Source organism: Giraffa tippelskirchi, chromosome 13 (assembly GCF_054371585.1).
Source record: "Giraffa tippelskirchi isolate mGirTip1 chromosome 13, T2T-mGirTip1v1.2.pri, whole genome shotgun sequence".
Taxonomy (NCBI): Eukaryota; Metazoa; Chordata; class Mammalia; order Artiodactyla; family Giraffidae; genus Giraffa; species Giraffa tippelskirchi.
The window spans coordinates 79,611,115-80,764,547 of record NC_137287.1 but is presented as its reverse complement, the minus strand read 5'-3'; the positions used below and the strand labels follow the sequence as shown (position 1 = coordinate 80,764,547).

The 1,153,433-nt window shown below is 41.3% G+C and overlaps 7 protein-coding genes, 4 long non-coding RNA genes and 1 other non-coding gene across 62 annotated transcripts; 4 read left to right on the top strand and 8 right to left on the bottom strand.

Annotated features, from left to right (window-relative positions):
- Positions 1–83,363: 83,363 nt before the first annotated feature.
- On the bottom strand, positions 83,364–224,751 carry LOC145533469 (uncharacterized). Of its 2 annotated transcripts, XR_014074103.1 has the most exons (18): positions 224,585–224,751; positions 193,642–193,751; positions 166,057–166,244; positions 146,251–146,290; positions 142,562–142,743; positions 139,867–140,017; positions 114,331–114,374; positions 112,556–112,675; positions 105,907–105,987; positions 104,007–104,161; positions 97,893–98,009; positions 97,504–97,754; positions 97,173–97,378; positions 93,765–93,841; positions 89,359–89,418; positions 87,749–87,910; positions 87,404–87,554; positions 83,364–86,624 (listed from the first exon to the last, which is right to left on the bottom strand). It is a non-coding gene; the product is annotated as an uncharacterized LOC145533469 (long non-coding RNA). The 2 variants fall into 2 exon arrangements; XR_014074104.1 differs by lacking the exons at positions 83,364–86,624; positions 87,404–87,554; positions 87,749–87,910; ... (9 more) ...; positions 139,867–140,017; positions 142,562–142,743 and adding exons at positions 143,414–144,381; positions 166,621–167,241.
- Positions 224,752–250,396: 25,645 nt separating this feature from the next.
- Positions 250,397–257,203, bottom strand: BAMBI (BMP and activin membrane bound inhibitor). Its single transcript, XM_081560940.1, has 3 exons — positions 256,830–257,203; positions 253,106–253,393; positions 250,397–252,358 (listed from the first exon to the last, which is right to left on the bottom strand). Exons 1-3 carry the CDS (start codon positions 256,903–256,905, stop codon positions 251,940–251,942), a joined length of 783 nt encoding a protein of 260 aa, XP_081417066.1. The 5' UTR covers positions 256,906–257,203; the 3' UTR covers positions 250,397–251,939.
- A 35,997-nt stretch (positions 257,204–293,200) lies between these two features.
- WAC (WW domain containing adaptor with coiled-coil) lies at positions 293,201–373,535 on the bottom strand. 27 transcript variants are annotated; one of them, XM_081560913.1, is made up of 14 exons: positions 373,257–373,535; positions 372,286–372,322; positions 370,527–370,722; positions 327,492–327,598; positions 323,085–323,200; positions 322,405–322,517; positions 317,690–317,998; positions 306,083–306,328; positions 304,561–304,683; positions 303,577–303,725; positions 298,566–298,684; positions 297,178–297,364; positions 295,892–296,019; positions 293,201–294,652 (listed from the first exon to the last, which is right to left on the bottom strand). In XM_081560913.1, exons 3-14 carry the CDS (start codon positions 370,663–370,665, stop codon positions 294,583–294,585), a joined length of 1,806 nt encoding a protein of 601 aa, XP_081417039.1. In that variant the 5' UTR covers positions 370,666–370,722; positions 372,286–372,322; positions 373,257–373,535; the 3' UTR covers positions 293,201–294,582. The 27 variants fall into 27 exon arrangements, with proteins under 27 accessions (XP_081417039.1, XP_081417050.1, XP_081417046.1 ...); XM_081560924.1 differs by having other exon boundaries at positions 304,561–304,674; XM_081560920.1 differs by having other exon boundaries at positions 370,530–370,722.
- LOC145533466 (uncharacterized) lies at positions 353,620–357,399 on the bottom strand. The gene is made up of 2 exons (XR_014074101.1): positions 354,269–357,399; positions 353,620–353,831 (listed from the first exon to the last, which is right to left on the bottom strand). It is a non-coding gene; the product is annotated as an uncharacterized LOC145533466 (long non-coding RNA).
- LOC145530961 (uncharacterized) lies at positions 372,739–428,652 on the top strand. The gene is made up of 6 exons (XM_081552289.1): positions 372,739–372,745; positions 373,197–373,413; positions 373,503–373,771; positions 395,524–395,628; positions 426,184–426,452; positions 428,048–428,652. Exons 1-5 carry the CDS (start codon positions 372,739–372,741, stop codon positions 426,447–426,449), a joined length of 864 nt encoding a protein of 287 aa, XP_081408415.1. The 3' UTR covers positions 426,450–426,452; positions 428,048–428,652.
- LOC145533465 (uncharacterized) lies at positions 373,922–390,877 on the bottom strand. The gene is made up of 2 exons (XR_014074100.1): positions 388,761–390,877; positions 373,922–374,979 (listed from the first exon to the last, which is right to left on the bottom strand). It is a non-coding gene; the product is annotated as an uncharacterized LOC145533465 (long non-coding RNA).
- On the bottom strand, positions 377,178–380,888 carry LOC145533467 (uncharacterized). Its single transcript, XR_014074102.1, has 3 exons — positions 380,588–380,888; positions 378,941–378,982; positions 377,178–378,816 (listed from the first exon to the last, which is right to left on the bottom strand). It is a non-coding gene; the product is annotated as an uncharacterized LOC145533467 (long non-coding RNA).
- A 40,713-nt stretch (positions 428,653–469,365) lies between the features above and the next one.
- Positions 469,366–758,457, top strand: MPP7 (MAGUK p55 scaffold protein 7). Of its 9 annotated transcripts, XR_014074097.1 has the most exons (19): positions 532,550–532,753; positions 591,239–591,394; positions 626,686–626,804; positions 676,120–676,197; positions 678,521–678,601; positions 690,722–690,853; positions 693,899–693,980; positions 694,881–694,966; positions 699,557–699,631; positions 699,821–700,017; positions 700,489–700,553; positions 727,582–727,752; positions 744,513–744,593; positions 744,738–744,808; positions 745,547–745,604; positions 751,062–751,155; positions 752,745–752,853; positions 753,907–754,050; positions 755,572–758,457. XR_014074097.1 is itself a non-coding variant. In XM_081560894.1 (18 exons), exons 2-18 carry the CDS (start codon positions 591,358–591,360, stop codon positions 755,749–755,751), a joined length of 1,770 nt encoding a protein of 589 aa, XP_081417020.1. In that variant the 5' UTR covers positions 532,550–532,753; positions 591,239–591,357; the 3' UTR covers positions 755,752–758,457. The 9 variants fall into 9 exon arrangements, 8 of the variants coding, with proteins under 8 accessions (XP_081417025.1, XP_081417024.1, XP_081417026.1 ...); XM_081560894.1 differs by lacking the exons at positions 744,738–744,808; positions 745,547–745,604 and adding an exon at positions 708,759–708,797; XM_081560899.1 differs by lacking the exons at positions 532,550–532,753; positions 744,738–744,808; positions 745,547–745,604 and adding an exon at positions 469,366–469,551.
- Positions 630,982–631,053, bottom strand: TRNAR-CCG (transfer RNA arginine (anticodon CCG)). The gene has a single exon. It is a non-coding gene; the product is annotated as a tRNA-Arg (tRNA).
- Positions 735,878–814,466, bottom strand: LOC145530960 (uncharacterized). The gene is made up of 5 exons (XM_081552288.1): positions 813,829–814,466; positions 811,998–812,112; positions 793,412–793,517; positions 759,956–760,103; positions 735,878–736,084 (listed from the first exon to the last, which is right to left on the bottom strand). Exons 1-2 carry the CDS (start codon positions 814,464–814,466, stop codon positions 812,061–812,063), a joined length of 690 nt encoding a protein of 229 aa, XP_081408414.1. The 3' UTR covers positions 735,878–736,084; positions 759,956–760,103; positions 793,412–793,517; positions 811,998–812,060.
- On the top strand, positions 813,693–1,019,511 carry ODAD2 (outer dynein arm docking complex subunit 2). Of its 9 annotated transcripts, XM_081560887.1 has the most exons (21): positions 814,108–814,317; positions 818,210–818,470; positions 825,623–825,780; positions 828,115–828,316; positions 828,963–829,069; positions 829,237–829,373; positions 832,217–832,333; positions 845,136–845,332; positions 854,437–854,535; positions 865,260–865,407; positions 882,004–882,150; positions 882,560–882,769; positions 886,875–887,117; positions 887,684–887,794; positions 890,098–890,252; positions 891,280–891,522; positions 917,578–917,692; positions 932,619–932,807; positions 934,703–934,924; positions 1,009,865–1,009,978; positions 1,019,314–1,019,511. In XM_081560887.1, the coding sequence occupies exons 2-20, from the start codon at positions 818,247–818,249 to the stop codon at positions 1,009,976–1,009,978; spliced, it is 3,138 nt and encodes a 1,045-aa protein (XP_081417013.1). In that variant the 5' UTR covers positions 814,108–814,317; positions 818,210–818,246; the 3' UTR covers positions 1,019,314–1,019,511. The 9 variants fall into 9 exon arrangements, with proteins under 9 accessions (XP_081417014.1, XP_081417011.1, XP_081417016.1 ...); XM_081560888.1 differs by lacking the exons at positions 1,009,865–1,009,978; positions 1,019,314–1,019,511 and adding an exon at positions 1,006,978–1,007,973 and having other exon boundaries at positions 813,693–814,742; XM_081560885.1 differs by lacking the exons at positions 1,009,865–1,009,978; positions 1,019,314–1,019,511 and adding an exon at positions 977,052–977,331 and having other exon boundaries at positions 813,693–814,742.
- A 21,484-nt stretch (positions 1,019,512–1,040,995) lies between these two features.
- MKX (mohawk homeobox) lies at positions 1,040,996–1,111,764 on the top strand. 8 transcript variants are annotated; one of them, XR_014074098.1, is made up of 8 exons: positions 1,040,999–1,041,108; positions 1,043,308–1,043,574; positions 1,045,361–1,045,520; positions 1,054,357–1,054,510; positions 1,054,942–1,055,277; positions 1,055,823–1,055,955; positions 1,110,784–1,110,817; positions 1,110,923–1,111,279. XR_014074098.1 is itself a non-coding variant. In XM_081560903.1 (7 exons), exons 2-7 carry the CDS (start codon positions 1,043,387–1,043,389, stop codon positions 1,111,107–1,111,109), a joined length of 1,059 nt encoding a protein of 352 aa, XP_081417029.1. In that variant the 5' UTR covers positions 1,040,996–1,041,108; positions 1,043,308–1,043,386; the 3' UTR covers positions 1,111,110–1,111,764. The 8 variants fall into 8 exon arrangements, 6 of the variants coding, with proteins under 6 accessions (XP_081417029.1, XP_081417034.1, XP_081417031.1 ...); XR_014074099.1 differs by lacking the exon at positions 1,040,999–1,041,108 and adding an exon at positions 1,041,144–1,041,413; XM_081560903.1 differs by lacking the exon at positions 1,055,823–1,055,955 and having other exon boundaries at positions 1,040,996–1,041,108; positions 1,110,923–1,111,764.
- Positions 1,111,765–1,153,433: the final 41,669 nt, after the last annotated feature.

Here is a 1,153,433-nt window from a genome sequence, read left to right as displayed (position 1 = left end):
GGAAAAGCCAGTAAGAACAAGTTTTCAATTACTCCATGCATTAAAAAATTAATAATGGTTCTCTATGTCCCAAGTGAAAGTTTTGTTATGTCAACTTCGAAAAAAAGGAAAGGCTTGACCACCTGGAATGTTTCACTCCATTAACACCTGGACTACAGATACCTCGGGAGCAATTAAAGCAGAGAAAGCTCTCTTTTAAATGAAATTTTTTGCCAGTTCATTTGGAAAACACTTTGTGTCCCTTGGGAGACAGCAAAGATAAAAATCTACTCAGGAAATTCTTCCTGCTAGGCACATTTTAGGCCTTTCTTTCCAGGGTCAGGGAAAGGCGTGGTCTGTCTACAGTCATCAGCCAGGTCACTGGGTCAGAAATGGGACAGGAGTCGGTCTGTGGCTGCTTGCACTGTTTCTCTGCACACACGAGGTCAAGAGATCTTCCCAGTAGACAATGGGCCCCTTGCAGGTATGCTTGGGGTTGGGGTAAGGGAAGGATGGCTAAAGAGGGTCAAGCAATTTGACTAAATCTCCTAACCCAGAATTCTCCTTGAAGCCAAATCGACAAAACAGATGTGGTTTTCCCATTAGCCTTTATCTGGTGTAATTACCCACTAATGTGCCTTTCAGGGATTTAGAGGCACATTAGTCCCAAGTCTTGCAACGAACCCAACAAGTCCCAGGTTGCTGTGCTCCCAAGACACTAAGACTCAAATTTCCAAACTGCATGTGTTTTAAAGATGGGCTGAATAGACTTCAACTGGAGAGAGCCTTCTGGTAGATTTGTACTCTATGAGTTTAAACAGATATCCTTCATTTCCAGAATCCAATCTGTTTTCATCTTGAGACCTTCACCAAATGGTGAGGATATAATGGAAAGAAAGATACAAATTTCAGAGACCCTCTTCCTAGGACTTATTAGCGAAGGAACTTTCAGAAATCGCCAAGCCTCTTGAAACCTCAGTTTCCTCATCCGTGCAATGGACTGATGAGGAAGCAGCTGAGCCAGAGGGTTGTTTAGAGAACTGAGAAAACAACTTGCAGTAGCTGCACCTCCTAGGTGCTTAGAAAATGTTCATTTCTCCTCATCCACCCCTTTTCCTATCTCTGACAAATGCTCTTTTTCTTATTTATATTTTTAAAAAATTTTTTGAAGTATAGTTGATTAACAATGTTGCACCTGAATTAACTTCAGGTGTGCAGCAAAGTTATTCTGTCATATATATGACATACATATTATTTTTCAGATTCTTTCCCCATATAGGTTATTACACAATATTGATTATAGTCTCCTGTGCTATGGAGTAGGTCCTTGATGGTTATCCATCTATGTATAGTAGTGTGTGTATGTTCATCTCAAGACAAATGAACTCTTAATTATTGTCTATGCTTACCTGGAGTTGGTTCTCACTTTCTTCCACAATCTGGGGGATTGACTCTGGAATATCAAACATCTGACTGAGAGGTGAAAATTTCATCAATCATAGCTCCAGCTCTCAGAGTTGAATTGTGGCTAAACTGTCTGATTCTTATTAACACATGCTCATGTGTAGAAAAATTTTATTTCTCTCTTGATTTGGGTACATCCACCTCACACAGATTTTAATTGGTTGACATATTCATTTGTTCAGATTCTATGCCTGAAGCAATGTACCAGAGATTCCCCAAAGTAGATACTTTGGGGTAAGTTAAGAAAATTATCATGGTGAGGTCCCTGTGGGACCCTGGATATACATGACCAGAAGAGTTAATGATGCAGGAAATGGAGGATTCTACAGCCTCATAGGGACTCAAGCAGCTGTGACTAATACACTCCTATACAGTGGACACCAAACAAATACTATTGTTAAGAAGTCTTCAATTTACTAGAATATTTAGGAATGGAATTCTCTGATTAATTTCATCTCTGTTTAACTGTGAGTCAACTAGAAAAAAATCTTAACTTTTGTTTAACATTTCTTGTTAAAAGTCTTCCTAAAATGTAAGCAGAAATCATTTCTAGACAGTGTTACAGGCTGACTCTCCCGGGAATACATTTTTCTCGGAGGAGAAAGGCAGCACAGTGCAGTGGCCAGATCCAGAAGCTACTCACGTGCCTTTAGATACATCACTTTGTCTTGATGATCTTTGTTTCCACTAAGATATAGTCAATTGTCTATAATGTGAGTCAGGCATAAGAATTCAACAAAAATAGAGCAAAATACATGAATGTCTTTGATAGCTGTGGCTCTAGAGGTAGAAGACCCACCTGCCAGTGCAGGAGACATAAGGGACATGGGTTAGATCTCTAGGTGGGGAAGATCTCCTGGATGGGGAAATGGCAACCCACTCCAGTATTCTTGCCTGGAGAATCCCCATGGACAGAGAAGCCTGGTGGGCTACAGTCCATAGGGTCGCATAGAGTCAGACACAACTGAAGTGACTTAGCACGCATGCACACATTGAGTGTCTATGAAAGTCGCTCAGTCGTGTCCGATTCTTTGGGACCCCATGGACTATACAGTCCAGGGAATTCTCCAGGCCAGAATACTGGAGTGGGTAGCCGTTCCTTTCTCCAGAGGATCTTTCCAACCCAGGTCTCCCGCTTTGCTACTTGTTGCAATATAAGTCATAAGTGAAATAAGAGTTATCAATATAAACACACAGTTTTTAATACATGTTTGTTAGTATTCATGTATATATATTTGTTATACACACATATGCACTTGTATACACAGTATTTATGTCAATCATATCTCAATAAAACTGGAAGAAAAAACAAAACTTATGATTGTGGGAAACAAACAAAGTTAATGACTTGCAAAAAAAATTGAAATCAATCCAAATGCTTCAAGTTTTTTTGAAATATACAAGTCTGTCTTTCTCTGTATCTTCTTTCCTCAACTTCTTTATGGGAAAGTTGACCACAGGTAGCTCTTTTTTATATTAAGTGTCATGAACACTGTGCTCTGGTCATAATATGTTGGACTTGGGGCTGAGCCATGAGAGATCAAGGTGAACTTATATAAGACTGTCACTTTGGAGGCTAGCTTTCTATCATGTGGTTTGACTCCAGATGGTCCAGTATGCATGCTCCATATTAACTGATGTAAAAACTGATCCAAACAGATTCCTTCTCTTAGGAACTGTAAGATAGGGTAGCAGGGAACAATGGATTTCTGCAGCAAGGGGGAGAAAATGGCCCAGTTGCTAGAGGTGGAGGTCCTTTGAGTTGGTCTTAGATAATGAAGATGAGCCGCTATTCCAACTTTTCTTGAAGCCTGGTCCCCAGAATCTGTGAATATCCTCAGAGGCAGTTTTCTTGATTCCTCCAATCTTAGCTTTTATCACTTAAGTAAAACAGCTGTGGATCTTCTTTGCCAACAAAAATGCTTAGTATAAATAAAGGATTATATATTGACTTACAAATATATTTAATGCATACAAGCATAAAAGTAAGTATAAAACTTGATAATTTTTCAGAAACTTCATATGCACAGAAGGGGATCAGAAAGGGCATACATCAAAGTGTTAACAACATTTGCATTTCTGAGAATATTGACCTTTACCTTTATCTTCTCCCTTTTGCTTGTCTTTACTTTCTGATTTTTTCAACAAATGAAATAAGTTGCTCTTATTAAAGGGAAGATAGTTTTTCCCCCTTCATTCTGTCTAGCTCAGGGACAAGATGTCATAGATTCACTTTTCCCTGCTCCTCCCCTGTAGCTGTAACTAAATGTCCTGGAACTAATTCATCAGACAATTATAAAACAACTCCGAGAGGTGGGATAAAAAGGTGCACTGCCTGGAGACCTCAAGCTGTGAGGAACAACACCAGAGTGCGTCTCTCCTGGTGTCTTTCCATGACCCATAAAGACCGGGCAGCAAAGAGGACTGCAACCTGGAATCACCCCCAGGCATAGACAAACAGAAGAGCCTGCTCTCTCAGGCCAAAGAACCATAAGAGGAGCAGTCCAGCAGAGATCTACTGGGGAGATCCACCCCAACATATACCCAAGGCTATGGCAGTCTACATGAGCTGCAGCAGCATTCATAACCCAGTGCTTCCAGAACCACCCATCCATTTACCTTGAGCAGCTCGACAGGAATTGGGTAAAAGTGAAGCAGAACCAGAAGGATGAACTCAACCAGAATAACATGCACAGGCCCCCAAAACTAAATTTTCACTGAAACTACAGCTCACAAAAATAGGCCAGGACCTAAATGTAAATAGGGTAACTGCTTCTTTGAAACTGAAATAAGATCAAGTGTTTCCAAACATAATATTCAAGAAGCCCAGGACATAAGCATCACTGATATGAAGAAGCATGAAAAATACAACCTGAGTGAGAAAAGGCAGTTGGCTGACACAACATGGAGATGAATCGGGTGATAGGATTACCTGACAGGGATTTCAAAGTAACCCTTGTAAAAATGACTCTACAGACAACTACAAATTTTCTTGAAATTTTTGAAAAATAGAAAAGCCTAGCAGAGAAACATGTTTAAAAAGAACCAAATGGAAATTATAGAACTGAGCAATACAAAACTTGAAACAAAAAATTCACCAGGTGGACGCAATGGTTAAGTGGAGATAACAGGATAGAATTGATGAAGGTGAAGACAGATCCATAGCATTTATTCTAAAAGGAGATAGATAAGCTGAAAAAAATTATTAGATCCCTAGATCTTACAAGACAAAAACAAAAGTTAAGAAATTTGCATCATGGAAGTGCCAGAACAAGAGAAAAGAGTGTGGGACTGAAAAGGTATTTTAAGAAATGATGGTTGAAAACTTCCCAAATGTGGTAAAAGACTTAAACCAATAGATCCAAGAAGCTGAGCAAACCCAAACAGCATAACCTCAAAGAAATTGCCACCCAAACATATCACAATTAAACTTCTGAAAACAAAAGACAAAATATCTAAATAACATTCAGAGAGGAGTGATGACTTACCTCTAGAGGAACACCCATGTGAACTAAAATAGATTTATCATCTGAAAGCATGGATTTCAAAGGGAACAATAGTGTTCAAGTGCTAAAATATCAGAACTGTTCCTTGTGATTCCTTCATCTGGCAAAACCATAGTTTAGAAATAAAGGGGAAATTAGGACCTTCTCAAATGAAAGGGAAGCTAATAAAGCTTGTCACTAGCAGACCTACAGTTAAAGAATGGTGAAGAAGAGCACTCAGAATAGAAACAAATGATAACGGAAGAAGGCCGTGATCTTCATAAGGGAAAAAAAACACCCAAATGCATAAAATTCAAGAGTAAACATAATGGACCATTCTTCACCTCACGATACTCTTAAATTACATTTTATGTTAAATCAAATATTGTAACACATCTCCATCTTATATGGTGTTTAATGTATGTAGAGCAAATGCTGAAGATAATTATATTTTAAGATATATTTTAGAAAATGTAGAGAGTTAAGGGAGCTAAATGGAAGCAAGGCTTCAACGCTTCACTCTAAGTGGTATATCATCAATACTAGAAGAAGGTAACTTATGTAAATATATTGTAATATTAATAAGAAAATTATACAAATGGGACATTCAAAACATTATAAATAAATAAAAATAAAACTCTAAAAAATGTTCAAGTAGTCCAAAAACAAGACAAGATAAAAAGGATTAAGAAACAAAGAGAACAGGCAGAAAATAAAAAAGTAAAATGGCAGACTGAAGTCCTAATATCAATAATCACTTTAAATGAAAATTGTCAAAATACACCAATGAAGAGGTAGTGATTGGCAGAGAGTATTCTAAAGAATACAAACAACAAACAACAACATACTATATATAGGAAATTCACTTCTAATATAATAGCATGGGTATGTTGGAAGTAAAAGGATGGAGATATATATATATCAAACAAACATTAATCAAAAAACAGCAGTAGCTATTTTAATATCAAATAGACTTCAGAACAAAAAAATTACTAGGGACACAAAGGGATATTATATAATGATGAGAGAATCAATCCACCAAGAATACACAGCAATCCTAAATTTGCACCAAACAACAGAGCTTCAAAATACACGAAAGAAAAACTAATAGACTTGAAAGGAAAAATTAACAAATACTCAATTTTAGTCAGAGACTTCAACAACTCACTCACACCAGTTGATAGACCCGCTAAACAGCACACCAGTAACAATAGAGACCTCAATAATATCATCAACCAGCCAGGCCTAATTGACGTTTATAAAACATGCCACCCAACAACAGGAGTATACAAATTAGTTTTTAAAGTCCACAAAACATTCACCAATATGGAGGTTCATTAAATAACTAAAAATAGAATTACCATATGAGCCAGCAGTTCCACTGCAGGACATATACCTTGAGAAAAACCATAATTCAAAAAGACACATGTACCCCAGTGTTCACTGCAGCACCAGCTACAAAACCCAGGACATAGAAGCAACCTAAATGTCCATTGACAGATGAATGGATAAAAAAGATGTGGTACACATACACAATGGACTATATTAGTCATAAAAAGGAACAAAACTGAATCATTTGTAGTGATGTGGATGGACCTAGAGTCTGTCATACAGAGTGAAGTAAGTCAGGAAGAGAAAAACAAATATTGTATATTAACATATATATCGGAGAAGGCAATGGCACCCCCACTCCAGTACTCTTGCCTGGAAAATCCCATGGATGGAGGAGCCTGGTGGGCTACAGTCCATGGGGTTGCTAAGAGTCAGACACGACTGAGCGACTTCACTTTCACTTTTCCCTTTCATGCACTGGAGAAGGAAATGGCAACCCACTCCAGTGTTCTTGCCTGGAGAATCCTAGGGATGGCGGAGCCTGGTGGGCTGCTGTTTATGGGGTTGCACAGAGTCGGACACGACTGAAGCGACTTAGCAGCAGCAGCAGCAGCAGCAGCAACATATATATATATACATATGAAATCTAGAAAAACGGTACAGATGAACCTATTTTCAGGGCAGGAATAGAGATGCAGACATAGAAAATGGACATGTGGACGTTGGGGGGTGGGGGGAAGGAAAGGATGGGATGATTTGGGCGAGTAACATTGACATGCAGCAGTAGGAATAGCTATACTAGATAGCCAGTATTAGCACAGGGAGCTCAGTTCAGTGCTCTGTGATGACCTAGAGGGGTGGGATGTGGGGGCAGGAGGGAAGTTCAAGAGGGAGGGTATGTATGTATACATATACCTGATTCACTTTGTTGTACAGCAGAAACTAACACAACATTGCAAAGTAATTATACTCCACTAAAAATAATAAATGACAAAAATAAAAGTTATAAAAGAAAAAAAGAGAAACATTCACCAAGATAGACTATTATGATTTACAAAACAAAATTTTAAAAGTGAAAGAATTGAAATCATACAGAGTATATACCTTGACCATAGCGGGATTAAACTAGAAATCAATAACAGAAAGACAGCAGTAAAATTTTCAAACACATGTACATTACATAGCACATCTAAATAATCTGTGACTCAAAGAAAAATTCTCATAGGAAAATTTGAAAGTACATAGAATTATGGAGAAGGAAATGGCAGCCCACTCCAGTATTCTTGCCTGGAAAAGCCCATGGACAGAGGAGCCTGGCAGGCTACAGTCCACGGGGTCGCAAAGAGTCGGACACGACTGAGCAATTTCACTTTCACTTATTGGGTAAAGAATATCTTCTGCTACAACAAACAGCATATTGAATAGTGAAATATTGGAACTTTTCTCCCAAGATAAAAAAAAGACAGTGGTATCTGCTGTCCCTAGTTTTATTCAGTATTGTGCAGAAGGACCTAACCAGGGAAGCAAGGGAAGCGAAAGAATGAAAAGGCTTAAGGATTACAAGTAAAACTTTTGTTTGCAGATGACATGCTTTTGTACATGAAAAGCCCTAGGGAATATTCAGATAATTAAAATTGAGTAAATTGAGCAGAAAAAAAAAAAAGAAAGTACATAGAATTAAATGAAAGTTAAAATACAACATATAAAAAATTTGGAAATGCATCTAAAACAGTGCTGAAAGGGAAATTTACAATCCTAAAATCTCATATGAGAAAAGAAAAAAGGTCTCAAATCGAGATTATAAATTCCTTTCTCAAAAAACTAGAAAGAAAGAAAAAAGCAAAATAAACCCAAAGCAAGTAGAAGAAAGGAAAGAGTAAAAATCAGAGCAGAAATAAATGAAATTTATAACAAGAAAACAATAGAGAAAATTAAGGAAATAAAAAGCTAGACCTTTGGGAAAAAACTAATTTATAGCAAGACACTCAAAGATAAAAAGAGAGAAGAAACAAATCACCAATATCAGTAATGAAACAGAGGAAACCACAACCAGTAAGGGAATAATAAAGGAATACCATGGACAACTTTATGAGCATAAATTCTCCAATTTAGAAGAAATACACCAATTCTTCTAAACCACAAACAATCATAACTCAGTCCAGATGAAGTAGACAATTTGAGTAGTCCTATAACAATAAAGGACTTCAGGACTTCCCCGTAGCTCAAATGGTAAAGAATCTGTCTGCAATGCAGGAGACCAGGATTTGATCCCTGGGTCAGGAAGATCCTCTGGAGAAGAGAATGGCAATCCACTCCAGTATTCTTGCCTGGAGAAGTCCATGGACAGAGAAGCCTCGTGGGCTACAGTTCATGGGGTCCAGTTCGTGGGGTCGCAAAGAGTTGGACACAACTGAGCGACTAACACACACACACACAACAATAAAAGGAACTGAATTTGTAATTCAAACCTCCTAAAAAATAGTTTCACTGGAGACTTTGAATTTACAAAACTTTTTTACAAGACTTTTATTTACAAAACTAAAGAAGAATTCACACCAATTTTACAGTGTCTCTTCCAGAACACTGAAGAGGAGCTAGCACTTCCCAGTTCCTTTTATGAAGTCAGTATTACTCCGATATCAAAAGCAGACAAGTGCAGGAAGGACCAAAGAGAAAACTACAGATTAATATATCTCATAAGTTTAAACAGAAAACCTTTAGCAAATGAAATCCAGCAATGTCTGAAAAGAACGGTATATTACAGCCAAGTGGGGTTTCTTTGAGGTGTGCAAGACTGGTTCAGTATTTGAAAAGTGATCAATGTAATTCAACATATCAACAAATCAAAGAAGAAAAATCACATGATCATATCAATCGATACAAGAAGAGCATTTGAAAAAATTTGACACCCAGTTATGATTTTAAAAACCTCAACAAACTAGGAATAGAAGGGAACTTTGTCAACTTCATAAAGACTATAAAAATCCTACAACTAACATTATGTTTAATGGTGAAAGACAGTATTTTCCCTCTAAGATAAGGAACAAGGCAAAATGTCTATCTTCACCACTCTTAATCAAAATAGAAATGGAAGATCCAGCCAGTGCAATAAGGCAAAAAAAAAAAAAGGAAAAATTGTATGTATTAGAAAATTTAAAACTATCTCTATTTGCAAATGAGATGATTGTCTAAATAGAAAACCCCAAGAAATCTATCAAAAATTTCTAGAACACACAAGTGAGTCCATTAAGGTCACAGGATATAAGATCAACAAAGAAAAGTCAATTTTATTTCTATATACCAACAATGAACAAATTCAGACTGAAATAAAAAAGCACAATATCATTTGCATTACTCCAAAGAAAATTACTTAGGTATAAATCTAACAAAATACGTAAAGAATTTACATGCTAAAAATGACAAAATGTTTATTTTTTGAAAGTCATATAAGACCTGAATAATTGGAGAAATATATGGTGTAAACAGACTGGTGGAAGATTCAACATTATAAAGTTTTTAATTCTTCTGAAATTGATCTATAAGTAAAATGCAGTTCCTGTCAAAATCTTACAGGAAAAATGTTTTATAAACAGACGAGTTTATTCCTAAACTTATATGGAAAGGGAAAAGTCCTAAAATAGCCAAAACAATTTTGAAAACAAAGAATAAAGGAGGAGGAACCACTCTTCCTCATATTAGAGCTTACTGTACTGTACATCATGAACTCCTTATTGCCAAATTCAGACTTAAATTGAAGAAAGTAGGGAAAACCACTAGTCCATTCAGGTATGACCTAGATCAAATCCCTTATGAGTATACAGTAGAAGTGACAAATAAATTTAAGTGACTAGATCTGATAGACAGAGTGCCTGATGAACTATGGACAGAGGTTCGTGACATTGTATAGGAGACAGAGATCAAGACCATCCCCATGGAAAAGAAATGCAAAAAATGCAAACAAGCAAAATGGCTGTCTGAGGAGGCCTTACAGATAGCTGGGAAGAGAAGAGAAGCGAAAAGCAAAGAAGAAAGGGAAAGATATTCCCATCTGAATGCAGAGTTCCAAAGAATAGCAAGGAGAGATAAGAAAACCTTCCTCAGTGATCAATGCAAAGAAATAGAGGAAAACAACAGATTGGGAAAGACTAGAGATCTTTTCAAGAAAATTAGAGATACCAAGGAACATTTCATGAAAAGATGGGCTCGATAAAGGACAGAAATGGTATGGACCTAACAGAAGCAGAAGATATTAAGGAGAGGTGGCAAGAATACACAGAAGAACTGTACCAAAAAGATCTTTGTAACCCAGATAATCATGATGGTGTGATCACTCACCTAGAGCCAGACATCCTGGAATGTGAAGTCAAGTGGGCCTTAGAAACCACCACTATGAACAAAGCTAGTGGAGGTGATGGAATTCCAGTTGAGCTATTTCAAATCCTCAAAGATGATGCTGTGAAAGTGCTGCACTCGATATGCCAGCAAATTAGGAAAACTCAGCAGTGGACACAGGACTGGAAAAGGTCAGTTTTCGTCCCAATCCCAAAGAAAGGCAATGCCAAAGAATGCTCAAACTACTGCACAATTGCACTCATCTCACACGCTAGTAAAGTAATGCTCAAAATTCTCCAAGCCAGGCTTCAGCAATACGTGAACTGTGAACTTCCAGATGTTCAAGCTGGTTTTAGAAAAGGCAGAGGAACCAGAGATCAAATTGCCAATATCCGCTGGATCATCGAAAAAGCAAGAGAGTTCCAGAAAAACATCTATTTCTGCTGTATTGACTATGCCAATGCCTTTGACTGTGTGGATCACAATAAACTGTGGAAAATTCTGAAAGAGATGGGAATCCCAGACCATCTGACCTGTCTCTTGAGAAACCTGTATGCAGGTCAGGAAGCAATAGTTAGAACTGGACATGGAACAACAGACTGGTTCCAAATAGGAAAAGGAGTACATCAAGGCTGTATATTGTCACCCTGCTTATTTAACTTATATGCAGAGTACATCATGAGAAATGCTGGGCTGGAAGAAGCACAACCTGGAATCAAGATTGCTGGGAGAAATATCAATAACCTCAGATATGCAGATGACACCACCCTTATGGCAGAAAGTGAACAAGAACTAAAGAGCCTCTTGATGAAAGTGAAAGAAGAGAGTGAAAAAGTTGGCTTAAAGCTTAACATTCAGAAAACTAAGATCATGGCATCCGGTCCCATCATGCCATGGGAAATATATGGGGAAACAGTGGAAACAGTGTCAGACTTTATTTTTTTGGGCTCCAAAATCACTGCTGATGGTGATTGCAGCCATGAAATTAAAAGACACTTACTTCTTGGAAGGAAGGTTATGGCCAACCTAGATAGCATTTTTAAAAGCAGAGACATTACTTTGCCAACAAAAGTCCATCTAGTCAAGGCTATGGTTTTTCCAGTGGTCATGTATGGATGTGACAGTTGGATGGTGAAGAAAGCTGAGCGCCACAGAATTGATGCTTTTGAACTGTGGTGTTGGAGAAGACTCTTGAGAATCCCTTGGACTGTAAGGAGATCCAATCAATCCATCCTAAAGGAGATCAGTCCTGGGTGTTCATTGGAAGGACTGATGTTGAAGCTGAAACTCCAATACTTTGGCCACCTCATGCAAAGAGTTGACTCATTGGAAAAGGCCCTAATGCTGGGAAGGATTGGGGGCAGGAGGAGAAGGGGACGACAGGGGATGAGATGGTTGGATGGCATCACCGACTCGATGGACATGGGTTTGGGTAAACTCCGAGAGTTGGTGATAGACAGGTAGGCCTGGCGTGCTGCAATTCATGGGGTCGCAAAGAGTTGGACACGACTGAGCGACTGAACTGAACTGAACTGTACAGCTATAATAATCAAGACAGTGCAGTATTGGTGGAGTGACAGTTGCATAGATCAGAAAAGAGAACCCAGAACTATACCCATACAAATATGCCCATTTCATTTTTGACAAAGGAGCAAAACCAAATTAAAGAAATGCAAGCTTTCTTTTTAAAAATGTTACTGGAAAATTGGCATCCACAGAGGAAAAAGCTCTCAACCTAAATCTTATTCCTTACACACACAAAAAATTAATTCAAAATATATAATGGACTTAAATATAAATCATAAAAATATAAAACTTTTAGGAAAAAATAGAAGAACAGTAAAGACTTAGAAGTAGGCAAAAATTTCTTAGATTTGACACCAAAATCACAATCCATTAAAGGAAGAATTTATATATTGAACCTCATCAAAATTTAAAAATTTTACTCTGTGGATGACCCTGTTAATATGATGAAAAGACAATTACAGATCTGGAGAAAATATCTGAAAATCACACATCCAACAAAGGACTCATGTCTATTTAACTATATAAAGAACTCTCAAAACTCAACATTAAAAAAATCCAATCAGTAAATGGGCAAAAGACACACACAGATTTTTCACTGAAGAGGATATATAGTTAAAGATATATAGATCACCAGGCATATAAAGAGATGTTCAATATCATTAGCTATGAAATTAAAATCACTAAAATCACTATATGCTTATTAAAATTGCTAAAATAAAAAATAGTTACAACACCAAATGCTGGCAAGGATGTGTGAAAACTGGGTTACCTATAAACTGGTATGTGAATCTAAATGGCACAACTACTCTGGAAAACAGTTTGCAGTTTATTTTAAAACTAAAAATGGACTTACCATACAACCCAGCAATTGCACTCTTAGGCATTTTTCCCAGAGAAATAAAAACTTATTTTCATGTAGAAGTGTGTGCAAGATTTATAGGAGCTTTATTCATAACAGCCAAAATGTAGAAATAACCTAAATTTCTTTCAATGGATGAATGACTGAACAAATTGAACAATCTCAAAAGGATACATACTATATGAGTCCATTCATATATTAGTGAAATAATGTAATTATAGAGATGGAGAACAGATTAGTACTTGTCCAGGGCTGGAGAGGGAACAGTAGTGCCTATGAGAAGGCACCATAATGGAACCTTGTGGTGATGTGACAGCTATGTATCCTGTTTGTGGTAGTAGTTACATAAAGCTACACATGTGACAAAATTACACACAGCTACACACACACACACACACACACACACACAGAGTACACATATAATTGGTAAAATTTGCATAAACTCTGGACTGTACCAATGTCAGTTTCCCAGTTTTGCTGTTTTACTCTAGTCATGTAAGATGTTAACTTTGAGGGAGATGGGGTGAAGGGGTACCAAACCTACATGTACATTTCTTTTGAATTTCCTGTGAATGTATAATTATTGCAAAATAAAAAGCAAAAAATAATAGTAAGTGCAATTTAAAACCTATGCTTTAGGGAATTCCCTGGTAGTCCAGTGGTTAAGACTCCATGCTTCCAATGCAGGGGGGGTGGTGGTGGTTTAGTCAATCAGTCATGTCCGACTCTTTGCGACCCCATGCACTGTAGCCCACCAGGCTTCTCTGTCCATGGGGTTCTCCAGGCAAGAATACTGGAGTGGGTTGCCATTTCCTCCTCCAGGGGAATCTTCCTGACCCAGGAATTGAAACTTGGTCTCCTGCATTGTAGGCAGATTCTTTACCATCTGAGCTACAAGGGAAGCCCCTAATGCAGGGGGCGCAGGTTCAATTCCTGGTTGTGGAACTAAGATCCCACATGCCTTGTGGCACAGCCAACAACAACATACATACATACATATATACATACATATATATATATGTATATATATATATACACACACACATATGTGCATAAATATATATGTGCACATATGTGCATAAATATAAATATATACGCGCATATGTGCATAAATATAAATATATATGTGCATAAATATAAATATATATATATACTTTAGGTAAAATACATCTTCTTTTACACTTATGCTCATCATTTTTCTTCAGAACTTTCCAGGTGGGGAGAAAAAAACAGACTGCATCTAGGATAAAAACAAAAATAATAACACACTTTAAAGGAAGAACATCTTGAAATTATCTGGTTACTAATGACCTTGATACCCCTAACAATCGCTCAGTCTAAAACAGCTTATTGGGTCTGTGAGCAAGAAAAAGCGAAATCAAAATCAAAGCAGTTATCAAGGTATTTCACTGTTTCCCCTCTCCCAGGTGGATGTGAAAGACAAAACAAAGTGATTGCTATGGAGGAAGGTACCACCTGAGTTTTAAAGAAATGGGCCCAGTGTCATTGGAGATGTCACCTGGGCCTTGGGAGCACACAGAAGAAAAGGAAGACCTTACCTCCGGCATCTGACCTGAGCTGCTTAAGAAGAGAACACCCAGCTCTTAGTACCTGCCTCGTGTAAAACACCAGATCAGACTCAACTGGGGAAAAAGGAAAAGTGAGAGGAGGAAGTTGAAAAAAAAATCCCTAGGAGTCAGCACTCAGAGAGGATGAGAAATTCACCAATGGGGACAACAGAGAGAACGATCCGATCGAAAACCATGTCCACCAGTCAGGTATGCACAAGTCACGACTACTGTACGCGCTTACCCTGTGACATATTTTTCTTCACATCAGAGACAGAAATAAACATAAACTACTCTGGAAACCTGGATTATATTACCATGCAATTGTTTGCACAGAATTCAATGGTTTGAGGAATTAGGAGAGCCTGGAATCTTGATCCTTTGTACTCACTGTCTCAAATAAATTGTCCTGTTTGCCAATTTGCTTTTCCACAAAGAGAGGCTCCGGCCTGTCTCGGAAATCGTTTTTTGCAAAAGCTTATTTCTGAGTTTTAAAATTCATTTTCAAGACTCTCTTTAGCTGAGAAGAGAGTAAAACCATTTAATGGCTGAAGTTTGGAATCTAAGTAGGTGAAATTATTTATGGGGATCATTAGAAATACATGAGCAGCCTCTCTGGCTTCCTGTCTAGGGAAAGCTTATCGTTAAATATACTTTCTAGCCGTTACCCAAACAGATGCAACACCCAGTTCAAATCTTCTACAGACCTGAATATATATTTCCAAAAGCAACAGCTCTTTTCTGCAAACAATAGGAATACTTGCTATGGGTTGAAATTAGAAATATTCATTTGGAATTTGTGAATATGGGGCTATTCTGGGAAATGTCCAGAAAAAAAAAAAAAAAAACCTGCCAAAGCTTCAGCAAACAGTTGCATAACATCCTCATTTTATCTGGGGTGTTGACCCAGCCATGCACGGTGTGTTTGCTATGGAGAGCTCAGCAAAGCTGGTCACCAAGGCAACCGTAATCCCGACCGGAGCCAGCGCCACTGGTGGTCAGTTACAACACTCTTTGTCCTGCTGGTGTCCTGTAACTGACTGAATGGAGAGACAGAAAACAAGCACCTTCAGTAAACATGACCTAATGAGGGTGGTGGCCTCCAACTAACCAGGACAAATGGCCTGGAAGGCACCGGAAGATTCTTCCAGGAGCCAAGATTCTCACATGGGCCCTGGCATCACCTCCCCAAATAGGCTCCTCTCATAGAGAGCTTCTTCCTTGTTGCGTTTAATGACATAAAATTACCCTAGTCATCTCTGGGGGCCAAGAAATTATCTTTCGATTGACTGAATTTATCTAATGGACGTCGATGAATTTGGGGCTCTGAAAGGGGGCCAGTGTACACTACAGATTTGCTTTTTACTGAAGTCCATGAGGTTGGGGTGGGAAGGAGGGTGGAGGGAAGCAGGTGATTGAGGGGTCGAGGGCAGCTGGGCTGGACCGAGGGCTCCAGAGGGGACCAGGAGCACATGATTCTGGGAGGGGGTCCCTGCAGGGCCAGCACTACCCTCCACTGGGGCAGCCCCCACCCTACTCTGTACAAAGGGCTCCTGCCACAGTGCAAGGGAAGGCCCCCAGCACCTTGTGGGAAGGTGTTCTTGGAGGCCCATGACTATATGTTGACTATTGTGTTTTGCTGAGACACTTTTACACTAGAGTTAGTTAGTTGCTCAGTTGTGTCTGACTGTCTGCAACCCCATGGACTGCAGCCCGCCAGGCTCCTCTGTCCATGGGATTCTCCAGGCAAGAATACTAGAGTGGGTTGCCATTTCCTTCTCCAGAGGATCTTCCTGACCCAGGAATCAAACACGGGTCTCCTGCACTGCAGGCATATTCTTTACCATCTGAGCCACCAGGGAAGCCCCAGTAAATGATACTTTTTTCAGGAAGAGTATAAGGGCCAAATACAGATCTATCTACATTAGAATTAACTCCAGTCAATAGGGATGAAAGGGAAGTACACTTATTTGAAGTTCTGAATTAAGAAGGAATAATAATAGATTATCTTATTTGCAAAAGGAACTTCTCTGGTGGCTTGGATGGTAAAGAACCCACCTGCAATGCAGGAGACCTGGGTTCTATCTCTGGGTTGGGAAGATCCCAGGAGGAGGAGGGCATGGCAACTCACTCCAATAGTCTTGCCTGAAGAATCCCTGTGGACAGAGGAGCCTGGTGGGCTATAGTCCATGGGGTCGCAAAGAGTCAGACTCAACTGAGTGACTAAGCACAACACACATTTGCAAAACAGAAATAGACACAGATGTAGAGAACAAACATACGGGACACCAAGAAGAGGAAAGGATGTGGAATGAATTGGGAGACTGGGACTGACACATATACCCTATTGATACTATGTATGCTGCTAAGTCACTTCAGTCGTGTCCGACTCTGTGCGACCCCATAGACAGCAGCCCACCAAGCTCCGCCGTCCCTAGGATTCTCCAGGCAAGAATACTGGAGTGGGTTGCCATTTCCTTCTCCAGTGCATGAAAGGGAAAAGCGAAAGTGAAGTCGCTCAGTCGTGTCCGACTCTTAGCGACCCCATGGACTGTAGCCTACCAGGCTCCTCCGTCCATGGGATTTTCCAGGCAAGAGTACTGGAGTGGGGTGCCATTGCCTTCTCCTGATACTGTGTATAGAACCTACTATATAGCACAGGGAGCTCTACTCAATGCTACATGATGACCTAAATGGGAAGGAAAACTCAAAAAAGAAGGGATATGTGTATATGTAGAATTGATTCACTTTGTTGTACAGCAGAAACTAACAGAACATTGTACAGCAACTATACTCCAACAAAAATTAATTTTTTTCTAAAAGGAATAACAGTAGCATTTATCAGGAATTTACACATGCCAGGTACCGTGCCAGCATTTTTCATATGTAATGCTCATTTAATCCTTTCAATCACTAAACCTTCATCACAATCTATGGTAATTCTAACATTGTGCCCATTCCACAGATGCAGAAACAGAGGCATGAAGAAGTCCAGCACATTGTTTAAGGTCACCCACTTAGTAAATGGCAGAGCTGGGACTGGAACCCAGGTGAACAGTTCTAGCACCATCTCTCAGTCATTAAACCATACTGCACCTGATGATACCATGTTTGCCACGAAGACTTGGCCCTTTCCGATTCTACAAACAACTTTCTCATTCAGCAGTCTTGTCTTCCATGTGTCACAGGTGGCTCATGAACTTGCCACACAAGATTGCTATAGAAGGATCCACAGAGTTAGAACTAATTATTCCCCAGAAAAATAGAGAAGGAAAATCATTCTTCTTCTTCCGCTTTACTGGAATCTTGGAGGACAATCTCAGTGCATATTTTTAGGCATAAAAATGAGTGAGTGGATGGAGGCTGAAGAAAGAGAGAAGGTTAAGTTGTCCTGATTCCCTAGGCTACATCTAATTTTGTGCCCAGTGAAGTCAGAGAAAACACCAGCCTCTAGGGTCTATGGTAGCCAGGGAAGAGTTGGGTTGTCTGCGCCACTGCCAAGCCAGCTGGAGAGCGATTTCAGGAGGTGATGGGCAGTTCCCACCCCTCCCCAGCACACACCGGCCACCTCTGCTGTCACACCCACAAGTCAGAACTCATTGCCACCTTCTCCAAGGGGCCACACTAATTATTGTGCAGTCACACCGTCGTCTGCTTTATAGACTTACTTATAGTATAGCACTGGCTAAACCTTGGAATATCTTTTTGTCACTATGGGCTTGTCTTTAAAATAAACAGGATGTAGGAACTTACAGCTCACACATCCACAACCATGGGAATGGCCACTGTCAACCGGGGGGTGACACCACCACAGCGTGACCATTACCACGCCTTCCCCAAAGTGTTTGGGTGTTGGCCGCAGCCAGTCATCTCCCACTGAAAGTCAAACACCCACTCTCAAAAGAACCCTAAACAGGGATGTCTGGTGACACTTTCTTTCCAACCCTGACACACTGAAAGCAAAAAGAACAACGAAACCAGCTCGCCACCTTTGAGGCCTTGCCAGCCTCTAACGCTATAGAAATCGTCACGGCTGTGGTCTCTGAGACATACTGTGTGGACCCTTCTGGCCTCACGCAGAGTGGCTCGACCCATCCAGACTAGGGATCCCTGTCCTTTACCCCCACAGCCCTGGATCGGGCTGCCGTCTCCCTTAGGGTGCGGCCTCCCCGTGGAGCTTCACGGGAGCACCACTGCTGTTGTGAATCACAGACTAGGAGCAGCTGGAAGGTTGTCTACTTCCCCATCTCTCCATGTGGTTGGCCCTGCTCAGCCCTAGCGCCTTCGCCAGAGCCCAAGGCCCACCCTAACTGGCTGTGCAAATTTACATGTGATATTAATCAAAACATAGGTGCCCTCCACCTGGCTCCGGGTCTGGGCTTGCTTTGCACAGCACCCAGCACAGTGTCTTCCCATGTGGGCCCTTAATAAGCCCTGGGTGATGGTCATTTTCCTCGTCAAGCTTAAGAGCTGCCACCATCTCCTTCCACTATGAAAACCCTTGACTGTGGAGTTCCTTCTCACTCCCAAGTACAGACCCGGTTGAGAACCACACTCCAGAACTTTGTGTGTGTCCTGGCCCCTCAGTCCTCACATTCAGGGCCCTCAGTGTATTTCCAGGCTCAGATTTGACTTCCTCAGAAAACGTTTCTCAAGTAAGAGAAATTTAAGCAGTGTCTAGATTCATCCTGAAAATAGTCCTTCGTCCCCACCCCCAACCTGTTTTCATCCTGTGCAGGGGGTTGGGGGGCGGTAAGGGAGGGGCCCCATGGTGCAGAGGGAGCTACCAGCACTTCACCCATATTCCTTGCAAAGGGCTTGATCCAATCACATGCCAAGGAAGAACTCCCGGGGAGATGAATGCCATTACAAATCTTACCCTCAACATGAAACGCCAGTGATTGTTTATTAAATTGCTCTTCAAAGAGGAAACACTGGCAGGCAAATATCATTAAAATGGAAGCAGAGGAAATGCTATAACCTTCAACAGGGCGCTTTTCTCCATTAACCCCAGACCAAAAAGACGGGGACGGCCAGTAGGAACCTCTGGCCTTGAGCCCCATCAATTACCTTCATCTCAAATAGGGGAGGGGTAACACAAACCATCCAATTTAAGTGCTTCCAAACGTTGTCATCAGGAAAAAGACCCCCAGAGCCCTTAACCGAACTCCACTGTCTCAACTGCAGTTAAGGACAAATTGCATTATACACAAGTCACATTAAAACATAAAAGACATACCCTCCAGTGAAAACCTTGCACAACTTGCCCAAGTAAGCAGAATTAATCACAGGGAACAATTACCATCCCCAGTCTGAATATTTATGACATAACAGAAAGCCCATTTGAAATACTCAGTGGCTCATAAGTTTAAAAAGAAATCACAAAGAGAGGGAAAGGCACGCGAGGTTTGTGATGGAAACCAAAAAAAAAAAAGCTTTTTTCTTAATCCCCTTCTCTCTTTGGTACCCGCCCCCCATCTAGTCTTTCCCTCCCATCCAAATCCCTATGCCCTCCCTCACCACCTGCAAGAATGGGCAGTTGGGCAGCCATGGGCAGAAGGGACGGGCTCAAGGTACTGGCGGCTTCTCTTCCCAACATTGTCCTCAACCATCCCAGCTGTTTCCACCTTCCTCCCTCCTGCCCACCCTCTGGGGGCTGCATGCTAGGCGTTTGCACCTTGAGACAGAAACAACCCTGGGCTGTGAGTCATGGTCCTGGCTCCACCACAGACCTGGGTGCCATCCTAGGCATGACCCTTGGGGTGCTGCTCTACACAGTTTTGGACTGGACAACTCTAGGGTTCCTTCCACTTCTATCAGTCTAGGAATTCTGTGGTTCAATCAACTCACCCATGCATGCATGCTAAGTCACTTTAGTCATGTCCAACTCCCTGTGACCCCATGGACTATAGCCCACCAGGCTCCTCTGTCCATGAGATTCTCCAGGCAAGAATTCTGCAGTGTGTTGCCGGCCCTCCTCCAGGGGATCTTCCTGACCCAAGGATCGAACCCTCGTCTCTTAAGTCTCCTGCATTGGCAGGTGGGTTCTTTACCACTAGTGACACCTAGGAAGCCCCAGTTCACCAACAGATAGATTCATTTGCTCGTTCATTTGTTCCTTCAATGAGCAAGCAGGTGTTGAGTGGTGAGTACATGGCAGGCACAGTTCCAGGTACCAAAGTGAAATCAGTGAACAGGAGACATGACCCTCTTACTCTATGCAGCTTACACTCTAGTGGGGAAAACCAGACAATAGCCAAGTAAACAAGTAAAATAAATGGCACAATGTCAGGTCATTAGTTCTGTAAGAATAAAGGAGGCCTATCCCGGGCATGAGGTTGTGTCAGAGAAGCCAACAAAACCACATTCTGCCTACAGAAGTTACCTAAACTGACTTGGTTTGGGGCTAGAAATAGAGTCATTAGATATGGTATTGCTGATTCTCACTCTTCTCATCAAATTTGTGGTCCTCATAAATTCAATCTGATTGAAATATGGAAAAAAGGATTATAACAATTAAGTTATTGACTGTGAGTGTTGAAAAATTGAGATTAAATAGTGGAGTCACCATCCATAAGATGGGATCATATGTCTCCAGAGTGGATCTTGGAAGCTTTTCTATTGTCTAAGGAAGACGATAGGAACATCTTTTTTTTGAACATAACTACTTCTCAACTTTGCAGTAACCAGTTCCTCTCTCTCTCTCTCCTGAGCAAAGATTATTTTTCTAATTTTTATTATGATTTCACCAGAGACTATGCAGGGTATGCATTTGGTGAAATTTTAGCCTTGAAAGCTGTCCTTTTGAGGGCAATGGAAAGAGAAGTGGAAAACTGTTGGTTTAAATAACATTTAGGGGAAACTTTGGATTTTGGTTACCGATTTTCTTCATGTTTCCTCTCTCTTCGGGTATTCAGGGAGTCATACAATAACTTTCATTAAGAAACAGCATCAACCTCTGCTAGGTACCAGCAATATAAAATGAGCACCATGCCCTGTCTGCCTTCAAGGTACTTATAGCTCAGTAGCCCTAAGAGTATATTAAATAATACAGGTGTAATATATCCTCAAAAGATAGACTAGGTTTTTTATAGTATTAGTCAGGATTCTACTACAGGAAAACAATTCTAAATTGCCGGTAGCTTAAAGGTACCAAAGTTTGTTTCTCATTGATATCACATGTCAATTGAGACTTAGCAAGAAGTTTGGGAAGTCAGGCTGGGAGGCTGTTCTTCATTAATATTCAAGGATCCAGGTGGATGAAGGAGCCACCATCTTGAATATCACTGGCGGCCACACCAGAGGAAAACTCTGGAGGATCTTAAACAAGAGACTAAATCTTTCAGCACAGAGGTGACACATGTAGTTTTGTACCATAACTCATTGACCAGACTAGTCTCAGGACCCCACCCACCCACCCACCAGGGAGTAGGAAGTGAAATCAGATCACACACCTGCTATGGGGCAGGGTGGAGGGGATCTTGGGAAATACTTCATCAACAACAATAATGATTGTTATGGTCACAAAAGAGCCCAAAGACCTGATCTCTGGCCTCCAGAAGCTTGCCTGCTGAAACAAAATTTATTTCATCAACAAAAGAAACTCAAAGTTCTGCCTTCTCCTGGCAGGACCAGTTTAACAGTGCCTGGGGAAGTGTAATTATTTAGGTATTTACATCACTGTGTTGAAACTTTCTGTTTAATTGGAAACTATGCCCTCTGTGTGCCCTCCAATTCTTCATGGAGAGTTTCCAGATTAGGGAGAAGGAGGGGTCAGAGAGGAAGTACAAAGGTTCCTACTTCCAGTAGCTCTCGTTCCAGAGACTAATGGAAATCAGATCATCAGATTCAATCAACGCTCAGCAAACAAGCCGTCATAATAACTCAGTCTCCAATCTCTGTCATTCATCTCATCCTAAGAAAGTGGGAAAGTGACTAGCCCTCCCCCTTTTCCCCTTACCAACTGGACAGTCTCCCAAGGGCCAGGGGCAGAGTTGGAAGGACCAAGAGGACTTGAAGTTTGCAGAAGCACCAGAAGAGAGCTGGTATTTACACCAGAGCAGGTCACCAGCAGTTTTGGCATTGGTGATGGGCTCCACAGGGCCAACCAGTCAGTCAGCCAGAATGCTTTTCTAATAAACACTGAGTGGGGGTCAATGAGAAAGTGTTGCCAAAAACAGTGCATTCACAACAACCTCACATGTAAGTCATCACGGGGCTTGTGTTAGAGGGACCCTCAGATTGAATCAGATATTGTCAAGCTGAGTAGACATCTGTTTGGTTTACCAGAGGCTGGTCCCTCAACGTGTGAAGGAGGTGGAAGTGATCCTTCCAAGATCTATGGACCTGTCCTGACCTTCCCAGCCTAATAAGACTTAGAATTGCTGGATCTCTTATGACAACTCAGTATGAAACGCAAGAAAAAATTGGCTTTGGGGGTTCAAAATGTTTTGATTTCTAAGTGACATCAGGGTACATTCTTTCTACATGTGTTTCCCAAACCACCATAATTATGATTAATAGGTACCATAGCCCTTCTCATGACACCTACTGGAAAAAAATGTCATTCTGTGGCCTCATCTGCCCTCCAGGTTATCTCCCTCCAGTTCCAAGCCTGAGCTTCTTCAAAGACTGGTCCTTTTCCCGACCGTCCTCTCTCACTTTCCTTTCACACTTCAGCACAACCTTTACCTGAAACTTCTCTGACCAATGACTTCCTGACTTTCAACACCAACAGCTTTCTCTCCAGCTGGATGCTCTGCATCACTGCCTCTCAGATTACCCTGTGGCTGAACAAATGGGCTTCAGGAGCATCAGACCCTGAATCCTGGGTCCATTCTTACAAGCAGTGGGAACACTCGTAAACTCTAACATCTAGTCTTCCTTATCAGCAAGTGAGGGCAATACGTGGGCTTCTCGTGAGGATTGCATAGAGTACTATATGTAAGCTGTCCTGCAGTGCCAGGAGCAAGGCCAATTCTCACTGTTGGGTCCCTGATTTTATTACTGGCCATGGTGATGGTGTAACCACTATTTCCCATTAGGCACTCTCCTCTCCTATGGTTTCTATGACACTTTATTTCCTACTATTCATTTTAAACTTTGATGACATCTCGTGCAAAGCACCAAACCTTCCAATCTCCTTCTCCTGTATCCCACTGGCAGAAAGGAGTTCAAACCCACATCAGTTCTGACTGGCTTATGGCAACAGAATTGGGGTAAATGTCTCAGACAGGAATCACCCTTCACTTTAGACAGTTCGGGGGCAAAACACTAAAAACTTCCAAACATGGCACTCTCCTGATCCAAACCTTTTAAGGGCTTCTTGAAGCAAATGTGAAGACAGCTGCCTTTGTAGTCCCTCCCCTTGGAAGGGCATCCTTTGAGCTCTCCCTTCAATTGTTATTTCCTAAATGTAACCTAGTATGTACCCACGCATCCTCCCTGGGTTTGGTCCAAATTACTATATTTAGCAAACATTTTCTACATAGTTTGTGGTTGTGGTTGGAGAAAGGTTTTAGGTTTCATTTAAGATGCAGTCATTCTATCTTTGGTTGTATTAGTTAAGAAGCCTTTTGCTGCAAGTAACCCTGATACAGTTGGCTACCTCAAGATGTCTGAGAGTTGAGGGCTTCAAGTTTGGTGAATTGAACAATGTCACCAGGAATCTGAGTTCTCAGCTCATTTCTATACCCAAGTATTCAGAGGGTCAGTTTGATTCCTGGGGCTGTAGGAAACACAGCCAGACATGGCACTCTTCAGTGGACAGGATCCAGCAGCAGACATCCACCAGCTAAGCATTATAATCTCATTTCATAGATAAGGAAACTTAGGTTCAGACAGTCCAGTGACTTGCCCCAGGTCACACAGTTATTAGCAGTAGTAGAAACAAAATTTGAACTCAGGTTTATCTGACTCCAAAGTCCATGCTCACAAATGCAGGTTGTACTTCCTCCAAGCTTGAGAGCAATGACTTTGCCCTGAAGTTCAAATGTGGGCTTGCCTGGTGGCTCAAACAATAAAGAATCTGCCTGCAATGCAGGAGACCCCGGTTTGATCCCTGGATTGAGAAGATCCCCTGGAGAAGGGAATGACAATCCACTCCAGTATTCTTGCCTGGAGAATCCCATGGACAGATGAGGCTGGTGGGCTACAGTCCATGAGGTCACAAAGAGTTGGATATGACTGAGCGACTAACACTTTCACTTTTCAAGATTAGGACTTAAAACGCTAATGTTTTACTCACATCCTATATGAGTTTACTGGCCACTGACTAAAGTCCTGAAAGAAAAGAACATTTAGAAATGCTGATGGTTAGAGACTTGGACTCCTATCACTAATCATGGTCAGCCCTAGTCACAGTTTCCAACAAACACTGACAATGCTGCTTATGTTGTGCTCAGTCGCTCAGTCAAGTCCAACTCGTTGCATCTCCACAGACTGTAGTCCATCAGGCTCCTATGTCTATGGAGTTTTCCAGGCAAGAATACTGGAGTGGGTTGCCATTTCTTACTCCAGGGGATCTTCCCCACTCAGGGATCAAACCCGTGTCTCTTGCATTGCTGGCAGATGTATTCCTTACCACTGCCACCTGGGAAGCCTACTTACATTACACAAGTGTATATAAATCTCTTGATTTTTAATTTCTACTCAGTCAGTGATTTCAGATAATAATATTTACAATTGGCATTTATGTGTGTGTGATATGAATATTTGCATATATACGTATACATTAGTTTGTATGTGTGTCTGTGTATGTTGGGTTGACCAAAAATTTCATTTGGGCTTTCATAATGTTACAGAAAAACCCAAAGGAACTTTTTGGCCAACTCAGTTTTACACACACACACACACACACACACACACACACTGACTAAGGCCCAGAAAGAGTAGGAATCCTGCTTATACATCCAAGAAGACACCGCAGGACAATTTCCTAATACAGTGTACTTTCCTTAAAAACTGAAAACTAGCAAAGTGCATGTGTGCATGCTCAGTAGCTTCAGTAGTGTCCAACTCTCTGCAACACTATGGTCTGTAACCCACCAGGCTCCTCTGTCCATGGGATTCTCTGGTAAGAATATTGAAGTGGGCCTCCATGCTCTCTTCCAGGGGATCTTCCCAACCCAGAGATAGAACCCACATCTCCTGAGTCTCCTACATTGCAAGTGGATTCTTTACCTGCTGAGCCACTAGGGAAGCCCAAACTAGCAAACTACTTTCATTCAAAGTAAAGGGAGTCAGGGCCAAGTCTCACAGTTCAGTTTAGTTCAGTCGCTCAGTCATGTCTCTTTGCCACCCCAGGGACTGCAGCACGGCAGGCCTCCCTGTTCATCACCAACTCCTGGAGTTTACTCAAACTCATGTCCGTTGAGTCAGTGATGCCATCCAACCACCTCATCCTCTGTCGTCCCCTTCTCCTCCCGCCTTCAATCTTTCCCAGCATTAGGGTCTTCTCAAATGAGTCAGTTCTTCGCATCAGGTGGCCAAAGTATTGGAGTTTCAGCTTCAACATCAGTCCTTCCAATGAATATTCAGGACTGATTTCCTTTAGGATGGACTGGCTGGAACTCCTTGCAGTCCAAGGGACTCTCAAAAGTATTCTCCAACACCACAGTTCAAAAGCATCAATTCTTCAGTGCTCAGCTTTCTTTATAGTCCAACTCTCACATCCATACATACGTAAGTCTTACAGAGGTAATCCTGAATCCGATGGGGGCAGGGTCCCACCAGGCACAGCACCTCAGAGCAGGAAGTGTGTTTCACATGGGCCTCCCCACTGAGCCCTGCACATCAGTCCCCTCCCCTCTCAGCCTCCCCCAGGTCTCTGTGGATCACACCCACCCTTTGGATTACTCTCCAGGTGGACATGAGATGCATGTGAGGATAGGCAAGCAAACCCCTTCTTGAGCACTGGAAGCAGGGAATTCGAGGTAAATATTTATTTACAATATATCTGGCCCCAAGAGAATTGAAGTATGAAAGGAGTCACTGAACAGCCCTTCCCACACAGACACACACCTCCTGCCCCTGCATTTGCACCCAGCCAGCCTGAACCACCTGCACAAGATTTGCAAATCCAACCCAGGACTGTGTATCACAGGATTCTCATCGTGAAGGTGGGAGACAGAGTTCATCAGGCTCTTTCTGCATGGTCCTGACCCCTGACTCCCTCTGAGGGCAGGAGCCCCCAGGGCCCTGGCTTCTGAATCCCCAGCCTGAGTCTCTGCACTCCTTTGGCTCTGAGAAACTGCACAGCCCATCTTTGGTATCTCCACGCACCCTACACCTCCAAACTAAAGGGGGCTGGCCCACCTGCATCAGCCAGCAGATCAGGACCCAAGCACAGGTGAGCATCGTTGCTAAGTGGTTTATAGGTGTTGGCACCGGGGGCAGCTCTGCTGTGCTAACCTGGGAAAAGTGAAAAAGTGAAAGTCGCTCAGTCGTGTCTGACTCTTCTCAACCCCATGGACTGTCCATGGAATTCTCCAGGCCAGAATACTGGAGTGGGTAGCCTTTCCCTTCTCCAGGGGATCTTCTCAACCCAGGGATCAAACCCAGGTCTCCCGCATTGCAGGCAGATTCTTTACCAGCTAAGCCACAAGGCTAACCTGGGTGTCCACAGCATTTCCTGACATGAAACTGTGGTTGGGCCAAGGTGGTCCAGTGACCTCCTGGTGACACGAGCACATGAATGCACGCATCTGTTGCTACTTCTCGCTTAATTCTCTGCAGCAGTCTCGGAGGATGGGCCACTGTTCCCACTGGGGGCATAGCCCAGCCCAGAGTGGTACTCCCCAGCTCAGCCCCCCACTCTGGGGCCCCACGCTCTGCTTTGTGCTTTCTGTGCAGACAGTAAGGCGGGGAGGTGGGCACACCGGTGTCCACAGGCCTGAAAGATGCAAACTCCGGGGATCCTCAGAGTGCTCCCCCAGGACTCTCACAATTTCCTCCTAGAAGCCCACCCCAGGCTAGCACATGGTGGCAACGGGGTGGGGGGAGGGGGATGTCTGACTTTCAGTGGCTGGAGCAGCTCCCCTGGCCCCAGACCAGCATCAGGTTTCACTGTCGGAAGCTGGGCCGCTGGAGCCAGGGAGCTGAAGACAGCATGACTGGCTTTGAGAGCCGGAGGGAGTATGCTGCCTGAAGAGCCAGAGAGGTGCTCCTTTGCAGTCCCCCTGGCACCCTTCCCACCTCCCCCTCCCCAGAACATCAGAACAAGCCTGAAATCCCACCTGAAAGAACACATGCCTTAAAATATGGAAGAAAAAGCACAGAACTACAGCAGCCTTTGCCTCCTGGCTCATCAAATGCCACGGAGCCCTTCCTCTCCATCCAAAACAGGACAGCTTACACCGCAGGATGAGTTTCATCTCATGTGCCAACTGCGTGTGATTGGTACCTTCTGAGGCACTGTGTTAAGAAGGCTTCTAAGGCTGAATTCAGTCTGCAGGAAGAAGTTCCATCATCTTTCACTGACTCCATTCTTGGACAAGAGACTGGGAAAAAGAGGAGATGGTAACATCAGCTTCATGGACTCGAGCCTTCATCATAGGAGACACAGCATTCATTCTGGGGTCAGCATCCGAAGCTTGACTTCACCACCTTCAGGCTGTGTGATCTTGTGCAAATTATTTAACCTCTCTGAGTAACAGGAAACCTTATGACTAAGTGGAAAGCATAGTTGCAATTAGTGTGAAGGTGGCAAATTTCACATCCATAAAAGGTCAAGACCCTGAGAGGCAGAGAGGTAGGTTCACAGGCCTGAAGTGTCCGACTCTTTGCGACCCCATGCACTATACAGCCCATGGAATTCTCCAGGCCAGAATACTGGAGTGGGTAGCCTTTCCCTTCTCTGGGGGATCATCCCAACCCAGGAATCAAACCTAGGTCTCCCGCATTGCAGTTGGATTTTTTACCAGCTGAGCCACAAGGGAAGCCCAAGAATACTGGAATGGGTAGCCTACCCCTTCTCCAGCGGATCTTCCCAACCCAGGAATCGAACCAGGGCCTCCTGCATTACAGGCAGATTCTTTGCCAACTGACCTACCAGGGAAGCCCCACAGGCCTGAAACCAGGTGCATATGAGCCTGTTCTTCAGTCATAACTGTGATGCAGCGTGGGTGGCAGGGCACAGTCCTTACAAGGGAAGGTTTGCAGTGAAGTGGGCTGGAGTCAGGGAGCATGTCAAAAGAGCAGGCAGAGGAACTGAGGTCAAGGGCAACCAACACAGTTCCATGTGGGTGGTGAGGAAGCTGAAGACAGGTATTTCCCAGCTATAGTGGAAATGGCTCTGGTGGGTGGTGAGCCTCACACAGACCTGAGGCTTCATCATGGTGGGCAGAGGAGGGACCCTCAATACATCCTCCTCCCTCCATTCCCCCACCCCTTCACCTAGCCTGCTCCTCCACTGTCCCGTGCCAGGGAAGCACCACAGGCACCAAAGGGGATGAAAAATGGGACTGCATTTGAACTACAGCCATGACTGCGGCAATCTGGTCCCCTCCCTTTGAAACTTCGATTCTTCCAGGCAGTCTCTGCCTGATAAGGCGCTCAGTTCAAAGATGTCGTCTTCCCTCCCACAGGGCAGAGACAAGCCTGACATAGGAGCCCCCCTTGGCTTTCAGAAGGGCCAGGTATTGGGTAGCTGGGGGGCCACAGAGGTAGCAGGAGCCATGTAGTCATGTAGTTGAGGGAGAGATGCAAGAAGGACTGATGAGAGGAGCTCTGTGGGGCAGATCCTGGGCAGAGCTTCTGACCACACAGGAGGCAGGAAAACAGAGCCCATCTGCTCATGGGGAAAAGGCACAGAGGAGGTGCCAGGGCCCAGCCAAGCACAGGAAGGATTTGCTGTACCTCTAGGGTGCTAGCCTCTTGATTCAGAAACTTGCCATTTGTCAGTTGAAGACCAAGGGGGAAAATACATCACACACAGTGACAAATATCACCACTTTGTGCTCTTCTGAAATACTGTAAAACCTATTTAATCACTGTGAACTAGGAGAGATGCTTGACTGATTAGCAAAGAAAGAAAAGGTAGAAATTTTGGAATATTTTTTAAAGAAATGTGGTTCTGTCACTTGCAAGAACGGTGAAGGTGTGTTAGTCCCTCATTCATGTCCGATTCTTTGTGACCCCATGGACTGTAGCCCACCAGGTTCCTCTGTCCATGGGATTTCCCAGGCAAATACTGGAGTGGGTTGCCATTTCCTTCTCCAGGGGATCTTCCCGACCCAGGGATTGAACCCGGGTCTTCTGCATTGCAGCCGGATTCTTTACCTTCTGAGCCACCTGGGTGCCTGCTCTATTCACAAAGGATTTACATTAGCTAAGGAGCTGGGACATCAGTCATACACAATTAATCAATTAAATTCACCCTTTATATATTGGTATAATAAAGGGACAAAGTGCGTGATACAGAGCAGAGTCAGAATAGATATGAGTAGCTGGTGGTTAGGGCTGGCTCAGTGGATGAAGGGACTTTTCCTGGTGATTCTGCAGGGAGAAAGACCAAAGGGAGACCCTAATTTGAAAACGATGAGCCCTCAGAGGATCCATGGCAAGGATCTGCCAGGTGTCATTGGGCAGAATTACATGCAAATTTAGTGTCTGTATGTCTGTTTTGGGGAAGAAGTCTTGTATCTTTTATTCAATTCCTGGATTAATTAAAGAATGAATGAATACCAAAAATAAAGGAAAGTTTGGGGCTGGGAAGAAGAAGAAGGAATCTTCAGAAGGAGCAAAGAATTCTTATTACAAAGTATATTATGAGAAGAGGAACGGGATTCAAAGTGGAACAGGATGGGAGGGTGGGGGCAGAGAGTAGAAAGTATGGAGGAAGAGTGGATTATACAGTAGACTGTAGAATTAAGACCTGAGTGTTGTACATCCTGGGCAGTGACGTGGTGAAATCAGTGTTTATGGAAGCTACATAGAATCACAGTGAGTAAGACGAGCAGTCAGGAGAGAAGGGACTTATTATATGTAACCAAATGGAGCAGCAATATTGTAAAAGTTTCTTTCTGTATATCAGTGCCGTAGTTTTTAATTATTTTGTTATTTTTAACCACAACTGCATGCTAGCAAAAATATCCCTAACCCTAACCCTGTGATTTGGGCTGAGCATCTGAACGCTTTTGCATCTGTGCACCAGTTATTAAGCCGTTGTGTCTCTCAGCTCCACATCCTCCTTCTATGCTCTGCTCCAGGACATTGGGGCAGATGCTGCCAAACTCCTTTATGCCAAGCAATCTGCTCTGTGTTAGCTTCCACCCAGAGGGGACTCAAGAGGGAGACTGTAGGGCTAGGGGAGAGAAGGAACTAATCCCTTTCTGTCTGCTTCCTACTTCTGTGGGCATCCCCCTAGTATTGCTACCTTCCTGCAGCCCTGGTAGTGCCTTCCTGGAGCAGCAGCTGAAGCCAGTGGATGGTTTTCCAGCACTGGTGGAGCCAGCTTTATCCCATCTCACCCCCAGAGACACCAACTCCCCAAGGCTCACCTTCAAGCTTCTATGTTTTTGTAATTTCAAATCCCTCCCTTTGTTCTCCCAGTCCTAGAAGTGGTAGCTGACCCCTGCAACTGCTGTCTCTGGGATGGCTTAATGTACTCTCTGTCATTTCAGCTAATTCATTCATAAACTTATTCAAACTAGCAATTCTTTGTAATTAAATTCTTTTCCTTAGAATCACAGGTGTGCCTCATGCCTGAAGTCTACGTCAAACCTGAGCTTTCTGGTTAGAAGCGTATGGAACCGCTCTGCATCATACAGGGAGCAGAGAGTGAAGCTCCCAGGGCAGCCAGGAGACAGAGTGCAAGAAGCAGCCATGGAAGGAAAGAGGAGGGGACAAAGTAGACAGGCAGCCTCAAGAGGGCCTGGAAGAGAAGACCTTGGAAGAGCGGGTTAGAACTGCCCTGCCTGCATCTTGCCTTCCAAACCTCAGTGAAATCTACCACACTCCCACATGACAGTGTGAGGAGGGTTCTAAACATTGTTAGTCTTAAAGATCTTCTGTGAAACATGTTCATACTTCCAGAAACTGGTAGGAATCCTTGTCACAACTGTGGAGGAAAAGCTAAGTGAGTCTTTCATGTGTGAAATAAGTTTTTAGTCCTCCAAGCCTTCAAGGCAACAGCTACCCAAGAATTCCTAGAAATTGTATGACTCTTCTACTAATGAAAAAAAAGTTTTTTTTCTCTCTCTGTTTACTTCGAGGCAGAAAATGATGACGTCACTAGTGATTTGCCCATCGGCATGGGTCACTCTGAAGAAAAGTTTTTATTTCTTTTTGTCAGAGATGAAAGATTGCTTTTAAAGTTTTAATTTGATTCCTCCTAAGGATATTATGGCTCACAACTTCTCTTATAACTTCTTATACCATCTATTTTACTATCTGAGGAGACTGTTTATTGGGTGTATTTCTTCTTAGGTTATGTCTCAACTCCAATAAGTGATGTCTTTGAGTTGGTTTATACTCTCCAGACCTTATTATCATCTAGCTCTGTGTCAGGAAGTCTAGGATGTGGGCTTTTTTGATGAAATGTGTGCTCCAAGGCAAAAACTGTGGAGGAGGAGGAGATAGGCCGTGGGTGATTTGGGGCTTCGTAGGGGCACAGCTTACTGGGAGAAGCTTATTAGACTGTTAGCTCCTGCTCCCCATCCTAACAATTGTCTTTAGGGAGTCATTAATGGCCTCCTAGACCAGGCAGAAGAAATTTATAGAAATAGAAGCTCAGAGTAACAGCAACAACGATTTTAAAGGGCAATTTGTTAAAACAAATTTAAAATAAAGCTTTTTTTCCCCTTTCTTCATTCCTCATTCCTGGAAATGTGTTTCCATTTCCACTGAGTTAATAAAGCAGTTTGCTGCACAGAATCTTCTAAGTTGTCTGTCACGCTCATTATTATTAGCATCTGTTGCCATTATTCTGATGTGCTGGGCATTGTGCTAAGCACTTTATATACACGATCTCTCATTTCATCCTTCCAAGAACACCTAGAGTGAGCTATTATTGTCCACACTACACAAAATGAGGAGATTACAATAGCCAAGTTTCCTTACTTCCCAAATAGTAGAGCCTGCAAGTAACCCATCTCTGATAGATTCTGCTTCCTATGGTCCTTACTCACAATGGTATAAAGACAGTGTGTTCCCGATTGTACAATTTTATAACCGGTTCCATGCTGGGCACAGTTTGGTCTTACATTCCTCTTAGGAAGTGGAAAAGCCGTGAAGACAAATACTGTTTGGCTTGGTGTATGGGAAACGACTTCAGAAATTCAGTTCACTGAGCTGTGTGCTGGACAATGCGGGGGCAAGGTGGGGAAGACTGAAGGGAAGGCTTGGTAGACGCTCCAGAGTCGTCTCACACCCTGGGCTCTGCTCCATGACACAGTTACCAGACTAGGGATGCTGCCTTTAGAAATTCACAAAGTGGATTTTTTTTTAAAGTGATAAAAGCTAGCTGGGGCTTCCCAAGTGCCAAGTGATACAGTGGTAAAGAACCCACCTGTCAATGCAAGAGATGCAAGAGACATGAGTTATTTATGGATTAGGAAGATTCCCTGGAGTAGGAAATGGCAACCCACTCCAGTATTATTGCCTGGAAAATTCCATGGACAGAAGAACGTGGCAGACTTAAAGTCCATGGGGTCTCAAAGAGTCAGACATGACTGAGTGACTAAACACACACACACACATACAAAAGCTAGCTGATATTAAAAAAAAAATGAGAAACACAGTCATCCATTCAACAAAGCCTTATTGAGCATCTACTGTGTGCCAGGGACTGTGTTGAGGAGATAGCAATGAACACGGTGGACCCCTTACCCATGAAGTTGCCCTCAGTTCACCCTGGGAAATCTGCAAGAGGTGAGGGAACTATCCACATGCTGGGGATCAAACAGAGCCCAAGTGATGTAAGAAGACAGAGGGCAGCAGGGTGAGGAACGGTCCTTAACATGAGGAGAAAGTAATAAAAACAAAACGTCTTTACTTTCGCACATTCAAAATCGTATCCAGAAATTTATTTTAAGGAAGTGCACAGCAGAGATGTGCTGAATATGGACATGCAGAATTGTCATTCACACAATCATGTATAATAGCAAACATTTGAAAAACACCCCGAATGATGAGCCAGATGACAAATGACCAGAGACCCTAAGAGGGTTTACACACCTGGATATTTGTTTAAAATGACAGATGTGACCAGTGGGGAAAGGAAAAGCAATTTAGAGATCACTAGTTACCCATATGAAAAAAGGAAATGGGATCCCAACCTCACATTATTCACAATAAAACACTTCCTGGTGGCCTATAGGCACAAATATGAAAGATAAAACTTCAAAATATTAAAAGAAAATAAAGAGAGATGTCTTTATGGTTTCAAAGTGAGGGAAAGACACAAAATCCTCAACCTTAAAGTACTGAGTTTTGCTGAATTAAAATTATGGACTTCTTTTCATCAACAGATACCATAAAGAGAGTTGAAAACACAAGCCACACACTCAAGAAAATGTTTGCAGTTTATGTAACTGACAGAGAATTCCTCCAAAAAGTTAAGGATAAAACAGACAACCCAACCAGCAAGCAGACAGAAGATATTAACAGCTATTTTACAAAGGAGAAAATAAATGAGGAATATAAATTTGGGAAATACAAATTAAGCCATACTAATGTACCACTTGACAAACAGTAGGTTGGCAAAATTTTTTAACACTGATGGTCACAGGAGCTCTGACACACGGCTTGTGGGAGTGTAATTTGGCACAACTAACCAGCAAGGCAATCCTGTGAAAGTAGAGGATGCACAGATGTTAGGATCCAGCGATCTCATTGGAAGAACGTCTGTATGGAAGGGAGGCTCACAGGGACCAGGCATAGGAACCCCAAGAGGCAGGCTACAAGAATACTCACAGCCATGTGCACTGGGTCCAGTGGTGTCCCGTCTAAAATCCATGTCCTTCCCCAAAGCCTCAGGGTGTAACCTTATTTGGGAATACAGTAGTCACAGATGTAATTATTCAAGTGATGATGAGGTCCTACTGGATTGGAATGGCCCTTGGTCTAACTGGTGTCCTTATAAGCAGAGGAGAAGAGACACCCACACACAAGGAGAATTCCATGTGAAAACAGAGGCAGAGACAAGCCAAGGCTGAGGATGGCCAGCAATACCAAAAGCTGAGAGAAAGGCAGAGAATCAACTCTCCCGTAAGAGTCTTCAGAGCGAGCAAGCCCCTGCCAACACCTTCATTTTTGACTGGCCTCTAGAATGGTGAGAGAATACATTTCTGTCATCCAAAGCCATCCGATTTGTGTTGTTTGTTATGACTGCCCTAGGAAACTAACATAGCATGTCCTTCATGGTAGCTGGAAGATGGAAATAACCAAAGGAACGTAAATAAACTGGGTGTATTATAAATACTCATGTAATGGAAAAGCTACACAGCCGTTTAAGTAAATGAATGAGAGCTGGACACAGCGATATGGAGGGTGGGTTTCCCTTCCTCACCTCTCCCTGAAATTCTAATCACTCTCTGAGCTCTGTTTCACATCCTGCCTCCTCCATGGGGACCATAATGGCTGCCACGTGCTGACCCCCACAGTGTGCCAGGCATCCAACATGGCCTGCTTACGTCATGGCTAACCTCTACAATAGTCCTACAAGGTGGATACTCTTAGCCTTATTGTGAAGAGGAGGAGAGCATATGCTGAGTCACTGAATGAGTCACTTGAGGCCCTTCAGCCCCTGACGTCCACATTGTTTCTACTCTTCAGCTCAGATCCTTGAAACATGTCCCCTCGATAGTTTAGCGGCTGGACAAAATGGTGAACGTCTGGACGCCATTTTGGAGTCTGTAGTAATTAAATTGGCTCTCATTTATCTTCAGTTTACTCTATTTAACCTTTCTAGTTTTGCTTTCTAAATGCCTCAGATCTGGGGAAGTCTCTGGTGGTCCAGTGGTTAGGACTTGGCATCTGCACTGCCAACAGTTGTCAGGGCTTGGGTTCAATCCCTTGTCAGGGACTAAGATCCTGCATGTTGAATGGCACAACCAAAAAATAAATAAAAACAAATGCCTCAGGTCGAATTATTTCATTGCTGTCCATCACTTCCATAAAAACAATGTAAGTAACATCTTCTCTGACTAATGTAGGTGAGATAAACCCCAGCAAGTGTTTATCATTCAAATGTTTATTGAACTCCTGCTATTCCCAGCCCTGCACTCAGTGACTGCATTGAATGAAATCTGTGACAGCTAGACATTCAGTGAGCAAATGACCAACAATGTAGAGTGAATGCTCCTTTATATGTGTTTCTTTTCCTTTCCTGAGGAAATTCTGTGTACACAGCTGACTCAAGCACAAATAGAGTGAGAGGGTTACCAAACACAAATTCATGTGTCCAATGCACAGTGAAGCCAAACAAACCAAAACGTCAGGGTCTGGAGCACAAAAAGTTTTATTGCAGGGCCAAGCAAGGAGAGTGGGTGGCTCATGCTCCAGAAACCTGAACTCCTGGATAGTTTTTAGGGAGAAGATTTTATAGGCAACATTTGAGATAAGGGTTGCAGGATGCATATCTTTCTTCTGATGGGTTGGGTGGTAAGGTAGCTGACGGTACTCCAGAAATCTTGTGTTCAGCCTGAAGTTGCCATCCTCCACCTAGATGGAGTCCACAGTTCAAGCAGAAGAACTAAAGATATTGCTATGTATGTTCCTTGAGAGGGAACCAGGACCCTTCTTTAATCGGTGCACTGTTGTTACTGTTCCTTTGTTTCTTCATTCCCTCCCTCCCCAATTTGCAACTGTTTGAATCTATACTTCGGTACTCAAAGAAGGTCTAGGAGGCAGAGTGATGTCTATATTCTGGAAACAAGAAACAGGGGACAGAGATAGGTTTTGTACCTAGAAGGGCCCCACAGAGTCCCATTTGGCTTCCAGGGGACATTCCACTGTGATCAGTAATGGATCCACTTTCCATCAGAGGACCAGCTCAGGTTCCATGCTTTCTCTTGGGCACTTGTCTATGTTGCATGTCCTGCAACAGGGTAGAATTAACAGTTATTAGGTTGCTGGGTTTATAGGCTGTGACAGATGCAGAATAAACAAAACAGATTATTCTGTATTAAATTACTGCTCTAGTCCCCATTACTTCCAAGTTCAAGACATGTGTGTACATGTGAAAGTGGCATTTTGCCATGACCCTTACCATGGGAGGTGATTAAAGCAGAATCACTTTGAGGATCAACACAGCAGTAAAAACCAGCCTCAAAAGTATTTATCCCCTCTCCCGGCTTCCCTCTCAAGTACCTGGCATAATTGTTCCTTGATTTAATGGCTCATCAACCTACAGCAGTCATGTGACTCCAAAAGAATCTGGTGGTTTAAGCTTCAAACACGGTCCCATTTTGTCTTGCACAAAGGTGATTTAGAAATCCTTTTCATCCTGTATTTCTGATAATGCAGCTAACAAGGGCAACAGAGGCACTACTAAAAGAATATGCTTCATTGACTGTGGCATTCCAAGCCCTCCTGGGAGTAGCAAGGACCCCAGGAGCAGTGATACCTAGAGGCAAATGTTAGTGCAGCCCGAGTGCAGTGTTTTACCAGGGGAGACGGGCTCAGTCATCCATAGAGTGGACCAGCAAGATGGGAAAGTCCCAGCCATGTGCACAGCCCCATACCAGGACACTTCTGAAGATGGCACCACCAAAGGTATACCCCAGACCATCTCAAGAACAGGTCCTCTAGTCTTCTTAAGTGTAAGGGAATGACAAGGCTTTGACTAAGGTGGGCCTGGGTGTAAATTCTGACTCTGCCAATGTCTAGCAATTGGGACCTTAACACTTTAAGACTCAGAGCATCTGTCACCTACAATGATAATAATGCCTGTCCCAGTGGATTTTTTTAATGAGGATGGAAAGTTAAGATACTTGTAAAGACGTGTCCCATGGAAGGTAAGCAGTGCTAGTTCTTTCTTTCTCCTTTCACTTGTCCATCACTCAACACCTGGGACATGCAGTGACTTCTGCTATTTCCAAGTACACCTGCTATTAATTCCGACAAGACTTCCTGACCGCAGTCAACCTTTCATTATTCACAGTTTCCACCTGACCTTCAAGACTACAATCATTCCTTTTGTAAATACAACCTTCTCATCCTTCATAACTTAATGAGCATACCAAGAAAACATTCTCAGGCACTATAATGACATGAAACTTTATGAACTAATTACCTTGAAAGTCTCAACACAAGTAAAAACAGTTCAGAAACTCACATGCATATAGTACAACCAGGGCAGTTTAGAATTGAAAATGTGTTACCCTTAAATTTGATGTTTCTCTCACTTCAATTTATTCTTTTTGCTTGTTACCTTCAACTTGTGTCTGGCATCACTGCTGTAGAATTGAGAATAAAACATATGGGTTCAACCTTATAAAATTGCTGCTATTTGGCCAATTTTGGGCCCATGAGATGACAATCTCATACAAATACAATCTGATAGAAACACGCCAAGGATAAAGGAAATCAAAACAGACCTTACTGCTAGGAGATCAAACCAGTCAATCCTAAAGGAAATCAACCCTGAATATTTATTCAAGGGACTGATGCTGAAGCTGAAGCTCCAGTACTTTGACCACTCTGATGCAAAGAGTCAACTCATTGGAAAAGACCCTGATGCTGGGAAAGATTGAAGGCAGGAGCAGAAGGGGGCAGCAGAGAATGATATGGTTAAATAGCATCACCAACGCAAAGGACATGAATTTGAGCAAACTCCAGGAGATAGTGAAGGGTGGGGGAGCCTGGTGTGCTACAGTCCATGGGGTTGCAAAGAGTCAGACATGATTTAGTGACTGAACAACAACAGCAACAACAGACCTTAAGAAACTGCTGTTGGACTGTTTCCTGGCCCCAGGAGATCTTGGTTTCCAGACACAAGATTGCCCAGTCACTGGTGACATCCACATCATGGGATCTGGTAAACTTAACACTGAGATTTGGATCCTCTCTCCCCAACAGTAGGGCATATACTGACCGAACAGAGACGTAATTATGACTGCAATAAAAGGTAGGGATGGAGCAGGTAACAGCATTACCAAGTGGCTCAGTTAGTAAAGAATCTTCCTGCAGTGCAAGAGACTATGGTTCGATCCCTGGGTTGGGAAGATCTCCTGGAGAAGGGAATGGCAACTCACTCCAGTATTCTTGCCTGGAGAATCTGCAGGGAGAGAGGAGCCTGGTGGGCTACAGCCCATGGGGTCTCAAGAGTCAGGCACGACTGAGGGAATAAACTACCACCTACACCTGGACAGACTGAGGACAGCAGGCTAGGTTTGCAGAATCCTTACAGCCTACCTTCTTGTGGGCACGGTCCCAACCTGAAGCTAATGACATTAATCATTAACCAACTTAGAAAGGTTAATGGACAGTTTCAGTCAGAGGAATATTTTTATGAAGTTGGTATTCCTGGGAATCAGGACATAAGAACATAAGCAGGCCAGGACTATGACATCATCAGGAACAAGGCCTGCCTCATTACAGATGTGGGACAGGCTGGCATCGTGAGGTGCTACATCCAGGACTTCAGGGACCAGCTGGCCAAGAGGAGCTCAGCATCCTTCCAGACCTGCTTCCTCATCCCTTCCAAGGACACAGTTTTCTCCAAAACTGTCTTGCAAATTTCAAAACTGTTAGAATATTCTATTATTGTTAAATAATCAGTGTGAGTAGGTAGACAATTTTCTGATTTGGTGATGAAGTCAAACTAGTAAAATGACTACAAACTGCTTCCTATTGGGATATCTCTTCACTATGAAATCGTTGACAATACCTCCCACTCTGTTCTACCAAACACACAACTTAATTGTGGCAAGGTCAGTTTTCCTGGAATTCAGGAGAGGGGAGATGCCCCCCCCAAACTCGCTCAGCCATGCCAGGCTCCTGGAGATGTGGAGAAGCTGAATGTGTCAGGGAATATTTACACAGCACTTTGTGAGTGGTCCACATGTATGCAGATTTTTTAAAGTGAGGGAGCATTTACCATCTATGAGAGACTTCAGTGGTTATGTCAGTGAGGGGGCCGGGGGGGGTTGCATTTTTCCCTTGGGACAGTCAACCTAGGGGGTCTTTGGCAATACAACTTCAAGAGGACAGTGGAGGAAAGAGACCTTGAATACTGTCACACTCAAGAGTGTTTCTAGGAGGCAGATGCCATCAGCAGTTGGAAAAGCCCAAAGACCGTGTGGACAGAGGCTGAGCTTGGGCTGGAGAGTGGCTTTCTTCACCCTCATCCTTCCAGCCAGTCGTGGGGCCGAACCCTCCTCCACCCAGGGGAGCCGGTGGGAAGGAAAGTGGAATGGAGTGGTGAGAGAAGACAGAACAGTGAGTCAGGGGGTGGGGGCTCTGAGCATGGACCACGGGGATCCTGGAGTGGCTCCCTGACCATCCTGAGAAGCAGAGCTGCAGAGGAGAGGAGCCCAGGGGAGGACCCACGCTGTCCATGGACATGCTGACTAAACCAGAGAAGCCGCTCCCAGTACCACCAAAGGGCCTCTGAGTGGACTGCAGGGGACAAGCTGAGCCTGGAGTGAAGACCTGGTGTGTGTGTGTGTGTGTGCATATGTGTGTGTGCGCGTGTCCTTCTAGGCTCTATGCTTTGCTCACCTTCCTCCTAGGTAGACACTTAACACGGGAAGACTAGTGCTCTCTGGTGTTAGGACACACAGTCATTGTTCAGTTTCTTTAGATGGATGTGATGACCCCACCACGCTAGGTGTTAGGGACTCGCAGGGAGCAGGACAAACACACTCTTGGCACAGACAGAACTTAGAAAGAGGAGACAGACAAACAAACAAAAAAGGAATGAGTGAGTTGAGGTTCTGTCAAGTTCCCTGCTCAAGCAGATGATGGAGGTGGAAGGGGGACGCTGCTAAGGGTGTCCAGGGAGGACCCCTCTGAGGAGGTGACACTGGGTGACAGCTGACTGAAGAAGTGGAGCCACTCGCACCGCACCAAACGCCAAGAAAGAAGGATGCCCACAAGCGGAGAGTATGGAGGCAAGTGCCTGACAGGAAAACACAGCAGCTCTAGAGGCCTGTGGGGTCGTCAGGCAGGAACCAAAGGTCCCAGAGGAAGGGGGAGGAGGTCCCAGAGAATCTTCTGGATGTAGAAGCATATGGGTTGTTTGGGGAATTCTCGGCAGGAAATAGCATGATCTGCCTCACTTTTTTTTTTTTTATGCACCAGTCTTAAAATAATTTTTCTTTTTTTAAAAGTTTTAATGAAGAATAGTTGACTTAACAAGGTTTTGGTAATTTCTGCTGTACAGCAAATTGACTCGGTGATACACATACATATATTCTTTTTCATATTCTTTTCCATTATGGTTTATCCCAGGATATTGAATATAGTTGCTGTGCTATACACTAGGACCTTGCTGTTTATCCATCCTGTATATAAGAGCTTGTCTCCGCTAATCTCAAACTCACATTCCATCCCTCCCCAACCATTCCCACTTGGCAACCACAAGTCCATTCTCTATGTCTGTGAGTCTGTTTTTGTGTCATAGATGTGTTCATTTGTGTCATATTTTAGATTCCATGTATAAGTGATATCATACGGTATTTGTCTTTCTCTTTCTGACTTACTTCACTTATTAATATATGATCATCTCTAGGCCCATCCATGTTGCTACAAGTGGCATTATTTCATTTTCTTTAATGGTTGAGTAATATTCCAGTGTATACACATATCACACCTTTTAAAATTATTATTATTTTTTAAAAAGATCTCCCTGCTGCCTTAAGGGACAGTGCTCTCAGGATACACTTAGTGAGGCCAAGGAGATGACTGTGACCTGGGCTGGAGAAATGGTGGCAGAGGTGGGGAAAGTAACAGCTCTGAGATGTCTTTGCAAGGACTGACTGGGGGATTGGATGAGGGGAAATGAGAAATGCTAAGGACAGAGGAGGAGGGTTAGAGCAGAGAGCATCCAACCATCACTGAAAACTGAGCATTTCAGTTAAACTGGGACTATTTCACCAATATAGTAAGAATCTCTAAATACATGAAAGATATGGAATTTCATTGTTTCTGTGTACATTTTTATTAGATAGCAGGTGTCTTACAGATGCAGTAATGCTGTCTGCTTCAAAGCCAAACCCCTTGTATGGCTCTACACTTCTTCCAAAGGGAATCAGTATGTCCCAGACCTCACCCACCTGTAATTACCAAAACTAACATGTTTCCTTAATTACTCAAATAGCTGTGACTTTGAGCCCAATCCCATGACTCAAGAGTTACCTTCTCCCTGATTCTCCTCCATGGCCATTTTGGAAGATTGCTGATCGTGGCTGGCTGGTCCAAACATCCCCCCCAGGAACCACTGGTCATTCCTCCAGTCACCCCACCACTACCCCACTCCACAAGCTGCAGGTCACCTGGGGACTGGAAACTGGCTTCTCCCTAGGCTGCTATGCCCTCCTTGCAAGGACCTTGAGTTCAGACCCAGCCCTGCCTTTAATTCCTCAAAGCACAGCAAGAAACAGTCAGATGGTTTAATAAAATTTTACTAAAGGCTTGAACTGACACAATTACAACTCAGAGGAACATTTATGTGCTCATTAAAGTAGTTCCTCTAGAGATGCACAACTCCAAGAGCCAACCTCGGGCCTTCTCCATTGCTCTCGGCCAACTTGAATGTGACCCAACCAGGTCGGCCTCCTCTTAATCTGTCTCCTAGCTCCTTTCACCCCAGAATCCAGCTCTAGGGCCACAGCCCCAGATATAAAGATCAGCATGCTTACTTCCCCCTAGGGTTGAATGGAAAAGGGGTCTTCCTACGGAAGAAAGTTTCAAATCACCTACCAGTGGCCATGCAGCCTCCATGACCCCAAACCCCATCCCAATGATCAGTGATTCCTTTCCATCCACTGGTCTTCATCACATTCTACCTGGTGTTCTGACTCAGCTGGTGCTGAGCCAAATCTGGTCCATTTTTATTCCCAATCTGTCCCCTAATGTGAAGTGAAGAGAAGGTCAGGCTATATTCTGGGACTTGCAATGTCCTTACATGAATAATTTGATGATGTGTACACACATCCAAACACTCCCATACATCTACACACACACACAGATACAAATGGCATTACTGACTCAATGGACATAAGTTTGAGCAAACTCAGGGAGATAGTGAAGGACATAGAAGCCTGGCATGCTGCAATTCATGGGTTCACAGAGTCAGACACGACTTAGGGACTGAACAACAGTCCCTAAGACTGTTTCAGAAACAACTGTTTCAGAGACAACTGTTTCAGGGACAACTGCTAAAATTTAAATCCATATTCAAAGAGGCTGTGAGGACAATATTGGGCTTCCCCCATGACTCAGCAGGTAAAGAAGCCACCTGCAGTACAGGAGACATAGGAAGCATTGATCCTCAGTCAGGAAATGGCAACCCACTGGAGGAGGTAATGGCAACCCATTCCAGTATTCTTGCCTGAAAAATCCCATGCACAGGCCGCAAAGAGTTGGACACAATAAGTAACTAAAGAGAACAGAACAGAAGGACAATGTCCTCCTAAAACTAGGTTTGATTTATATTAAATAGAGCATATCACATCTCAGCCTACAATGTCTAGAGTCAGATGCATGATGACTTTGATTACACAAATGAACTTTCATGGACAAACTGAAATTCCACTGACTTTTCCCAAAGCAAATGAAGTTTGCCACAGTAGTGAGCTGATCTCTCTGCCTCCAGTAACTCTTAGTCATTTTAAAAGAATGGTTCTACTGCTTTAAAAAATATTTTTCCACCAGGCATCACTATTATGATGCAGTCACGGCTCAAAATATTTTGGAAATTTCTCCTTTGGAATTGCCTTCAGAGCCAAGAATGCATTCTTTCAAAAAATAGACTCAATGTTTATAAATCTTGATACCAAGAGGCTTCGTTGATTCTTGAAAATCAACCCTAAATCATTTGAAGACAGAGCTGGTGAATATAGATGATCAAATCAGGTGACACTGCTTTGGTGTAAAACAAAATGTTTAATCTGAAATATTAGGCAAAAAAGGCCATTATTCCATGCACTTTTTTTTTTTTACCTTTTTACTTGTACTCTATATAAGAACACATTCCTATAAGGGGCACAAACCCAGATAATAACTAATTACAGTGTTAAATGGGAATATTTACACTAGCAATATATACAAAACCCCAAGAGGTTCAGAAGAGTAGTATATATAATAATCTAGGGGAAAATTCTTTTAATTAAAAAAAATAAACATTGTAGGGGATAAGAAGGGCTGAGTAAAGAATTTCAAAAAAGATTTAAGGGGAAAAAGTGGTTTAAGCAAACATATGTCATAGTAGAGTTTTCACCATGGCTAATTTGAAGACCACATTTATTTAGATGTATTTATTCACATGTATTCTTTGAGGCACCCACCCCATACCTATATCATCATACTTTTGCGTAAAGGGACATGAACTTCATTTCACCCCAGAGTTATGGTCACAGGACCAGAAGGATATGACTTTTGCCTGTAGTTCTTGACCTTTTCTTGCCTTCTAAACACTCTTTCAGTTACGATCTTAGGCTTCCTTTGAGCAAAATACTCTTGGCTGCTTGCACCATAGTCATTTAGGAAATCCCTTATGACTTCCAAAACAGTCATATGTTTTCCCTGGAATAATACTGCTCACATTTATATGCGATAGAATTTTCCTGCTCCATGCATGTTTATGGACCCCATGTCTGACATTTGCAGAACACTAGTGCCCACCGGCCAATGGCAGAGCCACAGCTGAGGGACAGCACCCTGTCATTAAAGGTGCCAGGCCCCAGCCAGGGAGGGAAGGACTCTAACTATTGGCTGGGGAAGTGAAGACACAAAGGCACAACATGACTGTTGCAGACGAAGCTACACCAGGCCCTGATGACAGCTTCACTAAAAGGTATCTGAGGACTTTGGATGTCAGATCTTATAAGTCAGTCCTCCATTTCATGTGTGCATGCTAAGTTACTTCAGCTGTGTCCAACTCTTTGCAACCCTATGGACTATAGTCTGCCAGGCTCCTCTGTCCATGGGATTCTCCAAGCAAGAATACTGGAGTGGGTTGCCATGCCCTCCGCCAGGGGATCTTCCTGACCCAGGGATCAAACCCAAATCTCTTATGTCTCCTGCATTGACAAGAGGGTTCTTAACAACTAACTAGTACCAACTGGGGAGCCCCTCCATTTCATATCTGCCCTAGAAACCGGAAACACCAATGACTACTCTAGATTTTCTCGTGCACAGGGGAAAAGTGGGTCCAAAGCCCTTTCTTTGGAAAAATCAGAAGGGTAACGACCTGAGAGATTTCACCTGTGGCAGCATTTCTCATCAAAATCGTCTCTTGGATTTCTGAAGTAAACACGAGGAAGAAAAGAAATGAAATGATATAGCAGCTATGGAAATCACATCAGTCCAGCCTACGGAGTGAAATGGGTTGATATTTCACCAAGCTGGATATTTAGAACCTCATGAATCAAAAAACAAGAGAGGTAAAAAGGAATTCTAGTCATGTCAGAATTTCACCTCGACTACTGTTTTATGCTTTTCTTTGACTTGCTCTATAAATATTTTACTACAACTCTCAAAGTTTATAAGATCCTTAAGACTTGTAAAAAGCTTGAGTAACTGGAAACCAATGACCAATACCTACCACAGGGGTCTTGATTTTTTTCAGATTCCACTGAACGGAATGCACTCTACCCAGAATCCCTTGGAAGGACAGACTTCCCTCTGTTGCAGTTGTGAGTCTGCAGGGAGCAGATAACAATGCCTTCCACTTATGGACTACACCTGGTCAGCACTCGGGGGTCTTGGCCCCAGACCTGGAGCTTCCATGGCTCTCACACTTGGGAAGCTCAGCTTGGTGGGGCGGGGTACGGGGGGCGGTGGTGGTGGTGTGCTTCATCCCAGAGACCCCAGGGTCCTGGATCCTTGGCACTTGCATCAGATTCTCCAAAGTGGAGAAGGTCCTGTTTTCTGTTCTCCTCACGTCATCCCAGTGCATCTGAGGAAAGACAGTCCACTGGCTATGGCTGATTTACAGTGTTGTGTTAAATGTTTCCAAGAGCCCCTCACCAAGCTGCAAGTTTTAATCATACACTTGACAAACATGCACGAGTGTCTCCTGGTTCCCAGGGATCCGAGATTCACTGGCTTTGGAACTAATTATCCTGATTTCCAAATCCTATCAAAGTAGCACTAGGTTTATCAGTCTAAACATCATGAATTCATCCGGACACATTTGTTCTGATGATTGAATAGTGTGTCTGTCTCTTTTCTCCCATAGTAGTTTCTGGATTAAACTTTAGTCCCTAAGGGGATGTGAATCTATCTCAGACAGAAAGAAACCTATATGTGAAGAGAGCAGGTGTGTCCTGAAGGCTGTAGATCCTTTGATTTGTAAATTTCTTCAAGACACAGACTCCACCTCCACCATCTCATCTCCACAGTATAGATGTGCCTTAAACATACTAAAAACTGAATCCAGCATTAAATTAAATGAAAGGAATTAACAGAAAATAACTACCACATGTCAGAGAGACAGTTACCTATGTATAAAGCTTTGGAACAGAGAAGCCTACTTTTAAACAAAAAAACCCCCAGTTCTCGCATACTTAAAGGTAGATTTCCATATTATAAAGTACTTATTCTCTGCAGGAAGGACTCATCACAGAATTTCTATTTTTTGTTGTTGCTGTTGTTGCACTGGCTGTTTGTTGTAGCACACGGGCTCAATCGTTGTGGCAGAAGTGCTTATTTGCCCCGCGACATGCGGGATCTTAGTTCCCTGACCCGGGATGGAACCTGTGTCCTCAGCACTGAAAGGTGGATTCTTAACCACCTCATTCTCCTTTTTTAAGATTTTTTGGACTGTGGACCCATTTTTTTAAAGTCTTTATCAGATTTGTTATAATATTACCTCTGTCCTTCCATGTTTTGGTTTTCCAGCCGCGAGTCATGTGGAATCCCAGTTCCTAGACCAGGGATCAAACCTGTGCCCCCTGCATTAGAAGGTGAATTCTTAACTACTAGACCATCAGGAAACTCCCCCCACTTTTCTTAAATTGAAGTAGAGTTGATTTACAATGTTGTGTTAGTTTTTGCTGTACAGCACAGTGATTCAGTTGTACACATACATAAATGCTTTTCTAGATTCTTTTCCATTATAGATTATTAAAAGATATTAAACATAGTTCCCTGTACTATCAGTATTCTTTTTAAAGGCAAAGACATTTAAAATTTAACTGCAATTACAAACACTTTATCTACAAACAACATTTTGCAAATTTTTCTGTTACATTAGGAAAAGTACTTCTGTATGGGGGGAAAAAAACACCTTTCATAGGGAAATTTGATTGCCCATGTAGATATATTGAGCATGATAGTTATCTGACTTTTAAAAATGTTTCTCTTCTCCTGCCTCTCTGTTATTTTAGGATCTGGGCTTCCTGTAGCTTTGAAATCAAAGCCCATATAATATATTTACTTAGTCTTTGTTATATTAATAACTTTCAGCATTAAATGGAAGACATGTGGTGGTTGGGGTGGGAGTGGGAATCCAATGCTACTCTTGCCAAATCCAGGATGACTTCCTGGAGGAAATGGTCTTTTCATTTTCAATCCATTATTCTTATTATGACATGCCTTCCTTTGCATATTTTATCAAAGGAACCTTTCTATATTTTGAAAATTCTGTGTCTATGTTAGACTTCCTCATTTCACATTGGGGGTTATGGGGAACGGGGAGGTGGGGGAACACATTTCTTGAAGAAAGCCATGACTGATCAGAGATGTTCCATTGCTCAGTGGTACATGATTAATAGTCTGGTCTTTCTGAACTGAGTTTTTCCCCTCTAAAGATAGGCAACTATTTTTGGCTTAATATGCATTTTTGACTCTGTGTCTGAGTATTTTCACGCTTTCCTATTTCAAGAACAAAATTGTTCACTATGTTCCGAGGACAGGCCCAGCTTGACACCAAACTAGTCTTGAGGTAGAAGATCTGGGGTGTGTCAGAGACGCACCATCATACCTCAGAGCCTGCTGGTCCTTGGGAAAATAATCACAGCTCATCCGCTGTCCTCTGCCTTCGCCTGAGCTCCTTTTGATAACTGCTTTCCTTCCAGGTCTGACTAAATCCCAGCTATGGATTTAGTGCCTCGAGATCTCATAGGGTTCAGTCTTGAAAATGAGATCTGGCCTTGGGGAAAACTGTTTCCAGCCCAGAGAGGAGCCCAAGCACGGTCAGTAACCAGACCTGCTTAGGGCCGGTTAACAAAGTGACTTTGCCATTTTTCAAAGGACAAGACCAATATGGCCAAAAACAGAGCAGAAGAATGGGTCTTTCTTCTGAAATTTTGATGTAAGATATTTTCCAGGTTTCCAAAAAAAAAAATATTCCTCAACTTCTCTCCATGCCATAGTTGCATGGGAACTTTCCTGGTTAGAAATATGGATGGGGACGGCTTATGTCTTTTCATAGAAAATCAGACCCCTAGAATATATACCTCTCACAATTTCAATACACACACACAAAAATCATCTAGTATTAGGTGATTATATCTTTATCATAAAAGGAGGCCTTGGATGAAACATTCCTTTATTATTTTTAGTTGCTTCTCAATAATCACATATCTGGCCTAATGACACAGCAAGCTTTATAAAAATGAATTTTCAAAGGAAAGCAAACATTCCCTTTGAGGAGATTGTCTCCAATGAATTTGGCGTGCCCTAGTTTGAAAACTTTCATCTCCAAATAGGCCAGGATTTTTCTTTTATCTAGCCTAGCTGCCTGCCTTGTTGAAACTTTCTCTGACACACAAAGGAAAGCCTACAAAATGTCCAGTCTTACTCAAGACTTGAAAGTTTTCAGTGAGCCAGATGAAAACTGTCCCAGGGTTTCCTCTCTTTCCCATACAAATATTTAGGAAAACTTCACTTCTGAGTCCAGGGCAACTTGATTAGAACTGAAAATATTCATGAGAAATTGTTCCACTTAGGAGCCTCAAATGAATCAGAATTAGAGGGCGCTTTACTCAAAGACTTACACTTTTATTACACAAGGCTATAAGGGCTTCCCACATAGCATAGGGGTAAAGAATCTGCCTGCCAATGCAGGAGACTCAGAAAACACGGGTTCCATCTCTTGGTCTGGAAGATCCCCTGAAGGAGGGAATAGCAACCCACTCCAGTATTCTTGCCTGGAAAATCCCATGGATAGAGGCGCCTGGCGGGCTACAGTTGATGGGGTCACAAAGAGTCGGACATGGCTGAGCACGCATACACACATACACTCACCAGGACCAATAAAGCCATTCAAATATGTTGAGACAGAACATAAGGAGGTTTCGATGGACTTGGTGGCCTGTGACTTCTTCTAACTCAGTGGAGTGGAATGAAAGTGAAAGTCACTCAGTTGTGCCTGACTCTTTGCGATCCCATGGACTATACTGTCCATGGAATTCTCCAGGCCAGAATACTGGAGTGGGTAGCCATTCCCTTCTCCAGGGGATCGTCCCAACTCAGGGATCAAACCCAGGTCTCACACGTTGCAGGCCAATTCTTTACCAGCTGAGCCACCAGGGAAGCCCAAGATACATGAATTGAGCCAGGGTCTCCTGCATTGCAGGCAGATTCTTTACTGACTGAGATATCAAGGAAGCCCTCTCCTAACTCAAATCTCTTCTAAAAACTCCTATAGAAGGTGAGTATAAGGCCTGTAAGGCCTCAAGGGAGAACAGTTGTAGAGAAGGAGCCTACAATCAAAGGTCACCAGAAATGCTCTCTACAGGTGAATGCGATTCTCACAGTTGTCATTCTAATGGAATTGATCATGGGTTGGTGCCCTCTTCCCCATGGCATGATTACTGTTGAAGCAGATGATTAGATATCTGGGCTGTGAAGCTGGGCAATGAGATTCTAGCCCATTAGGACCTCACTGGTGGCCCATGATCTAAATTCAACCTCCTCCCAGTCTGGAGGTTACTCATCTTCATTTATTGGCTTAGAATACACCTGTTGGAAGGAAAAACCAGGTCACCTTTCAAGCTCTCTTCCAACACTACTTCTCTTTTTAGTAAGAAAATATATTCTGACACCACGAGTTATACAAGGTATGAATGTGAGCCTACATAAGAAAGTCTCCGTATGAATTAGTCCAGGATCAGAAAAGTGAATCAACCAATTAACAAAATGTACTAAGCTTCAGTTAACCTTCAAAAGAGAAAGGTCGGGTTAAATATTTTTTGGGGCAAAAGAGAATAATAATAATTAGTATCATGCTCTGAGATATACTTTTTATTGAAAGCCATGTTTTTATTTTTTATTGGTTCAATAAATGGTGATATTTAGTTAACTCTCCAGGATGTAGAATCATCACAGGCAATAAGCTCCATTTCAATCTTTGATCCTTTAAAACTGGGTCTGCAACTTTGCTGGGCTTGTGTCAATCATTTGTAAGATCTGAGAGAAGGAAAATCCTTAAAAATGGAAAAATTCACAATTTTTTTCAGGAGAGCAGAGTCTTGTTTACATTAAGCAAAGAACAAAATTGTTCATTACCCATAAAAGGTATTTACACTAACTTTCCCCCAGCGAAAAAGATAAAAAAGGTCAGACTGATTTTCTAGGGATATATTTGAATTAGGTATCTTTGTACCTAATAATTCTTATTTATTTGAAGACACTTCGTCTCTTCCTAACTTTTTTCTAAGCATATATCCCAAGCTGTCTGAGCTGCCTCATTAAAAATGTAATATCGCAATGTAAAAAGTTTTCACAATAAAAATGTTTCCAGTTCCAAGCAATAAATTCTTTTAAGCTATGCAACAAGAAGATGTTTTCTTAGAGTTTGTTTTACTGTCTCTTGGTTTGTAGTTTCCATTTTGCGACCCTTTACTTATAGCAAACTTTCTCCTGAATTATGTACTTGGCAAGGTAAAATCATATTCTAATGAGTTTTTTTAAATGCCACCCCATCCTTAATTCTTGTTTTTAGTGGCCTTTCACTGTTTTGCTTAAAAAGTAGATCCCTTGTTTCACTTTGAATTTCTTTTCTATGAGAAGATTCTTTTAAATATATTTTTAAAATATTAATATCCTTTTTAATATGCTTACCCTGCTGCTGCTGCTAAGTCGCTTCAGTTGTGTCCAACTCTGTGCGACTCCATAGATGGTAGCCCACCAGGCTCCACCGTCGCTGGGATTCTCCAGGCAAGAACACTGGAGTGGGTTGCCATTTCCTTCTCCAGTGCATGAAAGTGAAAAGTGAAAGTGAAGTCGCTCAGTCGTGTCCGACTCTTCGCGAAACCATGGACTGCCACCTACCAGGCTCCTCCGTCCATGGGATTTTCCAGGCAAGAGTACTGGAGTGGGGTGCCATTGCCTTTTCCAATATGCTTATAAATATATGTTTTAATAGTGTTTAACCTGCTAGCTTTGTTCAGAGGGTGCTAACCCAAATTTGAGAATGGCCTCATGTCCCCAAATGTTATATCCCTTCCTGCAGCTACAATGGTTTGCTAAACATTTGCTCTACATTAAAGATTTATGATCTACTTTTGTTCCTCTGTGTCCCCTAGTTTTCAGCCATGTTTCTCCATAATCACACTCACTTCCCTGCCTATGTTCAAAGTTTCATTTTCCCAGAATTCTTCTCAAGACTCAGAAAGCATATCATATTTCCACTTCAGCTTGGTGGGACTATCTTGTCCAATCTGTAACTCCCAATCTCATATACGATGATATTTTAATTGTGTGTCTTATTTGCAAGATATCTGATCATGTGGTATTAACCAAGTTCCTATATTTACTTTGGAGCAGTATTTCTTTCCTGGGGCTCATTTGGCTGGCTTCACATTCTGGTGTAATAATATATCATATACAAACTGAGGGCAGAAATTAGAAAAACAGTCTATTCATAAGAACATTTTAAGAAACCTTCTGGGTTGCAAGCCTTTTCTACCCCAGTTGAGATCATTTTATTTATTTTTAAAAATAGATTAATCTATAAATTATATCCTAGGGGAAAACCTCATACTGGTTCTAGTGAGCACCGTCTCTGGGGATTCTTTTATTTTTGTAGCAGGGTATCTGGATGCCTTGTGAGAACCAGGCTGTATCTCGGGATGGGTCTTCTGGAGCAGCGTCCCTGGCTCTCAATGGCTGAGCCCCGCTCTGGGTCAGGACCATGGCCCTCTCTACTGACTGTGATCCCATCACTTGGCCTGACCAGAGCACCCTGATTTTATTTCACCTGTGCTTTTCCTCTCCATCATCAGGCACTCAAGAGCATAACCATTCCCATAGTCCATATAGAAATATTCTGTCTGCGAAATCTTGACTAGGAAACTGGTGCATATCTCTGAGCTTGCAAAAACAGAATCGCCATCCTCCAAACTCTGGTTCTCATAAAGGATCTTTTGTAGAAGTACCCACTGATGTGTTTACACTGGACCAGGTTCGTTTGCCTGAAAATGGCTGCCTGGAGCTGTTGGCCACAAGAACTTCCTCTCTATCTCTTTCTCTTTTCCCTTGAAACTGATGCTAAGGTCTCTTCTGGACCCACATGCCCAGTCTGCTTTGCCCCAGGGTTTGTTCAGGGCAAACCATCGGTGGCAGAACACATGGTGCCAAAGGAAAAGGGAGGGTAACGTTGTCCCGTCCTCCCTGCCTTATCCTTTCCCCGTGCCCCAGTTACCTCTTCTGCTTGACAAATTACCCCAAAACTTGACAGCTCAAGACCACCATTTTTTTATGCTCACAAACTGTATCAGTCAAGAATTTGGTCAGAGTACAAGGAAAGTCGCTTACATCCATTCAGCTACATCTAGAACTTCAGCTGGAAAAACTGAGGGTGATGCAACAGCTGGAAACTGGAATCTTCTCAGGGCGCCTTCACTCACTGGTCTGGTGGTTGATGCTGGCAGTCAGCTGGGACCTTAACCGGAGCACTTCCGTGTGCTGTCTTCCATGACCTGGGCTTCTTCACAGCGCAGCCACTCAGGGCCCCAGTAGCAAGTGTCCCAGTCAACAGAGGAAAAGCTGTATCATCTTTTCCATCCGGACTGTGAAACTATCATGCAGGATTCCACCGGCTACAAGCAAGTCGCAAGCCCACCCAGATTCAAGGAGAGGACATAGACCCCAATTCTCAAGGGAGTCATGTCAAGAAATTTGCCGTCTTCTATTTTTGACTACCACACTTACTGACCTCATTCCTTAAAGGCAATATTCTTAGTGCTTTCAAGCCCATCTCTTCATAAGTCCTACATGCACGCACACATATGCATGCGTGCATGCACGCACGCACACACACACACACACACACACCCTACAGTCCTCTTCACCCAGGGGATTCATTTCATGTCTTCTTTTTCTCTGAAATACACCTGGTATTTTCTCTTTTGAACAAAGTAACCCCCACAACTATGGTTTAACAAAATTAAATCTTTGACATGGAAAAGACCAAGCTAAGACCAACCTAAGAACATGAAAGGAAGTCTGGTCTTACTTCCAACTTTTAAGTACTTACATGTGCACAGAAGCCCTCCTGTTTTCAGCAATTACAGAAAAGAATCTTGGAAATTTCCAATGAGCTGTAAATTTGCTTCAGGTACAGAAGGTTATGAAAGTAATACCAAGATTGTGTTCTGTTTTCACAGTGGAATGAGAAAGAGAGAAGCCCAGTGTAAAATGACAAGAAGTAGCAATTCATAAATGAACACACAGCCTGGAATCCTTGGGACAGAGGAGACAATGGGAGCCAGTCTACGTTGAGAAGGGACTCAAACATTATAGACCCATCTCAATCCACATGAAACAGCCCCACCCAATTAGGGGACAAACAAAAGTGAAGAAATAATAGAAGGGCTTATTGCCTAACTATCTGTATTATCTTATTCTCACCTCTGGCATTAAGGCTCTTAATGATCTAGATTATAAAGTGTACAATAATTAAAAAATAAAATTTTATTCCTTTAACCTGAAAATTGCGTCATACTGTAAGATAAATAACATGTTTTCCTTCACTATATTATCTCAGAGGCTATGTAGCAGCCGCTCTTTTGTGCTATTGGATAATCTGAAATTGAACAAAATTCCCAAATACATATTCACATTCAATTTATTTCCCAGGTAACCATGTCCTCTTGATGCCAACATTTGAATTTCATTTCACCTGGTTACAATTTAAAGCCCACCAAGAGATGGCATGATTTGGAAAATATAATAAGCAACATACAATTATGCACTGTATATTTTTCCCCAGTTCTGTAATGACACAATTGGCTGAAGTCTTTTTAAAAATTAAATCTACAGTGAGAGTTACAGCAAATGGGAATGTTTCCATTTTATAAGATTTCCCGTCATGGTTCTTTCAGTGAACAGAAATTGTCGAGAGAATTTCTGCTTTTTATCTCATTCATAGTGCTATTGTCATCATCACAATTAGAAGTATGATGATATTAACAACAGTACATCAATTTCAATAGAGAGAAAATGCTAAGGAAGTATGTGTTTCCATTCTCATTCAACTCAAGAACATGAGAGCCACATTTTGAACTTCTATGTATTTCTAACTAGTATGAATATAAGGGGAAAATAGCTAATGCGTCAGAGTGTCTGTAAAACTTCATTATATCACATGTGAATATATATATAAATATATAAATATTAATATATGTGTATTAAGAGAAAGAGGTTTTTGCCTACAACCATTTTAAGAACAACCCTTTAAGAACATTATGTTATTACAATACTTGGTAAGCAATGCCATGCAACTATCCATACATATTTGAAGTTGAATAAGATTCTAAAGATTACTGAATGAATGTTCCCAATTTGCAGGCAAGGCTGCTGAGGCTCACAGAAGTTAAACAACTTCTCCCTGGTTTCTCCTCCTCTGCTGCTCTTCCAACCACTCACAGTGTCTCTCTACAGCTGTATGTTTTCACTCAATGCAGATAGAAGATAAAATGAAATTCCTATTTACTTTAATCACAGGTCTGCAGGGAATGACTGTCCTCTAGCACTGAGTAACCTTGGTCTCATCCTAGTTCATTGCAAATTTCCTCAAATATAAAAAAAAAACCAATGTCAAGGTTCAAACTATCACATATTGAACTTCTTTTCCATGTTGAAGGAGCACAGAAGAGTCTCTGTTTTGAGAATTCTCCAAGGTTAGTCAGGGCTGTTCAGGCACAGAGCAGATGGGGCTCACAACCCTGTCTTTATTCCCTTCCTTGAGCTCCACCAAGACTTTGCCGCCCCATCAACCAGGTATCAGGGGACCAGGCTCAAGAGATGAGCCTAATAGATTCGATATCAGTCTGGAAAGCACGAGTGTGAAATGGAAGCCAAATTCACTTAGTTTCCTTTACAGAAGTGTCAGTTCCATTCAAAAACCCACTGTCATCCCTGCCAGAGAAGGAGAAGAAACTGCTCAGTCTCATTCACTTCATCACATAAAACCATTTGATGAGCTTGACAGCTGCTGCTTGCTAATTACAGGGCAAACTTCTCAGCATGAGCATTGTTGCATCAACAGGTCCCTGGAACAATCCAGCAATTGTTTGGGGGGAAGCAGGGGCACTTGGGGTTGAGCATTTCCATGTCAGTGACCCCCGAGTGGCTGTCAGGACTCAGAGCTGCTCTAGTGAAATGAAGGGAACACAGTAATGAGGTACGCTGGGACTGGCACACAGCTGATTGGCCCTGAAGAACATTCTGGTGGTAGCTCTGCTTCCGGCTATTGAAGATATGATGAGAGGGCCTGGCTTCCCACACCACCCCTGCTCCAGGAAAATGCTCAATAGCTCCTGTTCTGGGGAGTTCAGTGTTTATATAGAAAGAGGTCATTCCCTATGAAAGGTAACATATTTTCAACCCAGTGAATGGGTTTCGGAGATTTGACATTTTTGAAACAAAAATATAAAGATTGCAAAAGCTACTTCTCTTTGTTTCTTTTTTTATTTTTTTAATTTTTTACTTTGTATTGAAATATAGCTGGTTAACAAAGAATACTGTGACAATTTCAAGTGAACAGCAAAGGGACTCAGCCATACATACGTATACATGTATCCATTCTTCCCCAAACTTCCCTCCCATCCAGTCTGTCGCATATTGAGCTGAGTTCCACATGCTATATGGTAGGTCCCTGTTGGTTATCCATTTTAACTATAGCCGTGTGTACATGTCCATCCCAAACTCCTTAACTGTCCCTTCCCCTCATCCTCTCCCCTACAACCATAAATTTGTTCCCTAAGTTTATCCCTTTTTGTTTTGTAAGTAAGTTCATTCATATCATTTCTTTTTAGATTCCACATATAAAGAATGTCATACAATGTTTCTCCTTCTCTGTCTGACTTACTCCACTCAGTATGCAATGTCTAGGTCCATCCAAGTTGCTGCAAATGGCATTATTTCATTCTTCTCTTGGAAGGTAGAAAGGGAGCTAAAAAGGGAAAAGAAGAAGAGATACAAGCGCACACATTTTCTTGGTGGAGTCTTGCTGTTTGAAAGGAAAAAAACATTAAGAACTGAGTAGAGGAAAGGTTAGTGGAAAGTGCCAGCAGTCTACCAAAATCTGAATTCTTCCCAAGCACTAGTCCAGACTTCACTTCCAGCCACCCTCCTGTTAGGTGTCATGACTGTCCAGGGGCCCCTGAGCAGAGTCACGAGTTACACCACAGGGGGCAGTCTTCAGGAGCAGGCATGACCCCCCCCCCATGCCCGCATACTTGTTGTCTTCCTCCCAAGTGGACACTTGGACATGCCTATAACCAGCTTCAACAGTGCAGATGACAGTTCTTCCAGGGAGTACAGAGCAGGGATGTGAAAGGAACCTATATCCTTAAACAGCTGTGGAGCCACAGTCTGTGTCTGGAAACTTGGACTGTCGTATGAAAGAAACTTCTCTGTCTTTTAAGTCACTGCATGGTTGGATCTCTCTGAACAGCAACTTAGCCTTTTGTCCCAATACAGAAATGATTCTCAGATCAGATCAGAAGAGCATTCCCCAGGTCCTGCCCGCTCTCCATCAGGTCTCAAGATATCACATGCATCTGGCACAAAGCCAAACCTCTTCCAAGACCAAGGGCAATGATTCCCCCAGGCTTCAAAATCTTTCTTCAGGGAAGCATTTCAGGTCCCTGGAAGCCACAGTGGTATCTCTAGCACTTTCTTTGGAAGAGTTTGCTGCCTTATCTCGTGGCTGCAGACAAGAGTTCTCAGGCTGTGGCACAGTTGGAGTTCCTTCCAACTCCATGGTCCTGGGAGCCCATATCTCCAACCCAGAGGCCAGCAAGGAATCGTGAATGCCCAGGTCATGAAACATGTGGACGCTGCCAGCATGCCTTTAGCTTTTAGATTCAACTATGAGAAGAAAACAGTCACTTTAACTGATCAGATCATGAATGTACTGGAGGCAATTCTATACAGAAGATTATTCACAGAACAGTGTATACTATACTTCCCAGAGACAGGCAACGAGTTTAACAATCATTCCTTGAGATAGTTTTGATTAAAACAAAAGTGATAGAGATGGAAGCACTTGATCTGTTTGGGTCGTGAATGGATTCTTATATGTGAATATATAACTTATCAATTAATATATGTTTCAAAAGAACTTTCTGCCACAATGGAAATCATCTGTATCTGCACTGTCAATATGGTGGCCATTAATAGCCAAGGGTGGCTGGTGCCAATAGGAAACTGGATTTTTAATTATATTTAGTTTTTAAGACATTGACATTTGAATAGTCACATGTGATTAGTGGCTACTGTATTAGACATCACAACTTTGGGCCAAAGGTCAGCATAGTTTTCTATAAAGGACCAGATAATGAATATTTTAGGCTTTGGGAGTCATGTGGCCTCTGAGAAGCTACTCAGCCCTACTCTTGCAAAGCAACAGCAGTCATGGCACTATATTAACTAACAGGCATGGCTGTGATCCCATAAGACTTGATTTGCAAAACTAGGGGTTCTTCTTTAGACTCCTCGACAAATTCGTTAAAACTTCCCATGATGTTTTCAGCTACTGAGGGTGAGAAATAAATTCACATTGAAGTGTTACTGACAAGACATTTTAAGATCTGGAATTTCCCCCTTTTGCTAAGAACCCGGGGGAAGAAGTGCTTAACCTAGAAGATCTCGTCTCACATTTCAGACCCTGTGGGACTTGGTAGGAGAAAACTTGAGGGCAGACGGCTCTCCTTCCTTGAGCCCACAAACCACACTCAGGACTGAAGAGCCCGTCTCTCCCAACCCTCCAGGCCCTGCACTCAGCTCCAGGCGTCATCACAAGACTCAGAAGGCATCTGTTTTCCTCAGACCTTGACCCTCACACAGCCCAAAAGTGGATGGAAAAATGCCCTGGATATTTGATTAAAAAACCCGAACTATCCTTTCAAAGCTCATTTCTCTTGTCACTTTTATTTGGGGCCAAGACTTGCAGGTTAAAAAGGTAAATAAATCAAAGCCTTTTCACTACATGGTAAAGGCAAATCAATACAGTGAATCTCCCAGAGTCTCAAAGAAGCCATGTTTCACTTTTAAATTTTACCTCAAAAGCAGTAACTGGTGAATACAGCATACACTATTTCCTGCACATTAGGGCTCAATGGGAAGGATAAATTTAAAAAAAGAGAGAGAGGGGGTTTGGGGGCTAACAAGCCACAGGAAACAGACTCAGTAGTGAAGAATTCAGAGCAGTCTCAGAGGTGATGCTTTGCATAATACGACTATTGGGGTGTGTGCGTGTGTGTCTTAGTCGCTCAATCATGTCTGACTTTTCATGACCCCATGGACTATAGCCCACCAGGGTCCTCTCCATGGAATTCTCCAGGCTATTGGTTTAATATTAAAGAAACATTGAATTTTAGCCCATGTTGGAACCTTCAGACATTGCTATGTGCTTAGTGAAAGGTTGCTTCCCCTGCCCAGGAGTAGTAATTGTCTAATTACAGCCTGGAGAATAAATACTAGTCCTAGGACAGACAGTACACTGAGGATGCCCCATCAAATTCATGCCAGTAATAGTTTCCTTTTGCAGTCATGCTGGAGAAAAAAATGCAATCGGAAGGTGCAGTTATAATATTGTCTGTTATTAAAAAAAGCTGTCAGTATTGCCATTATAAAAATGTAGTTATAATATTGTCAATATTGAATAGAAATGCTCACATGCAGATGACTCCCATGACAGATTGGATAAAAGTTATTGGACTACATATACATGTTTTTTTCCCTTTTCTCTAGAGTGCCGAATTTCCTCCTAAACTTAGCATGAACAGTTGAAAGCAAGGCGTTGCCTAGTGGCAATCCTTCTCGGAACCCATGCAGAAGCAGGGTCCCAAGGATGCCAAAGTTCCAGTGGGAAGCTGCAGGAGTGCCAGGTTCTTCTGATCATTTCCTGGTTCCTTGCCTCCTTTTCTCAGTACGTCTTCCTTTCAAGACTCCCCACTATTAGAAGCAGAAGTGCCTGCTGGGCAGGGCAACTGCAGGGATCTACCTGGCAAGAGCTAGCCAGGGTCAGCGAGGCTCAATAATGGACATGTCCCATTAGAATGGCCAACCTCAGAGTGCTGGGCTGGCCAGGCTGCCCTGGAAGCCACTGATACATCATTATTTCTCCAGGATGAATCAACATGTACAGGTAGAATGGAGGAAGGAGGCACAAGAAGGGCCCCAAAGACACCAGCCCTTCTAACATCTCGGCAAAGAGAAAGGAGAGGAAGAGAACAGGGGAAAGACACGGCAGGCCCAGAAGGAGGGCTCCATGCCCACAGAGTCTGATTGCGTCTTCTGGCTCCGCTCCACAGACGCCACCTCTCGGGGCTCCGCCCTGAGCCCCACATCACAAACCTGCCCTAGGGGTCATGTCAGTGTGGTCACCAATGAAGGTCCCATCAGGGGATTTATTTCCAGGTATGTTCACAAAGATGTTAAACTCACAGTTACAGTGGTGAGGCCGCCCTCCACGGGTCAGAAAGGCTGGGATCTGTCTGCTCAGGTCACGACAGCTGGAAGAGTGTCTCTGCCCCCAGAGAACCCCCAATACACACACACCAGAAGAAGCACCTTCCCCACCTCATGCCCTACAAAAGCCAGTTGGAGCTCTGTATTCCTCCTGGGTGGTCTTGGGCAGAAGAGCCTCATAGTACCTGATTCCAAAGGGTATGAGGAGTGAGAAAGAAGCACATGTAATGGGCTACATAAGGATGCTTCTTGTAGTACTTCTGTTTCACACACACACAAAAAAAATCTAATCACCAAATGTCACCATGGAAATGATAGAATATTCTAGAGTTTATCCATAACAAAGGAGACTACACTACCATTAAGAAATAATAAAGCCCAACCTTTGATTGAACTGGAAAAAAATCTTTGAAACATGCATTGATCTTAAGATAAACAAGCTGTCCATTAAAACATACAGTGTGATATGGTTTATATTTTTAAATCCCACAATAAAAAAGCACATTATGTATATATCTATTCCAAATGCATAAAAATAGAGATCTGGGAAATAGAGCAGTTGTTTCTGTGAGGCAAGGGTCAAGGGAATGTCACCTGTGTTATGAAAATGTTTTCAGCTAGAATATATTGTGTGTTACATATGACAAATGTTTGAGATCAAAGATTTTGAGGCAAGATTCACTTTTTTTAAATTTCAGCTTCAAGATTTAGTAATTGAGGCAAATCATCTAACCTCTTTGAGCCTCAGTTTTCTCACCTATAGTAAGGGGGGAAAATCATAGTTCCTAACTTACAGATTTGTTGTAAGAATAAAACATATATATATATATATATATATATATATATATATACAGGAGCTAAGTCACTTAAGTTGTGTCTGACTCTGTGCCACTCCATGGACTGTAGCCCGCCAGGATCCTCTGTCCATGGGATTCTCCAGGCAAGAACATTGGAGTGGGTTGCCATGCTCTCCTCCAGGGGATCTTCCCCACCCAGGGACTGAACCCACATTTCTTATGTCTCTTGCTTTGACAGGTGGGTTCTTTACCACTAGCGCCACCTGTGCTGTGTATGGGCTTTCGTGGTGGCTTAGATGGTAAAAAATCTGCCTGCAAGGCTGGAGACTTGGGATCACTCCCTGGGTTGGGAAGATCCCTTGAAGAAGGAAATGGCAACCCACTCCAGTATTCTTGCCTGGAGAACCCATGGACAGACAAGCCTGGTGGGCTACAGTCCACGGTATTGCAAAGAGTCAGACACAACTGAGCCACTAAAACAGCAAATATATATATATATCCATATATCTTAACTCTGAATCTTTTTCTTATAAGACCAGACAAAGGCTTAAAAACCATGGATGCTCCTGAGCATGCTCCACTCTGGAAAAGAACTCTTAGGTCATTAGAGCAGGGAGGGACGGCAGGTGGGAGAAAGCCAGGCTTTTTCTTTCTTTTATCTTATAAAAACCCTCTTTTAAACCCAGAAACCTGGAGTTAAGCATGCTTAATTGGACTGCATAAATTAATCCTTAATATCTCAAGCTAGTCCAGAAGCTACTAGGAAACAAAATCATATACTTTAATATGTGGTACACGCATATGTGCACACACAAAGAACCAGAATCTAGTGAAGCTATCCACTATAGCTATTAGAAACCGAAGTATTTAGAATTACTCCTTGACACAAGTGGAGTGATTTAAAGGCCATATGGAGATGTAATACACAGTTTGATTATTTACCAAACTTATAGAGACATTCTTTTAAAAAGAAAGGGGGGAAAAGCTCATGCACAACAGCACTCTCCTAGACGTTCCTTAACTTGAAGGCTTTGTTGAAAGTCTCCAGATCTATTCTTGAGACTACCAGGGGCCACGGATGTACTGAGGTCAAGTGTTAAGTGCTAGAAGGGGTTTAAACTAACTACTTATTAACTAAATTGTTAACCAGGATAAGATCTCATTTAAAGAGGTAGTACATTTACTACTTGAGTACAAACAAGGAAACCCTGTAATACCTTTGTCATATTTGCTGTCTTGGAGAACAAGTGAATATGTGTTTACTGAGAGAATTCAGTCTCTGAGCAATGGCACAGAGTGTCATCTTTTAAATATTCAACTTGTCCAGTATCAGGGAGAATTTCCAGTAACAAAAGGCTGGCTGTTTGCTTTGCATTTAGTATATACTATAATGAGCTTTCAAAGAGTAGGAGGCTTGAGGACCATTTGATTAAACTTTTTCTGAAGAGTTCAATGTACACAAACTCTTCATTAACGAGAGCAGAAATCTCCCTTGAGGTAAAATTTGGATTTCTAAAATGTGATTCTTTTCATATTTGGAGCCAAAGCACAGTAGGAACACGTATCAGATTATAACAGAGAGATAAGATTTGGAATTCAATTATGGCAAGTACTTGAATTTCAACATCTCATGAGTAAACTCTTCAAGAATATATCAAATGAAAAAAATGACGACAACTCGGAAACATGTTATTATCAGGAAAGGATATCTAAAGAAAACTTCATACTAACTGAAGTTTTAGTATGAAAGTTCTATGGAAGTCCCTATGGAAGATTAATTATTGTGAATATAAGCAAATCACTGCAGACAAGTGAATGCAGCCATGAAATTAAAAGGCGCTTGCTCCTTGGAAGAAAAGCTATGACAAATCTAGACAGCATATTAAAAAGCAGAGACATCACTTTGCTGGCAAAAGTCTGCATTGTCAAAGCTATGGTTTTTCCAGTAGTCATTTATGGATGTGAGAGCTGGACTATAAAGAAGGCTGAGTGCCGAAGAACTGATGCTTTCAAACTGTGATGCTGAAGAAGACTCTTAAGAGTCCCTTGGACTGCAGGGAGATCAAATCAGTCAATCCTAAAGGAAATCAACCCTGAATATTCACTGAAAGGACTGACGCTGAAGCTCCAATATTTTGGTCACCTAATGCGAAGGGCTGACTCATTGGTAAATATCCTGAGGCTGGGAAAGATTGAGGGCAGGAGAAGTGGGCAACAGAGTATGAGATGGTTGGATGGCAACCATCTTAAACTCAATGGACATGAGTTTAAGCAAACTCCTGGAGACGTTGAAGGACAGGGAAGCCTGGCGTGCTGCAGTTCATCAGGTTGCAGAGGCGGACACGACTAAGCGACTGAACAACAACAAAGCAATTCCAGAGATAATGTTTAAAGAAAGTATGAACCTGCAATGGAGGATAACCTGTAATCCTCATCCATTCTTGATATTTATCAGTCACCTCTTTGTACAGCAGTGTACCATGCTGAAGGGATAGAGTCAGAAAGTTTTCTCAAGGAGTCTGTGTTTTTTTAATGGAAAACAAGACAAACAGACATGATAGGTATAGAGAGACACATAGATGAATGATATTGACTGCATACACAGAAAACCCACCACTTCCTAGAGCCCAAAATTATAACAACTCTCAAGAAACTTACAATATTGCTCAAAAAATAAAACAGATATATGAGATAACTATCTTTGCAATTACTATCAGTATATCAGAATCTCAGCATCTTAGAGGCAGGCAAAAAATTAGAAATGATAGATAGACTAACTCCTTAATAGATGAAGAAATAAAGATATGGAGAAAAAAAGGGAGGAAACTGATAGTCTTCTCTGAAGCAGATAACAATACAATATCTTATATACATTGTGTGTGTCCTCAGTCATGTCTGACTCTTTGCAACTCCATGGACTGTAGCCTGCCAGGCTCCTCTGTGCATGGAATTCTCCAGGCAAGCATACTGGAGTGGGTTGCCATTTCCTCCTCCAGGCCATCTTCCCAACCCAGAGATCAAACCCATGTCTCTTGCGTCAGTGGTAAAGAACCTGTGCCACCTGGGAAGTTATCGTCCAGACACTCATGACAGTTCTGTGAGGTTCATGTATTCCTCACCTTTGGCTACCCATTCCAGTAACCTTGCCTGGAGAGTTCCATGGACAGAGGAGCCCAGCGGGCTACAGTCCATGGAGTCACAAAGAGTCGGACACAACTGAGTGACTAACATTTTCACTCTTCACTTCAGTGCAGATTCCAGCTTCCTTGGGAAGACTTCCTAGATTTACCTTCCCTGGGCTCAAACATGAAGGTCGCTCATGTCATTACTGGGCACTTGGACCTGGCTCTTAATTAATCTGTCCTGCATGGTTTGGGGGGAGCTCAGCAACAGGCAAGGGAACTTGGGTCTGCTCCCTGACCCCACATCTTGGCTCTGTGACCTCACTTCAACCCTAATCCTATCTCTTTCACAGTAAAAGGTGGGGAATACGTGAACCTCATGGAACTGTCGTGAGTAACCAGATGATAGCTTCCCAGGTGGCACAGGTTCTTTACCACTGACACAAGAGACATGGGTTTGATCCCTGGGTCAGAAAGATTTCTGGACTAAGATGTAAGAAAAATACAAACCAGAAAACGTATTAAGAATCAAGTTAGTAATAGCCGAGATGGCCTCTACCTTCATGCTTGTCTGACTCCCCAGTAAAAACATGAACTTCTCAAGGGCCAGGCCCGGTTTTATCTCCTTGGCAGCTTCAGAGCCTAGCACAGTATCTGGATCACAGTACACTCAAGAAATGTGTGCTGAACCCAAAAATGCAGAGAAATCTGGCTATGATTCAGAGAACCTGATGTGAATTAGCTGAGAAAAAGAAGGGCAGATTTTATCTAAATGAAAAGTTAGGAAATTGGAAATGTGAAAATTTGACAGATTTATCCAATTACAGTGTCCTTTCTCCTGCTGCCTTTTATCCCACATGGGCAGCCAACCTCTGACCTTGGCTAGAGGAGTGTCCTCTGTCTTCTGTGACCTCTGGTGAGCAAAGGTCACACCATCAGCTTCCTCCTTCCAACATCCAAGAAACTAGAGTAGAGGAGGACCCAGGACTTCAAGCTCCACCAGAAAAGATACCACTGACCCACTAATGACCAACAAACTTGTCAACAGCAAATTTTTGGCCGGTGACATTCTTGAGGGAGGGGTGGGCAGATAAAAAAATGCTTGGTGACATTCTCGAGGGAGGGGTACAGATAGAAAGAGGCTTATAATCAATTTTAATTTGGGCAAATGTTGGATGCCGTCACATTAATAAGTGTGGGACAGAAAGTTAGTTAAGGAACATTTTTAAGAACACTGAGAAACAATCTGTTGCAAGCAGGAGCTGTCTAGATATCAGCACTAGGAATTAGGAAAACACAAAAGGCTCTTTTACGAGAGCCCTCACTCAAGTAAAAAGAGAGACATGAAAGAAAGCTGTCCCTCCAACACTCCTGAAATGGTGGGCATTTGTGTTGCAGTCTGATCCCGCCCAGTGGATTCTTTTTCTGAAGTTGGGAGAGGAGAAGAGGTCTGGACAAGAGAAGACAGTGTGTGAGGAGTGTCAGACAGTGACAAATCCAGGGATGGAGCTGTCTTTTTGTGATCTCCAAAGCTATATCTGAGAAGTTTCAGAAAAGCAGGTTTGGGCTCAACAGAAGGAATTATTTACCCTAAGTAATAAGTGTCAGTTGCTCAGTCGTGTCTGACTCTTTGCCACCCCCTGGTCTGTAGCCCTCCAGGCTCCTCTGTCCATGGGAATCTCCAGACAAGAATACTAGAGTGGGTAGCCATTCTCTTCTCTAGGGGATCTTCCAGACACAGGGATCGAACCTGGATCTCCTGCATTGCAGGCAGATTCTTTACTGTCTGAGCCACCAGGGAAGCCCTATTTATTAAACTAAAGACAGAGATAAAATGGGCTTCCTGGGAGGAGACTGAGATTTCCTGGTTGAAGAGATTAGAACCAAACTATTTACAGCATCTTGAGCTTCTGCTTTGTTTTCTGGTCTCAACTCTTCTTATTTCCACTGTTGACTCCCACAGGCAAAGTTCCTCCAGGCCATTTGCCTGCCCTACTTCATTCATTCTTCAGTCCAAATGCCTCTTCCTTCATATCATCTTCCTTCACCTCTTCAGCAGAAAGAAGAGTGCTCCCCACTCTATAAATGTATCCCCTCAGTCTATAAATGTATCCCCTTTACACCATCCTATCACTTCCCTTGTGGCTCAGCAGGTCAGCTGCCTGCGATGCAGGAGACGTAGGTTCGATCCCTGGGTTGGGAAGATCCCCTTGGAGAAGAGAAAGGCTACCCACTCCAGTATTCTGGCCTGGAGAATTCCATGGACTGTATAGTCCAATGGGTTGGCAAAAAACACACCTGAGAAACTTTCACTCACTCACAATCACTTGCCACGTCCCCAGCTGCTCGTTTTTCTTTTCATATAATACCCATAGATGTGCAAATACTACTCTGTGCAAATATACTTCCCAGAACTTTCACTTCGACAACTAGGTAATATATTCTAATATATGTGACAGGTCAATCCCTCTTGCTGAGATAGTTAGGAAAGGAGACACTTGGTGTGGGGAATGATGAAAAGACCAAGCAGATGAAATCTGAGCAGGAATCAGAAAGCAGACAGAAGTGAACTCCAACTCAGAAGCACTTTGATGACCCCGGGGTTGGGGGGGGGTTGAAGGAAGTAAAAATGCACCGAGTAGGACTATCTGTATCTAGAACAGAATTATGGTGGTTATTGATGAGTGGGTTAATCTTTTTTCTGTTCAAACATCTATCACTTTGTTTTGTTCATAAGTGGTAAACAAGAAATCTAAAGTATTAACCACAGAAACTGTTAAACATTTTATGGAAGGAAAATCAGGAAGACCTGCCCGTTTAACAAGCAAAATCTGCTGTAAACTGAACATTATCTAGTAGGAGAGTGAATAAAAATGGAAAATATCAATGGAACAGTGCAAGTTCTAATTTATTTAGTTTTAAATTTTGCAGTTTTTCTTTATGTCTTAAATTTTGAACGTTTAGCAGTGTAATATTTTTAAAATTCAGGAAAAAACATGAACTCTTCCACTGGTTCTAAGAAACATTCTCCTTAACTGAATTTTGGCTTCAGTTACCTTTTTCTTTTTTAAGAAATAAAACATCTAGTGACAGCTGAAGCACCCACTTCACTTCTCAACCTCCATCACCAGAGATGAAAAATAACTTGACTATGTCTTATATTTTACTTAGACACGAAAATTTAAGCAATGTATAGTAATGTTTGTGTGCACTCAGTAGCTCAGTCATATCCAACTCTTTTGTGACTCCACAGATTGCAGCTGCCAAGCTCCTCTGTCCATGGAATTTTCCAGGCAAGAATACTAGAGTGGGTTGCCATTTCCTCCTCCAGGGGATGTTCCTGACCCAGGGATCGAACCTGAGTCTCCTGCATCTCCTGCACTGGCAAGCGGATTCCTTACCACTGAGCCACTTGAGAAGTCCCATAGTAATGTCTGCATATCTTTAAATGTTCAAATGTGGTAAATTACATTAAAAGACTTCCTAATGCAAGTCATCCTGCAACACTGAGATAAACACTCGTTGGGCAAAAAGTCTTTGTAAAGTATTTAAATGGATTTAGTTTGCTAATATTTTATTTCCTATCACTGCCTTCGTATTCATAACTGTCAGTGCCTTACAGTTTTGCTTTGTTTTACCTTACTCGTTCAGTTTTATTATCAAGATTATACATATGAAATGATGTGGAGAGTTGTCCTTTTTTTATTCTCTGAAAAAACTTATTCAAAGACGTGCCTTTCTGTTCTTTGAAGATTTTGTAATCTTGGCTGAGTCTGGTTTGTTTTCTGGGGAGAGGATGGAGCTGGGGGAAAGCTGTAGATTATTAACTTGATTCACTCCTTTTGTGGTTTATAGGTAGGTTCCATTTTTTTGTGTCATCAGTTTTTTTGTAATTGACATTTTTCTAGGAAACTGTCCAATTTCTTGAAGTTTCCAACATGTTCTCAGGAAGATATTCATAGTATTTATTTTCTGATAAGCTTGGAAATCTCCTTCTATAGTTAAGTCCTGTTTCTCTTGCATGCCTTTCCTCCTCCTGTTTTTGGTCATTCTCACCAGAGACTGCTTTATCACTCTTTTCAAGGCACTAGCTTTGAGTTTGGTGGATTTTCTGTATTACTGCCTGTTTCTAGCCCATTAATTGCTACCCTTATCTTTATGATTTCCTTCCTTCTGCTTTCTTTCTGCTGGCTCTGCAGTTCTGTTTTTACTGTACTGCAGACAGTACTAGCTCATGAGTTTATAGTTTTTCTCATTTTCTAATGTATGCAATTAAGATGATAAATATTCATTTAAAGTAACATTCAACTGACACTCCACAGGGGTTTCTCCTGTTTAATGATTTCAAAATATATATTATTCTTTCTTTTTCTCTTATAACTTTTAATTTTTATTGTGGAGAATTTCAAATATATACAGAACCAAATTTTGAATCCTTCTGAAATGTTCCTAGCTCAACATCCAATGGCCTTTCTAATACAGGCTTTGGGGTTATAATGGATGTGGGTGTATTAATCGCCCAATGGTGTTCTACTCTTTGCGACCCCATGGACTGCAGCCCCCACAAGGCTCCTCTGTCCATGGGATTTCCCAGACAAGAATAGTGGAGTGGTTAGCCATTCCCTTCTCCAGGGGATCTTCCTGACCCAGGGATGGAACCTGGATCTTCTGCACTGCAGACAGATACCATCTGAGTCACCAGGGAAGCCCTGGAGTAATAATGTTCCCTGGTTATTCTCATAATAGAAGTCCAAGTGCATGTCTAATTTCTTTTCCATGAAGACAAAAGCTATACCTTTCTTAGCCTCCTGTCATGCATAGTAAGTGTTAGTTGCTCAGTCATGCCCGACTCTTCGCGACCCCATGGACTGCAGCCCCTACCAGGCTCCTCTGTCCAAGGAACTCTCCAGGCAAGATTACTGGAGTGGGTAGCCAGTCCCTTCTCCAAGGGATCTTCCTGACCCAGAGATCGAGCCCAGGTCTCCTGCATTGCAGGCAGATTCTTTACCGTCTGAGCCACCAGGGAAGCCCGTCATGCACAGTTTAAGTGCTCAACAAAATCTAGCGGTATTAATTCCTTTAATTCCATAGGTCCATATTCAAAGCAATTTATTTTGTCAACCCCAGCCTTAGCGTCACAGATGGTTAAAAATACTTTGAAAATATATAATTAGCATTTTTATGAGCACAGTTCCCATATTTGAACTTCCACAAAAGTTCAGGAGAGTTGAACAAACACCATTTCAGGAGCTATAAATAAAGCACCGCCCACGGAAAGCCGGCCCTGCTTTTTCCTCTGCTGCTGCCCCATGCCTGTCCTCCCGCACCGTTTCCAAAGGCTTCAGTGTGTGCGCTCCCGGGGAAGAAGTGAATCCAAGCCGCATCGGCCGCACTGCTGAGCCCAAGAAAAGCACCACTGAGCCTCCGCAGGAAAGAGAAGTGGTTGCCACACGGAGGAAAAGATTCCAGAGCTTTCAGCCTCCACCACCACTGGCTCAACTGTTTCTAAGAATAGCGTGAACTGTGGAAAAAAAAAAAGAAAAGAAAAAATACTGGCACCAGATACTGGTCTTTCATTGTCTCCAGGCTTTAAAATAGAAACAAGCTGAAACGGAACTGCCCCTGGAAACCGTCTCCAGGCCTCTCTCCGTGAGGACCAGGATGCTGGCTCCTGGGGATGCTGGCTGCCAGGCAACCTCTGCCTGGGTCTGTCACCAGCCTAGGTTTCCAGGACCGGATGGGTACCCCCACTGCCTGGACTCCAGCCCGGGCCGGTCTCCCAGGGCCCAGCCTGTCCTCGGGGGTTCTCAGAGGTTCTCTCTGAGCCTCACCTAGGGAGGGCCACGGAGATATGAGGGGGGGCTTCCCCATCCAAAAGTTCAAGCTGTCTATGGAATGCTTTTCTTTCCATTTCATTTTCAGAACCCTAAATGCAGTGTATTGATTCATAAAAAGAGATATTACAAATAGTTTCCCCTCCTCAAAACACAGCAGACCTCTTAGCCTAGAGGAGCATGTCCATGTGGGCCGCCATTCAGAGGTTGGCTGGCCTCACACAGGTGTAGGTGATTGGTTCCAGGACCCCCGCAGACACGGAAATCCAGGGATGCTCAAGTTCCTTATATATAATGAAATAATATTTGACATAGGCACCCTGTATACCTTAAGTAGTCTCTACATTACTTATAATACCTAGAAACAGAGTATAAACTGTATAAATAGTTACAAATGCAGTGGCTCAGTGGGTAAAGAATACCCCTGCAATGCAGGAGACATGGATCCGGTCCCTGGATCAGGAAGAATCCCTGGAGAAGGAAATGGCCAGGAGATCTTCCCCACCCAGGGATCAAACCCGGGTCTCCTGCATTGTAAACAGACGCTTTACCATCTGAGCCACCAAGGAAGTCTATCCATTCCAGTATTCTGGAAATTCCCACTGACAGAGGAGCCTAGCAGGCTACAGTCCATGGGGTTGCAAAGAGTTAGACAGGACTGAACACATAAACTTATTACTTACAATGTAAACGCTATGTAACTAGTTGCTGGCCTGTGCCTAATTCAATTTTTGCTTTCTGGAACTTTCTAGAATTTTTTTTTCGGAATATTTTTTATTTCAGGTGGATTGAATCCATGAATGCGGATACAGAGGGCTGACTATACAAGGCTGAAAAACATTACTCTTTACATGCAGCAGGCACTCACTTGTGGGGTTTTCCATAAGGAGAATGTGACATTAGCTTGAATACTAGATTTGTTACCAGAAAAAAACTCCTACACTTTGGGGATGGCTCCTAAAAAAATCAGTTCTCTAGGCAAATAGTCCAAAATATTCAATTCTAATCTCTACACATCTACCTATCTCTTCTATTACATTGATCATTTAGTGAAAATAAAGGATTTTTTGCCCTTTCAAAATTTCTAGTATTTATACAATTGCACTTAGCTGGAAACATAAAATAAACCAACACTCAAGCTTCATTTTTCCCACTTCCTAGATAAACACACTAGTGATGAAGTTTGTTGGAGTTGGGGGCTCCCAGAACGCAGTGTCAATTTCTGATGGATTACTTCAGCTCCACTCCTTCCAAAGTGGTTAATTGTTGACCCAGTAAGAAAAAGAAGGAAAAAAATGCGCCTCTTTCTTTCATGGGCTTAATATTCTATAATGTCTTAAATTCAATGCCTGCTTCACAGGTAAGTGATTGAGGGGGAGGGTGCACAATCAAGTTAATGGAACTTCACTGTCATGTCAAGAACTTGCTTGTCAAGTCCAACACGGCCCCAAAGTATAGCAGCATCTCCCCTCCATCCAGACTCTGGGTTAAGACCTCTGTTGAGTAAAGTCAAAAGGAAAGAATTCTGCTTTGGAAACAACAGCAAAAAGGAAAGCTAGCACCAGGGGCAGACAGACATGAATGAGCCCACCCACACGGAGCATTTGAATTGTGGTTCTCCCAGAGGCCCTGCCTTTGCTTACAATCATCAGCACAGGTAGAAATTGATCACCCCCCTTCCTATCTCCTCATCACAGTTCTCACTCTGAGTCATCTGCCCAAATTAGGTTACTAAAACCAGAGCAGAGTTTGATTGTCCCTGTTGCCGCATGTTAGACTGTTCTCAACTCAGAGCACACTTAGTTGCAATCTCAGGGACTCTACAAATGTTTGTTGACTTGAATGACATCCTTGTCTTTGGCTGGTGTCCACTGCTCACCTGTTTCCTGATAGCCAATTGATCTCTAATATCAACAACCACCCATTACTCAAACTGCTCTTGCCGGTGTTTGTCAACAAGGTTTATGTCTCAGGATCCCAGCTCAATTCTCCTCCCAGACCTTGAACTTGCCTGTTCTCCACTCCAACATCCCAGAGAGACCTGAGCTTTGACTCTAGGCTCGGCGGTCATCACCATCTGATACCTCCTGATATCGTCTCAGTCACAAATACTCAGCTGTGACATTTAGAAGTGGGATCAAGGAGGGAAGAATGATGAAGCAAGAGGCAGAAACTAACATTTGTTTTCCCCAAGGTTGTGCCTGGCTCTGTGCGCAGCCCTGACACATGTGAGATCTTCCTGTTCTGTTTCTAAAGAACACCAGGGAGGAAGGAGGTGACACTTCCACTGCCTGATAACCAAGAAAACTTAGCCATTCCCTAAAATGACTGATTTTCAACCTAAGAATGGATGAATATCCATAATGAAATGTTTACCCATCCACAACAAAATGAGAAAAACAAGAGCTATGAAATGTATTTTCCATAGGCTAAAATATTCTCTGTAAAGGATTATCCTTTGTTCCTGAGACCATAGTGGAACCATATCTTATGACATATAGTTAATTCACAATATTGTGCTAATTTCTGCTATACAGCAAAATGATTCATTTATATATATATATACTTTCTTTTTAAGATTATTTTTATTTTTAAATACTAACAACAAACAGTTGAAAAATAAAATGTTAAAATATCATTTACATCCTCAGAAAATTAAACACAGAAGTACCATATGATCCAGAAATTCCACCTCTGGTATATAAACAAAAGAATTGGAAACAGGGACTCAAACAGATATTTGTACATCAATCTTCAAGGCAGCTTTATTCATAATAGACCAAAGCTGAAAACAATCTGAATGTCCATTGACAGAGGATTGGATAAATAATATGTGATACTATATACCACAGAATATGATTCAGCCTGAAAGGGAATGGCATCATGACACATGCCAGAATATGGATGGACATTAAAGACACTGCGCTAAGTGAAATAAGACTCAAAAGGACAAATATTGTATGATTCCACATATAAGAGTTGCTTGGAATAGTCAAATTCACCCAGACAGGAGGCAGAGATGTACCTGCCAGGGTCTGGGGGAGGCAATGGACTGCTATTATTTGGTGGGTACAGAGCTTCCAAATAAGATGGTGAAAAGTTCTGAAGTCGAATAGCAGTGATGGTTGCACAACGGTGTGAATGAACTTAATGCCACTGAACTGGACATTCAGAAATGGTTAAAATGGTGCATTTCCTATTATGTATATTGGATCACAATAAAAAAATATATATATATATCATTTACAGAATCATCAACTGAGCTTCCCTGGTGACTCAGTTGGTAAAGAGTCTGCCTGCAATGTGGGAGACCTGGTTTCAATCCCTGGGTTGGGAAGATCCCCTGGAGAAGGAAATGGCAACCCACTTCAGTATTCTTGCCTGGAGAATTCCATGGACAGAGGAGCCTGGTGGGCTATACAATCCACGGGGTTGCAAAGAGTCAGACACGACTGAGTGACTAACACACACACACGCACATGCACACACACACAAAATCATTAAATACCTAGGAATAAAATCAATGAAAGATGGGGACTCCCTCAGTGGTCCAGTGGTTAAGAGTTCACCTTGCAATGCAGGGCACACAAGTTCAATCCCAAGGGGCAACTAAGCCCTCATACTGCAGTACTGAGCCCCTGTGCCACAACTAGAGAGTCCTGTCGCTGCAATGAAAGATTCCATAAGACACAGCAATGACCCTGAGTGCCACAACTAAGACCCAAGGTAGCTAAATAAATACCTTTTTAAAAATTAATGAAAGATGTGCAAATTCTCCACTATGAATACTACAAGCATTCCTAAGTGAATTGTACAAAGACATGAAGAAATGGAAAGAAGTACCATGCTTATGAATAGAAAGGCAATGTTATTAAAATGTCAAATCTGCCCATGTTGAGCTATTGATTCAATGCTAATCTTTGTCAAAACCCCTTGGTTTTTGTCTTTGACTTTCGCATTTGCTTGGAGCTATTTTTTGTAACAACCTGATTATAAAATTTATACAAAATGCAAAAGATCCAAATAGCCAAAACAATAGTGAAGAAGAAGAAGGAAGAAGAGGAGGAAAAGGAATAAGAAGATGAATAAAAAAAGAGGAAAAGGATTTACACTGCCATATTTCAAAACATACTGCAAAGCTATAGTAATTAAGTGCGTGATTGGCATAAGAATAGACAAGTAGGTCAATAGAACAGAATAAAAAGTCCAAAACCCACTCAATATAATCACTTGATTTTTAACAAAGACACCAATAAAATTCAGCAGGAGAAAAAAAAAACAACCTTTTCAATATAGTATGAGAACAATTGGATATCTTTATTATCCCACACTGACACACACCCTACTCTCAAAATTAGTTCTCAATAGACATGGATCTAATACTTAAATGTGAGAGCTAAAAGCATTTTGGAGGAAATCACAGAATGATGTGTTTGAGAACTGTGACAAAGATTTCTTAACTAGGATGCAAAAAGCACTAATTATAGAGTGAAAAAAACATAATAAAATAGACTACATCAAAATGTAAAACTTTTGCTCATCAAAATCATCAAGGGAGTGAAAAGGCAATCCACATCCACAGACTTGGAGAAAACATTCACAGTACATATATTTAACAAAGAATTTGTATGAAAAATACATAAAGAATTCCTACAAATCAACAATGAAAAGATAGGCATAGGGAATTCCCTAGTGGCCCAGTTGTTAGGACTCTGCACTTCCACTGTAGGGGCTTCCAACCCTGGTCAGGAAACTAAAATTGCACATGCCTCATGGCTCAGCCAAAAATTAAAAAATTTTTTAAAAAATGATAGTCACTAAAAATTTAAGGATGGCTAATAAGTACATAAAAAATATTCAACATCAATCATCATCAGGGAAAGAAAGTTAAATCACAGTGAGATATTAGAAAATTCCCACCAGAATAGCAAAATTTTTAAAGACTGGTGATACCAAGTGTTGGAGAGGGCATAGAGAAGCTGAAACTTTTATACACAGTGAGTGTGTAAAATGGTATAATGAATTTTGAAAATTATTTTGCAGTTGCTAATAAAGTTGAACTTACACTCAAGTTATGATTTAAACAATTCCATTCCCATGTGGCAAAGAGAAATTAGTCTATATGTCCACAAAAAAAATGCAGAAATGTTTGCATCAGCTTTATTCATAAACAAAAAAATGGTAAGCTCACAAATGATCAACAGCAAAACAAATAATTATGATACAAGGGAACACACAGGAAGAAACCATTAGAACACATGGAAGAATCTCAAATACTTTCTAGTAAGTGACAGAAGTCAGTGTCAGAGGTTACATATGTGTGATTTACAGGACATTTGGTGAAAAACAGCTCTCTAGGGACAGAGGACAGATTGCTGATCTCCATGGATTAGGAAGGGGGCGTTTGAGTCTGATGGGAGGTATGGGAGCTGCATTCTGACACTGGTGGTGGTCATGGGAACCCATGTATATGTTAAAACCCATAGGAAAAAAAAATGATTTCAACTGTATGTATGTAGATTTAAAACCATTTACATCTAGAAAAAGTCAGACACACTTTTGCAAGAAAGCATAGTATACAATTCCTTTTATCGAAAGCTGAAAAACAGACTACACATCACTGGTGTAAAAACTCAAAATAGTGGTTAAACAAAATGAGAAAGGGAACTTTTCAGAGAGACAGAAGAGGTTCTCAGTCTTGATCTGTGTGGTGGTCACATGGCCGTCTACGTATATATGACGTTATTGAGTTCCATACTTAGACTTGTCCACTTTACCTCAGTAAGTGAAAGTGTGTTAGTCGCTCAGTCATGTTCGACTCTGTGACTCCATAGACTGTAGCCTGCCAGGCTCCTCTGTCCATGGGATTCTCCAGGCAAGAATACTAGAGGTGTTGCCATGCCCTTCTCTAGGGGATATTCCAGACCCAGGAATCAAACCCAGGTCTCTCACATTGCGGGCAGATTCTTTACCTCAGTAAAGAACTGTGAAAAAGAAAATGTTTCTCAGGGTGGGCACATATTATGAAGGAAGAGAAGCCTCAAATATTCCTCCTTGTTTTCCCACAACTGAATTTTAATCAATACTTTTATATCCTTAAGTTTCTGAGTTTTAAGCTTTCTCCTTGGCAGGAAATTAGGTACCTAAAGGAGCTTCTTAATTCTGTCAAATATTAAGTACAGAAGTCAAAACTGGCTACATATTTCTAACCTCTGATTACTAAAAACAGCCTTAGGGGCCCAGGAACCTGGGCTTCCCTGCTCTTTTATGAGGCTTTCCTTCATCTTAGCTGAAATAACTCAAAATCAGTATGTGACTCATTCAAAATGTTACTAATCCAAGAGGCAGATGTTTGCTTTCTGGGTTAAAGGCTCAAGAAAAATGCTGTAATAGTTAAGGTTAAAAAGAAAAAAAACCTCACATCTCCCATGAAAGGTGTATGAATTCCTTTTTTAGTTTTACAAAGCAAAAAATGTCTTAAACCTTGATTTTAAAAGAATTCAAAGCAACACTTCACTGTTGGTGGGCAAAACCTAGAAACAATATAGTAGGAAAGCATTAGCCATCAAATTAGCTATTAAATAGACGACTTCCTCCCCCCCCCCAATTCACAGCCCCCATGGGAGAGTTTATTAACTTCAGGGACTGAGTTCACATTAATTAAGCTTAACTACCCTTGACCACTTAAACAGCTAATCTGGGGGTGGGGGTGGCAGGGGAAAGCAGCTGCTTTTGGAGGTATAGAAATATGTATCTATCTGAGATCCATCTATTTACAGATATATGTGTATGGATACAAGTGTATACATAGATATGTAATTGTCGACAATTTTTTAATTTCTGTTGCTTCAACCAAACTGGATTACAAGCATGTATCATTTGTGGATAAACTCCTAACAATAAAGCATTATCATTCACATGCACAGTCTTTCTCATATGGAAGAAAATTGAAATAAAACTGCTGCATCAGCCCTGTGAGTTTAAAACTCCCCTTGAGCAGTGGAATCCCGAGCCTTCAAATGCTAAGTAGGGTCAAGTGGAGTGTCCAATGCTGACCATGAATGAGATGGCCGGACACAAAGAAACATCAGTGTCCATCACTGTCTCGTGCCCACCTGGACCTCCCACTTTATTATTTTCCCCGCAGCCACCTCAAGCCCAACACTCCAACCGCATCACTGTGGTAACCTTCCCCCAACTCAATGAGATGACTGCCTCCCCTCTGGGCTTTCTTTCTTCTGATGTTTAACCAACAACAGGGCAGGGCGGCGGGGAGTAAGCCTGGGACCAGCTGTGCTGTGCACCGCCTCCAACCCACCCCCTGACCCTCCCCTACGCTGGCCCCCACAGGGGCTTCACTCATCTTGCCCGCCCCCTACTCTCTCTCCCCACGGAGCCCGTGATAGGAATGCTGCAGCCATGAGGGAGCTCTGCACAGCAACCACTCACTCTAAGGTGGCAGCACCAGGCCAGATCCTCCAGCAAAGGATGTCCTAGCAGTCTGAGTCACAGTGAGGACAGGGCTCCTTATTTTAATAACCTCAGAGCGTTCCATCTGCCTTCACCTCCCACAGCCCTGTGGTCCCCAAGATGCAAAGGGAAGTCACCTTCAGAACACGTTTCCTTGGATGGACATGAGGCTTTTCCGCTCTTCGTTCATGACAGCTGGCCTTTCAGATCCTTAAACAAGGGAGTGAGAGATGGTTTTTTAAGCCCAAGAGAAGGAATTGACATCGGTGTCTGTGACCTGAAACAGCATCCCTGGGGAGGCCATGGGCGGGCCCCCCAGGCAACACAACTGGGAGGAGAGGGGACTGAAAGGTTTCATAGCATCCCATCCTCACTATGCTACCTGTAGTCAGTGATCAAGGGACATTCCTCTCTGGGGTCCCTAACTGGACACAGATGCTGCCACAGACACTGCGGGGACAGTCATCATCCCAGGCAGGGGAACACTGGGGTCCAAGTCTGCATCCATTTCATTTCCATTTTCCTCAGAACACAGAGCATTAAAGAAACAAAGGGGCTTTTACAATATTTATCCACACTGATCATATTTTCCTTTTCCTATAAGTCAGCTGACACAGAGCATCACCGATCCTTCTCTCCTTTCTGCTAAGGGATGAACCAGTGCTGGACAGAGAAAAAATGTGGGAGCAGTGTCATCACATCTCCTCACTCGTGTAGAAGCACACAGATTTTCCTGGAGTTGGTGATGAGGGTGCTGAGTCCAGAGGGTAGAGGGGATGCCCTGCACCAAGGCCTGTCCAGTCTCAGCAAGGATGATTGCTTACATGACAGCAACAGACACACAAGTGCCAATCCTCCAGGGCGGGCCATCTCTCCCCCATGTCTGCTCAGCCATGGGACAGGCCTTACTGAGCAGCGTTGGTTTGAATCACAACTCGTCACCCTCCCCAGTCTCAGGACCTTTGTCCTGCCCTCTCCCGAAGGCTCACCAGTCACCTCCCCAGGGAGTAGAAAAAAAGACATCTGGGAGCTTGGTCTAGAGAAGCAGACCCCACAGTCAGAAATAGTTTCTTCAAAATGTCCAGGGGCACATCTGTTCTCAATTAGAAACATATCTGGAAGACAGAGATTTCAATTTCCAACAGATAGAGTGGTACAAAAAGAACTTTTAGCACTGAAGATCTAGTACATAATAAGGGATATAAGGTTTTTTTTAGAACAAATGACTGTTAAGAATATATATATAATGTACTAGGTATGAAGAGAAGTGAAAATCAGTCAGTTGTGTCCGACTCTTTGCGACCCCGTGGACTATACAGTTCGTGGAATTCTCCAGGCAAGAATACTGGAGTGGGTAGCCTTTCCCTTCTCCAGCAGATCTTCCGAACCCAGGAATCAAACTGGGGTCTCCTGCATTGCAGGTAGATTCTTTACCAGATGAGCTATATGGGAAGCCCTATTTATTTTAGATATCCTCAAAAAAATACAAATTTCTATTACACATTCATTTTCTTAAAAGAGCTTTAAAACCATCACAATAAAATGTGATGGTAGGAAATCAAAATTTCTGCTGACCCTTAGTAGCAGTACAGCAAAATCATGCAGGGGCATTTGTAATACCATCTAACAAAAAGTGAGGGAGAAGCAATGGGACCACAATTTGGAATGATCCTGGTCTTTCGACAGGTTTTCTCTCAAATTCTTTCAAATTCTCTTCAAGCTTGTACGTCTGGACTGTCTTCTGCTAAATAGTAAATAAGCATTGTTTTGTAACATTTATGTGATATTCACAAGAAATGGGGACTTTTGGATCCATTTTTCCTGTCCATTTTCCTGAATGTGGGTTCGTTTCCGTGACAATACCAGCTGCTCAGTCCCGTCTTCACCCCACCCCCTCCCCAGCTGCTTCTAATGGTCCTAACCCATGAGAAGCCATCATCCAATTTTTAAATAGATGACCATTTAAAAAGAAATCTTTGGGGGGATGATTCTGCTGTCTAGATGTGTCTAGTATTTAAATAACTGGAGAATGGGATTTCTTTTACATTTTGTAGTTTAATGGCAGAGGGTGAGGAAGTCATTCTGAACCTTGGGAGTCATTCCTGGTATCTTGGCATCATTGATTTGGTAGAGCTGGCTTCCTGGGGGTGGTTCCAACCCATGTGACCTCCCAGCCCCCAGCGTCCTCAAGGACAGACAGACTTAGACACATTCACCACAGGAGAACATTCTTGAGGCTGTGTGGCAGCTAAAGCTTCATTTATTAAAGGTTAATCCAAGGCTACAGCAAAAATACTCCATAAGGGGGTTATTAAATTTTCTTATGAAATGTTGTCAGGGAGCTTTGTTGTCTGGATGTCAGGTTAAAGCCACAACTGGGAAAAATTCTTCTGAAGACAAAAAAGCATGGTGTTAAGACTGTCGTCATACATCAGCCTACTCTGTCACTTGACCTTGGGAGTCCTTTCATCTTCATGAAAAGTATCGAGTGTTGAGAGTGCATTTTACAGCTCAGAGTCATCAGCCAAGGGTTTCAGAAATGCCCTTTACAGTAAAGCCATTGATGGGGTGCAGGGGTTTGACAAGAGGGTACCAGGCCATGATCCCCACATCTGACAAGACTAGGGTCCACTCCCCATTGGTTCTGGATCCTACAGCCAGAAGGCCAGCACACACAGAGGTTTCAAACTAAATTCACAGTGATCACGGGCAGTTGAGAATCACACAGATCATTTGTCCAGACCATTTATTTTATGAATAGGGACTTTGACACCCAGAAGAGGGAGACGGATTCTCACAATAAGGCTGAGCCCAAATCAGAAACCACATTCTCAAAGGCTGTTCTGCTGTAGGAAACAAAGAGGCACCTGGGCAGCAAAGGGGGTGATGCAGCCTTGGGGCAGAGAGGGCCTCCAGCACCCAACACAGGGACTTGAGGGTGAACACTTTGGAGCAGAGCCCTGGGAGTGCTTCTGGGGCTGAACACGCCCAGCAAGTGACAAAGGCGGCCAGGAAAGGAGACCAGTGGCATCCACCAAGAGGGGGAGGCCTAGGAGAGGGGGGACAGGTGCCCAACTGGCTCTGAGCCTTAGGAACGAGCCCAGTGATGCCACGATGCAAACTGGGTGGCTTAAAGAACCAACGTCTATTTCTCACAGTTCTAGAAGTTGGCAAGTCCACAATCAAAGTGCCAGGAGATTCAAGGTTTGGTGAGGGCCCCTTTTCTTGCTCATAGATGGCTGTTTTCTCAGTATGTCCTCAAGTGGCAGAAAGAGGTGAGAAAGCTCTCTGGGGCCTCTTTTATCAGGGCACTAATCCCATCATGGGAGCACCACCCTCATGGCCTATGTTGTCGTTCAGTCCCTAAGTTGTGTCTGACTCTTTGTGACCCCTTGGACTGTAGCACACCAGGCTCCTCTGTCCTTCATGTCCGTCTCCTGGAGTTTGCTCACATTCTCCTGGAGTTTGCTCAAATTCTCATCCTTTGATGCTATCTGACCTTCTAATCATCCCCCAAAGCCCCCACCTCCTAATATCACCTTGGCGTTAGGATTTCAGCACATGAATTGTGAGGAATACAAATATTCAGGCCATAACAATTCCAACCATTGATTAGACTAATTTTCACATAAAGTGAAAGTCGCTCAGTCGTGTCCGACTCTTTGTGACCCCATGGACTATACAGTCCATGGAATTCTCCAGGCCAGAATACTGGAGTGGGTAGCCTTTCCCTTCCAGGAGATCTTCCCAACCCAGGGATTGAACCCAGGTTTCCCACATTGCAGGTGGATTCTTTACCAGCTGATCCACAAGGAATCCCAAGAATGCTGGAGTGGGTAGCCTATCGCTTCTCTAGCAGATCTTCCCGACCCAGGAATCGAACTGGGGTCTCCTGCATTGCAGGTGGATTCTTTACCAACTGAGTTATCAGGGAGCCCACTAATTTTCACATAAAGTCTCATTCAAATATACACTCCCCTCCAGTATTCTTGCCTGGACAGAGGAGCCTGGTGGGCTGCAGTCCATAGGGTTACATGACTGAGCATATTATGCATGAGGGTGGAGGGAGATGGGTTGGTAGCAGTAAACTGGTAGAACTAAACAAAAACAAAAACAAATACACACTCCCACCGGAGTGTGTATTTAGATTTATCTTAACATGGTATTGTTAAGGGGTGGGTGTAGAGGTTACATAGCTTTCTGAAGGGCCATCTTTCAGTACTTCTTGGTATCAGTAGTATGTTTTCAGCTGCAAATCACAGGAAATCACAGCTAAAAGTAGTTTTAGCAATAAGCAAATTTGTTATCTCACATAGCAAGAAGTCCCAAGATAGGGCAGGTCCTGGGGTGATGTCAGAGCTCCCGTCCAGGTCTATGTAGTTCTCTCCACCAGGTCCCTCTCTGTGTCTCGGCACTGACCTCAGCTGGAGACAAGATGACTGAGATGGTGCCAGGGCTCATAGTAATTCCTATAATCCTAAAGTCTTGTTAAATATACAGAGTTCACGTACAACAAAAAGCATCTTAAAAAGATAAATTATCTATTTCTTAAATGGTTTTAGGGGATTTGGACTTTTTCCCTGAAATCTCTCACCTCCTCGCCCTCCTCCAGTCAATAGCTCTTCTTACCTGTTCACTTGATGCCAGCCCCTGGATGCCAGCTGTTGTACTGTACTAGTGTACTTTTCAAGGTACTGTACTGTAATATTAAAAATATTTTCTTTATTTTTGTGTGTGTTTCTTATGCATGTATTATTTGTAGGAAAAGTATTATATACCTATGACAGGACAGTACTATGTAGCCGACTGTGTTAGTTGGGCACCAAGGCTAACTTTGTGTGTCTTATGAACAAATCGGATTTATGAACGTGCTCTCTGAGCAGAACTCATTCATATGCAGGGGACTTGCTGTATAAGTAGCTGCACTTCTTCCATAATCTTAATTTCAAGCATTTCACTTGTTAAACACCACTTCCTATGTTGCCAAATCACCTCCCTTTTTGCCTCCCTCTCAGAACCCTTCTGCCCATGGGGGCCACAAGCCCACTGACCCGCTCTCTCCTATCCTCATGTGCCTCCTTCTACAGCTTAAACTCCAAGGCCGATCATTGCACATATTCCCCTGCAAATGTACTCAGCGTATCTCCCCCTTCATCACACCCAACTGGAATAAAAACCAAATAAAGACTCACAGCTTAAATTTAACTCTCAGCCTTGTCTACACCTCTGCCCACAGAAGTGGGACATATGGAGAAAAACCAGTCCACCGTGGTCACTGGTCTCACTTCATTTCAGGATCGCACATTTCAAATGAGCCCTTAAAGCTGCCCATCCATCCCACCCCTGTTCCAGTCTCTCAGGGCATCTGTTTCCAAGGTTCCCTCTTTTCAGCCCTCCAGTTGCTCCCACCCTCGACTCACATCAACCAATGTCTCCGCTGCAGAGCACAGCAGGGCCTCAGCATCAGCTCAGCTGCTCTGGCTCTTACGTGTGCTGCCTTCCTCCTTGTTTCCACTCATCTCTGAAGCCCCTCCTCTTGGACTCAAGATCTCCTTCAACTGTCCTCAGGTTCTTCTTCATTCATTACCCGCCTTGCAACTGGATCATCCCCATTAGCATACGAACGTGCTGCGATTTTTTTTTGTCATCTTGAAAAAACAAGGAAGTCCCTTAACTTCAAACTCTTTCCAAGTACATCCTCATTTCTGTTCTCCTTTAAAACAAAACTGCTCTGAAACATTGTCTATATTCTCCTTTCTCAAGCTCTCAGGAATCTACTCCATTTCGACTTGCATGCCTTCCTGTCCCCAGGAACTGCCATCATCGGGATCGGTGGTGGCCTCCATGCTGACCTTCTCATAATATGTGTTGTATCAGCAGCATTTGGCACAGTTGACCCACCTGCCTTCCCTGAGCACTTCCTGCATTTGGCTTCCAAGACTTCATTAGTCTTCATTTCTCCTCCTGTCTCCTCGTCTCCTTTGAGGGTTTCCTTCCTCCTCCTCACTTCTGAAACAGGAGTTCTCAATCCCCACCTGTACCTTAGAATCACCTGAGAAGTGCCTCTAACATGCTAATGCCCAGGTTCTGTACCAGGTAACTGAGTCGTGAGCCCCGGGGAGGAGGCCCAGATACCACTGTGTTTGTCAGTCTTGAGGGTGATTCTACAGCGCAGCTGGGGAGAGGAACACTGCTCAGACTCCTCTGTCTTCTCCATCTAGACTCACCACTACATGGCTGATCCCCTGCTGAAGGTTCCCAAGTTAGCACCTCCACCTTACCTGTCTCCCAAGTCCCATGCTCCCATATACCGCACAGCCTATTAGACAAAGCCTCCTTAAATGAAAAAATAATTCCCTCAAAGCCTTTTCCAAGTAAGAATTCCCATTATTCTAAATGCTTTTTAAATGCATGAAGTTCACACTCAATTCTTTGCCAGCTTCATCTGTTTTCAGTATATGCTCAATAAGTGAAGTAACTTTTCTCATAGAAGCAACATAGGAATTCCCTCAGCTTGAAACACAAGACAAAAAGAATCAGATAGTTCCACAGACAGAACACGAAATCGTGCATAGACTTTATAGAGTAAAATGAATAATAGAATAAAATGAAGAATTATATTGCATTCATTTACCAGGAAATGCCAAAAAATAATGATGTGTTGTTTTGTAACCTGGAGCTGAGCTAAGAATACATGTACACCCATGGTGGATTCATGTCAATGTATGGCAAAACCAATACAATATTGTAAAGTTAAAAAAATAGATAAATCAACCAATTTTTTAAAAAAAAGAAAACTAAAAAAAAAAAAGAATACTTTTAATGATCTAAGTCTTCTTCAAGAGCAACCTAAATAAAGCACAAGCATCTTCTTCAGTCATCAAAACACAGTGAGCACCGATCCAGGGCTCAGAAGAACTGCTCCTGGTCCCAGCAGTTCCCAAATTTAGGCAAGTTAAGAGCTTGAATTTCTTTCATCTCCTGTGAAAAAGGAGCTTTGGTAATAGTCCTCTGAAGATTATTAAAAATGATATTATATTTTTTATTATCATACAATCTAGGGCTATATTTAAGAACCAGTTATTTAAAATAGTCCTATGTTAACAATTCATCACAGAAACCTATAAAAAGAAACCGTACATTTTAAAATGTCTGATACTTGAGGGTTCAATTTTCCCCATAATAATCACAACCATTTTATAATAAACCCATGTCCAAAATCATAAGACTACCAAGAAATTTCTTAAAGTTGGTCAAACTCATTCTAAAGTATCTTCCTTCTGCTAACATGTTATTAATACATTATCATTATTATTACTATTTATTAGCATTTTCATTCTATGGATTCTTTTACAGTCCGATTAGGCAAAGTTTCCTACTTTACACCCACCAAATCATTACAAAAACTGTCCACTTACCAGTTTTTTTAGTTTTTCAAGTAATCTTTAAGAAACACTTTTAATTCAAGATATATGAAGACTTCACGACACTCGTTTGGGGACCACCTCTAGGTCACATATTACCTGACTCCAGTGAGATTCCATGATATCAATAGTTCCCACTTTTAGATTACACACCCTGTAGTTAACTTTATGCTCTGTTTCTGGGCCATAGCATTTATTCTTAAAATGAATTATTTGACATAGCTCTGTATTCATCAGTTGTTTCTATGGGAAACACAAATTTGAGATTGACCATCTTTAAGAACTATCCAAATTTTTCAGCAGTCATATATATTTTAACAAATTTAAAAGGTGAAAAAAGTTATTCTGTTTACTTAGCTACTATCATTTCTGTTGCTCTTCCTTCTCTTCTGGCATTCCAGGATCTCCTCTGCTATCATTTAAGAAATATCTGAATTTTTTAATAGGGAAAATAAAACATGTCCCTGACAATTTCTTGGAAACTCAATGTTTCAAGGTGAGAATGAGGTGTTCATTCATACCTCCAAATAATCCTAAATTTTAACCTTGCACATTAGTCAGAATAATGAACCTTTCCTTCAACTATGTTCCACGTCCTCATCGACTCAAGGTCTGATTTTACAATAGAGATACTGAATACTTCTGTCTGTATCGTGGTCCACAGGAGTCCCCACATTTCAAACATGTATGACTTAGGGAAATTTTATTCTGGCTGCAATCTATTCTGGTGTCAGATTCACTCCAGCTTCAAGAGCTTTGTTGTTCTTGTCTCAGACATCAGACCCTTTCAGTTTCTGGAGTGTGGGCTCAGGTTCCAAAATGCCTGGACAGAGCTGATCCATATCATCTCAGTGTCATAATCCAGATTACACATTAGAAACTACTCCTTTCCCCTTTTCATCCATGAAGCAATGGCCGCCTAATATTCTAAAATATTTTCATTATCTCTAAGTCAACTGGAGAACAGATCTCCCCAGAACTTCCAAGGTCCAGGGCAGCCGGGGCCTCATTATTTTGTTTTACTGTGGAGGTCATTGCTTGGTGTCGTGTTTTCATAATTTATCAAGAAATTCATCAGCAGGGAAAGAGCCTCACCAGGAAAGATCTCAACAATCTTCTCAGAGTCTGCAAATCTCAATAAGCCTTCAAGGTAACATCATCCATATCATTTTGTCACAAGAAAAGGGTAAACTGACTTTTAGGTAACAAAAGAGTCACATACATACAGCAATTTAATTTCTCTGTTTCTGGATTTCTACTTTAAAAATCAACAGTCAGAGTTCTAGAGACTAGCAAAGGGTTGTACTGCCTGCTGCACAGCACCTCCTCCTTTGACAGGGGTGCACCTTTTGCACAGTGACTAGGATGACTCTATCGGAGTGTGACGTTCATCCTATCAAGGATGCAGAGTATGAGCTCAGGGTATAGCAAGCTTTTCCCTAAAGAGGACAGATGCTCCAGGACCATGTTTTGGCTATTGTAAATACTGCTGCTATGAACACAGGGGTGCATATATCTTTTTGAATTATAGTTTTCTCCAGATACAGGCTCAAAGGTTGGATCATTGGATCATATGGTAGCTCTATTTTCAGTTTTTTAAGGCACCTCCATACTGTTCTCCATAGTGGCTGTACCAATGTACATTCTCACCAATCGAAGGTTCCCTTTTCTCCACTCTCTCTCTAACAATTTACTGTTTGTAGACTTTTTAACGATGGTCATTCTGAATGGTGTGAGATGAAACCTCATGGTGATTTTGGTTTGCATTTCTGCAACAACTAACTATGTTGAGCATCTTTTCATGTGCCTGTTAGCCATCTGTATATCTTCTTTGGGAAAGTGTCTATTTAGGTCTTCTGCCCAGTTTTTGATTGGGGTGTTCTTTGACATAAATTGAAATTTGGGGGTTTACTGTTAGGAACAGGGTACAAAATGCAGTGGACACACAAAGAAAATGTATCTCAGTTCAGTTCAGTTCAGTCGCTCAGTCGTGTCCGACTCTTTGCGACCCCATGAATTGCAGCACTCCAGGCCTCTCTGTCTATCACCAACTCCCAGAGTCTACCCAAACCCATGTCCATCGAGTCGGTGATGCCATCCAACCATCTCATCCTCTGTCGTCCTCTTTTCCTCCTGCCCCCAATCCTACCCAGCATTAGGGTCTTTTCCAATGAGTCAACTCTTCGCATGAGGTGGTCAAAGTATTGGAGTTTCAGCGTCAACATCAGTCCTTCCAATGAACACCCAGGACTGATCTCCTTTAGGATGGATTGATTGGATCTCCTTGCAGTCCAAGGGACTCTCAAAAGTCTTCTCCAACACCACAGTTCAAAAGCATCAATTCTGCGGCACTCAGCTTTCTTCACCGTCCAACTCTCACATCCATACATGACCACTGGAAAAACAAATTCAGGAATATTCTCTACACTGAGCCTCATTCTCCATCCCATTATTTTGGGGGCAGAGGTTGCTTTCTTTAGCTTAGGCCCGGTATCTGTGACTATCACATATCCTACTGGTTATCCAGATCTGGCTTCTATTAAAACCTAGCTGCCTTGACTACACAGAGTTTCATTGCAAAGAAATGTTTCATCCCCACTCCCTTTCTCTACGTCTTTTGTCCTGCCTCCACCTTGATGCCCATTAGTGTGAGTGGAGCAGGCTCCACCTCACACACAAAGGAAATTAAAGCTACATATCAAGCGTGTCTCCTGCTTGTCTCGTTTTGATTCATTTGAACTTTCATTTCCAGTAGGTGACCAACCACCTTGATTTTCTCAGGACTGAGGGGTTTCTAAGACTCTAGACTTTCAGTTGTAAAACTGAGGCAGTCCCAGGCAAAGGAAGACCACTGGTGTCACTAAGTCAGTTGGGCAGGTGTGGGTTCTGACTGTCTTGAGGCTTATGCCAGCTTTCTATAAGGAAGTTCCCCTGAATTCATGATTTTAAAAGCAGTCATCTCAAATCACTACTTTCTGAAGCCAGGCTCTTAGCAACAAGAAGACAAAACCGCAATCTTGTCTACTTTTCCTTGACCCCCATGTACTATTTTTAATTACACCCAAAGTGAAGAAAAAAAAACCATCCAAGCCAAATTCCAACTTAATCTTACATCTAATCAGACCTAACCAAACCTCTCAAAAGATAAGAATTAAAACAAAAGAACAGACATACCTTGGGCTGGGGTTGAAGGCAAAGGGAGCAAATATTGCCAGTTATCCCCAGGACAATCTCCACCAAAAAGGGGCTTTGGGATAAATACAGCAGGTGCCTAAGACCAGACCAGAGATCACCTCCTTCATGTTTAGTCCCTTGGGATTATCTCCTGTTTAAAATTAAGTATGAAATCATTCCCATGAATTTTATTGTTTTAGCACCCTAAAAGCCAACCATTAGAATGAACTGATTGCCTAGTGAGAGTGAGAAGTCCTTTCACAGGAAGAAAAATACCTCAGTGCTAAAGATTGCCAAGCTCTGAGTATGGGATGACCAGTTACCCTTGTTGGAGCTATTGGTTACCCTTGTTGGAGCAGGATTGTATCATCCAATGAGCCAGTCCCTGGAAAGAAGTCACAGGTCCCCAGATTTTTTTGAGGTTATTGAGGAGGTCCAAATATAGAGCCTCAGGAAATCTTCGGGTTAGTCCATCATGTCATTTCAGATTCTCTGACTCTGAAGCCCCTACAGGGAAAGTAGACACGTGAGCAAAAGGGAGAGGAGGAAGCTCCAAGACCAGGTACCGAGTAGTTTATCTCATCACAGCATCAGTTCCCTTTCAGCTTCTCACAGCACCATGGTTACCAGAGACTGCAAGTCAGGGCAACTGGAAACACTGAAGCTTGCCATGAGGAGCATGGAAAACTCTGAACTTCAGAAGGGCACTAAACTGGGACCGTTTCAGCCTAGAGAAAAAGCAAGAGGAGGAGACCCAAACTTAGTGAATCATTACAGAAGAGTCGACCAGGGTAGAAAAAGTAGCCGAGTTGGAAAGAGATCAAAGATTGAAAGCCCCCAAACACACACACACACAACAGTGCCTGCATTCTGAATGCTCCATTCAGAAATATCTACATATATATTATAGAAAAATACACTTGTATTGTTGAATCAGAGGTAAAAGAAGGTCAGAGCTTGGTGGTCTTGGTTTTTTATATTTTCCAAACCTTCTGCTACCCCCCCCAAAATCATAGCCACTCTCAAGCATGCAGTACAAACAAATGCTCCCCCCAGGCTACCCGCCACAATGGGAGGGGCATTTGCAAAGAGAGGCCCCTGCTTGGTGCAGGGGCTAATTAGGACACATGGTCCTCAACGCTTCTGTGGTGCGGGTTGGCCTGTGGATGAATTTTCCATTTGATCTTTCTTTTTTTTCTCTTCACATTTTCCACCCTGCACTAAAATTACTCTCCAGAAAAGCATTTATCTTTCCTGCTGCTGCTTCACAGCCTGTCCCCATTAGAGGATTTTCAGGAAGGACTATCTGGTACCTGTAAAAAATATCCACTGGCTTTTACAAGTGGAACATGACAAGAAAATCCTATTTTCTTTTCTTCTCCTATTCCTTGCCGGCTACCTACTCAACTCATAAACTGAGGAAGAGGATTTCATCTTTCTTCTCATTTTTTTTCTTCTACCTTTTTTTTTCTTGTTTGGGGAAAATTTATTTCAAGAAGTTTTACTTCCAGTACCTGTAGCAACTTCCAGAAACAGGTGAGAAAACTCATAGCAAGACACCCATCCTGTGTTGTTACATTACCAGTACCTGCGTGTGTGTCAAGGAACTATTTCCCACCAGGTTTTTTTAACTTTTACTATTAAAAAAATAACAAATTCATGATGGAATATTTGGAAATATCAAAACAGAAAAAAAAAAACCTTTTACTAAGCCAAAAGCTAGAGATTACCAATATTAATATTTCAGCGTATTTTTCCACTGTCTTACATTCTGAAGCTATTGTTTTTACAAACTGCTTTAGATTTCTGTAGAGGTCCACCAACTCACTTCAAATACTTCCTCCCTGAGAAACCTTTCCTAAGCTTCTCCTAGCCCCAGAATTGGCTTCCCCTCAGGGTCGCACCTATCACATCAAATGGTAAACATTCTCTGTGTACATATGTGTGTCACTCACCAGACTGAGCGCTCCTGTCTGGCAGGGACTTTCTCTGGTTCATCTTAGTTCCTCCAGGATCTGGCACACAGCAATAGATATTTAGCAATCAAGGCAAACATTTGTTCTCACGATCTTTGTGTCAGGGTCAGTAACCAGAGACTGAGTATCCATCATGGAACCAACGGAGCAGTAAGGAGGGGAGCAGCCACAGGTTGTGTGAGGAACAAGGGCAGGGACCAGACATTAGAAAGAGGGCTGGAAGAAAGGCCAAAGCTGGACCACGTAGGTCCGTGTGAGCTGTGCAACGGGGACCATTGAGGGTTTTATGCAGGCGTCACACTTTTCCTAGATGCCATTAGAGCTGCCTTTTGCAAGTAGAAGCAGGGGACCATTCCCAGAGCTTGACTATGGTGAGAGGAGAAAGGGTAGAGCTAAGTGGACTGGCTCAAGATAGGTTTTGGAGATGGTTAGACAGGAAGGTCTGACAAACCGACTCCGAGGTTGAGTGCAAAGAAGAGACAAGTACGTCATTTAGGTTTCTGGATGGAGTAACTGGCAGGTGAAGGCGTGATTTATTGAGATGGGTAAGACCGGAGTGCCATAGACTGAAGAGGCGGAATGAAGAGTTCATTCTGGGACATAGTAAATTAGAGATGCTTGTGAAACAGTTTCGTGGGAATGTGGAGCAGGCAGCGGAATACAAGAGTCTGGAGTTCAGAGAATTGGTCTGAGATCAGGGCTATGAATCCAAGAATCACCCACAAATAAATGTTATTTAAAGCTCTGGGTCAAGTTGAGACCACCCACAGAATGGGTAGCATGAAAACCAAGGGTACCAGAACCGGAACTGGCCAGAGATGGGTTGGTAGATGGGGAGGAGCCGGAAGGCAGCCCAGACAAGGCGGTGAGTGGTGCAGAGGGAGGGGCCTGACACGGGTGGGAGGAAACTGAGCCCTGAGTGTGCAAAGCAGAAGTCACTGCCCACTTCCGGGCAGGGCTACTGCAGCCGAACAGTAGAGAGGGAAGCCTGGCTGATGTAGAGAAGAGTTGAGACAGCATGTCCAGACATTTCTGGACCTTAGGCATAGAAAACGGAGATGTGGGATGGCAGCTAGAGATCCCTGAAAGAACCAAAAAGAACATGGGGAATGCTTGTAGGCTGATGGGAGTGACCCAGTAGGAAAGGAGGGCTTGATGTGGTTGAAGATGAAGCGGGTGATAAAGACAGGAATCCTTGAGTGGGGGAAGGGTGATGTCCGGAGCAGGAGCAGAGGAGACCACCTTGGATGGGGAAGGGGACACTTTGGAATGGCATCTGGAGGAAAGCGAGAAGGGCAAGAACATTGGACCACAGATCTGGCAGGAAAGTGCGAGAGTTCCTGGTCCTTGGAGAAGTGTGAAGTGAGGCATCAATTGAGAGTGAGGGGAGGGGAACGTAGGGTGAGCCTGGCCCAGGAGTACAAAGGAGCAGCCTAGCCTGGGTCCTTGGGGACCCAGGACATCTGAACACACCAGGCAAGGAAGAGTGAAATCTCGCAAAGACTAGCAGAGATGAGAAAGAGGCCTGTGAGAGATGAGCCAGGCATGGAAGGGCTGGGGCTGAGAGGGTTCAGGCTGCTCCAGGGTGGAGGGGGCTGTGGGGTGAGAGAGTTAAGTTGGGGCTTTGCAGCACACGGTAAGAAACTTGACTTTATCCAGAAGGTGATAAGGGGGATTCTGAAGGATGTTAAGCAGGGAGGTGATGTAATCAGAGAGGAGTCCTAGAGAAGATTCTGGGTGAGCATGGGCAGCAATTTGCAGGGGATGAAAAATACTGGAGTGAAAGAGACCAAGCCCAAGGGTGACGTGATGATCAAGGCAGGAGGGGTTGCAGGCTTGGCATGAACCGTGGTGACGCTGGACAGACGTGGACGGATTGAAGAAATACTTCAAAGGAGGCACCAACAGACTTTGAATCAAAAACATGCCTACTTAAAATTTCCTTATATAACCAGTATTTGAATTTTAAGACACCACATATTATCAAATATATAAAATGCAGTGTCTTCTCTGAAGCAGGCGTCTCTGAAAATGGTCTGGCTAAGCTGTCTTGGTGCTCCCCACCCTCTTTTCCTGCACACTGCTTGGTGTCTAGCTTTGGTTAAGTGATTCCTTCCAGCCAAGTTAAGCTCCCCAGCAACAGGAACCTACCAGCTCCATCCCAGCCCTGCAGGAGGCGCTGATGGGCAGAGTTCACAAACCCTGGTGGCCGTGCAACTGGGTCACACGTCATAGTAAAACCTCAGTGCCCTGTGTGTGTGTGTGTGTGTGTGTGTGTGTGTGTGTGCACGTGCGCGCGCGCGCAGAGTGCTACATGTCATCACTGGCTGTCATTGTTGTTCAGTCACTCAGTCGTGTCTGACTCTGCGACACTATGGACTGCAGCATGCCAGGCTTCCCTGTCCTTCACCATCTCCCGGAGTTTGCTCACACTCATGTCCATTGAATTGGTGGTGCCATCCAACCATCTCATCCTCTTTCATCCCCTTCTCCTCCTGCCCTCAAATCTTTCCCAGCATCAGGGTCTTTTCCAGTGCATACTTGATCCTGTTCTGCCCAGAGTGATAGGCAGAACAGGACTGATTAGTTCATGACGTAAAGACACTGAAAGCTTAGAGATGCTAAGGGAACTTCCTAACTTCCCAAAGCAGAGCTCAGGATGTTTTCTGGGGGCCTCAGTGCCATCCATTGTTTTGCCTCAGACGTTGCAAGGAGCGAGTCTTTTCATTTTAGGGCCATAGCCTTTAACATCTTCCCTCACAGTGAAAATGTCTGACTCTGTGGATTCTCAGCACATGTGTTCTCGCTTAAGAGCCCTCCAACTGTACAGCTGGAAGGGCCTCCAGACCTCAGTGGCTCCTGGCCGGCACCCACACCATCAGAAAGCATTTATTCAGTATCTTCCTGTGCCTTTTACTATCTTCCAACGGAAAGAATTTATTTTCGAGGGATGAACTGATCATTTTCCCTGACTTAGCCACTAGGTTGGATCCACCAGGGGATTATTCTATAATTTTCATAGAATAATTTTCAGCCATGGCCTCCAAATCCAGCGTCACTCATGCACACAGCTCACCCACGAAGAAACGACAAGCGCCCCCTCCAATCTAACAGTAGATTAATGGGATCATGAAAACACCAGGCCTCACAGACCTTCCGTCTCATCTCCAGTCCCTCTCGCTTTCATTGGAAAGCAAGCCTTTGGGCATCTCCCTATTTTCTTGTTTCTCCTTCCCACTTTCCCTCTAAGAGTTGGTAGGGAAAGTCTAAAGGGAATCAAAATGGAGAAGGGAAAAAGTCAAAGAAGTGAGACGCAATCAGGAGGGACCAGAAGACAGAGGCCTGGAATAAGGGGGACTCAGCCATGACAGCATTCACAACAAAGGACAGATGACTCCAAAGACAAGAGCTTTTGAAATTAAAATTGCCTTAAGATAGATTGGAGTAGATTGGTTTTTAAAATTTATGATCATTTTCTAAAACAATGGCTTTAACAAGATGAAAGTGATGGCAGTGGAGTTTCAAGGATGATGGGAGCATCCATTCTAGAGAATCTTAAGGGGTAAAACCAGGTAGAAGGATAGGGATAAAGGTGGGGGTGGGAGGTTCACAGCCCAAGGTCATGGATCAGAGTGCATGGAGCCAGCCAGCCTGGAGGGTAGAGCACGAGAGACCACAATAGAGGGACTGAGAGCAGAGGAGGCAGAGAGCAGAGTCCTCCTGAATATTGTTCATCCTCTCCTTTCCTTTCATTCTTCAAATCATTTTAAATGTATCTCTGTTCATTTTACTTAAGCAGATTCTCCCACACCCAATAGCATTCTTATCTGCTTTGGGCTTCCCAGATGGCAGTAGTGGTAGAGAACCCACCTGCCAATGCAGGAGACGTAAAGAGATGCCAGTTCAATTCCTGGGTCAGGAAGATCCCTTGGAGGAGAGCATGGCAACCCACTCCAGTATTCTTGGCTAGAGAATCCCATGGACAGAGGAGCCTGATGGGCTACAGTCCATGGGTTGCAAAGAGTCGGACATGACTGAGGGACTGAGCATGCATGCATGCAATAGATATTTCTTTTTTATTTTTTTATTTTTTTATTTATTTTATTTTATTTTTTTAATAAATTTATTTATTTTAGTTGGGGGCTAATTACTTTACAATATTGTAATAGTTTTTGCCATACATTGACATGAATCAGCCATGGGTTTACATGTGTTCCCCTTCCTGGATCCCCCACCCACCTCCCTCCCCATCCCATCCCTCTGGGTCATCCCATTGCCCCGGCCCTGAGCCCTTGTCTCATGCATCGAACATGGAATGGTGTTCTGTTTCACATATGATAATATACATGTTTCAATGCTATTCTCCCAGAACGTCCCACCCTCACCTTCTCCCTCAGAGTCCATAAAATTGTTCTATGCATCTGTGTCTCTTATTCTGTCTCGCATCATGCAATAGATATTTCTAGAAGAAAAAAAAAAAAATATATATATATAGGTTTGATGATTTTAACTTTTCTAAGCTGAAAAATAAGACAGTTACAGCAAGTAGTCAAAATATTTTTTGGAAATTTACTGGTCCATGAAGTCTAAATGTTTGGAACAGCTTCTATATACTTGTAAAAATAAAAGACTATTTAGTCCCATTAGGATTTGGGGATTGAGGGTTAAAAGGGGTCTGGAGCCTAAAGGCTGCAAAATACAGATCCACTTAATACTCTGGACAGACCTCTATGGAATGTTCCCCGGCACTTTGTCTGCTAAAGTTTTAAGTGGCTCACAGAGTGGTGATTCCTGGGAAGGTTGAAACATTTCCTCTCTTGCTCTGAACTAGGTCACAACATACAAATCCAATTTAATCCTCACCCAATGCAACGATCATAATAATAGCTGAAAGGCAAAAGTGAACAGTTTAGCCCAGAGCTAAAAACTCTCTGATAGTGACCTCTTTATTGAAAGAAGAACAAACCCAGAAAGGAAACAGTGTGCATTGTAGTCATCCAGAAACTGCCTTAGAAAGAGTATCACTGAGTCACCTTATGAATGACTGATCCGTCCATCCAGTTGCAGTTCACAGAACATTGAAAACTTCTGCCTTCTCTTCCTGAGACGCAGATTTTATGATTATGAGCAAAAATTCTGAGTACGTTACTGTGAAACTTAAAGCTGACTTTTCAGACAATTCTGGTGTGAAGGATGAGAGAAGGTCACAAAGAACGAAAGCCAAATAACTTAGAAATATTTATTGAACTTTGACAATGTCTTTAAGCTGCCATAACAAAAATATCATAGCCCAGGGGGCTTGTAAACAACATAAATTTATTTTTCACAGTTCTGAAGTCTGGGAAGTCCAAGATCAAGGTGCCGGCAGATTCAGAGTCTAGTGAGAACCATCTTCCTGGTTCATAGATGATGGATCTTCTTGCTGTGTTGTCACGTGGTGTTAATGGAGAGGGAGCTTTCTGGGGCCTCTTTCATGAGGACACTAATCCCATTCCTGAAGGCTTGCCCTCATGATCTAATTACCTCCCCTAGGTCCCACCTCCACATACCATCACTTTGGGGATTAGAGTTTGACACTAATTTTTTTTTTTTTGGTGGGGGTGCAAATATTCAGTCCATGGCAGACAATACCAGGAACTAGGAACAAAAAGGCAGAAAAGGATGCTAGAGGTGTAGGTTAGTGGGAAGATAAGTAAGCGGGCACATACAACAGCTTGGTTATATAAATTCTCATAGCTATGTTCTAACTACAGGACAAACAGCAGCTAACACTTCAGCACAGGAGAAGTATTAGCTAGACTTTGACTCAGCACTCTGACTACTTACAGTATAATTATTTGTCAGCACTCTGACTACTTACAGGATAATTATTTGTTAACTTAAATAAATCCCTTAGTTCTGACAGCACACAAATGTCTACTGCTCACAAAGAAGCCAAATTATTTCCCTCAATCTACAAATGAAAGGTGGTGATTTTCAAGCATACTTTTCATCCCTCATTCACACAGGTGGGAAGGTGAGGGAGATGGAGTGGTCTGACTGTATTTATGTGAAATAGTAGAAACTGACCAACCTTTCCAGTTGCTTCTCTCAAGTACAAATATTATGCTCCTACCAAGTACAGGTCTCATGACACCTGTACAAACAAGCTCAGGATAAGGAAGCATTCTGGTAATGACCAAAGAAGAAGAAATCATTTGGAGACAGTTAGAATAGACCTTTAGGAGGGAATGAGTCTTAAGAAGGAATCTGAAGATTGAAAAAAAAAAGTTGGTAAATTAAGGAGGACTGGCAAGCAGGCTGGTCACCCTCAGCATTAGAGAAGACAGGGCAAAGATGTTGAAATTGTTAGCTTGGCTGGAATGTAAGGTCTGAGGAAACATGTTAATAAAGGAAAAAGGAGGGGGACTTCCCTGACAGTCCAGTGGTTAAGACTTCTCCTTCCAGTGCAGGGGTTGTGGGTTCAATCCCTAGTGAGCGAGCTAAGATCCCACATGCCTCATGGCCAAAAAGCCAAAACACGAAACAGAAAAAATATTGTAACAAATTCAATAAAGACTTTTTAAATAGTCCACGATAAAAAAAGAAAGAAAAAAGGAGGAGAGTGACAGACAAAGATGCAATAAATTTCAAAGTCCATGCACTGTGGTCTGAATGTCTGTGTCCCCCACAAAAAAATTCACATGTTGAAATCCTAGTGCCCAGTGTGATGGTTTTCAAAGGTGAGGCCTTAGGGAGATGACTGGGTCATGAGGGTGGAGCCCTCATGAATGGGATTAGCGTCCCGATTAAAGCCCCAGAGAGCTCTCTCACCCCTCCCACCATCTGAGGACACAACCAGGAGTCTGCCACCCTGAAGAGGGTCCTCACTCCATCCTGCTGGCACCCTAAACTCAGACCTCCAGTCACCACACTATGAGAAATAAATTTCTATTATTTATGAGCCACTCAGTCTGTGGCATTTTGTAATAGCAGCCTGAACAGATTAAGACACCATAGCTTAAAGACTGAAAAAGAAAAAGAAAATGGGTAACCGGAAGTCAACAAAAGGATCTCAGATAACATATTACGTACTTCGTATAAAATTAACTTGGGAAAACGATTTCATCTAGTAAGTGTCTGAGTGAAGAAAGAGAAAGAAGGGCTTCCCTCTCCCACCGTTGTCTGGAGCATCATGAGGAGCCATGTGATGCCTTCTGGGAGCTATTGTCAAGGACCTTGCATATAGAAAAGAGTGACAGCCACTTTCAATGCCATTGTCTGAACCCACTGAATGTTTAAGACCGCAGTGTCACAAATAGTACTAGGCAGTCAGAAAAGCAAGAGACAGTTGAAATGGAAAGCAAAGAGTTTATCCACTATCATCTTTAATTTTGGGTGACGATCAGTCCTCCGAGAGGAAGTAACTCAGCCACAGGAGGTGCTTCTTCTAAAGGTGAAACCAGTTTAGTTTTGTTGCCTCTAAATTTAGCTGCTTCAAAAATATATAAAGCACATTCCATAACAAGCAAGGAAAGTGTGTGTGCAATGCACAGAACACTGATCTAACTCTGGGTAAAGGAAGTGGGGCAGTGCTTACATTTCAAACAAAAATTTTACATCTGTAATTAACTTAGATTTATCTTCAATTTAGTTTTCCTGTTCAACTTCCAGAATATTTTAACTGTAAAAGCCCCTGAATAAAAAAAAAAAACAAAAAAAAAAAACTTGTAATAAGAAAATCTGGTACTACTTTGTGAATCAGTTTTTTTAATGGGCATAAATATTTCCATGTGTACGCATGCTTCTCTCACCATTGACTGCATCACACTGCCTTTATTTGTGGCTAAACAGACCAGAACTGGCTGAGTAGAGCTTTGTATTGATGGGTCCCCAGGAAACCAGACAGTGAGGTTGAGTGAGAAGCTCAAGAGATTGGGGGTGGGGGTGATGGTTGTGAAGAACATCCAAGGAGGAATGAAGACGATCCGTGGTTCAGACCATGGTTCATATGTGGCACCTGTAAAAGGTGAGAGAGTAAGAAACAAGATGGAGAAAGGATGGACTTAGATCTCAGCAGGGAGGGTGGGGGGTGGCTGATAAATTTTGGCCAACCAGCTGGAACACCCTGGAGCAAGGACCTACTGGATGGATGATGCTCGATCATTGGCTGGATGCTGCCCAGGAAGTGTAGTCTTGGCTCAAAAGCTGAGGCAGATCCGAAAGACACTGTGCTGGAGGCTGTCAGCTGACTGCATCCCTGCAGCGTGTTCTTTCTTGAATGGGTGTCTGATTGGCACACCCCAATGACTGCTAAAGCGCATCTCTACATCGCATGGATTTGCTTTTCCAAACATCTGTTAGGAGTGTCTCCTCCACAAGTCCAGTGGGGCTCTCTGTGAGTGGAAGCATAGAAGTGGGAGCTTGTGGGTCCAACTACAGCCCCAGTCACTGCTGTTGGCCTCAGGATGGTCACTGCTATTCTTCCCTGACTTTCATCATCCACCCTGAATCCCTTCACTCTCAGCTCTTACCTCCACTGATCCTGGTGGCTTTCCTCGGGCACACTCTCATTTCCTGAGGGATCTTTGGTGAACCCAGGATTCTCAGGCTGGCATCACTGCTCTTGTCCATTCACGGTCATGAGTGGTCTAAGAAGCATCAAGAGGCACTCAAGTCATTCTCCTGAGTTCCACACCTGTTTCTCTCTACCACTGGTGGGGATCTGCTTTTTGATCAGACTCGGTTATCTCTGCCAAGATGGCGACTCCTTTTATCATCCAGGGAGAAACCAGAGCTCACAGTTTGTGAGAACACTATCGTGTCCCTAGTAAGAGACCTCTACCTCTGAAAGGCCCAGATTTCTGTGGATAAAAAGCACAAAGGAGCCCAGTGGGTCACTGTGAAGGACGACAAGGAGGGGGCACTCCATCTACCCATCCCTCAGTTCCAGATCCCATGTATCCTTCCTGCTGGGGACACAATGCCAGAGAGAAGTCTCTGGTCCAGTAGGTCTTGGCATTCTCAGCGAGGAAGGCACCTCTCTTCCCAGAGCATGGTCTCCAGGCTCGAGCTCCAGGCAGCAGCTCTGGACAGAGTGATGTGTACGGAGACCAGTGAATGGTGTGTCGTGGGCCACTCCTGATCTCCTTTGCCATGAAGGTGTTCCCTGTTGGATGTTGAGTTGGTGGGATTCCGTACCTGCAGGTCAGCCATCTCATAACAGTGCTGCCTAAACCTTTATGAACAGGAAAAGCAAACTCACACTTGAATATGTGACTATTTTTGTAATAACAAATCATTGGCTCTTCTAAGAAGGAAGGAAGTTAAGGTAGTCAACTTGTCACCAAGTGGTTGGCAGGTCTTCTCCAGGAATTGTGCCATACTGCGGGCTCAGCAATGGTCTCTGCTGCTAGCAGAGACAGGAGTCACTAGGTCAGGTGTGGTGAGTGGAAGGCCATGGAGGTAGACCTATGTACATCTCTGTCTCAGTCACCATACCCACCCCATCCACGTGCCAATTGTACCATTCTAGGCTGGCTGGTTACAAAGACAAGCTAATGTCAACTGGCAACATCATTTTGTCGGCTTAGTTGTTCCATGTCCCTTCCAGGGTGAATGCTTTCTGGTGCCCATTAATATGTGGTACACAGCTCTTCAGACTTTATGCCCCTCTCCAATGTCCATCTACATGCTTTACCCCCAAGGCTTCCTTGTCTGACTTTCCAGTCTTTGTCCTTTACTCATGAAATTGGATATAGTCTCACCTTAGGACACTTCTCCTTCTGCACAAAGTGGATAAATAAATACAGTGCTCAAAGCTCTGCCCATGAGAAGAGTAAAGATTGTCTCTTGCCACTGTCTGTTTTCAGCTTGAACCCAACTGCCAACCCAACCCATCCAGAAACCAAGCTTGCACTTTTTCCTTCAGTTGGTCATACAGGCTGTGTATTTTTCAGGGTTCTCCAAAGACACAGAACCACTAGGATTCTGATGGTTAAGAGATGATAGATGGACGGATAGATACATAGATAAATGATAGATAGATAGATAGACAGATAGAGACAGACAGATAAACAAACAGACACATACAGAGAGAAAGAGCATGAGTCTGACCACTGGAAGGTTAAAAACATCGCTGCAGTTGCAGGTCTCTAAATCTTGAAGGGTTTATCTCTTAGCCTCTGGAGCACATGTTTCTCACCAATCCTGGCATTCTAGTCCCCTCTTGTTCTCCTGCCAGTCAGCTTGATGTGTATATATATACAATTTTATGTATTTATTTATGGCTGTGCTCCAGAGGCCAAGAGAGAGTTTCAGCAGCTCTGCATGTCAAGGCCATGCCTGGTTGTGTGGTGCCCACTCTGGGGAGATCACAGTAGGTGGACACTGGCCTGGAATGTGAGCACCTGAAAGGAGATGGTTGGGCTCTGGATTGGTTGGTTTGTATTTGAGAATCGTTCTCACAAACACATTGTTTATTGTCTTAGGAACTAGCAAACCCTTGGGAAGGGCTGTCCCTCCAGGCTCCAAGAGTCAAAGCATCAGAATACAGAAAACAAAATCCATAATTAATATAATCCTGTGCGTGTGTGCTAAGTCGCTTCAATCATGTCAGATTCTGTGTGACTCTATGGACTGTAGCCCACTAGACTCCTCTGTCCATGGGATTCTCCAGGCAAGAATACTGTAGTGGATTACCATTTTCTTCTCCAGGGGATCTTCCCAACCCAGGGATCAAACCCACGTTTCATGTCTCCTGCATTGGCAGGCAGGTTTTTTACCACTAGTCCCCCCTGGGAAGCCCTCAATATAATCCTAGGATACAATATTGTTTTCTTTTTACTATTTTGGCCCCAAAGAGTAATCTTGGCAACTTCCACTTGGCCTTCCCTACTATAACTAAAGATTAACCCAATGCCCGGGTTATTCCAGTGACCAAATGTGTCGAGACTAATTGTACATTCAGAACCTGGAGAAATGATCACTAGGGACAGGAGGGGCATGAGCAACTATAAGTTGGACTTTGACCAAAACTCCATTTATTACCTGAGTCCCCTATGCCATCCTTCTAACTGTGGGGTCATAATAAAGCTTCAGGCCTCCAACATACCAATGCCTGTTCAGAATCTGTATCCAGTGATCATCCACATGTTTGAGGGTTTCCTCCCCAGAGTAGAGTCATTTGAATAAACAGTCTTTGGAGAAGGGCTAAGGGGTTACTCCACTGCAGATCTGCTGTGGTTGCTGAGTCCTTTCTCCTGGGAATCTGGCCTCCTTTCTGATCAATGGGTCCCATGTTTAAACTGCCTGGAGTTCCAAAATTAGACAAGGGATTGCAAATGTGTGACAGGGTCACCACCCTGGGCGACCATTCTTGCTCTTTTTTAATTAGACACATTAAGAAGTGTTCTCACCAGATTCCCATCATCACTGCTGCCCACAGATTCAGTTCAGTGACCACCCTTCCCATCCCTCATAGTCAGCAGAGGGGAGCCACTATTGAATTTCTCGATGCCTGGTCTGCCCCACAATGTAACCTTGGGTGGGTCTTCCGCTCAGGTGTATCCCCTCCAGAATATCCACTCCCCTGAGCCTTCCACCCCTCCCTGCACTCTCTGCCACGACATTTTAGACTTTTCAGTTCTGCTTAGCATGGGCCTCTCTCCGGTCTTTTAAGAACCAGCCAACAGCAAGTTTCCACCATTGTCTGAGGTCTTTGCCAACATCCTGAGAAAGTGCTCCCAAACCCATAAATTTTCCTTTACTCAATCTAGTGTTCCAGTCCCCTTGATCAACACACTCAGAATCCAGTCCCAGTCCCTGCCAGTGTATGCTGGCTAATTTTTGCAATTCAAAGGGGTGGTGGTGTCATCTCTTTCTAACTTATTGGGCTCACCAGACCATTCCTGGCTTGGTTACAGTGTGACTTAGCTCCTGGTAACCAGAAAAGGATGTGGAGGTTCTACAGGGGCTTTCTTACCTTGTGAGGACAGGAGTCTAGACCATAATAAGCAAAGGTGAGCCACCTCCATAAGCCTTGAGAGTTCAGAGAGCCCTGGGGAGCCACAATATTTGGAGGTGTCTACCCAGGTATCCCATATTTTCCCAACCAGGGCCCTGACCTTGGCAGAAATGTTCAGTTATCTTTGAAGCTGGGCAAGTCCTTTAATACTGAATTTGGTCTTCTACTTTTTCTACCCTGACTGCAGTAACAGGCCTCTGCAAGAGGCCCTCTGGCCTTCATATCTAGTTTTCAACTGTTCCCCTAATTGCCCACAGCTTCCCCTCAGCCCACCATTGGGCTTCAATGCCACTCAGTAACAATCAGCTGACTCCATGGTCCTTGTGTGCCCTGCATCTCCTCACCTTCCCAAACAGCTGAATCCTCTCTCCAGACAGGAATACTCCCTCTGCTGGAACCTTCTCCCAACTCACCATCAGTGAGAGTTCTAGCGGTTGGGTTACCACCTTGTGCCAGATATCATACATGCCCTGAGTAAAACTGGGATGGGGATCCACTTCCAAAGGCCATCTTACTACTTCCTCCCTGGACCTCACTGAGTACCACCTGGATCCTTCAGGAAGCAGACACCATAAAGTTTAGAGTACAGGAAGTTTATGGCGGGGGAGGCGTGAGGCAGGGGAACACTTGTGAAAGATTGCTGTTGTTGTTCAGTCGCTGTCATGTCTGACTCTTTGCAACCCCATGGACTGCAGCACGCCAGCTTCCCTGTCTTTCACTGTCTCCCAGAGTTTGCTCAAACTCATATCCATTGAGTCGGTGATGCCATCCAGCCATCTCATCCTCTGTCAACCCCTTCTCCAGCTGCCTTCAGTCTTTCCCAGCATCAGGTTCTTTTCCAATGAGTTGGCTCTTCACATCAGGTAGCCAAATTATTGGAGCTACAGCATCAGTCCTTCCAATAATATTCAGGGTTGATTTCCTTTAGGATTGATTGGTTTGATCTCCTTGCTTCCAGGGGACTCTCAAGAGTCTTCTCCAGCACCACAACTCGAAAGCACCAATTCTTTGGCACTCAAGCCTTCTTTATGGTCCAAGTCTCACATCCATACATGACTACTGGAAAAACTATAGCTTTGACTATATGGAGATTTGATATAGTGAAAATGATGTCTGCTTTTTAATACACTGTCTAGGTTTGTTATAGCTTTTCTTCCAAGGAGCAAACATCTTTTAATTTTGTGGTTGCAGTCACCATCTGTAGTGATTTTGTGAAAGATAAAGGGTCTGAACAGATTTGGGCAGCAAAAACCTTAGATCATACGCAGACCTGATGTCTGTGAGAGCAGAGGGGACCAGGATGGGGCAGGAGGCATCCAGCCCACGATGCAGAGCTGATGAAGTCTCAGTCAAACACGGCCCATTAGAGGCCTTGATGTGGTACCCAGGGCTGGACCCTAGAATCCCTATAAGCTCAGCCATCACCTGCCTGCTATCCAGGAAGTGCGTGGCCACAACTGGAAAGTTGAAGATGCTGAAGGCTCTAACAGCTCTTTTCAGTTTACGTCCACAAGGCTCTCAGATCTTTGCAGGTGGAGCTCCATAGGCATGTTTCCCCCTCCAGAAATGGGATCCGGGTCATCTAGTCACCAAATCCACAGACCTGCATCCAGCCCCTTGCACATGCCAGTCGTGCCCTGGGAGTTTGCGGTGCCTCCACTGAACAAAACAGGCCAAGATCCCTGCAGTGGTGTCTTGCGGAGTCTATTCTCAGACAGTGGTGGGGAAGGATTCAGAATAAACCCATAAAATACAAAGCACTTAGACTGTAAGAGCCCCCAGGAGGAAGAAAAGAAAATCACTGGAGAAGGAGGTCAGGAGGGGGAGCAGGGCCAGTGGGCAGAGGTCAGGTCATCAAATGAAAGTGGGCGGTCAGGATGGACCTCATCAAGAAGGTGACATGTGAGCAAAGACTTCAAGAACTGAGGGAGTACATCAGATACATGTGGGAGGAAGGTGAGAGAACTCCAGGCAGAAGAAGCAGCTGAAAGACCCATAGGCAGGAGTGGACCTGGTGTATTAGAGTCAGCACAGAGTTGGGGGTTGGGGGGCTCCAGGAGGGGTTGGCAGAGGAGGGGAATCACAGCTTCCAGTATCAGCAAAAGAAGCCACTGTGGGGCTGTCAATAAAGGGGCAACCTGACTGTACTTGAATTTGCAAGTCCCCAGGTGGCCGTGCAGAGGACACAGGGAGGACACTAAGGATGGTGACCAGTGAGAAGGCTGCAGTGGTCCAGGCAGGAGGCACCGGGGCCCCTGGCAGGGTGACAACTGGGAAAGGGGAGAAGTGGTCATGATCGGGTGTAGTTTTCCACCATGTGAGCCAAGCTGATTTCCTGACTGCCTGATCAAGATGGACTAGGAATGGAAAAACAGGGTACCTCCAGAGCTTATTAAGCAGTGGAAGGGTGGACCTCCAGGCACAGAACTCTGAACTAAGCGCCCCTCTCCTCACACATCTGTGACCTCCCAGGAGATGACACCTTTATTTCATCAATGAGACTTGTCTTGTGGATCTTTTCATCAGGGCCTTAAAATATATATCAAATGAACGACTGTTTTCGTTTGCTAGAGCCGTCCTCATGAAGTACCGCAGACAAAGGGCTTAGACAATAGGGACTTACTTTCACACAGATGTGCAGGTTGAAAGTCTGTCATCAAGGTGTTGGTGGGCTTCATTTCTTCTGAGGCCTCTCTTCTTGGCTGGTAGACGTCATCTTCTCTCTGTGTCCTCACACAGTCTTCCCTCTGCCTGTATCTGCGTCCTCACCTCCTTTTCCTGTAAGGACACCCCTAATGCCTTCATTTCAACTTGACTGCCCTCCTTAAAGACCCATCTCCAAATCCAGTCACATTTGAGGTCACTGGGGGTTAGGACTTTTCCAGGTATGAAATTGATGGGGGACAAAATCAGCCCATAGTCACAACTAAATGGGTTAATTAAGAAATTTCAGAGATACAAAGAAAAAGCCCAGTGAAGGAAACTATGATGGAAAATTAAGAAGAGTAGAATTGAGAGATCAATGTCACAAAAGCCAAGAAGGAAGAAGTGGTGTCCCATGGCCAGTGCTGCAGAGAATTCAGGCGAAAGGAAGTGTCAGATGCTTCTCCAGGTGAAGATGCTACTCCTGTAATGAGGTCAGTACCCTTCGTATCCCTAAACTGTATAACTGAGAAGAAATACCCTTTCCTGTGAAATACTAGCCAGGATCTTTGTGGGCAATCTAAAATCATAACTGGGGAAAGAGAATACTTCAGTGTCAGAGAGGTTTGAAAATGTCAGAAATTGTCCTAAATAGAGACAGGGTAAATCCCCTCCAGAATATGTTTCAATCTATTTTTTGAATCTAACAAATTTCACTCAATTATTCTGAGGTTACAGGTTTACTCAAGTAGTAAAATACATCAGATCAGATTCCCAGCCCAGGAGCGCTGAGTCTCGGATCTGAAAAGATTTCTGGAGAGATATTCTACTCCTCAAAATATTAACTACAGTAAGACATAGCTCGCTATACAAAAGGAAGATGCTGTAAGAAGCCAAGAATTATACCTGTGTCATGTTCCCTTGGTATTGCTCAAAAAGTTTGTAAAGTTGCAAGTTTATAAAACAAATAAATAAATCACATTCACTCAAGGGGAAATGCAAAAATAAAACCATTTTTCTTTACCTTGATGGGAAATGTATTTTAAATGTTCTAATGCTGACTTTGCAAGTCAGTATATAAGCATTATTGGAAAGTCCCGTATTGCCTGAGTTTTATAGCTCCTGGCTCTTTCAGGAGCTCTCTCCATTTATATCAGAAGACAGTTTTATCTAATCCTTTGAACTAACAGATTTTGGTAACATTGATTGAAAGTCTGGATTGCAAAAGCATTGCTATTGATCCTTATCTGATAACAACATTTTCCTCAATAATTCATCGATCCCTGACAAAATGATTAAAAGCCAACATTTATTGAGACCTCATGACATTGCCAGACACCAGGCTAAGTGCTTTGCATCCCTGCCCTTTCTGTCTGTCTCTCAGGATACTCTACCCCCCACCCCATAGTCCAGTGACCATAAGACTTTCCCATCTAGTCCCGACTCCTGAAACCCTTCCACTGCATCTCCTGGAATTCACAGACCATTCACAGCAAAATTCCCTATATCCCCAATCAAATCCCCAGATACTCCTTGCTTCTTTTTGTTCTGACAAAAACTGGTGCTTCCCTGAGAATGCTGCACCATCTCCCTCTTCACATAATGGCCGTTTGTCATTCAAAGTCATCACACACTAGACCTGGAGGTGGTGGAGACACCCTCCTCCTCCCCTTTCCAGATCCTTCTCCTTCCCTTCTGCCTTAAATCATGTCATCGTACATTACCCCTGCTGCTCATGGTTACCCACCTTTCTCAGCAACAGCAACCCCTAGCTCTTGAGCACCCTCTCTAACACATCTCCTGTCTCTCCCTAGCATTTTCATACAAGGGTAATAATCTCTCCAAGGCCCCACCTTCTCACCCCATTCAGTCACACTCACTCAGTTACTTCGACCTCTTTCCTCATGTGAAGAGCCGCCCAATTCCTTGGTAAAAGGAGATTCCCACTGCTGGGAATAGATCTGAAAAAAAAATAAAAACATTAATTCGAAAAGTTATATGCACCCCGAATAGTTCATAGCAGCACTATTTACGATAGCCAAGACACGGAAGCAATCTAAATGTCCATCCATAAATGGATAAAGAAGATGTGGCTTATATATACAATGGACTATTACTCAGCCTTAGAAAAGAATAAAATTTTGCTATTTGCAGCAATGTGGATAGACTTGGAAGGCATTATGCTAAGTGAAATAAGTCAGACGAGACAAACACCATATGATATCACTTATGTGTGTGTGTGTTAGTCGTTCAGTCATATTCAACTCTTTGCGAGTCTATGGACTATAGTCCACCAGGCTCCTCTGTCCATGGGATTCTCCAGGCAAGAATACTGGAGTGGGTTTCTATCCTCTTCTCCAGAGGATCTTCCCGACCCAGGGATCGATCCCAGGTCTCTCACATTGCAGGCAGATTTTTCATCATTTGAGCTACCCGGGAAGCCAAATATCACTTATACGTGGAACCTAAAAAGTACAACAGACTAATGAATACAACAAAAAAGAAGCAGATTCACAGATATAGAGAACAAACTAGTGGTTACCAGGTGGAGGGGAGGAGGGGCAATATGGGGGTAGGGGATTAAGAGGTACAAACTATTATGTATTAAATAAACTATGAGGATATATTGTACAATACATGACACCTTCCTCCTCCCCTTTCCAGATCCTTCTCCTTCCCTTCTGTCTTAAATGTGGCAGGAGTTCATAATAATTAAAAATGGAATATCACCTTTAAAAATTGTGAATCACTATATTGCACAACTCCATTTCAATTTAAAAAATTTAAATAAAATATAAAAACTGAAGCCAACCATTAGCAACAATCTGTTTTTATGATTTCTAGATGAGTTGGTAGTTGGCTTGTCTTTTAATGTGGATCAAATCTTTCCCTAAATTGGGAGGTTGGGGTTAGCAGATGCTGACTATTATACATGGGATGGATAAACAAGGTCCTACTGTGTAGCAGAGGGAACTATATAGAATATGAAAAAGAATATGTATGTATAACTGAGTTACTTTACTGTATAGCAGATATTAATACAACATTTTACTGATATACATCATAAAATTTTAAAAAGAGAAGAAAAAAATCTCTCTCTAAAATATGAACAACATATTCTGGAAATATAGGAGACATCCATTCCAGAAATACATTTTCAAGCCTTAAGTGTTTTTTCGTTGTTTTCTTCTTTACTTAGGAAAACAATACTAGTGTGATTTTTTAAAGTTTTTGTCTAATACTTTCCCAATAATGATGAACACTCTATAACTTGGCCTGATAATTTGATTCATATGCATATAGAAAATTTTGCGCATACAATTCATTTTAAATCAAATATTTCTATTTCCTGATGCCAGATGTAATACCTAATGGGCTAATGAAGCAAGTGCTTATTTTAGAATATTTCAATGTTAACAAACACAAAGCACAGTCATTTTTTCATTCATCGGTGCCTCTTCACACCAAATGACACCACCATGCACTTAAGCTGGAATAGGGAAGGACTCCTCCCCCAACAGGTTACAGAATAAGAGGTAAATGGAAGTAGTACAAAAGTTTAATAATTCCCCTTAAGCTTTTCAGATATCCCCTCCATTAATATCAGTGTCTAGTTTTCTTTGAGGCTTTCATCTGAAGGAATGTATTATCAGCAATTGTGAGCAAAAATGTTTCAGTTTATACACAGCCATCTCCAGACTGTACATATATCTGCTTTGACTCACCTCAGAAATTCAAGCAAAACCAAGTTATGATCAGTATATAACAAGCAGGTCACAGGGTTAACGTCTGATTCTAACACTGACATCTTATTTTAACTGCTCAAACAGTGTGCAAAGGTGGCAGAAGGTACCACCCAGAAACAACAAAAGATAAACACCTACCTACCTACCCACAACAGATGTGGAGCTTCCAAGAGATGAAAAATATTTAATATTAAAGCAAAAAATACAAAGTAAAGCCAGTAAATGATCCCGATTTTAACCCAATGAACTATCCAAGGCCCAGTGTAGGGTGCTAGAGACATTGAATTCAATTTTTGAATGAAAGAGTGTAAGTATCACTTTAAAACTCGTTTTATGGAACAAATTTCATCTCTTGACAGATTCATATTAAAATATTTTTTTTAATGTATTAAGAATCTGTCAGGGCTTCCCTGATGGTCCCGTGGTTAAGAATTTACCTTGCAATGCAAAGTACACAGGTTCAATTCGTGGTCCAGGAGGATCCCACATCCCGCAGGCCAACTAGACCTGTGTGTCACAACTACTGAGCCTGCGCATTGCAACTACTGAAGCCCGAGTGCCTAGAGCCCCTGCCCTGCAACACAAGAAGCCAACACAGTGAGAAGCCCATGCACCACAACTAGAGAGAGACTGCACACAGCAACAAAGACTCAGCGCAGCTAAAAAATTTTTAGCTAATAAATACATTAAAAAAAAAAAAGAATCTATCAAAAGATGGTAGTTCTCAAATCCATTCACCTTTAGGAATAAATCTCACATGAATTCATCATGCATGTTATGGCAGAATTTTTTTAAAAAATATTGATATTTGAGGGGAGGGAACAATGGTCAGGACCTACGATCTGTCCGACCTCTTCCGTCTCAAGGGGGGGCTTCCTGGGGGGCCAGGTGCCCTCCCTGGAGCCCACAGCACATGGCGGGTTGGACAGCTCAGAGAAAGGGCTCAGAGAGTCTTGCATGGACTCTGAATTAAACAGGCAAGTAAAGGTCGAAACTTCAACTCTTAATGATAATTGGGAGTGCCTTCTCTAGGCTTTGCCTTTTTTTTAAAACTAATTTATTTTTTATCGAAGGATAATTGCTTTACAGAACTTTGCTGTTTTCTGTCAAACCCTTCAAGTCAAAACTCCCCCATCACTCCCCCGTCAGAGGACCGGGAAAGTCATTTTACACAGCAGGGCCGTGGTTACAGCATTCCACAGACACCAAGGGTGGTACAAATCCATCTAAGCCCAGAATTATTTGCGAAACTTTGATTCTAGGATGAAAGAGAACAGCTCCCCATCTCTTCATTCGGGAAGAGAAACAGAGAAGAATTTGCACCATGAAAGAGGCTCACAGGGACGTAGCCCAGCAGACCACGCTGGAGCCGCCCCTGATTGAGCGCACGTGGCTCCCAAGGCCCCAGGTGCCAGCACTGAGCCATCAGGGACTCCACGTTTCCCCAAGAAGCTCTGCTCTCAGATAAGGGCGGCTCTTATCAGGAAACGCGTGTGTGCCCAGTGCTGTTTACTTTGGCAGCGGCTCCCTTTCTCCTCTCTAATTAACTGAGGCTGATGAGTCCCCAGCAGCCCGGAGATCAGAGGAGACTGTGTGATCTCAGGCCCTTTCCCTCCTCTGCTCCCCCTACTCAGCCTCCCTTGGCATTTTTTTCATTAACGTGGAAAGCAAATTTCACCCACATCCTGGCCCAGCATCAAATTCCAAATCAGTGTTTTACTCTCAGAGCCCCTCTGTCAGCAAAAGTATCTTCACTTCTCATCAGACACAAGCAACGGTTTCCCCGTGGCCTCCACACGGATGAGAGACCCTTGTCCCAGCTCTCCTGCTGCCTCTAGAAGAGCCTCCACCCCATATTCTAACCTGGCCTCCAGAACATACGGCTAAACACTCCATAATGCATATGTGTGGGCACCGTCACTCAAGTCATTTCTGACTCCCTGTGACACCATGGACTGTAGCCCACCAGGCTTCTCTGTCCGTGAGATTTACCAGCAAAAATACTAGCATGGGTTGCCATTCCCTTCTCCAGGGGATCTTCCCGACCCAGGGATAGAACCCAAATTTTCTGCGTCTCCTGGATTGCAGGTGGATTCTGCTGAGCCATGGGGGAAGCCCCCCATAATAATCAACCTCAATTCCATCAGAGGAAATGGTCTCAGTGAGTCCCTGGTAAGAGCAAAGGCAATCAACAAGCCCACAGCTGATCACGTGTCTTCTACACTGACATGAGGTAAGTGGCAGAGGACAGAGGCCACCACCCACGCACGTGATTCACTTAGTACTTAGGTAGTCAGTTATCTCAAAATTACTTTTCACCCTGATTTTTTTTAATTTTTATTTTTATTGTGTGTGTGTATACCTATCAACCAGGTCTTGCTTCAGATCTTCTAATTCAAAACACAACCTTCATATTATTAATTTTTTCACTTTAGCACTAGGCTCAACTAAAGGGCACACTGCCAGAAACTCAAATGCTGTACCACATTTCATTTAAAAGGGTAGATTTCCCCAAAACTTCCTTAAGACTAGTTCATAGGTTAAAAACAGCTAGGGTCAGCTTCTGGTCTAAAATAACCAGAGAGTGGGGTTACCCATGACATGTTTCCTCATAAATACCTATAGATAGAGATTTCCCTCATAGATTCCTCATAAATACGTATCAGAAAACTAGCATCATCCCAGCTGGGAATTTCCCAGCTTCTTCCTGACGATGAGAATCATTTCTATTACTGTAAAATAATCTGATGGTACCAACATGCATTGGCAGCTGCCCACATTCATAGTATTTCCTATCTCGTTCTGTAAAGCATATTCAAACACACGGTCTCCCTCAGATAGAATCCATCATTTCCTCCTTATGCTCTTCACCTGGGGCTTAAATCCTTTCTTTCAAGTGTCTGCCTCTTCCGAGAAACTTAGACTCAAGAGTGCTTCACTCCTACAGCGCACCTGAGTTTCAACAAAACTCTTTATCAAAATGGAATAAATCTTCTCCTTTGATCCTTGCAACAGCCCTGGCTGGTGGGCAGAGGAGGAGGTTGGAGCTGGGAGGAGTTGTAACTGCTAAGACTGGGACACAAGGTAAGTGACAGAGGACAGAGGCCACCACCCATGCACCTGATTTGCTTAGTACTTCACTAGTCAATAGTTCTGATATCTCAAAATTGATTTGCACCCTGCTATTTTTTTAATATTTATATTTAGTACTTTAATTTACTCATAAAAATTCTAAAAATGTACACTTTTTTCCTTTTTAACTAAGTGTAATAAAACATAAAACCTCCCCAAATAGAGTACTTGACATGCACAATTCAAAATCAAACTAGCAGAATATTAAATATTTATAAAACTATATCTTTTAAAAATAAAAAGTTACATCCAGTTTTGTAGAACTGACATAAAAGGATGGCTCAAAAATGGGAGAATTTTTCTTCATCCCTAAAAAGAAGAATGTTCACACCCTGATATGTTTTATGTCTCCAAGTATGTTGTCATTTCTCTGAGGGCAGAAGATGTTACATTAATAGCACACATTGTCAACTTAAGTTGATCTTGACACAGTTTGGATTCCTTACTCATTACAAGGAGTATGAAAAATCATACTTAATAACATTAACATAAACCATAATTTGTAATTTATGGAAATTGTCCAGAGGCCACTAAGAGAAATGACCATTGGGATCCACAGGGAGTGAAACCTGGACCTCCCATTCCTTCTGGCCACCAACTCCCTGGCTTTTCTCCCTCATTCTGTCTTTCTAAGATTATTGGCTTCCAAGCTTGAGACAAATACAAGCCTAAATCAGGCTGGTAGTTCAATATTCCAATTTCCTCTTTGGAAATCCTTGGTGGTGGTGGTTTAGTTGCTAAGTTGTGTCTGACTCTTGCAACCCCATGCACTGTAGCCCACAAGGCTCCTCTGTCCATGAGATCTTCCAGGCAAGAATACTAGAGTGGTTTGCCATTTCCTTCCTCAGGGAATCTTTCTGACCCAGGGATCAGTTTCATCCTAAAACCCAAGACTAGACTCAATCTCCCCATGATTCCCAGTCCTAGGAAAAGAAGTTCCAAGCTGAGATGGATCCACCCCAGCATGAGATTCATGTCACCATGGCAACCAGGCACCTGTTACTTTCACTACTGAACTTAGAACTTCTAAGGGGAGATTATGTAAAATTCAATCCATAATTCCAATTGTCAGAATGAAACTTTATTTCTATGATTGATGTCTTCCAAGGTCAATAGCAGAACTTCTAGGCATCATTCATTATCACCCTTGTAGTGTTTTTATTTTGATCCACCAGCTATGTGCTTTGCTTCTATCAAATTCCTATCATAATCCACTTGATTGACAGATTATCCTTCACTTAAATGGTTTAGCCAGTAGCAAGTGTTTCTTATGTCTTTCCCATAGGCCCCTTCTGCCTTTTCCCTCTAAGTGGTAAATAACTTGAAGGCGAGGGGGCTGCACCCTTATCTTGTATCTCCTTTACAACATCCAACTTGGAACTTTGTGTGAAATGGGTGTTCAAGAAAGGCTGCTTAACTAGATTATTTTCTAGAATATGGCAGAACTTAAACAGAAATTTTAAAAAAGTGCCTTACACGTTCTATGGAACAAAAGAGAGATATTCCATTTTGAGAGACTGAGGTCTGGATGAGTAAGGGCTAAGTCGCTTCAGCCATGTCCAACTCTTTGTGACACTATGGACTTGTAGCTCACCAGGCTCCTCTGTTCACGGGATTCTCCAGGTGAGCATACTGGAGTGGGTTGCCATACCTTTCTCTAGGGGGTCTTCCTGACAAATTCCATCACTCTTCTAAGTCTTCATTTCTTTAAAAGTGTGGAGATAAAGTATACACAGAACAGCTCTCTTGTCAATAGCCACCAGACTGGACCCTTAAAATGTCAACAAAAGAAATCAAGACACCAGCCATTACATTCTAAATTACACCAGGATTTAGGCATGCTAAGTCGCTTCAGTCTTGTCCAACACTTTGCAACCCTGTGAACCCTAGCCCACCAGGCTTTTCTGTCCATGGGATTCTCCAGGCAAGAGTACCGGAGTGGGTAGCCACTCCCTTCTCCAGGGGACCTTCCCTACCAAGAGATTGAACCCAGGTCTCCTGCATTGTGGGCAGATTCTTCACCGTCTGAATCACCAGGGAAGCCCAGGATTTAGGATGGGCAGGTAAAAATGCATCACTGGACTTTATAATTAAAAACAAATCACGCTCAAACGTGTTTGAGAACTAACCTGATGGCCACTGAAACTTAAGTTCTTGTTTGCACAGTGCAGTCCTTTCCAGGTACATATCCTCTTTAATAAAACTGACACTGGAGCCTGCATCTGTCCAGTGTCACGTATCCAAACATTCCGTCCCGGAAGTGCCCGCCATCGAGAAAGCAATGAAACCAAAAGTCTGCACTTGAAACATTATTATATGTCTGAGATTAAAAATATGTCATCTGTTTTGCCAACTCTGTTTCCATACTGAAATGACTTGTGTAGTTTTTTCCCTGTGTGATCACCATCATCCTGTCATGCCACATCTCAAAACTGGAAATGTCAGAAACTTATCATCAAAATTTTCGATCTAATTTTCTATCATTCACTCAGTTTTCTATGTGGGCTACAGGCAGAAGCTCATGGCTTTGCAGAATTATTCACTAGATTAAATATACTATATGGTAAATAAACACTCAACACCTTTAGCAGGAGGAACAAGAAATTCATTTTAACTTTATTTTGGCCAATAGCTTCCTAACGGTCCTTTATTTGTCTTCAAGTGGTGCACAAGGACCAGGCAGACTTGCATAACTTACAGCAGGTCAGCAGTAGAGAACAGAACCTGAGTTTGGCCCCCTTCCCAGTGCGCATCTACACCACATGAGGACATTAAATCAGGCAAAAAGTCCTTGGCACTAGCCTGGTCCTGTGCTTGATGACTGCAGAAGTCCAGCTTTCCTTCCCATTCATCAGCCATTTTTTAATTTGATCCTAGCCCATCTATTAGCAAACAATCGATTTGGGAAAGTTTCACGCTCGTGGTTGTGAAAACTCTGGAGTGTTAAGGAGCTGCTGGTGTTTTGATAATTGTTTGTATGGCATGTTTGGGCATACCGCATAATTTCCTTCATAAACATCCCAATGTGAACTTAATTAAGTTCTGGTGAGAAGCAACAACACTCTCAAGAAATAGATTAGTAAGAAAACTGCAACCAACTTGGTTCTTGGCTCTGGCAAAACTGAAATTTAGATGACTATAAATATACTCAATTACGCATACTGCCAAATACTATATTTCAGTGTTTGTTCATAAAACATAATGTGAAATGCATGTAGGATGATGCAGCCTTTTTTTTTGTAAAAGGAAGTTATTATCTGTGATAAAAGCAGTTGTTGACATTAGAAATGCAGACGCAGGGATCCAGACGGGAAATTTAATAAAAAGAAAACAACTGTAGCAGGGAAAAGGGGGGTTAACAATACGGCAAAGCAAAGCCAGATGTGACTGCAAATATCCACCCACAGGCAAAACCCAGACTCCTACCTTTCAGATGTGCCATCAGCAGCCACGAGAAGCAAAACACAGCCCTGGATTTAGAAAAGAAAAATGGACCATTCAATGCATCACCGCTCACTGTGCGGGACTCCTGTGAGTAGACAGATGCATTTGTTAATTCCTCAGCACCGCTGCCTTTGGGGTCTAATGTTAATTGCCTGTGGAGTTCCATCTTGCCGGAGCCCCTCATCCAGCATCCTCCACCGGCCCCACCCAGTAGTCTCATGAACTGGCTTTAATTATATTCCCCAAAGAGTTGCAAAGATCTGAGACCATGCCGTAGGAACTGTATTTCAACATGTTTTACTAGGCTCAGATAATCTGTTAAATGTTAGCTTATTTAAATAAAACCCACTGGAAAGTTCTCCTCTCTCCACATCCCTGCAGTTTTCATCCTGGAAATTATTATCATGGATCTCCAGGATCCTGGGAGACTCCAAGCGTGTCTTCCTATGCTCACCAAAGCAAGTTACCACAGTGGACGCAGTCCCTGATGTGGGTTCCATTTGGGGGCTAATATTTTTTGTATTTCCTATCAGACAAATGTGTTTTTCAGCTAGTGTTTCACCCCAGGATGTCTATGGTGCTGCTTTTTCCTTAACGTCCAAAATAATTCCATGCTTCTGTAAATAACTGAAAATTCATAGATCTTCCAAAAGGGGTTTGGGAGGCACCAATTAGATTTATCACTGACTCCAAGCATTGCTTGAGTTTGGCTTTTAGGTTAGGGATTCGTTCTAAGATCCAGAAAGGATATAGTAAAAGCATCAAAGGAAAGTCAAGTTTTCTGAGATATTATAGTACAAATGCAACCCTTTCAAGATGGAAGTTTTAGATAGTATTCCAACATTGAGCATAAGTTAGCAACTACCCAGCAAGAACACCCTGTCCAGTTTGGGAATTCCTACTGCTCAAGACAGCCATAATTTTGAATATTGCAGAGCCCCTGTCTTTTCCTCTTCTCTTCCCAAGTAAATTGCTGGAAGACTCCAATTAATAGAACTAATGAGCATGAAACCTGTGGGTGGTGTGGAAACACTTGGTCCTGCCTCAAACCCACAAAAATTCCAGGAAGAAGGCAGCACCCAAGGGTGTGCACAGGACATCTTCAAAAAGGACAGACCTTGAGATCCACAATGATTTGCTAAATTTCCTGAATCTATGTGTCTAACAGCCCAGAAAAGTTTCTAATAACACATTCTCAGTAAGAATTGAACATTTCACAAGTCTTACCATGAATGTATTTGAAAACAATAGCCACATTCATAGACATCAGATCTGGAAAGACCTACCCAGGATGTTGTAAGAGTATCCAGGTTAGGGAGTTTGAGAGAGTTTAGTAGACCTTTAAACAAAGCCTTCTAAGCAATGTTTGACAGCACCCAATTGCTAATTGAGGGACTTGCCTGCCGGTCCAGTGATTAAGACTCTGTACTTCCAATTCACAGAGGGGGATGTGGGTATTGAGACCAGTAGCACTGGGGGGAGTCAGTCCTGGTTGAAATTTTCAGTCCTACAGGCCATTTTCACCCTCTGGGTAGAAATCCAGAGCTGGATCTTTGGGTTTGTAACTGGCTCCCAGTCCTCTCTCTGCTGACATAGCGTGGCAGTTCCACAAGAGCAAGCATTTGTGGGGTCAGCTAGTTAAATTTTGGCCAAATAGTAACCTTAAAGTGGGTGCTTTTGGAAGCTGGGTCTGAACACATAATCATTTTAAGTTTTCTAACCTGTAGGGTATTGATAAAAAGGTATTTAAGAACTGCCACAATTTTAATAAAGCAAATGTACATATGAAAAATCAATAAATAAATGAAAAATTAAAAATCAGATCTGAATATGAACCTCAATTTCAAAAACAGTCAATAACCCCATTTGTGATCATGCTGTGCTGGTTATGATACAAAACAAGATGGTTATGTAGATATACTTGTCTTTCATTTTTTTTTTCCATGTACTGATCTTTTATAACAGGCTTATTGAACACTGTATATGTATAAACTGTTATCAGGAGATAAAAATACCAGTGCTAGACTACTACTACATGGGAGTAGTCTTTCATTTTAATTCTAATTATTTGTAGATTTTCTTATTGCAACAAGAATGCATGAACATGATATAAAATTTTAGGAAATACATGTATGCAAAAAGGAAAACACTATTGTCACCCCTAACCTTAGCACAGAGAAGTAACCAGTATTAGGTTCCTGGTCAGGTCACTCATTCCTTTATTTCTTTATAACTCATTTATTTATTTAGTACTAATTTAGGGCCAGGGACTATATATATCCTTTCTGTTCTTTATAAATATGCATATCTTTAAAACATGAAATTATATTCCACATAGGACTTTAACCTTATTTGTACTAAATAATATATCAAGAATGTTTTACTTCATCTTCTATTTTACATAATATTAATAGTGATGTACTTTTCCACTAAATGTATAGCTGGGCCATAGCTTATTTAAACAAACCATGATTGTCAAGCATATGCCTTTTATGTAATTATACAAAGTACTGCACTAAATGGAAATTTGTACACACATCTATGATGGTTTTTTTTATGATCATAAGTTCTCACAGTAGACTTACTACATTAAAGAACACCCCACCTTTTCAGGACTTTTCAAACTTATGATAGAACTAGCCATCACTTACATTTTACATTCCCACCAACAACATGTGATTCCTCATATTCTTTCAATGATCCTTTTTCAAATGTTGTCAATTTTCTTGGTAAAAAGCAAGAAAAAATGTAATAGGTTTATAATACTTTTCACGCAAATAATACATAGAAATCAACATAAAAAATAAAGAAAATATTTTCAATCTGCCAGTACAGTACCTTGAAAAGTACAGTAGTACAGTACAACAGCTGGCATCCAGGGGCTGGAATTGAGTGAACAGACAAGAAGAGTTACTGACTGGAGGAGGGAGATGGTAGAGCTGAAGTATCATCAGCAATAGGAGATGGAGGGCAAGATGCCATTTCACTCACACCTGATATTGATGGAATGCACTTTTGCATCTTTGAAAGTTTGTAACTTGGAGGTTCAAATATAGAGGATTTACTCTATGTACATGTTAAAGAACTATACTTTAAAAAATAATGAATCAAGGACTTCGCTGTGGTTCAGTGGTTAAGAATCCGCCTGCCAATGCAGGGGACATGGGTCCGATCCCTGGCCCAGGAAGATGCCACATGCCATGGACAACTAAGCCCACCTGCCACAACTACTGAGCCCGCACACCCTAAAACACATGCTCTGCAACAAGAGAAGCCATCACAAAGAGAAGCCTGTGCACCGGAACTAGAGAGCAGCCCCTGCTCACTGCAAATAGAGTGCAACCATAAATAAGTAAATTTTTAAATTAAATAAATGAATGAATCAAATGCCCATGTACCCATTACCCAGCTTAAGAAACAAATATGCCTGATTACCCAGAGGCCCTGGGAATGCCTCCACCTTCCCCTTCTGAGTTTTGTATAAATCACTCCTTGATTTTCCTTCTAAATTTTCCAGATGTGAGGGCATCCTTAAACAGCACACTGTTGAGTTTTCCTGGTTTTGATTTGTGTATAAGTTCTTCCACACTTTACTGTTTTGTTTGTTTTGTCCTATTTTGGCTTTTGCATACACTGTGTATCTGACCTGGTCTGTGTTTAGTATTCGTTGTTTCCACATATCTAAAGTCTTCCATTACTCAACATATCCCGTATGCTCATCCCCCATGCTGCCATTGGACGTGGAGGTTCAGGACGTTTTATTTCAGAGCTGCCACAAGCAATGTTGCTATGAATCATCCTATACGTGTCTCCCATTCAAAAAGTGCAAGCGTTCCTTGAGATGACTTAGATTTAGCCACATGAAATGGTCATTTTTGAAAATCAAAAGTGGATAAGTGATTGGCTTGCAGGATATTCATGTGTTTGACCTAATTCCTAATAAATTGTTTTCTAAAATAGTTTCACTGGCTTGCACAGGCACAGCAGTGTTTGAAAGTCCCTTTGGATCCACCCTCCCACCAACATTCTCTGTCCTTTGTGTTAGTTGCTCACTCGTGTCTGACCGGATGGGCTGTAGACTGCCAGGCTCCTCTGTCCATGGGGTTCTCCAGGCAATGATACTGGAGTAGGTTGCCATTTCCTCCTCCAGGGGATCTTCCCATCCCAGGGACTAAACCCAGGTCTCCTGCATTGCAGGCAGATTCTTTACCATCTGAGCCACCAGGGAAGCCCTTTGCTGTCCTGAGATATTTTAATTTGGACCATTCTGGAGGGTGTGTGGTAACATCTCATTGCCAACTGTCCTGGTAACTAACAAGGCTGAGCACTTTCCATATGTTCATTAGTTACTCAGACCTCTTCTGTGTCTCACCCATTCATATTTTCTGCCTCTTTTATCATTGGTTTATCATTTCCTTATTAATTTGTAAACAATTGTGCATACCTTCAGAATACTAATCCTTGTCATTTATGTGTTGAAATATTCCAAATTATGACTTGCTTTCTCATTCTCTCATTGATGTCTTCTGAAGGACAGAGGATCTTCATTTTATCATGGTTGAATTTATCTATTTTTCTTTTATGGTTTATGCCCTTTGTACTTGTTCAGGAATCCTGCTCTAGTCCTAGAGTCATAAAGATATTCTTTGATATTCTCTTCTAAGTCTGTTAAAATTTTACCTTTTACATCTTAGATTTTAATCCACTTTGCCCTCTGGCTTCAGAATTGCCATTTGAATGTAGACTATAAGACAGCTTTTATGGTTTTCCCACATGCATAACCAACTCCAGCACACTTGTTGAATCAACTCCACACTGACCTGCAGTTGTGAGCTTAGCTATATATGAGATTTCTGCTTGATGGGCCTCTTTCTGGGCTATTTTATTCCTTTGATCTCACTGTGCCAATAGACAGTATCTTGATTGCTAAAACCTTATAAGAAGACTTGATATGTTATAGAGTTACATATCCTGGTTCTTCTTAAGACCGTCTTGCTTATTCTCATCAATTACTATCCCATTAAAATTTAGAATCTGCGACTCAAGTCCTGCAGAAATATCCTGTTGGAATTTTTATTAAAATTGTTTTCAATCTCTCATCATGTGAGGGAGAACTGACATTTTTATAAGTCTTTCTGTCATGAATATGGTTCTTTCTCCATTTTAGCTTCCCTTATTACAGTTGAATACAGGCATATGTGTCTACATAAAGGAACCTTACAGCCCTTGTTAGATGTTTGCTAGGCATCCTCTCTTTGCCCTCAAGTGTGCCCTCCACTGTTCTCACCATGCCCTGTGCCCAGGGGACAAACTCTGTAGACTCTACATCAGGGACTCCCTGTGTCCTGGCTCCCAGGAAAGTCAGAAATAGGAAGCTATGGTGAGGAGAGCAGAGGACAGGAAGAAAGTAAGATGGGGTGTTGTACCCCACTCCCTGTCTTTCATGCAGCCAATCAGCAGGGCTGTGCTCTTCTCCTGAAACAAACACTCACCTCCCACTTTCAGAAGTTGCCTACAGCTGTCCACTCCCTCTCCAGGTTCAGCTAACCACGCCCTCCTGTCACTCCTCCCCTCTGACTGCACAAACCTGAGTGTCCTCAGTGTTACTTACCACAGGGGTTGACCATCTTTACTGGCTCCCCTTCACCATGCCTACATCTGTCTAGTCATCGAAGGCTACGTCAAGGATGCTACCTGATTCCTGTAGAGACCCCAGCTGGATACAGCTGTGTGTGTGATATTTCCCATAATTTGTAGATTTGCTTTTCCTATATGGAAAATCATAGCCCACCAGAACCCTCTGTCCATGGGATTATCCAGGCAAGAATATTGGAGTGGGTTGCCATTCCCTTCTCCAGGGAATCTTCCCAACCCATGGATCGAACCCAGGTCTCTGAATTGCAGGCAGATTATCGTCTCAGCCACCAGGGAAGCTGATGTATATGGAAAATTATATCATCTACAAACAGTGATAGTTTGTTTTTTTCTTTCTGACCCTTGCAGTTTGACTGCTGGTTTGACTGTGCTGGCTTGCACTCCAGAGCAACGTTGATTAGCAGAGGTAAGAGCAGTCACCATCCTTGTTTCATCCTTGATGTTAAAGGCATGGCTTTTCATGATTTTCCACTAAAAAGATATTTAGTGTAAATAAAGGAAGTTCCCTGTCCTGGTGGCTCAGTTGGTAAAGAGTCTGCCTGCAAGATGACTAGACAGATGTAGGCATGGTGAAGGGGAGCCAGTAAAGATGGTCAACCCCTGTGGTAAGTAACACTGAGGACACTCAGGTTTGTGCAGTCAGAGGGGAGGAGTGACAGGAGGGCGTGGTTAGCTGAACCTGGAGAGGGAGTGGACAGCTGTAGGCAACTTCTGAAAGTGGGAGGTGAGTGTTTGTTTCAGAGTCTACCCAGATTCAATCCCTGGGTCAGGAAGATCCCCTGGAGAAGGAAATGGCAACCCACCCCAGTATTCATGCCTGGAGAATCCCATGGACAGAGGAGCCTGGCAGTCTACAGTCCATGGGGTCATAGAGTCAGATATGACTTAGCAACTAAACCACCACCACCACACCATTCTAAACTTAGCTTGCTAAAGTTTTATTATGAATGCTTGATGAATTTCATCAAATGTTTATCTGAATCTATTATGATCACAAGTTTCCTCCTTTAAACTATAAATATGATGATTTACATGACACAGTTCATAATATTAAATGAATCATTTCAGAAATAAATGCTACTTCATTATTGCTAGCTCTAGTCTGCGAATAGTTTACATAGGGTTCTTGTGTCTAGGTTCATGGCCAGATTGGTCTGTGATTTCCCTTCCCACTAAATATCCTCGTCAACTTTTGGAATTAAGGTTGTACTAGTCTAGTGGGTGAGAAGTGCTTTCTCTTTTTCTATTCTTTGCAAAGAGTTTGTCTAAGCCTGAAACTATCTGTTCCTTGAATATATCATAGAAACAACCCATAAAAACATCTGGAACTGGTGTTTATTTTGTGGAAGGATTTTTAACTACTGACTCGAATTCTTTCAAAATGACAGGAGCCTTCAGGTATTTATTACTTCTTAAGTCAACTTTAATAATTTGTATTTTTCTAGGAATTTTTCAGCTCCATAGGCGTTTATAAGTATTTGACATCAGCTTGATCATAATATTCCTTTAAAATCTAATCTCTGCTACTTCAGTACTTATGAGCTTTATTCATCCTGAAACTGGGACTTCTCTTTTTTCTTGCTCTGTCAGAAGTTTGTCATTCTAAGCAAATTTGCCCTTGATAATTTTGTGGTTTTATTTCTCATTTCATTTATTTCTCTTCTTCTTCATTTTTATTTTTTTTTTTTACTATTTTTTGGACCTATTCAATTACTTTTTTTCTATATTCTAAAGCTGGACACATAGCTAATTTCTTGTCAGCCTTTCATCTTTTTCTAACATAAGCAATTAAAGCCACAAATGTCACTTAGATATGCTTTAGCCATGCTTGCTAAGTTTCTATAGCTAGTATTCCTGATCCATTATTATTTAACTTAAACTACTTTCAATTTCCATAATGATTTCTTCTTTGAGTCGTAGGCCCTTTTTTGTTGTTAATTTCCAAGAATATGAGTTTTTTTTTAAGTTTATCTTTCGGTTGTTAATTTCTAATTGAGTTTTTTTTTTTGTATTGTGGCTAGGGACTCTTGAAATTTGTAAGCTTGGTTTATGACTATAAAGTAATAAATTTTTTAATTAGTCCACATGTGCTTAAAAAGATTGTGTAATTTCCAGTAGCCAGGTACAGAGGACACATACATGCAGAGTACATTCGTATATACACATGTATGAGTGTATGTTTATGTCTCAGTAAGTAAACATAATTGTGCTGTTCAAATCATCTACGTTCTTGATGATGCTTTTACTGAATCTATCAATTCAGTAAATTGAGAGGCATATTTTAAACCATTATCAAACATCTCCTGAAAGCAATTTTTGCTTTATGTATGGCTGTGTTGTTGTTGTTGTTGAGTCGCTCAGTCGTGCCCCACTCTTTTGCGACCCCACAGACTAGCCCACCGGACTCCTCTGTCCATGGGATTTCCTAGGCATGAATACTAGAGTGGGTTGCCATTTCCTTCTCCAGGGAATCTTCCCAACCCAGGGCTCGAACCCACATCTCCTGCATTGGCAAGTGGATTCTTTACCACTGAGACACCAGGGAAAACTTAGGTCCCTACAAATTTAAAATCAGAACTTCCTGTTTGATTGAAACTTCTACCAATACACTGAAACACTTATAAATTATTTTTGCACTTAAGGATAGTTTGTCCTGATCTGGCCCCATGCACATGATCACTAAGGACTCCAACGTATTGACCAAGTTAAGTAATAAAATTAACTCAAAGCCACCTATCAGGCAGACAGCATCTAAAGCTTGATTACAATCTCCACCAACTTTGAAGGGTGAAATGCCACTTTTTTTTTCAGCTTCCCCCTTATCTCCATGCTCTGTAATTTGCTTTTATTTTTTATTCACTCTCCATTACTTAAGTGCCTCTTAGATTAAGTTGTTGGGCACAGGCTAATCATTGGCCAGCTTGAGACCCAATATAAACTTCTTGGAGTCACATGTAGTTCTCTGATCTTGGTTAAAACACTATTGAAAGGGCTTCTTCACTCAACATATTTTCAGGCTAATCAAAGACAGAAATGTAAAAAAATTCTCCAAGATGTCAACAAGACAGCTGATGTGGGGTTCTTTCCATTCTGTAATCTTGAAAATCACATCCCCCTGATGTTGGGGGAAAACTTATTCCAGGGGACAAATGAACCCACTGCAGTCTCTTCCTCAAGGTATGAATTGTGATGCTGTTGGGCCTCTGGGAAGAAACCAAAAGACAGAAAGATAACTGATCTCTGTGCAGAAACTGACTTTCTGGCCACAAGTGGTAAAAGAGAAACTGGCCTTTTGCGGTCGGTGTTGAGGATGACCATTAGCTTGTGTCAGCCCCTCATCAGAGGGAGGAGGGAGAAGAGGAAGATAAGAAGGACATTTGCTAAAGCCAAGAAATTTAAGTCAAATTCATTTCAACTCCTTTTAAAACTTTTATTCAAGGATGACTAGTTTTCTCCACAGTCCATCTCTCACCCACATAGATGTATGTTAGCTCCTTCTCACCTGAAGCTTTTAGGATGTGCTTTTTCTTCTGCGAAGAGGCCTCCTGCCCTGCCCTCTAAATTAACGTTCCACTCCCCACTCAGGGTCACATCAACTTCTTTTATTGTCTTCATCACACATCTAAAACCATCCTGTTCATTCATTTTTTTGTGTGATTATTTTATTTGTCTCACTGATAAGGAGCCACTCCATGTGATTGGGAACCTCTCTTCATCACAGAGCTTACCTTTCATAGTAGCTAAATAAATTATTGTTTAAACAGCCTGTGAATGGGTGGAATAATCCAGCCAGCCAGCCAAGCTGACTGCCCAAATGGACAGACACCCAGTCATAATAGCTTTTAGTGAGGAAAGAAAGCTATAGAGTCCCACTGTGGCTTTATAGTTTTCTTTTTCATCCTGGAACAAAACCATGAGATTATAACCTAGAAAAACAGAACCAAGAGAATCTATCTCATTCGTCTATTCCATTGAAGAAGCATCTTGTCCCGCCTTTGAAAAAAATGGTGATTTTAAGGAGACACATTAGCACTCTTGCTTAAGGAAGGCGTATGGATGAGATGATATTTGGATGAAGCCATCAGGGACTCATCAGAGAAGAAAAAAGTTATATAGGCTGCCTGTGGTTGAAAATCAAAACAAACAGAATCAAATGTTTTATTACTTACAATACATGTTTGAGAAGACACAGCAGAAGATAGAAATTGAAATGACATGAAAATTTTTCATTTCTCTTTCATCAGATTAGTTTGCTGTCTGCAAATTTCAGAGATAAAATAATCTGGGTGTTCAGATTTTGTGATTTATAGGAAAGAGGGGTAGAATGAAAATCGAAGACTAAAGGAGGAAAGGAAAAAATAGAAGGAACTAGAGACAGAGAGGGAAAGGAGAGAGAGAGGGGAGGTTAGGAAATACAGACAGGCTGGGATGGAACGATTGTTAAGAAATGTGCTTCTGCAACAGACAAAGAATTAATCTCAAAAATATACAAGCAACTCCTGCAGCTCAATTCCAGAAAAATAAACGACCCAATCAAAAAGTGGGCCAAAGAACTAAACAGACATTTCTCCAAAGAAGACATACAGATGGCTAACAAACACATGAAAAGATGCTCAACATCACTCGTTATCAGAGAAATGCAAATCAAAACCACAATGAGGTATCATTTCATGCCAGTCAGAATGGCTACTATCCAAAAGTCTACAAGCAATAAATGCTGGAGAGGGTGTGAAGAAAAGGGAATCCTCTTACACTGTTAGTGGGAATGCAAACTAGTACAGCCACTATGGAGAAGAGTGTGGAGATTCCTCAAAAAACCGGAAATAGAACTGCCATATGATCCAGCAATCCCACTGCTGGGCATACACACCGAGGAAACCAGAACTGAAAGAGACACATGTATCCCAATGTTCATCGCAGCACTGTTTATAATAGCCAGGACATGGAAGCAACCTAGATGTCCATCAGCAGATGAATGGATAAGGAAGCTGTGGTACATATACACAATGGAATATTACTCAGCCATTAAAAAGAATATATTTGAATCAGTTCTAATGAGGTGGATGAAACTGGAGCCTATTATACAGAGTGAAGTAAGCCAGAAAGAAAAACACCAATACAGTATACAAATGCATATATATGGAATTTAGAAAGTTGGTAAAGATAACCCTGTATGCAAGACAGCAAAAGAGACACAGATATATAGAACAGTCTTTTGGACTCTATGGGAGAGGACGAGGGCGGGATGATATGGGAGAATGGCACTGAAGCATGTAAATTATCATATGTGAAATGAATTGCCAGTCCAGGTTCGATGCATGATACAGAGTGCTCGGGGCTGGTGCACTGGGATGACCCAGAGGGATAGGATGGGGAGGGAGGTGGGAGGGGGGTTCTGGAAAGGGAACACATGTACACCCATGGTGGATTCATGTCAATGTACGGCAAACCCAAGAAAATATTGTAAAGTAAAAAAATAAAATAAAACAGAAAAAAAAAAAGAAATGTGCTTCTGGCCAGCATGAGGAGGAAAGGGTAGGAAACCCCATAACTTTGAGGTCTGTTTGTCTCTTTTAAAGTCCTGGAAAGAATAGATAAGGAGGTAAGAGGGGAACCAGAAGAGGACAGAGCAGAGGAAAGTCATACCACATTTTAAATACATTGAGTGGAGGGAGGATCCCGTTCTCTGCTGAGAGCTTTTCCCTTGATTGAGACCAGCTCCCTCTCAAAGGGGCACAGCACTGCCCACGTCCCTCCTCTCCCTGCGAGAATTCTCCGTATATCATTCACAGGAAGCAGATGGAAATAACCCTTGCTTCAAGCAGAGAAAAGCAAAAGCTGCCAATTTGCCGGGAGCTGGAGGCACCCTTCCAGACCCACCAGTAATCACAGGCATCCAGCAGCACTTAATTTACCCTAAACACGCATGCATCTCAGGCCACTCTCCCTGAGGCAGACTTCTCTCAGGCTTATCTCTGAAGGCCCAGCCTCTCCACCCCACCAGGCTCAGGAGAGAAGAGCCATGCCTGACTCCTCCAGAGCCTGATGAAACAGGGTCCTGTCCACAAAAGGACTCCATAAACCGAGACTTGAATTGAAGCTGGGGCCAAGGAGGTCACACAGCTCATGAAGGGGAAAACTGGTGCTCGTTCCATCTGCCCCCAGCCCTCACTCAAAACCTAGCTGACTTTCCTTCGCCCAGGTGGCAGAGTGTTCACTAGTGTTTCTTCACATTCAAATGACTCCCTATTTTGCAATGCGCCCAGCTATTCCTCTCTGATCTCTCTCTCCCAAATCCATAATTTGCAGTGTCTCCAAACTATCGCTAAGCTTATAAAACATTAAAAAAGTCACCTCCTGAATTAGACTCTTTGATGTTGCAAGGGTAAGACACATGGATTGTCTTTAGTGATGGGACTTGACTTTAAGAATGGATGCACTGGGAACTCAGCCAACTTGTAAGCAGTCTCAGCAGCTACAGAAGCGTGGGAACTACAGTGCCTCCAAGTCTGAGATGCTTCAAGGACAGCTGAGGCAGGGCTCACTCAATGCTGCTCAGAATGCCCTGAGCTCTGGACCTACATCACTGATTTTCCCCACCCAAGAGAAGTCCATTGAGGCCAGTTTGTCTCCATCCAGTAAGGAGCCATCTTGTTGGGCAGAATTCCTTACATGACAGGTCTCCCTCATTTCGATCCTTTGGTTCAGTCCCTGAATCCTGGACAATCACTTGGTACCTGGAAAGCAGGTGTGACATTGTATTTATCTTTCTATTCATCCATCCCTCCATCCATTCATCTACCCACTCATCCATCCACTCAAGCATCTGTCATCCATCCATCTTATTCATCCATCTATCCTTCCTTTCTTCCACCCCCCCACCTGTCTATCCATCATCTACCCATCCATCTACCCACCCATCCATCCATCATCCATCCATCATCTATCCATCCATCTTTCCTTCCCTCATCTGTCCACTCACCCATCCATCATTTATCCTTCCATTTATCCAGCTCCCCATCCATTCATCTTCCATCTGTCCATCCTTCCTTCCTTCCCTCCAGCCACCTATGCATCTCCTGCCTCTGTTCTCTTCTGTAGTGACGTCATTCTCAGGCAGATTCTACCCACATGGCCAGAAAACTGGCCCCAAGCAGCTCTGAAAATTTTCTCCCCTGCAGAGACCATTCACTCTCAGCATCCATATGAGTCTCTGAAAAAACTACTGTCTGGCCTGACTGGTCACATGTCACCCTGTGGTGGGGGAGGTGTCGCAAGCACTAAATTGACTGAACCACCAAAATGGGGCTTCCCGGGTATTGCTGTGGTAAAGAATCTGCCTGCCAATGCAGGAGACTCAGGGGAGGCGGGTTTGATCCCCGGGTGGGGAAGATCCTCTGGAGTAGGAAATGGCAACCCACTCCAGTATTCTTGCCTGGAAAACTCCATGGACAGAGGAGCCTGGTGGCTACGTCCATGGGGTTGCAGAGTCAAACACAACTGAGCACACAAGCACACATGCACCAAAACAGTACAGAGTGCAAGAGTAAGTCTGAAAAGGGAGGGACAATCGGACAAAAGAGCAAGAGAGAATCTGCTGACAGATCTTCACTCTAACATAATGAAAATGGTTTTCTCTGTGATATGCAATTGGCATCATAATGTATCTGTACACAAATTGCCTCAAACTATGACAGCTATTTCAATGCGTTTAAAGGAAGTTTCCCATTACACAGAGAGAGAGAGAGAGACTCCAGAAAAAGTGTTAACTTAAAATTTTATTTGAAGGGATGTTGGAAAAACATTTTCCCAGGGATGTAAATCAAGGGTGACTTTATTAGATCTCAGAGCAGATCATTCTGATTTTTAACGACTGCATATAAATTGTAAGAGAAATACTCCTCAGGCTGGCAGAAGGGATGGGCATTGGTTTCCATGCTGTCCTGCCCAAGGGCTATTTTTCAGACACTATATTCTTTTACTGCTTAGAACAGAAAAGTAAGGTTTGCATGGCAGGAATGAAACCCAAATGAATTTCCCAAAGAGGGGGGGAAATAAAAGAGTCTCTGGATTTTGATATACAGTGTGGAGAGTACAGGTCAGGAGGAAAAAAGAAGAGGGTCATTCAAACAGAGATACCCAAGAGGCCTACAAATGTGTCTCGTTTTTTGAGCATTACACATTGTAAGGAGGGGGAGCTTTGTCGGATATTGATTTATGCACCAGACCACCAAGTGTAACTTTTCGTGACTTTTTTTTTTTTTAAGGAGAATTAAATCCAACTAGCCCGCTTTCAATCATACAAGAACTAACTGTCCTGGTGTGAGTTGCCCAAACTCTTTTCCCCGTTGACCACTTTGTACAATGACATCAACCCGAAAAGAGCACAGTAGAGGAAAGAATGTGAGACTTTAAAATAACAGCTTGGATAGTGAGGAAGTAACTCCACCAGCTAAGTGGGAGCCACAGGCAGAGGGTTTGAAACTGTGCTCAGGCCCTTGATCTTCTATTACTTCAGAGACTGTGCATAGCACCTCCTGGGAAGAGCCTTCCTGCTTAGAAAGGAGAATGGCCCTGGGATGGCGAGGGAGGGGGACCAGAGGTTGTGACATTGAAAGGAAATAAATCTTTCCAGAAAAGAGGGTAAAAATGACTCCATTTACCCTGATAACTAAGAACTCCTGAGGCCCTTTCCATTGCTTAAGTAAGTTTGGATAAAATGTCTCCTTTCTGAAAAGCACACCAACTAAAAATATTTTTAAATTTTTAAAACAATGTTTAACAACTAAGAATGAATATATTCCTTTAAATGTTCATACAGTACAGAATTACAGGCAAACCTCCCTTTATTGCACTTTGACGGCATTTTGCAAATGTTATGTTTTTTACTAATTGAATGTTGATGGCAACCCTGTGTCAACCAAGTCTAAAGGCGCCATTTTTCCAGCAGCCTTTGCTCAGTTCATGACTCTGTGTCACATTTTTGTAATTCTTTCAATCTTTTGAACTTTTTCATTATCATTACCCTTGGTATGGTGACTGACTCACTGAGGTTCAGGTGATGGTTAGCTCTTTTCCCAGCACCAGGGTCTTTTCTAATCAGTCAGTTCTTCATATCAGGTGGCCAAAATATTGGAGCTTCAGCTTCAACTCAGTCTTTCCAATGAATACTCAGGATTGATTTCCTTTAGGATTGACTGGTTTGATCTCCTTGCTGTCCAAGGGACTCTCAAGAGTCTTCTCCAACACCACAGTTCAAAAGCATCAACTATTTGGTGTTCAGCTTTCTTTACAGTCCAACTCTCATAACCACACATGACTACTGGAAAAACCATAGCTTTGACTAAATGGACCTTTGTTGGCAAAGTAATGTTTCTCCTTTTTAATATGCTGTCTAAGTTGGTCATAGCTTTTCTTTCATAGCTTTTTCCTTCCAAGGTCATAGCTTTTCTTCCAAGCGTCTTTTAATTTCATGGCTGCAGTCACCATCTGCAGTGCTTTTGGAAGCCAAGAAAATAAAGTCTCTCACTGTTTCCATTGTTTCCCATCAATTTGCCATGAAGTGATGGGGCCAGATGCCACGATCTTCGTTTTTTGAGTGTTGGGTTTTAAGCCAGCTTTTTCACTCTCCTCTTTCACTTTCATCAAGAAGCTCTTTAGTTTCTCTTCGCTTTCTGCCATAAGGGTGGTGTCACTGCATATGTGAGGTTATTGATATTCTCCCGGCAATCTTGATTCCAGCTTGTGCTTCATCCAGTCGGGCATTTCAATGATGTACTCTGTGAAATGTACTCTTACAAGTTAAATAAGCAGGGGGACAATATACAGCCTTGACGTACTCCTTTCCCAATTTGGAACCAGTCCATTGTTCCACGTCCAGTTCTAACTGTTGCTTCTTGACCTGCATACAGATTTCTCAGGAGGCAGGTCAGGTGGTCTGGTATTCCCATCTCTTGAAGAATTTTCCACAGTTTGTTGTGATCCACATAGTCAAGGCTTTGGTGTAGTCAATAAAGCAGAAGTAGATATTTTTCTGGAACTCTCTTGCTTTTTTGATGATCCAATGGATGTTGGCAATTTGATCTCTGGTTCCTCTGCCTTTTCTAAATCCAGCTTGAACATCTGGAATTTCACGGTTCATGTACTGTTGAAGCCTGGCTTGGAGAATTTTGAGCATTACTTTGCTAGCGTGTGAGATGAGTACAATTGTGCAGTAGTTGGAACATTCTTTGGCATTGCCTTTCTTTGGGATTGGAATGAACTGACCTTTTCCAGTCCTGTGGCCACTGCTGAGTTTTCCAAATTTCCCTGATGCTGGGAAAGGTTGAAGGCAGGAGGAGAAGGGGACGACAGAGGATGAGATGATTGGATGGCATCACCGACTCAATGGACACAAGTTTGAGCTAGCTCCGGGAGTTGGTGATGGACAGGGAAGCCTGACATGCTGCAGTCCATGGGGTCACAAAGAGTCAGACACGACTGAGTGACTGAACTGAACTAGTGTTTTTCCACAATAAATTATTTTTACTTAAGGTATGTGGGCTTCCGTGGTGGTTTAGTGGTGAAGAATCTTTCTGCCTGGGTCGGGAAGATCTCTTGGAGAAGAAAATGGCAACCCACTCCAGTATTCTTGCCTGGGAAATCCCATGGACAGAAGATCTTGGTGGGCTACAGTCCATGGGGTCACAAGAGTCAGACACAACTTAGAAACTAAACAACAATTAAAATATATACCTTGCTTTTTTAGACATAATGTATTACACACTTAACAAACTACAGTATAGTCTAAACATAAATTTTCTATGCAGTGGGAAATTAAAAGTTTTGTGACTCACTTTATTGTGATATCCGTTCTATTGAAACTGAATCCACAGCATCTCCAAGGTCTATCTGAACACAGGAGTGAACTGTATGAATTGTTCCATCTGTACTTTTTCACATAGACATATATCTTATAACTCTTCCCATGTGAGCACTGTATGTCTACCCTATTCTCTTTTACTTCATCACTTTATTCTGTAATATTGGGTGGATGTTTAAATGGTTTCTAATTTTTTGCCATTATAAGCAGTGCTACACTGAAAATCCTAATCGATGCTTCTCTGTACACATGTAGAAAGAACCACTTGGACAGAAACAGGGAAATAAAAGTGATAGTTCAAAGAATATGGACACTTTTACTTTTTATATATACTTTCAAATTGACCTCCAAAAGACTATACCATTTTATACTCCCTCAACATTAAAAGCAATAGAGTTTTTAAAAATTTTCAGTCTCATAGGTAAAGCATGATCTACCATCATTACTTTGATCTTTGTTCATTATTTACTCATTAAGCATCTTTCCATATGTAAATTGGTCATTTTTATTTAGATCCGTGACTGGACTGTTTATAATTTTGCCTATCTTCCCACTTTTTTTCTTATTTATTTGTATGAACTCTTTATATATTATGAATTCTAATCTTTATTATGTAGCTTGAAAATATTTTACCCTAGACTGTTGCTCATGTTTTTATACCTCACTATATTAAAGCTTAAGATGTTTAATGTGGCCTTAAAAAAACTGTATCCTATATGGTTTCTGGGTTTTACATCTTGCTTAACAAAGACATTACTCATCTAAAAATTACAAAATTTCTGCTATTTTAGTTTTAGTACTTTTATAGTTTTTCTCTAGATTTAGCTCTTTATACAAATTATGTTTTTGTATTTATGGTGAGATTGAGATTTCCTTTTCTTCTTATCCTGTTTTTTTTTTCTTCTTACACTGTTTTTTGAATAGGTCCTTGCTTAGTCATAATTCAAAGTGTTACTTTTGTCTTAAGTCTTTAAGACTTAAGACTTTTGTCTTAATACTTAATTCCAATGCAAACATACATAGATGTATTTACAGACTCTGTTCCATTGATCTGTTTCTTCATTCTTATGTTAAGAACACACTGTTTTAACTACTACCATTTTAAAGTATGTTTTGATATAAAGTAGGATAAATCTCCTGTCAGTGTTCACCCTTTTTCAATAACCTTTCATTAATCTGTGCATTTTCTCATCTATATAAAGTTGCAGATCAGCTTGTCAAGTTTCATAAAATAACCCTTTGCAATTTTTCTTAGGATCACACTGAATTAGTGGGTTATCTGGGGGAAGAACCTTCATAATTCTGAATCTACCGTTCAATGCAGTATGTGTCGGCTTATTCCAAGTTTCCTTTGGTCCTTCAATAAAATGTTACAGTTTTCTTCATATTAGGTTTATTTCTAGATTTTTTTTTTTACTATTTTAATTAAAATATTTTCATGACATCCTCTGATTGTTCATTGACAGCACATTGGATTACTAATTTCTCATCCATTCATCCAGCAAGTATTTGTTAAATGCTCACTAAGGGAGCACCCTGCAATCCTAACTCTACTGTAGGTATACAAATTGTTGATTTTTGTATTGTTAAAAGATAAACTGCCCTGGAGAAGAAAATGGCAACCCATGTCAGCATTCTTGCCTGGGAAATCCCATGGGCAGAGGGGCCTGGAGGGCTACAGTCCATGGGGTCGCAAAGCATCCGATACAACTGAGCGACTAACGCACGAGATATATAATACGTATTTAAACCCCAGTTTTCGAACTAATGTTGTGAAATACATACAGCTTTTAAAAATGAAACAATTAAATCAGATATAGTAGAATAGGAAATATCAGACTGCATCTACTATAGAAAAGGTGAAAGTGAAAGTGAAGTTGTGTCTGACTCTTTGTGACCCCATGGACTGTAACCCGCTGGGCTCCTCCATCCATGGGATTCTCTAGGCAAGAATACTGGAGTGGGTTGCCATTTCCACTGTTTTCTAAGACCTTTTATTTACATATAGTGAGATATAGGTATGCATATCTCCATGTCAGTGCATGTGCTTTCAATATGTGCGCATGTGTGTTAATTGCAGTAAAATGTTTGAATTATACACTATGAAATAAACTAGAAAAGACAATAAATAAATAAACTGGAGCATATCAAAACTCTTTAGAGATTATTCAAGCAAAAATCAATTATAATGGGGTGGCCAAACCAGCAGGGGTTTGGAGCACTCCACCAACCACGAGCCAGAAGACTTACACAAAGATGCTGCGGCAAAGGGAACACGAGTATGTGATTGGCCAGAGCAGTGCGCTTGCCTCATTCAGAAAAGCCTATTGGCTGCGGGCGGTTGGTAGCCCTTGGGCAACAGTTTCTCAGCCTCAAGGCATCCCTGGCTTAAGGCCTCTGTTTACCCACCACCTGAGTCTCCTGGCCTCCCTGTTGAATTAATTTATCAGCATTGTTCACCTCTGTAGGAAAAGCTCCATAATGAAATATCAATGGATAAATTTTAATAGCCAAAGCAAGTGGATACATAGGCCAGAAAGTTTAAAGGAAAAGCAAAATGGTTAGAAAGCCTCCTTGACAGCATTTTCAACCACAGTTCCAGAGGCTTCTATACACAGTCACACAGGAGAAGCTTCTTCACTCCTGGGGATAGGAAAGGCCCTGCTGGCCCATGTGGCCCTGTGTTTCTTCCTCATAAGGAACCAGAATTATGCCCCGCACCTTCTTCCCACCAGCCTTTTTTCTGCATTTCTTGCCAGAAAGTTCAGAGTTAATTTGCTCAGTCAGCCACAGTGACTTCCTTACTCTGATTCTTCTCTCCCCAGGTACCTGAGGCAGAGTTTGCTCTTTATGTTTCTAATTTGTATTTGCTATAAATGACTTGATCTCCTGAGAAGCAGGCACAGATAGAAGAGGAGGAAGTGTTTGTAAAGCATCTAGGACACCAGCTGGTGGAAAACAGATTTGAAAAGGACTTTTCCTTTGAACTCCTGAGACTCCCAAGGGCAAGGTCACTCAGCTCAGTTCTGCCCCTTCCCCCCACCCCCATCCGGGGTTCAGGGAGACGGAGCAGGCTCTGTGCTGATGACCAGCCTGTCTGTTCTGAGTTGTTGTTCCTTGTCCCTTTCTCTGCCAGCAGCTAGATTGTTATCAAGCCACAAAGGGCAGATGGGGTCCTGAAATCTTTCATCACAAAGACAGCATCTCCTGGAGTTTATTTTTCTGAATGTTTGTAAGGAGAAAAGAAGGGAGGAACCCTGTCTTAAAGACTCAAAACAGTTTTAAAGTTGCGTGCTCCGGGCAAACGGCTTCTCTTGTTCTGTTTATATGTTTTGGCCCCACAATTGTGAGTGACTCAGACGTCGAGCGACGTCTCAGTTGTGGAGGAGGGTTCCCCGTACGGGGTTGTTGCTCTAATTTAGGGGCTCTTCAAGTTGTGAGGCTCCAATGATACAAAATGCCAAAAGCAGCTGGGAACCCATTTGAACTTAAACTACAGGTTTGCATTTTTTCCATTTCTCTGCCTTCCCTACCCAGCCACCAGCCCCACCATCCACACCCAATACCCTCCAACTAGGCTTTTCTATTGCAAATGATCAGACACAGGATTTGAATAAGAAGCCCAGCTATTTGCTCTGCTCCCAGACCTGCAGACAGCAGCATCCTACTTTGAGACACTCTGCACACTTATTACCACCAACGGTGAAATAAATAAGCTTACCTGATGTGTGTAACTTGAGTAAAAGAAAATTGCAAAATAATAGATAAAAATAAAGAGGTTCATTGTTGTGCGTTTGTGAAGGGCGTCACTAGATGAATAACTGGTTTTTAGATTTTTATATCATTGGGCTTGAACAAGAGAACAATAACAAAGGATTTACCTGCCTCCCAGAAAAAGTGATCAGGCCAGCCTCTGCAAGGGAGTTTTGACTCTTGAGTAATTCAGAACCTGGAGTCTACTAGATCTAAATTCCATAGGAAAGAGACAGAAGTGGTTCTTTCACTACAAAAATTTCTGAAAGAATTAACTCTCAAATTTTCAACTCCAGTAGGTAAAGGAGAATGTTTCCATGGGGTTTATTGAATGCTGTGCATTATTACTTAAAACCTCCTGTGTTTGGTTCTGATTGTTCCATGGGTATGCTTTTCCCTTTTTTTTTTTTTACAGCTGATGACATGACCAAAGTGGCTTGAGAAGGGAAAATGACCTCCTAGTCGTGTTCATACTCTCACCTTAATAAAGTCCTTTTTCCCCTTAGCATCTTCATTCTTCAAGAGCATTTCACTTGACTACAAAAGTAATGTACATACACCATTTTGGAAAACACTGAAAATTACAGGGATGAGAAATTTAAATCATTTCTCATTTTCAGCAGCCATCAGTAACCACTACTGGGCTTCTCTAGTGGCTCAGTGGTAAAGACTCCGCCTGCCAGTGCAGGGGACATGAGTTCGATCCCTGGTCCAGGAAAATCACACACACTGCAGAGCAACTAACCCCATGTGCCACAACTACTGAGCCTGCACTCTATAGAGTCTGCGAGCTGCAACGACAGAACCCACACGCTGCAACTGCTGAAGTCCACATGCCCTAGAGCCTGTGCTCCATAACAAGAGGAGCCACTGCAATGAGAAGCCCTCACACCACAACTAGAGAAAAGCTGATGCAGCAATGAAGACCCAGCACAGCCAAAAATACATTAATTAATTTAAATAAATAAATAAAGTGCTACTAAAAACATAAACACTGGTAAGATTTCAGTGTTGAGTCTTCTAGCCCATACTTCTCAACATATATGTTTATTCATGTTCTTCACAACGATGAGAACATGCCACTTTTACTTCTCCATAAACCATTAAAAACCTTCACCTCATAGTTGCAATTAGATCCCATCCCTTGATGCCCCATAATTTTTCAGCACATCCCCCTTTTCAGAGTATTTGAATTTTGTTTGGTGGCTCTTTTAAGCATGGAATGCATGGTGAAAGATGTGAACAACATATGTAAAGTATATCTTAACTCATCTCCGAGCTTAACACATCCAGCTCTGTGACCTAGAATCCTCCTGGAGCACAGATCTGATGGAGAAAAATGACAGGAATATATTTAACACACTTTGGGGGCACTTGACTAAATTAGGAGTGGTGCCGTTATTAAAAAGTCAACAGCTGATTGGCTACAAAGACTGGGAAACAATCCACCTAAAGAGGGAAAAATTCTCTCTTGAGCCCTCAACTTGTATATTCAGTATGAAAGTGCTCTTTTCCCTTCTTTCTAAAAAAAAAAACTGCAAGGCAAGATCACCCTTTTTAAATACAGTGACCTCCAACATTGGCACGTTCCCTTCCAATGTCACTTCCCCCAGAACATTCCCGCCTGGCTCATGTCGAAGCCAGGGTCCCCCTCCTCACTGGGTCTGCTCTCGTTTGTGACAATTCCAGCATCTGCTGTGATTTTTAAACAATCCTTTATCCCTGCCCGCTGTCTCCTTCCCACAAGAGTCCCTGTCTGATTCAGCTTGGTAGCTCCACGCAGTGGGCACCCAATAAATATTTGTGGAGTGATTCTTTCAAGGCACCTCGGTCAGGGCCCCCCCGTGTGCTTTTTCTGCGTTTAGGTCTCTCACAGGCTGGAGGCCACAGTTTAACAAAGCCAGGGCGAGGTCAGGGGGGCCGGGGAAGGCAGCTTTCAAGTTGAGTAATGAAAGGCGATGTTAATTACTGACATGGGCCATTTAGAAGGAAGAAAAATGCTATCTCTTATTAATTTTGCTGAAATGGACACACTCTTGTCAGTGGCTAATGGTTAACAAAGCCGTTCTTTTCTGAAGACAGAGCAGGAAAATCTCAGCAGAGGACCTGGGGGCCACAGGGCAGAAACCCCGACTTCCTGCCCCCACGTCCCCGTCCGCCTGAGATAACATGTCCTGCTTTTGTTTGGGCTTTTTGTTCCTGTACAGAGTTAGACAGAAAGCTGTCCACAAGAGGTTAAAAGGTTCACTCGTACCAAGATGGTTAGGACGGGCTCCTGCTAAGGACACAGGCATCAAGTTTACATTTTAGTGTGGGGAGGGGAGAGGTAGGAAGAGAAAAGGAATCAGCTTGTGGACTGGCAGGCCTTGTCCTCTTAGTGGGGAAATGCTTATTTAATCAAGAGGAAAGGGTTTGAGGGCCCAGCACTTTCCCTGGGATTACAGTCTCCTGGATAATCTCGGGTGGACGTGCCTAACTGCTCCTATGGTGCCCCTTGCTTTCCATTTGAACGCCCGCTTTGGCAGTTGTGAACTTCAAGTGGACCTATTTAAGCTGATCAGAGGAAACAGGCTGACAGTGAGCTGATTAGAAACCTCTTAGAGACCCTCCTGTAAAGAGAGAAGGAGGCGTTCTTAGCTTTTTTTCCATCAGCTTTGCAGAGGGCCAGGAGGCGGCCATAAAAGAGAGGACGGGATGGGGGCGGGGAAAGGAAAGGCTCCATTTTCCTCCGCGAAGAAAAACAACCTCCCTGCCAGACCTTTGCCAACCTTCCTGTTCTTGTCAAGCTCAGCTCTGAGCGAATGTTTGAAGATAACAAGAAAGGAAATCATGAAACGATACGGCGAGGCCGAGCTAGACTTGAAGAGACAAGTGCAAGCTGTTTCCTTGACCCGGGCTTATCTCCAGGCGGCCAAAAAGGAACCATCTATCAGACCCAGAAATAGGCTAGGAACCTCAGAGTAAAATGCTGCTCTTAACAAGAAAATGATGATATCTGAATTTGCTTAGAAAGCAATGTTTCAGCCATCACCGGGCGGCGTTTTCCATGCTCCGCACAGACGTGTTCTTTTGTCTCCAAGGGTAGAAAAGGTGCGGTGAACCCTTTCAAAAAGCTGAATGTTTGTTAGGAGTGTGGAGTTCCATTTGAGAAATGTTATAAACACATTAACGATCAGAGGGAACATTTCAAAACCTCTCTGGGAAAATAGGAGTTGCTGACAACAACTCCAAGCAAGAAAAGATTCCACTGCAAATTCTAAAGAAATGAGTAAGCTGCCTCTTTGCCATCCACACAGCCCTTATCAGCAGCAAAAAGTCTAGGTTAAGGATTTGCTTTCCAAGCTGATAGACCCTGGGTTGACCTAAAATCGAGCAGACAGTTAGGGGCTGAGGGAGACCGGGATGCGTGGGAAGAAGCCTGCAAAGCCGACCCCCCTTTGAAATGCTCAGTCTGTGTTACCGCCTGGAAAAACAGAATAACCGTTTAGGTTCCAGACCTTAAAGTGAAAATGAAGTTTACGAATTAGCTCTAAATAAATATTATCCTTCCCGTGAAGAGCTGCAGTCCCAAGGGAAACCGAATTCGTAAAAGACACAATTCGGCTCCTACACACACAGAACCAAACTAAGCTGACCTAAAACTGGCCTATTTCTCTCACTCTTTCAAAATAGCATGGTGATGTCATGCTTTTCATCTTCCCCACCCCCATGCCAAAGCAACCACTTCTTCCTGAAAATAGCATGATACAGTTCTAAGAGAGAAAGGGGGGAGTCAAAATATAAAGAAGAACAAATTCAAGTTTAAACCAGCAAGTGATAAAAGTCAATCTTTTCTTTCCTGTTTACTCACTTCCCTGACTGTGTGTGTGTATGTGTGTTACTCCCAAGATCCTTCTGAAAATCGTTATGGAGAAGGGAAAACTGTCTCCAAAATAATTTATGTCGTCTTATTTCTGAACCTTTCTCATTTTTTGTGAATTTCCCCTTTCTTCTTCACTAGTGAATACCCTAGAGTTGGGATGAACCAGATGCTTGTCTTAGAGCCCTGGGGTGGGGGATATAAATATATTTGAAGGAAAGAAGAATGAATTAGGAACTTGTAATAAATATTCTTGGGCCTGGGTCAATGGTCATCGGTGCTGTTTGAGCCTCCAGACACCTGCTTAAACTACAGATGTATAGAACTCACTGGGGACTTGTTAAATCGTCTGAGTAAGGGCCCAGGTGTCTGCAACCTTCCAAAGGAGCCCAGGTGAGACACAGTCAGCTCTGAGGACCGCTGATGAGGCTGGATGAAGAGACCTTGTACCACAGAGCAGGTCTCATGTCCCTCCCCCCGACACATAGGAGCTGGGTCCTGCCTCAGTTCTTACAGCAGAGACCAGGTCTTCCCACATATTTACCTCTTCAGGCCCCCACTTCCCTTAAAATGACTTAGCATCCTCTCCTACTTCCTTTATTTCCCATAAATTGCTAGACATTGTCTTTGATCTCAGAGGAGAGTTCCCTATAAAAAAAGAGGCACAGTAATCAAGATGGAGAAAACTCCAGTAAGATGAGTTAGGAGGACCCCTGCCAGAGATGGAGAACTTTGGTCAATGAGTCTTGACTGGGGACAAGCAGAGGAAAAGGAGGGGGACACACTGTGAAATGACACTCGAAACCCAGCTCACCCTTCAGTTACAAGACTGCCACGTGCCTGGGAGTTGAGCCAGAGAAAAACGCAAATCAAAAAAAAAGTGATTTCCAATAATAAAAAGGATCTCTCTTTTGGCCAGACTGCTTAACTTTGTCAAGTATTGATAGTTCTCCTTCTCTGTTTTTACAACAAATTCCATAAATAGCTATACAGTCACACAGATCTGTTAAGCAAGCAAATGTTAAGATTACTTTCATTTCCAGGCTTGATTAAGAGAAACATAGGAAAGTTTTCATGGGATTATAAAATTGATTTCTAAATACAAGTATGTTTTTAATTTACTTTGTAAGTTTTCACTCTCTTAAGTCAAATATCTGTCTGACATTTTAAAACCTTTAAGTCTTTGGGCTACAATGAACCAGCAGAGTGGGGCGTGTTTTGTGATTTCTGCCTTTGGTCCAGCCTCAGGTTGCAGCATTCTCACCAGCCTGAAAGGCACCCACCATGGAGGAAATTTCCCTGCCTCCACGGGCATACCGTGTCTATCTACCCTCACCCGTGGACATGCAGATGGATACTTCATCATAAACTTAGATTCTTGTGAAGTTACCTTCTATTTTTCTTCCTTCAAATGAAGCGTCTCTGCTTCTTCTAAGCCAGCCCCTTCACCCGGGTCTCCAGCTTCGCATCATCCTCTTGGGCTCCTCTGACACCGTCCAAGTTCTCTCTGGCTCCTCCAGGAGGGCTGTGAACTGCCCAGGCTAGAAAGAACAAGGGCAGACAGTGTCATGCAGACTAAGGATGATTTGAAAAGTCAGAGGAAGGTGCATTCCCTAGCCACAAACCCACCAGGGAGCCCTCAGTGAGGGAGGCAGTTCCTGATCTGGGGCTCAAAAGGTAGATTAGGATGGGGGAAGAGAAGACAACGGCTTTGTATAAGAAGTCTTCCAGGTTTGCCACACAAAAACCTAACACAGAGCAAACGTGGGATGGCGGTGGGTGGTGGGGTGGTGGGGTGTCACAGCGTGGAACAGAACAATTATAAGACTCTCTCTCTGCAAAGATGGATCTGTAGGAGACTCCTAGAGATAAAGCTGGAAGGAAAGGATGGCTGAAAACCCAGTGAAGCTGAATGCTAAGCTGAGGGCTTTCAAAACCATCAGAATGGCAATGGAGGGGCCACTCTTGGATTTTACAGAAGAGAGTGACATTTAAGACATCTGAGCTGGCAGCCATGTCCCTGAAGGTGCTGATGGTGAGCTGGGGTGAGTGCCACAGCAATCTGGGAGTGAGGCAAAGGGCCCTCCACTGAGGCTTATTGATAAGTGTGTTGCCCAAGACAGAGTCCAACGTCTCGTTAAAGCCAAGTTGGATGAAGTCTGTCCATGGCCTGGAACCCAGCAAGCCAGACTAGGTCTCCAGGAAGACAGGCAGCTCACCTGGCTAGGTCTTGTTTATGCAGCCAGGTGAGTCCTGTCTCCTCTCTCAGAACCTGAAAGCATGCGGATTCTTCTCCCAACAGAACCACTTAACACTATGAGAATCGTGGGATGTTAGAGCTCAACCTCAGGAACTGAGTGGCTCCTATGACACCCCAGCATGTCGCTTCCTGCCTGGATCTGTATGGATCAAAGGGAAGCACTGAGGCAGGAGGTAGATGGGCCCCCCAGGGATTAGCAATTTGAGTTCATTTCGTGTAGACTGAAACTCTAAAATATCAGTAACAGGACAATCAAGAGAGGAGACCGGACCCTGCTCAGATAAGAGATCAGAGACCACATACTTCTGATTCTCAAAGTCAAGGAAACCTTCCCAACAAGAAAGCTCCTTGGAGGTCAAAGAGGGAGGGGGCGCCACCCCAAAGTAAGTGATGTCATTCTACCCATAGCCCTCTTCACCGGGAACCATCTTGGCTGAGCGATGCAGGTACACATGGAAGGACCCTGAGATATACCAAACACGGACTCAGAACCAGGCAGGTCAAAATGATTGGCTGAAGGAAACCAGGAAGAAATGTCCCTTATAAGTGATTTAAACCACCACTAGAGCGCAACTCTCTAAGTCCAGCCATGTGTCTAGCCACAATGCTTTATCCTCCTAACAAACACTTTGTTTCACTACTTCCCATCTTTGTGGGGATTCTTTTCTGCAAAGCTGAAGGGTCAAGGCCTTGTCATTCATCACCAGTTGAGTGGCTAGTATTTGGCTCTCTCACTGCTGCAACCTCACCTCAATCGCTGGCCAGGAACCAAAACCCTGCTTCACGTCACTGCAGGCTGAGACCTCCCAAGATCAGCACCTCCCCACCAAACACACCAGCTAGTTCAACTCTCTTACTTTACAGACAGACAAACCAGATGCAGAGACATTACCTGACATGTCCACCACCATACAGATGTTACAGAGCCAGGTTAAAGATGCTGGCAGATGACATATGCAAGGACATTTCATTTTTATATATACAAAATGGAGAGACTGTACACGTATAATCTCCCTGTCTACTTGTTCTGTGCATGTATATCAATGCTAAGTTATTTCAGTCGTATCCAACTCTTTTCCACCCCATGGACTATAGTCCACCAGGGTCCTCTGTCCATGGAGTTCTCCAGGCAAGAATACTGGAATGGTTGCCATTTCCTCCTCCAGGGGATCTTCCCAACCCAGGGATTGAACCCTCATCTCTTCTGTCTCCTGCATTGGCAGGCGGGTTCTTTACTGCTAGTGACACCCAGTAAGCCCGTGTACATAATATACATATGTATACAGGCAAAAGACTCTGTGGTAGCTGAGATGATCAGGGTTCATAAATATATTTAAATACAACCTAATTAGGCATCCAGACAACACAGATAAGAAAGCTTCCCTTTGATTCAGTGACTTACAGAAAAAATATGAATGATCTTATCTCTGGGCTTCCCAAGGAGAGACAGCCTGGGAGCAGAAGTTGGGGGGGTGGCACTTTGAAGCAGCCCCCTCATTTGTTAACACTCTGTGCTGTCCCCCCGCCCCCGCCCCCGCCCAGCACAACTCTCTACAAAGCATCCACTCTCAGGATTCACATTCTCATCCTGGAGTGTTTGCCCTTCAAACAGGCAGAAACTGGTTGCGTTTGGCAGCCCTGCTGAGTTAGGCCTGGTGGTCCGTGTCCGCAGCACAGCCTCCAAGCCTCCGCGTTCACAGGAGGCCCATCTGGCTTTATCTGTCTGCGAGGACTCGGGCCCTGCCAATTGAACTCCCTGCCCCCAGAATAATGAGAAGATTTGAAAAGCCATTTAGTCATAACTCGATCAACCAATTTTCCTCACCAGTGGGCCTCAGTGAAATCGCCTTAATTTCTCCCCTGGGTGGGGGGGATGTGGCCGACGGGGACGCCAGTGATGTCTGAGTGGCAGGACATGCTGGGCAGGGCCTGCAGCGGGTGGGGCTCAGCCAGGGACCCCGGAGGCCGAGGGAAACAGCTTTGTTTTAGCTGTGAGTCAGACCAAACCTAGAGGTGAAAAGACAATCACATCACAGCCACAATGTTGAGAATCCTGAAATGGAAACCAGCTGTCTCTTGAAGGAAATTCCGGCTGCCCCTGGGTACCACGGGCGGCCAAGGATTAGCGCCAGGCAAGAGACAGAGAGAGACACACGGGCAGACAGGGAGACACAGGGTGGTTAACCAGGCTCCCTGGGAGGAGAGCAAAGGTGGACTGAGAAAGAGAAAAGTAAAGAAACAAAGAAAGAAGTAAGCAATTCTGGAGAAGAAACATTCAAATTTGCTTACAAGGGAACCTCTCTAGCTCTGTGAGAGAATGGTCTGGAACCTGGTGGTGGTGATCCCTGAATGATTCTGGGTGGGATCAGTGTAATTCCAGCCAGATGCTAAAGAAATTTGGTCAGGTACAAGAAAAAGTGGAGCGGGGGGCAGGGGTGACTTTGGCAGCGTGAGGCCAGCTGGATGTGTGCTCAACTGAAAGGCATATGGTTTGGATGATTTTCAGCTGAAATGAAAATTTTAGGCTTTCAAGGTCTACTTAAGAGAATTTTTTTAACCATCCCAAAATATAGCTTAAAGAATAGAAAAACAATTGCACCAGAGGGGGAAACAAAAATAGAGGGTTAAGAGAGAGATGGGGAGAGAGAATACGAAGGTAACCTTGAGTGAGACTATAACATTTTCCCCAGGGAAGCCCTGGTTTTCAATTTTAATATTTGATAAATCTTTCTATATCAGAGAAGCTCTGATAAATTAGAAGTTGGGGATTAACATATATACACTCAGTTCAGTTCAGTCGCTCAATCGTGTCCGACTCTTTGCTATCCCATGAATCGCAGCATGCCAGGCCTCCCTATCCATCACCAACTCCCGGAGTCTACCCAAATCCATGTCCATTGAGTCGGTGATGCCGTCCAGCCATCTCGTCCTCTGTCGTCCCCTTCTCCTGCCCCCAATCCTTCCCAGCACCTTTCAGGGTCTTTTCCAATGAGTCAGCTCTTCGCATGAGGTGGCCAAAGTATTGGAGTTTCAGCTTCAACATCAGTCCTTCCAATGAACACCCAGGACTGATCTCCTTTAGGATGGACTGGTTGGATCTCCTTGCAGTCCAAGGGACTCTCAAGAGTCTTCTCCAGCACCACAGTTCAAAAGCATCAATTCTTCGGCACTCAGCTTTTTTCACCGTCCAATTCTCACATCCATACATGACCACTGGAAAAACAATAGCCTTGACTAGATGGACTTTTGTTGGCAAAGTAATGTCTCTGCTTTTTAATATGCTATCTAGGTTGGTCATAACTTTCCTTCCAAGGAGTAAGCGTCTTTTAATTTTATGGCTGCAATCATCATCTGCAGTGATTTTGGAGCCCAGAAAAATAAAGTCTGACACTGTTTCCACTGTTTCCCCATCAATTTCCCATGAAGTGATGGGACCGGATGCCATGATCTTAGTTTTCTGAATGTTGAGCTTTAAGCCAACTGTGTCACTCTCCTCTCTCACTTTCATCAAGAGGCTCTTTAGTTCTTCTTCACTTTCTGCCATAAGGGTGGTGTCATCTGCATATCTGAGGTTATTGATACTTCTCTCAGCAATCTTGATTCCAGCTTGTGTTTCTTCCAGCCCAGCATTTCTCATGATGTACTCTGTATATAAGTTAAATAAGCAGGATAAGAATATGCAGCCTTGACGTACTCCTTTTCCTATTTGGAACCAGTCTGTTGTTCCATGTCCAGTTCTAACTGTTGCTTCCTGACCTGCATATACACACTACTATACATAAAACAGGTTAACAACAAGGACCTACTGTATAGCACAGGGAACTATATTCAAGATCTTGGAATAATCTACAATGGAAAAGAATCTGAAAAAGAAAATATATATGTGGGTATATAACCGAATCACTTTGCTGTACACTTGAAACTAATACAACATTGTCAATTAACTATACTTCAATTTTTTTAGTTAAATTTAATTTTTTTAAAAATGAAAGCTTACACACAGAGGAAAAAAGAGCTCTGAGTACAAAAAATTTACAGAAGCAGAGCTCAAGAGTTGGAGAAAGTCATCTCCAGAGTGGTTCTAGTCTTAGACAAGAGGCATCACAGGACACATAGGATAAGGCCCCACGTTCACCTCCAATCCCAGGGGCAAACCTGGGAGCCTGACCTGGTGACACACTCACCAAGCAGCGTCCAGGTCCAGAATGAGATGTGTGCACACACAGCCGAGACTGCTGCCCACAATCTCCGAAGATGAGGGGGAACAGGAAGCCTTTGTCCTTTTGTGACAGAGGGTCACAGAAACAAGGAGCCAGGGGTAAGGAAGGAATGGAGGAAAATTATATGTTTGAAGGCAGAAGATGGAGAGACAGCAAAGATGAACAGTAAAGACAGACAGGGGGAAGAATACAGATCTCAAATTTCTAAATTATCCTTGGCTCAAAGGTCTGGTTTACCACCGAAACAGTATAATTATAAAGTTGGCTTAAAACAGACCCAGGATCTAGTTACTAATTTCTTACTAGCAATAGCATCAAAACCCTTTCTGTTGGTAGCTGGTCTCTTGACAAAAACCGTGTGTCTCATACACGATGTGACCTATAGAGAGAACTGGTTTTAATCAGGCGGATCTATAAAATGGTATGCAATTGTGGTCTCCCTTCTCAGATGTCAACCCGAGCAGAGGAGAAAGTGAGGCTTGGAATTGTCAGAGTAAGTTGTGTGTGTGTGTAGAGGTGGGGGTGGGGTGGGTAGACATTTTACATAAACGCTCCCTTGTCCTGCAGTATATAGGCTAAGTGTGTCAGAAAACTCAGTGGGAACCCTCTGGTGGATTTGAGAAAAATGACCAGAAACATTCCTGTTGTGTTCATGTTTTTGGAGTGGATTCTGCTTGGCCTTAGAAAGGAAATTCTGGCCTGGTTACAGCCTTAAATGGGTGCTCATTCCCTTGAACATTCACTGCAGCAATGCTTTCATTCTTACCCCCATTTAGTTAATAAGAACACAGGCATCAAAGGCACCTAGACCTTGACTCCTGTTTACCTTGGCAACTACAGAGCCAGTGTTCAAAGGAAGAATTGTTTATTTCTAAGACACAAAATTCCCATTGGTAAAAAAATCTGTCTAGAATTTATACATGGTAGGCACCTTTCTCCCTTTAACTATTACTTTTGTTTCCTTGGAAAAATGTCAAATTGCAAATGTGGATTGAAAAAAACAACATGGTAGGCCTTTCAGAATCAAGATCCCAAACTCTTTCCCAATATAAGTAACGAATCAGTCAATGATTCCTCAAGATTAACAATCTCTGCTGGGAGGATTGTCACTGAACCCCCAAAATTGGGGGGTAGGTAGGGGGGTTGGGGGAAAGCCAGCGGAAATGTGATCTGTGGACAGCACAGGGATGCTGAGGCAGACTGGAGACGAGGCCCTAGAAGAGAAAGAAGACCTTCCTCCCATCTTTCTGAGACCTCAGATGAGGCTGAGAAATTGTAATTAACCTTGTCTCACCTTTGTATTAGTGATACGATTGTCCTAGTATTCCAGGTTCCTAGAATAGAGATCAGAAAATAGACAAAAAACCCTCAGTGAGTCAGTCAGCCATTCCCATGAAATAATATGTAATTCAGTTCAGTTCAGCCGCTCAGTCGTGTCCGACTCTTTGCGACCCCATGAACTGCAGCACACCAGGCCTCCCTGTCCATCACTAACTCCCTAAGTCCACCCAAACCCATGTCCATTGAGTCAGTGATGCCATCCAGCCATCTCATCCTCTGTCGTCCCCTTCTCCTCCTGCCCTCAATCTTTCCCAGCATCAGGGTCTTTTCCAATGAGTCAGCTCTTCGCATCAGGTGGCCAAATATTGGAGTTTCAGCTTCAACATCAGTCCTTCCAATGAACACCCAGGACTGATCTCCTTTAGGATGGACTGGTTGGATCTCCTTCCAGTCCAAGGGACTCTCAAGAGTCCTCTCCAACACCACAGTTCAAAAGCATTAATTCTTCGGCGCTCAGCTTTCTTTATAGTCCAACTCTCACATCCATACATGACTACTGGAAAAACCATAGCCTTGACTAGACAGACCTTTGTTGGCAAAGTAATGTCTCTGCTTTTTAATATGCTGTCCAGGTTGGTCATAACTTTTCTTCCAAGGAGTAAGCGTCTTTTAATTTCATGGCTAATTAAATATTATCTATTCATTTTTACAACAGATACATGCCCACCATATATGAGGAGCCATCCTAGATATTAATGAGAAAAAAATTATTCTTATGCCATACCAATCATACTATTAGGACACTAGTATAAACAGCGTGTATAAAAGAGGTCATAATGGAGAGACCAGAATTCATAATTCTAGGAGTGACGGTTGAGCTAGGACTTCAAAGTGTTAGTCGCTCATTCATGTCTGACTCTTTGAGACCCCATCGACTGTAGCCTGCCCAGCTCCTCTGTCCATGGGATTCTCCAGGCAAGAATACTGGAGTGGGTTGCCATGCCCTCCTCCAGGGGATCTTCCCAACCCAGGGATGGAACCTGCATCTTCTGCATTGCAGGCAGATTCTTTACCATCTGGACCACAGGGAAGCCTTCAAGGATAACCACAGTTTTGCTGAACTGAAGAGCTGATCCTAGCAGCGTGCTGGCTGATCTGAAAATCCACCATCTGCTTCATCCTCAGACACAGCTGGACTACATTTCCCAGTCTCTGTTGCAAATGAAGTGTGGCCATGTAACTGGGTTCTCGCCAATAGGATGAGAATGGGAGGGACCTGGGTCACTTTCAATCTTATTCATAAACATCTTCACTTCCTCCCCAAGGCTCTTTTCCACCAGGTAGATTGGAGATGATCCCCAGCCCATCCTGGAAGTTGTCTATCAAGGATGGCAGAGTGAATTCAAATTATGAGCGAGTCCATAGTTAGCCTAGAATCTGAAGGACTGACAGGTGGAAGGCTGCTTCAGCAGCATGTTCAACCCCACAGTGGGTTACATGAGCAGAAGTAAATTTCTTATGTCTGAGTCGATATGCCCTGTCTCTGTTGTGGCAGTCAGGCTTCCTTGCTGCTAAGATGCTGAAGACACATGTCCAAGGATGCTCAGGCGAGGCAGTAAGTGCAGCAAGAGAGGAAGCAGAGCACATCAGATCACACACGCACTCAGGTTTGACTTTTCCCCCAGGCTGGTGGTTCTCTACCAGGGGCAGTTTTGCACATGACCCCTGACTCCTAGGGAACATAAAATAATGTCTGGAGACACTTTTGGTTGCTACACCAAGGTCGAAGGAGGAGGTGCCACTGACATATGTAGGTAGAGGCCAGGGATGCTGCCAACATCCTACAATGCACAGGACAGTGTCCTACAATAAAGAATTATCTGGGTCAAAGGGGCTGAGATGGAGAAACCCAGCTATGTCAACAGGGCATCAGCAAAATTTCTTAAGAAGAGAGGACCATGATTGTATTCGTATTTCAGAGAGAGATTTCTGGCAACAACCTAGGAGAGTCATCAGAGATAAGAAAAGTAGTTCCATCCTTTGTTTCAGTTCAGCTCAGTTCAGATGCTCAGTTGTGTCTGACTTTTTGCTTCCTCATGGACTGAAATATGCCAGGCTTCCCTGTCCATCACCAACTCCTGGAGCTTGCTCAAATTCATGTCCATCGAGTCAGTGATGCCATCCAACCACCTTGTTCTCTGTCGTCCCCTTCTCTTCCTTTGTTTATCACATACCTACCATACATCATTTCATGCAAAGATGGGCTCAATAAAGGACAGAAATGGTCGGGACCTAACAGAAGCAGAAGATATTAAGAAGAGGTGGCAAGAATACACAGAAGAACTGTACAAAAAAGACCTTAACGACCCAGATAATCACGATGGTGTGATCACTCACCTAGAGCCAGACATCCTAGAATGTAAAGTCAAATGGGCCTTAAGAAGCATCACTACAGACAAAGCTGGTGGAGGTGATAGAATTCCAGTTGAGCTATTTCAAATCCTGAAAGATGATGCTGTGAAAGTGCTGCACTCAATATGCCAGCAAATCTGGAAAACTCAGCAGTGGCCACAGGACTGGAAAAGGTCAGTTTTCATTCCAATCCCAAAGAAAGGCAATGCCAAAGAATGCTCAAACTACCGCACAATTGCACTCATCTCACATGCTAGTAAAGTAATGCTTAAAATTCTCCAAGCCAGACTTCAACAATACATGAACCGTGAACTTCCAGATGTTCAAGCTGGTTTTAGAAAAGGCAGAGGAACCAGAGATCAAATTGCCAACATCCACTGGATCATCGAAAAAGCAAGAGAGTTCCACAAAAACATCTATTTCTGCTTTATTGACTATGCCAAAGCCTTTGACTGTGTGGATCACAACAAACTGTGGAAAATTCTGAAAGATATGGGCATACCAGACCACCTGACCTGCCTCTTGAGAAACCTGTATGAAGGTCAGGAAGCAACACTTAGAACTGGACATGGAACAACAGACTGGTTCCAAATAGGAAAAGGAGTATGTCAAGGCTGTATATTGTCACCCTGCTTTTTTAACTTATATACAGAGTACATCATGAGAAACGCTGGGCTGGAAGAAGCACAAGCTGGAATCAAGATTGCCAGGAGAAATATCAATAACCTCAGATATGCAGATGACACCACCCTTATGGCAGAAAGTGAAGAAGAACTAAAGGGCCTCTTGATGAAAGTGAGAGAGGAGAGTGACAAAGTTGGCTTAAAGCTCAACATTCAGAAAACTAAGATCATGGCATCCGGTCCCATCACTTCATGGGAAATAGATGGGGAAACAGTGGAAACAGTGTCAGACTTTATTTCGGGGGGCTCCAAAATCACTGCAGATGGTGATTGCAGCCATGAAATTAAAAGATGCTTACTCCTTGGAAGGAAAGTTATGACCAACCTAGATAGCATATCAAAAAGCAGAAACATTACTTTGCCAACAAAGGTCCATCTAGTCAAGGCTATGGTTTTTCCAGTAGTCATGTATAGATGTGAGAGCTGGACAGTGAAGAAAGCTGAGTGCCAAAGAATTGATGCTTTTGAACTGTGGTGTTGGAGAAGATTCTTGAGAGGCCCTTGGATTGCAAGGAGGTCCAGCCAGTCCATCCTAAAGGAAATCAGTCCTGAATATTCCTTGGAAGGACTGATGCTGAAGCTGAAACTCCAATACTTTAGCCACCTGATACAAAGAGCTGACTCATTTGAAAAGACCCTGATTCTGGGAAAGATTGAACGCAGGAGGAGAAGGGGACGACAAAGGATGAGATGGTTGGATGGCATCACCGACTCAATGGGCATGGGTTTGGGTGGACTCCGGGAGTTGGTGATGGACAGGGAGGCCTGGTGTGCTGCAGTTCATGGGGTCGCAAAGAGTTGGACACGACTGAGCAACTAAACTGAACCATATGTCAGACACAAGATATACAAAGATCAATAAGTAATAGTCCAGTTAGTCTCATAATAATGATTTTTACGAGACTTAGGGAAATTTGACCTCTAGCCTCAGGGCTCTGCCTCACATAGCAGCAGTATCTGTGGCCATTTGTTATCAGTGAAGAGCCAACTAAAGTAAAACAAGAGAGGGTCCTGAGCTAGATCTGTGGTTGAGGAAATGGAAAAGAGGAATGTATTAGAGAAATGTTTCAGAAATGAAATAAACCAGACTGGGTGTCAGAGTAGATGGAAAAGTTGACAGAAGTGGAAGCCAGTTCTGAGTAGATGGTGATGCTGAACAGAACATGAGCAGAAGAACTGACATAGAGGCTGTGATGTGCACTCTTTCGGAGAGCTGCAAAAATCAGAGATTCCTATAGGACAGGTAAAGCGACTTACATAAGAAATTCCTATGTCCAATAAGCATTTTAAAAGATGTTTAACTTCACTAATAAGCACAGAAAAGAAAGTGGAAGTCATTCAGTTGTGTCCGACTCTTTGTGACCCCATGGACTATACAGTCCATGAAATTCTCCAGGCCAGAATATTGGAGTGGGTAGCCTTTCCCTTCTCCAGGGGATCTTCCCCACCCAGGGATCGAACCCAGGTCTCCCGCATTGCAGGTGGATTCTTTACCAGCTGAGCCAAAAGGGAAGTTCAATAAGCACAGAAATGGATAGTAAATCAAAATGCTCTTTTGAATCTTTCAGATTGGCAAAATATTTTAATCATTAATATCCCATGTTAGCCCTGATACGATGAAACAGGAATTCTCACACTCTTTCTGGTGACTGCATGAATCTATTAAACCTTACAAATGGAAAATTGACTGTTACTTGAAAAAAATATACATATTTCACTTCTAGGAATAAATTCTAAGGAAATAGTCAAATGAGTATAAAAAATGTATACATGCACCAAATTTTAACATAGTACTATTTATAGTGCACTGGAAACAAATGTCCATAAACAGGGGACCAGATAAATAAATCCTAGTACTTTTTGAACTAATGAAAAATTATGCAGCTACTAAAAATAGCATTTATTGAATGGAAAGATATTCACACCTTTAATTATATTAACAAATTAGTAAAATTAATGTGACTAAAATTCAGCTTACTAAACAGCTGGTATAGTAGGTTCCCTTTTATGTTAAAAGTTAGATCATCTAATAATTTATATCGGTAGATTTTAAAAGGTAAAAATGGTTGCCTGTGGGCAATGAGGTTTTATGTGATTTTTCACTTTTTGGTGAATACACACAAGGTTTTCACTTTTTGGTTATACATTTTATTGTCTGATCGTTTTATGAAAATTTTTTCTTCAATGCAGCAGAAATAGCACAAGTCCTTTAAAAGAACCTCCAGCCTCCCCAAAGAAACAAAACCAAAAGACAATGGCCTATTTAATTGTTTGTGTTCAAACTGTCAGCCATGAAGACAAGTTCAAAGGAAGGGTAACTGTATATGCTGGTCCTGGGTTATGCCTGCCATCCTGGCATAGTAATGAAACTGTCCACTTTCTACCTCAAAGTTTCCTGGGTTGGAGGATAAACTATATGATCATTCTAATCAAAGGAGAAATCTACAACTGTATCACCACCTGATTTTTATCCTAAGAAATAGTTTCGCCAGTCTCCCAAAAGTTCCGTTTGCATCCCCAGACCTCTCAACCTTGCTACTCCAACCATTTCATATATTATTTACAGAGAAAGAGACCCAGCTAACATATTCTGCCCTTTGATTTCCTCTAGTCAGCAGCTGAAGGAATTTATCTTAGCCTTTACCAAAGACTAAATTGTATCATTAAGGCTTTCATCTAAATCCTGTTATTTTGACTTTTTGACTCACTTGGCACCCTCTGATATATAAAGTAGCAACAATTTCTACAATGAGCAACTGTATTTGTTCACCAGAAATTCTTTATATCCCTCAGACTTCTTCCCAGTTTCTTAATGGTCATATATTTGAAAATTTTAAAAATTGCCTGGCATGGTTTGAGCTTAATGGGAGCATTTAAACAGACCTTCCCTACAAAGCTTATCAGTTAGTTACTTAACCTCTACGAATAGGTTAAATATTTTCCACAGTATTTATATAAGTATGATACCTGGTTTCAAGTTAAACCTAATAAAAAGGAAGTTATTCTTTACTTGAATTACCCCCACTTCTTTTGGTTTTTATCTTCCCCTTTTTTACGACCACTTGTCTAAGAAAGAAATTCACAAGGCAGACGTGGAAGTGTCGCTTTATAAATACAAGATGCCGCCAGCACACTGCTGTTGTCCTTGTTTCAGGGAAAGAACAGGTGACTATTCCTTCAGGATGTATACTTTGGCCGTGAAATTGAGGTCTCATATCAAATCAAAGGACGATGTCCAGGTTGTTAAAAACAACCTGGAAATAAAACAATCTATGTGCTGAATTCAGAGTGATGATGCGGAGGCTTGTGTGATACACAGAAAGCATCTCAGCGTGTTCTCAGCTCTCAACAAAGCCTGCCTTGTTCCCCTCATCTCCCAAAGGCTCCAAGCACACATACACTACAAACTCTTTGCCAATTGAGAATCGCTCTGCTAAGTGCTACATTCATTCCCACAGGCTATATTTATTCATTTTTCAACAAAAAGTGGCATATTGAATATGTATTCCTGGAAATTCCTGAAATCCATTCATTAGGTTTTCAGTCAGTTTCTCAGACACCTCCACATCCCGGGAGCCAACCCCAGCCAAGTCGAGCCCCAGATGCTCCACAATCAAATGCCTTTAGATCCAGCAGCCCGGCAAGAAAAAGGCCTTTAGGCCAAGACTGTGTGATGGTCCGTCATCCCCTAGCCCTGCATGTCACCTTGTAGCTCACAATAAACCCAGTCCCCTAACTATGACACCACCCAAATTGTTGCCTTCGTCCACACGTCCCACGTCTTCTGCCTTCTATTTGTTTTCCTAAACCCAGAATAGGTGCCAATTAGCCCAGGTTATCGGGAGAAGGCAATGGCACCCCACTCCAGTACTCTTGCCTGGAAAATCCCATGGACGGAGGAGCCTGGTAGGCTGCAGTCCATGGGGTCGCTAAGAGTCGGACATGACTGAGCGACTTCACTTTTACTTTTCCCTTTCATGCACTGGAGAAGGAAAAGGCAACCCACTCCAGTGTTCTTGCCTGGAGAATCCCAGGGACGGCGGAGCCTGGTGGGCTGCTGTCTCTGGGGTCGCACAGAGTCGGACACGACTGAAGCGACTTAGCAGCAGCAGCCCAGGTTATGGCTGACTCACTCCTGTGATCTGGGTCAGCCCTTGAAAGTAGGCAGGTGGGAGGGAGAAGACTTAGGTCACCCACTGGTGACAGCTCACCCTTGACCGTCTCCTCCAGCACACAGAACAGTATGTTATTTAGAGGATATTCAGCAAAGACCTTGACAGCTCAAAGGCCATTGTACACCCAGCACATTTTCCATATCTCAGTAAACAGGAAAATAAACTCCCCTTGAAATGCATCTAAAATTGGGCAGTTTCTCAGAACCATGGACGTAGTGAACAGACTGATGGTTGCCAGGGGGATTGAGGGAGGGTTGAAGTGGGAGGCTGGGATTACCAGATGCCAACTATTGTATCTTGGGTGGATAAACAACAAGGTCCTACTGTATAGCGCAGGGAGCTATATTCAGTATCCTATGATAAACCATGATGGAAAAGAATTTTTTTAAAAAAAAAAGAATGACTATATATATACTGAATCACTTTGCTGTACAGCAGTAATACAACATTGTAAATCAATTATACTTCAATAAGTAAATAAATAAATAAGTCGGGCAGTTTCTAATAGAACAAAAAAAAATAAATGATTCTTTTTTAAATCACATATCCTCATTGTAAAAAGTTCTATTCAGGGAAGACTACAGTTCCAGTACTTTAACTTACCTATAAAACCAGAAACACCACTAAATATAGAAAATAACATGTGACATTTCAAAGATCTCAGAGCTGATGTCTGGAAAAGCAATAGACAAGTAGAGAATATTCCTTAAAAAAAAAAAAATTAAAGATAAATGAATTATCCAACGAACAAAAATAATAGGGGGCAATCAAAATGTCATTATATGGCTGATCCACAGGGAAAGCACTGGGTTGGGAGTTAGGGGTCCTAGGTTTCAAGTCCTGCTCTGGGACCTGTATATGACCTTGAACAAGTAATTTAATTCCTCTGGGTTTTATGTCCAATTAGACATTAGATTTGATTATTTCTAAAATCTCCCTTCTGCTTGAAATTTACATTGTTCTATAAAAGACTGGATTTTACACCGAAACCCCTGTAGCATGGCAAAGAACTGTGAAGGATACTTTTTCCCTTCCTTCTAACCTGAAGCCCACAGGCTGTTTCTTAGATTAGCAAAGTGCCCAGGTGTTTGGCTGTTCTGGAAAATGCCTGAAACTTGGAGGCAGGGGCTGCTCTAAAACTGAAGAAACAAGAGTACGAATACTAACATGAAATGCTGCAACTCTCACTGAAAACTGCCATCTGCCAACAAAAGGAGAATTCACGCTTTCTCCTTAGCTTAGAGATCTTTCCTGGAAAAGAAAAATCGCCAGCAAAACAACAGCTGCTAATCAGTAAGCTCTAAACCAAATCTTTTCACAGCAGTGAGGGAGGTCCAGAGAAGCCTGAGCTGCACTCCGGTGGCCCCCAACCCTCCAGCATCCAGCACTTGCTCTAGGGGCTGTGAGGGACAGAGGCCAGCCCCCCACAGCCTCCCCACTCCCCAGTCTGTCTTCACATCATGGAGAAAGAGAAGGATTCTCCCCCTGCTCAAACCACAGCTCCTCTGACTCTAGCTCTTAAATCCAGTCTCATTCAGAAGCAACTAGAAAATGTAGTTGATACAGAGACTGATTCCAGACAAGAGACCAGGGTGAGGGCAGTGACCTTCTGTGAACCCAGAGCAAGGCAACGTCTTAAGCTATAACAGAAAGCACGTCCAATGCTCAGTCGCTAAGTCATGTCTGACTCTTTGCAACCCCATGAACCATAGCCCACCAGGCTCCTCTGTCCGTGGCATTTCCCAGGCAAGAACACTGGATTGGGTTGCCATTTCCTTCTCCACCAGAGGATCTTCCCAATCCTGGGATCGAACCTGAGTCTTCTCCTTGGCAGGTGGATTCTTTACCACTGAGCCACCTGGGAAGCCCTCAACAGAAAGCATTTGGGTTCAATAAAATGGCTATGCTTTGTAAGAATGGACATTATGGAACCATGGATTGGGCGAGTCTCAAAAGGTCTTGTGGATTTGGGTCGATCTGCCTGGGTCAGGAGGGATTTGAGAGCTCCTTATCACCAAATCCCAGCCCATGAATGGGGAAGCAGCCAACAGCTAGAAGACAGCCCTCAGCCCCACAGAGACAAGGAGAAGTCCACGCCTCTTTCTGCATCTCAGCTCAGTCAGGTGAGGTCCTTCCCATAGACAGGAGGGACCCTGCATCTTTGGGGACCTGAGCATCCATTCTCCTTCTCAAGGGCAGCAGACTTCAGGTAGGTGAGCCAGGAATGGGGTCTCACACTTCAGAGTCAGAAGCTGCTGAGAACAGATATTCACTTTCCCTTCCACACCTGGTAGATGCAGAAAATGGCCATGACCCAAGCCCAGCCAACCTGCTCTTGAGCCAGAACCCTGGGCAAGAGGTGGAGGGATGCTGCTGGGTCATTGCACCAGGGACAGCTGAGACACAGGGGGCAACCAGGCTGTTCTGGTTATAAAATACTTACATGTCTTCCTGCTTCTTGGGTCTTTGAAGCATCTGTGAGTTTATTTCTAAGGATCGCTCTCATGGACTCTGTGATCTTTGTTCCCTGCTGTTTCCTGCTCCCCTACCCTCCACGACCACATCTTCCATGAAGTCCCCTATGGCTTATGTCAATTAGAATCTTACTCTGTGGCTGAAGCTCAGAGCTTGGTAGGGGGATGCCCGTGGGTATCTCATTGGTGTTCTGCTGGGTAAGGCATACATCATTAGACTCAAGCTCTCCTAAGGGAGTCACTGAAAAATAAACTACCAAAGAAAGTGGCGTCTCCATGTGATGGGTAAACAACCAGATGTAGAAAGCAAAGAATCCATTCATAAATAAATAGCTGGAAAGGTCTGAGAGCCTAACCTCAGAATTCAGCTCTTTTCTTGGTTAACTAACAATAGCAACAATACAACTAATATTTACTGAGCTCTTGCCACATGCTAGGCTCTATTCTAAGGTCCCCTTGCTTTAGTTCATTCAATCCTTTAATTCATTTAGCTTGTAAGGGCAGTTACTGTGAATACCCCCACTGCACAGATGAGACAGTTGAAGCCCAGAGAGCTCCACCTACCTCCCAAGATCCCACAGCTGGTAAATGATTGACTCAAAATCCAAACCCAGGCAACTTGACTCTAATCCCATTTACTTAGTCTTAAACTCCTACCCTACACAGCTCTAAAGCTGAAAGCTTGTAGACAGTCAGGGCCATGAGTTCAATGCTATCTGAAAATAAAGCATATTTTAATTTAAGCAGCTCTGATAATAGTTGACAATTGCATTGACATAAGGACAAATCCAGGTGGCACAGTAGTAAAGAATCCACCTGTCAATGCAGGAGACACAAGAGATGTGAGTTTGATCCTTGGGTTGGGAAAATCCCCTGGATTAGAAAATGGTAACCCACTTCAGTTTTCTTGCCTGAAAAATTCCATGAACAGAGAAGCCTGGTGGGTTGCCGTCCACAGGGTCACAAAGAGTTGGCCACAACTGAGCATGCACATTCTTCATTCCAAGGACAAATATATCACTATATATTTGTTAAATACATATATAATATAATATGTATATATATATGTATATATATATATATATATACTAAAACATTTTCTTTGGCCTAAAAGTTCTTTTTTTTTTTCCTTCTGACTTTAAAAGAAATGCAAACATTGTCACAGGCCCCTAAAAGTACAGTGGACTTTGGACACTCTGCCTACCAGTGAAGAAGTCAGCCTTGGTGCCTGGTTGAACATGGGGTCAATTTGCAGAGGGGAGGGGGTTACATCGTTTCCTTACCTTAAGGGAAACTTAATTACAGAAACAGTGGAAATCCTGACCTTGTTTTATTATGCTTCACTTTATGGCGCTTAGAATATACTGAATTTTCTACAAATTGAAGGATGGTGGCAACTCTGCCTCAAACAAGTCAGTTGGCACCATTTTTCCAACAGCATTTGCTCACTCGTGTCTCTGTCTCACATTTTGATAATTCTTCATTATTTTTAAATGTTATGGGGATTATGATCAGTGAGCTTATGTTATTACTGCAAAACAGATTATGACTGCCTGAAGGTTCAGGAGATGGTCAAATTTTCTTAACAATAAAATATTTGTAATTAAGGCATACCCATTAGTTTTTTGGACATACTGCTAATGCACACTTAACAGACTACATAGTCCAAACCTAACTTTTACGTACACTGAGAAACCAAAAAATTCAAGTGACTCACTTTATTGCAGTATCCGCTTTATTCTGGTGGCCCAGAACCAAAGCAGAAACACCTCCAAGATCTGGCTGGATACTCCTGGGGAGCGGTGGGTGGCAAGGAGACAGAACAAGCCCAAGCACTGTAACTATTAATAATATTCACACGCCTTGACACGTCCTTTAACGATGCCTTAAGAAAATACTTCTGTACCTGTGACGACCCAAATGGTGACAAATGGCCTGATGAGTTCTGTTGAATTCTGGTGCCGTCATCCTACCTTGGGTAAAATTCACTCATCTCTCTTGATAGCTCAGTTGGTAAAGAATCCATCTGCAATGCAGGAGACCCTGGTTCAATTCCTGGATCGGGAAGATCCACTGGAAAAGGGATAGGCTATCCACGCCAGTATTCGTGGGCTTCCCTTGTGGCTTAGCTGGCAAAGAATCTGCCTGCAATGCAGGAGACCTGGGTTTGATCCCTGGGTTGGGATGATTCCCTGGGGAAGGGAAAGGCTACCCATTGCAGTATTCTGGCCTAGAGAATTCACAGAGTCCGACACAACTGAGTGACTTTCACTTTTCTTTCTCTGGTTCCTCAGTTGTCAAATGACATGATCAGTTCAGTCAGTTCAGTTCAGCCACTCAGTCGTGTCCGACTCTTTGAGACCCCATGGACTGCAGCATGCCAGGCCTCCCTGTCCATCACCAACTCCCGGAGTTTACTCAAACTCATGTCCATTGAGTTGGTGATGCCATCCAACCATCTCATCCTCTGTCGTCCCCTTCTCCTCTCACCTTCAATCTTTCCCAGCATCAGGGTCTTTTCAAATGAGTCAGTTCTTTGCATCAAGTGGCCAAAGTATTGGAGTGACATGATAAAAGTCTATAATTCAGAAAACTGCCATGGGGACCAAATGAAGTAACGCAAGTGGAGCTTCACATGTCCTCTGCACAGTAAACACTGGACAAACGTCAGCTAAAACGGTCAGGGCCGCCATATTATTGTCACTACTTCTCCACAGCCATTGTCACCACTGCCACCCATTGGAGGCCACAGAGGAAACTATTCTGATTTGGAACTTACCTGGCTGGCTAAGAGGTCTGTGACCACACCTGTATACATCTCAGGTGAAAAGTTTAAGGCCAATTCTAAACATCTGACTCCTATATATCATAATTCATAAAACAACCAACAGATGATAGAAGTGATAAGAACACACAAAAACAATTTTAAAAAATAATAAAGGAAGAAAGGACTTCCCTGGTGGTCCAGTGGTAAGACTCCATGCTCCTAATGCAGGGGACCTGGGTTCGATCCCTGGGTAGGGAGCTAGATCCCACATGCCACAACTACGACCCAGCACAGCCAAATAAGGAATAAAAAAAATCAAATAAATATTTTTTAAAAAATAAAGAGAAGCCCCTAAAATAGAGCCATGTACTAAAGCAGCCATGGCCTAAGGAGGAAACAACCTCTGGGGAAAACATATATCAATGAGGGTACTCACGTGCTCAAAACTAAGTTACACAAACCAGGTTGTATCTACAACCCAATGAGGCTGCAATCCCACCAAGTACAGCTGAACAGGAGCCACTTACAGCTCCAGAGGCAACGACAAATTTTTATCAAGTAAAATCACAGGGGAAGAAAGGGAAAAGTAGAAAATTTAGTCTGTTGTCACAGGATTTGAAGTATTAGAAAACATATCCTAACCCTAAGGAGTAACTCGCTAGTCAAGAGGTAATTCAAGAAACTGCCAGAGAGTGTTTGAGAAAGAAGTAAAGTAAAAGGGCAGGAATTCTACCCTGGGAACAGCCAGGAAATCTTGAACCAACGTATTCATGTCCTGAGGGGAGAAACTACCCCTGCATTTGAAAGAGGCGCTTGCAGAGAAAGGAGAGCTAACAGATAAGGGCGGGGGTGAGGCTGGGATGAAAGGGTCCGAGTCAGTGAGAGCACTGAAACAATTGTCTGTTGGGAGGCAGGCCTGTTCCCACAAGAAGGGACGTTGTCATGGCACCAGCGCAGGATAAGACATGATTCTATGCTGCCCAGGTCCCTCTGCTCCTGCCCTCTGTTACACCTGAAACGGGAGCCGTGTTCTGTAGGAAACAACAGAAATGGGGTGAAAAGTGTGATGCTTGAGCTGCCTGGCACTCTGGGCAATTGGAAGAAAGTGGAGCTGGCAGATATGGTAAGATAATCTGGGGGAAATGCTTGTTTTTTATTTAATTTTTATTTTATATTAGAATATAATTGACTTACAATGTTGTGTCAGTTTCAGGTGTACAGCAAAGTGATTCAGTTATATAATACATGTATGTGTATATTATATATGCATTCTTTTCCAGATTCTTTTCCCACAAAGGTTATTATAGAATATTAAGTAGAGTTCCCTATGCTAAACAATGAGTCCTTGTTGGTTATTTATTTTATGTATAGTATGTAGTGTGTGTATATTAATCCCAAACTCCTAATTTCTCCCTCCCCCCGACCTTTCCCCTTTGGTAACCATAAATTTGTTTTCTATGTCTGTGAGTCTGTTTCTGTTTTGTAAAATAAGTTCATTTGTATCATTTTTTTTTTTAGATTCCACATATAAGTGATATCATATGATATTTGTCAATGTTTATTTTAAAAAGAAAAGGAGATTCTTTGATCGCAGCGTATCCCAGTGTGAAGCCCAAGCTGGGGTGGGAGGGCTGGGAGTTGCCCCTGGGGGCCCCCACCAGCTGGAGGGAGAACCTGTCCGGCCCATAGGAAAGGGATTTGCAGTGTCCCCAGGCCAGACGGAGGGGGTTGAAACCTAATGGCACCTTTCCTCCCTGGTAACTCGCACCCCAAGGGGATGAGAAGATGTCCTGTGGGGCTGGTGGGAGGAAAAGACAGAAAGGGAGCACCAGCCCTTCATCCAGCCCAGCTGTCAAGACACAACTGACATCGCTGCCACCACCCTGGTCCTGCCCTCACCATCTCTCCCCGGACCATGATGGTGATGGTCTTCTTCAACACATCCTCCCCACCACGACTTAACCCTCCTCCCACTTGCAGTCTCTCTGCCACCCTGCCTGCCACCAGGCACTCCTGCCAAGGCTCCCATCTGAACTCCCAGCTTTCCTGCTTCGGAGTCTCCAATGACTCCTGTGGTCTATGCGGTCAGCAAACTATGTGGACCCAACCGGCCTGTAAGTTATGAATGGTTTCTAACTTTTATGTTTAAAGATCTGTAAAAAGATAAAAATAATAACATGTGACAGAGATGTCTGTAGCCTGCCAAGCCTGAAATATTTACTGTCTGGCCCTTTTCAAGATTTGCCACCCCTTATAACTCTGGTGATGAACAAAAAAGTCTGCATGTGCACGAGATCGTCCACGATCAGATGCTAACTCATCGGTCAAGCTTCACTCACAGGCCGAAAGCCCTCTGAGGCCAGCCATTGACTTGCTCAGGGATACACTCTCTAGAACCAGGTTGCTTCATCCAACCTCTTGCCAGCGCTGTGTAGCTGCATCTCTGAGGGCCAGCTCCCCTGGACAGTAGACTGTGGCTACCATCTCTGCAGCTCAGCCCTAGGCCTGACATGTTGTCCACATACCATAGGTACTTACTGTATTTCCCTTGTTGTACAGCAAGTCCCCTTGGGTTCAATCCCAGGTTTGGGAAGATCCCTGGAGGAGGGCATGGCAACCTACTCCAGTATTCTTGCCTGGAGAATCCCCATAGACAGAGGAGCCTGGTGGGCTACAGTCCATGGGGTCGCAAAGAGTCAGACACAACTGAGTGAATAAGCATAGCACAGCAAGTCCCCTACATACAAACAAGTTCCTTTCCAAGGGAGTGTTGTAAGTCCAGTTTGTCTGTAAGTCCAGCAAAATTAGCCTGGGTACCCAACTAACAATCAGCTATACAGTACTGTACTGTTATAGTTTATAATACTTTTCACACAAATAATATGTAAAAAAAAACAAACAGAAAAGAATAAAACAGTTTTAATCCTATAGTACAGTACCTCGAAAAGTATAATACAGCAGTTGGCACATTCGCATCTTTGAAAGTTCACAGCTTGTAGGGGAGTGTCTGTATTTGTTACCAAAGAGAAATTCACCTCATGCATATCAATCTCTATTTTCTCATCTTTAAAAGAATTTTGAACTCAATGATTTTTAAGCCCTCGTGGCTCTGAAGTGACATGATTCTATAAGAAATAGATTTTAAGCTAAAATGTGAACTAGGAAAAAATGTCTTGCCTGTGTCTCCTCAGAGAATTTCAGAAACTAGTGTTACTATTTACAATAGCCAACACATGGAAGCAACCTAAATATATATCAACAGCTGAATGGATAAAGATATGGTACATATATACAATGGAGAAGAAACACAAGCTGGAATCAAGATTGCCGGGAGAAGTATCAATAACCTCAGATATGCAGATGACACCACCCTTATGGCAGAAAGTGTAGAAGAACTAAAGAGCCTCTTGATGAAAGTGAAAGAGGAGAGTGACAAAGTTGGCTTAAAGCTCAACATTCAGAAAACTAATATCATGGCATCTGGTCCCTCACTTCATGGGAAATAGATGGGGAAACAGTGGAAACAGTGTCAGACTTTATTTTGGGGGGCTCCAAAATCACTGCAGATGGTGATTGCAGCCATGAAATTAAAAGACACTTACTCCTTGGAAGGAAGGTTATGGCCAACCTAGATAGCATATTTAAAAGCAGAGACGTTACTTTGCCAACAAAAGTCCATCTACTCAAGGCTATGGTTTTTCCAGTGGTCATGTATGGATGTGAGAGTTGGACAGTGAAGAAAGCTGAGCGCCAAAGAATTGATGCTTTTGAACTGTGGTGTTGGAGAAGACTCTTCAGAGTCCCTTGGACTGCAAGGAGATCCAATCAATCCATCCTAAAGGAGATCAATCCTGGGTGTTCATTGGAAGGACTGATGTTGAAGCTGAAACTCCAATACTTTGGCCACCTCATGCGAAGGGTTGACTCACTGGAAAAGACCCTAATGCTGGGTAGGATTAGGGGCAGGAGGAGAAGGGGATGACAGAGGATGAGATGGCTGGATGGCATCACTGACTCGATGGACATGGGTTTGGGTAGACTCCGGGAGTTGGTGATGGACAGAGAGGCCTGGCGTGCTGCAGTTCATGGTGTCGCAAAGAGTCGGACACGACTGAGCGACTGAACTGAACTGAACTACTCAGCCATAAGAAATGAAATAATGCCATTTGTAGCAACACGGATTGACCTAGAGATGAGTTAAGTAAGTGAAGCTGGACAAAGATAGATATTATATAATATCAGTTATGCATGCATGCTAAGTCACTTCAGTCGTGTCTGACTCTTTGAGACACTAATGAGTGTAGCCCACTAGGCTCCTCTGTCCATGGGAATCTCCAGGCAAGAATACTGGAGTGAGTTGCCATGCCCTCCTCCAGTGGATCTTCCCAACCCAGGGATCGAAACTTCTTTATGTCTCCTGCACTGGCAGACAGGTTCTTTACAGGAGTGCCACCCGGGAAGCCCCATAATACCTGTTATATGTAGAATCTAAAAAAAAAAAAAAGATTATACAAATGAACTTATTTGCAAAACAAAAACAGACTCTCAGACTGTGCGCTTTTTCTCAATCCTGCCCACTGCCACCCTCACACTCACCGTGCTGGGGGTGCCCACAGAGTGCCAGCCATGAGGTGAGGGTGTGTGGGGTGAGATGAGCGCAGTGTTTGGGGTGCCCATGGGCCAGTTGTGGGGATCTGCAGTGAAGGTGTCCCTGATGGTTCTGGGGTGGGCTTCCTGATGGGAGTCCAAAGAGAAGTTCATGAGGTCCTCCTACCCCAAGCCAGCCTGCTGTCCTCTCATATCCCCTGCAGTGGTACACACTCATCAGCATTGGCGATGGTGGGAGAGAGAAGTAGGTGGTGTTCCTTGGAGCTGGAGAAGCCTGGTGCTCACTGACAAGGTCCTCTGGGCCCTGGGCTGTACCATGTCATAAGGGAGGGATCACAGGTGAAGTGGGGCTTCCTCCTGAGACAGGCTGTGACCTGGGACCCTTTGCTACTGTGCTTGCGCCTGGACAAAGGAGATGTTTGTCTCCTCCAGCAACAAAATACAAAGAAACTTAAAAGGGACTAAAAATCACTACCTGCATGTGCAATGAATGAAAAGATACACAAAGACCAGAAAGAGCCCAACTGCCACTTCGGAGGAGTCGGGAGCAACAGCAGGGTGTTGGGAGCTAAAGCAGGGTACTGCACACTTGCCCCTTGCACGCAACACCACCAAAGGGGTGGGCAAAACACCTAAGCCACCTCTCCAGGCTGACCCCTGAACCCACCCCACCCTCACCCCACATAAGGAGCACACTTGCCCCACCTAAGGGAGTAAGGAAGGGCACCTGTTACTTGCTCTCACCGCCCTCCACCCGACCCGCTGCAGCAGGGGCCCAATAAAACCTTGCCTTAATTCCTTATCTGACCTTTCATCAATTTCTATTGATGAAGGAGGCCCAACACTTTGGTCAATAACACTCTTAGTCTCTTCAGTGCATCCAATCTCATGCAGAAAATTCTCCATTACCCTTGTCAGACCCCCACAAAGGCCCTCTTGTCTATGGGTGATGGTCAACATCAGTATTCTTTGAGGGGAAGATGGGAGAAAACTCCTATTCTGTCGTTTTGATGATGCCCTTGTCTGTAAGTGACAATTCCATGTCATCTGGGACTTTCCTTCACCTGACACTTGCCTGACCTAATGCCACCAAAGGCTCGGAGTACCAACCCTAGGTTTTCTTCCATCCTCTTTTTACTTCCATCATAAAGACTCATCTTTGGGGCTTATTGGCAACATGCCAAAGAAAGTCACTTCAGTGTTTTAGCCTGTCACCGCACCTCTACACAAGGTTCCCTCCTTGAACTAGAGATCGTGGCCCAGGGGAACCAGGGCCGCAGCAGCGCCTGCCACTGGCAGCCTCTGCCTTCTTCTAGAAACAGTCCTAGGCATGTCTTCCTGGAGGCAGCCACTCCTGTCCAGGTCAAAGCCCTGGAAGATCAGCCAAAGTCCCTCAGTCATCACCCCCTGCCAGAGAGGACACTGAGCTTGTGCTCTGCACTGGCCTAGCACCCGCTCTCCATGGTATTCCCCAAGGGCTTCCCCAAAGCAAGGAAATAATTCCCCAAATTTAAAAGAGAGAAGGACCAGCTTTTTAAAAAATCTTGACTCTTGCTGACCTAGATATTAGCGTGAGCTGCGAAAGAAATAGAAATTTAAAGTTGTGATTTAAAAAAAAACAAAAAACGTTTCTGGAAAACACAAAAATAATGTGGTACATATGAGGGTGTCTAAGAAAAAACAACTAATTCACATCTATTTCATGATCAGGAAACTAAGCTTACAGAGGAAGGTTAGGGACTTGTTAAAGGGGATATACTTACTCCAGGATGGAAATTATATTTTTATATAATGTAAATATATACACATAATGATATATATTTATTCACATATAAATATAGTATATTTTATATATACATACATAATTATATATTTATATATAAATATAGAACTATGTTTACACATGCAAAATATACATATAATTACATATTGTATATAGAGATAATAAATATATATTTTATATATTACATATATAATTACCAAGCTAGTGTTTATATAATGTGAAAGTCACTCAGTCATGTCCAACTCTTTGCGACCCCATGGACTATATAGTCCATGGAATTCTCCAGGCCAGAATACTGGAGTGGGTAGCTTTTCCCTTCTCCAGGGGATCTTCCCAACCCAGGGATTGAACCCAGGTCTCCCATATTGCAGGTGGATTCTTTACCATCTGAGCCGCAAGGGAAGCCCCTGTTTATACAATACTAGGCTATCTTTAGGTTTTCCCAGATGGCACTAGTGGTAAAGAACCTGCCTGCTTATGCAGGAAATGTAAGAGATGTGGGTTCAGTCCCTGGTGTGGGAAGATCCCCTGGAGAAGGAAGTAGCAACCCACTCCAGTATTCTTGCCTGGAAAAGTGCATGGGCATGGGAGCCTGGCAAGCTACAGTCCATTGGGGTTGCAAAGAGTCAGACAGGACTGAGCATAGCACAACAGCAGGCTATCTTTACAGAGAGAGTCATGGATTGGTTTTCCCTAGTTGGTCTGTTGGTAAAACTTGACGAAGACACTGCACATTCTGTCTCTGAGAAGCTTAACTTGAATGAGACAAGGACAATTTAAACAAGGTCCCATGGTGGGTGATGGATGATCTTTGATAAACACATGAATATATAGACATCTCTCATTATCCATTCCATGGGCAAAGATGTCAGTCAGAAAAATTAAGAGCAACAAATGATGGAAAAGACGGGCCATACCTTTGGCTGAGTGGCAGGAAAGTCATCCAACCCCAGCATCAGGGAGGGATGATCGGAATCCAGCTAGACACTGGGGAGGCTCCCTGTGGCCAGCGCTCAGGATAGTTACCTCGAGCTGAGGACTCGACAGTGAAGTACTTCTGTGGTTTGTATTCCAAATCATCCTAGTCCTCCACCTACAAAAATGTCTGGAAAAAAAAAAGTCAGAAATCAAAGTTAATTTACACAACACAGAGAAAACCAAAATGCACCGAAACTGTATAACATTTTCTTTTATGAAGACAGCTTCAAGAGACAGATTCTGCAGTAATCCATTCTGACTGCTAAGACGATTAAACAGGCGGGGTTGCCGCGGAGGAAGGGCTGTGGACCGGATCCTCTCCCAGGGAGAGGGAGAAATCACAGAGATTTTCCATAAATCTCTTCTCGTAATTTGAAAACCAGAAGGAGATAACTGAGTGACAGCCCCAACCATGCCTGTCTAGGCGGTGACTAAGCCACAGCCACCATCTCTCCCTTCTCTTTCCATGAGGTCACAGTCATTCATCCCTCGAGTATTATCACCTGAACCGGTAGCATCAGATGATTCTGTTCCTGGCTAAGACGAGGAGCGATGGGTCTTGCTCTGCCCCAGAAAGACACCCCCACTGCTTCCGTGGTGAACTAAATAGAACAGGCCTGGACGCCACTCCAGACACCAGCTTTCAGCCAGGGATGCTCCGCCAGCCCTTGCAACCAAGAGCAGTTTTCTTCACTGTGCACTGATGTTTGCAAGCAGATCCAGGCACAAGGAGGCAGATGGTGCTTTCAGATGCTCTTCTCAGGGGTCCACCTGTCTACTCTCAGAGAATGTCCTCTGTAACTGCAGCCCAAGTGATGAACAATAACCTTCTCTAAGACCCAAGCCTCAAAGCCAAGTTTCTCTGATTATTTGGCTCTCTGGTCACTAACGTGTTCTGTCTCAGCCTTTCTGCCTCAATACGAAAAGATGAGGACTGTCCCTGTCCTGTTCCAGCTCATCCCGTCAGAGTCTTCCAGGGTCAGAAGGATTTTCCACTTTCAGAGAGCCAACTCAACCTGTTGACAGTTTTCAAAGATAGCAGAAATTTTTTTCTTTTTTTGAGCCAGAGCCACTATCAGTCATAATTGTTGAACTTGAGATTACTTTAGAGTTTTCAGTGCCACCTGAAAAAAAAAAAAAATCACAGTACAAGTACCCACGCTTGAAAAAATGGAATTTGCTCTTCCAAGAGTTATTTGCCTACATAGTTTTCAACCATGACTGATTTTCTCAACTCTTAGCTAGATTTCAAGCATTCTGTGCTCATTTCCTCATCTTCATGCCTTTTCAGCACCATTTCTCCTGCTAAATGGGGGAGATTCCTTCATACAATCCCACCTGATCTTCAAGAGACCCCTGACTCTTCCAGCATGTTGTCGATACCCTGGTGTACACTTCACCTGCATCTCTCATCTTTCCTCAAATTCCACCTAGACTGTGCCCAGCTTTTCATGTGACATGAGGGTCTATCTTACCTAAAATTAGGTTATAAATTCCTTGAGGACAAAAATGTTCGTTTGTCACCTCTTTCATATGCATGTCCCTGCCTCCTACTGATGACTACATACCCTCACATGTGAAAAATTATACGTTTAATTTTTTTTGGACTGCACCACACAGTATTTGGGAACCCTCATACCCTGCATTGGAAGTGTGGAGTTCTAACCACTGGATCACCAGGGAAGTCCCTAGTTTCTTTTTAAACTTGAAATTACTCCGAACAAGAAAGCAGTAAAAACACAAGAGTGCTGGTGATCCTTTTCAGTTTGTACTTCATTCCAAGGAAATTGATTTAAAGCCACTCTTTTATTTTTTTTCTTCTGGTCCAGCATTTAGGAAAATTTTTATGCAAAGCATGAGATCTAGAGACTGGGGAAAATGATTCACTGCCCAAGCAGCTGACATTCTAACCTCATCTCTCTCATACCTGATCAGTACTCAGAAAGGTGTGTGCTTTTATTATCAGAATAGTAAATGTTTCATTGACTCATCACTATGTACCTAGTACTAGGTACCATGCTAAAGAACTTTACGTGCATGAATTCACTGAATCCTCACCACAATCCTAGATAGGAAATGTCGTCACTCTCATGTTACAAATGAATCAACCCAGAGATATGAAAATTGAGTACCTGTCCAAGCTCATGCAGACCTGCACTGGATACAGCAAAAATGCAAACCCAAGATTTGTCTACATCATTGCTACTCACCACGGTCCCTTGACTGGCAGCCTATTGGACACGTTAGGATGCAAATTCTCGCTCCCGCCCTAGACTCACTGAATCAGAAGCCTTAGGGTGGGGCCCTGCAATCTGGGCTTTAGCAAAGTCTCAGGTCATTTGGATAGGGAGTTAGCAAACTTTTTCCCATAGGTCTAGATGGTAAATATTTTGGAACTGCATTCATATACAAGAGCCATAGAGGAGACATAAACAAAGGGATGTGACTGGGTTCCAATAAAAATTTATTCACAAAATCAGATGGCCAGCCATGGGGCTGCAGTCTGACTACCCCAGTAATTCTTGTATAAGAAGTGTTCTGAGGGTAGTTGAGCAAAACGTTACCTTATTAAAGATGGGTCATATTAGAATTGATCTACAATATCATGTAAGTTTCAGGTACACAGCACAGTGATTCAGTAATACGTGGACATGTACATCTATTATTTTTTGGATTCTTTTCTCTTATAGATTATTACAAAATATTCAGTATAGTTCCCTATACTATACAGTAGGTCCTTGTTCATTATCTTATATGTATATATATATATGAAAGTGAAAGCCGCTCAGTCATCTCCCAACTCTTTGCAACCCTGTGGACTATACAGACCATGGAATTCTCCAGACCAGAATACTGGAATGGGTAGTCTTTCCCTTCTCCAGGGGATCTTCCCAACCCAGGGATCGAACCCAGGTCTCCTGCATTGCAGGTGGATTCTTTACCAGCTGAGCCACAAGGGAAGCCCAGGAATACCAGAGTGGGTAAGATTTTCCCTTCTCCAGAGGATCTTCCCGACCTAGGAATCAAACTGGGGTCTCCTGCATTGCAGACGGATTCTTTACCAACTGAGCTATATATACATACATACATATATATATATATATATATATATATATATATATACATATTAGTGTATCTGTGTTAATACCAACCTTCTAGCTTATCCCCTGCCCCCTTACCCTGTTGGTAACAGTAAGTTCTTTCTTCTAAATCTGAGAGTATGTTTCTGTTTTGTAAATAAGTTAATTTGTGTCTTTTTTTTTTTCAGATTCCACATATAGGTGATATTATATGATATTTGTCTTTGTCTGGCTCTCTTTACCTCTAATCTCTAGGTCCATCCATGTTGTTGCAAATGGCATTTTTATGGCTGAATAATATTCCACTGTATATATGTACTGCATCTTTTTTATCTATTAATCTGTCAGTGGATACTTAGGCTGTTTCCATGTCTTGGTTAATTGTCAATAGGGTGCGTGCATCTTTTTGAATTGCAGTTTTCTCTGGGTAATATGCTCAAGGTCCTTCGGCAGCTGTATTTTTAGTTTTTTAAGGAACCCTACAGTGGCTGCACAAATTTACATTCCTACCAACATTGTAAAAGTTTTAATTAACAAAGTTTAGAGTCATTCAGGAAAACATTTTATAAAATTTTGCCAATTTTCTTTTCAATTAACTTGCCCAGTGAAAAAGTATAAGAATGTTTTTGGCAAATTGAATTTACTACAGATGACAGATTAAAGCTTTTTTTTGTTTTGTTTAATAGACTTTGAGCTTCAAGTTCATTTAATAAAGTCTCTAGCCCTAAATGCATTTTCAATAGAAGTTTTTATAGAGCCATTTTGTAAATGAAGGGAATACTTGTATGTGATAAAAAAAAATTCAAGCTATAAAGAAAGAAATTAAAGTTCAATTAACTCACCTTCCTTATGTCTATCCTCATATCCATTCACCAGAGGTGACAGCTGTGACACAATGTCTATGAAGCACAATAAAACAAAGGCTCTGTGTATGTGTGTGTGTGTGTGTGTGTGTGTGTGTGTGTGTGTGCGCGCATGCTCTGTCATGTCCAACTCTTTTTGACCCCATGGACTGTAGCCCTCCAGGCTCCTTTGTTCATAGGATTTTCCAGGCAAGAATACTAAAGTGAGTTGCCATTTCCTTCTCCAGGGGATTTTCTCAACCCAGGAATCATCTGCCTGCATTTAAATATTATTCCAGGAATACTTAAATAATATGACTGAACCCATAGAGAAGGAAAAGTAAGTGATCCTATGTCATAAACTATGGCCACTTTAAGAAGAATGTTCCAAACCCCCAGGTCATGCTCAGCTTCTGCTGTTTCTTCTACTTCATCTCACTCTCATTTACTCCTTTTTCGTTGTTCTCAAACAAAATTTCTTCAGTATTTTTTTTTTTTTTTTGCCATTTGGGTGCTTAGTTACGAAATTTTCTGAGATTTTGCTTGCCTGAGAATGTCTTTATTTTGCTCTCCTCTTTGGTTGATAGTTTAGCTAGGTATAGAATTCTGTGTTCAAAATCAAGTGTTGGCAAACTATGGCCCACTGTCAAACCCAGCCCTTCACTTGTGTTGGTAAATGAAGGTTTGCGGAAACACAGCCATGCTCATTTCTTTATGGACATTATGGCTGCTTTTGTGCTACACTGGCAGAGCTGAATAGTTACAAAAAAACCCACCTGACCCACAAAATGTGAAATATTTACCATCTTTCCCCTTAAAGGAAAAGTGTGTCTACCTTTATTTAGAATCATTATAACTCAGAATGTTGAGATTCTGCTTCATTGTTTCTTGCTGATGAGAACTCTGAGGGCTCTGAGTTATTGTCCTATGTTGTTGATGTCAGTTTGATTATTAGGCAGCTTGCTTTTTTCTCTTTGGAGGCTCCTTAGGCTTTTTCTTTATATTTGTATATACCTCAAGTATCACCAGGTTTTATTTTTAACTTATCCTTTTTAGTACTTAGTGGAAGTTTTTCAATTAAATATTCATGTCTTCCTTTACATAAGATGATTTTCCTCTACTTTTTTTTTATTTATCCCCTTCATTTTCTCTGTTAGCTATTCTTTTCCTATGAGAGGGATATTGAACATCTGGTCCTATGCTCATACTTGTTAATTCTTTTATTTATCATTTTTGCCTTTTATGCTCTCCATGCTGGAAAGTTTCCTTTATTTTTCTTCCAAGATATTTCTTTAGTCATGTCTAACATATTTTTCAATCCAGTTGTTGATTTATAATTTTAGCAATCTTATTTTATTTTTTTTTAATTTGCAATCTTTTATTTTAGAGTATAGCCAGTTAACAATGTTGTAACAGTTTTGGGTGCACAGCAGAGCTACTTAGCCATACATTTACATGTATCTATTCTCCTCAAAACTCCTCTCCCATCCAGGCTGCCATATAACATTGAGGAGAGTTCCCTGTGCTATACAGTAGGTTTTTGTTGGTTATCCACTTTAAATATAGTCATGTGTACATGTTGATCTCAAATGCCCTAATATCCCTTCCCTCCTGGTAACCACTAGTTCATTCTCTAAGTCTGTGAGTCTGTTTCTGTTTCGTAAACACACTTATTTTAATTATCAGAAGCCCTTCTGATTTTCTGATCCCTCTTGTGTCAACAATTCATTCTTATTTTAAGGTTATAGGATCATCCTGATCTACTCTAAGAATGCTGAAAAGAATTTTTAAAGTTCTTTTTAGCTTTCTGAGTTCTGTTTTCTTCTACTGGTTACTCTATGTATTCATATTAATCCTTCTCTTTCATGAACTCAGTATTGTCTAATATCTAGTGTTATACCTATGACTGAAGGACGAAACTGACCAGCACAAAAATATTGTTCCTCAGAACTCTGTCAAATGAGGGAGTTTGTGGTGTGAAGTTTCACAGTAATGCTTCACAGTTTGTCTGTGAAGACACTGGGTGAATAGAAGTATTGATGGGCAGGATTCCCCATTGTATGAAGCAAGCAATCAGAGACCTCCCACCCAGAATTGCTCAGGGCATGAAAAACTTAAGCAGAGATGTCTAGGCAAAGTGTTCTTATCCCAGTAATTGCTACTGAAGCCCAGCTTTTTGCTTTTTGCTTTTTTCTCCAGCTTTTTTCTTTAGGCCAAGTACCCACACACCTCTACTCTTCAGTCTTTAGAAGTTATATGATTTTTTCCAAGCGACACAATTTGCCCATGTTTGTTCTGAAACTGAGGAGTGGAAGAAGAAGGAAGAGCAGGGAGGAAGTTCTAGTTGAAGAAGGGTATCCCAAAGATCTGATTCAGACTGTTAAATAAACACTCTAACAAGCATCCTCCCCCACTCCCCACGCATTCTTGTCCTTCGCCTGATAGCTCCAAGCTTGGAGCTTCTCCAGCCCACTCTTATCTCTGGAATCCCCCTCTCTGTTTTTTTCTTTTGTTTGCTTTTCATATAAGTCTATCTGCTTTCTATCTACTAGCATTTATTCACACCCTGTGGTTCCTTTATTGATGTCCAGATTGTTGTGGTTTCATTAGATAGAATTATGGATGGACAAACAGACAATGGACAGTTAATCATTTAGTCTGTCAATGGGACCTTGAGAAAGGGTGAGGTCTGATTCATACGCTCTTAAACAAGACATTCAGCAAAGTTTAAAGCATATAAAGTTGTTTTGGGGGGACCATCTTTACCTTTCCCTCCTTCTACCCTGTCCAAGCATATTTTCAGGAAATTATAGGATAAATACACATATGATGAATATATTATCTAAGAAATACTTCTTTTAGACATTAAACAACACATGCACACAGAAAGATAATGGGAAATTTCAGAAGCTAAATTTTTTTTCCATTTTTTAAATTTTTAATTGGAGGATAATTGCTTTACAATATTGTGTTGGTTTCTGCCATACAGCAACGTGAATCAGCCATAGGTATACATATATCCCCTCCCTCTTATGTTGAAGCTGAAACTCCAATACTTTGGCCACCTGATGCGAAGAGCTGACTCATTTGAAAAGACCCTGATGCTGGGAAAGATTGAGGGCAGGAGGAGAAGGGGACGACAGAGGATGAGATGGGTGGATGGCATCTCACCGGGAGTTGGTGATGGACAGGGAGGCCTGGCATGCTGTAGTCATGGAGTCGCAAAGAGTCGGACACGACTGAGCAACTGAACTGAACTGAACCTCCCTCGTAAGCCTCTCTCCTACCCACCCCCAATCCAACCACTCTATGTCATCACAGAGCACTGGGCTGCACTCCCTGTGTTATACAGCAGTAGAAGCTAAAATTTAATAGAAACAAAAGCCTTAAAAAAGTGAGTTATCATTTGAGAAATTTAGGCATCAAGAAAGTACAAACTTTCAAACATTTTAGGGAAATTTTCCTTTTATGGTGACTTATTGACTTAGATCAATGAGATTTCATTCTGAACATCCCTGAATCCTGATACGTCTATCAATCAGATGTACTAAGGACTTTTGGTGATATTTATGATCAACTGAGGAAGCAAGGTAGTATTTTAAGAAAGTCCATAGACCAGACCAAACTAACCACATCAAGGTAATTCTAGACATTCTTCAAAATGTCTGATACTACAGGAATCTTAAAAGTACACAGAAAAGAAATAGTGATAAATCTACATATATTTCCAACAAACTTCGAAACCAAATATTTTGTGTCATCATAAATAATACCTTATCCAGATGTGAAAAAACCAGACCCAGAATACAGAGTTAGAATTGGAAAAGATAAAGATGGTTAACAGATGTAAACAAGCAACTCTAGGGTAACGACAGGAAAAAAAAAATCAAGTTTGAATTTTGTGCTCTTTTGTTCTGAATAGAAAAGAAAACACCTAAGTTAACAGTAGCAGTTGAATCTTGGTCATTTCATCCATTATTCAAAATATCCTTGATTTTATTGTAACAGATGTATATTATAATGCATCCGTGTAAGTCACTCTAAATGGTAACTGTAGACTGATTAAGGTATAGTAACCTTTTTTTTAAAGTTGGCAGTTGACAACATTCTTTGGTCGCTTTGCTTTGCAAAGAAATAGAAAAGTAATTTTTTAGCTCTCAAACCCTCTTAAATGCTGAATCTTTTTGACGTTGACGCTGTTCTCATCTCGTTTTTCTGCCTGTGGAGGCACACACACACACACCCCTTTTCATATCAATGGCTGGGTGGACAAAGCCTATGGCCAGATTCAGCCACATTTGCAGTTATCAAGCATGACAGAGATGGAAGGAAAACATCTGGTCGAAGGCTTTTGCTTGCCTTTGTAGCGGAGAGTTTCCTTTGATCTCCAGCTCGAGTTCTCTATCGAGTCTAGCAGATCAATTAGTTAATAGACCTTTCCCACTAGTAGACCCACTAGCTGACTACCAGGGATGGAAGCAAGTTCTATTTACCAGTCCTTCGTTTCCCCTTTTACTTGAGGCAAAGCCTTTTTTCCCCTTGAAATGACATAATTATTAAACCACTTCAGTCACTGCTGTGATTAATGAGTCCCTGCTTTCCTTGGTTCTGCTCTCATGCTCAAACCAGTGCTAGGGCTTGATGGCTACAGTCTCATTCTGCAATACAATTAAGGATAGGAACAGCTTGAAACACTATTATTAAAACCAACCTCTTGTCCAGGTTTCCCTTGTTCTCTTGGGGAATTGGAATTATCATCTTAGTATCTATTTCTCCAAAAATTCAGGGAAGCAGTATTACATTTTCACCTGGATTTCATTCTAACAAACTTGGTTCATTTTCCTTACATTACAAAGATTGGTTCTAAGAATTTAAACATATATTATCTTTCCCTAAGAAATTTTCTATCCTGTTTACAACATAACTATTCGTGCTATTCAGGAAAGAATAATTACCTTCAGGAAACCAAAATAAATTATTTTGAGGTCTCACATATAGAATTTCAACCAGCTTTAATGATTTTAGGAGGGTCAAAACATTATATCTGAACTGTATTTTTCACCTGAACACAAAACCATTATCATGTACTATATTTTGTGTGTGGGTGTGTGGGGGTGTGTGTGTGTGTGTGGGGGTGTGTTCAGTCACTCAGTCGTGTCTGACTCTTTGCAACCCCATGGACTGCAGCACATCAGGCTTCCGTGTCCTTTACTATCTCCCAGAGTTTGCTCAAATTCATGTCCATTGAGTCGGTGATACTATCTAACCATCTCATCCTCTGCCACCTCCTTCGATAAAAACAACGAAAGTGAAAGTCGCTCAGTCGTGTCCAACTCTTTTCAACCCCATGGACTATAGAGTCCATGGAATTCTCCAGGCCAGAATACTGGAGTGGGTAGTCTTTCTCTTCTCCAGGGGATCTTCCCACTTAGGGATTGAACCCAGGTCTCCCACATTGCCGGCAGATTCTTTGAGTCATCAGGGAAGCCAAAGAATACTGGGAATGCGTCGCCTATCCCTTCGCCAGTGGATCTTCCCATCCCAAGAATCGAACCAGTACCTTTTCTTAAAAAACAAGATTAGACAATTGGCTGTTACTTTTCAGACACAATTATGCCAGTCTTGCCCTGTAGATAGTCAGAAACAAGATGTCGCAGTGAGCTGGTGTTTGCTACTGCACTCAATGCATTTTACTGTAAGAGACCCCAGTCTGAGACTCTAGTCTGATCTCTATGCTGGGACCAAAATAAAGCCATGTGGTGCTCACACTGGCCACAATAATACCAACCTAGGAATAAAACACAGCTCCCCAGCGCACAGTAACACGCAGGCAGTACAGAGCGCTGCCCCCAGATGAAATTGCAAAGGGAATTTCAGGAGGCAGAATGTAATTATCCCCTTTGGAGTTTGGCATGGACGGGAGGATTGAACAGTGCTGTCCTTTGTCCCCAAAAGAAAGCGTGCCAACAGATATATGACAGATGCAGCCAGAAACACGAGGAAGGAGACTAGAGTCTTGTTTGTTTTCAGTGCCCCATTTTTCACCTCCTTAGATAACCATTCCTCTGTCCTCAGAAAATTGAAACAGTTCTCGACGTGGCCCCTTTTATGTCACGTTACCACCACTTTGAATACCCTTTAGAAGAGGCTTATTAAATGCTCAGTAAAGTCCTGTGAGCCGCCAGCTCTGAGCACCCGCCTCCCAGCTCTGCCTCACAGAGAGCTCTATGCCAGGCGTTAATTCGAAGCCTTCCGAGAGCCATCTTAGATGGTGACTACCAATGCCATAATTCTCAAAAATAGAAATAAAGCAAATGCAGACTCCAAAGGCTATCTGATAGCTCATTCCCATAATCTTTATAACAATTAATACTTGTGCTTAAGGTTGTAGGAAATGAACTGCTGAGCGTGGGTCCTGTTGGGACCACCACTAGATAGCTTCAGAAAATTATTAAATGTCAGTTAGTGCTGTACAAAAAAGGTCTTCACGACCCAGATAATCACGATGGCGTGATCACTCACCTAGAGCCAGACATCCTGGAATGTGAAGTCAAGTGGGCCTTGGAAAGCATCACTATGAACAAAGCTAGTGGAGGTGATGGAATTCCAGTTGAGCTATTTCAAATCCTCAAAGGTGATGCTGTGAAAGTGCTGCACTCAATATGCCAGCAAATTTGGAAAACTCAGCAGTGGCCACAGGACTGGAAAAGGTCAGTTTTCGTTCCAATCCCAAAGAAAGGCAATGCCAAAGAATGCTCAAACTACCGCACAATTGCACTCATCTCACATGCTAGCAAAGTAATGCTCAAAATTCTCCAAGCCAGGCTTCAGCAATACGTGAACCATGAACTTCCAGATGTTCAAGCTGGTTTTCGAAAAGGCAGAGGAACCAGAGATCAAATTGCCAATATCCGCTGGATCATCGAAAAAGCAAGAGAGTTCCAGAAAAACATCTATTTCTGCTTTATTGACTATGCCAAAGCCTTTGACTGTGTGGATCACAATAAACTGTGGAAAATTCTGAAAGAGATGGGAATCCCAGACCATCTGACCTGTCTCTTGAGAAACCTGTATGCAGGTCAGGAAGCAACAGTTAGAACTGGACATGGAACAACAGACTGGTTCCAAATAGGAAAAGGAGTACGTCAAGGCTGTATATTGTCACCCTGCTTATTTAACTTATATGCAGAGTACATCATGAGAAACGCTGGGCTGGAAGAAGCACAAGCTGGAATCAATATTGCCGGGAGAAATATCAATAACCTCAGATATGCGGATGACACCACCCTTACGGCAGAGAGTGAAGAAGAACTAAAGAGCCTCTTGATGAAGGTGAAGGAGGAGAGTGAAAAAGTTGGCTTTAAGCTCAACGTTCAGAAAACTAAGATCATGGTATCTGGTCCCATCACTCCATGGGAAATAGATGGGGAAACAGTGGAAACAGTGTCAGACTTTATTTTTTTGGGCTCCAGAATCACTGCTGATGGTGACTGCAGCCATGAAATTAAAAGACGCTTACTCCTTGGAAGGAAGGTTATGGCCAACCTAGATAGCATATTTAAAAGCAGAGACATTACTTTGCCAACAAAAGTCCGTCTAGTCAAGGCTGTGGTTTTTCCAGTGGTCACGTATGGATGTGAGAGTTGGACGATGAAGAAAGCTGAGCGCCGCAGAATTGATGCTTTTGAGCTGTGGTGTTGGAGAAGACTCTTGAGAGTCCCTTGGACTGCAAGGAGATCCAATCAATCCATCCTAAAAGAGATCAATCCTGGGTGTTCATTGGAAGGACTGATATTGAAGCTGAAACTCCAATACTTTGGCCACCTCATGCGAAGGATTGACTCATTGGAAAAGACCCTAATGCTGGGTAGGATTGGGGGCGGGAGGAGAAGGGGACGACAGAGGATGAGATGGTTGGATGGCATCACTGACTCGATGAACATGGGTTTGGGTAGACTCCGGGAGTTGGTGATGGACAGAGAGGCCTGGCGTGCTGCAATTCATGGGGTCGCAAAGAGTCGGACACGACTGAGCGACTGAACTGAACTGAACTGAGTTGCCTGTTGGCTTAAAGCTCAACGTTCAGAAAACTAAGATCATGGCATCTGGTCCCATCACTTCATGGGAAATTGATGGGGAAACAGTGGAAACAGTGTCAGACTTAATTTTTTTGGGCTCCAAAATCACTGCTGATGGTGATTGCAGCCATGAAATTACTTACTCCGGGAGTTGGTGATGGACAGAGAGGCCTGGCGTGCTGCAATTCATGGGGTCGCAAAGAGTCGGACACGACTGAGAGACTGAACTGAAGTTGCTTGTTTATACCAAAGTGCACCCTCCAGGGTAGCAAGACCAGGACAACACAGAAGCTGCCTTGGACTCTTACACACTCTGCCCTCCCTCCGTGTTTATTAACGTTCTCACTCTTGTTCAAGGCAGCCTTGACATGACTCCCGTCCCGCTCTCTCCTTCCAGTTGGCTGTTTCAAGAAGGTCATCAACCTAAATGCTTTCACACCAGGATCTGACACTCACTCCTTCTGATGTCTTTTGACCTTGGTCCCACTAGTACCCCATAACAACATACCCAAAGTCCATGGCCCTTACCCCAGGCACAACTTGCAGACGAAAGCTAAGAAACAGAATTCTAGAAATTGCCAACTTAACTCCAACCAATGCCTAATATCTGACGTTCAAATCCATCCGTTTCCAAAACGAAAAGTCTTCCTAAAAGAAAAGGTTTCTCAATCATAGTTTGTCCTGAACCACCTAAGACATTATAGCTGATTGGGTGAAAGAGACATCAAACCTAGACTCAGGTCTCTATGGTGATATACCTTTCTTTAGAGTTTGTTCTAGATAACAAAGATCCTCCCGAGGATGGAGGTCGTGAATTCCTCTTTCCCAAGACCCACACTTCATCAAGTGGCCTGGGTCAAATTTTATGATGTGCAAACTCGGTGGGGAATAAACATCATTAGGAGTCAGCACTTTTCTTATTCAAGCAATTTTGTCACCTCCGGTAAAAATGTTTCAAGTTACTTTCCTACAAGAAGAGTAGAATTGTGACTCTGAGTTAGTCCTGAATAAGTAAGGTCTCACTTTCTGGTCTTGTAGGTCAGCATTTTGCTGCTCGATTTTGAACCCATTTTTTTTTTTTAGCAAAAATCTTTGATTTTTCATTCAAAAAATAATATGCTCAAAACAGGCAATAGGTAGAATGTCTTCTATGTGATGGTCCCAAATCTGTGTGATTCCAAAACCGGACATCTTCCCTCTCCACCTCCCAATCAGCTGCTGTAGGAAATGCTTCTGAATTTGGAAGGTGATGAGGAAGATTTTACTACTTCCTATAAACAAGAAAAGAGCGAGGTACCAGAAGTTTTAAATGACTCGCTGGACTCACAAAGTGAATAAGAAACAGCTGTGCCCCTGTCCTCTGTGTCTGTAAGGTCATGATCAGATGGAGCTCTCTGGGGAGGCTGAGGGTAAGCCAGGCAGGTGCCCAGAACATTCCACCCTGATGGAACTAAGGAAGCCCCAGCCCAGACACTTTATGCCCCTAAATTGTTTCCTGAAGTCCCATCTCCCCTGGTTCCATTGTCTCTGGGAGTTTGTCTCTAGTCGGTCTGCATTTCTGAACTTTCTCATTTCCTGTGTCTTGGGACCATTCTGTGTGATGCTCACCCAGTCTCTGTGAGATACTCTCCAAGCGCTGGGTTTCATTACACATGCAGCAGCTGAGATGCCTGCTTAGCAAACTCCTCTGGCTTATGCCTCTGGGAAGCTCTCTGTGAAACCAGCTAGGCTCGAATAGGGCTCCTGCTTCCTGCTCTGGCCAAAACCAGGTTCCCTGTTTTCTACTTCCAGTTCACAATGGGTTAATCTCCTTTTTCAGACTTGCTCAGCTTGTCTGATGTTTAAGGAGGACCTGTGAGTTGATGACATGTAATCTAAGTAAACACACTCAACTCTAATTAGGGGAGACTCTGAATTTAAAACAAGCTTTAAAGGAAGACTAGATGGTCCCCCACATCCTTAGGGTTTGGCTCAGAGACTCTGTGACCCACAGTTCTAGAGTCCAGCCTCTGAGAGGCCCCAAATGGACCTCCCAGGGACCAGGGCTATCAGGACATTACATTAACCCAGGATGAACATGCAACTCTACTCTGCCTGGACAGAAGGACTTCCTCCAGCAGCGCTTTCTGAAATCGGATAAGTATTCCCTGAAAAACAACATCCAAACAAGGTTCAAAGGTCAAATAGCTTTCCTTCAAGGCCTCTCCCCCAATGGTCTCAATTTTAATGGAAATGTACAACTTAATTTCTATCTGTTACTTTATTTTATACCCATCAACCATTGACAACTTTTCAGTCTGGGGTCATACACTGTGGGAATGCCTGGGGTACCCAGGAAACCCCGACTTCTAGACTCGACCATGATGCTGACTACACATCCTTGGGAAGTGACACAACCAACTGGGACTTAAGTTTACCTGTAAAAGAAGCCCTTCATCAGGCTGATCTCCTCAGTCCCATAGGGAAATTGAATGGCTCTGAGCCAGCCTTGGCATCTGCTGCCCCAAGCTCCATGCAAAGTTTTGCGAAAGGAGCCACTGAAAAGTTAGGGGCACTGCCTGGGAGTGAGTCTTTATGTAGCCTCTTCATTTCTCTCTCCATCAAGAGATGGTGACAATCCCTTTGTAACAACGCTACCAAGCCCAGAAATGAGGGAATCTGAAAGGCTGCTCCGCAAACAAAAACATCCACATGTAAAAAGCCTGCCTTGGAAAAATTAAGGTAAACATCTTTTGGAATTGCTGCTGTTGACAACATGTTTTCAATTTGCATCGCAAATTCATCGGAAGCCTTTCTGCCAGGGAACCGGATGGCCCAGGGAACTGGTAATTGGTAATGAGTCCTGCAGCCTTTCAGGTCTCTGATACCATTCTGAACAGAGCCAAGCTAATAGTGAATTACCTGATGCTGCTGGAAACCTTTGCAACACAAGCCAGACCCCTGGATTCAATCCCCGGCTTACAATCTGAGTTCAGACACGGTCTGGTGGGCACTTATAAGGAGAGTCAGGAGAGACCACGGCACAGGGACAAAAGGGGACAATGAAGGAATGAACTAGGTGTTTCTGCCTTCAACTATGATGTTTTTCCCCCAAGATATTCCAAAGGAAATTTCCAAGGAATGCCAGGCCTAGAGAAATGGAATGAACATTCACCTCCCATTCTTAAATGGTCAAAAATTCCAGTCTTGCAATTTTCATTTCTTCCTAATCACTGTCCCAGTCCAGAGGGTCAAATTATTTATGTAGCAGTTTTTGAGGTGAAATAGATTTTACTCCTTCTTATTTGGTCTATGAGCTCAACATTTCTTTAAAAAAACAAAAGAAATGTATCACTAGGGCTTTACAAATCAGCCAAAACCATGAATCTTCTTTTCCAAGACTTACCAAAACGAATTTCCACCTTATGATCTGGGGTACAGAATTTTATTTTCAGTGTTTTGCAGTCATCCTAGAGGAACTATCTAGAAGAAAAACACAACTTTTTTTTTCTTTTTAAGGCCATGCTATACAGCATGTGGGAACTTAGAATCCCTTCCCCCTGAATTGGGAGCACCGAGTCTTAACCACTGGACCACTGGAAGTTCCTTTAAAAAAAAAACAGAACTTTTGCGTCACTAGCTTCCCCTGGCTATTCTAGCTCCATGTTTATATCACTACTTTTCCTTTACACTCTTTGGTTTATAGTAGCAATAATTTCCCCTCCTATATAGTCCAACGAACAACCAATTAGCAAATGCCCAGAGCAGTAAGCATTCTTGGCTGTCCTAAATGGTCAGTCATTAACTTGATGAAGGAAGGACTAACAAACTCATAAAGAGGAACTTGAATTTTAGAAGTTCGTTCAATTTTACATTATTAAAAAGGAAAATGTAGTAAAAATAATAAGAGCTTTGCCAAAACTCTACAGCAAAGTCAATTAGCCTCACAAAGAGTCTGGGAGTCTACGATCTGAACTTGCATTTGGAACCACTTAGCCTATTAAAACAACGCCAAGCTTCATCTCTCACAAATCATATTTCAATGCTCACGGCTGGATCCTAATGAGTAAAATTCTTTCTCCCTCCTTGATGCAACACAATTAACAGTATTCCTTGTGTCTGCATATTTCAAATATACACGTGACTTCATATGCACGTACTTCCATATCTATATATGCACATACTTCCATATCTATATATGCACGTATCTATGATAAAAATTTCATATGCCAAGTATAGTCTTATACAACATATAGTAAAATACATTCTGCATTATAAATTGCTATACTATATACTTTTAAGAGGCTTTTAAAAGAAAATTAATTTCAAACAGAAAAATAGCAACACTGACATTACAAGTCTACAGCAAAAATAAAATGCATTTTATTCAGAAGAGAAATCACTTTTACAATTTTACCATAGTTCAAGCATGAGAGATTGTTGTTTCTTTAATTAAGACAACTTAGTAATCAACCAAAGACATGTCATTTGATTTTCAGTATGCCGCTACTATGGGCAATAAATATTTTGTTTTGCTCTGGCTGATCAATGAGGACAAGTTAAAATACTAAGTGAGATAATTTTCATAGATAATTCTTGCAAAGTAATGTTTTCCAACCAATTATATTAACTAAGTGGTAAACATTTTAAATATATATATTCTATTTCATTAAAATCAAACTAAAATCTTCCATATTTCTTAAATGAAAATTAAGTTGTATCTTTTCAAACTGATACCTCCCAACTCTTAGCCACTATAAAAATTCCAAGCAATTTCTATAGGTTTTCCAAGGAAGACTAGACTCTAATTAACTACAGTTTTGTCCATATTTTGTTTTTCTCCTACATTGAAAGAATAGCAGGGGGTTAGCCCTGCAGAAAAGAAGATTATTAAAACTTTAATAACCTGAGCCTTTGAACCTTTCCAAATTCTTTACAATTTTCCCACATTTCCAGCCCAGATGTCTACATAGAGTTATAGTGAGCCAACATGAGCTTCTTGTTTATAATTTCATTCACCTTATTTATCACCTCCTTAAAAAAAAAAAAACAGAAGAACACACAGTAATTTTACAGCTCTTCCAAGCAAAAGAATTTATTTATTCTGAAAAACAAATTTGCAAGAATGATATTTTAAATCCATTTTTAAGTTAGATAGTTCCAACAACACAACTATTTCTTCCCTGCTGCTAGAGGTAAATTGTTAGGCAGCCTAGCAACGGTGGCAGGCTGGATCACAACATTCTTTTCAATCAAGCTACAAAGCTTCGAGCTACTGAAAAGAGAGTTCAATTCTGAAACTTGAACTCTTGATAATGTTACAAAAGAAAGACCAAAAAGGAGGCATCCTTTAAGATAATTAACGACTTGCTGTTTCACCAAAGATAGGGATATTTGCATACCACAAAAGCCCTCATAGAATTGCCTTTCATAGACTTCAATATGGCAGTTGTGTTATTCCTAGTTGAGAGACTTGTAGTCCCCAGTATCCACTTATGACTTTTCTTTTAATAAGAGAACCCAGATTATTCTAATGAACCCATTGCCACCTAACTAAATGATTACATTTCACAAGCATCTTTCCTTTGTAATCAAATGCTAGCATGTGAAACATGAAGTAGATGTGTTGAAGGGTACTTCCAAGAAGTTTCCTAAAAGGGAGCCAGTGGACCATCTTCTTCCCTTCCTCTTTCTGCTTAATGGAATGTTAGTGTGATGGCTGGAACTTGAGCAGCCATCTTGGACAATAAGTCCAAGGGGAAAAAAACTACAAAATACAGAACACTGAGACAGCCAAAGCTCAGGTCCCTGGTAATCACAGAGCTATATTTCCAGCTATGCAAGACCTACTTCCAGAGCTATTTTATATATGAGAGAGAGAAAAACATCTTTATTGTTTAAGCCACTGTTATTTGGGGATGTTGGTTTTGTTTCATGTGACAAAACCTAGCCCTAACTCATATATCGCCTGATTGAAAGTTAAGCTCTACATGTAGCTGTAATACATTCTGCAAGTTGAGAAAAGGAAAAGCAGTTTCTGATATCTAGGAGCTGGCCTGGTACTGTCAGCCAGGACTTGATATTGCTAGAAGATCCCCCGGGATTCACAAATAGGTCTATTTTTTGAATTATTTATTTATTCATTTTTCATTTATTTTTGGCTGTCCTTGGTCTTCACTGCTGCACACGGGCTTCATTGCTGCACATGGGCTTTCTCTAGTTGTGGTGAGCAAAGGCTGCTCTTCATTGCAGTGCATAGGGCTGCTCATTGCAGTGGCTGCTCTCGCAGAACATGAGCTCTAGGCACTTGAGCATTAGTAGCTGTGGCGTACAGGCTTAGCTGTCCTGCAGCATGTGAGATCTTGCCAGACCAGAGACTGAACCTGTGTCCCCAGCATTGGCAGGTGGATTCTTAACCTCTGGACCACTAGGGAAGCCCCACAGTTTGGCCTTGGTGCTGAAATTAACATAAGCAATTTCACAAAAGTTCAACCTCAGCCTAGGCCATCTGTGACCATGAAGGATGAAGACAGAGTAAGACCACTCTACATAATGTCAGAGTACAGACCTTAGGTGTCATATCTAAGAATCCATTACCAAATTAAAGTCAAAAAGACTTACCTCTATGTTTTCTCCTGACAGTTATAGTTTTGACTCATATTTAGGTCCTGAACCCATTTTGAGTTAATTTTTATATATGATGTGAGCTAGGGCTCCAAAAGGTGTCTCAGATGGTAAAGAGCCTGCCTGCAATGAAGGAGACTGGGATTCAATCCTCGGGTCAGGAAGATCAGGAGGATCCCCTGGAGAAGGGAATGGCAACCACTTCAGTATTCTTGCCTGGAGAATTCCATGTACTGAGGAGCCTGGTGGGCTACAGTCCATAAGGCCACATAGAGTTGGACATGACAAAGCAAATAACACTATAACTTTTTCACGAGCACTACTTGTAGGAGATTAATCTTTCTTTCTCCATTGAATGCTCTTGGCACCCTTGTTGGAAATCAATAAGCCATATACTTTTAGGGTCTATGTCTAGACTCTTCAGTTCTATTCCATTGGTCTCAATGTCTATTTTTATGCCAAAACTACACTATTTTGATTACAGTAGTCCCTCCCTCTTTTGGACTTCCCAGGTGGCACTAGTGATCAGAAACCCACCTGCCAATGCAGGTAGACATAAGAGATTCATGTTCGATCCCTGGGTTGGGAAGATCCCCTGGAGAAAGAAATGGCAACCCTCTCCAGTATTCTTGCCTGGAGAATCCCATGGACAGAGGATTCTGGTGGGCTACAGTCCATGGGATGGCAAAGAGTTGGACATGACTGAGTGACTAACATTACATTACTATTACAAAGAAATTAACAAAAATAACTAATAATAAAATAGAACAATTAAATAATATAATATAATGAAAATTATGTGAATGTGTTCTCTCTCAGTATCTTATTGTACACATTTAATGCTTTTTCCATCTTAACTAAACATCACACACTAAAGTTATAACTTTTGCAGCTTGAGATGTGATAGCAAAACTAGCCCAAATTTCTTTGTCCTTCTTCACTATTTCATGGATAGAAGATTTGCTCTTACTGTAGATCTTAGCAACCTTAGCAGACAGTTTTTTCTCCTTTTCTTACTAAATCGAGAACTTTCACCTTTTCACCTAGGAGAAGCATTTTACAGCTTCCCTTTGGCACATCCAAATGGCGGCATTACTACTCTTGTACTATGGATCATTATTAAGTAAAACTAGAATTACTTGAACACAAGCTCTATGGCTGGGACAGTTGATTGATAACCAAGAAGATTACTAATGGGAGGATGAGCTGGACAAAGGAATGATTCATGTCCTGGACAGGATGGAGCTGGACTTTGCAAGATTTCATCACGCTACTCAGAACAACGAGCAATTTAAAACTTATGAATTGCTTATTTCTGGAATTTTCCATTTAATGTTTTCAGACCTTAGTTGGCCATGGGTAACTGAAACCATGGAAGGCAAAACTGTGGATAAGAGGGGACTACTGTACTATAACTTTGCAGCAAGATTTGAAACAGGCAAGTGTGAGTCTTCCAAATCTGTTCTTCTGTTTCAAGACTCTTTGGGCTATTCAAGGTCTCTCACAATTCCATATGAATTTGAGAATTGGCTTTTCCATTTCTGGAAGAAAAAAAAAGCCATTAGAATTTTGGTAGGTATTTATTACATTGGATATCCAGATTGCTTTGAATGGTATTGCCCTCTTAAAATATTGTCTTCCAACCCATGAATCTAGGGTGACTTTCCATTTATTTATATCTTCTTAAACTTTTTTGAGGAACATTTTATACTTTTCCAGTGTACAAGTCACTCTCTTCCTTAGATTCTTAAGCATTTCTTTACCACTACGCCACCTGGAAAACCCTTATTCATTTGTATACTATTGTAATGAAATTACATTTTTTTTACTTTCCTTTTTGGATTGTTCATTGCTGAATTTAGAAACAACTCATCTTTGTGTATAAATCTTGGACTATGTGACTTTGTTGAACTTATTTATAAGCTCTTGTAGGTTATTGTTGTTGCATCTTTGGGATTTTCTGTACTTAAGATTTTTTATGTTTGTCATTGGCAAATAAAGATAATTTTACTTCTTCCTTTCTGATATGGATGTCTTCCTTTTTCTTGCCAAACTTCTCTGGCTAGAATTTTTAATGCAATGTTGAATTACAAAGGTGAAAGCAGGCAATCTTCTCTTGTTTCTGATTTTAGAGGTAAAACTTTCAATCTTTCACCATGAGTATGATGTTAACTGCTGGCTTTTTATTAACACTCTTTATCAAGTTGAGGAAGTTCCCTTCTGTAACTAGGGTTTTGAGTGTTTTTATCATGCAAGTGTGTTGTATTTTGACAAATGCTTTTTGCATTGATTGAAATGATCATGTGGGGTCTTCCTTCAATCTCTTCATGTGGTATATTACATAGATTGATTTTTCTGTGTTGAATGGGACTTGAATTCCTAGGATAAATTCCATCTGGTCATGGTAAATTTTTTTTTTTTAATATGCTACTGAATTTGGTTTGCTAGTATTTTCTTGAGTGTTTTTTTAATCTATATTCATAGAGGATGTTGGTCTATAGTTTTCTTGTGATGTCTTTGCTTGGATTTTGTATCAGTTGGCTATAGAATGAGCTAGGAAGTATTTCCTCTTCTTCAATCATTTTTTTTGAAAGAGCTTGAAAAAGATTGTTAATTATTCTTCAAATGTCTAGTATAATTCATCAGTGAAGCCATGTATCCTGAACTTTTTTTTGTTGACAAGTTTATGGTCACTGGTTCAATCTCTCCTTATTACTGCTCAGTTCAGATTATCTCTTTCTTCTTGAGTTTTGATAGTTTTTATGTTTCTAGAAATGTGTCTATTTCATCTAGGTTATTTCACTTTTTGGCAAACAATTATTCATAGTATTCTCTCTTCTTTTTTTAAATTTCTATAAAGTCAGTAAGAAAGCTCCTTTTCTGCTTCTTATATCAGCTATTTGCATCTTCTCTGTTCTACTTTAGACTAAGTAAAGGCTTGTCAATTTCATTGATCTTTTCAAAGAATCCAACTTTTAGATACATTGATTCTTCATTTTTCTGTTCTCTGTTTTGTTTATCTCTAATCTTTATTATTTCATTCATTTTGGTAGCTTTGGGTTAGTTTGTTTCTTTTCTAGTTTTGAGAACTAGAAGTAAATACTGTCCCTTTATTTACCTGTACATTTACTTACCAGAGAACTTATTTATCTACATGGGTTCAAGTCGGTGTTCAGCATCCTCTCATTTCAACCTGAAAGGCTCTCTAAAGCATTTCTTGTAAGACAGGGCTGGTAGCAGTAAAATCCCTCAGCTTTAATCTGGGAATGCATTAATTCCCCTTTCATTCTTTAAGGACAATGGTATAAAATTCTTTTTTAAAAAATATTTATTTTTTATTTTTATGTATTTATTTATTTATTTTGCCTGGGCCAGTCTTTGTTGCTGTATAGGGGGTGCTTTTTCTAGTTGCAGAGAAAGGAGCTACTCTCTAACTGTGGTGTGCAGGCTTCTCATTGCACTGACTTCTCTTGTTGTGGAACACGGGCTCTGTGGTGTTCGGGCTTCAGTAGTTGCAGCTTGAGGGCTCCAGAGCACAGGCTCAGTTCTTGTGGCACTCAGGCTTAGTTGCCTCACAGCATGTGTGATCTTTTCAGACCAGGGATCAAGCCTGTGTCCCTTGCATTGCAAAGCAGATTGTTAACTACTAGACCACCAGGGAAGCCCTGGTATAAAATTCTTGACTGGCATTCTTTTTCTCTGAATATTTTCACTGTGTCATCTTGCTGTCTTCCGGTCTTGTGGGCTCTGATGAGAAATTGGGCATTAATCTTATAGAGAACCCCCTGCATGTTATGAGTTGCTTCGCTCTTATTGCTTTTAAGAGTCTCTCTTTACTTGGAATTGACAGTTTGATTACAATCTTGCTGTGGATCTCTTTCAGTTTATCCTATCTGGAGTTCACTAATCTTCTTGGATGTGTAGGTTCATTTCTTTCTCCAAACTTGTGAAGTTTTTGGCCATTATGACTTCATATATTCATCTTGCTCCTATTTTTTCTCCTTCTGGGAATACCGTAATGTGCATGATGGTGTCCCAGAGGCTGTTGATCGTTTTCATTTTTCTTCATTCTTTTCCCTTCTCTTCTGACTGTATAATTCTGATTATCTTATCTTCAGATTTTCTAATTATTTATTCTGCCAATTAAATCTCCTGTTAAACTCTTCTAGTGAATTTTCATTCCAGCTATTGTACTTTTCAGCTTCAGAATCTCTACTTAGTTCTGTTTTATAATTTTCATCTCTTTATTGATATTCTCTATTTGTTCATATATTCTCCTGTTCTCTTCAGATTTTTGGTCTATTTAAGAGAGTTTGGTTAGAATCATCTAGTAAGTCTGATATTTGGGCTTTCTCAATGAACGCGTCTGTCAATTTTTTTTTCCTGTGAATGGGCCATACTTTATTGTTTCTTTGTACAATTTGTAATTTTTTTGAAAACTGGACATTTTAAATAATATAATGTGATAACTCTGGAAATAATGATTCTCTCTCTCCCTGAGATTTGCTGTTATTAATTGCTGATAGCTGCAATTATCCATTTGTTTGGTGACTTTTCCAAACTAGTATTAAAAAGGTTGTATTCCTTGTCATATGTTGTCACTGAAGTCTCTATTTCATTATCTCAAAGATCAAACAGTAACATGACAGAGATTTCCTTAAATACTTGGAGCCAAAAAGAAAAAGCATACTTCTCTAGTCTTTGCAGTGTGGCTCTGGGGCATTCCTTCAACACTAAGTCAGGCCATCTATACTTCTTCCTTAACCTTCACCTCTTGATTGCTTGTACCCCACAGATCCACCTCAGGTGCAAGAATAGGGTCCTCTCAGATCTTTTCTGAGCACTACCCATCCCTACGCATACACATTTCACCCCAGCTTCCCCAGGTGTATATGAGACTCTTTCCAAGCCCTTATTCTCCCAAGAAATTTCCTTCCCAGCCTCCTCTTTTCTAGGCTTTTGTGTCTATCTGGTGCTTGCTCCATCCACCCTCCCTTAATTCAGGTGACTGTAGGTAGCATATGTCATTTAAACTTTTTTTTAACTAAACACTGCAAAATTCACTCATGCTGCTGCATGTAGCCAGAGTTGAACTTTTCAACAAATTCTGCTTGCTGTCCAGAAAACCACTCCAGCCCAACTTGGACAAAACAAAGGCCAGCCTCTGTGCCAGTCCATCAGAGAACTACCAGATAGGTTTTTCACACAACCACATTATTGTAAGAACAAAATGTACATTAGGTCCCTGGCACCAGCAAGTCACACCAAGAACAATAGACACTGTCTACATGGCTGCCACCATGCTGGGAAATAGAGGATGTTAGGCAGATGAGCAAAAACGGGACAGTGCTTTCTTACCAAAATCCAGCTGCTTTGTTCTTCATTAAACAGTCCCTTGGTTGCTATAAATCTTTATTAGATTCCTCAGCTCTGAAAAATGTTTTCATGTGCATAAATATCATACTTTTCTTAAAATAATAGCTTGCTAAAGTAATAAACAAAACAATGACATCTCTCTTGGAGCCTCTTTATGCTAATACAGATCACTTGGCTTTACTGAGCACATGTCTATAGAAATTTTTTAAGTGTAATTTCTTGAATCTCCACCACCCACATCATTTCATGCAATTATCTCAAACATATGACTTTCTTCTTCAGGCAAAATAAGGATCTTCCAAAGATATGGAGCATTCTGGACATTCCAGGCTTTCCAGTCATGGAAAAAAATAAGATATTGTTATCAGACTTGGGGGTAAACAATCATAATGAAAGATGACTCCTTAATCACTTTGGAGCACAGGAGTCGCTATAAACAAGTAGATTCACCTATATCTATGTACAAACATGGCTGATTTTGGAACCAAGTTGCAGGTTCTTATACTACAAAATTCCAATCAACAAGCTTAACCCAAATAAAGATGACAGTTCAGACAGTGGGGTGATACTTATCATTATAACTTCTAGCCAAGCACGCATCAACTGTGTATTCATTTGAATGAAAACCATATTGCACTTAGGAAGATGTCAGCCTCCTGGGTGTAGGCATCATAGCCTAAAAATTATCACAAGAACGGCTCAGGACCTGTCCTGCTGTAAAGTGTGATGACAGAACCATCACAGGGATACAGAAAGTTACTTAGGGATAAAGCATCTGCTTCTGCCCATTGTTTCCAGAATGCTGAGCTATGGGAGGATACGGGGGAGGAAGCAGCAGGACCAGATGGCTTTCAAAGATGAGCCACCAGGCACAAGCTCATCCTGCCCTTGTCTGACCCTCTTCATGCCTTCATGTTTGCTCTCACCCATCTGAACTCTATGACTCAGCTGGAAGTAGAATGAGTGAAGACCACTGGGGAGGGTTTGTTTAACTCTTGCTTCTCTAGGTCTCAATTTCTAAAGTGATTCACCCAAGGATTTTCTCACCTAGAGTCAGCTCTTCCGATGAGAGTCTAAAAGAGACATAGAGAAAACTTCCATTCCCAAATCAGGCCAATTCAAGCTTCACTTAGGCTTTTGGCACATAGTCATTCTCTGTCAGATTTCAAGGTGACTGAACCCCTGCTTTTTCTTAGCTGAAGCCAGACCTCAGCCACACCCTGACTCCCTGATTAATGATAATCCACAAAGACCCCCTTCCTGTTGGGCAAAGTCCGCTGCAGTGAAAGGCCCATGATAGACAAAAGCTGTCTATAGTAGATGGTAGATATTACCAATAGACCAATTCCATCAACAACACAGTAGTGTCTCCAGGAAACGAGGTTTCCTGAAGTCATTACTTGTATCAAGCCCCTTGCGATGGTCAAGGTGCCCCTGGGAACCACCCCACATTCTCTTAGCCTCATCTGTTTCTTTTGCAACGACTGCTACTGGGACCAGTTCTATGTAGAATCTGACCAGCAGGTGCAATCAGCCAGAACCCAGGCTAAGGATCCCACTGCCAGCCCCGGCATGGTGGGTGTCATGTGAGAACCAGCTTGGCATTTGCACATGTACAAATGGGAGTGGGGAGACTATCACTAATGCCCTATGGGGTAAACCTTTGACCATGGAGGGGACAGAACTGATGGATGAATGTGTCCCCTCCTTTCTTCCCGTAGGCTGATGGTCCTAAGAGATACATCCCAGGCAGCCTGGTCACAGGGGCTGTGCCCAGATCAACAGCACGCCTTTGTAACTGACTCTCCTCTTTGCATCACATCCTTAACCTTCACTTCTGCTCCTGGATCACACTCCCCCAGCAAAGCATGTGCCCCTGAGCCTTGACTATGCTGCCATATCTGCTTTTTGGAAAACCTGGGCTAAGACTCTAGTCTATTAGCCATCTCTTTGTATTGCTGCCTGAGTTTTCATTTAGTCACATTCTGGAAGAGAGAGGCCTGGTCAAAGGTTCTTCTATGTTCTCAAGATTCTGAAAAATAGCGACCCTCATTTTCTGGATGGAAAGAAAGAAGGAAGAATGCAAAGGAATAAGTGAGTGGGAGAGGAAGAGAAGGAAGAAGAAAAGAGAGAAAGAGGGGCCAGGGGATGGGAGGAGAAGGCTGAAGGAGGAAGGGAGGGAGGGAAGGGGGAGGGCAGAGGAAGTAAGGACAGGAGAATCTAGATCTCTTCTTTTTACTCTGGAGACAGCAGCCTGGCTCCCCTGATGGGCGGGCTGCTTCTTTAGGCACATCCTGCCCAGCCAGTATAGTTTCACCTCATCTACATCTTTATACAGAGTGTTTGGCCCTGTTTTATCCTGTAAATTCACTTTCTTCCTTTTAGGACCTTGCAGGGTGCACGACACCCTCAAGTTCTTGCCAATAACAAGAATAGCCACGCACATTTAATAAATTCTGGCTTATTCCTAATGAGATGCTGAGCAAATATCACATTGATTTCTCAATCTTTGCAGATTTTAAATGATGGAAACAGAAACTCGACTAATTTTCTCAAATACCAATGTCATCACGTCATTTGCCTGCACAGCAGTGTGCACCTCCCCCACCATCATTTCAAATCCTAAGCCTTTCCATCTCTAAATTCATTAGCCTCTGCGAGTCCCCTGGTGTTACACTCAGGGCTTCCCATTTCTCTTCCTTCCCGTCTTTCTCCAACTCTGCCCCTCCCCTGGATCCAAGCTACTGGGTCATCACAGCACAAATAGCGGCGCCAATTCTGACCTCAGACCTTCCTTCACTCACTGCACCTACAGTGGAGCCATCTGATCAGCCCTTACTCCACCTCCTGTCAACAACTACACACTAACCTCGTTACAGAGAAAGGAAGAAACCACCTAACTCTTAATTCACTCTACTACTGGACAATTATAAAAAGAAAAAGGATATCCTTTGGGACTTCGAATTTTTCATGTAATACATACTTGGAATGTTATTTACCATCGTGGTAGATTACCTGTATAACCATTTGTATGGGATAGTCCGACACTGCAACTCCATGGACTGTAGCCTGCCAGGCTCCTCTGACAAGGGATTCTCCAGGCAAGAATACTGGACTGGGTTGCCATTCCCCTCTCCAGGAGTTCCTCCTGACCCTGGGATTGAACCCAGGTCTCTTGCATTGCAGGCAGATTCTTTAAAGAATGCAAAGCAAGAGACCTGGTTCAATCCCTGGGTCGGGAGGAGCCCCTGGAGAAAGTAAAGACTACCCACTCCAGTATTCCGGCCTGGAGAATTCCATGGACTGTATAGTCCATGGGGTTTCAAAGAGTCGGACACGACTGAGTGACTTTCACTTCACTTCATTTCTTTACCATCTAAGCCACCAGGGAATTTAACAATTGGGAAAGCTGTTTTTGTTTTCTGTGTATCTTGTATCCCTATCTACAATCTAAATAGAACTTTCTTTTTCCTGCTCTTTTGCACCCACATTCTCAGTTCATCCCCCCACATCTAGGTCACACACCACACGGAGTAAATGCTCACCCAGTATGTCAGAAGGTGCAAGGGGTCCATTCACATCCCAGACCAGACAGGATGAACTCTGGTCCCTCTTCCAACCATTTTTCTAGAATTCAGCGATCATCTTGTGTCACCTGTGAAGACAAATACTTGTTATTAGGAAGAAGCTACACCTCTGACTTTTAAAGCAGAGAAAACTGTCAACTTTAAAAAAAATGCACATGTGAGATTTGCAAGTTAAGTTTTATTTGGGGCAAAATGAGGCCTGCAGCCTGGGAGACAGCATTTCAGATTGCTCTGAGAAATTGCTCCAACGAGATGGTGGGGAAGGACAGTAACTATGTGATTTTGGTGAAGGGGGAGTACATGCAATCAAGCACATATTTTTTTGCTAAAGGTTTCTGCTGGTCAAGAGGAGCAGTTTTCACCATAAAGGATTTTAGTGCTTTTCTAGATATGAGGAGATACAAGAATTGGGCTTATAACATTGCCTCCTGAAAATAAACTATCTGAAGACCTGTCTTGTCAGTGTCCTTCATACCCTTCCCCCAGCACAGAGTGCCTCAGTTCTGCCCTCCATCCTAAACTCCTTTCAGCAGGTGTTGAAGGTCAGTAGTTGCAGCAGCACGTGATTTAATCCTTGTAGAGGCAGATGCTTCCCTGGTGGCTCATATGGTAAAGAATCCACCTGCAACGCAGGAGACCTGGGTTCAATCCCTGGGTTGGGAAGATCTCCTGGAGAAGGGAAAGGCTACCCACTCCAATATTCTTGCCTGAAGAATTCCATGAACAGAGGAGCCAGGCAGGTTACAGTCCACGGGGTCGCAAAGAGTTAGACATGACTGAGCAACTAAGCACAGAGCTAGATGGCAAGTGCCAATTTGTAGCTCACAAAATGTTTTCTAGATACAAATGTATGCTTGTATGTACACATGGATGCATCTGTGTATGTATCTTTCCCCCACTTTGCTAAGGGTAAGGCTAGTGCTTAGGGATTAAGTACCCCCTGCAGCCATTGAACTTTAACTGGGAATTTCATAAAAACACCTAATCGATGTCATCACATCTGTCTCATTCCACTCGTCTGCTTCCTGCTAGGTGGAAGTTGCCTGCTCTCCTCCAGTTGCTCAAACCCAAACCTGGAGTCAAAGCAGGAGACGTGGGTTCGATCCCTGGGTCAGGAAAATCCCCTGGAGAAGGGCAGGGTAACCCACTCCAGTATTTTTGCCTGGGAAATCCCATGGACATAGAAACCTGGTAGGCCGCCTTGAGGTCCATGGGGCCGCAAAGAGTGGGACACGACTGAGCAACTAAACAACAAAAACCTGAAGATACCCTCAGCTCTTCTTTCTTTCACACGCCTGTTCCTTCAACAAATCCTGTTAGCTCCACCTTCCAACCATGACACATCTTGCCACCGTGGTCCACACCACCATTGTCATTCCCCTGAACTCTATTTTGAAAGTGAAAGTCATTGAGTCGTATCCGACTCTTTGCAACCCCATGGACTATAGAGTCCATGAGATTCTCCATGTCAGAATACTGGAGTGGGTAGCCTTTCCCTTCTCCAGGGGATCTTCCCAACCTAAGGATTGAGCCCAGGTCTCCCACATTGCAGGCGGATTCTTTTTTTTTTTTTTAATTTATTTATTTATTTTAACTGGAGGCTAATTACTCTACAATATTGTAGTGGTTTTTGCCATACATTGACATGAATCAGACATGTGTTCCCCATCCTGAACCCCCCTCCCCCCTCCCTCCCTATCCCATCCCTCTGGGTCATCCCAGCGCATCAGCCCTGAGCACCCTGTCTCGTGCATCGAACTTGGACTGGCAATCTATTTCACATATGATAATATACATGTTTCAATGCTATTCTCTCAAATCATCCCACCCTTGCCTTCTCCCACAGAGTCCAAAAGTCTCTTCTTTACATCTGTGTCTCTTTTGCTGTCTCGTATATAGGGTCATCGTTACCATCTTTCTAAATTCCATATATATGCATTAATATACTATATTGGTGTTTTTCTTTTTGACTTACTTCACTGTGTACAATAGGCTCTAGTTTCATCCACATCATTAGAACTGATTCAAATGCATTCTTTTTAATAGCTGAGTAATATTCCATTGTGTATATGTACCTCAACTTTCTTATCCATTCATCTGCTGATGGACATCTAGGTTGCTTCCATGTCCTGGCTATTGTAAACAGTGTTGTAATGAACATTGGAGTACACGTATCTCTTTCAATTCTGGTTTCCTTGGGGTATATGCCCAGCAGTGGGATTGCTGGATCGTATGGCAGTTCTATTCCCAGTTTTTTAAGGAATCTCCACACTGTTCTCCATAGTAGCTGTACTAGTTTGCATTCCCACCAATAGGGTAAGAGGGTTCCCTTTTCTCCGCACTCTCTCCAGCATTTATTGTTTGTAGACATTTTGATAACAGCCATTCTGACCAGCATGAGATGGTACTTCATTGTGGTTTTGATTTGCATTTCTCTGATAATAATGAGTGATGTTGAGCATCTTTTCATGTGTTTGTTAGACATCTGTATGTCTTCTTTGGAGAAATGTCTGTTTAGTCCTTTGGCCTATTTTTTGATTGAGTCGTTTATTTTTCTGGAATTGAGCTGCATGAGCTGCTTGTATATTTTTGAGATTAGTTCTTTGTCCATTGTTTCATTTGCGATTATTTTCTCCCATTCTGAAGGCTGTCTTTTCACCTTGCTTATAGTTTCCTTCATTGTGCAAAAGCTTTTAAGTTTAATTAGGTCCCATTTGTTTATTTTTGCTTTTATTTCCATTACTCTGGGAGGTGGGTCATAGAGGATCCTGCTGAGATTTATGTCAGAGAGTATTTTGCTTATGTTTTCCTCTAGGGGTTTTATAGTTTCTGGTCTTACATTTAGATCTTTAACCCATTTTGAGTTTATTTTTGTGTATGGTGTTAGAAAGTGTTCTAGTTTCATTCTTTTACAAGGGGTTGACCAGTTTTCCCAGCACCACTTGTTAAAGAGATTGTCTTTTCTCCATTGTATATTCTTGCCTCCTTTGTCAAAGATAAGGTGCCCATAGGTGTGTGGATTTATATCTGGGCTTTCTATTTCACTCCATTGATCTATATTTCTGTCTTTGAGCCAGTACCATACTGTCTTGATGACTGTAGTTTTGTAGTATAGTCTGAAGTCAGGCACGTTGATTCCCCCAGTTCCATTCTTCTTTCTCAAGATTGCTTTGGCTGTTTGAGGTTTTCTGTATTTCCATACAAATTGTGAAATTATTTGTTCTAGTTCTCTGAAAAATGTCGTTGGTAGCTTGATAGGGATCGCATTGAATCTATAGATTGCTTTGGGTAGTAAACTCATTTTCACTATATTGATTCTTCTGATCCATGAACATGGTATATTTCTCCATCTATTTGTGTCATCTTTGATTTCTTTCATCAGTGTTTTATAGTTTTCTATATATAGGTCTTTTGTTTCTTTAGGTAGATTTATTCCTAAGTATTTTATTTTCATTGCAATGGTGAATGGAGTTGTTTCCTTAATTTCTCTTTCTGTTTTTTCATTGTTAGTATATAGGAATGCAAGGGATTTCTGTGTGTTAATTTTATACCCTGCAGGCGGATTCTTTACCAGCTGAGCTATCAGGGAAGCCCTAAGTCTATTTTGACAGCCTGCAAAACATTCTCATCACCTTTACCCTACCCTCCCCCTTAGCCTATCCTCCACAGAGCACCCTGTATTGTAATCTCATTAAAACATAATTCAGGTCATGTCACTCCTCTGCTCAAAAGCCTTCCATGGGCCCCAACTCACATGGAGCAAAAGCCAAAATGCACCAAAATGACCCTATAGGTCTGTCTAGTTATGGGGGCACACTCCAGACCACCCCCAGGTTGGGTGATATGTTAGAAGGACTCACGGAACCCACTGACAGCTGTTATGTTCACCTTTACAATTTATGACAGCGATTTTATCAGCTTCAGTTCAGTTCCGTTCAGTCGCTCAGTCGTGTCCGACCCTTTACGATGCCATGAATCGCAGCATGCCAGGCCTCCCTGCCCAACACCAACTTCCAGAGTCTACCCAAACCCATGTCCATTGAGTCGGTGATGCCATCCAGCCATCTCATCCTCTGTCGTCCCCTTCTCCTCCTGCCCCCAATCCTTCCCAGTATTAGGGTCTTTTCCAATGACTCAACTCTTCGCATGAGGTGGCCAAAGTATTGGAGTTTCAGCTTCAACATCAGTCCTTCTAATGAACACCCAAGACTGATCTCCTTTAGGATGGACTGGTTGGATCTTCTTGCAGTCCAAGGGACTCTCAAGAGTCTTCTCCAACACCACAGTTCAAAAGCAGCAATTCTTCGGCACTCAGCTTTCTTCACTGTCCAACTCTCACATCCATACATGACTACTGGAAAAACCATAGCCTTGACTAAATGGACCTTTGTTGGCAAACTAATGTCTCTGCTTTTAAATATGCTATCTAGGTTGAACACAGATTAAATCAGCCAAGAGAAGAGGGGAGGGGAGAGAGGCAAAGACAATTAAACACACAAAGCTGCCACTCATCCCTCCCAGTGGAGTCACAGACAGTGTGACCTCGCAGATCAAGTACTGTCACCCAGGGAAGTTCACTCAAAGCTTGGGGTCCTGAGTTTTTATTGGGGCTCAATCACATAGACATGATTGACTGCCCACATGGCTGGGCTTAGTCACCACCCCCTCAGGAAATGAAGCTGCCATCCTAAGTTACATTATTGGACCATTGATGTGACCAAGCCCAAGGTCTGAAAACACATTCAACCTAGATCATCAGCTCCCAGGATTCAAGGGCAAAGCCAGACCCCTCTTTGTGTAAGGTTAATACAGGGGCTTTGATGTCAGGCTCTCTACAGCCACAAAGACCTTCCCTGCCACCGATCTCCCCTTCCTCCTGTGTCTCCAGCCACATGTGGTGAATGTCCAACAGGCTCAGGGCTGTTCACCTGCTGTTGCCTCTGCTACTCCCTCTCCCTGAACTGCTCTCGGACTTGTTCTCTCCCTCCCTCAGGTCTCCGCTCAGAATGCCTCCCTACTAGTCAGCCCCTGCCCCATCTTATTTAAAGAGCAGCCCCACCCATTCTCTGTGCACACCACCCTCCCCAGCCACCTCCAACATCACTTTCTCCAGCACCACTGTTGGGGCCAACAGAGGATGAGATTGTTGGGTGGCATCACCAATTCAATGGACATGAGTTTGTGCAAACTCCAGGAGATAGTGAAGGACAGGGAAGCCTGGCGTGCTGTAGTCCATGGAGTCACAAAGAGTCGGACACAACTGAGTGACTGAACAATACTGTTGGAGAAGCGTTCGCTGCTGTCTCACCCTGTAGACTCCACATTCCCTGCTGACCAGGATCCTCGCTGCTTTGCACCCCACTGTGACAGTATCTAGACTGGAGCCTGGTGTGGAGCAGGTGCTCAGTTCAGTGACTGAATGGTTCTATACAGCCCCGAAGCCCAAATGCAGAACCCGCCAGCCACGTGGAGTAAGGAATGACCTCCAAGAGCTGATGTTGCCTCTTTCAGACTTTAATCAGATATAATCTTTTAAAAATGTATTTATTTTTAATTGACAGATAATTGCTTTACAATATTGTGATGGTTTCTGCCATCACATCATCAACATGAATAGCCATAGGTACACATGTCCCCTTCCTCTTGAACCTCCCTCCTGCTTCCTACCCTGTACCATCTCTCTTTTCTAAGTGGTGAAGAAAGGACTACTGTCAAAACCTGATTTTACACTGAACTTACCACCTGTCACAGAGTCTGCCCACCCTCGTAGCCTGGGAATCTCTGGTTTGTTTTATTTCATTCTTTTTTGTTTTTCCTCTTTCATTTACCTGCTGGTGATTTTCCAGGGAATTACCAATGACGCCAATGTTTGACAGATGGGAGAGGTGGGCGGGATGATCTGTCAGGTCCTGACCAGCTCTTATAGTCCAGGCTCAAATTCATGACCTATTCCTCTTGTCTTTCCTTTCGGCCACGGTTACTCTGTTGTCTTCCCTCCCTTCCTGTCCTGGCAGCCAAGGTCCCCAGTGACGCCGTGGCCCTGTCTAAGAGGCGGGAGGAGGGGAACTGTGCCTGACCTCTGCATCAAGTGTCAGCTTTCCCTTCCTGGGCCCTGGGCATCTCTGAGTTGGATGCACAGTTTGATAACTGTGGCCCCACAAGAAACTTATAAAGTCTCAGAGCTGTTCTACAAGGCCCCCCTGCCTGCTGTGTCTCCTCCACACACCCTGGTGCCACCTACCTGTTCCTACAGCGGCCCATCCACCTCCATCCTAACAAGAAATCGCCCCCCTCCAACTCCCCTAAACTGTCTATCAGAGCAGCTCATCTTGACCAGTCATCAGGCCACGAAGCATGAATCAAACACACCCACACACAGCCGGGGTCACAGTGCCCAGAGGTTTCTGCTTGTTAAGAGCCCAGAGGAACCATCTGGAACTCAGTGATTTTCCACTCCCACTGCACATCAGAGTCACTGGGGTAGGTTTTCTAAAATGCTGATGCCTAGGCCTGTCCCAGACCACAGACTCACAGTTCAGGGACAGGAGGGATGTGGTGGGGCAGGGGCTGGGGGGGGGACGCAGGGTGGCCGGGGTTCCTGGGGAGCCAGTGTGCAGCCAGCAAGGATTCCCCCAACTACATTGACCACAGGCTCTCAGGGGCTTCCTGCAGACATGACCTCAACCCACCAAGTCATGACCCCGGAGTGAACCCTTCACCCATCAGATGGGCTCAACTCTGCATCCTGGCAGCTCTGCTAGTGGACCAAGGAATGATTTGGAGGGAAAGGGGCTCCTTTCAGACAGTGGCCGTGACTCAAGGCCAAGAGACTCTGCTTGCTGCTCTGTTCCTTTCCTGGCCCCTCAGAAACCCCCCAGCTGCCACCACAACCTGCCTCACCCAGGAGAATGTGAGCCCACAATGTTGGCTGTCAAACAACCCGGAAAACCATCTCCCAGCAGTGACACCAGCGACCAGTGATGTGTCTGCCTGGACATTGGGAGCATCTTCTCGGGTGTACCAGGAGGTGCTGTCAGCTGGGCAGGTCCACGTCCAGCCAGGCTGCCATAGGACATTGAAAATTAAAGTCAAGATGACGCTCAGAACTGGTACAGACAGGGTTGAAGCCCCCAAATTAGCAAAGAGCCCTGTAGCAGAAAGGGAGAGCATGTTTTGTAGCCAAACAGTTTTGGGTCCATCCATTAGGACTTGTAGAGTCCTCTGCAGCCTGGGTCTGACTCCCGGGGTCTTCTGATGGGCCCCGGGGCTGAGTATGCAGGAGAGAGGAGCAGAGAGCAAAAAGACAGCCCAAGACTGACTCTCTTTTTTCCATTAGACCAGTCATGTGATGTGTAATAGACGCTGACTGTCATGTGCATCTGTTGAACCATCAGGCACAGACTTAATCTCCAGCCCCCACATCTGCCACGTACCTGCATCTGTGCTCATCCTCCCGTTCCACTGACTGATCCCACTTGACCTCTGCATGGCATTTGGCAGCAGTGACTGTTTCCTTCTTGGAATTTGCTCCCCTCTTGGTTTCTATGAGATATACTCTTCCCTGATTCTTCCCTGAGCTCTCTGGTGGCTCAGCCTCAGTCCTCTGCCTCCCCTTGCCATGCTGATGCTCTTCGTATTCTGCCTTGAGCCCTTTTCTGGAGGAGATGATCCCTGCTAGAGGTGCCACCTGGAGTAGAGGAAAACAGAAAATATCCTGGCTTTTCTCAGCTCCTTCCTTCCAAGCCCATGCCAGTGCCTCCTATTGGCCACACCGGCTGGAAGTCATGCAGTTCCCTGTGATACAGAGCACAGCAAGGGGAGAGTAGAAAATAGACTCTTTTTTAAATAATTTTATTTATTCATTTTTGGCTGTGTTTGTCTTAATTGCTATGTGGGCTTTTCTCTAGTTGTGGCGAGAGGGGTTACTCTCTAGTTGCAGAGTGCAGGCTTCTTGTTGCAATGGATTCTCTTGTTGCAGAGCACGGGCTCTAGGGCACATGGGCTTCAGTAGTGGCAGCTCCCAGGCTCTGGAGCACAGGCTCAATAGTTGTGGTGCACGGGTTTAGTTCCTCCACAGAATGTGGAATCTTCCCAGACCAGGGATCAAACCCATGTCTCCTGCATTGGCAGAAGAATTCTTTACCACTGAGCTACCAGGAAAAGCCCAGGTGTGACTCTCTAAACAAGTAGATGACCCACGTAGACACGTAGTGCATTTATACATCTGTGGGTTTTTGGGTTTTTTTTTTTTTCTGGAAAGAAAGCTCAATTCTAAGACTGATTCCACACAGGACCTTGGGAAACCTGCCTCTTCAGCAGCCATACAAACATACAAACATACCTTTCTAAAACCTCTTCAAACCAGTCAGCTCACATGTTTGTCCCTTAGATATGGAATGACTATGTTCCAGCTCACATCCTTTCCTCCTGCCTGGAATAACATGCTTGCTTTCTCTTCTTGGGGTTTCCCTGGTGGCTCTGATGGTAAAGAATCCACCTGCAATGCAGGAGACCCAGGTTTGATCTCTGGGTAGGGGAGATCCCCTGGAGGAAGGAATGGCTACCCACTCCAGTATTCCTGCCTGGAGAATTCCATGGACAGAGGAGGCTGGTGGGCTATACTCCATGGAGTCGAAAAGAGTCAGACACAACTGAGCAACTAATGCTTTCACTTTCTCTCTTCTTACTTAAATCCATCTTTGAAATCCACATTTACTTCCTATCTCTTCTGCCAGTATTACCGGACCACCACCATCAGGATAGGGTAGACACATATTATCAATTCTAGCTGAACATGATACGGCTGAAAAGTTGAAGGATACACGATTAAAGTACATTAAAATCTACTTGCTGTAGCCTTCGAGGGACTCTTGCTGTTTCCTCCCACGCAAAAAGACTTTCCTGTGATTTCTGGCCTCTCTCCACCTCTTACCCTCTCTGTCCAAGAGAAGGTGTAGCGACTTCTGAGAGGAACAATGCTAGGTGTGCTTGGCTCAGCATTACCCTTTTCTCCCCCAGAAGTGACCTGGACTGCAGGTACCAGGAGCTCCCTGCTCCTCCACACTCTCACCTGGTCCTTGCCCACATGACTGTGGGGTAAGAAAGTGGAATTTGGGGGATTACTTTTCAGGGCCATTTACTTCTCTTGATGATCCATGGCTTCTAACTTAGCATTTAATATACGTCTAGTGAGGCCCCATCTGCTACTCCAAGTGTCTCAGTGGTTTCAGGTTAGAGGAGTGCTTGAGCAGGTTAGAGGGGTGCTTTTTCTCAGTCCTCCTGTGAAACACTTACATATGACTTGATCACAGGCTCCTAGCCATAGATTCCTTGATATCCACGCTGTGTTTTTTAATAAAATAAATCTCAAATTCTGCCCTACTTCTTTCTGTACTTGGGCTATGACCTGGCATTTTTCTGGTTTGAAACGTCAGCAAAGTAGACCTTCGTCTCTCCCTCTGCTCTGATGACTCTCTGCCAGAATTCAGGTCTTGCTTCCTTTCTCTTTATGGGAGCAACCAACCCCACTGGGACAAGTCGCATCCAGTCCACAGTGATGTCTGGCTCTTCTGAGTCCTCGGTGAGGCATCACAGCGTGGTTGCTAAGAACACGGGCTCTGGAGCCAGACTGCCTGGGTCTGAATGGCTTCCCAACATAACAGCTGTCTAGCCCAGGGCAAGATACTGAAACTCCCTATATTATGACATTACATAATAATTGTTCTTCATAAAGATGATGTGAATCACCAAGCAAAATCCAAAATCTGTTCAGTGTGCTTTATTTAAGAAGGTAGAAAACACAATCTAGAGATATTTATATCTACAATGATTTTCAAATTGTTGGTGCTTAAATGGCTAAACTTTGACTATCTTCAAAAACAATTTAGAAAGGATTCAACATTTCCTGGCACAATTATATAAATAAAGTGCAAAAACGGAAACTTTTGAACAGGTAACTTAGTACAGTGTAAGAGGTCTAGATTCAAAGGCAGACCTGAAATTGAATCCTGTCTCTGTGAAAAGTCAGGTAAGGTATTTTACCTTGCCGAGCGTCTGAGTTTGCATGTAAAATGGGGATAGAAATCACGTGTTTAGTAGGTCAGTCAAGTCTGACTCTTTGCAATCCCATGGACTGTAGCCCACCAGGCTCCAGGAAATCTATGAGATTTCCCAGCAAGGATACTGGAATGGGCTGCCATTTCCTTCTCCAGAGAATTTTTCTCACCCAGAGATCAAACCAGAGTCTCCTGTATTGCAGAATTCATTACCATTGAGACATCTGGGAAGCCCTGAGGATAGAAATCACTACCTTGCAAAATTGTCTTGAAGCTTAAATGAAATAATGTAGGTGCAAGATGTACGGGCACTGCCTATGGGTGGGGGCGAGTGGGAGCCACACCCCCAATTCACTGGGACTTGGGTTGTGAGTGTCCTGTGAGTGTTGGGTGGTGTCAGACAGAATTCTTCTGTCCATCTACCTATTTGCCCCATAGAAATAGGGAGACTCCTTGAAGGAAAATAGATTTCTTCCCTTTATACTTCAAAACCATTCAAGTGTGCCGGATGGCCTTTAAAGCACCAACCAATGCCTGATAACACAGAGTACAGGATAACAGTGTCCCAGAGGATGCTTGAGGAGGGTCAGAGGAAATGAATCACAAATGTGAGCCTCCGTTTTATCAAGGGCCAAGATTCACCGTGGGTCCGTGAGGCTTCAGCACTATCCTGACCCAGCACCATGGTGACAGGCTGATGTCTAGATGAGAGGCCATGGAATGAATCTAAAGACCTTTCATGAAGCCATCGCAAACCCACAGAGCACATGCAAAGCAGGGCTCAGAGAGAAATGTATAGCCTTAAATACAAGGGGAAAAAAATGATTAAAGCATCAAACTCAGGGAAAAGCAGACAAAAGGAATTAGTAAAGATAAAGTAAGAAATAAATTTAAAAGGAAAAAAATCATAGAACTGGTAAATACATAAAGAGCTGGTCCTATGACCAGCTATGGAAAAAATTCTCTTTTTTCTATGCCTGTTGGGTATGAATGGATTGCATATTCAAAACTTAAATTATTATGATATCAAGAGAGATAGGTAGGTAGATGATAGTGAGTGAAAGTTGCTCAGTCATGTCTGACTTTTTGCGACTCTATGGACTATAGAGTCCATGGAATTCTCCAGACCAGGATACTGGAGTGGGTAGCCATTCCCATCTCCAGGGGATCTTCCCAACCCAAGGATTGAACCCAGGTCTCCTGCATTGCAGGTGGATTCTTTACCAGCTGACCTACCAGGGAAGCCCTAGATAGAGACAGATAAGATAGGTAGATAGATAGATAGACAGATAGATAGTTGATAGATAATAGGATAGGATAGGATAGTTGTAGAACTGGGATCCCAGCCTGTCTTAGCTCTCTTGAAGTAGGCCCATAATAAGAGAAGAGACAGTCCTATTTTATTCTTAAACACCATGCTGTTATCACTTCGGCTTGCCAGCAGAAACCCGTCACGGTGATAGTCTCTTGAGGCCCCATTGCATGGGGTGGCCAGCCCAGCTTACACCCACTTCTTTCTTTCTCTCACACCGATATCCAATCCATCAGGAAATCACTTCTTCTCCGCCTTCAGAATACATGAGAATCCGACCCCTTCCCACCACCTCCATCACAGCCCTGCTGGGCCACCATCTTCATCTCTTAACCTGGATGATTGTCATCCTAACCAGTCTCTCTATTTGCAACATCCACCTCCTGTTAACTGAGTATATTATATATATCAGGGTCCTCCAGTGAAACAAATAGGATATAAATAGGTTCATAGAAAGAGATTTACTATGAGGGATTTGGTCAGGCCCATAGGGAACTTGGGAAGCCTCAGGATCTTCCGTCTACACTCTGGAGGCCCAGGAAAGCAGCTAGAGTAGTTTCAGTCCAAACCCAGAGAGCTTCTGAGAGCCAAGGAGATGGGTGTCTCAGCTCAAGTAGGGAGTCAGTTCGCCCTTCCTCTGTCCTTCTGTTCTATTCAGGCCCTCCAAGGATTGGGTGAGGCCCACCCACATTGGTGAGAACAATCTTATTTACTCAGTCTTCAGATTAAAATGCTAATCTCTTCTGCAAACACCCTCAAAGACACGCCCAGCTCTCTGGGCGTCCCTCAGCCCAGTCAAACTGACATATAAAATTTACACCAACCCCAAGGGAGTAGTAATCATAATGTATGTTTCCCATAGTAGTAGATGCAAGGGAAAAATCATCTCTAGTATAACAGGACAACATGACCAAAGGGCAAATGTCTTTTGGCCTGGTTACATTTGGTTATTCACCTTGAATTGTCTTTATAAGCTGATGTCAGATATGGCCTTTGTGGCCAGTAGAGGCAGAATCACCTGTCCTGTCTCTGCAACCAGATTCTGAACAGCTTGGAAAAAGGCATCAAATCTCAAAGTGAAGTGAAGTGAAGTCGCCCAGTCGTGTCCGACTCTTTGCGACCCCATGGACTGTAGCCTACCAGGCTTCTCCGTCCGTGGGATTTTTCAGGCAAGAGTACTGGAGTGGGTTGCCATTTCCTTCTCCAGGGGATCTTCCCAACCCAGGGATCAAACCCAGGTCTCCCGCATTGTAGGCAGATGCTTTACCCTCTGAGCCACCAGGGAAGCCCCCATCAAATCTCAGAGCTTGTGCAAAACTCAAGGATTCGACGTGAAGGTTAAAGTGTCAGTCACTCAATTGTGTCTGACTCTTTGTGACCCCATGGACTGTAGCCCGCCAGGCTCCCCTGTCCATGGGATTCTCCAGGCAAGAATACTAGAGAGGGTTGCCATCCCCTTCTTTAGTGGATCTTCCTGATCCAGGGATCAAACCTGGGTCTCCTGCATTGCAGGCAGATTCTTTACCGTCTGAGCCACCAGGGAAGTCCAAGATTCGGCATGGGGCCCAGCAAATCACAGGAGACTCATTCACAGTCTCCAGCATTTCTCTGGATTTAAAGTTGGATTGGCTTTTCTCTGAAATCTGTTCACAGATTTCTTGCTGTATGAGATCCCACAAGCAATACAAGAGTTATAGCCACACAGTGTTTATACAAACTTCTGGGGTTTTCTGATGTTAAAAGTCACTCAAGAAATACGGGTTCCCGCCTCCAGAATTTTGAGCAATAAATTTTGCTGTTTAAACTGAAAAAAAGAAAGGAAGGAAGGAAAGGAATACAGGTGCCACTGGCTCCTTCATGCTAATAATCTATCTGCTCTCTCCACCCAGGTTAAATACAACAGAACAATCCAGATCCCATGCAAAGTTCTCATCCTTTAAGAAGAGTCTTTAAAAGCAATAAAAGACTTGTTGTTGTTGTTCAGTCACTAAGTCATGTCCAACTCTTTGCAATCCCATGAACTGCAGCACACCAGGCTTCCCTGTCCTTCACTATCTCCCAGAGTTTGCTCAATCTCATGTCCACTGAGTGGGGGATGCCATCCAACCATCTCATCCTCTGTCGCCCCCTTCTCCTCTTGCCCTCAGTCTTTCCCAGCATTAGGGTCTTTTCCAAAGAGTTGGCTCTTCGCATCAGGTGGCCAAAGTACTGGAGCTTCAGCTTCAGTATCAGTGCTTCCAATGAATATTCAGGGTTGATTTCTTTAGGATGGACTGGTTGGATCTCCTTGCAGTCCAAGGGACTTTCAAGAGTCTTCTCCATCACCACAGTTCAAAATAAGAGGCTAGAAGATTTTGAATCAACTTTCAAGTCTACAGAGTAACAATCAGTTTAACCATTTGGTTTTATTCTGTCTGATTCAGCTGCATAATTGAACTCTGACCCCAGGAACAGGCAGCCGGAGTCCCTCCTTACCGCTCCCAGCCCCCCACCCCCCAACCCTTCCCAGTATCCTAGCACCTCCCCCAGACCCAGACAATAATCAGGCACAGCCCAGCTGGGAGGCCCTGCACTAGCCCAGCTCACACCCCAGGACAACATCCATTGTTCTCTTTAGAGGAGAAAGTCATGCAAACTGGAGGGAACCTGGCTTTAGGCAGGCAGCGCTTCAGAAACAATTATCTCCCGGACTGTGGAGGCACCTTTTTCTTCCTGCTCTTTGGCAAGACAGTCTTTAAGAAAAGTGATTTACTGTTGCCTAACAGGATTAAACTCTTAACTGAAGCATTTTTGCCTAATCCATCCACCACGTTCTAATCCCTTGTGAGTCAGAATGTAAGGAAAAGTTTCTATTTTGACTCAAAACCCACATTCTTAGAAGTCCCCTACAATCTGGCATGCTTCAGACCCTCCTTAGTGAACAGGGCGACCCCCGCAGGCTCTCCAGCTGGCAGCCTGGGGACCACTCACAAAGGGCCAGGCTCCCAAACCACCACCAGCCTTGCCTTGGGCCTCTCTTTTCTTTTCTTGGGCTATTCTCTTTCCTTTTCTTCTTCTTTTGTTTTTCATACGCACATACATTAGAGATGTTTTTTCTTGAGGCAGATAACATTCTGGAGGTTCTTTAAAGGAACACCCCCCCGCCCCCTACCCCCGGGAGGAGCCTCCTTGTACACTGACTCCATGTTTCATTCTATGATACAGATTTTTTTTTTTTTTAATTTGGCTGCAGTGGGTCTTAGTTGCAGCATGCAGGATCTTAGTAGCGTGTGATCCAGATTTTATTTTTAAAGGTCTTTTATTGTTGTTCTTGCTGTTCTTATTGTTCAGCTACCAAGTTAAGACCAACTCTTTGTGACTTCATGGACTGCAGCATGCCAGGCTCCCCTGTCCTCCACTGTCTCCCAGAGTTTGCTCAAACCGGTCTTAACCGGAAACAGAGCAAAACCAATTCATCCAAAATTTTCCCTATTGTTAGAAATGTAGTCAAAATTGTGTTGAAGTCAGAATTAAGATACCTAGATTTGTGAGCTCAGTTCTCCTACCTACCAGCTGAGTCACTTAATATTTCTGAACCTCGGTTTTCTCAGCCATCAGAAGAGGTTAATTATACCCACCCAGAAATCATCACAGATGGGGAAGATGGTCACACAAGTTTTTGTATATAAAAACATCTCATAGGCTGCAGTGCTCTTTGCAAATACAAGGTATTCGCATGATCCGTTCTGAATTTTGCTCTTGTTTAAATTGTGTAGCGTCCCCTTTGTTGTAAACACAGACTGTTGTTCTAATGTGATCTTCTGCAGAGTCTGTCTGCCCACCCACCAAATCCCTGTTATCATGGGTCCTCTGGACTATCCCGCTGGGCTCCAAAAACAATAATGTTATGTTATTTAATCCTGGATTATCAGGAGTTTTCTGTTTGGCAGGTGTAACTGCTATGTTGGCATAAGGTTAGACTATTGGGCAAGGTAAATTTTTAAAGAAGTATTTATTTCTCTAGTGGAGCAGAAATTTGCACAATTAATTCACTGAAAAGATTCACATGGGTTTACACTATGACAAGATTCTTCTCCTTGAAATGCTGCCATGGCTAGCAAAAAATGTAAAATCGAGGACTTCCCTGGTGGTCCACTGGTTAAGAAACCAGCTGCCAGTGCAGAGGACACAGGTTTGATACCTAACCCAAGAAGATTCCACATGAAAAGGAGCAACTCAGCCTGAGCACCGGCCAATTAGCCAGAATTCTAGAGCCCGTGTGCCCTAGAACCTGTGCTCCACCACAAGACAAGCCACCACAATGAGAAGCCCACGCACTGCAACTAGAGAGTACCCCTGCTTGCCACAATTAGAGAAAGCCTGAGCATAGCAGTGAAGACCCAGCACAGCCAAAAATACATAAATTAATAAATTCAAATTTTTTTTTAAAGTAAAATGGATCGTTATTAATTGAGAAGCATTTTGGAGTCCCATTGAGGCAAGGGGAAGGAAGAGAGGTTTGTTCGGAGATTCACAATTGTTGCTAGAAATAGAGTTCCCAGCCTTCTGTGTGCTTTGTTGAGAGCTTATATTTCACAGGCAGTGGCCTTGTGGTCCCCAGCCTCAAACTGAAAGCACATAAACCTGTGTGTGTTTCTGTAACAACTTTCCACCAAGGCACTTACATTGCTTGAGAATAAGAACAAGCAAAATGACAAATGGCTAAGATGGGCCGCCAGGCCAGCAGGTGATGTGTCCTGAGATGTCAAGGCCTAGGCACTCCTTCCCTCCTCTCTCTGACTGGGTCATAGAACACGCCTGGCTGACTTCTGGATACATTTATCAAAGGACAAGATCCAGAACATCCCAGCCACATTCATCATCCTCGTCCTCCTCAATAGTGGAAAGAAAGGCTGGCAAACTGTCCCCCTAACAGGTGGAGATCTTGGCTGGCACGTGTCTGGCTGAAGCGACTGATCTGCCTGTGGAAAGAAAGTCCTTCCCCTTCTCTCCTGAACCAGAGAGCAGAGCCAGTTTCCTTGGTCACCTTTATGAAAATATCTCTTCAAATAGTTTTATCCCACTTGTGACCTTTATAAAAGATGAATGAGTAGGGAAAAAAAATGTTTGATAATGTAGACGCTCTGGAGAACAGTTATTCAATATGAAAGGCAGAGCTCTCAAGTCCTTTCTAGAATCTCCTGTAGGTTAATAAAAAGTTGCTCCATCGACGTCTGCGGGAAACCTGTTCTGATGTCAAGGTGACATATATCACACGTAGTCTCGCCATCCTGTATCTGTGTTTGGTGTTTCTCAAAACCTGTGTGTGTCCTCTTTGATCACCCTCCCCTCCATGACGGGCAACTCTCCGCTTTCTTAGCAAAGGCTGTCAAATATGCAAACGTCAGCTTCAGCCCTACGTCTTTTCAACCTGATTCATCCCCAAATCTGGCTTTGGGAGGTTTAAATTAATGAGGCATTATCATCTTCCAACAAGTGAGTGCCAGGAACCAGACCCATGTGCAGAGTATTTACGGATGGACGGTAAAATGCCACATGAGTCACTGATCTATATGTCCTGAGGCCTGTTCTACTCTGTAGGCTACATGAAATTACTAATCCTTACATCTTCTAATGGCATAAAATTTAAAACCCACAGATTATTAATACCAGATTTTTGCTTATTGTTTCACTATTTCTAAAACTGTGCTCTGCAGTCAAGGTTTCCACACATCTTCTTCGTAAGATTGTGCTGCCCTGGGAAGAAAAAACAAGTGAACTGGTCCCCTCACGACAATATGGGGCACCAGAAGAGTCATTTCCTGTTGAATCAGCCCCTGTAAAGATTATCCCCCGGTGCCTGACTGCAGACCTGGTAACCAGCTAACCATCCTTGCTGGCATTTTCTTTGCTCGGGTGCTAAAATCCTGCAAGCGGTTACAATCTACAGACCTTCCTTCTGAACTACTTTCTGTGACTGTTTTACCTGAGCCCGTTTTTACCACAATATATTCTGTTTCCTTATGCAAAAAAGATGCCCAAGTCTTGTGGGTCTTTCTGCTGGGGTAGGGGGATGTGGGGGGAGAGGGAGCGGTCAGTCTTGTCCCCTCTAAAATATGCAGATGAGGATAAAAGCCAGTCCCAGAAAGCAGGGGCAAGAACTTTGATTCTTGATTCAAAGTCTACCATAAAACATAAGGAACATGCTTCTTCATATAGGACCAGAACAGGTGACACAGCATCTTTGGGTCTGTTTTGTAGAATTCTAAAATGTCCAAATTCCCAAACTCCCAACCTAATGTCTTAATCTATCTTTTTCTTGAAAGTGTGACTCACTCAGTTGTGTCCAACTCTTTGTGACCCCATGGACTGTAGCCCACCAGTCTCCTCTGTCCATGGAATTCTCCAGGCAAGAATACTGGAGTGGGTTGCCATTTCCTTCTCCAGGGAATCTTCCCAACCAAGGGATTGAACTCGGGTCTCCCACATTACAGCCAGACCCTTTATCAACTGAGTCACTAGGGAAGATGCCCTTTTTCTATCATTTAAAAGGAATTTTGTTGTTCATTTTGTTTCGGGACAAGGAGAAGAAGGGAAAAAGAGTTAAACTCTATTGGTCTTAAAATCAGACATAGACATCAAATTCAGTTTGAAATTTTCTACTGTCTAGTAATCTAGAAAAATTCCTTTGTTTACATTTCTGCCTCAGGATCTCCCTGGTAGTGCAGTGGTTAAGACTCCACACTTCCAATGCAGGGGGTGTGGGATTGGTCCCACGCAGCTACACAGCCAAAAAATAAAAATAAATAAGAATAATAAAATAACTTTTAAAAAATAAAATAAATTTCTGCCTCGTCACAGGAGATAAAGCTACCATCTTCCAAGCTTAACTTTCTCTTACGCCAAGTATTTAATGATCTAGTACACGGCACTGCAAATTCTTTCTTGGCTAAAACCTGCACCCAGCATTACATCTGTCTTTGACAGACTGTCAGTGTCCATCGACAAGAACTGTATGAATAGCTGCTACAGGTCTCAGAAATTATTCAGGTTCTGGCTTGTGTTGAGACTGGCAACACAGGCCGGTGGAGATAAATACCAAATTAGATTTGATCAACAGGTAGTTTTGAACCTCACTTCCAACACCCAAACAATCTCTCCCATCTCTTGCATAAACTGGACAAAACAACTTTTTAAGAAGATTAATGACGAAGATAGAAGGTTAAAATATTAAATATGACTTCTTCTTGAAACTCATGATACCACTTAACTACCAAAAGCATTATTCCTTATGGAGAAAATTGGAAGGATTCACATATTGTGTCATCTATGTTGAGAATAAAAATTAATATTGCATGGAGTTCATTGTACCTTATAAAGAAAGCATATCGCTCATGTGGGTTTTAAGTTTGCTAGGTCAAAATATACCCTTTAAGAGCTTCCCTGGTGGTCCAGTGGTTAAGACTCCAGCTGCCAATGAAGGGGACATGGGTTCGATCCCTGGTCGGGGAGGATCCCACATGCTGTGGAGCAACTGAGCCCATGTGCCACAACAACTGACCCAGCACTGCAACAAGAGAAACCATGGCAATAAGAAGCCCATGCACTGCAACTAGAGAGTAGCCCCCATTGCGGCAACTAGAGAAAGCCCGCATGCAGTAATGAAGACCCAGCACAGCCATAAATAAATAAATAAATCTCAAAAAAAACTATTCCCCTTAAGAGAGAAGGTTAGGAGAGAATGGATACATGTATATGTATGGCTGATGTCCACCTGAAACAATCACAACATTGTTAATCGGCTATACACCAATATAAAATAAAAAGTTTAAAAAATATTCCCCTTGATAATTAATTAATAACATACGAAGTTGCTTTACGTGGGAAGAAATTAATTTTCCAAGCATCAAAGGGAAATCTATAGATTTAGTTGAAACGTGGCCAAGTGTATCAACTTGAAAAATGAATTCTCTGGCCAGATTGTACTGACTTCATCTGTACCCCTCCAGGAGGAGTTAGAGACATTAAAGATTTTGCAACTAAGGAACCAGTCTGGCCTTTTAGTCATCAAGAAGTGGGGGGCCTTTCAAGCTACCAGAGTAAAGTGATTTCAACGCCCTGAAAAATCCCCCAGCATTTAGAGGGAGAATTGGAAGGTCATTTTGGCCTGAGCCAAAGGAAAAGAAAGATATTTTTTAATTAAGAAGTCAAAGTAAGGACGAAATGCCTTTGGTCTAATTTCTCTTCTAGTCGCTAAGAGACGCCAGGAAATGTGTGAGGACTAAGCTATCTTTAATAATAACCCAGATTCTTCGGGAAGCCCCTCCTGGGTGGGCTTGTCTATAGACCCACCCCCCAGGAGAGGCTCCTCTGCAGGGGTGAACGTTGACCCCAAGCGGGGTAGCCTAGGGCAATCATTACAGCCAGGGATGGAGCGGGAGCTCGGAGCATCCACACCTGACGCTAGAGTGGGCGGCGTGGAGGAGGGGCTTGGAGGTACGCACCCGGGGGAGGGATGCGCTTGGGAGTGCTGTAGGGCAGAAGCCTGGCGTTGTTTCCTTTGTCACATTTCAGAGGGATCGCGCCCTCCCCCGCCCCCGCACCGCCTTCCTGCTACAGTGGGTGGAGGACGCCTCCATCCAGCCAGGATGGGGGCGGGGCGAGGCGGGACGTCACCCCAGGGCGGGGGGATGCAGGGGTTGCGCCCTGAAAGGGGCGGCCCCGCTGTGCCTTCCAGACGCCGGGCCAGTTCTATTTGGAGACCGTCTGCTCAGAGCCTGGGTTTGCCACATCAGTGACGACCAGTCCCAGCCCGGGAAGTTGCGCTCTAAAATAGCCTTCCCCGGTGCTCAGAATGAAGCTGAACCCATTAATTCCAAACACAGCTCGGTCAGGGCAGAAGCAGCCTGGCCTTGGAAGCCCGGACGGCTTCGAGCGCTGACCCCCTGTTAGGAGTTTGTCTAAACAGCTCCCAGGAGCGGCTCTCATTACAGGGAGGGCCCCACGCAAACAGACAACCCTTTCCTCTACACACAGCAATTTGGGATCCTCTGTTGCTCTCTGCTCCTTTTTTTTAATCATTTGGACTGTAAAGTAATTAGAGGGATAGACATTCCAAAAATAAAAAAGATCTCCAGCCGAGCTTTCTAATTCTAACGTAAGCACATGTATCATTTCAGGCTATCCAGGGAACCCTAGGCAGGTACGATTTCAATAAAGCGTTTTGCAGACGTTTTCTGAGGCTCACTCGGGCCCCTGAAGTTTTTCGAACTTCAGAGCGCCCTGGTGCCACAAAAGGTGGGCTCCATCCCCCACCCCACCTCCTGGCAGCTTCTCTCCTCACTTCCCCAGCCTTCCCCACCCTCGACGCAACCATAGTGTGTTCTGTGCCGCCCTCCCCCGCCCCCCACCAAAGTACTGCCTGAGCAAAGAAGAATAGTGTTTTGGGGGGAAGAGTAAGGAATGGTAATTATATTCCTAATCACATGTAATTTAAGAGAAAATGAGTAGCTGTGAGAGGCCATTGAGCTCCTGACTCAGTGTAATTTCACAGTCTGGGACCACAGGCACCCACTGTCACCTGGGTCTTCCAAAGTCACCCGCAGCTCAGCAGCCAAACGGTTAATTACAAGACAGACACTGCTTCCAGCATCAGCAGCCCTGACTTGGGAAACTGTCATCAGACAACAATGGAGATCTTTCCCCAGACCCTAGCTTCCTCCTCCCCCTGGGACAGCACCAATGAAAGCACAGCAAACAAGGATGCAGACCTCACTCTAAGCTCAATGCTCATTCTAGGTACTTTAGTTGTGGAACTCGATTAATTCACACAGTTCACTCAATGAGCACATGAATGATGCACCAAGCACCTCCTTACCTGGGTAGCACCCTGCAAGGCAGTCACTTGTGTCAGTTCACCTGGGAAACAAGCGTGTCCCTGGGCAGGGCTGCTGGAAGACCAGATGGGAGGATGCCTGGAAAGCTGGACCACTGCCCACAACACAGAGCCCCAGTAACATTCAGTGTTAACACGTTAAGCAACAGCGACTGGAAGCTATGTGTCCAGTGCCTTCTGCTTAGTATCTTATTTAGTATTTGCAACAATATTATGAAGAAGATTCTATTCTTGTTCACATTTTACAGAAAAGAAAACTGAGACTTAGAGAGATTTGAAAATGTGCCAACATCCACTTGGAAATGGAAATAGAACTCAGGAAATTCGGTTCAGTGATCTGCTATTAAATCACAACATTATTGCAAGCTGGTATATATAGGATGGATACACAACAAGGTCCTACTGTATAGCACAGGGAACTTTATTCAATATCCTGGGATAAGCCATAATGGAAAAGAATATGAAAAAGTATATATATGTATAACTGAATCACTTTGCTGTACAGCAGCATTGTAGATCAACTATACTTGAATCGAATAAAATAATTTTTAAAAAAAATCTTACTCTTTCTCTGCCTCCCTGATCCTGCCTCTTTGTTATCTTCTACATATAAATATATGTATAATGTTATGCATCTTTAAATGAGAAGTCTCATACAAACAACACTGCTGTTATTAGACCTAGGAACTATTTCTTTCCCTCAAAGAAACTTCCTTCTCTGAACTCATGGAGTTTTTAAGTCTTTGTAAAAAAACCTTTTTTTAATAAAGAGAGCTTCCCAGCATTTTTAATAATTGGAACCAGTGCTAGAAACCCTCAAATAAATGTCCTAATTTTTTAACTTACATGATGATAATCCTTTAGATCTGGGGGGGCTAAGATATGGAGGGAGTCCAATAACTTCAGCCACAAATATTTACCAAAATTTGCACTCAAGGCTGTGCACACTAAGTGAAATGCTAATAGTCCATTGACTTCCATGGAGGAAAAAGCAGAAAGAGGTGAAAGGGGGGAGCATTGGGCACTTGGTACTGCTCTTGTATATACTGGTGGCTGAAAATAAAGGTCAACTGGAGAAGGAAATGGCAAGCCACCCCAGTATTCTTGCCTGGGAAATCCCATGGACAGAGGAGACTGGTGGACTATAGTCCACGGGGTCCATAAAGAGTTGGACAAAACTTAGTGACTAAACAACAACACACCAATAATGGTAAAAGGAAGGACCTAGGTATTTAATGCATGTGTATCTATCATTAACTGTGTGTTTCGCATAGAAGGGGGTGCAGAGACTTTTAAGACATGATTCTCATGTTTACAAAGCCCTTTCATACTATCTGACTTCCGTACACGAGTCAGCTGACCTCTCCAGTGTGAACATGGCGGTGTGAACATGGTGGCTTCCAAGGAATATCTGAATCTGACACTGATGGTGATTTACTCCTTGGCCATCTTCTGGCACGGAAGTCAAAGCAGGCTGTGTGTTATTACTAGAGTCCGGTGGTCTAGAATCCTTCACTCAAGATACAGATTGAAGGAAGCCCACACAATGTCCTCTATGCATTAATTACACAAACTTTTTCAAGCATCCACTAAGGCAGCTATGACATCTGAAGGTGGGGACACAGCACCTTCATCTGCTCCAGGAGCTCAGAGTCCTACGGCAGAGATGAACGCAAAACAGACAACAACAACGCTACGTGGTTGGTTGACAGAGAGGGAACAGAGTGCCCTGAAAGTCCAGGACAGGATCCCCTGTGCAGTAAGAAGCTTGGCAGTGGAGGGGAAATTTTAACAGGGTCTTTTTTTTTTTTTTCTTTTTTTTTTTTCCTTTCCTTTTTTTTTTTTTTAATAAATTTATTTATTTTAGTTGGGGGCTAATTACTTTACAATATTGTAATAGTTTTTGCCATACATTGACATGAATCAGCCATGGGTTTACATGTGTTCCCCTTCCTGGACCCCCCACCCACCTCCCTCCCCATCCCATCCCTCTGGGTCATCCCATTGCCCCAGCCCTGAGCCCTTGTCTCATGCATCGAACATGGAATGGTGTTCTGTTTCACATACGATAATATACATGTTTCAATGCTATTCTCCCTGAACGTCCCACCCTCACCTTCTCCCTCAGAGTCCATAAAATTGTTCCATGCATCTGTGTCTCTTATTCTGACTCGCATATAGGGTTATCGTTACCATCTTTCAAATTCCATATATGTGCATTAGTATACTGTATTGTTGTTTTTCTTTCTGGCTTACTTCACTCTGTATAATGGGCTCCAGTTTCATCCATCTCAGTAGAACCGATTCAAATGTATTTTTTTTAATGGCTGAGTAATATTCCATTGTGTATATGTACCACAGCTTCCTTATCCATTCGTCTGCTGATGGACATCTAGGTTGCTTCCATGTCCTGGCTATTGTAAACAGTGCTGCGATGAACATTGGGGTACACGTGTCTCTTTCAATTCTGGTTTCCTCGGTGTATATGCCCAGCAGTGGGATTGCTGGGTCATATGGCAGTTCTATTCCCAGTTTTTTAAGGAATCTCCACACTGTTCTCCATAGTGGCTGTACTAGTTTGCATTCCCACCAACAGTGTAAGAGGGTTCCCTTTTCTCCACACCCTCTCCAGCATTTATTGCTTGTAGACTTTTGGATAGCAGCCATTCTGACTGGTGTGAAATGATACCTCATTGAGGTTTTGATTTGCATTTCTCTAATAATGAGTGATGTTGAGCATCTTTTCATGTGTTTGTTAGCCATCTGTATGTCTTCTTTGGAGAAATGTTTGTTTAGTTCTTTGGCCCATTTTTTGATTGGGTCGTTTATTTTTCTGGAATTCAGCTGCAGAAGTTGCTTGTATATTTTTGAGATTAATTGTTTGTCTGTTGCTTCATTTGCTATTATTTTCTCCCATTCTGAAGGCTGTCTTTTCACCTTGCTTATAGTTTCCTTTGTTGTGCAAAAGCTTTTAATTTTAATTAGGTCCCATTTGTTTATTTTTGCTTTTATTTCCAATATTCTGGGAGGTGGGTCATGGAGGATCCTGCTGTGATTTATGTCGGAGAGTGTTTTGCCTATGTTTTCCTCTAGGAGTTTTATAGTTTCTGGTCTTACGTTTAGATCTTTAATCCATTTTGAGTTTATTTTTGTGTACGGTGTTAGGAAGTGTTCTAGTTTCAATCTTTTACAAGTGGTTGACCAGTTTTCCCAGCACCACTTGTTAAAGAGATTGTCTTTTCTCCATTGTATATTCTTGCCTCCTTTGTCGAAGATAAGGTGTCCATATGTGCGTGGGTTTATCTCTGGGCTTTCTATTTTGTTCCATTGATCTATATTTCTATCTTTGTGCCAGTACCATACTGTCTTGATGACTGTGGCTTTGTAGTAGAGCCTGAAGTCAGGCAGGTTGATTCCTCCAGTTCCATTCTTCTTCCTCAAGATTGCTTTGGCTATTCGAGGTTTCTTATATTTCCATACAAATTGTGAGATGATTTGTTCTAGTTCTGTGAAAAATACCATTGGTAGCTTGATAGGGATTGCATTGAATCTATAGATTGCTTTGGGTAGTATACTCATTTTCACTATATTAATTCTTCCAATCCATGAACACGGTATATTTCTCCATCTGTTTGTGTCCTCTTTGATTTCTTTCAACAGTGTTTTATAGTTTTCTATATATAAGTCTTTTGTTTCTTTAGGTAGATATATTCCTAAGTATTTTATTCTTTTTGTTGCAATGGTGAATGGTATTGTTTCCTTAATTTCTCTTTCTGTTTTCTCATTATTGGAGTATAGGAATGCAAGGGATTTCTGTGTGTTAATTTTACATCCTGCAACTTTACTATATTCATTGATCAACTCTAGTAATTTTCTAGTAGAGTCTTTAGGGTTTTCTATGTAGAGGATCATGTCATCTGCAAACAGTGAGAGTTTTACTTCTTCTTTTCCTATCTGTATTCCTTTTATTTCTTTTTCAGCTCTGATTGCTGTGGCCAAAACTTCCAAAACTATGTTGAATAGTAGTGGTGAGAGTGGGCATCCTTGCCTTGTTCCTGACTTTAGGGGAAATGCTTTCAATTTTTCACCATTGAGGATAATGTTTGCTGTGGGTTTGTCATATATAGCTTTTATTATGTTGAGATATGTTCCTTCTATTCCTGCTTTCTGGAGGGTTTTTATCATAAATGGATGCTGAATTTTGTCAAAGGCTTTTTCTGCATCTATTGAGATAACCATATGGTTTTTTTCTTTCAATTTGTTAATGTGGTGTATTACATTGATTGATTTGCGGATGTTAAAAAAACCTTGCATTCCTGGGATAAAGCCCACTTGGTCATGATGTATGATCTTTTTAATATGATGTTGGATTCTGTTTGCTAGAATTTTATTAAGGATTTTTGCATCTATGTTCATCAGTGATATTGGCCTGTAGTTTTCCTTTTTTGTGACATCTTTGTCTGGTTTTGGAATTAGGGTGATGGTGGCCTCATAGAATGAGTTTGGAAGTTTACCATCTTCTGCAATTTTCTGGAAGAGTTTGAGTAGGATAGGTGTTAGCTCTTCTCTAAATTTTTGGTAGAATTCCGCTGTGAAGCCGTCTGGTCCTGGGCTTTTGTTTGCTGGAAGATTTCTGATTACAGTTTCGGTTTCCGTGCTTGTGATGGGTCTGTTAAGATCTTCTATTTCTTCCTGGTTCAGTTTTGGAAAGTTATACTTTTCTAAGAATTTGTCCATTTCTTCCAAGTTGTCCATTTTATTGGCATATAGCTGTTGGTAGTAGTCTCTTATGATCCTTTGTATTTCTGTGGAGTCTGTTGTGATCTCTCCATTTTCATCTCTAATTTTGTTGATCTGATTCTTCTCCCTTTGTTTCTTGATGAGTCTGGCTAATGGCTTGTCAATTTTGTTTATCTTCTCGAAAAACCAGCTTTTAGTTTTGTTGATTTTTGCTATGGTCTCTTTTGTTTCTTTTGCATTTATTTCTGCCCTAATTTTTAAGATTTCTTTCCTTCTACTGACCCTGGGGTTTTTCATTTCTTCCTTCTCTAGTTGCTTTAGGTGTAGAGTTAGTTGATTTATTTGATTTTTTTCTTGTTTCTTGAGGTACGCCTGTATTGCTATGAACCTTCCCCTTAGTATTGCTTTTACAGTGTCCCATAGGTTTTGGGTTGTTGTGTTTTCATTTTCATTCGTTTCTATGCATAATTTGATTTCTTTTTTGATTTCTTCTGTGATTTGTTGGTTATTCAGAAGCGTGTTGTTTAGCCTCCATATGTTGGAATTTTTAATAGTTTTTTTCCTGTAATTGAGGTCTAATCTTACTGCATTGTGGTCAGAGAAGATGGCTGGGATGATTTCAATTTTTTTGAATTTACCAAGGCTAGATTTATGGCCCAGGATGTGATCTATCCTGGAGAAAGTTCCATGTGCACTTGAGAAAAAGGTAAAATTGATTGTTTTGGGGTGGAAAGTCCTGTAAATATCAATTAAATCTAATTTGTCTATTGTATCATTTAAAGTTTGTGTTTCCTTGTTAATTTTCTGTTTAGCTGATCTATCCATATGCGTGAGTGGAGTATTAAAGTCTCCCACTATTATTGTGTTATTGTTAATTTCCCCTTTCATACTTGTTAGTATTTGCCTTATATATTGTGGTGCTCCTATGTTGGGTGCATATATATTTATGATTGTTATGTCTTCTTCTTGGATTGAACCTTTGATCTTTATGTAGTGTCCTTCTTTGTCCCTTTTCACATCCTTTATTTTAAAGTCTATTTTATCTGAAATGAGTATTGCGACTCCTGCTTTCTTTTGGTCTCCGTTTGCATGAAATATGTTTTTCCATCCCTTCACTTTCAGCCTGTGTGTGTCCCTAGTTTTGAGGTGGGTCTCTTGTAGACAGCATATATAGGGGTCTTGTTTTTGAATCCATTCAGCAAGCCTTTGTCTTTTGGTTGGGGCATTCAACCCATTTACATTTAAGGTAATTATTGATAAGTATGATCCCGTTGCCATTTACTTTGTTGTTTTGAGTTCGTGTTGAAACATCCTTTCTGTGTTTCCTGTTTAGAGAAGATCCTTTAGCATTTGTTGGAGAGCTGGTTTGGTGGTGCTGAATTCCCTCAGCTCTTGCTTGTCTGTAAAGCTTTCGAATTCTCCTTCATATCTGAATGAGATCCTTGCTGGGTACAGTAATCTGGGTTGTAGATTATTCTCCTTCATTACTTTAAGTATGTCCTGCCATTCCCTTCTAGCCTGAAGGGTTTCTATTGAAAGATCAGCTGTTATCCTTATGGGGATCCCCTTGTGTGTTATTTGTTGTTTTTCCCTTGCTGCTTTTAATATTTGTTCTTTGTGTTTAATCTTTGTTAATTTGATTAATATGTGTCTTGGGGTGTTTCGCCTTGGGTTTATCCTGTTTGGAACTCTCTGGGTTTCTTGGACTTCTGTGACTATTTCTTTCCTCATTTTAGGGAAATTTTCAACTATTATCTCCTCGAGTATTTTTTCATGGCCTTTCCTTTTATCTTCTTCTTCTGGGACTCCTATGATTCGAATGTTGGGGCGTTTCATATTGTCCCAGAGGTCCCGGAGGTTTTCCTCATTTCTTTTGATTCTTTTTTCTTTTTTCCTCTCTGCTTCGTTTATTTCCATCATTCTATCTTCTACCTCACTTATCCTATCTTCTGCCTCCGTTATTCTACTGTTGGTTCCCTCCAGAGTGTCTTTTATCTCCTTTATTTCATTATTCATTCTATATTGACTCCTTTTTATTTCTTCTAAGTCCTTGATAAACATTTCTTGCATCTTCTCAATCTTTGTCTCCAGGCTATTTATCTGTAACTCCATTTTGCTTTCAAGATTTTGGATCATTTTTATTATCATTATTCTAAATTCTTTTTCAGATAGATTCCCTATCTCCTCCTCTTTTGTTTGGCTTTGTGGGCATTTCTCATTTTCCTTTACTTGCTGAGTATATCTCTGCCTTTTCATCTTGTTTAGATTGCTGTGTTAGGCGTGGCCCTTCTGTATTCTGGTAGTATGAAGTTCCTCTTTATTGTGGAGGTTTCTCACTGCGGTTGGGGTTGGACAGGTGGCTTGTCAAGGCTTCCTGGTTGGGGGAGCTTGTGTCGGTGTTCTGGTGGGTGGAGCTGGATTTCTGCTCTTTAGAGTGCAATGGAGTGACCAGTATTAATTTTTGAGATGTCTATGGATTTGATGTGCCTCTGGGCAGCCTGTATATTGATGCTCAGGTCTATGTTCCTGCGTTGCTGGAGAATTTGCGTGGTATGTCTTGCTCTGGAACTTATTGGCTCTTGGGTGGAGCTTGGTTTCAGTGTATATATGGAGGCTATTGGATGGTCTCTTATTAATTAATGTTTCCCCTGGCTTTCAGTCTTATTCTTGTAGTAGCCTCTAGACTTCTCCTTCCATACAGCCTCAATAATAAAACTTTTAGGTTAATGGTGAAAAGATTCTCCACAGTGAGGGATACCCAGAAAGGTTCACTGAGTTACATGGAGAGATGAGGTGGGGGGTGGGGTTTGGGGTGACCAGGAGGGGAAGAGGGGAATTCAAATGTGGAGAGAGCAATCTAGCCAGTAAACACTTCCCTCTGTGCTTTCCACAGTTTGGAACCCTCAGAGTAGTTCACAGAGATACATAGAGAGGGGGGAGGAAGGTAATAGAGGTGAGCATGAGTAGAAAGGGAGGAATCAAGAGGGGAGAGAGAGATCTGGGCAGTATCCTGTTCCTGAAGTGTTCTCCGGTACCCAGAACACCCTCAGAGATTCACAGAATTGGGTTGAGAAGAGAAGGAGGAGGGTGGGAGATAGAGGTTCCCTGGGGGAGAAGAAAGAGCATCAATAGGGGGAGAGAGTGATCAGGCCAGTGATCACACTCCTGAGTAAAAATGGGTCCTAAAGATTGGGTTCTTAAATGTACAAAATTGATATCAAATATGTAAAACAAAGATTAAAAATCTAGAGTAGAGGTTAGACTCTTATAAAACTTACAATATAAAAAAAAAAGAAAAAAGGAAACTGTAAAAAGAAAAAAACAGTAAAACAGTAAAAAAAGAAACAGTAAAAAAAAAGTAAAACAGGAAAAAAAACATTAAAAAAAGAAAACACAAAAGGTATAAGATATATGTATGTAGTTTGCTTCAAAAATAGGGTGTTTTTTTTTTTTGCAAGTTAATAGTGGGTTATGAAAATGAAATTTAAAGGTGTAATAGAGGAGTTGAAGAAAAAGGAAAGAAGAGAAAAAAAAATTTTTTTTTAATTAAAAAAAAAAATTAAAAAAAAAAAATAATAATAATAGTAAAAAAATATATATATCCCGGACTTTCTCTGGAGCTGTTGTGAGCAGTGTGGGATCTGCTCAGTTTCAGATAGATCCTTATTCCTGCTTATACTTTTCAAGATCTATAGGTCCTTTTCAATGCAGTCGGTATTAACTACAGGGATTTTAATCTGTTTGCCTGTCCCTTCCAAAGCGCTTCTCTCTGTTTATTTGGCTTCTGTTTGGAGATCTCTTCAGTATCTAATTTCCGCCCTGCAACAAAGCGGTGGAGGTGATCTCTTTAGGTTCGCTTGTTCAATCGTGCTGTGGGGAGGAAGGAACACTGCAAATCTGGCGTGTGTGTGGTAAACTCGCAGTGTCTCGGCCGCACTGGGTTCGCCCCCGCTCACGGCGTGTGTGCTTTCCCCGTCTACCCTGCTCAGGCTTCAGGTTACTCGGCCGGGGAGCGGGCCCTGAGCTGCGTGCACTTCCCAGGTCTAAGCCGCTCATGTTCAGGCTCCCGGTTACACCACAAAGGCGCAGACTCGGTTTCGCCCGCGGCTTGTGCCAGTTCCCGGTCGGAGCTGCCCCGGCGGCCAGGAGTTTGGCGAGCACGCTCTCCCCTGTTGGGGCGATGCGGCTTATCACCTCCCTGGTCCCCGCCTCGGTTTACGGGCGCGCCCGGCTCCGGTGTGCTTTGTGTCGGTTCTGGGGAGCTGGTCTCTGGCTGCGACCCTCCCGGCGGCTGTCGACCCTCCGGGATCTCAGGCAGTCTTTGCTTAGAAACTGGGAGCCTGTTTGCAGTTTGGTAGGGGGTGCCCTCTCTGGAGCCGAGTTTGCCCCTTTCCGGCTCTGGCGGGCCCCGCCTGCCCGCTGTGTCCGGCGGGGGATGGGGCGGTCCGCAGCCGGCTAGCTCTCCTCTGGTATCGCTCAGTCCTTTGTTCTGTGAGCGGGCCGGCAGTGCCTTAGAGTTGGGCTTTTCGCGGGATAATTCTCTCTCTCTGGCTGTCCCACAGTTTAGGTTACTATCTCACGTTAGCTCCCTCAGATTGCCCTCGGGGCACTCGGGCCCGGTCCTTACCCTAGGCAGTGCCGCCCGCTCCTCTCCGTTCAGCCCCCACTTGCTGGTGGCAGATGATGCGAGCGTCTGGGGTTCTTTGCTGGGAGTTGCTTTAGGCACGTAATCTGTGGATTTTATTTATTTTTTCCTCCCAGTTACGTTGCCCTCCGAGATAAGAAATCTTCCCCCACACCCGCCGGTGGGAGGGTTTCCTGGTGCTTGGAAATTCCTCCTCTTTTACGACTCCCTCCCCAGGACGGGTCTCCGTCCCTAGCTCTTTTGTCTCTCTTTTTATCTTTTATAATTTCTCCTACCTGCTTTTGAAGATAATGCGCTGTCTTTGTGGAAGCCTGACGTCCTCTGCCAGCCTTCAGAAGTAGTTTTGTGAAGTTTGGTCAGCGTTCAGATGTTCTTTCGATAAATTTGTGGAGGAGAGAGTGGTCTCCCCGTCCTATTCCTCCGCCATCTTAGCCCCGCCTCTGGTCTTTTTTAATACTTAGTAATTTGTTTGGCTGTGTTGGGTCTTAGCTGTGGCACTTGGGATCTTGCTTGCATCACGTGGGATCTTCCACTGCAGCGCATGGATTCTGTAGTTCCCACACACTGGCTTAGTTGCTCAGTAGTGTATGTGGGACCTTAGTTCCCCAGCCAGGGATCAAACCTGAATCCCCTGCATTGCAAGGTCGATTCTTAACCACTGGACCACCAGGGAAATCCCTTAATAGGGTCTTAAGGGCTCAATAGCAGCTGGCCTGGTAGAGCAGGAGAGAAGAGCATTCCAGACAGAGACAACAGCATAAACACAAAGTGAGAATAATGCTGACAAAGCACTCTCATGTTGATCATATTCTTGAGCAACTGGGAAGGTAGGAAGGACAAACATTTCTATCCGCATTTTACAAAGTCAGAAGTTGAGGGCCAGAGCACTTTCCTTTCCTAAAAATCAGTAGCAGCAGGCCAATAACAGTAAGTGTATGAGCCTCTCTTTTTTTTTTTTTTTTAACTTTCTTTTGACCCCTCGCTGTGACAGGCTTTGACAAAAGGGGAAACAATAAAGATAAACCATTTTAAAAAGACAGATGTGAGCCTCTGAGAAAAAGGAGGAAACATTCCAGAGAGGGCCACCTTAAATGTTTTAAAGTTGGAACCTGTCCATGGTGGAGGGACAGAGAGTGTTCATAATTTAATGGCATTTAATCATGTTATGGCTACAGGTGGGGGAAAGAGTCTCAGGGAAGACAGCTGCCTGACCTTGAAAGCCAGGTGTCATAAACGAAAGGAGGACTACTTCATCAGCCAGGTTTTTGGAGTCCCCAGAAAAGGCTTCACTTTGAAACATAAGGTAGTTTTTTAAATCAATGCCTTTCTTGGTTTTGGCCCAGCCAATAACCAGCTGACTTGACGTTACCCACCCCTCATTTACTCCTCAGCACCTACAGGCGCTTCTTCATTTCATCAGTCTTCCTCCTTCAAGAGCTGGACAGATAGACACAGGGCACATTTTTGTATCAATCAATGCAAACATGAATTAAGCCCTTTATCAGCTGTGACGTGAACAATTTTTAAAACAAATGTAGCCCATGCCAGTGACTCTGGAGTGGGTTTGATTTGGATCCCATTAAATCAAAAGTAACTTGTTAAAATGATCCTTCGGCTGCCTAACAGTGATTCATCATTACAAAAACAGCTAGATCCAAAAAAAAAAAGTTCTTCTCAGTTGATACCTTTGAAGGAAAAGTCCATTATTCTTTCTCAAATTCCTATTAGCTAAAATTTTACTTTCTGGGCATCCGAATATGATAGTGAGGGTTTCTTTCATTTTAGCTTTACTGAACTGTGACACTTGCTCCAGGGCTAAGTTTTGCCATTAAAATATGCCATTGTGAGAACTGGACCATAAAGAAAGCTGAGCACTGAAGAATTGATGCTTTTGAATTTGGTGCTGGAGAAGTCTCTCGAGAGTCCCTTGGACAGTGAGGAGATCAAACCAGTCAATCCTAAAGGAAATCAACCCTGAATATTCATTGGAAGGACTGATGCTGAAACTGAAGCTCCAATACTTTGGCCCCTAATGTGAAGAGCTGACTCATTGGAAAAGACCCTGATGCTGGGAAAGATCGAGGTCAGGAGAAGGGGGTGACAGAGGATGAGATCGTTGAATGGCATGACTGACTGAACGGACATGAGTTTGAGCAAACTCCAGGAGACAGTGAAGGACAGGGAAGCCTGGCATGCTGCAGTCAGTCCATGGGGTTGCAAAGAGTTGCACACAACTTAGTGACTGAACAACATTTTTGGGAGGGAAACTGTCACACAGACTTCTATCTGTGATCCAACCAAACATCATCAGACAGAATCTAAGAGCTTGCGACTAAGATTAGAGAATGAGTTGAAATAAAAATTTTAAGTTGTTCATCAACTAGTGAACCCATTGTCTTGCAATAGGCAAAACAATCCATTTATTTCAGACGTGGAAAACCACTACTGTGGTCCACATGCTTCCAAGCTGTATTTCCTGCCTGGGAATTTAAAAAGAGCAACTCTTGCATTCTTCTAAAGAAGGGTAACATCAAGTTCATACAGCAGCTAGAAACGTGATAAATCCGCCAGGGCCACAGCGATTCCTGCCTAAACTAACAATTCATTTCATTGCTACAGTTCACTGCTGTTGTCATCACTTTCATGCCTCTAATTACCTTCCATCTGTTTTATGTTTGAAGTTTACGACACTTGCCCACTTTGGCTGTGCTAGTTTACATCTAACACCAAACACATGTTTATGTTTACCACATACCAGTTCTGCATTCTTGGACTTAAAATTATATCAATTTATAATCCCATTAATGGAAAACTTATGAGAAGGATCCGGCTCCTTTAATAAAACTAGAAAGAACAACCATTTGGATGCTGTTAAGTGCAAGCCCATACCACAGGCTAAATGCTTCAGTTAGGTGCTCCCCACTCAGATAAGTGGGCTTCGAGTAACACTGTCTTGGCTGCTGTGTCCAGAGTCTTGGACTGGAGAATTCTGACAGTCTTTCATTTTCCGGGAGTCCACACTCAAGCTCCCATTTTCAGTGGCAAGGTAAAAAATGATCAAAGTAAATCTGGGTGTGCTTTGTTGAAAAATAGATACCATTTGAATTGGCATCCTTGAACTTGGCATTTTCAAGGTCAAGTCTGTGAACCAAAAAAGTTTTCAACTTGGAGAATGAAAGAGGAGCCAGAGGAGAGGTGGGTGTTACCAGCTGGCAGCAGCTTCCCCATATATAGCTCCCTAAGACGGGGCTGAATGCATGTTTGGACATCTATATCTACTGCTGAATGGTTTCCAAAGAAAACTACAGATAAGAATATTATTTGGATTTTGGACCATTTCTGAAGGGCTTCAGTGCTAATAAAAAATAAAAAAAAAAAGACTTCGGGAACTGTAAGGGATTAAATTCTGCTTCATTCCACTTAAAGGAGAAACTACCCTTTCCCTTCAAGTTACTCGGTGAATTTCAATCCTTTTTGTGGCGGACTGGGAGTCCTGCTCTGTTTTAGACCCCACATCTAGGAACAGGAAACTCGATCTCCAAAACCAGTAAATAAACAAGAGGTCCGATGACCTTTTGATGATCTTTCTGAACAGCATTCCTTTGAAACAAAAAATAGCCTTCTGTCTGGAATAAACTACTGGGCAATTGCTGGTCTGGAAGTCTGAGCGATAAGAGCAGTGGAAACTTGAGCGAAATGCACTTTGCAGGCTGAAGATGAATAAGAATTGAATCTTCTGTCACCTCCTTGTCTGAAAGGGCACTAGGCTTGAGAGAGCTTTCCCCGGGGGCATAAGGATTTTACATTGAAAATCACAGACATCAAATGAGATCGGAGTTTGTCCACTCTTGTTATTCTAGAAACTGTTGACCGAAAAGCCACTCTGGGTCTGTCTGAAGCTTATGATCAGAGGCCTCTTCCTTTCACCTGGTGGTCCATTTCGCCAACACAGAATCTGAGCAGCATCCTCACCCCTGGGGATTGATGATGGTCCTGCCCATCTCCCTGCTTGGTGTGGACTCTGCAATTCCTCTTGCATGGGGAAGCAGGCTTGCTGGGTCCTGTTCACCTGCCGACCCAAGTAGAACCAGCTCCCAATCACTCCAGAATGAAGACGCCCTGGGCAGCACAGGACAGGATGAGCCTGGCGGTTCCTTCTTCATTGCAGTCAGCAGCCTGAGCCCTGGAAGGCACATCAAGGCTCTTACTTCACGCTTGCAAAGCAACATCAGTTAATTCCATCTGGGATCCTTGCCTGATCCCTCGGGTTTTTAACTGGGAACCAAAAGTTCCTTCAGGAACCTCTAGCCCTCTCAAAAATTCTGCTTCGACCTGAGAGACTCTCCTAATTGATCTGAGATGGCATCACGCTGTCTTGGGCTGTGGACTGCTCAGCGGAATTCCAGTTCAGTTCAGGTTCGAGACTCACAATACTTTATGAGAGGTGGTGGGAACCCCTGCTAAGCACTTCAAAAGCAATTTTTTTTTTCTAATTTTCTTCTTTAATGTATCTGTAATGTCTAATTTTGCTCAAATGCTCTTGTAATACCTTTGTAATAAGAAAAAAAATTCTCTTACCTATTGAGAAATGTCCCTAGCATGGAATTTTGAGCCAGCTAAATGCTTCAGGTTGGAGCTGTTTACAGGCACCTTGAGATTTTTAGAGTTTGCAAAAATTTCACTGTTGATGCCAGCTAAAGTGTTATCTCATGACACTTAAAGGAAAGTGGAACACGGCACCCACTAGGTAGCCTTAAAAATTCTCATTTGAGACTCCCAAAAGATCTACTTCTGGAAACCGATTTTTTAACGGAGGGGGCTCCCTCATTTCTCATACAGAAACTTTGCTGGAGGCATCTTCGTGCTCACATCAAGCAGAAAGTCTCCCCAGGATGCCAGGGCCCTTCCCTTCCAGGTCCCAAATGACAAAAATAGCCACTTGAGTCAGGGACCTAGGTATGGAGCTTGGCTTCTTCCATAAGGATTCACTCACCGTGGGCTCTGCAATTACCTTCAGGATGTCTTTCAATAAAAAGAATGAGTGATAGTGTTAGTAAAGAGGTGTTCTGAGCCCCCGGGAGCCCCCATGGAAGCTGATGAGCTTGCGGTCTCTTTAGGGATAGAACCAAGCTCTTTGATGGTCTCCAGCTCAAGATCAAGCTCAGAAATTCCCATCATTAGGGTCATCCTTCCTGCTGGGTAAAGGACTCCACTTTGCTCACCCATTTGTCCAAGGAGCCTCCTCCTGTCTAGACACCTTCTATCACTAGCACCAGAGCTTTGACACCATCTCTGCCCTCCCCTCCCACTCTGTACATCCCAGATCTAGAGCTGCTACTATTGCTCTGTCTGAATTCCCCTGGGTCTGTCTCTTTCCCCTTCTCAGAATTCCAGGTCTCAGGTAACTTCCAAAGAAAACAATAAACTTGTTCATCCTGAAATTGCTAATGACAATGCGGGTTTTTGGGTACATGCTCTAGGGAACTTGCTCTGGGAGGGAGAAGAAAAATGGGGAACTAGAAAGGGCCAGTGGCTTCCCTGGGAGCTCAGCTGGTAAAGGGTCCACCTGCAATGCAGGAGACCCCAGTTTGATTCCTGGGTTGGGCAGACCCCCTGGAGAAGGGATAGGCTACCCATTCCAGTATTCTTGGGCTTCTCTGGTGGCTCAGACAGTAAAGAATCTGCCTGCAAGGTGGGAGACCTGGGTTCAATCCCTGGGTTGGGAAGATCCTCTGGAGGAGGGCATGGCAACCCACTCCAGTATTCTTGCCTGGAGAACCCCCATGGACAGAGAAGCTTGGTGGGCTACAATCCATGGGGTCACAAAGAGTTGGACAGGACTGAGTGAGTAAGCACAGCACAGCACACAGGAGGGCCAGGCCTAACCCTAAGGAAGGAGTGGCTGAGGTTGTGCTTGTGGGCATCTCGGGTGGGTAGAGGAAACACTTGGCATGCCTATGTGGTCCAGGACCCTTGAAAGCAAACCATAGCGGGACCCTAACCTGTAGGTGTCCTGCCCTGGACATGGTCACTTCAGACACTTGCTGCAAAGCCAGATGCCTAGGAGGATGTTGATGGCCCTTCCCACAGCCAGGAGCTATGGCACACTTAGCCAGTCTTTCTCCGTCCACTTCAGGGGGATTGCACGGTGAAGGGAAAACACCAGGTTGGAGGCAGATGCCAGCTGCCCACCCACCCCTGCACCAACTAGGGAGCAACCAAGGAAAGCGCGATGGCCTTGACCTTAGACCCTTGACCCCAAAAATGGAGGGCTGATGCTAAACTCCTGACCCCCAGACTCTTGGCTTTTACAGCAAAATTTTAAAAAGGAAGCTTTTTTGGAAAATGTTTTATCTCAAAAAAGATACTTTTAAAATATCATCTAAGAAAAGAAGTATTTTATATCAGTAAAGGAAAAAAGAAAAAAATCTCCGAGTCCAGAGTTGAATAAACGTAGTTGCTTGGGAAAACCCACTGCAGCCTGAATTTTTCTCCTTCTTATAGTTGGGAGCCATAGACACTCTGGCCTGGAATGACCCCCGGGGGCCCTTCCGGCTTTGTGTCCTAGAGAAAGGAAAATGACAAAGAGAAAAGTGAACCTTTAGGGCAGCGTCAGAGCAGTACCTTCAAAGCCCAGGAGGATGCCTTAGAACTTGAGAAAATTTCAGGCTCTCCATCTCAGCAAACGCTCTGCGATCCAGTAAGACTTTAAGAGGAAGGATTTAAGCATCCATCTGTTTGCCTTCAGGGGCTCGGAGCCAGAGTGCAGTTTCAGGCTGATGGGCCTGTGATATTATAACATATTCATTAGGCAATAAAGGATAAACTGGATGACTGTATGTTTGAGGGTTGCTCCAGCCTCTCATTTATACAGCTTTTAGGAAACTCACTTAATGTGCCCTCGGCTGGCACGGCTCCTCCAAAGCCATCCCCCAGATTGAATAATTGTTCATTAAATGTCTTCAGGGAGGTTTCCATCTGTAGTCACGAACCCCACGAACATTTGTGGGAAAATACCCCTGCTCTTTCATTATGTCTAAAATGTGATCAGCTGATATGAAAACACAAAGAACGGTTACATTTAAAAGGTGAACTACAAACCTAAATTGAGAATTGACTTAATCCCACTTTTATGGGCTGATTAATGTCCCGAGTAACCAGGCTGGGGAAGAAAGTTAATGCCTGTTTCCTTTCATGGAGTGTACCGTGCTTCTCGGCTTTTATCATGACAGCGCATCACTGCCACAGTGAGTTTGACACAAACAAGATCCAAGGCCATTGTCGGAACTTTCCTTGTGCCAAATGGACCCCGAATGATTCACTCACCTAAATTCCTAGCAGTCAGAGCTTCAATCCTAAAGGGGAAATAAAAAGCAGACTCCATCAGAGGTTGTGATATCTTTGAGAGAGGCTAAAGAAGCAAGTTGGCTAATGGCGTCTATTTGTGAGAGCTTGAAATCTGAATTATGGTGAAAAGACGTACAAATCCTGCCTCCATAGTAATAATAATAACTGCTTTCCAGTAGCTACTCTGTCCCAGGAACTGTGCCAAGTGCTGTGTGTGTGTGTGTGTTTTCATGTAACTTTCTGAGATGGCAGGTATGAGCCCTGAGGAGGGTAAGCAATGAGTCCTCTGAGCAGAACCAGGCCTGCTGGATGCAGGAGGCCACCCAGATCCCCTCCTGTTGCCCCTGTCCCACGCTGTGCTGGCTCCACCCACCTGGGTCAGCTTAGCTCACCTGCCCTTGAGCAACGGGCTTCCCTGGTAGCTCAGCTCGTAAAGAATCCACCTGCAATGCAGCAGACCCCAGTTCAATTCCTGGGTTGGGAAGATCCCCTGGAGAAGGGAATGGCTACCCACTCCAGTATTCTTGCCTGGAGAATTCCATGGACTATGTACAGTCCATGGGGTCTCAAAGAGTCGGACACGACTTTCACTTTTTCACTTTTCCAAGAGACATCCTTTCACTCCTTCATTGATTCATCAGCGAAGAAGTAGAATTCTTCAGAGCTCCTTCCAGAAGCAACATGGCCAAAAGCAACTTTCCTCCCCACCCTCACCCCACGCCCCCAAAGCCTGAAGCACGGGGCTATTTTATTCCTCATGCCTTGAGGAGGTAGATCTGTAACCAGCAGGCCACACTCAGGCCCGCTATGAAAAGTTATCAACAGAGTATCACCAAAATGCTTTTAGCGTGCTTTACATGTCCAAGAACTCTCTCTCGGGACTTCCCTGGTGGTCCAGTGGCTAAGATTTCGTGCTTCCAATGCAGGAAGCCTGGGTCAATCCCTGGTCAGGGAACTAGATCCCACATGCCACAACTAAGACCTAGTGCAACCAAATGAATACATTAAAAAAAAAACTCTTTCCCATAAATTATTTCATTTGACAAATTACCTTGAGCAGAAGTAGAAGGAAATGAATTTTTAACTGAGGGTTAAGGTTTGTGTGAGGGGCACTTACAGAGAGTATCTGAGCCCACAAGGTGTAGGAATGGCTCAACCAGTTGTTAAGGAATTCAGCTTGGTGACAGGTTACTGCCACTTGATTGTACAGTATGTTGGTTTCCAGAAGCTCCTACATTAGGCTAAACCAGGGAGGAAGCACCATCTTCCAACACATCTGCCCTTGAACTCTGACCTTTCTCCTCCCCATTTCAGTATCTCCAATATCCATCCCACCCTGGCTCCTTCCTCTACCCCCCGCTCCGCTTAAAACTCACTTTCAAGAAAGAAGAGAACCTGGACCTACCTGGTGGCCGATTGGTTAAGAATCTGCCTGCCAATTCAGGGGACATGGGTTTAACCCTTGGTCCAGGAAGATTCCACATGCCACAGGACAACTAACCTGGTGTACCACAACCACTGAGCCTATGTGCCACAACTACTGAAGCCCCCTCACCTACAGCCCGTGCTCCACAACAAGAGAAGCCACCGCAATGAGAAGCGCACACACCACAACTAGAGACTAGCCTCCACTTGGCACAACTAGAGAAAGCCCACACACCACAATGAAGGCCGAGCACAGCCAAAGTGAAAACAGGAGAGAACTTATTGGTACTAAAGTTAAATAACTGGCAACAGACCAAAATGTTTTCTCTGGCCCCAGTTTGTTTATTAATAGAAATGCAATGTCTTATCTAAAGGAGTGGTTTCCAAAGACCCACAGCCAGGAGGGTAGGGGGAATGGAGGGAAGAGGGCAGCAGAGCTTCAGCAGTTACCAAACACACAGCTGCTGATGGCATGTTCCAGCACCACCCTGGGCTCTGCCTCCAATCCTGGGAAGCACACTTCCCCCCAGATTCAACCTGGCTGCCACGCGGGACCTCCAGTGGAGACCTGGCCAGGAGCCAGTCCGTAGACTCTGTCCATGTCTCTACTGCCCTGTAGTTGAAGGGGCCCAGAGAACCAGGGCTGCTTCAGGCTCACAGTGATCCAGCATCCCTGTTGTCCAGGATTTGGGGCAAAAGAGGACTCAGACCCCTGGTGCTACCTGCCATTTCCAACCCCATTGATTCTTTTACATCACTAGCACTCAAAAGAGGTTACATCAGCCTTTTTTTTTTTTTTAAATGAATGGTACCCTTAAAAGGAAGAATCGTCCATAATATCTAGCATGAATTTAACACTTACTGTATGCTGAGCATTGTTCTAGGGCTTCCCTGGTGGCTCAGTCGGTAAAAGAATCTGCCTGCAATGCAGGAGACTGCCTGACAAAGCAGGAGACTTAAGAGACTTGTGTTCCATCCGTTGGTCAGGAAGATTCCCCTGGAAAAGGAAATGGCAACCCACTCCGGTATTCTTGCCTGGAATATCCCATGAACAGAGGTGCCTGGTGGGCTACAGTCCATGGAGTCACAAGGGTAGGACACCACTTAGGGACTAAATGACCACCACTGCCCAGGCATTGTTCTAAGCATGTGCTAATTCATTTAGTCCTCTCAAGAGCCCTTTGGTGTAGGTGTTATCATTATCCACATTTTACAGATGATGAAACAGAGGCTCAGAGTTAGATGACTTCTCCAAAGACACACAGAAAGTGACAGCTGAGGTTCAAAGGAAACGGAACTGAATTCCAGTCCCAGCAATCCCACTAAGTAGCTATGTGACCTTGGGCCAGTCATTTAACCTCTTTGGGCCTATGAGAAAAAAGTATCGGACTAGTCTACCTCTCACCATACTTGGCTCTACAATTTGATGAATCTAAGATCCTTGGAGATGTCCTTCACACCACTCCTGAGAGCTGGAAGGTAATTCATTCTCCTGGTAAGAGGTGTGAACCAGATCCTCCTGTTTTAAAGCTCTGTGGAATCCCAGAGCTATAGATGAAATGCCATCTATAAACATCCAGTTGTTGTTGCCATGACTACTGCTTTAATGAGAAACATCAGCACTAATTTTCCTGCCCCCTGCAGCATCTTGTCATTTCCCTGGTTCCTTTCTCATTCACCATGTAGATGGCATCAAAGGCAAAGATGTTACTATTTACACTGAGAATCTGACTTTGTGCTTTCTTCCCACCTCAGACGACCTCCACCTGTCAGCTCCAGTAATGGACGGTTTATCTCCACACTGACAGCTTTTTCCATTCCAGGCTTGTCAAGAAGGAAGACAGCACCATTCCCTCCCAGCACACACTCAACCAGCTGATTCATTTTCTCTTTTTGAGTTTTTCTTCTTTTTCAAGCAGTTTCTCTACTTGAAGAGTTGTACCCTTTGGCCATCTGTGAAGATCCCATGCCCCAGTGTTCCTTTTGTGATTTTTATATAATCCAGATGATTTGGGGTACACCGAAACCGAATGTCACAAGTTCTGGATTTGTCCCCCTGAGTTCTCTCTGCTGACCTCCTGCCATTTCTGCACCAGGTCTGACGAGAATGAGGCCCCTTCAGGAGCCCCGTCCAGCAGCAGTTACAATCTGGAATTTATTTTGCCCTCAGTTCAGTCAGTTCAGTCACTCAGTTGTGTCCGACTCTTTGTGACCCCATGGACTGCAGCACGCCAGGCCTTCCTGTCCATCAACTCCCAGAGCTTGCTCACACTCATGTCCATCGAATTGGTGATGCCATCCAACCATCTCATCCTCTGTCATCCCCTTCTCCTCCTGCCTTCAATCTTTCCCAGCATTAGGGTCTTTTCCAAGGAGTCAGGTCTTCACATCAGGTGGCCAAAATATTGGAGCTTCAGCTTTGGCATCAGTCCTTCCAATGAATAATCAGGACTGATTTCCTTTAGGATTAACTGGTTGGATCTCCTTGCAGTCTAAGGGACGCTCAAGAGTCTTTTCCAACACCACAGTTCAAAAGCATCAATTCTTCAGCCCTCAGCTTTCTTTATGGTCCAACTCTCACATCCATACATGACTACTGGAAAAACCATAGCTTTGACTATATGGACCTTTGTCGGCAAAGTAATGTCTGTCCTTTTTAATATGCTGTCTAGGTTGGTCATAGCTTTTCTTCCAAGGAGCAAGCGTCTTTTAATTTCATGGCTACAGTCACCATCTGCAGTGATTTTGGAGCCCAAGAAAATAAAGTCAGCTACTGTTTCCATTGTTTCCCCATCTATTCTCCATGAAGTGATGGGACTGGATGCCATGATCTTAGTTTTTTGAATGTTGAGTTTTAAGTCAGCTTAGTCCCTCTCCTCTTTCACTTTCATCAAGAGGCTCTTTATTTCCTCTTCACTTTCTGCCAAAAGGGTGGTGTCATCTGCATATCTGAAGTTATTGATCTTTGTTCCAGCAATCTTGATACCAGCTTGTATTTCATTCACCCCGGCATTTCGCGTGGTGTACTCTGCATATGAGTTAAATAAGCAGGGTGACAGTATACAGCCTCGACATACTCCTTTCCCAATTTGGAACCAGTGTGTTGCTCCATGTCCAGTTCTAACTGTTGCTTCTTGATCTGCATACAGATTTCTCAGGGGGCAGGTAAGGTGGTCTGGTATTCTCCTCTCTTTAAGAATTTTCCACAGTTTGTTGTGATCTACACAGTCAAAGGCTTTAGCATAGTCAGTGAAGAAGACATGGATGTTTTTCTGGAATTCTCTTGCTTTTTCTATGATCCAACAGATGTTTACAGTTTGATCTCTGGTTCCTCTGCCTTTTCTAAATCCAGTTTGAACATCTGAAAGTTCTCGGTTCCCGTACTACTGAAGCCTAGTACTTATTTTGCCCTTGCGATGGTTAATTGTATGTGTCAGTTTCATTGTGTCACAGGATGTCCAGATTAGCATTTGAACTGGTAGACTGAGTAAAGTTGATCACCTTCTTCAATGAGCGTGGGTGGGCATCATCCAATCCACCAAGGGTCTGAGTTGAACAAAAAGGTATAAAGAAGGTGAATTTGCTCTCTCTCCGCCTGCCTGCTGAGCGGGGATGTTGGTCCTCTCCTGTCTTTGGACTGGGGCTTACACCTTCAGTGATTCTGGTTCTCCGCCTGATAGATGCCTGATAGCAGGAGTACGACATCTAAAAAGTTATTAAAAAATTTAAAAACTGAGTTCATTGGCATAAAGTTATGGCCATCATCACGAATGGGGTTTGGAAGAATCTTTGCCCACAGTTTGTTCTTGATTTTCATGGATTTGAGAAGATGGATGAGAAGTCCAAAGAGATCACTAGCAACTTAGTGACCCTCAGCGAGAAGCTGGAGCTAGGTCTACAAGAGGACAACTTCACTGAACTCCTTGCTGGGCAAACAGGAGGAGATAACTAATGAAGACATGATGGAACTGGGGGCCCAGAGAAAGGACAAAGAGAGACAAGAGGAAGAAGAAGTAACTGAAGAACCGAAGAAATTCATGAGCAGGAAATGGCAAGGGAATTTTCCTTACTTGAGGAGGCACTGTTAGTTTTTGAGGCTTAGGGTCCGAATGTAGACCTATACACAAAGGTTGCAGCAGCCGTTCAGAATGCAATTCTGTGCTACTGTGTCATCTTTGATGAAAAAAGAAGAGCTACTATCCAGACATCACTGGATCAGTTTTTCAAGAAGCTAGATAGAATTGAATTCAGCAAGGAACCAGAACCTGTGCCGTCAGCATCACGTGTGAGTGAAATAGCAGCTTGCCCTCTGTCTCCTACTGCTGACGATCCTTGTGCTAGTGCTAAATTGCTTCCCACTCTTTGCAACCTACGTACGGACTGTAGCCTATCTGGCTCCTCTGTCCATGGGATTTCCCACGCAAGAATACTGGAGTGGGTTGCCTTATCCTTCTCCAGGGGATCTTCCCCACCCAGGGATCGAACCTGTGTCTCTTATGTCTCCTGCATTGGCAAGCGGGTTCTGACGACCCTTCAGCTCTACCATCTCCCACCTCCTCTCCCTCCTCTAGTCGATAACTCTTCTTGCCTGTTCACTGGATGCCAGTCCCTGTGTGCCAGCTGTTGTACTGTACTACTGTACTTTTCAAGGTGCTGTACTATAATATTTTAAATGTTTTCTTTATATTTTGTGCTTGTTTTTTATGTATCATTTGTGTAAAAAGTATCATAAACCTATTACTATATTGTAATATACAGCTGATTGTGTTAGTTGGGTACCAAGGCTAACTTTGTTGGACTTATGAACAAATTGGACTTATGAATATGCTCTCAGAACAGACCTCGTTGGTATGTAGAGGACTTGCTGTACAAACCCTGGGGAGAGAACCTTTGTTGGCACTCCTGTGTCTCTTTACACCAAGGTCTGATCTCTCAAAGTCGTAGATACCAGATTTAATTGCTGCCTGGGAGCCCACGTGTGACCCTGGGGCTTATTTTATTAAATGTTAATCTGTTCCTTTTGTTTCCCTTTTCCACACCCAAGAAAAAAATTTAATTTCCTCCTCATCTTCTAATATTCCTGTATATTTTCTTTCTTCCCCCTCACTTTTTTTGTTTGTTTGTTTACATTTCATCTCTCTCTCTCTGGATGTATTTGCAACAGTGTAAGATAGAAAACCAATACAAGGCATCTCTACGTCCTTCTTATTCTCTGTCCAGGGCACCTTTGAAAGCTTTGATATAACTAACCAAGAATTTTCTCCCTCTCTCTCTTAGACATTTAATTTAAACAAAACTAGGAAAAGTTAAACATTGACCTTTTATATGCTAGTCATGCTACTGACCCTTTGGCTGCTAGACTCCCTGTAACCTAATGTCTTAACTTTCTGATTCTAGCATGTTACCAGCACCTGACAATTCCTATCGTACTGCCCAACTTAAGTTCTGAAATATAAAATATTCATCTTTCTCTGAGAGGCTAAGTGTTGCTCAACATTTTGATTATTCTGGAACAGAAGGCTACTCTTCCATGAGTTCAGTGGTGTAAAAAGTTACCTATGCTGTGATCACTGACTGTAATCTGAAAGGAAATTCTTATCAGATAGTGTCATAAGTAAAATGAATGAAGATGTCAAAGCATGAAGGTGAAGAAAGCTGTTTGTGACTCTTTTGCTGAAAAAGAAACGGTCCAGATATAATTACAGTGTCCAAGTGGTATTGAGGCTTTAGAAATACAATTTTCATGAAGCTTGACATTTTACAACTTTGCAAAATATATTCAGATACTTTTTACTGAAATCGTACCAGGAACTCCGGTTCTTAACAAGGAATTAAAAATCAAGACTAGTAAGAGAGTCAATTCAACACATTATTTTTTTCTACATCTATGCTTCCAAGGGAAAATTACTCTCTCTCTCAAACAAAAAGAGATCTTTCAGAAAGGTTCACTCACAGAAACCACAAAAGGTCACACAAATCAATTGATTTCTGCTCCTTTTGGCTAGAAGGGTGGTTTGCAAGAAGGTAAGAGGCAACCAGAAGTAAGAGAGCGGATGAGACTGTATTTTCACTCCCTCTCTCTGCCTCACCCAAAGGCCAGAAAAACGCAAGTGAGGAATGGCCTCTCCTTCTTTCCATCGTCAGGCGGTCATCAGAGAAAAGAATGAAAATTTTTCCCCACTGCTGCCAGAACAGCATATAAAACATGGGCTTTTCCCTTGAGGAAATAAACCTGGAAAGAAGAGAAGAAATTTCTTCTCAACCTCCACCCACCCCGCCCCCTACAAGCACCAGAAATCAGCTAGGCAGACAATTCCTTCCTGGCCCCCTTGGGAGGAATGAGGTGAGACTTGGCAGAAAGAGTGTGGTTTGGGTTTAGTGTGGTTTCGCCCTCCTGAAAGGTAGAGACCCGATTTCAGACAAAGTGCCATTGTCCAGGTTCCATTCAGAAATAAAACATTGTGAACTTGATTTTATTTTTCTCACAAGCTTTCAGGCTCTATTAGGAGAATGTGGCCCAGGAATGTAGTCTGAGGCAGAAATCCCTGTTCACAGCGTTGCCTCGGGCGAGTCACTTAGCCAGTTTCTTCCCACTGTGGGGTAGACAGAAAAAGGCCCTTGTTTGCAATATTTAAATATTAAACACAAGGCGCAGGTGAACAAGAAACATAAATATTTCTTCTTGATGCTCTAACCATGACACAGTCTACCAATCTTAACATTTCAGCTAATGCAGAAATTTTTCAAAAACAAAAAACTATTTCATCATTATATAATATTTGTCTTAAGTAGTGAAAAAGTACAAAGGTTAAGGTCATTTTAAAGCAGAATTCTAAGGTCTTTAATTTTGCTGTGTCATTTTCTTTATCTTTCCTTCCTTCTTTTTTTTGTTGTTGTTATTGTTGAACTTGATGTTTTCTTTTGCTTCATTTTCATTCAGGACATTAAGAAAACTCAGCATGCTTATTTTCAACAATATTCAACAGTGTTCCTGCCAATTTTCTTTTAGAAGTCAATTCATTTTTTAAAAAATATTTATTTATTTGGCTGTGCCAGGTATTAGTCAAGGCACTTGGGACCTTTAGTTGAGGAATTTAGGATCTAATTACCAGCCCAGGAGTTGAACCCTGGCCCTCTGCATTGGGAGCGCAAAGTCCTTGACACCAGACCACCAGGGAAGTCCATGCTATTTTTGATAATCATACAATTTGGACTTTTCTCTCTTCTCTCTCTACCCACTCTGGCCCAAATTCTAAGCCTGAGATTTTTTTGTGAATGTAAGTTCAATGTTAAACAATATTCCAAACAGATAATGCTTATATTGGTAGAAAAAAAGGAAGGATGGTCTTAACTTTGTAACTGCTGTGTAAACCATGTTGTGTCTTCATAAAGCAAGCTTTATAGTTTCATTATAAACAATTGGACTTCCAAGGTGGCTCAGTGCTAAAAACTCTGCCTGCCAAGCAGGAGACTCAGGAGATGCAGGTTCTATTCCGGGGTCAGGAAGATCCCCTGGGGGAGGAAATGGCAACCCACTCCAGTATTCTTGCCTGGAGAATCCCATGGACAAAGGATCCTGGTGAGCTACAGTCTACAGGGTTGCAAAGAGAGAACTTAGTGACTAAACCACTATAAACATTAGGGAGAGGAGAAATGAATCAAAACCAAGACTGAAAGAGTAACAGAATGAAAAGTACAAAGGAAATAAAAATACAGAAACACAAGAAACAGCTTATCCTTATTTCAAAATAGTATCTTCTCCATAACTTTTATTTTTCACTGCCTTTCCAGGGAGCTCAGAGGACCTTGCTAGCAGCACAGATTTCCCATAGTTCACTTTTGAGCTGAGAGGAAAACAGTGTTACTGGGACTCTCATTTTACAAACAAAAAACATGAAGGTGAAAGATGGCATGATTAACTCAGTCTCACTCGTCAGTATGGAATCTTTGAACAAATGGCTTCTTTTTCAAACACTGAAAACTGACTTTGGACTTGCCTGGTGGTCCAGTGGTTAAGTATCTGCCGGACAATGCAGGGGATTCGGGAACTGGCCAGAACGTGCAGGAAAGCTCTGCAACTCTTCTCCATGTGCAACCAAGGCTGTGACGCACAATCAACCAGAGACCAACACTGCCCTCCCCACCTCCACCGTGACCCGCCTTGGCTCAGGCCATCAGGACGTCTGCCTTGGAAGCCCACTGGGCTTTCTAGGGGTTGCACATCCCCACTCGGCCTGGCCAGGGAGGCGATGACCCTGTCTGACAGCCTGGGTTGAGTCCCCCACTCACCCTCTGCCAGGTAAGCAAGTGGCTGTCAGCCCTGACCAGCTGCTTTCATGGGCCAACTGTTTGGTCAGAAAACCTGTAACATCTCATCCCACCAGACCCAGCTAGTCATTTGTGGGCCCATGAATTCAGAGTAGCCTTGAAGTTGCCAAGATTCAGACACAACTGAAGCAACTGAACACTCCTGTCATCAAAACTGCAAATCTGTTGCAGATTTGGACCAACAGATTTCGTAGAAATGGATTCCTCATGTTGATGTATGGCAGAAGCCAACACAATACTGTAAAGCAATTATCCTCCAATTAAAAATAAATTAATTAAAAAAAAAAACATGGATTCTCATGAGAACAGTCCTTACTTAAGTTACAGAATCCAGGAATGTTCCAGTACAACATTTTAATTCGTCTCTTGCCTTCTGATGGGGGTGACCCTCACCAACCCGGCACATGGACTCCCAAGTGGCAAGACAGGGGGTTGGGCCACGTGTTTGAGCTACCTGGGCTTGAAGCCGTGAACTGTGGCTGATCACCCGTCAACAGGTCAGCCGGGCAAAGTCGCACAGTCGACAGGTGTGTATTCATTAACAGAATGCAAATGCAAAAACAGGCATTTGTTGTCCAAGGGAGCAGATAACATGCCCTTCCTGACTGTGGGGAGTGTTCCCACAATCTGCTCTGGGCTAATGCGGACATCACAGTGGTTCCTAATAAGTCACCTTTTCCTACCAGGGATATTGTAGTTTCAATATTTTTACATCAAAATAAGGTTGCTTTCCTACTCTCTTTTTTTAATTATTTAGTTTTTTATTTTTATGTTTTTGGTGCACTGGGACTTCATTGCTACGTTCGGGCTTTCTCTCGTTGTGGTGAGCAAGGGCTACTCCCCAGACAAAGTGCATGGGCTTCTCACTGCTGTGGCTGGAGCACCACTGGACCACCAGGAAAAGGGAAGTCCTTTTCCTACTGTCTCGAGCAAACTATAAACACAAAAGGCTAACTTGGATAAATTAAAGACACTCAGTAATAAAAATGATTAAACATCAGTAGATCAAACTACCGCGCAGTTGCACTCATCTCACATGCTAGTAAAGTAATGCTCAAAATTCTCCAAGCCAGGCTTCAGCAATACGTGAACCATGAACTTCCAGATGTTCAAGCTGGTTTTAGAAAAGGCAGAGGAACCAGAGATCAAATTGCCAATATCCGCTGGATCATCGAAAAAGCAAGAGAGTTCCAGAAAAATATCTATTTCTGCTTTATTGACTATACCAAAGCCTTTGACTGTGTGGATCACAATAAACTGTGGAAAATTCTGAAAGAGATGGGAATCCCAGACCATCTGACCTGTCTCTTGAGAAATCTGTATGCAGGTCAGGAAGCAACAGTTAGAACTGGACATGGAACAACAGACTGGTTCCAAATAGGAAAAGGAATACGTCAAGGCTGTATATTGTCACCCTGCTTATTTAACTTATATGCAGAGTACATCATGAGAAACGCTGGGCTGGAAGAAACACAAGCTGGAATCAAGATTGCCGGGAGAAATATCAATAACCTCAGATATGCGGATGATACCACCCTAATGGCAGAGAGTGAAGAAGAACTAAAGAGCCTCTTGATGAAGGTGAAAGAGGAGAGTGAAAAAGTTGGTTTAAAGCTCAACGTTCAGAAAACTAAGATCATGGCATCTGGTCCCACCAGTTCATGGGAAATAGATGGGGAAACAGTGGAAACAGTGTCAGACTTTATTTTTTGGGGCTCCAGAATCACTGCAGATGGTGACTGCAGTCATGAAATTAAAAGACGCTTACTCCTTGGAAGGAAGGTTATGGCCAACCTAGATAGCATATTTAAAAGCAGAGACATTACTTTGCCAACAAAAGTCCGTCTAGTCAAGGCTATGGTTTTTCCAGTGGTCATGTATGGATGTGAGAGTTGGACGGTGAAGAAAGCTGAGCACCGAAGAATTGATGCTTTTGAACTGTGGTGTTGGAGAAGACTCTTGAGAGTCCCTTGGACTGCAAGGAGATCCAATCAATCCATCCTAAAAGAGATCAATCCTGGGTGTTCATTGGAAGGTCTGATGTTGAAGCTGAAACTCCAATATTTTGGGCACCTCATGCGAAGGGTTGACTCATTGGAAAAGACCCTAATGCTGGGTAGGATTGGGGGCGGGAGAAGGGGATGACAGAGGATGAGATGGTTGGATGGCATCACCGACTCGATGGACATGGGTTTGGGTAGACTCTGGGAGTTGGTGATGGACAGAGAGGCCTGGCGTGCTGCAATTCATGGGGTCGCCAAGAGTCTGACACGACTGAGCGACTGACCTGAACTGAACTGAGATCTGTGAATTCATCCAGTCTGGCTTCTGGTCTGTAGAGTAGGCGTGGGGTTCCCCTGGCACTCTAATCTTTGAGACGGTTTGTGAAGGAAGAATACCTTGCAGTAATGGCTAACATTTACAACTCTGCAAGGAATAGAGCTAAATCTTTCTTTATCTTAGTTAATCCTCCCAACAACCCAATCTCAATCTATGTAAGATAACATTATCATCCTCATTGTGTCAGTGAGGAAACAGAGCTCACAGCTAGGCTGAGGCCACACCACAGGTGACAAGCCAGGTCCCTTCAGCCAAAACCCGTGGCCCCTGTGTGTGTGTACGCTCAGTCACTTCAGTCGTGTCCGACTCTTTGTGACACTATGGACTGTAGCCCGCCAGGCTCCTAGATCCACAAGGACTGTTAACACATGACGATGAGCACTTTGAACCTCTGACTAAAACACGTTCCTACAGAGACCCTCCTAGAGAGAGACTTCTGGCAGACCTTCTTCAAGCCCAGGAAGGATGGACTTTTTCCCAGAACAGGTGTGGAAAGGAGGCCAAGGGAAATGGCCAATTCATTTTTTTTCCAGATGAGATATTTGTGTGGTAGATATTCTGAAGACAGGAGTTGTTTCCCTTTCCATTGCCTGGTGTCCCCACCTGAGAGCCAGTGCCTTCCCAGGGGCCCCTCTGTCCAGGTCAGTCCCCAGGGCCGCAGAGCTTCCGCTCCTGATGGCCAGCTTGAGTGAATGAAGACACCAAGGGCCCTGCTGGACTTAATTCACTGCTGAGAGCCAGGAAAAACAGCCCCATAAATCTTCCCCCACCGAGAAAAGGCCGGGCTTCCCATGATGAGATAAACAAATGGAACATTTCAAAGCCACCTGTTAAGTACTCACCCCAATTTGCATACAAATGCCAACAGACAGCCTCCTGTGGTTAAACAAGATGGGTAAGGATGAGGGGGTTTATGGTCCAACCCTAGTGCTTGTCACAAGCGAGCGCCAGGAAAGACTGACCTCCGAACCTGCTTCACAATCTAGTGTCAGGCCTGGGAAATGACCCTTGACATTAGCATCCCAGAGGGCCGGACTATCTGCCTTCAGGCAGCCTCTGACAGCAGAGCCCCCTCCGCGCTTCCACCTCCCTCCCTGACATCCTAGCCGTACAGGAAGAGTCCCGGGGGAGTCCAGCGGGGTGGCGGCCACACCAGGTTTGCAGAGAAGTTTGCCTTTGAAAATGTTGACGGACAACAGTGCTGCTTTTGGAGAAATGGGGTTTCTCCTTTCCACACTTTATCTGTATTTTTAGCAAACACTCCTGGAAGCAGGTTGACTTTGGTGTGAGCCAGGTCTCATGGAAAATGTAAATACGTGTACATACAAAACATTGCTGAATAAATAAAGGGACTATGGGAAACTAGAAATAATACGAGGATTGGAAAGGCACAAATGATCACCCTCTACCCATACATTTTTTAAAAATTTACCTTTGGTTATTTAAGTTATCTATACCTAACTTAGTTTCTTAAGAAAAATGATATATATAATAATATAATAAATGATAAATAATAAAAGAATAATATAACATAGAATTGTTTTTTACAGATTTCCTGGTGGCTAAGACAGTAAAGAATCTGTCTGCAATTCAGGAGATCCAGGTTAAATCCCTGGGTCAGGAAGATTCCCTGGAGAGGGGAATGGCAAGCGACTCCAGTATTCCTGCCTGGAGAATCCCATGGACAGAGGAGCCTGGTGGGCTACAGTCCATGGGGTCACAAAGAGTCAGACACAACTGAGCGACTAACACACACACATAGAATATTTTTGGCTACACTCGGTATATATAAATTAATTATATTATATATTAGGTATATTAATATGATTAATAAATTATTGGTATATTTATATATACATTATAAATATAAATAAGTTATTGATATATGTAGAAATACATAGACAATATCAATAAATTAATGCTATTGATGTTCTATCAATTTTATCAATTTTATCCCTGGGTCAGGAAGATCCCCTGGAGAGGAAATGGCAACCCATTCCAGTAATCTTGCCTGGGAAATCTCATGGACAGAGGAGCATAGTGGGCTATAGTCCATGGGGTCACAAAAGAGTCAGACACAACTTAAGTGACTGAACACGCACATTATGATATTATATTAATTATATCATAATAGTGATATAATATATAATTATATTAAAATAATATAAATATATAATAATACAATAAAAGAAAGCCCTGCAAAAGTCTAAATTATAAAACTGTAAATGGATGCACCAGAACCACTTGAGTTTTGAAGTAGAAGCATTTTCAAAGGAAAATGCTAAATGTTTGAGGAGGGCAGGGGATTTATTTATAACTTTTGGTGTGCCCTTGAATGAAAGACTCAGCAAACTATACACTGCTTTCATTACAGCCTCTGGTCAGAGGCTCATTTCCAAGAGAAGAAAAAAGCACTTGCTAAAGTTGCCCCAGTGGGGCTGAGACGAACCATTAAAGATGAAATGGTGTGTCTGCCCGCACATTCCGGATCCTTGAGCTTTGTGACGACCACAGCTCTCCGGGGCTTGTTCTTAACTCTTTAGAGAAACCATGTTTGACAAAACTTTTAATATATTAAAATAATAAGATGAAAATACAACTCTTGGATTAATGGGCAGTGAGGACGTACTTCTTGGTGAGTCCGTTTCCTTCAATGAGCTTGGAGGCTGCGCTAACTTTACAAGCTGGCCACACCTCAAACCCTTCATAAGTAATTCGTTTTCCTTTAGGTAGAAACAATAGTTTGGGGTAAAGAAACAAACAGAAAGACAATGTTTATTTACTGACAATCTAAACTCAGGCACCTGTTGACAAGAAGCCTTGATCTTTCCTTCATCTCATTCTCCCCTTGGATTTTGGAAACCTACGAGGGTGACTAATCCTAGATCCTCCCCGCTGGGAGTTCACAGTTTAAGCCTTAAGTCCAGGTGAGAAATACCCCATTCACCAAGGCAACAGTAAGTTAAAATCTGTGGTATCAAAGCAAGGATCCTTCAATTAAAAATAAATAATTTTTTTTTTAAATCACATCCACCACATTTAGTAAAACATGTTTCCACCTGAACGTCTTAACACTTGAAAAAAGAGAAACTGCTTGAAGTGTGGTGTTTCTCCACTGTTCTCATCAGACCCAGGGAAGTTCCAAGAGGCAGAGACCCAGGATAAGGAGCTTCATGCATTTCTCTTGGTTTTCACTGCTTAAAGAATTTTTGTTCCATTAGGTTTGTAACGTGAGATCTTTCACAGTAAATCCACATAACAGCCTCCAACTTTATTAATTCATTACAACTAACCTAGTCTTCACATGTCTAAAAACAAACTGCTGACAAATTCCAACATCAACTTACACACTGTCTTGAAATTTGTTAAACATAAAATCATTTCAGGATTACTAAGACCCTTTGGCTGGCATGGACTTTGTTTATGCATACAGTGTGCAATAAATACTAACAGTTATCAACTCATCTTCTCAGGCTTCTGCTCAGGCTTAGTCCAATATCAATCTAATGTGCAAGATATAGGCAGCTAAATACAAATTTGAAATAGCCCCCGAGAGGCTATGGCCACCGGCTATCAGGAAGAATGAATCTCCTTAAAGTCTTGACGAATCTCCTTAAATGCCTTGAGACATTATCTAACTGCTTATCCAAAGAATCTTCCAAGATTGCTCATCAATGCCTATCTGGTTACCACTGTTCATACTCATATAAAGGAGAAAGTGTGCAGCCGAATGGTTGGTAGCCCTTCCTTAGTAACAAATACTAGTAAACTCTACAAAGCTGAACCATTGGAAAATTGCTGCCTTGTTGAAAGTAAACCCCTATCTGGTTAAACTCAGTCCTTCCCCCTTCTCAGTTCCATCTCCAAACTTCTGGAAGGGCAGACCAGGGAACGATACCACCACACCACAGAACTGTTAGCAGTGTTAGCAAATTAACAAGGGTGTGTTTAAAGTCTAAAACTGTACTTCCAATAAAGAGATGTCAAAACTTGAAAGTGTTTAATTTCATTATTTCACTGGATCTCAAATTCTCAGATCAATGATCTGATTTTTTTAAGTCTGCACAGTGAGGGCAACGTATACTGAATGAGTTGCAGAGGGTGGGAGGGGAGGGAGCACGTGGGTGTTGGAGCAACTTATTTTTTCATGATGACTGTGACCCACAGAGTAACTAAATTAACTTCATCCAGGGAAATTAGGTTGCTCACTAAGTAGGGTGCCCCCCAAAATTCACAAAGTCCCCCAAACCAGTGGAACCATTGGATTTTGTTGGGACTACCTATGAGGCCAATTGTAATTGAATGCATCAATCAGACACACACCGTTCAAGCAGTTCTGACACCTTCTCTCACCTAACCTGGCTTCCGTGATCTTCTCAATGGATTAACCACCTGGAGCAGCTGAAACTCTAAGAAAACTTCTTCTGTCAAATATGGAAAAACAGAATAGGTACACACAAATGGAAAGGTTCTTATCAGCGGCCATTTAGATTATTCCAAAAGGAAATAGTTATAAACCAACATAATTTGTACCTAGGAGAGACTTTGTTGTTCAGTCGCTCAGTCTAGTCCGACCCTTTATGACCAACCGCGTGAACTGCAGCACACCAGGCGTCCCTGTCCTTCACTATCTCCCAGAGTTTGCTCAGACTCATGCCCACTGAGTCCGTGATACCATTCAATAAAAGCGGTCAACTGAAAGCAAATTTTTAAAAAGTTAAATCCAGTCTGCAGGTGACTGAAGGGCTTGCAAACCTCAAATGTTATCTGAAATACTAAAAAATCAAATAAAAATATTCACTGTATAAATAGTAGGGACAAATAAAAACTTGTAGGGACAATTTTGAGGATTTGGGGGCCATTTGAGTTCATCCAAGACTCTTGTATTGGTAGGAATACCTTCTCCTATACCTCCCCACAATGGTCATATCAAGTGTGATTACTGCCCCCATGGTTTGGGGAACCAAACTTGAGTAGCCAAAGAGCCTGTGTAAAGTGCCCAAGTTCACACAGCTGATGGGAATGGAGCCTATATAGGAATCCAGGCTGTGAGACCCCCAAGCACACTTGATTGCTCCCTTGGCTAAGTTCAACCTCATCACACCATGTAGCTTTTGAAGGTTTAAAGCTATGTGGGCGAAGAGACACAGAAGAGGACCAATTAAAGGCTTTAAAGAAAAAAGCTGTCCTGGCCCCAAAAAGGCTACTTCCAGACTCAATACTAGATGCCACCGCTTTCAAGCTTTTAGTCTATAATCAAGCCATATTGAAACCAGATTTACAAGCTCTTCAGAAGAGACCTTTGTGATTTTCTAAAGCAGACATGTTTGGTATTTTAGGAGGGAGGTCAAACCCCCTATGGTGCAGTGTTTTTAATAAAATCAGTTCAGCAGAAATTAGAGACACACCAGTCAATTTCTAGGAAGCCTTGGAGCCATTCAAAATAAGGGACGGGGCGGGGGTGAGGGGGGGAATAACATATAAGATGTAACCACGGACAGAGCAGTTTTTTCAAAAGGGGCAGAATGTTTAAGGGGTGCAGATACAGAAACATCATGGCAACCATTTGTCTCTGCTTTGGGCAAATTTCCGCTTAAAAAGGGAAAATCACTTTTGGGGGGAGTTCTATGTCCACATTAAACAAGGACTGTTCCTGATCAGCCCAGCTGTGCACTGACACCTCAAAGGAACGGCAAACATCTCTACGAGGGAAAAACAAACAAACCCGTCATCATCCTTACATCACCGAATCAGGTAGGTCGCTATTTCATGAAGGGTCCTTTATCTCCACTCTTGGCAACCTCTACACTCTCATAGGGAACCAAAAGTAGACTCTATATTTAGCTCTTAGAAAAATCAAAGTGGAGAAACCTACAATATTTTTGCTGAAAGGCCAAGTTATGTGCAGATCTGACTTTAAAACTGGTGGCAGGAATACACAAATATTGAATAAGGTGACAGCAAAGGGAGAGGATTTGTTAGGAAGAGATGGGGCCCACCTATTACGTGGCTACAACTGGAGCCCCACTGTGGGCACAAAGCCAGCATCCTACCCAACAGGGAAGTGTGAACAGCCTTGCAGATTTAAGGTCAGCCCAAAAGAACCAGGTGGAGGCTTTTCTATTCATCTATTAAAGGTCTGTGATCTTAGCACCCACACACACCCAGGCCTTCCCTGGGTCTTCTCTGGAGGAAGTTCCTGGAACTTCCCTGGAGTTCACTGCTGTCAAATTGTTTCAAAGAGGATGAATTTTAATCCTTCATGGTTTTATTTCCTAATGAATTCCTGAGCTCCTAGTTAACTGGTATTGGGAAGAAATGGGATGAATAAGCAACAGCAGGGTGAGCAAGGAGAGGCCACTTTAGAATCCCTGCTAGTTGCACGATGCACTCATGACATGAGAACACAGAAAAGACCAGAAGCCTTTTCATCTTCAAGCCCCAAAACTACTGTAATTTGACCTAAAGCTTGAAAGAGGTGGTGAGGGCAAAAATTTCACCAACTGGCCATTTTGATTCCTTCTCTTCTCTTAGGTTTGGAGAGTTAGGCCCCAAAATTCTTTAACTCTCTCAAAAATGGATGCATATAAAATGTAACACTTTACAAACTATAAGTCACGCATGCAAGAATTCTCAGTCTCAAAAAGCACAGTATGAATGCCGTCATTTATTAAAACACGTATTTATTCCATAGCCTAATTTATTTGGGGCTGTGGCTTATTAGTTATTAAATAACCTAGGTATTCATTTTTAGACTACTCATTTCAACTCAGATTCTTCCATCAACTGGTTGATGGCACCTGTCTTAAGGGACCCAAATTATGATGATCATAAAATATCCCCGAATATATGCAAAAAATCCTTTTCAACATTCATAAAAGGAAACCCCACAGCTACTCAAATATGCAGGCTATAGGTTAATTTTTAAGCAAAAGTTTCAAATATACAAAAGAATCAAGAAAAGAACCTACAAATTATTCTCATATTTAAGATAATAAAGACCCATTTTAGACGGAAAGTACACATGTGGCATAGCTTTAAGTTCAGGCTGGGCTTTGTTGCCAAAGTCCTCCAGGAGTGGAAACACTATTATTTAGTGTGTTAGTGGCTAAAATCAACAGTCTATTTGATTACATTAATAAAAGAATCATTTGGGGAAGAAATTATTATTTAAATCTTAATGTTCACTACTGAAAATCCAAGATTGAGAAGTAAAAAAAATTATCACTATAACACTGTGTTGAAGGAAGGTTTAAAAACTACGAGCATGAGACAATAATGTTTGGCTAATTTGGGGTCCAAAATATTTAATTAAGTCCAGAATAAACTGATGAATTAATTAACAGTAAAAATAGACAGTGATTAACTTTGAAAAAAAAGATTCATTTAGTAGGTTTTTTTCCTTTTCTGATTGGAGGTAGAGACACATTTAAAAACATATTCCAGAGCACCTGGACCAAGCTGATAAAGATCACCTTTTGCTAAGGCAACTTCGGAAATTGATCAGTGATATCTGACTCTGGTATAAATAAGTTTCCAATTTCTCTTAGATGAAAGCTAAAACCAGCATTATCCTAACAAAAAACTGTGGGTAAGACACTGAATGATGGGCAGTACACATTTAGGAATTCTCCACACTGTAAGAAAACGACACATGGGCCATGTAAGAACAAACAAGATCTTAGTCTTATTAAAAAAAAAAAGTCAAGCCAAAATCTATAGTTGAGATCCTACACTGAGCAATCATAGGTCTTCACTTGCATAATTAACATGTAGTTCCTTGCCCTTCTGGCTTAGTTTTTAATTTATGACAAGACACCACTAAATTTCAGACAAAAGAAAAAATATATATATATTTTAAATCTTTACAATAAATCAAGATGTAGGAGCTTACAGAGAACACATTTGTTTATTTAGGTGCTCAATTCCAGCTCCCTCTGAATGCAAATAACCCTGGAAACAGTGTACAGAGTCCTCTCTTTGCTTTTAATAACTTTAAAGGAAATAATACATTTTGACTGTATTTAAGTCTGTGCAAATAATCCTTCAGAAGAAATAGCCAAGATCCCATTTGCAGAGGTCATTCCGTCTCTCGCAGATGATGACACGAGTTAGTTTTTTCTTCAGATAAAGTGCTCTCGCCCAGCAGAACTCAAGAGGGTCCCAGACGTCCAGCTCCGTGAGGCCCCGTCATACGAACTCCAGCTTCCCGTGCCCGCTGTACATGCCCCAGTGCACGAGCGACAGGATGCGGTCGTGGCTGAGGTCAGCTTGTCTCATCTTATCGCAGGTCAGACAGCAGTTCTCGTGGCCGCTCACGGGCACCATGCACTCCAAGTCCAACTTCGCCACCTGCCCCTTTTTGGAGTGATGTCCATGGAAGCTGTAGTGCAAACGTGAGAGCATCTGCTGCCGCTGCTCCTGCAGCCTCCTGTTCTCGCTCCGCAGCATCCTCAGGGCCAGCATAATTAGCAACACCAGGATCAGCCCCCCAGCGATGGGAACTGCGATCACTGCCGCCCGGAACCACAGCTCTTTGGAGGACGTCAGCTCCTGCACCTTGGTGATGAGGTTTCTGCTACCATCGTGCTGATACCTGTTCCCTTGTCCTAGAGGGGGCACAAGCAAAACCATCAAACATGGTCACCCCTTCCTGCAGCTTTGCAAGAGCATCTCTCTCCTTTTAAACGTGGTAACCCCCTTAAAGGAGATCAAACCAGTCGATCCTAAAGGAAATCAACCCTGAATATTCATTGGAAGCTCTAATACTTTGGCCACCTGATGCAAACAGCCAACTCAATGGAAAAGACCCTGATGCTGGGAAGGATTGAGGGCAGGAGAAGAAGGGGACGACAGAGGAGATGGTTGGATAGCATCCCCAACTCCATGGACATGAGTTTGAGCAAACTCCAGGAGATGGTGAAGGACAGGGAAGCCTGGTGTGCTGCAGTCCATGGAGTCGCAAACAGTCAGACCCAACTGAGTGACTGAACAACAGCAATCCCCTTAAACAGAGGCTTCCGATTCAATCAACATTTAGAACAGAAATGCTGCCCAACAAGGCACAGGAGCTTCCAAAAACATTTGTTTACAGACTGTCATTACTGATTAGTAATGGCCTTTTAATGGCTTCAAAATGTTGGAAAGAAACAGGCAAAACCTATTATGCAGACAGATATCTAGAGCTCAGGCAGACATGAAAGTCACTCAATAGAGATGCATCTTTGCACCCAGCCTGGCTTCTCCCTCAGCCGTCTCTAATTACATCAACAACAAAATCAATAGCAGACAAAGCCGTGGCTGCCACAAGCCTAGAGGCCAAGCAAGGGTTTGGTCAGAGGGGGTGCCACTCCTACCTGAGGCCTCCCCCTTGGGCGGGGTGAGGACATCCTGTAGCCCCCTATAGTTGCACATGTCTTCGTGACAGCACTCCAAGGAGGGTGAGGGGCTGCTGGAGTGGTTGCGAGCCTGTCTGGCTTGGCAGATGTCCGCTGTGCTTGCCAGGGAGTCCAGGCAGCCATGGGTGAGCGGGGAATTGGTGTTCTGAGGATCCAAAAGTCTGGAGAAGCAGGCGCTCAACTCAGATTTACACATGTAACCAGTAGCCACACAGTGGGCTGCATCACAGTAGCATCTGATTTCACCTGGAAATGATGGGCAATTGCATCAAACGGCTTCAGAGACCAGATAAAGCATCAGCTTCAACAACTGTGCTGTGCTAAGTCACTTAGTCGTGTCCGACTCTTTGAGACCCCATGGACTGTAGCCCACCAGGCTCCTCTGTCCATTGGATTCTCCAGGCAAGAATACTGGAGTGGGTTGCCATGCCCTCCCCCAGGGGATCTTCCCAACCCAGGGACTGAACCTGTATCTCTAAAGTCTCCTGCATTGACAGGTGGGTTCTTTACTGCTAGCACCACTAGACGCCAAATTTCAAAGACATTCACTTTAGGGAATATTCAGCTGAGGGCTTATAAGGGCTGACCACATGGATCCCTGGAGTCCCTTGTGCAAGTCAGTGCTCGAATCCCAAGTCAGGTAAATATCATTTTAGAAATGTATTAATACACATAGCAGAGGATGCAAGTTCAGTGTAGGATAAGCTAGCAAGTAATTAAAAATAACACTTTTGTCTTTGAAGCAAAATAATCATCACCAGGATTTCTCCTACCGCAAGGTAAATTACATTATTGACTTGTTTTAATCCTACATGACCATGCAACGTAAAATGCTAGGCTTTTTGATTTTGTCAGTATAAATATTTGATCGGAACTGCTGAATTGTTTACTACCTCGAAGGGCTGTGCCAAGGTTTAAGAGCTTTCGCTAACACCTTATAAAGTTATTAACTAGAAACACAACAATCTAGAAATTGCTCCGGTCAGGAGGTTTTAAAACTCTGAAACTGGGCAGCTATTTGCAACCTCTCTAGAAAAGGCAAACTTTGCCTATAAAGATCTGTTCATGCAGGGGAGCTTTTAGTCAGATATTGTAAAACAGGAACTAGGCAGTTTACAATTAGTGGTTTGCTTGCCAAAGTCAATTTCTTTCAGCCCAAATGGAAAGTCATAAAACTGGGGGCAGGGGGGAGGGGGTGAAACTGCAAGGCTCTCTCCTCCTCCCACCCCTCAACTCCCCCGTTTTATGTGTAATTCAACATGGGATCTAAAACGGGAAACATTGAAACTGAAAATCCTCTGCTGGTTGAATGAAAAATCCTTAAGGAAACCTCAAATTTTTCTACAGGAAGTGATTAAAAGTTTCCTTTATAAAACTTAGTTTGTGAGTTGCAAGCGGGTTAACATTCTGCCACAAGATCTGAGACTTCCATGTCAATTTCTGGTTGAAACAATCTGGGGCTGGGAGTGATCACTCACATGATACCTGACCCGGTGGACCTCGGCCACTGTCACAGGCCAGGGCTGTAGCCCGCTGTGAACTGGACTCAGGTACACGCCTCTCCCCAGCTTCTCCATCTGAAGTGCTGTCTTAGTGACAGAAACCAACGCTCTGAAATTAAACACCAACACTGGGCACTGCTGCTCTACAAATCTCCTCCCAGCCTCACCTTTCTTTCTCCTCCTCTCATGAATGCCCGAGTAAGATGTCTCATTTAATTATCTGTCCAAATTCCAGGCCACCGTAAGGCTGCTGGTGCTTCAGTTCTTTTTAAAAAAAAACAAAACAAAAAACCCAGCCAACTAAACACAGACCTTTGGGAACCTGAGTTTCACCGTGCAAAGCGAGAGGTCCTCCTCCTGTCCTGGGTCTGGGCCTGGGTCCCTTCCCTTCTCCAGTAAATAAGACCTTCCAGTTAGAATCCTGCTTTGCACAAGTTCTTGACTCCTCTCTCCAAGCTTACTCGCTTTTTCGCAGAAAGCTCACTGATCTTAAGTGGGTGATGACTGAATATCCCTAAGTCTGACAAATTCCACATATAGATTGAAAGAAGAAATAAGAGAGATTAAAAATCCATGTTGATTCCATGCACTTCAGACCTCATGCAGAAAAAGAGAAAGCTGAATACAAGCAAAATGCTGCTTAAATGTTTATGAGAGCCTATTTTAAAGACTGTATTTTCAATGACCTAAAACAGTCTAATAAAAATTTGACAGGTAACTAGGAAAGTTCTAACAACTTTTTTTTTAATTGGAGCCACATTGGAGCAAGTTGAATAGACTTTTGTGTTACTGTATTAAAACTATATTTCTGCCGTTTCATAAAGTTTCTTCCTGTGGCATGCGAAAAGGCCAGGAGGGGACTGGTATTTTGAAGCAGGGAACAATGCTCTTCTGTCTGCCCCCCTTTCTGGTTACTGTACGTGGTGATTAAACAAAAATGTCTGCTTCAGTCAGGACGGCTACAGGAGAGGCTGCTGGCTTCTTTTAAAGCTTTTGAAGTCCGCAGCAGTCAGAAACCTCTGATCCCCTAATTATATCATTATCAGGCGCATAGTTTCGGTATCTGTGACTTATGTCAGCCGCGGTCCGGCCCCGTTCGGCCGGTCTTTGATAGACCGGGAGGCTTCCCTCTGCAGGCTGCTACGAGGGCTGTTATTTAGGGTTAATTACAGCCTTTCTTCCAAAATAAATAAATACTGTAGCACATCATCTCTGCTGGCCCGGCTGATCCTTCAACCTCATGCCTGCTACATGGCAATTAGAGAAGGGGGGTGGTGGTGCAAAAGCTAAAAATGCCTCCTATTTTTAAGAAAAATTATCTGTTCACAGGACAAACAGTAGGCAGAGTTCGTGGCAGGGGAGGTGCGGGGCCTTTGAAACTCAAGAGAGTTGTCTGGGTTATTTCCATCTAAAAGGTGAAGAAGGAAAAAAAAAAACTGACCGCTGCAATTCTTTTTTTTTTTGAGTAGTGTTTATAAAATATGAGGTGAGTGGGTAAAGGGACCGCTGACGGAGTCCACAGCTCCCAGCCCCCGAGCAGCAGCGCTGCCCACACCGCTGCACACGGGCACACACCTGGGACACCTACACGCGGGGAGGCACCACTCGCGGGCTCACAAAGACACACACGGACACTCACGGACAGAGACATTTAAACACAGAGACACTCACAAGTGGAGATGCTCCAATACAGAGACACACAACAGACACACAAGTGCACTCACGGACAAAAACACTTAAATACAGACACACGTTCACAGCAGAGACACATTCCAATAGAGAGTCGCGCACACAAACCGAGACACTCGGACTCAAACTGGAACACACACACGAAACACGCGGGCACGGTGCAACGGGGGGCGGAAGAGTGCAGTCCCTCCCGGCCGCTCCCGCCCCACGCCGCGGCTGCAAACGCTCAGAAGTTCACGACCGACAGACTCGCACAAACATTTTGACAACCACTCGCCCCGAGATCTCACTTCACCTCCACGCGCCCGGCCCCGGGATACCGGGGTGGGCGGCGGTGGCCCCGAAGCCACCACTGCGACTTCTAAGAACAGCCAACTTGTCGCGACCTGCTGGCTCCGCGCGGGAGGCCGCCTCTCCCGCCGCTAACAAAGCCCCGGGACCCCGCTGCCCTTCCCGGGGAGCGCGCGCCCAGCCGGCCGGCGGACACCCACCTTTGGTGAGCAGGACCGCCATGGCGCAGAGTTCAAGCTGCAGCCAGATGAAGATGTAGCTGGAGTGGCGATCCATGGACGCGCCCCTCCACGGCCCCGGCGCCCCCGCCGGCTCCCGGAGCCGCGGCGCAGCTGCAGCCTACGGCTCCCGGCGCGCGCAGTGCATGGGTAATGCCCGGGGCGCGGGACCGGGCCGCGGCCGGAGCATGGAGAGCGGCTGGAGGGGCGTGGTCCGGTTCCGCAGTCCCGGCTCCCTCCGCTCGGCCCGGCAGCTGGGTGGGCTTCAGGCTCTGCTCTCTTCGGTCGACCACTAAGCAAAAGGAACCAGTAACCGAGGCGCAGACACTGCCCACCGCGAGCTCCCGCCTGCGCCCGCCTGGGTCCGACCGGCTCCGCGCCGTAAATAGAGCCCCGCGCGGGGAGCCGGCAGGCCCCGCCCCGCTCCGGCCCCGCCCGGGCCCCGCCCCCGGCGCCCTGCGATTGGCCGCGGGGCTCCAGCGGCTCCGCCGAGGGGCGAGCCGGGCGCGGACAGAGAACTCTGCCCCGCGGCTCCGAGCGGCGCCGGCGTCTGGGCTGCGGGCGGCGCCGGCCGTCTCCCGCGCTCCCCCTCGCGGAGGCCGGGCGTCCGTGACCTTAGGGAGCCGCGGGTCGAGCTCGGCCTCGGGCCCTCCCTCTAGCCCCCGCCTCCGCGATTCTCCCTACCCGGCCTCGGGCCGGCGCTCCCCAGCGTGTGGCTTCCTCTTCGTTTCCCCGAAACTCGCGAGGGACCTGCGTGGTCGCCTTCGGACCCGTCCCGCCGCGCGGCTGCCTCGGGAGCCCGGGGAAAGCCGTGGCGGACCCTAGAGTGAGCCCTGCCGGCCCGCGTGCGCCCGGGGATGGCGGCCGGGCTCGGGGCGCTTTCTGCCTTTCTCCCCCACCCCTCTGCGCATCCGCTTCTCTCGCCCGCCCTGTGATCAATAAAGCCCAGACAGACAGACTGTTGATCAGCAGGAGCCGCCGAGTTCTCCTGGGTAGACGGGACGAGTAGCCGGCTACAGACACTTAACGAAAATTAGCAAATCCAAAAGCACCCGGCGCCAGCGAGACGACACAGGCCGAGACTGACACTCAATTAACCACCCCCCAAACAGTCGCAGGCAAACACAGCGGCTGACCCTGATCAATATCAGCCCGGCGGTGATCTCCTTTCTGAGATGCTAATTCATTTATTAGGACTTGGGGTCTGCCTGCCCCAACGTACTCAAAGGCGGTTGTGGGGAGTAGTGGGATGCTGTTTTTTATTTTTGTGGAAGTGAAATTCAGTTTAAAACTCTTATCTGAGGGAAGCTCTTTTCTCCTCTCTCCCCAAAACCTGGGATTAACAAAAGTCAACCATTTGCAAAATTTCCTTTTAGGATCAGCCAACATTTTGCGACCTGATAACAATGTCAAGGAGTGGGGTGGGGAAGAAAGGCGCATTTAAAGCTAAGGCAGGAAGAGCAAGTCAAACCTTGAGGACTAGAGTGCAGAAATGAGCTTTAAGACTAAGAAGAAAAACTATATATATTTATGTATATATGTCTCTAGGACTGAAAATCCAGGCGAACCTTGAAAAGTTGCTGGAAGTCCGCAGAGCTTCAGGATGTAGTTAATGAAATTGCCTTTGAAAAATAATGTCTATATGTAGAAAAATAAAATAATTTCATAAACTGATGTTCTGCCCATTACTTCACTAGATCAAAATTGCATCTAAAAGAGGAGAGGGCTGGCCCAGAGGAAATAAAACTGGTTAGGGCACCAGGTAAACAGCAGGCGTTTCTTTAGTTGGGGGGGTTGTCGAGGGGGGAGCTGCCCAGCAGTCCTGAGGAGGGGTTTGATTAGCACTTCCTGACATCTAATTCCTTGACAAGTTAACAGTTCTAAGGGGTTTATGCAGACAATACTGTTCTTGTAATGACACACTCCCTTTTAACTCTAGAGTCAATTATTAGCTAACAGGAAACTTAGAGTATATTCATTCAACTTTTGGACCACCCATTGTAGTTCAGGCTCACAGTTTGTGCATTAAAAGTCAGAAACTAAAAAGTAAATCACAAACAATGGAGCTGGCAGATAATAGAGATTATAAGCACAGTGGTGATGCATAAAGAAAGCGGAGGGAACCAGCCCAGGAAAAGAAACAAGTCCAGAAGGTCTACTGGAAGCAGTGACACACACCGTGACTCCTAAAGACTGAAAGAATTGGGAGGGGACCATTACAAGCATAGGGGACTCCAGGAACTTGGGCATGATATTCATTGATAGCACTGGAGTGTGTGGGTGGTAAGCAGGCGGTGGGTGGATGGGAGGACAAGCAATTCTTTATTGCTGGAGCATGAAACGTGGAGCAAGGAGTGGACAGAGATGCACCAGGAAATAACCATATTTACCTGTGATACAGATAAAAATACCTTTTTAATGGAAGAGGGTGTAGGGGGATGTGTTGATGAAAGTCATATTGTAGTAAACACTTTCTAAGTGCCTTTCCAGCCCTGTTCAGAGACTGTCCATTTTCTCTGGAGTGGGCATTGGCTGCCAGCCTAGGGCCCTCTGCCCCTCTGACAATAGCTTGTCACATGACCCCAGTTGGACAAATTAGGTTCTCTCTGCTGGGTCTTTAGACTGAGATGCTAGTCAATCTCTAGAGGTCACTTCATGGAAGACAAATTCAGAGTCCATCTGTGTGCAAAGCAAGGGAAAAAAAAATGACAAGAGATATGTAAGGTGGCACAGATGTTAACTCCAAATGGATTCCCAGTCCTTGGCTTAACTTCCAGTCCTAAAGTTCCATCTCAGGGTTAAGTCAGGCTCTTAGATAATGTCCTCTTGTTACTTAAGCTCGTTTACTTTCAACCTAAAGGGTTCAAATACTGACGTTTATATTTTGCTGAATTAATATCAATTGTTGTTATTCCAGGATGTATAATTTTTTTGTTCCAAGTACAATTCAGAATGAGAACGTCATGATCAGGCAATGATTCTACTTCTTTTCCTTTCATTATTTGCTTAATGGGCAAGCTTTTTAAATGGCTAAAAATTAGTTTTAAGAGAAACAAGTCTGCACTTTAATGGTTTTGGAGCAGACATGGACTTTTCAACTAAATGAACTAGTGTTTGAATCAATATGGAAAATCAAAATCAGTTTAGGGATAATATGTCAATTATGAGGCCATATCAATAGTTGAGAGGATAAACAATTTTAATTCAATTTAAGGCTCAAGAAAAATTGTTTCTCTACAGAATTTTACTTGTTTTGTATATAATTTGGTTATTACTTTCCCACATGTAGGTTGATAAGGAGAAAATAGTAAACTCTAATGGACTTTTTCTTTTATTTAAATCAATAAATGAAGTCAGTGACCAAAATTCTTTTAACCCTTATGAAGGGAATTCTGAAAATATAAGCTGGGAACCAGCTATCTATACCCAAGAACAGAAAGCTGATTTGAGATGTAAAACTTGCACTAATTAAACATTATATTAGTTTTGTACTTTCTAACAGTGTTCTAAATGTGATATATATAAACTATATACTATATAATCACAATATACCACTATGATACACTTTCATGTTTGTCCTGTACCACAGAAAAACACTAAAAAAATTTTTTCTTACATTAAATAGGAAAAAAAAAAAAAACCCTCAAGGGTTTTTATGTCCTAACTCATTTTAACAGAGATGCAAATACCCTTGCAATCTCTGCTTACACAAATAACGCCATTGTTTCCCAAAATTATACGAGATCCCCCATTTCAGCAATGCCTCTCTCCAAGATGCAGATGAAAAATAACTTGGTACATTTTGTCCAGAAGCAGTTGTGTTCAAGTTCCTGGCTAGCATGCAAACTATTGCAGTCTAGAGATAGAATCTAACACTTCTGCCTGTTATACAAATCTCCTACCAACCAACAATCCACAGAGGTTAGATAACACTTTGAATTCCCAGTAGCAGGGTTTTTTTTGAAGTCATTTGTTCTCAGAAGTTAGGAGGGCAGAGCTAAAATTTACTTTCTTTAGAATATGGTCAAAGGTGAGAGATTAGCCCAGCTCAAAGGAATGACTGTCTAGTGTAAAGTTTTTTCTTTCAAAATGGAAAAGGAGATAAAGAACTGAGTGCAGAGCCCAGGAGGTAGTGTGATAGGGCCTAGACAAAAAAGAGAAGATTCCCAAATGTCCATTCTCCCACAAACTAGCAAAAATGGTATGGAGTCTTACAAACACCATAGATCTTACAGATACTATAGAGCATTAGTCCCCAGCCTTTTTGGCACCAGAAACTGGTTTCGTGGAAGACAGTTTTTCCACCAGCTGGGGCAGGGATGGTTTCCGGAAGAAACAAGTGCATTACATTTACTGTGTACTTTATTTCTATAAAGTATCCATGGAATATCTGTTGAGTTGAGGTTTTCTTAAAAAATTTTAAGGCAACTAAGTTTAGAATATAGTAAGTAACAGGGACTTTCTTGGTCACACAGTGGTTGAGACTTCTCCTTCCAGTGCAGGGGGTGAGGGTTCAATGCCTGGTTGGGGAGCTGAGATTCCATGTGCCTCAAGGCCAAACCATCAAAACATAAAACAGAAGCAGTATTGAAACAAATTCAATAAAGACTTACAAGAAAGAATACAGTGAGAAACAGATTAAAAGAACATTATGAATTTAACAGTGGACATCGTTTATTATCAAATAGTATCTGGGTGTTCATTGGGAGGACTGATGTTGAAGCTGAAACTCCAATACTTTGGCCACCTCATGGGAAGAGTTGACTCATTAGAAAAGACCCTAAAGCTGGGAAGGATTGGGGGCAGGAGGAGAAGGGGATGACAGAGGATGAGATGGCTGGATGGCATCACTGACTCAATGGGCATGGGTTTGGGTAGACTCCGGAAGTTGGTGATGGACAGGGAAGCCTGGCGTGCTGCGATTCATGGGGTCACAAAGAGTCGGACACGACTGAGCAACTGAACTGACTGATCAAATATATTCTGTGTGATCCTTGATACAGTCTTTGTTCTATTGACTTATATTAATATAGTCTCTAATTCAGCCAGTAGAGATTCTGGAAATTATTCAATAATTTCTACTAGTTTTGCCTACCTGAAGTCAAATAACCAGATTGATTCCTTTTGTTCTTTTAACTGAAATGGTAAATTAATCTTTTAAAGCAGAGAAATTACCTTAAATTCCTGCTTAAAGGAACATCCTTGACCCATAACGCTGTTCAAATTCATTCAATGAGTAGTATTTGGGGTTCTACCTCCTCAACTGGCAATACTTCATTTGCCTTTTTTGGGGTTTTTCTTTTTTCTTTTTACTGTTCATGTACAAAACATTGAGGGCTTATCCGTTGGCTCAGTCAATAAAGAATCCTCCTGCAATGTAGGAGACGCAGGTTCAATCCCTGGGTCGGGAAGATCCCCTGGAGAAGGAAATGGCAACCCACTCCAGTATTCTCACCCAGGAAATCCTATGGACAGAAGAGCCTGGCTGGCTACAGTCCATGGGGTCACAAAAGAGTCAGACATGACTGAGCAACTAAAGAACAACAGCAAAACACTGAAATTCAAAGCTTTGATATTTTCATTAGACAATCCAACATTTAGACTCTTGCTTGACATTTGGCTTCCTTGCCTACTCTCCAAAACCCACCTGTATTTCCACGGTTCTACATTTATTCAAGCTTATACATGGGGTATAGCTTCCAAGACTTTCAGTGAATGCCCGAAACCTTAGATAGTACCAAACTCGATATAGACTATGGGGATTTTTTCCTCTTCATACATATCTAGAAAAGAGTTTAATGTATAATTTAGGGACAGTAAGAGAATATCTGAATTGCCAGCATCACTCTCATTGCACTTTGGGGCCATTATTAAGTAAAGTAAGATCACTTGAACACAGTGATGTGTGTGTGTGCTCAGTCACTGAACTGTGTACAACTTTTTACAACCCCATGGACTGCAGACTGCCAGACTCCTCTGTTCATGGAAATTTCCAGGCAAGAATACTGGAATGGGTTGCCATTTTCTACTCCGAGGGATCTTCCTGACCCAGGAATCAAACCCACGTCTCCTGCATTGGCAGGCAGATTCTTTACCACTGTGCCACTTGGGAAGCCCTACCTGAGAGGGCTACTAAGTAACTAAGGGACAGGACACCCTGAACTAGAGGATAATTCACAGGAATGATCCCAGGGTGAGATGGACAGCAGGAGACTTCATTACACTGCTCAGAATGGCATGCAAGGTAAAACTTTTGAGTTGTTTATTTCTGGAATTTTCCATTTAATATTTTTGGACAATTCAGCAGGTAACTAAAACCTTGGGTGGATATCAGAATTGCAGACAAGGGGGGACTGCTGTAATGACTTCTCTCCTCCAGTTATTCTCCTCTAATGCTGGATCTTCCAAACTGAAATCTCATTGCCAGAACAGAATGATGTCTTTTGCCGGGGAACTTTGAAATGACTAATATTTGCCATCATGTTTCTGTCCCTGCCACTGTTCTTATTTCATAACAATTTCCAAGGAAATAATGAGCTATACAGCATTTGTTTTGCCATTTACAAAGTATTAAGATACACATTAAATGTGATGTATGTCTTCAACCCGTGAAATGAAATGCCATCCAGATGAACATATCTTCTAATATTTAATGCGTTTCAGGGAAATGTACCCTATGGGAAGAGGTTGTGAAGAGAGCCCTGAGCTGCCCTGAGAACATCACTGAACAATTCTTGCTCACATCCTTGATATCAGGAGAACTTACAATGCGTTTTCCCCCATATTCAATAATCTTCCTTTGTTCCCCTTGGTCACCTAACACATCAGCTCCTATTCTGCTGTTCATTTGTTTAAACACAAGTAACTCCCCCCAGCACTGGCCCATTCATAGTTTGGTGTCACTTGCCTAGATTTTTAGCCTGATTTCAAAGATATCATTTAAAATGTGCACATTTATAATTCAGTCAAATTTGTTTAGTTAGAAAAATAAGAGATGCACTTAAAGATGTGTTCTTTTAGGAGAGGTTTCTTGGGAAGACACAATAGGCTTATTGTAAGTATATGGCTAGCCGGTCATTTATAAGCATTACTTATCTTCCCTGGAAGCCAGTAACACTGAAACCGGAAACTAGAACACTTTGGGTCTCTTTTTCCCAGGGTTCTCCTTGCTTCTCGCCTCTCTAACAAACAGCTGGCATCCCTCCCCTATTCTAGTTTTTGCTCTTCATGACTTCGGCTTGCTTTTATACAATCAGAAGCCCCCATTAGAGAGGTTGCTGTTCAGTTTATGGAGAGACAATTTCAAAATGCTCAGTTTATGGTACGATCAGCTAGGATAGGGTCCTGGCTAATATCAAATGTGGCTGGAAAAAAAAAAAAAACATAGCTGCTGCCCCTCATCAAGGTCATGGACCAGGAAGACTATAGGGTATATCACATACGTATGCCATATTATGCCTTATGGTGCTGGCCTGCCATATCGCATATGTATATATGATGCACAGATACAAATGAGGTTATCATTTAACTCTCCTTTTTATTTTTATTTTGTTGCTGTTAGAATTAGGCTTGAAAAAAGATTCATACATTGTAATTGATCGATATGTCCTTAAAACTCTTTACAGTAATCAGTTGCACCTCCCCTCTTCTTTTCTTTGCGGGTTACTTATTGAAACAATCAAAACACATGTCCTACAGAGTTTTCTGTGGTCTGGAATCTGCTTCTCCATGAGATTGCATCTCCATGGTGTCACTTAACATGTTCCCCTTTCCTGCTGTTATTTCCTGTGAATAGGTTGTTAGATCAAAAGGCTTAATCAGAGTTAGACTCAATTGGCAAGACTATCTCCTAGGTGATGATATGTATGTCTCTCAGAAGTTCACTCTGTCTGTTTCTATTGTGTGATATGAAGTTATTGATAATCATTGCCTAGATTCACTGCTTCATTAGGAGATGCAAAACAATGATATTCTATTGTTTTTGCTTCATTTATTGGCTGGAACACTTCTGTAAAGAGAAACTTTTCCTTCACATTTAACTCACCTTTTAAATAAGAACAGTATGAGTGAGTGGAATTAAGATTATTCCTTTAAATCATTAATTTGTGAATTTATCACTTTAGTGTTTGCTGCCATCAGGATCTTAGTTCCCTGACTAGAAAATGAAACCCCAGCCCCAGCAGTGAAAGAGCTAAGCCCTAACCACTGAACTGCCAAGGAACTTCTTCATCAAAAATAAACTTAAGGGACTTCCTTGGCAGTCCAGTGGTTAAAACTGCTCACTTCTATTGCAAGGGGCACGGTTTCAATCCCTGGTCAGAGCACCAAGATCCCACATGCTGCACAGCACAGCCAAAAAAAAAAGAACAAAGCCTCAGTGCCCCTGTGGTTACTGTCAAGCAGTCTAACATACATGTAGCCAAAATTCCAGGAGAGGAGCTCAGGAAAAGTAATTAAAGAAATAAAAGTTGAAAAATGTCCAAATTTCAAAAATTAAAAAAAAAAAAACTTAATGTAACCAAATAAAGGTGGCCCATCTTATGTGAACTAAACATGCAGAACATTTCCAGAATCCAAGACTGCAAAAAACACTTTGAACTTGGGTTATTTTTAATAGACAGCAATTCGGACTCTACCGTCTTTTCAGTTGACTATGGCAACTAATGGAGAAAGAAATGGCAGCCCACTCCAGTATTCTTACCTGGAGAATCTCATGGACAGAGGAGCCTGGCAGACTACGGTCCATAAGGTTGCAGAGAGTCAGACATGACTGAAGTGACTTAGCACGCACACACATGGCTGCTGAAAGAGCTTTTCTATCCAGTAGCCTGAAAAAGATGAGTATTCGGGGTGAATAGTCATCTGGCTTTTTCCACACATGTAGTTTGAATACTGGAGACCAAGGTGCCTGCCAGTCTGTATGTAACACACAAGCCAAAAACATCAACTTTACAACCCAGAAGCCAAAGGAGTCACTGGCTTCCTCACAGTTCCACCCTCTCTGCCCCACCCCATACCACTTAGCTGTTCCTCATAAAATCACAGGAGTATGAAGAGACTTCTCTGAAGAAGCAGCATTGTTTGCATCATTCTAAATTTTCCTTTTCTATCAGGCTCCCCAAGGAGATTGTAAACCCTGAAGGACCAGAAATCCTTTCTATCACTTGTTTATTCCCTTGGACACCTGCACAGTGTGGTCCTGAATACGTCTTATTTTAATAAGTGAACGTGAACAAGGGTGTTTCCAGTGGAAACGAGGTAACCTTGCAGATGAGGAAACTGCACTAACCAGGAGATGGAAGACCTGAATTGTAACCCACCCTCCACCACTCAGCATGTGACCAAAAGAGATGATTTGTCCCCTTTGTATCTCACCATCCCCTCGCAGCAAACGACAGCTGTGGTAGGTGACCAGTCTGCCTCTGATATTCCTATGAGAGGAACATGAGACCATCTTATAAAGTTTTAGGTGTGTCACTCTATAGAAGTGTTACATGATTTTCCTTAAAATCACAGTCTTTATGCAAATCAAATCCATTTTTTGATCATCTAGATGCACTGATGATAGCTTCAAGGCTGTCCAGGTTTTAGGATTTTCTTCTCCTGGGAGCTGAGGATCTGGGGCACAAACGAGGCCACAGCCAAGCCAGGCTGGCAGGGTGATGCTGTCTCCCTGAAAACGGCAAGAATCTTGCCACAAAGCTTACCTCCCATGACTGGTGATAGTCCAAGAATCAGCCGAGACAAGTTGGTCAGCTAACTTATCATTACACAAGAGATTTAGCTGCTCCCAGGAGCCATAATTCATGCCTCTGGTCTTCTGGGAAAAACAAGAAGAATCTTCCACCATGGAATAGGATTCCTTTGGAGTGTGTGTGTGTGTGTGTGTGTGTGTGTGTGTGTGTGCGCACGCGCGCGCTCAGTCAAAAAAGTTTCTTTAATGTATGGGGGACATTGGGTGGGCTTCCTTCAATCTATGTCTTGAGTGGAGGTTTCTAGACCCCTGAACTCGAGTCATAATATTCAGCCTGCTTTGCCTCCTGAGCCAGAAGATGGCCAGGGAGCAAATCACCATCAGGGTCAAGATTCAAGGCTTCCTTGGAAGCCACCATGTTCATGCTGCTCATGAAGAGATCAGTTTATTCTTGTATGGAAGTCAGATAATAAATGTGAAAGGGCTTTGTAAACATGAGATTCATGTCTTAAACATCTTTGCACCTCCTTCGATGTGGAAGACAGAGTTGATGATTGATACACATGAGTTGAATATGTAGGTCCTTCCTTTTACCATTATTGGTGTGTTGGTGTTAAGTTGCTCAGTCATGTCTGATTCTTGGCAACCCCATGGACTGTAGCCCCGCCTGGCCCCTCTGTCCATGGGATTTCCCAGGCAAGAATACTGGAGTGGGGTGCCAGTTCCTACTCCAGGGGCTCTTCCCAACCCAGGGATTGAACCTGTGTCTCCTGCATTGGCAGGCAGATTCTTTACCGCTGAGCCACCAGGGAACCCCCTCCTTTGGATTAGCCATCTCCAATTCAACAGCATTTTTCAAAAAAGTCTGATGCCGCTTATCTGCTGTTAGAAGGAAGCGTTTCCTAATAAAACTCTGATTGATTATGGATACACTTGCCATGAACTACTCATGAGCCACACTCTCTTACATGGATGATCAATAAATTTCCTGAAGAGCCTCCTGCCCTTAAAATGCTTACAACCCTGCCATTCTTCTTTTTGGTGACTAACTTTTTATTTTACTTGAAGTATAGTTGCTTTACAATGTTCTGTTGGTTTCTGCTATACGGCAAAGTGAATCAGCTGTACATATACATTTATCCCCTCTTTTTTGAATTTCTTTCCCATTTAGATCACCGCAGAGCATTAAGTAGAGTTCCTTCCTCATGCTACAGTGTCTGTTCTCATTAGTTATCTATTTCATGGACACGACTGAAGCAACTTAGCAGCAACAGCAGCAGCAGCAGCATGTATACATAGGGGCTTCCCTGGTGGCTTGGATGGTAAAGAATCTGCCTGCAATGTGGGAGACCTGGGTTCGATCCCTGGGTTGGGAAGCTCCCCTGGAGAAGGAAACGGCTACCCACTCCAGTATTCTTGCCAGGCGAGTTCTACAGACAGAGGAGCCTGGCGGGCTACAGTTAATGGGGTTGCAAAGAGTCAGACATGACTGAGCGACTAACACACACACACAAGGTATACATAGGTGACTGTCTAATTGTAACAAAAGCTTGTAGAAACTGGGAGCGGGGAGGGGGCTGACGTTATTTTTCCCTAATCTTTCAAGTCATCCCCCTGGGAAGCCCTGCAATCTTTCTGGAAATAGGTGAATTCGGCCCCTGACAGATGTAGATAAGGCAGAGAAAAAGAGCCTAGGTTTCCATATTTTTGCCTGGAGGTGTAATCAAAGCCTTTTCAGATCTAAAATCTTTTTGTTTCCATTACACTCAAGAGTTCAGCAAGAGAAGGGAGATAAAGAGATGGGGCGGGGCCGGGAGGAGCATCTTTCATCCCGACAGATCCAGGAAGTCTGGGAAAGTTAACCCCAGGCTCCACATAGGCCTGCGGTTCCCGGTTTACTGAGAGCAGAGAAGTGTACCTGGAGATATGCGTTTAGGTATAAAATAAATGCTAATGCAGGTTTCTCTGAGTTTCCGTTGCAAATAGAAAAAAAAAATAGCAGCAGCAGCAGCGTCATTTGGGCCCTTCGATGGGAGACCAGAGAGGCCTCGGGCCGGAGAGGGTCAGGCAAGCAAAGATCAAAGGAAGAGTGGGGGGCGATGCCAGAGAGGATGGGCCGGCCCAGAAAAGGGAGAGGTGGGGAGGAAGGCTGGGAGGCGGGAGTGAGCGAGGTCCCGGGAACCGAGCGCGGAGAGACGCCCAGTTAGTCTAGCTGCAGGTAACGGTGCCCCGGCACGGAGCATTGCAGCGCATCGCACCCGCCAGGGTCCTCCGGCGTCCTGCCGCGCAGCCTCCAGGTCAGGACCCTTGCGCCCCCGCTGCCCACTCAACTGCCCCGCTCACCTGCTCACCTGCCTGCTCCTCCCCGCTGTTCTCTGCCACCCTGCCTTCTCCCTGACTTTGTCTAAAATAAACGAGGGTGCAAACCCGTCCGGTCTGCTTAGAGTCACCCCTCGAGGCTAGAGGCTGCAGGGAGTGGAGATGCGACCCGTTTGTCGTCGCGTCCCCATCGGACTGGAGACCTCAGTCTTACATCCCCCCAGAACCTCCTTCCCTTTTCCCTTTTGCACGCTGGGGTCTTCAAAACAAGCCGTGGAGCTTGTGGAGCAGGGGAGTGAGGGAAGGTGGTGAATGGGATGAGAAAGGGCTTTATTGTTGTCTAACTTCCGATCAAAATGGGGATCCGGAATTATATATTATAATATTCATGATAAGCAATCAGGGGTGATGGAATAGATGGTCCCGACTGGCCCCCTGCAGGTGTAGAGACGAAGCCAGGGGAGTTTAGGGGTGGAGAGTGAGGTGTGTTTGGAAAAACCACAGTCACATTTATATAAAAATAATATAAATGTAAAATATATACATATTTCCTGATTGCAAAAGTTGTGCATCCTTGTAGAAAACTTGGAACACACCGCAAAGCAGTGTGAAGTGTCTGTGGCTGGGACAGGCGGCAGGGGGCACTGCTCCTGGGGCTCCAGGTGGGACTCAGCCCAGCAGGGTGCCATGTTGGCCAAACATGGAGACCCCTCCCCACACCGGTTTATATATATAAACAGGTAGGACCTACCTTATATATACAGGTAGGACCAATAGAGTGATCTCTAAGATCATCTCCAGATTCTGTGGAAGAGCCTCAAAAGCGAAATCTAGATCCAGTGCGAGGGCTACCTTCTCTACCTAGTCGTAGAGTGGAGTTACTACTTTTCAAGAAATGCTTTAAGAAGGCCTCCAAAAAGTAGCCATCTAACCTTGTCCTTTAGGAGCGTTGTCCCTTACAAACAGATGCAAGACTTCCCTAGTGGTCTAGTGAATAAGAATTTGCCTGTGAATGCAGGGGACATGGGTTTGATCCCTGGTTCTGGAAGATTCCACATGCTGTGGAGCAACTTAGCCCATGTACCACAACTATTGAGCCCAATCTCTACAGCCCTTGAGCTGCAACTACTGAAGCTCATGTGCCTAGAACCTGTGCTCTGCAACAAGAAAAGCCACTGCAATAAGAAGCCTGGCAACCAAAAATTAAAAAAAAAAAAAAAAAAAGATGCAAAGGGACTTGCCTGGTGGTCTAGTGGTTAAGACTTCTTCCAAAGCAGGAGGTGAGGGTTCAGTCCCTGATTAGGAAGCTAAGATCCCACAGGCCTCATGGCCCAAACAAATCAAAACATAAAACAGAAACAATATTCTAACAAATGCAATAAAGACTTTAAAAATGGTCCACATCAAAAAATAAAAAAGATCTTTAAGAAACAAACAAAACCGGTGCAGATAATAACAGACATATTTGACAAGGCAACTTGATGCCAATGCAAGTTAAAAAAATGTCCTGCACCAAACGATGCCTGTCCTACTGGAAACTGATCAGACCTTTCAAGAATATGACCCTAATGCAGGTGGAGCACCTTAAAAGGTTTCTAATGAAAGAGTGATCAAGTTAGTAAAGGCACTCAATGTTAGGCTTAACAATAAAAGTGAAGGGAAAACTTTCAATGGTAAAAAAGGAGACTTGCTTGCATAACGGCAGGGGTGCACCAAGGACCAGTAGAAGCCAGCTGCAAGCTGTCAGGAAAGCTTAAAAATAAGGAAGACCTTCCTAGCATGATTGCTGTCAGGAGCCTGGAAGGGCTGTGATTCCTGGGCACTTAAAGGGAAGACCAGTGGAGGACGAGTGAACTAATAGTTGGTGCAGGTGACCTTTTAAAGTCTCTTTCAACACAAAGATGCTGTAGTTTCAGCTACAGGTTCTAGTTATGGATGAGTCATTTTCCAAAAGTAGGGGAAATGCTGGGCCCTGGAACTCATCTGAAAGGACTCAGGACCTAAGAATCAACTGAAACTGTCCCAAGCTGTCTCCAGACCAAGGATACCCCGCTGAAGGGCTGAGTGAGGGCTGAAGTTCAGCTCCCATTCTCAGAACCGCCGTGCACCCGGGGCTGGCCCTGACTGCTTGAGAGTTTTTCTAATTCACACACAAAAGCAGAGTACGGCCCAACCCTCACTAACCTGGCAGGTCTGGTTCATTGGCAGAGAATTACAGTGTGGACTGCAAACAGCAGATGGCCCACAGGAAGACAGCTGATAACTGGGCTCTCAAGTCAAGTTTGCAATCCACACAAGACCAAGGAGAAAATCTCAGAACCATTTTAAACTGATAGAAATTCTCCCAAACCTGAATCTCTTTCTGTCCTGACAGAGTCCATCTTCTTTCACTCACCACCTGGACAGATTTAACTTTCTTTGAGAATAAAGACTCAGCAGACTCTAAAAAGCTTCCTCAGAAATCATTTCACATCCGTATCATAATTCCAGACCAAAAAAAAAGTCATTCTAGTTTATTTTCCCAACTTCTGCTAACATGTTATTTTATTTTCTCCATTTTAAAAAAATTGACTTACAATGTTGTGTTAGATTCTGTTATACAGTAAAGGGATTCAGTTATACATATATAAACATTCTTTTTAATATTCTTTCCCTTATGGTTTATCACAGGATATTGAATGTAATTCCCCATACGAAACAGTAGGACCTTGCTGTTTAATCCATGCTATATGTAACAGTTTGCATTTGTTTAATCCCAAACTCCCAGTCCATCTCCCCTCCTCCCATCCCATCTCCCCTCCCCCCATCCCTCTACCCCACTCCCGCATCCACAATCTCTGTTCACTATGTCTGTGAGTCTGTTTCTGTTTCATAGAAAAGTTCATTTGTAACATGTTATTTTAAATTCTTGAAAAGTCCCCCTTGAGATGTTTCTGGGACCAGACCCTCCAGAAACGGGAATGAAACCAGCTTGCATCTTGGGACCCTGGGGCCAGAGTATCAGAGCTGAGAATAGGGCCTTTGCCCCAAGTCACCAGGCACTCTTTTATCACACGTTTGATTCCTACATGTGCATCATACAAGTTATTTAAAATAATGTCTTCACTCTTTAGAGAATGAAAAAAAAAATGTTTTTTAAAAAAAGTAAAAAAAAAAAACCCACACCAGGGTGACCCTTTTTCCCTAACCCAACACTGGAACTTGCACAACCATTGTCACGTTTGTTTTTCAGAGAATTAAATGGCACTGTTGTGCAGCTTTCCCCTGTCGGAGGGCTGCCCTCTCTGGCCGGAGAGAACGGGCCTGGGCCTGGGTCTCTCTCGCCCTCTAGTGGTGAGAGGGAAGCAGCGCGCCCACCTGAGAAGATGGGCTGCGCTTTGCTACGACACAGGAATCGAGATCATTCTAGGGGAAGTTGGAGCCCTGTTCCAAAAGCTTCATAGGGCTTCAGACAATAACGAACAAGCTCCTTGGTGCATGAGACCCGCGAAGGCGATGATAGCAGCAGGTCCAGATGCAATGAAGACCATTTCCATAACCTGGTTATCAAATTCCTCCAAGAGCCTGTGTTGCCCACCAGCAAGCCAGGGCGCTTCCTGAGGAGGAATTCATATTCTGGGTGACCCTGGTTCATTTCTTGCTTTTTCATATTTTTGATGGAAATATGTTTACCAAACAGAATCCAGAAGAGGCATTGCCCCAAACCTCTACGTTCTAAATGAGTGCATTGTTCCTACAAACCCACAAGCTGTTTGGGCCAGCTTCAGCTTTCAAAAGCAAACAGAAAATCTCCAAGCAGATGAATTAAACAAAGCCATCCTCCATTCCTGATTCATGTAACACCAAAGAAAAGTGACTGACCATTCTGATTCTGTACTGAGGGTGGCAAAGTTGGAGGAAGCGGCTGGGGACTACACCCACCCCCCACGTGACCTGACAATCTGACCCTCATTTGGGTTGAGATCAAAGCCAAGAAACTAACAAGGTAATTCGGCCTCCAACTCCACATGAGTCGCCAGTCTAGACTGATTGAATTAATCAAACAGTTCCTCTGTGTCCTAAGAGATATATGAGGCCTCGTCAGCCACCTTTAAAATTGATCATGAAAATGATCACTCCAGTTTCTGACTTTAGAGCTGAGGAAACCGAGAGGAGGTTCGATGCCCACCCACCACCCACCCCAGGGCCACAGCAGCTGCACAGAGACTTGTGGTACCAATCAGAACTCATGCTCCTGCCCCACCCCACACCAGCCTCACCGTGTTTGCTAATAAGGGATGCAGGGCCCTGTGACAGGTGAGAACCCCGGGATGAAGGGGCAAGGATTTTTTACGGTACGATCAAGTATTTTCAATTTATTGTTTTTTTTTTTAATTTTTATTGGAGTGTAGTTGATGTACAATGTTGTGTTAGTTTCGGGTGTACAGAAAAATCAATCAGTTATACACAGACATATGTGCGTGCTAAGGTGCTTAAGTTGTCTTTTGCGACCCTATGGACTGTAGCCCACCAGGTTCCTCTGCCCACGGGATTCTCCAGGCAAGAATATGGCAGTGGGTTGCCAGGCCCTCCTCCAGGGGATCTTCCCAACCCAGGGATTAAACCTGCGTCTCTTTATGTCTCGTGCATTGGCAAGGAGATTCTTTACCACTAGTCCCTGGGGTGGGTCATGAGTCCCTGCTCCACTGCCTTTCAGCTTTTTGATATGATCAAAGATGGGATCACTAGGAACCACAAGAGTTGAGCAATCAGTCTAACCATCAAACTCCTGTCCCAACAAGCCTGAGGCCCTGTGACAAGATTCTAAGGGCAAAGGGAAGGACAGATATCAATGGCTTTCTGGCCAACCTGAAAGTTGGATCACCAGCCTCCCAGTCCCAGTAGGCAAGAGACAGGCTGGGCCTAGAAGGACGGCAGTGGCCGAGCAGAGAAGGGCAAAGGCTGGTCAGTGTGTGGACGGGGGTGCGAACAGCCATAGGAAAAGGAGAAAAAATATATATAAAATAAGTGTTTAACAAAAATGTACTAAGGTTTCGGGAAAATGATTTCTAGCAAACTGTCTGAGAGCCATCCAGAGTTGCCAGCGAGTCTCTGCCTTGATGTCTCCTTGGCTTGGGTTTCATGTGCCCAACCAGTGACCTTCTCACCTAAATCTGGCAACACCTACACCTCTTCTTCAACTACTGCATTGGTTTGATGCTTTTCAAACTGGTGCTGAAGAAGACTTCTGAGAGTCCCTTGGACTGCAAGGAGATCAAACCAGTCAATCTTAGAGGAAATCAACCCTGAATACTCAATGGAAGAATTGATGCTGAAGTTGAAGCTCCATTACTTTGTCCACCTGATGTGAAGTGCTGACTCACTGGAAAAGACCCTGATGCTGGGAAAGATTGAAGGCAGGAGGAGAAGGGGGCAACAGAGGATGAGATGGTTGGATGGCATCATCAACTCAATGGACATGCTGCTACCGCTGCTGCTAAGTCGCTCCAGTTGTGTCTGACTCTGTGCGACCCCATAGACAGCAGCCCACCAGGCTCTCCCGTCCCTGGGATTCTCCAGGCAAGAACACTGGAGTGGGTTGCCATTTCCTTCTCCAATGCATGAAAGTGAAAAGTGAAACTGAAGTCGCTCAGTCATGTCCGACTCTTCACGACCCCATGGACTGCAGCCTACCAGGCTCTTCTGTCCATGGGATTTTCCAGGAAAGAGTACTGGAGTAGGGTGCCATTGCCTTCTCCGCAATGGACATGAGTTGAAGCAAATTCCTGAGATAGTGATGGACAGGGAAGCTGGGCGCGCTGCAGTCCATGGGATCACAAATAGTCGGACATGACTGGGCAACTGAACAACAAGGGGCTGACATTTGAGGAGGAACCATGACCAGGAGGATGAGGATGAAGGAAGAAGAACCAGGAAGATGCTGTCACAGACTTCTCCCACCCTTAATTATGCCCAAAGACTACCTGCTATCTTTGGAAAGTCCAGCTCCCCAAACACAGTGGTGTTACTGGGATGGTTCATTCCACAGGCACTAGTTTACTGTCAGTCTTTGATCTGAGATGTTGCAGACTCACCGTGCGTATTTCTGGGTCAACAGTATGCAGGGATAATGCCAGATGCTACAGTCTCTGGGATGCGTGTCCTCTAGGCTACAGGACCACCCATCCCACCCCAAGTCAGCCAGCACTGCAGAGATGGTCTGGCTAGGGCAGGGGCCAGGGGGACTGCAGTTTTCCCCTGAGTCACTTCTGCTCCCCCAGCTGAGGCCCACCGAGCAAATGGCAAAGTATATGGACACTTGCTGTCCAGCCCAGACTGACCTTCGAACAGGTGAGAAAATAAACAAACACAGAAGAGTTAGGTTATCACAAGGTTCATTTTCTTCTAAAGTAACAAAAGTCACGACTAGTGTGTTGAAGTCTGATACCCCCTCTCTCCCTCCCCCTTCTACGGGGTCCTCAGTAATAACATTATGAGCTCAGGCTGGAATGTCAACTTGAACTTTAACATTTGTGGCACAATCAACCATAACTCCATTTAAGGTCTTTTTTTTTTTTTTAATTTGATTGAGTGTTCCAATTTACCCTGCACTTCCTGAGGCCCTTGGGTTAAAACAACATGATCTAATGCAGTGAAAACCAGCAAGAAAATATATTCCCTACTTCCAGTAGCACCAGGCCAATTGAATCCACCCAAAGCACACTTCAATGGTGTTAATCAGCCTAAAGACCAAATGGTTTTGTCTCCTTTCTTTATGTCCACACAGTCAACTCAGAAGCCGACCCTGCCTCACCCCAGCTTAGCCTTTTGTTGGCATATAAACATTCATAGTTTCAGGAACAACCAAGCATCTCTTGGAGCTAAAAGTGTCACTGAGTAGTTGTGAGGCTGATTAGACCAGGTGGCGCTAGTGGTAAAAAACCCGCCTGCCAGTGCAGGAGACATAAGAGGTGTGGGTTCGATCCCTGGGTTGGGAAGATCCTCTGGAGGAGGGCATGGCAACCCATTCCAGTATTCTTGCCTGGAGAATCCCATGGACAGAGGAGCCTGGCGGGTTACAGTGAGGGTGCAAAGAGTCAGACACGACTGAAGCAACTAAGCACATATGCAGAGACCAAGAAGAAAGAAAGAAAGTTCAGGTTTCCGTATTTGATTCTAATTCTGTAACTCCTGCCAGGAGTGCTGGTGGTGGTGCGGGGGTGGCGTAAGAACTCTATAGTCCTCTTGAGAACGTAAAACCAGGAAAAGGACCAGGGAGAAATTGGTACTGACTTGGGCTTTAAAGCAAAGACGGGACTTGGCAGATGAAAAAGAGGACAAGCTAGCGAATGGAGTCACACAATGAAGGTGGGCACACACAGGTGAGCAAGGCACACGTGCATTCAACAAGTGTTAAGAGGGCAGGTGCCATATGCCAGGAACTGGACCAGATCATGGAGACACGGATAACTCAAATATCTCTTGCAACTTGCTCTCTCATGAAGGCAGACTGACAGCAAAACATAGCTGACTAACATAAGGAGATGCCAGGTGGTAACAAGTACTCAGGTGGAAGAATAGAGTGGGCAGGGAGCCATAAGCCATTGTCAGGAGTAACCAAGGGATACTGTGCTGTGCTTAGTCGCTCAGTCACGTCTGACTTTGCGACCCCTTGGACTGTAGCTGCACCCCACCCCAACCCCTAGGCTTCTCTGTCCATGGAATTCTCCAGGCAAAAATACTGGAGTGGGTTGCCATGCCCTCCTCCAGGGGCCCAGGGATTGAACCCAGGTCTCTGGCATTGCAGGCAGATTCTTTACCATCTGAGCCACCAGGGAAGCCCAAGAATACTGGAGTGGGTAGCCTCTCTCTTCTCCAGGGGATCTTCCCAACCCAGGAATCAAACCGGGGTCTCCTTGCAGGTGGATTCTTTACCAGCTAAGCCACCAGGGAAGCCCGACCAAGGGATGCCTCTCTATAAATGACCGTCTTAGTAAGGTCTGGGGGAGGTGAGGGAGTGAGTTGGGTAGCTCAATGGGGAAGAGCCAGAGAGGACACCTATTGTATATTCTGAGTGCTTCTGAGCAGTAAATCCTTCCTCAACAAGGGAGAAGCTCTCACCAAATGACTGGAGGTCTGGAAGGGTCCTACCCTCAACTCTCCCAAACCCAAATTTCTCCAGGCAAGCTGCTCGGACTACGGGAGAACTCGAAGCAGACGGCAACCCTGCAATGCTGTAAATGCAGGCTGGCTTTGATACAAATTTCTGGAAGTTTGGTGCATGAAGGCCACAAAATACAGGAGGTTTCTGCAAAGTCCCAGAACTTGCAGCATCACCACTCCAAATAAACTCTGAGGGAGGAGATGCCACAAGAAGGCTCAGGACACTGGGGAGGTTTTCCCCGCTCCAGTCTAGATACGCCACTGTCTTCTGGTTATATGCCCAACCCTGATTCAGTTTTCTACAAAAATAAACCCTCCCAGGCCTGATCCTGCAACGTTGCCGAGTGCAGACCTCATCTGGCATCAGCAGAAGGCTTCCAGAGCTCATGTTGAATCAGCTACGTATGAGTCCCTGGAAGAAATATCAGGTCTCATCCACCGGTCCGCTCAGGTGGCACTGGTGACAGTGACTGTTCAAGGCTCAGAGAGTATCTAATTACACCATCATCACCGAACTCGGATTTCTCACTCCTCCTTTGAGTCAGAAAGTGTCAGCGTTGAATCTCAAGCAGCTGCCTTGCACACTTTGCACAGGCCCGTGTCTCAGCTGCCTGCTGAGGGTTCTCCCTCCCCTGAACCCAGTTCTTTGTGAACTCAGATCCCAGACCCTCCCCAGGCTGGAAGAGAGCTCCACACTCCCACCACGTCTTCTCCACCCCCGCCCAGGAATTCCCATGCCCTTTGGCAGCCCTCCTAGGGCTCAGAGACCCTCCTAGCTGGGACGTCTTCCTTTGCCAAACCTACACACGCGACAGGAATGTCCAGTCTTGTTTCCCCTTGGAGCATCCTTAGCTGAGTCACGGTTCAGCACCATCCCTCTGGTGATGTCCCTCCACCTGCCTGGGGACCACAGGAAGTCACGGCCTGAACCTCTCCTTACCTGAATCATTCTAGGTCCCCTCCAGTAATCTGTCCTGCCTGGCACAGCCCGGGCTTGCGGAGCCCAGGGCTGGACACCACGCGGCCTGATGAGGGTCTGGCAGGGACAGAACAGCTGTCCCCAAGCTGGACTGCAGCCCCACCCAACCCCTGCCCTGGTCACAGAGCTGGTGGCAGAGGTGGGAGGTGGGCATCCTGGAACAGGGAAGTCTCTGTGTGGTGAGACACACGAGTCCATCGCTGTCACATCTAGGGGCCCCGGGGGCATGCGAAGGCCTCAGTGCGAGCACACAAGAGCAGACGCCCAGCCCTGGGCTTCCGGTGTGGAACCCCAGCACCGTGTCCACCTAGAAGCTGCCCTTCTCCCCACAGGACAGGCGCTCAGGCAGCTCCCCGAGGCAGAGGCCCCAGCCTCATGGTCCCCATTGACACTTCAGGACCTTAGTGCCCCCTGAGCAGGAGGCAAAGAGCTGGTGACCACACCTACTTCTGCCAGCCTTCTCCCACAGCCACTCGGCCCTGGACAAGGAGAACCCTCCTGTTTGGCACCCCCAGCCCTTGGCGAAGGGCCTTCACCCCCGAGGTAGGGGCCCAGGCAGCAGCCTCCCCCCACACCACAACCCCACACATCAGGGAGCACCCAGGACCAAGAAAGGGGCCCCCTTCCGCAGAAGGAAAATTGTCCCTCCCAAATATTTATTTGGCACCTGGCAGGGCAGCTGGGGGGCGAAGGTTCAACATAGTTTCCAGCACCTTCTATAAACCTGGGTTATGACAGTGTGGTCAGACTTCACACCTTAGCACTGCTGGCTGGCCCAGCCCCCTCCCCACGGAGAGGAGGTTAGAGGAGCTTATTAACCAGAGGAGGAGGAAAAGGAGGAGGGGTCCCTTGGGTCTAGGGGTGGGAGGAAGGGGGAGAAGGAAAGGGAGGGGGCAGAACAAGGGCCCTGACTTCTATGTGCTCCCTGACTTCCCTTCTACCTGCCTATCTTTTGGGTGGGCCTCTAGAGGCTTCCATACATAGAAGTTGCATGTGACTCCCCCCTCCTCCACGACTCCCGCAGAAGAGGCCTTTCTTTCCTGGAGTCCCCATCTCCTTACCGCCCCACCCCCAATCCCTGAGGCCCCCCCGACCATCTGACAAGGCGTGCTTGGTTCCTCCTGAGAAACAGTCAGCTGGTTGGACTCCAGTGGTTGGAGTAGAAGCAAAGAAAAACACAGACTTGGTCTCTTCACCTAAACAGTGAAATCGGGTTTCGTTTAGCCCTTCTTCCAGCCATTGGTGGGCCAGGGAACGCCTGTCTGGTGGCCTTACGATTGGCTCCCCACACCGGAGGGGCTTCGAGAGTGAGGGTCAGGGTCACCAGAGGCACCAAGACAGTGGACGTGAGCTGCATGGCCCCAGGCCTGTGGTCCAAGCGCTGGCCGAGCCTCCGATGGGCCGGGGGAGCTTCGGTCCAGGGCACAGAGAGGAGCGGTCAGCGTTGGAGGAGGCACAGCACCGTCTGCCTTGCCTCCTCTGACCACACGGCTGCCATCCCACCTGGTGTTGGGGTCTGACCACCAGGGGTCCATAAAGGGCTCACGAAACAAAGTGAAGTCGCTCTGTCGTGTCCGACTCTGCGACCCCATGGACTGTAGCCTACCAGGCTCCTCTGTCCACGGGATTTTCCAGGCAAGAATACTGGAGTGGGTTGCCATTTCCTTCTGCAGGAGATCTTCCCAATCCAGGGAGTGAACCCAGGTCTCCCACATTGTAGGCAGGTGCTTTACCGTCTGAGCCACCAGGGAAACCCATGAAACAAAGGTGGGCTTTTCTGGTGTGTGACCTCGTTTGACGTGTTCAGCAGGTCCATGGGGCTTCTTTGTGTCCTTACCCCACTGGGGTCCCTCCACCCCCAGAGGACCTAGGCCCTAATGAGGCCACACCCATGGTTACACCCCTGCCCTCGCCTGCCCAAGACAGAACCCCCTCCCTGGCACCTCCCCTGGCCTTTCCTAGAGGACCCACCCAAGAGGGTGGTCTTTGCTGCTCCCCTGAGCCGCCTGAGGGCCACGAGGACTGAGTAGGGGAAAAGGGGTCTTTCCACCAGATCACAGTGGCCAGTGCTGCAAGCGCCCACAGTGACCCTGGCATTGTCCGCAGCCAGAAACCTCCCTATCGCACTCCTTGATTCTTCCCAGAACTCTGGGGTCACCCTGACCCCTCCCCTCTCACACTGTCACCCGGTCCATCAGGCATCGCAGTTGGCCGCCTTCCTAGTCCTCCCAGAACCCTGTGTCCTGTTTCTGCCAAGCCCTTAGCATCTCAAGCCTGGACCACTGCAGTAGCTCCCAAGAGCCATGCTTCTCCCGCTATACCACCTCCATTCAGCCTGTTCTCAACACACAGCCCTTGAAGATGCCAGCATGATCTGCTCTGACCAAAACCCTCCTGTGGACCTGTTTCACTCGGAGTCAAAGCCAAAGTCCTCACGAGGCCTCCTGGGCCCTCTGTGGTCTGGACCTGGCCACCCACCCAACCTCGTCTCCTGCCAGTCTCCCCTGCTGATCACTCCAGCCACCGCACCCAGGCCTGCTCTACCAGCGGGCCTTCACCACAGCCATTATTCTTCCCGATGTCCCCCCAGATGTGGCCAGCTCATTCGTCCTCCAAACCTCGACTCTGTCACCTGCCAACCATGCTGACCTCCACCACACTATTCAAAATGGCAATAACAGGGGACTTACCTGGCAGTCCAGTGGTTAAGACTCGGGGCTTCCACTGCAGGAGCCATGGGCTCAAACTCATGTCCATCGAGTTGGTGATGCAAGCCAACTATCTCAGCCTCTGTTGCCGCCTTCTTCTGCTGCCCTCAATCTTTCCCAGCATCAGGGTCTTTTCCAGTGAGTCAGCTCTTTGCATCAGGTGGCCAAACTTGAGTTTGAGTTTCCCTGGATGGGAAACTAAGACCTCACATGCCTCTTGGCCCCTCAAAAGTTTTTTAATTAAACAAATCTTTTTAATGGCACTATGTCGCTGCACCAACCATCCATCTGGATGTTCTTACGCTGCTCTGCTTTTGCTTTATTCCTACCACTTATCACCTTCTAACTCACTGTGTAATTTGCTTAAGTATCATTGGGAGGACTGATCCTGAAGCTGAAGCTCCAATACTTTGGCCACCTGATGCGAAGAGCTGACTCATTGGAAGACCCTGATGCTGGGAAAAATCAAAGGCAGCAGAAGAAGGGGGCAACAGAGCATAAGATGGTTGGGTGGCATCACCAACTTGATGGACATGAGTTTGGGCAAACTCTGGGAGATAGTGAAGGACCGGGAAGTCTGGTGTGCTGTAGTCCACCAGGTCACAAAGAGTCGGACACAATTTTAGCAACGGAACAACAATGATGTTTACCATTTAGTGTCTGTTTCCCAGTGGAAGTGCTTATGTTCCACAGGTCAGGGAATTTTGAGTTCAGTGATGTGTCCCAAATACCTGGGACATTTTCTGGCATATGAGAAGCAGCTCAATATTTCCTCATGAATGGGCAAGAAGAATGTCACCCTTTACCAACAGATGTCACAGCTTGTATGTGGGCCCTGAAGCCACCCTGCTGGTGTTGCCGAACCTTCCAGAGCCCACCGTGAGAACACTCCTTTCTGCTAACTCGTGGGTGTGTCTGACTCTCAGCAGTGCTTCACAACTGGGGTTAAACTGGTATCACCGATTTAAGCCAAAGATGGAAGAAAATATGAAAAAGGGCAGGAGGGCTGCTGGAGGTAGCCTCTTTGATGTAGTTCCATGTCAGAGCAAGTGATGAGTAGGAGGCATTCTGGTCTCATTCACAGACCTGGTCTAACCCCCAACCACACATCAATCACTACCTGGGCAGGTGAATGACAAGAGACATGCAATGCCCAGAGCAGTCACTTACGCAAAAATAACTAACTAGCTCAGTTTGCCAATCCCCATCATGCTTTCTCATTACAGGATGGTAAAAATGAAGACCTGATTGAGGATGAAACAAATGCACACATTCCTGGTTTGAATGGAACCTCCAAGCTGAGTCTCAGCTTGTCCACAATATCCTCTCGAAACGCAGCCACCTTAGTTTCTTCATCTTCCAATCCAGACCCTCTTGAGAACAGAAAACCTAGCCCTAAACCACACTGTGAGTTTCTTGCAAGCCAGGACCCTCGTGCCCCTGGTCTAAGGCATTAAGTGTTCCTGGTTGTTGAGCTAGACTCTGGTGTCCTTGCCTGTGATCTAGCCATTATTCCTAGTTCATCTGGGCTCCCAACCCCAAGGACCGGTCCTGCCATCAGCCCCTGGCTGGCATCTTTCTGTATAAAGAGATCACTCTCCACTTTGGGCTGCTGTCCCCCTGGACTCCCGACCTGCCCCACCCACCTGCTGGCACTCTCATCAAATGACCCCCTTTTCCCTCCCTCTCCTCCTGTTTCCAGTTAGCGCAGTTTCTTTCTCCTCCAAACCAGTCTCCAGCCCAGGGGTACTGGCACATTTGACAGTCAAGCTCACTTTTGTGATTAGAGTGGGTGGTAGGTGAATAGAACCTGAACCCACCAGCCACAGCCTTTGGATTTATCGGGGTAGATAGAGAGGGTAGGCAGCCGGCTTCTGGCAATACCACATCCTTTCTGCAGGTTCCATGTTGCTCAGATAAATTTTCTCCTTTGTTCCCAGGCTCTACCCCAATCTGTTCATCTCCAAGTGAACAGCTAAGTGGTTTGTCCATCAGGGCACCAGAATAGTGCCCTCAAGGGTGTTTTCCAGCTCTGAAAACTCCAATCCTATGATTTAAACACCAAACAGTAAACTTACAGTCAAAGAAATAGCCAAAAAACAACAAAGAAACTGCTGCATATAAGGCAAGCATCTCAATGGAGGCAAATTTGAGCTATTGTGGGCATTGTTTACCATTCCAACAGGTCCAGAACCATCAGATCCAATGGGAGGAGGAGAGCTCAGATAAGGGCGAGAGAATTTACCACAGCTGTGATTGCTTCCAGCTAAGAGGTAGAGGGTTCACCCATTCAATCAACCTTTATTAAGCACGTACATGCCAGGTCCTATTCTAGGGGCTGGGGACCCTGCAGGAAACAGACACACACAAGCCCTGCCTCTGTGGAGTTTATTCCTCAAGCGGAGGGAATGAAGCCACAAATACACAAAAACTCAATCTCTCTGAGGTTGCACAGTCCTGCGCTGAACACGTGGTTTTGGATCACAGACTTCTCATTTCAAGGGCTTCTCTCATTGTGGAGCACAGGCTCTAGAATGCAGGCTCAGGAGTTGACGCCCACGGACTTTGTTGCCCTGCGGCATGTGGGATCTTCCCCGGCCAGGAATCAAATCTGTGTCCCCTGCACTGACAGGCAAGTCTTAACCACTGGACCACCAGGGAAGTCCGAGAGCCTGGATTTGAATTCAGTGAGTCAGACTCCCAGGGAGTGTTCACCCAATATCCTCCCAGAAGAAGTGTGTTCATTAAGATAAATTCCTGTCTCTTCAGTGTCTGCTCACAGTTCTAGCAGCTATTTGAAAGCATAGTGACCTTCTCTCTCACCCCAGCCCTCAAGTCCAGGGAGCTTCTTGCCTGCTTGGCCAACATGCCTGAATGTAGCCCAACGCTGCCACCTAGTGTCACCAGCAGGGCAGCCCAGCCCGCAGCAAACTGAAATCTACTAGCACTGCTGTGGGCTTTCCTGGTGGCTCAGGTGGTAAAGAATCTGCCTTGCAATGCGGAAACCTAGGTTCGATCCTGGGTTGGGAAGATCCCCTGGAGGAGGGCATGGCAACCCTCTTCAGTATTCTTGCCTGGAGAATCCCCGTGGAATGGACAGAGGAGTCTGGCGGGCTGCAGTCTATGGGGTCCCAAAGTGTCGGACACGACTGAGTGTCTAAGAAAATCCTAAGTTCTGCTGCAGTTTCCCTCCCTTAACCATTTCCTTGGGTGGCTCAGATGGTCAAGAATCTACCTGCAGTGCAAGAGACCCGGGTTCGATCCCTGGGTCAGGAAGATCCGCTGGAGAAGGGATGGCAATCTGCTCCAGTATTCTTGCCTGGAGAATTTCATAGACTGAGGAGCCTGGTTGGCTACAGTCCTGTCCATGGGGTCCCAAAGAGTCTGACATGGCTGAGCGACTGACACTATCACTATCACTGCAAAAGAAGATGCTTGCTGTAAAACTTTCAAGTGTGCTTGTAGAGAACGATTCTGAAAACCGATTTCTACAGGGCAAAGCCAAAGGGGCCCTGATTTGACCCCGGTATGGATATTTCTCTAATTTTCCTTTGCTTCCAAACTCCACTACATTGTATCTGTTCTTATGATACAGTGTTATCCTGATATGTAAGGTAATATCCTTATTTGTGGAAGAGTGTGTAAAGGAAAGTGCTGCAATGTCTACTACTGACTGTCAGATGGTTTAGGGGGAAGGGAGGAGACAGGGTGGTGACGTTGTGTGTGATTAACTCCGGAAGGCAGCACACAGGTGTTCAGTGAACAGTTCTCTTCATGTTTCATAGTTTGCTATTCTTCAAAATAAAAAGTCACAAGCATTACTGGGATGTGTGAGAAGAGGGGCCAAGCACGGTCCCAGTGTCAATATCCAGACTCAGCCCTTCACTGCTCACCTGAAACTATCACAATACTGTTCATCGGCTATACCCCAATAGAAAATAGTTTACTACAACAACAAAAAAGCCTGGTGGTCAGCCCTCTTGTACTACCTGAATGAGAGACAGTCCATAGAGATCATGAAGTCACACACAGAGGGAGCTGGACTTCAGATGACTTTATGAAGCTGACTATCTTATTGCATGCTGCATGCTAAGTTGCTTCCGTCGTGTCTGACTCTTTGTGACCCCATGGACTGTAGCCCAACCAGGCTCCACCGTCCATCCGATACTACCAGGCAAGAATACTGGAGTGGGTTGCCATGTCCTTCTCCAGGGATCTTCCTGACCCAGGGATTGAACCTGTGTCTTATGTCTCCTGCATTGGCAGGTGGGTTCTTTACCACTAGTGCCACCTGGGAAGTCCCGACAGTCTTATTAAAGATCACACTTTTATGTGTCAGATACTTTATTTTCCTTTTTAAAAATTTTTCTTATGATTGATCTCTGTCACAGTTAGTTGATGTCATATCCTAATTTATCCATTTCCAATGATGACATTTGTAATTCAATAATAAAAATATAGGTATATGCTGTATTAAAAAAAAATCCAGACTCAGGAATGTGGACCATGTGTGTCCTTGTGTGGGTCTCCTTGGGGCCTGCGTGCTGCTTATGGACAAATCAGATCCTGGGGGGCTGGATTCCAGCCAATGAAAATGAGTGACTTTCCCTGCTGGATAAGCTTGGTGGCTCCAACCAAACAGAATACGGTAAACCTTACCTGGCGTTACAGACAGAGGTGAGGGACATGAGTGAGGGTTAGGAAGCAGAGAGGATGCAGGGGGAGGACCCCACTGGGAAGCACCAGCCTGGCTTGAGTCCAGGTTCCCTCTTTCTTGGTTGTTACCTGTGTGTTGCTGCATGCCCTCCAAACGCTCACTTTCCCTTCTCCATCCAGATGACATTCCTCTTCTGTTTCACCCGAGAGCAGGAGAGGAGTCAGAAACAACACGGAAAGTAACAACGGAGACTCTGGGAAGGGCTCCACAGTGGAGGCTGAGCCCTTCTCCCGGGGGGCTGGGGGCACAGGGGACATGGGCATGGAGGGAGGAGAATTCTCCCAGAGCCTGATGGGAGCACGCGAGCTGGAGGCTGTATCACCCCTGAAGTTTATCACTCGCATCACCCAAACATTCTTGCTGTGGACAAACACTGAGCTAAAGTAAATGGATAAAAAAAAAAAAAAGTGCAACTCTGCATAATTGGAAGCAGCATCGAAGGGGGGACACAAAGGCAGTGAAAGCATGGAGGCCTAACCCTTGGGCTGCCAGGGAATAGTTCTAGAGGGCTTTATAAGCAAGCCTCTATGTCCCAATCCACATCCCTTTTCCTTTTCCCGAGGCCTGCTGTTGTTGTTGTTGTTATTGTTGTTGAATTGCTCGGTTGTGTCTGACTCATGGCGAACTATAGCCTGCCAGGCTCCTCTGCCCATGGGATTTCCCAGGCAAGAACCCTGCAGTGGATTGCCATTCCTTCTCCAGGGGATTTTCCAGACCTAGGGATCGAACCCTTATCTCCTGCACTGGCAGGCAGATTCTTCACCACTGAGCCACCAGGGTCCGCGGTGCGCTTTACCTAAGGTCACTGATGGAGACTGTGAAAGCCCTCGCTGATCGAGTCCAGCCTCTCTCTTCCTCACGTGGCTGGTCCTGGTTGAGAGAGGGTCTGGTGGGGCTGCCTGCCCACTGCCCTCCCTCTGGTTGTGTCCAGGGCAGAGGTGACTGGCCAGGGGACTTGTCCATGTATTTGTTAACTGGACATCGTCTATGGCAATAATGCTAGTCAATCAGTGCACTAATGACTGCTTACAATAGGTCTGGGGGAGTGAAGCCTGGTTTGAGGGTTAGCCCATTTTCATGTGTCAATATTATCACTGTGGCCAATTTCGAGTGGCTGATAGAAAGTCATTAAACATGGAGTTGGGAATAAATGGGCATCATTGCACAGTCAGCACCCTTGAGCTTGGCTTCAGCATGTCACAACAAGCACAGCAGTATTTCCCAAACAGGACTGAAAGTGACAGAGGTGATAAAAAGTCTTTCTTTGTGAATGAGATTGTATGGGACTGCTTCCGGTGTGGTGTCACTGAGCCCTGATGTAACATGGAGCCTGACATGCTATCCTATTCTCCTTCTTCACATCTCAGCTCTAAGAGCTCATCGTAAGGGAGGCATTTCCAGGCTCCGTGATGTAAAGCCCCTCACCTCTCTCCCTCGTGGGTCTCTAATCTATTACCTTGTTTTGGTTCCTTCATAGCAACTATTTCTGTAGGTATTAAGCATTTTGTCACTGCAGATGGTGACTGCAGCCATGAAATTAAAAGACGCTTACTCCTTGGAAGGAAAGTTATGACCAACCTAGACAGCATATTAAAAAGCAGAGACATTATTTTGCCAACAAAGGTCTGTCTAGTGAAGGCTATGGTTTTTCCAGTAGTCATGTATGGATGTGAGCGTTGGACTATAAAGAAAGCTGAGTGCCGAAGAATTGATGCTTTTGAACTGTGGTGTTGGAGAAGACTCTTGAGAGTCCCTTGGACTGCAAAGAGATCCAACCAGTCCATCCTAAAGGAGATCAGTCCTGGGTGTTCATTGGAAGGACTGATGTTAAAGCTGAAACTCCAGTATTTTGGCCACCTGATGTAAAGAGCTGACTCATTTGAAAAGACCCTGATGCTGGGAAAGATTGAGGGCAGGAGGAGAAGGGGACGACAGAGGATGAGATGGCTGGATGGCATTGCCGACTCGATGGACATGGGTTTGGGTGGACTCTGGGAGTTGGTGATGGACAGGGAGGCCTGGCGTGCTGTGGTTCATGGGATCGCAAAGAATCAGACACGACTGAGCGACTGAAATGAACTGAAGCATTTTGTATTGAATTCTAAATTTTCTGTGCGTTTCTATTTGCAATCTGCTTATGCCTTCTTCATTGCCTTCCCTGGAGCAAGCACTTGACCCGCCCAGTATAGAGCACATTTCTACAGATGGGTCTCCAAGTTGTCTCCCTGCTAAGAAAACTTGTCTTTCCTCCCATTTTCTTATTCCGACATCACCTGACCATCATCTGGGGCCCAGCCCCTCAATTGCTCCCACCATCTTCTCCCTTCACTTTTTGGTTAGATCTGGTCAGTTATTGCTTTCTTTGAGGTCTCTGACCCTGGTTTGTTTGGGAGTGTCTGGTGTTCTTATATTTGAACAACTCACTAACTGTTAACACTTGGGTCACTTTTTCTCAAACACTGTTTAGAACGTCATAAACGAGTGCTCCATGACTTCCTGTCAGGAAACCGTACTGGAATTGGCACCCTTTCTCTCCATTCTGCTAGTGAGGTCAGAGGCAAGTTGGTTATTTGCTTCTTTGCGCTCAAGCCCGTTTCTCCCATGTCTTCCTGTCTCAGGGCTGCAGAGCGTTGTGTGTGCCAGACTCTCTTGCTTCTGTGAAAACTCTGCTCTGAAGCAGGGCAGGTGGGGAAGTGGGGTTTCTCCCACCCTGTTCGGTTGGCATCTTAGTCAGGGGACTCAGGTTTTCCTGGGCAGGAGCTGCCCCTCTGAGTATCCTCCTGGGTCTCTGCCTTGCTGGTTCCCCTAGTCAGGCCTGCCTTGGTTTATCCTCCACCAGTTCCACATTCCCGCCTTTGGAAACACCCAGGGTGACTTCTTTATGACTGGACCCTAAGTAAGGGGTGACTAGATGTGCTGACCTCCACCCACATTTTCTACCTTCATTTCTCTCCAGCCATCACCTTTCAAAGATTATAGAACAGGTTTGTGCTTTGTTCATTGTTTTGATGTTTGTGGAGGCATATTTTGGCTCTTCAGATACTTCGGTTAAGCACTGGGGGATACTTTATCAGCTATTTTATCCTATAATTCCATTGTCATGTGTTTTACGTAGTATCTTTGGCACACTTGTGCTTGTGAAACAGGTAAAGAGACATGGATGGAGCCGGAGATTCTGTATTCCCATTTTACAACTTAGAACTTCTCCAACCACAGAAGTGCCTTCTGCTTATCACTTTAACAATTTTAGCTCATAAACATGATAAATGTCAAGGTATCAAAGTGGAAAAACAAAAAAGTGAAATCTAAGGAAGTGGCTTGTTGACTTGATATTTCAGAATGACTGCTCAAGCTCTCCTCTTTAATCACGAATTTTTAAAAAATAAAAAAGGAATGCATTATGCTTAAATATTAAATACAAATTTGAGCAACCCTAGAAAGCAAATATGTAAGTTGTATATTTCATTCATTCATGTAAAAACACTTGAGCACCTTCTAGATGCCGATTTTTCTAGGTGATGGGAATACACAATACAAGAAAACTTGTTCCTGCATCCTGCCTTTTTCACTAAGGTAAAAACCCTAAACTACCTAAATAGGATGAGAAAACTTACTATCTTCACACACCCACATATGCTGGTCAAACTGGGCAGTTAAACAGTAGGCACATTAAAACAGGAAAAAGATGCCCACTTATGAAGTTCAGTTGAGTCCCTCAGTCATGTCTGACTCTTTGCAACCCCATAGCCTGCAGCACGCCAGGCTTCCCTGTCCATCACCAATTCCTGGAGTTGGAGTTATGAAGTACGTGCATACTAAGTCACTTCAGTCGTGTCTGACTCTGCAACCCTATGGACTGTAGCCTGCCAGGCTCCTCTGTCCATGGGATTCTCCAGGCAAGAATACTGGAGTGGGTTGCCATGCCCTCCTCCAGGGGATCTTCCCAACCCAGGGATTGAACCCGTGTCTCTTACGTCTCCTGCACTGGCAGGTGTGCTCTTTAATACTATCACCACCTGGGAAGCCCTTATGAAGTACACCCAGTCACAAAAGCAGGGAATTCTCATATCCCAGTTGTTTCCCTCTAGGATTCTTGTTCAGTTGCTAAGTCGTGTCTGACTCTTTACGACCTACGGACTGCAGCATGCCAGGCTTCCCCGTCCTTCACAATCTCCTGAAGTTTGCTCAGACTCCTATTTTTGAATAGGTGATGCTATCCAACCATCTCATCCTGTTGCCTCCTTCTCCTCTTACCCTCAATCTTTCCCAGCATCAGTGCCTTCTAGGATAGGTAAGTAAGTGAAGTCGCTTAGTCGTGTCCGACTCTTTGCGACCCCATGGACTGTAGCCTACCAGGCTCCTCCGTCCATGGGATTTTCCAGGAAAGAGTACTGGAATGGATTGCCATTTCCTTCTCCAGGGGATCTTCCCAACCCAGGGATCGAACCCGGGTCTCCCACATTGCAGGCAGACACTTTGCAGTCTGAGCTACCGTGGCGCATATACCTGTACCTTCTAGGATAGGTATATGTAATAAGGACATTTTTCTACCAGCGACACATCTTAGAACATAGTAGGTCTACACCCATCCTAAAAGTTATAAGCATCCGGTTGGAAGTCAAGGCATCATCTAAACCAAACAAATGGGCCCATCAAGGCTTCCTACACCTTGTGAAACCTGGACCCAGTCCCCAACCACATCAGTCATGCAGTCATGCCCTGCAGCAAAAACAGTTCCTGTCGGTCCATCTCCCTGTGCTTATCACATCAGAAAGAGCAGCTTGCTTCTCAGGGGGTTCTTTACTCCTCGAATGTATTTACAGGAGGCTCTGATTATTACTGATTCAGTTGACTGATCATTTGAGAGACATTTCATAACACTAGCAATTAAGATGGGTTTGGAGTTAGGTTTTGATAACCAAGTCAATAGTGATTTCTTAGAAAAGAAGAAAAAAAGCTAGTTGCTGTTCTTGTCTCTCAAAGTGAGGATCAAAATCACAACTTGAAGAAAAAAAACTCAGTAATCTTTGTCTTCTTAAATTGACTCTGTCCATAGCCCTTTAACACTCATAATTCATTCAACTAATATTTATGGAGTGCTTACTCTGTACAAGACATTTTCGAACAAAACTACATGCAGGCTTAGGGATACTGATTTGGATGGCGGGGTGGCGGGCAGTCAGGGCAGGCCTCTGAGATGAGACTGACTGGGCAGCCAGCTATACTGGCCTCTCTGGGATCAGAGCTTCCTGGACAGAGGAAGAGAAAACCACGAGGTTGGGGGAAAAGGGGCACTGCAGCCAACAAGGGAGAAACAGCACAGAAACCTGACATGAGATCATGGTGATATTCTGCGGTTTGAACATGTAAGCCAAAGGAGTTTTGGATTTTGTTCTGAGTATGACAGCCTGTGCACATTTGTGTGTGTGTGTGGCAGGCATTAGAAGCAAGATGAAAAGGCAGGAGGGTGAGGTTGCCTCTGGCTTAGGGGATTGAGGACTGGGCTGGAGTGGGAAACCTCAGGGCAGGGAGTTCTCAGGTGTCAAGCACACTATGAAGGCAGACCTTGTGGTTCCTGGTGATGGGTAAGCACATGCTATTGGAGAAAAAATATTTGGGTCTTGAGCAAGTGGGGAAACCATGCTGTCAGCTACTGAGAATGGGAAGAGTGGAGGATGAAAGATACCCCCCGTTCCTGCCCTTTCTTTTAAGAAAACTTGCCATGTTAAGGCAAGAATTAAACTAACTTACTGGGAGCTCAAGAAGAGCCGAGGGCTGGAGATAACCTGGGTGAAATCGACCGAACAGTGTGATTCTCTAGGTGGACTGCATTTTGAGGGCACTACCCAAGTTCAGAATCAGGGAAAAAGAGTACAGCAAATCAGAACAGGATCTAAAGAATCTCCACTTTAAGCCAAATTTTTCATTAAAATAATTTGATTAAGAAATTATATGAAACATGACTGGAACACAACCACTATTAAGAATTTTGTAGTAACCTGGTATTTTAAGTATTTTTCCTCAAGTGCATAATTTATGCACTTTGACTTTCAAAACAGACTGTTCTGAAATAACTCCACAATATAGTCAAAACATATTTATTACTTTTCAGTGTCATTTTGTACACTCCAGTACAAATACAAGAATATAGCCATATTTACAGTTATTGAAAAGAAATCCGTATATTCAAACCCCACATCTAAATACAGTAGCTTTAAGTCCTGAACTACAATAGTTCTGGTTTGCAGTGAATGACTTTGCCCCTTGCCCCCTCCCCTTTGAAATAATCCCTTAAAGGTTGGGTTTAAAGAGAACAGATTGTTTCTGACATGGGTTAACAATTAATTCTTTGCAAAGTGTTAAGCACCTCCTTTCCAAGATTTTACAATTATGAAGCAGATATATAAAATCTGGAAGATAAAAATCACTCATTTGGGCTACTAAACGCAGCATAATGTCTTAAAAAAAAGGCTGACACAGAGTTTTCAGTGTGCTTGAAGTCTGGCGGTACAGCCCAAGTTATCAAATTAAAGGTTAGTCAAATTAGTTAAGCAGAAAACAAAGGGAAAAATAGGAGGCTGGCTCTTCAAGGCTAAGACTTTCAAACAGACCCACCTTCACAGAATATTTTTACATCACTTTTTAAGGTTTGAATGTAATACTACTAATGTCCCTTTTAAAATAAAACCCTGAGGTTTCCTAGGGGCAATTTGTATCTCTATTCTCAAATTCTCTGAACCAGGTGTCCACAAAATGAGATACATGCTCACAGCCATGGCAACAGGACAACTAAAGAATATTCTGGGGGGTATAATATCTATTTTAATAAATATCCCCTGGTTACCTCAAGGTTAGTAGCTGGACACCAAGTCTGTATTAGTATTAAAGTGCAGTATTTAAAATAATTCACTACAGAACAAGTGAATCAAATATTGTAAAAATATTTCCACAAAATTTTTAACTGTTTAAAAATTCATGGGGAAATTTCAAATTAGGCATCCTCATATATATATATACACATATATAGATATATGTATATATATGTAAGCAATTCTTAATTTAGGGATAAAAACACTTTTTAAAAGTCCAAAGAATAAGGTGATACAGATTAATAAACAGTTAGCAAATTAAACTCAAAGTTACCTTAAACCACAAGTCAAGCTGCCATCTGATGGGGAAATACCTGCCTACCCCATCATCTTTCCAGAAAAGACGCAGGACTACATCATTAAGGGTTCTAACTTAACAGAGCTCTTCCGAGTTTCATGTACATGCACTAATCAAGCCCAGCAAATATTAACAATCTCACAAGTATTAACATTTCATGACGATATAATTTATGACATTTGTCTTTTCTTACATTTTATCCTCAAGTTACAATAAAAAAAATTCAGTTTCCAGTATGATCTTAATTTTTAATTACACTGGAATATTTTTGTATTTAGAAAATATCAACCATACTATCACAGTTTACCTTTTTAAATGTATTGAGAAGTCTGAGCATTATCTTCTATACTTTAAATATGCTTAAAGCACAAGAGCATTTTGAATTTTTGCATTCCAGAATGTAGCAACAATGTCTAACATCACAAAATAAGCCCTTGGTGCTGGCAGTTCTGAAAGCACATGAATGCATCTGCCTCAACAGGAGAAAAAGTCTCTAAATCGGATAAGATTTTGAATTAGGAGATTTTTCTGCATAAAGAAACCCTCGTGATCTGATTTAATACTGGCAGTGTCATGCTAAGGCCACGTGACCAATATTTTAGCAAAGAAAAAAAAAAGCCAAGGTAATTTTATAGTAGCAATAGTTTCTTTTTTTATTTTAATATACTTTAGGAAACAATATACAAAGCTGAGCTTTCCCACCGTCTCCAGGTAACAGCAGGAAGCTCCAATTACACAAATTTAGCGTTTTGTGATGGCTAAGAACAGCAGTCAGCACCAGACTTGAACAGTTAGCTACAACACAAACATCCTTCAAAATGAAATGTCATAATAGCAAGACAGGTAAACCAGGGTTTTAACAAATGACAACCACTTGGGAAGTGACTTAATTGTTCTTGTTGAATTTCTTATTTCATTAAATAGTCTTATACACATTTTCCTGTTAATATGCTTTAAACAAAACCTCCCTTAAGGAATTATTTCAATGAAGTATAAATGTTCAACAAGAATAGTTCTGATAAAGAATCCCCAGGTAGTTCAAATTCTAATATGCATTGACCGAAGGTAAAGAAAAATAACAATTTTTGTTTCTTTTAACATGTTTATTACAACAGATACAATTCACATCTGACTAGCTTTGTTTCCTTCTCCCCTCCCACAACCATGTTCATTGGGCCATTTCCTCATATTTGAGCAATCAATGTACTTTCAGCACACATGCCCAGCAGTACTTTAAGTCCATTCTTACAGGGTGCAAATGGATTTCAATAATTTATACAAACAAGTGGGTTATGCTCAATCACTGCAATTTTAAGCTACTGTACACAGGAATGAAAAGGTTATAGAAAAGTGCCATAGCAACAGTGCCTTAAGAAAGGAGAAAAAGAGGAGCCTTAAAAAATGGATAAAATCAGATCAAGGATTTCAGAGGGAAATGGAACACACGGGAAATGAAAAACATTTCTCTGCAAAACAAATGGAGAAGCACTGCTCTTGATCAGGTGCAAGTGTGGAAACAGTTGTTTCATGATATTTAGTACACTGCCCATGTGGTTCAAAATCGCATCCTTAGACACAGATCGCCTGGCGCTTGCACTGAATTTTTGAAAATGCAAGATTTCTGAATGATAAATTAACCCCCCAAATTTTTCTTTAAAAAAGCTAATTTTGCAGACAGGTTTACATGTAAAAGGCTAGGTATTTAGCCACCTCAGCATTGATTAGTTTTGGATGTCTAAGCTCTGTTACACATGGCTTCCCATGGCTTCACTCTACAAAACATATTTACAACGTGAAGAATACATCTACAAGAAATCTACATTTCAAGGGTTTTACAAATCAATCTTGTATCTTTCCCCTGAATTGAATCTCACAGACCCCGACCCCTTGTCATTTCCTTTGCCCAGCTTAACGGTCCAAAGTCTACTTAAATGCAGCTCAAAAATGTTAAGACTGGGCGACAGATTTACAGTTCCTGTTCTCAACACCATGTGCAATTATTCACATCTTCACACCATGAAGGAATTCTGATTTTTTAGCTTTTCGAGTTCCTTAATTTGTTGTCTCAAAAATAGTATCCTGAAAAATAAAAGACGGCATTAGAGCCCATGCAGTCATTATAAATTTTATAGAAAAAACAAACTTTTAACTATAAAAATAGCTTTACAAAGAAAATGAGTAACTACTAGCTATGATGAAGTAATTTAAAATTGTTCAGTCTAGTTAGGACAAAATAACCATTTGAAAATATGACAAATATTAAAGTACTGGGATGACACAATATTTTCTAGTTTTCTAACCCTTTCTCAATAATCACGAAGAAAAATTCTCAATATAAATGTAGGTTCATAAAAATGGAGCAAAGTCCAGCTGACACACATATTTAAAACAAAATATAAAAACACAAATTCCACAGGCTAACTAGATTTTCATGAACTTTGTTAACGCTATTCCTCTTCTGACCCCTCTTCTGTGAACTGTGACAATTACTGCTTGATATATGGTCAAACGTGGTTTGTGATATGTGACTGCGTTTCAGTAGCTGCAGTAAAGAGTATCATCTATCGAACAATCCAAAGTAAGGTTTTACATATGTAAAACCTTTACTTTTGGAGCAATCCTCGAGTAAAAAAATCCCAACTGATATTCAAGAAGTGTTTCCAGACTTTTTAGTCGTTGAAAGGTTAGGTAAAAACTCACTTTCCCAAGTTTACCGTAAACCATGACTTGGTATTTGTGGTTTCACGACAAGATTACGTCTGACCCAGTGACTCAACACAGACAGGATATGAAGCCACTGAAACTGTGTCCTCAATTTTGTAACAGGCATTGAAAAAAGGAAAAAAAACAACAACCCTATACTATTTAACACAATATAGAAATCCTACTTGAATAAAATACTACATCCTAAGAAACACAAGACAGAGAGTTAAGGTGAAAACAATTAAAGAAAGCACATATACATCATTAAACTTCCTTGACAACTAAACTCTTCAAGGACAAAGTAATCAGTAGTTTGAATGTCAACTGAAATATCTACCCTCAGTAAGGGAGCACTGCTCTCAACCAGAGGACTCCTGGTAACTAGTCGCTGTCAACATCTCACTTTTTAAATAAAACATTACAAGTACCTTATGTAGTCATTATCCGAGAAAAAAAGTTTAATAATAAAAGCATTTATACCACAGGTTAAGAGAAATAAAATCTAGATGCCACTACCATTCGTCAGGAATATTACTAAATTATGAAACAGTTCACAGTATTATGGAATGTGGTATATCAAAGAGAACTTTAAATTTACTTCAGTGAAAAGCTTACCTCTGCTCTCGCAAAGTTGCTTGAATTTCACATACTCGGACTAAGGATCTTAAATTTTTTAATTCAGTACAAATTTCTGACATATGAACGCTTCCCATGTTATGGGCTTCTTCTCGCAATCTTGATGCCTATAAAAGAAATGAAAATCTCATGAAATGTATGTCACATTCACATACAAAAATAAAGAGTGTAACTTTATATCAAGATTATAGAATAAATCCTTTCTTTTAAATCCACAAAAATGCTCATGAATCTGGGGGTGGTGCTGCGGGGAATGATTTTTTTAAAAAAATTAATGGTGAAATGTATTCCTTTAAGATTTCCCCCCTCAGGCTTCTTGAGAAGAAAGTATTTTCAGTCTCATGGTAGTACAGCACTAACATAGAAGGACTCATGATTTGTGGTTAATAAAAAATGCTGGATCAGCCAAAGTGAAGTTCAGGTATAACACTGATAAAAGAGCCTTACTGTATCCCCGTATCAAGAGATATACAACGCATGAGCATGAGCTTACAGAACATTTCAGATGGTCAGTCACTGATAAAACAAAACAGCCAGTGGCAATAACTGGAATGTGCTAGAGTTGGTCCTTCATCCCGAAGTACAAGTGTTTTCTAACTTTGAGTAGTTAGTTGAATCTTGAACAACAGAGGTTTGCACTGTGCAGGCAGGCCCACTTACACATGGATTTTTTCCAATAATAAACACCCCTGTCCTACACGATCCACAGTTGGCTGATCTGAGGGTGAGGGACTGTGGATATGGAGGGCTGACTATAAACCACACTTGAATTTTTGACTGTGGGGAGAGTCAGTCCCCCTACTCAAGTTGTTCAAGGGTCAACTGTACTAAAAGGATCCGAGTGGCTGCCTGAGTAGGAAAAGCATTTGAGTCGTATCACTCTAGTAATTGAGTGACCTTGGTACAGGATCATTTGGTCTTAAGAGCCTCGTTAGTAAAATGAAAAACTCATGATCTGCACTGGTCAGTAGTTTAAGAAAATGGAAAAAATAAACATATAGCACTTAGCACAGAGCTAAACACTGATCACTTGATAATAGGAGCTATAATGATAATTAAAGTATGTGAAACCACAAAAAGCTACCTCACAAATATCCTGTAAGTACATATCAAATGTTTTACAAACTGACCGCAGACAATATAATGAGAAATTAGTTGTTTTAAAGACTGCTCAAATCCACAGGGTCCGGGTTAGATTTTCTCAAAGTGGAATTGAGCTGCCAGCAAACCACAGGCAGAACACCTGCTGTAACTGTGTGACATACCTGCTTCTCTGCATGATCTGCAGGCCATCCTTGAACATGCTTGATGAGATTTTCATTGAAGTGTGCTGCGAGCGTCGGTGTTAGTGAACATGGAGGTCGGGCAGAGGAGTTCTGTGGTACAACTGCTGTATTTGATGCGTTACTACTAGACGTGTGATTTGGACCAGGTGACGGACTTCTCTGGCTGCTACGGGAAAAGATAACCGAACGTGGAGCATGGTTAAAAGTGGTTTCTAGGTATCCTAAACATTGCCTGTCAATACTTTTCATTAACAGATACCCAAATTCCTAATAACAACTTATTATTTTAATATTAAATAAGTATAATTTAAAATCCAAAGAATACTTATATCATATTCCTAATACACGTATGGAGGTTAAAAGAGCCCTTTGAACAGGAATATCAGGGCTGAATTTAAAATATCTGTACTTGCCCAAACTTGACTGTGACTTTGTATACTATAAACACTACTAAGGATGTGACTAAGCAATGGTCACATTCGAACAGTTGTAGATGTAAGGCACATCAATATAGCTTAAATACATGAAGACACGGAGGGTGAAAAGTACAGAGGTTTTGACTGTTTAAAATCAGAGTAAAGTGCTTAATCAGAGGGTGAAATACTGTGAAGCAAAACAGACATTGTAACTGCCTCACAATGAAGCAGTGGCAATGACGATGAAGTTCAGTGGCAAATAAGACCAAAAATGGGGAACACTCTGAGGTTGCTTATCTTCTTTTCACCTGTATCGTTTGGGCCAGGATTTGGGGATGTGGTGGTGAGAATCAAGAATGTAATACCCCAAGCTGACTTCCTAGCTGCCTCACACCAGACTTTGCTCTGAATGAATTTCAGTTATTTCCAAAAATGAAGTCTCCCAAAAGATGAAGTTTTCATCACTGAGGATATTTAAAATTATACTGCAGCCACTAAAGACTAAAGGATCAGAGTTGAGGCTATCGAGAAAGCCTGACACACACACACACACATCAGCTGGAAAATACTGACCCAAGTTTCAGACGTCAGGTTTTTGGCTTTATCAATAAACTCAAATCTTAAACTGCTATTGGGAAGTTATCGTTTCCAGTGAATGAGGTAGTGTAAAATCACGTGCCTCTAACAAATGAAGTGTCACATATAGTTACTCCCACTATTCCATCAAGCAAAATTCTAAAGAGAGAGCCACTTTCTTCAAAATAACTCAGGATTCACTACTAGAGACAATCTAGTTAAGATTTGCCTTTGTAAATTTTATAATACACAAAACTATGTTAGGCTATCCATGGATTCTTCCAAGATCAAGTTCTAGTATACATATATAATATCCAAATAATATGGTAATATAAGGAAAAAACAGTGCTGTCTCAACATACAACATCAACTTACTTTGAGCGCTGAAGACTTCGAGGAGAGGCAGGTTCATGACCTTGCTGCTTGTCAGCAGTTACAGGCTGCTGTGTGGCCGACTGTGAAACTGGTCCTTGCTTAACTACTGGAGTACTAACCTGGAATGTCAAAATCTGGTGAGACAGGCTTCCACCACATAGACAAACAACAGTGGGAACTAGGTAAGAGCAAAAGTTCTGCCAATGAAAACTTCCCAATTATTTCTGTTCAGTGATTTTTTTAAAGGTAAGAATTATCTTAAATGTTCACAATAAGATTAGTATTGGCGATATAGCCACACTTAATTATGTAAGCTCTTGTCATTTAGGGCCCAAATCCTCAGATCCCTCCAAGTCTAGTTAGTAATCTTGAACAATATAAAATATGGAGATTTAAAGAAGAGGAATCTAATGAGTTTCCAGAGGTCATGTAGTTAGAGAACGTTTTGAGACTTAGATGTCATTTCTTCAAAAAATGGCCCAGGGCCAAACAATTACGTAAGCCAATCAGCTTAAGAAACTAGTTCTCCTGATTTTAAGCCCCATTTTCTTTCCAATATACTGTAACATCTTTTCTGATTTACTATTACTTTTGTATCAATAAATATATTACAACTTATCATACAAAAAAAGCTGCTTAAAATTCAATCATAAATGCAGAGACTGTAGAGACTTGTTTATCAGAGAATGAGCTATGGCCCATATGCAATTTAACTGGAATGGGCTTCAGAGAGATGGCACCCTACAGAGGTAGACCAAGAGGTCCATGGTTGCCACTGTGGACACATATTTTCATACACACGTGACAGAAAACAAGCAGTTTTCAGTGTAAGTCCAAAATATGTACAAAAGCATATTCTTTTATAAAGAACATTTTAATAAGATCTATATAAGATCAAATGTCCACTTACTTTTAAAGACAATTTTAAAGGTTTATAATGCAAAAAACTACAAGCCATCTGCTCACAGGATTTGAAGTGACAATGTTACGATCAACTGTAAATCCAACACTCATGCCACGTGCAGCCATCTTTCACTGTGCTCTTAGAATACCACAAGGTAAGTTATAAGCTCTAAGAATAGGTCTCTTGTGCTAAAACTCACATTTTAACTCTTCTCTCATCAAAATACAAGTAAACAATAAGGAACTACACAGAAAACCAACAACTGTAACTCAAAATTTTAAAACATCAATCTACAACACACACAGAAACATGACTCAAGCAGGGAAGGGATGAGCCAACAGGAAGACCTAAGAGCTGGCCTACCATCCACTTCAAGGCATGTTTCAATACATTTTTATTTTTAGGCTTCTGCTGATGATTTTATTTGAGTAAGGCATTCTTTGCCACGAAAGTGTCAAATAGCCCACTTTTACAGCTTTTAAAACAAATTTCCCTGTATAGTTACCAGTAAGAGTTCAAAAAGAGCTAAAATTCGTACATTTCAACTTCCAAACAGCTCAAGTTTTTCTGGTGGTATGCTACAAAAGCACAGAATGAGGATGACTGGGAACTGCTTATGAATTTGTGAGCAAGAATCAAAGAATGCAGCGTAAAATCCAACAGCATCATCATAAGGTTCTGTTCACAGCCCAGTAAGAACAGAGTCTAGCAACTAACTGTGCTGTGAGAAGCCAACAATGTAAGGTTTTACTTGGACAAACAAGCAATATAGCTTCCTAAAATGGGTTCTATATTCAGAAAGACCTGGCTCTAAAAATGTGACTCGACCATTAAAATCAGACTTAAGAAAGAGTTAACTTTCTGTCAAATGAAGCAAACAGTAGCTGATGTGAAAATTATAAACAAAGCTCTTGCCACGGAAACTGACTCATTTCTATAAAAAAGTATGGGGAAATCACTGGAAAACATGTTCTCTCACACCCTAGAGTCTAAAAATTCTACAAAAATAAGACTCTATCAGTAAACCTTCTTTATCCATGAAGTCAATGAAGAGAGAACACCATCAGTGCAGAGAAGGGGCACCAGTGCAACTCCCTCCTCCAAGCCCTCCATTAGCTGAGATTAACCTGTATCTATTCTCACTCAACTGCCATGCATCCCACCACCACCTCACTCCCAAAACAGGGCTCTTCCTCCATACACAGTCTAGAATACTATGAAACTTGTTTTAACCAAAAGTGTGTTCTTTCCCAATTCCCCTCAGAGGCGATGTACCTTCCAACCAGTTCAGTTCAGCGAACTCTCTGCAACCCCACGCCAGGCTTCCCTGTTCATCACCAACTCCCGGAGCTTGCTCAAACTCATGTCCACCGAGTCAGTAATGCCATCCAACCATCTCATCCTCTGTCGACCCATTCTCTTGCCTTCAATCTTTCCAGCATCAGGTCTTTTCCAAGGAGTCAGTTCTTCGCATCAGGTGGCCAAAGTATTGGAGCTTCAGCATCAGTCCTTCCAATGAGTATTCTGGACTGATTTCCTTTAGGATTAACTGGTTTGATCTCCTTGCAGTCTAAGGGACTCAAGAGTCTTCTCCAACACCACAGTTCAAAGGCATCAATTCTTCAACGCTCAGGTTTCTTTACAGTCCAACTCTCACATCCATACATGACTACCGGAAAAACCACAGTTTTGACTAGACAGACCTTTGACAGCAAAGTAAAATCTCTGCTTTTTAATATGCTGTCTAGGTTAGTCATAGCTTTTCTTCCAAGGAGCAAGCGTCTTTTAATTTCATGGCTGCAATCACCATCTGCAGTGATTCTGGAGCCCAAGAAAATGAAGTCAGCCACTGTTTCCATTGTTTCCCCATCTATTTGCTACGAAGTGACAGGACTAGATGCCATGATCTTAGTATTTTCAATGTTGAGTTTTAAGCCAGCTTATTCACTCTCCTCTCTTACTTTCATCAAGAGGCTCTTTAATTCCTCTTCACTTTCTGCCAGAAAGGTGGTGCCATCTGCATATCTGAGGTTATTGATATTTCTTCTGGCAATCTTGATTCCAGCTTGTGCTTCATCCAGTCCAGCATTTCGCATGATGTACTCTGTGAAATGTACTTATATAAGTTAAACAAGTAGGGTGACAATATACAGCCTTGACGTACTCCTTTCCCAATTTGGAACCAGTCTGTTGTCCCATGTCTGGTTCTAACTGTTGCTTCTTGAACCTGCATACAGATTTCTCAAGAGGCAGGTAAGGTGGTCTGGTAGTCCCATCTCTTGGAAGACTTCCAGTTTGTTGTGATCCACACAGTCAACGGCTTTGGCATAGTCAATAAAGCAGAAGTAGATGTTTTCTGGAATTCTCCTGCTTTTTCTATGATCCAATGGATGTTGGCAATTTGATCTCTGGTTCCTCTGCCTTTTCTAAATCCAGCTTGAACATCTGGAAGTTCTCAGCTCACGAACTGTTGAAGCCTAGTTTGGAGAATTTTGAGCATTACTTTGCTAGCATGTGAGATGAGTGCACCTGTGTGGTAGTTTGAACATTCTTTGGCATTGCCTTTCTTTGGAATTGGAATGGAAATTGACCTTTTCCAGTCCTGTGGCCACTGGTTGAGTTTTCCAAATTTGCTGGCATATTGAATGCAGCACTTTCATAGCATACCGTTTCTGTGCTTTATTGTGCCATCTTTGCATGAAATGTTCTCTTGGTATCTCTTAATTTTTTTGAAGAGATCTCTAGTCTTTACCATTCCATTGCTTCCTTCTATTTCTTTGCATTGATCAATGAGGAAGGCTTTCTTATATCTCCTTGCTGTTCAACTCTACATTCAGATGGATATAGCTTTCCTTTTTCTCCTTCTCCTTTCACTTCTTTTCTCAGCTATTTGTAAGAAGTCCTCAGATAACCATTTTGCCTTTTTGCATTTCTTTTTTCTTTGGGATGTTTTGATCACCACCTTCTGTACAATGTCACAAACCTCTGCCCATAGATCTTAGGCACTCTATCAGATCTAATACCTTGAATCTATTTTGTCACTTCCACTGTATAATCCTAAGGGATTTGATTTAGGTCATACCTGAATGGTCCAGTGGTTTTCCCTACTTCTTCAATTTCAGTCTGAATTTGGTAATAAGGAACTCATGATCTGAGCCACAGTCAGTTCCTGGTCTTGTTTTTGCTGACTGTATAGAGCTTCTCTATCTTTCACTGCAAAGAATATAATCAATCTGATTTCAATATTGACCATCTGGTGATATTCATGTGTAGAGTCATCTCTTGTGTTGTTGGAAGAGAGTGTTTACTAACACCAGTGCGTTTTCTTGGAAAACTCTGCCAGCCTTTGCCCTGCTTCATTCTGCACTCCAAAGTCAAACTTGCCTGTTACTCCAGATATCTCTTGACTTCCTACTTTTGCATTCCAGTCCCCTATAATGAAAAGGACATCATTTTGGTGTCGGTTCTAGAAGGTCTTGTACATCCTCACAGAACCGTTCAACTTCAGCTTCTTTGGCATTAGTGATTGGGCACAGACTTGCATTACTGTGATACTGAATGGTTTGCCTTGGAAACGAGCAGAAATCATTCTGTCATTTATGAGATTGTACCCAAGTACTGTATTTTGGACTCTTGTTGACTATGAGGGCTACTCCATTTCTTCTAAGGGATTCTTGCCCACAGAAGTAGATATAATGGTCATTTGAATTAAATTCATCCATTCCAGTCCATTTTAGTTCACTGATTCTTAAAATGTTGATGTTCAGTCTTGCCATCTCCTGTCTGACCACTTCCAATGTACCTTGATTCATGGACCTAACATTCCAGGTTCCTATGCAATTTCTTTACAGCATCAGATTTTACTTCCATCACCAGTCACATCCACAACCGGGCACTGTTTTTGCTTTGGCTCTGTCTCTTCACTCTTTCTGGAGCTATTTCTCTACTCTTCTCCAATAGTATATTGGGCACCTACCAATCTGGGGAGTTCATTTTTCAGTGTCATATCTTTTTGCCTTTTCATACTGTTCATGGGGTTCTCAAGGCAAGAATACTGAAGTGGTTTGCCATTCCCTTCTCCAGTGGATCATATTTGTCAGAACTTACCTTTGGCTGTGATGAAACAGGAGGAGTACTGATCAAAGGTTTGATGGGGACTGTGTTTGTCTGGGGTGTGCTTATCCTCGGAGACACATACGATCGTGGGGATGATGCGTCAGACGTTAAAGACATTGGAGACTGATTGGATGGTTGGGCTATAAAGAGTAAAATAAATCAGAAACCTCTGTAATTGATGTGGGGCAGATCTTTACAACTCTGCACATGCCCCATAATCCCAAAGAGAACACCTATCTGAAAAAGTCAGCATTTCTCCCCACTGGGGCCACACTGAGCACAGAACCCGTCAGAGGCCAGCCACCCAGTGCAGTCCCCCCTCCAAGTCTGAACACAGTCTCGCCTGGAAAGCTTCCTGATCTCAGTCTTACTTCTTGTCCCCCTCAGATTCCCACCCCATGAGACTACCCAAAGGGTCTCTCAAATCTTTTCACTGCATTGGTTAATCAGCAGTCCTGCTCACTTGAGTAGCTTTCTGCCCTGGGGCTCAGGGATAAATCAAATGACCCTTTTATTTCCCATCTACTCCTTGGTGTCACCTCCACTAGATACTTGCATGGAGAAGACGGTTGGCTAACTCAAGGCAGGACTAAAGTATTTCCATATCCTCTGCTCAAAAATCATCTAACACCAACTAGAACCAAAGTTCAACTCTGAAAACAGATTCAATGATTCACAAAGATTGAGAGCATACCATAGTTTATTTTAGCTTTGGAGTAGGATACCTCATTAATGATTTACATGCTGAATTAAATATATATTACAGATTTGATGGTAACAGCATAAGATAAATGTGAAAAGCCTGTTTCATCTAAAAAGGTAAAGAAAAATACTACTTGTATAAAACAGTGTTAAAAAATCAAAATAAAATTATCATAGCTACTTTTTCTTCAAAGATTAAAAGAAATCTGTTATTAATCCCACCTGCCTGCCTTAAAGACACAACTCTAGAGGTATCTAAAAATACATAAATACCTTGTGTGGAGAGCTGAGCAGCTTGAGAAATCAGAGAAGTTATGTTGAAAGCAGATGGTCCAGCAGTAAGAAACTTGTGAATTATAGACTGCAATGAGGCTTGTGTCACAGCTGCTGTAAGAACTAGAAACACAGTACATCTTAAATTCAAATAAAACACAGCAGCATATGTAGTATTAGTAAAAACTTGAAAATTCAAATAAGAACCCAGAAAAAAAACTGTTTCATACTAGAATTCCCAAATTGAGTCTAGAAGACAGGAATAATACAACAGGTCTAGACATGGGAAATAATCTGAGGCAGAGGCAAAGAAACTGAATGGGCTTATACAATAAAACAGAGTTTCCTTTCCAGTGAAACTTAGGTGTTCAGTTAAAAGAAAACTCCTTGAGACGTTTAAAACAGCAGAGTATTTACTGGAACTTCTGACCATATCAAAAACCTATCCATACATAGGCAAGGTGCTTAGTGCATTACTTGGAATTAACTGGATAAACAGCAGCTGTTTCATGCAACTGCTTTATTAGATAAGCTGAGCACTCAAATCCTACATTAACACCTACCCTCAACAATCTTTCAAAAATGGATATTAAAAAGCTGGGTACTCTGGAATACCATGTATTTTTGAAGCATAAGATCTTTTATTATCAACATTTTCTTAGGCTACGGTTTCTTCAAACTGTTTAACAGTCCTACTTTGCCTAGTAAAATCTTTACCTATCAAACAAGAGAATACAGAAATGTTGAGAAGACTGGAATATTAATGACCAACTAGCCTGAGACAGCTCCATTTTTTATGATAAAGGAAGAACTTAACCACTTAACAGTACTGTTAAATATATTATATGAAAATTTATGCAAACAAAATTTTGCTATGTTCGTAAGATTTAATACTTCAATCTGAATGGTTTACAAACTATACCCATTTTTACTCAGACTTCTTTGAGGTGGCTGTCTAAATACTTTAGTAGTACACTGAAAAAGCAAAATTGGAGTTAACAATGAAATTTAACTAGGAAAAACAGCATAACATGATCCATTACTTCCCTTCTCATAGATGTTTAAGTAGTTCAAGAACTACCTGAATTCCTACTCTTAGCTTAGTCCCAGTAATTAGCATATTTAAAATACTTCAAATAATTATTTACCAATATACAGGAGGCTTTTTGAAATATGTTAGAGACTAAGTGTTTTCAATCAATTTTAGCAAATACTTTTTCTGTTTTCATTTGGAAAAAAAAAAAAAAATTCACCATGAACGTTAAGTTAACAGAACAATTATCTCTGGTAACTACCAGGTACACAGACAAGTCTTGGAGAATATACAGAAAATTAAAGTATTTCTAATTCAATCACAATATCAAAGGCCTTAAGCTATGGGGGATATATATTTTAAAGCATGCAGTTCAAGTGTAAATTTCAAAATGAAACAAAGACCATTCCTATACTGGGAATTTTACTAATTAGGTAATTTTGCACACTACAAATGAACTTTTGAGAAACTGTTACCATGAAAATTTACCTTCATTTATTTTGGATATGTCCACATTAGAATTGTTAAGTTGCAGCGTGGCTTGCAAAGCAGGAAGCAACTGTCTAAGCAGATTTGGGTCCTGAAGTAATGGAGGTATTGGCGACTGTGGAACAGGAGAGACAGGAATTGCTGAAGCAGATGCTGGAGGTGCAGACGTGGGGTTCAGTCCAGAGGCTGAAGATGTGGAAGGAGTTGTGCAAGAGTGTGATACAGACTTGTCTCCTGATGTAGATTCTAAAGACAAAGGAGACAATAAGGCTGAAAAACATGACTTGAATACTAGAAACTGGAACCAACATCAAACAAGCAGGACCCATGCATGTGCCAGGCACCTAACTCAAGTAATTTCATTCCCAAGGTAGCAAGCACAAAGGGGGCTCAGCAAACAGTTGGCTGACTAGATATGAGGTAGATACTTCACACCCTAATTTCACAGATGACAAAACTGTACAAAAAAGACTATGTAACTTGCTTAAGTCACCAGGGAAGGCAGTGACGCTACCAAACCTGTATCTGAGCTTCAAAGCACCACTCTGCTTATTAGTAATGCTGTCTCAAATACATATACAAGCACATCTCATTTTATTGCATTTCACAGTTACTGCCTTTTTCATCCCCCCAAATAATCGAAGGTTTCTACAGCAACTCTGTATTGCCAAGTCTACCCACAACATTTTCCCAACAGCGTTCTTTTTAAACTAAGGTACTTATTTTTAAAAACTGGAATATAATCGCTTTACAATAGTGTTGTTTCTGCTGTACACCACTGTGAATCAACCATATATATGAACTATATACATATATCCCCTCCCTCTTGACCTTCACTCCCACCCACCCTCATCCCACCCCTCTAGAGGTTATCACAGATTTTAGTCATAATGCTATTATTGCACACTTAACAGACTACAGTATAATGCAAAAGTAACTTTTATATACAATGGGAAGTCAAAATATTCATTTGACTTGTTTTATTGTGGTATTTGTTTCACTACTGTAGTCTGGAACTGAACTCTCAATACCTCCATGGTACTGTTCTGTATTGACTACACTACCAACTAAGGTTCCATTAAGATATAAAGGGACAATACAATTCTCCAAGAATTAATTAAGATATAAAGGGACAATACAATTCTCCAAGAATTAATTTATATGCATCATAAAGTAAGGTGAAAATGTTCATCACCACAAAACAGTCTACTTAAATATGAAAATCAGAATAGGCATGATGGTGAGCAACCCCAGAATGGACTAAGGATTAGAGGAGACTCCTACTCTGAACTTTTATACTTAACAACTGAATTTTAGAATTACATATTCCTCTTCTGGAATTCAATATATAAGGCAATGAACTATCTCTATTTGTATACTTTAAAGGTTATCAGCACTAAAAAACATTCTTTTAATAGCAAAAAAAAAAAAAAGGTTCCCACAAAATCCAACCCCAGTGTTTCAAGGTACACAAAAAAATGTATAAAACATGCATGAAAAATTATCACAATCTGAAAGCTGTCACTGCAAATTATTTACATAGATTTAAGGTAACTGAAATTAAAATCCCAACAGCATTTTTGGTAGCATTTGAAGAGGTATGGATTAGTAAAAGCCACAAAATTCTTTAAAGAAAAAGAACATAGCTAATGACGTGCCATGTCAGACATAAAAACTTAAAATTTAAAACAAAACCAATTTAAGGCAGATTCAACTTTTGTATATACATTTAAGTCTTAAGAAATAGTAGAGGAAAACACAGAAAAATAACTTTGATGTGAAGATGCAGAAAATGACAAAGAGCAAAATAATTACACCCAAGGGACTGGTAACCAAAATACTTTAAGGAATTTCTACAAATCAAAGAAACACAAACAATAAGAAAAGGAATGAAAGACACGAAGAGACAATTCACAGAAAAACCTGAATGGCTTAAAAAACAAAAGATCCTCAACTTCAGTGATAATCAGGAAAATATATATTAAAAAGCAACAGAATATTCTTTTACATTCATATTGAGAAAAATGTCCAAAAGCTAAAAATACCAAATACTGATAAGGAGTAATAGAAATAGCATCTCAGGTGGAAGCTAAACTCATATAACTACACTGGAAGATAATTTGGCATTCTCTAGAAAAACTGGAGGTATATGCACTTCATAACCCAGTTAATTCACCTTAGGTATACACCCTTAGAGAAACTCTAATGTATGTAAATTAGGAGAAAATATTCAATAATTCTTGAAATGGTATTGTGTGGTGTTTTTTTTTTTTTTTAATTTAGCCCCAAACTAGAAACAAACCGTATGTCTACCAACAGGAAAAGGAACACAAACTGGTATTTTTATATCGTCAAATTTTATTAATACAGTCACTTTAATGAAGCAAAGAATTAAAAGCAGAAGGTAATGACGTTTAGATTATTCAAGATATCCATACACTCTTACAATCCTGGCAGAAAGGCTGTTTTAATTCCCCCTATAAACCCATTTCCTTAAGATTTTCAAGCTCATATACATTATACAACTGAACTAAGACTGCTACTATGGTATATAGAAGTTTCAAGAACACTGTATTTGAATATCACATTGCTACCTAGTAACTATAAATCTTTAATTCCAATTCTAGGAACTAAACATTTGTTAATCTTCATGGCCCCAAAGAAGCTGGGAATTACTAGCAAGCTTATTGCAAAATAAGAAAAAAACAAACCTCCTTTACCAACCTTTTAACAACACTGCTGTAATGGTCAAAAGAACTAGGGACAATAACTCTCTAAAATACATACTCAGAGCTGCTTTCAGTACATTTCATGTATGTGCTGATCTGTTATGATCCATTTTGGTCTCCACATCTTCATTTTTGTAAGACAGATATTTTCATTTTACAAAGCACACATTTTAAAGGAGAGTCTGTAAGTCTTAGCAGACTGCTTACCATGTTCAGCTTTGCTTTCAAACATTTGTTTGGAATCATAAACAAGTACAAAGAAACTTGAAGGAAATAAAATCTTTCTTGTGAAAAGTTACTACATTTCATGAGGCAATTCTAGACAACAGCAGCAGTTTTCTCCAGATCATTACACCTTAAGTTCAGCTTCAGAAAAATCAGTTTAAATATCTTAATGATGTTTAGAATGAAACAAGTTCTATTTTTACTTCCTTTATGAACAATTAAGTCAGTACTTATATCGATCTGAAATGACCCTTTTGTTGCTTTTACTTAGGTTTTCTTCTGCTTTCAAGGACAGTTGGAGAAGGTGTTGTTTCCCAATTTGTTTCAGTGCTGCTAAATCCAGGCTGGAAAAATTAACAGGGGCTCGAAAATTCTTCAGTGTTATTCCTCATTCCAGGAAAAGAAGAACACTTCAAAACAGAAAACTAATACATATCACTCCCACAGAGATAATGTAATAATGTAAATAAATGTTTATTTATCCTATGGATACATGTCTTTCACAGTTTTGTGAGAGATTATTGATGAACAGTATGGAAACCAGTTGACACCACTCAATACTTATAGGAACCTTCAGCAAGTAACATCTCTAAAGGCCAGAAATTCTCTTTTTAAAAGGATTGATTTTAAGAATGACTTTAGCAGAATTACTCATGAAGTTTAAAAACAAAAAAAAAAAGATACAAGAGCTCCACCCCAGTTCTAAAGAACAGAATGGGGGTGGGGAAGTCCAAGAATATGGTGAACCTGCAAGAGTTCTATGGGTGATTCTGGCACACCTTGCTGGTTATGAAAAAAAAAAGATATTTAACTTTAAAACAAAAGGAAACAAAATCAAAACAAAATTTAGCACAAAAATGAAGAAATAATGAAGAAAGGGGATGATCAAAGACAGGAAAGCTAAAATGCTTTTTCCAGGTAGGTCTTCAGAATGCTATTTTTCAGCATGCTATATGCTCACACTTTTTTAAACAGCTCCACTCAGCCTCCTCTTCCTAAAAGACTCACCTATACAAATGCCCTCCCAAAGTATATTACATCTTTAACATTTTTAGTATTACTTGCCTCAATCTAGAAGTATAATTGAGAACAAAAGATCGTATGTGATAATGAAAACATAAAATGCTACTCTGAAAGGTAGTCTTATCACTAAAATAAAGAAAGCTATTGGTTGGGTGCCGCTCCTCTACGTTCAGAATGCCCTAGCACAGGTATTACTCAGCATCTTCTATTAGGTAGCTTATTATCTCACCCTTTTATCAGAAAATGAACTCTTTCAGGAAAAGAAGTTTGTTGTATTTATCTCTGCAGCTCTGGTAGCAAAACAGGATCCAGCACCAAAATGCCTCACTCGGCAAGAAAGGCACAGGTGCACGTGTATGTGGTCCTCTTCCCTAACCTCTAGGTTCAAACCTGAAAGTGGGGGAGAAAAGCCCAAGATCTCCAAAAACAACTGATAAAGCAGACAGTGAACAGCTCGCTTTATGCTATTTTTCATAAAGCCAAGTAATACTGTATAATCTTAGAAACAAATATAACTTTAGACTTAATTAGAAAAATCTGAATCTTAGACAATAAAGACAAATAGTGAATTTAAGAAAATCAACGCAGCGTTTTACATTACAAAGCCACTTCAAAAAGTTGTTCTGCTTTTTAACATCAGCCTCTAGTCACATTCTTTAAATGAGACTTTTCAACTTTTCCAAGCATTAATTTCGTAGGTTGCTTTAAGCCTATTTTTTTCAGTTGTTGGCAAAGAAATGGTATCTAATTTTAGCTCCAGCATTTTTATTCTGTGTGTCTGACTTTTTTAAGGAAATGTAGCAATGTCGTCCTATCATATTTTAAATTTAAAATGAACTAAGTTACTTTCCTAACTGATATTTCAATCATTTGTAATTCTCTAACCAAGTCTTTAATATAAGCCATGAAATAAGTATGTTACCCTTGGACTTTAAATTGGGTATATCAGCTTTGATAAAACTTTTTTGTCTCTTTATGAATTAATCATTTATATTCATTTATATTTCCAATTTTTACCAGCAGAGGGAGTAACCTACCAAAGACTAGACCGTTCACACAGAAATGTTATCATAACCTAACTTTTCAAGGCTTAAGTAATACCCACTCACCTGTTCTAATTATAGATACCCTTTCAAAATACTCAAGACAGCATATACTAAAGTCAAAATTTTCTGACCCATATTTTTCTGGTATGCCAAGTAACTCCTTCTCAATCTGCAAAAAGATCTGAAGATCTAAAGAGATACTGCACTTAAAGAATAAAAGGTACTGACTACATTGCTAAACAATTTTTGACAATGTTCTGACAGTTGCTGCAATAATACTGAACAGGACACAGGAACAAAGCTCAAACAACTGATGCAGCGAGGGCAGCTTGTATGCTCCACTGTGTAGGAGTGGTTACGCAGGAGGGTACAACATGCAGACATAAGGGAAAACAAAGTGTACAAGTGTAATAAAAAAAAAAACATGAAACAGCTAGGTGACAACACCTGGTATATAATCTATGACTTTTCTTTTTTATTTTATAATTCATATAATTTTAAATCTTATATCTGTCCATAGCTTTTCTAGGTATTTAAAATGTACATAAAAATAAGTATGGCATTGATATTTTATAACAATTATGCTTTTGCAACTTGGCTTTTTAATTTAATCAAGAAAATCATTGATAATACATACAAAGGATAAGCCTACCTTAAAGCTTAACAGATTTTACTTAAGTGACCTCCATAATAACCATCTTACACACTTTTACCAACTGTCATTAATCTTAAGAGTGAAAAAAAATCTCAATTTCCAATACTGAATCGGTAATCTTTCTCTTGAACTTTCATGCTGATAAAATATACAACATACAGTTAACTACTCTAACCATTTCTGGGTTTACAATCCAGTAGCATTAAGTGTATTCACACTGACACACAACCATCATAATTCACCTGCAGAACTTTTTCATCTTTCCAAACAAACGCTCTACCCAATTAAATAATAGCTCCCCATCTCACAAACCCTAAGGAGGCACAGCTCTAGTCTATGTTCATGAATTTGCCTATTTGGGGTACCTCATAGAACTGGATCACAATAGTTGTCCTTTTGTGTCACTGAGCATAAGGTTTTTAAAGTTCATCTGTGTTGCAGTGTGTATCTGTGCTGCAGTGTGTATCACAATCTTGCTACTTTCTAAGGCTGAGTAATACTGCATGTATATATATCACATGTTTACCCTAGGATTGTTTACACCATTTGGCTGTTGTGAATAGCGCTATTGCAATCCTTGGTGTATAAATATCCATTTGATTCCATGGCTTTCAATTCTTCTGATTACACTTAAGCAAGAATCACTGGAGGATCCTATGGTAATTCTATGTTTCACCCATTGAGGAACTGGCAAACTATTCCACAGCGGCTGTGTTTCAATGTGTATAAAGTGACATTTCACTGTGGTCTGATTTGCTTTCCCTGTTGACTAATGATGCTGAACACCTTTTTATGTGCTTACTGGCCATTAGATTATGTTCTCTGGAAAAATGTCTTTTGAACTCCTTTGCCCATTTCTGAACTGGGCTGTTCACACTTCCTCGCTGACTGTATATTCAGGATATTAACCCCTTGATCAGATGTGACTTAACAAATGTTTCCTCCCACTCCATGGGTGGTCTTTTTCACTCTAGAGTGTCCTTTGAGGCACAGTTTTTAATTTTGATGAAGTCCAATTTATCTATTTTTTCTTCTGTTACCAGTGTTTTCAGTGTCATATCCAAGATATCAGTGCCAAGTCCAGTGTCATAAAGATTTTACCTTGTTTTCTTCTAAAAGTTTTATAGTTTTTATCTCCTAAGTTATAAGGCCTTTGTCCCATTTTGAGTAAATTTCTGTAACTATTCTAAAGCAAGACGGGCAATTTAAAATTCCTCTTCTGTAATTGCTGGTTCATATCCTTTGCTCATTTTTCTACTGGATTTTTTCATATTGCTTTGATGAATTCTTAATGTATCCTTAACGTACTGTGTTTTAAATATGTTCCAAATATTTTCTCCTAATTCGGTATTTGCTTTTCAACTTTTGTTTCTTGTATCTCTGTCATAGAGAAGTTTTATGAACTTTTTAAAGCAAATGTGTTTTGAGTCTGAATTAAAAAATCTTCCTTGACTCTCAAGTTATAAACAAATATTTTCTAATATTCTTTCACCACCAGTACTCCCTCTGCCCCACTATTCAAAATGCCATCTTTATTAACATAATTTTAGTAAACTCACTGACTAAGTCAGACATATACTCCCCCCCCGTTAATGTCCCCAGTTATTCAAATATCTGAGTACCTCTATGGCCAACTGGTCTAATTTTACATGAATATTTAGTAATCCTAAAAGTAGTTTAAAGCAAAGCAAGGAAGGGCTGAATGGTGGCCCACTTAAAACCAGTTATGACCTCCTCTGTGTGCTTACTGCCTTAACATACACTGCAAAGTCTTTGAGTTCATTTTAATTTCACCCAGTCTACAAACATTATCGAACACAAAAAGGAAGTTTAGGTGACTAACTTATACCTCATATTAAGAATGACTAATCCCTTTCTCATTAGATTGACTATAGAAAGTGAAAGTCGCTCAGTCATGTCCGACACTTCGCGACCCCATGGACTATACAATCCATGGAATTTTCTAGGCCAGAATACGGGAGTGGGTAGCCTCTCCCTTCTCCAGGGGATCTTCTCAACCCTGGGATCGAACCCAGGTCTCTCACATTGCAGGGGGATTCTTTACCAGCTGAGCCACAAGACTATAGAACCAACATGTAACTGACTGACTCTTTAGACATGCTCAATTTTCTGAGAAATTACTTAAGGCCACTGAATAGGTCTGCTTCTGCAGCTATTGTTTACTTTTCAAACTTATTTACATTAATAAACTATAACTCAAAATTATTAAATAAGAAATTTTAATCTCTTCTGACTTTGGCACTTGTTTGGCCAAATCAAAAAACAAGGACCCATATCTCCTGCCTATTTTGTCATTTCACAAATCTGGAAAGGAGGGTGGAATCAGGACCAGTTTAGAATGGTCAACGGGCTACCAATCTGTAAAAATTCAATTTCATCATTTTTTAGCACAGAGTTTCTCTGTACTTTGTTGTCCAATAAAGCAATCTTGCCAACAGATGTTCAAATGTTACTATAACAAAGATATAAATCTGTAAGGAGGTAACCTGACACCCTTGTTTCACCCTACCTAACACTAGAATTATTATTCTCTGCAAAACCAAACAGCTTCACAGCTCCTCCACACTTCCGTCCCTCAAGGAAGCACAGACTGATCTGCCTTACGTTCTTTTTAATGGAAGATACACTGGCATTACACAGAGCTAAATCTATTTCTGGTTTCTTTAATTAGATCACAACATATGTAACACTTCTTCTCCAAATACATTTTTAAACCATGACCAAGGCAGGTGCTTCCCCAGCCCTCAACAGCACATTACCATTCTTTCAGTTATTTATTCACATATCACAAATGCCGACTGCCTATTCTAGGGATAAAGAAGTGGTCAGGACAGAGATCCTGCTCTTGTAGTCTTTATTAGAGCATTCTATTGCTGACACCCTTAAAATACAGCTTAGCTACACTATCAGCACTTAAGACTAAGACCCATCTTACATGAACCATCAACCTCTTAATTGTTAAGGAAAACCCAAACAAGGAAATCACTACGTTGATGAGAAGAGTCAACAGGAAGCTTAACTGAAATAAACACAGATGTCTCCATTGAGGGATAAAAATGTATTTCAAATTAATGGACCTTTTTACAAATTTAGACTAACTGGAAAACAATCTGAAAAGACCCAAATTGTAACATAATTTATTTAAGGGAATAATATTGTTTCAATTCACATGCAAGGGGAAATACTTGGCAGTTAGTACTATTTTCCTTATACACACAGGCAATTCCAAGGTAATCAGGTTGCTTCCTAGAAACTTAAAATTATATGTAAAATTCTCACATAAAGTTTGTGACCAGCAAAGACACTGTAGAATTTAAACATGAATTGCTTTGTGATCTCTTTCATGATGTACAATTTTATGGAAAGAACATGGATTTTGGAGAAACCGCATCTTACACCGTATGTTTAGACTTTAGCAATGTTCAGGCTTTTCATATCTAACAGACAATTCTTTTCCTCACAATGTTGTTTTAAAGAATAAAATGTATATAAACTATTTAGCACCAAACTAGGTATACAGTTTACTTTTTATTATGTTAAGTTTCTCAGGAATGGTGCTTGAAGCTTTGAAGGAGGGCAAGGGGTGAAAAAAAGTACAAAAAGCAATAAATCATAATGTCTAACCCTACACAGGACAGTCTAATTGAAGGAACTAAAATAATAAAGTGGTAAGTGCAATAACAGACCAAAAGAAAAGTGTTTGAGAGGTTAACTGACACTGAGAACAGAAGGACATCATAGCTGGCTCTGAAAAAAAGAGTACTGAGTTCAACAGAATGGGAATGGAGGAAAGAATATATCCTTTTCAGCAAAGGATCAAACCATGAAAGAGCATAACATGATCTAAAAAAAAGTACAAGTTTTTAGCAGATGAATTATATAGAGAATGTAAGAGTAAAATACTGGAGATCAAGCTAGTTAAGACAGACTGAAATCAGACTGTCAAGGACTTGCTATTGTCTTATTGAGAAGTATGAACTTTGATCCTTTGGATAAAACCACTAGAAAATTTTAGGCCAAGAAAGAACACAACCCAGTATAATGATGTCACTGGTAAGTGCACAGACTGGGTAGAAGGAAGCACAGCAGTTATTAGGGGTTATTTCAAGAGCCATGATCTGAGTCTCATGGCAGTGGCAGTAGCAAGAGGAAGGACATACACGAATAAAATCTGGAACAATCCAAGAGCTGTGGATGGATGGGTAGGGGTAGAAGGACAAGAATGTTAAACAAGATGGAGTAGCTGGGAGGACAGTGTTATCGCTGAGAACCTACAAATTAGGGGAAAGGGAGGCATTTGGTACACATTAACCTCTGGATACTAACTACTTAGATAAGGAAGCAGACATGTGTGTGAGTTAGAAATAAAGATTTGGGAGTCACTTGTGTAGACAAAGTAGTCATAAGAACTGCCATCCAGCAAAAGAGGACATGTTAGGGGGAAGAAAAAAGAAAAATAACACAGTAAGAGACTAAACTCTACTGACATTTAAGAAGCAAGAAGAGAAGAGTGGGGAAATTAAAGAGTAGCAGTACTCTAGAAGTCAGGGAAGAAAAGAATTCCAAGATGAAGGTAAGAGCTTAAAAAAAAAAAAAAAGGCTGTTAAATGAACAAGAGGTAAAATGAGATAAATACCAAAGATCTTTTTTAAGACCAAAGGATTTTTTTTTCCAAACTGAGAAAGGCTTTTAAAAATAAAATGTTCTGTAACCAAAATAAAACGGACAAAACTGGAAAATCAAACTTCCTTTAGAGAGTACTACTAACTAACAATTAATGCATTAAATCAGATTTTCTAAGAAATTCTCTTTTGGAAATTTAGTTCTGCATCAGGGCAAATACAACTTCTACAATGAATTCTGATACACCATCTTTGGGGAATTTGACAACATTGGGAATACTATGTTTATGTACTGTGCACTATATGATAAAGCATGGTTAATAATGTGTAAAAACTGCTACAGGGGAAATTCAAACAACATACAGAGAGAAAACTAGAAGCTAAAGAAACCCAATACTTAAATCCTTTGTCAACAAATTATGTCAGTGTGAAATAGTGGGCCAGACATTACAGTAAAAGCTTAAACACTCAATAGGTCCATGTCACATCTCCTAAACGCAAAAGAAAGAAAAATTCCTCAACAGTTAACTGATGCTAATCTGCTAATGAGTCTACTCATTAGAGTGATTTGTTTACTTAATGCCTTTAAATTTCCTTAGTTTCATAAAACAGTGTTAAGTCTGGGACTGGGACTGGTCTATGCAAATATGCTTATCCCATCACCATGCTTCCCATTATTCATCATCTCCCACAATTTTTTTCTAACTTTTTTGAACATTCTATGGTTATTAGCACAGAACTGGAATTTGGGTTGCAAATTTTAACCTCTACGCTTTCAACTAAGTCCTAATTCAGACATAATACTCCTTATCTTATGGCCCATAACTCAGCTTTCTAATTCACAAACTGAAACGAATAGTTGCATGTTACGTGGAAATGACAAGTTTTTAAATGTCTCTATTCATATTAAATTTTAAGTGAAAATCGAGACAATTTCTAGACTAAATCATGAAGACAATTATCACAAAACACCCAAAATTACTTATATACAAGTGTGATGGGACACTCATTTAGCTTTAATAAGTTGTTCTATCCATTACTGTTATAAATTAAGCACTTGACTTCAAAGTGTTAAACGCATAAACCACTTCTGAGGCTCCATAATTAAAAATGAAAAGAAAAAAACTAATTACGGCTAACTCAAGATCTAATCTATGCAGTAACATTCTAAAAGACTTTTTAAACGAATTTATAATTCAGTCTCACTGAAGCTGATGGAAATCATGTCATATAATCAGAAACTCACACTACAGTTCAACGTGCAGCATCTAGTAATAACGGCATACCTTTTCTTTCTGTTCTCTGAGCAGGGACAGAAGATGTGGGTGTAGGCAGTTTTGATAAAGTAGATGCTCCATTAGCATCAAATGATTTCTTTGGCTGGTGATCAGACTGTAGCGTAAATGGACTAGAAGGAACAGTGCTTGGGGTAGCAGTTGGATGAACCACTGGTTTGATGGGGTGCTGTACTGGCGTAGAACTACTGTGAGTCTCTGCTCTTGGCAGTCTGTAGTCTCTGTCATTGTGTCTGCTTGTCTGAGACAAAATATTCTGTGGGAGCAAACTACTGGCATCACTGGAATGCTTGTCTTCCACTTTAGTTCAGAGTTCGGAAAAAGAGATGTCGGAATGATGGAAGGGGGAAGAAAAAAGATTACGTTAGAATCCTGTCTTTAACATCAGCTAACTTAGCAACATAGTTGTACTTACATCTTTTCTATAAAACTGCAAGCCCAGTTAGTGTCTGCAGTTTTACCACTAGCATATAAACATCCAAATACTGGAAGAGGAATTTCATATCAGCTATAAATATTAATTCTATACTCAGATTTCAAGTGGGCTACTAGTTTTGGGGGATTCTTTAGAACCACACCATAGTTCAAACAGAATATTTTTGAAAAAGATCAATATATGGATTTATAACATTTACTCAAATTAAAAAAAAAAATTTTAAAAACAGAAAAAGCAAATGATCCATTCTTTTAAAATATGGACCTTGGCTCTAATAATTGACTGTATTATCCACAGTGGTTCAATTACGAAGGACTATTACTTTGTTAGCCTGAGTTTTCTGAATACTGAAGCAGCTAACTAGTGGGCTCTAAAGTTGTTGGTACTAAAGCTTAAACAACCTCATTTGGGGATGGCTGAATTTATGAAAAACTCTGCATTCAGTAAGTAAATCAACTCATATTTTAAAAATGCTAACAAATACCATAGTTAGTTATAAAATCAAGTTATAGATAATGCTATCTGAAAATAGAAGCCCTACATGTACAGCAAAGTCAGAAAAATATACATGGGTATGTTAAAAACAGATCATCTTCAAACTTAAAGCCACAAAAATAAATTTTAAACTCAAAAGTACTTTTGCTTCCACAAAATAAGTACAAAAGAAGGAAAATCTGAACAATCAGTTAAAGAAAATTTATATTTATCAAAAATTCTCCAGCCTAAATTACAATAATCTCCCCAGTAACTAAGGGATTAAAGCAACTTCCATGTAGAAAAACATCTTAAGATTCAAGCAAGTGATTGCCCTCCCTGTTGAATGCAGTGTCATTTTTTTTCCAATTCATGGTTCCTCCAAGTCTAGAGATCACAAGAGCACAAAGAAGGAAGTATGCTTAAACCATAAGTCAGTTTTCAAGTTGGCAATGTACAACTTCTAACATTATAGCCAAACAAAAGGTACTGGGTACTGTCAAAAAAAACTTTAGTCATTATCAAAACAAGGTCTTCTGACTTGAAGACTTAATTAATGAAAATCACGGTTACAAAAGATGCATTTATTATTGTACCAGAAAAATAAATAGACTGAGCTGCCACAGCAGATTACAAACATCTGCTCCATGATATTAACTTATCAGTAAACTATCAACTTGAATGCACATACAACTTAAAAGTTTATTCTAGAGTTTCTTCCTGAAAAGACTACTACCACAAGCTTTTAGAGACAGATTTAGCAGTTCAGAAAAAAAAAAATGCCCAATTCCCATCAACCTTGTCACTTTCCTCATGAAGGAAATGCCCTTTAATGTTCTGTATGACTACAGCCAAAATGTATCAAGTATTCAGATGAGAATTAAAGATACTTCTCACATGTGTAAACTTTGGGGGGGGGGGAAGTACAGCAGCAGCATCACAGCAAATGAGAATGCTATGGCCCCAACAGCTTTCTATTACTCACAACTCAAGACAAAACACAGTTAAAGTGACTTGATCTGCACATCCCCACAACAAGAACACTAAGCAAGTGTCTAGAGACACTTCTGGTTGTCACGACTGGGGCGCGGAGAGGAGTGCCACTGGGATCTTACGGGTGGAGGCGGGAACGAGCTCTACGTTCTGCAGCAGAGGACAGAATCCACCAAGAATGACCTGACCCAGAAGGCCAGTAGAGTCGCTGTTGAAGAACACCAAGTTCAAGTTTTCTCTAACCACAGAGCAATCACTCTACGAGGCACAGATTAAAGATTAAAAATCAAACAAACACCACACAATACAACCACATCAGTGCAATTACAGTAGCAGTGATAGCAAATTTAAAATTTCACTCATACAACTTCAGTGTCAAATAGTGGATTATTTTGCAACACTGCCAAAAAACCCCAACCCCCCAAAATGCTCTTAAAAATCCTTTCTTCTACCTTTCTCTCTTTACAAGTAAAGTGTTACCAATCCTTCCTGCTCCCTGCTCCTCCCTGCTCCACACACCTCTTCAGTGGGCTGTTCGGAAGAACAAAGCTTTAAGTGCTACCTTACATACACACCAATGTACCAGACACTGGGAAACTCTCCCAGTAGTTTTTGCTGGACAAAGTTAAGTACTTCAAAGGCTTAGTAACTATTACTCTCACACCAGGTATAGTCAGTTGACCAATTAAAAAAAAAAAAAGTAGTAGCAGCAATACAGCTGAAACCCTTTCTCAAACATTACTTAAAACTCAAAAAGTGTAATATATGACTACATTTCAACACAAACACAGAACCACTCTCCTCTTCTACACTTCTAGGAATTTAAGTAAGGAAGTAATCAGGTAAGTGGGCAAACATAGGAATAGCAGCACTGTTTACTATAGGAAAAAGCTAAAAACCATGCCAGTCTCCACAGATAGAGGATTATCTACCGGACATGAGAGCATGTCCAAAAAAGGAACAGCATGAAGTCAACGTAATATATGTTAAGTTATAAAATGACAAGTAAACATATGTTTGGAAAAAAAAATTTTTTTTGGCAGTGCCTTAAGTCATGCAGAATCTTAATTCCTCAACCAGTGATCAAACTCCTGCTCCCTGCAATAGAAGCATGAGTCTTAACCACTGGATCGCCTGGGAAAAGTCCTATATCCTTGAAACATTATTGAACACAAGAAAAGGTTAAGAACAGTAACATAATCTGATTTTGATATAAAATACATATACATGTAGTTTTTATATACTATTATATGCAGCTAGAAAAAAGTTTATATCCCCAAGTGTTCCTGAATCATGAGATTAAAATTTTTTCCCTCTTTCATTTTTAGTAACAAACGTGTCTAACTTCTGAAATCATAAAAAAGAAAAACTGACTTCACTTCCGAAAGTAAAAGCTACACAGAGATAATTTAAAAATACAACTATGGTTTTATTTTCTTAAAGATATTTTTTTAAGCAGACAAAACTTGTATTTTCACTTCTGTCAACATTTCTATCAGATCTCTAATTACCCGCAAGAGAGGACAAGTGCCTAGGTTATTTTGGAAGGAACAGACACACTAGATGGTAATCTTTTCCTCTCTGGGAACCACCAGCCGCTTATGTGGAGAGGCCTGCCCTAATAACTAAAATATGTTATCTTTACACCCAACTAGCCACTCTTCCTGGATACCCACAATTTGTTCACGAGGACCACAAGCTGGGCACTATGTATTTTTTTAATCTGGAAGGAAAAGCCACTCATTTTTAGTTATTCACCAAAAGTCAGTTACTTAAGTAAAATGAGACTATGACCAAAGTCTTCTGTCTCAAAATGCAATATTCTTAACTTCTTAACTAGAGCACCTTAAATCATTTTTATTTTCTAAAAATCAAGTACAATTTAATATAACAAACTTAATGTTTTCAGAAACATATTTTAAACATTCAGCCCTACAGAACTATATTATCTGTTTCACCTTAAATAATTTTTCCCATCAAAAGTTCAATATCCTCTATTGGGACCAAATATATCCCTACTTTCTTGAGTTACAGAATGAGAACTCAAATATGCTTAAGTCTAAGAATTTCCAAAACACATCTTAAAATTCTCAAAACTTGATAAAGAGCCTAAGAATTCTATGTGGTATTTAAATTTTATTCTGGGCAAGACAAGTCACTGGGAATAGAACATATGTGGTAAAATCTTTAAATTCAAACTTTATTTGAATTAAAAAAAATAAATTTATGTTACCCATATTGTCCAACTTGGACAAAATCTGACCTTAAGAGAACATGAAGGTATGCCCACAGTACCGAGATAGCACACAGATCTATGATCATTATGAAACCATTTCCAAATACAAGGATAAACAAGTTTCTCACTGTCAACACAAAAACAGATACTTCATGTCACTATCTGTGTACCTTTAATTATTAGATTGAAATCCAGGAAGGTTTGCAGTGTCCAGTTTAAATGGGGGAAGGGGGAGGGATGTTGCGGCGGCTCCTGTTTTAAGTTTTAAGAAGTCAATCCACAACATGAAATTTTACTTTTTAACCAACTCAGTGGCATCACAGCCATCATGAGTAGTGATGAATACACAGGTGTATTCATTCTACTATGTACTATTCTATTCTATGCTCTTTTCCTTTTCAAGAAACAAAATAATGTAGGTTACAAGGACAGATCCAGCATAAAAGAAAAAACCTGTTATGTTTTTAACTATTTTACATTATAAGTGGCTCTGCACATATATCTGTAAACAAACTACAGGAATGAATCAAACACTACATTAGTTCAAAGAAAAAAATTAATACTTACTTCCACTGGCAAACCCACTAGTGGCTGTTGCTTGCATCACCTCTCTTCTGTAATCTCTATCTTTTGGGAAGCTATTAACTGCCATCTTGTTTGCTTCTTTTTGTCTCTGTTCTCTAAAAATAAAAGTTAAACCCATAAAAATTACTACAGATACAATGAATCTACACTTAACACTTCTGGTCAAATGCTTAAGGAAACAGTACACTGAACATCAAAGAACAAGGCAGTGATGTCATGTAACTGGTGTGGGACCTGGGACACAGCAACAATAGTAATGCTTCTCACTGACGGCAACGTTACACTGATTATTTACATGCCATGAACCATACAACTAAACACAGTAACAATAATTCTACATTCTACATGAAGGAAACACTGTCCTATAAGATGAAGATTTCTAATACAAATTACAGAAAAGATGAATAAATGTAGATCAATATGTTTTAAAATTAAATATACTGTTTACAAGGACCTTGTGGACATCTGCTCATCTGTCCTAGTTTTTTTGGTTTGTTTTTTAAAAGAAATTATGGAAAACACAGACAATGGGTCAACACTTCAATTAAGAAGAGACGCGATGAACAGCACACTAAGAAACCTAAATTTAGAATGTTTAGCGCCCTAAGATGTTAGCCTGTAGAATCAAGAATGAGAAATACTGTTCAATTAAGCACAAATACCTTTCAAGCCACTCTTTTGGTTTTTCCCATTGTGAAACTTCTGTTCGACAATTGTAGTAGTATTTTTTCCCAGAAGAGCTAATATGCTCAGACCAGTCATCTGCAGAATCATAAGGCTTAAAAAAAATTAGAAAATGTTAATGTAATTTAATCACTTGACGTTATCAAGAATGTAAATGGTTTTATAAGCACATATAGGGGAAAAGACTTGAGACAAAGGTGCCCTCATCTGAGATGGAATCATCTGCATGTACATTTTAAGAAAACCTTCAATTGTAACAATGGGACACTCTATAAAGTATCAAATTAATCAGTTCAGTATCTTTACTAGGTACAAGAAAAAAGACATGAAATTAACACCATACTGACCTTAGAAAAGCATTACAAAACCCCCATTACCACAATTTTAACTGCTGAAGTCTAGTCACAGGGAGAATCCACTCTCAACTGACTGACTCGATGGCATGAGAGCACATCCGTTCTGAACACTTTAAGGCCCAACACTAATCAGTTTAACAGAGAACAACCTGCTTGTATTCACTGTTACTTAGTGGGGGAAAAAAGCACACACAAAAAAGCTTCAGTATAAACACAGGATATTAAAAGCTATGAATTTGCTCCAGCTTCACAATCCACGAGACATGTCAAGTATTAACTGAACTTGTCTCACACAACATACAGGATCAGCAGCATCACTCATTTTCCCAGAACTAAAATTGGTCTGTCTTAGTTCTCAGATACAGTCTCTTGCTAGTCATTTCATAGACACTGTTAAGATTATCATGAAATTAAAAATCACCTGAAAGGCCCAGTTCTCATGGAACTAATCTCAACAGTGTAATGTTTAACTGCCTGCACTGGCTCCAGGAAATCTGGTAGAAATCCTAGTATTACATGAATTTATCGATAACTATTTACCAAGGAGTTTTGAGATTAAAATGAAGCAAGGGTTATACTTTGGGAGTTCATCCTTCTTCCTTGCTCACCACTGTGCAATTTGAACGCTTCAGGAAAGGAATTCTTATGCACTGCCTACTCAGCTTGAATTTAGCACACAGGAACAAGCTGAGAGAACATGTCCATTCATCACAAAACTAATGAGTGATAGAAGAAAAGATCAAAACTCAAGTTTCCAGGTATCCATTATTTACACTAAATCAACACCAATTTTGGAAATGTCATATCAATTTTGAGCATAGCTGAAGAAACACTGCAGATTCTGCTCTCAGGCTATTTCAAAATTGTGAAGCTGCTGGAAATCAGCCCAGCGCTTCCAAACCTCTAGAGGTCAGGGGAGAGTTAATTCTCAACACCCCACCTGACTAGCCAGAAGGCTTCACCAGGGTGCAGGAACCCATCCAGAAGGCAAAATTCAAGAGTTCTTCTCTACCATCTACCACCCCCTAGATCTAAATTATTATGCCAACAAAGCCCCTCTATGGATATATTTGCAAGATTTGGTTTGCTGGGCAGGTGATTACATGGGATTACGTTTGGTCTAAAGAGGTTGAAGGAGATTTGGTCTAAAGGTGGACAGAGGACACCAGAGTAGAACAGAGAGGTCTAAGCCAGTGCTCTTCAAAAGTGATGGTTATGCAAACTTGATCTGTCCTGGAGGAGACAAGGTGCTTGCATCAGAATATATATCAACACACTACTTCCGGAGCCAAAGGTCTTGCTTTAAAAAACAAACACAAACCATAGCTCAACTAAAGAGTATATTTAATGACAACTAATTTCCATTGTGGCACAACCTGCAGGACAGTGAGTTAAAAGTTCACAGACCAGAAGCTTGAAAAGCATGGGTCTATCAAACCCTAGGTTAGTACAAGTTAGTATCTTACTTAACAAAATGTGCTCCAGGGTACAGCATTACAATCACATACCAGTAATTTAAGTTCATCTTCTCCACCCTATTTCTATCCCCCAAAACAGGTTAAGGAAGAAACCTTTTAAAGAAACAGGGAAATTACTTAAATGTTGATATGCAAAAGCAGGTGTTAAATGTTTTTCCCATTGTTTTATTTTCCGCTTTACTGAGGTATAATTGACAAATATAATTGTAAAATATTTTATTGAATCTGGGTTAAAATAATGTGTTTTTTTAACCTGGACTACTTAATTATTTAACCTGGGCTACCTAATATTCATCTGTTCATCTCTTTCATTACAAAAGTATTAATGAACAGTGATTTTATATTTTACTTTACTACTCAAAAAAAACATCCATTAGAAGTGATGTTAAGACATAGTTTGCAAGTAACCTTCAGATTACTTCAGATTACTAATGTTCAAAAGCCAGCTTCTCAGGTAACATTAAACTCAATTTGTAAAAAAATGCCACACCCACTGGGTACATTATGATGAAAAAGACCACCACCTGAAGGTTAATTATATACCTAGAGTTGAAATTTACAGAAAGGGGAACCTTGATTCTAAAGACACATGACATTTAATCCGTCTTCTGTTGCCACTCACATAGTGAAATCCCCTGATACCCTTTAGAATCTGGATGTTGCAAACTTTCTGATGCCCCTTATTTATTCTCTCTGATTTCGTTATTCCAATCTATTTCTTGAAAATCAAGATAATCAGAAACCATTTTTCCTGAATAAAGAATTTTTTTTCACCAAAACAATGTCCATATGGCCTGCCTCTGTCCTAACAGCAGATGAATACGAAATCTAAATCGTCAGTGATGAAGGGAACATTAGGTTAGCGCTAGACTGTTAAATTAACGGGGCTATTTTTCACAAAAAAGGATACTCATTGTAAAATATTGAGTATATTTTTTAGTGAAAATGATTCAGCAGAAAGCAGTGTGATGATAACACCTGTGAAAGTTTATCAAGCTGCTGTCTGGATCTCAATACCATCCTTCTATGTTCTGTGATGCTAAGGCTGCGACAATGCAAATTACATTCTTTTTAGCCAGCTGGCTTTCTGTTAAGAGTCTGCCAATACCAGACACTACAGGAGGACTGAAGGGCAGGAGAAAGCAGCCACAGTGGGTCCCGGTTTCCAGCTCTCAATCCAGTATCCGAAACAGCTTCATTATACCCCTCAGAGAACTGTGCAGGGCTCCTCCTCTGAGCAATTAGGTTCTGATAACCCCCAACCTCTTCCTTTTGTTCCCAGTCCTCAGGGGTAATCACTATCTATGCTACTTTTTGTTTTCTGTGTTTGAAATTCTCTATGCTAAAATAACCAGTATGATTTGTTTTCCTGAATAGACCCTAATACTTAAAACTAATCAAAAAAATTTTTTTATGGAAATCGTTGATGTCCCAATTTTCTATGGAAATCTACTCATCACACTGATTCAGCAAGAGACAAAAAATAATAAACCCCAAGAGCTTTCAATACCACTTATGGTACGATGACCATCTGAATAACCAAGGCAATGCCTGCTGGATTCAACCAAAACTTCCATGGCCTTCCAGTTAGTTGTCCTTTTGTCCTTCCTGTAATAGATTTTCCACACTGCTATCTAATGGTTTTTAAATTGCAAACGCAGCACTTCCCTGACTAGGCCCTTGAGGAGCTCTCCACTGCCTTCATGTACAGTTCATGATCCCTGGGAAGCAGAGAACGCTGTGTGATCTGGCCCCATTCTCGCTGTAACCTGAGCTCCTACCATTTCTCCACACCAGCAAAACCTGTGTTCTCTATACAAAGCGTTTTTTCACACTTCTATGTCTTTGTAGGTGCTGTTTCTTTCCATGCTACACAAATTCCAGACCTCTTCCACTACATGGGTTACAGTCAGCCTGCTGGCCAGCAAAGCCTCTTCATCCAGGCTCAGTCCTCTCCTGAGGGCTCCCCCAGGACCTTAACATGCACTGATCTGATGGTCTACTGACCTATAGTCAGTCTCCATATTTTCTTTACTTCTATACATCAAAAATCAAGCATCTGCTTGGAAAATTGAAATTTTATTTTTGCATGAATGTATTAGAACTTTCATTTGAATCCTAACTTTAAAAAGTTCAAACTACTTCATTAACAATTACTTCATTTTTAGAAAAACCTACAATCCCTCACTGGGTTTCATGCCTTTCAGGACCAAGACCTCTATTATCACTAATGTCTTGTAGGGTATATAATATATAGTAGATACTCAACTTACAGGTATTTAAAACAGAAGTTTATAGATTATGAAAAAAAAAAAAAAGCTCAAGACACAAGTTTCACAATCTGAAGTTCTTTGTATCTCAAGTATCACAACAGTAAATTCTGCTCCACAAAAGAATATTAATGAAACAATATCAAGATGGCATATTCAGACTATCCTCAGTTTTAATATTAAAGCTAGCTCATTAGTTCAAGTGCATTAAGATCAACTTTGATTTTTAAAAATTTTGCAATATATTCAAAAAACAAAACTGCAAATGTTTATATACTTACTGCATCTGAAGTTTTGCTTGGATTATTGCTTGGATTAGAAGAATGTGAATTTGAACTATGAAGAGCACTGTGGTTGTGTGAATTTTCTTGGGGAGAGTAACTGGTCCCTTAAAAAAATAAAAAGCAAAGAGAGTTTTAAGTAAGTCATAGCTAGTGTTTATACTGGGCTTCTGTCATACTATAAATCACTATATATCACTAATTCATCATTGCAAAATTGAAATTTTACCATTTCTAGCAAACTGTAGGGTTTTTTTAAAAAAATTAAAAGTTGTATTAAAGACACAATATACATAGAAAAAAGGCCAAAAGATCCACCAATGAGAGAACAAAAGTGACAATTACCCAATTATCCACTGTCCATGGAATTCTCCAGGCAAGAATACTGGACTGGGTCGCCATTCCGTTCCCCAGGGGATCTACCCAACCCAGGGTCAAACCCGAGTTTCCTCTATTGCAGGCAGATTCTTTACCGTCTGAGCTACCAGGGATGCCTCAATTATCCAGTAAGTTTTTGCAATTACTTTTCAACTTCTTAAACAGTTTCCACACTCGCTCTTTTAAGTTTTGGCAAATTTTAACTAGAACAGTATAAACTTTTCAAAAAGTTAAGTTTCAGGGAAGGTGTTTGCTTTTAAGATGATGAAAATGACATCGTATCTCCTCACAACAGGACCAGTTGCTTTAAAGTAACTCATGAATTTTATGAACCATGACCATCAGGGATGTCAGTTTTATCTTAACAAAAAGCCAAGATCTAAAAATCCAGACTTGATTAGTAATACAAAAAGCTCCACTATGAAAGTCTAATTGTTAGTATTTCAGTTTCATTACATGTATTTTTCATCATAAAGGTAATATAATTCAACTTCCCACCTACTCCTTGTCCCAAAAACTGAACTGGCAAGTGGTATGGAGGCTACAAGATAATGAACAAAAGCTGGAAGCAGGAAGAGCAATTTAGATGGTCCAGTGGTCCTGGAAATTAATTAGCAGTCAGAATCAGGGTTGTTATGAGAAGAATTTAGTAAGAATTAACTATTTCAATCAACAAGAACTACAGGCCTCTGTTTCACTGGGCTTTGCTTTACTGCACTTCACAGATACTGAGTTTCATACAAATTGAAGGTTTGTGTCAACCTTACATCTATCAGTGCTATTTTTCTAACAGCATTGGTTCACTTCTTGTCTCTGTGTCACATTTTGGTAACTCTCATAACATCTCAAACTTGTTCAGTGTGATTATCTTTGTTACAGCAATCAGTGGAGAATGATCTTTGATTTACTATTCAATTTGTTTTGAAACACCACAAACCACACCCACACAAGATGGCAGGCCTAAATGATAAATGTGTGTGTTCTGACTGCTCCCCCATGTCTTCCCTTCTCCATGGGCTGTCATCTTCCCTGAGACACACAGTATTGAAATTAGGCCAATTAATAACCCTACAATGGCCTCTAAGTGCTCAAGTGAAAGAAGAGTCACATCTCTCACTTTAAATGAAAAGGTAGACACGGTTAAGCTTACTGGGGAAGGCAGGTTGAAAGCCAAGACAGAAAACAAATTAGGCCTCTCGCACCAAACAGTTAGCCAATGTGAATGCAGGAGGAAAGCTCCAGCAGAAAAATTAAAAGTGCTAGTCCAGTGAACACACGAAGAAAGCACAACAGCATTACTATTGATGTTGATCAAGTTTGAGTTTAGATGGAGAGAAGATCATACATACCAGCCAACATTCCCCTAAGCCAAAGCCTAGTGCAGAGCCCACACTCTCTTCAATTCTATGAAGGCTGAGAGAGGTGAGGAAACTCAAGAGAAAAGTCCGAAGCCAAGAGGATGAAGGAAAGAAGTTGCCTCTGTAACATCAAAGTGTAAGCTGAAGCCACAAGTGCTGATGTAGAAATTGCAGCAAGTTACCCAGGAGATCAAGCCAAGATCTTACACTCATGAAGGTGGCTATACTAAACAATAAAATTTTCAACATAGATTGAAACAGCCTTCTATTACTTTCACAGAGAGAAGATGTCAATGCCTGGCATCAAAGCTTAAAAGGACAGGCTGACTCTCTCAGGAACTAAGGCAGCTGGTGACTTGAAGTTGAAGCCAATGCTCATTTACCACCTGAAGATCCCAGGGCCCTTAAGAACTATGCTAAATCTTATCTGCCTGTAAATGGAACAAAGCCTGGATGACAGTACATCTGTTTACAACATGTTTTCAGTCCACTGTTAAGATGTACTGTTAAGAAAAAGACTCCTCTCAAAGTACTAGGGCTCACTGACAATGTGCCTGGTCACCCAAGAGCTTGATGGAAGCATACAAGATTCATGTTGTTTTCATGCCTGCTAACATCTATTGTGCGAGCCCATGGATCAAGGAGTCATTTCAACTTTCTGTTCTTTTTCAGAAATACATTTCATAAAGTTGTAACTGCCATAGACATGAGTCTGACTGACCTAGGTAAAGTAAATTAAATACTCTCTGGAAAGAATTCATCATTCTAGATGCCATCAAGAACATTCATGATTCATGCATGGTAAGAGGTCAAAATATCAGCATTAACAGGAGTATGGAAGTAGTGGATTCCAACCCTCACAGGTGACTCTGAGACTTGTCAAGACTTCAGTGGAGGAAGGAACTGCAGATGTGGTGGAAATAGCAAGACAATTAGAAGTGGAGCTGAAGATGGGGCTGAACTGCTCCATCTCATGATAAAACCTGAATGGATGAGGAGCTGCTTCCCATGGATGAACAAAGAGGTTTCTTAAGAGCGAAGCTACTCCTGGTAAAGATGCTGTGAAGACTGTTCGAAATGACAAAGGATTTAGAATATTAAAAAATTTTGATTGATAAAAGCAACAGCAGGCTTGGAAATCACTGACTCCAATACTGAAAGTCATAAAATGCTATCAGCCAGCACTGCATGCTAGAAGAACATTTGTGGAAAAAAGAGCCAAACCGGCAAACTGCATTGTCTTAAAGAAATTGCCACAGCCAGCCCAGCCTTCAGCAATCACCACCCCAATTTGTCAGCGGCCATCAACACAGAGGGAAGACCTTAAGATTAGGATTCCTGAAGGATCCCAAAATAGCTTTTTTTTCTTTTTAGTAATAAAGTATTTTATAATTAAGGTGGTTGTTCAGTCGCTTAGGTGTGTCTGACTCTTTGCAACTCCATGGGCTGTAGCATGCCAGGCTCCCCCTTCCCTACTATCTTCTGGAGTTTATGCAAATTCTTGTCCACTAAAGTTGGTGATGCTCTCTAACCATCTCATCCTCTGCTGTCCCCTTCTCCTCTTCCTTTCAATCTTTCCCAGCATCAGGGTGTTTTCCAGTGAGTCGGGTCTTTCCATCAGGTGGCCAAAGTACTGGAGCTTAAATTAAGGTATGTACATTTTTTTAGACATAATGCTATTACACACTTAACAGACTATAGTATAAACTTTTACATGCACTGGGAAATAAAAAAACTTGTGTCTCACTTTATTGCAATATTCACTTGACTGAAATGGTCTGGAACCAAAATGGCAATCTCCCCAAGGTGGATTAGGACAGAAGACAACCTAAGGTTTCACATACTCAACTGGAATGGTCAGCAGATCTAGCAATTCAGAAGTGGAGCAAGTCTGTTCCATTAGAAAGGTGACAAGTAGGGGACTTACATATAGTAACGTAAAAAGCAAGCATTATGAGCTCAGAATGAGTAACATCAAGGCAAGAGGAAAGGGAATAACCAAGATTTAACGTTGCCTAGAACATAGCTTATTGGGGAAGCTAGAAGCAGACTCAGAGACGCAATAAAGGTAATGATATGACAAAAGATATGTACCCAGGAAAATTAAGAGGTATAAGAGAGGAAAATTTCCCAACAAGACTGCTACTTAAGATGTCTAGTGGTTTCTTCATCTACTTGTTTACATGTACCTTGTTGGATAGTATGTATTTATGTAAACATCCTAAACTTTAAAAAAAAATACAGTAGTCAATAAATTCTTCAATAAACATTTTAAGACTGAACACAATCGAAAGAAGCAATCAGTCAAGGATAAGCTCCATGTACAGGGACGTTAACACGCCAGCCTGAGATTGCTATTCTTAGAAAAGTCTGCTTGCACAGTTGGTCCTTGGCTAGCACAATGACTGTTCAGGAGGGTTCCCACAACAGTAGCTGTTAAGAGTGGTTCACTGTGTCTAAGCCTTTCTGCAGACAATATAGTTTATGCTGAATATCTGCTTTCCTACTGGGAATCCAGACTTTTAGTTCAAATCAAGCAGAGATGCCTACATAAGAATCCAAATCCAATAAAAACCTTGGGTACCAAATCTCTAATAAGCTTCCACAATCCACAACATTTCACCAGTGTTGTCACAATCCACCACTGGAGGAATGAAGGGTGTGCTATGTTTCTCTGCTGGGCCAAGATTCTCAGAAGCCTGCACCAGGTGTCCTCCAGACTTTGCACCACATGCCTTTTCCCTTTGCCGACGTCACTTCGTGTTCTTGCAGCACAGTTATTAAGACAAAGCCGTGGTAATGAATGTCAGATCCTGTGACTCCTCTTAAGACAATCACCAAGCCTGGGGGTGGTCTCAGGACCCCAACTCATTCAGTTACAAAGAAAAAAAAAAATCCAAATTAAAACTTTTAAAAAGAAAATCTCAGATCTACACCAAAATTTGTACTTTTCAGGTGTAACTTAAAAACTATTTTTAAAACTCAGCTTTATAGTTGCATGCAAGTAAAAAAGAACTAGTAATATGGACTAGAGAACACCATATTTATACCCCATGAGTTGAGAATCCCATGGAAATTTCCATAAATATGTTGCAATAATGAAGGAAAGAATGGCCAGTCTTACCAACTGAAATGATCCCCAGAGTCGTTCTGTAAGAAGCCTGGGTTAGATGCCCTGACATTTATTTGCATACGTTCTTGAGCAAGATGTACATCTATGAAACAATAGTGCCACACTAAAGATGTGGTAAAAGACATGATAGGGAGAGTCCTCTATAAGCCTAAGATATATCAGAAATGAGATCTACTGATCTCTCCTGAGTTTAAGACAGGAATTCACTTTAGTGTTATTCTTCATATCAATGAAAATTCAAAATGTGATAATTAGTACTGAAGCGCTTAACCTCTGAACAAATGACATGCTAGATAGCTTTTAGGTCCATTGTTAAGTGTTTTCAGAGGGCACAACACAACAATTAAAAACCATAAGCATCAAGACACACTAGTCTAAGACTTTAATAGAATCAAGAGAAAAAACTGAATCAGCTGTTAAGAGGAAAGCTATTTTCAGAAACAGGAGCTTTTTGATAGGGACTAGATTCCACATTCTATGAGACAGATTCATCTAGAACACTTAGCAAAACTACCAACTTAAAAAAAGAAGTGAGGAGGAATTTCCTGGTGGTCCAGTGGTTAGGACTCTTGCATTTTCACTGCTGAAGGCATGGTTCCATCCCTTGATTGGGGAACTAAGATCCCATAAGCAGAGAGATGTGGCTCCCCAAAAAATGAGGAGCAAGATTAAGACACAGATATTTTACTGAAAGACTAAGAATAAACTGATATTCTTAAATGGAACCCAAAATAAGTAAAAGAGGTTGTACAGGAAGCATGGTAAAGTAGGCAACAGGCTCTCTAGATTAGGGTCAGAGGGATGCACTTAAGAACTCAAGGCAGGGAAGATCTGCCTCTGAATAACATAACTGGCTGAACCAAAGGTAACTATTACAAAAGCTACAGTTTATATTATCTTCCAAAGTATTTGGGGTTGGCGGGGGGTGAGTATCCCATTGAGACTTTTAATTTCTCCATGTAGTTCTTTCCAAACTGAAGTATCAAGCAGGCAGAAAAGCAAGGTCAGAGCAATGATTATGGTTATGATTTTCCACAGCCATACCTATGGAGTGCTACAAACAGTATTTCTTTGAAAACTCCTACTTCATCTTAAAAACTCCCATAAATTTTTATATCCCACTCCATGATGGATTTATATGTTTCAGGATAAAGAAAAGAAGTGTTTTTTATTTTGGTAATAGTAGTATAATGTAGAGTCTAAAGCTGAGAGAAAGAATAAATGACCTGTGGATGGTAACATATCCAAAGAAAAATACAGCCACACATAAAACTTGCACTCAGACTTGCAGTGCTAAATTCAGAGACATATATATATATATATATGCTGGTGAGAGACTGTCTCATAGACGCTGCTTGGCTCAACAAAGCAATGGAAGCAAAAGCTGTTTACATGTCTGATGACCTTTATGCTTTCTTTACATTACCAAGAAAAAGGCTCTCCACTTCATTATCTCCTTGAGAAAAGCAGAATTTGTGACTAAGTGGGATGAAACTGTTTTACGTAACACAAATGTAAACCAACCTTAAGAAATTAAAGTCTGATGAAGCAAGTATTCAAGACTTTCAGAACACAGGTGCAGCCAGCCATTTAAGTATTACCTACAGTTACTTTTGTTCTCTTAATGTGGCAATGACTGTGTGGGCTCTGAGACTATAATTTTTACTACCCAGCCCTTTAAGAAAAAGTCTGCCAACTCCTGGACCAGGCAAATGATAGACAGTTCATATTAATAGTGCAAGATGCTGCCCTCCTCCCTCACAGAAAAGGCAGAATAACCCCTCCTACTTGTCAACCTCTAAACTTCAGAAGCTAGATCTTAAGAGTAAGAAGGCTATAACCTACAGTCTGAGAAAGATGAAGTCCTAAGAGAGTACCATGGGAAATGGGACCAAAAAATGTAGCGAAACTCACCTGACTCAGCAAATGGGCAATAAGCAATTAAGACTGCACTCCCATTTAGAAAAGGGAACTTGGATATTAAATGCAAAGTGGGAAGTACATACAATTCTATATAAACAAACAAGGCTAGGAAATGCAACTAGCTTTTCTAAAGATGAAATAAGTTTCCAGTCTATTCAGGGGCAAAATATGGCATTGTGTCCTTATTCAGAACATGATAACTACTAGAGTTCCCTACGACATCCTCAGACTTAGAAATTAAGTCTTAATGCTTTCTCCAAGAAACTGGGAAGAATGTGTAAGGTACACCTATAACAAATGAAGGTCTCAAGTACATCCACCACCCTAAACTGCTATTCAAACTAATACAAGCAGATAATGTGCATGACTGAATAAGGTTCAGCAATGGACCTCAAATATCAATCTAGTAAAAAATGTAGAATTCAAAGTTAATTTCACAGAGATTGTGATTCACACTCTATGAGATGGGATCTCAAGATTTGGATTTTTTACAGGCACTTTTTCTGTCAAGATGGTTTTGGTGGTCAGGATCCAGATCAGGGCTTCCCAGGTGGCACTAGTGGTAAAGAACCCGCCTGCCAATGCCGGAGACATAAGAAACACAGGTTTGATCCCTGGGTTGGGAAGATCCTCTGGAGGAGAACTAGCAATCCACTCCAGTATTCCCTCCCTCAGAAATTCCATGGACAGAGCAGCCGAGCGGGCTACAGTCCATGGGGTCACAGAACAGTCAGGCACATTGAGCACGCACACATATATTAAGTATCCAGACCACACTTTATTCCAAGTGTCCTCCTCTCATCAATTAGAATCAGAGACCACAGATACTTAAACATAAGGGGATTTCAGATTTCCCTAGTGGTCCAGGTCTTCAATGCAGAAGACAAGGGTTCCATCCCTGGTCAGGCAACGAAGCCCCTGCACTGCAACTACTGAGTCCGCACATCACAACTAGAAAGCTCACATGCCACAACAAAAATCTCATGTGCCACAATTCAGATCCAATGCAGCCATAAATATTTTGAGAGACCGAGACTGACGCTTAAAGGTCAGTGGGAGTTCACAAAAAAAGTCATCTACCTGTAATGGGCATTTCTGCATAACAATCAATGTTTTCCTCAAACACCTTAAATTCTGCAAAATTGCACACTAAAAGTAGAAGTTTTATGGGGAAAATGAGTGAGTGAGTGAGTGAAGTCGCTCAGTCGTGTCCGACTCTTTGCGACCCCATGGTCGAAAATAGGGTAGGAGCAAATCACTCAAAACTACACTTTATCATAACTGGAGCACTAACAAAAACTTGAACAGTGACAAGCACCTCAGTATGTTTGCAGATTGCTTCAAGGGATATTAAATTACTTGGGTTGCTGCTGCTGCTGCTAAGTCGCTTCAGTCGTGTCCGACTCTGTGCGACCCCACAGACGGCAGCCCACCAGGCTCCACCGTCCCTGGGATTCTCCAGGCAAAAGAGTACTGGAGTGGGGTGCCAGTGCCTTCTCCATTACTTGGGCTGAGAACATGGAAATGAAATTCTGGGTAACAAGGCTACCATCAAAACAATGGACAGAAAAGAAAAGTACAAATTGCCAAAGAGAGGAAGCCACACAAAGCGAGGAAAGCAGACATGAATTTTCTTTAGGGGTCTTGCCTGTACAGCTAGATAAGGGCTTTCCCTTTCTATTTGAAAGTTATATCCTACTCCTGCTATTCTGATTTGCATTTCCTAGAAAAAAATTTTTCATGTACAAATCAACACAACTTCATTATATTGATGCCATTCTCCAATTTACCAACTGCATTATATAAGCTACCCGGTGATGAAAATCAAAACTTGTAGCTAACCGGACTTAACTACTCTGCACAGGACATTTTTCAAAGAACCATTTCATATCTGAAAAAAATCAGCTTCTAATTAACTGAACCTAGAACCTAATTCTGCTTTATACAATCTGCTGAATTTTCTAGAAACGTAACTGTTGCACACATTGTACTGTATTGAGTTTTGAATTTTTACCAAAATGTTCAACACTTACAAAAATGTCATCACCAACAATAATGCCATATAATACACCTGCTGGTATCAAGGAGACATGCTGCTACTGCTGCTGCTAAGTCGCTTCAGTCGTGTCTGACTCTGTGCGACCCCACAGATGGCAGCCCACCAGGCTCCGCCGTCCCTAGGATTCTCCAGGCAAGAATACTGGAGTGGGTTGCCATTTCCTTCTCCAGTGCATGAAAGGGAAAGTGACAGTGAAGTCGCTCAGTCGTGTCAGACTCTTAGCGACCCCATGGACTATAGCGTACCAGGCTCCTCTGTCCATGGGATTTTCCAGGCAAGAGTACTGGAGTGGGGTGCCATTGCCTTCTCTACAAGGAGACATGAGTTAGGACCAAAAATAATTAAACTTGTAGAGATACTGATTAATAAAGCTCGCACATTTATTAATATAGACTATTTAAAAAAGAGTACTGCTATCCTGTATGTTTATCCCAAATGAATATGCTAAATATTTTCAGCGCACTGATACCAACTACTCTGTGCAAATTACATTTAACATCATTTCCTTTGAAGCTGCCCTTTTATTTCCTACTCTTAACATGTGCAGGTGGTATGTATTATTCACACTTGTCTACAGGCTAGAAATGGAGAGTTTACAAAACATTTGAGAAGGTGTACATGCAACAAGGAAAACTGAGTTGTATCCCTTCCTTACATCATACAAAATAAATCACAGAAATTAATGTAAGAGCAAAAACTATAAAACTCTTAAAGGCATAATCATTGCCAAAAATACAAGCAAAAAAGAAAAAACATATAAATTAGACTTGGTCAAATTAAGTAACTTCATGCTTCAAGGTATACCATCAAGAAACGAGAAGACAATCCACAGAATGGGAGAACATATCTGCAAATCATATGCAAAGGACTTTTACTTTGGTTCTGCTAATAGGAACTCTCTGGCCAAAAGGTACATGAAAAGATGCTCAACATTAGCCACTGAGGAAATACAAATTAAACCTGAATGATATACAACTTCACATCCATCAGGATGGCTACAGTCAGAGAAACAGACTTAACAAGTGTTGGTGAGGATGTAGAGAACTGGCACTCTCCCACACAATTCCTGCTATAGAAGTAAACACTCAGCTGCTTTGGAAAACAGGCTAGCAGGTCCTGAAAAGGTTATATATAGACTTATCATATAACCCAGCAATTACACCTCTAGGTATGTGTGCAAGAAAAATGAAAGCATGGGTCCCAAATGTTTACTGCACACTACTTGGAACTGCCAAGAGACAGAAACACACCAAATGCCCCGCAAATGATTAACAAATGAATAAAACATCCTATGTCAATACTATGGAATATTATTCAACAAAAAGGAACAAGTATTGCTACATGTTAAAACATGATGAACCTTGAAAATATTATGCTAAGTGAACAAGCCAGTCACAAGATGATACACTGTAGGGTCTCACTTACATAAAACGTCCCTATACGCCAATTCCTTTCTACAGAGACAGAAAGGAGGTGAACAATTGCTGGCATACGGTAGCACAGGGGAGTGGGGCTGCAGGTACAGCTACAGTCTCTTTCTGAATGATAAAAACGTTCTAAAATTGGTTTGGTGATGGTTGCACAGCTGTAAATGGAGGAACTGTATGGCAGGTGAATTACACATCAAAAAAAGGATACCAAAGTCTACCATATCTTATATTTGACTTTTACTTGTCTAGCTTAGAAGTCTGCCATCATTTCTCAAATCCTACTCCATGAAATGCTTTGAATAAACAATGTTGTGTGGTCATGTGAATCTGGAAAAAGTTGCACATGATACCATCTTACAGAAAACTTGAATGAACTTTAAAAGCACTGAGAATTGTTGGTGAATAAACTTTAACCTGGTGCAGGGGGAGGAATTTTTAACTTATATGCAGAGTACATCATGAGAAACACTGGGCTGGAGGAAGCACAGCTGGAATCAAGATTGCCAGGAGAAATATCAATAACCTCAGATATGCAGATGACACCACCCTTATGGCAGAAAGTGAAGAAGAACTAAAGAGCCTCTTGATGAAAGTGAAAGAGGAGAGTGAAAAAGTTGGCTTAAAGCTCAACATTCAGAAAACTAAGATCATGGCACCTGGTCCCATCACTTCATGGCAGACAGATGTGGAAACAGTGGTTGACTTTATTTTTCTGGGCTCCAAAATCACTGCAGATGGTGACTGCAGCCATGAAATTAAAAGACGCTTACTCCTTGGAAGGAAAGTTATGACCAACCTAGACAGCATATTAAAAAGCAGACATTACTCTGCCAACCAAGGTCCGTCTAGTCAAAGCTATGGTTTTTCCAGTGGTCATGCATGGATGTGAGAGCTGGACTATAAAGAAAACTGAGCGCCGAAGAATTGATGCTTTTGAACTGTGGTGTTGGAGAAGACTCTTGAGAGTCCCTTGGACTGCAAGGAGATCCAACCAGTCCATCCTAAAGGAGATCAGACCTGGGTGTCCATTGGAAAGACTGATGTTGAAGCTGAAACTCCAATATTTTGGCCACCTCAGGCAAAGAGTTGACTCATTGGAAAAGACCCTGATGCTGGGAAGGATTGGGGACAGGAGGAGAAGGGGACAACAGAGAATGAGATGGCTGGATGGCATCACCGACTCGATGGACATGGGTTTGGGTGGACTTAGGAAGTTAGTGATGGACAGGGAGGCCTGGCGTGCTGCGGTTCATGGGGTGGCAAAGAATTGGACACGACTGAGCTACTGAAGTGAACTGATCTGACACAATATGAACCGAACCTCAAAATCACCCTGCTAAGTGAAAGAAGCCAGTCACAAAGATCACATGCAACCCATTTATATGGAATGTCCACAACAAGACAATCTATTAAAACACCATGCTAAGTGAAAGAAGCCAGTCACAAAGACCACATGCAATCCATTTATATGGAATGTCCACAACAGGACAATCTATTAAGACAGCAGATCAGCAATCTGGAGTGGGCAGGGAGAAAAACAGTAACGATGCTAATAGGTATGGGAACCTCCCCCCCCAGGAGGTGGGGTGATAACTGCGTGAAATGTGAGTTGTATCTTAATGTTTTTTAAAATAAAAAATTCTTGCAGGGTGGGGAGGTTGGGTCTAACTAAGTTGAGAATCACTCATTTAGTGAAGAGTACTCAGTCAGGCCTCCTTCAGGCAATCTGGGCTTCAGTCAAGATTTTGCCTCTACACTTCACTAAACAAAAATGAAGAGGTCACCCAACTTCTGTAGTAACCTCCACTTGTCAAATAAGGCAATGGTGTGCAAGACTGCAAAAAATGACAACTAAATATGAAATGCCATATTATGAATATTAATAACTTCTTTTGACCTCTGCCATCTGACTTTTTACTAGGGGACTGATGCAGATTTTAGAGTAAGATTTTTATCCTCCCCGTTAGCTCTTGGTGAGGGCTGTATTAACAAAGCAACAACAAAAAGTCCAGGGCCTTCAAACAGCCTATGCCCTCAAGATTCGGTGCCTCATACTTCTATTTCTAAAAAAATTATCAACACAGGACTCTCAACTCTTCAGCGATCTCAGGCACTGGCCTTAATACCACGCAGAGTAAACAGGCAGTGAGCACTACAGGGCCATGCAGACTGAATCCTGGACTAAAAGCTCCTCCTCTTCTTGACTCCAGTAGAAATTCACTGGGTTCACCGTAACAGCTAACTGCCCTCCCACTTTCATTCTTATCTCCAGTTCAAAATACTCACCACAGAACAATCAAAATAATCTTTTCAACATGTATCTCAGATCATGACATGTGTTTTTGAATTTCAATGAGTATAGAGGGAAGCCATTCAAACTCCTCATTGCTCACTACACTTTGACTACACTGGGCTCTTTTATTTCTCTGAAAATATGCCCAGTTCTTTCCTACCCTAGACCCTTCATACACTCTACCTGCTCACCACTATCTCCCACTGCTGTCTATGTACTTCCTGGTCATCCTTCAGCTTCAGCTTAAATGCCAAGTTGTTAGAAAAGCCCTCCCTGATCCCTCAATCTAAAAACAAGCCCCCACTGAGAATGGATACATGTATATGTATGGCTGAGTCCCTTCTCTGTTTACCTGAAGCCATCACAACACTGTTAACTGGCTATATCTCAATACAAAATAAAAAGTTAAAAAAAAATTTTTTTAAAAGCCCCCATCACAGCACATCTGTCCTTTACAGTTCTTTTTATGCAGTGTAATTAGACTACATCTCACATTGCTCCCTATGCTTTCTTATTTTTAAATTAGCTGACTGGCTAATCTAAGACAGAATGCATTCCTTTGAAAGAAAACTATAGGTTAGTATGAAAAATAACAAGCACTTTTAATTAAATTTATAAAAATTATCATGAGACTCTAAAAGGATGAGTAGGAGACAATGCAGTTGAAAAACTTAAAATCTCCTTCTCCCAAGCTGCTGCCTTTAGAGAGACAGTACAGCAAACAAGGAGAAAGAGAGGCAGGTGCTGGCACGCCTTTAGGTCTCCAAGTATTTTCACCTCCTGACTCTAATCAACTGGGCAAGAAGTGGCCGAGTTCAACTTTGGAAGCCTCATGGCACCCCCTCAATCTATGAACAGACGAACAAAGGAATCTTCAAGTGCCATGTGCTCTATGAAATGGAGAATAAAATTCTGTCAAAGCAAACAATATGAGCAAACGGCATAAAAGGATGTGAGCACAGAATAAAAGGGTTCAGAGGGCAATGAGCAGAACTAGTTTGACAGAAACATGTGGTTCCCCAATGAGATAAAAGTATATTAAGCTAAATTAAGCTAAAGACATCAAGGACCTTGGAAATCAAACAAAGAGGGTGTGTGTGGAGATTTTTATCTTCGCTTTTGGGGGGGTTTTGGTGGTGCTTTTGAACAGTACTGGGTGCATCATGAAAAAGCAGATTAAAAATACGTCTTTAAGGAAAATATAAAAGACTAAAGAAGTAGATTAAGAAGATTCTTTCTAGAGAAATGGTTATCTAGTATTTTCTCCCAACTTCAAGCCACAGAATTTCTTCCCTACGTGGCTGCATGCTCATCCTTCAGGTGTCAATTCACGTTACTCCCTAAAAAGGCCTCTACCTGACCACCTCCTACACCTGCCTCCCTTCCTCCCTGCCATTAGAATTTATTTTCTTTATAGCACAAATCACAACATGAAGTTACCCTCCTTGTCTACTTTATATTATGTCTCTTCCACCAGGAGAGAAACTCCCTGTGCATAGGAACCTTGCTGCCATGCCATGCTACAATCCCTGATGTAACTACAACAATGCTTGAGTTTCTCAATAGACACATGAATGGAAACCCAATACCTCAAACAGGAGTGCCTCTTGCTATAATGGTGATAGTGGGGGATTAAGGGTAAATAGCTCAGTCACATTCTTGGAACCTCTAGGCTCTATACAGTGTCACTTAGAAAGAAATGACACAGATAATCCCTAGAGTTTAGCTCTCAAAAAGGCTGGATAGTAGTTAAGGTCTATGGGTCACAAGCAGGTATACAAAGTCCACCTATTAAATATGACACAGCAAATAGGTTTGCAGACACTCATGACCTGAAACAATCACTGAAAATGTCTGACTTAAACTTACTTTAAAACTGACACCCTCTGTTCTATTACCTAGGAAAAGTGCTTTCCCCAAACCTATAAGTTATATGAAAGAAAAAAGACAGCATATTCCAGCAGTTACCTCAAGGAAAACACTATAGATGAGAAGTTTTAATACTGCTCTACTGTGTCTCTTAATACAGACATACACACACATAGCATTTACTCTAAAAACCCCATCTGGTTTTGCTGTGTACTCATCCTGCTTTGTATTTAGGTCTGCAGTTTAGGGTGGGGTATTGGTGATCTAAGATTAGACACGTGTACCTTGGTCTTCTCCAACTGTGACATGGTTGTATATTAAAGGGAAAAGTAAACACTGCTGTATCACCTAAACCAATTTTATCAACATTTAAATGGTGCATGCAAAATACTATGAGGTATCTTAAAAACAGAAGCTCAGAATGATTAGTGATAAGACAAGGTGCAACAGATAATGTTGCTGATAATGTTTAACCCGCATACCAATTTTACCACAACATGCTTTCTACAGAGATTATTACTATGCTATCTCTTCACTCTCCCTTGAGTTCCCCTCCCTGTTTCTCACCACCCACCCTGTCCAATCACAGCTCCAGGCAGACTCATATTAGTTTTACTGAGGAACTGTTTCAAACTTTCAAGGAAAAAGTACATCAACTGTTCCAGAATCAGATTCAATCATTAAAGTAACTAGCCAGGAAATCCTGGCAAAAATAACAATAATCAAAGAAAAATAGCAGAAGAGGATTCACATCTATATACACACCTCAGTCCAGGAATGCACAACAGCTTAATATTAAAAGTCCTGCATGAATATGCATCTTAAATTTTAATTTTTTAAATACTATGTCAACAGATACTGAGAACATTTGATAAACTTCAAAGACTTCTAATAAAATAAAATTGTTTTTAAAATTAAAACAATTTTAAATTTAAAATAAAATTAACAACTAACTGTAGCAAATAGATGGAAAAGCTTCAAATAAGGAACGGTCTTTACATAATGATCATCCCGTCACCAAGCAATACCCTTTTAATACCCCAAGAACCGTATTTCCGATTGTGTCTTTTACTATTTTTTAACTGCAATAGCTACTGACTTTCTAAAATCAAGAACAGGTATTAATACTATAATCAGAAGCTACAGAAAAGCATGAAGAAGGATAACTGTATCCTCTTAGGTTTTTCTCACATGTAGACCTAATACTCATAGAATCACCCTACTTTACATGTGGATTTTTCTACTCAATATCCAAGAACATCTTCACTAAATGTGGTTCTACATCATTTTTAACAGCAACATTATATTCTACATTGCACTGCATAATGTAAGTAATCCTAAGAACACTTATGTTCTCTATTTCCCATCTAGGTGTTGGAATTTCCATCCATGCTAAAATGAAATGAGCAGTATCTAAAAAGAACCAAGTAAAACTCATCTTAAGAGATTGTTTCAAAATTTATTTTAAAAATCATTAATTCAATGAGTGGAATAAGATATTTTATTAACTAAATGATTCAGACATCATCAAAATTTGACAATGAAAATTACACTAAAAGCAGATTTTCAGATGAGTAGTGTAAGGACGGGCAGTCCAGTGGTTAGGACTCTGTGCTTTCACTGCCAAGGGCCCAGGTTCCATCCCTGGTTGGGGAACGAAGAATCCAGAAGCAAGGCAGCAAAAGTTTTCTACGTGTGCCCTCCATAAAAACCTATCAAAATTAACTAACGAAAAAAATTAACAAAATCCAACAAGTAATCCAACAAACTGGTCCTGACAAATGATTTCAAGGAGAATTAAATTCATGTTCAAGTGCAAAAAAATACTAAAAAGCCAACATCCAATTCCTCTAAAGTCAGTTAGGATACATATCTTAGAACTATGGCAGACAAGAGGAAGAGGGAGAATTCTTAAATCATCCAGGCAGAAGCCTGTCACTTACAAAACAAATCTCAGAAATCTACACAGAAACACTAAATGCCAAAAGACAATGAAGTAATTTCTAGTGTTGAGAAAAAAAACAGACATGACCCAGAGAATTATTTTTCCAAGTAGGATGTTACAGTTGAAAGAGGACACTCTCAAATATTTTCAGAATTTAAAAATTAAGGTACTCTTAATTTGGGAGGTGATGGTGTTAGTAGCCTAACACAGACAATCCTAAGAAAATTCAAAATAACCAATGCACAAATGGAGAAGCTAGAAGCTGTACTTTAGAGACAGGCAGTGCACAATGAATGAAGCTAAACTCATCTCCTTAATATCTGGGATCAACAACACTTATTTCAAAGTGTTTATTTTGATACCTTTTTTTTTTCTGGAGCCAAATGACATACAGCAAATCATTTACTCAAAACACACTCTTTAAACTTTCCCTTTGTTGTTAAAAGCAGTCAATAACATTACACACACACACACAGCATTCATTTAACAAATGTTTGATTTACTGAACATTTACTATATGCTAAAGGCAGTGCAAGACCTAACAGTACAGAAATCATTCTTCTCTGAACCTTAGTACAGTTTTACAAACTTTATGTATCAAAAAAAAAAAAAAAAATCGACATGCTTTTTAAACAGTGAAAATACCTATTCACATTCACCCCTTTTAATAATTTGAAGATTTTTAGGTTTGTTTCAACTTCTTAGGTGATTCTGACAGATAGCCAGGTTGAGGAACAACAGGTCTGCCAGTTACAGCTGACCCTTGAACAAGGCGGGTTTGAACTCTTGGATATTTTTCAACAGTAAATGCTACAGTCTTACAGGGTCTGTGATTGGTTGAATCTGATGACTTGGAGGACCTGAGGAGATGAAGGGCCACCTATAAATCACACCACACCTGGATATAGCCTTGCATTGTTCAAGGATTAAATGCACTGCAACCTCTCCTGGTCGCCTGAATCTTCAAAGGCAGATTAAATAACAAGAGTAATTATACTGTTAACTGTACTGTAAGTTTTTTGACAAAGGTAGCACAGGTCATCTAGAAGAAATGTCTGTTATTATCTGAGCAAAATGAAAACCAAATCTGGTACATTTACCAGCACTTCACGCTGGATACAAATACTAAACATTAAATTAGCATACAGTAATTAAACATCTTTCCTTTAAAAAATTCAGATATTTGTGTAATGACTTACAGAAAAATGTGATTAAAGAGAGGGTAATAAATGAAGATTAAGTTCTAACAACAGCAATAACTTGATAATTGGTGACAAGATTTTCCTACTCGCAACGATCATTAAGCAGCAATTCATTTACTCTGGCATTTGTAATAGAGAAATGAAGTTATTTCACACAAAAACCTGTACATGAATGTACAGCAATGCTGGTAATAGCCCAGAACTGGAAAGAAGCCAAATGTCCTTCAACACTGAATGGTTAAACAAACTGAGTACGTTATACCATGGAATACTACTAAGCAACAAAACAGAAACACACCATGGACACGCAGTCCCTTGGTTCTCAAGGGAATAATGCTGAGTAAAAAAAAAAGTCAATCTCACAGTTACATATCGTGATTCCATTTATATAACATTTTTGAAATGACAAAATTACAGACTGAGAAGCCATCAGTGGTTGCCAGGGCTTAGGAAAGAGTGGAAGGAGGGAAGTGGCTGTGCCTATAAAAAGAGTAGCACAAGAAACTGCTGAACTGCTCTATATCCAGACTATGGCGGTCATCACATTCATCTACTCATATGCTACAACTGCACGAAACACACACATATGAAAAAGTGCATGTACTCAATAAAATCGGTGACATCTGAGCGATTAGGGATTGTATCAATGTCAATTTCCTGGTTGTGACAGTATACTAAGCATACTAATAGTTATGCAAAAAGGTGTTTTTTTTTTTTTTTTTTAAAAGTAACTAGCCAAAACCCAACAGCTTGGGATTTGAACCCAAGTATGACCGTTCCTATTCTGCCTGTACGGCAGACAAGTATGGGTGGTGTGGTTTTGTTCTCTCACTGCCCTAATCAAAGTCATTCTAGCTGAAGGTGCTCTTTCAACATCACTGCCCTTCACTCTCCCCACTGAACTTCCTAATCTCCACCAATGTATGTTTAATCATTCCTGATTACTTGCTGAACTTCCATGGCTTCTCTCTCATTTCCTGGAATCAGTCACTATCAAAACTTTTTCCAAATAGATCATTTTGCCTCCTAGAGACAACCCCAATATCAGCCAATTCTGTCAATGAACTCCACACAACACTTTTCTTTCCCCCTGTTCTTGTTCCTTAATGTTGCTCGTTTTTTTTTAAAACACTTCCAGATTTGATGCCATTTCAGAGAGAAAATCCTGTTCAAATGTTCTTAAAAATACGTCTTGTGTTACTATCATTAAATTGCATTGGTGTGAAAAATTCCCAGACTTATTTAAAACTTCCCTCCTTTCTTTCAACTCCAAAATCTCTCGAATATAACCACTATGGTTTGACTATAAGCCAAAATTAAGAAAAGGCAGAAATTATTAGACATTACTAAATACCCTAAGTATAGGAGAAGACTGATTACGTGGGAAGAGTAATGCTGAAAGAACATGGTTCTTTGTGCCTAAATCCGTATACATGGAGATCTTCCTGACCCAGGGATGGAACCTGAGTCTCATACAGTGCAGGTAGATTCTTTACTATCTGAGCCACCAGGAAAGCCCAAAGTGTTAGTTGCTCAGTCACTGTCCATCTCTTTACCACAGCACAGACTGCATCCCACCAGGCTCCTCTGCCCATGAAGTTTTTCAGACAAGAATATTGGAGTGGGTAGCCATTCCTTTTATCCAGAGGATCTTCCCAACCCAGGTATCAAACCCCAGACTTCTGCATTGCAGGCAAATTCCTTACTGTCTCAGCCACCAGGGAAGCTCCCTTTTTACTTACATAGTATCAAAAGACTTCCCAGGTGGCTCAGCATAAAGAATCTGTCTGCCAATGCAGGAGATGTAGGAGTCTCGAGTTCGAATAGTGGGTTGGGAAGATCCACTGGAGGAGAAAATGGCAACCTCCAGTATTCTTGCCTGGAAAATCTCATGGACAGAGGAATGTGGCGGGCTATTGTCTATGGGATCACTAAGAGTCAGACACGACTGAGCGTGCACACATACGAATCAAACACTATCATAAAACAGAAAAAACAAGAACATTTTTTGACTATCCTGCACATGGCAGGAATTGTTACAGATTTCAAGCATGCTGTTCAGTCGCTAAGTCATGTCCAACTCTTTGCGGCCCCATGGACTGCAGCACACCAGGCCTCCCTGTCCTTCACTATCTTCCAGGAGTTTGCTCAAATTCATGTTCACTGTGTCAGTGACACTATCTAACCATTGCATCCTTGTTGCCCCCTTCTCCTTTGCCTTCAATTTCAAGCATATCACTCCACTTAATTCTCAAGCAAATCTTTGAGGGAACAGTAACTATGTTATAGTTCAAAATGGAAAAGTTTTAAATAATGAGCCCAAGGCTACAGAGTCACTGTATGGAAGACAGGGGTTAGAGCCCTGGCCCCAACACTTGAATTTTACATTATTTTCTTTGTACCACAACAGCCACTGCTAAAGCAGTGCAATCTACACAAGTGCATCTGGTACAGGAGAGCCAATACTGAATCAGTTTAACCTCTTCAAATAAAGGACAGAGTGAAATGCCCAAATACTGTCAATTTTATTAATTTTTCTACCTTTCTGATCTCCTAAAAGTATATTCTTAAATTATATTCAAATTCAGAAACAACTATCAACCAAAACTATTTGCTCATTAAATCATCATATTATTCACCATCTACTATGTTCAAGAACAAGATGTACCAGACCAAAACGCACACTGGAAATGATCGGATTACTCTATTTCTATCAGTTTTTAAATTAACATCACTGCCCTTAAGGAACTGAGGGAAAAGAATATTTAGAAAAATCTATCAGAAAACAGAACTCATTACAAATGTCTGCAGCATAACACAGATCACAATTAGCTCCCAGTTCCTGGCTCCCTGCCCTCATATACTCTCTCATCCTTACTGAAGCCGTAATTATTCCACCTACCATCCCACCTAATGAAAAAACTACATGTTCTGTAATCCAGTCCACCCGCCCCCTACCATTAAAACACACCCATCCACATATCCTAAAGTAAATTGTTTTAAACTATTTTTATTACAAGCACCTGTTAAAAGTTAACTTTACTTTTCAGGTAGTTTTTGTCAAAAGAACATCTATACAGGTGTCTTTAAGAAACAAAATCAAACCAAAACAGTCAAATTCATGACAAACATCAAAATAAGGACAGTTATTTAAAACTAATCCTTCTCCTGTTTAACCTAAAAAATGGTACTACAATGATCTCTCCAGCTATAGTTAGTAAATGGTAAATAATAATCTGTATAGATACTATAATAGCACGTGTGTGTATGTGTATATACATTCCTACTTATTATCAATGAACTGTTGTTGATGCACCAATTCACTGCCAATCTTTAATTTATACACTAAATGATCTTGCTTCTCTTATTCAGAGATTAAGTGACTCCATAATCCTCCAATGGCTCTTCATCTTATTCAGAGTTAAAGTCTAAATCCTTTTCAAAGCCTCCGTGATCCGGCCTTTGATACCTCTCTGAGATCATCTATTACTTGCCCAGTCTGAAAACAGGTTAGCCATCTTGTTTTTCCAACACATCTAACATGCTCTCATCAGAAGGCCCTGACACTCTTCTGGAATATACTCCCTGTATGCATAGGGCTTCCCTCATAGCTCAGTTGGTAAAGAATCCACTTGCAATGCAGGAGACCCTGGTTCAATTCCTGGGTAGGGAAGATCCGCTGGAGAAGGGACAGGCTACCCACTGAGTATTCTTGGGCTTCCCTGGTGGCTCAGCTGCCAACAGATCCACATGCAATGTGGGAGACCTGGGTTGGCAAGAGGGAAAGGCTACCCACTCCAGTATTCTGGCCTGGGGAATTCCATGGACTGTATAGTCCACAGGGTCGCAAAGAGTCAGACACAACTGAGCAAACTTCACTTTCATTCCATATTCATACGCTCACCTTTCTCATTTCTATACAGCAATCATTACCTTCCCTACTTCCAACATTTCCATATAGCAACCCCTATTTCCCAAGATTATCTTATTTCCTCTTATTCAGCTCTACTTTTCTACAAGGAGCACTTTCCTCTGACTCATATATTACCACTTTATTATCTCTCTCAAGAGAGTGTCAGTTTTGTCCGGGCACAGTCAACTATCTGCAATATCCAGAGAGCTTGACACACAGGAAGTGCTCAATGTATTTATGCGTTCTCTATCAATGTCTCAGGGAAAGTACCATGCTCCCGCAATGGTTTTTTACCTTACACATTTCATCTGTTTTATCAACAAATTCACCTTGGTTGATTTGTACAACTACACATTCTTAATTATACAGTTTTCTGTTATCTTCTAACCTTTCACTTCTAATCAACTTTTGACTTTCAGGTGCCTGCTAATTGTATCAACTAAAAAGCCTACACTGCATAAAAATCAAGTCTTACTCTTTGAAGAGCGTCTTTATTCCCCAGGACAGCCCCACCTTGGGAGTCCCTGAACTTCTTGAGTGCACCATATCTAACCGATTCTGAAGCAAACTCTTTATCTTACTTGTTTTCACTAATACCAGTAACTGTCGTCTCAAACACTGTAAAGTGCAACAGTGAAAGCCAGAAATGTAAAACTGTGAACTTACCTAGGTTGGTTCGCTTACATAAAACTTCTTACAATTTGTATTTATAAAGGTAGACTGTTGCACATAACATTAGAGAACAAAGCAGGTGGCAGCAGGAAAAAAAATGAAGAAAAATAATTTCACAGAAATAAAGTTCTAAAGACCAAATTTGCTAAATCTCATATTCTCTATATAGGTAACGTTAATGTATATAACATTCATACAGTTTTATAATACTGCTGCTATGCTGCATCAATATGTGATTTTAACTGGCACTAAAAATGCTATAAATTATGCCTAAGAGTATACTCAAATTTCTACTTGTTTGTAGAAAAACACTGTTTCAAGTTAAATAACCTTGACGAAAAATAAGCAATTACCAGTCTCAAATGTTTAGGACAATCTCCATCTTAAAACTGTTATACATTTCATATAATGACAAAAGTACTAAGTTTTCATTTAACAAAACAACTGCTAGCAGACAGGAAACAGTCTTCTACAACCCAAAATAACCCAATCACATCCAGGCCAAAAGCTGAGTGCTAATGTAAAACAGTTCACAATCACTGTAACAAATACCTGAAATTGTCTGATACAACAAAGCACTAACATAAGAGACATTTCCCTAGAAAGCAAGTGAAGTTAAAGTCACTCAGTCGTGTCTGATTCTTTGCAACCCCATGGACTATACAGTTCATGGAATTCTCCAGGCCGGAATACTAGAGTGGTTAGCCTTTCCCTTCTCCAGGGGATCTTGCCAACCCAGAGACCAAACTCAGGTCTCCCGCACTGCAAGTGGATTCTTTACCAGCTGAGCCACAAGGGAAGCCCAGAAAGCCAGGGTTTGCAGAAATCTTTACACACTGAATGTATGTTTCTGTGGTTTGAATCAAAGATTATCCCAAAGTTCTCAGTGTGACACACTACAGATAAAATGTTACTAAGGATTAGAAGGAATGCAAGTGTTGACAACTCCAACTGGATCCTATTCAGTCCCAAAGTTGGCCACACTTGCTTCCAGAAAAAAATGAAGGATATTTCTGCAGACTTAAAGGGCTCATGTTCGCTTAGTATCAAAGTTTTGAGTTATAGTTCTTTATAAAGTTTTAAATATATTTAAATATTTTTTAAAAATTTAATTAAAGCTTAATCCAGACCTTTCTGCCACTAACATGATATGGGAGTCACTGTAACTCCATTATTCATACAGCACAGAGCAGTGGCTGTCAAACTTTTATGCACACCAACCTGCAGGTTTGCTGACATTCAAGTCTCAGCACCCAGAGTTTCTGACTCAGGTGGAACCGAGTGGCATTCCTAAACACCTCAAGTGATTCTGGGGCAAGTGGTCCATGAACACCACCGCGAAAAACAATGCTACACGTTTCTGACTTTAAAAAAAAAAACAAAAACCCAGAATGCTTCTCTAAAAATATAATATAGATTTCTCTGAGACATTCTGAAGTATGTTCTGAAGAACACTGAAAAACTGACAAGACTTAGAATTACTGGCAGTATATTTTATAGTATATGGTCACTTTTTATTCAAAAAAACCCTTTGTAGACCCTAAATAATGCACTAGCTTTAGACAACTAGCTAAGTGATAGAAGATATCCAGATTGTGAGGCAGGAATGTACCTGAAATGCTTGAGGAGACAAGGAAGCCAGTGTGGTAAATCTCTGCAAGTGAAGAGTAAGATCTAGAGACAAGTCAGAGAGGTGACAATGCTGGAGTTACAAATCGCACGGGCCTGTGGGCCACTGTTGAGGACATTTGAGAGGGTTCTGAGCAAAGGAGTAACTTGATAGGGTTGCTGCACTGCTAATAAACTGTAGAGTCATAAGGTAGGAAAGCAGAAAGACTGGTTAGGAGGCTCTCGATTATTGGTCTGAGCAATTGAAAGGCTATAGTTTCTACTTAACAAAATGTAGATGACTAGGAAAAGCAGGCTTGAGGGGGAAAATGAGCAGCTCAGTTTGGGCACTACAATATAACCACCATAAGTAAAGTGCTTTATGGGATATCTGATTTGTTAACTAACCCAGACTGGGGATTGGGAGGTTAGAGAAGCAACCTCTAATTTGAAGATTGAAAACAGGGAGGAATGAACTTGGCAAACTGAGCAGAGAGAGAGTATTCTAAAAAGACACAGCATGTACGACAGAACTCCAGTTATTATCTTCAAACAACTAGAAGAGGGCTAGAAAAACAGAGATGCAACAAGCTGTTCAGTGCAACACTTGTACTTTTATCTTAGGGGCACTGGGAAGACACTGAAAGATTTTTACATAAAAAACGAGCAAATGTGCTTTTCTTAGAAGGCGACTCTGGCAGTAGGGAGGATGAACTGGGGAGAGAAGGGGTCGTAGACCACTGCTTTCATTTAGGCAAGAGGGAATCATGATCCCAGTTAGAAAAAAAACGTGTGGCTTCAAGAGCTACTTCAGAGGTAAAATCTAAGACTCAGTAAGTGGACACTGGGGAAAAGGAAGGATAACAACAATAAGGAAGTCAAGAGCAAAGGAAAGGAAACCAACATGCAAAGAGAACTTAAGTCCATACAACCAGTGAATGGACAATCAGGATACTTCACTCACACCTCAATGTTCACTGAATCACACAGCTACCTACACAGCATTATAAATACTTCCTCAAGCTAAATTATGTGCATTTTGAAATACTCATTTTCACCAAAAACAAACTGTCAAATTTAGGTATAAACATTTACACTCTACTTATATACTTTAAACTTAAGACTCTTCCCTCAACCTTAAATGGCACTCTACAATTGCATGACACTTTTGTTTTATAATTTTGTAAAGTAAAAATGAGAAAAGGCTGTATGTTCAAAATACAAAGAATACACAAGAATTTCTGGAATATGAAATCAGTGTTTCTTCCCTTTTTAAAAAGTAAACCCACCAGAAAATGGTACTTGGCCAACAGATTAAATTAAAAATATTTAATACTCAACATTTTGAGAGTCAAAGTGATTTTATCCTAACAATGCAAAAGAATGAATATTGTTATTTGGTGGGCATGTTAAGACTTAAATTGGAAGCTGTATGACAGGGCTACAAATTAAACCACTTTTGTATAAACAAAAATGACTTTTAAAGAATATACCATACAGTGAAAACTTCAGGGTTTGTGTTTGTAGTAGTCTTGAAAACACTCAACCTTGTTTCTCAAACTATCATGCTGTTCAATCCTTCTCTAAACAGTGATGTGTGTGTGTGCGTGCTAAGTCACTTCAGTTGTGTCTGGCTCTCTGCAACCCTATGAACTGTAGCCTGCCAGGCTCCTCTGTCCACAGGGATTCTCCAGGCAAGAACCCTGGAATGGACTGCCATGCCCTCCCCTCCAGGGTATCTTCCCGACCCAGGGATCAAACCCGTGTCTCTTTCATCTCCTGCATTGGCAGGCAGGTTCTTTACCACTAGCGCCACCTAGGAAACCCTAAACAGTAATGAAAATATTAAATGAACATCAGACAGAAATATTCCAAAGGTCCCCACACAAACAAAAGTAGTCTATACTTCTGGCAGGGAGAGAGTTTTGGTAACCATGGAATAGCAGAACACACAGCAAATATTTAAAAGCATAAATTAAAGCACAAAAACTCAGAAGGTTCTCCTGCACACATTTCAAGCCATTTATTTGGAAAGTACCTTGTACATTATTAATTCAATCTTGTTTTAAAAAAGGGAAGGAAAGAGAAAGCATTCATAAAGTTATAAGGTTTCCCCATAATCAAAAAGCTAAGAATCAGCAAACAAAAACTACAAATCCAGACCTCAAGACTGGTGCTCTTTCACTTTACATTTTCTCACCTTAACCCTTGTACCAAGCTAACAAGGCTCTACTTCTACCAGCCATTCTAAAAGATACATACACCCAAGTACAAAAAAGGAACTTTCTTGCAATTTGAATCCAGTTAATACTCAATCCACAGGGTTCTGGCTCTATGATTCAACGTTTTCTTTTTTTTAGGTTTCAAATTTTATTAGATACTAGTCTCATGGGGTCGCTAGGAGTCGGACACGACTGAGCGACTTCACTTTCACTTTTCACTTTCATGCATTGGAGAAGGAAATGGCAACCTACTCCAGTATTCTTGCCTGGAGAATCCCAGGGACGGTGGAGCCTGGTGGGCTGCCGTCTATGGGGTCGCACAGAGTCGGACACGACTGAAGCGACTTAGCAGCAGCAGCAGCAGCAGTTCTCTAACATGATGCTTTGACATGTGTATTAAAAACCCAAATGCCAATCAACAAGGATCTTCTGATATAACACTGCAGAACGCAAAACAGAAGCTCCCCACGTGTCCCTGGCTTCCTCCACTAACACCAATCTTAATGATACTGAAAGGTTTACAGAGAGATAGTATATAGTATGTCCAAGAATAGATAGTCAACAAACCAAAACTTAAGCACCCCTCTGACCAACAACTCTGACTTTCTCCACATGATTTGATCAATCCTGAGTCAGGTGGTGCTAATGGTAAAGAACCCTTCTGCCAATGCAAGAGACCTAAGAGACATGGGTTTGATCCCTGGGTCAGGAAGATCCCCTGGAGGAGGAAATGGCAACCCAGTCCATATACTCATGAAGAGTCGGACATGACTGAAGCAAGTTAGCACACACCCAAGCAAGAGTCTAGATATGGGAGAAAGCATACTGATACAGTGTTCCAACATAAATAAATTAGTGCTTTTAAGCCAGAAGACAGCTTTTCAAAAACCACACATAACCTTTAAGAATAAACACTGAGAGAAAAAATTAAGGTGACAAATGTGGTAATTTTTAAAAAATAAACATTAGAATACACATATACCAAAAAAAAAAAGCCAGATAGAAACCTTTAAAGCATTCACCTTAAGGCATCTCCAATGATGAAAACTAACACTTAAAACTTCTCCTTTGAAAGCTTGGAGTACATTCACTGAAGTATTTTAGGCTAATTCTTTAATCATTAAAGATGTGTTTCCCTATTAAAAACAACTAACAATTCAATGAAAATACTGGGAGAAAAGGTAGAAGTACAGTTGGCTAATATTGTTTGGTCAGTATTGTTTCAGATCAAAAACAAAATAGAATTTAAGAGAAATGAAGATCAATCTGTTACTATGTCTCTTGATTTTCAGTAAGATGAGAATTCAACCCCAGAAGACTTCAACTGATCTTCAATCCATTGCTAGATTCAAATAGTTTAGTTTACATTCTTTAAATGAGCTTTAAAAGTCATAATTCTCTCAAAATTTTACTGTCAAGAGCTAAAGTATGCCATGTTATAGCTGTATTCTATTTTTTGCTGATACAAAATGATCTTCAGTTAACGTTTTAGTCACTTTAAGGAATAAAATCACAACACAATGAATCACTAATTAAAAATAATTAGAGCACTAATTCTCAAGGGTGAAAAATGTAGAGCACCACATGTGAGAATTTCTAGGGAAATTCTTAATTTCAATAAGCTTCAAAAACATTATTGAATATTCAAATACAGTAAAATTTGGAAAAAAGACCAACCAAAAAGGGGGGAAGTAAAGCAGTAAAGCCCCTCAAAAACAAAACCAAATTATTATTCTGCCTAATATATCACAGAAAATAAAACTGTAAGTTCAGTTCAGTCGCTCAGTTGTTGTCTGACTCTTTGTGACCCCAAGAACCGCAGCATGCCAGGCCTCCCTGCCCATCACCAACTCCCGGAGTCCACCCAAACCCATGTCCATCGAATCGGTGATGCCATCTAACCATCTCATCCTCTGTCGTCCCCGTCTCCTCCCGTCCTCAATCTTTCCGAGCATCAAGGTCTTTTCCAATGAGTCAGCTCTTCGCATCAGGTGGCCAAAGTATTGGAGTTTCAGCTTCAACATCAGTCCTTCCAATGAACACCCAGGACTGATCGGATCTCCTTGCAGTCCAAGGGACTCTCAAGAGTCTTCTCCAACACCACAGTTCAAAAGCATCAATTCTTTGGTGCTCAGCTTTCTTTATAGTCCAAATTTCACATCCATACATGACTACTGGAAAAACCAGAGCCTTGACTAGACGGACTTTTGTTGACAAAGTAACGTCTCTCCTTTTTAATATGCTGTCCAGATTGGTCATAACTTTCCTTCCAAGGAGTAAGTGTCTTTTAATTTCCTGGCTGCAGTCACCATCTGCAGTGATTCTGGAGCCCAGAAAAATAAAGTCAACCACTGTTTCCCCATCTATTTGCCATGAAGTGATGGGACCAGATGCCATGATCTTAGTTTTCTCAATATTGGGCTTTAAGCCAACTTTTCACTCTCCTCTCTCACTTTCATCAAGAGGCTCTTTAGTTCTTCTTCACTTTCTGCCATAAGGGTGGTGTCATCTGCATCTGAGGTTATTGATATTTCTCCTGGCAATCTTGATTCCAGCTTGTGCTTCCTCCAGCCCAGCGTTTCTCATGATGTACTCTGCATGTAAGTTAAATAAGCAGGGTGACAATATACAGCCTTGACGTATTCCTTTTCCTATTTGGAACCAGTCTGTTGTTCTGTGTCCAGTTCTAACTGTTGCTTCCTGACCTGCATACAGGTTTCTCAAGAGGCAGGTCAGGTGGTCTGGTATTCCCATCTCTTTCAGAATTTTCCACAGTTTATTGTGATCCACACAGTCAAAGGCTTTGGCATAGTCAATAAAGGAGAAATAGATGTTTTTCTGGAACTCTCTTGCTTTTCGATGATCCAGTGGATGTTCGCAATTTGATCTCTGGTTCCTCTGCCTTTTCTAAAGCCAGCTTGAACATCTGGAAGTTCATGGTTCACGTATTGCTGAAGCCTGGCTTGGAGAATTTTGAGCATTACTTTTCTAGCGTGTGAGATGAGTGCAATTGTGTGGGTAGTTTAAGCATTTTTTGGCATTGCCTTTCTTTGGGATTGGAATGCAAGTTGTTAAGAGATCTTCTTAAATAATGGGGCATGAATTTAAAAGGATTTGAGAAACAATGATTTATAAGATGAACAGTAAAAAAAAAAAAATTGGTAAAAAGTCTGTAAAAATGTAAATGTCATTATTTAAATCAAATATAATATATTAAAGAGAATACGGCAACTGATACCAGTCTAACTATTAAGGTAACTTAAAGAACAGGTAATAATGTGTTGGAATTAACATACCAATTACTGTACACAATTTTTTAAAGTTAATATAGTTTCCTGAAAACGTGAATGAATTATTTGCTTCCTTCATAAACAGTACAAAAGCAACTTCAATCCAATCACTTTAAGAATTCTGGAATAGTAAATTCTTATTATTTTACTCTTAAATGCACCTGAAAACAAAACTCTGCAGTTTACCATCATTCATTTGTTTCTCACATGTACTAGATGTTTCAAATGGCATGTAAGTGTAACATTACTAAGCACCTACATTCATATGTCAGGCCCTGAATAAAAATAAAACATAGTCTCTGCCTTCTAGGAGCTTAAGAGTAGGCAAACCATGTATGTATGTAAACAATTACAATTCACTGGACAGGAACTGTAGGAGAAACAGGTTCAAGAAAGGCTCATACAATAAAGAACTGGGATCCTGAAGGATTAAGAGGTTTGCCAAGTGGAATGACTAGAGGACAGTTTTGTTGTGAAAAACAAAGACAAGGGGGACAACAGTATTTGATGTTCTAGGACTGGACATGTAGTTCTACAGGACTGTACTAGAGAGAGGCGAGGGTGGCTGAGAAAAGTTTGGACTCTTGGCCAAGCTGTCTCAGAATATTTTTTTCCCAGAAGGTTTTTAATTCAAGTTTTCTAGCTACCATTACAAGCAGAAAATCTATTCTGAATTGCCAGTTTTCCAGCATGAACGTAAAAGCATTTTCTTTTCATTTCAGTGTCTTCTATGTATACTACATAGGAAGATTATCCAGGTAAGTGTATGAAGAATTAGGAAGGAAAAAAAAAAAGAATTAGGAAGGAAAACTCACAGATTTGGACAATCATGTTGTTAACACATATTATATTTATGTATATTATTATAATATTATTTCATAAACTTAAATATGTATACTTGTAGTCTCAAGTTTTTACTCAGAGAGCAATGCATAAGGAAAGAGACAACAGACAGATCTGTAAAAATGACAGGAAAAAAGTAATGCAGTCTAGAATTCCTCCTAAACACATGAGGAAAGGAAAGGAAAAGGAATCAAAGATAACTTCTCAAGTAGTAACCAGGTCAAGGAATACTCAAGTTAGGAATAGACTTCAGGAATCCATGGAACATGACATGAAATATGCCTAATAGCAAGAAGCTCTGTGAGCCTGGAAATCCAAGGATAGGGTGCAGCAAGGACAGAACAATGCAGAGAACACTAACATGTCAGTGCAGGTACATGAGACTCAGAGTTCAGGAAGAGCTGATATCAGCTGCAATGAAAGGAAAGCCAAGATCATTAAACATCAAGAAGCTATCAATAAGAAAGGCAAAATCACTTCAAAGGACTTAAGAACATCTGGAAGGTTTTCAGTGGACTTGGCAGCCAAAAGATTATTAGCAATTGCAAAAGGAGAAATCTCAATACTGCAGAGAGAAAACCCCATAACAGCAATGAGCTAAATTTAAATTTGAAAGCATTAAAACTTCTTAGCTGCATTAACCACATTTCAAATACTCAACAGGCACATGTGGTTAGTGGCAACCACACTGGACAGTTCAGATAGTCAACACTTTCAACTACATATTTTTTTGGACAGTGACTAACTAACCTAAACTCTCCTTCCAAACATGAACAGACAACTTCAAACAGCAAATGCCTGAGGAAATTAGTAACATACAAAAGAGGCAGCAAACCCAGACAGAAAACTTTCTGAGGACATATATTTGACACAGAAAAAAACTAAAATATTATATAAAATCTCAAGAGTTTCTATTGAATCAATTTATAAGAAGGCATTTAAAAATTAAAAGTAAATCATCCAAAAAGTAAAACTTTTAACAGGTGAACAAAATGAACACAGCTTTCAGTATAATTATGGCACTAGAAGAACCTGCCATGGGAGTCTTCTCCCCAGAGTATAATGTACTCTGTTCTCACTCAAAAAGTTATCCCAACACCTACTTTTTTACCAAGCAAGAGATAAGAATGAAACCAAAACACATCTAACACCAATTCTAAAGGGAGAAGATTCAGAAATAACTTTAAAGAGTGGGGGAGGGTGGCAGGAAGAGGAGGAAGGAAGCAAAGACTCTTTCTAAGGACTATCCTCAGGCTAAAACAGCCCTTAGCAGAAGTACCCAAATACACACAGGGAGAGACTGGTGAAGGTGAAATCCCAAGATTCTGAAGCTGGACAGGAGAGCAGGGGAAAGACACAGGCATCCCAAAGGATAAGCCACTTATAAACAAGAACTAGGTTTGATGTGGACTTCTCATTTGCCACTATGATCAGTTATCAATTTAGAAGTAGCTTCAAAAAATGTTTAAAGATTCAAGGAAAAATTATTTTAATCTAGCAAAAAGATCATTCTCCATAAATAGAAACAAAATGAAGACATGTTTGAGCATGCAAAGGCTCAGATTACCACCCATCAAAAAATAAGTGATGAATCTTTATGTATACAGAAAGGTAGAACACATAGAGCAAAAAATGCTTTTAAAAAATAAGTAAAATCAACTATCATGTACTGGAAAACTTTCTCACCTGTCAAAAACAGATCAAGTAAAAATTAAAAATACAAAGGGTTTCTATTGCATAGTATAATAGAATCTATATAGTATAGCAATAGTAGTAATCTACTGCATCCATTTCTTTAGAACTTGATTTAAAGAGTTCTAAACTAGATCTAAAGAGAAAAATACATTATTTTCAAACATTTCAAAAATATCTGCTAGAATTAAAGTATTATGAGATAACAGGAAAAAAAATCTTAATTTCAAAAGGCCAGTAGAATCAGAATAGCAAAAAGTCAAACAAATTTTAAAACACAGATTTATAAAATTCATTCATAAATTTGAAAGCATACTTCTAAACACACTTTGGCTTTTAAAAAAAGGAAAATCAAAACTGAAATCACATTTAGGCTTGAATTAAAATGAAATTATTCTATAACTCTGCATTAAAATCAATGCAATATGAATAAAGCAGCAAAGTTTAGAAAATTTACAGGTCAATCCATTTTACATTACAAAGTAGGACTCAGAAGTTTCCCTACTAGAGAAATTGGATAAGAGTTCACAAACAAGACTGCAATGGGTCACCCAATGACAAATACACGTCCAGATTTGACACCAGAATGTTTTTCCCTCAAAATACAATCAACTGCAATCCCTCTTAAATTCTACTTCTACCACCTTAGGCCAAAACCTAACCACCCCAAATCTACAGTACAACAAGCAGTGCTAACAATACAAGGCTTTATATAACCAAAGACTGGCAAATGTGCCCCAAATCAGCACACAGAAGGACAACCTCAAAGCCTAATTGTAAGGCTTCCCTGGTGGTCCAGTTGTTAAGTATCTGCTTTGCAATGCAGGGGACACCAATTCCATTTCTAGTCTGGGAAGATCCCACATGCAGTGGAGCAACAAAGCCCATGTGCTGCAGCTACTGAACTCACATGCAGCAACCACTGAAGCCCACGTACCCTAGAGCCTGAGACAATGTAAGACAAGTCACCACAACAAGAAGCCCAAGCACTCCAACCAGAGAGTAGCCCCTGCTTTCCGCAACTAGAGAAAGCCCACATGCAACAAAGATAAGACCCAGCAGAGCCAAATATAGATTTTTTAAAAAAGCGTAACTGTACACTGTGCCCATGAACAAGGACATAATGGGGAAAACCCATGAACAAGCATGTGATTCCTGAGCTAACAAAGTCCAACTGAACAACTAGCAAATAAGGGCCCCCAGTAGTTCTCCTGCTTTAAAGAGGCCACTTAAGTCTTCCATACACTATGTAATGAAAATGAAAATCAACTTATATACAAATTAAACAGTAATTATCAATGTCTGCACCAAAAATAATAGTTTAACATTTAAATACTAAAACGAGTGCTACAGTTTAAAACCTGGTCTTCCCAAGAATCAAGAACACCCCTGAATTCTAAAGTCCGTATCACGGACTCACCAAACTGCTTCTCCAGGAAATAGTAAATAAAATTGGCCGAAATCAAAGAGGAGATTTTGAGGGACCAAGTAATTTGGTCTACTTTTGCAAAATAAGGAACATTGACATTTAAGTTATATTAAAAAGGAACTACCATAATTACACAAAAATACAAAGTTAAGGTTAGTCTTCAGCTTTAGAAAGAACAGTCTTGTGACTTAACCTTTAACAATATTCCTTCTAACTTAAACGTCTCATGATAAACAAGACTTAATCTCTACACATACAATATTAAATAAGAAGGCTTTAAAACCCGAATAAGGAGCTAACAATCAGCAGGGACAAATCATCACAGAAAAGGCTGTAGGACAGCAAAAAAACACCACTTCTAACTGCCCATCTTACTGTGTCACAGACTCCATGTGTCCCTCAGGGCTTCAGTGAAAGTTTGCGTAATCAACCAGCGCACACTATAAAGTTTGAAAAGTCAGAAAACTTTTTCTTCATAAGTGTATTATTAAATGCAGAAATATTTACCATGATCTCATCTGAGCCAAATATTCCAAAATAACATTTTACTAGTGTTGCTTTTTGGCTACCAGAAAGGACCAGTTCTGAATATAATACAGTTTAGTCAAAACCCTTCAGAAGGTGCCAACACAATGCCATGCTCTTTGGGCATACTGTCATGTAACTCAGAAGGAATCAAGAGATTAAACCAAAAGACCAGCATTATCTAAATCCATCAGCCATGCTCACCCTAAGTTTTGTTTAAAATGAAATGACAGTTGACCCTTGACCAACAGAGGTTTGAACTGCACGGGTCAACTTACACATAGATGTCTTTTCAATAAATGCATTGATAGTACTACACAACCAGAAGTTAGTTCAATCTGAAATTTGGAACCATGGGTAAGGATGATGGACTGTAAAGTTACACACAGAATTGCAATGAGGAGTGGGGGAGGTCTGTTGCCATCCCAACCCAAAATACTGTTCAAGGGTCAACCCTACTCCTAAGGGTCAATTTCAAGAAAATTGTTTGCTAACACCTGAGGTCAGCCTGAGTATACCAACTTGGGTGAAGGCTTTACTTTCCAAATAGACAAAAACTAAATCAAGTTTAGCACTGAACTGTCTCAGGAAAGCCTGATGGCATGGGAATGTGAGGGGTGGGGGGAGACATGACATGCCAAAGACATTTCATCTGAAGAAATAGCAGTGGCTTCAGATACTACCCAAATAGATCCTACTGGTCTGTCGAGCTCCTAATACTGGTAAGAAACTCTAGTGGCCACACCAGTTCTACTCTAGGGCATTAACTACATTAGATGCCACAGGATGCTAACTTTGCTATTTAATGTGTAACTGCATACAAATTATACTATTATCTGTGACTCAGACAGAAGATGACAGGAGAAAATTCTTTGAAACTCAAGAAAGCAGAGTATGATTTGGCAAACAACCACGCTACTTCTAGAGTCCTAATGATAAAATTCACATTCCTTAATATCTCCTTTTCTCCGAGGATCCTCCTCTTGTGTGTACTCTTCCTACATCTGCAGTTGGCAAATACCGAAATTAAACCAGTGTTTGTTTTAAAAAACTCAGTTTTCTATGCTCCATCCTCCTCCATTGCTCTGATTCACAGTAATTCAGATGGACTCAGGAACTTGCAGCTTTAAAAGCTTCCTAGGTGATTTGAGCAGACAGCCCAATTTGGGGTAATTATAATAAACATGTGTTTAGGTTTCCCCTTCCATCGATCCCGAAAATCTGTCAACTGCAGAGTTCTGGTATGAGCAGGGAGCAAGTCAGCACAGCCCTGCAGGCCCCTTCATGCAGCTCTCACTGACCAGGTTCCTCAACTGGCAAGTGAAGTATCTAGGATGCTCCTTCCTAAGGAAGAAGGAAGAATGAAAGAGCAGCTTGAGGCCTGGGGCTGCTGATCTGACACCAACTCCTAATTAGTCACAGGAATAAGAATAAACCTAATAATTCACTATGTCAGTCTAAACACTCAGCTAAACGCTTTACAAGTATTTCAGATACCATAATTTTCATTCAAACCCACAACAATGCTCGGTGAATGGACACAAAAACACACATTAAGTAATAGGCCTAAAGTCACCACCCCACTACAAGCATCAGCACCTGGCCTTAAACAACTGTAACTGAAAAATGGCTTCACCCACTGGTTAAGGATGAAAAGTAAATATGTACATTCTCTGAGCACCAACTAAAAGTTCACCTAGTCAGGCCTCAGACTGATACTGCCAACACCAAGTATTGAATCCACTGAGAAAATATACTAAAGACAAGTCAAATAAAACCATAAAATGTAACCATTTTTAATACAAACTCTAACAAAGGCTCTGTATAGAATTCTTCTGGTATTTTATAGCACAAGAAGGAGTCCTATAAAAACTGATAGGATTTGAGGCAATGTCATTTTCCCTCCTCTGCATTTCCTGGTTTTACTATAATAAATTTGTACTAACAGAAAAATTTTAGTACAAGCAGCACTATACAGTCCAAGGGCCCATTAACTCCCAACCTTGCCTTGCATAAACGCCCTATTTCAGAAATCAAGCGGATAAAAAATTTTAGAAAAACAGGAATATGTGTAAAGCTAAATATGTCAACAGAGTGATCATATTCTCCAGAGCTCAGCTGTCCGATTCAGTAGTCACTAACCATATGTGGCAAGTAGGCACAGGAAATGTAGCTGGTCTCAATTGAAATATGCTGTAAGCACAAAACAACAGATTTCAAAGATTTTGCAAAAAAATAGGATTATAAAAAAACTTTTAGTTTTTAAAATATCAAGTATGCGCTGAAATGAATATTTTATATACATTACGTTATATAATATACTAAAACTCACTTCACTTTTACTTCAACGTGGCTACCAGAAATCTCCACAGGTGACGTGCCTTTGTGGCTTGCATTTTATTTCCATGGGGCAGTGTGCTCTAGCACCCTGTTACTCATGTGCAGCCAGCAACACGGGCAACATCTGGGATCTTGTTAAAAAGGCAGAGCCTTGGGTCCCACCCTAGACTGACAAACTAAAACATGCATTTCAGCAAGATCCCCAGATGTTTCGTATACACATACAAGTTTGAGAAACACTGTTCCAGAAAACCGCAATTTCATTTCCTTAAATCATAATGACAAACCCAGTATTCTTTCATCTACCCATTTACTAAAATGCTCCATAGTATGGAGCACTGTTCTAGGCAACCGGGATATTACGGGATAAAATCACTAAGAAACTCACTCCCTATTCTGGTGGAGTGTGTTCCAGAGGACAAGCAACTGTCAGTTCTGCTATAACATTGCTTTTTTTTTTTTTGAAAATGCAAGTTTGTTTGAGTCCTATTGATTTATCAGGAAACTATGTGAGCATAACACAAATTTCCCACTTACCTACAAACAATTTCATGTGCTGAAAAACACCATCTGCACCCAGCTGACCAAGCTACATACGCATTCACAGAATAGACACACACCTCAAATACCTGCCAGCTACCCCAGTTCTTCCAGTTAGGCGTCATATCCACCCACAGTTGGTTACAATTTTCAGAGGGTTACTTCAGATAACCTTCCTTCCATCATTTCACAATAACTCACAAACTGCAACCTTTCCACAAGCTAATTTCAGGTCATTAGCAAACTAAAATGCTGTTATTAACTATATTGTTAGTTTACTCCTTAACCATTTAACAAAGTTACATCAAGATATTTGTAAAGTTCCTCTTTTAATGTGTCACTGACAATGTTTTTGAATACTGTGCCCCTATCACATTTTCCCTATAAATCCCAGGGTGCAATTTTGCACGGCATGGTAACTTTCAGTAACATGTGCTATAACAGAATGACTAGAAGTAAATAACATCACGTCACTTTAAGTACAAGGAAGGAACAAGACAGCAGACAGGACAGAGGATGAAAGGGAGCTGTTTGAGTCATCAAAAGGCTAAGTAAGGCCTCTGGGAGAGTGGGTGCTGAAGCTGACACCCTACTGGAATGAGACAGCACCAGGTGGACATACAGAAAGATGAGCGTCCCATAAACAAGGAGTGGAACTCTCAAGACCAGGAAAAACTTCCTGAGGGCCAATGTGGACAGAGCAGCACAAACACCCAGACACCAAATTTTACAAAGAGCCTATTACAGGCGTTGGTAAGTAACAGGGTCAACGGAGGGTCTTGAGCATGAGTGATGTAAGCTGACTGGCATTTTATCTGGACCACTCTGACTATATGTTGTGAGTAACAGTGTGAAGCAAAAAGGATGTGGGACACCACTCAAGAGGCTCTTGAAGAGTCCAGGTAAGAGAAGGAGAGAATAGCAATTTTAAGTATACACCACAGATCGACTTAGGATCTGTTGGCCATACGATGGTGTGGAAGCAACAGGCATGCAGTGGAAAGCACACTTCTAATTGTGAATTCTGCTCTCTTCCCAGGCTAGCGATATGCAGTAATGATATGCCCCTGAGGATGGGGCGGCAGCAGCAGGGAGACAGACTTCGCAGTCATCCACGTGATTAGAAGGGGAAACAACTCCTACACTTACAGCCAATTCTGCTTTTCACTCTCAGTACAGAAGTTACATGAGATATTCAACACTTTATTATAAAGCAGGCTTCGTGTTAGGTAATTTTATCCAACTGCAGGCTCATGTAAGTGTTCTCAGAACATTTAAGGTAGGTTAGGTGTATTAAATGCATTTCCAACTTAACGGTATTTTTAACTTTTGATGGGTTTATTGAGATGTAACCAAGTGGTTATAGTTGGAGTACAACTGTAAGGTAGAGATAAAGTTTTATATATAGCAAAAACACTTGCTTTCTAATTTCAATAGCTAATAGTAGGCTACATAATTGGATTATATGTTCATCATAAAACAGGAATAATCCTGATCAGCCTAATTCAAAGGGTTGTGGGACCGGATATATAAAAGGGCTTTCAAAATTATGATGCATCAAATATATCATAAAATTGACAAACAACAACTCCAGTACTTAGTATAAGGTCCCAGAAGCAGAGTTCAGGTACATATGTGGTCCCAGGTACAGATCCCTATGAAGACCCCAGCTCACTGCTAGCTCCACTCTTTTCAGCACCATAACAAAACGACTCACAACTTAACACAAACCATCCTGCACAAAAGAATAAGACAAAAAGAGGCTTAACAGAAAGACCATATAGAAAACATATTTTCTGTGAATTATGAACCCCAAATCCTAAGTACGTTCACCAAGAACTTTAAATACATCTTGCATAACTCAATCAGTTCAATTAATACTGCCTTAGGCAATCCACTCCAGTCTTCTTGCCTGGAAAATCCCAAGGACGGAGGAGCCTGGCAGGCTACAGTCCATGGGGTGGCAAAGAGGTGGACACAACTGAGCAACTTCACTTTCTTTCTTGCTTAAAAGATCTTAAAGTAAACCATACCAAAATAGTTTTGACTGTGAATTGAAATCCACTATAATCATAATAACCACCTCTTTAAGAATACCAAAAATGGGGTGCCATGCCCTCCTCCAGGGGATCTTCCCAACCCAGGGATTGAACCCATGTCTCTCATGTCTCCTGCATTGGCAGGTGGGTCTTTACCACTAGTGCCATCTGGGAAGCCCGTTTCTAGATGAATCTTACTACTGGTTCCTTCCACACAAGTACATCTTCCCTCATCCATAAACTATAAAACAGGGATACCATCTGTTCTACCTACCTTCCAAGGTCAATGGAAGGATCAAATGAGACTGTTCATTTTTATAGTACTTTCTAACTTTACAAATGCAAAGCATATTTCATTCTATCCCATTGTAAAGTTATTCGAAGAACAACAAAAGTCATACTATGCAATTATCAGTCTATTTAACGTGAGAATAGTAAAATATTACTAAGTTATATTTTAAAAACTATAAAAACAAGTATCCCCAAATAGTTCCTGCTGCTGCTGCTGCTGCTGCTAAGTCGCTTCAGTCGTGTCCAACTCTGTGCGACCCCATAGACGGTAGCCCACCAGGCTCCATCGTCCCTGGGATTCTCCAGGCAAGAACACTGGAGTGGGTTGCCATTTCCTTCCCCAATGCATGAAAGTAAAAGTGAAAGGGAAGTCGCTCAGTCTTAGCGACCCCATGGACTGCAGCCTACCAGGCTCCTCTGTCCATGGGATTTTCCAGGCTAGAGTACTGGAGTGGGTTGCCATTGCCTTCTCCACAAATACTTTCTACTGAATAACAATTCCTTCAAATGTTACAATAATTGTTGTTTGAAAATTGGATTAAATTTCCCAATTTCTCCAAATATGGGTAAATGACCAAAAAAAATTTTAAAAAACGGTACTTTCATTATGCAGTGAAAAACTTTTTAAAAATTTAGAAATGTTAGCACTAAGGCAATTTTTCCTTTGTACTCAAAAATATTTGAATACTAACTTAAAAAGCTATAGAAAATCACTTAATTCCCACAATTCAGGGAACCAATAAATAATTTTTTCGATTAACCAACTGATCTAAGCTATCTCCCCCCAAAAGATGTATCTCCCCCCAAAAGATGTTTCTAACAGTTAATTCTTAGAGGGAAGATAAGAAAAATGGGACAATGCCCAAGAGGTTGAACTTTTGTGGCACAGCTTTACGTAATTCCTATAAAGCTACCCTTCATTCCTAAACTCACTGGTACTAGCATCATCCTGAAAGTTACTTGGTAAAATTATGGTTAGAATTAGTCAAGAAATACATACTTTAATGAAATGGAAAGAGCTTAAAAATTCCATTAAGTACAAATTCAACCTAAGCTATAAAAAATCAAATGACTGTACCTTAGATTCTTGCTTTTGGTTATTTTTAAACAAAAGATTGTATTTTGCAGGTTGATCACAATATATATAAAAATACTTTTTCACCAAATTAAAGAACCTTTTAGGTAATGTTATGTCACAAAATTTCCCTTAGTTACAACAGATAATCTAAACTCCCTTTCATAAATCCTACGGGATAAAAATCTCTAATTCCTTTAACTGTACAAACTTAGTTGGAATAAACCTTTTAAACTGCAGACTTCAATTTTCTGCAGAGTGACAATCCTTCTCAATCCCTACTTTGATTTCTTACAGTATTATTATGTCTTAAAGTCTTTTTATATATTATTGTAAATTGGCACTTTAAGGAATTCTAAGGTGCCATGAAGAACTAAAAAAAACTGATGTGGACAGATGCCAGTAAAGCCCAACGGGGCAGTGTGGCGTAGGGTAGGGGGTATATAGACACTTGAGTTAGGCATTTATTAAAATCATTCGATTTTTTAAAATCCTAAAATAAAAATCAATTTTATATTAGTTCAATAATATAGTAACCTGTTCTTATATTGTTACTCACACATGCTGAGTGCACAGAGAATCCAGCTCACTTGCATTTGGCTTTGAATAGTGGTTTTGATCTTTACGTGAAAATTTATTTACATATACAATAAAGATAAAAATATCAGGGAATACAAACATCTATAATGAAATTACGCATATTCACTTTAAAATGTTAGTTTCAAACACTCATTGTTAAGAAAAAACACCTGGAGTCAAAGTATAATGACTTAAATGTCTTAAGAATTAATTGAGGGAAGAATCACCACTTCACATCTTCAAAACACAGAATTAACATCAAAGATGCTCTCTGCACTCAAGAATACAGATCTCATTTTATAGTTATTTGTTATTATTCCTCCGTGGTGTAAAGTAATATGGCAGCCAAGTATATGAGAGATAATACAGGCCAGGGATGAAGTTAGTATTTGTTACAAGGCTCCAGTGGAATACAAGTAAATAGCTAAAAAGCAAATCAGAGAAGGGGCTTAACTTAGCAAATGACTAGATCAAAAAGATAAGTTTCTTACAAATGGAACTAAAGAAACGTCGGCAAGCAAATGCAAATAACAAGGAAACTAAAAGCCAACAAGAGATACATGAACTACACACAGGAAGGAAAATGAAAATCAAAACGAAGGAAAAATAAAAAAAAGAGTACAGAAAAAGCAAGCAGCTAAAACATGAGTAGCTCTCCAGAATAAGAGCTTTTAGCAACAGCTTCAAGGACAGGACCACATCTCAGCATTACTTCCAGGCACACCACACAACTGCTGACACACAGTGGACGCCCAATGTTTGCTCAATAATTAAGCAACAGAATGTTCTTGTGAATATTTCACCTGTAAAAGAACTTAATCAGACACAGTTCACTGTAAATGCATGAAAGCATTTATAGAAGTCAAGTTTCCTAGAGTACCCAAAATGACCCTTTTCTGGATTTGGGGGTAGATGACAGATTAACCAGATCATAATCACTAAAAGAGAACCTGGGATACTTATTATCTTTAAGGAGATGAGGTGCCACATCCTATTTAGTCACAATCACCAAAATTTTAAAGACAAAGCACAATATAGTACAAACAGTACTGCCTTCTAAGATCTAACATTTGAAATGAAATCCACTATAACAGTGACTGGTAATAAATCTCAGGCTAAACATAACACTACACAAAACTTACCCCCAAGATTAAAAATATTAATTTTGCCTCCCAAATTCTAATACTTATTAACCAAATCCATCTGCTGTTATTTACAAATATAAGTTTATATGTGTAAATAGCATACAGCTATGCTGTATTTAACAGAGAACTATACTCCCCTCCCATTCAATAACCATCCAAATATTCCATCTCCACGCAATCTTTTTTTTTCCATGCAATCTTCTGACCACTATTAACTTCCTCAACCCAGCAATTATAAACAGAGGAGGCCAATGTTTTCCAGTATCTCGTCACACTGAATATAGCTGATTTCTATCCTAGGAGGCAAAAAGAGAACCAGGAGAAGCAGGATTTGAAGATAGTTGAAAATCAGAGACAGAAAGCCATGAGGGACTCTGAGTTTCCTTATAAGCTTATAAAAGCACAATCAAAATGGTGTATTTATTTCAAATACATTATTATGCAATTTAAGATCTTATAGCATGAATAATAGAGATGATTAATTGACTTAGCAAAATTGGTTTGTCCCTCAACGAATGCCATATGTAGAAATGTAGGAATGCCGTATGTAGGAAATCTGATTATTTTGGTAAATTTTGGATACATTAAATCTGAAAACAATTTACTTTTTTATTTATCTTCAGCCTCCTACTACAAAGAACTTGAGGCAAAGTAATAGCTGAGGGGTAAAACCACTGAAGGGAGCTTTTAAAAAGGTGAATATCTGAGTAGATACAGAAGTTACATTAATAAGACCCTGGAAAACTGAAAAATAGTATTTTTCTTAAAAAAACCTAAGAAAAATTCCCTGTATCACAAATGACTTTCTTAACCCATGAACTGTCTCAAAAAACCTTCTAAATTTTTAAATTCATATTTTACCACAAGAACACACATCTGAACTCCTTAAAAATTCAAGTAGAAACAAGGATCTCAAAATTAACCAAGCCAAACTGCAATCTTGGAAAGTTGAAAAGGTGAAAGTTCTTTTCTTGGAGAAATGTCCTGCGTGTCACTCACCATTAATAAAGCATTGGTAGGCTACATTCATAAATGCATCCCCTAATTATCACCCACTGGGGTCCAGCTGTGGATGCTCGGGTCAGCATCTTATTTCTACATAATTTGTTTAGAAATCAAATAAAATATTATGATGACATAACCATTTAGTAACATTTGCAAGCTGGAAATATGACTAAAACTTTCTGTCTTACGTAGAATTATTATTAATAAATTTAAGTTTCAATCAAAAAAGCTACTCACCACCATCCCTCTCTCTAACTCTGTGAATATGCACATTTTTGGCCTTACTGTGACCTGTGCTGTCACTGTATTTGTTTTCAGGACTATCAGATCTCCGCAACATTTTGTTTGGTGGTGAAGGATCTGCGGCGTCTCGCATTTTTTCATGTCTGTGATCACCACTACTGGGGTGACTCTTCGATGAATACTTAAGTGCCTGTAAAACATCACCCCCCCAAAATAAAAAAGAAATCAAACTTTTAATTTCGTAAGTTAGTTCTATCATGAGATTTGCTATATTAACTACATTCAGTTTTATGAATTTATATCTGTAAAATTAAAATTTCCTTTTTTAATTCTGCCTTTAAGTTATTCACACAAGACCTAAACTCGAGTTATTGTAGGGCTCCTCACACATACCAAAATTTTTTTTTTTTAAAAAAAACTTTCATTAATCATCTTTTAACACAAGAAATCAAAACACTTTGGCAAATTAACTCAAGCTTTTCTGGAAGTTAAGTTTAATCTAAAGTATTCACAGAGTACTAATGTAATGTTTTTGCTCTGCAACTATGCTAGACACAAATACAAATAAACATAAACACGTTTCTTCAATGTGACCCCAAAAAAGCATCAGAATTCAGAGAATTCTCATCAGAATTTCTCCAATTCGTGGATTCAAATAAGTAAGGAATTTCAGATCTAGCTTAACTACTCGTGCAGGCATGGGAAACAATTTTAAGGTATAGAAATGTTGACTCTTATTTCTGACCTATCCTAATGGAACTTAATGGAACTCCCTCAAAAAACATTTAACATATTTAAGACAACCATGATATAGCTGTCTTTTTAAATACATAATTAACCATGTTTTAGAGAGTGTGATTCAACAGTTTAATCGTTGACTTATCCAAATGTAATGCACAATGTTTTACCCGTCAAGGAACCTAGATTTTTAACTGGAACTTTAACTCATGCTACCCAGAAACACAACTGTTAGCTTGGAAACCGGCTCTCCTATCCTTTAAGTGGTCAGATGCAAAAAGTATTTACTTCTAGTGTCACCTCAGAGTTACAAATTAATGAATTTCCCTCCCCCGGAAAACAGGAGCCAACTCTTTCAAAAAATTTTTTAGAATGTTACATGAAGCTGTCACAAAAAGAAAAACTATGTACCTAAAACTCCTTTCATGAGAATGAATTACCCAAGTACTCAAAGATCTCAATTCCTACAGAAACAAAAGCGCCATCTTTCACTAGTTAAGACAATTATGTGCACCGAAAACAAACTGGGAAGGGGTAATGGTTTACAGCACACTTAAAGAGTTGCAAACCCATTAGTGGCTTCTTCCCTATCCTTCCGTCTAATTCTGATACCTCTGCGTTAACTTTTAGTTCCCCCAAAACAACAAATGAAGGTGATTCCGGAGTTACCGAACATCTCGCCCCACCGAGTCCCGCACACCCGACTAACCGAGTCAGGTCCTTCCTGGCCGAGAATCAATTTTTATTCCCTTCCCCCCACCCCACCCCACCCCACCCCCCGCAAAAAGAACTTGAACTTCCTCCCGTCACCTGTCAAAATAAGCCCCCACCCCTTGTCGGCGAGCGCCCCGGGAGCCGAGCGCAGGGTTTCCGGCCCCGCCAAGCGGGTTTCGCCTCTGTGGCCCCGAAGGGCCTGCAGCGACCTGTGAAGCCTGCGCTCGAGTAGCGGCTCCTCCCTCCCCCGCCGGCCCCGCCGGCCCCGCCAGCCCTGCAGCCCGCGCCCGCCCCGTGGTACCTGGTAAGGCTGCGCGTCCCCCCGCCGGTCGTGACAGCTGGAAAACAGGAGAAAAGGCCACCTGAGGCCGGGAAACGAGCCCCCCGCGCGGAACACGCAGAAACCCCCCCGCCCCGAACCCCAGCGGCGCTCCGGCCCCCGGCAGCCCGCCCTCCCGCCGCGCGCACACGCTCTCGCGCTCACACCCGCTCACACGCACTCACACGGGCTCCCGCCGGCGAGGGGCCGCCACCGCCCGCGGCCCTCCACCCCCGACTTCCCCCCTGCTCGCCGCCGCCCGCGCGGCCGCTCCCCCTCCCGGCCGCTCCGGATCAGGGTTAACAACAAAAATGGCGGCGCGGCCGGCCCAGATGAGGAGGAGCGCCCCCCCGCCACCCGCCCCGCCGCCTCGAAACGAAAAGACGATTTACCCATCACTGAGCCTCTGCTGTTTCCTCGCATACATTACCATCAATGCCCGGCCTGTGAGCGTGTGTCGGGGAGGGGGGAGCGGCCGCGGGAGACGGCGGCGGCGGGCGGGCGCGCAGGCGGCGGGCGGCGCAGGCCCGGCGCGCCCTCGGCGACGCTCAGCACCTCCCCGTCACTGGCGCCGGCGCTCCCGGGCCATCTCCTCCGTCCGCACCACGCTCACGCTCAGCTCAGGCCGGGCAGCGGCGAACCGGGGGTTGAGGGGGAGGGGGCAACACGACGCGTCCTGCTCGCCCCGCGGACAGCGCGACTGCCTCCTCCGCCTTCTCCTCCTCCCGCTCCGCCGCCTCCTCCCCTCCTCCCCCCGCCGCCGCCGCCGCCGCTGCCGCTGGGTCCTTCGCCGCCTCCTCCTCCTGCCGCCGCCGCCGCTGGTGCCGCCGCTGCCGCTCCACCAACTACATCCGGGCAACTCGGCCGCTGCGGCCTTCGGAAACCCTCGGCAGTTTCCGCCGCGCCCCTCCTCTCCCACCCTCGCGCGCGCCGGAACGCCGCCTTCGGCAAACCTCGGCTCGTCCCGGCCCTCCTCTTCCTCCGAGGCCTGGCTCGCCTCCTCGCGACCCGTCCGCTCTTTCCGGTCGCCGCTACCGGTCCGCACGCGCTTGTTCGGCCGCCGCCGTTCCGGATTAGGGGTAGTCGGGCTCGAGGAGCCGCCCAAGGCTGGTCCCGGGGGTCCCGGGGCGCGCGGGGCGGGCGGCGTCTATGGGAGGAGGCCGGTGGGGCGCGCGAGGAGCCATCGCGGACTAAATAAGGGCGGCTGCGCTGCTGCGCGTGCGCCCGGCGGCGCGGGGGGCGGGGGGCGCGCGGGGGAGCGCTCCGGCCGCCGCCCCCGCCCCCGCCCCTGCGGTCTCCGGCCGGGAAGCCCGTGGTTGGGCGGCCGGCGGACGGTGGGCCCAGGTACTCGCTCCGTGTGCGGCGGCGCGAGCTCCCGCGAGGCCCGCTTCTTGGAACCGGAACCGGGGCTTCGCGCCCGCCTCACACCGGCAGGCAGACCCGGAGCTAGGCCTTCGGCCTCACAGAAGTAAGTCACCCCCGGAAGCGCGGGGAAAGGGCCGGTGGCGTTCAGGGTCACCGTGCTTTGTGCCCGAAGCCCGTGCGCCTTCGAAGCCCAAGGTGAGGACCCGCGGAGGAAGGGCGAGCGCCGCTGCTTTAAAACATTCGATGAGCCTGCTGATGTAGGAGGACACTCGGAAAAAGTGTCGTTTTTAATATTTTCCACCCCAGCCGCGCCCTCCCCACCGTCTCCTTTATTTCCCGTTTTTCTCTCTTTGAGCTCCTCCGCGCTGAGATCCAGTCATCTGGAGTTTTTCGCAGGTGAACTAAGGCCTGGTGGTGGTGGTGGTGGTTTAGTCGCAAAGTCGTGGCCGACTCTTTGCGACCCCTTAGACTGTATAGCCCACCAGGCTCCTCTCTGTCAATGGGATTTTCCAGGCAAGAATACAGAAGTGAGTTGCCATTTCCTTCTCTAGGGGATGTTCCCAACTCAGGGATTGAATTTGGGTCTCCTGCATTGCAGGCGGATTCTTTACGAACTGAGTCACCAGAGAAGCTCCAATAAGACCTGGGAAGTGCTAATGAGTTGCTGCAAATTGAATTTTATAGACTGCTACAGGCACAGTGGCATATTGAGAGGGGAAAAATCCAAGTATACTCCCCAATTAAGCTTTACGTCTGTGTGTGTGTGTGTTGGTGATGGTTTAGTCCCTAAGTCGTGTGTGTGTGTGTGTTGGTGATGGTTTAGTCCCTAAATCGTGTCCAGCTCTTTGTGACTTCATGGACTGTAGCTCAGCAGGCTCCTCTGTCCATGGGATTTCCCAGGCGCACAAGTACGGGAGTGGGTTGTCATTTCCTTCTCCAGGGGATCTTCCTAACCGAGGGATGGAACTCAGGTCTCCTGCTTGGCAGGTGGATTCTTTACCAACTGAGCCACCAGGAAAACTCCAATAAAGGCCTCCGTGCGTGGCGGGGTGGGAGGGCGCTAAATGATTTGCTGCAATTTGAGTTTTATAGACTGCTACAGACACAGTGGCAATATAGGCATATTTGAAGAAGGAAAATGCAAGTATACCCCCCAATTAAGGAGTGTATCTGTGCGTGTGTGTGTCTGTATGTGTATTGGTTGCTCAGGCGTGTCAGGCTCTTTGCCACTTCACTTCAGACGCTCAGTTGTGTCCGCCTCTTTGGGACCCCATGAACCGCAGCATGCCAGGCCTCCCTGCCTATCACCAACTGCCAGGAGTTTACCCAAACCCGTGTCCATTGAGTCGGTGATGCCATCCAACCATCTCATCCTCTGTCGTCCCCTTCTCCTCCTTCCTTCAATCTTTCCCACCATCAGGGTCTTTTCCAATGAGTCAGCTCTTCGCATCAGGTGGCCAAAGTATTGGAGTTTCAGCTTCAGCATCAGTCCTTCCAATGTACACCCAGAGCTGATCTCCTTTAGGATGGACTGGTTGGATCTCCTTGCAGTCCAAGGGACTCTCAAGAGTCTTCTCCAACACCACAGATCAAAAGCATCAATTCTTCAGCACTCAGCTTTCTTTATAGTCCAAATCTCACATCCATACATGACTACTGGAAAAACCGTAGCCTTGACTAGGCGGACCTTTGTTGACAAAGTAATATCTTTGCTGTTTAATATGCTGTCCAAGTTGGTCATAACTTTCCTTCCAAGGAATAAGCGTCTTTTAATTTCATGGCTGCAGTCACCATCTGCACTGATTTTGGAGCCCAGAAAAATAAAGTCAGCCACTGTTTCCACTGTTTTCCCCATCTATCTGCCATGAAGTGATGGGACCGGATGCCATGATCTTAGTTTTCTGAATGTTGAACTTTAAGCCAACTTTTTCACTCTCTTCTTTCACTTTCATTAAGAGGCTCTTTAGTTCTTCTTCACTTTCTGCCATAAGGGTGGTGTCATCTGCATATCTGAGGTTATTGATATTTCTCCCGGCAATCTTGATTCCAGCTTGTGCTTCATCCAGCCCAGTGTTTCTCATGATGTACTCTGCATGTAAGTTAAATAAGCAGGGTGACAATATACAGCCTTGATGTACTCCTTTTCCTACTTGGAACCAGTCTGTTGTTCCATGTCCAGTTCTAAAAACTGTTGCTTCCTGACCTGCATACAGATTTCTCAGGAGGCAGGTCAGGTCGTCTGGTATGCCCATCTCTTTAAGAATTTTCCACAGTTTATTGTGAGCCACACAAAGGCTTTGGCATAGTCAATAAAGCAGAAATAGATGTTTTTCTGGAACTCTCTTGCTTTTTCGTGATCCATTGGATGTTGGCAATTTGATCTCTGGTTCCTATGCCTTTTCTAAAACCAGCTTGAACATCTGGAAGTTCACGGTTCACGTATCGCTGAAGCCTGGCTTGGAGAATTTTGAGCATTACTTTACTTACTAACATGTGAGATGAGTGCAATTGTGCGGTAGTTTGAGCATTCTTTGGCATTGCCTTTCTTTGGGATTGGAATGAAAACTGACCTTTTCTAGTCCTGTGGCCACTGCTGAGTTTTCCAAATTTGCTGACATATTGAGTGCAGCACTTTCACAGCATCGTCTTTCAGGATTTGAAATAGCTCAACTGGAATTCCATCTACACAGTGGCAAATAGGCGTATTGGAAGAGTGAAAAAAATCCAAGCTTACCTCCCAGTTAAGGGGGGAGGGGGTGTCTGTGTGCGTATTGGTCGCTCAGTTGTGTCAGACTCTTTGCCACCCCATGGACTGCAGCCCGCTAGGTTCTTCGTCCATGAGACTCTCCAGGCAAGAATACTGGAGTGGCTTGCCATGCCCTTCTCCAGGGGATCTTTCTGACCCACGGATGGAAGCATAAGTTTTTTCTGTCTCCTGCATTGGCAGGCAGGTTCTTTACCACTATCACCACCATGAGAAGCCCAACCTTTACCTGAGGGTGATGGTAGTCAGGTGGTTTTATTTCTTCTCTAAACTTCTTATAAGGCAGCATTAACTACAAAGGATAGTAATAAACGTAAACTAAATATACAGCCATTTACATGGAAGAACAAGACAAGGTCGGAAACAAATCAGAAGAAACAAGATCCCGTCAAAAAGCAGTAACAAAAAACTGATTTAAATGGTATCTAACTAGTTACATTATTGTTGACCTAATCAAGAGATAGGACGATGGAAAGGGCCAGAAATCACAACCGATGGGAAAAAAATTTTTAAAATCAGGTAGCCTTATTTGTCAAAAGGTCAGATTATTGCTGTTTGGGAGGACCAGTAGAGGCCTACTTAGTGCCCTCCAATGCTGTCAGTAACTAAGGAGAAAACTGCCAGTGACTGAAATGCAAGAAAAAAGAAACACTGGAGTCTTTTAAGTGCAATTTCTAACACTTTTGTAACAAGACATCACATTGGAACAGCACAGAAAATAGTACAGAAGTCTCATGCACAAACATTTTGAAAGCTGGCCACAAAATTTATTACTAATTTCTTGTTTAATGATTGGATGTCTTCTGAACCTGTTACATGCTCTTTGATCAAAACAGCAAACTGGGCTGAGCTACAGAGAGAAACAGCTCTAGCAGTGTACAGTTGTACTAGTTATTCACAGATACTGCATTGGCAAGTTCACTTTCTCACTAAAATTTATTTGTAATCCCCAGATCAACATGCACAGTATTTCTGGACATGCATGGTAGAGAATGTGACTTGCCTGATAGGCACTGATGAGGAAAGGCAACAATTGGTCTTCTTATTTCAGCTCTCATACTGTAAACAAATGTGCTTTTCATGATACACACAGTCGTGTTTTTAGCATTTTTTGCTTTTTACTGGTGATTTTCCTGTTTTAAGTGCCCCTCCACCCCCACCCCAAACACAGTGCTGAACTGTTATCTAGTACTCCTAAGCACAAGACAGCTGTGATGTTCTTTGTGGAGAAAATGTGTCCTACATCAGATTGATTTAGGTATATCATTAGTGCTCTTGCCCATGATGAGGTCAATGCTCATGAATCAACAATATATTAGATACAGTGTCTAAACAGAGGCTTCCCTGGTGGCTCAGCAGTAAAGAATCCGCCTGCAGTGCGGGAGATGCGGGTTCGATCCCTGGGTCGCGAAGATCCCCTGGAGGAGGAAATGGCCATCCACTCCAGTATTCTTGCCTGGAAAGTTCCGTGGACAGAGGAGCCTGGTGGGCTACAGTCCATGGGGAAGCAAAAGAGTCAGATACCAAAGTGACTACACCACCACCACCACGTATCTAAACAGAAACACACATAAAGTTATCAGTTGAATCAGTTGACGAAAATGTGGTCAGAGTATCTCAAGACCCCATCCATGTGTTTATTTCCCCAGGAGCAGTTCAGCGTTCCCAGTGACTAGAACACAGCTGCCTCAGATAATGAGAATCGACTATTTACTAAAGTACATATCTAAACATTACACCCATTTTTTTTTTTTTAATTTCACCTCTGTAAGGGAATCTGATTCCATTATCTGTTATGGCTCCTCTCTTCCTCTACTTTACCTACCTGACCCATATACCCTGCTCAATTCACTGCATGCTTGAGGAAAATGAGCTGCCAGTGTTCCTCACTCCCTCTGTTACTGAAAGCTCAGCCTCTGCACAGGTGCCAAATCAAATCCCGGAGACAGAGTTTAGGGTGAAGAAGAAAATAATACTTCACCAGGCAAAAGGAGACACAACAGGTTTCTGCCTAGAAAAACTGTGTGTCCCAACCCCAGAAGACTTGATGGGGTTTTGTATCAGTCGTTTAAAGGTAGGGTCTAACAAGATTAGGATGTGAGTGTAACAAGTTGAGGGTGTGAGCCCACCAGGCTCCTCTGTCCATGAGACTTGCCAGGCAAGAGTACTGGATAATCTTCCCAACCCAGGGATAGAACCCACGTCTCTTATATCTCCTTGTATTGGCAGGCGGGTTCTTTACCACCTGGGAAGCCCTTCATCTCAGGTGGACGGTCTCCTAATCTTGATGGTCCCTTTAATCTTGCCTCAGATTGTTTCTTGTATGCTCCTCCCTTTATCTGCCCTTTGGAGCTCAGGGAAGGTCGTGGAGGCTGGAGTCTCTCCTACAAGAAATAGGGAACAGAAAGTCCTCTATGCCCAGGATCCTCACTGGGCCCTGCTCAATTTCACCTCTCACTAATTTCTCTTAGCCATGTCCCCTACCCAGCTGTTAAACATCTTCCAAACCTGACATTATATCCCGAGTCTTTGCTGTGTTGCTTCTTGTTTCTGTAAGAAAACAGAAAGAATCAGAAATCTGTAACAGCTCTGACCCACTCCCACCCTTGCATCTAGCAACATTCCTTCATCTGAATACACTGCTAGCCTCCATAACTGGATGGACAGTCCAAATTCCTATCCAAGACCAAAATGGCCACTTTTACATCAAGTTCCATTTTACTCTTGGAATTTTTCTCTTGTAAAAGTTTCCCCTCTCAACTTGATCATTTTTGTCTACTTATACACATTTTAATAACTGCCCTCCGGGGGAAAAAATCTTGATTGTATCTCCCTCCAAATACTACCCCATTGCTCTGATCCACTCCTGTACAGAAAAACTTCATCTCTCATGTCTGCTACTCATTCTTAAACCTGAAAGTCAGACTTGATCCCCAAACTCCACTTAAACTTATGCTCTGGATCCTCAGGAGCCTCCATGTTCTCAAATCCACTTTTTATTTCTCAGTCTTCATCTCACTTCACCTGCGAGCAGCATTTGATAACTTAGAGCTGATGACTTACTCTCTTCCCCCTGAAGCTCCTTTTCTTGCCTGCTGGAATTCCACTCTTACGTTTCTCTCTTGTTTCCTAAATGATTCCTTAGTCTCCTTGCTGGCTCCTCTCCTATCTTAAAACCCACTAATGGCTTCCCATCTCAGAATGAAAGCTGTGGACTTTGAATCTTACTTACCATGGTGTACAAGGCCCTGCGTAAACCACTCCCACCCACGTTATCCCCAGTTTCTCATTCAGGACTTTTTTGCTTGTTCAGTCTTCTCCCACCACTCGACCCTCCACTTTTCTCCACTACACCAAGCACGTCTGGGTCTCAAGACCTCTACTCTAGTATCCTGCCTGAGTGCCCTTCCCCTTGGCACCTACTTTGCTTACGCTATCTATGTCTCTCCTCAGATCTCTTTCAGAAAGGTCTGTACTCTGAGAACTATGTAAACAGCACCCCATTTACTCTCTCTCACTCTCCCTTTGCTCAATTTCCCTGTATACTACTTGCCGAATTATGTCTCGTGTATTTCATTTAATGGTTGGCTCTCACTAGAGTGAAGGCTCTATGTGATAGAATGAGATAAATATTTGTCGAGTGAAAGGAGATTTAACCACAAAAATATGTGCAAAGAAAGTAGCAAAATATTGTTAAGTCTCAAGAGAAAAAAGGTACATGGTTTTATTTCTGCTTGCTCTAGAACAAACAGGATTATTAATTCAGTCCTGCTGTCACAAATTAAATGGGGAAAAGCTAGATTATCCCTAATATAAAATACTATAAAAGGTAACATTTGAAAATGTATCTAAATTTGCATTATGTAGCTAATCTTATGCAGATTACTTGCATGCCTTTGTAATGAGAGATCTCAAATTTGTAAATGAGCAGGAGATCCGTATTTCAACCAATAAATTAATACATGTCAGCCACTATAGGGGAGAACTATCAGTGAAAGGCATCGGTGACCCTGATTTTAACACCATCCTCTTGGTAGAGGAAGAATAAAAAACTCACGCCTTCAAGCCTCTAGTTGTAAAAGAGACTTTTAAAAGGTCTTGCTAGAATTTTTAAAGGGTCACAAAGTAAATATATTCCCTGAAATTATTACTCACCTCTTTTCATTTCTTTTTTTCTCTCCTTGCCTTTCTGTCCTGTGCCTTAACACAGTGTAGTGGTTGAGAGCATGGTTTTTGGAATTAGAATGACATAATCTAGAGCTCTGGCTACATGGTTGACTGATTAGCAGTGTAACATTGGGCAGATTACCACAGTCTCTGAGATTATGCTTCCTCATCTCCAAAATTGGCTTGATAGGGTATAGAGCTGTCTGTAAAAAGTGAATGAGAGTCGATAAATAATTTAGCACCACATGGCATATACATGCTGCACTACAATCTTTAAAAAAACTGTGAGGAATTACCCACAGAATTTGGAATACAACCTGAGTCATAATACTGTGCTTGTCATGTGAAATGGATACTCAGACGTACTGCATGGGTGACCCCAAGGTATGGACCAGTCCCTGCTCACAAAACCACAGTCAGTATTCAGTGTAATCTGCATGGCACTGTCTGCTCATATGTAAGCATATGTAGTCACTGATGAAAATTGTAGTCTGACAAAAACATTGTTTAAAGTTTCCCATGTTAGGTTTTGGGAGGTTTTCTTGTGGCTTCATCCAGGCATGTGGGATCTTAACTACCCAACCAGGGATCAAACTCACACCCCATGCAGTAGAAGCACAGAGTCTTAACCACTATTCCGCCAGGGAAGTCCCAGGCTTTACTTCAGATTACAGTAAAGCAGGCTGGATCCAAAAAGGAAGCTCTCCATTTTACCAGGAAGTTACCCCAAAACAGCCAGTCATCCAACCAGTAAGGGAGACAGCACCTCTTGGGGAGGAAGTGGAAGAGCTGCAGTGATGGTACACAGGCCTTACTGCTCCAGTCAATCGATCCCTGGTTTATCCAGGTCGTTCCTCAGTGTAAAGTTTCCTCTGCTGACTTCTTTTTTGCAGAACAATATCAAACCTTAGGAAAATGGTAAGCAACTTTTTAAATAGGAAAACTGATTCTTTGTTTTGAAAAATGTTCATTGTATCTACTTTTTACCAATTTTACACTTTTTGTGAATAAATGGTTTTTAATTTTTTTTTTTTTGTTAATGTTAGGAACTATATAAACCAGCAAAATTTCTCCCCCCAAAAAGCTTATCACTGCCCGTAAGGCTTCTCTTTCACCCTTCAGCTATTTGTCTTTGAATCAAAGCAGAGGGGAAAGCCTAAAAGTGGTTTCTTGGAACCCTTTTAGTCCGTTAAGTTTTGGAGAAATTACACCATTTCAGTATGTTTGGTAAAGCACAATTTGCCTATAAGACTGGTGAATTCTAGGACTTGCCCAGTGGTCCATTAGTGAAAAAGCCACCTGCCAATGCAGGGGACACGGGTTTGATCCCTGATCCAGGTAGATCCCACATGCCTCAAAAGCACCACAGCTGGGCTCTAGAGCCCAAAACAAGAGAAGCCACTGCAATGAGAAGCCCACGTACCACAACTAAGACTAGCTTTCCACAGCTAGAGAAAGCCTGCTCAAAGCAACAGAGACCTAGCTCAGCCAAAAATAATAAATAAATTTTTAAAATTAAAAAAAAAAAAGACTGGTGGAGTCTAGAGGCTCTAATGCAGTTTGCAATGATTTCTTATTAAAGTAGGGTTTCTCCAGGTCCTGCAGATAGCAATCACTACCCCTGTCAACACTCTCCCTACAGGATATCATTTCTGCAAAACCTTGCAAACACTCACATACAGATATTTTGTTCCATGAATTCCTGGGATATTGTGGGATTGAGGAAATCATAAGAGGTATAGTGGGCTTCCCTGGTAGCTCAGCTGGTAAAGAATCTGCCTGCAATGCAGGAGACCCCAGTTCGATTCCTGGGTCAGGAAGATCTGCTGGAGAAGGGATAGGCTACCCACTTCAGTATTCTTGGGCTTCCCTGGTGGCTCAGCTGGTAAAGAATCCACCTGCAATGCGGGAGACCTGGGTTTGATCCCTGGGTTAGGAAGATACCCTGGAGAAGGGAATGGCTACCCAGTCCAGTATTCTGGCCTGGAGAATTTGTGAAGAGTTGGACACAACTCAGCGACTTTCATGTCACTTCAAGAGGTATAGTGTAAGCCAGCTTAGGATAGAATTTAACATGGTACCCAGTTTTTCATGCAGAATTTAAAGAAATACTATGATATCACTCATGTCAATGTCCAGTACTTCCTAATTAAGCTTCATTTCAAGATGGGATAACTTCGGTAGGGATATTCTTCTAAGCTCACTGTCGGCCTGTATTATGTACATTTCGGCCACTGCATTAAACCCATGGCGGGAGGGAGCACACTTGGAACTTATGAGCAGGTGTCTGTACTTGCAGCCCAGCCCGGCACAGCAGGGACATATGACTCCATCGGCACAGCTCCAAACTTGTATTAGTGTTGACTGCTTGATACAGGTAGTGTGCAACTGTGTGGTACCAAATTTCCTCCTTTTAAAATGTTTTCCATCTGACTTTTCATCCTTTCTTGCATCATGAAGTATACTTAAAAAAAAAACGGATATTCATCATCTATATACTTAAAAAGCCATCTTACATCAACATCTAAAAAATTTAATCTGCAAAATTCTAAAATCGATTTTTGATGTTTTCCTACATGAAAGTTACTTTCCTGTCTGAAGGAATATTAAATGTATATTTTTACTTATTATTTATTTGGCTTCACCAGGATTTAGCTGGGGCACCTGGGATCTTCCTTGCAGAATGTCATCACTTAGTTGTGGCAAATGGGATCTAGTTCCCTGACCAGGGATGGAACCCAAGCCCCCTGCGTTGGGAGCACAGAGTCAGCCATAGGACCACCAGGGAAATACCCTATTCAACGGAATATTGACCTGTTTATATAGTGAATAGATTTACCTACAGAACACCACAAATATGAAAGCTCTCTGTGGCAAAAAGACTTCCTGCCAGTATCTTTTCGTTCTTAGTAGAACGCTTGGTTTTTAGTGGGACTATCTCTGTCCAGAAGACTATTTCCTCACTTCCCTGTATCTTGAGATGCCATGTGATTGACTTCTGTCTAGCAGGATATAAGCAGAAGTGCATAGAACTTCTAGGGAATCCTTGAAGAGAAAGGGCTATTCCACCTCTCCTTCCTCTGGCACAACGTGATGTGATGGCTGGAGCTTGACTAGCCATCTTGAGCTGTGAAGTGGAAGCCGTGTGCTAAGGATGGTTTCCTGGCACAGTGGGCAGGCGTATCAGCCCAAGAGAGACTATTGACAGCCGGATTTTTTTTTCTGTGAGAGAATATAATCTGCTATTGGTAAGCCACTGTAACACTGGATTTCTTGTTGCTCGTAGCTAAGTCTAAATCTGCTCTCAAATACAGAAAGAAATGATCTGAAAATACGTTGTACTGTGCTCTGAGTTGTTTAATTTAGGGTGGGTGATCATGGCATCTCCATTTGATGAAGAAATGCAAATCTGAATAATGTCCTCACAGTAAAAAAAAAAAAAAGAAAGATAACAATACAGCTCACTTCAGTTTTTCTTCCTGAAGATGTCAGTACCTTTACTGTGATGTTCACTTCCTTTGAAAGAATAACATGTCTTGACAAGTGAAATAGGTTATCTAAAGCAAAATACCTTGCTACTTTAAATGTGCTAACAAACAGACTCTGTTGTATTTATTTTCAATTCTTGTGCCTGTTGCATTTGTGGAAAATTCATGTTCCAATGAATTCAGGAAATGAATGTTGAATTAATAGTAAGTGAAGTTTGTATTGAAGGTGATTGCTTCTAAAGGGCTGGTACCTTGTTTCTTGATCTAGATGGTGGTTGCATGTATTTTTACTTTATTTTTAATCCATTAAACTGTACATATGTTTATGTGCTTTTCTGAATTAATGTATTTCATAAAAATAAAAGATTAAAGATGAATTTTGTGGTTTCTTTAAAAATACACCTTTCACTTGTTTTGAAGCAAATATTTTGTTTTTGACAAAGTGTAAAATATAAAATTCATATTATTGTTAAAAAATTCCTCAATAATATATTGCTTTGATTAACAATTTTTATCAAGTATATGTGGTTTTTTTGTTGTCGTTGAAACCTTTCAGTAATTGAACTAACTACATAATTCCAGAAAGTTAGCAGACTTTCTCTATATAACATCCACTTTAACCAAACCCTTTAATAAGTAGAATCTAGTTGAAATAGAACCACCTCACGTCTTGTAGAACAAGCCTAGGATGAATGAATTGCTAGACTAGATTTTATTACAGGTGCAGTAACATTCTAAGACATATTTCTGTAAAAGTACAGCATTGTAAAAGAGTGTTAGTCTCCACTAGTGTGTTTGGACAAGGCACTGTAGATTTTGAGTTTTAGTTTGCTGTATCCATAGAAGATACATACTAATCCCTGCCCTCTACAGTTGTAAAAATACAGTGAGATACGTGCACGTCCATTGAACAAGCACTTCTTAAACCTGTTATTAATATACAGATTTAATCTAACGTTTTTTTCCTGTGCCCCTTCTAAACCCAGCTTGTACATCTGGAAGTTTTCATTTCACATACTGCTGAAGCCTAGCTTGAAGGATAGCCTTACTAGCACACGAAATGAGTGTAGTTGGTTGGTAATTTGAACATTCTTTGGCACTGCCTTTCTTTGAGATTGGAATGAACACACCATTTCCAGTCCTATGGCCACTGCTCCAAATTTGCTGACTTATTGAGTGCAACACTTTAACAGCAGCATCTTTTAGGGGTTTAAATAGCTCAGCTGGAATTCTGTCACCTCCACTAGCTTTGTTGTAATGCTTCCTAAGGCTCACTTGACTTCACACTCCAGGATGCCTAGGTGAGTGACCCACCATTGTGGTTATCCCAGTCATTAAGACCATTTTTGTATAGTTCTCTGTATCCTTCCCACCTCTTAATCTCTTCTGCTTCTGTTAAGTCCTTACCATTTCTGTCCTTTATCATGCCCATCCTTGCTTGAAATGTTCTCTTGATATCTCACATTTTCTTGAAGAGATTGCTAGTCTTTCCCATTCTGTTGTTTTCCTCTGTTTCTTTGCACTGTTCATTGAATAAGGCCTTCTTATCTCTCCTTGCTGTTCTCTGGAACTCTGCTAAAGATGAAGCTCCAATACTTTGACCACTTGATGTGAAGAGCTGACTCATTGCAAAAGACCCTGGTGCTGGGAAAGACTGAAGGCAAAAGGAGAAGAAGGCAACAGAGCATGAGATAGATAGCATCTCCATCTCAGTGGATATGAATTTGAGCAAACTCCTGGAGATAGTGAAGGACAGGGAAGCCTGGCGTGCTGCAGTTGCAGAGAGACACAACTTAGTGACTGAACAACAATTTAACATGGACATGGTCCAGGTTGATCCAAGTTCTCTGAGGCCTTATGTGTCAGCAGAGGGGGTGTATCAGTTGGGTTAAGCAGTACTAGCTGCCTTTCCAGGCACTCTGACTTCTCAGGAATTTGCACAACAAACATTTATCCCTCCATCTCCTCCTAATCCAGTGTAGGTCAGGTGGGTCTCCTCAGTGGCTCTCCTACTGAGAGGAGAGACATAGGAATGGGGATGTGGGATGCCTACATTTTACGACTCTGCCACCTTAAGTTCCTTTATTAATACTTCCAGCTCCCCTGATGGGAAAGAGAAAACAGAGAACTCACACCTGCCCATTACAGTCTTATGTTCTTCCCCTCAAAGCCCTCGGGCCATAACTGTTTCTACAGCCCCATCCCACCTTCGGGGAAACACGGGTATTTGTAACACTACCTGGCACAACAGGCAGCTTAAAAGAGCTACTTGATTTAAAGCAGGAATTCTTAATATTGAGTCCATGAAATGGCTTTAAGATAGTGTGAGAATCCCACTTGATTTTATACAAAACTCTGGGCTTGTGTTGTGATGTTTATTTTTTCAGAAGGAGAATCCATCGCTTTCTTTGGTCTCAAGGGGTCCTCAAAAAAAAAAGTTAAGAATTATGATTTAAGGTGAGATTTTCCTGGTGGTCCAGTAGCTAAAACTCCGAGCTCCCAATACAGGGGGCCTGGGTTCAATCCCTGGTCAGAACTAGACCCCACATGTTGCAATTAAAACCTAGTTACCCAAATAAATGTATTAGTTAATTTTTAAAAAAAAGAATTACTGATTTAAGGCAATAGGTAAGAGGAGAAAAACTATGGAAGTGGCTGCTCTCCTTTTACATTTAACACTACCTATAGTTTACAGCCTACTTTCTATAGGTGACACATGGACCACAGGGGTTCCACACACAGTGAATGACCAGGCATTTTTCATATGTTACCTTTAATATTCACATTCACCTTGAAGGCAGATATTCTCATCCCCTTTTTGCAAATAGGGAAACTAAGAAGCATAAAGATCACATAATATGCCTCAGATTACACAGCAAGTAAATGCAAGGATTCCTATGAACCCAAGACTTCAAAATCAAGCTTCAAAATCCTCATCTCACACTGGGCAATTTAAGTGTTTACCATCCACTATAAATGAGATGTAAAAGACAATATGGCCTGAACACATTCCTGACTTTTATTTTCCTGCAAACCGAACATACTGGTCTTTAGCAGAAATGTCCTAGAAATTTCTGTGGTTGAATTGACAGACTCCAACATTGATGAAGATTTGTTGTATACATAACTGGCTACAGATAGAAAAAAAGACCAAGTAACAAAGATGAAAAGAGAAAAGAATTTCTACCTTATTCATGCTTAAATAGATGAATCAGTTCAGTTCAGTTCAGTTGCTCAGTCGTGTCCGACTCTTTGTGACCCCATGAACCACAGCCAGACATCTTGGAATGTGAAGTCAAGTGGGCCTTAGAAAGCATCACTACGAACAAAGCTAGTGGAGGTGATGGAATTCCAGTTGAGCTATTTCAAATCCTCAAAGGTGATGCTGTGAAAGTGCTGCACTCGATATGCCAGCAAATTTGGAAAACTCAGCAGTGGCCACAGGACTGGAAGAGGTCAGTCTTCGTTCCAATCCCAAAGAAAGGCAATGCCAAAGAATGCTCAAACTACCGCACAATTGCACTCATCTCACATGCTAGTAAAGTAATGCTCAAAATTCTCCAAGCCAGGCTTCAGCAATACGTGAACCGTGAACTTCCAGATGTTCAAGCTGGTTTTAGAAAAGGCAGAGGAACCAGAGATCAAATTGCCAATATCTGCTGGATCATCGAAAAAGCAAGAGAGTTCCAGAAAAACATCTATTTCTGCTTTATTGACTATGCCAAAGCCTTTGACTGTGTGGATCACAATAAACTGTGGAAAATTCTGAAAGAGATGGGAATCCCAGACCATCTGACCTGTCTCTTGAGAAACCTGTATGCAGGTCAGGAAGCAACAGTCAGAACTGGACACGGAACAACAGACTGGTTCCAAATAGGAAAAGGAGTCCGTCAAGGCTGTATTTTGTCACCCTGCTTATTTAACTTATATGCAGAGTACATCATGAGAAACGCTGGCCTGGAAGAAACACAAGCTGGAATCAAGATTGCCGGGAGAAATATCAATAACCTCAGATATGCGGATGACACCACCCTTATGGCAGAAAGTGAAGAAGAACTAAAGAGCCTCTTGATGAAGGTGAAGGAGGAGAGTGAAAAAGTTGGCTTAAAGCTCAACGTTCAGAAAACTAAGATCATGGCATCTGGTCCCATCACTCCATGGGAAATAGATGGGGAAACAGTGGAAACAGTGTCAGACTTTACTTTTTGGGGCTCCAGAATCACTGCTGATGGTGACTGCAGCCATGAAATTAAAAGACGCTTACTACTTGGAAGGAAGGTTATGGCCAACCTAGATAGCATGTTTAAAAGCAGAGACATTACTTTGCCAACGAAAGTCCGTCTAGTCAAGACTATGGTTTTTCCAGTGGTCATGTATGGATGTGAGAGTTGGACGGTGAAGAAAGCTGAGCGCCGCAGAATTGATGCTTTTGAACTGTGGTGTTGGAGAAGACTCTTGAGAGTTTCTTGGACTGCAAGGAGATCCAATCAATCCATCCTAAAAGAGATCAATCCTGGGTGTTCATTGGAAGGTCTGATGTTGAAGCTGAAGCTCCAATACTTTGGCCACCTCATGCGAAGGGTTGACTCATTGGAAAAGATCCTAATGCTGGGTAGGATTGGGGGCGGGAGGAGGAGGGGACGACAGAGGATGAGATGGTTGGATGGCATCACCGACTCGATGAACATGGGTTTGGGTAGAATCCGGGAGTTGGTGATGGACAGAGAGGCCTGGCGTGCTGCAATTCATGGGGTCGCAGAGAGTCGGACACGACTGAGCGACTGAACTGAACTGAACTGAACCACAGCACTCCAGGCCTCCCTGTCCATCACCAACTCCCTGAGTCCACCCAGACCCATGTCCATCGAGTCAGTGATGCCATCCAGCCATCTCATCCTCTGTTGTCCCCTTCTCCTCCTGCCCTTAATCTTTCCCAGCATCAGGGTCTTTTCAAATGAGTCAGCTCTTCACATCAGGTGGCCAAAGTATTGGAGTTTCAGCTTCAACATCAGTCCTTCCAATGAACACCCAGGACTGATCTGCTTTAGGATGGACTGGTTGGATCTCCTTGCAGTCCAAGGGACTCTCAAGCGTCTTCTCAAACACCACAGTTCAAAAGCATCAATTCTGTGGCGCTCAGCTTTCTTCACCGTCCAACTCTCACATCCCTACATGACCACTGGAAAAACCATAGCCTTGACTAGACGGACCTTTGTTGACAAAATAACGTCTCTGCTTTTTAATATGTTGTCTAGGTTGGTCATAACTTTCCTTCCAAGAAGTAAGCGTCTTTTAATTTCATGGCTGCAGTCACCATCTGCAGTGATCTTGGAGCCCAGAAAAATAAAGTCAGCCACTGTTTCCACTGTTTCCCCATCTATCTGCCATGAAGTGATGGGACTAGATGCCATGATCTTAGATATGTAGAAATATGTGCTTTTTTGATTTTGAGATAACTACAAATAATTTTAAGTAGCTGCATTGCACTGGTGAGAACATTTTTTTTCTATTTTTTTTTTTTTTGCTGAATTTTCTAAATTTTCACTTTAAATATCAAAATTCATTTAGAAATGGTAAATATGTCCCTGAAGTATCCAGAGTGACTCATGATCTTCAGAGAGCACTGTTGAGTTGGTATCCTGGAGCATTTTTGGCAATAGAATCTGTATTTTTTTTTTTTTTTCTTGAGAACATCAAGAGCCAACTCTGGCTATAATAAGCAAAATGGAATTTATTAGAAGAGCTTAGAGAATTCCTGGAAAGTTGGGTCCCCCAACTTGGACAAAGAACAGGAACCAAGTTGCTCTCAAGGGTCAGGAAGCAAGTTGTCAGCAAAGTTCTTGCAGCAGTAAGAAGGTCTTCTCAGCTGGTAACTGTTTTCATCCCAGCTTCAGTGTTTCAACTTTCAGTCTCAGAGTGTCTAAATGTCCAGTCCTCGATAACAGGCTCAGTACTCCTCTCCCTGCTATTTGCCTGGTCCTACAGCCTTTTGTTTCCATTAAGGAAAGAAGCCACTTCTTCCAAAAATGACTCACAGTAAAGGGTTCTCAAAACAGAAGCTGAGAGACCAAATCGGGCAGCCAAACTAACTAACTGCCCCACCACAAGCAGCCATTCCACAGGTCACTGACAGGAGGCTCTTAGTGTATAACTTTTAGGAAAGGAAATTAAAATGTGAAATGTCTTAGTCAAATTTCTTAGTTTAGTTACCTATGCTGAGCAAAAATATAATAAATGTATTCTATAAAATGGGCTTCCCAGGTGGCACAGTGGTGAAGAATCTACCTGCCAATGCAGGAGACACAAGAAGCCTGGGTTCAATCTCTGGGCTGGGAAGATCCCCTGGAGTAGGAAAAAGAAACCCACTCCAGTATTCTTGCCTGGAAAATTCCATCGACAGAGGAGCCTGGTGGGCTACAGTCCATGGGGATGCAAAACAGCCAGACATGACTGAGTGACTGAGCATACAGCACATTCTATAAAATAATATATTAATTTGGAAATACCATTCATCTCAATTACGGCTCTTTCTACCCCAATACTTATCAGAGGAGCAAAAACCAAGTAGAGAGAGGTCTTTTAATAGAATAGGGGCGACTTCTCTGCCGGTCCAGTGGTTAAGACTTTGCCTTCCAATGAAGGTGGAACAGGTTCAATCCATGGTCAGGTAGCTAAAATCCCACATCAGAAAAAAAAAACAAACAAAAAACAGAAGCAATATTGTAACAAATTCAATAAAGACTTTAAAAATGGTACACATCAGAAAAATATTTAAAAAAATAAAAGAATAGGGTTGGAATTCCCAGGCGATCCAGTGGTTAGGACTCAGCACCTCCACTGCTGTGCCTAGGTTCAGTCCCTAGCTGGGGAACTAAGATCCTGCAAGCCATGTGGTGTGGTCAGACATAAAAATAAAAAAAGAATATGATTGACTGTATCAAAGGAGGCTTTCCAGGTGGCACAAGTGGTAACAAATCCCCCTGCCAATGCAGAAGATGCAAGAGACGCAGGTTTGATCCCTGAGTCAGAAAGATCCCCTGGAGAAGGAAATGGCAACCCACTGCAGTAGTCTTGCCTGGAAGATTCCACGGACAGAGGAACCTGACAGGCTACAGTCCATGGAGTCACAAAGAGCTGGACGTGACTAAGCATGCACACAAGCAATACCAAAAGAAGTAACAATAAGGAAAAGAAATTGTGAATAGTCAATAACGAAAGTAAGAAGAAATAGGAAAAAAGAAAAAGGGATGAAGAGACAGACCCTGCAAAGGAAAAGAAAGGGAGACTGTCAGGAGAAACATGGGTGCAAGCCTTTGGCAAGCTCCTCCTTCAGGCTTGCTCCATCTGATACCGTGAATTCCTCATCACCCTCCCTTCCTGACACCGTTACTTCCATCAGTTCCAGTGAGCTCCCTGCACCAACAGACAAACCTACACTCTACAGAGATTTCGAGCTCACTGAGATCTCAGGAAGTCAGGAGAACCAGTCCCTACCACGTGCAGCTTCCTTACACCATCAACACAGGAGCTCCAGAAAGCCACAGGTGCTGGGCGCAGCAGCCCTGGAGGGGCTCCCGCAGAAATCTGATGGACAGAGATAACCTTCAGAACCTGTTCTTCCCTTTTTTTTCTTCAGATCCCTTCCAAACAAAGCTCTTCCAAAGGAGGACAGAACCCTTCACTAGGGGAACCCAATGCAGCAAACCAGGGCTCACTGGCATCTGTGTCTGGCCTAAGTTTCACCAGGAAATTCACCCAAGCATGCTTTGTTGAGAAGTACTTTGTGACGAGCCTTCACATTTCCCCTCAAATCAGCTAAAACAACATCTTAGGTTTACCTGTTTGGTTTTCACATTTTTCTCTGTTGAGCTTAAGTAAAAGGGACTGTTACAGAACCAAACTTGGGTCCACTCACCTACAGGCCATAAAAACAATCTAGTGACACCAGGTTGTGGTGAAGGAAAAGTGCAGCATTTTGAAACTGTGCAACTCAGATTGAAACCTGAACTCAAGTGACTAGGACTTGAATCCAGGCAAAACCCAGATTGGGACTTGAACCAAGTCTTTTAACTGAGATCACATACCTGCTCTCAGGACTTAGTGGAGCTCAGGTTCTTGATATTGCAAAAAGAGGTCAATGTGAGACAAAATGATAGGTAAAAGGTGGATTTATTTAGAGAGAAACACACTCCACAAAGTATAGGCCACCTCAGAAGGCGAGAGCTGCAGCCCGGTAGGAGGGTGTCAGTTTTTATAGGGGTGGGTCATTTCTTAGGCTGGTGAGTGGGAGGGGTATTCCAGCTATCTTGGGGAAGGCTATGTGCTAGGTCACTTCAGTCATGTCCAACTGTGCGACCCGACGGACTGTAGCCCGCCAGGCTCCTCTGTCCATCAGATTCTCCAGGCAAGAATACTGGAGGGAGTTGCCATGCCCTTCTCCAGGGGACCTTCCCAACCCAGGGATTGAACCCCCAGCTCTTAAGTCTCGTGCATTGGCAGGTGGGTTCTTTACCACTAGCATCACCTAGGGAAAGGGTGGGGGTTTTCAGAAATTGGGTCACCACCCACCTTTATGACATTTATGGACTTGCAACTATCATGGTGTCTGTAGGGTTATCACTTAGCTTGCTGATATGTTACAGTGAGTGCACACTGACACTCAAGGTCTAGTGAAAGTCGATTTGTCTGCCATCTTATATCTATTTGATGCTAATCAGTCTATATTATGTCCTCAGGCTATGTCATCCCTTTCAAGATTGTTCCCTAAATTCCCAGCTTCCTGTTTCAGCTTGGTCCCAATGTGGGGCCAAGCAAGGAATATGGGCAATTAATTCTCAGAAGGCCCAAATTCCCCAAAGGCTTTCAGGGAAAGGTTTTTAAGGACAGAGTGAAGAAGAGGGCTTCAGGGTGTATGATCAGCTCATGAACATTCTTCTGATTGGTTGGTGATGAGGTAATCAGGAGTGAAAATCAGAAACCTTCTAGTTCCAGCTGGTCTGGGGTTTACAAGCTGGTGATCAGTATGCATTTAACTTCTACCTGGTGGGGGTTTCAGTACCTGCAAAATAGCTCAAGGATATGGCTCAGAATATTATCTGTAGCCCTTGAAGAGGAGCTAAATGTCCTTGACTTTAATGGCTAAACTATCATTATCATGTCTTGCTGGACTGTTTTCCTTTGTTTCTGCATGTTCTTACTTCTCTGATTAAATGTGTTCTTTGGAACTCAAGAAGACCTCAGAGACTCAAGTTTTTTCCATAAACAAGAGGCAGACAGAGGACATAGCAGGGGATCTGTCCCTGGAATGCCCCATAGGATCCTGCTCAGGTACTGGACTGCTCTTAACCAAAAACTTCCAGCAGCATGATCACTGGTTACGGAAATCCTGAAAAGTCCAAACAGCCCCCAAATTATAGTCTACTTTGAAAATGAATACTGTATTAGACAAATACAAAAAGTCTCGAGAGTGGGATACTCCTCAATGTTTGTCTGCAACTCTAAGACTGTGATTAAAAGTCCAAAGTAGAAAGAGGTAGACAGAAAAAAATAGATTGTGATAAAATCTTTCTACTCTGTTTTCTCAGAAGAGCATTTTTCTTGTCCCCTTCTTTGGGAGTTACCCTGTTAACTCCCTTTCCATATTAACATTGTGTCTCAACTTTGGCCAAGTTCTGCTATATTTTGTAAATCAACTTTGTTTTTCTATCAGCGATAGCAAGCACAGAAACTTTTAAAGAGGAATAGCTGTATCAAGACTAAGACGAGGAAGAATAAAAAATAGGTCAATTTAGGCTTCATTTTATAGTATATGCTTTTTATAACACGTATTTTTCTCAAATTTAGCATATATTTTTGTTACAGAGCAGCAAATATGTAGAAGAGGTTTTTTATTTGGAGACTTGTTTAATAAACACGTTGGGACTTATTAGGAAAAGCCAAAACCTTAAAAAAGAGAGTTGTGGACTTCACAACTTCTGTTTGAAAATAAATATAGATTTGGCAGTCTGTCTATCCTGATAATTGGGTGATAGGCATATGACAATATTTAATGCAAAAGACAATGATTTCAAAGAAAATCAGAATACAAGCCTTGTGTCACTGAGATGGGCTGGTAAACACTGAGAGAAATCAAAATACTTTAAGTTTTTAGAGCAACCATACTTTCTGCAAGGATGTAAGAGCCTGAGAGCTACCATTTAAGAGAGAGAAGCCTGACACTGAATTCTCAGAAAAATGGAACTGGAGTTAAGAACATTTTAGTGTTAAACTGGGTAGGGGTATATTTGGCCATCAAGAGTGCATCTTTTACTTAGACTGGAGGCCAGGCTTTGGGCTCAGATGGAGAGGAATGTGTTTCTCTAATACGCAAGAGAACAGAGAACAAGAAATTGAGTGGCTGCTTTAAATCCTCTTAGTAGCAGTCAGGGTCTGTATGTATCTAAACTAACTTAACTATATGGCTCTGGTCTTGGCCTGGTCGTGGAAAGACGTGGACAAGAATGAAAACTGAAAACAGTCTAAATGACAACTCTGTGCAGGGACATCAGTTAAATGGCTTTAAGCAACACATATGCTTATTCACCCCTGTTGTACAAAATCCATGCCTAACGATGAGCCAGTTCTGGAGTCAACACGGCTGATAGCAAAGCAGATCTGGAGTAAGCGAGCACATGTGACACAACTCCAAGGACACCAGTCCGTCCTGTGGACTCTCAGTTCTCTCGGGCGTACCTGTGTGTCTCTTTGCATCGTGCCTTTGCAGTGCCTTCCTCAGGAGACCGTCTATTTCCAGTCCTTAAATCTGGACTTGACCATGGGACTTGCCCTGCAAATGCAGTGCAAGTGGAGGCTTGACAAGCACCTGTGCACACAGCCTCTCCCTCTCTTGCTGTTGAAGACTCTTGTCTGTTACCAAGTCTAAGCTCATACTGCTCAATGCGTGACAAGCCAATCAATTGAGAAATAAGCTGCTGGGGCTAGGAATAGTGATTTTATTCAGAAAGTCAGCAGGCAGAGAATATGGTGGACTAGTGTCCCAAAGACAATTTTGCTGGGGTTTGAATGCTAGTTTCTTTTATAGAACAAAGAGGGGAAGGTGAGGAAGTAAAGTGAAAAAGATGATAAGTTGTAGCAAATATTTCCTGGTTCCAGCCAGACTCCAGAGGGGGTGTGTTAATTTCTTCTTTCCTGCATCCATTCACAGGTGGGCTTCATCTGGATGTTTCCCATAAGCTAAACAAAGGTATTTTCAACCTTAACACTCAGGCATGGGAGGCAGGATTCCTGGAGATAGACCATTATGTACATTTTAAGCTATAGACAACATCCCTTTAATGATGAACTTGTAACAAAAGCATAGAGTACAAAGGTTAATGGAAAAGAAACAGATCCAATATGAATTCACATTTGTTCTTCCTTCACATACCCACTTTTCAGAAAAAGCTCAGGCTAGTCTTGTAAAGGATGAAAGAGTACATGGAGAGAGGACCCAGAGTACATGGAAAGAGGACCCAGCCATGCCAGCCAATCCAGCTTCTCCAGGTGAGAGCTACACATTGACAGGGAACTGAGACTGCTGACCCTACATGGAGCAAAGACAGACCCAAAGGACTGACCTACAGAACTGTGAGCAAATACTGGTACTCTGTTTTTTAAGTCATTACGTTTGAGGGATGATTGGTTATACAGTGAAAATTAACACCATTACTAAAAAGTAGATGCTAATTATTATTGTTTAAACAGAAAATGTTGCTTTAAATCTTTAGCAAACATGCATGATATGGGGATAATTTTTTAAGGCTAAAATAAATCTAATGTATCTTTATTTATATACTAAAAGTGTTAGTTGCTCAATCATGTCCGACTCTTGGCAACCCCCTGGACTGTAGCCCACCAGGCTCTTCTGTCCATGAATTCTCTAGGCAAGAATACTGGAATGAATTGCTATTCTCTTCTCCAGGGGATCTTCCCAACCCAGGGATCAAACCCAGGTGTCCTGCATTGCAGGCAGATTCTTCACTGTCTGAGCCAGCATATATTTTAAAGAATAATGGAATTTAACGCAGAGGTTAAAGAAATACAACACTTAGCTACAATAAAGTAATTCACTGGAATTCAAATATCCTCAATTATTTAATCCAGGGACCAGCAAATTACAGCCCTCAAGCCAAATCTGAACCCTGACCTATAAAGTTTTGACTGACCTATAAAGTAAATAAAGTTTTATTGGAACACACCTATGCTCATTTAATTACATATTGTCCAAAGTGCTTTCAAAATATGGTGCTGGAGAAGACTCTTGAGAGTCCCTTGGACAGCAAGGAGATCCAACCAGTCCATCCTAAAGGAAATCAGTCCTGAATATTCATTGGAAGAACTGATGCTGAAGTTGAAACTCCAGTACTTTGACCATCTGATGGGAACAGCTGACCCAGTGAAATGGGATGGTGGGGAAAGATTCCTGATGCCGGGAAAGATTGAGGGCAGGAAGAGAATGGGGTGGCAGAGAATAAGATGGTTGGGTGGTATCACCAACTCAATGGACATGAATTTGAGCAAACCCCAGGAGATAGTGAAGGACAGGGAAGCCTGGAGTGCTGCAGTCTATGGGGTTGAAAAGAGTTGGATACAACTTAGTGACTGAACAACAATAGCTTCTTTAATACTATGATACCAGAGCTGAGTAATTGAGACTAAGACTGTGGCTTGCAAAGTCTAAATTATTTCCTATCTGCCCCTTTACAGAAAAATTTGCTGACTCCTGTTTTAGCGATTATATTTCAATAAATGTTAACTATTGTCATCGTCATTATCATGCATTGTCATCATCACTATTATTGTAGCCAGTGGGGTGCATGTGGAAAATAATCTTCCCTTGATCAAAGAGCAGCCACCTAATCCTACAAAATTAGTATTCCTAATCTTTACATGAACACTGTAGTCAGCAATGAAGGGAAACACATACCCTTCTCCTTATCTGAGTAAGTACTAATAGAGAAACTTGCCTTCTATTAGAATGTATTTATTTGCCATCTAAGTCTACACATATAATTTTTACTTAATTGCAAAGATATGATACACTTAAAAATCTCTTTAGATAACCATTAACCAAAATTGGTTTAAAATATAATATGGACAAAAAGCAAAAATTAGATTCAATTTATTATGTGAAACTAGTTATTAGTGGTGTTCAGGGACCATAAGAGCTGTTACTAAAAATCTTAAATCTGTATTTCTACAGAAGAGTACAGTAGTCTATGTTTAAAGAATGTTCTTGACCAGAAAGTTAATAAGCTTAAAAGTCATTTCCAGTTTTCCAGTTGAGACAATATACAATATGTATGAGAAAAAACAGGAGTTTGATCAGTGACAAGATTTGAAAAGATAGACCCAAGAACTAAAATGTGTATGACAATGAATACAATAAAGATGGAAGCATGGGTCCTGTGCCTTATTATTTAACTTTTAAAAACATTTATGTATTTATTTGGCTGTGTCTTAGTTGTGGCATGCAGGCTCAGTGGTTGCAGCATGTGGGCTGTTGCCCTGCAGCACGTGGGATCTTAGTTCAGCAACCAGATCTGCATCTGAACCTGCATCTCCTGCATTAGAAGGTAGATTCTTAACTACTGGACAATGAGGGATATCCCTGGGTCCTTTGCCTTATAACTCATTGTTTATTTTGTTTTCTTTATGTCATAAAGCTTCTAAGAGTTTTTTGTCATTCTTGTAAAATTTTAGGAGGATGTGACTAAATATCAATCTCTTAAAATGTATTCTGCTTGGCACATGATGGCTGCATCAAACTTACATTTTCCTCTGTTGTTCCTTTGGTTACTATCTATATTCTCTTTCTGAAATTGTGTCTGTTCTCCTTGATAGATCCTACATCTCTCTCAGTCATATTTTCTTTCATTTTTTTTTTTATCTGTCTGGAAATTTATGTTGACTTAGCTTCTTAATTCATGAACGTGATCTAAATAAAAAGAAGTCAGCTTCAGATATATCTAAATTCTCAATATTTTATATTTCTCTTGTCACAGTTAAGATATATTAGTGAAATAGAGCCTTAAGCATTAATAAATGCTTAATAATTTTCCTAAATTTTATAAAAGTTTTCTTATCAGAAACATACCCAGTGATCTAAAGAGGTTGGCTAATAATGAATATTCATTTCATAAATGACTCATAAATAACAAAAGTAACTAGTGGCAGCGTAGGAGTAAAATATATGGACTCTGAATTGCGTCTGAATGAGCCCACAATGGGTTAGTACTCTTATCAGCCTACTCCAAAATGAAAATATCCACTTCTAACAAATATGTTTTACTTCTCTTTACAGTAGTGGCAATTAATGAATCTTTTAATTACACTTACACATTATTCTCATCAGCCCAGCTCCCAGTGGAAATATCAACCTTGAACAAATACCTGTAAAGGGTAACTGTTAAATATATAGTGCCGTGCTAAGTCGCTTCAGTCAGGTTTGACCTGTGTGACCCTATGAACTGTAGCCGGCCAGGCTCCTCTGTCCATAGGGATTCTCCAAGCAAGAATACTGAAGTGGATTGCCATTCCCTTCTCCAGGGTTAAATATATAGGCAAACACTTAAAGCTGAAAGATGCCTAGTCCAACCTCTTCATTTCAACAACGAGGAATCCAAATCAAAAGGATTAAATGGTTTGTCTAAGGTAACGCAGCTAGAAACACAGTTTCTTGATTCCTACCTCGTTAATAAACAATCCATTGTCTTAACAATCAGCGTGGCAGAGAGATGTGCCTTGGGAACAAGTCAGATTTATTAGAGAAGAACATGCTGTGCACAGAGCCACTTTTGGGTAAAGCACACCAAAACGGTCATCGGAGAGCCCAGGCATTAGAGACGCCCGGCACCAAACTCAAGAAGGCAGTGAATTAGAGAAAAGGATGTATCACAGTAAGCTGATGGGCTTCCCTAATAGCTCAGTTGGTAAAGAGTTCGCCTGTGATGCAGGAGACCCCAGTTCAATTCCTGGGTCGGAAAGATCCGCTGGAGAGAGGATAGGTTACGCACTCCAGTATTGTTGGGCTTCTTGAGCTTCCCTTGTGGCTCAGCTAGTAAAGAATCCGCCTGCATGTGGAAATGTGGGAGACCTGGGTTCGATCCCTGGGTTGGGAAAATCCCCTGGAGAAGGGAAAGGCTAACCACCCCAATATTCTTTCACTTTCACTTTCATAATAAGCTGATACTAAACAAGGACCCTGGGCACTACCAGACACATAAATAAAATGAGTCTATAAGGTGGCCTCCCAGTCTCTGGGCCAAACCCACACCTACTTTTCTCTTACTTGTTTCTCTCTCAAAGCCTCTGCTTTCCTCTGTCTCTTTTCCCCATCTCTATTCCCCTCAAAATCTAATTTTAACTACATTATATTCCATCAGTATTTTTTTATAGGCAGGAAAGAAGGCAAAAAGTACAAAGCACAGTGTAATTTCCTCTAAGTCCCAAATTCCTTAAACTTGATCTTAGCTATGTGATTTAGTGATTTTCCCTATGTATTTAAGAGTAAGTTAAATATAAAGCTTTATTTTCTTCCTTTAAAAACCCTGTAAGGTTGCTGCATTATGCACTTCCTGATCCATATTTTGGGGAGAAAAAAAAAAAGCTTAAAGAAAAATAAAGATTGTTAAACTTACCACGCATTCCTAAGACTGGAAGTATCTCTGTTAATCTTGCTAATTAGAGGATTAAGTACCTTTAAAGAAATAATATTTAAAGAAGTGCCTCGACTGTGAAATTTATCAGATAGAGGTTAAGTTCCTATAAAGGAACAGGAATATAGCAGAAGCCTACTCTCTTCTGAATGTCGCAGAAGCCTACATTCAGCCTTGATGAAGCATTAACTTAGTGCTTGTACTGTGCCTGGAGGTGGCAGCCAACACATCAATGATATGAAAAGACTGTTTACTCTCCTCACATTATCAAAAGGTAATGAAAACTTGAGAATTTCTCAGTGGTTTTGATGATACATGAGTATAGGCCAATTTACAGTTATTCTATGATCCTATTTTAGTGTCCTGTTGATAATGGAGTCCCTACTGGGTGAGTGTGTGTGTGTTTTTAATCTCTTACTTTTTAGTAAATTGATGTTCAATGTGTGAAATGTCTATTTCTATCATGTAGTGTTATTAGGGAAATTTTCATCTGAAATTGTGAGTACATAGAGTTATACTTCTAGCTTCTTGAGGTTGTGATGTTCTGAACCCTAGGAGTTCGCTTCCAGGCCTGCTTAGCAACCCTGTCTGCAAAGCAGGAAAGTTCCAGACTCTGGAATAAGTCAGATGCACTGTAAATTAGACAAAGAACCCCAAGTCCACAGACCACCAGCCCAACATTAAGTCAGACTCTAACTACTATAGTCTCTGACTCTTTACCCCAGTATTTCTGGGAGATTGGCTCTCCATTTACCGTCTGCACCTGACTGCTCACATTTTCCTTCAGAAGGTGGGGAACTTGTTGCTGCTTTTCTCCCTGTGGTTCTCTACCCCTAGCCCACACAAACTGGGCATTTCTCCCTCTCCAGCCCATCCACGCGAGTGCATGGCTTGTGCCTTTGAATGTCACTGATCAGTAACCATGTATCCAGTACCTACTCCTAAGCCCTCCTGAGAATACTGGCTTCCTAAACCATCACCTTATGGGCAAAAGTCAGCTCTACTTGTCCAACTGGTGGCAGAGATCCTGAGAATCGTGGATCATGGAGACAAAGCTGGCCCTTCAGAAGGTGACATTCTCTTACATCTTGTGTACTAAATCACTTCAGTCATCTCTGACTCTTTGGGACCCCATGGACTGTAGCCCACCAGGTTCCTCTGTCCATGGGTCTCTCCAGGCAAGAATACTGGAGTGGGTTGCCATTGCCTCCTCCAGGGGATCTTCCCAACCCAGGGATCAAACTGGCCTCTCCTGCATTGCAGGTGGATTCTTTACCATTGAGCCACCGGGAAAGCCCCTTCTCATATGGCAGCAAAGGCAAATTTGAAGCTCTCTTGGTCTATACATCAGTCTATAAAAATAATTAAGTAAGCCTTCAATGTGACAGCCACTAGTTTTGGAGAGTCAAACGGGCATCCAACACCCAACATCCAGAATTGCTGTCTTTCTGAGACTGGAGGGAAGTGATGAACCTACCACACTTTGAAATGAAAGCAGAAGTCACTCTGTGGCAGGGCTATATAGCTTAACGTTTTCACCAAGATGTGGATCCTTTATTTGCTCTCCACTTACAATGCTCTAACTGCAAGACTTGTTCACAGTCAAGTGGAACTGAGACCAGGGTCCAGGAAGATTAAGGCCTAAGTCCCAAACTTGCCTTGGATCAAACCACCATTTCAGGTGAAATCTGAGGGTTTCGAAGCCTAAATAGTGCAAATTACTGGGGCTTCCCTGGTGGTTCAATGGTTAAGAATCTGCCTTGCCATGCAGAGGGGACACTGGTTCCGTCCCTGGTGTGGGAAGATCTTACATGCTGCAGAGCAACTAAGCCCATACGCCACATCAACTGAAGCCCCTGCCGTTGAAACTCCTGAAGCCCGCATGCCTGCATGCACCACGAGATAAGCCACCGCAACGAGAAGCCCGTGCACCACAAGGAAGAGTAGCCCACACTCGCTGCAACTAGAGAAAGTCTGTGTGCAGCAACAAAGACCCAGTGCAGCCAAGAAATAAATAAATAAAAATTTAAAAAATAAATCTTTTTTTTTTTTTTAAGTCATGCAAATTACTGTCTGTTGTGGCCAGAAGAATGTGCCTCTCAGATTTTCTAGGGCAGGAGGTATAATTGGCCTCCAGTCATGGCTGCTGACATGCTGGCAACCAGGTCAATCTTCCCACAGGCTCCACTGGCCAGAGATATCCTGGCCAGGCAGGGGGGAGGCAGGGGCTCCTCTGATGGATGACTTTGGCTCAAAAGACCTTTCCAAACTGGTTGAAATTTTCTTAGAACTACAGAGCAGTCCACGGCGTTCCTCAGCACTTTTATTCCTCCTCCCACTCCATCTCCCTTCCTTCTCTCCTTCATGGGCGCCAGACCTGCCTCAGGGTCTGCTGGCCCTCCTGCTTCTTCCTGCTCCTTCCCCATTGTCCCTCACCGGTGTTTCCACACTACGACTCTTATCCATCGCATCCCTGCTTGGCATCCACTTCTCAGAGGACCTGCACGAAATCACTATTTAACTATTCTGTTTTGCCTGTGAAATTTAGGACCAAACGTACTTCCTGAATTCAGGTCCAAATATCATTCATTAGAAGAAGGAAGACTTAGTCAGGAAAGAATATGCATGTGAACTACCCATATTGACTAATGAACTCTGTTGACTTAAACATGCAGCAAAGCATTTCAGTTCCGAGTAACTTAAGATCTCTAGACCAAGGCCCTGTAGTTTGGAAGAGCTATTGGAGGAGCCACAAGGAAAGAGGTGAGGCCAGGAGGTCTCCTCCTCCTATGTGCAATGGATGAACTTGGAGACGAGGTGATGGAACAATAGAGAAACTATAGCATTGCCTGGAAGCTTGTCTGGGGGTGGACAAGGCTCTGAGGGACAAGCTGTGCCCTCATTACCCAGTCACTCATCCACACAACAAAGTCCACAGAGCACCTGCTCCATGGCGAGCTCGCCCACAAGGATGACAGAGGCAGTCCTTTCCAAGTCATCACTTTGCAAGCTCCCTTTTGTTAATGTAAAAAAAAAAAAATCAATAATCAGATTATTGGAGGTGGCCACCTTATGACAGAAAGCCACAAAATTCTGTAAAGCAATTATCCTTCAATTAAAACATTTTTTAAAAATATAAAGTTTAGTGAAATAAAAAAAATCAATAATCAGAAACACCAATTAAATAGAATTGAGACCAGCAGGGGGCGCTCTCACGCCCTGTGATGACAGCAGAGCCCCACAGGAAGAAGACAGACTCCCTCTCTTTCCTGCTGGGGACTCAGCCAATGACAAGCCCTGAACTCCTTGTTCACTATGGCCCGCCCTCCCGACTTCCCTTCCCCTCTATAAAATCGGGCTCCTCCCCTTTTGTGCAGGGGCTTGCATGTAGTCCCCCATGGTTGCAGACCTCAAATTGAAATTCTCTGCTGATCTCAAATAAACTCCTCTTTGCAGGAGAAATATTTGGCTATCTGTTTCTGGTCAATATTAGGAACACAGACACCCATCGATGTTTCTACCTTCTGAGTTCCTAAGTTTTCAGACTGTATCCAAGAATCAGCTTGACCTTTATCTCTTGTTAAATTTTCTTAGTAAAAAGTACATATATGGGATTTGGTTAGCGTTTCCTTTATGTTTTTCTATGTGTTTGAAATCTGTAATATTAAAATAGGGTAAAGTGAAAGATGATTTCATAGACTAGAAGTTTTCCCTTTTTTTAATGTGGTAATAATTTCATACGTACAGAAAAGTTTTGTTTTGAAAGACTTTCCTTAGTGAGTTGTCTTGAAATTTTTATTGACGATCACCTGACTGTACACTTATGAGTCTAGACCCTACATTTTGTTTCACTGATGTGTTTATGCTGTGTCTTAATTACTTCATCTTTTTAAATTTTTATTTATTTATTTTTGGCTGCACTGGGTCTTCATTGCTGTGTGTGGGCTTTCTCTAGTTGCATCAAGTAGGAGCTACTCTTCATTGCAGTGGCTTCTCTTGTTGCACAGTTGGCGCTTAGTTACCAAGGCATGTGGAATCTTCCTGGATCAGAGATCAAACCCAGGTCCTCTGCATTAGCAGGCAGATTCTTAACCACTGGACCACCACAGAAGTTCCACACTTACGGAAAAGTTGAAAGAACAAGAATAGTACTAAGAACATCCACATTGTTCCCCTATTATTAGTATTTTTCCCTCTTCAGTTTATCATTTGCTCTAATGTTTTTTTTTTTTTCCTGAATTGTTTGGGGTAAGTTACATACAGTAAAGCTCTTTATTTCCATATACATCACCATTTCCTAACAGTTGCACAGTTATTAACTTCAGTAAATTTAACACTATGCTAAGCTTTTATCTGGGCTTCCAGATGGAGCTAGTGGTAAAGAACCCACCTGCCAATGAAGGAGACATAAGACATGTGGGTTGAATCCCTGAATTGGGAAGATCCCCTACAGGAGGGCATAGTAACCCACTCCAGTATTCTTACCTTGGAGAATCCCATGGATAGAGAAGCCTGACGGGCTGCAGTCCCTAGGGTTACAAAGAGTCCGACACAACTGAAGTGACTTAGCATGCACGTATGCTTTTATCTAATTTAATCTATCATTGGGCTTCCCTGGTGGTTCAGTGGTAAAGAACCTGCCTGCCAATGCAGGAGACATAAGAGACTTAGGTTCGATCCCTGGGTCAGTAAGATCCCCTGGAGAAGGAAATGGCAACCCACTCCAGTATTCTTGCCTGGAGAATCCCATGGACAGAGGAGCCTGGCGGGCTACAGTTCATGGGTTTGAAAAAAGTTGGGCACGACTTAGCAACTGAGCATGCATGCATGCCATCTGTCATCGATATCAGTGTTCCAGTCTTGTCTTCTTAAGTTAATAATGTCCTTTATAGAAAATTTATTCCCTCCAGCACACAACTGTATCTGGGGTCTGTTGTTGCATCTAGTTGTCATGTCTCTTTCTTTCAGTCACCTTTTAATCTAGAACGTTTTTGTAGCTTTTCTTTAAGTGTTTGAAGAATGCAGCTCTTCACCCCTTTTTAAAATAGAACATTCCTCGCTCTGTATTTGCCTAGTTTCCTCATGATGAGATGCAGGTGTACCTTCTTGACTGAAACACTACACAGATAATATACCCTTCTTGGGATCACTCCTGGAGGCACGTGGCAGTCCTCTGTTCCTCACTGGTGGTGTCGATCTAGAGCATATAATTTGCTGTTTTTTTCTCCCTTTCAACCAACAAGTAGTCTGACGGGGGAGGGGGGGAGAGACACCAAGCAGCTCACTCAATTGCCTGGATTGAGCATCTTGATGATTCTTCTCTGAACCAGGCTTTACTGTGAACTTCCAGCTCCAGCACATGCTTCACCTTGATCAGTGAGCCCCCAGTTATTTATCGCTTATTCGTGGTTATTACCTATTAATATGGACTTATGGATTACTACTTTCCCAATGGCTTACAGTGTATTAACACAGTTATTGGGGGTGCTCACATTGTCCTGGACCTGGCCTGTGGAAGCCCCATCAAGTTGGCTCCTGAGTCTTTGTGACGGGCCATAGGTGCTTTTTGTTTAAACCTGCATTGTAATAATAAATTCTATGATTGCTGAAAAAAATTTAAAAATAAAAGTGAATTGAAAAAAATGCAAATCCCCCCTATAAGAATTTCAGGCTGCTCTGTTGTGCCTTGAGTTGTATTGCTTATAGTCCTTTTGGTTATAAAGGGGTTTTTTTCCAATAAATTAAACATTTCTTGAGCATTCATAGTATTAATACATTATGTTTGCAATAATCTATTGAGGCACAAAGGGCAGATAAAATAAGTGTAATCTATGGTCTTATATTAAGGAATTGATAATAGATATAAACAGAAGCTCTCTTAGGGCTCCTTTAATATTTGAATAAGAAATGTAGGCAAAGCATACATAACCGTCATCAGACATTAAGTAAAACCTCCAACTTCTAATCTTCTGTAAGGGAAGCCCAATTAATTTGACCTTGGTGCCAGTCCTGCCATCCTGAGCTCTCCCAGGGGGCTGTGGACAGTCTGAAACCCACACCCTCCACGTTCCCTTGCAGACAGAAGCATCGAGAGATGCTAGTGGATGGAAGGTAAACACATGTCTATTCCAAGAAGCTGGTGCACACCTGCAGACACAGACAGCTGTGGGTGTTGCCTGTGGTTATCAGCTGTGCACTGAGCACCCCCCACTTCAGGGAGGAAGGATCGGTGGGGACTTTTCTCTGATCCCTGTCTTCTGTCATTCCCATCTTCCTTATCTTCAGAGCTAAATTCCTGATTCCCAGTAATAATCTCACTAAAACTACTTAGGTGGCTACCATTTTCCTGACTGATATTATGTGACTTAGTCTCTTATTAATTTTTTTAAACTTTTATTTATTTATTTATTATTTATTTCGGCTGCATTGGATCTTCATTGCTGTGCATGGGCTTTGTCTCGTTTCAGGCAGTGGGAGCTACTCTCCAGTTGCGGTGCATGGATTTCTCATTGCAGTGGCTTCTCTTGTTGTGGAACACAGGCTCTAAGCATGCAGGCTTAGTAGTTGCAGTGCACAGGTTTAGTTGCTTGTTGGCATATGGGATCTTCCTGGACCAGGGATCAAACCCGTGTCGGCTATATTGGCAAGTGGATTCTTAACCACTGGCCCATCAGGGAAGTCCAATTTCTTATTAATTTGTCACATACTTATGTAGCATTTACCGTGAGCTAGGTTTTACTAATATTCATTCATTTCATCCTCTTAATAACCCTACAAAGTAGGTAAATATTATTGACAGGCACAAAGGTAACTTGCCTAAGGTCACAAAGCCAGGAAGCAGCAGAGCTGGGAGTCAAACCCAAAATGTTAGGCTCTGCAGTTCATGCTTTTACTCTTATAACCTTTGCAAATAATACCTATGAGACTGTATTTGTCTGCTTGAGATGTCATAACATGATACCATCAACTGGGCAGTTTAAACAACGGATGTTCGTTTTCTCGCAGTTCTGGAGGCTGGAAGTTCAAGACCAATGTCTGGCCGTTCGTTTGCGGTGAGAGCTCTCTTGTTGACTTATAGAGAACTGCCTTCTCACCAAATCCTCACAGGGCCATTTCCTGGGGTGGGGGTGAGAAAGAGAGAGTCCTGGTGTCTCTTCTTACAAGAAATACCCCATCAGATTCGAGTCTCAACCGTATAACCTTATGAAAGTGCTGCACTCAATATGCCAGCAAATTTGGAAAACTCAGCAGTGGCCACAGGACTGGAAAAGGTCAGTTTTCATTCCAATCCCGAAGAAAGACAATGACAAAGAATGCTCAAACTACCACACAATTGCACTCATCTCACATGCTAGTAAAGTAATGCTCAAAATTCTCCAAGCCAGGCTTCAGCAATACGTGAACCGTGAACTTCCAGATGTTCAAGCTGGTTTTAGAAAAGGCATAGGAACCAGAGATCAAATTGCCAACATCCGATAGATCACTGAAAAAGCAAGAGAGTTCCAGAAAAACATCTATTTCTGCTTTATTGACTATGCCAAAGCCTTTGACTGTGTGGATCAAAATAAACTGTGGAAAATTCTGAAAGATATGGGAATACCAGACCACCTGACCTGCCTCTTGAGAAACCTGTATGCAGGTCAGGAAGCAACAGTTAGAACTGGACGTGGAACAACAGACTGGTTCCAAATAGGAAAAGGAGTCCGTCAAGGCTGTATTTTGTCACCCTGCTTATTTAACTTATATGCAGAGTACATCATGAGAAACGCTGGGCTGGATGAGACACAAGCTGGAATCAAGATTGCCGGGAGAAATATCAATAACCTCAGATATGCAGATGACACCACCCTTATGGCAAATAGTGAAGAAGAACTAAAGAGCCTCTTGATGAAAGTGAAAGAGGAGAGTGAAAAAGTTGCTTAAAGCTCAACATTCAGAAAACTAAGATCATGGCATCTGGTCCCATCACTTCATGGCAAATAGATGGGGAAACAGTGGAAACAGTGGCTGACTTTATTTTTCTGGGCCCCAAAATCAGTGCAGATGGTGACTGCAGCCATGAAATTAAAAGATGCTTACTCCTTGGAAGGAAAGTTATGACCAACCTAGACAGCATATTAAAAAGCAGAGACATTACTTTGCCAACAAAAGTCCGTCTAGTCAAGGCTATGGTTTTTCCAGTGGTCATGTATGGACGTGAGAGTTGGACTATAAAGAAAGCTGAGTGCTGAAGAATTGATGCTTTTGAACTGTGGTGTTGGAGAAGGCTCTTGAGAGTCCCTTGGACTGCAAGGAGATCCAACCAGTCCATCCTAAAGGAGATCAGTCTTGGGTGTTCATTGGAAGGACTGATGTTGAAGCTGAAACTCCAATACTTTGGCTACCTGATGCGAAGAGTGGAGTCATTTGAAAAGACCCTGATGCTGGGAAAGATTGAGGGCAGGAGGAGAAAGGGACGACAGAGGATGAGATGGCTGGATGGCATCACCGACTCGATGGACATGGGTTTGGGTGGGCTCAGGGAGTTGGTGATGGACAGGGAGGCCTGGCGTGCTGCAGTTCATGGGGTTGCAAAGAGTCAGATACTACTGAGTGACTGAACTGAACTGAACTGAACTCCCATAACGGCCCTACCTCCAAATAGAGTCACATTGAAGTTAGGGCCTCAACATGTGAATTTTGAGGGATTCAAACAGAGACCAAAATAACAGCAACAAATAGCCTTGCCCACTGTTGATGGAAATCATCAGTAAAGGGTCTATAATAGAAATGAAAAGGAGTCTTATTCGTGTCAAACTGAAGACTACAGCCAGAGAGATATAGATTCAAAAATCCCTTGAATTGTGTTCTCCTGGGCTAAAAAATAGGGGAGGTTCTAAAGGAAAAAACTGCAAAATCACAGCAGTTGTTCATCAAGAATTAAGATTGGAGCTGCAAGAAGTAAGGAGGCTTGCTAAGCAAAGGTTGGTTATGATCTGAAATGGTTGTGTAGTTTCAAGAGGAGACCCTGAGACCTAAGGTTGCAGCTGGCATCTGCCAGCAGACACTGTTATGAGAACAGCTGGTGACATCCTTGGGTCTGATATAGTTCAGAAAATTCAAGTTCCCACAGATGCAGGAAAGTGTCTGAAATCACATCCACAATTGTCACCGGCTCCAGCTGGGTGCCTGAACCACAGTGACTCCATTCTGATTTTCAAATGCATTCTTTCCTTTAAAGGTTAAAGCAGATGTACAGTGCATGTTTAATGGGCCACAAAACAAGCTGTTTTAGTTACCATGAAGTTTAGATTCAATCATGTATAAGCCAAAATGACTTCCCCACATCTCAATAGGTGAAAACTTCTCTCATCACTACATCATTATGTCTCGTAGCCCTAAGAACGCAGCATCCTGTTCCCTGGGCTCCAAAGGAAATGCCTGGTTCAATTTTTTTTTTTAACCTCCCTCTATCATGGGACTGTGCCCAAGTTATTCAATCTTGCTGAGTCTTGCTTTCTCCACCTGAAAGCGGGGGTAATAATACTTATCCTGTAAGGTTGTTGTGAGTATTAAATAAAACAACAACACAAATTTCATAATCTAGTCCCAGCCACATAGCATCTACTTCATATACCTGTGCACCCTATTTTCAGTTCTCTTCAAATGATGCTTATCAACACAGCATGTCCACCCTAGTCCTACTTTTTCAGCAGCATCCGTGGACATTTGTCCACCCATAGGTTATGTTAGAGAACAGATCCTAGCCTGGCTCACTCTGCCCCACTCTGCCTCTCTGAGCGAGCTTTACTCTGCAGATATGCCAGGTGGAGACCATATACCCCACTGTGTGTACAGCTAGGGTCCCCCATATACACACCCAACTTCCACCCAACAGCCGCACCCATGCCACTTGTAGAAGGTGCAGGGAGACAGAGGTTGCACTTCCAGTGCTTCTGGAAGCATTTGACTTTACTGAGGTGGGGGGAGCCGAGACATGGGCTGATAGCCCCCGCTCCGAGGTGGGGATCAGTGAAAGGGATCCCCTGCAACAGCGAAAGCCCTGCGCTCTCAGGACCTACATGGGGCAGCAGGTCCCTGGCTCTCGGATTCACACAGTGACCAAGGAGGCAGTTCACTCACGGGGCCAGTTCTGCGATGTTGGTCTTGAAGTTAGCTCTGAAAGTTCCACCAGAGTCTTCCTTTCCAGACTTTTTGAAGATTTTGCCGACCCAATCCCCCGTAGAGTCCCTTTGTGCTCAAATGTCCTGGAGTCATCACCACCTAAAGCGGACACTGTCTCAGACAAGTGTGCAGAGATCAGAGTTACGCGATACCTGAGGATATAATCACTGCAGATGGTGACTGCAGCCATGAAATCAAAAGAGGCTTACTCCTTGGGAGGAAAGTTATGACCAAACTAGATAGCATATTAAAAAGCAGAGACATTACTTTGCCAACAAAGGTCCATCTAGTCAAGGCTATGGTTTTTCCAGTGGTCATGTATGGATGTGAGAGTTGGACGGTGAAGAAAGCTGAGCACCGAAGAATTGATGCTTTTGAACTGTGGTGTTGGAGAAGACTCTTGAGAGTCCCTTGGACTGCAAGGAGATCCAACCAGTCCATCCTAAAGGAGATCAGTCCTGAGTGTTCATTGGAAGGACTGATGTTGAAGCTGAAACTCCAATACTTTGGCCACCTCATGCGAAGAGCAGACTCATTTGAAAAGACCCTGATGCTGGGAAGAATTGGGGGCAGGAGGAGAAGGGGACGACAGAGGATGAGATGACTGGATGGCATCACCAACTCGATGGACATGGGTTTGGCTAGACTCCCGATGTTGGTGATGGACAGGGAAGCCTGGCGTGCTGCGATTCATGGGGTCGCAAAGAGTCGGACATGACAGTGACTGAACTGAACTGAGAATATAAGGTCCATGGAACTCACACCATGAAGTTTCCTCTGTGCTTGCTGTGGTCACTCCAGTGCCCAGAACTGCCCAGCAGAACTTCTCAGTAGACACTTGTGAAACTGTTGACCCAACATTGCCCCTTTATTAGTTATTGATCCCTTTTTAGTTATCTGCCACTGCCTAACATTACCTCACATTTAATGGCTTTAAACAGTACACATTTGTTACCTTGCAGTTTCTATGGTTCAGGACTCTGGGATCGATGTGGCTGGATGATTCTAGGCTGTGGTCATCTCAAAGCTACCTGAAGGAGGCTCCCTTGCCACGCCCCCGACCCTCACCCCAGGCTGTTGCAGGAGTCCCCGTTCTTCACCGTGTGGACCATTTCCAGCTGCCAGAATAAACTCACAACCCTGCAGCGTGATTCTCTCCCCACATTGTCCCTACCAGAGGGCAGGTGACTTTCCTGTGTGAGTGACTCAAGGGTGAGGCAGACGGAGAAACACACACATCTTATACCCAAGCTCCAATCTCTGAATAACCTACGTCTTAGAGATGACATCTCATCTCATACCTATTAAGGTGGCTATGATCAAAAAACAAGAACAAGTGTTGGTGAAGATGTAGAGAAATTGGAACCCTTGTGTACTGCTGGTGGAAATGTTAAATGGTGCCACTGCCATGTAAGTCCATTTGACAGTTCATCCAGAAAGTTAAGCTTTGAATTATCATATGATCAAGCAATTCTGCTCACAAGTATATACCCAGAAGAATTGAAAGCAGGGACTTGTGTTCACAGCTGTGTTATTCACAATAGCCAAAGGGGGAAGCCACCTAAGTGCTCCTTGATAAACAAGATATGGAATATACACACAATGGAATATTATTCAGCCTTAAAAAGGAGGGAAATTCCAAAACATGCCACAACATGGATGAACCTTGAGGGTATTATGCTAAATGAACTTAGCTAATCACGAGAGGCCAAATATGATTCCTCTTGTAGGAAGTACCTAGGATAACGAAACTCACAGAGAAAGAAGAATGATGGCTGCCAGAGGGTGGGGGCAGGGGGAAATGGGGAGCTGTTTAGTGGGTGCCGTGTGTCAGTCTGGGATGAAGAAAATGTTCTGGAGGTAAATGGTGGTGATGGTTGCCCAACAATATGAATGTCACTGGACTGAACCTTACCCTGAAAGATGCCCACTCACAGCTCCTGTGGGTCAGGAATCTGGGAACAGCTCTGCTGGGTGATTCTGGGTTAGGGCCTCTCACAGGATAAGTGTACACTGAACTGTTGTACTGAAAATGGTTAAAAGGATCAATATTATGTATATTTTACTACAATTTTAAAGAATAAATTAAAAATAAAAAGTGACAGCTCATCATTTCTACCAAATTCTATTGGCTAGAAGTGAATGACTAGATCCTGCTGACACTCAAGGAGAGGGAACTAAGCTCCACCCCCTGAGGGGAGGAGTGACACAGGATTTGTGGGGGGGGTGTTTATACACCTCCATACCTGTTCAAGGCTTCCGTTCCAAAATAGGCACAACTGGTAGAAAAGTAGAAAAATATACCAGCTACTGAAGTATGAATCACAAACTACTTCAGGGTGGACTTCATGCAAAGGATGATCCAAAAGGCAAGGATAAGTGTTTCTCCTTGTGTTGCACTTTGATTTATCTCTTTATACCCGTGGGCCCTGACACCTAAATTGGTTTACCTCAGAGACTAAAATACTGATAAGGAGATTAGCCTATGTATAAAATAGATGATCCAAACTCAGTGAATTATTCTTTCAGAAAGAAAATTCTATAAATCATTTTCACCTCTATCTACACGCTACTCGTACCTCCCAAGACTATCAGGCAATCAGGCTAAAGGCGTACTCTAGCTGAAATAACTAAGAAAAGAAGTGTTCAGTCATGAACTGACTCTTTACGACTCCGTGGACCGTAGCCCACAGGTTCCTCTGGCCACGGGGTTCTCCAGACTAGACTGCTGGAGGGGTTTGCCATTCCCTTCTCTGGAAGATGTTCCTGACCCAGGGATTGAACCTGGGTTTCCTGCATTCCAGGCAGATTCTTTACCATCTGAGCCACCAGGGAAGCCCAAGAAGAGAAACCTCTAACACAGGGAAGTGTACTCAATATCTTGTAGGAATCTATAATGGAACATATATATTTATGAATCACTTTGCTTTACACCTGAAATTAACACAACATTGTAAATCAACTATATTTTAATACATTTTATTTAGAAAAAAACTTTAAAAATAAAAAAGGAGAAAGAAAATTCTACCTTTTATGATTTCAAATCAAATGTAATTACCTGAAGGACTGCATTTGAAGTGGCACAGTATTTGCAAGGACAACTTCAAAATTTGCAATCTGTGATTTTGTTGAATTGTGAGGGTAAGTATATAAAACCATATTCTAGAGGCTTCTTGATATATTCCCCTGTGATCACCCTGGGCCTCTCAGTCACAGAAAGGAATAAGGGTGATCATAGGCTTGGGGGTGGTCATAGGAGAGGGCGTGGCCGGAGAGAAACCCCTGCACCTGTAATTCCTTTACTAACGTCTTTAAAGTCCTGTGCAGGGTAAAAATCAGACGGAGATCACTCTCAGGGCAGCATTTCCACTTCTTCCCAAAGGAATATACTAACAAACATGTTTTAAGTAAGTTCTCTCAAGTAGTTTAATTTTTCCTCTGTATAATGAGGATTATTTTGTTTTTCTCTCTGATTTGTTCGTCTATTTGTTTCTGCGTTGCTTTTTCCTTTCTGATGAAAGGCCAAACCATTTCCAATTTAAGCCAGCACCTTGAGGCTTTTTGTAGTCTTGTAGCTGCTCTCCTTCCTCTTCTTTTTTCCTTGCCCAGAGTGTATTACAGAAGGGTTGCAGCTATTTCTTAATTTTAAACAGTTACTTTCTGGGGCAAAAAAAAAAAAATCAAGAACAGAATAAACTTTAAAAAATCGGCACCTCTCTGTCGCTTTTTATCTTTTTAATTTGTCATTTGACTTGCCTGTGGTTTCATCTCTTTCAGGAGACAACAGATCTTTATCAGAAGAGTTAACTTACACTACGGCAATTTTTAACACGAACTGGGATTTTGATGTATTAGGGACTTCCTGTTATTGCCTTTCCCCAGATCTTTTTTTTATCCCCCCACATATCTCACCTCCTTTTCTCCCCGTTTCTTCCCCTCTCTTTCTTTCTCTCCTGGGGGTAAAGGAGTTGATCGTGCTATTTCTATTTCTGGCACTCACTGACAGTCCTGCCCTTAGAGGTTACCCCATTGCTCAGTAATTACCCAATTTCTATATAAGCACAGGTGCCTTGGGTTCAGAAGCCTTTTCCTTCTGTCTTTGTTGGGGGAATGGAGACAGCTGAGGGTGTTTCATTTGGGGAGATTTGCTAGTGTAGATTTTCCCACTCCCCTGCTAGTGGAGGTGGAGACAGGAGTTCAACTGAGTGACAACTAAAATTTTTAAAAACTGCTGGCTGTGAACTGGAGCTCATTTGACCCGGGCTCATATGACTCCCTGACATCACATCAGTCAATTGAACCCCTCAGACTCCAAGTTCATGTCCCTGGATTGCAAAGCCTTCAGTTCTTAAAGGTTGTCATTTTCAAAACAAAACTAAACAATAATTACCAGTTTAATCATTTATCTTCTGACATTAGCTCAATATTTTAACCATCAATAATCCAAAGTCCCTCAAGAAGTTTGTTCCACACTAAGACCAAATTTTGTACAAAATTCTGAAAGTGTGGGCTGTTGTTTTCTGGACAGTGAAGCAAATATCAGTGTTGAGACTTGGGTCCCCAGGAGGCTAACTCTGAGCTGGAGATGAGCAGGCAGGATGTTTGTGAAAGGGAGGCCCCGGCACCAGAGGAAGGAAGAGTGAGGAAAGAAATAGGACTGGGCAACGGGTGATGGTGGGCTCTAGGCCATGTTTGATGTCCCCGAGGTATCTCATTGAGAGAGAGGCTTGGTCAACTGGTCGCTGGACGTGGGCCATGTCTCCAGTGTTCTAACATCTTTCATGGCAACTCCCATGACCCTAGGCTGTTTACCCACCTAGGGCAGGGGAAGACTGGCTTTCCCCGGGTTTGTGCCTGGATTATACACCTGCCCTCAAGTTCTGGCTAAACACATCCTTTACCTTTCCAGGACATTGTTGTTGTTCAGTCGCTCAGATGTTTCTGACTCTTTGTGACCCCATGGACTGCAGCACTCCAGGCTTCCCTGTCCTTCACTGTCTTCCAGAGTTTGCTCAAACTCATGTCCATTGAGTCCATGATGCCATCCAACCATCTCATCCTCTGCCTCCCACTTCTCCTCCTGCTCTCTATCTTTCCCAGCATCAGGGTCTTTTCCAATGAGTCTGCTTTTTGCATCAGGTGGCCGAAGTATTGGAGCTTCCTGGACATAAGCCCCATTTTTTGTCCTTTTAATGAAAACACGGCCCAAGGTGAGAAAGGGCTGATCTTTCAGGAACCACGCTTTCCTTGCCCTCTGTTCCCTTCCTTGCTCCATCCAGTGAACCCTGTGCTTAATGCCCTCACAAGGGTGCAGCACTCAAGTCTTCCCCTCCGGGCTCTGCCGGGCCCCATGCAGTCTTCCAACGCTGCTGTCAGAGTACATACCACCCTCTGACATTCGTGAATGACCTGTCTTAAACCCACAAATGTAAGTAGAAGAATAAGGCGGAACCACCTCAAAACCATGAAAAATCACTCTTTTGTAGAAAGAGACAATGTGCTTAGCCCCTCAGTCGTGGCCAACTCTTTGCGACTCCACGGACTGTGGCCCACCAGCTCCTCTGTCCAAGGGGATTCTCTGGGTGAGAATTTTGTTAGAGTTGAGCTTCATAAAGAAGTATATTGGAAAACATTATAGGTTCTGTGACTTGTTTATATTTACAGAATAACGTTTTGTTTTATATCTTGTTTGAAATAAGAATAATAAATCCCTGCCATTTTAGTCTGGCTAGAATCAAATAGTGCAAAAATAGTGTGAGTGCATAAGGAGGATGTGGATGTGAGTTTGGATTCTCTTGTATCTTGTTTTCTATTGGAAAAATAATATTAAAGTCATGAAGGAGCAGAAAGCATGGTGAGCAAGTACTACATGGTGTAAAGAAGAAAGAGAAAAAACCCAGTAAGTTATGCAAAGGGGTGTCTCAAAGGAAAAGAGGGAAAAGAAGAAGTGATCCTTTGGAGGCATCAGATTAATCTCAACTCTAATTCATGATGTGCATGATATGAATTTCTGTCTTGCTTATGAGAGAAAAATATTACTTAAAAATTTTTGTTCTTGTTGTATTAGAGTTTCCACTGAGTTTCATGTTGGTACCAGTGAGTGCTTAGAGCCCATTCTTTCTCAGGAGAGTGCTAGAAACAGCCATGGGCCAGAATTAGTTTTATATTCCTTACCCCATTTCTTTTTTCCTTTTAATTAATTAATTTTTTAATTGAAAGATAACTGCTTTACAGAATTTTGTTGTTTTCTGCCAAATATCAACATGAATCAGCCATAGGTATACATATGTCCCGTCCCTCTTGAACCTCCCTCCCATCTCCCTCCCCAGTTGTTACAGAGCCCCTGTTTGAGTTCCCTGAGTCATACAGCAAATTCCCATTGGCTTTATCTATTTTACATCTGCCTTACCCCATTTCTTACCTTACCTGTAGAAGAGAAGCAAAGGGGAGATGAGGGGAGATTCATATTCTTTCTACTGTCACATGGCTAATAAGCATTGAAGCCACAATTTAATACAGGCACAGGTTACCCCAAAATATATGCTCTCTACACCACCCACCCTGACTCCTCAATCAATTGACTTCTGGGTCAACCTCAAGAACTTATTACTGAGAAAATGGAATTGACAAATTCTAAGAGAATACCAGGGCCAGGTTCTTAGGATTTCAGAGAAATAATTTGGAAGCCAAGAACTAGAGCCTTTTAGTTGAGGACAGCTATCTAGCTCTTATAAGGCTGACTTAATTTGAGGTTCTAAATGTAGTATATGTGTGAATTTTCCACATTTTTGTAGATTCATCAGATTCTGAAAGTCCTACGTCACTCATTTAAATAATTTACATGCTAGAAGGAGTACGTCAAGGCTGTATATTGTCACCCTGCTTATTTAACTTATATGCAGAGTACATCATGAGAAATGCTGGGCTGGAAGAAACACAAGCTGGAATCAAGATTGCTGGGAGAAATATCAACAACCTCAGATATGCAGATGACACCACTCTTATGGCAGAAAGCAAAGAAGAACTAAAGAGCCTCTTGATGAAAGTGAAAGAAGAGAGTGAAAAAGTTGGCTTAAAACTCAACATTCAGAAAACTAAGATCATGGCATCTGGTCCCATCACTTCATGGGAAATAGATGGGGAAACAGTGGAAACAGTGTCAGACTTTATTTTTTTGGGCTCCAAAATCACTGCAGATGGTGATTGCAGCCATGAAATAAAAGACGCTTACTCCTTGGAAGGAAGGTTATGACCAACCTAGATAGCATATTTAAAAGCAGAGACATTACTTTGCCAACAAAGACCCGTCTAGTCAAGGCTATGGTTTTTCCAGTGGTCATGTATGGATGTGAGAGTTGGACGGTGAAGAAAGCTGAGCGCCGAAGAATTGATGCTTTTGAACTGTGGTGTTGGAGAAGACTCTTGAGAGTCCTTTGGACTGCAAGAAGATCCAACCAGTCCATCCTAAAGGAGATCAGTCCTGGGTATTCATTGGAAGGACTGATGTTGAAGCTGAAACTCCAATAGTTTGGCCACCTCATGCGAAAGGTTGACTCATTGGAAAAGACCCTAATGCTGGGAAGAATTGGGGGCAGGAGGAGAAGGAGACAACAGAGGATGAGATGGCTGGATGGCATCACCAACTCGATGGACATGGGTTTGGGTAGACTCCGGTAGTTGGTGATGGACGGGGAGGCCTGGCATGCTGCGATTCATGGGGTTGCAAAGAGTCGGACACGACTGAGCGACTGAACTGAACTGAAATGATCTGACATGGAAGGCAAAAACAGATAGCAATAGAGACCAGAGACTATGCTGATGGAAAACAAGGAAGGCAAGTATCAGTAATAGAGAAAAAAGGAAAAAAAGGAAAAGAATAAAGCAAAACGATTCTTGGCACCAATCTCTTTTTTCTACTTTTCTTCGCCTAATAGCTCAACTGGTAAAGAATCTGCCTGAAATGCCGAAGACCCCAATTCAATTCCTGGGCCAGGAAGATCCCCTGGAGAAGGGATAGGCTACCCACTCCCGTATTCTGGCCTGGAGAATTCCATGGACTGTATAGTCCCTGGGGTCACAAAGAGTCAGACAAGACTGAGTGACTTTCATATATATATATACATATATATATATATATATAATACTTTTGTCACTTGTAGAGAAAAAAAGCCAGCCTTGAGACTCAAATAACTAACATCAAGTGGTGTGAAAGGATGCAGGGTCTGTGTTTCCTCTTTCCTCCACAGCAGGGGTATGGTTAGGGGATTAGGAAGAGTTGGCACTGTTTTTAAGGCTGGACCTAAGTTTAAACAGCAGATATGGCTGAACTGAGCCACAACCAGTGTTGAGTAAGATAATCAGAAGTTAACAAGGGATTCCAGGGACTTCCCAGGTGACCCAGTTAAGAGTCTGCCTTCCAAGGCAGGGGACATGGGTTCCATCCCTGCTCGGGGAACTAAGATCCCACATGTCATGGAACATGTAAGTCTAGGAGTTAGTTACAGCTAGAGTGGAGCCCTCGGGCCATAATGAAGACCCAGGCAGACAAAAGAAGAAAGAAAAAAAAACAATAACTAGGGATTCTGACTCAGAAATGATGTGGCAAGTTAAATACAGTCATCCCTCAATATCTGTGAGGTGTTTGGTTTCAGGACACCCATAGAAGCCTGAATCCTGTGGAGCTCAAATCTCTCACCTAGAAGGCGTAGTTCAGTCTCTCCTCTGTGCCTGAGGTCCGCATCTGCGCTTCAGGCAACCTTGGGTCCAATTTGATTTGAATCTGCAGATGCTGAACTTGAGGGTAGGGAGGGCCAACTGTATTTATTGTTTATAGGACATGTGCATTTGGGATTAAAGAGAAATTTGGTTTGCTGTCACAGGTAGAGGTAGAGATTTGAATTTTTAAAATGTGAATTTTTTGTCAATCATGAAGCAAAGCAAGTTCTGGGTTCTTTCTCACTGACTCACTGTATCTCATTTACTTTTCCTAAGACATTTACTGTCGTTTTTTCACCCACAGAAAAAAATTTTCTCTCGTTCACATGGATGAAATGTGGTAAAATCAGCTGTGAAGACAGGAGTTGATGTTAAGAGGTCAATATTCTAATAAAGCTGGAGACTTCTTTTTATAACTTAAAATGACCAGACAACACTCATATACATTGGTGCATGAACACGAAATCAGGGTTTTAGTTTTAGATGCAGAACAACACTAGGTCTCGCTGCCATGACAAGTGACCTTAAAATCTCCCTGACTTAGCCCTGTCTACGTGGCACATCCCTTGAAGGGTTACAGGAGTTATGTTCCATCTGACCATCGGAGACTCAGGCAGCCATTGGCTCCACTGTCTCGTGACATTGCATCTCAGCACATGACTTCAGGGGCTCCATGGGAAAGGCACAGTGTGAAAGACTCAACTAAACCCTACTCACAGCCCTGTGGCCAGAACTGGTCATGCAGCCCCAGCCTAACAACAGGCAACTAGGAAGGCGAGGAGGACCAGATATAGTGGTTCTTGTCATTTCTACCACACTGCAGCCTCTGGATGTATGTAGATTTTGTCTGTGTTACCATCTGTCCAAGACACAACTAATAGTGTTTTTATTTTAAAGGCATGATAGAAAAGGTGTTACTGTGTCAGTTTGTGTGAGTTGAGCTTTGATATATCATTTAAAATGATCATACATTTTAATAAGTGCCAGAATCATTAGACAGTTAAATAAAACACAAATTCCTTGTCCCTATCCCTAGAGTTTTTTTTTAATTGGAGAATAATTGCTTTATAATATTGTGATGGTTTCTGCCATATATCAGTATGAATCAACCACAGGTATACATATGTCCCCTCTCTCCTGGACACCCCTTCCCATATCCTTCCCCATCCCACCCCTCTAGGTTGTCACAGAGCACTGGGTTGAGCTCCCTGTGTCCCTAGAGACTTTTAATCCAGCAAACCTGAGGTGCAGTCCAGTAATCTGGGTTTTAACAAGCACCTCTGAGGGTTTTCCTGCCTATCACCTTCATAGTTTGGTGCACACGAGGTGACTGGGTTCTGCTCTCCAGCAGTGATACTTCAGGGTTTCAGCATGCATGAGAGAGAGAGACAGAGACAGAGAGATATGTTAATTAGTGGAACACTAGAAGGCAGATGGCTGTTCCTTCTCGTTGATCTCTATGAAACAAAAGCCTTGGGAGAAGTGGATCCCCAAACCTCAGAAGGGTGTGAAGAGAAACAGCTGAAAATGAAAGAGAATAAGTAGAAAGTGCACTGTGGGATGCTGTGCAGGATGCAAGGACTGTGAGCAGATGTAAAGGAAGAGAGGGACTGGGGATGAGGTACATCCCTGGTGGACCAGTCACGTGGCTAGAGGGATGGTGGACTAATCATGTGGCTAGAGTGATGATGGACCAATTACGTGGCTAGATGGACGGATTAGTGTATCTGGGTCAGCATATGGTCCGGCGGAAAGAGAAGGTACTGAGGCTGTTCCACAATACGGCAGAGGATTTTCATGATGGTTTTATTTAGAACCATCAAACTGCAGAACTAAGACAGTGCTGAGAACCGGGCAAAGTAAAGTTGAACTTCTTATCATTATTGAAAATGTGATCGTTTACTAAAGAAATCATCAGAGATGTGTGTACACAGTACATACAAAGTTTTTGCAGCATTTTTATAATGATAAAAAATTGGAAATCACCTAAAGTTGCCAGTTGAAAGTTTATTAAGAACATTTGGTCTCATCCATGGGTTTGGTATACTGTGTAACCGTTAAGGTACTTCTGGGGCAACCAGGAAAGACAGGGATGTGTTAGCAGATTTACAAAAATCTCCGTCCAATATTGAAATGAAGAAAACAAGATTCACCAAAGAAAACATCATCCAACAACGAATCCAGGAAAATTTCCCAACTTCATACCACAGACTTCAGGAAATACAGATCTAAATACAAAACGTCTGATATATCCAAAACACAAAACAATTAAGCCTAAAGGGATGTAAAATTGTGAGAATCAACCCTCAACTCCCTTTATGGAGTGAGCTGCACAATATGGAGAGAAGAGGCAGAATTTCTGAAAAATCCAACTAAAAATTCTTCTCACTTTGGAGGGACAGGAAATGGGGCCTGAGTTGGCAAGAGAAAAGATCTGAAATGTTCCACCCGGGGCCCTTTTCCTTAGTGAAAGCCAAACATCAGTCGAAGGTCAGAGTGGTGGGAGAGAGGCCAGAAGTGCGCTTCTAGCAGCAATTCTCTCTGAGGGGCCAGCAGCGGCTAGCAGAGCAAGCTGGGTCGGGACAGTGCCCAAGGCCACACCAGGCAAGGCGTTCACACCACCCAGCTGGGCTCTGACTCCAGCTTCCAGCGCCAGGGAGGGGAGACAAATCCCAACCTCCAGACCCACCGCCATCCACGGGCCGGGGCAGCCTCTCTATTCCCTGGACTGGGCCTCTAGAAAAGGGTTTCAACAGAATCAAAATCAAGATGAATGTGAAAACTGTTCCTAGCTTTGAGGGCTCATAGAACCACTCCCCTCCCCACTCTTCTCAGGCAACTTCGGGGCCAACAGATACAAGTGATGCTGATCTAAGTCCCAGCTTGCTCATCTCTACAGGGAAGATGCAGATTGTGCTCATATAAACAGGGAGTAAAAAGACCACGTGGATACTTTTGGGTTGGCCAAAAAGATCCTTCAGACCTGAATGCACTTTTGGGACAACCCAATATTTCTGGGTGAAGAGCAGCCCTTGTAGAATAGGCTGCTATGACTAAGTAAGAAGAAACCCAGCTTGGGATCCATGCAATAATTCTGCCCCTCACTCTCAAAAAAAAAGGAAGAGGAGGAAAGAAGTGTTAGAAGTCCAAGCTCACACTGCTCGCCTCAAGACGATCAATAAGTCAAGAGACAAGTTGTTAGGGCAAGGAATAGCAGCTTTATTTGGAAAGCCAGAAGACCAAGAAGATTGTGGACTCATATCCCCAAAATCGTCTTACCTGAGTTAGAATTCAGGCTTCTTTTACACTAAAAGAGGAGAGGTTGTGGCTGGTTTTTGCAAACTTCCTGGTGCTTGAATCCTTTGTTCTTGCACAAAGGTCTGGTCACAATGTTCCATTAAACCTTCAACAATACAATTGTTATTTTCTGTTCCGCAACTTTCTATCTCTGTATGAATGGGAAAGTGCTATATCTTTAGCAGTCAGAGCCTTGAGAATGGGCTATCCTGTATATTTCAGGCTCTAGGCAACATTGTTTTAAAAAGGTGCAGAGCCAATATGACTGAGTTCAGGCAACAGAGCGCGGTTAGAGCTAAAGGAATAGACCCAATATGGAGCCACATTTGCTCTTCTCTGTTTTGGAAGGTCAAAATACATAAGAAAAAGCTCACTTTGGAAGAAAGTTGAGTCTACGCTTAAGTAAGTTAAAAAGAAACATTCAATCAAAATAACAGAATGGAAAAGACTTCATGCCTCACAGAGTTGAGGAACTTATACAGTACATGCAGTGGCCGAAAGTCTTATCATTGCCTTCCTTTGGAGGGAGGCTGAGTGCATTTCATGAAGCTGTGAATATTGTTTGAAATCAACAGATGGGAACAAGTATAGGTACATTGGATCACCAGAGAAGTGTGAACCCTGCCAACTGTTTATGTAACCACACACCCTCCTCCGCTCTTTTCTGATGGAATTCCTACTGGTTTAGGTATCCGTGTTCTTCCACATAGCCATGCATTCAGAACAAGCTGACCCCACTTTCTGGCTCTGTGTACCACTAGTTTTGTTTCATCAGTGAATAGGATTGCCCTGGTCATTGTTATGGGTTGTGGAAAGTATGTGACACAGGTTGGTGCAATTAGACTAAAAGAACGAGCTTATAGTTCATGGCAGGGTGACATAAAGAAGGGACTACACAGCCTTGTTTGCCCTGGCAGCCATCTTGTTACCATGAGGAGAACAAACTTGTAGATGAGGTCAGTAGATGGCAGCGGAGATGAACAGAAACACTCTGGGATCTTGATGACACCTTTGAGTTCATCCCATCTCTGAACTTTCTGTTTAGGTGTTTATGACAATTAAAGTTATGGTTTCCTAACTCAAACACTTTGGGGTTTTTTCCTCTTTTTTTTTTCTATATGCTTCCATATTGCTCACATTTCTTTTACATTTAGTGTCTATTCTTTTTGTAATTACGGGAAAAGCTGTTTATATTTTGACAAGTTAATGTAGAAGGAAACAAAGCTCCTGAAAACTCTTTAAAGATGTATTATTTAAAGATGGAAATTTAAAAAGTAGGTCACAAAGTTTTTGATTGAGATGATCCAATTTTATTTTTAGAGGTACACATAATGTTATATATGCATAGAAAAAATCTAAATGAATGCATGCTGAAAAAAACTGCAATTATTTTTGAGTAGCTGGATTATATGTGACTTTTTTCTTTTTGTCTGGTTTCTTTATTTTTTCCTTTCTCTTTCTTTCGGAAACCAATGAACATGGAATGACTTACATAAAGGTACCTAAAGGTTTAAAAGATAAGTTTTATTATATTTACTATTTGTCGTGCTTTGTGGCACATGGGATTTTAGTTCCTTGATCAGGGATCAAACCTGTGTCCCCTGAATTGGGAGCCCAGAGTCTTAAGCACTGGACCACCAGGGAAGTCTTTTTTTTTTTTGACCATGCCTCATGGCATGAATACAATTTTAAATAAAAATTGAAGCACTTTGATTTGGCCAGCAAATAATCTTAGTTTGTTATCCTCTCAGATTTGAGTTTTTAATATTTTCCAGGTATTAAAATGAAAGAAAAAACAAACAAACAACTGGAGGCACCTCCCCTTCTCCCAACCCAGACATTAAATACAAAGACTCCACCATCTTGTTGGATTCAAGTAGAACTGGCTCCCCCAACACCCACAACTCTTCCATGTAAAACACTGAAGATGTTTTATCTTTCTTCTCATGAGCTTGAACCTTCCCAACACTGGCAGATTTAGGATCTTAGCTGATATCAGTTTGCCCTGGAGGGTTTAACTTCAGATCTATGGCAAACCCAGTGTCTGGTCATATGATGAGCAAGTAAAGCAAAAGAGGGCTCTCCATGCCCTGCAAACAAATGTTTGATCCAAAATTGCAATAAGAAATTTGTCTTTAGCATTTTCCTCTCTTCATTTTAGTATTACTGCTCATTCTTTCCCTTATTGGAGTCCTTGCCTCAGAGATAACCACTGTTTTCAATTGGGTGACTATTTTTCCAGATCTTTATTTCATTTACTTACACGTAGGAATATATTGACAAACACAGGTTCCAGTGTCTAGATATGGGGCGTGTGAGTACACGTGTGTTGTTTACATAAATGATGTCATGCTGTGTACATTGTTCCACATTTTGCTTTTAAAAATTGACATATGAGGATTTTTCTGCTTCAGAACAATATAAACCATAGCACCTTTTTTAAAACTTGCTGCCTGGGGACTTCCCTGGTGGTCTAATGGTTAAGAATGCAGGGGGACATGGGTTCAATCCCTGGTCAGGGAAGATTCCACATGCCTCCGAGCAACTAGGCCCATGCACTACAACCACTGAAGCCCACGTGCCTAGAGTCTGTGCTCCAAAACAAGAATCCACTGCAATGAGAAGCCCGCGCACCATGACTAGAAAGGAACTCCCACCACAACTAGAGAAAACCTGTATGCAGCGACAAAGGCTGAGTGCAGCCAAAAATAAAACAAAATAAAAAGATAGGGCTTTTAAAAAACCCCAAAACTTGTTGCCAAGTATTTCCTAGTGTGCAAATGCAGCTGTTTACTTGACCCTGTCCCTATTGACTGACATTCAGGGTATTTCCAAATTTCCACTCTCAGAAACAAGAGTACTGAAAATCTGTGTATACCCATGGGCCATTAGTTTCCTAAGACAGGAGCTGAAATCAAACCCTGGGCTGAAGCTTCCATGCATTTCGGGGTTTTGTTCTAATATATTAATAAATATACCATCTGAGTGCCTCTGTCTGGTCCTGTGTGTATATACACATGTATATATGAGGCGATGCCCTGGAAGACTAGCCACAAGAAGTCTTTAAAAATGGGGTACTGTCAGTGAAATAATTTCCTGAGAAATCTGTATGCAGGTCAAGAAGCAGAGTTAGAACTGGACATGGAACAACAGACTGGTTCCAAATTGGGAAAAGAGTGCGTCAAGGCTGTATATTGTCACCCTGTGTATTTAACATATGCAGAGTACATCTTGAGAAATGCCGGGCTGGATGAAGCACAAGCTGGAATCAAGATTGCTGGGAGAAATATCAATAACCTTAGATATGCAGATGACACCACCCCTATGGCAGAAAGTGAAGAAGAACTAAAGAGCCTCTTGATGAAAGTGAAAGAGGAGAGTGGAAAAGCTGGCTTAAAACTCAACATTCAGAAAACTAAGATCAGGGCATCCGGTCCCATCACTTCATGGCAAATAGATGGGGGAACAATGGAAACAGTGAGAGACTTAATTTTTTTAGGTTCTAAAATCACTGCAGATGGTGACTGCAGCCATGAAATTAAAAGACGCTTGCTCCTTGGAAGAAAAGCTTTGCCCAACCTAGACAGCATATTAAAAAAGTAGAGACATTACTTTGCCGACAAAAGTCCATCTAGTCAAAGCTATGGTTTTTCCAGTAGTTATATATGGATGTGAGAGTTGGACTATAAAGAAACGTGAGCACCGAAGAATTGATGCTTTTGAACTATGGTGCTGGAGAAGACTCTTGAGAGTCCCTTGGACTGCAAGAAGATCCAACCAGTTAATCCTAAAGGAAATCAGCCCTGAATATTCATTGGAAGGAATGATGCTGAAACTGAAACTCCAAGACTTTGGCCACCTGATGCGAAGAACTGACTCATTTGAAAAGACCCTGATGCTGGGAAAGATTGAAGGCAGGAGGAGAAGGGGACAACAGAGGATGAGATGATTGGACAGCATCACCACCAACTCGATGGACATGACTTTGAGTAAGCTTCCAGAGCTGGTGATGGACAGGGAAGCCTGGCGTGCTGCAGTCCATGGGGTCACAAAGAGTTGGACATGACTGAGTGACTGAACTGAACTGTCAGTGAAAAGTTGCAAGACCTTGGACTTCTGACTCGGGTGCTTTGACTTACTGTAAGGTGGGTGTGCATCTCAGCTCACCATCTCCATGATGCACAGGACACTCATGTCTTCACAATCATTTCACTTCTATGTCAAGCTCCACTCTGCCTGGTACCAGAGGCAAAGTGTCAGTCAGACAAGCAGATCCCCGTCCAGTCCCTGTGTGGCTTTGTCTGGAGTCCCGGTTCCCATGGCAGGGCTGCCTGTGGTGGAGGACCAAGATGGGACTGGACCCCCATGGACCCCGCTGCAGGGATGCTCCTGTATCTCTCTTCCCCAGCTGAGATACCAGATACCATGCCTGGCTCTTCCTCAGCTCCTACCAACCCCCCGGGGCAGAAAAAACACTTGGCAGTTCTTTGACAGGTGGGTGTGTGGGGAATGGCATCCGGCTTCCCCACCCGTCTGTAAGCTGTAGCTTGGAGCCAGGCTGCTGTCTCATACCAGCTGGGGGCCTGGGCACTGTCTCCTAAGTAAGGAGGAACTCGGGGTGGGGGTGGGCTCTCTGTGTCCCCCAGCATGTCTGTGGTTTCTCCGCTCGGTCCTGGGCTGGGGGGCGGGGGCGTGGTGAAGCTGGCCCCTACTGAGGGTGAGCACAGGTCCATCTGTGCCCCTTCGCCTAGGATAGTCCTGGTTGGCGAGCATCACTCCTATAGAGCTCTCTTTCGCTTTCCGCAGTGTCCCAGTTTGACTGTTAACCTCTAAGATTACTAACCCCCTCCTCCCATTCTTATTTCCCTGTTTCCTTTCTGATGTTCCTCTCTCCCCTCCCCCAACTCAGAAAATGTGCATCTCATTGCAGTTTAGAAACCCGGACTTTCACCATCACCTCATATTCTTTCCAATCTAGTGTTTTTGGCATAAAACTGATGCTGTGGCTCTTTCAGGCTTTTGATACTGAAAAGTCCAGATGTATGAACCTCCAAAAAGCATTTCCTCTGCTTCTCTGATGTAATAAACCTTCCCTGAGATGTACAAGGGTGGCCTCACAGAGGACTCTGACCAGTAAAGGGCATGGGGTAAAAATAAACTACCAGCAATGAGAAACACATGGTCTAGGAATCTGAAAAGTACCCACCACAGCCCCTCCCTGGTGTCATTCCTCCTGAACTCCTGGGGGAAGCTGTCTGCCCTTCGAGGGGGTCTCTGCCACCCCCTCCCCAGGCAGAAAACTTGCATGGAAGCTGGGTTCCCTGAAGAGTCAGCTGGCCCAGAACCATCTAGGGTGACTTCAGCCAGCTACTGGCCAGATGCCAGATTGTTGTTGTTGTTGAGTCACTAAATCGTGTCCGACTCTTTTGGGACCCCGTGGACTGTAGCCCACCAGACTCCTCTGTACACGGGATTCTCCAGGCAAGAATACTTCAGTGGGTCGCCATTTCCTTCTCCATGCCAGATCATTAGCACCCTGCAAAGGCCCTGAGGTGGATACCCCTGGAAAGAGGGAGATACTATATGTAGCTTGGGGCTTCCCTGGTGGCTCAGATGGTAAAGAATCTGTCTGCAATGAAAAAGACCTGGGTTCGATCCCTGGGTTGGGAAGAGCCCCTGGAGAAGGGAACAGCAACCCACTGCAGTATTCTTGCCTGGAGAATCCCATGGACAGAGGAACCTGGCAGGCTACAGTCCATAGGGTGGCAGAGAGTTGGACACGACTGAGTGACTTTCACTTTTCATAGGGAACAGCTTCTTTCTCCCCATGGATGCTCTTTAGGGGGTGCCCTCCCTTATTCTCCTTTTCTGTACCTACTCCCCCCAACACTCAACATTCCAATGCCACCTTTTCCACAAAATTTACCCTGATTCTGTCGATAGAAACTATCCCTCTCGCTTGTAAATCATCTCTGATCTCATTACCTTTTTTTCTTTTTTAAGAACACTCAGAACTTCCTATCTCGAATCATATCTACTACTAGCCAGTAAGAGTCATGAAGGCAATTTTTTTTTTTTAATTTTCTTAGGAATCCCACCAGGATGACCTCTGGAGCCCAAGAGTCCGGCAAATGTAGGTCTGGAATGGGAACAAAGACTGCTGAATTGTTAAAAGTTTCTTTAATTAAAAGTAATTAAATTGAATGAGATCACCCTGAATCAATTGGAAGGAAGTTCCTGCCACCCAGTGCAATGGGCACACAACCTAGGGGGAAATGAAGAAAGTTACATTTTCTGCATTTGTCAGCTGTGGCCTGAGACCTACCCCACTGCATTTGGGATTCGTGTGGGATTGAAAATAGTTGTAATAACAGTGTTCAATAGTGTTTATTGATGGCTTATTATATACCAAGTCCTAAGGGCTTTCCATGTGATGTTAGAGACAACATTGCCCCATTTTACAGAAGAAAACTGAGTCACAGAGAACGTGAAGGAATAACCCAAGGTCAAAGTATACATTGGTCCTACAGACTGATGACAAACCCTGGACTGGAATTTGGAACAGGTCATCCCAGGACATGAGAAAACTAGTATGTGGAGATGAGGTGAACTTTTGAGAAAGTTGTGGACTTAGAAGTACAAGTGGGTTGGGTGAGCATGCGTTTTAAATAAAGAGCTATGGTTTCTGAGTCTATGCAACAGAAGTAAATTTAGGGGTAGAAAAGGAGTGTTTAAAAAGCTTTTCTGAGAATTCCTACATGAGCTGAACTTTGTCCTGGAAAGAAATGAGTTTTGTCTCTTGTAGCTCATAGTTCCACATCAAGGACCCCAACTCTGACCACCCAGGTAGAGGGCCCTGGGCTGCAGGCAAACTGACCCCCTTTAACCTGCCATGAAGCCACTGCAGACAAGCCATGCTTTGAAGGATGATCCCAGTTTCCAGCACCAGAAGGACAAAGCATTCCCCATCCCCAAGGGGATGAGGTTTTTTTTTGTTTTGAGACAACCTCTGAAAGTTTCCAGAAGAACAGATGCCTTCTCTGCTCCTCCTGATTTTGTCAGTGGCAAACAAAACACTGGGCAGTGGACTGTCACACGGAAATGAAGGTGGGCATGGGGACTTCTGCGAACTGGAAGGAACTCTGACGACTGCAGAGGTCAAGGCTCAGCCCCCTTCTTCTATCCTGTGACAGCCAAGACCCAGAGGGCAGGTGGGGAGCGGAGGAGGCAGAACTGGGCATCAGGGTGAGGAGTCCACCGGCATCAATGTTCCCTTTTAAGGAAAGGCAGTCACTGGCAGCGCCACACACCAGACTCACCAGTGATAACCCCCAGGTAAGGGAGGAGATCTGGGAGGGGAGCCGTGGTATATGGGAGCTGGCAGCCTTGAGAACTCCCATGCAGTGTGGCTTGGGAGCAGAGAAGGACAGAGTCCCGAAGGATGCCTGGGCATGCCTGGGGCCTGGGGCCACAGAGCGTTTCCCTGTGTGGTAAGGGCAGTGGTCCTGCAGCCAGGAGAGGGCGCTGTGAGGACCGCCTGGGAGGACAGGGGATGCTCAGAGGAGAAGGGCAGGGGGTGAGAGCAGGAGGGGGAGTTCAGGTTTCTCCTACACAGATTGTAAGTCCCACCCCTGTCCCCCAGTTCCCAGAACTGAGATGCACCCCTAGGAAGGAGTGGGTACCTGAATGGTTGAGAAGTCATGATCTGAATTGATTAAGACCTCATTTCTGCCACCCTACAGAATGAGGAGTGGTGGTCAGTAGTGCAATTGTCTGAGACAAAAACATAGTTATAAAAGTTTACATTTCTTGTACACCTGAGCTTAAGGCCTGAGTGACTGATACCCACTCTGTTTTAGGAAGCTTATTAGACCCTTTCTTACTCCAAAAGGAGCGCCTGTTAACTCTTGAAGAAGCAGGGACATCCCCACTCCCTGGAAGGCAGTGAAAAGTGCTGTGGTTTGCTGATGTCTGTGCATTTAGGCGAGTGGCATTTGGATTTGGGATGTGGGGTGGAGAGGTTTGGCTCTATGGGAATGAAGTTGGTGCAAGTTCCTGTGGAAAAAGGGTTTTTGTTAGCATTTTTGTTGCTGTTTGTAGGCAAGAAACAAAGAATAAAACAGAAGTGTCTGCTTCTGAGGGAGACTCGGGGAGACCCTCGGGGACGTGTGATGTTGCAGTGGTCCTGGGCGACAGTGCGAATGTGGACTCTAGCCCCGCCCTGGTCCCTGGGGCATTGTATGAAAGGGCAGTCAGCAGGGACACGGGTCCCCTCATGTGAGGGCCACAGACAGGCTCCTTCCGGCAGCCTGGTAGACAGTAGACATGAAACTGGAGTGGGGAGTTGGGAGGGAGGAACACGGCAGCAGGAAGACTTGGCCGTGGAGGTCATGGAGGATGATGAGGCAAGGACTCTGGATCCCCATGGAAGATGCTGGGACCTGGAAACGTAGGTTCCATGTGAGTGTGAAGAGCTCCATATGTATAATGAAAATCCCGTCTTTACTTTTCTACATGAAATCAAATTTAGCTAAAGGTTCATTGGCTTGGCTAACAGGATGGCCCCAGTCAGTCACTTTTAGGAGACTGTCTCCAGGTGAAAGCATTGCCCCTCCAGGTACCAAAATGTCCCACACGGAATCTGTGAGTAAAGGAGGCAGATGGTTTTGGGTAACTTGGTAGGTGTAATTTTAACCATCACCACTACCACCCCTTGGGTCCCTGGCCAAGTGTATTCTGGGAGTATCCCTAAGGGAGAAACAGCAATGCTGGGGAGAGCATATGCTGCATCCTTGCACGGTGTTTCTCCAGCTGGCGTAGGATTGTCTGCCAATAGATCATCCCTCCCTTCTACTGAGCTGCCTGCTTCTGGTGTTGGGATACCTAATAAGGTTAGGGAGTCTCATGGGCATAAGCCCACAGCCTGCATTTTCTCTGTAAAATGAGTTCTGTGGTCAGAAGGTATGTCGTGGGGGAGAACACAACAGAGTATAAGCCGTCCAGCAAGTCCGTAGAGAAAGTGCTGGCAGCAGCATGACGACAGCAGGGGAGCCAAATCCAAATCCGGAGCAAGTGCATGTTACAAAGGGAACAGTCACCCTTTCCCTGATGGAGAATGTCCAGGGCCATCAGCCCGCCACCTGGCAGCTGGCTCCACCCCCAGGGTTCCTCACTGCACTAAACATCCCTGCCAGTCACTCTGTCCATCAGGTTAAAATCCTAGGAGTTCTCATTTTATGTAGTCCTTACCACAATCCCACGAGGACGTACTGTTCATATGTCCTATTTTAAGGATAAAAAAATGGAGGAACAGAGAGATTGAGTAACTTGCTTGAGGTCACACAGCTAAGAAGGGGTGAAGCCAACGTTGGAAGCAGGCACTCTGGGTCCAGAGTACAGTTCTAAATGACTGCCTTTGGTCTCATGGTACATCAGGTATGTTTGGGGCTGGCTCCCACCCCCACTCCCCTTGTGTGTGTGGAGGGAGGGGGCATTTGGCACTCACCCCCCAGGGCCACAGCTAATTATCCAGGGGAGGATTCCTGAAAGGACAGGCCTGAAACCTGCAATCTGGTGACCTGGTGGGAAAAGTGAACTGCACTGACCTAGTTTCTCTCCTGGGAATTTGAAACAGGGAATGGGGCGTTGATTTTGGAAGCTGAGGCGGCCCTCCTCCTTGCCCCTCCTGAGACTGTCCCTGAGCCCCCATGGTCTGGGGCCTGTCCTTAATCTCCCTTTCCTGAGGTAACTTAGACTCTGTCCTTGGTATCCAAATGATTCAGCTCAGTAATTTGCTTTCTTTTAAGAATTTATCCAGATCTGTTGAAAAGTGAATAAAATACCTCAGTAATGCTAGATGAGCATCGACCCTCTAGTTTTCCCCTTTTTCAGTTAAAAAATATCCAGAGGGGCTTCCCTAGTGGTCCAGTGGCTAAGAATCTGCCTTGCAATGCAGGGAACACCAGCTAGATCCCTGGTCCGGGAAGATCCCACATGCCACAGAGCAAATAAGCCCATGGACCACAACTACCGAGCCTGCACTCACAACAAAGAATAGCTCCCACTTACTGCAACTAGAGAAAGCCTGCTCTGCGCAAGAGACCAGCACAGCCAAAAATAAATAATTTTTTTTTAATGCAAAAATACGTGGGGTGATGTGTAATGGCAACATTCACAGGTGAAAGCTCAGGAGTCAGACCTCAGCCAGCACTAGCAGGAGGGGGAAACACTGAGAGGGTCCTTAACTTGCAGGGTCCTTCTCACGGCCACAACAGGGTGGGGACACAGATGTGGGCACGAGGTCTTCTGGTGGCTAACTCAGCATGAGACGTGACTTCCTAGGCAGCAGGCATTTTGCAGAATGTTCTAGAAGACATACCTCCTCAACTTTTGTGCCATGATGAGTGCAGACAGCTAGAGCCAGAGAGGGGAGCTGGATGGAACGTCAATGTGGTCTCAGCATCTATCTCTGCTGACGGTCAGGGCTGGTTCTACTGACGGGTGTGGGCATGCTTTCTGTGTCCCCACAGTGTTACAACAGAAATGGAAAACGGGTATTTTTCTGCTAACGAGCAAGAGAAACAAAAGAAAGAGAAAATGGCTATACCCCCCCCACCCCCCGCCCAAGAATAGACCTGTAAGAGTGAAGCAATCCTGGTTTTACTTTAGCTGTTTCTCGTCTATGGCACACATAACTAGACTTGTCCTTCACAAAATTGATTTGTAAATCTGATTCTGTGTGAATTCTATCCTGCACCTGGCATTCTTCCCCCCCTGCCCCACTCCCTTGTAGCGTTCTTCAGTTCAGAAAGAAGGCCACAGGCAGATAACTTTGGAAAAGACCAGCCCCAGTTACCGAGTTGCCTGATGCCAGCTGTGGCCATTTTGAAATTTTGCAGAAGAAAGAAGAATGCAAGCCATCCCTCCTCTGAGCCTTGTCACCTACCCCAGAACTATGAGCCCTGACTATAAGACCTGTCCCTATTCTCCAGGGATAGGGGAACTGTCCTTGAGGCGCTAACCTGCTGTGTTCCCTCTTTGCCTGGCAAAGAGTAAAATTACTCTTTCTCTTTATTCCCAAACTCTGTCTCGGTATTTCTTTTCAGCATCAGTGCACAGAGAGTCAAGATTTTGGTGACAACAACACACGCCTCCTTCCTCACACAGCCTGCCTGATGGAGCAGGTGGACCTTCCTGGACAGAGGAAGACATTTCTCTATCAAAGGTGCAAACGTGTCTGTGCTCCCTGCCAGAACCTTTAAGTACACTCCATGATGCCTGCAACAGAGGATGAGGTGGTTGGATGGCATCACCGACTCAATGGACATGAGTGTCAGTAAACTTCAGGAGTTGGCGATGGACAGGGAAGCCTGGCGTGCTGCAGTCCATGGGATCGCAAAGAGTCAGACACGACTGAACGACTGAGCTGAACTGAACTGATGATGCCTGCCCAAAAGAACGTGGGTCAAGAAAGCTTCCACAGTATTAGACACGACCGATCTTCTTTGGTGGCTCAGTGGTAAAGAATCCACCTGCCAATGCTGGAGACACAGGCTCAATCCCTGGGTCAGGAAGATATCCCAGAGAAGGAAATGACAACCTACTCCAGTATTCTTGCCTGGAGAATCCCATGGACAGAGGAGCCTGGCGAGCTACAGTCCATGAGTTTGCAAAGAGTCAGATGCAATTGAGCATGTGTGCAATCTGAATTCCAGTAGTCTGTCTGTCAAAGGATAATTTATAGATAGTCAGTACTTAAAATCTGAGCTTTAAGCAATTGCCTAGAGAGAGAAAAGCTGTCTGTAATAAGCTGAAGCTACCTTGTATGGGGGCTTCCCAGATGGCTCAACGGTAAAGAATCTGCCTGCAATGCTGGAGATGCAGCAGACATGGGTTTGATCCCTGGGTCAAGAAGATGCCCTGGAGGAGGGCATGGCAACCCACTCCAGTAGTCTCGCCTGGAAAATCCCGTGGACAGAGGAGCCTGGAGGATTACAGTCCATGGGGTCGCAAAAAGTTTGGGCATGACTGAAGCAACTGAGCATGCATGCACGCTCTTTGTACTCACTGTTCATTTCGTCTGAAAAATCCTTTGCCTCTGTGAACCTCTGGAAAACCTTGACTCAGTCTTCAACTTAACTTCAACATTGTATCCTCCAGGAAGCCTTCCCTGGCCTTCCCTGACCTTCGCTATGTTCCCTTGCCTGGGCTCTCACTCAGTCCTTTTAGGACAACCGTGTGTTCTTAGGTCTCCCAGAATCAGCTACTGCACTGTGTTTATCTTTGTGTCCAGTACTTGGCACAGGGTGTTTACCTGAAGTATTTTGGCCAAAATAATGAAAATTGTACTGATCTACATGACGTAAGAATGAAGAAGACACTATAGTCAAGGGAGTTTGAACATTGAGGGGTGAAGGTCAATAAAGCTTTGATGACAACAAAAGGAAGATATCAATTGAAAAGCCAGCTGCTTGTGGACTCCAACAGCAGAAAATAAGACGGGAAAGGATTTGGAGAGGCAAAGGCCCTGAGATTCTGTGACTGAACAGAGGGACTAAACCTTGCTCTGAAGATTCAGCTATTATTTCATAGTATCAAGGTAAACCCTGTTAGGCAGGGGCAGGATTGGAGATGACATGGACACAGGAAGCATGAAGAATCTTGAGAATTGAGTCTTGAGCAAGAACTAGACCAGAGGTCTGCTGTGTTTTCTGAGGAAATTATGTATTCAAAGACACTAAGACCCTCACCTGAAAAGAGCCTTGTTCTTTCAAAACAACCCTTGGCTGGCCAGGAGTGAAAAAGCAGTCACTGCTGCAAGCTCTGAAGGAGGCGCATGCCCCTGTGCCCACTCCAGGTGGAGAACAAGGGGCAAGGTAGCTCCTCCTGGCTGGCAGGCCTGGGTCTCCCCAGGGAGCTTCCTTCTCCACCACGGCAAGTGTCTTGTCCCCTGCAGGTCATCATGGCTGTGAATCTGTAACTGGCAGGTGTCTGTCATCCTGCCCATTTCCAAAGGGGAGCTTTTATGGTGGCTGACATGACCCTGCTCTATCACCATATGCTGAGTGTGTATTTGGGGGTGATGGAAGTGGGATTATTTAATTTTAGTTCATGCCTCCCCCCTACCCCATATCACAATGAGCCCCACCCAAATCTGAGGGAGAAAACCGTGCATCAGAGAAGGCTCTGGAGTGTGGACTTATCAAGGAGCCGGATGGCAATTTCCACTGAGGGAGGCGGGAGGGTGTATTCTATGGTGTAGGAACGAGGCTGCCAGTGAGCATTTGGTGCCAAGAGGAGCAGGTGGCAAAGACCAATAGTGCTCACCAAATCCTGTTCTCCTCCCTCTAGAGGACAGTCCGCCCGCAGCTCCCAGCCTCCTCGGCAGTGAGGGGGAACATGTCATGACTTCTGACCAGCGGAATGCTGGGGAGGACCCATGAGGGTCTCCCTGGAGAGCATTTCCCCTTCTGATGGCTGGATGTCAAGGTCATCTTGAGAGGTGACCAAAGACAGCTGCTCCGCATCAGCTGACCCCCAACAAGGAAGACACCTTTGAACCCCCAAGTGAATAAGAAATAAGCTTGTGTTGGGTTCAGCAGCTGAAATGTTGGGTTTATTACCACAGGTGCCAATCCTTGTCCAATGCACAGCTTTCCACTTATCATTACCTGAGGCAGTGGTAGTTAAGATCACCTGCCTGAAGCTATTCTTGGCATTCTTTGCATTATTGTGGGAGAGAAGACCCCTAAAGAGGAGAAAAAAATTTCACCTGCGGAGATGTGCTTTCAGAGAAATATGATTAGACCATTGAGAGAGATTCACCCTACTCTTGGACTTGAGGCTGCTGACATAGGACACAGCTCAGTTACCTTCAGGCTTGCGGGTAAGATCATGGTGCTCAGGATGGTTGGGTCTGGAGATAGTGCCTAGAAAAGATTCGTGTCTGTATGAGTGATGTTTGCATCATAAAATGAAACATTTTGTGTTATTTCTCCATTTTTATTGATCAGATATTTTAGTATTTGAAGAGAGTACTTAATAACATTAAAAACCTTTCAAAACAAATTAGGTGAAAAAGGCTACTAATAAAATAGTAGGCTTGGCATAACCCAGATTTTAAAAAGCAAGCCTCAAGTCTATGAGTATATTTATATAGACATTGACTTTGGAAGATGACACCAAAATGCTGATTGGTCACTTGTGGGTAGATGCGCTGTAATTTTTTTTATTTGCCTTCATTCTCTTTGATAGTTTTCAAACTCTTCTCAACAGACATGCATCATCTCCAGATTAAGAACAACAATGAAGACACTAGAAGTTATTTTTAAGGAAAAGAAAAAAATGTTGTCTTGCAATAAAGAAATATCTAGTTTCTTCACTCGTTACTGTGAGTTCTTGGTCAAGGTTACATCCCAGCAGAAAACTGGGGATCCTTGAACTCATCGATAAAACCAAAGCTGCAAACAACAGTCTGGTATGTGTGGTTGAATGAAGTCATGTTTAATCCAGATCTTGAAAAGCAAGGCAATTTTACTGAGAGTTGATATTTTAAAGAGGTCTGTTTGCTTTCCATTAAGCATGTCTGTACACTCCTGGTATACTTAGTCTTTTCTTGGACTTCAGGGCTGATCTCCAGCAAATCTAGCCATGTGAGTGTCACAGTGTCACCAGCCTCAAAACACTGCATCCTTCGTGCTTACACGATCACACGAGAATGTGTTGATGGGTCTTCCTTTCCCGAGAAAGAGTTCCACCACCAGGTTGAAAATCTTTCACATTCCAAAAAAGTGGAAGATTGACCAAAGCTAGAGTTTCTGGAAGGTTAGCTACCACACTAAACTTCCAGAGGAAGGCTGAGATGTCAGTGACCTGCCCCCTCCTCTTCAGCCACCACGGCACCTCCACTCTTCTCTAACATGCTTGCATTAGAATTCATCCTGTGACACAAATGCTCTTTTAGTGGACAGAACAGACCTGTGTTCTTTGTATTGGAAAGTCCTCCAGTTCAGAAAAGTTTTCAGCTTTCTGTTTGGATGGAAGCTGGGGAAAAGGCAGTGGGGTTGGATTAACATTCACAGGATTTCATGACTCTGTAAATGCTAAGCATTTGCTACGGAAAGATCTGACAGCAAGTGATATAAACACAAGAAATATAAATACATATTTGAGTGAAGTATGGATTATTGTAAGGGTGTCAACTTTGGAGGTCAGCAGACCCAGGGCCAAACCCCAGCTGGGTCAGTAACAAGTTGCATGACCCGAGGCTAGCTTTCAGCTTCCCTGAATCTATTCTTTCACTGGGAGAGGGGGTGTCCTACAACTTAGCTTTTTTTTAAAATTATATTTATCTATTTGGCTATGCTGGGTCATAGTTGCAGCATGTGGGATCTAGTTCCTTAACCAGGAATCAAACCCTGGCCCCCTGAATTGAGACTGTGGAGTCTTAGCCACAGGACCACCAGGGAAGTCCCCTAGGGCCTGTCTTCAAGTGTTGTTAGAACTAAGTGACAAACATATGACAAGCACCTCGCCTAGTATTTGGCACACAGCACAGGCCCAGTAATCTTAGTTTTTTTGCCCCACCTCTATGGCTTGTTACGAGATTTGATTTGGGGAGAGGCCGAGGCAAAATAAAGCCAGATTGGAGGAATGTGTCAATTGAAAGCCAGGGTGAGGATGCAAGGCAGAAGGTGAGTATATAGACAGAGAAACAATTTTATGGGTCCCAGGTAAGCAGAAATAAGAGCTATCCTGAGGCCTGCCTGCCAGGAGAGCCAACCAGACCTTCCCCTGAGAATGATCCCTTTCATGGGCCAAGGATGGATCACAACTGGTCAGCTTACAAAAGCCACCATCTTTCATGCTTAGCAAAGAGAATCTTTCTTCTTTTTTTCCATTTTAAATAATCTTTTCCCATCAATTTTTAAAAGTTGAAGTATAGTTGATTTACAATGTTGTGTTAGTTACTGCTGTATACCAAAGTGACCCAGTTATACACATATATTCATTTTTTTTTTTAATATTCTTTTCCATTATGGTTTATCATAGGATACTGAATATAGTTCCTGTGTCATACAGTAGGACCTTGTTGTTTATCCACTCTCTATGTCTGTGAGTCTGTTTTTGTTTTGTAGATAGGTTCATTTGCATCATATTCAGATTACACATATAAGTGATATCATACGGTATTTGTCTTTCAAAGAGAATTTTTCAAATGGCATTTGTCATCATCACAATGGCCACATTAATTATGAATGTATAATATTTCTTTCACTTTTATATTAATTAAGAAATTCCAATGCTACTTAGAAATCAAACGTCATGGGTTGCATGGTTTAGTCAATTAGGTTGAGATTATACTGCTTGCATTTTTCAGCAATTACATGTGGATCCACCCTTCTCAGCTTATCTGGTTTAGAATCAGCATCTGATATGGAATCCCTTAGAAGAAATGGAGTAGCCATCATGGTCACCAAAAGAGTCCTAAATGAAGTACTTGGATGCAATCTCAAAAACGACAGAATGATCTCTGTTCATTTCCAAAGCAAACCATTCAATATCACGATAATCCAAGCCTATGCCCCAACCAGTAATGCTGAAGAAGCTGAAGTTGAATGGTTCTATGAAGACCTACAAGACCTTTTAGAACTAACACCCCCAAAAGATGTCCTTTTCATTATAGGGGACTGGAATGCAAAAGTAGGAAGTCAAGAAACACCTGGAGTAACAGGCAAATTTGACCTTGGAGTACAGAATGAAGCAGGGCAAAGGCTAATAGAGTTTTGCCAAGAGAACACACCTGTCATAGCAAACACCCTCTTCCAACAACACAAGAGAAGACTCTACACATGGACATCACCAGATGGTCAACACCAAAATCAGACTGATCATAGTCTTTGCAGTCAAAGATGGAGAAGCTCTATACAGTCAGCAAAAACAAGACTGGGGGCTGACTGTGGCTCAGATCATGAACTCCTTATTGCCAAATTCAGACTTAAATTGAAGAAAGTAGGGAAAACCACTAGACCATTCAGGTATGACCTAAATCAAATCCCTTATGATTATACAGTGGAAGTGAGAAATAGATTTAAGGGACTAGATCTGATAGACAGAGTGCCTGATGAACTATGGACGGAGGTTCATGACATTGTACAGGAGATAGGGAGCAAGACCATCCCCATGGAAAAGAAAAAGCAAAATGGCTGTCTGAGGAGGCCTTACAAATAGCTGTGAAAAGAAGAGAAGCGAAAAGCAAAGGAGAAAAGGAAAGATATTCCCATTTGAATGCAGAGTTCCAAAGAATGGCAAGGAGAGATAAGAAAGCTTTCCTCAGAGATCAATGAAAAGAAATAGAGGAAAACAACAGAATGGGAAAGACTAGAGATCTCTTCAAGAAAATTAGAGATACCAAGGGGACATTTCATGCAAAGATGGGCTCGATAAAGGACAGAAATGGTATGGACCTAAAAGAAGCAGAAGATATTAAGAAGAGGTGGCAAGAATACACAGAAGAACTATACAGAAAAGATCTTCACGACCCAGATAATCACGATGGTGTGATCACTCATCTAGAGCCAGACATCCTGGAATGTGAAGTCAAGTGGGCCTTAGAAAGCATCACTATGAACAAAGCTAGTGGAGGTGATGGAATTCCAGTTGAGCTATTTCAAATCCTCAAAAATGATGCTGTGAAAGTGCTCCACTCAATATGCCAGCAAATCTGGAAAACTCAGCAGTGGCCACAGGACTGGAAAAGGTCAGTTTTCATTCCAATCCCAAAGAAAGGCAATGCCAAAGAATGCTCAAACTACCGCACAATCACACTCATCTCACACGCTAGTAAAGTAATGCTCAAAATTCTCCAAGCCAGGCTTCAGCGATACGTGAACTGTGAACTTCCAGATGTTCAAGCTGGATTTAGAAAAGCCAGAGGAACCAGAGATCAAATTGCCAACATCCGTTGGATCATCGAAAAAGCAAAAGAGTTCCAGAAAAACATCTATTTCTGCTTTATTGACTGTGCTAAAGCCTTTGACTCTGTGGATCGCAATAAACTGTGGAAAATTCTGAAAGACATGGGAATACCAGACCACCTGACCTGCCTCTTGAGAAACCTGTATTCAGGTCAGGAAGCAACAGTTAGAACTGGCCATGGAACAACAGACTGGTTCCAAATAGGAAAAGGAGTACGTCAAGGCTGTATATTGTCATCCTGCTTATTTAACTTATATGCAGAGTAATCATGGGAAACGCTGGGCTGGAGAAAGCACAAGCTGGAATCAAGATTGCCGGGAGAAATATCAATAACCTCAGATATGCAGATGACACCACCCTTACGGCAGAAAGTGAAGAAGAACTAAAGAGCCTCTTGATGAAAGTGAAAGAGGAGAGTGAAAAAGTTGGCTTAAAGCTCAACATTCAGAAAACTAAGATCATGGCATCTGGTCCCATCACTTCATGGGAAATAGATGGGGAAACAGTGTTAGACTTTATTTTTTTGGGCTCCAAAATCACTGCAGATGGTGATTGCAGCCATGAAATAAAAGACGCTTACTCCTTGGAAGGAAAGTTATGACCAACCTAGATAGCATATTAAAAAGCAGAAACATTACCTTGCCAACAAATGTCCATCTAGTCAAGGCTATGGTTTTTCTAGTGGTCATGTATGGATGTGAAAGTTGGACAGTGAAGAAAGCTGAGGGCCGAAGAATTGATGCTTTTGAACTGTGGTGTTGGAGAAGACTCTTGAGAGTCCCTTGGAGTGCAAGGAGATCCAACCAGTCTATCCTAGAGGAGATCAGTCCTGGGTATTCATTGGAAGGACTGATGTTGAAGCTGAAACTCCAATACTTTGGCCACTTCATGTGAAGAATTGACTCATTGGAAAAGACCCTAATGCTGGGAAGGATTGGGGGCAGGAGGAGAAGGGGACGACAGAGGATGAGATGGCTGGATGGCACCACTGACTCAATGCACATGAGTTTGGGTGGACTCCGGGAGTTGGTGATGGACAGGGAGGCCTGGCGTGCTGCGATTCATGGGGTTGCAAAGAGTCACACACAACTGAGCGACTAAACTGAACTGAGCTGATATAAAATTAGTTGAGTCCAAGGATTGTCAGGTCAGTCAGTTAATCTATATTGCTGGTTCAAATCCAGGTCTGAAGAGTCACTAAAAAATTTCAATTGATCCACTGCAGTTCCATGGCTTTGGTTTCTTTGATCTTTCAGACCTAACCTTCTATGTGACTTCTTTATGTCTCCCTCACGACAGAGCTGGCTTAGATGTCCCAGGTGGAAGAGCTAGATAAGTAAGCTTTTGCTTCGATATTTAAAAATCTCTATAGCAGAAATTTGTGTTTGTGTACATAAAAAGCACACACCTGCATGCGGCAAAAGGCAAACCTGCTTATCTTTCACTTTCATCCTTCAGTCCCCTCCCCAGAGGAAACCATGTCTAACACATTCTTTCAATAGATTGTCACATGGTTTTTATGCGATTATACTATTCATACATATTCAACAGCTGTCTTTTAAAAATCTTAACAGTGTGTTGTAGATATTTTTTCACATCAGTAAATACACATTTTCCTTATTATTTTTCCAACAGCAGAGCAAGAAGAGCAGTAGACTGCAGGGAATAAGAACATGAACTAATGCAAAGTGTGTTGTAATAAAATATTTCAGTGAGGATTAAAGGAAACATGAAGAACCACACAGCACGTGCCCCATATCCGTCATCTCCTCCATGGATTCATTAATGGAGCCGTAAGCGCTTTCTAAAGTGTAGCTGGTACAAGGAGTGCTATGATCAACGTTCTTGTATGTATATTTTTGAACACTTACTAGTGTTCAAAGGGTTATGTAGGCTGTTCACACAGAGGGAGGTGTGCCTAACTGCTTTCCAAAAGTTGTGCCAGTTTACACTCCAGCCAACAGTGTATACATGGTGGTCTATTTCCCCTTGCTTTTGCCCAAACTGGGTTTTATTTATTTATTTATTTATTTATTTTTTAAACTATATTTTTGGCATTTAGCAATTCTTAGACATGTGTTTGATCCCTGGGTCGGGAAGATTCCCTGGAGAAGGAAATGGCAACCCGCTCCAGTAATCTTGCCTGGGAAATCCCATGGACAGAAGAGCCTGGCAGGCTACAGTCCATGGGGTCACAAAGAGTCAAGTTAGGCTGGTCTTAGCAATGGTGCATGCACACTCGCGTTTATTGACTTAGTTTTGGCTGCACTGGGTTGTTGCTGAGCGGGCTTTCTCTAGCTGAGGGAAGTGGAGATTACTCTCTGTTGCTTTGCTCAGACTTCTCACTGTGGTGGCTTCTTTTTTTGCGGTGAATGGGCTCTAAGAGGAAGAAATTCAGTAATTGTGGCGCTTGGGCTTGGTTCCTCCACAGCATGTGCGATTTTCCTGGACCAGGGATCAAACCTGTGATCCCTGCCTTGGCAAGTGGATTCTTAACCACTGGACCACGAGGGAAGCCCCCAAACTGGATTTTATAATAAAATTTCTCATCTAGTGGGTGACTATAACTGATCTTTGACACATTGAATTACAGTATAACAAATATTTTACCCAAAAAACCTACAAGGCAACCAAACAGAGCAGAGACCATACATTACATATTCAAATTTTTAATAGAATATTCTCGCCTTTATCTAGCATCAAGATTTATGAAATCTTGTCTTTTCTTCCCATAATGCTTCTGTATAACTTCAGTTGGAAACTTAGGGTATATGAAAATCAGTTCCTTCCCCTTCAAACCTAAGGACCTTGTGATTACTTAAGCATTCAGAGGAGGTTAGGTTCTAGTTGCTACAAGCCTGCAAAGTCCTATCATTAGAATAAAAATATGTTGGTTTTCTGCACGTGGCACATCTTCCCCAAAGTTGTCTCTAGGAGACTGTGATTTGAGTGGTCCTGGCTGCAAGGATTTCATCTTTATCACAGATTAAGATCTTCTAGAAACAACTTGAAAATGCCAAGGTTAAGTCAAATTACTGTTCAACACAGTATTCGCTCTTTTTTCACTCCCTGAGTTAGGGATCATGTTTGCAAGTTGGTTCTGTGTGAACTTGAAGAAAAGCCCCTCCTCAGCCTTCGCCAAGCCTCTGGTTTTATTTGTCATCTTGTTCGCCCTCTGCTGGTCATTCAGTAGAAGAACATGCATGATTAGAATTGTTCTCTCTGACCCTGGGAGGCTTCTCTTAACTGGTTTCTGTTTTGGGAAATCAAAATTCCAGTTGCACTTCCTAATTCTAAAAATGTTCAACTCATGCATTTTAGTGGATTAGATTAACCTGAATTACTGAGGGTGTTTGGAGGTGGGCTTGAGGTGGAAGAAAACTCGTTTGACCTCTTTTTATATAGATCTTACTGTTTAGCTCTACGAGTGTGGGTTTTCTCATGTGTATAATTGTAGTTACATCACAGTTCAGAGAGTAGAATGGAAATTAATGTATTCTGCCAATCTGGGGAACTCAACTGAAAGTATCTTAAGAGACTGAAAAAGAACTCAGAAGTAGACAGCTTCCACTTATTACCTGACCCATTCACTCAACAGAACCTCGTAGAGTGTTTTCAAAGTCCCAAAGGCTCCATCTGACTTATAAGCACTACACAACACCATTCCAGGAAATCCGCAAAGCTCATCGGCATTACGATGACGCCAAGTCATTTAGGAGTCAAGTACACCCAGTGTTCTGGTCCTTCTGGGGCGTGTACACAGGACAGCAAAGCACTAAAAGACAGGTGGAGGTCGAGACTACACGCCCCAACTCTTCACAGTGTCATCTTCATCTTCTTCTGATAACAGCACCACCATCCTTTTGGGAAATGGCTGTTTCTCCTCCACGTGTTTCCAGGGATTCTAATCACATTCCTTGGATCCCCAGCCACAGGGTTAGACACAGAAGCAAGGCCTGAAAAACCACAGCATCACACCTCCCTGGTCAAAATGATCGGCAAATGACCCAAACCTGGCCCTTTGTCTGGGGTTTCATATGTTCATCCTGGGAGAGAGAAGCTTTCTCCCTCTTCTAGGGTCACAAGCCTGAGATTGAGAAACCTGATCCCTTCCATGGGTCTTCTCTCTCACCTGCATCACGGTGGTCACCGAGGACAGCAGATACAGAGGAAGGAGATCTCGGAGCTGAAGTATATCTGGACGTAGAATTTCTGAAGGATTGATCTGGAGGCAAGAGGTGAGCAAGAGGAGAGCCAAGGATAACTTCTAGATTTCTGATTCCGGTTCCTGGATGAATGTGTTACCATTTGTTGTTATAGGGGGAGAGCCAGGAGTGGGATTGGAGAAGAACCCAGGAGCTGTGAGGTGACAATCAGGAGTCCTGTCTTGGATGCATGGACCTGCAGGTATCTGTGAAGATACCAGGAGGAGGTGCCACATGTGTGGTTGGATGTGTGACTTTGAGGCTGGGGAGAGAGATGTAACTGAAGATACGAATTTAGGAATTGTGATGTGTATAATGCAAGTGAAGGTATTGCGGTGGATAAAAATATTTAGGTATAGAAGACATTGAAGAGAAGAAAACCCCGAACCAAGTTTAGAGGAGGGTCTAATTTTAATAATTGAGTCGAGAAGAACTTAGGGACTTCCCGATAGCTCAGATGGTAAAGAATCTGCCTGCAGTTCAGGAGACCTGGTTTCAATCCCAGGGTCAGGAAGATCCCCTGGAGAAGGAAACGGCAACCCACTCCAGTATTCTTGCCTGGAGAATTCCATGGACAGGGGAGCCTGGCAGGCTACAGTCCATGGGGTTGCAAAGAATCCAGTAGGACAAATTGACTAATACACACACCCACAGAGAACTTAGCAAATGAGACCTAAAAGGAAAAAAAAGGCAGAGTGAGACAAAGTATCATAGAATCAAGAGAAGTTTCAAAAGAGGATAGCGGTCAACTGAGTTAAAAGTTACTGAGAATTAGAGAACTTTAAAGTCAGAGACTCATTGGGTTTGGCAATAAGGAGGTCACTGCTGAAGTTGACAAGCATTTTCAGTGGAGTAACAGGCATGAAAACTAGTTCAGAGGAGGTTGGAGGGAAACCAACTAACTACAGTGACCAGCAGTACAGATGACTTGTGAATTTATGGGAGCCTCCTTACCCTGACCCCTCACACACACACACACACACACAAACACACACACACACACACATACACACCACAGCACAAACACATAGCAGTGACTGCTAAAGCTTTTAAAAATATTTGAGAGACTCTCATTGTATCCCCTGACAGAAAAATTCATTCCTTGGATATTTGACTCCTAAACCGTCAGAACCTAGAACCATGAAGATGGTAGCAAAAATATTGAGGGAATTCTTAGGTATAAAAGTGAAGATGCTGGAGTTCCCTGGCAGCTCAGCGGTAAAGAATCCGCCTGCCAGTGAAGGAGACACGGGTTCGATCCCTGAACCAAGAAGATCCCATAGGCAGAGAAGCAACTAAGCCCACGTGCCACAACTACTGGGTCTGTGCTCTAGAGCCCAGGAACCGTGACTACTGACGCCTACTTGCTTCCACGCCTGTGCTCCCCCAAGAGAAACTACTGCAATGAGAAGCCCACACACGGCAACAAAGAGTAGCTCCCACACTCCGCCACTAGCAGTCCCCACAGCAACGAAGACCAGAACAGCCAAAATAAACAAATAAATAAAATTATTTTTGGAAAAAACCCTAAAGAGGAGGTGCTACTCTCCCTTCTCCCCCATCCATACAGGCTCCATTATTCATGGTAATAATGTTCTACAGAGTCACCACCAACGTTGAATCCGGTAATACTGAGCTACAGCTCCAAGGTGAAACAGAGGCTGACATTCCCACGAGCTTCTGGCCTTTGTTGTCATCGACCAAAACACCACTTGTGTTCTGTATTTGCCAACATCCTTGTGAAACAAGCCCATCTCATCGGTCCTGAAGACCTGCTCACCCACATAACACTTAGCAGACATTAAAAAAAATTCTTCCCCAGCTTCCTGCCCTGCAGAGCCTGCCGTATCTGAAAGTTTCACGTTTTTCATGCTGTACTGGCTTTTGAAATGTGTGAGCCACCACTGGCCCACAAGAGTTTAATGTTTTCCTGATGCTGGGGATGTGATAGTAAATGTCTTTGGCTTTCATGGCCTCACAGCAATGATGTCCACTATGTATTTCTTTTTTAATTTGTCCTTATTTCTGAATCTGTTATTGCTTGTACCACTTTCCACAAAACAGGCCAGTAAGTGAAGGGACAAAATGTTGGGGCAAGAAATAGTGACTTTATTCAGAAAGCCAGCAAACCAAGAAGATGGTGGACTAATGTTCTAAAGAACCATCTTAGCTCGGAAGAGCATCCAGGCTTCTTTTATGCTAAAGGAAAAGGGGAAGTCAAAGAAATCAAGACTGAAAGGGTAAATGTGGAGTGAGGACTTCTTGGGGACACCTGGCCTTCAGGGAAGCATAACGTGTCTCTGTTCTTCTATTTGCTCATATAGGCTGTGTTACAAATCTCCTGCAAAAATTTCAAGTTGTTAGCAGTTATTTTTACTTCAGCATTCTTATCTCTTATCTCAGCAAGGCTTCTAGGCTGAAAGCAAGCTTATCTACAAGTAGCAGCCATAACTAAGCCTGGCCAGTGTTATGGGAACTTTCTTCATGTACCTTAAAGAGATAGTTGGGCACAAGCAACAGTTCTCTAATATTTAACTCTTTATGTGCAGAGCTAAAGTGATGGAATATGTAGGCTGAAGAATGATGCAGGCAGTTCCAACATGGTGTTAGTTCTGTTCTTCTCTGTTTCAAATCCACAAGGTGAAACTCTTCCATCTCTCCCATAGGTTCGTCACACACAACAGATGTTACCTTAGTACTTCCTGGAGTGGCCTGATGCACAGGCCAGCGAATTTCTTCTTCCTTTTTTCTGGATGCCCCATATGATTTATTCCTTAACATTAAACTTACACACATAGCACTGCAACTCATGCCTGAACAGAGTTTATTAAACACACATATTTTGTTCCAAAGGCACATCACAACCTTCTTGTGCTCAGGAACATCAGACTGCACTGTGCTTGGGGGCTATTTCAAACAGAACAGTCACCAAGAAAAAGCACAGAAATGTGGAAGACGTGGCACTGAATAGACTGCAGAAAGGATCCTTGTTCAGTGGGAGCTGAAACAAGAAAGGGGTGTCATCTTGTTCAGCCTTAGCTGGAAACCTGTGCAGGAGGAGACAGTTCAGTTCAGTTCAGTCGCTCAGTCGTGTATGACTCTTTGGAACCCCATGAATTGCAGCACGCCAGGCCTCCCTGTCCATCACCAACTCCCAGAGTTTACCCAAACCCATGTCCATCAAGTCGGTGATGCCATCCAGCCATCTCATCCTCTGTTGTCCCCTTCTCCTCCTGCCCCCAATCCTTCCCAGCATTAGGGTTTTTCCAATGAGTCAACTCTTTGCATGAGGTGGCCAAACTATTAGAGTTTCAGCTTCAACATCAGTCCTTCCAGTGAACACCCAGGACTGATCTCCTTTAGGATGGACTGGTTGGATCTCCTTGCAGTCCAAGGGACTCTCAATAGTCTTCTCCAACACCACAGTTCAAAAGCATCAATTCTTCAGTGCTCAGCTTTCTTCACAGTCCAACTCTCACATCCATACATGACTACTGGAAAAAGCATAGCCTTGACTAGATGGACCTTTGTTGGCAAAGTAATGTCTCTGCTTTTTAATATGCTATCCAGGTTGGTCATAATTTTCCTTCCAAGGAGTAAGTGTCTTTTAATTTCATGGATGCTGTCACCATCTGCAGTGATTTTGGAGCCCAAAAAAATAAAGTCTGACACTGTTTCCCCATCTATTTCCCATGAAGTGATGGGACCAGATGCCATGATCTTAGTTTTCTGAATGTTGAGCTTTAAGCCAACTTTTTCACTCTCCTCTTTCACTTTCATCAAGAGGCTTTTAGTTCCTCTTCACTTTCTGCCGTAAGGGTGGTGTCATCTGCATATCTGAGGTTATTGATATTTCTCCCGGCAATCTTGATTCCAGCTTGTGCTTCTTCCAGCCCAGCATTTCCCATGATGTACTCTGCATATAAGTTAAATAAGCAGGGTGACAATATACAGCCTTGATGTACTCCTTTTCCTATTTGGAACCAGTCTGTTGTTCTAGGTCCAGCTCTAACTGTTGCTTCCTGACCTGCATACAGGTTTCTCAAGAGGCAGGTCAGGTGGTCTGGTATTCCCATGTCTTTCAGAATTTTCCACAGTTTATTGTGATCCACACAGTCAAAGGCTTTGGCATAGTCAATAAAGCAGTATGTATCTTTAAATGATGGCTAAAGTGCCATCAGTATCAATATCATGGTTACAAATACATTTTAGCAAGTAGGCAAACTTGCAAATGGCAATTAACTTTTGGAAGGATTGACTCTGGCTTTGGGCAGACCAGTGTTTTAGTCCTTCCACAGTCTGAATGATCCCCACCACCTGCCCACTACTCCGTTCTCTTCTTGCTCTTTCTCTCTTTTGTTCATTCAGCTCCTTTCAGTCCTTGATCCCACTAAATTCCCTGCTGCTTTGCAGATTTCACACAAGCTGTTTCCTGTGCCTGATGAGCTCTCCACTCGGTTGTTGTATAGAAAATTTCTATTCATCCTTTGGAGCTTTATTTATTTATTTATTCAGTTTTGGCTGTACTGAGTCTTTGTTGCCGCACGGGCTTTTCTCTAGTTGCGGTATGCGGGCTTCTCATTGCAGTGGCTTCTCTTGTGGCTCCCGGGCTCTAGAGTACAGGCTCAATAATTGCAGCACATTAGCTTAGTTCCTGGACCAGGGATTGAACCTGTGTCTCCTGCATTGGCAGGGGGATTCTTTACCACTGAGCTCCAGGGAAGCTCACTTTAGAAGTCCCTTTCTTAGGGAAACCCACCACGACTCTCTCAGCCAGGTTAGATCTCACTAACACATGGTCTCCTGGCACCAGTGAACATTTCCTTCATCATGCTTGTCACAACTATAACGAACTGTTATATTTATCACAACTTTCATTGTGAAAGTAGGTAATTTAAGAAAATTGGTGGCAAAGGGGTGAGATTGCCATTTTGGACGTATTGTACTGGGTATGCCTGTGGGGTATTGAAGTGGAAATTTCCAGATGAGTCAGATACAAAAAACTGTAAATGGAGCGACATGTCTTGAATGCGAAAAATATGTTTGGTTTGTAACAATGTTTAAGAGGTTGTTGAAACCTGAGGTTAGGTGAAAGCACCAAAGAAGACTGTGGGAAACAACAACAAAAGATAGAAACACAGACAGAACATCGAGACTTCCCTGCTAGTCCAGTGGTTAAGACTTCACCTTGCAATGTAGGGGGCGTGGGTTCAATCCCTGGTTGGGGAGCTAAGATCCCACATGCCGTGCAGCGCCTTCCTGCCCCATAAAAAGAATCTAGAAGACTGCAAACATTTAAGGGAAGTCAAAGGAGGCGAAGCCTAAAAGACTGATGCACAGTTGTTGGAGACTTGGGAAGAGAATGGCTACACACTCCAGGATTCTCTCCTGGAGAATTCTGTAGACAGAGGAGCCTGGCAGGCTACGGGCTACAGTCCATGGGGTTGCAAAGAGTCAGACACAAATGACTAATACCTCCGCTTTTGTGTGTGTGGAGTGAAGAGAACGAGAAGAGCAGGCACTAGAGTTTAAGAGAGGAGAGTTTGAGAATGCGTGTAAGGCTGCGTGGAGAAGGCAACGGCAGCCCACTCCAGTGCTCTTGCCTGGAGAATCCCAGGGACGGCGGAGCCTGGTGGGCTGCTGTCTTTGGCGTCGCACAGAGTCGGACACGACTGAAGTGACTTAGCAGTAGCAGTAAGGCTGCGTACAAGCCAGATCAAGATCAACAATAAATCTTTGGATTTGACTCTGAAGACCACTGAAGACTTTAATGAAAGGAATTTCTGTAGGGTGTTAGGGTCAGAAGTCAAATCATAAGAGGTTTACTGAGAAGTTAGGTAAATAAAAGCAACGAACATGGACTTCCTTTGTAATCCAACATTCACTTCTATTGAAGAAGCTTGGCAACATATTCAACAGAAAGTCATAAATATTCATGACACTAGTATATTAATGATATATCAATATAATTTTAATTAAAATAACATTAATATGTATTATTATAGTAAATAAAATAATTGTATTAATATCAACTGATATTTTTGTAAAGATTAATACAGTTAATATTATCATAATATTATATGTAATCATCATTAAATATTCCACACATTGTCATTAACGCCATATACATTAGTTATACATTGTATCACTTTATTACTTGGATTACATCATATATATATCAACATATTATTGATAAAAATCAATATACTAGCTAATATATGTTAGTTATATTACTTTAATGAAAGTGAAAGTGCTGGTCGCTTTGAGACCCCATGGACTGGAGCCCTCCAGGCTAGCCCATCCATGGGATTCTCCAGGCAAGAATACAGGAGTGGGTTGCCATTTCCTTCTCCAGAGGATCTTCCCAACCCAGGGATTGAACCAGGGTCTCCCACATTGCAAGCAGATACTTTACCATCTGAGCCAACAGGAAAGCCCATTATTTTAATAATTAACATTAATATTACTAGATAAAAATAAATATTACTTACAAGAGAATGGGCAAGGATGTGTTTATGCAATTCACAAAAAAAGAAGTACAGGAGGGTAATAATCATGTGAAAATATAATTAGCTATGCAGACAAAGCAGAAAGAGACACCATTTTTCTTCCATCAGACTGACAAAAATTTGAGTTTAATACTATCAAGTGTGATGAGACCCACAAAGAAAATATAGAGCGTGCGACCTATAGGGGGAGCAGTGGAGAGCGTCAGTTGATATTTATTACCAAAGTCTGACTTCCTCCGCAGTGTTGTCCATCTTCTCCATGCTTACTGCTTGCACTTGCCCTCTAAGGTTTGAGGGGATCTAATTCCAGTTATGGGTCTGGATGTTACAAGAGGTGGAAGGGTGGGCTTTGAGGATAACGTGGTATCTCCTTGTAAGAAAACTCTCTCTGATGAGGACCCTGCAGGGTCTTCAAGCAAGAGGAAGTTTCTCTCCAGACAGAGGAAGGGGCTGCTTCCTTGTCAAGGGTTGTCCAGTTCAGATTCTCTGTACTCACGAGTGTTCCATTCTTTCCGGACCAGTTCCCTAACATTAGCATAAAGAGGACCCAGAGAAGCTGTGAATTCTGCGGAGGTTGTAATTTGAGAATCACTAGTCTCAGACATTGGGTCTGCTCTTCATTTGCCCACAGCTGTGAGAGACCAGAGACCCCTGTCTCTGAAGTGCTTGGGTCCTCTGACCAGACGTTAGTGGACAGTTCTGGGCACCGAGCCTGCCTTTGCCTTTCTTCTCCTCTGCCGGGCAATCCAAGGGACCAGCCCACTGTCAATGCCTTTAGTCTTCACTTCTACCATCATCACCGTACCACAGCAGCTGCTTGGTCCCTCAAAGCCTCCCTTTCACTCCCTTGTCTTCGCTCCAGACAACTCCAGGTGATAATTTTAAAATGTGCTTGTTACTCCAAGCCATGGACTATCGGGATTCCCTCTTCCACAACTTTCTCATCCACCAGATCAGATACCTAACCCTGAAGTCCCATCCTCATGGATTTCTTTCCCAAGGCCATTTCTGAATGGTTATACATTACATCACATTATTACTTGAATTATATCATATGCATATAAGCACATTATTGATACAATCAATATAATATTCACCAGTTATATTCTTTTAATAATTAACATTAATATTACTAAATGAATAAGAAAAAGGAATACTACACTCTACCGTCAGGGTTCAGTCAGGAAAACCCATCACTCAGGTGATTTAACTCAGGGATTCGGGGCTCACACAAACACATCATTCAGGTGATTTAACTCGGGGACTTGGAACTCAATGCAACTGCTGACAGGACTATAGGAGCAAAAGTCAGGAGAGGCAGCGCTAACGCCTGGGGAATCAGGAAGTTCAGGAATCACAGGACAATGGTGGCAGTGAGCCCAGCTCCCTGAGCACCCAGGTGATTTCCAGGAACAACCAAATCGTGTCTAGAAATTATGCTTGCATCACTAGAAGCCCACTGTTTCAGCCCTGTTCCTAAACCAGGGCTCTGCTTCTCCTCCACCTTCCAAATCTCAAGCAAGGACCGGAAATTAATGGAAGCTAAACTGGAAACTCGGAGCGAGGGAGTCTGGGAGCAGGCTTTCAGGCCCTGTAACACTCGGAAGGACATAGGAAGGAACAGGGATGGTGCCGAGGTAACAGTCTACCTACAGAAAAGAGAAGAAAAACAGCCATCCAACCTGCACAAAATAATGCCATTTAGGGGAGAATAAAAACTTCACAAAATAAATCTGATTATGTAGCAGAAGGAATACACAGACAGAGGTCTAGAGAGAAACATCAAACCAATTACTGATATGGGTTAATGAGTTTTATTCAAATTTTTGGTAATTTTTTACAATGACAGTATGTATTCAGATTAATGAAATAAATTAGGCAGAAAAAGGATGGAGGGACATAAGGTAAAAACTTGAGAGAGTTGGATTAAGACAACTTCAGTTTTTTTAAAGGATGCAGAATCTCGTGTTATATTTACAGACTCAGGGAAGGAGCCAGGATTCTGAAGAGGTTGGACATACAGCGGGGAGGTGGAGGCAGTGGTGGAAGGTCTTGGCAGGGGCTGGAGAGGCTGAGTTCCAGGTCCAGGTGGGGACATTAGCCGTGGAGGTACAGGACACACCAGACAGAGCAGGCGCTCTTTCAGGTAAAGCCAGAGGAAGAAAGAGATGAGGAACTGGGCTCTAGGGCAGGGGACAGAAAATTAGACCAGGTGCCCACGTGAGAGTGATGAGCAGTGAGGTCACTATGACTCCGCCTGATCCAGAATCTCAGGAAGATGCTGACGTGTTTCTGGACATGTCTACCCAGAGTGGCCAAGTGGAGCGTCAGGCTTGATGTTTCTGAGAATGACTGACCTCTCCCATAACATCATGATGGACAGCAGGCTTCTTCGACCTCAGTGTGATTAACATCAGGGGTCAGATAAGTCTTCGCTGGGGAGCTGTCCTGTGCACTGTGCTGCTGTTTACCAGCATTCCTGGCCTCCACTGACTGGAGGCCAGTAACACCCCTGTGCTAAGTCACTTCAGTCTTGTCTGACTCTTTGCAACCCTATGGACTGTAGCCTACCAGGTTCCTCTGTTCCTCTGGGATTCTCCAGGCAAGAATACCGGAGTGCGTTGCCATGCCCTCCTCCAGGGGATCGTCCCGTTCCAGGGATGGAACCAGCATCTCTTACGTCTTTTGCCTTCGCAGACAGGTTCTTTACCACTAGTACCACCTAGGAAGCCCCTAATCATCCCAGTTCAGTTCAGTTCAGTTCAGTCGCTCAGTCGTGTCCGACTCTTTGCAACCCCACAGACTGCAGCATACCAGGCTTCCCTGTCCATCACCAACTCCAGGAGCCTTCTCAAACTTATGTCCATCATGTCAGTGATGTCATCCAATCATCTCATCCTCTGTTGTCCCCTTCTCCTCCTGCCTTCAATCTTTCCCAGCATCAGGGTCTTTTCAAATGAGTCAGCTCTTCGCATCAGGTGGCCAAAATATCGGAGTTTCAGCATCGACATCAGTCCTTCCAATGAATATTCAGGACTGATTTTCTTTAGGATGAACTGGTTGTATCTCCTCGCAGTCCAAGGGACTCTCAAGAGTCTTCTCCAACACCACAGTTCAAAAGCATCAATTCTTCAGCGCTCAGCTTTCTTTATAGTCCAACTCTCACATCCATACACGACTACTGGAAAAACCATAAATTTGACAAGACAGACCTTTGATGGTAAAGTAACATCTCTCCTTTTTAATATGCTGTTTAGGTTGGGCATAGCTTTTCTTCCAAGGAGCCAGCATCTTTTAATTTCATGGCTGAAGTCACCATCTGCAGTGATTTTGGAGCCCCCCAAAATAAATTCTCTCACTGTTTCTATTGTTTCCCCATCTATTTGCCATGAAGTGATGGGACCGGATGCCCTGATCTTAGTTTTCTGAATGTTGAGTTTTAAGCCAACTTTTTCACTCTCCTCTTTCACTTCCATCAAGAGGCTCTTTAGTTCTTCTTCACTTTCTGCCATAAGGGTGGTGTCATCTGCGTAAACGAGGTTATAGATATTTCTCCCAGCAATCTTGATTCCAGCTTGTGCTTCTTCCAGCCCCACATTTCTCATGATGTATTCTGCATAGAAGTTAAATAAGCAGGGTTATATAGAACTTAAATAACTTCACTCCATAGTATATAGAACTTAAATAACACACACTCCAGTACTCTTGCCTGGAAAATCCCATGGACAGAGGAGCCTGGTAGACTACAGTCCATGGGGTCGCTAAGAGTCGGACACGACTGAGCGACTTCACTTTCACTTTTCCCTTTCATGCACTGGAGAAGGAAATGGCAACCCACTCCAGTGTTCTTGCCTGGAGAATCCCAGGGACGGCAGAGCCTGACGGGCTGTCGTCTATGGGGTCGCACAGAGTCAGACACGACTGAAGCGACTTAGCAGCAGCATATAGAAATTAAATAACCATCCTAAGCCACTAGTTATTTCAACCAAAAATAGCTCCAGACATTTTCACACATCGCTTGGCAGACGGAGCAAAATCTTTTCTGGGTGAGAACCACCGATATGGAGCTGGACTTGGTGCCTACAAGCCAGGCATGTCTCAGGACGGTGCAGGCTGCTTTGCCCCCATGGGTGCCCTGCCTGCTTCTGCAGAGGTGGGAAGGGACACGGGAAGCCACGCCCACTGCCCCCTCACTGCCCCTGCCACAGGTGTTGGCACACACCTTGTCCCCTTCAATGCCAGGTCACCCATCGGGCAATCCTGCCCTTAAGTCACTTCTCACTGTCACCACCTTGAAGAAGAGAAAAAGAAAATTAAGTCAAAGGTATGTTTCATAATCTTCATCAAATCATGTCTCAAAATATCCCCTTCGTCTTCTGGAAACTTCCTGTAACCCTCACCCACCCCCATTTATCTCAAATGTGTTAATTCCTACTGCTTTTCAGGCATTGTATCAGGGCTAGACTCTCAGATAAAGCAGGGTGCTCCTTGCCCCTGAGGAGATCCTATAAAATGAGTGTGATAAAGAGTGGTAAATATTAATAGATGCACACAACCAATGTTTCACAGCTCAGGGCGAATACCTGCAGGGAGATGCAGTCAGGGAGGCTCCTCGGCGGTGGTGATGTTTTGGTTACTTCCTGAAGGATGCCAGGACTCTGCTGCCAGCCTACACAGGAAGAGCCTTCCAGGCAGAAGAATGGGTTATGCAGACAATGAGGCTCCACCACACACTGTGTTTAGAAATGTTTGAAAAGGTAGATGCAACTGAAGTATTGTGAGCAAGGAGGAAATCAACCAGGGGCCAAACTATGATGCCTGCCAGCTGTGTTAACAAATGTGGGCTTCTCCTGTAAGTGAAGCCTTTTAGAACTGGGAGCCTTAGCTATGCTCTGACTTTTTTTTTCTTTAACTTTATTGAAGTATAATTGATTTACAGTGTTGTGTTAATTTCTGCTGCAAAGTGATTCAGTTATACATATATATGTATATTCTTCTACATATTATTTTCTATTATGGTTTATCACAGGAGATTGAATGTAGTTCTCTGTGCTATACAGTAGGACCTTGTTGTTCATGCATCCTGTATATAACAGTTTGCATCTGCTAACCCCACAGCTTCCCTCCCCCACCCCTCTCCCCCTTGGGCCCTGCTCTGATCTTAACTTCTCTGGGTGGATCACCCTTTCATCCTCTCTTTTAATCCAAGATCCAACCTTTTGGCTTCAGTTAAAAGTAATCCAGCCATTCACTTGAAACCCTACAGAGAAATTTCTCCATAATCTTTTTTGTTTTTTCTGTTTTTACCTCTGCAGAACAGATCCCATAATATCTATGAATCCACCTCCTGGGGTCTTCACAACTCTGTTATCATCTACTTTCTGTGTAGAAAATCCACAAGCCCTCCCCACAAACACCTACTTTTTGCCCAGATTCACTTCCCTCTCCTCATCAGCATAACCGGGAAACCTTCCTTACTTCTACTGGGATATCATATTCACAAGATGTTAAATATCCAAGCCCCAATTTCTGGGCATGATCCTTTCAGCAAAGATTAATTCTCCTTGCACCAGTCATGCTGGACATACTTCATACAGCGATTTTTCCGGCTATTTTTCCCCTGGAGAAAGTGGCTGTCAAGGTGAGTGATGTTAGGACACAGAGCAGTCTGCACTGCTGTGTCTCTCACCAGTGGGTCCTCATATGTATTTTTAATTCTGAAAGTATCTCGAAAGAGAGAATACATACTCAAGCTGATACCAGAGACGTTCTCAGGGGTCGTTTCATAGCAGCTGTTCATTTCATAGAGCGAGATGCTGCGGGAAGGGGACAGGCTGAGAGGTGAGATGAGACAGACAGAGTGAGGCTGTGAAGGCCAGCTTTCTCCACATCACAATCTGCTCCTACTGGCCCGTCTCTCCCAAGAACACTGATGTAGGATCAGCCACAGACCTCACTCAACCCTGAACCCTGACCTTGGTGCTCTCTTCCTAGTGTTCAGTATCACAATACACACCCAGCTTAACAGGAGGGCTGGGGCCTGGAGGGGGCAGGGGTAGGGAGGCCAGAGGAGAAAAATGGCTTGTCTTCTTCCTTATTTTTTAAAAATAATTTTATTTATTTAGTGATTTTTGGCTGTTTGGGGTCTTTGTTGCTGCACAGGCCTTTCTCTAGTTGGGGTGAGCAGGGCCATTTAGTGCTGGACCCAGAGTAAATGCCCAATAAATGGTAGTAATATTGATTAATGATAATTTGTGGGTAAAAAACAAGCTAATCATCTTTATACGTGAAAAAATTTCAGAGATTGTATGTAAAACATGAAAACATAAAACTTAAGCAAAAAGCATGGAATTGAGGTTGAAAGCATCATATGACATCCTGAAGCCCAAGAAAAGTGATACATTTGTTTGCATAACATCTTTAATATGGAAAAAACCCACAAAGTTAAAAAATAATGAAATGGGAAAAAAAAACCCTGCAGTAGTAGGAGAAGTGACTTCTGGTGGTCTAGTGGTAAAGAATCTGCCTGCTATGCCGGGGACGCAGGTTCGATCCCTGATTGGGGAACTAAGGTCCCATGTGCCACAAAGCAACTAAGCCTGTGAGCCAGAACTCCTGAGCCCCCAAGCCACAACTAAAGAGTCTGTGCTCCGGAACGAAAGATCCCACGTGCCCACAACTAGGACCCAAGGCAGCCAAATAAGCAAATAAATATAGAATAACTTTACAAAAGTAGTAAGAGCTCACTTTGTTTAAGCGATAACACTATGCACACATACACACAACACATAGACACCCTATTTGTGTGTATGTATATATATTCATATATGTATGTAGTTATGTGTATGTATTCCTATATATCCGTTGATATGCATGCTTGTATATGGAGAAGGAAGAATATTCACAAAAATTTTGGCTTATAGAGTTTCGTGTGATTTTAATTTTCCTTATGTTTTATATATTCTATTCCTTAAAAAAATGTATTTAATTTTAAAAAGAAGTTATTTTAAAAATTTTTTAATTAAAAAAAAAAGGCTTGAAACATTTACTGGATAAGACCAGCTTTTGGAGAACTGGTGCATCCTCCAGAAACCAGAGAGTTGAGCTAATTTCCAAGTTGAGATTCCCGGTGGGTGGCTAGGGGGTCATCCCACTAAGCACAAAGCCTCAGCTCAATCAATTGTATTAGTAGTAAGTCAATGGGAAATTGGCTAAAGTATAAAATGATTGAATTGCTTTTTACTTTGTCTGGAAAAAAGAGCACAGCCATAAAATGGAAATTGCTGGCACAGTCTTCACAGAGGACCCCCCAAAAGTAAGTGCTTGTTGTAGCTTATTGGATAGTTTCTCTATGAGTCAAGAGAGGTTAAGTGTTATAACAAACGGCCTTGAAATAGTATCTGAACACAATAAAGATGGATTTTCTGTCCTGCTGGGAGTCCACTGGGACTAGTATGGGTCCCCACGTGGTTACTGAGAGAACTAGACTTCCCCAAAGTGGTTCTAGCACAGAGTCTCTACAGAGTCTTCCTGGAGGAAGGTTAGCTGGTTTAGGGAACCCATTGCACCGTTTCTGCCAAGGGTCCAGGAAAGGGAGTTCCCAAGTCTACCAGACACCAGACTTCTACTCTCCACATAGTTTGAAGGCAGATCTTAGTTTCACCGTGCCCTGGAGGATAAACTATCCCTTAGGAAAATCCATCTCCTATTGCTCTAAATAACTTTCTAATAAGTTATTTAGTGTCCCACATACTTTGATATCCTAAAGGAGCCAGACGCTGCCAGCACTCCTATCTCTAGAAAGAAACTGGTTACTTCCCTTGTTCACCCCTACTGTTTAAATAAATTTCTCTTTCTGGTTTATGCATCTGTATATTTTGAGATGGAGTTTCCTTTCTATTTCCAGAAAGAATTTCTGGACCTTGAAAGCAGCAAGACCTGAGACACAGTAATTGGGTGCCTGCTCTGCAGTCCTGTGGGTCTCTGTCTGACTTCTCAGTGTTACTGATTCAAAACAGAAAGTGAAGCTTACAGTGTGGGGTGACCCCAAGCTCTTCAGAAGGCAAAGGATAAAGTCCAAATAACCAGAGAAGGCAGGATCAGAGCTAAAACCATGACACCAAGATCTGGTAGCTGGAAAAAAGCAGCCCACATGATTTTACCATCTAGGTAAAGCAAAGATGGGCTTCCCTTGTGGCTCATATGGTAAAAATCTGCCTGCAGTACAGGAGACCACCTGCAGTGCACAAGACTGCAGGTTTGATCCCTGGGTGGGGAATATCCCTGGAGGAGGAAATGACAACCCACTCCAGTTTTCTTGCCTGGAAAATCCCATGGACAGAGGAACCTGGTGGGCTGCAGTCCATGGGGTCACAAGGAGTCGGACATGACCTGAATGACTAACACTTTCACACTTTCAAAGAGAAGATCTTTAGGCAGTTGTCTTTTAGAGCAGGGGCTTCTCCCATGCTGGGACTTGTTCTGAGCCTGTGGGAGCCTACCTTTGCAAGGGAAAATGAGCTGGCTCCACCATCCAGAGGGTGGGGGGTTTGGGGAGTAGCGGGGGTGGGAAGGAGGGTGCAGGAGGCAGAGATGGGGTTGGGGAGGGGCAGTCCCCTTCCGCTAATTCTGGAGCATTCCAGAGCACACCAAAATTAATCCTCTGAATGTTCATTTCTGCTCTGCTGTCACTGAGGAGTGTCACAAGTGCTTCCTCAGTCAAGAAGAATTAACACGCTCCATGGGTTGTCTCTTCTGTTCACCAAATTTACTCACATGAAAACCTCTAGGCTCTCATATTTAATTCCCTGGGCATCTGAACTGAGGCTGGTGGAGAAGAGTGAGCCCACATCAGGGCCTTTTTTATTCACTGAGCTTTGCTTCAAGAGCCCTTTTTTGGGGGGAGTGAGTACATGGCTTTCTCCATGGGTACGTACTGTTGGGGTGGAAGTGGGTAATTGGGAATGAGAAGGTGGGGCTGTTCTCCTGGCAAAGATACTGAACCCAAGGAAACCATTGTTCAGATCTTTCTCTGCTCTAGCACTGAGTTCTCAACCCGGAAGAAGAACTGGCTAAATAATTTGTGGGGCCCAGTGCACAATAAAAATATGGTGCCCTTTGTTTAAAAGCGATTAAGACTTTCAAGATGGCTACAGCTGGACATTAAACCAGGCGAGAGGCTCCTCTACATGTGGAACTCTGAGTGACTGCACAGGTCACAAGCCCCCGAAACTGGTCCTGCTCACAGATTATCTTCAAATTATACACAGTCAAACTAAATACCAATTATTTTCTTCCTTGAATGTATTTTTTTCTCTGTGTACTTACTTATATTTAATGTGCCACTGTGCACCTGGGCAAAAAATTGAGGCTCACCCCAGATTTCTCTCTTTCCCTCATCCCCACCTTCCAGTTAGAGACTGTTTCTATTGATTGGGAGAACTTTCTTTTTCAGTACATCTTCTCATCCTAATCCCTGTTGTGTTTCAGACTCATGCTCTCTGACTGGATCTGTTCGCCTGAATGATCTCTCTAAATGGCTAATCTGACCACATCATTGCCCTACGGAAAAACCTTCATAGACTCCTTAGAACAGGGGTCCCCAAACTGTGGGATCTCATGCCTGATGATCTGAGGTGGAGCTGATGTAATAATATAGAAATAGAGTGCACAATAAATATAATGTGCTTGAGTCATTCTGAAACCAACTCCCACCCTGCCGTGGGAAAATTATCTTCCATGAAACAGGTGCCTGGTGCCAAAAAGGTTGGAGACCACTGCCTAGAACCTACAAAATAAAACCCAAGTGACTTTGCTTGGTACGTGTCATCCTCTCCAAGCCGGTTCCTCCCTCCTGGCTCACATCTTATGCTCCAATAACACTAAACTACGAATGGTTCCCACAGCTCCTCACAGAGCCAGGCTACATGCTCTCTGAGGTCATTCCTTCTGTTGGAATACTTATTCCAGCTTCCTGAGAAAGAAGACTTTCCCACCCTCAGGGCTGCAGGATGCCCACCCCCCCCCCCAAAGACACCAGGTTCTAAGACTTTGTAGGTGTGATTAAGTCATGGGTCTTGAGATGGAGACATTATCCTGGATTATTTGGGTGGTCACTAAGTGCAACTGGTAAGAAATGAAGTATAGAAGGCTTTGCTACACAAAAAGGGAGGGGAGGTGAAGATGAAGCAGACAGAGACTTATGGATGCTATGATGCTGTCCTTGGAGATGGAAAAAAGGGCCACCAGCCAAAGACTACAGCCCTAGAAGCTGGTGAAGGCAAGGACAGGGTTCTCCCCTAGGGCAGCCTGCTCAACGCCTGGATTTCAACCTAGTGAACCCCGTCTCAGACTTCTGATCTTGGAACTATAAGGGAATAAATGTGCATCATTTTAAGCTATCCAGCTTCTGGGTATTTGTTACAGCAACCACAGAGAACCAACACACGTCTCTCTAGAGAACTGCCCCCTTCCCTGCCCACCTCCTCAGGCTGGGCATCCTTCTCTGCACCCACCACTGTGCTGTGCTTAGCTGCTCAGTCGTGTCCGACTCTTTGCAACCCTATAGACTGGAGCCCACCAGACTCCTCTGTCCATGGGGATTCTCTAGGCAAGAATACCAGAATGGGTTGCCATGCCCTCCTCCAGGGGATCTTCCCAACCCAGGGATCGAACCCAGGTCTCACGCATTGCAGATGGATTCTTTACCGTCTGAGCCACTAGGGAAGCCCAAGAATACTGGAGTGGGTTGCCTATCCCTTCTCCAGGGGATTTTCCTGACCCACCACACAGATTTCTCATTTCCCCAGTAGGTCGTGTGCTCTAGGAAGGCAGAGACTGTGTCCTATCCCTCTTTATACCCCTGGCACCTAGGCCAGTGTTGGCAACATAGCAGCCACCTCATAAATATTCACTGAGTTGAACTCCTCCACAGGGTGAAAAGAGGGTGAGGTGGGGACAATCTACTTTCAGCTGGAGAAGTTATTCTTCTGTGCTCACAGTTCTCATTGCTCTCCCGAAATTGAGTGTAATCATCCCTTAGATCCATCACACCTGCAAACTATCTTCACTGATGAAGTGCCTTTAATGTCACTACAGAAAACTTGCATGAACTCCAAGTGGCACGTAGCCTAAATAGACTTTTGCCCGAGTTGTTTCTCAAGGACTTAGAGTCAGCTGTGTCCAGTTCAGCTGCAGCCCATTAAGGCTGGTTAGGACCACTGACCCTCCAACTGGACATGGCTGGTGTTTGCTCAGTGATATTTGACATCAGAGGGCCCCAAACTCCATCCGAAAACTGTGCTGTTGCACGTTGCTCAGTTGTGTCCGACTCTGTGTGACCTATGGACTGTAGCCTGCCAGGCTTCTCTGTCCATGGGATGTCCCAGGCAGGAATACTGGAATGATTTGCCATTTCCTTCTCCTGGAGATCTTCCTGACTCAGAGATCGAACTCGCATCTCTTGCGTCTCCTGCATTAGCAGGCAGATTCCTTACCACTGCACCACCAATGCTAACAGCACTATTTTCTGAGCCTGTGTCACGAGAGGAAGCTCACAGCTTAGATGCGTCTGTACAGATAGCGATGACCTCACCTTTTTCTGATTTCCAATCTGTGTTCCCCACACTCTGCACGCCTCAGAGTCGCCCCGTAAATACCCCAGCCTCTGCCCTTGGGAGAGGCGGGTTTGAGATTTGTTCTCTGGCTTCCTTGCTTGGCTGCCTTGAGGATAAACCCATTCACCACTGCACCGTTTGGCTGGCAGCACAAGGATGGTAGAGCCCAACAGAACTGAAGAGGTTGTACGGAAAACAGAATGCAGGTCATACCAGCTGAGTGTAGGACCTCCCCGATGGAAAGAGAAACTCTCCCAGAGGAAGACGGTCACCTAAACAATTCCGGAGGATCACTTACTAGAAAGCAGAATTCTCAGGTCAGTATTTGACCATTGCCAATTAAAGTCTATGTCATTGCCATTTTTGAGAAATTATACAGGCAGAGGCTGATGCTTTCGTGCCAGTAGTAGTAAGGACCAGGTAGTAACATCCTACACAGATTCACTCAGGAACATGCAGTCAAACATCAGCAGAATTTGTAAAAAAAAGCAGACAAAGGATTTCAGTCTAGAGAGACTGTTCTCTTAGCCACACTGATCACGTTTCCAGAGGATTTCTGGGGAGGTGAGGCAGGAAATTCATATCCAGTCTCCCTGTCTGCTAGATCTAGTTAGATACATGAGCTTCTCATTTCTTTCCTTTCTTTCTTTTTTTAAAATTTTGACTGCGCCAGGTCTTCATTGCGGCACTCGGGCTCTTTGTCGTAGCTCCATTGTTTCTCTAGATGCAGAGCACAGGCTCTCTGGTTATGGTGAGTGGGCTTAGTTGCCCCAATGAGGGTGGGATCTTAGTTCCCTGACCAGCGATGGAGCCTGAGTCCCTTGCTTTGGAAGGTGGATTCTTAACCACTGTACCACCAGGGAAGTCTCAATTCCTCGACTCTTGCATAGTAAAAATGATTTCTATTGTATGACATAATAATGTAAGTGAAGTGAAAGCCTCTCAGTCATGTCTGACTGTGACCCCATGGACTGTAGCCTGCTAGGCTCCTCTGTCCATGGGATTTTCCAGGACAGAATACTGGAGTGGGTAGCTGTTTCTTCAGGGGATCTTCCCAACCCAGGGATCAGACCCAGGTCTCTCGTGTTGCAGGCAGATTCTTTATGTTCTGAGCCACCAGGGAAGCCTGACATAATATAACATGATCATCAATTGTGATCAACCTATCTTTTGTTGCCTTTGTAAACCCTGGAGTAATGAACACCCTGAGATACTATAATTGAAACTTATCTGGCCTGGACAGATCCTGATGACTGTTTGTTGTAAGGAATCTGGTGGCCACAGGGAGTGAAATAAGCAGCCCTCTTCCAGAAAACAGCTTTGATAGGCTAACCTCTGCCTGGTGGGCTGTGTGTTACCCAGGGTAGAACTCAGGAGTGCTAGAGAGTTTTCATGTGTGATATGACCTGAATTCTAATTCACTGTGTTGAAAGACAAACGTGAAAATAATGGGAAAATTTGAAACCTCATAAAATTGCCTGGACTCAGTGAGAAAACTCTAGTCTTAGAAGAAGAGAAGAAGTCAACACGTGTAAACGAAGCTCTGATCACTGCTACAGCAGTAAACAGCCGGCAAACTCGGTGTCTGTAGAATTGGTGTTGGCCATTCCTACGGCCCTGGGGGCCTCTTGCCAGCCAGCACTTACTCCAGTAAACACCAAATCAGAGTTCACCCTCTCCAAGAAGTTTACTCCTGTTAAGTGGGTCAGAGCCATAAAGTTCTACTGCAGACACAGGACTGTCGGGGACGCCCATTACTGCACAGACGTAAACAATTATTCAAAATAGATGTGGAAAAGCAGGAAGAGGAGTGCACTGATCATTTCATGAAGAGTCCGGGTTTCCAAATAGGAAGCCCTTCCTGCAGACGTGGTGAGCTTTCTAGGGTATTTGATGTGCTGTAGGCACTCAACAAAAATTAAATTAACACATCAAGACATCCAAGGGAAAATGCATTTTTTCAGACATAAGAGAACACAGCTGTGTTTGGGGTCTGTTGACGATCTTGAGTTATTTTGAAAGCGTTTTGTTTTGGTAACCCATCTGGCAAGTTCTCTTCCCCTTCGTATTTATACCCGTGTGTATTTACAGGAGAATTTAATCCATATGTTCCTGATTCAATTACACTTGACTCATCCCGGTATTGCTTTGTAAAAGCGATTTGAATGCCAAGAATCTTGCAAGTTTTCCTAACAAACTCTGAAGCTTTTGTTCTTTTTTCCCCCAAGGACTAAAAGATTTACTTTTTTTTCATCCAAAATTCTGAGTTTTTTTTTTTTTTAAGAAAACACATGGACTTTCACTTATCACTGTGTTAGTATTTAGTTACAATTTGGGATGGTGAGTGGCAAAATGATGACCTAAATAAAATTGCACTGAAAGTTAGTTATTGGTATTCCTATTACATAACTGTCCAAAAAGACATTTATCCCCAAATTAGATCATTGCAGGAATTACTAAACTCTTGAAAGCTCTCTTCTTGGTCCAGTTCAATAAAAAAAATAATATATTGAGCCGCAAGGAAATCAGGTCACTCTGCTCTTATAGCAGACAACTTCTGGAGTGTCTGCCTCTTTCCCAAATTAACCCTGTCCCCACCGCCCCCCCCACCTCTCCCCTCACAATTCCCCAGGGGAGTTTCTGGCATCGTGGAAGTCACTGGACTGAGTGGGTCCTTCCTTAACTCAAATGGGGCTGCCAGAGGGTCTCTTTTGTTTACAGTTTAAATTGGTGGGTTGGGGATAGAGCTGTTAAGTCGCTTCAGTCATATCCAACTCTTTGTGACCACATGGGCTGTAGCCCACCAGGCTTCTCTGTCCAAGGAGTTCTCCAGGCAAGAATACTGGAGAGGGTTGCCATGCCCTTCTCCAGGGGATCTTCCCCACCCAGGGATTGAACCCACATCTCTAATGTCTCCTGCATTGGCAGGCAAGTTCTTTACCCCTACTGCCACCTGAGAAGCCCTTGAGGGTAGAGAGGAAGAAGAAAAGGGAGGAGGAAGGAAAAAGGAAGAGAGAGCTCAGTTTAGTCTTGGTGTGACTTGTATCTGTATCATATAAACTCAGGACCTGAGAGCGAGCATTTTCTATCACAGGACCTGTGGTACAGAGTCAATAAGCCAGCACAGAAAGACAGGATGAACCAGAAAATCAACATACACATTTAATGTGTAATTTTCCTCTAAAATCTGTTACTATCAATGCACTTTAGGATCTAAGCAATTCAGCATGCTTGATTATCCTCTAATTGATTAAATCAACAGAGATATACTAGTTTTAAGGGAATGAATGCAAAGTAGAGTCTACATTATTTTCAATGTATAGAATAAAATTTGTACAAAGCAATGCTGAGAATGTATTTAAAGATGAGATTAAGGGAACAAGATGTATTACAAAAATTATAATCCATGCAATTCGAATGTAGAGTGGCACATTTCTAGAAGCTAAAATGATAAAAGCACTAAAGACTAAACTGAGACCACTAAATCCATTTTCTGCAAAATAGGTTCATTATTCAAAAGACAAAAAGTTTTATGTTTAAATTCCTATTGCTAGAAATAGCAAAAGGAAGAACCGGATAGAGCGCTAGAGGAAACAAACCCGGCAGGTAACCTGATGCAATTTAATATTTATATTAAATGTTATGTTGAATATTTCTCATTAATTCCTCATCATTGCTGTCATTGTCTCTGTGACATGTTTTTAAGCTATCTCTGAAGCAAATCAACAGAAAGTTTTAGCAACATAACAGTATGATGCAGAAAATGGCATGCTGCTGCTGCTGCTTAGTCGCTCAGTCGTGTCTGACTCTGTGCCACCCTATGGGCTGTAGCCCACCAGGCTCCTCTGTCCAGGGGATGCTCCAGGCAAGAATATGGGAGTGGGTTGCCATGCCCTCCTCCAGGGGATCTTCCTGACCCAGGGATTCAACCCAGGTCTCCTGCATTGCAGGCAGATTCTTTATAGCTGAACCACCAGGGAAGCCCCGTAAAATGGCATGCTGCTGCTGCTGCTGCTGCTGCTAATGCTGCTAAGTCGCTTCAGTCGTGTCCGACTCTGTGCGACCCCATAGACGGCAGCCCACCAGGCTCCGCCGTCCCTGGGATTCTCTAGGCAAGAATACTGGAGTGGGTTGCCATTTCCTTCTCCAGTGCATGAAAGGGAAAAGTGAAAGTGAAGTCGCTCAGTCGTGTCCGACTCTTAGCGACCCCATGGACTGCAGCCTACCAGGCTCCTCCATCCATGGGATTTTCCAGGCAAGAGTACTGGAGTGGGGTGCCATTGCCTTCTCCGAGAGTAAAATGGCATACTCCCACCTAAATATAAATATGAGCATACAAGGAAACTTTGGAAGAAATATATTGAATATATTTTGTCTCATGTCATTATCCTGGAGAAGGCAAATAGATTCACTGATAGAAATGGAAGCCAGGCAGATGACTTTCCAAGTCAGGAAACCACCCATGAAGAAAGTTTTAATCAATAACACCTCAGAGTTCTAAGAGAATTTACTGCAGTGTTACCAAACAGATAATGATGATCTCTGGATAATCATGTTTGAGAAGTACCTGATGGAGGCAAATGCTCTAGTTTTTTTTTTTTTTAAAGAGGAGAAAGATTCCAGAAATTTAAAGCCAGTGAGCTTGTCCTCAAACCCTGGAAAAATGATAGAACAGGTTGTTGAACAGTCCATTTGCGAAACTAAGAAAAGGAAGGCGTGGTCACAAGGTGTAGACAATGCAGAGTGAGGAAGAGTTTTCACCTCATCCTCTGACAGAATCACATTCCAAAAGAAGAGTGGATTACAAAGTCTAATAGTGAAAAGGAGTAGAGACAGATGTATAGAGTTGCATATAATTTCAAAAACAATGACAAAGGCTGGGACCAGGGTCTAGGAAAAAGATCAGGACGAGTCTATGGTGAGAAATGGTGCCAGTGACCAGCCATGGCAGTGCCCTGCAGCACGAAGCCCCCCTGTCTGGAGTCCTGTGTCCCCCCTCCAGGGGCCACCCTTTCATAGCACTGACACAGTCACAGACGTCCCATGGAGACAGCAGGAGGGAAACTTCACAGGCTAGAGGCTCTCACATGGGAGAGGGATTGAATTTCTCTTGTAGAAATCCAGGAGGCAGACAAACCGCCCCTGCTCCCAGAGTCGGTCAAGAGAGGTGTGATAAAAAGCCAACATTTATTGGGAGCTTATTGTGTGTTGGACACAGCGCTAATTATTTATTGTCTTATGAAATGCTCCCCAAACTGATACTGCTGCTACTGCTGCTAAGTCGCTTCAGTCTTGTCCGACTCTGTGCGACCCCATAGACGGCAGCCCACCAGGCTCCGCCGTCCCTGGGAAGAACACTGGAGTGGGTTGCCATTTCCTTCCCCAATGCATGAAAGTGAAAAGTGAAAATGAAGTCACTCAGTCGTGTCCGACTCTTAGCGACCCCATGGACTGCAGCCTACCAGGCTCCTCCGTCCATGGGATTTTCCAGGCAAGAGTACTGGAGTGGGGTGCCATTGCCTTCTCCGCCCAAACTGATAAGGTATCTGTTATTACCCCCATTTTACAGATGAGGAAACTGAGCGATACAGAAGTTAAATAGCTCACCGGGGTCAAGTGGTGACCTCCGAGCTATATTTGAACAAAGAGACTGAGTCCAAAGTCTCCCTGCCAGTGGGAGAGGAGCCACAGATAATGGACCTACAGCCTCAGGTCGCATTCAGCCAGAGGCTGCCGAGAGCGCCCCCTCCAGGACCCTTCAGGCACTGCTTTCCTGCACGGAAACTAGCGGGATTTCTCCCTAAGCTGTGTTTCCCCAAATCTGAGCATTATGAATCTGGAAGTCTGAAAAAACAAACTTTCCAACAAACATCCCCAAACGTTACTGGTATTTAACTCTGATTGTTAGGACTAGAGGCTATTTTCACTTTTTGTTTAAACTTCTCTGTACTTGGTGATTTTTGTTTGTTTGTTTTTTTTATTATTTTTTAGCAGTGAGCATCTATTATTGCTGTAATTAGAAAGAACACTTGAGCTGTTTCCCACTAAGCAGGGAAGAGGATCCAGGAATGCATGTACAAAACTGTGAGCAGATGGTTTCTACATGGTTCAAAGGGTACTAAATAGCTTTATATTCTTATAGAAATGTTTGCATTTCCCAGAATACAATTTTTTTTCCTGAAAATTCATAATGCTCTTATATAGTTTTCCCTTTACACTGAATATGTTTTAAAAAATCATTGTATGAAAGAGGCAGGACTCATGGGATGTGAAATGAAAATAATTGTAGTCCCCTCCCTGATACCACCTGCTGGTGTCCCTTCTGTGAGGTTATTTATTGAAAAGTAGTTGATGGAGGCAAATATTCTATTTTTTTTAAGAGGAGAAAGATTGCAGAAATTTAAAGCCAGTGAGCTTGTCCTCAAACCCTGGAATAATGATAGAAGGGGTTGTTGAATAGTCCATTTGTGAAACTAAGAAAAGGAAGGCGTGGGGGTCCTTTGGTGCCCTCCCCATGTCACTGGACATCTCATGAGCTGTTCACTTAGATTCAAGCAGAACTCCCGAGTTTCTGATTCCGGGGGAACAGCTCCACCCTCTCCCCTTCTGGTGAGATCTCCTGAGATCTCCAAGCCCCTCCAGCCACACCTGGCCCCTCGGACAGGCACCGCACCCCTTCGATCGGCCACCAGAGGGCGCTCGGACACTTTCCTAAAACGCAGCTCACTGCAAGTTATTTTTTCAACAGCAGACACCCCTGAGTGAAAGTGATTACCACGCTTTCTTTTGGCAGAGAAACGTTCCAGCACATCAATCATATTATAGTCTCCAGGGAAATCTTGTCTGATCTCCAGCTGCAAATATCGTATACCCACAAGATGGGATCTGAGTTAAGGATAAAGAACTGGATTTGAATATCTGAATTGTGAGTGTGGCCAGGTGGCCCAGCCTCACTTTGGGCGGGTGGGGGTCAGTGGTCAGCACCTGTGGGCTGGGGTCTCCGTGGAAACAAAGAAGGAACATGAGCTGCGTCGTGTAGACTGACACACACGGAATCTTACCAGTGTTTTGTCATTAAATTTGGGAAAGAGGATGGAGAAACATGGAAAACAGAAAGGACTTTGCTTTCCTGGGCATCTGTTATGAGCCGCTGCTTATGCCAGGCCCTTTGAGGTATACATGTTTGGGGTGTTACTATCCTAGAGTTTACAACGAAAGCTCGCAGAGGTGAAGAAACCTGTGCAGGATCACATACCTCAGAAGTGGGGGCACCTCGGTGCAGTCAACTGTAAGTGCCGCACTTTTACTTCTGTAATTGTGCTTCTTTCATGACTAAGTCATGATCAATTACTCATACACATGGGAAGTCAATGACCTATATTTTTAAAAGAAAAGACCAGAATATTGTTTTAAATTTTGAAAAGGGGGCAGGGGGTAGGCGGGGGTGTTGTCCTTTTAAAAAGGAAAAGCTGGATAAACTTATTCTTGTCTCTCCTGTTGCCAGAGCCTGCATCTAGGCTTTTGCTCTAAGGCAGAGTTCTTCAGAGAACATCTATGAAAGAATCACTCAGAATGTGTTACGAATGCAGATTCCTGGGCTAACCCTTGTCCAGGTTTTCCTTGACTTATGAATGGGTGATTGAGGAGTCCCACATGGCGCTAGTAGTAAAGAACCCACCTGCCGGTGCAGGAGACTTAAGAGAGGCAGACTCAACCCCTGAGTTGGGAAGATCCCCTGGAGGAGGGCACAGCAACCCACTCCCGTATTCTTGCCTGGAGAATCCCATGGACAGAGGAGTCTGGTGGGCTGCAGTCCATGGGATCGACAGAGTCAGACATGACTGAAACGACTCAGCACGCACACGATGGGGTAGCCTCTCAATAAACCCATTGTAATTTGAGAATATTGTTAAGTCGAGAATGCATTTAAACACCTAACCTATATCATGGATTAGCCTAGCCTCCCCTTAATGTACTGAGAATGTTTATATGAGCCTATAATTGGGCCAAATCATCCAAGCCAAAGCCTGCTTTATAATAAAGTATCAGGTAGCTCATGTAATTTACTGACTGTTGTCCTGAGAGTGGAAAGCAGGCTGGCTCTAAGTGTAGGGTTGTTTCCTCTTCTAATTACGTGGCTGACCAGGGAATCGCTCTCAGTTGCTGCCCAGTCCTCCAGGGCATATCACACTGCATATTGCTAGCCTGGGAGGAGAACAAATTCACAATTAGAGATAGTACAGTTTCTAGGTAATGTGTATCGCTCGTACACCATCGTAAGTTGGGAACTGTCTGTATGAGTTTCCTGTTGCTGCTGTAACCCATGGCTGCAAACCTCCAGACTTTAAGAAACACAAACGTATCATCTTTTAGGTCTGAAGATCAGGAGTCAAGGATGGGTCAGAAAGGTGTGTGACTTTGGACAGTCTAGGGGAGAAGCTATCTCCTGGTCTTTTCCAACTTCTAGAGTCCACAGCGTCCCTTGGTTCCATCCTCTTCTTCTGTTGTCACATCTCCTCTGCCTCCTCCTTTCACGTATAAAGACCCTTGAAAGTTTGTTGGGTTCCCTAGACAATGCAAGATAATCGTCTCATCTCAAGATCCTTAGTCTAGTGACATCTGCAAAGTCTCCTTTGCCATGTAAGGAAACATATTCACAAGTTTTGGGGGATTCGGATGTGGACACCTTTGGTAAGCTATCATTCTGCTTACGAAGATGCCTCAGGATTTCCTGTTCAGAAGTTTGATGTGGGGCCCCAGTGTCTTCATCTCTGACAGGTGCCTCTGCCACATCCTCCCCACCACCGCTGATTTTGGTTACACTATAGTTGGAGAATCATTACTATAAAATGAATCACATCCCTTTTTAAAAAGCAAACATTTGAGGGGATCTAATTATCTTCCTCAACAACCTATTTTAAATCTAAGTTTGTTCTATCAGAGAGAACAAATAAAAGAACTTAATGTATAGACCTTTGCTTTAACCACTGTTCTAATGTCAGACTGAAAGTGAAAGTGAAAGTGTCTCGGTGGTGTCCGACTCCTTGCAACCTCATGGACTGTAGCCCACCAGGCTCCTCTGTCCTTTCGATTCTCCAGGCAAGAATACTGGGGTGGGTTGCCATGCCCTCCTCCAAGGGATCTTCCTGAGCCAGGGATCCAACCCAGGTTTCCCACATTGCAGTCAAATTCTTTACCATCTAAGTCACCAGGAAAGCCCCAATGTCAGATTATCTGACAATATTTTTAAATCTCTTATTTTGTTTCAACACCTTAAGTAGTCTCTCTTTTCTTCTTATATAGGGCTTTTTATTTTATTTTCTCTTACCAGCATTTTAATAATAAGGGATATCAAGTTGAAAGGTTGCTGCTGCAAGCCGTGTGTTATGCCAGGATTCATGACCTCCAGAGGAGAGGATTTCCATCCGGGGTCAGAGACCAGACAGAAAGAGTGCCCACTTGCTAGTTTTTAGCAAGGCATTTTATGTCAGTTAGCCAGCTTCTAATCAGATAAAAGAAATACCTCAAGGCTAAGGGAGTTTCACCAGGCCCCTCTCCCACAATATGCATTTTTTGAGATAGGATGGCACAAGATGTGTCATCCCCGGCCATAAAACAATTGACATGAGTACTGGTTTGTTGAGTCATTATCAGCCCAAGGTTTGTGAAAAGGAAAAAAAAAAGGCTAGTCTTAGGCAGAACTGGTTTTGTCAACAGAGAAGGGGGAAAAAAAAGTCTACCACTTGCAGTTTATTTCCTCCTGCTGCTTGGGGACCTCTGGCCTTCCTCCCTGTTACCCTCTCAAAGACAAGCCAACTTTAAGCATGGAACTCAGGATCCCCTCCTAAGATTTCACAATGGACTTTAATTATTTACAATATTGTGGTTCAGAGCATCAGTTTTATAAGTCAGCCAGCCCTGGTTTGATTTCCAGATCAGTCACTCAAAAACTGTATACCCTTGGGTAAATTATATAACCTCTCTGTGTCTGGATTTTCTCCCCTGTAAATGAGGAGGACAATAGTCTGTCTCTTAAGACCGTTGTGAGGATTACAAGAGTTAATACACGAACAGTACTCAGACCAGCACCTGCTGATCGTGTGCACGTGTGCTCAGTCGTGTCCGACTCTCCGCATCCCCATGGACTGTAGCCCACCAGGCTCCTTTGTCCATGGGACTGTCCCAGGCAAGAATACTGGAGTGGGCTGCCATGCCCTCCTCCAGGGGGTCTTCCCGACCCAGTGACTGAGCCTGCACCTCCTGCATCTCCTGCATTGGCAGGTGGATTCTTTACCACTGAGCCACCATTGTCAGTATTATCCTTGAATAGTAGTGTGTTCACCGAATTTGCATCTCTTTGTATGATATTGCTGTGCTTTTAGGGGCTAATATACACACACCCCGAGTTTGGTCTTTGCTGAGAGTGAAGGAGGGTGAACAGCACGTTAGGCCGTGGTTGCTGGTGGGGCTGTTTAGTTTCTCTGCGGCACTGCTGCTCAGTGGGGGTGACCTCAGGGTCTCACAGCCCTGGGAGAGCAGGGTGCGGTCCTGTCGGGAAGGGTTGTCCTGCTGAAAGGAGAACGGGATGGGGCGAGATGTTGGTCACTCTCTCAAAGGTCAGAGGTCAGTCATTACATCCTGGCATGGGAAGGCAAGAGGGACCCTCAAGGAGAATTATGTATCTATAAGGAAAGAGACAGCACCTTCCACCTGGGATAATTGTAGGAGCATTTAATAAAGAGACAAGGGGAGGAGCAGGGGTTCCTGAGACATAAACCAGCAGGGCGACATGACTGTCCTTCAGCCTCAGGGGCATCAGGAGGGAACACAAACCAGGTGGGCCACATGGAAAGGGGTGGGCAGGGTGGTGGGTCTGCCCTGGGCCCCCTTCTGGTCTGCCCTGGACCCCTCTCCTTTCCTGTGTGGTCCTCGCTGGCCAAACCCAGATGGAAGCCAGAGGACCCCTGGGTGGTGCCTGCAGGATGACCCCCCGGGGCTCAGGGCAGGGCTTGAGACAGACAAGTGGAATATCTCCAGGGAAGGAAGTATTTCCAGTCCTTGAGAAAGAGGTCACCGCCATCCACCCTGTGAACCAGCACGGTAAGGAGGTGGCGGAGGAGTGACCGTCGTGGAGGGATGACCAGTGGGGAGCACGGGACCATGAGACCCAGGCAGCACACTGATGCCCAAGTGCAGGAAGCGCCAAGGCAGCCCCCGTGGGACACGTGACAGGAGTTGGACGAGCCCATCCACTCCAGGGAAGGCCCCCCAAGGGCAGAACCTGTGCCGGAGGCAGGGGGTGTCCTCCAAAGCTTCTATCAGAATCACAGGCCTTGTTTCATTATCGCCATGAAAAGACCTTTGCCGACAAGCTCCAGTGCTTGGCAGTAAGGCCCTGAAGTGCTGCAGGGAGAGTCTCCAAGCTGAGGCTGGGCCTGCACCAGGCACACCTGGGCACACCTGGGCACACCTGGGACCAGGGCTGCATTCTCCATCACATCACACCCAGATGTTTCATGGGCCCCAGGAAAGAAACAGTGTTCTTTTAGGAGTTTAAAGATTCTAGATGTACAGACGGAAAACAAATAAAAACAGCAAGAAAGAAAATGTAAAGGTTTTAACCTGGGAAAAAGGTGGAGCCATTTGGGAATTTGGTGGAACATAATTGTTACCAGTGCAAACCTGGGGAAGAGGGATGTAGGGAGAAAAAGGATGCCCCAGGTCAGGAGACACCCCTGTCCTGCCTCGTCTGTCTAGTTTCTGCCACTGGTTTGTTTGTTTTTTTTATTAAACTTTTTCTTTTGTATTGGGGTATAACCTGAAACTTCAGGTGGATAGTAAAGGGACTCATCCCCCGAAGCCCCCTCCCATCCAGGCTGCTGAATAACATTGAGCAGAGTTCATTGTGCTGTACAGTAGATCCTTGTTGTTCATCCATTTTAAATATAGCACCGTGTACATATCCAGCCCAAACTCCCTTACTATCTCTTCCCTACATCCTTCCCACCCCCTCTGCAATCGTAAGTTCATATTTAAGTCTGTGAGTCTCTGTTTCGTACGTAAGTTCATTTGCATCGTTTCTTTTTAGATTCCACATATAAGGGATGTCATACAGTATTTCTCCTTCTCTGTCTTACTTCACTGTGACAATCTCTAGTTTCATTCGTATTGCCACAAGTGACATTATTTCATTCTTTTTAATGGCTGAGTAATATTCCACTGTATGTACGTACCACATCTTCTTTATCCATTTCTCTGTCCTTGGACATTTAGATTGCTTCCATGTCTTGGCTATTGTAAACAGTGCTGTAATGAACAATGGGGTGTACGTATCCTTTCAGGCCATGTTTTTCTCTGGATATATGCCCATGAGAGGAATTGCAGGGTCATATAGTAGCTCTATTTTTAGTTTTTTAAGGAACCTCCACACTGTTCTCCATAGTGGCTGCACCAATTTACATTCCCGCCTACACTGTAAAGGGGTCCCTTCTCTCCACTTCCTCTCTAGCATTTATTGCTTGTTCCACCACTATTTTAAAAGAGTACTCTTTAAAAAATGCAAATCTGAGTGTGTCCCTCATATACTTAGAAACTCTCAGTAGCTTCCCACGGAACTTTGAACAAAACCCAGCCTCCTTGCTCTCTCTGGAACCCCCGGGTGAGCTCTCCCATACCTGCTGTTTCTACCTTAGCTCCTGCGTGCTGGCCTTCGCTCACTATGCCATCAGTATTCACATCCCTTTCCTAAAACTGGACATTCTTGACAGCACTTGGACTTCCTTCTGCCTGGATGCTACACTGTTTCCTCCACCAGCCCCTACAGAGCAGGGGCTTTCCTTGACCAGGTTGCCCTCTGTCTCTGCTTCCTCCACAGGACTGGTTTCAATTTGTAGTTTTCACTTGCTTGTTTCCTTGTTTATGATCTGCCTTTCCCATAAGAAACTCTATGAAGTTGAGGTTGAGTTCTGTTTTGTTTATTGTTGAATCTCTATTCTCCTCCATGCCTGGCATGTGTCGGTAGTGGATGGGTGAATGGATGAGTGGATAAGTGAGTGGATGAAGATGGGTAGATGGGTGGATGGATGGATGGTGGAAGGCTGAATGGATGGGTAGATGGGTGGATGGATGGGTAAGTCTTACAAAATCTAATCTTTGCTTTCTTTGCTTGCACTTGAAAACTATGTTACTTAACAAAAGACTTGTTTGGATTTTGCTGTTAGACACTGCTAAAAAGTTCTTGGCACTTCACAACCAGAAAGAATCAAGACAATCAGAGACAGTGCAGAAAGTATTTGGACATGTGGAAGAGGTTACATTTATCCAACCCTAAACAATTACTCCAGAAATAACAGCTCTTACTTATTTCAGAAATTTCAGATTTGCTTGACAAAAACAAAAAAGCTAAAGCCGTATTTCCATGTAGGAGAGATTATAAATGACTTCAGCAGGTATGTGTGCATGCATGTGTGTGTGTGTGTAGCCTTCATGTACACATGTAACAGAAGGATTTGAGGTTTACAGAAATTCTGTCTAGTGCTTTGTTATAAACAGAATTTTCTTTCTTTGCAAAAAGCTAAAAAATATTCCAGGCAAATCTGGAAAATCTCTTTGCATCTCAAACCCCTTACAGCACTTTCTCAAGGATTTATAATGTCTGAGAAATTTTATACCTCAAGACATGGGAAGCCAAGATGGTCAAAAATTTGGAGTCGTTGGAAAGAATTTACCTTTATATACCATTCCACCTCTAAGTTTGTTATTTAATATGGTCTAGGAAAATATATTAAGGAGGGAAACCTCTTTTTACCTGACTATAGAATTTACAGTAAGGTGGACGGATGGAGGAGGAAAAAGCCACTGGACAGACCAGGGAATGTGATCAAGGAATCGACTTCCTCAGAGGCAAGACCCAGGCGAGCCCAGCTGCAGGGTCTGCACCTTGTGGGTGGAGCCTGGATTCAGCTTCTTAATCATCCAGCCTGAAGTCCAGGGACAGTCACACCAACTACGTAGCCTGGTTCCTAACTGTCTCTGAGTTTCCTAACCTGTAAACCTGGAATGGTAATAATACATCTTTCTAATACTATTATGATAGAGAAGGAAATGGCAACCCACTCCAGTATTCTTGCCTTGGAGAATCCCATGGTCAGAGAAGCCTGGCAGGCTACAGTCCATGGGGTCGCAGGAGTCAGACACGACTTAGTCACTAAACCACCACCAATACTATTTTGAAGATTAGATGAAAAACCAACGTCCATAAAACCCTTCATAGTTATACATGTGAGGTAACCCTTAGGACCCAATAAGCTTTCCAGAAAACATTGGCTGTAATTATCGGTCAAGCTCAGTGCTGTCCAGTGGAAAAATAACATGAGCCATGTGTGTAATTTAAATTTTTGTAGAAGCCACATTGAAAAAATTAAACAGATAAATTCATTGTCATATTTAATTCAATATATCCAAAATGCTATTACTTTAATATAATCAATATAGATAATTAGCAAGACATTTTATATCCATTTATTTTTTTTACCCATCCTAAGTCTCTGAAATTCAGTGAGTACTTTATACTTAAAAGTATAGCACCAGAACTGGCCACATTTCAAGAGCATGGTCTCCATCCGTGGCTGGTAGCTAATACGCTGCCCAGTGCAAGGCCAGTTTCTGGGCCTGAATCCCAGAAAATGATCGAGAGGGAATAGCACACATTCCAGATTTCAGCCGGAAAAATCTCTCCACGTCCTGCTGCCAATCCCATTTCACAGAAAAGCAGCAGATGAAACACTGTTGAATTCAAGGCTGAAGTACTTTTCTCTGGTTTGACTCCCACGTCCCATGCTTCACAGCCACCTCCCTGGAAGCTTGTCAGGATTGTGAAACCAGAATAGAATTTGTTTGTTTTCTGAATTCTCTAGGCCTTAGAGGACTTGGTTACCACTCAGTAGTATTAGAGGCTTCCCTGGGAGCTAAGATGGTACAGAGTCTGTCTGCAATGCAGGAGACCTGGGTTCAATCCCCAGGTCAGGAAGATCTCCTGGAGAAGGGAATGGCTTACCCACTCCAGTATCCCTGCCTGGAAAATCGCATGAGCAGAGGAGCCTGGTGGGCTACAGTCCATGGGGTCGCAAAGAATTGGACATGACTGAGCAACTAACACTTACACACGTTCAGTAGAATTGGAGAGTCCTGTTTATTTACTCAAGAGTGTTTCCAGAATTCAGAGGCTGAAATCCACAGCTGGGCACCGAGACAAAAGGGCTCTGCACTTCCTTCTTCAGGTTTTCTGTGGTTTCTTCTGGAGGATGATTCCCCGCCAAAGAGAAGGAGGTGAAAAGAAAAAAAGAGAAGAGGTCTTCTATGAATTTCACCCTTTTTCCCAGCGGTATTGGTGGGGAGCCAGCAGATGGCAGCCTAGTACCTTCTACAGTGACCCAGGGAAGAGGCTCAGGAAACCTCAGTTCCCTGTGTTTGTGGAGACAGGTGGTGGCCCAAGCTTGGTCTTTGCCTGGAGTTCCTGAGATAATTACAGGGTTGTGATGTTACAGTTAAGGCAGAGGTGGACATCCGAACACAATTTTCTCTTCCCTGTCTTCACTTGCTTAAGATTTTTTTCTTAAGATCTTTTAAACCACTTTTCTTGCAAGGAAAAGCCAATTCTGACTCCCTGTTGGAACTGATTCTTTGACTTGTTTTTCCTTGCTTTTGTTATTATAATCATAGATAATGGCCTGCCTCAGAGAAAACCTTCCCCTCTGCCTGACTGTTAAGTGCCTTTGTTCAGAACCCTGTCCACCTATGGATGTCAGGAAGGAAGAAATGAACACATCCCCTGCCTGAGGCTTGCCATTCTAGGAGATATTTGCAAGATTAATGGCCTTCTTACTTTGTTTCCTCACCTTCTCTGCGCCCCCCCTGCCCCGCCCCATATCTCTGTTCTACAAAAGAATTCGGCATCCTGACACCAATAAGATGGTTATCTTGAGACATTGGGCTGCCTTCTTCTCTGTTGACTGGCTTTCTAAATTAAATATTCCTTACTTCAACTTACTGGCCTGTCGTGAAGCAAATAGAGTAAGCGTGGAGTCGGTAACACTTTGGGGAATCTTTTTCACATTTACTTTTTCATCTCAAAAGATGATTTACATAATTTGAATCCTGGGTGGCTCAGTGGTAAAGAATCCACCTGACAATGCAGGAGATGTGAGTTTGATCCCTGGATCATAAAGATCCCCTGGAGGAGGAAATGGCAACCAACTCCAGTATTTTTGCCTGGGAATTCCCATGGACAGAGGAGCCTGGCAGGCTGCAGTCCATGGAGTCTCAAAGAGTAGGACACAACTGAGCAACTGATACATAAATATTATATATATATATATATTCAAATGTTGCACAGGGAATGGTGTCTATTTCCAGTTATTTAGGGTCACTAGTTTTTTCTCCTTTCTTCTACATCATTCACTTGCTGATAAACTTGTAAAAATTGTTTAACGTGTGGTTGGGTGTTTCTGAGAATACTTGTTCTGTGAAATCTGAAACTTTGTAGATCAGCATTCACATTAGGCAAGGTTTTGAATTCCATACAGGAAACCCATGGCTGCTTCTTTCTCCATAATTAAATAACTTTTCTGAGAGTGTGACTTCTCAGAAGGCTGTCTGAGAATTAAAACCACCCCTTATCAAAGATCAGGCATCTGATCACACAGTCAAGTAACACTCTGGAAATAAACACTCACAGGGGTCAGTTTTCTCTCCTGGAAAAATTAGTTGGCTTATTTCAACTGAAGAGAGCATTTAGATAATAGATAACTAGATGATTACAATGGATCATTATTTTTGCCAAGATGATATACAAATAATATTTGTGTGCGTCCTTGAAGAGTTTTCTTTAAATAATAAAACTGTGAAAATAAGTAAACACTGGTTGTTTTTACTAGAAAGGTAGAAAAAATGGAGGATTCTTAGTTGTGTTTATTATGTGTGTGCGTGCTAAGTCATTTCAGTCGTGTCTGACTCTTTGCGACCCTATGGACTGTAATGTGCTAATCCCCTCTGTCCACGGGATTCTCCAGGCAAGAATACTGGAGTGGGTTGCCATGCCCTCCTCCAGGGGATCTTCCCAACCCAGGGGTTGAACCCTCATCTCCTGTGTCTCCTGCATTGGCACTCGTGTTGTTTATCACTTGTGCCACCTGGGAAGCCTGTGTTTACTTATTCACTCACTAACTTCTCATTCTAAGTATTTGCTGGGTGTCTATTAGGGGAAAGGCACTGTGCCAGGTGTCATGGGGAAAGGAAGGTGATCCTTTCTCAGATTCTTCCTGTAAAGAGGGGTCCACTGGAGGATGTGGCATTTAGAATGGATATTTACAGAAAGGGATTTCCCTCGTGGCTCAGCTGGTAAAGAATCCACCTGCCATGTGGGAGACCTGGGTTCAATCCCTGGGCTGGGAATCTCCAGGTTCAATCCCTGGAGAAGGGAACGGCTACCCACTCCAGTATTCTGGTCTGGAGAATTCCATGGACTGTATAGTCCATGGAGTCTCAAAGGGTCAGACACAACTGAGTGACTTTCAGTTCACTTCACTTTATAAAAAACAAACTTGTGGTCACCCAAGGGGAAAGAGATTGGGGAAGAGACACATTAGGGGTATGGGATTAATAGCTACAAGCTATTTTATATAAAATAGGTAAGCAGCAAGGATATAACAGGCTTCCCAGGTGGCACTAGAGGTAAAGAACCCACCTACTAATGCAGGAGACATAAGAGATGCGGGTTCAATCCCTGGGTTGGGAAGATCCCTTGGAGAAGGGCATGGCAACCCATTCCAGTATTCTTACCTGGAGAATCCCATGGACAGAGGAGCCTGCTGGGCTATAGTCCATGGAGTAGCAAAAGAGCTGGGCACAACTGAAATGACTTAGCACACATAAGGATATAACAAGTACAGAGAATTATACCCATTATCTTGTAGTAACTATAATGGAATATAATCTGCAAAAATACTGAATCACTATTCTGTACACCTGAAACTAACACAATATTGTAAATCAACTATACCTCTGAAATAACAGTTTTAAAAATGGATCTTAAAAGATAGGTAAATCCATTAACAGACATATGGTTAAACAAAATATGGTAGATCCATTTAAAGGAGTGTTATTCAGCAATAAAAAGGAAGGAGAGTCTGCTATGACATGGATTAACCTTGAGAATATTATGCTAAGTGAAAGAAGCAAGACACAAAAGGACAAATATTATATGATTCTGAAACCACACTCTTGCTCAGATGAGATTCGAACCCACTGTCTTTTAATTGAAACTGCTTACCTTGTCACCCTGCTTATTTAACTTATATGCAGAGTACATCATGAGAAACACTGGGCTGGAAGAAGCACAAGCTGGAATCAAGATTGCCGGGAGAAATATCAATAACCTCAGATATGCAGATGACACCACCCTTATGGCAGAAACTAAAGAAGAACTAAAAAGCCTCTTGATGAAAGTGAGAGAGGAGAGTGAAAAAGTTGGCTTAAAGCTCAACATTCAGAAAACTAAGATCATGGCATCTGGTCCCATCACTTCATGGGAAATAGATGGGGAAACAGTGGAAACAGTGTCAGACTTTATTTTTGGGGGCTCCAAAATCACTGCAGATGGTGATTGCAGCCATGAAATTAAAAGACGCTTACTCCTTGGAAGGAAAGTTATGACCAACCTAGATAGCATATTAAAAAGCAGAGACATTACTTTGCCAACAAAGGTCCATCTAGTCAAGGCTATGGTTTTTCCAGTATTCATGTATGGATGTGAGAGTTGGATGGTGAAGAAAGCTGAGTGCCGAAGAATTGATGCTTTTGAACTGTGGTGTTGGAGAAGACTCTTGAGAGTCCCTTGGACTGCAAGGAGATCCAACCAGTCCATCCTAAAGGAGATCAGTCCTGGGTGTTCATTGGAAGGACTGATGTTGAAGCTGAAACTCCAATACTTTGGCCACCTCATGCGAAGAGTTGACTCATTGGAAAAGACCCTGATGCTGGGAAGGATTGGGGGCAGGAGGAGAAGGGGACGACAGAGGATGAGATGGTTGGATGGCATCACCGACTCGATGGACATGGGTTTGGGTGGACTCCGGTAGTTGGTGATGGACAGGGAGGCCTGGCAAGCTGCGGTTCATGGGGTCGCAAAGAGCTGGACATGACTAAGTGACTGAACTGACTGACTGATCTTGTCTCAGGACTTACTGAAGCTCAGGTTCTCTTGTCTCAATGTACAAAGAATTCAGTGTGAAGCAAAGCAATAGGTAGAGAGTGAGTTTATTAGCATAGGAGGCTCGTGAGAAATGCTAGAGGGCAGGCGAGGGCGTGCAGCCCTGAGAACAAGGAGGGCTATGTTTTTATAACCACAGAAAAAGCAGAGAGGGGAGAAGACCACCTTCTTCCTCATTCTTGGGCACACACAAAGCCTACATCATCAGTTCCTCCTTTGACCCTCCATGGTTTAACTGGAACTGTCACAGCGCTATTTAAATCATATGTATTTTAGCAGAAGGGTGATGTTTAGTTGCTCAGTCGTGTGCTACTCTTCTGAGACCCCATAGTTTGTAGCCCCCTCGACTCCTCTGTCCATGGGATTTCCCAGGGAAGAATACTGGCGTGGGTTGCCTTTCCTTCTCCAGGGAACCCTCCTGACTCAAGGATAGAACCTGTGTCTCCTGAATTGGCAGGTGGATTCTTGACCACTGAACCACCAGGGAAACCAGAAAGGTGGTAACACATATTAAAATATGGCAATTCATCTCAGGTTTTGATATAACGCCGCATTTCACCTAGTTTCTTTCCCCTTTCACCTATATTCCTATCTTGGCTATATGCAGAAATGCTACTTTTTACGGACTATTAACTCCTTGAATTCATGTAACAAGATTCAGACCTCATAGCTATTGTCTTATGTTTTAGCTGTCAGGGTTTGTGGCCTGACTGTGCCTGGCACTTGGATGTACCTGTTCTTCCTTCAAGGTAGAGTAGGTTGTTGCTAGGTTACTGCATTCTTTTCTTGAGTGGTCATTAGCCTACAAGAGTCTCCTAAACTCCCTTAAAATTCCCTTTCTATCTTTAACCCATGGTGGAATTTCTAAAGTAATTGTCCTACTCTGTGCCTATCAATTCCACTTATATGAGGAGCCTGAAAGTGAAAGTGAAAAGTGAAAGATAGGATAGTGGAATTTCTAAACTAACTAATTATCCTACTCTGTGCCTATCAATTCCACTTGTATGAGGAGCCTAGAAAAGGCAAAGTCATAGACAGAAAGTAGACTGTTCATTGTCAGGGCTGGAGGAAGGAGGAACATGGAGGCAGTGTTTCATGGGGGCAGTTTGGGGTGATAAAACTCCTGGAGATGGATGAAGTGATGGTTGTCCCACACTGTAAATGTACCAAATGTCACTGAATTGAACATTTTAAATGGTTAAAATGGTAAAAATGTATGTTATATATATTTTGTGCTGTGCTTAGTTGCTCAGTTGTGCCTAACTCTTTGCAACACCATGGACTATTGTCTGCCAGGCATCTGGAAAATGGGGATTCTCCAGGCAAGAATACTGGAGTGGGTTATTATGCCCTCCTCTAGGGGATCTTCCTAACCCAGGGATCAAGCCCAGGTCTCCTGCTGTGCAGGCAGATTTTTTACCATCTGAGCCACTAGGGAAGCCTGACCACAATTAAAAAAAAAAAGTTTGAGTAGGAACTTGGTGTTCACTGGATGTTCTGGGCAAAAGGAATAATATAACCAAAGGCTCAAGAGACAGAAAAGATTGAGGGGGATTTTTTTTTTTTTTTTTTGAGCAGAAACTGTCAAATCTCAAAAACTCTCAGGTACCTTGGGTGATGCTTTGGTGACGCAAGGCTGCCAGGTGATGGCAGAGCAGGTATGGAAGAGAGGGTGAGGCAGCACAGTCTGGGGTCAGTGTGACTAGCTCAGGAGGTGGTCCCTCCAGCACCCAGGGTCCTGGGGCGGGGGGTGTCAGGTGATACACAGAGGTCTAATTCAGTGAGCAGAAGACTGTGCTGGGAAATTAGCTGTTTGTCCAATAAGAAGTAAGGCGCTCTGGGTGGGGCTCAGCTTAAATCCTGCCGGAGTTGTGCAGAACACTGGGTCATCAGACAGCAGAGTGGAATGCAGGGCAGAAGAGCCCACCCCATAGGCAGAGAGCTCAACTGGAAGGAGGGTTGGTGATGCCGAGACCCCTGGGGCCCCTAGCTTCCAGCACTGCAGGATCCCAGGTGGGGCAGGGCAATGCTCAGTAGCCAGGGGCATCTGACTAGGCCAGCGGACATTAGCCACGGGAGGCAGGTTGTTGTTCAGTTGCTCTGTCGTGTCCAACTCTTTGTGACCCCAAGAACTGTGGCACGCCAGGCTTCCCTATCCTTCATCATCTCCTGGAGTTTGCTCAAACTCATGTCCATCGAGTTAGTGATGCCATCCAACCATCTCATCCTCTGTCACCCCCATTCTCCTCCTGCTTTCAATCTTTTCCAGCATCAGAGTCTTTTCCAATGAACTGGCTCTTTGCAGTGGCCAAAATATTGGAGCTTCAGCATCAGTTCTTGCAGTGAATATTCAGGGTTGATCTCCTGTAAGATTGACTGGTTTGATCTCCTTGCAGTCCAAGGGACTCGAGAGGCAGGAGCTAATTGCAAACCACTCCAGAAGCTGGGCTCAGTCTGCTGGTCCACTCTGTCCAGGTTACCTTGCAGCTGCCTAGAGGGAGGAAAGAACCAGGCAGAGGGTTGACATCGGGCTGAATGAGTCCTAGGAAACATACAGGGAAAAAAGCAGAAGAAAAGCCTCCGAAGATGGTTAGGACTGGATTGTGGACAAATTTAAGGCCAGGCTAAAAAGTTTAGTTGAATTTCATGAGTATTAGGAAGACAGAAACCTCTTGAGTAGGGAAGTGATATAAAGAAAATATTGTCTTAAGAAGATTAATCTGGTATGTAGGATGTTATACCAACAAGAATTTATATGTAGATGAAAGATAATGATAGCCAGGGCCAGGGTGGGGAAATGGAAAGGAGGAGTTAGCTGTGTAATTTATTTTTCTGTTGGGGAGAATTTTATTTTCCATGTTACAATGTATTGCAGCCATTTAAAAATGAAATGTGTAATGTCTTAGTTCTCATTATAAACATTGTAAGAGGAAATGTAGAAAATCAAAACAGTAGAGAATAGAAAATAAAATTGCTCAGTCCTTTCTGCACCCAGGATAGTCACTAGTGATATCTGGGTGTATTTCCTTCCAGTCTTTTTTTTCTATCTAGTTCCTTAGACTGTTTGTTTGCTTGTTTGTTTGATATAGTTGTGATTGTGTAATGCATACAGCTTCATACCAGTTTTTTATTGATTATCTAGTGAGAAGTAGTTTAGTGTGATAGTTAAGAATACAGACTCTAGACCTGGCTGCCTGGGTTCAAACCCCAACGTCTGCTGTTTACTAACTGTGTGATCTTGACCTCTCTGCCTCAGTTTCCAAAACTATAAAATGTAGTGATAATAGTAGTTATTTCATAGGGTTGCTGTGAGGTTTAAATGAGTTAACACACGGACAGCCCTTAGTACCTGTCACACAATCACCATTACATACGTCAGGTCCTAGACCGAGTTACTGCACACATACGTGAGATGTTTTGAAGGTTTTCCCTCAAAATGGAAACTAGGGAAATTCACAAAGAATGGTGATGTCATTAACATTTATAGGAAAGCAGAAAGAATGACCATAAGGAATGTTTGTAATTTTAATTGTATTGAGTTGGCGTTACAGACAAGACCAGGTGGAAATAAGAGCATTTGGAGATAAAACACAGAAATGCAAAAGCAAAGTTTTGACCAAGTGTATGTATTTGGGAGAAACCTTCTTGGAGGTGACTGCTAATATCGTAAGAAAAGAGTGAGACCATTAGAGGAAGGAGAAAATGCTGAGGACAAAACTTTGGAGAACAGACGGAAGGCAGAAAGTGAACTGGGACAGGTGAAAGAAAAGGTAAAATGTTACAAGAGGAAATCAGACAGGCAGGAGGACTAGGTGGTGAGGGATGGTGTTTGTCGTGGACAAGGACGCCCCTTGCTGTGGGTGAGGCCCACGGTGGAGCGGTATGATGGACAGTCTCTTGGGTCCCGGATGGGCAGCTGGCAGGAGTCAATTCTCTGCCCTCTTCCCGGATGGAGCCTGGAAAGGCAGTGAAAGGACCCAGGTCTCCCAGCTCTATTTTTCTCACAGTCCCTGAAATCTTTTCTCCCCTGACTCTGCTTGTCTGGAGCCCTGCTAAGCCTTCTCTGACTGGGGTTCCCTCACACAAGAGGAGGACCTGAAGACCTGACCCTGTGGAGCCCCGTTGGTTAAATGCAGTGAGAGGGTAGGCAGGAATCAAGGCAGAATCCTGTTTTGAAAGTCAGAAGACGGTCATGCCTCCCCTTTAGGAACTTGTTGCCATCCCTTTGATAGCAATCCTAATCTCCTTCCCGGTTCACAGACGCCTCCAGACAACGCAGTGAAGCTCTGCGTCCCGAGCAGGACAGAAAGAAAGCGCGTTCACTCACACTCGGGCTCCATTTCTTATTTTACAAAGGTCACAGAGGGGTGTATTGTTGGGGGTGTGAAGCTGCAGAGGTGAGGCTTGGCAAGAGGAGTGATGAATTTTGAGCAAATATAGAGAAGACTGAAAATACACGGAAATTTTGAAGTGACGGGGAGGATCGTGGAAGGGGTTCTTGTGAGATGACTGGTCTGAAGTGTAGACAGACCCGCAGCAGTAAAGTGCACAAGCTCCAGAGACAGACAGTCTGATTCAAATACCAGCTCAGCCCCTTTGGAGCTGGGAGACAGTTCCTGGCTCTCAGCTTCTGCATCTTAAAAAAAAAAGTGGTAACAACATTGTGATATTACCTGCTAGACTTGCTATGAGGATTAAATGCACGGTTATGCCTATAACTATTTTTAGTTTAGATAATTAGACCAAAGTGTGTCAGATAATCTTGGGAAAATCCAGTGATGGACAGAGGCAGAAGAAAATCCACTTCGCAGTTTATGGTAGTGATTCAGGCAGACTTTTTGTACCGTGAGGCCCAGGGTCTGCTTCACTTTTCTTGATTCCCCTTATCACCCCTGGGGGTGTTACAACCAGGAACCTTCCTCCGCTGAAAATGTAAGTTCTCAGAGAACAGCGATTCTGGTCTATTTTGTCCACAACCAGGTAATTGCATAAGTAAGTGGCTAATTAAAAATACATGAACTTGCAGGGGACCTTGTTCAGAATTGAGCCTGTGTCCCATAGGCACAAGAGTGGCTGGGGAGGGGCGGATGGAATGGGGTGGTGATGCAGGAAGGGGTCTGGGTGGGGGGAGCAGGGTGGATAAAAGGAAGGAGGAAGCAGAGGGTAGGAGTTCAGAGTGCAGAGATGCAAACAGCATTCTGAACATTCCTGGGAAGATTTAACAGGATCCAGGCTAGGGAAGTCCTTTCCTATTTGGTCTGTTCCCACTTTGCATCTCTTCTGTTGTCAGTTTTTGGAAAAGAACATTTGTCTAAATGAAAATATACATTCAAGTGTTTATAGTGATCTCATTTATTCCATCTATTCCATGGCTTTTTTTAATTCTTTCTTTTTCTTTCCTTTTATTTGTGCTTTTCTCAAAGAATGTTTCAGGATTTGTCTATTTTGGTGGGCAGTTTTCTTATGAAAGGAGCCTCGTTGGAATGGAATTATTAATCTAAATGATATCTTGGTTTCTAACTTGTTCACTCATGAATCACCTTACTTTTTTCCTTCTCATGTTGTTAGGATTGTATGATTTTTCTTTTCTTCTTTTCTAAAGTCTTGAGGCGATAATTTAAGAACAAGGTGCGTGCCTGCCAAGTCGCTTCAGTCATGTTTGACTCTTTGCGACCCTGTAGACTGTAGCCCACCAGGCTCCTCTGTCCATGGGATTCTCCAGGCAAGAATACTGGAGTGGGTGGCCGTGCCCTCCTCCAGGGGGTCTTCCTGACCCAGGGATTGAACCCACAAGAGTAAGGTAGCTGTGTGGTTTCTGAACTTTTGTTTGCATCTCCCCAATTTGGAGGCTGGGCAGGGAAGCCCAGAACGAAGGGCTGGCCTTTGCTGGTTTGCATCCCAGTTGCCTGAATTTTAAAGTGGCTCCTAATGTCAAGCCTGAAACCATGATCATTTTCTTCCCATTATCTCACTTGCCTTGCAATGACTGCCTTCTGTAATTTTCAAGGCAACCTGGCTTTATTTTCTCTGCCTCCTTTCTACAGCTTCGTGCTGATACCAATCCCATGCCTGACCCTGGGCTGGCTTGCAGTTTTCCCTCTGATGTTCTACAGGCAGGATAGTCTGTAGTGATGAAGGGCAGAGACCTTGGACTTAAGTGACCAGAGTTCAAATCCCAACCATGCTGCAGCTTCACTGTGTCACCTTGGTCAGGGTATTTGACCCAAGCCTCAGTCTCCTCATCTGTTAACTGGGGGTAATCAAAGCACCCCTTCATAGAGCAGTTGTGAGCATTAAAGGAGGTGATGAATGTCAAAGATTAATCACTGGAGGAACATTAGCCTACTTAGTTTGTTTCACTTGTCAAAGGTTTTAAATGTCATCCACACACTACCTCCATATCATGAGGAAAAGGAGACACAAACATATTAAAGGCAGTTTCTGTGGTTTATAGCTGATTAAGGACTAGGATTTCAGATTGCCAGTCATGTGCTCTTTCTAAACAGTAAATTAGCTCTTAGCAAAAACTGGGAAGTTTTTTTTTTTTTTAAATTTAGTTTTGGCTGCCCTGGGTCTTTGTTGTGGTGCACCGGCTCTTTGTTGCTATGCACGGGCTTTCTCTAGTTGAGGTGCTTGGGCCTCTCATTGCAGTGGCTTCTCTTATTGCAGATCATGGGCACTAGCACACAGGCTCAGTAGTTCCAGCACAGGAGCTTAGTTGCCCCATGGCATGTGGGATCTTAGATTATAGACCAGGGATTAAACCCGTGCCGCCTGCATTGGCAGGTAGATTCTTTTTATTATTTTTTAAAATTTATTTATTTATTTTAATTGGAGGCTAATTACTTTACAGTATTATGGTGTTTTTTGCCATACATTGACATGAATCAACCACGGGTATAGATGTGTGCCCCTGTCCTGAACCCCCCTCCCACCTCCCTCCCCACCGCATCCCTCTGGGTTGTCCCAGTGCACTGGCTTTGTGCCCTGTTTCATGCATTGAACTTGGACTGGTCTTCTATTTCACATATGGTAATATCAGTTCAGTTCAGTCACTCAGTCATGTCTGACTCATTGCGACCCCATGAATCGCAGCACGCCAGGCCTCCCTGTCCATCACCAGCTCCCGGAGTTTACCCAAACTCATGTCCATCGAGTCGGTGGTGCCATCCAGCCATCTCATCCTCTGTCATCCCCTTCTCCTCCTGCCCCCAATCCTTCCAAGCATCAGGGTCTTTTCCAATGAGTCAACTCTTCGCATCAGGTGGCCAAAGTATTGGAGTTTCAGCTTCAACATCAGTCCTTCCAATGAACACCCAGGACTGATCTCCTTTAGGATGGACTGGTTGGATCTCCTTGCAGTCCAAGGGACTCTCAAGAGTCTTCTCCAACACCACAGTTCAAAAGCATCAATTCTTCGGCGCTCAGCTTTCTTCACCGTCCAACTCTCACATCCATACATGACTACTGAAAAAACCATAGCCTTGACTAGACAGACCTTTGTTGGCAAAGTAATGTCTCTGCTTTTTAATATGCTATCTAGGTTGGTCATAACTTTCCTTCCAAAGAGCAAGCGTCTTTTAATTTCATGGCTGCAATCACCATCTGCAGTGATTTTGGAGCCCCCCAAAATAAAGTCTGACACTGTTTCCACTGTTTCCCCAATCTATTTCCCATGAAATGATGGGACCAGATGCCATGATCTTAGTTTTCTGAATGTTGAGCTTTAAGCCAACTTTTTCACTCTCCTCTCTCACTTTCATCAAGAGGCTTTTTAGTTCTTCTTTAGTTTCTGCCATAAGGGTGGTGTCATCTGCATATCTGAGGTTATTGGTAATATACATGTTTCAATACCATTCTCTCAAATCATCCCACCCTCGCCTTCTCCCACAGAGTCCAAAAGTCTGTTCTTTACATCTGTGTCTCTTTTGCTGTCTTGCAGATAGGGTTGTCATTACCATCTTTCTAAACTCTATATATGTGCATTAATATACTGTACTAGGATTTTTCTTTCTGACTTACTTCACTCTGTATAATAGGCTCCAGTTTCATCCACCTTATTAGAACTGATTCAAATGTATTCTTTTTAATAGCCGAGTAATATTCCATTGTGTATATGTACCACAATTTTCTTATCCATTCATCTGCTGATGGACATCTAGGTTGCTTCCATGTCCTAGCTATTGTAAACAGTGGCAGGTGGATTCTGCTTATACTGCACAAACACCCCTAATTATTTCCCAGGGTCTTTATTCTCCCACTAAAATCTCTTCAGATAAGGTATCTCCCACAGGGCCTTTAAATTGTTATCAGTGACTTTTTGAAACATCAGAAAGTCTTCAAGGGGTAAAGAATGAATCTCTGAAAGAACATGAAAGGCCAGGAGCAGTGCTAATTAAGAGCCTTTACCATGAGTGCACATTCTTATCACAGATGGGTAGATGGAGTTGTTGTTGTTTAGTTGCTAAGTCATGTCCAGCTCTTTGGGACCCCCTGGACTGTAGACCCCAAAGCTCCTCTGTCCATGGAATTTTCCAGGCAAGAATACTGGAGTGGATTGCCATTTCCTTCTCCAGGGGATCTTCCCGACCCAGGGATCAAACCTGTGTCTCCTGCATTGGCAGGTGGGTTCTTTACTGCTGAGCCATCAGGGAAGCCGGATAGATGGTGAAGCTCCCAAACAAATCTATGGCTGTAGCCCCGGAATCTGCCGTGTCACTTAACATGGCAAAAGGAATTTTGCAAATGTGGTTAAATTTAGGATCTTGAGATGCGGAGATTATGCTGGATCATCCAGGCAGACTCAGTGCAATCGCGAGGGCCTGTATAAGATGGAGACAGGAGGGTTAGAGTCAGAGGAGAAGTGGTGACAACAGAGGCAGAGGTAAGGGGACAGAGAGAGAGACTTGAAGATCCCATCCTACTGCCTTTGAAGGGAGGAAGGAGCTGCAAGCTGAGGAGTACAGGTGGCCCCTGAAAGCTGGAGAAGATGGGAAGTGGGTTCTGTCCTGGAGCCTCCAGAAAGGATAAGATGCTGCTGACACCTCAAGTTTAGGACTCTGGCCTCCAGAATTGTATGGCAGTGAATCTACACTGTTTTGAGCCACCAGATTTGCAGTAATGTTACAGCAGCAACAAGAAACCCATACCCATCTCACACTCCATATGTGGCCAAGCTTCCTTGCCAGCCCACCAGTCCACCATCTCCAGCACAGACCCCGGGGTTCAAAGAGCTTCGTGCTGCACAACTGCTGCAGAATGAGCTATGTGATCAGAAGGAACTTGAGTTCAGACACGGAACCAATGACTTGGGACCTGTAGGGACATTGGTAGGGGAGGTACGGTGGGACAGGAAAGAGAGTGTTAACACCAGGCCGACATGTATCCTCACGCACAGGAGGCCCAGTTATGCAGCACTCAAGGAGGCACGTGGGAGCTGAAATTCTGGCCAGGCCCCACCTGCTGGGAAACTTACCCTTGCCCAGGTGCCATTGCCGAAAGGAAGAGACACCTTTTCCTAATTTGTCCAAAGGTCCCAGAAGGACCAGCAGCAGTCCTAGAACGCAGATCCTGACTCTGCCAGAAACCAAGGAGATGACCTCAGGTAAGTCACTTCCTTCTCCAGGTTTGTTACCTTTTGGATAAAAGTGACAATTAGGGACTTCTCTGATGGTCCAGCGGCTAAGACTCCACACTGCTAATGCAGGGGGCCCGGGTTTGATCCCTTGTCATGGAACTAGATCCCATATGCCGTAACTAAGACCTGTTGCAGCCAAATTAACTGATTTTTCTAAAAAGAAGTGACATTAGTGAACTAATTAGGGACTAATTAGGGAACTAATCTTTGCCATTCAATTCCTTCACCAAGAAGGGGGACTTCGGAGGAAGGAATTCACCTCACCAGCTCCTCTCCAGCCCTGCCTGAAGCATCCTGCATGCTGTGTTTGCTTCTCCCCAGGTCTCCCAGCCACCTCAGGGCCTTTGCACACGTGGTTTCCTTCACCCAGCACAAGATCCCCTTCTCCCTTCCTACAGATCTCTGCTGAAAAGGTATTTATTCCGGGAGGGCTTTGTTCACTGACCATCCCCATATAAGAGCATCACCCTTACACTTTCACTCCCACTCTGCTTAGTTTTATTCCTGTTACTTCTCACTAACACTGTATTGTTTATTTGTATACATTCTGTCTCCCTGACTAGAACAAAGGCCCAGCAGTACACAAACATTGTGTCGTTAGCTGTGCACCCTCAGTACCCAGTGGCTAGAATGTATAGTAGATGTTTGAGAAATATTTGTCAAATGAATGAACTTTTCTCCTCATGTGAAATCTGCTTTCCACACTAAGGTGCTTATATGTTTTGTGGGTTTTTTTGTTTTTGTTTTTTTTGTAATTTTACTCCCTGGCCCTGCATGGAGGTGAAGGTAAAAGTGACTAGTGATTACTTCACAATTTGTCCTGCTTCCCTTCTCTCTGGTGTCATCATCTTTTAGGACGTGATCAGGGTATAGAGAGGCATACAACAAAATGAAACCTTTTGTTGAAAAGGCAGGAGACAGGGGTTCGATCCCTGGGTCAGGAAGATCCCTTGGAGGAAGAAATGGCAACCCACTCCAGTACTGTTGCCTGGAGAATCCCATGGACAGAGTCTGGCGGGCTACAGTGCAGAGGGTTGCAAAGAGTCGTACATGACTGAATGACTGAGCACACACACAGATACTGAAAATTCATCGGTGTAAAAATGTCTACTTTCTGCCCTGTTCATCTTCACCTGCAAAACAACAGATTCTTCAGATTAAAACTCACGCTTAGCGATGAAAAATGCTGACATTTTACATGCATTCAGTCATCTGAAAATTACTCTCTAAGTTTTGTTCCAAGAGCCCAAGTCAATAGGTAGGAAAGAGCCACTCTCGCCCCCGAGCTTGACCTGCCACGATTTTTCCTCCACTGGCCCTGTTCGCATCTCTCTGAACCCTCTCCTACAACCCCCTGCCCTTTGGCCCAGGTGCGGAGAGCCCTGCAGGTGGTGGGCAGGATACAGACACTCACCATCTCCCTTCTTTTCTCAGGAAGCTAAAGCTGTTCTAATCGCTATGACTTGGGTACTTTCATTAAATGTGAGCCTGAGTGGACAAATAGCCACATTTTCTTTCTTTTTTATTATTAATTATTAATTAATTTGTCTTTGGTTGTGCTGGGTCTTCGTTGCCATGTGCCGACTTTCTCTAGTTGCGGCGAGCGGGGGCTATTCTTCACTGGGGTGCGCAGGCTTCTCCTTGCGGTGATCTTGTTGCCAAGCACCAGCTCCAGGGGCACGGGCTTCAGGATTTGCAGCTCTCAGGCTCTAGAGCATGGGCTCAATAGTTGTGGTACACGGGGCATGTCGAATTGCTCCAGACCAGGGACTGAACCCGTGTCCTGGACGTTGGCAGGCATATTCTTATCCACTCTGTCACCAGGAAAGTCCTAGCCACATTTTCCGATTCTTCTAACTGAAGGTAATTTCTAATTTGTGCCCAGGAATAGCTTCTAGCTCTGCCTTTTAATTCTCCCGGCTTTAAGGGCATCCAGATGGTGGGAGATGTAGAGAAGAATTTATGCCAAGGAGACTCTCGCTGTATATTTTTTCTGTCAGTTGCTCCTTGTGAGAAGGCGTGAGTCTCTAGTGACCCCTAGGTGTGTGGGCTCCTTGATGTCGACTCACAGGAAGGTGGGCTTTTCCTGCGAGATGAGCCTTCTGTGTGGTATAGGATGGTGACGTATACCTGGTCCAGGATCATCACTCTTTCCTCTACTGTCCTCAGTGTATATTCTAAAATACTGGCCAGCCCGGAAGACACTTAAATTGAACATCCACATGTGAAATGTCCTGACTGTACATTAACCTTTCGCTGGAAATTCCCCTGTTAACAATGGGCAGATAAATTTGGAGAGAAACTCGAGTCTAACTTCAGTCTCCATCAAACAGTGGCCTTCCTTCTTTTTAGCCATGGGAAGGACTCTGTCCCTAAATGGCTGAGATCCACAAGCAGAAGTCCAGCTTCGTTATCTGAGCAGAGCAACTTGGCCTCTCTGCGGGAAGCTCATTAATTCCAAATGGAAAATAATCAGCTGAGAAAAGGATGGGTGGGATTCTGTCTTCCTCTTTTTCCTGTAAATTAGAGGAACAGGAGTTCTGGCTGAAAGATGGCTTGGCAAGAGAGTTTGACTCTGCAAAGGAAACCCTTGTCAGGAGCAGAAAGGTGACGACGCCCAGAAAGTGAGCACGGAGGAGGTCGTCTCACACTTTGGAAGCTGGCAGGGGTCTCAGCTGCGTCCACCACAAGAGGGTTTCCATCAGGCTCACCTTTTCCAGCAAGCGTTCTCTGTAACGGCCACAGGCCATACGTGACTAGACGCCCTTCCGCTTCTTTCTTTCCTTCCCCTTTTTCTGTGTGAACATTGTGGGTGGGTGAGGAGAGGCTGGGAAGAAAGTAAAAGAAAATTATAAGAATATCTAGCTTTTAAAAAAGCAGTAATAATAAAAGCAAAACCTAAAAGCCACTGGGTCACGTGCCCCAATCTGTAAAGATAGAAGCGAATTATATGTAACACTATCTGCATAAGCAGCTCGTTTTTCAGTTTCCTTTTATTAACACTTTTTTTTTTATTACTCTCTTTCTCCTTTATCTATTTTTTTCCCTTCTATTTTTCTCAACCTGTTTTGTTTTGTTCTCCTCCAACTCCTTCCCTGTATATTTGTTCTCCTAATTCTCGTTTCTTATTTTCTCCTTTAACCTCCCTTTCTTCTAAAATTCCACCCTCCACACCAACCCCCGTCTGCAGACTGTAGGAGAAAGTTCTGGATTTCATGTCATACAACCTGATGCTGGAAGGAGATGTGAAACCACTGGCTCATGTGGTAGTAATAACTGAGTCTTTCTAAACATTTATAGGGACCCAAGGAAATGCTTAGGATGAAACCTCTTTCAATGTCTCCATATGGTCCTCTGGCATTAGAATGTTTTTAAAAAAATTACACTGTCATAATAGTTATTAAAAATAATTTAAGAATTTTTGACTTATAAATATTTCAGTATTATTTTAAAATCAAGGCTAAGATTATAAGTATGCATGGTTGCTTCATACTTGTGGGTAGATTGAGGTTTTTTTACCTGCTTCCCTGGTGTTCAGTTGGTGAAGAATCTATCTGCAATGCAGGAGACCCGGGTTTGATCCCTGTGTCGGGAAGACCCCCTGGAGAAGGAAATGGCAACCCCTTGCCTGGAGAATTCCATGAACAGATGAGTCAGACAGGCTACAGTCCATGGGATCGCAAAGGGATGGACATGACTGTGTGACTAACTTTCACTTTTTACCTTTTAAATTTTTTCATTAGTATTTTTTTTTAATTGAAATATAATTGGTTTACAATATCGTGTCAGTTTCATATTTCAGCAAAGTGATTCAGTTATACACACACATATATATTCTTTTCCAGATTCTCTTCCCTTACAGGTTATCAATAGTTTTTTAAAAGGTTTTTTCAAAATAATTGGTATGATGGATCATCACAGCAGCCTCTGTTTTAGAAAAAGTTTCTTGATTCTAGGTATTAAATTGACTCTGTTTGTGTACAGTTACTTAGTCATGTTCCACTCTTTGCAGCCCTATGGACTGTAGCCTGCCAGGCTCCTCTGTCCGTGGGATTTTCCAGGCAAGAATACTAGAGTGCATTGCCATTTCCTCCTCCAGGGGATCTTCCCAACCCAGGGATCAAACCTGCGTCTCCTGCATTGGCAGGCAAAGTCTGTACCACTGAGCCACCTGAGAAGCCTTAAGTTGACTTGTTGTTCAGTCACTCAGTTGTGTCCAACTCTTTGCGACCCAATGAATTCCACCACACCAGGCTTCACTGCTTCACTATTTCCCAGAGTTTGCTCAAACTCATGTACATTGAGTTGATGATGCCATCCACCCATCTCATCCTCTGTCGTCCCCTTCTTCTCCTGCCCTCAATCTTTCCCAGCATTTAGTTAGTCACAATTTAAATTATCTGATGGAGATTTCCCTGGTGGTCCAGTGGTTAAGAATCCACCTGCCAATGCAAGGGACTTGGGTTCCATCCCTGGTCTGGAAAGATCCCATATGCTGTGAAGCAACTAAACCCGTGCACCACAACTATTGAGCCCTTGCACCCTAGAGCCTATGCTCTGCAACAAGAGAAGCTACCACAAAGAGAAACTTGTGCACTGAAAGCAAGAACAGGCTTCGCTCACCACAACTAGAGAAAATCCAGCAACTATGACCCAGGGCAGCATCGATAAATCAATAAAAACAGTAGATGAAAAAAATTACTTGATGATGTTACTAGTTGAATGACAACACATTTTATTCTATTATTGTTTTTCTAATATGCTATTACTCTTGTTGCAGTGTCCTCTTACACAAATTCTAGGATATCCCCTCCTTCACCTGTAGGAAATACTGATCCTAAGAACAATGCCCCCCATATTTTTACCAAAAAAACCCTCTGAGTACCTCTTTGCCCATGTCTCACTTACAATCCTTCGTACTCCTGCCAAGGATGCTATATGGTTCATTTCACATGTCAGTGTGACTGGGCTAAGGGATGCCTAGGGAGCTAATAAAGCATAACTTCGGGTGTGTCTGTGATGGTGTTTCCAGAAGAGATAAGCCTTTGAATTGGTGAGTAAAGCAGGTGGCCCGTCCCAGCGTGGATGGGCATCAGCCAGTCCCTTGAGGGACTATACAGAACACAAAAGTAGAGGAAGGGCAAACTTGCTCTCTGTTGGACTTGGGACATCATCTTCTTCTGCCCTTGGACATGGGTGCTCTTGGTTCTCAGGCCTTTGGACTCAGACTGAATTATGCACTAGCTTTCCTGGTTCTCTGGTTTGCAGATAGCAGATGGTGAGACTTCTTGACCTCCATAAGTACAGGAGGATTCCTATAATAATTGAATAATTCAATTCCTATAATTGAAGTCCTCCAATTCCTATAATAAATCTCTTTACACACATATATGATATGTAATATCATAATATATTATACTCTGTCTGGTCTATATCTAAATCTATATCTCTATCAATATCTCTACCTGTTGCTTCTCTGAGAACCCTAACGGACACAGGCGGTGGCCACCACTCTCGGTCACTCACTCGTGGGGCTGTCTACACAGGACCCAAACAGTGTGGGATCTAGTGAGACCACAGGCTCTTCGTGCATCCTGGAGCCCATTGGCAATCTGTTGGCCCAGGTAAAGCTTCCTAATTCCCTTTTCATAATTGCTCTTTTGCCTGCAGTGGAGAGTCTAAGACATTCCTCATCTTCACAGGAATGTCTCTAGACTGAGAAAAGTATAAAAATAAAATAATATATGGTATCACCTTCCAGGAAAATACCTAAATAAAACAGTTTGAAATTAGCAGATAATTGCACAACATAATGCTGGCAATAAATCCTTAGAATCATCGTTGGATTCACTAATCTTTGTATCCTCGGGCCTTGCCAGAAGCCAGCACATAACAAGCTCTTCATAAATTTTGAATGAATATATGAAACAAAGATTTACTTTATTCAAAAATACAAGAGAAAGAGCTTCAAAGGTACAGGGAAAACAGTAATGTTTAAGTATCAGTTAATTATTTATATTTATTAAAGACATCACTTACTACACATGAATAAAAATAAAGTCAAATAAATCATGAATATACAAACCTTCACTAAAGACTATTAAATAAATGCAAATTACAGTTCAAGGGCACATACTTTTGTCAGATGAATTAAACAGCACGATACTAAAAAGCACTCCATTTTGCCAATGACATGATTCAAATGTCTTTCACGTATTTGTTTCCCATTTGTATATCTTTGATAATGTGTCTGTTCAACTCTTTGGCCCATTTGAAAAATTTGCTTATTTTCTTATTGAGTTTTGAGAGTTCTTTATGTTTTCTGAATCTAAAACCTTTATCAGACATGTTATTTGCAAATGTTTTCTCCCATTTTGAGGTTTTTTTTTTTTTTTTTGTAACAGTGTCTTACAAAAAGCAGAATTTCCTAATTTTAATCAAGTCCACCTTTTTCTCTTGTGGATCATATCTTAGAAATGTTGCCACAAGTCACAAGTAGTTTTTCATGGATTTGATAGAAAAGACATCTGGATGTGAACTTTCATGTATGATACGGAAAATGTACTGTTTTAAATAACTTTCTATAACCAAATAAATGCTACAGAGTCAACTGAAAAAAATCCTTTAGAAATGTTATGGTTTTATTATTTACATTTAGGCCAATGATCTGTTTAGAAATTTTATGGTGTGGTGGTTTAGTCGCTAAGTCATGTCTGAGACCCCACAGACTACAGCCTGCCAGGCTCCTCTGTCTATGAGATTTCCCAGGCGAGAATACTGGAGTGAGTTGCCATTTCCTTCTCCGGGGATCTTCCTGATCGAGAGATAGAGCGCTGGCCTCTTGTATTGCAGGCAGATTCTATACAAGCTGAGCCACTGGGGAGAAATTTTATAGTTTAGAAATTTTAGTTCTTTTAGAAATTTTATAGTTTTATGATTTACATTTAGGCCAATGATCTGTTTAAGAGAATTTTTTTTATATGGCATGAGGTGTGAATCAAAGTTTTTTGGGGTTTTTTTTGCACATGGTTATCCAATTATTCCTGCACCTTTTGTTGAAAAAAATCATTTTTGCACTAATTTACCCTTGTGCTTTATTGAATATCACTTGACCCTGGATATGTAGCTTACTTTCTGGACTTCCTACTCAGTTCTACTGATCTATTTGTAAGACTGTGCTCTCTTTTTATTCTGGAACTTAATGGGTTTTTTAAAAAAATATTTATTTATTTATTTGACTGCACTGGATCTTAGTTGCAGCGTATGGGATCTTGTTCCCTGACCAGGGATAGAATCCAGGACCCCTGCATTGGGAGCTCTGAGTCTTAGCCACTGGACCACCATGGAAGTCCTGGAACCTATTGGTTTTTGTTGTTTAGTTCAACAAGAAAATAGAAGACTTTTTAAAAGAGATCAGCACTCAAACTATTGGACAAATCATTATTGGAGATCAATTGATCATTACTGGAGAAATTTTTCTTAATATAGATTGGTGTTTGGTTTTATTGGGGGTTGCTTTAAAGTAATATAATCAATATTTGATCATGTATCTACAAAATGTTTCAAAATGATTAATGGGGCTTTTTTCAAAGGGGAGGGTAAAGAAACCTTTGCAATTCTAAAAAGAGAAATATTTCATAAAACAAAAAATTATGAACAGTGACTGTTGTTTTTAACTAGAGGAAATGGTTTTCTTCTGTTGGCTCACTGAAACATAAATGATTGAATTTATCAGTAAAGCAGGTTTTAGTCTGGGGTTCAAAGATTTATTAAAATTTCCTTAATTTACCTTATGGAAAATTTTAATTTGTGTTCAGAGAAGCACATCATTCCACAAATTAGCAAATAAATGCTCAAATGTATCATATTAGTGGATAGTAATATTTCAGTAAGTATTAAATATTAATACTTGTAGTGGCACAAACATGGCTATTCAGAATAAAGAAATTGATTTGGGTCCTGGCAACCTGGTGGCTCAGATGGTAAAGAGTCTGCCTGCAATGCAGGAGACACAGGTTCAATCCCTGGTTGGAGAAAATCCCCTGGAGAAGGAACAGCAACCCACTCCAGTATTCTTGCCTGGGAAATTCCAGGGACAGAGGAGCCTGGTGGGCTATAGTCCATGGGGTTGCAAAAGAGTTGGACATGACTTAGCAACTCAACAGCAAGGACAGCAACCAATAATCATAGGATGTACAGCAAAATCACCCTTGTATTTGGTTAGTGCTTTCTATCACTTAATTTGCACATACATAGTAATTAATATTTTATCCAGCTGCAGAGAGTTTAAAAGGTAACACTGTGACACTTATGCTACACTAAAAGAAGTTGATTTGAAAAAATTAGATCACATGCATTTTCCATGTATAATTTTGCTATGGCTCCATGTTCAAAATAGGAAGTTTATAAAACAGGAAGGACTAGAAATAGGCGGTCTTTTTCCAGTTATAATATTCGTCTGACTTTTGATCGTGGATAATCATTGCTTGTTTTCTCGGGTATAAAGTGGGAATGATTCCATCGGTAACACAGAGATATTGTGAGACTCCCAAGGTCTGTCATGTGACAGGTAGGGGAAATTATAGAGTCATGTATCGCCTGTCTGTGGAGCGTGCCTGCAGGGTTTTCACAATCACTTTGACAGTTTGAATCTCCTCATTAGCAGCGAGATAGGCAGGTGGGAATCAAGAACTGCATTTCATGACTTCTGAAGGTGATTGAAAGATTAGAATAATACAAGCTGACAATTGAAAAATAAGTGTCCGTTATAATTTATTACAATAATGGAAGGCATATGTCTCTGTATTTTCCTCTGTTGATTCTGTAGACTTACCAATAATAGTAGAAAATGATTTAGACTGTTTGTGTCAAAGGTAATGTGATATCATGTTACAAACATCATGACCATACTATTTTATATTCTATTTCTCTAAAAGTAAAAAGGTGTTGCCTATCCGGGGAAGAAAGGGGTGGTCTGAAAGAGCCCACATCTGCTCTGAGAGGACTGAAGGTGATGTAGGAGTTGGGGGTGAGGCTGGGGAGAAAGATTTGAAGCTTGGGGAGGGCAGTGGGGATGAAGTGTGGGAAGCAGGCACAGACTCCGGTGCAGAGGGAAGGTGCCAAGAATGAGGCCATCGTGGAGGAAATGATGCATAGGTGACTGGGGGAGAAAAAGGGAGCAGGAAAGCTTAGAGGAAGAAGTGTGGTCTGGAGTCTGCTGCTTGCATTATGGTTCCAAGTGGATAAAAAGAATTTAACGGATGTTGAGAAGAAGGAGAGGAGGAGGAGGAGAAAGGTGGGGAAAGGAGCAGGAAGGAGGAAAAGCAGACACTTTGAGGGACCACTCAAAGGACAATTCATCATCTCTGATGAGCTCCCAAGAGGTCGCTTGTAGGATCTTAATCATAAGATCTATGGGATGATTCCAAGAGCAGTTTCACCAGGCCTGCAACGCCAAGTAGGAAAGAGGAAGAATTTAGGGAGTTGGTCAATTCACAATCTATTACTCAAGGAATTTCTAAGAGAAAAGAGGAAGATTGTTGGTGGAATTCTGTCACCATGCCAACGGGCCAGCCAAGGACAAAGTCCGCCTCTTCCTATTACTGAGATGTGACAATGTTTCCTGGAGATTTCATAGTTAAGTATCTAAAATGGTATTGCAGAATTTACTCAGCTGAGTGAGAGAATGAACAGAAACAGGGTAAAGAAAGGTAAAGTATTTTTGTAGAAGAAGCGTGATGAATAGAAGTGGGATTCTTCTGGGATGCATTACCTGGGGTAGAGAGATGGTGTGCAGATGAAAAATAACATGTCTCCATTAGTATCCATCCTGAGAGCATCAAGTGTCAAGTGGCTTCACGTGAAACTGCTGGTTTGAGGACAAAAGTTGGGTTTGGAAATAAAGTTGCTCAGTGTTTGCTGACCACCCCACAGCGCAAGGGTTGTAGGAATTGCTCGCTGAAACTGCTCATGTGTTTGAGAATCCTCACGTGTAGCAAAACGCACTAGCTTAGATCAGCAACACTCTATGTTAGAAATCAGGTTGGTCGGCCTCCTTCATATCTGTCCTTTCTTCCACTTCCCTAGTGTCCTCAGGGTTTCATCTGTGATGTGAGATAGTAACCGAGTCCCCTCATACACACACATGGGCTTCCCTAATAGCTCAGTTGATAAAGAGTCTGCCTGCAATGCAGGAGACCCTGGTTCGATTCCTGGGTTGGGAAGATCTGCTAGAGAAGGGATAGGCTACCCGCTCCAGTCTTCTTGCGCTTCCCTGGTGGCTCAGATGGTAAAGAAGCTGCATGCGATGTGGGAGACCTGAGTTCGATCCCTGGGTTGGGAAGATCCCCTAGAGAAGGGAATGGCTACCCACTCCAGTATTTTGGCCTAGAGAATTCCATGGACTATATAGCCCATGGGGTCACAAAGAGTCAGACATGACTGAACCACTTTCACTTTCATACACACACATACACACACGCACACAGTAATACAATATTTTTGAAGAGTGGATGAGATCATGAACATAAAGCTTTTGGCACATGGAAGACCCTTAACATGGGTTAGTTAGATTGTAAGCCCAAAACGACTGTTTTGGTTTTTTACCTAGCACAGTGCCTGGCAAGTAGTGAATATGTGTGTGGGAATAAAGGAATAACTCCTCACACCCACCATCACAGCTCAGATTCTTAATCTTTGTTTTGGTATGTAACTGCAGCCTCCCCATAAATCTTCTTGGCTCCAATCTTGCCTCTCTCTAATTTGGTTGCCAAAACACCACTGGAACTTTCTAGAACACAAATCTGATAACATTTTTTTGCCTAATTTTTTTTTTTTTAACATTCAAGAATTTTATTGGATTCACAAAAGAAAATTTGGGGTATAAACTTTCTTGATGTTTCTTAATCTGTTGAGACACTGGTCCATGAAGAGGTCAATTCTTTCAGGTTGGTTAGTGCCAAGTTTCTTTACAAAACTACGTGAACATCAATCCATCAATATTGAGGGAAACAAAGCAATTTATTCTAATTAAATTTGTATTACTCTTAAGGAGAAAATAAAGACAGTTGATCTCTCAGATCAGTCCTGTTTTGAATCAAAATGAGGATAAACAGCCTGATTAGGAATCAATTTTTCTTGCTTAATTTTTAAGAGACTCCCCGTGACACCACAGATAAAAGCCACTCTGCTTAGCGCAGCTTAAAAGGACCTTCATCCTTTGCCCACACTTACTTCTCTTTTCAGAAAATCCCTTAAGAGCATGGGGCTGCTTAACACAAGGTAATTCTTCTTACTCAGGGTACATTGATTAGGAATTGAATTTTGCTGCCTATAATGCAAACCTAATTACATTGGCTTAAGTGTAAGCCACATAATAAGAAACCTGGAAGTGGGCAGAGCCTGCTGTGCTGTCAAGTTATAATGGACTCAGGTTCCTTCTAGACTCCACTTACCATTCAGAACTGCATCCACCTGCTTCAGCAGTACAGCGAGGGGCTTCTCTGGTGGCTCAGACAGCAAAGAATCTCCCTGTAATGCGGGAGACCTGGGTTTGATCCCTGGGTCAGGAAGATCCCCTGGAGGAGAGCATGGCAACCCACTCCAGTATTCTTGCCTGAAGAATCCCCACGGACAGAGGAGCCTGGCAGGCTACAGACCATGGGGTCGAAAAAGAATTGGACACAACTGAGTGATTTACTAGACACAAACTTAATGGAGAAAAGAAAAATTCTGTTCTTAACAGTACAACGAGTAGGACTCAGAACTTGGACTACCCGTGTCGACTGCCAGGTTAAAAAAAATGAGAGTTTGAGAACAAAGACTAGATGTGGAAATGCTCAACCAAGCACGGCTGCGTTGTTGGTTCTAGAAAACTCTGCCCAAGGAAATAACTAACCAATATGTTATATCCCTGTTGCTTCAGGGAATTTCTGCCCATCTTTGTATCTGAGGCCACAGTCTGCTCACCTGGGCAAACATATCACTCTCAACAGCACTTTCCTTATCAAGACTCCCTGCCAAGACTGTTCAGGAGGCATGCTCCCTTCCTGCAACGAGTTCTAATCAACTGAATGTTGCTTTATTAACAGGGTGCCTGGTGATATTTAGAGGATTTCAATACCTTCCTTAGCTTGTGGTTTCTGTCCTCTCTTCAGAGATGACATATTTTTATTCTAGGCTCAAAGAAATGGGGAAGGGTAAAGGGTAAAAACATAGGCTAACAAATTCTTACCTATCATTAACAGCTTGGGTTGTTGAAAAATGAGGACCACACTGTTAGGAAAACCAAAATGGTTCCCTTTTCTGCTCCATAAAATGATCCTCTGAGTGGGATGAGTCTCCCAAGGCAGACTCCTGTCTTCTTATCCTGATATTCTCTCAATGCCTAATATGAGGACTTGCACTCCAGTGTATGTTCAGGGAAAAGATGGTTGGATACACAGAAAATTTGCGTAGAGTGAAATACCTTCAATGTTGAGCTGTTTGGATTGGAACTGTCAAAAGTTAACTACTGGCCCCTAGATACTTGCAACAACTATAAACATATATATCCTAAGCTAACCCTCCCTGGAATGGCCTCTGAGTATTTGTAAGGACTACAGTAGTTGAGAGAACCAGCTCCATGGAATCTGGATCTTGAGAACTTTGAATTCTCAGTGGTGGTTTAGGGAGCCTCCAGTGTTTAAAAAGAAACCTTTTGCCAATTTCAAATCTAACTTGTGCTTAGTGCAGAAAGCTACATATTGTACAATGAGAGGTCTCCCTTCCCACCGTCAACAAGCATCTCCCCCCACCCCCACCAGAGGGCACGTTGTTAATACTTCCATTCACATCCTTTCCGATAGTTTTCAGTGCACTTAGAAACATGTGTATACGTGCAAACCAACCTAAAAAATGACTTATATTATATAAATCTTATCACATAATAATTTCCACAAGTTTGTTTCTTTCTGTTATCATTTTTTATGAGAGAATGTTCCATGCCAGTACTTACAGTTCAAATAATTCCTTTTGGTCACTACAGTCTCTACTGCATAAAGCCATCTAACATGCCTAGCTCAGTCTGCTTCGGGAGCAGCTTTTTCCCCTTCCTTCCTATTTTTCCCTTTCCTTCTTTTCCTTTTGCTGTTACTTTTTTTTTTGGCTATGCTGGGTCTTCCTCGTGGGGTGTGGGCTTCTCTAGTTGCAGCAAGCATGGCGATGATCGGGCCTAGTTTCCTCTGGGCATGTGGGATCTTTAGTTCTCTGACCAGGGATTCAACCCAAGTCCCCTGTGTTGGAAGGTGGACTCTTAAACACTGGATCCCACGAACAGGGAAGTCCCACAAACAGGGAAGTCCCACAAACAGTTCTATCATAAACTTCCTTGTACCCAAGTTTCTTTCATAACAATTTTCCTTCTTTCAAGGATCGTCAGTGTGATGGGTGAAACTTGCAATCTCCTTGTTTCTCTCCCTTGCATTTCATATGAATTAAGTGAAGCATTATTTTAATCTGTTGGCCATTTACACTTCTTTTGTGAACTGTTCAGATCTGTGCCATCCTATACGACAGCCATGAGCCACATGTAGCTATTGAACACTTGGGATGTGCCAGCCTGAACAGAGATGTGCAGTCTGCATAAAATGCACTAGAGATTTCAAAGAGGGTATCATATACTGCATTAATGTTTTCTGTTGACTGCATGTTCAAATAATAATATTATGCACATGCTGCTTTAGATAATTTTAATGTGGTTACTGAAAAATTTTAAATTACCTGTATAGCTCACATGATATTCCTGTTGGACAGAGATGTTAGGATTTTTGTTTAGGTGTGTTGTTATCTTTTTCTTATTGATTTAAAGGGGCTCTTGATATATTGCTAGCACCTATCTATTGACCACCATGAAAGTGAAAGTGACAGTCCCTCAGTTGTGTCCAACTCTTTGCAGACCCCATGGATAGTCTCCTGCCAGGCTCCTCTGTCCATGGAATTCTCCAGCCAAGTATACTGGAGTGGGTTGCCGTGCTCTCCTCCAGGGGATCTTCCCAACCCAGGGATCCAACTGGGGTCTCTTAAATCTCCTGCACTGGCAGTCATGTTCTTTACCACTAGCATCACCTGGGAAGCCCATTGACCACTATATTTGTAGCAAATATTTCTTCTCAGTCTGTAACTTAATTTTTATTGAATTCCAGAGTTTCTTGAAATGGAAAGATTGTTCTTAGGAATCTGTCTCTTGTGCTGCATTTCCTTTATCACGTTCAGGTTTCTGGTTTTGTGTCTTGCTAAGGAAATCTTTTACCATGTCCAAATTACAAAAAATAATCCAAGATCTGGTGAATCTTCTGGTCCTCTGGTCACCCAGCATCACTACTTCTACAGGAGGAAGGCATCGGCTCATCCTCCTGGGTGCTCTGGGGCACCTGGGCATCCTGCTTGGGGCCATCCTGGGCTGGAAGTCCCTCCCTGTTCCCCTCTCCTAGCCTCTGCGTAACTTTCTCTAAGCTCCCCAGCCCCTACCCCAGGCTTTGGCCAGCCCTCCTCATCGTGTTCCCTCCAACAGCTAGGGAACAACTTCAGGGGATACCCACCCTAGCAGCAGCTCCACTACAGTGCCCGCTGCCTCCTTTTGGGGGTCCCCAGCAGCAGCAGCAGAAGACCTAGTCCCTTCTTGGAGCTTTGCTGGGCAGCCACAGGGATTCTGGGGAGACGGATGCCTGACATTGGACCTCAGAGCTCTGTGGTTGCAGATTGTCTTTGCTCCTGGTGTCCCTCAGCTGTAAGGAAACCTTAGCATCATGTCCCTGTGGTCCCTTTTGGGAGGTGGGCAGAGCCAGGCATGTTTGCCTCCATCATCTCAGTGAAGACTCCATGTCCAAGTTTTCTTCTGAAGGGCCCGAGGGGCCCAGGTCCTCAGGACCTCGAGCACAAGAGAAAGCTGAGGGTCCAAGCCTCTGGGGTCAGCCTTGAGAAGACACTTTAGGGCAAAGGCTGGGAGGGGTGTTGCCCTCCCAGTCCCTCCAGCCCATGCTCCCCCATCTTCTGCTCTGTTGGGCACCACCAGTGACTTATCCCATGGGGTACAGCTCTCACCCACCCCTTACCTATGCTCTGAAAGTTATTTTTTTAATGTCTTAAAATTAAAATTTTATTTTATATTGTAGTGTAGTTGATTTACAATGTTGTGTTACCTTCAGGTGTACAGCAAAGTGATTCAGTTATTCATATATCCACTCCCTTTTAGATTATTTTCCCATATAGGTGATTACAGGATACTGAGTATAGCCCACTGTGCTATACGGTAGGTCCTTGTTGGTTATCTATTTTATATATCAGTTCAGTCGCTTATTCGTCCACGACTCTTTGCGACCCCATGGACTGCAGCACGCCAAGCTTCCCTGTCCATCACCAACTCCCAGAGCTTGCTCAGACTCATGTCTATCGAGTCTGTGACGCCATCCAACCATCTCATTCTCTGTCGTCCCCTTCTCCTCCTGCCTTCAATCTTTCCCAGCATCAGAGTTTTTCTAATGAGTCAGTTCTTCGCATCAGGTGGCCAAAGTATTGGACCTTCAGCTTCAGCATCAGTCCTTCCAATGAATATTGAGGACTGATTTCCTTTAGGTTGACTGGTTTGATCTCTTTATAGTCCAAGGGACTCTCAAGAGTTTTCTCCAACCCCACAATTCAAAGGCATCAATTCTTCAGTGCTCAGCCTTCTTTATGGTTCAACTCTCACATCCATACATGACTACTGGAAAAACCATAGCTTTGACTAGATGGACCTTTGTTGGCAAAGTAATGTCTCTGCTTTTTAATATGATGTCTAGGCTGGTCATAGCTTTTCTTCCAAGGAGAAAGCATGTTTTAATTTCATGGCTGCAGTCACCATCTACAGTGATTTTGGAGCCCAAGAAAATAAAGTCTGTCACTGTTTCCATTGTTTCCCCGTCTATTTCCCATGAAGGGACCAGATGCCATGATCTTAGTTTTTTGAACGTTGAGTTTTAAGCCAACTTTTTCACTCTTCTCTTTCACTTTCATCAAGAGGCTCTTTAGTTCTTCCTCACTTCCTTTTTCTATATAGTAGTGTGTATATGTTAATCCTAGCCTCCTGATTTTTTCTAGTATTTCTGTACAGAGGAAACTCTTTGTAAGTGTGTGCTACAGTGGATCACTCCCAACCTCATGTTCAGTGTGTTTAATTTGTAGCTTGAAAGCAACGATGATGAGAGACTGACAGCACAAAAATCAGCAAACTCTACAAAACAGGTCTTCAGGAATCATTTTGTTAATTCTCCAGATTTTTCTGGGTAACAAACATGGAGAAAATGTTAATAATGGAAATTAAATTTTAAAATATGTCACATCTTTTGTCATTACGTTTGTCAATAGTACCAAAAAATTGAGGAAATACTCTTGCAGTATTTAAAAACAATTTTTCAATTTAATCAAGAAGAAGTTCACATAGTAGACCAACAAAGTATAGTTAAGGCAAATTTCCTTACTCCTTAATGGAAATGAAAACATCCGGGAACTACACTCAAGCGAATCCATTTCACAGGTATTGCCACACTTTTGATTTTAAAGCATGTAAATAATGAAAGTCTCTCTTCCTTTCAAAAACTACATCTCACTCATTTCTTTTTTTTTTCTTTTGCACCTATCTGTGTGGGTTAGGACTCCAGAACAATGTGAAACAATGGTAGTGTTATCTGGCATTCTTGATTTGATCCTTATATTAATATTTCTATTAATATTATAGTAATTTTATCACTGAGAATGCTGTTTTACTCTGGTTTTGGTAGATACTAGTTAGGAGTCTGGAATTTAATTTGAATATTTTCCTGCTCACTAATAGGAAACTTCTACAGCCTGTTCTTAGTAAAATTTCCTATTTGAAAAAAATTCTTCCATTTTCTACAAATCTCTATTTTTCTTTCCAAAATTTTATGACCATATGGATTCCAGAGTCCTTGCAGCATCTGGCACAGTCCCACCATTAAACACAACACCTCTTTATGGCTCCTTGAAAACCTCGCCTAGACTCGTATTTCTGCCTGCTTGACTGCCACATCTCTCTTGCCCACTGCACACGTGGCTTTATCCTCACCCCAAACCCAGCATCACTGGAGCCACTCCTGCCAAAATCACAGAGGCTCCGTTTTGCCAGATCTAATGGGCAATGACTGGTCCTCACCTCAGCAGTGTTATTATTGTGCCCTTGACCTTCTCTCCTTGAATCCCTTTCTCTTCTTGGCATCTGGACACTGTGCTCTTCTGGACTTTTTTTCTAACTATTTATTTATCTATCTGACTGTGTTGGGTCTTAGTTGTGGCACTCAGGATCTTTGGTTGTGGAGCACGAGCTTCCCTCTAGTTGTGGCATGTGGTTTCCAGAGCGGAGGGCTCAGTTGCTGCCCTGCAGCATGTGAGATCTTGGTTCTTCCCACATGGATGATCCCTGAATCCCTGCATCCTCTGCATTGGAAGGTGGATTCTTAACCTCTGGACCCCACCAGGGAAGTCTGTGTTCTTGGCTTATCCTCACTTCATTATCCTCTACTTTTCAGTTTTGTTTGCTTGTTCCTCTTCCTCAGCTTGGCCTCTAAATGCAGACGGTCCTGCTATGCTGAGGGCTCAGTCCTTAGCCCTCTCTTCCATCTATTTCCATGACTTTGAGAGCACAATATTTGCTGATGATTCCTATGTTTACATTTTCAGTGGACTCCTGTCTAGAGTATTCAAATACGTAACTCCTATATCCATGTGTATGTTTCATCAGCATTTCAACCTTCACTAAGCCCAAACCGTACACTCAGTCCTCAGCCCCTTCCCCACATCCACTTTGGAATCATTCTTTTCTCAGTTAGGAGTGCTACTAGTTGTTTATACCACAACCTAAGACCTCACAACACAACCTGTCAGTAAGTACTCTGTCCTTCTCTTTTAAAAATACACCCTAAATCCAGCTGGGCTTCTCTCATAGCTCAGTTGGTAAAGAATCTGCCTGCAGTGCAGGAGACCCTGGTTCAATTCCTGGGTCTGGAAGATCTGCTGGAGAAGGGATAGGCTATCCACTCCAGTATTCTTGGGCCTCCCTTGTGGCTCAGCTGGTAAAGAATCCACCTGCAATGTGGGAGACCTGGGTTCGATCCCTGGGTTGGGAAGATCCCCTGGAGAAGGGAAAGGCTACCCACTTCAGTATTCTGGCCTGGAGAATTCCATGGACTGTATAGTCCATAGGGTTACAAAGAGTCGGACACGACTGAGCGACTTTCCCTTCACTTCACTAAATCTAGCCACTGTTCACCATCAATATGACTTCCCATTTGGCCAAGACCCCACTCTTGCCTCTTGTCTGGGGGCCACAGGAGCCTCTGAATCATCTCTGCTTTCATTCTTCTTCCATCCATAGCAACTACAGAATCAATATATATCTGAGGTTTAATTGACATAGAACATTCCATTAGTTAATGATTTGCTATTTATGTATATTGCAAAATGATCACCACACTACATCTAATTAACATCCATCACCACACATAGTTAAATTTTTTCTGCTTGTGATGAGAACTTTTAAGATCTATTCTCTTAGCAACTTAATATACAAATAATTCATGTTGTTCTTTGTGCAAAAAGGAAAAAAAGGAGACAATATTTTGTGGCATTTTGTTATACTTAGGAAAAAGAAATTCCAAGCTCTTCGGAGTCTCCCATCTGGCCCTCTACTCTCATCCTGTATCCCTCTCTGCCTTGCCCATCCCTTGTTCTCTGCACTAGGCTTCCTACAGTTCCTGAAACAGACTAAGCTTACTAATGGCTCCATGCTTTACAGTCGCTGGTTTCTCTGCCTGGAGTACTCTTCCTACAGAGTTTTCATGTGTCTGGTTCCTTCTCATCACTCTGGCCTCTCCTCAGGTTTCTTCTAACCACCTAGATCCAAACGACTGTCCCTCATTCCTGGCTTATTTCATCACCTCATTGATCAGTATCTGAAATTACAGTATTTATCTATTTGGCTGTGCCAGATCTTAGTTGAGGCCTGCATACCTTTGATCTTTGTTGTGGCATGCAAGATGCAGCCACACATGGGATCTAGTTCCCTGAGCAGGAATTGAACTCAGTATTGGCGGGACAGAGTCATAGCCACTGGACCACCAGGGAAGCCATTACTGTATTTATTTATTCATTTAATATGTTTATTGCCTGACTTTTTCCTTTGGAATATAAGCTCCAAAAAAGTAGGGAACTCATTTGCCTCATGCCATGTTATATTCCCAGATTCTAGAAGAGCACTTTATATACAGGAGAACACAATCCATATTTGTTCAATGAAGGAAGGAATAAAGAAATAAATGACTCATTTGGTTATAAATGATAGATAACCCAACTGAAATAGGCTTAAATAAATAAAAGAATATATAGGTTCAAGAACTTGAAAAGTCCAAAGGTAAATGTAGTTTCAGGCTCACCTGGATCCAAGAGTTTAAATATTGTCACTAGGTCCCCTTCTTTCCACCTCTTGGACATGTATTCCTTAGTGTTAGACAGTGGTTCCCTCACAGCAGCAAGACACCAGCAGCATCTTCAAGCTTCCCTTTTCTAGTTGACAATCACAGGAGAAAAGCGTGATTTTTCTCTTTCCAACAGAGTCACAAGGTCCTAGAATTGAGTCTCAGTGGATCTGACTGCACCATGTACCCTTCCCTGGACCAAACCCCAAGAAAAGTGATGCTCTAATCTTCGGATTGGCAATGGCAACCCATGGGCCAAATCCAGTCTGCTTTCTGTTTTTGTAAATAAAGTTTTATTGAAAAACACCTCACAATTCAATATATTTTGTCTATAACAGTTTTTATGCCACAGTGACAGAGCTGAATATTTGAACAGAGATCATTTGGCCCATAAAGGGGCCAAATATTTGAAACACCTGAAATATTTACTATCAGGTGCCCACAAAAGAAAATGTGTGTCAGTGGTTCTAACTGGCCAGAATGTCATTGACCCAACCTTAACCCTGGCTGGACAAGGTTTACGTGCTGTGAGTCTTCAATGTCCACTGCTGTGTATCAAACCACCACAACACTTTATGTCTTAAAACAGTGATTTACTATTTCTCATAATTTGTGGATTGGTTTATTTTAGTTCTTATATAAATCTGTTCCCTTTTGTTCTTGATCAGACTCTCAAAAAGCTTTGCTACTTTTGAGCACTTTTAAAGAAACTTATTTTGTTTTTTGTTCAAAAGTACTTAAAAAAAAAAACTATGTCAGACACAAGCTGAAATTAACGAGTTTTTATAATTATTTGAGTTAAAAGTTTAGATAATATATTTTCCATTTTCTGGGTTTTATAATAATGAATTACAGCTCTGCCTTTTCCTCTGAGTAGTAATTTGACAACATTCATAGGTTTTATATCCAGAATTCTTGTTTTTATTTGTCTGTCAATATTCTGTAGTTCCATCTGCTTTCTATCATTCCCAGAGTCCTCTTATTTTCTGGTCTTTGGATGGCTGTCATGTCCCTTTTACTTTGCTGTTTTGGATTTTTCTTTTTGTGGTATCCAGTCTCCAAGAAGAGCTCCCGGTGATCTCCTTGTTCTCATAGTCACATTCCTGTGGATTCCTCCCTACTTTGTATGAAAGTTAGTCCGTGTGACTAATAGAAGCTGGGCTTCTGATGCTAGGTCATGAAAGACATGGTGACTTCCACCTTGACCTTTGTTACTTGGGTCACTGGAGTTGAGGGAGGCCAGGTGCCTAACAAGGTCACTCAAGCAGCCTCATAGAGAGGCCCTCATGGTGAGAAACTGAGGCTTCCTGTCCTCAGCCATGGGAGTGAGCTTGGCAATCAGTCCTTAAGGTCCAGTCAAGTCTTCAGACAAGCTGTAGCCCTGCCTGCCCGACATCTTGATTACAGCCTCCTAAGAGACCCTAGGCTGGACACTGCTCCCTAACCCCCACCAAACTGTGGAATTAAAAAAAAAAAACATTCGTTATTTTAAGCCCTCAAGTTTGCTACTGAACAGTAAATAACTAATATAATTTTGAAATACATCTAAACTCACAGATAGATTTTGAAAAGGAGCAAAAAAATGTATGCATTCTGTCTTGAACCCTAATCCCACTTTCTGTTTCACTTAAAATATTCCATAGCTATTTGGACAAAATATGTATTTCATAGGACTTCCCAAGTGGCACTAGTTGTAAAGAATCTACCTGCCAATGCAGGAGAAGCAAGAGACACAGGTTTGATCCCTGGGTCAGGAAGATCCCCTGGAGAAGGAAATTGCAACCCACTCCAGTATTCTTGCCTGAGAAATCCCATCAATAGAGGAGCCTGGCAGGCTACAGTCCATAGGGCCACAAAGAGTTGGTCATGGCTGAGCGACTGTGCACACACACGCGTATATTTATAAAGAAAAAACTGTTGAGAGAAATAGAGGTCCTTAAAGAGAAAATATCAGTATTAGAACTGCAAAAGATATTTTAACCCCGTAAGTTTGTACATGGTTTGTATCACAGAAAATAAACACCAGCATATGAACATAAACATAATAGGAAAGAACTTCTAAGTGAACATGTTGCTTGGCAACTAAAGAAAAAGAAACAAAACCTCAGTTTCAGTAAGACACCTCCCCATCATCTCATAGTGGATTTGGTTGTTGTGGTGAACAGTCAAGGGTTTAGAGGGAAAGTCCCAAGTGTGTTTTCTTCTGTTCTATTTGGACCAAGTTTCTCTTATGTTTAATATTTTGAACTGGAACTTCCACTCACTTCTTCCTAAGTTGTTCTAAAACTTTGTTTTGAGAATTTTTCCTCTTTCACTGTTTCCTGGTGATGCCTGTGACAACCTTCACCCAGGCTCTCATCTCCCCCACCCCTCAACACTCCCAAAGGCTTCTCCTAGCCCCAATTTATTTTATTTATATATTTGAGTTCAGATATTTGAGAGGAACCCTCTGCCTTTCCTTTGTTTCTTAACAAAAATCAATTCCAGGTGCTTTCCAAGTATCTCTTGAAAAAAAATGTGTCTGCATCGGTCTCTCTTCAAATGGAAACTGTTTTCTTTGAAAATGCTTGAAAAAAATCACATTCTAAGAAATGAGATTAAAGTTGTTTGTGCTGCCAAATTTTTAGCAGACTTTAGTTACATTATTTCCTGTGTTGTTGTAGTTTCAAAAATGTATCAAGTTGCAAAACAGAGCATCATAGAACTGCATGTAACTGTTTCCTGTTACTTCTGAGTGACAGATTTACTCCAGCTGAAAATTTATGATGTGTGTGCTAAACAGCACCATATAACTGCATAACTCAGGCATTAGAGTAACACATTCCAGAATACTGGAATTTTAACACGTTGTGTTAAATTAGTAGAATTCTCACAGTGCGGTAAGCACAATCTTTGTAGCCAGCCACTCTTTGAATGAGTTCAAATCCTAGATGTGTGTGTCAGCTGTTGGACATTTGGTGTCATACTTTCTCTCTGCCCCAGTTTCTGCCTCTGTAAAATCGAATGATAATATGTACTTGCAGAGAAATATGAGAGTTAAACATGGTAACATATTATAAAATATACGCTACAGTTTAAGTGCTCAGTAATGCTGATTTTATACACACACATGACATACTATGATAAAGTTTTCTAGCTATAATAATTCTAACAGGCTTATACTATTCATATTCTAATTACTATTTAGGTTATAAAATGTGTCTAAACTGCCAAGGAAAACAAAACTGTAAAACAGTATCTTTAAAACGCCTATGCTTCAAAAAAAATTTTAATGATATCTTTTCAGTTTTAATTTACATCATAAATCACTTAAATGGAGTGAGGCTGGGATAGGGTTAGGACATTCCTGTGGGAATAGATGGGAAATAGAAATACTGTGTCAAGATAAGCCACCTGTAATTTATTAATCACACACAGACACACACACCCAGACACACTTTTGACAAACTGGCAATACATGTGTCTCAGATATTACCTAAGTTGCTTAAAACATGGTGCTAATGAAACCAAGATTTGCAGGTCACTTAATTTCTGTAAAAATAAAAAGTCCCCAGTGTCTTAGGGTAGCTGGAGAGAGAACTTGAGGAAATGATAGATAGGGTAACCCAAGCCAGGACCACAGCTGAATAAACAAAGCCAATGGCTGCTCAATTAACAGTGAGTCAGTAGCACCATACTCCTGTATCAAGGGTAGAACATATAATTTCTAAATGTCTAAAGCCTGGAATTAATGTCTGTGACCTCAGTAATACCAAGAGATGAATTGTGAGAATGAAGATTGTTCTAATTTTCTTGGTAAAGATAATATTTTAAAAACTACAAACTGAAAATCACTTTTTGGGACAGCATGTTTAGCTTGTATAGTCATTTTCATTGCAGGCGGATTTGCTAAAATATGAGTGAACAAGTCCAGTTTAGGGAGATGAACAGTGCACTATGGTATTGAGTGTGTAGTTTTCTTGCCTTACAATTCCTATTATGATTTTTAAAGTTACTTAAAATTGTTTCTAAAGACCTCCCCTGAACTTGACATCAGGAACTTCAGTTACACTTGGTTGAGGCCCCTGTTCTCAGTGGGATTAGTGTGGGGAAGAGAAGACGGAAGTTGATCAAAGGCGGGGTTCCCTCAGTGAGAATCTGGGAAGTGGGAGGGGTTTACATGAACTCTGAAGATGTTGCCCTTCATTCGGTCATTTATCAAACATTTGTTGAGCACCTACTATATGCTGGGTCCTGAGCTGAACAAAATTGCTGTGACACTGCCCACACTGAATTTGTATTCTTGCAGGAAGATGGTAGATAAACAAGTAAAAGAATGCATAATTCCAAATTGGCATAAGTACCACAAAATGAATAGGGGGCTGTGCAGGAGAAGAAACACAGAACAACTTCAGATAAGGAAGCAAGGGATAGCATTTCTAAGGAAGCGGCCTTCTTAGTGGAGGCCCAGAGGGAAAGGAGTCAGATATTTGATGAGTCTAGGAGATCATGTCACAAGAGAGAACATCTCCTCTGAAGGTGTCCACGGAGGAAAGGGTTTGCCATGCTAGTGATGGTATATACACTGTTGGCATGGGTAGAATATAATAATCTAGGTGAAGAGTTGTGAGTGATGAGATTGGGGAAGTGAGGTTTTGATTGTACAGTAAAAAAATGTAAATTTGGTGGTAGGTGTGATAGAAGCTATTGATTTAAGTAAGGAGGTAATGATTGAATTTATTATATTCTTACATGGTCACTGTGGTTGATGTGTAGAGAAAAGATGAAGGTGGACAAGAGTGGGAAGCAGAGAAATCAAATAAACATCTATGTTTTCAGTAGCTTAGGACAAAGACGATGACAGCCTGAAACACGATGATGGCAGTGGAGACGGAAGAACCAATAGTTCTTGATAGGTTGAATATGGAAGCGAAGAGAAGGAAGAATTAAAAATTACTCCCAGGTTTCTGATAGGATATAATTAGGTAGTTGGGGGTGGCTAAGATGGGGGAGAAACAGGTTTGAGGAGGAAATCAAGAGCTCAGTTCTGGAGAAGAAGAAGAACCCACGCTTTTGCTAATGTGGTGAGCTCCCCTGCTGGGTCTGCATGGATGTGCTATTTTCATCTGAAGTGTCTGGGACAGGGTGGATAGTTCTACATCTTGTCACCCCCAGAAACAGATTGCCTCTCCAATTGCCTCTCCAATCTTATGCTCACTCTTTGAGCAGAGCTTTTCCCTCTCCAGTTCTTTATTCCAACTACATCTATTCTTCGATCTCCTTGAAGCCTCCACTTAAAAAAACCTTTGACTTCTCAGCTCAGTTCATCTGTTTTCTTCTGGTCATGCTTGTCTCCTACCGAGTCAGTAGGTTAACAACGTGACCCACTTTCTCAGTAACCCTCTTGGTCCCCCATGTTCTTTTTCTTTCAGGTTGTGCAATCATTCATTCAATACATTTTTGTAGAGTACCTTACCTTAGTGGGAAAGTCAAGGGTCGTTTTATTTATAAAATCAAAGACTGCCTCTGAAAAACTGACTGATGCTTCCAAGCACGTTTTCCTTCAGTTTGAAAGGGGAAAATTTCAGGATAGTTTCCATTAGATCAACAAGGATAATGCTGGGATCATGGGTCTGGGAAGAAGTGGAGAGATGGCCTAAGTTAACCTGTTCTTCATGAAATGAGGTCTTTTGGAACCTGTTCTAAGAGAGCTCACTGGAGCCATGAATGATAGTTTGCCAGCCGTGTGGAATCTAGAGATCCAATTGAACTGATCAAATCCTGCATTTGGATGAGGTCCTCAGGAGATACCCAGTTACACCTTTTTCCACGACCTGTCTTTGGATCCTTTTTCTCTTTGTTCTTCAGGTGTGTCCTTTCTGTCTAAGACTGGTTAATTTCTAGTGATTTGTGTTCAAATTCACAGACCTTTTCTTCTTCTTCATTGGCAGTGAAGCCTACCCAGGAAGCTTTCTTCATTCCAGATAGTATACTTGTCAGCTCTAGAGTTTCATTTGGGCTCTTCTTCCCCTTTTCCCTCCCTCCCCCTTCTTCTGTTTGAATTATAGTTTCCACTTCTTTTCTGAGATTCTCCTTCTGCGTCTCCATTCTCACCCATTATGACCATCTTACCCTTTATATTTTGGAACTTATAATATCATCTTTAAAATTCAAACCTGCTAATTCCAACATCTTAGTCATTCAGAATATATTTCTACTGACTGATTTTTCTTTTAAGTATGGATTACATTCCCCTGGTTCTTTACATATATAGTAATTTTTATGGTATACAGGGCATTATAGATGACACATTGCAGACACTTCAGAATCTCTTATATTCCTCGAAGAGTGTTGACTTTTATAATTGCAGGCAGTTATATTAATGAGTGATCTATTTTAACTTGTGGAGTCTTGATTATTTAGGGCATGTCTGTTTGTGTTTTGCTCTTACTCCTGACATGAATCCCTTAGTCTTGGGACATCGCATCTACTTGTCAGGGAGAGCCCTTCTATGGTTTTAAAAAAGCTCTGAGATGTCTACCAAACTCCTCTAATTCAGTAGGTTTCAAAATTCTGGACTTTGTTTGCTTTTTGGTTGGGAATGGCCAGAATCTCTGTTCAACTTTCTGTCTTGTGTCTTTTGTTTTCTGAAGACATTTTGCAGTCCACCCAGTGTATGCACAGTTTGAGTCATTAGAGGGTTTGAGAGGGTTTATATTCAGACTCTGGGGCTTCCTCCTTCGTGGCTCCCTTTGTTCCAGGATTTCCACCATCAATATCCAACCACTCAGCCATACCACTCTCTTTCTATCCCTCGGTCCACTAAGTCCACGGCTTTCTTCTTGACTCCCAGCCACCTTTATACTGCCTGAAGCTTTCACCTGACTTCTCCCCAGTGCCTTCAAATGATTAAAAAATTACTTCAGAGTTTATAATTGCTATATCAAAAGGAAGGCCAGTACAGTACAAGCTACTCCACTCTTATCAACACTAAAACCCACAGATAGTATTCTCATTGGTGAGTACTAGCAGATGTGTTTGGTGGATGCATTGTGGTATCTGTTGGGAAGCTATTCACAGCACCTGGCTTCTTGTCTCATTCCTCCTCATATCACCTTAAAGTAGGGAGAAAAGAGGAGTTATCACTCTTCCCATTGTATAAAAGCAAAACCCCTAAAAAAGGGAAGGGGAGAAGTGCTTATGATCAGAGTATTTTAGCCAGTGGATTGAGAGTGGGCTGTAAACCTTCATATTCATTTTGTTCTTGTTGGTCAAGGTTCAAATCAGTACAGTTATGAAAGCAAAAAAGTTGTATAGATGTGTGCATGCCCTCAGTTACAGCAAAACTTCATTATTTCAGATGCTACATTTTGGTGATTTAAAGTACAAATGTAATTCAATTTTGCATTATCTATTAAAGAGTTGTTGCAACTGAAAAACAATTAGAAATAGTAAAAGAATATAGCAAACTGGTTGGTTTTAAAAGTAATACACAAAATAAAAAACTTTCCTAAACTCAGAAAAGAAGATGAAAATATCAAGTAAGAGAGACAGTCACAACAAACCAAAAATATGAAGCACTTAGGAATAAACTTAAGGAGGAAGTATTCAAGGGATACTGAATTGATTTATGATTGAGCTCAAGGCAGTATTCAAGGCTGAGTACTATCTAAATTGATAGATATCCTAATCAATTGGAGGAGATTTTGCAGACTTAGATTAGGCTACAGATTATTAAGAGGCTCAAGGAGTAGCCAGGGTCATTTTGGAAAAGAACAGAAAAACTGAACAGTATCCCTCTATAATACATTTTAACATATGGTATAATAAATATAAAATATGATACACTACAGTGGTTAAAATGGTGTGGTAAAAACTGGTTAAAACTGTGGTAATTAAAATAAATACAGTAATGGAAAAGAACACAGAGTCCAGTATACATAAAAGTTTAGTATAAAAAAATATTTCAAATCAGTGCTACATTGTATTTGGACAAATGGAAAGCCATTATACAGAACTGAGTTTATACTTTATTCTTTGTACCAAAATAAATTCCAGCTCTATAGAATATGTAAAAGCTAAAAATAGAACTATGAGGTATTAAAAAAAATGGGTCAAAATGTTTATAATTATGGAAGTCTTCCAATGGAGGAGAAAAGCATATAAACCTTACTTCTTTTCAGTAGAAAGATAAGATCAGAACTATGAATTTCTCTATTTGGAATAGAAATCAACTTTTAATCAAAATGTAGTTAAGGAAAAATCTCAAGGTAGAAGCATTTTAATTTTTTTCAGGAATGACTGTGAGTAAACTTCTGACACTCAAAGAGAAAAACCTGAGAATCCTACCAGGACTTTATAAGCTTATAGACTTCATCCTTGTCACATTAAAATTCTGCCTGACTGGAAAAAAGGAACACTAGGAATAATGTTCAGTTTCAAGGAGTTTAGACTTTTAAAAACTATAAAATAGGCCTTCAAGAACAATTATTCTATACTTCTGAAGATGTGAATTTGAACACTGAACCTCTTTATTGCATGTAAGTGAAAGTTCTAATCAGTTTTACTTATTTTTATCTCTTATTTAAAAATTCAAAAGTAGATCCAACAGAGATGACATTTTTTATTAAGCAGTCATCAAGAGCCTATTCTATTAATGAGGCCCTAGAAGTTTAAGCCAAATAAGAAAAGCATTCATGGTTCCCGGGACAGAACAACAGTGTGTGAGGACAAGCACGTCTTTACTGTCATTGGATGTGGACAGAGACCACATCAATGTCAACAACTGAAAGATACAAAGGCATTTTCTTGTTCACCAGGTCAGGGGGATGGAGGGAACCCCAAGCCAAGTGCCATTTATTTCCTCTTATCTTATAAGGAGTTATTATCTGAGCTATTTTTGGTCCATGGAGCTCTTCCAATCACCTCTATTCTGTGCAACACAATCAGCCAACTCCAGGCCAGGGCACAATGGCTGCCCTGTGCTGAGCTTCTAGGCTCTGGTCTGGGAATCAAAGTTTCACTTGGGTCTTGACTTGAAAAACCATGTTCTAAACGTGTCCCTAAATAGTCAAGTGTGATTCACCCCCACTGGTAAAAATAGAAACCTCACTGGAACAGTGGGAAATGGGTTAAACTGCTTCTGTCAAATAAATAACGAGATAAACAAATTAGGGCTCCAATGAATCTGTAAATCTGAGTCTTTAAAAATCATGAAATATAAAACACAAGTTTTTAATTCTCTTTATCCCACCCTTCTCATACTATTAAAGAAATTTTTTACTGAGTTACTACGCTGATCTGCCAGATTTCCTTATTATGGTCAAACAAGAAAGACAAATATTTTTTTTTCTAGCTGCAGATATTTTTCATTCTTCTGCTGATGACAGTCAAATGAATATGAAATAAGCCAGGTAAAATGTAGAACACTTGTATTTTTAAGGTGTCTTTCCAAGGCATTTTCTCCCAGATGAATTAAAACATTTTTTAACCTTTTTGGCAAGTTGAAATCAAAACCTGAGTGGCCCTAAGGCGCTGCCTTGCTCCTAGTTTGGGCTGTGCTGCACGATGAGCTATTTTTACTGCCGGCTTGGAGCCATCTGGTTTTCTCTGTGAAGGTTCACGATGGTATTTTTCAGAGCGGCCAGTCACATGTACTCTTTCCCCAAGTCCAGGCTGGTGACCTGGAGAGGAATGTGTGAGACACTCTAGCATCTCCAACCTCGTTGGTCCTCTGCTGTTAGTTGATACTCATGGTCCTCAGGGCTGAACGCTGGGCTTAGTGGCTACCAACCAGCACTTAACTCCCTTTTGTACAGTTAGTGCTGAAGTTTGTAGGTAGAGCTGGAAGTGGGGTTTACAAAGCGCCTGGTAAATCGCATGGCAGTTGCCATCATGGTGGGATAAGGCACCCCCCGCCCCATCCCGCCCCATCACATTTTCTGCCTTGTTTCTAGGATCAGTGCACCAGATGAATGTTAAGGAACCGAGTGCCTTGTCACAGTAAAAATATGCTGTGGACAGACATTAGAAAAACATCTAGAGCAGACTTACGGGGAAGAAGAAATTGTCTCACTCTTCTGACAGCCTCAGGCAGAGCGCTCTCACGCTTCTGTAGGAGCAAGCATTCCTGGGAGCTGCGGTGGCTGTCACCCCACACCCCAGGAAAGCCTTGCTAATGATCTGGACTCTTTTGTTGGTCTTTTTCGTTTAAAAAATTGCAACTGTAGTGTGGCCTGTCACCATTTGGAGAAGTGTAAGTTTCTTTACCTTTCAACACCTTTCAATTCAATGACTATTTATAAGGTGCCTGGAGGACCTTCCCTGTCTCTGCACCTCTGACCTCTCAAGTTTCCAGACAACAGCAGGGAAGAAAGTCACCCCCACTTCCCTGCAAGATAAACAGAGTTCTTTTTATTCTGCCAGACTGCTTTAAGTCCTAGGGTCTTTTGGTGACAGTACCTACTAGAAGTGCAGAAAAAAAATCCCAGTAATTAATATGGGATTATACAAATGAAAATAATAGATTTTCATCGACCCAAGAACATTTTTCTCCATCATCACACCCCCCAAAGTCTTTGGTGTCCAGCTCTAGAATGGATGCTCACAGCCAGACAGCACTGAGTTACGACAAGCCTCCGAGACTTAGAGGGTCAAGGTCGGCTGTGTCCTATGTCGCCTTCATTGCTACACAGCGGATTTTTCCCTTTAAGGATTTTCTTAATATTGGTCCGAACTATTCCTCACCCCCTGGTCATATTCTCTTACTAATTGCTGCTACCACTTATTCAATGACTCCTTTCAACTACCAGCCAATGGTATTGACCCTGTCCATGAGGCAAACCTTCACCTAAAATCACTCTATGTGGTTGTTAAGGACACAGGCTGTGGAGCCAGATGTCAGCTCCATCACTTAGGAGCCATGGACAAGTCATGTAACCTCCCTGAGCCTCAGCTCTCTCATCTATAAGAAGGAATAAAAATGATAATACCTACTTCATAGGGTTATGATGAGGATTAAATTAATCCTGGGGTCTATAAACCAGTGAATGCCTGTGAACTTGAATGGGGGAATTAGTTACATCTGGCCCATTAGTTTTTCAAAATTTTGGTATCATTAAGCATGTCACTGGATCTTATTATTTAATGTGTTAATAAAGGAAAAAACACTTTGATTATCATATAATTTTTATTGTGTCAGCAACAGTCTCAGCATATTTTGTTTCTCTCTTTTAAAAAATTATTTATTTATTTTTGGCTGTGCTGGGTTTTCATTGCTGCTCAGGCTTTTCCCTAGTTGTGGGGGGCAGGAGGCTACCCTTTAGTTGTGGGGCATGGGCTTCTGATTACGGTGGCTTCTCTTGTTGTGGAGCACGGGCTATAGGACAGTCAGGCTTCACATGGGCTTAGCTGCTGCGAGGCATGTGGGATCTTCCCAGATCAGGGATCAAACCTGTGTCCCCTGCATTGGCAGGCAGATTCTGTTTCTCTTGGGTCCCATCCCTGGTAGGCTCCACTAGACGGCCAAGAAAAAGCAAAGACTCCTCGAATTAATACATGTGCTGAGTACTTACAGTCATTCCTGGCACAGAATAATCATGATATATTTGTTCAATATTATTATCTCATTTAATTCTCACAATAACCGCTAAGAGGTAAATATGGCAATTATCATCTGCTGGAACATATGCTTATGAAGGCAGGGATTGTCTTTCTGTTTTGCTCACTGTGTATCCCCAGAACCTAACATGTATCTGGCCATAGTAGACAGTTGACAGGTATCTGTTTAACAAATGTCCAGATCCCAGTTTTGCTAGTCATGGCTTGCAGACATACTGCAGTCTAAACAAATTCTTTAAAAAACAATTTTATAGAGAAAACTTAATCTGAAGGTTAAGAGTGACAGTTGAGCGTTTTGACTTTGACACATGGCAGACAGGTTTAATTGCCAGTTGTGCTAATTATCAATTATCTAAATTTGGGCAATTGAGAATTTCCAGACAGTCCGGTGGTTAGGACTCTGAGCTTTCACTGCTGAGGGTGTGGGTTCTCGTTGGTCAGGGAACTAAGATTCCACAAACTATATGGTGTGGCCAAAATAATAATAATAATGGGGGTAATTAACATAATCAAAATAGCCTCTGTTTTCTCATCTAAAAAATAGAAATAATAATATATATCCCATGTGTTTACTGTGAGGACTGAATGCCAGAATCCAGGTAAGGTATTTAAAAGGTATTCACTATTACTTTCATTTAACATGAAGCAATTTAGATATATAGAGCACTAGCATGAAAAGATCTTTTTCATTTGGTATCTATTTTCAGACCTGTAATTAACCTTTTACTGGTTTTCCAAAACAGTCTGCCCCAAAGATATATTCTGGTCTCTCTCTTTTGTGGGATAGAAAATTGCTTACATATTTGAAACATCAGCTCTTTCTTCTGACTTTGATCAGCATCATTACGGTTTGAAACCTTCCAGATCCAAGTTCAGAATGGGTATAGGTCTGGGAGTGGTGAACTTCCTGGGTCCTCCATGGGAAGGAAGCTTCTCTGAGCAGAGTGTTTCAGCATGGGCACTGGATCTGAGGGGATCCCAGAGCCAGCCTCTTCTTTCTGGGATGCAGGATGCTCAAGGAGCTCTCTGTTCTCAGGATCATATCTGGTTATAGTGAAGGGGATGAGCTGTACCTAGGACCATTCCCAGGTCCTTCCTTTGCAACGAACCACTGTAGAACACACACACACACACACACACACACACACACACGCACACCCCCCCCAAAAGACACATTAGAAATTGAACATGTGGAAACAGATGATCTGAAATAGAAATTAATGGAAATTAAATAATTATTTTAAATTACTGAATAAAATACAACTATATATCCACAACTGTGAAGCAAAGACTTGGACCCCACCCTGAATACTAAGAGCACGTAAGGCAAAAAGGGTATGAAAAGAATTTGCAATAATTTCAACATGACCAGCTCCTCTATCTGTAAGCAATTGGTAACTTCAATAGTTATATTCATTTTTTTAAGTAGGCTTATTGTAAGGTTCCTCTTTCTTACTAGTCTTGTAAAAAATAAAAGTAATTTCAACGATTTTACTTTGAAATAGTCTTTTTTCCTCTACCGTATGAATTTTCCTAAAATACCATTTTCCTCACATGTGAAAAAGCTTTAGCAATTTCTTTGGGCTTTCAAAACTGATCCAAATTTCTCAGCCTGGAAATCTGGGTTAGTCCATGGTTGTCCAACTCTTCCAGACCAAAATTTTCTGCTCCAGCTGGAATCCTCATTTTTCTCCAAACTTACATTCATACTCCTGCCTTGAACACCTTAACCATAAGGAATTCCAAAGGAAGTCCCTTCTCCAAGCCCCTCCACACCCCTCTCAACTCAATTAATTTCTTTTCCTCCAATTTGTGCTGATCTCTCACACTTTCCTCCTCCAGAAACACCAAGTGACTCCTTAGTAGACTTATCCCAGGTGTGACTGGAAGAAGTAAACACAGGATCCCCACAGAACCTTCAACAGAGCATTTTCCCTTCCTGAGGCAAAGAAGGGCACCATAAGGTTAATTTGGGTGGATAAATGTGAAGTTTTATGAATGGCGTCTTCAATTTTCAAATATTTAAATACCGTCTCTGAATTCAGGCCCTTAATTACTTCCATGTGAGTGAAGTGAGTGCAAGTCGCTCAGTCGTGTCCGACTCTTTGCCACCCCATGGTCTATACAGTCCATGGAATTCGCCAGGCCAGAATCCTGGAGTGGGTAGCCTTTCCCTTCTCCGGGGGATCTTCCCAACCCATGGATTGAACCCAGGTCTTCTGTATTGCAGGTGGATTCTTTACCAACTGAGCCACCAGGTTACTTCCGTGTAACCAAATGTGATTCATAATGCAGCTAATTGAGAACACACAATCTCATTCTGAGTAAATAAAGCCAGCAAAACTTTTTCAAGAAAAAAAATGTCTTCTAAAGGGATTTCTAAAGCTTCATCATATTATATTTAGAAACTGGTTCTTTAATTAATAAGTTTATAACTTTTAAATTTGTAAGCAAATTTATTTTAATTAATTAATTTTTATAAATAAATTTATCTATTTATTTATAAATTTATAAGTCATAACCTGCTTCATGAAATACAGTTTTAAAAACACATTGTCTACAGATGGTGTTTATCTGGATTTGGTGTCACTTAAGCAGGGAAGTGAAAAAAAGACACTTGAGAAAAAGACACTGTTTCATGTCCCTGCACACAGAGATGGAGGACTGTGTATCTTTAAAAAATTTTATTTATTTATTATTTCATTTTTATTGTGGCTGTGTTGGGTCTTTGTTGCTGTGTGCAATGCGTCTAGCAGGGGCTACTCCCTAGTTGCGATACACAGACTTCTCACTGTGGGGGCTTCTCTCATTGCAGAGCATGGGCTCTAGGGCATGCGTGCTCAGCAGCTGCAGCTCACGGGCCTAGTTACTGTGGGGCATGTGGAATCTTCCTGCTGAACCCATATCCTGTACTGGAAGGCAGATTCCCAACCCCTGGACCAGCAGAGAAGTCCGAGGACTTTGTATCTGAAACCACCTTCACGTGAACATCCTGTGACTTTTCAACAGAGAATCCCAACTTGGTAGGTGAGCCATGTAGGGAAGAAGGAACTGGGTATCCCAGGAGAGACCCAAGATCAGTGAGGTCCCACACACAGTGCTTTGATGTGTTTTCCCACTTAAAGATCCTAACACCTCGGCACCACGAATGTTGTTATCCCCATTGTTATGGTTAAAGGCATTGCAATTATAGGCTCAGTGCAAGAGTTAGATTCTTTATTTCAATCCAAGGTAAACAAAATGATGATTACCTGTGACAGAATGCCCACTCTGTTGGGAGAATTATATACAAGGAGGCATGAAGGTGAATGCAAGCTTGCCACGGCTCTAAATAGATGACACATTGTCACAACAGAGGCACTCAGAGTGACAGCATATGGTCGTGTGGCTTGGGCAGCACACAGGCAAACGTGGGTATCACACATTTGCAATTTTTGTTATTCTTGGCAGGTGGCACTGAAGTGTCTTGTCCTACCAGAAGCAGCATATTGCAGCAAATTTCCAGCAAATGGAAATGAAGCATCTCAAGGAGGGATGTCTTTTCCTAATCTCTGCCAAGGCGCCAATGGGTTGGCAGAGGCTGGCGTGACAGCCCTTCCTTCCTTCAACCATTGACGATCCCAAGCCTCTCCTTGGGGGTCTCCATCACTCTGGTCTCCCTGCCTCTGTATCAATGTGGCAACACTCCTATGGTTTCCATCACCACTAGCCCTTGTAGACTTTCTTAAAAATAGTTTTTTAAAAAGTTAAGGAATTGTATTTAGAAGTCTTGAGTGCTGGGGGGATGACATCGTATTTTTTTTCCCAGAAGTCAGTTTTTATGAATCTTGGTTTCATAAAGTTTTGTAATCAACCGAAGAGTTTTGCTAGCCTGTAAAATGGCAAATGCAAATAGCAAGGATGTGGCTGCTTTGTTTTGGAATGTCTACCCTTGAAGTTTTAGGGTATTGACTTTATCAGCTAATATACAACATACATATACATGTATCGGTTTCTCAGGTGGGTCAGGTAAAGAATCCTCCTGCCAATGCAGGAGACTCAGGAAACACAGGTTTGATCTCTGGGATCCCCTGGAGGAGGAAATGGCAACCAACTTCATTATTCTTGACTGGAGAACTCCATGGATGGAGGAGGAACTGGGTGGGCTACAGTCCATGGGGTCGCAGAGTCAGACACAACTGAGCATGCACATATACATAAATATAATCTCTTAAAAATAAACTTTGCTTCTTAAAATTAATTTTTATTGGAGTATAGTTGTTTTACAATGGTTGTATTAGTTTCTGCTGTACAGCAAAGAGAATCAACTGTATCTCCTCTTTTTAGGATTTCCTTCCCATTTTAGGTCACAACAGAGTAATGAGTAGAGTTCCCTCTGCTCTATAGTAGGTTCTCATCAGTAAACATTTTTAAAGCAGTTTAACGTTATTGAAAAATTCCACAGAAGGTACAGAGAGTTCCCATATATACCCTGCACCTAGTTTTCCCTTTTAGGAATATGGCACATTTATCACAATTAATGAACTAATATTGATACATTGTGATTAACCAAAATCTGTATTTTATTCAGATCTTCTTAGTTTTACATGGTGTCCTTTTTCTCTTCCAGGATTCCATTTGAGCTACCGTATGACATCTACTTGTTATGTCTCATTAACCTTCTCTTGGCTGTGACTGTCTCAGACTTGTCTTGTTTTTGATGATCTTGACAGTTGTGAGGAGTACACTGGTTAACTATTTTGTGGAATGTCCCATGTTGCGATTTGTCTGATATTTTCCCCATGATCAGACTGGGATTCAGTGTTCTGGGAAGAAAGACCACACACACTGTCAACATGACTTATCACTGTTGATGTTGGCCTTGATCACCTGGCTAAGATGGTATCAGTCAGGTCTATAATCTCAAATTTATTATTACTTAGGGTGTCTTTATAAACTCTTTTGCTTACATGCTTTCTTTTTTTAACCTTAGAATTTAAGCTTACACATCAGAGACTTATCTATTAAGTTCCTTTGTGGCCTGCTCTTTACCAGGGAGAGGGAATTCAGGGATAAAGGAATAGTCATTAGAAAAATGCGTGAGTTAAGAAAACAGAGGCAGTGAAGCAAGAATCCTAAATTTAGGAGAATCTCCTAAAGCACCGTCTTTGTGGGCGGTGCACTGGAGTCCTGGGCGAACCCTCTGTACGTGTGTGCACAGTCATGACTTGTTTCTTTTCCTGTAGCTTTCATGGCTTTCTATTCTGCTACGGGGGCTTCCCTGGCGGCTCAGTGGGAAAGAATGTGCCTGCCAATGCAGGAGACACAGGTTCAATCCCTGGGTCGGGAAGATGCCCTGGGGAAGGAAGTGGCAACCCACTCCAGTATTCTTGCTTGAGAAACCATGGACAGAGGAGCCTGTTGGGCTACAGTCCATGGGGTCCCAAAGAGTTAATGACTAAATAACAACAATTCTTCTATGGCTTCTCCTTACACATTTCTTAATCTTCTATATATAAGAAGGAGTCAGTTTCCAAGTGACTTGATAAGGAAGCATCTGCTTTCCAGGTCAGCACGAGTTAATGAAGGATGGTGGATTGTAGTCTCCAGGGGATGTTAAGTAGAGCAACAGTGATTCAGCAGGCGATTCTCCCTTGTGAACTCAGCGAGGTAAGTACAAAGATGACTGATAATTAAATATAACTTCTGAGTAACTCACTTCACTCTCTACTTTTCTCAACTTTTCTATCAGTGGCTTCCTTTCCTAATGTAAACGCTTACTCCAGTCATAAGCACATATTACAAAATGAAGGTAATCACTGTTCCTTGGGGTTGTTCTTGCACAGTGACTATGGCTAAATAGTAAGAAGACTCATTTTATCATTGTTCTCTCTTTATAATCATGGCAGAAAGAACTTTGGTCTTTCTCAAAAATGCCAAATGCAATTAAAGAATGATTTTCTTATCCTAACTTCAAATGCCATGGATTGAAGAGTAAACTTGGGAGGACAGAGGCATATTTGATTGGGTATGAGAAATGTTAAGTGTGTGTGTCAGTCAGACAGATGTGTATTACAGGCACATCTGAGACCACATAAAGCCTGAGACTTCTTAAGTGAGCACACCAGCATTTAAGCAATTAACAGGTCTCATGATCCCAGAGGTCCTTAACTGTAACAATGGTGACATGCCATGCTGAGGCCCACATATAGGTTTGTACAGAGGTGTTCACGGGGTCATTGGTAATCAAGGTTCCTTCACCCACATATCATGATGACATTTTTCACCCCCTTCCTAAAGAGATATTACCAGCAGACCCCAGCCTTTTTGGCACCGCGGACTGGTTTTGTGGAAAACAGTTTTTCCAGAACAGAGCAGAAACGTAGAGAGAGGCAGGTCTGAAGACAGAGAAAACCTCAGGTGACTTCCTCATGACTTTTTAGTTTCTGGCTCCCAGGCTCTTGGCGTGCTTGTGTGCTAAGTTCCTTCAGTCACGTCTGACTCTTGTGACCCCATGGACTGTAGCCCTCCAGGCTCCTCTGTCCATGGGATTCTCCAGGCAAGAATACTGGAGAGGGTTTCCATGCCCTCTTTTAGGGGATATTCCCAACCCAGGGATCAAACCTGTGTCTCTTATGTCTCCTGCATTGGTAGGCATGTTCTTTATCACTAGTGCCATCTGGGAAGCCCTCAGGCTCTTGGAGGCTGGCTTATTTTTGCTTATATTTGGATTGTATAAGGCACCCCTCCTATCTTTATAATTAATTTTGAACCCTATTATTAGGGTACAGGAATTACTTTTTCAGTGACTTTGAAGCACTAGGTCAGACATTGTAAAGACTGCATTTTTTATTTCTTAGTTACTTCATCTTTTGTCACGCCATCAACCAGCCATACTTAGAGCCTATGCCATTCCCCAAGCTTTCCTCTCACTGGCTCCCTGTGGCATGGACTGGGTCTCTTCCTTTATGGATATCTGCTAATTATAACTTGAGCTGATAAAAAAAAGCATGCCAACCAGCACAGGGAACGGCTGCAACTAGAAGCACAGATCTCTACCCCAAGGGCTTCAGCTCCGTCCTAATTCTGGTCAAATAGGATTAGCACTCTTAACCCATTACTATCCCAAAAAGAACATCATAGTGACAAGTGGGTGTCCACTATCTTTAATGACTTTTGTTGAAGAAATGAAGGAGATGATGTGAAGCAGTGATCAGTCTATTAATTTTCATACCCTGTCAGGTCCCTTGCCTTCTGAAGCTTTTTACTCACTGGATTTTTCTTTCCACCTCTGGGGCCATCCATGCAAGGCCAGCCTGTGATGTGCAGAGAGCTGATTTTTTACGCAACGGTCTCTAAGACTTCACATTAGAGTCCCTTCTTCCTGCCTGTTGTTCCCTGGATCTAGAACCTCATCCCTCTTCACTGGGATGACTCCTGATTCAGTGACTCCTCATTTCCTTCACGACCATGTCCTCAGAACCTTCAGGATTCTGTTCCCACAGCTCTGTTGGTCTCCTTATCACCGGTACAGAACTTGTTTGCTGGTGGATCCACCAGGGTCTTTGTCTTATGCCCAGCCTGTCTTGGCAAACAGTATGTTCTTCATAGATCTGTCTGATAGAGTGACTTAGTGAATGAATGCCCATTTAGATACTTAATGATTTTATTCCAACATCAGCAACTAAGTAGAAAGAAGTCTCCTTTGCCCCTCTCTGAAAGAACATGGCCCATCTGGAGGAGTGGAGAGAAGGCCTACTTTCAATGAATACTTGAAGTATTGACCCAAATATCAGGAATCCAAAAAAACAAAAATAAAAACGACGACAAAAAAAAAAAAAAAACAAGAAAGAAAAAAATATCAGGAATCCATGCAACCGAATAAAGACTTCTAATCATTGCCTCCCAGACCATGCTGCCCTCTCTACCCTGCCAGGTACCCCCACCCCTTCCTGCACCAGCCTAGCCACCTGGCCTTCTTTCTGTTCCTCCAGCACGTTGCTTCTCTCCCTTGCTTAGGGCCTCTGCCCTGCTGTTTCCCCCACCAGGAAGGCCATAGTCTTAGAACTTTGCAGAGATGGGGTTTCTTATTTAGGTGGCAACACAAATGTTAGCATTTCTTGTAGAGCATTTCTCCTTAGAGTATTTCTCTCTCCTTTCCCAAATTAAAGTCACTCCTTCATCTCTCAAGTCTCTGTTTTCTTCTTTGCTCTGATCCCTTTCTGTAACTTCATCTGTTCAGTGGTTCATTGTCTGTCTTCCCTGGCTGATGAATAGCTTCCATACTGTCTTGTTCAAGACTATACTTAGCAGAGTGCCAGTCCATGGCAGGAACTAATACTTGGTAATTTATACTGATTACATGTTTGGTGAGTTAGTGAATAAAAGAATAATCTTTGATATAAATTATTTAATCCCAAAGAAAGAATTTCAGTGACGGAATCTTAGGTGTTATTGTGGAATACAATTTTTGGAAAGTTTTCCTCCCAATTTGTTCATACCACGCAATGCTAAGCCCTTCTTCTCTGCCCACCCTCCTTATTCTTTTAAACATAACTAGATCTCAACAGTAAGTTAGTTTCTCAGAATACTCTGGGACACATTTTCAGACTATCATTTAGAATTCCTTTTATTACAAGAGTTTTGTAAAGAAACATCTTTGTAGGTAATGAGGTTACTGTGTCCTCCAAAGAACTTTATTCTCTAGAAATGACAGAAAAAAAGGTTGGTCTCATTCTTTGTATTAGGACTCCTGTCCTAATGTCTCTTTCAGTTCATGTTTATCCTAACATTCCTTCCTTATGTTTGATTTTTGTCGAACTCCATTTCTTCTCAACACTATAAAATTTACAGAGTTGGGTAAGTGTGGGTGTGTGCTCAGTTGTGTCCCACTCTTTACGACCCTATGCACTGTAACTGGCCATGCTCCTCTGTCCATGGAATTTCCCAGGCAAGAATAATGGAGTGGCTTGCCATTACCTACCCATCTTGTGTCTCCTGCATCGGCAGGCAGATTCTTTACCACTGAGCCACCTGGGAAGCCCTTTGGATGAAGTGCTTCACTTCAAATAGCCTATTTCAGAACCTCGTGGGCATGACAAAAAGAACAAACAGAAGAGGAAAGCAGCTAAAGTGTTAAGCAAGTGTGGTCTCCAGGCCTTTCTACAGGGGCTGATGCGTCTGAGAGCTCAGATGACTCTAATTTCAGGTCACTGGTCATCTCCACTTCCTCCACCTCCCTCTGCCTTCAATCTTCAAAGTTCCCTCATCTCTGAGGGCTGTCATTCCTCTCTTTCTTGAATTCCATTAGCTGACTTTTCCAATTTATCTTCTAAATTTCTTTCTGTAGCCTACTTTTTTTGATTAAAGCTTTATTTCGTACTTTGGTTCTTGTACTTTTATCTTGTACTTTGTACTTTTGTTCAAGAACTCTCAGTTCTTGCTATAAATCTGTTTACAGTGGACTTCACTGTACACTGTGTGTTGGGTAAATAGTAGTTATATGGAAAGGGTATTTATAAAGTTCTATAAGACATCTGAAGGGGGCCGATACCATATCGTATTATACATTTTTGATGGCCATCAGGTGTTGCGTTTATTTTCTTCTGTTGTGGAAGTATTAGCCCCCTAGATACCGTCAAAGTTTGCCTTTACCATTCTCTGCACCTTATTAATTTTCTATTAATTTTTTTCTAATTATAAAAGTAATTACACGTTAATATGGAACAGGGGAAGGTAATTAAAAAACACTCCAGCATAATCTTGCCAAGGGTGAAAACACTGCACGCCTTTTCTTTGCATGTCAATTTCCTTCTAAATCTTAGGCAGCATTAAAAAAAAAATACCCAAGAGATCGCTCTAAATCCAGGCGATGCTGAAGATTAGCTGTTATTCACCAAGTTCATACGGAAATCAAAGACTCTCGGTGAAACAAGGAAGCTCGCTTCCAGCAAAGGAACCTGGGTACCCCGGGCTCCCTTCAAGGAGGAACCTCTTCCAGAAGACGGCAAGTTCCGCAGCCACCTGGGAGCGGAGCGGAGCGGAGCGGGAGGAGGCGGAGCTTCCATGATTGGCATAGAGGGAGAGGAGTTACAGGGCTGCCACCAATCAGGACTCGGCTTTGTTTTCTTGTACTGACCAATGAGAGAAGCGCTGCTGGTGAGCCTGTCTCCAAATAGGAGCTACCCACTCCTCTCGCAACCAATCACCAGGCGCCTCTTATACGGCACCCGCCGTGCTCTCGCCCCGTGGGCGGAGCTTTTACGCCCCGCCCCTCAGACCGCGGTTCCGCCCCTCCGCGGGCGGGGGCCGAGGCGGTGACTCGCGGCTGGGGGGCGAGGGGGACCGGGTTCCCGGCTCTTGAGTCCTGCGCCAGCCGCCGCGGTGCCGAAACCCGCAGCCTGCTGATTGTCCTTAGCGGCGGCCACGGTCGCAGGCTCCTACTTCGGCCCCGGGCTGCCGACGCCTGAGAGAGCGCTCCTCCCGCGGCCACGGCCGCCCGGAGCAGGTAAGGGGCGCCAGGGCTGCAGCGCGTGTCCGAGCCCGAGCGCGGGGCGGGCGGCGGGCCAGCTCCTTGCTCTCCCGCCGCAGCCACCGGCCCATCGGGCCGCGTCTCCCGGAGCCTCCCGCTCGCCTCGGGCGCCTCCGTAGGGATCCGTGGCCGCTGCACCTGGCAGGCGGTGGGGGCGGGACCCCCGGAGTCCCGGACGCGGCGGGACTCCGGGCGGCGGCCGGGCCGGCGGGGCGGGGGATGTGCAGGTGGAGGGAAGCGCGGAGTTGAGTCAGCCGGGCTCCGGGGAGAAGGACCTGCTGATAAGCGGTGAGCAGCCTGGCAGCTTTTTATTTTTTTAAGCGAGAAAGGTATCTGCACTTAGGTGGTGTGAGTTACACATTCCTGGAAACGGCGCTTTGCACTGCGTTTACCCAGGCACACGATTTACTTTTTATTTATTATTTTGAAATTCAAAGCAGCCTCTAACGTGAACTGACTTGGGGCTTTTTCTTCCGTGACAAGCAGACCCAGCAGTGTGACTCACCTTTGTCTGGGCTGCAGTGGGGGCCGGGGGGTTGGGGTGAGGCGAGGATGCCGAGCTGGTGTGGAAGATGGTGGGGGTGGGATCTTGTTTCTGCCTCTCTCCATGGGTGGGTGTAGAATTGCGATTCTTGTTTGTTTAAACGTTAGCATTCGAATAATAATAATAATGAAAAGCCTTTCTAAACATAGTCTCTGGGCTTTAGGTTTTAGGGGGCTGCACCTGCTACCCAGGCAGTAGTACTCTGCAGACAAATCCTAGGCAGTTGACTGTAATGATGTGATTCACCTCTAATGAAGCACCTTGATTGATGTTACCTTTCCTCTGACGTGCTTAAAAGCCTTTTCTCACTTTCCATTTGTTCACGAGTGAAATGAAGGTCACGAGTTTGAGTAGAAATGGCACAGTGAGGACTCTCGCAGCGGTCCTTCCTTCCAGGTGCACTGCATTTAGGTCTTTTAATTGAGCCGCTCGCCACACTCCATCAATATTAGCATCCCCTTAACTCTCCAGAGGAAACAGTGTCAGACTTTACTTTTTTGGGCTCCAGAATCACTGCTGATGGTGACTGCAGCCATGAAATTAAAAGACGCTTACTCCTTGGAAGGAAGGTTATGGCCAACCTAGATAGCATATTTAAAAGCAGAGACATTACTTTGCCAACAAAAGTCCGTCTAGTCAAGGCTATGGTTTTTCCAGTGGTCATGTATGGATGTGAGAGTTGGACGGTGAAGAAAGCTGAGCGCCGCAGAATTGATGCTTTTGAACTGTGGTGTTGGAGAAGACTCTTGAGAGTCCCTTTTGATTGCAAGGAGATCCAATCAATCCATCCTAAAAGAGATCAGTCCTGGGTGTTCATTGGAAGGACTGATGTTGAAGCTGAAACTCCAATACTTTGGCCACCTGATGCGAAGAGTTGACTCATTGGAAAAGACCCTGATGCTGGGTAGGATTGGGGGCGGGAGGAGAAGGGGATGACAGAGGATGAGATGGTTGGATGGCATCACCGACTCGATGAACATGGGTTTGTGTAGACTCCGGGAGTTGGTGATGGACAGGGAGGCCTGGCGTGCTGCAATTCATGGGGTCGCAGAGAGTCGGACATGACTGAGCGACTGAACTGAACTGAACTAACTCTCCAGAAGCAGGTAGTGCGCGCCACGCCCATTTTGCAGGTACATAAACTCGAGGCCCTAGAGATGAAGGGAATTCTGCCCCAGGTCACTTGACTTCCGCTGTTATACACTTGTTAAGGGGTTTAATGCAGGATCCAGGAAGATTCCTGCTGTCAGTCAAGCTACTGCCTGCCGATTTGATTCACATGCACAGCAGTCAGAGGTGGAGATGGTTGTTCCAAGTGAAATATTCTCTTAGGCTTTGTTCTCTCCTAGGTTGCTAAGATAGTTTGAATTTCACCAGAAAGGTCATTTGTCACACAGGCAAGAAAACCTAGTGGTGCCATCTCTATTTTAACCTGGTGAAAAATCTCTATTTTAAGTTTTGGGAGGTTTTCCACATTAGAAAATCTTTTCTTTGTTTGCATCTCTGGCTTAGCATTGGGCTTGAATAGAGTTTTCTGAATTCAGTTGGAATTAGTTAATATTCATAAGGCAAATAAGAATGAAGGGTAATACATAACCTTTTGGCTATGGTTTTTTTATTTTCAGGAAGTTTTTGCTATAAATTTAGTAGAAGTGTCAAACATGCAAAATCCTCCATCCTTTGATGAGAGTAACACAAGGGAGTTCTAGGATTAATGGCAAGTAGGGTTAGTTGGATGGATGGGAGGGACTCCTTGAATAATGCCAAGGCGTGGGGAATCCTAGGGAGTTGTTAGGTTATGTTAAATTTATTAGTCATCAGGAACATGGAAATGCTTTATTTATTACTGAAAGGAACTGTTTCGTCATGAGCTAACCTCTTGTTTTCATGGCAGGTGCTCTGCTGGGTGGAACATGTACATTTTGAAATAACTTATTTGTGAAGTAAGGCATCCTTCACACAGGCCTTGTCAGTCCAGTTCTGATTGTTTACTCATTTGTTTTGTTTTTGCACTAAATGTCTTTACTTAATTTTTACTCTTCTGGTCAAATTAAAATTTCTAGCACCCAAGCAGAACATTTCATAAACAAACCTTTATCATCTGCTGATTTGTACAGAAAGTGAGCTTTCTTTTGATGAGCATCTCTTGCATTGTGATATGGGAAGTTGGAAAGAGATTTATTCTGTTTGCAGAGTGGTGGTGGTTTAGTCGCTAAGTCGTGTCCGACTCTGTGACCCCATGGACTGTAGCCTGCCAGGTTCCTCTGTCCATGGGATTTTCCATTCAAGAATACTGACTTGGGTTGCCATTTCCTTCTCCAGGGAATCTTCCCAACCCAAGGATTGAACCCAACTGTCCTGCATTGCAGGCGGATTCTTTACCGCCGAGCCACCAGGGAAGCCTTGTAGAGTATTTACCTATATTAGCCACCCCCGTGATGTTAAGGGTTTCTACTCTTCAAGAAAGATTTAATTACAACATTACAGTACTTCCACTAGATGGTGCACCGGGTGCTGTTTACTGCAGATTTCAGGTTTTTTTTTTTTTTAATAAGCATTTCACTGACAAAGATACAAACGTACTGCAGCTGTCATCACTGAAGTTCAGACAATTGCAATGAGTGATTTAAGTCAGCTTTATTAAATGAGATTAATTGGAAGGACATGGCAGCTGAATTTAAAGTAAAGGAAGCTGTTAGTAATTTTAGAAATAACCTGTGAGAAAACTGGTTCTTGCTGTAGACAGGTACCTGGAACAGTGTCAATTTATTGGTCTTGATTTCTGTACACTTGAACCTGTTTGTTTTTAATGGTGTGTGTTTTGTTTAAATCTTATGTGAACTATGATGAGCTACTTGAGTGTGGTTTTATGCCTCCTGTGAACAAACACGTAAACAGTTTTTTTCCAGGCATGTAAAACTGTTTTTTTGCTTTTTCCTTGAATGCTCACTTAATAAATCTTTCTATTCTTTTAGAAAAGCATGATTATCAGCTTCAAGTAGGAAAGAGAGAGGAGCTTTCTCCCCTGGAAGGCAGGAGCTGTTGGCTTGCTAGTTATTGGTTAATTGCTGCTCACTTAATTGTTACAGGAGGGAGATGAGAAAACAGCTGCTGCTTTGATAATGCTGCACCATTTTAGGTATAGAAATGGCAGTGGGGAAGAAGGACTAGTTAGGATGACTGCATTTTGTGAGGTGTTTTGTGGAAAACACTGGACTTTTAAAATGCAAGATGAGCACTCAAGTGGGAAGGTCTTTGGTGGGTGGTGTGTGTCTACATAATACAGTTCCACTGACTTTGCGTGGGCAGGAGAGCTTTGGTAATTTGGTATAATTTCTTGGAAGTAGTTCTGGTCCTCAGGGGATTTGATGGTGCTTTGGGAAGGGGAAATAAGTCAGTGACTCTCTTTCTAGGAGGGGAGCTCCTGGCAGAGCTGCCAGCTCTTGGGAGAGTGTGGGCTAGGGCACGGAGGGTGGGTGGTTGTAAGCAACCGGGGAGATGAGAAAGCTGCCCGAGTGTGGGCTTCCTGGAGTTCTCTGCACCTGAGCCCACAGAATCAAGTCAGTGAGCATTCTCAGTCATGTTTATAGCAGTCCCAGGGCCAGGCTTGGGCCACTTAATGCTTCCATCTTCAAATTTATGTAAAATAAGCAGAATCCTGAAGTTGGTAAAATGAATGCCTTTTGTATGCAAGTGAACAGCTTAAAAGAGTTATTTGGCGTATGGTAGGTTCTAAAATTATGGTTCAGTTCAGTCGCTTAGTTGTGTCTGACTCTTTGTGACCCCATGGACTGCAGCAATGCCATGCTTCCCTGTCCATCACCAACTCCCGGAGTTTACTCAAACTTGTGTCCATTGCGTCGGTGATGCCATCCAACCATCTCATCCTCTGTCATCCTCTTCTCCTCCCTCCTTCAATGTACTTACTTTTCATACTGTTCTTCTACTCCCTCTGGAAACAGGCTTTATTAGAAATAGGTAGCCTTGAATATGCATGGAGCTGGGTTGCTCAGATTGGGCATTTGACGTGGGGACAAAAAGGCACCTGGTCTAAATATTGCTTTGAAAAGAGAAGGGCCAGGTAGGATGCCCTAGGGCTGGTCTGGCTGAGGGCCAGGGATGAGTATAGCGATTTTGCTGTAGTTTGTATGTGTATACGGGGAAAGGGGCTTCCCAGGTGACTCAGTGGTAAAAAATTTCCTGCCAATGAAGGAGACACAGGAGACGCAGGTTCAATCCCTGGGTCAGGAAGAGCCCCTGGAGGAGGAAATGGCAACCTGCTCCAGTATTCTTGCCTGGAAAGTTCCGTGGAGAAAGGAGCTTGGTGGGCTGCAGTCCATGGGGGTCAGGAAGAGTCGAATACTACTGAGCACACACACGTGTATGTGTACATATGGCAAAAGCCTCTGATCAGCTTTACTCAGGATTAAAAACTTGCTGTTTGTAAGACAATGCCTCTGTATGTGTACTTAAAGCAGTTTGAATCTTTAGAATCAAATACTTCTGAGGGTTGTAACTTCTTTTTCTGGCACTTGGAAGTTTGTGGAAATGATGTAAAAATTTGGAGTTGAGCCAAAGATAAAATCGTTTATGGAGCCACGGACCAAGACTTAGGAAGTTTCTACAGCTGATACAGAAACCATTTTTTCTCCTCTTCCTAATATGGCTTGTGATTTGACTTGAGAAGATTCTTTTTCGACCTCTGTGCTCTTTCCATGTTTTGAATTTAGTTCCCAGTAAGGCCCCTCAGAGTTGACTGTTAGACGATTTCATCAGGGTACAGTGTTTAGGGGGAGGAGATGCTGGGCTGTGGGCAGTGAGGAGAGGAATTAATATCCTTTTGATCTGTTTAGAGTCTTTTTAAATAGGATCAAAATTTCTTATTTTGGGTTTTTTCAAAATGATATCATTTCATCTTTAACATACGCAAAGTTAAGTATAAAAACTTTAAGCTGAGGTTCTCAAACTTTACCATGTCTCAGAATCACTGGGGGTGGGGGGGGATTGTTAAAATTCTAGCAGCTACTTCATTCTCACAGTTTCTAAGTTCTCAGGTCTGGGAATAGGCCCTGCGAATACGCATTGCTACTAAGCTCCAGGGTGATGACTGGCGATGCTTCTGGTCCAGGACCACACTTCGAAATCCACTGACATGATTCCAGGGGGAATGTAAATGTAGTGGTGAAGAACCCAGGCTTTGACGTTTGAAAGATCTGGCTTTGAATCCCTGCTCTGGTACTTAGTACTTTCTTTGACAACAGGCAAATTTCTTACCTCTGGTTTTCATTTCTAAAATGGAAATAATGTAGTATTATGATGTTGGGAGTATCACATCACCTTGAACGTATGTAAAAACTCATAGGACAGTGCCTGGAGGGTTATAAACATGCTGTAAATGCTGGCTTTTAGTCATACAAATCAATTAGTGAATGAAATACATAGGATCTTGAATCTTGTAAAGTTGAAATATGTTCCTCAAGGACAGAAACTTTTATATTTATCCTCATTTCCCTGCAGTGTGCTATGGGAGAGAGAGATGAGTGCTTGACTTCTGTTTAATGAATGAAGGAGATGTTTGTGGATCCGAGTAAATTTCAAGAAACCTTTTTTAGGGACATAGAATATTCACATTAGTAGTATGTTTTTTTCCCCTGCTTTAAAAGATTGAACTCGGATCAAAATATACTGGAGTCTAGCTATAATCATTGTAGTCTACACTTTATAGAGTACGAGTCTTAAAGGTGGCTCTTGGGCATTCATTGCAGGAGGGAAGTCATCTTCTGAATCCCTGCAGGCTCCCTTGGGGAGGGGTGACTGCCCCCGATGCCCTGGAGGCATTCCTGGAGCTCCCGCCCCAGCTGCTGGACAGCTGGCTCTACCCCGCTCCTCACCTTCCTTGCCCCCCCCCCCCATCCCATCACTTCCTGTCACAGTCACCCATTTATTTCCGTTGTAGCAGTTGTCACATGCTTACCATAAGTTTATCTGTTTCCTCTTTACTGTTTCCTTCATTGGATGTCAGCTCTGAGGGCAGGGGCCTGGTCTTCACTGCTGTGTCCCCAGTGCAGGGCGCAGTGTCTAGTGTGTAGGGACTTGCTACAAACTGCGATGGGGTGTGTGAAGTGGTCGGGACCAGGACCCTCCCCAGCTCAGGTGTGCAGACTGGAGTTACTGGCCCTTTATCAATACTGGTCCAGGCAGAGCCACTCATGTTATTTTATTGTGTTTTCCCCACTCCCAACATCAGCACCCTCTCCTGGGCATAAATGTAATTTCATTGAGTTCTGCCATGTTATTATCTGGGCTGGCTGTGGCTTGCTCCTACTCCCCGCGTTCTTGCTATCATTTGATCATTTCTGACCTTATAATTTTTTCCAATCTGATGCCACAGATGGAGCGATCTTGGGCACATATGTTACTGTTCTTACTGGCAATTCTCTGTTTACTAGTACAGTTAAGTATCCTGTCAGATGCTTCTTAGGTGTGTGGGTTTCGCCTTCTGCGAATTGGCATTGACATGTTCTTTGCCTCTTGTTCTGTTGGGTTTCTTTATCTTCGCACGTTTCAGCCCTAATTTACAGAACTTTTTTTTTTTTTTAAATATTCTCGATGTTAATCTCTTATTAGATTTTAAATGGTGCAAATATGTTCTTAGTTTTTTTGGGTGTCAAGTTTTTTTCTTTGAAATCTTTTATTGAACAGAATCTTAATTTCTGTTATAATCTGATTCATCCATTTATTCCACCTTCCGGGTCTTGTTTAGGCAATATTTCTCTGTTCTTAGTTAACAAAGGTGGGCTTCTAGTTTGTTCCAGTTCCACACTGGTTTTTGTTTTTATTTTCATTACTACAACTTGTTTACATATTTTGCTATGTGGAACCGAGTCCCATCTGTGCGTCTTCAAAATTATTTAAGCCGGTGGTTTTCAACTCTGGCTTTATGTTAGAATTAACTGGATAGTTAAAACAAACAAAAAAAAAGACATGCCTGTTTGCCCCAGATCTACTGAATTTCTAGGGAGTGGAGCTCGGCAGTTGAATTTTTAAAAAGGGCCTCTGGTGATACTGACATAGAGCCATGATTGAAACCATGTATCAAGGATACCTATTTGCAGTGCAGTAATAGAGACGCACAGATAGAGACGGGAATTGAGAGAGTAGCATTGACATATGTACACTACATATAAATTAGATGTACTACATGTACACTACATGTGTAAATTAGATGGCTAGTGGGAACCTGCTGTGTAACACAGGGAGCTCAGCCTGGTGCTCTGTGACAACCTAGAGGGGTGGGAAGGGGTTGAAGGAGGCTCAGCAAGGAGGGTACACATGTGTACTATGGCTGATTCACATTGTACAGCAGAAACCAGCACAACATTGTAAAGCACCTGAAAAAAGGAAAAGATATTTATGGTTTTTCAATACAGTTTTAGTTTCTCCATGGTTCTATGTCTTCTTTGTTGGATTAATTCCTAGGTATTTCAGTTTTTGTTTCTGTGTGAATGACACTTTTTACTCCTCCCTGTTTTTCTCCCTTGTGGAGGGAATCCTATTGATCCAGGTATGTCTATATATATTGATGTAAGTCAGTTAGCTAACCTGTCTATATTTAACCTTTTTTGTGGGGGTAGCGATTGTGTTGAGTCTGTTGTGTTTTAATGGCTACTTTTGCTTTTGGGTGTTCTATGAAGGTGATTATTTCATCTTTACATAATGGCCGTGTGTCTTTTCCTTCCACTTCTCACCACCTTGCTCTCCGTGTTTGGTCTCCTCACTGCATTTGTCTCGACTTGTGGTGATGAGTGAAGATTAGCAGAGATAGAGGCCGCTTGATCGCTTTAATACCCTAGAGGGAATCTGACCTTAGTTTTGCCTTTAATTGGGAGATTTGGTTTTTTACAGTTGTATTTGAGTTCATTAAGAAATTGTGACTTCATTGTTGTGGTTTAAAAAACGCAAGAGGTAAGCACAGAATTCTCTTCCTGATCTTGGCAAGGAAGCCGATAAAGATGGTATATAGCTCTTAACCCAGAAAAGTTATGGTTGTCTGTATTGAGGCTTTTAAATTAAAATTAAATTTTTTAAGATAAATATTTGATTATTTTCATCAGGCTCTTCCAAAGTAAGTTGTATGTAATGACTCCCCTTAGAACAAACAGGAAGTTGTTCTGCACCTTAAACTGTGAATTTTTAAAAATTTATTCAAGTATAAGATATACCTAGAGAAATGCATACACCAGATACCTAGAAATACATAATGCAACTGTCCTAAGTGTGCAGCTCACTGAATTTTCACAAAGCAGACACACTGTGTAACCAGCACTTGGGTGAAGACACAGAACATTACCAGGATCCTGGATGCCAGTGTGCTGCTCATTTTCATTATCTTGACTTGTAACCACGTGGAGTTAAAAATGCTCTGTCCCCTTGCTCCTGCTGGGCTGCCAACTTTTGGTGCTTCCTTTGAAGGAGAAATCAAAGTCACCTCTGATAGCTCCTTTGAAGATGCATGGCTCTGACTTCAGCTTCAGTACTCACAGCTGCGGTTTTCAGACCTTTGGTCATAGTACACTTCACACTCTTAAAAATTAAGGATGTTTTTGTTTGCATGGGTTATATCTGTTAGTATTTACTGGCTTGGAATTTCAAGCAGGAAATTTTATTTATTGTATTTAAAGGCACAGCCTCTTAACGTTGTCACATATTTTTAATGTCATGGATGTCCTGAAAGGTTCTTGAGGAGCCCCAGAGTTCCTGGATCCTGAGAGCAAAGAGCTGGCTCTTGACACCTCCAGCATAGCTGAGCACCAGCCCCTCATTCTCCTCTGTCTCCTTGGGGTGCTGAACCAGATCCAGCCTCTTCTCTTCCTCCCAAAATGATCTTCTTAGAAGCAGGGACTTGGTACGTCTTGGCTCAGCAGGGCTGTATTTTTTCCCAGCTAAAGAAAGCTTAGTAACTCTAGGAAAGTGAATATTTCTGAGACTGGCAATTCCAGACCTGTATGAAGGGCCCCATTTTGCTCTCTTAACACTGTAAGCGCATCTGTAAGGATGCTATTACTTGGATGATTTTCCTCATCTTTTAAGATGGAGATAATCACAAAGAGACATGCAAGAAGTGTCCTGTGTGTATCAAAAAATATTCGCTTGGTGACATCATCATAATTAAGAAGAGTTATAACAGGTAGTAACCTGTTGTGATGCTTTCAATTTAATGTGTGGTTTAACCTGTTTTTCTGTTCATTTCCTGTAAATGGTAACCTGATCTTGATTTGATTCAGTGTCTATTTTTTGGGACAATATTGCTTCACAGTGGTGTGGTGTAATTGTAGCTGGATTCAGACAATGTTGGTTGTCTCTTTGTAATGTTCTTGGTCATTGATAATCATTCTCTAGATCCATTATTTTATTTCTCAGTCGCTCAGTTGTGTCCAATTCTTTGTGACCCCACAGACTGTAGCCCACCAGGCTCCTCTGTCCATGGAATTTTCCAGGCAAGAGTACTGGAGCGGATTGCCATTTCTTTCTCAGGGGATCTTCCTGACCCAGGGATTGAACCCGTGTCTCTTGTGTCCCCTGCATTCTTTATCACTGTGCTGCCTGGTAAACCCCTTTATTTTATTAGGAGTTTGCAAAATGGTGATATTTAAATTCTGTCTCCCTTTCTAATTTATTAGGATATCTTTATAAAAAGGAATTATATTATTTGAGATATAGTTAGTATAGGAAGGCACGTTAAATATTTGGTTTAAAAAAATTAGTTTTCAACATTATAAGATTATAAGACAGGCATGTTCAGGATGAAGAAATGGGTTCATCATTTTTCTTTGAAACAGCAAGCTAAACTGTGTCGGTTTGCAGAAGTAAATCCAAAGGAAACTAGGAATAGAAAAGTCCTTTTGTTGTATTCTTAAAGTAGCTTAACTTATTTGAAATAAAAAAAATAATGATAGACACATCTTGGTGCTGTTAAGGGAATTGGACTTTTTTTGAGTTAAACCAAGGCTTTTCTTGCCTCCACAGTGAAGTATTTATTACGTGTGACTATCCGTTCATCTATCTTACACTGTGCTCTGAGACCAGATTTGAAAGTGTAAAAGGCATCCTGCCTTGAAAGTGTTGATAGTGCAATAAAATAGGTGAAAAGTTGACCTTTGAAAAATTATTTATTTATTTGTTATTATTTTTGGCTGCACCAGATCTTCGTTGCTGCTCCGGCTTTTCTATAGATGTGGTGAGTCGGGGCTACTCTTTAGTTGCAGTGCTTGGGCTCTGTAGGTTTTATTTATTACAGTATTTACCCCTCTTAAAAATTTATAATATTGAGAAACAGATGATAGAAAATAGTTTCATAGGAGAAACCAAAAGCAGTAGGTGACACATTATCTGGGCTACAAGTCAGATGGAACTAGACAGTCTGTTGGAATTCGGGTGAGAGAAAAAGGAGGGCGGGTGCTTCCAGTCTCACGGCAGACTTGCACCCTGCTTCCTGCTGGTGCCAGCTGTGAGTGGAGCAGGTCCTTCAGCTTCAGGGCAGGCTGGTTTTCAGCTACTCCTCCCTGCCCACATTCCATCTCATCACTTGAGCGATACTTAGTACCTAGATGACAAAAGATGATATCAGTATTTGTGTAAGTTTGTGAAACCCCTCGTGGGAACTGATTAATAAGAGCTGTCAGCAGTGGGATTCTTCAGACCTTCCTCTTCTGTGTATCTCAGGTTGGTGTCCTTGGAAAAGCGCACATAGTTCAAGCACTGAGATTGGTTAACTTGTTTTCGGTTCAGTGTCTTGAACTTTGTCAGTGACAAAGAGTGATGTTGGATTGGCTTCTGGTGTTCTCCATGTTTCTGATCTCCAGAGGACTCTTGAGCTGGGTAATTACAGGTACTCTTTTGTGTATGGAGCCTAAAATATCCCTCAGGGACAGACTGACTGGTATGGCAGGACTGCTTATCAGAATAGACATTTTCTTGTCTGAGCCTAATTGTGGACTTACAAAAGCCTTTGAACACTTTAACAGACTGGGGCAGACTTGGAATTTACAAATAATAGCCAGTCTCATGCTGTCAACCAAGCACTGTGCTAAGCTAGCTGTCTTTAGATATTTATGCTTAATTCTTACAGCAGCCCTTTGTGTTATTGTCATTTTTATTTTACAAATGGAAAAAAAAAAAAAAAACAAGTCATGGAAAAGTTAAATAGTTTGCCCTGAGTCATATAACTAGGAAGTGATAAAGCTTGGACTCAAAGCCAGGTCACCTGTTCTAAAACATCAGAGTCCAGAAAGTAAGAGACTACCATATGATTTAAATTCATATTGGACTTTTTCTCTTTTATACGTCTTCAGTCTTTTTTTCTTTGGCTTCTTATCTTAATCTGGAGAAACACAAGACTGACTGACTTTGGCCAGTGTACTAAAATTTTTCACCACAGTGCACCCCTCAATAACAGAAATTTGCCTAGAAGGCTGAGGCTCTTCAAAGAGTACCCACCGCGAGCATAAAGTTCTGAAGGTTTTGTTTGATTCGACAGATTCAACATCATTTGCCCTTGTGTAACATTGACATTCCAGAAAAGTGAAAAAGTGTTAGTCACTCGGTCCTGTCCGACTCTTTGTGACCCCATGGACTGTAACCTGCCAGGCTGCCCTGTCCATGGAATTCTCCAGGCAAGAATACCGAAGTGGGTTGCCATTCCCTTCTCCAGGGGATCTTCCCAACCCAGGGATCGAACCCAGGTCTCCAGCATTGCAGGCAGATTCTTTACCTACTGAGCCAGCAGGGAAGCCCCAACATTCCAGAATGATGTGTCGTTTTCACGCCCACCCTTCATCCTCCACAAGAGACCTCAGTTGGAGAAACAAGTTTGTCGGACTTTGCGGTGATGTCCTGGTCACAGGTGGGGTTTAGATAATTCACCCTGTTGAGGTAGTGGGGGTCGGACAGGGAAGGAGGGCAGAGGGACACTGGCGAGGGGGTGACTTGGTGGGGGTGCTGTGGCAGGGGTGGATCAGATGCGGATTTGGGCTGAATGATGGAATGGATTTCATGCCAGATTAGGGAGCTTCGTTCTCCTACTTCTCAGACAGTGTAGCTTCTGCTCGGCTCAGTTTCTGCCCCTGGCTTTTCTCCTTGCTCCTGTGCCTCAGTTGTGGGAGTGGCTCCATGGATGTGTGTATGGATGTCCTTGGCCCATCTTCAGGTGTGCTCCCCACCGCGTGCCACTGCCTGTTATCTCAGTTCTGGCCGTCCTTTCTGTGTGAGTGACTCGGAACTGCCTCAGTGCCAGCGAACTCCGGTCCGCTGAGTCCACCTGAGCCTCACTTGTGGAAGCAGGTGTGCAGTTGCTTTGTGGCATTGCCTGGATGTTTGAGTGTCTCAGAGTTAGCATTGACTTCAACTGCTCTTTCCTCTAAAACCGACAGTGACATCTTTAGGCTGTCTGTGGTTGGGCCAGGAGAGAACATCTGGAAGTCCACCGTGTATCCCACTCAGATCCCTGTCTAATCAGCCGAAGGGACAGGACTCCTGGAGGGTGGATCTGAGGCAGCACCAGGTGGATCCCTTTCTCTGGCCTGTGGTTCCCTGGGCACCTACCTGCGAGAAGGTCAGGGCTCGTGTCGTGTTCCCAGGAGGTCTGCAGGAATGGTCCACGTGCTTCCTTTAAGGCAGTGTGTATGAACAGCAGGTCCTCCGAGTTTTTCAGCTAAACCTGTCTTCCTCCCACCTTGTGGGGCGCCTGGGCTGAGTTCTGAACAGTGACTCCACCTCCAGTCTCCTGTGTTCTGGAGACTATTTCTCCAACTCGCTTCCTAGTTTAATTGATGTTTATTGCCCTGGTCACTGAAAATCTTAAGGCCTTATATCTTATCAGTTAAGAATGTAAACTGTAAGACAAAATATATTTTTGCAAACCCCTTGACAGAGGTATGATTGACATACAAAAAGCTGAATATACTTGATGTCTGCGATTTATTTGGTTTCGAGATTCACATATGTCTGAAAACCATCACTACGCTCTGTGCCAGGAGCCTATTCATCACCTCCAAGAGTTTCTTCCTGCCCTGGCTCAGGTGATAAAAGAATCTGCCTACAGTGCAGAAGACCTGGGTTCGATCCCTGAGTCGGGAAGATCCCCTGGAGAAGGGAATGGCAACCCACTCCAGTATCCTTGCCCGGAGAATCCCATGGACAGAGGAGCCTGGCAGGCTACAGTCCATGGGGTCCCAAAGAGTTGGACACGACTGAACGCCTCAGCACAGCACAGAGGCCCTGGAGGCTGATGGTCTCGTCTTTATGGTTGTCAGTGAGCAGGTGCTCTTTTGTCGTCTTTTGTGCTGTTTCGTGGCTGCTGCTCCTCAGACACCATGTCTGCTTGTCTCTTGTCCAGGCGGCTTGGCCAGCATGTCGCTGCCCTTTACCTTCCCTTCTCGACCATGTGGCTGTGCAGATGGGATCGTCCTTTTTGGAAGCGGCCATACATGCTTTGGCCCTCCCACTCTAACCCTGTGACTTTCAAAGCCTGTCCTGTTTAGGCCCGCTTGTGGTTATTTTCCATTACTCTTTCTTACCGACCTTCTACTCCGGTCACAAGTTGGGTGTATTCTGGTACATGCATCGCCTTCCATGTGGTCTGAGCCAACATCCTCAGCCGAGTGACAGGCACGTGCCCACCTTCTGACCCCGGACAGGTGAGATCTTGTTGTATGGAGGTTCCCGGGTTAGAGATGCTCAAGCCTCGGTCCTCATACCCCCTCTTGGCTGGGCCCTGGCCTTATGTCAGAAGTCTAGAGTCTAAGAAGTTTCAGTGCTCTATTATTAAACTGGAGTCTAAAGCACTAGAAATTGCACTGTCTTTTTTATGCCGAAACCCTGTTAAAAGGTATTTTGTTCCTGGCGCTGTGAACTGCAGCATCTTTGTGTTGCTTCTTTATATCTTACTCTTCCTAAACCTTGAAAGTGCTGAGCGTGTGCGCAGTGGTGTTGCCTTTTATGTGCTTTTGTCCTCTTAGTTTAAAGGATTTTGGCAGTTGCTAAAATGAATCCCTTGTTGATTAAAAAAAAACAAAAAGTGAGGAGGATACAAGATGCAAGAGCTCATGTGTTCCTTGTCCTCTGGAAGCCCTGGGTGCAGCCGTGTCGGGTCCCCTGTTGTGCTCTGGGTACATTGGGGAAGCCCCAGGTGCCCAGGCCTTTGTCCCATTCAAAGGGCCTGATCTCCGTCGAATGTTCTTCTTTCCTGAGCACCCATGGTCATCCTGTGTCATAATAATCCTATGGGACCATTTAGCTAGAGTTAAGATTTGATTTCCTTGGGTTTGGTGTTAGGGGCGCTTTAAGAAACAGAGGAGGCAGCGTGAATAGATGAACAGACGTGTCCTTGGAGGGGGTATTGCTCTTATGCTTATGTCCTCCTACCCATCTGGTTTCAGGGATGGTTAAGAGAGTAACTGGCTTCTTGTAGAAGCTGTTGTGCGTCTCCATGGTGAGCCAAGGAGGAGCCCAGGAGACTGGTGCCGGGTTTCTCCTGGAGGAGAGGAGCCTTTGGGCTTCCCCATGGAGGATTGGCCCTGGGAGATGCGGGGGGCAGGACAGGGAACTGGGAGGGGATGGAGGTGGGAGAGAGATGATGGGTTTATGTAGCAGCTTCTTCCTTCTGGAATCTTTCTCTCAGCTCCCCTGAGAGACATGGATGCTTTCCTAGTTGTTGCCACTGAGGACTGGCCCATAATTAAGGCCCACCCCGTAGGGGAATATCAGTTCAGATCTGCTAATTAGGCTCTTCTGGCATACATCCAGGATAGAAGTTGGCTGCGTGGCAAAGATGTGAGCTTCACCCAGTGGAGCTGGGGTTGTTCAGGCAGCAAGATGGATCAGATTTATTCTGGGTGGTATTTTCATTAGGTTGAGAGCCTTGGATCCTTTTTTCCTTTTGAATAATTGGAGTAAAATTTCAGAAGCATTTGAATGACAGAGAGACCAGAGTAAACATTGCATGACCTTCACCCCAGATTAACAGATGTTAACATTTTGGCCTATTTATTTCAGATTTTTTTTTTTTTTAATGAAAGAAAGGAAATGTGGTAGATAAAGTTGAAGCATAATTTGTTGCTCCTCCCAGTTCTCTTGCCTTTTCTTCCCCATGAGCAATTGTGGATAGGAATTTGCAGCCTTCCATCTTTTCTAAATGTGGTTTAACATATGGATGTTTCTGTAATCATAAGGGCATATACAGTGTTAAAATGATCATCAGCAGAAAAGATATATTGCATGCTTTATTCTGTTACTTGCTTTTGAAAAATTGTTTTGATAGTAGCTAGTCATGGAGATAAGGAGATCAGATGACATTTTCAATTCTAATTTTTTATATTGTCTGCAGATGTCTTTTTGTACCTCGTTGCTAATGGAAATCCATCATTGGTTCCCTAACATTTAATAGAAATCTTTTTGTTTGTAATGCCTTAAACTCATTAGAAGTTTAAAAATTGCTACTGTAAGTTGAAAGCCTAATTTGTGGCTGAGATTTCTACATGTACTTCGGCAGGCTAATCTCAATATTTTCTGCTCCAAAAAGATGCTGCAAAGATACTGCAATGGGCGTGGAATCGTTTGCAGAGGACGAGTGGGTGGGTGGCTGGGAGTTTCTGTCTTAAGCTGACATATGCAGAAGCGCTGTTGCTAGGACTGCTTAGGGAAGATGGGATTGTGGGGGAGTGTGTTATTAGATGTTTTTCCTCCTTTTCTTGGCTAACAGTTATTAGGTTTTTTTTTTTATTATTATTAAAACAATGTCTCCTTTGGTTTAAGAAGTATGCCTTTCTTAAGCATAACATTAGTACTGATAATATTAATCTCACCTGTTCTTCTCAGCAAGCTTCCATTATCATTGTCTACACCGTCTGGTGGACATTGCAACTGGATTGTTCATGTTGACCTCATGCAAAGACCTAACACAGAAAAACAGGTCCACTTTTAAATGTACCCAATTCCTGTTTATGGCATGACTATCTTGTTTCCTATCTGAGATTAGCAGCTGCAGAGTCATCTTTGAATTCCAACATCTGTTTTTCATTTTTAGATCTGCTTTCGCCCCTTGACATCCTATTGCACTGATTTCTTGGTAACAGCATTTCTGTCTTGGTCTCAGTTTGCTCACCTCTGACCTCGCTGCTGCTGCTTTAGCTGCTGCTTCACTGAATATACTGCTTTTGAGTCCTCTGAGCCCTGTTGTTGTTCAGTCGCTCAGAAGTGTCCACCTCTTTGCGACCCCATGGACTGCAGCACGCCAGGCTTCCCTGTCCTCCACCATCTCCCAGAGTTTGCTCAAACTCATGTGCATTGAGTCAGTGATGCCATCCAACCATCTCATCCTCTGTCGTCCCCTTCTCCTCCTGCCTTCATTCCTTCCCAGCATCAGGGTCTTTTCCAATGAGTCGGCTCTTCGCTGTTAGGTTTAAAAACACTGCTTGCTTTGCACTATTTTCAAAGAGGACTTCTCCCCTGTGGGCCCTTTAAGGGCTCCGAAGTTGCTGTAATCAAGCCCTAGTTCTAGCACTTACCAACTATATTAACCTTGAGTATGCTGTAAATAGCTGAAGCTCCAAGACTCATTGGAAAAGACCCTGATGCTGGGAAAGATTGAAGGCAGGAGAAGGGGAAAACACAGGATGAGATGGTTGGATGGCATCACAAACTCGATGGACATGAGTTTGAGCAAGCTCCGGGAGATGGTGAAGGACAGGGAAGCTGGTGTGCTGCAGTCCATGGGGTCGCAAAGAGTCAGACACAGCTGAGTGACTGAACAACAACAACAACATGTTGTAAATATTCTGAGACTTGGTTTTCTCATGTGTTAACTGAGCACTAGTAATAGCATTCAGGTTATAGGGGTGTCAAGGGTTTGAAGTCAGAGAACACCCTTGAAGTACACTCGCTGGCACTGTTCAGGCTGTTAGTCCTAATCAGATCAAGTCTTTCTCCCTTCACCCAGCTTCCATTGTTTTTCATATTGTGCTACTCTCTAAGTATTCAGCTTTAACCTTTAAAAACTATAAACTTGATCTATAATCAATTCAGTCTCATTGACCTTTTATCCCCTTCCCTTCCAATCAGACCTTTGCATGTATGTAAACCTGGACTCCTGGAAATATGTACACCTGCACGACTGGATGCTTCAGCATTTTCTACCTGCGGTGTCTTCCTTTTTACTTACATGCTGTCCATCCTTTAATAATCCCACTCAAAGATCCTCTTTTCTGTTGTTTTTTCAACACTATACAGCCATGGATTATTTTGTTTACCTTTAAATAATACCTTGTTGCTTAGTACTTTTAATTTTTTAAACATTTTGGGTCATACCTCGAGGCATATGGGACCTTAGTTCCCTGATCAGGCCTCACACTTGTGCCCCCTGCATTGTAAGGCAGAGTCTTTCTTTAAAATATTTTTATTTTATATTGCAGTATAGCCAGTAAACAATATTGTGGAGTATAGCCAATTAACAATGTTGTGATCGTTTCAGGTGGTCAGCACAGTGACTCAGTCATACATGTAAGCATGTCCGTCTTCCTCCAACTCCCCTCCCATCCAGACTGTCACATAACATTGAGCAGAGTTCCCTGTGTGTACAGTAGGTCCTTGTTGGTTATCTGTTTTAATTACAGCATGTGTACCTGTCCATCCCAAATTCCCTAACTACCCTTTGCCCCTGTCGTTCTGCACTGGTAACCATAAGTTGTTCTGAGTCTGTTTCTGTTTTGTAGATAAGTTCATATGTATCATTTATTTTTAGATTCTGCATATGAGGGCTGTCATGCTGAAGGCAGACTCTTAACCACTGGACCACCAGGGAAGTCCCAATTTAGTACCTTTATGTGGAAGCTCTTTCCTTATCTCAGTTGTAAGTCTTTCCTGGACTGGACTCCTCTTTTCAACTACTGTTCTAGCCTGGCCAATGCCAGGTACTTAATAACATCTTGATAGAAGCTTGCTACTTGGTAACATTCATGCTCTGGGGTTAAAGCCTTTTTGGCCAGGACTACTTTACACGTGAATGAATATTGGTATTTGTGGACTCCGCAAGAGCTGGTACTGCAGGAGTATGATGGTGGGGTGTAAGGTGGACAGGATTTCCGCTTGTGTTTGAAGGGCAGGCTGCTGTCAGAGCTGGGAGGAGAGTGAGCTCAGTACGGTGTGGGAGGCACAGGTCGTACCTGGAGCCGAGGGAGCCCATCTAGTCCAGGCTCACCCTGAGGAAGTGATGGTTAAACAGAACCGGAGCAGGGCTGACAGCATGGGGCCTGGAACAGTGTTTCAGGCTGAGGGAACAGGGTCCATGGAAACTGGGAGCTTGTTGTGGTGTAGACCTCAAGTATTTAAGACTGGAGCTCTCTAGTTTTCTTGCTTTATAAATTTTTAATTGAAGTATAATTGATTTGCAGTGTTGTGTTAATTTCTGCTGTACAGCCAAGTGATATATTAAATATTATTTTCCCCTGTGGTTTTCACAGTATTGAATGTAATTCCCCGAGTTGTACAATGAGACCTTGTCATTTATCCGAGACTGGGGCTTTGAATGTAAAGGGGAATGTGATCCTAGATGAACTGCTGAGGAGAGGAGGGGTTATATTGTCCAAGGTGGTCTTAAGCCATATTCTAGATTTTTAGATTAGATTCTAAGAGCAAGTTTTCAGGTTGGAAGTGAGCTAATATATTAGGTCAGCTAATACATTAGGAAGTGAGCTAATACAAGATAGACATGCGAGAATGTATACACACACACACACAGACACACAACTTTTTTTTTAACAATTGTTCTTTAGTCATGTGGAGGCAGACAGTTGTAAGTCCATAGTAAGGATGACTGGGAGGCTGGTGAGGTGGGATGTGGCGTGCAGTAGGGGGAAGTGGGCTAATTTCAGGAACATGAGGAGGATGACAGGACATGGTGAATGGTTAAATGTAGGCGGGAAGGAGGGATCAGCCTCCATAGGGACCCTGAGAGTTCTGATGTGGGCGTCTGGGGGCCGGTCTGGGAAGTAGCAGGAAGACGTTCATTTTTAAACATGTTGCATCTGAGGGGTGTCTGCACATGGAGTGAGGATGCTCTTGGTCACAGGCTGGATCTTGGGCGGGAAGGGGGAGAACTACAGCTTCTGCTTACGGGTGACGTTTGTAGCTACATTTGCTATTCTTTTTTTTTTTTTTTTTAAATATTTATTATTTATTTGACTGCATCAGGTCTTAGTTGAGGCATGTGGGATCTACTTCCCTGACCAGGCATTGAACTCAGGCCCCCTGCATTGGGAGTGAGGAGCCTTAGCCACTGGACCACCTGGGAAGCCCCCATTTGCTATTCTTTAGTGGCAACATTTTCAGGTTCAACAGTACCTTTCAGGTATGGAACCTAACATTTCCCAAAAGTCTGTCCAGTACTGTTATTTAAAAGGCACAATGCTAGGCTCTGGGCAGACACAAAGAGGGATATTATCTAGTTTTCCTCTTGGGACCTTAGCATTTAAAGATAAACTACCTAAACATTGAACAAAGCAGAGTGAAACATGATTCAGTTCAATTCAGTTCAGTCGCTCAGTCGTGTCTGACTCTTTGCAACCCCATGAATCGCAGCACGCCAGGCCTCCCTGTCCATCACCAACTCCTGGAGTTTACCTAAACCCATGTCCATCGAGTCGGTAATGCCATCCAACCATCTCATCCTCTGTCGTCCCCTTCTCCTCCTGCCCCCAACCCTTCGCAGCATTAGGGTCTTTTCCAATGAGTCAACTCTTCGCCTGAGGTGGCCAAAGTATTGGAGTTTCAGCTTCAACATCAGTCTTTCCAATGAACACCCAGGACTGATCTCCTTTAGGATGGACTGGTTGGATCTCCTTGCAGTCCAAGGGCCTCTCAAGAGTCTTCTCCAACACCACAGTTCAAAAGCATCAATTCTTCGGCGCTCAGCTTTCTTCACCATGATTAGAAAGGCAAATAACGAGGGTCGCTGTTTACTGATTATTTATGGTGCAGACTTTGTAGGCATGCAGAAACCCAGGAGGGCATGGGGAGGGAGGGAGTTGATTTTTACCGGAAGTTAGGTTTCTTTCCCTTTTAGTAGCAGGAAGCAGGGAGGAGGTTGTCCAGGCAGCCTCCAAGATCTGTGGTCTGAGCAGGGCGACACTCGAGTCTGTGTGGTGTGGGCCCATCGTGAGCATTGGGTGCATGGCTGTGATTGTTCTGTAGATGAGTTTTACTACTGGTTATAGGGAGTCAGAGTTCTAGTCTATTAAAAAGCTATGAGAAAATAAGCATATTTTATGAACCTGTGTTGTTTCCATGGTGTTAATGTTTAGAGAGCCTTAGTGACTCTGAATGTAGTACTTTCTAGTCAACATTCTGAGATCTGTATCTCTATGCATGCATGCATACTAAGTTGTTTCAGTAGTGTCTGACTCTTTGTGACCCTATGGACTGTAGCCTACGAGGCCTCCTCCAGGGGATCTTCCCTACCCAGGGATTGAACCCAGGTCTCCAGCATTGGCAGCGGTTTCTTTACCACTAGCACCACCCAGGCTTCACTTTGACTGTCTAGGGATGGGAAGTCTAACAAATGCAGAGCTTTGAGCTGTTAATGTAAAGAGTGACTCTACTGAGAGAGAGGCACTTGCATCTTGTGATGGCCTTCTTGATGCCATTTGCCTTAAAGTAGACAGAAGACTTTTAGACTCTTTGCTTTCATAAGTTCTTAATGATGATCCCTTAGGTGTTAAGGTGGGTGTGGGTAGGTTTTCATATTTAACTCAGTTTACTCTTCCTACTGTGCTGAATAACTGCTTATGGATGTTTCCAGTTACCTGGTAACTGTACCAGTAAAGAGGTCACCTAAGAAATCTGTACAAATACATTGATCCAAGTGCTTTTACTCTTTTTTAGGCTGGTCTTTCTCTTGATAGAAGTCTTTTGTGATTGTGCCAAATGATACAGAAAAGGCTTCTGGTTAATTTAGATGGCACTGACATACCAGTCTCTTTCAGTCTGCTCCAGGTAACGTTTGAACCTTTACACCAGGTAGTTATGATTATAAAATGATATTGTGGGTTGTTTCACTTGGTTGGTGATGAAGTCATTATTTTTCATGGGAGGTAGTAAGAGGTCGGAGAAGGCAATGGCACCCCACTCCAGTACTCTTGCCTGGAAAATCCCATGGACGGAGGAGCCTGGTAGGCTACAGTCCATGGGGTCGCTAAGAGTCGGACACGACTGAGCGACTTCACTTTCACTTTTCCCTTTCATGCACTGGAGAAGGAAATGGCAACCCACTCCAGTATTCTTGCCTAGAGAATCCTAGGGACGGCGGAGCCTGGTGAGCTGCCGTCTATGGGGTCGCACAGAGTTGGACACGACTGAAGCGACTTAGCATAGCATAGCATAGCATAGTAAGAGGTAGTAAGGTTTAATAACTAGTGTATGAGACACCTGAAACTGCTCCAGCATCTCCAGCCATCAGTTTCTGGATAGGCTTACACCTTCCAGTTCTTTTTCTTCCTTCCTTTCTATGTGTTTTTTAAAAGTGAAAGTATGTACGACATTAAAATCCAAGCAAATTTTCATGAGTATTCAGTTAATGAATCTAGTTGAGGGAGGCCTTTAGCTGTATTTGATGATTCATCAGCAGTTGCTACTGGAACAAAATTATTTTGTAGAACTGTTTTCAGCTGTTAGGTGGTTACAAATAGCGATTCCACAAAATGTCACCACTTTTCATTATTTGAGTCTCTATCAATACCTGACATTACCTCTGTTAATTATTTTATATGTATATACACATTGATGTATATGAATTTATATCATATGTATTTAATATATGTACAGATATAAATAAAACTTTTACAAGTACATAAAGTACCCATGTCACAGTATAACATGATGGATTTTTTACAAGTTGGACACACCTGTACAAACAGCAGATGTATTTGCATATATTTCAGTATACTTTACGAGTAATTACCGTAGGTTCATGTAACAGGAAGAAACGTTGATTTAAGGCATGAATCTAGAGGTGCATTGTAGTTTGGCTGAAGGTGTCTGATTGTTCACATCTTGGGTATCTTTCTGATCTAAATGCTAAAGGTCAAGCTACGTAGGCTAGAGTCTTGATCATCCGCTAGTCTCAGTGTCAGAGGTGATTCTTAGCCTTGCCTCCTTCAGCTGCCCAAGTGCATCATTGTTGCTCCCAAGCTCTGGGAGGATCTCAGCCCTGCCCTTAGACTTCTGTCAAGGAAGATGGATTTGTGTGTGTCTCACAAGTCTTGTTAAACACTTGTTTGAATGAAGCAGTATTTAAACTCATGTATGTATACACATATTTGTGTGTGTATATATATATATGTATATATATATATACGCATGTATGTGTGTATGTGTATACACACACACATTATACTAGCTATTTTAAAATACACTCTTGGATCAAGCCAATAGCATGTGCACAGCATTATTATATCATGTTTTATGGATGGACTGAATTTTACTGAACTGTTAGTTGGTGTGATGTTGACAAGTGTTGTCAGGAAATTAGTTTATGCTGTGCTTAGTTGCTCAGTCATGTCTGACTCTTTGTGACCCCATGGACTGTAGCCCACTAGGCTCCTCTGTCTTTGGGGATTCTCCAGGCAAGTATACTGGAGTGGGTTGCCATGCCCTCCTCCAGCAGTTCTTCCCAACCCAGGGATTGAACCCAGTTTTACAGTAAAACTGAGGGGAAGTACAGAACCCAGGTCTCCTGCATTTCAGGTGGATTCTTTACTGTCTGAGCCACCAGGTAAGCCCAGGAATACTGGAGTGGGTAACATATCCCTTCTCCAGGGAATCTTTCCAACTATGGAATAGAACTGGGGTCTCCTGCATTGCAGGTGGGTTTTTTTTTTTTTTTTTTTTTTTTTTTTTTTACCAGCTGAGATACCAGGAAAGCCTGAAATTAGTTTCCCTTCTCAGACAAAGCAGATGGGTTTCAGAGTCTGTGACCACTGTCTGTCCACAGATGTCTCTGCTCCTCCCAACAGGACAGGCTGCAGGTGTGCAGAGAGCACCTGGCAGCTCTGCCTGAATCTTCCCTGCTTAGAAATCGTGAGCACTTTTGTGCCTTTCTGAATTGTTGTTTAGTCGCTAAGTTGCATCTGCCTCTTCTGCAACACTGTGGACTGTGGACTGTAGCCCACCAGGCTCCTCTGTCCAGTGGATTTCCCAGGCAAGAATACTGGAGTGGGTTGCCATTTCTTTTTCCCGGGGATCTTCTGACACAGGGATTGAACTCACATCTCTTGCGTGGGCAGGTGGATTCTTTACTGCTGAGCTACCAGGGAAGCCCACCTTTCTGAACTAGGTATATGAAAAAAAAAATTAATTTTGTTCCTCAAACTGAATTTTTTAAGATCACTTTTACTTTTACAGTAAAACTGAGGGGAAGTATAGAAATTTCCACTGTACCTCCTGCCCCTCCAGGTTTTGGACCTTCTGAGGGGTATGTCGTGGTGGCTCATTGTTAATAGTATCTCCTTGATGACACATGATGTGGCTCTTTGGCTTGCCTGCAGCTTGTCTTCTCATTCTCTTGATGTGGTCTTTTGTACAACAGAAGTTTTTAAAGAAGTGCAGCTTGTCCATTATTTCTTTCTTGAACTGTGCCTTTGGTGTTGTATCTAAAAGCTGTTGCTATGCCCAAGATCGTCTCAGTTTTCTTCTCTGTTATCTTTTAGGGGTTTTCAAATTTTTCATTTTACATTGAGATCTGTGATCCATTTTGTGAAACATTTTGATTAATACAGTTTTTTTAGTGTGCTCAGTCATGTCCCATTCTTGGCAACCCCATGGACTGTAGCCTGCCAGGCTCCTCTGTTCATGGGATTTTCCAGGCAAGAATACTGGAGTGGATTGCCATTTCCTTCTCTGAAATTTTTTTTTAGTGTTTCATGTTTTTATTTGTGCATTAATGGCATCCTACTTTAATTTTTGAAACATTGTTATTTTTTTATATTTATTTTTATATATTTATTGACTGCACCGGGTCTTAGTTGCAGCACATGGGATCTTCGATCTTCATTGTGGCATGTGGCATCTTTTAGGCTAACTCTTAGTTGCTGCACATGAGATCTGGTTCCCTGACCAGGGATCAAATCAGGGCCCCCTGTGTTGAGAACACAGTCTTAGCCCCTGGACAACCAGGGAAGCCCAGTAGCATCCTGTATTTAGGATGATGTTATTTTTCTCCTTTTGTACTTTTCCTTATTGTTTACATTGTTTATAATGAGTGTTCATCACTTCCCCCTGCAACAGGAGCTTTTTTCCTAAATCAACTTCATTGAGATACTATTTTTTATTTCTGTTATTTATCTATCATAAAATGCAGATTTCAAGTGAATCTCTCTGAATTTTGACAAATTTATACCACCAGTCAAGACGTAGGACATTTCATCACCCTACAAAGTCCTTTCCCAGTGAGTCTCCCTCACCCCAGCTCTGGCAACTACTCAGTGGCTTTCTGTCTCTTTATACTAGGTGTATCTTTTCTAGTTTCATGTAGATAATACAATACAATATATAGTCTTTTTGTGACTGGCTGCTTCTGCTCAACATAATGTTTTTAAAAATAAAAAGAAATCTTATACAATGCTTAAAGGTTGCTTTTCATTTACAGTTATTACAAATTATTGTCTATTGATTAATATTTTAATTAAAGCACCCAGTTGCTATCCGTGACAAAGCAGAGCAATTCTGCCTTTAATTATTGTGAATCTGGTTCTCCGAGCCTGCCAGCTGTTTCGCTTACTGTTGTACTAAAACCTCCAAAAGCAGATGGTTGGGGGCAGTCCCATCCTTGCTGTTTGTTTGTGTCATTCAAGGAAAAGTAACACCTGCTTATTTCAGAGAACTTTCATCTTCAAAACAGCTCTCTCCTACTCAAAACCAGCAGCCCAAGCAGTACAGTTGCTCGTATCTGATAAATTCCAGTCCAGCTGCTTCCTCAGAGCCGTGCTTAACTTGTGATCATTTGGTATTTTCATACATCTTTTACAATAAACTTTCATTTCCTACTGAACAGATAAGAAAATAGGATGGGGGGAGGTGGTGGTGGAATGAATTGGAAGATTGGGTTTGACATATATACCCCATTGATACTAGATATAAAATAGATAACCTATGGTACAGGAAATGCTACTCAGTGCTCTGTGGTAACTTAAATGGGAAGGAAGTCCAAAAAAGAGGGGATATATGAATATGTATAGCTGATTCACTTTGCTGTACAGTAGAAACTAATACAACATTGTAAAGCAGCTGTCAGTTTAGTTCAGTTGCTCAGTCATGTCCGACTCTTCGCAACCCCATGAACTGTAGCATGCCAGGCCTCCCTGTCCATCACCAACTCCTGGAGTTTACCCAAACTCATGTCCATTGAGTCGGTGATGCCATCCAGCCATCTCATCCTCTGTCGTCCCCTTCTCCTCCTGCCCCCAATCCTTCCCAGCATCAGGGTCTTTTCCAGTGAGTCAACTCTTCGCATGAGGTGGCCAAAGTATTGTAGTTTCAGCTTCAACATCAGTCCTTCCAATGAACACCCAGGGCTGATCTCCTTTAGGATGGACTGGTTGGATCTCCTTGCAGTCCAGGGGACTCTCAAGATTCTTCTCCAACACCACAGTTCAAAAGCATCAATTCTTCGGCACTCAGCTTTCTTCACCATCCAACTCTCACATCCATACGTGACTACTGGAAAAACCATACCCTTGACTAGATGGACCTTTGTTGGCAAAGTAATCTCTACTTTTTAATATGCTGTCTAGGTTGGCCACAACTTTGCTTCCAAAGAGTAAGCGTCTTTTAATTTCATGGCTGCAATCACCATCTGCAGTGATTTTGGAGCCCAAAAAAATAAAGTCTGACACTGTTTCCACTGTTTCCCCATCTATTTCCCATGGAGTGCTGGGACCAGATGCCATGATCTTAGTTTTCTGAATGTTGAGCTTTAAGCCAACTTTTTCACTCTCCTCTCTCAATTTCATCAAGAGGCTTTTTAGTTCTTCTTCACTTTCTGCCATAAGGTGGTATCATCTGCATATCTGAGGTTATTGATACCTCTCCCGGCAATCTTGATTCCAGCTTGTGCTTCCTCCCTCCCAGCATTTCTCATGATGTTCTCTGCATATAAGTTAAATAAGCAGGGTGACAATATACAGCCTTGATGTACTTCTTTTCCTATTTGGAACCAGTCTGTTGTTCCATGTCCAGTTCTAACTGTTGCTTCCTGACCTGCATACAGGTTTCTCAAGAGGCAGGTCAGGTGGTCTGGTATGCTCATCTCTTTCAGAATTTTCCAGTTTATTGTGATCCACACAGTCAAAGGCTTTGGCATAGTCAATAAAGCAGAAATAGATGTTTTTCTGGAACTCTCTTGCTTTTTCAATGATCCAGTGGATGTTGGCAACTTGATGTCTGGTTTCTCTGCCTTTTCTAAATTCAGCTTGAACATCTGGAAGTTCACAGTTCATGTATTGGTGAAGCCTGGCTTGGAGAATTTTGAGCATTACTTTACTAGCGTGTGAGATGAGTGCAATTGTGCGGTAGTTTGAGCATTCTTTGGCATTGCCTTTCTTTGGGATTGGAATGAAAACTGACCTTTTCCAGTCCTGTGGCCACTGCTGAGTTTTCCAGATTTGCTGACATATCGAGTGCAGCACTTTCACAGCATCATCTTTCAGGATTTGAAATAGCTCAACTGGAATTCCATCACCTCCACTAGCTTTGTTTGTAGTGATGCTTTCTAAGGCGCACTTGACTTCACTTTCCAGGATGTCTGGCTCTAGGTGAGTGATCACACCATCGTGATTATCTGGGTCGTGAAGATCTTTTTTGTACAGTTCTTCTGTGTACTCTTGCCACCTCTTCTTAATATCTTCTGCTTCTGTTAGGTCCATACCATTTCTGTCCTTTATTGAGCCTATCTTTGCATGAAATATTCCCTTGGTATCTCTAATTTTCTTGAAGAGATCTCTAGTCTTTCCCATTCTGTTGTTTTCCTCTATTTCTTTGCATTGATCACTGAGGAAGGCTTTCTTATCTCTCCTTGCTATTCTTTGGAATTCTGCATTCAAATGGGAATATCTTTCCTTTTCTCCCTTGCTTTTCGCTTCTCTTCTTTTCACAGCTATTTGTAAGGCCTCCTCAGACAGCCATTTTGCTTTTTTGCATTTCTTTTCCATGGGGATGGTCTTGCTCCCTGTCTCCTGTACAATGTCATGAACCTCTGTCCATAGTTCATCAGGCACTCTGTCTATCAGATCTAGTCCCTTAAATCTATTTCTCACTTCCACTGTATAGTCATCAGGGATTTGATTTAGGTCATACCTGAGTGGTCTAGTGGTTTTCCCTGCTTTCTTCATTTTCAGTCTGAATTTGGCAATAAGGAGTTCATGATCTGAGCCACAGTCAGCTCCCGGTCTTGTTTTTGCTGACTGTATAGAGCTTCTCCATCTTTGGCTGCAAAGAATATAATCAATTTGATTTTGGTGTTGACCATCTGGTGATGTCCATGTGTAGAGTCTTCTCCTGTACTCCCCCCAAAATTAAGAAAAAATTGAGTGAATCTAAAAAGAAAATAGGCTAGAGGATATTCATGTTGTGCAGAGCCCTGGAAAGTGAATTTTGACCTTCACTGAGTAATTTATTTATTGCTCATGTATATATTTGGCTCCTTTTGTGTGGTTTGTCTTTTTTGCTTACTAGACTTGACTTTGGATGCACACAGCAGTAAGTGGCAACTTGCAGTCAACAGTAGCGGGGAGCAAGACCTTAGTTCCCAGACCAGAAGTCTTAGCCACTAGACCTCAAAGGCCATTGGCTGGGTCCTGGGCCCCTAGTCCTTGCCTGCTTTTACAGAAAGAATTCCGGTGAGCAGGCAGAAGGTAAAGAGAATAGTAAAAAAAAGTTTATTGAAAAGTACAGCGGAACTCAGAGTTGTATCTTTGGGAGTTTAAATCCTTTATAAGGTGGCTGATTTCTGGGTCTTTGTCATCTCTTAGGCTGGTCATATTGCTTTGCCCTCCCCCTCCCCGGCTAATTTGTCTTAGGACCCTCCTCTGGGTGCTTATGCACTCCTCAGCCAAGATGGATGTCGAAGTGAAGGCTTCTGGGAGGAGCAAGACTCCTATGGTCTGGTGTTGCCCCTGGATTTTTGATCCCCAAGGAGCCTTTCTGTGTGTGTAGTGTCTCTGTTGTCCCAAGAAGGGGGGCGGGCAGAGATCCCTTAATCCTTTGCTCAGATAGGGTTTTGCCCCTCTTTGTTCCTGCCATGACTATTGTACAAAGGTGTTTACAAGAGACAAGGCCTGGCTCTTTACCCTGTTTCTGTTGTACTTCCGTTTCTGGAGGACACACAGGAGGCTGATTGTAAATCCCTTCCCTGGAGCCTACCTATCTGTTGTCTCAGGAAATGGAAACGGGAGGCCAGTTGTACATGTCTAACCCAGAGCCCATCTGTCTCCTGCCTCAGACTAGCAGCTCCATGAATACACGGGCCATGTCTTCCATTCCCCACTATATACTTGGCACTGAAAGGCGGGAACTGCCTTGTAGGAAATCTTCTCACATTAGTTGACTCGCTGAGTGATTGAGCCCATGCAGAGCTCAGCAAAGATTTCCTGAAGGGCCAGCTAGTAATTGTTTGATGCTTCACAGGCTCTGTGACTCTGTTGGCAACTACTCAGCTCTGCCATCTTAACCCCTGCATGGTGAGGATACTGGGTGAATGAGGGGGACTGTGCACCAGGGAACCTTGATGTATAGAAATGGCCAGCTTGCTGTAGTCTGCTGGCTCCTACGGACAGTGTATCGTGATAACATATCTGGCTAGGTTCCCTCTGATGCAGATTTTACCCAGAAGGCAGCCTGAGTGCAGGGAGCACTTGGGTTGCATGTTGGTCAGAATTAACTGAAACAAGAACCATTTCTTGAGCTCTGACTACATGCAGGACACCCTAGAAACTAGGACACAGAGACTGGCTTCCTGACTAGGAGAGGCAGACATATGAGACACAGTGACGCAGGCAGTCCTCAGGGCTGTGAGGGGGGCACGTGTGGGTTTCAGGGATGTCGAAGCTGTGGGATGATGGGCTGGGTGCGTGTGCTGAGTGCTGTCCATGGGACACCTGCTTTACTTCACAGCAAAGCTTTGGAGAAGATACTACAAGGACGTGAAGCTCAGGGAATCAGGGGACGGAGACAGGCTTTGTGGTTTTGGTCAATGAAGGGTTATCTTAAGAGTCAGACTCAGACTTCAGTTCAGTTCAGTTGCTCAGTCGTGTCTGACTCTCTGCGACCCCATGAATTGCAGCACGCCAGGCCTCCCTGTCTATCACCAACTCCCGGAGTCTACCCAAACCCATGTTCATCGAGTCGGTGATGCCATCCAACCATCTCATCCTCTGTCATCCCCTTCTCCTCCCGCCCCCAATCCTACCCAGCATTAGGGTCTTTTCCAATGAGTCAACCCTTCGCATGAGGTGGCCAAAGTATTGGAGCTTCAGCTTCAACATCAGACCTTCCAATGAACACCCAGGATTGATCTCTTTTAGGATGGATTGATTGGATCTCCTTGCAGTCCAAGGGACTCTCAAGAGTCTTCTCCAACACCACAGTTCAAAAGCATCAATTCTTCGGCGCTCAGCTTTCTTCACCGTCCAACTCTCACATCCATACATGACCACTGGAAAAATCATAGCCTTGACTAGACGGACTTTTGTTGGCAAAGTAATGTCTCTGCTTTTAAACATGCTATCTAGGTTGGCCATAACCTTCCTTCCGAGGAGCAAGCGTCTTTTAATTTCATGGCTGCAGTTACCATCAGCAGTGATTCTGGAGCCCAAAAAAGTAAAGTCTGACACTGTTTCCACTGTTTCCCCATCTATTTCCCATGGAGTGATGGGACCAGATGCCATAATCTTAGTTTTCTGAACGTTGAGCTTTAAGCCAACTTTTTCACTCTCCTCCTTCACCTTCATCAAGAGGCTCTTTAGTTCTTCTTCATTTTCTGCCATAAGGGTGGTGTCATCTGCATATCTGAGGTTATTGATATTTCTCCCGGCAGTCTTGATTCCAGCTTGTGTTTCTTCCAGCCCAGCGTTTCTCATGATGTACTCTGCATATAAGTTAAATAAGCAGGGTGACAATATACAGCCTTGACGTACTCCTTTTCCTATTTGGAACCAATCTGTTGTTCCATGTCCAGTTCTAACTGTTGCTTCCTGACCTGCATACCGGTTTCTCAAGAGACAGGTCAGATGGTCTGGTACTCCCATCTCTTTCAGAATTTTCCACAGTTTATTGTGATCCACACAGTCAAAGGCTTTGGCATAGTCAATAAAGCAGAAATAGATGTTTTTCTGGAACTCTCGTGCTTTTTCGATGATCCAGCGGATATTGGCAATTTGATCTCTGGTTCCTCTGCCTTTTCTAAAACCAGCTTGAACATCTGGAAGTTCACGGTTCACATATTGCTGAAGCCTGGCTTGGAGAATTTTGAGCATTACTTTACTAGCATGTGAGATGAGTGCAATTGTGCGGTAGTTTGAGCACAGACTTAGGTCCTGCCCAACCTCTTCCTTTCAACCTGGGCCAGTTGTTGACCCTGAAAACTCAGAGGCTTGTTGTGAAGATCAGATGTGTCTTGCAAATCAGTTAACACAGAAGCACTCATACTTGGAAATTTTCAGGCCACGAGGTACTTGTGTTGAAGGCTAAAAATACATTGGAAACGTAGGTCTGGAAAATTTGAAAACCCATCTCTCCTTCCTACTCCACTTACTAAGCTCATAACCTTTCACTAAAAAAAAAAAAAAAGCACAATTTGTGTTAAAATGTATTAATTGACTCGATCAAGTTAAAGCTATGGAATCTATTTCTTGGTGGTTGAACAATGGAACAGATTGAGGAACAAGTTTCTCAACACACTGAGAAACTTAGAGGAATTTTACACTGTGAAACTATAAGAAAAAGATTCGGAGTAGAGTTAATCTCTTTAGGTGTAAAGGCATCTTGACGTGAATTGGGCTCGCAGTCCTGTCCCTTTCAGCTCTCCTGTGTTTTATCCCTTACCCAGGGTTACTTTTTGCATCTTGAATCTCTTGGCTCAGGTCTGCCTGTGTAGAAACCCACTGCCTCTATGGGAACTTGGGGAACTCTCCTCTTTTCACACCTGACTTCTCAAAGGGCTGTGTGTGTTGACCACTGCTGTTTCCTCAGGGCGTGTTCATGGTGCACGAACGGTATTCATTTCTTCCTTTCTGACCATCACTATTTGCAGATGTATCTTTGCCGGGTTCTGCCATTGAAACCGGCCTTCCTACCTCCACCCTCCATCTAATAAAACTGGGATGATGGCGGGTGTCTTCTAAGCAGTGTTTTTCTTTCTCTGAGTATCGACAGCCTTTGGAGATGATTGATGCCTTCTTCCTGTAACTCCTTCCCCTCCGCATCTGCGATGGTGCCAGTGAATTCACCCTTTTGACTTGGCTCTGAGCACGTCCTTGCCATCCTTCACCCTCTCCCCCCATAAACTACCCCCCATAAACTCCTTGGGCTGGCATTCAGGATCCTTCTTCGCTGATCGTAGCTCCCACTTCCATTCCAACACTTACCTTGTATTTTCTCCCAACTGTAATAAACAGTTTCTTTAGCGTGTCTCCTGCTTCCCACTCCCATATGTTTGCTCAAGCTGTCGGAGCCTGCGGGGGATTCGTGCTGCGGCTCCGCAGACTGTCCTGGCATTTCTGTAATACTCAGAAATTCTCTGAGGCCAGGATTGGTGTCTGTCTCGCTTGTCTCCATTCTAACTCGGTGGTCCAGGCAGACACCGGAAAGGTGGAATTAAATGCTGAGCCACTCGTCTGCCCTCGGGGCCGTCCTTAGGCTCTGGTGGTTGGGTTCAGGGCTGAGCGGAGGTTTCCTGCATGGATGTACTTTGTTACTGACCAGACTGGGATCAGGGTCCTCCGGCTCAGTTGCTGCTCTGAGTCCTGGTCTCTGTTAGGCTGGGGCTTCTTCACTCAATCCTCCTTTTCTGGGGATGGACGCCTCTGGAGTGGAGGGAGTCTGGGGCTTGGGGCTCCATGGAACTGCCTTCCTGGAGGGCAAACCACACCCCTCCCCACCTGACGCCCAGGTGTGTTAGAACACCTGCGTGACTGGGGACGGTTACCTGGCAGAGGAAGAGCCGCTACCTGTTGTCTGTCCTCTCCTCTCAGTGTCTCACTGCAACACCACTTCTCCACCCGATATGTGGTCTGTTCTGTAGCACCAGCTGGGTGTCTGGTGTTTTAATTAACTTTTGACACTGTCTTCCTGGAGGCGGTGCCAGGTCAATCTTGCAAGACTGGCGCCCTTTTCCCCTTTAGGCTAATCACAAATCCAGGCTGAACCTGCGCTTCTGACTCCCCAGCAATACATTGGAGGGTCCCATGACCCCCTTCTTGGGTTCAGTTACTTTGCTAGAGTGGCTCACTAGATCACCTGTTTATTAGAAAAATATGCAGCCTGGGAATAGCCAGATGGGAGAGATGCAGGGGGAGGGCATAGGGGAATGGGCAGAGCTTGCATTCCTTCTCCAGGTGCCATGTGCCCTGCACCAACACCCATTCACCAGCCCCCTAGTTCTCTGAACTCAGCGTGTGTGTGTGAGTCGTTAGTCATGTCTGACTCTGTGACCCCGTGGACTGTAGCCTGCTAGGCTCCTCCATCCATGGAGTTCTCCAGGCAAGAATACTGAAGTGGGGTGCCATTTCCTTCTCCAGGGGATCTCAGGGATCGAACCCAAGTCTCTTGCATTGCAAGCAGAGTCTTTATTATTTGAGCTACCAGAGAAGCCCTCTGAACTCAGTCCTTCTGGGGTTTTATAGAGGCCTCGTTACACAGACATTGTTGATTAATTTCGCTGGCCATTGGTGATTGAACTCAGTCTCCAGCCCTTCTCCCCTTCCCTGGAGGTCAAAGGAAGAAAGTGAAAGTCGCTCATTTGTGTCTGATCTTTGTGACCGCATGGACTATACAGTCCATGGAATTCTCCAGGCCAGAATACTGGAGAGGGTAGCTGTTCCCTTCTCCAGGGGGCCTTTCCAACCCAGGGATCGAATCCAGGTCTCCCACATTTGCAGGTGAATTCTTTACCAGTTGAGCCACCAGGGAAGCCTGGAGGTCAAGGTGGGACCCAATGTTCCAACCCTCCAATCGAGGTTGGTTGCTTGGCCACCACCCCATCCTTATGTGTGTATGTGTTAATCGCTTTGTTGTGTCACTCTTTGTGACCCATAGACTGTAGCCCACCAGGCTCCTCTGTCCATGGCTTCCCCAAACTCACCTTATTCACACAAGCTCAGGTGTGGTTGAAAAGAGCTTGATATCAGTAACAAAAAACACTATTATTGCTCTTATCAGTTAAGAAATATCAGAGGTTTTAGGAGCTCTGTGCCAGGTAGGGGAGGAAGATCAAATATATGTTAATTATAAGTGACATACCTAGGTAGGTAAGTGTCACATACCTACACTCTCCTGAAAATTCCAGCCCCTGAGTCATGATGAAGCTTCGCACATTCATTAGATGTTTTGCCTTGCTCCTGTTTGAACTGTTAAAAAATTACTTATGACACCTGTGAAAGTAAGGATGGCTTTATTCAATAGAGGCCATTGCGATGAGTGGAGGGACAACTGTGGTGGGGTGTTGGGGTCAGGGGCGCGGTGGGGTGGGGAGATTGGACTCAAGTACACAGACAGCTTGAGCGAGTAGGAGTTTATAGCCAAAGTCAAGGGTCAGGGTGGACATCCTTGTGTGGAGATATACTGAAAGGGGAGAGCAGGGGAGGGACTACCTGAGGATGCTGTCCAAACCAACCTAAGAGGACTCCTGCTGAAGGCAGGCCAGGGTGCTGGGCCATACCTGGGGGGTGGAGGGAGCTGGGCCTGACCAGATACTGAGGGTGGGAAGTTCTGGTTAAACTGGCTGAGAAGGATTCTTGCTGAAATTGGGCGATGCGGGAAGCCCTGGAGTCAGGCCTGGATTGTGAAGGATTTCAGGGGATCCTGAGGGTACTTAGTCAATGACAGGAGCTTCCTTAATGCTCTCAGCTGCAGCTCCTGGAAGTCTAAGCCGGTGGTCTTCTCATCTCTCCCTTCTCTCCCCGTTGCCCCCTCCCCTCCTGCCTGCAGCAAAGTCAGCTCCAGGATCCCTCCCCTGCTCTCCTGACTACCTGGGTCCTGCTTCAGAAATACTGCAGTGTTGGTTTTAAAGGCCTTCCATGTATGTCTCATGAGCTAATCCAGTTTTTCATAGTCATAAACATCGATGGAAAAACATAGCATCGGAGTACTTCAAGATCCCGCTGACAGTGGTGAAGTGTGCTGTCATCCTCCCGCCCCCATTGTTTGATATGAACAGTTGCTGTTTTCTTAATATTTATTTGGAGAGCTATGCAAAGCACAGCGTCAGTACCTGTAACCCCCGTCCTCCCACCACATTAAATCTCTAATTCCTTAAATTTCAAGAGCTCCTGGTGGCCTTTTCAGTGTGTTTAGGTACAAAGCGATTTGATTACGCTGCCACCAAGGAATTTCAGTTTTCCTTAACAGTGTTTTATAATTGCATCCGGCTGAAATGTGATCAGTTACTTAGACACACAGATGAGCAGCAGCCTGAAGGCATCTCTTCTCACGTGTGAGACTGGGGTGTGTTAGGCTTGTCAAGCTTCTAGAGCAGGAGTTCTTGACCTGGGTACGTGGACAGAGTCTTCTGGCTCCACGATCTGCCTGGATTAGGTGCAGCTTTCTGTGAAGGTCGGTGGTTTTCACTGGATCCAAAAATATCATTGGATTCTGAAATGCCAAAGGCCATTGTACTCAGTATTATTTATGGAACTGAAATGGTAACATAAAACATGGGTGGCAGTTTTTAAATGTGCCCAATTTAGGACTTGTGGCAGTGGACACCTAGTGTATTGCATTGTGCATTTTCTTGAGCTGTGCTGTTTCACCCTAATTCATTAGTTCAGTCAAAAATTATAAATATGTATATATGTATATATATAGAGAGAACTAGTCTGTAGGAATCTGGCAGCTTGTGGTTATCACATGAGCGGACGTTGCCACCTTGCCAGTTGGAAGATGTTCCATGTCAGTCACTGGAGGCTTCTTATGCCCATGGCTCACACTCAAGGGTCACCTGATGGGGAAAGCTGTGCTGTAGAGGAGAAGTAGACTTGAAGGTCAGAGGAAGAATGGAGGTGGTGTTGACCTTGAATAAGGACTGTGACTTTTTACTGGTTCCTGGTGTTAAAGAACAGAGTTCAGTGGAATTGAGCCCTTTGAGTTGACATGTTTTAAAGAGTAAGAATAAACTGGAGACTAGGACAGGGTATTGGAGAAGGCAATGGCACCCCACTCCAGTACTCTTGCCTGGAAAATCCCATGGATGGAGGAGCCTGGTAGGCTACAGTCCATGGGGTCGCTAAGAGTCGGACACGACTGAGCGACTTCACTTTCACTTTTCCCTTTCATGCACTGGAGAAGGCAATGGCAACCCACTCCAGTATTCTTGCCTGGAGAATCCCAGGGACGGCGGAGCCTGGTGGGCTGCTGTCTATGGGGTCGCACAGAGTCGGACACGACTGAAGTGACTTAGCAGCAGGACAGGGTGTTCCATTTGAGGAGCAGTTTCCCTTGCAAGGTTGAGCCCTGAGCGTTTTTCTTGTCTGATATAGGCCCTTTTTTTCCCCCCTTAGCTGTTCATTGCAGCAGTAACCTGATATTTCCACACCCTCTGTTTTACTTTTCTGCTTCACATAGAACTCACTCCCCTAATACACAGCCTGCCCTCAGAGTGGGGACTGCACCATCTCTATCTCTGGCTCTGCTTGCGTGATGGAGTGGAAGGAACATGAAGTTCTAGACTGGGGTCAGTCCACATCCTGTTGTGTGGATCTGGGACAGGAAGGGTGAAGTGAGGTGTAACCTGCCTCAGAGGGTCATGGGTCACATGAAATCACAGCTGTGTATTCAGCATTGCTAGGATCTGCAGGAGTGTGTTTTTATTTCCTACTCTAAGTGTCAGCCTAAGTCTAAGTGTGTGCTCAGTCGTGTCCAGTTCAGTTCAGTCGTGTCTGACTCTTTGCGACCCCATGGACTGCAGCACGCCAGGCCTCCCTGTCCATCACCAACTCCCAGAGCTTGCTCAAACTCATGTCCATCAAGTTGGTGATGCCATCCAACCATCTCATCCTCTGTCATCCCCTCCTTCTCCTGCCTTCAATCTTTCCCAGCATCAGGGTCTTTTCCAGTGAGTCAGTTCTTCCCATCAGGTGGCCAAAGTATAGAAGTTTCAGCTTCAGCATCAGTCCTTCCAGTGAATATTCAGGAACTGGAATGAACGCTATGAACTGTAGCCCACCAGGCTCCTTTGTCCATGGGATTCTTCCAGGCAAGGATACTGGAGTGGGTTGGGGATCTTGCCAACCCAGGGATTGAACCTGTATCTCCTGCATTGGCAGGTGGATTCTTTACCACTGAGCCACCTGAGCCCGGCTCCGTAAGTGTCAGCACATGATTATAAATGCCTTACCTGGAAACTTTTGTATCCACTCCTCCCCCCAACATAACCTGTCTGCCCTTTTCTCATTGAAAAACAAAGCCTCCATCTGCAAACAAAAGCCTGCCTCCTTGTTTATTGCATCTCTGTAAGGTACCTCGGATCTTTGGGGGAAAGGAGTCAGTATGAATTCATAAATACTTCTTTTAACTGTTTATATAATTTTTTTTTTCTGAAGAACATTGGTAGTTCTGGCATATCTTATTGGTGATTTAAAACAAAACAAAAATAAAACATAATTCTTTTCATCTTTGAAAGATACTTTTGTTAGGAGTTGATAGTGGTGTCATATTTTCTGCGACATTGAGAGGCAAGTGTGGAAGAAGCTTACTTGGAGCTTACAGGTAATTCTGATGCACCATTTATTGACCATGATACATGACTTAATGTTTGCTGACTATGATATGTCAGGTACTGTGAATGACATTTAGTTACATTTCACACTTTGAGAAAGACATTGTTATTTCTGTTTAGGAGGAAAAGAATGCTGGTAGGTGGCAGAGCTTGGATTTGAGTCCAGGTTTGAATGATTCAAAGGTCCAGTGATTGTTTGCCCCGGCTGTACAGCTGATTCACTGGGGAGCCTTGTTGGTGCTGGTGAAATTCTGTTTCACGGCTTACATTTTCTTCAGTATAAACTAACTGATTATAATGTTCATGTCTGTGATTAATAATGTTCTCCAGTGTCTGAATTACCAGTTAATTTATTTCTGTTGTCTTTTTGTGTTGGCTCTGTCTCTTGATATGTCTGGTAATTTTTGGTTTAATATTGAACATCGCAGAAAATTGGAGTGTTGTGGTCTTTTGGGGTCCCAGCTGAAAGCTGGGGGGATTTAGTAATTCTCCTCTGCCTGGCTGGGCCCCACACTCCAGTTTTTATCTTTCCAGCCGGATGAGATAGACTGTCTCTGCTCAGTTTTTCAGTCCCTCAGTTGCTGAATTCTGTTAACTTCTCATCCCTGTGGCTTGGCTTGCTAATGAACCAGTGAGTGCTTTGAGAAGAAAGGCTGCTCAGACTGCTGGATTCATTTCTTGGTGCTTTTCTTCTCACTGGAATTCTGGCCCCTCAAGTTCTAGTTGCCCTACTAGTTCTTGAAGTTCAGTTTTTGTCTTCCCAGCCCAGTCACACTGACTGAGGCTCTTTTTAACTCTGTTTTTATTTTTTAATATTTTTAACTTATTTTTTAAGCCCCCACTGTGCGGCCTGTGGGATCTTAGTCCTGACCAGGGATCAAACCTGCATCCTCTGCATTAAAAGTGCAGTCTTAACCACTGGACCGCCAAGGAAGTCCTAATTCTTTTTTTTTTCTTTTTAACAATTGTCTTCTCCTTATCTTCTTAACTTCTTTATCTCCACTTCTTATGAATTGGGAGAAAGCAGTGCTGGGTACATCTCAATTTATGTCCTCTTAAGGGTACATCTCAAGATCCTTTTTCTCCAGGATCTTGGCCAAAGTGGGACTTCCCACTTTGCAAGGTGTGTTTGTTTTCTTTTTAGCTTTCAGATAGATTAAAAAATGTTTATCCATGTTTTCTAGTTTTTTTTTCTTATTGTTTGTAGTTAGTTGTTAGGTAGAGCATAAACTGGTTTTTGTTAGTTTTTATAATTGTTACGTTTATTTGTGCTTGACTTTTGAAGTTGACAATTAGCCAAAGACTGATTTTGATGGAATTTTATGACATGTTTTTTTAAAGAAATAAAAATGTTTATTTCTCAAAACAGATAATTGAACCTAATTGAATTTCATTAAAGTGACCTTTAGCTCTCAAGCTTTATGAAAGTAATTTTCTTAGTCTTGATTACATATGAATGTAATTTTATAATTTACTACTTTCTGAGAATTTTAATAAATGAAAATTTTATCTCTTTGTATTTTGCTTACTGTGAGACTATTTTAAAATTCTTAGTCTGAAGATAAGCTAAAAATATTTTGAAAAATTGACATTTGGAAACCGTAAATACTGAAAATCCCTTTAAGTCCTCATATTGTAAATGATTTATATTTAGGAATTTGTTTTCCCATCCTCATGAAAAACTTTTGAATTAATGCCTGAAATAATAAACAAGATAAATATAGAAGGCTAAAATTAAGACTTTGGCATTAATTAAATAATGTAATAAAAGTTCATCTCACATTTGACCTTGCATATGTACCTTGGTAATCCTTCTCTTTCTCAACCTAAATACCTCTTTGCATGGAAGGTTATTGCATGAAGCAATGGTACTAAGCAGACTGCTCTGGTACCTTAAAACACAGCGTCCATCCTATGCTTCCTAGATTAGTAATTTTTCAAATGTTTGGAAAGGCAAAATAAGCAGAACTCTTTTTTGAGCTCAGTATAACCCTTAGGTTGAATTATGAAGCTAGTTACACAATTCATTGCTAAGACTGAAGTCCATTATTATTATTATAGAACTCTGAATTGCTTAATTTGCCAGCATGTCAAGGAAATTTTGAACACTGTGTCAGGAACTAGTGAAAAGAAAATTTAAAACATTTTACTTCTGGGTTATATTTTCTAGTAGACTTATGGAGACAACATTTATATAGAAAAGTATGAAGTCACAAGACATTTCAAGATGAATCAACACAAGTTATGAATGAAGATTTACTAGTAGAACTCCATAAAACTCTTGTAGATACACAGTTGGAAGAACATTATTTGTACATAGTACCAGCACACTGCAGGACTTGAAATATTCTTAATGATCAGTGAACAAGTCAAAGCATATAAGATGCTGTAGAAACATTCACAACTTTGTTCACTGATAGTATAGTGGCATTGATCAAAAGTATAAAGTTGTTTTGAAAAAAACTTTGATTCAAGTTATTTTTTTTATCCACAGAGAAGCTTTTATATAAAAGTTTGCTATAAATCTGAATTCTTTATTAAGTGTTATTGTTAAAAATAGTGAATCTAACAACATCCTAGCTCTCTTAAAGTTTAATTCTGGCCCTCCATCTTTCCCCATCCCCTTTTCTTGTCTTTATACAAAGAAATGGAATCAGTATGCCAATTTCACTGTTTCATTACTTCACTGTCAGTAGACCCAAAGAAAGTTTTTGTCAAGAGCTTGAGTATAAGAAGAATTAATTTTTCTGTGTGTAAATGGTTCTCACTTTGTGGATTTGATTTTAAATATTGTATTACCTTGTGTGAATAAAGTTTATTGTTGTTGGGGCTGTATCCGAAATATGAAGAGCTCATCTGTGCTTCATCAACAAGCTCAGAACCCAGTATACGAAAGTTTGTTTACAGAAACAAGCTTATTAAAAAATCTGAGCAGATTTTCTTTGGGTGTTTTGTATAAATTCTTTATGTAATATCTTCCCTAATACTTTGTATTTCAGTTTCCTGATCATAATTATAGGATATAAGGAAAGCATAGTCGATTTGTTTCCCCAAAAGCAGACATCTGGGCCCCAGAAAAATATTTCCGATCTGTGCCATGACATGAAACATTGAACTGCGTTTGCTGCTTTTTTAACACTATGGAGGTGACTTCCAGGGGAGTCACATAGTTCTTAATCTACTGTGGGTGTTCTTGGGCTAGAGTCCATCTATGGAGCCTAGAACCTTCTACGGGATTGTGGAGCATTTTGAAATGTATACAGTTTCTTGAGAACCATCTGTATCCTTGCAGTTGGTCAGGCTGACATGCCTCAGAAAACCTCCAGTCCTCTCCTTAACCAGGTGTGGTCGCCCGGTAACCTTTGGGCATGTGTGTACTTGCTCATTTATTCACTCAGCATATATTAAAAACAATTTATTTATTTGGCTGTACCAGGTCTTAGTTACAGCACTCAGGATCTTTGACCTTTGTTGTGGCATGCGGGATCTTTAGTTGCGCCATGAGGGATCTAGTTCCCTGACCAGGGATTAAACCTGGGTCCCCTACATTGGAAGCGTGGAGTCTTAGCCATCAGCATACATTTAATGAGCTTCTCTGTGCCAGGCATTATGGAATAGAATTTATATCTCTTAAGAAATCTTTAATTTCTTGGAGAGGAAAATCAGATACCTACATAAATGTATTAAATAAAATGATCAATTAAATAGGCCTTGAAACTGACGATGGAATTGTGAAGTTTTGAAAGATGGCCATAGTGTTAAACCTTTTGTTTTTAATTATATAAGAATTGAATAAGTACTTCAGTTCAGTCGCTCAGTTATGTCCGACTCTTTGCGACCCCATGGACTGCAGCACGCTAGGCCTCCTTGTCCATTGCCAACTCTCAGAATTTACTCAAACACATCTCCATTGAGTCGGTGATGCCATCCAACCATCTTGTCCTCTGTTGTCCCCTTCTCCTGTCTTCAATCTTTCCCAACATCAAGGTCTTTTCAGATGAGTCAGTTCTTCGCATCGGGTAGCCAAAGTATTGGAGTTTCAGCTTCAGCATCAGTCCTTCCAATGAATATTCAGGACTGATTTCCTTTAGGATGGACTGGTTGGTTGAATAAGTACTTAGAATCCTTAGAATTAGTAGGCTTTTCTTTAAAAGGTAACTAAGAAATCAGAACTCTGTGGCCGTGTTAGTTGTAGACATCATCTGGAGGACCATAGTACTGTGGTTTGGCTGCAGCATCTGCAGAGGTCTGTAGGAGTTGCGGGTTGTCCTTGGGTTGTCCGTGTCTGTCCCCGGTTCATCTTCAGCTGCCCCCTCGGGCCCTTGCCACCTCCTCCTGCCCCGGGAGCCACCCCTGCCCTCCTGTCCCTTGTCTAGATGTTGTCGTTCAGTCGCTCACTCTTCCGCACATTGTTCCCAGTCCTCATACCCCATGGACCTTGATCAGGCTCAGTTCTGATGGCTGGGGTATTCCATCAGTGCCAGATTAAGTACAGAGTGACGTTTCACTCATCCTAAAAGAAGTGACATTCCTGGGCAGAAATGTCCTGTTTACTGTCTGTTCCCTCTCCTCTCCTCCTCCCTGTGCTTCTCTACAAACTTACTGGGAAACATCTTAGTTATGCCCAGAAATGTTTCTGGTTGTTTAACTCACAGATATGACAGCATGCTGGTATTATCTCTCTGGGTTGGGATGCTCTGGGGTCAGAATTTTGTTAGCTGGTTAAAATCCACCAGGAACAAGCATTTCAACGATACATTTGTAGAATTAAGAAAAAATGAGTTCCTACCTCTTTCCTACACATTTTTTCCCTCAAAATCTCTCTCTTTGCACTGAGTTTGAATGAGCCCCATAATTTGCAGATAAAAGGGGGGAGTGCTAAAAATTCAGGATTCTTCGATTTCCATGTTGCAACAAGTTCATGTGTGTTGTTTGGTTGCAGATCCCTGCTGGAATCCACCCCTCTCCCCCCGACCCCACCCCAGGTCTCCCACCCTTATTCAGTGGTTTTCAAACCTGTGGTACATAGCAATTTGTGGAGGCTTTGAGTGTGGACCCCTGACTTTTGTACAGGCTCCCCTGTGTACACACTCCATGGGCTGGCTCCCTGAGGTCTCCCTGGGCTGAGTATGCGCTGGGGTGGGACATGGGTCCCCAGCCTAAATGATACGGTCGATGAGTAAGACAGCAAGGTTGACCTTGTTTTTCCTTGGCCATTCCTGTGCTTGTGGCTGGAGACCCAGTGAAAGAAGAGGCAGCAGAATGACTCAGTCAGGTGCATTCCGTCCCAGATTTCATTCTGAGATAAATCTTTTTTGTGGTTCTTTGCGTAATACACATTATCTCCACCCAGGATAATTTCATTGAGTAGGTTTCAAGTAATTATCTCTAGTCTCATTTTTTATTTGCTAGTTCAGATATAATCTAGGAATCCTTAATACTTAAAAGGATAAGATCAGATATTCACTCAGGATAATTCAGCACTGATGTATTTATTAGTTGTGTTCGCTGTGCATGAGTGCTAAGTCACTTCAGTCATGACTGACTCTGTGCCACCGTATGGACTGTAGCCTGCAAGGCTCCTCTGTCCATGGGATTCTCCAGGCAAGGATACTGGAGTGGGTTGCCCTGCCCTCCTCCAGGGGATCTTCCCGACCCAGGGATTGAACCCACATCTCTTATATCTCCTGCGTTGGCAGTCAGGTTCTTTACCACTAGCGCCACCTGGGGATAGCTTTGCAAAATTAGTACTTAAGGACATATGCCCAATGCTTTTAGGTAATCCCTCCCTCCCTGAGACATCTGTTACAACAGTGTCATTGCTTTCCAGAGCAGTTCAGTCGCTCAGTTGTGTCCCGACTCTTTGCGACCCCGTAGACTGCAGCACACCAGGCTTCCCTGTCCATCACCAACTCCCAGAGCTTGCTCAAACTCATGTCCATTGAGTTGGTGATGCCATCCAACCATCTCATCCTCTGTCGTCCCTTTCTCCTCCTTTCCAGATGGTTACTTTTTATTTTATTGGGCCTGTTCTTTCCCTCTTTCCTGTCTGTAGCAATTTAATCCTTAGAGATTAAGGCAAAGAAACACAGCCCTTGAACCACAAGACAAGCAAGAAAGACAGCCCTTGAACCGCCAGACATCTTTAGCAAGATTTTCAGAATCTGTACACCTCTGATTTTTCTGTTAGAAATCTTGACTCCTTTGTGAAATTAATGGTTTTAGAAATGTTCTCAAGTGGTTGAGGGCAGAGTAAAAAGAATCTTTCAGAGACATTTTCACAGTTTCTTCATCCAAAGAGATCACAGTGCAGTTGAAGACAACCCAGACACAGGATTGGACATAGCACAGTCTCTCTTTTTAGCAACTGGGAAGTGACGTCTCAAACAGTTGAGTGGACACAATTGCTTGGTCTGCTTTGTGTAACTGTTGGAAAAGTTCTGGAATTGCAAAACCAGAACTGAGAATGGATTAGGAACTAACTGATTTAGGAATCTACAGACCAGAAGACTCAAAGCGAAACAAACTGCCAAGGTTTGAATGAAGAAGTAGAGGGGAGCAGGGGCCCCCTGTGTTGGTGCAAATACACTGGAGTCAGGACACTGTGTTAAGAGTCTGGTCCACGGTGATGCTGTGAGTGGAGTAGTAACTGCAGTGAAGATACTGTCCTTGAAAACTTGGACCTTTTCCCTAGTGCACTTCAGTGTAAATTGATTGATCCATTGTTGCCTACTTGTTTATTTCCTCAGATAAATTCCTACAAATAAGTCAAGTTGTTGGTTCAGAGGTTATAGACACATTTAGAATTTTGGTGTATTACCATGTGGTTTCTTTCTTAAATGGGGGAAAAAAGACATTTGTTCACCTTACATAAATATTGGATGTTTATTTTCATTTTCAAATTTCTAATTTATTAGAAATATAATTTTTAGGGCTTGCTACAGAGCTGAAGTTGTGAAAGCTGCTTTTGTTAATATGACTTAAATTCTCCTTTTAAAAAGTGAAATTATGGCACCCTCTGCTGAATTTGAAAGGAATTGCTGAATGGTAATGTGCAGGTTTGATTAAGAAAATGAATAAATGTGCACTTTAGACTTTCTTGTCCCTTGTACGGTGATTTTTGTTACTGGCCATTATTAGGCAGTGTGATGACAGATATTTGATTAGAGCCATATTTTTTTGACTGTGAGGAGCATTTTTTAAAATTTATTGTTTAAACTTTTTGTTTTGTATTGGAGCATAGCCAATTAACAATTTTGTGATAGTTTCAGGTGAACTGAAAAGGGACTCAGCTATATGTACACATGTATCCACTCTCCCCCAAACTCCCCTCCCCTCCAGGCTGCCACATAACATTGAGCAGAGTTCCCTGTGATGTACAGTAGGTCCTTGTTGGTTATCCATTTTAAATATAGCAGTGTATACATGTCCCTCTCAAACTCCCTACCTGTCCCTTCCCACCGTTCTTCCCCAGTGGCAGCCGTAAGTTTGTGCTCTAAGTCTGTGAGCCTGTTTCTGTTTTGTAAATAAATACATTTGTATCATTTCTTTTTAGATTCCACATAGAAGGGGTGTCACGATATTTCTCTCTCTCTCTGACTTCATTCAGTATGACAGTCTCTATATCTGTGTTGCTACAAATGGCATTATTTCATTCTTTTTAATGGCCGAGTAATATTCCATTGTATATATTAAACCCATAGTTTGAAGTGGTTAGAATATCTGGAGTGAGCAAGTCTACAGAGGCAGGAAATAATGGGGAGTGCAAAAAATTAGAGTGCGTCCGTGTGGTGCTTTGCAATGAAAGAAGCTGATAAGAACAGAGGGCTGGTATCCTTTTTGTAAAGAAACTTCATCACAAAACTTCAAGCATACAGGAAGGTAGAAAGAACAGTACAGTGAATACCCACATGTCTACCTTATGTGACCTTCATTCTTCTCTCTCTCCTCTCACTTCCCCTCTTTCTCTCTTCCTGGAGTATTTGAGAATAAGTTGCAGATGTCTTTACTGGACATTCTCGGTACATCAGCAAGCATCTCTCCAGAATGACTTCAGGGGAGAGATGTCCGGGGAGATAAAATCTGGAAAGTTTAGGATTTGGGGGTAAACATGACAGGCTCTGTTATATCGTGTAAGAGGTGGCATGAGGGCACAAAGGCTTGGTTTAATGGTTAATTTGTGGTTCCCTGGCATTTTCCACTGTTCCTTTTAAGACACTAGGAGATGGATATATGGTGAACAATTAACATTTTAAATAGAAACTTTCAAAAGTTTTTTTTTCTTATCAGAAAAAATGTCAAGCGTGCTCAGTGGTTGAAGAGGCCAGTGTTCTTGGCTGAGGCCGTGGCCCAGGCCGCTTCTCCTAGGGAGGAGAGAGAGGTCATTGCAGAGGAGGGGGCCAGCCTTCCCCTGGAGGAGGAAGAAAGGCCAGGCCCTTGGATGGTGCTGAAGGTCCAGATTGGTGGAAGTTTGTCTGAGAAGGCAGGTGTGCAGCTAGTACAAGCATGATCTGACCCACCCATGAGGGAGCCAGCGCACACACACCAGGCAGGCCCCTGGCACCTGCACAGTCTGCTTGCCTCGGGGTGGTGTAGAGTGGGGAGCCGGAAGTGCCAGTGGGCACTGGGAGTAAATGCTGACCTTTGAAGATAGGAAATTTGCCTACTCTGGTCTAGTAACTTTCACATCATGATCAGTGGGACTAGCAACTCTCCCTCCTTTGGGCAGGAAAACTAGGAAGGGGGTGGGCAGAGGCCTATGATACCCACCCTGCTATCTATCAAATAGGTTACTAATAAGGACCTGCTGTACAGCACAGAGAACTCTACTGAATATTCTGTAATGGCCCAGAGGGAAAAGAATATAAAAAAAGAGTGAATATTTATCTATGTATAACTGAATCACTTTGCTGTACCTGAAACTAACACAACATTGTAAATCAGCTATACTCCAATAAAAAATAAAATAAAAATAAAAAGCAAAACAAACAAAATATCGTCATAGCAGGAATTGATAGTGGATCCACTGTTGACTCATTCATTCATTCATTCAACAAACATTAGGGAGCCACCTATTATTGTATACTGGCAAACACTATTCTGAGACCCTGGGAAGTTTTTTTTTTTTAGGAAAGACATAGAACTTTATTTGGGTTCAAGTTCTACCTCTGTCTCTTACTGTTGTTGTTTCGTTGCTAAGTTGTGTCCAACTCTTTTGCAACCCCATGGACTATAGCCTGCCAGGCTCCTCTGTCCATGGTATTTCCCAGGCAAGAATACTAGAGTGGGTTGCCATTTCCTTCTCCAACTGGGAATTCTTGTAGCTGGTATGCTAGTGGGAAAGACAGTAGACTAGATAAATACAGTGATTAGATGGTGATGAGCACAGAGAAGAAACATTAAGTGAGGGTAGGTGTATGTGTGGAGATTCAGGGAAGGGTGGCCGAGGGAGTCTACTGAGATGCCACCTGGGGAGTGACCCACGCACCACAATAGCTGTGCCCATGTGCTCAGAGTCTGTGCCATTTGCTGTTCCCACCTGAACCTGTCTCTCCTGAGAAACGCACTTGTAGGACATGTCTTACAGCCGGTCTCCCTGTGGTCTTTAAATTTTTTTTTCTATCTCTGCATGGCCTGTTTTTTCAGTCATATTCACCCTCTAACCCTAAGATTTCTTGACATAAATGAATCATAAAGTGAGTGTCTCCTTATCACATTGTATCTTCCAGAGTGTGTTAGTATAAGACAGTGTGTCTGCAAGTCCACTGAAAGGCTTTGCAGAGCTCTGTGGAATGTTCTTTTGTGTAAACCATGGTTTTTGAGCAATGACTGGCAAGTTACTTCCCTTAGCAACTTAATTTTTGTTCCATCCTCACATGAAACTTTGGAAATGTTAGCTTTTTCCCCCTTTTCTATTCATTCATTTCACTCTGGAAGTGAAAATAATTCTTTTCAGAGTTGTGATATGCAGACTAAAAATTTACAAAATATAGTCAGTAGATTCCTGCAACTAATATTAATGGTTTAAATGTTGAAGTAGTTGAAGAAAATAGCATTAAAAGGTATGTGAACAAAGAAATGTTCAAAGTTAATTACCCTTGGGTATCACTGACTCCAGGTGTGAGATTCTCTGCTATTTAATACTTGAAGGGCCAGTCCAGAACAGGTACTCTTCATCAATAGTAGGTTTCACTTTTTCTGTACAATATAACATTAGGGTTTTGAATTATTCTTAAGGGGGTTGTTCTCTTTGTTTTCAGCTTTTTGTATATCATTAAAGTAGATGAGGTCCGTATAGTCAAGGCTGTGGTCTTCCCAGTGGTCATGTATGGTTGTGAGAGCTGGACCATAAAGAAGGCAAGAGTGCCAAAGAATTGATGCCTTTGAACTGTGGTGCTGGAGAGGGCTCCAGAAAGCCCCTTGAACTGCAAGGAGATCAAACCAGTCAATCCCATGAGGGAGATCAACCCTAATACTCCTTGGAAGGACTGATGCTGAAGCTCTAGTAATTTGGTCATCTGATGCGAACAGCTGACTCATTGGAAAAGTCACTGATGCTGGGAAAGATTGAGGGCAGAAGGAGACGAGGGCATCAGAGCATAAGATGGCTGGATGGCATTACCAATGCAATGGACATGAACATAGGCAAACTTCAGGTGATGGTGAGGGACAGGGAGGCCTGATGTGCTGCAGTCCATGGGGTCACAAAGAGTTGGACATGATTGAGTGACTGAACAACAGCAAAGTAGAATGTTAAAAGATAGGAACTTGAACAAAATCTCATGTGCAATAACGTGAGGGTTTCCTCTAAGAGTATGGAGGAAAATTTAGTACAAAGTTGTTTGTGTTCTAAATGAAAAGGGCTTTTGAGTTAGAAGTTTTATTTTATCACTATTGTGGCTTTAAAAATGCACATATAAATGTGCATTAACCCTTGTGTGTTTAGTTTAACTCTTTGGTCCTGTCCTTACTTAGAAAATACAGTTAACATTGGTGTTATGACATAATTAATATTTTGCACATAAGGATTGATTTTTGGAAAGTTAATTTTTTTGATGTCTCTGTTGCAGGCCTGAGAAACTGACAGCAGTATACAATCTGCATAATTTCTGTTATCAGTGAACCTATGAAATCATGTTTATAAATGTCCAGATTCATTTCAGATGTTCTTAGGCTACATTTTAAGGCACTATTGTTTTGAACCACACAATATTAATTAGTACCTAGTAAATAGCAGTGTAAATACTTACATGATTTATGTTATTTAGAAATTATGCCATTGATTTCTGCACATGATCGGTTTATCCATCAGGAGTGGCTCGCTTGTGCTTCAGTAGCAAACAGTCCAGTAGCACGTTCATCTCTTGCTTCTGCTATCTGTCCATCATGTGTTGGTGGGGGTGCTGTTCCATGCTGTCCTCTATTAGGCAAGTGGGCTGATGGAGATGCTGGTGTCTGGAATGTTGGAAGCTTGTGAAAGACGAGGTGTCAAATCTCATGGAGCTTCTTAATTGTATTTTCCTGGAAGTAACCAGCCTGTTGCCTCCATGTTACTACAGGTCAAGGCGTCAGGGTCCATCAGAGAAGTCATGTCGTCAGGTGACTCAAGAGCAAGTGAGGGTGTGGGTCTGAGAAGGACAGCTTTCTTGTAAATAAAGAGGATAAAATAAAAGGATATCAAGGGGAAGACTGAGGGAGTGGAGAAGCTAATATTTGAGCATCTGCTATGTTCCTAGTGCTTCAGATATTTTTATTTAGTCATCACAAGACATAATGAGTCCTAGAAATGATTTCTCTCTGACACTTGAGGGGATTGAATGGGTGGGAGTAACTAAGAGTGAAGAGATGGCTTGTGTAGTGTGGTTACCAACCTGCCCCTTGGAGTCTCACACCCTGACGTTAGAATCCCCTCAGGCTGTGGCTTAGGGCAAGTGGCTTAGAATTATTTCCTCATCTGTAAGACACCAATAACAGTGCATGTTATGAAATTATTGTGAAAATTAAATGAGACATGTTGAGTGTTTAACCTAATGTCTGAGAAATTGAGTGCATTCAACAGTGTCTGTCACTCACATTTATAGATGTGTGTGTGTATTTTTTCCTTTGGTTTTATTTGATTTCCCAAGATCTCATACCTTGTAAGTTGTGCATGTAGGAATGGGTAGAATCAGGGGACTGGACTGTCTCCCACAAAAGCCTGTCTTCTTTTCACTATAGGCCCTTAAATATTTGCTAGATTAGAGGGAATGAGAAGTAGAGAGTGATGAAAGTGTGATTGAAAAGTGTACATAAAAGCTGTCATGTGTTGATTGGCTCCTATGGGTTAGGTGTTTTACTTATGTCATTGCGTGTAATCTCATTCGTTAAATAGCCTGGCCAAGATTTTGGAGTCCACCTGGAAGGCGGGGCTGGGCTCTGATCTGAGGTCTGTCTCCTGTCTAATCTACCCTCTCATCTTTAGTCTGTGCTGTCTCCCTGTACATAAAATCATGAAGTTACACTGACCTTGAAGGATCAGGTCAGAGTTTTGGAAGCTCTTGAGCCCTTAGCAGGTTGGAGCTGGTCACACAGAGAAGCACTTCTGACTGGGGGCTCTTTGCAGTTCTGAGGGAGGTATGGTGATACAGGCTCCAGCCTCAAAGAAGTCTAGTGGGGAACATAAGCCCAACTGATGTGTCTTAATGGTCCAGAATGGCTGGTTTCTCCAGTAGAGAGGAGCTCAAGGAATGCTGGTGGAATTTTGGGAAGGGTCTGGAATTGAGAATTGGTCGAGGAAAATGGTCGCAAAGAGTTGGACACGATTAAGTGACTAAGCACGCATGTACACACATGCAAGGAAAATGTAACTCAGAAATTATCAATTCTTTCCTGCCCCCACCAGTTAGAGGAAAGAGTCAAATGCAACAAAAAAGTGGTTTGTTCATGGTTGATGGTGCAATCTTGAAGACTGCCCGAGACTTTTTAGTAGTGTGTGTATGTGTGTCTGTGTGTGTGTTAGTTGCTCAGTCATGTCCAACCCTTTTGTGACCCCATGGACTGTAGCCTGCCAGGGTTCTCTGTCTATGGAATGCTCCAGGCAAGAATACTATAGTGGGTAGCCATTCCCTCCAGGGGATCTTCCCGACCCAGGGCTCGAACCCAGGTCTCCTGTCTTGCAGGCAGATTCTTTACCATCTGAGCCAGGGTGGTAGAAGATAAATAGAATGAAAAAAGGTCATCATCAAAAGAGAGGTTTTACTGTGGGGGTGGGACCATGCACAGCTGGAAAGGCTGCTGGTTTTCCTTGAGGACCATCTGAGAATAAACACGGGTTATGGGGGCACTGGTTATGGTGGATGGTTTGGGTCATCTGGAGTGGGGTCACAGCTGGTGAGCGCAGGTCATTCCTTATGCCTGGGGCAGATGGGTGAGTGATAGGCAGTGCCTCCCATGAGAGCCCTGATGCCCCTTCCAGTAGGTGACCTGGGGCTTCTGTGATTTTCCTGATAGCCTTGAAACCTGGGTGTCCTCACCTGGGGGTTAGAAAGCAATGTTTCTTACATTTCCTCTTCTGAGTCTTCAAAGGTTTATGTTGTTGTTCAGTTGCTCAGTCGTGTCCGACTCTTTGTGACCCCGTGGACTGCAGCACGCCAGGCTTCCCTGTCTTTGACAATCTCCTGGAGTTTGCCCAGACTCATGTCCATTGAGTCAGTGATGCCATCCAACCATCTCATCCTCTGTCATCCCCTTCTCCTGCCTTCAGTCTTTCCCAATACCACAGTTTGAAGGCATCAATTCTTCAGTGCTCAGCCTTTTTTATTGTCCGGCTCTCACATCCGTACATGACTACTGGAAAAACCATAGCTTTGAAAGGTCCGTATAGTCAAACAAACCTTTGCCTACAAAGGTTTATGGGATGCTTTCAATGGGAGCCCTCTTTTCTGTGGCTTTTGTATTTTCCTTTCCATTTGTGATCTGTTAAGTTTTGTATTGCATACCAATTGAACCCTGGTGACTTGGTAAAATGTGAGGATGTTTTAATTTTTCTAAGTGTTGCCCCTATTTTTTGCTTTCTGCTTTTGGTTATATAAAGCATAGTTTCATACATATGGCACCAAATGCATTGTCAGTGGTAAGCATATTTTTTTATTTTCTATGTGTATTGACAAAATCTAAGATTCTTGGAATAGACAAAGATGAAATGTGATTTGGGTTTTTGATTAGGAACTGTGTAGTCTAAAATTTCATATCTTTTATTTTGGATACATTTCTGCATAATAAAAAATTGACAAAAATTTGAACTGACTTTCTTTGAATACTTAAAGAATAACCAATAAAATTGTTGCCAGAAATCATGCTACTCTTGGCCCCTAAAGTCACTGACACGTAGGGTGTAATGTGTAGGATACTGCCAGCAAATCTGACCCTCTGCTCTCTTGGAAATAAATTTATACTTGGGAGCAGGGTCACACCCATTATTTGCATATTGTCTGTGTTGAGCCCGAGACCACAGAGTCTAAAGTGTTTACTGTCTGCCTTTTGTGGAACGTTTTTGCCTGCCTGGGCCATGTGGAGCAGTTCTCTTAACTTTGGGGTCTCTGGACCCTCTTTTTACACTCTTAAAAATTATTGAAGACCTCAAAGAATTTTGTTTATGTATATTATATTGATATTTACCATATTGGAAATTAAAACAAATTAAAAAACATGGTTTCAATTTACTTAAAAAGAAGAGTATTAAACCTGCTGCATGTTAACATAAGTTATGTTTTTATGAAAAGTAATTATTTTCCAAAAACGAAAACATGAGTGAATTAAAGATTTCTCTAATGCCTGGCCTAATTGGAGACAGTTACGTTCTTAGATCTGCGTCTACTTTCCATTTTTACTCTTTGTTTTGGTTGAAGGATGAAGACAAACCAACCTTTCTCCTCCCTTTCCCAGCCATAGGTTTGTGTATTTTAATAAGCTGTTCAGTTAATTGTAGCTATTCTGTTACTACAGTTGGTCCTTGAGCAGTGTGAGGTTTAGGGATGATAGCCATCCATGAAGTTGAAAATCTACTTATAACTTGTAGTTGGGCTTCTGTTTCCATGGATTCAATCAACTGTAGATCCCGTGGTCCTTTTAAATCTGTGCCAGTGGCGCCGCGCAGATCAAACCCCTTATTGTTCAAGGTCAGCTGTATATCACAGCTTGACATGTGGTAGTTTCAGTGTTGCAATATGGAATCTGAAAGTATATAAACAGATGTATCATACTGGGACTTTCCAATCTGATGGTATATCCTGCATTTTGAATGGATCTTTTTTTTAACAATATAATTATTTTAAAAAATTTATTTATTTGGCTGTGTCGGGTGTAAGTTGCGGCATGTCAGATCTTTCACTGTGATTCACAGACTCTATTTGTGCTCTGAGGGCTCAGTAGTTGCAGTGCGAAGGTTTAGTTGTCCTCTGGCATGTGGAATCTAAGTTCCTGGACCAGGAACTGAACCTGCATCCCCTGCCTTGCAAGGTGGATTTTTTTTTTAATACTTCATCTTGCTTTTATCAAAATGTCTTAGAATAGTTTGAGTATCTTTTTAGAGAAACAGATTAACTTTTTAAAATTCAAGTTTAATTACTTCATTTCCTTCACAAGGTGTATTCTTAACCACTTTACCATCCGGAAAGTCCCTGAATGGATCTTTTATTCACACATTTAAAAAATATGCTTTGAAAATTTAAAAAATATACCGGTTCACTATCCAAAGTTTGAAACAATACAAAAAAAAAAAATCACTTTCGCTCATATCTCCACTGATCTTGGAAGAGCCTGGAGGTTTGCGGATGCTGATGTACCTGTACAGAGTAGGAACAAATTCCAGGATTTTGGTTAACACAGTGCCTTGCAAGGCGATGACAACCTATAGTGGACACAAGTTTTATGAAGTTCTACTGAGTTGGCCAAATTGTTCATTTGGGTTTTTCTGTAACATCTTATGGAAAAACTTGAGTGAACTTTTTGGCCAACCCAGTATTTTTATGCTTGAATGTTTATACTTACTTTATCATTAGCAATGCCTCAAGGGTCAGTTATTACTTTTACTACTTCATGAAGGGCATTCTAAAGTCAGCCTTTTTGTTTGCTTCTGTGTTTTTTTTTTTTTTTTTTAATGAAAGTGCTTGGCAGGGAAGAATACGCTTAATAACTAGGATGAATAGTTTCTGTTTGGTACTGTTATGTTGGTTTGTGCTGAGGTACCAGTGGTTTTATCCAGCAGTGCTTTTCATCATTCGTGCAAATGTCCACACAGTGCAAAAGGCAAATAACATCTTGATATTTTTTTGAGCGTAGTTTGATTTCAAAGAATGCCTGTGAAAGGATCTGAGAGTCCACTGGGGTCTACAGACCACACTGTGAGAACTGATGGCATAAATGGTTTAAATGCCATTTTCTGTAAGCAGATTAATGCCACTTGTCTACATTGCTTCCTTTATTTTCTAACAATTATAATTTATGAAAGTTTGAGTAATGTAACAGATACCAGTGTGCTGTTTGCATTGGTTAATGCAACTCATACATCTTTCAGGTAAAAAATTTTTTTTAATGTCAGATTTGTTAAAGAAAAAAAAAAGAAAGTTTACTCTTTTTTCACTGTATTAGGTTTTGAAAGTGTAACTTGAAAGTATTTGTGATCATGAAGTAATTTACAGATGGATTACCAGGCACAATTATTGTCTCTTGAAATTATGAGATGTTATTATGATTATTAGTTTATTTATGATGATGGTTAATTACACATTTTCATGTTTTTGAATACTCCTCCAAATAGAGAGGACATGAGTTTGGAAAATTAGGTCTGGCACTTGATTTCCTGTTCATCTGTGTTAATAACTCTGTGTGTGTGTGAAATATTGTGATTTATAATAAACATGTGTCTGTGTAACCCTTTCTGCTTCTGAAACCCTTGAGATTTCCTAAGTGATAAGAGTGATAAAAGTGCCTTTTGTTTCTCCTAACTACTTTCAGTCATACCTTTGTGTTAATGGGGTGACTTTTGGGAAGCCCTTGTGGATGGAGCTGGTTGCTGGGGAACCAGCCTTGATTGGAGAGTTGCAACTTTCAGTCCCACCAGACGACCTCCTGGGAAGAGAGAGGGGCTGGAGAGTGAGTTCAGTCACCAAAGGCCAGGGATTTAATCAACCATGCCTGTGTAATGAAGCCTCCATAACACCCCGGAAGTGTAGGGTCTGGAGAGCTTCCAGGTTGGAGGACACGTGGAGATCTGGGAAGGACGTTTCTCCTGGGGAGGGCATGGGAACTCCACTCCCAGCCCCACACACCTTACCCTGTAGGTCTCTTCTCTCTGACTGTTCCTTACTCTTTGCTTTTATAACTAACCAGTAATGTAATAAGTGGTCTTCCCAGGTGGTGTTAAGTGGTGAAGAATCCGCCTGCTAATGCAGGAGACACAAGAGACTAGGGCTCGAACCTTGGGTTGGGAAGATTGCCTGGAGGAGGGCATGGCAACCCGCTTCAGTATTCTTGCCTGGAGAATCTCATGGACAGAGGAGCCTGGCGGGCTACAATTCATGGGGCTACAAAGAGTCGGACATGACTGAGCACCCACCCTCGATCTCATAAGCAAATGTTCCCCTGAGTTCTGAGGGCTGAACCTGAGGGAGTTGTGGGAACCTCTGATTTGTCAGAAGCACAGGCAACAGGTAACAACCTGGATTTGATATTGATGTCAGAAGGGGGCTCATCTTATAGGACTGAGCTCTCACCCTGTGGGGTCTGATGCTGTCTCCAGGATAGATGGTGTTAGATTGAAGGACACCCAGCTGAGTCATAGGATTGCTTGATGTGTAGAAAACCACACCGGTATCGGAAGTGAAGTAGTGTTGTAGTGAAGTATTGAGAGCAGAGGAGACACACAGGAGGAGTGTGTGTGCACATTAATAAAAATTTTTCAGATGATTGTTTCACTGGATGCAATTAGGACAATTTTTTAAAAGAATGGAAATCTCAGAAAGCTTTCTGCTACAGATACTTGCACTTCTGTGGTTGACCACTAGATGTCACAAGAGCCCCGGGAGCCCCTAAAGGGTTGCCCAGGGCGGATAGAAATTGAACATTGTAGGCTCTAGACCTTCACATATTTCACTGTTTCCACATGATCGATGCCAGCAGAACCTGATACAGTGTGATATATAGAAGCAAGGTATGACTGGAATAATGAAATTTCAAAAATAAGCCCTTTTAAAGGAGGATTGTGATAGTTCTGTTGGGGATTGTAAATGTTTCAGGTGCACGTGACACCGCAGTTTCGTTCCTGGCGTTCAGGTCTCTCTCTTTTTTTTTTATGGAAAGATGGATTGAACTTCAATTTAAGAATATTCGGTAATCCCTCTCAGGACATACTGTAACAGCTGGTATTTTTGTGTTGTAGTAAATCGATTCCATACAACAGTCAGTAATAATCACAACTGGGTTCTGACAGATTCCAAAGCATTTTCAGTAAGTTTAGCCAAAGAAAATATCATGATTACTACAGAAATTTAACTCAGTTTGAAAGTTAAACCCAGAAACTCCGCTTCGTTCCACAGAATATTAACCATTTTCCCTGTTGAGATTTTATCAAGCCACTTTTTTTTTTATTGATATACTTGTATATGTCCGGAGGAGATAATTACCTTGTAGCGTATATTTCTTAAATGATACGTTTTTGGAAAAAATTACCTTGAGTGTTTACTGTGAAATAAACGGTGAGAAATGCTACGATAAAATCTTCTATCTATGGCACACGTGGAAGGCTGCAGCATCAACTCAGAAGGATGTTTTGATGTGAAATGTAAGGTGGTTTTTAGTTTTAATAGGATGTTTGTTATAAGCATAAATCGATTTATTATATGCTGTATGTGGCTTATGAAATTGAAACATTGTAAATTCTTTAAGGCTTGAAGAAAGTTGTAGTTTGCATGGTATAGATTATGTACTATGTGTATTTCTGTAGTTAGGTAATCTGTACCATACAAATTGTGATTTATGGCATAAAGAACTTAAATTACATACATACACACTATAATAAATACCTGCATACATATGTTTTGTCCTAATGGTAGAAATATGTGTGCATACACTTTACAAATTATAACCGTTTTTCCTTTTTTTCTCGGCAGCAGAACAAAAGTTTACTAATTGAATACATTTTTTAAATTATGTATGGTCTGTTTTTTATTTTCTTTGTGTTTGAATCGAGGAAAACTTTTATGTAGTTGAATCTGAATCCGGATTGTTAGGATAGCTTATGAAAACAAAGCAGTGTTACCTTTTAAAATTATTAGGGAAAATAGCTTCAGAGATGTGTGTTAATGAAACCTTGCTTTTCCCTTTTTGTCTTATTTTTAGCTTAGTGATTTGTATTTTCACTTGGTATTTAAAATAACTGCCATCCCATTTTTAATTAACACAGAGAGGATCCCTGTATGGATTTGTATGCATATTTTCACCACGTCAACCTTTGTAACGTAAAACAGAACTAAAGACACCGCACCCGGTTACTTGGTCCAAGATAGTCTTTTTGATGGTGAATATTTTTATACTAATATTTACTTTGATAATTAAAAAGCTAATTTAGAAAGCTTTAATAGCATTTTATAGTCTGAGTTTCTTCACAAAGAATTTGGCAAGCTCATTATTCTTTATTCTGTAATGTGAATCAGCAATTTAAACGCTTTTAAGAATTGAAGTGAGCCAGTTTTTCAAATGTTTACAGTATCTGTTTTTCTTGTTAATATATGTTAAAATATGCTTTTAAATCACTGATCTTGCTTTATAGAGAATGGGGTGGAGGGGGGAAATGCACTAAAAAGTGAGTTTAAACACATTGTGTGGTTCTTCTGATTTCTGAAAAATGTAAATGCGGTGTATTTTCCGTTATTAGGCAGCTGTGGTCCAAATTTAAACCACATGGCCTCCTTCTAGGTGTCAGGCCAATGTAAATTTTAATCTTGCTACTTTTATGTTTTCATTTTATAATCTCATTACCTGAATTTAAAAAATCCAGTGATCATATTCATTGTTTGCAGGATGCTGTTTTGTATCCTCTGGCTCATTGGAAGGTCAAGCAATTCTCAATTGCTGTTATCTTCGTTTGCACATAAGGAAATTAAGGCTTAATGAGGTTAAACAACTAGATCCCAGGGCTAGCAGGATTAGAGACTGAGCCAAATGCTAGAGCCCTTGCTTTTAGTTATTATACAATAGTGCCTTTACTGCTTGTTTGGGGATAAACATTACTGAAAACAGTTATTTAAAGAATCGATATTTTTCAAGATCCAGCAAAGCTTAGTTTTTACTACAACAATTTATTTTCATATATTAGCTTGGATTGTTAGGTTTAGTTTAGATTATCAACAGTTCTGTAAATCTAAAATGACATCTTGCTTTAATCCTGGTATTCTTTCAAGGTCGTTTGTGATCTTCAGTTAGCAAATTTGCAGTTGTTGTATTAGGATGATCTACTTAAATTAGTTATAAGTTGTCGACAACTTACAGACTCTTTTCTACATTTAGAAATACGGTTTAGAATTCTAATGAAGGGGAAGAGTTTTAGAATGACACTGGCTTACAAAAGCTTCCTTAAGTCCTCCATCTGTGCCGTCAGTGATTCTCAAAGCAACTGTAAAAATCTTTACAGAAGGCTTGACACATGCACAAAGAACTTTCGTGTTTTTAATTAGAAGTCCCACGTCAAAATCAAAAACTCTCCCACTCCCTATTTGTCTGTGCTCTCTCGACGAAACGGTGAAGCTTGTGATCTCACTCATAATGTGTTGGGATCAGCATTTTGAATTAGTTACAGCAAGTTGCAATGTAGTCATCCTGCCTCTTCTATTTTTTAATGTGTTCCTTTTCTTTGTAGAAACGGCCTGCACAGGGACACACAGATCTCGGTAGTCGGCCGGGGAGTGGCTGCAGGGGTTGGCATCTCGGCCGCCTTCCAGGGGAGTGAGCTGGCAGCACCGGGCCGGCCTCAGCATCATGCCCGCGCTGTCCACAGGCTCGGGGAGCGACACAGGTACAGAGCCCATGAGGGCGCTTTCCCTCCCATCCTTGCAAACATCCTTTTCACACTGAAAACCGGCATTGGTTTAAGCCAGTGCAGACAGGTCGTGCCTGTTGTTCTGTAACCAACGCCAGGGCCATCACCTTGGCTCTCCACGATGAACGTGACCTCAGGGCGTGGGCTGAGTGGCTTTCTCTGGGTAGTGACGGCTCCTACTGACGCTCTCTTGTCCTCTCCTGCGTTTTGGAGTAATGTCGTACATTTACTTTTTTTTTTAAAATAAGTTCTTTGAAGATTCAGAAGAGTGTGGACAGTTTCATGCTACTCATATTACCCTCCACTCCAATTTAATCGTAACTATGAATTTCTTGGGCCATGTTTGCTCAGACCTCTCATTTTTTCCCCCCTCCTCCCTCCTCCCCTTTTTTTACATTTTCTTTCTTCCTGTCCAGAGATAAAAATTGTCCTGAAGTTGATATATATCATTAAAGGACTCAATTAAAACAAACATTTCACCTTGTTATCAGTTGTAAGAATTAGTGATACTTAGAATAAAGATTCCCAAGAAAGGGAAAAAAACTCATGCATGTAGGTGTGTGTGAAATGCCCTCCTTCTGCCCTGATTCAGGAGGTGGGGTGGGTGTGGTCAGTGCTCCTTTTCTGGAATTCCCCAGAGTTAGCACTTTAAAAAAATGTAAATTCCTGGACCCTCCTCAGAATTATTAAAACAGAATGTAACTCGGGTTGGGGAGCTGTAGCTTGCGTTTTTTTTTTAAAGTTGTCTGTTTATTATTATTGAGAGTGAGTGGGGGCTACTCTCTAGTTGCAGTACGTGGGCTTCTCATTGTGGGGGCTTCTCTTGTGGCAGAGCATGGGCTCAGTAGTTGCAGCACACTTAGTTGCTTCCTGGAATGTGGGATCCTCCTGGACCAGGGATCAAATGCATTGTTCTCTGCATTGGCAGGCGAAGTGTTATCCATTGCACCACCAGGGAAGTCCAGCTTGTGTTTTTAAGACCACTCAAAAGCAGGGGTGGCATAGAATGTGACTGTGAAGGATGTTCTTCGTGGCACTGACCACGCTGAATTGGTCCCAACAGCCTTCTGCAACCATCTGAGACTTGTCTCATCCTGGACAGGTCCAGGCACCATAGTTTCAAAAGAGCTGAATCACAGATGTGATTTTGTCTTGTGTAGGTTACCCTGGCCTTCTCATTTGCACTGTGTGCCCAGGTCATTCTTCGCTATTTCAAGCGGAGACACACTTATTCACTTCAGCAAATTTTGTCTCTTTATCCGTCAAGAGTGATGTTTTTCTACTGTGATTTATACTGAGCATTAGTTTTACTTAGGAAGTGATTTTGATTTTTAAATTGTATGAAAATCTTTTTTTCTCAAGACGTGAACTTGGAAGCAGCTCCTTTGGAAAAAAAAATTTTTTTTTTCTTTTCAATTTTTATATAGTCCCACATTGTGTTCGACTATATAAAATGAATGATTTAAGTTTCCTTAGTGGTTTGGGAAATTATAGATAAAATTTATTTGAACCATAAATTTACTACAGTTTATGTAATGAATAAGTTTTATGCTTTGCCGTTCACCAAAAGATGCCTTAGTTTAATTGAATGCAAAATATTTGTACACCTAACATGGGGAATGATTAAAATGGAGTATTTATAGTTTAGGCGTCAATCATAAAAAATACCATAGGCTGTTTAGAATGGAGAAAGGATACTCTCAGGCCTGCTTGGTGCAAACCTGAAATGCTGCTGTGACACACCTGGCTTTGCGGTATTTTTTGCCCAGCATGTCCCAACAAGGTTGGAGTTGGGCAGAGGAGACTGTTCCAAGAGTCACTACAGTCAGGTGAGCCCCAGGGCGTGGGCACCTGTCAGGTGCTCAGGTTCCTTGTCCTACCGTGTAGGCCACCTTCTCCTTGGCCAGTCAGGGGTCATTGTTACTGTTAGCAGGTTGCTTAGCAATAAGATTGCTGTTCTCTCAGGTCTCCCAGGGAACAGAGTTAGCAAAGCTAAAGGCAGACCTCATGCAAGAAGAGGGTACGACTCATACTGACCCCAGTGCTCACGTGGGGAAATACTTCCTGTGTAAACTTCTACCGCTTCTTTCTCTAACAGCAAATAGTTCGTTATACAAGTATTGCAGAAGAATATTCCTGCCGTCAAAGATACATAGATAAAAAAGGAAAGAAGTCTTTTCACCTACTTTTCTCTTACCCTGTGTCTCCTTTTCTTTCTGTTTGATCAGTGTCCTGCAAGAATTTTCTGTACATTAAACACTTACATGCATACATATGTAATTTTCTGTACATTAAACACTTATATGCATGCATATGTAATTTTCTGTACATTAAGCACTGACATGCATATGTACATAAAAGTGTATGTACATAAATAACATTGTTTTATCTTTTTTATGTTTTAGTCACAGATTTTATCATATTCTATGGATTGTTCCATAGCTTTTCCTCTACACCAAGTAATATGTCTCAAAAGAGGTATTTCTATGAGGCATGTGTATATGTATATGCCTATATATATAGATATATGTATATCCTCCAATTTCTTTTAAGTGAATGCATAATTTTCTATTGTGTCACAGTTTAATGAACCAGACTACTCTTAATGAAAGCCCTGGTTTTGTTTCTTTTGTATTATTTTAGGAGAAAAGGTGTATGCATTTAATAGATGTTGCCGGATTGTTCTGCAGAGGGGTTGGACCACTTAACAGTATATGGACATTGCATTTAAAATCATTTCCCCTGTGTTCTTGCCAATATTCAGTATTATGTCCTTATAATCTTATTTATTTGCAGTATCTCTTTATTTGTATTTTGGATATTAATCCTTTGGGTCATTTTAGGTTGAACACCATTTTTCTCGTCAGTCATTTGCCCTTTTTTTCTTCCTTAAATAGTACCATTGTTAAATAGAAGTTAAAAACGTTCATATGGGCAGGTGTATTCTGAATGGTGAATGCTTTTTTCCTTTTGCTTAAGAAGACCTTTCCAAGAGGATTCAAAATCTTATTTTAATAATTAAAAAGAATTGTATTTACATTATTTGGAATTTCAGTCCAACTAGTTTGCACATGGAAGGAGAAAAGGGATCTAATAAAATCTTAACATGTTTCCCTGTTGAAGAGCCGGCAGTCTCTGTGTACCACCTACCCTGGAGGAGAGTGTGTCCTGCCCCCTTTCCTTCTGGGTGAAGTATCCATGTAAGTTATTTGGAATAATTTGTCTCCTCTCTCCCATCAATTTATTCAGTCTGTATCATTGTGGATTCTTGGATGTTTGGTTGTACTTTGGGACATCGCCCGGTTCTACTTCACTTATTTGGTTGTTCAGATTGCCCCAGCTTTGGGCACAGGAGCTTTTTCAGTTTGTTTCTTTGACATATCCCCATCCACGGAGGGTTTGTTTTTAATGCTTCCTTACTTTGGGCATGATGAGGTGCTCTGGGTTGATCTTGCCATGCCCCATTTAGAATCAGCCACTTTTCCAAGGACCACTGGTTACTGTTATTAGGGAATGGAGTAGAAGCCAAGATCTGGATGATAGCTTTGTAGTGTTGTTGCACATATATGAACATTTCTATATGCAATCATCTGTAAATATATTAAGCTAAATATGAGCGTGGCCCTGAAGTTTCCTTAGACTTTCCTTGTGTTTGATGACATTAATGGGTTTTGTGAGTACTTACTGATGTCTCCAGCTCTAATCCGTAGGAAATAAGTCATTTTAGCCTCCTTTTCTTGTCTGTAAATCCCACGGGCTGCCATATATCCACCATCCATCTACCTAATTATTTATTTACACAGTGTATATGAGTAGTAGCATCTGAATTGTTACCTGTCCCTCTTTGAAAAACAGCTTTTATCAACCAGAGAGCTGATCTTGTTTTGTTCTGAGGTAGTACCATTCTGTTTTGAATTTTATGGGATCATTCTTTCCCTGCATAGTACTTAAATGTTAGTTTTAGTTTTATAAATTCATTAGGTCTGAATTTTACAAATATCATATAATGTGAAATGTAATATGTATACATAAATGCATATAAAACTTTTTATGATACAGTTTTAAAAGTGATTATAAGGCCAACATTCAAGTGACCACCACCTGAGTAAAGAAACTGCACCCTCTGAGAGCAATCCAAGCACTTTCCCGTTCAGCACCTCCTCTTCCCTGGGGGCTCAGACTGTGAAGAATCTGCCTGCAACACAGAAGACCCGTGTTTGATCCCTGGGTCGGGAAGATCCCTTGGAGAAGGAAGTAGCAACCCACTGCAGAATCCTTGCCAGGGGAATTTCCACGGACAGAGGAGCCTGGTGGGCTATAGTCCATGGGGTCACAAAGAGTTGGACATGACTGAGCAATTCACACACACACACATAACTTCTTTAGAGATGGACAGAAAAGGAAAAGATTCCTACCTCACACTGTGCGCAAAAGATACGTTTTAAACAACCCTAGGCACTTTGGTTTAATTTTGCCTGCCATGAGCCATATAAATGGAATTATAGTGTATGAATTTTTTTTAGGTGACTATGTAGAATGTGAAAAAAATAACAAATTATAAATTTTTAAAAGTGGATACATAAAATAAATATTACAAAATCCAGAGGAAAAGTGAAATATTTTAACTGCCTGACATACCTCTGTACTTGTTTTTCTTTATTTTTTGACTATCTACTTTTTGATTGTCTCTGCCTGTGACAGTGAGTTTCTAATACTGACTTTAAGACCATCTAGTCTGTAAAGGGGACAGGCAGGTTACTTGTATAGACAGTACTTCTGACACACAGTGGTTCTGATACCAGTTCTGTGGGTTTTTTTCTCTGCAACTCCAGCTGGGTGTCTTACAGTTCAGTTCTGACACACACTGGAGGTCGTACCAACCTCACAGGTTATGGGCGCAGCTCCCTGAGACTTCCCACCGTCTGAGATACTGATTACAAGCAATAGGTCCTCAGGTTACCCCGACTTCTATCGAGCTCAGCTGCAAATCAGAGGTTCCCATAACTGCATCCTTGCATTCAGTCATGTGCTAGAACAGCTCAAAGAACTAAAGAAAACATTTAACTTGTCTTTGTCAGGTTGTTGTTGTTTAGTTGCTAAGTTGTGTCTGACTCTTTTGAGACCCCATGGACTGTAGCCCACCAGGCTCCTCTGTCCATAGGATTTACCAGGCAAGAATACTGGAGTGGGCTGCTCTTTTCTCCAGGGAATCTTCCCAACCCAGGCACTGAACTGGCATTGGCAGGTGGAATCTTTACCATCTGAACCACCAGGGGAGCCCTTTGTCAGGTTACTATATAATAAAGGACATGGTGAAGGATGCAGGTGAGGAGATACCTAGGGTGAGGTATGCAAGGGTCTGGATATCAGAAAATTCTATCTCAGGGAGTTGGGGTCCATCAACCTCCTGGTGTGTAGAAACTCGCTGGACCCATAGTACTGGGGTTTTTATGGTGGCTTCAACATGTAAGCATGGCCCATAATTAACTCCTCCTTCAGTCCTTTTCCTTCTTCTCCGGAATGTGGGAGTGATCCTATCTCTTCATCTCTTATATCTATTGCTCACTGTGGTCCATGTATAGTGATAGCTCATGGTATTGAATAGTTTTAATTTGCATTTCTTGGTTATTTATAAGGTTCGACACATTTTCACATCAGCAACTTAGATTTCCTCTTTCCTGAAGTACCAATTTAAATCTTCTGCTCATTTTTTAAGTGCCTGGTCTTCTGTGTAGGACATGTTTTTATGTTATGGATTCTGTGCTACATAAGCTTTGCTGGTTACCTGTGTGATACTGTCCTTTCTCGATCTGGGGCTATCTTCTCCTTCATGCTTCCTTCCCTGGTCCACGTGTAGAAGGTACACATTTCAGTGTAACTCATTACCATGGACTTTATGGTTAATGATGTCTATATTTTATTCATGAAATATTTCCTTAGCTTACAGTCAGGAAGTTGCTCCTTTTTCTTTTACATTTTGATTTTAATGCTTTAGAACAGACTTTCATGTAAGGTGTGAGTTGGGCTCCAGGATGTCCAGTTGTCCCCCTGTGAGGCTGTGAAGACCACCTTCTTGCCTCTGTTCACACAGCTGCCCGCCAGTACTCTGATTACAGTGTTGAGGTCAGTGTGACTTGTACCATCCTCATTTTTAGTTCTAGGTCTCAAAAGGAATTACTTCAATGTTTCTTCTTTCTTCTTTGTCATATTTGCTCAAGGTTTTGTTCATGTATGCCTTTTATTAGATTAAGGAAGTTTCCTTTTGTTCTTAGTTTGCAGAAAACTTATTTTTAATGATTAGCCATTGAATTTTGTCAAGTGCTTTTTATTTATTCATTGTAATCATATGATTTGTTTCATGTAAATCTCAATATAACAAATCTCACTGATTTTTTAAAAAAAACTTTTATTTTTTATTGGGGTATAGCTGATTAACAATGTTATGATACTTTCAGGTGAATAGCCAAGGAACTCAGCCATACACGTACATGTGTCTATTCTCCCCCAAACTCCCCTCACGTCCAGGCTGCCACATAACATTGAGCAGATTTCCATATGCTATACAGTAGGTCCTGGTTGGTATTCCATCCTAAGTATAACAGTGTGTGCATGTCCATCCCAAACTCTTTATCTATCCTCGAATTCCTTCCCCTGGCATCCAGTCTGTGAGTCTCTCTCTGTTTTGTAAGTTCATTTGTATCATTTCTTTTTAGAGTCTATGTAAAAGGGATGTCATATGATACTTCTTCTTCTCTCTCTGTCTTACTTCACTCAGTATAACACTCTCTAGGTCCATCCATGGAGAAGGCAATGGCACCCCACTCCAGTACTCTTGCCTGGAAAATCCCATGGACAGAGGAGCCTGGTAGGCTGCAGTCCATGGGGTCGCTAAGAGTCGGACACGACTGAGCGACTTCACTTTCACTTTTCCCTTTCATGCACTGGAGAAGGAAATGGCAACCCACTCCAGTATTCTTGCCTGGAGAATCCCAGGGACGGTGGAGCCTGGTGGGCTGCCATCTATGGGGTCGCACAGAGTCGGACATGACTGAAGTGACTTAGCAGCAGCAGGTCCATCCATGTTGCTGCAAATGGCATTATTTCATTCTTTTTAATGGCCAAGTAATATTCCATTGTCTATACATATCATATCTTCTTTATCCAGTCCTCTCTCAATGGGAGTTAGGCTGCTTCCGTGTCTTGGCTATTGCAAACAGTGCTGCAGTGAACACTAGGGTGCACATATCCTTTTGGATCATGTTTTTCTGTAGATCTGTGCCCAAGAGTGGGATTGCAGGGTCATGTGGTAGTTCAGTTTTTAGTTTAGTTTGTTTTTTTTTTTTAAGTCGCCTCCCTACTGTTCTCCAGAGTGGCTGTCTCAATTTACATTCCCATCAACAGTTTAGGAGGGTTCGCTTCTCTCTACACCCTCTCCAGCATTTATCATTTGTGGATTTTTTGATGATTGCCATTCTGACTGAGGTAAAGTGATATTTTATTGTAGTTTTGATTTGCATTTCTCTAATAATTGGTGATGTTGAGCATCTTTTCATGTGTCTCTTGGCCATCTGTATGTCTTCTTTGGAGAAATGTCTATTTGGGTCTTCTGCCTATTTTTTGAGTGGGTTGCTTGTTTTGATTCTGTTACGTATCATGAGCTGTTTGTAAATTTTGAAGACTAACCCCTTGTTGGTCACATCATTTGCAAATATGATCTCTCAGTCTGTGGGCTGTCTTTTCATTTAATTTATTGTTTCCTTTGCTGTGCAAAAGGTTTTGAGTTTAAGTACGTCTCATTTGTTTATTTTTGTTTTTAATTTCCATTTTTCTGGGAGATGGATCGAAAAAGATACTGTTGTGATTTATGTCAGAGTATTCTGGCTATGTTTTCCTCTAGGAGTTTGGTAGTGTCCAGTCTCACATTAGGTCTTTAATCCATTTTGAGCTTATTTATGTATTTGGTGTTAAAGAATGGTCTAATTTAACATGTTGTTGTCCAGTTTTCACAGCACCATTTGTTGAACAGACTAATCTCACTGAGTTTTAAATGTCAAACCAACTGGCATTTTAGGGATAAATCCAATTTGCTCACAATTTATCATCCTTTTCATATAGCCTGCTGGATTTGATTTGCTCACATTTTATGTCCAACTTTAATATCTCTGATTATGATTGAGTTTAGCCTGTAGTTTTCCTTTCTTGTTATCTCAGATTTTCATGATCGTGCAGTGTGTTGGAAGGAATCTTTACTACCATTCTCTTCTGTTTCTTTGTAGGGGGGAAAGGGTTCATTTGAATCCTTTTATCATTTTAAATTTCCCTGCTGATTATTTTGAAGTTATACTTTCTCTTTCTCTTTTTTTTAGTAGCTACCTTAGAAATTACAACATGTACCCTTTATTATAAAATCTCCTCTTAATCTGTAGCTTTATTGTTATCCTATATTCTTGCCTAGAAAATCCCATGGGCGGACTACAATCCATAAAGTCTCAAAGAGTTGGGCATGACCGAGTGACTGAGCACACGTGGACAATCCAACCTTAGAACGCTTTTACCCTCTGTGCTTCCCTCCGAACTTATATGCTACTGTGTCCTGTATTTTAATTCTCTATTAAAAAAACCCAAACACTGAAGAGTCTTTTATTTCATCTTTAGAGCATCTTACAATTTGGTATTTTAATCCAAAATAACTTTTCTAATGTAAAAATCTTTAGAACTTCCACTATTGAAGGTCTACTTCATTTATCTATTGATCAGTGAAGGTCTACTGATGTCTACCGCTCTGTGTGATCATGTCTGACATGCTTTCATTGCCTTCATTTTGAAAGGTATTCTTACTAAGCATAGAATTCTAGATTAGTGTTATTATTTTTTCAGTGTACTAAGAGCCAGAAGGTGAACACAGGATATCTTAAAAGTTGCTGTTTAGAAATGAGTTGTTAGGCCCTATGTGTTCACGGTTCCCTTCCACAGCAAGTCGAGCTCACTTGACATGCGGTTAACCGGTAGCTGTTCTCTGTGAACAAAAAGCAGTGTATGAATCCACGTTTGGGTATAGTTTTGTTTTTTTTGGAAATAGTCTACATAGTGCTCGTGCTCCTTTTAAACTGAAGCAGTACATTTATTTTCATCCTTGTCTCTGCTCACACAATGTTTATGAGCTAAATGAAGAAGTTCTCTCCAAGTAGTGTGGGTTTTTCAGTGGTAAATAGAAAAATCACCTTGTGGCGTTTTCTCCCAGTGGCTCACAAGTGGAGTCTGTGTCTCAGCTTCTGTCCTGCCCGTAGTTGCTTGCAGAGGTATGGTTAGCATCTGCCAGCGTGGCTACTTGATAGCAATTACTCTTCCTCTTGCATACCTTCACCATTGTGGAGTCCAACAGAATCATCTCAAGCAATAATTTTGCCAGTAATTTTCATTCATTGCATAATATTTGTCTTTCATTCTGAGGCTTATTTTGCAATCTTTATGGCTATGGTGTGACCTGTTTTAGCTATACTCCTTATTTAGCTATAAGGAGTGCAGCATTTAGTGATGTCTGTGTAGTTTTTTTTTTTTTTATTTTTAAGTTTTTAAAAATTGTAAAATGTATATAAAATTTGATACATTAACCATTTTAAGTGTACAATTTAGTAGCATTCATTATATTCAAAATGTTGTGCAAACATCACCACTATCTATTTCCAAAACATTTTCATCACCCCAAACAGAAACTCTGTATTCGCTTAACAATAACTCCACTTGCCCCCCACCACCAGTGTCTGGCAGTCACCATTCTATGTTCTGTTTTGCCTGTTTTAGATATTTTCTGTAAATGGAGTTACACGATATTTGTCCTTTTGTGACTGACTTATACCACTTAATACAGTGTTTACAAGATATATCCACATTATGATCTATGTATCAGAACTTCATTCACTTTTATGGTTGAAGAATATTCTTCTGTATGTACATATGTATGTATTCTTCTATATGCTGAATTTTGTTTATCCATTTTTCTGTTGATGAACACTTGAGATGCTTTTACTTTTTGGCTATTGTGAGTAATGCTGTAATGTACATTGCAGTTCAAGTATCTGTTTAAATCTCTGATTTCAGTTATTTTAGGTATGTACCTCGGAACAGAATTTCCTGGTCAGATTCTGAGTTTAGCTTTCTGAGGAAACACCAGACTGTTTTCTGCAGTCTGCACCATTTTATATTTCCACCAGCAAAGTATGAGAGCTTATATCCTCACCCATACTTTTTATTTTATGTATGTTAAAAATTACAGTCGTCCTAGTAGGTGTGAAGTGATAGCTCATTGTGGTTTTTGTTTGCATTTTCCTAATGACTAATGCTGGTAAAAATTGAAGGCAGGAGGAGAAGGGTACAAAAGAGGATGAAATGGTTGGATGGCATCAGTAACTCAATGGACACGAGTTTGAGCAAGCTCTGGGAGACGGTGAAAGACAGGCAAGCCTGATGTACTACAGTCCATGGAGTCACAAAGAGTTGGACACGATTTAGCGACTGAACAACAAATGACTAATGACGTTGAGCTTTGTTTCATGTGCTTGTTGGCCATTTGTACAGTTGACCCTTGAATGACACAGGTCACTTTTGTCTACATTGTTACGCTTTTATACATTACATCCCCATGTCTTATTTTCGTTACAACTGGAATTTTGTACCTTTTTATTCCTTTCACTCATTTTGTCCAACTCCCACCCTTGCCTTTGGCAGTCACCAGTCTGTTATTATCTGTGAGCTGCTTGTTGTTGTTTTTAGATTCCACATATAAGTGAGATCATATGGTATTTATCTTTCTCTATCTTATTTCACTTAGCATAATACTTTCAAGGTCCAGCCATGTTGTTATAGATGGCAAGATTTCATTTGCTCTTTTAAAGGCTGAATAATATGCCTGTGTGTGTGTGTGTGTGAAATATTTTCTCTGTCCATCTGTCAGTGGACATTTAGGTTATTTCCATACCTTGGCTATTGTAAGTAATGCTGTAATGAACATATATCTTTTTGAGTTAGTGTTTTTATTGTCCTTGGGTAAATACCCAGAAATGGATATGCTGGATCACATGGTAGTTCTACTGTAAAATATATTTTGAAGAACTCCATACTGTTCTGCATAGTGGCTGTACCAATTTATAATCCCCCAACAGTGTACTAGGATTCCCTTTTTTCCACATCCTTATCAGAACTTATTTCTTACCTTTTTAATACTAGCCATTCTAATAGGTGTGAGGTGTTATCTCACTGTGGTTTTGATTTGCATTTCTCTTATAATTAGCAATGTTGAACATCTTTTCATGTACCTGTTGGCCCACTGTGTGTCTTCTTTGGAAAAATGTCTATTCAGATAATCTGCCTTCTTTTTAATCCCTTATGAGATATATGAATTGCAAATATTATTATTTTGTAGGTTGCCTTTTGATTTTGTTGACGGTTTCCTTTGCCATGCAAAAGCTTTTTAATTTTACATCGTCTTGCTTATTTATTTTTGCTTTTGCTGCTTTGCTTCTAGTGTTAAATCCCAATAATCATTGCCAAGACCAGTGTCAAAGAGGCTTCCAGCCTGTGTTTTCTTCTAGAAGTTTTACGGTTTCAGGTCTTACAGTCACATCTTTAATCCATTTTGAGTTAATCTTTTGTGTAAGGTGTAAGATAATGATCTAGTTTCATGTTTTGTTTTGTTTTTTTTCTGTCTTAGCTGTCCAACACCAGTTACTGAAGAGACTCTCCTTTATCCATTGTATATTCTTAGCTCCTTTGTCATAAATTGAATGACCACAGATGCCTGTTTCTGGACTCTCTATTCTGTTCAGTTGAACTAGGTGTCTTTTTTATCATCTTACCATACTGTTTTGCTTACTATAGCTTTGTGATATAGTTTGAAATCAGGGAGCATTATGCCTTCACCTTCTTCTTCCTTAAGCTTCCCTTAGCTATTTGGGTCTTTTATGGTTCCATACAAATTTTATGATTGATTGTTCTATTTCTGTGAAAAATGCCATTGAAATTTTCATAGGGATTGCACTGAATTTGTAGATTTCTTTGGGTTGTAGGGACATTTTAACAATATTAATTCTTCCAATCCATAAGTTTGGAATATCTTTCCATTTATTTGTGTTTCTCTGTTGCTTTCATCAGTGACTTACAGTTTGCCGTGAACAAGTCTTTCACTTTATTGGTAAACATTATTTCTAAGTGTTTTTTTCTTTTTGTTGCAATTATAAATAGGACTGCTTTCTTAATTTCTCTTTCTGATAGTTTAATGTATGGAAACACAGTAGTTTTCTGTGCATGATTTTGTATCCTGTAACTTTGGTAAATTCATTTATTTATTCTCACTTTCCTTGGTGGAGTCGTTAGGGTTTTCTATATATAATATCTTATCATCTGTAAAGAGTTACAGTTTTACTTCTTCCTTTTTGATTTAGATGCCTTTTATTTCTTTTTATCTGATTGCCATGACTAGGACTTCTAATACTTTGTTGAATAAAAGTGGTGAGAAGGGAGCATCCTTGTTCTGCTCCTCATCTTAGAAGAAATGATTTCAGCTTTTCACCTCTGACTATGATATTAGCTGTGCATTTGTCATAGATGGCCTTTATTGTATTGAGATGTGTTTCCACTGTACCCTCTTTGTTGAGAGTTTTTATCATGAAGATGTGTTGAATCTAGTCATGTGCTTTTTCTGTGTCTATTGAGATGATCATATGATTTTTATTATTCATTCTGTTAATGTTGTGTATCACAAATTGATTTGCAGATGCTGAACCATCCTTGCATACATGGAATAAATCCCACTTTCTTATGGTGCATCAACTTTTTAATGTAATGTTGTATTTGGTTTGCTAATATTTTGCTGAGGATTTTTACAGCTATGTTCATCAGGGATATTGGCTTGTGATTTTCTTTTCTTGTTTTGTCCTTGCCTGGTTTTGCTGCTAGGGTAATGCAGGCCTTGTAAAATGAGTTTGGAAGTGGTCCTTCTATTTTTTGGAAGAGTTTGAGAAGGATTGGTGTTGATTCTTTGAATGTTTGGTATAATTCACTGGTGCAGCCATCTGGTCCTGGACTTTTGCTTGTTGAGAGGTTTTTGATTACTAATTCAATCTCCTTACTAGTAACATCTGTCCACATTTTCTGTTTCTTTATGATCCACTCTTTGTAGGTTGTATGTTTCTAAGAAATTTACCCATTTCTTCTAGGTTGTCCAATTTGTTGGTGTATATTGTTTGTAGTAGTCTCTTAATTATCCTTTCATTTTTGTAGTATCAGTTGTAACAGCTACTCTTTCATTCTTGATTTATTAATTTGAGTCCTTTTTTTTTTTCTTGGTAAGGTAGTCAGTTTTGTTTCTTTTCAAAGAACCAGCTCTTGGTTTTATTGATCTTTTGTTTTGTTTTGTTCTTTTATGGTCCTTGAGTTATAAAGTTTGTTTATTTGAGATTTTTCTTGTTTCTTGAGTTAGGTATTCATATCTATGAAGTTCCCTCTGCTTTTGCTGCATTACCTAAGTTTTGGTATGTTGTATTTCCATTTTTATTTGTTTAAAGATATTTTTTGAATTCTCTTTTGATTTCTGCGTTGACCCATTAGTTGTTCAGTAGTGTATTATTTAATGTCCACATATTTTGGTGTTACATTTTACATCTTTTTGTCTTGTATCCCTTAACTAGTTATTGCGGTTATAGTCAATGCTCACAGCTTTTGCCTTTTAAACTTCACATTGACTTTTTAGTGATTAATCCACTACCTTTTCTATGTATTTACCTTTACCAATGAGATTGCTACTTTTACAGATTTTCCTATTATTAAGGAGCATCGTCTCTTTTCAGCTTAAAAAAGTCCCTTTAACATTTAAGGCCTGTTTAGTGGTGATGAACTACTTTTGCTCTTACTTGTCTGGAAAACTCTTTTCTTAATTCTGAGTGGTAATTTTGCCTGGTAGAATATTCATGGTTGAAAGTTTTATTCTTTAGCAGTCTGACTATATCATGCCACTCCCTCTAGGCTGCAGTTTCTGTTGAGAACCTACTCATGATATTAAGGGGGCTCTCTTTTACATAAGAAGTTGTTTGTCTCTTGCTACTTATAAGATTCTCTCCTTGTCTTTAACTTTTGCCGTTTTAATTGTAATGTGTCTTGGTGTGGTTCTTTTTGAGTTCATTGTATTTGGAGTTCTCTGGGCTTCCAGGATCTGGGTGTTTCCTTTCTCAGGTTAGGGAAGTTTTTAGTTAGTATTTCTTCAAATAAGTTTTCTGCCATTTTTCTCTCTCTTCTTCTGGGACCCCTATATTTTGAATGTTAGTTTGCTTAATGTTGTCCCATAAGTTCCTTAACTGTTTTTACCCCCCCAACTTTTTTTTTTTTTATTTCCTTCTCTGATTTCCTCTTCTGTGTCTTTGAGTTCACTGATCCTCTTTTTCTCATTCATGTAGTCTACTGTTGAACTCCTTTAATGTAGTTTTAGTTCCGTTATTTTATTTTTCAGTTCTGTTACTTCTCTTTGGTACTTTTTATATATTTTCTGTCCCTTAGTTGTACTTCTCACTGTGTTTATCCGTTCTCCTCCTGAGTCAAGGGAGCATCTTTATCACCATTATATTTTCCTTCTTATGAGGTAAGTGACATACCACTGTTCATTAAGGTTTTTTCCTTAGGTTTTTACCTTATTCTTTCATTTGGGATGTATTTCTCTGTATCTTCATTTGCTTGACTCTGTTGGTTTCTATGTATTAGATGAAATACCTACCTTTCCAAGTCATGAAAGGTTGGCGCTGTGTAGGAGATGAATCTTATTTTTCAACCCTGCCCTAGCTGTTGTCTCTAAAACCTTTGTGATTTTCCAATCATCCTATTTTATTTTTAGGAGCTTCCAGTTGTTGAGTGTGTGCCAAGACTAGTCATTGTCCCAGTGGGGAGGATCTTGGTTAGCACCTAGGTTCAGGGTCTGATTGGAAGCCAGACCCTCAAGCAGCAGCTTTTAAAGAATGTATCTATATATCACATCTTGTGAGTGTAAGCCCTGCTGTCTACAGGCCAGATGAGCTGGAGGTGTCCCCTGGGTGGTAGCCACAAAGACTGGGTCATTAGATGTGTGTAGAAGCTTCCCTCTTGGAGATGCTGGTGCTCTGGAGAGCGTGAAGATGTTGCACACTGGCTGAAATGAGGGAGAGGAGGTGTACATAGTTGACATCTACTGAAAAAAGAGAAAAAATGAGAAAAAGAAGATGGTGCTCACTGGTCTTAGCAAGGCAGAGGGAAAGTATGGAAGATGACACCCACGAGAAAGGAAAGAAAAAAAAGGCACCTGCTGGCTTTAGCAAGTGTCTACTGAAAAAAGTACACAGCCTGAAAGTTGGGAATTATATTCTATTTGGCAAACTTTCTGAGCACTTAAGCCCAAGAGGCAGCCTCTCAGACCACTTTGAAAGACTGTTCTGAAGAGGTAAGGGAGGAGCCAGGATATATAGGAGTTTGGAACAAAATCCAGGTAGCTGGAACATCAAAAGATTACTGATAATTAAAGCCAGATATCTCATGTTAATGAAATTACCAGTTTTCTGTGTGGGAGGATGTGAAGATCTGGAGTCACTGAAATCATTCCTTTGATATGAACCTTAGCTATCTAGGGCCATCTAGGGCCATCTATCCTGCTTTTCTCCATCCTGAATCCCCCTCAGAGTGCAGTTTGCTGGGGGCAGAGAACAGCTGCAGTGGCTGATAGCTTGATGGCTGCATCATTCTTTGTTTACTGATATTCATGGAGGACTTTGTCCACACAAGGCAGAAGGAGAGTAGGGACATGGTCCCCACCAGCTTCTGTCCTTGGAGAGAATCCTAGGAGGCCCCTGCCCCCCAGACCAACACTTTAAAGTTAACAAATAAATCTCTTTCACTTAAAGTCTGGATGATTTTTCCAAGGCTCCTTCTGTGCTGGTCCTGAGGTGGGCTAATCTGTGTGGGGGCCCTTTAAGGGCTGTTTCACAGTTTCCTACAGTCCAGTGGGTCTCATGGGTAGGAGCTGCGCTGTGACCACATTTTAATTTAATTAGCAGTGTTTTAGGGTATAATTGCAACTCTGTGCTAGTCTTAGCATGAATGAAGAATGGAGCATCCTGAAATTTTCTTTGTTGGCATGATATGGCTGACAACACTTTATAATGACACTTTAACTTTTCCAGCAGGAGTATAAAAAGGGCACTTTAACAAAAATATTTGGAGTCTTCAGTTTTTAATGAAGTGATTTTTTTTTTAAGTTTGGCATTCAGATTGTTCCCTCTTGAAGTGCGATGCAATGTCAGGCCTGTTTTTTCTTCCTTGCTTGTTAGGAAAGACCTCTTTCAGGAGCTCATATATCACCTTCATTTCTTGTCATTTTCACCTTTACCTGTGTCATCAAAGATAAAAACCAATAATGTTAGTGTAGCGGGCATGTATTTGATAGGAAAGGACATTGAATGAGGGTTAATATTGTAGGCTGTAAGTTTATTAGTGAATATTATTATGTTTGCTTGCCTTTGTAACCTTGAACATTTGGTACTCAGATCATAAACACTCAGAAGATCAGGAACCTCTATGTTTGTATTACTATTTTCCATCACTATTTTACGCTTCTGTGAGTGAGTCTGAACTTCTGACTTGATGTAATTGTCGTGTAAAGCGTTAATTTTCCAAACACAAGTAGCAATAAGGAGATACCATGGAAGCTGATGAGAAGGAACAAGAGTTCTGACTGGCATAATCTCTGCATCACCTGTATGGCTTTTGTAACAATGATAGCACTAGATTTCTGCAAGAAAAGCATCACTTTGTTGAAAATTTGAACATGAGTCAACAAAATTTTGATTTTTTTTCCCTTGGACAGTGCTAAATTCCCAGTGGGAAAAAGTGTCTGCAGACTATCTAAGGCACCATTGGACCCTGTGATATTCAGCAGGAGGCACCTTAAGAAAGAAGAATTGATCTGCTCTTTCATTATGCTGTACACCTAAAACTAATACTGTGTTACATATGTTGTATCAATTTTATTTCAATAATAATAATAAATAGAATTAATCTGCGCTCTCGTGTTATTTCATGAGAGACTTTAAACCCAGTTCCCAACTTGGAAAAGTGCCTTCCTTGCTCCCCCAGCAATCTCTTGATTGGTAGAACATACTGTGCTAAGTGACATTTAAATTAAAGGGTGCATTTTTTGGTGTTCTTTCTATGAAATAAATGAGAATAGTTATATCAAGAGTCTGTTTTTACAGCCCAAATTTCATGCATACTTGTGTGTATGGCATGTATGTGCTAGGGCTTCCCTGAGCTATGGCTCAGACGGTAAAGAATCCACCTGCCAATGCAGGAGACATGGGTTCGATCCCTGGGTTGGGAAAATCCCCTGGAGGAGGGCATGGCAACCCACTCCAGTATTCTTGCCTGGAGAATCCCATGGACCAAGGAGCCTGGCGAGCTACAATCCATGGTCACAAAAGAGTCAGATACTCTTAGCAACTAAACAATGATAACAAATATGTGCTAACTAAAATTAGCCAAATCACTAGGCTTTGTTTTGCAATATTTTTCCTTATCACAAAAGAAATTTTGCCTAAAAAGATACTCATAATATAATTTTAGGGTTTAGTTTTAAAAGGGGGTTATTGGCAGTTTGAGTGACTTTGGTAGATTTTAAATCCCTGTTGCATGGAATTGTTCATTATAAAATATTCTTTTCTCTTTGGCAGTTGGAACTTTATTTAGTGGGTTTATATTGCCCTGGGAACTTGACATGAAAGAGATGTGACTGGTTTTTCCTTTTAGAAGAAAAATTGAGGGACACACAGTGAGCAGTTACAAAACCAAACTGTCACCAAATTGGTTAACCCCCTGTCCTAGCCAGGGATGCTCTTTTTCTGATTGGATTCGTGCAGCCAATAATGAAACCAATGCTGATACTGCAACAGCACTAGCTTTATTAAACGGTCAAAGGATGGAGAAATGGGAAGCTAGTTTGAATATCAGTTTCTCAAGCCAAATGAAATGAAGACACCACATATATGGGGGCAGGGGCTCAAGCTAAAAGGGAGGGACTTGGGAAGAGAGGGAGGAATATTCATGAGTTATTCGAGAACAGGGGTGTGGTTTGGACTCCTTTTCAATCCTTGTAGGGGCTTTTCTGGTTATTGTCATGGCAGCTGTCAACTGTCTTGGGCTGATGGGTGTGTCATTTAGCTAATGCATTATAGTAACTGTGGCATAAGGCCCAAGGTCACTGGAAGGCAAATCTTGTGCCATTTTGGGTTTAGCTGGTTCCAACCAGTTCTTGTTTTTCTCTTTGCAGCTTCCTCCTGAAACACAGATGAGAGCAACTGGTGTCCCTTCTAGGAAAAGCTAGAATCCTATAATTCTGGGACAACCACCTTGGTAACAAAACCAGGAAGATGGTTTTATGCTGTTAAGATGTGATAGAACAGTAATTATGAGGCTATTGAAATCAGTACAATTTTAAAAACATTTTATTTGCCGAAACTCACATTATATGTTAAACTTCTCTTTCTGATATAGTGTACTGGAACCTCCTAAAATTTTAAATACTATTCAAGAAGTATGTGTGAACATGTTTTAAAATACAGGATAGACTAGCTCAAGGCTATGTATTTAGCTGCTTTTTGACAAGTGAGGATTGTGGGGAGAAAAAAAACCACTCTTGTAAATATCGTGAAAGAATTTTTGTGATAGCCGATATTTCTCAGACTGACTTTTTATGACATAGTTTGAATGCAAAGATGTTATTTAGGATTGCCTTCATCATGTAGGGATCTAGTGTAGTATTTGATTTCATTTTTTCCTGGAAAGGTAATTCAGTGATGTAGCACTCATAGCAGAATGATTTCTCACTACTCACGTGGTTTGCAAGGCTACCTTTATCTTACACTCAATTCTTTATGTGCACTAGGTCTCTTTCCGGATGTTCTCTTATGTTTCAGCAGCTTTAACTGGCCCTGCTTGGAGTTTTGGGGTTTACCCCTGGAGATTATGATTTCTGTTGCAGACAAAATGTCAAGCCATTTAAAGAAATTTGTGTAGACTGGAAGGGCGGGAAGCGTTTAGGTCAGCGGTTATCAGTTTCAAACCACCAGTTTATTTTCAGCTTAAAAAAAAAGGTAGTTACACTATAGATCATTCCATTTATTACTAAAATTCATTTTTGGAAGTGCTTTGTCCTCATTATTTAGAAACTGTCTCACCTACCTCATCTTCTCCCCATGGAAACAGAGTTTTTAAATGTTTTTGCTAACCTAGATTTTCTTTGGAGTACAGCTATTACATGATTGTGAAGCAGATTGTTCTTGGGGATGTTGCAAAGGGTTTTGCAGGAAAATCCTTGAAAAGAAAGCCATTGAAGATGATGCTGTCTGTTGAACTCAGCTGGAGCTTTTCTTTCACTTAATTGCTTATTAATTCAGCTAACAAACTGCCGAGAGGAAATGATAAAAAGGATGGTGGCAGTTACCTGTTTAGCTACTAAGGGTGGTCCATGTGTATTTCTTCCATTCATTCCATTGTAGAACAGGAAGGTGTAAGTTAGGTGCTGAGCTCTCTCTTTATCTCTGCGATTCTTGCAGTTGTCCTGGGAGAAACACTTACCTCTCTTTCTGTGCAGTCAGTGAACAACCTTCTGCTTACTCAGTTTCTCTTCCTGAACAACCTTCTGCTTACTCAGTTTCTCTTCCTGATGAACACTGGTACCTTCTGGTCTGTTCATTATTTATCATTTAATACACTGAAGCTACAGGAGTAAGATTAGAGTTAAGATTAAGTTGCCGTCCTATAGTGTAAGTTAAAGTCCAGATATACTGTTTGACTTGGTCTCACTACATGTTATGCTAAATTTTAAATATATTACAAATAGTGAAATAAGTGAAGATAAATCCTATTGTACTATTAACTACAATACAGTGCTTTAGCTTTTGCGGCCAACAGTTCCAGGCCAGGAGGCCCTGTAACTGGTTAAATACAGTATAAATGCATCTAGTTTTCTAGAAGACAGCTTTAGGCTATACTTTATAAGAGTTTTACAAATAATTTTCCCTTTGCTGTGGCTTCATCTTCATCTGTTGGAATCGAAGTTCTGTCACCTTGGCCGGGGTGGGGGACAGTGGTACAAGACCATGGACTGCCAGTGTATAGTTAGTTACAAATTGGACTTGTTCTAAAGTTAGAGACGGTGTCTAAAAATGGAAGTTATGTACAAGTGTGTGCACTTACCTCTGTTAATTCACCCTGATTTATAGACTTTTCAGGTACAGGATACCTCGTTTTATTGCACTTCTTAGATACTGATTTTACAAATTAAAGGTTTGTGACAACCCTGCATTGCCAGATGATGGCTAGCATTTTTTAGCAATAAAGTATTTGTTAATTAAGGCATGCACATTGGGTTTTTGGACATAATGCTGTTGTACACTTAATAGGCCACAGTATAGTGAATCATAATTCTTATATGCACTGTGAAACCAAAAAACCTGTGTGACTCACTTAATAGCGATATTTGCTGTCTTATGGTGGTCCGGAATCGAAGTGTCGTGTCTCCGAGGTAGGCTTGAAATCCTATAAGCTGTTACTAAGCAATCTCCCACTTTATAATTATTTAAATTATTAATATTTTGCATAGTTAAAAACCCAGCCTGCCGAATGCTTTAATAAGTTATTTACAGTTGAGAGGGAGAGAGTGTGTGAAAAAGAGAATGCCTCTGTTCAGGGTTGAATTAAAATATTTTAGTAGTATAGGTACTTTTGGAAATAAAACCTAGTTTAAATGAGAAAAATTGAGGCCTGTTATGAATGGCACTGAACAGTGCTGATTATTTTACCTTTGACAAAGTGGAAAATTTAAAGCTTGGTGTATCCCATTTTATTAATATAATAAAGTTTTATAGTGTTGTTCTGGGCGTCGATATATGTTCTTTAGTGTTTATTAGCCCATGGTTATAGTAAAACGTTTTAGTTCTATGCCTGGCTATTCTGTACAGAATGCAAATATTAAAACGAAGGGAAAAAAAACTGAATCTCTGTCTTTCTCTTCCCCAAGTCTTTTTCTATATGATTTCTAAATATTTTGGTTGTGTATGGCATCTAATATGATTGGACACAGAGAACATCTTTTTTATCATTTAACGTAGGTTAATAGCTTCCCCAGACTTGTTCTAATAATGAAGCTATGAAGGAAATGACAAGAATGCTGGTTTTAAATTTCTCTAGACTCACAGTAAATTTTTCCATCCCGATGGCAGGAATCTTGAGCATCTGGAATCTGTGAGAAGAGCGAATTGTTCACGGCGGGAAGACTGTCATCAAACTCTGAGCCATTTATTCTCTTAGGAACTACTGTCTTGTACAGAATATTATATTTTTACAGAGGCACTTTTCTGGAACTGGGGAAATATCTTCACTTCTTCATGTATTCCTTATTTTTGAGATGTTATTTTGAGAATTAGTGTCACATCTTGTCATTAATTTCCATTGATTCAATTTATATTATTTATATTTATTATTCATTTATTTGTATATTTATATTAATCATTTATATTTGTCCAAATATAGTTTTGAAAAAGCAATAGAAAATAAACAGTCTTAAAGATTTCTTTCTGGTTTATATAGGTAAATCTATGATCTAATCTTTGTCATCTATTTTCTTTAGTTTTCAGAATATCTACAATGTATTGTGATGTTTTCTACCTATATTATGGCATAGATGTAATTCTTAAAATGTTTGCTCTGGAGAGTGAAGGAAGGAATGTGGAAAATTCTCTGTTATGTTTTGGTGAAAAAATTTCTCAAATCGGGAGTCAAGTTTCTGATTAGCCCTGGATGATGCTGGGCGTTTACAATAAGTTTGAGTTGGTAGAAATTTCTCGTTCTGTTTTCTTTTTTAAATTCTTGTGTGCGTATGTATGTATGTGTTCAAAGACGGTAAAACCTTTTACCCTGTTTAGTAAGTTTTTGATTCTGAACGAAACTCTCCTGAGACTTGATACTTGATTGTCCTTGTGTTTGGATGTAGTGTTGCTGAGGCTGGGCTTGATTGTCATTGCCTAGGACGTGAGCCAGCATCTTTGATTGGACTGCTTCCTATTAGGTCTGACTAGTGTCTTCATGCATTGTGGATACCTACTGTAGGTATACAGCTCAGTAGTTTGTTCACTTAGATAAGATGTTCTTCTGCTTCGAAGTTTAGCAGTGTTTAGTCTGTGCGCATCTGCCTCACCTGCTGTCCATCATCAGCTCAGATGGAACAGGAGGCCAGTGGGGTCCTTCCTCCCACACACCATTCAGTTACTCAAGTGTCTGTGAGCATGGGTTTCTGGATGGGTAAATAGTCTTAGTGTCTTATCTGCACTTTACTCTGAAGATTCCTTCTTCCTCTAAATCATGATGCTTGATGTTCTGCCCACCCCTCCTGCCGCCTGGCAATGCTCCTACTCCATCACTGCTTCGGGGGACCCGCGGCCACTTTGCCATCAGACTGTGGACATCCAGTCCCCACTGCTGTGAGGTTAGTCCTTGTTGCTGCTTTGAATGGTTACCTACTCATCACTTTGATCTAGCCCCAGAGGGACTTTAAGTTGCAGTGGGATTTGTTATTTTCATTTAGACTTCCAGTCTGCAACAGCAGCCACGAACCATCTTCCCTCTAATGAGTAGTAAAATCATAGCCCCCGGCCCTTTGCCCACTTCTCTTCAGACTTTCTGAACCCCCGTACTAGGGTAGGTTAGAGGCTTCTGTGTTTTGCTTTGCCCTTGGATTACTTTTGATGTGGTCCAGATGGTGCGTCCAACACTTCACAGTCTCCTTGACAAAAGACACCGCTCTCTTGTTTGACAAACGTGATAACTTTGGTCACTTTCCTCTATTACAAAGTGTTAGGCCTTTTTCTCATCTGTGCAGGAAATAAACATGTTGCCTGATTTCTTTTTTTATCCGTTATTCCTGTTCCCCATCTACCACCCTATTTTAATGATTCAGAAGAAAATTTTCACAAGAAAGATCAGTTTTGTGAAGTGATTTGTGCCAAATGGTGAAGTCTCTTTGTGACTTTTTGGTATAAGTTCTTGACTGATGCAGTTTTCTTGACTTCTGAAGATGTTATATTCTGTGTGAAGGATATCTGTGTTAAGTTTCAAATCCCAGAATCTTTTGTATTTTGATAGAAATGTGTCATTTTGAAATGGAAGACAAAAGTCAGAGATGTTTCAGCACTTAAACTGTAAACAGGAATCCTTAAAGAGGAATTCTTGGCTTCTTTTTTCTTTTTGATTGGAGTATAATTGCTTCATAATCTTGTGTTAGTTTCTGCTATATTCTTGGCTTTTTTTTTTTTTATGAAAATGGTAATTATATCAAGAACTCATGGGAAAATTGCTGAGAGACCCATTGTTAAAAGGCTCAAAGACAAGATCTGTTTTTTTTTTTTTAAAAGACCAACTACTACCTTTTGAGATGGATTATGCTGCTGGCTGGTTTTGCCTCTATCTCTGCATGCAGCTGGGTTCCCTGAGGCTTAGTTTCGCCAAAAGGAGGATGATATGAGTGATTTTCTGACAAAGCTGATCCAGTATTTGATGAGCCATTTTCCACTGTCCTCTCAAGAGGCAACGACCCCCAGATCCAGAGTGATTGAATAATTTGAATGAACATCTGTTGTCAGGTCTGCTCTGAGTCATTTGTTTTTGCGAGGCCACTCCAGTGTGGTGTGGCTCTTCATCTCCAGAGTGTTTCCTTGTTATGTCTGACCTTGGCAGGGTGGACAAAGCAAGCAGTATATATAATTATCTCAGTGAAGGGATTACTAGTATTCTGTAATCACATGAAGCGTGTTAAGATGAGTCCAATTATTCAGCCTGTTTAGGGTGAATGATGAATGATGGGCTCCCAGGAGCTTCAGTCTGGATTTTGAATTAAGCCTGTAAGTCGACATACATACATAAGCCATTGTCATGAGAACTTTGTCAATGATTACATGACATTGATATAATCAAAATTATAGTTATTGCCACTTCTTGTAAGTGATTGTTGCATGATGCTTATTGTGAAAGTTTTAATCTGTTTTAAAGCTGGGACTGTTTGGCATTTTTCTTCTTCACTTTCCTAACGGTATAGATGTCTAGACTGACCCAAGTTGGGGATCAGATCACTTTTTTCATTTCTCTTCTCTCTAGTTCACGCTTCACCCAGTACGTGGGGTCCATCACTGCCTATCTTTATTGCTTGTTGTGGAAAGCTGTCCAGCAGTATAAACTCACATTTTCTCCTCTGTCTCTGTGATGCCTTGGCATATACATACATTTTAACATTTAACTTGGAATTTATTTTAAACATGCTTATGAGGCTATACAGTGAAATGAGGCATCATTCTGAGCCTTACAAATAGCTCATTTAATCATTATTACGACCCTAGTCAGGCTAGTATAACTGTACTTTTACACAATTTAAAAACTGGATGCACAGAGATGTGAACCAATTAACAGCTGCAGTGTTGGGACTTGTATTTATGTTACTTGGCTGCAGAGTCTAAGCATCTACCCCAGGGCCTTTGTCTGTGCATTTCTTTTCTCTATAGGGTTTTTCTGCCTCCTACTTCATCATCCCCAGTTGATGTCTATTCTTTGACCATCTCAGCACAAGCTTCGTTTCCCTGAGGAAGCTCTCCCTGAGCTTGTTCACGTCCCACTCTTACACTGCGTGGTCTACAACCCCTCCCTTGTAGCAGTTCACAGTTAGAGCTTCACATGTGTGTTTACAATGTATGATACCTGTCTCCACTGACAGACTGCAGCGTGACTGTCTTTGCTTCCCTTCCACACACCCCCGCCCCCACCCCCGGCCCTAAACACTCTGGTCCATGGTGAGCACTCTGTGTTTGCAAAATGAAGGCTGGAAAGGACCTGGAGGAATTTTGAAATACAGAGGGATTCAGGAGTTTGCCAGCTCCCTTCACACATTCAAGACGTTGTCCATTTGTTATGTTAAGCCTGTTCCTGAAACTCTGAGGTCAGACAGTTACTGTGCTTGTTTTGTCTTCTAGATAATCTCAGGTCCTGTGGGAGGGGACTATGACAGCAGTAGCGATTTCCAGGAAGTTAATTATTTAGTGAGTTGGTGTAAGATATCTGGAAACAGTTACACTTTCAGGGGATAGCCAGTAGCGGTCCACTGTGGCTGGAACAGAATTTGGGGGTGAGGCATGAAACTTTTAAAATTGTAAAAATAATGTCTATTTTGTAAAAAATCAAACAATGCAAAAATATGTGTGTGTGTGTATATATATGTGTTATATACATATGCACAGCAAATATGAAATATACACACATATAGTAAAATGAAAGTAATTATTTCCTGTTCCTTTTAGTTTCTCTTCCTGGATTAAATGCTGATAGAGTTGGATATAGATTTAGGCTCCCTGGAAGTGGGATGAATGAGAGAATGAGCGAGCTGGATCAAAGAGAGAATGCACGTGGGCTTAAAATCCTCATATTGCCAGTAAACTACCAATTTATGATTTCCCTGCTTTATTCACCTTTCCATTCTCCCAGGTGACTCTTTCCAACCTTTTCTTTCTCGTGCAGACCTTTGATTCTGTGTCATCGCTCCCCATGGGCAACCGCGTTTCATAGTTGAGCGAAAATACTGCTACGATCCCTCCTGAGGGAGTCACTCCAGGTCCCCTCCCGCCCCCGCCCCAATATCGGCCTCCCTCCTGGGAGCCCTGGGCACCCTGTCCACATGTGCACTGACCCTGCTTCTCTCACCTCTTGAGACGGGGCCACCAGCAATGCCCCCATGGTCAGCATTTCCCCTATAGTAGATCAAAGCCCTTAGCTCACATATGGTCTATTTTTTTTCATCTTAAAAAATCTTCTTTATCCCCCCACCCCTGGCAGACATTGATTTTTTGTACCAACCCTCCTCCTAAGAGTCGTCAATATTTTCTCTTTCCAGTGTGTCACCTGTTAGTGTTAATGCTCTTTGGTCATCGCCAGTCCACGCGGCTGGACCTCATGGGCAGCTCTCAGGCCTTGTTCTCCCTGCCCTGACTGTGGCCTCTCCTGCCTCAGGTCAGTCACCCTTCCCAGCCACACTGAGCCACCAGGACCGCACATGTCTGTGTTCCTCCTCCTCATGTCAAGTGTGTTATCTTAAACCTGTCTGAGAAGCTCTGAAGTCAGATGGTGGAGACCCCAGGGCTCAGTCCTTGGCTCCTCTTTCTTCTGTGTCCACACTCACACCCTCGGGGTCTCATCCAGGCTCTTGAGTTTAAATACCAAACCCCTGCCCAGGACGCCTACGTGCATGTCTTCAGCTCAGGCCTCTCCGCTGAGCTCCTGACCCCTCCCTCCAGCCGCCCACTGCATCTCCCCCAGGACGTTCAGTCCACATCTTCAGCTCATTGGGTCTGAAACTGAGCTTCTCATCTCCCTTGGCAGCAGCTTCAGTGTTGGCGATCACGTTTGTTTCTTTTTTTCTTCTCCTAGCCTGCCTTCAGTCAGACAGAAATTCATCGTTGGCTCTTCCCTCAGAATCTGTCCAGAATCTCAACGTTCCTTGTACCTCCCTCTGGCTACTGTCTGGGGGTGCCGGTCCTCTTTTGTCTGGGTCACTCTCTGACCTTCTGACTTGTTCTCAGCCTCTGTGCTCGCTCCCCTGCCCCTTCTTCTCAATGTAGCAGCTGGAGCAATGCTCTTAAAATGTCACTCGAATCATGTTACTCCCTTGCTCAAAAACCCAGCAATGGCAGTGTCCCTATGAAATAAAAGTTAAGTTCTTTGCAGTGTCTGTCCTACAAGGCCCTACGTGACGTGGTCCCCGTTTCCTCTCTGACATCCACTCTCTCCCCCTTCTCTCCCTCTGCCTGTCACAAGGGCACCTTGCCCTCCTCAGATGCTCCATGCTTAGAGGCTGGGTTTTCTGTGTCGTCTGGTCCCTCTCCCTGAGTGCTTGTCCCTCAGGTGCCCACCAACTCTGTCACCTTCTTCCTGTCTCCGACCACCAGAGTGTGTTCCCTGACCACCTCCTCTGTCCCTGTCTGTGCCAGTGGCCCGGCCCTGAATCTGCGTACGCAGCTCGGGTTTCTCTTTTTCTATCGATATCTGTCACCTTCTTACATACTGTATAATTTACTTTACTTTTGTTTATTATTTGTCTTCCCCCTAGAATGTTATCTGGGCTTCCCAGGTGGCGCAGTGGTAAAGAATCCGCCTGCCAGTGCAGGAGACTCAAGAGATGCGAGTTCAATCCCTGGGTCGGGAAGTTCTCCTGGAGTGAGAAATGGCAACCGGCTCCAGTATTCTTGCCTGGAGAATTCCATGGACAGAGGAGCCTGGGGTACTACAGTCCATGGGGTCATAAAGAGTTGGACATGACTGAGTGACTATCACACACACGAAATGTTATCTAGGGCTCTTTGCTGATCTATCCAGACACCTTGAATAGCATCTAGCACGGAGAATGTACAGTGGTCAGTGGATGCTGATTGAAGGAATGAGTGTACATCCCACCAAGTGACTGCTGAGTGTCTGCTCTCATGCCCTGTGCTTAGTCACTCAGTCGTGTCTGACTCTGTGACCCCATGGACCATAGTCCGCTAGGCACCTCTGTCCATGGGATTCTCCAGGCAAGAATACTGGAGTGGGTTGCCATGCCCTCCTCCAGGGGATCTTTCCAACCCAGGGATCAAACCCAGCTCTCCAGCATTGCAGGTGGATTCTTGACTGTCTAAGCCACCAGGAAAGCCACTCTCATGCCCTAAGACTGAGTATTTGCGAACTTATCTCCTAAACTGATAAAAGAAAAATGATATGCTTTAACTTAAAAAAATTTATTTATTGGCTGCACTGGATCTTCATTGCTGCATTTAGGCTTTTCTCTAGTTGTGGCTCGTGGGGGCTTCTCATTGCACGTGGCTTCTCTTGTTGCAGAGCACAGGCTTTACGTACACAAGCTTCAGTAGTTGTGGGACATTGGCTTAGTTACTCCACAACATGTGGAAACCTCCCAGACCAGGGATTGAACCCGTGTCCCCTGCATTGGCAGGTGGATTCTTAACCAATGGACCACCAGTAAAATCCTACTTTGACTTACAAGAATCATTTTAGATTATTTCTTAGATTGAACATTACTTTATATACTGATTTTGGGGGGCATCTGTTTCTTCTGCCACCATTTGACTGTTCATGTGCTATTCTCCATTTTTCTCTTTTACTTTACTCATCTTTTATTATTCTTAATATCAGCCACCTGTTTGTTGGAGATAATTTTTGGCCGTTTTCTCTGTAAACTTCCTTGGTTTTTTTGATGCATGAAAATTTTGTCACAAATTCTACCATAATTTTTTTGTGATTTCTAGGTTCTTTGTTTTCTAAGACAAACATTTAATTCCAAGATGATAAAAAATACTCTTTGAGATTGTCCTCTAGCTTATATTTGAAATATTTGATCCATTTGTAATTTTGGTGTCCAGTTAGACATTTAACTTTTCTTTTGAGGGATTTCTTGAAGGTTTTTGAGTAGAAGGTTTATGTGATGGGTTATTCTGGGAGACATAGTTTAAGTCCTGACTGCCACTTACTGGCTAAGTGTACGTCCTCCTGTAAAATGGAGACAGGAATAGGACCTGCTGATGGAGAACATTAAGTGAGGTGACCTGTAGAGCACTTTACCATAGCTCGTACCACAGTATTAGGTATGGTTAATACTACTAGGAACTGCTTCTGGTAATAATTTTTACTAAGTATTATTTCGGGAGGCTTTTCGGGGTTGGTGGTAGGAAGGATAGATTAAGGAGGGGGAGCAAAAGAAATAGATAAAATTTTTAGCAGCTAGTTTTATTAGGTGGGCTTCCCAGGTGGCTCAGCTGGTAAAGAATAGGCCTGCAGTGCAGGAGATCTGGGTTCTATCCCTGCGTGGGAAGAGCCTGTGGAGGAGGGCATGGCAGCCCGCTCCAGTATTCTTGCCTGGAGAATCCCCATGAACAGAGGAGCCTGGTGGGGTACAGTCCATGGGGTCGCAAAGAGTCAGACACGACTGAGCGACTAAGCACAGCATAGCACAGTTTTAGGCAGGGTGAGAATCACTCAGGGTCTGACTATGATTATAGCAAACTTTATGCACAGTTAGAATTACTATCATATATTTTAGTAAATTGGTAAATCTTACAAAGTAATGAAATTTTAATGTAAGGATGACACTTTATAATTTTCTTCTGGTTAATGTATTATGACTTCGGGCGAATTGTTTATTCAGCATGATTGGGTCAGTGTTATCTGCCTTCCACAATCCTTGATCAAATTTCCTGCTTCTGACTTACATACGAGATCCTGATAGAAAGCTTTACAGTACTACTCTTATCTAAATATTGCAAAAAAAAAAAAGATTGCAAGACAACTTACTTGAAGTTGCTAAAGCACCAGAGTATTTATGCATGAGTGCTCAGTTGTGTCTGACTCTTTGCGACCTCATGGACTGTAGCCCACCAGGCTCCTCTATCCAGGCAACAATGCTGGAGTGGATTGCCATTTGCTCCTCTGGGTCATCTTCCTGACCCAGGGATTGAACTCATGTCTCTTGTGTCTCCTGCATTGGCAGGCAGATTCTTTACCACTGTGCAACCTGAGAAACCAGTGGTTAAGAATCCAAAGTTTTTATATCTGTATGTAAAACAGTGGGCCTTTCTAGGTGGTGCTAGTGGTAAAGAATCTGCCTGCTGATGCAGAAAATGCAAGTGACATGGGTTTGATCCCTGGGTTGGGAAGATCCCCTGGAGTAGGAAATGACACCCCACTGCAGTATTGTTGCCTGGAAAATTCGATGGGCAGAGGAGCCCAACAGGCTACAGTCCATGGGGCCGCAAAAACACTACTGCTGACCCTCTGTCATTTGTTTTACCAGGCTTCAGAAAGCGTCAAGATCATACTCTGAGCATAGATTGTCGAGAGAGAACAAGCATGTACAGTTGACCCTTGAACAACATGGACCTGAACTGTGTGGGTCCACTTATATGCAGAGTTTTTCAATAAATACGGTACTGCGTAGTCAACATGAGGTTGAATCTGCTCTTGTGGATGACAGATGTAGAGGGCAGCTGTGGTGCTTGATCTTCTGTGGGTCCCCTGGATACCAAGGGATGACTGTGAGTGTGTTTTTTTTTTTTTTTAATTCATCTTTAAAGAAAATGACAAGTATTTCACCCTGCAGTGCAGCAGAGCTCAGAGAAGCCAGCACATGTAGCTCCAGTCAGGTACCTAAGTCAGTAATGTGGTGGTCCACACGTGTGCTGGCTTAATGAACTGCCTGGTGGAATGGGAGGTTTATACTGTACGGAAAGCATTCTCCGTAGGATGTTATTCTTCATGACGTCAGATGGCCAGCATTTGTCATCTCACCTTCCTCTGGAAAGGGGAGAAGAGGTTACAACTGAACTCGTAGATAGCAGGCTTCAGTACCAACTCAGAGATCTTACGAGCATCTTTGCGTCTCTCTGCAATTGGCTCCTATTACTGTGAACACCTTCCTTACCCCCTCAGTTAGACTCACCCTCCTGGGCTTTTCTTCCTTTCAGGTCCCAGCCCATGGCCTGCCAGCTTCAATCTGACCCCACTAATAGCTCTCTGCTTAAAATTGCTGTAATAATTATTATAGATATATATATATATATTAATCAGGTGACCCTCAACCTATTTTAGTTTTGCTCTTATTGATTTCTTTTTCTCAGCATATAAAATGCACTAATTTTAAGGTATCTTTTTCCTGCTGGAACATTTTTATGAAATAAGTTTATTGAAACCCTTCACAGGTATCCTGGACAGTGTCCTGTGTTGTATGTGCCCAAATATAAGATGAGTTTTTTCCCTCCATGAAACAATCTCTTGGAGAAGAGAGAGCTGGCTTATAGTCAGGTCCGTACAAAATCTCTTACAGAGAACCTTCTCTGTTTGTTCACGTGCACAAAAGTGTGTGGGATGGGGAAACTGAAAGTATTCACATATAACGAAATTCATAATTTTAGGAATTATTGAGAGTTCCTTTGACAGAATTTTTTTTTTTTAAAGGAGACGAAGTTTAGGCTAGATTTAATTATTCCTCGGAGAAGGGTTAAAAACCTCACACTTGCAATTGATAGAATTTTAAAGAGTAGGTAAGTAGGTTTGTTGATGATAAACCAGTCAGCTTTACCCAGATTCTCAGTGACGGCATCTCATATATTCGAAACAGTGCTGCATCTCAACTGACCTGGGAGTAAAAACAATCTATTCTAATTCTCAAGGGGCACTTGTGATGAGGAAGAATCTCACTCTGAAGAATTCAAATGGCTGTGTGAAATGTGCAAATGGGGCAAAAACACTATCTACGTTAATGTATTTTGCTTCATAGGTAATTCACAGTAAGTGTTTCTAACTAAATTGCAATTTAAATGTTAGAGGCGATCATGAACATCTTAGTAACATCACTGACATTTGTTTGTGTCATCAGCTGCCTGAACATCTATTTAGTTTGTTTGGAAGAAAAAAATGTTTCAGATCTTAACTTGGGCAAATAGGAGATCATTATGTTTAGGATTGAAAGATGCTTGCTCATATATGGACTGTATTCTGTGTCATCCAAGGTGGTGAGATCTCTGGGGAGAGATAGCATTACATTATGTACTTAGTTCTGTGCCCGGGGCTCTGACTCTGAGAGCTCATAACATGCTGATTCTTGGGAATGGAGCCTTCATGGCCCCAACTCGGGTGTTCTTCCTACCAAAAGGTTTCTTGATGTTGTCTTCCTCCCCGTGGAGGAACTGACCACTTCCCCTGCCTCTGCCCCACAGTCTAACCCGGTCCTGCAGATAACTTTGTTGTAGACGCCTGTGGACAGAAATCACGTCTGATTTGTCTTAGACCTTCAGAGCTGTGGATGCTCTGGCTGCCTAGATATTTATGGAAGTGAACTTGGATGACTACAGAGGAGCACAGGTTGACTTTCATGGCCCCAGTTCTTGTTCAGGGAACAGGTGGATTTAGGAAAAAGTTTGAAAGACACACATTGCTTTCTCAACTCTTGTTCTGGCTCTCTGAATTTCAAGGACCAAAACAATTTGTATTTCATAGTATTCTTTGTGATTGGGACTCAAGGAACTGAGTAGAGGACTCCTTTAAAGCACATGTAGGTACACAGACCCAGTAGATATGGACTTGAGGTGTTTGCTGGGGCTAGGTCACTGATTTGAGTGGAAGTGCTTGTCCTTGTTGCCTGCATTGACACTGCATGCAGCTAGCAATGCCCTTTGCACCTAGCAGCTCTTTTTACCATCTTTTGAATTTCTGATTGGATGGTCCTGTCTCTCTGGCTTTGGTCTGTGGTACAAGGTATGTGTACTAGGGGCTTCCCTGGCAGCTCAGCTGGTAAAAAAATCCATCTGCAATGCAGGAGACCCTGGTTCAATCCCTGGGTTGAGAAGATACCCTGGAGAAGAGGTAGGATACTCACTCCAGTATTCTTGGGCTTCCCTGATGGCTCAGACAGAGAATCTGCTTGTAATATGGGAGACCTGGGTTCGATCCCTAGGTTAGGAAGATCCCCTGGAGGTGGGCATAGCAACCCACTCCAGTATTCTTGCCTGGAGAATCCCCATGGACAGAGGTGCCTGTTGGGCTACAGTCCATAGGGTTGCAAGGAGTCAGACATGACTGGGTGACTAAGCACAGCACACAAGATAGGGGAGGTGAAGAGAAGTGAGTGTTGTTGCACTCTAGTGACCATGCAAGTTAGGATTGCATAAAGCTAGAGAACACAGAAAGCTCAGGCTCCTGGGCTTTGACTAACAAAGAAGTTATTATTTTTTAAAAAATTGAGCCTAACATGGATTATTCCCACAAAAAGCTAAGGAGTAGGTAGGTACGGTGGGCAATTTCCAAATATAGAAGACCAGAGTGGTTTCATTTCTGAGTATGGTGTTGTGTCCGGTTGGCGCCTATCGCTAAGCTGGGTGTCTACCTAGAAGTGCTGCACTGAGGTATTCCTTGTTAGGAGACAAACCGGGGAAAGATGGATATTGTTCTTTTTAATCAGTGCCTGCGAATTGTGAATTGTTCACCGAATCCTTACAGCAACTATATTGACCACAATTTCTTCTTTTGTTTCAGCTTTATTTTGAGATAAGTATAGAGTCCCATGTTGTAGGAAATAACACAAAGAAATCCTGTGTACTTTCACCAGTTCCCCTGTGGTAACATTATTCATGACTGTGGTAGTGTGTCACAGCTGGGAGAGCGTCATCCACGCCAGTAGTTGACCTTTGTCAGATTTCCCTGGTTTTACATGTGCTTATGCGTGTGTGTGTGTGTGTGTGTATTTATTTAGTTCTGTGCAGTTTTACCACATGTGTAATTATCATTTATTTTTCAACACGTGAGGGAAACAAGGCTCGTATAAGTTATGTGAAATGCATAAAGTGGAAACCTGGGGTTTGCATCTAGGACTGTTCGATCCAGATTTTTGCTTTTTTGGTAATAATAATGATGGATAACAGTCGTAATCAGTAATACAATGGCTGAAACTTGCATTACATATGAAACGTCAAGTATTTACCACGTGCCAGGACTGTTAAAGTGTATGAACTCATTTAATCCCCCCAAGAACTGTACCATATAAATTATATCACAGTTGAATTTGTATCATTCAACTCTAATCATATTACTAAGGAATAGGTAATCATTTTTACTACTCCTGAAATCGGTAATAGAATAGTGAAATTCTACCTTCTTTTTACATAATTTCATAGTTTGAACCTCTGACCTTGACCGCTGATCTTGGCGGTTTTGTGTGTGTGTGTGTATGTATTTGTATAAAGTGAGACCTGTACATTGACTTAGGTTGAGATACCTTAAAAATATTTTTACTGAATTGTAAATAAGTGCTAGTTTAGGAAGGGTGCCAGGTTTTTATGGGAACAAATATAAACCACCAATACTTAAGAATGTAATTGGGAGAAGGTTTTATTTATTTACTTTTCCCTAGAGTATTTCAGATCTTTGTGGCCAAATACAGCCCCAGGAATGTTTCGATTTAATCGAATCTCAAGTTACATATCTCACTTCCAAAGTGGTACCGAATGCATTTGGTTGTAAGTTAATCACGTTATCAGAATATTATAACGCTTTAGGAAGATAACAGCTACACTGATCAGAAGGCCATAATTTACGAGTCTTTGCCGGTGGAATATCTTGTAAAGCTGTCTCTCTGATGAACAGCAGCACTTTTTCAGACCAGAAATAACAACAGTCCCATGTGCTAGTAAATCCCAGGAGGTCTCGGTGTTTTTGTAGACAGCAGACAGAAATAAAAGGAATTTTGTCCTTTTTACCTCATGTAATCCCGCTGGAAAATGAAACATGTGCTCTGAGTTGATACTGACTTCTGCCAGGTCACCTCCCTGAAGAGTCCGGGCAAGCGCTGTTGCAACATTTCTTGGACAGGAGTCTGCCGGCCCCTGAACGCGATGGATGGTCTGCACAGCCCGCTCCCGGGACACTGTGCTACTGTCTGCTCGAGGGAGCTTCCAGCGAGAACATGCGTGACCTGCATCTGTTGCCTTGACTCTCCCCAAGGGCATCACATACCCTCAAATTAGAGTTGCATTTAGGCTAAGTGCTGCAGAGTTTGTTGTTGTCACAAAGAGGGTGACTACAAAGAATGCTGCACCAAGTATGGTTTCTTCTGGCTTACTTTTTAGAACTTGACTTTGGACGTTCGATAATGCAAATGTTTTTGAAGCTATATATTATTAGGAACTGTTTGGAAACCACAAAACCTTTTTAATGGACCACGCTATCAATTTTCTGCTCTTCTAAAGAAGTTTTTCCTATTCATGACTCACTTCACTCTTTGGCTAACGTCGAGGGAAATGTAATAACGATTAAGGGAAGGAATGTATGCGTTTTCTTCTTTTCTTTTTTTTTTTGAAAGCTTGTACATATTTTTTTGTTTCGGGTTATGTAAACTTGGAGGACTGTAAAATGTTGACCACCGCAGAAGGTAAAAACAGGCCTTCTATACATACACCTTTAGAATTTAAAAATCCAAAAGCTTCCTTTGTTTCTTTGGAGAAGAGTTTTGCTTGATGGCCCAGAATACAGATCCAGTAAAAACGACATGTTCCAGCCGTCAATTACACACACCTTAAGCGAAATTAATGAGATCACCCTGAGATTACACTTTGTGTTTTATTTTCATTTTATAGGTCTGTATGAGCTGTTGGTGGCTCTGCCAGCCCAGCTGCAGCCACATGTGGACAGCCAGGAAGACCTGACCTTCCTCTGGGATGTGTTTGGTGAAAAAAGCCTGCATTCACTAGTCAAGGTAAACCATGCTGATGTCAGATTTTTCTTTGTGGAAAAACATATGGAAAAATATTTTGAGCGCCATCCAGTAAACCAGAGATCAAATTATTGCCCTCCAAAAACAAAACAGCCTTGTTCCATTTCACTGACAGGCGTGGAAGTTGTTAAAAAGATTCTACCAAAAATACATAGATGATTTCACTTAATGGTGGCGACCTGGCTGTGCATACTAATGGAGCAAGCCTGCGCCTGCCCTTGTTTAGCAAAAGAATGTGCAATAGTCACAAGAAGGTTTAGACTCCTCATGGTCAACATTCATGAGCTGGAGTTTAACTTAAATAAATAAATGTTCGCAGCAAAAATTAGAAGGAATATATTTTCTGAGGTTAAGGATGGCAGCTGTTCAGTAGCCACATTAATTTAAAATAATTTCCTCTAACAAAGTCAAATGAAATTCTAGCAAGCTGTTTCTCTTCTTGGCCCAGCGCCACTGACATGGTATTTTGTGTATAAATACACTGACGCTAAATAGGAATAAAAAACAGTGTTTGGAGACCGGTTTCGCCAAGCGTCATACCCTGGAAATGATCAACCACCAGAAATCAGATCTTGCCACACAGCAGTGCTGGGAGTGATCAGAAGTCTTAAAATAGTAAAACGAGAACAAGGAACTTACTGGAAAATATGCCACTCTTGCTTCTGGAAATATGAATTGCATTTTCTCCCATTTAACTCAAGCTGAAAGGAATTTAAAGTCTTACAGAGTCTGCAGGAGATAGAAACTTATGCTTCAACAGTATCTGATCCTATACTTACTTCAGCTCCATCTGTTATGGTTGTCTGTTGTGATAAGAGGCTTTTTGACTGATGTATAGTATTTGGAAACGAGGCACCATTGTTTCACAGGACAGGACAATTCTTACTGCATGTTTGTTTTTTGTTTTTTTTTTTTTATCAGATTTGCTGAGATTTGTGTGCTTTAAGCAGTAGCAATTCTCAAGAAATTAAAGTGTTGATCTGTGGCATTTTCCTAGCTATACATTTAAAGAGTGCTTTATTGTGTGTGTGTTTATTTTTTTTTAGTTTTTGTATTATTGCCAAGATATCTTTGTACTCTAAATAATTTTAGGTAGTTTAGTCGCTCTCTTGAGATGTATTAGAAATGGTCTTGGGCTAATAATTGATGAAGTTTATGACTTAGTGAAGCAATCATGAAAATACTCCTGTATTAAATGTTTGGAAGTTGGATAGTTATGGATTGTTTAGATTGATTTGATATCTTGATAGAAGGAATAAAACACATTTCAAATGGCACCATCATTTCTTAATCAGTAAACAAATATGCCCCCCAAACAATGGATGTGTATGTTTGTATTTATTTATACTGTGGCTACTATCTCAGTTTCCTTGCCTATAAAGTGGAAATTATATTACCTATTGACAAGATTTTTTTAATTAAACTGTTTAGTTTGTGTTGGAGAACAGCTGATTAACAATGTTGTGATAGTTTCAGGTGGACAGCAAAGGGACTCAGCCATATATATGCATGTATCCATTCTCCCCCAAACTACCCTCCTGCCAGGCTGCCATATAATATTGACAGAGTTCCCTCTGCTACACAGTAGGACCTTGTTGATTATCCATTTTAAATACAGCGGCGTGTACATGTCCATCCCAAACTCCTTAACTATCCCTTCCCCCCGTGCTCCTGCCCCCTGCAACCAAAACTTTGTTCTCTAAGTCTGTGAGTCTGTATCTGTTTGACACGGTCATTTGTTGACAGAGTTTCAAATAAAATAGTGAAGATCTTAGTTCTTTTGGTAGTTATGTGGGTTAGGTGAATAAATTATTAAGAAGAAATTTAATTATCATAGCATGTGAAGGACCAAACAGAATTGGCACAGATGGTTGTTATTTTTAATATTAAAAGAATAAAACTAAAGTTAAAAAATTCTTAGTTACACTAGCTGTTGGGTTTTCAGCACAAGTTGTTATTCAAAGTATGTGTTCATAATTAAGTGACTAGGAAGCATACTGTTACCAATATCTGGTTTATAAAAACAGTGTAGCAAATAAATGGGTGTTGCTAGTATTTTAAATAGCATAATAACATGTACTCTATTCCAAATGTTTTTCAGTAATTGCCATAAAATGTATTTTAAAAATTAGTTTTATTATGTAATTCTAGTATGTTCTCAGTTTTTTAATAGACATGCCCCCCCCCCTTTTCCCCCGCGCAGACTCAAGGTGTCCTTTGACTGACCCATTATGTTAGTTTTCAAGTAGGAAAACCTAGGATGCCTCCAGAAGGCAGGTCTCACGGGATCAGGAGCGTAGTTTAAACAGCTGGAACAATCTGCTTACCCGTCTTCCAAGAGCCTCTACTGCAGGGTGGAGGAGAGAAGGCTTCGGCTTCTGTACATCAATCTCGGTAGAGCAAAAGGAATTTGTTTGAAAAGATTCGTTTTGTGTGCTTTGATGTTATGCTTTTTTGCCTGCAGTTGACGCTGTTGGTACATGATTTAGAACTGGGTGAATGGAAAACTTGATTTTATTCTAGCCCCCAATCTTCATAGTTCTCATCTTTTGGGTAAAAAACGAAAGTGGTTGTTAATTGCCTCACAGTTTTAAATACGGACAACTTGCTGATCTGATGTAACATATATTTAAGAAGGGGCAGGTTTGGTGCTGGGGTCTGCAGCAGGTATGGCATGCCACCTTAAGATTTTGAGCTCCACTCCGAGGGGAATACTGTAGGTTGTGAGTTGTCATGGGGAAAGAACCATGATGATCCTGTACTGTAACTGAAGATTTTTTTTAAAAGAAAAATTTCTAAATAGAAAAGTTGAATAATAAAAACCGTGAGTATGAGATTCCAAAAAAGGGTTAAGGTGAAATCAGAAGAAAGTTGATATCGGGACTTCCCTGGCAGTCCAGTGGTTAAGACCCTGTGCTTTCAATGCAGGGGGCATGGGTTCAATCCCTGGGTCAGGGACCTAAGATCCAACATACTGCGTGGTGTGGCCAAAAAATAAATAAACAAGAAGAAAGATGGTACCTATTGAAGACCTTGGAAATATCATATATAAGAATGGAAATATCCTATCTAATGAGAGACCAGACAAGGACATCAGTTTCCACATTATCTAGTGAAGGTGATGGACGCGCAGAGCCACGTTTTGGATCCATGTTTTTGCAGATTTATGGACCCATGAAGCATGTTGTTTGTTCCCGAATCTCATTTCCAAATCGTATCTCCTATCCTTGTGTTTTTTCCTTTTGAAATTCCTTTACTTTAAATTTTATTTTATTCAGTTACATTGTATGTATTTTTATAATCTGGATTAAGTTCATTTTAAGCCAACAAGATATGGCTTAAAGACTTCCTTAACTATTAATTTTAAAGAAGATTGGTAGTTCTCTTTCTTCAAGAAATTTTTGTCCTTATTTCACAATTGTGTTGGATTTCTAGGATAAGAACATAAAAATTTTAGTACCTTTTAAATAGCTGCCTATGTTTTTTTTTTTTTTTCCTGCCTTTTCAAATAGTTGCATATTTGTATGGGGCAGGAGAAAAAAAGGTAGTAATCTGAATTTTATTCTTTTGGAGATTCTGAAGTATTTCAACAAAACACAACTATTATTTGCAAGGAAAATTTCCTGTTATGATTGCACTGTTGTGTGTATTTGTGTGATTTCAGTCTTAAAGGAGTCATGATAAAACTCGACCAGACCCTGATAACATTTAGTTACGTAGTTTTAATTTCTGATGCTTGACTGTTTTGTTCGCGCTGTCTTTGTTGAGGTGTCGCTCTGTGCCAGACACTATGTAGGACACCAGGGATAAGCTTTCCAATAGAGCAGGTTTATCCCCTTGTTTTGTAGGGTCTTCAGCCCCCCAGAGGGCTAGTAGACATGGTGATGAGCAGTTAACAGCATTCCACGATGGCCCATGGTCTCAGCTCTTTTTGATATGCAGAAGGTGCATCCCTCAGTGCTGGCCTCAGAGAGGGGCTGGAGGAGGAACTGGTATTTTAAGCTAAAGCTGCATGTTGAAGTGAAAGTGAAAGTGAAGTCGCTCAGTCGTGTCCGACTCTTTGCGACCCCATGGACTGTAGCCTACCAGGCTCTTCCGTCCATGGGATTCTCCAGGCAAGAATACTGGAGTGGGTTGCCATTTCCTTCTCCAGGGGATCTTCCCAACCCAGGGATCGAACCCAGGTCTCCTGCATCGGAGGCAGACGCTTTAACCTCTGAGCCACCAGGGAAGTCTAAGTCTTCTCTATTCCAAGTTTGTTGAGTGTTTTTTTTTTTTTTTTTATCATAAATGGATGTTGGATTTTTTTTTTCAAATGATTCTTTCATATAGATTATATAGACTTTTGATCATATAGACTTTTCTTTATCCTGTTGCTATGATGGATAGCAATAAAGTGGATTACTTTATTCCTTCTGAATATTGAGCCAGACTTTGCATTCCTGGGAAAAATCCCACTTGGTTTTGGTATATAGTTCATGTTATAGTTGGTTGGGTTTGATTTGCTAATGGTTTGTTGAGGATTTTTACATCTCTGTTCATAAGAGATACTAGTCTGTAGTTTTGCTTTCTTGTAATGTCTTTATCTGGTTTTGGTAGTAGGGTAATGCTTGGCATATAGTTAGGAAGTGCACTCTCTGCTTCTATTTTTTTCTGGAAGAGTTTGTAGAATATTGGTAGGATTTTTCCCATAAATTCACCATTGAAACCATCTGGGCCTAGTGCTAGCTGTTTGGGAAAGTTATTAACTGTTGATTTCTTTAGTAGATATAAGCCTATTTAGATCATCTATTTATTTTTGTGGGAGAGTTTTTGTCATTTGTATCTTTCAAGGAATTGGTGGAATCATGTATAAGTTATCAAATTTGAGGGCCTGGAATTGTTTATAATCTTTTATTATCTTTTTAATGTCCGTGGAATCCATAATGATGACTCTTCTTTCACTTTTTTTTTTTTTTTTTTTTTTCCCAAATTGGTCAAAATCAGTTTTTATTTTTTTTTATTTATTTATTTTTTTTATAAATTTATTTATTTTACTTGGGGGCTAATTACTTTACAATATTGTAATAGTTTTTGCCATACATTGACAAGAATCAGCCATGGGTTTACATGTGTTCCCCTTCCCGAACCCCCCACCCACCTCCCTCCCCCTCCCATCCCTCTGGATCATCCCACTGCCCCGGCCCCGAGCCCTTGTCACATGCATCGAACATGGAATGGTGCTCTGTTTCACATATGACAATACACATGTCTCAATGCCATTCTCCCAGAACGTCCCACCCTCACCTTCTCCCTCAGAGTCCATAAAATTGTTCCATGCATCTGTGTCTCTCATTCTGTCCCGCATATAGGGTTATCGTTACCATCTTTCAGATTCCATATATATGCATTAGTATACTGTATTGTTGTTTTTCTTTCTGGCTTACTTCACTCTGTATAATGGGCTCCAGTTTCATCCATCTCAGTAGAACCGGTTCAAATGTATTTTTTTTAATGGCTGAGTAATATTCCATTGTGTATATGTACCACAGCTTCCTTATCCATTCATCTGCTGATGGACATCTAGGTTGCTTCCATGTCCTGGCTATTGTAAACAGTGCTGCGATGAACATTGGGGTACACGCGTCTCTTTCAATTCTGGTTTCCTCGGTGTATATGCCCAGCAGTGGGATTGCTGGGTCACTTTTGATATTATTAGGAGTTTGTGCCTCATTTTCTTCTTTGTTAGCCTGGCTGTGGGTTCATCAGTTAATCTTTTCAAAGAACCAGCTTTTGGTTTCACTGATTTTTTTTTTTTTTCTGTTTCAATTCTATTGCTTGTATTTTATTCTTTCTTTTTTTCTCCTTGCTCTTTTTCCTCTAGTTTCCTAAGGTAGAAGCTTAGAAAATTGATTTTAGTTTTGCTTTTTTCTTTTCTTCGATGCCATGCTTTCCCTCTAACCACTACTTTTGCATCATTCCACAAATTTTGTTAAACCATATTTTCATTTATTGCAAAATGTTTAAAAAATTTATCTTGAAACTTCTCCCTTGGCCCATGTGTACTTTAGAATTGTTGGTTAGTTCCCAAACATGTGGAGATTTTACTGCTGTCTTTCTGTTATTGATTTCTGTTTTAACTCCATGTGACCTGAGAGCGTATGCTATATGATTTCCATTTTGCTGAGGTGTATTATGGTTCAGAATGTGGTCTGTCTTGTTCTGTGTTAGCTTGAGAAGAATGTGTATTCTGCTGCTGTTGGATGAAGTATTTGATTAAGTTGGTTGATGGTGCTAAATACTGATTTTCTGCCTGCTGGATCTGTCCATCATTGATAAAAGAGTGTTGAAGTTTTCTAGTACAAAAGTGGCTTTGTTCATTTCTTCTTGCAATCTTATCAGTTTTGCGTCATGTGTTTTGACACTGTCTTGTTAGATGCATACGCATTGAGGATTATTATGTTTTTTCACAGGGTTGACTCTTTTTTCGTCGTGTAATACCCTCCTTTATCCCTTACAGTTTTCCTTGTTCTGCTGTCCACTTTGTCTGAAACTGATGTGGGTACTTCAGCTTTCTTTTGGTTAGTGTTAGCGTGGTCTTTCTTTCTCCATTTCTTTCTTTTAATCAGTCTATACTTATAGATATATTTGTCACACCTGGGAGAGCTGGGTGTGTTCTATTTTTAAGATGCGTTCTTATAGACAATAGTTTCTTCCTTTTTCAATCTACTCTCATAGTCTTTGTCTTTCAATTGATATATTTAGACCTTCATATTTAGAGTGTTTGTTGATATAACTGGTTATATTTGCCATGTCTGCCACTGATTTCTGTTCATAGCACTTGTTTTTTTTTTTTATTTTTATCACCCTCTCTCTTCCTACTCTGCTTTTAGGTGAACACTTTATATGATTCCATCGATTCCTTCCTAACATATCAAAGTTTTTTTAGTGCTTGCCATTGAGTTTGCTACATACATTAGCAACTAATCTAGGTCTACTCTGAAGTAGCACTGTACCTTGTCACAGGTAGTTGCAGGTATCTTATAAAGAATATTCTTAATTCCTTTTTCTACATCCTTTATAGCATCGCTGTCATTCATGTCACTTATCCATATACTATCGTCACCAAAACATTGCTGTTATTATTTTAACAAAGAGTTGTCAGATCAGTTAAGAGTAGGAAAAATAAAACATTTTGTTTTATTTACTCCTTCTCTGATGCTCTTCTTTTCTTGATGTAGTGCCTGACCTATATCACTTTCCTTGTCTCTTAAAGAGTTTCTTTTAACACTTGTTCCAAGGCAGGTCTACTGACTGCTGCTCCTGCTGCTAAGTCGCGTCAGTCGTGTCCGACTGTGCAACCCCATAGACGGCAGCCCACCAGGCTCCTCTGTCCCTGGGATTCTCTAGGCAAGAATACTGAAGTGGGTTGCCATTTCCTCCTCCAGTGCATGAAAGTGAAAAGTGAAAGTGAGGTCGCTCAGTCATGTCCAACTCTTCGCAACCCCATGGGCTGCAGCCTACCAGGCTCCTCCGTCCATGGGGTTTCCCAGGAAAGAGTACTGGAGTGGGGTGCCATTGCCTTCTCCGCTATTGACAGCAGATTTCTTTTAAAGTTTGTGTGTTTATTTCTCCTTTACTTTCAAAGTACGGTTTCATTGGATACAGAATTCTAGAGTGGTGTTTCTTCCTTTCAACACTTGAAATATTTTACTCCAGTTTCTCCTTGCTTACATAGTTTCTGATGAGGTGTCTGATGTTATTCTTGTCTTTGTCTTCTATAGGGAAGGTGTTTTTTCACTTGGAATTATGTCAATATTTTCTCTTTATTTTTGGTTCTTGCAGTTTGAATATGGTGTACGAAAGGGTAGATTATTGGGCATTTATTCTGTTGGATATTTTCTGAGCTTCCTGGATCTGTGGTTTGGTGTTTTGTCATTAATTTCGGAGCATCCTCAGTCATTATTACTTTGAGTATTTCTTCTCTCTCTCTTTGTTACAAAAGATGTATGGAACATGTCCCATAGTTCTTGGAAATGCTGTTCCTTTTTAAAAATTTCATCCCATTTCTCTTTGTGTTTCAGTTCGGGGAATTTCCATTAACATATTTTCAATCTTACTGATTCTTTCCTTGGCCATGTCCAGTCTACTGATGAGCACATCAAAAGCATTCTTCATTTCTGTTATAGTGTTCCTTGTTTCTAGCATTTATTTTGATTCTGTCTTAGAGTTTCCATCTCTCTGCTTACATTTTCCATCTGTTCTTGCGTATTGTCCACTTTTTCCATTAGAGCTATTAGCCTGTTAATCATGTGTATTTTAAATTCCCTATTTCATAGTTCCAACTTCTGTGTCAGAGTTGAGTCTTTTTCGGATGCTTGCTTTATCTCTTCAGACTGTGCTTTTATTGCCTTTTATTACGCTTTGTGATTTTCTATTGAAAGTTGGGCATGATGTATTGGGTAATAGGTACTGAGGTGATGAGGCTTTACGTGTGAGTTTTGGCGTTGACCTGGCTGTGTTTAATGTTTGCTGAAGCTCTCAGTACCTGAGTCTCCAGTTTCCTTAGTGTCTCCCCCTCGCCTGTTCCCTTCGTCTTTCCTTAAGAATGCTTGGAGTCTGTGTCTTTGGCTGTCTCAGTTATAACCCACTGTTATTTTACTGGAGCCCTATGGATGGTGGTGAGTTCTTGGAGAGAGGAATTGTTATATAATATTCTGATTAAATGTCAGTCCCTGGGATATGAGGACCTTCAAAAGCATTTCTTAGCCTCTTTGTTTTCTTTCCTTTTTTCCCTTATTTGAGATAGGAAGGCTGGGAGATGGGGATGTGGTTGAGTTATCTTACTGCCCTTTTCTCAGGTCAAATACAGCTCTGATAAATAAAGCTGCTCTCTTGGAGGGATAGCTCAGTTGGTAAAGAATCCGCCTGCAATGCAGGAGACCCTGGTTCAATTCCTGGGTCAGGAAGATCCGCTGGAGACGGGATAGGCTACCCACTCCAGTGTTCTTGGGCTTCCCTTGTGGCTCAGCTGGTAAAGAATCTGCCTGCAATGTGGGAGACGTGGGTTTGATCCCTGGGTTGGGAAGATCCCCTGGAGAAGGGAAAGGCTACTCACTCCAGTATTCTGGCCTGGAGAATTCCATGTACCGCACAGTCCATGGGGTCACAAAGAGTAGGACACGACTGAGCGACTTTCACTTTCACTTTCACTTGGAGGGAAGGGGCTTCCCAGATGGTGCTAGAGGTAAAGAACCCACCGGCCAGTGCAGGAGACAGAGAGACATGGGTTCAGTTCCTGGGTTGGGAATATCCCCTGAAGGAGAGCATGGCAACCCACTCCAGTATTCTTGCCTGGAGAATCCTGTGGACAGAGGAGCCTGGCGGGCTACAGCCCATAGGATCGCAAAGGGTCGGACACAACTGAAGCGACTTAGCATGTATGCACGCTTGGAGGGGAGAGAGCTCTTGGCCTTTGTATTGCAAAATGGTTACTTTTTTCCTTCCCGTGCTTGAAACACTAGGCGATTTTTCTCCTGTTTTCACCATGAGAACTTGGTAGGGCTTTTTTTTGGGGGGGGGGGTAGAGCTCTTTGAGGAAAGTGCAAGGTTCTCCTCCAAGACTGAGTCCCTCAGACTAGTTAGTTACCTTTGCCCAGCATTAATTTGTCAAAATGACCAGTTAAGGGTTCCTGCAAGTTTCTGGCTCCAGCAGTTCCTACCCCTGCTAAGCTGATTTCAGCCACGATTTTCCCTCCCGATTTCAGGTGACAGTTTGTCCTGCAAGTTCCTTTCTCTTCACATGTCTGAGCTGAAACCAGACATCTTCCTTTGCCCTCTTTTTAAGTTGGCTGTGATTTTATTATTGATTTGCAAGAGTTCTTTATTTTGGATAATTGCTTTTTACCAAATTAAAATTGAAAATATTTAATTTCTCTTCTTAAAGATGTCCTACAGTTTTATTTTTAATGAAACACATGATGTCATGGGCAGGTTAGTTGACACGTGGAAGCAAGGTATGAGGGATAACTTAGTGGCAGTTTATTTTCCATCTCTGTATGAATGTGAATTCGTGAAGTCTTTAATGCTTGTGAAGTTAGGTAGGATTTTAAAAGTGAAAACTTTTCTCTTGAGTCTGAAAATAAGTCTTGAGCAGATGCTCAGAAAGCAACCTGTGAATGAGAATGTGCTTTAAAAATTTTATATCTCCAACCTGGAAACTTCAGGAAATGAAAAACCAGCTTGAAGGTAATGCTTGATCTTAATCTTCCAATAATTCCAGTTTTCTTAATCATTAGCACCATGAGACTTGCCTGGAAAGTAGTTATTTCCAGGATAATTGATATAGTCAAGCCATAAAGGAGAGAGACAGATAATTTTATTGGGTAGTGGTTTTATAATCATGCAGGCACTCCACGTTCTTCTCTTCTTTTCATCTAGAAGCAATGGAAAGCATCGTATGGGGAGAGGGGGAGGTGATATTTACACGGTAGTAAATCAGCTTCAAGGCTGAAAGGCTATTTTACAAGAAGCTTGCTGGTCCCAGCTCTTTAGAAACAAATTGTGCTATTTTGGAGGGGAGAGAGGGGTGTGAGGTTCAGAGAGAAAGCCCGCTGGGGAGGTTATGTTACTTGCTTCTGCAATCCCATTTGCCTTGGTGGGAGGAAAAGGAAAAGGCAGTCAGACATTGCGAATGATCCCTGGCCACCTGGCCTGATGGTGGGGAGGGCTGGGTGTCAGCAGCTGGTAACGCTCCTCGGCCAATCAAAGGTAATTGTTTGGCCAGCTCTGTTGGAGGAGCCAGACGAAATTATTTCTTACGTTATAGTTTACATTTTTTCAGGCACAGAAACATGTAAAGTCTGCTGAAGATATGAATTCCTGAGACCCTGAGTAAATTGTTGCCTTTGTAATTCACACTCTGAAAACAGAGGCCATATGTAACCCTTCTTAGAGATTTGCTTGGGACTGGGGATGAGGGGACTAGGGGGCCAGGACTATGGGTACTTGACGGGGTTGTGTCCTCATGCTGGATGTGTGTTTCACATCATGGAACAGCACCTTTTGAAAGCTGCTCTGAGATTTAGATATTCATTTGAATATGCTTCGTTTTAGAGCAGTCACCTTAATTTGCATATATCCATAATTGACTAACAGGGAGTCTGTTTACACACGTATGGGGTATTCTACCTGATTTAAAGAGCAGTTCATTCCCTATTACTCAGCCATAGAATGAAATGAAATTGGGTCATTTGTAGAGATCTAGATGGACTTAGAGACTCATACAGAGTGAAGTAAGTCACAAAGAGAAAAATAAATATTGTATGTTAACACATATATATGGAATCTAGAAAAATGGTACTGATGAACCTATTTGCAGGGCAGAAATAGAGATGCAGACATAGTGAACGAACCTGTGGACATAGCGGGGGAAGGAGAGGGTGGGATGAATTGAGAGAGTAGCATTGAAATACATACATTACCTTGTGTGAAATAGGTAGCCACTGGGAAGCTGCTATGTAACACAGGGGACTCAGCTCGATGCTGTGTGATGACCTAGAGGGGTATGCTGGAGGGGGCGTGGGAAGGAGGCTTAAGAGGGAGGGGATATATATATATATTTATACATATATACATATATATATGCACACACATACATACAGTTGATTCACTTTGCTGTACAGCAGAAACTCGGAAACTAACATAACTTTGTAAAGCAATTATATTACAATAAAAGAGTAAAAGAAAAGAACAATGTATTCCTTAGAATGGGTAGAGGTAGGAAACCAGTAATCCTCTCACTTCCCTTGTGGAGGTGATTCCTGCTATTCTCCAATTCCAGAGAACTGGAATTTCAGTAGGAAAACATAGAACTTCTCTGGATTTTATACCTAGCAGTGGGGTTGCTGGGCAAAGTTGTGCATCCCCCTTCATTAGGTTGTGCTGAGTTGTTCTGTGGGTGTGGTTGGACATACCCAGTAAGGGAATGGTTGGCTCAGGGAGTTGTATGTTTGCAGTTCTGGTGCCTGGATCATCTCTCGTTTTCATCCCAATCCCTGGACTGTGGTGTTTTTGGAGACTTCACCTTAAGGCGAGGGCAGGCAGTTGTTTGTGTCCTGTTACTAGGATGCTGTTGAGCCGTGAGTGTGGTCTTCATGCTCTGAATTGGTTCTCAAGGTACATTGACTGTAGATGGTTATGGACCCAGAGAGGAAAAGGGAGGGGCCCCTTCCTCGGGGCCCCGATGGACTATGAGGTGGTAGGGTCACGTAGAGCTAGGTCCACGCCTCTCTGGGCTGTGTTGGAAGGTGTGCAGGAACACACATGCTTTTCACAGAAGGCTCAAGGTTGAGGTGGAATTTCACATAACAGATTTAAACATGCTTTTGTGGGCTGGCTTGGAGACCTAGCTGCCATTTTAAACAGTGTTTCTAGAATTGTTGTCTTTGCGACCCCATGGACTTCAGCACACCAGACCTCTCTGTCCCTCACCATCTCCTGAAGTTTGCCCAAGTTCATATCCATTGCACCAGTGATGCTATCCAGCCATCTTGTCCTCTGACGCCCTCTTCTCCTTTTGCCGTTAATCTTTCCCAGCATCAGGGACTTTTCCAATGAGTCTTAGATTTTTGTAGTTTCTAGCGTGTGTCTCCAAATCTTAAAAAAAAAAATTAGAAGCAGAAATAAACTTTTGGTGTAAATTCCATTTGATCTGGAGGGAGGGATTGGGTAATATTCCCTGGAGTTTAGTTTGGTGCATCAGGCACTCGGCTCATAATCATTAAGTGAATGAGTGGGTTCCCTATGTGGTTGAACAGGTAATTTCTAGAGGGAGGAATCTTGGAAGCTCTGGGACAGCTTTGATTATTCAGATTACCTTTGAACTTTTGCCTGCCGCTCTTTTCTTTTTTTCTCTCATTCTTGCAGTCGTTTCGTTCTCCTTGTGTTCGTCTAGCTGCCTTGCAAGCAGTGCATGAATCATGGACTTTTGGGGATACTGAGGAGTGTTCCGTGTCCACTCTTGCCCTTCGTGTGGACACACGTCTGCAGTAGTGGCTCAGAGGTGGGACCCTGGAGCCACATTGCTGGGTCTCAGATCCTGGCTGTGCCAAGAACGTGTGCCAACAGTAAGGCGACAGTAACAGTCATAGTGTTTGACTTCACAGCGTCTCCTTTTCCTCATATGTTAAGTGGAGACAGTAGTAGTTATGAGGACTGAATGAATGAATATATGAAACATGCTTTAAATGGTCTGGTACATAAGTCGCTGTGGTTGTTATCATCTTAAACCTCCTGCATTTCTCTCTTTCTGTTTGCTATGTTCACTGCTTATCCCAGAATTTACACTATTTTCTTTTCATCATCCCTTTGGCTACAGTTCTGCTTTTTTTCACCATGATGTTTTCTTGCCTTAATAAACGTTTGTTCTTGCCTTTTTACTTCCTTGGTCTCACTCTGTGAAATTGCAGTGGGAATTAATATAGGCTATGATTTGAAATTCTTGAAAAAGTTCTTGAGTTGGCTACATGAGTTTTCTAACTTCTTCACTTTAAAAATGTCGTAGAATATTTGGGGCGTGAGAAAAGGCAGAACCACAGTTTGAATACCCACATATCCACCACACAGCTTAGGAAAGAAAACATTGCAGATTTGGTTGAAGCCTGAGTGTCCCTTCTTGTGTCTGTTTTTCTCCCTCGCCTGCCCGAGGTCACTTTGTCTTGAATTTCTGTTCCGGAAAAATACGAAATATCACTTTGTATGTTTGAAAACTTTTTATAATTAGAATGATATTCCACAACTTTCTGTATTTTTTTTTTGTGTGTGTAGCATTTTGCTATATATTTTGAGATGTATTTATGGTGATACAGATAACTCTGATTCAGTAATTTCCATGGCTATATGGCATTCTTTGACTTAATTACAAATTGTTTATTCTCCTGGTGATGGCTGTTTACATTGAAAGGTGTCCTTCACATTCAAGATGCCTTCGCTTGGAAACCACTGTTATCTCCATGTCACTTTGAGAAAACAGTGGACTTGGGCAAACGTCGGGAGAGGGTGAGGGACAGGAAGGCCTGGCCTGCTGGAGCCCATGGGGTTGCAAAGAGCTGGACACGACTCTTTGTTCAGTCACATGGGTGACTGAACAACAAAGAGTCCTCTGGTGCACACATGAGATGCTGCTCTAGAGTGGGTGCATCTCACACTTTGTTAGGTGTTACCAGGTTACTCTTCTAAGCTTTGTTTCCTGTTCCACTCCCACCAGCAGAAGAAGAGTCTCCATTGCTTTATATCTGTGTTAATGCTTGGAATTAATTTTTGCCAACAGGGTCAGTTTGAAATATTGTCCGCTTATTGTAGTTTCTACTTATCTGAATACTAGAGATTGAGCAATTCTTGTTTCCTTTCTATGCCTTTTTATATCTTTTGCCTGTTATTTCTCTTTTGCTATGTGTCTTCATCTGGTTGATTTGTGGGAACTACTTCATATATCTGATACTGGATCTCTGTTTGTATGTGTTGTATCTTCTGGTCTGTGTTCCATTCACTTTTTATGATAGTTTATTGCATCAAAGCATGCATTTGCACAGATTATATTTGTCTTAAATGCAGAAGACAGAAGCATCTTGGTCAGACCCACCATCCAGTACAAAATCCTTAGCTCATGGGTGTTAGGAGAACATGTAGTCGGGTGTGAGTTGTATGTAGCCTTCGCCCAAGACTGAGGTCTGAGTTATTTTTAAATGCTGATTCTGTGGCTGTTTGCACTGATCTAGTATTGTAAGCGTCTATGTGACATATTTTGGCACCTACTGTAGTTATGGGTATGGTGTTCATTGAAGCCAGTCCTTTCTGGCAGGAGCTGTGTATAATCCACCCTTGCATATTCCACATGGCTTACAGGTGATGTAGGTGTTGAGGGGGATTGCTGTTGAGAGGGACTGAACACCTTCCCTTCCAGGCTTCATCTTGCCCAGTTTGGTTTCCATTTATTTTACAAATACTTGAGTGCCCACTGAGGGCATAGTGACTTTTGCTCACATCCCATTGAGTTTGTTTATTGCAATACTATGGTCCTTCAGAAATAACTGATAGTGTAGTTTGTTTTTTAAATCACTTTCAATTAGAATTCAAGTTGTGTAAGTTGTGTCATCTTTACTACAGATAGATGACAGTAAAGATTTTAATCCACCTGTTTTAAAAGGAAAGGTACTGTTAATGTTTTTTATATGTCAGTACACATAGTAGGAATGAGAGGTGTTCTTTGGGGTTCATGATTTGGATATTGTGTATGGATGATTTTATTTTTCTTTCCATCTTCACATAAAATATTTAGAAAATCTTTAACATTTTCAAATGAAGTACTTTCAAAGGTTTCAAAATGTTATTTAAAATGATCTGTTGGAATTTTTAAAACCAAGACTTGAATGCAATTTTATTATTTAAAAAACCCTCAAAGTGAAATCATAGGCTTTTGTGTATGTAAAATGCAATGAATTAATTTTAAGTGATTTCACACTGAGTCACAGAAACATCCATCCTGCCATCTCTCCGTTGGTTAATACTATTTGCAGGCACATGTGAGGTCACGTTGGCTGTGTCCCTTGATGTGGGCACAAGACTTGTGGAGTCAATAAAATGTGAGTGGACATGAGATGTGAGTGCAGACAGGAGCCCCGAGGAGCTGGGCCGTGGTTGCCTCATCTCTGGCCGTTGCTGGTTATCGGGGGTATGAGACACTGGGGTGCCCTCCACCTGGCCTGGCAGAGTCCCCAGGACTTGCAGTGTCAACGGGACCACAGGCCTCACTGTTAGAAGCTGCTAAGACTCAGGGGGTGGTTATCACCACAGGTTACCCAACTCAGACCCAACAGGGACCTTTGCTGTGTGGTGTTTCTCTATTTTTCACGTTCAGCTGGGTGACGTAGCAGTGAAGATAAATGCATGTTCCCAGTGCAGGCTTCACTTGAAGCTTGTTCCTTTAAGTGGTTGCTATTGATCTGACAGTCATGCTATAAAAAGTTAGTGTTTGCAGGGCAGAAATACAGACACACACATAGAGAACAGATGTGTGGACATGGAGCACAGTGGGATGAATTGGGAAATTAGCAATGACATGTATATACACTATCATATGTAAAACTGCTAGTGGAAAGCTGCTGTATAGCACAGGGGGCTCAGCCCGGTGCTCTGTGATAGCCTAGAGGGGTGGGATGGGTCGGTGGGAGGGAGGCTTGGGAGGGAGGGGGATACATGAATATGTATGGCTGATTCACTTTGTTGTACAGTGGAAACTAACACAACATTGTAAAGCAATTGTACTCCAATAAAAATTTTTATATGGAAATGCAAAAAGAAAATGGTTAAAAGGGTAAATATTATGCAGTTTTACCACAGTAAAGAAGATGCATGAAAAAGTTAGAGTTTGTTTTCTTGTCGAAACTTAGTAATATTTTCTTTCTTGATACACATGCATCTCCCTCCTAACTGCTATGGCAAGGCTTGAGGAAGGAGATGTGCGTTTTACAGTCTCACCGTTTTTTTTTTGTGATGTTCCCAGTGCAGTAGGGTATGCTAGCCTGGGTCATCCATCTCTAACTTCATATTCTTTCTCATCATGACAACTACATCTATGTTATTCTCACAGTTCCTTGTTTTCTTACTAAATTTCATGAGGTTGTTTTGGCTTAACAAGAGGACTTTCAATATCAAAATATCAAATGTGTATGGACATACACACCTTCTGATAAAGACCTTTCCTAACTAAAAAATGGCCTTTAATATATCCAGTCATGTATTTCGCATGCAATTAGTGTTTCAGTAGTGCCTTCCTTTTCTTTTACGCCTTGGTAGAATAGCAGCTATAAGTGCTTTTTTCCTCTTATTTTCATTTCTGTGTTTAGTTCAGTTAGACGCCAACTGGAACAATGTTAACTGTCAACTTTAAAAATATGCTGTATTTATAAATTTTATTTAAGTTGGTATGTTTTAGATTATGCAGGTGATAAAAATTTGATTTTCACTACGTGATAAAGTTGACTTACATCTTTGGTTTCCAATTTGAGTAAATATTTGCGTGGCGAGATTCAGATCATTGCCTTGCCATGCTCTTTGATCTTCTGTCCTTCCACTAGGTGGCGCTCGCTCCTTTAGGAAACCTGAGCGTTCAAGGAACTTGCTGGTTATGTTACTGAAGGATTACAAATAAAAAGAAGCAAATGCAGGCCAAAGCAGTATGAAAAACATATGGAATTTCCTTATGTCCTGTAAAGAGCCATAGAACCTTGTGGTAGAGGTCGTTATTATTAGTAATATATTTCCAAGGAATCAGTGATTTTATTATATGGGTCCTTTGTATAAAAAGTACTTAAAACATTCCTCATACCTGGTTGTTAGGTGGTTGGGATATGATGGCAAAAAACAGACGTGGTAGTCTGTGTTCTATGCGACTCTTGAAATAAATACTCAAATAATCACTTAAATAAGGGTAAATTTTATAACCATATACAGAGAGGTTTTTGGTACTTAGAGTGTGTAATGGGGGTGGTAGGAGTGTTTGCTCACGTTTGGGAATGTTTTGCTGGAGAAGTGATTATTGAGCTAGTTAATGATGTCTAAGGGATGCTTAAGAACTAACCGGGTAAGAGTGGATTGAGGCAGGAATTTCACAAGGAGCATCACTATGTTGGGGGTTCTCTGTACCCCAGTGTTGTAGAGATTGGATCCAATAGGCCTTTTCAGTTTGGAGACTTTGTTCTTCAGTTCTTATGCCTTTGATAATTTCCTTTCCTCAGTTCTTTTGCATCTTTCTGGAAGTCATTTTAGGTATGTACTGGTCTTTCTTGATTAGCAGTCTGATTTTATTTCCCTTCTGCTCTTGCTTTCTGAAAGATATCCTCAACTGTTACTTTCCATCTTTCTATTTAATTTGTAAAAAATATACTGTTAAAATTGTAATTCCAAATATGTTTGTGTGTGTGTCTGTGTTGCTGTTCCTTTTTCATAAGATCCTAATCTTATACCATGGGTGCACTGTAGAATTAAGAATAATTAAAAACAAAACACCCCACCTCTTATGTATTGATTGCTTATTATGTGCCACGTGCTTTTCAAAGTTTTACATACCTTGTTTAGTTCTTCGAGTAACTCGGAGAGATGTATACTAACTAGTCTTTACCCCTGTTGTGAAGATTAGAACAATGTACTGCTTTGACTGAGGTTACACAAGCAGTTAAGTGGTGGATCTGGTCTGGAACCCAGGTTGGTTCTGTGAATTTAACATCTTAGCTGTTCTGCAGACTTAAGTAGACATTGCTCCAAAGAAGACATATAGATGGCCAATAAACACATGCAGAGATGTTCAATATCACTAATTATTAGACAAATGCAGACCGAAACCACGAAGTATCACCTCACACTAGTCAGAATGGCCATCTTCAAAAAGTCTACAAATAATAAATGCTGGAGAGGGTGTGGAGAAAGTGAAACCCTTCTACACTGTTGGTGGTAATGTAAATTGCTGCAGCTACTATGCAGAATAGTATGGAGGTTCCTTTAAAAACTAAAAACAGAGCTACCATATGATCCAGCAATCCCACTCCTGGGCATATATCTGAAAAAGATGAAAACTCTAATATGAGAAGATATCTGCACCCCAGTTGTTCATAGCAGCACTGTTTACTAAAGCTTAGACATGAAAGCAACCTGAATGTCCATTGAAAGATGAATGGATAAAGAAGATGTAGAATATTATTGAGCCTTAAAAAAAGAATAAAATATTGCCATTTGCAGTAACATGGATGGACGTCGAGATTATCATAAGTTCAGTAAGTCAGAAAGAGAAAGACAACATGTGATATCACTTATATGTGGAATCGAAAATATGACACAAACAGACTCATAAGCATAGAAAACAAACAGGCTAAGTGGCTAGGGGAGGAATAAATATAGTGTTTGAAGTTAACAGGTACACACTACTATATATAAAATAAGTAAATAACAAGGACCTTCTGTATAGCACAGGGAGCTATATTAAATATTTTATAATAACCTATAATGGAAAATAATCTTAAAGAATACACACACACACATATAAAATTGAATCACTTTGCTGTACACCTGAAACTAACACAATATTATAAATCAACTACAGTTCAATTTGAAAAAATCAAGCTATTCTGCTGGTTTATAGATACTCAGTGAAATGGTTTTGATTTTATTTTCAATTCTCTATTGTTTTGTTAATAAATCCTTCTTTACTCTGGGACTTTATTTCTGTTGGTCTGCTTGGTGTTTGTCCTGTTGAAGGCTTCTGTCAGATGTCTGTTCATTCTTGGTTATCTGCCTGTATTTAATACTGGGGTATTAAGAGGCTCATGGGAGGCTCTCGATCTGGAACTGGTGGACTTGGAACAGCGGTTTTTCAAATGGAGGGGGGGCAGTTGGAGAGAACCAAGGAGAAGGGGAGATTTTGCAATATTTGAAGACATTTTTGATCGTCAGGGTTTGAAGGAGAGTGCTGCAGGCATTTAGTGGATAGAGGCCAGGGATGCTGCTAAAATGCCCAGGACAGGCTCCCATCACAAAGTATCATATCCAGCCTAACATATGAGTAGTGTCCAAGTGGAGAAACCCAGCTTTGGAGTGAAGGGAAGAAAAATTAGCTACTGTTGGTTGTGGAAGGTTGCATATTGCATAATGTAGAGGCCTTTCCCCCTGCAGTTTCCAGTGTTCTCATCATGGAAACCTGATGTCTGCTGCCTGGGACTCATTGTGGCTGGCTGCGTGGCACTCTGGGGAGGGGAAGGGAGAAGACCACCGTCAGGGTCTAGCTTTCGTCACCCCCCCACTCCTGGTGACTCTAAGCATCGCAGTATCCCTGGACCAGATTGGCTTCTTCCTGTACTGCTCCCAGTCTGTTCTAATTCTGTGTTGTGGCTTCCCTTTTCTATTAATAGAAGTTCATTGTCTAGTCTTCTGACTGCCACATAACCACTGTTTTTCATTTTTTTTCTTAAAAACATCATTTTAGTGCATCTGAGGTTGGAGAAGAGATTCCTGTCTGGTGTAAATCACTAAACTTAGTAACCATAAATGTCACAGGCATTAGTATTAATACTGCAATCCATCAGCTGCTTATACCGAAATGTATTCATTTTCTTAGAAGTTTTTCTTATCAAGTCCTAGGTTACTTTGAAATGCAGCTTATATTGGGGCCATGTGCTAGAGTCTTTCCTTTAACTTAAAAATTACTTCCCTGGAGGTCCAGTGGTTAAGACTTTGTCTTCCAATGCAGGTGGTGGGGGTTTGATCCCTGCTTGGGGAGCTAAGATCCCACATGCATCGTGGCCAAAACACCAAAAGGTAACAAACAGAAACAATATTGTAACAGATTTAATGAAGACTTTAAAAAAAAAATGGTCCACATCAAAAAAACCTTAAAAAATTTTTTTTTTTAATTTCAGAATATTGTTTTGGTACCTTAACATTCTCCAAAGTTAGTCAGTGATTTTTTTTTGTAAGTTTCATTATGAACTTAAGGATTTTTAAAAAAATATTTGGTAGGTGTCAATTCATTGTAGTCATTCCTTTTGAAGCTCCAGTCACCCCATTTTTGGCCCATGGGAACCTCTTCAGTTTGGCTCTTGTGGTTTTTGACACAGCACTGTTGGACTGTGCCCCATGGTTTTTCAGCCTGAGAGGGTGTCTCAGGCTTAAAATACACATTTTTTTGCCCCGTGTATTTCAAGGGAGATTCACAGAAATGGGACACCGTCTTTTTCAGATACTGTCAGTTCCTAACAGTGACCAATAGAAACTCCTTTACTCTGCTGTTCCCAGCTTCTCATTTGCTTTATGCTATTTTTCACTTCCAGTTAATGCCTGTTGGCTTCCCTGGTGACTCAGATGGTAAAGAATCTGCCTGCAATGAGGGAGACCTAGGTTCGATCCCTGAGTCTGGAAGATCCCTGGAGAAGGGAATGGCAACCCACTCCAGTATCCTGCCTGGGGAATCCCATGGACAGAAGAGTCTGACAGACTACAGTCCATGGGATCTCAAAGAATCGGACACCACTGAGCAACTAACACTTACTTATTTCCTTTTATGCCTATTAGGTGATCAGTGAATTTATTTATTGTCCATGTAATCTCTCCCATCTCATTCTAGTTTTTGGTGCTTGTATTTGACCCACATTCCAGATCTGCTTTTTCATGCTTAGCCCCATTATTCATCTAGTGTTGTATTGTTTGGTGACCAACAGTCTTTATCCTGAAGCTTCTGTAATTTTTTTAGAAATTCATTCTCTAGTAGCTTTCTCATGGGCAGGGCTCATGGGAACAGTTTTCCTAAAAGTTCTTGTGGTCTTTGTATTAATATTTGAGGGTCAGTTTGTCTGAAATGGAAATCTTGGGTATCTTAAGTATGTTCCCTCTTCAACTCCTGGCATACAGTGTTCCTGCCTGAGTCTGATGCCAACATAACTTCTTTCCTTTATATCTGTTTTTGTCTTGATGATTAAAGGATATTTTCCTTTTTATTTTTAAATTCTTAAAGAATCGTTCTCAGTGTTGGCTGTTAGTTTTCCCAAGTATTCACTTGCCCTTTTTATCACATGCTTTTATTTCATGGTAGTTTTTTAATCCCCCCAAAATACACCCCTCCTCATCTCTACTTCCTCAGGGCAAAATACTATTCTGACTTTAAACTTTAGGGTTCATTTTGGGCTTCCCCTATGGCTCAAGTGAAAGATGAAAGATTTATACGATCTGAAGAGAAACCAGAATATATGCCAATGGCTCAAGTGGTAAAGAATCTGCCTATAATGCAGGGGACACAGGAGACATGGGTTCGATCCTTGGGTTGGGATGATCCCCTGGAGGAAGGCATGGCAACCCACTCCAGGAGTCTTGCCTGAGAAATCCCATGGACAGAGGAGCCTGGTGGGTTACAGTCCATGGGTTTGCAAAGAATTGAACATGACTGAGCATGCACACCGGAGAAGGCAATGGCACCCCACTCCAGTACTCTTGCCTGGAAAATCCCATGGACGGAGGAGCCTGGTAGGCTGCAGTCCATGGGGTCGCTAAGAGTCGGACACGACTGAGCGACTTCACTTTCACTTTTCACTTTCATGCATTGGAGAAGGAAATGGCAACCCACTCCGGTGTTCTTGCCTGGAGAATCCCAGGGATGGCGGAGCCTGGTGGGCTGCCGTCTATGGGGTCGCACAGAGTCGCACATGACTGACGCGACTCAGCAGCAGCAGCAGCAGCAGAGCATGCACACACTTGACTGTTCTTAGAAGTTTTAATGGGACTGCACGGTATGTAATTGTATCTCTGTGTCTGAATGTCTTTTACTCGAATGATGTTTATGTGGTTCACTTATGTTATGAGTAGATAGTTCATTTGCTCTTGTTGCTGAAGGGTATTCTGTTCTGTAAGTACCTTGCAGTTTATGGAGCTGTTGATGGACATTTTGACTGTTTCTGATTTAGACTGTGTGGATAAAGCTGCCCTATAGGTCTTTGGTTTACACCTGGATGTGTTGGGTGTGTGTAGTGGGGCATACACACACACACACACACACATATTTCTCGGGTGTATGTGTTTAATAACAGTGGCAACAGGGTCTTGTTCAAAGTGTTTGCTCCTGTTTCTACCACGTGCAGGGCAGTTGCTGCTGCTCCATAGCACATCCTGACCAGCCGTTGGTGTCATAAGGGGTTCTGTTTCATTTTATTTCATTTTTAAACTACCAGTGGTATTTCAATGGGTTTTAAATTTGGATTCCCAGTGACTTTTCAGGGGTTTGTTGGCCATTTGGGCATCCTTTCTGATGAAGTGCCCGTTAGGTCTTCTGCCCAGTTTTCTCTGGTTTTGTGTATTACAAATACCTCCTACCCTCTGGGGTTTTTCTTCTAAATCGGGTCTTGGTGAACTGGAGTCCCCAGGTGTAACAGAGCAGGGTTTATTCATCTTTCCCTCGGTGGTTAGTGCTTTTTGTGTCCTACTTCCTGTGTCACTTGTAGATGCTTTATTATCTTACCTTCCACATTTAGATCTACCATCTCTCTTGAGTTGATTTTGGGGTGTGGGGTGAGATAGGAATCCATTTGAGGAAAGGCTAGCCTCTCCTCACAGCTCTGCAGCACTAACTTCCTCATGAACCTTGTGTCCAGATATGCATGGTCTGTTTCTGGGCTCTCTTTCCTTTTCTGTCTTTCTGTCTTTCTGTCAGTGTCATGCTGTCTTAAATACAGGAAAACATGTTAGGGTTTTGACTGTTTTTGCATTGGATTCCTAGTTCAATTTGGGTAGAATAGATACCTTTACAGTACTGGATCTTATAATTCACACATATGGTCTATCTTTTCATTTATTTAGATTTTTAATTTCTCTCAGTAACACTTTATAATTTTAATTTACATCCTGCATATCCTTCATTTGGAGAAGGAAATGGCAACTCACTGCAGTATTCTTGCCTGAAAAATCCCATGGATGGAGGAGCTGGCAGGCTACAGTCCATGGGGTTGCAAAGAGTCGGACAAAACTGAAGCAACTTCACTTCACTATCCATGATTAGTTTTTTTCTAGGTATTTAAAATATTATTTTTAATTATTTGCTGCTGGTACGTAGAAATGTATTGATGCAGTATAGTGTCCTTGTACCCTGCAATTTGCTTAATTCACTAAGAAATTTGATTAATTTACTGTAGTTTTGTTGTTGTTAATAGTGGCAGTTTTATTTTTTCCATTATCATCCTTATACTATCTATCCATCTATCAGTCATTTATTTTTCTGTGTATTTACCTCATGCTTTTCATTCCAGGACCTCTAGTAGCATTGTTAAATGGATATTATAATAATGAGTCTTTCCCCATGGATTCTCTTTTCCACCTTTCTTCATTACTACTTGGTCTAAATTTTGTTTCTTCATTGTATCATTTATTTCCCTTAACTGTAACTTTCCATGTCTCTTGGGTTGCTTCTCATTTAGTCTTCATGACTGAAAAATATGTGTCTCCCGTGTTCCAGTTCTCTTCATATCATCCTGTTGTCTAATCATCTCTTTCTGAGCCTTTTCTAATTCTGATCATGCTGTTTTCTAATAGCTTCCAATCTTTTCTTCATTTCCATTAACTCAGTTTGAAATGTTAGGCTAGAATTTTCATTTGCTTTTTGGTCATATTTTTCTGCCGTGCCTTCGTTGTGTCTCTGTATGTTATTCATTCTTTCTGTCTTCCTAATCTCTGATGGTTGGATGGCATCACCGACTCGATGAACATGGGTTTGGGTAGACTCCGGGAGTTGGTGATGGACAGAGAGGCCTGGCGTGCTGCAGTTCATGGGGTCACAGAGAGTCGGACACGACTGAGCGACTGAACAGAACTGAACTGAATCTCTGTCCATGTTTGAGTGAAATAAGTCTCTTTGTACCTTTAGAGGGTGGAGGGAGGTCAGCTGTGTGAGACTGGGTGATATTCAAGAGTAATTTTTCTAGATTTGTGCCTCCCGTTGCTTCTTTGTTGCTGTGAAATGTGAATAATGATCAAAAAGGTTTCTCTCTGTGCAGGTACCGTTTTACTCCTTGTAGAATCTGCCCTCTCTGGTCCCTCCTGCACTGACTCAGGGCTCTCTCTGCCCTGTTCCTCCAGGCTTCTGTCTTGCTCACGTTGCCTTTGTTTCCAGCATCTCTGTCTCATCGTCTCTCTTTTTGTGAGGGAACTTGTGCTGCCATCTTGCCTCCACTTGGCTTATGTTTATTTATTTATTTTTTAAATCATTGAAAAATTTTATGTCCTTTCAGCCAAATCCAGTGATATACAGACAGTCTATTATGTGAGAAATCATAATGCTTATATAATTATTGAAAACGTTAGAGGAACTGATCCCCATGAAGTGTCAAGAACAGTACCAGGCTGCAGTAAGCACACAGTGTTGGTTGGTCTTACAATTATTAGTAATAATTAGTGAATGCCATATTCATACATTCAACGAAGTAAATAACTACTTGAATACAGTGTTAAAGTTGGTAGTGATTCAAAGAAAAATGTAGAGAATAGGACTAGTTTATTACTAGTCTGACTCATTTTTTGGCAAACATGTGTAATTAGATATACAAGGAGCAATCAGTATAATTGGTATAATTTCTATAACTCAGAAAGCCCTTTTTGGGGGAATATTGCATTCCTTAATATTTTATTAGGTTTATTTTTCTCATTTGGAACCTGATGAAAAGCAGTATTTCATCTCAGTGAGAAAAGCAATTCTTTGCAACCTCTTGTTGGCAAGTATTTTGTTATACCCACATTATCTGAGTTGGTATCACAGACCCTTGATACCTGAACAGTAGCTGCTTTGGCAGAAGTAGAAAACAGAGCAGGAGTCTAGAATGAAATAAGATTTGTACATGTGCTACCCAGAGGTTTTTAATCTTCCTATATAAATCAGAAGTGGGAGAGGATTGAATAATGTCTAGCCTTTTTTTTTTTTTTTTTTTTACGGTTTTTCATACAGTTCCAAGAGTGTATATTCCTTTTTTTTTTGAGTATTTCAAAATCACACATTTTACCTAGTGATATATTTATTTCTACTATATTAAAATTAGCCATGGTGTGTTGAAGTCCCTAACTTAACATTTTGGTAAAATATGCTCTTGAAATTCATTGGGACAGTTTGATTTGGTATCTTGCAACTTTGGGAAGCTATGCTGCCAAGATCTGTGACATCATTCTCTCTGTAGGCCAGTGAAAGTCCATTGCATCATCTGGGTCTGGCAGTCTGTGGAGTCTGCAGAGATGTTAGCACATGCTCCTCCGTGCTGCCGGACAGTGATGACTTGGCCTTGGCAAAGCTACTGAGCGTGTCCAGGGAAGGACTGCAATGATCTCGGGGACAGTGGAGCCACTGGGGTGGAAAGGAGTTTGGTGCTTGACGAACTGCATGAGACGGGGAGGCCAGCCGCTCTCCTTCTGTTGTTTCTCATGAGACCCTCTCTGGAACAGGACATGAGGAAGACGTAAGATGGGCCAGAAAGGAAAGACATTACAAAACTATCGAAAGTGTGCTCTGGAGAAAGACTGAACAAAAGTGTAGAAATTCAGTGCAAGTGTAGGATATCATAATTGAGACTTACATAGACCGTGTGCAAGCGTTACTGATGATTTGTTTGTCTATGTGCTTAGTCGCTCAGTCGTGTCTGACTCTGCAACTCCATGGACTGTAGCCCGCCAGGCTCCTCTGTCCATGGGATTCTCCAGGCAAGAATACTGGAGTGGGTTGCCATTTCCTTCTCCATTGTTTATCTGAGGGTTCTATAAAATTCTTACTTCACCTGCCAAGTTGAAAATATGGTATGCTGAAAAAGTTTAGTCCCAAGCCTACTCTTTTAACCACAACCTGTTTGAAAACTTCAGTATATATGTAGAGAAGACCCAGCTAAATTTTAGTTGCTCTTTCCATTGAGATGGCATATTTTGTACTTTTTAAAATCTCTGGCCTCATCTGAAGTGTTCTTGACTCCAAAGTTTGGCTTCCTTTGCTTATTGCCACCAACCTTACCCAGAACTTGTTTTTCTTCAGCTATTAAAATATAAAACCATAAGGAAAACAGACTTTTCCCACAGCTTAGGATTCTGAGGTTAAAAATAAAAAGAAGACAAGTTAGAGGTAGCAGGCACAAAAATTTCCCTGACTTTCCTGCTTCTGGTTTTCATCAATTTCTATTTTCTTTTGTTCACATCTGTTCATTTTCTTTTTGGAGAAAATTGATTAAAAAGCAATTTAAAGCAACTGTAATTAATTGTAGGTAGTGAGTGGCTTGTCATTCCCTTCAACTTGTGTACTATAAACTTCAAGGAAGTATTATGTTTATCTTTTATCCCTGAATATCCTTGGTCCTGATGTGTCACATTGTACTTAGTCCCTCAGTCATGTCCAACTCTTTGTGACCCCATGGACTGTAGCCTGCCAGGCTCCTCTGCCCATGGGGATTCTCTGGGCAAGAATACTGGAGTGGGTGGCCATACCCTCCTCCAGGGGATCTTCCCCACCCAGGGATCAAACCCAGGTCTCACGCATTGCAGGCAGATTCTTTACCATCTGAGCCACCAGGGAAGCCCACATTACTTGACACCTAATAGACACTTATTTATTTGTATTGTTGTATATATTGTGACGTTCTTAGAATTTTTGTAACAGTTTATCTTTTGCAACCATTGTGGAATGTTGAAGTTGTTTAAATCAGTTCAGAGTAATTAGGTTTTATTACACAACTGTTACATAATGATGTCAGATCAAGCCATTCAATCCTAAAGGAAATCAACCCTGAATACTCATTGGAAGGACTGATGCTAAAGCTGTAACTCCAGTACTTTGCCACCTGATGCGAAGAGCTAACTCACTGGAAAAGACCCTGATGCTGGGAAGGATTGAAGGCAAAAAGAGAAGAGGGCGGCAGAAGATAAGATGGTTAGAGAGCATCACTGACTCAATGGACATGAACTTGAGCAAACTCTGGGAGATAGTGGAGGACAGGGACACCTGGTATGCTACAGTCCATGGGGTTGCAAAGAGTTGGACACGACTTAGTGGCTGAACAACAGCAGCAGTTAATGTCAGAGAACACCTTCCTCAGCCTATTACCTGAGCGGGAAACTAAAAGGGAGAAAACAAAGATATAAAGGCTGCTGTCCCAGAAGTGAGCTCCAGTGAGAGATTAATGGTTAACAAGCAGACTTGGGTAGAAAATGAAACTTCTAAAAATGTAACTGTTGAATTAAAAGCCTAAGTGGATTTAATAGCTTAGATTGTGAATTAGATACAACTAAAGAGAATTAGTGAACTTTAAAGCAGATCTGAAGAACGAGGAGATACTTGAGAGTGAGTGGCTATAAGTTTTCCAGAACTGAAGGAAACCGTGATTTCACAGCTTCAGGGAGCACAGTGTATTCAAAATATATACATATATATGTATATAGATATGACATTTTAAAGTATCTCCATGTCTAGGTGCATTGTTGTGAAGCCACAGAGCAATAAAGGAAAAGAGAAGAGTGTAAAAGGATCCAGAGAGAAAGGACTAAGAATGACAATTCAAGCATTAGCAGATGTCTCAAAATCAACAAATATAAGCCAGAAGATAGTAATAACCTTCTGAGTGCTGAAAGAAAAGTACTGTTAACCTAGACATACCTCTGCAGAATTGTTTTCTAGAAACGAAGTGAATAACAATGCTGTACAGTTGACACTTGAACAGTATGGGTTTGAACTGCCTGGGTCCACTTATATTTATTATTTGTCAGTAATAAATGCTGCAGTCCTACAAGGTCCATGATTGGTTGGCTCCAAGGATGCTGAGGGCACAATTTAAGTTATATGTGGATTAACCCCTTTGTTGTTCAAGAGTCAACAGTATAAGAGATACTGAGTGAGCTTGCTGACCTGAGGCTTACACTGAAGGCATAGCTAAGGGATGGATTTAGGGGGAGATGGAATTCCAGATGGAAGTGGATGACTTGAGATGATGCAAGGTGTGATGATCAAATAAAAATGCCATCATATGTGTCCCTCTAAACAACATTGTTTGTAAAATGACTTCTGAAAGGTCAGACTTGGTTGTCTAAAATAAAGACAAAGCTAGAATACTGGGAGCATCGTGTTTGGACCCAATAGCATTTGAGTTGGGAGGGAAATGATAGAATTTAAAGGGTTTTAAAGTCAATGTAGTGTTCTGATGATAATTAAGATGGTGTTTCCCTTTATGTTAAACGTGCATGGAAAAATGTAAGGTGACCCTACACATAATAGAGATCATAAGTTTCCGACCATTCAGAGAGAGGGAAGAAGAAGAAAAACAAGAAAAAAAAAAAGGGCAACACAAGAAAATGAGGCAGTCAATACAAAAGTAAATGCAAGAAAAAGAAAAGTTGTACAAGAAGAAACTAAAGAGGAGATCTAAACATAAAGTTCACATGTATCAGTAGTCACGATAGTTATAAAAGTGACTAAGCTTGGGAGTTAGAAAAACCCACAGACTGTTAACAATATAATTTAGTCATATACTATTTGTAAGAAACATGCCTAAAACATAAAGTCATGAAACGGGTTAAAATAAAAAGGTGGAAAATGATTATTAGGGCAAATACTGAACCAAAGTGGAGAAAGTTATAATAATGTCACGCAAAGTAGATGTTGAAATAAATGCCATTATAGTATTAGAGATGGAGAAGGTCATTATAAAATGATGAATTAACAACTGTTCACTTCGAAACTTGTGTACATGCAACAAAACTGCCTCAAAATGAATAAGCAAAAATTTATTAAGGAGAGATAATTGAACAGATTCATTACAGTAGGATTTCTACACATAGGATGCATAATATAAATTGATCATATGTAAGCAAGTAAGTGTTAGTTGCTAAGTCATGTCTGACTCTTTGCGACCCCTTGGACTATAGCCTGTCAGCCTCTTCTGTCCATGGGATTTTACAGGCAAGAATTACTAGAGTGGGTTGCCATTTCCTCCTCTAGGAGATTGTCTCAACCCAGTGATCAAACCCACATCTCCTGAATTGGCAGGCAGATTCTTTACCACTAGAGCCTCCAGGGAAGCTGTAAGTCAGCTAGAGATGATTTAAAGTATATAGGAGGAGGTGTGTCAGTTATATGCAAATACTCTGCCATTTTATATTAAGGACTTGAGCATCTGAAGATTATGTTATCGTCAGTGTCTGGAACTGTATTCAGTCCCCATACTGAGGAATGATTGTATGGAGGAATGGGAGGAAACTTTCTTGTAGATATCTACCAAAGTTTATAAGAAATTCATATTCTTCAGGAGAAAAATTAGAACCATTCCTTTTAAAATCAGAAATAAATGAAAAGTATTTTCTACAATCACTTAAATTTCTTTTGTAATGGAAATCCTAATCAAAGTTATAAGAGAGGGGATGAGGAGGACACAAAGCTGTCATCCTTCACCAATGATGTGATTGTCCCCACAGAGCCAACCAACTCCTCTACAGATTGTTAGTAGAGAGGGTAGCACTGGGCGGTTGACTGCAAGGTGTACACAAAAATCAGTTGCTTCTAGTCTCCAGCAACCAACTGAAAATGAAAGAAAGGGATCTGTTGACAATTGCAGCAAAAGCCATGTTACCTAAGAAGAAATGCAACAAAAATGTTGGACTTATACACAAGAAATTATGAGCCTTTACTGAACCCTTTTAGAGAAGATACAGCAGGTAGAGAGGGATGCCCTGTTCCTGTTGGAAGACTCACAATTGTCAAGTTGCCATTTGTTTCCCCAGGGTCTTATAGCTTTAGTTTATATAGACCAGCAAAGTGCCAACGAGAGCCAGCATCTCCTGATGCAGATAAGGGCGGGGGGTCGTGGGGTGGTGGTACTTTTTCTACTAGGGATCAAGGTTTATCATGAACTCTCCATTGTGAAGATGGCCTGGTCTTGGTACAGGCATAGGGTAGAATCAAGGACACAAGAGTTCCTGGTACAGACCTTCAGGTGCAGGGTCACCCTGGTTTACCCACATTAAAAAAGAATGGATTTGGATCTCTAACTCACTTCATAATGAAAACCAGTGTTCAGGGGATTATAGATCCAAAAGTAAGAAGCAAAACTTGAAAATGTGGGGGAGATAGGAGAGTGTCATTCTATTTGTTATAAAAATAATGTGAAAAATTTGACTACATTAAAACTAAGAAATTTGGTTTGTCAAAGTAGCCCATAAATAAGTGAAAAGACAAGCCATAAATTGAGAGTTATAATACTTTTTAAAAAATGTATTTACCTTTGATCGGAGGATAATTGCTTTACAGTATTGTGTAGGTTTCTGCCATATATCAACATGAATCAGCCATAGGTATATAATACTTACAATTGGCTAGGTTTCACTTCCTGAAAATCTAAAGAACTACCTGTAAGAGGAATAAAAACAATTCAGTAGAAAATGGGTAAAAGCAACGGAAATCCATTGGACCAGGAGACATAGAAAATGTAATTATCAGTAAGCATGGATGGCTTGCAAATTAATAGCACAGTAAGATAGCTGTTTGTTTACCCCCATGAGACTGGCAAAAATTAAGACTCTGTTAAAAGGAAGTATTGGTTGAATATGTGGATGAACATTTTGCTGGTGAGGGTGTAACTAAATACCACCATTTTAGAAAGCAATTTGACATTAACTCATCAAGTTAAAAATAATTATACTCCGTGACCCAGCAGTTCTGTCTACCAGGAAATGTTTGCAGCATTCTTAGCAGCAGAAGAACTTGAAATAACTCAGAAACCCATTAAAAGAAAATGGATAATAATTTGGGCTTTCTTTGTACAATGAAGTATTATGCAGCAGCAAAATAAATCTAGAAGATGTACAACAAAACGGGTGAATTTTCAAAACATAATTGTGGGTGTGGATGGAAAGTCCCAGAAAACAGTCTGATATTATTTTGTGAGGCTCACAAACAAGCAAAACTGAACATGAACACTATATTAGTGAAACATTCGCATACAAGTTACAAGGAGTTTTTGTTTGTTTGTTTAAGAGAGAAAATTTTGCTGGTTTGCGTGGAAGATAAGGATCTTCAGGACCATGTGGGAAACTTCATCCCAGCTCTAATTTATTTTGATTGGTCTGACAGGGTCAGTGCTTAGCAGAATGATGTTTGGAAGACGTCATGCCCAGGTTCTTTTGTTTTTGATGTGATGCACTTTGGCTGCCTTTAAAATCTTTGTGACCACAGTCATCCTGTCCTTATACTGTTGGACAGGCTCATGTTCAGTGTAACCCACTGGAACCATGTCTTCAGTGACTGCCCTTCTGTGATCTTCATCATGAATTTGGTGAGTCTTCATTTATAAATATGCGAGTCTAGTCTGACAAGTGGAGACGGTTGGTTTGGCCAAGTTCCCCTTCTAAGCGTGGTGGTTGCTGGCTTCATAGGATGAATCGACCTGGAGAGGTCTCCCAACTTTTGGTCCTTTCAGACAAGGTGGGTGGTGGGGCCGGAGGATTTTTTAAGACCTAGGATGCTTTGTTGTCTGTACTAAGTAAATATTCTGGGCAAATGCTGCAGTCCACTGCACTGATGCAGTTCCTAAGCCTCCTAAACCTGTATTACTTTCTTATTACTGCTACAGCAAATTACAACAATCTCGTTGGCTTAAAGGAACACAAATTTATTCTTTCACAGTCTGGAGGCCAGAAGTCTCACTGAGCTAAGATTAAAGTGTTCACGGGGTGGTTTCTTCTGGACCCCCACGGGGAGAATCCATCACCTTTTCCAGCTTTTAGGTGCCATCCTCTTCCCTGGGGCCTGTATCACATGGCTTTTTTCCTCTTTGCTTCCATCATCACATGGCCTTCTGTCTAATATTTCTGCATCCCTATTATATGGACCCTGTGATTACACTGGGCCCACGTGAATGATCCAGGTTAATATTCTATTTCTGTATCTGTAACTTAGGGCTTCCCTGGTGGCTTGGGCATTTCAGAGGGATCCTGAGTAAGAGGGATGATGAATTGGTGGACACAATTCACCGTCTCTAAAATGGAAGCTCTCTGTCCTGGAGTTGGGATTGTTGATGTGTCCATGTGAAATATTAAGTTGATGGGAATACGGTTCTTTTACTTTTGCACAGAGTTATCTTTGCGTCTCTTGAGATCTTGTTTCATTCAGGTTTCAGTATTAAACAATGCTTTCTTTTAACTGATTTGAGGGGAAGCTCAGCTCCATCTTTGAGAGTTCAGAGGTAAGATTTGACAGATTGAGCTCTGAAGATTGGATTGGATTGTATTTTGAATTGTGACTTGGAATTTGGAGGCCTAAACTAAACCAGTAATTCTATTTTAACCTCTACCATTTAAAAATAATTAGATTTTATATTTATATACCTTTTGGTATCTGAGATAGTTTTAAAGCTAGTAGAAAGACATAAAAGGTTTATAGCTTCATTTCCATAAAGATGTTTTCACATATACCCTTTCAGTTCTAAGGACTTAATGGAGTGAAAATTTGGAAAAATAATCTTAGAAAATTGAGGGTTCTTTTTTTTTATTAGAAATAAATTACAGATACTTAAACTTACACTTTAAAAGTCTAGGACATTTAGCTTTGAGGTGGTTGGAAAATTTTGTTTTGGAACAAGATTAAAATGGTAATTTTGGTCTGAATTTCTCCAGCACACCCAGTAACCATCTCCCTATAAGCAAAGTCATTTTAAGTTTTTGTTTCTTATTGACCAAGAGATATATTTGATTATTCATGCCTGCAAAGCCTCATGTATATTAGCAGCTTTGTTTTTCTGTTTAAAAATGCTTTTTCATAGAAAGACAAACATTTTAGTTAACTCTGCCAAGAATAAGAGAGGAGTGGTTAGCTGTGTTTTATATAAAACTTAGAGGAAGAAGAAAATAATGCCTTTTTTGTAGATGTGGTACACTTGCCGTTGATTTGCTACAATTGCAAATACAATTATTTAAGGGCATTAAAATATTCTGGCTGTGATGGTAGTAGAACAAGCTAATGGCTTTTTATGTTCTTAGAGAAAGCAGAAAAATAGAGCATTTTAGAACAGAAAAATATGTAAAAAGAAGAAACATAAATTGAAAAACTTACATAAATGTGTGAGAGAAAGAACAGTTTTGAAACAGTGCAATAAATAAAAGAAGATGATAAGAGCAGTCTTGGGCTGATGCCAGAGGCACTTGGTCTGGGACACTGGTATAAATTGCATAAGTTTAAACGTACTAACATTTGCAGCAACAGGCCAGAGTGAAAGACATCAAAAGTCAGGACTTGGACAAAAATGTGAATAATGAGACATTAAGGGATGGAGTGAACTTACATTTCATGGAATGCTGAAACCTGTGTGTGTCTCTGCTTAACTCTTTAAAGTATACTTAGGCTTTTACTTGGCTTCTCTGGTGACTCAGTTGGTAAAGAATCCACCTGCAATGCAGGAGATGCCAGTTCGATCCCTGGGTCAGGAAGATCCCCTGGAGAAGGGAATGGCAATTCGCTCCAGTATTCTTGTCTGGGAAATCCCATGGACAGAGGAGCCTGGCGGGCTACAGTCCATGGGGTCGCAAGAGCCAGACACGACTTAGCAACTAAACCACCACCGGTCTTACACTTAAAGCTTCTCGTCACCACTTTTCAGACTTGGAACACATGGCTTTATAGAAAAGTACCACCTGGTTCTGAGAGTACTAGGTATCAGGAACCAACTCGCCTGCCAATGCAGGAGGTGCTGGAGACACACATTCAGTCCTAGACTGAGACGATCCCTTGGAGAAGGGCATGACAACCCACTCCAGTATTCTTGCCTGGAGAATCCCCATGGACAGAGAAGCCTGGTGGGCTAGGCTCCTGTGGTCTCGAAGAGTCGGACATGAGTGAAGTGATTTTGGATGCACGTGTGCATCACCTCGTTCTGAGAGTAACAGATATCAGGAACCCGGACCTGTGGTTTCAGGTCAAATGCTGGATCCCAAAGAAAGTGTGAGTAAGGTAGAAAATATTAACATTCTTTTTCTAGAGTCAGTTCACTGTGGGTGGGACAGCCACAAAGAAATGTTAGCTTTTGCTTTCATTTACTACAGGCACTCAGAATTTTATATAGAGGCGATTTGATTCTCAAAGTGTGGTCTGCGGAACCCTGAGGGGTCCTAGAGACTTTCAGGCGTCTGCAAGATCAAAGCTGTTTTTGTAATAATAATGTGATGTTATTTACTTTTTATCACTGGATTGGCATTTGCATTGGTGGGTAAGAGTACCGCTGTGTCCACAGAAGTCGGGGCAGTGGTCCTACGTGGTGCCAGTTGGTCATCATTACGTTCTTACTACTGCACACACACAATAAGAAACAAATGTCAGTTTTAATTAAGAATGTGCTTGGTCAAGCAAAAAAAGATTAATTGCATTAAATTACAACTATGGAGGACGTGTCTTTCTACCCTCAAGTCCTGGTAACACAGAAGATGGGAGATGTACTCAGAAGCCCTTTGGATCAGAGCAGTTGTAGGATCGAGAACTAAACCAGCTGCTTTTTTCATAGGATACCATTTGTACCTCTCAGAATGACCAATACAGAAACTACGTTTATTCAGATGAGGTGATGTTTGGAAAACATTTTCTCAAATAACTGAAGTCAGCCTGTCACTTCAGGGACGGCAATTCACCATAGTGTTGCCAATGATAAAATTCAAGCTTTCAAACAGTTGCTAGAATTTTGAAGACCTGTGTTGGCCAACACCATGAGATCGGTGGTTATGTTAGTGAATATGATTCTGTTATTGTGCCATGAAATGTGTAAACATTTGAAAACTCGCGTAACTCATTGAAGTACTGCTTTCCACATGAACAGTGCCTGAAATCACAAAATTATACATGGACAGAGGGCCACTTGGAGGGTGGAGGAGGTCCATAATTGTGATGGAATCTGGGTGGCTCATGGATATCGCCTCAGAGTTCAAATTGCAGCTCACCCCGAAACACCTACCACCTGTAGCCATCTCTCTGGCATTGAGTCTCAAGACTCTCCACAATCAGTGGAAATAATATGACTTCCGCCTCCCAACTCGTGTGAGGCTGGATTTTCTTCTTGTATTTCAACCAAGGTGACCTGTCCCAGCACACTGAATGCAGAGGCACACTGGAGAATTCAGCTGCTTCAGCCAGAATGGAAAGATATTGATAAATTTGTAAAATAGTGTAACTTCTTTCTAAAATTTTTATTCTGAAAATGTTTGCATTTTATGAAAAATGTTAACATAGTGGTTATTCTAAATTACTAAAAATTTTAAAATTCTTAGTTTTAATTTCACTGCTGCAAATATCAATGAAAAAGACCCACATAAGAATCTGCTTCACATAAGAATCTGATGGTAAAGAATCTGCCTGCAATACAGGAGACCCGGGTTTGACCCCTGGGTCAGGAAGATCCCTTGGAGAAGGGAATGCAACCCACTCTAGTATTTTTGCCTGGAGAATTCCATGGACAAAGGAGTCTGGCAGGCTACAGCCCATGGGGTCTCAAAGAGTTGGACAGGACTGAGCGAGTAACACTTTCACTTGCAAGAGCTCTCTGAGGTCCTCAGTGAATTTTAAGAGGACGAAGAGGATCTGATACTGAAAGTGTGAGATGGTAGTTGGTCGGAACCACTGTAATCAGCACATTGAACAGCTCAGTGCAAATAAAAGGCAGTTTTAATTTTCCTCCAGTCCCTGTACCGAACTGTGTTATATTGAGACTAGCTTTTCTATCTCTTAAACAAAATTTCTTTCAAAGTCTGTAACTTCTAAGACCTTTTCAGGTATTAAAGGACCAGTTTACAGCTCCCTTGTCATATCAGATTTATATCTCACCTCCTTCCTTCCCTAGGGCCAGCCAGGGGTAGCCAAGATGATGGGGTGGGGTGGGCAGTATGTCGTTTCATCCCCTCACCCCTCTGTGCGCACGCACACACACACACAACTCCCCTCCCTCTCACTCCCCCTCCCCCCCATCTTTCTCTCTCTCTCTGTCTCCTCTTGGGAGATGGCCTGGTTTACTCTTGGGAGGAGATCAAGTTTGGGAGTGAAAAAAAGAGGGGGGAGATGGGACACTATTTTTTACTTAATTGTCCACATTGTTGCTGCTTTTCAGCCTGACACTTTTCAGACTGACACACTTCTGGCATGTGTATCTCTTTGTGTTAAGTGCACAGAAGTTACATCTCTCCTGGGGCACAGTTGGTGTGATGACAGCCTTTGCTGTGCAGTTGGCTGGGTTACCAGCAAGGCAGCTCAAGCTACTACCTTCAATGGGGGCCCCTTACCCACCCAGGAAATCCAAACGTCATTGCAGGCCAAGCAAGAGTGCCCCCACCACTCTCTAGATTTATTCTGCCATCTCTTCTCATTGCTCTCCATCCTCTGGTTACATCGACACAAAAACTAAACCAACTAGTTGGCCACCTGAGCTGGAGAGTATCTTTTCAGTATCTTTTGTTATCTGTACTTCACTCTCCGTGAGGGATTCTCTTAGAGGATTGCTTCGCTAGGCTGAAGACTCCTTATTCCTAGTTTTCTCTTTTCCTGTCTCGATAAGACGATTTTTCTTTCTTTTGTCTTCTTTTGTATAGAATTACATAGACACACATACTCTCTACATGCACACACAGGGAAAGGACAGATGGGACAGTAGCCATGGTCAATGCTTATATTTCAACCACCTCTACAGCTCTCCACAGATACATTTCTAGTCGTTGGATATTTTCATAGACTGTGGACTTAACTGGCTTCCCAGGTGGCTTCCAACAGCTCATGGTAAAGAACATGCCTGCCATTGCAGGAGACATAAGAGATGGGGGTTTGATCCCTGGGTTGGGAAGATCCCCTGGAGAAGGGCATGGCAACTCACTCCAGTATTCTTGCCTGGAGAATCGCATGGACAGAGAAGCCTGTCAGGCTACAGTCCATAAGATTGCAAAGAGTCGGACACGACTGAAGTGACTTAGCACGCACGTGGACTAAACACTTTTTCTTCAGCTATGGGCACTAGACATCAGTTTGGAGGCAAGAAGGGAAAAAAAAAAAATCACACCATCCTTTTAAACTGTGATCTTAGAATGTTACTGGCTAGCTGGGATTTCAAGACTCATAGATCCCTTTATCATGAATAATAATGATAACTTTTGAGCTTCTGTTTTATGAGAGGTATTGGACTAGGAGCAAAGGATATAGTAGGAACTCTAGGGACATTGCCCTTAGTTTATGGATTTCATTATCTCATGGGGACAGGTGCAAGCTGATAGGGAAATTGTCAGCAAATCTGAAATCTGGTAAGGGTGATGATCAAAAAAAGGGGGGAATATCAGGACAGATAGTGAGGGCTGCTAATTTGAGTGGGTGGGACCATCAGGGACTGTGTTTTTGTATAAGTGACATTTGAGCTGAGACCCAAAGCTGTATGTGGGTACCCACATAGCTCAGCAGCATAGCAGGCAGAGTGAATGCCTTGATGGAGGAGGAGGCCCGGGGGGTGAGGAACTAGCATAAAGTCCCTGTGGTTGGTACTTGTTGGGAGCACAGCTCCAGCTGGAAGCAGGTAGGGGCTGGGCCATGCAGGAGCCCAGCTACCTTGAATATCAAGGTGCGTTGGCAGCCTACCCTTAATCTCAAGTGCATTGTCAAAGCATAGACAGATCTGAGTAAGGAAGTGACAACTAATTTATGATTGCTGGGTGTTTCTACTGTGAGTGAAGTCTGGATTCTAACATTCGTTTTCCATATAGTCATGTTGGAATGTACTGCACTCTCCTTACTAGATCCTAGCTCATCTCAAAACTATGCGTTTCCTCATCAACTTCAACAGAACTTGGGGTTGTGGGCAAAGGGTCTTTTAAATTCCCATGGGGAGATGAGAGCCAACCATGATGGCTAGTTTGGTGTGGTCTCTGCAGTAATTCTGGTGGCGACTGTCCTTTTCCAAGAACCCTTCCATCTAGCCGTTAAACTCTTTTCTGTGTGAGGAGTTTGTCCTTTCATCTCCCCAAAGACAAGACTTTCTGTTTTGGGAACAGGGCATCCAGGGTGATGCTTGCTTTACACTGGTCCTTTTTTCACATGGGGACAAATGTGCCCATCTACATTTTTCATCACAGACCACATTTTGCCTGGACATCCCATGGGTCTTGTGCTCTTTCCACCATTTGCTACTTGCTGTGTTCAAATTTAACATCTGTCTTTTTTGCATTCACCCAGGCTTTCTTAACCCTGTGGCCATTGCCTTCATTCAAGTCCATTTATTCTTTTACTTTGTTTTTGAAGACATGTTGGGATGGGGGATGGCATTTAATCAGAAACATGTATTTTCTGCTTGCACCGAGGTGGTAATTTTGCTTCGATGTTTTTATCTTCAAACATTAACTGTATCTTATGTGTGTGCAGTGTGAAATAGTCAAGGAGAAACTAGTGTGTCCTCTCCTTGGAATGTTAGTGGAGGGTCTGAGGGAAAATCAGGACATACACTATCATTTTGGGGGTATTTTCTATTTTCCAGAGACAGCGTGAAGCTCTTTTAATGGTTACTTTAATTTTCACAGTACTTCTATGTCATAGGTTTTAGGGCTTCCCAGGTGGCTCAGTGGCAACTAATCCACCTGTAATGCAGGAAACCCAGGTTCCATCCCTGGACTGGGAAGATCCCCTGGAGAAGGAAATGGCAAGCCACTCCAGTATTCTTGCCTGGGGAAATCCCATGGACAGAGGAGCCTGGTGGGCTGCAGTCCGTGGGGTCACAAAGAGTTGGACACAACTTTGCCACTAAACAACAATAGTAAGTACTATAGGTACTATTATTATGCTGTTCTGAAGGCTGGAAGTCCAGGATCAATGCTGCAGCAGATTTGACGTCTGGTGAGGGCCTGCTTCCTGGATCATAAACATCCCTCATTTAGTTCTGTATCCTCCCCTGTGGACTGGGGAAGGGGGGAGGGACCTTCTGGGGTCTCTTTTATTAGAGCACTAACCTCTTTGAGGGGATCTCTGCTCTCCTGACCGGATCACCCCCTATAGACCCACCTCCTGGTAACATCACATTAGGGGAATAAGTGTCAACATATGAAACATGAAGACTTTCTTTTAGAGCTGTAATGACAGTGCTTGCATGTTAACATGTAAACTCCAAGTAAGCCTAGAACATAATTATTGCTACTTGTACACTGAGACCTGTCCCAGTTCCATGACCTTACATTACCCCATCTGCCATTTGCGATACCATCTTCCATCTCTCTGATGAACATTTAGCAGTTCCTGGCTTTTCAATTATTATTGAAATAACAGATCTTTTTTTTAATGGCAAATCTGATCATTTCATTATGAGGAGAAGAATGAACGAGGTATGTACAAATATTGGATGGTTTATATACTTCTAGAGTGAATAATTCAAGTGCAGTTTTTGTTGAATCACTAACACATTCCAAAGACACTTTAATGCCCTGGCTACTCCCTCTAGAATATTGTTCTGGGAACTAAAGGAATCCGATCTGCCGAGAAAGTTCTGGGAACTAATTTCAAATAGAAGCACTACGTAGTCAACCAAAATCAAAAGGTTGATGGTTTGTTGCTTTTTATAATTTATCTTAAGCCTAAAAACCGTTTTTTGCTATTTACAACCACTTTATCCCATGTCCCTTATAAGAATCTTTGTAGCAATGTTGCCAGCATCCTGGCCTGAATTGCAGGCAAAGTAGCAGGGGCTCCCCTCTCCCCCTTCTGGCTGTGTCCCAGGAATAGTTACAGGCTCAAAGTTCTGTTTTTTAGCTGTGCTTGTAAGCACAAGCATACTCATAAACTCATGTCATAGAGAACAACAGTCTAAAGACAAACATAAGGATCTCTCCTTCAACCATCAAAAAGTTAATCCAAATTAAATGAGCTATTCTTTTCAACTTAAAAAAAAATAAACAAGCCATTAAGATCAGGTAGAAACACTGACCAAAATGGATCTCGCTGGCCAAATGAACCTAATTACTCATGAAAGTTCAAATATAAAGGTACCTAGAACCTCCTCCTGGAAACAAAAAGTGATTTTTTTCCCCTCACTTTTCTAATAATATTGCACAAGGGAACGGGATGCTACCTTATTAGATGCCAGAATTAATTTACATTGAATTACTGACCCAGTCTTGTAACTCTTACAAGAAGTTCTTCAAAGTTCTGGGTAAGAATTGCAAGCTTTTAAAAAATACATTACTCAGCTTGTAAGTACAGAATGAAGCAGGGCAAAGGCTAATAGAGTTTTGCCAAGAGAACACACTGGTCATAGCAAACACCCTCTTCCAACAACACAAGAGAAGACTCTACACATGGACATCACCAAATGGTCGACACCGAAATCAGATTGATAATATTATTTGTAGCGAAAGATGGAGAAGCTGTATACAGTAAGCAAAAACAAGACTGGGAGCTGACTGTGGTTCAGATCATGAACTCCTTATTGGCAAATTCAAACTTAAATTGAAGAAAGTAGGGAAAACCACTAGACTATTCAGGTATGACCTAAATCAAATTCCTTATGATTATGCAGTGGAAGTGAGAAATAGATTTAAGGGACTAGATCTGATAGACAGAGTGCCTGATGAACTATGGACGGAGGTTCGTGACATTGTACAGGAGACAGGGAGCAAGACCATCCCCATGGAAAAGAAATGCAAAAAAGCAAAATGGCTGTCTGAGGAGGCCTTACAAATAGCTGTGAAAAGAAGAGAAGCGAAGAGCAAAGGAGAAAAGGAAAGATATTCCTATTTGAAGGCAGAGTTCCAAAGAATGGCAAGGAGAGATAAGAAAGCCTTCCTCAGTGATCAATGCAAAGAAATAGAGGAAAACAACAGAGTGGGAAAGACTAGAGATCTCTTCAAAAAAATTAGAGATACCAAGGGAACTTTTCATGCAAAGATGGGCTCAATAAAAAATAGAAATGGTATGGACCTAACAGAAGCAGAAGATATTAAGAGGTGGCAAGAGTACACAGAAGAACTGTACAAAAAAGATCTTCATGACTCAGATAATCACAATGGTGTGATCACTCACCTAGAGCCAGACATCCTGGAATGTGAAGTCAAGTGGGCTTTAGAAAGCATCACTACGATCAAAGCTAGTGGAGGTGATGGAATTCCAGTTGAGCTCTTTCAAATCCTGAAAGATGATGCTGTGAAAGTGCTGCACTCAATATGCCAGCAACTCTGGAAAACTCAGCAGTGGCCACAGGACTGGAAAAGGTCAGTTTTCATCCCAATCCCAAAGAAAGGCAATGCCAAAGAATGCTCAAACTACCGCACAATCGCACTCATTTCACATGCTAGTAAAGTAATGCTCAAAATTCTCCAAGCTAGGCTTCAGCAGTATGTGAACCATGAACTTCCAGATGTTCAATCTGAATTTAGAGAAGGCAGAGGAACCAGAGATCAAATTGCCAACATCAGATGGATCATGGAAAAAGCAAGGAGTTCCAGAAGAACATCTATTTCTGCTTTATTGACTATGCCAAAGCCTTTGACTGTGTGGATCACAATAAACTGTGGAAAATTCTGAAAGAGATGGGAATACCAGACCACCTGACCTGCCTCTTGAGAAACCTGTATTCAGGTCAGGAAGCAACAGTTAGAACTGGGCATGGAACAACAGACTGGTTCCAAATCGGGAAAGGAGTACGTCAAGGCTGTATATTGTCACCCTGCTTATTTAACTTCTATGCAGAGTACATCATGAGAAACGCTGGGCTGGAGGAAGCACAAGCTGGAATCAAGATTGCTGGGAGAAATATCAATAACCTCAGATATGCAGATGACACCACCCTTATGGCAGAAAGTGAAGAGGAACTAAAAGCCTCTTGATGAAAGTGAAAGAGGAGAGTGAAAAAGTTGGCTTAAAGCTCAACATTCAGGAAACTAAGATCATGGCATCTGGTCCCATCACTTCATGGGAAATAGATGGGGAAACAGTGTCAGACTTTATTTTTTTGGGGCTCCAAAATCACTGCTGGTGGTGATTGCTGCCATGAAATTAAAAGACGCTTACTCCTTGGAAGGAAAGTTATGACCAACCTAGACAGCATATTAAAAAGCAGAGACATTACTTTGCCAACAAAGGTCCATCTAGTCAAGGCTATGTTTTTTCTAGTAGTCATGTATGGATGTGAGAGTTGGACTGTGAAGAAAGCTGCGCGCCGAAGAATTGATGCTTTTGAACTTTTGGTGTTGGAGAAGACTGTTGAGAGTCCCTTGGACTGCAAGGAGATCCAACCAGTCCATCCTAAAGGAGATCAGTCCTGGGTGTTCATTGGAAGGACTGATGTTGAAGCTGAAACTCCAATACTTTGGCCACCTCATGCGAAGAGTTGACTCATTGGAAAAGACCCTAATGCTGGAAAGGATTGGGGGCAGGAAGAGAAAGGGATGACAGAAGATGAGATGGCTGGATGGCATCACCGACTTGATGGACATGAATTTGGCTAAACTCCAGGAGTTGGTGATGGACAGGGAGGCCTGGCATACTGCGATTCATGGGGTCGCAAAGAGTCGGACATTACTGAGCAACTGAACTGAACTGAGCATGTAAGAAAGAAAGGAAAATCACTTGTTTTGGAAATGAGGTCGAAACAGAACAGGTAACTGGCTGTTGAGCTTCTGTTGTGTCTGTGATGAGGGGAATGGCCAGAGGTGGGGCAGGGGGCCACTGTCTTGACGTTCTGGCTTCAGGAAATATTGAGAAACAGAGAAAATGGTTACTCTGTTAGTGAATGGGCAGGGGAGTAAAATTCTGAGCCCCTTTCTAGGGAGAGGGTGAGGAATCTGATCTGTCTCTTCTTGGGATTAGGTAGGAACAGAAGAAAGTCTAGTTTAAGAATGAAAACCATGAGTTGGTTGGTCCATGGCTGGGGTTTGAGTTTTTTACCTACAAAATCCAAGAGCCCTGGGCTGTGAAATTAAGCAGAGGGGCTAGTGATGGTTCTACGTCATCTATCGGAAGCAAATAAAAAATATTTCTGTAAAGGTATACCTTTTACCTAGGACTCCTTCATATAAAACCTAACTGAAGACTTCTAACAACCCTCAATTACAGAGCGTTTGAGAATACAGTTTATCTTCAGCATCTAGTCAGCAGACACCACCAACAGGAAGATTAAAACCTAAGCACTCTATATAGTCAATGTCGTATAGCCTATAAAATAAGGACATTTAAAGTGATATAGTCACAAAAGAAGGCCTCAATCATAATAACTGGTGGTAGGAAAAGAGAACAGAAAGATATGTCAAGTTCTTTGAACTATCTAAATAAAAAGTATAGTCATTAAAAAAAAAAAATCACCCAAAAAACTCTGTGTCTAGGTTTATCAGAGATTAGACAAGGCTTAAGAGGGCAAAGTAAAAGGGAAGTTAGATCTCAGGAAAATTCCCAGGATGCAGAGAGAGAGTGAAATTAAGACATACCTACTTGGTTCTTTGATTATAGGATCCAAAAAGCTTTGTGTGAGACATCAAAAGAGACACAGATAAACAGAACAGTATTATGGACTCTATGGGAGAGGGTGAGGGCGGGGTGATATGGGAGAATGGCATGGAAGCATGCAAATTATCATATGTGAAACAAATCGCCAGTCCAGGTTCAATGCAATGATACAGGGTGCTCAGGGCTGGTGCACCGGGATGACCCAGAGGGATGGGATGGGGAGGGAGGTGGGAGGGGGATTCTGGAAGGGGAAAACATGTACACCCATGGTGGATTCATGTCAATGTATGGCAAAACCAATACAATATTGTAAAGTTAAAAAATAGAAAATAAACTAATTTAAAAAAAAAAAGAATAAAGGGCTAAGAAGTTTGGTCTTACTAAATATTGAGTGTGTAGATCAAAAAGTACAGACACCAAATAAGAAATGGTAACAAGAGAGAAACTATGGAGCAAATTCAAAGACTTCTAAGAGACTATTTTGTCTGAGTAGCTTCAGATAGCTTTTTTTTAAAGTCAAACAAAAATGGGTAACTTTCTAGGGAATAGTATTTTCTGCACCTATGAGGACACATAGAAACATCTAATTGGAGAAATTGCCATTAACAAAGCAGAGGAAATAAAATATCAAAATACCAGAGTCAGCTGGTTTCTCAGGGGAACATCATCAAATATTTAAGAAAGATATCATTCCACTGGTATTTAGAGGTTTCTAGAGCACATAAAGGGAGAAAGCTTCCATAGTTTCAAAATAATCAAATAAGTGTAGCATTGATATCAAAGACCCAGTAGGGGCCAAAAGAAGTACCAGTATTAATATTGATGCAGAAATTTTAAATAAAGTATTGGTCAATGGAATTCTCCACTGATTAAAAGAACAGTATGTTTTAACACATGAAGTTCATGGTGGGAATACAGGGATGGGTCGGTATTTGGAAACCTCTAAAGAGAACTCGTAGTAATTGGTCAGGTAGGAAAAACAGTATGTATATACTATAAAACATTTTGTGGATTTGAGCATTCATTCTCTGAAAATACTCTTAATAAATTTAGAGTGTGTGGATACTGATTTCACAAGATAGTATCTATGGCACTGTAAAGCCAAAGTTTATCACCTTAAAGCAAGAATAAAACAAGCATTCAACTCTCATCAGTTTTATAACATTTTTTTTTTTTCTGGAGGTGTCAGCCAAGAAAATTAGCCCTAAGAGGGGGACGAGGCATGTGAGACGCAGGGGAGAACGTACAGTGAGCACCACTGCCTCTTCTCTTTGTTGTTTTCTTGTTTTAAATTCGCAGCTTCTCTTCCTCATCCCTTTTTTCTCTTGAGCTAAAGGTTTTTTTTTTTTTTTTTCCTTTTGGAGAAAGATTAAATTATTAGTTTTGAAAGAAGGTCTCAGCCATTAGAATACTTTCATTTTAAAAAATGTTTTCACAATATCATGTGTAATTCTTGGCTGTCATTGTGACCAATGGGTCTTCTTTTAATAACAAATTCCCTCCTTTCTGTGTTTTAAATAAAGGAGGGAGATATGGGGGTGTGTGCACACATGTGCATGCATGTAGTGTCTGTATGCAAACACATGCCACTTTTGGATGAGTACTATGATTGAACACAGCAGAGATTCAAACTACTGTGTAGTTCTTTTCAGTGCTTTTTAATACTCATAATAGAAGGCAAGGAAAGGATTTCACAGCTTTGATTTACTTACTGTCATTCAGATATCCTCAGTTGTGTTTGGCAGTTTACCTCTACACGTCATTGAGACGTTATTTAAAACAAATGATTGAATCGAGACTAGTCAGGCTTTATTTACTGAAGCTTATTTAAGGCAGTTTCTGCTGTACGTGTACCAAAGTGAGAATATTGGCACCAGATTTCCTTACAAATGTTGAACATTTATTTTCAAGATGTGAATGTAAATAAATAAAGGTACTTAGAGCTTTCCTATAAGACTTGGTTACATCTACAAATGATTTTTATTTTAAATGACTTCCCTTCTGTTTAGAAACGTAATTATAGAAAACAAGCCCTTATGAACACTAGTTAATGGAGCATAAATATATGTATGTTTTGAATTGTCCTTTTTTCTTAATAGTGTATTGTAAACATTTTAACACATGCCATTCCTTTTTAGGATTTTTTTTGAATAATTGCATATATTTTTGTTGTGTGAAATTAGTATAACCAGAGTTTCCTCTTCTCTCCAGACGGTTTTTTTTAACCCCTAGCTTCTATCTTCAGTTTCTTCCATTTTTGCTCTCTTATTCTTCAAGGGAGAAAAACGAAGTACACTTTTATTATGCAGTTGAATCTGCAAAGAGAAATGTTCAACTAAAATAAATGAGATTTTGCAGATTTGGTGATCCGTTGCATTGGTAAGGGATGCTGTTTGTCTTATTGCTAAAGGACATCTTGGATTATTTATCTGTCTTTTGAATTCCAGATTGTCACCCCTCAGGGGAACTTGCCAAACTATTTATCAGTGTGAACTTTTCTGGGGCATTACAGAGTGAATAATATAAAGTGATGCCATGTTATCTAATATAAAAAGCCACTGGTCACATAGGAATTTTTAAATGAAAATAAAAAATTCAGTTCCTCAGGTGCACTAGCCATGCTCAGTCCAGGAACCCCATGGCTAGTGACTCAGCTACTGGGCAAGCAGGGCAGGTCCAGCCTCAGAATGTTTCTTTGTGAACCTTGTGGTCACGTCTGTACATTTTACCTGTTTGTGTATTAGAGTTTTTACATCAGTTTGGTTTTAAAGTTTTGTTCCTAGTATACTGGGCTTCCCTAGTGGCTCAGTGGTAAAGAATCTGCCCGCAATGGAGGAGATGTCAGTTTGATCCCTGGCTCAGAAAGATCCCCTGGAGAAGAAAATGGCAACCCACTCCAGTATTCTTGTTTGGGAAATCCCATGGACAGAGAAGCCTGGCGGGCTTCAGTCCATGGGGTCGCAAAGAGTGACCACAACTGAGCTACTGAATAACAGTAATTATAAATACTAGTAAAAAAAACAGAATTTCAATATGTTTGGAAACAGTGAACAGTTCAGAATTATTTAGAGTAATTTTTACTTTGCTAACCAACTCAATTTTTAAAATTATGTATTGAAGTAGCATACCTTTGAACAAAGGGTTTCCAGCATCTGGAAATTCTAGGAGAACATTTAAAATATTGCTAGTATAGTACAGAGTCCAGGGATGGGCAGGGAGGGATGGACTCTTACACCCTTGGGTGAGATCTAGAGAGGATGATGTAGGAAGAGGAAGCTGTTTTTAAAAGACACTTAGAAGAAACAAATTAAATGGAGAAAGAAAGCATTTATTTGGGGCATGTAATTTTAGGTTATAATTATAGTAGTTTGATAAATTTAGAAAAATGAGCAACCAGAAGAAAGGAAAAACCAAGGGGGAGGGTGGACGGGAACTGTCAGTCATCCTGTTGTCATTGGCAACAGCCATTGTGATTTGTCACCTCTGTATCCAGCCTCCTTTCTGTCATATTCACTCAGCTGTGAATGAGGTCAGTGGAGAATGTAGATGAGATGTTAGTCTGAGACAGACTAATGGAGTGATTAAGTGCTCTGATGCTGAGCCAGATGGCCTGAGTTTTAAATCCCAGCTCCGCCATTTACTATTTGTGGGACCACAGCCAGTCATTTAACTGTGTATCTGTTTATCTGTAAGAAGGTGCTGTCTATCTTTCAGTGTTCTTGTGAGGGTCATGGAATTAAAATCTACTAAACTCATTGAAGCCTGTATTATTAAGAGTAGTAATGACTAGTCTGAGGTAGTACAGGCATGCGGTGAAAGCCTGATTTGGATAAGCCTTGGGGTTTATTGTTGCAGGAAGGCAGGAAGCTTAAACAGGTAGCTGTTAGATGAGTTTCGTGAGCGAGGAAGTTTAGTATTCTATGATAGTATCTGTTCAAGTGACCTAACTCCTGATAATTATTTAAGCAAAATTAGTTTAACTTTTAGGATGGTTGGTTTTTATTTTAGAGTATACTTTAATAGTTTCTTCACATCAACTATTACTTGTTTCATAGCTTGTATTCTCTAAAACTTGTTTATTTTCATAATATGATAAAAGTTGCAAGCTTCCAAGATGTTAAATAAGAACATTACCTTGATCATTCTGGTAATATCATAAGTGTCAAAACTCTTTCCCTGATGCTCTGCGTTGCGGTTGCCAACAAGGTAAGAGAATCCTCTCTTAGCAATAGCATCTGGCTAATCAAAATAAAATCTGTCTTCCAGACTTTTTACAAGAGTTTGCTTAGTTTCAAGCATAATTAAGAGAGTATTTTACTTGATACCTATTAAAAACAGGAAATCATGAGATACAACCGTTTTTCATATATAAGTGGGAGAGCAATCATCTCAAATGTAAATACAAAGAGGCTAAAGTATATTTTCAAGCATAAAAATGTAAGGGCACCCATGTAAGAGCTGAAATGGATTACACTTAGGTGCTGAGAGTTATGTATTTGTCATAGCACCTTTTGTTTCTTAACTATCTTTCTGCTTGCATTTTTTAATTTATTTTTTATTAACTATCATTCTAGATTTTTTTTAAAGGAACTCAGTTTGTCTTATAATGCATTAAAATATATTCTTTTGTGTTCCTGGGGTAATGGTGATGGAAAATGAAGAATAAAATTATCCTGTATTAAGAGAATTTTACTAGTTTTCCAAAATGAAAAACTGAAGCTGAATAGTTATGAGAGATGTCTCTAGTTATGAGAAATCCCTTTGTTTTGTAGAAATTTGAATGGGTGCAGGGGAAAAAAAAAGGAGTGAGGGAGCATTGTGCTGGGTGAGATGTCTTCCTGGAGGGCTGGCCCTTGGTCTGCACGTCGCCTGGTTCTTCGTTCTGGGCCGTTATTACACACCAACTGTCAGGATGTGGCTGCCAATTTCTTGCTTTGCTTTAATCATAATTTATGTTTTTAGCAGGAATATAACCTACGACCACTGCTTGAAGTATGGAAGCAATTATGTTTTAGAAATTAAAGATTTTATAAAACTAATGGTTATTTGGGGGGAACAAAGATTTCATTTTCGCATGAGTTCTGTGTCACAATAATCCCACCCCCCAGTTTGACTTCATGTTACAAACATGGAAGCGTCGTACTAGATGAATTATGCACACCTATTGTCATCTGTGGGTTTGTAGAAACATGTTTGTCTAGAAGGTTCAGTAGACCAGTTTCTATTGAAATGATCAGAATGTGTAAATGTCTCAGGTGGTTCGCTAGCAGGTGAGCTTATATTCATTTGCCTTTCTTCCAGATTCATGAGAAACTTCACTACTATGAGAAGCAGAACCCCGTGCCCATCCTCCAGGGCGCAGCAGCCTTGGCCGATGATGTAAGTGTGTCTTCCCAGCTCAGGGGGACTCGTCCTCCTCGGCCCCCCTGGGGCAGGACTCATCCTGGTGCAGACAGATGCATGTGCTCTGGGACTGAAAACTGAAAGAAGCTGCAGATGCCTCTAAAAGGCCTGAGTTTACCACTGAGTTTACACTGACACTAGGCTGATTTTCCTTCACTTTCCTATCTTAAAGATTTTGCACGGAGATGCCCTCTGGTCCTGCCTTGGTAACTACAGAATAGAAATTTTAGGCTGTGCCTCGGTGGGGAGAGATTCTGTCAGCTGTCAGTGTCTGAGAAAGTCCCAGGCCAGAGAAATGCTTTGGAGAAATAGAGACAAATGAGATGGCTCTATCGCTGACAGTCCTGAAAACGACAGATGCTAGCATAGGAATGAGGCGGACGAAATACATAAAAAGACAAGGTTGTTTTTAAAATGGATTATAAAGCATGGTAATGATTTATGGATGTGAGACCTTTCCAAATTACCTTCATAACCAAAAAATAAATTTGAGCTGCAGTTGGCATTGATGGAGTAGTTAATTTCCTGTAGCTATAATTTTATTTTAAATCTGGGACAGGGAACTAACTTGCTGTTTCTTACTGTTAACTTTCGGACTCGAATTGAGCACAGACCTGGATAAACTGGAGGGGACACTTAAGCTGGACAAGAAGCACATGTGGTGTGGAAGCTGGTTTTAGTGACATCCTTCAGCCTGCTGTTTTTTAATTTTTAAAATTACTATGATAAAACAAACTATAGTTTGGTTTAGTAAGAGATTAGAGCTATAAATATAATAATTATAAAAATAAAAACTGACTATCTTCAGGGGTTGATTTTCTTTGTTAGTACCATGTATTCTAGTTTAGAAAATAAAGCTTGTATAGTGAATCTCCAAGTTGTATATTTTCAGTTTAGTTCCCAAACATTTTTTTCTTCCATTTGTAGCTACAGAGATTACAAATTACAAGGATGTTGCAATATACATGTTTTGTGAAGAAGCTTACCTCTGCGTTGCAGAACCTAAACACTTCACACTTGGGAAAACCTTGAAAACCAGTTTTAAAACATTTACTGTTGAGGGTTTGGGGAAATATTTATTCATAAAACAATGTAATTGAGGCCCAATCATGTTACAACATATTGCACTTTTTTTAATTAGAGATTTTTGTGTAAATATAATCTTAGCATTTTGTAATTCATCTCAGAAGTGTATTTAAATGTTTAAAAGTGCAAAAAGCCCTTTGTGTCTTCTTGTAAATTAAAAATTTTGTAAAATTGTTACCTTGAAAAAGGAAAAGTACCTTTTGAAATATATTCAGTGAATATATCAATTTTATCTGGTTTTATTTTCTTTGTATAATTTATTATTACACCCCTCATTTAGAGAAAAGTCCTTCCCAGAGATAAGAACAATTATTTTTAGCTTGCTAGAAACTATAGTCACAAATGGAAATTTTGATGCAGTGTTTTGAGAAGGGTTTTAAATGAAAATATATGTACATATTTTGTATTCTGTGCTGCATTTTTCATATTTTGAATGTTTTTTTTTTCTATTCGAATCTTGCTTTTCTTCTTATGAAAATGTTATGATCCTTGTTAGAACCTAAGATTGCATAGAGATTTTGATAAAAAGGCCCTCTTAATGAAGAATACCAAATAGGGTCCAAGCTCTGCTCCTTTCTCTAGCTGGAAGCGACCAATGGGAATTTATAATCCTGGTCAGAGAACAGTCAGGATTTGTGGGACCAGCATAGTTGTCAAGCTATTATAAGTCATTTTATGATTAACCTATTTTATATGTAACAGACTGTGTAGGTAAACATAATAAAAGTTTCAGATCATTTGCTCTTTTAGGGGCATTCTCGTTCTTTTTACCCCAGCTCTAAACAGCAAGCTACTGTGGGTTTTTGGAAACCCTGTAGATTTCACCACCTCATTCAAAGTTCTTTTTTCTGTTTTTTTTCCTTTTTTTCTTTTTACGGTGTCAACGCTTGATCCAGTCCTTTTTACAAGTGGTCCTTTGTCTGCATGCAAAAGACCATTTTGCAGATGAAGTGCTGGGGTTTGCCCTCATTGCAATAAATCAGAAAGGGATCTGGCTGATACGATTTCTTGAGTCGTACTCAGCCGAGAGCTGGGTCTGAAAGCAGGGCTACTAAGAGCCTCAAAAGAAGAGTCGTGATTGATAGTCTGTTTTCTTTTTTGCTGACTTGAGCTTTATCGCTGGAAAGTAGCAAGATAGCTTCTCAGTTGTCACAGGTGGAGCACACCCTGTTCTCACTAACTGTTCTTCATGTCAATGTGATCTCCCGTGCAGCTGGCGGAGGAGCTTCAGAACAAGCCATTAAACAGTGAGATCAGAGAGCTGTTGAAGCTACTGTCAAAACCCAGTGTGAAGGTGAGGACGTGTGACACTCGTAATAAATACCTCCAGAAAGGGCCACTTTCTGGGACTACAGATGAATTTTGTTTCAACCATCAATTTTCAAGTAAATTTGTTTTTGAATAGTGCACAGTATTTTAATCACTTTAATCCCTTTAAGAAAGAAGAGTTGAGTTTTTGATGATGATGTTGTGACAATCTATAAAAGACTTATATTGGGAAGCTCATGATTTAAGTTGGAAAACAGAATGGAGCTTCAAGGTCATTTTTCTTTTAAATGAAGTTTAGAGTACAGGATACAGAACCTATTAAGTGATTTTGTGTAGGTTTGTTTTACTTGGCTAGTTAATGGTGTGCCAGTGTGTTTGACAACAATATCTATTTCTCTATGGGACCTTGTCAGCATTCCTCTTTCTCCTCCAGCTTCCTCTCCATTTCCTGCCCCTCCTCTACCAATTTGTGTTTTAATGCATCCTGCTATTTTACAGAGCAAAGCAGTTTTCCAGTAAAATTATTTTTCCTCCAGCTGTGATTGGTCAACCTAACCTATACATTTTGGACTTGATAACTAATGTACTTATATGTGAAATATTGTTCAGAAGTCAGAATAACATATAGATAGGTAATTATGTAATTAAAGTGATCAGGTATCTCATATTTCTGTTAAGTATTTATAGACTGTTGAATGAATATATCCACCTAAATGCAAAAACTGATGATTTCTACCTTTTTTGAAAAATCTCTTTTGCAGCAGTGCTATATATGATCTTAAGCTGATATTCAAAAAAAGAAAGTATTAAATAAAACAAAAACTGAGAACATGTATGGCTTTTGATTTCTCAACCATATAAGCAAATATAAAGCATATGAATGTATATCTGTAAAGGGTAAATGAACTATGATTAGTGATGTGAGATGGATTGGCTGGTGCAGAGAAGATTTGTCGCATTTAGTTCTAGAAGAAGAAAGATCCTATTACTGTAGAATGGTTGCCTGATATTGAAAACAGAGTACACAGGAAGTGAAGAGCTTAGGGGAGATTCATGAATGCTCTGAAAAGTTCTTCACTGGGCCCTTCCATGTTCTGCACATGGAAAGGTGATATTAATCAGAACATAGGGAGAGTAGCCTTGAGGTGCTTGGTAAGCTCCTTTTTGAGAGTATTATCTTGGTTTGAATTTTAGAAACTAAAGAGGAATGTTTCTGACCCCCAGCAAACAAAATGTGTTTTCGGTATTCCATTCAAGAGTGTTTGAAATGGAATAGCTAGTAATTAGGAGGGTATACTGGATGGAAATTGGTGTTTGGCTGGAGAGAGGGGTGTTGGATCTCAGTTGGTTATGAGGTAATAGAAGTTGTGTGTGTATTAGTGTCTGCCCCAGGTTCCTATGGTTAGGGTTAGGGTAAAGGTCAGTTTTCATTCCAATCCCAAAGAAAGGCAATGCCAAAGAATGCTCAAACTACCGCACAATTGCGCTCATCTCACATGGTAGTAAAGTAATGCTCAAAATTCTCCAAGCCAGGCTTCAGCAATATGTGAACCGTGAACTTCCAGATGTTCAAGCTGAATTTAGAAAAGGCAGAGGAACCAGAGATCAAATTGCCAACATCCAATGGATCATCGAAAAAGCAAGAGAGTTCCAGAAAAACATCTATTTCTGCTTTATTGACTATGCCAAAGCCTTTGACTGTGTGGATCACAATAAACTGTGGAAAATTTTGAAAGAGATGGGAATACCAGACCATCTGACCTGTCTCTTGAGAAACCTGTATGCAGGTCAGGAAGCAACAGTTAGAACTGGACATGGAACAACAGACTGGTACCAAATAGGAAAAGGAGTACATCAAGGCTGTACATTGTCACCCTGCTTATTTAACTTATATGCAGAGTACGTCATGAGAAACGCTAGGCTGGAAGAAGCACAAGCTGGAATCAAGATTGCCGGGAGAAATATCAATAACCTCAGATATGCAAATGACACCACACTTATGTCAGAAAGTGAAGAACTAAAGAGTCTCTTGATGAAAGTGAAAGAGGAGAGTGAAAAAGTTGGCTTAAAGCTCAACATTCAGAAAACTAATGTTATGGCATCCGGTCCCATCTGCTGCTGCTGCTGCTGCTGCTGCTGCTAAGTTGCTTCAGTTGTGTCCGACTCTGACCCCATAGACGGCAGCCCACCAGGCTTTGCGGTCCCTGGGATTCTCCAGGCAAGAACACTGGAGTGGGTTGCCATTTCCTTCTCCAATGCATAAAAGTGAAAGTGAAGCCGCTCAGTCATGTCCGACTCTTCGCGACCCCATGGACTGCAGCCTACGAGGCTCCTCCGTCCATGGGATTTTCCAGGCAAGAGTACTGGAGTGGGTTGCCATTGCCTTCTCCATCTGGTCCCATCACTTCATGGCAAATAGATGGGTAAACAGTGGAAAGAAAACAGTGGCTGACTTTATTTTTCTGGGCTCCAAAATCACTGCAGATGGTGATTGCAGCCATGAAATTAAAAGACATTTACTCGTTGGAAGGAAAGTTATGACCAACCTAGACAGCATATTAAAAAGTGGAGACATTACTTTGCCAACAAAGGTCCATCTAGTCAAGGCTATGGTTTTTCCAGTAGTCCTGTATGGACCAAAAAGAAAGCTGAGCGCTGAAGAATTGATGCTTTTGAACTGTGGTGTTGGAGAAGACTCTTGAGAGTCCCTTGGCCTGCAAGGAGATCCAACCAGTCCATCCTAAAGGAGATCAGTCCTGGGTGTTCATTGGAAGGTCTGATGTTGAAGCTGAAACTCCAATATTTTGGCCACCTGCTGCAAGGAGCTGGCTCATTGGAAAAGACCCTGATGCTGGGAGAGATTGAAGGCAGGAGGAGAAGGGGGTGACAGAGAATGAGATGGTTGGATGGCATCACAGACTCGATAGACATGAATCTGAGCAAGCTCTGGGTGTTGGTGATGGTCAGGGAGGCCTGGTGTGCTGCGGTTCATGCGGTTGCAAAGAGTCGGACACAACTGACTTAATTGAACTGAACAGGTTCTAGATAGTTTCCTGAGTGATGAGAGCACTAGGAGCGTCTGTTGTACTTACGTATGTCTCTGACCTAGTCCCTGGCACAGGTCTCTTGAAAACCTTGTAACTTTCTAAGTGATAAGGTAATAGGAGCACCTCTTGTTCTAATGAGGTGACTGTGGGTGGGCTCCTATCTGGAGGCTGGTCACGAGCAAGACCACACCAGGATTAGAAGCTTAGAATTTTCAGCCTTACTCTCTCACCAATTATGTTTTAGAAATTAAAGATTTTATAAAGTTAATGGCTATTTGGGGGGAACAAAGCTTTCATTTTCACATGAGTTCTAAGTAATGATGATCCCACTACTCAGTCTGACTTCGTGTTACAAACATGGAAGCATCATAATAGACGAATTGATTATGCCTACGTGAGAAAGCCCCACAAAATCCCCAAAGTGTAATGTCCAGAGAACTTCCAGGCTTAGGACACGTCCATGTACCAGGAGGGGGATGCACCCAACGCCATGGGGCAGAAACTCCTCCCCTGTGTATCTCTTCATCTGGCTGTTGATCCTTGTCTTTTTATCGTAGCTTTTAATAAACTGGTAAATGTAAGTGCTTCCCTGAATCCTGTGATCTGCTGGAGCAAGTTGTTCAAACCCATGGAGGGGGTTATTGGAACCTCTGATCTACAGTGGGTTGACCAGAAGCACAGGTGGCAACCTGAAGTGGTGACCTGGTGCTCTCTCCTGGAAGATGAACTCAGAACTGGGTTGAATTGTAGGACACCCAGGTGGCGTCATAGAAAATGCGTGGTGTCGAGAAAACCCCACACACATTTGGTAATGAGAGTTTAGTTTTGTGTGAGCAGAAAGGGAGGCACACAGGAGGAAAGAAACAAACTCCAGAAGGAAGAGAAATGTGGGTTTTCTTCCCTTTATGATGGTATCGTGCAACACCATTGGATGAAGCTTTATAATTGAGTGCTTAAACTTTGTTAAAGCAAAAATACCTCAGATGAATGATTTTGTCTATTTTCACATTTATATAACAGAGTGGCTAAGGAATGGGTGAGAAGTCAGCATGAAAGGTGTGTATTCACCTTTCATGTAGGAAAATAACAGGTAGAAAACGGGTGACGTTGCAGACCCATGATGGTACAGTCGACAGCGACAATTTCTAGTTCATCAGTCTTGAGAAGAAAATAATTTTCTTTGCAGTTTGCCCTAACATTCAACATTACTTTTCTTGAAATCATTTCTACTAACCACCGTCATGCTGAATCTCTCTTTTGAAGGTAATTACTTTAAGAGGTATAGTTCCCAAATAAGTCTTAAGCTATTTCAAAATACAATCAAATACTTTTTGTTTTGGGAACAAATGGAAATATTTGCCTTTTTTCATTTTTCTAAGTGGAAGCAAGGTGCAGTGGAATATAACATGTATACATGAATAGTGAGTGAAAGTTGCTCAGTTGGGTCCAACTCTTCGTGATCCCATGGACTGTAACCCACCAGGCTTCTCTGTCCATGGAATTCTTCAGGCAAGAATACGGGAGTAGGTTGCCATTTCCTTCTCTAATTAGGGGAGATAGGGGAACTAATTATTTACTTTTTGAAGATTGCTCTTCCAGTTAAAATATTTAAATCACAATACTGAAAGGAAACCTGAAGTGTACCTCCAAAATAATAATGATTTTTTAAAAAACATGCATACATATATACAACCAAGTATACAGCCCACGATAAAATGATAATATGTGATTTCTATAGATCTGCCAACTCATTTTTGAAAAGCATTAAAACTTTCCTCGGTAATTTGTAAATGTCAGCAGAGTTGGATCTTTGTTCATTTGCTAACTGCTAAGTCACGTCAGTCGCGTCCGACTCTGTGTGACCCCATAGATGGCAGCCCGCCGGGCTCTGCCGTCCCTGGGATTCTCCAGGCAAGAACACTGGAGTGGGTTGCCATTTCCTTCTCTAATGCATGAAAGTGAAAAGTGAAAGTGAAGTCACTCAGTCATGTCCGACTCTTCTCGACCCCATGGACTGCAGCTTACCAGGCTCCTCCGTCCATGGGATTTATTCTTACGTAAATTCAGTGCCTACTCTGTGCAGTCCCCATAGGTACCCCTTGAGGAGGATATATGAACACATATGAAGAATAGTGAAGGTGATAGGAGAAATAGTGGGTAAGAAGAGGGAACACCCAGAAATAGTGTGGAGCACATAGGAATGGAGACAGGGTTGAAGAATACTTTGTAGAAGATGTGGTCCATACAAGGTGACCAGAAGAGTCAGGAATCAGTCAGGAGTGGGAGGTGAAGAAAGAAAGGTTTCAGTACAGTGAATAGTATGTGAAGTCCCACAAAGAAAATAATTTGTCAAGTTCGAGGATGTAAAGCAGACTTCGTGTGGCTGATCAAAAGCTTATAAAAAAGGGAGGGGCAGGAGCTGGATAGTAGTGCCTGTGAGTCAGGGCTAGACATCCTGGTTTGCCCAGGAGAGTCTGATTTTTGCCAGACTGGTTCCAGTGTTATTAACAGCCTCCCTTTTAATTTTACTTGTTTCCTTATTTAGATATATTCTATGGACTTTCTAATTATGGGCTTATTCAAAAGTTTGAATTTCATTCTAGGAGCAGTGGAAAGTCATTGGAAGAGTTTGAATAAGTGACGCCATCAGTCTTGAGTGTAGTATGCACAGCAGTTCCCTGGGGTGGAGGGGTGGTGGCAGGATGAGAGGAATGGGTCCTGAATAGAGGAAGCCCAGGTGGGAGCCTGTAGAAATAACTAGGGTGATACGTGATTGTGGTCCTAACAAAGACTGTGAAGGATGGAGGCAAGGGAGTGGGGGATGGGTAGAATTGGAGGTAGCGTCAATATGAGGTGTTGGGACAGCTGCTTAATTATTTGGGAAAAATAAGAAAGAGGCCTACTAAAATGAAATCCAAATATATTAAAGATGGAAGTGTAAAAATTGAACCATAATCATGGGGTAGAAGAGCAGCTATCATAGGGTAGCTGAGCATTTGCAGCTTCAGGGACAGTTGGACAAATACACATACACGAAAAGTTTTAAAAAAATTCATACATGAGGTTGGAAGGAATAACATCTTTATAAATGATTTATGATATTGCCTTTAATAAGATATGCTAGTGTATTTGTTGTTGTTCAGTTGCTAAGTTGTGTCCAACTCTTTGCGACCCCATGGACTGCAGCTTGCCAGTCTCCTGTGTCCTCCACTAGTTCCCAGAGTTTGCTCAGATTGGTGTCCATCGATTTGGTGATGCTATCTAACCATCTCATCCTCTGCTGCTCCCTTCTCCTTTTGCCTTCAGTCTTTCCCAGCATTAGGGTCTTTTTCTAGTGAGTTGGCTCTTTGCGTCAGGTGGCCAAAGTATTGGAACTTCAGCTTCAGCAACAGTCTTTCCAACAGTTCACTACTTTGACTTCAGTTTTACCTTTAACAAAGTGACTTGATAAAACTTTAAGAAATAAACAGAAAGCAATTTTGGATAATACATAATTGTGTTTTGAATTTAAATTAGAAAATAGAAGTCTCTATCTGTTGCTTTCCTAGTGAAGACCACTCATAATGCTTAATGACTTTTTATTTCTTCTGTAAATCATGTGTTCATATACTTTTAGTGATAGGTCGTCTTAACTGACTGCATTACCTTTCATTCCTTTTTGTATACAACAATATTGCATATACATTTCTCACCATTATAAATAGGGTAATAGGATGCACTACTTCCTGTATCGGATTACACTCAGTCTTTAAATTTTTGAATTGATCAGTTGCCATATACAAAAAATAGCTAATAATTGTTATTCAATAGTGTCTACAAAATCCAGTGTTATTGTCCAAATCTTAAAGTCCAGGAAAAGTAAAGTATAAAGGAAGCCACATGGTGAGAAAACAGTGAGGGTAGTATCACAAAAGGCCATATAGATATAACAGATTCTAAAGCATGCTGCAGTGGGGGAGCGGCAAGGACCCATGTTGGGGCACTGAAGGAGGGAGCCTGATTTCTACAGAGACTTTGTTTCCAGAGAAAGCAGAATCATCAGTAAATAAAGCACTTCCTAGGCATCACGTTGCCACATTAAAGGCAAATCAGGCTCTCTGAGTTGTCATTCAGTGGCTCTTTTTTGATAAAAGTGAGGTGACATCATCTCTAGAACATGGTTTTATAATTTAGGAAGTCAGGGAAAATTTGGTAGATTTTTTAAAAGGCAATAAAGTAAAAAGATTTGTTGTAATTTTTTAGCTTTCCAAAACATTCACTTACCAGAAATTACTCATTGCCCGGGCATGCAGAATGGACGAGACTTCATTAAAGCACACTGAAGGGAAAAGTTAAGCTTCCTTCTGGAGGAATAAATCAATGTTACTCATCCTTATGAGTTAGACACTTAATTCTAAGGACCTGACAGATACTTAGAACATACGATTGACTCCAGGGGGTCCAAGGCAGCAAGAGCTCAGGAGCCTGATGAGTTACAAAGCCCAGTGTTCCATTTCCTGCAGATTCTTCTAAGCAACAGGTAAACCCATCAGTTGTGATTGGTGGCTATGGCATATGGAAACACAATTTCATTTAGGTATTGCCTTTTGAAAGGAAAATCTGTATAGTGAAGAATAACTTGGTTAAAACAGAAGAGTGGAAAACAAAGTTACTTTTACTTGTCCAAAATGAAAATGTTGCTAACCAAAACTACTTATGCAGCAAAGCTGTTAAAAATTATGAACTTGGTATCTGTAAATCTTAAAATTTTGTTTTTTATTTTTGGAATCCAGATATGAAAATACAGTGCTAAGGAGGAAAAATACATAGCTGGTGTTTTATCATTGCCTTTCAACCATCATGAAAGTGTTAGTTGCTCATCATGTCTGACTCTTTGTGACCCATGGACTGTAGCCCAGCAGGCTCCTCTGTCCATGGAATTCTCCAGGCAAGAATACTGGAATGGGTAGCCATTCCCTTCTCCAGGGGATTTTCCTGACACAGGGATCAAGCCTGGGTCTCCTGCGTTGCCAGCAGATTCTTTACTGTCTGAGCCATCACAGAAGCCCCAGCCATCATGTCCACTTTAAAATATGTTCATTAACATTCACTATTATTTTTACTATGTGCAAGATAGTTACCATAAATACACAGATAGCGAACAGTTCTAGTGCTCGTAGTAGATCTGTGTTCCCATCTGCGATTACTCCTCCTGTCTGAAAGACTTCTTATAACATTTTTGGTAATGCACATCTGCTGCTGATGAATTCCTTCAGCTTCTGTGTGTCTTTAAGAAGTTCACAATATTCCTTGCTTTGAAAAGGTGTTTTTGCTAGGTATAGAATTTTAGGTTGACAGTAGTTTCCTTTGAGTATTTTAAAGATGTTGCTTCATTGTCCTTTGGTTCACATTGTTTCTGATGGGAAGTGAGGAGACATTTTTATCTTTTTTCTTTTGTATGTAATGTGCTTTTTTTCTTTAATTTTAAGATTTCTTTTTTCATTAGTTTTATGCAATTTGATGTTATTTCTTTTCTGTTTATTGTGCTTTGAAACATTTGGGCTTTTTTATTTCCATCAAATTTGGAGTATTTTCTGTCATATTTCTTCAAACTTTTTAAAGAACCTCTCCTGTCTTTGGAGATGCCAATTAGGTGCATATAATAGACTACTGAAGTCCCACAGCTCAATAATCATGTGTTCATAATTTTTCATTGTATTTTCTTTGTGTTTCACTTTACATAGTTTTATTGCTTTGCCTACAAGTGTTAATCTGATTCAGTGTACTTTTTTTCATTCATTCACTGTACCTTTTAATCTATGGAAGCTTGATTTGAATATTTTTTGTATATCCCAAGTCTCATGTTCAGCCCTTCTAGCTTTTTGAACATTTAGAGTGCAATTATAACTGTTAATTTTCTTTTCTGTGATCTGTCTGTAATTTCAAGATTTAGTTCTGTATAATTTTAACATCTGTGTAATTTTTCAGGGTTTAGTTAATAGCTTTATATTTTTCATCATTGTTTAGTTTCTGCTTTCTTTACATGCCTGTAATTTTTGACTGACAGTCATTATGAGTTTTACTTCCTTTGATATTTACTTCCTTTGCTGGATATTTTTGTATATTTGTAGATAATATTCTTGAGTTCACATCATGCAGGTAAGCAACCTGGAAACATTTTGATCCTTCAGAGGCTTGCTTTTAAGCTGTGTTAGGTGAGATCTTAGCAGTGTGTGATCTTGGGCTAATTATTTCCCACTATGAAGACAGTACCCCTCTACTAATTCTCCTCAGTGCCCTGCGAATTGTGAGAATTTTCCTTTTAACTTGTGGCAACAGGAGCTATTCCTGCCCTCTGCAAGCTTCAGGGATTGTTTCTTCTCATGCAGGGTTTCTCAGCCTCGGAACTGTTAAAGTTTGAGGACTAGATAATTATCTGGGGGCGGGGCGGGGATTGTTCACTATGGTATCCGTTGCCTGGGAGCATCTCTGGCCTCTGCGCACTAGATGGCAGTGTATGCGTGTGTGCTCAGTCGTGTCTGACTCTTTGCGACCCCGTGGACTGTAGCCCACCAGACTCCTCTGTCCATGGGATTTTCCAGGCAAGAATACTGGAATGGGTTACTGTTTCCTCCTCCAAGGGATCTTCCTGACCCAGGGGTAAAACCTACATCTCTTGCATCCACTGCATTAGCAGGCAGATTCTTTACCACTGAGCCACCTGGGAAGCCAGATGGCAATGGCATCCCTTCAATCATGACAAACCAAAGATGTCCCCAGACAGCCCTCAGTTCCCAACCTCTCTTCTAATCCTTTCTGGCAGCTGTCCACACACAAGCCTTGGCTAAGGGCTTAAGAAACTCTGTATCTGGATAGCTCACTCTACTCTCATCCCTTCGCTGAGAACTTTAACCCCTTGACCTCTCTAGATTCCCAGCTCTCTTGTCTCCACTAAGGAAGACTGCTGCATTCCGCCTGGGTTCCTTCTCCTCCAACACAGCCAGGAACCTTGCTCTAGACAGTAAGCTGGGCAGTCTTAGGGCCCACAGTTATTTCCTGTCTCTCAGTGGTCACTGTCCTTCTCTTATTTCATGTCCAATGAAAAAACCATTGCTTCATTATCTTTTTCTGAAAATTTTCTCTAATAGGTACCTGGTAACTTCACCTTGGTTTCCATCCTCATTCTTGAATGGTACTTTTGCTAGATACACAATTCTGAGCTATTATTTTTTAATGTGTTTTTTATCTTCTAGTTATATTGCTGCTTGATCACTCAGTACTCTTTTTTTTTTTCTTCTTTCTCATGGTCTGTGTTTTTCTCGCTGATATTTTTAAGAACTACTTTCTGTTTCTGGCATTGTGTCTTTTCAATATGATGTATGTAAGCATGGGTTAATTTTTATTTTTCCTGCTTCCTGAATCTTCAGATTGTGTTTCTCATCAACTGTCAGAAATCTGCAGCTATCATCTCTTCAGATACTTTGTCATCTTGATGCTGTTTATTCTATCTCTTTGAAAATTTTGTTGGGTACCACAAACCATAAAGGAAAAAGTATTATTGGGCTCATTAATTTGGATCCTTTTTTTAAAATCAAAAAACACTAATAAGAAAGTGAGAGGACAAGTTACCAAATGGGAGAATGAGAGAATGTACTTATGGCACAAAGCCTTGGATCCGACGTATTATAAAGGACTCCTTATAAATCAAGAAGAGAAAGCTAGATGGAATGGAAAATGTGCAAGGATCTTGAACAGGCATTTCATAAAAGATATCATGAGTTATGAGAAAGATGAACTTTCAACCATTAGAAGATACCACTGTATACTCAGAATGGTCAGATTTAAACTAATACTGTAAACTATTGGATCCTGAGACACAGCTAGAATTCACATAGCTGCTGGTGGGAGTGTAGCTGGAGCAACCTGTTTGTCTCATCTGCCTGTGTTGAATGACCCGGATATTATACCCTTAAATACACTTAACCCAAATTTGTGCATAATAGAATTGCTTTAATAGCCAAAAGTGAAAACAACCTCAGTGTCCCTCAGAGGCATATGGGTAAAGAAACTATGAAATATATACATGTTGGAGTGCTGCACAACCATGAAAACAGAATGACTACCAGTAACAGCATGGATGAATCTCACTTATTAGCAGGAAAAAAAATATCTGCTTATGATTCCATTATGCAATATTTAAATAGAGGTCATGGTGACTAGGAAGGAGCATACTTAGGGGCCCTTGGAGTTCTGTTAATGTTGTGTTTCTTGCTTGGGTGATATTTACAGGGACATAGACATTTTTGAAGATTCACATTACAGTATGCTTATGAATTATAGTCAATAAGAAAGCTTATAGTCAATAAATAAACCATTTCTTTGCCTTCTTAAGAGCTTCTGTTTCAGCAGATAGCAAATATATACATAAAAACATAAATGTGGTTAAAAGTTACGAGCATGTATTAAAGCAAAGAAGATGGTGCTATGAGATCAAGTAACCCGGGGATCTGCTTTTACATCAGATGTTTTACTCAATCCTCCAGAGAAAGAGGCCAGTTATGTAAGCTGAGTGAGGAGGACAGTGGAGGTAAGGTAAGGTTGGAGACAAATACAAGACTAGAACGTGCTTCAGAGTTTGAGTTTGCTTTTCATCCCATGCTCTTCATTCATGGACTGTATAGTCCATGGGGTCGCAAAGAGTCAGACATGACTGAGTGACTTTCATTCATTCATTTTTCGTCCCCAAACCAGTGTAGATTTACAGGAGTTATTAGTAGACCAGTTACATCATGTATTTATAGCCTCATTTTCTCCCTCCCTTCAAAAATAACCGCCCCCCTGACACCCTCCCCCCACTCCCCCATCTGCCACCTTTCTAGGATGAACCAGAGAATACACAGCTTAGAAGGTGCCTTATGCTGATTCTTGTTGTCCATTAGTGACCATGGAGGGCTGCCTCTGCTGTTCTGCACCTTCTTGCCCAATTTGTAAGAGGTTCCTTTCTAAGTAGTTGCATTATTATCATTGCTGTGCCACAATTAGAACATCGGTTTCATTGTCCTCGTAGTTGGGTGTGTTTAGGGTTTTATATTGAACACTTTTCACCTTGACTTTGATAGGCTTTGCTCTCTGTGCATGACACTGTGGCTCAGAAGAATTATGATCCTGTGTTGCCTCCTATGCCCGATGACATTGACGATGAGGAAGACTCGGTGAAAATCATCCGCCTGGTCAAAAATAGAGAACCGCTGGTGAGTTTTGGTCCATCTTTTATGCTCAGCTATGAGTGGATACTATGATAAAGACTAGTCTGATGGGCGCATATCATTTATTCCTCTCTTTAAAATATGCTTCCTTTGTGTCTTCAAACTTAGAAATAAACAGAGCATTCACATCTAAAGGAGATGATGGAGAAAAATTAAAACAGAGCCAAAAAAATGGCATTCTTTTGGTTATAAATAGCAATCATTTTTAAAGTGTTACTGGTTGGCATTTATAAAAGATGACGTGACATGCACAAACTGCAGCTGATTAGAGATTAAAAAGTGCAACTGAGAATAATTGCTTACGGCTTTTCTAGAAAGCGGATTGATTTTAAAGTGATGAGAAATTAATCAGGAATCTGATAGTTCAAAATGTAGATATAGCTATTTGTTTTAGCATCAGGATTTAAGCAGCTCTGTGTCATGTCCAGGGCCTGTGGTAGTGGGACAGTGCCTCCCACCCACCCCCAGTGGTGTCGAGTCCTATCTTCAGAGCCTTAAAAGGCAAAAGGAACTTTTTGTAACTAGATAAAGATATTGACATGGGGACTGTCTCTTGAATTATCAGGTGGGACCAAGGTAATCATAAGGGTTCTTATTAAAGTGAAAGAGGGAGGCAGAAGGGTTAGAGTTACAAAAAGAGATGTGATGATGCAGCAAGGGCTGGAGTGATGAGACCAGGAGCCAAGGGGTGCTTTTGTACAATGTGACATGGAAAGTGCTCTTGTTTTATTGGGTTTTGATCTTATTTTCATGCAAGTACATTGCACTAAGAATACTTCAAGGAAGTGTGCTAATAAGGGTTTGGAAAGCAGTATGGAAACAGAAAATCTTCGGGAATGTAGGGATCAAAAAGAAGATTGAGTTAAGTGCTATTAATAGTATCATGTAGAAAGTGAGACACCATTTCTCAGGTCCATGTTTTCCCTCCAAGATCAGGAGAATCAGCAGATAGCCAGCATTTCTATTCCAGGGTCCTATCTATAATTGATGTATAAATATATTTCAGGGCCTTTAACAAGTCCTGTAAGTGTTGGGTGCTTTCCGTTCTCTGCACATTCTGGAAGTGATCCCTCCAGCTGTGACTTTAAAAACCACTTGTGTGCCGGTGACTCCCAGGTCACATTTCTCTTACAGATCTTTCCTCTAATCTTTAAGTTTGTATGTCCATCATTCTGGCGAGTATCTCCATTTGGATGTCTGGTAGGCATCTCAGCCTTCACGTGCCAAAAGTCAGCCGATCTTTGTCCCCAAATCCGTTCCACCCTGTGGTTCCCCAGTGGACAATGTCATCTTTCCAGTTACTCAGCCAAAAGCCATAACATCTGACATCCCACAGATATTGTGTCTCAAGGGACCCAGCTACAAGTCTTCCCACAGCCTTAGATGCCCTGGAATCTATTCACCACTCGATGTAGGGACCTGACAGGCACATTCAAAGAGGGAAGAACTGATGATCTGCATTTGCAAAAGTAGTACATTTATAACCTTATGGAAACAGGGTTATAGAAGGATTCAGAAGGTTACTAGTTTTGAGTGATAAGGTTAGAAATAGCAATTCTGATCAGTTTGCCTTAGATAAGTTCTGACTTTGCTACATACTAGTTGTCTGATCTTAGACAAGTCATAACCATTTGTCATGCAATTTGTCACCTATAAAAGATAGATAAGTAGTCTTAAATTAAACTTAAACTCTGGGTGATGGTGGAGGACAGAGAAGCCTGGCATGCTGCAGCCCATGGGGTTGCAAAGAGTTGTATATGACTTAGCAACTGACCAACAATAAACAATTTTAGATTACTAGACCCTTCTGATCATTAGGCATACTTTAGTCAGTTTGAGACACATTCTTAAAGAAAGTAAAAGTTGATCTAACTACACTAATTAGTTGTAGTAAGAATATTACATTTCCAGTCATCTTGGCTACAAGCTACCTACAGAAAATACCAGGAATTGGAGAGTCTAAGGTTTATAACCATAGAGAGGTACTCATTCAAGTCTTCAGCCTTGAGGGCATGTGTAGGTGATTAAAAATGCCACAAAATCATCCTAGCATGGAATTATTTAATTTTTTGCTGTTATTAGGTATGTATTTGATAGTTATCACATATAAAATAAAATGTCATATATAAAACACTTATGAAAACACAACTAGGAATCCTTTTGTAATATCTATTTTGTAATGCTGTAAATGTGTTCACTATCAAACTTCTTTTTGGGGGGTGAACACTGCCCCCACCTTATGCATCTTTCCAGCTGTGTAATGTGACATAGATGGTTTGTCTAAACCACTGCCAGTTTCTAGGAAGAAAGTCATGAAGAGGCATTCAAAGTAACCATTTGTGCTTGCTATGCTGACAAAAAGTGTTCAGTTGATTTGCTTCTAAGCACCCATAAATGAAGAATTTCTGGATTCTTTTTGAAATTATTTCCTAATCTCCTGCCAGAATGTTAGTCCCATTTGTGCTACGTATAATCCTAGTACATAAAAACGAGGAGTAACAGATCTTTTTTTTTCTTTCCACTTTGTTTATTATCATCGCTGAGTTTGTTTACTGTAATACTGTAGTAGAAGGGTTGCTGAACTAAAGGTCAGGTGGTCTGGGTTTTAGTTTTCTAGTTTATTTTCTGTTCACTTCACCTTCTGTATGTAGATGACCTTCTTATGGGGCTTGGGATAAAGATAAAGTGAAATGAGGAAGTACTGTAAAAGTGTAAAAACAAGTAGTATTCAAATGTAAGGTTCATAATGGAAAGAAGATATTTGTATACTCCATAGTATTGAAGGGAATAAAGATTCAAAAATTTTTGGACTGTGCTGAAAACATTAGATGATATACGCTGTAGAAGACTGTGTGTTTAGTGATGACTGTTTGTGAGGTGCCTGACATGATATCTGTTCCTTCTGCCTCCTTTTAATTTTTTTGTAGCTGCTTTTACGTTTTCCAGATAAGGTCCTTTTTTCTGCCCTCTTTCTTACCACTCAGTATGTGCATTTACCCACAAATACTATTTTTTTTTTTTTCTTTAAAGGGAGCCACTATTAAAAAGGATGAGCAGACTGGAGCCATCGTGGTGGCCAGGATCATGAGAGGAGGAGCTGCAGACAGAAGTGGTGAGAGTGTACACATATTTGGCAGGTGTGGACGAGTCATGTGGGTTTTATGTATTACATTTCCAGTATATAACTGAGAGGATAGCAGGATTTAGACAGTACAACAAAACAGTAATAAGGTATTTTTCTCTATGTTCAAATGTGGTTATTGTTCAGTTGCCAAGTTGTGTCTTGATTATTTGCGACCCCATGGACTGCAGCACGCCAGGCTTTCCTGTCCATCACCAGCTCCTGGAGCTTGTTCAAATTGATGTCCATTGAGTTGGTGATGCCATCCAGCCATCTCATCCTCTGTTGCCCGCTTCTCCTCCTGCCTTCAATCTTTCCCAGCGTCAGGGTCTCTTCCAGTGAGTCATCTCTTCTCATCAGGTAGCCAAAGTATTGGAACTTCAGCTTCAGTATCGGTCCTTTCAGTGAATATTCAGGGTTGATTTCCTTTAGGATTAACTAGCTTGACCTTCTTGTTGTCCAGGGGACAATCAAGAGTCTTCTCCAGCACCATAGTTCAAATGAACCTATTTAAATAAATGATAAATCTCATTTTGCTTTACGGTCTTGGCTTATATGGGCTTTCAAGGTTATAAGACTTACTTCAATGTTTCTGATTCCAAAAGTACTACTAAAAGCATGCAGCCTTTAAAAATACTATTTTGAAGATGAAAGTAATGTGCATTTTTAGAAAAAGACTGAGATGCTGCTGCTGTTCCTTTGGCAGTGTTGTAAGGTTGTGGTCTTGGAGTCGTTCTCTGGGGGCTCAGGCTCTGAAACTTGAGAGGCATGAGGTATGTTGCCCTCACAGGCACTGGGGGACCACACGGTGCCTTCAGTGAGGACACAGTCACAAACCACAGTTTCTTTTGAAGGTAATGCTGCTGGTTTTCTGAATTTGCTTTTTCTCAGGTCTTATTCATGTTGGCGATGAACTTAGGGAAGTGAATGGGATACCGGTCGAGGATAAAAGGCCCGAGGAAATAATCCAGATCTTGGTAAGCTGAAAATTTATTTTAAAATTGCCATGAAAATGAAATTGAATTGCTGTGTTTCAGACCTGGTAATGAACACAGGATTTGGACTCGGCAGTCCAGGATTTGGATCCTGACTCTATTAACTTAATCCCTGTATGTCCTTGGAAAATACCTTCATCTTTTTATTGCTTCCCTGTATTCATCTACAAAATGAGAATAAGAAGTGGTAAATCTCTCACTGGAGCGTTCAAAGATTCAACAAGCTCCTGTAGGTCAGGAGTTTGACAGGGCCCGGCCCAAATTAGGTCTTTAATACACGTTGCCAGTGATACATTTATCTCTGGGGCCCATATCTTCCACGTATATAAAGTAGTGAAACTAACTTGGATGTCTTAAGTCTAAAATGGAGTAAAACTACTATAGGCCTTGGCAATATAAATTCTCAAATTCATTTGTTTATTTATAAGGACAAAATAAAGAGAGACTGTCCCTGTTACGTATAAAAACATATTATTAACCTGTCAAGAGTCTTGGTATCTCAAAACAGACCTCAGTATGTATGAAAAGTTAGTAAAGGATTAAGATAGCATTTTAAATGAGTGTAAAAGCAGTGAGATAGTTTCATAAACGGTATTGGATTAATTGATTATTCAGTTAGAAAAATAGTCCATATTGTACACCTCACACAAAACTAAATTCCCCCAAATTAAGTTTTTTAAAAAATCATTGTGCTCCATCGTGTCTGACTCTTTGTGACCCCCATATACTGTAGCCCACCAGGCTCCTCTGTCCCTGGAATTTTTCAGGCAAGAACACTGGAGCAGGTTGCCATCTTCTCCAGGGGAATCTTCCCAACCCAGGGATTGAACCTGCATCTCTGTGTCTCCTGCATTGGCAGGCAGATTCTTTACTACTTTTTTTTTTTTTACTACTGTGCCACCTCAGAAGCCCCCATACTACACTTGATCTTAGCCAAAAGCCCAAGAAAGAATTTCTAACCTTGATGTGAAATTCAAATAGACGTAATGACTAGAACTAAAAAATTGTTCTACAAGAAAAGATGCTGTACATAAAATTTAGAAGACAAATGAGGTTATAGGGAAAATATTTTCAATTTACATGATTGAAGGCTCACATTTTAATGTATTTGAGAGTTCTTAACAATCATTAAAAAAAAACAGTTATAGTACAGCAAAGCATATATACAGACAAAAAACATGATGTCTGAAAAATATTGGACTGGTGGTTATTTAAAAGCTTGATAATGCCTAGAGTTAGCCAGATTATAAGGAAATAATGTTTATATGCTTTTGTTGGTAGGATAAACTAATAGAATCTTTTGAGATGGCTATCTGAAACTATCCACTTTAAATTTGTGTACTCTTTAATAAGAAATTCAACTATTGACTTCCTTGGCAGTTCAGTGATTAAGACTCAGCACTTCCACTGCAGGGAGTGTGGGTTCGATCCGTGGTCAGGAAACAAAGATCCCACATGCCCTGCAGCATGGTCTCACATGCATACACACACACAAACACAAAAGCATTTACAAGAAATTCAACTGTTGCAAGTTAACCCTAAGGAGATAATTTGGCAAATGTGTATAAACAAGATAGTTTAAAAATATTTAGAAACTTATTAAGAAGGTTGCACTGATTGAATAATTGTTCATCCAAGTGATGGATTATTGTGAAGCGTTCACACTGGCTGATAGACCTTATGAGTTAGTGATAACAATAGTACTAGTGATTGCTTACACTGATTGAGCCCTTAGTGATACTGTTGTAAGGGCTTTACATAAATTAAAACACATGCACAAACTAGAAGAATGGGAAGGGATTATTGAGAAGACTTGCTTTCATTCTACTTTCTTTCAATATTCTTAGTAAGGTTAGTGAGTTACTTCTATGATAAGCAATAGCAACAATATTATCATTTTGAAATTGCTCCTTTATGAAATTCTGATATTTATGCTATTAAACTCCCATTTTACATGAGTGTCTATGCTGCACTAGAGTTGCTTCCATATGCTGACAAAAACTGATTCTATGCTGTAAAAAAATGAACTTATTTACAAAACAGAAACAGAGTCACAGATGTGAAAAACAAATTTATGGTTCCCAGGGGGTGATGGGGGAGGGATAAATTGGGAGGTTGAGAGTGACATATATACACACTGCTATGTATAAAATAGATAACTAATAAGGGCCTACTGTAGAGCACAGGGAACTCAACTCAATACTCTGTAATGACCTATAGGAAAAGAATCTAAATAAAGAATAGGTATATGTATATGTATAACTGATTCACTTTGCCTTATAGTGGAAACTAACAATATTGTAAATCAACTATACTCTAATAAAAATTTAAAAAAAAATAAAAAAAGGCTGACTCTATGCAGCTTTTCCCATCTTGGCTTTCAGTGACTTTATGCTGATACATTAAAATCGGCTATGGTGGGAGTATTCACACCATGGAAATTGACAGACAGGACCAGTTGGGGCCTTTTTAACCAAGTGGAGTCCTGGTCACAGCACCCGCTGATGGTGAGCCTCAGAGAGGTCCACTCTTCTCCTTCTCTCCCTCCCTTCCTGTCTCCACCTTTTCCTCTTTTCTTCCATCCTTCATTCCTCTTAATATTGTACCAGATATTTAGATCTTCCACAGAGCTTACAATTTAGTGGGGGTAACAGACATTAGGGCTTCCCTGATGACTCAGAAGGTAAAGAATCCACCTGCAATGCAGGAGACCCAGGTTCGATCCCCTGGAGAAGGGAATGGCAACTCTCTCCAGTATTATTGCCAGGAGAAATATCAATAACCTCAGATATGCAGATGACACCACCCTTATGGCAGAAAGTGAAGAAGAACTAAAGAGCCTCTTGATGAAAGTGAAAGAGGAAGGTGAAAAAGTTGGCTTAAAGCTCAACATTCAGAAAACTAAGATCATGGCATCTGGTCCCATCACTTCATGGGAAATAGATGGGGAAACAGTGGCTGACTTTATTTTTCTGGGCTCCAAAATCACTGCTGATGGTGATTGCAGCCATGAAATTAAAAGATGCTTACTCCTTGGAAGGAAAGTTATGACCAACCTAGATAGCATATTAAAAAGCGGAGACATTACTTTGCCAACAAAGGTCCGTCTAGTCAAGTCTATGGTTTTTCCAGTGGTCATGTATGGATGTGAGAGCTGGACTATAAAGAAAGCTGAGCACCAAAGAATTGATGCTTTTGAACTGTGGTGTTGGAGAAGATTCTTGAGAGTCCCTTGGACTGCAAGGAGATCCAACCAGTCCATCCTAAAGGAGATCAGGCCTGGGTGTTCATTGGAAGGACTGATGTTGAAGCTGAAACTCCAATACTTTGGCCACCTGATGCGAAGAGCTGACTCATTGGAAAAGACCCTGATGCTGGGAAAGATTGAGGGCAGGAGGAGAAGGGGATGACAGAGGATGAGATGGCTGGATGGCATCACTGACTCAATGGACATGGGTTTGGGTGGACTCTGGGAGTTGGTGATGGACAGGGATGCCTGGCGTGCTGCGGTTCATGGGGTCACAAAGAGTCGGACACGACTGAGCGACTGAACTGATTCTTGCCTAAAGAGTTCCATAGACAGAGGAGCCTGGGGTCGTGAAGACGTGGACACGACTGAGTGACTAACACTTTCAGTACCTTTCATGTTCACTCGAAACATAACTAGTTTGATCAGTAAAACTTGGAAGCGATTTCTTCAACAGACAGTAAGAAATAATTGTATAAGTAATTATACAGATCTGGTTATGACAAATGCTAAAAGAAGAGAAAGAATGGTATAAGAGTGTATTAAAGGAAGACCTACTCTTAAAAGTTTTTTTTTCTGAAGTATAGTTGATTTACAATGTCATGCTAGTTTCAGGTGTAACACACACACATATTCTTTTTCAGATTCTTTTCTGCTATAAGTTATTACAGAATATTGAGCAGAGTTCCCTGTGTTAGACAGTAGGTCCTTGTTACCTACTGTTGTATGAGATAGTCAGCAAAGAATTGTGGGTACTGTTGCTTGTTTTCATTAAATTAGATCATCTTTTCTTCTTTTAATTAATCTGCATCATTTGGTACTTTACTTACTGACCAGAATCTATAGAGATAAGTGTTCATTATTTTTCTGATGAACCTTGCAACTGATTGAGGCATGTATTTATAACCACATTACTGACAATTGTAGGTATTTTGTCCCTGAAAATGAGATCCTTGGATATGAAGGTCTGAGCCTCACACGCAGTCTGTTCTTTGCATTTAATCCTGTCTGTGTAAGGCACTGTGCATATTCTCTGTTTCTATTTTGAAGTAACATAGATGGTAATATATTCACCGGCGTTTTTAAAGTGCACAGGAGGTAAAGTGGATTTAGTGGTTAATGTTTTTTAACTTATTTGACAAACTTTAGCACTTTCTCACGTTACAGGAATTTCTACACAAATAGTTTCCTTGGTTTGTTTTATCTAAGAGTAGAAAATCCCAAGCTTGTAAATTTTCAGAATCATTTCATTTTCTACCTATTTTAGTTCCTTTCTCTTTGGTTCCCGAGGTTTTCTTATAACACTTTCTTTCCTCTGATAACAGGCTCAGTCTCAGGGTGCAATAACGTTTAAGATTATACCCAGCATCAAAGAAGAGACACCATCGAAGGAAGGCAAGGTAATCATTCCTTAAAAATCCTTTTTTCCCCCAAGAGGAGCTAATGTTTTTCCATTTAATACATATCTTCTTTGTCTCAGCAAGTTGACCTTAATATTCTGTTTTTTAAATAAATCAGAGTTGGAAGAATACTGGCCATTTCACATTTTCTCTATATATTTATTCATCGTAAACGGAACTCTCTTCTAGATGTTTATCAAAGCCCTCTTTGACTATGACCCTAATGAGGATAAAGCAATTCCATGTAAGGAAGCCGGGCTTTCTTTCAAAAAGGGAGATATTCTTCAGATTATGAGCCAAGATGATGCAACATGGTGGCAAGCAAAGCATGAAGGAGATGCCAACCCCAGAGCAGGACTGATTCCCTCTAAGCATTTCCAGGAAAGGTGAGTTCCTGGCGCAGAATCATGGCCTGTCTGCAGCTGACCTTTTGTTCCCTGCAAAATACCATTTCAGCATAGTTGTGATAAAATAAGCCCTGAAACCTTGCCTTCGAAGCCTTTATCCCTCAGGTTTGGATTTCTGTTTTGTCTAATGAAGTATGAATAATGACCAAAAATAACATGACAGTCTCAGGTCATATTCACTTTTTGTTATGAAGCAAATGGAAAATAGCACATTAATATCTGAAACTGCATTGATGTGAAAGCTAGAAGAAAAAAAAGTGATTTCAGAGTCGGGAGAATTTATAAAAATTTGGAAGTTAGAGGATTTATTTCTTAATTTGAGTAGATTGCATTGTATTCATTTTTTCCTCCAACTTTCCATTTTTTCTTAAGACTTTTAGTATTTTGGTGTTATATTAGTCTTGGATCTGTCCTGAAAATTGATAGGCACATTGACCTTCTTTTCCCCAGGAGACTGGCTCTGAGACGACCAGAAATATTAGTCCAGCCCCTGAAAGTTTCCAGTAGGAAATCATGTAAGTTTGTTAATAAGAATGCAGAAAACCTAAACCTTGCTGTTTATTTTTGACTATAATAGCAGGTGTTTGTGGTAGAATAAGAGGTCCTGTTACATGTGGTAACTTTTGGATCATCTTTTCATAAGAACCAACAAGTAAATTCATAGTGGGAATGGCAAAGTGAATCTTTTGAAGAAAGGGATCTTTGGGGTTGTTTATAATAAACCCATGACTCACTCTTTAAGAAAAAAAAAAAAAACTGCTACTCTTTTTGTTTTCTGGATTTAGGTATTTTATATTGTAACCTAAAATGCATCTCTTATTTCTTTAAAGCTAAGAGGTTTGGTTAAGATAATTCTTGGTAAAGATTAGAGGGGGAAAAAAAAATCCATCATTTTCTTGGGCACAAAAGCAGTTGTGCCTAAAACAGTTGTTCTTGTTCTATTTTGTTCCTTGTTTGTTTTGACATCATAGTAGCTCTGACCTTCACCCTGTCTGTTCAGAGTTATTACCAGACTAGATCAAAAGAAAATAACAGTAAGAAAAATAAGGATGTAGGATTGCTGGAAGAGATAATGTGGTTTTTCTTTCAACCTACCCTTCTCTCAGCCTCTCTTGACTTCCCATCTCCCACCTCTTATAAGTCCCTAGCTTATCTTTAAATGTCCTACTTTATCTTCTTTCTTTCATGGTTCGAGGTATTTTAAGAGTTTAAAAAAAGCTCTTTGTTTTCAGCATAGAAATTGTACATTAAAAGGTGAAATGAGAAAATGAACGGTCCTGGAATTATACACCAACATCTGTTTTTGGTATCGCTGCGTTTTTCACATCTCCTGTTATTTCTGTCAGTTAGGAGGAGCGTAGAGCCCAGGAATCACATTAGAAGGGAGCCAAACTGCAGTCAAGTATAAATCTCACCAGCAGGCTTCAAGCAGAGCACTGATGCAAAAGCCTGCTTGTTCTTGCTCTGTTCAGTCTGGGCAGAAGGAAGAAACCCTTATCGTAGACTGCCACATGGACGGTGACACTGAGGGCTTCAAGTTTAACCAGAGTGTTGCGTTGTTCAGTATGATGAATTTTCACTGGGAGCACATCCAGAGGAAAGGAGCTTTGAGGCCCCTCCCCAACTTGCTCTCTGAGGGACTTTTGAATTTGAGGGCCTGCACACTTCTTATACATGTGGGACAAAATATGTGTAACCGGAAAATGAAGTAGATGTGATTCTACTCAAATATGAATGCCTACTCAAATTTGCTTGAGTTTTAGACAGTGTAGAAATGTACAATTGGTTATATAATTATGAATGTTCACTTATGTAAAATTTTTGATAGATGTATTTTTTTTTTTAAAAAAGAACTGTACAAAGTAGAGGTTGTCTTTTTAATAGCTCTCCCCACTGGTTTCAGTATAAATGTTTGTGAATGTGAGGGTGTGTGTGTGTGTGTGTGTGTGTGTGTGTAGAAGCACTAATTATAATGGAGACTTTTTGTCTTTGAATGTACATAATTTCTTTTATATGTTAATACTCTAGTATCTGAACCCAAGGACTTGTCTTACGGAATGTGGAGGTCCTCTCATCCTTTTTACCTTTTCTTCTTCTCTCTCTTTTTTTTAAACTTAGATTTTGATTCACTGAGAGATGCATTGTTCTCATATTTATATGTTCCTTATTTTTAAATAAAAATAAATCTGGTCAGTATTAGCTGAAGTAAATCACTAGCATATAGTAAATACAGCCTTGTTCAGAGAAGCATTATATTTCTGTGAAAATTAAATAGAAAGCCAATGTCTTTATTCTCAAAGAATTGAAATTCCATTTGAAATTTCTTTGAATGTTGTCTCATAAACCCCTGAACTCAAAAGTTATGTAAAAATCATTGCACTGGATCCGAACATTTTTAAAATCATTTAAAAGCACTTTGTTTTGTAGCCTGTGTATTTGAAAATGATTTTTTTTTTAATGTAACTGAATCTCATAAAAGCCATCTGACTCAACACTTCCTGGACTTCAGCTTTTGGTACTTAGATTGTTGGAGTAGGACATTCATGTTTTCATGCCCTTTGCTGAATTGTAGAATAATACTATGAAGAAAAGCAGAAAGCTAATATAAAGTCTTTTATTTTTATATTTCATTTTATTGAAAAAATCTACTATATATATTTTATAATCATTCTAATTACATTGAATAACATATAATAGGTTTTAAAGTTTCTGATTTAATATAAAAGAAGAATAATCCACCTTGGTGTTTATAAACTTATGGAAAAAACTCATGTTTATAAAAATTTTCTTCACTAAATTTCACAAGTACCCTTAAAACCTAGGAAGATAATGGTTAAGACATGGAATTTAGAAAAATGACTAATTATGTGCAAATTAGCCAGTTAACTTTTTCACAAAGTGATTGCTTTTGCATTACTAGGGTTTTACTCTTTATTTTAAACAAAGAGTAAACTTTATAGCTGAAGTCTGCATGGAGGAAAAGTTCATGGGTAATGGCCCTGGTACTATAGGGGTTCAGTTAGTGTGAATGTAGAAGTCAAGAAGGGTTGGAGCATCCCAGGGCTGTGTTATCTCTGCCTTTGAGTTTGTGCTAGAACTCTGGGTCCTGGCTCCGCTAGACCCAGAATAAAGTAAATCAATTTTATTATGAATACAATCAGAAGGCTTCCTCAAGCTTTACAACTGCCATCCTTAATATGCAAAATTCTGACTGTATGTGGCATTCAACCTTGATGCTTAGTTATAGTTCCTCTCCTTAAGAATCCACGTATATCTAATACATATCCAGAAAAATGGGCTCCTCAAACAAAATAATTTGCTTCTTACACATTCTTAAAAACTAAAACATGAACTCTTAAAACTGAAACATTCCTGAATCTTAAACTCATCTCCTCCTCTTCCACTTCCTCCTCTGCCTCTTATCCAACAAAGAAATTTTTTTAACTTTTTATTTTATATTGGAGTGTAGCTGATTAACAATGTTGTGATAGTTTCAGGTGGACAGAAAAGGGATTCAGCCATCCATATACTACATGTATCCATTCTCCCCCAAACTCCCCTCCCATCCAGGCTGCCACATAACATTGAGCAGAGTTCCCTGTGCTCTATAGTAGGTCTTTCCAACAAAGAAGTTTATATAGAATTTTGTCTGCTTGCCCTCCCTGCTTCATCTAATGCTAGGCTGTCACATAATGAATGTTAATAATACAGACAGAAGAACAGAGCTGGAAGGCTGACAGGTGTTCTTTGCTGTGATGAGGGTTTAGATAGTTACCAGAAGGACACGGGGTGTTTGGGGCTGAGTACGAGCACATTTTATGTCTCAGGTGGTACGTAGGGATGGATATCCTGACAGACAACTTGGCAGCTCGTGATACTTGTGTCAATATAATTTAAAGGAACTATGTTTCTTCTGTCAGAGCTGATTTTTATAGTTCAGTTGCGTATGTAAAGCCGTATGATGTCACCTAACTTCTAAAAAGAAATATGAATTTCTTTGATTACTTGAAATATTGTTTGTTCCCTTTCTATTGAAACGTAAGTATATAAGTTAGGAATTAGCTTCTTAGTAGCATAAACTTAACTTCAATTCGATGTGATTTATATGTAAATTGAGTCTGTGTGGGATTCAGAAAAGGCTCTTACTCATGGAGTCTATTTTATTGCAGAATGCTCAAGTATGATATTTATTTACAGTGCTTATTTTTCCTGTTTTTAGTTATCAAAGTATAAATACCTGGATATTTCTAATAATGATGATTGAATATTAATGAAAATATTTTCTTTTACAAAATAGCTCTAGTAGAATTCCGGTTATAAAAAAACAAAATTGTACAACTTACTGACTTTTTAAAAATTAGAATGTAGAAACACAAAATATTTTAGAATTTGTTTTAACAAATTTTGATTGTTATCATGTGGGTAAAAAAGAAAACATTTAACTGCAGTCAAAGGGTGTCCATTTAAATAGAGTGTTACCAGGTTCATTCAAAGACAAATATTTTGTGAACTGAAGATCACAGTCTACTAGCAATAAAATTTCAACATTGAGGAAAAGAGTGAATTCATTCACATGGTACCAGTGTTCTGGAAGGCCCAACATTTGAGAATAAGATAAGATATATATGTATATATCATTACTTTACAGGTTGTTGTAACAGTACATTCCAAGTTGAGTAACCCCCTTCTTCCTGGCATCTTAGATAATGTTTATTTACTGTTTTCACACATACATTTAATTCAGAAATTAACAAATAGATTATGTTCTTAAATTAAGTTTGTGTGTCTAATACTTTGTCACACGTTTTCTGAATATTGGTGGGATTGTGTGTAAGAGAAACATACCAGGTTTTAAAAATATGGGAAATACTTTTTTGCCCTGACACCTTTTGGGAGATATCAAAGATCAGTTTGTATAGAAAGAGGTGTAGATGAATTAAGTTGTAAATCGTACATCTGATCATGAGATGGTTGAGGTGAAGACCTTTCTTGTTGTTGCTTAGCTTTCATCTCAATAAACTGTGATCTCCTTACACACATAAAGATAAGACTGTCAGGGTGTATGTGTTTAGCTTTTCCCCATGAGAGAGATTCTCAGCCATACTGTCTTCTGCCTTTCATCCTGGGGACCCTGATTCATACAGGTAAGAGAGTTGACCAGCGGTTAGAGGTCTGGTCTGTGGTCATGGACCACTGCAGCCTTTAGGGGAGATTGTAGTGAGGGGTGAGCAGTCTGAGAAAGCAGTTTCTAGAGTGGGGGCCTAACTCTGCCCCAGAGAATATCCCACCAATACAGACATAGTTTCTCCACTTGTCAGGAGCATCTGATGGGTCCCACTCTGGTGACCTCCAGCAACAAGTCTCTCCTGCTGGGGATGCAGTGCTTTTCCTTCCTCTGAGGACAACATTGCTCTCATTGTGACCTTGGTCTCTACTCTGTGGCTTTTATAATTGTTGCATCCTGCATGTCAGTGCTCAGTGATGTAAAGCGGACTCTTGCTGCGGCTGGGAGAGGAGAAGGCCCTTCCCTGGCTCCCCTGGCAGGGAAACATGTAAGAGGCTGAGGATTCTGGGCAGGCAGGAAGCTGGAGCAGTGGAGGGTGGGGGAGGTAGTCGTGAAGCTTGACAGAAATCTGTTATTTCCAGGGACCTTTCCCTTGACTTACGTTTCCTACTTTGAAACTCCAGATATTAAAAAGTGACTTTTGGTGTGATTGCATGGTGATTCAAAACTCAGACTCTGGAACTGGACTACGTCGGTCCACATACCAGCTGTGCCACTTATGAGTGCTTTATCCCTCTCTACCTCTGATTTCCCATCTGTAAAATGGGGATAATACTTCCAGCCTCATAGAGTTGTTGGAGAATTATGTAACTTTATGCACTTGACGTGCATTCAGCAGTCCATGGGGTTGCTAGGAGTCAGACACAACTGAGCGACCTCCCTTTCACTTTTCACTTTCATGCATTGCAGAAGGAAATGGCAACCCACTCCAGTGTTCTTGCCTGGAGAATCCCAGGGACGGGGGAGCCTGGTGGGCTGTCGTCTATGGGGTCGCAGAGTCGGACACGACTGAAGCGACTTAGCAGCAGCAGCAGTGCCTAACTGAAGCAAGAGTCCTACAGCTTACCCCAGCTCTCTTCTGAGATCCACCTTTTATATATTTTTCCTCTTTGCTTTTTCTACTGGGTTCTATTAAGCATGATACTTGCTATTGGATATTTACATGTATGTTGTGTCATGCTAAAAATACCATCTCTTCCTACTTTAGAATTGCAAGGAGGAAATGTTCTTTTGACAATTTATGCAGCATATTTAGGACCTCTTATTAGAATATGAAATGTACATATGCTGCATATATTTAAGTTACAGATTTTATTTTTATGTGGATGGACTTTGGTGTTTTAATTTGTGTGTGTGAGAGAGAGAGACATGGCTTTTTATCATCTGATTTATGTGATGTGGAGTCTTTAATCAAGAGTGCAATATTCAGTCTATCTTATTGTGTATTATCAGAAAAGTACACTCTGTTTAACAGTCTACTATGCTTTACAGCAGAAATGTCTGAGATCACAGGTCGATCAATCTTTAACACAACCTGTGTTTATTTCTACTTAGATGTTGGGCTTGGCTATCCTGTGTCACATCCCTTCATGGTTTGTTTTCTAATCATTTGTTTTAGATGCACGTGGCATTTCAGAGCTCCTAAGAAATGAGCATAAATAAACTCTCAACTTGAGTGACTCATACTATAAACCTGAATAGTAATAATTTCCTTGTCATTTTGTCAAATGACTGTCCCAATAAAGCTAACGCAGTTTGAAGACCCATGGGTATTTGAAAAGTAAAAGTAAGATGTTGTGCACACTTTCTCCTAAGTATTTTCTTTGGCTTCTGTGCTGTCCTATGAAGAGAGAAGTGAGCAGAGAGCTATTCTGATTGGTCCTGTTCACTCAGTAAGGTCAGGTAGCAAAATATCTCCTCCCTTGACTTGTGGTTACAATGTTCTTCTGTTAAATATCCAGTTCTCTCTCCTCCATTAACTGAAGAAGAGTCTCCTAACTCATAATGCCTTCTTATTAGTAACTTAAGAATTATTTCAGATTACTTCTTAAAATACTTTTCATCATGTAATATAGACAGGATAAAAATAAAGGGTTCTCTCTGACTCCTTTCATATGTATAATAAGTTGATGACAGTTGTCAGGATATTATTACATTTACAGGATATATAGACACTTTAAGGGCAAAATTTGTTGCTTCTAAAATGTTTACTTCTTTTTACTATTTTCATCATGAAATATCCTCAGTTCTAAATAGTTTAGAAACAGAACTGTGCCATGAAAATTAACATAATCCCCTTATAGAAGGTATTATTTTTAAGAAATGCTGATGGTTTTTTCTGGTTATTTTCCCTTTTGGGTATTTAACAAACTATATGAAGACTTTTGTGTTTTTACTGCTTAAGTGTACACATTATTTTTAGACCATAACTACAGTGTAGTCTGAAATGTAGTTTTTCACAGATTCTCTTTATTCATTGACTAATTATTTTGAAATATTTAAAATACATTTGTTTTTTCCCTTTGGCTTTTCTAAGATGAGGAGACAGTTGAGAGTGGTAGGTGGATTTTTTTTTTTTGGTCCCTTGGGTGCAGCATCTTCCTACTTTAATTGTATTTTCTGCACATTTAATCATTTCCTCTTTTTCTTTCTTTGTGCTTCTCAGAGGAAATTAAAGGTACATGTATACAAGTTTCCCTACATAGTCTAGTAATTTTGTTTAGTGCACATATGTAGAGGATAAAATTGACCATAGTAAGAAGTTTTTATTTAAAAGATCATCGTACATCCTAACTTTCACCTCAACATTATAGTACCCGCAGTCATGGTTGGACTTTGTTTTAGAAAGAAATGTACGCTTTTTTTTTTTTTGCTTCATAAAGCAGTATACACAGTATTCTAATGTAGCACATTGCTTTTATCTGCAGTAGTCTCAAATAAAGATAAATGAAGAGCGCAGTGCTATTCATATCTACTGGCAGACTTACTATTACTTAAGGATGTGGGGAGCATCTTCTTAACTATTTGATTTCTGCACAGTCTGTGCTGTTAGTTTTAGAAGTATATTTGTGTAAAGATGAGAAGCCTAAAATAATTAGGACCCCACTACTTAAATTAAAAATTTAAGATATGTATAACCCATTATTTGTTTAATTCTTGGAAATAATTAATAGCATATTGTTTATTTTAAAATGTTTTCATCCGTTCATTTTTTTTTTTATCAAAAGAAGGGCTGTGTCTTAATTTTAACCTTTCTGTCTACTCCAGTGAGCCAAAATAAGTGCTATATTTTACATATTCTCAAAGAGCCTGATTTAGAAAAATAAATTTACTTTGGGGATCAAGTGGTATAATTTTCTTGATTGACAAAATATAAATGTATCAGACAAGTCTGTTAAAATGTTCTTGGAATTGCAGTTAAGGCACTTCCAAAGAAGCATGAAAAAAGAATTGCATGATGTTTCAAAATGTCACTGTAAACTTAAATATAAAACAAAATGTTTTATGTTTAAGAGTAGCATTGTGAGGGCTGTTCTTTGCTGTGCTTTATGATTGTTTGAAGTGATTTATTTTTTTGCATCTGTGGCTGGGCTTCTAACTGTTCTGCTTTGTTTCTTGGCTTTCATTCTGTCTGCTCTTACACTCCATCCAGAAGATGCTGAATATGGTGGTATCAGCAGTGGAACCTATCTAGGTGAGCAATTAGTCATGGAAGAGGAGTTCTTTCTTTCTGTTGCTTTCTTCAAAGCCATTATACTGTTTTGTGTTAAATTAGCATATTTACATTAGCATGCTCTGGTATCAGTTGGGGGTAGCATGAACCTTTATTTTAAACTGGCTCAATTGGTTGGACACAAAGGAATTCAACATGTGCTTTGGTTTATTATTCAGGAAGCTTCCCAGATGCTCTATTTTTGTAAACCATGGTAATTTTTTGATAGAGGATAACAAAGCATCTATTTGTGCTGAGTAAGTTTACTGAATTAGTTGTGTCTGGATTTCTCTAAATTATCTAGCTAGCTGTAAATTATTCAAAACTTCTAAATAACCTACATCTTCCTAAATAACTTTGGTTCCATTTTCTAATGACTTATTATTCCCATAACCCCCCTCAAAATACCCACTGACTGATCAGTTCCCTGTACAATTAAACTTTATGATTAACTTGCTCCTCTGTTCTAGATGGAAAATTTTCCAGTTTGGAGATGCCAAGAGATATTATATGCAAAAGTCAGGATATCCAGAGATTGTTAAAGCCTTCAGAGTTATCTTCATCTCAGTTCAGACCTTTCCTCACTCCGCTGTGTGTCGGAACACTGACAAATTCTTCACTTGCAGTAGTGAGGGGTAGTGGTATGGAAACTCAGTTTGAGAGAGAAATCTTTCAACCTCCTTATTTTCAGATTAATATTTAGCAACATTTATGTACATGATGATAATATCTCTTGGTTGTTGAAGAATGGTGCCAGATACTGTATTTGTTATTTAATATATAGCTTACCTCCCTTTTAAAATTTTTTTTTAATCTTATCTCTTATATGGCAAGATTGGTGGTATTTTATCCACTTTAAAAAAAAAAAAAGGAAACAGAGACATAGAAATCTTACAGGATTTACCAAAGACAATAAATGTTGCATCTTGGTTTCAAATCCACAGCTATGTAGGTGTAATACCTACTGTGTCTTTTACAGTATGCTGCACTCTAGCTTTTCATTCTACAAAACAAACAAAAATTGCAGAACATAGGGTATTTTAATTTATATGCTGGAAAAACTATAATTTACAGAGAGAGAATTGGATGATCAGAGAGAGGTTAAAATTTGCTCAATTCTTCACTCAATTCAGAACAACACAATGTGCCAGATACTCTGTATATTAATCGATCCTCTCTTACAATCTTAGAAGCCTTAATGGCTTCAAGCCACAAGCATTGATTAGTCTCCTGATTCTGTGGTCAGCTGGGCAGTTCTGGTCTGTGTCAGCCTGGCAGATGGCTGCAGGCTGGTTGTTTGGCTGGGGTCTGGCTGGTCTGGGGGGCAGGAGTGCTCAGCTGGGCAAACTTGTTTCTATCCCACATAGTTTTTCACCTTCCAGTAAGCTATCCATGTAGAGGTCTCAGGGCTCTGCAGAGCCACAGAGAGAAACATCTCTGGTATGTAAGTGTGATGAAGCCTCTGCTTATATCACATCTGCTGATGGCCCATTGGCCAGAACAAGTCTTGTGGCCATGCCAGAGTCTGTTGGGGGTTGGGGGGTGGGCTGCCCTGGAAGTTGGGGGACAGGGAGAAGCCGTCATTGCAAACTTCTCCCTGTCTCCAGACTAGAAAGAGGGGCACCTATCCTTGGTCTGTGTGTATATCTATCCAGTGAAGAACTGTGGCATACTGTGCATGGGGTTCTCAAGGCAAGAATACTAAAGTGGTTTGCCATTGCTTTCTCCAGTGGACCACATTTTGTCAGAACTCTCCACCATGACCCGTCCATCTTGGGTGGCTCTACATGGCATGGCTCATAGTTTCATCGAGTTAGACAAAGCTGTGGTCCATGTGATCAGTTTGATTAATTTTCTGTGATTGTGGTTTTCATTCTGTCTACCCTCTGATGGATAAGGATAAGAAGCTTATGGAAGCCTCCTGATGGGAGAGACTGACTGAGGGGAAAACTGGGTCTTATTCTGATGGGCGGGGCTATGCTCAGTAAATAAGATGGTTGGATGGCATCTCTGACTCAATGGACATGAGTTTGAGAAAGCTATGGAAGTTGGTCATGGACAGGGAAGCCTGGCGTGCTGCAGTCCATTGGGTCACAAAGAGTCAGACATGACTGAGCGACTGAACTGAAGAACTGTGGCATAAAGCATTATTGGATGAATGTCGGCTTCTCTGGTGGCTCAGACGGTAAAGAATCTGCCTGCCATGCAGGTGACCTGGGTTCCATCCCTGGGTGGGGAAGATCCCCTGGAGAAGGGACTGACAAACCTCTCCAGTATTCTTGCTTGGAGAATCTTGTGGACAGAGGAGCCTAGTGGGCTACAAGTCTATGGGGTCACAAAGAGTCAGACACGACTGAGTGACTAACACTTTCACTTCACATAAAATACAGTAATTCAGAGGATGTGATGATCATCTGAGTCTGGGGGCAGTGAGGGACTCAGTCCCATGAGAGGTGACACTGAGACAGGCTCCGTGGTTTAGGCGGAATCACAGTTAGTGCCAGAGGATGAGGGCAGGAGTAGCAGTATGGACAGAGGTGACTGTTGCAGGGCACAGGGTGACAGGTAGGTGACAGCACTGAAAGTTTACCGTAGTGCTTGATGATGTGAGATCTTCAATGGCAGGCCAAGTAAGTTACACATTTTATTAGCATTTTACCTGGTTTTTGGACTCATGTAATTCTTTGTATAAAATTTTATCTAAAGAATGAAATACAGGTTTTATTCTACATCTCTCTGATAGAATGTAGGGCTTTATAAAGTTAATATTTAGCAGATATGACTTGAAACTCAAAAGCAAAGGTGATCAGCACAATGGGGGGCTTTCAAGAGCTCAAAGGGCATGAGTTCTGATAAAATGCGACTGCATCAGGCAACTCAGAATCACTGCTGACGCCTGAGAAATGACTTTACTGGAAGCCAAAGCCTTGCAAATGAGGGTGGACAGTGAAGGGAGAGGCCAGCTGAGGTCAAGTTGGTTTGTGTAGTTTAGGGTAGGAGTATTTTAGTGGGAGAGGATAATTGTTCATATCTATAGGCAGAGATAAAAGATTGATGGTAAAGGATTAAGTTCTGAAATAGAAGTAGTTCCTTGATCAAAATCCCAAAGCAGATGAGGTTGGGTGGAATTAAGACCACAGGGTCTTCATCACTTAGATCAGTTGAAGCCTGCAGATAACACGGGTCTCAGGAAAACATTCTTTAGAAAATGCAGAGGGCTTAGTCCTTCCAAGAGACCACTCTGTGGTTGTTCCAGTTACTTCAGTTGTGTCCGACTCTTTGTGACCCTATGGGCTGTAGCCCTCCAGGCTCCTCTGTCCATGGGATTCTCCAGGCAAGAATACTGGAGTGGGTGCCATGCCCCTCTCCAGGGAATCTTCTCAACCCACGGATTGAACCCATGTCTCTCATGTCTCCTGCATTGGCGGGCGGGTTCTTTTTTTTTATTAAGGGTATAAATAGGGCACAATCCAGGTGAAAGGGGAATATCATGAGTCATTTAATAACTTGTATCAAGGGGTTCACAGACAGTCATCAGGCTGTGTAGGCAAAAGATCCATTTCTGTTAGACCCAAAAACGTGAGAAATTTCATGTTTCCTGGCTCCTTTGACAAAACAGATTTGACCAAACTAGGCCTTCATTTTCCAGTGTTAAGAATTAGCCGAGGCTGATTTACAAGTGGCCCCTTAAATGAACACAAGCTCTCCAGTTCAGCACTGCCTCACCGTGCTGTGGCCGAGCCAGCCCGGAGACGGGATCCCGCGACACTCTTCTAACAGTCGTGTTGATGCTTGTGCTATATAACAGTGAAGTCTTTCTTTATGTCCCAGTTCTCAAACATGGGGAAATAAAAGTAACCAAAGAGCAGTTAAGGGAAAATGGGACCACCTAGTTCTTCGAGGAGTGAATACTGTACAAATCGTGTTAGTGTTGACAGAATGCAATTTAAGATTTTTCTGCCCGTCTAGCTTCTGTTGGCTTTTGGATTTTGCAAGCCCTGATTACAGAGCCTAACTCTCGACTCCGTTCAACTCCTGGTCGTGGAGACAAGTTTTCCTTTCCATACCTGACTGGCCAACAGGAGAGCAAGATCGACATGGTTTTGTAGATGTGCGTTGTGACATCTTTTCTTCTTTCTGGTATAAATGCTTGTTCTGATACAATAGCAGCAAGAGAGCCGCAGATTCGAGGCACCTAGAAGTTCATGTAGCTACAGGGGGGGTCAGGTATCTGAGAGGAGAAATGTACAGTAAGACAACTTTGTGTTTAAATAAAGGAAATGACATCGTAGGATACAGAAATTAATAGTGTTTCTGATAAAAGTTTTTTCTTTTAAGGAAGCCCTTCAATGAATGACTACTGAGTGGAAATTGTGTCTTTTTGCCGGATACACAAGTTTGATGGTACTTCTCTGGTTAGTTTTAGTAGTATTAAAGAGTTACTTTGTTACAAATAGACTAAGCAAATGGACTGCTTGGAGGAATGCTGTTTTGGCTCCCACCAAGAACCAAACCCTCAAAATACTACACATTTTTATACATTTTTGAAAGCAGTCTCATAAGCAGCATGCTAACATTTATGGCAAAGCTATTTTTTGGTATAAAAATTATTTGATAAACACCTTTAAATATAAAGAATCTGCCTGCAGTGTAGGAGACCCAGGTTCGATCTCTGGGTCAGGATGATCCCCTGGAGAAGGGAATGGCTACCCACTCCAGTATTCTTGCCTGGAGAATCCCATGGACAGAGGAGCCTAGTGGGCTATATAGTCCACGGGGTCACAAAGAGTTGGACATGACTGAGCAACTAACAATTTTCACTTTCACTTTAAATATAGTGACTTAATGCAATAGTGTGACGTTTTATTAGCTTTTCTTCTTTTCTCCCGTTGAATAATCATGTCTCTACCTATTTTTTTTTTTTTCCTATCGGGTTCTTTATCAGTCTCCTGTTAATGTTATGAGCCCTTTCTGTATCATGCACATTAGCCCTCTCTCTGCTGTGTGCATTGTCTTCTGGTCCTTTGGTTGCATTTTACCTTTTTTTTAAATGTCAAGTTTAACATCATATAGACATTTTAATTTTTACATAGTCAAATCTATGGATTCTTTCCTCTGTTTTCAGAGTTTTATATTCCCCACACCAAAATTTTTAATTTTTATCTTTTCAAAGTAATATGTTCATTAGGTTGAAGCATGTGAAATTGCTGTGGTTTTTTTTTTTTTGGTAGGTAAAAAGTCATCACAATGTCAGCAGTTTCATACAGCTCTATTTAGTAAATTGGAAAGTGAAATGGCATTGTAAGTTCTTGCAGGCAAAAGCAGGAACGTTTTCCCCTCTTCCTCCTTGGTGTAATGTCCTCCTTCAAAAGACTCCACTTTAGTTCTGGTTAGCAGATTCTTATGGTATTTGCAGAATATTCTTGTAATTTCGTGATATTTATTAAGCACCTGTTATGTTCTGGACACTCAGGGTTTCCAGAGATCAAAAGCAGACCCCCTTTCATAGAGTAAGGGAGTGGGGTGAAGACATAACTAAATAAATTGCACTAAATAAATTACACAATACATTCAATGGTGAGACATGCCATGAAGAAAAGTGAAGCTGGAATGGCCACTGGGAGAGGTAAGGACACACAGCTTCAGTTTTCCCCAGCGTGGTCATTGAAGGCCTCCCTGAGGCCATGGTGGAGAAAACCCCTGAGGGGGCCTTGTGGAAAAGGAGTAGTGGGGCAATCATGTGCAAAGGCCCAGAGATAGGCCCTGGGGCATCTGCAGAGCAGGGAGACCAGTGTGACCGGAGCAGAGTGAACAAAGGAAAGAGCGATAGGCTTTGAGGCTGGTGAGATAACAGGAGGCTGGTGTGAGGGGCACTGAGCTGACCCTTTTGGCTCTTACTTGTGTGGGATGGGAAGTCAGGCAGGGGTTTGGACCAGAGTGACCTACCTGGCTGTGAGCTTCAGGGTCACTCTAGCTGATTTGCTGAGAACAGGCTGTAAGAGAGCCAGGGCAGAGGCAGACAAGATGTCTGTGTGTCATCCAGACAAGAAGTGACTGTAGCTGGAACCAAAATGTCATTAGTAGAGGTGGCCCTGGTGGCTCAGTCAGTAAAGAATCTGCCTGCAATGCAGGAGACCCAGGTTTGATCCCTGGGTTGGGAAGATCCCCTGGAGAGGGAATGGCAACCCACTCCAGTATTCTTGCCTGGAGAGAATCCCATGGACAGAGGAGCCTAGTGGGCTACAGTCCGTGACATCGAAAAGAGTCGGACACGACTGAGTGACTATCACTCATTCATACCTACACATACACACAGAGATGTTAAGGAATTGGATCATGTGACTTGTGGAGGCTTAATAAGTCAAAATCTACAGGCTAGGTAGCAGACTGGAGACCAGGGAAGTGCTGCAGTTTGACCCAAAGGCTGTCTGCTGCTGGAAATCCTTCTTGCTCAGGGAGAGGTTAGTCTCTTTTCTATTAAGATCTTCAACTGATTGGATAAGGTCCACCCACATTATAGAAAGTAATCTGCTTTGAGAGGGTGAGATGAATTGAGAGAGTAGCCTTGACATATATATACTACCACATGTGAAATACATAGCTAGTGGGAAGCTGCTGTACATAGTACAGGGAGCTCAGCTTGGTGCTCTGTGAAGACCTAGATGGTTGAGATGGGGAATGGTGGGAGGGGATATATATGTAAACTTATAGCTGATTTACATCGTTATATGGCAGAAACTAACACAACATTGAAAAGCAATTATACTCCAATAAAAAAATAGAACAGAAGAAAAAGTAACCTGCTTTATTCCAAGTCTACTGATCTAAATGTTAGCCTTTATCCAAGAAACACCTTTACCAGAGGCATCCAGAATAATGTTTGACCATCTGGGCACCGTGACCCAGCCAAGTTGACACATAAGATTAAGCGTCACATTCTCCATTCTCTTACTCTATGTTAAATATGTCTATGGTAATTACTGTGGTGAGGAAAAATTTACCCTTTGGAGATTTGATATGTCTTGCACATCAAATGTTTCTCTCACTAAAAGAAGTAATTTAAACCATACAAGTCAACAACATGGAATGGGTCTGTGACATTTCAGGCGATTACTACAAGTCGTACAGTTCTCTGGTGACTCCAGAGCTCAGCCACTACCGTTGCTTTCACAGACATGCCTGGTTCTAAAGAACAGCCTTTGCACAGGATGGTCAGCACAGGACACCTTCTCCAGCTCTAGGACCCCTCTGGAATATGGCCAAGAGAGTTCCTAGAAATTCTGCCTCTCATGAGGTCATTTCCAAGGACTACTTACAAAGAAGAATTTCTTCCCCTCGCTCCTTATCTGCCTCCACACTGTTATTTCCTGAGTCCACAGATGCAGAAGGAAAGCGGGAGTGATTACCCTCCAGACAGAATATTCTTGGGCCCCAAGGGGAAATGCCCAAGATCGCTATTGATCTAAGTGAGGCCGATAATCATTTAGTGAATACATTTGATTATTTTTACTTTCTCTGATGTGCCTAAAGGCAAGCACAAAATAGTATAAGTAGCCCTTTCCCTGATGACTGGTTACATTTTTGAAAAATACATTCCATGTCAAATTGATCTAAGTTGACTCTTGAAAGCAGTAGCACTATACTACTCCAAGCATTGAATGTCTCTTTGTATAAGAATTATATCTTGAAACCATATTTAGTGAGCCATCACTGATACAAATGTTCACTGGGTCGTAGGATGCTTATTGAGGTGTAACACTGGATTTCTTAAAGGTCACTGTATTTATCGATAAAAGATGTTTAAATTATCATATGTGAAACGATTCGCCAGTCCAGGTTCAATGCATGATACAGGGTGCTCAGGGCTGGTGCACCAGGATGACCTGGAGGGATGGGATGGGGAGGGAGGTGGAAGGGGGGTTCTGGAAGGGGAAAACAAGTACACCCATGGTGGATTCATGTCAATGTATGGCAAAACAAATACAATATTGTAAAGTTAAAAAATAGAAAATAAACTAATTAAAAAGAAAAAAAAGAAAAGAAAAGATGTTTGGTTATTAGTGGAGGGAAGGAAAAAGCTCACTGACTAGGCAGTGTAAGTTGTGCATTGTTTGCATAAAATTAATAAACTGAGGTTAAATTGTTAGTATGCTATAAATATGAATTGTAGAAAATTACACCTTTGAAAGAGTGTGTGTGTACATATATATAAATACTTAAAGTATACACACATATACACACACATGAATTATTAATAATTCACTTCCTCCTATAAACTCTAAACAACTTCCTTTAGTTTTGATGGGTGATGTGAGAGTTAGTGTGTCTTTGGTGTGTGTGTGTACACGTGCATATGCTGACTTCCAAAGGGTGATTGCTTCTCAGCAGTAGAAATGCAAGCTTGAAATATTCTGTCTCCCTTTTCCTACTGCAATACAAAATAGTTCTTATGAAGAATAACTGGCCTTTTCTTTAACTGGTAAGAATTACAGAATGTTTTCGCTCTGTTTAATTCATTATAGAAATTGTGTTATAAACAATTCACAAAGCACTGCTTATCACGCATCTGTCTTCCAACACAATTTCTTGCAAATGATCTCCTGAAAAATCATCAGTTTTTCTCCACTTCTGCTCCTGCTGGAGCACTTCATGCATTCTTTTAAAACAAGATCAGTTTTGGGACTTCTGTAAGTTAAGACTGTTCTTTCTATTTAACGAAAGTGTTTACCATAAAATTCAGTAAAAACAAATCCATTCATTTGCTGTTATTTCTTTTAAAACTTATTTACCCATCTCTAATTCTGTATTTCTTCCTAATCCTGTTTCTTATTTGTCCCATGTTTAAGCACTAGTAAGCCTCTAGTTACATTGCTATTTTATAAATCTAGCATAAAATTCCATTTGTTCCAATATTCAGTCATTTTATTAAAGAATGTTATGTAGGTAAGTACAGCTATGTCAAAATATACGGCTTTAATATTTTTCCAAAAAATAAAATTTATACAAAGAGAACATTTAGAAGTATTCTTTCAAACGTGGTACAGGTTCTTTCTTGAGTAAGAAAGAACTCTGCATAATCTCACCATGTCTGGAATACTACTTGGAAATATTCTCTCTGACAGAAACCATTCCTGCTTGGAGAATTTCAGGTTGCATAGACTCAACTTAAAAAAATAACATTAAAATTTCAAATCCAATTTTCCCCTTTTCAGAATTATATTTTTATATTCATTTTTATGTGTGCATACTGTATTTTCTTATAATTTTGAGAGAGTAAGTAAGACTCATTTCTTTATTAACTGGCTGGAAGCAGATTAAATTCTCATATGGTTTTTCTTTTTCTTAAATGGTAATGCTGTGCTACATACACTTAAAAAAAAAATTGTCGATGGTATCAGGAAAACTTTTTAAGACCTAGGTGATTTTTTTTTTCTTGGGAATTGCAGGTTGATATTTTATATTAGCTTCCATGATTTCATTAGATACTTTGAGTTTCTGTTTTTACTTTTAGCTGGAGATGAGCTGAAAAATTCAAGGGTATTTATGTCATTTGAACATTTCTTTTATACTCAGAGCAACTTTGTACTTGTAACATTCCAGAAGTGAATTTTCCCTGTTCAAAAGCCTTTTCCTCCTTTATATACAAAATTAGCATTGTATGGCCAGTTAATATAATCCATGATGACGTTCATGTTTCTCTTTATTTTTTTTCCCCCCTCCCTGATACTGTTTTATAAGGTGGATGTAGGTGACTAATTCAGTCTCTCCATCTCCAGATCTCTGTAACTTTTACAGTTTTGTGCTGGCATTGCTTTTCAGTTTAAACTTCCTCCCAAGATTTTTTCTTGTTTGTTGTTTTAAGATGTTCTTAATTATCCTTCTTTGTCTTTGGGATAATTTTATGGCTGGCATACTCTGGGAGCATCGCTTCAACAATAACTTTGTCATAGGATCATGTTACTACATAGTTTTTGTATGTCTGTTATGATTTATATCATCATAACAAGATTGGCATTATATTCAAAATGTTTATTTTAATGGAAATTTTCAACATTTTGTTGTCAGAAGCCTATCACTATATAATCACTTCCAACCACTTAGTTTTTATTAATGTGTACATGAGTTTTTTAAAAGTCTTCTTAAAAAGTTCATTCGTTCATTCATCGTAATACTTTCTCTTCCTTGTAATTAAGGTACCTACTGAACTCATTAAATATTTTCTTGGTCAAATTAATTCATTGTTTTAAGAAAATAACTTTCATATAGTGTTTTTGGCTGTTCTCCCAATTTTTAAAAGTAGCACATTTTAGTATATTTAAGGTGAGAAGAAAGAATTAAAATGGTTATTTTTATTTTCTTTTAAGAAACTAAGCTCTTTTCTTCACTCTGTTTGCATAAAATAAATGTATTTCTTCAAATAATTAGGAACTTCTATAAATCTCTCAATTTTTGAGATGCTTATGACTGATATTGTTCTGTTATTAATTCAAGCAGGTTTCACTGAAACTCTTCTTTCCCAGTCTGCAGGCATCTGTAACATTTAACATATCAAAAGCTTATATTCTTAGAAACATTGAGGATGCATAGTTTCTAATGTTATTACCAGACTGGTTACAGAAATATCACCAGAGATGGAACCTGTACCATTTGAAAAGTCCAAGTGGTCACATACTAGTATGTATTTTCTCATGGTTAACAGCGGAGAAGGCAATGGCACCCCACTCCAGTGTGCTTGCCTGGAGAATCCCAGGGACGGGGGAGCCTGGTGGGCTTCCGTCTATGGGGTCGCACAGAGTCAGCCATGACTGAAGCAAGTTAGCAGCAGCAGCAGCATGGTTAACAGAGAGGCAGGTCACACTCTCGTTCACACGTGATTTGTGAGGCTGTTAGTGTTGGTGGTGAGTTACCACGACTCTGTTGGAGGGGAAGGCCTTTTGTGTTATGCAGATACTGCCCATAAAATGATCATGTATTTTTAAAAATAAAATGTCATATAAGGGTCAGAATTTTATGAAAATAAGATCATTAAAATGATAAATATCTACATTGTAAAAATCTTCACTGAAACTACTTATTTATGGGAGCCAAAGAAACTGATAACAATTTGTGATTTTAAAGAAATCACATTCAGTTTTATTAGTTTAGTTCTACATTTCCAACACCCAGGCTGCTTTTCTTTTACCCTCTTCACTTCTTAGGTGAGTCCGCTGGTTCTCTATCTTCCTTGATCTTTGATCTTTAGTTTTTATACTATATTCTCACTAAAAATTTTTTGCCATTGTTTTTTGCTTTCATTGCTTTTTAAGTATTTAAGTGTTTTAATCTGTTGGCTATTCCTAACTTTTAAGAATATAAAAATTTGATCTATTTCATAATCATTTCAAAATACAGGAAACTGGAACCTGCCTCTGAGACACAGGGAAATTGTATTTTCTGTTATTATATTGATGTAACCTCACAGATACATCTACCAATACTGGATTTCATTTGTTGGGTGTTTTTGTGTATTTTTTAAATTGTAAAATTATGTAACATTATGGAAAGTCTTTTCAAAATAGGACAAAATAGTTGCCCATAGCCCTCTCCCTCTAGTATATTGTCTGCTTTTATACTTCTTTTCTGTATTCATACCAGTTTTTATATTAGTAAAACTCAGTATAATTATGACTGTATATGTTCAGTTTTTTTCCATTTATTGCTATAGCAAATGTATTTCTAATGGTGTTGTATAGTTCTTTTAAATTTTTTATTTTATATTGAAGTATAGTTGATTAACAGTGTTGTAGTAGTTTCAGGTGTACAGCAAAGTGATCCAGTTATATATATACATGTATGTATTCCTTTTCAAGTTCTTTTCCCACTTAGGTTATTATAGAATATTGAGCAGCATCTCCTGTGCTATACAACAGGTCCTTGTTGGTTATGTATTTTAAATATAGCAGTGTCTTAAGCTCCCTTTCTTTGAAAAGGTGTTTCATAGTTAATCATTCCCATACTTCTGTATATTTTGAATGCCTCAAGGTGTTTTTTACTATTAAAAATATCACTAACATTTGAAATTATAGGATGTGAAAGTCGCTCAGTCGTCTCCAGCTCTTTGCGACCCCATGGACTGTACAGTCCATGGAATTCTCCAGGCCAGAATACTGGAGTTGGGTAGCCTTTCTCTTCTCCAGGGTATCTTCCCAACCCAGGGATCGAACCCAGGTCTCCTGCATTGTGGGCGAATTCTTTACCAGCTAAGCCACAGGGAATCCCGAAATTATAGGATGGATAGATATAATACTTATCTATAATTATTTGAAGTTAATTTTAATACCAAATGATTCTTAATTTACATATGTAAGCATTAAATTTAATACCCTTTTTGATGAATGGTGTTATATCCATGGTGTTATATCAGTGATGTTATATCAGTAATATTATATCAAATATAGTGAAGTAGGTTTGAAAATAACCAAATAACAACTGCCTGAGTTTAATTTATTTTTTCTTCTTACTTAAGAAAAAGGTCAAGTCAAATCAGACTAGAAGTACTTGCTAAAAAATTTTAGTTTCTGTCCTGAGCCTATGTTGTGAAAACACTTAAATTACAGGTATTTGGAATAATCTCTATTCCCCTAGTAGATCAGGAATACTTTGAGGGCAATGGCACTGTTGCATATATTTTTGTATTTTACACTTTGTCTTAAATACAGAGGAATATCAAACATATATACTTAATTACATTTGAAAAATATCTTCTAATAGAAAAAGAGCTTATGATTTTTACTCCCTAAATTAAACTGCTGCTTCTCTTCGATAAACTTTTCCTAGTACGTTATTTCATAAAACCACTGACAGTCCTACTGGATAGCACAGGGAACTCTGCTCAATGTTATGTGGCAGTCTGGATGGGAGGGGAGTTTGGGGGAGAATGGATACATGTATATGTAAGGTTGAGTCCCTCTGCCGTCCACCTGAAACTATCACAACATTGTTAATAGGCATACTCACGTACAAAATAAAAAGTTGAGTAAAAAAAGTCACTGAAGGCTTCCCAGTTTTTCTCTTAAACATCTGTGTGTGTAGAAGAACATTTCAAGCTTTCTTCTGGACTTGCATCATTTAATATTTGAACCAAGGCTTGTTTTCTTTTTATGACACTAAAAGAAGAGTTACTTAAACCTGTTAAGATTGTTATGCCTGCCCCATTTGTTGTTGTGAGAATTAAATGAACCGATCCATGTAAGTGCTTCAGATGGTGTCTGTCATCTCTAAGTTCTCAACAAATACCCACTACCACCACCACCACTGCTTTTGTTGTTTTGATATTGAAATTAATAATAAGGGAATGATCTAAACTCAGACCAAGAATCACCTTTTTTGGGAGGGAGGGATCAAAACATCATAACTCACTATCTGGTGTTTCAGTACAAAGTGTGTATTAACATAAAGTTGGAAAAGGGTTGTTCAGTAAGGATTTCTGGGGCCATTGGCTAATTATTTAGAAAACTATAAAGTTACAGCCTCATCTCACAGACTTGATCTCATAATCATACCTGAGTAATTCCAGATGGATTTAAAAAATTAAGTGTAAAGCTATGTAACCTATTTTTTTAATTTAAGAAAATTTGGGTGTTTATTAGACTTAAGGGTAGAAAAATCATAAAAACAGTGGAAGAAATTACAAAGGAAAGAAATTCACAGATTCAAATAAATAAACCTTTAAAATTTCCTTGAAAAGGAAAACTGAAAATCTTAACGTCTTTGCAATAAATAGGGCCAAGGGTTATGACCTTAAAAGATACATGTATGTGTATGCTATTTATGTAGACCCCAAATAAAGTGATCAACAAGTGTTAACCAACAAGTCACAGAAGAAATAAATGCAAATGAGTTACAGATGTGAAAACAGGTTCAACTTAACAGTTTAAAATGAAATGCTCTACAACTTTTCACTTGTAAGATCACTAAAGATTTTTAAATGATTAGAAGTCCTTTGATGAGAGAATGGTAAAACACGCAGTTGTGCTTGCTGCCAGTGGAGATGTATGTTGTTATTAACCCATCTGAGAAGCATTTGGACAAGATCCATCAAGCTTCTTGCAATTTGCCCTAATGAAGTCATCAGTGACACAGAGTAACAGGAATGTACAGGAATGTTTCTTGCAATTTGTGTCATCTTTTATAATAAAAAAAATAAAATTTACTTAAAGCAGAACCACACAACTAAGTAAGTTAGTGAGTTATCGTAAATTATTCCTGCTGGAAAATATTAGATAAGAAGTGTCTCCGAGTGATGAAGGGCTGACCCGCACCTGCGGTTTCTCTGTGAAGCCACTTTCCTATTGTAATAAAGCTGACGTGCTGTTCTCTTAAAAAAACACAAATCTCTAGCAGCTGTGGGTAAGAGCCATGGAAAAAGCCTGTCCATAAAAATGTTGAGCCAATTATAAATTACAAAAATGTGAAATATAAGGAAAAATATATTTTGCATGAAACCGTTCCCTTACTCCAAATTCCTTGTTAGTGCTGCTTTGCCGCTCCTGGTGTCTAAAAGCCAGCTCTTGCTAAGACTTGTGCTCCGAAAACGAACTAGAATGAAATACGTTCTAGGTGATTTATTCCCATTTACTGGAAAGAACCTTCTGCTTGCTTTCAATTTAAGTACGCATTCTTGAGCTTCCTTTTAATAAGAGAACCACATAAGACCCGAAGGCCAGAAATGATTAACCCCTTTTCCTGACATAGAGCTCACTCTCCTTTAAGCTTAGAGTTAATCAAGCTGTGCTGACATGCCCACACTGTGTCACTGAAATTTGAAAATGACAGTCTCTGTGCTGTCTTGAGTGGCAGGCTTCTGTGCTACCTGGTTTGGCTTTGTTTTTATCTGAGAAACAAGTAACTACTCTGGATTTCATACCTTTTGTTATATCCTCTGTTCTGGCTGTCTTATTAGTCGTTCTGGGTTGGGGATTTTTCTTGTTTTCTGACTCTATTTTTGTGTGTGCATCTCGGCGGGGGGGCTTTCCCAATGCCTCAGTGGGGAAAGAATCCACCTACAATGTGGGAGACACAGGAGATGTGGGTTCGATTCCTGGATTGGAAAGATTCCCTGGAGGAGGAAATGGCAGCTCACTCCAGTATTCTTGCCTGGAGAATTTCATGGGCAGAGGAGCCTGGCAGGCTACAATCCATGGGCAGGGGTCGCAAAGAGTCAAACACGAATGAGTGACATAAATGGCAAAACAACATATATGTGCATGTATATATGTGTGTGTCCATATGTATGGGTACATGAGTGTATGTATTTATTGTGTGGTGTAAATATGTGACATATATATGTGTGTGTTGAGGGAGTGAGGGACCATAAGTAAGGACAGAAAAGAGAGACGCTGTCTAAATGTAACTGTAATAACAGAGATAGCACATCCCTAGAAAGAGTATCTAAAAAAAAAAATGAAAGGATAGGTAACATACACTGAATCTTTATTTCTTTAAAAATGCCATACTACTTGAATAAGCTACTTTTAATAGTTAACATATTTAAATCTGGATTTAATATTTTGTGTCTTTTATGACACTACTCAAACACGAAGCCCCTTCATTTGCTTTTCCCATTCGTGCTAGAACACAGTGTGTTCCTGCGTTGGAGACACTTTCAGGTTAGGTAGGACCCAGTCAGGTGCTAGTCTCTGTCTACTGTGTAAGGCATTTACCATATGCCAGGTCCTGGGCAAATGCTTCACATAAATTGTTTAATCCTTAATATCGTGTGAGAGGTCGATAGTATTATCCTCATTTTAAAGCTGAGAAATGAGGCTTCAGAAAGGTTTTAAAACATTGGCGAGTCACCCAAGTTGGTAAGGAAGCCAGTGACCCAGGTCTGAGCCTTTAACGCTCAGCGAGGAGCCCCTGCACCCATGGGATCCCAGTGGACCTGGCTGACTTTTCCCCTTTTGTTTTCTAAACGAGGCGCTAGGCCAAGATGCTCAGGCCTCAGAACCTGTGGGAATTCCGCATGCGTGGTCGTGGCCACCTGGAAAACATGTGAGCGAGGTCAGGGCCGTGTCATGGTGTGCGGGCCAGTGCAGGAGTGTCCCTGATGCGCTGGCCGGGCGGGGTCCCAGCAACCTGACGCTCTCCCCTCTGGGGCTGCTCCAGCTCTGAACCTTCATGGACGGGGTGCTTTGTCGTTTTTGTCGGCTTTGTATGGTTATCTTTGTGAAAATCCCAAATGTGTCTGGCTTTCTTTGTCGAAATTTACATTAAGGAAGTGAAACAGGAACGATAGCAGAATTTTAGGGGATGCCTTTTAAAAATCCTGTTTAGAAAGTCTGTTGTCGTGGTTTTAGTTGTTAGGTCATGTCCGAATCTTTTGCAACCCCATGGACTATATATATAGCCCACCAGGCCCCTCTGTCCATGGGATTTCTTAGGCAAGAGTACTGGAGTGGGTTGCCATTTCCTTCTCCAAGGGATCTTTCTGATCCAGGGAATGAACCCACGTCTCCTGCATTGGCAGGCAGATTCTTTACCACTGAGCCACCAAAGATTTATCTTTTGCTTTAATGAAGTACCTTTTCTGTATCAAGTGCTGTACAGCTCACACCCCCAAGTCACCCCCAGCTCCTCACCCTGCATGTCCATGGAGATCTCATGTTAGAAATCTGGTTCCCTTTTCCCTTTCCCCTACTATCTCATTATTGTTTATGACAAAGGTGAAAACTTCAGTTAATCATAAAGACTCCATTAGGTAAGCATTTTCACTGAAATTCAGGATTTAGCTGGGATTCGTCAATCAGGAATTTTTCCGGTTTTCACTTTTGGATTCATTGTGGATGAGGCATGTATGTCTTCGATCCATTTCTGTGCCAGATGTTTGTAGTGACTTGAGGAAACCCTTCCCTCCATATGAGGAATAATTGTGAAGGGATTTTTAGTTCTACCTGCTAATACTACAGGATGTCTCATGAGTCTTTCCCCCAAAAATACAAAACCTAATTACAGTTTGTCCTCTGACCCTCACCATAGAAGTTTGACTTTTCTGTGCAGCTGAGATTCTTAGAATTCACCCATCTTTTCTTCATCCTAGGACCAGGTTGGTACATTTCCTCTTCTTTGTCCCGGAAATCTCACCTTTCTTTGTAAGATGATATGTTTCATCATTTATTCTGTTTGCTTTTTCCTTTTCTCTTTAATAAGAGATTATTAGAGCAGCTGACTTCCTTGTTTCAAATTCTTTGTAAATCTTCTCCCTCAAATAATCTGAGTATCTCAAGATCAGACCGACTCTTAGTGGGTTCCAGGAACATATTATCAGAACATATTATCATTTATCACTCCATTCTTAATATTTTGATTTTTATTAAACTGTGAATCTATAGGTGAGTGATAGAACTCCATGGACGTTCATTAATTGTTTTTTTAATGTTGCCTTTATTTTGAATATTTTTAAATCCAATAGTGATATTTATTTTTGTGTTCTCTAAAATGCACATTATTGCATTTTATTATAAAATACCTTTATTAAAGTTTTTTTTCCCGTTTACCAGATTTGATTAGTATTCTTTTTAAAGAGAATCTCTTTTTATACATTTAAAAGTATGCTTGCATTTGTTTTAGGTTATGGAACTGATATAGAATATTTATCATACTGTAATAAGCAGACTGTTGCCTCCCTTTAAAGTCTGGATTTTGAGAGTGTTGGTTAGGCCAAGAATCCTTGAATGCTGTGTATTGTAAATACCACTCTTCAAGAAAAGACATTAAACCAGAATGATATAACTATGTGAAGAACAAGCAGAATGAAATAGGATTTGCCTGAGACAAGGAACTTCTGCCTTTGCTTTTCTAAGCCAACATTTCAAATGACAGCAGTGCGCTGGAGGGAGCTGTTTAAGCAGACAGGAAACTTATTTAAATACTTGAAAAGGTGTTTTAGTAAAAGATGACACGGTATTAATAAGAGTACACAATTGTGGCTCGGAAACTTATTTTCAAATTTCAGTCAGCTTCACATTATAAAGGGCTTCCCTAATGACTCAGATAGTAAGAAATCTGCCTGCAATGCAGGAGGCCCAGGTTCAGTCCCTGAGTTAGGAAGATGCCCCGAGAAGGGAATGGCTATTCACTTCAATATTAGCATAGAATTTCTAAAGGAGAAAAGAACCTGAGGCTTGGTCATTTACTCCACCCACTGAGGTCTCAGAACAGTGAAGTAACTTGCTGTCGGTGATAGTCTGGTTCTGTCTGCCTGATCCAAGCAGAGGCCTTTTGGACACTGCTCTCCCTAACTTTAGTTTTCTTTCTGTTTAACAATAGATGCTGTCTGTGCCACAGAGATGCTGTTAGGCTGTGCTTAGAACACAGTGTAAAAGATTCTAGTATATATGAATGGGAGAATTCATCATTTATATTTAAAAGGTTTTTGCAGTGCTTTTAACTTTTTCTTAAAATTGTGTTCATCAGTCTGTGAAAAAATGTTATTTATGATATCTGACCCCTTTATTTTGTTTCCTGATTTTTGAAAACAACTCTTTATGATTGGGAAGCAAATAAAATATTATAACTATATAATTAAATGTTAGATGATTCTTTTATCAGTTGTTTTAATGAAATCATGGAGGATCTATTTCCCTTTTATTACTCAGTGCACTGGTAATGATATTATGGTAAATAAAATCCAGCCCAACTTTGAGGGTTTTTTTAAATTTTTTTTTTTAGAGGGGGTGTCTTTTTTTAGTTCTAACTGCTAAAAATAGCTTTTTTTTGGTATTTGCAGCTGGTTTTAGAAGAAGTTTCCGTCTTAGTAGAAAAGATAAGAAAACAAATAAATCCATGTATGAGTGCAAGAAGAGTGACCAGTATGACACAGCCGATGTGCCCACATATGAGGAAGTAACACCCTATCGACGGCAGACGAATGAGAAATACAGACTCGTTGTCTTGGTTGGTAAGTGATGGTTTGTGTGATGCTGAGGAAGTGAGACAGTGAGAATTTAACTTCAGAGGGCACAGTGCTGGAAGTTTTCAAGTGGAAAAAAGAAATCTTATCTTGAACACCTTTTGGCTTCTAAAATGAAATCTTTGTAGTCTTTTTGTACTTACGACATTGAGACTTTCAAAATATCTGTGTCATGGGATTGGCATTTTACTGGACCTTCTCTCTGTAGCAGTGTGTGCGTACTAAGTTCAGTCGTGTCCGACTCTTTGTGACCGTATGGACTGTAGCCCACCAGGCTTCTCTGTCCATGGGATTCTCCAAGCAAGAATACTGGAGTGGGTTGCCATGCCTTCCTCTAGGGAATCTTTCTGACCCAGGAATCGAACCCATGTCTCGTGTCTCCTGCATCGGCAAGTGGGTTCTTTACCACTAGCACCACCTGGGAAGCCCCTTTCTCTGCCTACTTTGGATTTCTTTTTCTTTTTCTAGTTTTATCAAGTTGAATTTTTGATTACTGAGCAAAAACCCCTTTAAAAATGTTTAAGTATTAACTGGGCATAAATTTAAATTTGCCTCTAAGCACTGCATCCTACAACTTTTGATTTATTGTGTTTTTATAACATATCATTAAGATCAGAATATTTTCTAATTTCTGTTGTGACTTCTTTGATCAGTGAATTGTTTACATATGTGTTATTTAATTTTCAGATACTTAGGGATTATCCAGGTATCTTTTTGGCTATTGATTTCTTGTTTAATTCCATTATAGTCAGAGAATATGCTTTGTATGATTTCAATTATTTTTTTAAGCTTGTCAGAATTTCTTTTTTTTTTTTTAGCCCAGAATACAGTCTGTGTTGTTGAATGTTCTGTGTGTACTTTAAAAGAATGTGTTCCATTGATGTTGAATAGAGTGTTTTATACATACTGTAGAAGTCAAGTTGGGTAATATTATTATTCAGGTCTTCTGTATTTTTATTAATTATTTGTCCACTTGCTCTGTTAATTTTTGGGAGAAGACTGTTTAATTCTCTAACTGTAGATGTGTCTATTTCTCTTTTCACATTAGTCCACTTTTACTTAATAGATTTAGAAGCTCTGTTGCTGGGTGGATACACATTTAGGAGTATTATGTTTTCTTAGTGAAGTCACTTTTATTCTGTAATGTTCTTTTTTTACCCCTGGTCATATTCATTATCCTGAAGTCACTTTATGTGATATATAACATAGCCACACAAGCTTTCTTTTGCTTATTGTTTGCCTGGTACATCACTTTCTTTTACTTTAACCCATCTGTATCTTTCAGACAGGATAGTATTGGGTCTTGTTTTAGTTATCCAATTTAATAATCAGTGTCTTTTATTGATATGTTTAAAGTTTAATATAGGGCTTCTGTGGTGGCTCAGCTGGTAAAGACTCCACCTGCAATGCGGGAGACCTGCCTTTGATCACTGGGTTGGGAAGATCCCCTGGAGGAGGGCATGGCAACTCATTCCAGAATTCTTGTCTAGAGAATCCCCATGGACAGAGGAGCCTGGCGGACTGCATTTCATGGGGTTGCAAAGAGTCTGACACAACTGAGCGACTAAGCACACACATATATGTTTATATTAAATTTATATTTAACTATTGATATGGTTGGATTTAAGCCTGCTATTGATATTTTATTATTTGTTTTCTGTTTGGCCCCTTGTACTTTTAAAAATTTTTCTTTGTTCCCCTTTCCTGCCTTCTTTTGGGTTATGTGATTTTTTTTTTCTTATTTGATATTAATATACTGATGACTTTTTGGCTTTATCTCTATGTGTAATTATTCTCTAGTTGTTTTCAAGTTTTTTCCTCATCTTTGATTTTTAGCACTGATTACAATGTGTCTTTTGAATTTAACCTGTCTGGATTTCCCAGACTTCTCAAATCTGAAAATTTATGACATTCATCAAATTTTTGGCGATTTTTTTTTTCCAAGATTTTTTTTGACGCAACCTCTTTCCCCTCTACTCTGAGACTCCAGTAGCAAATATGTTAGACCCTTTAAGGTGGTCTCACAAATTCTTACAAGTTTTTTCTCAGAGCTTCTCTGTTGTTCAAATTTGATGATTTCTTGTTTTTTTTTTTTCCTCAAGATCTCTGACTCTTTTCCTCATTATCTGTTTTGCTGTTTAGCCCACTGAGCAATTTTTTTTCTTTCAGATATTTTCTTCATTTGGGAAATTACTAGTTCTTTTTCATAGTTTTTGCTTATTTCATAAGAACTATATGTTCCCATTCATTTCAAGTGTGTTTACTTTTACCTCCTGAAGCTTAGCCACTCTCTCGTCTTAGATGATTCCAGCATCAGGGTTTTTTTAAGGTTGGCATTTGTTGATTGTATTTCTCCTTGAGAACTGTTCACCTTTACCTTCTTTTTGTCGAATCATTTGTTCCATATCTTGGATGTTCTGAACATTATTTCATATAGAGTTTGGGTCTTACTAAATTCCCTTGGATTATGCTGTATTTAGCAGGCTATTAACCTGGATAGGCTCCCAGGATAGGCCAGGCTCTTCACTGCTTTTGGTCTGAGCCATGCATATGACCCTTGGGGTAACAGAGACTTAGACATTGGTTTACATCTTAGTTCATTTCTCAGAGCCTCTGTTGTGCTTCTTTGGGTTCATCTCAGTCATCACAACTTTTGTGGGATCTCAGCTGCACAGCCTGCTGCTCCACGATGCGGCTCTGAGACAGAGCCTCATCCTCTGGGAAAAGCCAAAGAAGAGAAGAAAAATAAAATGGGAACCTTCACCCCTTGGAGGCTTCCCTTCATAGCTCAGTTGGTTAAGAATTTGCCTGCAATGCAGGAGACCCAGGTTCAATCCCTGGGTCGGGAAGATCCCCCGGAGAAGGAAATGACAACCCACTCCAGTATTCTTGCCTGGAGAATCCCATGGACAGAGGAGCCTGGCAGGTTATAGTCCATAGGATTGCAAGAGTCGGATACGACTTTGCGATTAAACCACCACCACACCTCCTTGGGGCTCACCTCTCCGGACCTGACTTCCTTTTACACTCTGCCTCCTTTTGTTTGCTTCTCCAGAACCCCCAGATCATTGCATTATGTGTGCTGTCCAGAAGTTTCAGTTGTAATCAGTGGGACAGACAGGCTGTGTTAGGCTTCCCCCGCCAGCGTGAAGCTGGAACTCCCATCATACACAGCTTGCCTCTGTGGAGACAGGCATTCCCAATCAGCCTCCTCAGAACTGGACAACACAGCCCTCACTGACATATCTCCCACCCAGTTTCAAACGGCATTGGGACAGAATAAAAACACAGCATCACCCCAACTACCTTTTCAGCTAAATTAATGCTCCCAGAAATCTGTATCACAGCATTCTATTGTGAGCTCCAAATCATAGTGATCTGCAGTGTTTTGGGTGCTGCTTTACATGAGCACTGATTGTCTAGATCCACGATCATTGAACTAAAATATATCTGGGTAAAATCTTTAATGAAGAAGTTAATTTTATTTTTTAAATTTATTTGGCTGCATTGAGTCTTAGTTGCAGCGCGTGAGCTCAGTAGTTGTGGTGTGCAGGCTTAGTTACTCCGCGGCATGTGGGATCTTAGTTCCCCAACCAGGGATCAAACCTGCTTCCCCCACGTTGGAGGGTGGATTCTTAACCACTGGACCACCAGGGGAGTCCTGAGGCTAATTTAATTGTGGGCACTTATCTTGCCCTAAATCCCCTTTGTCCCTTGATCTTTGGGTTCCTGGCACCTGACCTCTAAGTTGAATGTGGATCTCTCTAGTAAGCCAGGTGCCTTAGTTTCTAATCACATACTGCCTGCTCTTGTCACTGTATGTTTATCCTCTAGGCAAGATCCTAGGACTTTCTTCACTTTAATTTTAGTTGTTCAGCCTGTGACATCACTCAGCCTGCAGTGACTGCTCTTAACTGTCTCCTTCTTGGAATTCCTTAGGTTTCTGAGACCTGATTCTCAGGGGAAATTTTCCTTTCATCTCCCCAAAGGGGTGTTAACTCCAAGATAATCCCACACTGGGATGCGTAGTGTTGATGCTTCAAAGTGGTGTAGTCAGGGAAGAGTCTTATTTCCTTTGCTATGCATTTCTCCCCACTAACGTGTCCTTCCTCTTTGGAGTTTTCCAGGCCTTGAGTAAATAATTCATTGCATTTCTTCATCAACAACTAAAACACCCCTTTTTGTGACTTAGGTTTCTCTATTACAAACTGAGATCTAACTGTAATGTTTTCTTACTCTCTGCTGTTTCCAACGGCTTTCAAACTGTCCCAATTGTTTTTTCAGTTTTAACTTGTTTCTTAGGCAGGTCCCGCCCTTCCTGAGCCCTGTGTCATAACAGTGGCTGATCTGTATTGAGTCCAGGCACTGTGCTCAGGGGTATGCTGTTATTATTTCATCAGCCCTCACTATGACTATGAGGTAAATACTTTTCATGTCCCCATTTTACAGAAGAAGAAACTCAAGCACACAGATGAGAAAAGTAAGTCACTGGCCCTGGATCCAGCTTCTAAGCTGTGGAGCCCGTTCTGCCCCAGACAGTTCAAGACCAGAGCCTGTTCCTCATCTCCCTGTGGAATACTGCTTCTGATCTGCAAAATCAGGGCTGTATCGACACTGTGTGCCAGTCCTGAATATCCTACTTTTCTCTTTTTCCCTTTGGTTTAGGGCCCTCCATTCATTTTCCTAACAGATGCCTCGACATTCTGTGAAAGTTAAGTTCTGAGTCTCTTGAGAGCCTCTCTGTGCACAAGAGCCCCAGCCTGAGTCACATTTCCTCTGGAGGAGGGGGTGGGCCAGGGTCCAGTCAACTCTGCCTTCCCCGCGCTGGCCACATGGGGCACCACATTGCACACGGCATGACTGTTCCACTTTCCTGATCCTTGAGTTTGCCAGCACTTCGCTAAAGCATCCTAGCAGGTTTGCCTGCTCTCTCCTCCAATCTGTTCACATGTTCGGCTGCCCCCAACCCCGCAGCCCTCTCGGCCACCAGGGAGGATTCCTGGGCTTGCTCTTACCATCTGCTTTGTCTACAGCCTTCAGTCCCCCAGTCCTGTCATGATAGTGTAGACAGAGGCCCCCACTATCCCCAAGGCCACCAATCCTGACTCAGCCAGCCTGGACTCCAGCGCTTCTCAAACTTCGAAAGGCATTTGAGTCACTTGTGAATCTTGTTAAATTGCAGGTTCTGATCTGGGAGTCCCAGGCGAGGCCAGAGATTCTGCATTTTGCTTTTTACCTGTTGCTCCTTGTGGCACTGAAGTGCTCCGCCCATACACCCTAGGGAAGCCCCTTGCTCTGTTTGGTTGGGTTCAGTTGCCATTGCATTCTTTTTTTTTTTTATTATTATTAATTTATTTATTTTAGTTGGAGGCTAATAACCACTAATATTGTAGTGGTTTTTGCCATACATTGACATGAATCAGCCATGGGTTTACATGTGTTCCCCATCCTGAACCCACCTCCTTCCCCATCCCATTTCTCTGGGTCATCCCATTGCACCTTTGTTGATTGTTGCCAACTGGCTGCAATTTATTGAGTTGACCAGAAAGTTCACTTGAGTTCTTCTATAACATCTTATGAGAAAATCGAAACGAACCTTTTGGCCAACCCAGTATTTTGATTTTCTACTTTTCTTAGCATCACACTTCCATTTTGTTCTTTGTCATGCATATGTTATAATGATGGTTTTAAAACTTCTGATTTTGTCTTAATAGACAATCTATTGTCTCAATCTATTCTGAATTTGCTCGGTGATATTTATGTGTTTAGAGCAACTGGTTTATTATTATTTTTAGTCTTTATTCTGAAATTTTTATTGGAAGAATAAGTATATGAAACTCTTAACTCCTTACAATTCATTTCCCTATTTGGGAACAAGTGCTGGTAAAAGATAGTTTTTAATCATGAAGAACTTTTAAAGTCCGTATTATTGCACTAGAGCAGAACAGACTTAATGGAGAATACTGGTCTTATCTTTTTGTGATGTTAAAGTACATATTATACCCAGGCAAATCGAATATCCTGTATCTCTGTGTGAAACAGAGAAAGAAAATCACGTTAAAATACTAAATTCACACAAACTACTTCTCTTGTTTCTACTAAAGGAAGGGTTTGGAAACCTTTTAAAATCAGGACTGCTTGCGCAGGTGGAGGTGTGGAAGTGGTGTTCAGCTGTGTCTTTTGTCTTCTGCGCTGTGGCCTCTGTAGACTGGGCTTCTAAGAATTTCCCATTATTCACTTTCTTCTATGTGCTCACCACTCAGAAAATCTTCCAGCTTGTCCCATATGGTACTGTTGAAGGTATCCGTTTATTGTCTCAAGAAATCTCCGTCTATTAGGTCCCATGATAATAGAGTGCAGGACAGTGTGGACGGTGACAAGCAGACTTCTGGGCAGGACAGGCCCATCCCTGTTCAGTTCTGTACTTCAGTATCTGGGGACACGACATCTGCACATTTCACATTTCCTCTGGCTGTAGTTTCTTCATCTAAAAAATGAAAATAGCAAGATCATCTGCTTTCTAAGTTTGTTTGAGAGCTAAAGGAAATATTTACAACAGGTTTAGACCAATACCTGGCCCTACTAATGTTTTAATAAAATGGAGCTCTTGTATCTTAGCTAAAAATACTATTGAAATTGAAATGTTCAAATATGAATAGGCCTCTGCTGATTTGGAAGCTCAGTGTTCAAAATACTTAATAAATTAGATCATTTAGCCATTTATCATCATCTAAAAGAGAGTGTCCAGTAGTGGATTAAAATTTTGGAAATTCTCATTGTTCCTGCATTAACTGTTTGCCTTTCCTGATTGTAAAAATTATATTTAAAAAATAGTTCTCAGATGCTATAACGTGTGTGTGCTAAGTTTTCAGTTGTGTCCAACTCTTTGTGACCCCCATGGACTCTAGCCTGCCAGGTTCCTCTGTCCATGGGATTCTCCAGACAAGAATACTCGAGTGGGTTGCCATGCCTTCCTCCAGGGGATCTTTCTGACCCAGGGATCGATCCCATGTCTCTTAGGTCTCCTGCATTGGCAGGTGGGTTCTTTACCACTAGCACCACCTGGGAAGCCCATAATGTACAGAGATGGAAAGAATATAAGCATATTCCTCCAGCCTCATTTGTTTTCCTCCCAGTATTCACAAAGCCACTGGGAATAATGGTGTTTGCCCTGAAACTGTTAGATAAGTATCATTAAAAGGCTGTTCAGAATCTCTACATTTTTTTTTTTAACCATAATATTGTGTGATTTTAATTCTTGGACTTAATGTTCAGGAAGTTAAAATTATCCAAGTTGTTCACATAGCAAAAATACGACAGGGGACTTTGAACCTTGATCAGAAGTATTTAATTTTCTCTTCATTTTGAAAAGATGCTATTCCAAGCCACATTTCAGCCACTAAAACACCTCTGTGACAGTTTCTGTTATATTCCCCTCTGCATTTAAAAGTATTTTCCAAAAGTATGTTAAAACTAAGTATACTAAATTTAGTGCATTTTCTATATAACTGTTATCTTTAGCGAAACCTGACTTTTTAAAGAGTAAAGTAATAAAGCCAAATACTAAGTGCATGTTTGCAGGGAGAGGGAGCAGGGAGAAAGCTTTGGTGTTAAAAAGCTACTAAAACATTTCACAGCTTAAGGCAGTAAAGAGCACAAATTCATCTTGCGGATAGTCAGACAATTTGTGACTTGTTCTGTCTGGTTATGAGACATAGGAGGAAACTGACAATAAATCTTTCTGTATATTTCACATTTCTAGCTTGAGCATGAAGTACTATTCCTTCTCCTTTCTGCGGAGTCTTATATGTCGCCTAAAGTCTGCCTTGGGGAAGTAGTTTGAATAAATCGACCTTTATAAGACTGTCACCATTTTCCCATAAAACTGGCAAAACAAAAAGTCTTCCACATAAAGCAGAGAGGAAAGTAAGCAGTCAAGACTAACTGTAAATGTTAATATGTTTATCAGAATTCCTATAACTTTTGTTGAAGGTTGATTGAATGTTGGTGGGAATAAAGAGTCTGCTCTGCAGGGTTTTACATGGACAACTGTAAACGCCAAAGTAATAATTGAGTCTATGAGTGTGTGATGAATTTAAAATTATAATCCTTGTATATAAGAGGTAAATATGATCTTTATTAGAACCACAGTTGGCTTTCTATGCTGTTGGTCTGTCTTACATGTTTACACTCTGGCAACCTTTCTGGGCATAAATCACACTGATGTTTGCTCAGTGGATTTGTGTAGGAAGGAACGGACGGTGCCCAGCACTGTTCTAGATGCGTGAGTCCATCACTGAAGAGCACAAACACTGTTTCCCTGGGAAAGAAATACAGACAGAAAACACATTCATAATAGATTATTAATAAATAATAAAGTCAATCATATTGTACTTAGAGGATGATAAGTGATGTAGAAGAATATAAAAGCAGAGTAGAATCAGGGGATTTGGGCATTGGCCATTTTAAATAAAGATCATGGTAGCCTCATTGAAAAAGTTGCATTTTTGAACAAACTGTTAAGTAAGGAAATTGTCCATGCTTTGTTCTACTCAGCTAAGGAAGACTCAGGATGGTTTTATATTGCCTTTTAGTTTTATTGCACTCTTGTCATAACCCTGAGTCAAGGTTGAGACAAATACTTAAAAGTCATTCTTATCTAAGTCTGGTATAATAGTTGCTTTGGAAAAAATAGTGCTGTTTCAACAAGCTTCCTACTTCCTTTTTCTTTTCATTCTCCTTCTCCTCTTTTTCTTCTCCTCCTCCTGACAGCAACATAAAAATTGATGCCTCATTAGTTGCATTTTTTCTCTCACTATGAAAGCAACAGAGGAAAGAAAATCAATTTCTCTCAAGGCTCGTTATGAACTGCTAAGTTGCTATGTTTTCTATGTAGTTTGATTCCCAGGGAACTTTAAATCGAGCTTTATAAACAGATCTGTCCTCCCCAACACAAAAATCCAGCCACCCACTAATGTGGTCATTATAAGATTGTGAGTCAAGTAGCTTGATTGTTTTTATTTTATGCGTTGGGCAGCAAATATTGTAGTGCTACAATATGATAAGTAGACTTTTTATAACATGGGTCTGATCCAAGGGATGCCTAGAGATTTCATTTGATTTGTTTTGCAGTAAATCAAATGAGTAAGTGTGGCTTTTTTAGGTCACAAAAACAGTTTGGATATTTATTGCAGTCTTCAGTAATTCTGATATTTCATTGGATAGTAAGAGCAACAAGTCTGGCGAATACCATAAAATGTCTGGGAGAAAATGCAGAAGGATTGTCATGTTAAGCAGTACAGGTACACTGAAGGTAAACATGCAGTAAAAGCTGCATCTGTGTCAGTTGCTTTCCACATAATATACCATCTTCATGTTTGTGCCAGCCTGTTCAAATATCAGTAACAGAAGTGAATAGTACTTGGTCAGAGCAACAGATTTCTTTCCAATATACAATTTACTATTAGATGTAAATAAAAATTATCTTACTCATACAGTATGGCTTTTAGATGAGTGTACAGTATGTTAAAACTAATTGGGCTAATCTCTACCTACCTGAATCTCTTTCTGAGAAGTTTATTTCCTAACAGATTAATACTATGATTTTTAGCATATTGACCTTTTATGTGTAAGGTACCACCCATCCCGATGTACATTATTAAATTCATCAGCCTTAAGAAAAACTACAACTAAATTCTGTGCTGGATGTTTACAAATTAGAAATTACTTTATGCTAACTCTTTGTAGGACTACATGAGTGTCATTTGGAAAAAAATACCAGATTTCATTGGTCTCTGTAAACATGATTTTCACAATAGTAATACATTATTGTTCTAGTAAATAATTATTCACTGTTCAGTGACTCAGGCTTTGTGCTATAACATAAATAAGTAGACGGTTGAAGTTTCAAAGTACACTGTCAGCGTGGCTTTTTTTATTTTTTGACATAAGAACATCATAGCCTCTTACATCAAGTGTAAGAACACCCTCATCCAACAACATGAGAGACGACTCTACACATGGACATCACCAGATGGTCAGTACTGAAATCAGATTGATTATATTCTTTACAGCCCAAGATGGAGAAGCTCTATACAGTCAGCAAAAACAAGACCTGGAGCTCACTGTGGTTCACATCATCAGCTCCGTATTGCAAAGTTCAGGTTTAAATTGAAGAAAGTAGGGGAAAATCACTAGGCCATTCAGCTAAGACCTAAATCAAACCCCTTACGATTTTAAACAGTTGAAGTGACAAATACATTCAGGGGATTAGATCTGGTAGACAAAGTGCCTGAAGAGCTCTGGATAGAGGTTCATAACATTGTACAGGAGACAGTGACCAAAACCATCCCCGAGGAAAAGAAATGCAAGACGGTAAAGTGGTTGTCTGAGGAGGCTTTACAAATAGCTGAGGCAAGAAGAGAAGCAAAAAGCAAAGGAGAAAGGGAAAGATATACACAACCGAAGGCAGAGTTCCAGGGAAGAGTAAGGAGAGATAAGAAGGCCTTCTTAAATGAACAATGCAAAGAAATAGAGGAAAACAGTAGAATGGGAAAAACGCCAAATTTCCTTTCAAGTTTCTGCCCCATGCTGGGATTCAGAGTGTGTAGGGTTCTGTAGTTGTCCTTTAAGAGTGGGGTCTCTATTCCCCACAGCTCTCTGGCTCTCCTGAAAGTAAGCCCCTCTGGCCTTTAAAGCCAGAAGTTCTGGGGGCTCATCTTCTTATGTAGGACCCCCAGGCTAGGGAGCCGGATGTGGGACCCGGATGCGTTGCTCTTTGGGGAGGACCTCTGCAATTGTAAATTTCCTCCTGTTTGTGGGTCACCTACCTGGGGGGGGTGGGTCTTGACTATACCTTGTCTCCACCGCTCCTACCCCTCTATTTGTGGACTTGTTATATCTTTAGTTGTGTAAGATCTTTTCTGCTCGTCTTCAGGTTGTTCTCATTGATAGTTGCGCTGTAAATATTTGTTAATGTTGGTGTGCTCATGGTGGGAGGTGAGCTCAGTTTTCCTACTCCACCATCTTGACCCCACCCTCCAAAATCTTTCTTTATAAGATAAAAATAAAGGCATTTTTACATTAGTTAATGGGCACAAATGTAAAGCTTTAAATAGAAATTTTACTAGCATCATTTTATTAACCCCCAAATGGGCTGTATTTCTGTGGCTGAAATGAATGAGCCTTTATATAAAACCACACACAACACATTTGCCTACTCTCAGAAAGGAGTTACTAATTAAATGCATTCAAGTATTGAAAGTAATATGCCTTTCTGAGGAACACAAGACATATTATCACTGCTGTGGTATTCTGGGTGAAAATACATAATAAAATTATAATCTACAGCCAAAAAAGAAAGTTATATACCTTTCTAATTATCTTAATTCTCCATTTGATGTATTTTGTATAAGAATTTCAACTAATGCAGATGACTCATGGCTTTATTCTTTCTAGAATTTGCATGCAAAATGATTTTCTAAATTCTTATGAGATTAAAAAAAAAGAAACAGATGCTTATTTATGTTTCTGCTTTGAATAGAGTCATTCCTTTGTTTTTAAAGCTAGCAAGCCCATCCACTGTATGAATAACATTTATTGCATGCATTCCAAATTAGTGAACTCCAAAATGATTTTTTAATGTGCTTTTTTGGCTTCCCCTTTGATATCATCAGTCCGTTTGATTTTCCTTAGTCCTGAATCAAGAATCTGGATAGACATGCCCTGTGTATGTTGTCCAGACCTGGTATGCTTGTCATCTTCATTAAGTTTAGTTTAGAGTTCTCAGAAGTTCTGCACGGGGTAAGTTTTGAGTTCACCGGATTTGACTTCTGCCATTTTTTGTAGCCTGAGTCTTGTATCCCACAAGTATAACTTTTCATCACTGTTTAAAGTGCGAGGCAACTTGGAATGGGGTGAAAGACTCTGTGAAGTTATGGGTCACAGCTACAAAACAGCTGAGCACCTCGTTACCTGAGCCTGTATCCTGTCAGCATTCTTTCGATAAGATGATGGATTGAGTGGAAAGAATGTGGGCTCTTGAGCAGACGCACAGGCTTCTGAATACCAGCTAAGCCACACTCCAAATGTGTGATCTTGGGAAAATTACTTGCCCTTTCATCATCTTGGTTTTCTCATCTGTAAAGCGAGGATAATAATACCTTTCTTGCAGGGATGTTTTGAAGACTAGTCATGGTGTATACGAACCATGTGACACAAGCCTGACCACATTGTATCGTCATCATCTTTGCCTTTCCAAAGCCTGCTGTCTGTGATTTAAATACGCGCTATTTAGACTGTCTTCTCTGCTTCTCTTTAGCATGAACAACTACTTGCTCAGTCATGTCCGATCTTTGCAACCCCATGGGCTATACAGTCTGTGAAATTCTCCAGGCCAGAATACTGGAATGGGTAGCCGTTCCCTTCTCCAGAAGATCTTCCCAACCCAGGGATCAAACCCAGGTCTCCCACATTGCAGGCGGATTCTTTACCATCTGAGCCACAATAGAAGCCCTGAACAACTACAGCGGGACACAAACTCTAGAGTAACTTATTTGTATACATACATGTCAGTGCATTTCACCAATTGTGGTAAAAAATTTATACACTGAAAAGCAGATGAATGTGTCTTGTTACAGGCATATGAATGAACCTAACTCTGTGTGCATCCCTAAGCCAACTGTGGTGTAAGTAGTCTAAATACAAACCAGTCAGCTAAAAATGTGAGTGTATGCCCTTTGATCCCTGGAGAAGGAAATGACAACCTGCCTGGAGCATCCCATGGACAGAGGAGCCCAGTGGGCTGCAGTCCAAGGGTTGCAGAGTTGGATGCAACTGAGCATATGCCCTACAACAGAAGAGAACAGGACAGGAGTGTAGATATAAGATGTGATCTTAAGGTCAGGATCTAAAAGAGGAAAACATCTAGAACTTCACCAGTATGGATAACAGAATTGATTCAAGGACCTGGCATGGTGAATGCTGTTTATTGGTCTGCCAGGCAATTTTGAAGTAAGAATGATTAAAATTATGTCCCTATTTTAGTTATTTTGTGAGAGTATCCTGCACAGTATCCCACCGTGAAGATAATGTCTTCAAATAACCTAATCTAGGGGAAATTTTTAAAATTATTTGCCACTGCACATTCTTGGCATGGTCGGTGGGTGTGCAATAAAGCAAGGTCCCTAGTAAGAGTTAGGTTATAAGGGCTGGAATTGAAAGTAGTCCAAATTTAAGGGTATCACGTTAAAAAGCAGCATACTTTCCCCCCACTAATTCAAACATACCTAGTTTTTTCTTCCAGAGTTAAAATAAATCACTGTGGTTTTTTGGCATGGGTAGAAGAAGAAAGAAAAAAAAAAAGGAAAAATGCTAGACTTTCACTCAGCAAATTAGCTCACACTCTGGGAAGTACTCCAGAACTTAGACCTGCTGAAGGAGCAGTGAATTCATGTCCCCCTTTAGTTCTTGGTGTCTTGGTGGGCAGCAGGCAGGCCAGGGCCCACCCACTAGTTAAGTTTTAGTGTTTTCTTTGCTTCTTTTTCATTTTCTTTGGAGCATATACAATCAGGTTTGCATCATCCACAAAGCATCGTCCTTGTTTTTCTTGTTTGTTTTCTGTTTTTACTTAAAGGAGGAAGTTTGAGCACTTACTCAAAATGTTGTTGGTCCCTTCAGAGGAGATAAAACGCATCAGCCCCTGCATGGTGCCTGGGTTTTGGAGACAACCAATCAGTGCTCATCATTTTTTCTCCCCTCTGCTTCACTCATAGGGAGGCCCCCACCCTGCACCTCCTATCACACTGTACTCCTTTCCTGAACTTAGGGGGATGGATTTCTGCCCCTCAAACTCACTGTTGCAGAGGCAAATCCATCACCCTACCTTCTGCTTGTCTTAAGATTCAGGAGCCAAGCTCAAATGTGAGCTCCACCGACCTCTGTTATGACTTTGAGCATTTCTTTTTTTTTTTTTTAATCAGTTTATTTTCTATTTTTTAACTTTACAATATTGTATTTGTTTTGCCATACATTGACATGAATCCACCATGGGTGTTCTGGAAGGGGAAAACAGCATGTTTTCTAACCAGCACATCCAGACATTCTAGGTGCAAACACTTCTTCCTTTAACTCCCACGCCTTGGGTTCATTTGGCAAATAGTTTTACTTCTGTCACAGCATGATGACTGAAGTGAAGTGAAGGGTTAGTTGCTCAGTCATGTCCAACTCTTTGCAACCCCATGGACTACAGCCCACCAGGTCCCACTGTCCATGGAATTCTCCAGGCAAGAATACTGGAGTGGGTTGCCACACCCTTCTCCAGGGGATCTTCCTGACCCAGGGATCCAACCTGGGTCTCCCACATTATAGGCAAATTCTTGACCATCTGAGCCATTAGATGCTCAGTAATTACTGAATATAACTGAAATAAATAAAGCAAACTAATGAGTGCCTACATTTTGCCAAAGGAAGCAATTGGTGAACAAACAGATGACATCGCTGAGTCTGTTAGAGGATAAAGACAAGTAGGCAACTACGACAGAGTGTGATCTATTGACGCGCAAGTACAGGGAGCACAAGAACATGGCATTCGACCCACATTTAAAGTGTTAGGGAAAAATCCCGCAGCTAAGCTGAATCCCGAACAACAGGCATGACTTAGCAGGCCAGGAAAGGACAGGACTGTTTCTGCAAAAGTGAGAGGCATGTGATAAGGACCCGGCAGCACAAAGGAGAATTCGCCACATTCCAGGACGTGGGGGGGTCTCATGTAGCCAGAGTGTGCGGAGAGAGGCAAGAATGAAGGTTATTGAGACGTGGCTCCCAACATGCAGTCTGTGCAGACCTGTCAAAGGATTCGCATTTGACTCTCTTCCCGGTGGAGGAAGAATGGGTGCTGCTGGTGAGAAGTGACTAAAGCCTAGAGATGCTGGGACAGGAGTGTGCAGGGACTTGGAGGAGAATATAAGATTAGGGGGAGGTGTTTTTGAGTTTCCCTGGTCATTCTTACAGTTTTAAGGTATGTGACAATATTAACTTTTTGAGTACTGTTGGGAAGGAGCTTGAAACAGAAAGCAAGAGCAGTGAAGACGCAGGAAGAGACGTTCCTAAGAGAAGGCGTCGGGCTTGCGCCTGGAGAGAAGGCTGGGGGGGGCGGGGTGGGGGCAGCCAGATCTAGATGGGTGTGTTTCCGGGGAGGACTCTGAGGAATGCATGTGTGGGCGTCTCTGTTCTCCGTGTCGCTGAGGTCTCCTGAGCCTGAGGTGGTGATGGGAGCCCTAGAAGTTAGGTTCATTCAGCGACAATCTGGAGGGCTGACCTTATGGGGAAGGGAAACAACAGAATATGATTCCTGCTCTCACGGTGCCTCTGTTTCGTGGTAGAGATGGGCCATTAAGCAATGCATCCTCCAGTTGTTTAATACGATTTTTAAGTATTATGAGGGAGATGTCAGGATACTCTGATAACTTAAGGATGAGACACAGGGGCAGGAGAGACACTCCTGAGAACGGGTTGTTTGAGCAGAGCTCTGAAGGACACATCGGAATTACCTGGGACTTCTGCACTGCAGGCCAATTCTTCACACACTAAGCCATTGGGGAAGCCACCTGGGGCTTCAGCTGAAGGGAAGAGTGGAGGCAGGTGTCACCACTCAAGGGTGACACCATCACTAAACAGACCCTGATGGCAGCGCTGTGGGCAGCTGTCAGGGCTTGTGTCCTTCTGACTTTCGATTTCAGACTTGTGTTTGAAACTGCTGTTTTCTGGCCCCTGTCTCCTAACCATTTCGTGTCTCCCAACCTAGTTATTTTTCTTTGAAGGCAGACTTCACGCATCATCTCTTATTCTTCAGAGCTTTTACATATGCCTTGTTTGCTCCAGGTTGTTCAGTACACTGGACAACCTTCAGTACGCTGAACAACCTGATTTAAACATGCACACTGATTTGAATATGTAAGGTCTATGCTTCCCTGGTGGCTCAGACGGTAAAGAATCTGCCTGCAATGCAGGAGACCTGGGTATGATCCCTGGGTTGGGAAGATCCCCTGGAGGAGGGCATGGCAACCCATTCCACTTGGTGGGCTACAGTCCATGGGGTCGGTCGCAAAGAGTCAGACACCACTGAGCAACTAAGCACACAGCACAGCACAAGGTCTATGCAAGTTTTCAAAGACTTAAGGACCAACTGAGAATATACAGGGTTGCAGAGGGTCTTGACATGGTGCTGACAGTTGTGCAAATTTAAAATGGATAACTAGGTTTGCACCTAAAATCAATGTTCAAAGATTTTCTTTTATTAAGATCAAAAAATGTTTAAAATTGAAGGGATCCCTATCCAGACTGTGTAATTCCACTTTTTTTTTAAAGGTGAACCTATATTTTAAGCTCCTCTGAATACTGTTACCTGTTAATGTACTCAAACACTCTTGAGTACATTAGAAAACAAAGATTTCTAATCTTTTTAATGGCAAGGTGGGAATTTAAATTTGAAAAGTAGAAAAGCGAAATACAAAAAATAATAATTAAAAAATAAAAAGTAGGAAAACCACCAGATAACTCCTAGCTTTTTCTTATGTACAGGCAACTCCCTAGTTTTTTCTTATGTACAACTTGACTAGAGATAATCTCTACTTGGGATGCATATGAAGTTGGATACACATTTTCAGTCTGTCTCATGGATTCGGGTCAGTTGTAGGAATGTTTCTATGGTGTTTTGTTGAGGGATGAATGTCTGTTACTCTGTCTTTCAGGTCCTGTCGGAGTAGGTTTGAATGAACTGAAACGAAAGCTGCTGATCAGTGACACACAGCACTATGGCGTCACAGTGCCCCGTAAGTTCTGTACTGTTTGATGCTACGCATGCTGGCCCAGCACTCACACAGCACGCGTGCTGCACGCTGGCTGCCAGCATTCACAGCTAGTCTTCACCCCAGCCCTGGGGAGGACAGAGTGACCTTATGCACCACATTTTACAGCCACCACATTTTACAGAGGAGGAAACCGAGGCCTGAAAGTTCAGGGATAAGCCCCAGATTACACAGGCAAGGTATTTGTTGATTTCAGCTTCCCTACTCAGTTTTTGTGGTGAATTTTAGTACATGTATGACATTAAATTATTACTTACAAGTTTTCTTCTAAATAGAAGTGTATTCTACTTCTTTAATTTCCAGAGTTTTCAACAAGCTTTAAGGCCAGAAGGACCAAACTACAGAGAGCTAAAGGAGGCTTCTTGTAATATAAATGTTTCTTAATTACTTTTCATATTGTAGTCATTGACATATAGTTAAGTGAGCTTTTCATGGCCAAATAATCTGAATGCGGAAGGCTTCTTTTCAGTATAGAGAATTAGGTCTGTTTTTATAAAAGTGGTTTTCACAGGCATGCTTACAAATGCAACATGATCCTGGAAGCATTTTGAAATTCAGAATAAATGCCATTTGACTACTTAATAATTTGTTGATATTAGGGAGCCATCTAAAAGACTAGATTGAAATGTTGGCTTTTTAAGTGGTTTTAGTAATGTTAAAAAAAAAAAAAAGTTGTTTGTATATTGCCCTTAGCAATGTTCTCCAGTTTTGGATGAGTTTGACTTTATTTTAAAATTATAGTTTTCTGTTACCTTATTACTACATTTTTCCAAGTTATTGTTTATAATCATTTTTAGCCATAAGTTATAAGGTTGCTGATTTCTACCAACAGAGATGAAAGTAAAGGGAAAATGGAAATATGGAATTAAACAGTTTCTTTTTATTTTTCCTTTAATTATGTACTACTCTCACAAAAGCTGAATTGTAATATGCAAGTCATTAGAAAATCTTGAAAAGCAATTAATAAGCTTACAGGTGAGTGATTACAGATAAATCCTAGAGGAAAACTGATTACAAAGGAAAAAACAAATTTGATAATTTAGTAGTTTCTTCATTGCCTTTGTCTTATTTTGTCCTCCCAACAATGGTATAAGATGGTCAATATCCCCATTTCACAGAGGAGGAAAACAGGTAAAAAGGATACTGTGACTTACCCAGAAGTTCTATAGGCAATAATTGCACTTGATTTGAAACCAGGTTTCATGTTCTTCCTCCCACATAACACTACACAAGCCTTTCTAGCTCCAGATCCTCTCTACTGTAGCCCAATGAGTGTGTGTGCGCTAAGTCACTTCAGTCGTGTCCAACTGTTTGCCACACTATGCACTGTAGCCTGCCAGGCTCCTCTGTCCATGGGATTCTCCAGGCAAGAACACTAGAATGGGTTGCCATGCCCTCCTCCAGGGGATCTTCCCGACCCAGGGATCGAACCCACGTCTCTTATGTCTCCTGCATCGGCAGGTGGGTTCGTTACCACTACTACCTGGAGTAAAAACTAACTTCTTTTGAAGAGGATAAATCTTAATAAATCTATCAAATGTAACCCTCCCTGGTAGTTTTGATATTATTCAAGGCACCTTGGACTTCCCTGGTGGTTCAGATGGTAAGTAATCTGCCTGCAATGCAGGAGACCCAGATTCAATCCCTGGGTTGGGAAGATCCCCTGGAGAAAGAAATGGCAACCCATTTGAGTATTCTTGCCTGGAGAATTCCATGGACAGAGGAGCCTGGTGGGCTACAGTTCATGGGATCACAAAGAGTCACCACGGCACCTTGGACTCAGTGTATCCATCTGTTTACATACTATCTACATCTAAAGTTGTTACAGAAATGAACAACATCCAGAAATGTTCTAGGGCTGAGACTCCCCAAAGAAATCCCTAAAGGAGTAATTATCCTTCTTAAACAGGTGCTAATGTCAAAAGATCCCCAGAACAATGTTTTCCGTACTTGCCTGATAATAAGAATCCCTTGAGGTTCCAGAGAGATTCTCCTTCTGGAGATCTGACAGAATTCCTGAAAATCTGTGTTCACAGCCAGCATCCCAGGTGATTCACTGTATTAGACGTGTGTGGTAGATACAGCCATAGTATCGAGTGTGGATGATTTAATTAATTAAAGAAGATATTTTTGAAAGCAGTTTTAGAATTTTAGATAGGTTTGGGCTCCCTAGGTGGCACTAGTGGTAAAGAATCTGCTAGCTGATGGTTGGGAAGCTCCCCTGGAGGAGGAAATGGCAACCCACTCCAGTATTCTTGCCTGGAAAATCCCGTGGACAAAGGAGCCTCACAGGCTACAGTCCATGGAGTCACAGAGAGTCGGACACAACTGAAGCGACTTAGCACGCAGCACGTAAAAGACTTTATTAGGCAGAGTCATGATTATTTGGAGAAAAATTGCTTTGATTATACCACCAGTATTCTGTTTGATGTTTAACTCCACAATCTCCATTCCCACAACCCCTTTTTCATCCTTTATATTGGTGATTTTCTCTTTTTATCTTTATCAGTGTGACTCAGTTTTTAAATTTTGTTTTCCTTTATTGTTTTCTAAAAATATTTTGTTAATTTCTGTTACTATTTTACATGTGAAAAGAATGTGTAATCTGCTGTTACTGGATGTGATGCTACGTAGACATTAACTAGACCCAGGAAGTTGGTAGTGGTGTTCAGATCACCTGTGTCTTGCTGACACTGTTGTCTAGCCCTATCAACTGTTGCAAGAGGGGCATTGAAATCTCTTACTCTGATAGTGAGATTGTCCACTTCTCCATTTAACTCAGTCCAATTTTGCTTTGTTATTATGTATGTACAAACTTACAATTGTTATACATTTATCTTTTATCATTTTAAAATATTCTTCTCTTTTGCCTTGAGGTATCTTATCTAAGTAGCCATTTCAGCCTTCTTATGCTTACTGTTTACATGGTATATCATCTTCTGTTTATTCTCAACATATCCATGTCTTTATATTTAATGTGTCTTTCCTGTAGACTTGTAGACAGTATGTACTGGGATCTTGCTTTTTCACCCATTCTATGGCTCTCTGCATTTTAAGAGAAATATATAGACCATTAACATTTTTTGAATTGATGAAATGATTTAAGCCACACTTTTATTGTTTTCCGTTTAGTCCCTTTGTTTTTTTATTCCCTTTGCTTTTTTATTCCTTGTCTACTTTGTGAGGGTGGTATTTGAATGTCCTTTAGTATTCCATTTTAACTTACCTAGTGGCTCTCTGCTTATATCTCTTTGCATTGCTTTTTTACTGGTTGCTCTAGGGATTACAATATGCATATATCTGACCATTCACAGTTTAAGTAACTTTGTGACATTTCATATAAAATTTAGAAACCTTGCAATTATGTAAGTCCCTATACCTCCACTTCTTTTTATGTAGTTGTCAAATGTTTATATTTGCATACGTTGAAAACTCCAACAGATAATACAACTTTCACTTTAAATCTGTTTTATGTTATTTTAAAGAACTTAAGCAGAAAAAAGTAGACTTCTATATTTACTCAACTATATATTCTTCCTGTTCTTTCTTCATTTCTGAAGATATGCTTCCTTCTTAATATTTCCTTTCAGTCTGAAAAACTTCCTTGAATATTTCCTTTAGCACAGATCTGCTGATGAATTCTACTAGTTTTCCTTCATTCAAGAAAGTCTTTATTTTGCCTTTAATCCTGAAAGGTATTTTGGTGGAAGGTCTTTTCTTTTAGTACCTTAAAGATACAATTTCATTGATATTTTATGCATATGGTAAGAAATCTGTAGTCATTGAACTCATGTATCTATTCCCTGTATATGTACTGTGATTTTGTTTTTGTTGTTATTTTCTAGATGCTTTCAAGATCTTTTCTTTACTTTTCTTTCACTTTGAGTTGTTTGGATGTGCTATGTCCAAGCATTATTGTCTTTGAATTTTTCCTGTTTGGGATTTGTTGAGTTCTGAAATTTGTAAAATGTATGTCTTTAATCAGATTTTAGCAGTTTGAGACTGTTATTTCTTCAAATACTTTTTTAAGCCTCAGTCTTTTTCAGTCTTTCTGGCATTCCATTACACATGTTAGACATTTCTGTCAACATTTTCATACAGGTCTCTAGGGCTCCATTTATATTTTTTTCAATTTCCTTTCCCTTGGTTGCCCAGATTTTATAATTTCTGTTGATCTGTCTTCAGGTTCACTGGCTATTTTCCCTGTCATCTCCATTCTGCTATTGAGCCTATCTAGTGGTTGGTTTTTGTAAAATATATTTCAGTTCTAAAATTTCCATTTTTTTTTCTTTATAGTTTCTATTTGTAAGAATTCATGTTTTCATTCATTTCAGGTGTGTTTTTCTTTACCTTATGAAGCATAGTTGCAATAGTTGCTTTAAAGTCTTTGATAGTTCTAACTTCTCGGTCATTCAGGGCTAACTTCTATTATCTTTCCCTTTGAGAAATAAATGCCCATATTTTTTCAGTTGTTGAATAATATATGTTGAATAACATATGAATGATATATAATATCATATGAATAATATATGTTGAATAACATATTTTTTCAGTTGTTGAATAATATAAAATTGCATTCTGGATATTATGAATGCCATGTTGTCTTGACTCCAGGTCCTGTTATAATATTCTGAAAAATGGTAATGTTTATATTAAGGAAGTAACCAACTAGTTTATGTTTAGACCATAAGTTTTATCTCATTTTCTATAAATTATGGTTTAAATATCACTTCAATTCTCTAAGCTTTACTATGTTGGTTTGAGTCTGCCCTGTCTTGTGCAGTTAAGGGATCAGTCTGAAACTTGTGTGAATAGTGCAGGTCTCAGCTCCACTCTCTATGCCTTCTGTACATTGGTTTGGGTGTGTTCTGTGCTTCTACTACTTGTGGGCTAGGCGGAAGCTTGTGTATTCTAATCTTTGTTGTTGTTTGTTGTTAAGTCGTGTCAGACTTTTGCAACTGCATGGACTGTAGCCCACCAGGCTCCTCTGTCTCTGGGATTTCCCAAGCAAGAATACTGGAATGAGTTGCTATTTCCTCCTCCAGGGGATCTTCCTGACCAGGGATTGAACCTGAGTCTCCTGCTTGGCAGGCAGATTCATTATCACCAAGCCCCCTGGGTAGCCATTTTAATCTTAATTCACTTCTTAAAACTTCGCTGGTTGGAGTCTGGGCTTCATGTGCACAGCTTAGGGGTTATTCTTAGATTAGTGTTGATTTCTTCACAGAATTGGAGTATTTCCTTCTCCAGCTTTCTCCCTTGCTGGATTCCTTGCACACTCTTCAACACACAGGGGAGTTTTCTTCCTGGTTCTTTTCACCAGAAAGTCAGGGCTTCTGTTGGAATTTAGACACACATTCCTCCATACTACTCTGTGAACGAGCCCACCCATAGGGCAAAGTGAAAGAAAATGAAGTCACTCAGTCGTGTCTGACTCTTTGCAACTCCATGGACTGTAGCCTACCAGGCTCCTCCGTCCATGCAATTTTCCAGGGAAGAGTAGTGGAGTGGGTAGCCATTTCCTTCTCCAGAGGATCTTCCCAACCCAGGGATCGAACCTGGGTCTCCCTCATTGCAGGCAGATGCTTTACCATCTGAGCCACCAGGGAAGTCCCCCATAGGGCAAAGCTAAAGGGAAATAAAAATTAAACTCTCCCTTACTGAGGCTGACTCTCTTCCACAGTCTACCTGCTTTATTTGTTTTCAAAGTGCTCAAAACAAAAATAGATGTTTTGGGTTCAGAGTTTTTAGTTGTAATCAGGAGGGATCGACTGCAGTCAGCTTTATACTTGCCACCTCAGCACTGCAATTCCTGAGGGTTTTACTTTTGTTTTTAAAGTCAATACTGTATTTTCTGCTCCATTATAATTCAGTAGCAAATGATTAGGCAAAATCATTAAAAAGTTGAGAAGTTCACTTGTATTTCAAGAAGATGTTTATAATTGTGCAAAGGAGAAATGAATAGAGGTCTTTGATTAGTAAAGCAAACATTAATGGCATACCCCATGTAACATGTGTAAAATAAAATACTTGCAGAGTTTACCTTTCAACCTAGTGAGCAGTAAACTTGCTTCAATGAATAAAGAATCAATAAAAGATGATAATAAGCATATTATTTGCAAAAAAGGGCATTTTTCCCCGAGTTTAAATACCATTTTATTTAATTAACATATTAATGCCCCTTCAGAATAATTAATGGCATAAATACAATGCAATTCAATTTTTAATCCACCTTCAAGTCAATATAACTTTAGTATCAGTGGAAAAACTGAATTAATGAGATTCCTATATTTTATTAGCTAATGTGCTTTTTTAAGTTTTAAATCTTATTTAAGAAAAATCCTTTAATCAAATACATAATTTCTTTTTTAGTATTTCTCTTAGGGTGGCTGATGTAGATACTTTTTTGAACTCTTTTTAATTAAATCACAGATACCACCAGACCAAGAAGAAGCCAGGAGAGTGATGGTGTTGAATATATTTTCATTTCCAAGCATTTGTTTGAGACAGATGTACAAAATAACAAGTATGTGGAAGTTTTTTTAAGAATTTTCATGAAACTACTGTTTTTAAGCATGTGGCCGTATATGCAGTTATAAGCAATTCCATTTGAAGTGAATTTTTACTTTTATAATAATATTTGAAACTGATAAAATATAATTCAGTTAGTGGTTGTTACTAATCTTTGCCTTTAACTTTTCAATAACCTAGAGCTGTTGTGTATCTGGTTAAGTTGAATGTATAGGGATTATTTTGTAGAGTAAGGGAATGTTGCTAGTGTATTCCTGTCATGTCTTCCCACCCCACTAACTGAATCTTAACATAGAATTTGGATAGAACTTTATTTTAAAAACTAGTAACTGTGTAATAGATCCCTAGATATGATCTATAGCCACTAGACCAATGGTCAGTGACAAGGGCCCTGGCCCTTCGGCTTTGCGGAAAAGAATTTCCACAAAGATGGAAAGTAGTGAAGCAACTGAAGTATTTATTAAGAGGAAAAAAAGAGTACTGTATGATGTGTGGACAGACACAAGTGGCCTGAGAGAGAGAGTCGCTGCGCTGCACTCTCATGGCAGTCTGAATTAGTTTTATGGGGTTTTCTTCTGGGTTTCCTTTGACCAATCATTTTGATTTGCCTGGTTCACAGTCCGTATTTGGTATATCTCAGGATCCTTCCATGTGTGCACATGCATCTCTTAGCCAAGCTGGATCCTACCACAAAGGCATATGGGTAGGGAACATCCCTTAACATTCCCTTTGGCCTCCAAGGAGCCCTGACTTTGAGAAATATGTCATCTGGGCAGGGCCCAGACTCCTCCCTTAATTGCCCTGCTATTCTCTTCCTGGAGTTAGTCAATAGGGAATGAATCTCCCAATCTCTTTATGCTGATAGGGGGCGGGGGTGTCGGTAGGGCCCATCTACCTCCTGCCTCAGTTCCAGCATTGGCCACATACCTCTGTCTCTCACTGGCTTTTCAAAAAGTTAAATAAAAGATAATGTGAATCATCTTGCTTATACCATATCTTCTAGCAAGCCCTAAGTCTCCTACCCCCAGGTTTTCCATTTGCTTAAGGATGAATATTTTAGGCTATCAAGGAGCAATGTGTGTATTAATGTAAGATTGTGGGATTTTATTGAAACATCAAAATGCTTTTTTCGTGTTTGGCACAGTGATTTTGAGTTGTTATAGCACGTGATCAGCCACCCTGGTTCCATTAGCCTCCAGCCAGTCCCTCCTCTTATGCTAAAGCTGAGCTTAGTTATTCTTTCGTGTGTAGTGAAATTTCAGTAGTTTCTATTGTTTGGTTTATTCACTGTTTTATTGCATTGCATTAGCTCTGAGAAAGAAGTGATGGAAAACATTAGAGTACTGCTGGACTAAAGTACTTCTTTCTGCTTAAGTGTAATACAAGCAAGTGTTACTGATTTGAAAAAGTAAAATGGAAGATTTTTTAGAAATTGACATTCTGAAGTACTTAGACCTAGTTATTTTATTAAAAACAGTTTGAAAATTACATGTTCAGCGAAACATCTTTTATATATATGAATTATGTCTGCCATATATATGTGTATATATACATGTAATTCACAAATGATTCTAATTTCTACAGGTTTATTGAATATGGTGAATATAAAAACAACTATTATGGCACAAGTATAGACTCAGTTCGGTCTGTCCTGGCTAAAAACAAAGTTTGTTTGTTGGATGTTCAGCCTCATGTAAGTGAAGAGTAACCTAGTCAACACACTTCTAGCTCATCTGAGCATTTCATTATGGGGTAAATCTGAAATCTACTCACTTTTGGCATTTAGGTGCCTTTCCTAAGGTGACAAAAGCATTTAAATGTGATTTGAGATGGCTATGCTGGAAAAAAAAAAAACCCATGTTGTTAGAAGAAAGCCTGGAGATGTGTGTTTGTAACTCTTAGATTCAGTGTTTGCCAAGTATAATGACTCTTATTCTATGTATTTTACATATAAACATATATTACATTGTATGTATAATGTATTCTCCTGTATGCATTATAAGTGTTCATAATTGTTGGCAATGGACATTTTGGTTCTCGGTCCTCTTTCATGGATTTCGGATCTATAATTAGCCTAGAAATGTAAAACCCTGGCAAGAGCTGTGGGCATCTCACAGGAATTGTACAGCTGCTGGGTACAGTTCACCTGGCACCCTGGGGACTCGGTACAAGTGGATTGAGAGATGGTGGGTAAAGCAGCTCACTTTCCTGTCTCACCACAGACCACCTCCACTACCCCCCTACCCCGCCCCTGCAGAGGCCCACCCATAGCATGCTCCTCACTACCCAGGAGCAATGCTAACTTAAAAGCAAGAGACTTGCCCCTGAAGGGGACTCTGAAGACAGGATGGAAGAGAAGGGACACCTCATTCTGAGAGCAGGACGAGGCTTAGATGGCATGGCTGGAAGACTTGCATGTAAAGAAATTTAACTCATAGCGTCTTTTGGGTATTAGATCTAAGAACTAGCTTTCTGGTATTTTTAGCTGCTTCTCCTCAAAATTTAATGATGGCATATTTCAAAGCATTTTAAAGACAGGTTACATTCGCCATTTGTCCAGAGGTATCTAGTAACATTTAATTGTCAACAAATGATTGAACAATAATATAGTGAAAGGCCTGCTAACCTTAATTAGGAAATAATTTTAAGGAATTTTCTCCTTAGAAAGAAAATTCAGTTTTACTACAAAACTTACCTCCTGATATTATGAAGAAATGAAAGAAACTATGTATTTCCTTCCTTGCAGACAGTAAAGCACTTAAGGACACTAGAATTTAAGCCATTTGTGATATTTATAAAGCCTCCATCAATAGAGCGTTTGAGGGAGACAAGAAAAAATGCAAAGATTATCTCAAGCAGAGACGACCAAGGTGCTGCGAAGCCCTTTACGGTGAGTATGAGGATGCTTTACTGAAAATACATAAACAGGAGTTAAAGTCATATATGCAGTAGTGACCACATTAAGGAGACTGAGAGATGAGGCTGTGATCCAAACATACAGGCAGGACAGAACTGCATTTGGGTACATACATTTTAAGTGATTGCCCTGATTGCTTTTTCTGCTGTTGTGAATGGATCTTCATATTACATTGACTCAAAAACTATTTTGTATGCTTTTATGCATACTTATAAAATTTCTGAAGGCACATGTAAAAAAACCACTGAGTTTTCAACTAGCCTTATTTTTAAAGGGGAAAATACCGGTCAGTTACCATTACTCATTAATAGTCTAGATGAAGATTTAATAATTTGCCTTTCGTACCAACATCATATATAGCATAATAAAAGAAAAAGCATCATTTGGGGTATAGGACAAATAGACTCATATTGTTCAATTTGTATTTCCTTTGACTGTTGTTAGAAATGGCACTTGAAACTTTCACAACATTGTTGATGGGCTATACTCCAATATAAAATAAAAGGTTTAAAAAAGAAATCACAGCTGTGATGGGTTAATGATTAGAATGACTGGCAGGGTCTCTGATTGTTTTTTGTTTTTAACCTTGAGACAATGTATTATACTTTAGGATCAAGAGAATGGCAGAAGCATTTTTCCCCTCCCTCTTTTAAGTAACTCATTTTTAACCTTAGTCCATATTAATCTGTAAACTATCAATTGTGGGTATCAAATACACATGATGTTTTTGATTCCCAGTATTTTTAAAATATCTTTTTTTCTAAAGTACTGACAGTATACAACCATACTAAGTAGGTACTCTTATATGATGTTAATAACTCAGGGCTCTGGATTAACACTAAAATTAAAATCTCTGTTCTGAAAACCTTCTGTGACCTTGAAATATCGACTCAAATGACTTCAGGATGTCACAGTATAAAGAATTACTGTATTATTTATTACCATCTTTTACAATGTAAAGGTTTCTCAATGAAGATAATAAACAATAACATAGTCCAAAGATTTAACTCACATTTATGTATATGGTCTTGCTGTATAACCAACTAAAATTCTTCCTGGTTTCAAAAATGTATGAAGGGCCCCTCACCCACTTGTACTGAAACATAGAAGGACATGGTATATGTGTCCTTTCATAAATGTATCCAACTCTGAAAAAGTAGTTTTTCTTATACACTCCTTGCAATGAATAAATGTGGACAAAGCATCAGGATAAACACTCCTACTTTGATACTGAAACATCCCTGAAATGATAAATGACTAATTATCCTGAAAGGTGGGAGTTTTGACTCTTGTCAGAGCAGTTTTAGTTGCAAGCAAATAGAGAATATTAGAAATTACAGCTTCTGAAGAATTTACAGTTAAAGAGGGTAATTTTCTTTCATGGCTGAGGTGAAATAGTGAACACAGAACAGCGTTAGATAAACCAGTTGTGTAATAACTGGACTGATGTGATGAAACTGCTTGGTTAACCAATTCTATTTAATACTTTTGTAGGAAGACGACTTTCAAGAAATGATTAAATCTGCCCAGATAATGGAGAGTCAGTATGGTCATCTTTTTGACAAAACTATAGTAAATGATGATCTTGCTGTGGCCTTCAATGAGCTGAAAACAACTTTTGACAAGTTGGAGACAGATACTCATTGGGTTCCAGTGAGCTGGTTACATTCATAACTAAGGGCAGTTTTCATAATTATCTTTTTTTGTTTTGTAGAGTGCATGATTAAATCAGTTACCATTTTGGTGGTAGGGTTTTTTAAATCTATATCACTGTTAGAGATGTGCAATCTTGGTTAAAATTGAATGTTGGTTTTGTATCTTTTTATAGTCTTATTTCAAACACAGTGTTTGAGTATAAGATCCAGAATTAAAATGTGCACAGTACTGTATTCTGAGCAGAGCTTTGAACCGTCTGGCTGTCTTGAATACAAAGCTCTACCTCCAAGAGGAGGTTGAACTTTTTATAGAAAGTCTTAGCTAGAGTATATACTTGGGCGTCCAGTGCTTCTGCTGGTCTCAGATGTGGTCACTGCCTTTGCTGTTTGCATGTTAGCCACTGAAGATGCTAAGTTTACAGCCTTGAGCAGCTCCAGGCAAGACAGCTTAGGTGTACTTTGGGTGGATCATCATAGATGCACCTGGAATGGCAGTAAGGTGGAGTCCTCTTACTACCCTAAAAGTGCAACATTTTCTCTTACATAGACACAGTATAGTCACAGTGTGTGCGTTCAAGAATCTCTCTTTAAAGGAATTACTGACAATCTGTCTTAGTGAGTGGGCTTCATGTTATAGTTTGAGAAGGCTTGTGAGTACATATACCAGTGACTCAATAAATGTTTAATAACGGAAGGTAGGCTTTGAAAATTATTACATATGAAACTAAAAACCTTTCCTTGTTAGAATGGTGATTACATACCCAAAAGCACTGATTACAAAGGACAATTTTATTTATAAATTCTCAGACATTTCTTTCTGGACTCACCAGAAATTCTGGAGCCAGTTATCTGACTTTGCTTTTTCCCAGTAGATCACAAGAATGAATCCTATTCTAAATGTAGGTTTTACATGTTACTGATACAGTTAAAGAAAATGTGACCATTTCCCCAAATATGTGCAGTTGATCGCCATATTTAAATTTCACTATAAATTGTATTTTAGAAAACTGTTCATGTAATGTTAACTTATTTCTTTCTCATCAAAATATTTCTTTACATTGGCCAGATACCATCCTAATCTTGCCGTTTTTAAAGAAGTGTAAGAAAGACTGTTATATTGTAAATATGTAGATGGGATCTCTCAGTTTTCTTTGATACTACTGATCTTCAGCAAGTAAATTATACAGCTCAGAATACTAGAAATGTGCATAGTTGTATAAGAGAATATGCGTCGTATCCTTGCATGCAGTAAGACCCTGCCAATCAGAGAATCATCGTACCTGTGACTTTTAAACAGAAAAAAAAATATTTTTGTTGATTTCTAAAGAGAGTTTAGATGTCCTGTTTAAAGAAAAATAGTGTAGTGAAATTTTATATATTTATGAAGTATTTGAAAGGCATATTTTTTTAATTATCAAATGAGGCTATTCATAAAACAAATTGTATGTAAAGATGTCGTTAATTTAAAATAGTTTTTTAAATCAGGGTCAACATTCCATGTAAATATTTTGACCTTTGTTTGTACTCAGATCCACATGTGTGCTCTGTGCACATCTGATAGCATGACTCACCGGATTTCCTTCATACGTGTGAGATTTCATACCTGATACACACTCGCAGCTAAATAGTTAGATAACCAATGTTACCTGATAGCCTAATCCAAACAGCAAATTCTAAGTTAATTAAGTAAACAGCAACCAATTCAGTTTAAAAAGAGGTTTGGGGTTGCCAAGTCTAATACTGAAGCCATACTTCATGGTTGTGTGTCTGGTCTAAGAAAGTGCAAGTCTTCCTTGGATGGTTTGGGTAATATTCTTTTTGAACACTGATTGAAATTTCCAATAAATTGACTTTCTAGGAAATGAATTATAATTTAGGTAGTCCGAATTCTTTGTTCAGAAATAGAACATGGTTTGTTTTTGTTTTTTGCCTCAATTCTTTACTGTGGAGGTAGAGATTGTGTGATAAAAATGGAGTCCCTTTTGGTGGTGGGGGTGTTGATGGAGGTTTATAAAAATATAATTGTCCAATCTCTCTCCCTTTTTACACTAGAGCTGAAAAATGTTTTTTAAAATAATGGAAAAGGGGCAATTCAGCAATTTGAAAAATCTTTCATCAGTAGTACACATATGTGGTCCTGCTAGTGATGTCTACATAGCCACCTTGATGCTTAGAAAGAGAGTCCATTCTCTTTAATTTACTAAGGCTAGTAGCTCCATGGGCTTGGGGATAAATGTTGCAAAGAGCCCTTGATCCTATACTTGGTATACCCCTGGCTCCCTCTTGAGGGAGGAGAGACTGGTTCTTTAGGCAGCCTGCTCCCAAGACAATGTCAGCCTCTATTTGAGAAAACAGGAATATTTATTTTTTTAAGTCCAAATATTTAATATCCAAGATTAAGAAAAGTCTGTATTCCCATCAATAACAAATAAACTTGCTTTTTTTTTTTTTAGGTGAAATTGAAATGCCATTTTTTAACATTATTTTACTTACCAGTATAGACATTATTGATATCTTTAAGGCTGACCTTCCTGGTATCATGTAATGACTGAATGTATCTAAATTATAATAATTTAAAATTGACAAGCATATAAAGCAAAACTATATTGTTAAAAGTTTCCTGAAGATACAGATTTTTATTATTTATTTTCTTTTTGACTAATAAGAGTTTATAAATAAAAGGAATGGAAAACCTTTGAGCGTAATAAAGTATCTTCAAATTATATGTATACTTTCTTGAAGATTGCTCTTGCACTTGGTATCTATGTCACTGTTTCTGATGGTAGAACAAGTTGGTTTTTTACTAATACCATGTGATTTGAACTGCCTCTGTCTAAAACAAAATTTCATATTTGTTTCAGACATTAGTTGGTTTCATCAAAGTTGTTGGAGAGATGAAATCCACTAGCCTCAATCTTACCCAGTCCAGTCATTCAAAGATGTGGAGGAAAAAATGGGGTGGTTGATCCCAGCCCGTCCACGGTGGAAACACCCCACCAGCACTCCTCCCGTCAGGAATGGAGCATTACGCATGTCCTCTGCCTGAGTTGGAGGTGGAAGTGAAAGTGTTAGTCACTCAGTCATGTCCAACTTTTGTGACCCCAGGGACTGTAGCCCACCAGGCTCCTCTGTCCATGGGATTCTCCAGGCAAGAATACTGGAGTGGGTTGCCATTTCCTCCTGCAGGGGATCTTCCTGACCCAGGGGATCTTCGACCCACGGGGTTGAGCCCGTGTCTCCTACGTTGCAGGCAGATTTTTTTTTTTTTTTTTTAACCATCATCTGAGCCTATGAAGACAAACTGCCACCTCTTACAGACAAGAGGCCTTGCTTCACTGGTTGAGCCCATTAGCCCAGCCCTGCTTCCACTGAGACATGACCTGTTAGGACCATGGGATCTGGAGTGATTTGTTAAGTTTGGCTTTGCCTATTATTAGTTTCATGGTCTCATTTAATCTCACCGGTCACTCATTTTCTGATCAAAAAATCATAGAGGTAATAATAGTGTTTACCTCATAGGCCTGTTGAATGCTGTTGACCCTGGGATGCTGCAGTCCATGGCGTCACAAAGAGTCAGACATGACTGAGCGACTGAACTGACGTAGGACCATTACGGGCATAAAATGAACAAAAGGATCCATGCCATGTGCTGGAACAAGCCTGGGCTATGAGTACTTAACTGATCATGAGCTCGTTTACACAGTGATCAGCCTCATATCACAACTTAAATGTAGCTGCGTAAATATTCTTAATTACCCTACAAACAGTTCCTCATATTAGTAAATTCACAGGGAGCTTCCTAAATAATTTCTATTATCAGTTTTCTTGTTTTTTTTTTTTTAAATTTCATTATTTTCAAATGATACACCCAAAATTAATTAGGTGGTCCTCAACAGGAAAGTGAACCAAGTTTTATGTTTAGCCGCTGATAGGGAATATAACTGATATCAACTGAAAGAAGTGTCCCTTAACTGTATTCATGCCCTTTCCTAGGCTGCCACACCTCCTTTCCAGATGCTTGCTCACCTGCACTTAGTTATCTGGAGGGCAAGGAATATTTTACTTTTATAACAGCTCTTATTCACATATACCTAGATGGGCTACATACTGCCAGATAAAATAGTCTTATTAATCATCAGACATCTGTAGGATCTGCATACAGTTTCATTTAGTCCTCATAACTATGTTATATGGAAGTAGTACCTTATATGGAATTGCAATACCTTATATCGAAGTGCGGGCTTATGTGCCTTGCCCAAGGTAACAGGGGTGATGAGTAAGGATCGGGGTTCAATTGTGGTCAGACTCCTCCAACACCAGGATGTTTTCACTGCACTGTGCTTGCTGGTGTTGCTATAACTTGAGCCAATTCTGGAAATAGGTGAGATTTAGTAATTAGGAGTGATTATTCATCCTTTTCATGCATAGGCAATTTACAAAGAGTTTTCTCAGAACACTGTTGCTTTAGTCAGATAGCTCTTGATTTCTCTATGCCTCTATTGTGGACTAATCTTCAAACAGCCTGGCGTGCTGCGGTTCATAGGGTCGCAAAGAGTCGGACATGACTGAGCAACTGAACTGAACTTCAAACGATGATGATTATCAAAAGCATACAAAAAAGTTAGCACAATACATAGTTTTTCTGTTTTGTCTGAGTCCTAGTCCTTAGTGGTGGAGCATGATTTGTCTAATCAGTTGTGATAATCTCCTCTCCGCCAGGATTGATCTGAGTTGGTCCTGCCACTCTATTCCAGGTAATGTCTGTCAGAGGAGCTATGAGTTGAGCTGTTTCCCTGGTTTAAACAAACACCTGCATGAGGTGACAATCCTCTATGCTCCCGCCCCCATGCCTCCTGTCTGAGATGCTTCTATTACGTTGTGGTGCTTAACAAGATGACAGCCAGAGTCCTAACCCTAAATCAATGGATGATAAAGGCCAATCTATAGATGAGTGAGTAGAAAAAAAGAAAAGATCCTAAATCCATAACGTCATTGAGCTGTTGAAAAAAATCCTAGGACCTCTTTCCTCTAATTACTGAATAAACAATGTTCTTTTTTTAAAATGTATTTTTAATTGGAGGATAATTTCTTTATAATGTTGTGTGGTTTCTGCCATGCAACAACATGAGTATACATACGGCTTCTCACTCTGAAACCTCCCTCCCGCCCCCCATCGCATCCCACCCCTCTAGGCTTTTACAGAGGACTGGGTTGAGCACCCTGTGTTATTCAGCAACTTAAAATGAAAAGACAACCCTCAGGATGGGAGAAAATAATTGCAAATGAAACTGACAAAGGATTGATCTCCAAAATATATAACCAGCTCATTAAGCTCAATATCAGACAAACATGAAGCTCAATATCAGAAAAACAAATAACCCAATCAAAAAAACTGGCAGAAGACCTAAACAGACATTTCTCCAAAGAAGACATACAGATGGCCAACAGACACATGAAAAAATGCTCAACACTGCTCATTATTAGCAGAATGCAAATCAAGACAATATTATTTTATGCTCTGTTGGTAGGAACGTAAATTGGTGTAGCCACTATGGAAATCGGTAGGGGAGTTCCTCAAAAAAATGAAAATTGAGCTACCATATGAGCCAGCAGTCCCACTCCTGGGCATTTATCTGAAGGAAATGAAATCACTATTCTGAAACGAGATCTGTACCACCACTTTCCACATGCACTGTAAGATTATTCATAGCAGCTCAGACAAGGGAACATGTCCATCAACAGATGAATAAAGAATCTAGGGGATGTACACATACGCATTTACATACACGTAGAAAGGAATGTTATTCAATGGTAAAAAAAAAAAAAATTAAATTCTGCCTTTTGTGACAACATGGATGTATCTTGAAGGCATTCTTCTAAGTAAAATAAGTCAGAGAAAGACAAATAACTATATGTGGTGCTAGAGAAGACTCTTGAGAGTCCTTTGGACAGAAAGGAGATCAAACCAGTCAATCCTAAAGGAAATCAACCATGAATATTCATTGGAGGGACTGATGCTGAAGCTGAAGCTCCAATACTTTGGCCGCCTGATGCAAAGGGCTGACTCACTGGAAAAGACCCCGATGCTGGAAAAGATTAAGGGGAGAAGAGGGTGGCAGAGGATGAGATGGTTGGAGGCCATCACTGACTCAATGGATGGGAGTTTGAGTAAACTCACAGAAATAGTGAAGGACAGGGAAGCCTGGTGTGCTGCAGATCATGGGGTTGCAAAGAGTTGGATCCAACTGAGCGACTGAACAACAATCACTTGTATGAGGCATCTACAAGAGCTGAACTCAGAAAGTAGAATGGTAGTTACCAGGGGTTGGATGGAAAAGGGGGGATGTTGGTCAAAAGGCACAAGCTTCCAGGTATGAGATGAGTAAGTTCTGGGGATGTGAGGGCATGGTGACTATTGTTAATAACACTGTATTACATGCTTGAAAGTAGCTAAAAGAGTAGATCTTAAATGTTATTAACACACACACAAGGTAATTAGGTGATGGAAGTGTTAAATAACTATTGTGGTAATCATTTCACCATATATTCATATATCAAACCATCACACTGTACATGTTAAACTTACACAATTTTATGTTAATTATATCAAAACTGAAGATGTTCTCTTAAAAGCGTTACTATTAGGCTGCTGTTTGCTTGCTGCTGGAAGCATTCCTAATGGAAAGCAGTATCCATGACCACCCAGGCCACTCCCAGTGCCTGCATCACTTACCAAAGATGTCACTTGTCCTGCAATGAAGCACTGAACCTTAAAACATTCTGTCACTTGTAGCATAAAGTAAAGCAAGAGACTCCATTTACATTTTATTTTGCTTGGGTTCCACTTTTTTCCCTCCACAATATAGATAACATTTAAGTTTGGGGAAACTTGTTCTTGTGTTTTGGGATTTACAAATTGATCATGGTTGTGAGTCTACAATTTTGGCAAAGTGATATCTCTGTGACTTTTAAATTTGACCTGGGCACTAGTAATACCTGAAAGTTCCATTTGTCAGGCCCCTGCCCTGTGCCAGGCACTCTGCTTGTTAGTAGTAGGTGACCTGCTTGTGATCATCAGCTCCACTTTAACAGATAAAAGACCTAAATAGAAGTATGTTTAAATAACAATGGCTACAAAACAATACAATTACTGTACGTGCTAATGAACGCTATATAGCATAAAGTAATAACTGAGGAAAATATATTGCTCTTAGGAACCTAGAAGCTACCAAAGCAGCTGAGGATGGAAGAAAGAAGGACGAAAACAAACGTGCTTAAATATTAGTTAAACTATTTTAGGTATTTGAAGGCAATTATTTGTGGAATTGAAAGTAAATGCAAAGAGGAATCAGAGACTCCATTAAATGAGAAGACAAAAAAATGCCAAACAGGTCTCTTATTACAGATTTAAATGGCATAAACTCATGTAGTAAGAGACCATTTTTCAACTACATCAAAAATGGACATCAACCATATTCTTTAAGAAGAGAAAGATTTAAAGTAAGAGGATTGGCAAAAATGTGCAAATGCAAGGCAGATGGAAACAGCAGAAGGCATGATAATAATAGCAAAATTGAGGTCATTGCTTATTAGTTGGGGCAAAAAATCATTCTTTAGTAATCAGTGGTATAAGCCAAAAAAGAGCGTTAAAGACACAGAGTAAAACCTTGAGGAGTGCAGTCAATAAAACCGCATTATTTGGTCATCTTTAAAATACCTCTCTTAGACCTCGAAAAGAAGTGGTTATAGAAGATCCATATAGGGACTTCCCTGGTGGCCTAGTGGTTAAGAATCCACCTTCCAATGCAGGGGATGTGGGTTTGATCCCTGTCAGGGAACTAAGGTACTACATGCTACAGGGCAACTAAGCCCACATGCCACAGTGAAGACCCAGCGCAGCCCCCTGCAAACTTCCATATATCACAACTCCTCAGCTGATCTCATAGCCATGGAGAGAATGCTTTTTCCTGCAAACAGATTACACCTTCGGTTCAAGAGCCACACTGAGAATTTACAAAACCCAATCCTAAAGCAAGCCACAAGAAAAGCCTCATTAAATTCCAAAATATTTACGTACTTCAAATCACATCTAATGACCACAGTCCAATAGAACTTGAAGTGAATAACCAGAAGACACCAAAACAGACCTCTCAGAAAAACTCAAAATTAAACAACAACAAAACAAAACATCCTGATCGTGGAGGAATTAAAAATAAAACTGTAGATTATTCAGAGAATAACAACATAACTCTCAGAATCTATGGACTAGGACTGAAAAACTGAGCTCAGGAAAACTTGTTGCCTTAAAAGCTTTTCAAGGGGAAAAAAATAAAAATAAACACTGGCTCAAGCAACTCGGGAAAGAATAACATGAGTGGTATTTTGGCTAGGTTATAATATACACTGACTTTTCCAGGAATGCGCTACCATGTAAATCAAAGGAAGACTGTACTTCATTTTTTCAGAACTTTACCAAGTTTTCTTCACTATTTTGGAACATCATGTCACTAATGGCAATAGCACTCGTGGTGTCAGAGTCTCCTGCATGGCGTGTCTGGACACACCCATGCCACAGTGTGTGAACCTACCCTATGCATGGATCACTGCTGTCTTTGGAGGACTGCTGCTTGAGCATTTATATCTCACAGTGTGAACTATTTTATTCTCCATTGATTTCCTCTTCTTTCTTCCTTTTATTATAATGGGATTCCATTGTATTATTTTATTTTACTGCACCATGTGCCATGCGGGGTCTTAGTTCCCTGACCAGGGATTGAACCCGTGCCCCCTGCAGTGGAAGCACAGATTCTTAACCACTGGACCACCAGGGAAGTTCCTGGGACAAAATCTCTTATAGACAAGGAACACTGAGTATGATAGGGAGTGATTACTGCTGCTTCAGACAGATGGCCACATAGATCCCATTTATGTTGCACACTTTGAGCTTTACAGCTCATGCTGTTTTAAAAATATTATGTTTTGATATGATTAATATGTAACTGAGCCTCAAGTTACATTGAAATTTGGCTACAATATTAGAAGGTATCTATTGTTTGCACTTGGCTTCCCTGGTGGCTCAGTGATAAAGAATCTGCCTGCAGTACAGGAGACTCAGGAGACGTGGGTTCTCCTGGGTCAGGAAGATCCCCTGGAGGAGGAAATGGCAACCCATTCCAGTATTCTTGCCCAAAGAATCCCATGGATAGAGGAGGGCTATGGTCCATGGAGTCTCAAATAGTTGGACACAACTGAGCGCTCACAGACACACACACACACACACACATACACATTTTGAGCATCAAGTAGTATCCTTGAGTATACTGCTGCTACAAATAGGCTCCTGCAGAAGAAAACAGCTTTACAATTTAAAATGTTTTCCAAAACTAGGTAATGGAATTAACAAAGAGAAGAGACATTATTGCAGACCTAAATACTAAAAGATCATAGACTCTCCCAGAACACAATTTTAAGAGAATAAGGATGAAAATTTAGAAAAATCTTGAGACATGGCAGGTAAATCCAAAAAGAAGGAGATCAAGATGGCAGAGTGGGAGGACAGACTCGGCTCCCCGCATGAACACCCCCAAAGTACATGTACGTGTGGAGCAATTCTCACTGAAAACTAACTGGAGACTGGCAGAAACACTCCTATACAACCAAGGCTGTAAGAAAATCCACATGGAATCAGGTAGGAAGGGAAGTGATCAGATCGAGACTTTGTGCTCCTGGGAGAGGACACAGAAGATGGGGGTTACGTGGGTGGAGATTCTCCCTGGGAAACGAGGGCTTCGAGCCACGTATTCTGCACCCCAGCCCTGAGGTCTGACGCTGGAAAGACGAGTCGCCTCAGCTGGCTTGAAAATCAGTGGGACTAACAGGAGGGCTGTAAAAAACCCAGAGTCCACCTGTGAAGAGAGGGCCCAGCCTCGCGGACTCCTGAAACAAAGTGGAGGAAGACTGCAACTGCACAGGACTCTAGCCAGTGTCCCCCAACCACCCTGCAGCACGGCCCAGCCTGAGCCAAGCACCCCTCAGGCCCCATCTGCCCTGTGGCACGGCTCCACACTAGCATGAGAGCTGGCATGGCCGAGGGGGCCTGCTCAGGGAGGGGACGGATGGAGTTGGCTTGGGCCTGGACTGGCATCTGAACGGGGCAGGGACAGCCATTACTGGTGTTCAGAGAGAGGCCCAGGACTTTGGGGCCAGGATTGGCACTGTCCATACACCAAGTGCTCACTCCAGCCCCTTCTTGCTCCAGCACTACTACTCTGGGGCAAAGGTGCTGATGCTAGGAGGCAGGAGGATACACACTTGAATGGAACAGAGTCATCTCTGACCAGACCCTCAGGACTTCCATTCCAGCAGCTTAGGACCTGAGCAGCCCCGCAGTGGGTGAGGTTGGTCACTGAGCAGCACTGGCACAAATGCCTGGCTATTACGGCTCTGGCCCATCCATGTCAAGTCTCACCTCTTACCAAGGTGATAGGTGCTAGCACACCTGGAAGGAAGCGTGACTGGTGCTCACCTTCCAGCTCACCCACCAAAGCTACAGGGCGCCCGCAGACTGTACAGGGACACTCCCATATGGCCACATCCTTTCAAGGCTGGAAGAGGTAACTAACTCACTTCAATTCATACAGACAGAGAAAGATAAGCAAAATGAGAAAACAAGGATTTGTTTCAACTGAAACAATAAGGAAAACCTAATGAAGCAGAAATACATAATTTACCAGATAGAGAGTTCAAAGCATCAGCAATAAGAAGGCTAACTCAATTAAGGAAAAGAATAGGTGAAAACTAGAAAATGTAAAAAAGGACCAGTCATAAAAGAAGAATACAATACGAGGAATTAATAGTAGACTAGGTGATAGAGATCCTGATAGATAGTAGACTAGGTCAAAAGACCCTGATGCTGGGAAAGATTGAAAGCAGGAGGCGAAGGGGATGATAAAGGACGAGATGGTTGGATGGCATCACCGACTCAATGGACATGAGTTTGAGCAAGCTTCAGGAGATGGTGAAGGACATGGAAACCTGGTGTGCTGTAGTCCATGGGGTCGCAAAGAGTCGGATACGACTGAGCCACTGAACAGCAACAAAAAGGTGACAGTGAAGAATGCGTAAGTGACCTGGAAGACAGAATAATGGAAACTATCCAGTCAGAACAGCAAAAAGAAAAGCAAATTTTAAAAAAATGAGAACAATTTAAGGGACCTCTGGGACACTATCAGGTATGCCAACATTCACATTATAGGGATCCCAGAAGGAGAGAAAGGGGTCAAAAATGTATTTGATGAAATTAGGTTGGAAACATCACTGAAGAAGGAAACAGATACCCAGGTACAGGAAGCACAGAGGGTCCCAAACAAGGTGAATGCAAATTCATTCACACCACGACATCATTAAAATGGCAAAAGTTACAGAGAGATTCTGAAATCACCAAGAGAAAAAGAGTTACATACAAGGGAATCCCCATAAGATGATTAGCTTTTTCTGCACAAACTGCAGGCCAAGAGGGAGTGGCCAGATATAAAATACTGAAAGGGAAAAGCCTGCAACCTAGGATTATCTACTGAACAAGATAATCATTTAGAATAGGAGAGATTAAAAAAAACAAAACAACTCAGATAAGCAAAAGCTATGAGAGTTCATTAGAACCTTGAACATTTATTTTAGGGTAGGCTCCCTTCAGTGTCTCTAGCCAGAACTCTCCCAGTCTACCCTCACCTCTCCACTGTGTTAGGCAAAATGTGGAGCTGACCCCCAGAACCCCCACCCTTTGGTGTACCTACACTTTCAGTTGTTCAACCAAACCCTAGTTTAGGTGCTCCTAGAAAGGCATGTGGCAGATGCAATTAAGGTTTCAAATCAGTTGCCTTTGAAAAAAAAGCGGGGTGGGGGGGGGAGTGGGCAGGATTTACCCTGGTCTAATCAAGTATGCCCTTAAAAAGTGACTCGACTTTTCCTGAACAACAAAGAAAGATATGAAGTGTGAGAAGGATTTGCTTTGAGGAGATTCCCTGTCAATGGTTTTGACAATGGAGAGGACCACAAGGCAGTGAATGCAACTAGCCTCTAAGACCTGAGAGCAGCCCCTGGCTGACAGCAAGAAAGCTAGGACCTCAGCCTTCAAACTAAGAATTGAATGCTGCCTGCAACCCTCTGAGCTTGGAAATGAACCCTAAGCTCCAAGTGAGATGAGCAGTGAGTCCTGTTGAACCCTTGACTTGAGACTTGTGAGACTCTGAGCTGAGAGCTCAGCCATGCCTGGACTTCTGACCTATAGAACTGTGAGCTCAAAATGAGTGTTGTTTTAAACTATTGAGTTTGTAGTGTTACTGAGGAATAGAAAACTAGGATATTCAGCCACTGAATCCTATCAGAAATCTCTTAACTCCATCCTACATTCTCTCTCTTTTTCTCTTATTTTATTGTGGTAAGAACACTTAAAACCTACCAACTGATGCTGAAGCTGAAGCTTCAATATTTTGGCCATCTGACACGAAGAACTGACCCGTTGGAAAAGACCCTGATGCTGGAATGATTGAAGGCAGGAGGAGAAAGGGATGACAGAGGATGAGATGGTTGGATGGCATCACCAACTCGATGGACATGAGTTTGAGCAAGCTCCAGGAGTTGGTGATGGACTGGGAGGCCTGGAGTCCATAGGGTCGCAAAGAGTCAGACACAACTGAGCAACTAAACTGAACTTAACAAATTTTAAAGTTTACAATACGCTATTGTCATCTATAGGCACAATGTTATAAACAGATCTCTAATATTATTAATACTCATCTTGTAAAACTAAAATATACTTGTTGATTAGTAATCCCCCATTTCCACCTCTCCCCAACCCCTGACAACCACTGTTCTATTCTTCGCTTCTAGGAGATTGATTATGTTAGATACCTCAAAGAAGTGGAATCATGCAATATATGTCCTTCTGTGAGTAGCTTATTTAACTTAGCATAGCTTCCTTAAGGTTCACCCTTGTTATCTTATATTGCAGGATTTCTTTCTTTTCAAGGCTGAATAACATGCTGTTTTATGTGACCCCGTGGATTGTAGCTTGACTGGCTCTTCTGTCCATGGACTTCTCCAGGCAAGAATACTGGAGTGGGTTGCCATTCCCTTCTCCAGGGGATCTTCCTGACCGAGGGACTGAACCCAGTTCTCCTTCACTGCAGACAGATTCTTTACCATCTGAGCCACCAGGGAAGCCTTTTATGTATATATCACATTTTAAAAACTCCATTCTTCCATCAGTGGACATTTGTTTCCCATCTTAGCTGTTGTGAATAGTGCTGCTATGAACATGGAAATTAAGATATCTCTTTGAGATCCTGATTTCAATTCTTTTGGATAAGTAGCTAGAAGTGGATTGCTGAGTCATATGGTAGTTCTATATTTAATTTTTTGAGGAACCTCTATACTGTTTTCCATAGTGGTTGCACCATTTGCATTCCCAGCAACAGAGTACAAGAGTTGATTCTCCACAATTCTTGTCTCTTTTGATTCGCATTTCCCTGATAATTAGTGACAATGAACATCTTTTCATATACTGTTGGTCATTTGTAAATCTTTGGTGAAATGTCTATGCAAGTCCTGAGACCATTTTTTAATCAAGATTTTTTTTTTTTGAGTTGTAAGAGTTCCTTACATATTTTGGAACCTAATCCCTTATCAGATATATGGTTTGCAAATATTTTCTCCCATTACACTGGTGGCCTTTTCACTCTGTTGGATTTCCTTTGCTCTGCTTTGAAGTTTGATGTGGTTCCACTTATCTGTGCTTTTGGTGTCATCTAAGAAATCATTGTAAAGACCAATGTCATGAAGCTTTCCCCCTATGTTTTGTTTTAGGAGTTTTATTGTTTCAGGTTTTACACTTAAATCTTTAATCCATTTTGAGTTGATTTTTATGTATGGTGTCAGATAAAGGTTCAATATCATTATTTTGCATGTGGATATCCAGTTTTCCCAACACCATTTGTTGATAGGATTATTCTTTCTCTATTGTGTATTTTTTGGAGAAGGAAATGGCAATCCACACCAGTATTCTTGCCTGGAAGAATCCCATAGACAGAGGACTCTGCCAGGGTACAGTCCATGGGGTTGCAAGAGTTGGACATGACTTAGTGACTAAACTTTTGTGTATTTTTGGCACATGTGTTAAAGATCAGTTAACAAGATATGTATGTGGATTTATTTCTGGGCCCTCTATTCTGTTCAATATATAAATATACGTATATATATAGTATATATATACATATATATACTATATATATAGTATTTATGCTGTTTTAATTACTAAAACTTTGTAATACATTTTGAAATCAGGAGTTGTGATGTCTCTAGCTTTGTTCTTCTTTTTTAAGATCATTTTGCCTATTTGGGTCTTTTTCAGTTCTATATGAATTTTATAATTTTTTATGTAAAAAAATACTATTGGGATTTTAATAGCAATTGCATTTCATCTATAGATTTCTTTGTGTAGTATGAACATTTTAACAATATTAAGTCTTTCAGTCCATGAACACAAGATGTCTTTCCATTTGTTTGTGTCATTAATTCTTTCATCAGTGCTTTGCAGTTTACAGTGTACAAGTCTTTCAATGTCTTGAGTTTATTCCTAACTATTTAATTCTTTTTGATGTTACTGTAAATGAAATTGTTTTCCTAATTTCCTTTTCAGTTTGCTATTAGTGTACAGAAATTCAACTGATTTTTGTAGATTGATATTATATCCTGAAACCTAACTGAATTCATTTATTAGTTCTCCCAGTTTTTCTGTGTGGAGTCTTTAGGTTTTCTATATATAAGATCATATCACCACATACAGGGCCAATTTTACTTATTTCAATTTGGATGCCTTTTTGCTATGGTCTGAATGTCTGGGTCTCCTCAAAATTCATATGTTGAAATCCTAACCCGCAAAGTGGGCCCTTTGGGAGGTGATTAGGTCCTAAGTATGGACGGAAAATCATGAGTGGTATTAGGGCTCTTCAAAAAGAAATCCCACAGTTTCCTAGCCTCTTCCATCATGTGGGAATAACAATGAGAAGTCTACAACCCCAGAGAGGGCCCTTACCTGGTCATGTTGTCACCCTGATCTTGGACTTCCAGCCCTAGAACTATGAGGAAAACATTTCTGCTGTTTATGAACCACACCAGTCTGTGCTAGTTTGTCAGAGCAGCCTGAAATAGGCTAATGCCTTTATATTTCTGCTTTTGTTGATTTGTTGCCTAAATATTCCACCTAGGACTTCCAGTGCTAGGTTTAATATAAGTGGTGAGAGTGGGCATCCTTATCCTGTTTCTGATCTTAATGGAAAAACTTTCACTTTTTAACCATTGATTATATTAGCAATGGATTTTTCTTATATGGCCTTTACATATACCAACAAACTACATAACCTATAAGAAATGGAAATATTCCTAGAAACATGCAACCTACCAAGACAGAATCACAAAGAAATAGAAAGTGTGAATGGATGTATAACTAGCAAGGAGACTGAATCAATAATCAAAAGCCTTCCAACAGAGAAAAGCCCAAGACCATATGGTTTCACTTGGTGAATTCCACCAAACATTTAGAGCAGAATTAACGCCAATCCTTCTCAAACTCTTCCCAGAAAACTGAAGAGGAGGAAACACTTCCAAACTCATTTTATAAGAACAGAATTGCTCCAATATCAATGTCAGACAAGGATGCTACAAGAAAATTACAGACCAATATCCCTAATGAATATAGATACAAAAAGCCTCAACAGAATATTAGCAAAATGAATTCGGCAGCAGCAGAAGAGGCTCATACACCAAAATCACATGGGATTTATCAATGGAATACAAGGACAGTTTAACATATGAAAATGAATGTGATATACCATATTACAGAATGAAGGATAAAAATCACATGGACATCTCCATAAATGCAAATAAAGTACCTGATAAAATTCAACACCCTTTCATAACAAAACCTCTCAATAAACTAGGAAAAGAGGAAAATTACCTCTACCTTCTCTGCTACCTTCTGTGTTCAGAAGCTCATGATCTCTTTTCTCCACCATTACAATGGCCTTAATGGCCCCTTTTTCCATGAGCATCTTCCCTTTTGGTTCATTCTTAACACTGTAACTATTACTCCCACCTTCCACCACCTCGTTGCTCTCTTACCATCTGCCCCTCTGTCTGTTTATACTGTTAACAAATTTCCCATTTCTGTAGCAGAGAAACAGCTAGCAAGGGTAGGGAGAACAAGTATGCACACTTTATTTATGGAAGAAACATTTGAGTGCCTACTGTCTACCAGCCTGTGCTTGGGATGAGGACTAGTGAGTTGAATGGCACACAGCCCCTGTCTTTAAGGTGCCCACATAGGGGCACACAAATTGGGCATTTAGAGAACCATTGTAAGAGCAATAATGGATATATACACATGGAAGCTTAAAAGATCTGGCCTGCTGAATAGAAGGGCAAAAGATGAGGGAGAGAAGAAGATTGGGAGGATAAGACATTAAGGCTTGGTGCAAGAAAGGAGACATGAGCTAAAAATCTCAGTGAATACATACGAGATAACCAAGCAAGGGGAGTGTGGAGTGAGGGGCAAGATCTGGGTATTTCAGTAGAGGCATGAACAAAATCATTGAATGAGACACAGTGTAGTAAAATATGGGCATTTAGGACCATGAAAACATGGACTAAAGTCAGTGAACAGTGAGAAAGAAGTAAGACGGGAGAAGTGAGAGCTAGGATCAGGAGGGTCCTGTGTATCATTGGGCCAAAGGTTCCAACATTTAAATGTGTGTATCACTGAGGTACATGTGGGGAAACTCAAAATTTCTAGGCAGCCACTGGAGAGTATGATTTGACAGGACTGTTGTAAGGTTCAGGAATCAGCACTGTCACAAGCAGCTCAAGTGAGCCTGATGAGGATACTATGTGGTTGACAATCTGAGAAACACCTTTGGCAATGAGGAGGCAATGAAGGAAACTGAACAGGCTAGGAGGAAGTGGAGTTTTGCTTGGGTGCGTTTCCATACTAGGCCTTCTGGAGGCTTGTAAGATGCTTAATTTGGACAGAAAAAGAAAGACCTAATCCATGGGGAAAATGGCAATAATCCAAACTATGGTTTGGATGTGGAGAAGCGGTGAAGTTGGAGAAGTGGTGAAGATGGAGAGAAGAAACAACATTCCGGAAGTCTTTGGTAGGCAAAATCTGTAGGATGCGTGCTGGATTAGAAGTGAGAGGGCAAGAAGAGGCAGGAGCCAAGTTTCTAACCTGAGTGACTGGGTGGTGGTGTGTTGCCAACTGAACTAGAAGATGTGTAATAGAAGGAAGATCCGATGGGGCTGGGGGAGTATTACTGGGTCCATTTTGGACCTGTTGAATGTGAGACAAGTGGACAGTTAGCTGTCAGAGGTGGAAGCTTAGGGGGAAGTCTGGGATAGGTATCCAGATTTTAGAATCTATGGAACACAGTGCTAGTCGAGAGAGAAGAATGGATAAGAGCAACCGTGGAGAGCATGTAAGAGGAAAGGAATAATGTGCTAATAACAGAATCCTAGATAATGCCAACTTTCACCAGGTACACGGAAGAGGGAGTGATAAAGGAGGCAGTGATGGAAAAGCCAAAACTGTGGAGAGAATTAGAAGAGTGGTATCATAGAAGTCAAAGAATTAGAAGATATCAAGAAGAAAGGAATGACCAATGATGTCAAACACAAGCAAGAACTTAAGAAATTATCCACTAGATTCAGCATGGGTTGGGCACTGGTAATCCACTAGTTAGGATTCCACTGGTAATCCTAATAGAAACATTTTCAAGTAAGTGGTGATGAGAGAAGTCAAACTGAAGTACATTAGGAAGTGAGGCAGTCAAAATAGTAAACTGATGCTACTTTACTTGTAAGGTTTGAATGAGAAGTGGTGGTTAAGCTGGGCCATACTCCAAGAATGGGAATTTTGAGTATATTTATGGCAAGGAGGCTTCAGAGATGGAGAGGTGGGCACACAGCAGGGAGAAGAGTGACCCAAGAAGCAAGGTCCTGGGAGACGTAGGAAGGCAAGGGGTGTACAGGGGGTGAGGAAGCCCTCCCCAGGAGTTATCACTGTGTCTAAGAAAGGAGAAAGAAAAGGGCCATGTTGATAAGAGTGTCCAAGTGTCCTTAATTTTATCCATAAATCAGGAGAGAAGGTTCTCTGCTAAGAGTGAGTTCTCATTAGATTAGTGGTTTTTGTTTTTTTTTTAAACACTTATCTTCACTGACTGGCTTAGAATAGTGTTTGCATGTTGTATTCCTTAGAATTCCTTCAGTCTTAAGTGTCAAGATATGCAGGCCAAACTGGCTTCAGTAAAAAGGTAATCTGCATTTCTATCTGGATAGCCCACGGCAGAGCTGGCTTGAGTGTGCTGGATGTCCGGCTCCAACAGTATTATCAGGAGCTGGTTCTCTCTGCCCAAGGCGCAGGGCTTGGCCCAGCTCACGAGGCTTTCTTCCACTCACTGGCTTCATTCTCAGACAGGTTCTCCATTTGGGATTACAAACCAGCTGTACAAGGAACTGAGTCCAAGGCAGTTGGAAGAACAGAAGTCTTCTGGGAGCTTCGGATGAAGTCCTGACATTTACTTTAACTAGGCAAGCACAGGACCTGTGTTCCACTCCTGATCTGGGGTGCCTGAGATTAGGGAAGGAGGGGGGCTCCCCATGGTAGTAGCAGCAGAATTACCTAGAGAGTCTGTTAAAACATGGATTTCTGGGCCCTGCACTGGAATGTCTGATTCAGGAGGTCTGGTGTGGAGCCTGGGAATTTGCATATCTAACTTGTGCCTGGGTGAGGCTGATGCTGCCAGTCCAGTGACCACACCGAGAGAACCACTGATCTGCATATAGGACGTTGGGGTATAGTTACCCAAGAAGAGGAAGTGCTTGCTACACCCATTCTCTACCCTCCAGAGCCTGTATCTATCATACATCTGGCACGTTCTGTAAAATGAAGCTAGGGCAGCCTCACTTCTCCCACATAGAATGGAAGCCCTGCTCAGGCAATTAGAACCAGGTGGGTGAAAAATGCCCAAGCACAAAGCACAGCGGCAGGGACTCAGATGACGTGACATAGTCAGAGTGACTTTCTTCACAGCTGGAGTTTTTGCAGAATTATTCCAGGCTGTTGCCAGGAGCACAGTGAAAAAAAAAAATTTTTTTTTTTGGTTATACTCCTGATGTGTGGATTTCTGCTCTTAAGTCAATTAAAAAAGTCTGTCTAGATAGTGAATTTTGACACTCCTATAAATAATATCCTTTACTCTTGGGACTTTCCTGGTGGTCCAGTGGTTAAAAATCTGCCTTCCAATGCAGGGGATGTGGGTCTGATCCCTGTTTGGGGAACTAAGATCCCACATGCCACAGGGCAACTAAGCCCGACAGAGAAGCCCTTGCATATCACAACTAGAGAAAGCCTTCATGTCACAATGAAGACCCAGGGCAGGCAAAAAATAAATACACACACACACACCCACACACACCCTCCGGTGAATTAACTGGAGCCTATTATACAGAGCGAAGTAAGTCAGAAAGAAAAACACCAATACAGTATATTAACGCATATATATGGAATTTAGAAAGATGGTAATCAGTATATTAACGCATATATATGGAATTTAGAAAGATGGTAATGATGACCCTATATGTGAAACAGCAAAAGAGACACAGATGTAAAGAACAGACTGTTGGACTCTGGGGGAGAAGGCGAGGGTGGGATGATTTGAGAAAATAGCGTTGAAACACGTATATTATCATATGTGAAACAGATTGCCAGTCCAGGTTCAATGTATGAGGCAGGGTGCTCAGGGCTGGTGCACTGGGATGACCCTGAGGTATGGGATGGGGAGGGAGGTGGGAGGGAGGGTCAGGATGGGGAACAAATGTACAACCATGGTTGATTCATGTGAATGTATGACAAAACCACCACAATACTGTAAAGTAATTAGCCTCCAATTAAAATTTTTAAAAATTAAAAAAAAATTTAAATTCCAGATTTCTTGCTCATATTTAAATAGATTTTCTTCCATTTTAATAACAAGTGTTAATTTCTAATCTTCAAATATAAGTGAAGTTAAGGTCATCTTTAAGTGAGGTTATCACCAGTGGAGGATGAATGACTATAAGCCAGCCCTCCAGTCCATGATGGTCAGAGTGCCTTCCCTGGGTGGGGCTGAGGTCAATTTCTCACTAGGTATACTCCTGTATAATATAGCACATGACACAGGCATATAATCTAGATGTGTGGAGTTGGGAAGTGTTCTTAGAAGAAGGCATCCTAGCCAACACCTGAAGACAGTCAGCAGAGTTATCCAGAGCAGAGGAGTGGCTGCTGAAGGTGCAGGGGTAGGAATGTGGAAGAAGCATCACATGATTGGATCATAGCTTTTGAGGACTGTGGCTCAAGATGAAAATATAATGATATAGGCAGAGTAAAACTGAAAGCATGGAAAAAGATATGTAAATATTAATTAAATACCAGTAAGATGGCTTAATTAATAACAGATAAAATAGATCTCAGGGCAAAGAAAACTACCAGAGACAAAGGAGGGCATTATATAATGATGAAAGGATCAATCCACCAAGATCTAGCAATCCAAAATGTGCCTGAACCAAAAAACAGGATTCCACTTATGCGAAACTGAAACAGACAGCTGAAAGTACAAGTAGATAACTCCATAGTTACAGCTGGAGACTTCAAAATCCCTATCTCAGAAACTGATAGAGTGACCAGAACTGAAAACACTATCAACCAACAACCATATCTACAGATCTGCCCACCCAACAATGTTAGAATACATACTCTTCTTAAGCATCCATGCAACATATGCCATCCTGAGCTATCAAAGAAACCTCAACAAACTTTAAAAGAATAGAAATCATAAGAATATGTTCTCTAACCACAATAGAATCAAACTAGAAACCAGTAACAAAATGTTAAAAAAAGAACATCTTTAAAAACTTGAAATTAAATAACATACTTCCCAGTAAACCATCTATCAAACAGAAGTCTCAAACTAGACAGCTACATGTAAAAGAGTGAAATTAGAACATTCTCTAACACCAAAACTCAAAATGGATTAAAGACTTAAATGTAAGACCAGGTATTATAAAACTCTCAGAGGAGAACATAGGCAGAATACTCTCTCACATGAATCACAGCAAGATCTTTTTTGATCCACCTCCTATAATAGAGAATGGAATTCAAAAATTTAAAACATGCTAGAAGAAATCTCCAGATTCAGATCATTTCACTGAAAAAGGCTGTAAAACATTGACACCAGTTCTACACAATGTCATTCAAAAAACAGAAGAGGGAAGAGTACCTGTCAATTCCTTTTATTAAGCTATTATTACCTTGACACCAAAACCAGAGAAATACAATTTAAAAAGCTTCAGACCAATATCTCTCGTCAGTTCAGTCAGTCAGTCATGTCCGATTCTTTGTGATCCCATGGACTGCAGCATTCCTTCCAATGAATATTCAGGACTGATTTCCTTTAGGACTGACTGGTTTGATCTCCTTGCAGTGCAAGGGACTCTCAAGAGCCTTCTCCAACACCACAGTTCAAAAGCATCAGTTCTTTGGCGCTCAGCTTTCTTTATGGTACAACTCTGACATCCATACATGACTACTGGAAACTATAGCTTTCATAGTTACAACATAAACATAGCTACAAAACGTATGTTAAACATAGTTACAAAATAAACATAGTTACAAAAGCCTTTAACAAAATACTAGGAACCTAAAAAGAATGTACACAAAATCAAGTGGGGTTTACTTCAGGGATACAAGGTTGGTAGAATCTTCAAAAATCAATCAGTGGACCAACACTTTAATAGGCTAATGTAGAAAAATCATATGATCATATCAACTAGTAGAGAAACAGTATTTGATAAAATTCCACACCTATTCACGATTAAAACAAAATCTCTCAGACAAAAAGGAAGAGCGGGAAATTTCCACAACTTGATAAAGAATATGTATAAAAAACTACAGTTAACATCCTAGTTAATGACAAAAGACCTAGTTAATGATAAATGATATGCTTTCCTTTTAAGACCTGGAACAAGGTAAGGATGTCTGTTCTGACAACTCTCATAGAACATAGTGCTGGCAGTTCTATTCAGAGCAATAAGGCAAGAAAAGGAAATAAAAGACATAGAGATAGAAAATGAAGGACATACAGCTGTCCCTATGTGTAGATGAAATGATTATCTACATAGAAAATTACAAAGATTCTACAAAAGAACTAGAACAACTAAGGAAATTCAAGAAAGTCACAGGTTACAAGAGAAAGATGAAATATAATTTCTATATACTAGCAATAAACACATGAACGCTAAAATTAAAATCCAATGCTGTTATAATCACTTAAAATATTAGGTGTAAATCTGTCAAAACAAGTGTAGTACTTGTATGCCAAAAACTGCACAATACTGATAAAAGAAATCAAAGATGACCTCAATAAATGGAGAAACATACTATGTTCATTGACTATAAGACTCAACACAGTAAAGACATCAGTTATCCACAAATTGATATGTAGGTTTAATGCAATTCCTTCCAAAATCCCAGCAAGACTTTTTTAGGTATAGACAAAATTATTGAAAAATTTATATTGAAGGTCAAGGAGATTAAATGACTATTTTTCTTTTTACAAAAGAAGAATGAAGTATGAGGAATTATTCTACTTGATTTCAAAACTTACTTTATTGCTATAGTAATCAAGACTGTGTAGTATTGATGGAAGAGTTGACACACAGATCCATGGTACAGAATGAAGAACTCAGAAACAGACTCACGAAAAACATGCTTAACTGATCAACCACACAAACAGAAACAAGAGAAAAAAAAAAAGATTATATGGAGACTAAACAACATGCTATTACAAAAACCAATGAGTCAGTGATGAAATCAGAGAGGAAATTTAAAAATACCTTGAGACAAATGACAATGAAAACAAAACCATATAAAATCTATGAGATGGAGAAAAGCAGTCCTAAAGGGGAAGTTCACAGCAATATAGACTTTCCTCAAAAAAACAAGAAAAAAACTCAAATATACAACTTAACCTACCATCCAAAACAATTATAAACCCAAAGTCAGCAGAAAGAAGGAAATAATAAAGATCAAGAAGGAAATAAGTAAAACAGAGATTAGGAAAAAAAATCAGTAAAACCAAGAGCTCATGTTTTAAAAGGATAAAATCAACAAGCCTCTGGCCAGGCTCACCAAGAAGAAAAAAGAAGAAATAAAACAGAAATAACATCTGATTCTAGAAGCATACAGAATACATACATGATTCTAGAAACACATAGCCCACCAAAACTGAATCAAGAAGAAATATAGAATTTGAACAGACTGATCACTAGAAGTGAAACAGACTCTGTAATTAAAAAAACAAAACAAAAAAGCAAACAAACAAAAAAACACCTTGTAAACAATAGCCCAGGACCAGACGCCTTCACCGAGGAATTCAAACAAACATACAAAGAACTTGTACTGATGCTTTTCAACTCTTCCAAAAGACTGAAGAGGAAGGAATGATCCCAAAATCATTCTATGAAGCCACCATCACCCTGATACTAAAACCAGACAAATATACTACCAAAAAAAAAAAAGTTACAGGCCAGTATCTTTGATGGATATAGATGCAAAAACCCTCAATAAAATTAGCAAACCAAATCCAACAACACATAAAGAGGATCAAGTTGGTTTTACCCCAGGGTCACAAAGATGGTTCAACATACACAAATCAACCAATGTCATATACCACATCAACAAAAGAAAACTGAAAAACCACATGATCATCTCAATAGATGTAGAAAAATCATTTGATAAAATTCAACACTCATTCATGATAAAAACCTCACCAAAGTGGGTATAGAGGGAACATATCTCAGCATAATAAAAGCTATTTATGACAAACCCACAGCCAACAGTCAACAATACTCAACAGTGAAAAGCTGAAAGCTTTTCCCCTAAAATCTGGAAAAAGACAAGGATGCCCACTCTCACCACTTCTATTCAGCATAATATTGGAAGTCCTAGCCATAGCAATCAGAGAAGAAAAAAATAAAAAGTATTCAAATTGGAAGGGAAGAGGTAAAATTTTCATTATATGCAGATGACATGATACTATATATAGAAAACCCAAAAGACTTCATATAAAAACTATTAGAAGTGATAAACATGCTCAGCAAGGTAGCAGAATACAAGATTAACATACAGAAATCAGTTGCATTTCTTTACAGTAACAATGAAGTGTCAGAAAGTTTAAAAAAGAATCCCCTTTAAAAGGGCTTCGAAAATAAAAAATATATATATCAAGAAATAAACCTGACCAAGAAGCAAAAAGACTTAATACACTGAGAACTATAAAATATTGATAAAGGAAACTGAAGATGATACAAAGAAATGGAAAGATATCTCATGCCATTGATTTAGAAGGATTGATAGTGTTAAAAATGGTCATACTACCCAAAGGCAGTCTAAAGATTTAGTGTGACCCCTATCAAATTACCCATGACATTTTTCACAGAACTATTAATAAAAGAAATACTCCTAAAATGTATATGGAACCACAAAAGACCCAGAGTTGACAAAGCAATTCTGAGGGGAAAAGAACAAAGCTTCAGGCATAACCCTTCCCAGACCTCAGAAGATACTATGAAGCTACAGTAATCAAAATATCATGCTACTGACACAAAAAAACAGACATATGGATCAATGGAACAGAACAGAAAGCCCAAAAATAAACCCACACATCTATAGTCAACAAAGGAGGCAAGAATATACAATGGAGAAAAGACAGGCCCTTCAGCAAGTGGTGTTGGGAAAGTTGGACAGCTGTATGTAAATTAATGAAGTCAGAAAACTCCCTCACACTATATACAAAAATAAACTCAAAACGGCTTAAAGACTCAAGTGTAAGACATGACACCATAAAACTCCTAGATGAGAACATAGACAAAACATTCCCTGACAAACTGTAGCTACGTTTTTTTAGGTCAATCTTCCAAGGCAAAAGAAACATAAGCAAAAATAAACAAATGGGACCTAATCAAACTTATAAGCTTTTGCACAGCCAAGGAAACCAAAAACAAAACAAAAAAACAACACACAGAATGGGAGAAAATATTTACAAATGATGAGACTGACAAGGGCTTAATTTCCAAAATATACAAATAGCTCATACAACTCAATGTCAGGAAAACAAAATATTCAATCAAAAAATGGGCAGAACACGCAAATAGACATTTCTCCAAAGAAGACATACAGGCAGCCAACACGTACATGAAAAGATGCTCAACATTGCTAATTATTAGAGAAATGCAAATCAAAACTACAATCAAGTATCATCTCACACAACTCAGAATGGTCATCATCAAAAACTCTACAAATAATAAATGCCAGAGAGGGTGTAGAGAAAAGGAAATCCTCCTACATTGTTGATGGGAACAAAAATTGTTGCAGTCACTATGGAGAACAGTATGGAGCTTCCTTAAAAACCTAAACAGTGTTATTATATGATCCAGCAATCCAACTCCTGGGCATATATCTGGAAAATACAAAAACTATATAGTTCAAAAATAGATATGCACTCCAAAGTTCACAGTAGCACTATTTACAACAGCCAAGACAAGGAAACAATGTAAGTGTACAGTGACAGATGAATGGATAAAGAAGATTATGCATGTAAATCTATATATGTATATATACACATACATACACATATGGGGCTTCTCTGGTAGCTCAGCTGGTAAAGAATCCACCTGCAATGCAGACCTTGGTTCGATTCCTGAGTCGGGAAGATCCCCTTGAAAAGGGATAGCTTACCCACTCCAGGGCTCTTGCCTGGAGAATCCCCATGGACAGAGGAGCATGGCAGGCTACAGTCCATGGGGTGGTGGGCTACAGTCCATGGGCTCACAAAGAGTCAGACACGACTGAGCGACTAAGCATGGCATATAAAATATGCACACATAATACATATACACATACACATGCACAATGGAATACTGCTTTCATAAAAAAGAATGAAATACTGTCATTTACAGCAACATGGATGGACCTAGAGATAATCACACTAAGTCAAAGAAAATCAAATATCACATAATATCACTTATATGTGGAATCTAAAAAAATGATATTAATGAACTTACTTACAAAACAGAAATAGACTCATAGGCATAGAAAATAAACTTACGGTTTTCCAAGGGAAAAGTGGAGGAAAGGATAAATTAGGAATATAGTGGTCCCCTACATCTGAACCTTCAAGTTGTAAACTTTCAAAGGTGCGAATGTGTGTTCCCATGTCCAATCACGTAAATCAGTTCATGTATCTGACATACACTGTTATATGAGTACATCCTCTACAAGTGGTTATACTTTTGTGTACTTTATTGTACAGTACTGTATAGAGTACAGTAGTATAGTATCTTTTTTCCAAGCCCAGCACGTCCTGAAGCAAAGTAGTAACGATGGAAGCAAAAGTGCAAATTAGAGTGGAGCAAGGTGAAAAGATGGGAGGAGTCATGCATTTTTTTAATATGGATCGTTCAACCATCAGCACGATTCTAAAGAACAAGGGTGAGATCATGGAACACGTGAAGTCTGCTATGCTGATGATGTTGACAATTATATCGAAGAAGTGTGGAACAGTGATGGAGGAGGAGAAATTTCTCAGAGGCAGGATCAGCATCAATGTCGAGTCCTGCTCAGCTTAATGCTGATTCAAGAGGAAAAGCCTTTATGAAGACTTGAAGAAGAAACACAGTGAAGAATCAGAGAGCTCATCTTCTAATGCCCAACCATGGCTCGTTTCAGATGCTTCAAGGCAGGAGCCAACCTTCATGACATAAAAGTAAGCGGCGAGCCAGTGAGTGCAGATACGGTAGCTGCCTGGGAATTTCCTGAAAAGCTCTGAGAAATTATTGATGAAGGTGCGTATTTAACTGAACAGGTTTTTAAGGTGGATGAGACAGGACTGTACTGGAAGAGGATGCCAGACCGAGGTTACATCAGTAAGGAGGAAAAGTTGATGCCAGGCTATAAAGTGGCAAAGGATAGGCAAACTCTCTTTTGGCAATGCTTCCAGCGAAATGAAGCTGAAGCCTCTCTTAGTTCATCATTCAGAGAATCCAAGAGCCCATAAAAATATAGCCACAGACTCTCTTCCTGTCGTGTGGAAGAGTAACCCCTAACCCCGGGTGACACAGGCCATTTTCCAGGACTGGTTTTTCCACCACTTAATCCCAAAGGTAGAGAAATATTGCTTGGAGTAGAACATCCTATTCAACATTCTTTTGCTGCTTGACAATGCTCCAGGCCACCCCCATTCATGGACGACTTTCACTCCAATGTCAAAGTAGTGCATCTGCCATCAAGTACTATGTTGCTCATCCAACCTATGGACCAGGAAGTTATACTGCAGAGACTTTCAAGATATATTATATATGTCACACTTTTCATCAGACAGTGAAGGCAACTGATGAATCAGGAACAACCTTGCAACAATTTTGGAAGGACTCTAACACCTACAAGTCCATAAAAAACACTGAGTTTGCTTGGTGTGAAGTTATGGCCGTCACCACGAATGGGGCTTGGAATAATCTTTGCCCGCATCTTATTCACAATTTTTGTGGACTTGAGAAGGTGGATGAGGAGTCCGAAGAGGTCTTCAGCAACTGAGTAACCCTCAGCAAGAAGCTGGGACTAGATCTGCTAGAGGACAACTTCACTAAACTCCTTGCTGGGCAACACGAGGACTTACTAATGAAGACCTGAAGGAACTGGAGACTCAGAGACAGGACGGAGAGAGACAAGAGGAAGAAGAAGTAACTGAAGAACCAAACAGATCTATGAGCAGGAAGTGGCGAGGGGATTGTCTTTATTTGAGGAGGCACTGTTCAATTTTGAGGCACAGAACCCAATGTAAAATGGTACACAAGGTTGTAGCAGCTGTTCGGAATACAATCCAGTGCTACCATGTCACCTATGATAAGAAAAAGAAAGCTACTTAACCCAGACATCACTGGAGCATTTTTTCAACAGGGTAGCTATAGTTGAATGCAGCAAGGAACCAGAACCTGTGACACCAACATCAGGCGTGAGCAAAACTGCTGCTCACCCTCCATCTACTACTTTTGATACTTCAGCTCTACCATCTCCCACGTCCCCTCCCTCCTCCAGTCAGCAGCTCTTCTTGCCTGTTCACTCAATATCAGCCCTTGGATGCCAGCTGTTGTACTGTGTTACCATACTTTTCATGGTACTTTTCAAGGTACTGTAAGATTTAAAATGTTATATTTTTTGTTTTTTTTTATGTGTTACTCGTGTGAAAAGTATTATAAACATATTACAGTACAGTACTATATAGCTGATTGTGTTAGTTGGGTACCTAGGTTAACTTTGTCAGACTTACGAATAAATTGGACTTATGAACACACTCTCAGAATGGACTCATCTGTATGGAGGGGACTTACTATATGAGATTAAGAGGGGATATAAGCTATTAAATACAACACAGATAAATAGCAAGCCCCTACTGTTTGCACAGGGAATTATATTCAATATAATAATGTATAATGGAAAAATGGAAAAGAATCTGAAAAAGAACATGTATATCATTTTGCTGTACACCTGAAACCAACACAACATTGTAAATCAACTATACCTCAATAAAAAAACAGAGCATTTCAGCTTTGGCTTCTCTCTGAAATCCATCCTTGCATTCATAGCCTAAGTAAGTAACAGCAGGATAAAAAGGACACAAGCAAACTTTCTGAACTGTACAGAGAAAATTAATTTTCCTTCCTATGTATGATTGTACACACAACCTAGAGAGGAGTATGCCAGGTGTTAATTTTGATTTCTGTTTCACCATAATAAAACTATACTCAATCTAGGTAAAACACTATAAGCAAAAAGAAAGAAAGCAAAATTCTCTTTTAAAAAGTGGTAAGATTAGTAAGCTTGATATTCAGCTTCACAAATGAGTCCTAGTTCCATTATTCCAATTGCACATAGGTCATTCCTTGGATGACATATTATCATCAGATTCAACTGGTCCCAATCTAAACTCAGCAATTTTAAAATAATTATTTTAAATGCTCCCTTGATACTGCCAATGTCACCAGTTAGGTTTAATGTATTAAAAGGAGTTTGACATAGATACAGTAGATAGAACAGTGTAGATGAAGAGGTGAGTGAAACAGATAAAGGGGATCAACTGTGTGGTGAGTTTCCATATAGATGGAAACTAAATTTTTGGTGGTGAGCATGTTGTATTGTAGGGTATCTCTCTCTCTTGCTCAGTCACTTCAGTTGTGTCCGACTCTCTGTGACCCCATGGACCATGGCCTGCCAGGCTCCCCTGTCCATGGGATTCCCCAAACAAGACTACTGGAGTGGGTTGCCATTTCCTTCTCCAGTGATTAAGTATGAAGTGAGTGAAGTGAAATCGCTCAGTCATGTCCAACTCTTTGCTACCCCATGGACTGTAGCCTACCAGGCTCCTCTGTCCATGGGATTTTCAGGCAAGAGTACTGGAGTGGAGTGCCATTTCCTTCTCCAATTGTAGGGTATACAGAAGTAGAAATATAATATCATACACATGCAACTTAGATAATGCTATAAATCAAAGCTTTATAAAAAATGAATTGTCCTTTCCAAAAAGAGAAAAAATATATGCTCAACTGATTTTTGGAGAAGTTGCAAAAGCAATTCCATTGAGGAGAGATAGCATTTCAACAATTGCTATTTGAGCAATAGGACATCCAGAGATGAGGAAAAAAAAATCTCAATCTAAGTCTTACACCTAAAACAAAAACTGATTCAAAATAGATCACTAAAATAGTCTCTAATGTAAAATATGGAACTACAAATACTTTTAGAAAAAAAGGAGATGATCGTTTGCATCTCTGGAGAGTTCTTGAATTTGAAATCAAACCTTGATCCCTAAAAGAAAAAATAGACAAACTGAACTCCATCAAAATTTTTAAAGTCTTTGCTCTACATAAGACGATATTAAGATTTTTTTTTAAGTTACAAAGTGGGAGAAGATATTTGCAAACCACGTATACGATAAAAGAGTAGTCTTGAATATATAAAGAATTTTCAAACTCCTACAGTAAAAAACCAACTTTAACACCAAAGGCACAATCTATGAAAAAGATAATTCATTAGGTAGAATTCATTAAGAAATTCTCCTCTGCAAAAGATAATGTCAAGAGAATTAAAAGACAAACCATAGCCTAAGAGAAAATATTTATAAAAGACATCTGGTGATGGACTGTTATCCAACATATGTAAAGAACTCTTTAAAATTAGTAAGAGGATAAATCAACTCATTGAACAATAGGCAAAAGACCTGGACACCTCACCAAAAAAGATTACAGATGGCAAATAATCATATGAAAAGATGCTCAACACCATATGTCATTAGGGAAATGGAAATTAAAGTAACAGTGAGACTGTTTGCAGATGACATGATCCTCTACATAGAAAACCCTAAAGACTCTACTAGAAAATTACTAGAGTTGATCAATGAATATAGTAAAGTTGCAGGATATAAAATTAACACACAGAAATCCCTTGCATTCCTATACTCCAATAATGAGAAAACAGAAAGAGAAATGAAGGAAACAATACCATTCACCATTGCAACAAAAAGAATAAAATACTTAGGAATATATCTACCTAAAGAAACAAAAAACTTATATATAGAAAACTATAAAACACTGATGAAAGAAATCAAAGAGGACACAAACAGATGGAGAAATATACCGTGTTCATGGATTGGAAGAATTAATATAGTGAAAATGAGTATACTACCCAAAGCAATCTATAGATTCAATGCAATCCCTATCAAGCTACCAATGGTATTTTTCACAGAACTAGAACAAATCATCTCACAATTTGTATGGAAATATAAGAAACCTCGAATAGCCAAAGCAATCTTGAGGAAGAAAAATGGAACTGGAGGAATCAACCTGCCTGACTTCAGGCTCTACTACAAAGCCACAGTCATCAAGACAGTATGGTACTGGCACAAAGATAGAAATATAGATCAATGGAACAAAATAGAAAGCCCAGAGATAAACCCACGCACATATGGACACCTTATCTTTGACAAAGGAGGCAAGAATATACAATGGAGAAAAGACAATCTCTTTAACAAGTGGTGCTGGGAAAACTGGTCAACCACTTGTAAAAGAATGAAACTAGAACACTTCCTAACACCGTACACAAAAATAAACTCAAAATGGATTAAAGATCTAAACGTAAGACCAGAAACTATAAAACTCCTAGAGGAAAACATAGGCAAAACACTCTCCGACATAAATCACAGCAGGATCCTCCATGACCCACCTCCCAGAATATTGGAAATAAAAGCAAAAATAAACAAATGGGACCTAATTAAAATTAAAAGCTTTTGCACAACAAAGGAAACTATAAGCAAGGTGAAAAGACAGCCTTCAGAATGGGAGAAAATAATAGCAAATGAAGCAACAGACAAACAATTAATCTCAAAAATATACAAGCAACTTCTGCAGCTGAATTCCAGAAAAATAAACGACCCAATCAAAAAATGGACCAAAGAACTAAACAGACATTTCTCCAAAGAAGACATACAGATGGCTAACAAACACATGAAAAGATGCTCAACATCACTCATTATTAGAGAAATGCAAATCAAAACCACAATGAGGTATCATTTCACACCAGTCAGAAGGGCTGCTATCCAAAAGTCTACAAGCAATAAATGCTGGAGAGGGTGTGGAGAAAAGGGAACCCTCTTACACTGTTGGTGGGAATGCAAACTAGTACAGCCACTATGGAGAACAGTGTGGAGATTCCTTAAAAAACTGGGAATAGAACTGCCATATGATCCAGCAATCCCACTGCTGGGCATACACACCGAGGAAACCAGAATTGAAAGAGACGCATGTACCCCAATGTTCATCGCAGCACTGTTTACAATAGCCAGGACATGGAAGCAACCTAGATGTCCATCAGCAGACGAATGGATAAGGAAGCTGTGGTACACATACACAATGGAATATTACTCAGCCATTAAAAAAATACATTTGAATCGGTTCTACTGAGATGGATGAAACTGGAGCCCATTATACAGAGTGAAGTAAGCCAGAAAGAAAAACAACAATACAGTATACTAATGCATATATATGGAATTTGAAAGATGGTAACGATAACCCTATATGCGAGACAGAATAAGAGACACAGATGCATAGAACAATTTTATGGACTCTGAGGGAGAAGGTGAGGGTGGGACGTTCTGGGAGAATAGCATTGAAACATGTATATTATCATATGTGAAACAGAACACCATTCAATGTTCGATGCATGAGACAAGGGCTCAGGGCCGGGGCAATGGGATGACCCAGAGGGATGGGATGGGGAGGGAGGTGGGTGGGGGGTCCAGGAAGGGGAACACATGTAAACCCATGGCTGATTCATGTCAATGTATGGCAAAAACTATTACAATATTGTAAAGTAATTAGCCCCCAACTAAAATAAATAAATTTATTAAAAAAAAAAATAAAGTAACAGTGAGATATCTTTCAGTAGGTGAATGAATAAACAAACAATTCCACTAAAAGAAATACCCTAAAAAGAAAAAACAAAATACTCTGAAAGAAAGAACAAGGAAATTAAAATGATATACTAGCAAATGTTTGTTTAACACAAGAGAAGGCAGTACTAGAGAAACAGAGAAATGAAAAGACTTATGAAAGAAAAATAGCAAAACGGCAGATGTAAATCCTACGTTAGCCAACTAGTGTATTTCAGTCACCTGCCACAGTGATTGGTTTAGCAATGGATACAGGATCCAGGTTGACCCAATATAAAGTTAGCCTAGTCAGTAATCAGGGAATCAGTTTCCCACTGGGCAAGAAAAAGGATGACTGAGTTAATACTAGTCTTTACCTGGTGAGCACGGGTGGAGTCAACCTATGGATGTTGCGAACATAAGGAAAATGTAGAAAAGACAGGGGAAAAGAAATGGACCTTTGGCTGACATTGCTGGGTTAGTAGCGTTCCCACTGTTTGGACCTAAAGTACTTCTGGGTGGATGAATTGGAAAAGTTCCACCTGTAGGAGCATGGCTTTGCTAACAGGGGCTCCTTTGTGTGAATAAAACAGCACCCCTTCCTCCAGGTAGACCCAGCTCCATGCCTGGGCATATGGATTGTGAGCTGGATCCAGCTCCCACTTGCTTCCTTGCCCAGGCACCTTTGAGCAGTGCACAGACTGTGCAACTGTACACCAGATCTCTGAACCTTGCCTGAAACCTGCTCTTCCTCTGAAGTTTTTAAATGAGCCAATATATTTCCTTTGTTGATTAAACCAGTTTAAGTCTTTTCTATTATTTTCACAACTCATGCAGAATTTGTTACCATAAAATGAGGTGTTACAAAGAATAGATTAAAAAACATGGAACTGTGTGAACTGACAAGGTGGGCTGGAGGGTAACAGGATGATCCTACAGATCTCAGACAGGGACAACTTCCCTGTTCCCTGTTCCCACTGACACATTTGTATATTGCAGCAAAGAGTGGGTTAAAATATTTCCTACTGTGTTTTCAGACTCTGAGTACATTTCTAACAAGGCTGTGGCACTGACATCTGGTATAAAAAAATCAGGATTTTGGAGATTTTAAATATGTATTGTGACCTTGAGGTAGGTCTTATGTGAGTGATACAAGCTTAGGCTGCAGGTGGCCTTTCTGAAAGCAGAAAGGGAACATAATGCAGTAGTTGCTGTCTCAACCAATGTCTGCTGAACTGAATACTTGGCCATTTAATATGTTCTGTTCTTCTGTGAAGAAGAATCTGGAGAAGGAAATGGCAACCCACTCCAGTACTCTTGCCTGGAAAATCCCATTAACAGAGGAGTCCATGGGGTTGCAAAGAGTCGGACACGACTGAGCAACTTCACTTCACTTCTGTGAAACATCTTAATATAAGCCCAGAGTCCTCCAAATGCTCATGGGTTTAGGTGTTGCCCTTATCCCACTAAGCACACTTGTTTCCACCAACTGAGTTTTACAGCTCCCAATTTATTTGTGTCTTCTCCTAAACTTATTTATGCCAGTTACGTTTATTGTAATTTCATGTTAGTAAGAAATAAAGAATTACAGAAACCAATGAGCCGTGAGTATGACAACAGAGGAAATTTTTTTTTTGCCCTAGAAAGCTAGATTAAATGCTTGGAAAGACTTAATAAAAATCAACAGCTTAAAAATTACTCTCGAACTATAAAAATTGGGGGAAATTGTAAAAATTTAAAAGGATTTTTCTCTTCTCACATCACATGTTCCTTTAAATTCTCACTACACATTAAAAGAAAACAAGAATAGAAGAAACTAAATCTTATGCCTCAATGCATTACGTCTAAGGTTTAATGTGAGAAAAGACTCACATTTGAAGAAAAGGCCTTGGCCTCATGCCAAAACACTGATGAATGGATGAGTGAAAATAAAATGTTTATAATCTATTTTTATTCTTTATGTTTCCTTTTGAATTTAAATTGAGCTGTAAGCAGTCCTTACCACTATGTTTAAAAGGTTTCTACTGTTTGACTTTGCTAAGAGATACTTAAGGGAACTGGCCATCCATGGTGTCTGGGGGCCCAGACATCTGAAGTCTCTCAAGGCTGGAAAAGCTAATTCTCCTTCAGAAGCTGAGGTAGCTGCCAGAGAAAGCAGGAAGGTGGGAATTTCTCATAAATGTGAGTAAGCTTAGTCCTGAGTCCTCTCACAGCCTGTATTCATTTCAAACAGCTTAAGTTATGCATTAGCAACCAGACGAATGGGGAGGAAACACTAATTTTCAAGGAAACTGTATTTCCCAAGAAGCCCAAGCCTGGCCAATAATTGTTGGTGACCCTGAAGATCTTGTGTTGAGAGAAGAGGGCTTTTCTCACCTCGTGGACAGACCACTGGGAGTCTTCCTACAACCATGAGCTAACGATGAGGAAGGCACGGGCCTGGGGACATCACTGGGCTGCAGATCAAGACTTGCCTGAAGGTCACCTTGACTCATCTTTTTTAAAATTATATGAGCTAACAGATTTCCTTTACTGTTTGGATTTGGCTTCCTGATTGTTCTCAAGAGCAGTTTTAGGCTGAGGGTGTGGACGAGGCAGTGTCTGAAAGTGGGTTCCAATATTCAACCAGATAAGTAAGTTCTGTCTCTTTTGGAGGAATTTGGGGTAATGCAAGGATTTGTTTGTTTGTTTTTTCTCTCCAGCTAGTGACATTTCCAGAGATGTTTTAACGTCCCATTGATGTCTTAGCATTTCTCGTTGGTTGGTGTCATGGACAACTGCCCAGCTGGACTTCCACTTAATCTGCCCTTGGTGTTATGAAGTGTGCTCTGCCCTAAGGCCAGTGGATGAATTACAGCAGGACATCCAGACTACAAGCCAAATGAGCCCTTTAAAAATGTGTATGACCAAACTGAAATATTACTTTAAGTAATGCAGCAGAGCAACTCTGTCAAGACACAGGGAGAAGTCAGAGGTGAATCTACTTGCTTTGAGTGAAGTATCATGTGCAGGACCGAGTCCCTGGTCATCCTGGTGTGGTACATGTCCCTTCAAGGGAAGTTCTCCCCTGAACATACTGGAGGAAGGGTGTGCATCCACTAATGCAGCAATATTTGTGCTGGTCCTGGATCCGTCTGTCCTGGGATCTATTCTTCTGTACTGTAGCAGCAATGAACCCGGTGGGGCCAGTTCCCAAGCTGTGAGTGGCCAGGCAGATACTAGCAGGAGATAGGGGGAGGGAGGAGGGAGAAGCCAGGGTATTTCTCCTGCTCCCTTTCTGTCCCTGGGAACGTCTGATCAACAGTGGGACACTTATGGTTCCTCTGTGATTACCTTCACCTTTTGCATCTTCAGTCTGGCCCAGGGATGGTGTGTTAACCTCTGGGTTGCCTCCCTGTCTTGCTATTGGGCATTTCAACTCTGCTTTCCCCCAGGTGACTAGTTTTCTGCATCAGGCCCTCTGTTTTAAATAGTCAAGTGATTTCTCTTCCTTGAGGAGGCCCTGACTGATAGAGAGTGTAACTCAAAGCCTTAGATCAGAGCTTCAGAAGGATGGGCCCAGTACATACTGTCCTATTGCTCTTCTACATCTGAAGGCTTTTAGTCTGTTACATATTTATTAAGTGCTCATGTTATTTCCCCTCCTTGCATGGTTGACATTTCTTCTATTTATGATTGAAAGTTACACTTCAGCTTATAAATGGACTTTTTTGTTTTCTAGTTATTATATCTTGGCATCATACTTTCCAAACACTGTTTTATTATGTTCCACACTTAAAAAGCCACCTGGATATTCTCCATTTCTAGTCTTTTTGTTAAACTATCTTTAAGCTCCCTTGCATGTTTTTGTAATGGGTAACGCAGACTCTGTTACAACAGAAAAGTTTCAAAAGACTTGTGCAGCTGGGAACTTCTTGATGATTTCACTTTATAAGTCCTTTGGAATGAACGTGGGCATTAAGAAGCACAACGAATACAATATCAGTTTAACAAGATTCGAGTGGCCTTATTTTTACGGAGATGTTAACATTTCTAGACATTTCAATTCCACCAGTGGCTTTCTCTATAATGTTTTTAAAAAAAGGGAATTTAGCAGACATATAAAATAGAAAAAAATAGAAGAGCTGTCATAAATCTTTTTTTACTAAAGTGTTTTGCGATTGCTTCACAAAGAAACAAGATGAGACCATCCAGGTGCTATTTGTTAAAGTGCAGGGGTGATATTTCAGCATCTCAAAGCGATATAATGAAAGAAACAAAAGAACACAGGTTATGTGTGACGGTAACTCACCAGAAAATCAGGTCCATCTGGCTTCTCCCCAAGAAACAGGAATACACAAGGCCAAAACAATGAAAAGTACACAGCGTGGCAGAACTCACCAGACCCTCTCCCTGTGGCAAGTCTCAGCCTGCCCCTGTCCTGGCCCCGGTGCTGCCCCGTGTGGGTCACAGCAGGGCAACCTGAGGGCAGCTGTGCAAAAATGATCTGCTATCTTTTGTGACTACCTGCTGTGCTGGCCACATCAGCTACTTGCACTACTAACGTATCTCCCAAAAGATCACATGGCCGGCCCAGTACTTGGGCTGGAAAGGTTAGCCTCACTTCCCCGTCTGCAGTTGATAAAGGCCCAGCGACTTCATGGTAGGACCCACTGTACTCCTCCATAGACTTGCTTTCTCTTTTTAGGGTCTGGTTTAGTGCAGAGGTCCCCAAGCTTTTTGGCACTAGGGACCGGTTTCGTGGAAGACAATTTTTCCATGGATCTGGGGGTGGGGTGGGGGATGGTTCTGGGATGATTCAAGTGTATTATGTTTATTGTACACTTTATTTCGATTATTATTACATCAGCTCCACCTTGGATTGTCAGGCATTAGATCCCAGAGGTTGGGGACCTCTGGTTTAGTATATAGCTTGCATTTCACCCTCTGAAAAATCCTTAAAGATTGTTTAATATCTTGACTTTTATATATATACACATGGATATTTATTATTTATTATATATACATAGATATACGAATCTCGAGCACTTTCTGGATTAGCATGTTCTCACTCACTCTTTTCAAGCAGCTGTGTAATAGTCCTTCCCATGGATATGCTGTTTAAACCAGTGCCATATTGGTGGATGACGCTTCTCAAGTGGTGCAGTAGTAAAGAATCCACCTGCCAATACAGGAGATGCAGAGACTCAGGTTTGATCCCTGGGTCAGGAACATCCCCTGGAGTGGGGCACCCCATTCCAGTATTCTTGCCTAGAGAGTCCCATGGACAGAGGAGCCTGGTGGGCTACAGTCCATGGGGTCGCAAAGAGTCTGACATGACTGACCACATGTACACATACTGCTGGATACTTCATATATTTCCAGTTTTTGCTATGACAAATGCTGTTGCAATAAATATCATTTACATTTTCCACTGGTGATCTTCGGTGAACTAATTCCATAGAATGAATTTCTAACTGTGGGATTTTAGGCCAAAAGGTATGTATATTTTAAATTCTGAGAGAGATTGATGTATTTTCTTTTTTTAATAAATTTATTTATTTTAGTTGGGGACTAATTACTTTACAATATTGTAATAGTTTTTGCCATACATTGACATGAATCAGCCATGGGTTTAGTTTACACTCACAGAAACATAACGAGGGTGGCTACTGGTGACTCCAAAGTCCATTTGTGTCCTGAGTGCTTTGATGGGATGGGTTTGATAAGCAAATTTAGAGGCAGAATGTAAGGCATAGTTGAACCTTCCTAGATAGTTTCAAGAGGAAGAAAATTGATGGGAGACGCATGGCGTTTTGGAGGCTAAAGCCAACAGCAGTAGGCTGCAAGAAGGTGGTGCTGCAAGAACAAGGTGAGGGGAAGGAAGAAGAGCTTTCCTGATACTAAAGCACAAAAGGGATGCTGGAGAACAGCTTGTGTCAGGGACTTGCAAATTCTGCTGCAAATCCTCTCCTACCAAACTGCCAATAAACTGCATGTTGATCACTATGTATTTTTCGAGTAAAGTCTTTTGGGGGTGTTCAGTAAAGAAGACAAGAGAGCAGTAGATTCTTCATTACAGTAGTACCCCCACACTGAAGGGCATCTGGAAAGTCAACAAAAAGGCAAGCAAGAGACCCCTGGCTCTGTAACCCTAGCATAACCACTGTTACAATTTTAGTGGATTCCTGGCCTCCTATCTTTTTTTCATTTACAGTTTTTACATAATTGTAATCATCATTTACATATAATTTTTGTATCCTGCTTGGTGAAGTTGATATTAATGTGTTTGTGTGTACTTATAACAAAGTTGCAAGATGGAGAAACAAATGCCTACATTCTTATTTTCCACTTTGATTTGAAAGTTTTGTTGTGATCAGAAGTAATCACAGACATATGTATGTAGTGAATGTTTTGGATTCTCTTTTCGGGACTGAAAGTTCAGAGCACATGAGGTATGGACATGTTTGGAGACCAAAAATAAGACAATAAATAAGTTGTTGAGGGCTGTTGATGTCACTTTCTGGTTCTAAATATAGAAAATGGTATTGAGTGAAACACCTACTACTTCAAATTTCACTAATGTAAACATTTTGTTAGTATTTTGGTTCTTGATCAGATTGAATTAATTTTAATAGACAATTGAAAGTTAATTAAGTCGATAGTATCTGCCAGCTTGAACATGAAGACTACAACATTTTCTCCCCAGGCAAGTATTTTCCCCAAATGTAGTTTTACTTATTGATTTTCATGCCTTGTTGAACTTTGTATGTACTGATTTAAGTACAGAGGTAAGTTAATTAAACACTTCTGCAAAGCAAAATGTAGCATTGACTACATTCTTTGCTTACACATTGCCAAATAATACATGAATTATGTTAAATATTTAGTTTGTAAATAGTCATAGAAGTTGCTACTAATAAATATTTAGGATAGATGATGAAAAGATTTTAAAAAGAAAATTATCTGATTGTTGAAATAATAGTAAATAGTTATATATGACACACACAATACTTAATGTGACTTACACATTTATTGTTACGAAGTTTAGAGTCAGTTATACAAGCTAACTTTCCAGTTTTACTAAGACTAGAACAGATTTGAAGACTCCTTAGGGTAGCTGAAGTTTTTACCTTGGGGCAGATTACTAGGTAAGTCTTTGTTTACTCTTTTTTTTCTGTGATAGTATCTCTCTGATAGTTAGTGGGCTGGGGTAAAAGTGTAACCCACTGAGTTCTGCCTACCCCACCTCTCTGTAAACTTGGTTGTACTGGTGTATCTCTAGAGGCTCAAGTTCTTACTTTTGACTTGATTTGACTTCCTCAATATTTCTGAATTTTTCTTCTGTTTGCTATGTTGGCTCCCTTTTGGTCTTGATCTCTTTTGGCCCTGGCTGATACCTAAATCCAGAGAATTTCAGAAGTTGCTTGATAACTTAGCGAGGTAACTTTCACTTGGCTGCATCAGGTTCCAAATAACCTGATTATCACATTTATAAGGACCAGCATCTCTTACAACATACCAGGTAAAAGTGCTTTGACTTAACTGATGAAGTGCAAGGTTTATAGTTCTTATCTCTCAGTAGCTTATTTTGAGAAAGCCAGTTATGTGTAGTCATTTATTCTCTCAGGCCAAATTCATACTGAATCATGAATTCAGTATCAGCCTTCTATCCTGTCTGCTTTTAATGATTTTAAATGGTCAAATGAATCTGACATTTTAAAAAAACATAATTTAAACTTTTGTAACCTTAAATTATATGTTCTGAAAATAATAAATAAGAAAGAATATCTGACTTTATTTAAATGCCAAAAATGTTTAAACTGTTTTAATCAGATATTCAGTGAAATACAAAATTTGCTAAGACTTTGTAATCTTTTTAAATTTTGGATCAGTCTCAAATCAGATGAATTCGTATGTTTAGCATGTTTATTTGTAAGTTTCTTAGGAAAATTCTGAAAAATATAATTTCTAAGCCCTGATGATTCTTAACCAATTTTATTTCTTAAAATATAGATTTTATTTTTAAGACAATTTACACATTCCTCTTCTAAATACTTGAGTTGATGACGTCCTAAATGCTCCTAGTTATATGAACTATATAAGCTATGAATTCAAAGAAGTTTAAAAAAATCTTTGGCATTATATCATTTTGTATGATTCTATGACTAAGGAATGCATTCCTATGGAAGAATTAAGAAACTTTCCATAATTTTCAGTTTATTTCACTATGCAAAGTCAAATTTCTCTCACACTATAAACACTTATAAAAATCATCAATGGCTATAGCCAATGCCTTATAATTGTCAGAAAATGGCTTTTCCAATAACTTTACAAAAAATTCATAGCTAAAAAGAATTCACTATAGAAACCAAGTAAGAATTTAATAAGAATGCAGATTTGAACAGTCATTAAAATACTAGACATTTTCCAAAACAGTAAAATATGCATTAATAACACTTCCAATTACAACAATGCTATAATCTCCCTCCAACAATACTTGTTAAATATAAATATTACTGCTTTAGATAAATAATGATGATAGAGACATCTGGTGAAAACTGGCTACATGTTAAAACACTTGAAATTAAAAAAAATTAAGGTCTCTGAAAATAAGTTTATCTCTAGTAAACCATCAGAAATCTGACCAGAAATAGCTCCCTAAATATGACTATTAGTACGTGAATGCCTAATACCTTTTTCAAAGACTCAGGAAACAATTAGGCTTAATTTTCTCAACAATAAAATATACAATCACTGCTGGTAGGTTCTTTTGCCTCAATTCAAATATCCATTTATTCAAGTAAAGCACTCACTTTAGGTAATTATCAGAAACAGGAAATGAGAAAATACAGATTCTAAAAGTAGTCACAAAGAGCACTATAATATTCATGGTGTAAAACCTGAGACTACCAAAGAGCTGATGGAGCAGACTCTTCACCGTGTACACCGTTTACAATTATTCACTGCACAGCTCTGTCCCAAGAACAGTATCTATTATGAAAGCATTTCAATTCTAATTTATACTAGTTCATATTTACACTGTAAAAGTTATTTCTGGATCAAATGTTTAAAAGAAAGACGTTAAAATTTGTAAGGTTCAAGGACTATCTATAAGAAATGACTCAGAAAAAAACTACAAGGATGGGCAAAATAAATAAACAGCAATCATACAGAAGAGAAAAGCAGTCAAATATGTAAGCAAATATGTTCAGCCTCATTAGTAGAGAGATATCAGCAGATTAAAAAAATAATATTCTCAGCAGATCAGCAAAATTCAAAGATTGATAATATCTAGCATTGTCAAGGGCATGAGTATACACTGGTGGGATGCAAATTGACAGAATCTTTCTAGAAGGTCATGTGTAGCATGTATTAAACATTTTTAAAGTACACATTTTCTTTGGCCATAGCAGTCCAACTTTCTGGAACATATATATACGTATATATCATAATGTATGTATTAGATATATTTGAATGTGTAAATGAATACATTCAATGTATGTTATTGAATAATGATTGTATATGATTAGAGGGTATATCTATTTTATATTGTATATAAAAAATTAGAGATGATTATGCAAGCATGTAAAGTTATGTATATAAAGATACACATTTTTAGTGATATCTGCTAAAAAGTAAACAGTTGAAGGATAAATTGTTGTTCTGTTCAGTTGCTAAGTCGTGTCTGACTCCTTGTGACCCCATGAACTGAAGCACACTAGGCTTCCCTGTCCTTCACTATCTCCCTGAGTTTCTCAAACTAATGTCCATTGAGTCAGTGATGCTATCCAATCATCTTATCCTCTGTGGCCCCCTTCTCCTCTTGCCCTAAATCTTTCCCAGCATCGGGGTCTTTTCCAATAAGTCGATTCTTCGCAACAGGTGGCCAAAGTATTGAGCTTCAGCTTCAACAACAGTCCTTTCAAATATTCAATGAATGTTCAGGGTTGATTACGTTTAGGATTGATTGGTTTGATCTCTATGCTGTCCAAGGGACTCTCAACAGTCTTCTCCAGCACCAGTCTGAAAGCATCAATTGTTTGGCGCTCAGCCTTCTTTATGGTTCAGCTCTCACAACCATACATAACTACTGGAAAAACCATAGTTTTGACTTTATGGACCTTTGTTGGCAAAGTGATTTCTCTGCTTTTTAAAATAAACTGTCTAGGTTTGTCACAGCTATTCTTCCAAGGAGCAAGCGTCTTTTAGTTTTGTTAGCTGTAGTCACCATCCATATTGATTCTGGAGCCCAAGAAAATGAAATCTGACAGTGTTTCCACTTTTCCCCCTATTTGCCATAAAGTGATAGGATCAGATGCCATGATCTTCAGTTTTTGACTGTTGAGTTTTAAGTCAGCTTTTTCACTCTCCTCTTTCACCTTCATTAAGAGGCTCTTTAGTTCCTCTTCACTTTCTGCCATTAAAGTGGTATCATCTGTATATTTGAGATTGTTGATATTTCCCCCAGCAATCTTGATTCCAGCTTGTGAGTCATCCAGCCCAGCATTTCATATGATGAACTCTGCATATAAGTTAAATAAGCAGGGTGACAAAATACAGCCTTGAGATACTCCTTTCCCAATTTTGAGCCAGTCCATTGTCCCAAGTCCAGTTCTAACTGTTGCTTCTTGTCCTGCATACAGGTTTCTCAGGAGGCAGGTAATGTGGTCTGGTATTCCCATATAAGAATATTCCATAGTCTGTTGTGTTCCACACAGTCGAAGGATTAAATAAATTACAATATACCACTGTTATAGAATGCCATACAACATTAAAAATAGCAAGTAGGTGAATTTATCTAGAGTAACACACATCTCATGATACATTGTTAAATGAAAAATTACAGACCAAATATATAAAATGATACCAGGAATCAAAGTAGTCTTAGATATACAGGGATCTGGCAGAAGCAAAGGCCAATCTTCTCTACAGGAAACTTTTTTCCCCAGTTCTCAAAGAATTCATTGAAAAAAAATTTCAAGGGAAATGAGCAGCTCACAGCAAAATACCATTCAACATACAGGGAAACAAGATACCATGAATGAGAAGCAGCAAGAATAAAGATATTAAAAATAAAACCACAAGACTTCAGATACTGTTATCAGGTTATAAAATAACTATGCTTAGCATGTATAAATAAAAGTTTGAAAATCAGTATAGAGAAGAATAGACTATATAAAATGACCATAATTTGAGCAATAAGCAAGTAGAGTACCTGGAAATGAAAAACGTAATTACTGAAATGAACAAAATAAACCCTCGATGGGTAGGTTTAACAGTAGACTAGACACAGCTGAGGTTAGGTTTAACAGAAGACTAGACACAGCTGAAGGCTTCCCTGGTGGCTCAGAGGGTCAAGCGTCTGCCTGCAGTGCGGGAGACCTGGATTCAATCCCTGGGTCAGGAAGATCCCCTGGAGAAGGAAATGGCAACACACTCTGGTACTCTTGCCTGGAAAATCCTATGGATGGAGAAGCCTGGTAGGCTATAGTCCATGGGGTCTCGAGTCAGACACGACGGAGCGACTTCACTTTAGACACAGCTAAAGAGAGAATTAATGATCTCAAGGACAAATAATCATGAGGACATTATCCAAAAGGTGGCACAGAAATCACATGCAATACATGGGAAAATGGGTTAAGAAAATGGGTGAACAGAGGAGATATGTGCCTAACTGGAGCTTCCCAGGGGGTGCTACTGGTAAAGAACCCACCTGCCAAAGTAGGAGACATAAGAGACACGGTTTTGCTTGCTGGTTCAGAAAGATCCCCTGGAGGAGGGCATGACAACCCACTCTAGTATTCTTGCTGGGATAATCCCATGGACAGAGGAGCCTGGCAGGCTACAGTCCATGGGGTCACAAAGAGTTGGACACGACTGAAGCAACTTAGGATGAACAGAGCTTCAGAAAGAAAGAGAGAGGGAGCAGAGTTAAGGTGTGAGAATAAAATGGCTGAGAATTTTCCAGAATTGTTGAAAAGGATCTTTGGTCAGACTTGAGGGCACAGCAAAAATCAGGCAGGATAAATATGAAGAAAACTCACAACTAGAAAAATCATGGTGAAGCTGTAGAGCATCAAAGAAAAAGAGATCCTCAATCCTATAAAAGAAGCAAGCTATATTTGATCTTCATACATCTTATGCTCTTTCTTTGCTCTTAGTTGTTATTATGCTACTGTTATTCTCAGCTATTTTGAACATTTGAGATATAGTTGATGCACAATATTATATAAGTTACAGATATACAGCATACTGTGATTCACAATTTTTAAAGGTTATATTCCATTCAGTTATTTTAATATATTGGCTATACGTCTTATGTTGTACAATACATTTTGTATTAATAGCTTATTTATTGTACAAATAATAGTTTGTACTTCTTAATTCACTACTCCTACCTTGCCCTTCCAGCATTTCTCTCCCTATTGGTAGTTACTAGCTTTTTCTCAATGTCTATGCCCTATGCCTTTTATAAATGCTTATTATTCAAAAAGAAAGAATGAAAAGAGATCTTAAAAGGAGATGTACTACCTTTAGAAGAGTAACAAATCGACAGCTGATTTCTTGATGGCAAAAAAGGATGTCAGGAGACTGTGAAGTGATATATTCAATGTACAAAGAGAAAACTATTTTTAACCAAGACCTCTATTCTTAGGGGAAAAAAGTCTTTTCTGCACGAAGCCAACCTGATGCGAAGAACTTACTCAGTGGAAAAGAACCTGATGCTGGAAAAGATAGAAGGTGAGAGGAGAAGGGGATGACAGAGGATGAGATGGTTGGATGGCACCACCGACTCAATGGACATGAGTCTGAGCAAGCTCTGGGAGTTGGTGATGGACAGGGAAGCCTGGCATGCTGAAGTCCATGGGGTCGCAAAGAGTCGGACACAACTGAGCGACTGAACTGAACTGAAGTGAAGCTGATGACATTCTCAGGACATCAAAAACTGAGGGGAATCTGCCATTAGCCGATCTTTGGGTGGTGGTTTACTTGCTAAGTCATGTCTTAGGGACCCCATGGACTGTAGCCCTCCAGGCTCTTCTGTCCATGGGATTTCTCAGGCAAGAATACTGGAATGGGTTGCCATTTTCTTCTCCAGCAGACCTCTACTAAGGGAAAATTAACAAGTAGAAAAGAGAGAGAGAAGGAAAGTGATGTCATATTCAAAGTCTGAGATACAATTGGAGAGAAGTGCCCACTAAAGGCCATGACAAAGTAACAGGATCTGGATTTAGTCTCCTGCCTGAAGCACCACCATCACCAACAGAATAGAGAGGCTGGATGAAGTAGTAAAACAGGGCATGAGAAGCCTCTTAGAGGTGACAGTATGTTCATCCTCCTGGATGTAGTGACTGTTGCATATATGTTCAGACTTATCAAATTGTACACTTTTAACATGTGTAGTTTATTGAACATCAGTCATACCTCGATGATTCTTTTTTCCCAAGGAAAAGTAAAGCAGAGAAAGTGGTAAATATATGCACAGAAACAAACAATATGAAATGATAACTGTATAAAGCAGCAGTAGCATGTTGCATCAGAAGGGACACAACTTCAACATGAATGAGGGCTCAGCAGTTGGGCAAAGACACTAATCTGAGACTTTGATAAGTTAATTATGTCTGTTATTTTGGGGGTAACCACAAAAAGAACAGTATCAGAGTGCACGGCTTCCAAATCGTAGTACATAAAACACAACTAGGAAAAAAATTAATCAATTCAAGCAAAAGGCAACAGAGGAGAGAAAAAGAATCATAGAAAAGATGGGACAAATGGAAACATAAAATAAGATTTCACATAATGTAAATATCTTAAATGCCTTCATCAAACACAAAGGTTGTCAGGCTATATCTATATTTTCTTTTACTTTATTAAAAAATTTTTTATTTTATATTGAAGTATAGTTGATTAACAATGTTGTGTTAGTTTCAGGTGTGCCACAAAGGGAGTCAGTCATACACAAACACGTATCTATTCTTTTCCAAATTCTTTTCCCCTTTAGATTATTATGGAGTACTGAGCAGGATTCCCTTTGCTATACAATAGGTCCTTGTCGGTTATCCATTTTAAATATAGCAACATGTACATGTCAATTCCAAACACTGTCAGACTGTATTTTTAAAAAAAAAAAAAATCAGCTATATTCTGTTACAATGAACATATCTAAAATGTAAGTTTCCAGAAAAATTGAAAGCAAAAGGATAGAAAAAGATACACCAGGAAAACACCAAACAGAAAGCTGATGTACCTCTATTAAAATCAGACAAAATATACTTCCAGGCAAAAATCATTACTGGAGAAAAACAGGGTAACTTTTTAATGATAAAAGGGTTAAATCTTTAGAAAAGACAGCACGAAACTTCCCTGGCAGTCCAGTGGTTAAGGCTCTGTGCTTTGAAAAGCAGGGGGTGCAGGCTCATTCTCCGGTTGGAGAACTAGGATCCCACATGCTGCTCTGTGCAGTGGGCCAAAAACAAAAAAAATTTAATTTGGTTCATTTAAATTTCTGTGTATCTATTAAGATAGCTTCAGAATGTAAAAAGCCAAAATGTTTCATGTGATTGATTTTGGCCACTGAGATATAAGCAGAACTGTGGTATGGCAATTTCCTTAAAAGAAAGTCAGTGCATGACCTTTGCCCCTCTTCATGCTTTCCTCCTTCCTGTTGGCTGGAAAGTGGTCCTGATGCTGGAGATGTAGGGAGACCTTGGAAATATGAGTCCTGCCCAGCGGAGGAGGAGCCTGAATCCCCCAGGACTTTGCAGAGTTGACTGCTGCTGCAGACTACTGTTGTAATAAACTTCTGTCCTCTGTAAGCCACTGTTTTTGGAGTCTCTGTTTCTCACACTAGAACCTAATCTTAACTAATACAGGGTGAGCTTACAGAAGCTGAGGAAGTAGACACTTTTGCAAAGGAGGGGGAAAAATCATCATGGCTTTCCTAATCCCAAAAAGATCCTGTAATGTTATTATAACACTTAGGTAATCAATAAGACAGGAGAAAAAACAGTTTCCTCAAATGACAACTGGCAATGTATTGCATATGGTTTATTAATCGTGCTTCTGCCTCTTTCAGCTGATTTGTCAGTTAGGAAGGAAATAGAAGATTAATTTGGTTCATTTAGACTTCCTTTTTTCCCCCTTTTTCTACCTTAAGAACTTAATATCCATGGAAATTACAAAATGGCCCATTTGTGTTTAAAATCCTCTATAGGAAATGTAATTGAGTAAATGCAATACCCCTCAGAGAGAATGTACGCATTCTAATTTCTGTTCTATGATATCGGATTACAATCTGTTTGTCATCCCTAGAGACTAGTTTCGTTCCTGCTGCTGTTGCTGTTGTTTTTTAATCCAGTGACAAAACCCAGAGAAGAACTGCTTCGAGCCCAAACACTTGCCAGGTAATATTACAGGGATAAGACTATGAATCACTGAGAAAGTCAAAGGAAGATTTCAACATGGAAAACCAATGCCAGTGACTTCAATAACTGCTCTTTAGGACCCCAACTCTGAAAGCTAATGGGTTCTGGCACATTGTGACTGGTGCAGATCCATAATGGAGCCTATTGGAGGGTGTGACTTAAGAACGCAAAAGGCAGAGGAACATGGGGCCTGAGACGTTCCATCAATGAACCAAGTGAGTGGCTTCCAAACTGGGAACATGTGAACTCTTGCCAAAGGGTCTGTGGGTCTAGCTACTTCATAGGAAATCAGTTTCCAGATTACAAATTGTTTCTGAAATGTACCTAAATATATTCTGAAGCACTAAGCCCCATCCTGGTTTTCCCAACCTCTCTTTTTACAATCATCCTTCCTCCACCTTACAAAACTCCGAGATGTATTCCAGTCACCAAAGAAGACAATTCATCTCACTATAAAGCCCTAACTTACTTATTTTCTTACAAATAAATCACACTGTGCAGTTAAACTAATTTTCATTGCAAATAATGTATCCATCATTTCATTATTTGAAAAGGATAATACTCTTGGCTTTTAGATCTTTAATAGTATTACAGAGTTGATGGGCAAAAGACGACTAGTCACTCAAAGAATGCTTCTTTTCTCAAAATAAGTAATATCCCCCTTTAGCCATGTTCTCATTCGGTAGAGACACATGATTTACTAGGCATCTGGAAGCCATTCTTCTAAGACGTCTTCACTGTTTCCTTTGGTGTTTTTGGGAGACATCACCCGGATATTATTAATCCTCAGTTTGTTTTTCCAAAATATCAAGTCTCACATTAAATCCTTTATTCTCCATGAGGATTTCTGGAGTAATCACTTCTTGGCTAGACTACACATTTTCTATATCAAATAACTTTCCCTGCATTCCAGTGTATTTTGCTCTGAGTTTCTACTTTTTAAAAATCCAGAACGGGGACCAAGTGCTACCTGACATAAAATGGGGTACATTTTTTAATGGTATTCTGTATTCTTATTTAGATAAAAGAGAGAGTTTAAAACAAAAAGAGAGACTTTGAACAAAGTAATTTAGAAAAAGATTTTTAAAGACTCAAAATAACTGCATAAAGAAAAGAGGCAAATCAGAACACTTCTGTAGGCTATTCATCCTAGATATTCTTTTTTTAAACACATGATTACAATGTGTTTAAATTATTTGTATACAATCCTAGATTTGCCTGCTAGAGGACAGAGAATATGGTAAGGTGACAGAACTACCATGATGATGTAACGGGAATGAAGACCAATATCAAAACACACTTGTTGAATGATACATTGAAGAAGGTGTGCTGGTAGACTGGATTATCAGTTCTAGTGATTTCTTCACTCTGCTGAAGTGGTGTCAGATTATCCACACCCTGGCCATGAGTTCACAGTGGGCAAATGGCTCCCCAACCTCTGGCTTTGGGCTTGACCATGTGATTTTTCGGATCCATGGGATGTTAGTCGACACAATGCATGGGATGTCAGTTGGAACGTTCATGAAAGTGATTCACGATGACAAGTACATGCCATACATAGTCACTGGCCCTCTGCCTGAGCTCTGGAACAAGATGTGCAACAGATTTCACAGCCTGGAACCAAACCTAGAAGCACAGCCTGAACCAGGGTACTTACTCTGGCCTCATCTAGATGAGCCAAGCTGCAAGAAACTGCACCTGACCTACAGGTCTGTGAGTGCAAGTATGAATTCATGTGTACCATTGAGTGGGGTGCTGGGTTATGCAGCAGTATCACAGCACTAGTTACTTGTCACAGAAGCCTCGCCTCTTGTGATGTCTGAGTTCATCAGGACTGGGTGTCTCTAAGTCTGTGTGATGGATGATGGAGCACAAGCTTTCCACAAAGTGGTTGGCCCTGGTTCTTCTTGAGAAGTTGATTGAATCCTTTTTTTTCCATAAAAATCACCGAGATTGGCAAGACTCTTACTCATCTTTGGTATTGCTCAATATTTCTAAATGACATCCTTAAACTGCTATGGCTTGGTTTTCCTTTTTAGGAATTATTGTTGACTTTTTAGTTTGGAAGTAGAGGGTATAATTCTGTTGGCACCATTCCTGCCCCCTGCTACCCACACATGTTCCCTCTTGCAACACTTGTCTATTTGATTGGAAGAACTCTCAAGGGTCAGCACCTGTTGATCTCTGTGTCCATGCTGGTCAGTATCAGGCCTGCCTGAAAATAGACATCGGGCTGCCAGTGCCAGGAAGGGAGTAGGGGCAGGAGACAGCAGGGTGTGTGTGTGTACACGCGTGTGCATGCATGCGCAATCGGGAGCTCATAATTTCCTTAGTTCCATGATTTCCGTACAGTGTTTTCAGCTGTTCCTGGTGCTCTGAGTGATAAACCTTTAGATTGGGGAAAAAATTTATATGACCAGCTACTCCTTGAACAACGCTTTCAAGCTGTCTTCCTGTTTTCAGTCCACTCTGCACCTTCAGAGATGCCTCCAAGTTCTGAGTTTTTCCAGGGTCCATTTTTCTGCAAATGTTTTATTTTTATTGGCTTTGATCCCTTCCAGCTTTTAGGTTTCAGCTTTCTCCTCTCGGTTAAGCCATTTCAACCCTTCTGTTTTCTATTACCCACGTTCTGTTGGTATGTTTCACCCATTTCATCCTACCTCCCATTCTCTTTCCTCACTGTCATTTTTGTGGGTTTTGGTGATGGGTACAATGCACATATTAGATTAGAAATTTAAGTTTAATTAATCCTACAGACCAGTTTTTATCATTATTATAGGTGTGGCTCAAACTGATAAGAGAACGCACCTCCCTGGGTTTATTTTTTATTTTTCACTTATATGGAAATGAAGCATACAACATACCTGCCCTAGTCCCCGCTCCCCCCATTCAATTAGAGACCTCTTATCTTCTCACTCAAATTTTCCAGTTAAAGGCCAATCAATTGCACAACATGTAAATGGGAGATAAAGATCAGAGAAAACACTTGTGTTTTCAAATGTTTAAGGCAATCCTACACTTTTATTACCTTAGAATAAAAATCATTTTGTTTGATGCATATGAAATGACCTTTGATATATGGCCTAAATTTGAATAATCTGTATAAACAATTTAAATTTACTCATGCATGCTATGTCTATTGTTTCTTACACGGACCTAATCATTTACTATAGGAACACAGGCTCATTGCAACACACCAAAAGATAAGAAGGTATAGAAACAAAAACATTCCTAATTCTTCCCCATCCATCCACTTTCTGAGGCAATGTATAGTATTGATTTGTTCTGTACATCATCCATGATTTATATATACACCTAAGAAATAATATGTTAAAATTGTTTCACTCATTCAAGATGTTGGGATTTAAGATACAATAGATAATTTATTCCAGAGTAAGGCACTAGGCTGAGATGTAAAATTGTAGAGGTTATAACTGGAAAGTCAATTTCCTGCTTCACCCATGTTGAAGTTATAGAAGGGAAATGAGTGGATTTCCAGGGAAGAGCTTTTTGGAGAGAGCCGTGCTGGCCATCTCTTTTCTGTTCACATGCCCCTCAACCTCAGTTTATAAGGAAGGAAGAAGAGGGACTTTAAGAAGACTACTTAGAGAGCTTAATACGTGTCCTTCATACCATGCAGTTGTGAGTGGGGGAGGAGACAGTGGATGAGCCTGGGGGCTGAGAGACATGCAGAGTACAGCTGAGGAAAGCCTCAATTGTGACAGGACTGACCTGCAGAGTTAGTTGAGCAGATAATGTCTGAGTGCTTCCTATGGGTCAAATTTTGCCTGTGGGTGAAAAATACAGTGGGGGTTGGAGGAGGTGGGATGGCAGCTATAAAACCTCAGCAGAGAGTAAATGTATGAACCGCTGGATTCCCAGGAATAAAGTCAGAGGAAGAAGTTTGTTTAGGATGGCGCAAAATACAGTAAGAAAGACACCAACACTGCAAGATTTTTGAAATCCCAAGAAAAACATTCATAAGAGAAAGAGCCAGATCAGGCTTAATGCAAAGAATGCAGAGTTAGTTTATGACAGGACAATTTGTAGAGACTCCTTGTCCTTCTACTTCTCCCTTCACTGTCCTTTCTCATCTAAAGGGCTAGAGTGGGACTACAGGAAGGAAATAGTGAAGACCAGGGACAAATTAAGAAGCTGGCCATGCTTATCTTGTAATACCAAAACCAGAGAATGATGTTACACACACGCAAAAGAAATCACAGGCCAATACAGGTGAAGAGGTGCAAAAATCCTCGACAAAGTATTAGCAAACTAAACTCAGCAATACATTAAGAAGATTACACATCATGATCAAGTGGAATTTATCTCAAGGATGCAAGGATAGTTCAATATCTGTAAATCAATCAATGTGACACACCATACTAACAACTTGAAGAATAAAATTGTATCATCTCAATAGGTGCAGAAAAAGCTTTTGACAAAATTCATTATCCATTTATGATTAAAACTCCCCCAGAAAGTGGGTACAGAAGGAGCATATCTCAACATGACAGGGGCCATATATGGCAAGCCCATTGCTAACATCATTTGTTGTTGTTGTTGTTCAGTCACCCAGCCATGTCTGACTCTTTGTGACCCCACGGACTGCAGCATGCCAGGCCTCCCTGTCCTGCTAATCATGCTGCTGCTGCTGCTGCTAAGTCGCTTCAAGAAAGCGACCCCACTGCTGTCCGACTCTGTGCGACCCCATAGACGGCAGCCCACCAGGCTCTGCCGCCCCTGGGATTCTCCAGGCAAGAGTACTGGAGTGGGTTGCCATTTCCTTCTCCAGTGCGTGAAAGGGAAAAGTGAAAGTGAAGTCGCTCAGTCGTGTCCGACTCTTAGCGACCCCATGGACTGTAGCCTACCAAGCTCCTCCATCCATGGGATTTTCCAGGCAAGAGTACTGGAGTGGGGTGCCATTGCCTTCTCCCCTGCTAATCATACTCTATGGTAAAAAGCTGAAACATTTCTTCTAAGATCAGGAACAAACCAAGGATGGCCCACTGTCACCACTCTTATTCAACACAGTATTAAAAGTCCTAGCCATGGCAATCAGAGAAGAAAAAGAAACAAAAGGAATCCAAATAGGAAAGGAAGAAGTAAAACTGTCACTGTTTGCAGATGACATGGTATTAATACTATACAGAGAAAATTCTAAAGACACCATCAAAAAACTACTAGAACTCACCAACAAATCTGGTAAAGTTGCAGGATATAAATTAATATACAGAAATCTGTTGTATTTGTATACACTAGTGACTAATTATCAGAAAGAAAAGTTAAGAAAACAATTTCAGTTACCATCACATCATAAACAATAAGATACCTAGGAATAAACCTACCTAAGGAGGTAAAAGGTTTGTAAACAAAAAACTATCAAATATCGATGAAAGAAACTAAAGATGACACAAACACATGGAAGAATATACTGTACTCATGGGTTGGAAAAGTTAATATTGTTAAAAGGACTATACTACCCAAGGAAACCTATAGATTCAATGCAATCCCTATAAATATCAATGGCATTTTTCATAGAACTAGAAAAAGTAATTCTAAAATTTGTACAGAAACATAAAAGATCCTGAATCATCAAAACACTCTTAAGAAGAGTAAAGCTGAAGGTATCACACTCTGATTTCAAATTATACTACAAAAAAAAGCTACAGTAATCAAAACAATGTGGTATACACACACAATAAACACTGAGATCTGCATGTTCTCCCTCACTCTTCTAAAATAGCTGTGTAATAGTCCTTCCCATAGATACACTATCTGTTTAAACCAGTGCCATATTGGTAGATGGAGCTTCACAAGTGGTGCAGTGGTAAAGAATCCACCTGCCAATACAGGGGATGCAAGAGACTCAGTTTCAATCCCTGTGTCAGGAATATCCCCTGGAGTAGGAACGGCAACCTGCTCTAGTATTCTTGCCTGGAGAATTCCATCGACAGAGGATTCTGGTGGGCTATAGCCCATTGGGTGGCAAAGAGTCAGACATGACTGAGCATATGCACCCATAGTGTTGCAGGTCAATTACACTTCAAAAACAAACAAGCAAACTCATAGAAAAAGAGAACAAATTTGTGATTACCAGAGGCAGAGGGTGAGAGGAGGGGAATTAGATGAAGGTGGTCGAAAGGTACAAGCTTCCAGTTATGACATATAATTACTAGTAATGTAATGTACAACATGATAAATATCATTAACGCAGCTGCAGGTTACATATGGAAGTTCTTAAGAGAGTAAACCCTAAGTGTTCTCATCACAAGGGAAAAACTGCTCTCTATTTTTACAATTTATATCTATATGAGATGATTGAGTGTTCACTAAACTTGTGACAATAGACATTGTGATAATGTACTGTGACAATCACTTAATGATATCAGTCAGATCATTATGCTGTACACCTTAAACTTACACAGTGCTGTATGTAAATTATATGTCAGTAACCCTGGACGACAAAAAGATGAACTTAGTGTGTAATGGAGGTTAACAAATGAATAAAGATTTGGATGTGGGGGGAGAAAACATAAAGATAAGATACAAAGGCTTTAATATGGGAAAACCCTGTCAGGCCATCCCAGACCCAGGGCAATTCAGCTTTTCTCCCCGTCCAGTCCTGTTGCCTTCAATCCCCTGGAAGGGTTCCTCAATGCATCCTTCACAGGCCTCTCTCCATCCTGGACTCTTTCTTAGGGGCCTGACCCATGGTGGTAGGTTATTAATAGCCATCCTGCTTCTACTCTTGCACCTTAACAGCTAGACTTCTTAGCAACATGAATCAGATCATGCCACTCTCTCCTTAAAACCCTCCAATAACTTTCATTTGCTCTTGGAATACAATCTGCCTCTTCATCATGGCTTCAAGGTACTACCTTCTGTGACTGCCCACCTTGCAACCTCTTTTCCTCTTTGCTTACTGTGCTCCCTGCCACAGGCCTTACTCCAGGGATTTTGAATAGAGTTTAACAGACTCCTTTTTTTTTTTTCAGAACTGGAACTGGACAACCCAGTTCTGCGAACAGAGTACCTGGCGGCACATACCAGTATCCAAAAAAAATACTTATCAAATAAATGAAAGTCTAGGAAGTTAAAATGTACACAGAAAGAGCCATTTCCAGACCATGGACTTGGTCCATAGTCCATCAGCTGAGGCTGCCATTTGATGGTTGGTCTCTGTCTCTAAGCAAAGGTTGGACCTGGGGAATTTGGCCTTCAGAGTTTCATCAGACTTCATGCAAATATCCCACCATGAGAATTCTGTTGAAGTCTGAAAAATTCCATCAAGAGGCGATCTTGTCCCCTCATGAGACTTAACTCCATTATTGCACAATAGAGTGATTGTACTTTCCAGCTAGATTCGTGAGGTTCCACTGTCAGTCCTTTCCAGATTGAAGTATCAGACACTCAGACCAACCTTCTCTTGATTCTGGCCTGTATATGCTCCTGTTGGCTGCCCCACACCAGGGGGCCCCACTCTAACACAGATGAATGGGCCCCTGAAACCCACTGACTCCCGTGTTTACAGAATGCCATGTCTGGAACTGTGTTCTCCCCTCCTCATTCATATGTTGAAGTCTCATTCCTCAGAATGCAAACCTGTAGGAAATAGGGTCTTACAGAGGTAATGCAAGTTAAAATGAGTTAATGAGGACGGACCCTAGTCCAACACGATGATTGTCTTTGGGAAAGGGGCCTTTTGCCAAGACAGGTGTACAGAGAGGACATCCCAAGACATGAAGATGGCTGTCACAAGCCAGGGAGAGAGGCCCAGAACAGATCTTTCCCTGACAGCCTTCAGGAGGAATCAACCCTGCCAACACTTTGATTTTGGACTTCGAGCTCCTAGAGCTGTGAAACAATATATTTCTGTTGTTTAAGGTCTATGGCACCTTGTTAGGCAATCCTAGCAAATGCTTACATAGAATCTGCGCCTCAACGTTTACTGTGCACCGGAGGAGCTGAGCCGCCCTGAGCCGGGGTGGATGGTTTCACGGAGAGCTTATTTAGCCAAAAATGTTCCAACCTTTCTCAGATGCCCACGGCAGACTTTCTCTAAGTTCCACTGGACAAAACTGGGTCATGTTTCAGCTGCAAGCAATGCTGGGAGAGCCCTCTGCTACAGCAAACACCTGTGCGCCCTCAGTGTTGAAAGCTCTTTTCCATAACACAGCCACTCAGAATCGTCAAACTGGTTCTATCAAGCGTGTCCAGGGAAACATGGGCCTTACCTGTCTGCTTCCCGGTTCAACAAAGAATGTCAGGTAGCAACACATCTTCAGTCAGATGATTCATCAATTTTGCTCCTTCCGCAGGTCAGTCTGTTCCAGCTCTAAGGGATATACACTGGAAGGAAACAGAAAAGGTCCCTGTTTCATGGTGCTGACTGCAGTGGCAGGAGACAGGCAAAAAGACAAAGAGGAGTTAAGTTCTACTGGGAGGCTTCTTTAGGTGGGGTGGTGTGTACCCTGAGAAATGGTCAGTTAAGCTGAGAGCTGAAGGTCAGCCAAGTTAGTGCTTCCAGGTGGCGAAAAAAAAACTGGAAGAAGCCAGCTGGGAATTCTACAAATTTAAATATTGTTAGAAGTTTTTTTTTTTTTTAAATCTCGAAGCTAATAAATTCCAATTTGGAATAGGATTAAGTAATGATAGATTCTGACTTGGCATGAATTTGGCCAATGCTCAGATCTTGGTTAATGCTGGTTTGTTCCCGCTTTGCAAACCAAGGTCAACTGTCCAGCACTCTGTAGATCTCTGGCCAGTTTCTACACTGGGGCCAGTAAATGTGTTCTCATATTCTACAGCTGGTTAAAATGCACAAGTGAAATGAAATACCAGAAGAAGCTTCATGCCTCTGAAAGGTGGCCCCTCCCCAGCTTGTTGACCTTCACCAGGTCACGACCCTGCTTCAGCTCTACAGGTGTGATCCTGTGCTCCTGAATGTAATCTTACCACCTTTTTAAAAAAATTTTTATTGGGCTCCTTACACCTATTGGCACATAATCTTCCTTTCTGGTGCTTGCAACTCTAGGCTTCTCTGGAAGGGAGGCCCCTTCAGGCAAAAAGCTTCCACTCCTAACAAGTTTCACAATCTCAAAAAGAGAAGAAAAGAACCCAAAGCAAAGGCCACATCAACCTTATTTCTCTGTGTGTCTGCAGAAAGCTGTTTTTGAGTGGCAACAACATGCTACCCTCACATGTGACACTTGACATCCTCACAGACCTGCTGGCTTTAACGAAAAACAATCCAGTTCTAGTTCCTCAACATTGTCTCCCTCCCTCCCTGCTCCACCCCAACCATCCGGGCTGTCCCCAAACACTCCATCAGCCAAGACAGTACACTGCTCATTCCCCCCCTTTTTCTTTTCACCCAACAAATACTTTCCTTTTTTCCACTCCCTCTCTCTGGTTTTTCAAGGTTGGTCTCCTGTTAGTGGGCTGGCTAGGTGGCTCAGTGGTAAAGAATCCTTTCAATGTAGGAGACATGGTTCAATCCCTGGGTCAGGATGATCCCCTGGAGAAGGAAATGGTGACCCACTCCAGTATTCTTGTCGGGGAAATCCCATGGACAGAGGAGCCTGCAGGGTTAAAGCCCATGGGGTCGCCGAGTCTGACACAACTTACCCGACTAAGACTTAACAACAACTCCTGATGGTAGAGTGTCTGCTGGTGGGGTCAAAGTCATCTTGGCACACAGAGGTGAAAGGCATTTAGAAACACAGGGAAATGTCCTCATTTCATTCTAGTTCTACGCACTAGAGTATCCAAGATCAGTTTCTGCTTTTCCAGTGAATATCCTAGAATTCTAGTTTATTTGCTTTCTGGAGAGAAAAATGTTGCACCTCAAACATCCTGTAAGAGGCCCTGTGCTATTTTTCAGAACCCAGGAAAGATTCCGGGTACACAGAACTCCTCAAGGAACGCGATGGGACTTCTGTCTAGAAGCCTAGGGGGAAACAAAACGGCGTTTCCAATGATTCTTTTCCATTTGCTTTCGGTTCTACCGTGAAATTGCTGCTAAAACCTCTCACCGCGCGTTAGGGAAGGTGACAGGTTTCCCACCTGGTGGAGCCAGGAGGACGCGACCTCGACCTCGGGTAGCTGGAGAAGAGAGAAGAACTGAGCGCGTTTGTCTCCAAGGCGGCGCGGAGCTCGGGGACTAGACGCGGGGATCTGGGCGCGGGCGGGACTACTCGGGGACTGGACGCGGGGCTCGGGGCGGGGGCGGGACTCCGGACTGGACGCGGGGCTCGGGGACTGGACGCGGAGCTCTGGGCGCGGGGCGGGACTACTCGGGGACTGGACGCGGGGCTCGGGGCGGGGGCGGGACTCCAGACTGGACGCGGGGTTCGGGGACTGGACGCGGAGCTCTGGGCGCGGGGCGGGACTACTCGGCGACTGGACGCGGGGCTCGGGGCGGGGGCGGGACTGGGACTCCGGACTGGACGCGGGCGCGTGCCCGGCGCCGTGTTTACCCGGCGTCCTAGCAACCGGCGGGCGCGCGGGCGGAGCGCGGAACGCGGGGCGCAGGACGCTGAGCCGGGTGCTGCGGTGAGTGCGACGGCAGTGCGCTGGCGTCTTTGCAGCCTTCCGCGGGGATGGTGAAGTTGAGGAGCCGCGCTCCGGCCTCGCTTCTTTCCCCTCCCGGCTTCCCTTTCTCCCCTTGGACCCGGTATCCGCCCTCTCCGCGTCTCTCCCATCCTGTCTCCTCCCGGGCTTGGGACCTCGGCTCTGCAGCCCCCAGCCCAGACCGCATCCACGTCCCCCTTCCCCGGCTGCCGCTCCCGCCGCGCCTTCCCTTCTCCCTCCTCCGTTTCCGCAGCTTTGCCTCCATCTCTGTGCGTCTTCGCTGCCGCTTCTTCCCGCCCGTCTCCGTCCTCCCAGCCCAGGACCGCGGCCTCCCGCGCAAATACTTGACCCGGACTTTACTCAGTTCGAGGACCGGCTGGTGCCATCCCTGCGCATCTCCACATCGGGTCTGTTTGCTTTTATTCAGGGCTCGGTTCCTGTCAGCGCTGAAACCAATCTTTTTGCAGGTTTCACCGCCTGATATCCTCGTTCTCTGGACGCCAGCGCAGGCACTGCTCCTAACCCGCTAGATCTTAGAGTGGACGCTTATATTCCCTAGTCTCGTAAAGAATTGAGTTTTGCTTCTGCTCAGGTGTTCCAGAAGTTATTCACGAATGGGTTTTACTTTATGAATGATACTGGAGGCTTGCAACGGACCCTTAAAAAGAAAAAACAAACTGTTGTATCTATTGGATGAGTAGACAATATGAATGTAAAGTGATTTCTCAGTTTATGGAAACAAACATGCACAAAAACCATTTCCCTTGTCATTGTTAAATTTCAGAATCTTGGTTTAACTCAAAATAAGTATTATGTATTCACATATGTTCATTGTAACCATGGTTCTCAAGCCCTAAGATCTCATGGACTGGCGCTGAGTGTAAACGTCCCATCAACCTGTCTTGATAAAAAAATGTTAATGTTTAAATTTTTGGAGCATTACTGGAATTAGAGGAATAAATGCTGTAGCTTTTGTTCTCTTTGCAAATTAAGAGGTCATTAGAAGTTCTCATACTTAAGAAAAAAAATACAAGAGTACCTGTTTTTTCTTTTAAAAACTCAGTTGGGTCTGCAAAGCCTTTTTTTTTTTTTTAATCTTTCATACATGGTCTTCTTTTTGCGATTCTGTTCCACTTTTTTTTCCCCCAATACTATTCTGATAATATTGTGCTTGTCTTCTGGATAGTCATAGGCTCACTTGTTGTTTATTGGCTAAGTCATGTCCAACTCTTTGCAACCCCATGGACTGTAGCCTGTCAGGCTCCTCTGTCCGTGGGATTATCCCAGCAAGAATACTGGAGTGTGTTGCCACTCCTGGAGTTCCTTCTCCAGGGGATCTTCCCGACCCAGGGATCCAGCCTGCATCTCCTGCTTGGCAGGCAGATTCTTTACCACTGAGCCACCAGGGAAGCCCCAGTTTTTTCTTAGGCCTTCTTAGGCCTGTACATTGCTGCAACTCCTGGGTTTATTAGACTCAGAAAAACAATTTGAATAGCATCAAATATGTTACACACATGCGTAGAAAAATTTATCATAATGAAAAAAAGAACCTTTTGCGTTTCTTAGCTCCTTCTTAAGTGTCTTCCAGAAAATTAGTATCTGGAATGTGGACTGCTATAGCCTTATGTAATTTCACATTGTTTTTAAAAAAAAAGGTGCAAGAAGGAAATGATTTAAACAATAACTTTATAAACTGAAACACATTTATGCTTTAGTTCAAAAACAAACAGAACCATCCACCTGAGCCTTTCCGTATAAAATAGATCTATCTGCACTTTCATAGTATTGGGAAACTCAAGAGTGTCACACATAAACATCAGTGCTTGCTTATGTGTTCAGAATCTAGCAATAGAAACTGGAATACTAAAATGAATACACAAAACAAATTTATACATTTTTGGTATTCATTTTATTTCACTAGCATTTTTATGGATATACATACGTATATGTATGTATATTATGTGTATGTATGTATATTATGTTGTTCTAAACTTTATCTGATCCAATACTTGCTTCTTATAATATTTTGTAATGCTCACTTTACTCTCCTGAAATCAAAATCATAGTTTTACATCTCAATGGTGCTCTAACTGTAAAATAAAAGAAGATAATTGTAATAAAATATCAGCATGCAAATGCTCAGGTAGCCACTATACTAGAATATAATGAAGCCTGGTGTGCTGCAGTCCATAGGGTCACAAAGAGTTGGACACGACTTAGCGACTGAACAACAAAATCAATTACTCTGGCCTTATGTTGAATTGCTGTGTATGCAGTAGCCCCAAATACAGTCGTGTCATAAACTTAAATTATGTGACTAGAATTTCAATCAATGATATGACTTTGCAAAATGCTGACCTCCTGGTAAATTTCCATATAAAATAAATATTTATAACCATCCTTTGAATTATATGGTAGTTTCAGTGCTGGAAAATTCAGTGCATATTTAAACTGTGAAAAAAACCTTTGTGACTATTTGTAAAGTAGCAATAGGTTGTAGGCTCAGGTATGAATTATCTGAAATTGGTTACGTGCTAAATGTTGGAGTTGCATCATAGTTCTTCCTTCTAGGGAACCGTCCTGCACATGGCAGGACATCTGGCATTCTTGGTCTTCATCACTAAGTGCTCACAATGTCCCCTTTCTGTCATTTTGATAATAAAACATCTGTACAATACTTCTTCACTGCTGCTCAGCAGCCAACACTGCCCAGTCGAGGACCTCTCATCTAGATGTCCCTGTTACTGGATTTGAAGATATAACAACAGGATGGAAAGTAAAATCTCCAAACCATTTCTATAGAATCTTGGTTCTGAGCTTTTGTAATAATTATGGGAAGTGGAAAGCTAATTATATTTTTTATTTAACTTTTAAACCATTCTCCTACTATTTCAGGTGAAAGGTTTTAATGATCAGTGTTAATTGCAAATGAGAAAATAAACAAGTATAGATTATCTGAAAAAAAGACAAATCTCCATAATATAGTAATATCAGGACTTATTTATTAACTTGGATCTTATTTAAGTGTACAGATAATGCTATCTTTTCAGATATCTCTTTTAAAGGCTAATTTCTATTTATTGAAAGTGAAATTTATTTCAATTTCTGTTTTACATTTTAATGCTAGAATCCTCTGATAATCAATTTAGATAAACAGGCTAAAAAGATTCTCATTCATTCTCACATTTGCTCTTAAGCAAGTTATGAATTATGGTAAAATATTCTGGGCAGGATATATACAGGGAGTATGGAGTTTGAATTACTCAAATATTTTGATTAATAGGGTCAATATGTGCCTTACCAATTTTCAGAAAAAAATTAAAATTCTATTTTACTTAATGTTCTTATTCTATTTCTTATGAATTCTGAGGGCACTTGGGGAACTTTGATCAGCCATCATTGCACAGATACAGATGTATGTTACAACAAAGAATAGCAGAATTCAGTTTAATAGCATAATTCTAAACAACGTGTGATCCAGCTCAAAAGAGCATCTCTCAATCGCTGGCCCCAGCAGAGCTGCAAACCAGAGTCCATGCCTCCTCTGATTCTTTTTTTTCCGCTCTTTTCTGTTTCCATTTTCTGCCCGGAATTTTCTGTCTTAGGCTGAAAATGAGAAAGAAGTTATTCATTCCAGGGCAGGAAGATACTGAAAAATCCTTATGTCCTTGAGTCAGTTTTACTTAGAGCTGGTTCAGGGAACATTAACTATTTTATTGATTTGAAGAGCAATTGGATAATTAAAAAAAAAAATCCGTCTCTAAGGTGGACAAGCAGAATGCAGGTTGGGTAAGTACTAGCTTAAAATCTTGAAAATGAGAAATGTTCCTCTAGGAAGATGGATGCTATTGTCTCTCTTTCTGTTCTGATGCAGTGTGTGCTGAGCTCAGGTTTGAGCATCACAGGATCCCATGGGTGTGGCACTGACCAGGTCTGCGCAGTGGACGGCTGCGGGGCATGGGGCTAAGACCCTGGAAGTTACTCCTCTCAATGAGGCTATAGTGAAGGAAATTATTATATTCGTGGAGAGTTTTATCTATAAATATCCCCAAGAGGCAAGCTATGTTTTTGTAGAACCGCTGGAATGGAAAACAAATTTGGACCCCTCAGCATTTGGATCAGGCTATGCTGTCAGGTAAGCCAGTGAATTGCTTCTAGAGTTTAATGTCTTCAGTTGCATGTTTTTTATTGATTGGTTGTAGGTTTAAGGTAAATCGCTTAACCTGTGTGAATCTCAGAAATCTCAGAAACCTGGAGGCATTTGGGTGAAATCTGAGGATGTATAGTTTGGCCAATACACTATCTGATTTTTACATTTGAATTTTCTTTTGATAGGGAATGTGTTTCCAGGTCACTGTACTCCCCAGCATTTGCTGTTGCTTTGTGACTAGTCTTTCCACTCACATGACCTGGCAGATGCCACCAGGCATTGGTTTCATGACCTGAGATAAGGAAAAAACCCCTTCTGGTATTTAAATCTGTAAAATCTGTGGAGCAGCAGAGGGAGAATGGTACATTTTGCTTAATATAAGAAAAAGAATTCTTAACAATTAGCATTGTCCTTAAATGAGAACCTTCCAAATCTGAGATTCAAAAAAAAAAATCCTACCTCCACATCAAACAGCAGGCTAGCAATTTATCTCTTTTGATCATAGCTAAATATATATTTTATATAAATTACATATGTTTATATAAATATAATTATACTTGTGTAAAATGTATTCTGTAAGTATATATTGTAGATGATAAATATATGTAAATTCATATGTTCTGTTTTTTTGGTCAACTTCAGTTATGTGTCACTTTAGGCATTCTGGTCCTTTTCCTTTGTTCCTCTTTAGTTTTTTATATGAACTTTTAAAGTCTGATCTTATGAAAAACAGTTCTCAAGCCAACGTTTGCTATACATGCCTTTTCCATTTGGGATTATTTTTGAGCGTAAACTCAGAATTTAATTTTTAGAACTGTAAAATCATTCTTTTTTTTAAAAGTCTGTATTGAATTTGTTACCATATTGCTTCTGTCTTATGGTTTGGGTTTTTGGCCCCGAGGCATGTGGGATTTTAATTCCCTGATTAGGAATCAAACCTGCACCCCTTAACTGGAAGTCTTAAATCACTGGACCACCAAGGAAGTCCCTAGAAAATCATTCTTGAACTGTATTTCAAGGGCGCTTTGGTTCTGATATCATGGTCTATTTTCTCTCTGAATTTTCAGAAATCTTTTTTTTTTAAATTATATTTTATGTTTAACTGTGCTGCTGCTGCTGCTAAGTCGCTTCAGTCGTGTCCGACTCTGTGCGATCCCATTAACTGTGCTAATGGTCACTTTCTCCCAAAGTGTTTCATTTCTCTCACCTAAGTTCAGTGTAGCATCATGCATTGTTTTTTCTTTTTTTTAATTTTTGAAAGATGAACTCATTTGAAAAATCAATTAAAAACATAGGAACTACTTAGTACAACCATGAATTTAAAGCACATGTCAGAAGAGATCAAGATTATTGTTGCAACTTGCCTCTGTATTCATTGTGTATTCCAAATACAGATGATCACATCTGTGACCTAGTAAGGGGGGGGTGACATTCACATGTTGTTGTTCAGTTGCCCAGTCCTGTCTGACTCTTTGCAACCCCATGGACTGCAGCACGCCAGGCCTCCCTGTCCCTCACCATCTTCCTGAGTTTGCCCAAGTTGATGTTCATTGCATCGGTGATGCTGTCCAGCCACCTCCTCCTCTGACACCTTCCTCTTTTGCCCTCAATCTTTCCCAGCATCAGAGACTTTGTCAGTGAGTTGTCTGTTCGCATTAGATGACCAAAATTACTGGAGATTCAGCTTTAGCATCAATCCTTCCAGTGAATATTCAGGTCCATCTCCATTAAGATTGACTGGTATGATCTCCTTGCTGTCCAAGGGACTTTCAGGAGTCTTCTCCAGCACCACAGTTAGAAGGCATCCATTCTTTGGCATTCTCCCTTTTTTACGGTCCAGCTCTCACAACCGTACGTGACCACTGGGAAGACCATAGCCTTGACTATACGGACCTTTGTGGACAGAGTAATGTTTCTGCTTTCCAACACACTGTCTAGGTTTTTCATTGCTTTCCTGCCTTTTGACATTCACATAATGCATCCCTATATCTCTATCCCCATCCAGTTTCTTTCTTTTTTATTTCTATTTTTATATCTCTACATACAGTCTTTAGATGCAATGTTCCCTCAAGCAGGATGTTTGGACATTTCGACACCATGTATGTTTTGAACCAGCTACCCCTTTGTTGTCTTCCTTTTGTCAAGTTTACCATGCATCTTTCCGGTTGGTTGGTTTTTCTATTTGTCATTCCTGTTTCTGACCTCGGTTGATGATCCCTTTGATGATGGAAGAAATGAGAGGGGTGTAATAGTAGCAGTCGCTGCATGGGGTGGAAACTATTCCTGTGTGTCTTGATGGAAACCAGGTAGATACTGACCCAAAGAAGGCAAAAGATATAGCTGAGATTTTGGTGGTCATTGTCATTTAGTCACTAAGTCATGTCCGACTCGTGCAACCGCATGGACTGTAGCCCACCAGGCTCCTCTGTCCATGGGATTCTCTAGCCAAAAACAGTGGACTGAGCTGCCATTTCCTTCTCCAGGGGATCTTTCTGACCCAGGAATTGAACCTGGGTCTCCTGTATTGCAGGCAGGTTCTTTATTGATTGAACTACGAGGGAATGAAGGAGAATACCAAATGCTCTCACATCCAGGTCCTAACCCACCCCGTGCTCTATCCCCTAAACCAAGGAACCTTCACCACCCAAAGTCACGTGGTGTTTGGTCCATCCAGCAGCACATCACATGATGTAAACCAGCGATGCCCCCAATGGCAAGAAGAATGTGTAATTAAACAGTCCCTCTGCCTCTTTATTTGCTCTTTGGTTCATATGCACTCTTTTGCATAGCTGCAGGCCTTAGAACACATTTATTCATTTATTTAAAGTGGAGGAAGCCTCCTAGTCAAGATTCATATCTGTAAGACCATGTGGATACCTAAGTCATCATGAGGATTTAAGTCTGGAGTTTCCGGACATGTCTCTACCAAATAGTAATATCCTTGGATGTTTCAGAACAAAGGCCGATTCTTCTTGGGGCTATTCATTCTCTCAGCCCTCTTCTTCCAAAGCAAGGCAATTTCACCTATAGCAAAACTCTGTTAAAGCAGCCAAGCGATGCCTCCCCCCCTCCACTTTTGCTGATCTCTGCAGATATTTTGGAGACCACACTTTTACTTGTGGCCTTACTTCTCAGCTGCTGTGCATCTCCAAGGGCACACTCTGTAGCCGTCAACACAGGTGTGATAAGCCTTCTTCTGAGCTAGACTTGTTGGCATCTGACGTCAAAACTGATCCTTTAGTCACGCAACGAAGAAGTTTTATGTTTCATCCACCGTCTTCTTTCCTTTTGTGCAGTTGGTTATTAGTTGACTAGATAAGCACAGCACTGGCCCGATTCTGTTATCTCCTTTAGACTCATTCCCGAGGTGCACCTGTTCATCCTGTGTTATCTCTCCACATTCAGTGGTGAGGAGGAAATATCTCTGCTTTCATTTTGATGGAAATTCTAGGTCTCTTTAATCACTGTTTCCAGTTGTTTTTGTTCTTGTCACACAGGATGAGATTAATAATCTTCCTAAAACACCTCAGAATGAAGCCCAAATCACTGTAAATTAAGGACAGGAGACAGCACTCAGTAGCGACACTATCTGTGGGTAATACCCAGAACTTAGTTACTTAGAGTCTCTCCAGAGTAGCTTGGGCATTTTTTTCTTGTTTTTAAAAAATTCTATTTTATATTAGAGCATTGTTGATTATCAATGTTGTGTTAGTTTCAGGTGTACAGCAAAGTGCTCAATACTCTGTAACAACCTAAATGGGAAAAGAATTTGAAAAATAATCAATTCATGAATATGTATAATTGCTAGTTATTTTTGAATAGTTTTTTATTTGCTTATTTGCCATCTGTAAATCCCTGTTAGTGCTATGTGTGTTCAAGTCATTTGCCCTTTTTCTTTTCTTTTTTTATAATTGTTATTGGAATGTAATTACTTTACCATGTTGTGTTTGTACTGTACAGCAAAGTGAATCAGCTATACATATACATACATCCCCTCTTTTCTGAACTCCTTCCCATTTAGGTTACCACAGAGCATGGAGTAGAGTTCCCTGTGCTATGCAGTAGGTTCTCATTAGTTGTCTATTTTATACATAGTTCAGTTCAGTCGCTCAGTGGTGTCCGACTCTTTGCGACCCCATGAACCGCAGCACGCCAGGCTTCCCTGTCCATCACCAACTCCTGGAGTTTACCCAAACTCATGTCCATTGAGTCGGTGATGCCATCTAACCATCTCATCCTCTGTGTGTATATGTCAGTCCCAATCTCCCAGTTCATTCCACCTCCTCTTTCCCCTTTAGTATCCATATTTTTTTTTAATTGGGTAAGCAGTTTTTGATTGGGTAAGCATTCAGAATCACTTGGTGAAAATGATGTTACCTGTTCTTTCCTCCCCTCTGGTAGAACTAGGATTTTTGAATCATGTCTGCTTTAATATTGCTGTATGTTAGTTGTGAACGACTATCTGCTGTGTCTCAGTGATTATAAATAAATGGTTTGGGTATAAGTTCTGTGTGGATGAGACATCAGGACATTGGAGGAGGACGCCTCCTCTCCTGGAAATGCACATTTAACACCCAATTCATACCTTTATGGTCCTTAATCTTCTAATCAATACCACTAAGGGCTGAAACATGTGATCTCCACCCCTAAAATGGTATTGTTTGATGAGACAATGATTATTGTATTTTGATAAAATTTCAAAGTCACAGATCAGTGGCCTGAAATTCCGTTACTGAACTCTTTGCTTCTCATCCCTGAGAATTACTGAATAGTTTCTCAACTACATCCTTATTTCCTATGTTACTATTCAGACATATATCTGTGGAGTAATTACCTTTTTCTGGAAATGGAACTTGACGTTGGGGATTAAATAAATGAAACATTTTTCCTGCTCTCTGTTGTATAAGCTGAGTGTTTTTAGCTCCCTCCTCAATTCCAGTTTAAAAGTCTCTTGATCAGGTCGGTGGATTTCATTTATTCTTTCTTTCATTCTTCTTAACCTTATCAAGATGGCTACAGTGATTTTCTTCCAAAGAGCTCTTTCTTCAGGGCTAGAGACTGCGAGCCTGAAATGGGAGCCTGCTTTTCAAGAATCCTCTCCGTCGCCGGTGTTTTAGTTCCTCCAGCTCTGTTCAGCTGCAGGCCTCAGCTGGCAGGACAATGAGACATGTCCCCATGCCCTGCCATTCTCTTGGTCTCCCCAGGAGTTTCCCTTTCTCAAGTTCAGGAGCTTAATGCTGTGGGTATTCATTCTGCCTGTGACTTCGTCCTCTCCTTGTCCTTTCAGCACCAGTGGCCCTGCCCCAGTACAGGCCTCGAAGACCACTCCTCAGTCCTAAGGGAGTTCTTTCAAAAGCTTTATTCCAGGAAAAATAAACATTCTATAAATATGCCCAGCACTGGCAAATCTAAAACGATTTTGCTCCTTCATTTATTCCTCGTGCATCTGTCGAACACCTTCTGTGCGCAGTTACTCTTCAAGGTCCTGGGAACAGAGCAGTTGGGGAGACTAATAAAGCCCCTGTCTTCCCTTCTGGTTGCTGCAGCAGCAAATTACCATGCACTTAATGGCTTAAAACAACATGGATTTAAATCTTACAGTTCTGGAGGTGACAAAAATTCTAAAAATGAGTGTGGGCAGGGCTATGTTCCTTCATTCTTGCCTTCTCCAGCTTCTAGAGGCCACTTGTATCCCTTGGCTCATGGCCCACATCACTGACCCCTGTTTCCATTGTCATGTTACCATCTCTGACTTGACCCTGCTACCTGCCTCTTCTGAAGATCCCTTTAATTACATTGACCCACCTAGATACCCCAGAGCCGTCGTCTCATCTCACAGTCTTTAATGTCAGCCATCTGCATAGTCCCTTTTGCCACATAAGGTTCCTTGGATACCCCCTGCCCCCCCAGTTTCGACCCTCTTTCTATTTTAGTGAAATAGTAATAAATTGAGTCTGTCAATTTACTTTTTATGATGAACTGTCAATATCTCACAACTATTTATCTGTGTTACAATTTAAAATAGCAGGTCTTGAGACTTCCCTCGTGGTTCAGTGGTTGAGATTTTTGCCTTCCAATGCAGGGCTTCCCCGGTGGCTCAGACGATAAAGAATCTGCCTGTAATGCAGGAGACCCAGGTTTGATCCTTGGGTCGGGAAGATTCCCTGGAGGAGGGTATGGCAACCCACTTCGGTATTCTTGCCTGGAAAATCCCCATGGACAGAGGAGCCTGGAGGGCTATAGTCCTCAGGGTCGCAAAGAGTCCGACGTGACTGAGTGATTAAGCACAGCAGGGAGTGAGGGTTCCATCCCTGGTCAGGGAACTAGATCCCCGCATGCCTCAGCTAAGACCCAGTACAACCAAATAAATAGATAAATACATATTAAAAAAAAATATCAAATGTGGACAGTTTTACTAGGGATTATCAGTATGTAATGAAAAACTGGGCAGTTTAAGTAATGTTGTAAGTAGTATAGCTATATCATGGCCATAAAAAAATCTTAATATTTTAGAAATGACAACCTAAAAAAGTTAAAATGGGAAAAATACCAATCTAAGAGAGCTAACAATTTCTGATCAGGAAAAAGCCTAGTTAGAAAAACTGCTTGTTATCCTAAAGTAAACTAAATTAGGGGTTTGGAGGGAGAAAATAATCCACAGAGGGGATCTAGTTTGTCTTTTTTCATAGCACTTTTTTGGGGGAGGGGCTCAGAAACAGAGTAGCCAAGAAAGTTCCTAACCACTAATTACTGTGGTGTAAAAATTTTATAAATGAAATAACATTGGAGATCCACAAAACATAAATGATTCCCACAGAACTAGTGATTTTAAAAAGGATGTCCAATACATTATTAGAAAAACAAAACCAAAAACTGTGAGTTCACATAGGTATTCAGGAGATTGCTTAAAAATTTTTTTCCTGGATGTATCATGTTGCTAAAGAAGTTTGGGGATTTAAGGGCCTAAAAGTGGATGAAAGTGGGAAAAATAGATGAGCTTCTAACAAGACCTATTTATATTCTTTGTATTTTGTCATGAGACATAGAAGTAATGTGTTGAGATGTCTTAAATTAATTTCTACTGGCATTCGGGTAACCCTAAGCCTTCAAGAAAAAAATTTTTTTTTCATTTTTTAGTGGAACAACAGTCAAATCAGAAGAAGTTGATAAAAATGGAGCACCTTTGCTATATCTCTCTGTACCACAAATTAAAATTAGGAGCTTTGGGCAGCTATCACGTATGTTATATATTGCTAAAAATATGAAGCTGAAGGAAGCACAAGCATGTATTGAAGGTGATATTTATACTCCAGTCTGTGATTTGAACTTTCAGAAACATGATCTTAGGGACTGGGGAGGGAATCATTTGTTATAGTCTCTTGAAAAAGTTCTCTAAGCTAAAAGGTAAAAAGTACTAAGTTCAGCTTCATAAAAATGTCCTTAATTTTTCTTGACTGAAATGTTATGCTCATATCAGCTTTCCACTTTAAATGAAAACCCTAATGATTTACCATTAGTCAACTTCTAGATTTCTAATTTCTCTATGTGGTTTAAAGCAAGCCTTCTTAGCTTCTGGAAAGACCTGAGGCCTTTAAGGTTCATGTCAGGGAAAGAGACAGATGTCCAGGGCCAGCATTAGGAGCCATCCTCTTGCATTCTGCTATACCAGATGGTGATCAATTTCCTTTAAAATGAATGTAGCCTCTTCCTTTAGCAGACAACCCATAATAATCTCACTTCCCATTTGTCTCAGCCCGAATACACAGCTTTCTGTGAATCGTTACTTTCATTCAGTGGGAAATAATTTTCCTCTTCACTAAAGTTATAGAATGTTCTTCTTATTGCCTAATCATCTAACATGCAAAACAGAATGTGATTACCTGCTAAACTGGGCTTTAAATATTTCTTATTAGTAGAAATACCTAATAGTAGGTAATTATGTCATGTGTGTGCTTTGCTTCTTTGTGATCATGTGACATGTGGTTCCCAGGCATAATGTACATGGGTTCTGTCTCTCATCATTCTTTGCCACTATTGTGTCTGTGAGGTGAAAAGTTGGTTGTTTTATATTCTTTTGATTTTTTGAAAGATGTGAACCTTAGGACAGCAGCCTCTTTTTATGTCTTGTCTACTCTTCCTATACATCAAAGCTACTTTTCTGAGGAGGGATGCAATCTTGAGAATAAAACTGAACTTCAGAAGAGTTAATTGAGGGCACAACCCATTCATTAAATTCAACTTAATCTGTAAACTTAAATCCACAGAGTGTTGTATACCCAATCTGGCTAAATATGCAACCTTTGCTGCATTTTTCCTTTTCTGTAAGAGTTCTAGGTAAAGCTCTTAGTTTTAGGTCCAAATTGCATAGTACCTGGCAATTTGGAAGTCAGCTTGTGTCTTTCCCCAGAATTCACCTAGTATTTCTGTTCATAATCTTTAGAGATGACAGTTGTAAGCTGAGGAATGGAGATGCTCACTAAGTGCTTGGTCCCTGGGTCTCCTTCTCATGATGCCTGTACCCCACCCCATGCAGGTTTTTCTAACAGCCCCCAGCCTCTCCTGCTAACAGTCCATTTCCTGTGGGAAAGTTAAAAACCATTGCTGTCGACTCTTCATGTCCATCAGGTCATGCTTTCTGAATTAGTCCCATGGGCATCCCCCTCCACAATCCAAATGCATATATATTTTCATCTGACTTGAATTTCTCCTTCCTAAACATGGTTTTGCCCGTTTCTCCCTCATTTTCAACCATATAGTTTTTTGAAAGTGTTAGTGGCTTAGTCATGTCCAACTTTTTGTGACCCCATGTACTTAGCCCGCCAGGCTCCTCTCTCCGTGGGATTCTCCAGGCAAGAATACTGGAGTGGGTTGCCTTTCCCTTCTCCAGGTAATCTTCCAAACCCAGGGATTGAACCTGGGTCTCCTGCATTGCAGGTGGACAGACTGTTTACTATCTGAGCCACCAGGGAAGCCCCATGTTGGCCTTGATTAAATTCTGTTTTCAACATCTCTAGATTCAACTTTCAGCTTTGGTCATGATTTGGAATTTAAAATTTTCACTGTAATTTTAGCATTTATGTAAATACTGGTTATATTTGTTTACCCAGTTAACATCTAAAGACATTGGAAATATAAGCAGTTCAAACAGGTGGAAAAGATTGGCAGTAGATCTGTAGACTGAGAAAAACATGCTATTTTGGAGAGAAAACATTTGTGAATACTATTCACTGATATGCACACACACAGACACACACAGTTCTAGTGATCATTTTTCTAAGGAGACCAATATTTCTCTATCTTCAAATCAATTCTGGATGTATTAATTGAATGCCTATTCAGAATAAGGCCGCATAGTCAACTTAAAAAGAAACAGACCTCTTGGCTTCTGACCTATTAGGGTGATGACATGTATACATGACATTATAGCACAAGGTGAGCATCTCAAGAGGAGTAAGAAAGTTTCTAAGTATAATAGAATCTGAGAAATAGAGATTAATTCAAATTGGGTCAGTCAGAGAAAGCTTAATGAAATAAACAGGCTTGAGTAGGCTCCAAAGGACTTGGTATTCTATATGGCTCTAGTAATAGACAACAAGAAGATAATTTTCAAAATTTACTTTTTTGGTCAGCAAACAGAAATCCGGTAGCAAAAATCTTGGGCTTGGATTATAATATAATAAATGAAAAAAATGGAAACCCATTTGTATCTGGTATTCTTGACAAAATTACCAAAGATGACGATCCTGAAAGTGAGATTAAGATGAAGATTGCCTTGCAACTCAAGCAGCTGGATCTGCGCTTACTCAATCATTCTCTGAAACATATTTCCTTGTGAGTCTTATTTTTTTTTTTTAAAGAAGCCTCTGAAAATTGTTCATGAAAAGTACTTTTAGAGCTTCAGAGGAAAACACAAGAACAATAATGTTTAGAAGTGTTTGCTATTGATTTAACATTAGATTATTTGGAATAAAATTTTAGTTCTTGCATGAATATTTCTAGTTCCAAATAGTGAAATTTTCAGCTAATATGGCTAAAACATTCTAGTAGAATTTCATCTAATTCTGAAGCCATTATGTGGCTTTTCATCCCCAAAGTCTCTTAAATCATTAGATAAATTTTTAAATTATAATACACTTATCATGTAGAGTTTGTCAGATTTAAAACTTGTTTATCTTTCTAGTCTTTTCTAGTACTTTGATACTTTCATTAAGAAATGAAGTGAATATTTAAATGAGTGTATTTAAGTGTTACATTCAACATTCTCAGCATTAAATGCAAATCACTAATTCTTTAACGTATGGCAGTGTTATGAGATTGTAACATGGTTAAAATTCACTGTAATTTTGTTGATGTGTAATTTAACTGATATTTTAATTACAAAAACGATATTCCCCGATATAATAGAATGTTTTCATGTTGTTTTCTGTGGATTCTCTTTTAAAGTATTTAAAATGAATTTCTTAAACATTTATTTCAGAGAAATACGATTAAATCCAGGGACTGTGAAGAATGACATAGAGCTGCTTAAACAGTTCTCAGGAAAGGGAGAACAGACAGTCTTGGAATCAATCGAGTACACTTCAGGTTCATGTTACATTCTATTTATCTTCATAATTACATTTTCAAAGTGCTTCAATAGCTAAATATTTAAGAAACAAAAACTTGAAATATCAATCCTATTTTTTGAAGCCAAGCTATGTTACAAGTTGAGGTTAAGGAGCTCCTTTTACTTGTGTGATAATTGGTTTCAGATTATGAATTTTCAAATGGATGTCGAGCCCCACCTTGGAGACAGATTAAAGGTGAAATTTGTTACGTGCTGGTGAAACCTCATGACACTGAAACTTTGTGTGTCACTTGCAGCAAAGAAGGAGTGTTTTTAAATGGTGTAAGTAATTTTTTTAAAAAACCAGTATTGACTTTGGTCCTGAGGTTGATCTGTAAGTGCAGGCATGTCTCCAGGATTGAACCCCAAAACCAGTCAAGTGAAGGATTGTCCTGTGGGATTCAAGCAGATCCGTCTGCTGTGTTTGCTGCCTTAGTGTCCCCTACAGGTCCTCAAGTCAGCGTTCTAGGAAATGACCTTCATAGTGACCCATTCTGCTGTCTAAAACTAAAACCTCTTTAACGTGATCAGTTTGCTGATTTATGATACAAGTATTAGAGGGAAAAAAATAAGTCAAAAAGGAGCTCCGAGGTAATACAAAAGCCATAACTGGCTTCTGTCCTCAGTGCTTGACCAACAAAAGAGAGGAGGGGGTCCACAAAGGAGGGCTCCTGCAGAGGGGACCCTGCTGCCCAGGGAGGGGCTTCCAGGCTGTGCTGGGACCTCAGCATCTCAAGACAGCGCCTGCACGGAACTGGGACTTACACCTCTGAAGAGTGGGCCCTGCTTGCATTTGGTGGTGGTCCCTTAGATGCTCAGAGGGTCCCCACAGCGCTGGGGCTCACACATCTGCAGAACAGTCACCTCCAGGCAGTGCTGGTCCCCTCAGAGCCCAGGTATCTCCCTAAAACCAACTCGAGCCCCTGAAGAGTGGGTGCTGCCCAGTTAGCAACTGGCATCTCAGGGGCTGAGTAGGATTTGACAGAACCGGGTCTCTGAGGAGGGGCCTCAGCAGCTGTTGCTGGTGTCTCTGAGGGGTCCTGATGAGCCTGGTTCTGGGCCTCTGGGAAAAGCCCCCAGAAACTAGAACTAACTGTTGCTACTGGAAGCAACTGCCACTGTGGGGTGAGGGGCCGTTGCTGGGTGACTCTGAGAGGATGTGGGAGGGAGCAAGTCCCTCCTGCCTCGTCTAGCCTCCCTGGCGACCTCTCCCCTCCTGCTGACGGAAATTCAGCCGGCCTGGCAATGGAGAAACAGCTCTACAGACTTTGGCCCGAGTGTCAGCAGAGTGTGGGTGGGTGGCCCTCCACCTGAGGGAGGTGGCACATGGCCTTCTGAATCTCCTGGATTAAACCCTGGATGTTAAGGCCCATACCTACTTACTGAACTTGGCTGGAAGGAGCAGCTCAGCTTTCTTCTCTGCAAAGCCCTGCCCTCGCTGTCTTCATGTAAACTTGGGATTCGCAGCAAAATTCTGCAGGGAGGATCCAACTCCTTAACGGGGGACCCAGCTTTCCCAGAGGACTGTTTGGAGAGTACTCATGCCTCAGCCTGGGTGGGTATCGAGATGCGGGGCCATGTTCTTAGTGGCCCGCCACTGACCCGTCTTTTGGTGCTTATCTTGTCAGTGTGACCCTGGGCTTGTTTCTGCACAAAGGAGGCAGACAACCTAAATATGATTTTACTTTTAGTTTGTTTTTATTAAAAGAAAAGCAGAATATCCAATTGGAAAATAAGAGATTGAAAAAAAAGAGGAATGCTTTTCTTTGGCCTTTCAGAGTAGGTTGAGAAGCTTTTGCTTCTATAAAAGGCTGTTGATGCACATACAACTTGGTTCGATATGGAAATACCCGGGTGTTCCTCAGCTTAAACAATGGAAGACAAGGAACTGATGCTGTTCGGTAATGACAAGGAAATGTATTAGACACTACAGTTTATATGTATAACTATATATGTGTGTGTGTATATATATATGTATATATATATATTTATGTGTGTGTGTGTGTGTGTGTATACACAGGGGACTCCCCTGATGGCTCAGTTAGTAAAATACCTCCCTGCAATGCAGCAGATGTGGGTTCTATCTCTGGGTCGGGAAGATCCCCTGGAGGAGGGAATGGCAATCCTCCTCCAGGTGACATGACAAAGAGTCAGACATGACTGAGCAACTAACACTTTCACTTTTCATATATATATGTGTGTGTGTGTGTGTGTGTATGTATATATATGGTGGTGTGCAACTCTTTGCGACCCTGTAGACTGAAGCCCACCAGGCTCCTCTGTCCACAGAATTCTCCAGGCAAGAATACTGGAGTGGTTGCCTTTCCTTCCTCCAGGGGATCTTCCTGACCCAAGGAATCGAAGTCAGGTCTCCTGCATTGCTGTCTGAGCCACCTGGGAAATTACATATATATACATACACACAGTTATATATATATATATATATATACACACACACACATATATATATATACACATATATACACACACACACACATATATATACACACAGACACAGTTATATATGTAACACACTACAGTGTATGTGTGTGTGTGTATATATATATATATATATATGCAAACACACATATGTGATATAGGAACAGGAAAGGAAAGAGACAAGAAAGACAGACAGAGGCCAAGGGGAGAGGGGCAGATGGTACATGGAGGTCAGACCCCTGGAAAATGAGCCTATAGTAATCATGCTCCACACAGAATAAGAGCAGGGTGTGACCAACAGAAACATAGGCTTTTGTGTGGTGACATTCTCACCTCAGAGGCCTTTATGACTTCATCAAAGGCTCATTAAGTCGTAATGCATTTTCACAGGACAGAAGAGCAAAGGGGAGGGGCTTTCAGGTCTCTGCTGTAGCAGTGAGCCCTCTGTGTCTAGGAGGCCCTGTGTGTCTAGGAGGCTCTTGGTAAAGGCTTGCTGAATGAGTGAATAAATAAATGAATTTATATTACATTTAGAGGGAAGGGTTTGCCTGTACATTTCATGTGTAAAGACAAGCACATGGATCCTTTAGAGAAGAAAGCATTACTTGTGGTTGGGTTGTGATTTATTGATCTGGTTCTTATGTTGCTAGTCCATTAATTCCAGCACCAAACTTTTTCTCCCAAAGGGCAAAACAGATGATGAAGGGCAAATTAATTATGAGAGAAAAGGAGAAATTTATAAAGACCTTGTCACACTTTTAAAAGAAAAATCAGCAATATGTTCAGAAAATATGTCTAAACAGGTAAGTTTTACAGTCTCTTTTGAACTTTTATAGCATAATAGTTTTTGGCTGCAACTTTCTGTAGTATAAAAAGTTGGAGACTAGTGCTGCCTTGTTTTGGACAGTACTTTCAACTATTGGAGTGTTTTCCACAATATAATATAAAGTAATGCATGTTGTAAATGTAGCAATTTAAGAATGTTTCTGGTTTTCTTTAGGTGACAGGAATGATATTTCAAAGTGCTTTCTAAATAGGACTTTTTCATTTTCCGTTTTGAATTAATTACACTGAGAACAAAGGACTCAGTCCTGGTAATGAAGCCTACAGGTTTTGATTATTTTCATCCTTTCTGGGAATCCTATGATTACTACCTACTTGGATTGCCTTGATAAGTGTGTCAGCTATATGTGCATAAGAGCAGTGTTTATGTCTCCCATGGTTTGTAAAATAGTGCTGAACAAAGAAATCAGTCAATGTGATATTTTGTGAAATAAAACTTTGGTTGAAGCTGATGTAGGTAAAAACCAAAATTCTAAGAATACTAACATGATCCACTTATGCTCTGGGCTGATTCTCAGGCTGATGGCAACTCTATAGACCCCCCTGTACAAGAGCTCATTGATCAGGTTCATTGTCTTTCTGATGCTGCCGCTTCTGCTCTATTTTCTTGCCAGACTGTTGTCATTCAGCCTAGCATGGCTCCTTGTCATCATTTCATGAATTATTTTTGTTTCCTGGTCTTTGATCACCTATTTCCTGGACCCCAGTTTTCCATTGTTGTTGTTACTGTGATAAAACACATATATACATAAAATATAAAATGTGCCGTGTTAACCATTTTAAGTGTACCATCCAGTGGCATGAGGTACATTCACAAAGCTGTGCAACCGTTACTACTATTTCCAAATCATCTTCATCATCTGAAACTAAGCAATAACTCCGTTTAGCAGTAACTCTTCCTTCCTTCTCCCCCCAGCTCTTGGTAAACTCTAATCTACTTTCTGTGTCTATGCATTTACATACTCTACGTATTTCATATAAGTGGAATCACACAATACTTGTCCTTTTGTGTTTGGCATATTTCACATACCATAATGTTTTCAAGGTTCATCAGTGACGTGCCTGTATCTGAACGTCATTCCTTTTTATGGCTGGATGACATTCCATTTATGTATGTACCACATTTTGTTTCTCTGTTCATCTTTTGATGGACACTGGGTTTTCCACCTTTGGTTATTGTGAAAAGTACTATGAATATTGGTGTACAAATCTCTCTTTGAGTCCCTGTTTTCAGTTCTTTTGGGTGTACACATCAGGGTTGATTTTTTGGCTCATATGGTAATTGCATTTAACTTTTAGAGGAACTGCCAAGCTGTTTTCACATAAGCTGAATTATTTTACATTCCCAGTAGCAGTGTATGAAGATTCCAGCTTCTTTACATCCTCACCAACACCTGATATTTTCTGTGTGTTTGTGTTTACTGTAGATATCCTAGTAAGTGTGAACATGATGTATCCCATTGAGGTTTTGATTTGCATTTCCCTAATAATTAGTGATGTTGAGCATATTTTCATGTGCTTATTAGTGATTTGTATATCTTCTTTGAAGAAATGTCTATTCAAATCCTTTGTCCAGTTTATAAAATTGTCTCATTTTTGAGCTAGAGTTCTTTATATATTGTGAATATTAATTCTTTATTAGAAGGTTTGCAAATGTTTTGCCCTTTTCTGTGGGTTATCTTTTTGCTCATCTTGATAGTGCCCTTTGGTATACAAACATTTTAAATATTGATAAAGTCTAATTTATATTTTTTCTTTTGTTACTTGTGCTTTGGGTATCATATTTAAAGAACCATTGCTAAATCTGTCATAATAAAGATTTGCCCTTCAGTTTTCTACCTTTCTACAATTTTTCATTTTAGTTCTCTCAAGTTTAGGTCTTCGATTCGTCTGGAGTTAGGTTTTGTGTATAGTGTTAGGGTCCACCTTCACTCCTTTGCACGTGGATGTTCTGTTTTCCCAGCACCATTTGTTTCAGAGATTATTCTTCCCCCACTGAATGGTCTTGTCATCCTTATTAAAAATCAGTTAACTATAAATTTCAAGGTTTATTTTTGGGCTCTCAATCCAATCCCCTCGGTCTGTATGTGTGTCTGTATACCTGTCCCATACTCTTGACTACCATAGCTTTCTGTTAGTTTTGAAATCAGGAAGTATGAATCCTCAAACTTTGACCTTGTTTTTTCAAGACTGTTTTGGTTATTTGGCGTCCCTTGACTTTCTGTGTGAATTTTTGTCTTGGTTTTACTATTTCTGAGAAAAACATCATTGAGATTTTGATAGGGATTGTATTGACTCTGTAGATTGCTTTGTATAACATTGTCATCTTAATAATATTGTCTTTTAACCCACAAATGTGGGACGTTTTCCCACTTGTTTATATCTTCTTTAACTTCTTTCAGCAGTATTTTGTAGTTTTCATGTACAAGTCTTGCCTTTTTGGTTAAATTTATTCCTAAGTATTTTATTCTCTTTGATGCTATTACAAATAGACTTGTTTTCTTAATTTCCTTTTTCATTGTCCACTGCTAGCATAAAGAAATACAGCTGATACTTGAGTGTTAAAATCAGAAGTAATTTTTGAATGTGAAATTCAAAATTGAATCCAGCTAATTTGCCAAATTTATTTAATTCAGTTTCTTTTGAATCTTTAGGTTTTTCTACATATAAGATCATGTCATCTGTGAACAGAGATAGTTTACATTTTCTTTTCCAGTTTGGATGTTTTAAATTTATTTTTCTTACCAAATTCCATGGCTAAAACTCTCAGAACTATGCTGAATAGAAGTGGTGAAAGTAGATTCCTTGTCTTACTCCTGATCTTAGGGGAAATGCTTTCAGGCTTTTGCTATTGAATGTGATGTTAGTTGTGGGCTTTCCATATATGGCCTTTATCGTCTGATCAGTTTTCTTTTTCTTGGTGTACCCCATCATTTTGGTAGTGTTTCCTGAGTAAAAGAGGCACATAGGAGGAGAAAAATTGAGGGTTAGCATGTTTGAAAATATCTTTATTCTTCTCTCTCAGTTGTTGTTTCTATAATGACAGTTTGAAAATAATTTTTTTCTTAGAATTTTAAAGGCATTTTTCTATGTGACCTGTTTGTTTTGGCTTTTCCCATATAATGAGCCTTTAGGATTTTCTCTTATCCCTGATGTTCTGTAATTTTCATGATGATATGGTTGGTGCTGGTTTCTGTTTGTTTTTCATTAATGATGACATATGTCTTTTAGAACTGGAAAATATTTTTGTATTACATCTTTAATCATTTTTTTCCTCTCTGTTCTCTTTGTTCTCTTTATGAGATTCTAGTTGGATTTTGGGGCCTCTGAGGTTGATCTGATTTTCTTTTCTCTCATATATCCCACCGTACTTTCTGGAAATACACCTTTACTTTGTCTTCCAAACATTGTCTAAATCTTTAAAATTTAAACTTTTGTATTTTTAATGTTTTGTTTTGGGTGTTTATATTTTTTCAGACCATATTCTTTCATTTCTCTTGGGTAAAACCTAGCACTGAAATGGCAAGGTTATGTGGTGGTTATTTGTTTAACTTTTTAAACAATTGGTAAATTGCTTGCCAAAGTGATTGTAACATTTTCCATCCACTCTGTGCACGAGATTGACAGCTGTGCCACATACTTGTCAATAAGTGGTACTGTCAGTCCTTTATTTTAGACCATCTAATAGGTGTGTACCGGTATCTCACAGAATTTTAATTTGCACTTCTTGAATGCATCTTCTCATATGCTTATTGAATGTGATTCGTACATCTTCAGTGGTAAAGTGTATATTCAGATCTTCTGCACATTTTTTATTGGTTTTTGATTTATTATTATTTCGTTGTGAGATATATACCTACCTACATACATACATACACACATACATATAAGCTTATATTTTCTTTCAGAGATAGGATTTGTAAAATATTTCCTCCCAGGTGGTGGCTTGTCATTTCATTCTCCAAAAAGTCTTCCAAAGAACAAATGTCCTCAATTCTGATGAAGTTCAACTTACTAATTTTTTAGAGTGTTGTATCTAATAAAGCTTTACTAAACCCAGTGTCACAAAGATTTTCTCTAGTGTTTTTTTTCTAAAGGTTTTTAAATGTTAGGTTTTATATCTAGGCGTATGATCCAGTTTAATATATTTTTTGTACATGGTGTGAGATATGGATCAGAGTTCATTTTTTTCTTCTGCATGCATACACCTAATTGTTCCAGCATCATTTGTTGAAAAAGAATTGTCCTTTCTTTGCCCAGTTGTCCATTTATATGGGTGTATTTCTATTCCACTGATCTGTTTATTTTTATATCAGAGCCATGCTCTCTTGGTTCCCATAGTAAGTCAGTCTCAGGTCAGGTGTTGTCAATCCTCCAATGTTGCTGTTTTTCTTCAGAGTTGCCAGCTATTATGGGTCTTCTGCATGTCCATTTGAATTTTATAGTCAGCTTGTCAGTTTTTTCATAAAAACCCCAAAGGAATTATGAATGATACTGTATTGAATCTATAGGTCAATTTAAGAACTGACATGTTAACACCATTGGAGTTTCCAGGTCATGGAACTCAGTGTTTCTCCCTGTTTAATGTTACTCAGCGTGTCTCTCCATCTTATTCAGTTTCTCTCAGCACTGTTTTGTAACTTACAACACACGTCTTACGCATCTCTTGTGAAACATCTGTAAATATGTCCTATTTTGGGGCTATTGTTAAACAATAGTTTTAAGGTTTCAATTTCTGGTTATTTGTTGCTACTATATAAAATACACTTTTGTGTATTGATTTCATATCCTGAAACCTTGCTAAAGTCACTTCATAGTTTTGTCTGGTTTGTAGATTCTGAGGGGTTTTCTGCAGAGATGATCATATTGTCTCTGAATAAAGATCATCTTACTGCTTCCTTTCCAATTTCCATCATTTTATTTCTTTTCTTTCCTTAATGCACTAGCTGGAACCTCTAGTACAGAAGTGAGTAGACGTGGTTTCTTGTTCCTTGTGGTAAAGGGAAAACTTTCAGTTTCTAATTATTGTCACCTGTCAGCTTTTCATAGATGAAATTTATAAGGTTGAGGAAGTTCCCCTCTATCAAAGTTGTTGAGAACTTTATTAGGATTGGATGTTGGATTTTATCAAATGATATTTCTGTACCTATTGTGTTAGTCATTTTATTTTATTTTTAGTTTAGCATGGTGAATTATATTAATGTTTGAAAGAGAAACTAGCCTTACATTTCTGGGACTAACTTCATTTGTGCAGGGTATATTATCCTTTTTATTTATTTTAAAATTTTAATTTGCTAACATTTTATCAAGAAGTTTTGCATCTGTTTAGGATTATCAATGTGTGGATTATTAACGTGTAGATTTCTTTTCTTCAATATCTTTGTCTGGTTTGGGTATCAGATTAGTACTGGCCTTATAGAATGAGTTGGAAGATTTTATCTCCCATTCAGTTTTCTGGAAGAGTGCTTAGAATTGTTGTCCTGTCTTAACTGTTGTGTAGAATTCACCAGTGAAGCCATCTGGGCCTGGAGTGTTCACTGTGGGGAGGTTTCTAACTACAAATTCAATGTACTTACTAGTTATAGGGTCTCACAGGTTATATTTCTTCTTGAGGGTGCTTGCTAGGTTGTCTTTAAAGGAATGTGTATCTCTTCCATCTAAAGTTGTTGAACTGATTGGTATAAACTTGTTTATAGTATTCTTTTGTTAACCTTTTAACAACTGTGGAAGCTGTAACTATTGTTACCTGTCTCGTGCCTGATATTGATCATTGTGTTTTATTTTTTTCTTGATCCATCTGGCTAGAAGTCCATCATTTTACTCAATTCTCTCAAAGAAGTCGCTTTTGGTTTCATTTACTCTTCTCTAGCTTTTTTTTAAAAAACATACATTTAATCTTGTCATACTTGCATTGAAAGGAATTTTAGTGGTTTCAGGTATGACTAATATTCAGATAAAGAATTCTCTTCAGTCTGCATTCATCTATAGAGAAGCTATTTGTCTTTTGGACACACATTTAGACATTTTGTCTCTCAGACACAGTGAGTACCTCTCTGGGGCATGGCAGTTGTAAGATGTTGGGAACATTTCACTTTCCTGCTCTCAACAAAGCATTGACACTTCAGAGATGTGTCTGTTTTTATATCCTTCTGCCTGTTTTGAGTTCATATTGCTCTTCTTTTTCTAGTTTCTTAGGGTAACAGCTTAGAGTCTTGATTTGAGAGCTTTCTTCTTTCCAGGTAGGTATTTAGTGCTGTAAATTTTCCTTGCAGAACTTCACCTACCTACCTGTCACACATCTTGGTGTTTTATTATCATCGTTTTCATTTTCAGTCAGCTTTTGTATTTAAAAAAATTCCCTTAAGTCAACTATACCTCATAAAATGTTCTTTTTCCTTGAGGCTTCCTCTTTGACCCATGATTATTTAGAACTTTGTTACTTAGTGTTACGTTTTCCCATTACATGATTCATTATTAGTTTGATTCCACTGTATTCAGAGATCAAACTCTTAACAACTTTATAAATTTGGTTTTTGGTGTGATTGAATTCTTCATATCCTTGCTGATTTTCTATCAGTTTTGAGAGGGATTTGAAATCCTCCAACTATAATTGTAGATTTGTCCATTTCTCCTCTTAGTTCTGTTTTTGTATTTGCAGTTCTGTGTACACATTTAGCCGAGAAGGCAATGGCACCCCACTCCAGTACTCTTGCCTGGGAAACCCCATGGATGGAGGAGCCTGGTAGGCTGCAGCCCATGGGGTTGCGAAGAGTCAGACACGACTGAGCGACTTCACTTTCATGCACTGGAGAAGGAAATGGCAACCCACTCCAATATTCTTGCCTGGAGAATCCCAGAGACGAAGGAGCCTGGTGGGCTGCCATCTATGGGGTCGCACAGAGTCGGACACGACTGAAGCGACTTAGCAGTAGCAGTACACATTTAGGGTTACATTTTCTTGATGACTATTTTATCATTGTGTCATGTCCCTTTCTGTCTTTGGTGATTTTCTTTCTTTTTCTGAAGGCTAATCTTTTATTCATATAGGTACTCCTGCTTGCTTTTAACTAATGTTTGCATGGTATATCTTTTCCCCTTCTTTTACTTTCAAGCTACCTATATCATTATATTTGAAGTGAGTTTCTTGTAAATAACATATGGTTGCTGCTGCTGCTGCTGCTGCTGCTGCTGCTAAGTCACTTCAGTCGTGTCCGACTCTTTGCGACCCCATAGACGGCAGCCCACCAGGCTCCCCTGTCCCTGGGATTCTCCAGGCAAGAACACTGGAGTGGGTTGCCATTTCCTTCTCCAGTGCATGCAAGTGAAAAGTGAAAGTGAAGTCGCTCAGTCATGTCCGACTCTTAACGACCTCATGGACTGCAGCCTGCCAGGCTCCTCCATCCATGGGATTTTCCAGGCAAGAGTACTGGAGTGGGTTGCCATTGCCTTCTCCAACATATAGTTGAGTCATTATTAAAATCCACTTCCTGAAACTCTATTTATTGATGTATCATATCCATGGTGTGTTTAGATCATTTACTTAAAAAAAACTATTTATTTTCATTCATTCTTTCATTTTTGGCTGTGATGGGTTTTTGTTGCTGAGCTCAGGCTTTCTCTAGCTTCTGTGAGCAGGGGCTACTCTATTTGCTGTGTGAGGGCTTCGCATTGTGGTTGTTTCCATTGTTGAACCCTAGAGCGCTGGCTCAGTAGTTGTGGCACATGGGCTTAGTTGCTCTGCAGCATGTGGGATCTTCCTGGACCAGGAATTGAACCCATGTCCCCTGCATTGACAGGTGGATTCTTAACAACTGGATCACTAGAGAAGTCCCTAGATAATTTACTTTTACTTATTGATATTAGGGCTTAAGTCTGCCAGCTTAGTTTTATTTTCTGTTTTTTCCTCCTGTTTTCTGTTTTGTTTATCTTTTTATTTTTCCTGGTCTTCTTTGGCTTACTTGAACATTTTTTTAAATACCATTTTGATTTTTCAATAGTATTTAAGTATATCTCTTTGTGTAGAGTTTTTGGTGGTTGTTGTAGATATTGTGTTATACATAATTTGTCATAATATACTGGTTTGATATTTTACCACCTGAGTAAAGTATAGAAACCATGTCTCCCTTTAAGTCCCTAGACCCTCTCTCATTTGTATTTGTCTTTATTTCCTTCACAATGATAAACTGTATTAGACAGTGTTATAATTTGTGCTTCAACCCTCAAACATCATTTAGAAAACTCAAGAGGAGGATGAAAGTCTTTGTGTTTACCCATGCTTTTATTCTTTCTCTGATTCTTTCCTTCCTTTCTGGTGTTGCCAATTTCCTTCTTTTATCATATCCTTTCTGTTTGCTGCTGCTTCTGCTGCTAAGTCGCTTCAGTCGTGTCCAACTCTGTGCGACCCCATAGACGGCAGCCCACCAGGCTCCCCCATCTCTGGGATTCTCCAGGCAAGAACACTGGAGTGGGTTGCCATTTCCTTCTCCAGTACATGAAAGGGAAAAGTGAAAGTGAAGTCGCTCAGGCATGTCCGACTCTTAGCGACCCCTTGGACTATAGCCTACCAGGCTCCTCCATCCATGGGATTTTCCAGGCAAGAGTACTGGAGTGGGGTGCCATTGCCTTCTCCTCCTTTCTGTTTAAGAACTTCTTATTCTTTGGAGGTAGATCTGTTGGTGACAAATTCTCTTTGTTTTCCTTTATTTGAGAACATCTTGAAATTCCCCTTTATTCCTAATGAATATTTCCACTGTATATAGTATTCTGTGTTGACAGTTCTTTATTTTCAGCTCTTGGAAAATGTTTCCAGTCTTTCTGGCCTCCATGTTTTCTAATGAGAAATCTGCTCTTATTTTAATTGTTTCTGTCTTATAGGTAAAATAGTTTTTCTCTCTCATTGCTGTTAATTTTCCTTGACTTTGGTTTTATTGAGTTAGATTATGTCTCTTGATAGGAATTTCTTTGGGTTTATTCTGTTTAAGGTTTGCTCAACTTCTTGAATCTTCGATTTATGTCTCTTCCCAAGTTTGGGAAATTTCTGACATTCTTAGAATGCATTTTCAGTCTGACCTTCTTTCTCCTCTCCTTCTGGTGCTCTGATAACATGAATGTTGGATTTTATTCTACTGTTCCACAGATCTTGCGGCCCTGTTTATTTTTTTTTCAATGTATTTTCTCTTTGTGGTTTAAATTGGGTAATTTCTATTGTTTGTCCTCAAGTTCACGGGTTCTCTCTTCTCCATCCTGTTGCTGAACTATCCAGTGAGTTATTTTGGTTTGTAAATTTCTATTTCAAAATTTCTATTTGGTTCTTTATATCATCTATTTATTTGCTGAGACTTTCTAATTTTTTCATTTGTTTTGAGTCTTATTATTGATTGTTGAAGCATTTTTATGATGGCTGCTTTAAAATCTAACTCCAACATCTGTTTGAGGTTATTCCATCGTCTATTTTATCTTGGTATGAGCATCAATTATTCATCGTCCTTTCTCATTCAGGTTGTGACATTTCCTTGCTCTAGGTATGATGAGTGATTTTTTTTGAAATTGTGTCTTGGACATTTTTGGATTATATTATGAAACTTTGGATTTTATGGAAGTCTTTTGTTTTAGCAGGATTTCTCTAAGGTCTCATGGTGTAGATCTGGGGTACTGCAAAGTGCGTGTAAAATTCCAAGGTCCTTGCTTAGACTCCATTGAGAACCTGGTGGTGTAGGGTGCCTCAACATCACTGGGCAGTGAGTGGAAGTTTGGTCTCCCCACTGAGTCTCTGCTTACACTCACCTGGCCAGGAGGACATGCTTACCATGGGGCCTCAACTTACACTGTGGGAATTGAGTCCATTACTGCTTGGAGGTGGTGATTTTGCTGCATCTCTTGAGATGATCACATAATTTTTCTTCTTTAGTCTGTTGATATGGTCATTGATTTTTGAATGTTGAACTAATATTGAATCCCAGGATAATTCCAACTTGGTCATGATGTCTTATTTACTGAGGATTTTTGTATCTGTAGTCATGAAGGATATGGGTTAGTAGTTACCTTTTAATGTCTTTGTCTGGTTTTTGTATCTGGGTAATGTGCCCTCAAGTGAATTGGGAAGTATTCACTACTTTTCCTCTTTCTGGAATTCTTCATATAGATTGAGTCTTATTTATTTGTTAATGTTTGGTAGAGTTTACCAAGGAAGCCATCTCTACTTGAAGGTTTCTTTGTTGAAAGGGTTTGTGTTGAGAATTTTATTTCTTTAATAGATACAGAACTATTCATATTTCTTTCTGTTGCTGAGCATTGGTGGTTCGTAGCTTTCAATGAATTTGTACATTTTGTCTAACTTACCTGATGTATCGACATCAAATACTACTCCACTATTATCTTCTGATGTCTAGAGGATCTGCTCTCTGGAGGATCACTTTTTCACACCTAATATTGGTCATTTATATCTTCTCTTTGTTCTTAACTCGTCTGGAAAGAAGTGATCAATTTTATTGGTCTTTTCAAAGAACAATTATTTGTTTCATTGATTTTCTTTATTGTTTTCTTTCTATTTTATTTTATTTCTGCTCTTATAATTTTATTTCTTCTGCTCTCTTTAAGCTTAATTTGCTCTTATTTAATTTCTTAAGTTGGAAGCTTAGGAATTGGTTTGAGACCTTTATTTTTTAATGTGAAATTTTATGCTATGAGTTTCTTTATCAGCACTATATGAACTGTATCCCAGAGACTCTGATATGTTTTCATGCAAATCAATATATCTGAGGATTTTCCACATATCTTTTTATGAGTTTCTAGCTTATGTCCATTTTATTAAGAGAAAGTGTTTTATATGATTTCAGTTCTTTTAAATTTGTGGATGTTTGTTTTATGGCTTAAAATTTGGTCAATTTCGTGAATTTTTCCTTGTGCTTTTGAGAAGAATGTATATTCTACTGCTGTGTGTGGTGTGTTCCGTAAATGTCAGTTACATTCAGGTGGTTGATAGTTTTCCTCAGGTCTTTTATATTCTTATTAAGTTTTGTTTTGCTCATTTTGTTGATTTCTGAGAGGGGAGTTTTAAAGTCTCCTAATTGTGGATTTATCTGTTTTTCCTGTTCTATTTCTGCTTTATGTCTTTTGAAATTCTATTGTGAACATAATTAGAATTGGGTGGTAATTGGCTCTGTCATTATGTGTCTCTCTCTTTACCTCTGATAATATTATTTGTTTTGAAGTCCCTTTTTGTCTGATGTTAATATAGGCATTTCTGCTTCGATTATTGGAGAAGGCAATGGCACCCCACTCCAGTACTCTTGCCTGGAAAATCCCATGGATGGAGAAGCCTGGCAGGCTTCAGTCCATGGGGTCGCTAAGAGTTGGACACAACTGAGCGACTTCATTTTTGCTTTTCCCTTTCATGCACTGGAGAAGGAAATGGCAACCCACTCCAGTGTTCTTGCCTGGAGAATCCCAGGGATGGGGGAGCCTGGTGGGCTGCCGTCTGTGGGGTCGCACAGAGTCAGACACGACTGAAGCGACTTAGCAGCAGCAGAAGCAGCTTTGATTATTGGTTTCATAGAATATTTTTCTTCAGCCTTTTACTTATAATTTATTTATTTATTTATATATAAAGTGGTTTCTTTTAGACTACAAATAGTTAGGTTTTCCTTTTACATGCAATCTGATGATTTCTTTTAATTGAAGTCTTTAAATCACTTTCATTTAAAGTGCCTACTGATAGAGTTAAATTAATTTACTATTTTACTGTTTGCTTTTATTAGTGTCATTTATTCTTTGTCTCCTTTTTTTCTTCCCCTTTTGGGTTAATTGAACTTTCAGATATGATTCCATTTTGTTTATGCTATTAGTTCATCAGTTATGCTGCTTTTTAAAAGTATCTCACTTGGGCATATATGTCTCTAGTTTATAGAGTGTGCCTTTGAACAACTGTAATTTTACCACTAGTCTAAGAACCTTACAAGAGGCTTCAAATGTCACTCCCAGTCCTTTGTACTATTGTAGTCATGCATTTACTTCGACATGCTAGTAACCCCTCACCACAAAGAATCTTTTATATTTATTTTTATCATTTCAGCATTATTTTATGTAGATCCATGTCTGGTATGAGATTCCTTCTGACTGAAGAGCTCCATGAACAATTTTTATCCTAGGTCTTTCTGACAGTGCATTCTCTCAGCTTTTCTTCATCTGTAAATGTCTAGTTTATCCTTCTTTTCAAAAGATTGTTTTTTCTCTATAGAATTTTGAGTTGAGAGGATGTGAATTTTTTTCCCTTTCATCACCTTAACTGTATCCCTCCCTTGTCTTCTGGATTGCATTGTCTCTGAAGAGAAGTCTCTTTTAATTATTGTGTTTCTTCCTCTGTCTATAAAGTGTCTTTAATTTCTGGCTACCTGCAAGATGGTCTGTTTATCCTTGGTCTCAGCAATTTGACTAAGATGCGTCTCAGCCTTTATAGGGTTTGAGTATAATTTTTTTCAGGTGGTGGTGAGGAGCAAGTCAGCCCAGCCCTGTTGCAGTATCTGTGTGGGCTGCATAAGAGCTGTGAGTTTAGGATCATCCCATTACTGTCAGCCTAACTCCAGTAGAGGGCTTAGTTTTGAAGTTTCCCAGATTCAATTTGTGTTGCTAAGCAACATAAGTTTTAGAGCATCTTGAGACATCTTTAATTTATCACCAGGGTAAATTTTCAGATAGCATGAAATAATTCAGAAATGGTATCATTATTACAATATGCTCTTTTTCTTCGTTTTTTATTAATTGAAGGAAGTTAAATTCAGTGGACAACCACAAAAGGATCAGCCTAACAAGGCACCTACGGAGGAAGTGGCTGCTCCACATAAAGCTAGTATTACTTCCCGCAAGAGTACACAGGAGAAGAACCGAATTAATCTGGGAAGGAGTCAACTGACCAAGAGATTAGAGCCAAGTTTAAACTGGAGGACCAGTTTCAGTTCCAAAGAGTAGGTAGATATTAACGTAATGGGTTTTCTGATACATACTTCCCTACCACATGTTTATCTAACTTTTCACATAACTTTATTTCATCAGAAGAAAATACAAAGTATATACATACACCTCCCTCCAAAGTAATTACAGGTTGGTTCCTTTTTCCCCTCTTCATGGTCCAAGCAGAAAGATTTGACATCAAACTGGGTTTGTGTATAGAGGACCACGGAAGGAGAACACGATTCACTTCCATGTGCTTGGTGAGTCAGGGCAAATAACACATGAAAATGATGATAAAACACATGGAGGAATATAAACATTGTGGTAGGGACCTGATTAAGTAAGTGTTAAATTATGTGATTAAATATAAAATCGGGGGAGGTCCTAAGATGGCAGAGGAATAGGACAGGGAGACCACTTTCTCCCCTACAGATTCATCAAAAGATCATCTTAACACTGAGCAAATTCCACAAAACAACTTCTGAACGCTAGCAGAAGACATTAGGCACCCAGAAAGGCAGCCCATTGTATTTGAAAGGAGGTAGGACAAAATATAAAAGATAAAAAGAGAGACAAAAGAGTTAGGGATGGAGACCCGTCCTGGGGAGGGAGTTGTGAAGGAGGAGAAGTATCCAAAAACCAGGAAACCCTCTCACCGTCGGGTCTGTGGGGAGTTTTGGAATCTCAGAGGGCAACATAACAGGGAGGAAAAAATAAATAAATAAACCCACAGATTATGCGCCTAACCACAACTCCCAGCAGAGAAGTAGCCCAGATGCTCGTGTCCACCACCGGCAAGCTGGGGCTGAACAGGGAGGCGCGGGCTGCATTGCTTAGGTTAAGGACTGGGCCTGAATGCCCTGAGGACAATCTGAGGGAGCTAACCAGAGAGGGGGAAAAAGAGAGAGAGAGAGAACTTCCTCACAAAAAGCTCTAACCTAAGGCACTGCCAGGCCCGCTCACAGAACAAAGGACTGAGCGAATACCAGGGGAGAACTAGCCGGCTGCGGACTGGTCCATACCCCACCGGAGGCAGAGAGGCAGGCGGGCGACAGCCAGAGCCAGCAAGGGGCAATCTCGGCCCCAGAGACAGCATTCTCTACCAAACTGCACGCAGGCTCCCAGTTGCTAACCAAGTCTTCCTGGGATCCTGGACGGTTGAGATCCGCCAGGAGGGTTGCAGCCAGATATCAGCTCCCCGGAGGAGACACACAGCACACCTGAGACAGCACTCCTGCTGTGCACCCAGGAAACTGAACGGCTGGGATAGTGGAGGAGATAAGACACACCGCCTCACCTGGGGAGAGTGTGCTCGCCAACCACCTGGTCGCCTGAGCTACTCGCACCAGGGAAGGGCACAAAATGCAGGCCCAACTGAGTCTGTGCCTTTGTGGAGTACCCGAGAACCTGAACCTGAGCAGCTTACACCTGGGAAGTGCATGCAACGCAGGGCCTGCTTTAGACAGTTTCCCTGCAGAGCAACCTGGAGCTTGAGCAGTGTAGACTGGGAAGGCACACACGCCATGAATGGGGGCAAACCCAGTGTGGCCCAGACACACACCAGTGATATTTGTTTGCAGTGTTCCTCCCTCTGCACAGCACAACTGAAAAAGTGAGCCTAAATAAGTGACCACCTCTGCCCTCTTGTGTCAGGGTGGAAATTAGACACTGAAGAGACTTGCAAACAGAAGAAGTCAAAATAAACAGAGGGAAGTGACAGGTGCAACAGATTAAACCCTGTGGTTAGCGCTGACTACATTGGAAGGGGCCTATATACCTCGAGAAATATAAGCTGGAACAAGGAACTATCTGAAACTGAACTGCCCACACTGCCCACAACAGCTCTAGAGAAATTCCTAGATATATTTTACTATTATAATTTTTTTAATTAAAAAAAATTTGTAATCCCTTTATTACTCCTTTAATTTTCATTTTTATAACCTACTATTACCTTGCAAAAAAACACCTCTTTTTAAAGCAAATTTCGTATGTATTTTTTATAATTTTTGTGATTTTGTTTTATTTTTTTAATATACTATTTTTGAGAGTCTAACCTCTACTCTAGATTTTTAATCTTTGCTTTTTGGTATTTGTTATCAATTTTGTACCTTTAAGAATCCAATCTTCGGTACCCATTTTTACTTAGGAGTGTGTTTACTGGCTTGATTGCCCTCTCCCCTTGACTCTCCTTTTTCTCCCCCAGGTCACCTCTATCTCCTCCCTCCCCCTTCTCTTCTCTACCAAAGGCTGTGAATCTCTTTGGGTATTCCAGGCTGTGGAGAACACTTAGGGAATTGATTATTGGCTAGATTTGTCTCTCTCCTCTTGACTCCCCCTCTTCTCCTCCTGGTCACCTCTATCTCCCTCCTCCCTCTTCTCTTCTCCATGTAACTCTGCGAACCTCTCTGAGTGTCCCTCACTGTGGAGAATCTTTTCTCCATTAACCCAGATGTTTTATAATCGGTGTGGTATGGATGGAGAAGTCTTGAGGCTACTGTAAGAATAAAACTGAAAACCAGAGGCAGGAGGCTTAAATCCAAAACTTGAGAACACCAGAAAACTCCTGACTCCAGGGGACATTAATTGACAAGAGCTCATCCAAAAGCCTCCATACCTGCACTGAAACCAAGCTCCACCCAAGAGCCAACAAGTTCCAGAGCAAGACATACCATGCAAATTCTCCAGCAAGGCAGGAACATAGCCCTGAGCCTTAATATACAGGCTTCCCAAAGTCACACTAAACCCATAGACACCTCAAAACTCACTACTGGACACTTCATTACACTCCAGAGAGAAGAGATCCAGCTCCACTCACCAGAACACTGACGCAAGCTTCCCTAACCAGGAAACCTTGACAAGCCACTCGTCCAACCCCACCCACAGGGAGGAACCTCCACAATAAAGAGGAACCACAAACTTCCAGCATACAGAAAGGCCACCCCAAACACAGCAATCTAAACAAGATGAGAAGGCAGAGAAATATTCAGCAGGTAAAGGAACATGATAAATGCCCACCAAACCAAACAAAAGAGGAGGAGATAGGGAGTCTACCTGAAAAAGAAATCAGAATAATGATAGTAAAAATGGTCCAAAATCTTGAAAACAAAATGGAGTTACAAATAAATAGTCTGGAGACAAGGATTAAGAAGATGCAAGAAATGTTTAACAAGGACCTAGAAGAAATAAAAAAGAGTCAATCAATAATAAATAATGCAATAACAGATCAAAAGCACTCTGGAGGGAACGAACAGTAGCATAACTGAGACAGAAGATAGGATAAGTGAGGTGGAAGATAGAATGGTGGAAATAAATGAAGCAGAGAGGAAAAAAGAAAGAAAAGAAATGAGGACAACCTCAGAGACCTCTGGGACAATGTCAAACGCCCCAGCATTCGAATCATAAGAGTACCAGAAGAAGACGACAGAAATGCCCTGAGAAAATACTTGAGGAGATAATAGTTGAAAACTTCCCTAAAATGGGGAAGGAAATAGCCAGCTAAGTCCAAGAAACCCAGAGAATCCTAAACAGGATAAACCCAAGGTGAAACACCCCAGACACATTTTAATCAAATTAACAAAGATCAAACACAAAGAACAAATGTCAAAAGCAGCAGGGGGAAAACAACAAATAATCCACAAGGGGATTCCCATAAGGATAACAGCTGATCTTTCAATAGAAACTCTTCAGCCCAGAAGAGAATAGCAAGACATACTTAAAAGTGATGAAAAAGAAAAACCTACAACCCAGATCACTGTACCCAGCAAGGATCTCATTCAGATAAGAAGGAGAAATCAAAAGCTTTACAGACAAGCAAAAGCTGAGAGAATTCAGCACCACCAAACCAGCTCTTCAACAAATGCTAAAGGATATTCTCTAGACAGGAAACACAGAAAACGTTTATAAACTCGAACACAAAACAACAAAGTAAATGGCAATGGGATCATAGTTATCAATAATTACCTTAAATGTAAATGGGATGAATGCCCCAACCAAAAGACAAAGACTGGCTGAATGGATACAAAAACAAGACCCCTATATATACTGCCTATAAGAGACCCACCTCAAAACAAGGGACACAAACAGACTGATAGTGAAGGGCTGGAAAAAGATATTTCATGCAAATGGAGACCAAAAGAAAGCAGGAGTAGCAATACTGATATCAGATAAAATAGACTTTGAAATAAAGGCCATGAAAAGAGACAAAGAAGGACACAACATAATGATCAAAGGCTTAATTCAAGAAGAAGTTATAACAATTATATATGCACCCAACATAGGAGCACCACAATATGTAAGGCAAATGCTAACAAGTATGAAAGGGGAAATTAACAGTAACACAATAATAGTGGGAGACTTTAATACCCCATTCACACCTATGGATAGATCAACTCAGCAGAAAATTAGCAAGGAAACACAAACTTTAAATGATACAATGGACCAGTTAGACCTATTTGATATCTATAAGACATTTCACCCCAAAACAATTTCATCTTTTTCTCAAGTGCACATGGAACCTTCTCCAGGATAGATCACATCCTGGGCCTTAAATCTAGCCTTGGTAAATTTAAAACAGTTGAAATCATTCCAAGCATCTTTTCTGATAACAATGCAGTAAGATTAGATGTCAACTACAGGAAAAAAACTATTAAAAATACAAACATGAAGGCTAAACAACATGCTTCTGAATAACCAACAAATCACAGAAGAAATCAAAAAAGAAATCAAATATGCATAGAAATGAATGAAAATGAAAACAAAATAACCCAAAACCTATGGGATTCAGTAAAAGCAGTGCTAAGGGGAAGGTTCATAGCAATACAAGCTTACCTCAAGAAACAAGAGAAAAGTCAAATGAATAACCCAACTCTACACCTGAAGCAACTAGAAAAGGAAGAAATGAAGAACCCCAGGGTTAGTAGAAGGAAACAAATAATTAAATTTAGGGCAGAAATAAATGAAAAAGAAACAAAGGAGACCATAGCAAAAAATCAACAAAGCTAACAGCTGGTTCTTTGAGAAGATAAATAAAATAGACAAACCATTAGCCAGACTCATCAAGAAAAAAAGGGAGAAGAATCAAATCAACAAAATTGGAAATGAAAGTGGAGAAATCACAACAGACAACACAGAAATACAAAGGATCATAAGAGACTACTATCAGCAACTATATGCCAATAAAATGGAAAACTTAGAAGAAATGGACAAATTCTTAGAAAAGTATAACTTTCCAAAACTGAACCAGGAAGAAATAGAAAATGTTAACAGACCCATCACAAGCACAGAAATCGAAACTGTAATCAGAAATCTTCCAGAAAACAAAATCCCATGACCAGACGACTTCACAGCTGAATTCTACAAAAAATTTAGAGAAGAACTAACACCTATCCTACTCAAACTCTTCCAGAAAATTGCAGAGGAAGGTAAACTTCCAAACTCATTCTATGAGGACACCATCACCCTAATACCAAAACCAGACAAAGATGCCACAAAAAAAGAAAACTACAAGCCAATATCACTGATGAACATAGATGCAAGAATCCTTAACAAAATTCTAGCAAACAGAATCCAACAACATATTAAAAAGATCATGCATCATGACCAAGTGGGCTTTATCCCAGGGATGCAAGAATTCTTTAATATCTGCAAATCAATCAATGTGATACACCACATTAAAAAATTGAAAGATAAAAACCATATGATTATCTCAATAGATGCAGAGAAAGCCTTTGACAAAATTCAGCATCCATTTATGATAAAAAAAACCCTCCAGAAAGCAGAAATAGAAGGAACATACCTCAACATAATAAAAGCCATATATGATAAACCCACAGCAAACATTATCTTCAATGGTGAAAAACTGAAAGCATTTCCCCTAAAGTCAGGAACAAGACAAGGGTGCCCACTCTCCCACTACTATTCAAAATAGTTTTGGAAGTTTTAGCCATAGCAATCAGAGAAGAAAAAGAAACAAAAGGAATCCAGATTGGAAAAGAAGAAGTAAAACTCTCACTGTTTGCAGATGACATGATCCTCTACATAGAAAACCCTAAAGACTCCACCAGAAAATTACTAGTGCTAATCAATGAATATAGTAAAGTTGCAGGATATAAAATTAACACACAGAAATCCCTTGCATTTCTATACACTAACAGTGAGAAAACAGAAAGAGAAATTAAGAAAACAATTCCATTCACTGTTGCAATGAAAAGAATAAAATACCTAGGAATAAATCTACCTAAAGAAACAAATCACCTATATATAGAAAACTATAAAACACTGATGAAAGAAATCAAAGAGGACACAAATAGATGGAGAAATATACCATGTTCATGGATTGAAGACTCAATATAGTGAAAATGAGTATACTACCCAAAGCAATCTATAGATTCAATGCAATCCCTATCAAGCTACCAACGGTATTTTTCAGAGAACTAAAACAAATAATTTCACAATTTGCATGGAAATACAAAAAACCTCAACTAGCCAAAGCAATCTTGAGAAAGAAGAATGGAACTGGAGGAATCAACCTGCCTGACTTCAGGCTCTACTACAAAGGCACAGTCATCAAGACAGTATGGTACTGGCACAAGGACAGAAATATAGATCAATGGAACAAAATAGAAAGCCCAGAGATAAATCCACGCACCTATGGACACCTTATCTTTGACAAAGGAGGCAAGAATATACAGTGGAAAAAAGACAATCTCTTTAACAAGTGGTGCTGGGAAAGCTGGTCAACCACTTGTAAAAGAATGAATCTCGATCACTTTCTAACACCATACACAAAAATAAACTCAAAATGGATTAAAGATCTAAACGTAAGACCAGAAACTATAAAACTCCTAGAGGAAAACATAGGCAAAACACTCTCTGACATAAATCACAGCAGGATCCTCTATGACCCACCTCCAAGAATATTGGAAATAAAAGCAAAAATAAACAAATGGGACCTAATTAAAATTAAAAGCTTCTGCACAACAAAGGAAACTATAAGCAAGGTGTAAAGACAGCCTTCAGAATGGGAGAAAATAATAGCAAACGAAGCAATGGACAAAGAATTAATCTCAAAAATATACAAGCAACTCCTGCAGCTCAATTCCAGAAAAATAAACCAAAATAGGCCAAAGAACTGAACAGATATTTCTCCAAAGAAGACATACAGATGGCTAACAAACACATGAAAAGATGCTCAACATCACTCATTATCAGAGAAATGCAAATCAAAACCAAAATGAGGTACCATTTCATGCCAGTCAGAATGGCTGCTATCAAAATGTCTACAAACAATAAATGCTGGAGAGGGTGCAGAGAAAAAGGAACCCTCTTACACTGTTGGTGGGAATACAAACTAGTACAGCCACTATGGAGAACAGTGTGGAGATGCCTTAAAAAACTGGAAATAGAACTGCCATATGACCCAGCAATCCCACTGCTGGGCATACACACTGAGGAAACCAAAACTGAAAGAGACACGTGTACCCCAATGTTCATCACAGCCCTGTTTATGATAGCCAGGACATGGAAGCAACCTAGATGTCCATCGGCAGACGAATGGATAAGAAAGCTGTGGTACATATACACAATGGAATATTACTCAGCTATTAAAAAGAATGCATTTGAATCAGTTTTAATGAGGTGGATGAAACTGGAGCCTATTATACAGAGTGAAGTAAGCCAGAAAGAAAAACACCAATACAGTATACTAACGCATATATATGGAATTTAGAAAGATGGTAACGATGACCCTATATGTGAGACAGCAAAAGAGACACAGATGTAAAGAACAGTCTTTTGGACTCCGTGGGAGAAGGCAAGGGTGGGATGATTTGAGAGGGTAGCATTGAAACGTGTATATTACCATATGTGAAGTGGATCGCTGGTCCAGGTTCGATGCATGAGACAGGGTGCTCAGGGCTGGTGCACTGGGATGACCCTGGGGTATGGGATGGGGAGGGAGGTGGGAGGGGGGTTCTCGATGGGGAACACATGTATACCATGGCTGATTCATGTCGATGTATGGGAAAAACCACTACAATAATGTAAAGTAATTATCCTCCAAATAAATTAATTAATTAAAAAATAAATATAAAGTCATGTGGAGTTAATTAGGGGAAACTTCATAGAGGTGGTACCATGTGTATTAAGAGAACTTAGTGAATACTATAAAAAAGATAGAATCTAAAACATGTGACAGGCCTGAGTAAGGTGGACACTGGTTTTATGAAAGTCTGAAATATACAAGCCTAGCTCCATTCAGGACCCTTTGTAAACTGGTGCCAAAGCAAAGTATAAAGGCCAATGTTACCAACACCAAAGAAGTCAGAAGCACCTAGAGCACTTTTGAAGTTTTAGCAAATGGGTTACAAGTTTCAGCCTATTTTTAGTGTTCCATTTTGTCCCCTTATTGATTTAAGAACAGGCTCCCTACTAGTCACATGGGGACACTCACCTATAGGGATTCCAAGAACCACAGGTGATTGTATTTTGGACACAGACTTAGAGAGCTGAGAGAAGGAGACTTGTGGGAGGTGAGACACCCTCCTCCTCTGATTCTCCCTGATTTGGGGGTATTTGACCTTTTGGCTCTCTTTGAAAGGGTGAGTCTGAAAATGATAAGTGTATGGGCTCATCTGTTAACTGGGGGATGAATTATAAAATACTGCTTTTTCCATGTGCTTATTTTTTTTCAGTTAGGAATTTACTAAACAAGGATTTAATGCAAACCAGTATGTGCCAAGGAGCATACTAAGCTTGAGAATGTCCAGAAAATCAGACACAGGCCCTGCTGTGATGTCGGGTGGGCAAGGAGAACACAGGCAGTTGGGACTCAGGGCAGAAGACGTAGACTGAAGGACCTTCCCAGCGATAGCAACCTGTGAAGACCTGTTTCTGGCACGAAGAGATACTGGACAAGTGTTTCTCCATTATATAAAATGCATGGCTTTGCTTGCAAGACAGAAGGGACCTCTCAGGTGTCAGATGAGACTGAAACTCATGGTCATTCTCTGTCAGGAAAACACATCATTTGGGTGCATGATAATGAAGGAATATTTGTACACATTTGTATTTTTAATATTCTATTAGCATAAAGTAATTAATGCAATTAATATTTCTTTAGGAGCAGAAGTACACTAAGAGACACCCAAGTAGAAAAACATGGAGGAAGACTTGAAAAGTCCAGATCATCTCTTTCACCTGGAAGGGCACAGTTAATTCGGTGAGTTTCTGTTAACGTGTGCATGCTCAGTCATGTCCAACTCTTTGCGACCCTATGAACTGTAGCCCAGTAGGCTCCTCTGTCCATGGGATACTCTAGGCAAGAATACTGGAGTGGGTTGCCATTTCTTCTCCAGGGGATCTTCCCGACCTGCAGATCGAACCCATGTCTTCTGAGTCTCTTGAATTGCAAACAGATTTTTACCACTTGAGGATCAGTTCTTTAAAGCCACTCCTACATAACAGCTAGTTAATACTGGTTAATGGTGTTTTACTTTCACATTAGGGTCTTATGATATCTATATTGGTATAGTAGAAATGTTGTAAGAATGGTAATAGTGGGTTTCTTTAAATATACAGGATAAATTTCAGTGTGGACCTATTTTGGGGGGGATAAAGTAGAAAAGAATAGCTTTATTGCTTGACCAGGCAAAGAGGGGTACAGTGGGCTCCTGCCCCGGAAAACTGTGTGTCCCCATTGTGGAGTTAAATACAGTGATCTACTGGTGTTAGTTAACTGTTTGTAAACAAATATATTTAATGCAAAAAGCAGTTAACTGCACGTGTGTTCAGTTGCTCAGTCATGTTCAACTCTTTACAACCCTTTGGGCTATAGACTGCCAGGTTCCTCTGTCCATGGGATTTTTCAGGCAAGAATACTGGAGTGGTTCGCCATTTCCCCCTCCAGGAGATCTTCCCAACCCAGGGAATGGTAGCAAAACTGGGCTCTTAGCTAATCTCTTGCCTCTGTCATAGCAAAATTGTCATCTTTCTGAGCCTTACTTACTGATCAACAATGGCTCTGCTAATCCTAAAGTGACAGATGTTATTTCTCATTAAAACAGCCATTAGTCAAAGACCAACTGTTAAGATTCTTACCCAATTTTCAGTTTGACAATAAAAGTGACATATCTGGGGAGAAAGTTCAGCCACTTTTACTTTTGGGAGGCAGGGAGAAATGGCAGGAATTTCATATTATAAAATTTGCACAGTTGGAAAGAAAACAAACTTTAAGACACTCTACAACATATATGCCATCTTGGTAAGTTAGGCATAATAAATTATTGAATTTTTTTGACAAGTTTTAAAAAGCTCTTACTTTGCAATATTTGTAGATTCACAGAAAGTTGCAGAGATAGTGCAGAGAGATCCCATATGCCCTTTACCTAGTTTCCCCCAACAGTTAAATCCTGCATCTTTCATAACTACTGTACAAGATCAAAACCAGGAAATTAACATTGGTACAATGTATATGTGTTTTGCTGTATCACTGTTTACTGAACCCAGGGTAGGCAAGGAGCGAAGCTGGAAGAAAACTTAAGGAATCGTAGAAACTGCAGACACGTCTATTCTCTGCTGACTGGCATAGCAGCTGTAGCAGCAGACATGCTGTATTCTCTTGTGGTTGACCCAGTAGACACAGCCATAACACACCCCTCATGAGGCCATAACATGGATGTAACACAGACATAAGGCAGCCTCTAGGGCTTTTCAGGTATACAGAACAGAAGTGGCACATGGCCAAGTGGGTACATCGTTATACGGATGCACAGTGCTGTAAGTGATGTCAGCTGTCACATAACCATGTATTTACAAAATGTGGGGCAAGAGTGAGAGGCTGTGGGGCAAGAGAGCCTGACCACCACCATCTTGGCTAATTTTCTCTTCCCTTCCATTGGTACAATGTATAGTTCAGTGTCATTTTATCATGTGTAATTTTGTATGGTGACCGTGCCGACCAGGCTAGAGAACTGTTCACCCCACACATGTTCTCCGGCTACCCTGTTATGGTCACAGCCACTTTTGTTCCCCCATCATCCCTACTTCCTAGCAACCATTCATCTGTTTTCATGATTTTGTCATTTTGGACTGCCATATAAATAGATTCATACGTTGTTTTTATGTGAACTTTTTTTCCAACACCATAATACCCTTGAGATCCACCTAATTGTTGCATGTATTGATAGTTTGTCACTTTTAATTGCTGAGTGGCATTCCGTTGTATGGATATACCACAGCTTTTTAAGTTTTTCACATATTAAGGCATGTTTCAGTTGTTTGCAGCTTTTGGCTATTAAAAATAAAACTGGTATAAACAATCACATACAGGTTTTTGTACAGATGAAAATTTTCATCCCTCTAGGATAAATGCCCAGCTGGTGATATATATGGTAATTGTGTTTTTAGCTTTTTAGGAAACTACTTAGCTTTTCCAGAGTGTTGACACCATTTTGTGTTCCCGCCAGTGATGTATGAGAGACTCAGTTCCCCTCATCCTCACCAGCATTTGGTTTTGTTGTTTTATTTTAGCTGTCCTAAAAATTTGTGCAGTGACAGCTTATTGTAGTCTTTGCATTTCCCTAATGGCTCACGACGTTAACATCTTGTCATGAACTTATTGCTATCTGTTTACGCTCTTCAGTGAAATGTCTGTCTATATCTTTTGCTCATTTTTAATTGAATCATTTGTTTTTAAAAATGTTGATTTTTGAGAGTTCTTCATCTATCTCTCTTGGATATCCTTCGTTGTATATGTTAGTTTGCAGATATTTTCTCCCTCTCTGTACCTTGTCTTTTCCTCCTCTTAATAGGGCCTCTGGGAGAACAGTTCTTAATTTTTATGAAGTCTGATCTGTTTTTCTTTTGTGGATTGTGCTTTTGATGTCGTGTCTAAGAACTCTTCATGAAGCCCTTGATCCTGAAGATTATCTCCAGTGATTTTTCCTAAAAGTTGTAATAATTTTACATTAAAGGCTGGTATTAATTTTGAGCTTAATTTATATAAAATTTATATATAGGTCAAGATTCCTTTTTGTGACCTACTGATGTTCAGTTTCTCTAGCATCATTTGATGAAAAGGCTATCCTTCCACCCTTGACCTGCTTTTTCACCTTAGTCAAACATCAGGTTGGTGTACTCGGTGGGTCTATTTCTGAGTCTCCATTCTGTTCAGCTAATTTTTATATCTAGCCCTTTATCGATAGCACACAATCTTGATTATTATAGCTCTATAGTAATTCTTGAAATCTGGTAAAATGATTCCTCTCACTTTATTATTTTTCCCAAAATTGTTTTGGGTTATTCTAGCTATTTTCCTTTTCGCATACATTTTAGAATGATCATGCTATATCTACAAAAAAAAAACAAAAACAAAAAAAACCTACTGAAGATTTTAATCTATGGAGTTGGAGAAGACTCTTGAGAGTCCCTTGGATTGCAAGGAGATCAAAACAGTCAATCCTAAAGGAAATCAATCCTGAATATTCATTGGAAGAACTGATGCTGAAGCTGAAGCTCCAGTACTTTGGCCACCTGATGCAAAGAGCTGACTCATTAGAAAAGACCCTGATGCTGGGAAAGATGGAAGGCAGGAAGAGAAGGCAACAACAGAGGATGAGATGGTTGGATGGTATCACTGACTCAATGGACATGAGTTTAAGCAAGCTCTGAGAGATGGTGAAGGACAGGGGGAAGCCTGGCATAGTGCAGTCCATGGAGTCGCAAAGAGTCAGATACAACTGAGAGACTGAACAACAACTGAAGATTTTTATATAAGTTACACTGAAACCCTATATCAATTTTGAGAAAATTGATATCTTTACTGTGTAGACTCTATGACTGTTTATTTAAGGCTTTGGTTTCTTTCACCAACAGTTTGTAATTTTCAGCATAAAAATCCAGTACATGTTTTGTTAGATTTACATCCAGAAGTAGAAACACCAGTACCGTATTAACTATCAGTGATCAAGGTGAAAGTCCTTCCTTCCCTTTTCTTAGTCTTAAGAGGACAGCATTCTGTCTTTCGCCAGAAAGTATGATGTTAGTTTTTGTGCAGATATTCTTTATTAAGTTGAGGAAGTTCCCCGCTACTCTTGTTTTTCTGAGAGTTTTAATACCACTCGGTGTTGAATTTTGTCACAGGCTTTTTCTGCATCAGTTGGTATGATCATGCCATTTTTCTTCTGTAGGTTGTTAGTGTAGTGGATTACACTGGTTGATTTTTGAATCCTGAAGCAGCCTTGCATTCCTGGAATAAACCCCACTTGGTCCTTCTTTACATATATATATTTATATGTGCTTAATATTTTGTTAAGAATTTTTGCATCTATACTCATGAGGGATATTCAATAGCAGTGTTTTGTTTCTGTATGCACTTCGGTTTTGATATCAGACTTCATAAAATGAGTTCACTTCTCTTCTGTTTTCTAGAAGAGATTGTGTAAAGTTGGTGTTAGTTTTTCTATGCTTGGTAGAATTCTCCATCGAAATCATCTGAAACTGAAGACACTTGCTTTGTAAGTTATGCATTAATTTCATTAGTAGCTGTAGTGCTGTTCAAAGTATGTGCTTCATATTGGCTCAGTTCAGTTCATTTCAGTCGCTCAGTCGTGTCCGACTCTTTGCGACCCCATGACTTGCAGCACGCCAGGCCTCTCTGTCCATCACCAACTCCCGGAGTCTACCCAAGCCCACGTCCATCGAGTTGGTGATGCCATCCAACCATCTCATCCTCTGTCGTCCCCTTCTCCTCCTGCCGCCAATCCTACCCAGCATGAGGGTCTTTTCCAATGAGTCAACTCTTCGCATGAGGTGGCCAAAGTATTGGAGTTTCAGCTTCAACATCAGTCCTTCCAATGAACACCCAGGATTGATCTCTTTTAGGATGGATCATATTGGTTAAGTGACAGTAATTTGTACCTTTAAAGGAATCAGTTTCTTTAAATTATCAGTTTAATCTGTGTTCAATTGTTCATAGTTTTATTATCTTTTTGTTGTCAGCAGGATCTGTAGTGATATGCTATACCTGATTCATTTCTGATATGGGAAATTTGTGTCTTCTCTTTTTCCTTATCAGTCTTGCTAGAGGTTTGTCAATTTTATTGGTCTTTTCAAGAAGCAGTTTTTTAAAATTGATTTTTCTAGTTGTTTCTGTTTTCAGTTTTGTTCATTCTTTTCTGTATTAGTTTCTTTTCTCTCTTTGCTTTGATCTTGTTTTGCTCTTCTTTTCCTAGTTTCTTTAGATGTGAGTTTAGATTACTGAATTGAGACTTGTCTTTTCTTCAGTTCAGTTCAGTTGCTCAGTCGTGTCTGACTCTTTGAGACCCATTGGACTGCAGCACGCCAGGCTTCCCTGTCCAGTACCAACTCCTGGAGCTTGCTCAAACTCATGTCCATTGAGTCAGTGATGCCATCCAACCATCTCATCCTCTGTTGCCCCCTTCTCCTTCTGCCTTCAGTCTTTCCCAGCATCGGGGTCTTTTCCAGTGAGTCAGTTCTTTGCATCATGTGGCCAAAGTATTGGAGTTTCAGCTTCAGCATCAGTCCTTCCAATGAATATTCAGGACTGATTTCCTTTCGGATTGACTGTTTTGATCTTCTTGATGTCGAAGGGACTCTCAAGAGTCTTCTGCAACACCGCAGTTTAAAAGCATCAATTCTTTGGTCCTCAGCCTTCCCTAAGGTTCAACTCTCACATCCATACATGACTACTGAAAAAAGCATACCTTTGACTAGACAGACCTTTGTCAGAAAATAATGTCTTTTCTTTTTAACATGCTGTTAAAAAGGTTTGTCGTAGCTTTTCTTCCAAGGAGCTGGTGTCTTTTAATTTCATGGCTGCAGTCACCATCTGCAGTGATTTTGGAGCCCAAGAAAATAACTCTCACTGTTTCCATTGTTTCCCCATCTGTTTGCCATGAGGTGACAGGACCAGATGCCATGATCTTAGTTTTCTGAATGTTGAGTTTTAAGCCAACTTTTCACTCTCCTCTTTCACTTTCATCAAGAGGCTCTTTAGTTCCTCTTTACTTTCTGCCATAAGGGTGGTATCATCTGCATATCTGAGGTTATTGATATTTCTTCTGGCAATCTTGATTCCAGCTTGTGCTTCATCCAACCAGGCATTTTGCATGATGTACTCGGTATATAAGTTAAATAAGCAGGGTAACAGTATACAGCCTTGATGTACTCCTTTCTGAAATTGGAACCAGTCTTTTGTTCCATGTCCAGTTCTAACTGTTGCTTCTTGACCTACATACAGATTTCTCAGGAGGCAGGTCAGGTGGTCTGGTATTCCCATCTCTTGAAGAATTTTCCACAGTTTGTTGTGATCTACAGAGTCAAACTTATATGCAGAGTACATCATGAGAAATGCTGGGCTGGAAGAAGCACAAGCTGGAATCAAGATTGCCGGGAGAAATATCAATAACCTCAGATATGCAGATGACACCACCCTTATGGCAGAAAGTGAAGAAGAACTAAAGAGTCTCTTGGTGAAACTGAAAGAGGAGAGTGAAAAAGTTGGCTTAAAGCTCAACATTCAGAAAACTAAGATCATGGCAACCGATCCCATCACTTCATGGCAAATAGATGGGGAAACAGTGTCAGACTTTATTTTTTTGGGCTCCAAAATCACTGCAGATGGTGATTACAGCCATGAAATTAAAAGACGCTTACTCCTTGGAAGGAAAGTTATGACCAACCTAGATAGCATATTAAAAAGCGGAGACATTACTTTGCCAACAAAGGTCCGTCTAGTCAAGGCTATGGTTTTTCTAGTGGTCATGTATGGATGTGAGAGTTGGACGGTGAAGAAAGCTGAGCACCGAAGAATTGATGCTTTTGAACTGTGGTGTTGGAGAAGACTCTTGAGAGTCCCTTGGACTGCAAGCAGATCTAACCAGTCCATCCTAAAGGAGATCAGTCCTGGGTGTTCACTGGAAGGACTGATGTTGAAGCTGAAACTCCAATACTTTGGCCACCTCATGCGAAGAGTTGACTCATTGGAAAAGACCCTGATCCTGGGAAGGATTTGGGGCAGGAGGAGAAGGGGACGACAGAGGATGAGATGGTTGGATGGCATCACCGACTCTATGGGCATGAGTTTGGGTAAACTCTGGAGCTGGCGATGGACAGGGAGGCCTGGCGTGCTGCAGCTGATGGGGTCGCAAAGAGTCGGACACGACTGAGCGACTGAACTGAACTGAACACAGTCAAAGCTTATGGTGTACCCCTTAATAACATATATATAGTGGAATGATTGCAATAGTTTCAGTTAACTTCCATCTCCTTATATAGTTACAAGTAATTTTTTCCTTGTGATGAGAACTTAGATTTACTCTCTAAGCAGCTTTCAAGTACACCCCACAGCAGTGTTAACTGTAGTCAACATGTTGTACATTACATCATTAGTACTTATTTATCTTATAACTGTGTACCTTTTGACCTTCTTCCTCCAATTTCTCCTCCCTCCTCTCCTCCCTCCAAGTCTATTGCTATGAATTTGGTTGTTTTTTTGCTTGTTTTTGTTTTTTCTGTTTTTTGGGGTTTTTTTGAGATTCCACATATAAGTGAAATGATATAGTATTTGTTTTTCTCTGACTAATTTCATTTAGTATAATGCCTTCCAGGTCTACTAATCTGATCTATCAGTCTTTCCTCTGTAACCAATTCAGGTTTCCTGACATCTTTTGGACAAGAGACTACATAAAACTGACACTCAGCTCATGTGGCTTCTTCAGTTGGATCAGGCACTTTGGTTCAGGATTTCACTGCACTGTGGCTCAGAGAGCACAGTTGTACCATTCTGCCTTTTGAAAGTACAAGAATTGGAGCTCTCTGTGCCAAAAAGTCTTTGAGAAATTAAGAGAATGATAGAATCTTTACAATTAATGAAACTGGACAACTACCCGTCCCCCTACTATGCTTCCAATGAGGGGAAAAAAAGATGTTTATGGAGAGCACACCTGGGGGGATAGAGAGAGAAAGAAAGAAAATAAGAGTGAATTCAATATGTTCCATGTGTCCATGACCTTGATATTGAGTTAAAAGCCTCAGAGCACGGTAGAATAAAGTGAACTCTCTTTGGTAAAGGGAATAAATGCCTTTCCCTTTGGGGTACTGGCAGTGTTACCCAACTGAACTTTCTGCAATAATAGAAATGGTTTATTTCTGAGCTGTCCTGTGTGGTAGCCACTAGACATACATGACGGTTGAGCAATTGCAATGTGGCCAGTGCAATTGGAAAACTGAATTTTCAATTATATTCAATTTCAAGTAAAGAAATAGAAGAAACATAAATAGCTACATATTATTTAAGTTATTTAATCACTATGACAAGTGGGAGTCTTAGGTCATTTACCTAATACTTTTTTCATTTTTTACTACCTTTTTTATTATTATTGCACCATAGCAATAACATTGAAATGCACCTGCTATAAAGGCATGTGTTGTGAAAAATTGAAAGCATTTCCCCTAAAGTCAGGAACAAGGCAAGGATGCCCACTTTCACCACTACTATTCAACATAGTTTTGGAAGTTTTGGCCACAGCAATCAGAGCTGAAAAAGAAATAAAAGGAATACAGATAGGAAAAGAAGAAGTAAAACTCTCACTGTTTGCAGATGACATGATCCTCTACATAGAAAACCCTAAAGACTCTACTAGAAAATTACTAGAGTTGATCAATGAATATAGTAAAGTTGCAGGATATAAAATTAACACACAGAAATCCCTTGCATTCCTATACTCCAATAATGAGAAAACAGAAAGAGAAATTAAGGAAACAATACCATTCACCATTGCATCAAAAAGAATAAAATACTTAGGAATATATCTACCTAAAGAAACAAAAGACTTATATATAGAAAACTATAAAACACTGATGAAAGAAATCAAAGAGGACACAAACAGATGGAGAAATATACCGTGTTCATGGATTGGAAGAATTAATATAGTGAAAATGAGTATTCTACCCAAAGCAATCTACAGATTCAATGCAATCCCTATCAAGCTACCAATGGTATTTTTCACAGAACTAGAACAAATCATCTCACAATTTGTATGGAAATATAAGAAACCTCGAATAGCCAAAGCAATCTTGAGGAAGAAGAATGGAACTGGAGGAATCAACCTGCCTGACTTCAGACTCTACTACAAAGCCACAGTCATCAAGACAGTATGGTACTGGCACAAAGATAGAAATATAGATCAATGGAACAAAATAGAAAGCCCAGAGATAAACCCACGCACATATGGACACCTTATCTTCGACAAAGGAGGCCAGAATATACAATGGAGAAAAGACAACCTCTTTAACAAGTGGTGCTGGGAAAACTGGTCAACCACTTGTAAAAGAATGAAACTAGAACACTTCCTAACACCGTACACAAAAATAAACTCAAAATGGATTAAAGATCTAAACGTAAGACCAGAAACAATAAAACTCCTAGAGGAAAACATAGGCAAAACACTCTCCGACATAAATCACAGCAGGATCCTCCATGACCCACCTCCCAGAATATTGGAAATAAAAGCAAAAATAAACAAATGGGACCTAATTAAAATTAAAAGCTTTTGCACAACAAAGGAAACTATAAACAAGGTGAAAAGACAGCCTTCAGAATGGGAGAAAATAATAGCAAATGAAGCAACAGACAAACAATTAATCTCAAAAATATACAAGCAACTTCTGCAGCTGAATTCCCGAAAAATAAATGACCCAATCAAAAAATGGGCCAAAGAACTAAACAGACATTTCTCCAAAGAAGACATACAGATGGCTAACAAACACATGAAAAGATGCTCAACATCACTCATTATTAGAGAAATGCAAATCAAAACCACAATGAGGTATCATTTCACACCAGTCAGAATGGCTGCTATCCAAAAGTCTACAAGCAATAAATGCTGGAGAGGGTGTGGAGAAAAGGGAACCCTCTTACACTGTTGGTGGGAATGCAAACTAGTACAGCCACTATGGAGAACAGTGTGGAGATTCCTTAAAAAACTGGGAATAGAACTGCCATATGACCCAGCAATCCCACTGCTGGGCATATACACCGAGGAAACCAGAATTGAAAGAGACGCGTGTACCCCAATGTTCATCGCAGCACTGTTTACAATAGCCAGGACATGGAAGCAACCTAGATGTCCGTCAGCAGACGAATGGATAAGGAAGCTGTGGTACATATACACAATGGAATATTACTCAGCCATTAAAAAAAATACATTTGAACCGGTTCTACTGAGATGGATGAAACTGGAGCCCATTATACAGAGTGAAGTAAGCCAGAAAGAAAAACAACAATACAGTATACTAATGCATATATATGGAATCTGAAAGATGGTAACGATAACCCTATATGCGGGACAGAATGAGAGACACAGATGCATGGAACAATTTTATGGACTCTGAGGGAGAAGGTGAGGGTGGGACGTTCTGGGAGAATGGCATTGAGACATGTGTATTGTCATATGTGAAACAGAGCACCATTCCATGTTCGATGCATGTGACAAGGGCTCGGGGCCGGGGCAGTGGGATGATCCAGAGGGATGGGAGGGGGAGGGAGGTGGGTGGGGGGTTCGGGAAGGGGAACACATGTAAACCCATGGCTGATTCTTGTCAATGTATGGCAAAAACTATTACAATATTGTAAAGTAATTAGCCCCCAACTAAAATAAATAAATTTATAAAAAAAAAAAAAAAAAAAAAAAAAAGAAGAAATACAGATGGCTAACAAAACCTTTAAAAAAAAAAAAAAAAAAAAAAAAAAAAAGGCATGTGTTTTTTCATCCCCTCATGTAGATGTTAACAAAGATCTTCCACAATTCAAAAGGTGTTGGTATCTTATCCATAGCTTATATATCAATGTATGTTGCTGAAATAGTAACATAAACATACTGTAGCATAAACATACTTATTATATGTTGTTGTTGTTGTTCCTAGTAAGAGTACTGAAAAGATTGAGGAAATTATTAGTGACAGCTCCTCAGAAAGTGAGGAAGATGAAGAACAACCTGATCATCGTCAGGAAGCAAATGCAGATTTGCCATCAGAATATTGGCAAATTCAGAAGCTGGTGAAATATTTGAAGGTGAGAGAGAGACCTTTTATACTGTATTTGCAATGTTTATTTTAAATTTTTTCCCAAAAATATATATTCTGCTTTCAAGTTTCCTATATATTTCTTTCAAGTAAGGGTAGTAACTATCCCTATTATTATTTACGTGTACACATGGGAAGGTCTTATTACCCTGAGGATAGTGAGATTTGTCCTCATGGAGCAGGTGGGCTGCCTGGTACCAGCCCTCTCCCCTAGGTGGGGAGAAGGCAGTGGACCATGGCAGCCATCAGATATTGTGACTTACACCATTGTGTGACTAGCAATATGGCATGATGGAAGGACCAAGGGGTTTTGAAGTTGGACTTAGACTGAATTCTAGATTGTGTCACTATGTGTGACTGTTGAAAAGTTATGGTTTGCAGCCTTAATCTTTCCGACCCATGGAGTAAAATTAGTAATACCCACTCTAGGATCATTTTAAGGACTGAGAAAACACACTTGAAAGATGTGGTGTGATGTCTGATACGTTGTAGATACTTAAAATATGTGTTGGTCTATTTCTGCTACTCTCTTAAGTGAGATGCCAGGTATGAAAACATTTTGTAATAATACATAAATGACCCATATAATATTGTATTTAAGTCCTCAAATGTGGGGTGTGGCAAGGATAATGATTTGCTCAAACCCAGATCAATGTTAATTTTTGATGTTGGACAGCGAATCTTGATAATAGCTAGGCCCTGTCTAAAGCTACCACCCAGAAGTCCTTATGAAAACAATACTCTGACTTACCTCAGCTTGTCCTCCTGCATTTGCGAGGCTTTGCATATTTAAAGAAATTTACATGACTCCTAAATTACTAAAGGGTACTTTTCCTGTACCTTTGAGGTCATCCCAGGCTGACAGCTCAAACAGCCTATATGCACATTTTCATGAATTCAGAAAAGGTCCTCCCTGCCTCCAGGTGAGCAATCTGGTAGGTATAAGTAAGCTAAAAAAGTTTTTCCTAAAAGAAAAATATGTCCACTTCCTCTGTTGGCATCATCTCAGCTGCAGTTCTAAGCACTTCTCAGAAAATTCTTTTATGTTTTCCTGAATCCTGAGAAAAATTAGTCAAGAAATTGGGAAAATGGGAAATTAGAATTAAAGTTGACAATTAAAGTTTGATAGTCTTCCTGAAGACATGACTGGTTCAAAGGAATCTACTGACATTGTGGAGAGCAGGACAAGTTGATTATCTTAGTAATCATTCTACAGTGTTTGTGGTTGTCAAAGCAACACACTGTGCACATTAGATATACCAAGGATTCCCAATGTATCAAGGTCCCCTGTATCGGTCCATGGCCTCTTAGAAACTGGGCACACAGCAGGAGGTGAGTAGCAGGCTAGTGAGTAAAGCTTCATCTGTATTTACAGCAGCTCCCCATCACTTGCATTATGACCTGAGCTACGCCACCTGTTAGTTCAATGGCAGCACTAGATTCTCATAGGAGTGCGACTCCTATTGTGAACATCGCATGCGAGGAGTCCAGGTTACATGCATCTTAAGAGAATCATCTCAAAAGCATCGCCTTCCTGGTCCATGGAAAAATTGTTTTCCATGAAGCTGGTCCATGGTGCTAAAAAGGTTGGGGACTGCTGAGATATACAATTATAGTTGCCACTTATCCCTCAGTAAAGTTTAGAAAAAGAAAATTCTGGCAGAAGAATCAAAGATGAAGGTAGACATTTCCAGGCATCAGGACAGGAGCCAGCGAGAGAAAAATGATCCCAGACCAGGTGGTCAGCTGCACTTATTGCCGTGCTCTGAGTGTGTACTTGCAGGATGGCGAGTCGTTCTTGCAAAAATAGATGGTACATTTATATGCATCATATCCTTTCAGTTCAGTTCAGTCACTCAGTCGTGTCCAACTCTTTGTAACCCCATGAACTGCAGCACGCCAGGCCTCCCTGTCCATCACCAACTCCCGGAGTCCACCCAAACCCATATCCATTGAGTCAGTGATGCCATCCAACGATCTCATCCTCTGTCGTCCCCTTCTCCTCCTGCCCCAAATCCTTCTCAGCAACAGGGTCTTTTCCAATGAGTCAACTCTTCGCATGAGGTGGCCAAAGTATTGGAGTTTCAGCTTCAACATCAGTCCTTCCAATGAACACTCAGGACTGATCTCCTTTAGGATGGACTGGTTGGATCTCTTTGCAGTCCAAGGGACTCTCAAGAGTCTTCTCTAACACCACAGTTCAAAAGCATCAATTCTTCAGCACTCAGCTTTCTTTATAGTCCAACTCTCACATCCATACATGACCACTGGAAAAACAATAGCCTTGACTAGATGGACCTTTGTTGACAAAGTAATGTCTCTGCTTTTTAATATGCTATTTAGGTTGGTCATAACTTTCCTTCCAAAGAGTAAGCATCTTTTAATTTCATGGCTGTGATCACCATCTGCAGTGATTTTGGAGCCCAAAAAAATAAAGTCAGCTACTGTTTCCATTGTTTCTCCATCTATTTGCCAGGAAGTGATGGGACCAGATGCCATGATCTTAGTTTTCTGAATGTTGAGCTTTAAGCCAACTTTTTCACTCTCCTCTTTCACTTTCATCAAGAGGCTCTTTAGCTCTTCTTCACTTTCTGCCATAAGGGTGGTGTCATCTGCATATCTGAGGTTATTGATATTTCTCCTGGCAATCTTGATTCTAGCTTGTGCTTCCTCCAGCCCAGCGTTTCTCATGATGTAATCTCCATATGAGTTAAATAAGCAGGGTGACAATATACAGCCTTGACATACTCCTTTCCCGATTTGGAACCAGTCTGTTGTTCCATGTCCAGTTCTAACTGTTGCTTCCTGACCTGCATACAAGTTTCTCAAGAGGCAGGTCAGGTGGTATTCCCATCTCTTTCAGAATTTTCCACAGTTTATTGTGATCCACACAGTCAAAGGCTTGGCATAGTCAATAAAGCAGAAATAGATGTTTTTCTGGAACTGTTTTGCTTTTTCAATGATCCAGCAGATGTTGGCAATTTGATCTCTGGTTCCTCTGCCTTTTCTAAATTCAGCTCGAACATCTGGAAGTTCATGGTTCACGTATTGCTGAAGCCTGGCTTGGAGAATTTTGAGCATTAATTTACTAGCGTGTGAGATGAGTGCAATTGTGCGGTAGTTTGAACATTCTTTGGCATTGCCTTTCTTCGGGATTGGGATGAAAACTGACCTTTTCCAGTCCTGTGTCCACTGCTGAGTTTTCCAAATTTGCTGGCATATCAAGTGTAGCACTTTCACAGCATCATCTTTCAGGATTTGAAAGAGCTCAACTGGAATTCCATCACCTCCACTAGCTTTGTTCATAGTGATGCTTTCTAAGGCCCACTTGACTTCACATTCCAGGATGTCTGGCTCTAGGTGAGTGATCACACCATCATGATTATCTTGGTCGTGAAGATCTTTTTTGTACAGTTCTTTTGTGTATTCTTGCCTTCTCTTAATATCTTCTGCTTCTGTTAGGTCCATACCATTTCTGTCCTTTATCAAGCCCATCTTTGCATGAAATGTTCCCTTGGTATCTCTAATTTTCTTGAAGAGATCTCTAGTCTTTCCCATTCTATTGTTTTCCTCTATTTCTTTGCATTGATCTCTAAGGAAGGCTTTCTTATCTCTCCTTGCTATTCTTTGGAACTCTGCATTCAAATGGGTATATCTTTCCTTTTTTCTTTTGCTTTTCCCTTCTCTTCTTTTCCCAGCTATTTGTAAGGCCTCCTCAGCCAGCCATTTTGCTTTTTTGCATTTCTTTTCCATGAGGATGGTCTTGCTCCCTGTCTCCTATATAATGTCACGAACCTCTGTCCATAGTTCATCAGGCACTCTGTCTATCAGATCTAGCCCCTTAAATCTATTTCTCACTTCCACTGTATAATCATAAGGGATGTGATTTAGGTCATACCTGAATGGTCTAGTGTTTTTCCCTACTTTCTTCAATTTAAGTCTGAATTTGGCAATAAGGAGTTCATGATCTGAGCCACAGTCAGCTCCCGGTCTTATTTTTGCTGACTGTGTAGAGCTTTTTCATCTTTGGCTACAAAGAATAGAACCAATCTGATTTCAGTGTTGACCATCTGGTGATATCCATGTGTAGAGTCTTCTCTTGTGTCTTTGGAAGAGGGTGTTTCCTATGACCCAGAGAAGGCAATGGCACCCTACTCCAGTACTCTTGCCTGGGAAACCCCAGGGACGGAGGAGCCTAGTGGGCTGCCGTCTATGGGGTCGCACAGAATTGGACATGATGGACATGACTTAGCAGCAGCAGCAGTTTGCTATGACCAGTGCATTCTCTTGGCAAAACTCTATTAGCCTTTTCCCTGCTTCATTCTGTACTCCAAGGCCAAATTTGCCTGTTACTCCAGATGTTTCTTGACTTCCTACTTTTACATTCCAGTCCCCTATAATGAAAAGGACATCTTTTTTGGGTGTTAGTTCTAAAAGGTCTTGTAGGTCTTCATAGAACCATTCAACTTCAGCTTCTTCAGCATTACTGGTCAGGACACAGGCTTGGATTACTGTTATTGAATGGTTTGCCTTGGAAACGAACAGAGATCATTCTGTCATTTTTGAGATTGCATCCAAGTACTGCATTTAGGACTCTTTTGTTGACCATGATGGCTACTCCCATTTCTTCTAAGGGACTCCTGCACACAGTAGTAGATATAATGGTCATCTGAGTTAAATTCACCCATTCCAGTCCATTTTAGTTCACTGATTCCTAGAATGTTGACTTTCACTCTTGCCATCTCCTGTTTGACCACTCCCAGTTTGCCTTGATTCATGGACCTAACATTCCAGGTTCCTATGCAATATTGCTCTTTACAGCATTGGACTTTGCTTCTATCACCAGTCACATCCACAGCTGGGTATTGTTTTTGCTTTGGCTCCATCCCTTCATTCTTTCTGGAGTTATTTCTCCACTGATCTCCAGGAGCATATTGGGCACCTACTGACCTGGGGAGTTCCTCTTTCAGTATCCTATCATTTTGCCTTTTCATACTGTTCATGGGGTTCTCAAGGCAAGAATACTGAAGTGGTTTGCCATTCCCTTTTCCAGTGGACCGCATTCTGTCAGACCTCTCCCCCATGACCCATCCGTCTTGGGGGGCCCCACACGACATGGCTTAGTTTCATTGAGTTAGACAAGGCTGTGGTCCATGTGATCAGATTGGCTAGTTTTCTGTGATTATGGTTTCAGTGTGTCTGCCCTCTGATGCCCTCTTGCGACACCTACCATCATACTTAGGTTTCTCTTACCTTGGATCTGGGGTATCTCTTCACGGCTGCTCCAGCAAAGCTCAGCCGTTGCACCTTACCTTGGATGAAGGGTATCTCCTCACGGTCGCCCCTCCTGACCTTGAACGTGGAGTAGCTCCTCTCGGCCCTCCTGCATCCACGCAGCCGCCGCTCCTTGGACGTGGGGTTGCTCCTCTCGGCCGCCGTCCCTGACCTCGGACGTGGGACGTGCCTTGGTGTAAGTATCCTTAAAACTGAAGAATGAATTTCTGGATCCAGAGTTGAAAGCCTGTTGGAATCCACTTCTTTTTGGGTTGAAGGTGGTTTGAGTATGGAATTTAATACTATAGGATCAGGAAATTCAAGAGAACATAGAGGAGACTAGAAAATGGTTGGTGAACTTTTAGATAGCTGGAAGGGATCTCAGAGGCTGGGTCTAGAATCCTGCTCTATCTACCCTATGGGCATTTTGGAGGGATGTCATTTGAGGATAAGACCTCTGCCCCCGTAGCCCCAGGCTCATCTGGGATGACATTATCAAGCAGATTTGGAGCCCTACTGGAAAGTGCTTTGTTCCTCTGGGCTTATTCTTGAGTACTTGCAGCCCTAATGGAGGAATCCGGGGTGTATTCCCCAGGGCCACTTCCCCAAGTATAACTCCCCCCTGCAGGATGACTGTTTCTGCACCTGAGATTTTGATCAGAGTCCAACCTGGGAAAGCAGGCAGATAAAAACATTGCTTTAAAAAGCTGAGTTCAGCAGCAGGTGGTTTGCAAAATGAATCCTAGTGGAAAGAGCGGAAGTCAGTGACGTGTGGCCCTGATGGAGAGTGCTGGGGCCTTGGAATGGGGTAGTGTTCTTGGAAGCAGCCAGGAAAGGGCCAAGAGAGAAGGCAGACCAGTTTGTCAGGAGGGTCTGGGGTGGTGCAGATTAAGTTTGGAGAGAGCAAAATACCTAAATAGGTCCATACGGTAGTTGGAAATAAAGGGTTGACACACCAATTATTCGTCAGAAATGGGGTGGAGGAATGAAAGGCTTAGGAAACTGTGGAGCAGATGGGCCTGTTTGTGTCTTTTTATTCATGATTGAACGTGTCCTCTTAACAAGCTAATCAGAAACTATAGCACTTGAATTAACACATACAACTAACACAGTGTTTATGAATCAAAATATTTATGTTAAATGGAAGCCTTTAAATATTAGTTTGCCACCTTATAAGCGGATTGCTTTTTTGTCTTTTTTTTTCTAATCTTGAAGAAAGTAACATTTGGGGACTTCCCTAGCCGTCTAGTGGTTAAGACTTCACCTTCCAATGCAGGAGGTGTGGGTTTGATCCCTTGTCAGGGAGTTAGGATCCTGCATTGCCTTGTGGCCAAAAAACCAAAACATAAACAATATTGTAACAAATTCAACAAGGACTTTAAAAATGGTCCACATCAAAAAAAAAATCTTTAAAAAATGTTAACATTTTATTTGGTAATTTTATGAAACCAGTTAGTGGATTAAAAAGATTAATTAAAGGAAGACAAAAAAATTAAAGTTTGAAGCAATAAGAGAAAAAAATGTGTACTTTAAAGTTGTTTTCCCTTCAATTGATAACTCCTTACATGTTAACACTGTGAAGAGCTAGATATATGAAGGCTGGGGAAAGAAGGGCTTTTTAAATTCAGAAATGTGGTATCAGCCTGGAGTATGATGGTGGGGCAAACTTTGTTCCCAAGTTCTAGAAAGGTGACCATGGCATCTGATCACAGGTCACTCAGTGGAGAGTAGCTGGCGTGGACTGCTGAGTGACAGCTTATGATCATGGCGAGGTATCACATATTAATCCTTTCCCGCCATCCATGATGTGTTGGTGAGAGCTAGCAACTAATTTATCTATTCTATGTGATTAAACTTGTATTGATTTCACCTTTCACGTGGGCCAAGGATCTTGCTGGTTCTTCTTCTGTTATGTATCCACAAACTCTGAATCCTCAGGCCATGAGACGTGAAGATACTTGGTGGTTCCCCCAGCTCAGCCGTGACCAGGGCTCTACTTCAGTGCAACATCTATTAATAGAGGATGTCACATCAGAAATCCCAGGAGGCTTGCAAAGAGACTTTCCAGGCTCTTTTCCTGGAATGTTTCGATTTCCCCTCTGGAGGAGTATTCTTGGCAAAGACATTTTCAGACTTGAAAACCTTTGTTAAAGACTGTCTTTGTGGGGCTTAGTTCCTGCATGATCTTCCACGAATTGATTAAGACACGCACATAGACATACACACACACACACACACACACACACACACACACGCACACACACGACCTTCATTGGTTAGAGAGTTCTCCTAAGTGGAAGCTGGGAGTTGTATGGTTTTTCATCAGAGGAATTTTGATGTACTTTGCATCAATTACAGTTAATTAAATTCCTTTCCCATTACTTGATTTTGGGGATGGAGTGGCAGGTAGTGTGATCCCTGTTTCATTGGTGGAAAAGTTGAGAAATACTTCATTCCAGGCCACACAGAAAGTGGCTGTGGGCCGGGAAGGCGTCCAGGGTCTATGGTTATTGCTCGTTGCCTGGTTGCTCTGTCCCTCTGTCCAGAAGCTCAGAGCCCAGGAGACCCAAAGGCCTCACTGTTGAACACTCCTATTTTCTCTCCTGTTTGGTTTTCTTTCACTCTGAGTAAGTGACTAGTTACGCATGGACTACTTCTGCACAAAGGAATTCAGTGTTCATTTTTGGGAGGCAGTATCAGAGTGCACTAAGTTTTTACTTAAAGAGATGGAGAAGAATGTGACAGTGCAGTGTTACTATTATTAAAAAGAATCTTCCAAAAATGGGAAACAGCGGTCACTGCTTATGCATCCAGATAAACTCCAGTAGTTGAGAAGGAAAATTAATACCACTTTCCTGAGAAATATGCTTTAAGTTAATACATATGTTTTGACACTGTTATGAGTTGATTTTAAAAACAGTCTCCAAGATGAAAGAATGGGAGGACTTTAAAAAAAGTTACCTGATAGTCATCAGAAGATATTTCAATTCCATTTTCTAATGAAATTCCTACTCAGTAGGGTCTGCATTTACATTTTCTTAAATAGTGTGACGTGAAAGTGTTAGTTGCTCAGTTGTATACAACTCTTTGAGACCGTATGAACTGCAGCCTGCCAGACTCCTCTGTCCATGGGGTTCTCCAGGTGAGAATACTGGAGTGGGTAGCCATTCCCTTCCTCAGGGGACCTTCCCAACTTGGGATCAAACCTTGGTCTCTTGCATTGCAGGCAGACTCTTTACTGTCTGAGCCACTAGAGAAACCCCTAAATAGTGTAGTGTAAGAATTTTACTTATTCAGATTGAGATGTGTGTAACTTGTATAATGCCCACTAAGAAAGGATTGCTACTGCTAAGTCACTTCAGTCGTGTCCAGCTCTGTGCGACCCCACAGACGGCAGCCCACCAGGCTCTGCCGTCCCTAGAATACTGGAGTGGGTTGCCATTTCCTTCTCCAGTGCATGAAAGGGAAAAGTGAAAGTGAAGTCGCTCAGTCATGTCTGACTCCTAGCGACCCCATGGACTGTAGCCTACCAGGCTCCTCTGTCCATGGGATTTTCCAGGCAAGAGTACTGGAGTGGGGTGCCATTGCCTTCTCCGAAGAAAGGATTAGTCATCTTTTATTTTTATAGCAGAAGATACGGTGGAAGTGGTGAAGGGACCTCACCCTCTGAGCTCTACAGATACAACAGTAACTTGTTTTCAGTTTTTGAGCTTTAAACTTGCTTTGCCTCAGGGCAATCATAAATAAAAAAGAGTGGAAAAAAAAAAGTAAAGATAACTATATGGGTATGGTAAATACACTATTGAATCACAACCATGTATATGGCCCCTAGCTTGCATTATGCAATCACATCCACTTAACTACTGAAAAATGACAATATGAAAAATCTCCAGGGAGGTCTCTTAAGGTTTAACTCTATTCATTCTCTCAAAAACATGTACCACTAACTAGTCCAGCTAGAGCATAATTAGAGCATACACACTGCCATCTAGCAATTCATATGATTTTTGATTAGAAAGAATATTGATATTGAAGGCAGTTTTGTGTAATGATCTGAAAATGTAACAGATCTGTTTAGGGAATTTGCTGACTGATGTGTTTGCAACAACAATATTTTTTATTTCTCAAAGCATGCCTCGAACCCAAAGTTATTTGAGAGGCTAAATAGAGAAAAGAAGTTTTTGTCTAGTTCCCAATTTATGTAATCCAGTGGATTGCTTTACTTTTTTGGGTTAAAAACACATGTTACAGAAGTTTGAAGGCTGAAGAATTTCTAAGTGTAGGGGTTGAGGAGTAAGAGGTACCAGATTTGGTATAAATGGTGTTTCATTTCACATATGTCTAGAAATCCTCTGTCCCTTTTTCATCCACTAGCCCTTGAGCTTCCTGCTGGCACGGGCTGTGGATCCTAATCCAGCTCTTGGTCTGGCTGGCAATGCCCTGCTGATACTTCCATGACACAAAGAGCCTGGCAGAGGCTTGTGTTCCTCTTCTGGTCCATCCTTTATCTCCTCTGTATTTAGAATATTATAAAATAACACATTGACGTATGCTCATTGTACCTATTCAAGCCATGCAAAAGAATAAAAGTGAACACCCTCCAGAAGTTTGTGTATATACATACACATATGTAATTTTTATACATAAAATGAAGTCAGACTGTGATTCTACGTTGTAACTTTTGTCTCAATATTTCATACTATGTCATGGTGATCTTTCATATCTACCTTACTCCTTTTAATTGCTCCATAGTATTTCAGTATACATTTATCAGTAATTTAACAAGTCCCTTGTTGATAACCTTTTAGGTTTTCTCCCCAAATCAATTTTTGTTCTAACGATGCAGCCGCAAATATTTTTATGTATGCTTTGGACGTTGTATGTATTTCCATAGGATGAATTGTTTGAAATAGAATTGCTTGCGTGAAAGAGTGTGCACATTTCAAATGTTGATAGTTCTAATGGGGAGTTGTTGTTCAACGGGTGTAAAAGTTCAGTTATGCAAGGTGAACAAGTTCTGTAACATCGTAACTGCAGTTAACAACGCTATTTACACTTAAAAAATGTAAGGGAGAGATCTCACATTGTGTTGTGCCGTATGTAAGTTGCTTCAATCGTGTCTAACTCTGTGACCCCATGGGCTTTAACCTGCCAGGCTCCTCTGTCCATGGGATTCTCCAGGCAAGAATACTGGAGTGGGTTGCCATGCTCTATTAGCATACAAAAAATGGGGAGTCATAAAGAAACTTTGGGAGTTGATGAGTATATTAATTGTCTTGATTGTGGTGCTGGTTTCACAGGTATATGAATGTGTCCATCCTCATTAAATTGTGTGCATCAAATATATGTACTATTTTTGCATATCAATTATACCTCAGTAAAGATGTGTTTTTTAAAAAAGAATATATGCACAGTGAAGTTGAAGAAGTACTGCATTCTTTTATTTTATTTTAGAGGGAAATATAATGATAAGTAATCAACCACATAAAAAATTTTTGATAACTCCCTTCAGAAAGTAAACATCCATTTACACTCTATCAGTAATAACATCTGGAGAAGGCAATGGAAAATCCCATGGACGGAGGAGTGGTAGGCTACAGTCCATGGAGTCGCTAAGAGTTGGACATGACTGAGCGACTTCACTTTCCCTTTTCACTTTCATGCATTGGAGAAGGAAATGGCAACCCACTCCAGTGTTCTTGCCTGGAGAATCCCAGGGACGGCGGAGCCTGGTGGGCTGCCGTCTATGGAGTCGCACAGAGTCGGACACGACTGAAGGGACTTAGCAGCAGCAGCAGCAGCAGTAATAACATCAAAGGTTTACAACCTCAGACACACAGTGAAATCAGCCCAGCTCTTAGCAAAACAAAGACCTGATGCCCAGGTACCATTCATGGAAGTTTGGATTGAATTGGTTTGGAATGGGGTCTGGGCATTGATAGTGTTTAAAATCTCCCCAGGGTATTAAAATTACTCACATAGGATTAAGATTTACTGTTATAAATTTTAATCCGGAGTCTTTTTTTGTTTTATAGGGGGAAAAATGTATCTTACGTGAATTTGTATGTTCCTGATTGTTAGTGAAATTGATACAGTTTTCATATATGTCAAGTAGTTGTATTGTGTACTTTGCCTGTTTTCCTGTGTGGATGTCTTTTGATTCTTGATGCAAATTAATCCTTTGTCATGTGCAAATTTCTCTCAATTTGTCAAAGCCAGATGACAGGTTCATCCACTCTTTCCTTCAGTGATCTGAGTTGCTTCTTTCATCAAATATTGTCCTTTCACTTTAAGAGTTTGTATCCAGATCTTTCTACATTGATTTATTTGGATGTTCCCATGCTGTTTTAATTATTATAGCTTTGGTATATCTAAATATTTGGCCAGAGAGTTTTCTTAAAATATTTTAAACTACTTTTTGCATGTTTTCCATTCCAGATCATCTTGAGAATGAGTCCAGAACCAAGTTTTTTTTAAAAAAGCTAAAAAATGCTGCTAGGATTTTGGTTAGCTTACATTAATTTGTAAATTATTTTTGGATAAATTACAGTTTTAATAATGTTGAATTATCCTATTAGGAAATATGGTATGACCATTCACTTATTTAATCTTTAATATACTTCAGTAAAACTTCATAGCTTTTCCTGGATATATTTGCAACACATTTCTTGTGAGATGCGCTCATAGATATTTTTACTACTATTATTTTGCCAATACTGGCATGGAAACTTTTTTCAAATTACATATTTTGATTTGTTATTCTCAATGTATGGGGAGCTACTCATTTTTTAATATTGCCTTTGTATCCAGTCACTTTACTGAGCTACTTTTATTAATTATCATAATTATTCAGTTCATTCTTGTGAATCTTTCTGGAAAGACTGTTACATTTCCTACAGATTTTTCCTCATTGCAGTAACATTCCAGTAAATCATCAATTTCTGTAAATGTTCCATGGTGATTTAAAAAGAATGCGTAGGGAATCCTTGCATTGTTCCTTAACCATTCCTGACCAAAAAATAAAATAAAATTCTTAGCAAGCCTGCAGTCCAACAATCTGAGCCTAATTTCTTCTTTCTTCTGGAACAGTATTTTCTCTTTTTCCGTGCAGTTTCCTTTTGAGTCTCATCTCTTGCGGCCCAGGTTTATGAGTGCCAAATCTCAGCATAAAATCTGTCTGCAAATAAACAGAAGGCAAAGCGATATGTTTTACTACCTCAACTTACGTGGTTCTGTGCTACTCACTCGGGGCTCTGACTCTTGACCGTTTCTGCTCCTGAGAGACGAGGAGTGTCTCTGAGCCAAGCTCCGCACTGGGTGCCTGCCCCCCGTCATCATTAATAAACAGTCATTGGCAGGGATCATGGCTCTCGCTCGGTGAGTGGCATGTTTGGAGGAAAAATTGCTGAGGACCTTGGAAGCCAGTTGGATGGCTGTGATGGTTGCGTCACCACACACCAGGTCTCACCTGCCGCCTTCTGATTGTGGACGGTGGGGACAGGAACAGAGGGACCTGTGCTCCCTTTGCCACCCCTGCCCACCGTGCTGTCTCCCTGGGTCTCACAGGACGCCAGGAAGGATGACCCTGTGAGTGTGTCTGCCATCACAGTGCCATCTGCCAACTCTGGCGTCCTTTTCTGAACTGGGTTACTCGAAGCTGTTACAGCGCCTAATGAATCACCTGAGCCTGCTTTCTGTCCAGACCTCAGCCCAGACATTCTTTCCTCAGGGGAACCTTCCCTGATGCCCCCTGGCCCGGTTAAAGCCTCCCTGGTGTGGGTTTCCCTGGCCCTGTGCCCCTCTCCCTTACGGCACTGCTCAGACTTAAAGTTTCCGTTTACTGGACTGGACTTTAGAAAATTAAAATAGTTCTTCTTTACTAAACTGTGAGCTCCATAAAATCAGAGCCCAAGTCTGTTTTTGTTTCCCAGGATGTCTCCAGGGCCTGGCATCAGACTTGGCAAGTAGCTAAGTAAATAGTAAGCAAATTTGTTCAATGAAAGAATACAAAAGTGATTTCAGGCAGCTTTCTCTCTGTTTTACTCCTGAATACATTCTTCATCTCAACTTAGATAATATGTATTACTTCTTTATCAACAGTAAGGGAGGATATTACTCTCTACTGGATGGGGTAATATTTATTTCAAAAATTTTATTTAAGTCCAGGAAAACATTATTATTATTATTATTTTAAATCCTCTATTCACCTTTTAAGAAGAAATTTTGAGAAAAGTAAGAAGCAATATTCACCCAGTCTTGGCGTGTTTGAAGTGTGATTGCAGCCACGAATGAGGGCCTGCTAGTCATGGAAAGGAGCATGAACTGTAAAATATCTGAAGGCCAGCAGAGGTTGGAGATGTTTAAGAAGCAGGAGAGGAAGGAGGACAACTAGCAAAGGAATTGCATTAATTCAAGACGTGGAAAAGCTTATTGGAACCATTCTTCAAAACCCTTCAGAAGCTAGTAAAATAATACTTTACTATGTTTTTCTCCAGCTCTTAAAAAGCCTCACAAATGTAAATACGTGATAAAATGTGAAAATAAGTATTGGCAACTAATTACATTCTCAGGGGAGATTTAATTTAAAAGGAGCATATTTGCATATTTGTACTACTTCTCTTCAGTAAGATGTTTATGGCGTCTGGTCAAAGTAGAATGGACATTTGAAAGTCCTTCGACATAGCTGGTATTTAAAGAATAGCAATTGGCTAACGTTTGTGGCTCTGTACATTGAATATTTTGGCTCCCATCCGCTGGTATTCATTCTGAAAGATTTATAATCCTTTGGGGAATGTGGTCAGTGACAAGAGTAGAAGTAAATCCTGAAATGTGGAAAAACTAACTTTCCCTCATAAAAAACTGTTCTAAAAAAATCCCTCAAGCCTATGAATATGTTTCCAGATTTTCAGAAAAAGCTGATGATTTACAGAAAAAATTTTTTTTCTATAAAGATCTAACTTCTCAATGATAAATGTATATTTTCCATCATTTGGTTTCAAAATTGGCCTAAAGATAGCTCAGCAAAATACAAGATCTTATGTTTTGGGCATCAGCTGCAATTACATGACTTTTAAAAGTTTATGTCATCCGTTATAGTGTAAATAATGAAGTAAAACTCAAAAGGTGGAAATACTCTACAAGAGAAAAATGAAAAGAACTTGAAAGAGGAAGCCAAGCTGGTGCTAAATGTCTAAGCAGAAAACTGCTACCAAAGAAACTAGACGCAGGAATAAGGAGTCAAGAAGTTTCCCTATCATGTATGACTGGGAATAGCAGGACAGAAATTCACCTTCAGGGAGTTGGACCTGGTGGGAAGGACTTTCCTGGCCTGACTGGGGCCGGACACGTTGGTGGACAACTACTTGCTTCCTGCTCAGACTCCTGCTTGCGCTGAGTCTGAAGCCACTGCCTGATGAGTCCTCTTGATCTGAGGCTCGCAGCTTCCATTGTCCAGCCTTTAACCTAAGAACCCAGCTCTGTTCCTGCAGGTGCCTGGAAGGAACTTTCTGCCTCCTTTTCACCATTTAAATTCAGAAAAAGAGCCTTGTTTAATGAGTTGTTTCTCTTATCTTCTTTGCTTTTCTTTTTTCTATGTTATTTTCCTTAGTTAATTATGGTTAATATTTAGATTCTCTCTTACGGTTTATAAAATATTTACCCTTTTCTAAGAGAGAGACCGGAGGAGCTGGTGTGTGGGGTCCTGTGTCCCAAACAGGGGTTCATGACACTGAGAGTAATGATAGAGGACGCAGTGCTTTATGTTTTAAAACCAACTGTGGGAAAATTGGTGGCATTAAAATTTCTCTTGTTATTGAGAAAAAGATGCTAAAAGCTCTAAGAACAAAACTTATTATTTTAAATGTAAGTAATAAAATTAAGGCTCTTGTCATTCTAAACTTAATCTTGAATATAGAAGACAGCCTAGATTACCCAGAGGGAAAATTAGAAGGAAAAGCAGAAATGTCGTTCAGAGCACTTTTAGAGACGTGGAGGGAGTATTCTGGAAGGGAGCAAGTAGAGTCTCTGAAGGCTAAACATTTCCTTCATCACTTTTTGATACTCACCCTCTACAGATCCCACTTTAGTTTCTTATTTTAAAATAAGCATATTGTGTTGAATTTATAGGAGGATTGGCATGTGTCCATTTGCATGATATGAAGGTGGGAAGCTTGAGTATAATTTCCATTTTTTTGTGCTATCTACCTACACATATAATATATATATAATATATAGCAATATAAAGCCATGACTAGCAAATGATAATAAATATAATTTAAAGATGTCTTCCCTCAAAAACAGAAAAAGATGTATTTAGGCCATTGCTACTGTGTTTTGACGTAGAAACCCAAGGCTGTCTTTTATGAACACCTTTTGCAAAAAATAGCTTTTTCTTGGCTCCATTAGAAGTATTGCTTTTCTGTCTTATTAACTATTCCAGGAACTCTTATTTAGCAACCACTCTCAATAGCAGTAACAGTAATATATGTATGTAGAAGTAATATATGCTATGTTCTTAAAACGTTTTCAAAGCATTAATGACCAGTGGATGTTACTTAATTCCGGCAATGAATTCTTATTTAATTTCCTGGCAGGCCTGATTCACTGATCATCATTAAAAAAATTTTACATCTCTTGGGTTTTTTGAAGAAGCTGTTCCCCACTGCTCTTTACATGTGGTGATTAGCTAAACAGACATTGATTTGCGTGTTGTTGGGCCAGCATTTCATTCATGACAGTGAAACAATCTTTTCTCTCTCCTTCAGTCCACCCATCGGTTCCCAGGTTTTAGTGGAATCGCCTCCTCTTTTCCCAGCCCCACAGCCTCACCCTGCTCATTCTCCATCCCACATAGATCACTGTGCTGCCTACCAGGCAGTTTGCGTTCTTCATGTTTTCTGTGTTCTCGACTATTCTGTACACGTCTGTAAGAATAATCTTCAGACACAGTTTGCACCGCAGCGCACACAGTTCAGGGGCTGCCTGTAACCCCATGTAAACCTCACCTTCCTCAGAATCTCTCTCAAGGCTTGCCCCCGGCTCTATTTAATATCATAATTCCACCTGATGTCATAGCTGTTCAAAGCAGACAGACCACCTTAACACGGTGACTCTTAATTGGAATAATGTTTTATGATACCCTGGAAAGCTTTTTTGTGCTTTAGCTCAGCATGATCCATTTAACAAATTATAACCTACTCCGAGAATTTTAAAAAACTAAACATGCTGTGTATGGGAACACGTACTTCCCAGTTCATGGATTCTATGGGAGTGTGATCTTATTTAACCTTTCTGTGGCCGTGGGTCTTTGCAGGGAGGAAATCAGACGGCTACCGTGATTGCATTGTGTTCAATGAAGGACTTTAACTTAGCACAAGAGACCTGCCAGTTGGCGATCAGGGATGTTGGAGGCCTTGAAGTTTTAATAAATTTACTTGAGACAGATGAAGTCAAATGTAAGGTGAGTGTCTTGATCACAGTGGACGAGGAGCCTTGATACACACCTTCACATGCTTCTCTTCTCAGTGCTGGGCATCTGCTCTTCCTGTTGCTTGTTGCTGGTCTTTATTTTTTACTGATAACTCACTTCTACTACAATTAGCTACCCCTGTTGACTCTCTGTTTTTCTTCCTTGTCTTTTTGGCTCCTTTCCATTAGCTTATGCTTCTTGAATGTTGAATGTTTGTTTATTTAACTGCAGGAAAATGTGGGGAATCGGGGGATGTGTATAACACCTGGGAATAGGAACAGTTCCCTTAAAAAAAACTTAATTGGGGAAGGATTTTAGGTAGACTTGGAATTTTTAAAAAATATAGCACTGGTTCTGCATTAAGCACCCCATTCATCTGTAACTTTTTCTTCTGGTTTAGATTGGTTCATTAAAAATCCTGAAGGAAATCAGTCATAATCCTCAAATCAGACGTAATATTGTTGACCTTGGGGGCTTACCAGTTATGGTTAATATACTTGATTCTCCACATAAGAGTCTGAAATGCTTGGCAGCTGAGACAATTGCGAATGTTGCCAAGTTTAGGAGAGCCCGGCGGGTGGTGAGACACCACGGAGGCATCAACAAACTGGTGAGTAGGTGCCACTCATGGGGACGGGCATCCCCTGTCCTTCCCTGCTCCTCCTGGACACTCAGTAACCCCTGGCTGTGTTCTGGGAATCTTTTTCTTGTGTAACATGCCCTTGAAAATTATTTTTGTGTACGTACATTGGCAAGCAGCCAGAAAAACATGTTCAACCTAATTTTTCAAAGAAATAATGAATTTTTAAAAATAGGTGTCATTTTCACCTATCCACAGTTGGGGATACATTCATGTTGCGGGGGGCAGACTTCACTCAGTCTGAGGCTGCCACAACATTGTTCATCAACTATAGTCCAATATTAAATAAACAGTTTGAAAAATAGAGGGTGACAATGGATGAAACCCTCTGCAGTGGGACGCCGTCTGGAGACCCACATCCTAGGAGGAGATAGAGATAACTGTCACCACAGAGACAGAGCTGCAGACACTCATCCTACTGTTACTTACAGAAGTGACAACTGAAAACAACGTGTTTTACAGGACGAGATTATTAAAATGATATGTGACACATCCATAAGAAGTATCCATTGTCAGCTGTCAGTATTGTATTTTTAGAAGTTTATTTAGTAACAAGGAATACATTTATGTGTGAAAGTGAAAGTATTAGTCACTTAGTCATGTCCAACTCTTTGTGACCCCATGGACTGTAGCCCGCCAGACTCCTCGAACAGAGGAATTTCCCAGGCAAGAATATGGGAGTGGGTTGCCATTTCCTTCTCCAGGGGATCTTCCCGACCCAGAAATTGAACCTGGGTCTCCTGCACTGCAGGCAGATTCTTTACCATCTGAGCCACCAGGGAAGCCCCAAATGTATGTTTAGTATTATATAAAATCATCACAGGATTAAAAACTAATGATACCCATGATCCCAGCTTTTAAAGACCTTAGCTAACAAGTATAGAACAATCACTTGAAATACACAAAATTGTTCCTACGGGGTTTTCTCTGAAATGACTACCAAATTTCTTTCCCACTATTCTACATTGGCCAGTTTGTTATATCACATATATAATCAGAAAACATGATTATTTCAGTAACTGTCACTGGAAGAAAGAAGCTGGCTCAGGGTCCCTGCCTCAGCAGGAGGGATATTTACAACATGCAGTATGGAAGCGCGTTTTCATCCTCGCTGCATCTTGAGTCACTCCCACAGCATTTATCACACTGGATGATGTCACCACTTTCCTGCTTTAAGTTTCTTAATGACGAGAGACATGTCTTATTCATCTCAGTGTCATCCTCAGCACCTTACCGAGGACCTCAGGCACATTAACAGTTAAGAAATAGCTATTGAATTAATGCAGATTTCATGTGAATGTATACATGGTGAAACATGTTCAGAAATTTCCTGAAAGAGATGCTGTGTATTTGCTTGTAATCTGTACAGTACTAAAGCTTAGAGTTATTTGCCTCAAAAATAAGATGGACTTGTGGCTGGATAGACGGATGAATAGATAGCTGTGTAATGAAACAAATGTGGAAGAATGTTAATTATAGAACCTAGGGGATGGTTGTGTGGATGTCGCCACATGAATATTTCAGCCTTCATGAATATTTGAAAATTTTCATAATAAAATGTTGGGGAGAAAGGGAATTATTACTGTGATTATCATTATTCTACTTAAATAATGAATTCATGTGATAGGCTGGTGTTACTGTCCAGCGAAACTACTTCATAAGAATGATACAACACTAAAATGTTTTTATGGGCATCTTACGCAACGTGTGTTGTAGACTGGGGTTTGGACAGTTGCAGTCACCTAATCGAAATAATGACATCCATTTAATTTTAATTTTAAATATATAACTTTAAATGGAGTATATAGAAATATTGAATGTTGTACAACTGAAAATAATATAACATTGTAAATCAACTATACTTCAATAAAAATTTTTAACATTTAAATTACTTAATTAATAAAGATAGAAAAAATGTTTAATAAATTTAAAAAAGAGAGACTGAAGAGAGGAGATGTCACCTGCATCTTGAAAGGTGAACAGGTATGTGTTAGGCAGACACGTCAGAGAAAAGCATTTAAAAGATGGAGCTGTACTGGTAAAGCCCAGAGCTAGAAAACAACACTGCATGTTTGGAAAGTAGTTGGTGTAACGTGGCCAGACCCAGGATGAGATGGGCTGAGCAGTGAGAGATGAAGGTGGAGGACCATGGGGATCACACACAGTATGATCCATTGAGCTATGGAGACTGGACTTGGTACAGTTAAGGAGGGAATAACCAATGGGCAGGTCCTTTTAGAAGGTTCTCCCTGTGATCAAGCCCATCATCCTGCTGTCCTGTGCCCAGAAGTTACTTGAAAGCCACTAAGTAGCCTCCACCCTTGTCCTTGGGCCATACTGTTTAGACCACGTGAGTGTGTATGTGTGCTCAATTGACTTTTTGCCACCCCATGAACTGTAGCCTGTCAGGCTCCTCTGTTCATGGGATTATCCCCCCAAGAATACTAGAGTCTGTTGCCATTTCCTTCTCTAGGGGTCTTCCTGAGCCAGAAATCAAATCTGAGACTCCTGCGTCTCCTGCATTGGTAGGCAGGTTCTTTACCACTGAGCCACCTGAGAAGTCCAATTAGACCATGCTGCTGCTGCTGTTGCTGCTAAGTCGCTTCAGTCATGTCCGACTCTGTGTGACCCCATAGACGGCAGCCCACCAGGCTCCCCCGTCCCTGGGATTCTCCAGGCAAGAATACTGGAGTGAGTTGCCATTTCCTTCTCCAAATTAGACCATGAGTGAGCACTAATTAAAGGCAGTGTCCCCTCTCTTTGATCTTGGAATTAGGAATCAGTGGAATTAGGAATCGTCTGCTTAGTCTGGACTGCTCCCTTCTAAATGGCAGTCAAGATTAAGTGGGCAGTATCCATGGAATTTGGTCTCTGGTGAGAGAGGAATGGAGGAGACCTGCGGGGGATAAAGACAGCTTGGGGTGGCTGGCTTCACACCCTGTCCTTCATGGGCAGCCTGACACCACGCTGTATGCATGTACCTTGCCTCTCCCTTGAGGGCTTCAGTGATTGGTTACTGCAGAGAGGAGGGTCCTGACAGCTGTGCATTTGGTCTAGTTGGTTTTGAAAATTCAGGGTGATGGCTGTGTCCTCCAGAAGGGCCTCATGGTTTTAAGCATGTACAGGCCAGAGAACTTTTCAGTTCTCTCTGTAAAGTTCTCACGGCTCTAGGGAGCCTACTTTCTGAAATATCAGGAATCAGGATGTGGTTTGCAAATCTTCCTCATTAGATGTTAGAGCCATATTAAGAAAATGCTATCTTGGGGGGATTAAATTCCATGTGGGAAGGAAATGTAAAAGCTCCCAAATCTGTAGGACATTGTTTTGAAGGTTCTGTTTGTTCCTTTGACTGCTGAAAGTTAATTTCTTAAAGGATTATTTTTGAGGGAGGTGAGCTTAGTAGCAACCCTGAGGTGATTGCAGGATGGGTTGTCTTTTTCTTTTCAAATAGTATTTTATTTTTTTAACTTAATTTTTATTGGAGTATAGATGCTTTACAATGTTGTGTTAGTTTCTACTGTATGCAAAGAAAATCAGCTATCTATATACATATAGCCCCTCTTTTTTTGGATTTCCTTCACATTTAGGTCACCATAGAGCACTGAGTAGAGTTCCCTGTACTATACAGTAGATTCTCATTAATTATCTATTTTATATACACAGTATCAATAGTGTGTGTGTGTATATATATATATCAGTCCCAGTCTCCCGATTCATTCCACCAACCCCTTGGTATCCATACATTTGTTCTCTACATCTGTGTCTCTGTTTCTGATTTGCAAATAAGATCATCTGTGCCATTTTTCTAACACATATATATGTAAATATAAGTAGGATATTTGTCTTTCTCTTTCTGACTTAATTCACTCTGTATGACAGTCTCTCAGTCCACCCAGGTCTCTACAAATGACCCTATTTCATTCTTTTTTATGGCTGAGTAGTATTCCATCATATAGATGTACCACATCTTCTTTATCCATTCCTCTGTTGGTGGACAGTTAGGTTGCTGCCAGGTCCTGGCTGTTGTGAATGGTTTAAAGATCCCCGTCTGTGTTGTATTGATCTGCCCTCGTAGGTCGCTCTGCTTGACTGTGGGAAGCATTCGGCAGAACCTGCTCAGTCCAGCCTGTATGAGACCCGAGACGTGGAGGTGGCCCGCTGTGGGGCGCTGGCACTGTGGAGCTGCAGCAAGAGCTATGCGAACAAAGAGGCCATTCGTAAAGCAGGAGGCATCCCTTTGCTGGCTCGGCTCCTGAAGACTTCTCATGAAGACATGCTCATCCCGGTGGTGGGGACGTTGCAGGAATGTGCCTCAGAGGTACCCAAGCCAGCTTTGTTCACTGTGCTCTAATTTACCTTGACTTCCTTTAGTGGAAAAATAATTTATGAAGTTATCATAACTGCTAAGGAATTTTTTTTTAAGAAGTCACCATTCTTTTAGAAAAGCAAGAGATTTTCTAATCAGCTAGAAAATTAATTACATTGGTGTTAGTCGCTCAGTCATGTCCAACTCTTTGTGATCCCATAGACTGTGGCCCGCGAGGCTCCTGTGTTGATGGAATTCTCCAGGCAAAAATACTGGAGTAAGTTGCCATTTCCCATTCTAGGGGATCCTCCCGACCCAGTGATTGAACCTAGGTCTCCTGCATTGCAGGCAGATTCTTTACTGACTGAGCCACCAGGGAAGCCCAATTACATTGGTACCTGGATGACATATTTTTTAAAATGTTGACTAAATTCTCTTACTGTTATATCAGTATGTTAAGCTCAGACTATGGTGTTTATTAAGAAAGTCTGTTCAGTGTTGTTATTAATAAATGTGAATAGACATTTACATTTATGCATATTTATGCGTTGTATAACTATTAAAGTTGATTTTCCTAGGAAAACTACCGAGCTGCAATTAAAGCTGAAAGGATAATTGAAAATCTGGTAAAGAACCTGAACAGTGAAAATGAACAGCTGCAGGAGCATTGTGCCATGGCCATCTACCAGGTACAGTGGCTCTCCTACATGGAGTTTAAGGTGGTGTTTCATGAGGTCCGATTGTCTGAGGGTGGGACTCAGGAATCTGCATTCTTTATAAGAACCCCTAGGGATTTTGAAGCACATGTAGGTCTGAGAACCACTATTCTGTTATGACGTGCTTTGTGTCAAATAGCCAGATATGTACATGGTGGCTCTGTGTTGCCTTTCATATGTCCTATTCAAACACAATAGTTTTGGGAAATACATCTCCCACCAATACACGATAGATGAATGAGTGTGTATATCCCTGTTTTATCTTTTTATTAATTTTATCTTTTTATTTATTTGCTTTTTTAAATCCTCATTAACTCTTTGTGGGTTACAAGCTCCATAGTATACCAAAACACCAGATTAGAATGGTAAAGGGGACGGAGAGCTGGCCTTCACAGATCCGTCTCTGGCTGGCTACAAGCAGATTAGTTTCTGCCTAATCAGAGTAGATTTCCTAGAAGAACACATTTTAAATGTGCAAAGTGAGAGAATGAGCCAGAAAGATGGAGTCAGGGGAGGGTTCATGTCAGTGAAGGGTTGTGTTAGTTTTCTGGAGCTGCCGTAACTGTACATGAGTGAAAGTGTTAGTCGCTCAGTCGTGTCCGACTCTTTGTGACCACATGGACTGTAGCCCACCAGGCTCCTCTGTCCATGGGGATTCTCCAGGCAAAGATGCTGAAGTGGGTTACCATGCGCATTGGGTGGCTCAATGACAAGAATGGAGGTTTCTTCACAGTTCTGGAAGCTGGAAGTCTCAGGGGTGTCAGCAGGGTTGTTTCCTTCTGGGCAATCTCCCCTTGGCTTGTGGACGGACATCTTCATATTCCCCTGCCCTCCTCCCTCTGTCTTCACATGTCTTCCTCTGTGGCCTTACGTCCTCTTCTTATAAGGACACCTGGCATTCTGGACTCGAGCCCACTTCCGTGATCTCATATAACCGTAACTACCTTCATCACATTCTGACATGGGGGGGGTGGTGAGGCCCTCAATGTCTGAGTTCTGAGAGGAAACAGCTCACACATAGCAGGGATATATCATAAACTTTTGTATTTTTAATTTTTATATAATTTTAAGGGTTACTTTCCATATACAGTTATCACAGGGCTTCCCAGGTGGTGCTAGTGATAAAGAACCCACCTGCAAATGCAGGAGATGTAAGAGACGCAAGTTTGATCCCTTGTTCGGGAAGATCCCCTCAAGGAGGGCACGGTGGCCCACTCCAGTATTCTTGCCTGGGAAATCCCACAGACAGAGGAGCCTGGCGGGCTGCAGTCATAGGGTTGCAAAGAGTTGGACACGGCTTAAATGACTAGCACGCACAGCTATTACAGAATGTTGGCTGTATTCCCCATGTTGTACAGTGCATCTTAATCCTGTTTCATACCCAGTACCTTGTCCGTCCCCCTCCCTCACCCCCATGATCCCCCTCTCCCCCGCTGTAACCACTAGCCTGTTCTCTAGATCTGTGAGTCTGCTTCCTTTATGTTATGTTCACGTTTGTTGTATTTTTTAGATTCCACATATAAGCAACAGCATACAGTATTTATCTTTCTCTGACTTACTTTATTTAGCATAATGCCCTTCAAATCCTTCCATGGGCTGTACATGGCACATATGGTACATGCCATGCAGCCCACAACCTTAGAGACCAACTGTATGCTTAGAACAATATCAAACCTCTGCTACATTTGTCATCTTTGGGCTTTATAAACTGGGAAGGGTCATGAGTTGGGAACATCTATGCAGTCTTTATGTTATTTCAAAGGATAACACAAACATACAGATAAACGTGTGAACAAAATGTCGGTTGCTGTCCATACAACCCGCTGCTCTGGGCTCTGTTGGGGAAATTGTTCACTTTGGGGGTCATTAAAGATCTGACTGAACTCCCTTCTCTCGTCTGTCTTCCCTATTGTGTTTTCCCAAGGCTATGGGTTACATCACTGCAGAAATTCTCTATAGCCATGCATGTGGTTTTCTAGGTTCCTCACTGACCTTGCCTCTGGCTTGGTAAAAGCCCAGATTACCCCAGAACTGGCTTGGGAGGTTAGCCCAGCATACAGACACTGCTGAGATTGCCAAAACCACGCAAAGGAAGAGAGACGCTGTCAGATAGTGGCCAATATAGACTAGAATTATGTCTTACTTGAAGGCTCCTTCAGAAAATGACACTCTCTGAAAAGTAGTTTCATGGCAGCTAGATTGGCAGCCTCTTTAGCAGTCACTGAAAGCTTGATAAACCTTGATCCTGACAGTGTCTGACTTGGCTTTTTGTGTAGTGTGCGGAAGACGAGGAAACCCGCGACCTGGTGAGGCTGCATGGAGGACTTAAACCGCTGGCCTCCCTCCTCAACAACACTGGCAACAAAGAGCGGTTGGCCGCTGTCACAGGGGCCATATGGAAGTGTTCCATCAGCAAAGAGAATGTGACCAAGTAAGAGAAGGCATTCAGTGTTCTGTATTAAGCTATGGCCATCAAAACACATCCTTCCATTTTAATGCTATTTTAATAAAGAGTTGATTCTAATGCTACTCCTATCATTTTGGAAGCTGCACATTCTTGACTAAATTGGTAGAAAGAAGGGATTCTTAGAAATGAAAGTGCCTGCTTCTCACCCCACCACCCAGAAATGATTTTCATGCATTAGTAGGAGGAAGGGGCTGACGTAATCTCCCTGTTCCGTGGGCTGTTTTGCACGTGGGCAGCCATTTAAATGAGAAGCACCCCTGATATTTCCTGTAGAGACCATTCAAGGTAAAAGAATGTATTTCCCACAGAATTTTTAGACAAGGAACTGGTTTTATTCTTTTCTAAAGATAAACAAGATGAGTCAGCTAAAGACCAACTAACCAATTGATCTTCAAGTGTAGTCATTTTCAAATACGCTTTCATTGAATTTTAAAGTATTTGTAAACTTTATGATCATTTGATTGATTTTAATCTTTGAATTTATCTTTTTATATATTTTTAGAGTTTACACACTCTATGATGGATGTTCTAGGCAAACTTTTTCCTATCTCAGGGTGATGGTTTTCTTTGACAAGAAATTTACATGTTCTGTTTAACACAATGATGATTTATTTTGCTTTGTTCATGTAAAATAATTCCTGAAATGTGAGGGAAAACCCGTAGGGCATTGGGATTGTCGATGCTCAGATTTGAAAGAAGTTGTAGCTGTCTCAGAGGCTGTACAGTGTGGTACTTAAGAGCACAGACAATGGGTGTGGATGCAGGCTTCACTTTTTACGAAGCTTCAGATTAGCCTTTTGAAAATGGGAGTAATAATAGTATCCATATCACAGAATTGTTATAATGATTGAATGAGCATATAGTTAGCCTTTAGTACATTTTAGCTATTAATATTATCACTAAGATTGCTATCAGCTAACTTTATATCAGAAATAACACTGTTCACCTCTTTCCTTCCCTTCCTACCCTCTTTTGCTTGTGATGAACTCAGATTTCGGGAATACAAAGCCATTGAAACCCTGGTGGGACTTTTAACTGACCAGCCGGAGGAAGTGCTCGTGAACGTGGTTGGTGCATTGGGAGAATGCTGCCAAGAACTTGAGAACAGAGTCATCATCCGGAGATGTGGTGGCATCCAGCCACTTGTGAACCTCCTTGTTGGGATAAACCAAGCTCTGCTTGTCAATGTCACAAAAGCAGTTGGTGCTTGTGCGATAGAGCCCGAAAGTATGATGTAAGTAATCCTCAAGGCTGAAAGGTTTTGTTTGAGAATGTTAGAAGGAATGCTGAGAAGTCATGGGAGAGTGTCATCTCCTAGAATTGGTGTGCACGAGTGATGAGAGAGTAAAATGTGCTTATAAATAACCTCAAGGTGACCAAATCGGACTTACAGAGCCAGATTGTTCCCTTGAATAAGCTGGAGGGTACTGACTAAAATACCCAGTGATCAATCGAAACAGTGGTGGAATTATCATTAGGGGAATCATCTATATTTTATAGATATTGATGCCGCTGCTGCTGCTAAGTCGCTTCAGTAGTGTCCGACTCTGTATGACCCCATAGACGGCAGCCCACCAGGCTCCTCTGTCCACAGGATTCTCCAGGCAAGAATATTGGAGTGGGTTGCCATTTCCTTCTCCAATAGATATTGATAGCAGAAATATAATAATACAGCTGACAAAAAGAGAAGAGTGAATGAGTAGGTGTGCAAATTCTGTCTTGCACATAAATAAATCAATCAGTTCAGTTCAGTCACTCAGTCGTGTCCGACTCTTTGTGACCCCATGAACTGCAGCACTCCAGGCCTCTCTGTCCATCAGTTCAGTTCAGTTCAGTCGCTCAGTCGTGTCCGACTCTTTGCGACCCCATGAATTGCAGCACGCCAGGCCCCTCTGTCCATCACCAACTCCCGGAGTCTACCCAAACCCATGTCCATCGAGTCGGTGATGCCATCCAACCATCTCATCCTCTGTCGTCCCCTTCTCCTCCCACCCCCAATCCTACCCAGCATTAGGGTCTTTTCCAATGAGTCAACCCTTCGCATGAGGTGGCCAAAGTACTGGAGTTTCAGCTTCAACATCAGACCTTCCAATGAACACCCAGGATTGATCAGAAATTTTATCTATCTATCCATGTGTCTATCCATCCGTCCATCCAACCATTTCTCTCTCTCTTACCTATCCATACATCCTTTTATCTAGCTGTAGGCATAAAGAGATAGCTGAAATAATTTTTTAAAAATAATTTTATTTATTTATTCATGGCTGTGCTGGGTCTTTGTTGCTGCTTGGGCTTTTTTTTAGTCACAGCGAGCAGGGGCTACTCTTTTGTAGCGGTGTGCAGGCTTCTCTTTGTGGTGGCTTCCCTTGTTACGTCACAGTCGCAAGGGGGCGTGGGCTTCAATAGTTGTAGCAAGTAGGCTCAGAAATTGTGGCTCTAGGGCTCTCGAGTACAGGTTCAGTAGTTGTGATGCATGGGCTTAGTTGCCCCGTGGCATGTGAGATCTTCCTGGACTAGGAATCAAACTTATGTCTCCTGCATTAGCAGGCAGATTCTTTACCACTGAGCCACAAGGGAAGCCCTGGAATAATTTTAATGATTATTATTTCTGCGTGGTAGTATTTGGGATCTTTTGTACTTTCTTTTTTATATTTTCTACACAATTGGTATGATAAATATGTATCATCTTTAAAACAAAATAAAGTTCTTGCTTAGGACCTTACACAATCTCATTTTCTTCTGAATAGTGTACAGTGGTTCAGAGTAAGATTCTGGAGGCATTGCCTGGAATGCCAGTCTCACCACTTACTATGTTTCCTTCAGCAAATTTTAAAGTACTTGGTGCCTTAGCTCCTAAATATATAACTTGGAGATAGTCATGGTACCTGTCATTGGATTGTTGTAATGACTGAGTGAATTAATGTATGTAAAGTACTTGATAATAGTGCTGGGTAAGTGTTGGCTAGTATCATTCACATAGCAATAGCTTTAATTAATAGCAATTTAAACCAATAATAACACAAATACAAAATTAAAGTCAGAGCGTCTAGTATCTGTACTTATCTATAGACAAGTCCATTCTGTGTTTCTCTTATATCAAATTAATCATGTTATTTAACTTGCTACAAATCAAGAATAAGAGGATCTTGAATGGGTCCTCTCAGCTGCAATCAGGAACTTTGAGGGTGTGGCATAGACATGTCAGTAGGTGATTATAATAATTCAGGCCTTTGTGTATTGTGCTAAGCTTGGGTTTTGTTTTAAAGTTGGTTTAAGTTTACTAAAGGATTTTAGGCATAACCTGAAACAGAGAAGCTTATTTAGGAAACCATTGTGGGCCAGAGGTGAAGGTGGTTTACACTAAGCATATGGGGCTTGGGGCTGGTGCACCGGGATGACCGGAGGGATGGGATGGGGAGGGAGGTGGAAGGGGGGTTCTGGAAGGGGAACACATGTACACTCATGGTGGATTCATGTCATTGTATGGCAAAACAAATTTAAAAAATAAAAATAAATAGATAAATAAAATAAGCATATGGAATATAATATATAATACTAAAGAATAAAAAAGTGACAGATTAAATAACAAAATAAGATAGTAGATAAAACCAGGTGAATGACCGAGCATGAGTTGCAAAGAAGAGGGAGGAGTTGTGGGTGATAATTAGATTTCTGACTTGGATAACTATGAATAGATGAGATGGATGCTTGTACCACTTACTGATACAGGGAATGTAGCTGGAGGAATGCTGAAGGCAGAATGAACTTCACTAGGGCAGAAACAAAGCCAGTTTGTTCATCATGATACGTTCATTGTCTAACCCAGTCCCAGGCTCAGGATAGGCACTCAGTGACCATTTATAAGCACACGAAATGAATGATGAATTCAGTTATATTCAGTGCACATTGAGGTTTTGTGGTGATGATAACTAGTCAATTGGATATTCATTCATGTCTAAAACTTAGGATGGAATGTGGGCTGGGCATGTAGTATTATGAACATTTGGCAACTTAAGTGATGAATATCTGTGAGATTGTGAGGAAGAGAAAGAAAAGGGAAAAGAAGACAAAAACAGAATCCTATTCAACCTGATCTTCTAAGGAGAATGAGTGGACCAGAGAAGAGGTGCCTGTAAAGAAATAGCAAAAGAACAGCCCCAGCTGTGAGGGAAGCCAGAAGAACAAGTTACTGAAAAAAAACCAAAGGGAAGAGAGCGTTTAAGGGGAGAATGTGGTCAAAAGCGTCAAATTCTGTGACAGAGTCTCAGAAGATAAAGACTAAACTGTTCTTGCTTGTGCAGCAAGGAGGTTGATGGACCATCTTGTACTTGTGGATATGGTTTTCTTACAGATATTTTTAGAGACACACACAATCAGTTTTAGAAAACAGCGTTTTGAGTTTGGTAAGGATCCAACAGCATCACATGTGGTGTCATATTGCAGACGTGGCTATTGTTGCTAGATTTGTAGGATTTATTGAGTCTTCAAGCTTCAGGTTAAATGGTAAGGAAATGACAAATACCTCTCCCTTGTGTAAGTCTTAAATAATTCATAGGTTAGGAGCTTGTTTTAATGATTAGCAGTTTTATGTTTCTTTTTTGAGATGTCTGTAGCTGTGGCCAAAACTTCGGTGTGGTATATGAGGGTGAACATCTACACACACAGCAGAGTTTTATTACCTCTGTGATAGAACGCACAAGTCTCTCCCCAGGTCTGTTTTTCAGTAAGAATACAAAACATGTTAAACATAACAGTTTAGCTACTGAATCAAAAATTGTTTTTACAACACTAGTGATTTCAGAAAACTCTACTGACTTTTCTCAGTACATCAGACTACTTAAAGACTCAGTATAAATAGTTTCGTATTAATTATGCCCTTCCTGAGGACCTGACATGGAACAGCCGGTATCCTGATGTATTAGGTTCATGAAAAAGTAGATTTATTCATGCTGGATTTTCCTTTTTTGTTGACTTGTTAATGCCTATTTGATATGTACAGAATTCATCTGGAGGTAATTTGTCCTTCAAGTATATAAAAATCACACCCACATTGCAAAAAACTGTTAACGCTTATGTTTTGGGGAATGTAACTTTTTCATAAAGTACTATAAAATTTCAAACGACTAAAAAGTATTGAAGCTAAAAACTTAAACATCTAAAATTTCTTTTCTATGCCTCACGCTCTTTACTTACCTTTAGAAAATTAAAAAAAATTTTTTATTGGACTATAGTTGATTTACAATGTTGTGTTAGTTTCATGTGTATAGCAAAGTGATTCATATATATATATATATATATATATATATATATAAAATATCTATTATTTTTCAGATTCTTTTCCCATATAGCTTATTACTAAATGTTGAGTATCGTTTCCTATGCTATACAGTAGGTCCTTGTTGTTTATCTATTTTATATGTAGTAGTGTGTATATGTTACTCCCAATTCCTAATTTATCCCTCCCCCTCCTTTCCCTTTGGTAACCATGACATTGTTTTCATGTCTGTGAGTTTGTTTCTGTTTTGTAAATGTAAGTTCATTCGTATCATTCTTTTTTAGATTCCACATGTAAGTAATATCATAGAACATTTGTCTTTCTCTGCCTGACTTACTTTAATTAGTATGATAATCTCTAGGTCCATCCATGTTGCTGCAAATGGCATTATTTTGTTCTTTTTATTGCTAAGTAAGTATTCCACTGTATATATGTACCACATCTTTATCCTCTCCTCTGTCAATGGATGTTTAGGTTGCTTCCATGTCTTGGCTATTGTGAATAGTACTGCAATGAACATTGGAGTGCATGTATTTTGTTGAATTATAGTTTTGTCTCAATGTATGCCCAGGAGTGGGATTGCAGGATGATATGGTAGCTCAATTGTTAGTTTTTAAGGGAACTTTCATACAGTTCTCCATAGTGGCTGCACAAATTTACATTCCCACCAACTAAACTTTTATTTTGAAATAACACTAGACTTACAGAAAAGCTGCAAGAATATAGAGTGCATGGAATAGAGTTCCCATATGCCCTTAACATCCTACACACCATGGTGAAATTATAGAAACATTTCATTTGTTCAAGTCTAATGTTTTAGAATTTGAAGAGTGTTGTATGTGGATTTTGTCCTTTTTTGTTCAGTTCATTCCCAAGTATTTAATCTTCCTTATTGGTGGTATAACTTTTTTTTCACTGCCATTATGTTCTTCAATTGGTTGTCTCTATGAGAACTACTGAATTTTGTGTATTAATTCTTTATTACCTAACAGAATTCTCTTATCAAGTTCACTTTATTATTGATTCTCTAGCACAGTTGTTGACTTACTATAGCACATGGACCAAACTTGTTTTTGTAAATAAAGTTTTATTGGAACGTACCCACACTCATTCATTTATGTATTGTCTTTGGTGACTTTTATGTTACAAATGGAAGAGTTGAGTAGTTGTGACAAAGACCAAATAACCCACAAAGACTAATATACCTGCTACCAGGGCTTACTTTTTAAAAATTGCTGTATTCTTCCCTAGGATATTCCTGAGGAAGTTTTATGTCTTCTTTATAAACTCTTATTCTTTAGATTGTTTTCTTGTTTGATTTCATTAGCTGATTTCCTACCATGATGCTGACTAGTAATGGAGATTACTGGTTTTAGTGGACATGCCTTTCAGTTCAGTTCAGTTCAGTCGCTCAGTCGTGTCTGACTCTTTGCGACCCCATGAATTGCAGCACGCCAGGCCTCTCTGTCCATCACCAACTCCTGGAGTCTACCCAAACCCATGTCCATCGAGTCGGTGATGCCATCCAACCATCTCATCCTCTGTCGTCCCCTTCTCCTCCCGCCCCCAATCCTACCCAGCATTAGGGTCTTTTCCAATGAGTCAACCCTTTGCATGAGGTGGCCAAAGTATTGGAGTTTCAGCTTCAACATCAGACCTTCCAATGAACACCCAGGATTGATCTCTTTTAGGATGGATTGATTGGATCTCCTTGCAGTCCAAGGGACTCTCAAGAGTCTTCTCCAACACCACAGTTCAAAAGCATCAATTCTTCGGTGCTCAGCTTTCTTCACCGTCCAACTCTCACATCCATACATGACCACTGGAAAAACCATAGCCTTGACTAGATGGACTTTTGTTGGCAAAGTAATGTCTCTGCTTTTAAATATGCTATCTAGGTTGGCCATAACCTTCCTTCCAAGGAGTAAGCGTCTTTTAATTTCAGGGCTGCAATCACCATCAGCAGTGATTTTGGAGCCCAAAAAAATAAAGTCTGACACTGTTTCCACTGTTTCCCCATCTATTTCCCATGAAGTGATGGGACCAGATGCCATGATCTTAGTTTTCTGAACGTTGAGCTTTAAGCCAACTTTTTCACTCTCCTCTTTCACCTTCATCAAGAGGCTCTTTAGTTCTTCTTCACTCTCTGCCATAAGGGTGGTGTCATCCACATATCTGAGGTTATTGATATTTCTCCCGGCAATCTTGATTCCAGCTTGTGTTTCTTCCAGCCCAGCGTTTCATGCCTTTAGTGCTATTTTATTAGGTGAAATAATGTCTTGAGGACTAAGGTATACACATTTTATCATATTTTTCAAAACCTCTTAATTTTTATTTTTGAAGAGTGGTTTTTAAGTCACATATAGGTATTGAAAAGACTTTTCACAGAAAAAAAAGAAATAGGTATTAGATTTGTCAGATATCTTTTCAAGCATTTATGGAGATTATGCTCCATTTGCTCCAGTATGGTTTTCCCTTTATATCTATCAACATCATGAATAATACTCATGGGTTTCCAAACACTGCACCAACTTTGCATTCTGGGAATAAGTTTCACTTGGTCATGATGTGCTAATTTCTTAATGTGGTATAGGATGCTGTTTGCTAATCTTAGTATTTCCATAATGATATCCTTGAGTTAATTTTGGTCTGTAGTTTGTTTCTTTTCCTTCCTTCCTTCTTTAAAAAACTATCTTTATCAAATTTAGGTATCAGTAGTATATCTGCTTCAAAAAGAAATTACAAAGTTTTCTTTTATTTCAATGCTCTGGAATAATTTATTGAACAATGGGGTAAAGGTTTGGTAGAAGTATACTGTGCAGTCAAGTGGGCCCAATCTGTTTGTATTTTATTAGTTCTTTATTGGTTTCCTCTAGTTCTTCTATAAAATCTGATCCATTTGTGCTTTTTACTCAAATGGGGTCAGTTTTGGCAATCTGCATTTCCTCAAAACGATCAATTTCATTTACATTATCAAATTTATTTTAACAGTGATCTAAAAAGCAATGTCTTAACGATTTTTAAACTTTGTCTTTTTTCAATGGTTATTTCCCACTTGTCAATTTATGTTTGTGTGTGTGAGCTTTCTCCTGTTTTTTTCCCTGAGCAAATTATCTGGTATAGTTTCCTTATTTTGATTTTTTCTGAAAAAAGTTTTATTAATTAGGTATACTTTGTTTTTATTCTCTACTTCATAAATTTCTTTTATCTTTATGTTGTCTTTTTAGAATTTATTTTGTAGCTATTTTTCTAATTTTTTGAGCTTAGAAGATATTTTATTTTATTTTTATTTTATTTTTTTGGCTGTGCTGCGCAGTTTGTGGAATCCTAATTCCCTGACCAGGGATTGAACCCAGGCCACCTGTGGTGGAAGTGTGGACTCCTAACCACTGGACTGCTAGGGAATTCCCTCGTTTTATAATAATAAAAGTAGTTTGTGCCATGAACTTTTCTTTGACATTTCTTTAAATGTCCCTTGTAGATTCTGATATGTAGTGATTTCATTATCATTATTTTTAAGAAATTCTTTAAATTCAATTTGTATTTTCCCTTTAGACCATGTGTTGCTTAATGGATTTTTTTTTTAATTCCACAAAAACGAAGCTTTTTATTTTTTGTTTATTTTAGCTATTTCTTATTTCTTATTATGTTGCAGTTTACTCAGTGTTTTATTTCTACTTTTTATGGAACATACTGGTGTTTCCTTTATGACTTCATATAAGATGAATTTTTACAAAACATCTATAGGTGCTTTGGGTGAAGATATATTCCCTTTCAACAGAGGCTAGAAGTGAAGTGAAATTTTAGTCACTCAGTCATATCCGACTCTATGGGACCCCATGGACTGTAGCCTGCCAGGCTCCTCTGTCCATGGAATTCTCTAGGCAAGAATACTGGAGTGGGTTGCCATTTCCTTCCCCAGGGGATCTTCCTGATCCAGGGATCAAACCTGGGCTTCCCACATTGCAGGCAGACTCTTTACTACCTGAGCCACCAGAGGTCAACAGAGGGTACATAATGAAACAGATCTTAAGAATATACAACAGAGGGTAGAATCTGATGTATATTCTTAAAATCTGTTTCATTATGTTACATAAGCCTTCTATCCCTACTAATTATTTTTCATGCACATGGTATGTCTCATTCTGCACGTGATGGCATTATTAGCGTGCTTCAAATCCTCAAAGGTGATGCTGTGGAAGTGCTGCACTCGATATGCCAGCAAATTTGGAAAACTCAGCAGTGGCCACAGGACTGGAAAAGGTCAGTTTTCGTTCCAATCCCAAAGAAAGGCAATGCCAAAGAATGCTCAAACTACCGCATAATTGCACTCATCTCACATGCTAGTAAAGTAATGCTCAAAATTCTCCAAGCCAGGCTTCAGCAATACGTGAACCGTGAACTTCCAGATGTTCGAGCTGGTTTTAGAAAAGGCAGAGGAACCAGAGATCAAATTGCCAATATCCGCTGGATCATCGAAAAAGCAAGAGAGTTCCAGATAAACATCTATTTCTGCTTTATTGACTATGCCAAAGCCTTTGACTGTGTGGATCACAATAAACTGTGGAAAATTCTGAAAGAGATGGGAATACCAGACCATCTGACCTGTCTCTTGAGAAACCTGTATGCAGGTCAGGAAGCAACAGTTAGAACTGGACATGGAACAACAGACTGGTTCCAAATAGGAAAAGGAGTACGTCAAGGCTGTATATTGTCACCCTGCTTATTTAACTTATATGCAGAGTACATCATGAGAAATGCTGGGCTGGAAGAAACACAAGCTGGAATCAAGATTGCCGGGAGAAATATCAATAACCTCAGATATGCGGATGACATCACCCTTATGGCAGAAAGTGAAGAACTAAAGAGCCTCTTGATGAAGGTGAAGGAGGAGAGTGAAAAAGTTGGCCTAAAGCTCAACGTTCAGAAAACTAAGATCATGGCATCTTGTCCCATCACTCCATGGGAAATAGATGGGGAAACAGTGGAAACAGTGTCAGACTTTACTTTTTTGGGCTCCAGAATCACTGCTGATGGTGACTGCAGCCCTGAAATTAAAAGACGCTTACTCCTTGGAAGGAAGGTTATGGCCAACCTAGATAGCATATTTAAAAGCAGAGACATTACTTTGCCAACAAAAGTCCGTCTAGTCAAGGCTATGGTTTTTCCAATGGTCATGTATGGATGTGAGAGTTGGACGGTGAAGAAAGCTGAGCGCCGCAGAATTGATGCTTTTGAACTGTGGTGTTAGAGAAGACTCTTGAGAGTCCCTTGGACTGCAAGGAGATCCAATCAATCCATCCTAAAAGAGATCAATCCTGGGTGTTCATTGGAAGGTCTGATGTTGAAGCTGAAGCTCCAATACTTTGGCCACCTCATGCGAAGGGTTGACTCATTGGAAAAGACCCTAATGCTGGGTAGGATTGGGGGCGGGAGGAGAAGGGGACGACAGAGGATGAGATGGTTGGATGGCATCACCGACTCGATGAACATGGGTTTGGGTAGACTCCGGGAGTTGGTGATGGACAGAGAGGCCTGGCGTGCTGCAATTCATGGGGTCGCAGAGAGTCGGACACGACTGAGCGACTGAACTGAACTGAACCTGTGCTGTCTTACAGCGCATATAGCTTTTGCTTCTTAAAGGCAGGCTCTATATTATTTGGTGCATAAATGTTCTAATCATTGTGAATTATAGCTTTTAATATTTCAAGAGCTCTTCTTTGTCATGTTTAAGAGTTTTGGCTTGATATTTCTACTTTGATATAAGAATCTTTACCCCTGCTCTCATATTTTTTCCATTTCTGGGAATATCTTGGCCTACCTTTTGGTTTTAGTCTTTCTTGAACCACTTTCTTTTAGGTGTGCTGTCTTATGTAGTCTATAGATGGGTCTTGCTTTGTACACCAAATTAAACATGGTTTTAATAATTGAGCTAAACCCACATACACTCATTGATGTTTGGTCTCATAATATTTTGTAATTATTCATATTCTATTATATTTGCTCTTCTCTTTATTTCAGCTTTGCTAGATATAAAATTCTTGATTCCCATTTTCTTTCTTGAATTAAAAAAAAAAGTCTGCTTCATTGTTGCCTTACTTCATACCTTACTTGTGAAAATTGTGATGTTAGTCAAATTCGTTTTTCTTTGTGAGTTTTTTGATCTTTTTGCTTGGAGGCCTTGAAAAATTTTTCCTGACCTTTATAATCTAATACTTTTACCCGCATCTCCAGGTTTATCTTAGAGTTCATTGCTAATCATCTGGTTAACCTGAAATAGAATTAATGCAGAAAAATCAGGATAAATGTTTTTTTCTCCCTTTGAAAAATTCAAATTTCAGTTATATGAGTTGTCAGGAGCCCTGGCAAATGCCAATAGTGATGATAAAGGCTGTTTTTCAGACTTATTAGGAACTTGTAGATCCTCATGGTTCACTTCAGTCTCTGCTGTTAATTTTAAGACAGAATTCCTGCCATACATGATTCAGAACATGCTAAAGTTCTAATGTCTCAAGTTTTTCATTACTTAAGAGTAACCTTAAACCTACAGATGAGCTTTCAACTGTAAGTGCCTGCCTACATGCATGCTAAGTCACTTCATTCATGTACGACTCTTTTGCGACTCCATGGACTGTAGCCCACCAGGCTCCTCTGTCCATGGGATTCTCCAGGCAAGAATACTAGAGTGAGCTGCCATGCTCTCCTCCAGGGGATCTTCCGGACCCAGGGATCAAACCTGTGGCTCCTGCAGCTCCTGCATTGCAGGCAGCTTCTTTACTTCTCTGGTGGCTCAGATGGTAAAGCGTCTGCCTACAATGTGGGAGACCTGGGTTCAATCCCTGGGTCGGGAAGATCCCCTGGAGAAGGAAATGGCAACCCACTCCAGTATTCTTGCCTGGAAAATCCCGTGGACGGAGGAGCCTGGTCGGCTGTAGTCCACAGGGTCGCAAAGAGTTGGACACGACTGAGCGACTTCACTTTCACTTTCTTTACTGCCGAGCCTACAAAAGGGTTAAATTTCATGTTTTTTAGAAGATAATCAAGAAAAATATTCATATTAATATTATGTAAATGCCCAAGATTCTAAGAAGTTTTACATAACAATTTGGCTAAATAATATACTAATTTCCTACAATTTATCCTATAAAATATTTTCCTTCCACACATTATAAAATAAACATTTGCTGAACTGATTGTTACATAGTCCAGTGTTATGTGATCATGTAATGAAAGACTCTTTTATAAAACATATGCACAAGGATAGAATTAAAACTTACCATGGAATCTGTAACTCTAAATTTCCTGTCTTCTGTGGTTTAAACATAATTATGTTGCATTTACATAGTTTTTTTTTTACATTGGGTTTATTTGTTCTTTTTAAAAGGGGAGAAAAAGTAAAGCTATGCTTGTTTGCATACAAACAGGCCGCCCAGAAATTTCATTTACCACAAAACCAGTCCTTATGACCTTTTAGGGCTTATGCAAGACATAGAATAGATGTTTCATATGTTTGTGTCATTAAGAACATTTTTCCTTCCTTTTTACGTTTTTTGGTTATTTGTTTTTCAACTGCATACTTTTAAAAGTATATGAATTTAACTGAGATACTGAAATGCCGCATGAAAAGTAATTATGTGAATCATTTTATCTTCTGAGTCTTAGTTTTCTCATTTTAAACAAGCTCTGAGGATGTTTAATTTGAGGGTTATGTGGATTTTATTTATCTGCATTATATATCTTGAATAAGATATTATTCCAATTGTGACATGTACATAAGTTCAATAGCTGAATAAATTAGTTGTTCAGTAGTATTTCCTGTGTATGAGAGAGTATGTGTGTGTGTTTACAATGAAATTAAAACACATTTTTTAAACTTTTAATTTGTGAAATGTTGTATACATAAAGTACATGATGCAAGTGTATACATTAGTAGATTTTAAAAAGGAAAGACTCCGGTACCTGCCCCCCAAGCCAAGAAGCAGAATATTGTTGTCACCCCACAAGACCCCCTAGCTGCCTGTCCTTCTCCCAGCCCACCCCGTGCCCATCTCCCTGCAGGCTGGGGAGAGCCCACTCTTACCTTTTATGGTAGTTTTTATCTTGCCTTGTTTTACACATTTTACTCTTGAGAATGCCTCCTTACAAAGTATAGTTCTGTTTTATTTCTATTTGGGAACAAATGGAAGCATGTAGCATGTGTTTATTTTTGTCTGATTTTTTTTTGTTCAAAATTATAGGTTATTTTAATACTTAACTGTTCTGTTTGATGCATTTTAACAATTGTATACAATCATATAACCACCAGCCAAAAGAAAATGTAAAACATGTCCTTCACCCGAGAAAGTACACTTTCTCATGCTATTTACCAGTCAGTCCCCACCCTAACCCCAAGCAGCCATTTTCTCATTTCCATCACTATAGGTTAGTTTTGCCTGTTCTGGGAGTAGAATTTCTGATTCATAGGGTAGAAGTTTAACTTTATTAGAAACTCCCAGATAGTACACAAATGTGGTTGTACAATTTTACATTCCCATTGGTGCCAACATTTAGTGTTCCCTTTTTTTTTTAAATTTAGTTCTTCTAACAGGGTAAAAGGGCTTCCCAGGTGGCTCAGTGGTAAAGGAATCCACTTGCAATGCAGGAGATGTGGGTTCAATCCCTGGGCCAGGCAGATCCCCTGGAGGAGGAAATAGCAACCCATTCCAGTAGTCTTTCTTGGAAAATTCCATGGACAGAGCCATCTGCTGGGCTACAGTCCACGGGGTCATAAAGAGTTGGACAAGACTGAAGCGACTGAGCATGCATGCGCACAGGCTAAGCTTAATGTTCAGTAGGTTAGATGTGTTAAATGTGTTTTCTATGTATGATACTTTTGACTTCTGATGGGTTTATTTTTATTAGGATATAGCTGCATCATTGAATTGAGAAAGATCTGTGCAGAGATAAGAAAGTGAAAGTGAAGTCACTCAGTTGTGTCCTACTCTTTGCGACCCCATGGACTGTAGTCTACCAGGCTCCTCTGTCCATGGGATTTTCCAGGCAGAAATACTGGAGTGGGTTGCCATTTCCTTCTCCAGGGGATTTTCCCAACCCAGGGATTGAACCAGGGTCTGCCACATTGTAGGCAGACACTTTACCATCTGAACCACCAGGGAAGTCACAGAGATAAGAGGGGAAAGTCAAATGAGACCATGAGGAAGCAACCAGACAAACTCAGACGGTGGGACTTTCTACAGCAGTCTTCATCTTTTAAAAGAGTCAGTGCTATAAAAAAATATTCTAGATTAAAAGAGACTAAATAGATATATCAAAAACATAGTGTATGATCCTTGTTTGAATCCAGGTTTCTTTTGCTTTTTTAAAAGCTCTAAAGGAAGTTTTGAGAATTGGGAATATTTGAATCTGAGCTGGATATTTGATTATATCAGGGAATTACTTTTACCTTTCTTAAACGTAAGAGTAATATAATGATAATGCAAAAGATTGTGCTTATTTTTAAAAGGTGAAAGTTTTAGTTGTACGCTGTTGTATCTGTAACTTGCTTGCAAACAGTTTTAAAAGAATGAATACTATAAAACTCCTAGAGGAAAACATAGGCAAAACACTCTCCGACATAAATCACAGCAGGATCCTCCATGACCCACCTCCCAGAATATTGGAAATAAAAGCAAAAATAAACAAATGGGACCTAATTAAAATTAAAAGCTTTTGCACAACAAAGGAAACTATAAGCAAGGTGAAAAGACAGCCTTCAGAATGGGAGAAAATAATAGCAAACGAAGCAACAGACAAACAATTAATCTCAAAAATATACAAGCAACTTCTGCAGCTGAATTCCAGAAAAATAAACGACCCAATCAAAAAATGGGCCAAAGAACTAAACAGACATTTCTCCAAAGAAGACATACAGATGGCTAACAAACACATGAAAAGATGCTCAACATCACTCATTATTAGAGAAATGCAAATCAAAACCACAATGAGGTATCATTTCACACCAGTCAGAATGGCTGCTATCCAAAAGTCTACAAGCAATAAATGCTGGAGAGGATGTGGAGAAAAAGGAACCCTCTTACATTGTTGGTGGGAATGCAAACTAGTATAGCCACTATGGAGAACAGTGTGGAGATTCCTTAAAAAACTGGGAATAGAACTGCCATATGATCCAGCAATCCCACTGCTGGGCATACACACCGAAGAAACCAGAATTGAAAGAGACGCGTGTACCCCAATGTTCATCGCAGCACTGTTTACAATAGCCAGGACATGGAAGCAACCTAGATGTCCATCAGCAGACGAATGGATAAGGAAGCTGTGGTACATACACACAATGGAATATTACTCAGCCATTAAAAAAAAATACATTTGAATCGGTTCTACTGAGATGGATGAAACTGGAGCCCATTATACAGAGTGAAGTAAGCCAGAAAGAAAAACAATACAGTATACTAATGCATATATATGGAATTTGAAAGATGGTAACGATAACCCTATATGCGAGACAGAATAAGAGACACAGATGCATAGAACAATTTTATGGACTCTGAGGGAGAAGGTGAGGGTGGGATGTTCTGGGAGAATAGCATTGAAACATGTATATTATCATATGTGAAACAGAACACCATTCCATGTTCGATGCATGAGACAAAGGCTCAGGGCCGGGGCAATGGGATGACCCAGAGGGATGGGATGGGAAGGGAGGTGGGTGGGGGTCCAGGAAGGGGAACACATGTAAACTCATGGCTGATTCATGTCAATGTATGGCAAAAACTATTACAATATTGTAAAGTAATTAGCCCCCAACTAAAATAAATACATTTATTAATAAAAAAAAAAAGAATGAATACTCGTACTGATAGATGACACAAGTAGATCAAATTTTGAAGGTGGTGTCTATTGGTGCTTATTTTACTGTTTTTAAGAAAACTCTTAAGCATGTTTGAAATTTTTCATATTGAGAAAGGAGGAAAAAAATAAGACCAAAAATTTTTTGCACTTAATAGAATAGTAAAATATAAGATAGCTGATGGTGACTAGTATTCTCATGATCTGTTTATGGGAATCAAATTAACATAACTTTTATGGAAGATAGTCTGTTGACATATATTTAAGTTTAAAAACATATAAAATCCTTACCTAGTGATTCCAGTTCTCAGTGTTTATCCCTCTGGTTCTGCCCACGTCGCCTCCTTCCCTGTCCGCTGACCTTCCTAGCCTGCACGTGCCTCTTCCATTTCTTAGTCTATATGCATATCATTCTGACATTCCTGATGAAGCTGAGATAGGGATTGAAATTCACCACTAAAATGTAGAATTCTTGCAATATTCTAATCAATAGTGTACGATAAATCTTTGTTGTCTAAAGTAGAACCATTTATTTCACTGATCACATAGAATGTCAATGCAAATTGATTTAACTGAATTCAAATCCAAATCAACTATATTATCTTTTCTATCTCTACTGATAACGTGGTGCTCATATACCCAGGTGAGGCTGTATGCCTGAATAAAATCAGAATTTTTTGGTTCAATACTTTATATTTCTAGTGTATATTAGTAAGTTTATAGTATACTCTGAATAAATATCCACTTTAAATTTTGACTTAGCCTAATTACTAGATATAGATAGAACCAGAGATCAATGTAAGTTTATCTGCATGTTTATCAACCTTGGGAATGAAACTAATGTTAATTGCATATCTATTTGTAATTATATTGGCTATCTCATTAGTAAGGTAATATGACCTGATTTTAATAGACGTGGAAATTCAAGCTTCAGGAGATTAAATATTTGCCCAATATCGTGATTCTAGGTAGTAGTCCTGGTATTTGAATACATGATTTATAATTATCTAGTTGCAGTTCAGTTCAGTTCAGTCACTCAGTTGTGTCCGACTCTTTGTGAACCCATGGACTGCAGCACGCCAGGCTTCACTGTCCATCACCAACTCTCGGAGCTTACTAAAACTCATGTCCATCAAGTCGGTGATGCCATCCAACCATCTCATCCTCTGTCTTCCCCTTCACCTCCTGCCTTCAATCTTTCCCAGCCTCAGGGTCTTTTCCAGTCAGTTCTTTGCATCAGGTGGCCAAAGTATTGGAGTTTCAGCTTCAGCATCAGTCCTTCCAATGAATATTCAGGACTGATTTCCTTTAGGATTAACTGATTGGATCTCCTTGCAGTCCAAGGGACTCTCAAGAGTCTTCTTAAACACCACAGTTCTTATGCTCTTTCAATAAACAGGATACACACTTACGTGTTGATTACTCTTAAATTTATTCCTTTGTCTATTTTGTTATTTTTGAAGAGTATCCACTTTACTTATAATCATGAAAAAAGAAAAAGTGAAAGTGTTAGTCACTCAGTTATGTCTGACTCTTTGTGACCCCATGGATGGTAGCCCGCCAGACTCCTCTGTCCATGGAATTCTCCAGGCAAGAATAGTGGGTAGCTATTCCCTTCTCCCGGAGAAGGCAGCGGCAACCCACTCCAGTACTCTTGCCTGGAAAATCCCATGGACAGAGGAGCCTGGTAGGCTGCAGTCCATGGGGTCGAGAAGAGTTGGACACGATTGAGTGACTTTACTTTCACTTTTCACTTTCACGCATTGGAGAAGGAAATGGCAACCCACTCCAGTGTTCTTGCCTGGAGAATCCCAGGGACGGCGGAGCCTGATGGGCTGCCATCTGTGGGGTCGCAGAGTTGGACATGACTGAAGCAACTTAGCAACAGCAGCAGCATTCCCTTCTCCAGGAGATCTTCCTGACCCAGGGATTGAACCCAGGTCTCCTGCATTGCAGGCAGACTCTTTACCATCTGAGCCACCAGGAAAGCCCCAGTGATAATACATATCATAATCATATGATCACAGTCATATAAGTCATAATCATAAAACCCCTCAAGTACAGATGTAAATGTATCCAGTAATGATTTACAATGTCTTAACTACTTTGAGAAAGAATTTATTTTACTACTCCAAATGTTTAGGGATGTTTATAGTTTCATCAGGCCACTGTTACAAAATTATTCTTTTATATCCAGAAGGGTGGTTGTATGGATGTGACTACGCATATGAACATTTGCATTGGTTCATTTTATTTCTGCTTTGAGTGAACCTTCCCTCACCTGTCTTTAATGCACTCATCTAAACCATTGCCTTTTTTTCATGAAAGTAAGAAAAGATAAATTGTTTTACTTGCTTATACAATAAATACATTATACAGCATTAGTTAAGCCACTTTACCTGTTTTTTATTTTGGTTTTTTAATGAAAGCACTCGCTTAAAGGTTCACTATGACAGCACTAGTATCTGATGACTGTAATGATGACTAACTTCCACTTAACGCTTATTGAGAATGAGTTCTTCTCCATAACGAGGACTACCTAGGTACTTGGTCTCTTATCAGTTCAGTTCAGTCGCTCAGTCGTGTCCAATTCTTTGTGACTCCATGGACTGCAGCACGCCAGGCCTCCCTGTCCATCGCCAACTCCCGGAGCTTACTCAAACTCATGTCCGTTGAGTCGGTGATGCCATCCAACCATCTCATCCTCTGTCATCCCCTTCTCCTCCTGCCTTCAATCTTTCCCAGCATCAGGGTCATTTCAAATCAGTCAGTTCTTTGCATCAGGTGGCCAAAGTATTGGAGTTTCAGCTTCAGCATCAGTCCTTCCAATGAATGTTCAGGACTGATTTCCTTTAGGATGGACTGGTTGGATCTTCTTGCAGTCCGAGGGACTCTCAAGAGTCTTCTTCAACACCACAGTTCAAAAGCATCAATTCTTCGGTGATCAGCTTTCTTTATAGTCCAACTCTCCCATCCATACATGACTACTGGAAAAACCATAGCCTTGACTAGACAGACCTTTGTTGGCAAAGTAATGCCTCTGCCTTTTAATAAGCTGTCTAGATTGGTCATAACTTTTTTTCCAAGGAGGAAGCATCTTAATTTCATGGCTGCAATCACCATCTGCAGTGATTTTGGAGTCCCCCAAAATAAAGTCTGTAACTGTTTCCATTGTTTCCCCATCTGTTTCCCATGAAGTGATGGGACCAGATGCCATGATCTTAGTTTTCTGAATGCTGAGTTTTAAGCCAACTTTTTCACTCTACTATTTCACTTTCATCAAGAGGCTCTTTAGTTCTTCTTCACTTTCTGCCATAAGGGTGGTGTCATCTGCATATCTGAGGTTACTGATATTTCTCCCAGCAATGTTGATTCCAGCTTGTCCTTCATCCATCCCAGCATTTCTCGTGACGTATTCTGCATATAAGTTAAATAAGCAGGGTGACAGTATACAGCCTTGACATACTCCTTTCCCGATTTGGAACCAGTCTGTTGTTCCATGTCCAGTTCTAACTGTTGCTTCTTGACCTGCATACAGATTTCTCAGGAGGCAGGTCAGGTGGTCTGATATTCCCATATTTTGAAGAATTTTCCACAGTTTATTGTGATCCACACAATCAAAGGCTTTGGCATAGTCAATAAAGCAGAAATAGATGTTTTTCTGGAACTTCCTTGCTTTTTCGATGATCCAGCAGATGTTGGCAATTTGACTTTGGTTCCTCTGCCTTTTCTAAATCCAGCTTGAACATCTGGAAGTTCATGGTTCATATACTGTTGAATCCTGGCTTGGAGAATTTTGAGCATTACTTTACTAGTGTGTGAGATGAGTGCAATTGTGTGGTAGTTTGAACATTCTTTGGCATTGCCTTTCTTTGGGATTGGAATGAAAACTGACCTTTTCCAGTCCTGTGGCCACTGCTGAGTTTTCCAAATTTGCTGGCATATTGAGTGCAGCACTTTCACAGCATCATCTTTTAGGATTTGAAAGAGCTCAACTGGAATTCCATCACCTCCACTAGCTTTGTTCATAGTGATGTTTCCTAAGGCCCACTTGACTTCACATTCCAGGATGTCTGGCTCTAGGTGAGTGATCACACCATCGTGATTATCTGAGTCATGAAGATCTTTTTTGTATAGTTCATCGTGTATTCCCGCCACCTCTTCTTAATATCTTCTGCTTCTGTTAGGTCCATACCATTTCTGTCCTTTATTGTGCCCATCTTTGCATGAAATGTTCCCTTGGTATCTCTAATTTTCTTGAAGAGATCTCTAGTCTTTCCCATTCTATTGTTTTTCTCTATTTCTTTGCACTGATCACTGAGGAAGGCTTTCTTATCTCTCCTTGCTATTCTTTGGAACTCTGCATTCAAATGGGTATATCTTTCCTTTTCTCCTTTGTCTTTCACTTCTCTTCTTTTCATAGCTGTTTGTAAGGCCTCCTCAGACAACCATTTTGCCTTTTTGCATTTCTTTTTCTTGGGGATGGTCTTGATCCCTGCCTCCTGTACAATGTCACGAACCTCTATCCATAGTTCTTCAGGCACTCTGTCTATTAGATCTAATACCTTGAATCTGTTTGTCACTTCCACTGTATAGTCATAAGGGATTTGATTTACGTCATATCTGAATGGTCTAGTGGTTTTCCCTACTTTCTTCAATTTAAGTCTGAATTTGGCAATAAGGAGTTCATGATCTGAGCCACAGTCTGCTCCTGGTCTTGTTTTTGCTGACTGTATAGAGCTTCTCCATCTTTGGCTGCAAAGAATATAATCAATCTGATTTCGGTGTTGACCATCTGGTGATGTCCATGTGTAGAGGCTTCTCTTATGTTGTTAGAAGAAGGTGTTTGCTACGACCAGTGCATTCTCTTGGCAAAACTTTGTTAGCCTTTGCCCTGCTTCATTCTGTATTCCAAGGCCAAATTCGCCCATTACTCCAGGTATTACTTGACTTCCTACTTCTGCATTCCAGTCCCCTTTAATGAAAAGGACATCCTTTTTGGGTGTCAGTTCTAGAAGGTCTTGTAGGTCTTCATAGAACCATTCAACTTCAGCTTCTTCAGCGTTATTGGTTGGGGCATAGACTTGGATTACTGTGATATTGAATGGTTTGCCTTGGAAACGAACAGAGATCTTTCTGTCATTTTTGAGATTGCATCCAAGTACTGCATTTCGGACTCTTATTGACTATGATGGCTACTCCATTTCTTCTAAGGGATTGTTTCCTATAGTAGTAGATATAATGGTCATCTGAGTGAAATTCACCCATTCCATTCCATTTTAGTTCACTGATTCCTAAAATGTCGATGTTCACTCTTGCCATCTCCTGTTTGACCACTTCCAATTTGCCTTGATTCATGGACCTAACATTCCAGGTTCCTATGCAATATTGCTGTTTACAGTATCGGACTTTACTTCCATCACCAGTCACATCCACAACTGGGTGTTGTTTTTGCTTTGGCTCCGTATCTTCATCCTTTCTGGAGTTATTTCTCCACTGATCTCCCATAGCATATTGGGCACCTACCAACCTGGGGAGTTCATCTTTCAGTGTACTATCTTTTTGCATTTTCATACTGTTCATGTGGTTCTCAAGGCAAGAATACTGAAGTGGTTTGCCATTCCCTTCTCCAGTGGACCACGTTTTGTCAGAACTCTCCACCATGACCCGTCTGTCTTGGGTGGCCCTACACAGCGTGGTCATAGTTTCACTGAATTAGACAAGGCTGTGGTCCATGTGATCAGTTTGGTTAGTTTTCTGTGATTGTGGTTTTCAGTATGTCTCCCCTCTGATGGAGAAGGATAAGAGGCTTATGGAAGCTTCCCGATGGGAGAGACTGACTGAGGGGGAAACTGGGTCTTATTCAAATGGGCAACTGCCATGCTGAGTAAATCTTTAATCCAATTTTCTGTTGATGGATGGGGCTGTGTTCCCTCCCTGTTGTTTGACCTGAGGACAAAACTATGGTGGAGGTAATGAAGATAATGGTGACCTCCTTCAAAAGGTCCCATGTATGCACTTCCACACTGAATGCCCCCAACCTTGCAGCAGGCCACTGCCCACCCATGCCTCCGCCAGAGACTCCTGGACACTCGTGGGAAAGTCTGGGTCAGTCTCATGTGGGGTCACGACTCCTATCTCCTGGGTCCTGGTGCACACAAGGTTCTGTTTGTGCCCTCCCAGAGTCTGTTTCCCCAGCCCTGTGTAAGTTCTGGCAGCTCTATGGTGGGTTAATGGCAACCTCCTCCAAGAGGGCTTATGCCATACCCAGGTCTACTGCACCCAGAGCCCCTGCCCCTAGCAATCCACTGCTGACCCATACCTCCACAGAAGACAACCAAACACAGTTCTGTCTCAGTCTCTGTGGGGTCTTGGGTCCTGGTGTGGACAAGGTATTTTTGAGCCCTCTGAGCATCTCTGGCGGGTATGGGGTTTGATTTTAAAGGTGATTTCACCCCTCCTTCCATCTTGCTGGGGCTTCTCCTTTGCTCTTGGATGTGGGGTATCTCCTCACAGCCGCTCCAGTGCCACACAGCCGCTGCTCCAGCACCACGCAGCTGCCTATATGGTCTCCTATAGTCTCTTTAAAAGAATACATAGAGACAGAAACATTAAAACTTTGAGAATTTTTATAAAAATGTTAAATTTTTTTCTAATCATAGTTTTTGTCACAATCATTAATTCTGACCTGCATTTATGTTTCCATTTTTGCAGAATTGCCAACGTGATTTTAAAACGTATAGATTTCAGTTGCAATTTATAATGTGGCTTAAGAACATCATGTCCTTTCAGGCTAACTGCATTTAGGTTGAGCCATTGTCTGACAATGGTATTTATCAGCACAATTTGCAAATGTTATGACATTTTTAGACAACGATGCCAAATTATGGTTTCAAAATAGATATACTGGCATTGCCAAACAGAAATTCTGCAACTTCAGCCATACTGGCCATGTGGGTGCAAACTGTCCACATTTGTTCATATATGTGGCCTTGGTGGGCAGGCAAGCCAGCCAGACTTCTTAACAATCCTGACAAGAGTTAACATAACAAAAGAAACTGAGACTCATAACAAGCTGCTGTGTCTTTTCTTGTTGTTTTTTTTTTTATTATAAAGAGCCAGAGTATGAACATGTATTCATCTTTCAAGAACTGTTATTTTGTCAGCCCACAGTTTGATTTCTATGATAAAGATGAAGATTTTGGAAACATGTAATTCAGTTTTGTTTTTATAATATCAAAGTATTAATGTAAAATTTTACTGATAATAAAAACAGGAAGAGTTAACATACTGCTGGAAATTAAATCAGAGCAAGATGCTAGTAAAATTAAAGAACTATACAAAAGGAGAAAGACCCGTTGAAAATGGACAGTGATGTAATGAATACCACCTGTAAGCCCGTCATTGTATATTCAAAAAGCAGTAAAGTTGTAAAGAAGATCTATGAAAATGTACTTTCAACCTAGAAGGAACTCCAAATAAAAGTTTACTGGTTAGATTTTGAATTTGAACATGTGCTTTTCAAGTATGAGGTTAAAAATGAGTGTATTTGTGTCAGGAGAGATTTTTGATTCAGCAAAAAAAGGAGTAGGCAAGGACTTCTGTTTCAGGTCCATTTAACCAATATTCACTGGCTCAGGAACGTGCGCTAAGCATGGTGGGCGGTAGCAGATTCCTGCTGTCAAGGAGATTACACGGCACTTGGGGAGATAAGATGCACACACACATGACCACACTGCAAAGCAGTATATGATGAGAGCCAGAAACGAGGGCAGCAAAACTCAAAAGGCTCTCAGAGGAGGAAGAAGCCAGAGGATTTGAGGAGAGGTTTTATTGCAGACCTTGAAATATGCATTGTCCCAGCAAAAGATGGAGGTGGTGTGGGCAAAGGTTTAGGGCTGGGAGAATTTCTGTGACTTGTGAGTTAACCAGTGTCTTCTCTCTGTGTTCACGTGGAACCTCACGCCCACATCTCTTAGCAGGGGTCCCCAGTCTCTGGAATCTAATGCCTGGTGATCTGAGTTGGAGCTGATATAATAGTAACAGAAATAAAGTGCACAATAAATGTAATGTGCTTGAATTACCCTGAAACCATCCCCTCAACCCCTGGTCCATGGGAAAATTGTCTTCCACGAAACCAGTCCCTGGTGCCAAAAGGTTGGGGACCACTGTCCTATAGCATTTACCAGAATAGATTGTAATGGTCTCTTTATCACCTTCACTAGACTGCAGTTTCCTGAAGGACAGTGAAAATCCCTATTATTTGCAAAGCCTTTATTCGTGTATCCACATCTTGCTGAAATATATTTGTGATCCCCCTAATTAATCCTTATAGCACTTTTGCAGTTATTCTGTGCACGTGTTTCCAGCTGGAGTTGAACAAAGCCATACTCTGCCTTCTTGTTTCCGCTCTCCTTTTGTAAATGTGTCATCCTCATAGTATTTAGTGCCACATGTTTTGCATTTTTGTGCTTTGAGCTGGTGATCTTCCTGTTTGAAATGACCCCTAAGCCTAATGCCAAAGTACAAGAAGACTGTGCCATGTGCCTTACAGAGAAAAATGTGTGTGCTGGATTGCTCGTGGGTTCAGTGTTAATGAATCAACAATGTATTATTAAGGAAAGTGTCTTTAAACAGAAACACACATAAAACAAGATTATATGTTGATCAGTTAATGAAAATATTCTCACCAGAGGGTCTTAGGAACAAAACTTCCTATTCCCCAGAGAGCAATGATTTGGTATTTATAAATTCACTGCTTGCTGTGGCTTTCTACAATGTAACTATCCTGAGCAACCAGAATTGAGTGTATCTGTTACTTCTATATGCTCAGCACTTAGTGTTTAGTAGGTGGCCACAGAGTTTTATGAGCAAACACCTGAATATAGGGAATTGGGAGGAATAAACCAGCTCATTGGAAATGTTAAATACTGAGTTCAAGACTGGGGTGTGAATACCATGCAGGCAGTGGGAAGCCATCCGAGACTGTCCCCTGGGAGTGATCTCTCAGTTGTGAACTGTTCACCAAGCGTTAATTGAATGTGTTGGCTGGTGTGATGGACAGAATGAATATCCCTGGGGCCTTGCTTGCAAGGAGATAGTGCAGAAGCTCTAAAATACTCTTTCAGCAGGATTAATTTCACTGGGATCTATAGGATGGATTGGAATTGAGAGAAAGTGAAGACATAAAACCAAGTTACTGCTGAAGCTATCCCCATATGAGGTAATAGAGACTACAGTTAGGGTGCTGGCAGGGAGAGAGAAGTAGGGGAGATACTTGACTTACTGTGAAGTAAATCCACAGTATGACTCAATGCAGAGGATGAGGGAGATGGAGGAACAAGATTAAACTCTGACGTTTGCTGCCCTTTACTTGGTTAGTTCCTCTGTTTGCAATTTTTTTTTTTAATGTTTTCTTCATCTCAGGTAATTACTCTGTATCATGCTGTCTTTTAAGTCATCTGTAATGAGGTCACAGTCCTCATCCATTGTAACTAAGCAGCTGAGGAATTGTCTAGGGTTTGGGGTGACAGTCAAGGACAGTATATCTGGTTTTAGAATGAACAGTGAATTTTTATTGTTAATTATGAAATTTTGCCTGGGGTAGGGATCCAGGGTTGAATTATCCCTCTTCATAACTGAAAATGTATGCCATCCCAATGACTTCCACTCTAATGAGAAGCTATGTCCTGCATTGTATGGCTAAATATTCCTAATGAAAACATTAGTACTGACTACATTGGTGAGAGAGTAGGACAGATTATCATTCACTATTGTTCTTTGGGAAATCACACATGAAAAAAAATACATAGAGGCCCAGGGATCTCCATTAATTATGTTTTCAATGGCATGCGTAAAACAGTAAGCTTTTTTAAGTTGGTAAAGTAAATCCTTCATTGTGAAGTACAGTGTATTCACTATCTTTCTTTATACTTTCTGTAAATTGAGAAATAAAAACTTTAATTTCCCTTAGCGAGATAGTGACAGAGAGCTTTAGTTTTAGAAAACTATTTAGTTAAACATGGGGTTAAAATACTTTCTCAATGCACTTTTTCTCATTAAAGATCATCTTTTAAAGAGATAGTTTATATCTTACTATAAGCTATTTGCACTACCAATTTTTTCAAGGTTATGGAAATCTTATATCCAACTTGGAACCCTTTGAATAATACATTCTTTTTTTCTGGCAAACTCATCTCAGATAATCAAGAAATGTAGTATTTTTAGTCAATTTTCAAGAAAAAATTTGAATGGCACTAAGCTAGGAGTATTTATTCTATCTGTGGCTAAGTACTACATGTATTTAACTTGAGGTTTAAAATCAAAGGAATTTTGATATTCTTTATCTCTTTCCATCTGCTCGTAGTTTAGTATATCTTTCTGAACAAAGCCATGTTTGTGAAGGATATTAAGTTTTGTTTGGCCTTCTTCTCAACTGTGAGTACTCAACAGACCTTAATGCGAGGTTATGCTCCCTGGACTGATTGATGTATAAACAGAAGACAGATGGTGTGGAGATGACTCTGATGATAATTCATTTTTCAGCTAGTCAAGAAGATATTTTGATTACAGTGTGTTTAAGTAATTATAACACAGTCTGCAGTGTTAGTCTCTCTGGGAAGCCAGCACATGGAAAACAAGTTACGTGTTATTGCTACCCAACAAAGGAGGCAGTGTGGCGTAATGATTTTAATTCCTAGTGCTAGATTAGGACTGGAGGAGTTTAAAATATGTCATGCCGTACGGTAAGTCAATTAAACATAGACCAAATAAAAAAGGTAACTGCACAGTTCTGAGGCGTAAATATTTGTCTTGGAAAGTATTTAGATGTTACTATATGAAAGAAACCAGTATTTTTGCATTCAGGCAACAGTCTGTATACAGCTAATTAAAAAATTACATGGCTTGATTTTTAGTTTATGTGAATCATAATTATCATAGAGCTTGCTTTCTGCATCATGAGTGTAAAACTGAAATCAGAGAACTGACAAATCAAGAGCGTGTCAAGTCCCTGCTGTTGTTAAAGTTTTGAAAAAAAAAATAGCTAAGCAAAATGTCAAAAGGAGAAAAAAATAATTACAATTGTGTGGATAGGCCATTTAAATTTTATTTTTATGTACTAATTACAGTATATACCTCTGGGCTTTTTTATTGTTTGTTTCACAATAGGATAATTGATCGCTTAGATGGAGTTCGTTTGTTGTGGTCCCTGCTAAAAAATCCTCACCCAGATGTGAAGGCCAGTGCAGCTTGGGCCCTCTGTCCCTGCATCCAGAATGCAAAGGTAAGAAGAGACAGCAAGTCAGTCCATCCTAGAATCTCTAATACCATGGTGAATGATGTTATCACAGGTCACCAACTGCTTTTCACTTCTTTATGGTCAGATTTTTACCTGGGAAAAAGAATACTGAACTTTTGTGCCAAAATAATTTTTGAGCAATACCTTTTCCTGGTCAGTTTCTAGATGTCAAATGAAACTGGGCTAAGATGGCAGAGCTTACTGTGTTCTACCTGCTGGTGGGATTGAAACAAATACTGCAGGTACATCAACGGGAAGGAAAGTAGACTGTTCTTACCTCTCCGGTGAAAAGAAAATTGCATTACTGCTACTTTCAGAAGCCCAAGATAACTTCTGTCTTACTTACTGCCTGATTTACTACCATGAAAAATCACTAAGTTCTTTGTTACCTTGAAAAAGTCACATAGTGTCATGAATTGCACTTTTCTTATCTGTTAATAAAGACTAGATGTAAAGTCTAGAGATTTTTCTATGTCGAGTATTTTTACAGAAAGCATTTAATTCCTGTAATAAATTTAACATGCCTCTAACTATCTTCCTAATATTTGTGACTAGAAGTACTTGTAAAAAGTGAATTGTGATATATACTAATATTTAGAAAAGACTTATCACAAACTGGTTAATGGACTGTTTTTTTTTTTTTAATAACAACAAAAAAGTGAAAAATAAAAACACCTCAAATGTCAGCCTATAGAAAAATGGATAACAAGATGACAGCACAGTCATAATGTCATCCAGTGCCGCAATGAAAAATGAACGTACTTAAGCAATGTCTGCATCGATATCAGTATATCTCATGAACATACTGACCAAAATAAAAGCACGTTCCAGAAGCATAGATACAATATAATCCTACACTATATAAGGTCCAAAATTTTTTTTAAAATACAAAATATAAATGATATTATTTAGGGAGCAAGAAAGAAGAAAGGTTGCCACACATCTTTGAAGGATTTCTTTAAGGATATTCTTTAAGAAAGATCTTAATCCTCCTTAAACAATCTTTCATATCTTTAATGATCTTAATTATCTTCAAGAAAAGCTAATTGGTTGTAGAGACAAGCCAAGACTGATAAGCAGAACTAACTTCAGAGGAACAGAAGACAAAATTAAATTTTTAAAATTAACATCCTTAGAATGACCCAAGGGATACTGCTAAGCCCAAAATGGCTAAATAAAAAGTATTCATAGATTAAGAAAGGGCTTTTGGAAATTAAAAATATATTTGGGAAACAATAAATTTAATAAAAGAGACAAATACTACATTATGTGTGGTACTGGGATATGACTGAGTAATTAATCTGATAAAGTCTAGTAAACAACTAAAAATGTAAAGTAAATGTAAAAAGAAAATAGGAGTTGCAAGCACACAAAAAGAAAGCAAATGGAATAAGCAGTCATTTATAAAAGGGGGAGGTGGTTTCTGTAAGCTGAAGAGTTGAAGAAAGACTCTAGTCTCCAGATTGAAAGATCCATTTAGTGCCAAATAGGGAAAATGAATTTATCTATACCTAGACACAAATTCAAATTTGGCATTTCCAGAAATTAAAGGAAAGGAAAAAGTTATATAAGAACAAGAATCACACCAGTATTAGACTTAACATCATTCACAGTGAATTCTAAAGAAAATGGAACAAAACTTTTTCTGTCTTTAAAGGAAAACATTTTTTATCCTGGAATTCTATATCTTGCAAAACTAGCACCTGCGTGTAGGGTAAGGATGAAATAAAGACATTGTTCTTTTAGAACTGTTGGGATTCAGGAAAGGTATCCTCCATGAGTCTTTTCTGAAAAAAAATTTACTTTAGAATGTTTTCCAGCAAAACAGAAGATTATAAGAAAGAGAATAACATGAGTTATAGAAATAATAATGAACAAATAAATCATTAGAATTTTTGCTCAATAAGAATTTGTATTATAATATGGCTTTCAATTTTTATCAAATTATTAAGAAAGAATTTCTTTAAAAGTAATGGCATAAAATAAAAGCCATTAAAATAAAAGATGGTATTGTCACAGTAACAATCTGAATCTAAACTATCAGATGATGAGGAAAGCATGTTAGGTAATAGGTAAAAACATACCAAAGGTCTTTCCTTTTCCTGGAAAAGCTTGTTAGAGATACTGGTTAACTCTGAATCATCATTGAAAATAGGAATTTAATATTATCATTGGTGAGGTACCATTTTGTATGGATAACATTTCTGTTAATGTTGTTATTACATGTTAATTACATCCTTTATTCCTATGGATTTCAACTCTAAATCGGCATACTTATCTGTAATTGTCTTTAAAAGATTTTCCAATGTTTTCATATTCATTATTCTTGCCCAGGATTTCTGTCCTGAATACCCAACCGGTCTCGTTTGCTAACAACTTAAACTTAACCACATTCAAACTTTAAAACAACCCATCTTGTCTGTGTTTAAGCCCTTGGCCCAAAGGACCATTCTAGACCCAAGCCTCCATAGAGAGCTCCATTTCTCCTGAACCTTTCCTGCTTTCCACTGCCCTCCACTCCCACCAAAGACCACATGGACTATAGCCAGCCAGGTTTCTCTGTCCATGGAATTCTCCAGGCAAGAATACTGGAGTGGGTAGCCATTCCCTTCTCTAGGTTAATCCACTTAGCTATGTTCAATTTAGAATCTTCAAGTCGTATTTTGTATATTCTCTTGTTTGGAGGTGAATTTAAATTGTTTTCAAATAAGAGTAAGTTCTGTGGGAGAACAGAGGCAGGAAACACTTTGAACATGCCGGGCATCCTGCTCACAGTGAAATAACAGAATCAGACGAGGTCCTGCCAAATATTTTGGCCCATTCTTCCTTCCCCCTCCTCCTCATATCTCCTTGTTTCAGGTAAGTTTATGACTCAGCTTTCTAGGAAAAATTTCCTTTTATTTGGTGAGAAAGCATTTCCACATTTTTCACGTAAGATACTTTTGCAAGTCACTTTAGAATCATTAACTTATGAATCATAGGAGTTGCCATCATTTTGAAATAAATAACTTCTTTGTCTAGATTAATGGCACTGACAGCAATGCTGCAGAAACCAGCTATTGTCAGTTATAGCCAAGGGCAGCCCCAGTGGGAAGAAAGTAGAAGGCATGTCTTCAGACAGGTCATTTCTACTTCAGGGTCCCTGAACATCTGTCAGGCATCGTAAAAGCTGAGCACACTACGTACGTGTCCATGTGGAGTCGATGTGGTGAGATGTCAGCTGTTGAAGACAGATGTTACCCATTTTTTATACTGTTAACAGCATATCCATGAGAACACATTTTCAGATCTGTTAAGAAAATGAGATGTGAAAATTACATGTAGTGAATGGACTACCTCTTTTCTTGCTGGGAAATATTTAAAGCTCCCTATCAGTGAATGAGTGAGGCAACAGAGTAGTTCAGTAATGAATCGTGGGATAATTGTGACAAATTTAAGAGTCACCAGGTAAGCTGCCACTGGACTTGCATTGTATTATATTGTAATTAGATGTATTAAACAATTGGAATGTGGGGTTTTTGTAGTACGAAATGGTAACATTTTTCCCAGGAGGCCAGTGTCTCAGCTAGAAGCTTCAAATATTCCTCCATTCTGGAGGAAGTCTATATATTATAGTTTTTGATCAGTTATTGGTGATTAAAAAATCTACTAAGTGAAAGGTAAATGTTTTACCAGCCTAATAATTATCTGTCCATACCTTATATGATTGAAAAATCAGGGTGTGAAATGTAAGTGTGTTTTATGGTCTTAAACTTTAAAGAGTATTTAAGATAGGAAATAAGCATCTTCAGTTTAAAAGCTGCCCAACGTTCTTCAGTCTCTCAAGATCTAAAGAACAGAGGCTGAACTAAAAGGGAACTAAGTATAAAAATTCACTGCATATCTTTCTAAGTAGTTTTATTTAAAACTTTTTTATGTAAGACTTAAGGAAAGTTTGTTGTTGTTTTCCTGTTAAGATTACTAAAAAGGACAGAGATCGTAAGATGTGACCTCTGTAGTGATGTTATTTAGTAAAATTCATGAGCTGCAAGTCTGGCTGCAGAGGAAGAGCTACTTTGTAAAAAGTGCGAGATATTTGTAAATGGAAGTGAAAAGCTGTCCCTTTCCAGCTGAATGATCAAACACACTTTGGAGAAAAACAGTGGTTGAACAGGTGTTCAGCATTATGAACTTGTGATGTAAAGAATGCAAAAACTGAATCTGGCAAAGATCCATGTATTTCTTTGTTCTTAAGAACCAAAATTTCCTGCTGCAGAAAAGCAACTCAAATTTTGCTCTGTGAACAATAAGATAATGAAAAATTACAGAATTCACATAAAGAATGTATAATTATGTTACACCACTTACCTCAAGCATTTTTCCAGCATTGATAAGAGCATGTTTCTTTTTTAAACTATGACTGCCTTTTTTAATATTTTCTTTTTGTGAATGCTGTAAGATAGTACTTAATTTTCTTAATTCTGCTCCTTTTCATTAATGACTTTTAAACGTTTTTATTAATAAAAAGTAGAAAGTGTTAGTCGTTCAGTCATGTCTGACTCTGTGCGATCCCATGGACTGTAGCCCACCAAGTTCTATTGGCCTTTTTATAAGAAATGATTCACATAATTCATATTAATTTGCAGTCACCACTTTCTTGTGAATTAGATGGGAAACAGGTTTCTTATTTTGAAATAGATACTCTCTATAATTAAAACAGCTGTCGCACTAGGAAGAAAATTCAACCTGTCTACCAAATCAGTAATGTATCTATGCAATCACTTGGCCTTGTTACCTTCTTAAACCCAATTTTGCTATTGTTTAGAAAATAATATTTGGTTGTGAATTTTGATCTCAGAGGGGAAAAAAATCTCTAGTAACTTCAAAACCAGTGGCCTCAGGATCTGCCCCAAACAGAAGACAATTAGAAGATGTTTGAGAGCTATTCCCCGAAAGAAATGAGAAAAAGTTAATTTCTGAGAGATTAGAATACAAGCTTGGAGAAGGCAATGGCAACCCACTCCAATACTCTTGCCTGGAAGATCCTATGGACGGAGGAGCCTGGTGGGCTGCAGTCCATGGGCTCGCTAAGAGTCGGACACGACTGAGCGACTTCACTTTCACTTTTCACTTTCAAGCATTGGAGAAGGAAATGGCAACCCACTCCAGTGTTCTTGCCTGGAGAATCCCAGGGATGGGGGAGCCTGGTGGGCTGCCGTCTGTGGGGTTGCATAGAGTTGGACACGACTGAAGCGACTCAGCAGCAGCAGCAGCAGCAGCAGAAGACAAGCTTGGGCAGTTTTAGCTTCCTGACTACAGGTGTGACAGAACACAGCTGATGAAATCGGGCAGGAATCTGACATCACCCTCTGTTTAACTTCAGCTGCCCAATGAGCCATGCCCAATGAGGAAGCCAGAGAGAACCTGGACAAGAAGTACACAGAGCTGTAATTTCACACTGAGACGACTGCCACAGACACGGCTTAAGGAGCTCGCATTTGGTCACGTTTGGGCCAAAGAATGTATAGCTGTCCACCATGTGCCAAAGAAGCTGCACAGGTTCTTGAAACACTGAAAAGCTGTTTAAAACGTAATCCGTGTTTGGTGGCCCACCTACCTAGGGTCGGCTATTATTTTCAAGTCACCAAACCGTTCCAAGTATGCTCCTTACCTGGCCCCCGGTTTCTAAAATCCTGTAAACTAAAGTGAACTGTATTACAGATATTTTTTCTGTGCACCTGATTTTCAGCTTGGGACTTAAAGGGCCACAACAAGTGAGGGTGTGAGTAAGCTTGTCTTCAGATCCCAGTTGAAAGGACCACTATCTGTGGGGCAGATGTGTTGCTTTCATCTGGATTCCCCCCCTGCCCTACGACTGCTTCCCATTCCAGGCTTCTCAGCCCCTGTTCCAAAGAGGGCTGCAATGAGATTGCTAGTTTAGGATGTCCCCTGCTTTGGGAGCGTGGAGACTTAGCCTCTGGACCACCAGGGACATCCCCATTTAACCATTTTATTTGAAAGTACAGTTTATCTGTCCCATCACTTCATGGCAAATAGATGGGGGAAAAGTGGAAACAGTGACATATTTTATTTTCTTGGGCTCCAAAATCACTGCGCAGAGTGACTGCAGCCACGAAATTAAAAGGCTCTTGCTCCTTGGAAGAAAAGCCATGACAATCTTAGAAGGCATATTAAAAAGCAGAGAAATCACTTTGCTGGCAAAAGTATGTATAGTGAAAACTATGATTTTTCCAGTAGTCATGTACAGATGACATAAAGAAGGCTGAGCATCAAAGAATTGATACTTTCAAACTATGGTGCTGAAGAAGACTCTTGAGAGTCCCTTGGACAGCAAGGAGATCAAACCAGTCAATCCTAAGGAAATCAACCCTGAATATTCATTGGAAGGACTGATGCTGAAGCTCCAATACTTTGGCCACCTGATGCGAAGAGCTGATTTGTTGGAAAATACCCTGATGCTGGGAAAGATTGAGCACAGGAGGAGAAGGGGGCGATAGAGGATGAGATGGTTGGATGGCATCACCAACTCAATGGACATGAGTTTGAGCAAGCTCTGGGAGATGGTAAAGGACAGGGAAGCCTGACATGCTGCAGTCCCATGGGGTCACAAAGAGTTGGTCACGACTTTAGCGACTGAACAACAGCTTATCAGCTACCAGTTACTTTGTTAAATGAAAAATGTCATCCGTTAAGTTATATCATTATCTCCAGCTCGGCCAAGAACTCCCAGGAACACACCCTGCACTTGACCACCATCAGAAACTGTGCTGTCACAGTGCACAGACTTGGACATTGACTAGGACCCCAGTTTCTGATGCAATGTTGTGTCCCTCCATCTCTCTGGGCACATAGTATTTTTAATTTTTCTAAATTGAAATATGGTTGTTTACAATATGATATAAGCTTCAGGTGTGCAACACAGTGATTCACAATTTTTTAAAGTTAGATTCCATGTATAGTTACTATAAAAAAAATTGGCTGTATACCCTGAAAGCAGGCACACTTGTTCCTGATCTTGGAGAGAAACTTCCAGTATTTCACCATTGAGTATGATCTCAGCTGTGGGTTTTTCCTACTTGGCCTGTATTATGTTGAGATCATTTTCTTCTATTCCTAGTTTGTTGAACTTTAAAAAAAAAGAATCATGAGGATATTAAGTTTTGTCAAATACTTTTTCTGCATCAACTGACATGCTCTTATGCGTTTGGCCTTTATCCTGTTAATGTAGGGCAGTATATTGATTTTCTTATGTTGAATCACCCATGCATGCATGCTAAGTCCCTTCAATTGTGTCAACACTTTGCAACCCTATGGATTGTACACTGCCAGGCTTCTCTGTCCATAGGATTCTCCTGGCAAGAATACTGGAGTAGGTTGGCATGCCCTCCTCTAAGGGATCTTCCTGACACAGGGATCAAACCAGCGTCTGTTACATCTCCTGAATTGGCAGAAGGGTTTTTTTTTTTACCACTAGTGCCACCTGGGAAGCTGTGAATTACTCATACTTTCTAGGAATAAATTCTACTTTGTCATGGGATATAATCCTACTGAATTTGGTTTGCTAGTGTTTTGTTGAGGAGTGTAGTTCTCCTTTTTTATATTGTCTTTATCTGGCTTTGATGTCAAAGTAATGCTAGCCTTATACACTGCATTTGGGAGTGGTACCTCCTTCTCAATTCTTTGGAGGAGTTTGATGATTGCTGTTAATTCTTATTTAAATGTTCTGTAGAATTTGCAAGTGAAACTATCAGGTCCTGGGGCTTTTCTTTGTTTGAGGTTTTTGACTACTGATTCAATTTCCTTACTAGTTATAGATCTGTGCATATTTCTATTTCTTTATGGTTCAGTCGGTGTAGGTTATGTGTGTCTCATTGTTTGCTAAACCCAGAGTAGACAAGCAGGGAAGCTGAAAGTAAATGGAAAGCTGGAAAAAGTCCCTACGAGGAGCCGTAAGGACTGCAGACAGTATTTATTCGCAGCAGCAAGGCCAAAATGCTTTATTTGCTAATGGTTGATGCTTCTGCAGTGGGCTGCAAAGGCTTTTCACGTGGTGCTTATGTAGGCATGATGCGCGTGCGTTCTGCTATAAATGATATCAGCTGTTGCATCATAACCATGCAAAATCATTGTTTACAGACTTTGTAAACAATGTGGGACGAGAGAGAGAACATAGGGTGAGAGAGCCTGACCACCGCCATTTTGGCTGATTGTTATTTCCCTACAATGTGTTTCTAGAAATTTATCCATTTCTTCTAGGTTATCCAATTTGTTGGCATACAATTGTTGATAGCATTCTGTTACAATCCTTTTTATTTCTCTAAATTGTCTTGTACCTTCTTTCATTTTGGATTTGGAATCTTTTTTTTTCCCCCTTCCTTAATCTATCTAAGAATTTGTCAGTTTTGTTGATCTTTTTGAGTAGCCAACTCTTGGTTTCATTGATTTTTCTCTACTGTTTTTCTGTTTTCTTCTTTAGGAAATAGTTATTTCTTTTTTAACTCAGTGGTTATTTACAAGTGTATTGTTTAATTACTGATGAGGAAACGGAAACTTAAGAGAAGTTGGGTAGCGGCTCAAAGCAATACAGCCCATAGTAATGAAACCAAGCTATGCTCCCAGCTGTTGTCACTATGTGGCTTAAAGTCTTAAACCAGGGCTTCCCAAACTTTGATGCACATTGGAATTGTCACCTAAAGACCTTATGGGTGCTGGCTTCCACCCCCACATGCTTTGATTCACTTGGCCAACTTGAGCTGATGGAACATTAAAAGGTCTCCCAGGTGATGCTAATGTGCCACAAAGTTTAAGAACTACTGCCTTAACAACTGTATTTTTACCTTCTTAAGGAATTTTTTTTTAAGATGAGAATGCTTGGATAAATTATTTACCTCTAAATATCCTAGGTAGCTTACTTGGTTTCTCAAAGGACAGTATTAAACAGAAATCAATTTTACCATGTGAAATTTAATCAAAAGCTTATCTCTTTTACGTGAAAATCATCCAACCCAATTTATACAATAAAAAGCAGCTAGAATCCTCACAAATGCAGGATAGGAGAGTGCTAGCTATACAGTAACTCACTTGTAGAAGATGTAGGGGTTTTGGCCGAATTGCAGAGCTTAACATGAATTCATTGGTCCTGTACCTGCTTAAGTAGCTCCCCCAGCAGAAGCACCAAGTGGAGCTCTTGGAGGTGAGAAATCTGGCAACTTCTGCTCCAGTCAGACCACGTCTGCTAAATTCTAGGTGTGTTCTCAGAGAAGCTGATAAATGAGAGGGAAGACCGATGAAAACCACTTACTATGAAAATCAGTTACAGGTACACAGAAGAGGAGGAAGACCAGAGAGCCAGTTTCAGATGTTAGAACATTCCTGAGCATGAGGATTCATTGCAGGTGTTAGGTGGGTGCAAACGTAATGGTGGTTTTGGACCATGAATTTTAAATCATTCTAACTAGGTTCAAACACATCTTTATTAATCAAAACAGGAACCATTCCAGTCAACACCTTTTTGCCAACGAGAAATGTTTGCTTATTCCTGTAGCATAAAAATCCACTCTTTAGGATTTGATGAACTCTGCCTCCTGCTGGTTGTGGAAGAGCTTACCCTGCAAATAGTTGTCAAGATGCTTGAAGTATAATTGGTTGTCAAGAGGTCTGGTGAATGTGGCAGATGAGGCAAACTTCATAACCCAATTTGTTTAACAGGAAAATATAATGTAACAGACCCAAAAAGTAAACTGTTGGAGAAGAACCTCTTCATAAATTAGAGACTCTTTTTTTTTTTTAAGAGTGTAGTATTTCATACACTTAATTTTTTTAAGTTTATGGTTTTAAGTATTATTCTTAGCCTGACCTATACAATTCACTGATTAGCTCTTAACCAGAAACTGTTTTACACATCTTAATCTGTAGGTTACTGATTTCAAGTGGGAAAAATTTTAAATATATGTATTTTAAAATTAAAACATATAAACTTATATATGCACAGTTGATTTACCTATAATAGCTACTAGATGATAATATGTCTTATATTATTTAGTATCTTGTACTTATAAACTTCTTTAAAATATGTCATCGGTTAAAAATGTCCTTTGATTACCTCTATAAGCCTCTGAATACACAGTAGTGAAAGTGAAAGTGTTAGTTGCTCAATTGTGTATAACTCTTTGCCAGGTTCCTCTATGCATGGAATTCTCCAGGCAAGAATACTGCAGTGGGTTGCCATTCCCTTCTCCAGGGGATCTTGCCAACCCAGGGATGGAACCTGGGTCTCCAGCATTGCAGGCAGATTCACAAGGATGCTTCACAATTTAGACTTTCTTATTAATAGAATTGCATCTAAAGTAGAATCAACACAAGGGTTAGTAAAATGGGAAAAATCACAGTTGACTGTGATATTTTTAAAAATTATCTTCAATTCAGCTAAGGAAATAGAGAAAAATCAGAACCATTAACTTTAAAAGAAATTTATCTTGTGTAAATTAATTGGATAAAGCCACCTTGAAAGTTTAATACATTTTCTGCTACATAGATCTAGACTGAACCACTGCATCATTTATTTTACCAAAAATCAATTTATTTTTCCTTCAGAAGGAAAGGAATAATAATTGAGGTTCTACTTTCCAGTTTTGAAGGACTATATTTGAAAGTGTCAAGTAATTCCAAATCATGTATATATATAGATGTATGTGTGTGTATGTATGTATATGTATGTGTGTGTATATTTAAGCTGTAGGACTTGTTTACTAGCAACAGAACAAGGACCTTATTATGATAGAGCTCACAAACTAACTGTTCTTGAGTATACAGAGGTATATTTAGAATTTGAAAAGAAATTTATTGAATTTACCTTTAGGATAAGATTTGCCTGTTCAGTTTTAGTTTCTCTGACGTGCTATTCTAATATGAATGTAGCATTTTTGAAATTTTTTTTATATGCAGTGTGCTATTTTAAAATCTGTTTCAAATGTTATGTATTGTATGGTCTCTATATGGCCCGGAGTAGTGTAGTGTTTTTATAGCCCTTCTGGTCAAAAATTTTTGTCTTAAGTCACGTTACACTTGCCTTGTATGTGCTTTAAAGTTGCATTGTATGTATCTTACCTCATCAGAAAGCTGCCGGTTCTTTTTGCTGGAGGCAAAAGAGGGAATTTCAAGCCTATTAGTTTACTTGCTGTGTGCCAAACATCCAGTTTTCTGTTTTATTCATTAGTCTGTAAATAATAATCTGCATTAATGTTTTCCTATTAGTTGAATTTTAACCAAAAATATTTAATATTAAATACTTAATTTTGTTAAATTTGAACTTGACCCCTTTCCCTACTTATTCAACTATTCAAGCTAATAGCAGCATGAAGGTGTTTCATATTCTCTTTTTAATTATGGTTTTTGTCTTAGGAAATGTCACTGGCAAATAGCTTCATCCCTTTTGGAATTATTAACTCTCTAAATTGGGAGGCTTCTTCTGACTGTTTATAAACTAACTTTAATATGACAACTTCAACTATTGGTACTTCCAAGTCCACGCACACAGTGTATAGTGAAAAGATACTAAATGAGAAATCAAGTGATCTGCATTTTTAGCTTTGTCACTCACTGTGCATGAACCTTCAGACTGCCTGTCTGTAAGATGAGGGTGCCATGTTTCCTTAGGCAGAGCTGTGGACTCCAGAAGAGATAATGTATGCAGAAGTCTTCTGTAAACTGCAAAAAAAAAAAAAAAAAGGCTCTTGTTATTGTACTACTATTATTACTGTCATCATCATTATCATCATTATTATTAAAGATTTTTCCATTATAGATGAAAAGTTGAATTGTCTATAACCAATATTGTACCAGTGGCGAAACTGGCAAAGACTAGTTTTTAAGATATGTGAGAAGGTGAAAAATGTAGTGAATTTGCCCAGCCGCTCAGCATTAGTAAAAGACAGTTTTGGCAGAGGAATTACTTTTTCCATTCTCAAGTATACTGTCTCCCTTTCCATAGAAACTATGTGAGGCAAGAAGTCATGTATCTAAAACCTTTGAATCTAAAAATGAAAAAATAAAAAAGAAGCTCACCTTCAAAACAAACAAACTCTGGAGGGGCCTGTAGCCTTCAGTATAGCACAGATTATCAATATAAACCGTTACGAGACCCTGGTGAGCTGCCCGATGACCTTGCTGACACTGGGTGCGCTGGATCTTGTATCACACACCTCAGGGAGTTTCCAGATCAGAGGCAGATGTGGTCACTTTTGCTATTTGTCCTGGTGCTGCCCCAGTGCTGCGGCTCACAGCTCCATGATAACTGCTCTCAGAGAACCATGAAGTCACTAGACTGGCAGACCAGTGCATTTGCACTCTGTCTTACCAAGCTACCACACTCTTCTTTTTAGTGTGTGTGACTGTGGTTAAGTGTCTTAAAGTTATAGTCCCCTTATTCCTTTCATTTTTTCATAATTCAGCAAACATTTATTAAAAGTCCTCTGAGTGACAGAGTGAGATATCCCAAGTGAGAGTCAAAGACCAAGTGTCTCTCCTTTTTTAAAAAAAATTTTTATTGAATATTTAATTTAATAAAATTAAATTTTATTTAATTTTTATTACATTTTATTATTTAATTTCTATTTCTACTGTACAGCAAAGAGAATCAGCTATGCAGATACATATATCCCCTCCCTTTTGGATTTCCTTCCCATTTAGGTCACCACAGAGAACTGAGTCAAGTTCCCTGTGCTATACAGTAGGTTCTCATTAGTTACCTATTTTATACACAATATCAATAATGTCTATTTGTCAGTCCCAATCTCCCAGTCCATCCCACCTCCCCTTCCCCATTGGTATCCATATGTTCTCTACCTCTGTGTCTCTATTTCTGCTTTGCAAATACGATCATCTATAGCATTTTTCTAGATTCCACATATATGTGTTAATATACAATATTTGGTTTTCTCTTTCTGACTCACTTGGTGAGTGTTCTTGAAGAACTCATGTCTTAATGGGGAAAAGACCCATAAGAAAATCATTACAATATGATGGACAAAACGGCTATAGATTCCTTTGGTTCTAAATAGCCAGGTCAGACTTTAGTGTTACTTGACTCAGCATCTCAGCAGTGTCTCCAAGGACCAGGCTCTTCTCCTCCTCCTGTTCTACCATTCTGTGTTGTTACAAATAGGAAAACCCTTCCAGAAGCCTTCTGACTTGTCATCCAGAGCTCATGTGCTATAATTGGGCCATATGTAGGCTGCCCCTAAGCAAATCGTTGACAAGGGGCAAGAGACGTCCAGGACAGGCTGAAGCTCCAGGTCAGAGGCAGTCTCTCCTGATACTTGTCTGAGAATTAGACAACCAACCAAAACCAGGACTTGGCAAACACAAGAGGATGAGGAAATGGATTTTTGGAGAAAACTACCTACAAGAATGTAGAAGGGAGGGAGTGACCACACTGAGAAGGGAAGGCTGGTGTGGGAATGGGGAACTTCATGGAGGAGCTGTTATTTAGGCTGCTATTAAAAGATGTCAGATTTTCAGAATGGAGCAGGAGTTTGTAGTTGGGTAGGCCTAAACTCCAGGTAAAGAAAATAACTTGATACTTTAGGGAACAGCAATAATCCTAGAGTCCTGAGTATTGTTTATGCAGAAGAGCATAATGGGAAGTAGAGCTTCCCAGGTGGCTAGGGGGTAAAGAATCTGCCTGCAATGCAAGAGACACAGGTTCAGTTCCTGGGTTGAGAAGATTCCTTGGAGAAGGAAGTGGCAACCCACTCCAGTATTCTTGCCTGGGAAATCCCTTGGGCAGAGGAGCCTGGCGGGATATAGTCCATGGGATTGTAAAAGAGTCAGACACGACTTAGTGACTAACAGCAACAACAACATACTGGGAAGTAAGACGGGAGACTGGGAGAATATGTGAATGTTGTTTCGACCTGGTCCTGAAGGAAATGAACTCTTCCCCTTTTTTCATCTGTACATTCCCATCTCTTCTTCCCATTGTCTTTGCCTTGCTCAATTGTGTTTTGTTAATTAAGACTCAGTTGTGTTTTGTTAACTTCTATATCCCCAGTAGTTATCACACTGACTCATGTAATAGTTGTTCAGTACCCATTTGTTCACCAATACAGTATACTAATGCATATATATGGAATTTGAAAGATGGTAACGATAACCCTATATGCGAGACAGAATAAGAGACACAGATGCATAGAACAGTCTTATGGACTCTGAGGGAGAAGGTGAGGGTGGGACGTTCTGGGAGAATAGCATTGAAACATGTATATTATCATATATGAAACAGAACACCATTCCATGTTCGATGCATGAGACAAGGGCTCAGGGCTGGGGCAATGGGATGACCCAGAGGGATGGGATGGGGAGGGAGGTGGGATGGGGGTCCAGGAAGGGGAACACATGTAAACCCATGGCTGATTCATTGTCAATGTATGGCAAAAACTACTACAATATTGTAAAGCAATTAGCCCCCAACTAAAATAAATAAATTTATTTAAAAAGAAAAAAAAAAAAAGAAACTGAACTGTGTGTGTGCTATATATTGTTGTTTAGTCCCTCAGTCTTGTATGATCCTTTGTGACCCCATGGACTGTAACCCACCAGACTCCTCTGTCTGTAGGATTTCCCAGGCAAGAATACTAAAATGGGTTGCCATTTCCTTCTCCAGGGGATCTTCCCAACCCAGGTATTGAACCTGCATCTCCAGCATTGGCAGGTGGATTCTTTACCATTGAGTCATCAGGGAAGCAAGTGTTATGTATACATACATATATAAAAATTATATAAAATATAAATAAACTGAATTTTTTTCATACCAAAGGTACAACTCACAGCCTTATCATTACTTTGTGCTTTTTTAAAAAATGCTAAATATAGGTTTATTTTTTATATCATCTTTATTTTTATTGTTACCTAGGATGCTGGAGAAATGGTTCGTTCCTTCGTTGGTGGTTTGGAACTTGTTGTCAATTTACTGAAATCAGATAATAAAGAAGTGTTGGCGAGTGTATGTGCTGTTATTACCAATATAGCAAAAGATCAAGAAAATTTAGCTGTTATCACAGATCATGGAGTTGTTCCTTTACTGTCCAAGCTAGCAAATACAGTAAGTAATGCATCTTTTTATTTCAAAATGCATATTGTCGTAAGTAGTAGCAAAAACAATGAGCTTAGAATCCAGAGACCTGGATTCAAGTTTAATATCCATCACTTATTAGGTATGAGATTTAGTGAATTCATTTAATTTCATTTAATTTCTCTGAGACAAATAACCATGAAAGTATATTTCAAACTATAAAATGTTAATATGCAGGATCTTTGTAAAAATAGAGGCTATTTTTCACTTATCATTGGCAAGTAAAGTAGTGGCAAGTATAAATGTTACTGTAGTAGTGTTAACTATCATATCACCATTGTCATTATTATGAGCCTTAAGATAACTATTCATCCCAACTTTAGAAGTTAAATGTTCCTTTCTAAGTTTAGCAAGCCTGTATCGATGGCACTCTTGAGCTAGAAGATTTTGGCAATCACTGTATTCTTTATCCAGAGCTGTGCCAGATGGAACAAGGAGCCTTCAGAGATAATGACTTCACCATGACCATAGGTATTTGAGCATAGCTTGGTCTGCCACTTGGCAGAAAAGTCTGCCACTTGGCAGAAATTCAGTGATTGGAAGCCTGTTTGATCTAGAAGACTTTTGGGCCAGTCTAATACTGAATTCCTAAGAATATCTTGCCAGTTAAGGACTCCCAAGTCCTTAATCAAGAGAACAATATAATTAATAAACAGAAAATTAGAGCATTATTCAGGTGTATTATACCTATATGAGGTAATTACATCCAAAAAGAAGGATATAGTCTACATAAACAATACTGAAGGACTTCCCTATAGCTCAAAGGGTAAAGAATCTGCCTGCAATGCAGGAGACTAGGGTTCGATCCCTGGGTCAAGAAGATCCTCTGGAGAAGGGAATGGCAATCGACTCCAGTATTCTTGCCTGGAGAATCCCATGGACAGAGAAGCCTGGCGGGCTACAGTCCATGGGGTCGCAAAGAGTCAGACACGACTAAGCTACTAGCACACACACAATCAGAAAGGAAAATGGCAGACTCAACACCTGACCTTGTTTCCTGCATTGTCTTCTCCCTCTTAGGCCAAGGTATATTACTGATGTGTAAGTATTCCCAGGGTGAAGAAGTAGAATGAATCCACTTATCCAAGTTATCTGACAGGGTCCCTTAAGAATGCCCAATATTCCTTAATTATTTTTTATTATTCGACCACTTGCTGATCTGTAGCTCTGTGTTGTGAGTAGACTTACGCAGAAGGAAATTGAGCCTTGAGCAAATAACTAATGCCAGACATCTGATCACCTTTGCCTGCATGTATTCCATTCAGTTCATAAAAAGAAAATATAGGATTGAACCTTGATCCATTGGAGACCCACCAAAATACTAGTTTCCATCAAGACACCAACTATGTAGCCAGTGGGTAGTTAATATCTAAGAGTGGTTACCAACCTTTTTGGCACCAGGGACTGGTTTTGTGGAGGACAGTTTTTCCATGGACCAGGAGTGGAGGTTGGGGATGCTTTCAGGATGATTCAAGGGCTTCCCTGGTAGCTCAGATGGTAAAGAACCTGCGTGCAATGCAAGAGATCCAGATTTAATCCCTGGATTGGGAAGATCTCCTGGAGAAGGGAATGGTACCCACTACAGTATTCTTGTCCAGAAAATTCCATGGACACAGGAGCCTGGTGGGCTACATACAGTCCATCGGGTTGCAAAGAGTGAGGCAGGACTGAGCAACTAACACTTTGACTTTTAAGCACATTGGCATTTATTGTACACTTTGTTTCTTTTATTGGCTTCACCTCAGATCATCAGGCATTAGAGCCTAGAGGTTTGTTGTTGTTCAGTTTTGGGGACCCCTCATCTACAGCATAAACATCACAGGGTCATTACGATGCACATACCACAGTTTGTTTTCCTTGTGCAGAATAATGACAAACTGAGGCGTCACCTAGCAGAAACGATTTCACGTTGCTGTATGTGGGGCAGAAACAGAGTGGCCTTCGGTGAGCACAAGGCAGTGGCTCCCTTGGTGCGGTACCTGAAATCGAATGACACCAACGTGCACAGAGCAACAGCCCAAGCCTTGTACCAGCTCTCAGAAGATGCCGACAACTGCATCACCATGCACGAGAATGGCGCTGTGAAGGTACTGTTGATCAACTTTGTGCGATAGTCCAAGTTAAGTCAGTGTACACTGGAAAGAAACTTAAGTAATGTGCAGGTTTTACTAAAAGGGGTATTTGAATACACAAAACTAACCACTTGTTGCATCACGACTGTGGATGGGTTATGTGTTAACCATTATCATGGTTTTTCCTGCAGGAAAGTTGTGTGAAAATAGATTCCTTCTAAATCAAAGAATATAATATGTACTCAGTTAAATAAGTAATTGTTCCATAATTCGAATTGGATTAAACAAAACATATGTTTTTAGGGAGGGACTCTGGTGGCTCAGATGGTAAAGAATCCGCCTGCAGTGTAGGAGACCCCAGTTCAATCCCTGGGTTGGAAGATCCCCTGGAGAAGGGAATGGCTATTCTTGCCTGGAGAATTCCGTGGACAGAGGAGCCTGGCAGGCTACAGTCCATGGAGTCTGAAGGAGTTGGACACAACTGAGCAAACAACACTTTTCAAATAAAATATATAGTGCATGAACAATCAGTGACATTCATAGTTCTGTTTAATGTTTTATTTACTTAGCACTTATATAATAGAGGCACCAACTACACAGCAGCTAGACAAGTCTTGCCAGTCTTACCCATAAGCAAAGAGCCAATTCAAAGACATTTTTTTAAAGAAAACAAACTGCATGTCAAATTTGCTTTGCCTTTAACAATATTCAGTAGGAAGGTTTCTGTGCATAGGCTTTGATGTATCTGTACATTGGGAACCACCTAGAGCTTCTGAGTGGAGTATTTTTATGACAATGTATATAAAAATGCTTAAGAGTACATGAATAGCTTACAAATATTAGGAAAAATTGATTTCAACTGACAGTTCTTTTCTACAGTTTGTTTCCTTGTACAATGTAATTTTACTGTCCGGTGTCTCAGTTTGGAGCCTATGACAGCCAGAGGCATTTACATTTTGAAATGTATGTCCAAGTTTAGCTTGATCTTTTAAACAAAAGCTAATAAAATCTTCAGTTATTGTATCTTTCAAACTTATATGTGCTGAATATGAAGATAAGCCTGGTGAGCTACAGTCCATGGGGTTGCAAAGAATCGGACACGACTGAGTAACTAACTCAACTTACAAAACATCTTCAGAGGAATAAGATTCTTAAAATGCCAGCTGGTAATTTTTTGAAGTGATGATTTTAATTTATCCTTTAAACCTATTAGAGCTGAAGAATATGATGTTAATTTTTCTGAAATTAAACCCAATTAAACCCAAGTGTGTCAGCTTTTCCATTATAAATCCATTTTTACAGCACACAAGTTAGGCCATATTGATTTCTTCAAGCAAAAAAAAAAAACTGACATAAAAAGCACCTTTTAAACTAAGCACCAATTTTTTTAAAGTTAATTATAAAAAATATAGTGGAACGTTAACTTCAAGTTGCTAAAGAATGGTAAAAATGCCATCACTTCTATGTGATCATGTTGACACTTCAGAAAAGATTTTCTAACTTAAAATTATATATTCTATTATTGAATAAGTATAGTCTAATATGCACAGCCTTTTTAAAAAATGCAAAGACTTTTTAAAAAATGAAGCTATAAAACTTAAGTACCTGGTAAAGTGTCAGACATATACCATGCTTAGACAATTGCCAGTTCCTTTAAGAAGAGAATTTCTAGACTACTCAGAATTCAAATTTAATAATGTTTACCTGTTACCAAAGCCTTTGACTGTGTGGATCACAATAAACTGTGGAAAATTCTTAAAGAGATGGGAACACCAGACCATCTGACCTGTCTCTTGAGAAACCTGTATGCAGGTCAGGAAGCAACAGTAGAACTGAACATGGAACAACAGACTGGTTCCAAACAGGAAAAGGAGTACATCAAGGCTGTATATTGTCACCCTGCTTATTTAACTTATATGCAGAGTACACCATGAGAAACGCTGGGCTGGATGAAGCACAAGCTGGAATCAAGATTGCTGAGAGAAATATCAATAACCTCAGATATGCAGATGATACCACCCTTATGGCAGAAAGGGAAGAAGAACTGAAGAGCCTCTTGATGAAAGTGAAAGAGGAGACTGAAAAAGTTGGCTTAAAGCTCAATGTTCAAAAAACTAGGATCATGGCATCTGGTCCCATAACTTCATGGGAAATAGATGGAGAAACAGTGGAAACAGTGTCAGACTTTATATTTTGGGGCTCCAAAATCACTGCTGATGGTGATTGCAGCCATGAAATTAAAAGACGCTTACTCCTTGGAAGGAAAGTTATGACCAACCTAGACAGCATATTAAAAAGCAGAGACATTACTTTGCCAACAAAGGTCTGTCTAGTCAAGGCTATGGTTTTTCCAGTAGTCATGTATGGATGTGAGAGTTGGACGGTGAAGAAAGCTGAGCGCCAAAGAATTGATGCTTTTGAACTGTGGTGTTGGAGAAGACTCTTGAGAGTCCCTTGGCCTGCAAGGAGATCCAACCAGTCCATACTAAAGGAGATCAGTCCTGAATGTTCATGGAAAGGACTGATGTTGAAGCTGAAACTCCAATACTTTGGCCACCTCATGTGAAGAGTTGACTCATTGGAAAAGACCCTAATGCTGGGAAGGATTGGGGGCAGGAGGAGAAGGGGACGACAGAGGATGAGATGGCTGGATGGCATCACCGACTCGATGGACATGGGTTTGGGTGGACTCCGGGAGTTGGTGATGGACAGGGAGGCCTGGCGTGCTGTGATTCATGGGATCGCAAAGAGTCGGACATGACTGAGTGACTGAACTGAACTGAACCTGTTACCCTTCAATTTCCATACATACCAGCTGTATATGCAAGTCTCAATTATTTCTTCTAACACAAGTCCATAGGTAATCTAAAATCATTTACGAATTGTGCTGTGCTATGAAGTGTTGAACCCATGTTCACCTACCCACATAGCTTATGTAAATCAAAAAATAAAGTAATAAAAATGATTAGGGTGAGGGGACAGGATAGAGAACAACAAAGAAAGTTGGATTTGTTGCCCTTGAGACCCCTTCCCAGGTCAGCTAAGTGTCTCTTGAGGGTCTCTCTGCCTTGCTCACCTGCATTCCCAACTACCTGCTATTTCTAATAGAGGATGAGTATAAAAATATGATTCTTATAAGCTTATTTTAAGCTGTTCTGTCCTGACACAGAGACTCTCTTTATGGTGGGCTCTCCCTCATGCAGCCATGGGGGAACCCTGAGGACCTGTGTCTCCCTTCTTTGGTTTTAAAGAGTTAAAATTGTGGATGATAGTGTACTGGGTGTTGGTAGAACCCAGTGGGGTTTGATAGTTTCTTGGATGTGAGGAATAAAGGAAAGTGTTGAGTCAAAATTAACTCCAGGTTTTGGGCTAAGTGAAGAGGAAGTTTCCATCAACCAAGACAATGCAAGAAAATATAGGCACTTGTTGTTATTCAATCTCCAAGTCCTTTCTGACTCTTCGCAACCACATGGACTGCAGCATGCAGTCTCTAACCATCTCCTGGAGTTTGCCCAAGTTCATGTCCATTACACTGGTGATGCTATCCAACCATCTCATCTTCTGTGACCCTCTTCTCCTTCTGCCTTCAATCTTTCCCAGCATCAGGGTATTTTTCAATGAGTCAGCTGTTCATATCAGGTGGCCAAAGTATTGGAGCTTCAGCATCTATCCCTCCAATGAATATTCAGGGTTGATTTCCTGTAAGATTGACTGTTTTAACCTCCTTACTGTCCAAGGGACTCTCAAGAGTCTTATCCAGCACCGCAGTTCAAAAACATCAGTTCTTTGGTGCTTAACCTTCTTTATGGTCCAGCTCTCATAGGCACATCCGGGTATTACAGTACCTGCAGTCAATGTGTTGCATTGTATAACTGCTACCATGCTAACATTTCTGACTTCAAATGCACATGAACTTTATCCACTAATTTGGCAAATTCCTGACTGTTTTTGTTCCTAAATGCTACAGCACCTTTCTAGTCAAATGCTGACAGTCAGCCCTTCTTATTGGTGGGTTCTTCTCCACAACCATAGATTCAACCAACCATAGATTGAAAATTTCAGAAAAAAATATTCCAGAAGGTTCCAAAATGCAAAACTGGAATTTGCCACATGTACTGGCAAATATTTACATATCATTTTACATTGTATTTACAACTATTTACATCGCATTTACATTGTATTTGTTGTTGTTCAGTCGCTCAGTCATGTCTGACTCTTTGCAACCCCATGGACTGCAGCACGCCAGGCTTCTCTGTCCTTCACTATCTTCCTGAGTTTGCTCAAACTCATGTCCATTGAGTTGATGATGTCATCCAAGCATCTCATCCTCTGTTGCCCCCTTCTCCTCCTGCCCTAAATCTTTCCCAGCATCAGGGTCATTGTATTTCATATTATAAGTAATCTAGAGATGATTTAAAGACATACAGATGGCCAGCAGGCACATTAAAAGATGCTCAGCATCATTAATCATCAGAGAAATGCAAATCAAAACCGCAGAGAGACAGCACCTCATACTGTCATAGTGGCTGTCATCAAAAGACCACAAATATCAAATTTGGCAAGAATGTGGAGAAAAGGGAACCTTTATGCACTGTTGGTGGAAATGTGGATTGGGGCTGCCATTACGGAGAACAGTAGGGAGATTTTTCAAAATGTAAACATAGAGATACCATATGGTCCAGCAATTCCACTTCTGCATGTATATCTAAAGAAAATCAAAACATAATTTGATAGATACATGAACCCCAATGTTCATAGCAGCATTATTTACAATTGCCAAGATAAGGAAGCAACCTAAGTATCCATCAACAGATGAATAAACAGGATGTGGTGTGTATATATATACACAATAGAATATTACTTAGCCATACAAAAGAATGAAAATTTGTCATTTGCAACAACATGGTTGGATTTGGAGGGCGTTATGTTAAGTGAAATAAGTCAGACAGAGAAAAGTGAATACTGTATGTTATCACCTATGTATGGAATTTGAAAAAGACAGCAAACTAGTGAGTATAAGAAAAAAGAGACTCACAGAAAACAAACTAGCAGTTAGCAGAGGGGAAAAGGAAATGGGGAAAAATAGGGGTGAAGGTTTAAAAAGTATTAATGCAAACTGTTGGAGAAGGCAATGGCACCCCACTCCAGTACTCTTGCCTGGAAAATCCCTGGGATGGAGGAGTCTGGTAGGCTGCAGTCCATGGGGTCTCTAGGAGTCAGACACGACTAAAGTGACTTAGCAGCAGCAGCAGCAGCAGCAATGCAAACTGTGCTTAGTCACCCGGTTGTCTCTGACTCTCTGCAACCCTGTGGACTGCAGCCATCCAGGCTCCTCTGTTCATGGGTATTCTCCAGGCAAGAATACTGGAGTGGGGTGCCATACCCTCCTCCAGAGGATCTTCCCTACTCCAGGATCCAACCCAGGTCTCCTACACTGCAGGTGGATTCTTTACAACCTGAGCTACCAGGGAAGCCCATTAATATAAACTATTATGTATAAAATAAATAAACTACAAGGATACATTTTGGTCTTCCCTGGTGGCTCAGTGGTAAAGAATGCATCTGCAATGCAGTAGTCGCAGAAGACATAGGTTCAATTCCTGGGTCAGGATGATCCCCTGGAGGAGGGCATGGCAACCCACTCCAGTATTCTTGCCTGGAGAATCCCATGGACAGAGGAGCCTGGTGGGCTGCAGTCCATAGGGTCAGAAAGAGTCATACACGACTGAAGTGACTTAGCATGCACACGTATATTGTACAGCACAGGGAATATAGCCAATATTTTGTAATAACTATAAAGGAGTATATAATCTTTTCAAATTGTGAATCATTGTATTGTACATCTGAAACTAACATAATATTAACCATCAACTATACCTCAATAAAATTTTTTAGAAAGTACATAGGACAGTGTGTGTAGGTTATATGTAAATACTACATCATTTTGTATAAGGAAGTTGAACATCCATGGATTTAGGTATCCCTGGGAGTCTTACAACCAGTCCCTGAGGGAAAGCTGTACAGTTTTATTTCCTAGATCTGCAAACACTCCTGTAGCAGCTGCTTGTGAGCAATGTGGACAGGTTCCTTGACAATTACCAGAGTCATCCTGTCACCCTGTTCCTAAGTAGTTTATTCTAGAGTTAGCTGTTTCCCTGTACAATTTCCTCAACAGTAGCAGCTGCCATTATGCAGTGTATCTGTCTCATGCCAACTGGTGTTTATTCTGTAGTAACAGCGAAGGAGCAGGCTTGAGGGTCTGGAATAGATTGAGTTCAGTTTCAAATGTGTTCCATTCAAACGGTCAGCTTGAGTTGCTCTCAGTCTAGAGCAATGCTATCCAGTAGAAATGTAATGTGAGCTACATATGCCATTTTACATTTTCTAGTAACCCCAGTTTAAGAGAAGGTAAAGAAACAAGCAAAATTAATTTTAGTAATATATTTTATTTAACCCAGTATACTCCAGATGTTATTTCAACATATAGTCATTGAAGTAAAATGCTAATGTTTTACATTATCTTTTTTTGGTACTAAATCTCCAAATCTGGTGAATGTTTTTACACTTATGATACATCTCAATTTGGACTGGCCGTGTTTCAAGTTCTCCATAGGTGGTTAGTGGTTTTCTTATTCCACAGCATTGGCCTGAGAACAGAAGAGCGGGAAGATCAGGAAGTGTCATTGGAGAGGTATTAAGCCATGATGGAGGGTGGATAAGATGTTTTTGGCAGAGCGTTTAGAGAAGCCTGGGAAATGTCTACATTTTCAGTCATGGAGCCGGTAAACCACGAGGAAGAGCCATCACAGTGAACTTAGGAAGTCAGCAGGTTAACCAGGAGTTCTGGGAGTCAAAGAAAGAACAGGTTACCAAAGGGTTTGTGTTTAAACACTGCTAAGCAGTCAACAAGGATTTCCTAATTCAGTTATGATGAAAAATAATCCTTGTATGCTGTCCACCTGAAACTATGGTAACACTGTTAACTGACTATACTCCAATATAAAATAAAGAGTTGTTAAAAAATAATCTTTGCAGTAGAGCCTCTCCAGGTTAAAATCTCTTCTATAGGAACCAGTAAATACCCCGCTCTGATGGATACAGTGGGACAGGAATAATCCAGTTCTTATTCCTTTGTGGTTTCATGCAGACTTCCTTCTCCCAAGTATCAGCCCATGGTCTGTGTCATCACAAAACCTTGTGAACGTGGAAGCAGAGCTGTTGGCAACTATACTGAAAATATAAGACATCCAGGAGATACATCAAAGTCATCTGCTGATCATAACAAAACTGTAACATAAGAAAATGAGTGAAAGAGGGGAAGAAGTTACAGAAAAACTGAGCAAGACAAACCCTTTCTAGAGACAGAAAAGTGATCAAATAGAAAGATGATGAGTGCCTTTAAGAGGCATGAAACTGCCTTCCCCATAGTGACATTGGGTCTGTTTATGCAGATGTCTATACCAGGCAGATAAAAACTACCAATATCTTTCTGAAAGGCAGGAAATTGAAGAGGCTGCCAAAATGAAACCTGGAGTAGTCCCAGCAGTGGCAGAGTGAGGGAAGAGTACTTCTATTAAGTAGGGTTCCAGTAAGTTAGGTCTTAGTTTATCATATTTAACTTTAATATTATTTATGTGTCAAGTGGTTTCCTCATTTTATTTTTATTTTTTTTATTTATTTATTTTTTTTTAATATTGTATCCTGCCATGTAGTATATGAGATAACCAGAGTAGTCAACTTTAGAAAAATAGGAAGTAGAATTGTTTGACGTGGCCTGGGGAAGAAGGAAATAGGGATATGTAATGAGTACAGAGTTTCAGTGTTGCAAGATGAGAAAAGTTCTGGAGGTTGGTTACACAACAATATGAATGTACGTAACACTACTTCAGTTTAGTTCAGTAGCTCAAGTGTGTCAGCAAAGTAATGTCTCTGCCTTTTAATATGCTGTCTAGGTTGGTCATAGCTTTTCTTCCAAGGAGCAAGTGTCTTTTAATTTCATGGCTGCAGTCACAATCTGCAGTGATTTTTGGAGCCCAAGAAAATAAAGGCTGTCACTGTTTCCATTGTTTCCCCATCTGTTTGCCATGAAGTGATGGGACAGGATGCCATGATCTTCAGTTTTTGAATGTTGAGTCTTAAGCCAGCTTTTTCACTCTCTTCTTTCACTTTCATCAAGAGGCTCTTTAGTTCTTCTTCACTTTCTGCCATAAGGGTGGTGTTATCTGCGTATCTGAGGTTATTGATATTTCTCTCAGCAATCTGGAATCTAGCTTGTGCTTCATCCATTTATTTTTATTTTTAACTTACAAATGTAATAGGTTTATTAAATTCTATATGTAATTAACATATACATGTATATAATTAAAGTATATTATTTGGTCAATTTTGACATTTATATGTATGTACTATGCATACACACACACACACACAAAGACACAGACACACACCCCCCACACACGAAACCATTAAAATATCAAGATAAGATGTCCCAAAGTTTCCTGCTAGCCCTTGGCAAACCTTCTTTCCTGCCCCTCTCTGTCTTGGGACAACCACTGATCTGCTTTCTATCAATATACTAGGTTTTATATGTTAGCATATTCTAGACTTTAGCATAAATAGGGTCATACAATATGTGCTCGACTTTTTGTTTGACTTCTTTCACTCAGCTGAATTGTTTTTATCTTCATCACTGTTCTTAACATGTATCACTAGTTCAGTCTTATTGCTGAGTAGTATTCCATTGTATGGACATACCACAATTTGTCTATCTTTTCACTTGTTGATGGACTTTTGAGTTATTTCCCGTTTTAGGTTATTACAAATGAAGCTGCTGTAGATATTCATGTCCCAGTCTCGTATGGACATATGCTTTCACTCTTCTTGGGTAAATACCTATGAGTGAGAGGCTGGATCATGTGGTACATGTATGTTTAACTTTTGAAGAAATTGCCAAATCTGTTTTCCAAAGTGGTCATGCTGTATTACAGTCACACCAGCAGGGTTTGGGAGCATCCCTATCAACACTTGGTATGACCAGTCTTTTTATTTGAGACGTTTTGATAGATGTGTAATGGTATCTCATGGCTTCAATTTCAATTTTCCTTATGACTAGTAATATAAAATATCTTTTAATGTGTTTATATGCTACCTCCATAACTCCTTTGGGAAAATGTTCACATTTTTTGACCATTTAAAAATTTCACTGCTTGTTTCCTTATTATTGAGTTTCGAGAGTTCTGTGTATATTCTGGGTACAAGTTCTTTACCATAGTTATAATTTGCAAATATTTTCTCCCAGTTTGTGGCTAGTCTTTTTATTTTCTTAATAGTGTCTTTTAAAGAGTAGACATTCTTAAATTTGATGAAATCCAGTTGATCTTAAAAAGTGAATCATGCTTTTGGTGTTACATCTAAGAAATGTTTGCCTAACACATGGCCACAAAGATTTTCCATGTTTTCTTCTGAAAGTTTTATAACTTTGGGTTTTACATCCAAGTCTATGACCCATTATGAGTAAATTTTAGTTTATGATGCTAGGTGTGAATTGAAGTTAATTTAGGGAAAGGCATGAGGACATCATTTGTTGAAAAGATTTCCCTTTCTCCACTGATTTCTTTTGCAATTATGGGGAAAGAAATCAGTGAATACATATCTGTTTTGTTCCCTTGTTGTATTCATCTATATTTCTGCCAGTACCACACTATCTTAATTACCACAGGTTTGTAAAAAGCTTTAAAGTTACATAGTATAAGTCTTCCTACCTTATTGTCTTTTGAAAGTTGTTTTGGCTATTCTAGTTCTTTTATATTTCCATACAAACTTTAAAATCAGTTCATCACTTTCTACAGTAAATGCTTCTGGACATTTTTGATTGGAATGACATTAAATCTGTAGATCTTTGGGGAAAAAGTGATATCTAACAATATTGAATCTTATGACCCATTAAAAATAACTATGTTTCCATTAAATTAGATCTTACTTAAAATCTCTCAGCTACATTCTGTAGTGTTCATCATATGGGTTTTTCACATCACCCCTATTTAATCAAGATTTTTTGATGCCACAGTAAACAGTATTTTTGAATTTCAATTTCTGTTGCTAATTGCTATTATATAGAAATGTGATTGATTCTGTATATTAATCTTACATCCTGCAATCTTGCAAAACTAACTTATTTATTTACTCTAATAAGTTTTTGGAGATCTGTCATATTTTCTACCTAGACCAGGAGTAGGCAAACTTTTTCTCGAAAAAGTCAGACACTGAAAAAAAGTCAGATATTAAATATTTTAGGCTTTATGGGTGGCGTATAGTCTATATTGCAGATTCTTCTTTCTTTTATTGTTGCCATTGTTGTTATTACTTACCATACAAAAATCAGAAAGCTACTCTATATTCTGTAAGCCATACAAAAACAGATTGTGGCCTGCCAACTTTTCACATAAACAATCTTGTCATCTCAAATAAAGACTTTCTTCTTTTCCAATCTGGACGTTTTTATTTCTCTTTTTCCTGATTGCATTGGCCAGAAAACTCTGCATAATGTTGGAAAGAAGCAGTAAGAGCAGATGTCTTAGTCTTAAGGTAATGCATTCACTCTTTTACTATTAAGTTTAATGTTAGCAGTAGGTCTTTCAGAGGTAGTCTTTACCAGGTTAGGGAAGTTCTCTTCTATTACTACTTTAATGAGAATTTTTTATCAGGAATAGATGCTCACTTTGTCAGGTGCTTTTTGTATATCTATTGATATCATCTTATGATGTTTTTAGTTTGTTATTATGGAGAATTACATTCATTTTCAAATGTTAAACCAACCCAGCATTCTTGAGGTAAACCACTCTGTCATGATGCATTATCCTTTTCATATATTGTTGAACTCAACTTGCTCACATGCTGCTTATAGTTTTGCATCTATATTTGTTTTTATAATGGTGTTTTTTTTTTTTGCTTATAATGTCTTTCTCTGTGTTGCTATCAGGATAATGCTGACTTCAGTGAATGAGCTGGAAAGTATTTCTTCCTACTCAATTTTCCTGAAGAGTTTTATAGCCCTGGTATTATTTCTTCCTTAAATGTTTGCTAAGATCCAGTTTCTTTAATCAATATAGGGCTGTTCGTGTTATTTCTTCTTGAGTGAGCTCTGATATCTTGTATCTTTCAATGAATTATTTCATTTCATCTAAATTGTCAAATGCTTTGGCCTAAAGTTATTTCAAGTATTCCCTTATCCTTTTAATATATATAGAATCTGTAGTTATAGTACAACTTTCATTCCTGATTTTGGTAATTTTTGTCTTTTTTTTATCCTGATCAATCTTGGTAGAAGTCTATCAATTTTATTGATCTTTTCAAACAACCACCTTTGTTTCATTGATTTTTCTCTATTGCTCTTTATTTCCTTGATTTCCTTTATGATCTTTTTTATTACCTATCTTCTGATTACTTTGGGGTCTCATTTTCTCTTCTTTGTCTAGTTTCTTAAAGTGGAAACTAAGGTAATTGGTTTGATACCTTTATTGTTTTCAATAAATGTGCTTAGTTGTCCAAATTTTCCCCTAATAGTGCATCTCAGAAGTTTTGATAAGTTATATTTTCATTTTTATTGTTTCATTTCATAAGTTAAATTAGAAATACTTTATAATTTTCCTTTTGGTTTCCTCTTTGGCCTGTGGATTATTTAAAGATGTGATGTTTAGTTTCTAAATACCTGGGGATTTTTCCAGTGGCTTTCCTCTTATTGATCCACAGATCCTTCTGTTATTAAATTATAAATGATCCTTTATATATGATTCTTTCTATTATTAAATTATAAAATTTAATTCCATTGTAGTCAGAGAACACACATTGTATGACTTGAATATTTTTAAAACATTTCAGACTTGTTCTATATCCCAGAACATGGTTTGTCTTGTTAATAGTCTATGTCCACTTGAAAAAAATGAGTATTCTGGTGTAGTTGGGGTAAAGTGTCCTATAAAGTTTAATAAAGTCAAGTTGGTTAATATTGTTATTCAAGTATTCTACATCTTCACTGATTTTGTAATAACTTGTCCTACCAGTTATTGTGGGAGAAGGCAATGGCACCCCACTCCAGTACTCTTGCCTGGAAAATCCCATGGACGGAGGAGCCTGGTGGGCTGCAGTCCATGGGGTCGCAAAGAGTCGGACACAACTGAGCGACTTCACTTTCACTTTTCACTTTCGTGCACTGGAGAAGGCAATGGCAACCCACTCCAGTGTTCTTGCCTGGAGAATCCCAGGGACGGGGGAGCCTGGTGGGCTGCCGTCTATGGGGTCACACAGAGTCGGACACGACTGAAGCGACTTAGCAGCAGCAACTAGTTATTGTGGATTTTCCAATTTCTACCTGCAGTTCTATCAGTTTTTTTTCCTTCATATTTTGACGCTCCCTTATTAGTTGCATAAATATTTAGGAATAGTATATCCTATCAATGATCCTTTATCACTATGACATGATTTTTATCTCTGGTCATATTTTTTGTTTTGGAATCTACCTTTTCTACTATTAATAGAAACCCTGATATTTTTTCTTTGGTTACTAGTAGCATGCTAAATTTTATAGCTTTTTCTATCCATTTATCTGTTTGTATGTCTTTGTTTAAAGTGGTTATTTATAGGCAGCATATAGTTGGGACTTGCTTTTTTATTCAAATCACAACCTCTGCCTTTGTGGGAGGATGTAAGAGGGAGAGCCTATACTATTTACATTTAATGTACTTTTGACATGACAGGCTTTAAATATGTCATCTTGCTTGTTTTCTCTTTTTCCCATCTGTTCTTTCTTTCCTTTTTCTGTCTCCCCTTGGGTTTATTAAGTTTTTTATTATTCCATTTAATCTCTTTTGTCACATTACTGGTTATGATTCTTTGTTGTATTTTAGTGATTGCCTTAGCCTTTGAAGTATACGTATATAATTCAGCATAGTAGTGGACTTCAAGTTACAGCATACATAGAAACATAGCCTAAGAATTAGACAACATAAGTTCATTTCTGTCCTCTCAACTTTTGTGCTATCGTTGCCATGCACTTGACTCCTGGTGGTTTAGTCGCTAAGTCGTGTCCAACTCTTGCAACCCCATAAAATCCACAATACAGTGTTCTCATTTTGGGCTAGAAATAGTTACCCTTTACAGGTATTTAAACCAACAGGAAAAAAGTACTACTTATTCTGTTCTGTAGTGCAGATTTTCATCTGGTGTCCTATTCTTTTTGCCCAAAGCACTTTTAACATTTCTTTGAGTACACTTCTCTTGATGATAAATTCTTTCAGCTTCTGTTATGTCTATAAAAGATTTTATTTTGTCTTTGTTTTTGAAAAATATTTTTGCTGGGTGTAGAATTTTACACTGACTTTTTTTTCCCTTTCAGAACTTTAAACACATTGCCCCATTTTATTCTCACTTGCCTTATTTCTGAAAAGAATCTGCTGTCATCTTTATGTTGCTTCCCCTATGTGTCATGCGTCTTTTTTCTTTGGCTACTTTAAAATTGTATTATTTTCACTGATTTTGGGCAACTTGATTATGATGGGCCTTGGTCACTTTTTTTTCATGTTTCTTGTGCTTGAGGTTTGTTGAGCTTCTTGGATCTGTGGGCTTAATTTCATCAAATTTGGAAATTTTTGAACCACCATTCTTCAAATATTTTCCTTTTCTCCCTCTCTTTCTACTGTCCTTGGAAACTCCATTTCCAATGATTTGTGGCTGCTTCAAGTTTTCCTACAGCTCCTTCCCATGGTGTTAGATTTTTCAGTCCTTTTTCTTTGTGTTTTAATTTCCGATATTTCTATTTCTTTGTCCTCAAGGAGAATTTTTTTGCAATGTTAATTAGCCTTTATTTACACTCAGTGAGTTTTACATTTCAGATACTATAATTCTCACCTCTCGAAATTCAATTTGAGTCTTATATCTCTACTTAATATGGTGAGTCTTCTCTCTGGCTTCTTGCATGTACAAAGTTGAGTTCTAATTACAGTTCTAATATCATTTCTGTGTTGCTTTCAATTAGTTGACTTTTCTATTTATCATGAATCATTGGACATCAGACCATGAATTTTTAATGGTGTTGAGTATTGGATATCTTTTTCTTGTATTTATAAAAGTATCCTTGAGTTTTGTTCTGGGGTGTGGTTATGCGACTCTAACACAAGTTGGTCCTTTCAGTTCTTGCTTTTATGCTGTTTTGGCAGGAATAGAGTAGATCTCATTCTTCCCCACTTCCCAGGCAAAAGATCTTTTTGGTTATTCTACCTGACACCCTGTAAATTATGAAGTCTTCTACTCTGAGGCACTGTTCCTGACTGTGGGTCAACTTCAGAGATTGTTCCATCTTCCAGGTGGTCCTTTTTCCGTCCTCGAGTAGTCTCCCAACACACAGGTGATGATCAGTACTGCCCCAGAGGTCCAGGGGCACTGATGCAGGTCTCCAGAGGTCTCGCCTCTCCCCTCTAGTAACCTGCCCTGAAGACTCGAGTCACCATGGTCCCCCAGACTCCCCTCTTTGACTCTCAGCTCAGGGAGATGGCTGAGCTTTGTGTGAGTTCTCTCTTCCTGTGCTGCAACCTGGAAACTCTCTCCAGGCAGCAAAGTCTCTCCAGGCCGTAAATTTTCTCTAGGCAGTAGGCTGGGAGACCCTTTCGGGCTTATCATTTTTGTTTCTCTTTCCTCAGCGATCACTGTGCTTGTTTGCGTCTGATGTCCAACGACTTGAAGGCCATTGTGTTTTATATTTTTCCATTACTTGAGACAGGAAAGCAAATCCAGTCTCTATTACCCTATCTTGGCATGAAGCAGACTTCTTATTTTCCTTTTAGATTTTCTCTTGTGTAATAAATTCATGGAAAGTGATAGCTGGCAAAGGCAAGTTATCCATTTTAAACACATGTTTTGCAGATGAGAAAACAAAGAGCCAGGTAAGTGAAGTTCCTGAAACTACAGTCAATAGAGGTCATAACATCATTAATGATTGTGATGTCTAGTTGAGTGCTGTTTTCACTAGATGAGTGAATTTCAAACCATGTCTCATGACCCTTAGAGTTCCCCCAGGGAAAGATCAGCACCCAGTAGTCAGGCCCTGGGGAAGCAGGGCAGGCAGGGTGTAGTCACCCATGTTAGTCAGACCAGTTATTTTTTTCCATTTTGTGTATTAAACTTGTGTAGGAGATTGCTTCATAAAAGCTTTGGCTGCTTTAAAAAGAATTGAAAATTACTGCCTGAAGCCATGTTGTCCTTTAATAGTTGTTTATGCAACCTAATAGGAGACATCCTCTTCACATTTATTTTGCACTTTGCTTTCATTTGATAGAAGGTTTCTAAAATAAGAATCTCTCCAGTAGAAAATAAGAATTCTAATCTTAATTCTTTGTATTCTGACAAGTATACTGTATATAAAAATCTGATATGAGAATGACTCTTTTTTTTAGTCTAAGTTTTCCTTGGAGAGCTTTAGGCAATGCCTTTGCCCTTGAGGTGATCAGTGGTCTTTCAAGCATTCAGGCAGCATTTGGGGAGAACTGACTGTATCTCGGAGGGTCTGAGCTAACAGAACATGTGTCTTCTTCCGCACTAGCTCTGCTTCACTGGAAGGAATCCACCCTGTGTCTGCTCACTCACTCTCCCCACCCCCCTCCCAGCCTCCCTCCCCCCTACAAAACAACCCACCACCTCTTGAAAGCTAAAGGTGGGACAAGGTGAGAGGATAGCTGCATGTAAAGCAAAAGCACTAGATAATAATGAAAGTCATATCATTTTCATTTACTCAGCTTCGTATGTGCAGATTCTATTCTAAAAGCACATTCACATATATTCTTTCATTCATTCTTCTCCATTAACCAGGGAGATAGGAATTATCATTTTTCTCCCTTTATAGATAAAGAAACAAAATCTCATAGAGGTTAAGTAACTTGCCCCAAATCATCCAGGTCATGAGAAAGAGGGACCCAAGGAATCTGGTTGCAGAATCTCTTCTCTTCACCCCCCTTGCAAGGTCAAGTTGAAGTCCCCCAGGGCACACCTGGGTGTAGATGCTGGTGCTGAAGCCTGTGACTGAAGGACTGAGTCTTGTTGAGGAACTGCTTTATGGGGCAGAGTAGCTGCCGGGGAGGCAAGAACAGGAATGGAACTTGGCAGAGAACCTGCTTGCTTTGTGGTGGTTGAGTGCCTGTTCCTAAGCCTAACCCTCACATTCTCTCTTGAATTATGTCCAAAATGCTATAATTTTCTCCTTCGTTTTCATGATTTTCCAGCCTCTCATGCTACCCTTGAAGCTCTTTCATATTCTTAATGTATTCCAATTAAACATTATTACCAGAAAGAATTATAGTATGTAGATTTAAAACCAGATAATTTTGTGATTTAAAAAATTACATTTCTAATCTTTGAAAGTGAAAGTCACTCAGTCCTGTCTGACTCTTTGCGACCCCATGGACTATTCAGTCCATGGAATTCTCCAGGGGATCTTCCAAACCCAGGGATTGAACCCAGGTCTCCCACATTGCAGGCGGATTCTTTAACAGCTGAGGCACAAGGGAAGCCCAAGAATACTGGAGTGAGTAACTTATCCCTTCTCCAGTGGATCTTTCTGAATTGAACCGGGGTCTCCTATATTACAGGCAGATTCTTTACCAACTGAGCTAGATGTTAATAAGGGTAGCTGCCTTTTCCAAAGGTAATAATATATTAGTTAATATTGGTTAATTTAGTTAATATGAATGGCATTTTATGCTCTGTGTTTATGTATATACTGCTATTTTTAAAATTAAGAAAATTGGAACTAAAATACAGTTCCATTAAGATTTGTGCTGAATTTAAACTTTTTTGCTAATCTGCAGCAGGTTTTTAGGTCTACATGAGTTATATTCCAAACTTCCAAGATCTTTGTATTGTTTTTGCTTTTAAAAGCATCTCTTACCACCAAGGGGCATACTTCTAGGCATTATAAATACTACTAATTATGACATTATAAAAGGAGAAATCCCTAATCAAAGAAATTACATTCAAGATCTAAGTTTAACCTGGAAACTTGGGGTAAAACTCTCAGACCTCTTAGCATATCATGAATGAGAGTGTCCATTCTTAAAGTCATACGACATCTTGTGAGTCAAACTCTCCTATCTGCTCACCCAATGTTCTGAGTATCAGGAGCAGCCCCACTCCTGGGCCACTTGAGTGTACTGTGATCCATTAAAGCATCCTGTCCCAGAGCGTGGTCCACAGTCTGCCCATCTCGAAGCAATATGGAGCTTGTTGAAAATGCATATTTGGTAGACCTTACCCTAAATTGACTGACACAGAGACTCTGTAAACAATACCAGGAAACTGTATTCTAACCAAGCTCCTAAGGTGATGGGGAAGCACATGGAAGTTTAACAACCACTGATCCACTGAGGGCACCAGACCATCACTGACATTTGTCATCCCCTGATACTCAGAACTCAGCCTCTTCAAAGGTAAAGGTTAGAGAGCCCTGATAATGATGAATCCTTTGTACCCACAAAATGCTGGTTGTGCACTCGGAATTCTCTGGGGTGTGATATCATGGTGAACAGGAATCATGTGGCTCCTGTCTGCGTGAAATTAGGGAGGGCAGGCAGTTGTGGAACTCGGTTTTCCAGGACCTCTGCCAGCGTGAAGACAGTCTGTCGAGGATGCTTTATTTGCTTCTCATCAAAGACAAGACAAGGGAGACTTTTTTATTATTAACTTGTAATTTATTTTTAACTGCACTGGGTTTTCATTGTGGTGCACAGGCACTTCGCTGCTATGTGTGGGCTTTCTCTAATTGAGGCAAGTGGGGGCTACTCTCTAGCTACATTGGGGAGGCTTCTTGTTGCAGTGGCTTCTCTTGTTGCAGAACACAGGCTCTAGGGTGCTCAGGCTCCAGTAGTTGTGGCGCAGGGGTTCAGTTGCCCTCTGGCCTGTGGGATCCTAGTTCCCAGACCAAAGATTGAGCCCATATCCCCTGCATTGGCAGGTGGATTCTTAACTACTGGACCACCAGGGAAGTTCCGACAAGGAGGACTTTCTGCTAATATTATAAAAATAAAATTTCCTCTAACTGAGACAAGACTGAATTTATGTGTTACCTGCTTTAAAATACCATCTTCAAAGTTTACAGCTTTGAAAATAAGAATGTAGGATCTGACAGTGTGCCAGTCCTGGCCAATCCAGTTAACTTAATTGCCTTTGAAAGGATATCAAAGTGTATGTTGTATGATTGTCCTACAGAATAACCTTTTTTTCCTGTCATCAGAAAAACACTCAATATTTGTTAATGGACAAAACTGTGGGGCCTGGAGGCAGCTGGCCGGGGGCCCTTCCTGGCTCTCGGCCTCTCCTGGCGCCCCAGGACTAAGGGCTTGTTATTCAAAGTGTGGTCCCAGGCACAGAGCGGCACAGGGTGCTTGTTTGAAAGGTACAATCTCAGACCCTTTTCCAGACCAACTGGATCAGAGTCTGCATTTTAATAAGATTCCCAGATGATTCGTATCACAGTCAAGTTTGAGAAGCCTTGGATAAGGCACATCCTCTCAGGCAAACTTAGAAAAAGAAACCAAACAATACTGCAATATTCCTGCCTTTACTGGCTATTCCAATTTGTTGTAGCTTGAACACTTTCTGCAAAGTTGACTTAGATGTGATTTTTATGCGATTATAAAACTTTTTTCTATAAATTGCTAAAATTTCTGGTTAGGGATCAGAACATGTGGTCACTATAACTTTCCTAAGCCCTTCTTAGGCATTTTATATATTTATCCCAAACCACCATTTAAACAAGAAAATCCTTAAATCTCCTACTCTCCATATAAAACAACCTTTTATATTCCCCAGCATTGCTAACTTCATAGTTGAAAAGGACACCCTTTTGTTCAAATGCCCTGAAATTTGATGAACTAGTCCACATTTAGTCCACTAGTAATCTTAATTTGTCAAGTTTAAATGCTAACATTTATAGCTACCTCTCAAGTAATCGTATACATGAAGAGCTGCTTTTCATCAACCAGTTACTATTCTACTCAGTTACACTGTGTAGCATACCACAGCATCCACTACAATGGTGTTCATCCACTGCAGTATTTTCCAAGGAAACAAGTTATAATTATTATTTATCCAGCTGAATCTTTTTCTAATCCTCAGGATTTTCACACACAGATTTGTGTGCAGATGTGCTCTTTCTATTTTATTTTTAAGGCTTTATACTCCACAAGTGGCTTCAGTCTATTTTCTTTTTTAACTATGACACCAGTTTCTAATATATTCCAGATACGGTTTTCTAGTTTATTTTAGATACCAGTTTCTAATTTATTCTAGGGAATATATATTATTTTATATATAATTTCAAACATTTGGTCACAAATTATACAGTATTTATCCAACTTCTGAAAAATTTGTGAATGGATAATTTGAACATGAAGCATTTCTTTTTTAGACTCCTCTACCTATTAGAGTCAGAATAGTGAAAGTCGCTCAGTCGTGTCTGACTTTTTGTGACCCCATGGACTATACAGTCCATGGAATTCTCCAGGCCAGAATACTGGAGTGGGTAGCCTTTCCCTTCTCCAGGGAATCTTCCCAACCCAGGGATCGAACCCAGGTCTCCCACATTGCAGGCTGATTCTTTACCAGCTGAGCCACAAGGGAAGCCCAGAGTGAGAATGAGTTGGGTCTATTACAAAGGGTGCTTCTATGAGCATCCTTGACGTAACTTTTTGGTGGACACAAGCACAGACTGAGTGCTATAAAGAGGGAAACAGTAATAGTGATAACAGTTGCTTGCAAGTCCATTTTCATTTTAAATTTCACCAGGTAATTTGGAGTCATCCATTAAATGAAAGTGAAAAGTGAAGTCACTCAGTCTTTGCGACCCTGTGGACTGTAGCCTACCATGCTCCTCGGTCCATGGGACTTTCCAAGCAAGAGTACTGGAGTGGGTTGCCATTTCCTTCTCCATTAAATGAAAAGTTAGCAAATATTAGACTATTAGACTTAATAATAAGAGATTGCAGTGCTTTTCTTAGACTCAGTTCAGTTCAGTTGCTCAGTCGTGTCTGACTCTTTGCGACCCCATGAATTGCAGCACGCTAGACTAATGATTAGTTAATATGAATAATTGTATATATTTTTATAACATATTACAGGATAATCTCTTCTTAAAATTGCAGCCAATGACTTAGTGTTTTCTGCTGGGCTTGGTGCTTTATTCTTTCTCTCACTATATTCATAGTCACCCCATGATCCTGACATTACCATGCCTGTTTTAAAGATTGGGAAGCATTAGTTCAACAGTCTCAGTGATGTGCCCAATGTCCCATAGATAGAATGTCCCATAGAGAGAATGCAGGATCCATTTAAGATTCCAGAAATCACAAGCAACACAACTCAGATAAACTTGGGCTCCAAAGGGGAACCATAGGCATTGTGACAGATCTTATGGGCCAGAAAGCAGCAGAGCCTAAGAAGATGCTGGGTGGGAAAAGAGCTTCAGCATTTGTAACATCTTTTCTTTCCTCTGTGTTCTCACTTCCTTTCTGTATCTGTTTCATTTTATTCTTTCTCTGAGAGTTGTCTCTGTTTTTCCACATTTGTCTCCACTGTTTCTGCTAGGTTTACTCTGCAGTCACCCAGGGAGGCCACATATTATTTTCATTTTTAATTCAAAAATCTCAGAGAAAGGAATCTTATTGGCACAGTTTGAGAAAAGTACCTACCCTTAGTCCAATCAGCTGTGGATGAGAAAACAGTGTAGTCTCTTACCAAACGGCTGCCAAGGAGGCCCCTGGGGATGAGGGACAAGGACAGCTAGGGGTGTTCCTGGTGAGCTGGGAAGGCAGCAGAAAGGGGCACACCAATGCGACAAGCCACGACTTGGATTTCTGGACCCACCAACATGAGAAATTTCTGTGTCAATGGACTGTCTTTTATCCATCATGCTATTATTGCCTGTATTTAGAGTTATATATATATATATGTACACATATATACTTATATGTGTGTGTGTGTATATATATATATATATTTTGTTATGACATTATCATTGTAAGTCTTTCAAAAATGTACCCAACACTTCTAAAATGATGTGCCTTTTTTGTTAAAATGATAAATTCTGCTGACAGCTTTGACTAGCTTTATTTATTAGTAGTATTTTATTTTTATTAAAGAACTCTTTCATAGAGCAAGCTTTGTGAGTTAAATGGATGTAAACCATAAAATGTGAGAGGTAATTATTTATAATTTTTACTAAAAATACTCCAGATCTAGCTATTGCCAACTGCTGGTATGGATTTAGCATTCTGAAATTTAAAACAGTAACTTTTGGCTCTTTTTTTGTCAAATACTTTGTGATTGAACTATTATACTGTCAACCGAAGTTTAAGAAAAGACACTCCTTCACCATTTAAAACGCTATGCAAAACAGTCTTCATTTTATGCACATATAAACCTGTGAAGCTTTCACATGTTGGTTTTGGGATTTTAGACTTGGCAAATTACAGATTCTTATTTTTATATCTGTCACTGTTGGCTCCAAACTTTAAATTGAAACCACAGGGTTTACCTGGCACTCGCACCAAGGTAATGCTTTTCCTTTTCTTTAAATTATCTGCTGCTTTGTGATTAAGAATGATGCACAAGATGACAAATAACATCAGAACAATAATATATTCAAATTACTGTCAAATCAATATCCAGATACAAAGGCTGCTTGAATTTGGGGCTGTTTAAAAACCAAACATCTGTCCATCGTGCTGTGTTCAAAAACTTCACAGCAAACAGTGAACACACTATTCATAAACATTTTTTTCATTTAGTTTAGAGGAAACCAATGAAAGGTAAAAACAGAAAGTCATTGCCATCTGAGTGCATGCAAGATGCTCAGATGTGCACCTCCCGTCCTGAGTTGGGTGAAGCCAGAAACTGTGACCTTGATATCTGTTCCTGAATATCACATTTCTAGAGCTTTTTATTCATACATCCTAATAAGTTGACTATGGAATCACTGCCGAATAAAAAAATTTAGGGCTAAGGGGTGTTGGAATCCACAGAATTCAGATTTGGGGCCAGAGAGTTAGTCTTTCTCTTAACCTAATCATGTCACCAAAATTAGGAACATCAGGCTTCATTACAGTTTTCTGATCACAGATAAAAGAAAATGACAGGACTAGGTAGCTTATCTTGCCTGAACTGTACAGTCTGGGACTCCTGAAATTTGAATGGATCCAGCTATCAAGGTGCTAGGTTGGCATAAGATGCTCTTGGCACAGGTAAAGCATCTCCTGGTCTCAGAAAAAGACGCTTTTCCTGTCGAACTGCATGTCCGTCGAGCCCTTCAGCAGTAGCTCTTGCCCCATAGCTTTTTTGGTAATAAATGATCCATTTCAAATAAATGCAATTGCAGCCAACTCTGCAGAAAGAATCACTTTCTTAAAAAAGAGAGTCAGTCTGAGAGGGTCAAAAATGCACAAACAGTATGGTAAAATAAAGTATATGCTGCTCCTTTTAATGGAAAAGAGTGCTACTGGCTGCATTTGCCAAATTCAATCAGCCTGCCAAAAAGTCGAGGAATCTGGCAGGGGTTCTAGAGAGTAGTTCCATGTTTCATCTGTATTTCTTCTCTGTATTTATCTAGCTTCAGAAAATGCCGGGAATGTTTTTTCCTTCCGACTTGGCCCTTTTTTGAAACCACAGAAATATACCGAGCAGCTTCTCGTAATTGTTTGGTTACTTACAGTGCTGTCAGTCTTTAAACTTGTGAGAAATACATCTTTTCCATTGGAAATTTAGAAAAAGCACCAACAACTGTTTGTTTTCACTTTCTGAAATTTATCTCGGGAACAAAAAAGAAAAAAAATCAATTTTATTAATTGGCAGCTACTGGCCTCAGTGCACAAAGGCAGGAGGCCAGCTCATTATTTTTGGCCTCCAGCTGACCCAAAATGGTTTTCTCGTATAAGAAGCTATTCACAGATGCTAGACATAAGAATTAATAATAATAATGGTATTTCAGACTTCATGAATAAGTAGTTTTTGGCACTCAGAAAATATCTTCTGTTTTTCCCTTGAAAACAGCAATCCTGTTATATAGAGAGAGTAAACAGAGCTTGAATTAGTGAGTTGAAATCTTTAAGGTACCGAAATTATGCATGCATTAACAGTCCCTTCTAAGGCTTCTTTTTTTCATTTCCTTCAAGATCAATCAGGTTTTTTTTTTTTTTATTAAAAAAATACAAAGCCCTTCAGTTCATAGAGGCTGTGATCTCTCTATTTTGCAACTCCTTGCCATAATGTAAGATGTCTCCCTTTGAAATGCCTTTGGACACAAATTTAAAAATACATGTGCTCAACCGGAGTTGCGTTTTTAAAAATCAGCTTAATTATAATGTATGCATATTTAAATTAAAACAACGATGTCTGTGGCTCAGGAGTGATCAAACAGAATGGCTTACGCTTCTGGTTAACAAGTCAAGACTTGTTCATAATATCCCAGTTTGCAATATGCTTTTGGTTTTTCAATCACTTCATTCTCTAGGTCTTTGTTTACCTGCGAGTAAAAGTAAGAAAAATATTTCTAAAGTTTAAGCCAACATTCTTTATAACCCAAGTTTAAAGTTTGAATCCCTGAGGAGGAAAAAAATCAGAAAAGCCCTCCTAATGCTCCATTTACAGCAAGGAAAATCGACATGCAGTTTGAGGGGGTCTCTTTACAACTCAGGGCTTAGTATTTATACCTCTGAATATTGTAAGAAGTAACTTAAAATGTGCACACTGACTACTGCAAATGTTGATATTTTTCACTAGACCATGATTTTCTGATTGGGGGAAATCTGATCAAATTTCTGTGAAAATAAATTTCTAAGGTCCTTTTTCTTAGATGGTCGGTCACTTGCCAATGAAACTTCATGTCAGAATGTCGACCCACTATTTTTCATTCTAATTTGCATGCAGAGAAGTAAAAATAAAAGCCTCTTTGAACATTGTCATCTTGGCCAAAGAAGGGTAGAAACACTCATCCAAGCTGTGGTGCCTGGTCACCTAGAGACACATCTTGGAGAGCCAGCTGCCTGTGCATGGCCTGAGAAGCACAGATGGACATGTGATGTCCTCCCTGTGACTGGGAGAGACAGCAAAGGTGCTGGTTTGTTGAAAGTGAAATTGTGTGTTGATGACAAATTATCATATATCTGGACATGTACCTTTCTTGTGCCACAATGTCCCTCAGTTTTGCTTGAACAAGTCCTGGAAACCTTCACAGTGGGGCTGTCTGGGATCTAGAAGGGGAGCCTCAAGAGCCTGACTGAAGCAACACTGGGTCCAGCTCTTTTCTGCAAAAGGGCAAGCCCCTTGTATGCCCATGTGTGTGTGTGTGTGTGTGTGTGTGTGTGTATTTACATATCTGACAAAGGACTTGAATTATTCAAATTATGTAAAGAATTTTTACAACTCAAGAAGAAGATAAACAACTCAATTAAAAATTCATAAAACATGATCCAAAAGGATACATGCACCCCAGTGTTCACTACAGCGCTGTGTACAATACCCAAGGCGTGGAAGCAGCCTAAATCCCATTGACAGAGGACTGGATAAAGAAGATGAGGTATATATATATACAATGGAATATTATTCAGCCATTAAAAAGAAGGCAATACTGCCATTTGCAGCAACATGGATGGGCCTAGAGAGTGTCATACTGAGTAAAGTAAGTCAGACAGAGAAGGAGAAATATCATATGACATCCCTTATATGTGAAGTCTAAAAAGAAATGATATAAACTTCCTCACAAAACAGAAAGAGACTCATAGACTTATAAAATGAACTTGAGGTTGCCAGGGAAATGGATAGGGAGTTTGGGATGGTCATGTACACACTGCTGTATTTAAAATGGATAACCAACAAGGACCTATTTTATAGTGCAGGGAACTCTGTTCAACATTACGTGGCAGCCTGGATGAGAATGGAGGTTTGAGGGAAAATGGATACGTGTATACGTATGGCCGAGTCCCTTTGCTCTTCACCTGAAACTATCACAGCATTGTTAATTGGCTATACCCCAGGACAAATTTAAAAGTTCAAAAGAAAAAAATTCACAAAGTATCTGGATGGTTCAGCAAAGATATATGGATGGCAAGCACAAGCACATGAAAAGATGCTCCACACCACTAGCTATCAGAGAAATGCAAACCAAAACTTCACAAGACACAACCATACACCTATCAGAATGGCTAAAATTCAAAAGACTGACAATACTAAGAGCTGATAAGGATGTGGAAGAACTGGAACCCTCACACACTGCTGACAAAAATGCAGAATGGTACAGCTATCTGCACCCTGGAAAACAGTTTGCCAATTTCTCAGAAAGTTAAGCATGCCATATGGCCCCACACTTTCACTCCCAGATACCTACCTAAGAGAAACATGAAAATGTGTATACACACAAAGACCTCTCTGTGAATAGTTTCAGCAGAATTATTCACAGTCACCCAAACAGAAACAATATCCCTCAACAGGTGAGTGGATAAATAGCTGTGGGTGCCTTTGTGCCATTGGAATATTACTCAGCAACACGAAGGAATAAACCAGTGACACATTCCATAACACGGATGAGTCTCAAAAACACTGGGCCAAGTAAAAGAAGCCCCAGGCTGAGTCATGATTCACTAACTATCCTCATTAGGTGTGACTTTTATTAAATTGGTCCTCCATGGTTTAGCACCATTTCAAGTTTTAACTCTGTTAACTGTTCAATTAATTTAATAATAGGTGAATCAGAATTTAATTAATTGGTAACCCTTGTAATAATTAAATCAAAGCCACTAGTATATGTATGCATATATATATATATACATATCTGACAAAAGACATGTATTATACAAATTACATAAAGAATTTTTATAATTCAAGAAGATAAACAGCTCAATTAAAAATTCACAAAATTTCTGGACACTTTAGCCCAGATGTATGGATGGCAAACACAAGCATGTGAAAAATGCTCCATGCCACTAGTCATCAGGGAAATGCAAACCAAGTATGGCTTACCCATATTTTTCATATGCATTGAAATCCTTAAAGAAGTAATGGCCTGTCATAAAAAAGAATGATTTGATAGTGAACCATGAAAGCAAGGATCCTGACAGCATGTAGGCACAAAAGCTACCACGAACCATTCTGCAAGAATGAGAACTTTTTATAGGATATAGTCAGTGATTTTATGCAAATTTAGATAGGTTTTGAAAAAAAAAATCATTTCAGGTGGCTCAGATCCATAATATACTATATACAAGTGTAATTTAGACAGATATCCCAAAGGTTGTTCATTAATCCAATTTAGAAAATGGATAAATCTGAGGGAGAAAACTACCTGTTAAATAACCCAGGGTACAGAGAAATGAGCGTGTGTTTGGTGCCAGACTAGACCTGGGCTTGAGTCCTGGTTTGGGTACAGCTGCCAAGGCACCCTGATGCCCTGAGTTGTCCTGACTGCTTCCAGAAGGATGATGATATTTTCCTCAGAGAGTTACAGAGAGGATGAAAGGAGAAGAATGAATATATATAGAGAGATTTGTATATATTAAGAGCCTGCCTGCCGGGGGTGCACTGAAATGCTGCTGCTGTTTTTATCAGGAACAGAATTTTGACTGGTGAAGGCTGTGGGTGTGGGATAGGTGTCTAAAGCACTCTTCCTGGGAATCAAATCCTCTTGTGCAGCGAACCAGATCAGATGGCAGCTCTCAGGTCCTCGGCCTCGGGGTTTTCAGTGTAGACACAATCTAAGGGGCTGGCTTCCTGCAGCATTTCTCCTGAGGGGCTGAGTGACACGTGGATGGATCCTATACCTTTGGTGGGATCAGACGCTCCTCAGAGAGGCTGCTGGCAGGTCTGTGCCACCCCTGAGAGTGGGTTGGTCCTCCTGTGGCTTGGCCAGGGTGCAGGCCACACTTGTTATCTACAGATGCTGTCACCTCTGCACCTTAAAAGGGGTGTGTTTTGTTGGACCCTGGGCCTGTACATAAACTCAGAGAATGTCTGAGGGTCATGACGGGGGAAAACTGAATAATACAGGATATTTCAGGTTTCTGTCTGTATCCACCAAAACCTTTCTGTTGAAACGTAAGCTCTTAAGTAGTTCCTTCAAGGCTGTGTGACTCAGATATGCATCCTCTGAATGCAGAATTTGGATTGTTGCTGAACAAAGACACATGATAATTAAAAGGGAGACTCACTGGGAACCTTAGCTTGTGTCTACCATGATCCAACCTTTCCTGCAAGCGAATTCTCAAAAGTCTGTCCCTGCACTTCTTATAACACTGACCTTTCCTTTGAGCAAGACCTTGCATAACCTGAGTCTTGCCTGCCTCTCTGCCACCATCTTGCCTCTTCCTTCCCCCACCATGTTCAGCACAGCACAGAACACATTTCTCAGCCTCCCCTAACCCTCACTGTCATCATGTGACTAAGTTCTCCAGCACAGGATGTGTGAAGAAGTGATGTGGGCAACTTGTGTTTCTTGCAACGCATCAAGATGCATGCATATCCCTGAGTCCCATTCCTAACTCAATGGCTGAGGGGTGGAGGCCACTGGGGCAGCTTTAGACTCAGAGTTTAGCCAACATGTTGAAGATAGCAGGGCCACACTACCAGCCCTGGACCATTTGCAGAGTTACACAAGGGAAGACAAGCTTCTAGGTTGTTTAAACCACTAAACTGGGTTAGGGTTAGGGTTTGGGGGTTGTTATGTGAAAACTGCTTATCCTGGACTCAAAGTAATGCATTCATGGGACATGGCTTGGCAAGCTCTTGCTACTTTTGTGTGAAGAAAAACATGACCTTGGAGGCAACCACCAGCCAGGATGTACACGTGGAGAACAGGGCAGGGTGGAGAGCTGGACGTCACATGTCTGTGTTCTGCAAGTCCCTTATAGGTGTCCTCACTGCCCTTCCTCAGCCTGAAATGCCCTTTAGCCCCCCACACCACACTTTGTGTTTCCATATCCATCTCTCAGGCTTCAGACTCCCTCTTGTACCTCAGGGACGTCTCCTTCTACCCCCTGCCCCCATCTGTATCTCTTGAGACTTGTGCGTCTCTTCTTTCCTGTCATGATGGAACTGTGGGTCTCAAGGGACCATGATTGCTGAAGACAGAAGCCAGGTCTATCTCATGCACTTCTGCATTCCCAGGCACGGTTTATGCCATGCAGCAGAACATAGTAAATATTAGTCGAATGAAGCAATGAACCTCTCCCCATTTTCAGTCCTGCCACATAACCGTGATATCCAAATATCCAAATATTCTGCAAATGTGGAGACTAAGTGAAAAGGATCTGACAGAGGGAAACATATTATAATATTTTTCTTTGCCATGGCCACCTAAGCCCTAGAGCTCAAACTGTTTAATTTATGGACAATGTAGAAAAGGGCTGAGTTCCTCTAATGCACTTGGTTTTCAACTCTGTATTTTTCCCTGCTGCTTGAGTAGAAAATTTCTCTTTGATTTTTTTTTTTCAATTTGTCCCCTGGAAAAGTGAGGTGATAAATACAGGCAATGATGGCAAAGTATGACTATTGCCGGGTGCTAATGTTTTCAAATTGCTGATGATTTTTAGGGACACCACAAACTGGCCGCACTGTCGGAAGCATTTGGCAGTCATAACTGGCAGCAGGAAATCAGACTGTAAATTTAGAAGGCATTGCACCATATTTGGGAATGCACCTCCCGGTTACCTCCAAATATGCCATGGTCATGTAGCTGGGGGTGCGGAGTGAATTTAACTGCCCGCTATTATGTCTTTTGTGGTACCTGAAAAGCTTCAAAATCATGGCTGGGCAAAGGAGAAAGCTATTCTGTTGCAGTAAGGTAAAAATTTCATCATAGACTCCACCTGCCACTGGCAAATTGGCAGAGCCATTTTGCCCTGATACTTTCTTCTTATACCCTCCAACTTTATTGAAACAATTTTTTGAAATTGTTTATGTTAGTTATTCCTCTAATGTTCATTAGTTTAATTTTCTCAGCAACGGCTTATGTCAGAATAAATTGACAGGCTGAAAAGAGATGTTCAGCTTTGCTGCATGAGAACTTTAACATACCATTGGCTAATGGAGAGTAAGATTTGCACCGTATCCTCTTGAAATGCATCATTAAGTCATTTTGCCCTACATGTGAAGCAATAAGGCTAGAGGGGGAAAAATGAGCATTTTTGGTTATATATATTTGGGTAATCCTTGAAATGTGCTCACAGGTAGTTTATGGACTCTTTGATTGCCCCCAAAAGGAGCAAACTGGTCATTATGTAGATTTCTAGGACATTTGTGACAAAGTTCTACACCGAAGTGATTGAAAAGAAACGTGTATGTGTGTTTGAGGCAGAACAACATAGGGGGCAGGGGGAGGGTAAGCTTTGTTGTGGGTGAGGAAACTGACAAGGGGACAGGAACAAGAGACAGAGTAGAGAGAGGAAGCAGCCGTCCTTGGCAACATTCTTCCAGGGTCAGTACTGGGAAGAATCTTATGGAACACTTTGAAAAACAACATACACAGTGGAGCGCAGTCTGTGAACGCAAGTAAGCTGTCAGGAATATTAAACCAGAGAGATTCAGACATTGTGCCCAAAAGAGTGGAAAGAGTGACTGACAAGTTTTCTTTTGTACCAGAGAAAAATAGCTCAAGTACACTTTAAAAGGGGTATGACTGGAAGGTCAGAGGAGTAATTTCAAAACCGTCTCAGCCTTGTTTGTTGCTGGAGCTGAAACACGCAGAGCATTGTAACTTCAAAGCAGTGTGGGACTGTCATAGCCACTGAGGATACGCAGATGAAAGGAAGGGGTTCAATCTTCAGGAGAGGCTCTGAGCATACTGCAGGTCAACGTGGTGCCAGGGTGATGGTGCATCACTGGTGGAGACAAACGTCTACAAGGTCAGCCCCTGGTAGGGCCTGGACTTGGTCCGCAGGGCACTCACAGGGAGCATTCGCAGAAACAAAGAGGCCCCTCTGAGTGGGATCATTGCAAGCAGAGGCGGCTGACTGTGACTACAGATTTCAGCCCTGGGTGTGGGCATGATGGCCTCGGAGAATGCCAGCACCAGGAGTCCAGGGACCAGGCCAGACCAGCTCCTTCTCCATGAACATTCATGCCAAGGGAGGCAGTGTTCATAGTGGGTAGAAGCATGGAATATAATTGTTCAAATCCTGGCTTTCCCAAGGTCTGTAACTTTGGGCTGCAGTTTCCTCATCTGTAACACTAGAATATTAATATTATTTAACTCTGGGTTTGTTGAGAGCATTAAATGAATTAATACGTACAGGGCGCTTTGATAGTGCCTCATACATGGTGAGCACTAACTGCTGGTTGAAATGTTGGTCATTGTTATTATTACCCCCTTTCTTCTCGAGGGATAGCCAGCCTCCCTGCCTTTCCTGGATCTCTATGGTGGGATGGGAGGGGAGCGTCATTTCTGATAGAGACCGGGTGATGAACTGAGAAAAAGCCTGCCTGAGTTTTAGCTTGTGTCCTGCCTAGGCTTTGCTTTGTAAAAGGGGAGAGAAACAGCCCACACCTGTTCTCTGAGTCTGAGGACATGGGGCAGAGGAAGGGCTGCTCGCCTGGACTGCCGTCCACCACTTGGCTCACTCTGCATCCCCTGCCCTCCTCGAGGGCTAGCCCATGACTTCCTCACTGTGCCTTTCACATCACTTTGCAGGTGACCAGCCAAGTCTTTTTCTGGTTGCCAAGGAAACAAAGACCTGCCCACCTGTGCTCATCACAGCCAAAAAGATGTGAGAGGGGAGAAGTTAAAAGGAAAATCTTACCAGATATGTAAGATACACATTGAAGAAACCTAGATGAACACAAAGGAAGTATTGACACAGATGAACTACTTTAGTGCCTGGGCTCCACACTGACTTTAAAGTGAGATTGAAAGGATGACTGTATTGACATGTTGGATTAGGGGCTCTGGGTCTGTTGGATTAGGAGCCTGCTCTGGAGCAGGCTCAGGGATGCGGGTCCAGCTGGGTTCCCTCAGGAGGATTTTGACTCAAGTCACACAGTAACAATGTTCTACATGTATCATGAAGGGCCCCAAAGCCCTCCCTTGATACACCTCTTTCGTTTGTACCACCTAAGATATATCACTTTGGTACATAATTTGAAATTTTGTAGGCTAAAGATTGAACCTAAAAACACAAATTTTGAAATCCAAGAAGCATAAGACAAGTCTGTCACTCATTTAAAACTGAGCCAAGGGTGTGCTTAAACTGTTCCTTTCCAAACTGTCTAGCTGAGACCATCAGAACTGAGGGAAAGACTGTTTTTAGGATGGTGGGGCAACTGGTGCTGGAGTGAGTGTGGACTGAGAAGATGTGTGTGGAGTGAGCAGCAAAGGGAGCTGTGCTGTTGTGAGGATGGAAATGAACAGGTGACAGGGTCAAAGGTTATGGAGATGAGTGGTCCAGATCCTGAGGTTCCGTGTGGGGAGCAAGAGGGAACAGGAAGAGTTCTAGGAACCCACACCCTGCATCCCCTCTTGATGTTACATTTTGCCTTACATAGTATGTTTATGTACCTGTGAATTTCGTAGAAGAGTTGAATTTTTGTTTTGCGGGAAAAGAGTTCTACTCTTTAAAAGTTTCTAGGACTTTCTATTCCTAAGTCTTTCTAGAATTTTAGGGACAAGTATATGAATTTATGTATTAAGAAAGAAATTACTAAGTCATTTAAAGTTTATGATAACTAATTGCAGATGTGCCAGAAAATATATCAAAACTTTTCAGAGTTTAATGTATTTATCCTTTTTTGAGAACTACATTTAAAAGAAAGATGCTAAGAATCATTGCACAGCTAAGGAATGCTTCCATTTAAACTGAAACAGTTTTCAAAAAATTATATAGGTATTACTTTTACATGGCACATCTAGATGTTAAAATTTCTCCCAACTCAAGTCACTGCTAATAAAAATTAAAGGAGATATATGTGATACAAAAACAAAATGCATCTGCATTTGGTAAAGATGTATTTCATCATTCCAGTTTGTACCAATAGCTTTCAGGCCTAAATATTCTTACTAATATTGCAAGATAGTTCCAGGATTAACAAAATTACATTTTTCTTGCTACTTACTATTAATATTTTATGATAAATGTTTATAAACTTTGCTTCTGAATATGCCTGGAAATGAGATTATATATTGTTAATACAGTAATTCACAGTGATAAATACTTGGCAAATTTTTTTTTAAGGAAAGGAAAAGAGTTCTGCTGCTGAAAAAAAAATTTTTAATCACTGGCCTAGATACCATGCTTAGAGCCAGCTCTGTGGTTCTGAACAGCTAAAGTTGGTAAAAAATAATGCAAGATGGGCTCTGAAATGAACAGGGTTGTTGCCAGAAGAGGAAGAGATCATTCTGCTATAAAATTCATTGTTTCTTTCACTGAAACTTGAAGTTCTTATGTAGATGAGACTAGGAAGTATCATTTTGTATAAATTTAGCAATAGGAGAAGATGAAAATTAACATTTAGTGATGCATTAAAACATTTTAGAGGGTAATCATGGGTTTTTTTCAGAGCTGGTAAAAATGTCTGTGAAATTTTGTGGTAATATTGTTTCAGTTCCATATTTTAAAGATCTTAGACATCAGAGATAAGTTTTTAAAAGAGAAATGAAGAAAGCACAATCGCTTTTGACTTATTTCTGCCCACAAATTGTATCAGAGAAGGAAAACATTTCCAAGATGGGTAGCAATCGAGGAGACTGACTTTTAAGGTCTCTTGATACGGACAGAGTGAGATGGAAGGAAGGGAGAGGAGGCCTTGAGAACGAGGTTAAGTCAACTGCAGTTTAAGAAAAGTACTCATTGGGCCAAAAGACTCTTTCACTTAAGGTTATTTCCCAAGAAATTAGTCATTTATTTTCAACCTTATGAGCTTAGTTCCAATTTAGTAGGAGCAGGAAAGCTATTTCTTTGACACTGAAGAAGAAAAATTGTGGCTCTTTCCTCCAGGCTTGTGCTTTATTTTTCCATATTAATCTGCTTCTGAAAGTTAAAAAGAAATCAAAATAAAGTTGGGAAAGTGGTTTAACTAAAGGTTTTTTTTTCCCCTCTTCAAATATTTGGCTTCATTTCTTTTGGATATCTTTCCGTGTTTACTCCTATGAGGAATGAATTCCAAATCCAATAAGGTATTTTTAAATACTAACATGTTTTTAGTTTTGAATTCCTTCTAATAACGTGCCAGTTTTTTAGAGATACATATAAATGCAAACAAGATAACATTAAGAATTTAGATTGACTCTAAAACACAAGAGACAAGGGTTCAAACCCTGGGTCGGGAAGTTCCTCTGGAGGAGGAAATAGCAACCCACTCCTGTATTCTTGCCTGGAAAATCCCATGGACAGGGGAGCCTGGTGGGCTACAGTCCATAGGGTCGCAAAGAGTCGGATGTGACTTAGCAACTGAACAACAACAACATGTTGGGGTTTTTTTTGTAACTTTAAACTTTTTATTTTGTTTTGGGATATGGCCGATTAACAATGTTGTGGTAGTTGCAGGTGAACATCAAAGGGACTCAGCCATATGTATACATGTATCCATTCTCATCAAACCCATCTCCCATCCAGGCTGCCTCATAATATTGAATAAAGTTCCATGTGCTATACAATAGTCCTTGGACAGCAAAAATGTTATGGAATATTGTGGACTATATTGTTGTTATTGTGGAATATATTGTTATGGAATATTTTTATCCATTTTAATATATCTCTATTTAGATGGTTCTTGGCTTGGCCTTATTCTTAAACAATTTAGAATTCTTACTTAGCTTGATAAGATTCAATTTTATAGATTTATCTCAGATTTTATAAATTCTTAAACCATTTCCTAGAGCAAAGTTGTAAACCAAAACAAAATCCTTCCATTGAAAATGCCTTTATATAATTAAAGTAATTGTTTTCTATTGAAGAGTGGATGTCTCTTATTGTTTTAAAATACTTCTACATGAAATTATAAATTATAAGTCTATGGGTTAAGTAACTAGGCCTTGGCGGTGATCACTTTGTATTGTATACAGGCGTTGAATTATAATGTACACCTGAAACTACCTCAATTTCCCACACCTACAGATTCACCTGTAGCTACGTTCAGTGTGAACATTTCTCTGGCATTTCAGCATTTCTTCTCCAGGCTGTTCCCACCCACTGCACTCATGATCCCATTTTGTCTTTTTCAGAAGCTGGAAATTCTGACTTTAGCTGTTTCCTCTAACCTCTGCATATTCCATCTTTGTCATGTTTTATTGAAAGACTGGTATATAACATTAAGTTTCAGGTGTACATAATTCAATATCTGTATACAATACAAAGACATCACTACCAAACGCCTAGCTGCCGTCCATCATCAAACAACTGACCCACTTCACCCATTTCACACATCCCCTAACCCCCTTCCCCTCTGGTAACCACCAATCTCTTCTCTGTATTTATGAGTTTTTGTTTGTTTGTTCATTCTGTTTTTAGATTCCACGTGAATGAAATCATATGGTCTTTGTCTTTCTCTGACTTATTTCACTTGACATAACACCTTCGGGGCCCATCTATGTTATCACAAATGGCAAAACCTCATTCTTTATTATGCTTGAGTGGTATTCCTGTGTGTGTATGTGAGTGTGGGTGTGGGTGTGGTGTGGCGTGGTGTGGTGTGTTTCTGGGCACAGAAACTCTGTAGTGGAAGGCTCATGAAAAGAGAACTTGAAAAACCAGAGGACAAGCCTACTCCAGTGTGAAGGAATGTTTGTCTATGCAGAAAGGGCACTAGATGGAACCAACAGACCCCTCCCAAACTGTGTGGATGTGGATCTCAGATCACAGGGCATGCACTTCTGTTTCCTGGGGGCAAACAGACACCACAAAAGGGCAAACTCCTTGCTTCACTTCACTGACCAAAGAGAATCAAAGGTTTGCCCCCACCATCAAATGTAAAATGTGTTTTGAGGTCCATGGCTCTGGGGAGCTGCCATATGAAATGAATTACCAAGGCTCAGCGTGGGGGTAGGGGTCCACCGGGAGCCTCTGCAGCAGAGCCCAGCTGCCTGGACATCTTGGGGGCCCCAGGGCCTGCAGGACATGATCCAAAGGCCTCGCTCATTCCCAGGTCATGCAAACCTCACCTCATTGCCTGGTAAACAGACAACAGAAGATGGGTTCGGATCAGCTCTAGGAATGCCAGAACTGCCTGGAAAACCCGCTGAGCTCGGTGTGCATGCAGGTATTTCAGGGCTCCTCTGGTTCTAATGAGCACTCCTATTTCCAGTCTGGGTTTGCCCAAACAATGTCAAGTCAAACCACAAGAAAATCTGTTATCACTCAAATTGGTACATACTTTTCATACAACTGAAATATTATATAAAAGTCATGAACTGTTAGATGTAAAAGCAGAAATTGGACACAGACACGGGTTCCCTTGCTACCTCTGTCTCGCCTTCCAAGGGGGATGTGAAGTTCGGGTCACAGCTGTGTTCCAAGGGTTTGTGCCTGTGATCAAAGCCTCTGCCACTGGAGGAAGCGCTCGCGTGAGCCCAGTCCGCAGACCACTCTCGTTGCCCCTCCCCTTGTTCTTGTTCACGCCAACACTGTAAAAAGTTATGTGTTTGAATGATGTTTTAAAGCGCTCTGTGCAATTAAGTTCTGAAGCAAGGGAGCTGGTTTTCCTTCAGCGCATATATGAAACTGCCAATAAATGTAAGACCTGGGTGTGTTTGGGGGAGGGGGAGGTGAAAACGAGGAAAGTTTCTGAAAGGAACAAACACTTCAAAAAAGTAAACCTGAGGTGTTTTTCCTCCTCATAAGATTTTAAATGTTTTTATAGTTGGAAAAAGTCTACAAATCAAAAAATATATACCAGAAGAAAATGCATACTACTTCCATAATCGCTTGTACCCAATTTGCATCTCTCCTTCCTAAGGAAGCTTCCCTGATAACTCAGTTGGTAAAGAATCCACCTGCAGTGCAGGAGACCCCGGTTCGATTCCTGGGTTGGAAAGATCCACTGGAGAAGGGGTAGGCTACCCACTCCAGTATTCTTGGGCTTCCCTTGTGGCTCAGCTAGTAAAGAATCTGCCTGCAATGTGGGAGACCTGGGTTCGATCCCAGGTTGGGAAGATCCCCTGGAGAAGGGAAAGGGTACCTGCTCCAGTATTCTGGCCTGGAGAAGTCCATGGCCTGTATAGTCCATGGGGTCACAAAGAGTCAGATACAACTGAGCAGCTTTCACTTTCTAAGGAAAGCACTCCTGTTAAGTAATGATCACAGAGAATTTCGTACCACCTTCTTCTTGCCTTGTGTGTTAGTGATTTGAAAACACTGTGCTCCTTACTTTCTGTTAGCTGCCCTTCAAATGCAAGATTTTTTACTGGAGTGAGTAGTCTAGCCCTTCTCCAGGGAATCTTCCCAACCCAGGGATTGAACTGGAGTCTCCTGCATTGCAGGCGGATTCTTTACCACCTGAGCTACCAGGGAAGCCCTCTTCCTAAGGAAAACACTCCTGTTAATTAATGATTGCAAAGAATTGCATACCACCTTCCCCTTGCCGTGTGTGTTAGCCATGCTGTTCCTTACTTTCTGTTAGCTGCCCTGCAAATGCAAGATTTTGCCCTAAGTTTCCCTTATGTGGCTGTTTAGAGCCATTTGAAAGCATTCCTCTGGGTGGCCTAGTTTGCTTGTGAAGCTCCTAAGAAAAATAAAAGCCTCTATTCCTGAACCTGATTGGAAACCAAGACACATACCCAGCACGTGTTCAGAGAGTGGTTTGGGAAAGGTGACACATCCTAAATAATTTGTGAAGCGGAGTTAGCTGCACAGCCTCTGGGTGTATTAACAATGCAATGAGTAGCATTTATTGAGAGCAAAATGAAGTTCAGGGAAAGTAAATTCACAGAGCAGCATCACCAAAAGAGGGCCCTAGCAATGCCTCTCAGGTGTCAAGCCCTTCATACCTCTGTGTTTAATCACTCAGTCATGTCCAACTCTTTGCAATCCCATGGACTGTAGCCTTCCAGGCTCCTCTGTGGGATTCTCCAGGCAAGAATACTGGAGTGGGTTGTCATGCCCTTCTCCAGGCCTCTAGCATGCAGAAAATTTTACACTTCCATCTTTGTACCCTTGATTGAGAATGTTCCTGGCTAAGGAAAATAGCCAGAGCAGGATAAAATTAACCAATAAAGAAAGAATCCCAGTGCCTGGCACAGAGTAAGCTTGGTAGCTAATAAAATCATTTCACGTTGTACAAACGTTAGGTAAGCTGTGGCCTGAGGCCAATGAGTCACTGAAGTTCTGTTTAAGGAAGCTGCTCTCACTGCCCACCACACGTACCTTTCTAAGCCATACTTTTCTCCTTTCATCTATTTTTACAACTTTCAACCCTTGTCTGCCTTTTAGTCATTTAGAGTCTGGACTGCTGGACTCCGCTGATCAAGCTTTTAGGCTAAACATTCACTAACCACCATTATTGGATGTGGAGGGAAACCTCATGGTTAGTGCAAGAAACTTAGGGAAAGTTAACTCCGCAAGGTGTAGGAGTCATTTTGATGAACTCAGGACTAGAAGTTAGGTAACAATGTCGTTTATGGAGTTGAGTCATAAAAGGCACCGGCATTGAGGAAACACTAGATTCTGACATAATGTGTATGACGGTTCGGTACACGCACCTCCAGAAACGCTGTCTGGAAGACTCCAGGGACAGCCAGCAAGCACACCGTGGGCTCCATCAAAGACCCAGGTGCCCACAGCATGCCAGACGTTTTACACATACCCTTCATTGGTTTATGTTATACGAAATTATGTAACTGGCATCAAGGGCTTGGGAATAAATGCCTCTGACTCTTGGAAATCTAGAGAGGGAACCACAGAACCACCACCAGGTCTGGGGGGAGGAGGGCCAAACAGTGGTTTATTTCTGACAGGCATCAGCCAGAGGGGCTGCTTTCTAAGGCAGTCTGCAAGGCAGCGGGGGCAATGGTGATGCCACGTGAAGCCTGGACCACTGGTACCCCGGGAGCAAAGTGCTGACGGGGGCAGACTGATCCCCGGGCCAAAACTCCTGCTCCCTTTTCTCTCTCACACTAACCCTCAAACTAACCTGGGCTGGGCTCCAAAGAGTAAATGCCAGAACCAGACTTTAGACCTGGTGAAGTCATCACTCTGATAATGGATAGCATTTACGGAGCACTTAACCTTGTCCTGGGCCCTGGGTTTACGGGATTCGAATGTGTAACCTGTATAGAGCCAAGCTCCTCACGGTCCATTCGTGACTGGGACGTGAAGTCTGAGACACAGAAGCCTGGCAGGCAAGGAGCAAGTGAAAGTAATTGTTACCCTAGTTTCACTGTCTTTGAAGCTGAAGAGCACAAGCATGTACTGTGAAGCTCTTTAAAAATCTACCTTTGCTCCACTCAGCATTCTCTCTCTCTGAAGTTGCTCCCAAAATAACCCCCGGACTCCCAAACTCTCTTCAAAACAGAGTGGGAGGGAGCTCTTTCCTCCCTTCGCCTCCCTCCTCTCCTTCCCCACCTGTGGTTCTCTCCTCTCCCACAAGGAATCCTCTGCCCTTGCCGGTATAAACTCCCCCTGCCTGTGCTTGCTTACATGTTTGAGTTTTCCTTTCATATGCAGCACACTTGGATCCACAGAAAGCTCAGGAAACAATAACACAAAATGGGATGAGGGAAGGGGGCAGATAGAAAGATCAAAAGATATAAAGAGAGAGCCCGTGAACACAGGTGGAAAAGCATTTCTATTAAAGGTGTGTACGGTCTCATTTCATCTTCCCAATGACCCTCAGATGACCCATCTTCCCATTAAACACTTGAGAAGGCAGAACCAAAAGGTTCCATAACTTGTCCAGTAAGTGGATGAATCAGGATACAAATCCATGCAGCTATGATCTCAGCGCCTGACTTTGACCTCTATTTGATGCACCCTTTTCCATAGGGGAGCTGAGCAGCATAAGGCCGCTGTCTAGTTCCTTACTCAGGTAGTTGGGTTCACCACCTGAGTAGCGAACTCCATTTCACCTCTCCCCAGGTTTAAAAACAATGACAACAAAAAACTGTTGAAGGGAGACAGAGACTAGAGCAGAGCGAGGTAGGCTGGCCCTAGGAGGGAGGCATTAGGTGAATTCTCTGTAGACGGTGTTTGCCAATCTCTTTCCCTCCAACTTCTTACACAACATATGCAGGGCAGTTGGACACTAGACTATTTCTACATTTGCTTGTGGAAATCAAGCTTTTAACGTAGCATCATGCATGTGTGTTCCATCATGTCCCAAGCTTTGTGACCCCAGGGAATGGGGCATGTCAGGCTCCTCAATCAATGGAGTTTTCCAGGCAAGAATACTGGAGTGGGTTGCTATTTCCTACTCCAGGGGATCATCCCGACCCAGGGATCAAACCCGTGTCTCTTGTGTCTCCTGCATCTCCTACTGGCAGGTGAATTCTTTACCACTAGCACCACCTGGGAAGTCCCAAGATGTAGGGAGGTTTGCAGATTTGGTTGGAACAACTCCTGTCTAATGGCTTATGGCAAGCTTGTAAAGGAGCCCTTACAAGTTGTCTGCTGAGGAAGAGTTGGCAATTAGAAAAGAATGAGAATTTTTAAATAAGCATCCAGAAGAACAAGGAAGTAACCTAATTAGAGAGAGACATACTTAGGTTGCTGGGGGGTGAGAGAACCCAGCTGAGGTTGGATTTATGATGAATTCATTTGCCTTGTTGTGCAGATATCATCCCCAGTAGGGCTTGACGAGCTGAGGGCATGGGAAAGACAGAGTTGATTATGGTTTTGTTGGATGGATGTCATGAGGAGGTTTAAGAAACTGGTAAGAGAATCAGAAGATGGACTGTGGACTCTAAACCGGTCATGGGAGGAAGTGAAGACAGGACGTGGTTTAAGTAAAAGCATATAGGCCAATGGACTGGAGGTCATGATGAGAACAAACAAGTTCAGTGGCCAAATCAGAGGGGAAGAAGTTGTTGTAAGAGAATTTGGAGGCTAGTCTGTTCAGAGTGCTGAAAAATAAGAACCAGGGCTTGACTCTGGCAGTGGAAGCTCAAATGTGGTGAAGACCATTGACAGGAGGGGGGTCAAGAAACAGAGAGGCCAGACAGCCTTCAGTACCCTAGCCTGATCAAGGTCGTCTCATATACAACCTCCTAAACATTTCATATTTTGCTTTCTTATTTAAATCAGTCTACCTGGGATGGATGTTTGTGTGTGATATGAAAAGTACCATTTTTATTTTCTTCCATTTGGATAACCAACTGTCCTTGGGCCATGGGCTGAATAACTTAGTTCCTAAATATCCCTTGAATTCCTTCCATCTATGCTATTACTGATTTTGCTTTACTCAGTCCATATCACTCTGGGCTGATGTACTGTAGGATCCATCAGTCTTCCCCCTCCACAGTCCATAAAATTTATCTTTCTAAAATACAAATATGACCACATCACTCTCCTGATTAAAGTGCTTCAGTAACTTCCTTTCATTCCCTGCAGAATAAAAGCCAAGCTCCTAAGCCTGTCATATTTAAGATGTTTCACAATATTTTTCTTTACAATATTTCTTTGCTTATCAAGACATCCTCATTCCATGACATTATCCACATTTGTGAAAGTGAAAGTGGCTCATTCGTGTCTGACTGTTTACAAACCCATGGACTGTGCATCCATGGAATTCTCCAGGCCAGAATACTGGAGTGGGTACCCTTTCCCTTCTCCAGGGGATCTTCCCAACCCAGGGATTGAACCCAGGTCTCCCACATTGCAGGTGGATTCTTTACCAGCTGAGCCACAAGCTGGTAAAGAGTCCAAAATGGTTAATTCAAATTACATTTTAAGTCTTTTATCAGAACTATTAGATAGACTTATAATTGATAGATCTTAAAAGTTCTAATTAAATTATTTGATATTTATTTGGCATCTACTCTGTATCAAGCAGTATATAGTAGATTCTGTATTTATTATATATATATATATATATATATATATATATATAGTATATAAGATTCTTCCAGAGTTTACAATCTAAAGGAGCAAAAAAAGCATGAATACAAATATCTGTGGAAAAGGAAAGAATGTAAATGCAGCAACAGACATTTGAGTAAATGACTATGAGAGCTCCAATGAGGGAGAATTGGCACTTTGGCAGAAATCAGTGGAGGCTTTGTAGAAAAGTTAACTGGGTCATGAAAGGTGGATAACAGAAAGTTAGAGGAGACAGGAGGGCATTTTAGGTAGAGTAGTGGCACTGATCAAGGCAAAAGAAATGGGAAAGTGTGAACTTGGAGTACAGGATGACATGGAGAAAGATGAACAGCCAGAAAGGTAAGCTGAGGCCAGAGCACAGAAATCCTTCAAGGACAGGTTAGGAGACTGGGCTCCAGTTAGTTGCCCTGGAGTCAATGAAAGTCTCTATTAAGGGACTGACCTACCTAGGTCATGACATATGGGGCAGACTGGAATGAAGAGAAATTCAATCTAAGAGGATACACTAACAGTCTAGGCATGACATGCTGCTGGCTTGTCTCAGGAGGTAGAAAAGCTACAGTGGATGCAAGAGAAATTCCAAAGCAGAAAAAGTCAGATGACCAAAGAAAGAAGGGAGAAACAGGTCTCAGTTCAGTTTACTCACTCAGTTGTGTCTGACTTTGCGACCCCATGGACCGCAGCATGCTAGGTTTCCCTGTCCATCACTAACTCCTGGAGCTTGCTTGTTCAAACTCATGCCCATCGAGTCAGTGATGCCGTCCAACCATCTCATCCTCTGTTGCCTTCTCTTCCTGCCTTCAGTCTTTCCCAGCATTGGGGTCTTTTCCAATGAGTCAGTTCTTTGCATCAGGTGGCCAAAGTATTGGAGCTTCAGTCTTGCTCAGCTCTAAAAGATAAAAAGATGAGAATTTCATGAGAAATTCCTGTATCTAATTAAATACCATTTATATTTACCTTTGCCACCATGAAATTTCTAGCATTTTTTTTTGGTGGCTTAAAAAATATTTCATATTTAATGTTATTTCTATAGCCTGACTTTACAGGTTTAGATTAATGTTTTTATTCTTCTTTCCCTCCTCCCCCTCTCCCTCCATGTGCGGCAGCTTCTACTGGACATGGTTGGGTCACCTGATGAGGAACTCCAGGAAGCCGCTGCAGGTTGTATATCCAACATTCGCAGGTTGGCTCTTGCTATCGAAAAGGCGAGATACAGTTGAACCTGAATGGACATGACAGCACCAAATTTTACATGACACTGTACATGTCACTCCTAGAGCCATGAAGCCTAAATTGGGAAACACTTCATAGCAGATCCTTTAGAAACAAATGTCGGAGTGAAAACACAGGAAGTTAGAAATGAAGGGAGTGTGGTTCATCCCAAAATTGTATGTGTATTTTGTTCTAATTTAGGGATATGCCATGTGGTGACACATAAACCCAAGATCATAATTTTTCAGGAATTTGAGAATATATATACATGTATACAGCTGGATATATGTATACAGATATATATATATACATATATATGTATACATATATATATATATTTCAGCGATGCTTTTGTATTTATGGTGATTTTAATAAAAGATATGGCCTTCCCGTTGTGTGTATTTATAATCATCCATGAATGTCTTTTGAACTCCCTTTCTGTTAAACCAATCTAACTGTCCTGTCACTATAGTTTTGTTTGTTTGATTGCTTGCAACCCACAGGAGAGCTCTGAGATGTGCTGAGTTCACAAACGGTTATGGAACAGAATTCAGAGTTCAGCAGCTGGGTTGAGAGAGAACGTCCTGAGGTCATTCCAAGTTTCTCCTAAAGCTATCAAACATCTGAGAAGACAACGTATAGCTGTCGCTGTACCAGATAACACAAATCACAAAAACATAAGCACCGAGTGGGATTTCCACTTTTGAATTTCCCAGGCATAAGCAATGAAATGTTTAATTTCCCTCACAGGATACACCGACACTTTTATTGGAAGAATTAATTTATGCTGATGTAAGCACACCTCACAACACAAGGATAATATTACTTCACATAAACTTGCTTTGAGTTTCTGAACTTGTTTTCAATATACAAAGTACTTTTTAAAAAGTGGCTACAAAGGATTAATAGCATTTTATCAAGTTATAGAAACATGAGAAGCCACTTAAAAGAATCACACATGTAACCTTGGTGTGCTACAATGTTTGGGAACTAACCGTCCCCCCATCTAGAACTAGCTAGGAAAACAGCTTCGTGTACATCTGCTCAGTAAACCAACAATCTCACGCTTTAAAGAGCAGGCAAGGTTCTGTTGAAAAATATTAAGTACTGTGTATGTTTGTCATAATTTGGAGAAGATCGTAAACTTGATTGAATTAAATGTAAATAATTTGTATGAAATGAAAACTCCATACAGGATGAAAATTATCCTGGTGATAGACTCTCTGATAAAAAGGTAAGGCAGTTCTGAGAATTTTAAGATTTTATAAAACACCAATTCATCTTCATTGCTTTTCAAAGGAGGTTATAAAGGAAGATAATAGAAACAAGGAAATGGTATCAATGCTAACAAAGAATTGAATTAAAATAATAGTGTAAATCCTCAAACTCATGTCCGACTCTTTGTGACCCCATGGACTATAGCCAGCCAGGCTCCTCTGTCCATGGGAATTCTCCAGGCAGGAGTACTGGAGTGGGTTGCCATGTCCTCCTCCAGGGGATCTTCCTGACCCAGGGATCAAACCTAGATCTCCTGCATAGCAGGCAGATTCTTAATCATCTGAGCCACCAGGGAAGCCCTTTAAATAATAGTGTAAATCCTCAAACTCTCAACAGTAGGTATTTCTATTATTAAAGACACTGGTGTTTCACTAATATTAAAAACACATCTAGAAATCATGGATTATGACAGTTATAGAAAATGAATAAATATATTATTGTTACATTATTATTCAAGGAAGCTTTCTCCATCATTTTAAGATTGTTAAATATTCTTGGAATTAGAGGGTCCTGAGAGCTTGCATGAAGAATCCCACAGACAGAGGAGCCTGGAAGGCTACAGTCCATAGGGCCGCAAAAAGTCAGACTGAAGCAACTTAGCATGCATGCATGAGAGGGGAAGGAAGCAGTAGAAAAAAACAAACAGCTGCAGCAGCACAAAGAGAACTGGATGAGTAGTTGAGAAGGATAAGTTCCTTTACCATATGCAAGTGTGGGACTTTCATTTCTATGATTATCAAAGACATCAAATGAGACCAACAGTACCATTTTAATGGAAACTGAACTTGTGGGAACAGATACAGTAAGCTAACATGAAAATCATTTCGTGTATTTCTAAGAGTTGTTTCCTTTTAATTAGTAAGCACCCTAGATGTAGTGGTCTTCCCACAGGTGGCTCAGTGGTAAAGAATCTGCCTGCCAATGCAAGAGACACAGGAGATGTGGGTTTGATCCCTGGGTCAGGAAGATCCCTGAAGATCCCTCCATCCCTGAGGAGGAAATGGCAACCCACTCCAATATTCTTGCCTGGAAAATTCCATGGACAGAGGAGCCTGGCAGGCTACAGCCCATGGGGTCGTAAAGACTCAGACAGGACTGAGCATGCATGTACCAGGGATGTAGCACCTTTAAACAAAACAGAAATTTAATTTAAAGGTCAGTTTTGGCTGTGTGTGTGTGTGTGTATAATGGCATAACAGAAAACTCGGACCTTATTAGAAAAATGTCAGAGGCAGTGAGTGAATGTATCCAGAGATAACAGAACAAACAAGCCGAGGATCACACCATTTCTTTGCTACTCCAGGCCAAAGGACCATTTCTTGGCACTCTCCATGGCAGAACAACTTTTTTTTTTTTTTTGGCCTAGATTTCTGTATGGGATTTTTGTGTGTTATTTTCTGCTTTAAACCTGGTGACATTAATTCTAAGTTTTCAGCGGCAAGTTCTTTTTTAGGCTTTATTCTTCCCCAGGACATCCTCGGAATCCAATATGCTCTCCATGATAGCTGGCTATTTCTGCCTGGAGAATGTTAAGGTGGAAGGAATTTTAAATAGATATTCTTTGCTCTTCCACTGTCTTTAGTTTGCAAGATTTCCTTTTAGAAATCCTGGCCACGATCATTCTGCTGTTTGTAGTCACTATTATTTTGCCTCTTTCAGAATGACTTGCACTAAAATATTTTAAAACTCTTCTAGGCTGTGAAAGTGAGTGGAAGGTTAGATGTCTTGTGAGACGATATCACAAATCCTATCATTTTGATAGATTTTGGAATTACCATTATACCTCTGTAAGGCATGGACTTTGTATGGACTTGAAGATCAATGATTCAAAATACTTGGAAATTTTATTTCCACTTAGGAAAACTATTTCATAGTTCTAATAATTGACGGTGTGTAATCTCATTCCATAAAAGACAAGGGTGGAGTAGTTTATATCCATTTTTATGATTCAATGAAAACAGTAGGGACACCCACTTATTTAAGAACCTTGCTGCCTCAAATGCATCAAGTGCCTGAAGATATCTACGTTCCTCACATACGTAAGTTCAGAAAGTGAGAAATCTCTTCTCAATGAGAGGAGTAGGAAGAGAACAACATGGTATATGATGCTACCAAATGCTGGCACTGTGTTAGGTACTTCCTACTAGCTATCTCATTTAAAATAGAGAAGTGGTAAAATAGCTAATCTCACATCATACTAGGGTCTATCTAAATGGGCACAGTTATTCCACAAGGACAGTTTGGCAATGCATATCAGAAGCTCTATACATTTTTGTGCCTTTTGGATTATATACAAGGGTTTATGTACAAGGGTGTTCACAACATCATTATTTATAGTGATGAAAATATTTGGGAAAAATTGGTTAACTCCATTCAGGTTCAACCTTACCATAAAAACATGTTGTAGGATAATAGTTCATGACAAAGGTTTTCAGAAGATACTGTTAAATTGGAAAGCAGATTCTGAAGCAGTGTAAACAGTGTGAGTGCATTTTAAAAATTATATACACATAGCCAGTCACAATGAAAGAAAATGACTTATACACACCAAACTGTGATGTCAAAGAATTGATTATCTTTGAATGGTGGAATAAGAATGATTTCTGTTGTCTCTCTTGTTCATCTGTGTTTTCTAAACTAATTTACAATAAACATGAATTACTTTTTTATGATAAAAACACTCCCAGTGAATTTTCTTTTTTTTATTCTTTGGAAACTTCTAAGGCAGACATTCTTCCTCATTATTTTTGTTCAGGTGCTAAGTCATGTCTGACTTTTCGCAACTCCATGGAGTGCAGCATGCCAGGCTCCTCTATCCTCCACTATCTCCTGGAGTTTGCTCAAATTCATGTCCATTGAGTCAGTGATGCATCAGAGGATAAGCATCTCATCCTCTGCCACCTCCTTCTCCTTTTGCCTTCAATCTTTCCCAAGATCAGGGTCTAGTCCAGTGAGTCAGCTCTTAGCATCAGGTGGCCAAAGTATTGGAGTTGCAGCTTCAGCATCAATCCTTCCAGTGAATATTCAGGGTTGATTTCCTTTAGGATTGACTGGTTTGATCTCCTTGCTGTCCAAGGGACTCTTGAGAGTCTTTTCCAGTACCACAATTCAAAAGCATCAATTCTTCTTTATGGTCCAACTTTCAGATCCATCAGGACTACTGGAAAAACCATAGCTTTGACTAGATGAACTTTTGTCTGCAAAGTAGTGATGTCTCTGCTTTTTAATATGCTGTTTAGGTTTGTCATAGCCTTTCCTCCAAGGAACAAGTTTGCTTTAATTTCAAGGCTGCAGTCACCATCCACAGTGACTTTGGAACTCAAGAAAATAAAATCTGTCACTGCTTCCATTTTTTCCCCTTCTATTTGCCTTGAAGTGATGGGACTGGATGCCATGCACATACCTAAATAAATAAGTTTTTTATATATAAAATAAGAATGGTTGTTTCAGCATCTAAAATCCTATAATACATTTTAATCTACAAAACAGACATTTGTAATAGCTTTCAACTACAGCTAAGAATAGTACACTATACTTGAAGCATACTTGAAGTATATATAGTGAACTTGCTGGGAAAGATTGAGGGCAGGAGGAAAAGAGGGCAACAGAGGATGAAATGGTTGGATGGCATCTCTGATTAAATGGACATGAGTTTGAGGAGACTCTGGAAGATAGTGAAGGACAGGGAAGGCTGGCATGCTGCAGTCCATGGGGTCACAAAGTGTCAGACATGACTTATCGACTGAACAACAACAACAATACTTGATGCATGCTGAAATGGCCCATAGGAAATTCTGAACTTTTTTTTGTCTTAACAGCTGAATTCTACTCCAAGGACACTGAAAACAAATAAAATAACTCAAAAATCACTGACAGATTGCTTTATACAACATTGTTGTTTTGAAAAGAAAAGAATGACTTTAATCCATTCGTTTGTTTATTGCTGTAGATCCCTAAGTCAAACATTATTGTGATTTACTGTCACTTTATATATTTTGCTTGAATGAGTCTAATGGAAATACACTCCCGATCAATAGATAAATATACTACAGTTTCATAAACTTCTATTTTCCTTTAAAGCATTATGTTTTTCTTCTTTGTAATTTTTTTTTTTACTCTGTTACATTAATTACCCCTCATTCAATCAATTATTTTCCTTGCTTTTCCTCCATTCTACTTTCTGTGTCTCCAGATTCTGCTCCCATTCTCTTGACAAATGGTTATTGCATTTTCTGCTTCTTAAAATGTCTCATGCTCTAATTTCTATAAATGCAAGACATAAAGTTAATATTTCAATATGCTTCTGATGCAACTGTCATGGCTGACTTTAAATCATGTAACAGATAGAATCCTTATACTCCAAATCCATTATTTTCAAATTTTCAGGTAAAAGTTATTTACTCTTTATTTGTATCTGTCAAGACAAAAGGGAGTTTTTCTTTTGCCAGTTCATGCCACACTGATTGATTAGTTGATAAAAGACATCCTTTGCAAATTATGTAATTGGTTCATGGTGTTCAGAGTTGAGATTTGTCATTACAGTTTAGATTTATGTCCTAATTTATTTTCATGATTGACAGGTATAATAGTGTATTTCAGTATGGTTCATATATATACAGAATCTACAGCTGGTTAGTGTCCTCATAAAGAAAGACCGTCTATCAAAAGGGAGTTCAGATAAGATAGTGTGGATAGTTCAATGCAAGTCCTACTTCATTATTGGAAGAAAACTGACCTTTGTCAATAAATTAGTTACATTATCAGTTGCAAACCTAAATTCACAATGGTAGGGTGGACATGAGTTTGAGCGGGCTCCGGGAGTTGGTGATGGATAGGGAGGCTTGGTGTGCTGCAGTCCTGGGGTTGCAAAGAGTCAAACACAACCGAGCAACTGGACTAAACTGAAGGTAAGTAATGTAAATGAATGATAAGAGCTAGATTAAAGGTAATAATACAGATACAATTGCCAATTGACAGTTAGCCTTCATGTCTGGGAGACAAGAAGGGGTTGTGGAGACTGTGGAGAAATGGGGAGTGCAGACAAGTGACTACTCATCTCTAGCTAACTGGTACCAGATCTTATAATTTTTCAAGAGAAATTCAGACTTTTATAGGCACTCTCCCAAATTTTAAGTATTGGCGTAGCTCGCCAGCTGTGAGAAAAATAAATGTCTGTTGTTTAAGCCACCCAGTTTGTTGACAGACAAAAAACATTTATTTCTCTCACAGCTCGAGATGCTGGGAGACCAAGACCAAGGGATGACAGGTTGGTTTCTGATGAGACCTCTTTCCCAGCTTGCTGTGTGCTCACAAAGAGATTAATCTCTGGTATATTTCCCTTCTATAAGAACACTAGTCCTGTGGGATTAAGGCAGGAGACATAAGAGACGTGGGTTCAATTGCTGGGTCAAGAAGATCCCCTGAAGGAGGGCATGGCAACTCACTCTAGCATTCTTGCCTGGGAAATCCCTGGACAGAAGGGCCTGACAAGCTACAGTCCATGGGGTCGCAAAGACTCGGACATGAATGAGCGACCGAGCACACACACGCACACACATGCGGTGAATAACAGCAACCATGCAGAAAAATCACAATGTTTCCATGAGCCAAATATGGCCTTCAGCTTGGCAGTCTGCAATGTCATCATCTTTATCTATTAGAATGAGAGTATAAAGTCCTGACATGAACATCCCTAAGGATGCCTGGAGCTAATCAGTAGAAAAGCAAGGAAAATAATTTGTGGAAAAGGGCACATGTCAAAACTGTCTTGGTTCATACTGATTTATACTATGATGTCAGCATTACAGAATGCAGCATCAAAGAGGGTGACTTCCTCAAATTCAGGCTGACACTTGGAGAAATCACTCTGAGGATGTAAATAATGATGATTAGGTTTAGGGTCAAAGAACCACAGAACTGGAGACACCTTTAGAGCTCAACTACCTGCCCTCAATCAAAGCTGCTCAGGACAGATGCTGATTCTCTTGCAAAGAATATTTAGGTATTTGCTTCCCATTCTCTCTCAGACAGATTAGACTAACCAGCTTATGAAGATAAAAAGAGCCTTGAGAAATTGCTCAAATATTTTGAGGAATTGGCTTAATCCCACAGGCCAATGTTCCCCAGGCCTTCTGCATAAGGCCAGTCTGGGATATCTGTTAATATTGAAAGTCTCAGTCCTGCCCCCAACCTACCCATACAGAATCTCTGGGAAACCTGGATTTCTGCAAACCTGGAAATCTGCAAACTTCCCAGGTGGTAATTTTTTTGGTCATGAAAATGTATACAAAGGCTTCCTAAAAGTTAATCTGGTGGGGGTACAACGAATAGAATATAGAGAGGAATAAGAAGAATAAACAGTGGGCCTTCTATAGAGGCCAAGATTAAAGCATAGGAATAGAAAGTTACCAGAACTGACAGTCTTAAAAGTTGGTCTCTTATGCCTTAAAGAAGGAGCCCATAGTCATGAAATGAAATCTACTTCTGTGCTGTCATACCATGAACCAGCCCATATACCTCTAGAGCAGTGCCATCCAACAGAAACACAAGACAAGTCACTGTATAATTTAAAATTTTCTGCTCAACATCACTAATCATCAGGGAAATGCAAATCAAAACCACAATGAGATAACATCTCGGACCCATCAGGCTATCATCAAAAGGCCAAGTGTTGGCAAGGAGGTCGAGAAAAGGGAACACTTGTGCACTGTTGTTGGGAATGTAAATTGGTTCAGCCATCATGGAAAACAGTACGGAGCTTCCTCAAAAGATTGAAAATAGAATTACCATGTGCTTAGTCGCTCAGTTGTGTGTGACTCTTTGCGATCCCATTGACTGTAGCCCACCAAGTTCCTCTGTCCATGCAGATTCTCCAGGCAAGAATACTGAAGTGGATTGCTATGCTCTCCTCCAGGGGATCTTCCCAACCCAGGGATAGATTGCATTGTCGGTGGATTCTTTACCATCTGAGCTACAGTCCAGCGATCCCACTTCTGGGTATTTATCTGAAGAAAATGAAAAGGCTAATTTGCAAAGGTACATGCACCCTGTTGCTCACTACAGCATTATTTACAGGAGCCATGATATGTAAACAATCTAAGTGTCCATCAGTTGATAGATAAAGAAAATGTGGTATAAATATATACAAGGGAATATTATTTGGCCACAATAAAGAATGAAATAGTGCCACTTGCTACAATATGGATGGGCCTTAAGGGCATTACACTAAGTGAAATCTGGCAGAAAGACAAATACCATGTGATCCATAAATGCAGAATCTAAACCCTCCCTGCTAAAAAATCCCCATAAAACTGAGCTCATAGATAGGATAGATATCCAAAGGAGAGTTTGGTGGTTACCAGAGGTGGGGGGGTGGGTTGGATGGTGAGCAAAATGGGTAAAACTTCAAAGTGTACAAAGCTTCCAGTTATAAATAAGTCATGGGGATACAATGTACAACATGGTGACTATAGTTATCATACTGAACTGCATACTTGAAAATTGCCAAGAGAGTAAATCTGAGAAGTTCTCGTCACAAGAAAAAAATTTTTGTCACCATGTATGGTGACAGGTGTTAAGTAGACTTATTGTGGTGACCATTTCACAGTTGATACAAATACCGTATCACTATGCTGTACACCTGAAACTAATATAATGTTATACATCAGTTATATTTCAATAAAGTACACACATTGCATGCATATAAAAAATAAGATTTTCTAGTAGCTAAAGTAAAAAAAAAAAGTAAAACAAATGAAATTAATTTTAGTATTCTTAGTTTAACCAAATGTCTCCCAAATATTATATTGTAAACATTTCCCTGGTAACTCAAATGGTAAAGAGTCTACCTGCAATGCTGGAGACCTGGGTTCATTCGTGGGTCAGGAAGATGCCCTGGAGAAGGAAATGGCAACCTACCCGGTATTCTTACTTGGAGAATTCCATGGAGGGAGGAGCCTGGTGGGCTACAGACCATGGGATAGCAAAGAGTTGGACAGGACTGAGCAACTGACTTTAACTTTTTAAACATTTAATGAACATAAAAATTACTAATGAAATATATTACATTGTTTTTCACTAAATCTTTGAAGTTGGTGTGTATTTTGCACTTATAGCACAGTTCAATTTGGGCTAGCTACATTTATGTGGCCACAGGGTACCATGTGGATAAGTTTTAGTCTATCCATTTGGCTAGTTTAAGGGGTTGGTTTCTTTTATCAAAACTGTTTCAATTTATGTGAGTTTTTACTATTTCTTTGGGTTAAGCCATCTTAGTGCTTTTTCTCCTGACAGACCTCTCAGTCATACTATTTCTATTGACATGGTGACTTTTTAAATTCAAACTGATATGAATTTTCAAATGTAATTCATCTAGAAGACCACAGTCAACATTATATTTTGTATACAATTATTTTTCACTTTTTATTGTGGTAAAATATACATAACATAAAATGTACCATTTCAACCATTTTTTTAAATTGTACAGTTCAAGGGCATTAAGTATTTTCATGTTGTGTGTAACCATCACCATTCTCCATCTCCCGAATGTTTTCATCTTCCCAGACTTAAACTCTGCTCCCTTTAAAAGCACTAACTCCCAATCTCCCCTTTCTCCAGTCCCTGGTCGCCACTTTGTCTCTATAAATTTGATCTTCCTAGTTACCTCATGTAAGGGACTCACAATATTTGTCCATTTGGGGTTTTTTTTTAATTTAAAAAATTTTTTAATTTATTTTTAATTGGAGGATAATTGCTTTACAATGCTGTGTTAGTTTCTGCTGTATAACAACATGAATCAGACATAAGTATACATATGTCCTGTCCCTCTTGAACCTCCCTTCCACCCCCTACCTCATCCCACCCCTCTAGGTTGTCACAGAGCACCGGGATGGGTTCCCTGTGTTATATAGCAACTTCCCATTAGCTATCTATTTTACATATGGCAGTGCATATGTTTCAGTTCTATTCTCTCAATTCACCCCACCCTCTCCTTCTCTGCTGTGTCAACAGGTCTGTTCTCTATAAAAGGGAATTCTCTTGCACTGTTGGTGGGAATGTAGATTGATACAGCCACTGTGGAGAACAGTATGGAGATTCCTTAAAAAACTAGAAATAAAACTACCGTATGACCTAGTGATCCCACTACTGGCCATATACCCTGAGAAAATCATAATTCAAAAAGACATGTGTTACCCCAGTGCTCCTTGCAGCACCATTTACAATATTTGTCCTTTTGTGTCTGGTTTATTTCATTCAGTACATTGTCTTCAAGGTTTTTCCATGCTGTAGCGTGTGTCAGAATGCCCTTCTATTTTATGGGTCAATAATATTTCACTGTATGCACATGCGATGTTTTGCTTGCCCATCCATCCATGGATGGTCACTTGTGCTGCTTCCGTCATGAGGCTGTTGTGAATAACGTTGCCACACACATGAGTGTACAAACATCTGGACAAGTCCTTGTTTCCAATTATCTTGTGTGTACACCCAAGAGTGGAATAGCTGGATTGAATAAAATTACTTTTTTCCAGCCTAACTAGTCAAATCTATAATAATAAAAAAAAAAAGTTGGTTCAGGGCATCCTTACCAGCAGAATCAGTGGACATGAGATGCATTCCACAGCGTCTCTAGCAGGCATTCTGTTTATTAAGCATCCCAACAGTTGCACAGTCACTGACTCATAGACGAAGAATCCCCTCATGTTACCTCAGTCAGTTCAGTATATTTTTAATTCTGAATGAGCCAAGTTCTCCCAGTGTGTGATTCAGTCAGTGCAAATTAGGCATTTAAGAAGACATAGTCATACTTTTGGAAAAATAGTAAGGTCTTAAAACTGTGCCACTAATAGTATCAAAATACCCTAAAAATGATCATAACTCTCATAAATTCCATTGGGTGATGTTTAGGTTGTGCTAAAAGGCAAATGTGAGTTTTCTGCAACTCCTATGAACAATTCAGCACTTTAAGAGAAAAAAAGAGGCTGGAGGCCTTTGAAAAGTTTGTGTTGGAGTTGTAAGAACTATTCCCAGGGTGGGAGCTGCCATGAGAATTTGCTCAGTTTGCATCATGGGTGTGATCCAGGCCCCATGAAGATAGTGAGCCTGGTTCCCTGACGGCTTGCAGATGCCTCTGCCTGTGTCTGTACTGCCAACCCCTCCGCGACAGAGAGATGTTGGCCCCAACCAAATCTCGCTTGTATGTTATGCACACGTGGGGAGGATGTCACAGTTAGACCCCTGTTTTGCTTTGAAGGAAATGTGTTGCTTTTTTCAGCTTCAATGGTCGTTCCTAATCTTCATTTGCAAGGTATAAAACATGAAGGGATCACCTTAATTATCATCTCCTGTTTGAAGCTATAAACAGCTGCTGACACTGATTTAAAACAGAAGACAAGTGACCGCACTGTTATCCCTGAGGTTAATTTATTCGGATTATTCTCTTAAACTGAACTACTTATGAGCTAAAACAACAGAGTTGAAGGTGAGAAGGAAAGGAGCGTCAGTGTTCAGATGTGTTCCAGCCAAGACTGTGGCCCTTCTCCTCCGAGTTCTGCAGGTTTTGAACAGGGGCCTAGAGGTGCTCAAACGGACCTTCCCTCCACTCTGGCTGTGTGAGACTTTCGTTTAGGGGGGATAATATTGTCGATCATTTCCTCAGAAAGGGTATTTATTATGCCCTTTAGGCAGAGGACTGATGTTTCAGAGAAAGAATGAAAGAATACTTCATGAGCATTAGACAACCCTCAGTTCTTGAAAAACAAAAAAAACAGCTTTATTGAGGTTTAATTGATATGTAGTGGGCTTCCCTGGTGGCTCAGACAGTAAAGAATGTGCCTGCAATGCAGGAGACACGGGTTCAATCCCTGGGTCAGGAAGATCCCCTGGAGAAGGAAATGGCAACCCACTCCAGTATTCTTGCCTGGAGAATTCCATGGACAGAGGAACCTGGGGTCGCAAAGAGTTGGACATGGCTGAGAGACTAACACTTTCGCTTTCAATTGATATACAAGGAATGCACACTTTCAATGTGCACAATTTGAGGGGTTTGGTCTCACCAAACACCAGTCACACCAGCACCACAATCAAGGTACTAGACATATAACACCTCCCAGAGTTGTATGCAGCTTTTGTGTGTGTGCTGTGGGTGGACAGAACTTAAGATGAGGTCTGCCCTCTGAATAAATCTGAAGTGCACAGTGTCTGGGACTGTAGGAATGATGGGTACAAAGGTCTCTAGCACTGTTTAGGGCAGTCTAACTCTAAATAAAACTTTACACCTTTGAACGTCTAGTTCCCCGTTTCCCCACCCCCAACCACTCCTGTATGCTCTGCCTCTGTGAGTTAGACAGTTTTAGACCACCTCACAGATGTGGAATTGTGTGCTATCTCTCCTTCGGGGACTAGCTTATTTCACTGAGCATAATGTCCTCCAGGAGAAGGCCTTCTATTTATTCCCACATTATCAAGAATAAACCCAACCTTCCTCTTCAGAGATTCTCCTGTGTTCTCATTTCAACCTACCACCCCATCTCCTTCCCCAAGGTTCTCCTCCAAATATACTCCACATATACTCTGGTCAAAAACAAACAAAAAAAGTCACAACATATGGATACCAAAGGGGAAAGAAGGAGTGGGAGGAATTGGGAGATTGGAACTAACACATATATACTATTGATACCATGTATAAAATAGCTAATGAGAATTTACTGTAGAGCATAAGGAACTCTATTTGGTGCTCTGTGGTGACCTAAATGGGCTTCCCTGGTGGCTCAGATGATAAATAATCTGCCTGCAGTATGGGAGAATGGGGTTTGATCTTTGGGTCAGGAAGATCACCTGGTGAAGGGCATGGCGACCCACTCCAGTATTCTTGCTTGGAGAATTCCATGGACAGAGATGACCTAACTGGGAAGGAAATCCAAAAAAGAGGGGATATATGTGTATATACGGCTGATTCACTTTGCAAGTGAAAGTCGCTCAGTCCTGTCCGACTCTTTGAAACCCCTTGGACTATACAGTCCATGGGATTCTCCAGGTCAGAATACTGGAGTGGGTAGCCTTTCCCTTCTCCAGGGGATCTTCTCAACCCAGGGATGGAATCCAGGTCACCCTCACTGCAGACAGATTCTTTACCAGCTGAGCGACCAGGGAAGCCCCAATAAGGCTGAAAAAGGATTTAAAAACAAAACCAAAAACTGCTCCTTGGCGTTAATTTCTACAGACTTCCGAGTTTTCCTGCTTCCCTGCGCGAGGGGGGGAGGGGTGGGGAGCGCACAGGGACCTGCACCTATGGCCGCTTGGCCTCCAGGAGCTGACCCGCTGGTATCCTTGGGGCTCTGACCCCGAAAGTGCTCTGGGTGCCCTTGCGCCCCATCTCTGCAGCCTCCTTTGGGAACCTGGCCTCCTCCGGCGTCCGGGAGGGTCTGGGAGGCAGAGCCAGGCCCTCCGAGGGGGCGGGACCATAAAGCCGAATGTGGGGACCTGGGGAAGCTGCCCTGAGCTCCATCAGCCCAGGTACACCTGCTCCTTTGTGGACTCGAAACTTCTCTGGAGGCCGTACCCGCTCTAGGCTCTCTCCAATCTCATTTCCCACAAACCTCTAAGCAGGCCAAGCTTTTGGGGCAACAGCTTTCCCTTCTCTTCCTGACGCTGCCAGGCACTCAGTCCTCCCTTGTGCGGCTTGCCCTTCTAGAAACATATTCTCCATTTTTCTCTGAAGGCAACCCTCCAAGCTTTTTATATAAAAACTCTGCTGGAAGAGGTCTGAAAAAAATACCCTACTCTTGCTTGAAAGTCTGATTTTTTGAGACTGCTATTTATCTACCAACTTTATATTGAAAAATCTATTTTGAAACGCAAAACCGAGCAAGGCTTTCTTTTGTTCTGGGTAGCATTTGTCTTCTTTTCCCTGTAAAAAATTATCTTCAGCTTCTTGGCTCAATGGAGGGGAAGGCAGCAGGGTTTTAAAAACAACCGACTAACCAAACAAACAAACATGAAAACCAACTCTGGAACTACTAAGGAGGAAAAAGACATCATATGGCATTTGAAAACACTGCCCACTGTAATCAGCCAAGCTAAACTGTTTCTATTCCCCCAAATATGCTGGACCATGCTGCTTCCACATCTTGCTTGTGTTGCTCCGGTCCCTTCAAACACATCCAGGAATTCAATTTTGACTTCACACTCGCTTTGCTGTTGTCTGGCTTTTCACGTTGGTTGGTGAGAAATTTTTCCTTTGATTCCAGATGTATTAAAAACATGTTAGCAATGAAGCAATGAAAACGACTTCGTACTGATTCTGAACTGACGTGCCACACAATCTCAAAATGAATGAAATAAAAAACATTATGTATGGTCAATAGAAACTCTGTATAACTTGATGCCAGCTCCTGGTGGCTGAAAGTTCTCTGGTTTGCAGGTGTGATTTTGCCCACTAAGGTTTAGACAAAAATTGGCTTGAGCCTCGATAGAGTGAAAAACTCAACACTCTGAGCATTTCCAGGAATTCTTGAGCGGGACATATTCTTCCAAGTGACCTCATGATTCTGGTCATTGCCTGCTTCCTTTAAATGTTCAATTCTTTCCCGCCTCACCTCTGGCACCTTCCCTTCCCTTCTTCCCTTCCTCCCTGTGTGATGGCAGGTATATGATATGTAACACAACTCCTTTTCTCTGGTTTCTGAAAAATGCCACTCATCCAAGACAAATATGAGCAGGAGATATTTGCAGAAGATTCTCGGGCTAGGGCAGCATGAAGAAAACTTCACTCTGTGATACCAACCTCAGCTCTGTCTCCCAGTGTTTCTCCCCATCAAGAACCTCCGACTTCTGGCAAACTCACTCTTGGCATATATCTGGAGAAAAGTCTAACTTGGGAAAAACACTCACTGCAATATTCATAGCAGCACTATTTACAGTAGGCAAGACAAGGAAATAACTCAAGTGCCCATCAACAGATGACTGGTTTAAGAAAATTATATATACATATATTATATTACATGTATATTCCATTATAATAGAATATTACTCAACCATATAAAAGAATGAAATCTTACATTTGCAGCAACATGAATGGGCCTAGAGATTGTCATACTATCTGCAATTAGTCAGCAGAGAAAGGCAAATATTGTATGATATCACTTATATGTGGAATCTAAAAAAAATGATACTAATGAATCTGTACCCAAACAGAAACAAACTCACAGACGCAGAAAACAAACCAAAGAGGAAGGGGGAAGGGGTAAACTAGGAGTATGGGGTTAACAGTTACAAACTATTACTACTATGCATAAATAAGAAACAAGGATTTACTGTATGGTCCAAGGAACTATATTCAACATCGTGTAATAAACTGTGTGGAAAATAATCTGAAAAATATAACTGAATTATGTTGCTGCGCACCTGAAACTAACACAACATATTGGCCTTTTCTCCCTTACCACCTATTTTCCCTTCCCAGACTCTTGCCCATCCCCCATACCACCTCCTGGCCCCCATGAGGCTATCCTTAGAGATTTAAACATTTCTGTATCAATTAGTTTTTATTGCTTCACCACCCATTCCAAAAATGAAAAGAAAGCGTTAGTCACTCCGTCGTGTCCGATTCTTTGTGACCCCAGGGACTATAGCCTGCCAGGCTCCTCTGTCCATGGGATTCTCCAGGCAAGAATATTGGAAGGAGTAGCCATTCCCTTCTCTAGGGGATCTTCCTGATCCAGGGATCAAACTCTGGTCTCCTGCACTGCAGGCAGATTCTTTACCGTCTGAGCCACCAGGAAAATCACCTATTTCAAACAGCCATTTGTTGACCTCATGAATCATGAATTTGCTGGGAAGCAATTAGAACTGGACTTGGCTGGGCACCTCAGGCATCTGCTGACAGGGCAGACTGACTTTGTTTTTAGAGGCTGGGTTCTTGTGTTCCCTGGGGCTTCTGCTGGGTCAAATGGACTGATTTGAATCTGCCATGAGGCAGTCTCTTATCCTCCAGTGGACTAGCCAGGGCTTGTTCACAAAGAGGTTGGACTGGTTTCTATGAAACTGGAGCCCATTATACAGAGTGAAGTAAGCCAGAAAGAAAAACACCAATACAGTATACTAATGCATATATATGGAATTTGAAAGATGGTAACGATAACCCTATATGCGAGACAGAATAAGAGACACAGATGCATAGAACAGTCTTACGGACTCTGAGGGAGAAGGTGAGGGTGGGACGTTCTGGGAGAATAGCACTGAAACATGTATATTATCATATGTGAAACAGAACACCATTCCAGGTTCTATGCATGAGACAAATGCTCAGGGCTGCGGCAATGGGATGACCCAGAGGGATGGGACAGGGAGGGAGGTGGGAGGGGGCTTCAGGATGGGGAACACATGTAAACCCATGGCTGATTCATGTCAATGTATGGCAAAAACCACTACAATATTGTAAAGTAATTAGCCCCCAACTAAAATAAATAAATTTATTGAAAAAAAAAACAAAACAAGCAGAAGCACTCAAGGCTCTTGAACCTTAGGAACAACTGGTCCTCCATCTCTTCAGCGCAAGTGCAATGTCTCTATTGATGGTGTGAGCTACAAGTCACACTGCAGGAGGTGTGCCCATGGCAGGCTGGAGGTGGGTAGGGAATACCAGAGCATTTAGCCAATAATTTACTACAGTTTCTTACTTCCCTGACAGACAGCCATTTAGCTCTCTTTGCCTCACTCTGAACCCATCCAGGACAAATCCTTAGGGCTATCTTTCCACAGTCAATAATCCTTAAATTGCTTTTACAAAAAATTATGCTTTCCTCCCCTCAGAGGAATTTTTTGACCACCTCTTAAAGTTCTGGGTTGTCTCTTTAAAAAAAGAAATTATTTATTTAGTTAGTTAGTTTTGGCTGTGCTGGGGTCTTCACTGCTGCATGGCCTTTTTCTCTAGCTGCAGTGGGCAGGGGTTACTCTCAAGTTGCAGTGCGAGGGCTTCTCATTGTCGTGGCTTTTCTTGTTGTGGAGCACAGGCTCTAGGATGCACAGGCTTCAGCAGCTGTGACATGTGGGCTCAGTAGTTGTAGTTCTCCAGCTCCAGAGCACAGGCTCAATAGCTGTGGTGCTCAGGCTTAGTTGCTGTAAGGCATGTGAGGTCTTCCTGGGTCAGGGATTGAACCCGTGTCTCCTGAATTGGCAGGCAGATTCTTTACCTCTGAGCCATCAAGGAAGCCCCTGGGTTGTCTCTTCCTAAGAACTCATAGAAATAGGGCCAGTGTGTGTGTTGGGGCACGGGTATTAAAAATAAAACTCCCCTGGGTTTATGATATTAATTTCATTTTAAATGTTGTAGTGTCTTTAAGATAAGCCAACAATATAAATACATATTTACAGCTTCTTTATTTTGTTTTATCCAATACAGAATTACACGAGGACATGCATCTTAACACTACATTGTGGTAGTTAGACAGGTTTCTAACTATCCTGCTATTTGCTGTAGAAAATAGGTCACCCACAAACTGTGAAATAGATTTTAAGTCCACTGGAGATAATTACTTGTTACCAAATTCATCAGAAGGCAAAGATCCTTTCTAATTCAATTTTCAATAATGGCAGGGTTCATAAAGAATTAAAAGAGAGTTGAAACTTCTGTGAAAGTAATAATTTTTAAAAGGCTGAACATTCCTAAGGAAAAGGAAAGAAGCTGATGAGAAAAAAATAATCAGTTCTGGGAAAGCAAATTTCAGCAAGTTTAGGGCATTGGCAAAAAAAAAAAAAGACCTGTTAGGAAGAAAGCCCAAGGAGCTGGATGCTCTTTAAACAAACAATTCTGGCAGGTGAACAGACTGCATAGGGCGTGCAGGACAGGGAACAGCTGGCCAAATTGGCAAACCAGAGCTGTGCAGAGTTCTGAAAGGCAAATTAGGGAACTAAGAAACGTTGTCCAGCCAGATCACCAAGGATGAACAAATATGTAGGGACCACATCAAAAGTGGGAAAGATAATACAGGGTAGGGTAGAAATAAAAGACATCAGAAAGTACTTAATCAGCTGCAGTAATAAAAACCAAAGTTATTAGTGACTATGTTACCATTTGCTTAAATAACCATTCTGAACCCCACGAGAAGTGTGCCCTGCGGTTCTTGTGGATGTGAAGTGGTGTGGAGGCACCACTCGGATATTTTTCTCTGTTACCAGCAGGGGCCAGGATATCCGTAGGCAGATCTGGTCAAGTAAGTGACCGGATAAGACACCCCCTCAAAGACAGGTGAAGCTGAGGTGTCCTGTCACCTACGTTGACCAGTCAGGTTACACCAGTGACAACATCATCATAGAGAGGTTGAGTCATGAACTTTATGAGTAATTAGTGCCATCCCGCTAATGCTGACTGCCAAGATACCCTTCAGACCAGAGCTTCTATCAAAGAGAAATCAGTTAATTCAGTATTAAAATTAAAAGTTAAAGTTGGTGGTTGTGCCCATAAGAAACAAACAAAAATATCATTATATTTTCCCAAATGGCTCAGATGGTAAAGAATCTGCCTGCAATGCAGGAGACCCAGGTTTAATCTCTGGACCGGGAAGATCCCCTGGAGAAGGGAATGGCAACCCACTCCAGTATTCTGGCCTGGAGAATTCCATGGACAGAGGAGCCTGGCAGGCTACAGTCCATGGGGTCACAAAGAGTCTGACATAACTGAGCTACTTCCACTTTGCCTTTTTTTTATAATTGTAATGTCATTGTTATCCCATTTTATCTCTGTTCACCCTGTCTTCAGACTAGACCTAGAGGGGGTTGGTATTATTTATTATCCCATTTTATAGAGGAGGAAACTGAGGCACAGATACTAAGGCTATTGGTTTTCAAAGGCATTTGAAATGGCAGAACTTTTTCCTTGGTAAGTTACTAAGACTCACATGTCATAACTTCAGACTTACTCGTCTTTCTCACTTTCCTTGAACATTCTTCTGTTGTGTTTCAACTGAGTTCTAAGCACCCAGTGTGTGTGTGTGTGCGTGCGTGCGCACGCATGCATGTGCATGCACTCAGTCATGTCCAACTCTTTGCAACCCATGAACTGTAGCCTGCCAGGCTCCTCTGTCCATGAAATTTTCCAGGGAAGAATACTGGAGTGGTTACCACTGCCTACTCCACGGGATCTTCCTGACCTACAGATTGAACCCGCTTCTCTTGCATCTCCTGCATTGGCAGGCAAATTCTTTACCACTAGCACCACCTAGGAAGCCCACTGTACATGTATATAATACCACACAAATATAGTTTACATATTATTTTCAAGTACATATTGAACATCCTCAAAAACTGATCATATTCTTCACTCTAAAGCACTACTCAACTAATGCATTAAAATTAGAAGTGCAATTTATAAATACAATCAATAGCTAAAGATAGCCAAGAATCAACATATTCAGAAATTTAAAACCCACTTCTAAATAATTCATGGGTAAAAAATAAGTCATATTAAAAACAACCAAATAGAAATGATTGACAATGTAAGCCCTACATATTAAAAGCTCACCCAGGATTATTTTCTGGGGAAATTCTTTCTAAACAAACTGAAGCTAATCTTCCCCTAATAGCATATTTCCATCCAAAATGTTGACATTGATAGAAAAACTTAGGGAAACATTTTACTTCTTCCATGCTCATTGGGAAGACTGCCCTCTGTTCTTTCTTTCCCTGGGTGTTTCCGTGAAGTCTCAACTAGAGTCCATATGCTGTTCATTTTCTCTTTAGTAAGCATTTTTGTGGCAATTTTACAGAAATAGCCAGTTCAGTAATGGTTAGCCTTTTTGTGCTGCCCCCCAACCCCCCCCCGCCGACACACACAGAGGAATGTTTTCTTTATTCTACCAGGTGATTATCAAACGAGTCTCCTACTCCCTTCTTGGACCACGCTACCAAGAAATTGCCCCAGGTATTGCCAAACTAACCATCTTCTTGTCTACTCATCAATTAGCTTCACAACTCTGCACACTGGTGATTTCTTGCTGGAACATTCTTCATATGTGAATTTAAAAATCTATGGATTTCAGTTATTCTATTGGTGCAAAACCATACAACACATCCCTTCTAGCAGTAACTCAAGTGAACTGTGTGATCAACCTGATGCAAAGAAAGAGGAAGGCAGAAATGATCATTTCAGTGTCTGCCCTGAAGAGAGCGGGTTTGCAGAAGAGTCTCTCACTTGACTTGTTTAATAAGGCTGATAGTAAACTTAACTAAGGAGGATGAATATAATGATTTCAGCTTCCACCTACATTATAAAAATAATACATTCTTGTTATATTTTAAATTGATTTCTTCTCATGGGTATTTAAAAATCCACAAATATTTTTACAGATCATCTGCTACAATAAAGAGCGATTCTGCACATGGTTGCACTAAGGAAAACCCATTTTAGTTTCCTTTGACTTCATCCTAGGATCACAAATGTTGGCACTCATAACCGAACAAAGGATAGACTTCCTTAAGCATGTTTCATGATAATAGCTTTCATTTTATTTTGGTTGGCTAGATGTATATTGCCTCTCCAAGACCTCAATTATATAACCTGGGATTTCCACATTGTTTTTGACAGAAAAGTAGAACAAAAATAAGTTATGCAGACTAAATTTGAAACACATGATATGGAATTGAAAGGACTTAGTGATGAAAAAGTTGTCTGAGTTAGTGGTAATCAAATCTTGAAATAGACTTCTTCTTAAATAAGCAAACAGTTCCAAGTATTTGGCTATGCATCACTGTTTGTTCAAGCTTGAAAAGATTATATTGCTCCATCTCTCAACTATAGTATATTTACAGCTGGACTTTGAAACTGATGCAGTAAACATCAAACTCTTATCCCAATCTTGGGTTATAGCCTCCATTAAGCCTCTGCAAGGCTCTGGCTTCAGTGTCGTAGACAGCAAGCAGGATTTTGCACACTTGAGGAAAAACAGCAAGTTTTGAAAACCACGGACTCTTGCAACAGATGTTCTGCTTTTGTCATTCCAACAGGATTAAACTGCTTTAGTCTTCTAAATGCTACAGAGCTAGGCTTATATTAGACACTTATTTACTACCTATTATTTGATACTTTACAGATTCTTAATCTATTTGGAGGTCATAGACACTTACATGCATCTGATGAAACCCATAGATCTGTATTCTCGAAATTTTGCCTGTCATTTCTAGCCATATTATAGTCCCAGAAATCCACTCAGGGATCCAAGTTAAGAATCTCAATCCTAAGGAATCTGAGAATGAAAACTCTAGGGGGAAAAAAAGAGGATTTTGAGTAGTTTTTCTTTAAATTTTATAATACAAGATCCTCTAATTGAACATTGGATGTGTATAGGGACCATCCATTTTTAGGTAAATTTCTCTAGAAAGATTCATTAAGGATTTAAAAATATATGTAATTGTCAAGGGATTTCAACATTTACAATCTTGTTACCAAAAATCTACATCAGTCTTAGAAAGGAATAGCTAAGTATTAGGTCAGGGTCCAGGTCCAAATGTTTGTTTGGTTTTTTTTTTTTTGGCTTTTTGCTTTTTTATTCTACCAGATAAGAAAGTCCTAACTCACAATTACAGTTCATCAGAACAGGCAGAAAATGTTTTCTGGCTCTGACAAATGGATGTGGATATCTGGATTGAAATTATAGAGAAACTTCCAACTACTTTCAACATTCTGTCAAAGACTAAATCAAGGAATATAACACACTCAAAAGCTGGACTGCTGTATGCTTCGACTTGGGAGTTTGGAGCAAATGGTTTCCATTCTTTCGTTGCGCTGGACTCTGGAAAGCATTCCCACTGTTACAGCATATGTATGTGGTTTTATAATGTGCCCAATATGATGTCATTATTTTTTTTCCTCTAAAGATGGAAGAAAATTGAATATTCGGTGTTTGAGAAGTCATACACACAGTGATAGAGCTGTTTGCACCAGAGTTTGGTTTTTTTAAGACATTCTCTTCTCTCATCCTCAACATTAAAAATTTAGTTATTTTTGGCTCTAAAGTGATAGAATCAGGCATTAACAAAAACTATTAGACTGAAACACATGTTCCTTTAGCAAACCACCAGAAGTCATTGAAATGGTCTTTATTGTCCCAATATTTAATCAAGGATAGAAAGCATATTAATGGCCACTATTGGGGAGTTGGTAATGGACAGGGAGGACTGGCATGCTGCAGTCCATGGGGTCACAAAGAGTTAGACACGACTGGGCGACTAAACTGAACTGAACTGATTGGGCTTCCCAGGTGGCACTAGTGATAAAGAACGTGCCTGCAAATGCAGGAGACATAAGAGACGCGGGTGGGTTCATAAGGGACTGAAGCGACTTAGCATGCATGCATGTATATCACTTAGAACATAAAAATTGTTGCAGGTCAAACAAAAATACAGACTCTGAAAGAAGACAGATGCTTATTTTTCTGCATCACACAAACATCCAAGCTGGTACCAAAGCTCTATCCTGTATGATCGTTGGATGTCTGTGCTCTTTCTCTCTTAGCTTAGTAATCCTCTGCAGTGTTGCCTTGTTCATAACCCAGAAGAACTCACTAGATTGACAATTAGAAAAAAGAAGGACGATGTACAAATCTCAGAGGTTGCATATACGATGAAAGTGAAAGTGTTAATCTCTCAGTCGTGTCTGACTCTGCAACCTATGGACTGACTGTAGCCCACCAGGCTCTTCTGTCCACAGAATTCTCCAGGCAAGAGTCCTGGGTGGGAGCTATTCCCTTCTCCAGGGGATCTTCCCAACCCAGAGATTGAACCGGGGTCTCCTGCATTGCAGGCAGATTCTTTACCATCTATGCCATCAAGAAAATATGCGCACGTATCTCATCCAGGTGAGCACAGTCATATACGGTCACACGTACCAGCAAGAGACACTGGAAAATGCCACCTTTATTCTGCGTGGCCATGTGCCCAGCTAGAATAGTCTAATACCATAAAGGTGGCTCGGTGGTTAAGAATTCTCCTGCCAATGCAGAAGACGCAGTTTCGATCCCTGAGTCAGGAAGATCCTCTGGAGAAAAAAATGGCAACACAGTCCAGTATTCTTGCCTGAAAAATCCCGTGGACAGAGGAATCTGATTGACTACAGTCCACGGGGTCACAAAAGAGTCAGACGTGACTTAGTGACTAAACAAAAACAACAACATAAAAAAGGGAAGACATGGATCTTGACTAAGTTTAGCAGTATCTGCCAGAGCCACCAACTATTTCCTGTGAATCAAGCATTATGGCTTTGACCTTCCATTGTAACCTTTGATTCCCAAGCAACACCTGTCTTTGCACACAAAACCTGTGCTCCAATAAAACTGCTAACTCAGCTTTTTTCCTGGTCTTCATCACAGATCACAATTGTAAACTAAACAAACAAAAAAGATTATTTGTCTATAATAATGGTTTTCAATGATAATTTTTTTTAAATCATTGAGCACTTTATCCTGATACTTTACAGCACATATTAATATTAAACATATACATGCTGCTGCTGCTGCTGCTAAGTTGCTTCAGTCGTGTCCGACTCTTAGCTACCCCATGGACTGCAGCCTACCAGGCTCCTCTGTCCATGAGATTCTCCAGGCAAGAGTACTGGAGTGGGGTGCCACTGCCTTCTCCGAAACATATACATAATTTAATCCAATCGTAAAGTGAAATATCTGCAGATACACATACACACTCAGAGAGTTTTCTTTAGTTCCAACTCAAACTGGTAATGTGTTAGTTCTGGTAACAGGAACTTCAAAAAGGTGAGACTCGTTTCCAGCACCCATGGTCTAGAAAACACATTTGGGGAATGGACTTAGGGATAGGTCTCAGAGTCTTTTTATTGAAAACAGTAGAAATGGACTCTGGCTAGCTTAAACAGGAAAAGAAAAAGAATTTAACATGCTGCTGCTGCTGCTGCTGTTGCTTCAGTCGTGTCCGACTCTGTGCGACCCCATAGATGGCAGCCCACCAGAGTCCCCCATCCCTGGGATTCTCCAGGCAAGAACACTGGAGTGGGTTGCCATTTCCTTCCCCTTAACATGATGGTACCAGGGTTACTCATAGGAAAGAAGAGAAATATCTGTCAGGAAGGACAGAAATTAAGACAGGGCAACCATGGGGATCTGATAGAGAGACCCTCCCAGACACTCCTGCCCTGGTGAAACAGTCATGTTTTCCCTTGGTCGTTGTGCTTGAGATTCCGAGTCCTGGAGAAGAGTCTGGAGTGTGGTGTAGTGGAATGATCTGTGCCCTCCTCCCATTTGTATGTTGAAGTCCTAGTACTTCAGAACGTGATGCCTGTATATGAAGAGGGGGTCTTAAAGGAGGTAATTAAGTTGTAATGGGACTTCCCTGTAGCTCAAATGGTAAAGAATGTGCCTGCAGTGCAGGAGACCAGGGTTCTATCCCTGACTCGGAAAGATCCTCTGGAGAAGGGAATGGCAATCCACTCCAGTATTCTTGCCTGGAGAATCCCATGGACAGAGAAGCCTGGCAGGCCCCAGTTCATGGGGTCGCAAAGAATCAGACACAACTGAGTGACTAACACACACACACACACACAAGTTGTAATGAGGTCATCAGTGTGGCCCTAATCTAAGATGACTAGCGTCATTACAAGAAGAGGACATTTAGACACAGACACCTACAGAAGGAGAATTCCCCGTGAATATGAAGCTGACTGTCTATAAGCCAAGGAGAGAGGCCTCAGAAGAAATCAGCCACACTGACATCTTGATCTTGGACTCGTAGCCTCCAGAACTGTTAAAAAATAAATTTGTATTGTTTAAGCCACTCAGTCTGTGGTGCTTTGTTAGGGCAGCCTGAGCAAACTAATTCATTTGGCTTATCTTTTTCTTAATACTGCATGCAATGAAGCAGAGGCAATCTGCCAAAAGAAGGGGGAAAGATGGGGAGGAATGTCCAAAGTACAAAACATTGTACATTTCTTCCAAATAGTTGAAGTCTCCTCAGTTGGAAGAGATGTTACATTTATTCCACATTACTCCACAGAAGAAAATTTGTGACCTTGGAAGTTCTGAGAAAATACGTAATTACCTAAATGTAATAACAAGCTCCTCAGTAGAATAGAACAGAACCAACTGCTTTGTAACATAATAGAAATTGAAGCAATTATTATTATTATAGGCAACATTTATTGAGTACTACCATGTGCCAAGAGCTGGGTGGGAGACTTTTCCAGGTTATGTTATTTGATAGCAAGAACCTCATGAGCAAATGAATAAGAAAAGGATGCCCTCTCTCACATCTCCTATCCAATAAATCTGCTGATAGTCCTAACTAGTCAATTAGGCAAGACAAAGAAATAAAAGTCATCAAGATCAGAAAGAAATAGGTAAAATTGTTGCTATTTGCTGATGAAATAATCTTATACAGAGAAAATCCCAAAGAGTCAATCAAAAACCTGTTGGCATTAATCAACAACTTCTCTATTAAGTTGCAAGATACAAAATCAACATATAGAAACCTGTTGCTTAGTTGCACTCATGAATGCATACATGAATAATGAAACATCTGAAAAAGAAATTAAAAGAACCATCCCATTAACAGCAGCATCAGAAACAATAAAATACAAATAAATTTAATCCAAGAAGTGAAAGATCTGTACAATGAAAACTGCCAGAATTTGCTGAAAGAAACTGAATAAGATGGATAAGAAGAAATAATATTGTTTAGACGTCCATACTAGTCAAAGCCATCTACAATTCAAAATACTAGAGGCATTTTTCACAGAAATAGAAGAAACAATCCTAAAATTTGCATGGAACTGAATAACCAAAGCAATCATGAGGGGAAAAAATGTTTCCTGATTTCAGATTATACTACAAAGCTGTAGTAGTAAAAACAGTATGATAGTGCTACAAAAATAGACACATGAGCCAATGGAACAAATTAGAAAGCCGAAAATTAAATCTCAGCATACACAAGTAACTAATATTAAACAAAGAAGTCAAGAACACCCAATGGGAAAGGATAGTCTCTTCAGCAAATGGGCTGGGAACACTTGGAGAGTCATAAGCAGAACAATGGAAGTGGACCCCTACCTCAACACTACTAACAAAGATTAACTCAACAGACCTGAGACCGTAAAACTCCTAGAAGACAATGTACACAAAAGTCCTCAGTATTGATCTTGGCAATGATGTTTTGGACATGACACCATGAGCTCAAACAATATCAGCAATAATCAATAAATTGAACAACAGTCAAACTCAAAAGCTCTCACACAGCAAAAGAAGCAAAAAGAATAGGAGAAAAATTTTGCAAGTCATATATCGTATAAGGGGTTAATGTTCAAAATATATAAAGAACTCATATAACTTAATAGCAAAAAAAAAAAGTCTAATTAAAGAATAGGCAGAAGAACTAAACAGACAATTTTCCAAAGAGGACATCAAAATTGTCAACAGGCACATGAAAAGATGCTCGACATCACAAATCAACAGAGAAACTCAAGTTGAACCCACAATGAGATAGCACCTCATACCTGCTATAATGGCCATTATTAAGAAAACAGACACAGATGCTGATGAGGATGGTGAAAAGGGAGCAATTGTACACTCTTGGTGGAAATATAACTTGGTTCAATCACCATGGAAAACAATATGGAGGTGCCTCAAAAAATTAAAAAAGGTATCTACCATATGATCCAGTAATTCCACTACTGAGTATATACCCAAAGGAAATAAAAACAGTATTTTAAAGATATATATGCACTCCCATTTTTACTGCAGCACTATATACAATAGATGAGATATGGAAAGAATCTAACCGCCCATCAGCAGATGAATAAATTTTTAAAAGATCTGACACATATAAACAGTGGAGTTTTATTCAGCCATGAGAGAAGAGTATATTCCTGCCATTTGTGACAACACACGTGGACTTTAAGTACATCATGCTGAGATAAGTCAGACGGACAAAAACCAGTACTGTGTGATTAATCTTATACATGGAATCTAAAAATGTCAAACTCATAAAAATCAGAGAGTAAAATGGCAGTTACCAGGGTATGGGGTGGGGGATAAGATTAATGTCATTTAAGGGTATAAACCTGCAATGAGCAGTAAATAAGCTGCAGAGATCTACATACAGTATAATAAACATATTATATGACAGTATGATATTCTATGTACAGTGTAATAAACATTGTATTATATGACAAAAATATAGTATTATAATCATGTAATGTGATAAATACCACTACAATGATGATCATGTTACATTATATAAAGTAACAAGTTGTACACTTTCAATGTCCACAATGTTATATGTCAAATACATTCAATATAAATGCTAGAAAGATAGAATTTTTAAACAGAAATGGAAATCATTGGTGTAATTTTGTTAAATACTAGAGAACAGGAAGGAGGGCCTTGGCACCTGCTTTCTATTATCCATCATCTATCTAAATACGACTGTTAATCCCTGTGAAATATGGATATATTATAAAGCAGTCAAGGAAATTTGAAGAAAAAAAATGTTACAATGAGTATATTTCAAAGCACACAGTTAAACCATATCATAGTATATCAGTGAAGTCACTGAAACTATCAGTGATACACTTCATGGCAAATAGATGGGGAAAAAGTGGAAACAGTGACAGATTCTATTTTCTTGGGCTCCAAAGTCACCATGGATGGCGACTGCAGCCATGAAATTTAAAAGACTCTTGCTCCTTGGAAGAAAAAGCCATGACAAACCCAGAGAGCATATTAAAAAAGCAGAGACATCACTTTGTTGACAAAAGGTTTGTATAGTCAAAGCTACAATTTTTCCAGTAGTCATGTATGGATTTGAGAGTTGGACTGCGAAGAAAGCTGAGCGCCGAAGAATTGATGCTTTCAAATTGCAATGCTGGAGAAGACTCTTGAGAGTCCCTTGGACTTCAAGGAGATCCAACCAGTCAATCCTTACAGGAAATCAACCCGAAATATTCATTGGAAGGACTGATGCTGAAGTTAAAGCTCCAATAGTTTGGCCACCTGATGCAAAGAGCCAACTCACTGGAAAAGACCTGTTGGTGGGAAAGATTGAAGCAAAAGGAGAAGCAGGAGCGGTAGAGGATGAGATGGTTAGATAGCATCACTAACTCAATGGACATGAATTTGAGCAAACTCTGGGAGATAGTAAAGGACAGGAAAGCCTGGCGTGCTGCAGTCCATGGGGTTGCAAAGAGTCAGACATGACTTAGTCTGTCTGACATGACTGAACAACAACAACAAAACAACTACTTAGTAGTCAACTGCTAAGAAATACATGAATTAGGTTCAAGATACTATGTTAAATCTCTCAATAATTTAGCAATCAAGTTTGAGTTGCTATTCTATCAAATTTCATATTACTTGTTTACCTGACTTTAAGTAATAAAGCAGATGCTTGGCAGATATTATTTCAAAAAAGAGCTTGGCATCTTCCTAATAGCTTAGACCACAGTTCATTTGGTCTTCTCAACTTCAGTTAGGTATTTCTTTAAATGATTCCATTTATATACAAATCCAAACAAATGTGGTTCTTAGACCTTTTATCATCCCCAGATCTGGCATAGCTCTTTATCTGAATAAACAGATAAAGTTTTTTTAAACTTTGCAAAAATACTTAGAACTTACTGTATGATATTTAGTGAAATTATCACATTATTTTGAAGATTTGGAATATAAAAGATGTTTCTCTGAATATGTTAAAATTGATTTATCTTTGGATCAGATTAATTACAGAAATAAAGGAACAATTGATTACTAACTACCTCCACCTAGGACGCAGAAGAATAGAAACTTGTGGTTGACTTTTAAAATCTGGCATAGTTACGATAATAAGAAATTACAACATATGCATGGTTTTTTAATATTTAGCTATCATTTTTTCCACATTAAAGAGTACTTTTCCATAAATGTGTTACATACATGTGGTATTGGAACATCAGTATACTTTTTTAGACAAGAACATTTTTGTACTTGAAGGAAACTTAGATGTCGCCTTATGTAGCCCCTCAATTTATAGGGCTGGAAAGTAATCCTCAAACAAGTTGAAGTGATTTGCCTAAAATCATGCAGCAATTTAACCATCATCATGATAATATCTAATACTTATGTAGCCTACAAAGCATTTTACATTCACTGCATCCACTAATTTTAATAATAACTCTGTTAAAGTATGCAGTACAGTTTTCATCATCTTTATTTTTTAGATGAGTAAACCAAGGCACAGAGATATTAAGTAATTTATCCAATGTCACCAAACTGTAAAGGGAGTGAACAGTTCCATTTTATACCTCTGTTTCCTTACAGCATCAAAGTAGCCCAGTTGGCAAGTTACAATCACAGTGACAAACCACCACTCACCCACTACAATTAGGATTTCTAAACCCAGAAGATTGTGCCACGTGTTGATGAGGCTGGGGGTGGGAATTGGAGTCATACTTTGCTGGTGGGATGTAATACAGGACAGACACGTTGGATAGCAGTTTGGCAGTTTCTTTAAAAGTTAAGCAGACACTAACCTGTGACCGACCCTTTCCATCCCTAGGTGCTCACCCAAAAGAAGAGAAAGCACATGTCTTACAAAGGCTTTGTAGTACGGATGCTCACAGCAATGGTTTTGGAAAAGCCCTGAACTGGAAACACAACATAGAAGACTCTCAAAATAACTATGCAGATTCAAAGAAAAGCCAGACAAAAATGAGTAGATGATTCATAGTTTTATGTATTTGAAACATAAAATTCAAACTAGTCTTTAGTGACAAAAAGCTAATGGGGTAACGGGGCCGCGGGGTGGGGAGAGCAGGCAGGATCTGGGAAGCGTACGAAGGGCCAAAAGAAAACTCATGGGTGATGGAAAGGTTCATCACTGTCGGTGGTGATGCTTCCACCAGTGCACACGTGACAAAATTTTTCAAATTGCACACTTTAAAATATGCAATTTATTGATATTGTTGTTCAGTCCCTAAGTCATGTCTGACTCTGCAACCAGCACTCCAGGCTCGCCTGTCCTTCACCATCTCCCAGAGTTTGCTCAAATTCGAGTCCACTGAGTTGGTGATGCTAACCATCTCATCCTCTGCTGCCCCCTTCTCCTCCTGCCCTCAATCTTTCCCAGCATCAGAGTCTTTTCCAATAAGTCGGCTCTTCACATCAGGTGGCCAAAGTATTGGAGCTTCAGCTTCATCATCAGCCCTTCCAATAAGTATTCAGGGTTGATTTCCTTTAGGATTGACTGGTTTGATCTTTCAGTATATATGTGTACCTTGATAAAGTTGCTAAAAAGAGGCCTGAATGAAGTGAAAATTCTGAAAAATCTACTTAATTATACTCAAACTTGCTAGTTCACACTGATACCAAAAAATGTCTTTCAACTTTTTTGGTTGAAATAAATAATTTAAAAGTACACATATAAAAAGCAATAATAACAGCAACAACAGTAATAATAGCATTGTTACACCTTTATGCCTCTTAAGGCAATAGCAATTATTTCTATGGTCTTTCTAACCCCCCCAAAGCACTATAAATTCTAATGATGAGAAGTTAATTGATGTGTGTTTTGTTGATTTGTTTTGTTTCAGTAAAAGCAAGGATTCAATCAGAGAGGCACACTTAACCCATGCTGGTGGGAATATAAATTAAAATAATCTTTGTGGGACACAATTTGGCATAGATGTTCCAAGGATCTAAAAAACTATCCTAGTTTTTGGTCAGATAATCACACATTTGGCAGTTCAGCCAAAAAAAAAAAAAAAAGATCTCAAAACAGAAAGATTTTTGCAAAGATTGCTCCTCCAAGTATTATTTATAATAGCCAAAAATGGAAAAAAATGTAAGGTCCAAAAATAGGGGGAGTTCTTAAACAAATCATGCTACAATTCGCTCAGTGGACTATTATCTAGCAATTAAATAAATAATTTGTAATCTTTTTGGAGAAGACTCTCCCAGAAAAAGCAAAGCCAACTTGCAAAGTGCCCTTCCCCTTAAAAACGAATGAAATGAGCACAAATAGGTAAAAGCAGAAGGAAAAAGCCAGCACTCAGAAGGCCAACTTCTTATAATAATACTTGAAAAGTGGCAGTCGGAGCAAGAGAGAGACAATAAATTATGTCATTTGGATGAACTCCTGGCTCTCCATTCCCAGACAGCGGGGAAGTGAAGAAGAAGGAATCCCAAACATGCTTATGGTCCCTACTTAGTCTGGGTAGTGGCTCACTGGGAGAGAGGGGAAGCAGTGTGGACAAGAACAGAAGCAGCTCTTGCAGAAGGACGAGCCCTTTGTCATCATCTCACCACTGATGGCGAAAGTGTTTGACTCTCTGTTCTTGACTTTCTTGACAAGGAAAAGACGCGGCAGACCCTGGGGAACAGTCAACATGAGGCGCAGACAGCAGTAAACGAGGATTTACACAGACAGAAAGCAAAGGAGAAGGGGAAAAAAAGAAAGTCCACTTGCTGGAATAGGAAGATGGAGTGGAGAGACCCAGGGGAACATCTCATGGCACCATCTAAGAATGCCTGGACCAAAATCCTTAGGGTTTTCCCCCTCGTAAGACCCCTGAGACATCCCAGCACTATTTGAAAAAGGTAAAATGTGGAAACAGTCCAAATGCCCATTAACTGATGATAAATAAACAAAACGTGCTGAAGTCATGGGCTTCCCAGGTGGCTCAGTGGTAAAGAATTCTCCTGCCAATGCAGGAGATGCAGGAGATGTGGGCTTGATCCCTGGGTTGGGAAGAATCCCTAGAGTAGGAAATGGCAACCCACTCTAGCATTCTTGTCTGGGAAATGCCATGGACAGAGGAGCATGGCAGGCTACAGTTCGTGGGGTCAAAAAGAGTTGGACAAAAAGCCATAGGACAGAATATTATTTGGAAACAAAAAGAGATGAAGTACATCTACATGCTACAAACATGGATAAATACAATGTGGTCTATATATACAATGAAATATTACTCAGCCTTAAAGTGAAGGAAATCCTACCACATGTGACAATATGCATGAATGTTGAGGACATTATGCCCAGTTAAATAAACCAGTCACAAAAGGACAAATGCTACATGATTCCACTTACATGAAGCATCTACAATAGTGGAATCCATAAAAGCAAATAATAGAACAGGAGGTGCCAGGCATTGGGCTGGAAGTGGGGGGAGATGGTGAAGAGTGTGTATAAATTTTAAAAATAAGGTTTTTAGAACCATGGAAATTGTGATTAAAAAAATAATACAACCATTACAAAACAAGCCATTATAGTACAAGAGACTTCTGGTATAAGGCTAAATTTAAAGAAACAAAATACATATATTATGATTACAAATCGTTGTTTCATTGGATTACAAGAAAATTCCTAAGGCTGAAAAAACTCATTGTTTTGAGGTGATTGGGTAACGGATATTTTTTCCTTCCTTTTATGTTTTTGCATTTTCCAGGTTTTCTATAATAATATGCTCAGTCTAGATATGCTGAAGAATTTCTTAGGACAAAAAGCAATTGGAGTTAAAAGGAAACCAGAGATGAGTGTCCATAACCCCAAGCACATGTAGGTAAGGACTGATAGATAGCAAGATACCATTGTTCCATCAAGAACACCTTCAATTTAAAGGTTAGAGTGAGCTACGGGCTTGTAGACAGTTATGCACTTAAAACTTTACAACAGTTCTAAGCTAGGACCCCACAGAAACTGTGGCATTTTCACCTGAAAAAAAGCCTGAAAAACTGTTCTCTAAATAAAGCAAAGGGACTATAACTGTGAGGTCCTTATGGAACTAGAGGCTAAATTCGGTTATTAAAAAAGAAAAGCAGTGAAAGAAGCTCCACACATACATAAGACATAGCTATCCAGTCTCAGTGTTAATTTCAGATTTATGCCTAGTACGTCACATTTTATCAAATATCTCACAGTTATTATAATGATTTTTCATCTAATTTTAGATCAGAGAAAAAGTCTAATTCAATTAACAAAAAATTAGGCGTATGTTTTGAAGCATTTGAGAGTATTTTGATATTTCACTTAAATGTTTTAAAGTTGTCAAAATATGTGTTTATATCCATTTTGCTCATATCAGTCTGTTTCAAACATCTTAGAAGCCCAATGTGATGGGTTTTTTAAAAATTTTATTTATTTCTTATTTATTTTTGGCTGTGCTGGTTGTTCGTCACTGCGTGGGCTTTCTCCAGTTGCAGTGAGCGGGGGCTGCTCTCTAGCTGTGGTGTGTGGGCTTCTCATTTCGGTGGCTTCTCTAGTTGTAGAGCACAGGCTCTAGGATACACGGGCTTCAGTAGTTGGGGCGCCCTGGGCTCTAAATTACAGGCTCAATAGTCGCAGCACATGGGCTTAGCTGCTCCGAGGCAGGTGGGATCTTCCCACATCAGGGATTGAACTGGTGTCTCCTGCATTGGCAGGTGGATTCTTTATCACTGAGCCACCAGGGAAGCCTTGTGACATGGTTTTTAATGAAAGTCTATTGCAAAAACTACAGAGAAGATGGTTGGTACCTCACTCCTTCCGAAACTCCGCAGCCACCCCCCTTGTCTGTGTCTGTTCCCAGGATGTGAAGAACTGAATTAGCACTCAGAGAAAAGAGTGAGGGGGGTGGGGGATGCAAAAGAGGCAGTGATATATGCATCTACAGTCATGGAAAGAGCATTCAATCCATTAATCAATAGTGAACGTATCCATGGGGGGGTCTCGATTTTGTCCAAAAAAAAAATCCTTGATTTTGTCAATGCCAGTTTGAGAGTCTGAAATGTTGTTTTCCTGAGGATGTTGCAGAATGAAGCCTCTCCTTGCTCTCTGCTCCCAAGGCCATCACTGACAAAAAGCCAAGACTGGGGACTTGAGGGGAGAAACTCCAAACTTCAGAGGGACCTTCCCAGGATGGTGAGTGAGGTCACGAAGGGAGATTTTGTAAGGAGCTTCCCTTCCCTCATAGCTCAGTTGGTAAATAATCCTCCTGTAATTCAGGAGACCCTGGTTCGATTCCTGCGTCAGGAAGATCCACTGGAGAAGGGAAAGGCTACCCACTCCAGTATTCTGGCCTGGAGAATTCCATGGACTGTATAGTCCATGGGGTCGCAAAGTGTTGGACATGACTGAGCGACATTCACTTAACTTCCCCAGCCTGAACCAATGTGCTTTTGCTCCTGAAAGAGACCCCCAATCCATGCAGTGACTGTCCTTCTGATTCAAAACTGTTTCCAGGGCAACTGTGTCCCTGAGTGTCCTACGAAAGAGGGAAATCCTTTGCCCAAGAGATGATCGATAAACTGAGAAATGGGCGGGTCTTCCCCGGGCTGTCCAGTGGTTAAGACTTCGCCTTCCAATGCAGAGGATGCACGTTCCATCCCTAGTTGGGGATCTAAGGTCCCACATGCCCTAGAGCCAAAAAAAAAAAAAAAACCCCAAACTTAAAACAGAAACAATATTGTAACGAACTCAATAAAGACTTCACAAACTGTCCGCATCAAAAAAATCTTTTTTTAAAAAAAAAAGTAGGCATTTTTTGAGATGTTTCGGAAAGAAAGAAGGAGTTTCAAAAGTGAAGGAAACTGGGCGTCCGTGGCCGGAGGAGAGGATTTAACCTCCTCCTTTTCTTATGAGTCTTCCCTTTCCTTCCTTTCACCACTGAGCACTCCCCCAGCATTCCCTGAGGATGCGATGCTTATAAACAACACATTCTTGTTATCAACTTGCCTCCCCGTGTAGTCACCACAGGTCCTTCAAGACAGACAGGGCGGAGCTGGGCTGCTGACACATCCGAGGCGTTTAGGGTCTCTCCTCACCCAGGGAGGCAATGATTTAAGGAAGCAAAGACTCTCATCACCACCTGACTGTCGACAGGGTTCCAAATGGACAGTTTGTGAAAAACGATCCCAAGGAGCTTATGAGTTTCTTCCACATTTAAAAGAATCTGTTAACACCAAGCCACAGGAAAAAATAATCCTCTAAATGGGTTTCTCCCCCACCTTCATGATGCGATTCACATCTGAAACTACTCAAATTATGCTCCAACGAGGAAAAACTTAAACAAGAAAAGCTCTCTTGAATGTTAAAAGAACCTGCTTGTTTGGGAATCTGCCCTTTGATCTCCAGAATGCCCCTCCGTCCGGGCCTCACTCCCCACGGCCCCAGTCCAGCTCTTCTCAGGCTGCACGCTTTGATGTTGGCGTCAGACGGGTGGACAGTCACAGGTTTTGAAGTATTTTGAAAGCATTGCTTAACTGCTAACAGTAGAGACACATGAGACACAATCCTCTGATGGTGAAAATATCCCCCAGGGTTTGGATAACTCTAGGTCTGCTCCAGGCTTCATCATCTGAATTTGGCAGTTTATCTTTGTCCTTTCTGTCTTTCCTTTTGGAAAACTTTTTTTTTTTCCTTTCCTTTGATCTCTGTATGATCTTATGTCAAATTTTAATTTAATAGTCACCCAAACCAAAGAGAAGCTACTTGAAACTAATAAAAAGAGGCAGTGAGGTGTGTAGTAGAAAAATATTCATGATGAAGATCAGGCAGGCCCTAGTCAGACCCTGTGGCCTCTTTGAGTGCCCTCAGTTTCCTCATCCATGAGATGGGGTTAATCAGGACTCTTCAAGGGTTTTTAAGACTTGACTAATATATGGAGGCCTTTTGAAAAACAGAACCCTATGCTCTGCGATGACCTAGAGGGCTGGGATGGGGTAGGAGGTGGGAGGGAGCTTCAAGAAGGAGGGGACATATGTATTTGTTGTTTAGTCACTAAGTCATGTCTGACTCTTTGTGACCCCATAGACGGTAGCTGACCAGGCTTCTCTGTCCATGGGATTTCCCAGGCAAGAATTCTGGAGTGCATTGCTTTTTTTTCTCCAGGGGATCTTCCTGACCCAGGGATCAAACCTGTGGGTTCATCTCCTGCACTGCAGGCGGATTCTTTACCGCTGAGCCACCAGGGAAGCCCAGACATATGTATACTTATGGCTGATTCATGCTGTTGTATAGCAGAAACTAGCACAACGTTGTAAAGCAATTATCCTTCAACTAAAAATTAAAAAAAATTAAAAATCAAAAAAAATAAGAGGAAAAAAATAAGAACCCTAGTGTTGACTCAAAATGTTTTCTAATGTAATGTTGCTGATGTGTAAATAGAAAACTAGGTATGATTTTTTTTATACTTCTGCTTATGCCGATTGTGTTAGTCAACAACCACTGAAATAGTGCAGCAGAGCTGACAACCTCTAAATCTCAGCAACTTACACATTAATTTTTTGTTTTTTCAGTTCACAGCAGGGTTTGGCTCATTTTAGCTGGACTGGATAAGGATTAGTGCTAGGTTACAAGTAGGTTCTGGAGATGGCAATGGCAACCCACTCCAGTACTCTTGCCTGGAAAATCCCATGGACGGAGGAGCCTGGTAGGCTGCAGTCCATGGGGTCGCTAAGAGTCGGACACGACTGAGCAACTTCACTTTCACTTTTACGTTCATGCACTGGAGAAGGAAATGGCAACCTACTCCAGTATTCTTGCCTGGAGAATCCCAGGGACGGGGGAGCCTGGTGGGCTGCCGTCTATGGGGTCGCACAGAGTCGGACACGACTGAAGCGACTTAGCAGCAGCAGCAGCAGCACAAGTAGGTTCATTCTGCTCCCCACAACCACATGCGAATTCACTCTGATACCAGAGGCGACACAGGGCATGGATTTTAGGGTTTGTTTCGTTGGTTTGGTTTTCAGTGTTTCCTTACAAACTGAGCTGTCAGGGAAGCCTTCTGATGTATCACAGGATGGCAAAGACCAAACCAAGTCATGCATACATTTTTAAAGCCTTATCTTGTGTCACATTCATTAATATCTCATCCAAGTTCAGCCTCGAGTGAAACACACTCTGCGTGTTCTGTATTGGAGGGGCTGTGTAGTCCCACAATGAAAAACATGGAAGTGTGAGTCTACAGAGCAGAAGTCAAGAACAATTCACCATTCTCCCCCACAGCAACTATTCACTTTGTATTCTTATGCAAAGTACTCTCCCCACCCCTCAAAACACACTGTAGCCTCATCCCATGATCTTGGAATCAGGCTCAGAACCTGTGCTCTCCCCAGGGCCAGATCAGATCAGAACCTGTGCTCTCCCCAGGGCCAGATGAGGCTCTTCTTAATTCAGGTATCCATCGAGAGCACTTAGCCGCTTTTCTCAAAGTCCTTTTGTCCAGGTAAAAGTATGTACTGTCAGACATGGCCCTAAAGTTTCTCTTACTGGGGTTATACCTGGATTTTGTTGTTTCCCTGAAGCTATTTTAGTAGGTCTTTCGAATACAAGGCATTTTTCAATTTTATCTTTTACTGATTGGAAACAAAACGATTTTATTTATCACCTCTACAGCTGCTGGAATTTCTAGCCTCCCACATTCCCTTTTAGCTTTGCCTACAAACTGGCCAATTCTTTTCTGAGCGCATCACTTTCTTGTACCTTTCCAAACGCAGTGAATTGCAGCCTGTCCATATACTCCACATTCTGATTCAGAACCTCCCTGTCCAATGCTTTAAGTTCATTAGGTACTTTTTTTGTTTTTTGGCCTTTGGGTTATTGAAAGTGACAGTTTTGCTAATTTTCACTGACAAGTAATATAGGCTGCTTTTTTCCCAGACTCCTATAACATTCTGCCTTCTCTGGTAGAAGGTACTGCAAAGTCACAGGACACAAGCTTGTCTGTATCATAATCTAATAAAGACTGAAAAATTGGGAAGAAAAATCTAACTTACCACACCAATGTAAATCAACACAAATTTGTAAATTCGTTACAAAACTCATAAAAATAACAAAACTCAAAGAAACAACAGTAACAGATGATATTGTCCTGTTTGTACCAAATTATTAACCTGACACTGCCCTGATGATGTCCTTTAGAAGATGACTCTACTGCCACACGCCGGGGGACTCTCCTAGCCCTCTTTTGAATCTAAACTCCTGCAAAGCCACCATTTATTTCACAAAATATGAAGTCTTTTGGCCTCTGCTTGGCACACATGTGTCATTTATTAGGTCTGACTTTGTGCCTTTCTCATTGGTCTCCCTCAGTTAAAGCAGCACACTGAGATACTGTGTGACTCTTCGGTTATGAGTGTTTGATTATGAAATCAGTTCTCCTGACGATCCAGAATATGCTCTTGGGTTTTGTATTAGTCTCATCTGTTGACAGTGATGTTATCTCTAGGAATGCAAAAGGCTCTCACCAGGGCCCACATTACCTGGGGTGCGGCCCCGCAGACCTTGACCAATGAGAGCCAATGCCATGGCTGGACCAGCCCTTGTCATACTTATTATGAATGCAAGATGCACCTCAGCCATAAGCATGAGGGGACTGGAATAACAAGGATTACTGCTCACAGGTTCTGGTGGGCCATGGTACCCAGGTACCACACAGCAAGTTCACAAGTGGAGAGAGAGAGAGTGTGGACCTGGGGCTCTGCCTTTACTGGAGTCTGAGGGTGGGTGCCTAGGGTTTTATGGGTTTACTCTTTATTGGTAAATTTTAAAATAAGGTGGGAATTAGGGTGCAGGAAGGAAAAAGTGGAATCGCTCCAGCAGTCAGCTGTCAAGATTACCCTAGACTTTCTAAAAGGGGAACTTCACGGGTAAGGAGGTCAGTCTAGTCCTTATCAAGTTGTTCAGTTACTAACTGTCGTCACACAGCTGGTGATCTATTTATAGGAGATGACATCTTTGAAACGGATGCTTCTGCAATCAAAAGCTCAATATCAGGCACTTCCATTGAAAAAAACTTATCTTCAGGCATTTATACTACTTCATGTTAAGCATTTTAATACTATCTTTTGTTGCAAACACACAAGCCTTTTAGAATCTTACCACTCGTGGACTAACAAGAATACGATCTGTAGATCCCCAAGCTGAGAACATTGATCCGAAGGGTTAACGGGGGTTTTAGATGGCTCGACATTGTTTAAAGAGCTTAACACAACACTTGAGTAAGTGCTCTATAACTTTTAGTTCCCATCCGTTCCCTTTGCACTTTATAGATTAGAGTTTCGTAGTCCACTGTGAGCATTAATTTGTTCAGTTCGAAACATCTGTATAAATCCAGCTTTGTGAATATTTTTAAACTGAGAAATTTTTCCATCTGTTTTGGAGTTATAGCAGTCCACATTATCCTCACTAGAGCTCTTAATGATATATGTGTGATGGAAACAAGACATTTGAATGCGCTAGTGTTCACCGCCTGCCTGTTCTGTTGGGGCAGATTCTATCCTTCCTTCACCATCTTGGCATCCTTTCCTTGCCACTCCAGTTCTTGGCATTTTTGTGATGCGTAATTAGGAGACAGGGGAGATGCATGAAGAAAAGGGAAAGGATTTTTGCTTTCTGGGTCAGCCATGGGTTCCTTCTTGAGGAGAGTCCAGGTAATGAGCAAAGCAGAAATGAACTATAAAAAGAAACTCAACTCTAAATTGATCTAAATAAGAAGGAGCTTTGATTTGAGGGCAGGAGATAGAAGACAGAAACCATAAACAGTGGATGTTAGGAAAACTGGGGGAGCTCGAGAGACTCTGGAACAAATATGGAGAAGCATGGAAGAGAGATAATATTTTAAAAATAATTGTTGTGGGTTATAACATAGATCTCCTTAACATTTCTGCAGAAATGCATATAAAATATTGAAATTCCTTTTAAGTTACTTTGGGCCACTGGAATATATATTTATTCAGATGGAACACCATGTTAAAACTGATTCATCTGAAGCCACTCCCTCAACATACACACACACACACACACACACACACACACACACACATGCACACACTTTATACTTTGATCATATGCAATATTTCCGAAGTAAACAGCCAGCATCAAGATTATATATTGATTACTCTTTAAAACTCTGAAAAATCACTAAAGTGCATTTTCCAGAGTGTCTTCTGTGTACCTAGTGTAAGATTTTTTATTTGAATATGCTTTTAAGAAGAGAAATTTACTAATATTGATATCACCTATAAATAGAGGTAGTTTTGTCAGACTTCAAAATGAATTTTAAAACTTCTAAGCAAGGCTATGTGATGCGTGGGCACAGAGTCACAGAGTGTTGGAGAAGATCCCTAATTGACCCTCAGTCCATCCTCCAGACATCTAGCCACACAGCTTGAGACTACATTTCCCAGCCTCCCTCAGAGCTAGTTGGCCACTGGACTAAGTCTGTGTCAGTGGAGGCAGTACAGGTAATTGTGCAAGCTCTGCATCACCAAGAAAACCACCTGCTCTCTAGAGTTTCTCTTTTTGCAAGCTGAATTGTGGACAAGGAGCTGAACCAATTTCAAACACACAGATAGAACAACACAGCAGCAGGCACAACATATAAGGAGCCCAGGTCTCTATACTAAATTTGGCCCGTCCATCTTGGTCAGCTACCTTCTCCCAAAAGTTCCCTCGAGAGAGAAGTATACCTCTATTACATAAGAAGTATTTGTTATCATAGCTTGTGTGAGCCTAGTCACTCATTCAAGTCCCACTCTTTGCGACCCCATGAACTGTAGCCCTCCAGGCTCCCCTGTCCATCCGGATTTTCCAGGCAAGAATACTGGAGTGGGTTGCCAAGCTCTCCTCCTATTGTAGCTTAGGCTATACTATAATCAATACATTTAGAATACATTGCTTTTCATTTGGGGAATTACTAACTAAAATGGGTACTATAACTTACATAGATTTTCTGTACCATGCAAACAGTCTGGTGCACTAAAATATTCAACCATAGGGGATCATCATCATGTCTGAGAAGCACCCTTTGCTGGAATGACAATGCATCTCTTCCTGTACAATTATGTTGTGACTGATTAAAATACAATTCAGATTTGTGAAAATAGAGCAAACAAGGGTAGTGAAGCAACCAATAGTTGTCCATTCTTATAGGATTTATTCAGCTTATTTGTAAAAGGTTTTGAAGGCTTTCAGTTTCCACCCCAGCACGCAAGGAGCTTGGAAGTCATCTCTCTTGTCCACTCAAAAGAAAAAAGGCTGAACAAACGGAATCAACAACTCTTCTTAGATCCATCAGAAAACTGAGGTCACAGGGCAAACCTCCAAAATCTCTCCTGGATTAGGGGCAAGACAGAAACCGGTTTGGTGGTCCTGCTTGTGGTATAAAGAGTCATTTCTGAAAAATCAACCCAGACTTTATTATTTAGCACCTCCCTTCTCCCTGTTCTAAGCTCTTAATGATTTTGTATGTCATTTAATGTCCGGGAGTGGTGATGGACAGAGAAGTCTGGCATGCTGCAGTCCTTGGGGCCGCAGAGTCGGACACAACTGAGCCACTGAACTGAACTGAACTAATATCCTGCAATAACCTTTCCTGGTTAAACTAGCTAAAGTGGATTCTGTTTGCATCAGTTTAAGACTAGATCCAGATGTGGAACAACTATAAATCTTACCTAGATAAAATAAAGAAAAAGACAGTGATATGGGGGGACATCTTGGTGAGTTACTCCTGATATCCTATACCATTGGAGGGCTTCCTAAGTGGCACTAGTGGTAAGGGACCTGCCTGCCAATGCAGGAGATGCAAGGGATGCAGGTTCAATCCCTGAGTTGGGAAGATCCTCTAGAGGAGGAAATGGCAACCCACTCCGGTATTCTTGCCTGGGAAATTCCACAGACAGAGGAGCCTAGCAGACTACAGTTCATGGGGTCTCAAAGAGTTGGACACGACTGACTGACTTAGCACAGCACATACCATGGGAAGTGCAACTCCTGCTCAGACCCTACTTCTTAGCACTTCATAGAAGCTGCTGGATTTTATAAATGACTTAAACTTGGCTAAAGATGAGAGAAGAGGGAGAAATCACCTAAGAAATGTAACAGATGCTTCAAGTTGTCCCTCCTTTTCTTTCATTGCAGGGATCAGCAAGAATTTTCTTTAGAAGGCCAGAGAGAAAATACTTAGACGTGTGGCCCATGTGATTGCTTTTTCAACTGCTGAGCTCCACCACTGCACAGTGAAATCAACAGTAGGCATTGTGTAAATGAATGGACATGGTAAGGTCCTAATCAAACGTTATTTACAAAAATAAACAGTGGCCAGATTCAGCCAGCCAATCATAGTTTGCTAATCTCTTCTCCCATAGTAACAGCACCTTGCACTTTGCAGATGTGCACATGGCCACCTGGAATAAAGACTACATTTCCCAGCCTCCCTTGCAGCTAAATGTGGCACATCATCTATGGGAGACAGAGAGGTATTGTGGGAGTGCAAGAAGCATGCATTTTTATCTTCTGTCTCCTTTTTCTCTGGTTGGGATGTGGTTGTAATGGTTGAAACTCCAGCAGCCATTTTGGCCCAGATAATAATCTCTGGACCGAAAGCCAAGCATTGGGAAGCAACAAGACAGAAGGTTACTAGATCCTTGACGTCTTGGAACGCCAGGTGTACTTGTGGATATATGAAGTAAGCTAGGATCTTGTTGAAACCATTTTGATTTGGTGTTCTTCTGTCCCTCACAACCAAACAATCCTAACAGATCAGGCAAAAATTCAACAAGTATAATCAATGAATAAAGAGCTGCTCAGTAAATGTTTCACTGAATTATTAAATGACCATGAATTGAAGTAAGCAGTACATGAAATAAGGCTATTGAGACTTGGCTCAAAAGATCTAAATGCGAACTTTGGGTATAAAATATAAAATTTTAATTGGTTTATGGTATTTGTAATACCAAATTTCTGTATATGAAGTTTCTCTGTAGAAAGTTATTTGGTATTTTCCTAATAGAAAATAGAGAAAAATAAATTTCATTAAAGGGGAGTAAAATAAGTGTAACTCTAGCTGCAAAGTGTGCATTAAAAATTCAAACTATTAATAAAACATCAAGCAATTACAGCTGCCATTATATATAGCATTCAGATTTATAGCCACATTCTAGTACTGTGCTACAGAAATAGCTTTCTTAATTAATTTTACAAGTTTTGTTCATGAGTTTATCAGTGGCCTTATTAAACTAATTATGAATAGTTTTAATTAGAAATTCAAGTATTTTGCTATACCAATAATACCATAAAGGTTTTTTTTTTCCTCATCCCTACCCGTGTTCCCACCTATCTTGATAACGATATCATCTCATTGGGTGCTATTTGTTTTTCTAGGTTGAGGAGAGAATGGCTCAATTAGGCTGTAGGTACATTCTTTACAATCTTGTTATTCAAAATGTAGTTCTTGGAGGATCAGCACCATCTAGGAGCTTGTTAGTAGCACAGAGCTTGGACCACCTTGTATCGGAATTGGATTTTAATAAGATACCGCAGGTGAATTTGTCTGCATGTTAAAGTCTGGGAAATTTGTTTTTCAATTTTTCTGTACTAGCATCAAGTGGAAAATACCCCTTAACTTCTGTTAGCTCTTTGAATCTCCAAAATGTTAACCACCTAAATACAATACTTCTAATCCCTAAACAACCCACCAGATGCAATAACTCAGGTCAAATATCTGGAAACCAGAAAGAGGACTAAAATTAAAATGTATGTCTCATAGCATCATAGTCTTTCCCTTTTACGGTCTCAAAGCACTTTTTGTTTTTACTAGAAAGCATTAAGATTAGGCTCATCTCTGGTCCTGAGATGAAGAATGAGATTTTAGTGATAAATCCTAAGAATCAGATGTCATACCTGTAGAACCATTTGTAGATCCTCCAAAATCTATTAAACTCTGATAAGTTAAACTAATAGTTTTATTCCTTGATATGTGAATTTACTGATGGTTTTCAAAAATAGGTTTTATATAATACTTTCTTCGTTACAAATATGTCAGTTTCATGAGCACTATAATTTAACCATAAAAACTTATATTACAAAGTAGACATTGTTTTTTCCCAAAGAAAAACCTTTGCTTGCAGCCCTGCTTGGTTAATACACCCAAGTCTATGCTCCAGGAATTCCGAGAGCCACAAATGTAACTAAAGGTTTGAAAATACAAACTTTGAAAAAAATTAAAATCTTCCAGAATTAAAATACTGAAAGGAAATTAAAAAATAATCTCTAAACTTTTGTCAAAGAATGCTCCCCTGCTTTTCACAGTTACTAGCATCATCCAGAAGAAAAAAAGATTGGTCTCCCATAAAGTGTGAGAACTTTTAGGTAAGATACGAAATTAATGATAGAATATTCCCCTCTTTGGGGGTATTTAAAAATACATTGGACAGAATTCCATTATGGTCTAACTGTGGCCTTGACTAGACATGGGAAGATAAACATTATCACTTCTCAAGGTCCCTTTCAACCTAACATTCAATGACTAGTCTCTCTGGAAATAGTACTTATTATAAATAAAATTCCATAGTGAAAATCAGCTCAAGCACATTGTACCTTACACCATTCCATTTTCTAAGCTTTGGCTGAAATATTCAAAATATTGGCAACTATGTTAACTCTTTCAAAGTAGTGAGATACTTGGACTCTTTCATACTGGCAGTTTTAGACCCTTTTAGTGCATTCTTGATATTTCTAACAATTCAAATGTACTTAAAAGGTTATTTTCCTGCCAGTTCGGCATATCAGTTTGTTTCTGAATTAAAGGCTTTGTTTAACATCTGAGTCAAGACTAGGACGATACATCAGAGACCTGTTGCTTGAATGCCAGGCTGTTACTTATCTGACAAATTTTGGGTGACTAACCATCCCATTTTGCCTGGGACTGGAGTGCTTACTGGGACATGTAAGTTTAGTGACAAAACCGAGACAACTGGTCACTCTACAATTTAGCAAAACACCTCTCAATGTGTGTGTGTGTGTGTGTGTGTGTGTGTGTGGATGTTCACACATGTTTACCATTATCATTTTCATATGGGTTTAAAGTCATTTTAGAGGGGAGAATAATAACCAAATATAAAGCTCTTTTCAATGGATGTGCTATGTAATGAACTGTCCAGTTAAGTCATTTAGCAACTCATTTTTTAAAAAAGGATAAAGTATAAAGTTCAATAGCCATGGTGGTGTGGTTTTCAGTCACTCAGTCGTGTCTGACTCTTGGCAACCCCATGGACTGTAGCCTGCCAGACTCCTCTGCCCTTGGAAATTTCCAGGCAAGAATACTGGAGTGAGGTGCCATATCCTACTCCAGGGGATCTTCCTGACCCAAGGATCAAACCCATATCTCTTGCTTCTCCTGCATTAGCAGGTGGATTCTTTACCACTAGTGCCACCTCAAATAGAAACATCTTGTCTGCACTGCATACAGGTGAACAGTTCTTGAAATGATATTTCCCTTCAAGTCTCAGTAAACCCATTTTACAAGAGTAAATTCATTTTAATCATGTGAGGTTGACACATTGAACATCAGACACCACACCTGGTGGGGGACATTTTCTGGGATGAGTGACCCGTCCCGTGTAATGAAAGTGATTTTTACTGTCTGGTTACTCTCATTTTTTCAAAATGCTCACAAAATTGTAGATTGAGCTGTACCTGAATAACACTAAACAGTAAGACAACTGATACTGAATTATTCAACTTAACAACTTCTTAGACCACAAATGTTGCAGCAATGTAGGGACAATGATTGAATCACTGAAAATCCATGAATAGATAATGATTTTCCAAAAAAAAATAAAGAGAAAGCAGACTCCAACTTATATGTCATCATCTTGAAGCAGTTATTAGGTCACCTCTTTCCTTTGACAATGGGCTTCCCAGGTGGTGCAGTGGTAAAGAATCCACCTGCCAATACAGGAGACAAAAGATGCAGGTTCAATCCCTGATCAGGAAGATCCCCTTGAGGAGGGCATGGCAACCCACTCCAGTATTCGTGCCTGCAGAATCCCACGAACAGAGGAGCCTGGTGGGCTACAGTCCATGGATTCACAAAGAGTCGGACATGACTGGCCGACTGAGATGTGGTGAGTTCCTCTGATAATATGTCTCTAATGGGAAAAAGTAAATTTTTATCCTGCATTTCCAGTAAGATTATATTTCATAGTAACTTCTCCCCACCAAAAAAACTTCATGTGATGAAAGAAAGCTTTATTTTACAGAAGTATGCTATGAACAAAGTTAGTGGAGGTGATGGAATTCCAGTTGAGCTATTTTAAATCCTCAAAGATGATGCTCTGAAAGTGCTGCACTCGATATGCCAGCAAATCTGGAAAACTCAGCAGTGGCCACAGGACTGGAAAAGGTCAGTTTTCATTCCAATCCCAAAGAAAGGCAATGCCAAAGAATGCTCAAACTACCGCACAATTGCACTCATCTCACATGCTAGTAAAGTAATGCTCAAAATTCTCCAAGCCAGGCTTCAGCAATACGTGAACTGTGAACTTCCAGATGTTCAAGCTGGTTTTAGAAAAGGCAGAGGAACCAGAGATCAAATTGCCAATATGCGCTGGATCATCGAAAAAGCAAGAGAGTTCCAGAAAAACATCTATTTCTGCTTTATTGACTACGCCAAAGGCTTTGACTGTGTGGATCACAATAAACTGTGGAAAATTCTGAAAGAGATGGGAATACCAGACCATCTGACCTGTCTCTTGAGAAACCTGTATGCAGGTCAGAAAGCAACAGTTAGAACTGGACATGGAACTACAGACTGGTTCCAAATAGGAAAAGGAGTACATCAAGGCTGTATATTGTCATCCTGCTTATTTAATTTATATGCAGAGTACATCGTGAGAAATGCTAGCTGGAAGAAACACAAGCTGGAATCAAGATTGCCGGGAGAAATATCAATAACCTCAGATATGCAGATGACACCACCCTTATGGCAGAAAACGAAGAAAATCTAAAGAGCCTCTTGATGAAAGTGAAAGAAGAGAGTGAAAAAGTTGGCTTAAAGCTCAACATTCAGAAAACTAATATCATGGCATCTGGTCCCATCACTTCATGGGAAATAGACGGGGAAACAGTGGAAACAGTGTCAGATTTTATTTTGGGGGGCTCCAAAATCACTGCTGATGGTGATTGCAGCCATGAAATTAAAAGACGCTTACTCCTTGGAAGGAAAGTTATGGCCAACCTAGATAGCATATTTAAAAGCAGAGACATTACTTTGCCAACAAAGGTCCATCTAATCAAAGCTATGGTTTTTCCAGTGGTCATGTATGGATGTGAGAGTTGGACGGTGAAGAAAGCTGAGCGCCGAAGAATTGATGCTTTTGAACTGTGGTGTTGGAGAAGACTCTTGAGAGTCCCTTGGACTGCAGGGAGATCCAACCAGTCTATCCTAAAGGAGATCAGTCCTGGTTGTTCATTGGAAGGACTGATGTTGAAGCTCAAACTCCAATACTTTGGCCACCTCATGCGAATATTTGACTCATTGGAAAAGACCGTGATGCTGGGAGGGATTGGGGGCAGGAGGAAAAGGGGACAACAGAGGATGAGATGGTTGGATGGCATCACCAACTAGATGGACATGGGTTTGGGTAAACTCCGGGAGTTGGTGATGGACAGGGAGGCCTAGCGTGCTGCGATTCATGGGGTCGCGAATAGTCAGACACGACTGAGTGACTGAACTGAACTGATGCTACTTATTAAGAGAAAAGGAAGGATTGAATTAGATTTTTTAAAATAATTTTTTTTATTTTGGGCTGTGCTGGGTCTTTGTTGTTGTGAGGGCTTGTCTCTAGTTGCACTGAACTGGGGCTACTCTGTATTTACAGTGAGCAGGCTTCAGTAGTTGCAACTCAGTAAATGTGGTTCCCAGGCTCTAGAGCATGGGCTCAATGGTTGTGGCACATGGGGTTAGTTGCTCCTCACCATGTGGGGTCTTCCTGGACCAGGGATCAAACTGCCGTCTCCTTCATTGGCAGGCAGATTTTTTACCACTGAGCCACCAAGGAAACCCTTGAATTAGATTTAATCATTGTCAGCCCCTAATGAAATTATTGACCCAGGGCAAGGATCGTCAACTAGTGTTAAAAACATTAAGTGCATGGTTTACAGGGAATCTGACTTTCACAGGGTGCTGAAGTAACACCACAGAGATTTCCTCCCAGCCACATAATAAATGTAAGCATAAATTTATGGAGGGATCAGATTTTCATCACCTAAGGCAGCGGTCACATTTAGCCCCATAAATGGGGAACCATCAGATGTTGTGTCTCCTGATGAGACACACAATAAAGTACAAACCATTGGCTGCAGAATATCCTAGTCAGAGTGTTTAACATGCTTCCGGCAGAGTTTTAGACCTAACTTTCACTGTAAAAAAACAGAGGGAATGGGGAAAGTTCACTGACTGCCCCTGCAGGCACCCAGACAAATGAAGGTGAACCATTCTTCTGGGATCCTTGGTCTGGTCGATTCAACAAATCAAGCGTGTAATGGGAAAAACTTAGAGAGGATTCTACATTGGAAGAAAACTAAGGGGTGTAACAACTTTATTCAATATGTGGGCCTGAATTAGACTCAAATTTGGGCAATCTAGATCGAAAGGGTATTTTGGGGAAAATAGAGGAAATTTAAATGTGGATAGACTATTAGACAAGCAAAAGTTTTGAATTGTAAAGGTAAAGTTCATTAACCTAGAGAACCAGGATATGAAACAACGTGCAAAATATTATTTCATCTTAATAAATATATACATGGTACCTGAAAATGTAACCAAGATGATATTAAAGATAATCTCCAGTGGTAGGAATTCAGTGCTTTTATTTTCTTATTTTTATATTATTTTTTGTCTTTCTCAAGGAACATATACAGCTTTTGTAACAATAACACATATTTGTTTATTAAAAAAATAAAAGCACACGCTGAAGCTGGGCATGCCTTGATTCAATGAGCTTAAAGTGTCAGACCTTTCTGGTACCTGGCACTATTACTGCAATAAATTTAAATTCCTTTAAACAGAGAACTTTAAATCCCAGGAAAAGAGTACTGGTGAAGATTTGCTCTTCCCCTTCTTGTTTACTGCTAATAATATATCTTCTGATGGTAAAGGAATTCTATTTTAATGAAAAGAATAGAAGTGTGCACAAAAATAGAAGTGCGGATGGGAGGAAATATGTGCAGAGGAAATGGGAAGGAAAGCAGGGAGTGAAAGGAGGAACAGGTGACATCCATTTTCAGGTTCTGTGATGAACAAATGGAAAAAGGCCACCACTCCATCCAGCAGCCACAGACCATTCCTTCTGCAAGCTTTGTCTGTCTTCCCATCTGTGCACAGTCATTTAAAAAAATTATTATTATTATTATTATTATACATTTTTGGCTATGCTGGGTCTTCGTTGCTCTGCACAGGCTTTCTCTAGGTAGAGTGCTCGAGGTTCTCATTGCTGTGGCTTCTCTTGCTGTGGGGCACTGGCTCTGGGGCACATGGGCTTCAGTAGTTGTGGCTTGTGGGCTAAGTGGTCCCATGGCATGTGGAATCTTCCTGGACCAGGGATCGAATCTGTGTCCCCTGCATTGGCAGGCAGATTCCCAACCACTGAACCACCTGGGAAGTCCTGTGAACAGCCACTTATCCCTATAAACAATCTCAACATAGTATATGAACTACATACCCACTTACCTGGTTCTCTCTAGACTGTCATTTTTCTGAGAGTAAGTGACAGATCTTTGAAACCTCTGAATCTCAAGACTCTAACACAACATCTGGAACAGAATGGTTGCTTATACATTGACACTTTTGGAGGAAGCTTTCCAAGAAAACACAAACTAATACAACAGTCCAAGAAAATGCCCCAGACACTAATATTACGTCTGTATATGTCACCAAAATTAAAGAAACACATTTTGAAGTTAATGATGTCCAAAAGAGCCAGACAGAAAATTCTTGCCAAGAAGTCTGCATGCATGCGTACTAAGTCACTTCAGTCAAGTCCGACCCCATGAACTGTAACCTCCCAGACTCCTCTGTCCGTGAGATTCTCCAGGCAGGAATACTGCAGTGGGTTGCTGTGCCTGCAGACCTCAGGAAATCCATGCGCCACAAGATCAGCTGATAATCTCAGATATTTCAGTCTCTGCTCTGTAGATTTAAGACCGCAGAGGGCAGCTTCTGCAAGAGGGAACTTCGGTTTCTGAGTGTGGAGCATTCAGACCACAGGTGCCCTCAAGCAGCTCCTCCATCTGACTGGCAGAGTTGAGTCCTACTGAGTAGGTCCAGGCCCTGACAACACTGTGACTTCTCGTGTCCACAGCTTTCATCCCTAGACGTGCTGACTCCTGACTCCTTTATTGACTAGCTATAAGACCTCACGCTAAGGCTCCTCACTCATGAAAAGGCTGGCACTTGGACTGTACTTAGGTTGGTCTGAGTATTAAATGAAGTGCTACACATGGAAGCCCCAGAACAATGCCTGCACCCAAGGGCTCTGTTACAGTCAGCTTTCGTACCTCCTACTATTCTATCTCACAGCGAGAATTCCATCATCCACCCACTGGGACCACGAGCCCTTCCACTGTGAACTGGGATGTCCATGACTGCCATTTATGACTGCTCTGTTCTCAGAAGATAGAAACAACAGCCGTGGGTATAAAATACAGGCCTCTCCTTATCTAGCCTTTGCCCATTTCTTGGCAGTGTCGTGATTTTCACTGTTTCCTTAGTATCTCCTCAGTCAGTGCTCAGTGGTGTCCGATTATTTGTAACACCCTGGACTGTTGCCCACCAGGCTCCTCTGTCCATGGGATTCTCCAGGCAAGAGTACTGGAGTGGGTTGCCATGCCCTCCTCCAGGGGATCTTCCCAACCCAGGGATCGAACCCAGGTCTCCTGCATTGCAGGCGGATCCTTTACCATTTGAGCCACCAGGGAAGCCCAGTACCTCTTCAACTTCAGCCTTAAACCACAGTAATTTGTTCCCCTTCTCCAGGATGTGATTTCCATGAGAATCTACAGTTATTTAAAAATGAAAACCATAAAACACTCTTCATCTGCCCCCTTCAGGTAAAGATGACATTGCACAACAATTGCAAAAGTAACTGCTTTCTAAAACACATGTGATTAAAAATGTCCCCTTCACGGTATGATTTTATTCCTGGAAATGACTGTATTGCCAATGGAAACTCATCACATTTTAAAAACTTGGAAACAGAATTTTCAAATCTATTTTAAAATCTCTCAAAGAGTTTCAGCAAATTATTAAAGTCAATTTTTTGGAAATAAAAATGTAACACTTTATGACAAATTGACAAGAACTGACAGATCTCAAAGAACACTTATAAGCATGACTTCAGCCAAACCGTTTATATAATTTGTGGATAGGACTGAAAACAGGTAGCAAATACAGTCAGAAATTCACCTCTTCTGTGTGAACCTAGCTTGTCCTGAAGTATCTCTGTTAAAGATGGCATTAAAAACAAGTCTCTAATTAACCTGAACTTGAGTCCTAATCTTTAAATCATTATTAAATCTAGATTTTTTAAAAAATATATAAAGCAATTCGAACTATATAGCTTTCACTAAAAATAGCCTGTTTATCATATCAATAATTGTTTATCCATTAACAGTGACATTTTGATGGGAACAAAAAATATTTTTGTATTGTTGAGAGATCAAATTATTTCAAAATATTGTTTATATCATTTTTGCCTTTTAGAAAACTTTGTTTTGTGTGTTTTACTATTTTCATGATATATTAGCATAATAGTCCATATATACGGTTTGTAAATAATTGACTATATATCAGATCCACCTGCCCAAAATATTTTAATGATAAGGGTGTATAATTAAAAAGTTTAAGGGTCATGAATCTAGATGAATTTTTCTCAAAACCTGGTTTGAAAAGCATCTGTGTCAGCATCACTCTAGAGCCTAAGCTCAGAAAACCTCACTTGGGGCATGTATAGTTGAGATCTAGAAACCGCCTTTTTAACAAGCACCCCTACTAAAGGTGGTTCATGGGCTAGATATATATATATATATATATATATATATATATATATATATATAAGGTACTGAAGGAAATAAAATAAAATAAAATAAATAAAAAGCCTCCTATGGAGACCACAAGTGCCTGTGTGTGGCAGCCACATGCCATAGACAATGACCATCATCAGCTGTCTCCTTGCTCGCCTTGTAGAAAGTTGAAGGAAAGACTTTGCAAAACTGACCTCTCCCCAGTGTACAAACCTCTGACCCCCAGTGAAGACATTACTTCCTAAAGGATGATTCTGGAATAATTGCCCCTGTTGAAAATCTATGTTGCCCCCAGAAGGGCTTTAAAAATGACTCTGAACTTCCCTAGGGTACAGTAGATGAGAATCCGCCTGCCAATGCAGGGGACACGGGTTCGATCCCTGGTCTGGGAAGATTCCACATGTTGCAGAATGTAAGCTCGTGTGCCACAAATACTGAGCCTGAGTGTGGCAGCTACTGAAGCCTGTGTGCCTAGAGCCTGTGCCCTGCAACAAAAGAAGCCACTGCAATGAGAGTGCATGCACTGCAACGAAGAGAAGTCCCTGCTCACTGCAACTACAGAAAGCCTGAGAGCAGCAATGGAGACCCAGTGCAACCCAAAATAAATAAATATATAAAATCTTTAAAAATGACTCTGCTTTTTGCAGTTTCAGAAGCGGTGGCCTGTATTAATCATTGCAGGATCATAAGAGGACAAGCTCATGGAAAGGCTCCCATAAGTATGACTTCATTTTGTTGCAGCTGAGGGTCCAAGTTTAAAACTTGAAAAAAAAAGAATAAGTAAAATGTAAGTAAACAAATAACACAAATTTTAAAACATTTCCCCAAATGGTACCACGTTTAGACCCAGGCAAAGTGCCACTGCCCTGAGCCCTTCTTTGAAAGGCCCTGCATCTCACACACACACACACACATATACACACAGAGGGAAATTAAAGAACATACAATGTCTCTGTCATTTGGGAGTCAGGACTCAACAAGGATACAGTGCAACTTTAAACTCCAACATCTGCTCTGGTGACTAACTCCATTCAGGACCCATGGAAATGCTTCTATACACCGTTTGCTGTGTGTCCTCAAAGTAGAAGGTGTTCACATCCAAACGTTGTAAAGTTTGGGCTATGCTGCTCAGAACACTGGAGGTGAACACTGCTTGCAAGAGCAGGCAGAAAAGACAAATGAATCAACCTGGCAGACCCCACAAAGGCCTTCCCTCATGCAGTACCATTTCCCAGCAGGCCTGGCACTGTTTTCTTGCTTTTCCAATACACAGCTCTGCAGGTATTGAACATTTAGCAAATCCTTGCAATAGTTGCCCCTGGCAGCAGAACATTCTACTGTCAATTCATATCACCACCAGGTTGGTAACTCTATAAATCCACACAAGTGATTCATGAAATCGAATGCTAATATCTCACCTTGAAAACAAGCTACATTAGCAAATACTTATATTTGCTTAAAGTAGTTCAAATTTGTTTTCCAAAAATTAAATAAAATTTCAGCTTTTTAAAAAAATCTTATATTCATTAGTTATAATTTTTCTTTTCTATTTGTATGTATAATTTGAGTATTTTAGAATAAAAATAGCATACTATAAATAATATGAGTTAAATAAATTTAATGTTAAATTTTTCCATATTCAAATTAATGCACATTCTTGATAAACATATATTCAAATTTTTGGACACTTTTAGCAGAATTACAGTGTATTTGCAACCCTTCAGGACACAAATTATGAAAAATTGATTATAACAACAATACAGTGATTTTTACTGAAATGCAGACAAAAAATCAATTCAGTGGGATAGATAGTAAATTATGAATTATTTCTCTTTCATTTCATCACTCATCTAAACATTTCCAGCCCAACAACAAAACACCCAGACATATGCAATAACAATTACGCTTACTTGTCTTTGATATTTTCCCAACAAAAGCCATAACTTTACATTGTTTTCCACTTTTTACCATGACGGTATATTTGTCAAGGTAGAAGGATGAACATATTTTATTTAACTGTATTTTAGCTAATTTTATAACTTTTAAATATTTAGACATATGGTCTGTGGGCGTTCATTTGTACTCTTGCCGTGGGCTCTGCAAACGTTAGAGGCAGGCCTGACAAAGGAAAACAAGACAAAACAAAACATAACAGAGACAAAACAGCAAGCCGAGGGTTAGGAAGCTGTAGGGACCACTGTCATCTTAACCAAAGCTTCTTAATCAAAGCTGCTGGGCTTTAACCGCACTCAAGATATGCCACTTTCAACCTTGCTGTGCCCACTCCTACAACAGACAACGTTCCAGCCTGCTGTGGCTGTTCTAAAGCATGCTGTTTTTCATTGCTGAACCACTTCAATACCCAAATGGGAAGGATACTCTCTGGATTTACAGAACCCACAGAAGATGCGAAGTCACTGACTTTTGAGCATGAGCTCACACAGGCAGACTGACGTGACCTATAGTCTTTTCACCGCCATGTCTGAGCCATGGGACATCATATATGGGTGACGCTGATAGTCCACATTCTCCCCACCCAGGAAAAAGGCCATGGACAGAAGGGAAAAAGAACACGGTGGCCTCGAATGCCCTGCAGTTCAGTGAGGAGCCAGAAGATGTGCAACCACACAGTTAGCTGTGCCTACAATTATCCAGCAAGTGTTTACTGCTCTTTCTTTCTGTCCTGCCTATGGACCTTCAAAGAAGCAGTTAGTCTGAGCTGGGGGACTCAGCAAACAAGCTCTGATATCTGCCTAATTCCACTCAAATCCTGACTCCGCCAGTTACCAACTAGGGACGTAGGGGGCTTCTATGCCTCTTCTACAAGATGGATACTAGTGGGTACTTTTCCCAAAGGATGGCTGTGAGAATTACATGGATTGGGTTCCTAGAAGAGTATGAGGGCATGTGTTACTGTTGTTCAGTCGCATAGAGTTGTGTCTGACTCTTTGCGACCCCATAGACTGCAACACGCCAGGTTTCCCGGTCCTTCACTATCTCCCAGAGTTTGCTCAAATTCATGTCCATTGAGTTGGTGATGCTATCTAACCATCTCATGTAGTAAGGGCAAATAAAAATATTCTTAATTATGCCCCCATTTAAAAGGTCTGAAGGAGTAGTATTAGGACATATGTCTTTTCAAGAATTATAGTGTAGTAGATTTACAATATTATATTAGATTCAGGTATACATGATGATTCAATATTTTTATAGACAATGCTCCATCTAAAGTTATTATAAAATATTAGCTCTATTCCATGTGCTGTACAATATATCCTTATATCTCATTTATTTTATACATTGTAATTTGTACTTCTTTTAATACCCTACCCTGTCTCACCCCTTTACCTGCCCTCTCCCCACTGGTAACCACTAGCTCATTCTCTGTTTAGTGTTACCTGTGAGTCTATTTCCAATTTGTTATTCATTCTTTTATTTTTTAGACAGCACATATGATATCGGACAGTTTCTCTGTCTGACCTATTTCACTTATCATAATACCCTCCATGTCCATCCAAGTTGTTGAAAATGAGGTCATATGTTTTGAGCGGACCACTACTGCAGGTCCAAGAAAAAAAATCTGGGCTATTTGTCTATTGTAAGGCTCCCCGTATCCTAGACTTTAGGTCACTTAAACAGAATAATTAATTGGCCTAATGTCTTTTTCCTTTTCCCTTTCTCACAGCCCAAGCTCCCTTCTGAGCAGTATTGTGATAGCCTGCAACATCAAAGGGGTTCCCTGCTGGCTCAGTGGTAAAGAATCCCCCAGTCCATGCAAGAGATGCCAGTTTGATCCCTAAATCGAGAAGATCCCCTGGAGAAGGAAATGGCAACCCACTCCAGTATTCTTGTCTGGGAAATCTCATGGACAGAGGAGCCTGGCAGGCTACAGTGCATGGGATCGCAAAAGAGTCGGACACGACTTAACAACGAAACGACACAACATCAAAGCCCACTTCACGAAGGTCAATGAACACCAAAACAAAGAGACAGAGAATTACTCGGGTCCACAAATGCAGTTCAAGGTGCAGCTGCTTTCCTGTGGCTCTGTGGCTCAGACATACGGGCCAGAGTTACAATTTCTCCCCTGCAACCTCTCTCTCCCTTCAACACTTTTCCAAAAAGTGTACAAGTGGAGGAAGGTTCAAAGAGGCCTAGACACGGAAAGGAAGAAAGATGGTGCACTAACCTCAGTATATTTATTTATTCTTACTGTTTTGGTGGTTGTTGTTCAAACAGAAGCCCTAAAATTCTCTCTTGAAACCCAGAGGTTTGGGGCATAAACCTAGAAAAAGTCTGATGTAAGAGGTCAAGATGCTGTTTTTCAATCAGGCTCAAATTTCTGAAATAACAATCTCTTTTTGCATGTTTTTGGGAAGGACTGTCTGTAATATGGTTACAAAATTTTTAGCAGACACACCAACTGGCCCTTCTATCATCTTCAAGGTCCCTCATGTGTTTCCACAGATGATTTGCAGATTACTGCATTCAAGCGATCTTTATATCAGACACTCTAAAACTTTTTAGATGAGTTATGTATGTCTCCCTGCGTTTTCTTAACAGGTCTGAAAGCTAGGCAAGGATCATGTCTTTTAAAGTAAATTAATGCAGTTGTTGGCAGGATTTTGCATACAGGTGCCCCGTAAATATTGACTGTTGATTATTAAAAAAGAAAACAATGAAAAAACAGTTCAAATTTTATGGGACTTTTTTGGTAGGGGAGGGCTAAGCCAGAAATAGTCATTCTTATCAATTAATCACTATTTTCCATGACTACAAAAACAAGCATCAAAAGTCAAATATCAATACCTTAAAAGATGCTTAAAATTTAAAACGTACATCGTCTCAAAACTATTGTGCAAGTAATTAGACCGATTCTCTAAACACACAGCCTGTTCGCAGGAGAAGAGAAGAGAAAGCAGTTTGTCACTCCATCTCCATTCCAGTTCTTGTTTGTGGCAGCTTCTAGTCATGCAAAAAGCACTCCTCCAAGTTCACTCAAGGTAACTAAGATCATCTTTGCACAGGCGTGCATTACATAGGGTACCAGCTAAGTTCCTTTAGCCACAACCCTCAAAATATAGCAACTTAAAGAAGAGGAAGTTTGTCTCCCAGTAGAGTCCAGAGCTCAGTAGCCTAGGTGGTAGTGGGGGGAGTGAGGGGGTAGGGGAACAAATATGGCGGTGGTTTAGTCAGTCACTAAGTTGTATCTGACTCTTAGGACCCCATGGACTATAGCCTGCCAGATTCCTCGGCCCATGGGATTCTCCAGGCAAGGATACTGAAGTGAGTTGCCATTTCCTTTTCCAGAGGATCTTCCCAACCCAGGAATCGAACCCTGGTCTCCTGCATTGCAGGCAGAGTCTTTACCAACTGAGCTACAAGGGAAGCCCACCTGTGGTCAAATCTAGTTTGCTGTCTGTTTCTAAGGTAAGAGTAGTTTCCACATCTTTAAATGGCTGGGGGGAAAAGAAAGAAAGCATATTTCGTAGCACATGAAAACTTTATACAATTCAATCTTCAGTGTCCATTAAATAAACTTTTACAGGAACACTGACCCACAACTCATTCACAGTCAAATATTATCTACTGCTACTTTTGCACTACAGATGGCAAAATAGAACAGAGAGGTTATGACCTGCAAAGCCTAAAGCATTTATTATCTTGCCCTTTACAGACATAGTCTGCTGAGCCCAGGCCAGGGAGCTGTAACTCAGGTGGTCCATCCAAGGCCCCAGGTTTTTTTCATCTTGCGCTGGCTCCCCCGTTTTAGAGGCTGTTTTCCGATTGGCAGATTCAGGCCACTCCCACATCCATGCCCCAGCCCTCCTTAACAAAGAACAATTAAAAAGAGGGGCAAACAAAATTTCTTTTTCAGCATGGTAAGCAGAAGTTGCACATATCAGTTTTGTTCACAAGCTTTCCTCTGGTGAACTTATTCAGATATCCTACACAGTTTTCTGTACAGCAGAAACTAACACACCGCTGTAAATCAACCATGTAAATCATCCAATAAACTTTTGAAGAAAGATTCTACCCAAAGATGGAAACAAGGAGACTGAAAGTGAAAGCAGGGAGGGTAGTTATAGGAGGGGATGGAGTGAACCAAAAACTTGATACAGGCGTGGAGTACATATTGTAATTAAATCTTAAAAACCTATTGAGTGCCTTAAGTCCATTTTATGTTCCAAATATGGAGAGTCATCCTTGCTTATGATGAAAAGTCTTCATGATATTTATTAAAATGGCCACTTTTTGATGTGAAGGCAAATTGATTTTCAAGCTAGAACTTCCACAAGAAATTCTCATATTTCAATGCACATGTTGAGGACAAAATATTCTCCAGGTTCCCCTCAGGACCCATGCAGTAAAGACAGAAAGTATTCTGGAATCAAGAGAAAAGATGAAGCCTCAGTTAGGGCTCCAGGGTTACTTCCAGTCCTGTCTCAAGCTCTATGAGGTAGAAGACATGAACTCACCACATCTCAGCTCTGCTGACTGCTTATTACAAGTATTTTCTGCACTTATATGTAGGTAATTTTTTAAATTGCAGTGATAAAATTTTTGCGTTTTTGTCCAAGTGAACTTGCCTAATTTGTGATCCTATCGAAGGTTCTCTTCTTGACTTGCTGTTTTGTGAAGGGGGGATTAATTCATATTCTATAAGTATTTATGCAAGAAAAAAGATGAATTTTCTTTTTTCAAATCACGGATGGCAGGGACTCATCACTTTTACAAATAATGTTATGTTGCTGGTGGTTGGTTATCACTTGGTATGTTTGAAGAGCTCAAATCAGCTGTATTCTATCCTGGAAAATATGGCTGCCTGAAATTTCTCTCTTGTTTCTGAGCAGGACTAAGACGGAAAAAAACCAGCAGCTTCATCCTAGAACAGTACTGAATTAGCCTTCTAAACGAGAATCATAACCAGGCCACACATATTACTATTCTAATACTTGACATGTTCTGAAATTAGAAACAGAATAATAGTGGAAGTTTTTGGAGCCCAAGACGATTTTAAAAATTTGAAGATTAAATTTATTACAGTCTATTGGGTGCAACATCTCTCAAAACCCTGTTAGACCAATTTACATATGGAAAGGAATTCACCAAATATATGAGAAAAGTTATTTCAAATTGATGGGGGGAAAGCTCTTTCATAAATTCCATAGGAATAATTGACCATTCAGTTGGAGAAGAAAAAAAAAAATCAAATTTGACTCCTCCCTTACAACACATGCAAATTCATCCCAAAAGGATTAAGAAGCTGAGTGAAAACCATTTTTTGAAGTATTAGAAGAAAATACAGACTTTTGCATGCTTGCTAAGTCGCTACAGTTGTGTCTGACTCTTTGCAACCCTATGGACTGTAGCCCACCAGGCTCCTCTGTCCATGGGATTCTCCAGGCAAGAATACTGGAGTGGGTTGCCATGCCCTCCTCCAGGGGATCTTCCCAATCCAGGGATTGAACCTATTTCTCTTATGTCTCCTGCATTGGTGGGCGGGTTCTTTACCACTAGCACCATCTGGGAAGCCCTGTATTGACCTGTGTTCATGTTTAAACCTTCTGTAAGGCAAAAACCAAATTAGGTAAAAGGCAGTCTTCTTAATTCACATTGTCAATATATAAAGTATATATTTCATGGGAAATGTTTTTTAAAGAAACTTTTTATAAATGAATAAGCACCTAACAAGGATATAAGCACATTTCTTCAACTAAGAAATACAAATGGCTTATAGGAAGGAAGGAAGGAAGGAAGGAAGGAAGGAAGGGAAGTCGCTCAGTCGTGTCCGACTCTTTGCGACCCCGTGGACCGTAGCCTACCAGGCTCCTCCGTCCATGGGATTCTCCAGACAAGAATACTGGAGTGGTTTGCCATTTCCTTCTCCAGAGGATCTTCCCGACCCAGGGATCGAACCCAGGTCTCCCGCATTGGAGGCAGACGCTTTAACCTCTGAGCCACCAGGGATCCTCAAATGGCTTATAAATTAATGAAAAGTTTCTCAAACAGTGAGACCTCATTTTACACATCATACAGGCAAACATGATGAAAACCAAACATATGGAATACTATGTAGCATGTGAGGAAATGGAAACATTATAGAGGTATAAGTTGGGAGAAGATTGAGGGTATAAGTTGGGGGGAAATTTCTAAGGACCTATCAAAATTTTTAAATCCTGTTTCCCCCAGTGGAGCAATTCTACTTCTGTGTAGTTATTCCTTGAGAAATACATACATGCAGAAAGAGTCACCTACAAGAGTATTTAAATATTTATAATAGTGAAAACTGAAAAGACAGAAAAGTTCATAGGAGAATGCACAAGCAGATTATGGTGTATGTCATACCAGTTAAAAAGATGGAGTTCCATTTATATGGACCCGATATGAAAGTTCTTTATGAAATCGTTGAGTGAAGAAGCAAGTTTTAGTTTACTATTGTGCGTGTGTGGACGTACACATATGTAAAGTATGGTCTCATTTATTTCAAAAACTCATAAAACAAAACAATGATCTGCTTATATTTGTGTATGTCACTACATGGAAAAAAAGTTTAAAAGAATGGCCACCTCTTGGTTGTTGCCTCTCAGAAATGTGACTGGGTGGAGCTGGCTGAAGAGGAACTTTCACTTGTACTCTGTTCTTTGATGGTTGAGAGTGCGTTTATGGAGAAGGCCCTCTCTGAGGGAGTTTATTCTGTACTGTGCATGCAATTAGAGTTACATTATAAAGAAAGCAAAAATGAGATACTTCGGGGCCATCTGTCCTCCTGGTTTGCTCAGGATGTCTGCAGCTGGTTCTCTTACTGCTTGCTCTGTTGTTTCCTTTACGCACTCCAGTGTGTATCTTTACAAATCAAACTGGCCAAGTGTGAGGAGGACCGGATATTTGTTTATAAATTTACTACTTTATACTATTTAGCTGGGGAGCAACAGTCATTCCCTGGCTTTGTAATTCATTACATTGCTTATAAGTAATAACTGAAAGAGAGTTTAAAAGCAAAATTAGTTTCAAAAATTTTGATCAATAATTGTGTGAAATGTCAGGTTCCTTGGTAATATACCAAAAGGCTTAAAATGAAGGCTTCTTATTTTTTTCTTTATTAAAAAGTCCAAATTACTAACATTTATAACTACACTCAAAGTTCAATAGGATGGATTAAGATTTCTGCCAAATGCTCTTACTTAACATTTTACTAGTTTTATCAATAGCAATTGTTACTTGCACATTAAAAAAAAAAAAAAATCTTAGTAGCATAAGGCAAGTTTGTGGAAAATTTAAAATCTGTATTTTACACTTTGGTAAATTCAGGCTAAACCAACATCAGATTAATTAGAATTAAGATTAGGGTTCAAGTTTTGTGACTTGTGGCCTAAGTTTTGGGTTTTTCCCCCATATGTGGCCAATATCCACAAACTAGATACACTTTCTTAAATCTTCTGATAGTTCTTTCTAAAACTGAAAGTTTTACTTCTGAGGATTATAAAACAGTATTTCATATACTGGAGATTGGAATATAGCATAAGAAACTGAGTAAAATTCATTTTAGAAAAAAGGTGAAATTTAAGATGATAAATGCCTCCGTACTGTGGATTAAAAGAAGGAATTTCTCTCTTGCATAGAAGATGACACTTGCAAAAATAAAATTCTGGTCTATTACACGGTACACACTCATTTGTATATTAAAGAGGGATTCTCCACACTATTTCACTTTAAAATGGACCCTCCACTGTTCTTTCATTTTTAAAATGGATTCTAATTATTAGACTACAGTCTAAAGGAATTACCATGTATTAATTTTTCAGTGACTTGAGACTGAGGTGTATGTTATTCCTATGACAAATTAAAAACATTTTGCAGAAAGACTTTTTGCTGAGTATATCAGATTTATAATGATCTTACACGTAAAAATGCCTCAAAAAGTCAAAACCCTCCAAATACATTTTACATTTGAGTAAATACAGTTAAGACTAAACAATGAAATTCACTTGTCCTCTACTAGACTAAATACTACAAGAAACAGTTAGGTAAGCAGTAGAATACTGTGAAATTGCAAGCAACTGCATGCATGCCTGGTGCCTTATCCAGCACAGCTGACCAAAATATATATCAGAGGGGCGTGTTACAGCCGATTCAATTCCATTATATATGGCTGATGATCACCATCAGTCACAGAGTCCTTTGAAGAGAACCAGTCTCTTCTTCCTATGAATTATAAACTGGATTTGCTTTTGTTGTGAAACTTATTCGCTGCAACTCAGTGGCTGAAATTTTATGGTGTATCCCTGATTTCAAGTCCCCACCGCGAGGTCTGTAGACCCCCGACTGCATTGAACCCACCCTACAGAAGTCAAGTGCAGCGCCCGGGGCAAGATGCGAGAGTGCACAACCTCAAACTGTGCGATAAAAGAGAACCAAGGGCATCGCGAAACGGGAACAAATGATAATATTTGTCTGCCGGATGTACACAAATTTAAACCAGCGCCCCTCTCTGCTTTAGACTGTGCCCCTGCCGGGGCACAGTCGCGTATTTCGGGGGATAACATAATGGAAAATTCGAGGGTGACCAGTGCTGGAAACAATGGCTTTAGTGTACGTTTTAACCACTTCCAGCCACATTAAAAGGAAGAGGCTTGGGTGGGCCACCGCGCCAGGCTGGCCAGCCACCTTAAGGGGAGAAAAGAAAAAATGACGTCATAACTTTCAGGCTTGGGGGAAATCTACTTTCGCTCTTTAAAAAAAAAAAGATGAAAGGTGTCGCTTCCGCAGTGGGGCCCGCGGCGAGAACGCGCGCGGCGTGGCGCGCTCCGCGCCGTGGGGACCATACAGGTTGCCAGAAGCCCAGAACTTCCATAGTACCTAAACCACAGCTTTCGCGCCTCTCATATTTGAGGCGGTGGTGGGAAGGCAAGTTTCACCTGTAAGAGAATCTGATAGCAGTCTCTCCTTGCATTGTGTCCAGGCTTGGGGTCCTTCCGAGTTCCATCCCCTTTGCTCCATGCAGGTCCTGGCCCCGCACTCGCCGCCTCTTCCACACCTGGGTCGCCGTGGATTGCGCACCTGGGCCCGCCTTGAACCCGCCTTGCCTCCCTCCTCTCCAGCGCTGGCCCTGGAAGGTGACTCGTGCCTGGCTTGGAGGCAGCCAGGACCGCAGAAGCCCAGGGACACGAGAAAAGGGCGCAAGCACCTTCTGCGATCCGCTCTCACGCGTTAGAGGCACAAACCGAGCACCAGCTAACCTCACTCCAGCTCATCGCGAGGGGAAAAAAGGGGGGGGAGGGCGCGTCGCAGGGCCCTCTCCTGCCTAGCCACGCGTGGCGAAATTTCCGGTGCTCGGGCCAGCGAGGACACAGGATGCGCACCGCAGCCGCTCAGCTCCGGAGCCTGAGGCGGGAGCTACTGCATCTTGTCCAGTCGCTCCCCGAAGGGAGAAGGAAATCGCCCCTTTTGCTCCCTGCCAGCGAGGCCGAGGGATCTGAGAGCCGGGCCCGACTGGGTAGGAATCGCGGGCCGGGGGATCCCCGGCGGCGCCGGCTGCGGCAGCTCCTTGGCGGCGAGGGTTAACAGAGGTCCCTACGGTGGCTTCCTCTCGCTGGCCCGGGAACGTGTATACCGCGCCCGCAGGATGTTCGCCGGCTGGGCTGGGCAGTCAGGAAACATGAGAAGGCCTCGGTATTCCTGTTCCCGGGCCGCGCGCGCCCGTCCGGGTAAATAAAGCCGCGACGCTGGCGGTGGCGGCGGTGAGCGCGCCGGAGCCCGCGCGGAGAACATGCGGCGGGGATGGGAGCGCGCCTAGCCTCGACGCGGGAGAGCCAGCCGCTCTGCCGCCGGCCGCGGGCCCCACCGCGACAGGTACAGCCCCGGCCGCGCCGTCCCCGCGGGGAGGCTCCCTCCCATCTCCAGCAGCCCCTTCTCTCAGCGCCCGGCGCTTGGAGCTCCCGGCCCTTCCCCCACCTCCCTCCGAGGTCCTTCGGGGACGCGCCGGGGAGGGAGGGGCGGGGGGGGAAGGTTGGTGGCTGCCGAGGCTGGCCGGAGGGGCTGCGAGGAGTCGGAGAGCCCACCTGGCTGCGCCCACTTTGCTTAAAATTGTTCGCGGGGGTTGGGCGGGGCGGATCCGAAGGGAGGGCGCTCCCCAAGCCACAGTGGAGTGAATCTGGGTAAGTGGGGGAGCGCGGGATCCTAAAGGTGGCAATAGGGACCGCGCGGGGGCCCCTAGGGAGGGTTAGGAGCTACAGTTCACACGCGCCCGGACGTCGGGGACCCAGCTCTCGGCCCTTTGCCGCCCTGGGATCTGTAGTGGGGAACTCCGTACGGGCTTGGGGCAGCGGGGAGGGTTGGCAAGGCGAACCTCGCGGCGCAATGGCCAGGGAAAACACGCCGTCACACACAGGAGGACAGGGCTGAGGTGGGGACAGACCGCGGGCCCGGAACGGGTGTGCTTCCCAAACAGAGCTGCTGCTGCTGCTAAGTCGCTTCAGTCGTGTCCGACTCTGTGCGACCCCATAGACAGCCTGGACGCAAATCACTAAGCGCACAGATTGTAAAAGAAAAACAAGGCGCGTCCGGACGGGGGAACATGGGCTGCGAGTGCGGATGTCCGCTTTCCCCGCTGCTCGCTGAGGCAATCTGAACCCCAGACGTACCTGTGTGCGCTGGAGGGCTCGGCCCTGCCGTACACCGGGCAGCCGGCAGAGGTCTGACTCCACCTCTCCACGAACACTGCCGGGAGCTGGAGTTTAACCGCTGCGGTCACGACCCTAAACATCGCGCGTGGCCGCTGCTGCGGTGGCCCGAGGGCGGGGAGGGGGCGTTGGCGAGCGTGGGCACCTGGCGTGTGTGCCTAGGGGTGGCTGCCCTCGCCGGGGCGGGACGGGGTGAGGGGACGTGGATCGCGAAGCGAGGGTAGCTCGGAAGCCACGCGAGCTGTCCCTCCCTCCTCCCCAGGCGCGAGGCGAGGAGGTGCGGCGGCCAGGGGAGGCTGCGCGCCTCCGGGCGGCCACCCGGCTGCTCCTGGGCGGTGCGGATCGGCCCACGAGGCTCTCGCGCGGCGGGCAGAGGCTCCCTGCGGTCGCGACCCGGGAGGTGAGCTGCGGACTTTTTCCCGCAGGCTCAGTGGAGCGCGGACCGCGACGCCTTTCCCCCGCTCTTTTAACACCTTTTGCAACTTCTGCAATGGTTCCCCGAGACCCCAGAAAGGGGTGGGAGGGAAAGGACTCCGAGCTCGCGGCTCGCCCCCGCGCTGCGGAAGAGGACAGCACGGACAATCAGCTCTGGAGGGCCGGGACTCGGGTGCCTTTGACCTGCCCGGACCCTGCGCATCCGGAGCGGCGGGAGGGGTGGCAGGGGCCTCGAGGAAGGAGGGCCGCTTAACTCCCTGAGGCCACTTAACTTTCTATCTGTGAAATCTGCTAACTTTCCCTGCCCTCACCCCCCAACCCAGGAGCTGTAGCTGGGGGGAGGAAAAAAAAGGACGCAGAGGTTTCAGCCAAACCACCCAGGATCTAGCAAACAGGCAAATCCCTGAAATCCTGTTATGCACTGGGACTCATTAACTGGGGCTGGCGGATGCGGTCATTCGTGTTACCCCCAATTTTTCCTTTCTTCCAACCCTTCCTGACGAGCCCGAGTGGGAGCTCTGGGAAGCTTTAGTCTCCGGTTGTGACTGAAGAATCACGCACGGCCCCGCGTTATCCTCCCCCGCTTTCCGGAGTGTGCTTCATCCAGATTAAAACCAACTCTGGAAGGCTTGTTTAGGAATCACTTTCCTTTGTCAGGCGTGTAAACTGTTTCTGGCTGACATTCATTGCGGGCTGAGAAGCCGGGGCAGAGAGGAGGGTGGGTACCAGTCCCGGGAGTGTTCGGGGGCGGTGACCCGGGTTACCGGGGAGCGGTGTAGCCAGGTAGGGGAAGGCGGGAGTCCCCGGGTTCAGGTGCCGCGGCGTCGCTCCTCCCCTGGGCTCCGCAGCCCCGCGCAAAGGCCACCTTCGGACTCGGGACGCTCCGGAGTGTGAGCACTCTCAGCGAGTAATGTGATTCATCTTTATCTCCTAGAACCCGAGCCCTGCGGAGCTCCTGGCGGCCCGGTCCCAAGGCGCTGCGGCCGCGCCGCGCGCCCCTGCCTGCCTGCGCCATGAACACGATCGTCTTCAACAAGCTCAGCGGCGCGGTGCTTTTTGAGGACCGCGGGGCTCCGGAGAGGGATCGGGGCGGCCGGCCCTACGGCGGCGTCCTGGACAGTCCCCACGCTCGCCCCGAGATGGGCATTACGGACGGCCCGCCTCTCAAGGACAACCTGGGCCTGAGACACCGGAGGACCGGGTAAGCTCACCCTCCCGGGGGCTCTGCCGGCCGGCTGCCGGGAGAGGTGGGGACAGAGAGACGCGGGCGCGCTGGTGGCAACCCGGGCCTGCGGGTCAGGGGCCCAGAGTTTCCTGGGAGGACGGGTCTCCGCCACCCGGTTTCGCGCATTCTCATTTTAAGATACTAGTTCTAAGTCTGGACGGGGGGCGGGGTGGGGGGGATTCGTCAGAACAGCTCAAAAGAGGCTCGCTGGAAACGGAGGACACCTGAAAGTGCCCCTGAGTGCTCCGAAGCCTGGACCTCAGGGATGGGGGTGGGGGTGGGGGTGACTTGTCCCTCTCCAGACCGCGATGCAGCTGTGCGGCTGAGGATGAGGCAGAAAGGCCTGATCGGGATGCACGAGCACCGGGCAGGGTCAGGCAGTCGGGGCTCCCCAAGTCAGGCCAGCCCCGTGGGCTTCCCCATCTTGTGTCACGACAGGGCCTTGCATCGGCCAAGGTGTTGGGAAGGTTGGCTCTGCGCAGGACGCCCAGGATGCGCGCGCGGCTCGGCGGGGCCCGCCGCGAGCCCGGAGGGTGGGTGCCGCCGGCCTGGGTTTCGGTTTCGCGGGCTGAGGGCTGCGGGTGGGGTGGGAGGCGCGCAAGAGCTCGCAGGCCGCCAGCTGCTCCGGTGCAGAGGCCGTCTGCGGCCCCGCCACGTCCGGGCGACTCCGGGAGCGCCCCGCGGGGTGGGGCGGGGAGGGGGGGCGGCGGGCGGCCGTGCTGGCCGGTCCATCTGAGAGATTGCATCAGCTGCTTGTTCTGCGGCGTTGCCTGTTAGTGAAGTAGAGATCGGGTTTCGTCAAAATGTTACTACCAGTCCTCACGGATGGAATTGGATTTCAAAGAGTTTAAAGAGGCAAAAGCCCTGGAGGCTGCAGCGCAGGCGCGGGAGCTAGCGGAGCGGCCGGGACGCGCGGGCGGCGGCGCGGCGACCCCTCCCGGAGCTGCCGAGGAGCGCAGCGCCCAGCTCCCAGTCCCGCTCTCCCTCCTTGGAAAAAAACTCTTCCTGAGGTCTTTTTACTTTAGCCGGTGGGACAGACCTGTCCATACTTTTAAGCTCTTCCTTATGTTGTGAAAAGTCCCCAACAGTGTTTTGGGTTATTTGTTTGGTTTTTTCCGGCCCGCTCTCCCTCCTTGGAAAAAAACTCTTCCTGAGGTCTTTTTACTTTAGCCGGTGGGACAGACCTGTCCATACTTTTAAGCTCTTCCTTATGTTGTGAAAAGTCCCCAACAGTGTTTTGGGTTATTTGTTTGGTTTTTTCCGGTTCAGCATCTTTCCTCCACAAACCCTTTCTTGGACAGTTTCCCCTTTACCCAGAGGATCCAAGGATACAGGGAGAGTTTGCAGAGGAACCAAGGCAGGGCGGCCATCACCCCCTCGCTTTACTCCCACTGTCCAGTGGCGACCTTTGACCACAGGCAACGGGAAGCCCCAGCGGCCGGCTTGAGTCCCTGAAAGAAAGTTCTTGGAGAGTGTACACGGCCCGCGAGGCCAGGGCCCCTGGCGGGGACAGCCCTGCTGCGCAGACCTGACCACCTAACCCTCCGGCCTCTGGCTTCAGGATCTTCCCCTCCTTTCAGTATAAAGCTGGTGGCCTTGTCCTGTGACTCCCAGGCCATCCGCGCCCTGGCACCGCCAATGCCTCCTCCACGTCCGCGCGCGCGGGACAGGGGTCCACGCAGGCTGAGACGCGTGCAGACGCGACCCCCGGGGTCGCGGAGGAGGGCGCGGCTCACGGCCCCGTCCTCTCCCGCTATCCCAGGGCCCGGCAGAACGGCGGGAAGGTGCGGCACAAGCGACAGGCCCTGCAGGACATGGCGCGGCCCCTGAAGCAGTGGTTGTATAAGCACCGCGACAACCCGTATCCCACCAAGACCGAGAAGATTCTCCTGGCGCTCGGCTCGCAGATGACGCTCGTGCAGGTAATCGGGGCCACGAGCTCCTGCCCCTCTCTTGGTGAGGCCGGGGGCGCAGGCCGCCGTTCTCCTTTGCGCTGCTGGGAAAGGACGGGCCGAGACCGGCGGTCTGGATGCTCCTCCGGCCTGTAGATGATGCGAGGCGGGCGCAGGGCAGAGTTCTGATGCCCGGAAGAGTCTCCGGGTTTCCTCCCATCTTATTTCAGTTTGGTCCAGGAGGGATTGTGTGGTGTTCGTTAAGGAGGGCAGTGAAAAGTCAAGTGCAGACTTATGAGAAGGTGTCTGGATTCTATACAAGTATAGATGGCTACGGATGGGACTACCCCCGCGGTGATTTTCAAACTTGTGTACGCATCAGACTCACCAGGAGGACTTGTTAAGACACGCATTGCTGCGCCCCACCTGGAGTTTGTAGTAGTCCTTGGGCGAGGACGATAATTTGCATTCTAACAAGTTCTTGGGGTAATGCTGAAGCTGCTGGCCCAACACCACGCTTTGAAAACCAGGCAGAAAGACACCCCACATCAGGGCCCCATGTTAAAGGTCAAGTACAGGACAACTTTTAAATTAACCGTTCCTGACAGAGCTTAGGAGATAGATTGGAAAGGCAAGAAGTGGGTTTGGGATTTTCTTTTCTTTTTCTTCTTTTTAAATAAATGGCACCAGGGCATTAGCTAGAATCCACAGTTTTGCAGCTGTTTATCTTTCTACTCAGGCTAAGAAGAGGCAGATTTCAAATGGTAGGGTTACTTGGTCAAGTATAGAGAAATGATGTGAGTTTGTTGCCAATCTAGTGAATTACATTTGACAAGTTTTTCCCCTCCATAACTGTATCACAAGCTTGGGTGACATAGGTAGAGCACTTATCAGCATTTTGGAGATGATGTAATCAAGGCAGGAAGAAGTTGTGTTCCGAGGGGTAAGGAAGGCCTGGAAATAATGTAATTCTATATCAAATGCTCTTTCCATCACACAAGTTTTCTTTCATAAATGTAGTACGGTAAACTTTTATGCATCAAACAAAGCATTTAACTGAGGAAAAGAGAAGGAGGAGGCGCTAAATGAGCCAAGAAATCTCATGCATTATAGTAGCACTGCATCACTGCATCGTGAAATTTTGGTCATTCCGTGAAAGTTATAGTGAGAACCCCCAAATAAAAGGGAATATTGAATTATTAGGTAACAAAGATTTCTTTCCAGAGTGTAAGATTGTCCTTTTAGGAATTACTAGAAAGTTTGACAAAGCATGAAAATTGACTTGTATTCAGCCTTATTAAAACTGTAATACGCATTTTCTGCTTATTTTCAGAATATGATTGTAGAGAAAAACATCTGTTTTGCTTTATATTAACAGGCAATAGTATTAATAGTGATTTGCTGCAGCACTGGAGGGGAAAATTAATTTAGTGTTCTTGGCTTAATATCTGTTTAACATAAAACTATGATTTTCAAAACTATGATTTTTTTATTTTAACATAAACTAGTGATGTTCAAAATTAGTTTTCAAATAAATTATTCCAATCAGAAAAACTTGACTTAAGAAAACAAATGCATGTGTTCAGATTTCAGTTTAAACTGGTATGCTATTTATTTTGAAAATACACTACTTTATAGAGTTGTATGAATATTTCACTCTGATGTCAACAGTAGAGCATTAGATTATTGATTATATAGTTCCATATTTAATACTTGCCATTCTTTCAGACAGAAAGCAAAAAATGTTTATGACATATTTAGGACAATTTTAAACATGAAATGTATTTGTCATTAGCAGAGACATTTGAATTTTTATGTGCAATAGTTTTTTGAGCTGCAATAGAAATAGTTATTTTTAATACAAAATGAAAGTGTTTTCTACCTGAAATGGTCATTCAAATGCAGTTAACAATTCTTTTTGTGTTAAGATCTTGGTAAAACTATTGCATTTTTCTAATTTACATGAAGTTTTTATTCATGTATGAAAAATTTTGCTATTATTTTTTCTATTACACTATAGTCTTCAGAAAATAAAATGCACACAAATATATAATTTTTAAATGGGGCAGAGGTACTTGTTCATAATTATAATTGATACCCATTTAATGATTTCCAAATTTTATAGTAAATGAAGTTGATTTCTAGAACATTAAAGTGATAAATGAAAAAATTCAAAATGTATAGAATGACCAAGGCACCCTTATATAGCATTCAGTTTGGATCTAGTTATTCTCAATTAGGCACAATGGAATGTCTATTGAAGAAAATATATATATTTATGAATATAAGGAGTTTGTATAAGTCAGACATGTATTAAACATCCAAAGCAAATTTTGACTCTGTGGAAACCAAATAAATTATGTCAATGCCTTTTACTTCTGGGGGAAAAATGTCAAGCTGTGATCTGAATAAAGCTTTTTGAGCCCTAGAAATTAGACTTCTGTTTCAGGAGTCAAGTTCTCCCATTGAATCAATTTATCCTATTCATTCAGCCTTCTTGACAAGAGTGATCATGTCTTATCCATCTTCATCTTCCCATTTCACCCCAGTCCAGTACTTTCCATGTAGTAAACTCTTCATATGTGTTTGAATAGGTTTTAATTGGGGAATACCGCCAGAATCACTATGTGACTTGCCCAGACATATTTCTGAAAACTGGAGAATGTCTTGCGATCAGAGGAAGATATTCTGGTTTGAAAATTTATCTCATAGTAGGAAATACATGGAGAGCAGCAGAAAATGAATTATCTTTAATGACACATGTTAGTTCTACAGAACAAGCCTGTAACTGATGTTATTTTTGGTTTATCTAGAAATATGTCATATTTTATGTCTATAGACAAATATGGAATATTTCCTTTATTTCTGGCTCCAGACTGTATTTTTTGTTTATTATAATACTTTTTGTCTCTGCTTCTCATAATTTATATTAAGTTGTCAGCATAGTTATTTATTCATTAACTACAAGAGTGTCATATTTTTTAAAATTTCTTTTACACTTAATATTTCCCTTTGGGTTGTGTGGTCAAACTCTCAAACTTTTCATAAGAAGTGCTTTTGCCTTATTTTGCTACTCTGAAGGGTATAACACCTGGTTGGTCATCTCCATTAAGCTTAGAAACAAAAAGCTGAAACTTTAATGGAGGGAATGTTTTAGGATCACATAAGTTACTTTTTCTGATAAATGGAAGCTCTAAAGGACATTAAACAAGACTACATTTTGTTCATCCCTGGAAAATGAAGCAGAGAGAGGTATTTATGCAAACTTCATCTTTTTCTACCCACTAGACTTGGCAAGTTGTCTTAATTAGTTATAACTGTTTGCATTATTAATCTGCCATCTTCCTAATAAGATATAAGGATTTTTATAAAAATTAACAGGAAGATGATTTGTCTGCGTATTTTGACGTTAACGGTACTTCCCTGGTGGCTCAGACGGTAAAGGGTTTGCCTGCAATGCGGGAGACCCGGGTTTGATCCCTGGGTCGGGAAGATCCCCTGGAGAAGGAAATGGCAACCCACTCCAGTACTCTTGCCTGGAGAATCCCATGGATGGAGGACCCTGGTGGGCTATAGTCCAGGGGGTCGCAAAGAGTCGGACACGACTGAGCAACTTCACTTTGACTTTAACCAACCAAACCAATTCCATTGCACTTATTTCCTATGACTGACCGTTGTTCAAGCATTGTAAAAATACACTCTCTACTCTCAAAATATAAACAACTTTATTGTGGAATGACAAGTATATGATTGGGGTTTTGTGTTATTGTAGGATATGGAGCTTACCCAGGCAATAACTGACTCTCAAGAAGTTTTTCAAAGAAAGGCAGATGGGGGCTGTACCTGGTTTCAATATTTCCCATTGCTTATGCATGTATATTTAAAAAAATTTTTTTCTGCATTATAAGAGTGAAATGATGGTTTTTTTTTTTTCAGATTACAATACAGAGTGCAATGCAAGTAGAGTTTGAGACTGTATTTAGTGGTTTGATGTTAATGCTCCCTTCACTTAAGCAAAGTGAAGTGAAGTGAAAGTTGCTCAGTCATGTCTGATTCTTTGTGACCCCATGACCTCTACAGTCCATGGAATTCTCCAGGCCAGAATACCGGGGTGGATAGCCTTTCCCTCCTCCAGGGGCTCTTCCCAACACAGCGAGAGAGAACTCAGGTCTCCCGCATTGAAGGTGGATTCTTTACCAGCTGAGCCACAAGGGAAGCCCAGCAATACTGGAGTGGGTAGCCTATCCCTTCTCCAGCGGATCTTCCTGACCCAGGAATTGAACCAGGGACTCCTGCATTGCAGGGAGATTCTTTACCAACTGAGCTATCAGGGAAGCCATACACGTGTAGTAGATGTTCCAAATTCCTGTCATATAGCCATGTATCATTTGGTGAAATCTGTTATATTGCAAGATTTTGCCTCCGTGTTGACATAGCTTTTGCTTAGTATTGAATGTGTCTGCTGAGATATGTGTGCAGTTATCAACTGCAAGGCTTACGGCTACTGTTAAATTTTCAACCAAATCTCAGATTGGTCCTGCATTCTTTTTTTTGGACATTCTGGCTCTTTGTTGCTATGCATGGGCTTTCTCTAGTTGTGGTGAGCGGGAGCTAGTCTCTATTTGTGGTGCACAGGCTTCTCTTTACAGTGGTTTCTCTAGTTTCAGAGCACAGACTCTAGGGTACTCTGGCTTCAGTAGTTGCCATGCATGGTCTTAGTTACCTTGAGGCAAGTGGGATCTTCCTGGACCAGGGATCGAACCCACGTGCCCTGTGTTGGCAGGCAGATTTCTTAACCACTGGACCACCAGGGAGGTCCTCTTCTGTGTTATTTTAAGTGTTAAACTACATGATGTAGAAATGAGTTGTTCAATATTTCAGTAGAGCAACTGAGTATAAGTTAATTCTGTGCGTTCAAAGGTAGACAGATACCAGAATATCCCCTTGGGTTTACCATAATGATTGCTCTGCCAATATGAATGTAAACACTTTGGTTAGAGTAGGATGAAAATGACTTAGTTTTTCTTCCAGCTTCTAGATATTTGGTTCTCTAAGCTTTCCCTATAAAATACAGTGTTTTTTAAAGCTCTAAGTTTGACATTAAAATGCTGTTGCAGCACCTATCCTTCGTAAGGAGGCTTGTTGCATGTAAAATAGAATTTCAAGAGAATTTGAATGATAACCTGAAGGAATCCATAGAAAGTTAAAGGTGGCAAATTTGAACTGGTGTTTTTACCTTCAGTGAAACAGAGGGCCTTTGCACCAATTAATCAGGAAAAAACTTGCGAAATGATACTTATGCAGATTTGTTCACCACCTGTCATCTGCTGTTTGCATGACTTAACACAGGAAGATATTAAACACCCCCAACTATATACAGCCATTAAGGCTATACTGTAAATTTCTGATAATAAAACATTGGCAGAGTAAATGTGTTAGTAGTAGATTGGGTGCCAGTCAGACTTCTGAAATCAGTTTAGAAAGAACCTATTAGACACCAGCAAACCTTTATGGAAAATCTTCTGGTGTATCGTTAATATACTCTGGTAAGAACTATGAATATGTAAAACATAAAAAAAAAAATGTGACTCCTATATATGAAAAGCTAGCCAATCCCACCATGACATTTAAAGGTTCCTATTTTTGTACGTTAGAATTGTAAGTGTATTAATTTTTTTAAATAAGTCCATTGCATTTTAATAAAACTATGAAGAGTTTCATAAGAATTAGATTTTACACTATGTGGTACAATGTGTTGGTTGTATTAAGAGTTAAGGTCAGTTAAGATTTAAGATTAGCCTCTGAATTATATGGTGTTTAGTAGAGAAAGTAACAAAAAATTTCTGGAGTTGGAATCTTTTAAGTGTAAGTCACATGGCATAGGGGAAGTTGCAGGCTGTTCTGTGTGTGAGAGGAGCAGAGAAGGACATTAAGCACCCCTCTGTGATTGCTGAAGAAGTGGTGGTCAAGGGCAGAAGGTAGGTTGGTACCAACCATAAAGGAGATGGATTAATACTTGTGTAGGAGAGTGTGGACAATAATTCGCAGGTTTTAATTTTCGGAGCTGGCAAGGATGTCAGGAACCATGAACTTCTGAAAAGTTGAGTGACTTATTTAAACTCACACAGCCTGTTTTTGGCAAACTCAAAAGAGGAAACCGGGTCTCTTTCTGTTACACCACAGTTGGAGGATAATAGGACATGAATGAGGATTTGAAGATGTTAAGTAATTAAATCATAACAGTGCATCATCACTTGAATTGGATGGCGGTTGTTAAGATCCAGTCACGTGGGCAGAAAGAAAGATAAGAAAGTTCAAAAAATAATGTTTTAAATGTTCCAGTTAGTACTGACCTGGACATGGATGAACATTTTAGCCATGACTTGGAGAATAGAGAGAGGTTTGAGAAGAAATTGACCAGGCATTTCATGCCTCCATAGTGCATGGAGTGCATGGTTCACCCATGTGTCATAATTAATCTCTTCACTGCTAGTCCTTCTGTGTGTGTAGGGGACAAAGTTTATTCATTCCTAGCACTTAACACCATGGCATACAAGACCTTCTCAGTATGTATTTGTTGAATGAGTAGCCCCAGAAGTTTTCTGTTTGTAGAGGTTGAAGGAGATGAAGAATTTGAAGTCAGGCTAAAACCATAGTAATAATAGCACAGTTTGGCAGGAAGAGTGGTTGGTGGTGTCTAAGGCTTCTGAAATGCCATGCTGAGGTATTACACCACTGCTCATAAATTTGAGGACAGTCATTATTGCTTAAGACACAAAGGTAGGTTAATGTTGAACATATGTATATTATATATGAATTGAATATATATATTATGTATGATATGGTTTGTGTGTATATAAACTGGGATAGACTACCTTGTTTTATCCATGGGGGAAAAAAGAAAAATAAGTTATAGATTTTTTCTGAAGTAGGATTCACCACAGTTTCATTCAATAATTAAGGCTTGAGTAATGTGCAAAAAAAAAAAAAAAATGTGTATTTATAGACTAAATGTAAAAAAAAAAAAAAGAAATTCCAGAAAAAGTACCACCACACAAACCATTAATATACCACACAAACCATTAATATACTGTAGGGTCATGTTATAGAAAAAGTTGACAGAAAGACATAATCTTCTTCCCACATTTCATCCTTTTAAAGGCAAATATTGGCCTTTCAGGTTTTTAATATCTATATATTTGGATTTTGGAACATGATATTTAAAAAGAAATGTCAAGTGTCATTTTAGCCTCTAGAAATTGTGTCCAATTCTTTGCGACCCCATGGACCATTGTCTGCCAGGTTCCTCTGTCCATGGGATTTTCTAGGCAAGAATACCAGAGTGGGTAACCATTCCCTTCTCAGGGGATCTTCCCGACCCAGGGATCGAACCCAGGTCTCCTTCATTGCAGGCAGATTCTTTACCATCTGAGCCACCAGGGAAGCCCTCCAGAAATCCAGCAGCACCTTAAACAAAAACAATGGGACTAACTTTGTTTTGCAGTATTCATTTCTTTGCCATCACCTATTTAGAAGTACTTAATTTTTAGGTTAAAGCTGGGTGCTATTTGGCTTTTTCTTTCTCTACTTGTCTGATTGCTCTATCTCTGCTTTGCCAGCTGCTGCCTCCTTAACTGCTAGAGGTTTCCAGAGTTTGTTCCTTGACTGTCTTTTCATTCTACCTAATGTCACAACCTCAGCTCTCACTTCTGTGCATTTGACCCAAATCTGACCTTCCTTGTCCTTGAATCTCAGATGGCCTTTTATTTTCTCACTGTGCGTTTCACCTGTATGCTTTTCTGGTACCTCAAACTGAACGTTCCCAGACCAAACTCATCATTTCACCCTCAAACAATTCTTTCTTCCTCAGAATGGCACTGTCTTCTCTTCTTACATAAGTTTGATAACTCAAGGGCATCTCTAATTCTTCCCTCTTCTCTACCTCCCATAATGTCTCTGTAATTTGATTTCTGTTGCTCCAAGTCTGTACTGGAAACACACTTCCCCCGCCCCCACATTATCTCTGACATATTCCTTCATGAATTCTTGAGTCACATGAAACTAACCCCTCCTTTTGTTTCACTGCTGTAACATTTTATTTTAATGCATCTTAAGCCATTTATCACCTTCTTTCCTATATTAGAATTGTTTTTTTGAATTATAGTTGATTTACAATGTGTTAATTACTGCTGTACACCAAAGTGATTCCATTATAGACATATATATATGAATTCTGTTTATATGTTACAGACATGTATATATGTGTTCTGTTTATATGTTATAGACATATATGTATTCCGTTTAGACATATATATATGTATTCCTTGATTCTGTTTTTATTTCATTGTTTGGTTCACTTGTGTCATGTTTTGGGTTCCACATATAAGTGATATCATTTTCTGACTTGCTTCACTTAGTTTGATAATCTCTAGGTCCATCCATGTGGCTGCAAATGCCATTTTTCTTTTTTATGGCTGAGTAATATTCCATTGTGTATATGTACCATATCTTCCTTATCCATTTCTCTGTTGATGGACATTGAAGTTGCTTCCATGTCTTGGCAGTGGTGAATAGATTTTAGAATTATTTGTGTATTCTCCTACTTCTCTTACTAGCCTCAAAATTTTAGGGCAAAGTCCTTTAATATTTTTTTATTCCCAGGATACAGTTAGTGCTCAGTCTGTATAGTAAGGGCTCAGCACATTTGTTTAATGAATGAATGAACAGATATGAATTCCAGTACTGTTATGTCTGAGAATATGTAATGATCAGAGATTATGAGAGAGGCTTAGGTCCTTTCTGGGAAAGTAACTGTATGATGGATAATTTTTTATGTTGTGTTAACTGAGAAATAAAACCTTTTTAGGTGTCAAATTGGTTTGCTAATGCAAGACGTCGGCTTAAGAATACTGTTCGACAGCCAGATTTAAGCTGGGCGTTAAGAATAAAGTTATACAACAAGTATGTTCAAGGGAATGCTGAGCGGCTCAGTGTGAGCAGTGATGACTCCTGTTCTGAAGGTTTGTTAATATTTTTATCTTGCTTTCTTTACTCTGCCTCTGTAAGGAGACATTCACCTCAATTCCTATTTCTAAGGTCGATCCCACAAAACATAATGCTGTCATAATGGTTCTTTTTTATTGTACAAGGTAACTTGACTTTTATAATACTATAAATGACCAACCAGATTGTGGCTGTTTCCTCTTGTTCATAGATTTATCATGTGTCAGAATAACATTTTCTGTGAAGTTTATTAACATTAAAATACCAAAGGGAGAAATTACTTGGATTCCTGCTTTTCTTTGCCTAAAAATTAATCTTAAATATCAAAGATAACTTTACACACTTTAAATATTCTTCCTATATGTATATTTTAAATCATTAAATATAACAATTGGGTGTCTGGGGAAAAGTACATGTAAGAACTACCTAGTGGTATTTTCCTTCTTAGATGGAGAAAACCCTCCACGAAACCACATGAATGACGGAGGCTATAATAATCCAGTTCACCATCCCGTGATTAAAAGTGAGAGCTCAGTCATAAAGGCTGGAGTACGGCCAGAGTCACGAGCCAGTGAGGACTACGTATCGCCCCCCAAATACAAGAGCAGCTTGTTGAATCGTTACCTTAACGACTCTTTGAGACACGTCATGGTCACAAATGCGGCCATGATGGGAAAGACAAGGCAAAGAAACCATTCGGGATCTTTTAGTTCCAATGAGTTTGAGGAGGAGTTGGTATCTCCCTCGTCGTCAGAAACAGAAGGCAACTTTGTCTATCGCACAGGTAAGTCTGTGCTTTTCGTGATAACCTTTTTTAAACAGAATGAAGGCTGCAGCAGAGGGCTTTCTTTCTACAGGTGTCAAGATATAATTTTTATAGCCTGCACATCAGATTTGCACATATGGCCCATAATTCAATTTGAAAGCTTTCATTTTGTTCGTCGTTAGCAGATAACGTTTGTTAGGAGATGATGGTCGACTGGGAAGTTTTCATCCTCAATGAAGATCTTCAATCTTAGCAATAAATATACTTAGAGAAGATAAATGTTGGCTTTAAGAATAAATTATAATGGAGGAATGTCCCAGATCATAACCAGCCATGCAAATATTTTGTATTCCATCTTTTCTCTTAAATTTTTTGATTGCTTATATTGATGGAAAATGAATATAAACTAGCATGGGTGGCGAGATGTTGGTGAAGGAAAAGTGGCTTAAATTGTTTTGGAAATCTTACTTTTATTTCTGAAAAACACAAGTAGAGCTGATAAATAGCTTTGAAATCTTTACTTTTAGTTCAGAAAAAATGAATCAATTTCCACCTGCCTTCAGCTTTCAGATGGAGTGGCAAGCTTGGTGAAGTTTTCTATCTTGACTTCAATTCCCCCAGAGCTTTGCCTGTAAAGAGACTTTGAACAAGTTTGCTTCAGGACAAAGGATTGTGTGTGTCCTACATCTGGTACAGGTAGAGTCCACGTCCTGAAAATGCCAGGCAGTAAGATTTAGAAATGTTACCCCGGGAATTAAGTTCAGGAGGCGTGGAGTCCAGCCATATTATGTCACAGATAAGAAAGCCCAGACAAAGAACAGATAGCTAGTGACTCCTCTATAGATCAGGAGTGCAGCTGAGCCTGCACCAGAGGTCCGAGGAATGTAATTACTGCTAGACTGATGTTACTGTTATTATTACACATGTTGTCACCAGTCACTAATTGAATATTTGTGATATACTAGGTTCTATGCTAAATACTATGCATGTACTACTACCCTGAGTCCTTATAATATCAAGAAGCTTGATATATAAACAATAGAGCTTTATAAAGACATTTAAAGTTGGTCTGCTGAATATATCCTTGAGGTTATTTAGTCATAAATCTGATTTTCTACAAATGTGTACAAGATACACTATCTATGAGGATTCGGAAGATGTCGCAATACATTTTTAATGACTTAATCTCAGTTTCTGTTTGTATCTCCAACTCCGACAATGAAAACATCTCCAGACACTCAGAAATACATAGGCTTGTAAGTAATAATTGTGTCTAGGAAGAAGTAAAACATACAATAAAAGATAATTTAGCCAAAAACAAAAAAGTTCAAACTATCTGTTAATACCTAACTGATGTGGCCAGACCAGAACTTGTAATTCAGAATATTTATTTTCAGAAAAAGGAAAAAAAAATCAAGTCATTCAAGTACAGATAATTGAAAAAGGAATAAACAGAAAACAAAAAATGGTAAATAAAGACTGAAAAACAGATAAATAAATCAAGAGTTGGCTCTTTGAAGTCAGTAGTAAAAGAAATAAGCAAAAATTAACTCAAATTAAAGTTGGAAGTGAGAAAGAGGATATAGCAATCAACATATTTTTGATTAAAATAATATTTTAAAAAATTATTATAAAGTACTATACACAATCATTTGACAGTATACCATATGCAAATATATAGATGAAGTGAATTGCTATTATCCACATGAATTGTTAATTCATAGTAAGAAAAGTTTTAAATGACTGCTAGTGCAGGAAAAATTAAGGTTTTTAGTAAACTCAGTTCCCAAATGCTTGATAAAGCCATTGGATTTCTTTTTCAAACTTTAAAGAAATAATTAATTCCTATGCTTTATATATGTTTCTGGAACATATAAAAACATGAGAAGTATCTCAGCTTTTAAAAATGTAAATGTTTTCCTAACCTCAAACCAGATTAAGACAGCATAAAGTAAAAATTTTTATTTGTGGTACTGATACTGAGTATGAAACAATGTGGGAAATATTGATAATCTAATGTTAGGTGGAAAAATTTTAATTGAGGATGCCCTGAATATGACAAATGTGTATGGACAAGACAAGAAAGATAAAAACAATAAAAATTACAGTTGAATGAGGTGGGGTAATTGAGATCTGTTGTTTAAAAATTTTTTTCTTTTTCTTGTAAATTTATGTTGCCCAGTAAAAACAAGGTCATGTGCCTGTGAAATTTCCCCAGTGTGTGTGGGTCTTCTGAAAATGCAAGCTCTTTTCAAAGGTGACAAAATGTAAAATCAGAGAGGGACTAACATCCTGTACAGTCGATGCTTTTCAAAGTGAAATAGCCTGGCCATTTATTTTTATTAAAGCATTCCAGATGCACTTGGTTCGGGTTATGGACTATTCATTTGCCAAATTCTATTTTTAAATAAAAACCTATCTTTTAGTTATGCAAGCAATGAGATCACAGCCTAGACACGTAAGCTCCTGGTTTCTTGTGCATGTGTATAAGCTTTAAAAGAACAGAATACAATTGTAGAGTTTGTGGATGGAAAATGAAGCAAGACTGGTTGGTCTAATACTGGTCTACTAAATTTCAGACCAAAACACCAGATGACTGTCTTCTGTGAAAACTGACAATGCTGCTGCAGTTGTAGCTGGGTTAGCAGTCATGCATGAGTAGTAGAACAGGGAATTTCAGTAAATACTTTCTGAGAAACTGCTTTGGTTTTCCCTGGCACACAAGCTTGTTCTGAATTTCTTCAGTTCTTTCTGATTATATCTTTTCTCCTCATCTAAACAGCAAACTTCTAAGACTGCTATTAAACACCCCTTCTCCCACCCTAGTTCTACAGGAGTAGATGACCTACTCAGAAGAGATCACCTTTAAATACAATATATTGGTTTATCTGTGCTTAGAAATTGTATCCATTTCTTCCACCCATTTTTGTAAGACAGCTGCAGTCTGATGATGCATTTCATTAAATATACGGAGGCAAAAAGCCAAGTGAAAGAAAGAGTTGGTTTTCGGAAGGCTAATCACTGAATTTCATTTCCCTTGTTAAATTTTAGGAAGGAGAAGTCTGGGAGATCATAAAGCAGTAGTCCTAATTGAATATATTACTAGACACCATCCAAGTAGATACAAACATGTTTTTTTTATTTTATTTTATGTAGATATTAAATATTTCTTTGTAATCTGCAATCTCCCACATCATGTAGGAAGAAAAGATATTCTTTTTTCAAGGGCATAGCAGGCTATCAATAAGTATTCTGATGGCTTCCCTGGTGACTCTGCTGGTAAAGAACCCGCCTGCCAATGCAGAAGACAAAAGACATGCGAGTTCAATCCCTGGGTTGGAAACGTCCCCTGGAGAAGGAAGTGGCAACCCACTCCAGTATTCTTGCCTGGAAAATTCCATGGACAGAGGAACCTGGTGGGCTATACAGTTCATGGGATCGCAAAGAGTCAGACATGACTGAGCACTCTCTCTCTCACACACACACACACACACACACACACAATTATTCTGACAGCAGCAATCATAAGAATTGATTAGAATTATTAAGGTTATTCCTTCTAAATAGAATTAAGTAATATGCAAGAAAATCTAATCATTCAGTCTCATCTCTTCAATGAAGTCATCTAAATTAAAATTACAGTCCTCTTCATCATGTTAGGTTAGTGTTAGTCGCTCAGTCGTGTCCAATTCTATGTAACCCCATGGACTGTAACCAGGCTCCTCTGTCCGTGGAATTCTCCAGGCAAGGATATTGCAGTGGGTTGCCATTCCAATGGTAATTTTCAGATATTGGATGGAGTGACTTCCCATTGCAAACTGCCCTCCAGGTCTCTAGTCCTTGGATGGGTCTGCTCTCAGAGACATCAGGATAAGGGCTGTAGCTTCATGCCCACCTCCATTCCTCTTGACTCAGTAGCTGAGGTTCTCCAAGTGGGACCATCTGTGAACATGTGTAGCATCTTCCAGAGGACGTCCTCCATAGAGCCTTTCCTAACTTGGATTCGAGTTTAATTTACCCTCCAAATCAAGCCTGTTAAATCTCCTTCTTCAGTGAAGAAGAGAGGAATCACTTCTAAGAAGTGTGCTTGATGAGGGGAAGGACAGGCAAGTCTTGGAATAAAATGTGTGAACCTCCCTGCTCTGTTGCTGGCATGTGGACAGGTTCCTATCCTGCTGTTGCGTCTTGCAGCTCACAAGTGATCAGCTTATAAATGGCTAGTACATGCTAATGGTTACTCTCTGAGCCCCACTGCCCCCCCAGTATATAATTCATAAATTTACTCTGCTCCCTAAAGCCTGAATGTTTCAACTTCATCTTATTAAACTGCCTGAAATCCCTCTTAATTATACACATCGGGTATAGCAAAAACATACTGGTGGATAGAACTCTTTTCTATATTAGTGTAAATTAACCAGATTAGCTTTCCCTCCACTTGATGAAGGTGAATATCCCTGAAGCGATGGAGATTTTGATGGAAAGAAGAAATTCCGTAAACTAGACTCTTTGGGAGGAAATGTCCATTTGAATGGCCTGCAGAATGAGGGAACTAGGGATTTTGGTTACTGGGGAAAGACAAAGGAAGCAGCAGAAAGTAAATCTGGGAGGAGACGAGGCTAAATGCCATTTCCAAATTTTGTTCTTGGCTAACGATGACCCCAGGAGGTGAGGAGTGGGGTTGGTGGTGAAGATGTTCTTTTTTCGCTCTCTTCCTACACAATCGTGTACTTTAGAAATGGAGCTGGTATTTTCCGTAATAAAACATAGGGATGCTCATGAGTTGAATAAACCATTGGATTAACCTGGGATTTAACTGTAATCTATATAACATAGTTTCTTTGGAGAAATGGCAGTCTCCGTTCTCAACCACTGACTTCACAGTGCACTTCTGGGACACGGTACGAGGTGTCCTTCAGGCATTCACATCACATATCAAAAACACTGCAGGCTCACCAGAGCCCTAGGTTTTATGCTGGGCTGCTTGTCGAAAAAACCATAGCTTAAATGAAGCAGAGGGAAAGATTTAAAGAACTGCCTTGCCAGATCTTTTTGAACACTGAATGACGACTCTTGATTTGTTTCATCAATTTCAGGTATTTGCGGGGTAGCTTAAAGAAAGCCTCATGGTAGCTGAGAGAAGGCATTACTCTTAAGGATGGTGTGGGTTTCTGTGTCCATGCTATTTTGTCTTTGGAATTTTGTTGACCAGTAAGTCGACTTTGGATACTTTCATCTTCTTTTATTTCCCTTTTTATGCTTGTCACTTCCTTGTTTTTAGTGAAAGATTAAGCTCAGCCCTGTTGGATGATTCCAGACATTCTTTTCCTGGCATGCAAATGACTGTTGATGTGCTCCAGCAGAGAATAATAAAACCCTCTGTCACCAGCCCAGTTAGTGACATTTAAAGGATACTTGAAAGGTTATCCAATTTTTTTTTTTTTTTTGTCTTGTGTCTTTTACTACAATAATACCTCACCTATCAGATACCATCTGGAAATGAGGTTTTCCACCAAAGTGAAATTTCCAGATAGAAATTTCAGGACTGATTTTTAAAAAGATAGAATTTTCTGTTCCTCTAGACATACAGGATGAAACACTGCCTGTGGGTTGTGTCTCAGCATCCCCACGTCTTCCCTAAACTCCTCCTGTTGCTTTTTATATGCTTCCAGACTAAACTTGCTCCTGACACCTTTGCATAAAGAACATTGTCTTTCTGATAACCTTTTTAAAAGGGGTCTTTCCTAATTACTTATTCCAGGGCAGTAACCTTTGAAATGAGACTTATAGAAATTCTGATCTTTGGGGCGGCTTGGGATAGAATTATAAAAATTTAAGCATGATATTATGAACGAACACTGTCGATGTTTAAATATTTATCAGTGATGTTAATGGCAAAACACATTCACTTGGATTATTTCTGAAGTAGCACATTAGCTTGACTTTTGAAAGTAAATTTTCTTCTTGCAAAATTTAAATGAAGCTGCTTAAATGTTCCATGTAATGTTAAAAGGCTGAGAGATTCATGGCAGACAAAAATAGAAAAAGAAAACAAACTTTGGCATAAGCAGTTTGGCATAAGCTCCTTCAGGGGTTAGTTTTTCATTCACTTTTCTTTGTTTGTCATTTGGTATTGTTGACTAAAAAAATACATAGTCACAACCTGAATGTAGAGAGTTGTTTTGTTTGATGGGAATGTTTAGGACTCTAGCCCATTTCAGTAGCTCTGAGAAAACTGCTCCAAGGAGGCGGGAGGGGACCTCAGACTGTATACAAGTTTGCAACAAAGGGAACAGGCCATCTGAACATCAAAGATCAGGCATCAAGTTACAGAGTTTAGCCTTCTATGTATGCGAAGATGCAAGCCTCTGGGCTCAATGAATTCATTCCTTTCATAAATGCACCTCATGTATCTGGATCAATCCTGTTTCCTTGTTCATCTTGCTTCTTGCATTCCCCCAGCCCCTCAGCAATCATCGTGGTGGGTGGTGGCATCCTCTGGATCGCAGTTTTTGGAGCCCTCATTCACATTTGAAGGCCAGAAATTGCTGATGTCTGTGACATTTCTCATTTATTGATATGGCAGGAGATATTTTCATTTCACAGTATCATGTGAGAGCCTGAAAAAGTCTATATGCAGATGTTAAGACTTAGCAACCCCATTCAACAACCTGGTTTACAAACAAATTGAAAATACATAGCAGCTTCATTTAGAAAATGTATACCTTTTTTAGGGCTGTGGTGGATCTTGACTATTTTTTTGTCTTTTTATATCGTTTTCTCCAAGTGGAGCCTTAGAATGATGGCAACATTGTTTTCAAATTTTTATGACTGTAGAGAGACGGCTTCCTGGAATGCAGCTCTATGGTCTCTCTCCTTTTGTGCTGATACACACCAATTTGTGTGTATTGAAAGCCCTTGGACGCCCTGAAATAGTATTTTATTCCTTTTTATTATCCCCCTAGCACTTAATACAGTGTGTCTCACGTATTTGCTCCAGAACTCTTTTCTTAAGTGAATGAGTTAGTGTTTTCATGATTTCGTCTGTCTTCCTCTTAAATCACGGAAGACATTGTAATGTACGTATGTACATGTTGATCTGTGTCTGTGAACATGACAAGGGAAAGAAAATGATCCTAAATACGTTTAAATGGGTTTAAAAAAAAAAAGGCAAATGCAGAGACAGTTAAAACTGGTGGAAAAAACTAAACAGAATGAAGCTTAGAACTACGAGATGTTTAAGAGAGTTGACATAAAAACTTAGAAAGTATAAAATGAAACGAAACCAATTTTCAAGTTAAAAGAGTGACTTTCAGGCAAATGTAAGGATGATAAATGGAAAAGTTTAGTGGTTTAAAAAAATCCACTGAAGAATAAAAAAGTGTAGCAGGCAGATAGAAAAGGAACTTTTATGGATTTGACTTCATTAAGTAATGATATCTATTGTCTACTTATCTAGGTTGTCACTTTGTGGGTGAGATTTAAGAAACACAGTGCAGATTTAGATCCAATGATTTAAACTCTTCTGTCCCATTCACTGTCAGGGTTGACACGACTACTTTGGTTTTTTAAGAATGACTGTTTTTAATCCTAAGGTGAAATTGGAGAAAGTCTGTGTAGGAATTTTGCATTTTCTCTGTCCTCCACATGTAAGAATATAGTTCTCATACGTTTCAACCTATTATCCTATTAAAAACAAGTTTATCAACGTCACCTTTTGATTCTGTGGGGGTATCCCCTGTATTTTGGCAGGACTGTCTCCTGGCATTCCATCTATGGTAATTGATTTTCTGACACTCTGCATTTCAGACTTGCTGCAGTGGTCCGTCACACCTGGTGTAGTTTCATAGAAGTGCTGGTTCATGTCACTGCATTTAAGACTGTGTCAGTGTTTCCATTAAGAGACTCTTTTCATTCCCTAGGGCTTCTAAATAAGTCATAAAAACTCAAGCCAAACTCAAAGCTGGCATAAAAGGACCTTTTTCCCCTTTCTTCTGTGTATAAGGAATATAAGTGCCTAACTCCTGCTAATTCTAAGTTTAGTCAGGTTTGTAAACTCTTTACACACTGACAAGACCAAATAAGATCCGTTGACACCTCTCCAGCCTGGGACTGAGAAGGATGTCAAAAAGTTTTTACTGTCTGTGAAAATAACAAGATATTCTGTTTAATGAACATGGAAGTGGTTTCTTTTTTTTCTTTCTTTCTTTTTTGGTGAGTCACAGTTAGTTTTTCCCTTCTGCCTCCCGACTTTGTTTCTAAAATTAAACAGGTATTTTTCTATGTCAAAATTTGTCTTGTTGATGTAACAGAATTTTTACTCAGAAAATAAATACATGTTTTCTTCTAGCCCAGAATTTGGGTACTTTTAAATTTGGTTCTTGTTTTCTATTAGACATTGTATCATCTATAATTGTGATTTTTGAGGAAGAAAAGTAATAATAATTTTGTTCACTTTGTTCAATTTTTTTCACATTTGAATTGTCCATGGTTTTCAGTTTAAATGAAGGATGGCATATTTAAATGGCAGCTGTGTAATGAACCTTTCCTTTCTTCGTTACTCAATTTGTCTTATTTTCATCTTACTGAAGAGGAAAATTGTCAAGGATTTTTATAAATTCAGCAGTGAACTTTAAAGGGTCTTCCAGTTCAATCCTTTAATTTGCAGATTAGGACATTGCTTTGGGTTCTACGCCGAGCACTGAAATGGTTGAGGTTTTGTATGTAGGTGGTTGCGTTGCTTGGGAATGTGATCCTGATCATTGGTACTGTAAGTTTATGGCTTTTGGTAATTTCAATTAATTGAATTTATTTTTAAAATCGTGTCTTTAGTGTTGAACTTTTCAGAATTTAGGATAGATGGTTGTGCACCTTTTAAAAACTCATCTTTTTTGATAGCTTAGGTCTCTTATTGCTACCTTGCCTTCCCTGATTCTTTTTTTTTTTTTAATTTATTTATTTACTTTTGGCTGCATTGGGTCTTCATTGCTGTGAGGGCTTTCTCGAGTTGTGGCAAGTAGGGGCTGTTCTTCTTTGCGGTGCACAGGCTTTTCGTTGCAGTGGGTTTTCTTGTGGAGCACAGGCTCTAGGCACACAGGCTTCAATCAGAAACTTGTCTGTTTTAATGGCTGCAGTGGAAAGGTCTTCACTCATGTTGGTAGATGGTAGACTGTAACAGACATCTGGTACCGAGGGTTTATGCTGTGTTGCTCAGAGAAGAGAGGTGGTTTGTAGAAGATCTCTAGCAGTCCCTGCTGTGGGGCAGAAGTCTCTTGGTGTGTGTGTATGTCTGTGTGTAGCAGTCGTAGCAGTAGAATTAAACACAATTCAGAAAACAAAGTGGCTTTTGAAAATGACCAGTGATATCCTCCCTCTGCCATGGGTCTACCCTGGAGACCTTGCCTCATTACCTGAAAGTGGTCTGAAAAACATGGGAGTGATACCAACAATCCAGTTGGAGAGTGGTTTGGGGAAGTTAGGTTGGACTCAGCTTAGCAGTGACATCACTCAGTGGCTTCTCACAATGTCGAGTCTGTTTTCCCTCAGGCCAGTAGAACACTGAAGTGCAAAGATAACACTAAGGTGCTTCGGGGTCAGGTTCACCTGCAGCTTTCCCTCAGGTCAGACACTCTACTACGTGTGGGAAAAGCTGAATTGCAATGTGGACATCACCAGGCCCCAGGTTTGAGCAGCACCTTGCTGTGTGGCCAGATGGCACTGTGAGTTTGTGTGGTGTCTTCCACAACCCCTGGGCTGCAGTGGGGTTAGAGCAGCCTCTTGCCCCCTGACTCAGTGCTTGGGTAGAGGGACCACGATGGACATCTTTCACAGAAAGACTGTGTTCCTTTTTGGGCACCATTATATAAAGCAGTGCTGCCTTTGATTGAGCTTAATTTAAATGAAGAGAATAACATTTTAAAACAGTGATGTTGAGAGGACTCATTTGGTGAGATAAAATTAAAATGGAAAAACAACGCAGATGAAAAGGAAACCTTTTTAAAGTGCTGAAAGTTGGAGACAACCATTCATAAAGTGGAATTTCCAAGAAACAGTTGCTCTCAAGCTTCCACACCATCGCCCCTGCATTTGAAATTGAGAACTGATGGTCCCTCGCTCGAGCCAGATACAGGTTACGGTGGACAGAGCTCTCAGCATGGCAGAGACATTGCAAGTAAGAAGACCCTGTTCTGCCAAGACTGTCATTATGACACTAAAATGTACCCTTTTGTTGAGGCCAAAATTCAGAGTTGCCGCTTCCAGTTTCTGCACTGATTTAGACAGCAGATGCGTAAAAGGCAGAGCGGTATTCGGGATCATTTGTCACATGGCTTCGGGGCAAGAGGGTGGCTGTCTGGCAAGAACAAGAATTCCTTAGATGTTACTGGGTCTTACATTTCTAAACGTAAACTCCCAACCAGAAGTCGCTTGGTGCCAAGTGCCTTTGCTGTGATGTCTTCACCCAGCACAGAGCTAAATGGCTGCTTGAGAACCACCAGCCTTCCCTGGGTTGCAGCCAAGGCCGAATGTTATCATTGTTTTGCATCTTCGTTAATTGTCTTGGTTGCATTTCGTCTCACTGTATTTTTTCATCCTTTTCTGCTCTCCGGGGCTGCTAAATCTCTCCAGCTGGATCAAGGAGTTTTTTCACAACTTTGTGCAGTTGGTTTTGTTGTGGTTTTTACTGTGTCTCCTGGGTTCCTTTACTTTAGACCTTTTCAGAAATTATGGCACCAATTCAGATTTACTCATGACCCGTGGGACCTCCAGTTTATCTGACCTGTGTACTTTTTTCTTCCAGGAGGTTTTTTTTTTTAATTTATATTTTTTTCTTAAAACGTGCTTTAAAAAGTATAAACGTAAATCATCTGGAATAGTCATTCTCAACTATCTTGAAAGGTGTTTGAGTTCTATTTCATGGTTACTATGATTGAAGCAGTAAAACTTTTAGTTTATAGTTAGAATAACTTTTCTCTCATTAGGAAAATATAAAAAAAAGCTCAACTTTATGATTTCATGACATATTACCAACCCCCAAATACCATTCCTAATCCCCACCCCCCCTACACACACTCGGTGGAATGCTAATAGGAAACTCAGAGAAGAAGCAGAAAGGTAAATGATCTGTGTTTGACCTCACTCTCTCTGGTGCTTTAATTAAAATGATAGTATAAAGCTCTGGGTCGAGGCCCAGTGGAAGCATGACCAGTTCGATATATATTTTACTATAGTTAAATATCTGCTGCTTCATCTGTGGTTTGGAAAATGACTTTACTATGCCCCAAATTTCTCTCCAGTCTCCCTTCTTACCCTACCTGAAATCACCCACTTGTAGATTTAGCCACAGGAAGTTATGGCATCACCTTAGACATCAGAATCTCCAATTCACCCAGAACTAGCTAGCAATTGATAATGTGCTCCAAGGGCCTTGGTTCCTTTAGCCGTAAAATGAGGGCTTGTGACAAGATAATCCATATGTACCTTTTTGTTGTTGTTGTTTAGTCTCAGTCGTGTCTGCCTCTTTGCAGCCCCACAGACTGTAGCCTGCCAGGCTCCTCTGTCCATGGGATTTCCCAGGCAAGACTATTGGAGTGGGTTGCCATTTCCTTCTCCAGGGAATTACCTTATTACCCTTGATCATCTGAGATCCTGTGACATTTTTAGGGAGAGAAGGGAGCCCACAGTTTACTGAAAGTCATAGTTAAATACAGACCGTATTATCTCTGTTAGGAACAGAACCTGGGCTCTGAGCAACAGGGGGAACATCTCCCAGGAGTATTAGGGAGCCCAGCAGGGGTCAGCGCACTGGTGGCAGGTAGACAATCTGCCGGGAGGTGGGCGAGGGACCCTTGTAAATCTGCAAGGATTCTATCTGTGTCGTTTTAGGAAGACTCTGCTAATTTTATAAAAGTTTGCTTCCACAGTTACTTCTACTGCCTGTATTATTTTATTTGTACGCTTATATGCTCATAATCAGGCTTCCCTGGGGGCTCAGTCGGTAAAGAATCTGCCTGCAATGCAGGAGACCCGGGTTCGAAGATCCCCTGGAGACGGGAATGGCAACCCATTCCAGTTTTCTTGCTTGGATAATTTCTTGGACAGAGGAGCCTGGTGGGCTACAGTCCGTGGAGTCGCAAAGAGTCAGCACTGAGCAACTAACACTTTCACTTTTATGTTCATAATCTACCTAAAGTGTTTTTATAAATAGTATGAAGTAAAGATCTGATTTTTTTCCCACACTGATAGCCAGTTGTCCTAGCATGACATCCTGAGTGCGTCCACTGCTCCTTACTGATTTGCAGTGCTTCCTTTAGGTGTGTGTCTGTTTCTAGACTGGACTGAATACCGTCAAACCTAAAAGCCACTCCTCTGTCAGTAGCACACTGCTTTCACGACTGTGGCTTTGTTGTACATGTTGACATCTGGCAGGCTGTGTCTACTTTATGTTCACTTTTTTCAAAGTATTCTCACCTAGACTATTGAATGTACTTTTCTAGTTGGACTTTGGAAGAAGTTTGACAAGTTCTACTTAAAAAATCCCATTGGAAATAATAAATAGGATAGCACAGAATTTAATATCTTTATTATGTCAGGTCTTCCCACTCAGGCATATGGTTTATTTCTCTATTTATTATGGGCATCTTTCATGATGCTCAACACCTTTTTGTAGTTTTCCTTTACATAGGGTCTGCATATTTCTCATTAAGTTAATTATAGGATCTTTGGTTGCTCTTATTGTTTCTATTGTGAATGACTTGTCTATTACATTTTATAATAGTCATCACTAGATATACTAGAAATCTGTTGGATTTTGTATATTTTTCTTATATCCAGGTGAATTGTCAAGACATACAAACATATATAACCTTCAAAGAGTAACAGTTTCAGGTATTTATTTCCTCCTCTCTTTCCCTTTCTTCCATCCTTCAGGTATTGCATCACACTGACCAAGTTTTCTAAAACAGTGTTGAGTAATAGCAGTGATGACAGACACTAAAGGGAATTTTCCTTATATTTTACCTTTAAGTACAATTTTCACAGCAAGCTTCTGGTATGATAATTTTGTCATGTTAAGGGATTCTCTTTCCATTCCTAGATTATTTGATAAGGAATCCCCTGCCCGAAACACACATGTAACTAAACAGGTTGCTCCTTTTATCAAATGCTTTTCCACATTTTTTAAGAGCATCATCTAGTTGTCCTCTTTTAATCTATTTAAATTTCTTAGTGTTCAACTGGCCTTGAATTCTTAGGAAAAGTTCTATTCCATCAAGATGTATTGTTCTTTTAAAGAGATTTCTGGATTTAGTTTATTAGCATTTTATTTAGTAATTTTATATCAAAATTCTCAAGTGAGGTTTGTCTGTAATTTTCTCTTTTTCTAATGCTCTCCTTGAACAGTTTTGAAGGTTAGAGTCACACTGGTCTTGTGGAATGAGCTGGAAAGCATTTCATCTTTTTCTACTCCAGAGAAGTTAAAATGAAGCATGGATTAGCTCTTTCTGGTACCTTGAAGGTTTGAAGGAATTCACCCGTGAAATGATCTTGGCCTGGCATTCCTTAGCCCTCTCCTTTTCCTCTCACATTTTTCATCTTTCTTCTTTATTTTATGAACAGTTTCCTCAACTTTTTCCTCCTGGTGACCAACATAACCTTCAACTTTGCCACTTCCATTCTATTAATCAACGTATTGCGGTTCTCATTGTAGTATCTCATTTTTGTTTTCCAAGAACATCTTTTTTTCTTATTACTCCTTCACAGCAGCCATGATCCCACATTGACCAGAAGTGGCCAAGGTCTCTGCTCTGCATGTCTCTATGGCCTTCATGCCAGGCACCCTCTTTACAGAGGCTTCCTACTTTGTGTAAGGACTTCCCTGATGCCTCAGTAGGTAAAGAATCCGCTTGCAATGCAGCAGACACAGGAAACATGAGTTCGATCCCTAGGTCAGGAAGATCCCCTGGAGAAGGAAATGGCAACCCACTCCAGTATTCTTGCCTGGGAAATCCCATGGACAGAGGAGCCTGGCAGGCTACAGGCCACGGGGTCGTGAAAGAATCGACATGACTGAGTGACTAAACAGCAATTACCTTGTGTAAAGAACATTTGCAGAAGCGTGTCCTGGGCCAGATGAACCAGAGGTGCCTCCGCCCCGCAGACTCAGAAAGGCAGCATGGCCTAGCTCTTCCCTTAACTGTCCTTTGACTGGTAACCCTCAGGAGTCCTAACCTGCTTACTCTGTGACTTGGAATATCTTCTATGCCCTGTCTGGAGCAGCAGTTCATGTTCGGCCATGGTCTTGCCCTCCACATGGTTTGAGTTGTGGTTCTGTTTGAATTTCCCCACCCACTACATGCCACATGCATTTCATCTTCCATGAATTTCTCAACTCTTCTGATTTGGCGATGGTACCTTTTATTGTTTTTGAGGACTGCTAGGCATTCATTTGGTTTTAAATTTACAGTCTGTGATTTTAATGGGATTTTGAGAGAGAAGTAAATCAAGCTTAGTCAGTATACCATCTTAAAGGGAACTCTGTAGTACAGACTTCCAGTAAATGATTTTATCATAAGAGATGTTTCTTTTGTTTCTGTTTTACTGGGAATTTGCATACATTCAGAATTAGGCATCAATTCTGAAAATCAAAGGAAATTGTGTGTAGAGAGGAATGCGGGAACTCCTGGAAAACTCCTGATGGATTTCATGTACAAAAACATGACATGTTATGATGGGTAAGACTGTAGTGTTTGAAATAAAGCACTAAATACAATGTAGTTTTTTAAAAAGGCCTCTAATTATAACAGTATGATATAGTGGTACTTGACAGTCATGTACCTAATAAATACTGCACTTTTGAAATGTGATTAGAATCCAAATTGATACTGTTTTACTCTGAAGTCTCTGAAGTGAAGCATGTGGCAGGACACGCTAGAACTAACTTTTCTTTTTGTCCTTCCAGTGGAAAACTTAAGAAGTTCTTTGTTTGAGCAAGTACTGTTGGGAATTTTTAAGTAAAAACAGGAAACTAAGAATTCCATTCATTTTTGCCAATCTTTCCTTCTAGCAAAAGTATCAGTGGAGCATTAAATTTGCTTTATATTATTTTTCCTCTCTCATACTTGGATTACTTTAATGATTTTTAGCTAGTGGTACAAATGTATTAAAATTATTTATCAAAATAAAGTAATGACATGGGAAGGAAAAGGTTATTATGTTTCAGAAATATATTGGAGGAGGTTTAGTTGCTAAGTCATGTCCGAATCTTGCGACCCCATGGACTGTAGCCTGCCAGGCTCCTCTGTCTATGGGATTCTCCAGGCAAGAATACTGGAGTGGGTTGCCATTTCGTTCTCCAGGGGATCTTCCTGACCCAGGAATTGAACTCAGGTCTCCTACATTGCAGGCAGATTTTTACCAACTGAGCTACAAGGGAAGCCCCTAAAAATATACTAATAAAGTACATATTGAAATTTAAATATTCAAGTTATTTGGATAATGTCTAAATAACTTGTCTTTCCTCTAATATCTTTCCTTCCTTTTTTCCTTCTTTTTTCTCTCTAATATCTTTCTTTCCTTTCTTCCTTCTATTTTCTCTTATTTCTTCTCCCATCTTTCCTTCCTTCCTCCTGCCATTCTCCCGGTCTCTCCCCTTCCATCTCTTTTTTTCTCTCTGTTTTAACAGTGAAGTCCCTCGTCTTTGTTCAGGGCTCTGCTGTGCAGATTCTTTCCTGGTTTGTTCAACTGCGGCTCAGTTGATGGATATTTCACCATATTTCTGTCTCTGGGCAGCGGTAGACTGACCACAGAATACTTTTCTATGGGGTTTCTTTCTTCCCTTAGGGGTATGCTTGATTGTTCAGCTGTCAGCATGTGGACACTGTGCTGATTAAACACTAATGAGTTCAAAATGGGCTGCTGTTCCCCATATCATTCCGAGAGCGGCACCCTCTCTTGCTGGAACGTCTAATGTTCCCAGAGTCCCTTGCTCATGATCTGTTTGGTGTCTGTTTTCCTGGAGGAGGAGGAGTTCTTTCCGTGAACGAGGTACTGATGCTTTGGCACATCCACAGAAGCACTAGATCCTCCCAATGAGGATGAGGTCGAGAGTACCACATCGTATCACCGGTTGATCTTGCTGTTGGGCAGCAGCATAAACAGGAAATATCCAAACATTGTTCTCAGCTGGTCATTACATCATGTCCCTTCTCAAGCTTTTTCCTGGAATATAGGGATTTGAAGGGTTTTCTCTTCAATGACCCTGCACACCCTCTGCTAGAGATGCTACATGAGCAGGTACAGATCCAAGCAATTATTTTCAGAAAATATTAAGTGAGGCCCCTGAAACTAAGACAGACAGAGAAATGTCAGAAGACTAGCTTGAGATCACAGCACATCCATTGGCAGAAATGGCAGCTTCTATGTCATGGTTAGGGATGGAGTGTGCTGTTTTTTAATTAAATAACCATCACAGGTTCAAAAGTGATGACTGTGGTTATAAATCATATGCTTATATTTTGGTTTTCTATTGCTGCTTAACAAGCTTAACCACTTAAAACAAATATTATTATAAATGTATTATATAATAAATATTATATATTATCTTAGTGGGCAGTCTGGCACAGCACAGCTGAATGCTCTGCTCAGAGTCTCGCTAGGCTGACATCAAGGTTTTGGTCATACTGGGTTCTTACCTGGTGGCTCTGAGGAAGAACCTACTCACAAGCTTATTTAGGCAGCTGGCAGAATTCATTTCCTTATGGCTGTAGGACTGAGGTCCTGCCCCCTCACGTCTCAGCCTCTAGAAGCTGCACCGTTCCTTCTCTCTGGTCCCTGTATTTTCAAACCAGCAACAGCATGTCTAATCCTCCAAAAGCTTGAATTGCTCTGCCTCCCCTTTGTTGCCCCAACCAGGAAAAAGCTCTGTGTTTAAGGGGCTCGTGTGATTACATTGAGCCCACACTTCATTTAAGGTCAGCTGATGGGTAATCTTAGTTCCGTCTGCAAAGTCACTTTTAATGAATAACATAGCACTTTCACAGATGTGACACTAGAGGGGAAAGTTATGGGGGGCAGAATTCTGCTTATCCCAGCAGAGATCACATAGCGGGGGGATTTGGATGAGGTTTTGCCTCTTCAACCTCAAATGTTTAGACAACAAGCGTCATCGTTAATGTGATCCATTAATTATAAAGTATAAGAAAGATACTGCTGTAATGCTTTGGGTATGGATAATCTGTAAACTGAGTAATCAAATCTTGTCTAAGTAAATTAGTTAAAATTTACATAATTATTTACATTTAAGCACAAAGAAACACACTATGTATTCTCTTTATACCTTCGGTTAGTCTTGCTTCCCTGAAGGGTACAAACCTCTTATCTGTAACATGGAGGCAGGCATCAGACAACTGACAGGGTGTGTCTAAGGCTGATGGCTAGAGAGTTCCCCGTGGTCTGCACTTACTGACAATAGCTGCTGTTTACTGAGCACTCACTTTGTGCCTGCATTGTGCTCCACCTGCACGTGTTACTTTAGTCCCTGAAGTGATTCTATGTGTTACAATCCTTATTTTGAGATTGAGAGAACTCGAAACTTGCTGTTGTTAAGTCATTCAGTTGTGTCCGACTCTTTGAGACCCCACACCAGGCTTCCCTGTCCTTCACCATCTCCCGTAGCTTGCTCAAACTCATGTCCATTGAGTCAGTGATGATATCCAACCATCTCATCCTCTGTTGCTCCTTCTCCTCCTGCCTTCAATCTTCCCAGCATCAGGGTCTTTTCCAATGAGTCAGCTCTTACAATCAGGTGGCCAAAGTATTGGAGCTTTAGCTTCAGCATCAGTCCTTCCAATGAATATTCAAGGTTGGTTCCCTTTAGGATGGACTGGTTGGATCTCCTTGCAGTCCAAGGGACTCTCAAGAGTCTTTTCCAACATCACATTTTGGAAAGCATCAATTCTTTGGCATTCAGCCTTCTTTTTGGTCCAACTCTCACATCCTTACATGACTACTGGAAACACCATGCCTGAAGCTACAGAGTCGAAAAACAATCACAGAACAAAGTTGATGGGGTAGAGGGAGATGTTACCTTTGAAGGAGCAGAGCATCAGTTGAGAAAATAAGCAGACTGCAATCAGAGTCCTTCCTGTAGCATCCCGAGTGGCCCCAGAGAGCTGAGGGCACGAGGTGGGAAGCCCTTGCCTGGAACCTGGGGTCTAAGTATTTACTTACTGCTCCTGCTGGTACAGTTAACTTAAAGCTTCTATTTTAGGCCACTCTGTATCAATCCACAGAGTATAATAAACTCGTGCCTTGAATTTTTAGATAGATACATTCTAAAAATATTAGATTTAAATTAAATCAGATTTTAAGGCCAGCACAGACACTTGGTGTTTTAAAACAATCCAGCAGTGAATCCTTTTGTTGTATGAACAATGTAACTCAACTTCTGTGTTTTATAAATTTAGGTTCTACTAGGGTTTTCTTAAATTTAAGGTTAGACAACACTATCAACTGCCTTTTGTTAGGTCTGTCATTGTTTCAGCAGTAGTGCCTGTTAAAATATTGCATCCTGGTCTTAAAATACAACTGAAATCACTGGAAAATATAATACTGAGTAGATGAACTGTGACTATCATAGTTTAAAAACCACAAAAATGTTGTCTTTGTGTGTGAGTGTTTGCTCTCAGTTCTTGATCTTCCTATATTAATAAAGACTGTTACTTTAGGAGAACTAATTTCAAATGCTTTCTCCAAAACTGGGACTCCATAGCATTCCTTAAAAAAAAAAAAAAAAAAACTTTCACTTTTAATCTATAATTAAAACCAAAGTTTTCTTTTAATTTTAAAAGCTTGTCCTTGAACTAAAATAACATGGAACATTTTAAAACATGGCTCCAAGTTACTGTAGATACATTTTATTTAAACCACAGAGACTGCAGTTAGATTTCTCAGTGCCAGACAGACTACAAATTATAACTGTAGCAGAAGTGACTATGAATTTCTGAATGTTGTAGTACCAGCAAGGCTGGTTGTTATTTTGGAGCCGTTCTTCCCTTTGGGCTCCGCTCATGAATGACTTAATCCCTATGTAAGATCAAATGTCATGCTTATTGCCATGCATAGAAAAAAACAGCAAAGCTTCCTTTGCAATTGCACAAATTCGGTATGCACCCACAGAGGAGCAAAGCAGAAGGGAGGAAGAGTCACAAACAGAACTTGTTCAGCGAGGTTAGAACATGGTGAAACTCCAGAAGTCGGATGAATGATAAAAATATCCTTTAAAGTCAAACGCCTTTATTTATTATGGCAAGAAGAGGGGGATAATGTCCATGATTGAATTGCAAAAATATTTTCACTAAGGTCATTTTTGTCCTTACTATTCTGGTATTTGGTTAGCAAACCTAATGCCAGATTAGATCTAACAATATATTGTATTGCTCTCTGTACTGTAGAAAGTGCACAGACATCTATCATTTTACTGGATCCTCATTACAACTCTGTGAGGTAAAAGTGAGGATAATTATTTGGGTTTTCTCACCAGGTGGGAGGGAGGGGGCGTGCTGGGGCCCAGCTACCTAATGGCAGAGCCAGGAAGAGGACTTGAGTCTCTCGCTTTTCCTTCAGACTCTTTCCACTCGATTTTACGGTGTTTTCCATCCTGGTTAAGTGTACTCAGATTTTTTTTTTAAATCATTTATAGAGTTGACCTCTCCAAAACAGTGAATCTTAACTTATTTGGAGCTGTTCCTCTTTTTGTAACATGGACTGCTTTGAAAACTGGATAAAAAGCTTTGGATCCTTCTCCAAAGAAAAGCACAAGCACGTCCCCAGCATGCACTTCTCGGCAACCAGGGACAGCAACAGGGCTGACTCTGATTCTTTAGGTCCCAAAAGGACATGGTTCCTGCTGTGGAAGAGCGGACCCTTCTAAAGGTTTCTGACGATGCCCGAGGGTTCTATCTTCAAAGCGTGTCGGAAACGTTTACTTTCCACAGTGCATTCAGTCTGGGGTCATGCTGCCCTCTCACACCTGTGGTCCCTGCTCTGGATCACGTTGATTCTGATGTGCATTGTGGTCCCTTCCTCAGATTCTAGAAGATCCTGCCCCCAATGCCCCACGCCCTCCCCCACCTCCAGAAGGCATGTGCGTGCCCTGGACTATGTGGAGAATTTGGAGAGAGCTCAGCTGATAAAGAATCTGCCTGCAATGCTGGAAACCCCGGTTCGATTCCTGGGTCAGAAAGATCCCCTGGAGAAGGAATAAGCTACCCACTCCAGTATTCTTGGTCTTCCCTGGTGGCTCAGATGGTAAAGAATCCACCTGCAATGCAGGAGACCTGGGTTCGACCCCTGGGTTGGGAAGATCCCCTGGAGGAGGGCGTGGCAACCCACTCCAGTATTGTTGCTTGGAGAATCTCCATGGACAGAGGAGCCTGGCAAGCTACAGTCCATGGGGTCGCAAGGAGTCAAACACAATTGAGCGACTAAGCATAGCACAGCACAGGAGGGCCTTATAAATCAGGGTGGTTCACCCCACTGCCTACAGAGCACCGCTTTCCTTGTTTCTAAGCTCTCCTTTGCCACTGCAAGTGGAACTCACCCCTACCTGCTCTGTCCTAGGGGGTCCCGGGCAGCACAGCATCTCCCAGACCCACGCCTTCCCCTTCCATCTTTTCGGGCTCACCGCCTAACTCCCACGTGGCTCCAAAGTCTCCAGGTTCTTTCCACACAGCGCTGTGTAATCTAGCCCTTTCTTGCTTCAGCTACAAAACTTCATCCCAGGCCTGCTGTGCATACTCAGCTCCTCCCCAGGCACTAAGCAAATCAGAGGGGCTTGTAGTTCATACCTGTCACCTTCCTGCTAAGACATTTGTGATATGAAATGGCAATTAATTTTCTTATTCTGTGGTGGTTCTTGTTCAGTTGCTAAGTCGTGTCCGACTCTTTGTGACCCCATGGACTGCAGCACGCCAGGCTTCCCTGTCTTCCAGTATCTCCCAGAGTTTGCTCAAGTTCATGTCCATTGAGTCGGTGATGCTATCTAGCCATCTAACTCTCTGCCACCGCCTTCTCCTTTTGCCTTCTTCTGTTACACCTGTTCATTATTTCAGGGGTCTCAGAGATTTCCTAAAACCCCGCTAGGATTGGAATACCATTTGGATATAGCTCTGGGGTTTCTGGTCTGCTTGGGGTTGTGTGAGTTCAGGACTTAACTGGGGTTCCACTTTGGGGTAGACTCAGTGATCAGACGCAGACCACCCTCATGCCCAGTGCAGGGTCCTCTCCAGTCGGGAGAGGTGGTGTAGAGGCCATCCCTGGACTCAGATCCTCTGCTTGTGGACTACCTCGTTCCACTCAGCTGGCCAGACTAGAAACTGAGGATTGGTATTGAAGCTTCTGGGGAAAAAAGGAAGACAAATAGATTAATCCAACAAAAGCCACTGTGATTCATGCTTCTGTTCTTTAAAGAGAAAATGATACATGTATTATTAGGAGAAATGAAGAACATGATATAGGAATAGAAAATGGCATAAATTGTATAATAAGCTGCATAGCGATTTTAGGAAAGGAGTGTTTTTAGATAATTTCTTTCTTTCATTTGATTTAAATCTGAAGCTGTGTTATTCCTAGAGATGAATTCTCTTCTGCAATGACAAGGTCCCCTCCTTAGTCTGTGACTTCAGAGGACTGCTTCCTGCCGTCTCCCTCTGTGTCAGGGTGTCCTGGCCGGTACAGCTTTGTTCTCACTATGACTTTGTAGTCACAAAAGGTTTTTGTCTGACTTGAAAGCAGTGATATGATCGGGCTGGAATTTGTCATATTTCTGAAGGAAACTCCAGGATCATGATGTGACTTGGTGAACACAGGTGTTAAGAAACTGACAGGAATCTGAGGCTGGGGCGAGACCAGAGATGTTGTTATACCTACTGCTGTTCCTAAGTTGCATTGCAGAGGTAGAAATTCTAAAACTGGACACTGTGCCCTGTCCATGCCTCCTTCCAGCAGTGCAGCGCCACTCTCTGATCGATTGGAGGAAGGCTGGGAAGAAGCAGGATCGGGATATTAAACCAAAGAAGCGACTTCAGACACATTTTGTCTTGTCTCACTGGCTTACCATGATTCGACTGGCCTCTGCAAGTCCTTCCTGCCTTTGTAAAAAGAATCAGCCACGGTCAAAAATCACTGGGTTCACCTCTTTATTTTAACCACTGGCCACTTGGGACAATTTATTTATAAATTTCTTTCCTAGGAAGGAAGGGATATCTTAATATTTGACTGTGTATCAAATAAATATATCGCTAAAGACTTAGAGAATCTGATTTTGAGAAAGAACCATCCAGGATAACAACATTAAGTATAAATATGATTGCATGCCAGGTATAAGAAATAATGATGTCAGAGATAGAAAGATAAAGGAGACAATGAGTAATTGGAAAGAAAATCTGGAGGAGAAAGATCCGAGAAAACTTCATAGCGATGTGGGGAAAAAGACATTTGGAAAGTTGACTGGATTAAAAAGGAGAGAGCTAGATGGAGAAGAGAAAGTCCGAACCTAACGGGGGATGGGTCAAGTTCTGCCTGCTAAGAGTCAGAGGATCCTTAAATACCAGGAGTTGCTGGGAAGTTAGGGCTTCCCCGGTGGCTCAGGGGTAAAGGATCTGCCTGCCAATGCAGCAGACGTGGGTTGGATCCCTGGGTGGGGAAGATCCCCTGGAGAAAGAAGTGGCAACCCACTCCAGTACTCTTGCCTGGGAGATCCCCTGGACAGAGAAGCCTGGTGGGCTACAGCTCATGGGGTCACAAAAGAGTTAGACATGACTTAGCGACTCAACAACGGCAATAATTGGCAAATTAGGCCTTAAAGGGCCCTTGAAGAGGTTTGTGTATCTCATCGAGAGGTGCACTGCTGAGTCTTTACACTGGTATTCTTTACTTATCAAGTACTGAGGGATTTAGTTTAAGTCTTTATAAGTTTGTCCAGTCATCTCCCAGGGGCCCATGAGCAAGCTCAGCCTTTAAGGGAAGGCATTTTAAGGGGAAAACAGTGTGCTGAAGTGTGTTGAGTCAGCAACATCAGGAAACAGCTCCTTCTCAGGCCAACACCGAGACCAAGAGAGACTGGAAAGAAGAAATCTGGTCTTTGTGGCCAATTAGTAGTGAATCCTTTCCACTGAACCAGAGATTTTTTTCCAGTAGTCACGTATGGATGTAAGAGTTGGACTGTAAAGAAAGCTGAGCACCAAAGAATTAATGCTTTTGAACTCTGGTGTTGGAGAAGACTCTTGAGAGTCCCTTGGACTGCAAGGAGATCAAACCAATCAATCCTAAAGGAAATCAGGCCTGAATTTTCATTGGAAGAACTGATGCTGAAGCTGAAACTCCAATATTTTGGCCATCTGATGTGAAGAACTGAGTTATTTGAAAAGACTCTGATGCTGGGAAAGATTGAAGGTGGGAGGAAAAGGGGATGACAGAGGATGAGATGGTTGGATGACATCACCGACTCGATGGACGTGAGTTTGAGCAAGCTCCAGGAGTTGGTGACAGACAGGAAAGCCTGGCATACTGCAATCCATGGGGTCGAAAAGAGTTGGTCACGACTGAGCGACTGAACTGACTGACTAAGCCAGAGATTAAGAACAGGAAGCAGAATATATGGTGACCAAGCCAGCCCTAACTTACCTTCACCTGTTTCATTGCCGGGCAGCTCTGGGAATCTCTGCTTTCATAGGAACTCTATAGGAAATGTCTGTGGACATTTCTGTACTTTTGAAGATTCCTCAGAATTCACTCTGTCACTATGAGATTTAACGAATAGCTCCCGTTTGCATTCTATATTGAGTTGCTTAGAACTGTGCTGTTCGTATGCTAGCTACTGGCCACATAAAACTGTGCTGCATATGATAGCTACTGGCCACGTGAGGTGACAGCCCTTGAAATGTGACCAGTCCAAAGTGATATGTGTTAGCTTGGATAGGGGGAGGGGGGAAACGTGGGAACTATCTCATGGCTAATTTTGTATGTTTCCATGTTGAAATGATAATATTTTGGCTGTATTGAGTTGAAGAAAAAATTTTATTAAAACTGTGTTTTCTTTTTCCTTTCCCTTTCTTCAGCATGTCTACCAGACAATTTAAAATTGCTTCTGAGGTCTGCATGTGCGCTGTCATCTGATTGTGCTCTCATCTCATGTGATTCTCTTGGACAGCAGCGCCTTAGCGGTGCAGGGGGGCGGGAGACTAGTGGGTGAAAGATGCGGAGATGATCTTAAGAAAGCCCTGCTGTCTTCAGGGTCCTTCATGCATGCGGCCTCAAACTACATCCATCTGTCAGTTAGTTCACCTGTGTTTTACTGTTGTCACCAGATCTCAGAAATCAGTGTGAAGAACAGAACTACTTTGCTGCCCTCCTTAGATTCTGACTTCCCTGCAATTTAGAGGCTGTTTCATTCACCTCCAGCTCCCAACATAATGTGGTGTATGGTTGGTTTTCTGTGTGCGTTCAAGAAATAGAGAAATACATAGCTGAACGGTACACAAAAATAATATAGGTTCTGTAGGTTCAGGTATATTAGCAAAGACCTTGTGATGGTCAGTGAACTAAATTGGGGAGAAAGTATGTGAAATTGGGAGCAAAAAAACACGTGTTTTAACAACACGTGTTAAATATTCAATGGTGGGCATCAGTGTCCCCGTCTCTCCAGCCAGCATGTCTTCAGATTGGTTGGTGTACATGCTGTACCAGCTGTTAACTTCTTTAATAGTCTATGGTTGGAAGTATTTCTTTCTTTTTTTTTTTTTTTTAAAGATAACACACTGGATCCTTATTTAAGGTTAATTTCTTAAGCTTTAAAAAAATTTCTTTAAATCAGTGAGGAGAAGTAATAGTTTCCCTCTTCAGGGATAAAATGTAGGAAAATGTTATTTAAAAAATTTATAAAGGCTGGCATCATCCACTTTCCCATGTTTTTAACTTTTTATTTTGTATTGGGGTACAGCCGATTAACAAACAGCGTTGTGATAGTTTCAAGTGAACAGTGACAGGATTCAGCTGTATATATACATGTGTCTATTCTCCCCCAAACTCCCCTCCCATCCAGGCTGCCACATAACATTGAACAGAGTTCCATATACTGTACAATAGCACTTTCTCATTTTTTTAAGGGCACAAATTTGCCACTGGTTTAACCTGCTCATTTCTGATAGAATAATGCAGAGCCCAGTATAATTTAACCTGTACCCATATGACATGAATCACTGTGATTTCAAACAAAATTTTTAAAAAAATAGGGTATAAGCTTCCAGTTAGAAAAACACGTTTGTTTGTTTTCTTTAAATTAATCTCCCTTGAAAAACAAGTGAATTAACTAGAGGAATATTTAGCATAGGGCAGGAAGAAAATTCTATTTTTCTTTTTTTGTTTTTGGAAATCCAAAACTTAAGATATTTTTGCAGATATACCCCATATTTAATGCTACTGGTTGCCAAGTGTTGCAGCAGTAATTGTCAGAGAGGATAGAGAAACAGTGGTGTGGAAGCAGGGGAGCTCCCACAACCATGAGCTTGGCATGGTTGAATTTTTGTGCTTCTTTTACATCTCTTTATGCAGTTCCTGTCTCCTGACCCCCAGTACCATAGCCTGTGGCATGGTGTGAGTGACACTGACCTATATACACCACCATGTGTAAAATAGATGGCTAGTGGGAAGCTGCTGTGTAACACAGGGAACCCAACCAGCCAGCCAGTATTCTGTGATGACCTGGGTTGGGGGCGAGGGGTGATGGGACAGAGGCTCAAGAGGGAGGGGATATATATATATATATATACGTATATATATATATATATATATATATATAGTTGTTATTCAATGGCTAAGTCATGTCCAACTTTTGCGACCCCATGGACGTCAGGCTCCTCTGTCCACCACTATCTCCTGGAGCTTATTCAAATTCATGTCCATTGAGTTGGTGATGCCATCCAACCATCTCATCCTCTGTTGTCCCCTTCTCCTCCTGCCTTCCATCTTTGCCAGCATCAGGGTCTTTTCCAATGAGTCAGCTCTTCACATTCAGTTCAGTTCAGTTCAGTCACTCAGTCGTGTCCGACTCTTTGTGACCCCATGAATTGCAGCATGTGACAGAGAGGCCTGGCGTGCTGCAATTCATGGGGTCGCAAAGAGTCCGACACGACTGAGCGACTGAACTGAACTGAACTGAGGCCTCCCTGTCCATCACCAACTCCTGGAGTTTACCCAAACCCATGTCCACTGAGTCAGTGATGCCAACCAGCCATCTCATCCTCTGTCGTCCCCTTCTCCTCCTGCCCCCAACCCCTCCCAGCATCAGGGTCTTTTCAAATGAGTCAGCTCTTCGCATGAGGTGGCCAAAGTATTGGAGTTTGAGCTTCAACATCAGTCCTTCCAATGAACACCCAGGACTGATGTCCTTTAGGATGGACTGGTTGGATCTTCTTGCAGTCCAAGGGACTCTTAAGAGTCTTCTCCAACACCACAGTTCAAAAGCATCAATTCTGCGGCGCTCAGCTTTCTTCACCATCCAACTCTCACATCCATACATGAAAACTGGAAAAACCATAGCCTTGACTAGATGGACCTTTGTTGGCAAAGTAATGTCTCTGCTTTTAAATATGCTATCTAGGTTGGCCATAACTTTCCTTCCAAGGAGTAAGCGTCTTTTAATTTCATGGCTGCAATCACCATCTGCAGTGATTTTGGAGCCCCCCAAAATAAAGTCTGACACTATTTCCCCATCTATTTCCCATGAAGTGATGGGACCAGATGCCATGATCTTAGTTTTCTGAATGTTAAGTTTTAGCCAACTTTTTCACTCTCCTCTTTCACTTTTATCAAGAGGCTCTTTAGTTCTTCTTTGCTTTCTGCCATAAGGGTGGTGTCATCCGCATATCTGAGGTTATTGATATTTCTCCCGGCAATCTTGATTCCAGCTTGTGTTTCTTCCAGCCCAGCGTTTCTCATGATGTACTCTGCATATAAGTTAAATAAGCAGGGTGACAATATACAACCTTGATGTACTCCTTTTCCATGTCTGTTGTTCCATGTCCATTTCTAACTGTTGCTTCCTGACCTGCATACAGGTTTCTCAAGAGACAGGTCAGATGGTATGGTATTCCCATCTCTTTCAGAATTTTCCACAGTTTATTGTGATCCACACAGGCAAAGGCTTTGGCATAGTCAATAAAGCAGAAATAGATGTTTTTCTGGAACTCACTTGCTTTTTTGATGATCCAGCAGATGTTGGCAATTTGATATCTGGTTCCTCTGCCTTTTCTAAAACCAGCTTGAACATCTGGAAGTTCACGGTTCACGCATTGCTGAAGCCTGGCTTGGAGAATTTTGAGCATTACTTTACTAGTGTGTGAGATGAGTGCAATTGTGCGGTAGTTTGAGCATTCTTTGGCATTGCCTTTCTTAGGGATTGGAATGAAAACTGACCTTTTCCAGTCCCGTGGCCACTGCTGAGTTTTCCAGATTAGGTGGCGAAAGTATTGGAATTTCAGCTTCAGCAACAGTCTGTTTTTTCTGTGTATATATTCACAATCTTTTTGCTATTGACTCTCCATTGATAATGTTTTATTAACTTGAAAAGCACTTTATGGAGCAGGGAGATAAGCCTGGGATGTTTGTGAGTAATAGATATTTTGTTCCAGTTAGTTATATATGCTTTGATTTTCCTTTCGGTTTTCCCCATGTAGTCTTTGAAACAAAATGTAATTACATGTATTGATCTTTCTTTGTATGGCTGCTAGATTTTATGTAGGAGAAGGCAATGGCACCCCACTCCAGTACTCTTGCCTGGACAATCCCATGAATGGAGGAGCCTGGTAGGCTGCGGTCCGTGGGGTCGCTAAGAGTTGGACATGACTGATCGTCTTCACTTTCACTTTTCACTTTCATGCATTGGAGAAGGAAATGGCAACCCACTCCAGTGTTCTTGCCTGGAGAATCCCAGGGACAGGGGAGCCTGGTGGGCTGTGTCTATGGGGTCTCACAGAGTCAGACACGACTGAAGCAACTTAGCAGTAGCAGCAGCAGATTTTATGTAATAGAACTTCCTCTCTTCAAAACCTTAAAGGAGTGTCTCAGGTTTTCTTCTGGTGTTTCTATGAGTCTCAATTTGTATCTCAAATATTTTATTTCTTGGGAATGTATCTTAGCTTGAGAAATGGTATAATGCAGTGTAGAGAAAATGTCCAACTTAATTTTTTTTCCAGAGAGCTATCTAGTTATTCTAATACTGTTTATTGATCAATTTATCCTCCTTCCCTGTTTGGAAATACTACATTTTAAGCTGAGTCTATCTTATCTTTCTGTCTCCTAGGGATTTTTTTTTTTCTTACGCTCCCATCACACACTGTCTTAACTACTGAGGTTGTAGAATATGTTTAACACCTGGGTGTGCTCATTCTCCCCTAGTCTTCTTTTTTCATAGCTTTTTTAGCTATTGTTGCTGGTTTATTTTTCAATATTAACTTTAGGATCAACTTGTCTCCTCAAAAAAAATGTTATTTTTATTGGGATTGTGTTACATTTATGAACTAATTATAGAAAATTGACCTTTTTTTAGGGTGTAGGATCATGCTGTCCAAAAACTTGGTATGTTTGTTCAGGTCTCCTTTTGTGGTCGTTGTTGTTTTTTAGTTGCTAAGTCGTGTCCTCCTATTTTGAGACGCCAAAGACTATAGTCTGCCAGGCTCCTCTGTCCATGGGATTTCCCAGGCAAGAATACTGGAGTGGATTGCCATTTCCTCTCCAGGGGATCTTCCCAACCCAGGGATTGAACCCATGTCTCCTAAATTGCAGGTGGATTCTTTACCAGCTGAACACCTGCCCTCTTTGCATGCGTACGTGCTGAGTCGCTTCAGTTGAGTCTTCCTAATAGGTCTTGAACATTTCTTGTTAAATTTAGTCCTAGACATGTTATCTTTTTGTTGTCATGTTGTTGTAATCAGAGTCCTTTCTTCCACAGCTTTTTTAACTGTTGTTTTTACATAAGCAATGTTAATATTGTACTGTCACCACCATGAATTTGCTTATCATTTTTGATAGTTTTTTCAGTTGATTTCTTACATTTTCCAGTAATATAATTCTATTATTTTCAAATATTAATGATTCTCCCTCCTTTCTAAAATTTTTGCCATGAAGTTTTTCTCTGGCTTCTTGCCTAGATTGTACCTCCAGCTCCGTGTTAAGTAATAGTCACGATGGGGCACATTCTTGTCTTGTTTCTGACCTTGCTAGACCATACTGCTAGTGTTTTCCCATCACTAGTGATGCTGGCTTTTGGGCTTCAGTGACTGTCCTTTCAGATTATGGCTTTAGACTTTAAAGATCTGGGTTCAGATTTTCTTCTCTACCAGTAATTATGAATAATTAAGAAACATCTGGTAAATCATCTAACTTTTCTGATTTATGTCAGTATCTTTAAAATGAGGGAAAGAAAGATCCCCGTGTCTCAAAGCTATGGATGATAACTGCTTTTGATGAAAGCCCTTGATGAGCTGTGTGTGTAAACATGCCCTGTGACTCTGGTTTTCTCCTGCATGAATGTTTCCCTACTGTAGGACTGCCTTCCCCTCTGTGGCTCTGAGCTGTTTTGTAATTCCATTCACAGCACAGTTCCTACACATACTCCAAGGCTGGAAAGAAAAAGTGCCGTTTGAATGATGAGCGAATTCCTTTGCTGACATTTAACCAAAATGTCTTCCAAACCTGAAGCTTTTTGGAAGGCTGAGAAAATGTTGGTCACCTTCTTGTAAAAAAAGTGAAATAAAAAATGTTTATGTACCTCAGCACTTCCTGACTGAGCTGGATGTGAGCGAGTGCACTGAGGTGGTGTTATTTTGTGGGGTTTCAGTTCTGGGAAAACTGAAACCAAAAAATATAGGAAATTTTTCAAGATTTTTGGTTGTGAAAGCTTTCCTTTTTTTTTTTTTTTCCTACTTTGGTTAACATTGAGAGGGCCATATAAATTTGATTCAACGACAAATCTTCTGCAAGCTAATTCTGGCCAGTGACCCGTAACTAAATTTTGCTTCTCTGTGAAATTCTTTTGCATTTTAGATAATGAACAGAATGTCTGAAGATATATTGGCTGTTCAGACATCACACTGCTCTCTGTAGGCTTGCTTACGTGTACAGTAACTGGCATATGTAGGGGTTTGTATTCCTTTTCCAAGATGAATTTCCGTATTAGTTTCTGTGCAATTATGTCTTGGTCCAGTCTGATAAAATTTGCCAATTGACTTTTCCTTTATAAGAAACCACCCATAAGTAGCTTCGTTCTTCACTTGAAGGATATCAGCTGTTCCTTCTCTCCGTGCTTGAAATGTATAATGTGTGGTTGTTGGCATGTCCTGCACGTTCTCAGAGAATCTCATGGACAGAGGAGCCTGAGAGGCTACAGTCCATACAGTTGCACAGAGTCGGACACGACTGAAGCGACTTAGCACGCATGCACACATGTTCTCCAACTCTACTTACCTTCCTCTTTTAGACGGCTCTCAGGGCACCTAGGTACTGAGGTGGAAAGTTCTTTTTCAAGCATCAGCAGCCTTCCTCCCCTGGCTTGCTGGTATCTCTGTGGCTCTGGAGAGGGCTCTGGTTTTGTCAGGTGACTGGGCTTTGGAAGTCAACTGGGTACTCCCTCATTTTCCTGGATTCAGTTCTCTTGACTACACTTTGAATTTGAAGACTCTGCCCTTTCTGTCCATAGAATGATTGTGGGTGCAGTTTTGCACTAAAAGCTAATGAGGAGGCCTTAATTGTTTTCTCTCACAAAGATTAGTCTGAAGGCACTCCGGTTTCCAGCACGTGTTCTGGATTTGTTAGCTGATCTTGAAAGGCAGGCACGTTTGGAAGCATATTCCTTCTTTATTTATATATGCAAAAGCATCTTTTGTGAACCTCAAAGCTAAAGCATAATAGGAGAAAACAATGGAGAATGTGCCTTGAGGTCCATCAGTGGATTCAGTCCTTTCAGGAGAAATTTGGAAACCCTGTCTCGTTAGGCGTGAATGGCAGCCACTCCAACAGTAGCAGTACCATTGTTTACATTATTTCACTTCACAGAGAGCTTATCAAACCAAAATAGCGCATTAGTATAAAAGCCAAAATAGAGAGCATTAAATGAATCACTCAAGAACTAACCCTGTTACAGACAGAGCCTGAACTGCTAGAGGGAGCTGGCCCAGTGAGTATCCATGGCTCCCTTTACACACCTAGCAATTCCAAATGAAGGGCCCCATCCCGAGGGTGATTCAGTAATAAGACAACAGTCAGGGAAGAAAATGTGTTCATTTCAGCAGGGAAAGCACTTCATAATCATATAAAATAAAGTGAAGGACATAGAAGATGACAGTATGTGCTCAGTGTATCACTTTGCTCGTTAGATAAACTTGAGAGGACAGAAAGCATCTTCCCTTGTTCACTACTGTGTTATCAGTTGTTGGCAAAATGCAGCGAAGATCTGTTGACTGATGCTTCATTGATTGATCGCTGGGGAATTTAATGAATACTTCCACCTCTGAGACAATCTTAGTTTGGAGAGTGTGTGTGTCTTTTGTTGTGTAAATATAACAGCAAGCAAAGTAAATAAGATGGGCCAGCATCAATTCTTAGGTAATCAGGAACAGACTTTCTGCCATGCAAATGGTTTACATTACCCCCAAAGCAAAATTTCGCATTTAGTGTAAGAAATAGTGGTAAAACACTGAGCTTTTGCTTTCTACCAATAGTGTAAACATTACTCTAACATGTAGTCTCTGGAAATAATTTAGTTAACTCCTATTTTTATATGCATGTTCTGTTCTGGAGACTGTTGCAAAAATACTGATGGAAAGTTTTTTTCTTTAAGTGACAGTTTGTTTACAGAAATTCCTTGAAATCTTGATGGTTATTGAAAAGACTGAAATAGATGTTGCCTTGAAATTGCCTGTTGCAGAACAACTCTACACCTCCTGGGGCAAGGCAGCACTTTGTTAGTAAATCACCTGAAATCCATGGAGGTCATGGACACTGTTCCCTCTGTGAAATGAAATATTTATGTTCCGATCCCAAAACATACTGTGGAACATTCTGGTGTTTTAAGTGGAGGGTACATAGTAAATTATTCCAAAATTATGGAGGCCAAATGTCATTCCCTCTAAAAGTTTGTGTAATATCTATTTATCTGTGGGCAGATGACTATTCAGAGTAATCAGAGGCAGACTTTGTCGAGTTAAGTCTAAGTAAACACAGCTGAACATAAGCAAGTTGGACTATAAGAGTTTTTTGAGCTTTGCCAACAGCATATGACCTTGGAGAATGCTGCTGTTTTTTTTTTTTTTTTTACTGCAATCTGCTTTCAATGGAAAAAAGAATTCTTTTTGTTTCAAATTAACAAGTGATGATTAGAAGCTTGTTATGTTCTAATTTTTAGATGCAAGACAAGTGAACATCACGCACGTACCCAACAAAAAGCCATCCTCCTGAGGGAGTTACTCCCTGCTTAAGGAGCTCAGCTTAAACCGCGAGAGTGGAAGCCAGTTAAATGGTGTTCCTTTTGAAAAGAAAACCTTTTTCGTTGTTGTTTATTTGTATTTTGGTTTTTGTCTTTGTGCTGTTTCAACAGATTAAAACTGTGGCTCCAAATGCCACTGGAAAATGGACTTTATTGACTTATCCATTCTCTGAGAAGCATCTGTGCTCAATAGCAAAGAAACTTTGCCTTGTCAGTAACTTTTGGTTCTCAATGGAAATTCTTATTAACTGCTTTATGCTTTTCACAAGTCCTTTTATTCTTCTGGTTTTTTTTTAATACATCTTTTTTTTCACTTAACCTAATACATTCTTCTTTTAGCCTGGTATGGAATCCAGTGTTACTTTTTTTTTAAGGGCACTTCATGGTTAAAGTTCCCATTAAAGATTTCATGTCAAAGGGTAGACTTTAAGTGAGAAGTTTGGTAGAAGATGGATTAATGTAGATTTGCCTTGAAACTCCTAGCTTTTCAGAGTCCTCTGACTGGCAGGTCGCCAGGTGCACAGGCTGCTCTTGTCTGCTCCTTCATTGAAGGAAACTGGTTTTTCCTTCTCACCCTCTGGATGTACATTTCCTTCTGAAAGTACGTGTAGTGTGGATAGAGGGCATGACTCATGAAGACTGTAAAATAATTCATCTTTCGAGACTTCTGTGTTGGAGATTGTTTTTTAAATTACATGTTGAATAATATTAGCCAGCATTTGGGAGAATATTTGGATATCTGTGCTAAAATGTCATTCTGTAGCTAGATTCATGTAAGACCTGTCCGTATTCATTTACATGTACACCTCTCTCGGGCTTCCCAAGTGGCCCAGTGGTACAGAACCTTCCTGCCAGAGCAGGAGACTTGGGTTTGGTCCCTGGGTCAGGAAGATCCCCTGGAGGAGGGCATGGCAACCCACTCCAGTAGTCTTGCCTGGAGAGTCGCTTGGACCGAGGAGCCTGGCGGGCTACAGTCCATGGGGTTGCAATAGTCAGACACAACTGAGCGACTGAGCACACCCGCACACATACCTCTCTTCCCCAATGCTGTTCAGTTTCCATGTTAAAATGAATATTTTGAGGAGGAAACACCACAGTGTTCCTAAATATGTTGCTAAGCAGTACAGCCATGCTGCTTTCTTTACTGTTCTGGGCTACATCCTACGCTCCTGACCACATCCACACGTGAAGGTCCTCAAAGCACCTCATGTTCTCAGCACGTCAACATCACCCTCAGGACAACCTGTCTCCTTCTGGGTGAAACACGTTCTTTCTCCTTCAATCCCTGGTTCAGAGACCCACCATCCTCCCAGTCATCCAAGGCAGATCCTGCCTCCTGCTCCCAAACCCCCTCTAGCCATTCACCAAGTTTGCCCTGTCAGTTCAGTCACTCAGTCGTTTCTGACTCTTTACGACCCCCTGGACTTCAGCACGCCAGGCCTCCCTGTCCATCACCAACTCTCGGAGTTTACTCAAACCTATGTCCATTGGGAGAAGGCAATGGCACCCCACTCCAGTATTCTTGCCTGGAAAATACCATGGACGGAGGAGCCTGGTAGGCTGCCGTCTATGGGGTCGCACAAAGTTGGACACAACTGAAGTGACTTAGCAGCAGCAGCAGCAGCAGCATGACCATTAAGTCAGTGATGTCATCCAACCATCTCATCCTCTGTTGTCCCCTTCTCCTCCCGCCTTCAATCTTTCCCAGTATCAGGGTCTTTTCAGATGAGTCAGTTCTTCGTATCAAGTGACCAAAGTATTGGAGTTTCAGCTTCAGCATCAGTTCTTCCAATGAATATTCAGGACTGATTTCCTTTAGGATTGACTGGTTGGATCTCCTTGCTGTCTAAAGGACTCTCAAGAGTCTTCTCCAACACCACAGTTCCACTGTGTGTTCTTAGTCACTCAGTCATGTCCGACTCTTTGTGACCCCATAGACTGTAGCAACCCCCAGGCTCCTCTGTCCATGGGACTCTCCAGGCAAGCATACTGGAGTGAGCTGCCATGCCCTCCTCCAGGGGATCTTCCCAACCCAGGATTTGCACCTGAGTCTCCCACATTGCAGGCAGATTCTATACCGTCTGAGCCACCAGAGAAGCCCAAGAATACTGGAGTGGGTAGCCTATCCCTTCTCCAGGGGATCTTCCCGACCCCTGCTCACTTATTCCCAGGGCTCCTCTTCTGTCTCGATGTTCCCGGCGAGATCCTCCCTGGCTCTTCCGACCTCGTCTTCCCCTAAGGCAAGAGGGAGTGTTCTGAAATCCAGATCTGATCCTGTCACAGTTACACATCCTTTGATCATTCCCCATACCTTTCCCTGGTGGCTCAGTTGGTAAAGACTCCGCTTGCAGTGTAGGAGACCTAGATTCGATCCCTGGTCAGGAAGATCCCCTGGAGAAGGGAATGGCTACCCACTCCAGTATTCTTGCCTGGAGAATGCCACAGACAGAGGAGCCTGGTTGGTTACAGTCCATGGGGTCCCGAAGAGTCAGACATGACTGAACGACTAATACTTTCACTTTGATACCTTTCAGGATCAAGTTCACATTCCCACTCTTGGCGTGCAAACCCAGAAACCCTCAGTGCCTGGCATTTATAGTCTCTCTTGGGTCGTTTCCCACCTGGCCCTGCACACACCCCATTTTTTTCAGCTGCACCAAAGATAGAGCTCCCCCAAGGGACCCGTGAGGGTGTCGTCACCTGTGCTTTCACAGATGCCCCTTTACCTAGAACGCCATCCCCTATCTTCACCTCAGCCTCTCCTGCCCATCTTTGCCACGGCCTGCGCTTTCCCATCTTTCCTGGGCCCTGGTGCCCAGATGATGGTAACACTGGCTGGGCCTGGCATGAATGGAGGAAGAGGCTTGCTGGACACACCTGCCCAGTGCCTCTTCTCTGCTGCCCAAAGGGCATTGTCTCATTCAGAGCCGCTTTCAGGACCACCGTGCCCCTGCCCCCACCACCGCTCCCTCAGCACTTCCCACGCTGAGCTCTTGTCCTTTACTCGGTAAACAGTGAGCTGCGTGGGGATGAGACCCATCTGTAATTTGTAGTATTTCTAGGGCCTGTCATGGTGCCTGATGGTCAGGGTGCATTCAGTAAATGTTTGCTGAACCAACCAGTGAGCCCCTGAAGTAGTGAATGAAGACACCATGAGAACAGCCCAGTCTGCTGAACTTAAAATGAAAGATGCGGCTTCTAGTACCAGCCCTATTGGACTTCCCCCAAGGCTCAGACGATAAAGAATCCGCCTGTGGTTCAGGAGACATGGGTTCGATCCCTAGGTCAGGAAGATCCCCTGGAGGAGGGCACGGCAACCCACTCCAGTATTCTTGCCTGGAGAGTCCCATGGACAGAGGAGCCTGGTCAGCTATGGTCCATAGGATCTCAAAGAGATGGACATGTCTGAAGCAACTGAACACGCATGCACGCACACACCAGCCCTATTGTGTACTAACAGCTTAGCCTTGGACCTGTCAGTCAGCTTTTCTGCTTCTCAGTTATAAAATGGGGAAAATGCTGTGTGTGCACAGAAAGGAAATGAGATTAATTGTACATTTATGACTTGCAAAATGCTTGATAAGTATTGTCACCACTGTGAGTTGTGTTCAGTTGATCTAGACCTTAATTATGCTCCCAAAAGGGATGGGGATAAAATGTGTACAAAGTGTAGTTTTCCATTTGACACTCAAAAAAAAATTTGGTTTTTACTTGGATAAGCTCAGCTTCACTGCAATGTTGTTATACACTCTCTATGAAATTGAGTATTTCGCATTCTTCTTTGCAGTGGGAAGAACTTTTTAATGAATGTTGGTCTCTTTGTAAGATATCAGGAGTATTGAAATAATCGATAAATTCTTGCTCCAATCTAAGAATTTAAGGACACTGTGTATAGCTGTTTAGGATGAAGCAATGAAGGTCTTTTAGGTAATATATGTTTTAAGTTGTTATTTTTCCCTTGTGGAAGTACATCAGTTAGCTCTTTATAAAAAATTTTAATAGTAGAGATTAAAGACCTATCTTTTAAGAGTTGGGCATTCTCAAAGCTGTTCCCCCACATCCAAATGTTATATTCTATCTTGAATAAAGACCTTCACATCTAAAACTTTTTCTAAGCCATTAAGAGCAAACTACTCCAGCATACCTATACGATGGCATGGGTAACATGTGTGAACTGCCAGTCCAATAACAGCCACATGCACCAACCCCAGAAATGAACAGCAAAGGCCAGTTGCTGACATAATCCTGGAATTTGCCACGGGGTATGCTTATTCTCACTCTCCTAATGTTTTTCATATTATGGCTACTAAGCAACGGAAGTGACCTTCTCCAAGCGGGCTGCAAAACTGAAGTCTCCATGACATGCATCTTGCCCTTCAGGGAATTTTCCGCACTAGAGTGTCATAGACATAACATGCCTGCTCTTGACCTGGCAGAGATGATTCTAATACAAAGACTACGCTGGACTGTTGTGTTATTCGTTATCTGTTCCATTTCAGCGTAAATCTTCCATGTGCATCCCTGATGGCTGCCACTACAAGAAGTGTATTTGCCAATGTGAAATAATTGTAGCTGCTCTTTATTGAGAACTCCTGGCTGCCTGATGTTTTATAGTGAAACTATTACTAATTTCTACAACAGCCTTCATTGTTCCCTATTTTGTATCTATTTTACAGATGAGAAAAAAAAAAATGACACGCAGAGATATTAACTGACTTGCCCCAAACCACACGCTAATAAGCAGCAGAACTGGCATCAGGACCCCCAGCTCTCTGGTTCCAAATCTCCTCTCTTCCCAGCGCACCTACTGTTGGAGGAGTAACATGTGGTTAAGTGAATTCCACCCTTCACAGGTCACACTGATCAGCAGCCAGCTGGTGCGCTCAATCTCTCAATGCAAGATAAACCCCAAAATGCACGAATCCCATTAAAGGCAGCTGTAGGAATTTGAGTAACTGATTGGTTATTCTCTGTCTTAAAGGTGGCTAATGTTAGCATGGAACTTCCATTTGAATAATTTTTCAATTAATCATGAACTGGGACTCCCATTTCTAAAGCCACCTTTTGACAGATGCTTTCAACGCTTGCCCCACGCAACTCCTGTTACCTCCGTTTTTCTCCAGTGTAAAAATAATCATCTTTTTTTCCCATTTCTGGGCCCACTTTCTGCTTTTCCTAGCCCTGCTAATTATTATAATGATGATGACTATTCATGTGAGTAATTCAGTGCATTTTCGTCACTACACATCCTTCATTTCTTTATGCTTCTCCTATGGGCTCCTATTAGTTAGTGTTAGTCACTCGGTCGTGTCTGACTCTTTGCGACCCCAAGGACTGTAGCCTGCCAGGCTCCTCTGTCCATGGAATTCTCCGGGCAAGAATACTGGAGTGGGTAGCCATTCGCTTCTCCAGGGGATCTTCCTGACCAGGGATCGAATCTAGGTCTCCTGCATTGCAGGCAGATTCTTTACTGTTTGAGCCACCAGGGAAACCCATGAGCTCCTATAAGTCAGCACAAATACATGTTCCTGAAAGTATTTTTGGGCATCCTTTTGTCCAAATAAGAATCTCTATGTTGTCTAATAAACTATCTTATAACTTTAATATTTTTAATTTTTAGAAATTAATCTTATGATTTTATTATTTTTCTAAGCAGATCACTCCATTTTTTAAGTTGAAGTATAGTTGATTTACAGTATTTATATTAGTTGCGGGTCACAGCATAGTGATTCGTATTTTTACAGGTTGTCCTCTATTACATTAACAGTTATTACAAGATAATGGCTATATTCCCTGTGTCTACAGGGATTATATATATGCTGTATATTCCCTGTATTTTATATACAGTAGTTTGCACCATTCCTTCCCCCACCCCAGGTTGCCCCTTTCCCCTCCCTGTCCCCTCTGGTAACCACAAGTTTGTTTTCTGTATCTGTGAGCCTGCTTCTGTCTTGTTGTACACATTTGCTTGTTTTATTTTTTAGATTCCATATATAAGTGATATTGGGCTTCCCTGATAGCTCAGTTGGTAAAGAATCTGCCTGTAATGCAGGAGACCCCAGTTCAATTCCTCGGTTGGGAAGATCTGCTGGAGAAAGGGATAGGCTACCCACTCTTGTATTCTTGGGCTTCCCTAGGGGCTCAGCTAGTAAAGAATCCACCTGCAATGCGGGAGACCTGGATTCGATCCCTGGGTTGGGAAGATCCCCTGAGAAAGGAATGGCTATCCACCCCAGTATTCTGGCCTAGAGAATTCCATGGACTGTATAGGCCATGGAGTTGCAAAGAGTCAGACACAACTGAGTGACTTTCACTTCATTTCGTAAGTGATACCATTCAGTATTTGTCTTTCTCTATAAGACGATTTTTATAAACCTCTTAAAGTAGACTGAAAATCAGCTAGATAATATATCCAGTTACTTAGAGTATGAAACATAAGAGAGATATCCTATGGACGGACTCCTGTTCTCCTCTTGTGCTGAGGGCTGTGTAATTAAATGCTGCCCCAGAGCCCAACTCCAGTATTCTTGCCTGGAGAATCCCAGGGACGGGGGAGCCTGGTGGGCTGCTGTCTATGGGGTTGCACAGAGTCGGACACGACTGAAGCAACTTAGCAGCAGCAGCAGCAGCCAGAGCCCAAGGAACAATGGCTCACTCCTTCCTGCATGTTTGTAATGTCCCCTGTTCAGCTCCCATTGTGGGTGGCCTGGGAAGGATGGGTTCTCTTCTTGTGTTCAGTAGATGCCTTCAGCTTCCCTGGCTTGGAACCCACATGCAAACCGCATGTGTAGCAGAGCCTGGCTCACTCCTGCTGGCTTTAACTGGAGTGTGTCTAACAGGACAGACTGCTAACATAGTGGAGGATGCAGAGAGCAGTGCTATGGCACGTTTGTAGTTTCAGGAACCTTCACAGCTCTGCTGTTTCTGTAAGTGTTCTGCCCTCAGATCCAAGACCGGTCCCTTCTGTTTCCCCATACAGAAGTGTGGAAAAGTGACTAGAATCACCACAAGCGAGGGGAGAGGCTACATGCCTGCAGGAACTTGGGGATCTTGCAAGGAATTACGATTTTCCTACTGTTAGTACTTAAAGAAGAAGCAGACTTTTGTCGTTTCATGATGACAACATGTAGTTTGTTTACTCTTGACTACGAGAGCCAAGCTGTTTATTTAGTCCTTTGATTCAAAGCAATGACTTCAGTCTTCTTCACTCTGCTCACTCATCACCTATTTCTGGCTGTCTAGAGAGAATTTAATACTTAAGTCACTTTTGGGTATGCATGATATATCTTATCACCAAATGCTGAAGTGTGACTAAGTGGATCTGATTGGTCCTGGAAAGGTCAATTTTGTTTCTCTTCTCTTTTTTTGCACAGCTTTCTGCCTTTCCCTCTCTCTCTTTTATTTTAAAATTAGTTTACACAACTGATTGTTGAAACATATTTCTCTCTAAAGTCATCAAAAAGTATGTGAAAGGGTATAAAATATAGTAGCAGAGGATTGCTTCTAGTCCAAAAATAATATTGGATTCATTGTCCTTTACTCGAAATCAGTCACCTTTAATGATTAAAACAAATATGTTTTCTCTTTTATTTTTGAGGTGTCTTATTTACTTATAACACAGGACTTCCCTGGCAGCTCAGCTGGTAAAGAATCTACCTGCAATGCAGGAGACACCGGTTAAATTCCTGGGTCAGGAAGATCTGCTGGAGAAGGGATAGGCTACCCACTCTAGTATTCTTGGGCTTCCCTAGGGGCTCAGCTGGTAAGGGCTCCTGCAATGAGGGAGTCCTCGGTTCAATCCCTGGGTTGGGAAGATCCCCTGGAGAAGGGAACTCATTTATAGAACATTGTGAACAGCAGCTGTTGAGCATTGAAATATATTTAAATCATGCGAACATGTCTTCTGTGTTTAAATTTCCATGAAATGGCTGTGCAGAAACTTTTCTGTATGTTAAGCTCATTCTTCTTTCTGATGATCATCAAGCATTTGGATTTTTTCTTTTTAATCTAAGGTCCTAAGAGTGCTCTCTCTTTACAGTTTCTTTGCTTCATGTTTAACTACTACATTTTTAGTATCTTTTGAGAGAAACACCCCCCTAGAGACTGAACTTCTTCAGGCAGTGGTGTGGAGCCTGTATGTCTAATTTGGGTCAGCATTGGCGGGCGGTGGTCCCAGCAGAGGAAGAATCCATGTGCTCTGCAGAAAGAAGGAACCCAGCTTGTTCTCTGGCAGATACTGGCTGAGGGTTGTTTCCAGTTTTCAGCCTGCCCCTGGACCTCTGGGGGGCTTCGAGGTGACAACCATTAGTACTTGGATCCTTTTCAGCCCTTTGAGTCAGATTCTCTGCCATTTCTGCTCTTGTTCAGAAGCAAAGCCATCAGCAGGCTGAGACAGGAGCCCCTCTGACCTCCTTCACAGCTCAACTCAGCATCCTGACCACTGAGCTCTATTTTGGTGATTTTGGTCCCGAGGGTGACCACATAGTTTGCATGGTGGTTCTGTTCCCCTTGTCCCCATTCCTCTTTAGAGATCATATAGCTCCAGTTACCTCTCGGGGCTGCTGTAAAAATAACAGATTAAAAATAACCAAAAACTGTTTGTAAACCTCATCACCGTGTATAATAAAACCAAGGTCTGTTCTTTTTGAAGCAGGCCTGAACAAAATATTCTACTAAAGGGCAACAGAAACTAAGTTTACTTTACTTTATAAAGGCGTTTTATCCTACCCTAGAAAGAAAAAAAAAATCTGCATTACACTGAATAATTACTTTTTGATGACCCCCATCTGGATTACTATTTGTCACTCTATTTTCCCAAAGGAAAATTTAGAAAAATATAAGACTCTCGGAAATAAAAGGCCCTACCATCACAGCAATATAGAAGTGGGTCTACATGTTTATTTTCAAAATAGAAAACACAGATCTTGTAACAGTCTGTCATTACCATAACTGTTCCAGTTAGAAGAAGAAGGCTGATTTGATTATTTTGAAGAATTGTGCCATGTTTTACAGTGGAAATCATGGGTTCCTTTATTCCTAAGTTGTATTTGTAATGACTCCCCCTAAGTTATATATCACTCCATAGCAAAAACTGTAACACCTGGGGAAAATAACGCAAGTCAAGTTTTACATGTTGTTTAGTCGTTAAGTTGTGTCCAACTCCTTTGTGACCCCATTTGTCCATGGGGTTTCCCAGGCAAGAATATCAGAGTGGGTTGCCATTTCCTTTTCCAGGGGATCTTCCTGACCCAGGAATTGAACCTGCATCTCCTACCTTGGCAGGTGGATTCTTTACTGCTGAGCCACCAAGGAAGCCCAAAGTTTTATTATTCCTCCTATTAATACAAAGGCAGGGTTTTTTTTTTTCTTAGTGGTGTTAAGCAAAAATAGACAAAAGCATTTTGAACCTGGAGTCACCCACTTCTGAATGGCATTTTCCTAATACAAGTGTTATATCTGCTACTGACACAAAAATAGAGTCGGGAACTTGGAGCATTAATTGCGGCCTTGACTGTCCCTACTGAGGCCTAGGGCTCTTGACAACACCGTGGAGCCTGGAGTGGCCCCCTCGGTTGGTGAAGGTCGGCTGACAGTGTCAGCATCACTTCACTTGGGGAATTGTAGCATCATAGCCCTTCCTATAGGCCAGGTTCTGTTTCAAGAGCTGGGCACTGGACATCACATTGAATCCTCACTGCAAGCCTGGGAGGGACAGTTACTGTTTCCCCATTTTTAGGTGAGACCTTCAGAGGCAGTTCACATAAGTGACTCAGGCAAGTCCTGTTCCTAGTGAGCCCACACCTATTTTCCTGTGATCTTAAGACACATCCTAAAACTTAGAGAAATTACTGTACAAAATGGTGGGCTTGACCTATAAAATGTGTTTGATTTCTCGCAAAACCGATCAACTTGTTAGAGGTAAGCAACTTATCCCCTTCTTTTTTAAAGAAAATTTTTGTATCCTACCTTTGGCTCAGATCATGAACTGCTTATTGCCAAATTCAGACTTGAATTGAAGAAAGTAGGGAAAACCACTAGTCCATTCAGGTATGACCTAGATCAAATCCCTTATGAGTATACAGTGGAAGTGACAAATAGATTTAAGGGACTAGACCTGATAGACAGAGTGCCTGATGAACTATGGACAGAGGTTCGTGACATTGTACAGGAGACAGGGATCAAGAAAATCCCCATGGAAAAGAAATGCAAAAAAGCAAAATGGCTGTCTGAGGAGGCCTTACAGATAGCTGGGAAGAGAAGAGAAGCGAAAAGCAAAGGAGAAAAGGAAAGATATTCCCATCTGAATGCAGAGTTCCAAAGAATAGCAAGGAGAGATAAGAAAGCCTTCCTCAGCAATCAGTGCAAAGAAATAGAGGAAAACAACAGAGGGAAAGACTAGAGATCTCTTCAAGAAAATTAGAGATACCAAAGGAACATTTTATGCAAAGATAGGCTCGATAATGGACAGAAATGGCATGGACCTAACAGAAGCAGAAGATATTAAGAAGAGGTGGCAAGAATACAGAGAAGAACTGTACAAAAAAGATCTTCACGACCCAGATCATCACGATGGTGTGATCACTCACCTAGAGCCAGACATCCTGGAATGTGAAGTCAAGTGGGCCTTAGAAAGCATCACTACGAACAAAGCTAGTGGAGGTGATGGAATTCCAGTTGAGCTATTTCAAATCCTGAAAGATGATGCTGTGAAAGTGCTGCACTCGATATGCCAGCAAATTTGGAAAACTCAGCAGTGGCCACAGGACTGGAAAAGGTCAGTTTTCATTCCAATCTCAAAGAAAGGCAATGCCAAAGAATGCTCAAACTACCGCACAATTGCACTCATCTCACATGCTAGTAAAGTAATGCTCAAAATTCTGCAAGCCAGGCTTCAGCAATACGTGAACCGTGAACTTCCAGATGTTCAAGCTGGTTTTAGAAAAGGCAGAGGAACCAGAGATCAAATTGCCAATATCCGCTGGATCATCGAAAAAGCAAGAGAGTTCCAGAAAAACATCTATTTCTGCTTTATTGACTATGCCAAAGCCTTTGACTGTGTGGATCACAATAAACTGTGGAAAATTCTGAAAGAGATGGGAATACCAGACCATCTGACCTGTCTCTTGAGAAACCTGTATGCAGGTCAGGAAGCAACGGTTAGAACAGGACATGGAACAACAGACTGGTTCCACATAGGAAAAGGAATACGTCAAGGCTGTATATTGTCACCCTGCTTATTTAACTTATATGCAGAGTACATCATGAGAAACACTGGGCTGGAAGAAACACAAGCTGGAATCAAGATTGCCGGGAGAAATATCAATAACCTCAGATATGCGGATGACACCACTCTTATGGCAGAAAGTGAAGAAGAACTAAAGAGCCTCTTGATGAAAGTGAAAGAGGAGAGTGAAAAAGTTGGTTTAAAGCTCAGCGTTCAGAAAACTAAGATCATGGCATCTGGTCCCATCACTTCATGGGAAATAGATGGGGAAACAGTGGAAACAGTGTCAGACTTTATTTTGGGGGGCTCCAGAATCACTGCAGATGGTGATTACAGCCATGAAATTAAAAGACGCTTACTCCTTGGAAGGAAGGTTATGGCCAACCTAGATAGCATATTTAAAAGCAGAGACATTACTTTGCCAACAAAAGTCCGTCTGGTCAAGGCTATGGTTTTTCCAGTTGTCATGTATGGATGTGAGAGTTGGACGGTGAAGAAAGCTGAGCGCCGCAGAATTGATGCTTTTGAACTGTGGTGTTGGAGAAGACTCTTGAGAGTCCCTTGGACTGCAAGGAGATCCAATCAATCCATCCTAGAGGAGATCAATCCTGGGTGTTCATTGGAAGGTCTGATGTTGATGCTGAAATTCCAATACTTTGGCCACCTCATGCGAAGGGTTGACTCATTGGAAAAGACCCTAATGTTGGGTAGGATTGGGGGCCGGAGGAGAAGGGGATGACAGAGGATGAGATGGTTGGATGGCATCACCGTCTCGATGGACATGGGTTTGGGTGGACTCCGGGAGTTGGTGATGGACAGAGAGGCCTGGCGTGCTGCGATTCATGGGGTTGCAAAGAGTTGGACACGACTGAGTGACTGAACTGAACTGAACCTTTGGATGATAGCAATGGAATAGGACCTATATACGCCATTGTGTGTGTGCTCAGTCATGTCCAACTCTTTGTGACCACATGGACTGTAACCCACCATGGTCCTCTGTCCATGGGATTCTCCAGGCAAGAATACTGGAGTGGGTTGCCATTTCTTACTCTAGGAGATCTTCCTGATCCCAGGAACCAACCCACATCTCTTCCATCTCCTGCATTGGCAGGCAAATTCTTTACCTCTGTGCCACCTAAGAAGCCCCTGTGCCATTTAACAAATAGATTCCTGGTGATCATGTGGTCTTCTCTTGGTCAAAGTGGGTCATCAGAAGACTTCTAGACTAGGGTAATGCTTGGACCTACAGCCACACTCATGGCTGGCAAAGTCTTCTACCTCATTTTATGCCTCCTGCCTTCCACACCATCAACAAAAACCTTCCCAATTGTCATTTGAAAGTCCTTCCCTACCCTAGTTTAGACTTTAAATGACTGTTCCTGGAATTAAAAGCAGAAAATCACAGAACCTTTAAGTGTAGAAATGTGTGAACATAGAACCCTGACATGCCAAGTATAGTTTTAACATTTCAAGTGTATTAGCAACATCCAAATGTACTTGAAATGTAGGAGAAGGACTGGTAGTACAGTTCATCTATGTCTGAAATATGCTTCTTTTCTATTAATAAATACAGCAGATGAACTGTGAGTAGAGAAACTGTCATTTGCTCCTCTTCTGAAAGAGCCAAGAAGTTGGCAAACATCCTTTATCTTATTGTGTCATTTCTGGTGTTAATGCATTCAGACAGGTTTAACAGCAAGATTGCCTAGTCTGAAGTGTCATTTCTGGAGATGGTATTAAGGAATTTGAAAAGCACGGCCATAATGTGAGCCAAGTCAAGGATACACTACGGTTCATATATCAAAGCAGAAGTACTTTTTGATGATTTTTCAGAGATACTGACGAGCTTAAAAATACATAGATGGAGCCAGATTTTCCAGCCAATTTCTAGATTATAACAAATACACATTTTTCCATTTAAAAGGCCTTCCCCCCGCCCCCCACTCAAGGAAGTTGTATTAGTACTTTCTAACCTAACACTATTCAGCTATATATTTACTAAGCATCAACCTTCTAGAACTTCGGTGAGGCAGCCACACCCATGGCCGTTTTGCATTGTTGCAAAACTTGGTGGATGAATGTCAATGTCATCACCTTGGGACAAAACTAAAGTTTAGCCAAGAATCAGAGTAAGTCTACCCTGTTGTTAGAACTAGTAGCCCAACTTGCATGTAAAAGAGAGCACTTTTGTAAACAATGCTCTTTGTAACACACAGGCACACACAGAAGTTATTCGTGTATAATTAGGAAGTCATTTTCTGAGATTTTGGCTGAAAACTTCAGTTTCATGGATTAAACATTTGGGTGACATCTCCAGTATTCCCCTTGAGAAAATGAAGTAACAAAATCCGTTAGACTCTTAAAGTCAGTGGATATTCTTTAATGTGGCTCCAGTGTTCTCTGTCTTGGCATGTTACCGTACTTTGGCACAAAATAGCATCAGAAAAGCCATTTTGTCTTTGAAGATGATAGATTCTGCACACTTAATCCATTAATCTAGGCTGATGGACTTTGCCCAGAGTTAAAATATTTCATCTTACATAATGGTTTTCATATCAAATCTCTGAACAATACCAATTTTTCTGCTGACTACATTCAACCTCTCCTAGAGGTTAATTTTTACAAGGATTTATGTATCAATAGTTCTTGATATATATGCTTAAGCTTTCTTGTAAGTAGTTTTAGAAAATATGAAATCACATGGTCCTCATACCAACCCTGAATCTAATGTGATTAGCCCCGCTTTCTAGGCGAGTAAGTCAGAGCACAGAGAGGTCAAGCCGATGGCAGACTGTCACACAGAGAATCAGTGGTGGAGCAGAGATCCAACTCCAGCCTCTGGCTCTAGGGTCTGGGCTCCACCCACTGCCCCACACTGCCTCTCTACTTCACACCAGACCACCCTCAGAGTTAGTAATGACGTGCTAAGAATAGAAATGAGAATACTTAACATTTCCAGACCCCCTTTCTGGTTACTTACCAACAGTTTCCTCCCCAGAGACTTCATTCTGATCTTCAAAGTGAAATTTCAGACTGAAGGTTTTCAACTTTGGGAAGGTGGAGCCTTTGAGATCACAGAGGAGTGATCTTGGTAATGGGACCACGCAGAGTAACTTAGCATTGAGGACATTTAATATCTTTAGTGGGAAAGATGCAAAGTGGAGCTGAGACATTCTAATTGGGTGGTACTGTACATATTTGAAAAGTTACTTTCAAGTTGCAAATCCCACTTCCTACGCCTTGAGTCCTCTAGTCCAAACTGATGAGGTCAGAATAATGGTGTGTTTTACCGGAACAAAGGTTCAACTCATAATTAACAAGGAGGCCCTCTGCATAGTCAGAAAAGTCACAGGAAGGCTCTATAGCCCCCTAACTGATAAGGAGCCCACAACATTTACAGGTTGATCCGCAGGCACGTGTGCTCCCGGAACAAGGAAGGTGTTCTGCTCTTGTCATGCAACTATAGCCTATCCTGAAAGCTTCCCCCTCTTCACTATTGGTCTAGAATAGAGGGGTATGGTTTCTAATGTTTTATTTTCTGGGAGGAGATAGAGAGCAGGCTGCATTGACAGAAAGGCAGCTGAAGGTGGGGACCCTGTGGATGCAGGCCATCTGGGCACCGTTAGCTGTAGAGCAGGGCCAGCCCACATGAGAGGTAACAGGAAGGAGAAGAATCCTCAGCCAGATGGTGGAAGTCATGGCTGGAGGAAACACTGGCTTAATTTTTGGAAAAGATTTTTCTCTAAACTCAAATAATTTTGGAAGCCATTCATTCGTTAAGGCCCCAGGATAAATAATGTAGCTAGTATATTGCAAAAGGGAAAACAAATTACCACTTCCATCCATGAAGCTGAGGTGGGTTTCATTTTATAATTTTCACTATTCCAAAGGGCTTCCCTTGCGGCTCAGCTGGTAAAGAATCTGCCTGCAATGCGGGAGACCTGGGTTCAATCCCTGGGTTGCGAAGATCCCCTGGAGAAGGGAAAGCCTATCAACTCCAGTATTCTGGCCTGGAGAATTCCATGGACTGTATAGTCCATGGGGTTGCAAAGAGTCAGACACAACTGAGCGACTTTCACTTCACTTCACTTCACTATTCCAAAAGGCTCCATAATCCTTCTATGAGCAATAACCTTGATAGTCATGGAGTTTTCGTGGCAGTCTTTTCCTGTCATGCTGAACTTTTAAAGTGCAATTCACTTTTGGTCTGTGGCACTGGAAAAAAAGCAGCTGAATCATGAGCAGATAAATGTTACAGGTTGTTGGATAGGTTTTTTTTCCCTTCCTTTTTGGGCAGAATCACTCAGGATGATTTATCTTTACTCATTCAAAAGCTCTCACTACCCTCAAAGAGAGGATAACCACAAACGTTTCCTCTAAAAGTGATGCAGTAACAGTTGTCTGGCAGTTACTTAGCAGTTATTCCCTCCTGGTGATGCAAGGGGGATCATAGAACAGAGGCCCCCGGGGCCAAAGGCTGGTCCGTCCCTGGCATGTGGAGGTGAAGGGCGGGGCAAGTGAGCAAAGCTTCTTCTGTATTTATAGCCACACCCCATGGCTTGGCATTACCTAAGCTCTGCCTCCAGTCAGATCAGAGGTGGCATTAGAGTCTCCTAGGAACGCAAACCCTACTGTAAACTACACATGCAAGGGAGCTAGGTTGTTGTCGTTCAGTCACTCAGTCGTGTCCGATTCTTTGTGACCCCATGGACTGCAGTACCCCAGGTTTCCCTGTCCTTCACTATCTCCCGGAGTCTGCTCAAACTCATGTCCATTGAGTCAGTGACACTATCCAACCGTCTCGTCGTCTGTCACCCTCTTCTCTTCCTGTCCTCAATCTTCGCCAGCATCAGGGTCTTTTTCAGTGAGTCAGCTCTTAGAAATCAGGTGGCCAAAGTATTGGAGCTTCAGCTTCAGCATCAATCCTTCCAGTGAATAGTCAGCATTGATTTCCTTTAGGATTGACTGGTTAGATCTCCTTGCTGTCCAAGGGACTCAACAGTCTTCTCCAACATCACAGTTCAAAAGCATCAATTCTTTGGTGCTCAACCTTCTTTATGGTCCAACTCTCACATCCATACATGACTACTGGAAAAACCATAGCTTTGACTAGACGGACCTTTGTCGGCAAAGTGATTGCATGCTCCTTATGAGAATCATCCTGAAACCATCCCCCTCACACACCAGTCCGTGGAAAAAATTGTTATCTATGAAACCATTCCCTGGAGTTAAGAAGGTTGGGGACCACTGTTGCTAGGGAGTGCCACTCTAACTTAAAGTGCAAGGATGGGGCTTCCTGGCAGCCCAATGGTAAAGAATCTTGGCAGGAAACATGGTAGGAGATCCCACATGCCTTGCGGCAACTGAGCCCCTTCACCATCCCTGAGGCCACATGCCCTAGAGCCCGTGCTTCGCAGAAGCCACCGCAGTGAGCAGCGCGAGCACTTCTACTGAAGAGTAGTCCCTACTTGTTGCAATGGGAGAAAAGCCTATGCAGCAATGAAGACCCAGCCCAGCCAATAAATAAAATTATTAAAGTACAAGGATGAGCTCAAGAGAGCTTTAGGTTTCCTAGTCTGTGATTTGGACCAATTATTTTTTATATTACAGATTAAATAATAAGGAAGAGGATAAGCCTTTTTGAGGTCTTCCCTGTAGCTCAAACGATAAAGAGTTTGCCTGTAATTCAGGAGACCTGGGTTTGAACCGTGGGTCAGGAAGATCCTCTGGAGAAGGAAATGTCAACCCACTCCAGTAGTCTTGCCTAGAGAATCCCATGGACAGAGGAGACTGGTGGGCCACAGTCCATGGGGTCGCAACGAGTTAGACATGACTGAGCAACTAATGCTACACCAAGTCTTTTTTTTTTTTTGCGAGGGGTATCTCTATGGTCTAAACTACTAGCAAAAAGTACAGAAAAGATGTTGAATAGGTTTTTAATAGGCTTTCTATGTAAACAATGCTTTTGACCTTGAAGGTGGCTTTATCAACCAAGATCACTTAAATGATGAAATGCTAGTAATTGTTATATTAACGGGGGCCCCTTCTTATAACATTCAAGATTCTCAATATCCAAGTTTAAACTGAGTGGAGCTAGATTTTGAATTTTTTCAAGCTGTTTCTTTTTCATAGGTTCAAAAAAACAAAAAAAACAAATATTGCCACATCAGGGTAGGCCAGGTGATAGATTATTATCTTATTTGTTAGCAAAAGGGTAAGGAAAAGGTAGAAGTTGAGTGAAGAAGCAAGTTCTAAAACATGTACAAAATGACTCTCTCTTTAAAAAAATGTATATAAACTTACTTTAGGAGGCCATTCATCCAAATATTAATTCAAGTGATCCCTAAACTGCCCTCGATTTTCTCTTCTCCACTTTTTCCTGGATTTTCTGCAGCAAAGCTACATGACTTTCTTATTAGAGAACAACAACAAATGCTACTTTTATTTTTTTTTAATGTTTATTTTTTAAGATTTGTTTTTGATGGGGACCATTTTTAAAGTCTTTATTGAATTTGTTACAATATTGGTTCTCTTTTATGTTTTGTTTTTCTTTTTTGGCCGGAGGCATGTGGGATCTTAGCTCACCTATCTGGAATCGAACCCACACCCTCTGCCTTGGAAAGTGAAGTCTTAACCATTGGACCTCTAGGGAAGTCCCGAAATTCTGTTTTTAAAAGTAAATAAGTGTAGAGTTACAGTGGAACCAGTCTTCTGGGTGTGTGAACCCAGCCCAGACCTAGTGCCTAGGGAAGTAGAGACAGACAGGACAAGGGGAACAGGGATCTGTCTATTATGAGATCCTGCAAATTTGGAGCAATCAGTATTTTGGAATCTTAGTGAGGCTTCATATCTGGCCAATTCCCCAAGAGTCTCATTCTTTATCTCCACTGTGCCAAGTATGTAAATAACTCCAGAGATGGATCCGGGTGGTGTGCCAGGGGCCCTCAGGACTCTGAGGTGAGAAGCAATAGGCCTGGCTATCCACCCCTGCTCTCTCCAGCAGCGGCCCCCAAACCAACCAAGGGTGAGAGGGTACAGTTGTCAAGCATCTGGAGCTCTCTCTCCACCTTAATTTAGGAAAACATACAATGCATGGATGACTCAGATCACTTAATTAAAAATACTCAGGTTCTTAGATGTAGTTTTATTTACCTTTCCATGGTGTGAGTAGTCTTTGGGGAAACATTTTAAGACATTCCTAACTTTAGGACTTAACTGATTAAATTTGAAAACCATCTCAACGCAAAAGCTTTGGCCCTATTTTTGTCTCTTTTTATGACCAGAAATATTACCTCAGGAATATATATTTCAGAGTTAATATTTCTGAACCATGTTTCTCAAACTTGAATGGACACTGCCCACAGGGCTTTGTGCTCACACGACTCTGAGTTGCAGTAGGACTGAATTTCCTTTATAATTGTTTCTCTACTTAACTTTATAAGGAAACACATGTCCAAACTGAGGATAGCCCCATTTTAAGTTTCAACATGGTTTGGGTTTTACAGCATCCAAGATTTTCCTAACTACGCAAGTCTTTTTTTTTTTTTTTCTTTTTCATTCCTTTTCTTTTTTGGTCTTAAAACACGCTCTTTTGGCTGGTTCAGTAAGTTGTTCCTGCCAACCAGTTGCTTTTATGGTAATTGACAGCGTAGCTGATTTTTGGAACCTGAGGATCTAAAAAGGCATTTTAGCTCAGACGTGGGAGAGGCTGAGCCAAGCTACTTGCAGAGTAGGAGATAGGCTAAGCTGAATGTAGGACATGCATAGACCTCGGGTCTGTGCATGGTAATTAGCGGCAGGGAAACGCCTGCTCTGGCTCAGACTGCCCTCTTTTCAGCAGCATTCAGAGCCCTTCCTTCTCCTGTCAGATCCTTCCTTGAGCTACTGGGTGCCACTGCTGGAGGAAAGCTGGCGAGACTGCCCATCTGCTGCAGTGACGTTGAGTTGGGGGGTGGTTCAGAAACCCACCCTTCCTTAAATCCTGATGATCGGCTGAAAAGACACAAAGCCGTTGAACCAGATAACTGCCGGCCGGTTTATACTTCAAAGGAAAAGAGCATGTTAAAAAAAAAAAATTCACATTTAACACAATTATTTCATAGAATGAGCGGGTTGTGCATTTTCTGAACTCCCCTCAGATGATCTGGGGCATTTCCCCAGATTTTGTCTCAGAACAAGGAATAGGGGGGAAGAAAAGTCTCCCCAAACTGCCAGATCTTTATAGTCCTTTCCTTTCCTACAAAAGCACGAATGTTTCAGAGTAAAAGGGCCCCTGTTTGCTGTCTTCCCCTGGCTGCTTCCTCTGGGAACTGTGCCGCTGAGGCGGGGGTTGGGTGTGTGTGTGGGGGGTGTCTCTCAGATGCATAATACCCGGTAGTAGGAAAAGCACACCCTTCTAACACCAGTGTATGTTCTGAACCAAAACCTGGGCACAGAGACCCCCTGCCCCCCCAAAGCAGTCATAGTCAGCTTTTCCTTCTTGGTTGAACTCTTGGAAATTGAACTTTGTTACATGCTGTTTTAACACTGGACTGATACAGAAGCAAACTGTTTCTTTTCATTCCTTTTTTATGAAGCCTTTTCTTCTGTGGTTGGGAAAGGAACCTGAACCCATACCTAATGGCACTGAGTGCCCATCTGCCCTAGAAATAAAACACAGGAATCCTCTTTGTTGGAAGAACATTGTGAAAATTCCTGAAACTAATGAAGAACTTCCAAATGGGGATGGGGTCTCTGTGCTTACACTTTGAAGTGTATTTTTATAAGGTATTTTCATAAGCACCAAACTGTAAAACACATAGACCCCCAGAGTAAGCAGAGTTTCACAGGTGGCCATGGTCAAGGTGTTTGTTGGTGGAATGATTCCAGCAAGCAGTCACAAGTTAGGGAGTGCTTGCAGTGTCTAGCTGGCAAGGGGGCCAAGGAAGCTCTCCGTGGACCTTCACGGGGATGTCTGTGTCTTCCTTGCATGTGCAGTCGGCAGCCACCTGCTTCCTTCCTGTCCTCTGCTCTGTAACCACTCTCTGTTGACAGTCCAGGTGGGGAATCTGATTCTGTACATTCGAGAGAGCTCCATCCCTGAGCCAGAACACGAGTCACGTGGTCTTCTCTAAATTAGGTTGTGTTAGTTCCCTAATGTTATTTAGAGAATCATGGACCTTATTCTGCTTTTGCCAAGACTTTCCGTTGAATAAACATCTCCAAAACCTATTGTTTCTCTTTGGCAACAGAATGGTTGCAATTTGTCGACAAAGGTGTGCAAAGGCTAACTCCCCCCTTTATTTTTCTCTATCTCTGTAAAATGTCCAATGTTGTTAGCTTTTCTTGTCCTAAACAAAGGCATTGACTATTCTTTGTTCTGGTTGTGCCTTGTCTCTATCGTTATTGAGCAAAGATCTGCAGATAATAGCACCAAACAAAGACTTAACAGACAGCAGAGATTTGCTGTCCACATGCAGAGTTGTTTTGTTGTTGTTCAGTCACTAAGTCATGTCTGACTCTTTGCGACCCCGTGGATTGCAGCATGCCAGGCTTCCCTGTCCTTCACCGTTTCCCGGAGCTTGCTCAAACTCACGTCCATTGAGTTGGTGGTGCCATCCAACCATCTCATCCTCTGTTGCCCCCTTCTCCTCCTTTTCCAATGAGTCAGCTCTTCCTATCAGGTGGCCAAAGTTACTAACGTCGAGTAAGTTAAAGACACAAAGTGCCTAGAATCATACAAGGAACATAGGACACGGTCAGTAAGCTAGGATTATCACAGTTCTGTGAATTCAAAGTTGTCGTTCTTTTTCCTCTGTTTACATGAGTAATATTCTAATTCCAAAATTATCAAGCAGCAGATGTGGAGCTAACCATCCAAGCCGACTTTGCAGGGGCCAGAAGGTCCAGAAGGTGATCAACTGCTCATGGATCCACTTATTTTTCCAAAGATGCCTTAAAACAGAAGGAAACCAAAGGGGCTAACATTTATTGTTCCATCTGGGGCCAGACACATGTAGTCTCGGGCTTCCCTGGTGGCTCAGACAGTAAAGAATCCACCTGGGTAATATCCCTGGGTTGCGGAGACCCCCTGGAGGTGGGCATGGCAACCCACTCCAGTATTCTTGCCTGGAGAATCCCATGGACAGAGGAGCCCAGCGGGCTACAGCCCATGGAGTCACAAAGAGTCAGACAGGACTTACGGATTAAGCACAGCCCAGCAGCACACGTAGTCTCATTGATTTATTTATTAGTTTCATTTATTTTAACGACCTCATCATTTATTCACTAAGTGCTTTTGTTTCGATTGATGTCTTCCATTTTCTTTTTTTTGGTGCGGGGGTGAGGTAGGCCTTGAGTGAAAGGTTGTGCAAAGAGCTTACAGTGACCATTATTGTCTCAGGTCTTCACTGCACGGCCTGACTCATGATGTGTGAACACATTTCATTGACTCTTCTCTGAAGGCATCAAAGTTTAGCTGCTGTGTCGACGCTGCCATGTCGCTATTTTCTCTTCCCTCTCATCCCTGGAAGTGCTGCCATGGCTGGACGATCTTATGATCGTGTTCATGTTTTTCCTCCCAGGTCTCTCCTGGTTCCACGACTCTCTGGGAGCCCAGGGCTGGACATTTTGGTGCATGGCCTAACTAGCCTTGAGCATTGCAGAGAAAAAAATGGCCTTCAGCAATACTGGGTTAGGAGAGAAGAAGAAAAGGAGAGGACTGGGAGTAGGAAAAAGCTTTCCAGAAACCATGGAGCTCAGAGACAGCTGTGAGCAAATGCCATGTTTCTCGTGCTTCTCGTGTGTGACACAGCGCCTCCTGCAGCTTCTCCGTGGTAGTGGTGGCTGTTGATGGCAGTGACTTAACTACTGTATTTTGGGGTCTCTAAGGCTGATGGGGAATCCCAACCCCCCTTCCCCCCCTTCTTTACCCTCTGGAATCTTTCCCTCCAGCATGTCTGTTTTTGTGTTCCCAATATCTCCTTCTTTTGGCCAAAGGAGTTCCCCTAGAGGGGCTTAATCCAGACCAGGAACCCATTTCATCCTCCTTTGTAATAATGTGGTTTTGATAGACATGTGTGTTCTGAGTGAAGGAGCCAATCTAAACCAAAGGTGAAAATGCGTGAGCAGAGGCCACACCCTAACCTTCATTCCCTGCAGTGGAGGATGCAGGGCTCACTTTCACACCAGAGCTGCTTGTTCTAATGCATCAGAATTCCAGGTTGCTGTCAGCATTGGGTCATTTGTTAATCTGCTGACTCGCCAGAGGGGACTATTTGCCAGTCCTTTTCCTGAGATGAGGTTTGATTTCCGGGAAACCATAGACTGTTGAGCTACAGGCACCCTGAAGATCATCCAGGAACCCCCATTTTATAGTTGGGGCTCTCCTGGTGGCTCAGTGGTAAAGAATCCGCCTGCCAATGCAGGAGACAGGAGTTTGATGCCTGATCCGGGAAGATCCCACATGCTGTGGAGCAACTAAGCCTATGTGCCAGAACTATTGAGCCTGCACCCTACAGTCTGGGAGCTGCAACTCCTGAGCCTATGCACTGCAGCTACGGAAGCCTGAGTGTGCTAGAGCCTGTGCTCTGCAACCAAAGAAGCCACCCCTATAAGAAGCCCATGCACCGCAACTAGAGAGCAGCCCCCACTCACCCCAACTAGAGAAAAAGCCCAAGCAGCAACAAAGATCCAACACAGCCCAAAATAAGTAAATACTGGGGTGTTTTTTTTTTTTTGAAAAAAGAACTCAGAAAAAGAAAAGTAATCCAATTTTTGCTTTTCTTTACAGACACTCTGGAAAATGGATCTAATAAGGGTGACAGGTGAGTGGTATGGTTTTATTTGCCATCCGTGCTTTTCAGTGATGATCTTTTCTACGTACGCCGCTGTGAGTTTGATCATTTTCTTTCTGTTATGCTTAAATCCAGTGTAGCTACTAGAAAGGGACCCAGCAAGGATGACACGTACTGGAAGGAGATCAACGCAGCCATGGCCTTAACCAATCTCGCGCAGGGAAAGGACAAGCCGCAGGGGACCACCAGCTGCATCATCCAGAAGTCGTCCCACATTGCGGAAGTGAAGACAGTCAAAGTGCCCTTGGTTCCACAGTTTTAAGAGTTTGTCACTTTTCAGATGGATGGCTGTTCTTCGCATCAGTGTTTTTTCATAAACCGTCATCCTAAGAGCTGGAACAGGAGTGACGATGACTCCCTCTCAAACCTCTTCTTATTTTCAATCATCCTAAATGTATCATTTAGTTGCTTCTATAAAAGACATATAAATTATAAGACTCCACTTTAATCGAAAATATTAACTTATTTTATGTTACTCCAAGTATGCGTAAAATGTCTGTGTTGCCATTACAGTAAGTGCCTTGCTTCTTGAAAATAAGTTACAACGTGGGCACAGCAAAGCAGCAGTGCCTCAAAACGACAGCACCGCAACGCTTACTAAACTGTGAGCTTTCTCCTGGATGGACCCGCCACCAGTGCCAGGACTGAAACCAAAACTGCTGAACACCTTGAAATGTGTTCACTAGTTCACATGTTAAAGCTTGGAAATCTCTTCAGCCCAAATGAAATGTTCCTTGGAAAAAAAAAAAATCTGCAATATTTAAAATTTTTCAATGTGCTTTGCAGAGTGACAGTGAGAATTTAATGCATGTATCCTGCCTGGATATCTGGTAGGTTACAAACTTCCAAAAGGAAAGGCTTGGGAATCACATAATATATACATTCAAGGAAAATGGCAATAAATGTGATCAGAAAAATACGTCTTTAAGCACTGCTGGAAAACACCATGATGCTCTTTAGAATTGATTTGGATTTTTTTCTCAAGTTTTACCGAAGTTTTCAAAAACTTCATTATCTAAGTAACTCAAAATTTTCCCGTGTAAAACTCAGTTTATAATTTAGTTTTAAAACATAATCCCATTGGCATTAGAGTTCAGTGTTTTTTGTGATGGAAACTGTTTTTCATATGGAGTAGCTCTTTTTCATATGGAAAAACCTCTTATTTGGTTCATTTCAAATCACAATTGCTGATGGGCAACTTACACTGCATTGAGAACAAGGCAATAAAGGAAATGGGTCTCTGTGGGTATACATATACACACAGCATTGATTTTTAAATTTAAAACATATGAAAAACAAACATTGAACTGTCTCTGAATTTTGCCAAGTAGGACATTAAGATGAAATCATGCATTAAAATAAAGTACATTTTGTTTCTAAATTAGGCTATCATTGAATGAGAATAATCAATATCAAGAAAGAAGATCTTTTTCAGTCAAACGTTAGTATTCTCATCAGCTTGGGGAGGCTTGAAGTTTGAATAAACAGAAGAGACGCCAAATATAACAGAGTATTTGTGCTCAGAGAAGTAAAAGGGCTTTGACTCTTTTATGGTGGGATGTTTTTTCTGGGTATGTAATCTATTTTATAATTTTTTTTAAAAAAACTGGAAAGCGTTTTTGTGAGTGTGAATGACAGCCAACTGTGCAGCCGCATGGTGACATTTTTCTTTATTTTGCAAAATGCATTTAAAACCAAAGGCTGCTCTAGTTGATATATGGACAGTATCAGTCTTGATATAAATTGTAGGACACTTTTTCATGTAACATAACATTTGGGGGTTGGGTTTATTTAGTGTAATGAAAATAATTTGATATAAAAATATTTTGTATATATATATATTTTTACTTTGTTTTCTAAGTTGCTGTTTGCAGTAAGAGTAAGTACAAAGCAAGATATGTAAGTTATGACTGTATGATCAGATGAAGTATGAGTTCTTTTGGTTTATAAGATCCTTAAATAGTTATAGATCCATGATAAAAACTTTGGAATCTTTATAAAACAATTTTGCCAAAATGTGATCAAGTCAGTGAAAACTAAGGACAAGTACTTCACTCTTTTTCATACTATTATAAGTTATTCTGGTATTAAATATTTTAATAAAATTGTTTTTGTTTTTACATATTTCAGTTAGATAAATGGATGCTGGTTGCTTTTTTATTTAAATTAGTCATAATTGATTTTTACCACCTTTTCAAAAAGAATCAGCAAATTTGTTCTGTGTTATAAACTATGGATGACAAGTCAATAAGGACAGCTCTTGACATGATTTTTTGTTTTTAAACACCAAAGCTTGGAGTCTGGTCTATAAATACATCAAGACAATTTTATAATTAGCACATCCTAGGCAGTATCTCCAGTTGCAATTACTTTTACTGTTTTTTTTTTTTCTTTTGCTGCCTTAATATTTTCTGGAAATTAAAGTCCCGCCCCCAGTCCTTTAAAAAAAAAAAAAAAAAATCTTCAACAATGCTGAGTCAGCAGCTGAGACCCTAACTCATAATTTATGTTGTAGAGAAATAGAATTACCTCTATTCTTTGTTTTGCCATATGTAATCATTTTAATAAAATTAATAACTGCCAGGAGTTCTTGACAGATTTAAAATAAAAGTTAATTTCTAGATCTCTCAATGATCATATGAATGTTGTTTTCCTTTGAGAGCTGACCAGGTGGAGAGAGAAGCAGAACAGAAGGGTCCATTATGTGCCATAATTCTCCTAAGGTTGGTCAGGGATGTGATGTGGGAGCTTCACATTTGGATCAGGATTGAATTTCATCACCTGAGACCACCTGAGATCACCACCAACCCACCTTTTAAGAGCTGAGGAAAAGAATGTATGATGCTCACTGTTAAAATACAGAACTTTAAAATGAACGTTTTCATTAAATACCTTCCTCCAGTAGCTAACACAATATACATTATTACTGCATGCTGTGAGTTAGAGAGAACCTTGGCTTTGAGGCTACACGGATCTGTGCCTGCATCCCAGCTCTGCCACCCACTACTGACAGGTCCAGACCCAGTCCCTCTCTGCTTCAATTTCTTCATCTGCAAAGTGAGAGCAATGAATTATACCCTATAGAGTGTGCTGCAAAGTTTAAAGATAATATATGATATACAAAGCGCCTGCCACAATAGGTGCCTGTGTGCTGAGTCGCTTCAGTCGTGTCCAACTCTTGGCGACCCGATGGGTCTGAGCCCACCAGGCTCCTCTGTCCATGGGATTCTCTAGGCAAGAATACTGGAGTAGGTTGCCATGCCCTCCTCCATGGGGTCTTCCCAACCCAGGGACTGAACCCAGGTCTCATGCCTCCTTCATTAGCAGGCGAGTTCTTCCCAACCACCACCACCTGGGAAGCCCCCTACCACATTGTTTGGCAGTTAATAGGTGCTCAATAAATGGAAGGTATTATCGTATAATTTTAATTCCTCTCTATAGAGCTTATATGCAAGGAAGTAGAAATATAAATGGAATAAGATATATAGATAGTTTAATAAAGAACCTTGGGAAAGGAAATCTCTCTGACATGGAAGATTGCATGAAATGGTTAAAGTAGGTATCAAAATCAGGCCTTCAAGAAAGATCATTTTATTATCATCACTTTGAACTTCCTGCAGAAAAGCTTAAAGTAGAACCAAGGTAGGAAGAAAGATGTGCCCATAGAAAACGCAGCATGTGCTATGGCTTCTTTAATTCCATCAACAAGAATTGCTTTCCCCTCTGTTTGTCCTGCTTGATCCTGTTCAAGACGACTAAGAACTCAAACTGCTGTCTGTACTCTCTGCTCACTCCAAGTAGCGATGTTTAACAAACAGTGGCAACAGCCATGGTCTGCTTTTAAACTCATCCAGCTCAAAGGCATAACATCAGGCAAATAAACACAGAGAATAAGAGCAAGCTGCCCAGACGCTTCTGTCTGCACCACTTAGGTCAGATGTCTTGGAAGGCAGTGTGGGGTGGTGGTAAGAATCTGGGCTGCCACAGCCTGGCTTCGCCTTTTCACTCCTCAGTGTCTTTTGGGAATAAGCATAAGCATTCTGTACCCAGTGTTTACATCTATAAAATCTGATCTATGAAATCTACCTACCCCAAAGGTCTGTTATAAGGATTGAGTAAGACAGTGGATAAAAAAGTGCTTTGCAAACTGCATGGTACTGTACAAACGTTAATGATTATTAATGTGTTCCAGATGACTCCGAAAGGCCTAATATCCCATAATTTTTGGCAGAATAAATTGTGGTTTCCATGAAGCATATAGGAACCCTAGATTTTGAAAAGACTTGTTATGATCCACCATCTTTGGGCCTTTTTGAGCACAAAGTATCTTTTGGTCCTATATTTGTTAGTGACAGTCACGATCCAAATTAGGTCACTGATTGTCACACTGCAGGGACAGAGTCCTGACTTCACCAATTCCTAGCTTTGAGACCCATCCTAGAAATAGACTGAAAATTTGGTTTGGGAGGTGTGTGCATTGGCCATAGTAAGGTGAGAAAAATGGATTTCTGAGTTAGGAAAGACAAGCTGATGTGTTCTTACATCTTCACACAAATGCCTCAAGGGAAATTCATCCCATATAAAGATTATCTCAATAAGTATTCTGAAACAAATTTCAGCTCAAATTTCCAGTTTCTGGAAATTCACTCTGCAGTGAGCCTGATTCATGACTTTTAAACAAAATTTTTAATTCGTATTTTAAAACATCGTAGATGTAACTTATGCTAGTTGTAGAGACATGTAAGCTGTACAGAGGGACATAAGCATAAAAGCCCCACACCCTATCCCATGTCCCAAAGATAAGCATGGTTCAAAACCGTCTTGTGTGTGCTTCCAGAAACTTGATGTACGTGTACTTTTCCATCTTGTACTCTTTGTACTTGTACTTCTTCATCTTGTACTTCTTACTATTCATATATTCCTACCACTTTGCAAAATTTTTTCCACTCCATCCTATGTGTATACGTAGTGCATGGGCACATGCTCAGTCGCTTCAGCTGTGTCCAGCTCTTTGTGACCCCATGGACTGTAGCCCTCCAGGCTCCTCTGTCCATGAGATTCTCCAGGCAAGAATACTGGAGTAGGTTGCCATTTCCTCCTCCAGTGGATCTTCCTGACCGAAGGATTGAACCTATGTGTCCTGCATTAGTAAGTGGATTCTTTAGCACTGAGCCACCTAGGAAGCCCTCAGCCACTTATACATCTGTTGAATAGATAACTAGATATGGAATTAATGTCAAACAATAGGTACGTTAAATTTTTGATGTTCGTTGCCAAATTACCATTTTAAAGTTCTACCATCTTACACTTCTAACAATAGGGCATGAATGTCCGTTTTCCTCTTCTTGGTCAAAACATTGAATATTACTACGCTTTTCAATACTTGAAAATGTCATAAGTAAAAATTATATCATTGTTTTAACGATGAGAGACATTATGCATAAGCTTATTGGCCATTAGTATTTCTATTCGGTGAACCGCCTACCTGTCTGTTTTCCCTTTCTTTCTTTCTTTCTCTTTCTTTTGTCTGTTTGTTAGTGATGTGTATGAGCTCTTTGTGTATTTAAAACTTCATTACCATAACAGGAAGAGATGGCTGAACATCATCATCAATGCAAGGAACATGAACTTGGGCAAACTCTGGGAGATGGGATGGACAGGGGGGCCTGAGATGCTGCTCTCCATGGGGTCGCAAAGAGTTGGACATGACTGGGCGACTAAACAACAACAACAACCTTGTCTATAATATAGGTTGCAAATATTTCCCCAGTTTTTAATATATTTTTACTTCCCTTATAATGTTGAAAGGGCTTCCCTCGTGGCTCAGATGGTAAAGCATCTGCCTACAGTGCGGGAGACCCGGGTTCTCCCATGGATGGAGGAGCCTGGTAGGCTATAGTCCATAGGGTTGCAAAGAGTCAGACACAACTGAGTGACTTCACTTTCACTTTATAATATTAAACAAATTTAGAACCTTAAACATCACATGTGCATACACCTACAGTGTGTAAGCAGGAACTACATGTATTTGGTCCTCATAGATGCAATTCAGCTCTAGAGCCAGACTGTTGAGGTTCAAGTTCTATCTCTTCTGCTTAGTAGCTCTACAATCTTAGACAAGACACTCAACCTCAGCTTCCTCATCTGTAAAATATGAATCATAATGATACCTACTTCCTAGCATTGTGAGGGTTAAATTTGTTATATATACAAGGGCACTTAGTACCTGGTACATAGTTAGTGCCTAGATTATAAAAGATTCATCTAATTTTTACGCTATTTGTTTTTTGGTTTATTTTTGTAGGTTGAATCTTACATCTATTGGCAATTTATTTTGGCACTCAAAATGAACTAGGCACTTCTAACAATTAAATACTTATATGTATATCTAATGAACTATGTATAAAATCTATATGAGGAAAACCATGAAACTCTGATGAACAAAACCAAAGATCAAAGAAGTAAAAAATTTGTTCCATGTTAATGATTGGAAAGACTCAATATTGTCAAGGTGTCAGTTCTTCCCAATTTGATCTATAGATTCAATACAATCCCCAGGAAAATCCCACCAAGTTCTGTTGTGGATATTGATAAATTGATTCTAAAGTTTATATATAGAAGCAAAAAGACTCAGAATAGCCAACACAGCATTGAATAAGAATTTAGTGGGAGGATTGACACTACCTGACCTCAAGACTTGCTATCCAGTCATCAAGGCAGTGTAGTGTTGCTGAAAGTAGACAAATTCAACAGAGCAACAAAATAGAGAGCCAGGAAATAGACTCACACAAATACAGTCAACTGATATTTGACAAAGTAGCAAAGGCAATGTAGTGGAGGAAAAACAGTCTTTTCAACAATTTGTGCTGGAACAACTGGACATCCACATGCAAAGGAAAGAAAAAGAATCTAGACAGAACTTTCATGCATTCAGCAAAATTAATTCTAAATGGATCACTGATCTAAATGTGAAATGCAAAACTATAAAACTCCTAGAAGATAACATAAGAGAAAACCTTGACGACCTTGCGTATGGTAATGGCTTTTTAGATACATCAACAAAGACATGATACATAAAAAAAAAAATTGCTAAACTGTACTTCATTAAAATTTAAAACTTCTGAAAGACAATGCCAAGAGAATGAGAAGACCAAGCCACAGACTTGGAGAAAATATTTGCAAACAACACATGTGATAAAAGACTCTTGTCCAAAGAACACAGAGAACTCTTTAAGTTCAATAAGAAAACAACAGATTTAAAAATAGGCTAAATATCTTAACAGACACCTCACCAAAGAAGATATACAGATGGCAAATGAACATAAGAAAATATGCTTCACATCATATGTAATTAAAACCACAATGAGATACCACTACACACCTATCAGAATGGCCAAAACCAGAACAGTGACATCACCAAATGTTGGTGTGTGTGTGGAGCAACAGGAACTCTCATCCATAGCTGGTGGGAATGCAAAATGGTGCAGCCACTCTTGAAGACACTTTGGTGGTTCCTTATAAAACGAAACATATTCTTACCATATGAATCAGTTATTGTGGTCCTTGGCATCTATCCAAAGGGGTTGAAACCTTGTCCACACAAAAACCTGCACATGGATGGTTATAGCAGTATTATTTACAATCACCCAAACTTGGAAGCAACCAAGAGGATTTTTAGTAACTGGATAGATAAATATCGGGCTTCCTGGTAGCTCAGTTGGTAAAGAATCTGCCTGCAATGCAGATTGAACTGGAAGAGACCCCGGTTCAATTCCAGGGTTGGGAAGTTCCCCTGGATAAGGGATAGGCTACCCACTCCAGTATTCTTGGGCTTCCCTGGTGGCTCAGATGGTAAAGAATCCACCTGCAATGTGGGAGATGTGGGTTTGATCCCTGGGTTGGGCCCTGGAGGAGGGCATGGTACCCACTCCAGTATTCTTGCCTGGGGAATCTCCATGGACAGAGGAGCCTGGTGGGCTACAGTTCATGGGGTCACAAAGAGTCAGACGTGACTGAACGACTAAGCACACAGATAAATATCATGTGGTACAGACAATGGAATATGGTTCAGCACTGAAAAGAAATGAACTATCAAGCCATGAAAAGACCTGGGAGGAAATTTAAATGCATATCACTAAGTGAAAGAAGTCAATCTGAAATGGCAATATACTGTATTATTCCTACTGTATGACATTCTGCAAACGGCAAAACTATGGAGATAGGAAAAAAGATTAGAGGTTGCCATGGGTTGGGAGACAAGGAAGAATGAACAGGCAGGGCACAGATGAAGTTGTAGGGCATTGAATATACTCTGCAAGTTGTTGCTGTGCTATGCTCAGTCGTGTCCGACTCTGCGGGCCCATGGACTGTAGCCCACCAGCCTCTTCTGTCCATGGGATTTCCCAAGTAAGAACACTGGCGTGGGTTGCCATTTCCTTTTCCAGTCTAGTCCATTTCTTCATAGGAGACAATAAGTCTTGAAATTATGAAACTAAATGCTCCATGGGATTTACCTCTTTTCTTGTGACCTGCTTAAGACCCAAGCCCTGGTCTTCCAAAGTAAGAGATTACTCATTGGCTATTTTAGGATTTTGTTTCACTCACTTTTAGGCAATCTATATCTTGCTTGAGATGTAGAGAGGTCTAGGCATTAGTTCTTACATCACCCCTCAGTATGATCCCCATGTCTCTGTACACATCACACAGTCTTCATGTTCCCCGGTCGTGTCGAAGCCAAGTTTCATCAAAGATGAAGCTTTGCTCTCTGTTTTTCTTCTTGTTGGAACTTGTGGGAAACCCTGGCAAAGGGAGTCAAGTAAATATAACTTTGTTCTGTGATCTTCTAACAGAGGTCTCAGGGGGGATTACAGTCTCAGTATTTTTCTTTATTGTAGTCTTAAAAATTCTGGTTCTGATATTTTGTTTTTACTTTCTTTTTTGTACCTTTGCTAGATTTGCAGAACTCTCCAGCACTAACCCTTCTTTCTGCCTGATAGTATCATGTTACCTAGAAATGACTTCTTCCTTCAAACAGCCTGAGTCTTGCCTTGTGTGTCACCGACCCCCTGAGGTCAATAATGAATGGAGTGGCCATGAAGAAGTGATAACCTCTATTTCCTGTTCACTTTCTCACAGGCGGTTAAGCTTTAAACGTGTGCTGTAAAATCTCTTCAACCAACAAGCCCAACCATTTATCACTATAGTCTTAACTACCTCTGCTTTTTTGGATATCTTAACTCCCCAAAGGACTGTCAATTTAACCATAACTACCTAACAACTGCCAAGCCTCACTTTATGAGCTGCTGTTGAGAGTTTAGCTATTTAAGGCTGATTTTTAAAAATTTTTATTGGCACCTCATGGCGTTTGCTTGATTTACTGTGTTGTAAATAACCACAAATTAGGAACATTTCTTTAAGATGTAGGCAAAGATTAAAATGGATACCGAATTGTCTTTCCTGCATGTTTATTGACTCCTTGCCGGGTCACTCTTCCAAGTCTGACCAGTTCTAAAAGGTCATATGTGGTCAGTCTTGATGAAGACCTCTTTGGGTTCCTAAGGCAGAACTCTTTTCTTCCTTAGCCTGATCTGTAAGCAGCTGCTACTCCACCAGCCTTGGTGTCTTTTCTTAAAGCAAAGCCTTTGATGACATACGTGACTTCACACATCTTATCGAGGACCTTGTGTTCTTGCAAAGATATCCAAAGTGGGGGAAATGCAACGGTTAAAAAAAAAGAGAGAGACTTTGAACATTCAGTTCAGTTCAGTCACTCAGTCATGTCTGACTCTTTGCGACCCCATGAACCACAGCACGCCAGGCCTCCCTATCCATCACCAACTGCCAGAGTCTACCCAAACCCATGTCCATTGAGTTGGTGATGCCATCCAACCATCTCATCCTCTGTCGTCCCCTTCTCCTCCGGCCCTCAATCTTTCCCAGCATCAGGGTCTTCTCAGATGAGTCAGCTCTTCACATCAGGTGGCCAAAGTATTGAAGTTTCAGCTTCAGCATCAGTCCTCCCAATGAACACCCAGGACTGATCTCCTTTAGGATGGACTGGTTGGTTCTCCTTGCAGTCCAAGGGACTCTCAAGAGTCTTCTCCAACACCACAGTTCAAAAGCATCAATTCTTTGGCACTCAGCTTTCTTCACTGTCCAACTCTCACATCCATACATGACTACTGGAAAAACCATAGCTTTGACTAGATGGACCTTTGTTGACAAAGTAATGTCTCTGCTTTTTAATATGCTGTCTAGGTTGGTCATAACTTTTCTTCCAAGGAGTAAGCGTCTTTTAATTTCATGGCTGCAATCACCATCAGCAGTGATTTTGGAGCCCCCCAAAATAAAGTCCGTCACTGTTTCCACTATTTCCCCATCTATTTGCCATGAAGTGATGGGACCAGATGCCATGATCTTAGTTTTCTGAATATTAAGCTTTAAACCAACTTTTTCGCTCTCCTCTTTCACTTTCATCAAGAGGCTCTTTAGTTCTTCTTCATTTTCTGCCATAAGGGTGGGGTCATCTGCATATCTGAGGTTATTGATATTTCTCCCGGCAATCTTGATTCCAGCTTGTGCTTCCTCCAGCCTGGCATTTCTCATGATGTACTCTGAATAGAAGTTAAATAAGCAGGGTGACAATATACAGCCTTGATGTTTAGCCACAAAAAGGAGTGAAATTTCTGACACATGGTACAACATGGATGAACTTTGAAGACACTGAGTAACATAAGCCAAACACTAAAGGACAAATGTTGTATGGCTACCCTTGAGATATCTAGAATAAGTGAATTCATAGGCACAGAAAGTGGATTTTATAGATTAACCAGCAAGCTCCAGGAGTTGGTGATGGACAGGGAAGCCTGGCATGCTGCAGTCTATGGGGTTGAAAAGAGTCTGACACGACTGAGCAACTGAACTGAACTGAGGGGTTGCAGAGGGAGGGGGCAATGGGGATTTACTGCTTCTTTGGGGGGCAATGAAGTTTTGGAAATAGATAGTTGTGATAGATGTACAACAACTTAACTGTGCATTTTAAAATGCTTTCCATGGTTTGTAAAAACATTTACCTAAAACTGAAATGTTAGGATGTCATTTCAGGACTTCCACTTCCTCTACCCTTTCTGAGGGAACCATGAGGGTCCTGCCCGGGACCCTTTCTCCTCACTCAGAAAGGCCCTTGGACTACATCTTAGTGGCTCTCTCACCATCACCCTCCCCACCCTCTCCATTCCTGGTTCTCCCTCCTAGAGGGGCCCCACTTGACTCCTCTCTCCCACCTTTGCCCACCGCAAAGTCCCTCTGCTCACCTCTGAAGCTGAGTGACACTCCCTGCAGTGCCCCCTCCCTCTGCAGTCCCTCCCGGCCCCGGCCATGGGAAAGTGGCTGTGACAATTCCAACCAGCTGAGATTTAATAAAACACACTTCCCCAGTTCCGTGCTGGCTCTGAGACCTCTGGGCAGAGACCACCGTGGCTCCTGTCCCTCTGCAGCCCCTCGGGAGAGACAGGAGGGCATTTGGAGCAGTCATTTCCTGAGTTTTTGGCCGTTTTTGGCTATGAAGAACAGTAACTTCGGCCCTGCCGGCCGCTTGGGAACCAGGCCACGCTGGGGCCTGTGTTCCAGATCACCAAGTAGGCTGGTGACCATTTGTCTTCTGCCCCCAGGCTTAATCCTTCAGGTCAGGGGGGCCAGTTTGCTGTGGTTTTACTGCCAGAAGTGAGAGGCAGGTCCAGGCCATGGATGGGCAGGGCCTCAAGAGCAGCTGTGGGGCACAGACCAACCAAGACAGAGAAAGCCCTGGACAGTGCTCAAAGGAGAAGTCTTCTCTTCTTTCTAAACCACGGTTGAGGCAGGGGCAACTGCTGCAGCAGAAGCCCAGGCCAGGGGTCAGCTCTGTCAGAGCAGGAAAAACAGGAAGCTGTCTCACCACAGCAGCGACAGGACAGAGGTCGGCCGGGTGGGAGCCCTGTGCAGAAGCCATGGCACACAACTAGGGGGGCGGGGGGAGGGAATCCTTATTAATTCAAGAAATGAGTCATTGAGTGAACAGAGGTTTAGTGAATTGGCTTTCGGGTAACAGGAGTGTCTAGCCCAGCGATACCCCCTTAGAACCAATGCTGGTTCTTATAAGTTGATTTTCAGATTTCTCAAAAAGTTCGAATGTGTCACATAACCACAGCAGGAGAGAAGTAGTATGCCAGAAACATTGATTAAATAGTAAAGTTCTTGTACTCAGTTGTGACAAAGAGGTTCCAGGGAACTCAGGAAGGGGAGTTTTATTGCATATATCTGCTTAAATTAGCTAAGAATCATCAGAGGAACTTTCGCATGAGCAGGTGGAGGTGGTAAGAAGTGGCAGAGCTTCTGAGGCAGCATGGCCGCCAGAGCCACAAATGTGCAGGAGCATAAAGGGGGCTGCCTATTAGCCTAAGAAAAACATCATTAGGAAGGAAATCTGCTACTGAGAGCTCCACCGTCGTATATCATGCACCCCCAAAGCCAAATACATTGGAAAGTTTTGTTTATCCACTGTCTGGAATTTTCCATACTTTTTGCCATTGGCCAATGGAGAAACAGCCTCAGCTTCAAGCTGGCTCATTAAGACCTTTCAGAAAGGAGCCAGTGGATTTTAGCATTTCACCCCAGAGGGAAGGTTCCTGATCACGTTAAACCAGAGTGGAGCTGACTGCTTCCTGTGCTGTTCGCTCAGATCAAAGCCCAACAAACGGCACTAAAGAACCTGGGATTACATTTCACTCCCTTTTCCACCACTGTTGTCCCCAAACAGCCTACACAGGCTTGCTGTTTCTCTGCCTGGACCCCATGCTTCTGTTTTATGTTCTCACTTCTCTTTAGTTGTTTGCCCATCCCCCTCCCCCCTTCCCTCCTTTTTCCTTTGTGTTTCTGTCTCAGAGTTGAAGTCGGTGCTCTGATGATCAAAGCAAACAGAACACACACAATACACAAAACCCCAGCAGCTCAAGTGTGAGACCTTCTTTCTGAAAACTCTGCCTTACTGTCTTTGGGGACCTCGAAGAATGAAAATGACAGGATTGTTGTTGTGTTTTAATACAGTTTTACTGTTGAATCCACAAGGGTTGGATTGCACCCCCGTTGGTGGGTGGAGTCTCACTGGAAAGATGGAGAGATTCCTGGGCCAACTTCTTTGGGAAAGAAGCTTGAGCCTCAGGAAGGAAACGAACCCAGAGCACGAACCCGGTTAGGTGTAAAAGAGGGTTTGGCTTTTCTTGGTCTGGACATCACAGGGTCTGAGATCCAGGGGATGCTCCTAAATGGTGGTTGTTAAATGTGGCATTTTCAAACTGACTCCTAGGAAAGAAAGTCGAAAAGCAAGGCTGGATGTGACATTCTGGGTCCCCTGCGTGGCTGTGACCTTGGGCCACAACTCTACTTCACAAAGCAAGCAGACTGCCTCCCCTTTCAGTGTTTTCTACGTTTATTTCCCTTTGGTAATCCCCATCCATGACCAGAGGATTCTTAGGGAGTCAAGGAAAGAATCTCATTGCTTATGTTTAGGTCTGAGTGTCTTAAGGATTCAGGGAATCCCTGAGGTTGCGTGACCCTATGGATAACTCTCTGTGGCAGGGACAGACTCAGGGTATCTCCCCAAAATGGGAGTCCTCTGCTGATACTAACTTAATTTATTACAGAAGTTAGGATTTCTTTTGCCTTCTCCTTCCAGTTCACTTAATGATCTCCTTTCTTTCCCAAATATTTCCAGCCAGCTACTAACTTTTGCTCAATAGAGTAAACTCTTAAGAAATGATGTCTTATTCTAGCCAGCAACCATGCCCCCAGAGATTCTGCAATTAGGGTATTCCGCCACTAGGTGGAGTAGTGCTGTAACTTTTCCTGGAAACCAGTAGCTTTAAAACCCTGGTCCTGACCAGCTATGTCAAAATGGACTGAGATCTTTTTATTTAAAAAAAAAAAAAATCCAGATTCTCAGGCCCTGTCCCAGATCCACTCAATAACATCTCTGAGAACAGGATTCATGACTTTCTGTTTAACTGTTCTCAGGTGAAATCAGATTCACAATTGGTTTTTAGAATTCCTGGTACAAACTGTGAAACATAAAAAATAGAATCCAACATTTTTTTTTAATTTCACCAAAGGTCCCTCTGATTTATAATACATTTCCATTTTGCATTTACCAAAATATATTAATACAACTTGTTGCTAAGTCTACAAAGTTAGCTTTTAAAACTATTTTCTCAGAATATTTTTTCTTCCTTTTCTCTTAATTTTGACGAATATTTTAAGCTGTCAGGGTGTGTTAAGTTGCTTCAGTCGTGTCCCACTCTTTGTGACCCTATGGACCATAGCCTGTCAGGCTCCTCTGTCCATAGGATTCTCCAGGCAAGAATACTGGAGTGGGTTGTCATGCCCTCTTCTAGGGGATCTTCCAGACCCAGGGATCAAACCCACAAACCTTCCTTCTGCATTGGCAAGTGGGTTCTTTATCACTAGCACCACCTAGGAAGCCCCATCTTCCACATTAACAACTTGATATTCCAAGAAGGGAATTCGGATCTTTCCATTCATCTTGTATCTCATAGCGTTCTTCCTTATCCCATTTCGCTTTTTCAGAAAATCTCAGCTTGATGACCTATTTCGGTCCTATTTTCATAGATTCCACATTTTCTTAAATTTTGAGTCTTGGCTACTTTTTTCCGCAATAAATCTTTTATAAAATTAGGTTCCCTCTACCCTTTGGACTACTGTGTTTTTCTTCTTACTAGAGAATTTCTTCCTAAGCCCAGTGTGAGTCAGAATTCAATCAGGAAAACATAAACATCCTGGATATTTCAAACAGGCAAGTTATAGAGGGAGAATCGGCAGGTGGTGACACAGAAGGTGCGAGGTCAGACAGGAACGCTGAGGTGCTGCCCAGGGCGGAGGATAAGAGTGGAGGTGCTGGTGGAGGATGGAGCAGGCTGCCTGGGGAAGCCGGCGCCTCGGCCACCTGACCTTTGAGGGGGGTACGGGGGACTGGGAGTGGGGGGTGGTGGTGCTGGCACAGGCAGGAGAGAGGAGCCAGTGTGGTGGGAGCCTGAGCCCCTACCAGGGGCCTCAGCCTGCCTCCTCCCTCCTCCCACCCGCCACCTCTCATCAGCATCTCCAGGGACCAAGATAGCCCTGGAGGCAGAGCAGCGGATCCTGGAGCTCGGCTTCCCGGTTCCTGCCTCCCGGTTTCCTTTCTCCTCTTCTGAACAATGAGGGTTCTATATGGAGCCAGTGTTTGTGCCAAAAAGATTCCTCTCGGAAGGCGCCTTGCTTCCTATGCTGGCCGCTCACCTAGGGGGATGAGCAGAGGACTGACCCTCCAGGCAGAGGCTCCGGGGGCCTCGGTGAAGCCACACCCACCCCACCATCACCCACCCCCCACCCCCATTCCTAGGACCTTGCCCGGAGTCTCCTCCCCTCCGAGGTCTGCAGCTTTTCCTCCTCCAGCTCAGCCTCCCAGGGGCCGCAGCCCTGGACTTGGACAACCTCTTCCCGCTTAGCCTCTGCCTGATGCTGTGGCCAGAGAAACCTGAGGATGTGTGGGCCCCCAGACCATCCGCCCTGCCCTGGCCTGGCTCCTGCGGGAGAGAGCACGTTGACAGAAACCCTCAGCCCAGCTGCAGAGACATCCCTCTCCCCCTGCGTCTTTCTGGACACCGGCCCTGGGCTTGGGGGCCAAAAAAGACTCCTGCCGGGGCTCCCCTTCTCTGTTTGGGTCATCTCTCCTCCCCCTTGGACTCAGAGGATCTTCATGGACTTCATGATCCTCTCTGTGTACTTCCTGAAAGACCCTTGTGGAAAATCTGCTTTAACTATGTTTCTGGAGCACAGTCATTGCACACAAATCATAAGAATGCTTGTTGATGTAGATAATTTTGAGGTTCCAGCTAACAATATACCATTCCTTTATAAACTGCAATGTCTGACACAAGTGGCAAATAATAACTGAAGATTCTCTGTCTCTGCTTGGACATGATTCCATACTGTGACCACGACCGTTTGTATTAGAGTGTGCCTTGTGGTGACCTAGTCAAAGTTCTGCAGGTCAGGAGATGTGTCTAGAGTCAGAAGAGCGACTTGAAGCACATTGGAAGGACCAGCAGAAGCATCAGCTGCACGCACAGGAGTCCTTCATGGAGCTGCTGGGCTCTTCAGAAGCTCTGTCTCACAGTGACCAAGCTGGACAGGCAAGTCTGTCTCCCTGAGCAAACACAGCCAAGTCAGGAACTGCCAAACTTGGTCTCTATCAAAAACGTCCCCAGAGAGCCTGAAACTCATTTCGAGCTGTTTCAGGGAGAACACGTTCGAGGAACACGACTGGCCCCAGACGGCACCTTTAAAATAACAACGTTCCATTAGCTGTGAACACTAAGGAAAACATTTCTCCCAAATGTTTTTAACCAACCTCCAACAGAGCGTCGCCTTATGCAGCCGCCCTGGCTGAAACACTGCTTTCGTTCTATGAGGAGCTGTAGGGCCTCCTGCAGACTCACAGGGCATGGCCCTCTGCAGCTGTTTTAGGAGCAAAACTGAGTGGGAATTCTCCACGCCATTTGTAATATTCTTTGGCTCTGTTTCATAGAAACGTGTACCAGAATGAAAACAATGGTAAGACGAATATAGGTTTGCTATTGAAATGCCAGTCTTTCTTCAAAAACATAATTATTAGCACTTACTAGATACAGGCACTGTTATAGGTGCTGGCAATATGAAGGTAAGATTTCTCATGAAATCTGTTCTCATGACACTCACATTCCAATGTGGAGAGAAAGATAGTAAACAAGAAAACATACACACAAATGAAATAATTCCAGCTTGTGCTGGATTATGTGAAGGACTGCATCAGGTATAGAAGAGTGTGAGGAGTTGGGTGGGACTACACTTAACAGAGTAGTCAGCAATGTTTAGTCTAAGCATTGCACTGAGTAGAGTATTTAATGATGTGAAAATTAAATAAAATTCAGAATTTAGCACCCATAAAGTTTTACTGGCACATAGCCATGTTTATATATTGTCTATTGCTAACTTGTGTTCTGGGGCTTCCCTGGTGGCTCAGTAGTAAAGAATCCACCTGCCAATGCAGGAGATGTGGCTTCAATCCCTGGTTCTGGAAGATCTCCTGGAGAAAGAAATGGCAACCCACTCCAGCATTCTTGCCTGGGAAATCCCGTGACAGAGGAATCTGGTGGACTACACTCCATGGGGTCACAAAAAAGTCAGACACGACTTCTTGACTAAACAACAACTTGTGCTATAACACCAAAGTTGAATCATTACAATAGAGTCAGTATGCCCTGCAATGCCATTTTCACTTTATTTTATTTTTACATTTTTACATTTGCCTTGTGCTTCTTTACAAAAATAGTTTTCTAATGTAGTCTAGATTTAAGGAAATAAAAAGGAAATGTAAGGAATGCAGATGTGCTCAGTCGTGTTTGAGTCTTTGCTGCCCCTTGGGTTGTAGCCCTCCAGGTTCTTGTGTCCAGGGAATTTTCCAGGCAAGAATACTGGAGTGGGCAGCCATTTCCTGCTCCAGGGGGTTTTCCCAACCCAGTGATCAAACCTGCGTCTATTGTATCTCCTACATTGGCAAGCAGATTTTTTACCACTAGTGCCACCTGGGAAGCCCAAAGAATCAGTTCAGTTCAGTTGAGCAGTCATGTCCGACTCTGTGACCCAATGGACTGCAGCACACCAGGCTTCCCTGTCCATCACCAACTCCCAGAACTTACTCAAACTCATGTCCTTCGAGTCAGTGATGCCATCCAACCATCTCATCCTCTGTCATCCCCTTCTCCTCCTGCCTTCACTCTTTCTCAGCATCAGAGTCTTTTCAAATGAGTCAGTTCCTCCCATCAGGTGGCCAAAGTAATTGGAGTTTCAGCTTCAGCATCAGTCCTTCCAATGAATATTCAGGACTGATTTCCTTTAGGATGGACTGGTTGGATCTCCTTGCTGTCCAAGGGACTCTCAAGAGTACTCAATACCACAGTTCAATAATTCTCCAATACCACAGTTCAGAAGCATCAATTCTTCAGCACTCAGCTTTCTTTATACTCCAACTCTCACATCCACCCATGAGTACTTGGAAAAACCATAGCTTTGACTGGACAGACCTTTGTTGGCAAAGTAATGTCTCTGCTTTTTAATATGCTGTCTAGGTTGGTCGTAACTTTTCTTCCAAGGAGTAAGCATCTTTTAATTTCATGGCTGCAGTCAACATCTGCAGTGAGTTTGGAGACCAAGAAAATAAAGTCCGTCACTGTTTCCATTGTTTCCCTATCTATTTGCCATGAAGTGATGGGACCGGATGCCATGATCTTAGTTTTCTGAATGTTGAGCTTTAAGCCAACTTTTTCACTCTCTTCTTTTGCTTTCCTCAAGAGGCTCTTTAGTTCTTCTTCACTTTCTGCCAAAAGGGTGGTGTCATCTGCATATCTGAGGTTATTGATGCCCAAAGAATGCAAATACTTAATTGTTAAAATTGAGAGTGTTGTGACTTTTAGTGTTAGGATTAGCACAAACATTGGGAAAATATTCTCCTAGTATTCAAAAACTATTGTATAGTTCAACAAAGAAATTTTTCACATCCTTACCAAACAAGTAAAGATTTGGCATGCTTCCATGTTGCTTCACTTTTTTCTTAATCAAAATATACAAAATTATCAACTGACATTCATGATATGAGTGATTCCTTTGCTGAATCAGACAGTAATCAAGCATTATTCCTAGCCTGATTTTATTGACACTGTTTCTGGAAATAGTATAAAAATAGAGTGGAGGACTGACATCAGGGAAGATAGTAGGGTAAGAATCTCCAGAAATCCATTTCCCTACCTTCACAACGATTGTCCTGTGAGGATCTGTCTGATGTATCTATTTTGCAACTCTTGAGTATATTCAAAAGCTTGCAGCTTCCAGGGGAAGTCTTGGTCATTAAACTGAGTTTAATTTTAGTCAATAACAGCTATTAGTAGGGTAATGGCTACCAAGGTCCCAGCCCCAGCCCCATGGCAGGCAACCATGCCAACAAAAGTAATTCCTGGGAACCAGAGTAGCCAAGAGGCCAAGAAGGACCTTGCAAATATTGAGGATCTGTGTTCTGACCTCTGATTTCTGTTTCTGATCATAAAGTTGCAGACGCAGAAGTGTTGTCTTGCAACAACCACTGTTGCAAGACACATCCGTTGACTGCAGTGGCTTCCAGTGAATTTAAAGAAACAGTCTCTACTCTTCATTTTCTCCTATTTTCCCTTTTGGGAGCCTAACATTTAAGGATTATGACATTTAAAAGCAACCACATACCCCAGGCAATTTATAAAGTCATTACACATGCCCAAGGGAAAGACACAAACTCAGAAAAAAAAATTTGAGATCTTAAGGTTATGCCTCATGCTGTTCCCAGGCAGAGATGCCCTATGAGAATTTTTTAAGCAAACCCCGGGGAAGGGGATGAATCTGATTTCCAGAGTTACCACATTGTAAGATTTAAATGTTCAGTTTTAAATATAAAATTACAAGGCATATAAGGAAATAGGAAAATATGGCCCATTCAAAGGAAAAAATAGATCAAAAGAAAATACCTATGAGGAAGATCAGATGGCAGACTTACCAGAAAGATTTTAAAACAGCTGTCTTAAAGATTATCAAAGAGCTAAAGAATGATATAGATAAATTCAAGAAACTGATGTAGGAACAAAATGTAAATACACAAATATAGAAAAAAAGTTTTAGTATTGAAAATTGCAATAACTGAAATGAAAAATCAGTAGAGGGACTCAAAAGTGGATTTGAGCAGGCAGCAAAAATAACAGTGAATTTAAAGGAAAAAAAACCCTAAAATATCAAATCTGAGAAACACAAGACCAAAAGAATGAAGAAAAGTGAACAGAGCCCGAGGAACCTGTGGGACTTATCAAGAAGATCAACATATGCATTGTGAGAGTCTCAGAAGAGAGAGAAAGGGGCAGAGAGATTCTTGAAGAAGCAATGGCCCAAAACTTCCTGAATATGATGCAATATGTGAATCCACAAACCCAAGAAGCTTGATGAATTGCAGGTATGAGAAACTTAAAGAGACCCTCCAAGAGACACATTATAATCAAACTGCCAAAAGACAAAGAGATAATCTTGAAGATTCAGGAGAGAATTAACATGCGCCTTACCAGCAGATATCTTATCAGAAACCTTGGAAGACAGAAGGTAGTGGGATGATATATTCAAATTGCTGAAAGAAATGACTTTCGACTGAGAATCTTACATCCAGCAAAACTGTCCTTCAAAACATGAGGGAGAATTTAAGATATTCTTAGATAAACAAAAATAGAAGGAATTTATCACTGCTAGACTTGCCTTAGAAGAAATACTAAAGGAGTCCTTCATGTTGAAATGAAGGCATGCTAGACAGTATCTAGGAGTCACATGAAGAAATAAAGCTCTCTAGTGAAGAGAAAAAAAAAAGAAAAGAAAAGTAGGGCTTCGCTGTTGGGCGCTGTTACTGCATATATATGTAAGTATATATATATATACTTATATATATACTTACCTTTGCTTATATATATACTAAAAAAGTATATATACTTATATATATATACTTAAATATATATAAATATAAATATAAGTATAAATTTAAGTATAAATATATACTTATATTATATACTTAAAAGGTCAGTTTTCGTTCCAATCCCAAAGAAAGGCAATGCCAAAGAATGCTCAAACTACCGCACAATTGCACTCATCTCACATGCTAGTAAAGTAATGCTCAAAATTCTCCAAGCCAGGCTTCAGCAATACGTGAACCGTGAACTTCCAGATGTTCAAGCTGCTTTTAGAAAAGGCAGAGGAACCAGAGATCAAATTGCCAATATCCGCTGGATCATCGAAAAAGCAAGAGAGTTCCAGAAAAACATCTATTTCTGCTTTATTGACTATGCCAAAGCCTTTGCCTGTGTGTATCACAATAAACTGTGGAAAATTCTGAAAGAGATGGGAATACCAGACCATCTGACCTGTCTCTTGAGAAACCTGTATGCAGGTCAGGAAGCAACAGTTAGAACTGGACATGGAACTACAGACTGGTTCCAAATAGGAAAAGGAGTACGTCAAGGCTGTATATTGTCACCCTGCTTATTTAACTTCTATGCAGAGTACATCATGAGAAACACTGGGCTGGAAGAAACACAAGCTGGAATCAAGATTGCCGGGAGAAATATCAATAACCTCAGATATGCGGATGACACCACCCTTATGGCAGAAAGTGAAGAAGAACTAAAGAGCCTCTTGATGAAGGTGAAGGAGGAGAGTGAAAAAGTTGGCTTAAAGCTCAACGTTCAGAAAACTAAGATCATGGCATCTGGTCCCATCACTTCATGGGAAATAGATGGGGAAACAGTGGAAACAGTGTCAGACTTTACTTTTTTGGGCTCCAGAATCACTGCTGATGGTGACTGCAGCCATGAAATTAAAAGACGCTTACTCCTTGGAAGGAAGGTTATGGCCAACCTAGATAGCATGTTTAAAAGCAGAGGCATTACTTTGCCAACAAAAGTCCGTCTAGTCAAGGCTATGGTTTTTCCAGTAGTCATGTATGGATGTGAGAGTTGGACGGTGAAGAAAGCTGAGCGCCGCAGAATTGATGCTTTTGAACTGTGGTGTTGGAGAAGACTCTTGAGAGTCCCTTGGACTGCAAGGAGATCCAGTCAATCCATCCTAAAAGAGATCAATCCTGGGTGTTCATTGGAAGGTCTGATGTTGAAGCTGAAGCTCCAATACTTTGGCCACCTCATGCGAAGGGTTGACTCATTGGAAAAGACCCTAATGCTGGGTAGGATTGGGGGCGGGAGGAGAAGGGGATGACAGAGGATGAGATGGTTGGATGGCATCACTGACTCGATGAACATGGGTTTGGGTAGACTCCGGGAGTTGGTGATGGACAGAGAGGCCTGGCATGCTGCAATTCATGGGGTCGCAGAGAGTCGGACAAGACTGAGCGACTGAACTGAACTGAACTGAAGTGAAGAGAAATTTATGGGCAATCATAAAAGCTAGTTTTATTGTAATCTTGGTTTGTAAGGCTGCTTTTTAATTTCTACATAATTCATTTAAAATATATTAGGCTGTGTTTTTGGACAAACAATGTAAAACAGATGTAATTTGTGACATCAATAACTGAAAGGAGATAGGGGCAGAATTATATTGGGACAGAGTTTTTGTATGCTATTGAAGTGAACATCAAATTAGAGTGTTATAACTTTAGAGTGTTAAATGCAATGCCCAGGGTGACCACAAAGAAAATATCTGTAGAATATATACTAAAGAAAATGAGAATGGAATCTGAGCATTTTATTGCCCCCTCGCAAAAATATCAAACACAAAAGAAGACAGAAATGAAGAAAATGAGCAATGAAAAAGCTGTAAGGTATATAGAAAACAAATGACAAAATGGCAGAAGTCCTTCTTATCAGTGATAACTTTATGTATAAATGGATTAATCTGTCCAATCAAAAGCAAAGATTGGCAGAATGATTTTAAAAAATGATCCAACTATATTCTATATCCTACAAAAGACTCACTTTAGATCCAAAAACACAAATAGGTTAAAAAGTGAATGGCAAAACAAATACAATATTGTAAAGTTAAAAAATAGAAAATAAACTAATTTAAAAAAGTGAAAATATGAAACAAGGTATTCCATGAAAATAGTAACTAAAAGAGAGCTGGGATGACAATAGAAATCAGATAAAGTAGGATTTAAATTAAAAAAGTTTACAAGAGCAAAGAAAGAACCTATATATTGTAAGAGACAAAGAAGGAAACTATATATTAACAACAAAAAGATGTAAAAAACTATAAACCAAGGTGCATAATAATTCATCCAACAACAATAGTAAGCACAAATTGTCCTTAAGTGCCCATGGAACATTCTTCAATGTTAGATAGGCCATATGTTAGTCTTCAACAGCTGGTCTCCTTGCTTCATTCCTGGTCTGTTTTCAGAATGGAAGTCAAAATGATCCTGGTAACATTTAAATCACATCGTATCCCTTCTTTCCACAAACTCCTCTCATGGCTTCCCATCTCACATGAGGAAAAAGCTCGAGTCTTCGTTATAACCTCCGTGGCCCCTGAGACCTTTCTTAAAACATCTTGAGCGGCTCTTGGCCTCAATCTGCTGCTCCAGCCACTCTGTCAGGCACCTTCCTGCCTCACAGCCTTCCCCTGGGGATTCCATCTGCTGAAACTCTCCCCTGCTCATGTGCTCCAGGTCTATCCTCAAGTGTCACCTTCTCAGAGAGAACTCCCCTGGCTACCCCATCTGAAACATCAACTACCTGCATCCATCCTGACATTCTTATCCCTGCCTCAGTTTTAAGTCTTAGCTTTCACCACTAGGGCTTCCCAGGTGGCACTAGTGGTAAAGAATTCTCCTGCCAACGCAGGAGACTCAAGAGACCCAGGTTCGATCCCTGGGTCAGGGAGATCCCCTGGAGAAGGAAATGGCAACCCGTTCCAGTATTCTTGTCTGAAGAATCCTATGGACAGAGGAGCCTTGTGGGCTATAGTCCATGGCACCACTAAGAGTTGGGTGTTGTAACCAACAGGAAAGCAGGATTTGAGGTGTCTGTTTTGCTTTCTCTCTTTGTATCGCTATGTCCTCAACACTTGAGCAGCGCCCGGCACCCAGTGCTCAGAAACTATTTGTTGCATGAATGCATGAATATAATACTTGGCAACTGCCATTTCAGTGGGTGCTTGTGTGTTTGGAGGCAGAGGATGGGTGTGTGAGCGAGCAAGGACCCAGTGTGGCATATTTCCACTGTCGCTTGGATTTGTGATTCAAAGTAACATCATGCTAGCCTGTTGGTAGGGACCATCCTGCAGCTGTTTTGAAAAGAATAATCATTTCCAAACTCAAACTTTCTTCAGAGGCTGCAAGTGAGGACAAAGATGAGGTGATATTAGTAGTATTCAAGATGGATATTTTTGAATACATTTTTACCTTTATTGGGATGAGAGGAAGGGATCGCAAAGAGTTGGACACAACTTAGGGACTAAATAGCAACAAGTCTGCAGTGGAGAGAAGGCCTGTGAGCAAGAAATAGGAGAACTCTTATGTGAGGCAAAAAGACAGGGCGAGCCCAAGAGAAAAGTGAGTGAACAGGGCCAAGAGTGATACAACCTTTGGCTTTTGTGGCATAACCCAAATATGACTGAAACCCACTTGGCATAGCCTCAGCGCATACATTTTGATTCAAAGAACCACACTCTGCTGAAATATATAAATGAAATCAGCTCCAACTTTTACTTAGGGAAAAATTGCCAAGAAATGTAGAGAGAACTACACTTTGAATACACAGAAATCATGCTGGGTTCTTTCTCTGCCTCTGTCACTCTCAATATTCACCCCAGAATCGCAGTTGACCCCAGAAACCTCCTCGTCCCTCCACCTCAGCTCCCTGTCCAGCCCTCTCCGTGGCCAAGTCCTGCTCCTCTCTCTCCTTCCCTGTCCCTCCTCCCTTTCACCTCCAGTGGTCCTTCTCATGAATAATCTGGTCCTTTCCAACGTAAACCCCACGTCTTGGCTCATCCAGTTGTGTGTCTGTCCCACCCGTTGCCCCAGTTCCACATCGCACACTCTGAGCTGACAAAGCTAGAACTTTGGAAGAGGCAGGAGGGGTTCCGGAAAGGTTGTGACCACAAAACATTAATGATGTTCTTCCCTGCCACAGTAGAATAAAGTCTCTATTCCCTCCCTGGATTTCAAGTATCTTAAAATATCTGATTTCAAAAGAAGGAGGAGGAAGAGTCCCTTGGAAAGACAGAAATGCTAGCGAGAAGAGAAATCCCTTTCTTTGACTGGGAATTTCAGCCAAGTGAGCTTAAAAGCCAGGATTCTTCTTAACCATCCATGCCACAAGATGTAAACGAATCTATTTACTCAGCAAAATATTTCCTTATTACATTTTGAGTAATTTCCCATTGAAAACAAACAGTGCATGTCAAAAAGCGCCAAAGTCCCTCAGGCCCTTGAGGCTAGAATGGCCAGTCATCTTTCCTCTTCTTTCAAGGGAGAAAGTCAGGCAAGTTTATTTTTACTTTTGTCTTTCTATTTTGACATTCAGAATGCCACTACTCAATTGAGCTTTGAAAAAGACAAACAAAAGCAGCCACTACCTTAGTTTAGAGTGACTACAGAACTTTTGAGCTGAGCAGAATCTTCGTGGGCAACTCATCTGATTGTGTTTTGTTTTACTGCTTGGGTAACATGAGTAGTCACAGGGACCAGCTTTGACACAGAGCACCCAGTTTTCCAGAAATCTTCATTAATTAACCATTGAAAAAGAAATAAAATCATTTTCCTGTCCTTTTTCTCATGATTATCAATACAATTCACTGGACAATCTACTCCTTCTCTGCTGATGTAAAATGCCACTTTTGTCATCTGTGGAGTTTTCATATTTAATCTTACTCTGTTATACTGATCTGTCTTTTCTGGCAGAAGAGCCTCACTCTTTTAATTTCTGCAAATTTATGATTAATTTGAATAGCTTACATGATAAATAAGATATTGTATTTTATATTTATTATTCTGGATGAAATTTAGGGTCATCTGACTGATTTTGTTAAAGACAATTAGGATTTATGTATTAAATTGTTATTGTTGTTCAGTCATTAAGTCATGTCTGACTCTTTCCAACCTCATGGACTGTAGCCCACCATGCTCCTCTGTCCTCTCCTATCTCCTGGAGTTTGTTAACATTCATGTCTATTGAGTCAGTGATGCTATTTAACCATCTCATCCTCTGCTGCCCCCTTCTCCTCCTGCCCTCAGTCTTTTCCTAGCATTAAGGTCTTTTCCAAGGAGTTGGCTCTTCGCATCAGATGGCCAAAGTATTGGAGATTCAGCTTCAGCAACGGTCCTTCCAATGCATTAAATTGTTGTTGTTCACTTGCTAAGTTGTGTCCAACTTTCTTTGACTCTATGTGCTACAGCACGCCAGGCTCCCCTTGTCCTTCACTGTCTCCCAGAGTTTGCTCAAATTCATGTCCATTGAGTATTAAATTAGGGAGCACTTAACATCATTATAGTTTTTTTTAATTCCTCTTTTAAAATTCATCACACATTTTTAAACAGTCAAATTGAGTTGTCTTAAACCTTCCCCTGACTTCCCTGGTGGCTCAGACGGTAAAAGCATCTGCCTACAATGTGGGAAACCCAGGTTCGATCCCTGGGTTGAGAAGATCCCCTGGAGAAGGAAATGGCACCCACTCCAGTACTCTTGCTTGGAAAATCCTATGGACGGAGGAGCCTAGTAGGCTACAGTCCATGGGGTCACAAAGAGTCGAACACAACTGAACAACTTCACCACTAAACCTTCCCCTAGATAGAGTAGAAAACCCAGGGTAAGTGGACTCTAGGGACAGGTTGGGATATTGGTTAAAAGCTCTCCAGGTGATGTTCAGGGTCTACAGAACTAGTAGCCTGGGCTTCTCAGCTGACTGGCTGACTCACTTGGGTCCTGCTGAAACCCAGTTGCTTGGGCTTCAAGAACATGGGTCTCTTGCAAGGAAGGATGAGAGCACTCTTTTTATTTGGGCTGGGCAGTTTCCTCAGAGAAGAATCAACTCATCCTCTGTTAGAAGGTTCATGCTGGCTGTTAGTTTTCTGAGATCTATGTGAAGGAAGAGGACCAAGGTCTCACCACTGAGGACGTCAACTTTCATCCGATCCTCTGTGTTCAATATGGCACCTCACTCTCACTTTTCTGCTGTGCTGGGTGTGCCCAAGTGTGGAGCCTGTCAGATTGACCCTCTCCAAAGAGAAAGCTTTCAGACTTCCCTTGAAAATGGGGAGATGGTGACCGTATGGGCTCAAGGGAAAGGATCCAGGAGTCTAACTGCTCACTATGAGGACTTTCAACCAAGCTTCCTGATCTCAGCCGCTTGTTGGGCTCTTGTTTCCCTGAGCTTTTCTGGAGCTGTGTGTGGAAACTATCTCAGTTCCTGTTGGTTTCTCTGCCTATAGGCTTAGATTTCAACTTTCTCTCTACTTTGTTAAGTCAGTCACCGTTTTCCTGCTTCCAAAATGTTGACATTGTTTGCTGTTGTTCTCTATCCTTCTCTTCTTGTCTTTGTGGATTTAAACCTTTTGAATATTCTTTTATAGCCATTTCAGGAGGATCTCTGGAGAGAGCAGAACTTGAGCTTTAAATACACCGGGTTTCCATTATTTTTTTTTTTTACTTTTTCTATCATTTATTCTGAGATATGCCTTTTGAAAACAGCATATAGTTGCACTTTTAAATGCATTTTGAGTCTGTTAGTTCTTCTTTCTTTTTTTTTTCTGGGGTATGATTTGCATAAGTAGCTGAAGGCTGCTCACTGACAGCACTTTCAGAAGCTGGAGCTAAAAGTCCTTCCCTGAAGGGGAGCCTCCTTGTGTCTGCCCTATCCTCCTTGTCAGAAACTCCCAAGGAAAATAACATTCTAACTTCTATCATCACGGATTGTGCTTAGTTGCTCAGTTATGTACAACTCTTTGCGACCCTTTGGACTGTAACTGGCCAGGCTCCTCTGTCCATAGGATTCTCCAGGGAAGAATGCTGGAGTGGGTTGCCATTTTCCTCCTCCAAGGGATCTTCCCAACCAAAGGCTCAAACCCACGTCTTCCTGTGTCTCCTGCATTGCAGGCAGATTCTTTACCCGCTGAGCCATCGGGAAGCCCAAATTAGTTTTGTTTAATTTTGAATTTCATTTAAATTGAATATCAAGGCATGCAGCCTTTTCATTCTGGTTAATTTTGTTCGACAATATGTCTGTGAGATTCATCATGTTCCTACATGTAGCAAAAGTCATTATTTTTATTGCTATATAGTATTCCATTCAAACCCATAATACAACTTATTTATCCACTTTTTCATTTATGGAAATGTGGGTTGTTTCCATTTATACTTATTATAAAAATGTTACTATTAACATTTTATACATGTCTAGTTCATGCCTTATATATATCCTATTTTATATATATATATTTTATATTATTTATATATTTATATTATTTATATTATATATATAAAATATATATTTATATATATATTTTATATATATATATGACATAAAAACTGACTTTTCTTGGTATGCACCCAAAGAGCAGAACTGTTGGATCATAGGATAACCCCATGTTTATCTTTAATAGATATTGCTATACAGCTTTCTTAAGTGGTATGTACTGTCACTTTATTTCATTTCCATTATATCTTTGCTTTCTATGTCATTGATTTCCCCTTTAGCTTTAGCTTTCCTTCCATTTACTTATTAATAGGATTTAATTTGCCTTTTATTTTGTAATTTCCTAAGACGGAGACTTCAATCATTGATTTTCAACTTTCCTTTTTCTTATATACTCATTTAAAACTATAAACTTCTCTTTGGTCAGAAATTACATTCCACAAGTTTTGATATGTCAAATTTTTATCATTATTGAGTTCAAAATATCTCATAACTATTACAGCAATTTCTTTATTGATACATATGTTATTCAAGTTGGAGATTTTCTACTAACTTTTCTGTTCTTGATTTCAAGTTTAATTCTACTGTGGTCAAAAAACATTTCCTGTATAACCCTTAGTACTTTGAGATTTTTTGACTTACTTTGTGACCCAGCATATGATCTATTTTGGTAAATGTTCCATGTAAACTTGAAAAGACTGTATTGCAGTTGAGTGTGATAATAGTATTTGTCAACTGGGTTCAGATCATACCCATTTTTTTTCTCTATGTATTACTATGAATTATGATCAGTTACTGAGAAAGATGTATTAAATCTCTAACTGTAATTGTGAATTATCAATTTCTACTTCTAGTTCTATCAACTTTTGCTTTATATCTTTTGTAACTATTAGGTATAATTAAGTTTTAAATTATTACGTCTTCTTGATAAATTGACTCTTCTATCTTTATGGATTTTCCTCTCTCTCTTTTAACATTTCTTGCCTTAAATCTTATCATTTGCTATTAATAGAACTATCTTAGCTACCTTTCGGTTAGTGTTTATATGGAATATCATTTTTATCTTCCTATTTTTCTATCTTCCTGTGTCATTATAAATAAAGTAAGTCTCTTGTAAATGGTCTTCTGTTTAAAATGTGTCTCTTGTAAACAGCATATTGTCCATTTCTTTTTAGAAAACCAAATTGGCAATTGGGTTTAGAAAGAAAATAGCTGGTAATTTCCAGAAGACCTCAGAACTGAAATTCCAATCATCTAGTTCTGTTTCCACAACTCTCCTATGTCTTTGATATATAATTTTGGAAATTTTCAGGACTTTTCTAGATAATATAGTGAGAACATTGAGTGACTATGACCTACTCTATTCTGCCATAAACTGCAAGTCTCTGAGTCTTTGTCATTTAATGGCACATTTAACTACTCACATAACTATTTTTATTTGCTCTAACTTCTTGCACTTTATTTAATGTTTTGTGGCTATTTTTCATTTTTCTTTTTGATAGATTTATCTTTTTAACTCTAGTACTGTAGACACTATATATACAGATATCACATGGCTTCTTGAGATTTCAAAACAAAACCACTGACCATTGCTATCATATTCAATGAGAAATCTACCATCCTCTCCATGATCTGGGAAAATTTATAGGGACTTGAATTTTCATGGCAAATTTGCTTCTGATTGTCTATGTCTTCTAACCTCAAACATCTCTTGAGCACTTCCCATGGCTGTGTGGTACCCACAGCTTTGTCCTGGCCCAGATGTTTCTCTGTTCCCTTTCTCTTTATTCCTTCTCAACCTCTCCACCCCTTCAAATCTTATACTAAAGCTTTTAATTACTTCCAAACCTTCTGCAAAGCCTTTACTGAAGATTTGGGGTGATGAAGATTATGACTTAGAGCAGCACACGTGTGCATGCTAAGTTGCTCCAGTTGTGTCCAACTCTTTGTGACCCTGTGGACTGTAACCCACCAGGCTCCTCTGTCCATGGGATTCTCCAGGCAAGAATACTGGAGTGGGTTGCCATGCCCTTCTCCAGGGGATCTTCCAGAGCCAGGGATTGAACCTGGGTCTCTCATGTCTCCTTCATTGGCAGGCAGGTTCTTTCCCACTAGTGCCACCTGGGAAGCACAATAATGAATAATATCAAATGAAGCAAATTTCTCCTTAAAACTTCTTTGGTCATCCTGACATTATAGATTCCTTGTGAACCACCTTCCCCCACAAGTGACTATTCCCTCAGCATGTAAATCTGACTTATTTCTCTCATTAGACATTCACATTTCAGAGATAATATTTTAGCTCTCCATTCCTAGTCAAGCCTACCCACCTTTGTAGATCCCAAAACTCACTAACTTGCTATGCTAGATGTAAAACAGAAACAATATTGTAACAAATTCAATAAAGACTTTAAAAATGGTCCATATTAGAAAAAAAAAACATGCTATGTTAGAAAAGGGGCATGCATTTTATGGATCTTATGCTTACCCAATCCTGGGTATTCATTGGAAGGTCTGATGTTGAAGCTGAAACTCCAATACTTTGGCCACCTCATGCGAAGGGTTGACTCATTGGAAAAGACCCTAATGCTGGGTAGGATTGGGGGTGGGAGGAGAAGGGGACGACAGAGGATGAGATGGTTGGATGGCATCACCGACTCGATGGACATGGGTTTGGGCAGACTCCGGGAGTTGGTGATGGACAGAGAGGCCTGGCGTGCTGCAATTCATGGGGTCGCAATGAGTCGGACACGACTGAGCGACTGAACTGAACTGATGCTTACCAGCACCAAAGTATCTGCATGTGGTTTTTTTTTTAAGATTTTTTTTTTATGTGGATCATTTTTAAAATCTTTATTGAAATTGTTACAATATTGCTTCTGCTTTATGTTTTGCTTTTTTGTCCACAAGGCATGTGGGATCTTAGTTCCCTGATGAGGGTTCGAACCTGCACCCTCTGCATTGGAAGGCAAAGTCTTAACCACTGGACCACCAGGGAAGTCCCCACATGTGTTTTTAACTTCAGTCTTTGCCTCGAATTGTCTATATATGTTGAAAGGACCAATATAAGGCTTCTTTTTTTCCTTTTGACATAACTTACACTATGATTTTTTACCTCTCTCTATTCCTACATTTGTTCTTTAGAAGGTTGCCTTTCAATAATATTTGAGCCAAAATTCTTGATCACAATCAAGCAGTGCCCTTCCCTCCAGTAAAATAAGACACTTAATAGCCTTTTATTTCATATCCCCCAGATCTAAACTGTTGCTGAAATAATCTAAGCTTTTGGATCCAGGTTACTAATAATATTAATTTTTTACATTATGTTTATTACCTTCCCAGTAACTTTTATCAATTTGCCCAGGAGCTGCATCTAAAAATATTAGGATCAGTTTTCCTTCCCTTTACTGCTCTTTTCTGTCATATTTGCTTTTGCAAAAAACACTTAAACATTGATGCAGAGTTTTCTGTTACATATTTGGTTATTTCAATGGGAATTTGGAATCTAAGCAAAATTATCTGCCTGCTTAAATGCAGGAGAGGTTATCTGCAACTTGAATTAGAGATCCCTTTGTTTACTTTTACTGATGCAAGGTCTCCTATTAAAACTCATTCCTTAGATATCATGTCCAGTTTTTAAAGTTAAATCCATACTCCCTTCCCTAATCCTATCTAATCCTTCAACTTTCTTCTGCACAATGACCCTCCCATCACACGTCTAGGCCACCATCCTGATACTTGCCTAGTAAGAATTTATTCAAAGAACACAAATTTATTTTCATATTCACCTCAATCTGTTTTTATTTTAAAATGCCTACTGCATTTTCACTGCATAACACAGACGTTGTTCCTAAATTCTGTTTAAAATTGATTTTTTTTGGTAAATTAAATGCACCAGCAGAGCTGTTACTTAAAGGAAGCGTTCAGTGAATCATTTTGCAAAGTAAAGAATTTTTATGCAATGTGAATAAACTCCCATTCCAACTCATTTCCACTTCTCTTCCCACTAACAACAATAACAAAAAATCTGTTTTATAAATTTGGAGTTCTGAATAGTAAATAGGGCTTATCTTATTTCATTTAGAAACCAAATATAAACATTTACAGACTCTGCACTAAGGCTCTCTCATATCCGTATAAATAATTATACATTCTCTCTGTTTGAGAAGTTACTATTTCTTTTCACCGCTTTCACTTTCTCTTTTTTCTTCTCTCCACAATTCCCCCCTGTCCACCCCCATGGTGCAGATGCTTAATGGGAACTGAAACGAGAGACAAGAAAGATTAAGGGGAAATAATGTTTTTCTTTGTAAATATTAAAAGCCTCTTAATTTTTCTTCCTGGGCTCAAAACTCCATCAGTTTTCTTCTGTCATTATTACCGGCTTTCAGAGGTAAAACAAATGTGCTAAACAGCACGGACTCACTGGCAGAATTTTGTATTTGCTGCTTTCTTGGGCAATGAAGCCAGCAGCCTAGGATAATCAATTCATTTGCTCGAGTTTAACTTTTTTGGCAAAAACTACCACTCCAACGTGAATGCCTGTTCCCATTTCAGGAATTTCTTTGCACGTACCTTTCTCAGTTGTGCACTCTTGATGTGGTTAGTAATGATGACTGTAATGGGGACGGAGTTTCCAAAAATGAGAAAAACTTGCCGTGAAAGATAAGCTTTTGCAGTTGTCCAAGAAACACAGTCAAGTGCTGCTCCCGAGTGCTGTTGCTCACTAACTTCTGATGATTAAGGGAGAGAGCTCAATGGGCTTCATGCTGAAGTAATTAGCAGAATTTTTGATTATATTCTGACAAGTTCAATACAGAGTTGTTTGGTTACTTTCTACAGTCGCAACACACATGGAAAACACATGTGGTGGGGACTGGAGTTCCTACTACTTTAGAGTTATTGATAAAATATTTTTTTTTAAATGTAATTCACAAGCCTGTAACACTCCTCAAACTTACAGGATGTGAACCTGTCTACCAGTTCAAGGGTGAAGTCTTTGCTGAGCACCCCAGTGCCACCATGCTGTCTGTACACCACCCCAAGGTAGTGCCACCCTGCCCTGGCCCTGACCTTGGCCTCAATCCAGGCCACTGCTGGGACCTGGCTCAGCACAGGTTAGCTCTGCCTTCCAGAGATGGAAAACCCCAAGCCAGGCCTGTGCTCACTCTCGTCGTCCCTTCCAGCTCCTCCAAGGCTTCTGTACTTCTGGAACCTGTGCACCAGGCTGCCAGCAGAATCCAGTTTTAAATCTTGAAGTGTTAGTCGCTCAATCATTTCTGACTCTTTGCATCTTCATAGACTGTAACTGGCCAGTCTCCTTTGTCCATGGAAAGTGGGTTGCCATTTCCTTGAAATCTTAGAAGGCAATATATAAATGACCAATGAACACAGTATTCTTGCCTGGAATCCCATGGACAGAGGAGCCTGGTGAGCTACAGTCCATGGGGTTGCAAAGAGTCAGACTTGACTGAGCAACTAACACTTTCACTTTCAATGAACACAGAGTAAATATAATCACCAAGTCCTTGGAAGTCCTCTTACGCAATATTTCTCATTCATTCTGAATTCATCCATCATCATGATTGAGCTCTTAACCCTGGCCACCATCACCTTTACCTTGGATGAAGGCAATAATCCGCTAAAATATCACTGTTTTCTCCAAAACATTCTTCCATTGCAGCCAAAGTAATATTTCTACAATGCAAATGTGATTGTGGTTTCTTCCCTCCTCAAAGGCCTTCACCAGCTCCTTGGACCTTCAGGATTGAATTCAAAGTCTTTGGCTTGGCTTGGATGAGGTGACTACATCATTTTAGGGTCCAAATCAGTCACTACTGAGAGTGAAGGAGGGGAGAAAATGGCTGTGATATAGGGCAGCAGGTGTGGGTAGATACCACCCCAGGGCAAGTGGGGCCATCTGGTCACCCGGAGCACAATGGGTCTTCCTGAGCTGGTCCAAGCTAATCTCACCTCCCTCACCCCACTCATTTCCCATTTTCGCACATGCTGTTCTCACTGCCTGGAATTCTGTTCTCCTTACCACCCTCCCCTTCACCTGGTGTTCCTTCAGGACTCTGCTGAGGCTCTTCTTCTAGGAAACCTTCCTCCACCTTTGAAGACCAATGCTCCCTTTCAGATCCTTCCCTTCCCCTGTGCTAATTTCAGCCCTAGCAGAGATCACACCCTATTTTTTCTGTTTTTCTCTCTTATAAATTGTTCAGCTCCTTAGGAGCAGAGATCCTGGTATTGGTTGGCTGTCAGTATGTATGGCATGGACTGAATGTTTATGTCCTCCCCAAATTCCTATGTTGAAATCCTAATTCTGAAGTAGATGATATTAGGAGGTAGGGACTTTGCGAAGTGATTAGGCCATAAGAATGGATCCCTCAGGAATGGGATTTGTACCGGAAGAATAGGAACCTCTTTCAGTGACTCAGACAATAAAGAAACTGCCTGCAATTCAGGAGACATGGGTTCAATCCCTGGGTCAGGAAGATCCCCTGGAGAAGGGAATGGCCCCCACTCCAGTATTCTTGCCTGGAGAATTCCATGGATAGAGGAGCTTGGCATGTGACCTTGGGGGTCACAAAGAGTCGGACATGACTGAAAGACTGACACTAACACACTCAGTCCTTCCATCATGTGAGGCAACAGGGAGAAGATCAAGAATCAAGGTCCTCAGCAGACACCAAATCTACTGGCACCTTGATCTTGGACTTCCAGCCTCCAAAACTTGAGAAATGCCACCTAGTCTGTGATATTCTGTTACAGCAGCCTGAACAGATTAAGGCAACAAATAAAATGAGTAACTTTATAAACTCCAAGGGCCTCTGGAATGGAGGAACTAGTGATCTGGAGAGATTTCGGGGCCACAGTGTTCACGCTGTGCTCTGGGTGGTGCTGGAAGCCTGAGGAAGACGCAGGCAGCCAGTGGAGCCTGAGGAGGCTCTGGGTGTGTGCACAGCACACCCCTGGCCTGGACTCACTTTGCCCTGAAGTTCTGGCACAAAGTAAACCATTATCGTCTTTAGTGACTGACAAGAAAATTGTAATTTAAAATATAATGATGAGAAGAGAGCAGTGCCTGGCAGCAAGCTAAGTGAGGCTTCTGGGTGCTGATCATACAGACGTGTTCAGCATGAGAAAGTGCTTTGACCTGAGACACACTTCTCTGCACGCATGTTATAAGAAGTTTTAAAGCAGGATGAATACTTTCTCTCTAAATCCTGTTTCCAAACCGGATGGCTTGGGAATCATAGGATGTTAACTGTAACAAACCCAGCCTCCATCCTGCCCCCTTAGCCATAGCAGTGTTCTGGAAAGTCTTCCCTGGACTTAAAAGGTATCTGCCTTCCACCACCGCGGCCACCACCACAGCAAAAAGGTTTGGCTATCGGAGCCCCACAACCCAGCAAATCAAAATGAACCAGCTTGTTAATTGCTTGAGTGCAAGTTCAATGTTTCTAAGATATGCTTTCATTTTTGTTAATTGTGCATGTGTTTCCAATGAAAATTCCAAATGTGCGTTCGAGCCCCTCCACCCGTTTGGGGGACGTTCACAAACAACCTCCGGGATACCCTGCGTGTGCGCGTTAACATTCCATTTGAAACACACGCTGCCCAGACATGCATATTTATGGCTGGAACTCTGTCTTCAGTCTCCTCTAGTCTCCCCACCCCCACGCCCCCACCATCCTCTCCCAGCCCCGTACCCCCATTTCCATTTTTGCTTTCCTGGAAGAAGACTTCTCCAGGGACGCCTGGGATTTTTTCATTGGAGCGTCCCCATGGTCCTAAAATGACCCTGGCTGCAGACATCCAGTGGCCGCCCGGCTTCATTACGGATGTATATTCTGTCTGGTTATGCTGGACTCTGTCCCTTCTAAAGGGGGCCCCTCCTGGAGCCGCACAAAAGACCCCTGCGCAGATGGAAGGGTCCACGCGGGCGGGCTCTGAGGGACAAACGAAAGGCCTGATGCCCCCCAGTGCAGCCGGAGGCGGCCTCGCTCGGGACAGAGGGCGCAGCCCCTTCCCCTTCTCCACGCCCCCCTCCCTCCGTCTTCTCCCACCCTAAAGGGCTAGCCGGTACTCATTTCCTGACAGAAAACTCGAATTGTGAAACAGAAAGCCAGCTTAAGAGAAACCGACTCCACATTTTATTATTTTTCCAGCGAAAGCGGGGCCTGCCCCGGCCCGGCGTGGGTAGGGAGGATGCGGGTCGCGCCGCGCGCAGCCCTGGGTCCGACCGCCGGCGGCGTGCTCACCGCTGCGCAGGGGCGGCGAGCGCCCGGACTTCACAGGAAATCATTCCTCCTGGGTCTGAGACTGGGCGAGTGAGAGAGACTGTAAGAAGGAAAAAAGTTTGGTTTTAATATGTGAAATTGGTTCCCCTGGGGGAAACTTTAATTCTTGTCAAATGTTTAAGGAGAACGCACAAGGGAAACTTTCCACGTTTGCAGATGCTTTTCGCGGCGCTCCAACCCCCAGGCTCTGTGCAAAGGAGATTCTACAGGGAAAGAGCCCGGGATGGTCCGGGAAAGGGAATGTCGCCCAGCAAGCCGACAAAAGGCCAGTGCAGCCTCGTGGGGCGTTAGGAGGACAGGACCGAAGTAGGAATAAGACAAGGGAGTCGAGGTTGGGGGTTGGGGGCGGTCCAGGGGTGAAGCAGCCCCTTCCCAAGATGGCCAAGGCTGAGCAAACCCTTCTCATCAACTTGCGCTTTTCTTCTGGCTGTGTAGACTCTGCAGGTCTAAGGGGTCTGTGTGTCAGGAGATCTAGAAGCCCCCCAGAAGAGGGTGTTAGCTGACAGTGCCCTCCGCTGATCGCACATACCCCGAACCATGGTTAGAGTCGTCAGGAACCCACGTCCCAGCCCTAGTTCTGAAATCCAATGTCTCCCTGGTAGCTCAGATGGTGAAGAATCTGCCTGTAATGCAGAAGACCTGGGTTCGATCCCAGGGTTGGGAAGATCCCCTGGAGAAGGAAATGACAACCCACTCCAGTATTCTTGCCTGGGAAATCCCAAGGACAGAGGAGCCTGGCGGGGCTACAGCCCATAGGGTCACAAAGAGTCAGACATGGCTGAGCGACTTTCACTTGGGACAGAACAGTCAGGAATTCTGATTCTAACTGGTTACTTTGAGGCACTTCTGAGCGTAGCTGTAATTTCGAAGAGGAAGGGGGAGACAGCTGGCCACTTCAGAAATGAGCTAGAAATCCTGCAGGCATTTCTCCTGCAAAAATAAATCACCCTGCAGGCTGGTAAATATTCTGCAGATAAACAAAGTCTGGGACAAGCCCAGAGTTTAAATTGAGGTGAGCTGTGAAATGAGATCTTATTAGATCACCTTCCCAAGACAATGAAGGAGCCCTCAACCTCAGGGGTGTTCAGAAGAATTTGGGTGGGCAGGACTCTGGGCACTGTCCCCAGGGATGGCTGGCTTCTCTCAGGCTCTTAGGTACAGTCTTGTCATCCATGTCACCTCCCACATCATTGCCCTGACCCTCTGGAGCAAGGTAAGATCTTGTCCTCCCCATAACTCTCTTCTCACACAGTCATTTTTATATGTTTGAAACCTGTCTTCCTAGTTGACCTGGTGACTTCTCAAGGGCAGAACTATGCTGTGTTGCTCACCTCTGAATCCCCAGTACCACCTCAGACTGGCGCACAGAGTATGCTTAACAACTCTTGGCTGAATAAATGAACCCTCTTGCTTGTTGGTAATGAAGGAGCATGTTGGGAAGGGAGGTGAGAAAAAAAAAAAAAGAGGTGGGGTTTTTCACCGCTGACTGGTCTAACTTGGTTTAGCACAGTTTAGGCAAGAGCTTTGAAGGGAAAAATCCCTTGAGGCCGTTTCCAATACTGGCTAAAAGAAACCTGGCTGGGGACCCATGGAGGGGTCCCATTGTGTAACCAGAGCGCCTGTCTGCCATGCTGGGGGGGGGGGGAGTTGATGGCAGAGCAAGAGTTGCCAGACATAGAAACAAGCAGATTGAGAAGAGGTCACCTTTATGGAATAAGCAGCAGCTCCCAGGAGATGTGACGACCCTGGTCCCTGGTGTTGCCACAAATTCTCCAGCCCCATACTTTTGGGTTGAGGAACAGAGGGTGGCTGTTAAAATGCAGGTGTTATCTCAGAGGACAAGCTAACAGGAGCTCAGGGAACAAATTAGGTAAATTCTTTCATGGTCCGGGAGAAGGCAGTGGCACCCCACTCCAGTACTCTTGCCTGGAAAATCCCATGGACGGAGGAGCCTGGTAGGCTACAGTCCATGGGGTCGCTAAGAGTCGGACATAACTGAGCGACTTCACTTTCACTTTTCCCTTTCATGCACTGGAGAAAGAAATGGCAACCCACTCCAGTATTCTTGCCTGGAGAATCCTAGGGACGGCGGAGCCTGGTGAGCTGCCGTCTATGGGGTCGCACAGAGTTGGACACGACTGAAGCGATTTAGCATAGCATTTCATGGTCCACAAAAGGTATCTTGGTCCTTGGAACAAGGAAGCAAGGGTTTTAAAAGGGAAACCAAGAAGGATGCCAGCAGCAAAGGCAGTGAAGCAAATAAGTTCATGAGGTTACTTAGAATAGAAATTTTCTGCCCACATGACTAACACAGGTTCCTATTCTAGATTTCCCATTTTATAGCATCTCCAGGTTGATAGATGAGGAAACTGAGTGGACACACTGTGCAAATAATTTCAGCAAAATATGTGACAAAACATCCAACAATATTTTTATAGAAAATGTAGTGAAATATGAGCTGTATGTCCTCTGACTCCAAGGAAGCTTTTATTTACAGTACTGAATTATACAGAAGTATGGGCTTCCTAGGTGGTGCTAGTGGTAAAGAACCCGCCTGCCAATGCAGGAGACAGGTTCTATCCCTGGGTTGGGAAGGGCCTCTGCAGTAAGAAACGGCAATCCACTCCAGTATTCTTGCCTGGAGAATCCTGTGGACAGAAGAGCCTGGTGGGCTATAGTCCATGGGTCACACAGAGTCAGACATGACTGAAGAGGCTTAGCATGCGTGTACGCTCCAAGCATTACAACAGACCGTCTTGATAAGAATGCACATCCTAGGAAATAGGGAACAGAGAACAAAACACTAAAACAAAGCCCGAGTGGTCAGGAGGTTTTGTGTATGGACTTTGTGGGGGTGGATATTTCACCTTGTGGACACGGGTGGGTTTGAAATAAAGGACAGCAAAAGTGGAAGTTCCATAGCCCACGGTGGAGACTGCTGAGTGGAAAGGTGGTCTAGCATCCTAGAAGTTCCTCTCAGACTTTTGATTCTGGGTCACTTTTTTTTTTTTTAATCCTTTCCCTTGCCTCAGTCTTGGCGAGGACACACATCATTAGGTCGCTGAGTTTTCCTTGTGAATCACTCATAGAACAAGCAGTCACTCTGCCATGTCATAAAATATTTTTCCACTTAAGGACACAAAAGAATTTGTTGTAACACAGAGAATCCTGACACGCTGTCCTCTTTCCAGCAGTCCCAGAAATTATCTGGAAGAAGAAGAGAGCCTGAGGAGGGAGGAGAGAAAGGGGTGGCTCCACACTCTTAAGGCACAGTGCTCCTCCAGGCAGGTCTTATTCAATCCGACTGGCTGGTCTCATGAAACATTCTGCTTTGTACCTTCTGGGGCTGTTGAAGCGGCAGAGCGGAGATTTATCACAACAGTTGTTCAATCCAGCCCAACTGGTTTGGCACCCGGAGGAGCTATGTTTTTCAGAACAGCTTTTCGACATTCCTACATGAGCTGAGATGCATGAAAATTTCAGTTTTGAAACAACCAGATGTTTCTGTCAGGAAAGAAATAGATGACCTAAAGGAGGCCAGGAGGATAAACTTGGGGCTTGGGGAAGAAAATGGGACCGCAGGGAGCTCATGTCTTTCTCACAGCTCCTACCAGCCACTCACCATGATTAGCCTACTTGTACCAAAGCCAGACCCCACTCAGCATTTCCCTTCCCACTGGGGCTGCAGAGCTGCCCAACGCGAGGCTAGGAGCTGAAGACTCAGCCCACCATCTTCCACTGCAGACACGGAGAGCAGGCAGGGAGGTGGCTGGGAGCAGACCTCTCAAGGCAGAATCAGCCCACGTGAGTCAGATGCACAGTGGGCTGCAGAATGCAGTAGAAATAACACTGAGCTTAAAAGCGGGGGCTCTGGGTAGTCAGCCACTGTTTTGGTTGTTCCCTTGAGCCCCAGGTTCATTTTCTATGAAACGAGGGGCTGGGAACAGGTAACTTTCTGCTCCCTTGATTCAGTAAATGTCCATTTCCTCTCTTCCTTCACAACAGGTGATACATTGAAATTGATCATGAGGAAATAACTTTTCCACAACCAGTTATCAGATAAAAGAAAAGGTTTTATTTCGACAAAAGCGGCATTTCCTAATTTGAAGAGCAAATCACTTCAGTACATTCATGAATCAAGCCTATAGCATGGTGACCAACCACAGTCATAGGTTTCTCAAAATTGTCAGGATTTCAAATATTCTGACCTGCTGTCTCACCATGGGTTCTGATTTTCAGATACTTAACAATATTGGTGGGAAAATGGAGAAAGAAGAGCCTAGAGTTCATGTTTCACGTGACTGTTTTAAACAATTTACTGATTTATTTATTTTTGACTATGCTGGGTCTTCATTGCTGCGAGGGCTTTTTTTTTCTAGTTTTGGCGAGTGAAACTAGTTGCCACGTACGGGCTTCTCCTTGCAGTGGCTTCTCCTGTTCAGAACACAGGTTCTAGGATGCTTGGACTTCAATAGTTGGGGGGCCCAGGCTCAGGAGTTATGGTTCCCGAGCTCCAGTGCACAGGCTCAACAGTTGTGTTGCACAGGCTCAGTTGCTCCATGGCATGTGGGATCTTCCAGGACCAGGGGTTGAACCCGTGTCTCCTGCATTGGCAGGCAGACTCTTTACCACTGAGCCACCAGGGAAGCCCCCATATCCTTTCCAATACATTGTTTTTTGGATTCTTGAGCCAGAGAAGCCAAGAAGTGACACACCTCCTCCTCCTCTTTCCTAGTCTCCAGCTGTGAGTCCTCTTCAATGTGTCTAAGACACTGAGCTATACCAGGTGTCCATCTGTTGCTACAGCCAAGAGCCAAGAGCTCCGGGCATCCTAACGGATGCTCCTTGGTGGTCTGGCACCTGCTACCATTTCCACTCTAGTTACCTCTCTTCTCTGTTTTTACAAAATCCTGCTTGGGTATAAAGGGAAAGGGTCTTGATTTGGTCAGAGCTTTGACGGCGCCTTGCTTCCTCTGTACTCACCATATGCCACACTGGTTTGACTTCCAGAGCCACACATTCAACTCCAGCATCTTTGCCTGATGAGCCCCCACTCCCTAGGCAGCTCCCCATGCTTTCCAAGTGCTACTAGCACCTGGGTGATTTGCTTCACATTACTCTTGTAAAGTTGCTGCCTCTCCTAGAGCCGCGTCAGCGTGCCTCCCTCTTCTTCGGAGGGAGCCAAGAGAAACTATTAAAAATGTGTTTGAAATTACACATTCCCCACTCTCCTTGACAGAGGAGCTTTGCAGAGCTCGTTAAGAGAGCTGGAGAAAATTCCACAGCACATTTCTGGGTTTATGGTTATTATTTTGCATGTGCTGCTGAGCTAATAGAATGTGACTTTGGACATCCATGATCCAAGGGAAAATGGCTGCCTAAGTCCGGAGGCTTTCCTACCAGAGCAGCAGAGTGGGCTACCATTTTGGCTATTCACCTCTGTTTTGCTCTGCTTGCAGACTTTTTGAAAGAGATGAGAGCCAAGGAGACGAAGACAAAGAAGAAAGGAATAAATTTGGGCGGATTTGGGAATGAGTCCTCTTGCTTCCCTTCCTCAGTGTCCCCCCTCCCTCCTCACTTTTTTTCAAAGTGTTGGATGGCCTGATTTAGGATTATTTTACAGTCTTTCTCTGACTCCATGAAACTGAGCTCCACCAGAGCTGGACCCAGACTTGTAAATAATCTTCTAGAGAAGCCTGGCTAAGTGGAAGCAGCCTGTTCAGTTCAATTTTCTCCTCCGGTTACCACCGATGACCTCCAGACATCTCAGTTTCTTACATAATCCTCCAGAAAGCAAAGCCACCTCGTCATTGCCTCTGTTGGAAAGAATGTGATGCTTGACCTTCTCCCTTGCTGGTGTGTGAGGCTGACAATGTGCGAATCCACCCGACTTAGATCAGGAACCACCACATCAAAACTCCAGATACAGACCTCAAGATTTTATATCTTCTCCAGGAGATTTGAGTGCCTGGTAAATGTATTGCTAAAGAGACACATTAGAACTGAAGTTCTCTACCACTTCATTGAAACCGATCTTTTGCTATAAAAACAATGGGGTCCAGTAAGGTTTCCATCAAGCAAAATGTGAAAAAAAACACCATCTGACCTCAGGCCATGTAAATAACTTTAACAAGCAAAAGCTAAACCATGAGTCCATCTAACAAGAAACATATATTGAGAAATCTAGCATGTGGGAGAACTTCAGTAGAATTTTGAAAAGTCAGCAAAAATGGGAACTG

Bases quoted from the DNA above. Each gene is read 5' to 3' on its own strand.
- BAMBI (XM_081560940.1), bottom strand. From the start codon at position 256,905: ATGGATCGCCACTCCAGCTACATCTTCATCTGGCTGCAGCTTGAACTC. The intron at 253,394-256,829 runs GTGGGTGTCCGC...CATCATTTCCAG, and splicing joins GGCGGTCCTGCTCACCAAAG to GTGAAATCAGATGCTACTGT. The intron at 252,359-253,105 runs GTAGGAGTGGCA...TGCCCCCTCTAG, and splicing joins GCCCAAGGGGGAGGCCTCAG to GACAAGGGAACAGGTATCAG.
- WAC (XM_081560910.1), bottom strand. From the start codon at position 372,736: ATGGTAATGTATGCGAGGAAACAGCAGAGGCTCAGTGATGG. The intron at 323,201-327,491 runs GTAAGTATATAA...ATTTTTTTTAAG, and splicing joins CAAGCAAAACTTCAGATGCA to CCTTATGATTCTGCAGATGA. The intron at 294,653-295,891 runs GTAAGCTTTTCA...TTTATTTTTCAG, and splicing joins GCAACTTTGCGAGAGCAGAG to GATACTATTTTTGAGACAAC.
- LOC145530961 (XM_081552289.1), top strand. The intron at 373,772-395,523 runs GTAAGTCACCCC...CCCACTTTTCAG, and splicing joins AGGCCTTCGGCCTCACAGAA to AAAAAGCTCAGGCTAGTCTT. The intron at 395,629-426,183 runs GTGAGAGCTACA...TTCTATGTCAAG, and splicing joins AGCCAATCCAGCTTCTCCAG to CTCCACTCTGCCTGGTACCA.
- MPP7 (XM_081560894.1), top strand. From the start codon at position 591,358: ATGCCCGCGCTGTCCACAGGCTCGGGGAGCGACACAG. The intron at 591,395-626,685 runs GTACAGAGCCCA...TTCATTTTATAG, and splicing joins AGGCTCGGGGAGCGACACAG to GTCTGTATGAGCTGTTGGTG. The intron at 708,798-727,581 runs GTGAGCAATTAG...TGGTATTTGCAG, and splicing joins CAGCAGTGGAACCTATCTAG to CTGGTTTTAGAAGAAGTTTC.
- LOC145530960 (XM_081552288.1), bottom strand. From the start codon at position 814,466: ATGGGAGAGACGCGGAGAGGGCGGATACCGGGTCCAAGGGGAGAAAGG. The intron at 812,113-813,828 runs GTGGGAAACCTG...GTTTCCTTCCAG, and splicing joins CGTCCTCCTGGCTCCACCAG to TGTATATCCCTTAGAGCTGG.
- ODAD2 (XM_081560887.1), top strand. From the start codon at position 818,247: ATGGGTGTGGCACTGACCAGGTCTGCGCAGTGGACGGCTGCGGGGCAT. The intron at 825,781-828,114 runs GTGATATTTATA...TTTTTTGGTCAG, and splicing joins AGCACAAGCATGTATTGAAG to CAAACAGAAATCCGGTAGCA. The intron at 829,374-832,216 runs GTAAGTAATTTT...TTTCTCCCAAAG, and splicing joins AAGGAGTGTTTTTAAATGGT to GGCAAAACAGATGATGAAGG.
- MKX (XM_081560903.1), top strand. From the start codon at position 1,043,387: ATGAACACGATCGTCTTCAACAAGCTCAGCGGCGCGGTGCTTTTTGAG. The intron at 1,054,511-1,054,941 runs GTTTGTTAATAT...TTTCCTTCTTAG, and splicing joins TGATGACTCCTGTTCTGAAG to ATGGAGAAAACCCTCCACGA. The intron at 1,055,278-1,110,783 runs GTAAGTCTGTGC...TTTTCTTTACAG, and splicing joins CAACTTTGTCTATCGCACAG to ACACTCTGGAAAATGGATCT.